The following is a 1,046,356-nucleotide window of genomic DNA, read 5'->3' on the forward strand; positions in this document are numbered from 1 at the left end:
AAAGGGCAACTGTTCATGTTGGCCCATTTGCCTGCATCTTTGCCTGGCCTGTCTGTTCACCTTTTCTTCTCTGTCACTTCTTACCCTTTTACCTTCATTTCCTGTTTATTTCAGCCCTTGTTCAGGGTCCAAAAGTGCAAGACACCATCAAAATGGCCTTTTCACTTACTCTGCCTGGAAAAAGGAATTGCATTACAATAGCTACAATTTTTCAAAGGGCTAATGGATTATATAGGTTGCCATGTTGCGGCATGGCAAGTCTTTGAAAACAAACCGGCTTTTCGGTAGCAATATTTTAACAGTAACACAGTAAAATCTGGAATTAAAGATCAATGATTTTACTCTAGTGTTTCTGTTTGCATTTGACCAGCAGAAAGACTTCAAACCAATGGAGTGAATTCCTCTGCAGTGTATAGGGAAAATTATGCTATATATCAGTTTGTCTATCGTGCATTTTCATAATTCTCAAGTCAGGGTATGACCCTGCAGGACAGACTGTTTTGAAACATTTTTATGTGTTCTGTACAGTGAGCACGTGGCACTACCAGGCATGCAAAGCGCTGCCTGAATCTGGGTTGGACCTGACCCCAAAGCCCCCCAGTGCTCAGGTAAGCCCTCTCAGGTAAGCCCGGCAGCCCATGCCCCCCCCCCCCCCCCCCCCCCCCACCCCCCCCCCCCCCCCCAGCTCTTATTGAAGGACTTTGCACACGTGATTTTCCATCCTGGTTCAGGGGACACAGAAACCTCAGCTGTAGCTTTCCCACAATTCAAGAGCAAGATTACGGGTGCTCTTTTCATGCATATCTTGCAGACTCATTTCTTCTCCCTTCCATCTGTTGTTTGACATCTTTTTTTTATTATATGTTAGCAATCAACAGCTAACCCATGGTGGGTTCCTTCTTTTGCGGGGCTCTGAGCACAGCATTCCTTGCTGAGGGAGCATTTCACACGGGTGGCTCCCCCACTCACATTGTCTATTGCTGCAAGCAGGACTGTCATACTGGTCTAACCCTAATGTGATGACTATGACATGAGCAGCTTGACATATTCGTTGATCTGCAGAAGTGTTTTCTATTACCTTAAGGTCCAGAAACTTTCTGACAATGCATTAGAAGCAACAGAGAAAGGAGAGATCTTAAGGAGTGGTACGTATTTCTTGTTCTACTATCTTATCTTGCAAAAGGGTAGATCTCCAAGTTTATCTTGTCTAGTCTATAACAAAGACTTTTTTTTATGAAATGTCACGTTGCTAAAAGATCTAATTTTTCTTTGATATGATAGCCCACACGCAATAACCGAATCTCAAAAAGCACAACATAGAGTAAACACTTCGTAATGTATCTAAATGCAGCAGCTACCCAGTTTTGCTAGCACTTTATTTCAATTTAGACCAAGGGACAATTTTAAATGATTTGTTCCCAAGTATACATTTCAGAAAAATATGAGTTACTACTCAGAGCAGTATTTGAATCAGCGCTGTTAGTTGTCTTAGCTGAAATTCAACCTTGACGATATCCAAAGGTCCAATAAAATTTTTCATAGAAGAATCCCTATTTGTAGAACATAATAAAATTGTTCAGCTGCAGCTCCAGGGCCACTGAGAACAAGAGAACCAGGTCTTTCCAGGGAGTTTCTTATGTCACAGGATGTTTTTCAAACACTTTGTTACCTAAGAAATATCAAACATAGCAGTTAAACATACAATAATAATAATAATTAAATAAACATACAATAATAATAATAAACATACATAGTTAAACAGTTAAACATAATAGTATCTTTGATCTGTATTAGTAAGACAAAATGTAAGGCTGTTTACTGCTAATGAGTTATGTGCTCATTAGTATGTTCCATCAGGAAACACTGACAGTGATAGGCAAAAGGAAACGTTCAGTGTTAAATCCACACACAGCACATTTCATCTTCTATTATAGCCTGTGGTATAGGAAAAGGAAAAAAATGTTGCACACGACTACTTTAGAAACACATACCAGAGCAAGAAAGGAAAGCATTTGTGATTTATTATATACTACTATTTTTTTTTTCCAATGAAGTTCACTTCCAAATAATACTAATGTCTTCTTTCACATTGTGCTTTTCATTCCTAACTCACAAAGCACCCACCAAAGGAGGTCAGGCTCATTTTACAAAAAACAAACATGAAGTGAAGCCACCTCTCTGTTATCACCGAGTAAGACAGCACAGTCCCCAGCTCTGTTGACCGCTAGTCATAGGAACAAAGGATTAGAAAGGGCATCTTGTGTCATCAAATACAGCTTCTTACTCTTCAAATCAATTTTGCTATAATAATGTCATGCAAGAGTCTTTGGGGTGCCTGATCTCTCATATGAACTCCAACAAATGCTCTTTCAAAGTCATCATCTCTTGTATGTCTTCACCCATCCTGACCCTATTGTGGGACTCTACCCAAGGCCAAGGCATTACACGTCAGGGATTTGGGACCATTGCTCTGAAAACATAACCTATCTCAGACACCGGAGAATGAGTTGGGAATCTCTTCCCATGTCTGTCTGCTCCAATTTCATACATTTCTTGGTGTTCCTTCCTAGTAAAGGAGCTTTAGTAGGTGCCGTGACAGACCTGGAGAGCATTCTTGAGGCAGAGTAATAGATATATTGAGAGCCTGACAACTGCAGCTGACTACAGCTGTAAAAGCCACATCCTAATTCGCTGCACAAACTCACGGCACAGTTGTTACTGCGGCATTAACTGGAGGCTTCCAGCAGCCCCAGAAGCTAACACAAATCAGGCATTTGGGTTTACCCATCCGCACGCCTGTCCTTTCATGTACAGGCTGATATCCTGGCTAATAACAGAGCCTCAAATACACTCAGTCCAATGTATTTCAAATGTCCATCACACCTCTCCTTTTTCAAATAACTACTTAACAGAGGAGTTATTAATGCCTTTCCACCTACACAGCCTAGATGCTGAAACTCACACAAAGGGAGCTCTTAAGCTTCGAGGTCACGTTCGAGTTGCTGGTATGAGTGTCTCTCTGGGCAGTTCTATTATGCAGCAGCTACAGTAATAGGATAACACGATACAAACCTCCGCTAATAATTCAACGTGTAGTGGGCTTTTTGCTTGGTACCTTCAGTTTTGTACCTTCACTTCAGACCACGCTTAGAGCTGGCTTCACTACTCAGCAAATTATTTCAACTTATTAAACACAAAGCTGTTACCCAACTGTTAGACGGGGGCACAGACCTCGAACTTGTTTACCGGGGCTGCGTGCAAGGCTTGGATCCTTGCTGCTGTTGTGGCTGCAACTCCCCAGCCGCCCACTTCATTGTTTGATTGTCTTTTCTCACTGAAACATATGTTTCCCCATTTGATGGCATTTTGAGCAACAGTTTCCATTGTATGCCCCTCTTGACAGGCAGCTTGATGGCAGCCTGTAAATTACTTGGCACATGTTTTATGAATCTGTTCGAAGGAGGGTCTGGCTGCTTAGTGAATGCATCTTTTCACAGCTTTGGGGGCAAGGGAGTAGCACCATTTGAGCACAGGTTTAGACATAAGTCCTTGACCACAGTTCATATCCTTATTTGAAGCTCGGCACTGTCCTGTACCTTGAGTCTTTTATTTGAGGTCCTGCAATACAGTGCCCATCAGTAGCGCTTGGCGTTCCCCATTTTCCTCACAGACAATGCGATGCATATGAAGTTTATGATGAATCAAGACAGGATCATACTGAAAATACTTGGTATTTGACAGACAGCTCAGGTAAGCATTCAGGCTTCTGGATGTGCAAGTTAAGAGAACATCCATCCCTGTTTCAGCTTCCTTTGCTAACAGTAACACATTTGCTGCTTTGCTTTTATGCAGCACAATCTTGTCTGTCTCTGGCCGTGACATTTCTACTGTAGCTATAATTACAGGATCCAAGCAGTGCAGTATGGAATTCATGTACCCTTTACAGCTGAATTAAATGGCCACCTATGGGGAAATGGAAGTCCGGAGAATGAGATACATAACTTTTAGCACAGTAGCACTTAAAACCTCAAAATAGAGCCCTGGAACAGCTGTGAGAGTGACATTACGTTTATGCCGGCCTCCTGCAAGAGGAAGACATTTCACTGATAGCCACAGCTAATTGTATTGCATCTTTGTTTTCGTAAGAATAATGCTGTGCTTCAACCAGAAGAATAATCAGCCTCAACGCTGAGGATGCTGTGCATTAACACACCACATTTACCTGGGGATAGCCTTTTGCTCTAAGCCGTCTAGGGGGGCATTACTGCCAAGACACAGTCACTGTGCTTCTCCTGGCTGGTTACATCTTCCCTTGAAGAGATAATTTAACTGCTGTGCATAAACCTCCCTGCTGCAGAGGTGGTGGCTCTGGATGTTTTACACTTCAAAAATACCAGCAAGGGCCAGATTATGTTTGTCTGTGGAATTTCTGTTGATATTAACTTTCCTTCCATCCATTGAAATGACAAAAAGATTACTTTATATGTACTCACCACAGGAAAAAAAAAAAAAAGAATTTTGGGTGAAAAAGCATAGACCCTATGATCCAATTCATCTTCTCTTTGCTATTTCCAACTACTTAAAGCATAATGTCACACTGAAACACACATTTGGAGTTCAGCATTCTCTTCTGACAGATTGTTATGATGTTTGCCAAGGTGACCTTCATAAAACATGTTTCTTTTGAAGCTATATTTCACTCTCAGGTCATAATAGTTTCACACAGACAAGCAAACCATCAGCTCCTGCTCTCTAATTAATGGTTCTTGGAGGCTGCTGAGTAGGGGATATAATTAATAGCACTTAAGTCTGGAGTGCAGAGAAATCTATGGCTGATTACTAGGGTATGTATTTACTTCAGGATTATATGCAAACAGCTCCTAAATGCAGGCATGAGCAGCTCTCAATGATGCTTCTTTGGGAAGTCCCCAGGAGCAGGCACCCCCTCAAGCCTTACTCCAGTGTAAGCATTCAGAAACCTGCCCTGTGTGTGAAACAAGGCTCACACGGCTGATGGGTCCCTGCCAGTGGTACCCATCTCCACTGCTTCCATTCCCTATAGCAGAGCTCACAGTACATTGTATTTCCTACAGTTGCACGGTGAATTTTCTTGCCAAGGGCTGCCTACAGTGGAGAAATATCTGTTGTAGAAAATAGCTCTGGCCATGCCTGTGTTCTTGCTGTGGCAACCACTCAGGATGACCTGTACCTTGTCCCACACAGCCCAGGTACAGCATCTTCTGAGGGTAGACTGGCTGCGTACACACAGCACATGTCCCACATCCACTCTGGATCCATTCCAAGGCATAATCATTTTGTGTTTTATTCAGCTCAAAGTGCCGGAAATAATGGAAGGGCTTTCCTTAAAGTAGAGCAACCAAGGAAAGGTGTTGAGAATCATCTTGTCACACTTGCCTAAATTTAAGAAAAGTGATGTGATTGCTCTTGTGCTCGCCCTCACACGTGCAGCATGAAAGATCAGAGGTGCTGGAGCAAAACTAGATGCATACCAAATTGCTAGTTTAAATTCCCTCGGGTCAGCTGCTGTTAACAGTGGTAATTCCCCTGCTGAAGATAACAGAAAAGCATCTTTTCACACACGCTGATACCTCAATACAGAAAAGGCAGACGTGAGGTAGGAAGAGCGCTCTCAAAGAATGAGATCATCTCCTTCACAGTGGGGTGAAAAAATGAATAAAATTCATATTCTCTGACAAAGTTTAAAAGACTGAGTTTTCCAGAAACGTTGCCAGACTAGGGATGAAGTAGAGAACTGACATTAGAAATCCTGCACCACTGTGCAGCCCAAATTATTTTCAGAGATTTTAAAATGAATTTTGCATGTTGAATGACAAAATATTCAGATGATTAAGCAATTAAAAGCTTTGGGATATTTGCAGCTCAAAAAGCACTAGGCAACAGAGTATCACTGCCAATCTCCTTTATGCAAAGGGACATTTTGACATCATACTTCAGACTGACTACTTCTCTAATGGCATAAAAGTATTACTTTAGTTGTGCATAAAATAGGAAAACTTCTACTGAAACTTGTGCAGCCTCGTTCTTTTTGCAGAAAACAAACTGAAATTGCCTTTGAAGAGAAACATTCTTCAAATCTTATCTGAAAGTTAGTAACTCTTTTAATCTTTAGCCTTTTTGATGGCATGTGTACCATGATTTAAAATGCACAAAACAGACTATCAAAACACCCAGCTATAGTTAGTTAGAAAAATTTAAAAGGCACATCTGAAAACAGACTTAAAAATTAAGATACTGCATCCAATCTTGCTGAGTAAGGACTCTTTCCCCGTGGTTCTGCCTCAAAGAGCAACCAGTTAGCAAACACAACTAGCCATATGACAGCAAATGCATGACTGGGAACGGCTCCTGAAGAGGTCAAATCTTGGTATTATTAAGCAAGAGCAATGACATTTTAAATATCCTTTCCACAGAATGTTTTTCTTTCCTTTTCTTGTCCTTCTTCAGATTAACATGAAGTTCTACTGAACTTCGCTGAACTTAAGCTCTGTAAAGGCACTGCTGTGAGCAGCCCTGCGGAGCCCACCCATGCTGGGGGTGTTCAGGAAGCAACAAGTCTTTCTAAGGAGATGGGATGCAGTGGGGTTGGGAGATAAAGAGAAAGACCAGGAACACATGGAAAACCCAAATTAATTCCCTGATCTCAGTTTTGTCTACTCTAGGCAATTGTACACCCAAGTGAATTATTTTGAGACAAGTATTTTCTTAAAGCTTTAATCTTAGCAAGGCTAAATGGGGTTTGTTTCTTTAATCAGGTGGTTGGATATCTCCAGCCATTGGGGGACTGGTGTAGAAGCACTCAGCAATAGCTACCCAACCCACCAAGAGTGATCAGCACCAACATATGTAGTAGAAAGAGAACTGATATCTTCTTGCCTTATTTGTTTCCTTCTTCAAGTGTTTCTTAGCAAAAAGAAAGTCATCTAAAATTGATCAGAATCTATAAATACAGAAAAAGGTGCTCCTGTACCTAACAAGTCACACAGGAGTTGTGACAGTTGAAGGACTTGTGATTAATGCAAGGGTAGCTAGGAAAGCTGAGACACTGCTCAGTCTCCAGGCTAATCTAGCTGAGCGGGGCTTCTTTGAACAAAACAGTTAAGTAGAAAAGTAATGCATGAGGCCTTAAAAGTGCCATATATTGGCTGCAGAACACCCACATTCAGCTCTTTCTGACTTTCACTGTCCTGCATGAAAAAACTCAAGTCAAATAGTGTCCAGGTAAACTTATAAATGACAAAATAAATCCTTTGTAGGTGAAAAAAAGGAAGAAATAGCTTTCAAGGAGAATGCATATAACCTTGTTAATTTGCCAAGAGTTTTCAATCTTCATCGTTTTAGAAGCAAGGTTAAGAGAGTAGGTAAAGGCTAAGAAATTCAGAAGATGCTCAGATATACCTTCATCAGAGGTTCAGAGCCTTAAGTCTCAGAAACAAAACAATATCAGGGAGAAGAGATTGGCAGCGATGCCTTGCGTTGGAAACCAAGGGTTGGAAGGACTGCTTGTACCAGACAAAAACACTCTCATGATAATGATGATGCTGAGATTTAATTTACCAGCCTGTTCTAGGAGAGGTAATGACCTTAATATCATGGAGAACTTATCAAGAGGTCATCCATATAGAGACACACTGATTTATTTTCGTAATAAATGGAAATAAAAGTCCAGGCACATGTATAAATTCATTTCTGCAAGCCAATTTCATCTATCCAGCTTTGTGTTTAGTATCAGAAGAGCCTAAGAACACCTTATTGATATGTGGGAACCCAATTCCAACTCCTTTACAAATCTCTCTGCAAATGTACTTCAGATTCATTTCTAATCAGAAAAAAAATAATCCCAGACCTACCAAATATATAATGGGGAACATCACTACATTGGAATAGGGATAGCGCATTTTATTCTAAGTACTATTCATTCGCTGCTGTGGCATAGATGGAGCACTACATAATGCCTCTGTTAGTAGAGAAGAGAGCTCACATGCGTCTTACCTAAAGATATGGTATTTCTGGCTGAGTTTACCCAGTTTATTTCCATATCTCAGAACCTCAGAAACGGTGCATCTACCCCAGCTAAATCCAGCAGCCACTGTGGAAACTTGACTGTGTAGCCCAAACTTTCATGCTTCTCCTTTATGTACGTAGGTCCCCAATGGGATCAGTCCCAGAAGCCAAAGACAATCTTCCTCCACCCACATGAATGACATGCATTTCACAGCTTTCTGTGGTGCCAGTCTGCAGAGGCATTGGCATAGCCTAATTTGTCTGGAGAAGCTGGTGTTTTTGCTGCAAAGTATGTTCATCACGCAAGGAAAAAAAATGGAAAGAAGAGTCCAATAAACCAGCCCAATGTTGAGGACAGAATGGCACAGGAGACAGAGCGTCATGCATTCATGCCACATGTATCATGTAGTTTAGCTCAAGATTGTCAAGCTGGGCTGTGAGCAATGAGTCACAGGCCAGATAGGAGGGATATTTATGGGATTGGGTTCTTCAGAGGAAAAAAATATGAAAAAATTACAGAAATGAGACTGCTAGATGATGCAAACAACATACGGGGAACAGGGAGAGGGAGCTTTTGGCACTCATTGCTGCAGCATACATCCCAGTGTACCTCACACAATCTCTGGGGGCCAGTTCATTTCTATTGGAAGAATCTGGCCTTCTGGGACTTAGGTACAAAATGAAAACCTCTCCGTTTCTAGTGCACCAATGTTAACACTTGCAAGTGTTTCCTCTTTTCTGTTCTTCCTACATATTTTTTGCTTTTTAGGGCCAGGGGAAAATCTAGCAGAACAGGCTGTTTTCCAGTAGGCTTATTTTGAAGTTGAATGACAGAGTATTTAAGATCGCAGGAAAAAGTTAGCGTTTGCTTATCCCACTCTATAGTCTGCACTCTGCTGGAATTTTGTACATGTAGGTACATGTGTATGTTTGGCTGTACACAGCAGTTTTTAACTCGTTGTGCCATGGCTATTTTCTGTTCTAAAAACACAAGGAGGATATGTTAGGGCAGGCATTCCTCTGAAGTAGCTTCAGATGATTCTGATTTCCAGGTGTGTTATTTTTCACTCTCTGGGAACTAAAAGCTTTAAGATGGTGCTTATTTGTTCAAGAAGGAGGATGTTATTTCAGCCACTGTTGGAGTGCTGTGTCCTTTTAGTAAACAACACAAACCTAAAAAGCTCTATTTTTTTTTTGTTCCATTCTACATATTCTCATGTGTCCTTAAGAAGCCTATGGAACACCAAAGAATTCTGGGTGTTGTAGGAATAACTTAATGTGCAAACCATTACCTCTAATTTTCTTGAAAATACTTCTTCAGAATTGCTGCTTCAGCTGCCATTTCTTCCTCTGTTCTCCACTTGTCAGGGGAATCCTCTTTGTCATGTCGTTGCAACTTTTTTGAGGAAGGAAGAAGAAAAGCTTATTTTTTTTTTCTTTCCCCAATTTTATTGTCAAAATCAAACCTGCCTCCCCAACTAATCAAGATATTCCATGTATTTATGGGATGGAGGGAGCCGGTGGTAGAAAGATGAAGGGTAAAGGTTACTGGTTTAGGGTGGAGACAACAGTAGGATATTAGTTAACTGGCTCTGATGGATTCACAAAGAAAATGCAAGGTGCAAGGGTGAATGCTAGGCAGTGACAAAGTTCACCTTTGTGAGCTGATGGTCAGATGCCTTGAGAGTCTTTGATGCAAAGCTGGTAGGTAACAGGATGACAAATGCTCTGGTAGTTTGAAGTGCCCATTACATCAGTAGAGTGGTCTAGGCACAAGCCGCCTGGACACCAGTAATTCATGTAAAATGTTCTCTTTTTTCCTCTTCCCATGGTGCCAGCTTCTCATCAAAGACCTATTGTGATAACAAGGCCCTATTGCAGCTGTTTCACATCAGCAGTTTATACCAGCAGTTTTCAAAAGAGATGCATTCCCTCCCTGCATGCAAGTTATTAGTTCTTCCTTGCCCTTGTTGAAAGTGAAAACGTCCCTACTCTCAAAAGAAAACTTCTTTTAAGCACACTATTTCACCAGTGATTTAGTGGGAAAAAAGATCAGAAGTATGTGAAACACTTAATTTTGAATGTAGCTTGCATAATATGCCAACAAAAATAAGATCTATCTCATATGAAGTATTAAGTGATATTATCCAAGACCTGAAATACTTCAAACACATCCTTGCTTCTCTAGAAGGGAGATTCCTGTTTTATGGCAAATATAAAGTTGTAGCACTTGAGTGTCTATTTGTACACAATGTATATTGAAAGAATCCCTGCAACTCATCAAGGGAAGACTACATTAACAACAGGCAGCAGAAACATTTGCATTAATTGCTGAAGTATCGAGAATTCCAGTGTGTCTCTAGGTACAGAGACAAGTACAGATTGAATTAACAGCGTCACTGCTTCTGAAGAACATAACATCAACTCTTCGTTAATGTCACAAAAAAAGTTGGAAGCTAAATGAATTTACACCTTTTATTCCCGGACAAGTTTTAGTACAGAAGATGAAGCAGTTAAAAACAGATGAAACAACATCGTACCTGCCAAGCAAACTTCATTACTGTATATGGCCATGTTTAGCAATAAACTAGGATTGTTAGCATATATCCAACTCACAAATGCTTTTATTTGTGCTGTTTCTCCTACTCTAAATTTTGCTGCCAGCTATAGCTCTGTGCAGTTTTACTCTCTGCAACAGATTCTTTTCTGCTCAGCAGATGAAGCTGCATTAGAAAGCTATTTCCTTTCATGCCAATATGATACAATAGCTGTAGGCAAATTAAAGCGCACTACTGTTGACTAGTATAGAACTAATCTTCATCGTTACATTAGCTCTAGGTATGTCATAAATCCATCTGTAATAACGCTATAGAATTATGGAGAAAGATTACAAACCAGGAGCAGGTACACTGGATACATGGCCAACATCCACCCTTTGTGCCACTGTACACACCTGCATGGCATATAGGTACTGCAGCTAAGCTGGCAATGAGAGAGTTATGGGAAGCAGCACACATCACCTTATACTTTTCATGGACTATAAGTGCTCACACTTCACAAGACGATTCACTAGGATGAGCCAAGTGGTTGGTAAATCATCATCTGTCAGAGGGGTGAGCTGATTTTCTAAAAAAAGCAATATCTTGCTCATTCAACCTGGCATCAGCAGGAGATACGGAAAGTGCTAGAAGGCAAGGGAGGGCAGCCCCTGTTCCTCAAGACCTCCCTGCTTAACCTGCAAGAAATACTTTTTAGGGATGTGCTTTTGCTGCTGTTCTCCCTCACCATCCCATTTCTGTGCAATCCAGATGAGAGCCAACTAATTTAAATAACTTACGTAAACTAAAAAAACAACAAACCAATTTCCCTCTTTCGTCTCCAGTCAGACAGAAAAGCTGGAGAACTTGAGCTGACGTTCCTACTCAGAGATATTCAAAACAGACTAGCTTGAAGTCTGTAATAGTTTCTGTAGGACCATTCTACTTTTGCAAACTCTGAAAAAAGATAAAAGAACAGCCAACCAAAAAAGCAATAAAACCTTACCCAGAGTCCCACATCTTCTGCGTGACATGATTTTCGTGAGTCATTTTGCCCAGATTTCCCTGGAAAGCTGGAGTAGAGGTGGAGATGGACTGAACCACATCCTCTCAAACCACTCCCAATACCTTCAGTAGGGCTCCCAGTGCTCTTTGGTGGGTAACAGAAGACTTAACGGCCCTGAAGCCCAGCCCCCTTAAGATGTGGAGCAGAAGAGTGGGGTAGCATAGCATGTCCTCAGCAGTATTATGGTAACGTTGGCCAAAGTTGGCCAATTAAAGACTAAAACATATAAACTGTATACTAAGTGCAAGACAGAAAAATTTGGATGAAGGAGGTGAAAGAAAAAAAGCTTTAGGTGAGCCTGGCAGGACAGAGAATGCATACTAAATTGCAAGGAATTAATCTCCGTGGTATTTTACATCAAATGAGCATCATCATCTAGTTATAATCAAATCCTTCTCATCCATGCTGTACCCCAGGAAGGAATCAGCATTTCTTGGTACCTGGGCAGCAATTCCTGCAAGACATGGCAGAGGCACTGGGAGTGGAGTTTGCCTACAGGCAGCCTTACATCCATGCAGGTCAGGGAGCACACCAAGGTATGTTCCACAGGGCAGTTGCAATCCACTAGTCATTTTCTGTAGAGATCCAGCTAGTTACCATTTGAAAAACTACTGGTACATAACGGAACAGAAAAACATAAGAGAAAGATAATGCAAAAGAACCACAACAGACAGACAAGATGCTCTGCTGCAAAACTCTGGAAACCCAAATACTCTGAAACCAAATGCAAACCTATTGTGGCATTACAGGAGCACCTCAAAAATGCAACTAACAACAACATAAGCAACGAGATTAGCGCAGCTCAAATAACTCTGAAAGTACAGGATAAGGTGGAAGAGTATGAATGTTCTTTTAGACAATTTTTATTATGCTATTAACTTTTTTCTTGTAATATTCTGGGCAAACACTGAGATGCCCATTAGTCAATTCCCTAATTGCCGTTACCCAAATCACACGCTGTATCTGGTTCAACATTCTTCAAGCACTAAGACTCTTGGGTATAACTTAGTTGGTTATAATCTTCTTGCCTCGCAGTACAAATAAATGCACTATTTCTAAGAGAAGCCCTTCTTCAAGCAGATCATTACTGATGTCTGACTTCTTGGGCTTACTGATAAATTATCCTCTTCTTTCACCTCAAGCAGAAAATGCTCTTCCACCAATAATCTATGACTGTCAGTCTTGATTACTTGTAAACAGTGAAGCTCTTTGAATATTTCTGCTTGTGAAAAGCGTTCATTTTCTCACTCATGTCTCCCAGTGTGAGATGCTGGCAGACCTGACAGCTGTGCTTTATGTTATTTTATTAAAGTTGTTAGTGCTGCAGAATGGTCTACGTTTTATCACTGCAATTCTTAAGGGAAACACAATATTGTTTTATAACACATTCGCATTGGGGAACCTTTGATTCTTGCCCTTTGTGGAGGAGCCCAGAATTCACAATGCAGCAAGCTATTGTGAACCCAGGTCCAGGACTGTCTGTTGCTTGACGTGACATCTATATTATGGTTTGTTCTACTTACGCGATAACAGGTAGCTTTTCTGCTGGTGTTAACATAGAGCACTAGCTAGAAGTATTGTAAAAAAAAAAAAGCTCTTATGCTAATTAACACTGTCAGTCTCAATGAATATTTACTGTTGATACTTAAGAGTTTACTATCCTCTGATACACATAACTAAAAGAAAAATCATAGTGGTGGAGAGTAATTACACCAAACTACTGCAATACAACAAAACTCAACTACTTCAATTACACAATATAACATTGTCAAAACCAGCAGGAAAAACAAAACAAAACACACCAATCTTTGCTAGTCGTTTGGATCAGATGTTAGGCATTACCTAGCTGGTATTGTTTGTTATTACAAATATACCTCGGGTTACTTAGTTATTTTTCCCCACTAACCTCCCCCACGTCGGTGAAATCTGCAGAGTAATATTTCAGCACTGGATTAACATGTGAACCGTGATGAGGATAGAAGTTTCATCTCTTTAGTGGCAACCCATTTCCAGAGACTGGTGAAAAAACTGGTGACAAAAACTGCTGTACACACCTTGTCCTCCAGTTCCCTTGTGGACTCAGAGCTGTGTGATGAAACACCACCACAGCACATCCCTGTCCCTTTTCTCATGCTGCAGCAAGCAGCTGCAGTGGGGCTTGATCCCGGTCATCTTACCAGAGGAAAAGACCTGTAGGACTGAGCTGGCTATACCTCCTCAGCTATTTAGTGGTACTAAGGTACTGACTTCCTCACGTGCTACCTCTACATTAATTTCTCATTTGCCTTCTTCACCCTTTTCTCCTTGGACTTGTCCTTCTTCTCCCCTTTTTTTTTTTTTATTTAGCTTACATCCTCCTAGTAAGGCTTCATTTTCACCCCTCCCCATAATGTAATTAACTGTGACATTTACTGCTATCATCTGTACCTCCTGCTACACTCTACCCTTTTCCTCAGCCTCTGCTGTCTGCCTAAAGGAAGTGTAAGCTTTTTCATGGGCAGCCTCCTCTGTGCCTCTTGTCGTGCTTTGAGTCTTGTCTGAACTAACAACGTAAAACAAAAGAATGACAGGCAGTGGTTTCACAAAACAGCTTCTCAGGTACGCTGTGATTGCTTTGTGTCATTTCTTGAACACAGTTGGCCCTAAATCCTATTTTACCTACCTGTGGGTAAGTCACAGGCACTCCCAGCCCTGGGCATGCTCCACCTGGGTATCTCCCAATGCACCTGCTCCAGGCAGGGTCTCAGAAAGGGCAAAAACAGGCGGAGAACAAACATAGCACATTCACCCTCGAACATGAGATGACCCACAAAATATTGTGTTAATGCTACATGAGAGCCCTGGCTGCCCCTCAGCACCCACTACCAAATCAGGCCCTGTTTCTAAGCTGCCCTTGCCACAGTTCCCATTCCCCGACTGAGCAGCTCAGGCACTTCAGAGCTTTCTGCATCTCTGGGCCTGCCTCCATACTTAATTACCGCTACAAGACTGCTGTAATTTAATTGCTTTAATTTACAGTAAACACAGCAGAAGAAAACACATCCTATTACTTCCTCATTTGCTGACTTTGCTTGGGATTCTATTTTATATCAATATCTCCATGAAAGAAATACCTGATTGTGGTATTTTTTACTTGCTGCATTAAATCCTCATTATTTAATGAGATTGAGAGGAAATCCAAATTACCTGTAACCTAGATTACAATTTTTAAAACTAGCTACTGGAAAAAAAAATAATCCTTTGCCAATTTTTTCACCACTTCTGTTCAATATATTGCTACCACCACTACTGGTATTATCCCTACAAAGCACACATTTCATTGGAAAACTCAGTCTATCAAAGCTGTATTTTAAAGAGGGTGTTTAATTTTTTCTTCCCATTGAGTCTTTCATAATATTTTTTCAAATTGCAAATATTTTTTCAGTTTTATTGTCATGCTTTGGGGAAAGACTTGAACCTCATACTTCAACATGGACACAAGTAACTGCACCCTTTTTAGCAAAGCACTTAACTGTAAAATTTTGTGGAAACACACAAAGGTTAAGTAAAAACTCCTAAGCATATGTGTTTAAGTGCTTTGCTAAAATAAAAACTGCAAAAACTAGTTTCTAACAACTCTGCATATAAAAATAAAAAAATAAATACAAAAGGTATCCTAAGCAATTTGCTTTTGAAAGAATACAAGACAAGACCATAAACAGAATGATGGTTATATAGAAAACACATCCACTGATCAGTGAAATATGTAAATTGCACTCGGAAGAGCTCAAACCTTGACAGACTTCCAGTTTGGCTCCAACGGAGATAAAATTCTTGGAAAGTGAGCACGTTACAAAGGAGATGCTTGAAGGAGTATCTACTAGCATATGAAGTTCTGCCAAAAACTTGGAAAACTGCTATTTACGGTCTGATAGAAATCCAAGCAAGAGTCTATAAACATGTTTGGATACATTTTCCTCCATGCTTTAAAGTAGACAAAGTTGCCCGAAGTTACCCATTATCCTCAGTTAACAGATAATGTTACAAGCACCTCTGCAGGTTTCCTCACCTGGGAAGACTAAATGGAGGGATGCGGGGAACTTGCTAAAGGCATTTCCTAGTGAGAACTGCCTACATGAGGGAGGTGTGTTGCATAGAGTCCTGAGTAAGAAATGGCAATGTCATCAACGTGATAATGATGGAGGAAGCGTTGTACTGTGTGCACAGCCTGCCACGCAACATCACTCATTTGGAAAAAGGCTATTTTTAATCAAGAAAAAGCACTTTAATCAAGGATGGAGCCAGTGATTCAAAAATTTCATGCAGGTGCATGTATTACTTGACTGAAAGCATTTTCCCCAAAGGTCAGAGCCACAGAGCGATGTGTCGGTCCCACCCTGGTAGCAGAGATAACCTCGGGGTGCCCGTATCAGGCTGATGGATTCTGGCTCTCAGCACAGGGAGTCTCAAAGTCAGAACTTCCCCCGCTAATCTTCTTAACTTCAGACAAATATTTACCCTACCCTAGGCACGCTCAATAAGATTCATGACACGCCAAGGAAGACACATTTGTATTAGGGTGGTTGATTCAGTTTGTTTGCTATGTATTTTTTTTCACCAGCACCAAGAAAATCAGTTGCAGGTCCCACGGTATCAGCACAGAGCTGGTTCAGCATGCTGGGGGGACACGAGCATGCGCAAACTTCTGGGGAGATCTTCCCTCCTCACCACACCTCTGGGAAGAGCCTGCAATGACCAGAGCAAAGAGCAGCTTTCTTCTCTTTTGGGGAATAGGCATACGCCAACTAAACAGCTCCTATTAAACAAAGTCCCCCTGCCTCCCTACCCCCTGAACACTTCTGAAGTTAAGAAAACATTCACTTAATGCGTCTTGGAGTAACTTATATTCTGAGTCACTCTCTCTGCCAACTATAGGAATATTTTAAGATTTCAAATGTCAGAAATGACACATGCTGCATGCTGGAAGAAAACCCCATGCGGTTTCAAAGCCTGCTCTTCTCTGTGCTTCCAGGACCACTATCTCAGGGGACCTCTCACCCGCCAACAGACTTCTCCAGGACTGTCCTATCTGCTTTCCCTGATGGGATCACATCACTGTGATGGGATCACAGCTACATCCTCAGGATGATCCATTCTTCCAGCCAACCCCCAGATACTTCTTTAGCTTCTGGCCTTCCACATGCAAAGCTACCTTGCCTCTGAGATGGCCTCCCCAGGATTTACGTGGCCAATACCATCCAGTAAAATAGGTTGAGGAATAAATTGCTCTCATTTAACATTCACTCAGAAAAATATGGCTGCATTTATTATGCCGCATATTGTTTTATATACTGTTTTGTTATAATAAGTCATGTTTAAAATGTCATGACATTTAAATCAACAGCAATAAGAGGGGAAATAGCAAAAAAAAGAACAAGATCAAAAAGGATCTGAAAAAATCCTTGTGAAGTATGATGGGGGCAAACACCATAGGTATAGTAAAAATAAAATCACAAAGGAGCATAACACTTAAATATGAGAAAGCCACCCCGACCCTCCTGTGAGCCCTACAAGCTCTGTCAGGTCTCTGTGACCCTGTGGTTGTCCCCAGGTCCCGTGGCAGATGGAGGATGCCACCAGCAGCTGGTGGTTGGGGCTGGCTGTGATCAAGGCACTTGGGCACTTGAGACAAAACCATCATGGTGCTCTGCATCACCTTGTAAGTGTAGCCTTTCTCAGTGCTGTCCTTTGCCACCAAGCTACCACAATATCCTGGAAAACTCAGCTGAATGTGTCCCTGGAATTTGATAATGCCATTTGTCTCAGTGAGGAGCTTATTTCAATGCCTGGGCTAAGTTGTATGAGTGAACTTTGCATATAATATAAAAGCTTACTTTAATGCAGCTTCATAGCCTTTGAGGAAACACAGAGGCTGTCTACCACTGATGATCTACATGCATAATAGCAGATTTTCACCACAAAAACTTTTGATGTTAAAAAGAAAATAACTGATCAGAGGATCTACACTGTTACTGCAGATTCAGTGCTCATCTTTTATACCAGGTCTGGACCTGCATGCCAGCATCCCTCACCACAGCCTCCATGCTTCCTCACCCCCCGCCAAGGGAAAAAGCAACAACAACTGCAAGAACAAAACAGATGGCGAGGCAACGAAACATTAAACCCAATCCCAATACCTGAGCTGTACCATGAATATTTCACTGAGGCATGGGGGTAGAAAAGACAACAAAATGACCTTTTCTGGCATCTTAAGGGATATCTAACCTTGTAATTGCTACAGACAGAGGACACAAGATGGAGACCAAGACTATTTAACAGCTGTGTATATTTTTTTCAAAATTAGTATCTCAATGTTCCCATTATAACCTGCCAATAGGAATGACATTTACTCTTGCTCTGAGAAATGAAAGAAACTCTAAAAGACAGACTGCATTAAGAATCTATTGATATTCCACTGACCTAGTGGCATACGAACCAGACAAGCTTTGTCAAGGGCAAATGCCCTAGAGTCTGAAAATTCATCTCTTAAAGTAGCAGCAAAGAAAAATATGCTTCTTCAACATCTAGAATACTTGTGGAGGTTTATGCTTTCTTGATGTTATAATGGTAGTATACAGCACTAGACCCAGACACAGGAGCAGAATTGGAGATTTCAGATGGTCATTAGCCTCTTTCAGTTTTGCTAATCAGTTATTGCCATTGAATTTAAATAGGATGTTCTCTTCAGAGACATCATGTAGGCTTTTGCCCAGTTTATTTTTTCTTATTGTAAAATCATCAGAAAGGTAAGCTATCCATAACAGAATATGATCTAAGACTCCCTTTTGTGAGAGATGGATGCAGAGGCTGTGAGCTGTGCAAGAGGTCTCCATGCTGCCTTGTACTGGTGGGAAGACCCTGACAAAGGAAGGGGAAGGAGAACAAGGAACAACTTAATATTGTTCAAGCATGCTCCTTCATTCCTCAAGATGAACCTCAACTTCCACACAAAATCAAATGAGAACAAAGTCACAGACAAGGGCCCAAAACAGGGGCAACACAGAGCCCTTAGTTTTTTTTGGTGAAGCTCAGACTGGGAGAGCAGTGGCTTCTTCAGGGGGTGGAGTGGCACAGGCTGCCTTTACTTTTGAGAAGGAGGAATATATTTGCTCCTCTTCTAAGCTGCAATGTTGGCCTTCTGTTCAAATTCTTTTTCTGGGGAGTAAAACCACAGTTGTACCCACACTGAAAAGCAGGGATAGTATTATAGCCTAGGAATATAATCTTCTGCAATAGATTTCAGTGAAGGGACTGTGAATTTGGGTATAATTAATTTTAGCTGGATGCATGGTGCAGTTAAGGCTGATAGCTTCCACTAGTAGGAAGGTCTTTTTGATGAAAATACTCTGAAAATCAACTAGAAAAAGTCAGTTGCCGTAGCCCATGCTACATCTTCCCAGACACCCCCATGTTTCTATATAGAATTCCTGTCTTGATATAATTTACATATTAAATATTATTTGTGCAGATTTCAGTATCATTGCTTTTGGACAGAGTTCATATTCAAACCTTTGAGCACACACATTTTAGAAATATTCATCTGGAAAACTCACTGGAACTTTGTTTGCAGCATTTTGTGCCAGTTCTGCTCCTGTAACATTACGCTGGCAGCCAGTCCCAGGCCTTCTCACCATAACTTGGAGGACATGCTTCAGAGGTATAGAAAATCCCACACTTCATGGATGGGGAGATCACAAACATAGCAGGGGATTAGGGTAGAAAGGGTATGAAGATAGGAAAAGCAACCGAAACCTTCCCAGTTTCCAGAGAAAGCAATTTTATTTGCTTTCATTTCAGTTTGTTCATGCCTTAGGAAACGAGATCAACAGAAATGAAAGCAATTTCCAGCTGATATGAATAAAGCACATGGCTCCATTCAGTAGAGGTTGTACATTACTCCAGAAGCTCAGCTCAAGTACTTGGGAATTAAATGCTGTGAGAACAGATCTAGTCTGAGTTCGCATCATCTCAATTTGCGAAACTGGGAATTTGCAGGTTTCCTACCTACTCTTGAGGAGGAGGTTGACTGGGAACTATATTGTATTGTCATACTGTTGTGGACTGGCAAAATCATTTTATTCATTTAAATAAGGTCAACTTAAAGTCAGAGTAGGGTACCTTGATAGCAAAATTTCTCTACAAGGTCTCCTGATACATTTTTTCCTCTCCTGTCTTTTATTTCTTTTAACTAGCCTTAAACAAGATTCACAAAAAGATCGTGTTCTCAGTTTGTTTCCAGGGCTTAGTCTGTGCATGTACTGAGGTGCAGAAGGGTGCACAAGCTCTCCTCATTGAGACCTGTAAGCATTATTACATTACATTTAATTGCAGAAGACACTGTCTCCACAGCTTTATTTCTTATATGACATCTTGTGAATTGCTTTTAAGAAAAGCCATTTACACAACCTCTATATATATGTAAACTAGTACTCTAATGTCACATTCCTGTTTGCACATAACCTTGTAGTCATGTCAGCTAATCCTAATGCAAAAAACAAGTGGCCCCTTCGCATATTTCAGTTAGGAATCAGGAGCATAGGTTTTCCTAAAACAAAGTATTTGACTGATACTGTGTAAAATCTGTTCCACTGGAAAACCAGCATCTTGCCCATCATCTTCTACAAAGTTCAGTATCTTTGTCAGTGCTCATCTACTTGACTTCTTAATTGTCTATGTTCACTGGCTGTATCAAATGGAGTTTTCCTTTGCCTTTGCTCACTGTGTATTACATCTTTTAATCGGTATATATAATTACTTACCACAATCTGCCATGCCAGATTTTCTAAGCATTAGTCTAATTAACTTAAGCTTGATAATTATGTTTCAGATATCATAACTGTACACACAGAACTTGCAGATTATGCTGTTGGCTTAGCTGTTTCTGATAACATTTTTCTCCTATTCTTACTTTTCACTTCTCTTTATCTTTTTGTACAGGGCGGGAGCACAAGAGGAGTTGCTATTCTGTTTAAATGACTGGAGGTTTCCGTAAAAGCAAGAACAGGTTGTTTATAATAACAAGTTCTCAAATAAGGCAACACAAATGAGAACAGATCCAAAATGGAAGGATTTCCATCTACTTATAAAAGATAAATGTCAGTGGAATAAGAAACTTGAGCTTCCAACAGCAGAAATTGCAGAGGATTCAAGCACAACCTACAGCATTTACTGGCCAATTACAAAAGTACTCAGACTTTCCACAGGTCTCCAGCCTCAGCTATTCTAATTATACGCCTGTTGGCGACAGCATGCCACCAGGGAGGCAATAAATAAGTGATAACGTGGATGGGACCTAGCACACACACCTTTCCAGCACAGAAAGATCATCCCTCACAAAGTGATGCAGACCATCTGGGCATATGAAATATGCAAGCCTGAGACCCTGAGTAAGAGTAAATAGATGCAGAGAACACTTATGTCACAGTAATAAATAAAGGAAAGCAAAAGAAATCTGTAACAGGCTATGGATTTTTATTTGGCTTTCTGACATAAAACATTTCTTCTCACTTCTGTCCAATTCACTTTGGTATTCTGCCTTTACAATGGGGAACTTACCCTGAGTTGTTTCCTCTGTTGGTTTTCCTTTGTCCTGGATAAGGGCAGGAACATCACATCCAACCAAAGCCAACAGCCAGAGCTCTCTCCCTGTTCCCAAGGGTCCCACACAGGAGCGTGGATCCATCTTATGGACTGGAGCCCAACAAGCCACATTTACATCCCAAAGGTGCTTAGACCACAATTCGGGTATTTAGGCTGCAAACCCACAGATATTCCATCTGTGGTAAAAGCCCATTTGCTTGAACATCAAGTGCAGTGGTACATAAATGTTGTCAAGCCCACTCAAAGAACCATGCTGATGTTGCATTTACTCCCAAGTCATTGGCAAGTGTTTAATCAGCTATGAAACACTGAAAGACTACTCAACCACTCCTATTTTTAACACAGACTTGATAGATACAGAGACAAGGACAGGAACAGGCAGTTCCTCTTGCTGAAATTCCTCTCATTCAAGGCCTAATTTTCAGGTGACTGAAGGGCTGTTACCCTTGACAGAAAAGATTACCAGCAGTCAAGGAAGTAATCAGAGCAGCCAGTACGTAAATAAGCATAGCATAAATCTGAATATTAGTAATTAGCATTTGATTCAATCAGACTGAAAGTGTCAGACCACTGTAGCAGCAATTCCTTATAGGAAACTATTTAACATTCCAATTATCTTTAATGAATTAGCCTCAAAGTATGGCTGAGGTGCAACATCCTAAGAATCCCTTTGCTCATCTACAGTCCACTTGCAACTAATTTCACTTCACAAGCCTACCTCAATTAACATTTTTCTGTATTTCACACATGAATAACTGCAGTACTGAAATATGCAATCCTTTTCCAAATTCAATAGCTGAGATACCTTAATTTTTTTTTTTGATTCTACAAATGAAGGAAAATCATTTCCTGCTACTATCTCAAACCAATTAAAATTATTTTTGTACTGGCTTTGCATCTTCGATATATGTATGAACTAAGAAAGTCCAACATTTTTCACATAATAATTGCTTGGAAATGATCTGTTATGCAGTACCCCAAAAACAAAAGGAACTCACAACCAACAAATTTTAAAATTGTTTTACATTTTCCATCACTAGAACTTTTAAAGAATGTTTTAATGTTTTGTATTAAGAAAACTACATATTTCTAAACTATCTGAACTTAAAAGTCTTGGAAAATGTGATAGTTAATTGATAATCCTGGAAGAAAATGAGAATACACTCATACTAGCCAACATACAATTACAGCAATGCAATTAATCACTGTAAAATAAAGAACAGCTTCATATAATTCTGGGTGCATTATGCAGCAAGGGTAGAATAAGATATCTAACTGCATGAACTCAGAGTTATCAAAATTCTCTAAGACAGAGAAACCAGTGACCAGCCTCAAAACGTCTGCAGAGCAGGGCAACAGCTGGACCTCATGACTCTCTCCTTCTGCTTTCCCTAGTTTTGTCTGTGGTTCGTATAAAGAGACACAATGTCATTTAATATTCTTGCTTTAACAGGGACACATGGTGAGGAAGCTCTTCCTTTGTGCCATGGTTGTGGTAAAAGGAGCAGCATTTTCAAACAGATTATAGATCTGACGTTATTTTCCTTTTCACTGTATGTTTGCAGCATTATTTTAGCATTAAGAAAAATGAACACACATGTAGATAACAGCATCCACGCAGCAATATGGCATAGCTGTTTTTCTTACAAGCATCCAATTTAATTTTATCATCAAATACCACACAGTACAAATTCTTACGTTCTATTCCTTACTGATTTTAACCTCAGTTTAGAAGTATGCATTGTGTGCCGTGCAGATCATCTAACGCTCACTGTGGAGGAGAGCATTAACAGTAAAAAGACACAGCGATACGGTACATGGGTCCTTCTCACTTCGGGACTGTTGCATTTTCTTCCCCATCTGAAACACCCACATGATGCCATAGAGTTTCACTGTCACTTCTGAGCTACTAAGTAATGTTATGATGAAGTTATATAGATAGGGATGCAGACATAATATTACTTGTCCATATAGCTACATAAACAGTTTATTTTGTATATTAATTTTTATAACAAATAGGAATATGCATGGCCTATTTGGTTACATGAACAAATCCGTGCCCTGAAAGATGATGTTCTCATTAAATGAAGCCGCATGCCCAAATCTTCTAAGTGCTGTTTACTTTGCTGGCAGCACAGCCAGCATGCTACAGAGCATAAATCTTTCACTATTGCCACTCAAACTGAGGGCACCCCATAGGGAATTCTGAAAGCTTACAAAAATTAAATAAGCCACTAAGAAGAGAATATTTATTAATAATCAATAACTGCTTAATTTAGCTAACATTGTAAACTAACATTGCTAGACAGAATGAGTTTTTCCTCTTCACACCATTTCTTTCTAATACTTCACCTGCTCACAGAGAATACTACATATTGTAACGTTTTACCCTTAGGGGTTTTGTTTCAGTTTATTTTGTTTTAAACTAGCATTTGGTTTTTATAGCACTTTTTTTCTTATTTCAAAAGCCTGTTTCAGGTCCAATTTTACCTACACTGTAATATATTCATTTCCTGTCATGGCTTCAGTCCCTTTGGTCCACTCACCAGGCTGGAGAAAAATTCTTTACATCTAGTGGGCACTTTTTTCCCTTGGGAACTGGCCAGGGCCAGACCTTTGCCTGGTGCTCCGCCCAAGCTGATGCACCCTACAAACCTCTCTGCACCTTATCGCAACACCAGGGCCCAGGCAGGACAGACCTGCTTCCAGGAAAGCACTTGTAAGGCTACCAGATGTCTTATGGATCAACTGAACCCACAGGGCACCAAATTGCTACCTCCTATCACAGTTTACTGGCACTCCTATCTTTATTTTTTTTTTAAAAAAGAAGTTGGGCTCTAGATGACAGTGCCAAGCACCTGGGGACATTTCAGGAGATAGCCCTGAGAAGACTAGGAAAGCTATAAATATTGTGTTATGGATCATCTGACATGGAACGAGTCAAGGGCTTCCATCATTCCACCTCAGCTGAGATTTTGGGACATCAGTGAAAATTTGGATAATTTTATCGCAAAAAAATATTTATCCAAGTTCATGGCTGAAAATTGTGAAATATCCTGAATTGATTTTTTAATAAAGAGACAGAAATGCTGAAAATTAGCTAAGTAAAACAAAATAGTTTTTTACCAGCGTGCTACACTAAGCTTTTGCTTATCACATGAACACAGATTTTGCACTGATTTTAGTACCAGTAGGAAAATGCCATTATCCTCAATTCCTCTAATGAGATCCTAGGAAAAAAAAAAATACATTTTGTAGATAGCAACAATTTTGTCAGTAAATCTGAAACTGCCATGTCCAAATTCAGAAAGATATTTAAGCGCTCTCTCAACACTGACTGTACATGCAAGATCTATTTGAACTCACTTAAGTTGATCACTCATTTAAATGCTAAAATGGGATTGCACTTAATACCAGTGGACACACAGCTTAAAAAGACTGAGCATGATGAGAATAGCTAGCTGTGTTACTCATTGTCCATGTCTGAGGGTAAGAACTCTTGCTTTAATTAAAGAGAGTGAAGATGTCTGGATGCTCACATATTATGGCAGAGAGCACAGTACAGGAAGAGAGATTAAGTCATAGCATGAGTCAGAAAACTATGCAGAGCCAGATTAAAACCAGGGAAATAATTATGACAAATCAGTTGAAATTCTAGATGAAAATGTTATCTTCTGGCTCAAAACTGAACATTTGACAAATTTTAGGAGGATGTTTTTCCTTCATTCTTGGCATCTCCTTGTGTATCTACTTGGCATCTCCTGATGCATCTTCAGAAATTTACTGTTATAATTTTCCACTGCCATTTTTCAATTATGTGTACCGAACTTTTGGTATTATTTTCAGTACTCTTGTGCCTCAACCCAGAAAATGTGCATGGCACTTAAAGGGTGAAAAGCAACCTAGCTAGGGAGCACCACACCTTGCAGCGTTTGCTCCTAAGTATCATTCTTATCCATTAGCATTGTCCCCTGCCTCACTGTGATAATTGGGGTCTGCAGGTCTTCTGTAATTGTAAACTCAGCATGAAAAATGTGAGGTTTCACACAACAGCCTGAAAACCTGTAATGATCTTTGTTGATAAAAACAGTGCAGAAAGGGAGGAGCCTGCATTCATCCAAACAAGGTCGCTTTGTAAACTCAGAATCACAATTAACACAATAAAGTAAGAATAGATGATAACTAGCACATCTGCCATTACATTGAATTGGTGAAAATAATAATAAAAGGAGTAATAGATATTCTAATACTTCCGTCTCACTTTGGAGCTTCAAAAGTGAGACACAGCAGGAACAAAAAGGGTGGAATAGGCTCCAGTGAAAGTGTGGAAAGGGCTCCATTTTGTTCCAGACACTCAGTTTCAGTCACAGCCATACTGAGCCCAAGATACTTGGCAGAACTGCTTGCTGCTACTGAAGAAGTTACCACCATCCTGTCCATCCTTCCCCTCCTTTGCGCTTTTCCATCCTCCATTACGTTCTCTCTTTTTCACTTAATCTGTTGCCCAACCAAGTGCCTCACAGCACCTAACACAACCGAAGGCGATACCTAATCCAGGAATGGTCTGAGCCCTAACCTAGCCCATGCTCAAAACCTGGAGAAGGCCCCAGAGTGCTTTTACTCATGACCTGCCAAGGTAGAGCAAAGGCTGTGGGTGTGCTTTCTCTCCACATAACATTAGCCAAATGAATGTAATCCTTAGCTTCTGCCATGCCAGCTCTACAACTGTTTTGTCAAAAACTCAGCAATATATTGTTACCATCAACACCACCACAGCAACACTAAGTTGGCAACAACCTTGTCTTTCCAAAAAAGAGGAATGATTTGCTGCAATACAAGATTTTACCTTCCTATCCTCTCTAGGACTTGTTTTCCCAGGTATTTTGATTAAGCTTGTTTTGTGCAACTCTTCCATTTGTTTGCTTTATGTTGATTTTCAGCCTCTTTTCTCAAATATCCTAATTAATATATTTCCACAGCTTGCTGGCACCATAGCTGACTAATCTGTAAGGAAAAACCATGGCCAGAGAGCATGGAAGGACAGCACGGACACTGTTACAGTGACTGTAACAGAAAGTGTTTTGTAGTAAACTTTACCATATCCTGCCATGAAATCAGAAAAGAAAAACATATCTACAGAATGGCAGGCAAGGAAGAATGATGGGAGGACAACTGTAAGAAGGGTCTGGAAAGTCCAATGAAGGAAATGAATTGAGTAGAATCAACTCAATCAATTCATGGTGTCTGCAGCACCGTTCCTTCTAATGGACTGTTTCAAAAGCATATTCAAATTGAAACTCTACACGCCACTTAACATTGATGTCAGAAGTGACACGTGGAGCTAATTAGATGCATTTATTTGCAAGAGATATGTTGTTTCCTTTTCTGCCTACCACACAAAATAAGATGAAGATTTCTGTTGTTTCTGCCTGTCAACAAAGGCAGTATCCTCTTGCAATATCCATAGGCCTTTTCTTTAAGGACTTATTTGTAATACAGCGTGAACTAAAAAAAAAGATGTATTTGCGTACTTCCCCCAGCAACCACTTCTGCATTAGAGCAGCCCCTGGCTGTCTCAGCAAAGAATGAAATCATGATGGGGCTCAGCGCAGAGCTGTGGATAAAGCAAACAGCCCCATCCTGCCAGGCAGTCGCCGCTGCATGCATTTGAGCCACTGGTAACAGGAGACGGGGGCACATCTTGCTGTTGGCTGCTCTGCATTATCTGGGATAACCCGTGGAGCCAGTGCGGTAACTCCGGATTTGCAGAGCTGGAACGAGGCTTTGATCTAATGTCACAACAGGGAAAGGCAGTGAGTCAGGCCCTGTCAGCAGCAGAATTCGACCCAGCTGGGGTCTGCTGCGTTCAGTGGAAAAACACTCATTGGCTTCAGTGGAAGCAAGTTCAGCATCTCAGAGCCAGCAAGGGGAAAAAAAAAAAAAAAAAGCTCGAAAGGTCACACAGAGAAAACATAAAGGGGAAATTGTTCCAAGGCACAAGGAGCTGCTTCATTTTTTGTTGTTGTTCAGGATAGCCTATTGGTTTGTATTTCAGCACAGCAATGCATCTTGCCACACAGCCTCCCCTAACTAACTAGGCAGGAGCATGAATGGTTTTAAAGAAAATCATCGGTTTGTCTGCAGACAACTCAATATTTCATTGCATCAGGCCCTATTCTCTCATACTATTTTTTATTGATCAGAATACCTCAGGCTATTAAATTTATTAATTAAACAATAATTTTTTTTCCTGGTGAGTATACAAGGAGATAAATGTCTTACAAATAAACTCAGAGCTTCCAGGCTGAGTCATGTGGTGATTTAGAAGTCATTTATCTTTTTCTCTACCCCTCAGCAAAAAGTAATCATTGCCACAATGCTCTGTGAGTCTAATGTGACTGTGAAATGTGCAACATAAAGAGATATTTTTCATTTCCTGCACAATTATACCAAGCTTTTATGTTATACTAATTTGTAATTGCAGTGCTAACAAGAGGATATGGATAGCTGCTAATCCATTTAAGCACAAGCTGTCACCCTTCTGAAGTAGGGAGTGGTCTGACCCCATCAGCTGAAGACAACCTTTACTGAAGCTAAACTCAGACTCAAATGGCTGTATTCTTCAAAGATGCACAAGTTTGCATATGCCTGAATTTTTCAATGCTTCATTGCTGTTCTGAGCCATGCACAGGGTTGATAGGTAATGCTCTAAAGCTGAGAGACAGGCGCTCTTTGAAGAGCTTTCCCTCAGTGCTGTGTTCCCCATGCTGAGCTGCTGGAGAGCACTTCAGTGGGGGGACAAGTGCCTTCGACTCCATCGCCTACCCCAGAGGAAGCAAAGGAGATGGTCAGGTGTCCTGCTGTGCACATAGGGAAAATATCACAGTTCTTTGATCAGAGACACAAGCAAACTGTGGGTGCCAGCTGACACCAGGTAGAAGGGCTCAGTAAATAGATGAAACTTGAAAAGCAAGCATCCAGATGGTCAGAAATATAAAGGGAACAGGTCCTCCCTAGAAAAGTGTGTTCCTGGCAGCCCTCCTCAATGACATGCTCAGATACAGCTGTATGTCAGCACCCGCATGTGTGCTGCAGACAACAGGCCAGTTGCAGTCTAACAAAGCCTCTAGACTGCAAAGGCTGTGTGCAGTTTCCACTTGCAAGTACTTTTAATACTTGGGAGCATAGCTATTGCTTTCAGTGTTTGTAACACCGAATGCACAGTGAAGCAGAATGCATTTCAGAATCCTGTATTTTCTTCTTGCTTCGTCAAAAGTACTTTGACTGAAAAAAAGCTATCATCAGCACAGGCACATGGTACAGGGTAACAGCCAAAAGATCAGGAGAACACTGGAAGAGAGAGAGATGTATGAATGGAGAACAGCCTAAATAATTCAAAATTCATCTGAAACAGGACTTCTGCAACCTACCATGAGACAAACCAGCAGCAGTTGACATCTGTATGCAACTTGGCATTAACTCCACCAGCACACAAAGCATCCAGAGCACAGGACAGCAGGAGAGCTGGGCCCACAAAGGTGCTCTTCACTATTCCCAGTGACAGACGGTAAGAATGCAAATAATAGACCTTTATTTTTGTCCTAAAAATTGCAGTATTGTTTCTTCAATAAGAATATGCTACCATATTCTTAGAGAGTGAGGTGTATTGTACAGCACAAAAAGACAGCAGCATATGGGACCAGAATAGTAGCCCCTCATGTAAAATTCTGACCCCACACTGCATTCTTACCCAGGTCTTCTCCTCAAATACAGTTTTGCTCAGACAGACTAAAAAGCTTTCAAAATCTGGCCTGTACACATCATATCCTTAGGTCATCAGCACTTCAAATACAAAATACCACAAACTAGTTACTTTAGCATTTACTAGTTTCTTAAAACACTCCAGAAAACTGGCAGCATTACTTCCCATGGATGTTACCCACAGTTTTGGGCAGACTGAACTAGTTTAGTTTAAGACAGGCCAGTGTGCAATGTCTCAGTTAAAACTAACAAAGAACAGCAGTGCAAAAGCCACATTCTCCTACGCTTGCACAGTGATGCTCTACTGGTCTGGCACCAGAAGAGGGGCTTAGCAGAAGGAATCAGAGGCACAAACAGCAAAGGCAGTGTTTGCAGAAACACTTTAGGAAAAATAACTGCATGTAACTATAGGCTAAGGCCTCTAATTTTTCATCCCCCTTTCTGCAAGCAAACAGCTGCCACAGCAAACAGCTGCCACAGCATCAGCCTACAGGTGGTTAAGGGACATCTGCACTTCCTTGGAGTGACCTTGGATGTTGCTCCAGTAACATAGCTGACAGTAAGCTCAAGAGACCTCAGTGACATCGTCACTAGAAAGTAGGGCATGCCATTAGCAGCATGCACATGTATGCTACACAAGTCCTTTAGCCTTGAGCACAGAGACCCCGTTCTCCACAAACCCACAACCACTGTGCCTCTGCTGGCAGCATGCAGGAGGTCAGAAAGCTCCATGCACTTTAAACCAGGCTCTTTCCATCAAAGCAGCTCAGGGCTATTTCTACAATACCTCATCCTGCTCTCCAGAGCTGCTTACTTACTGCTCAAAATCAACATCTGATACAGAATCAAAGAACTATGAAGTGTTTAAAGAAATCAAGACCAAGAATGTCCTGTGACAGCTACACTAAGAAGCAGTGATGCTGCACTGAGTGATTGTTCATCAACCTTCACTACTTAAGCAATTCACAGACAATTTAATTAAAAATATAACATATCTGAGAGCTGCTAAAATGCTTGCAATGACTATCAGTCATTCGGTAATGATATGAAAGCCATTAGAGGTAAAATGTAAGCAAACTTTTTAAAGATTGAATAACAGGGGCATTACAGTTCCAACCATTAATGGCATTGTTTTTTAAAAAAAAGGCTGTCCATCTCAACCTAAAAACTAAGCAGTTTTATCTCACTCATTTACAGTCAAAATATGCTTAGAAAATGTACGGTAAATTTCATTGTTATGAACTGCACACTTGGCATTCTGAACACTAAAACAGTCTCTGCTGGCTCACTCTGTCATTTAGTTGATTTAATAAAAAACTTTTTTCCTCCTCTTTTTTTCTGCATGTTGCTAAGATGAATACTCTGTATTCATTAGTAATCAAATACAATAGCGATTGTAATACTGCTGCACAGCTGAACTCTTCATTATCAACACCCTCATGTCTAAATTATTTCCTTTAAATAGTTGTCTCTTGTTATTCTAGTTCAGCTCATGAAGGAAGTTCTGACAGTGACAGCTTGGGTGAAGGATGCCAAATTAAATAAGTGATCAAACCCAGAATCAACAGATATTGGTTTCAACATTGAATAGAATTGCATTTAGCCACATCCACAGGACTTTGGGATTGCCATCAGGGAACACTGAAGGGAAAGAATCCTGCTGCAGTCCTCAGCACAAACCATGCTCAAGTGCTTGTGACAGCTGAACACTTAAATATCAATTATCTTAACTTTGGGTAATGGATTGATCCCAGAAAGTCCATACAGCCCTCCAGGTCTTCCTGCTAGCAGAAGGTACCCACTAGATCAGTGTTAAGCATTCACAATATATCATGGTAACCGTGCAATTCTGCAGGTGTTGGAAGACCTCTGAGCTTTCAGTGAGGTTTGGAAAAGTGAAAACTTTCAGTCCCCAAAACATACAACTTGGAGGCCAGAAGAGTACTGGCAGGGCTATTCGATCAGAATTCTGCAGAATACATTTTGAATTTAATTTGTACTTGAACAACCCAAGCCACACACATTGAGATCAATTTCTCAAATCTACCTTCTAACTTGAGGACTTCAGATGGCCTGCGAGGAAGGAGAGAGCCAAGTAACTTGGGTTCAGAGTGGCTCAGGTGGTGTGCCCACACCAAGCTGCCAGCACAGAAGCGCAGATGTGAAGAGGAAACCTGCAAACCGCTGGGCTGGGAAAAACGGGCTGCAGCAAAGCTCCCCTGTTGAGATCTCAAACTTAAAAATTTCTCTAAAACATCAAAAAAAAGAAAAAAGTAGAGGCTTCCTTTGATCATGTAGCTCCAACAACAGATTTGTAACAATACTGTATTATATGCTAGTGTACATACACATTTACCCCCAGACACACAAAAACATATATGAAAACAAGAGTTAATAAGCCTTGTGTTGGTGATTAACCCCTACGCATAAAGTTCCTAAGCTGTTTTGGAATTCATTTAATACATTTTATCACATAGAATATTTTTCCTATTTAATAAAAAAAGTAATTTGGGCTAGTTCTAAAGTGTTGCAAAATTAGAATATTTTTATATATAGCAGCAGATGCTGCTCTGCATCTCTGTACAATATAATACAACTTTATATCATATACTGCCTTTCATACCAACTGCATTCCCAGAATTAAGTACAAGGAAACAGTGGATGCAGGCAGTACACAATATAAATTATAGAAACCAGTGGTGTAAAGACACTGTATGATGAATAAATTAAGGCACTGAGCCATAAGACCAATAAAAAAGTGAGAAAAAATTAAGAAGCATATGCAGATGAGAAAATCTACTTTAAAAAAAAGACAAAAGTTGAAGAGATGGAGAGTTGATGAGGCAGAAAGATACACGGAGGCTGCTCCAGATGGTGGAAACAACAGCAAAGGTTCTTATACCAAGAGTGGCAAGTCTATGTGCAAAGCAGCACAGGGCATTTGCAGAGTCTGCAAAAAAAAGAGAGCAAGCAAAAAAGGAGATGTCTGCACTGCTGAGATTAGTCACTGGTTATGGAAACAGGGAGGGACCCTGAAAAGGCCAAGGAACTTGTTTGAGCATAGCCATAATGCTTAAAATACACACAAAGGCACCCAAGCCTATGGCTGTGAAAGGATCCTTCAGATCCTTTCACACTTGAGGAGACTTTTGCCCTGCTGGGGTGATTTGGAGATGTGAAGGTCAGAAGGGAACGTATTACCACCTAGTCTGATAAATGCTGATTCACAGCTGGGATACAGACATCTGTATGAACCCATGCAATGAATGCCCATGCATATAAGAAATTACTTACCTACTTCACAAATACGGAGACAAAAACATTTGCCCAAATATATGGTTGACCTGACATCCCCATCACAGACCATACACAAGATCCTCCTTTCAGGCTCCACATATTTTATGTACAGGGTATAGAAACTGATCCCTAAAACACCCTGGTACCTGAATAGTTGTGAGCACAGACTGAAATGAAGCACTAACAGCACCATATTGTTTAATATTTTTGAAAAGTCAAACATGACTGTGCTATGCTAAACTGTTTTTAAAATATTAATAAACAAACACTAAACAAACTCATATTTAGCTCTTGGGCCTGAAGCTATGATACACAAGTGGCAAATCGGCGTATATGTGTTGGCCAGACTTTATTCAGCTCTGAACTAAGAGGCAAAAGTTATGCTAGTGCTACTTGAAGTCACCAAGCATATACATTTGTGGATCCCTTTCACTCTGAAGTTGTCAGTGTGAGAACAGTGCTGAAAATAAACATCCCTCTGTCGACCTCCACCAACAAGCCAGCACAACCTTTAGGCTTTCAGACTAGCAAGGTCTAGTGCTCACACAGAGCTTCTGCATTGGCATTTTCAAAAGCAGAGAATGACAGCAGTGACACATTTAAAGCTTGTTCATCTTTCCATATCCAGCTTTACTTCCTTGCCCGTCATCTGCAGTCTCTACCAGTCTAGTCCCAAGACAAGCCCAGTATATCAAACCAGAATATAGTCCTGATGCTTGTACATGTGGTCTTACACACCTCAGAAGACCAAAATATATAAATGTGGTGCTTAGCATCCGTCAGACAGATCCAATATAGCTGTAAATGAAAAGGAATTAAAGAGACAGTGTCTAGGAATAAAGCAGCAACTGTTTATAAGATCAAGACCTAAACCACTAACTCCTACTACTTAGAATCAGTCACTCTGGCACATCTAGGCACTCAGTGTGCAGAAATGAGCTCAATTCTTATGCAGAAGCCTGGTAAATAACCTACTGGTAATTTAAAAGCCCTCAAGAGGGCACCTAGGAAAAGCCTGAGCTACTTATTGAATTAGTAGTGGGACTCTGTATGGTGGGTAAACATCCATCTCTCTGGTATCAGCTATACAAGGCAGCAAACATAAGCAATGCTCCCAAGCAAAACAGCACAGAAAGAATTGGTAGCAGATTAGATTCACTTTTCCAACTACCTCTTTTTAGCTTTCAGACTCAGGCATTTCATTTTAACAAATGATGCTTTAGAAAGCTTGGTATTATCGCCTATTTGTAGCCAACTCAGATAAGTAAATAAATTTTATGTCAACTATTTTATGCTCAGCTTTAAGGATGTGCCATTACAAAGTCCTTGCACTACAAAAGTGCTACATGATGTGCTACTTGGTCCTATTCATACCAACCTGACAGTCTAGAACACAAAATGCAATATGAGCAGATGCATTAAGAAAAACAACACATCAGACATAAACAATCTTCAGGTTGAATACAGAACAGTGCTGGTTTATATGAAATAGCTGTTGGAAAAAAAAAGTTAGATTAATCATCTATAACCTAACTTGACATTTAAATAAATTTCAGTTAAATATTAACACACTCAGATATCCTTAATTTGTTTTACTTTTACTTTTCAAATAAAATTCTTGCACATGGACCATTGGATTGACTATTTAATGGACTAATGGCTATTCTAGTGCTTTAAAGAGCATGCAAATGTCATGCATGTCCAACAATTCTGCAACACAAATACAAAATAATACCATGACCAGAAGAATTGTACGTTTTCACAATTAATTTAGGATGCTGTCAGTCACAATCCTTTGCTTGGAATATCATGCTGAGATGCTGTCTGAGAACCCCAAACTGAACAGGATCTTTGGCTGTCATAGCAGTCCAGATTTGAACTCTCTGAAATGGATTTGGTCTTCCTCTGAGTCAGGTGCAGAAGCACAGTGCAGTTCCTTATGAAACTCTGTAGTCTCTGTCCAAAACTACAGGAAAACTATAGTATTTGTCGAATTTAGAAACAAGATACAAATGGTCAGGTCTGGGTGCATTTATGATTTGGAAAAAGATCATCAGCCACAAATAATGCACTTCGGGTAACCTAGTTGCATTTATTCAATCTGATTGAGCAGAAAAAGCGTTATTAAAAGAATTAACACATCTCATCCTGAGATTTATTTGTATGGAACCAGCTGGTGGGTGAGATCATGTAAGAATTGATTTTTATGCCTTACTGAAAAAAACACAAGGTTAGGTAGGGACTAAAAATCATTATCTGAGGTGCCCAGAAAGTTTTAAGCAAAACTAAATTATGCCTACTATTCTCTCAGTGCACACATACAACTGATCAATGTATGGTAAAAGTTAGGTTGCTGTAGTGAAGAAACTACCAAATATACTTAAAAAAAATAATAGTACCACATTCTGAAGATGTTGGGGCTAGCATTAATTCATTTACTAACTAGGTCAATAAAAATGGCTGTAGCCAAGAGCTCTATTAAAAGCCCATAATGTTACCTTAATGGAGGAAAAGTAATAGAGTTCTTCTGGAAGTTGTCCATAAAATTAATATTGTAGAATTTTAGTGGATGGCTTAGTTTAAATAGACATTTTTATTAACAGACCTAATAATAGAATTAAAACAAATTAAAATCATTACTTTCTGTAAGAGGAAGTATTTACATTGAGAATCTTAATGGAGCTTATTCTTCAGAGAATTTAGGAACAATGCTCATTATTCAACATTGTGAAGCGGGAATTGGCTAGCTGGCATCCATGCACGGAAGACCTGCCAATTTGCAGCTACTGTAGCACTCACTCGGAGCCTCTCTGTCTAACCCACTTTGCATGGCAGCCATCCAGGACCTCAACCTGCAATACAATCCACCTCCTTGACAAGAGCCGTCCTTGTTGGAAGGCATTAAGCTCACCCAGCAACCAAATAGCAATAAATAAATAAAAATCCAAGTAATCCAGAAGGCAGACGACTAGGAACAGTCTTATATCAAATACCTGCTGATAGCACATTTCAGAGAGCATTTCACCACTTGCAGTCGCATACCTGGCTTGTTCCAAGGTTATGCTGTGTTCCTTATTTCTGTGACTAACTGCTTACTGACAGTCTATGTGCATTTGCAGTCGAATGAAACCTTTATATTTCAACTAAACTGATTACTTGCTTTTAGGGTTACAATATCCACCAGGCAACACAGATGAGCTCAGTGGGAGCCTTAGAGGATTGTCATGGTTTAGAGCAGACAGCATTCGAGGTGTTGCAGCAGGTGCATCCTGTAAAATGAGGCATAGCACTGGAGGCGAGCTTTTGGCAAAATCTTTTGGCTCACAGGGCGGTAAGGGATGGTGCTGTGCACTTTGCACAGCTGGAGGAAGCCCAGACTCAGAGGCACACTTATTCTAGTTACAATATTCAGGTCTTTTCACTGAAAGCAGATTACGATACAGCTACCATGGCTAAGGCAGCCACAGAACATGACTGGAATCGAAACCCACAAATTCACAGACAAAAGTTCTGATCTGAGCTCACACACGGGCATTTCTCAGGGGAGTTATGGAATAAAGGGAAGTTGCAACCAGACAGAAGGGTACTGAAATAAGTTTACTTTCCTGTTGAATTTGGTAGGCTTCAGATTCAGCCTGTAAATGTATGAGCTGATGAATTTCTGATGAAACCGCTGTATATTTAATATCCAATTACTGTACCTGGACAATTGAAATTAATGCTTTTGGAGTTTTATTGCCCTGTGACATTATCACTGGTCTTTGTGTAGAAGAGAGATTTTTCCTGCCATGTCAGACTTGATAAGAGGCATTATACCAGCACCAATTTTGTACACCGGGGTAATGCGTGCACAAGCCTTCCAAAGCAATTAGAAATTCACATTACACCCACACCTTTGCTACTGCATCAAGGCGAGGGGAAGGTTTCTCCAAGAGCACTTTCAGTACAAACACAACTGGACACGATGCCCAGCAGAGCTCCCAAACTGGGCACCACCACTTGAGGGTTTTACTGAGGACACAGCTTCTTTGGGCAAGTCATGATCATTGAGCACTGACTTACTGCAAATAAAACACATTACCCAAAAGTTATTTATTATTCAGTAATCAATATCAATAACCAGATTTTACCTCGTTATCAACATTAGGTTGGAATAGACATTGGCAGGTGTATGATATCTCATAATAATTGCTGCCAATACTGGAAGGTTTTCTTCCCCCCTGAAATGGCTTGCCAGGGAGTTAAAGCCCTTCCAAAGAAACTGGCAGCAATACAGCATTCAGAGAGCAGACTAGAGCATCAGAAACTATTTCAACCATCACATTACTGGACACATTAAAGGACCAGATCCAAAGGCCATAAAAGCTCCAGGAAACTTTTCATAGTCTATAATGAGGTTTGTATCAGGCTCCAGGTCCCAAATGGACATCTAGTTTTGGTATTCATGTTTGCTAAAATTACAAAATGTCCTTTCATTCCAGAGAATCTTATCAGAAAATTGATCTCTTAATATATAAAGTTTTCAGCCAAGGTAAAGTCCTTTCAGGAGTTTTATGGTTTCCTATCATTCTTTTCAAAACCCTCTGGAAACTGGAAAATATGCTGATACTGTTTCTTTGTTAGAAAAAACACTTAAATAAAAGAAAAATATAGTTCTCCAGTGTTTGTGAATACCCAGCCTTTTCTAGTTTCTTTAGCAAAGGTGGCAAAGGTTAATAACAAACAGGTAAAAAAAATCATACAGGATTACAGGATTATTTACAGAAGAACCTATCTGAAAATTATCTCACTCAGCTTCTTATAAAACCAACAAATTATCTCACTCAATTTCTTATAAATAAGACCTACAACTCTTTTCTGTCTGTGTATTTAAATTGAATTATCTAACGGAGATGTTATATATAAATAGCTCAGCAAGACACTGTATTGAAGCAACCCACCACATTCCACGTAAAAGCAGATTGCTAGTTCTGGGCCTGTAAATGTGTCAGACAATAATTTTACTGCTTTGCAGGTAGCAGAACACCCAAGGTTCTTGTTCCCAAATGGTGATTGAGTGATAGCATTTAATATTGCCTAATGATCACAAACATGTGGAGTCTTGTATTAACATCTGGTTTATGGGTAAAGTTGCACACAAACTACTCACAAAACAAATAACCCCCTGCCCCCCAAAAGCTAGAATTAATAGAACAAGCACATGCTCTTTTATTACTGAAGAAAAAGTAGCAGGGGATGCTGTAAATATTTCTAGGTACATTTTATGTAGTGTGACTAACTGAACAGATCACTTTGTTCAAAAAGTTGTTAGGAGTCATGAGCTGTAAAGAGGGAAAAACGGTTTGTCAGAAACATTGGAGGAAACCACTAAAGCAGACGAGCTTTGCTTGAGGACAGCCTTGGCTTGCCATGCAATGTCTAGGTAAGCTCAAGAACTTCTAGAGGTAAAAATGCTGTGTTGGTCATTCCATCCTTACAGTTCATTTTTGAACAACGAGCACCACCAGGTAACAAATTAACCTCCATGGATTAGCAAGAACTCTCCTTACTTGCCAGAGCTACACTTTATTTAAAAAGCTCCTTCTACGAAACTGTATTAAACAAGTTCCACTGTGAGCTTTTCAGCCTTTTCACATTTATTCCAGTATCCTAGAAACTGCACTAACATAAATTTTTCTTTAAAACTTTCTTCTACCCCTACTATTTCTGCAGGGCTGGAATATTTTCTAGATGTCCAGATCTCTGCAGAGGTGTGCTCAGTCCAGAGGCCGGTTACCGGTATGACTTCCACAGAAGTTATTGCCCTTTCAACTGTCAGCTGGGGTCATGAAAGGGAACTTTGCTGCCCTTACACACATGACCTAAAATGCATCATCTAGGCAGACAATTTCCCATTCCCTCTGATACTTAAGCATCTGCAGTTGGCTTTTGTCAGTCTCCTGGAGCTGGTCTGTGCATGGGAAGGCACAGGAACACTTTGCAGGGTACAGCAGCAGCTTTGCTCAGATCTGAGTGCATGAAAACAAGACCCTGCATCCCCAGTATATCCTGTCATATACCTCAGGCCAACTTGCCCCTCTTGCCAGGCCATTCTAGGAGTAACAGGAAATACCTAAGCTCCTCAGAAAGTGCTGTGCTGCACAGCAGAGGATGGAGAGGAATTTATTGCAATTGTTTAATAGAGCGTCAAGAGTGTTACAGATATTTTGCAGGCATTTAGAGGGGAATCATCTCGCATCCAAGCAGCTTGTGAAATCCAGATGATCGATGAGACTGCAAATCTACTAACTTACTACCTATAACACAGATACAGGAAAGGAAGTTCTTTAGGCAGATGATGTACAGAAGGCCTGTTCATTGCCCAGACCCCATACTCACTAAAGATATCAAGTCATCAACATTCTTGCACCTGTGGCAAAAAGACATATTATACTATAATATGATATATTGTAATATATTATAAAGACCCACTAGAGCAAGCAAATTTAAGCACATCAGTATGACTTGGTTAAGAGCTCTGTGAGCCATCCCCAGTCCTCAAAAACATACCTTTCAGGCAGATGAAGAGAAACAAAGTGCAAGTAATGACACGAATAATATGGAGACCAAACTTTAGCATCATTAAAACTATCACAAGTCTACCTCTACCTGAAATAGCTGGGCACACATAGTCTATGCTTCAGCAGCAAGAAGCTCTTACTATTTATTGCTTTTCTGCAGAGAGCACATTTCTCAAAATCCCCAAACGCAATAGCTGAGATTTGGATGAGATTCAGCATCTCTGTCCCTTAGACCCTAACATATGCATATATTCCCTTTCACTCTCTCATCCCTGCAATTAATTGAAGAGACATATTTTAACAAACAGGCTAATTGAACAGAGCTAAGTTGCAAAATTTAAGAAATTTGCCACATTTATATACATAGTAATGAGATCAATTACTTTCAGCTCATGAAGACGTATTGAGAACTAATGAGGTACTTAAAACATGCACGGAGAAGGTCTACTTTCTATTTCCATGCTGAAACTTAGAGCTTGTTAGGGATTTAGCTCTTTATCAGTTTGAGCTATAGCACTTACATTGATAGAAGGCCTGTTAGCTGTGGCTCCCGACTGCATTAAAAAGTCTTTTAATGCAGTTTTGTAGTGGCATACATCTCATTATAGTGCAAAAATGGGCAAACACTGAAGACCACGTTGTCAGAAAATACTTTGTCTGAGAACACAGCAAGCAGAAAGCTTGTCCTTTGAAGGATAACATCCACCTCACTCATAATTTAGATAAGTAATCCAGAGACCCTTATAATAAGAAAACCTTTATCATTTTTAAAGCTATTAAAAAAGACCTGCAAAGGAAAAGTGCTGAATTCCAGAACTGTTATCTTTATGGGTCACTTTAGACAACAAAACATTCTTTCTCCCAATACAAAACACAGTGGTAATTTATTTCTTCAAAGAAATTGCACTGAGAGAACATCTACAACACGCTACACTTCATACACCGAGCCAATTTTACCTGGGAAGCCAATTTTCAGGCAGTCATTTCAACATCTGAGCACAGCCCTGGATACAGCTCCAGGCACATCCAAAGTTTCTCATTAAGTTAGACATGCAATGAAAATGTTGAAAGTTGTTCAAGGGTGAGGAGGAAGGGATACAGATACTGTAAAGCTACAAGAAAGAACACAAAGGTGTGAAGAGAGCTTTGGCTCTGGCTTGGAGATCTGCAAGTGAGGTGAGTCCAAGTCAGTCTCATTTTATAGCACATCTCTATGCACACTTTCAACAAAAGCATGCTGGCCAATTCACAAAGCTTTAAATCTTGCTATTTAGCAGATAAAAACAACTTTTTTTTTTTTTTTAAACTATAGTTCTGACCATTCTTTCTGCCTATTGTGCCCACTGGATACTTCCTTTCCCTAGTCCAGATGTTAAATGACACCCCATGAATGCAATAGCACTCAGTCACCAGGATGTTTTCTAGGTCAACACAACAACCTTCACTGATCTGGGCTCCTTATCCAAGAGGGAATGCTGCTGCTTATATACCCCAGCTTGGCTCCCAGGGGCCATGCAAATTATCAAGGACATCTCCTCAGCATGACCTGGAGATTTTAGCATCCAAGATGCAAAAACCATCTTTTTACAGCCCTATAAATCTAAAGCCTACCTTTTCCTGCTTCGTTTAAGACTGCTCAACAACTTAATTTTAGTTATGTATTTGCTGTTCTCTTTGGAAATGTCCATTTACAATGGGACACCATCTATCAGTACAGCACCCTTTGAAATACCAAAACAAGCCTGAATATGAGGCTGGAGCCGTAGGGACCACCTCCACTTACAGAAGAGACTTTCAGATCTAATCTTCAGCTACTACGAGGTAGGAAGAAGAACAACTTACCAACCATAGGCTGAGTGAAACAGACTCCATCCACTGTGAAATCAATAGAAAAAGTCAAGCTGCCTAAAGGAGGATTTAAATAGGTGGCTCCAGCTGTGATCCTGCTGGGTTCACCTGTCTCCTGCACAGCCTTAATTACCCAGCCTGGGTGAAGACATGACCCTATGGAAGTACAGCAAAGCAGCTTTTTCCCCCGATTCACTCCAGCAATGGGTACTATCCCAGGGCTGATACTCACCACCTGTGCCAGAGTTGCATTTATGTTTCATCAGTCACTTAAAAGAGGAACAGACTCTGCCCCTAACTATCAGGCCAAATCTTTTCTGTGGGACTAGAACAGATGTCAAAAAAAAAAATATATATATATATACACACATATATATACAAACATAAAATGAGAACTGGGAGCAGATACGTGTGTCTCCTAGTCCTTCTTCCCTGCACTAGAAGACAGCCTGCAGAATGGGGAAGAAGGAGACATCTATGGCTCTGATTTCTTTATGCTCAGCATGCATATGCTCATATGCAGTATATTCAGCCTGAATATATTGCTTTCTGTAGCTCTGATCATACATTTGCTTGTCATTACAGTGCCTATAAGTAAATACTGAGAAATAAATAAGAATACTTAGCACTTTAAGCCCATTAAAGAATTGGCAAAGTTTCACATGAGATGGTCTTTAAAGCTTGATGTATAGCAATAAAATTAGTTCAGAAAGAGACAGCTGCATAAAAACAATGTATGTCTTCGCATAAAACTGTGAAAAATATTTTGAGTGGCACAGATTTTAAGGTAGGCTTACTTATTGGAGCTATGCTTCCGTAACTTACAAAATAAAGAATCTGATAAACTGGAGCATCAGGCACTCACAAAGGGGAAGATCAAGGTGCACTGATTTCAACTGACAAGTTTGAAATCACATTAGGTTCATATCAACATTTACACCCAATTTTGAGAATGATCGCACTTTACAGAAACTGACAACTAGTGAAGTAAAATTAAAAATAAGTGGAGTAGTGGCCAGAAAAGATTAAAAATATAATATAAAAGGAATATCTAATACCTAAAGATTAATTCTTCCTAAAAGTCTAGAAGCATCATATTTGAGTTAAAACTAATATATATATATATATATATATATATATATATATATATATAAATCGTGCTTTTGGACCACCTGTATCAGAAAAAAATAAGCAAACAAAAAAAACCCTCATCCAGTCTTAGTCTTTGATTCAGTTAGCAGTAATAGAAAAAACTTTCCTGGACAGTAATGCAAAAGAAAAACAGATTCACAAGAGCCTCCACTCTTTATTTATACCTTTATGCAATTTTTATCTCATATCCTTCTTCCTGTCCTTTAATTTGAAAGCAAAATTTATACTTAAGAGCAACAGTGCAATGGGAGATGATGCCTGTAGATTGGATCCAACTCTCTAAAGTGAAACGCATCACATGAATGATGCAGTGTTCCAGTTTTGGTGTGCTCCTTGCTATGTGGTTAATAATATTGTGAGACAAAGGCTCAGGACCAGCAGCAAGAGGCTTAGCTAGCTCTTACCCTGTTTCTAAAGTGATGACTGTAGCAGACTTAATTCATGGAGGCCATAGAATAGTTATCTCTCTCTGGAAATTGTAAAATGAGACAGAAATTTTGTATTTTTAAACAAATATTTAAGGGTTAGGGTATGTGCTTTAAAAGCATTGATGAGACTGTGGGCTTATGAAAGTACATTGGTTTACTTTTATCAGATAAAAAGATTCAAATAGTTAATGACAATTCATACACATTCTCCATTTACAGCTGGACTACCACTGAACCTGTCTTGTGTGAGGAAAGTCCTATTCATGCATTCTCTTAGTTGTATAATGAATTCTGATTACAAATTGAAGTCTGAGCTGTTACATTAAAGTCCATTTATGTTCTGGTATGTACATACACGTTAATCAGATTATATTCCTCTAATTGTTCAAATTAATTGCTCTCGGATGAATTTTACACCTCTTTTATAAGGGTTTCTCCTGAAAGTACACTGAAAAGGTCAACAACACTACAAATGCTACACTCTTCAACATACTTTGAAGAAGAAAATTATGGGTAATTAGAAGTTTTTTGCAATTAGTGCATATTGTAAGTTTCCCATTCTAGGAATTAATAAGATCCTTTTGTATTTATTTACCGTGCCAAACATTTCTGCATATACCACCCAATTGCTATTGTTAGTAGAATATTTCAACTCAGCGAGGACAAATGGATGTCACCGTTATTTGGTATTTTCCTCAGGCAAAGCTCTTCTGCCTGAACGATTCCACCCAGAGTGTGTGGCCTGACCACGACTCTTGGGTTGGAAAAAGAATACCAATGAGCTGATACTTAACGTCACATATATTGGTAGTGCTCAATGCTGTTGTGCAATTTTGCCATGCAAAAATGCTGATGTGAGGAGAAACTACCGAGGTACTGGGCAATCTGGTGGCTGCTGTACATAGCCACTAAGCAAAGGAGAAATTTGAAACCAATGTGTTTCTGAGTCTGCCACAAGGCACAATTTTCCCATTCAGAAGTGTACAGATAACAGATTAGTATTCCAGGTATTGGCTGATTTTCATCTCTTCTCTGAAAGCTACACAGGCACTTGTACCCCAGAGAGCAATATAAGAGCAAGACTGTCAAGCTTCATCTTTGCTTTAGACTAATTACAAAACCTAGGAGTCTAGTTTGCAAAACTAGGCTTCCTTTGCCACCTATCCACTTATTTTATGCATTGAAACAACATGGGGGATATTTTATTATGATAACAGATAAACTCAGTTTCTGTGTCACTTTGAAACAGCAAAATGGGACTGTGACTGTATTTGCACGCCATCAGTAGGAAAAGCTGGCAATGTACTAAGTTTACCTCAAATTAATTGCCTGCTGAAATTGCATCAACAATTAGTTTGTTGATTTGATTTTACCTTGGATACAAACATGTAAAAATAAGAATAGAAGAAAGAAAAAAGCAGTAATGGTGAAACTGAGGTCTGGTTGTCATCTCCTGGGATAGGATCTAACTCTAGCATTCCAACACAAACGTACATGGCTTTGATTGAACGCCTGTTGCTCTCAGGAAGACCTGATTACTTTCCAAACACAAGAAGGAAGCATCATTCCTCAAAAAACTGTCTTCCAGAGTATACCTGGAGCTTTCACATCACCATTCATTTAGGGTAGCAACTTACAACATTGCTGGTCCCACAGCAACATCATATCAAACTTCATTTAGAAAATGGCTCATCTGTAAGTCTGTCTGCTGCCTGAGCACACTGAAAACTGCCAGGAGAACTAATGATGTGGTGTTTTAACACCCGATGGGCAGCTAAGCACCACCATGCCTATTGGGTATTAAACCACCACAAATGACTAGTTTAATGATCAGATTTTAATGTTATTGGGCTGCCACCACATCGACCCTTTCACTGGATTGGCTTTGTGCATAGCCTGCAGAGCCATTTGTGTATCTACTTGTATATCCTCAGGCTTGTTTTGTGCTGATTTGCTCACTGTCTTAGATGCTTTATCTCTTTGGAACACAAAGAGCTAATTATAAATATAAATAACAATAAAAAGCCTTTTATCCTTCAAGGCAAATTCTCTCTGAACCTACATATACTTAGCATATACGTGGCTTCCATATATCATTCTGAAGAAGTACAAATACATTATTCAGCATTAGCCAAATTCTTCAGATTTGTTAATATTCCCTATATTCACATGCAACTGAACCAAATCTCCTGTTGTAGGATCTGTCTTTGTCCATCAGTGATGTAAATATGAGAATGCATTGCCATCAAGTGAAACATGAGTCAGGTATCTCATTAGAATAGTTCCATTAAATACTTAAATGCTCCATAAAACTCAAGAAAAAGTGAAGTTTCATTCATTGCTCAGGTACAACCAACTGTGACACAACTTCTGATTGACCTTGACATTTGAGAACTTCACAAGACAGCAAATTAGTAAGAGGACCTATAAGTCAGTCAGGTTAGGAGAAGTCAAATAGTGAATATCAAGAAGGACAACACAGCCAACACTATGTAAATTAGGAATTGTATTTAAGCCAACATATTGCATTATGCATGAAAAGGTGAGTAATAGCAAATAGTTTAAGAAATCTGTCTACAATTAATGAATCCTAAATAGCTTTATTAATGTAGGTCAAATTCCATCTTCTTGTGGGAATATGACATTTACTAATATGCCCATGTATGAATTATTCAAGGAAGATATATTTAATATATATACAAAATTGTTTTGAGTGTGCTCTTCACAAAGGCTGCATTAAAATCGTATTACAAAATCTACAGGGCCTACTTAATTTCTAATCCAATAATCATTAATTAAATAATATTTAAATCATACTGTAATATATCTAAATCCAAATGTTATGCAGCAGTCTGCAAAATATTGTTTTATTTGTAGCCTGTAGCACAATACCATCACCCATCACAGAGCAGGTATTCAAATTGTGCCTTTTGTTCTTGTAAAATATAAACCTGATATCAATTCCCATTGTGAAGAAAAACTATGATTAGTAATTAAATTATAGTGCATTAAACTTACTTAACTTAAGTTCACCAGCTGGGAAAATTCTATGCCTCTGGGCTTAACAATAACTCTTAATCTTACTGTAGCCTGTACCTATTTTTTTATGTTGTATTATAATTTACTGGAATTTCATTAAAAATGGTAATATCATTACTCCTGTTAATACTTAAAACCAACACCATAATCCTGAATTTTAATTAGTAGTTATAATTAATCATTATTTCATTAATGAAATGTTTAGTTGGTAATTGTCTTTGAGCACCCCAGTCCCTAGGCTTATAAGCATTTCACAACATTTAATTTCTCACAGTTTCTGATTAAGTGGAACCATCAACCTTATTCACTTTAACACTTTCATGTGGTGCAGTACTTCGGGCCTTTTATTTACTATTTACACCTGTTCAAATGGATAGCTTCAAGTCGTGATTTTTTTTTGTTTGTTCTTCATTAATGGAGAAGCAAATCTCTTAGGTAGGCACCAGACAACACAAAGGTATCTGGGAGGTAATAAAACTTCCAAGGCTCTTTCCACTCACTTTGCTGTAACTGTACCTGCATATCTTGATTTTCCACTCTCTTAACATCATCCAGATCTGGGATCTTCCACTTGACATTCGGCAACACAACAATTGGACAAAATTGTTCCCTGTGCTCCCTACAGAGGAAGAGTGGGCACTGAAGCGTCCCTCTCATCCTCATCTCCACAGGCATGGGCAACTCCCCTCTCCTCCACAGGCATGGGCAACTGCACCCCAACTACAACAGTCAGGGTGCTTAAAATTAGGTGGGATGATCCTGGGCCAAGCTGGTTAGGTGCAAAGACAAGTAGAGGCGGTAAAGATGTAATGTCCTTTTAGAAAACATGGCTCAGCCCTTGAAGGACTGTAAGGAGAAATATGCCAGTGCAACAGCTGGGATCTGTATTCCATAAATTTTGGAAGACGGAATACAATGCACAAAATTTTGCAGTATGTAACTTACTGAACTATTATAAAAAATTTCTTGAACAAGGCTCCTTATGTAAGTTAGTCACAATAGTCTAAAAGTGATTAATAGTTATTATACATATACTACAGACATGAGTATTATGCATTAGGCATGGTTCTAAACACAACAAAAGAAAGCTTTAGAGATGATTGCAAGTCACAGTGATAATTGTTTTTTGAAGCTGTGGGGCTGTATAACAATTGGTTCACTGATTGAGCAAATATATCACTGGTAACACTAACATATTAACCTTTAATTTGTAAATGGAACTCAGTGTGGAGTGTAGCCAATTTGATCTGCAAAAGGGGCTGTGAATCTTGCAAGAAATGACTGATAATTCTGCATCACCATTTCCTGAGTTAAGGTTCACAGGTTACTGACAGCCTGCGTAACACTTGCTGGAATCCTTATCTGGTCCACAGAGACATAACGTCCTTTGAGTATTTTTAATTTAATGCTTCTAGATAAGGCTGCATGCTGTCCCTAACAAATTAGGACTCACAAGAGGATGCAGGATGAAAGGCTGGAAAGCCAGAGTTCTGGTTTTATGCTGGCATCACTGGTAAGCTGAGCCAGCATTCAGAGCTGAAATCTTGGAATTTCAAAATAAGAATTAACCTGGAGTTTTGCTGAAAATCCCATATTTTTACTTCTGCATGTATCTTCTTATTTCAGGAGAAGTAGAACAACAGCAAATCCTACCATTTTTAAAACCACATATCTTTTGGTACAACAATAAAATAGCATTCATACAGTTACACAATTTAAGTGTCTGTTTACCCTGTGAAAGTTACACACATGCACACACACCATTCTTTGGGGGGGGAGGGGGCATGGGGGGGGAGTGTGCTTCTGCAAATGATTTGTCCTTATTTTAGACTGACTATTCTTTGATATGCCTAATTATATCCACTCTGTTACAAAGAGGTATAAAAGACTTATTTTCTTCTCCTTTTCAGAAAACAAATCTAATGGATACCCAAGAATGGATCAGTGAAAATTGTCTAGAAATATGGTAGAATTTGCACATAAAGAAGGTGTCAAGGTCCTGGGTCCCATTGCATCAAGAAGATATGAAGGGGTTTTGAAGGAACGCGTGCTGTGCTCAGGGAGGCAGCGCCTTCAGTCCGTGCTCAAGTCCATTGGCACAAGCTGAAGTATTTGTCTTGAACTGAAAGCTCAGAATATAGATCTCAGCCCCATTGAACTCAGGGACAAGAACTGCATAAACTACACTAACAGAAAACGGATTTCCTCATGGTTGACCATCTGGATATTATCTAATTATTAATTAGGAGACAGAAGATACAAAGGATACCCCTCTGCAAGGTATGGTCTACCCCCAGGAATATCTGACAATGCACACATCCAAACCCATGATATCTGCAGACAAGGCCATTTAATTGAGATTTATATCATGTTTTCTTGGCTACACAGGAAATAAACATGCATAAAGCCAAAAGCATTTTTCTGTTATGGTGGCTGAAGGATGATAGCAGTACATTTCTACTTACTGCCTCTCTAAGAGCAACTGGGATGCTGTGCTCCATATAATGTTATGTTACTAATGTAGTACTTGATTCAGTGAGAGAAATTCTTAAAAGATCATTTTGAAGCAGATGGGGGATCAATAGTTTCCTGTACAGTCTGTACTCTCTATAGACCAAATAGTATTCATACATCTGAAGTTTAGCAGATGGTGTTTTTGCATTAATTTTCTAAACTACCAACTGTAGGATACTCTGTTTTCAGAAAACCAGTTGCCTTAAGGCTTGAATTTTTAAAAGCATTTCAGATGTTTTCATGTGTTGTAAGCACACCTCATTCTCAGGTTTTCTCTCCCAAAGGTGCCGTTCTGATTTTGGATCTCAAAAAAACAAATTGGCAACAGACTCAGACGTGCAGGTTCATACTATGTTTATAACAGAAGGGTGGAATGTGGCAGCAGTGTTTTTCTGGAGGGCATTTGTTCCTCTCTGTCTGGCCACAAAGCCACCCCCTCTGCCATCACAATACTTTGCTGCTTAGAAGGAAACTAAATTGGTGGATAGAAAGTACAGTAAAATCATTCAACATATTTGCAAGATGCTGAAGACCATTTGCTTCTGTTTCAGATCAGTCTCCAAAGCCCACTCCACACTTGGAGCACCTGGTTTCATCTATCTGTACTTCTTGTCTTATTTAAATTATCAATTTAAACAAAAGAAAAGAGTATATATAAGAAGACAATGTGCCTTCAAATATTTGAAAGATATGGATTCTTCTTCTTTGGCCAGTATCATAAGCAATATTTGAAAATTTGACTATAGGTATATTTATTCCAGGGCAGAAATATTTGTATGAAGGTCACTGTCTTACAAATTTTATGAGTTCCTAAAGAAGCCCCCAAAACTGAGAAGTCTTTGATCCACACCAAAGGGGGAGAAAAAGAAAACTTCAAAGAGTAATAAAAATCCTCCTACTTTGCACCTGACTTAGCTGCAGTCAGCGTGTATTATTTATCATCCTCACCTCACTTCTGCATTGCTCTAAGCATGCCAAAGTCATTCAATTTAGCTTTTCAGTTTGGTCAACTTGCCAGGAAGGAGTAATTTCGCCTTCACCTTCTCTAGCCCTCTTCTGAACGTAAATATAGTGTGACTGCTAATTTGTTGATTTATACAAGGTTTAATCCACTAGAGTCATAAAATATTAAAGGAATCTTTCTTCAGTAAATTTACAGCTAAATAAAATCTTACCTCTCAAGATTTGCTAGAAACCAGAGTGACATTTTATTTGCTTGAAATGCATTTTCTGATTCAGTGAGGTGGACTGACATGGGCAGTTTGCTTATTTAAACCAGAGTGTATGCAGTGTGCTTGGATGGTATCTTCCTGAGAGAGAAAATTTTTTTCTGTATTTCACAGAATAGTACAGCTAATACCTTCATCTCATCCTTTATTGTTACTACTAAATAATTGTAATGAGAAAGCAGATAGTTCCCACTATAATTAATGCATTTACAAAGTGGAGATACAGAGAAACTGCTGTCATTTATAATGTCACTTGCCACATTGGGATCCTCGGAAAGAGAAAACCCTGAATTACTGCAAGATGGAAGCCTTGCTGAGTTTGGTTGAAAATACATCCTCAGGTGTCCTGATAAAGCTTGAAATAAGATCTCTACTTCCGTCTCCTGCTTAATGGGTAATGGAGCTGGTATCCATGTGTACTGCAAAGTGAAGACTATGGTGTAAATTCCCAAAAGACTAGGTAAATGAGATTTAGTTTCCCACAACATCTCTCTAAATGCTGTTCACTGTGTACACTTTTGCAACCACTAGCAGGCTAAGCAGCATATAAAAAATAAAAAAATAAAATAAATTTGAATTCCAGATTGAAGGGAGGTCAGGGCATAGGGAAAATAATTTGATTTTAAATTCATTAATTTCATTCCAAGTGTGATCCTGTTCATTTTTATATCCATGCTTAATTTTATTTCTTCTCAGGAGTCAGGCTATTCCAGTTTGCTTTCTTGAGTAAGTATTGCAAGTGTTAAACTGTTAAAGTGGTGGGTTTTAGCTGTGTAAATCTAGCAATGAATTTCCATCACACAGGTTTATACACAGACACAGTTTAAAAAAAAAAGGGAAATAAGCAGGAGGCTACATTTTTTTTTTTTTTTTTTTTTTTTTTTGAGCAGGAGAGGCTGGGGGAACTGGCCTATAGATCTTAACTTCTCACTAACAAGAATGGACCCTAGAATGTTGTTTGTGAGCTCCAAAAATTCCTCTATATAAATGCTCTGCATGGTTTTGAAAATTCCGTGACTGTACCTCCAGACAGATTCGTTTAGATGCTTGGTGTGGTTTCTATAAGGCAATGAAAGTGCTTTATAATCAGTACTTTTGAAGATTCGGCCCCTTATATAAGTGCCTTAAAAACAAGATTAAAGAATGAGTTCAGTACCTGTATTAGTTTTGTTGTGACAGATTATTCAAGTGCATCAGAAAAATATTGGGGAGCATAAGGTCAATGAATGTCGCAATATTTAGACTATCAGCGGGAAACCTAACAGCTTCCATCTTCAAAATCTTCACTGTGTACTTTTAAAAATAGCTATTTTCAATAAAATATGTTATTCCTATTGGAATAGAGCCTTTTAATAGCAAATATATGTTAGCCTGAAATCAGTGTTATTTCTTAGCATGGTTTGGATGCCCTTATTGACAAAGCTAAAAACAATTAAAGATTTTAAATATCCATGTGTAGTTTTGTAGATGGAATAATAACATGGCTTTGCTGACTTTTAGCTAAAAAGACAGAACATGCAGTCCATGAAGAAGCCCAATTAACAATCAGGCCTACAAATCTTATGTTTCCTACTTAGTTTTCAGAATCTGGTTGTTTCTGAATCCCCAAACTTTACAGTATTTCCAAGAATCCATTCAAAGTACATCTGTGTTGCAAGGGATAATCTCTTTGATGTAATAAAACCAAACCACAAAACAAAAATAAATGTCTGTTCTCTCTGATGTTTTTTAAAAAGGGGATTAAAAATTACCATCTTTAGCTGCTCTCCTACTAGCAAGCCTGCATCAGAAGGAATGCATGTGTATGCACACACAGAACATGTTCTCTATAAATCGGTCCCATACTTAAGGCCATCTCAGGTGCTGACCTCCTAGTGAAATTTATATGAAATTGATGACAGTGATGGACAATCTGATGGGAGTATTGTGTAACAACACTGTGTGAGGATCCAAACTTGGGTATGTCAGACACTTTAGCTAACTACAGGGGTCTGGCACATGGTGATGAAATTGCCAATGTATATTTTACAGTCCAGTTCTCAGCTAATGAGGATCCTGAAATTCATCAAAATTTTCAGGAATTCAGTTGCAAAGCACTGAAAATGATAGCTTCTGCTATCATTGGTTTCATTGTACTTTCCACTCAACCAGTGAAATAATTTATTTTTCTTTTTCTATTTTTTTTTCTTTTTCTCTCTAAGCCTACTTTTCCTACTACTAGAGTCGTAGCTTGATCTGACACCATTTCCATCACACTTCCCACCACCTATTTACATACAATATTGCAGCAAAGCTGGTTAGAACATCCAGCATTTGGGGATTCTTTGAATGAGATTTATCCACTGAGACAAACATGATTTATATGTTGCAGGCTTTACACCTTCTGCTCTGTTTTGGCATACACCTTCCACATTGAATATTAATTCCTTTCACTCTTATATTTGCAGTTGTTGAGTTTATAAATCCTAATCTGTCTCTCTGGGATGGTGATATTGTATGCGCCTTGTGTGATTCTCTGGATCTCCTGAGATTCATATTGTTTATTAACCATTTGCAAAAACATGAGATTGGAAAAAAAGTTTAATGCAGGACCACCGATTAATCGTAGTTATCAAAGCTCCTTTTTAAAATGTGTATGCAACAAAGCATACAGACACACTGAAGGTAAAATTTAAATTGCAGCAGACATTACTTTTTCCATACGTATATAAATTATGCATTTCAACAGAAATGTTAATAATTTAAGTTATTAAGCTGCTCAGGTAACATCAGACCTTAATTAGTCTTTAGTAATATCTGTAAAGTGTAAATAAGTTGATTAGAACTTGTAAATTTATTGTATGTCTTTTCAGCTCTTGGCACAACATGAAAGTTTGTTTTTTGTTTGGGGAGTTTCTATGTCCCAACCACCATGCATACTTGAGATTTTGTTGTTATTGTTCTTGTAGGCAACGAACAGGAAAGAACACAGAGAGAGATTTCAACAAATTCAGGTGCTAGTAGCAAGGGAATATTCTGGGGCAAAACAGTGTATCACAGTGGAATCAGAAGCAAGACCTTAGGTTGAATGACATCGAGGAAATAATGACAATGAGAAAAAGTGACTGAGCTAAACACTGAAAAGTGTTAAGTATGTTACTTCCTTTGCCTTCGCAAATATCATTAACCCAATAGTCATATGTTCCATCTTTGCTTCTTGACCAACAAGAAATGCCATCCATTTGGCTGCTTGCAATGGAGCTCCTTTATTTGCATCTTACATATTTCTAATTGGTCCTTATTCAGGTTTGAGTTTTCTTTGGGGACAGAGAGAGCTTTAATTTACATAATAGTGCACAAATATTACATTTTGAAAAAACAAACAAACAAACAAACAAAAAAAGAGAGGTTACTAAGAAAAGTTGAGAATGGGCCTGATCTTATGGCTAGAAATTCGAGCAAGGGTGTAGTGTACAGGTGTGTAGGCACACGTGTACCTCAGCATCGCACTGCCCCATCCTCAGCACCTCCAGTCACACACACTGCAGACCAGCTACAGCAATTCAAAGGGACCAGCAGGGCCCTGGAGACGCCTGGAAAGGATGAAGCACTGCAATGGTGTTTTGAATGAGCACAGCTGATGCTGCCATGCTCTGTCACACTGCCAGCTACTGGGAATGAAACCCCTAAGCTGTGATAACGGTGATGTTAAGCAGTCTCTAATGTTAATGGCTCAGCTGGCTGATGTACCTGAGTCTCGTCTTGTGTCCCAGCAGCCAGGCCAGAGTCCTGGATCCCATTCTGCAATTTTGTGTTTTGTCATCTGGCCCAGGTCCTTCTCCAGGCAGGACTGTAGTTCTGAGAGACTCAGGCCAGTTTTCTGGGTTTTGTCTTTGCAGTCAGTCAGGAGGGTTTGCCACCTTTGGAAGTAGTTTCTCTCACAAAAATGTTTTTTGTTTTTGTGTGTGTTTGTTTTTGGTTTTTGTTTTGGTTTTGTTTTCCCCCCTCCCCCTTTCTACATCTAAGACATTTCCTTGGACTTATGAGTTATACTTTCAGTACAAAATCCTTCTCTGTGAACTGTAAGAGCTTTTCTCTCTCAGACCCGCTTCACCTGGTGCTGGTACTGCTGCAATTTCAGAGATTCATTTTTCATCTTCTGCCTTCAGTACATTTTTTTTTCCAGCAATTTTGAAAAGACATGACTATGGAAGGTTTCTAGATACTGCTCTACCAGTTTAAAAGTACATTTCATCTCTTTAGAGCTTGATTTTCTTTCGAAGATGTGAGAATTATACAAACAAACAAACAAACAAACAAAAAACCACCCTAATAACAAACACTCTGTGTTCCTCTCCTGAGGAATATGTATGTTTACACCCACAAGTATATCCATAAATGAAGAGATGAACTGCACTGATAGTGTGTGAGGATGGAGATTTCTAAATTCTCTTTGACAGAAGAAGTCCAGCTTCAGGGGAAAAAAAAAATAACAGTAACCGCTAACTCAAAGCCATCAGCATTTCCATGCAAATTATGAGGAGAAAGAGCGATTTACACTATCCAACCTAGAGAAAACCGCCAGCCTTCATTATATATAAAAACATGTTTTAATTTGCAAGTTTTGCTAGGAAATTTGCAAACATATACGTCCCTTTATCAATATCTACCTTCATTCATGGTGTGCAGCTTCATATGTAAACTTTCTGAAGCCCTGAGCTACCAAATACCCAGTGAGCAGGCCTGTCCCCTTGCTGAGCTACAGTGTTAGAGTAAATTCAGATGCAGTCCAACGCTAGAGAACCTCAGCCCTCATGTAAAAACGATGTACGTCTCTTCCTAAATTACAAGGAAGATGTGATCTGTCTCTCATTAAACAATACGGAGATCCTACAAGCTGAGCTATTACAGTTAATGAGGCAGTCCCAGACCCGGTACCCTAACCTAAGAGGTCAGAAACGGAAAATGTGCCCATAATTTGCAAACTTTTCAATTTAATATTTCAATTAAAAACCTACCCTCACAGGTCTCTTGCACTTTGAACCAATCAGGGAGGGTATGTGTTGTGCCTCTGTCATTCATTAGAGCCTCCTGTGCAGCTGTACTGATCAAAAGGCCCAGCTATGCCAACGCCGCCCAGACCAGCAGTGTTAGGGCATACAGCAGTGCGGAAACTGGGTTCTGGTTAAAACTCAGCTATGGACATTTCTTGAAGAAATAGTGAGTCCATCCTTGCCGATGTTGACAAATGTCTGACTCAAAAGGTTCCTCTCTGGGAGATTGCTTTGCTTCCTCTCCCAGACTTAATGGAGGTTATTAAGAAAAAGTGCTTCTGTTGCTTTTTTTTCCCCCCCAAATTTAACCCCATGCTTGCTAGACAGCACTCGTTATCCAAGGTCAGGGATTTTCACTCAAGCTCAGTCACCAAGTCTCTGCTACAAAAGAATCCTAAAGCAGCACACATTAACTTGAGCCTCAGTCTGTAATTCAGTGGGACACATCTTCCCATCCCCCAGACCCGACAGATGGTGCAACCCCAGAACGAATGCCCCTGGGCTCTGCCAAAGTCACTCAGTGCTGTTTCTCCATGGGACAAGAAACGTGAGACCTCACCTACGCCAGTCACAGCCTTCCAACACCTCTGTTTCCAAAAGCCAGGAGACCCAGCATAGCTACAAGGCTGCTTCCAACCTCCACAGTTTAATTATGCATCATCTATTTCTGTTGTTTGTCTCAAAATTATTGCTTCAAAACTGCACTACGTGTCCCCTCCAGTTCTTTCTGGAGCAGCAAATAACTATCTACTAGTAAACCTCTCCACATTATCGTATGATCTCAGAGATCTCTGTATTTCATCCCCTTTTTGAGATCCCAGTCTTTTCCAATGGGAGACTCTCAATCTGTTTAGTCTGCCTTCCCAGGGAAGTCATGTGGATTTTGCTGAAGTGGTTTGCTTGAATAGGTTTCACTGAAATTTCCCTACATCCAAAAAAAATTAAAAAAAAAATCAATTCTGTACTGAACTCAAACATAATAAACGCAATATGCCCGAGATGAGGTTTTGTTTATAGAAAGCAGTGAATTGCTGGGAAGAAAAGGGAAGGCAGATTTTAATGGATGCTGCATTTCAACGTTAATTACATCAAAAATGTTTCTGGTTTCTTCTGCAATTTCATATCTTTGTTGTGTGTCCTAACCACAACAGAGTAATTTTCATTTATTCTGTAGTTAAAATTTACATCTCTCTCCACAGTCTTTTTTTTTAATTAGCAACAATATTTTTTGAAAAGCTGTTATATCTCATGAAGTTACAGTGAACTTGACACTTGTGCAACTGCTGTCTCAGCAAATAAATAATCAGATCAGAAACTGTTCTTTAGCTAAAGAATCTCACTTGTAATCCTGGTTTGGGACAGAACAGTTATATTTTAAACTATTTAAGATTAATTCTTGGTAACCTTAGATGGTGCGAAAATCATACATTTTTTAAAATGAATTTGAAGGGATGGAAACAGCTTGAAGATTCAAATTAAGGGTTACACAGCAGACACACCTGTATGACTGATTCTAATTTACACCTCCAAATTGTTTTAATAAATATGTAATGCTGACAGAGGGATACCATCAACACAAGCAATGAATATTAACTTTTGCTGGGCATTTATTCTTTTATATTGAATAAGTTATTTAAATTATTTATTTAAACTTCTGGCAATTGAGCCATACCTTGCTCACGTACTTCATGCTTTCAAGACCCAACCTTTTACAAGGGAAATTGTGTCTAAGTATCCTGGTCACTTCCACGTAAAAATCAGAGCCAGGCCAGTATGGAGGTGTGAGGAGTGAGACATCAGATTTCAGGCATCTAATTCTAGTGACATGGCCAAGCGTTCCTCTCCCTGCAATCAGTACAAGCCAGGTCCTTGCTGTTAAGCAAGGCACTTACCCACCTTGAACAGATTTGCGGTATAAGACATCACCCAGCCCAATGAAACACTTCAAGAGGAATAAATGAGAAGCAAGTATTGGGAGAAAACTGAGTCCCTTGCTTATTTGCCCCTCATTTTGTTAATTAATCTTTATCTTTGCAGTCACGCTGGCTGCTCCTTCCCACAAGAAGCATGAGAGCTCGGCATGGCAGTGAGCGCATCCCAAGCCATACTCCAGCAACCGCAGAGAGAGCAGACCTCGCAGCAAGGTCCTGCAGGCAGGTCGCCTTCACCGCTGCCATGGGACTTACTGCAACTTCAAAATGATTTCAGAAGTGCATTAACGGAGCTCATTTTACCTCAGAGCACTATTAGGAGGTTACTGTGCCATTGACTTCGTTTGCTGGGGTAGTGGATTAATTGCCTTTGTTAAGTTATCGTTACTGAAGAAAAAAATTACTTTCACTGGGAGTATCTCCTCCCGACACTACCAAGTTATCTTGCAATCTCCTAACTTGTTCATTTACTGGTAGAAACTTCATCATTTTCCCTTAATTTATATACACTTATATATATTATATACATTCCAGACCAGTGACAGATATCTTGTCCAATATCTTGCAGCCCATCAGGTTTAGTAACAGGAGCTTTAAGCCATGGAAAACTACAAATCTCATTTTCCCAGTGGAATATGACTTTATTTCTAGCCTTGAAAGGCCATGAAATGATAGGCTATAAATTGCAAGTTTTAATATCTATTTATAGGCACTTCTATGGTGCACATCTACGTATAAAAAAACTTTCTGATCTCTAAAGTTCTAAAATATATTACTGTCCTCTACTTCCAAGGTCTTTTTGGTGGAAGTCACAGATCTGAAGGAGCTAGGGGTTGCAAGTGGTAGGGATCCGTGAGATAAATTCACGCCAAAGTACCAAACTGCTGCCTCCCTGGGTACTACGCTCCAGTAGTGACATTGTCTATGCTAACATCGTTTTCAGACTACTTATCCCATTAACATCTGATGAGGACTGAAAAGGAAACACAAAGCAGGTAACCAGGAAAGTTGATGCAATGAGGGTAGAAGTCGATTCCTTCTCGCCTCCATCTCCTGTGACCCACATGACTCCTTTGTCTCTTCTGCTGCTCGTGGCTGATGCAGTAACAAACAGTCAGGTGTTTCCTGCCACCTTTCTTCCACAGAGGGGCACAAATGCATAACGTGTAAAGGAGTTATGCTGAAAACTATTTGCAGGAAACAATCATGGGCTTCTGCACAGCTGTGCTCTGCCCCTCCATGGCTCTGTTTCTCTTCCTGCCAATACTTAGGCTAAACCTCAGGAGTTTCTTTTGGACTGGGTGCCACGCAAGACAAAGCAAAATTAAAATAAAGGCAGAATGTGAGTAGGTACAGTCAGAGCTGTTAGGAGCAGGCCACTCTTTCTGGCAGGACCAGCCTCCAAGCACTTCCTCATCTGGCCTGCAGTCCTGCCGCCCATGAAGATGGCTTTTCCTGGGGTTTTGGGCTGACATGTTATGCGTGAGCAATGGGGATGCTGCTCAACCGTGCAGGAGCCTGGAGCATCACCTCACTGGTATGCTGCTCCACGCTGCAGGCTTCCACCTCCATTTCTCTTGTGCAGCAACCTCAGGGAAAGGGAAAAGCTACTTCATAGCAGAAACCAATGTGTTACCCAGATGCAGGGGTTTCAGTGGGCCACTTCAGCCTCTGTAGGAAATCCAAAAGGCATCAGAAACAAAACCTGACTCTAATATCACCTAATAAATGCTCCGGACTGCACTTACCCCTCTCTGCCTCAAGGAAACCAAGGGACTTGTTCCAGGTTTGTATCCATGCCCTGAAGCGAGGGGCCAGCCAGCAGCTTGCTTTGCTGGACTGCCACAGCAGTGCACAGAAGACAACGACAGCTGCAGACTTGATTTGCGAACTTCAAATGACTTTTTTTCCCCCTTTTTTTTATGTCAACTACAGGCCTGACCAGAATGCTTAATGCCGGCACAAAGCTACCACAGCATAAGATTTATGATTATTTTCATAACATAGGCCTTGTCAGGGATTTTTGATTTGATTTTGGTTGGATTATCTATTGCAATGCCAATAACATGTTTCTTTTTTTTTTTTTTCTTTTTTCTTTCTTTATTTTTTATAAGATGTAATGCAGTCAAGGCTGGTGGAAAGCAGGGACAGACCCACTTAAACGTGATTTGTTGGTGTCCTCAATTCTAGGAGCTGCTCCCTAGGGGCTGCAAAGTTTGCGATGCTCTACAAAGGAATTTCTTAATATCTTTTTTTTTTTTTCTTTTTCCTAGACAACTATTTTCATTAATTATTTGAATAAGATTTAACTGAGATGAAAGGTTCTGGTCTGCCTTTGATGTGAACGCATAACTATCATTAACATTTTATTATTAACAGGAGTTGTGCACATACGGAGAGAAGAATAGATCCCTTCTTATTTAAGCTAAAGCTTTGTCTCTTTTTTTTCCAATTATTTATTTATTTATTTATTTATTTTTAGGCATGAATTTGGTGGTTATTTTTTGAGTTCCAGAACAATAAAAAGGGCATTAAACCCCACACTTTCCCCCTGGAGACCTATTTGTTAAAGTTAAGTCCAAGCTGTCATCTGAACCTTAGAAAGCATTTATCCCATGCAAAGACCTTGCCTACGTAAGAAGACTGGACTATAACCAGGATACTGACTTTCTCTGCGTGAGAAGACTGCTTCAGAAAAAATACTGAGACTAGAAATTGCTACAGCATAATGGTATAACTATAGCAATGTTAATATTTTAGAGAATGCTACTGACCTATCTACAAGTGTGGACAGGCTTTGGATCTGAGACATTCATAAGGTTTTAGGAAAAATCTTAAGGGTATAAGCTCTGAAAAAAATTGTACTATGGCAGAAGTATAGTTAACACCTCTTAGGAGTTTAGTCAAGCCTTAAGCAAGACCCAGCTTCCTGCTAACAAAAAGGCGTATTCTGCCTGCATATCTATTCTCTGGGTTTAGATGAGAAGATTGTTGCTTCTTTCACAGAAATACAATGTGAGCAAATTAATGAAGCTAAGAGAAACTTAACTTTTTCATTTCCAGACTATATCATTTTAACTGTTCTAGTTTTATGGTGCATTAATGTTGCTGTTGGCATTTATATGGCATATTAATTACATTGCACTCAGTTATTTCCTCTGCTAAACTTAAAAGGTCATATCCTTTGTGTATACTTTTCTGTATGGAAATTTGATTTCTCTAGCATACCAAATAGAAACTAAATCAACAAAATAATGCATTTCCTATGAAATGAGTAAACACTATTCAGTGAAAAGACAGTTAATCTTCAGGCTTGTTGCAAATTTCTAAGAAATAGAATTAATGTTTTCTTCCATTTCCTGCAGAAGAGGAACAGTGCTGCTCCCGTAGAGCACTACATACATCCTGCCAGTGCCAAAAATGCTTACACCTGAGAGAAAAAATGAGGGAGTGTATCTAGTTTTCTATGTGCATAGGTTTATACATTGTATAGAAATCCTTTTCCCAAGAACATGGCAGCACAGAAGACATCTGATATACTACAAGCTATTAAGTTGTCACTAAGCCTACACTATATATCTTCCCTCGAGTGCAATTCCGGGATGTTTACCTTTTTAAAAAAAAATGGTTATATTTTACCCCCAAAAAATTCCCTGCAAAAATGAAGATCAATCGGGTGAGTGGAGAAGTGTAAATATTGTCTAGTGGAAAAAGCAGTCAATGCATAAAAGTTATTGACAACAGCTGGGGCAATACAAAGATTTTTCCACAGAGATGAGACCATTTCATCATGAAAAGTTCGTATAACAGGAAAATATTCATTCTGCTAGGGATCTGCCACACAATATTTTTCTCAGATTTCCTTTGTACCACAAGCTGACACACAGGAGACTAGTATGGATTGCAATGATAATGTCCTTTTTGATTTTCAAATTTCAGAAGTACACACGATTGACAGCTCTCTGCTCCTGTGCTTGGGCTTACGTAGGAAGCTCTCAAGAACACAGAGGCTCTGTGGTCTGGGCACTTGGTCCTTGGAGGAACAACCCCCTGAAATCCCCACAAATTTAACCTGGTGAAAGCAGCAGGACGCAACTTGCTGGCAGCTCCTATGAGATGCCAGACCTGTGGGCTCAGAAGCTCCGTCTGGAGTCACAGGTTGTCCCCACACCCTTAGCTACAGAAATGACACAGAAGGACATCGTGTCTGATCCTTCAAATGGGAAAGAGCATGAGAGAAATGCACAGGGCAGCAGCTGTGCTGACAAGGGACAGGACACAGCCAGTGTCTCCCTGAGCCAGGCTGCCTCCGCTGCCGGCCTTTTGGTACAGCCACCAACATCCTCGTCCGCTCCAGGGCCTGGGGGAGCTGCCCTATTGCAAACAAGCAACAGTGTAATATCTAATAATTACATTACACTGTAATAACACTATTGATGCTCTGCTGGAAACCAGGCTAAACAGCTAAATAAAGGTACCGAGAGACCTGATCAACCAACCGCAACAAGTCTTTGGACCATTTAGGTGTCTGACTTCAGACAACATTGTCTGAAAACCACTTTGGCCTCTCAGTGGCTGAATTTCTGTCACTTATAAAATATCACGCTATTGTCTGGCGCTTTGTAAAAGGCATTATGCAGCTGCAGAACATGACTGCCATTGTGGTACAGCCTGACGCGGCTGCAGGGTCTCATCAGGACGTGCATCAGTATGAGAGTGCCGAAGGGAGGAGCTCAAGTGTCCTTTGTGCACCCCTGAGCCAGGGCTGTCCATCTGACAGCCACAGCCCACCATATATTACGGTATATTCCAAGCAGCTCTTGCTAACAGCCCCCAGCATCACCACGTCACACGGGGCAAGCACGCATGTTGGCACCATAGCTCTTAACTACATGAGTTTCTTTAAGCAAAGGAACGATGTCTAAGCATTCTTGGGCTCACCGAACAAAGCCCTGGTGAATTAAGGTATTCACTTTTGGGCATTTTAATTTCTTTTTTGAGGGATGAAAGATTCCTTTCTGTCAAAATATCCCCATCCTGCAAGGCAGCAAACTGCACCTTTTCACCCCAGAAAATGCAGGAAAGAATAGATGGATATAATGACCATATACTTTCCTCGGGCCATATCTGTTTTCCTTGTTATAACCAGAGTGATTTTTTTATATTTCTGCTAAAATACAGAAATAGTAAAAGCTGTACTTAATAAAATAAATATGAGTTAGAAAAGCAGACAGGAATTAACGACATATACACAAAAACTCAGACAAGCACGCTGAGCTACAGCATTTCTTCAGCTGCTTGGGCTTTTTAAATACATTTCCTTTAGAGAGGGAGGTTCCCTCCTATCACAACAAATATCTTGAAGGGCAGGAAACTGCCAGCAGAAGCAACAGCAATATATGAAATTGCTTCTTGATTCTCCATATCTCCAGTATGCCAGCAACTGTAAGTCTAGCAATGTAAAAGCAGCCTGAACCCGCTGGGCTCCAGTTGTGCTTATTGCAGGGCAGAATGGAAAGAAACTAAAAATAAATATATAACCTACTGACCACGCTCGTGCCGGGCTCCCCTGCTCTGAGTAACTGCTGCCCTCAAAAACAAAACAAACAAACAAACAAACAAACAAAAAAAAAAAAAAAAAAAAAAAAACTTAGGAAAATATCATGGACCATACCAAAGCTGCTCTTTTTCATTCATTTTGCACCAGGCCTTTGCTTTGTTGCAAGCCTGCCTGTTCCTCCATGACTACACGGAGTGGGAGGAGAGGTGTAAAGCCTCCTGATGCTGAGGACGAGGGTGTGTGATGGGGTTTTGGAGGAGCCAGCACTCCCCCTACATATTATTGCTGTGCTGGTTTAAAACAGGGCAGGGACGTTTAGGGGGGGTGCAAGATGGGAAGGAGGCTGCAGTGGCACAGCCTGTGCCTCCGGGGGCTGTGAACTTCCTTGGGGCTTAATACCATCTAGCAAGCAATGCCAGGCTGTAAACACACTGGGACCAAGTGAGCAAGGCTCATGCTCGTGCTCACACGTATTTAGGAACATACTGAAGCAGTGAGACACAAGCACAGGGCTAAAAGCTTTGCCGCATCAGGAAAGAAAGGCAGGCTTAGGGCAGGGGTCTCTCCCATGCACCCACTCTGCTCCCAGGCAGCTCTGTCCAGAGCCATCAAGCACCATTCCCAGAATTTCAACTTTTTTAAAAAAAGTGAAGAAGAGACCCTGAAATTAGAATGGACATCTCCCTTTATACATCTAGTGGGTTATCAACATCAGAAACACAAAATAAATTAACGATACCAGATTAGTACCACGATGGAAAATTAATTAAATCTTTATTTTAAATAAAACTCCCTTTATTCTGTTGATGTCACTGTGATGTTAACAGTGCTGAAGCATAAATCCTTCCCTCTGTGAAGCCAGCATAATTGCGCGCTGCGTGCTAGCTATTCTGTTCACATCGGAAATGTATCCTTAAAACATTTCAGCTTAAGCCTTGTCAGTACTAATCCTAATGCCTGATGCTGAGATGTGTATTTTATTACTGTGTATAAATGAAAACGGAAAACCTTTGTGGAGGATTACAGGGTGTAGTAATGACCTCCACAGCGTTACGGCATGAAGATGTTCCCAGGCGCTAAATGGGATTCTGGGATAAAAGTGACATGTGTCCATATAACCTTGGCACCCTCTCCTGGTACACATGTACCTACCAGCTGTGGGATTGTAAACATATGTCCCTTCTAGTGAACTGAGTTTTCATTTATGAGGAGGTTAAAAACAGGGAGCAAGCAGGGGAGACGGGTTTTGTCTGAGGCAGCTAACGGGCTCCTACTTGCTGGGAAAACGACTGCAGTTGTTTCGTGCTGTCATGAGAGCATGGGCTGAGGGATGGCAGGGAAAACAAGAAGAAATGGCAGGAGAAAGAACAAAGCTGGAGTGGAGGGGAGAGAGAAGGTAAGAAGCCGGAGGAGGAGAGGAGGAAGCAAAGGGCTGGGGCTAGGGGACGTGTCCCCCTGCTTTCATGTCCCACCCATCCCAGAGCACTGCCTTTCCTGTGCAGTTTTTGGGATGCTTCAGAGCGGAGCTGAGGGGTTGACCCACTCTGTGTTGGCTTGCTCCAGCCATGCTTGAGATTCCTCCAAAAGAAGAGGGGAGAAACTCTTAGGAAGGGGAGACGGGGGAAGGAGGCAAGGTTTCTATCATCCATGCTCCCTAAAACTAGCCCTCACTGTCTTTTTCAATAGCAGAGAAATAAAAGTGAGACACTTTGAAGCCTCATTTTATTTGGCCCAGTTTTACTCTAATCTACCCTGGGCCCAGAAACACAGCTTTTCAATCTGTCAGAAAGTTGTTCTGCTGACCCTGAAATGTCAAACTGCTAGAGAGGGCTGAATCCAAAATTGATTACTTCAGAGGTCAGACAATAGCCAGTTTTATACTGATTTTTTTAAAGTCTTTCCTATGAACTAAAAAAAAAAAGAAGAAAAAAAAACCCACCACCTTTGAAATAAGGACAAGTAGCCACAAGCACAGAGCTTTCCGATATGCTGGCAGCTCTCTGGGGGATGAGATGCAGAACAATGCTGGACATGCTGTCGCTGGCTCCAAGCCCCCTGTGCTGTGCTGGGGTGAGAGTGATACTCGGGGAACCAGTATGCAAGGCTGGTTTTTAGCCCCGTACCGGTAAAAACAGATTTGGGGCTGGCTGGCTCCCAGTTCACCTCGACCACGAGTGCACCCCTTGCAGGTTTGCACAGACCCGTTGGCCTTTCCCCTTTGAACCCCAGCAGTGTCAGGGTTTGTCCTGCAGGACCTGAAGCTGCAGCTGCTGTCATGGAGTCGCTCCACTCACTGCGAGGGGAGAGACTACCTACATCCGAAATTCCCTCTGCCAAAGCCCCTTGTTCCAGTTCCCCTCGAGCAATGAGAAATGCCCATAGGAAGTGTTGGGATTACTGTCTCTGGCTATTAGCCCATCACCAATACTATAAGCTATATGTTTATTCTCTGTAGTAAATATGTGGTCTTGCTAAATTTCTGCAATTATAAGTGCTTCATCCTTTTCTTTAGCCAGCCAGCGATATAAATACATTTAATTAGTTAACACCCCCTGCCAATTGCAACATCTGAGGAAAGTATTGCTGAGATTGTTGGTCCTAATTATTTTAATATTCAGGAGAACCACTTTAACATAACAAGATAATTACTCACGGGTAAGGGTTTATGAGAGCTGCAATCCTTTTCTTTATTTTCGACAGTGCAAGCCTGGGCCTAGTTAAATTTCTGGACACATTTTCAATTTAAGATTAAAAATTGTAATTTGTGAGAAATCATCAAAGCACCACATGTTGGAAGAAAAATAACTATATTCAATCTCTGTTAACACTATAGCAAAATAAATTCACTGTGTACTACATGCAATTAAGTGAAGAGTGGAATCTAAGGGAATCAGTTTATCTCTTTTTAAAAAGATCATTTTACATGTACTGAATTGATCAGCTATGAAAAACACCCTGACTGTTCCTCATTTTAGCCAGAATGTGAATCGCCCTTTAGTAATCAAGCCTGTATCCTTCTGTAACAACGTAAATCCTCTTTCCCTACTAACAGTCAATGGAAAATACAAGCTACCTTTTCTACTGCATATCTGAGAAACTCTTAACTCAAATTTCTGTTGTTTGCAGCAGGACCACCAATGGAAAAGCTATTCAGATTAGAAAAGGTTGGTCTCAGTATCTGTTGTATGTTAATGTGATATCATGCCCGCACAGTTATCCCACAAGGGTTTTTCACATGCTGAATCCCAGAAATATATCCATGTATTCATTTAAAAAGAGTTTGGCCAGAGCTGTTGAACAAATAAATTGTGTGCTGTTCCCTTCGTGTGCATTCAGAAGGATGCTTCTGTTACCACGTCCCTAAAGACAACCTTAATATATATCCAGTGAAATATTTCAATGTATCTGTTTCTCTTGCTGCATTTGTACTTATGGAAGTACAGCCTGTTTACAGCGGAAGCCCTTTCTTGCAGTAAATTTTCCTTTAAGCAAGTCATTTGCCCATAACTCCTGTATTACGAACGTGCTTGGTCTCTGTACAAAGCACCGGTGGGAAAACACAAAGATGAAAGATCAGCGCCACTGTTAAATGTCTACATCTGCTCTGTGGGTACAGAAGGCATCTGATGATGCAGCCCTTGCTCAGGAGGACAGACTGCATGGGCTTTTGGGTCATCCCTACCCGACCATTTGACTTTAGACTCAGGAGATGAATAGGCCAGACACCTACTAGAAATATGAGCTAATCCCCGCTTCTACTACTTTTACTACTGCCACGGACAAATATTAAAGCTAACCTTTGGTGAAAGAGGTTGGCTGCTAATTAGGTGCTTAAATGCAGAGGAATAATTTAGAATTTAACAAGAAAAAAAAAAAGCCAGCATTATCCATTACTTTTACTTTATAATTAAAATAATTTGAATTTATTTACCAGAATATTTGCCATTTTTTAAAGCAGACTAACGGAGTGCACTGGAAAAATCCTATCTAAATATCTAGTAACAGAGAAGGAAAAGAAAGCTGCTTGATTTAGTGAACCAAACTTTGCCTTTAGCCCAACAAGTGTGCTTTAATTCAGTTGCAAGTGTTATAAAGACAATGCATATCTAAACAGTGGTGATAAATTAGTGAAATTAATCCAAATAATAGGCAAATGTTAAGAGCAACATATGCAGAATGATTGCAAAGTTACATTAATCTAAAATAAAACCCTGGAGTTATGTAACCAATTATGAAAATTGCATTTAGCAGTAAAAGAGCAATTAAAAACAAAAAAAGCCCTAACCCCAGCCATTATGTGCTGGGGACAGGGACAGGGCTCAGAGAGAACTTGGAGATGAGCTGGAAAAGCAATTGAACAGCAAGTTTGTCTGGTTTTACTATGTTATGGAATCAAAGTGCTCAGATATGGCCTCATAATACACAGATGAAAGGATCGTTTCTCCCCAGATGGGGCTCAGTAATCAGATATAGAAACAGCTATTTTTAATGAAGACCTGCAAAATCATCAAGGCTTAGATGTTGCTGGCTGGGATAAAGCAACGGGAGGCAGACGAAACAATTTGCTAATCTGCCTGGTGGCACAAAGTCAAGCCTGATCAACACATTTTTCATAGCAAATCACATTCCTCTGGTAGGGCTGGCCCAGGAAGGCAGCCACCCCAAGCAAGGGGGAAGCCTGGTGCCAAGTGGCACTCATGCCCCTCAGCTGGGAGAGCCCAGGCTGCATCGCACAGCCGTATATGTTGAAAGACCTGCTGTATTTTTCAGTCCATCATCCTGACAAAATGCTCCCATCAATTTATGTTTTCTTTCCATGTCTTCAGTCCAGTCTATTTGCAATCTTTCCAACTGGGGGTATTCATTTGGTGTGCAGGCACACATCCCAGTAATGACAGCAAGAATGAACAACTCTCCCTTAACCCCTTATCTTCCATTACACACGCTACGTACCTTTTAAAGTCAACATGCTCTGCTATGCAAAGCCAGCACCAGTTTTTAAAATGAAGCGCTATATTTTGAAAAGTGAATATTTTGAAGATTGGTGGCAAAGAAGATGTACTTATCTTTGGAATATGCCAGAATGCTAACCCTAAAGAGGAAAGACACCAAAGATATGAACACCAAATCCCTAATAAAATTCTTAGTGGAACAAACACCGTCTCAAGCAAGTCAAATCATTCAGTTTCTGATGGGACTAATTCATGTGTTTCCACACCAAGCAAACACATGGCTGAATTGCTATCCAAACCAAGCCAAAGTTTTATATGAAAAGGTGTGCGGCATGCAGGTTCTCTGCAGTACATCCAGACGCAATCTGTGCTCTGGGCACCTGAGATTCACTATCATTTCCCACCTCTTGTAAAAAAAAAAATAAAAACCCATAGATAACGACTCCTCAAGAAAGAAATGCTGTCAGATTTCTGGCAGAAGAGACATACATTATTCTTGGCAAAACAGAGTTACGTTGGTCCTGCCAGAACAGAATAGGAAGCATGAGATCCTGGCAAAGCAAAGATAGTAGTAGAACTCCTTTTCTGAAAATAAAGATTAATAAAACAAAACAAAAAGAACTTTACATAATTCTTGGCAATGAAAGTGTATTGTGTGGGTTTGATTTCCTGACAAGACAATCTGGCATTTGCAGACAAATAATACCACACAGATATGGGCAACCATTCAGCTCGCTCTACACAGAACTGCCATCCCGCCACAAAAGCAAAAAAGCACTCATAAAACCCACAGTATTTCCGCAAAGGCATTTTTGTTTCTTTGTGAATCCTGGACAAGCTATATATCTCATGCCCACAATAAAGTAAGTCCACCTTTCCGATGAGAAGGTTTTCTTAGGAATGGAAAATGTTTGGACAAAAAATGCATTACATCCTAATTTCAGCAGTGTTGTGGCTGTAATTTTTCTATAAAAAAGAAATGAAGAAACACAGCAAAGTTTCATAGAAATGTTAAGCACACTACTAGCAAGAAGTGAATGTATGGACTTCTCAGCCACAGTAACCTCAAATCCATTAAAAATAAAGTCATGGCTATTATAGATACAGGACATTACCAAATATCCATTAGCAAAGGCCAGTGAACTGCTGTAAGTGGGTTGTCAGGCTTGCAATGAAGAAAACAATATTTATCTATAACCTTGTTTGAGTTCAGTGTTCTTCTCACTCACCTGTGCAACAGCCTGGTTTTCAAACACCCTGCTCAGGCTTTTTCTGCTTCAGATTAAAATCTCCCTGCTGATGTTGGATGCCAGAGAAAAAACAAAAGCACACACAAACAATTTTTGATGATGGTTTACCTTACTGTTGGCAAGATGCACTGCTTTCACACATGATATTACTTCCTTGTCAGGTATCTAAGAATAAGGTTGAGGATGTGTGATGGACAAAAAATTACAGAGATCTAGCAGCTTACAGTTTTGTACCGAAATAATGCTTATTTTTCAATTCTTTGTACAACAAATAAATTAAAAGGGAGGTAATAGCATTTCTAGCATACTCACAATTAGGTAAAACCAGCCTTTACTATGAAATAGATATCAAATAACCTGAGCAGAGAAGAAGCCCTGCCAGCCAGGGACCTCAGCAAACTATGCCTGAGAGCTAAAGTTGAGGAACTGCATCTTGGCTCTTTTGACCTGTGCTGCCTCGATAAAGCCAGCGTAGGTACTTGCCAAGTGCCCCCAGCTCACTCCTGTGTCTTGTACACAACTCCAAGGTGGGAGGGTGAGGAGAAATACCAGCACTACAGATACGGGTCTGACCCAAGGAACTGAGAGGCATTCAGCCAGGTTTTTAGAACCGTCTTTAACCTAAGGAAAACTCTCTGTACATGCACAGATGTTAGCAAGGAGCCTCCTTACTGGTTCTTGAGGTCTCTGAGATTTCAATCTCTGCTGCACTGAGATGGATTGCAAAGATGGAAGACCTGCTCCAAACAGTCTCAAGACCAGCCCTGTGAGGACAAAACGCTTTTGATGTCAATCTGGGTTTAAATCTGCTTAGCTTTCTAAATATCAAAACTGCTAGTCAATATAACTGCTACTTCTGATCATCACAGGATCAAGCCCTCTCTGCAGTTTGTTGCTAGGTTATCCAGCCCAATAGAAACAAGTTACCCAAAGACATCAGAAGCCACAGACATTCACTAAATGACACTTTCTTTCAAGATGTGTGCCGTTTTGTTTTTTTTTCTGTTTGTTTTGTTTTGTTTCATTTTATGGCAGCTAAATGAATTGCAACAGCAATGAAATTTTGTCATCTAAGTCTTTAATTACCTGAAAGCCTTCCTTCATGGAAATTTGTGGACAAATATGTTTATTCATTCCTTAAACACTCAAACAAAATGATCTGTGTTAAAAGTTAGATTCTTTTGAAGAAATATATAAGATGTAAATGACTGAACAAAACTCCTAGAAGAGAGAGAGGTTGCAATTTGCCAGCATATAGCACACAGTCTGATAACACACTCCTGCCAAGAATTAGCAAAACCCTGTCTGATAAAACAGGGCGCACAAGAGTGTCAAGAGTCAGTCCCAGAAAATTCCTCCATATCAATGACTGCAAAAGAGTTATCAACAGCCCAAGAGGAACAGTGGCATCATTCAGATGAAGAGGGAAGAGAGGTTTCACCTATGTCACGGGTACTTGCTGCAGAATTTTTAATTCAAGAGCCCAGTTTAATGCTAATCAAGCTTAATATATCTTCACACTGGTTTAAACAGGAATGGGACTGGACTCTACAGAGCCTACATGAGGACAGATGTCTTCAGCTCCCACTGCACCGAACAGAAGCTGGTGGTCTGCATTCCCACAATCAGGCACTAACCACCCCCATCTGCTATCTCAGTCAAAAGTGTTAACCACCTTCAGAGTTTAACATTAACTCCTGATACAGCCATAAATGAGATCCCAGCAATAATCTGCTTTTAATCTGCTTTGCCTTTTTTTCTTTTTTCTTTTTTTTTTCTTTTTCATCTTGCTCTAATTATTAAGGAGCAAAGCGCTGATGAACAACACTGATTGCATATTCTAAAAAAATGTACCACCCTCCAGCTGCTCTGCTGGTGAATCCCCTGCTTGCTGCTTGTTGGGATTTACTCTCAGCCCATCGCATCTGAAACTAATTACTACAACACTATCCTCAACATTAATTCCCTTCTCCTCTCTGGAATCAGAAGCAATACGGTACATTCAGAAGATAATTTTTCATCTCTCTTCCTAAAGGAAAGATCTCAGCTGTTTGATGAAGATAATGGTAATGAGTCACCAATTTCAGAAGGTGAAGCTTTCCGATGTCCCTTTATCAGAAACCACTGTCCAAAATTTCAGCTGGTGATTTAGGGAACTTTTTTTATATGAATGTCACCAAGACCTAGAGAAATCTGTCAGCTCTCTGTGTGATCTCAAAGATAAATTGCAGCAATATCTTGTCAACCAGCTCTCTTAAACTTACTTCACTGTCTATTCTCATTGCACCTGTTTCACTATTACTTTTTTCTCCTGCAAAATATTTTCCCCAACTTCCTTCCTTTGCTCTTTCCTGCAAATGAACTATTTTTCTCTGTTTTAACTGTCCCTTCGTTTTCGGTCAGAAGCAGCATTTTTTAAGTGACCAGAATTATCATGCAGTTTTATTTATGGTGTGACTATTAAAAAGAAAGATTGTGCGGTCAGGCCCCAATACATCAGTGAGATGTCGTACTGCAATTGGTTTCAGGAATGACGGCCACCTCTTGTCACCTGCTGGAGTTCACTCCTGTCACCTCATCAGCCTGATTCCAAGTCTGTCTGGTCTCTGTATTCTGGTGCAGATGCACCTCTGATGCACCTAAAACGTCCCCCCATGTTAGAGGTCCTCAGCTCACACTTCAATGAGCAGCAAATGTGCTGCTGCCCACCAGCACAAGGGATGCTCCCTTGGACCAGGCATCTCAAGTGGCTTTTTGAAAGGCAGAGCCTTTAGCCCCAGAGATATTATAGCAAACACGTACTCATATATTTTTGGCTATTGAACAGGATGCTAAAAGTAAAAGGAAATGAAAATCAGTAATTCATTCAATTCAGCTAGCAGATGTAACTTGTGCCCTTCCATATAGACTTCCCTATGCTAAATATTAATCATAACAATTAGACCTTGTAGTAGATGACATTGTGCTTTCTCAAATTGCTGCAGAGCATTAAGACACTGCTCAAGTTCTCTGGTGCCTGAACTATTGCATTGCTATGCATAACATTAGGAGAATTAACAATTCAAAGCTGTACTGTTATGACCAAAGTGACACAACTGAAGCAGTATTCAGTTTCTGTGTGCGTTCTATGAATACAATCTGAGCCTTTCCAACAATACGTTCAAAACATTTATATTCTGACAGTGCATTACAAAGAACGTTAGAAAAACAGCAACAAGATAAAACCCAGCTGAGGATCAGATTTTCCTGGTCATTTAGGTGACAACAAGAATGAAAAGCTCTATCATTTCAATAAAACTCTAGTCCAAGTACTCTCAAGATCTACTCCTCTGCCATATATAGCCAGTATTTTTTTAACCTATCAGATTAAAATGAAGAACTGGGTGCTGCATGGTTTGGCCGTTTTCTCCTTTCTTTTGATTGAAAGATTACATTTGGTATTTGTCATCTGTGCATACTAATATGTGAAATGGTGCAGTCAAGACATTTTCTTGAGAAAAGAAGAAAAGAGAAAAACTGAATGAAAGTAACTTCCAGCTACTGAATTCGTGTAGGTCCTAGAAGAAGGGCTTTTTCTCTTATTTTTACCCTGGTTTGGTGCTGACCCTAAGCTTGGACACGCATCCTCTGCCCAGGCTGATGTGTCACAGAGACAGCTCTATTACTTTAGGAGCTACAACTGCCCCCTGTGTAGTCCACTCTTGCTTTGAGCACAGTTTTCACGGCCAAGCTTTGGAACGGGTGAGCTGCAAAGACGACAGCTAAGCTGCGAGTGAGCTTCAGCTGAGGATTACAAGAAATTTGCAACATCATGTTTGCAGTATTTTGTACTCTGTTTTTTCCCAGAGATAATGCCTTCACTTTTACTTGCTAGATCTTTTGTGTTCCCCACTACAATCAAGGAGAGAAAATCTGCCTGTAAACCTTTTTGTTCTATATTATCATTTCATGTTGGTTTGGTGTGTTAATCAAAGTGTCAGTAATGGCTGCAAAGAGAACTCATTCAATCCTTCAAATGAAGAGAAATCTAAGCTTTCTAACACTGGCACATTTTCCAGCGGATAAGCTTTTTCACAAAGTAATTATTTCATTTTCTAGAAAGATTACTGATTACATCACACTGGGAAAAACTAAGAGAGGGACCCTTTATCTTCCCCATGTTTCTGCAATTCTTGTACAAACTTATACTTGTTACCATGAAAAATGACAAATTTGCCATCTGATCAAAATGTTAACAAGGTAAGTGTCAGTGAGATGGATCACTGACTGTCACTGCAAGCCAGAACATGAGGATACATTGATATTTCTCAATATATTCACTGCTTCCCCAATGTTCGCTAACAACATTTCTACTGTGAGTGTAATAAATCACGCAGAAATAACAAGCTGCATAGGATCTCCAGGATATGATAGATTTGTCGTAATAGCGGTATCTGCAAGGTAGAAAACAATTGGTAATGATCTATAGAAAGACCTAATAAACTGTCATTTGCTATAATGTGGCAGATGAAGCAAAGATATGAAATCTATAACACTTCTTTAGCCACTACCCTCCCCCTACACATACACATGCATCAAGTGGGAAATAGTAAAAAGAATGAATGAGGTTTGGGGTCGCAGAAGTAGAAAAGAAAGTTAATAGCATGCCCTGGATGCAATCATTAAATTATACACTGCTGAACAAGGCAAGGGATAATCACAGAAGCTGCACAGTCCTGTAACAATGATAAAGGCTTCTGCCAAGCCCATTCCTCCCCCTTTGCTTTATTTCTTTTTCATCGATTTCAGTGTTTTAAAAACTACTTACACTGAAGCGCAACCAAATGCTAATGAGGCTGGATAACCAATGGAAATGCTCATCCTCATTTTGCAGGAGATCTCAGAGGACTGAAGACAAGATGTTCCAAGGCTCTTTAGGTATTTTGTGCAGCTTCACAAATCAAAACCAATTGTTTTGAATTGGGCTGTGCCAGATCCCCAACTTGCTGCTGGGACTTTCATGTTCCTTTGCCTTTGCCTTCTCCTACATGGGAGTCAAATACTCCAACTTCCATCAGACTTCCAGAAAGACAAGAAGTTTTAGTTTGCTGAAGTACAAAAGTTTAACTTTCCATGGAGATAATGCACTGCCTAGGGTTAAAGCCTCAAGTTCTGCATTTTTAAATACTCATATACCTCTACTAATCATATTCTCCATTGCCACCTGCCTGCAACAACAGCCCGGTCAAGAACTAACACTCATCTATTAAATCATAAGTTTCCCAGGCTACAGAGACTGCTCAGTACAGATTATTCTTCCCTTCCCACTTTAGGGATGCCTTTCTGGACAAGGAGGGAGTACAGTGCATGCAATGAGAACCTTGGTCTTAAAATTTCAAAAAAACAAAAACAAAAAAAAAGCCCCTATTTTTTTATAAAGTGTAAAGAAATCTTTATTATTATTATTATTATTATTATAATTTTTTTCCCAGAAGGATGGTGGAAGAGTAATGGCTGCTCTGCATTACTTTGCTTGCAAATCACATCTCACTTAAGTGAATGCATTTTTGGGAACACAGGAGTTGCCATGCTGCCTCAGCACAGCAGTGCTCTGCTCCAGCATCCTGTCTGGCAGCTGCTGCAGGGGAATGTGCAGAAAACCTCCTAGTGGGCAGTTACAGGAAAAAACTGTTCAGATCCAACATTTTCTCCCAGCCTCTCCATCAGTCAGTAAAAATTGGCTTGTCTTGAAACATGGAGGTTTGCCTCTTCTCGAACGTTTTTTCAAGCCCTTCCGGAGTTTGTAGCTTAGTGTTTTCCACATCAGAGAGTTTACGAAGAGCCGTATTTTCAAAAGCCCTCATCTTCTGGCATGGCACTAAAAAAAGCTGGACAGATTTTGGAAAGGGCTCAGCTCCTTCGTGAAAGGGAACTGCTGAGTTCTTTTGCATATCTATCCTTAAAGGGTCACAATAGGAACTGCTCTGTGCTCAGCAGTTTTGAAAATCTGTCCTCAGTGGGAGGTGCTAAATCTTTGGAAAGCTGGTGCTCAACACTTTTGATAATCTGGCCCAAAGTTAAGTATCAGGGGCCAAATTACGTGATTTAGAGACAGAAATTCCCTACTGACAGCAGTGCAGATTTCTGCTCTATATGAATAGCTCAATAGGATTCTGGAATAATAGAGCCATGAAAAGTGGGTAATGCAACAAATAAACATCAAAGGGTAGGACTTTCCTTTTCAATCATGTTCCCTTGTGCTCTACATGAAAGGACTGAAATATTCTGAGATGAAAGAGGGAGAAGTAATGGTTAACTATATAGTCCTGCATTTCCTTCTACGATGAAAATACAAAGCATTTTTCAGGAACAGAGTATTCATGCAACATACAATTGGTAGTTTGCCTGGTATACAAGACATTGGTGGTACTAGGACTAGCCTCCTCTTCATATGCACGTGTGTGCACCAAAGAGTGAAGAGCCTTATATTTCTGCAATTCTTTTCCACGCTGGGAGCAAAGTTATCTCAGTCAAGCTCATCTTTATTTTTTCTTATGAACAAATGACGTCCATTTCTCTTCCTTGGATATTTTCAAGATTCAGCCACTTCTATCCACAATTCTGATCTAAATTTAGGTTTACATGCAATTATTTTATGATTGCTTGTGGCATATTAGAGAATTTCAGGGAAGCTTACCGGTACTCAGATGATGGGCTCCATGGATTTTGACCCTCATGTAATTTCCCCAGATTCCCATGACAGCTTTGGCCTGCATGCTGCCATTATTAACACTTCTGTCCTTCACTTCTGCTGGAATATCCTTACCTGTGTATTTATAGAGGGCTAGACTTCAGCACAGAACTAACGAGAGTACGGATGTGGTCAGCTGAATGGGAGTATACCAAGTTTCCTTGAGGTCTTTAGGTGTCTTCCAAAGCCCTTGACAAAAGATTGTTATTTACAGGTCCCTGTAACCCAGGCCTGCTGCAGGGACGCACAGGTTTCCTGGGCCCATAGGAACAGGCTGCTCGTGCACGCTGAAGATACTGTATTAAGAGGACAGTGGGAAGAGATCAGCATTGTACCCTGGGGAGAAGAGTTGGCACTAGCATCATTCATGGGACAAGATTATTTACCATGTGTTCATGCCAGCTTTCTGCTCCAGAAGTCATTTTTCTTGGTGAAACCGTGGACTAAGATGGGAGAGCCTGAGACATGGAAAATACCACACATTCCTTCCCCCAGAGGAGAGGAACAATGCAGAGGATGAACATTTTCATTTCACCAGAGGAAAACAGGTTATCAAGATGCAATTTGCTAATAAATGCTGTTCTATGTAATTAAAAGAAACCAACAACAAACAAAATGACTGTGGACCAGCAGGAAACAAGAAACTCTCCATGGAGAGTGTTAATTTAGAGAACACCCACCATGCAGCCCACCTTCCCTGTTCTCCCTCTAGAAAGAGATCCATTTTATACATGGTGATTAGGGCACTGACGAAAAAAGTATTAACATGATTCACACGTAGAAAACAAGGTTATTAGGAGTAGGGATCATTTCAGCACATTGTTCTCCTTAATAAGCAGAGCAACGAGTAATTGAGTTTCAGGCAATCTCCAAGGTGGCGCTTTGTAGAGAAAGCAGAACTTGGCATGATGTCTACTTTTCCTTTAATTACATTGCCCTAATGAGCAACTTTCTTTACTCTCAGCAAATTTATTTCTTGAGAAGAAACAACAGTAATAAGTGAGTAAAAGGGATCACCAGGTAGTACCAGAGAAGAAATATCAGGAGCTTAAAATGACAAGAGGTTGCTAAAAGTGTTGGAAAAACACCAGATTGTTCTCAGCTTCATTGTTTACTGCACTTAACTGCAGAGTAAAGGATGCTAATCAATGGAGCATACTACCTAACCTGGGAACTGCCCTTGTTCTACTGCTATTTCCCTTCTACACATGTTCATGAAAGCGACCCAGAAACACAAAATGCTGATGCATCAATTCAAAGCTCCCCTGCTCGCATGCAGCAGAGGGCAATTCTGCTTCATGCCCTTGTGCAAACGATACGAAGAGACTACCACATGCCAATAACAGCGTACCAACTGTCAATACTGCTCAATGCAGTCTAATACACAAGGATAAAGGGCTGGCTTTTCAGAAGTCTTTAAAGCATTTAGACTCTGACTCTTGTTGAAAGTCAATGACAGAGAGGGCCCTAGCTATCTTGCTTGTCTTTTTTTTTTTTTTTTTTTTTTTTTTTTTTTTGAAACTCTACCTGAGAATGCACTTACAGCAAAGAATTTCCTGGATGCACCTTTCTGGAGTAAAAAAAAAAAAAAAAAAAAAAAAAAAACTCCTTCTTGTAGTTTTTCCCTAAGTGTTTGCTAGGAGACAACACACCAGTGGAGAGAGACCCCCTAGACCTAGTAAAACCACTGTTATCTGCAGGTGAGTGAACATATCACCTGTTATTAAAATACTTGAGGTGTTCACCTTTGGAGAATTGCAATTGCTATTACTTACAAACTTTGGTAGAATTAAGCCAGGGTATTTCCAAGTGACAATGTGACTTTTTTAATACCAACAATATTATTCTCCAGAAAAACACTGAAGCAAAGTACTTGAGAAACATCTAAGGTTTCAATGTTGCTCAAAGCTGGGGAGCATATCCCAGTATATTTATTGACTTCTTTGGGTCACAGCTCCTACAAGGAAGCATGATCCTCATACCCTGGAGTATTCCATGTAACTGTAGAGATGTGATCAATCCACCTCTCTCCTTTTCGTTGTTCAGAGAGTTATGAATGTATCTGCACTCAATAGCAGATCTCACTCACTCACTCTCTAACTTCACAATCTCCCCTTACCTCTCTGCATCACACCTTTAAGTGCTACTACTTAACGCACTCACAGAGCTGGTAGGAAATTTAATTAACGTGTAAAAATACTCTGAGGTCTCCAAAAACAGGTACTTCAGATGTAAAAGTGTGAAATGAAATTATCTACAAATGGAAAATTTGAAAGTGCCTGTGGAAGCAGACATCTAAGACCTTAAGTGTTTATGCAGCTTTATGTATTGTTATTTCTTCGGTAAGACTGCCACAGAAATGGCAGGGGTATGGGAAGAAAGTATGTTAGCACTTAGACTCTATTCATAAGTGCATTAAGTGAAACTATTTTTCTGAGGAAAAAAAACACAGAAGGAGAGCAAAGTCCCTTCTCCTGGGAAGCTAATCTCAATTACTGCTCACAATCACACTTCAGCTGAAGAAAACCCTGCATAACTCCCATGCTGTATGTGATCTGGCAGTTGTGTGCATTTGCCACTTCAAAGACACTTATGTAATGACCAAGAATAGATTTTCTTCTTACAAAAAGAAAGCAAAAAGTGATCCTTCAAGAAAAAGGTATCTAAAAATAGACCTTCCATTAAGAACTATTTATTGCTATACGTTCCCTCTTCCACGGAGATTGCAATCCCTAGAAGCAGGTTACCAACAGACAGAAGTAATTTACATTGGTAAAAATGGGGATACAAATGTTTGGTAGGATTTGCTTTTATGCTTACTACAAACATGTGACCAACTGCTGCAATTAAATGTAGGAAGCAGTTCTTAGCCAGCCCAGTTGCACTATGCTGCAACCCTCCAGGGAATGTGAGACAAAGGCTGCCTTATTTCCCTGCTTTCTCTTGTTGTTGGAATACCTGTGCTTGGATGGCTGTAATTAGGTTGCAACTCAGCCAAGTGGGAGCTTTTTCTTGCAGCAATAAATGCAGTTTCTTGATGTGGGCACCAATAAACACTTCCTCCATTTTGCAGAGTGCGAAAGCTGAAATTTGGGAACAATGCTGCACTGCGCTCCTGGAAACATATTCAATGGCTCCCTGCAACATGGAGAGGCATTTTCATACAAATAGAGTCATTAGCACAGGAGGCAGTAGTCAGAAAGGTGAAAGTTTTCAATACAAGGCAAATAGCAACAAATCTGTTTTTGAAAACAAATCATATACTTCCTGTAATTAATTAAATTTTGGAGATATTTCCTTTTTGACCCCAAGGAAACACTGCTAGTTCTTCTCTTCTTTTGAACATCCTGTATGTTTTAAAATGCATGCTTCATTTCAGACAGAATTAGCAGTTCTGAAGATTTTGCAGTAATATGGCCACTTGAAATCTCCCCGCAATGAACCATCACCCCAGTGGGGGAGTTGAAGCTCTTCACTCCCACCCTACAGGGTATCTTGGGGTTCAGAGCAGGGAAGTGTGGTCGCTGGTGTGAGAAGGACCCACCAACTTTGCTCTTGGCACCGATGAAGGCCACCGGCCCCTGCAGTTCCATGTAACCTGGGTGCAGGGTTATAAACACCGTTTAATAAATTTGAGGGCAGGAGAACAGTAGGAGAGAGGGGAGCAGATTCTCACATCATCAGGAGGGAAATAGACTTTTAAAAAGCCAGTTGTGTCTGTGCACAACAATGAAGCTTTATGTCTATACAAACTGACAAGTCAAATTTTACTCCTGGGCCCAATTCTCAACAGCAGTGCCATTTGATGGTGATAGCTCACCTCCTGCCTCTGCAGCCTTAATGGCTCTGTCTGCCAGGAAGGGCAGGCAGGATGATTAAAATAAGCATTAACAGAATGGTTTGGTGATTAGCTTCTCTCTCTCTCTCTCTCTCTCACTTTTTTATTTTTATTTTTTGATCTGCCAAAGATTGGTAAAGCCTTTTGTTCATTAGCAGTGTACTTAACTAGTGCACATTTAAAGTATTCATTTTCTTAAGGACAAGGATTAAAGCAACTAAGGAAAACCACTGCAAAACCTAGCACTCAAGTCAATCCATAACATGGAAAAGAAACAATAGTGCTTAATATATTTAAACAAAACCAAATTATATATAATTATCCTGACACTCTGTCAAACTACATTTTCACTCTAGTGCAATGATTTGTTAAAATCTCCTTTCTGAAACTGAAATGAACATTTTCTTTCTCAGTATGGAAAAAGCTCTGCAATCTCTCTAGACTTCCCTCATGGCAAAAGCATCACAACAAAACCTAACATCCACTCTCACTGTGTACTCCTTTTGCCATCCGCCTTCTTCCTCCTATTTCAATGGCATAATCCATCGCCGGGTCTCCCCATAGGAGACCTGAGCCCTTGCCATCCCAGCAACTGCCCCACATACTTGCATTATCAGGGCCTAAAAGAGCAGAATTTTGAGCAAATGTTTCTAGAAAACCAAGCCATATTCCTGCAATATTTTGCCCAAGATAATTTTGTACCTCTGCCTTTTAGGCATTTTAAGCCTTTCCTCACATATGGCAATAATGGTATAGAGCACGGCCTGAGCTATCTTTGGCAATGAATTTTTTAACTAGTGTTTTAAATGCATGAAACTGAGATTTGCCTACGATAAACTCTGTAGCATTTTTGCCAGACCACAAGCTGTAATGTAAAGTGTTGTCTTCTACAAAAAGAGGTGAGGTGTTAACTGTGAAACCACAGTGAGCTGGTAACCGAAAGGTGTTAACTTTGGTGCCTGAAGGATGGCAGTTTATATTTCAATGCTGTTAACTGTTTCACTGATGATTATTGTAGCAGAAATATCGAGCAAAGGCACGACACAATCAGATCTTGCTTAGGCAATTTAGCTATTGAAATCCCATACATTTTGGTGCAAAAGAGAAGGCCCAGAAGTGTTAGAAGGGACCAAAACAAATACTGCATGTGTTTCTGAGCCCTTCACTCTTTCCACATCTACAAACACAAGTCCGTGTGTGTGTGTATATATATATATATACACATATATATAAACACACATACATATAAGCACATGTATTAATACCTGTTTATTAAAAAAAGTATTTTTCTTCAGACTTTATAGTTTTCACTTTCATTTTAATAAACCTTTTTTTTTTTTTTTTTTTTTTTTTTTTTTTTTTTTTTCAAATCTAAAAGTGCCTAAATAAGAGGTTTGGGGAATTTTGTTTCAACTCACACTGTCAGCATGTCATTTTGGTTTTGGAAACAAAAAACATTCAATTCTCTGTTTGTTATTTTAGGACTGTTGGCAGTATTTGCTAGCTCCCTTTCAGTTCAGCTTCCTTCTACACCTTTACTCCCCCCGATAAAAAAAAAATAATGGAAAACAGTGGGCAAATACATAAAGGAAAAAGAAAGCTTTTTTTTTTTTTTTTTTCCCCACAGAACAAATGAAAACAGAACACAGGCACATACCTGGAAAGCTTATTTCTCATATATATGCATTTTTCACTCTTTTGACTCATAAGATAAATTAACTTGACCTTGCAGATATTGGTAAACCCATCCCATCAGACTTTTATTTACTTCCCAACCAAGGAAGAACACTTGGCTCCATTAATATACCTGCACCTTCATTTAGAAAAGTCACATTTAGAAAGTGAGGGATAGCATCACATACATATCACTGAATCTGCTGATTCAATGCTGGGCAAGCCAATGACACTGCCGGCAACAACCAGCTCAGATGACATCTCCTATGGGTTGGTCACTTCCCAGGTACTTGGTGCTTGAACCTCCACTAGACAAAGCCGATCCCTCAAAACAGTGATCTGCATTTGCAAGGGAGCAGATAAAGAAACTGCCCCCAGCTACAGGGTCCAAACAGATCGTTTCTGTGGAGGGTCACATCCTAAAACCATAGCAGCTTTATGTACCTGCACGGGGGTCAGAAGGTTGGATCACTGTGAGCTACTGGCCATAACAGAGCCAGTCCTACCACTGGAAGGTGTTCTGATGATCTTTAAGGTCCTGTCCAACCCAAACCATTCTATGATTCTGTGATTCTATGACTGGGAAGTGACTCTCCAAATTTTACTCTTGGCAGAACAAACTGCAAAGGTAATCTGATGTACAGTGCCCTGCATTTCTTTGTGATTAGGTTTGGGGATTACCAACTGGCTGCTTTCATACCTCAATCCTTAAACAGAATGTAAGGGAGTATATTATTTTAAGTTTATGGCAACTTTTCAGTCCAGAGAAGAAAAATCTCTTTTTGGAAACCACCAACTCCCTGATAGTTCTGTTTACTTTCCATCTCATCAATTCCAAAAAGACGAGTATCTAGGATACTAATGGGGCATGTTCTCCCCACCAGCAAGAATTCAGCTTACATTGTGCATCAGAGGATAAGCAGAGGTCTAGAGACAGTTTTACCTCAGGGACTGGGAGTACACAAGAAGCACCTGAGCAGCTAAGCAAGTCCAAGTGCTGACATAGCAAATGGGCCTGAGACACCACGTTCACTTTAATTCCCCTATCAACAACTTGTCTTTGGTTGGAGCCTCTTTGTCACTAAGTCACTTGCCAACGAAGGACACAAAAGAGCAAATGCTTCATGAGCTAAACACAGTAAATATCCTACAGTAGGAGCCAAAAGCCCTTTTGTAATTGTCGCAATAATTTGTCTGTGCTATATTTTAGACTAAACATTAGTGATTTCTGGAAGCTGGTATTTTTTTACCTATGAGGAAAATGATTGTGGGAACCTTGAGGCAGGAAAGGGTAAGAACCAGCAAGAGCAGTGATGGAATGCAGAGAGGCAGCTAGGCTAGAGGGCAATGAGACTACACAACGATATGTGTAATGCCAAACGTACATTACCTTCCAGACAAAGTCTAGGTGTAAAGGACATGGATATGATCATGAGGAATGGCTGCCCTTAACGGGAACTCTTCAAACCACTTCTGATTTGTTCCTATAGCTGGGCTGATCCCATTTCTCTAGATCCAAAGGAAGATATTAGAGAATAAAATGGTTCTTAATCAGATCTGATTATGATATCTTCCTATTTTAAGATGAGTGCAGCAATGTACACAGTCTACAGGAAGATCTCAGAGATTTCAGATATCAAATTAAGAAATGCTTTGCAGGGTTAGAAGAGGTAGAAAATACCACAAACAATGGGGTTTCCATCTATGGAGATATACATGATGATAGGATGTCTCCCAGTATTCTTGTTACATCCTGCTTGTAGATTTGTCATTTTTGCCTTATGTACCTTGGGTGCATGCAGGGAGTACCAGCAGTTTCCAGGGGATTTCAAATTTTAATCATATAAAATATCATGGTCCACAAAACAAATCATCTTGTTTGACTCAAAAAGAAATTCATTTGTTGGAAAAAAAAAAAATGTTTCAGGTCAACTCAAGATGACTTTTTGCCAGTTTATTTGCCAGAAGTCCAAAACATAATTATTTGCACAGTTCTAGCTTCTACTGCAATACTCGCAGCAGGAAATATTCATGTACAGTTAGTCTGACTTGCCCGGCTGGAGTCGCTATAATATCACAAGACACACGAAACAACTGGGAAATGCTTATGCTCCTTGGCTACTAGAAACCTCCTCTGATGCTCCATCAGTCAGAAAAAACAACATTGGCAAGACCAGGATAAAATCCACAGCCTACTAAGATGAATTTATTTGCTGCTGCATCAGAAGAAGATAGGGAAATAGACTTTTACCTGGGGAAAACATTTTTTCTTGTTTTATTTTTCTTCTATAAATCCAGTTTAGATTCCGTGTTGCTTCCTTCCCTTTCCATGGGTTTACCCATGTAGGGTTCAAAGGAAGCAGAGTCTGGCCCCAAGGGAGTTCAGATGCAGCAGACTGATCTACCAGCAGGCTACAATATGTTCCCAGAAGGTGCAATATAATTCTGAGGCCAAGGAACAGCCTATTAGCTCTGCATGCTATTAATTTTCATGAACAGTTCAATCCAATGCTCACAGAAGCTGCTGGGCATCTTTCCATTTTGTCTAGCAGGACCTGGATTAAGGCTTATTTATCTTTTCACTATATACCTTATCTTTAAGGAGGAAGCAGCCCAAACAGTTTAGTGCAGCTGTGCACATTTCAAGCCCTCTACCAGGCTCTGTGCCCGGCAGTATGCAAGATGCTGTCTGCAGGTCAGGGTGAATGCACGTCACAGTCAAAGCCACTCACGGAGGATTAAACTTCAGGCTTGTTTGACTAAGCTTCTAAATTCACCACTGTTCCCCAGTTTTGTCAGTGTGAAAAAGCAGCCCAGCAGGCTCTTGAGTCACGTGCCAAAATGCCTCCTCCATCCTCCCTGGAATTGGAAATGATTACTAATAGGTATTCTTGCTGAAATGATTTAACATAATGTGCTGAATGAGATCACTAAGTCAAAATATCTTTCCCTAAGTGATTCTCTTACTGTGTGCCTGAATGCTAGAGGGGAAGGAGGACACCATGAACTGAGGTCTTTTGCTGGCTTCTGCATTTTACGAAATCTCTAAGTTACTGAAGAATTCACATTAGGAAGTTTCACCCAGGCTCATTACAAGAGGTCCACGAGGCAGGTCTGGCAGGTAGTGGGGATGGAGACATGAGAATTTGGGTCAGCCTCTCTTATTCACACTTTCCCTCTCTAGAGTGTTTTTAATGCTCTCCAGCCTAGGTTGGGAACTGAAAATGGGTGGGGAGCTCAGGTGGGCATGAAAGCAAAGCTGGTGTGAAGATGGCACTCTTTGCCCTGGACAAAATGTACGTCACTGCTGTAACTGCATGCATTACAACAGGCTGCAACCACCAACTGAAACACAGGATTTGGGGAGAAATGAGGCTTGGCACCACAAAACGCAGTACTGCAAGCCAGGGGTGCTCCTGTTTTCATTGACAAGTTGGGCTGCCCTCACCCCTCCAAGTATGTCAGCCTCCAAATTCACTTACTGGGGTCAGTACTCATAACAGCGGCATTACAGACTTTTGATTCAGCCTTCCTTTCTAAGAAATCCCCACACTCTCTGGCCCAGTACAGCTATTACCTACCAACCTAAAGGATGATAAATGTTATTTATATTGCGGTAATGGCTAACCACTCAGTGGAGACCCGGGACAGGCTGTGCTATGGACTTTTTCAAACACACACTGAATGAGGACTGCCCACAGATGGCTGAGTGTATGAAACTGCTGAGACATTTCAGGATAATGTTCTTGAATGCCTTGGACACGATGACCTCCAACAACTCTGCAGCACTTGTGCTGACTGCAACAACACAGGTGCTGTCCTACAGTAAAGACATTCATTAACACCACACTTACCAGTTACTGTGACATACCCTTACAATAGCAAAAAAATCATTTACTTCAACGCATGTAACTGCTTGATGGGAAGGCCTTTAAATTCCTTGATTAATAACTTCAAAAAAAATATCTATTCCAAACCAAACAGAAAGAGAGAAATAAGAGGTACATTTCCTAATATTTAGCTGCTATAGTTTTGTTGTCCAAGAAATAAAGTGAACCAATAAATAAGATATAGAAAAGTGATCCAGCAAGACTAAAATATGAAGAACCCGATGCTATAAAAAACCTGCAAGACCAATTTAACTCTGACTTGTGCATACTTGCAGGATTAGGCTTCAAATAATTGCAGAAAAATGTAAGAACTAAAAAACTATGCCTTTAGCTTTTCACTGTGCTGAGCCCTGAGGGTGGATAGCTAACACTCCATGGGAAACAACCTCTCAAGAAATACCCCTGCAAAGATGCAAATGAAATATATCTTCATATCACTATTAATCACTCTTTCCATACCTTAGAAAAATCATCCAGTGACTTTTTTCATATGCACCGAGGTAAAGAAAGCTAAAAGATTAAGTGACACATTCCAAGAATTGTCTCAGAGAAGGTGCTGTGGAATAGGTGTCGGCCCCTCTTTCATTTCTTTTACAATTAATGTTCCAGTATTGAAGTTCTAAAAATATACCCAGAAACTAGCTGGCATTAGTGTCCATCAGCAACCTTATTAAAAACCAAGTGCTAAAGGTATACCTTACCTTTAAGAATACCCTTTTCACTTAAAAGTGGCTCTAGATGAGGCTATCTCAGAGCTTCGTAGCCAAAAGCCTGAAGATACCAGAGCCTAGTGAACAGACTTTACTAAGCATGGATCAACCTGCTAGTTTTTTTCTGTCTTTTCAATCAGAAGGGTGGTCAGTCCCAAACCAAATGGGAGAAATAAAGCACACAGGAAGAGGCTGTGAATACTTTCCAGCTGTCTCATCTCTAGAAGTCTCCTAAGAGGACTGATGTCTCAACATCTGGGCATTCTCCTTCCTGTCAAACACTCACTGAGCAATGGGATTTGTCAACAATCTGCTGAGCATATACAGATGACAACTGTGGACTTTGGAGAGCTCAATGGCATTTACAGATAGGTAGGATTTTGAGATATATATGTTGAATCAGGGATGAGACCCAGAATCTGCAAAACTTATACACAGTAGCTGTACAGTTTTTACCTGCAGTTATTAGATCAGGCACCACAATATGCAAAAAGTAGCCCGGGTGTGCTTTACAATTACAAAAATTGTTTCAGGGAGGCTGATCAGCCTGTTTCACACACTACAAGGAAAAGGCTATTAGGATGATACTGGAAGGAGGCCTGCTGACTGAAGTACAGCTCTGCCTATCATTCAACTATATGGAAATAAAGCTTCACTTATAAACAGGTTATGGATTGCCTTAAGCGCAAATTTCATGGACAATGGATTTGTAGCTCTCTCCAGCACCTACACCTCACCTAATAGTACTCTATCCCCTGTAGATTTTCAGACTGTTGCTTCACCATGATCAACAGATCTTCCTAAGTCTTTTAAAAAATCTTTTTGACAAAGGGATAAGTCTAGTTGGTACAACACAAAGATGCATGATATCAAAAGATTTTTGCTTTACTGAAATAAGCTCCAAATAATTTCTCAAATCAGCTGTATTTTCAACAGTTTGCCACCCCCCCCTTTTTTTTTTTTTAAGTATATATTTATCCACTTTCCTCCTGATAGCATACTGCTTAAGCCCCTCTGCCCCACAGTCCAGAAAGTGCTAGAACGTGGCACCAAACTTTTTATAACATCAGATGTTGTAGGTTTTTTCCCTGGCAATTTAATTGTACAATGAAATCTTTGGTAAGCTACAGTCTGTATAAAGACTTCTGTTTGCTCTTTGGTATTCAAGAGTGACTGTTTAGACTCTGAGGCTGTATGTTCTTCCACTAAAACACATATTATCACATCAGTGTCTAAATATTTTTGTTTCCTATGTCTGCTATAAGCAACACCTACAATTGCTATAACTGAAAATGACAAGATAAAAATAATTTTCACCAATTTGTTATGCCTTTTGCATTTAACACTAAAAGTAAAGTCTATTTCATTAACAGAGTTCTGTTTTTTTGTATTTACATACAACAAGAGAGAAATAAGCGTGCTAAAAAAAAAGTAAATGGCATTGTAAATATGACAAAAATGGAAACAGAGTTTGTGGGTTGGTACAGCACTGAAAACCACTTAACACATTTGAAGAGAAAAAATGTTAACTTCCAAGTTGCCTCACTTTACTGCTTTTAAGTACAGCAGTATATAGGATGGCCGTCATGTATTTACATTTGATGTCCTTGCTCAATGGTCTCATTATAAGGTTATATCCTTGTTAGACGAGTTCTCAGTCTCTACTTCTCATGTTCACAACTTCTGAATTAAGTCATTAGAAAACTTTAAAATATGCTATCATTTTTTGAGAGTGGGGAGTTGTCATCATGTATATATCACAAAGGAAAAAATACAAAAGCATAAAACGTCATGAATTTTTCTTCAAGCAGATAGTATTGCAGTAGCGCTGAACAAGTTTGTATTAATTACTTTCAGAAAGAAAAGGAGATGTCATATTTGAGATAGAGGATCCTACCAAACCCACTAAGAACAATCCGTAAATCTAACAATAGTGAGAATTTTTTCGTTAACTCATTGTGACAGCTGTCAAGCTGGGGAAAACTTTTTGTTAATGCCAATACAATTGTTCATTTAAACCAGAGCCAGTAATTCAGTCACACTGGAACAGCTTATGTCCCCAGCTCTGCAGTATAATCTGCACACATGCATATATTACATCTATATAGTTGCTCTTTAATTTTTATCTTTGGGGCTACAAAGTCATTTGCCCAGAGCCTGAGCAGAGTTCTGCAGAAAGCAAGCCAGAAGGCAATTTGTGATGAAGTTGTACTGAGCCTCCTGTGTTTTCCCCTGCTGGGAGGGAGAGGTTTGTCACCCCAGCCTGGCAGCTCTCTGCCTGGCAGGCTAACTGTGTGGTTTGGTGAGTGGTTATCCAACACTCACCCTTTCCCACAGCACCCGCAAAATAAGAGAGCACAGCTCTTGGTAGAGATGACACCTCACGCTGTGCGTGGTAACAAACAGAAGTACCAAAAATGTTGACTGCATCCTCCACTGAGACCCTGTGCGACCACAACTTGACCCAGAGCTTACAAGGAAATCTCAGTACAGGTTTTGGTGCTTATCACAGGCTTTTTGCAACCAATAAAAATGCAAAGAATTCATTAAATAATTCCACTCAAGGCAGGTCCTATATCATCAAGGTGATTTTCTAACTGTGAAAACAACTCTGAACAAGAAATGGAGTGCAGCCCCTACCTCCTCGTAGACATCGTCATTCCTGCTGAAGTCTCCTACCCTCCTTGGGAGGACATGGACGTGGACATGCTGGAAATATGAAAGCAAATAACAGTGATTACCAAGATCATGCCATTCTTTCCTCGACTGTCAGCATTATTCTCCACACATACAAGTAACCATGCATGGGCTTGGAAAGTGAGGGGCAATGTATTTTGTCACAAATGCTGATGATATATGGGGAAAAGGAACAAAAATAAGAAGAAAGTCATTATGACATGTCATTTTGACGTTCTATTATTACTATTTTTTTCTGTTAAGAGATTATGACAGTCTCTTCATGCCATATAGGAAGGACAATTCAAGATTCTTATGCCTCAAAATCTACTAAGAATTTTTAAAAGAATGCCTGAGAAATCAATCAAACACTCATCTATCTGCTTTTTTGCAGTGAGCTCAGCTACAAAACTGCAAACATTCTTTGATCACACGTATATACACAAAATACACAGGATTTAGATAGCTTGCATGTGATTCAATTTGATGAGATGGAAATCAGTTGAAATTCAGGCACCTTGCTAAAGCACGCTTAAAACATGGCTCAAGTCTATAATGAAAATTAAAAATAAAAAAAAGATTTTCTTACGCTAATTATAAGAAAATTCAAATACACCTACATCATGTTAGCTTTGATCCATAAAAGCATTTGCTCAGTGAATAAAAGGAAATCACAAGGATGTTTCAGTTAGTGAAATATTCTGAATTCCACAGTTGTGTTTTTTTTTTTTTTTTTCTTAATTTACCCTAGAGAAACCAATTTTGCTTACTCTTATCATTATCTGCAGCTTTCAGTGTTTTCAACCTAGATATGAGGATGTTTCTTGAGGGTTAAAAACCATGGTTTTGAGTAATACATCAGTGATAGTGTTCTGATAGTGTATTATACTAATATATCATGGGAGCGATAGTGTTCTTGTGATGTATTAGTGCAATGTATCATCTGAACATCACTGCTCTCATGATGTATTGCTCAAAATCACAAAGCAAGTTTAAAGATGGTCTTCAGTAGTCCTAGGCCTGAAACATTGCTTTTGGACAAAGACAGACTTCCAAGAAAAATATGAGTAAACATGAAAGTTTGTACCAATACTGCAAAATTTCAATAGTGTGTCCCACCTGTGACTCTCCTTAGATTTAAAGTTTATTCATGAAACTATAGAATAATCTGTCAGTTTCTTTCTGATCTGGTACAAGGAGTGATACCTTCGCTACAAATATCAATTTTTAGGAATTTCTCTTGATGATATATATATGTAAAATATAGCCTAATATATAATATATATGAAGCCTAATGACAGCTGTCAACAACAATATCTCCCCCAAATTCCACTCGTTTTAAGAGCAATTTTTACCTTTGTGGAAAAATGTTCTAGGATGCACACAGGAAAAGATCTGTATGCCCAGGACAATTTGGAATATCAGTGAGCACACAAGATGTAGTCCAAAGTTCAGTGCAGAGATGCTGCACTGCAGATGCACAGACCAGCATAGCAGGTAACGAATGAGCCTAATGTGAGCTTCTGCCCAAAATGGGTTCACATGTTCAGCATTGAAAAAGAAGTATTTATGACAGCATATGGGCCACTTGGCATCAGTAGACACATTCTCAGGGGTTAGTCACCTTTACTATGTGCATTACGTTCTTATACCAGGCCATGTAGCAAAATCTGTCACCTGTATCTGAAAACAGTACTTCCATGTCTGAGGTAACTAGAATCAATTAAAGAGAGAACTTTATTATTTTTTTTCCCAAGACATTCCAATTATTATTATTTTTAATTCTGTGCATGGAACATACATAGATATCTGAACTCTTCCTACTGCTTGTGAAATAGAAAGAAACAGGATCAGAAATTATGGCTCAAGTAGATTCCTTCTCTTCAGTTTTACCAAGAAAGTAGAGGGAAAAAACAAACACAGAGCGGTGGTTACCATGTGGGAGAGAAACCAAAGAAGGGGATTTCACATTTTATGGTCTTCCCAACTTGGGGTGCTGGTATTTTGTTCACTGAGAGTTCTTTAATTGATCATTTTTGCTCTTTAGTGTTATTTGTTATTGCTAAAGCCTCAATCCACCAAGGCACTTCAGCACCAGCTTAATTTCCAACCTGTGATTGGTTCAGTTTGAGTATTTGCATCACAGGTATAATGTATATATCTCCGTGTTTTGCATCCATTGCTGGATGCAGGAAGATCTCCCCACCTGGGGGTGGAGGAAATTACTTCAAGTTACCAATAAATTAAAGTTGTTTCCTTTCATTTTTTTTCCAGACAAAACAAAAACATGAATGTCCAAAAAGCCATTTGCAGTTGACTGAAATGTGTCAGTAAATACAAACAAAACATTTGGCTGCATTTTTTTTTTTTTAAACCAAACAAACAGATTTAGGCAAATCTTCTCTCAAAACATTGTTTGGAAACGAGAAATCCAAACATTGTGTATACAACATGTCAAAATAAAGCGTTTCAACTCTTCCCAGTTATTGTGGGTACCCTCATGTCTGGGTGGGTAGCAGACAGCACTGTTGAATTCCAGGCAGGCTGTATTCAATCACTGCTGATTGCGTTTCATTTTTATCCTAAAAATTACTTTTCCCTCGTTTTGCATTATTTTGATTAATAAGCAAGAAAAGCAACATACAACAACCGAGACATTTACATTAATGGACCGATCAATATTATCCGCATGAGGGTATAAAAAATGCAGACACACGCTTGCATTGCCTAGTGTGTTAGCTACCATTCCTTCTTCTTGTCAGACACTGATGGAGAAAGCTGCATGTGATCACAGGCATGCTGGGTCCAACACCATAGGGACATGGCAATATGTACCCAGCCTGGGGGACATCCTGTGGTCAAAAATGCTTGAGCCTCACCAGTTGCTTCTGATATCTGCAAGGAGGATGTAGGAGCTGTCACGAAAAACGTTTACCTAGCCACAAAGAACCAGGACTGAATATTATAAGGCCTTCAAAATTGAAATTTTTAGACTGACAGTTTTCTAGGCTCAGGACTTATAGCTTCCTCTGTTTTCAGAGCAGCTACCATGTTACAAATGAAATCTCAGTTTGAGAAGATTCTAAAGGTGAGATTTACCAACTGACACAAAAGCACCCTTAAGAGAAGTATTTTCAAGATCTTTAAACCCAGAGTGGACAGAGAATTAGAAAAGTACTGCGAGGAGCAAAATCTGCATTGCCAAGAGGGGTTCGTGAGCCAGAGCCAGCAGGAGCCACCTCTGACCTCCCCCTGCAGTGAGGGGACCCCCCGCTCGAGCCCCATGACATTCCCAGCATGACTGTGGGAGCCTGGGGCCCACTCATCCCATCGCTGCTGAAATCTGGCAGCAGCACAAGCATTCATGGGATTGTGCATCTAAAAACATTTTCCTATGAGCCAGGATTGCAAAATGCTCACAAAAATCTCAGCCAAAAAACCTGCAGCCTGTTTTGTTGGGGGAAAAAAAACACACATTCAGGTCAGGTGAGTTTTGCTTCAGCACTCAAGGCCATGCAGAAAGCAATGTTCCTAGTTATGGCTGTTTTTATATACTGAATTATGGTCGAATAGCTGATGTGTCACCACCACACTGGATGTAAAGTGAAAATACCAGGCAAAAACAGACACTGAAAGAGATTTCCTGGGTAGACCAGAACAGTGAAGATCAGATGACCCTGCCACACAGCACTGGGGAGGACACAGACATTGCCTGTAATAATTCATGAACATTATGTTGTGTTCACTCAGCTGCTGGGCCAGTTAGCAGAGCAACAAAGCTCTGCTTCCAACAGAAATGGAGATAATAGCCTGTACAAGAGCTCCTCGGCACTCACCTGGGGTTTATTAGCAATACACGTTGCTATAGGATGAATACATAAAAACTGGCAATGGGTCACGTGCCCCTGAGGACTGCCAAAAAGGTGGTAGAGGAAGGGCTGATCCCCCCAGCACCTGCAAGGGCAGTACGTGCCTGAGCTGTGCCTTCACACAGCAAAACCAGATGCCTTTCATCAGCCTAATCCTTTCCCTTGTTATGTTCCTTGTTAATACAGAGACAAAGCTTTCACACGTGGGTTCCCACAGTCTCATGGTGCAGCAAGATCAGGCAAGGGAGCAATGTGGGGAACAGAGGGAGATCAGTGTGAGGAAGAACAAGCCCCGATGCCCCTGCCACTGCTGCTCTCAGGCAGGAGGAAGGACGGGAAGGACAGTGGGGGCTGCAGATTGCAAGATGTGCTGGCCAGGAGACCCCCATCAGCTAGTTCACTGGGAAAAAGGATGGAGGTTTGCAGATAACACCTCGCCAGCTGCAGAAAGTCTCATGTCCATTACAGAGACATGGGCTTCATACAGTAGCCTGTGATAATGCTTCTTCTAAAGTACCAGATTAACTGTAGAAATTCCAGACTAATAACCATTCTCCAAGTAAGACTGTCAGCGGGTGATAAAGAAAATCAACCATAATACTGAGATAGCCACATGAAAAATAGGGCAATTTTGTCCTCTCTGTAAACTGGGCTTCCATGGAGCCCTTGTTTGCTATTCTTGATTAACTGCTCAATTATCCCTGTTACAAAATTATTCCGCAGAAAGCCCTGCCTGTATATCCATAGCTCATTAACAGAAAGCACTCCCTCTGCTGTCCCAGAAAATATATCGCATTACCCAGATGCTTGCAAAGTTGGTACAATTGTTCTTTCTAGGCATTGCAAGCCAATTTCTAGGGCCCTTGACTTGCAGGCTCTCGCAAAGATATTCTCGTGGGAAAGAAATTTCTGTTCAGTGAACATTTACGAATTCTTGACATTTTTCCTAGTCTTGAATTAGGTTGGGATGGAGAAACACATTAAAAAAAAAAGTCCTATCCGACATTAAAAAAAAGTAGTTAGGGTCAATCAAAATATTAATTTTTCCCAGCCTTCAAAATTATTGCCAGTATTATTTTTCTCTACTTATCCAGCCATTATAAATTACACAAAGTAAGACCACTTTGAAAGACCTAAGTTTTATAAAAATTAAAACAAGACAGGAAACTACTTGAAACGCTTCCTTTCCTAGAAGAACGCCCATTTTCTAGGAATGAGCATTTTCCTTTCCAGCATCACTAAAACCTCACGGCCTCAGCTGCACACAAGATGCAGACACTTGGTGTCTTTTCCCCAGATGGCAGCTAAAGCATTTTGGTGGTAAGGATTACTCCAAAACCAAGAAGACTACACTGACTCGTGCGGTCTCATGACACTTTTTCTAGTTTATTAAAGCAGAGAAACAAATCCTGCTTGACTACCAGCATGAGAAATATATGAATATGATACAGTTGGAAAGGGGTGATACAGACAGGTGGACGTGAGAGCAGCACATGCAGGGGGACAGAGGGACGCTTTGTAAGGGAAGGACAGGGAAAATGGCCGAGATGCAGGAGGGAATAGACTAGAGGAGACATCAAAGACCAGGAAGGGTGTGAGTTACCAGTGGAATGGAGATGGTGGCTTTTGTTTTGTGAATCAAAAACATCATGCGGAGAGTGCAGAGAGAAAGCAGAAGAAAGAGGGGAACAGTCCTGGGAGAGGAGGCCATGCAGGCCGACCTGATGCTACCAAGTGAGTAGCCTTTCAGGAGCCACATGTGTACCCCTGCATGGCACTGCACTGTACACATACCCTGGCAGGGAATAAAGGAAGTTTACAATGGTCCTTGACAATGACTATGCCATGGATTTGCCTCTGGAAGAATGTCAAGATACTTGCTCAGCACACAGAACACATACTTGGGAAAGCGACAAAATGGAGAGAATTTGTGAATACATCAGAAACCAAAACAAGTGGGTGACTTGCAACAGAGTACATCTTCAAACACGTAGACTGAGAAATGTGCAGATTCAGCATCCTCAATAAATAATGCATCAGTCAACTACTATAAAGTTTTGAAGAAATGAGCTGTGAATGAGCTGGAAGAGAGACCTAGACCTGATGGAAACGTGCAGAATGATTTTTAAAGCCACTTGAGATCTGAGGTTATAACTTCCCCAGCTGAAGGCAACTTTAGCATTTACATGAGAACTGTCAGCCTCTTCCTCCAGCCCCTAGCCCCAAAAAAATGGCAAAATAATGAGGATAATTAGCCTTTTCATCAGAAGTGGTGATCCAAATGATTTAGATGACATCTATAAGATCTCCTGAAAGGCAGTAAATAATGAAATGGAAATAAGTATGGTATGATGCTTCTGGACTGATATTTCCTGGCAGCCCCTGCAGAAAAAATCACTTCCATTTTCTGGATGGGAAGGCTGAGGCACATACCAGCGAAGGTGCCACAGGCTTAGGGACAGCTGATGAGCACCTGCCTCACAGTCCTGCTCCTTCATCTGCCTTCAGGGTCACTTTGCCCAGGTGTTTTTCTGCAAATTTGGTGTTGTTGAGATGCAAATGAAACAGGAATTGCATTTCCCCTCACCTCTGATATTTAGTTAAGTCTTGATAAATGCATATTGTTTTAACACTTGTGATACATATAATTATGTTTTTTTATGTTTCAATAAAATGGTCTATAATAAACATTTACTGCTCTGTGAATAAACATTTAAATGAAGCTCCTAATGGGGGTTACATGTTTTGAAGCAGTTCATGGCTTTGCCGAAGTCTCTTCCTATACTTAATGAGAGTCATTTCCATAATCTGTGCATTATTGCTTAAGCCTCCCTTTAGGAATATTTTACAAAGTAAAATTCTGTGAAATATTATCATCCAAAAGAGAAAATGTTAAGAGGATTATCAAATTGTCCCGTTAAAGGGACAGCACAAGCTTTCATTTTCCCCCTGAGATGCTAACATTGTAATCACATAGAACGTACTTACTAATTATCACACCGGTCCACTGCATTATTACCGTGTTTTTCCCTTGGAGGCCCAGTCTAAATGAAAAGGTTGGGAGACCCCTGAAAGGTCCGATATGAAGGGTAATATAACGCTAATTTTTCTCAAATTAATAATAGCGAGGCTCAGAACACCCCAGCCAGATCTTGTAGATGTCAAGAAAGGTCCAGCCCCTCGGAGCGGGCAGAGTACTGCACACAGCTGTGCATGCAGCTCTGTACAGTTTGCCCAAAAATGTCAGTCCTACAGCCACATGACTAACACCCAGGGTTTCTTCCCAGTTTTGCGGAAACTTCCACCCATTTTCTCACTGACTCCAGTAACTGCAGGACTTGGTGCCCCGGGTGAGATATAAACTACGCCAAGGTCTAGGGAAATATTATTGTTGGAATAGAGAGGGTTTTCAATTCTCCAGAGTATCTGCAATGATACAAACACCTGTAAGATATTTCTTCCACGCGCCTGAGTACATTTGAGGAGACCATAAAACTGAAATATATCTTCTCTCCACTAGCAGGGAATAAGAGCATTACAGCAGTAATGGCCTGCTCCCCCCTGAACGCAGGGGGTAGGGGAGATGGAGGAAAATGAGAGCAGATAAATCAGGAATGGATGTGGCAGGGGGAAGCAGGCGAAGGCAAGCCTTACATATCAGTTACTCTTATTCTGAGTGGGAATTCATTATCTCTAATTTGTGTGGTTATTGCCTTTTTAGATAACTGTTGCAACCAACTCCTGGGACAAGGTTCCCGCAGAATTAACATACTGTCCCTGTCTCCTCTTCCATTAGTTAAAGATGGAAGAGAGGTGCTACTGCAAGGAGAAAGAGGAGGTTTCCAACGACAGTAATGAGACCGAGCCTCATAACATTCTCCGGAGGACGAAATGCATTCAGGCCATGGTGCTTTCCATCGCAGTATCTATCAGTGCTCGGGGAGATTTCCAAAGCTCTGTGTCAGTACTGAGGCATTTTATATCCTTAAGGATACATTTCCCAAGAGTTAGTATATATCTCCGTGCCTGCATATAGCACTCACTAGACTGTATTTAGTTATTTATAATATTAAAATTATACATAGCAGCTATGTGTTCCAAAACATGGGCTGTTTTCCTATTTTATTGCCGAATGTGCACATTCATCTCTAAGGTTTAGCTGCTTCAGTTAAACCTTTTAAATGTAAATTATTTTATGTTATAAAAAGCTGATTGTGGGAGTTTTAGTATTTCAAAGATGGTAATTTATGTGACTGGAACAAAATAAAACATTCAACAGAAATAGAATTTTTCTTGATCAGAAACACTTTTATGTTTCAGTATAGCTTTCTTTTTCATATTTTCCTCCTGCAGCAGTGGCCTCTGTCTTTCAATTAGCTTAAAACAGAAGATCTTAGATAAGCCCATAATTTAATGCTATTTGCATATGTGTCATCCCACAACTTCGTCACCCCACATTTAACGTATTTTTAAGTTGTTGTGAACCAAAGCCTGAAAACCCTAATGCAGATTCTCAGCTGTTCACCCCCCAATAGTCCACCCACCAAAGTCTCTGGGATGACAGGGGAAGCAGGACCAGTCTCCAAATGACCCACAAAGCAAGTCTCACCTCTTGTAACCTCAAAAACTGTTGACAGCATATCCAATGAGGGAGCAGAATATTCAAGAAAGCAGATTTTTTGGGATGGACTAAATGACCCCTGGACAATTCCTTTTTTTTTATTTTTTATTTTTTATTTTTTTTATTTTTTTTCCTGTTCATCTACTTCCTCTCAGCACTGTTGAATTTGGGATACAAGATAGTTTTGCGGAAGTAAATGGCCTCCTTAAATAATCAGACTTCATAGGTCACCAACTCCATCACCCAAAGGAGACCGAAATCCCTGTAACGACTCCTTGGTCTCAGAAGCTATTGGATCAACCCTTGTAGAGTAACACAGTATCAGCATCTATGCAAGTCACCTTTAAATATTTTGACAACAACCTATGCAAACTAATATACAGTGGAAAAGTACCTTCATTCTTGATTTCCCAGGCAACTAGGTCATTTCTTGCCACCTTTTAAAATATGCAGCCCTGCTCCATTTCTCCTTCTTTCTGCTCAAGCCAGTGATGACACTGCTACTTAGCTTAAGGCTAAGTCCTTCATCATTTGAAGAAATCTGGCAAACAGACACGCTAGAAATGACAAAGGACATACAATGCTATGTTACCAAGCCTCAAAATGAAATAAAGTACACTCCACTGTTTTTATTCAGTGCGTATTATTTTGAAATTAGATTAGAAAAGGTGTCAAGGTGTTAGTGCCCATCTCAAACATTTTTTTTTCCTTTTAAAATGCTTCTTCTGTAAGCCCTTGCATGGCATGCAGCATCTGCACATCTCTCTCCTTACTCTAGTGAATGGCAACAAGGGCAACACTGATAAACACACAGAAATGCATCTTCCATTGACTGTTTGCTAAAACAAGAACTGAAGCATTTTAACTTACCAATTTAATTACAGAAATGTATATTGATTCAATCTTTCTTCATGTTCAGGAGCTGGCTAGAGAGAATGGTGAGCTGTTCTGCTTAATACACTTTCACCTTGATAAGCATGAATAACCCTCTTTGGAAAAGGAGTTCTTTGAAAACTGTTTAAATCCACAAATTCCTTTCAAGCAGGGAACTTTGGTGGATTTATAATACATACTGGCAGTTGCCAGGAACCCAGCTGAAACCACCAGACTTGCTGTCCTGGAGACCTTTCAACAGACAGTTCGTCCAAATGGACTTTGACTGTGTCTATCAGGGCCATATGGGCAGAAGGGTAGCAGAGGTGAACAGTTTGTGATTACGTCCCTAAGTCATTTAACCTTCAGAATTACAATTCTGCACACTGTACCACCCAACAGGAGGTTGTACAAGCAGGTGAAAAGATAGATGTCTATTCTTAATGACTGTTTAGGAGACTGCTGAGCTCTGGTCTGTGCCCATGTTGGTTCAGTTCATTAATGTAATTAACCAACAATCAATCTTTTTAAATTAGTTACACAAAAACAGTTACTGCCAGATCAACTGACATGAAAGTTAGGTCATGCTCCATTTCTGCACGATTTAACATCCACACTGGAACAGAATACAGGGAATGGAAGCATCAGAAACTGGAGCCAAATTCATTTGAAGCCCTACAACTTAATTAAAGTGTGCAAAATCTGTGCAGCTGGCTTGGTCTTATTTGCATGGCCTTTCATGTTTGCAGCTGAACACCTTGGCAATCGAAAAAGTGCTCAGAAAACAAAAGAAAGAAAAAAAAGGTGTGCTTGCAGGACACAGTAGTGAAGGAATGTAAATAATTTTAAACAGTGTAACTTTATGTGGGGCTTGAAATTGGACCTTAACAGCAGCTTTCACAGTTCACCGGTGGCTCTAGTCACACACAAAAAAATTAGATGGCATATGAAAGCAGGAGGAGCCAAAGCTGCTGTTGGTGCCTGTTCCCTTTCTCTGGGCTAAGAAAAGACCAGCACGGCAATCTCATTTTTCACCAGCCACAGAGGTTATCTGCAAAGGGTTACAGCAGCTTCATCATCAGCCTCCACAGGCTGACCTGCTGTCCTGGGATCAGAGCTGAAAGCGGCTCTTAACAGGCTCACAGCTGCCTCCCTCCTTCCCCTTCCTCTGGGGACTGGGAAAGGGGTTTGGTCAGCCTAAACCTGCTGCAATGTGTCCTCCAGAAGTGCTGGCTGAGGGCTTGCTAAGGTGACCAAATCCTGTCCCTGCTGCTTTCCAGCCCAGTGCCAGAGGGATGGGGCACAAACAGTATCCCCACCGCCTGGTTTGGGCCACCCAGACCTCACATTGCCATGTCCCGTGTGAGCTGGTCTGAGAGCTGGCCCCAGGGGAAGAGGCTTGGTGACCTCAGGGTTGTTGCTTGAGCCTCTCTTTGAGCCTGAGCATGGCTGCGAGCAGAAGCCTGTGCCCCTGCGCTGCCAGTGGGTCAATGCGTGACTCTGCCTGGAGGGCGCGGAGCATCTGCGAGCTCGGTGTGGGTGCAATGTCAGCCTGGTTTGAGACTAATAGACAATTTCCTTCTCAACCCTCTGAGCCGAACCTGAATTAAACTGCTTTCAATTTTCCCAAAAGGACAGGTTTGCAACTTTGCCTTGTGCTTGTCCATTAAGGCAGCATCTGGCTTCTTTTAATCCCTTGCACTGACTGAGCTCTCCAATTGCTTCCACTGGGCCTAATGCAGACAGTGTTGCTGAATGACTGCCGTGAAAGCAGATTTGTTCTCCTCAAACCACCACAAAAGGGATGGGCAAAGGCCTTCCTGTGATGTGGTGGTGCAGGGGAGTAGGGCAATGGCCAGGCTGTGAGTCTGCAGGTGGCTGAGTCAAGTGCTGTCCCATCAAGTGCTGAGCCCCTTCCCTCCCGGTCACCAGAACGGGCATTTCATGGTGCAGGATCAGACCCTCAAGTCAGAGCTACAAATTCCCCTTAGGGAAGGGTAATTGAAACGCTTACCTAGGTTTTCACTTTTGTGAAGCCAGGCAATCAGGCTGTATTTCGGCAGGGTGCAACAGAAAGGAGGAGTGGGAAATGAGGCAGATGGGGAAGGAGACGGAAGATGCCTGCTTAAGCTTCTTTTTGTAAACTGCGTGACTGGAGGGAAAAAAAAAAAAAATTTTCCAGGAGACTGAGGAGGAATGTGCACCCTGTCTCTTAACGCTCTCCACCCTCTGCAGCACTGCTGCCAGAAAACCACCAGAGCAGGTGCCTCTGGAAACGAGACTGAAGCAGACGTAAGTGAATTTAAAACTAATAATAGCAAGAAACTTTAATGAAACTCTCCCTGACTAGTTAAAGCAGCCTTTCTCATATAGGATTTTTTGAGCTTTCATAACTCTGCACTCAAAAAGCATCCTAAAAAGTTACAGGCAGCAGATTATCACTCTGTGCCTCTCTCTGAACACACGTGCCTCTCCCGCAGCATACGTGTAACAGTAAAATGCAAGGAGCCCACCTTGGGAAATTGCTTATTCATTACCACAGTGACCTGCCTATTTTCTTGCTATCTGCAATTCTGTGTCACTGCTGTATGATGTACATGCTGCTAATTGCCAATGGGCTGCTTCGTTAGCTGGAGGACCAAGTTATGGGAGCTGGAAGAGCAGAGCCCAGGGGAAGCTCTCAGGCTGGTTTGGATCTACCTCACTCCACGAGCTAAGCAGGGAGCCTGAGCTGCTCATGGGTTTAGTATCCAACACTGCTGCCAGAGTCAAGAGCAGGCTGCAATGCACAAGGAATACAAAACAGAGACCTAGAGGGCAGGCAAAACTTTCATAAATTCAGCTCATCTACCAACATCGAAAGAATTACTAATCAGAGAAAGAAAGCTACGGAAGTGTTAACATTAATTCTACTTTGCTACAAGCCACGTGGCTAACACCCTGACACCTTGCCATTTACTGAGGGAGAGCTATTTATTTATGTAACCTATAGCTCACATTTAAATAATTAGTCTGCCTGATAAATTTCAGAACTTGCAATCTGTGTGCCATGTTTGCGTAAGCACAGCATATTTACTGCAGGTAGAATTGCTTAACATCTCCAGCATCGTATTAAAGAGTTTCAAGTAATTAGCAGAGTTAGCCACTCAAACTTTAGGCCAGTTGCACATTGAAAAAAAAAAAAAAAGTGTTAGTTGTACATAATGAAATGTGTGCTCCAGAAACGTTGCCTGCACTCCTAACAAGGGATGTTCAGAGAGAGACACATGCTGTATGGGAATGAGCAAATCAAGTCAGATAAAAGAGGACTTGGTCCAAACTTTCCCTTTTCCATGATCTCCAAGAATCTGAGCCCTCCTCAGATCAGTCTGTCATCTTTGTTTTGCTTTCAGCCCACCAGGCATAAAGGATTGAATTTAAGAAGGGGTTAACTACTCGTGACTCTCTTTAGAGTTAGAAACTCAGTGCTTCCTTGTAGCCAGATGCCAGAATAACACCTGCAAGACTGTGGATCAGAGCTGAGCAGCTTTTACACCACAATGTTTGTGCTTTAGGCCATGTTTCTAGAAAGTAGAGTAACACTCCTGGGATGCTATTCTGGATGCAGAAGTTTTGACTCGTCTGTAAGCAGGCGCTGCATAGGGATACAACAAATGAGCTCCACAGAAGAGTGGTCTTCACTTCCAGGAGAAGCATCAGGGATGTGCTTGATCTTTTCTGCTATTATTTTGACATAGTCAAGTGAGCTGAAACCCACTTCTGTGAATCAGATCGTGGCAGTCTCCTGGCATCTCAGCTGAATCAGAATGCAATAAGTACAACACCTTGTAGTTCAGGCTGTAAACATAAAAGAAACCCGTATTTTAGCTTAAAATTTGAATCAGTGGAGGAACCTGAGGCAAAAGCTATGATCATAGAAAGTGGAGGCTGCTGACATTCCTACCACATAAGAATTTGCAAAGTGACGTGAACCAAACTAGCTTGTATCTTAGATCCTTTGGGTGTGCACAGTGACAATTAGAAAGCAAGAAGATATTCTGAAAATCCAAGTACAAATTAAGATATTAGAAATGCTTACATAAGAGCTTTACTTTAGCCACTTCATCTGTAAAAAAAAAATAATTCGAAATAAGTTTTAGCACCTTATCTGAAAAGAAGTTCAAAATTAGATTGTTTATTTACTTCTTTGGTAACTGTTGCTCTCAGGCCAGATCTATAAATACCTAGATTTAAAGCCAAATTTCTGAAGTCATTCTGCAACCAGCAGCAACTGTGACATTGACACTTCTTGTCAGATTTTCAAAGCACTTCAACATTCAGTACATTTCAGAAAATTTAGCCACCTACATTATTGCCAATCAGTTTTGAAAACTATGTTTCATCTGTGCTAAGCTCTCATGAAAACTTCTACCAACATGTCTTTTCCAAATAATGCTTAGGCACTTCAGAAGCTATTCTAAGTTTAATTATTTTGCAGACATGTCAAGGTCCTTTGCACAGGGAATGATTTTCTTCAATCCATACAAAACTGAGATCAATCCTACCATGCCTGTTTATCACAAAATCTTGTATCATCACATGGCATTCATCCTAGAAAAGCAAAACAAAGCCAAACTTAAGCTTAAAAATAGCACTATGCAGACTTCTACTTTGGTAACTTAGCTGCTAGGCGTGTTTACCTCCATTTTTTACCAAACTCAGTCAAGCAAATAAACACCCTCTTGTTACTGCAAGAGAGAAGAGACCAACGTATATCAAAGGAATCTTGATATCTCTTGTCAAATAAGTTCTTACCAGGTGAGGTTTTAAGGATAGGAATGTATTCTCCAAGGACAACTGCCATAGCAACTATGTCTATTGGCAGGAGGTGTCGGGGGGGAGCACCGCATGATACTGTAAGGGACATAAAAGACTTATATTGGCACAAGAAGAACGTATGTAGAAGAAGAAAGGGATGAAATACTCCATATTCTCATGCATGAGAAAGGAAGCAGCTCATATTCAGAAGTCCATGGAAAGAAGCTGCCTGTTTGTGTGAAACAGCACACAAACCTAGAATAAAGAGCCACTCTTGCTCCACAAAGAAAACACACTGCGGCAAACTGAGTCACACCCAAATCCTCAGCTGAACAGACATTTTACGAGGAGAGTTTTACACAAATTTTCTCAACAACTTGAAAATATTTTAAAGAAATTTTCTCACTTCTGCTGTTTCTGTGAAGAGGCAAACTCTCTCCATTTCCTACTTCTCCAAGCACAAAACCTGACCCCTGCCCTCTCCACAAAAGAGAAGAGGTGGAGAGGTACAGCAGGCAGACAAATCTCCACTTTGCTTCTTTGGAGAGGTGGTTCACCCAAACAGAGAAAGAAGCACTCTCCTGCCGAGGAAGGAAGACATTGGGATTGGGTTGATGTTGGTACTGCAGCAGGGTGAGCTTAGGTTGAAACCATCCAACCACTGGCAGTGCAACTATGTGATGTCTATCCATATGGTGCATTTCAATATCATGAATGATTCCTCATGTTGAATCAAAGCCAGAATGAATATAACGGAGTAGACTGGGAAATCATCCTTTGTAATCTGCAGCTCACAAAAACCAGGCACCCAAAGGGATATTCCAAAGCAGCTTCTGAAGCTGTGCTTGACAAAACCTGTGCATTTCTGAAATGCTAATCAGGTCCAAATTAGCTGATCAGGGAAATGGCAAGTTAGATTAGGACAGGAGGCCGGCAGCAGATTACAGTCTGAACAGGTTTAAAAAGACTTATTAAGATCTGCTTAGGGTGCAGCTATAACGAAGCGATCTCCTTGCATTGTTTGGGGGTTTGAGATTTTTGTTTGCGTTTTCGTATTTGATAATTTTCTGCCTTCCCAGTTCTGACAACGAATTTTCTATAAGGACCTTGGGGAAATAGAGCAGACTTTCAGCATTCACAATCAGGAGAAGTAGAAGATCATGGCAATGGAAAGGCTGTTTAGTCCCTGAGTTGTTACATTATTTCAGAATCTTTTCATTTATGAATACAAATCTCTATAAATTCCCTTTGCTCTTGGATTTACTTATTTGGGCAGTCATTTCAGTAAACAACTAAGTCTGCACAAGCCACTGTTGCTTATTTGTCTATGCTCATTCTGCTACCTCACTTTGTCAGAAAACCAGTCAAAGAAACCAATTCATTCCACGTGTTCGGGCAGTTAAAAGCAGCTGCCCAAATTATATAATCCACGCATGATTCCACATCTCCTTCAAAAGTATGGATTCTCAAAATTGACGAGTAGGGTAATAGCTTTCATACAGTGTCCAATATATCAAGTTTTCTTAGATTCCTATCCTACTCCTGTTGCTTTAAAAACAAGCAAACCAACAACACTTTAATTTGTAAGAGTGACTCTTCAAAGCCATTCAAAAGTGATATTTCTTACCAGGTGTTTTATATTATTTTGACTTTTTTTTTTTTTTTCAGTGCCAGTTGCTTCATAAAACTTCTGCAGGAAAAGATGTAATGCCTGGATGAAGCAAATCTGACCTTAGGAGGCTACACAAGCCAGGGGGACTGCTTTCATACCCTTGTCCCTTTGGGTCCCTTTCAGAGTGGAACTGCAAAGATTTCAAAGACGATTTATTTATTTTTTATTACCATCCTGACCAGAGAACATGCTTTGGCCAAGGTCAGAAAACATACCTTGGAGTGACAGTGACTAGAACCAGCAAAATAGGCCACAGGCTCACCCAGACAATGGAAGACTAGCATTTGGCTATTTTAAGTTAATGTAAACTTTTCAAAGCAATTTTTTCAGTACCTACTTTCACTTTAGAGTGCTAAACCTAACAGGTGTTTTCAGCACAAGGGTTGGGAAGGATTCATTTGTCACGGAACAGCTCGTTGGGGTCAAGAGGACATTGTAACATGGAGATCTAAACACAAACTTCAGCCCTATCCCGGTAGGAAAACAAAACAGAAGAACCAAATCATCCAGAGTAAAACTACAGGACTCGGTGATTAAACTGGGCTTGCACAAACAAGGTACCTGCATCTAAATTTAGCTACCTAAATGATTGATTTGATCTTCAGTGGTGATGAATTCCTGCAGCTCCTGTTGACTTCAGGTGCCCAAATTTGAAACATTTGGTCTTTAGTCTCCAAACTCAGGCTAATTGAAGGATTTCACATCTCAAAGCTAAGTGGTTATCCAATCCAAAGTGCCATAAAAACACAGTTCCTAGGGATGAGAGATATGACACACGAGTAACTCAAAAGGCAAAGCAGGAGAAGAAAGATGATTATTCCCCAAAGTGCATACACTTGAAAGACAGGCTAATGAGTTCTTAAATGACATAATTCAATCCCAAGATTTCTCTAATACAATGCTCAAGTTTTCCCTTCCTCAGTCATTAAATAGTGCACTAGGAAATTTTAACTGTATTCCTACTGGCCTTTGAAATACAGAAAAAAAATGCATGCCTCGATAGATTAAATTAACCAACAAAGTCTTTTATCACAGCTAAGCAGGGAAATAAACCAGAGGAATCTTGCCCTCCCAAAGAGCACAACATTTTTACAGGTACCCAAGGTCCATCAACCTCTTGAAAAGAGCCTGCAAAAGAGCCAGTGGGTGCAACAGGCTCAGAGACACCTTGCAGAGAGCCCTCTGGAGAAGGGATACTGGTGCTGATGGTCCTACAGAGTATTAAGTCCTCAAGGTGCTTATGCAAGTGATGAACAACTTTTCAAGAAAGCCCTGTAGGTCATTTAGCACCCAGTTCAACAGCTTTACCACAGGCTGTGGGGGTTTTGTAACAGGGCTATTCCTAGGAGCCTCTGCCTACCAGAAGCCCCACACGCTTTTGCACCAGCTTTACCTTGGAGGATGAAAGTTTCATTGGTCTATTTGATGATAAGAAATACAGTATAGACACTTAATTACAGATTAAAATATATAGGCAAAAGCAAAAATAGTGAAAAAAAATCTTTTAAGAAAAGTGGTAATACACAAAGCTCAAGAGAGAATTCTAGGAGCAGACTGAGGTTAAGTGAGGCTTCCTGATATATGGTCCCTGCTCTATCTCATTGAGACTTTGAGAATGCAGAGTAAATTATGTATAAGACTGTTAGATAAAAAATGATTAAGGATAAACCCATGGATAAGGTATTCAAACACCACCTTACAGAACTGAGCCTACCCTTTTTTCTGCCACAGTTCCGTACTGCTAGGAAAGTCACCTCAGCCAGAACATCCCACAGCTGGTCATTTTCTGGGCATCCATATGAAACATGCTGGCCTGGTCTGCAGAAATCTTGAGCAATGATAAGTGTAACTGTACTCCCTAAGAGCCATGAGCTGAAGCTGTCATTTAAGTTGTTAAGTACACACACACAAAATAATAAATCAAGTTCTAAAGCTAGAGTCGTCACCCAAGAGAATGAGCATTGCTTAAAATATGCGTATTAATGCTTCGGAGACTTTCAGATACTCTGCAGAGAGGAAAGCTTAGAGGACATTAATAACCTTGTACTCAGGGCAGGGTTTGGATGGCATCTAAGCGCTGAAATTGCACACTGAATGATGCAGATAAAAATAAACACTTGATCTGTCCACCCTGTGCACAGAATAAAGTAGCAGCTTGTGTTCAAGTCTTTAAGATTGTATCACATCTACTTCAAAGCTATATAGGCAGTCTTAATTCTGCTTTTTCCTAATCCTTCAGAGTTTAATTTTATATCCTAAACTTTCCTTAAACATAGAACTTTTTGCGCATCAGTAATAGTTTATCCATCTCTGGCAAGAATGATAGCACAGTAAATTATAACAAAATGTTCCCATGAATTATAACACAGCATTCAATTTAATTGCTATATTCATTAAATAAGAACATTGGAAAATTTTGTAAAATTAGAAATTTTAAGGTGCTATCGAGTAAGATTAAATTAATGAGATAAGATTTAACTGAATACGTAACTTGTACAAATAAGATTTTATGCTGTGCTAGATTCTAGCTCAATTTTAATTTGATTTAGGACATCAACATCAAACTCTGAGCTTTCAGATTTGTTTCAGTTAATTTCATGCTAGCTTTAAGAAGCTAAGTCTACTAATGATTGCATTGATAGCAATAGCATTGATTTCTTATTACAGGTGAAGTTCTGAGCAACGCGACTGCCATTACAATATCACAGAGAAAAAAAAAGAGGTGGGCAGGATTTGTTTAGGGGCGCAGGAGATGTTTGTTCATACAGATGGGACTGGAGAGGAATATGTAGAGAGTGTAAGATTAACTTTGTTCAACACTGGAGATGTTTTTGAGGCATGTAATTGCAATTCTTACCTAAGCACAAAGCTGCTATAGAATTGGGGGTCCTACAGCAACATCAAGAGTCTGGAATGCAGACAAGGTTGTTCATGGTGCATATTTGCACAAAACAATATCTGTGTTTCTCACCTGTGTTAAATAGTGCTAAGAAATGTTCACGAGGAGAACTCCTTCAACGAGCATTCAGGAAGCGCAAGAGACCTTCACAGTATTCAGAAAGCTGAAGAGGAAACCATCATCAAATTCTCAGAGACAGGGCTGCATGCCACCACTGAGTTACCCCAGAAGCCCAGCCAGGCAGGCTGCAGGATTAAATGTCTTGAAAACCTTCACCTGGGCATTGGGGGATGGAAAGGCTTTTTTCTTGGGAGTAGAGTTTGTTTTGGTGACTGGCTGAGAAAATTGTAAAGTAGAAAAATCTGGGCATCTGGTGAAGAGACAGCTCTCCTTCCTGCTCAGCCCTGCTTCCCACAACGCAAAAAAGCAACCTGGAAGCTTAATATCAGTGCCAACTACCAAGTTTTCATGTGTTCCTCTGAAAAATGCAAATGTACCTTTGGCCACCACATACTTAACAACTATTATAAATTATTACTTTATACAGTGATTCACAGAAACACTGCAGCTTCCACCCACATCTGTACTACAGACGTCCACTGGGGAAAAAAAATAATAAAGGGGATGCAGGGACCAGTAACAAATTGTCACACAAATAGAACAAATATATGAAAATGCCCAGAAATGAGAATGCAGAAGTAGGGTGTTTCCATTATCTACTGGGTATTAAAAATCAGCTGCAGACTGTTGAAATTAGACAGAGTAATGGGATAACATCTGATGGTGTGAGCAGCAGGAAAATCAACAGTGTAAGTTGAGCGACCCATTTGTGCAGGCTTCAGAAAAACAGGGGGTCTTTTGAGAAGGGAGTTGCAATAGCCCAAGTGTGAAGCAATCTTCGACTGAATTAACTACAGAGTTGCAGGCAGAGACACTTGACAGAGGACTTCAGAAGCATTAAGCAAATGTTACCTCTGAGTGTGAAGAATGAAGAAGGCACCAAACACTAGCAAAAGGTCACCACTGAAAATGCTTTTAAGATCTTCACCAACATGACAGGGACTGAACAGCCTCATAAAGAGAAAGAACCAGACATTTTGGTAGCTGAAAAAATAACTGCATAGTTTCATGCCGACTTAGATTTTGCAATTCATGTCAGAAAAAGGATGTGGCTTGTAGTAATGCTGAGCAATCAAAAGCAAGATCAAGGACACATTCCTACTAAACCTCACTTTTTTTACACACTCCTTGCAGGCATAGCCTGAAAAACAGCATACATGGTTGGGTCTACTGACTTCATAATTCATTGAATTTTTGAAAAGGTGAGCTTCTTGATTTCAGCAATTCCTGGGCTATTCCACACTGCTTGAGTTGCATAGTCAGGCCCAGACTTTTTTAAGTTCAGTAGATACACCTGCACTTCTACTTCTCTGTGTTCTCTCCACAATGCCCAACTATGCCATTATGCATTCTTAAATAATAAAAAGAAACAAGAAAAAACATTACACTACACTAAAACAAAACAGAACAAACAAAAAAACAAAACACCAACAACAACAAAAAAAGGAAGCCCCCACAAAGAAAACCCACCACTAATCATTTTCAATTTTCACGTCTTTCTTTACATATCATCAAGATATAAAGGTAAATCTGAACAAATCCAAGGGTGCTAGTTCTTTTTCTTCAATGTTAGGATCCTTGCATTCCTGCCATATTACTGACTGACAGGTGGAGGGTATCAAAGGCATATCTGAGTGCTTTTTATGGTTGTCTCTCTTACTCCTAAAACATATAGCAACACAGCTCCTCACTAACACTCACTCTTATTACCATGCTCCATAGCCTACAGACCCACCTACAGAAAAAGAACTCTTCAAAAATGGCCCCGTTTCAAAGGGGAGGAAATACATCCCCTCCAACCATGAAAGTGACAAAGCAGAGCACACCATTAAATATTGTTGTATTAGAGCTTTGGATCAGACACGGTAACATTAATGTCTTTTGGTTTTGCAAGTAAAAATCACACCCATATTAATATTCTGGAAAGAGTAAACACAAAGGGCCTGTAAAAACATGATCCACCTAAAATCTGCCAAGCTATAGTATTTGTGAATATGTTTTCCGAGGTCTTTTTTTCATTAACCCTGCATATTTTGTTGGAAGAAATAATTCCTAATAAAATGGGAACTTTTCGCATTTGTGCATAATTCATCCTTCTACGTGAAGCTCCTCTGGAGAATAATAGTATGTGCAGAATACAGACAATAAAATTGTTTGGCAATCTGACATACAGGGGTATCTTATCATAGAAGAGATGTATGTGCTTTTGATAAGAGTATACAGTAGGTCATATTGATATTGAAGGGTTGATAACTCCCACAGTACAGAGCTGTCACTTAGGCACTCCACACAGCAGTGACTTGTTTATGTCGGCTACACAGTGATTTACTTCTGTGAGACAATTCAACAGAGCTAACGGCCAGAGGTTTCTTTTACCATTGGTTACACCAATTTTACTGCTTGAGAAGAAGCTATTAGCTAATGACAAGCATTTCCTTTGTAGTCTTCCCTTCATCTTTGGAAAGAAAATAATAACCGGGTTTTAAGCATTTCAGCATTGCTCAGTTCATTATTTCTGGTTGATTCTACATTTTGCCTAGGTTTCTAAGAAAGCCCAGAATGCACGCTTTAGTTGGCTAAGAAATAAACCATTAAACAACAACAACAACAAAATGTTTATCTTAACTCTTGTATGGAGTTAACATTTATCCTCGTCTGAATTCTGAATTCTGGATAAGAACGTTATCTTGTTTGCTCGCTACTGCCACGGTTATGTCTGTGCAGGTCATGAAGGGCTGTACTTGCATAATCTCCTTTGAAGTAGCAGGAATTCTTCATCTGTTTTGTGTAATATGAGAATATTGCCAACTCCATTTACAGCACTTCTGTTCATTTTTTTATATTTCTAACCTCATTGGGGGCATTTTGTTCTGTCATGGATATGTTTATGGTGGTGGTGTTCTGTCTCATTGACATTCAGTTTAGCCTGCTCTTTCAGTTTATGCATAGGATTAAATTGAACAGAATTGTTTATTTAAAGGAGACCAGCCTGCTGTTCATCCAGGCCACTCTAAAACCAAATAGTACCTCACTCTACAATAGGACAATTCGTAGAATAAAGAAGCACTCAGTGTTACTTAGGTAGAGTAGAATCCAGACCTTTACACTGCAGGTTTGTAACGTGGCTATTTATGATCAATCCAAGCAAAATGAAAAGGTAAGTGCTTCATTTTTTACAAAGTAAAAACAGCTTCAACACAATCATGGCTCAAGTAATTTGCTACTTGGTACGTTCCATTCAGGTGTAGGTAGAAAGAACAAAATCACTCAGTCAAAGGTGGCAGAATTCAGAACATAAAAAATTCTGTAAAAGTAAAGGAGGAAGATAATTACAATCTTTCCAGTGCAGAACCATTTTAGTGTGTTCAGAACAGCTTTACCTAGTCTCAATCCACATATATTTTCATTTAAATACAGTCCTTTGCTAATTCTACCACTCTCTAGTTTACTGCAGGGAGCATGAAAAAGATGGTCTTTATGAACAGATGGTCTTTTCAAGGAAATGTAGTTACATTTAAATACAGACAAATGTACTGCAAACTAATGGTCCTGTTAGAATGCAAGGTCTGAAAAGTGAAAATATGGGACCACATAATATGCTAGCCCTTAATTATGGAGGGTTTTTTTCCCTTCTGAAGACAAACTAATCACTAATGATACTTAATTAGCAGTAAACAGGTACCCGTGCACCGTCATTCATGTACAAACAGATGTCTATTGATTGTATTTGACTGAATACGAATGTGAGTAACTGTTGTTCAGGTATTATTAGTATAGGATGGGAAACTGCAACACAACTGCTACTGACTCTATGACAAGTGAACAAATTCACTCTGTCACTTACAGCTGCACTCTTCCTTTTAAAGGTTTGGCTTACAGCTGAGCGCTTGGTAGCAACTTAGCTGCTTCTTTCCAGCATGGTATCCAGTGAACCTAGGTATATTTGAGTGAAGGTGGAGAGATTTTACCAATCTACAGTCCAAATGAGCAAGATTATATTTTTTGTTTTCCACATTTGTGCAGAGATACTGCATTCTTGTGCACACTGCCTGGTCCAGATATAATGCGGAGTGCAACAAAGGACCAACTGCGACGTAAGAGTCTGTGTTTTTTCCTTTTTCGTTCTCTCTCTCTCCCTTTTTTTTTTTTTTTTTTCTTTTTCAAAAGGAGCCTCTCTCTCTTGTGTTCATCAGGGTTCATTTATCAAGTCTATCAGACCTAATTCTGTGAAAGGCCACTTCAACATGAGAAGGACAGATGACTTTCACAGGAGTAGAATATTTGGGGAGTAAACACTATCAGCTGGGGAGCACAATCACACTAGGGCAAAGATACAAAGAAACCTAGAAATTGAGAAGAAATCCTAACCTTTAAACTATATTGCTTTTTTTTTGTGCGTGTGTTTGTTTTCTTTGAAAGGCTCCAAGAGCTCACTATGTGAAGTTTAGGGCAATGCCTTTCAATCCTCAGCAGCCAGAATCCACTTTCAAGTCTACAAATACAATAAAATTAAATTATGGAAGATAAAGGCCCTCTGAATTCATATTTCTACTGGCAGTTTCATGTTGGGTATAACGTTTTTTTGAAAAACATTTGAACCGAAGTAGACGAAGTTACAGTCTTTCTTTTTTACTCTCTAATGAGAATGGTGAACCTTTCACGTTCCTGAGACAAGCCCCTCGGCCTTCCCTATGGGTCTGTGGAAAAGAACAAATGCTGTCAGTGCTAACTACAGCCAAGACTATCTCCCTACTGTGTTTGCAATAGGAGCACAGCACAAACAATATATTGCACTCGGCAGTGCTGCCCACTGCAGGGCTCCAATTTCTAGTGATAAAAATCAGCACAGCTTGGAGCTGCCGTACCTCCCCAAGAGTCTCCGCTTGCAGTCTACAGCAGCACAGATGTACCAGGGTCTAACTAAGGGCAACAACAGCCCTGATGTGATGAGATGGAATAGGTATCAAGAGCTATTCCTACTCCTATTGTTACACAGTTGGGAGGCTCTCAAAGTCAACAAAAGACACAAACAGAAGGCAGTACTACAGAAGTCCACACAACGGATCTTACCAACTTATTATGGTCTTTTCTAACTGGTTTTCAAAGTGAAAGGGGCAGTGCATCTGGAAAGGATGACAAGACTTGCAGCGTATAGCACTGGACAAGAACTTCGGGATATCATGTTGTTTCAAGTTTTGCCTGAGGCTCCATCTTTAAACTCCAGCATGCCACTTCTCTCCCAGTGTCCCTCCATAAGGCAAGTTAACAATGCCTCCTTTGTCTGCTTGTGCTCAATTCTAACACTTAGTATAGCTATATTTCATCAAAGTTCTTCCCAATATAGGAGTGGAGCACTCAAATAATTGAGGTTGTGTCTGTACAGCACATGCAGCGATTTCAACTGCCACTGCAATATTAATATAAAAATATTAATACTTTATTTAATAATAAAGTGGGTTGTATTTGAAGATGCTAACAAAAATATTAATAATGATCAGCTTTCCACTTATTACTTTTTCTAGTAATATAAGAGTGAAACATTCATTTTAAAGTCACTTAATGGTGAAGATTGAAAGAAAAAAATCCGTGACGAATATATACTGTTAATTTCTTTAGTCAATAAGACAGTGACACATAATGTCACAGCTGAGAGAAATCATCTCCCAAAGACAACTATTCTGTCATGATATCTTGTTTCTCTCCTTCTTTGGAATAAAGAAACTCAGATAACAAACAGCAATGCTACATTCTTTATGGCCTTTAATTCTGTGGAGACAGGACTGAACTCTATGGCATCTTTTAAGGAAATGATCAGTAATGAACTAATTTAGCTGGTGCAGCTATTGCTGAAAATTTGATTGTAGAAGACAGCTAAATGGACAAAAGATGATGATAAACACTTGAAAAAATCCTTATTTTATTAAAAAAATGCAACAATATCAATGCTTTGACAGCTGTCCTGTGATGAACTTTAATTTTCTCTCTTAATTTGAAAGTAATCAAGTAGAAAGTTGACAATGTCTTCTGAGATTTCTTATTTCTAGCTTAAGAAACAGTACAGAACAAATAGGTTAGGGAATATTTAAGAGCCTCTAGTAACGTTCCCCACATTTCCCCTCAGACTTGACTTTGATTCACAAAAACCATCATTTGCACTGTTTCTGAAATGTGACATGTTGGAGTCCTGCACAATTTTAGGTTTAGAGATTCAAGACACATTTGTAACTGAATCTGTAGCATAGCCGCAGATCAAAGTGATGATTAAAATCTAAGTTCTGGTGGGAGTTCAATCACTTCAAAGCTGTACATAGCAACATTAACATCCAGCCATGCATTAAAGACTCTGTGGCTGGTATCAGAAGTCCCAGAGGGAAACACGGCAGTCTTTCTGTGCAAGCAGATAGCACTCACAATAGTCAAAAGTTTAAATCTCAACTACTGCCAAACCCTCTTGGACAGTGAGAAGTTTTCTTGTGTTTATCTCAAGAAGAGTAGCTTTTTTTTTTTTCCTTGCTAAAATAGTAACAACAGAATTTCCATATATGAGATTAGACGCACTGCTGTTACCACACAAATGCAGTGTGAAGAGCAGTCTCTACATCAATTGCGCACAGACATCTGCTCCATAAATCAAAAAAAAAGTTATATTAAAATCATAATTTTCTACTGCAACACTCAGGAACACCTGTGCTGTATTCCTTTGTTGTCTTATTCAATAATACCTCTGCACATAAATGGTACAAACACAATCAGTTTACCTCTGCTATTATTTATTATTCATGTTGTGGGAGCACATAGAAACCCCAGCCATGGGGCCTTGATCTTATTTGTACTTGCTGAACAAATACATCCTAAAAGACAAGTCACTGTCCTGAAGAAACATTTTATTTACTACCTAAACAGAGAAGACAGACAAAGGGTGGGAGAGGAAATAACAAGGTGAAATGTCTTGCCCACAGTCACACAGCTAACCACTGACATATTGAGGACACGCAGCAAGCCACTGTTAAGTCCAATAATAGAAATCTGGTCAATGGGATCACTTCAAAGAGCTGAACTCCCCAGCCTGGCCCCTAGAGTACAGTGTTTTGACTACAACCACCCTTTCATAGAAACTGCCCCAAATGATCTTATAAAGTGGTTGTACATCTCAGATGTAATGAGACCTCACAGAGAAGCTAACGGATTTGAGGGGTTGTATGGGATGTACGCCACTGTTGGGGATCAGCAGCACAGGTTCCCTCTGTGAGATGCCCAGTACCTCAAGATTTCTTACATGCCACACCATGCAGAACAGGTTTCTTGTGGTCTCTCACAGAGCTATATTGCAAGTTTGCCTGGGCAGGGCTAAAAATACATTTATTTACTCATGCCTGTCTCAGTAGCATAAGGAGCAATTACTGCTTATGGGGATTGAACGTGGAAGTCTGCAGTGATTAAAGAACTGAGCATGGAAAACAGCTCGATCACCTTCACCACTCCTGAAAGACTCAGGCTCATTAGGTTCATCTATGCATGCAGAACAATATTAATTCACCCAAAAAAAGGATGGCGGGAGAGGTGAAAGTTTGCTACACATCCCCAGAGCTTACATATGGCACTGATAAGCTTCAAGGGATTAAAAAAAAAAAAAAAAAAAAAAAGGAAGAGGCAAGAAAATGAGTGGGAGAGGTCCTTCGATTGCAGCGTGGCTGGAGGAGGTGAAATGTGTCATGTCTGGCTTTCTACAGAACCAGAAAGACTCATTTATTATCCAGCTCTCCACCCAGAGATTTATATGCACAGACACATCTAAAAGGTGAACAATGTAAAACTTCATAGTTGCATCTAAAAAGGTAGAGAAACTTAGGAAACACTAAGGCTGACTTGCTGACTCCTGGTCATCTCAGATGAGATCCTAGGACACGTTTCTGTGTAAGCAGACTGGTCAGCACCAATGTTCAGCGCAAAGCACAATGGAGGTAACAATATCCCACCTAAATTAATTCCCCTCCTGCCGTTAATCAGGCATCAGATTTTTCTTACCACATTTTCACGTGCTGTCTTAAATAATGACACTGTCTTTTTCTGAAGATGTGGCTGCATTTTCTGACAGATGGAATAATTTTATGTATTGTTTTACCTACCTCACTAGGGAGCTTTGCAGCATAATTAAAAAACAGGACAGATGAAGAGGCTTACAGCACAACTACATCACTGCAATATAAGAATCACTTGAGCGTCACTTATTGCTTCCTGGTTCCCAAGGATGAAGCAGACATTGTAATGCTTGCTGTATGCCAGGCTGTTTGACTCCTCCTGGTAAGTGACTGGAGGGCAAAACAAATGCAGAAATTCTGTCCCATAGTTGCTTGCCACCAGCACAGCATCTAGACCTCTCTTGACACCCGTATCCTAAAATATTACCTATATCAGAAAAATCTACCCTATCAGAGGACAGATGAAACGAGTAACGGCACCTCACAAGGTTAAGCATGAAACAGGGAAGAAAGAAATTCAAATACTCCACCAGCAGTGTATGAACATGAGCTACACTAGCTGATCACTCTCTGGCTGCAATCCAAGCGTGCAGCGAAAAAATCAACACAAGAAAGACAGACATTGTCTTTTTTTTTTTTTTTTTTTTTCCCTGAACAAAGGAAAGAGTGGAAATGTTTAGTTTTTTGTTTGTTTGTTTAAAAAATTTTTGACTGCCTTGGAATGGAAACTAGTTATAAGGCCTCTCATGAAGTCAGAAAATCACCAGGAACTGGGTACTTGCATAAAGCTTGTGTGAGATGTGTGGTTAAATGGATGCAAATAGATGACATTAACTTCCATAACATAAAAATCCATAAAGCAAAAAAACAGTAGATCACAGCTGAACCACAAAGGCCTTGTACACAAATGTTGTTACTAAGGTCAAAAACACTTTATCCTGGCATGCAATAATATCCCACAAGGTTTGTAGGTATCTGTTCAGTAGTGTGAAGTATTTGCAAGATCAGCAAAACAAAAAAAAAGTTATTGATTGCTCTACCATTAAAAATCAGTTGACACAAAGTCCTCTGTGAATTGGCAGCACTTAGTACCAGAGATATACTCATTGCAGATCTTTCTAGTGACAAGATGAAACAACAAATTGACTATGCAGACAGACCTCTTTTCTCACATTTGCCTTGGAAATATTGGTGTGAAGGAAAAAAAAAAACAACAAGGAATATTATTTGTTAGACAACCTACAGCATATTATTTATTTCACTTGAATTTTGCATTTCCACATTAGTAATCTAAAAAGAAAATATTGGTAGAGAAAAGTTCAAAAGTTCTACATATTACTATAAAGGAAAACCAACATCAGGCAAAGAGCTCTTTGCAGTGCAACAGCTAGAGGAAGCAGAGTGAAAGAGTTTGGACTATTTATATTTGCTAACAAATTAAGCTAGCTGTGTTGTCAAATATATATATATATATATATATATTTGCTACAATGTTATTTTTAAATAATTTGTGGTTTTTGTTTGTTTGTTTTTGCTCCTTCTTTTACTAACAGGCTTATGTTTCCTGATCAGGTTCAGCAAAAACAAGAAACATATTTTCTTATGTAAAGCTAAAAACATTCCGATGCAGTTGGTTTTCTGACATGCATCATGACACTTCCTCTACAGAAAGCATTTAAGATACCAAGGGAGAAATGCAACACTCAGGGATATGTTCCTGTTTAGCTATCTGCAAAAATCAGATCTTGGCAAACCTACAAGGCAACAGGATATCTAACAAGCCCTTCTGGCCATAAACACAGTTTATTGTTATATAAATACGATCATGTGAAAAGTTCTTGGACAAGAAATTGTAAGCCTTGTATTTCTAGCCATCTTTTACTAATAAAATCTCTGTCCCAGTCTGTATCTCCTTGAAATCCTGTCCTTACATTGGTACTCCAAGTCAGCCTTGTCTTTGTTTGCTTTCCACTCTCTGATCTCTCAGCAATTCTTCAGAAAACTTTCATTTTCCCTGTCATTTCTCTTCTTGGAGGCTCTGTCAGTACAATGGCTCCTTTCCTTTCCCCGGCAAGGAGAACACATGCACACTGGCTCAGCTCTGCGCTCTCGCAGACAGCACACCAGGATGCACCCTGCTGCAACAGACCGTGACTGCTGCCTGTCTTGTTGGCTCAGGGCTATCGTCTGACATTGTGACAAATCTCATCTCTTCCGCTTACACCTATCCCCGAAGTCCTGAAAAAAATCTTAGCCTGTTATTTTGGTGATCCTCCCTCCCTCTTTGCATCCCTGCACTAACTCGCTCCATCTTTTTTATTCCACGTGAAACTGGTTTTCCTTTCAAGCCCCACTACGACCTCACCTCTCAAGATCAATATCAAGATATAGACCTCCATCACCAGCTGGACTTCCCTGTCTGATTCTGTTCTGCTGTAAAATATTTTAAGATAAGACGACATTTGTTTAATTGCAAGCACGATCGTAAGACTTCTGCTACAACAGGCAATGCCTGGTAATAGTTTTGTTTTGCTTTTTAAATAAAGCAAACTGAGGTACTTATGCTTTTTAGTCAAAAATCAATTCCTGCCAACATTTTCAAAAAGGCAAAATTACATGAGCTAGGCATATAGAAATCTCAAATAGGCAGAAGATGAAATATTGTCAATCTTCATCCACTGAATTTGTATTATGGAATACATTTTGTGCACAGAGGATAACTGTGCATTGCTTCTTTTTACATACAACAGATGTTTATTCCTCATTCTTGTTATACAGTATAACTTAGTGGGAATTACCACACATTTCCTTAAAGAGCAGAATTTAACCCCGGATTTTGCCTTGTAAAATTACAGTGTGGCTTTTATCCTAATTTATTCTAAAAATACAGTAATCCACTGTTCTCTATCAGTTTAGGAGTGTGGTTACAAGCAATCTGTTGCAGTTGGTTCTCTGTTTGCTGCGTGGCAACACAGACATCACCTGGGAGCAGCCACAACGTAAGCGAAACTACTCATCGCTTTCCACTCATCTGTCATGTAGACAAAACCAGCTAGTGCAGAACTGGTACAGCCTGATGCCAAACTTATCAGATATTATTTTAACATTTATCACTAAATTGGGTAAGTCCAGGTACTGTCTTGCCACCAATCTCTCTGTCCTACCTTGTGCAGGGAACAATGTTAAACCAAAACCAGTGCTGTGTAATCCTGCCCATGTGCCCGACCCAACCAAATCTCAGCAGATGTAACGGTACGTGATTGCATGGAAAAAATTGGATGCCTTAAATGAAAAGCTGCTAAGTGATTTTCAAGAGATATAAAACAAACAGAACAAGTGCTGTGTCATGGCAAGAATTCTCCTTTTGATCATACACCTTCCTCTTTTTATCTGAGATGCAGCTCTGACTTCTATCACTTTGAACACTTGGGCCCATAGGAAAAAGATGAGGAGCACCGGTTAAGCATTGCAGCCCGCACCATGCCTCACCTAAATCATTTATACAGAGATGAACACATGCAAATCCTACAGAGATTTTGTCTTGTAGTAAGTGTTGGGCTATGGACTGCAGACAGGAATCTAATTGAATTTCTCTGTGAGCATGTGGAAGCACTTTCAGTGTATCTCTTGCTTGGGGTGCTAAGCGTAAGCATCATTAAATTGACATAACTGCAATAGACTTCAACTAGGCAAGCTCAAGCATTAGACTAAGACTCTTGTCCTAGCTCTATCTTGTCCAGGCCCCTGCCCTCCAGGACTGCTCCTCATGTTACGCTCTGAAGTGCTGTTTCACCTAGTCCTGTTTTTTTTTTTTTTTTTTTATTATTATTCTTGTATGCCATCAGTGTGATTACCACCTTGTTAACATTCAAGCAAAACAATATCCAAGGCCAATATTTAGTGCATTAACAGCACCCTGTCCCAAGATGCAAACCTGTTTGGAGACATTTGTAAACCTAAGCCTTTGTATTCAGTTTTTAATTAATGAAGAAAGCTTAATATGCAATTTTGTTTTTCCATCCATCTGGCACTAGAATTGCTGAGTTGCTTCCACTGTGTTTTCAGGAAGAGTTTGGGGCTATTAGAAGAAAATTACAGTACTCTTTTCTTTCTATGGTCTACTTACCTATTTCAAAGTCAAAAGGCGTTTGGAATCGAGAAGAAATTATTAGAGAAGATATTCATATTTTTATGCATTCTTTTTACCGGTAGTCACAGGACGTTTTAAATACAAACAGAAATACAGGACCTTTTCTGTTTATTTGCCTTTTTGTATGTTTTTGCTTTTCTGTGTCAGGTCTCTGCATTTTTTTTCCAACTCAATCTTAACACATACACACAAAACTGCAATTAACACACTGTCCATAGTTTGAAAAAGGCTCAACCTCACTGTTTGAACTCAAAGACACTGCTGTAGTATGATTATTAAAAGTGGAATATTTTTACATTGCAATCTAGCACTTGTTCTATTGAGCAATTACTTATCCTCTTGGGATAATCTTCAGGGCAGTATAATGAGTTTTTAAATGAAAATCTCTGAGTCTTTTCCTTCTGATACGTTCACACTTTTTACTGAAGGAAATGTTTGTGAGCTCTGCAGAGTGTTCTGTAGTATTCCTCTATAGACATTCCTCATTGCCTGTTACAACTTTACCAATTACCATATTATAAAGAAACACAGAGAAACTAGAAACAACTTCCCCCCCCCCCCCCCCCCCCCCCCAACTAAAATCAGAGAAGGGAGAACATACAAGGAGCTGCTCTTTTTCTGACACAGTTTCATTAGATATCCTGGTGGAAATGAAACATGGAACATATGTTCATAAAGTGAACATCTGATTAATTCTGTTTCTATGTTTTTAATTGATCCATTTCTCAATACATAATGCATGAATTATCGTATCTAGGTTGCACTGGAAAGCCCACTTGAAACCCTAGAATATGCAGTAGAATAGGCTTTTGGGGATTTTTAGCAGAAGATAAGCTTTAACTGAGGTCATTTTTTCTTGACGTTTCTGAAAGGCATCCAGCACACCCTGCTTCACAATGGCTCCCTGAGAGGCATTGCCTGTGACACCCTCAGCACCAAAAGTACCACTGCCCGCCCAAGCCGGCCAAGTAATCCATCAGGGCCAATCTCTTGCTGTGGGATTGGCAACAACCAGATGCCACACCAGAAGTTGAATGTCTCTTAACAGTATATCTAATTATCTATATTATCCAGGGGAGGAAAAGAGATTTCTTTATATCTCCATGTGGCAATCAATAGGCGCAGAACTTGGAGTTATAATCTGATTTAACTATAATTCGTAACTTGTCTAAGGCAACCACATATGTTATTTTTCAAACAGCAGCTACCAAACACTAGATACAAACTTCTGAGCTCATTACTGCAAACTTCAACAAAACCATCAATATTTTCCTTCTGTGGAAAACAAGGGCATGTTTACATGCCTATCATAGCCATCTATCAAAAACTTCATGTTAATTATCTTCCCTACACAAACATTTACCACAAGACCATATATAGCTTCTTCTATAAGAAGAATCAGAGAAAGATGAAAAATACAGAGTTTTAACTCAAGGAATTTTTCTAGATACATTTTGTTTCATCAGATTCCAGTGCAAAGGAAAAACACTTCAAAGCTATGGGCCCCAAGGGTGTCAAGAAAACTCCAGGATTTTTAGGATGTCCTTGGATAAGAGGGAAATTTTCATGGAGACTGATTTCTCTAACAAGAATCTGCATGCCTATGTTGACTCCCAATATACTGTGCTTATTTATATAACCCTTAACTTTCACCATTTACAAAAGAAATCAGTAAGTTTTGAAATGATAGGAAAGCAAGGATCTTTGTCTTCTAGCCTAAGATGCTAAAAGCCAAGAAGCTACATATCTAGGCCTACTCCAGTTTGCTATATCCAGTATGAAAAAGGACACAAACTGGCACAGTTTATTCCCCTGGAAACAGGAATTTGAATTTACATTCATTTCATCTAAACACATCAAAAGGAACATGTTAAAGCAGAATGATACTCCATGGTTCACATGGCGATTACTACGTGGTCACGTTGTCCATTTCTGTGGCTCTTCTCCTGCACTGTATGTTTTCATTGCTTAGTAATTACAGGAATGCAGAATCAATTAAGAGAAAATAATGAAAGAGAATATATAATTTCCATAAATAAAAAGAGCCACTTTCTTTAGAAATATTATATAAGCAAATGAAGGAAATCAGCTTTAATTTAACAGATGGCAATCCATTTGAAGACACTGCTCACCACTAAGCCATACTTCCTAATTAGAGAATTTTGTCTCTGTGAACCTTTACTTATTACTGAATCATGATCTTTCCTGCCTAATCTGCTATGAAAGGCTAATTAATAATAACCCTCACTAGCCAATGTGGATAGACTAAAGTGAAAAGAAATTAGATATACATTATCTGGAAATAATGCTCACTCTCTGAAAAACAACTAAAGGACTTTATTGACTTAACTTGTTTAACAAATGACACTTAAGTAATTCATTGACAAGCCAGAACAATGGCGGGACTGAAAGCCTATTAAGTCATTTTTTAGCGGACACCACACAGCATTGGGTGTAAATTTCTGGTTAATTAATTAAGACTTATATATTTCAGTGATTAATTTTTATGAAAAAATCATAAAATATAATGGTGATCAGGGTAAGAGATTGAGGTTACTCGTATTTATTGACTGGGCTATACAAAAAAATCCATTTAGAAAAAAAATCTTTCCCAGTTCAACCTCAGAACGCTCAAAGCATTCATTGCAAACACTGTGAAAACAAAGTGCTGATACTGCTCTTACTTTTGGTGCATTTTCATCTGTCATGTGATGACTGCTTTTAGCAGACTTTGTTTAGGGAAGAATATTCAACTCAACTTAGAGATAGGCAGCATTTCCAAGTCCTATCACCCCAGACCTGTTTACCTAAGGATTTTGCTTAAAACGTTAGTGTACCTTGCCCAAAGACCACAGCTTTATCTCCTCTCTTCCCTGCTGAGATTGTGCCATATCCAACCCAACTTGCAGACATGCAAGCCAGCCTTTCCCACCTACCCCAGCTCTGCACCCCTCTTCAGGCTGTCTAACACACTCCACCAGAATCTTACTTCATACACTGCTTGCCTGCTGCAAGAGGAAGAGGTCCTCATTTATTATTATTATTTTATTTTTTCGCTTTACCACTTTAGAGCAAACCACTCAGCTCGGCCTGCCCTGCTAGGACCAAAAACGATTTGCATCTATCCTTCTTCCACATCCAAGTCCCAGTCTCACACAGGACCCATACACCTACACAAAGAAGCAGCGAAGCCATGGATGTGCACAGTGCCTACGTAGAAAAAATCTCTCTCCAATCCACAGGAGATGCTCAGTTTTTAAAACCTGTGGGGGACACTAGATCACCCACGCTGACCTCCATTTTATGGCACATTAGACTTCTCCAAATTACCATTCCAGTGAGATCTGGTTTAGGGCAACCAGCTGACTTTGCAAGATCAGGGCTAACCTTTTCTATCCCATAGGAAGTAATAACAAGGAAAAGAAACTCAGAAGAAAATCAGAAGAAAATAATTTCCTGGCATTCTAGCCTTAGCTGTTATCAACGCATATTGCATTTCACTTCGTCTTCTATACAACTCCTAGCATATTCAGCACCTCTGATGGAAATCAGTGTGGTAAGATGACAACAAACATACCCAAGGCTCTTCAGCCCTCTTGGCTGTATCACTTCTATTTATCTGTTGTCTGCATAAGTCCCTTTATTATAAACTCTTTCTGGAGGCTAAACATTAATGAGAGATATTGAAAGCGCAAAGCTCAGATTTCTGCAAGCTCAATAGAATTTATAATCATTGCAAATGCTTTTCATATAAAAAGCTAATATTTTTAATCTTTTTTTTCTTTTTTGAATTAAAAGCCTCTTTCATATTTGATGTATTAACTGCATTAGCATTTGTTCTCTACGGATATCAAATCTTGATTATAATTATTTGCATGTTAATGCTTATTAGTACATCCAACTGGATGTGAACAATAAATAGAAAAAAGTGTAAAGTGCACAACACTTCATGTTATATATTTCTGGAAAAGGATGGGAAACTGCCAGTGATTGCAGCCAAGCCTATAATAATTGGAGTGAAATCTAAGGTGAAACTAATATGAAAACTGTAATTTGGTTTAACATAAGTTAGAGGGCTAGATTAGTTTATTAAATTTGGCTAGAAAATAAAATTGTGTTTCTTCACATTTCCTCAGGTATGGCATTCTGAGTAATGCAAGCAGCTAAATAATGTTGTCCCCATAGTCCTCCTTAATTCATTCAATAAAATTCACCTGATCTGCAAAGCACAGAGAAATGCCAACACCCCAGGAGCTGGAGAGCCATGTGGTGAACACGGCTCCAACGAGAGCCGAGAGCTGTGCTGGTGGGCATGATGTGTGACTGCATAAGCTGGGTCCCACTGGTCATACTTCAGCTCCTCATCTCTTTGGTATATCAGCACCTGTTTACCCTCAACTGCTTTTAAGCCAGTATCATTGTGGTGACGTTGAGGTTTTGATCTGGTTTTATTTAAAGAAAAAAATGTTTGGGGTCAAATTAAAGGTTTGGCAAGTACAGGAGAATCCTGCTCAGCTTGTTCTTTGGGGTCATTGCCCACCCCTGTCCCTTTCTCTCAGTTTTTCTCCTCGAGACAGGACAGTTATCTCCCCACTCTCACAGGATTCCCTTTTCCTCCTTCAAGCCCAGGACCTTACCACCCTTCTGCACACTGTGGGAAGCCACTGTGGGACCACTGTCACGAGGAGGATGGAGAGATGCCCAGTACGACTCCCTGTGGCAGTTTTTGAGAAGAATTGAGGTGGGCTCTGTCACCACTCTCCCAATTTGCTGTGAAATTATCTGTTCTTTGGGACAAAACCTCAGACGAGAGGTCGGCTCTGGATCCCATGGCATTCTGGAGAGCTGCCAGTGTCAGGGAACAGACCACCCCATGTCTGCTGCATAGTGAAGCACCACCAGCTGCTTGTGTTTGCTCTGTGTGGGAAGGGGTAATCTCTGCTTAGGTTATCCCTTGCCAATTTTTTGAACAAAAACTGCTACAAGACATTGAACAATCACGTGGATCGCTACCAATGTGATCTGGACTCTGATTCTGATTCTTGAGGGCACTTGAAAGTCTCTAAGCACATTCCTAGTCAAATACTGCACTTCAGTCTGATGTATGACTTAACCCTAATACAATCTTGGCCTGAAGGCAGGAGTACCAGCTAAGCAAGGCACACTAACACCTACGTTGTGACAAGATAACCTCTTCTTTTTTTGTGAAAACTGAGTTTAATTGCAGTTTCATTCATGATAATGACCTACATAATTTTCAATAATTGGATACAATTTATCTTTTCTTAACGAAAAAAGGAAATTAGCAGAGAGAGGATACTGAAAATGCTTCATCTGAAACCTCTTCATTAATTATCAGTATGTCTAAACACCATTTTGAGAACTGTACTTACAGTCTAGCTAATAATTTTTTTTTTGATTCTTCTGTAGACCTTACCGTAACATTATACTTGAAAAATAGCACCTACTTGTAGGAGGTACCCAATTTACTTGGATACCTTTAGCTCCACTTCTGAAGTGAGTGGTAACTCCAAATACACTTACATACATGCACACTTGGTTATTCCCACAGTTTTCAGTGGACTTTGTATCAATTGCAGCATTTTAAAATTGTTATTTTAAAACTAATTAATTATTATAGTTGACCACATGTTCCTCATCACTAGCTCTGATGTCAGCATTCGAAGGATGAAACAAAACAAGCTGGACTTTGAATAGGCTGGTATATCTGCTATATTCTTGCAGATGACAATGACTAATAAAACTCTGTATAACACACTATATTTACCAAGTCTCATTTTACATTTGTTGACTTACTAAATTACTTTGACATATCTCCAGTTTATGTTCTATTACTGAAGAATAACTACACAACAGATGGCAATGTGTTTGCATAACAATTTTTTTCAGCAGGTCAAACTACAAGGTGGTTATAGGGATTGATATACATTAGTAAGCATGGGGACTTTTTTGGTAATATCAATCAGCACCAGCAAAGTAACTTCTACACTGGGAAGGAGATATATATCATGCCAGACAATGCTTTAAACAGCAAAGCTGTAGTACCAAGGACTAAGATTGGAGTACAGCCCATATACAGAAACAGAGACTGCTAGATAGAATCTTTTTTTTTTTTTTTTCAAAGAGGAACTTGAGACCTTTAAATCTTCCAAAAATATTAACAGAGAATTGCTATTAAATCACATTGGAATTAATTTGGTATATAATTAAGTATCTATATCTGTACCTACTGCACTTTTCTGCAACAAGCAATAGATAATTATGGACTACGTCATGTCATCTTAAAATAATATCTTTCAAATTTTTCAAATAATGAAAATTATTGCAAAGGAAAGCTATGCTCCTCTGAGAATCATGCTAGCTCTTTATTAAAAAAAAAAAGGCAAAAACAAAAAAGCAAATTAAAACAAAACCCAGAATCTTTGCTTCATAGAATGGAGCCAAAGATATCTGAATGAAAAGTTACACTTCCTCCTGCACTGCAGACTGAATCAAACTTATTAAACTAATGGGAATACCTTACCTCAGCCACCACTCTGCAATGCTACACAACTTGGCAGTACAAAACAGTCTGATCCTGCGTTCAGACCAAATAACTAGAGAGAGGAGGTAGAAAAATCCTGGCTTCAGCTCCTACTGCCACCCCTGTGTGTTGCCTTACCCTGGACAAGTCATTTCAACTATTTGCATTTTAGTAATTAGGACAACAATTCTGAGACCTATAAACATTAGACATTATATCAAAATGAAGTACAGTTATTACTTATAGTTGATATGTGTTATAATAAGAGGTCCTTTCTATTTTGTCGGGTTGGTAAGAACAGATATGTGACATTCCAATTCGTTTGCAAAGAGACAGCTAATATTAAACACTCTGTCAATGTCTGGAAAAGAAATAATAAAGAAAGAGTTAACAAGCCACTAATCTTGTGTGTTCTTCCTAGAAACAATATAAAGACAAAGTTCTGATTAAATGGTGCATTTTTTTAAAAAAGAACATCTCTTTTGGCATCCTTTTCCAATCTATGACTGCCATTGGGGAGGGCAGGGAACAGCTGTTTTCAATGAGAAATTCTAGCTTGTCTCTGTGGGTGAGTATTTCTATTTGTGATGTATCCTGCTTAGTGCCAGACCACTAATTTTTAGTAATGCAGACTCTGTCTTTGAGGCACAAAAAGGGTGAAGTGGTGTAATAATTTGGAGGTTGAAAATTCACTGCTTGATGCCTCCCACAGTAAATTTGACCCAGGAATATTAAGGGGAGTTAAATAAATTGGACAAAGAGGTGTATGGGGAGTAAAAGTGCCAGACACGCTGCCATGAATGAGCAATTAGATGTTCACGAACCAGCTTATCACAAATTACATGCCTACAATATCTATTACTGTAATGACCTTGAGAGTTGACTCATATTCTCCCTTAACCTAATGAGCATGCTGAGTATAATCAATTACGTCTGCAATTAAAATTATAATTTGTCTAACAAACTCTTCTTCGCTTTCAGACATTTTTTAACAAAGCCTGTTACATACTGGTAAAATATAAATATTAATTTTCTGTTGTGTTCTCATTTCTTTTCACTTACTCTATGGCTAATATATTAAATCACATTACCTCTCTCCATTATTTTTTTCTAAGTTTTCAGCAAAATTTAGCCTAGTTTCAGTCCTGAATGTCACGGGATAATTATAACATTTAACAGCAATTTATCATTTCCCAATAGGATTTGCAACCTGTCTTTGCTTGCCTATTGAAATTTGTTTGCATGTTCCGCTCAACAGTTACTGCAAATATTCTGTCTTTCATTTCTATACACACACACTTGTCCTGTTTTACTGGAGTGACCAGAAGGTGTTCTGCTAAACAGAGCTGACATCTGTTTGCCAGCCTGGACCTGCTGAGGTCAACTCAACCCAACATAAGCTAAACACAGCCCTAAACGTTAAGAAACAGGATGTCATTCATTGCAATCTGCTGCTAATTATAGAGTCAACCAGGCACACAATGACAGAACAACTTTTCTGCTTATATATCCACGTGATTAAAAAATGCTTGGAAACATTAATAAGGAAATTCAATGTAATCATCAGAAAATGGAAAGAACTGGGAGAGGTGTTTTAAAAGTTGCTCCACACATTTTGTGGAAGGAACAAATGAAGGACACCTTTCCAGCTCTCAAGAAAAGACAACAACAAATTTAATATACGACTGTTTCAAAACCCCCAAAGTGCCAAAACCCTGCAGTAAGTTCAAAGAACTTGAAGTGAAGCCATGTTTCTCTTAAGTGGGCTTTGCTTAGGTGCTCCTCTCTGTCAGTGACATTAATGCACATGCTGCCAGTGATCAGCACCCATCGGCATGCAGTCACCGCAGCCAGGGGAGCCCTACAACGCAAAAACAGCAGCTTGGCTTCAGTCAAGCACAGGCCAGAATTCACAACAGCAAGCAAAACTCTTCAGGGTATGACACACAGATGCTCCATGAAGTAGAGCCACCCTAGAGCAGTGCTCTGCCCAAGGCAAAACTACTAAATCCCTTCTCTAGCCTAGCTGCAGCAAGCTAGCTCAGCAATAACGTGCTGCCCGCAACTAGATGCATGCCTGGGTCCGTACAGATGTGCAGTCTCCCATGCAGGTAGGCTCAGTGCTTTTTTACAACAGAAAGCCAGCAATCTGCCTCCCAGCTTCAATCTGCTGCTGGGCAAGCCCAGCAGATACAAGCAAAACACAGCCCTAACTGCTAACGAATGAGATGACATAGCTCGTCTTGCAATCTGCTGTTAATTATACAGCCAACCAGGTCGGCAACACCTGGGGCACAGATGCCATCAGGGAGCTGCTGTGGCACAGCACTGTGCTGAGGAATTGCACCCAAGGAGTTTCCTCACCTGGGACAGCAGTGTTTTGGCACACGGCATTTTTCATGCAGAAGGGAATTAGCTGAAAGACTCATTTCATGCTCCTACGGTCTGCTCTTAAAACTCCCAATTATGTGGAAGTGTGTCAAACAGAAGAGCTTTATTTGCATACTTTCCTTCTGCAACGTGCCTACTTCCCAAGACCATCACATGTTTATTACTCTTAATGCTTTCTACGAAATATTGATGTCTACCTCAGAAATGAGGAATGATGAAGCTGTGTTATTTATAAGAAAAAAAATAAATTTCTCACAGAAATGAGTTTTGTTTCCTCCAGATTTTGGATCTTTGTCGTGCACTGGACTGGGGCCTGGAGAATGACTGACAGCTGTGGAGCACAGCAGAAAGTGCAGGAAATGGGGAAAAAAAAAGGGCTACTTCAGGTACAGAAATAGACTTTCTGAGAGAGTCACTCTTCTCAACATGGTACAGATAATTAATAAACTATCCCATATTTTGTATTTATTTTTGTCAACAAAAGCTAATCAAAGGTTGCTTATAGTTGTTTTTTTTTTTTTTTAGAAACACAATTGTTACACTAAACTAGATTACACAGAAAATTAAATCATAAATCCATGTGACTAGGCCCTGCCTCTGTTGCTCCTAAACACAACTTTGCTCTCTTGAGCACCTCATTTAAGTCAAAGTCAGAGCTTCAAAACTAGTTATGGATTCAATCATTTAATAACATGAAACAAGTAATTGTGTGGGAAAAAAGTTATTATTTAATTAGGCCCTACTGTTAATCAATAGTAATCTATTAATTCATTAATTTGCATATCCCTTTTTTATGTGTGCCCACAAATTCTATTAGATTTTTTTTTATTTGTTAACTTTCTACTTTCGCTATGCAAAAGGAAGTGCTCAAACTATATATATTAAGTAGAGCAAATAACTGAGCAGCAGGAATGCATGTATGCCCTATAGAACTGACTGCAGGATAAGATTTAATACTGAAAACAAGGAAAAGAAATAAAAGAGAAATAACAGAGCCTGTTCTCCCCAGGATGCATGCATAATTCTCATTAATGTTAATGAAAGATACTAAGTGTATGTGCACTGAGGGGGAGTTTATTAGAACCTAATAAATTCTGGGAGTTTTCCTTACTTTTTTTTTTTTTTTTAAACTTGATGGTTACTATAACAGTGACCTTCTTTAGGTGAAGTAGAAGATATCTAAAGAAGAAATAAAAACGCTACATTAAAACTTGCTTCATAGGTTACTCTCTTAAAATGCTACTTATCATACAAAATTATTAGATTTACACATGACTAACAATTGTAGGTTCAAATTATAAACTGTATGAATTCAAAGAATTACTTGCACAAGTAGGGTCAAAAGCGTTTGTATGGAAATAGCAGAAGCTCCACTGATTTAGCTCATATGTTTTCACAAGTGAACTAAATAATTTATATCAGAGAATAATCTGTCCTTCGACATCAAGGTTATTCTATTTATATGGGACTCAGAGAATTGAACACAGGTTACAGATACATTTCTACTATGACACGATCCTGAATCTATCCCATTATGACTTCACCAAAAGGTCCCAGTTGAAATAATGGCTTCGGTTCTGTTCAAAGATGACTTATTTGTAGAAAAAAAGCATCCATTAAATATGGTCTCAATTGATCCATTCTTTAGTCTGGGCAGAAATGCCACCCCCTAATGAAAACTCCTCTCCAAAAGAGTTGAGGCATGCTAGAAGGCTGCATAAGAAAATATCACGGTCTAAATGGCCTCATTGCCTCTTCTACACCTTCTCAATGGAAAACTAATAAAGCTCATTCACGGATCAGTTTCTTTTGTTTTGTTTAAAAAAAGAAAAAGAAAAAAAAAACAGAAAGAAAAAGACAGAAAGAGTGCTACCTCTGGGCATTATCTCTATTTCAAATACTAAAAACTAGACTCAGCATTCAAGAAATCAAGTAAAGAAATTCACTGTTTCAGATTTTTGACATCTTTAGCAGCAAGATCAAGACAGTCATTCACATGAGCACTTTCCATCTGGTCTGATTTATTTTCTTGCAGCCTCTCACAGAGAGAATTTGGATCAGTGATGTCAGGCAAGAAACTTCATTTTATGTTCTCTAAGGTAGCAGTGGAGGAGGTAAGTCACAGAAAGTATAAAGAAAGAGAAAAGAAAATGGTTTGATTTTTCAGAGGTAATAACCTAGGAGATTGCCAAAAGAGAAACCATTTTTCTCCTTCAAAAGACCTGAGCAATTTGGCAAACACAGGATGGCTTTCCAGTCTTCTGCCTTTGCTACAGGGTATAGATATCCTTGCCCCTGGCTGCACAGTCTTGCTCTGAAGCGCTACTGGGCAGGATTTGTTTAGAGGAGATGTGTACGTGCACACACCTCACTTAGCACTGGTACAGCACACAGGTACAGGCAGAAACAAATTTGTTTGGACTTTATGTGTTAGTCCCAGTCCAGAAACAGGGGCAGCCTATTAGCTCGGACCTGAGCCCATGCTAACAAGTACAGCAGAGAGAAACCATTTGGTTGTTTGCATCTGACCATTTAGACATAACCTGAATATGTTTCATCCATGATGAAAACCAAACTAGTTTCTCAGGGTCCTCCACTTGGGCATGCTGTCCTTTTTCCCTGGAACTGCCATAGCAAAGGATTCCCTCTTTACAGAGTGAGCACTGACCCTACCTCTGAGATGTTGCCAGAGTGCATTGAAGCAGCTTTCAGGAGGGAAAGGGGAAATGAGCCTTGAGAGAGGGGTTTTGCTTTGTTTTGTTGGACATTCTTGGCTTGTCCAGTCTGGCTTGCAATGAGCATGATAAAAAACCCATTGAAGTGTCCAGAACTCCTGACATTATTTTTATTTCAGCTGCAAAAATATTACATACTCTTCACCCTGTCATCCTGTCTGGAGCTTACTGAGCAAGTTTTATTCTATTATTTTAACCCTGGTTTTCCATTTCTAAATTATTTCAAGGAGAGGCTTTTCTTTCTCACAAATAAATCCTACATGGACTAATAGGGTGCTGCCAGAACAGACGAAAATGCGTGGACTAGATCAAATGTATTTATATCTCACATGTGCTTAGATTTTCAGTAGGTTACAGGACAGTGCAACCACCTACTCTTTCATGTGATAAAACCTTTCTATGGGCCTTGAGCTGGCAAAGACCTCCATTCCTTTGCTACTAGGTGCAAAAACATTACATACACTCTCCATATTTACTAAGTTTTGGTAACAAACTTTCAATCTGTGCAGGCTCTCTGGGGAACTGCAGGGACAGTTTTAGGTAGAGAGCTCTTTCTTTTTTTGAAGGGGAGGTGACTTTAAGGGACAAATGGTCCAGCTTAATATTTTCTTTATTATTGGATTAATAAGACAGCCAGGGCTCTAATAAATGGATTCCCTTTGTCTGGCAGAAAATGGGTCATTAGCACGAGCAAAGCACTGACTCTGTCCTTCCTAGGAGACTCAGATGTTACAGCATCCAGCCTCACAGCTAAGGCACCAAAGTTTAACACAGATCAGTCAGCTGAAAATGCCTTTGGGCAAGAACATCCAATAACCTCAACCACAAAGCAGTTTAAAAGTGGGTAAGTGCCTGCTTATAGAAGTCCTGCATCAGTGTGAAGAAAAGCATTCCATTTCACTCCTGACCCCTTGGCGTGGTGGATCTTTGGGGAAGTAAAAGCAGTTCCTGGTAGGTAAGAATGCAAAGACAAAGAGAAGTTGCTGCCCAGAGTTGTTGTAGATGCCCCATCCCTGGAAGTGTTCAAGGCCAGGCTGGATGAGGCTTTGGACAACCTCTACTAGTGGGAGGTGTCCCTGCCCATGGTCGGGGTTGGAACTGGGTCATCTTTCAGTTTCTTTCCAACCCAAACCATTCTATGAATCTTCAAAAAGTGCAAAACCACATGAGGCCAGAACACTGGGACACAGTATTCTGCTATAAAGCATTGTATTAATTTTTATAAAGAGTTATTCAGAAACCTATTAAACTGAAATATTGCTTTGCAACAATTGCTTAATAAACTATTTTCACCTAATACAAAACACAACAGCATCAAGTTACATGTCTGAATTAAATGGGAATACTTTCATAGATTTTGCACATTTCTTGGAGAGTTACATTCTAGTTGAAAGCAATCTTTTGTAACCAAAAATATGAAAAAGAAAAAAAAAAAGAAAGCAAGCATACCCCCTGTAAAATGAAGAGGTTTATAAGATATGAGCTTGACAAAGAGAAGTATTATAGATGAGATGGAGCATGGAAAGAAATTCATACACTAACCACACAAAAATTAATCAGACATTCTTGACTATGCTATTAATGATTTTAGACCTCATGCATTGTCTGGGATTTCAAGAGGTTTTGCATTTGCAGTACAATAGGGTATTTGTAGGACCTGTACTCAAGAGTGGCATTTGATTGATTGTACATACTCTGGGACAGAGAATGATTTAAATGCAAAACATATTGCTGTAACATGGGAACAAAGAAGTGAAAGACACTTTCTAATTAAAACATAGGATTTTTGATCCTAATCTCAGTCATTGTGGGGCAAATGAAGAGCAGCATCTACAGCAATTCATGAATTTCTCAACATCCCTCCCCATCTTCTGTTTGTATTTTTTTTTTTGTCAGAAAATGCCAATTCAGTGAAACAGAGCGTTTGCAAAAGAGGTTTTGTTTCCATGAAGAAAAAGTTTTAATGTTTTCAAAATACCCTGTTATAACATTTGCAGAGGAAAACTTTTCCACCTTTCAGCTAGAAATACTTTCTCTTTTTGAAATGAAACTGTTTATAGACAAAAAAAAAGAAAAAAGAAAAAAGAAAAAAGAAGAGTCTTCAACCTCCCAAATAAACCTTTCTTAATGACTGTTTTGTTCAAGATTCTTCTGTCATGAAAATTGTAAATATCTGAACACACTCCAGAAAAAAAAAAAAAAAAAAAAAAAGAAAGAAGGAAAAAAAGAAAGGAAGTATATTTAACGCACTTTTTTCAAGCCAGGCATGGGCTGTCCTGGAGCTGCAAGGAGAAGGGTAGAGCATGGGGAGCCCTGGCAGAGTTTAACCCTTCCCTGCAGTAATCAGCCAGGTCGCTGTGGGCAGCATGAAGCAGTGTCCCAGCACAAGCAGGGCTCTGCGGAGCAAGTGCTTGCTTTCCATGTGGACAAGCTGCGGGCACAGCCACCTGCAGCCCCAGCCTCTCCCCAGGCACATGGGGCTCTGCTGATGCCTGATGTGGCTCTGCTGAGGACTGGGAGAGGCACTTCTGTGCTCCCACAGCCATTCCTGAATGGCACACATACTTCATGTTATGCACATGCAAGTACTCTTGCAGGTCTGCATGCATTCCCTGCGATTTAGCTGTCACCCATTGTCTCTTGAGGAAAAAAAAAAAAAAAAAAAAGCCAGCAAACTGCACTCTGCAGGTCTCCTGCAGAAGGTGGTCGTGCCGAGCAAGTGATGAGCTAGATGCTGGATGTAGCCAAGAGAGCTGCATGACTTTTAATATCTGAGTGTACACTAAGGCAAATTAAACAAGCATTTGAGCCCACTTACTTGCTTATTATAGTTTAATTTAGACAGTGTCAATAACTCTGAATAGCTCAGGGGGTATTTTTGGAATTAAACTACATAAAGAGAATATTCATCTAAGAAATCCATATGGTAAGAAAGGAGAGGAGAATTGCTAGCACAGAATAGTAAAATCTTCCTTCTCATTACCATTCTTCAATATAAATCTTCTGAAATTTCTCTTTTACTTTCCTCATTTATAGTTGCACTTTTTAAATCTTATGGGTTTGGGTTTTTTTGTTTGTTTTCTTTACAGACTAGTCCACACAGATATTCTGTGATTGTTGGTCAGGGGTACAGCATGACATTGGCTGCTGGAAATTAAAAATCATCCAGATTCAGAAGTATCTGGATGTTTGGTTGAATGGTGAATTTAGCAGTAATTCACTGCCAAAGAGAATTTTTTGAAAACTTCTGTCTCCATCCCTTCGGGGAACCTCACAGCCTGATATTTCTAGCTCAGACTTCATTATCCAGGTCTTCATTTCCATTTATCAGTGCCTTGGAGCCTTTGGTATTCTCAGTTAAGATGGTGTCATGTCCATCAATCACTGGGCTATTTCCAAATTCCCAATTTTCTTTGATCTCTTTCAGCCTTCAAAAAACCTCTGCAGCTTTACATGGGTGTATACTAGACACAGACACCTCTTTTGTCAGCCACTACAATTTTGTAAGAACAGGAATGGACCAGTACAAATTAAGTGGACCTTAAGAAATGTTTTCATTCTAGGTCCTGCATATTATTATATGTATTAAGGAAGGGTCTAAAGACCCATCTGGGACCAGTGCTTTTTGGGGGCCTATGAGCATGGAAAACAAAAAGCAATACAATGTATGCAGTGAACAGGAGTAAGGTCCTGACAAAAAATAAATAAATAAATAAATAAATGAGATTTTATGGCTATATCCATTAATTTTGCTATAGAAAACATAGGTCTGGCTATTAGAACAACACAAGGCCAATTTTGGAAAGGGCCTTGAAGGAAAGGGCAAGAATTATTTAGAGTGAGCAGAAAACTAAAAGCCAACAAAAGACCTTACATGGTGGTTGGCATAAGGCAAACAATCTGGATGCCCCAGCTGCTTCCCTGTGGCTGTAAGGGCCAGTATAGTCCTAGCTTTGAAAATATACACCATTAACATTCCACAAAAATCACCCCAGTCTATGTATAGTACCATAATAGAAAGAAAATTATGAGCTGAAAACAGACATACCAGCCCTAAAACTGCTGAATTTGCTGCATTGATTACCCATCTGCAATATTACATATACTCCAACAAAATATTTTTAGTGTGGTTCTCAACACACTTTGAAGAGACTCCTGTACTTAATCAAATCATTTCTGGACATCCCACAAGCTTTCAAGAGAATCATGGTTCCGAAGAGTAAAGCAAACAAGACCATTTGTTCATGTTTCAGTACAATCTGGTTTTCAAAATCTTGCTTTTTCCATGTTTTTTTTTTTTCTACTTGAAACTTTTAAATCATTTAGAGGTAAGAAATTTTTACATTTCTCAAATGCCAGCTTATTATTATTATTACTATGATTATTAATAATTATTGTTTTAAGAGAGCAAAAGATGACCTCTAATACTCCATTGAGCAAAGACTCACATCTGCCAGTCTGCAAGGAAAGCAGGCTGAGGCATCAGAAGTGTTGCAGTTAGTGAATTTAATCCTTCTGATGCAATCAGGCTGCAATGTGATCTGATTAAATTTAAAGACTCAGACCTGAAGTCCAGTACTCTAGGTCCAGGGACAGGTAGACAAATAGTACGAAAGAGCAGTCTCCTGTGGGCTTACATAAACCCTAGAATCTACAGTTCAGGTTAAGATTTCTAAGGAATGCAAGCCAGGTGGATTCATTTAACATAGCATTAAAAACACATCTGGAAAAGAAAAACATGTACATCAAAAATAATGGTAAGGCAATCTTCTCAGTGTAAAATAATTAGTGCAATATGTGACATACAAAATAAATTTCTGCACATATACCTACACTGCCACCATCAGCCTCAATTTCTCATTTATTTAGGTGAACCTGTAACTGGCAAGCAGGCACTTTGTCATGGATAACAGTGGAGGTGCTGAGCTGCCGGAGACTTCAACACTGCTGCAAAATAGAGTGTGTGTTCATATGTGTTTGCACAATGGACACTTGCTGTGCAATATTATCTTGTCTCTACAGATAAATTAGTTGCATCATGCTCCTGCCAGCTTGATTTGTTTAGCCTTTACAGAGTACAGAGTGCATGGAGTTTCCTGTGATTGAATCTCACATAAAAGGTAAACCTGAGAGTTTATTCTACACTATGCCATACATCCACCAAGGCAGCTAGAGCATTTGCTGACTTGATGTTGGAAAGAAAGCTATAAAATATACAGGGGAAAATCTTGAAACGTCACTCACTTGACATGGCAATAAGAGCTCTGCATTAAGATGCAGAGCTGATTTCCCTGATCCATGAAATTGCCTGGATATTTAAGGCATTCTCAAATAGAACCAGTGTGAAACTCACTCTCCATTCCTGACACAAGGACTCTGTAGGTTTTGTTTCAGTAAGAAAAACAGAGCTCAAAATTGCGGATATAAATATTCTTTAAGAGAGAACCTAAATACAATTTCCTCCCCCCCAGGTAGGATGAAATAAGAATTCAAAATGTGTTTAATGCTGGAAGATGGTTATGCTTGCTCACACATTGCTTAGAGAAGCTCAGGTTCTCTGTTGTGAGTTGGTGCAAGAAGCTCGTACAGTAAAACACAAAGTGTGCAAGTCTGTGACCACCTTTGGAGAGGGATATTTCTCCCTGTCATGAATAGGTGACAGGGCTGGAATGTATGCAATCTGTGGGCAGCTGTGGAAAAGATTATGAAGGAATACTTTGTCCTACTTTAAGGTCTGAGACCTGGGATGTGATTCAGAATTCCTCAGCAAATGTATTCTTTCCTGCTGCTAAAGGCTGAGAAAAGAGCCATCTATACTTCCAAAGTACTGGTGAGCTGAGGATCAGATATGTTTCTTCCAAAGACAAACATACAGACCTCATTAATGGGAGAATTTGAAAGGACCAGGAGCTTCCCTAAAATGCCATCCTGCAGGCTCCAATAGTTTAGATTCACAGGAGGACAGTATAAACAAGGAAAGGAGTACAGTAACAATGGAGCTGTGTGTTAGATTCTATAAACAGCTTCCAATTAGATAACTAGTATGGTTTCAGTACAGGCACCACTGAAGTACCCTGACATTGCAGTACTGTAACATGCACGCACCAGCAGGTTTCATGACAACACAACGAACATGTAACATTAGCAAACAATATCTTACCATGGATTTCTATCCAAAATCGCCCTAAGAGAGCGATCTCCTTTAAACCTGGTGCATGCACTGTACATATCTCAGGCATCTCCATAGCAAAGAAAGACCTGAGACATAATCAAACTCAAGTCCAAGATTTTTCTTGGACATGGATTACTATTTCTCCTTGTTGAAAAATAAAGAGAATTTCCTAATCTTTTTCAGATAAAATTTCTCAGATTTTATTTTCCACCAAGCTGATTGCTTTTCCCATTTTGTAGTGAGGTTTTGCACTGATCAGTTTAACAGCCAGTACGCGTCCCCTGTTTCCTGTAATTCTTTTCCCGTGTAGTGCATGTAGTAGCTTATATCTAGACAGGTATCCAGAATTATACAAAATACAAATAGAAAAGACTCTTGAAGCCATCTGGTGTGTGCCCCCATTCAGAGCTAGATCAGCTACACCTAATTAGCTCCTGACATACGCTTGCCTACCCTATTGAAACAGAGACTCCACAAACTCCCTTGGATATTTATTGTGATGCTTTGCTATTCTTACTATTAGAATGTTTTCCTAATGTTAAATCTGTTCCAGAAATTTTAATTACAAGTTCCCTTAGGGGAAAACTGTATTATTGTGCATTTTTATACATTAAAAAAAACACATACAGAAACACATGACATTGAATGCAAAGTTCATAAATTATTTGTAGATCACGTGGTTTTACAAACTTTCTAATTCAAAGGAATTTAAGTGGAACCAGCTATTTATGTACCCTCCCTATTGTTCACTTTAAAGAAGATCTTGATCATAGTAATTTCTTCCCCAATTCCAGTTTTGAAAGCTCTAAGTTCTCTGAAGAAAATAGTTGTTGGCATTTTCAGATGATAAACATCCTAAAGTGATGATGATAAATTACAGTGCAGCCCAATGAAGCAGAAAAGTAGAGAAATGCAAACTGCTAACCTCCAATTTATGAATACACACTCTTTATTATGGAGTCTAGGGATTCACAGCTGTAAGAGTGGGTCATTTTCATCTCATTGCTCATTAAAAGTATAAGATGGAAGCACTAAGCGTGGCTACCATTTGCAATGTACCAGATAGATTAATGCTTAATGTTCTTTGTCTCTGGTATGAATACAAAACGATACAGATTTTTTTCCCTTTTTAAGGCCTACGTAAGCATCTGTTATTGTTCACAATCACACAAGATGGGGATTTTTACATCTGGTTTTGCTCATTCATACTAGAAAATTTTCTCACATTTTAATTTAATCGTCCCTATAAAGCCCTTTTTTATGCAGGAAAAAAACACTTGTTCAAGATAGTAAAAGAAATCCTGTGATCCACTTGCTAAGACATGTCCATGTTTAATGATGAAATTTATTCAGGAATGTTTAAACTGTGAGACTTTTACCCAACTATAGACATTCCCAGTGAAACCCACCCAATGAACTCTGAATCATGACCTGAGGAATCAGTTTTATTGCAGTATGGCAGTAAATTGTATTACATTCCTTCATCACTGCTCAGCTTCCCAAAGCTTGGGGATTTTCTAATTTCTTCTTCTCTCTCCCTTTCACCTTCCTGCTAAATATTCAAAGCAGGCAACAAAAAGGCACAGGAAAAATAAGGTCAATACAAGCAAATTGGAAAGAAGCAAAATGTTTCTATATGCTATCATTTGGTTGTTAGAGTTATCTTAATCAACCCAAACAGCTTCTTTGAGCCATCTAATCTGATTTTACAAAGTGCTAACCCGTAGCCATATTTGACTTTCCTTTGATTCCAAATGTAAAAAATAGCCTTTATCTAATGTTCAGGCATATAATCTAACTACACATGCATTTGCATTTGCATTACGAGGCAGTGAAACATGGCTGGAGAGCCATCTTGGATGTTATCTATGTTATTACTCAAGTGGAGAGTATAATCATAAATCCTTTTCCCTTCCACCCCCCGCCTTTTTTTTCAGAAGTACACTTAAAATCTGTTTTTAAGCTTCACTGGCTCCATTACATTTGAACTTCAGTAACAAGAATGTGATATGAATATGTAGAGAGCAAGCAGAGACAAAAGGTATATTTTCATAATGTGGTTCAGTTTAACCGTTCCTATAATTATCTACAACTCATTAGGCAATAAAAGACAAACAAAGAGATTAAGAATGGAAGGACAATATTTTCTCCATAAAACAAACACAAAAACCTTAAACAGATGCCTCTTTTCTATGGCTTCCCTTGCATAAATACACCCAGCAGCTTGGAAAAGATATTTTCATGATTGAAAACTTTTGCCTAGAAAAAAAATGTAAACATTATCCAGTACAATTTCAATAAAAAGTATTTACAGCTATTGTACACTTGGGATTTTTTGATCTCAAGGATAACATAACGATACAGCAATGGTCTGCAGATGACTAGCTTTGATCTTTTATTAGTTCTTATAATTGTCTCTTAATTTGTATTCTGCATAATAAGCACTCACCTTCACAGTTTGTCCAGCTTCAGGGCCATCCTGTAAGCAAAGGGAGAAGTCTCAGGTTAGAGGAACTAACAAGGATCACACACAGGGATTCAGAAATATCATTCATTAATCATTCACATCCAATTTCATTGTATGGTAATTTAGCATATTCTCCTGGGGTCCCTTCAACACAGTTTTTAGACTAGGTGCCTTTCCACATCAGGCCATGGCAGAGTGAGAAGCGGTATCTTAGACCACAAAACCCACAGTTGTTAATTTTCATGCTTTCAGATTGTATTTTTGAATAGCTAGCAATAGGTTTCTGATCCTTGTGAATATAAAATCAGACAAGTAAGTGAGAATTTTATCAAAGCATGATTTCTTAAAGTCTTATTCTAAGGAAATAGGCTTAGTCTCCTGATTTGCTTTAAAAAAAGCTCTTTTTCTGGCACAGAACCCCAGCACAAATAACTGAAAACAACTGATAACATATTTACATGGCCACATCTCTCTGCCTGCATATATATGTGCATGAGTAGGAGAGCAGGAATTACTCCTTTCCATTCCAAGCTGTGGGTTACCTGTTGAAGACAGAGATGTGGCTGCCTCCTCTAGAAGTTCAATCCTGCAAACACCTCCTTGGGAAAGGAGTACTTGCTGAAACACTCATGAGTAAGTATTGCATTTGAGAGTGTTCCCAGGCTTAGCCCAAAGTATGGCAGTTAGTAATTATCCAAACTTTTCTCTTTTTTCTCTTAGCAATGAGAATTTCTCTTTCAATGGCAAATCTGGCATATTGCCATCCACTGTGCAAAACATTAATACGCTTTTAAATTTTTTCCTTAATTGTTACTTTGCATTTATTGCCCCTTAAAGGGTGAATGCCCTTTTGTCATTGGCCTAGGAAAGGTGGCAGGAAGCTTGCTAAAATAAATCATGAAACCTTTTTATTTATTTATTTATTTATTTATTTATTATTTGACTGATTTACAAACCTGAATTGAAATGGTGAGTGAAGTGGCACCAAAGTGTTTCTCCACCACGTTGCCAACCCTTTGCGCCATACGAAACAGATCAGCCACCTCCTCGGGACACAGGTCGCGGAAACGCTCCACCGGACGCAGCGGGCAAACAAGGACATCTGAAGGTTGGATTGTCAAGGCACAAATGCAAATCTGATTGCCCAGAAAGACCAGTGTCTCACCCCCTGCCTGTAACCTGTTTCTGATCACCCTGATTTGCCTAAACTCCTCCTGCTCTGAGGGTTACTAAAACATGAGGCTAAACATAGTCAATCATTTGATGCTTTGTTCAGAAGATTCCTGAAGCCCTTCAGGTATCAACCAAATGATTAAAATACGGTTCATATGCTACTGTGAAGACATCTAAAGGGAAACAAAGTTTTCACTAACTCAAAGTTACCATTTTGAACTACACAGCTGCTGGTATTTAGCATCTTCGGAAGTTAGAGACATTTACTTTTGTGATTAAAAAAAATGGGTGAAAAACAACAGATTTGAAGGTGGATTTGGGTGTGTGATCCAAGACAACAGTTTTACAGTGCTTTTCCACATACATAGTACGTATTTTTTAAAATCTTGATCTTACACCTCTAATTTTAGGTACCTAAATGTGAAAACCTGACACTATGCTGTTAAAAGCAGCTCACTTAGTTATACATCACACTAATTACCATTCACAAGGAATGCTCACCTGTTATAAACATTATATATTTTTAGAAATACGGTAAGATACTTCAGAGTTTTTGCTTTTAAGCGCTGTGTTCACAACACTGCAAATACACTGATTTTATTCTACCTTGGTAACAGCACTTCATGAGTCGATGAAATGAAGCTATAAAGTAAACAATGGAAGTACACAAACACTATGCACAGTCACCTGATCTGCTGTGTTCACAGAAATTAATAATTTCTATGACTCTTCACTTGAAAGTCAATTTTGTCACATTATTAATAATGTCCAGAATTCTTAGCAGAGTTTCAGTTGTGTAAATCCAACAAGAAAGCACTTGGGACTTGCTTCTCATTTCAGTTCCCTGCAGACAGGATTTTTTTTCTGACTTACAGTATAGTGTTTGCAGAATAAAGACCTTAAAATCACCTTTAACACTGCTTGAATTTCTCTGACCAAAGGCTGTGAAAATTAACAACTTCAGTATTTTTTCCTTATTAAAATGAGTGCTACCTTCAAAGGACTATTTGAAGAAAATTAAGCTCCATGCCATTGTGTTCCAGTAATATTTATTTTTACTGCATCCTGAAGGCTGCAGGTGTTCAGGAATATTCTCTGTATTCTAGGAAATGTAACTGGGAGATGTTCTGTAGTTAACAGGTTCACACCAAGGTTACGCTGACATGATTTAAGAATCTTCAAGAACCTCATGAAACATTTGAAATAAAAAATGATTAACACATGTGAAAGATGTTTTATTTCCATAAACAGAGAGACATGTTTACATTCACCAAGCTTCTCATAGGAATCACATTTATAATTCTGATAAGAGGAAAAAACAGATAATTTCTGGTAATAAAGAAGTAGGGGCAGATTCTGACAATTTTTCTGAGTCCAGATGAGGACAGACAATATTCTAACAGATATTTGCTTAACTGGGAGCAGATTTTTCCAGCAAGCTCCACAGCTTTGCTCCCAACAGAACAGGAGAAGCCTGACCCCAGCTGCGGGTGTTAATCTGCTTTGAAAATCTGGCCCTTCTTTGTTTGGTACAACAGCTATGCCACCACTATTTTCTCTTTTTCCCTTGTTGTAGCTCACAGTATTAAAAATATTTTAAGGAAGGAGAAATATCTATTTAGCAAATGGGTACTTGGAAATAAACCATTCCTGAATGGGGAAAAAAAAATCTTGTTTTGTGGGTTTTTAGCTCTAAAAGGCTGTGCCTCTTGGCAAGCTACTGGGCATAATAAAGCTCCTGTAATTTATTTGTGCCTTCCCAGCACACTGTACAAAGCACCTCCATAAAGGATGCTATTGGCTGAACTCAGGGCCCAAGGGATGAGCTGGAAACTTGCTTGGCAGACCTGATTTCCATACCAGGAATAAAGGAATAGAAAAACTAATTAATTTTACTCATAAAGAGGAAATCCACGTCAAGAGTAAAACAGGAAAAAGGACATTTGTTTAATCTGAGTTCATTTTTCAAAAGGAGAGAAGGGAAGCTTTTACCCTTAGGGCATCTGATACTTAAGTAGATAATTATCCTTCTTCTGCAGCACTGCTTTATTATTATGGGTCAACGAACCATTTATAAATGAAGAATTTCCCCTCACTTACCTCTAGCAAAACTGCTGCTTACATTAAGACAATTTCCTTTCCTCCTCTAGAATTTTTTTCCTACAGTTTCATTCCCTCTCAGACTTGCATACGCCTCACCAGCAATTGTTTGTTCTCTACCTAGCTCAGGGCCACAGCCACAAGTATGAAGTTTTGCATTAATCATAGTTTCTACAACCTTATATTAGCACGGTACTACTTGTCACTGTGATGCATTGCAAAAAACAAGGGCTAAATACTGCTTGTGAGAGCTCTCCTTTCCACAGCACACAGGAGAGGGAGAGAGGGCGGTGTGAGTGCTGCTGCTGACCAAGGCAGGACATCTGTTTCCCCTTCTTAATTCTGTCACTAATCTCTTCTGTCATTTGTGCAAGTTGTCTCTGTACCTCTCTCTCTCTCCTCTTCAACTCCTTATCTGCCTTATCTGCTCAGATAGCCCTTGCCAGTTGGTGCGATGGAGGTTTTCTTATTAAGCCATGAAGCTCTCTGCTCATGTGGGGCCACGAGGTGCTCCTCTGCTATCAGACAATGTGCCCATAAACCACGTCCTTCTGCAAAAAGAATGTTCACTTCCTCCTCATGTTACCAAGACTCATTTACAACTCCAACTAGATTTTAGCCATATTTCTGTCTTTGAATGTGATAAATAATTCAAAGGCACAATCACACACTGGAGCATCTTTACTGAACTTTGCATCATTTCAAAATAATTCTACAAAGAATAATGATAGAAATTCTGAATCAGAGCTAAATTAACATGAGAATGTAATTAGGACAACATTCAAGTTATATTTAACTATGAATATATAAAAAGGCAAATGTTAGAATGAATTCATGGATTTGAGGTCATTAAGAAAACAACCAGCCACTGCAACTTTAAATCATAGTTTTTAACTACACTTTTTAACACTTGGATAGCTTTTAACATTATGTCCTGGTTAGATTTTAATCTGGATAAATGTTCTATTCATCTCAAAAGTCCTCCTAAGTCTCAAATCAGATAAACTGTTCATTGCTTTCTGCAATTACCCACTGCAAACACTGCTGTGAACTACTGATGTGCTTCAGGTGACTGCGTATTAATGATGCGAGTGAAAGTGAGTCTGTACTTCTGTGTATGTGTGATCGCTCCTTAGGTAGCAGCGCTACTGCCATCTGAGATGCCTCGGGGCACCCAGCTGCCACTTCAGAAGGGCAGGAGTCTGCCATATGCCCTGTGTCATATCTGCTAGCCAGGTGGGATGTCTGAGTCAGCTTAGGGTATCTGAAACAGCTGCAGGTGCCTATACTTGGGCAACAGCTCCCACCTTTACACAGGGGCTCGGCAGGACAAGGGGCTGATTCTTGGCAGGCATGCTGCAAGGCTGAAGGCAGCATTCTGCCTTTGGAGAGTTTGAACTTTATGCTTCCTTTCTCTAACCACCATAATTAATAATTTCATGATTTCTTCATTCATTCTAAACCGCTACTGACTGATGAAGTTTCTATTTTTAAGCTTTGATGTGCACAGCTGTTATTTCCTTCAAACTCTGAGTCAGACCACTTCGTTACAGTACGTGCCATTTAATATGTCAACTTCTCCATTCTAACGAGTGGAAAACCTTTACACCTAATTATAATTTGTGATTGGATATTCCTCTCTCCAGATCTTGCAGGAGTCGCGACAGCCTTACTTTCTTTTCCTAATACCTAAATATGCATACACAAATCAATATGCACACCCTCACACACACTAAAAGCTCCATTAATGATTTATTAAACAATTAGGAATGTCAGTATTTTTCCAAAGACTACCAGTAGACAGTAGGCTAAAATTCCAGCTATATTAGTGGCAGTGCAGAACCATAAAGTAGCAGTAAAACAACACTGGATCAGACCCACTACCCTCAAACCACTAATCTCAAATGGAGTTGAAACCTACGGATGACCTATGATTTCAGCAAAATTTCTTGTCCTTACATATTGGGCACAGCAGCCCACTCCCTGCATAACCTTGGGGAGGTTGTTTAATGCACCAAAGTCTGTAAACCTCCTCCATAACTCAAATTAACGGCCTCTGCCTTTCTCCCAGTGTTGGTGTAATTAAGACTGTAACTTGTAAGGAAAAGCTCAGACTTGTGACCAAGAAAGCACCGTTCAAGAAGTTTCTACACACCAGCAGAGCCAGGATGCTGAAAGACGTTAGCTCTCAGCACGAAAAGTCAAGGCTGCACACATTTCTGTGAAACTCTTTCACGCCTTCATTGACATTTTAGACCATAGTAACTGGAGCCCTTTGAGACTGGCATTCAGAGGGACACTGCAACGGGTACCCAGGCACTGCCAAAGCTACGCTCAGCTTTGCCAAGCACAAGTACAAACTCGCCGTGTGCATCTATGCATCTAAGGATATGCTCACATAAAAGATGATGGGTCACTAATGAAAAGTGATCATTTGTTAAGTGCATAATGACTTTAAGTTGATCACACAGGAGGCTTCAGCTTCTACAAGAGATGCAAAACATATGGCCAACATCCGCATGCTGACCACTTCAAATGCAATTTTCCTTTTGCTAATACCCAGGCTGGAGGCCAAAATTCAAAGGCACAGTAGTCATTTCCAGTGGCTTGGTCTGAATTCGAGCTTTGAAGCCCAAATTATTGCAATTCTGTATCTAAGGTCTAGTTCTGACTCTGTGTTCCCTTTAGTGGGGTTCTGATCAGCCCCATAAGGCACCTATGATAAATTTTCATACACAACTATTTGGGTACACACATTCTGTAATTCTGATATCTTGGAAAAATGGTTTTTGGCCTTGGGGGTCAAAAAAAGAAAGAAAAGAAAGAAAGAAAAACAAACAAAACAACAACAGCAACAACAGCTAAAATTCCTTTTATATGACAAGCTTTAAAACTAAACACAGCTTTTTCCTTGTTAAGTCCACTAGCTTGCTATATAAAAACATACTTTCCATTTTAACTTTAATTTCTGAATTTGAACTTCATACAGAACAATTCAAACAATTCAAAGCTTTATAAAGGAAAAAAAAATTAAAGGCTCTGCAGGTACTGACATTCTAACAATTGGAACAATAGGAATAAAGTTATTTTTTTTTTTCCTTTTTTTTTTCCTTTTTTTTTTTTATCAGAACCAGTTAAAACATTAAAATTGACAGGTTTTCTTAATACGTTAAGGCTTTAAAAGAACAAAATACATGGGGAAAAAGGCAGAATATCTAAAAGTGAAAGGGTAATTGCGTCTTTATGAAGCACTGGGTTTGACCAATATTGTTTGTTTTCTAAACCATTTGTTACAAAAGGTTTTAACTTAGTAAAATGACGTATTTTCAGCATAGTCAGGAATCCATCACTGGCATTGGGATGGAAATACTATTCCTGTTCCAGAAACTTTAAAAAAGATTAAAAACAAAACAAAAGAAAACAAACACAAAAAATCTTCCCTTTACACAAGACTCAAAGATCTCAAATATGTATATATATTTTAAAGGTGAAAGTAGGAAAATATTCAAGTTAACTTGAATATTTTGAAAATTAAGAACATTTCAAAAAGTTTCAAACTCTTGAAATATCTATTCTAGCATTCAAAAAAATGTTGACATAAAAGACAGTTCACAGTTAATAAGAAAACAATTTGTCATTAATAATTTAAGTTTGGGAAACTCATCAAAACTTATCCTGTCGTTATTTTGGTTTTGACTAAACTGTTTGCACTAAAAAATAAAAATAGGAGAGAGAAAGAAGAAAAGAAAGACAGAAAGAAAAAAAAGTCCCAAACTATGGTACCTATGGAGACTTAATACTGCTTCATGTACTTCGTAAGCTTGTGTGAACACCGCGAAAGCACAGCAGCCTCTCCCCCACAGCCGAATTCACCCCCCTCATTTATGGAGCAACTCTCAGCAAAAGCTCCTGCCTTGGAGACAAGGGCTTTGGCCATTTCAGGATTAATGCAGACAGTACCACCATGGATATTGTTACCATCTCTTCCTAACAGCAGGAAGCATTTGGGAGTGGTGTAGAAATGGTGTCCTTTGAGCATGAGGCTGCTCAGTAGCCAGTCCAGCCCTCAGCAGGATGGGAAGATGAGGCCTTGGCGTGGCTGCTGGGAGCTCCGAAGCCAGAAGAACCAGCTGGAGATGATTGCAACAAATGATTATTTATAACCATCTCATGCATCTGTATGAAATACCCCTTCTGCGCATCCATCAGTTAGCTGATGGGAATGTAGTAATAATGCGCTGTGGGGAGCTGGGTGAGGGATTATTCTTTTCTTATGCTCTGTTTTACATGAATTTGCATCAAGTGCCCCAAGCACAGAGAATCAGTCAGACAAAGCTTCAGGTATTAAAACTCACCACAATGTTGTCCCCAGACAGGCAGGGGTATTGAATTCATCGTTGCATCTAAGCACAAGTTTTCTTTGTTCAAAAACTCTAATTGCTAACAGAAAGAAGTCCCATAGCTCAGAAAAAAATAATAAAAAATATAGCAGGAGAATGCATGACTAATAAAATTAATATAGTTGAAAAACAACCGCTAGTCATTTATCTTTCTTCTGCCCTGCCCTTGAACAATTCTCCACATTTAGAAGGCTACAGGAGCAATTTCTCTCTGTGAAGGAAACAGTTCTGGTTCCACAGACCACGATAGGAGGAGGAGTGATGAAGAAAGTGAAGGCAACTGGAACAGCACATGCATGTACACCTACACTTACACACATGCACAAGCTGTATCATATAGGCATCCAGAAAGCCCTTAAAATGAACCAAATACACATAATCCTGCATTAGAACAACAATAGGTCAAGGCATCACTTCAGTCCCCACTTCACCCACCGAATTAGGATGTATGCAAGACCACAGCAATGCAAGAACCGATGCCCTTCCCCAGGGGTAAATCTTGCTCAGCAGAACAGCGTGACTCACTTTTGGAAGGAAATCTGTAGAGGCTATTTGGATTAAAATTGAACATTTCATAGTAGGAAAAGGTGAAGGAACACTTTAGCAGGTTTTATATGTAGAACTGGATTTAAATATATTTAAGAAAGCTGTTCTGGTTATGGTACATCATAGAACTTGCTAGTTTGGGAGAAAACAGCTGTGAACAATAAAGATGATTAAGAACAAATAAAAATGCAATAAAATTACAATAAAAACTCAAAAATTGTTTTAATCTATTAGAACCACACACAATGCATTTTTCTGATCTTGCTATGCCACTTCATAGCATTAATAAGAAAAAGTCATTAAGATAAGACAAATTATCTAAACATAGCCGATCTTGATAAGGCAGCTCAGTGCACATTTACGTTGATACAGAAGACCAGCTTTAAGCAGTAAAACAGAGAATTAGTGGTTCCAGTGGAACCAAAAGCAATCAGTGTAAATCTTTGACATGGATCTCTGTGCACTATGATAAGAGCACTGTTTTAAGACCACACTGCAGCTTTTACAGATATATATATTTTTTCAGCTTGGCCTCATCTTCTCACCCCAATGAAGCTATTTGAAATAATTCATGTCAATAAAAGGTGCACTACTTCCAAGAAATTAACAATAAATATTATTTTAGTTTTTCTGTAGAAAGAAGTCAGTATATCTCATTTCAATACAGATGGCTTATAGACCAAATCATGCCAGATAGCACACCAAAGTACAAATGACTGCTACTCAAAGTACAGTGACTCCACGAGACAGAGGGCCGCAGCAGGGAAACGTGAGATTCAGAACTGTTAACTTTTCATTTTAAACAAACCTTTCGTTTATTTGATATTCCCTTTAAATGCCTTTAGGGTATGTCAAGTAGGTCACTAAGAGCTCAGTTCTTCATAGGGAGTGGTATCTTACTGTAGGATTCCTCCTTTTCTGCTAGTGACTGACCTCAAGGGCAGCCTCGGGCAATAGCAGGTGCCTAAGTGGAACCACAGTGAGAATAGCTGTAGGAGAGTTTGTGGCTCAGAAACATGCTTATGATCCAAGTTTCACTTGGTGGAAATTTACTGCAGACCCAAACTTAGATTTGTACTGGGAATAACAACCACATTCTAGAATAACATGAAACTTTTGATCTTTGAAGTCCCCAAAGCAATAACCAATGGCCAAATTAGAAAAGTAGAAGCCAATATGAAGCCACTTCATGTTCAACTGCTATAATGCTCTGAGAAGATCCTGTAATGATATGCTGTTGTACAACCCATTTCAGCTAATGACTACATCTATGTTGCTCTTGGCTGATATACCCTATTTCTAAATAAATAACAAAAGTACTCATAGTTACACAAAGCTATCCATGCATGTTTATCAGGTATAAATGTACAAGACCACTGGAAAAATACCCATATCTGAAGCTGACAGAAGAAACCAAACAACACGTGGAGTACAACGCTCGAAGAGTGTTTTTTTACCATGAACATTGGAGCAGTGGCATTTGCCAGTGAAACTGATATGTTCCCGCAAAGCAGCTCAGCATCGACAAGCCTTGTCCAAATGACCTGCATCACCAGAAAACTGCACTGAATTCAGTTTATCAAACTTCACCCTGCTGGAATGGCAACATGTAATTGCAAAGCCTCATTTCAAATGGGGGAAGTAAGCTCATCATTCAACCTCTCCACCTGAGAATAAGAAACAACTTGTGAAAAATGTTTCAGAATTGAGTCTTAATTAAAGTAGTGGCATCATCATCTTAAAAAAAAAATAATGTGATCATTGTGAAGTTACATTCTAGAACTCATGATTCAGGAATTGTAATAATAATAATAATTAACTACTAAATATTAGTTACGACAAAGTTATTTACTTGGAAGTTGGATGCCGTATTCCAAACATAAAGTTTTAATGGGTACGAGCTTTGACTTGGTAGAAATACACCACAGATGTGTTGGGAATTAAGGTTCTGTAAAAACTGTAAGCATTATTGACACTGCTGTCTGTGGGACATGAAAATATGTTCTCTCTTTCCGATCTGGGCTTCTGTGGTTCAAGACAGCAATAAAATAAATGGTGAATATTTGGTGAATCTGTCTGGGATTTATCTTGCCTAATTTTGAAGATAAATTGGTATAACCTATAAAGCAAAACACTGTATTTGGACCTGTGAAAAGACAGTGCTTTGTGGTAGATTTATACTCCAGAATTAAGTTACCTTAAGCGAGGCTGTTTTGGATCTGCTGCTGGAGAAGCTGGTTACGGAGCCACGTTGTTTGATTACCTATCGATGGCAGATGATCAAGAGCTTTACACATACTCTTTACAGCTCTGCACTAAGTCTGTGCTGAACAGCACATAGAAAGACGTGCTTCTGATAGCACATGCCAGACAATGGTACCTTCATTTCACAACCAGTGAAGCATCAGCTGGAGGAATGCGGTACAAGACCAATTACCAGAGTACCACAGGGGACAAAGAATGGGCTTGGATAGTCAAGGTTTCAAATAATGAAGGTAATTTTGAATGTAATTGGTAGATAATGAGGAACATGAATAACAGGGAGTTTTGGAAAACTGAATTTGGATAATTCTGACTGTCTTACAGTAAACATATTCCTCAAAGAATATTGTAATATATGCTGGGATTTTCAAAGTTTCAAATGGAGTAAGACAACTGATTCCCATTAATTTCTCAGAAGTGGTTTTCTACCTAGTTCTGTTATGGCATTCAGAAAGCTGCTCCAATTAAGTCAATGGAGAGTTATGCTTGTCTTCTTAGACTGGAAGCTCTCAAAGCATATTTTATGTGCTCACTTACTGATATTGTTACTAGAACAACAGGATGGGCTATTCTGTTCCAGGTAATTACATGAGATTAGAATGATCCTAAATTATAAAGGAGAGAAACAAACTCTCCTAGAACAAACAAACAAACAAAGAAGCTCTCTACACCCCTTGCAGGAATGTCTTAGCCCTCCTTAAGAACATCAGCACCTGCAGAGCAGTCTGAAAAATGAGAACTTTCTATCTGCCTTATGAAAGAGCTGTTTAGCACACTTGCAAGTCAGAAAGGCAAACCATGGTACCTTTGCTCTGCAAGATCATTGTTCATCATTGCCGCTGCACCTAAAAATAACTCTGCCACTGCACTTCCATCAGTTCCTTTGAATGTTAAAAATTACATAGGTCTTGATAAAGAACATAGACGAGTACTTTTATTGCATAGGTTAACACGCAGCTGAAGTGGGAATGTAGCAGAGAAATGACTTTGCAAGTGAAAGAGTCTATTATTGTTTTGCAAATGTTACTTCTTTGCAGCTTAGTAGGATCTACTGAAAACAGTATTTTTGTCATCCCAAGGATTTTCACATTATACCCCACTGAAGCACAGGAGCATGTACGCACTCCTCTCTGCTGTCAGGAGACAGAAGCTCACCCTTGGAAACATTAATAGGTGGGGAACATTGAAATGGTAAGCAAGGGAAGTGTAACTAGGGGCTGATGGAGATATTTCAAAACAAAGAAGAATATAACAATAGCCCCTTCTGAAATTTATATAGCTGGGTTACAGATATACCTGATTACAACTAGCAAAGCAAAGCAGGGACTCAGCCTTCACTCTGCTGCAGGAGAGGAAAATGTGAGGCGAAAATACCAAAGACCCCATGTAGTGTTTAAGCAGAGACTCAGAGGCAGTCCAACATGAAAAGAAATTATTTTAAGCCACAAATCCTTAGCTACTTAATTTTGACAATTTATTTCATATCTACTTGATATGAACACAAAAAGCTTGATATCTACAAAAGTGTTCATAGAAAGTGCATTTGTCAGGGCAAAACACTCCCAAAGATACATTTTCCCTCACCTGCCAGGGGAGTCAGTTTTGGATAAGTCATACATTAAAGCCGAGAAAATGTAAAACAGATGTAGAGTGTGTCTTCAACACAGAGCTACCCACACAAAGCATTCCTTTTAAATACAAAATAAAACTTGAGCAGAGATGGTAAAACACCTGCTGACGAAAGCTATAAAGGGAGAGGGAATCAGAACGTACGTTTCCCCCTTGGTTTTCACTTGCATAATAAGCCCTCTTGGATAAGGACAACATGGCCCTGCTTCATGATTGCCTCAGTAGATGTTTTTCTAATACTATTATTGTCATTAATGCTCATTGTTCTCAGCTCTGCGCATCATAGCTAGGCATTTCAGCATGCACAATACATAAATTTATGCTCTCATCCAGGACTCCTGCAATATTCAAGCACATGAGAACGAAGAAGACAAACTAGCAGTTTAACTCTGAATAACCTTATTTTGTGTGAGTGTCATCTGAAACCATTACTTTAATGTGATTATCTGTTTTTATTATTTCCTTTCTGTGGACTTGGAATAAAGACACAACTGAGACTCTCTCAGACATGGTCATTGGCATCATTATGGTCTTTCCACTGTCATCAACAGAGATCTGATCTGTAAATCAAGTTAGACTGTAAGGGCTACCGAAGAGCAAGCTCTCTTTATCTTGTCATTACATACCAAAGCTACCAATTCCTCTGGCTCACTCAGAAAAACAGACTGTTTTAGTTCCTTTACATAACCAGAGGAGCACTTAATGCACAGATTATTGACTTAGTGGGGTTTTATCATTTCCCAGAGTACCAGGGGATTCCTTAATCCAGGACTTCTTTACGTGATCTATTTTCATGGCTCTTTTTATTGTCACAGTCTGTCATTGTAATGATTTGCAAATCCAGAACCAGAATATGCTCAGCTCAAGGAAGACAGGGGGAGAAGGCATGCCCTTCTTGTCTGCCCTCTCACACTCCACAAGCATTGAACACCATCAGACACAGCGTGACAAAATCCCTGCAGGACTCAGTGCAGCAGGGAATTGCACGGCACAAGGTTGGTTTTCTGTCCACGGGAGCATTTCCACATCAGCCCGTGAGCTCCACAAAAGCATCAGGACAGAGTTCTTCCTCTGCTGCTCTCCGCAGAGCTCAGCTGGGTGAAGAGGTACAGAATGTGCTCACCTTCTCAAGGGGCACTGCCATGACACCAGTGCACTGCAAAAACAGGAGGCTCCATGAGCAAATACAGGTTTCAAAATGATCAGATGCTTTGTTGACAGAACTGAAAGTACTTGAAGATGTTCATCCCTAAGAGAGGGTCAATGCAAGCACCTGTCTTTGCTGCCCTTACACCTTTACATCTCACCTCATCCTCATTAACAGATATTTCCCCTGCCAGTGTTGGAACCACTGCAGGAATCTGCAAGACCGCTGTGAAATTCAGATTAATCACAGGCCTAAAAGTATCACTGGAGCAAGGCCTGTTAACACTTCACAGCATGCCTTCATACCCCTCCAAGACTTGGGCTACGATCTCTGGTTTGGACCTCTCAATGTCACCATAATACGAGTTGATCATAACAGTATGTCACTAGCATATGTTGCTAGCAGACTGTTCCTTGGAGTGAAGAAAAAATATCTTAAATCTGACATGGTATCAATGTTTAAAAATAAAAATAAAAAAAGGAAGGAAATGATGTAAAACAAACAAACACAAAACAGCAAAGAAAGGTGACTACTCCAGACCCATCCTGGGTGTGAGGGGGAAAACTGGTGCTGACCTGCAAACTTTGTTTCAGCAAATAAATTTCCAAATCTCTGTGTTTCTTCCCTAAATTAGAAGCACACAGCACTTCTTGGGGGGTTATGATCACCATCAAAGTGGTCTTGCTGAGAAAAGTGGATGTCTTTCTTTCTCTCTCCAAAGGTCACAAAGTAGATATTCCATATCTAGGGGCTTAAAGAGCAGGAACATTTGGTACTCCTCCACATGAAAGCATCTCCACTGTCATTTGTTCAGCTTCCTCTTGTTAAGCTGCTGGATGTGAATCACCCAGTGACCTCCCCTCGTCAGTGATGGCTGTGTATACTGGTACAAAACTCTTACAAAAGCGATGCACATGCTGGTTGTTCTGGAAATTAAACACATGATCACTACAGAGCTCACTTGAATTTGCCTGTCTATGATTCACATGCAACCCTGTGCCGATACTTACCACTGGTGTAAAAAACACTTGCAAATCATTTTTTTTCCTGGGCTTTGCATGACTCTCTTAGGCTTCTCATCAGGCCAGGCAGACATTGGTAACAGTCATTCCTGGATGTCGCTGACACAGAGCAGAAGCCACAAGAGATGCCTAAGCAGAAGCAAGCAAACTAACAGCACTGTTGCAAAGAAAGGCAGGAAACACTGCTTTTTGGTTGTTTATAGAAACTTCAAAGTTCTCCTCAGTTATAAATGATTCTGAGCTACCAGTCGGCCTAAGGATGGCTGTGCTTTTGAAGGTGAAAGCTTGAAGATCAGACCATGGGTGATAAAAAGAATGTTGGTTCCACTACAGACAAAGTCGATTGCAGAGGAGATAAAATGGTGTCCAAGAATACGATAGATCAGGCTGAGATGTTTTTTTTGCCATGCAACTAGTCACCAAGAGATAAAAGTGCTTGCATAGGATAGATTTACAGTAAGAGAGAATTAAGCTCTTTTAAGCCAGATTTTCCATACGAAGGAGAAAGATAGAATAAAATTTCCATTTTACTATAACTTTCTTAAGACATTTGGTTAGAATAGAAAGTTACTGAACAAAAAAAAAAAAACAACCTTTTAAACAAAATTAAAGAAAAAATCTTAAACCAATAGCGAACAATTAAAAAAAAAGTCTTGCAGTCAAGATGCCAGACGCAATTATATCTATACTACTTACTCATAAGTGCAGGATAAGCAAAATTATCAAAGGAGAAAAGAAGCCAAAAAAATATAACAGGGAAGTGGAATTGTTCTGTAGCAAAACACACTCAGGATGTTCTCAAACGAGGAACCAAAAGGCAATTTAATGTTATTTCAATCTCTTCTCTTCCAGAAGAAGCTCATCAGACTGAGTATGAAAACAAAGAACTGGCTCATAAAACTTTCAGACAAACTATATTTAGAAAGCATTAAAAAAAAAAATAAAATAAGAATCAGACTTTTCCTGGAAGAAAGTGATTTGTATGCAAATATATCCCAACATTTGTCACCAAATCTAAAGGATTTTGAAGTGAGAGAAGTTTTTTGAATATAAAGTTTATCACTGCTTTGATGAAATGAGATGCCAGCTGTGAGGCTGCTGCTGTCTCCTTTAATACCAATTAAAAGGATGGAAGATGGAGCTGCAGCCTATGCTCATAGGAAGAGAGCTGACACCACACATGTAGCACAACTTTCACACCTAAACTTCCAGTGGCAGCAGCTAAGACATCCAGAGGCCTAAATTTAAAACACTAGACTTACCGGCAACCTTTATGACCTAACGTATTACAAAATGCATGAAACACTCATGTATTACTTAGAATAATTTAATGGTTTCCAATGAGAGGAATGGATTGTTTTACATGTTTTGGCCTTCTTTCAGTTTTTTCAAGAGTATGTTTGTCCTTGGGCATCTTGGGCGGTTTCACCTGAACCTTCTAGCCAGCAAGGACCAGGCAGAAAAGTATCACCAGAAATTTCACCCAGCAGCCATGCCCCCCTCCCCAAGCCTCAGGCAAGGGATGAGTCTTCCAGCACACTTTAAAGGTCAACAGGAGAAGACAGAGCCCAAAGGCATGGGGCCCACTTAGAGGATGCCTTGTCAGCAGCTCTGCTTTTCACAGATCTTAGATTTGGAAACATTCAATAAACTCTCTGCTCCTTTTAATTACATACTCCGCATTTTTATCTGCACGTACAGAAATCCTGAAATAATGAAATCCTGTAAGCAGGATCCTCCTCCCCTCCCAATGATTTTGACCTCAACAAGTACTGGAAAATGCAAAAGATTTCCTCAGACTTTGAAAACTATCTACACTTCTAGATGCTATCACCATTGCTATGCAATAGTCAATTGCTAATTGATTTTTTTTAAACTTGTGTACGCTATAGATATATAGATGTGTACGTGCATTGAAAGTCAACGTGTACTTCTTTGTTCAGAACTCAGATATCAAAACATCTACAATCTCCCAAATGTGCTCTAGGACAACATACAGGACAAAAGTAAATCAGCTTTAACAAAGCAGGAGAGATTACTGGAGAAGAGAACATCTCTTCAAAATACCATTTTTAAAATTATTTTCCTGCCTTAATTCCCGTGGCCACACAATCGTGCTCTTGGGAAGACATTTCCAAGACTGCCACTGATCTATCAAAAAACTTACCAATAACAGGAGAACCCTGACTTGGAGGTTTAACTTGCAAGTCTGTACATACACACCTGCTTCCCCAGTTTGCATGCTTTAAATATTTTCCAGAAACATGAGTCCCAATAGGTAAAGGCTAAATTCATTAAATGCTGTTTTGAATACATCAGAGAACAAAATGTTTCCACAATGGCAAGCATAATGCAGAAGAATAAATCTGCACATAATGGCAACTAAAACCTTGTGGGAGCAGATGTCAGGAAAAGAGTTTTACCTCGATTCATTTTCTTCAAGGAGAAGACTCTCCAAGTGTTTTTCCAAAACACAGCTTAACATGAATGGGCAAGATGCTGGGCTGGGCAGCTGGGGCATTTGCAGCCCCCTTCTCCCATAGCACATCTGGATCGCTCGCCCTGCCTTGGGCACACGCAGGGAAAACACCAAGCACGGATGGCGTGCTGCTGGTGCACGGAGGCCATACCCAGTGAGCAGAGGTGCAGGTGGCCAGTGATGCCCACCAGCTCTGTGACAGGCAGGACGAAGCAGCGAGGAGGGGATGCTGCCCTCTCCTTGTGGGTTATGCCACACCAGTGCCCAAATGCATCCTCCCAGTACTCAGGAAGCATCCTACAGTACAAGCCTTGATGTGGGGAAAGCTCAACTAAAAATCTAATATAATACATTACATATCTTTAATGAAAGAAGTAGATACTTGCATGGATCAAGCCCTTCCACAGCTGTCAAACAGGATTTGAAACTCAGTTTCTTTGCCATAGGGCACACAAATCTTCAGCAACACCTGAGAGACCCCGACTGATGGCAGGAGAAGCACACTGCTATTGTTTGCTTTGCAAATGAACCCATGCAAAGCAGAAATGGTGTTGGTACCTCACCTTTATAAAATAGTTGTATAATTCAGAAACACTAACCTTTGAGATAAAAAAAAAAAAAAGAAAAAAAAAGAAAAAAAAAGTTCCCAAAAAAGTAAGATGCCAAAAGTAAGATGCAAACTTTTTCTTTAGCTAAAAGGATGCCTAAAAGAAAACAACAAAAAGTAGAGAACAAAGGACCTTGGATTCCATCCACCCCTGCTCCATATAATCCCCAGACTGTATGCAACACAGAATAGATTATTATTTCATATTTTTGCCTTACATAATTCAGTACAGCACTGGATGTTGCAAAACCTTTTAACCCCTGCACTTTCTCACTCTTAATTTCCTCCCCCCCAAAAAATATGGTGACTTTTCTCTAAGGAAGTAGGGTATACAAGGTCTACAAGATAATAAACTGAGTAGCATTTCATCCTCACATAATAAAAACTCATAAGTTATTATTTTTTTTTTTTTTTTTTTTAAAGAAACCAGGAGAAATCCTGAGCAGAAGAAAATCATTAGTGCTACACTTTCGACAGAGGGCAACAGAGATAGCCTCCTTGGAGCACAGTCCCTCACTCAAAAGGAAAATGAAGGGTATCTATTGCATCTTTTACAAGTGCAGTTTGGAAGGCACAGAAAAGCAGTTGTAACACCATGTCAGGCAATGTAAATATGCAGGTAGGTGTCCAATTACTTCAGCTTTAAAGACTGGTGCAGCCTGTGCACATAGGTTTTGATACGTATGCTTGATGTATTTACCTTTGAAATCTGGCACTGTTGGTGACTGTTGTTGTTCAACCAAAGTGTACATATGCAAAAGCTAGATCATTTTCATCATGCTGTGCAGGGTATAGCTGCGCCTTTCAGACTAAATATCTATACTGCTGAAGAAAATGCCCTTTTTCTTTTGAAGTAGAAGAGTACAAACCTCAAAGGTTCATTTCTTTGCAATGACTAAGGCTCTAATGAGCATAAGCTAACCAACACACTATTACAGCAACACCAGCTCCAGAGTTAAATGCAAATATATCTAAGGCAGAGCTTTGTCAATACATCTCACAGCACAAATCCACACTGCAGAGAATAAAGTTGGTATAAACTATGTTTTCATATATTACTTTGTATTGAAAGAAATATTGGTGACCTTATCCAGCATGACTGTTATAATAGTAATAAAACTGAATCTTGGAAGATTACACTTCTGGTCAAAGTAGTAAAATGTGACCTTATTCTATTCATCACTGGCATTTATTATATTAATTCAGACACAAAAACTGCATTAAAATGATGTTAAGTGTCTGGCTTTCAAGCACAACAGATAAGAAATTTGATCTGCAAGTAAGACTTCTTCACCATTGTGCATTTCATCATTGCAACATATGACACAATATTCTTAGAGTTGCCCAGAGCATCTCAAATCCGGTAGTTTGGGATCCTTAAATAAAAAATCTGTTTGTACTGCAGCCACAGGGATCATGGCAGGGGAGGCACAATGTATCACATCTTCATTTTTCATACTTGGTGGTCCTCAATATAAAAACAAAAGAGCAAGAAAAACTCAATGAGAATCAGGAGTTCATCACTTGTCAAGAGGCAATACAGAGGGCCAAATGCAAAACGCCGACCACCAGACTGCAACACAAGAATACCTTTTTCTTTTTTTCTCCATAGAAATTTTAATATTGCAGCAGCATGTCCATTTCAAACAGAAAAATATCCAAGTCTCAGAGCAGCAAGGAAGATCAAGGATTCTGCACAGTCCCACATACTCTGAACTCCCACTGATTTCACTAAAAATACAGGACATACAGAGAGAGCAGCATATCAGAGCAGAGATGTGCACTGCAGATCTCAGAACAGAATGAGGTCTGGAGCTATTTTGGGATATAGCAAAAGTTGAAAAGTAGAGCTATCTGGCATTCTTTTTTATTTTCCTTCTGTAGTTAGTGTTCATTCACAGGCAAATATTGCTTTACTCCCCCCAGAAAATAATAATAAAAAAAATCTGGGCTATAATACAATTCCTGGTTTAAAATAAATACATAAATACATTTTAAAAAGACTTTAGAGTTTAAGTGCTGATCTTAGACCAGGCAGCAATATGGGGATTAGAGCATTCATTTGGAGTGTGCTAATTCTGCACAGAGACCTCTCTCCTGTTATAAGTATCCTGACGGTTCTGTTCTTGAAAACATGCTCACAGTGATTTTTAATGAGAAATTCAACACCCGTTTCAGTAACAACAAATGGCAGGACATCAACTTTTTTTTTTTTTTTTTTTTCCCAGAACAGAACTCTTATTTTATGGCCAGCCTAAATTTGTAAATATGTCTAATTATAGCAATTCCAAGAATTAAATGAGACCACCAATGCTTCCCATTATGTTGGAAAGTTGCAAACTCCTGTTCTAAATTTCAACTAGAAAGAAATAAATGTTGGATTTTTATAATCAAGTTGCATAATCTGTCAAGAACAATGATTTGCATCTGGCAAATGCTGATACACATTTTTAGCAGAGCTAAGCAACATCAGCTCAGGGAAGAGAGCAGAAAAATTCCTGCATGTGGGCCAGACATGACAAAATGAAGCTTTAAAAGAAAAAAAAAAAAAAAAAACACAGGGGTTTGTCATCAGGGTGGCAGACAACCTCATCTATTTCATTTCAGTAACCTAGAATACCGACTTTGTTTTTTCGGGCTATGACTGACGGAGCTGTAGCTCTCCTGTGGCAAGGGTGACATCTCATTTCAACAGCAGCTTCACTCCAAGACAGTTTTTGGGTACGCGCACCAAGCACATTCTCTTCCCAGCCCCTCCAGCTTTGCTGGAGCAGCTCTACAGTGCATTTGTGCAGGAGCAGATCTGCTCTTCTCCTGCCTCAGCAGGAGCTATTTCCCAAGGGATGGGCTGCCAGCGCAGTGCTCAGTGGCCACGCAGATCCCTCGATTCGGTTCCCTTCCCCTCTCAGGGGTACAACTGTGTCAGGCTTTTTTGAAATCTCCTTTTTGCCATTTTTCAGCCTTTTGTCTCCTAATCCACCTACGTCGATGCCTCATCTCCATATAACGTGCTCTTCTAACAATGGGTAATGCACAGCAGGCCCCAACACCTGGATGTAAAAGCCTTCTTTCTTTGCTCTTTACCTCTTCTGCTACATTATTTGCATCCCACTATGATCCATCTCTTCTGATCTAAGCAGACAGAAATGTGACTAGTAAGGCATGTTATGAACTACAGTATTTCAGAAAAAAAATCTGTCAAGCCCTCCATGGCCAAACTAATTATAACTGTACACTCTCTGGCTTGATGAAGCTAAATTGGAGACATACAAACTGTCTTTGAAAAACAGAAAAACATGCAAGTGAAAAACGTTCCTATGGAGAAATATGCATAGAGCATCGAGGCTTCACGAGAAGCAGTTTATAGACCCAGTTACTACTACATGCATTTTAAATTTGAATGCCTCCTCAGTATTCATGAAGTGTACCACAGTTCAATAGTTGTTTTCATGAGTTGTGCCTTCATTAGGTGAACAACATTAAACACCTGGGATACTGTTCAAACTAGTCCTAAGGGGCAAATTTTCATGACAAATGAGCTGAGATAAATTTTACAACTGAAAAAAAAAATCTCAATTTTGCAATGGTAAATTTACTACTTGTTTCAAAGAAATAAAGAAACAAAGACACAAAGTTAATATTAATATTACTTCTACAACAACACCACAGCAAGCTTTTGGTTGGCTGTGCAAATAAGAGCACATTCAAATATAAGAAGGAGAGTAAATATTTATTGACATGTGCTCCCCCTGCCCCAGGTTAATGGGGTTAATTCCCCAGCATTTTTGGAAATTTCTGAATGTTCATTATCAGGGTGACTTCGCACGCCTTGATGTCTCTTATAGACTCTATTCAAATCTGATTTTTTTTTCTAAGGCTTGCTGCATGCCCATTTTTATTCTTGTTTGGATAGGTAACATCTCCAAAGGAGCATTTAATGCACATTTTTATCTGCCCTCTCCCTTACTGGGAGCCTTCCTGGTTCAGCGCTGAGCATGCAGTGCCTCAGCACATGCCCAGCCCTCTGGCTCAGAGTCAGCCACAGGTGATTTCCCACCCAAAAGCTGTGGGAAGGAACAGAGACGGCTAATTGTGGGGAAGTCCTTTTGCCTTGCACACTTGCCACAACTTCCCACAGCTCTGGCATCCCTGCTGGATATGTGGAAAAGGGTGGAGAGGAAGATGGGACAGGAGGGACATGCCTGCTATTCCTAATGCTGCCAGAAGCACATGCAAGAAAATTCAGTTTGCAGTCATTGCACCTGGCATCTTTTCCTCAGCAGCACTGTTGCAAATTTGGAAAAGCAGCTGTATTTTGAGCTAATTCTAGTAATGGTTACTATTTCAATAAGCTTTTCTTCTAGACTTCTAAAGTGACTGTTGCTACCTCCTCCAACGACACCATCCCAGTAAGATAATACCGTCTAGCTGAGTAATATATTTATATGCCTAAATGCTCAGTGTGATAGAAACTCTCAAGACATTTTCTTCTTTCTGTCTCTCTCTCTTTTTTTTTTTTCCTGGCTTCTTATACCCCAAACAACCCTTCCCTCAGGAGGCCCTCAAGCTCTCTTCCAAGCAGCCACTGAGCCTTTCATACTTAATAAAACAAAAATTAAAGCAACGAATATTAGAAATATCCATATTACTCGATTGGCTACTCTATAGTGGACTGTAGCCCTTTGAATGTGGTTGGCTAATCCTATTAGCTTGTCAAGCAATTTTCTCTACTGCTTTTAAGAGGACAGAGCTCACTAGAAAATACATTTAGGACCATGCTCACCCTTTAGATTACATTAAGCTGCCTATACAACTCCAAAGTATTTCCCCTAAGGTTTAAGACCTATACAGTAATCCCTGTATTTTCACAATTCAGTGCGTATGCCCCGCTCCTAAAATTTATTATAGGCTTGGTTTCACTCAGAGGTTTGATCCTCCTCCAAAGTATTGATTATCATGGAATTACGGGACGAGGTAACAAGGACTTTCTTTAAAGATTACTAAAATGATCTTTTTCCTTATAGTAAATAAGAATTTCATAGAATCATAGAATGGCTGGGGTTGGAAGGTACCTTAAAGATCATCTAGTTCCAACACCCCTGCCATGGGCAGGGATGCCACCCACTAGATAGGTTGCGCTCAGGGCCTCATCTAACCTGGTCTGGAACACCTCCAGAGATGGGGCATCCACAACCTCTCTGGGCAACTTGTTCCAGCACTTCACCACCCAAAAATTCCCAAAATTTTGTTTGTTAGCAAATTGGAGGAAGGCCTGGACATGAGCATGCTGGCTCCTCTGGAATGTATTTCAATGGCCTTTGCTGTGCTGCACACTCTGACTCAAGTTTCCCTTGTGCTGGTCCTCATTCCTGAGGACTCCACAGTTTACTGGTGTAAGCCCAAGCTCCAAGCCCTCCTTAAGAGAACAGAGGAAATGACAGAGGACAGTCAGAGTCTGACTCCTGCACCCAAAAGTTTCCATCCAATTACCAGGGAACCTCTGACAACCCGTTCCCATGCCTTCTCACTGCTTGAGACCACATCTCTATCAGTGTTGGCTAACAGTGTCAAAGCAAGGGCAGGCTCCAGGGGATGCTTGGATCTGAATTCAGTTTTGCTCTCAACTCAAAGGTGGACAAAATGGTTCATCAGCAACATCAATTATTTTTCATCTGCACTAGAAAATACCAATCTCTTCAGGCTGCACAAGCAAACCTAGAGGCAAGGTGCTCCAACCTGCACAGACAAAATAAGAAACAGTCCCTGCTCCTGTGGCAGACAGGGGACAGGAATAGGGAAAGAGGCAAAATAAAACACATGTTCAAAAGAGAGTTATACAGAAAAGCATATAAATACCATTTCCTAAGGAAACTCTGCTAAAAATCTGTCATAATCTAACTCAGCAAAACAGGTTGCAGACAACTGAAAAAGACTAGTGGTGCTTGCAATGTAAATCCTATCCATGTAGACTCATTTTAAAAGTGCAAGAAAGAAAATCAGTACCAAAATTTGGCTATTTACATTGGATAATAGTGCCAGAAACATGTTATGTCTTTCTGTATTCTATGCTTAAACAAAGGCTGCTAGAAAAGCAGAGGGAAGATATTTGAAATCAGTAACTAGAAAGGCAAATTATATTAATTTTAAAACACTTGCATCTTGAAATGTGTTCTCATGAAAGGTTCATAAATTGTCTTGTATTAAAGATGAGTTTAGCTCAGAATATTCTTCATAGGTGAACTATGCAAACAACATGGGGCTACTGAGAAAATATTCTCTGAGTCGAACCCTAATTATAACAGCGTAAAACATACCACTTTACTAATAGAACATGGCTTTCAGTGATAGATGTTTCAGAAAATACTACTTTTTATAATATGTGTGAATTCTTTACATTTTCCAAGAAGCAGCAGAGTAACAGTAAATATTTGGTTGGCACAGCTTCAGCACACAGATCACATACTATGAGATTTAAGGGCTCAGAATCAAGAAAATGCTTCAGTGAATGCTTAAGTTTGAATATTTACACATTCTTTCCCCACAGTTGCTCCCCACAAGGCCCCTGTGTGACAGCACAACCCAGCAGATTAGACAGCCTCTGCTCCATCTAAATCAAAAGCAGGCAGTGCTGTGAATCCGGGAATATCTGCAGAACAATGTCTGCCCTAAACCGGGGATGTAAGGACCTTATTTTCATAAATGAAACATTTTTGTGATACATGAGTGAGGACTTGAGCAGAAAAAGGGCAGACAGCAGAAAATACGCCACATCACAGGTATACAGAAAAATCAACTGTAACATTTGCCCAAGAAAGGAGATAAACAGGTCTTTGATAGGTAGGTTTTTAAATAATCCCCATGGAGAACTTTAATAGCAAATACATTTAGAAACACATTTGTCTGCTTTGAATAACAAGGCACACATCTTCACAAAGCGAGGCACGCTGAGTAGAGCGCACACAACAAGGAGGAAAGCACACAGACATGGATCACAGGCGCTCGCTCAGGCCCGGCGCGAGCCTGACGGGGAGCAAGCAAAGCCCAGCATGGCTCCTCGAGAGCTCTGAGCCCTGTGTGGCTGCAGGAGGCTCAGGCATAGGAGCAGAGAGGGGGCCTTGCCCCAGAGGCCTACCCAGACCGAGCCACGCCATGTCACGCCGATGGGGCTGCATGCTCCCGAGGCCAGGTCACAGCAGGGAGGGCAGCAGCACCGCGCGGCCAGTGGGAGCTGGCACCTGCTGCTGCTGCAGTGAATTCCTGCGTGGCTGAGGTCTGCTCCCATCACCTCTGCCTGGGGCTCCAGGAGCTTCACACAGCTCCCGAGAAATGCCAAATCCCAGCTTGCATGTATAGATCATATACACCAAAACTTAGATTCTGTACAGTTCAAACACGGAAACATAAAGAATAGGGTCTCATGGCACTTCATACATACTTACCATGCTATGCGCAATTGTCTTAATATTGTGTCTCATAACCCAATCTTTCACTGTATGGGTTTTTCAAGACCAAGTTACTCTTAAGGGACCGGAGTCTGACTTGCCAAATCTGCCTGGGCCACTTGGTGTCAGAGCTGTAGCTCTAACCACCACCACTCCCCGGGCAGTGGCACGGGAAGCTTGGAGCATTATGGAGGCAGCAGGGGTCTGTCTCTAAAGGCTGCTCTTGGGTACGTGCCTTGCGGTGCTGTTGCTTAGCCATCACTAAGTACAGACAGGTTCACTGAAGATGTGTAATCTGGAGGAGTCTGGGGAGCCAAAGCACCACCACAGCCTGGAGACAAGCAGAACGGGAATAAGTTATGTTCAAACTTGTACCTGGGTCACCTCTGGCCTTCAAAGAGCCAAGCAGAGCTCTGGCACCACCGAGGTGTGAATCACGAGGGATCATTTGGTATCGGAAACGCTGGACACTGAAAGAACTGAGTCCATAAACGAGGTGCTATGAGTAGATCCATCTCTTTGCAGACACCCCTTTTATCTACTTAGCAGCATTTGACATGTTAAGGGAGCCAACATGCGTGGAAGAGAGAATGCATTTCAGTCGGTGACATTTTCACTACAATACTCAGAGTTAAAAATGCATTAGCAGTAACTTTCCATCTATCAAAAGCATGAGGCAGGAAGAAACACTTGCCTGGCAAAGTCTAAGAATGCTATTAAATGCGCCAGAGGCCAGACTCTGTCCTTTTTTATGATCCATTTGCATAAGTAGGACATTTTCACATAAGTCTACATGGCTCTAGGGCAGCATAACTTGCTACCTCTCTACTTGACTGCTACTTGGATTGCCCAACTACCAAGAATCAAGGACTGACAAAATACAGATTTTTAAAAGCATTTATACCTCGCCCCACATAATATTTGCTCATCATTCAAGTGCCTATAACACACAAATAGCAAGTAATTAAAATCTCATATGGCTGGAATGACTGCTGGGGGTAAGAATTTTACACACACCAGCTGATTTGCAGTACCTGTACATGCACTATCTGCACTCAGTGAATACAAGGGACTTAGCTTGGGCTCAGTAAAAAAAATATATATATATATAAATAAATCACTGTTTAGCAACAAGGCCTGGAAACCCCACATGTGCTGCTGCAGACACCTGTCCCTCATAATCGGGATGTCTGAGTCTCCAGCCCTGCCTTGGACTTGCCTTTCATTTGCAGGCCTGTGAAGTGCTCGGTCCTCCTTGCTCTTTTCTTGTTACAAAGAAGCAGAGGTCCCTTGCTGTCCCACAACAGCAGTTCATACTTGCAGCTCCCCACTAACCCAAGAAACACAGCTCATGTTAGACCTGCAGAAAGCTGAGGACTAGCAGACAGAGGAATGAAACCATCACTCCCCTGTACCTCCTTGTAGTGAAGTACCCCATTCAGACAGGCTGCAGGGCTTGTTATAAAAAGGTAGCAGCCAAAAGTTGCCCAAAGGCTGCCATGTTAGAGGCTGTGAATCCATCCAGCATGGCCCAACAGTGCCTGCAAGAGCGGGCCAGTGCTTTCCTGACTTAGCTGTCAGTGCTCCACCTGCATTAGCTGCTACTTCCCAGGGGCTTCTGTGTTTATAAAATAAACACTTACCAGAGTCCAGTGTCACACAGTGCACTCAGTTAACTTTTATCTGCATATTTAGCTCTCTACAGAAGACTCATGTAAGAGACTTTCAAAGGATCTTCTTTGAAGTGGTGTAAGGTAGGAACCAGGCACTGGCACGCTTGCTCCTGCTCTCCATGGGAGGAAAGGAGGAGGGCAGGCAAATACCCTTGGTGTCACCACTACTCCTGCTGTTCTAATGAGCGCTCCTCACAGCCGCCTTTCTGACAGAAAGCCTTCAGTTTCTTTACATAATGACTTCAGAATAAATTGCATGGGGATCAGAACAGAGAGAAAATTATAACTCACAAGTACAGTTTCCCACCAAAAGCTTCTTAGCTACTACTTTATTTGTATCACACTCACTACGTCTGATGATAAAAACAAATTAGATGTGCAGTGCCTTTACCAAGGCAAGCCATCACTCTGGAGTAAAGCCATGTGTGCAGGCAGGCATTTGAAGTAGCCAGGCACCTCACCATGATTAGAATAAAAAGAGGTTTCCCTGACTTATCTTCAGGGTCCCAACAGTTAATCCTAAAGCCTGTTACCTGCCAGCGAATTTTAGACACTACTTGAAAGCAACCCACAACTTGAGGAGCAGGCAAACTATTTTTTATGTCTTCTTTAGATGTCCCTGTTGAGTAATATTCTTTAAGAATTACTATGGGCATCTAAGGATTTGGGCAATGTAGATTCCTCTCAGATAATGTTGTTCTCACAGTCAGTGAGACAGTCAAGAGCTATTGCTACTAGGCTACGTCTTGCCTGCTAGCACATGGAATGGAAAACCTACTTCTATTAGCGAGAGAAGAAACGGAGAGCAGTTGTTTCAAAAAGCAGGCGGCTTCCTGCAGACAAAAGTTCTCAAGATGCTGAAAAGAAAATTTTCTTCTGTTTGTGAAATCACAGAGACGCTGTAGGGTGAGTCAAGGGAAAACTCCCTAGGTTTTAAATGTGAGAGCAGGAGAGTCATAAACTCCCACACACATTTCTTGCTATTCCATAGGTTCACTTCACCTAACTTTAGCCAACTAAATATTAGGGTAGCTTAAATGTGTTTAAATCTAGTTTAAATCTGTCCCCAGGGGAAAGAGAGAGACTTCTTCAGAATGCAATTTTCCTGTCCTATGGCAGCTGTCTCAGGTAACCAGTATAAATTGCCTCCTGGAATTATGCATTTCTTCTCAGCCTAGATGACTGCCAGAGACCAGGGGTGACCCACGTGAAATGAAGGGCTGGGTAACTACAGGGGTGAGGGCATGATATAGTTAGGTTTCCAGCAAAGCACAGAACAAAGATTTTGGCTTACCTCAGGAAACACATGGTTATGAGGGTACCCTGCATGGTTCTGGGCGTTATTGCTAGGGCTGCTTTCTGATCAAGGAAGGAAAGGCAGCCTCTGGCTTTTAAAGACCCACATATCCAGAGCTGACAGACTCCAGGTAAATATAAAGTCATCAATCCCTGTCTTCTGCAAACTGCAGTGGGGCAACAGAGGAAAGCAGAAAGCAAAAAAGTGCCAAGGAACTCGTGCTGAATTACAATCTAGAGTAACAGGACAGCAGCCAGGCAGGCAGCGCAAGCTACGGAAGCAGTGCCAATTCCAGGAGTCAGTCCTAATTTCTAACGCTTGGATTAGGCATTGTGTCCAGGATGCTCAGTTTTAGCAAGCTGTCCTCTCTGTCTCCTTCCAGTATCGTCTGCAAAGCTGATTAGTAACAGTCCAGAGCTTTCATCCTGACCACTGATAACAATACTAAAAGTGACGTGATACCGAGGTGAAGGATACACAGAAATCTTACACCAGTATTATCAGCTTTACCAGCTTTTCAAATTAAAGTCCAGCCAGCCAGTCTCATAAGAACCATTTTTGCAAGCTTACAGTGATAGGCATTACTTTTAATTCCATAAGTAATATAAATTAGGTCTTATATCAGTTGCTCTTGTTATTTTATCAGATAAGACAAAGTGACAGTTTTTAACTAATGACATGACATTAGTTTTGCCCTAGTCTTCTGGAAATTGCTCAGTCTTTTGACCATTAATGTTGATTATTAATATAACTTAGTTCTTAAAAACCCAAGAATATAATAGTCAAAAACAAACAAAAAAGTCTGCTTTTCCTCATGTACAAAATTATTTTGCAACATTTTAATTTTCTAAACTATAATTCCTTTCCAATCATTTTCATGCCGATTTTCACTAATAACACTACAAAGCTTCCTTTTTTGTCCCTGTCCTTCCCACTGCACATTTCTGCAAGTCACAGCTTCTGATTTACACCAAGATACTGAGCATTTGGGGCATCATTTAAAGTTTCATGAAATTTTAAAACAGGTTGTGAATTTGGTTGCAACTTTCATCCCCAATTATTTTGTCATAGACCATAATTTTGTCTAATTAAATTTTAGAACTTAATTACATTCAAAAAATCCAAAATGTTAAGGTTACAAAGATCACCATAGATTCCAATCTTCATTTTGGATTACTAGGATACATAGTTTAGCAGGTAGAGAGAGCATGAGAGCAAGGAGAATGACAGACATATTTGTAGGAACCACAAATAGGTCTAGATTGATAAATATATCTGTCTGCATAGGCATTTATCTAACAAAAAGAAACAGAGAGAAAATGTGCAAAGAGAAACAGTAATTGTAAATAACAGTCTCTGTTTCTCCCCTTTCTTCTACAATTAGACAATTTGATTTCTGAGGTCTTGATCTACGTTTTCTATAGCAGACTATTCATTGCAAACATAAGAAGTCAAAGCATCTACAGAACTTCAGACTATTATTAACCTTGGGACTGGCAGCTTATTAAAAGTCATAGGCTGAGTATTCCAATTATCGTCTAAGGAGATGGATAGAAACAGATTAAACAGTGGAAGACAACGAGGGTCTTGCGGCCCACTGCATTCAGTAAAATCTTGTTTTGTCTATGACCTATTATTTGGGAATGGAGTTCTCAGAGGGATGGAGATAGGGGATATTGTGCTCTTATTCAGACATTCTTGTACGTTTGTCTCAGTTATGTAAATCCCTACACTCATGAGGGATGAGCGCTATTAATAGAGATCACAAGGACTCAGAAAAAAAAGCAGATTTCTTACTTCTCTTCCTGTACTACTTTGGACTTTGATCCTGTAAACACTCAGGTACATTAAAAAAAAAAAAAATAATAATAAAGTAATCACCTGAAGTACTTAAATGTGAAGTGTCCGTGCCAAAATGTATGCTGTATTTACCTCCTGATTTGTTACCTGCTCATGAAGTTACTTCTTCATTTTAAACATTGTACTTTTGTACTATATCATGGAAATTCCTACACTCAAAATCTTCCAATTACACAGGCAGTGTCATTTGTAAGCTTAAAACCCATGTGTAAGAATGTACTCCCTTCTGGTAGCCTGATAAACTCTCGAGTATTGGCTATTTAGTGCCAAATAGAGATCACAGCTTATGTGACAAAATCTCTGGGTTTGGGACCGACCCTATGCGTGTATGAGAGAGGGCACTTGTAGGAGCTCTATGCTTTCCAGCCCTTGATTTCCTGTTTTATCTTCCTTATTTCTGTCATCTACAGAACTTTTGTACCCACAATCACACATTTTAAATTTGCCCTGCTTTCATCCAAATAGCTCACTGGTAGGATAATAAATACAGTTTTCTCTGCAGAAAAGAAGAGGAGGCATGGAGAAGCTGAAGGTACTATTTCTGCCTTTGCCAGCCTTTGCTCAACGACATGCGTTGCAGCCTTTGACCCTTTATGGCAAATTCATTAAGCTCTTGCAATATGGAGAGTGTTTCATTTTCTCTTCCAGTGAAGGAAATTGTGTCTAAGACTAATTACTATTCATTCACCAGTGCTGCTAACGGACTTGCAGTGTAGTCATGTTTTCTACCTGGTATCACATAGCAGGTTTGTAGAAGATAGCACTGCTACAAATGCTGATAAAGGCATTAGGGAGAAACATTAGAGGTATATTTTTCCCCTTAAGGACTGTTCAAAGAACCTAAATCAGTCATCTCCATAGGCTGTTATGTATTTTTTTGTATTGACTTGCAGTGCACTATAGCTAAAATGTATTTCTCCAAATCTCTACTCAGGTATACAGTGGGTAATCATGGTATCAGATTGAAAAGAAACAAATATCCCTAAGACAAAATGGAAAACAGGGAGCTTTCTACAGAAAAACTGTCCTTAATTGTTGGAAGCCACAATTGCCATCATACAGTTGTACAGAGGTAGTTTCTGTGCCCCATTTGGAACCCAAGTCCTCCAAAGAGATACCAGTTAGGAAGACGCAGGAAGAATTATTTGTATACTGCATACTTTTCCAAACAAGCTGTGGAAAATATTTATATTTTCCTGAAGTATCATAATTAAAATGCAGACTGATATGACAACATAGGAAGAATCCTATAAATGCGTGGTACATATTTTTGCATTGATTCGGTTATTAATTTCCTATTTTCAAGCATATTGTTTAGTGGTGCAGCAAGACTTAATGTATTTTTCTGGAACAGCAAAAACCCCCAAGAAATCACAAGCTTTCTTCTCTCACCACACCCTAAAACTATGAATAAATACTAAAAAAAGGATTGCTCTGTTAAGCAAAAGGAGAAGCCCCCTAATGCAGAACAGCTGCATAGCACAACAGTAACAATAAGAGTAATAAGAACTGAATGTCATATTTTAATATGATTCTCTACAGAAACAAAATACTTTATGAATAATAGAACACTCCCATTCAGAATTACAGTCTCATTCTTTTGTGTTTTTAACCTCTCTTTTTATGTGATAAGGAAGGTACCCTTGACTGCTTTGTATTTCTATCCTCTTGAAACTGAAATGCACTGGCATATCATCTACGAGGCACAGAAGAGACTTCATTACCAATTCCAGGTTCAGGACGCTATGAACTGACATCTCTAGTGTGCATCTCCTTGTCACTTTACCCTTCCTTAGCACAAAAAGAAGAAAAAAAAAAGAAAAAAAGAAAAAAAAGCCTGTCAAACACTCTTCTAGACACATGAGTCTCTAGATGGAAAAGAACATTTTAAAACCAAATCCTCTAACCAGAGAAGGCGGTGAGATACCTGGTTGGTAATGCACAGTGATAATATTCCATATTGATTATGAATCTTCAAACCCAGAGGTATTACACTGAAGGCTTCATTTCTTCCTTAGAGATAATAAAAGTGGCTGCTTAAGTATGAAGAAATCTACCCACAGAGCAACTGGGACATTTGTGAACAAGTAAAACTTGGTGAAAGTACTCAAGGATAGACCTACACATCACTGACGTCCATAACGCCTAGGAAATACATCATGATGACCATGGAATAAGCTTTTTGTTCCTTAAATTCTAGAGCAAAGCTCATGGAAAAAAAGCTGCTAGTTTATTGAATATCTCTCTCTCTGGTAAAGAGAAGGCTTATGTCACCCAATCAGTTCTTGCAGCTTTAAAATATCTTACAGCCAGCACATAAACAAGAAGCTGCTTCCAACGCCAGCTGGCTTCCTTCCACCCTGAGCAATGTTGGTAGCAGCCCACCTTGGTTCTCAAAAAGCAATCCTTCATGGGCACTGTGCCTACAGGTACAGGTAACAGCTGTCAGTCACAGGAAGAAAGGACACCTCCGCTGTCACAATTATTTAAACATTTTTTAAAAATTGGAGAGGGTTTCAAAATATTTTCCTTGTAGGGGAAATTCTAGAGGTTTAACACTTGTTTTCACATGAATAGAAAAAAAAGTAAAATCTCCAAAAATAAAATGCCAAAGTTATGACAATGCTTCTTACATTTTAAAATAAAAGTACAAACTTGATGGAAAACTGAAAAATGTACTCAAGCAAGATATTACATGATTGGAACCACATTTTTAAACATAAAGGATTTGCAGCGTGACATGGTAAGAAGACCTGTGCTTTTTAAATTAAAAAGAAAAGAAAACCAGGAGAAAAATCCATACACAGACCATTTTATTTTTGTGAATTAAAATGTTAAGACTAGGGCTAATACCAAACATGTAACAGCATTTTTACACTTCAGGTTTATATATTGCTGCTAACAGTTTCATCTAGAAGATAGATGGCACTTTGCATTCACAAAATACCATGTGAAACATTAATCACATAATCCTCACTGTCTACTCTGTAATATATATTAGTAAACCCGTTTCACAAAGAAAGAAACTGAGAAGCTGACAGGTCAACCACAGGCAAAGCTGCCATTTATGCTTAAGCCTCTCTAATGCCACTCTCGACCCAGCTTTGTGCACCCCGCTGTGCCGCCTGGACTCTGTGCAGCCCTCTCCACTAAACACAGCTGCAACTTCCCCATGCTTACAAGCTGTCTCATTTATAGGTACTTCTTGTTATTCCAGAAGGAAATGAAACCCTCGAGAACAGAAACTCAGCCGATCAGAGATATTTTAACGACGTGACAGAAAAGTGCTCTGCCCAGCCCAGATGGAGCACTGGACATGCCCGGCCAGCCAGCTAACCACACAGATATTTTTTCCAGCCAAAGGTGTAACCCAGGGCTGAGGTTAAACACCTGTGGCCCAAGGAGTACATTGGTGCAACACCTCTGGGTGACCTTGGTGTAGCATTACTGAGAAAACTGTTGTTGAGTGGTGATAGAGACCGCGAGCTGAAGCCCTGCAAGATAAGAAGAGTAAAAAAAAAAAACAAACAACAAAGTGTAATTGTCGAGTCGATAATCGTTAGCTGCTCAAGGACTCGAGAAAATTACTGACATGAAGAAGTATAAAAACCTAAGAGAAAGCAGCGAAAAAGCAAAAAACGACAGCAAGATTGAGGGTCAGCCTGCTCCAAGAGGCTCCAGAGCCCGATGCTGTCCTTCCCTCCTGCCCAGCCAGCAGAGAGACTCTGTGTGTCCCTGGCAGTGAGGAGCATGCTAATGCTAAAGACTAAGGCCAAGCAGCACATTTGTCCTAGCTGTCCCGTATCTGCATTATGCACTAAATAGCTGATGTGTCCTCATGCTGCATCTATCCCGCCTGCTGTCCCTTTGGGCATGGTAAAAGATGCTCAGAAAAAAAGAGACCTCCAAAAAGGGAGGGTGACGAACATAAATTGGAACTTCACTAGTAAATCCTACCTTAGGATTCAAGGAGCTCAGTCACACCGAATGGCAAGCTGGAGACGGATAGAATAACAACATGGCTATAAATATCGGTTAGCAAATTGACTGAGAAAGTCAGTCAAAGACAGCTTCAGGCATGAGATGTGCATGTCACACAGAAAGTCTGGGGGATTTACAGAATTGTCTGCTTGGACTTCCACTGCCTACATTTTTAACGTCCTGTACTACCCCCAGCAAGGAAGCGCAGCATGTTGTTGGGCAGCCAAGCACCACACAGCCGCCCGCTCACACCCCACCAGCAGGATGGGGGAGAGAATCGGAAAGGTAAAAGTGCCAGAACTCATGGGTTGAGATAAGGGCAGTTTTCTAGGTAAAGCCAAAGCTGTGAGCACAAGCAAAGCAGACTACTAAATAATGTGCTGCTGCCCCAGAGCAGGAACAACTGCCAGTGACCCATTATGAAATGCTCAGAGGACATTTGTGCTGGTGTGCTGGGGAACCATGTGGATGCAGCATTGGTGATAAGCAACCTTGTCTTTTGCCCATCTCTAAAAGGTCAGCGATGAAGATAACTTCCCCATTGCTTCACCACCTGTGAATCTGGCCTCTGACTAGGAGCAGCATTCCTCCTTCCTTAGTCAGAGGTTCAGAGCTGCCACGTCTCATGTCACCATCCCAGTACCATCGTTTCTAAGGTAGAAGTGAAGTAGAAGCTCTAAAATCCAAATTAAAGTCCACAAGCAAACCCAGAAAATATTACATTTTACACGGTGAAAAAAAAAATAGCAGGACAAAAAAGAAAAAAAAAAAGCGGAACATTAGCACCTGCCAGGAACATTTGGGATTCATACACGGTTACAGTCTGCAATGAATAGAGCAGAACAGAGAGATATCCTCCCATAACATACACACTGACAGGCAGGTGTCCCTGAACATGCCCTGTTCCCCATTCCTCTTCAAGCCAGCACAAAATTGCCTCTGGTGACTGAGAAAATACACTCTAGGCTCAATCATCTGTAACTCCATGAAGTGCTGAATTATGTTTGGCTTCAGGTGTGAAAGCAAAGTGAGATATTTTAGTAATGGATTTGAGTAGGTTCAAAGAATTTGCAAAAAAAATCTACTTGGTGAGATAGTGAGACTGCCAGAGTATTAGAGGTCTGCACAACATCTGAAAAACAGAGTGTGATCTCCATCTCTTCAAATCCAGACGTGATTTGAAAGGCAATTCATTTCATTACTGTTCTCCTTGGCATGGCAGTGATTTGTTTTTATGCCAAGACATCAGACCAGAGCTAAGGTAAACAGGATGCTCTTGCAGTCAGGAACAGGTGACATCACATTTTCTCCAGCAAACTCAGACATGGGTTTCTCAAGATCAGACATCAATTACCTAAACATTTTTTCTTTATTTCCTTTTCAAAAACCAATTTGGTGAAAACTCAGCTGGACCAACAGAATATGGACTGATAACACATGACGTTGATTTGAACTTACAGCCTAAGGTGCTGCATTTCTAGAAACCATTCACAATGAAATGTAATTTCACTTCACTTTCTGTGGTGCTCTTCCAGCAACAATATTCAATAGCTTACTATTGAAGAATACTTGAATATTGAAGATACTTGAATACTTGAATATTGAAGAATACTATATTGAAGAATTACTATTGAGAATAGCTTCTCTAGTCAGAGTATTGGGAGGCTGACTTCAAAGAGCCAGGGGATTACTACACAAAAATGGGAAGTGGCCCCCAAAGTATATATTTTTTTTCCTAACATTTCATTATATTTACACAGATATGAAAATGTGTAGCTAAATATCATTCCAAGGTTTTCACTAACCAGTTTAAACAAGCAACGTTCATCAGATGCCTAGTGGGCAATAGTCAGTGCAATATCATGTCTTGGACTGTTCTGCCTTTCCTGACTGCCCCAGGCCATTTGATTTCTCTTACTACTCTTTCATTCCCAACAGTGGGATCCTGGCACACATAAATAAGTAGAGGTCTTTGAAAAGGCTTCTTAACTGGCACTGGATTCTGATAGCCCAGACTGAGCTTGACTATGTGTTGTTTTGTTTTGCATGTTTGTTTGTTTTCAACTGTTTGGTTGTTTTGTTTTGTTTTTCCCAATTTGTGTCTTTTCTACTGTGTTTAGTATTTTCTGAGAGTTCTGTAAAGTCAATGGAAAGGTTTTCAAGGAATTGCCTGAGTTTTTGGCCAGATCCTCTGGAGCTTTTTCAAAAAAAGCATAGCCCAGTTCCAGGCTCCAAGCAGCAGAGAAAGAACAGGCAGTGATAGATTCACTCCAGGCAATTGTTCCTACTGACTTTCAGGGGCAGGGGAGAGAGTATCTTAAATGATTCTTGGAATCCTGTAACTTTACATGATCAAGCAGAAAATACAGCAAAAGATGAGAGTATAAATAATATACACATAACAAACAACAGCTCAGCTGCTTATAATCTCTGCCTCAAGAAAAACAGTCCAATACGAATAACTTAATCTTGGATATCATGTAAAATATAAATTAGACAAACTATTTTTAAAGAGTACATTTCACATTTCAAAGGTATATTCAAGTAACCTATTTCCTCACTTGTACCTAACAATTCATTAACTGCCACAGCAGCAACAACTATACTGATAAATTCTGTAAATGCAGTTTCCAGAAAATAAATAAATTATTAATAATAATAATAGTTAAATATATATATATATATTGTGTGCAGACAGATGCTCATTTCAAATTAAAAATAAATTTTTAAATAAATCTTTTGCCTGTATAGTACAGTGAGCAAAGTTTAAATAGCTTTAAGTGGGAAAATGCCTGAAAGTAGGAACTTCATATTCCTTTACTGGTCCATTAGTCTTGACACACTGCTCAAAATCACTACCACAGATACTGCCCACGAAGGAAAGTCTGAGGATTTAAAACATGCTTGGCCAAGAATCTCTAGTTGGTTTTATTAAATTCCACTCAAGTGGGGAGATAAACCATATCCACTTAATGCCAAGGTTAGACTGGATCCAACGTGTACACATAATAGGGCATCAGCTGTAAGGATGTAAGGATGAAAAATTCTTCTCATCTGTACCATGAGGTACTTACTATGACTAAGGAAATGCCTAATGAAATCTAATTATATAATATCTTAAAGACAAGTAGAGCAAAATATTTGTTTATTTTTCTTTGCCTGTTCTAATGACCTAAAGAGAGCAGCTGATTTATACACTGTACTCACCACTAACTAACATATAGTAACGCACTGCTATGAACAAGAGATATTGGCTTCAGTGTACCTGACCATAGCAGCACAGAATGTCACAGTGATGATCATGAGAGCTATTCTGAGAAGCACTTGTATATTTTATAGGGCCTATTTCAAGACATGTCAGAGACTTTCATTTTGTAAAGAATCTCCTGGAAGTTAGCACCCAACTTTCCTTCTTCCTGTTTCCCTGAAACCTGATCAGTTTTGATTTTCATCTGAGCCAGTATTTTTTTCCATTGTAAAACACTTTGATTATTACACATTCTGAGATCCCATACTCCCTTTTTTTAAAAAACATTTCATTCTTACTTAATTGCTTTTAGGCAGACTTTAGAGGGAATTCAAGAACTTTCACTGTTTTTGTGGGAACAGTTGACTGGATCTGCCTCAAACCTCATTTCAGTCAAAGCCACTAAGCATACGAAAACCTCTGCTCTGTTAAAAAACAACAACAACAACAAAAAGTAACGCAACCGTCTCATTTTGTACCCCACTGACCAATACACAGAAGCTGCATTTAAGAAATTCACCTTCTTACAAACACCCTTTTTGAACTTAGCTTCCCTTTGGCATCTCCTGAGTGATAATTCATAGCTTAAGACATACTTCACAATACTGCCCTAAATAGTGTTAAATTGGTATTCTCTGCTCCACTGGGCAACCTATCTAGACGTGTAAAGAAAAATCAAGACAGTCACAATTATTTACGGTTTACAGACATTGGCAACAAGAAATGGCGACATAACTCTTGAAGCATCTATACCTTGCTTGAACCATAAAAAGATGAACCTTCTAAGCAAATTAATTATTATGATTAGAAGGAAAAAATAACCACTGCAAGCCAAACAACCACAGGTATCTAAAGTCACTTAAATTGCTTGATTTATTTGACGTACCTTTAATGCAGAAGTTATTAAAATAACAAATGAAGAGTACAGCCCAGATTTCAGAAGACTGCACTCCAGTACAGCCTGAGAAACATCAGCTTAAACTGAATTTAGATCACAGAATCGATATTTAGAGATTAACTAAGGATCACTGAATCCTTCATTATTGATCCACCAAAATACTGTTCTTTTACTATGCAGTACACAATTACTGGTTATTTTTACAAATTCACACAATAAGAATCAACAAACTGTGTACTGATTAAAATTCAGTGCTGAATAAATTACATGAGGAATCAAAGTTGTCTTAGAAATAAGAGCATGTTGTTACAAAATTCACAGGCTTCATGCTCTTAACTGGAAAAGAAATGCATGCTTGATTCTTTGTCATCTCATTTCAGTCTGTCTGTGGGATTGAAGCTAACTAGTCCTCTACACCTTTTCCTTACACAGACGTATATTTTAAAATGAAAATCAGCCAAAGAAACTCTATGGAAATTTTTCACTATATCTTTCTACTTCGTAAAGACAATTCTCTTGACTGCGTTTTCTGCTAAAAACCCTGTAAACAGACTACACGGTATTTGTGCATTCCAGTATCTTATTTTATCAGTGACTAACCACTACACACACACAAAGCAGAACAAAACAAAACCAACACTGCAACTCAATTCATGTTACTAAAGTGTATCACGCTAGAAAATATTTCTTCTCTCAATGTTGCACCGTAACTTTTAAAATATTAAAAGGGGTGAGTCTGGTAACAAAGAAGAAGCTTTTTTGATAAGAACATTAAAATTAAACAAGCTGTGCTCTCCATAAGCTAGCTACATCTTTACAGAGTGCACAGGTTTTCATTACCAAAGCGAGGTCCAGTCTTACCTGAGGTCTGAAAGGCCCTGGGTGAAAAAGCCAGGATACAAGTAAGTTAAATCCACCTGAGAGCTTTCAGATAACAGAGGCTTCTTTAATTAGTTACACACCGAGAAAAAGATGATAAAAGCTATTCAGCTAAAAATCTACACATTTGTAGAAATAGCAAGTGCGTTATAAAGATACATCGAACTGCTTTTGAACAGGACTTCAAAATCCCTCAATCACTCATTATGTGTTATTTTCCCTGAGATAATAATTATTGTTATTTTATTCTGTACCAGAACCACAGGGGGATATTGTTAATGAGTTAGCATGTTTTAATCTTCCATTTGGCATCAGTCAGAACAGTGAAAGTCAAGACCACGCCACAGTTACGATTATTACAATAATCTCAACCAGGAATAGAGAGGACATTTTATGTGTATACCATATTTGTCTGTGTTTGTGTGCACAAACAGAAATCTGTTGATATATAACAAATTCCAGAGAAAATTGCATTGAGACCCATTAGTACGAAGTCTGTGCAAACAAAAACATTTGCACCACAAGAACCTAATGTTAAAAGAAGCAGAACAACAAACAAATGTTTACCACATGAATAGTTTTGCACAGCCATACAAATTTCACATGTCTAAGTGCATGCAGTCCCACAGGATAGAGGCACACAAGAGAATGTGCACCAAAAAAAAAAAAAAAAAAAAAGAAAAAAAAAACATTCACAAAGAGTCGAAGAAGTCAGAACAATTTTTAGATAGTAGAGTTTTGAAAAATATTGTTTATTTCCTAATATAAAGAATTAGGAAGTTTCTAAGTGTGCAAAATAATGACTTCCCACAACATATAAATCATATAAAACATAAAATAAAAGTGTTTTATAGCTAATTTTTAAAAATGGTAAATTAAATTAAGCAATTCGGGGAGGCAAATACTCCCACTATCCTGCTAAACTATCCTGCCTTATATCCAGAAATCAGCCTCCAAAGCTTCTCAAATCTCACCTTGCGAGGCACGGCTCCCAAAGGATGCCTATAAATACAGCCCTGCTTGACAAGCTTTCCGCTCAAATAAAAAAGCTGTTGCATTGCAAGTAAATTTAATTTCTAAAATTTAATTCCCTAGCACAATCCCTCTATCTTTTCAACTTCGAAAGTAAGACCAAGAAAAAATAAATAATTATGTGGAGGCAGTAAAACAATATGGTTTATAATTTTTCCTTTTTCTGACCTTTGAATGTGTGCAGTTCTCTCTGATCTTACATCAGTGAGCTGTTCAGTGGTTGGCATTTTTCAATTTGAAGCGGTAATGAAGGAGTGTAACTATGACTAATGTGCCATAGTTGCTTTGCTCCATTCTGTCATTTCTTTCCATCCAAAACAGTAATATCTACCATGCATTTTAAAAGTACCCAGCGAAGCTTTTCAGCACTCTCTCCATACTACCAGGCTGTGATTTCAGGCCTGTTGGAAACAACCTGCAATGATATTCACCATGGAAAAGGGCTTCTACTGTGGGCCAAGGAAAGCAACAGCCACTGACAGGAGCAAATGCAGACAGATCTCAAGGACAGACAACAAAAGCCGTTAACATTATTTCTGTTTGGTCTTATTTACTTTTATTTACTTTTCATTTTTTCCATAATGCATCTTTAATGCATCACAAAAGGTATGATGTATTCCGTGTTGGTTTATTTGGGACACAAAGGGCTGGATCCTTTGCAAAGAGTAACTGCAAACTGAAAATAAAGTAATATTTGGGTTTTTCTTAGCACAGAAAAAAATCTCTCTCAAAACTAACAACATATCTATCCTCACAGTGGTAAAGCAATCCTAATTCAGGACTTTGTATGTTAGCTCCAACTTTCACTGAAATCAATTGAAAACGTATCATAGAAAATAAGAATTTCTTAGATTCAAGAGGACAGTAAATGGGCTGCATTTCAAGACAGACCAAATGCATTTTTAGAATGATGTGGCCATTGAAATGTTTATTTTCTAAACAATAACCTTAAGTACTGTTAAACTGTGGTGCAATAGAATCCAAAATTCTTTTCTGTATGAAAAGAACTGAATTATTAGGGAACTGAATTCCTTTTAGACTGTTCGCAACATCAAGAAACATGAAAAAGGAGTTAATATTCTTAACATACTGCAAATATGTTTTACAGAAGAATTGACTTCCAAAGGAAAAATCCTCATACCCTCCTCTACCCTGGGCAGTGTTAGATTTACCACTTTCAGCAAATTAAAACTGGGAAAACTTTAACAGGTCTCTAGAAATGAAGCCCTGCCTACTAAAAGAGTTACTCTGAAGGAGTTTGTTTTCCTGAAAAAGCTCTGTAGAAGATTTGAACGCTGACTTTTAGTATTTCACACCTCACAAGAGAAACACGAATAAAAGCTTGCATCTCATTAGAATTGGGTCCTTTTCCCTTCCCAAATTATTGGGGCCCTTTCCTTTGCTTAAGAGAAAAGCAAAACATAAATGTCTTTCCCTTAAACTGTAAGTTTTATCTGAATTTTTTTTAACGTGATCTAACAGCTACGTGCATGCTCCAGACAACCATTAGTCTCCTGGCCTCTTAAGGAGAGGAAGCGTGGACATTAAAGCTGCTCTCTGTCCCTTGCTCTGGGCAACAGCCTCTCTTCCCTTTGCCTTTCCCATCCCCAAGTGGTTTGACCTTGAGCAATGGGTGTTGATGATCCTTAGTTGGGAACAGTCCTGACAGAAAAAATTATAGATATTTCAGGGGAATTGGCAGGTGGGAGGAAAGGAAAGAGCTGGAGATAACACCACACCATGACAAAGGCTGGGGATATTCAGCAGTTGTAGACATTGGACTTCATGACTTTCAGGCACATTTGGGATGTCAGAAGACATATGATGGGATGTGTGCACCATGTATTATTCCATTCATAAATGGATGGCTGCTCTGAGAAGCACACAGTTTAGGGGTCAGCCCAAACCAGAGGTTAGAGGAGTTGCAAATGAGTACAAAGGACCTCCTCAACCCCCCCTCTCACAAGTTCTGACTATGGAAGAAGCCAACACACATCTCTAGAGGGCTGCCAGTAACCTGGAAAGCCTGAAGATGTACAGAGAAATGCCCAACACCACTGGAAAAAGGGAACATCCAAATTCTCCGGGCATACAGACGGTGTGTGAGTAGGCAATGTGCTGCAGTCCTCCTTAGAAAGAGGCATACATCTTCCCCCAAGCACTGGAAGCAACAGTCACTCTGTAATTAGGAGTGTCAGAAAAATAAAGAACCGCTCTCATTCGCTCTATGATTTCCCTAGAAATGACATGACTAAAAGAAACATCTAAAACTGGAACCATTAATCATAGTTGCCAGGTAGCCTGCAGTGTGAAATAAACATCTGGCTGTTTGTTCACTGATACTTGTTTGCCTGTCTCGAAGGCTGGCATATAAAGGTGATGATATGGTTCTTGAAAATCTATGTTTTCACCACTGGATTTCGTACAGTACTGCATCTCCTAGTTTCCTTCATACTGTCAAAAAAGAGTGCTGCACTTGAACAAGTACCTCAGAGCAGACCAGACATGCTCTGTCCTACCAGCGGTGCTGGTCAGAGGAGCTTGTGCAGTCACATCAGCTTTTCAAGACAAGTCAGTCAAAAACAAGGAAGTTGTTTTACTTCAGCAGGGAGTATATTAGAGTCTCTAATACTATTACCCAAAAGAGGTTTACTAGTGGGAATCAACACATTGCTGTATTTGCAGAGGCTTTTCTCAACCCCTATCTCATTTCCCTTGAGGCTCTTATAAAATTAATATATTAACTCAGAGTGGTATCAGTGGTACTGAAAATAACCCAGGAACGTAACCTATTAATGTTACAGTGCATTTTGGGGAACCTTGCTGAGACTGATGACCATAATAGCTGCTCTTCATTTGGGATAGTTGTGGGAGATCACTGAGCTCACTTACAGACTCGGGAGGAAAAACTATAGCAGGTTCCAGCCCTTGAATACAGCTATGCCTCAGCCCAAATTAAAGAAGTTTTCTGAATATCATTTAAGTTAAGTTTGTGGTCATGCACCTAAAAAAGGTCAGAAATGGATTAAAAGGAAAGCACAAGCCAACCCAGCTTCAGTGATCCTGAAGCAAAAAGAAAAATTTGGTGTCATGTTGGCAGTAGCAGCAAAATTATTTCTAGCGGATTCATTCAGTGCAGAATGGCATATTTTTTTCTACAAGTAATCTGTAATTGATCAAAGGATCTACAGGATCAAGCACCAGTGTTCCATTCTAAATAAAATAACCCCTGGAGATCCTAAATAGTGAGAAAAAAAAGTTGACTCGGGAGACAAAAGAATTGCTTTACTTGCACACTCTTTCATTTATATGGCAATTCTGGGGCAATGCATTTACTGGCAGAATTATCATATCTGCATCTAGAGAAGTAACTGGCAAGAAAAGCTTTCGATTTTCCTCCAGGTGCTCTAGATTCTGTATGCAGAAGTTCAAGTCTGCAAGAGTACTTTTTGATTATCTTTTCTCAATAGAAAGTCCAGATGTTTTTTGGATTGGTTATTATCTTCCTAATATAAAAGAAATATCTTCCAAACATGTAGTAATCCAACCTTAGTAATGGAGTAGCATGGTAAGGGCAGAGGGAAGAGAGAAAGTCTCTTGGTTGAAGCACTAAGCAGAAACATAGGAGATGATCACTAAATACCCCACCACACTTCGTATTTGTCCTACAAACAGTGCCCTCAGGCTCTATGGGTAGTTAGTTTCCAGCTCCAGAGATATGTTGTGATGAGACCTTTAGTAGCATCTACGAAGCGTGAAGATGCTGCACTAATTTAGGCAATTGGTTTGCTGGCCAGTTCAGCCAGCAACATTGGTCATCCCTTAGGGTCCACACAACATCCTGCTTATCCATGATGTTATGATACACCTCCTTTGTGTTTCTCCCTAACAGGCAGAAGAATATTGTTGACTACTCTTTTTGAGCAGTGAAGTATGATGTTTCATACTGAAATCCTTTATTATTTTTTCCAACATTCAAAGTAGCCTGCCAGGAGATATTTAGAAGAATAATAAATCTTATTGGTGCCAGCAATGTGGTAGAAGGGCTCAGGACTAATGCAAAAACCTATTTTATGAGTGTCATCTGTTCCTTTTCTGCCAAAGAAAGAATGGCATATTGAAATTACTCTGCTGTAGGCAAAAACAGCAAGGACAGCACATTATCCCCTCTTGGCACTCAGGGATAAAAAAGAAAGGGGGAGGGGGTGTGGAAAGGAAAAACACTTTGATGCTAGTATTAAGAAATACAGCAGATGATGTGGTACAAATTAAAATATTAACTTACTCTGTTACTGAAACAGCAAGAGTACGAGGGAGTCCTATACAACAGGCTGGTATTCCTGCTTTTTGAGGTAGGAAAGATTTTCAGTGACATTATAGATACAATCATGATATCCTGTAAGCAGAAGAGAGAAGACACACACTGTTGAAAGCAAAATGAGCCTCTTAATTCACACATCTGCTAATGGAGGCAAAGGAGCCTGGCACAGTTGAAGCAACCAACACGTATCAACTGTCCACAAAAGGACATAATGAGCTCGGAAAGATTTTATTGCAAAATTAAAGACATCTTGCATGTCTTTAATCTCACTTGGCAAGGAAACTGCAATGAGGGCAGCTACTTCTTTCATGCCGTATGAAATAAGGTCTAGATGTGAATATTTAAATCATTAATGAGGGGAGAAGGTTGTAATAAATAAAGTCAAGAATAAAGGGATTTTTCTTCTCCTTTTTATCAGGTTTTGGTCAGCATGTACAACATGTAGATTGATGATGTTCATTTATGATGAGCAGTTACACATCAGTGACCACTGAACTCTTTAAAATGTCTTCTGCCTAAGGAAGGTGCTGGAGGTTTAGATAAAAATCTTAAAGGACATCACCATTAATGGGCTACAGAAACCTACAGAAGAAAATATCAGAACATAACAATTTTGAAATATATACATATCTTTTGCAAAAATGAGACTCTTTGTTCTCCCTGTGTCTGATGGCCAGAAAACAGAACCAGTTTAAATTGTAGTAAAAAGGGGGCAGTGCAAAAAGGAGTATCTTTCTATTGTGGGATGCTCAGTAAGGCTCTGGGGTAGATGTGTCCAAAAAGCCTGTGGGACATCAGACTGAAGACAAAGGCATGGGTGATTCTGCCCTGGGACAGGGAATGGATTAAGCAACATCTGAAAGTCTCTTTCTGAATCACATGCAGAATTTTATGTAATTCTAACACAAGAACATGTTGCAGCCATCATGATGTGGAAGCTGCAATATTTGTTAAAGTGGTAGTGAGCTGTTCCCATTCAAAATCAGGGAGTAGATGAGATCTAGATAGCAGCTGCTGAGGAGAAGCACAATTCAAAGGAATGGTGTTCCATTTTCCCCGAAACAATGATCATAATTTGGAGAAACTGGCTATAAAAATTGGTATCTGTGTCACTGAGGCCCAGGTAGGGTCTCGTCACTGGGCACACAGAGCTGCTACAACAGGCAATATTGTTGTGCCAAGTGAAGAGGATATACTACAGACTGGCACTCCTGAGACTTCCACATGATTTTACCTGAGATGTTCGTCTTCTATTTCTACCAACCCCCCCCCCCCCTCCCCGAGGCCCAGAAAGGCTTAAAATAGCAGGCTGTTTTCTTCCAACTGCAAAATTTAGTATACATATTAACACACTTTTCAAACTTCCAAAGGAATAATTTTAGCCTGTAGCACAGGCTTGGTTGGTTCTTAGGGTATCCACACCAAGTGACCCATCAGCAGCAGAAACTCATTTTCAGAGACATAGCATTCAAGCATGACTTTCATCTCCTGGGGAGAAGAAGAAAGAGCTGCCTTTAAAGATCCAAACCCCAGTGCCAATTACTTATACAGAATCAGTCAGAATCTCTTCAAACATAAGCATGGACACACAACAGGTGGCATTTCAAGTCAAAATGCCTCCTGTTTTCCTCAAGAAGCCCTGGTAATTGAAGAGGAGAGCTCCGTATGGGAACATATCCCAGGCAGTGAAACACCCCCGACTCACAGCCCTCCTCCCCATTGTTGGTGCTCCGCGCACAGCACCAGCTTTGCTGGGCTCCACAGAGTGCTGCAAGCGCTCCTTGTACAAACTCCTCTCATGGAGCACTGTGTTGAGAAAAACCCTGCAGTATCAAGGCTTACGTGCAACAAAGTAAGAAAAGAAAACAGCAAGGCAGAGACAGGTGTCACAAAGCCACATTCTTTTAAAACAACAACGACAAAAAAAGTGTGTTTTTTTTAGCATGTCAAGTAAATGATGTTTCCACTGACTGAAATGGGATCAAATCCTCAGACAACACAGCGCAGGAAAGCAGGCACCCTCACTGAACCGTTCTCATTAAAGCACTCTCCCCTGACAATGCTAACATTACTCTTTTTTAAAAAGGAAAAAAAAAAAAAGAAAACAGCCTTCATTTTCAAGTGACCTTTCAAAAAAATCCTTCCTATAAAATATTAAAAGCATTGTGGAAAAAAAAATCTCCTGTTTCTTCACTGATAAAAATGCAGGTTGATTATAAACCTTTGTGTTTTTTCATGTATTAAAGTAACATTGTGCAATCACTGCTGACCTGGGATGAAAAGAAACAAAACCAAACCAAAACAAGCATAAACACACAACTATCATTAGCTCTGTAGTCTCACTACACAGACGCGGGGATATTAGCTTGAATTGTGCAAGTATGAGAGAGGAAGAGACTGTGATAGATGAGGAGATAATATCACACAATGTCACCTAGCAAATGCTGATCACTGTGCTCATAGGCAGCCGAACAGCCACGCTGATATCCCGCAGCAACATAATTATATTTTGAATTAGTTTTCTGCAATGCAAAAGGGAAAATAAGAACGACCGTCTGATGCGATCAAGCTACAGAAAAAGACCTGGGTGATATATTTGGGTTTCTGGTCCATTATTACATACAGAAAATGAGGCTGTACAATTCCAGCTCATTTCTAAAGGGTCAGGGTCATCTTATTAGGAACAACATATTTACTGTGAACGTGAAGAGCCAATATTGATTTGAATAGAAGTGTTTATGCCTGGTTCTAGGATCCCTCTTTTCCTGTGCTGTCCTAATGAGCCATGAAAATAACCTCAGCTAAATCAGAAATGCCCAACCATGGCTGAAAAAGGCCTTGTAACTGGGCTATCATCTTGACACCAGTAACGTGGAAGGAACAAATTTCCAGCTCAGCGGTTTCCAGGAGATACAGGAATACAGCAAGAGGGATATGGGAATAACAGGATTGATTTGCTGAGGTGAAGAGCTTAACAGAGGCACAGTCCAGGCCCGTAACTACAGCACCAGCCAATTTTTGTGCACTGTCTCATCTCCTGCATTGTCTGAAAATGTACTGTCTGAACAGGAGAAGTGTTGTCAAAACCAGAGTTAGTACCAGCTCATACATGCATCAAGCAAAATCACAGTGTAGCAGAGCAGTAGTTGAACTAACATGGCTTTGTTTCCTAAGCTCCATCCTAGGAAGGCATGGGCAGGCTTCTGAAGGACAGAAATAACCATCAACTAACCACAGCACCATCCTGGCGGGCTTTTTCTTGTTGGTGGTTGTTTGCTTGCTTGCTTTTTATTGGATTCATTGAAAAAGCAGAGCCATTTGGAGTAGTGTTTTTAAGTAATACACTTTGAAATTAACATTTATATATATATATCTTTTTAATTTAATGGATTTCCTACTTATTTGGCATTTTGCTGCAAAGCAAATGCCTGCCTCTACACAACAACCCTAGGAATTGGGTCAACAAGCTGCTATTGTGGGAGAAATCTGTTTGATACAGAGACGTTTGTCAGCTCCATTTCATTCAGAATAAATGTAGGAAAAAGAATAATTGAGACAATACCTATTCATCCACCCAAACACAAACCTCAGGAAAGGTTATTTAGGAATAGGACTATTTGGACAGGAACTTTTGCCTAGATATTACAGTCATGAAGGGTGGATGTATGTAGAAAATAGAAAGAGAACAGAAACACCTGAAACCTTCTGAGTATTACAGACAGAAAAAAAACATCCCCAAAGTTACACAATAAGAACAGAACTGGAAAAGTTGCCCTGCGAGAGTGGAAAGGAAGCCTTGGAGCAAAGCAAGCACTAACCAAGAAAGAGGCATGGCCTCACAGACAAAGAAAAGGAGTCTTGTTATCTGCTGCCTAACGTGTCTGGGGAAACAGGTCACGGGGTGCTTTCTTAGTGAATAAACTGAACGGTAACAAAGAAGTACCAGACTGCATCATCGGTTTCTCTTCCCCAAGGAAACCATCTGCTAGACTCCAAGCACTGGCTACCTCGTCCAGCCAAGAGACGCAGTGGTACTGATTTATGCCTATAGCTACACCTTTAAGCCCAGGCATTGTGTTCAGGTAACTCACTGCATAATGACAGCTGCACAAAATAAACGAAATAAAATGTATTTTTGCAAGTAATTTCCTTCTGTTTCTGTAGCAAGTTGTTATTTACACTAGGAGTGAAAAATGTCACTTTTGTGCATAAATGCAAGCTGTGAGGTGATGGTGCCTTTTAAAATGTAGTTTCTTTATCCACCATCCAGGCAAGCACTGATCCTACTAAGCTCACTGGCAAATCTGCTGCTTCCTGTAGGACGAGGGTCTGACCCGTGCTTGTGAATCCTGTCACACAAATAAGCTCTGTAAAATCACAACACAAGGCTGGCAGCTCAGGGGCACCATGAGGCTGATGGGGGCAGAAGGCCTTATTTCATTTCATTTTTGAAGCTTCTGAAGACATCATCCTGTCTCCTTTCCTTCTGCTTCCATTCGTTTTCTTTCTTCCATATCCGACTGCCCAGCACCTTTCTGTCCATTCATTCTCCTTTACTCCATCCCTCATCTATTTCTCTGCTGTCATCTGTCAATTTTGTCTTGTCCCAGACTCCCACACTCTCACCTCACTATTGCTTTTTTTTTGAATAATTGCTAATTCAAGGGTGAAAACACAGGCGAGGAAAAGGGAAAGACGTGGAAAAAAAAAGCCGAATATTGCTGCTGCTGCAGTTTATAACTCATTTCCATGGTTCCCCCTGAATCCTGCAGCATTTTCAAGCTATCAAGGAGTCAGTAAAATATAACCCCTGATTATGAGGGTGGGAAAAGCAAGTGCCACAGAAAACTTGATAATTCTCATCTACGGGCTGCAACTATCTACTGGCAGCAGGACAGCAGTGACAGTCTGTGATTTAGGGTCCTTACTAGAATGTATGCTGGTGTTATACCAACTAATAAAGAGTTGCAGTAGAGATGTGCTAATTATATTTTTCTACTTCAGTGTGTTGAACATTGTAAACTATCATTTAGTGTCATTATTTTAATGATATATTATGTTGATAATACAATCTGGGTTAATTCCCAAATGTGAAATCTAGGGAGAAAATGCTACTCTGATATTTTTTAAACGCATTTTCTCATTAACCCTAAAATAGAAAATACTGTAGTCACAGCTTCAGAAAAAGCATTCATTTACCAGCAAAGGTAGCAACTATAATTATTCTGGAAACAGTTGTCCCAACCCAATCGTAATCTTTGTTATTTCAGTAGGGAGAAAAAACCAAAGAAGAGATAAAAACAGTATTTTGTATAGTAAAGGATATGATTAAGTGCTTTCTTTTAAGGCAACTCTAATCTTTTGCTGAGAGAGGGCAAACAGTCAGCAGTGTATTCAGCACAGGCACAGAAGGAAAAAATAAACATATCTCTGTATGCCTGTCTCAAAGGTGTGAGGACATCAAAGCGGAACAAAGTGGAGGCAAAATACATAATTCTAATCACACATGTTCTCCATAATTTTAAGCAGTATTAGATATTTGATACTTTAAACAGCTTTTCTTCTCCCCCCCAGGATATTGGCCTGCCATCCACAAGTAATTGTTATCTCTGAAATTCCACCTGAATCAAAAGGTTTTCTTATATACTTAGGCAATGACTCCAACACAGCCCAGAACGTGACAACAACTCACGTTAAGTATTTGTTTACTCCTTTATACTCCCTCATTGGGTATCTCTGGATCACTGCAGAAGCAAGGAGCCCTCTGTGGGCTCACTGCCACAAATTATTTAACTAATTGCTCAAGGGCAAGATGGAAGCGTTTATTAGCTTGACTATCATAATTACTTTGTCTTCAGATAGGTAGTTTTACCTGCTTCAGTCTTATGTTTTCATGGTTAATATCCACATATATATCTAAAAGGTTTAAATGCATGCCACAGTTAAAACATGGTATCGTGTGTAACCAGGAAAGGAATTCACATACGGAGACATACAAACAGGCAATATTACAAAATTTATACCTCTTTACACACTGGAGAGCTGCTGAACTTTCCTTGGAAAGACTTGATGAATTACTTCCATAACATGCATATTCAGTATAGGCTCTTGATAAACACAATATATCCCTGAATTCTCTTCTCTTCCTCCCCCATCCATTGTTGACTTCACAGGACTGTATGTAATATCTAAGATTTAAGCAAGCTTGAATGTCACTAAAAAAATAATAAACCAAAATATCTAAATGCTTGAGTGGTCCTCTAGATGTATCCACCCTGCCAAGAGTCTGACTCCCTTGTCCCTAACACTCAACAAGCCAGAAATAACCACCTTGAATAAAACAGAGGTCTGCTAATATGGAATATGCCATAGGGATAGATGGATCAAGTTTGCTGTTTAACAAACCACAGAAAAAAAATGACTTGTTTTCCCCAGATACGGAGAGGCAGAAGAATTCCAAAGGACTCACAAAGCATTTACGTTAGCTACTGCTAACAGCAGCTCACTTTGTTTGGGACAGAGGGGAGGAAGGGCAGCTCTCAGCAGTTACAAGCCTGAAAGCAGCACTGGGTTTTAGATATTCAGAGAATACATCAGAAAGTCATTAAGGCTTTTCACCAGTCAAAGGCAAGGGTTTAAGCCTCACTTCTGACTGCCATCAGTTCACTACAGCACAAAGAGAGGCGTGGTAGAGATGTAAGTGATCCAAACCCCCTTCATTTTATCTGGTGCTGTCCTATTTTTACCCAAAAACTACCCCAGCATAGGGGAGATGTGAAAACTTGCAGGTTACACAACCCTGCATTTTCACAGCGTTGTTTAGCACTGCAATGGCTATAATTGTGATACACTGAGAACATTTGCAACCTTCTGCAGATCTCACGCTCGCACTTCTGCCCAACTGGTGTGATGTGCTTGTGTTATAACAGTTCAATGTGTTGCAACTAAAAGCTGTCAAGAATGTTGGCTCAAATGATTTTCTCCATACATTGTCCTTTGTTTAGGCCTTTACATCTAACAGTCAGAGCAGGGGAGGGGGACTCAGTGCTACTCACAACCTTTACCATTCCTTATTATGACACTGGGAGAACCATTTAATCTCTGTGTCTCAGCATCCGTAGTTGTCAGCCTGATACACTAACACCCCTCTCCCAAAGACAAGTGATCAGGGACTTTGGAAATGAAGGACCAGGTGGGTGGCACCTCCCTACAGATAAATGAATTATGTACATCAGATAGGGGTTTACGACAGATTAGGTATTCCAGTCTATCTAATGATCTTGGTGATCCCGGTCATATTGTGGAGCAGTCAGCTGCATTTTCCATCAGTTTACTAATGCCTTGAGGCAAGAATAAGAAATGTTTCCCAGCAGCTGCACTCAGACAGAACAGCAAACGTTTTTAGTAAAAGATCCTGACTGTAGTGTTCAAACCTTGCCGAGCCTGGAAAGGGACTAACAACAAAAATTTCTCAAAGCTAGCCACCCCTTTCCTGTCTTTCATCCCAGAGCCCCGCTGACATTTTTTGCGCAGGTGGTGGGAAGCTCTCTGGCTTGTCTGTTTTTTTTTGTTGTTGTTGTTTTTGTTTTTAGAGTTCTTGACCCCTTGGAAAGCTTCTGCTCTGTCAGGTGCATAATCAAGCCCAAGGGGAGATCAGATGAGCTTGGTCACACAGTCATTATTGGTCTCTACAAAGCCCAAGGGGCTCCTTTTCTCATGCTTTGAGATTGTAAAATAAATCAGAAGAGAGCTGTAAAATTAAGGCAATGAAGAGAGGAGAAAAGTTGGAACATAAGACTGAGGAGGTCTACTGGAGGCACCCCATTTTTTTGCATCAAATCCAGTAACCTCTGCTGAGGTTTGTTTCAAGAACAGAGGCAGCAGATCTGAACATTCACTAGTCTTTTGCAAAGATTTTTCAATCTGCACCACATGTGTCACCTGAATTTTCTAGCTGGGGACAACTCAGGTGTCTTCTTTTCAACAAACAGATTGTCTGAAGAGTGTCAGGAGAACAGCCATATCCTATTAGGAAGAGCTGACAATAAATCCCCTATCTTTATAAAGATCCAAATCTTGCTCCACTCCACACTTATTGAATCTATTGATTTCAAAACAAAACTTTGTATAGATTGGCTGTACGGTGGATCTTCAGTGTCATCTAAGTGTGCAGGTACCATGACTTAAGTAATAGAAAATTGTAATATCACAGGCTAGGAAAGCAACTTGAGAAATTTGCATTCAAACAAAATGTACACTATGTATATTATTTGCTGTATAGTGTCCTTGTATTATTTCTGTAAATGAATTTTAACCCCTCACCAGTCACACAACTAGACAACAGTGAAACATTTGTACAAAAGCATCTAGGAAAAAAAAAGCCTGATGAGTTGATCCGCAATTTGTTTTGGGGAAAAAAAAAATATTATCCACTTCATATCATCACTGGAGAAATTGCTTTTCAATTTCTTACATCTCGGGCATACTAAGTACACTCTAATGAGTTCAAAAACGTGTAATGACACTGTTAATTCCATGGCTAGCTTGGAATCAAGACTGTTTCTTTTCTTCAAAGGAAAATAGGATTATCAAGTGCACCAGGAGAATTTTCTTAACATGATTGATAGGAAGAAAGAGTAATCACCTTTGAAGTGCCACTACATATAATACCTCTCCAGTGTTCTCTTTTTCCTCCTGACATCCATGAGTAATTGAAAGTAAAGAAGCTGCTTAGTGTGATCAATGAAGCCCAGATGACAGCCCCTTCTACAACATCTACCAACACTGTTGGGTGACAACATCATCATGTTTGATACTTTAGAGTTGATGCAGGGCAATATCTTTTTGAAGTGCCCGACTTCGGTTTGGCAGGTGTCACATTTTCAGGAACACTAATGACTTGTACTAGGTGCTCTCCCATCAGCACAGAGGGCCTTCAGCTTTATGGGCAGTAATGCTGGAAGTTGGGCTGGAAATCTGAAGCAGACACTTGGCTTTGGATTCAGTCTCAAATCACCAAGCTTCTGCTATGGAAAAGCCTCTGGACCCCAGTTTTGTGGCTGCTGAATGTATGACCACTTTCCTGATTAGGTCTGAAAAGGAGGGTGCTGAGCCCTTCCTAAATACTATCTCTCATGCGTTGCACAGGCAGTTCTGCACAGTACCTTAGCCAGATCTCCAGAGACAAGGAGGTCAGGCACTACCATGCTCTCGAGTGTGCGATAAACAGACCAAGATTTATATGCTTTGTTAGCATCAAATACTATAGTTAGACACAATAAAATAAAAGTTGCAGGGCCCAAGTAGACTACAGTGAGTCACTGCATATTTCTGAGGGATTGTGTTGTCTTAAAACAAACAAACAAGAACAAAACAGTCAAAAAAATACGTTTGGATTGCTTCATATTTATCCATGTATCTTCCCTAAAATTGTCTTGATATTAACAGCGTAGATATTTATAATGAATTAAATTACCATTACATAAGGAAGCAACAAAACAACTGTAACTCTTAGACTGAAATCTTTGCAAGATGTCAGGCTGGTCTGAACTGGTTTTTATGAGAATATTTCTCAGAAAAGATAACCTACTAATCAAGTAACTGTGAACAAATTGTGCCTCCATCCTGAGCACCAGCAAAAAACACTCCTATGCATAGAGAGCGTTTAAAAAAAAAAAAAAAAAAAAGCAGCAACTTTATTGAAGCTTCAGCTGCTCAGATCTATTGTTTCACAGTCCTAGGCACTAAAATTGGAGGTGGCACACCAAGGTTAAATCACAGTATTGACAGCTTCTTGTGTCAGACACCTGTCAAAATGTAATAAGGAACCTGTGAAAAGAAATAAGATGCCAAAAGCACATCACACAGAGTTTTTCATTTTCATACATCACGATTCATAAGTCAGAGAAACTATATACCTATGAAAACAAGGTGGCAGCTACATGCCAACATGTCTTTTTGGCAGAAAATTAGACTGTAAAGTCCTGCTCGCACACGCCCTAGAAAGCTGTGAACTCCCATGGGTAGGAATAACCTAAATAGGGCAGATTTCTGCTTCACCTGATAGCTTTGGCAGAGGCAGAAGTCTGGCCAAATCAGCACCCTGGCTCAGCACCCCATACCTGCTGGTGCCTTTGCAGCTACTCCACAGGCTCCCCTTCACGCCTATTTTCCATGCCTCCTAGTAGGCACCACAAATCCAAGCTCCCTTTTGTTTACAGTGAACCTAGTGAGTATCAGATACATTGATCCGAAACAACAAAATTGTTTAAAAAAAGAAAAAGGCATCAACGGAGCCAAGTCAATATGCTTAAAAATATATTTGGTTAATGTATTTATAGGAGTCTGATCGATATAGTAACTGATCTAGGGCACTGGGGCTGGGGAAAAGGAGAAGATAGAGAGTTTCTAAACTGCAGAGAGGTCCACAAGCACAGGAAGAAAATAAGTTCAGCACTGTAGTGCTGATGCCCTTTTACTAAACGGGATTATTGTACTATCTGTTCTTTGTAATTAAAGTGAAGTGACTTTCATGCAGATGGGCTTGCTGAATGTTATTCAAGTTACCAAATGATGCAGTCATGGAATAACTTAAATACCACGCACACCTCTTGGCTTGCAAGCCTGTTTTAATGAATTCTAACTTTACGGCAATAAGTAACCTCTGGTAAATCCCCTTCTCCCTCCTATAAAAGCTATATTTATATAAGAAGAATAACAAAAACAATAGCCACAAGATGTAAATGCATTCTGTAGAAGAAACTCTCGTTTCCATGTGGACAAAGACGACTTTCCTTTCAGAGCCCGGTTAGATTTTTCTGGTTTGTTTTTAAATAGCCTTATCCTGCAATATAGGACAGTGCTGTATTTGCTTGAAAGTCTGCTTCTTGAAGTTGATTTCTTTACAGCTCTGAGTGATACTGTCAGAAATACCTATGCAGTGCTTTGGCAATGACACTCCTACTGGCAGGAAGGGGCGTTTATAGCTGCAGCTTTGCTAGAAACAAATAACATTTTCCTGCGATTATTGATTGCCATCTATTTTTACGACGCATCTGTGACTTTCAGTGACTTACACAATAAGTGTTCTGCATTAATAATATATCTGCCCCAGTTATTTATTTATTTACTTGATAAATTAAAATTCACACAAATAAAACAAGTCTGAGATTTTCCACAGAAAGGAAAATATGAAATGAATACTTTTAAACAAAAGGCCACAGAGCAACCTCCAACAGGAGACCAATTTGTTGTCTGCGTGTACACGTGCATACATAACACCTATCTGCATGTGTCAGTGTATATACAGCATGTTTCTTCCTTTCCTCCCTCCCCTGTTAAGAGGTTCCTGCTCCTTCTCTCTTGCCAGAGAGGTCAGCAGTGGGGCTCAGCACTGCCAGCTCCTGCAGGGGAGCCCAGAAGATAACATTCAGTACCTTAGGCTTGACCCGTAGCACAAGCAATTTGAATGGGACAAAGTTATCAACAGTGGTCAATTCCCAAAGGCTCATCATACCTCTACTACTGACAGGGCTTAGGAGACCAGGAGAAAAATAAGAATTGCCATTTATTGTTTTTTTTTTTTTTTTTTTTTTTTTAAAAAAAAAAAAGAAAGGGGGTGGAGTGGGGTTCGGTCTCTTCTCTCAAGCAACAAGCAATAGGACAAGAAGAAATGGCCTCAAGTTGCACCAGGGGAGGTTTAGGTTGGATATTAGGGAAAAATTCTTCACTGAAAGGGTTTTGAAGCATTGGAACAGGCTGCCCAGGGAAGTGGTTGAGTCACCATCCCTGGAGGTGACGTGGACGTGGTGCTTAGGGACACAGTTCAATGGTAGACTTGACAGTGCTAGGTTAGCGGTTGGATTTGATGATCTTAGAGGGCTTTTCCAACCAAAGTGATTTAATGATTCTACACTCACGCTGTCCTCCGTGTATCTTCAACCCCTCCTGCTCCCCAGGAGTTGATGCTCCCAGCAGTGCTGCCTCTGGCCTTCTCGCACTTGCAGTGCTCTGATGCTACTAAGCAGTAGCTCACTTAAGAACCGATCTTTTATCAAAAGGTTCAGAAAAAGACACTTGGGTGTTGGCTCTTGTATTTAGAATTGCAAGAGGTCAAACCTTACATGACCTTTTATATCTACACAAGTGATCATTTCAGATGAAATGCAAAAGGATACGACACTCCAAAACTGTGTCCTGCTGCTCATCTAATGGTAGCTACAGCACACAGAAATATCCTTTAATCAGAGTTATCCTAAACCATCTTCCACTGCTCTGCCTCTTATAATTAAAACACGCTAGCCAGAAGGAAATGTGAGATTAACTAGCATTCACAACATGCCTTTGAGCAGAGATTTACAGAGAACAAGTTATTTGAAATTGAAAAGATATTCCAGACCTTTCTTAAAGTTCTGAAGAACATGAGCAGAAGTGCAAAGAGAGTAACCAGAACTACTCATGCAGACTGCTAATGTCAAAGATGATGAAAATACAAAGTTGTGCATTCCTGGTACAGGAGGAGGAAAGGCTTTGCCTGGCACTGAGCTCTGCCTCCAGCCTGTCAGCTAACCCTGGAAATCCATTTCTCCACCTGTTTCTTCTAATGCAGAGAGGTTCCTCATCCCCCCTCTTTGCTGACATAATTGTCCTTTAAAAACGTGCTTTCAATCCTCCCAGGTGTTTTGAGCCTGCATTTGAAGGGCTGCTCTGTGCCAGAGAAGTCCCCTGATGCAGGTCACCACCGTGCTGTGCTGCTGCAACACGACGGGTGCCATGGACAGCAGGAGACAGGGTAACATCAGGGCCAGGAACCATTAAGCAACCACTAAATGTGAAACCACAGCCCAAGGGAAATGAACTGGGCATGGTTTCAGAAAATCACAAAGCAAAGGAGTTCAAGAGCCAGGCTGCCATGGGGAAGGAGCATGAATAAAACACGCTGTAGCATTACATGTCTGGCTGGTTTTTTGTTTGTCTGTTTTAATGCACCCATAAAACTGCCCAATCCTTTCTCCCACTAACATCGGGTACCTAAGAGAGAAGCCTCTTCATATGGAAGCTCCTCAACAGTCAACAGAGAGATCATTTCACCCTGTGGAAGTGCCTCTGTTTCTCCACTGGTTAGGTGGAAAGCATTCTGGAGCGAGGTGCTTTCATGCTGCGTTTGCTGCTAAGCCTGACAAACCCTGAGCCTAGAGTTAAACGCAGTTAAACGTCCTTTTCTGTATTTAAATAGGCATTCCTGGTGATGATATGGAAACTATTGCTTTTCCCTACAGAGACTGAAAACTGCATTAAACACTCTCTCTAACAAGCTAAGCTTTCTTCTCTCCAATGTTGGTACCATTATGAAAATGGATGCTGACAGGGTTTGCTCTTGACCTTAGTTCAGGCTCCCTTTGTTTCTCTATTTAGCCCAAACAGAGAGGTAAATACTAAAGGTGGCTTATGAACACCAACGTCTGGGGAAAGGGTGAGGAAAAATGCTTATACAATCACACCAGTGCTGTGTAAACAGTTAAAGCAAGGGACTAAGCTAGATGCTGCATTTAGCATGTGATAAATCTGGAGGTTCCAGTCTTAAATCTCAAGGCAAATGTTGTTCAGCTAACCTTTCTCTTTCCAGTTTTAACAGCTGCAGCTCATCCTCAGTCCTTGATAACATGCAGCGATGCAAAAGCAGAAGGTGCTACAACTCAATCATAGAACCCTTTCTCAAGAGACAGGATTTCTTTTATGCAGCACACTGCAAAAATGTATAACATTATACAGCCGAGAAAAGGAGTGGAGGTCATTACCCCTTAGGTCCCTTGGTTTAAGCTTCTGGTTTTGAAATACATCTGCCTCTCTGATTGGACAATGATTCTCTTGTTGTTTTCTTAAATAGTATCACATGTATCTATTTGCTCTATAAAACGTATTAAGATGAGAAAATGGGTTACACCTACAACTGCAGAATAGATATTATCTACCAAAGTGTTATTTGCATGCATACTGTGCTGTCACAAATATTAAAATAAAATGAGTATTCCACCAGCATGTAAACGAAATCACAAGAGAAGAAAAAGGAGCTAATTAAAATACAAAGGTGAAAGACAAAATAAACAGAACAAGCAATGAGCCAGATGACAGCATTCTTTAGGCCTTTACAAGGAGACAATTTCTCCATACTTATTTGGCAGAAGCATCCATCACTGATAGGGAGATTTCTCTTGTCCCCTGTAAAGGTTTTTTTTTTATTGGCACTGATCTTGCTTTTCAAATGTACATTATGTGAGTCAAATCCATCTGGGACCACTCATATAGCATGTCTCAAGGAATATTATGGTCAGAAAGCAAACCAGAATGGTTGCAAGCTTGACCTTCCCGGAGTGCTACTTACTGCTGCAATAGCTGGACTTCCCCTTGACTGCTGGGAGCAAGGGCTTTCAGGAACTTTCCTGCTTTTACTGAAAACAAAGAGCAGTTTTTAATCTTCCTGATGGATGAAAAAAGCCTGAAAATGTATCTGAATGCACCCCAAATTTTCAGAAACCAAAGGGCAAACAAAAATAAATCCAAGGGTAGTCTTTCTCTTGCCTGTTAATCTCTTATTTTATTAAGCCAGTTTTGTAATTTTAGGAGGCCAACCTGTGCTTCCTGAAAACGTGAAGGCTGTAATACCCACTACTAAGCCAGTTTAACAGCAGCTTAAGGGAACTCCTCTTTTGCAGAGTGATTTGCTATTTTTGCAAAATATCTCACTTTTGCAGAGTGATGCAGAGTGAGCTAAGGACTATGCTGACAAAGAAAGGGCAGTTCTCCACTTAACTAGAGGCCCAAACAATTTCATTATATTGAATGCACCCTCTCTGTTATTTCTAGGGCTCTGCTGAAGAATTACGAACTGACTGCACATGTAGGTGCCTTGAGAGACCATTACATGGCTGTCTTCAGTGTCCCTTACACACAGGGTCACTCCAGCCATGGGAAATCTCCCCCATCCCCTCCCCAGCCCATTGGTGTGTGCACAGCGCTGAGCAGAGCCCAGTCCCCAGCTGGGGTCTGTACAGTAGCACTGCAGCTCAGTCAGACATCCAGCCAAATTCTCTTCTACGCTGAATTAAGGAAGCCCCGGATTTTTGACCATGTAGATGAGCCATGGGAAACCTTGCGTTACAAACCTCAGAGACAAAACCACTGGAGTTTGTCTTCCCTCGTATTACCCATATGCCTGCAGCCAAGCAGAGAGGAAACTAAAGATACAGTTTGTCTCTTAACTCTTTAATATTTAATCAATACCTCCTACATAATATTCTAGCTCCTAGATATACTCCTGTAAATCACTGAATGCCTATAAGTAGTTCCCCTGTTCCAGATTTTGTATATTCCAGTCTGTGGCATACACACATATGATGTGAAGGCTGATTGAGTTATGCCTTTACATATTATGACAAGGTCTTCCCACAGTGCTCAGGAATATTCCAGGCAAGAAAAGGAAATGGTATTGAAATACAGAAACTTGCCAGCTCTCACCCTCACAAATAATTTGCCTTGAGTCCATCCTGAATGCTAAATACTGCAAAAAACAGATGTAGTATGTAAGAAATAGTTCGAGTGACATAGTTGAGAAAAAAAAAAAAAAAAAAAAAGAGTACTTCATGCCAAGTGGTAGCTTGTGTTTCTTGCAAATACACAACTGAAATTAAACATCATCTTTCCCAAAAGAAAGACACATTACAATGATAAATTAAGTAAATTAGTAAAAAGACCTTACCCTAAGGAACCTGAACTATCCTTGCTGACTTCTACCAGGAGGACATAGCTGTGTCATTTTTTAAATGACACTTTGTTGTCACTGTATTTCACATAGAAGAATAATAAGGGATTTATGAATTGTGGGCACTGTGGGAAAATCAACAGGATTTTAAGTAACAGGTGCAATTTGCATCTAGCCACCCACGGAATGAAGGATCGATGTCCGTTTTGACTTCAACATACAGGTAGAATGTACTTTTTTGATAATGCAAACCCAGGAGTGTGTCCTGAGCAGTGCTCTTGCCTTAAAAAACGTGAAGGGGCAGGATTATACCTTATCAGCAGGACAAAGTATGACTCAGTGACTGCTCAAGAATTTAAGTAATTTCCAGAATAGTCCTTACTGGAAGATAGGTACCTACATCATTTTCTTTTTTATTATGAAACAAATAATCATTTTCCTCCATCACTTATAGGAATTAAATCCCATTATTCCTAGGTAGAACACCATCCATGGAGCACGTTTTTGCTGTTGTTGTTCATTTGCTTTCCCCAAGCAGGAAAGGCACTAACTGCCAAATGAATATGTAACTAAGCTAAGGGTTGAAGAAAGGCTTTTACTAACTTTAGTAGTCAGTTTTTTCACCTTTATAATACCCTTTAATAGGGTTTCAGGATAAGTTTGTTTATTAATTAAGTCTGTCACCCCAGGGACAGGAGCAGTGTTCAAATGATTTTGCAGAAGGACAAAATAAACCAATGTCACCTGGTGGCTGTTGAAAGAACAGAGCCTGGAAATCCCTCCTTAAACATTCTGTCTCCATTAGACCACTTTGCGTCACAGAAATTTGCTTCCACACGTTAAAATGTCACCAGCAACAACCATTGTCCAATGTACTAGAGAGCCAGTGAATTACAGGATTGGTTCAAAGACAGGAAACAGATTAGATAATTTCAAGTATATGTTATATTTTACTTATTTCTGCTCTCCTAGAGGGGATCTACTACCTCCCAAGTCCTTAAATTAAAAAGTCAGGAAAAGGATGTGCTAAATCCCAGATGTTAATTGCCCAGACTCATTGAATTAGAACTGCAGATAATTAATTGCTAATTTTTAATACATGCTAAAATAAATGGATGATAGAACTTCCAGTGGTTGGTTCTGAGGTCCAGAAGGGGAAGATTATTTCTTAAAATATGAGAGCCCTGGAGGCCAAAGTCATCTACACCTTCTGATTTCAGGAAGTTGGAGAAGCTGGGGAGACCAATGGAAGGGCCAAGTGGGAAGCTGTAATGCTTGGGTACACAGGGGAGCAACTTAAGGGGCCTCATACGCTGCTAAGCTCGTTTTGGTAAGAAAGCAGCAGCTTTTCAGCTTTTAGAAATAGGCTGTTATTGTTCACCATGTCTCCTGTAAGGTCAGGTATAGACAAAATGCTCCATTAGATTTTGCTTTAAAAAAATAAAAAACACAGCATTTACTGCTATGATACCATAATCTCATTCTCCCAGTTCTTAGGAAATCAGTTTGTCAGTTAAAACTCAGAGTAAAATAATGTAATGACAGTAGAACTAAGATAAACACCTTTTTAAGGGAGAAATGCCTACCTTTGTGAAGACTTTTTTTTTTTTTTTTTTTTTTTTTAATTTCTGGAAAGTACATAAAGCTAAAACAACACGACTAACACAGAGAGGAATTATTTTTATCACTTATACAATAGCAGATCCGGAAGGTCTCAGCCATGACAAAAGTCACACTGTACCTGGTGTTACCTGCTCATTAAAATCTGAATTGAAAAGGAAGAGCAAAAGTGAAGAGTGGCAGAGGGTTTAAGACACGTACCCTGGCCTCAAGTCCCCTCACCAGTTTCTTACCCTCGCCACTCCTTTCTAACGTCATGCACTACCAGACTACCCTTTTGCACACTGCCTACCTGCTGTTTTCACTAGTACAGGTGAAATAAAATATATTTTTTTTTCCTCCAGAAATGTGCTGGGGAGACTCTCAGACCTAAATTCACAGGTGTCTGCTGTGTGCTCCTAAGGTTTTATTAGGAAGTATGACTGAAAGGCATAATTTGAAACTATTGTTATACTGATAATGCCACAGCTTATTTTCCTATTACAGGTGACCCAAGGGAAGTAATTTCCTGTTTGATGAGACACCTAAATGACGTTTAGCTGTGAGTATCAGAAAAACATGCCCTGCAATTAGATTTAAAGAATGTTGAGCTTATATTGGCTGGTGCCTGATACCTTTTGAATTGCACTTCATCCTTTGCAGCTCCTGTTAAAGGAAGTTTTAGAGTGTCTGGTTTGAAGGTTCATGACCTTGAGGTCATCTTTGATATCAGCCTATCTTTTGATTATCAGTTTAGCTACATGACAAAAACTTCTACATCTGCAGAGGCTAGTAAGTAAGGCTACAACCAAGGCTGTCTCAGGAGGGTGCTAGGCTGTCATTCATGCTTTCATTACATCTCAGCTGGATTATCGAAATGCGTTGTTCATAGGCCTTCCAGACCAGACACTTCAGAAACTGCAACATCGCAAAAATATTGAAGCTGGAGGGATAAGTAGCTGTCTGCGAGCACAGCCCACGGCACCCATGCTGAGAGTTTAACAAGAACCTCAGGTAAGGCAGCAAACTGCACTTCTGGTCTCCCAACCCCACTTTTAATAATACCTCACCACACCTGCACCAGGGAAGTGCCCAAGAAATAGATGTATCCCCTCTGTGTTATTTGGTTATTAGTGACTGGGCAGTCAAAGGCTGAGGACTTTGAGCTCTTTGTGGTGCTCTATATATCAGGCACCCGGACGGAGAACAAATTTGTTTTCCCACTGTCCCAGAGCCCAGGGATTTTCCTGCCAAATGTAACCAGTGGACCCACTCTTAACTATTATTTACTTTACGAAAAGAAAAATTCCCCAGCCCATCTGGGCTTTTCCAATTCTTCTGGATGTCACACAGTTCACCTGGGTTCCCAAACTCCCTAGTCCAGGATTAGAACTTTTTATTAAAAAAAAAAGTTACAAATTTGACATTAAACCCAACTTATTTAATGTAATGTGAGGCAATATACTAACCAAGCAAGAGCTTAAAACACTACTCAGCTGTGAAGTTAAAACACAGTGCAGAATAGTTGCTTCATTAGCAGATGGCTGCAGCTATTCCTCCTGACTGAACAAAGCCGTGGAGGGGGGCTCACAGCAGAGCCTTGCTTCAGATGGGCTTGAGGCAAAGCAGCTCCAGCTGCACTCCCACCTCCTGGCATTGTGCTTACGAAGTGACTACACACCTACTTTCAGTCTGTATAGAAATACAATGCAGTGTTACACCGAATTCTCACGGAGAGCAAAAATTAGGGTGGGCCAAATAAGACACCAATACAATGAGGACTTCTCAACAGAGCCATGATAACTACAGTATGCAAAGCTTATGTTTAACGTAGAGGTTTTGCATTACAGAGAGCTGAGCCACAACACCAAACTACAATCTTTGGCTACTTTGGAGCATAGATTAAAAACATTTGTTTAGCTGCACATAGTCTCAGTAGCATCTCAATATCCCTTTCCTTTAAATACTTTCTCAGCTCTCATTCTGTAGTTTGTTACTTCTATGATTCTCCTACACATGAAGGGCATTCAGAAATGTACTGTATGTTGTAATGTATTGGTATAATTACAAAATCTCATTAAGGAGGACTTTATTATTGATTTACTGGTTTTCTATTCATTAAATTTCACTATAAAAAGCATTATTACTTTTAAACTCAGCATGCTTAAACACAAATGGAATTATCATAAGAGAAACAACATAAAATGGAGCTATTAATATTAAAACAGTTATAGTTTGAAGATTATTCATTTAATAAATCTTTGTGATATTAGCAAGATTGATGAGCAGTAGTACAAATGAGGGGAACACAGGAGAGATGATCATTTATTATCATTACAGAGATATAAAGTATGATTCAGTGTTTCATAATGGATGTTAAATTTGATTTAACATATGGCTGACTCATTCTCTGAAAACTGTTCTTAAAGACAAACTCATTGAAAAGTCAAATCCATTGTCTTAATAATACACTTGAATTATCTTTTGATAAGAAAATAACTACCATGTCCTCAGACAAATCAGGCAGAGTGTGGCAGAGCTGCCATGCTATACGCTAGCAGTACAGAAAATGCACGCTATACGTAGAAACAATGCCTCAAGCATGCCTGGGTGCGAACAGAAAATGAACGCCTTTTGTACCAAACTCATCTGCGCACAGGGGTACCTGCCTTTTGCCCTATGAATGTATGCTGGATACTGCTTCTACTCACGCAAAACACAGAGGTCTGTATCTGATTGTGAACAGGGGTGAGACTTCCTCATTCACACACTGCACAAACCGAGACAGAAACACATAGTCCTAAGTTAGAAAATCTGCACAATTTGAATATTACAGCCTCTGTATGAATGATGAGCAGCAGAAACTGAATTTTGTTACCCTGATGACACTACTTAATATCTTACTAATAGAAAGTCAAATGTATTTTTAAGAGTGGGTCATTAATCGCTTGATCATCTAGGAAACAGTATTGCTTTAAATAGCCTAGCAGATTAAAATTAACATTTAACAAACAAGTCATCTCAAAAGAGTGACTGGTATTACTTGGTGAGTAAGGACCTGGCAGACATTTTCTAAGCGTGTATCTGTAAGAACTGCCATCCAAATTAACAGCATGTTCACAACAATCTTGGTGTCGTGGTGGTGTTTCTGCTGAGCAGTCTTGGCTACAAAGACTTGTGAAAAATACTTCTGTAGCCCCATCATTATTTTGCTGTGAAATAAGAGCAAACAAAATTGATTTTCCCCTACCCTGTCCCCAAAACCATCACCCCCACATGAACAGGACACTGATAAGAGACTGAATGAATGCCCTGTAGCATCCTTGGTACATTCAACGTACATTCATGTACATTGTCATGTGTGAAGTGTCACTGCTGTCCACAGAGGACACTTCTCCATCCTCTGTGTCTGCTGCATCTTTCCTTGGCTGTAGTTATTTGCAATAATTTTTGTTTAATTGGGAAACTAATTGAATCGATACCTCACCACTTCACTGCTCCTCTCCCCTGGGATGCAGCACTAACGGGATATTTATTTATTTATTCACCCTATTGTGAGCCTAGTCCTTGTTAAAATATTGGCAGTACAAGTCCCAGCAGTATGGTTTACTGGAAGGTTTAGTGTTCTGGCCTACCAGGTTCCCACTTAGAAATCATCCTCATAAATAGACTCCAGTAAAGGTCTGATGTTTTAATTTCCCACCTCTACAGAGTTTTACTTGTTTCTACCCTCTGTCATATGCTATAACTAATCCAGACTTGTACTTAATGGAAAAGGATTGCTGAGCTGCTTTGTTACCCCTTCTTATGAGACAATTTACATTTCTAAAGGAAAGGCTTTGTCATGTTCTAACAAATTACAGGCCTAATCCGGAGCCTGCTGCAGGATCTGGCCTTTAATAACTGACATATTTCTATACATGCATCTTCCCAAATACCTTCTCATTTAAGTGAAATGTGACAGAATTGAATGTGCAAAAGAGTAATAGAGTATTAGTCTTTATTCTTCACATATTATAATCATGTAATCACCTGCTCAAATGTCCTATTCACTTCCTCTATTCAGCCATTTGTTTAGTTAGGCAGGAATTGAATCTGCACATCAACATTATGTACACCTCAGATGCACTGTCCTTAGCTGTTTCACCTTTTCTCCATCTCTTCTGTGAGAATTTACTCTCTCTTACATAGCACTGTTCAGGCAAACTTCCCAGTTGTTAAATGCTCTAAAGGATGAGATGAAACTTGCGACAGGATGTAGTAGTTTTAGAACATTTGGCAATGGATGGATATGCAGATAGTCTGCTGAAGCAGAGATGATTTGCAATAGGAAAATTCTAGCATCTACGTAGGTTTTAACTCCCTCTTCTTTCTGATTTTACAGACTGACAATGGATTCAAAAAATCCCAGGAGAAAGTGAGCATGGCTGAAATGTAGGAGGTCTAGTACAAAGATGAACGGGGCTTGTTAAGTGAAACCTTTGAATATATATGCCCTTTTTGATTTGCTGCAGTGAGTTTCCCTACTGCTAGTAATTCACTTCAGCTTGTTTACAATTAGAGAATAGTATTTATATTAGAATGAAAAAGTGGCTTCTGCAAATGATTAAATGTTACGGAAAGATAAAGATGCAAGCTAACCGTGAGCTGCTAATTGCACACATACCCCAACATCAGCAGCACTGTCCCTCTTACACTCTCCATCCTTGCAAACCGCACAAGAAAGAGGACGTGCAAGACATGGAGGCACGGATATGTTTTCCTAATGCTTCGCTGGACTGTCTACCGATGCTCGTTCTGTGAAGTTTCTCACAGGTGAATAAACCGTCCAAAGGTAAAGCCTTGAATATTCAGCACAGTGCTGAGGAGACAGAATTATAATTAATAAATAAATCTAATTGCTTTTACTTAGTATTTAATTAATCAAAATCATGTCTCTTCTCATGATGACATAGTGGCTATTTGCAAAAATGTTGCATTTTAATGAAATACATATACATCTTGGGCCAAATTAATCAGTGGTGAAATAACAGATCAACCAGATTCAACCAGCAATGAGATTTTCCTAAGTGTACAGAAGCAGTAAACATATCCACAAGATTTGCACTAAGTGGCAATTTGTTGTTTATATAAAGATCATAAAGACACTAATCATGCAAACTGTGGCTTCTAGCACACCTTATCCCAGCATCAGTCATTCCAGTATTGGACCCATCTCAGGTCATTATCAGTGCACCAGTGGCTCTTTGTTAAAGTAAGCATGTCCTGCAAGATTTGCGGTGTTTCAGAGCCCTCTTGCATTGTAGAGACAAACTCTGTGAGGTGCAGGTCCACCTTCTGCTGCTTTTACTTCAGTTTCTTTTTACTGCTGCCTTTACAATGGTTGGGTTAGTCTCTGTTGCAGCCAACAGACACAAATCCCCTTCTTTTCACGTGACAGGTATATTTTCTTCTACAACTTCAATCTTTTATTTAATCTCCTTGAGCATTTCTAGATGGAATAGGTGTAAAGTGAATATTCGAAGCAAAGAAAGACTGTTTCATCATAGCGTTCAGATATTTAAATTATGTCGATCCATCTTTGATGCCTGTCTTTGGCCTAGTTGTCATAAACTTCCTCAACAGCATCCAGTTCCCTTACACCCACTGCAGTTCTTTCCTACCTCCTGGTACGGCGCATATGTATAACTATGAATTTCTGAACTGCAAGATTCATCATTCACTTTAAATTATCTGATTATAGCTCCATTGTTTTTATGAGCTTTTGAGGATGAAGACATCTGAAGACAGTTAGTGGCTGAAATGCATTAAATGCCAAGGATATAAATTTATAATCTTGACAGCTGCTGTGTCTCTTCAGCGGGACTGCCTTCATCTCTACACACCCAGTCGTCACTAAGCATCTGTAGCAGTAGGACCTAACATTTCCAAGGATACTCAGGGTTACCATCTTGGACAAAAAGCTGCAGAGCTGAGCATGTTTGCACCACTGGTAAATTACTACCAGCCTATAAAAATGCTCATAACCCCCAAAATCTAAAGTAGTGAGGTGTGAAAATGCTAAGCATAGATATTGTTAATTATGTCTCATCCTTCTCATGGTCGTAGTTCCTAAAAAGTCCCTTCAAATAGGAGGTGAAGATGTAAATGAGAAAACCTTTTTCCATGTAGCTCCCTGCTTTACCTGGATCTTCTCATCGCCTCCTAGCCAAGCTTGAATGCCACACAGATGATTTTCAGAATATCTGATTTTCCTGTTCTTTTTTCTTCTTGGGCTTCCAACACTGACGCTATTGTTGAGCACTCAAAGGCTCTTTGTAGCCCTAAATAGCTGTACCAGAGACTTTGTCGTATTCAATCATTTTACCCAGAACCTGACTCTTATTCTGTGGAGTAGCAATGAGTCTTTAAACCCTGCATGCTTTTGCAGGCGTTTAAGGTTCTAAAGTCCCTGATGCCTAGTTAATCAATACTTTAGGAAGATCTTGTGTAATGCTCATTAAAGCCTAATGCATTGTATTTCTTCAGCTCCTCTAGCTCTGTACTCGGAACACCCTGCAGCTTCTGCCCAGTGAAATGGCCTTCAAGTTCCTCACACAGCTTGCTGAGGTGTTTTCCTGCCCGTTTTTCACAGCTTAACATCTCAAATAATTGCTTTGTCTTAAATCCTCCCTCCCACATGGACAACCTGACAAGAAAATGGGGTGGAGTGGGGGACAGGTGAGGAAAACCAACTTCTCGAGTATTAATTCCTGGAGCTGCTGCTGCAATTTTTGCTCTGAAGTGAAAATCCCTACAGGCTGTCAGAGACAGCTGAGCACACAGCAAGGACACCCTCACACCGTCCCAGTCAACATGGATGAATGGCCAGATGGCTTTGAATGACAGTTATTTTCTCCATCTCGTACTTTGAACTCAACTGTGGGCAAAGCTGACAAGGACTGTATTGCCTCCTCTTCTGTCTGCTGCCTCCGACACCAGGCAAAGAGACTCCAGGTGGTGCTAGTCTAAACAACACTGTCAGCCAGCCATTAAGCAGACCTCAATGCGGTCTGAAAAAAAAAAAAAATCTCATACACTCCCTATTTACCATTTCTGGCCTATTCAAAATGTTTAAGTTGTTCACACACATAGCGATCTATCTGCCCAGGCATACAGCTGCTGGGTACTTGCTCAGGATTATATTTCACCCCAAATTAATTCCCCCAGGTCTGAACACGTAGCCTGAGCTGCCCACATCTGGCCGTCCTTAGTGGGTGCCCATTTCTCTGTGTAAGAACCCTTTTTATTTATTTATTTGTTTATTTATTGCAGGATACTAGCCACCCATTAAGTTCAGCCAGATTCAGATCTCCTCTCCTACTCAACTAAGAGGACAGTTGTGGGGGTTTTGTCCATCTTTGAATCAGCTTTTGAATACTGGAAAAAAAAAAAAAAAAAAAAAAAAAACTAAGATACACATCTGGGTAGGGTATTTGCTCTTCTTTTCTCGCTCCAGAACACGTAACCATGATTAAAATTCAGGGAAAACTGAAACGTTTTGCTTCCAATAGAACAGGTTACTTTGCAAAATTTTACCTCCGTAATAATGATCCTGGCAGATTAATCAGCAATAGCCATGCTGGGGAGAAGGAGCAGGCTGCTGTGAAGAAGCATTATACTACATAGCTGCCACTTGGGAAGCATTTGGCATAATACTGGCTTCTGTCCAGAGGCACACACCAACCCTTTACTTTACCCAAGAGAAATATGAAATAGTACAGCACACAAAATCCCTATTTCACTACTTCTAGCTGTAAATCCAACTCATCTTCCATTCCAATATGCTGCGATGACGTTCAAATGAACATGCTGCTTAGATTTTCTCTTAAGCTACATTACTATAAATCAACTGAAATCATCTTACTTGAAGTAAACAACACCTGACAGGAAATGTAGAAACAAAAGCCCAAATCACTTCTGAAAATAACGTGATAGTCTCCTAATTGAGTAGAAAGGGTTATATTATGACCAAACCAACCTCTGTCTAATAGCTATTTAGAAAAGTTAATATGGGATCTTCTAAACACAGAGATAGGCTGCTCTCTCCAAGGCAGGCCAGCGTTTAACCTCAGCGTCTGGTTGTTTGTCATGCATAAGCTGGAACATCCCCAGTGACCTGAACTGCAAGCTACTGTCACTCTCATTTGTAGTTGTGATACTTAAAATAGCAGCTCAGGTGACAAATACACCTTTTGCCATGTTATCTAGCTAGCACTGTAAAATGACCACCGGTCGATCTCCAATCAGAGCTCCTAACAACTGAGAATCATATGTCTGTATTACCAGCATAATATTACATTTAATTGATTTTTTAAAGCAGATTTTATAGAAATCAAGCAGCAATATAATCATGAAGGTAACAGCTTCACAACATAAGCCAGGATGCTTCTCGGTGTGTAAAGACACTCAATTAAAAGACCGGATGAAAAACACAATTCAGAAGCAGATGAATCTATTTTCAGATATTGAGTTCACATGCCTGCCCCACAAGCTTGGCAAAAATCTTAGTTTGATAAGGCAGTCATGGATTTAAGAGCATGAAATACACAAGTGCAATCTATACTCCCGCACACACATCCAAAGCATTTCCCCAAAGACAGCAGAATGATCTCCATTCCACATTATATGGATTTACATTCTTTTGTTATGAATGATGTTAATAGCCTGATGTGACAAATTATCAGACAGCAGAAACACAAACTAAAGCAAGCTTTACTGAAGATGCCTTAGTACCCAAACCTACAGTGAAACACTTGTACTCACTCCACCTTAGCCCCACGCTGATTAAGCAAGGTCAATACTAACACTGAAAGGAAGCACCTCCACAAAAAGGTCAATTAAAAACACAGAGTAATATTGCTGGCTATGGCACAGGGCACTGCTTCCTAATGACAACTGCTATTGCAAGTTACCTACAAGATGCTGGCTTTAGACACTGTCTGACCTGAGCTAGTTAATGCTGTCAGAACTAGCTCTCTCACCAAATTAAATCACCGTTCTCCTCTGGAGGGTGACTGGCATTTCCAGAGCAAGTTTGCTCAGTTTTCTGCAAACTCAACCTCAGACATATGAAAGTCAAGCTGTGCTCTTTCTGGTTCATGCCACAGAGGCGGCAGCAGGAACAAGATTCTCCTGACCAAATCTTGCCCTCAATTACGCTTGTGCAATCCTGGCTCCATGAGGCTAACTGGAATACAAAGCAAGTACAAATGTGACAAAGGCAGCACACGTGGCTCAGAATATACACAAGAGTGGTTTGTTGGCAAAGGTGGTGACATTGTTAGGTGATTTTTCTGATCTACCCTAACTTTAAAGCAAGGTCTGTAAGCAAGCTATTTGTAGCAATAGGAGGAAAAAATTGCTGCAATTTGAAGAGAGTCTAATTAGGGATTTTTAGATGAAGTCCATTCCAAGCTCCACAAAACTCCTCTGGGAACATATTTGAACATGTTTACTCATGCCTGTGAACAGTGAGAAGGGACTATTTGTTTTTTCATGATGCAGCACAGGGGAACCAACTATACCCTAAAGAGTGCACTGTGTTGATTTACTTGTTCAGTAAGTGACACAGGAACAACTTCAGTGCTTTAATTCCCCTTTAATTTTCATTTCAGAATATCTTAATCATGGACTGCTAGTGTTCATGGAAGCAATAGATGCCAGCTGTTCAATTCCTTTTCTCCTAAATGATGCCTACGCTTTCTACTGCAACCCAGGTCAAGTAGAGTGTGTATACAAATCCGCGACCTACGTAGCAAGTTCCCAACCATTCCAGAATTCAGCTTTGGAGCATCATAATGGTTTCCTAAGGCAATGCTTAGAAAGAAAATGCTTAGATTTGATTTTGTTTTCTACTAGAGAATGAAACAATAAGCCTAATAATTTTTAAGTGCTTTGGAAGTAATTGCTCTTTTACTTAGATGATGCTTCTTGCTGTCAGTCACATGGAGGTAAATCCTAAGCAACCACTTGAAATCAGTGTAACAACCCCTCCAATTTGACCTTTTGTTTTCATAATCTTATATAGAATTACTTGGCTAACAAAAGCTACAAATTATAAATAATAATAATAAACTACAATTATCATTTGAGAGGAAAGAATTACCCTAGTATTACTTTAAAGCTTAAATCTGTTCCCAGTGTTGCCAAAAATTAATGGAACTGCACAGCAATAATTACCATAGGAGCAGCAAAATAAGAGTAGCCTCAGTCCTGACCACAGACACAAGCCTTTTCTGAAGTCCAATTGCTGGCTTCCTACACGACTCTGCAGGATGTGTGCTGCTCTCTGAACAAAGAGCTTCCTAATACCTTATAAAGCAAAGAACAGTATTTCACCATGACAGAAGCAGTATCCTGTCACCAGCCAGGTGGAATAATCCCAGGCTCTCTGTTCAATAGGATCATACCTATAACCATTGGTTTATTATAATGCTGAGCTTTTCCCTTGCCTGTTTCCATGACCTTCACATTTCCATAAGACAAGACTAAGTACTGTCTGCCTACTCACTTTCATTTATTGCTTTGATATTTTGTTGCTCAAAGCTATCAAATTCAGTGTGATTCCAGTCTTGCACAAAGAAGAAATGGGAATGTGATTACTGGGAGAAGTTTTGAACCATCTGCAAAAACCAGTAATAATAATGAAACACTCTTCCCAGAGATGCTGTATATCACCTTTGTTTAATATTTTGTCAGTTCCACTTAGAAAAATTAATGCCTTGGGAAAAAATAATTGAAAGCGTCTTTCTAGAGCACTGTTAGCATCCCCTTGGGGTCTTTATTATTCTAACAATTTCCCATTTTAAAATACACAGGTACTAACAACCAACAAATTATTACATTTCCTTTAAATGAACTGAAACAACAAAGATAATTAACTAAGAACATAAGCCTGCTTTCCATATGGTAATACACATCCCAAGGGCAAAGTACTTCTCTTTTAAGGAATTCCCCATGGATTTCTTATCCACCTTGTAAGGGTAATTAACAACTGCAAAACACAACTGAACTTGCCTAATGACACAATATTCTGCAATACATTACTTTTTCATGGAAAATCAATGTGATCTGTTTAAAAACAAACAAACAAACAACACAATGTAGGACCTTGGAAGAACATGGCCATATTTTCTGTGATGGAGCATGCTGCTGTAACTAGTAGTACAATTTAATCTCTGAAAAGCTGTTTAGAACAACATTTACATTGAGGGTTATATCAAAAAGAAAGCTAAAATAGGACACAAGGTTAAGCTAAGTCGTAGTTTGTGAAAAAGGAACACATTAGTTTATAGGTATAAAATATGTTAAAATTCAGGTTAGGTAAGGAAAACTATGGTTTTAATAATAATTTCAATAATTTTAATACAATTACTTGAAGCAGACAGTACACAGAATATTAAAGCTTTTTCGGGTACACACTGTATATTAAAATTCAAAAGCATCTTATCTACATTACCTTTTCAGTTTGTTGCCCAGTACAGCTTCAAAGTTTACTGTTACTACGACTAATATAAAGACAAATGTGGTAACAGTAATGAAATTAAAACACAAGAGCTAACGACAGGTAAAGTTCTTGGGAACATGAAGAGTACAGATGTGTTTGGTTTGGCTTTTTTTTTGTTTTTGTTTTGTTTTACGGAGATGCAGGTAAAGAGACAAAATCTAATTCAAAGGAATCCCACAGGTGAAAGATATGCCCAAAAGTAGATCAAACAACAACAGAAGAAGTTATCACATATTCTGTGTTCCTACAGTAATGACCTGTTCAGTTTTGCAAGAGAATGTTTCGATGGTTGTATAATCCCTCCACACCAATGGTGTCTTTCATTACAGGAGACCAGACTAGAAATTCACTATTACCGTTCTGGTGTGAGAGTCTGCAGACAAAATCCTGGGCAGATTAAGTCAAAGCAAACTCTGCAGTCAACTTCAGTAGCACAACTATTATTTATTTATAAGATATATAATAAGATATAAAACACAGACACACACATCCTTCAGTATTTTCCTAAGAAATATTCAAAGTAGTACCTCATCGAGAGGTATTCTCAACGCCTGCTGATAATTCCAGGAAGGCAAGCAGGCCATGCAGTGATGAGCATCCCGACGTTGGTTAATGTTCAAGTTTTCATATTTTATGCTATTTCTTTTGTGAGGGATTTGACAGCTCACCATTGGTGCAGGGTGGACCAGTTTTTTAAATACAAGAACATTTTACATGGGATAAATCACTGAGCTGGAAGAAAGTGAATGATTGGCACAGGGCAGAAGTACTTTTTGCTTCAAGGCACTGGCCTGTCATTTGCTGGAAAATCTGTTTTATTAAATGCCATTCACACTTCCCAGATAAGTCACTGAGGGATATGCCAGATTCTTTCCCAAATACTGCTTGATACTCAGTGCAGATCACTGATGCGAACACAACATCTCTTTTGATGTTCCTAAGCACTGAAGTGTATACATTTCCCAACACATCGAATGTTTATAAGGCTAAAAGAGGAAAAGATATCAACTCTTTGGACAGAAAAGAAAGCCGCTGTTTTTCTGCCCTTTATAAGTATCTAATAAATTTATTTGAATAGTTCAGGAAAAATGAAAGTAGGTACCAAGAGCCTGGTTAGAGCAAGTTTCACTTAAGAGTAGTTTCAGTTAAAGTAAACATTTATTACTGGGAGACAGAGAGGAAGAGAGCAAGTAGTAAGGTCTGCTGTGCAACAGTGATGCACCAAGAGTCCTCACTGTGGCTTCTGATTTGCCCCTTTAAAATTTCTCTTTAATCTAACCACGATCTAACCACAATCTAACCACACAGAAAGGATGCAGGATCACGGCTTAAATTTGCAGATGACAGGGGGGCAGTGAAGGCTGAAGGAGAAGGTGGAAGTTGAGCTATACACGCATTTGACTGCAGATGCGCACAGATGCATTTAGTCGAACTAAGGCCCTTCATTTGACTTGGCTGGTTTTTGTCAGGTGTGACAGCTGAACACACTGATACCATCCACATCAATGGTTGCTTTTCACTTCTGCTGTACATGTCAAAAGAAAATAAATGTATTCCACTGACACCCAGCTATCAGGCAGATTATTAGCATGAGTATAAAAGCATTATTCAGGGACTATAAAGAACGCTTTCCTGCTTAGTCCCCCTTCAATCATACAAAACACCTGAAGTCATTTTTCAAAAAACTTGTGGGCTCAGATCACCTTTAAGAGTTGTGAAGTGCTCTTACATTGGAAGCCCACTAACACCGATCACTTAGCAAACAAAACAGTAACAAATGAAGTAGGTCTGCCATCAAAGCTGTGAGTCTATCACCAGCACTTATTTCAAATGGCCTTTTTGTGCAGTTTAGGCGTGTATAAAAGTTTCTTAAATCAGGCAGTGCACAGATTTCAGAGTGATACATAATAGACTAGCTTTACCTAGCACACTTTACAGCACTGTTTAAAAATAATAATTTGAAAATTCAACCAACTAAGCCTTGTTGAGTATTTTTGCCTATAGCATCAGCATTACTGTTTCAACCTCCCATTTTCCTTCATATCAAAACCAATGACAAACTACACGCCCACAGATGCATTATCGAGAAGACTTGTAAGTAACCCTAATACATTATTCTAATTATTTTCTACAAAGGAACACATTATACATGATAATAACCAGCAGCAGATCATTATAAATTAAATTTACAAACAACAGAGGCAGGATATAAACATTTATAATGCACGCAAACAGCACTTTACCTCAGATGTATCTCAGATTATAAAATGAAAGATCACCAGCATTTCTACATATTCTCAGCAAATAGAGTACATCCCATGTAGCAAATATGGTCACACAGAATACTAATTATCACTTAATATCCAAGTGAAAATAACATAACACCTTTATTCAGCAGAAGGTTCTGAATCCTGGCAACTGCTATATGGGATTTTCCTTGTCTGCAAATGCAATCCACAGCATGCCCTTTCCAGGCAAGCTCCTGCTCCCATTTGAAAAGGCCCCTACAGCCAAGATGTCAGGGGAAGTGCTGACAGATGCACCTCACAACCTGGAATTTCCTGTGCTGCACAATTGAGTCACAAGCGCCTGGTATCAACATACGTTAAAAACAAAGAAGAAACAAAAAGACACCCCACACACATCACAGAAGTCTACATAGCAGGATTTTTCCTACACCAATTTGGGCACACACTGCCAGAGCTGGGCTCCTCCCAGCACAGGAAATCAGCCCTGCCCAGGACCACAGAGGCTGTAATCCACCTGCTGGCCACAGCTTCCCAGATTCCTCTAAGAGCCCTGCACTTGCTTTATTAAGCATTTTGATCACTATTTAGGTCAGGTTTTGTTGCTCATAACTCAGCCTGCTGAACAAAGCTATCTTTGGGAGACGGTACCGCTCGATACAAGGATGTGCCAGCATGGACCTTAGGTAGACGCAAAAACCAACAGCAAAACTGACAGAAAAGTTATTGGCCTCATGTTTGAGGCCCCTTCCAAAATACTCATTGTTGGGATTGAAAATTTCTATTCTTTGTCCTATTCTCCTCAGTGTTTGTCCCTCCCATGCCCACCAGAGCTCGGAGCAGGCCTCACTGAGGCCTTTTTCCCCTGCGGCTGCCTCAGGCCTACCAGGACTGCTCTGGGAAGCCAAGACAACTTGGTCTCGGGGCAAGATTCGTTATAAGAACTGACAAATGCCAGTAGCTCTGAAATTTTATCTGAAGCCTCAATTGCTTTTTGTTGCTCCTCCACCTTTCAGAAACAGGCGTTGTCAAACACGTTAGCTGAAGTAGCAGCGTGCTGCCTCAGTACATCATAAAATATGTAGGAGTGTACAGGCCAGCAAAGGGATCAGCTCCAGAAGGAGTGAGGCCCTTGGTATTTCTTGACTTTGGGGTAGTTTTCATTCTTAGTGCTGCATTAGTGTTATTTTGAAGTGTTTGATGCAGTATTAACTAATGTTTTGAGGAATAGAGCAGTACAACACTGCCTGAAGGAAAGAGAAAATACCTTGAAATGAATTGTGTGATCATTTACAATGCCGAAAGCTTTTTAGCTATGGGCATTATTTCACAGCCAAGGTAAGCACTCTCTCCTATGGGTACAACTACACAGCTGCTCTTTAAAAAGCAGAAAGAGTTTCTGTTTCCAGCCTGTCCTTCCTTATTAAGTTCACACTGATAAGAATTGATCTCCCAGCACTAGAGGTGACAGATCTGCCCTTAAACCAGGCCAGGAACAGTCACAATTGGGGTCCCCCTCTGGGGCAGCCCCTCCAGCCTTCTGCAGCATGTTCCCCGTACACTGAAGCAAGCACAGTGGTAGGAAAACCCATGGACGTACCTGCCCTGCAGAGAGGGATACAAAACCTGGAGCTGCCACGATATTGCTTGAAGGCCATAAGGTGCCATTGGCAAGTCACTGGTGCTGAGACTGTTTAACCAGCTGGGAGCAGCTGCTCCACATGGGGATGAGCAGGAGGCCACCTCAGAGCCCTCACCCACCTCACCTGGGCACAACAGTAGACAGCTGCTGCCTCCAGGGTCCATCAACCGTCATGATGACATCATCATGACAAGAGATGACAAACAATGAGCCAAAATCCATCCAGAGAACTCAGACAGGGGTAGGCCCAGATTACACCTTCACAACTGGGCCAAAGACCAATTAGGAAGCAGGGCCGGAGACACGTACACCCACAACACAGCTCAGGCTTGGGTTTAAACAGAGCCCTTAGAGCTACAAGGTGAGAGCGTGTGGGGTGGAGAACCCAGGTGAGGCTGGTCAGGGCAGTTAAGCACAATCAGACAGTGGCTGCCCATGGATGCATGAGGCCTGGCAGGGACATCTGTGTGTCCAGCTCAGCAACTGGTAGGAGGTAGTGGCTTTCATCCCCCCCACTCCCAGCACAGCAATAAAACAAAGGCTCTCCTGCCTTTGGGCTCTCCAAATCCACCCTAGTATGTAGAAAGCACAGCATGAGTGAACACATGCAACCCCCTCTGCATAAACAGGAGCACAGAATCACACTGAAAAAATGAGTTAACGTTTGAATTAAAGTCACTAAGTGCATATTGAATTCCTAGATAGACACTTTATTTAATTTCTCATCTTCCTTATCCCTGAAGAAGAAATTAAGTTTCATCTTGTGAAGATGTGAAAGCTGGACAATCTCTGAAAAAAGCTGCCTTTCAAGAATGTTAGAAATTGGAAAAATATATTCTATGCAGCATAAATAAAACTCAGCCTATAAAAAGGCTGCCTTCAGCTATACATATATGAATGTGCAAACATATTATTGATGCATAAATTTATTAATGCAAACTCAGAACCTTTACACCTTGTAGTCAAGTTGACATATGATCTTTTATTTTCCAATAGGAAAAAAAAAGTAGCGCAAAACTGATAAAACTGTTTGAGATTAAATTGGATTTTCCACTACAGAAATCTGTTTGGAGACAGGTATTCCAACATTGAGACACAGTACAAAAAAAAGTCTCTCAGAGCCTTAATGAGAGTGACAAGGGGAAAAAAGTGTTTCTGCTTTTCTAGAATGTTACTCCAAATTCTGCTTTTGTCATAAAATACTTTTGCATCTTTGCAGAAACTATTTTCTTCCTGTCATTATTTTGCAGTATTTAGCTGAAAGGTTGGAACAAGAAAGCTGCGTTATGTAAAAATGTTTTACGTGCTATTCGAGCAAAATATGACACCAACTTTGGATGAAGTGAGTAATAAATGTATTCAAAGATCTAAATTCAATATAACAAATATGGTACATTGGAGTTCACCTGACAGTACCTACGGATTGGCATTATTGGTAAAATTATCATATGAAATAAGGATTGCAATGGTTCTTGGCTCCAAAGGATGAGTTCACTGCAGAAGCCAAGAGCTTCCTCCATGCTTCCATCCCTTCATCCCTACTGACCTCCTAGCTAGTCACTTCTTCCTTCCCCACAACTTTAGGGCTGCCCGAAGGCCACAATACCTCCTCCACAGCTGAGACACAGCCTGTCTCTCATTTTCCGCTCCTTCCTAGGACACAGGCAGCTAATCATGTCCCTAACACCCTCTTACCCCTTCTCTATTTTCAGTTGTCATCCTCCTTCCAACAACTTCCAAGTTTCACCTTCGTGTTTCTGCCACCAGAAAGGGTTTCACATTCTCTCCCCCAATCGAAGACAACATTCATTCCTCAACACACATCAGCTTCCAGCCTGTCCCAGGATCTCTCAGTCCCTGACTCCACCTTATCTCTAGGTACATGTGTATTTCCTTCTCCTTCAGGAAAACTCCACTATGCTTGGAGTTTCTGGAAGGCTTCAGCTGTAATATAATGAAGTTTATCTTAGGTGACTAGTAAAATCTCATCTTAGAACTGCTATTTTCTGCACAATAATGCAAATCTTCATACTTGTTCAAAAAAATTAATTTGTTTGACTTTTTTTACTTTCCAAACAGCAGTCATTACACATTTTGCTTTACAGTCTACATGTCATACGCAGACATTTGTCCTCCTCTGGACTCCTCAGTGCAGCATTAAGTGTGATGTTCTTTTTGTGTCAGCAACAGCTACAACACTGCTGTGAAAAATGCAAACCAGCATCCAGTATAGTTCATGTCACTAGAATCTAGACTTCAGTTTGCCCTGCTCATAAATGTTTCTGTTTCACCTCTATGAAGTGAAAAATATTAGGCACAGGTAATTACTCATGACAGTGGTTACTGGTAATTACCAACAGTCTGCACATATCATTTACAGAAACTATTGCATTTTTCTAGACATTTAACAGTTATTTACCCAAAGTGTCTTCAAGTAACTATTTTTAAAAAAAGGAATTATCAAAATTCAGTGAAACAACTTCAATGTTCCAAGAGAAAGATACACTTTCTGAAAACAAAATAAAGAGTTGGCAGTCATTTATAGCAAATTTCACCTTGACTTCTTGTCAGCTTGCATTCAATAACTGCCCTGAACAGTACTAACACATTTTTCAAGGTTGTCTTGGCCCTACTAATCTTCAGTATTTCATGAGCTCTGAGTTGGTATTATTACTGAGAGATGGATGATACTAATAACTGACTACCTTGGAGAATGTATTTTAGGGATTTCATTTCTACTTTCTAATATCATTTATTCATATGTTCTAAGGAAAATATTGATATTGAAATTAAACCCCATCAGTAAGCTCAATCAGATCATTCTATAGCATATAGATAGTGATCAGGAATTGACCTGACTCAAGCTGAAGTCATTGGAAGGATGGTCAAAAACCTCTAGGTCATGCTCTCTAGAGAGTGAAAGTGCTTCTTAACAAAACTACAGTAAAAAAAAAAAATACAGTGCATTAATATCCATATATATCTGTCTCTGCATAGGTCCATGGTGCAGACTGTGCATATTTTGAGTGTGTGGAACCTTAAATTACTCCAGGAAACTTCAGAGATTACCTTGAAGCAATTCTCTGCTGTCTGCACAGACTGACTGTCTTCTACTAGGGCAAAAAGGAAGGTCAGTCTAACCTCCTTTATAGCAGGAGCTGGAAACCGTAAGAGCTACCGCATACACCACAGTATCATCTGACAAGTTTTTGGAAATCCTAATTCATAGCAAGAACAAGAAACATTTCTTGGAGATTGGATGAAAACTCAGAAATTGTCGTAATACTTAAAATGAATGAAAGTAGCAGAGGAAAACAGTTGTGGGTATGGCTCCAAGAACAAGAAGAGAGTGAGTTATGTGGGCATAAAACCTGCTAGAAAAAACTAATTGGAAAAGCCAGCTCAGGGATCACTGAACAACTAAACCTGCTCTTTTTAGATGAATGCCATTCTGTGTTAAAACAAACAAACAAACAAAACCAAAAAAAAAAACGAAAGGAACTCTCAACTTACTATTTCCACTGAGCAGAAAAAGCAGTCGGCATTCAGGGCTGCAGATGGTTTGGAAGCAGTTCATAGTGAGTGTTCAGAACCTGAAATTTGGGCTCAGTTTGTTGTAATTGGTCATTTAACTGAAGACCATCTGACGATTTTGTTTCTTTAACTGAGATGTGCGTGTATTGTAATCCAGCACGAAGTTTGAATGGTCACAATTAAGAATATAGATTTCCCTCTCTCTGAATATTGTGCCTTAGCTAGTAAATATTTGCTTTTCCTACGGCTAGCCTGACTAGAACATGCGTTTGTTAAAATAATCACAAAGAAAGTTAACAAGCAAACAGGAAGGTAGGTGCAGCAAACTTGGCTAAAAATGGAAGAAAACAATGGCAGAATTTGTGGAGCACAACGGAGCCAGCTCTAGTACAAGGGCAGTACTGTTGAACCTATGAGTATCACAAAAACGATAAATTAGAGAAAGGCTTTCAGCATTCTGGTGAAACTCTGATTATTTGTCTATTCTATGTCAATATCAATTTATAATAAAGTTTAACACATTTATATTACCTGTGATTGCTGCAGATTAAGTCATTTAAATAGGTAGATTTCAGAATATAAACTACATGTGTCAAGCTCATGAGGCACATCTTTTTTGCTATCACCACATACACAAAAAGAACCCAGTAAATTATTTCTTAAAGTAAGCAAGGGTAAGCTGAACATATTTGATGTAATACACAGTACTTAAAAGCTGTAGAGGTAGCATTTTTGATTGTTGCCTAGTAACAGTCACAATATTGAAACTGACCTTCAGCAAAAAATAAGAAAATATTAAAAAAAGAGGAAGAGACTATTGCTATATTAAAAATATAAAATTATTTTAAATTTACCGTGCTACCATTTGTAAAGGTGCATTTTTAACTTCTTCTAATGTCTGGAAGGGTTAAATAATCCCCCCATTAAGCCATTCCCCATTTCACAATCCAAACTGAGATTTTATGAAGTGTTGCTAAAACATGACACAAAATATGAGTTTGTCACCTTGACAGCAAAAGCCAAATTGAAATCTAATATGAGTGAACTTCAGATGTCTGAGTAACTTCAAAGAAACATAAAAAATGGACTGTGTGCTGGCTTTGCTAAATGCATATTACCTTTTGTTTTCACCGTAAATCAAGTAGGTGTGAAATTTGCACTCACCAAAAGAAACATGCAGATTTTGGGGAAGTTCTTATTTGTTAGCAAGCTCTTGTATGCAACTCTGATCAGAAATCCTCTTTTATGCAACTAGAGAAAATGCACACATTGTTATAAGCACAAATATTTTTACATACGTTAAAATCTGATGTATATAACATCCCAGGCTATAGCTCCTCTTAGCTACTGAACTACTGAGTAAAAATATTATATTTATATTAATAAACAGGTCACAATAATGCTAAAACATCATAGCTCTGTATACATAGTAATGGTAAGGTCTTTCTACAGCTGTTGAGTATTTATGCATTCAAAAGGATCCTTCAAAAAATCAGAGGTAACAATTCTGGGGTCCCTTGCTATCAGCCATATGTATGGAGAACATATTGCCCCCAAAGGAAATTTCATGGGTGTGAAGGTAATCTTTCTGTTAACCAGATATATATCTGAAGGGTATTCCTAAAACTGTTTTCAGGTCAGTTCCCTTGTTTAGAAGGCTCAGCTTTAATTGAAGCAGTAAGTTAGCTGATTTTACACATTTGGATGGAAGAGGAAAATGGCTTTTGTGATGAGCATCTGCTGTTTTGTTAAAAATGTGGTTAAAGACATTAACAAAAGTGACATTACCAGCTGTTCTAATGTCAAACAGCTTAGTAAAACTGTTTTTTGTCAAATGACAACATATGACACCAAAATCAATTCCAAACCAATAACACTCTCTTAGTTGCAAAACAGGATGCAATCTAGAAAAAAATGTTAATTAAAGTACAAATTATACTTTTTTCCCCTGAAAGACTAGAATGCCAGATTTACTGACAAAACTCAGCCTCTTTACTAAAATTGTAAAAGGCAAAATGTAGTCTATGATAAGTTCTCTGATGTATAAATAACACCTTATTCCCATAATATACTCATAATAGCAATGGAACATGACAGGCTGTGCCTCTCAGGGCAATTAAATCATGCCTCAAGTGGTTAAAGTACCTTGGCCTTTGGACTTGCAGCTCACAAACCCCCACCCTTTTGTGCTGTAATCATCAGGCAGGCTATGCTTGTTGTGTGCTGCTGTTCAACTATCCCACACTTCTGTTGCCATCATTTATAATTATATGATTATTAGAAGGTGACACGCTAGCAGCCTTGTCAGCCAGTGTTCTTCTAAGGGGAAGATTATAGTCACAGCTAAGCTGAGCCTTTGGGCCAATACCCTTAACATTATCTAATATATATATATATATAAAAAATAAAATAAAAAAATCCTTAAATGAAGCAGGAAAATAAATTACTAAAATATGAATGGCATCATTTAGACCTTAAGTTCAGGCTCCAAGTCAAAAGTGGACAAATTTGCCTTCAACAGCTTAATTGACCTGGAAAGTTCGGAAGCTATGAAATGCCAAATGCTTGAATATCTTATTGAAGGAGTATACCCTGCTTTTCAAAATTAGGAGAAAGATGCATGTCAGAAATGTTTGGGAAAATTCCTTCCCGAAACATACGGTGAATTACTCTCAAGGTAAGTGTAGTCCTCTGAGACAGTCATACTGCAAAAGAGATTGGTGGGAGAAGCAAGCAAACAGCTGTGCCTTCTTGTTAACTAAATAAAGGACAAATGCTTTAAATCATGATCGATGTATGCAAACTCACAAACCTTGAAAAACATGGAAACTGTAATAATGGCTTCCAGATGGAATTGGCAGCAGTACTTAGGTGACCAAGGTACAGAAGTCTGGTGGCATCCCGTGGATTTTATGCTTTTCAGTATAAATCCAGCTCATACAGTACACATCACAACATTTTTCAGTTCCATATTAAACTCATTCCACTAAAATGATTATTTTTGTTAAAATATTTTTAAGCGGATGTTATTTTCTATAAAGAACCCAAACACATTTTGGTGTACATTTTTATCCAGCTTCAGCAAAGAAACAGGATATGTAACGTCAGTGTTTGTTGCTGTCCCCTCACACCACAGCATATGGTAGGTGAGTTACAGACACTTGTGTTGCTGCTGCAGCTCTTCAAAGCTAAATTGTTGCATTAAAATCTTAGGCATATGCTATTTTCAAGCTGTGAAATACCTGCTTACTTAAACACACAGATGCCAATAATTCCCATATGTCTTGAGAAGATTTTGAGCCACTTTTATTAATTTATTAGCTCTGCACAACAGAAATTTGAAAATGTAATAAGAGGGGGGAAAAAATCTTGCATTTGTCAAAAATAACTGAAGTACAGAATCTAGCCCCAGTTGCAGGCTGAATACACGTCCAGCACACTTGACTGGATCCTTCCAGGCTTTGCCATATACTGAGAGTAGCATCTTCCCTGCTATAGGTACCATCCCTCTTCCTAGCAGCTGGTTAAATCCTAACCTGGAAATGATGCATGTTGCAGAGTATGGGGAGGGAGGAGTTGTGGAATGCAACCATTGCACCAGTACAGGAAACCCGAAAAACACTTGCCTAAGATTCCCCTCTGAATGGTCCCTCCTGATCTCCTGGAAACTGCAGGAAAAGGGAGAGTTGCCTGGTAGAAACCACAATTATCTGAATGCACTGTCTCTGCAGACCTCTTCACAAAGCCTCACTCACACATAAGCAAATCATTATGTACAGTAAATGTAAGGGACTGAACTCACACAGTGCAACCATTAATCTAATGCTCCCCTTACATCCACATAACTAATAAGATGCTTCTCTTTCCAGCCGTCTGCAGAGCTATGGATTCCCTTCCCTCAACTTCTTGTTTTAGTTTGCGCTAAAACATCAGACAAACAGAGATATCAAGGAAACCAAGTAGATATATATAACCTGCAGTAATTCATTAGGAAGTTCTAGCTGCTATTGTTATTAATTACTATTTGTTTGCTACAAGTGCAATTTATACTCCATGGGTTAAAATCAGGCACCATCAAATCAAATAAAAAACCAAAAGGCTGGCTATACATATCACAGTCAAAACTAAGCACACAAAAAGACAGCAGAAGACTACGGTTAAAGCACAGAATCAGCCTGTAAATTTAACCATTTTGCATGCTCAGATCAGGACACAGTCTTATAGTACAGTAAAATAGACAACAACAGCGGGCTGTGCTCACAGGTCTGCCATTTCTCCCCAGCTGTGCAGTGGCATGTTACACTGGTGAAAATTAGAAAGCAACATAACCTCAGCTGACAGGTTTATTAAGACACAGAAGACATTACGCAAGGCCCTTTGACATTATAATCACTAACTCAGTCAGGAGTAGAAAACTACTTGCTATCATTATTGGAAGTAATTGGTAAAAAAAAAAAAAAAAAGGAAGAAAAAAGGAAAGAGTAAGCAAACAGTCTTGTAAATGTCACGTTAATTATTTAGGATAGAGGTGCTTTCAGCCACATATATTGTATCCCATCTGTACTTCTGTAGTTTTCAGCGATCAAAAGTAAAGACCCAGAAAAAGTCTACTTTGACCTTGCTCCATTGGTTCAACTGCTTTGCCTTCCATTAATGAAACTGTTCATGCTTCTGTTCCACAGTTAAGGCTTTTCATTGCTGCTAACATAAGTCCCAATTTACAATGATATATAATTAAACTATACAAATTTGTTCCAGGCTGGACCTGATACAGTCCCAATGCAAGTCCTTTCTATTGTTCTCTCTCTCTCTTTTTTTTTTTTTCTTAACCAAGTTTGATTTTAATGGATTCGTCTGATTTTATTGTGTAAGTGTTAGGGAAGGAGAAGAGTTTAGTGGTCTGTATGACTTCATGTGCTCTCCTACATGAACTTCAACCTTTAAATATGTCAAAAAATAATGAATGCCAGAGTGCCAATGTTTCTGGGAAACACGTAAGTGCTTGACAGCTCTTCACCTGGCGGGACGTAATCTAGTGCAGGTCAGAAGCAAATAAAACCCATTACCATCCCATGTGTAAAGCCCTGCCATCCCCGTACTGTTCCTGCTGAGGCATCAGGCACTGAACAACAGAAAAACACAATTCCTGCTTTTAGAGTCTGTGATCTACATACCAAGCCAAGGTCACTGGGAAGTACAAACTAAAACGGAGATGACATCATTCCTCTAGCAAGGAGAAACCTAATCATCATTTTTATTGACAGATTGCAGAAGTTGTGCAGCCCCTCTTAGAGCTTGGACTGGGATTCCTCATGCCCCTTGCTGTCTGAAGAGTGGGGTGGAAGATTGTCTAGCTAATACCTTCTCTTTCTCTACTCCATGATTTAGGTGACTCAAACTCTCTTCACCCAGCTATTTCCACAGCTCTAGAAAACTCTTGAAAACAAGACTAAGAGTCATATTTTTAAGAGTGCTCAGACACTCTGCTTCTCACTGTGATGTCTGTGTGTGAGCTTGTGGCAAAGCTACCCTTAACACACAATGCCATCTACTCGAAATAAAAGTACAAAAAAAAATTAAGGTTGTGGCTGAATGAAGTGGAAACCAAACTGCTAAAAAACTAGTGCTTCAGAGAGATAACATGGAAAACCAAATATATCAGAGCAGATAGCTTCTTCACAAAACCTGCCTGTATTCTTGCCTGTTTATTTGATAAAACATGCAACAGAGCAATAACCAAATAATGGAAAAACATAAGGCTTTTTTTTTTTTTTTTTTCCCCATTCTCTCTCTCTCTCTCCCTCTCTCTCTATATATATATATTAAACAGAGTAACGTTTCAAACCTGACTTGTTCTTTAGGGAACTAAACAATTTCAGTCTCAACACGTGTTTCAGCTTCTTCTTTGGTAAGCTTTGTTCTGTTTCTCCAGTAAAGACCTCTTTTGCTCCCTGTGTCCTGACACAGCCTTGAGCTGCAGGCATGTCCTGCACAGACCTACAGAAACTGCCTCTGGCCTGGTTGTTCCCCTTTGCCTTCAGGCACAACACAAGCATCTGTCACAAGCTGCAAAGGACAGTAGTCTTCTTATAAAGGGGCAAGAAGTACAGATCTCTGTAGATCTCTATAGGACCCCAAACCACGTTCTATAGGACCACTAACCACCTTCTCCCAGTTCCACAAACCACAGAAATCAGACATTAGCAACTGCAGGTAATTGCTTGTGAGTTAATGAACCCAGAGCAGCTCTATTAGCTTCAAAGCCGGGCCCATCTTCAGAAAAACACTGTGCAAGCGTGCTGCAGGTGTGTGCACAGAGGAAAGGAGATAGAAAAGTTCAGAGCAGTGTTCTCTATTTATTTTATCTTCAGACTTTTCTGAGATAACAAATGCAAAGCCAACAAACATTTACAATGTTGGATTTCCTGATTTCTACTAGACTGTGCTGCTAGGGTCCATTTAATACACAGGAATTGCTAAAAGACTTGAATATGCAGCCTTTTGATGCTAAGCAGCCATTACGAGTATTAAGTGTTCAATGTACCAACAAATATGCTTAAAATATGTTTACAAACGCACCTGATGACATGATTCAGCTAGCTTTAGTTTAAGAAGAGACCATACAAAGGTCTTAGATACTCCTGTTTGATAGACATGATAATGTATACCAACACTTGTGCCCTGGAGGGACGTAGTTGATGATTTAGTGGGTATGGAAATGCTTATGTTAGGGGATTCCTTTAGTTTATTTATTTTGCCTTTAGAGGCTTATACTGAAGAGTACTCTGTGAAGATGTCTCTGGGAAGGTCATATTGCTTGGATTTTTACACCTCGTACAGAAAGTCCTCCAGAGAGCAAACTGCAAGCCAGCAGTGAATAAACATTCTTTAGTGATGTTTGCTTCTTACTTACCTCTCCAGCTTGTGAGGCGAGAGCAGAACTCTGCTTTCCCTTGCAGGATGCATGTCTTTCATTTTAATGCCTGTGAGCTGAGACAAGATCTGCTTTTTGTTTCCTCTCATTTCCAGCTGCCTTTTTCCTTTGTCAGAACTGACAACTTAGAGGACAATCAAAACACAGAGAAAGAAACCTTGTTTGACCTTACTGCTGAGAGTCTTAAAAAATTAATGTTAGCAGCTATTTATATGCATCAGGAAATCACTCTTTTGCCTTTGAGTTTAGCTGTTTCAAAATGTCTTTTTCAAGCTCTCTGGACATGACCAAACTTTATGAACATTTCACAATTCATGATCTTCACTAGAAAAAACACACAAGGACTGATAAGAAAGTGATACTCAGAAAGAGACCTACTCAACCGCTGTCCAATGGGTAGATTCCCTCTAACACAATTCCAAGCATAAAGCGTTTTCCAAGCACACAGTGTCCAAAAACACTTGTATTACACAAAGTAATTTCTACTAAATATATAATTACCAATGGCATTCATTAATGCAACAAAACTTTCTCCATATCCAAATGAAGGGGCATCATCTTGTTTATCTTTTTAAGAGTTCCAGCTGATTACTGTACTAATCAAATCACTTGGAGCATTTTACAGCCCCAGCTTATTTGAGTACAGTGCATTTTCCTAATAAAAGATATTCTGTTAGTAGTAATTGTAACTATTGACTGTTCAGTTTTAAAAAAGCAAGAATAACATGGGAAAATAAAATAATTGCAAATGTTATTGTGTTCCCCACTGAAAGAAGTACTGTTCAACTTGTGTGCATGTGTACTCTTTAGCTTTTCAGTGGAATTAGACACAATGTCATTTGAAGCCTAAAGGTCAGAGGGTACTTCTTCAACAATTGATACTATTCTGTAAGAACACACTTGAGTTTGAACAGTTTTGTTCTCTCACTCCTTAAAAAAATAAAAATAAATAATCAATGCTGTCTTAAAACTCCCAAGGAACAGGACTGAAAGCCCTGCAGAAATCAAACTAGAAAGACCAACTTGACACATCGGGGAAAACTTCAAGCCAACTTCAAGGTAGTGCTTGGAGCTGTGTGCCAGGATGCTTTGTAGCACCAGGTGAAAGCATGTATATAACCTAAACAGCAAAGAGTCCTAGAGGCCATATGTGAAAAACAGCTTTAGCCATTGCACATGCCGATGTTAGATGTTGCATTTATGCAGAAAGGGGAAAGAGATAAGTCTGTACATTCCCTTTCTTAATAAGGAACAGACGTCATTTTCTCTCTAGTACGAGGCTAGCATCAGGGAGATGTTTGAAAATTTGTTAAATCAACTGTTGTGGTGGCTGAACATCCTTGAGTTTAGCCAATGTGATCTAAGCCTTCACTATGTGATTTGAAGATCCCACAAAGCAACCTGGATTGAAAATTGCAGTCAGGGTGAAAACATAGCTTCTAGGTCTTTAAGTGCCAGGTAGAGATTGTTCTTTACAATTGCTTCCTCACGGAGGAGGAGTTGGAAACATGGGGATTGTGAAAGGAAGCTCTGTCAATCAAATTTTACAATTTATTTTTTCAATGGTTTATTTTCACCCCAAAGCAATGCAATTCACCTGAGTGGGAAAAATGGTTGAAAACCTTTAGAAATGTCAAAGACCACTTCTGTACAAGAAAGCTTGGGAACATGCCTACCGTATGCCATTAGGCTGGTAGTCAAGACTGCAGCAGTATGAGGTGGACAATGGCAAGGTTGTTTCTTTTTTTTCTTATTTTTTTTTCCCAGCAGAAAAGAGCCATTAATGAGAAATACAGGTGGAGTAAAAATACCAAGTATCAATTAATTAAAAAATAAAAACTGTAGTAATTTTAGAGGCATGCTTAGATTTGAGTAGAGTATTACATTTCCATAATGCCTTTAATTTCAAGTGTTCTGCAGACTGTGCACAGAGGAATCACAATACGGTAAGCTAAAATGCAGCCAGCTCTAGGGTCAGAAGGAGTAACTATTAGAGCTTATAGAATCTCACTGAGGGTGGCTGCACATGTTCAGTACCAGGACCAAAGAGACACTGCATATATTCTCAGGAAGGAAGCAAAGAAAAATATGGTAATTACAGTGCGGGAGGAGGAATATAGATAAAATAGAATGTAATCCTGAAGCTTGTAATTTAGCCAGGATATCAGATTTAATTTGTAATGTTCAGCAGGCTTAGAAAAGAGCAATGCAATTTCCATGAATTAGAGGAATCCAGGAGGTCTTCATTTAGTCTCTATTAGACTGAAAACCCTGGACAAGCTTTGAGTCCTCAGCATTCTGCAACAGTTGCCACACATATGAAAAACTGCAAAGGTGCTTTCTGAGAAAAAAAATGGCACAGAAACTTAGTGATGTTTAGACCTGAAAGTGAAACCCCAGGCACATTTATCTATTCCTCTTACATCCTGCTGTCTAACAATACCCATGCATCCCTCCCATAGACTGGACTCCACGAGGCTGTTGCTGCAAAGGAGGGAGATTTACTACTTTGCTCTGAGAAGCAATATCACAGGATAATTGTTGTTTCATTGGATTTGGGCTAAATATTTACCAGCACTTTCAAAGCACATCCTGAACAGGAGTCTTGGCAGAGGCACCCACTCTGCAATTCTTTTAACTGGCAAAAAGAGTGCCAGTATGTGACACAAGGCTTCAGATTTCTCTTGCTGCCCTCCCCTTAACAGACGGGAAGAAATCTTCCCGGTTGTCTCCTCAGCTTTTCTGCTGCACTCTTCCAAAGCAGCATTTACACTTGTCAGAAAGCTGTGCTATTACTACACTCTCAAATTTTATCTTGCATAGCCAAAATGCTATGTTATGCCTATCTACAAATTTCAGCACAGTGCATTGCAGCATGTTCATAAAACAAAAGTTCATACACACAAAGACAACATTAATATGCAGCAGTTGAAAATGGATAATCTCAGTACACTGAATGCCAATGTTGTAAAACTGTGAGATACACTAAACTTAGATATACTGTCATATTAAATACAAAACTAATGTTACTTTAGTGGTGAAAGGGAGCATTGGAATTACCAAAAGTGTGTTCCTACTGTCACAATGGGAATAATTGCAGGGTATTGAATACGTTATAGAGGGAATTGGAAGATGTGAAGCAATGATGTAACAAGGGAAGTGTTTCCATACAGTTTCTGCTCTAAATTCCTTCGGGTATCCGTGATAGAAAAAATAAAGAGGGTGAGAGACACAGAAAGAACACTAAACTATTTCTAATCACCTTAAGTGTACATTAGAGAATCTGACTGCAACATTAGTGAAATTACACAGCATAGCTCAGATCAGGGGGGCTGGATTTAATATACAGAAGCCCTTTCATAGGCTGTACTGAGGAAAATATGGTAAGGAACATTGGTCTGGAAATTTGCAGGGTGAAAAAACCCACACTGTACAGTCTCATTAAAAGTTTGAGAGCAGTTGACATTCTCAGTAACAAATCTTTCAAGAAGCTGCAGCAGCAAGACACATACTAGCATAGCCTTAAGCTGCTAGCAATTGCACAACAGTTTAAATACAATACATGCCTGGCCAGCACAGTGAATACTGTATTCAGAGGCAGTCTGCACAGCCTATCCAGAAGACGCAAGGACTAGTTTATGACAGAAATTATTAGAGAACCCAGAGATGATCCTTGACAAAACCAACCTAGAATGAACAAAAGTGCTAAAAATTGCCCAAAGCATAGTAGCTGAACAGAAAATAATGCTGACTTACACTGAAGTCCCAAGGCTCAGACAGCCACTTGACAATCAGCAGTGTGCACATGCTTTCAATGCTTTCAGAAAAGAAGAAACATCTGGGAAGGCAGAGGGAGCTGCCTAGGGCCATATTGGACAATGTGTTTGTGGGCAAGAGACGGGGAATGCAGAGTGTGGAGGACATGTATATGTGTAATTCAGACACATGCTGTAATGTATGCTGTAAGGTGAGGCCTTTGCTAGTCAGAAATTTAGCTATCTGGAAGAGGTGTACCATGACATAACCTGAACTGTGGAAAGAAAGTGTGTATTAAAGGAGTCGTATTTATTTAGGTTGGCACCAAGGCTACCAGCCCAGGAGGTTACTATTAGACCAGCCAAAGATCAGCACATCAAGTCCAGCAAGGCGGATCCCCAAATTTGTTGTCTCATCTCTCCATAGCTTTTGCCACTTTTCACAATTATCATAGGAAAAGAAGCACTAAATTTTTCATTGCACAGATTAGAAATGCATAAAAGGGTACATCACAATGATAAATATGTGGAGAGGTGCAGACTGATGGGCAATAGAAGGGAGCAAAATGTCTGTGGAAGGAGAGATTTGCAGGGAAATGGAGGACTCACAAAGATGTGTGTTCAAGAGCTAGATGCTGTCACAAATAGAAAGAGAAAAACACAAAGACCTGAGGAAGAGACATTCACCAGGAATCTCAGAACAGGCACTGAGACATGTAGCAGAAACATGGAGAGAGAAGAGGGGCTGGAAGAGGAAGTGTTTGCACATTTTTTCTGGAGGGTGAAGAAAGTTTGGCAGTATACATGGAGGTCTGCAGTAAAGGACAGAAGGTTGAAACCCACTCCTTCACCCAAACCCTATGACCACATCAACTGACTTAAGGAATGCTATATGGCTGATCTGTACTGCTGTAGTTTTAGGTGAAGGCTGTGAAATAAGGAGGAGAGTTGATGGTTCAGATGGAATGGTACTTTATACTGTGTGGGAGGGTGTTGATCCGGTATGATGCACTGTGTAGTGTTTACATTTACAGGAACACCAATAGCGTAGACAGATGCTTTATAAAAACAAACTATGCGCATTTTAAAAGTCAAAGGTACATGGGTACGCCAACACAAGGCAAAAGCTACCCTTGTCTTTTCTAAGAGCAATAAACAGCCCATTCACATAGATCAAATGTGGTTAAGACAAATAAAGCTAAACTAGGACAAGATTAAGATTGACACAGTGTCTATTTAAGCACTTGCAGAAGAAATGCTGTGCTTTATTCTCAAAAGCTAGTGCTCACAACCTGGTCACTCCTCAGGACTGGGAACCTGTATTTTATCCCTGATTGAAAGAAGGCATTTATACAATCCATCTCTGTAGCTCTCAGCTGTCTGTCTATATCTCACCCTTGTTTGGGACCACAGCCCATCCAGCATATAAGCAGTGATGCTAGTATCTTTTTTTTCTCTGGCAGTAAAAACAGTGGTAAGCTTCACTATGCTCAGGTTCTTACATAGCTATTGTACATCCTCAGTCCTCCAAAGCAGGCTGTGGGTGACTGGGATGACCAAAGATAAAGCTGGCTAAAGGACAGTTTCTGAACACTGGTGGAAATACAGGTTTAGTAACACAAATACTTGAAAAAGTGGTAGCAAGCAACTCACATCAGAAAGGGTTAAAGATCCAGGAAAGAATCTAGAGGGAGGTGCACATCTGTCCTCTGGCCTATGCAGTCAGAGGGATCTACACTGTGAGGATGAGGACAGCAGCCAGAGCTTTGAAGCTTTTCCTCTATGTCATAAGCTAGGGAACAGCTCATGCAAAACAAAAGAGGGTTTCAACTAGGTGGCACTGCTACTTGAGAAAGGAAATTATTTCTGTGTATGATCAGCCAGAATCCCTTCCTGCATAGCTTGGGGAAGGGTCATGGGCCTGAGCAGTCACCCACTATCTCCTGCAGAACAAAAAATGACCTGAGCAACTGAGGTTGGGAAGAGCAGAGACAGGTAGGGAAGATCACAGAGCATCGTCTCAAAAAGTAACAGCTAGGAAAGATAACACAGCAATTTAACCAGGTGTTGTCATATCAAATCAGAAATGCTGCTGCTACCCAGCTTCGAGTTAATGTAGGTCAAGGCACTCCACTCCTCTCTTCTATATAATCTCCTACACTTGTTATGTAGATAAATGCAAAACAAACAGCATGCTAAAAATAGGATGAAAAGCCCAAAAGATTACTCAGATTATGTCGTGAGCATGTAAAACAGCAGGGGAGCAACTGCTCTCAGATTTGGTAGATGAGGTATATTAATGTTTAAAATTATTTGTCCTGTTTTCAGGGTACAATTTAATTGCTCTTAGCTGATGGGTTAGAAAGCAGTACCACAGTGTACACTGTACCCACAATAGATACAGGTATATGACCAATGCAAAGCCTTGTAGTAGAATTTACAGAGGTGATAAAATGGGTCATACCAGAAACACGGTGACTGAATCAAATTACCAGGCCTCTCTTGATAGAGCATACACTCAGATACATATAAATTAAGCCACTCAGAAACAAACCCTTTTTAAAACAAGCACGAGCAAAAAGCAGCAGGAGAAGCTTAACTGCAGCTGTGTTACATTGTTATCAGTTAAAAGGCTTAATTCAAAAAGATTAATTCTAATTTTTAATTAAAGATAGAGAACATTGCTATTCCAGTTAAGGAACAGTGCAAGGAACTGTTGCATATGGTAAAGTTTGGAGGGGAGGGGGGTGATCCTTTAAAATAAAATAAAATAAAGTCAAATAAATAACCTTCTGCCTTGTACCTGCTTTGGAATTACCACAAAATGATACCAGAGCTTTTGGTATGCCTGAGTTAAGAAGCCATTTGCTCCAATCCCCATTCCCTCTGTATCATGTGACTTGAGGAAATGTGGAAGAAAGATTTGCAAGTGCTGCAAAATAGGTTACTGATCGGGCTTGTAAGAATTTCTGCTACTGTGTAAATTGTCATTGCAAGCATTGGGTTACATTGCTTCCAAGTATATTTACATAGGAACTTTTAAAATAATGATATTTCGTAAGTCACATCTTCAGCATTATCCAGATTGTTGGCAGAATCATTTTAGCGGTGGAGTAGACATGGGAAGTAATCTAAGACTATATAAGTAAAGAAACTGTAAAATATTTTAAAGAGGAAAATAAGTAGCCTTACAGCTGTCTTCTGCAAGACATAAAATATTAGGATTAGCTTACAAAGCACTAAGTAGAATTTAAATGCTTTTGATGCACGTAGGATAAAAGGAAAAAATGAGTTCAGAAATCAGTCAGGTGGGTGGTTTTGAAGTGCTCTATAAATGCCAGGAATAACCCATAGTGATATAACTGAGGTATTACAGCAAAAAGCCATCTCCATCTTAGCGTATTATTTTTCAGTTAAACCAATTACAAAAAAATCCACTTTTGATGGGTATCAGGAGCTGGCAAAAATATTCCATAAAGGGATATAAAGGCTACATTCTAAAGTAAAAACAAACAAACAAAATACACCACCCACACTACACAATTTTGTCATTTATTTTCAAGTAAACATCCCATGAATTTGAAATGCATAGCCTGGACTGGAAGTTGACAGGTACCACCAAATTATGAGGTACTAAAATTTTTAATTCCCGATTCTTAATCACATTTTCTACCCCAAACATCAAACAGATTTTATGTCTAAAATACCATGTAAAAATGACACTCTTCCCTAGAAGATTTATTACTTCAGAGCACAAACACAGAATCTGATCCTGCAAATGCTCCCACATGAGCAACCTCTCTGATACAGATTAGGGCTTGAATAACTTAATGACATGAGTCTATCTATTTACCATGAGTCAAAGGTGGTGAATACTGGCACTATTGCAATTTACACCACTTGATCATTTATCTCAATTTCTGCAGAATTAGACCCATGAACATGGGTCCATAACATAGCTACTATTTATTGCTGATGCTGATGGCAGCAGACATCTCTCACTCAGAAGGAGAGCCCTACTGAAAAGGCTTGCCCACACAGAGTCTTTGATCCCATATACAAGCATAATGGTTTTCCAGTATAATCTGTAGAAAATGCAAGTAATTCCTCCAGTATGATATGACTGATATGTCTAGGGAAAATTTATTAAGCTACCTTGCTGCAGGAAATATGCGGGAAGACCCAAACTTGGCTATGTTAAACACTCTACAGACTCAAATTCTTTCAGTAATCATGATTTCAAAATGGTCCCTGACTATCTCATGAAAACAAGCCATCAAAGAACTGATTATAAAGAACTGATTAGTTAGTGGAAGAAAGCCTTTAAAGTGCAAAACAGCGTGGTCTGAAAGTCATGTTCCCAGCTCTCTGTTACCTTGCTCGGGACATGGGGACATGTTACCTTCTCAGGACATCACTCCCTGTTCAGCTAACCTTCGCGCGTCAGCCCATTTCCCCCCTCTTCTCATACATGTAGAAAACAATTTTACAATGACTGTATTCACAAAGACTAAAACTTGGCCATTTAGCTAGGAAAGATTTAGCTGTAAAGACTGATATCTTGGCACATCAGAGAGATTACCAACAGATCTACATGATGAGCGCCTTCATAACAAATCTCAACAGGAAGAGACATTGGAGCTACCATTGCCCTTGCCTCACTGACATTATTGTAAAGGAGAAGATTTTAAAGCAGCATGCCTTTTTCAACATAATTCTCAGCAACAGCATTCATAAGCACAATGACGAGAAGACAGTAGCACTTCCGATGACAATCCAATTCCAATTTCAAGCCTCACAGGGTGCTATTATAAACAGCAGGGAAAATTACAGAAGATATTTTGGCACCTTTAACTTTTAATAGCCATTTTAATGCAGATGATCCTGACATAATTTTACTGTCTATTTGGTAATCTTATTTGGAAAACGGAATGAACACAAGATCATCTTGCAATACACAGTCACATTTATTTTTTTCAGTATCTGCTTTCCTGAGCATCCTTCTCAGGGATCTTATCATAAATCAGTATACCCTGACTTTCTGGAATTTATTTGACTGTGTTGGTACAGCTGGTGCTGATAAATACAAATGTGAGTCACAGAACTGTAAATTAGAATATAGCGCATCAATGGATTTCTTTAGGTGGAGACTTTGTAAGAGCATCAGAGGAGTGACTGCATTTATGGCTCAGGTGGTAACCTGAATTCTTTTTCAGCTTGACTTGTGAAGTCAATTGACTGGCAATGGGACTTCAGCAAATATCCTCCCTAAAATGTCTGTCTATAAAAGCCCACAAAAGAAAAGCAAAAAAAATAAAATAGAAAAAAAAGTTTCAGAATACTCACTGGAACCCCTTTAGGATACAAGCAGCTGAGAAAGGAATCTCTTATTTCTTACTAATCTTCTTTTGGGGGAAATGGTATATATGAAAATGCAATAATCAAACCAAACCTCTTCACCGAGCACAGATCAGTGATATGTCCACACAGGCTAAAATCTTTATGAAGACTAACATAAATTCATGTGTCTGTCCCCCTTAGCACTTCAAGCATAAAGATGATGAAAGTATAAATAAAACTCGTGTATACAACTTTACCAATAAAAATACTCAGAACAAGTAATGAAGCTTTAGCTAAAGATGCAACGCAAAATCCCAAGGACGATTTGACATCCCACACATTTCTCTCTCTGCCTTCTGGAGATACTGATGGGCCAAATGGTATGTTTTATATTTACCAATGTTTTTCCCATGACAGCAGGACCTCAGAACCAGGCTCCCACAGGGTCTATGTTTACATATGCCCTAGAAGGAAAAATTTTTCTCTTAAAGCTATCGAGAGACACCTAATTAGAATGAATATCCTTTGCATGTATACTAAATTAAACTCTTACACGTTAGAAATCAGAGGGAAAAACAAGCAGATAGTTGCATCGCACAAAATGAAAAGACAAAAATTAGTTCCAGCTGAAAATGAATACAATAATTAAAATTTATTTACAGATCACAAACAGGAAAAGAAATGGGTTTCTCTTTGACAATTTTATGTTTCAGCCTGGAACTTAAAAAAAAAAAAAACTAATTTAAGTAACTTTTTAAAGGAAATTGTTTGAAAAAAAATCTTATTCTGAAAAAATATTTTAGAAAAATGAAAATGTTTGAATGTTTCAAAATTCAGTGTTTTATTTTAAATGACAAAATTGAAAAATTCACTAATTGGCATTTGTGCCAAATTAAGTTGTTCTCCATTTCATTTGGTATGTGTTTCAGGTAGCCCAACTGTTTCTACGTTTACAAGGATCACAATGCGTGCTAACAGTTTGCATTACCAGCAGAACTCATTTCTGTGAACACACAGAGAATTGGCTGGGATGTGAGGAAAATACATCCAAAAAAAGTGAATCAGTTTTACTTTCACAATGAAAGTAAAGAAAGTAAAGATTTTCTTTGTGAAAGAAAATCATATCATTACATTTGCTGTCCTTATTTTTAATTTGTATTTTGAAACTTGAAATATAGTTTGAATGTAGGAGAACAAAGTAAGTACTCACAAACTTGAGAGAAGTATGAGTCAAAATCTGTTATATTAGATCCCCTAAATAGAACCTAATGTATTGTGTACTTTCTTGAGGACCTAATTTTCCTGTTCTGCTTAGCCAGTGCTGTCCTGTTCTTTTGTGATGGATTACCATGTGGAAAACTACCAATGCAGTGCTGAAGATAACTGAAGGAGTCCAATCTGCTAACCAGGGCAGACAGGGTTAAAGTCAGGCAGTGTAAATATTTGTTAGATGCCTCCACTGCTGGACTAGTTCCTATTAGACCTCCGAATTAAAAAAATAAAATAAATTAAAAAAATAAAATAGAACACAATAAAATAAAATTCTGAATGCAGAAACCATTATTTTTTTTCCCCACAAGGTCACAGGTGTCTAAAAAAGCAGAAAATAAGAGTACCATTGTTCTTGCTGTTTTTCAAATCATTACTCTACCTGGAGGAAGGTTAGTGTATCCAGTGGTGCTAAAGATAGGGAAGAAATTTTGTATAGATTATTATTTGGCAATATAGAGATAGCAATGACAAAAAAAAATGGTACATCATATTCAGAACACAGTGATTTAAGGAAAATTGCATTTCATCACACATTGGTAAGATGTCTTTAAACTAACAAAAATACCAGCGTAAGTAAAGGCTGTCTGAAACTACTCCAGAGGTGGTAGGTATTTAATTCATAGTTTCAGCTAATTTATGAAATTCTACGATCAAAACTTCTCTTATTCAAGCTATGTGATCATTTTGCATTTCATTGGTCTATATCTGCCCAAGAGCTCTGGCATTTTTTTCTTTTTTTTTTCTTTTTTTTTTTTCTTTTTTTTTTTTAATAAGAAAATGAAAGTGATCATAATTAGAGTCTGCTGGAAGCAAGTAAATCCAAGGCAAGGTCAAAGAAATGTTTTTCTGTCCTGAGGGCACCACTGGGAACGAAGTGGTGAGAATGCTGAACTGCTTCCCTCTCTACTCTATGCCTGTTTACAAATGATAAAAAAGATTTCCCAGTCGCTCACACACATGCAGAAATCACTCTAGAGTAAATCCATCAATGATAAGGCCCTTAATACAGTCACACTGGACTCAACAAATTATACATTTAGCCCGTTTCCCATGCTTTGTAAAAGAAAGAAAGAAAGATGGATAAAATTACAGAGATAATGCAAAAAGAAAACCTAAAGATGCTGAAGTTCTGCTAAAAGGCTGTCCTTTGAGAACTGAAGTGTATAACTTTGTAATTAGACTTTGGATGAGAGGACTACCATGTCTTAGTCTATTGTTGTTCTTATCAGAGGTCTCTAGAGACTGTGGACAACATCCAGTAATGATTGCTGAATTTGATCATGTTACTAAATTAATTGCACTTTGGCCTGTTGGGAGTATGCAGTCATATCCAGGGAAGAGGAAGGGAATAATACTGTATTATGCCAAATAAACCCAAATAGTCATTGTACTCAGCTGAGGCTATGATCTAAATCAACTCAATTTACATAATCAAGTTGAATGTATTAATTCAACATAACCAAGTCTAAGTACAGTAAAGGTATGCATCTGCAGCACACACATATTTCTTATTCAGACTTTGCAGTCTACTACTTGTATTCAAAACGACTTGGAGTTTTAAAACTTCTTCTGCAGTGTTAATGTAGCAAAATAGAGATTTATTGTGCTGAATAAAGTTGGTGTGGGTGGAAGATTAGAGAGAACCAAACATTCTAATTTTTTACTATTTCTTTTATATTCCTTTGTGTCCAACCGGACATTTCCTAATGAAAATGCATCTTGGTATATATGACCACTCTGAAGTGGATTCTCACCAGGAAGTAAGCTGCTGTAAAACCCCAAATACAAACCAAATCAATATTGCAGTACTTTGAGGAAAAAATAGGGAAGGACTTTAGAGTTGTTGCATTATTGAGCAACCTCAATGTTTATACCCATCTGAGTCTTGTAGATTTCTAGCTAAAGGACAAACTTTGTTTTTCAGAAAGTGAAAAAGCCATAGATGTTTTTAGCAGAATATGTCCTTTAGAACACACCCTTGAGGACACTGTAAACTCATGTTCTCAAAAGCCACCCAAAAATCACATCAGCATTCTAACAGGCCACTGTAGGTGGCTGTCCTTGGTTGAAGATGACAGCCATGGGGCATCGAGGACCTGCTCAGGCACAGGGTGTGCCTGGCCAAGGGCTGCTCTGCGCAAGAGGATAGAAGAGCGCAGGGAAGCCCAAGTGAGCTGAGAGCTGAGGTTCCTGCAAGCCACTGAGTCTCTAGCCCAAATGCTGTCTACCTCCTGTGCTTGGACTTCGCTGGCTCCCATAACGCCCAACACCAGTCTCTGCATTGCACTTTCCTTCCTTACAGTTCTTGGGTTGGGGCACTTCTATGTGTGCCTGTTGGCTCAGCCTTGTTCAAAAAGGGCCAGCATCATCTCCCACAAAGTCTCGGAGTTCCCTTCACCCTGCTAACTTGTTTATCCCTCCTCTTTTTAAGCTTCAAAACCACCAGGATTAGCTTTACCTAGGCTCCCTACTACAATTTCTCACCAAAACCTCCCATTGCCAAACTGATAACCTTATTTACTCCAAGTACTATTTCAGAGAAGCCCTGAAATTCTTCCTTTGGCAGCCATGCCTCCTCTTGCCAAGCACAAGCCCATGGTAGGGCAGTGCGTCCCAGAAAATTCTGTATTTCTGGGCTCCTTCTCATGGTAGCCTCAGGGTACCCCAGGAGATGGTAAAATCTGATTACACTCCTCATCATTTCTGGAAGAAATACTACCATTTAAAATGTGAGTGCTTCCATTCTGCAAGTGTTTCATTAAGGGAAAAGTAAATCAGAAGTAAAACCAAACAGAAATCTGCAGCCCTGTGAATAAAACCTGATACAGTTACAGAGTTTCTAACATTCCCATCCTGGCAGTGCCTTTGAAAGCCAGTTTGAAACAACCCCTGCCTACCAAATTGCAGAGGAATTATTCTCAATTACAGCCCTCCATCTGTTAAAAAGTATAGTCACTGATCAGTGCTGACCTTTCCTGTGACAGGTCAAACAAATGAAAAATTCTGACAGCCACTCAATTTTGAAGCTCCAGGGAGAGGGAGACAGAGAGAGAAGGAAAGAAATAAGGTTCCTTTGCTCAATTTGATTTCACTGTCTTTTGTGTTACTAGTAAAACCACATTTGCTTTCTCTCTGCTGAACAAATTGCACATGACAACATAATTTTCTTTAAAGTCATTAGCTTAATGTTTTAATTTTGGTATAATTTGTGAAAATCTTCACACTATCAATCACTTTTGCTTTTGTTTCCTAGTTCTGGACAGTTTTGCTGAGCAGCGCAACTTTGCTTCCCTCTCTGATCCAGTGCCTATATAACCAGGCTGCACATAAATCTGATCAGATTCAGCAATGTCACACTACTGGGAGAGACCTATTGCTAGGGACACCTTGCCAAATTACTGAGTAATCACTGAAAGCACTCTTTCTAAGCAGATTCGGGTTAATTAAATTTAACTACATTGAGAGAGTTTTTCTTAAAAAAAATAAAATAAATAAAAATTTAAATCAGCTGACATTTACCTGTGACTGTTTCCTTAAAGAAAAGAATTTCTGTGAAAGAGTTTACCTCTGACACTGACCTAATGAAAGGTAAACACAAAACAGTCTCACTTAAGACTGACTTAGTAAACTCTATTCACTCCTGCATCCACAAGGCAGAATTGTTAATTAGGAGTGAGAACTATTTATATAGTGAGGCTGCCATTTCTAAGGACTTAAAGAAGATCAAAAGGACCAAAGGAAGAAGTGTCCCCTCAGGAGCACTTCTAACCCATATTTAGGTTAGCTTATAACTGATCCTTCAGCTACACCAGATGTGCTTTATTAGAGAATATTGTGTTCTGCCGCAAAAGAAATGCGGTTACTTAATCTCACTGGAAAGAGCACAACCCAGCTGGCACAGCCAGGGCAGGCCAAAGGAAACAGGAAGACAACATTTCAGCATTTTGCTTATAAATGACAAAGACAGTCATAGAGAAAATTTTGATATTCATATTCATCTCCTGCTCTGATGTTTTTTCCTCAGTGAAAATAAAGAGGAAAGGGTGGTCTAGAGCTGTCAAATAGTTGCTTTTTTAGAGCACTGGCTAAGCAGTGGGAGGAAAAAAAAAAAAGAAAACCTATCACTTCACAACGAAAAAACAACGAACAATGAAAAATGTTTTCATTTTGTTTTTTAAAGTTTTGTTTATTTAAATTTAAATCAATCAAACAAACAAAAACCCACACCAGCCAAACTGTCTGATATGACACCACATCTTTATTCCAGGTTAACCAGAACCATCCCTTGAATCTATATGTCCTGGTTTCAGTTAGGACAGAGTTAATTTGCCTCCTAGTAGCTGGCAGGGTGCTATGTTTTGGATTAGGATGAGAACAGCGCTGATAACATGCTGATGTTTTAATTGTTGTAGAGCAGTGCTTACACCAAGCCAAGGACTTTTCAGCCTCTCTCTGTCCTGCTAGCGAGCAGGCTAGGGATGCAGCAGAAGCTGGGAGGGGACAGACCCAGGACAGCTGACCCAAACTGGCCAAAGGGGTATTCCATACCATCTGACGTCATGCTGAACAATATATAGGGGTGGCTAGCCGGGGTGGAGGGGTGGCCGGCTGCTCGGGGATAGGCTGGGCATCGGTCAACGGGTGGTGAGCAATTGCATTGTGCATCACTTATTTCGTACACATTATTACTATTAATACTATTATTATTATTATTATTGTTGTTATTCTTTTCCCTGTCTTAATAAACTGTCTTTATCTCAACTCACAGGCTTCACTTTCCCGTTTCTCTCCCCCATCCCGGAGAGGGAGGGGGGAGGGTGAGCGAACGGCTGTGTGGTGTTTGACTGCCAGCCGGGCTAAACCACAACAGCCCATTTGGCGCCCAACGTGGGGCTCGAAGGGTTGAGATATCGACAGATTTGACCAGAGTGTGTTAAACTAAAATTGGTATAAGTATTCGACCTGCTTAATAGTTGCTAGTCACAATGTTGATTGCCTTAATCTCAAGTCTGCTGTGCCTGTTTCCCAAATTGAGTTTTATAGCAAGTTACTTTCTGTATGTGCTCCCTGTCGTGCTGTTTACCCTTTCCGGGCCCTGGTTTAAGATTGTTATGGTACTGTGTGGTGTAACGATGGCTTATGAAATGATGAAGTATCTGGTCATGACTCTAACCTGGTATTTGTACTCAGCACTGTCGTCGACTCTATACTTCGGAAACCATATCTCAGAAACTATTAGCAATTACACCTATTGCCTTTTTTCATCAGGGAGTCAGTCTCTGGAGGGGACAGGGGAAGATATTTTTTCCTACCTGTTCACTCTCCCTTCCTCCTTCACCACCCTCTTATCCCCCGAGCTAGTTACGGTAGCTCTCCAAGATGTTGAATATCCTTGGGATACTCAGACCAGCATGTTCTTGTTGTTATGTCTCCTGAATGCGCTTCAGGTTTTGTTTAAGGTTAAACAACTACTTAGGAATCTCATCCGGAGATCTGTCTTGAGGCGGGATATTTGCGAGTGGCAGGGAGTGTGGGAGGATATGGGCAGGTTTCTAGGGCAGTGGGCACCTCCAGTGTTTTGGACATTCACCCCTGAACAACTGCAAAATCCTAAAAAACTGGTAGAATGCTTGAAAAAAAGGTGTCATGACTCTGGCAGTTCCAAAGTGACACAAATCACTGTGGCGTGCTGGGGTCTGGCTTGTGCCTATCGAGCTGCAATTGATGCTACTATCAACCTAGTGACAGACCCTGCGGCCGTTCCAGTCCCGGCTCCTGCAGCCACTCCAGATCCAGCTCCCGCAGCCGTCCCAGCTCCAGCTCCCGCAGCTGTCCCGGCTCCAGCTCCCGCAGTCGTTCCAGCTCCCGCAGCCGTTCCAGCTCCCGCAGCCGTCCCGGCTCCAGCTCCCGCAGCCGTTCCGGCTCCAGCTCCCGCAGCCGTTCCAGCTCCAGCTCCCGCAGCTGTCCCGGCTCCAGATCCCGCAGCCATTCCAGCTCCCGCAGCGGTTCCGGCTCCAGCTCCCGCAGCTGTCCCGGCTCCAGCTCCCGCAGCCATTCCAGCTCCCGCAGCCGTTCCGGCTCCAGCTCCCGCAGCTGTCCCGGCTCCAGCTCCCGCAGCCGTTCCAGCTCCCGCAGCCGTCCCGGCTCCAGCTCCCGCAGCCATTCCCACTCCTGTGGCTGGGTCAGAGAAACGAACTGTAGCAGTGCAAGTTGCCCCTGCAGAGGGTACTCCAACCCCTGTGGCAGACCCTGTGGCTGGGTCAGAGAAACGAACTGTAGCAGTGCAAGTTGCCCCTGCAGAGGGTACTCCAACCCCTGTGGCAGACCCTGTGGCTGGGTCGGAGAAACGAACTGTAGCAGTGCAAGTTGACCCTGCAGAGGGTACTCCAACCCCTGTGGCAGACCCTGTGGCTGGGTCGGAGAGGCGAGCTGTAGCAGTGCAAGTTGCCCCTGTAGAAAAGGTGAAAAAGTGGTATAGAGACTCAGGTCGTTTAGAACGCAGAAAGTCTTCTGCTAAGTCTGGGTCTGGAGAAGACGAGGCTGGGCCATCAAGTGTGCAGGAGGATGAAGATGAGGATGAGGATGTCAGTAAGTCAACAGTAACTACCCGAACCCTATACCAGCGTGAGCTACGAGATGTGCGAAAAGATTTTGGTCGCTGTATAGGTGAACAGCTTGTCACCTGGCTGCTCCGGTGCTGGGACACTGGAGCCAATGGTGTGAAATTAGAGGGCAGGGAAGCCAAGCGGTTGGGATCCCTTGCTAGAGATGCAAGCATTGACAAAGCAATTGGAGATGGAGCACGATCTCACAGCCTCTGGAGGCGTCTCCTGTTAGCTGTGAAGGGAAGGTATCCCTACAAGGAAGAACTTGTATGTGTACCAGTCAAGTGGACCACCATGGAGAAGGGAATTCAGTACCTGAGGGAATTAGCCGTACGGGAAGTAATTTATAAGGACTTAAACGATGCACAAACATCCACAGATCCAGATGAAGTCCAGTGTACTCGACCCATATGGCGGAAGTTTGTACGGAATGCACCATCAACATGGGCCAGCACATTGGCAATAATAACCTGGAAAAACGGTGAAGATCCCACAGTGGGTGACATGGCTAAACAACTCCGGGAGTACGAAGGAAATCTCTCCTCTTCCCTACAGGCCTGCGTCTCGGCTGTGGAGAAACTCTCTGAAGAGTTCCACCAACTTAAAGAGAATTTATCTTCCCCCCCACCTGAACAAACCAGTGGCCACCAACTAAAAGAGAATACTTTGGAGAAACTTTTTGAAGAGGTCCAGCAACTTAAAGAGAGTGTATTTTCTTCCCCACCTGTACAAACCAGCGTCTCGGCTATTAGGGGTAAACGTGCATCCATGCAAAGAAGACAATATGGTGGGTACACACCCCGCACCACCCTGTGGTTTTACCTACGTGACCATGGAGAGGACATGAGAAAATGGGATGGAAAATCTACTGAGACTCTAGAGGCACGGGTACGTGAGTTGCAAAAGAAAAGAATCGGGAGAAAGGGGTTCTCTGAAAAGTTTGCTGCTCCAACTTCTAGCAGGCAGTCTTTTAAACACAGAAGTGAAGATTCTGACCAGGACTAGAGGGGCCCTGCCTCCAGCCAGGGGGAGGAAAGGGACAACCGAGTTTATTGGACTGTGTGGATTCGATGGCCTGGCACGTCTGACGCACAGAAGTATAAGGCTCTAGTAGACACCGGTGCACAATGTACTCTAATGCCATCCAGCTGTAAAGGGCCAGAGCCCATCTGTATTTATGGCGTGACAGGGGGATCCCAGCAGTTAACTGTATTGGAAGCTGAAGTGAGTCTAACCGGAAATGAGTGGCAAAAGCACCGTATTGTGACTGGCCCGGATGCTCCGTGCATCCTTGGCATAGACTATCTTAGAAGAGGATATTTCAAGGACCCAAAAGGGTTCCGCTGGGCTTTTGGCATAGCTGCCTTAGAGACAGAGGAGGAGGTAGTCCGTGCTGAAGAAGCCCCACTGTACAACAAGCTACCAGAAAATGAGAAGAAATATGCCCTGTTCACTGATGGGTCCTGTCGTATTGTGGGAAAGCATCGGAGATGGAAAGCTGCTGTATGGAGTCCTACACGACGAGTTGCAGAAGCTGCTGAGGGAGAAGGTGAATCGAGTCAGTTTGCAGAAGTGAAAGCCGTTCAGCTGGCCTTAGATATTGCTGAACGAGAAAAGTGGCCAGTTCTCTATCTCTATACTGATTCATGGATGGTAGCAAATGCCCTGTGGGGGTGGCTACAACAATGGAAGCAGAACAACTGGGAACGCCGGGGCAAACCCATCTGGGCTGCTGCATTGTGGCAAGATATTGCTGCCCGGGTAGAGAACCTGGTTGTAAAGGTACGCCATGTAGATGCTCATGTGCCCAAGAATCGGGCTACTGAAGAACATCAAAACAACCAGCAGGTGGATCAGGCTGCTAAGATTGAAGTGGCTCAGGTGGACCTGGACTGGCAACATAAAGGTGAATTATTTATAGCCCGATGGGCCCATGACACCTCAGGCCATCAAGGTAGAGATGCAACATACAGATGGGCTCGTGACCGAGGGGTGGACCTGACCATGGACACTATAGCACAGGTTATTCATGATTGTGAAACATGTGCTGCAATTAAACAAGCCAAACGGTCAAAGCCTCTCTGGTATGGAGGACGATGGCTGAAATACAAATATGGAGAGGCCTGGCAGATTGATTACATCACACTCCCCCAAACCCGCAACGGCAAGCGCCACGTACTTACAATGGTGGAAGCAACCACCGGATGGCTGGAAACATATCCTGTGCCCCATGCCACCGCCCGGAACACTATCCTGGGCCTTGAAAAGCAAGTCCTATGGCGACATGGCACCCCAGAAAGAATTGAGTCAGACAATGGGACTCATTTCCGAAACAACCTTATAGACACTTGGGCCAAAGAACATGGTATTGAGTGGGTGTATCACATCCCTTATCATGCACCAGCCTCCGGGAAAGTTGAACGATACAATGGACTGTTAAAGACTACACTGAAAGCAATGGGTGCTGGGACATTCAAAAATTGGGAAACACATCTGGCAAAGGCCACCTGGTTAGTCAATACTAGAGGATCTGCCAACCGAGCTGGACCTGCCCAATCAAACCTGTTACGCACTGTAGAAGGGGATAAAGTTCCTGTAGTGCACGTAAGAAACATGCTGGGTAAGACAGTCTGGGCTACTCCCGCCTCAGGAAAAGGCAAGCCCATTCGTGGGATTGCTTTTGCTCGGGGACCTGGATGCACTTGGTGGGTAATGCAAGAGAATGGGGAGGTCCGGTGTGTACCTCAAGGGGACCTAATACTGGGTGAGAATAGCCCATGAGTTGAATTATAATATGTTAATCATCATATAACACTGTATGTCACCGCTACCATGGTTGCTATATATCATAGATGAAAATGGTGATTAATTAGAAAGTATTGGAAAGAGTGTAACCTGAGCATGACATAAATGGTATGGAATAAGGGGTGGATATCTGTCCTGGTTTCAGTTAGGACAGAGTTAATTTGCCTCCTAGTAGCTGGCAGGGTGCTATGTTTTGGATTAGGATGAGAACAGCGCTGATAACATGCTGATGTTTTAATTGTTGTAGAGCAGTGCTTACACCAAGCCAAGGACTTTTCAGCCTCTCTCTGTCCTGCTAGCGAGCAGGCTAGGGATGCAGCAGAAGCTGGGAGGGGACAGACCCAGGACAGCTGACCCAAACTGGCCAAAGGGGTATTCCATACCATCTGACGTCATGCTGAACAATATATAGGGGTGGCTAGCCGGGGTGGAGGGGTGGCCGGCTGCTCGGGGATAGGCTGGGCATCGGTCAACGGGTGGTGAGCAATTGCATTGTGCATCACTTATTTCGTACACATTATTACTATTAATACTATTATTATTATTATTATTGTTGTTATTCTTTTCCCTGTCTTAATAAACTGTCTTTATCTCAACTCACAGGCTTCACTTTCCCGTTTCTCTCCCCCATCCCGGAGAGGGAGGGGGGAGGGTGAGCGAACGGCTGTGTGGTGTTTGACTGCCAGCCGGGCTAAACCACAACACTATAATAAATATTTTCCAGGTTGGGATGCTGCATAGAACTTGTTTAATTAGACCAGCCTGATTTCAGAAGAAAATGTTATTCTGAAACAAAAATCAAAATGATTTATTTTTAACTTGTCAAATAGAATATTCTCCTACAGCTGTGCACGCCAAGCACAGTAGCTTTTTTCATTGACTATTTTAAGCAGATAAGTTATTTGCGTGTAAAAAAAAAAAAAAAAGTGAAGCTGGTCCTCTGGTTTCCATTCCAGTAAATGTTTTGCCTTATTCTGTTAGTCTAAGAAGCCCATTAGCACCCACTATTTTCTCCTCATGATAGTGTTTACACCCAGTAGCCATGGTCTTTCTTAGCCTTCTTTTTGATTAAATCACCAGGCTGAACTACAGCTTCTCCACTCTTAGGCATTTTTTCAATTTCTTGACTCATTGTCACTGTTCTTTTCTGCAGTCTCAATATTTTTCGTCATCCTGTGAGAACCAGAGCTGAGCATGGCACTGTAGCACTGGCCTCACTGATGTGGTGCCTGAGAAAGTGATAGGCTTTGGAAAAGATCATATCAGCAGCTCCACTGTTAGCAGAATGCTCCAAATTCATCAAAACAAAACATGCTATAATCTTGCAAACCGCTGGTATGTCCCCCAGAATTACCAGACTGTTAATATTTTCAAACTCTTTCAATTCTAGATATCTATTTCTCAGCAATCTGAGGGGGAAAAAAAAAATCTTATTCCACTTTGCAATGAAATGGATATGTAGGAATGGGAGAAATCCCAAGACATGTTTCCAGCTCAGTGGTACCAGGGTTGGCAAAACCCTAGTAATGTGATTCAACCCCAGTGATTCAGTAGGTGACTGTTTTTCCCTCCAAGATAATACAGAGGTAGGATCTCACTGCAAAGAAAGGTTATGTTGAAGAGTCATTCTCAGGAACAAGATTTGGAATAAAGACATGGGGCCCTGACTGGACCTTCTTGTTCTTAATTCCTATAGTAATTTATATAATATCTGGGAAGGTGATCCTGGCACACTACGCAACTTCGAATTGCATTTTGACTAGAATTACAGAATTAATTTTGTGTGTAAAAGCTTTTTTTTTTTTTTTTTTTCCTTCCCAATTCTTACATAGCATTGGGCACTGCTCAAAGTTTTCCACCTCTTTTTCTAGGAAGGATGAGCAAAACAACTATTAAACTTCCGGCCTGTCCCACACCCAACCTTCATCTGCTGAGAGGCTGTCCTGACCGGCAGAAAATGACCTGTGCTTCATCCAGTCCTTGAAAACAAAACAAAAGAAAAAAATCCTAAAAATAACTATCTTGATTATTATTGTAATTTTAATAATCTGAGAAGCAACATAGCTCAAAAGATACTCTGGAGAGTTTTATCAATTAAGCTCACCTCCTCTGCTACTATTGCTGCTCCAACAAGGTCTACAGCACTTTTTAGGTTTGTTGACCTGGGTAGAGATAAGTATACTTTTATGACTTTCCAGATGTTAATGTACAAAGTCCCTTTCATTATTCATGGTCCATAAACCCATACAAAGAGCTGGGCACAGATCAAGTACATAGGAAACTTAATTCCAAATATCTCACCATATTTTAGAAGTAATTTAGCAACAGCAAGCTCAGTGCCCTTATTTATGAAGGTTACCTGCTTCAGAAATATATAACGCCTCTACTTGTCCTTTGACTGAAGTTTTTCAGTACTGAAGCTTGTAATACATTGTGATAGCATTGTCACGCATACAGTCAGCAAGGAATAATGCCTGTTATGCAACAAAGGGTATGATTTAAACTGACAATCTCTGTTCTGAAGGTAACACTTCTCAAGGAGGTTAGGGGTAGAAGTTGACCTGAAGGCTTATCTACCATATCTTCATGATATCAGACATAAAAGAGTTGAAGACAAGGAATCCAAGAAGAGTCAATGCAACCACGGTTCTTTCTGAACCATTGCAGTTCCCTTTTTTTCTACAGGATTTCTGAAATGTAATTTTGCATTTTAGCAGACTGAGATCTTAATTTAAACCAGTTCTCAGCTACCTGGTTGACCACATTACATCATGGGCCTTCAAAATGGAAAACTAGGTTTTTGTTAGTCAATTAAAAATATTACCAAAAGCTCTATTTTATATTGTTGCTTGTCAAGGATTAAAATACATCACAAGATAAAACCTACATTTACATTTTACATGTTTAGCTGCAGAGCCTAATTTATGAAGGTCTGTCCCAAACTCCAGGATCAGAACTCCCCAAACCAGTAGTGAGCAGCAAGCAGAAGGGTGCAGAGATCTTCAGATTCAGACTAGTCTCCCTCCTACTAAAAGATCAAAGGGAAAACAGTACCTGTAGTTACTCTGACACCTCCCTCATAAGCAGCACATGTGAAGGCAAAAACATGTAAGCCACGGTCAAACATGATACTGGGCATCCAAACTGCACAGTGGAATGAGTGATGCTCTAAGAGAGTCAGTGACTTCTGAAGATTAGGACTAGGACTACACCAACAAGAATGACGTTTATCTGGTAGTTTTCTCACTCCACAAGATGCTACCAAGCAAATCAAGGGACACAAGGCCTTTGGCAGGTTAGAAATCTGAGAACTCTTCCAGAAAAATATTATTTGTTTGCTCCATGAAGGCTGGGGGCAACAGTATCGTGTGTTTTAGAAATTCCTCCAGTTTAATTCATAATCTGCCTTTCTCTCTATGCAGAAATAAAGAGTGCAGGGAGAATTATGCCATAAGTAGAAGAAAATGAACCAAAACCCTGTACCACATGTATTTGTGTGTAGGTGGATGCTACCTTTTTTAATGTGCAGTGTTTCATTGCCAAGAGATCAGTGAGAACATATGTATCAAATCATCACTTTCACAGAACCAACTGTGAAGAAAAGAAAAAATTGTTCTCATTCCTTTAGGGGACACAACCAGAAAAAAAAATAAAATGAAATAAAATTTTTCAATCCTCTTCCCAGACTAAGCACCCTTCCAAGTCACCTCTCACCACAGTTTGAATAGTCCAACTCAAAGGAGCACGCCCCCTCAACTTTCTGGACCCAAAACCTCAAAATGAGCAAATCCACAGCCATAGCCAGCGTGAGCTCTGTCTCTCAGTCCTCAGCTCAGTGAGAATATAGATGTGAATTCATGATTTCTGTCCTCTCTTTATTGCTGACATAGTCCCTATGCCATGCAAAGGAAATGAGATCTGGGCTCTTTGGGACACACCATAACGTTCTGCACACACTGCAGAAGTGTAACAAGGTCACTCATCCCATAATCGGAGCGGTCTGGAGTAGACGGCTAGATTTGCATCAACAAATGAATAATCTTAATGTTACATGAAAGCACTCTGGCTTTTAAACAAAACCAAGGTAAATGGGTTTTCATTTACCCCAGACATCCCTCTAGCTTGCTCAGATAAACACTAAACAACCAGCTATCTTCTGACCACATCGCATTAATTACAGTGCTGTAGAAATGAAAACGATAAGCATCGACTCAAGACAGACCAAAAAGTTTAGATTATTTCAAGGGTTTTAGTTATTCTGAAGACCTTCTGACTCCATTTATGATGTACACAAATTTCATAATTGTTTCACTGATATTAGGATCAGTCCAAAAGTTTAAGGAACTGTTGAGGAACCATCAGATAATTGTATGTTCATATTTCTCACGTATAAACTCAGTTCTGTTTTTACGAAGTCTTGCTTACCTTTTCTGATGATGGACATAACAACAATTTACCTCAGAGGCAAAGCAAAAATCAAAGTAAAAAAAAGGCATTCATGCAAAGTGAGATCTGGAATATGGCCATTTTGTTTTGTTGTACAATTTAAAACAAAAAGTTTAAACAAGATAAAAATACTGTATGAAACATGGTCCTGAAACTCCTAGGGTACACTGCAATGCTTGGACAAAAATCAAATACATTTTATCCAAAGTTTGGCACCAGCTTCTCTCAAAAAATTATACGTTCAGTCACAAATGGTTATTGTAAAATCTTTATTAACCTAAGTGCATATAAAAATTGTGAATTCTTAATACAAAGCAGTATTTGACTTTTAAATTTCATTTTAATCTCGCCCTGTTCACTTGGAATGTGATTACAGAGTAAATTAAAAAGTAATCACATGTGAATTACATTTCCTCATGAATGTAATGACTTCAGGAGGCTGATTAATGTTAAGCAGTGCCTGTCCTACCTTATGCATACCTTCCCAGGTGAGATGTGCAAGATAGCTGTCGTGAGTTGATTTAATTTCCTTTCTCTGGTAGTCCAGTGAGAAATGCTGAACAGAAACCAATTCAGCACGTTCATTAGATCTGTATATGTTCACTTCTTTTGTCCATCCAAGCACCATCTGCAAAATGCTATCAGTGTCAGCTTATGATTGTGAGCAAGACCCAAGAGACTTAGCTCATCCTGTACACTGTATTCTAGCCAGGAAAACTCTTTACATTTAGATAGAACAACTCAGCTGGTGCATAGAGCAAGAGATACATATGTGTCAGCATATTAGAGGCTGATGAAAAAGAATACCTTGTCAATAAACTAGGAAATATGCCTGTCTAGAAATAAGCACACACAAAAATATACAAATGTACAGTATTCTTTTTTTTTTTTAATTTTTTATTTTAAAAAAAAAGCTCTACAAAACTCAAAACATCTAAAAATTTGGGGGTAATATACTATTATTTGAATGTATGCATTAAACTTAAACTCACAATGTTACTGGAATAGTTTACTATTTATGAGTAAAATAGATGCCACGCAATTCTGTCTAACACAACAGTCACACAGTGGACCAGTTCAAACTTGGTTTCTTGAGCATTATTTTTAGTTTAAATATGAACCTGAAAGAACATCAGCCTAACCCTATTGTTTGTTCCAACCAGTTCTCCTTATACCTCCTCCTCCTTCCCAGAGGAGGACTCATATCTCTCTTTCATTCTTGACTGTAAAAATAAATAAGAATCCACTTAATTTCATGGCTCAGTTGAGTCATGAGAAATAAATCTGCATTTCCACATGGGTTTGTGTATATTATTGCTATTCAGACAAACATATTTCTGGACACTTTGTAAGCAAAACTTTCCACAAGATAGAGAATTAGAAGGGCATGTAATGTTTATGAGAATAAGAGGTGAACGCAGAATCCTCTCTGATGACTGGAAAGAAGGTGTCCCAACAGGAACCAACCCTGCATGACCCATCAGTTGTCTCACTTGATGATGCTAATATTTTTCCAGTTTTAGACATCTTGATGGGCAATAGCATGAAAGAGTTTGTGAGCTGCATATGTGGAGACTAGCATTTACAAAGCAAACCTTTCACTTCATATTTACCCAAACAAAACTAAAATAAAAGTAGAAAACCAGCAATGATTTTAGACCAACCATCCAGGAAGTAAAAGGCTAAAATGTTGTTGGTTTTTTTTGCAGCATCATTCAGCCTTGTAAATACTAAACACAAAAGCATGGTGTGATTGTTCTAGAAAACAGTTAATTTCTGCTGGCAAAAAGCCCATTTTGAATTTTAAGTGTGCTTTTTAGTGGCAGCATGACAATAAATTCCAGCATCTTTAATGAGGCTTTTTACAACGGTGTGTGTATATATATATATATATATATACATGAGTATATATAGTCCTTTTCATTACCTTGTATTGTCACTTTCTATTATTTCTCCATCTCTTTAAAGCTCAGCAGTAAGGCTTTGTTCCTTATCGATTTTCCTCCCATTCCAAGCCCCTTCCATTCCCTCCTGTGTTAGCATTCCTAACACAGCCCAGCCCAACACGACTCTCCTCCTTTTGCTGTCCTGGCTGTGTCCCAGGTAGAGCAATCCTGTCACGGCCCCATTTGTTGGCTGGCTCTGCAGCAGCACATCCTCTTCCAAAAGCCAGTTGTGCCAGAACAGGTCACATTTTGGACTTATTAGGTAGCAACTGCCCCATTTAAAACTCCATAGCTATTTTGAATCAGCAACAATTAACTCTGCAAACAGAACTATCTTCTGATAAGAAAACAAACAAACAAAAATAAACATTTAATTAATCAACTAATAATCTATTTTTGTATGTGAAAGCTTAAAATATCTAAAATATCTGGCTAAGCAGAGATCACCTGTAAGAGGACAGCATCATTAGCAAATATTAATACAACCATTATCTAAAAGGAAAGCCTTTTCATGTTGTGTAACATCACGCTTATTTTCCAGCTCATGGGATTATTGCTTTAAACTCTTCTCCTGATATCCCATACTACAGTTTTCCTTCCTGAGAAAGGCACACAATTACAAGCCACCATTTTTCAGATAGCATGTGACAGTGTGCTCTTCCTATCTGCTTTTTTATTTCCTTGGACATTAAGAATCTCAAGAGACTATTCATAAAGACAGAGATACTGCTGCCCAACTATCATTCTGTCTCCTAAATATCAAAAATGGAAATTAATTGTCATTAATTCACTTGGTCAGAATTGTAAAGGATAGGTTGCTTACAAACAGCAGCCATGGTTGACTTATTACAAATACGTACTTAATTCAGAAAAAGGATATTGTAAAATAAGAATCCAATACAATCTCAGCAGGTGTCACTATAGTCAGAATAACATATCTGAGAAAGAATGCTGAGTATTTACACTGCACTGGCATCACCTATCCTGCACAAAGGAAATGTCTTTTCTATTTACCTGGCCTCTTCCATTTGTGAACATGTTTGTAATGACAAATATTCAATTCAGAGCTTGACTTAAGTTAGTGGCTTACTGGAATAAAGATCCACATTGCAAGAACAGTATTTCTCTGCCCAGAATGAGAATCCTACAACACACAGTGCTTGTAATGAGTATTACCATCACTGAGACATTTTTCTGCAAAACGTGTTTCCTGAATTATAAATGAAAATGAAATGAAACATCTAGCTTGGCACAGGTTACTTCAGTATGCACCTACAGCCATTTTTCAGGACAGGATATTTTCAGAAGCAATGCAGTGAAGGGACAGGATGTTAGTGTGACTGTCAGGATGCCCAAGTCTATTTGAGCTCTGCCATTCATGTGCCCTAGCTCTTTTCCAAATGACATCTTATTTCTGCACCCTGTTCTCCTGCCATATTTGCTACCCTATACTTGCTTAGTTTTCGATCTCTTCTAAATCACTTATGTTAAGTGTAGCTAGCAGGTCAAGGGAGGTGTTTCTGCCCTTCTATTTCACTCTTGCAAGACTCTACCTGGAACACTGCGTTCAGCTCAGGGGCCCCGAGCATAAGAAAGATGTGGACCTGTTGGAGCAAGTCCAGAGGAGGACCATGAAGGTGATTAGAGGACCGATCAAACCAAAATCCAAAACCAAAAAAACAACCAAAAAAAAAACAAAACCCACCACTTGAAACTTAGCATTTCTCTACTATCAGCACTTTATATACAAAATACAAAGCTACTAGGAGTTTAATATTAACTGATGTGGCATAGCTGTGACATAGCAGCTAAGGGCCATTCCCATATGAATTTCTCCAGCCATATAATAGATTTTCTCTGTTATAAGTTATGCACTGCAAAACTGGTAGAATAATCAACCACTGAACTATTCCACTTAAGAAATTATAATGCAGCCTGAGGAAAGCTTTAGGACTAGAAAGCGTAAAATTCAATCAAGTGTTCTACTGACCACTTTCCATCTTTTTGAAAGGGACCAAACAAGATGAAGGATTTTAAAATGTATATTTACAACAGAGATATTGCTGGAACCATCTTCTCTCACATAAGGCAGTACCACAAAGAAAGGGAAAAACACACACAAACACAACCCAACAACCTAACTCATCACATTTCTGAGTTACCACCACCACCTGCGAACATTTAGCTCAGAGAGATTTTCTGAGGAAGCCGAAGGAGCTAACGGGAATTGGTATCTCCTCAGCAAAGCCAGTGTATTGTTACAGAGCTCCATAAGCTCCATTATAATGAACAAGTCTATAACATGGCAGGGCTGCAGTTATAGCCTCCTAAACTAAGTTTGAAAAGCCCTCAAAGAGTGGGCAACCCCCAAATCCTCCATCTAAAGGCATTTCAGTTTGAAAGCTTATTTTACTTTTACTGAAGGACAACAAGAAACCATTACTTCTTTAATTACTTATACTCAGCATGCAGAAAAATACTTTTATTAACCAGATGACAACCTCAGGGGAGGAAGGGAGACCAATATACTTTTTAAAGCTAAAAACGCTCATCCGGGATGCACAAAACCCAGATTCAAATCACTGCTCTACTTCTTTCAGCAGCTTGCATCTGGTTCATGCTAAATGAACGCCCTAAGCCCTTAGTAACTTTGAAGTGCAGCAGGTTACTTGCTCATATATTTTTGTAAAACCTTTCAAAAGGCCTTCTTTTCATTACAATGAAAATGAAACTGATTTCACAGTATCAGGTTTCTGTGCATCTTGGAACTGATGTCTTCCAGCCAGCCATTATTATTATTATTCAAAATTTCATTCAAAAATAAGAGAAATTGCCTTCAATCTTCTCAAAAACCTCAAAGACAATTTGGGATTAATCGTCTCAAAAAGTACATATTCTAAAATATTCAAATATGGATTGATTCATTAAGGTGCTAAGTAAATATTTTTTAACAAGTGATTTTATCTTGCCATTCTACCTTTACCACCTATTGTAACAAGTAGAGCTAATACAGAAAACCAAGGATTTTCAACAAGGAAATGAAAGCCTGTGGTTATTTGCTTTGGCCTTGGAGTCCCAATGTCTTGTAAATACAGCAGTTAAATCCCTGGTTGTTACAACTGAAGAAATAGTCCATTTAATGTGCTGATATTTTTCTGACTTTCGTAGTTAGGCCTCTTGCTACACCGATGCTAAAGGACAGCAGTGAGAGACAACTGTAATTGCTTCAAGTGGCACCACAACCTTTAGGCATCATTAAGAATTCCAGCTAGCTTTTTGAAGGTAACAATTATACCCTTACTCTATGTGATTTTAAGACAATTGGCTGAAATACCAATTCACATCTTGTGTTCTTTGTCTTCCTAATAAAATAAATAAAATATACTCCACTAGTAAGAGTATTAAGAGGTACATTTTCCTTTTGACAGAGATATAAAACTGTCATTAATGTGTTATAAGAGAAGATTATAGTCTTAAATGTAGCTATCTTTTCCACTTCTGATATGTCAAATTAATCTTTGCTTACACCATTACATGAACTAGACACAGGATGAAAATTCATGCCTCTGTAAAAAGACATTGCAAGACCTCTGCAATACTCAATTTCTATTGTAAGTGCTAAGTGAGAACATGGACTTCACTGCAGCTATGAATCTCATGTGAGAGACTCAGATATTTCTACAACAATTGACAATATATCCTCCTAAAACTGCTAGGAAAATAGACAAAGCAGTGCAAGCACTACATGCATTTGTTAAATTTTATCTACCAAGAACAATTTACATATTTACTATATATTATATATATGTCTGGAGTTGTTCATCCATGATCCAGATAAAGAAACCCCGTGATTAATAACCACACAGAACCTGAACTGTCTTACAAGCCACACAAAATTTTATAAACCAATTTGACTAACCTTGACGTAGACTTAATTTTCACTTCTCCATGAGAATTGTTTCAGTTAAAGTTAGACCCTCTCTTTTTAACATTTAAAGTGCAATAAAGGCCAAGATTAAGAATATTCATGGAATAACACAATGTTTAAGCAAAGATTGCCAGTTTGCATCTTTTATGGAAAAGGTCCAAATGAGTTCTGTCAGCTTCCTTTTGCACAATTATTTGTTAAACCAATTAGAGGGGTGACAGTTGTGTTTTCAAAGTAGACTAAAGATACAAAAGGCTCCAAAGGAAAGTAAATAGAGAGACTGCTCATCACAATGCCCAGAGTTTCCAGCCATGGCAATGTAGCCTTTTTCAAGAAGCAAGTAAAGGAAGATGAATTGAGAATGCTTTATCACCAAAAGTTTGAAATGACTGCATTACTCAATTAAGCCTTGCTTAACACAAGAAATTCAGACTGTTCTGACTGTGCACTGGTAACTAAGAAAAAGTGAGTGAGACTGCACCATGTCTCTATGGCAGGTGTTTAAAAATAATTGCATGTCTCCATATAAGGAGGAAAATAATAGTATCAAACAAACAAACAAACAATTTAAATTAGCATAAATGCATCCAAAGGAGGAGTGCACCAGAACGGAAAATGGTACGTACTTTTTCTCTGTGTGTGCACGCGTGTGGGAGTCTGCCTTTACTATCGCTTTGCTTGGGATACCAAATGACATGGTAAGCATACATGACAGCTTTAACATCATTGAAATCTGAGTGAGTTTTTATAGAATGGAATTTCCTGCTACAGTGCTGGCTAGACAGTTTGGCAGAAGCTCCTGAAACGCGTAGCCCACAAAACCTTTCAGCTACTCTTTTGTGTTCACTTTGTGTTCTGCACTCTTGAATTTACAAAACCAGTGCCGCTGAGAAATCTTCTTATGCTGATTTTGGTATGGTTGATCTGACGTTCATCCAGAGCCACAGTGGGCCATTCATGTTGAAACTGGAACCTTTGGGAAAATGGTCTTTTTCAGTATTCTCTTCTCAACATGCCTGGTTGTGAAGCAAGGACTCAAAGTAATCTCTTTATATTGAGGTATAAAAAGAAGAAAGCACCTTCTCTCCAAACCTGCTACACCCAGAAAAGGCTGTCAGAAATCTCTGCTGCCAGTGCTGAAAAGCCCAAGCTAAAGATTTGGTGCGTTGGAAAACATTGTGTATTAATTTGGTCCCTGACTTAATATTCAATATTATCTTTAGACAGCGAAATCCCTCATTTGGATGCAGAAAGATGACATCTCTTTGGCATGCAAATGTTTTAAAGAGCGACCTGAAAGAGTCTGTTACGAGGCAGAAATTTGGGGTGTATCCAGTGCATCCAGATACACAATCACATGGGCATTCAGACTACATGTAGAAAAGCACAGGTGCATGCTATCTACAGATACCTAAATGTGTACTGACATACACATGTGCATGCTGCAGAACTATAGCTATAAAATTATATGTTTGAAGAGTGTAGATTACCTCTGATCAATCATTCAAGATGTATTTACATTGAATCTGTACAATGAATATGATGAGGACACCCAACATTTACTTACTGTGGAGATGTGGTAAGTCAAAGAAACTCAGAATGCTTTGAGCAAAAGCCTAACCTTATTAAACATTTTAATTACATTTTTATGGGAGCAGGCATATAAAGGTATGTCATTGCTGGAAACCTTTCAATTTTTTTTGATGGCTTGCCAAATGTGAGGTAAGCCAAGGGTACCCTGGAACTGCCTAACTGTATCTGTAAACTCACTTTTAAAAAATAGATATTGGCTTAGAGTGAAAGCAAAAATCTGAAAGAGAAAGCTTTAAAATCTACTAAGCCTATTCAAATAATAAGTTATCTAAAGTAGTAAGAACACAGCAACTATAATCTGCTTATACGGCATCTTTCAACCTGAGCCACTATAGACCACTATTTATGCATTACAAAAGGCCTGGAAAACAGAAATAGAGTCTTAAAATTTGCAGGAGGGAGGGGGATTTCTTTAGGAGAGGCACAGCAAAAACCAACCATAAAACCACTTCCGGGACACACGTCCACTATTTTAAAGTAGAAATTGGGAAAGGCCAACATGAAAAACAACATGTAAAATAGCACGGGAAGCTACTTTCACCTTGTTTAACACCCCCTCATCTCCCACCCCTCTGGTTCAGTTATTCTGAGACTCTTTTGTCCCTAAATTTGCAGGGTCAGGATGTTAAAAAGAAGCCAGCATACCTTCCTTCTGCCTGAACAGGCAAAGATTGTATACATGGAATCGCACTAATTTCCATTCACAGCAATTTCCTGCAATAGGCAGGTTGGTAAGATATTGGAAGACCAAGAAAAAAAAAAAAGAGGTAATTAGGCCATCAGAAAATCCATTTGCACCTTGCTACCTGCAAGAAGTGAGAGGCCTCAGAACAAGAAGTGAGATAAAAATAGGATGTGTGTGTGTAAGAGAGAGAGAGAATGTGTATATATACACACCAAGTAATGGAAATTATCAATTTCAATCCATGACATGGATTATAAATACAGAAATAATAAGGCAACAAAATGCAATCGATTTTCACTCAGCAGAGCTCAGCTCTGTTGCCCACAAAAAAAAAGTGATTAAGTAGCCTTTCTGCAAAGTCTTGGGGAGTTTTTTGAATGGAGGCTGACATGCAGTTCCTGATGGGCAGAAAATCAAAAGAATTGGGTTTGCATGTTTATGTCCAAACAAATTCTGTGTCAATTGTATGTTTTGGTATTAGGCTGTGTCTCATTGAGGATGCAAAAGAACTGCCTGAGTGCTTTTAGTCTTGTCCTTTCAAAATAAGGACTGTTTTGTGTCTAATGGGCTATAAGTCAATACCTAAAAATGTTAATTCAACATGTGCTGTTTCACTTCCCAAAAGAAAAGAGATAATCCTGTGATTAAGATATTTGGCAGGAAATTAAGTACTCTTATTTCAACTTCTTTCTCTGTCATAAACTTAGCTGTGTGACACTAAGTAAATAACTCCATTTCTCTTTGCCTTCATTAACTTTTCCTGTTACAAGAATTTCATGCTGTTTGGTGTTATACATAGCTTCGTGACCACTGTTAACACGATTACCCTTTTATTCATAAGAATATATATACTGTTTCTGAAATTGGGAAGGAGAAAAAAAGCCTTTAAAAACTCTGGAAGTTTAGAGATGCAGAATGCATTGTACAGAGGATAATGTTTTCCATATTCTAATAGGACTCTTTGTTCTACTGCTAACAAGAGGAGCGCTTTCTCTAGCATTTTGTAATTGTAATATGAACATTTGCCAGGTGAATACTGGCACCAACCTGTTTGTTTTGATCAAGAGGCTGGAAACCTAGATGTAATTGTTCTATTAAAATAGAAAATTAAAGTTGGATAGTCTTATTCTCTTTTTTCCCATTTTTTAATCCTGCAATAACTTCTTTCAAAGATCTTAGTACTTACATGACAAAGTCATCCTAGATATTTAATTACTACACAAAGCGTTATTGTACATAAATACATGAAAATACATTAAAAATGAATACTGAGTTTATTGCACATTAAAACTTTTTGTGCAGAGTTTTCAGTAAATCTTCTGTAACATGGCAGAAAAACAGCCTATTGATGGATAGCAATCCATCTAGGAAAAATATGATTTCATCCACATGACTGTGTAGATTACCAGAAGACCATAGGTAATTTCATAGCATTACTTCCAAGAAAATAAGAGCAATCTTAGCATATTGCTGTAGGGAGGGGTCCTGATTTTACGGGGAGGATAATGACCTTGAAATATAAATGGGAAAAAAGAGATGAAAGGAAAATTGTCTGTAATTTTTGTTCTCAAGGACTGGTAATTCTAAAGAATCCCTAGGTGAGGTCCATACCTTATGCTTCTGACAGAAGCAAAGTATGCTGAGTTACTTAAATACCTTACTAGTGATAGATACCTGCTTATCCCATTGCCATGATTTTTATAGGAAATTTCAACCAGTAAGTTGCTCTGTTCTGCTCACCATCATGCAGAAAGCTTGTTAGAGCAGCAGGTAAATTTCAGTTGTTTCACTGAGAAACTTCTCTTATTTATTTTCTTTGGGCAATACAGTTACTGTTTAAACAAACAACATTTATCAAGAGTTATCAGACTCAGTTAACTGCAATTGTTTCTTCCTTGAAATAAAAAGGAATATTTACGTTGGTATTGAGAGTTAATGTTTATTTTTAAATAGTAACAGAATATTTTATCTTTCTAGCTGTGTCAGTTCATGTATTAAAACTACTTACACTGAAATGCCAAATTCTGTTTTTCATCGATCAGTGTTGAGCATCTTCCTTGTGATACTGTTACTATGCAACTTGCTGCCCTTTTTGATCAAAATAGCGCCACCTTCTCTAATGAAGTAGAAAGAACAGCTTAGCTTAAATCTCTGTATCAGGCAGAAGATGCAGCATTCATAGCAGAACAGAAAGCATTGTATATTCCCTGACTAAGTCTAGGGAAGAGTAACTCCCCTAGTTTAAAGAGCATTGTCAAAATTAAATTCCAGCAATAACTCATTGCACACACTACTATAGAAGAAACCAAGAAGTAGAGGAAGATGTAGAATCTGTTTAGGAGACAACTACAGGAGATGAGAAGGTAGACAACGCAGTCAACAACCTTGCTGCGGTTACTCTCTTATTATTAGAACTAAAATGAAGAAGTTCATTAACGAGCAAAAGCCACACTGAGAAATGGAGCCAAACAGCCTATTGTTTTGCATTTTGGCATAGGCTTTGACAGTATGGATAGGATGAGATCAATCACTTTCGTTTAGATTTTGTAGCATACACTCTTCAGGTTGCACAGTTGGTTCAGTCTAAATTCTGAGCCAATAAAATCCTCAAGAGTAATTAAGAAACAGCAGCATATCAGACACATGCACACACACAGCAGAGTTTTCCTGAAATATACAATGATACATGGAGAAGAGGGGAGAGTGTGAGTAACATTCATGCAATGTATATAGAGTAGGCCAAAATGTACAGAGGAGTATGTTGCATCTAATTAGCCAAATTACATATACAGTATTCTAGCCAAATTAATGATGAACTGAACTCAAAGGCACCTCATCTAAATTTGAAATTGAAATATGCATCTTCCATGTTTATTTCATTATTATTTCATGAACAGTCTATGCTTGTTTATGAATTCTTAAAGTATATTTAAGCAATCAAGCATAATAGTAGTGTAATTATCTCAAACCTATTGCAGTTCCAGGACTTTATGAGAAACATAAGTGCATTTCATGTAGCTAGCTCCTAAGGTGTCTCACCCATGAGCTTACTCCCTGTTGTGTCTCATTGAAAGAAGAGGCACTGATAATCTCTGGACAAGGAGAAAAACAAAATAAAAACAAACAAAAAAGAATGAAAAAACAAACAAAAAAGAAACAAACAACAACAACAACAAAAATAACCCTACACATACACACAACAAAAAACAAACCAAACAAACAAACCCCCACACCTCCTTTTTCCTCTGAATTGGGAAGACAATCCAGAAGAAATGTGAACTGACACCAGTCCCATAAACTGGGTGCACATCCTTCATTGCACCAGCCTAAAGCCTGTAGCAGAGATCTTACAAGATCGCATTTTTATTGGGTTCAAAGCTAAATCTGTAATGTATTTCTGAACCTGGCATCTGTGCCCTGCAGCCAGCTTGCAGTACAGTTTCCACCTTTAGGGGAAAAGAATACTGTTGGGTAGTTGGTATATAATGAAAATGATTGAAAAGAGGCTTTGCACTTAATAACACTGCTGCCATGGTGATCCCTTTCCCATTCTTCTGCTCTCTGGGTAGAAACCACTTGCCTGCTCCCCTTCACATGTGATATCAGCTCTTTTTTAGAGACAGAGGTGGTAATGCTTGGCAGCTTGCATATCAGCAGGGCAGCATAAAGCATAAAAGCTCCACTGGTCCATCAGAGAAAGGACGAACAAAACAGCTAGAATTTACTTTTTTTTTTTTTTTTAATTGGGGGGGGGGAGGAGGAGGAGTACGTGAAGAAGAAGCCCTGCTTTGTGGATTTTCCCCAACACAGAAGCAAAAGGGTAATTTTTTGTTTGAACGAAGGATTGCTCAGTGTTCATGGAAGACATTTTTTGTCAATAATCTCAATATATAGTCCTATCCAAAAGTTAACAAAAAATTGTAGGAGAAAAGACAAGATACACAATGGAAAGTGATAACAGCAGCCAGGCATCATTAGAGACTGGCAAATACCTTTTCCCCTCTTTTCAAACTGAAGCCAGTATCAGAGCTTGGAAACTAGTTTGTTCAAGGTAGGCAAAATTCTTGTCCAGGCTTGCTATCAAGGCATACACAAACACATTCTCAGCAGATATGGACCTTTTTTTTTTTTTTTTTTTTTTCCTCCCCCCTCTCTCTGTGAAATCAAATATAGGGATAGGTAGTTTATATTTTCAGAGTAAGATTCTGAAAATGACAACCTGGATTGGGCTCAGGCTCCAGCACAAATTATCTTTAGTCTGCCTAAAACTGATCCAGCTAACAGAATTCTTTCCAATGAGTAAAAGCACAAAGGCATCAACATCAGGAAAGATCACCTGGCACAAATAATTCTCAAACTAAGCTTTTTACAGACATTTTAAATCACTAATAATTAGATGAGTGTGAAAACAGAGCTCCAGGAAAACGTGTTTGTAAATCCTGCCTGCAGGATTCAGCTCTAAGAATTGCCACTGCTCTAAATTCTGATGCACACCTTTGAACTTTCAGTCTTGCTGTGGTACAATCAAGACAAACGGGAGGTGACAGCTAAGTAGCAATGGTTCTTTAGTATAAAATCAGATACATTAGATGAACTTTCAAAGGGTCTATAACACTGTTTCATACCGAAAGAATAGCTTTTCTAAGGCCTGATTCAAGACACCCAAGACTATCTTGCTCCAAGACAAGTCTGGCTGCAAGGGAGTTCATCAAAAATTCTGAACCAATACAATAACTGGGTACACAGTCATTGACAAGGATTAGGAGGTTTCCTTTATGGTGCTACTATAAAAGGACTATTTTTGTTTTATTTTCAGTGGAAAAAAAAAAACCACTAAAGGGAGATTAAAAGTAGGACTACAAAAATATCACAATATTTCTTTGTAAGATACGAACTTACTGCAATTTTTAAAACACTCATCTTTATTGCTGTATTCGAATAGATAAACATTTCCCATGCAATGCTGTTTTTTAAACTCACCTTTGCTTTATTAGCTTTGTTCTTTTTAGCCCTATTTCTGCTTTTCAGGTGATATTTGATTAATTTGTGATCACTGCTTCTGGGCATCATGTTCTTTAAAATACACTATTGTGCAGAGGATTATACGAGGGAAATAACACCTTTTGTATTTACCCTGTTTATTAACCTTTCTCATTGTTCACTGTCCATTTTTCCGTTTGTGCCATAGATACTGTATCTGACTTCATCCTAGCCACCAAGTTTTGGTCTCTAGTAATTGAAAAATTCTTTATCCAGTGTTACTGCATTTATTGAGGTCAAAAGCTTTGGACATCTCGCATTCTTGAAATGCATTGAATTACATGAGCAAGTAGGTATTCAGCCATTTAAAGGAATCATACTGAACTGCTTTTTTAATCAGTAAAGTCTCTTCAAAGTAATTAACAGCATTGTACTATCAGAAACTGCTGTTTAGATGCTTGTATTAAAAGCACAAAGATTATTCAATCCGCTTTAACCTAAAATAAACTTATATTACCAGACAACAAAGCAATATGTATACACATAATATAGTCCATACACTAGCAGTACTCATAATTTCTTTTCTACTAATATTGCAGAAATAAAAATTACAATGGGTCCCACTGAGACAGGAAAATCATAGATACACTCTTGGATCAGATGTTGCTTTATGTTAAAGGACTTATTAGAATTTAAATGACTTTTGTGTATTGTTTTAATATGCCTTCACAGCATGCAACATAACAGTTATTATACTGTACACTGGCTACATCAATTAACAGAAATGCATATTATATATTATGGACCTATATAATACCTAATACATTTTTCCACAGTCTACTTATTCTTCCTAATGTACGTTCAGAAAACATAGTATCAGTTTTTCTAAGAACAGCATGCATCTGTGCACTTATTCCAAGAATACTCTGTATATATACAAATATCCGTACTAATGGTTTCTTTAAAAAAATCTTATTTTGTTTCCTTTTGCCATTGTACTAAGAATCCAACTGTCTTAGTTTAGAAAATGTATTTCTTAAAAGAAAGGCAGAAAACTAGTGCTTACAACCTAATTAGAGACAAACCTTCATTAATTGTCACCAAGCACTACAGCAAAAAAAAACTTCATAAATTTATTTGAACTTGCATAATATAAAAGGTGTCAAATCTAAGTCAACATGGTTAGATGTAATTTGGTATGTAATATCACAATAAACAGACTAAAACATCTAAATATCATTCACTGAATTAAGACAAAATGTTGAATCTGGCTTTCTTATAGAACACTTTTTAGAATCAAGGTTTTAATATTAAAGTTTGTTTTTTTTTTTTTGACTTTCCCTCAGAAACAAGAAATTAAAATATTTAAAGCAGTGCTGAAAATTTATATGTTAAACTTTGACAGTCCCCCCCAAAATTAAATATTTCTAAGAATTTTAGTTATGCAAATGAGAAGACAGTTTATCCATAACATACAAAATGTACTGTTTCTTTGCTGGCCTATTGGTATTGTATTGCCAAACCGAAGTCACTGTTAAGTTGCTCACTGTGACTAAACCATGTGATGGTTTAAGCTAAAAACAAAAAAAGTGTATATGTGTATACATATAGACACACACACACAAAGCCACTGCATGTAAAAGCATTAAACATTTCCAGGTTTGAAGTGTACATTTATGAGGGGAACAAAAAAGAAACAGGTGAAAAAAACACCCTCTTTTCTAAGATTTTTGCAGACAGTTAAACAGATCTGGCTGTCCGCAATAAAATCAAACTGTTTCTGTTTCAAGACTGCTGATTTAAATTCAGCCTGTGTTGGAAATGACCAAAAGCTGCTTAAATCTGACTTGGTCTGCATGGAACAAATTGGTGACTTTGCAGTAGTGGGTAAGGACTCTCACATCACAAAACTTTCTCGCCAGGCTGGAAGTCAGGGCCAGCTGTCAGGGAGAGAGGCACGCGTCCTTTCTCTGGGCTATAACATGCTGCTGGGACAGTCTGGGGTGCTTGATCCTGACAATTTTATTTTTTTTTCAGACAGTAAAGAGAAGACATATTTTTCTCCCTCTGAGTTTTGGATGTTCAAATTTGTATCATATGTGCTTCTGTGAGAACTGGATACCAATTTCAAGCCCCAATCCCATTAATTAAGAAACAGTGAGATTCAATCAGCTTTTTTCTTCATCTTTTTGTCTCAGTGCCACATGGCCTCTGCTAGGAGGCCAGAGCTGGACATATTCTGTGACTTGCAGAGAAACAGAAATGAGCCTTATCATGCTTTAATGTTCCATTCTATTCCCTCATCACCTTTTTTTCTAATTACTGTTCAACTCTTACTTTACAAACAGAAACAGGGACCATCTTGGTTCAGTTTGTATAGCATCTGTAATGAGACCCAGAATGACCTTGCTGGCTCTACAGGAATATTATGATAGTGGTATAAACATAGTCAGCTCCAGAAAGGATGTCAAAGTGGAAAAAAAAAAAAAAAAAAACAGGCTTTTTCTCCCTCTCAAATGCCCTGCCCCACAACATGTTGAGTGGTTGGTGCATCACTTGCTCTATATTGACCAGAAGACATTCCCCAAAGCCATGCTCGTCAGCTCCAGGACTAAATAGATGTTTTAGCAAAATGTCTGGGCTCCAGACCCACAGCCTCTGGTCAGTCTAAAGTCTAATGGCAGCTCATAAATCCCACAACACACGGGTGAAACCATTCAAAGGTTCAGTACCAAGCACAGCTCTTCAGAGGTCTCCAGCAGAGACTTCAACGCAGATGACAACACAAAGTCCTCTTCTGCCCTGTCCAAAGGACATCCGAGGAGCCTGATATATGGATTTAATGTGGATTGAGGAGAATGCAAAGAAAAAAAGGAGTGGGTTCATAGCACTTTCACAAATCCTTCTTTTTTATTTGTCTTGTCCCCTTCCTTTAATCTCTCCTTTCATGTTTCTTTTCTTTTCTTCTTCGTGCCAGAGCAGTGGTGCTGAATGCTAACAAGGAAATTCAAGATCTGACCCAGTCAGTTAGTCACTCTGGATAATTTCTTAGGGTATGAGCCATGTGATTCATTCTTTGTGTACTCCACCCAGATACCACAAGGTTAGACCTTTCATTGAAAGTAGTGTTTCTGGTATCCAATTTTAAAAACCTGCCTACCTGATAGCAATCTTCTGATTCCATGTCTATTGTAGCTTTGGTTCTCTTTCAGAGAGGCTTTTTCATTTTCTCTTCATGAAAGTGCTTCAATCTATCTTACATTTTAATTGAATCAAATTTAATTTAAACCAAATCAAAGGTCCTTTCAATACATCTACATAAGAAAGCACTTAATCTTAATAAACTACCATTTAAGATGGAGAGGGAATCTAGTAGCAGTGAAATATATAGCAAATCAAAATTCTCTCTGTTCATATAAAGAAATGAAGCCAAAATAAGTTCACTCTACTGTTTAAACTGTGCTGCATGTAATGTGTAAGGAAGAGAAATGTGCTGCTAAAGTAATGCACTGTGACTGCGAACTATTCGCTGAAATCTGAAAAGAATCCCATTTCCCAAAGCAGCTTAGAAAATGACATTTTCTGGGACCCTGTATTAATGAGATGAAGATCCTTACCCCCTTCAGATTTTATTACATTTCAGAAGACATTTCAAAAAGTCAAATAATTTACTTTGCTTAGGTGAGGAGGAGTTAACCCTCTGGGATTCTCTGTCTCTTCAGCTCTACAGTTGTCTAGCATACGAATTTTACTAGAGCTGTAACTTTTATTTCCTGCAATGCATAGATATGAAATACTAACTGCACTTCCCTCCTCCTTTAAGCGTTTGCATTGGGAAGTATGTACAATTCTTCAAAACCAAACACTGTATAGTCCTACATTAGCTGGCATATACATTCATATATTATTTACTACAATTTACGTAAGAACTAGCTCATGCTGAATAAAGATTTGTGGTCTTTCAACAGGGGTGAATAAGAAACATTAGTTTAGGGTAGACAACTCAATTATCTTTCAAAGTCCTGCAATAAGATTATTAGACTTTTCTTTAAAAACAAAACATTTCTACGGATGCTTAGTGAAGAAAGGAGCATTAGGTACAACTCCTAGGAGTCAACGCATCTTCAGAATCTGAAACCCCAAACCCAAACCTGAAACCCAAAGAACCATCTGAAGTGGGAAGTTGTAAGGAACAAGGAGCACAAAAATACGTGCAAAATACATATTGGTTTCATTTCCCAGATTCCTTTTCTCGGTGCTTTCCATCCACTGTGACTGCAGGAAGAGTATCTAGCCCCTGTGCAGTTCTACAAACACACAGTAACCTCTGCTGTTTCTAAAATAAACTCAATCTCTGTGCAAGTAGTTAAAAAAAAAAAAAAAATGAAATGCACCTTCACCCCTTTTTCCAAAATCCATCTGGCTGGATGGATATTTTCAACTGGCTTTGTTCACTGTACCTAAGAGTACACTAGATTGCATTATACTTGCGTGGTTGGAGGCAAATGACTATACTCAATAAAATAACTAAATATCTCAAATAAAGCTAAGGAGTAAATACTCATCCTACATAAGTATTATTAAATGTATGCCTGAATACCATACCAGTGTGATACATTTTGGTAGCATAAGGTCAACCTGTTCAAGAAAATAACTCGGCAACAGCCAGCCGTCTACTGTTGAGACTCTTGCCAACATTTTCAGACGCATAGGAAGCACCAAGTTGGCTGAACGGAGGGGACACAAATACATACCTCAGGAATATATCGTTAATGGAGAGGATGAGAAGACAGAAATCAGAACAATATGCTGAACCATGCAACAGAACTGGCAACAGACAGCGCGAGAACAAATATCAGTATAACTTGAGCAAGAATAAAAGTGAGACACATACTTAACACCAGAAGTGTGACACTTTGCCTTCACTTATCAGAGGGAAGGAAAAGCAAACTGGCAGGAGAATGAGGAGAAACACAGATGAGCACTGGAGTTTTCAATACATCCTGGAAGTGGGAAACCAGTACTCAAACTTCTCCCATGTTAAACATATGCTCAAACCACTATGATACCTCCAAAGAAACAGAATGGGCACATTGAACTCCAAGAACTCATGATATTTTCTAGCTAAGCTGCTCATACCACATACATTTCTGAGAGCAAATACGTATGCCCAGAGCCTTTCCTAATGTAACTTCATTCTGGCACAGAGCTACCCAGGCAATATGCAGTACATCAACTTGGCTCTTTTTCCTCTTGTTCTTTTCATTATCATTCAGTCACTAAAACAGACAATGTTATAGGTGCTTCATCTGGCAGTTCCACTCCTTTTACGAGACTCAGAATGCCCAGTATCACAACAACAGACCACTGACAGTGCTCAACTCAAAGGAGTGATTATTCTTGACAACTCCTCAGTGGCAACTAGACAAACACAGTCATATGTGCAGAATTATGCAGATCATGATGATTTAAGATAAAATATAATGAAAATTGAAAGTTTGGTTCCTGAATACAGATTCTGGTGCCTGCCTGATTTTCAGGAGCACAAAGCAGTTATTAGCACACATTTATATCCAAACAACATTTAGTTCCCTATTCCTGAAAATCTTGGTTTTGGTATATATTCCTTTTGTGATCTAACTGGTTTTTAAATCCAGCAGGTACAATACATTGCACATTACTCATATATCAACCATTCTCTCTTTCTTCCTTGCCCTTTTATTGTTGTCTTAAAGATTAGTCTTTTTCTGGGAAGCTAACACTATATTTTCTGGAGATATTTTATGTGGCAGCTAGAGATGAATTATTGCCTTGCATTCTTTGATAGGGTTACAGGTGAACAGAAAGGCATAACTTTTCCCCCTTTGTTACACGTGCTAATGGACAAATGCCTTATTTTGCTTTTGTTTAACTCTTTCTTAATCTCATTTATTTGAGGACACGTATGCCATGAGAAACAAAGACTAAATGCATCATTTTAATATTAACTGTTTCTTGACAAACATGGTGTTTCTGTTTCAAGGTTATGAAATTTCTGGCAACCTCCATTGCTCCCATGGGTTTGACTCCACTAGACACAGTCTTTAATAAATTGGCATGTGAAAAAAGGGACTTACCTCATTCCCCCAAAGCTATCATTCAGCTGAGGCATTTTTTAGCTGAAGAGAGCAGGAGAACATGCATCAACAAAGTCACTATTGTTTCTGAACTTCCCATTCCTAAAGGTGCTGCTGACACTGCATTTCATTAACCACTCAACAGCTTTGACACTTGGGCAAGCAAACAGTAAAACATTCTCCCAGGAGCAAACTCCCCACTCTTGCGTGGCTCAAACATAAAGCTAGAATATGAATAAAAAGAAGCCTCCTGCCTAGACATCCCTGTTTCTGAACACATACTCTAGAAGGAAACACTCTACATTGCACAACATGAACTCATCTGTCTCTGCCGGCACCCGCTTTCCCCATCAACAGGAAGGAGACTCGGCACAGCTTTGCTGAGCAGCACAGCTCTGCCACTGGCATAGCCAAGCTGCACTGGCTTTGCTGCCCCACTGTGAAAAGCCAGGCTATACTTTCAGCAGGCATTTTCCAAAAAAAGTAATTTAATCATAGTCCCAGAGGGCATAGACTAACTATATGGCAAACAGGGACAGCCAAAAGAGTTAATGGTAACAGAAAATTTCAGACTCATTTAAAATATCATGGATTGTGAAAGAAGCCTATTAGGGATTACATTAAGGCAACTCTTACTGCGCCATTCTCTGAAACAATTCCGGGATGCCCAGAATCAGATGTGAGATACTGCAATGACTGGACCTGAGACAATTTATTCTGATAGTTCTGGAAAAAGGAGTTATCTAAAATGTTATGAGATTTGGCTCAAGTAAAACAAGAGGGAGCAAGTTCTGAAAAACTAGAAAACCATAAGGACAATACCCGATTCTGTTTCTCCTCTTTGCATTTCCAGCTGGAATTCAAGTGCAATGATAAGGCAACTCACTAATTGCTCTCACTTTCAGTTTAAAAATGTTTATGTTTGGGGCCAAATGAGAGTTTTTATACAAGGTAGTTTCCACTGCTTAAGAAAAGCATATACAACATTGCAAAGCAATATTAAGCTTATGCTTAATATTATTATTTTTTTTTTAATGACTGGTCCTATTCTAACTGTAAATTACCCATATTCAAACAGTTTGGATTGATGAATAGAGGCTTAGTGTCTAGACAGATGCAAAGAGAAAGACTATTCTTCCTTCCAGTGATTCTCTACAGTCTGTATTAAAGTATCTTGCTATATCCAATATTTGTTATTGTACTTTCAACTACCTGCATTATTCACAAGAACACAAGTTCCAATATCTCGCCTAATGATAACCAGTTCTATGCTCCTTTTGTGATTTTGGATCAAAGTACAGCATCTACATCAAAAATCTTCAGTATATGGCAGATACCTAGTAAAGAGAAATCCCTTAAAGATAAATAATATGCTATAAACTAGGTCAGTTTTTCCTATTTAAGCTGAAAGATTCGCCAGAACCTTAGAGCCATCACAGGGAAGACAAAAATAAATAAATAATAAAAGAATAAATATCTCTATTCTGCCTGACCAAAATATGGATAAAGATTAAAATAAGCTAGGGAAGATCTGAGCCAGAGAAAGAGCAGGTATATTTGAAAGCATTCATTTGCAGACAGTTATAATGACTGTGTCTGGTTTCACTCTAATCAGAAAGATGAAGAAGAATTCATAGGCTCCCTTCAGCAGTACTGAGGACATTATGTGGCAGCTGTTTGTTCATATGGTAAATGTATAACATCATGTCTTGGTTATTAAATATGTATTTGCAGGTTTACAGGAATATTCCTTTGTCAGACTTCAGCATACTTTACATTCAGGTGCAACAGCCTTATCAAGCGCTAAGCAACCTCAGCATATTAAGTACGCTTTGATTTTCTTTCAGTTATTCCATGTTGCTCAAAAAATTGATTTTTAAGATTCTTATCAATGACCTTTAAGGTTCTTTTGGGTCTGAGTCTCTGCTATCATGAGGATTCATGATGGACTTACATGCCTCGTTGTTGTCCACCACTCCTTTGTAGCATTCACTTCTTTATATGCAGCATCTTTTGAGAAATACTTCATTCTTTGTACTAGATTAGTTGCAGGTACTTTTAAGCTTGTCTTGAGATTGCTCTTGTATGCATCTTCCTGAACTACGATTTTTCCATCTTAAATGTTAAAACTAATGACCAGAAGGTAGCAGTACCTGATTACACTGCATGATAACGAAGTTCCTCCTTTAATGTAATTTTATGTTACTGTTGCAATTACATGGGTATAGTGTACAGATTTCTAGTTGCATGCATAATTTCTTTCACAAAAGTTTAAATACAAATTGCCCAAAGCCTTCTTTAGAGATGCTTTATACCACACTCCAGACTAGAAAACAAACACAGATCAAGCAAATTCTCTTTGAAGGGGCTCCCACTGGCAGCACACTGATCCATCCATTCCCTCTGTTACACAAAAAGCCAGACTACCTTAAAGGTCTTTTCTAGTCTGAAAAACTAAGAATTGGCTATAGTAACCATCTACTCTCATCATTATAAAAGGATGCTCAGCTCAGAGGCAATAGTCCAGAATTTCTTGTCTTAGCTGGTCAAAAACATTCCAGCAAATTATTCTGACTGTGGGTTCAACAGAAAACTCTCTGGAGTAGAATCTTTTTCATAGTCCTGTACTCTGAGAAAAGAAAGATTATTAACTCTCATTTTCCTTACAGTTAGCCTATATCTATTCCTCTAAAAATCAGATGTGTGTGCATACAAATTAAATGTGTAAGCACAACTTCAATCTACCTTTCCCACGAGAACCCTAGGTGTAACAGCATTCTCAGTATATTTGTCATCTCAGCCATGAGTGAGCTGAATCTGGCACCTGAACTCCTTTTTCACTCAAGCAAACACCTATATAGATCAAAGGAAAATTGCTTTTGTAAAGACTGAAAATTGAGCAAGGAACGTAGGGCCTGGTATACAAGTAACAGGATGCAGTACGCTATGGGGAGATTACACATTTTAGCTATCTGTTTCCACAATGCTTGGATTTCTCTTAGCAAAAGATGCTGCAGCAGAAGCATAAAATACAACCTACACATATTGTACATTTGAAATGTAGGAGACAGTGTCAAAAGCAACTAAGTGAAAACAGTGTCTAATACAGAGACATGTGGAAACACCATGTCTCCCATCAAGACAGTGGAGATAAATTAAAAGTACAATCAGTGAGTTTGGTTAGGCATCTTCCACTGTGAACATGTGTGATTTTCACTTTTTTGCAGAGGTATGGTGTATGGCCCTTATTTGTTCTCTCCTTCAACAACATAAATAACTCAGCAACTATACTAACGAAAGACCCATGCTGGAAGCTGGAAAAGTATTGTTGGGAAACCTATTTACTTGCCCTGTTCTGTTGGCCCCTTTCAGAAACAAGGCAAGATGGACCTGTGATTGCTGTACTAGGTCATTTATACTCTCTTAGGCATAAAAGAGCCTAAAATGAGCTTCTGTGGGTCCTGGAAACAAGAAAAAAGAAAAAAGAACAACCAAAACTTAATAATAGGACATTACCTTTGAAACATCTGTACAGCTTGTACTTTACACAATTTCTAAGAAATTTGATTAAATATATTTACAGGGCCTTAATGATACCTTAAAAGTAATTGCAAATGGGCTTTCACTTCTAAGGTCTGGTAATAAAGGAGTAAGGAAAAAACATAAAGATCTTTTTAGATTTATTTTTCCCAGACATTAAAAGCACCGAAATGGAAACATTTTAGAGTGACTCATTTGTAACCTCACAATTGAAAAAAATTATTTAAAAATCCCCCAAACTTGACAGCCTACAATCAAATGAATCAACCAGGAACAGAACCCAGCCAGAAGCCCCTACCACTTATTGACGTCTGGAAAATGTGACTCTGGGAAGCCATCATTCTCAAAGTACAATGGCCTGAAATTATTTGGTAAACAACATGACTGCAATGTAAAGGTACAATAAACAGAGCAGTATTAAAAATTCAAGAATGACTGCAGGGACTGAGGAAATTATTACTCTGTGTTTTTTTTGTTATTCAAGTGCCAACAATATTTAGTCATCATTCTTCTTTTTCTTTCTTGCATTCCGTTCAAAATATGCTTGTTGTGGTAATGCACTGTGTTAACCCTAGCGGCATTATTGAATAGCCAGCTTGAGCATAAGCTGCTGTAGTCTTTACAGTGCTGAGGAAGGCCTCAACACTTTTTTTTTTTTTTTAATACATGTCAAAAAGGCAAAAAAAAAAACAATGAAACAATTTCCAGACATTGTCCATTTATTGTATTCTACAGGGACTCTTACCCCAAAGCACTGACACAAACACCCCTGCTACATTTTTTGGTATTCAGCAGAAAACATTACATTTGGAAAAACTCTACCGTTCTACCTTCCCAAAGCCTAAACAAGCTGCTCAGCTGAAACACACACCAAAACTGTATGCAGAGCCCAAACTGAAGAATGCTGCTGCCCCAAACATTTTTTTATGCCACAACAGCAGATTTCCAACTTAGATTCCAACAGTGTAACTGAGGCATACGTTCTCTGGCAAAAATTGAATAAACATAAAAAGTTCATTTAATGAAGTGCTCTCTCTGATGGAGAGAGATGTCCCCTGAAGTACAAGAGACGCAACTGGTTCACATCCATGCAGCAGTGCACACACACACACACACAGCTTCACTGACACCAGTGAAACCAGGCTGAAGTGAAAAATCAGCTGAATTTAGTCAAAAACAAAACAAAACAACAACAACAACAAAATCAGCTAATAAATATAAGCATGGCATGTTGATACCAAGCTGGAAAAGTTCAAGAAGTCATAGGTTATAAATTCCTCCATAGGCACTCTGATTCAGGCTTGATGAAGAACACACCTCAGATGTTGATGGTAATGTACATAATAAAGGTGTGTTACATTTGGGTGTAATGGTGTTAACCACATTTTTTCAATAGTATTTTCCTGTGGTTCACATGGATCAAAGAGATTCCCGCTTATGATCACTGTTATTACTACTACCTGAAAGGTAGACATTTTTGCTTTTAATGGAAGAATCTTCCTAGACACCTACAACAAGGTGTGTTTGTATTGGCACGTGTGTCTTTCTATTCCATGCTGTTCACCATTTGTGTGAATGGCAAATAACAAATGCTAAGATATATGCACCAACACAGGAATTTCTACACCAACATTTTATCTGCTGGATTACTATTCATACGATATATTTTCTTCGAGACATTCACCCATGAACATCTTTTACACCAATTAGTGTCTTAATAAATTAAAGACAGATGTACAATCTGTAGAATAAGCTTACACAATGAAAGGGAAAACAAGAGAGTTTTTGTATAATTGCTTTTAGAATCTTTTTAGTATATAGTGTTCACAGATACTCTGAGTTATTTAGCCATGCTTATTCCAAAAAAAAGGAAAAAGTGAGCAGTGGCTTAGATATAAACCTTAACCATGCATAAGAATTATGTCAGTCATACAGGTTAATTCTTGTTGATAACAGATACAGAGACTGATTAGATTTAATTATAAGTGATAAAGAAATAGTCTGTGCATTCACTGGAGTGATTCTTACTCAGCAAAACTTCTAAATGTATATTCTTTTTGACTCTTAAATTAAATTCCCTGTATCATAATGTTTTGACTGGAGCTTTGATGATCATTAATATAGCACAATTACCACCTTTTTAACATTACTGCACTGTTTACACTTGGAAATAATGTGACACTTGTAGTAAATTGGACTCTGCACTGGGGCAATAGAATACTTTTACAAACAAAACAAACCCAACATTTTGTCAAAAACCACAAAGTATATTTAGATGATGTAGACATTTTCCTAGATAGGCTTGGCTTTTAATTTACTTTTCTTTTTTTTCATGCTCTGTTAAAATGCACTAGCCTTCTAAAAAGGATACATTATTAGTGGCTGTTGATTGATCTGACTAAAGCCTTCATCATAAAAAATGTATAGCTTCATATAATTAAAAATCCAAGTACTGCGAGTTGACTAAAATACTGTGGACTCTTAAATAATTCAAATTTGTGTTTAGTTACAGCAGCTGTTTAATTAAAAGGTAGAAACTGCAACTAATCCACTATGGTTGAATGAAATATAATCTATAACAGAATTTAATCCCCCTAAGACAGAGAACAGTGATATGGATTCTAGAAGTCAGGGTCTCTATTTAATGAATCTCACAAAGGGATCATAATACATCTGAGCCAGCACATCTTTGTTTCTCTGATTATCCAAATAATGAATCGTTTCCCAGCTTGATGCTGAAATTATAATTTTATATTTTTATATTAAAAAGGAAGGTCTTTCACATGCATTATGTAAACTCTTCTATCAGAATTTGGCCTCAAAGCTTTATGAGAATGGGAAATCAGATGCACTAAAATAGAAAAAAAAAAGCATTTTTTGACTCTTAGCTAACTACTTAATTGTTCATAATTAAAACATTTTGTAACAAAATTCTTGCACAAATGGCCTGAAAGTATCTTTCCCAACTTAAAAGTCAGCTAAGGAAAGTGCTGCACGCAGGAGTTCTGCAGTTGCTTGCTGTAGCTCAGCTGCAATGATTTAGGCATGATTTCAACTTCAGATCAGTTCCCAGAAGTATACTTCACAGCAGAAGCAGAACAAAACATTTTTCCCCCCTTACTTCTGTATTTTTAATTACAAAACAGAATGAACAAAGCGAAAAATGACCACATTTCCCTTCTCAGATCCAGAAAGTGTTCACGAGTTAGGGATGTTTGTAATCATACTGAATTTTGTTTATACCAGGGCAGAGTGGCTATGAAAGCAGAAAATGGTAGTCCTTAATCAGAGAGGCCAGGTGGCATGCAGAGTCACAGCACAAATGCCTCTCCACATCCCTGCCAATGATTGAAGACTTGACCTCAGCAACCATTCTTCAGGGGTGGAAAAATAATACAGTCACCAGGTGGCCATCTCCTCAACATAGACAGCCATCTGCACCAAAATGTGCTAAATTATGTTTAGATCTTTTTAATGTGAACTGTTATCCATTAGAATCACAGCACGAAACCATGAGGTCCAGTTAATTGAAACTTCAACTGTGACTTAAACCTCTGTCCCAGACAGTAGACTGACACTTTACCTGCTGAGTCCTTCAGTCTAATATGGTTAACGTTTTTTGCTAGGTGTCTGAACAGATAAAACAGTAAAGGCCTGATCTGAAAAATAGCCACAGTTTTGGGGAAGGAGTCATTCTCTGGAGGATTTTTTATGGTTTTTTCAGTGGCTGCATGTCAGCCCAAAAATCAGTTTGACTTTGCACACTGTTGTTCATTTTACTAATGGGCTGAAACACAGTTGTACTTATGACTTGTTAACAAGTGGCTACTAAACAGTTCTAAGGAATGCTCTGAGATTATAGGGCAATGCACACAGCTTGCTAGGGCCAAGATATGCACAGAAGGAGGGAAAAAGTTTTGTCAAGAGAACTCAAAACTTCTGTCCTCTCTCAGTAAGCAGGAGATAGTCACACAGTTCGCTTGCTCACCCATTCTTCGAGTATGGGGAGTCTGAAAAAATACACCAAAATGCAGAAAATTAATGTATCACGGAAAAAAGCAAGAGAGGAGTTTACACTCTTCCTGAAGATACTCTCCTCTCCCTCCAACACCCAGCTATCCCCAAACACCACAGCACAGCTACTGCAACCAGAAGGTAACAGGAACCTCCACCTCTACCAAGACACACGTGTCCTTTACATGCCTCAATGCTTGGCAAAAAGTCCCCTTCCTTATTTCCTCTAAACTTGAAAGAGATTCAGTGCTGAACCCCTACTGAGAAAGACTACTTCAAGGACCCTGATCAAAGGTGCGCCAGTGAGGCAAGGAAACAACTGATGGAGCTGGAAGCTTGGGACACATCCATGCACCGCATACTGCATCTGCAGGGGTGGGAATTGCATGAAATAAGTCACCTGTCATATCAGCTAAGGCAATTAATTTCCAAAGAGGCTAAATTGAAAGTTCACGTGCACCTCACTGGTTTGTAAAATACAGATGGGATCATCAGGTCATCTGCGGTTCATGCATTAGAAGCACCATGCTAAGAGTTGCTACACTGTACTGTCATCACCTCAGAGTGCCCAGGCAACCCTCGGTAACACAGGCTGGCAGAGAAGGACACAATCATGGATCTTCACTCAAAGAGACATTTCTATTCAAATGAATAAAATAGCAAAGATATAGAGTGTTATGACTCCAAGCTCGCACATTAGCAGAATCATGGTTCATCAATTTTTAAATCCACATTTAGAGCTTCCTCCTAAAAGCCAAAAAGTAGCTACACAATAGATAGTCTCTCAAAACACAGCATCTGTTCTCTTTCATTCCATGGTTACAGATAACCTTCATAAGCTGATTTGCTCATGACAATAAATTTATTTTCAGAAATTATACTCCTGATCTAATATGAAACAATAAATAATTCAGAAGTTTCACATTATTACAGGGAATTATATTTAGGAGATCAACTAGGGATCTCTGTAATGAGAAACATTCACCTTGCTAGAGGAATGCTACTCTGCATTTAATCTTATAATATTCCCTTCAGGGTGTACAAGACAGCTTGCTGGAAAATATAATGACTCCTTGACTGTTTTCTGATGAAAAAAAAAGAGTAAAGAAAACAGTGATATGGAAATGAGGTCTACATTTCATTTGAAATTCCATACGCACTATTTTAAAGCCACCTTGTTTCAATATGGAGAATATCAAAAGATTTTGATGGGACTGATAATGTTATTTAAAAAAAGAAAGATTAAAACCACAAAGAGAGATGTGGCACATGTGATCATATTAATAAAAAGTGACTTTTATTTCACAAACAGAAAAGATCTGCTTTAGCTGTTTTTACTTTATTATTTGTTACTGGAAAGAGAAAAGCTGGTTTCACAAGGTTCCCACTGGCCAAAAGGTAAAAGCATCTGTTGAAGTCATGAGTGACTTGTTAACCAAGCACTTCAGCAATGATGCTTACAGCAGTACAGCTCCATTCTCACCAGTAGGCTTTAAGGCAGTTAGCACCAGATACAGCTGAGAATTTGTGAAACACAGGAACACATTTCAGAGTATTGCCATGTTTGGGCACTCATCTCGGAGTAACTGCATTGTAACTAAGTATTTTTCTCTCCTCACTGTCCCCTCCAACCACTCTATTGTAATTTATGTTGGTCAAAAGAAAGAAACTTTTTTTTTTTTTCCCAACAAAAGCTAATGTTGGGTGTCTGCTGCATGCGAGATAATGAATATTGATGTATGCAGCCATCTTCCAAATGAGGTAACTAAACAATATGTACATAGTTTCCACCAGTCTGGAGTCTTCAAGAAAAATCATTAAATTGTCAGTATGTATGATCAAACTCTGAAAAATAAATATTATTGATGATGACAGCATGCTATTGTATCTCTGCATTGTTATACCAGAGGTGTATGTTTTAAAAGCATCCCTTGAGAAGTAGACAGACAATACTATTAATTGCCTGTGGGCATCACTTAGATACAACAGTCTGAAAATGTCTAAATCTTCTAAATGTTTTATTGTTTTTTAAGTATGGTACATTCTCCCTCAGAGTATTTCAAATTAAATTCTTCAGTATAATTAAAAATCTAGTTACAATTAACTCTGTGTCAAAAAGAAAAAAAAAATGCAATAACTAAAGCTAGGTTATCTAAAAGATCAACTTTGATACTTTGGAAAGTACAGTGACACACAACTTTGATACTTTGGGAAGTACAACGACACATGCTATACAACATGAAATAGTTCCAGGAACATGGATTTCAAAAATTTCCATTCTGGTTTCTAACCATGCTATTATTACACATCAGATATCTATAGGAAATCGCCATCACAAAAATTCTTAGGCTAAAAATTTCTATTCAGGCACTAATTTCAGGATTTTACTTTGGAATAGGGGTTTAAATGGTCTTAGTGTGATTTTTACTCTACTAAGTCTCAAAAACCAAGGCACTACGATATATTTCAACAATATATCAAGGCAAAAACCTACAGAGAGATGACAACAGTTCAAACAAGCTTCCAGTCCTTGTATCATAAGCTTCCACAACAGTAATGCTGAGATGTTGGCCCCTACGAACTATATTTATATTTTCTTCATTTTTAACACTTTTCCGACAGAACCAGCTTTGTCAAATATAATCAAATTAGTGACCTGCTGTTTTTATTCTAGCTAATTGAAGAACAGGTTTACTGCATAAAAATACTATTCTGTATGTAGATGGTCTAGCAATATATGTTGTACAATCCATGTGAAAAGAGATACTGGGAATATGTAGCATGCACATGTAATTCAATGAATAGGAAGTCACAAAAGAAAAAAAAACTCATTCACTGCAAATCCTATGCAAAATAAGAAAGAAAGCTCTTTACTATTATCATGACAACGTCATTTCTGTTACCCTGGGAAATGCAGCTAAACTGTTTGTTTCGGGTATTGGTTAACAGAATTCACTACAAATATGTTAAAATGGCATATATTTCAATTAATTAGATTTCCAGAGGGGTAATGTGGTATTTGGACTTTGACATTAAATCAATTCAAGCTTTACAGATACTCTTGACAACACCCCTGTAAAAATCAATAGTAAAACCTTGTATCGCTTGGAAAGGACAATGATATCTATGTGAAAATAGGAATTTAAATAAAATTGGAATTGTCTGTAACAGATAGCTTTGGGATTATTCTAGCAATTGCACAGTATTTAACATGACCTCTGAGTTACTCTTAATCTTATATTCTCAAGCACAATATGGAAGTTCTTTAAAGTTGTAATAGACTATTGTGAATATTTTCCATATGATATCATGTACTTGACACTTTTTTTTCTTCCATTATCAAAGGAAAGTTAAACAGTTTTAGTATTAATTTGAGATACAATGAGTATCTTCTGCTAGCTCTTTCTCTACCAATGTGACTTCAAACTGCACGCTGATGACAAGATTCCAACTGACCCTTGTGGTACAAGGAAGATGTGTAAATCATTACAGGAAGGTTGGTAGGAGGTGGATATATCCTTTGCACAGAACTAACCTTTTTCTTTTTTTTGTGCTACACAACAAATTACTTTTTAAGATGTCATTTGTTGTTGTCACTGCTCATCTTTCAGCTTCTCATTATGTTGAGCAACAACATCAAAGAAGCGCTTTTTTCCAGGAAGGTACTATAAGCACAGTCCAGGAACCAAGACCTGATCGTGACAGAAGGAACCAGTAAGAGGCATTTTCACAGTCACTTAAAATATTAAGGTTTGAAATGGGAAACAAAAGGAAAGAGTCCTGAACGATGCGGCTACCACAAAACAACTCTGAATCTCCCAGATAAGAATGGAAGAATATAAATATTCATTGTGTTCAACAGAGAATAGCACATTGCATGCTCACTGCAAAGAGAGACACTTTAGCGTATACTGAGGCCTCATAACAATGGGATTTGCCAATTAAATCTGAGGGGTGTGATCGGTTCTGTTGTGATATGGTGAATAACATGCTGAGAGACACTCAGATGAAAGGGTTTTGAATTACTGCAATATTCTGTTTTAGTGGTTTTTTTTTCTTTTCCATCCTATGTAAATATGAAAATGAAATGTGGTAGACAAGTCTGGGGAGACTTAAAGGAAGGTTATTTTGAGGTTGTTTTTCTTTACTTAAGTCAGCTAAATGCTGAACTAATACCAGCTATATTTACTTCTCTTTTAAAGCTTGTAAATTGCACCTAATTAATATAGACCCTGATGAAGTAAAATATCCGTGGTTTAGATCTAGTGAATTTTTTTTCTTCAAGTCTCTTGATTAAATCTTGAGATTATACTGTGCATATCTAAAGAAAAAAAATCCATTTTTTTCTTGCACAAAGTAAACGCAAAAGATGGGTGATGGCCACCTTGCCACTACCGCAACTTTTAATCATTTCCTTGCAAGCAGCAAAAAACCTTCACTGTGACTCACTGAGGCTAAGGGGGAAAAAGGGAGCTCCTAATGCAAACTAACAGCATTCCCAGAGAGCAGCACTGAAGAGTTCCTGCATTCAGTAACATTGCTGCAGGATTCACTGCTAATAATCCTCACCAGGAGGTTAGCTGGTTCCCTACCCCACACTTTTCAAAAGCTAGGAGATAGGTAAGGCACTGAAGTGACAGACCCAATACCACCACCACCATCATTCACATAGGAAATGGGAGCCCAGGTCATGGACCACAACCCCCTGGACTACGCTCAGGACCGGACATTTTGATTGAAAATCTTGTGATACAGTAGAGGACAAGGAACCCTAAGAGCTGGAAACAAAACAAAAAAGTGCCACCCAATGTCTACAACAGTAGCCTCTAGTCATTAACAACCCCTCCTGATAACATTAAACTATTAAAAGCATTAAGCTTTCCATGTATGTATCACGGAAAGAGAGGTCTTTAAGGAGAGTTCTGAGGAAGAACCAACACCACTTTGGGGAAGTATATTGGGAATTCTTCTGCCTGAGGGAATAAGAGGAGATGCTGGACGCACTGCTGACAGTGTGGTCCATTGCACTCTGCACTCACTGCTTTCCCTGAATTCATTTCAGGGTCACATTTCCAGCATGGTCATTGTTTCTGTTAAACTGGCAGGCATGAAGATTAAAAAAATCTAAAGGGAAAGGTCCTTTATGTATCTCTATATATTTAAATAATGTATCGGATGCCTTGTATAAGCCCCATCCCTGCTAGTGACTAGTGGAGTATGTCAGCCATCAACAGATTCTGCCAGACACTCTGACATTTTAATATAGCATACTTTTATTTATGTAGAAAACGAAGCCACCAAACCCCCAGACACTACCAAAAGGCCATACTAACGATCGTATGTGGCTCTGTCTGCATGATCATTTAGCAGAGCTGAACCAAATATGCCTAGCTATTATATTCAATACAGAACTTTTTGCCTGTTGACATGGCACCTTGTATTAAAGTGACAATTAGCAAAGAGTTTTCACTGAGCATGAAGTATCTTATGTCAGGCTATATTCTACAGCACGTTTTAATGCCAATCACCATTATGTCTGTAAAGATTGTATACTAATCATGCAGCAACATAAATTAGAGCTGTGTTCATTTTTCTTGACAATCTCATCTAGCCTCCTCCAGTAGCCATCAGCTTCCAGCGTGTATGTGGCTATATGCTAAACCACTTTTTCATCTCCAAAAACCAGTTTCACAATATCCTTTGACTTCAGCAAAACCTGGATTTGGCCTGGGGAATTTATCCCATTTATTTGCAAAACTTTTGCTAAATTTGTAAATCCCTGTAGTAATGTTCATATTGCAGGAAGAGAAAATGCTTAAATGTGACAGAGTTGATAAATTTCTCAGGCACAGAAAAGTTTGGAAGATGCTATTGCTATAATCTGAGTGGTCATCCGGCACACTGGGTGTCAGTGAGCTGGTTAATCCAAATGGTTTCATGAAAATTTTTTAAAACAGTTTTTCCTCCATGCTTTTGAAAGGCCAGCACAACTCCTGTCAGATTCTGTATTAATATCCATTACAGGGACCAAGATGTGAGTAAGTTAAGCAGCAGTCTCCTTTTAGGCACTTACTGCTGATCCGTAAGCCTTATGATGTGTAGAATCATTTTTGAGGTCATACACTCAAGAAATTTAATTTTGCTTAGTTATGATTGCTGCAAAATAATTAAAATTCACCAATCAAGACTTAGCTCTGGACTCTTCTTGTCAAGAGTAATCCAGAAAGAAAATCAGGAGAATAAAACAACCAAAAGTAATGACAATTTTCATAAGCAAACTAGGAACAGCTGCTCCAAGGTCAGTAACTGGAAAAACTATGTTAATGATTCTGCATTAGCTGTGTAAAGTGTCACTGCTATAACAAATCAGCCCAGATTCGAGCCATTGTGTGGCTCTGCATCAGTACCAATTAAGGTGGCAGATGATATATAAAGAGCCCGGACAAAGGATATTATTATGTTATGAGCTATATTGATTTTAACAAGGATTTTTGATTGACTGACTGATACTATCAAATAATTAGCTTTAATCTTGGGTTACAATGACCAGAAGAAATCCTGAATCAGGCTATATCTGATCTTTGATGATACTTTACTGATAGGAAAGAGCTTAAATAAGGTGGAACCCTACTTTCCTCTGTAAAGCCAGCATTGAAAAAATTGTCTGTGCAGAACTTGGCAAGGAGGTGCCAGGGCTATGTACAAATTCTGGTCACATAGATGGTGGTCAGCAAAAGAGAACAAGCCCATAAGTCATTCCACCACAGAAGTTCTTTGTAATTGGTTTAACATTTTTGCATATTCAGTATTGCAAAATAGTATGCAAATCTAGAAAAGTTTTCTTTTTAAAGGCGCACATTTCTTTTTCCTAAAAGAAAGCCACAGGGGATATAGAGGGGGATGACAGCAAGCTCACGTGCCCACCATGGCCAGTTCTGCCACTGGTAAATCCAGGATACTGACAAGAGCATTTCGAATTTGGAAGCTCATTACCCATAAGAATACAGGGCTGCTGTGTCAGGAAACTGGCATTAAAAGGGAGCCCCTCAGGTGCATCTCTGACCCTAAATCCCAAGCTGACACTTTGTTACCCAAAAGGAACTTCCATGGTGGCAGAAAACCAGGTTACAGACACCTGCAATACCTCTCCTAGGACAAAACCAAGACATTTTGCTGTTATTTGTCTTCATCAGCCCCAGCCTCTCGTAAACTCCGCTTCAGACCAATTGCATAAGAAACATTACATATTTCAGTGTCTGAGCTCCCAAATATACCTGCTGGTTTCCACATACATAACTACCTTCCCCTCCATTCAAAGCTCAGTCACCAAACATTTCATTTGCTCTGGGTGCTGAGCCACTCTGCTTCCTCAATATCACCTCCCTCTTTTCACGTCCTCTCACAAGCGTGTCCTCCTGATCCCATATAGTTCATCTCCATACTCACGAAGGTCTCTACTTTCTCCCATTCACACGTCATCTTTTTTTCTCTATATACAGAAACTCCACATTTGTCCAGAAGCTTTCCCCCTCATTCTGAGCAAAGCTCCTCCTACGTAAAGGTATCTAGCTAGACCCCTTCCCCACTTCAAGTAATAAACCCACCAAATTGCTGGGTCTAAGAAACCACTACTGAATTCACATGCTCTGGTTTCTTCATCTCCCTTCAGCGTATCAGCTTTCTGTGTGATAAGCTACACATGGCTGCAGCCACATCAACATACTTGTTTGTAAAGCACCTGTCAAATCTTCAATTTCATGCAAATTATAAATAATACCATTGGAGATCATGACAGCAGATGCACCATGATTTTATAAGGGGCAGCCCAACCGAATTAAAACCTAGTATAGCGCTGAATGTACCTGTCTGCAGGAGAAACACAACGTTATTTTACTACTGTGCTAGTTACTGACTTGCAACATTTCCAGGCTCAAAGATCATTTTCTTTCAATAGGATGATTTTATATGCATAAAATTTTAACAGTTTGAAAAATAGAGGCAGCTTGGCCAAGTTACAGCTCAACTTACCTCTATAGTGCTTTAAATGTAAAACCCAGTTAACCCAGTTCTTGGTTATCATGGGAGTTTGGGGCGAGGCAGGGAGGGGGGTTGAAATACTGTCAGTTTAATGTTGACACCTCCCCCCCCCCCCTTTTTTTTTTCCTCATTGATTTGCTGATCTTTGCTCCCAGAATGAATTCTCAGTTCCTTTTCTGGTGACACACTTTGTGCATTGATATTTATTGTGGTTTTTGGCTATATATATATATATATATATATATATATATATATGTATGCCCCAGGGCTTAAGCTCTCATCAAGAGAGAGATTGAGTTTCTCAAAGCTGCAGGTCTGTTTGTTTTTTTTTCTGGTTCAACACATCCTCACTCCGGAAGTTTATGGGGTTTGCTTGCCTCCCGAGAATTTACAAACTAAGTCAAAGTTCCAGAGTAAAGATAAATTTCTGTATACGCTACAGAAAATAAATAAATAAATAAATAAATCACAGCTACTCTGATCAAATAACACAACTCATTTCAAAAACAGACTAATTTAGATTGAAACAGCACAAGCTGATGCAGGCTGGCAGTCATTTACAACCTCCCCGATCCCCAAACCAAAGCTTCCACCCCCATGAACCAGGTGACCTTCAGAGTCAGGGACAAAATTTGGTTCAGCCTTACTGCAGTCCAGCCCATGCTCACCTGAGAGCAAATGGGAGATTTGCTATTCACATATTTGTGTTAAAAGTTTGACAGGCACCACTGATTGCATGCATAAGTGGGCAAACGGCACATTTTCATACACAAATAGCCTCTGTGAGTGTGAATTACACACACACAAAAAATAGTAATCAGGTTTGGGAAACTTGACTCCATATAAAAGAAGCTTATTTTATTTCTTCCTTTGAAAAGGAAATTATATAACCTGTTACTGTTTTTCTACAAACAGTCTTATAGGGTGGGACATATTAAAAACAAACTTTAGGAGAACGATAAAACCACCTGTTTTTTATTGTAAGCTGTAAATGCCAGAGCAGTGCTGCCTGGAAAAACACCTACAGTGATGGAGATCAGGGAATGAGGAGGACAAGACAGAAGGCATCGGATACGAAAATAAGCACATACAACTGAGATTTCTAGGTCTCTTGTGAAATCATCTGTCTGCTTTGAAACATGTCAAGCTGGTGACACAAGTAATTACTGAATTCCTTCATAAGGTAAACATGGCCTCCAGGAGAGAGTTAAAAGGACCTGAAACAGAGAAAGGCTTCCGCCCCTGGGGACAGCATACAGAAATGGCTGCTGTGTGTTCTCAGGGATTTCCCTCCCATTATCACTCAATACTGCTTTCTTGGCTAAAGTGAGATAAAGCATCTGTGTAGCTTCTTACAATAACTGCCCTTCTTTTCCTTCCGATGGGATAACAGTTAAGCTAATGGGATAACCTTAGGAAGCAGAAATTCTGCACAAACCAGACAGCAGGTACTTACCAAGCAGATTACTCTCAAAGAGAAATAACGTCACATATTTCCCAGAACATCATAAGTCTCCATCCAAAGCACTAAAAAACTATCGAAGTGTCTAGTCCCTAAAACAGGCTTTAGCCTGAAAATAGAGGTTACAAATTCTGCATGAACTCTAAGGACATGCTGCTTTGTCTTTTCTATGAAATATTTTCAAATAATACTAATATACAGCAATATTAAACCTTCAAACAAATTAGTTTAAAATAAGCCCAGAAAAGACAAGGTTAAATACATACAAAATTAACACATTACATACTCAGCAGGAAAATGTCACATGTTCATGCCATTCTGAGAACAATTGCCAAATTATTCTTGGAGTAAAAACCTAGTCCCACTGAAATCACTAAGAGCATTATCAGAATTTCCCTGTCATCTCAGTCTTTACAACTGCCACTTCTTTGGCCAATGAAACAAAATTTCAAAGAAAGAATACTATCTTCAAAGAATCTTTATTCACTATAATATACTGGCATGTGTACTGTTTTGGGTGTTGTTTTTTTTTTTTTTTTTTGGTCATATAAAAACAGCAGATGCCTTACTAGGCAAAATGGGAAATACAAAAGAATACAGGAAGGATAATGATAGCCTAACAACATTGTTTAGGATTGGAAAATGTATTCTAGTGGGCTTGGGGAGTTTTCTTTTATCTACTTTGCTGGAAAGAATTGTATCTTTGTGAAACAGCCAATATTCAATAGCTGTGGTTGTTCTTTTTTTCCATTCTAAAATAACTAAAAGAAAATATAGATAAATTGAAGAGTTTAGACTTGCTCTTAAATTCCAACTGTTGGACTGGCACTGAATTTAGAAACAATTGTGACTCAACACCACTACAAGAGCTCCCCCCATCCACAGTATAGCAGTATCCAGAGAAACTGTATTGCTCTTAGGCCAGAAAACCATGAATTTTTCCTATTTCAGTCACTATTGTCTCATTCCTTCAGTCAAGATTCAGTAACAAAGCTGTTCTTTGCAATATTTGTTTTAACAATAGACACCAAAAAAGATCAGCAACATTTCATATTCTTAACATCTTGAAAAAGCACAAAGCCCTCTGAACACAACAGCAAACCAAAAGCCATTCAAACCCTTAGCCTAAGAAGCTACCAAAAAGGCTTCCCCACATACGATGTGTGTTGAAGAACATAGCTGTTTCCAGCTTTATCTGGATCTGATACAGATATTTTTATCATAGAAAATCTACTAGTAATTTTCTTTTTATCATTATTTTCTTTTTAAATAAACCTTAGCATTAAAAAGCGTTTTAGTGAATTAGAGCTGAAATGCCTTTGTTTAAGCAACAAAAAACCTGCTCTCTGATGATTCAAATAGTACTACGAATCCAGTCAACATTAATAATGATGACAGTCAGCATCCATTCAAGGCAGCAATTAAAATAATGTTATCTCCTGAGTTTTAAGAGCCACTTACTTAACAGGAAGGGACTTTTATATACACTGATACACAGATGGCACTTTAGTTCTTATGAAAGAAACAGACTCATATACCTTTCAGAATATTCAGAGCCCAACTGGCAGTTTTATATCTCTATTCCCAAGAGAATTGTCTGTGTCTGAAGATCAATTATCAAAACACACAACTATCAGAACATGATTACATCTATACTACACAGTAATAAAATCAACCTACTTCTTTAACAAATTCACCACAGGTCCGAGGAAGGTTTTGAATCACAAGACTGTGGCCTGTGGCCCTGTACCTCTCCACTGCAAAGAGTACAAAAAGGGACACGCTGAGGTGCTGCCACTAGCATGAAAAGGAGGGTGATGACGCTCCTACTCTCCCTCACTTTTGCTAGCCAGAAGCACAAGGTGCCTCAGCAACAGGAAAAGAGGAGGTGAAAGAGGTGGGCTGGGCTCCCCAGTCCAAGGCAGTGCGAGAGGGCACGAGGAGACTGCCTCTGGACCAGCCATGGAGGGCAGGCTGGGAAACGAAGAAGTCTGTAAGAGTTACCAGCATAAGAGCAGTTTAAGAGCTGATGCAACAGGTTGGGTCACATTTAATTATATATACTAAAGTTTTAGATTGGTGGTAATTTATTGTCCTCACCAAAATCAGCAGAGAGAGAAGATGAGATGTAAGATTACTTCAGGAACTTGAATATAAGTCCATTATATTTTAATACTAAAGCTGCAATTCCAGTTATAAAAGGCAACCTGTTCTCAACATGCAATCTAAAGGAAATATTTACATTTACTGTATGCATCTGTGCATGAGCAGAAATCAAGTGTTTGTTATGTAAATGCTTCCATCCTTGTCCTTGGTTCAAATCCAGGAGTGACTGAGGGTTGTGACCACCTGAATGATCCCTGTTAAGTTTACTTCCAGTTTCACCCCGTGCTCTCATAGACAACTGCCTACAGTACAGATGCAATTGCTGGCCATTTTGACAGTTTCACAGCTAAGCAAGATTCATGGAAACTGACTCTGGAAAGAAAATGAAGGGTGCTTGGAGAGAGTCAGCAGTTGTGCTGCCTGGTTTTGTAGTTGCACAGAGAATTCCTCCTCTGAAACTGCTCATCCTCATCTTTTAAAAGTGCTAAATCTACGCTTGTACAGGTGGAACATAGATACAGTGCGAGTGGGAAGTAGCATTCTTTATAGCACAAAGAAGAAGTTACATACTTTAAGAAGTTAAAATATCACTTAAAAAAAAAAAAAAGCTCATTTATTGCTGGCAAATGTAGTGAGCTTCCAGACAGAACAAAATAACTTTATGAATAAATACTTATAAATACTTATTTACTCAGGGTTTCTCTGCCAGCACAGCTGCAGAACTATGATTAACTTAGAAATGTGTAACTTTGCCTCTTCTACCACCCAGTTTCACCACAGTGTCACATCTTCCAGTTACATAGTGGACATGAAGAAAAACATCAGTGAGAAAGCCAAGCAATTAGAAACACCAAGACTTCAATGAATCAGCCCAGAAATTAGTTTAGTAATTCTCAGTTCTGGAAAAAAGTTGAGAATAAAAAGAGCTTGGGTACCCAGTGTTCACAGGACATTTTAAAAATTTCTTCACATCCCTCTGCCATTTACTGCTCTTCCTTAGCTGCAAGGTATTAGGCGTGAAACGTGCAGATTTTCAACTAAATAATGGAAATGTGGTTAAGACATGGCATACTACAGGAGAGTAAAAGAGAATCTGGGATTATGCATATGCAATAAGTAATATTAAAAGTTTCTTGGGCACTGCAGTATGACAATGCACTCTGATGATTATCTTTATTAGATAGCACTGGATAAAGAGCCAATTCATTAAAAATTAATGGGACAGTACTGCCATCCATACATTATACATACCCATAAAGTGGATGTGGACAGCTAAATGTTAAATCTGTTGGAAATAACTGCAAAGTGAAGTAGAAGAGTGTGTCATAAGATAATGGAAACTATGTAATAAGAAGGCCATACAACAAAGTGGGGAGGAAAAAAAAAAAAGCCAATCTCATTGTATGAGTCTGTAGAATCATATGAGGAGATTAAAAAACTATAATAAACCAAAACTTTTCCCTGAAATGGAAAAATTACTCCCAGAAAGTGTACAACAGCAAATAAAAGAACCTTATTAAAGAGTGACACTGGAAAGTGGTGAATACAATGACAAATGGCAGAGAGAGGTTAGATTGCAAAACAGAAGATCTATTCATGAAAAGAAAACAATTTTATTGTGTCTTTTGATGAGAGCTCAACAATGTGGGGCATTAATATCACTGAGGCAGAATCAGTAATAGGTTTCAAAATACACAGATAAACCCTTTATTCAGTCACAAGATGAAAATGCCATTTATACCATGATTTCTAATTAAACAAGGTTCATTTTAGAGCAATTTAAAAATATATGCTTCATTATTCTAAAATTTCTTAAAGTTGTTTTTATTAGCAAATGAATATATGGCAAATTCCATGGTTTTGGATCTCAGACACTAACCAGAATGCTCACATATTCTAGACTGATTATTTCTGAGGTTTTCATAAAGCTTTAGTGTGGACTTCAACTATCAGAAATAAACAACATACATACTATTTGATATTTGCAGCCCTAAAGAGATACATAAGAACATTTACCATTCCACATATTTATAAAGCAAGATATTTAGTAGCAAAACCATTTCAGAAAGTAAGTCCTCCACAGTGCTATGGGAATTAATATTGCTTCATGGTGCCAATGAAGAGGAAGAAATTAAACTTCAAAGAAAAAACTGTTTCAACTCCAACACTGATGTATTTTCATAAACACTGTCTTAAATCCTAATATTCCCAAGACTTATTCACAAGGCACAAAGTTAAGCACATTCAAACATCTCTATATTTGCAAATTAAATTTCAACAGGCAAACTGTTTATAGAGAACCTATCTGCTTACCTGTGAAAGGTGATTCCTAACAGCCTGTTTTAGGACTGCAACAAATACACATCAGTGCAATTTAAGAGCATGCACAAAAATCAGAAGAAATACAATAGCTAGCATGAAGTTAATTTCAAATTTTGATCTGGCTAGGGTACAGGAACAGCATTACTCATGTTGAGAATGACATTACAAAATACACCTAAAACAGGTAAGGCTCCACTCATTTCTACTGGACTGAAGTGAAATTCTGAACCTGCAGCTCTAAACTACCGGCCTGGCAGTGACAGCAGGAACAACCACCCACATCATCTACCAAGGACAGACACTGGCATTTATGAGTCTCTGCAAGAGACTTTGTGCTTTTTGTGTTTCCAGAACATATTTGGCTTTAAATTATCACATTGCTCTGCAATAGCTGCTACCCTAAAACCATATGGGTGCATCTTAGTGGAGTGAGACTCCCTGGACTGCACCTGAACCACAGATCCCTCCATTTTGCTGTTTGTAGACTTCTCGATTATTAGCTGCGTATTACACATTTGGTCTTCAGATGTACTTACCCTCACTGTTAGTATGATACTTTGATATTTCATATATAGTTCCCTCAGACAACTGACTTTTTCACTTCAGCATCTTCTAATGACAGTTCTTTAGAAGAAGCTAGGCACAAAGACAGACAGAGAAATACAAAGAGAACTTGAAAAGCAAGTTTTGAGTTTGGGGTAGGAAAGACCCCTAACGTTCATTTCTAGGTCTGGAAAGCATCCATTCCATGCCTCAGAGATCCTTGTGGATTATAAAAGTGGAAACTACTAACAGAAAAAGAATTATTCACCACATTATTAAACATGACAAAAAGCTTCTGAATTGAAGCTTAAAACAGGCTGTTTAAGATTCCAGCAATCCCTGGGACTTTGGCAACAAAAATGTTCAAAAGCCTTTTATAGTTGCTGTCAGATTTATGTAAAGCATTTGAGATTCCTGTGAACTTATTTATATAACAACCTAAAACTTGAAGCCAACTTGAAAGTCTTTCTATTCTAATTATTCAGAATTGGAGGTGCTGTACAAAAGATACAGTGTTCTTTCTTGAACATCTTTTAAAATGGTGGCTAGCAAAATGCAGACTTTAGGTGAACATTTTATGAAATGGTTGTTATGGTTGATGAGCTGCTTCATTCGATACGAAAACTATTTGGTGAGATGTTTTCCTCTTTTCTGTTCAGAGATGACAGGGAAGATATCACCTTATGCTACATTCAACTCTAATTGACTGCTCACATTCTGCCCCACTCATCTCACACAATTATTTTTAAGAAAATGTTGCAGTATATTAAAATAAAATGTTTCCCTATCTTTTCGGAATATAGCACTGGAATACTCCCTGGAGTTAGGCTTAGGATGGACACCAGGATTTTATTGGGAACTGAGGCTTAGTTGACCTAGATGCAAGGCACTGTCATTTGAAACTACTTTGTTTATATCCCATATGAACACTGGCACAGTGAGCAGCACAGCCCTCTGCCATCAGTCAGGGTCATTCCTTCAGCTCCAAAATGGAAAGCAGCATCTGCTGCAAACACATCTAGCATCTCCAGCAGCATCCATGCTGCAGTTAAGGGCCCCCATGGGAGTTGCAGCAGGACATGACCTAACTGGGTCTGTATGATGTGGTAAGTGGTGCTACACAGTAAAACAGTCCCCACCTCAAGAAGCCATTTCAGCTTTATCTTTTAAGACAATTTGAACATGTTTTTGCTTGCACCTTCCTCTAACCAAAAGCTCTGAATACCATTTCTTTTCTTCCCAGCTCCCAGTTTTCGTATCTCCACCATTTTGCTCTTTCATTGAAGCTGCCCAGTTCTCTCCTGGTCAGCTGTTTCCCTCTTCCATTATCCTTCATGGCAGCAATTCTCAAGTGTCCAGGGTGTGCAACCTTTCAAACACAGATTTTTGTAGACTTTTTAGCTCAAATCTCTTAATATAGATATATCACCAAGGTGTGTGTAGTTTCAGAAAACCACATGTCTAAGAAGAAATAAATACAAATCCTAGAAAAGTGATGTTCCCTATAGACATTGTTGTGAATTACAGACACAATGAAAGGGCATTTGCATGTATTAACTGTGACATGACTTACCTTTTCAAGCTATTGGGAAACCTGGTAAAAAATGTTTTATTCTTGCATCTCTATAGCCACTTAATGCCTGGATGATGGAACTTACATAGAAATGCAGAACCTCTTTACAAAAAAGATACCGTTTCTCATTGTTATTATTTCCTTCATTACTATACTACTCATTTAACGCTACCTAAAATGTATTATTCAAAGCACGAGAAAAATTTGTAACTCAAATCTGATCGGTGTAGGAGTTCACAATTCTTTTCATTTATCTGAATTTTGCCATGTCAATCAAGAGCTAGATACACAGTTACATACACCTAAGAAATCCACCTATACAGTACTGCAAGCAATAAATCTGCTAATCTCTTTTTTTTTTTTTTGGGGGGGGGGGGGGGGGGGGTGGGTGGGGTGGGGAAGCGAGTGTATTTTTATAATGCTGACGATCATAGCTTAACACTCATGGATTGTTATAAGCCAAATGTGGCTTCTCTGTCTTCCTATGTTTCTTTCATATAGGATTATTCCATATAGATTCCAGCTACGGGATTTTTATGGATTAAGACAGAAGCCAGCAGTATTCTTTAGTCACTGCTTTTGGCATTAAAACACCACTGTGATTGCTTTCCTTTTTTTCTACTTAATCATATTTTAGACAGACAGCATCCAGATTTAACTCATCCAGGCTCTGCTTTGCCGTTTCCCCTTCAGCCATTAGAGCTAGAGACAGAGGTTACAAAGACCAAGGAAAAGGTAATTTAGTATTTAGTTCAATGACACCTGTGGAAGAATCCTGGGAACCTATGCTGAGATCTCAATGAATCAGCAGTGACTTATGATGCAAAAACAGTGACGTAAAGAAGTAAAACGTTCATGAAGTCTTTAAGAGTCCATTACCTACTAGAAATAAAACATTAATGCCTCTAATACAAGTATCCATGCAGGATAGGGATTAGGACATGCAAAGTGTATCGCAAGCCTTGGGTCAATCTCATCCACCATATGCCAATGCAGATCCTGCTGAACATGAGAAGGGTGCAGAACCTGTCCAGGCTGGAAGCATAATAGAAATGAACACCAGTAATTTCCCTTGTGTTGTTTGGATCAGTTAAGGTAAGCAAAGTGAAGCCTCAACATCCTGTGATGCATATATTCTATTGGCAGAAGAATATTAAAGTTTTGAGAAAACATCTGAAGACAAAACAAAATGGCAGGAGTACGTACATCTTACTGTTCCTTGCAAAAGACATGTTTTTAGTTCTGGCAGAGGAAAATATCCAGCAGTACTCGCTACCCAAGACAGGCAGGCATGACCTTCCAAGGCATGCTGATCCACAGAATAAGTCTGCACTCACTTCTATGGGTTGTTTTCGTGCTTTTTTATCAGGAATGATACTTACTTTGGGGGATTGTATGATACTAAGATTGCTAATAGGATACAGAGCCTTTCACCTGTAGGTCAGTGCCTTCAATTTCACCCCAGCTTATGAAGCTTGATCTTGCAACATGCTGAGTGCTCTGCAGCAACTGCCCTTGGCTCCCGCAGACACCAGGACCTGCTCAGGCCACTCAGCAGGGGACAAGAGCTCTCAGCTCTTGGGAGAAGCCAGCTCCTGCTGACAAAAAAGCCAAGATGAGTTGTACAGAGACCTATGTGAAACAGTGTTGTTCGCAGGTTTATTCCTGTCATGTTAAAACCAGAAAACCTCAGTGCTATCCCATTTGTTGCATGAGATTATTGTGACAGGTGCAATTTCATCAGGTATGCACAGGGCCTTAATCACTTTCGCAGCCCAGCAGAATTCGTTCACATGCAGCATGCTCCAGAGGAAGGCAGAAGATGCCTATTGACCAGCCACAAAGTAACTAAACACTGTGGTTCTCCAGTAGTAAATCCAGGGCTTTTTACAAACAATTATGTTTTCATATAAAAATAAGAATAATGTCCTCTGAATAAAATAATGGCATTCAGTAGTTAAGAAAGTTACTTGCAATGCAGGCATTAGTCAGACTAATCTTTTCCCCTGGAAATAATGAGCTGAGTAAGACCCTAACAATTCCAGACTAAGGCACAGTGGTCAAAAGAGCCACCTCCTCATTTGGATTTAACTGTTTAACACATTTCTGAGAATCTTCATTCCCAGTTTGGAAATATACTGCAAGACCCCCGGATATAAATTAACATTTATGTAACTTCGTTACTTATATAAAGCCATAAAGACTGCACTGCTCAGTTGCAGATAGTGCTTCTAGCTTTAGAAATCATTAGAATCAGCTAGAAAAAAATATGACTTTTCCATAGAAGAAGCTTTATGTGGGAAAACAAATAAGAGATTTGTCCATTGGAACTATTTAATTCATCTATAAAGTTAATGTGTTTACTTTTGACTAACTGAAGTCAAAATTGCATAGCCAGAATTGCAATTGTGACTATAAAATGTGATCTCATTTCAAATTGGAATTAAAGTACACTGAGAGATTAGTTTAAAATACTCTCCTGTATTTATTATAAAAAGAAGTATTTTGACCAAATAAGTATTTTTCATTAAATGGATTTTTTTTCAACGAAATTTTATTTTTGTGTGAAAAACATCTTCCACTAGTAATTCAACCTACTCCAAAACTAGGTGTTTTCACTTTTTTTTTTTTTTCAGCATGAAAGAAGAGGATTCTCTTCAATCTTTCTATTTTGCTGCCTTCTCCTCTAACATATAAACTCACTGTTAGAGATGCCATCACTGAACCATCGAAGGGCAGTTGGCATTCACCAACCCAGCAGTTCCATTCAACAAAGATGTGTAGTCCTGAATTTGGGCAGGATTTGACTGAAAAAGAGACTCTGTCTGGAAATAAAAATGTAGATGAAAACCTGATGTCATAATTGCATTTTTAGATGGAGAAGTGTACAATAAACTTATTATGAACCTACAAACATCAGAAAACACAAAAATAAATAAAAAATGCATACTACTTTATGAATTCTAGGCCCAGGACTGCGATATTTAAGAGCTTTCTGCTTTCTGATATATATTCTGCTAGCTGTCACACTGCATTTCTAAATTGTTAGGGGGGAAAAAAAAACAACAAAAAAAAACACCTTACCTAGTGGCCCCTAAGGCATTCTTTTTCCCTGGACTTTATAAAAACTAGAGCATGTTTCCGTGATATTTCTTTTACAATAGGAGGCCTGTTAAAAACAGCATCATGAATATTCTAGCTATGACAGATATGAAAGGACATAATATCCAGGAAACAGTTCTTTCTTAACATATTCATGAAGAGGTCCTTGTCAATCACAGCTAGTGAATTGAATAAAAAAATAATACTCAGAGTCTTAGGAGGATACAACTGAGTTTTACATGCTGGAGATATAAAGACTGAAGTGAGACCGGGTTCCACTAACAAGATTCCTGGCCTGAAGTGCCTTTGTGAAATTATTCAGGAACCTGCCAATAACGACATTTCAGGCTGCTGCTATCTCCTCCACGGCTGTGCTCTGTGTGGGCCCACGCATTACTGCCGCACAGTTAATGGAGTCTCTCAGTTGGTGCTTTAAAGGAACAACATCTCCCACTGTCCATTCATCTTGAAGCTCCAAGACAATGTGTTTTACACACTAGCTTATCTGGAATATTAAAAAATTTACATCTTGAAATATTCTGGAAATAAGAAATAAACTGCCAAATGCCACGAGCAGGAGAAACACAAGACTATTTATATTTATTTCAAAGTGCACAAGCAACGTTATTTACTATTTATGCTGTGTTGTCAACCTGGTCAGGGCACACTGAATTAAACAAATTTTTATATCAAAATAGTTTTCCCTAACTTAGCTGCTTTTAAAGCAGATACAAAGTATAATATTAAAGAGAAACTACTCAAAAATATACAAGATATATTCAAACTTTTAAATTGATTTTTAAATTTTTTTAAAATATATATTGAAAGCTAATTCCAAGTGTCCTTAATACACACATCAGTCCGTAAAAAGCTAGTTTACTAAGATTATCAAACAAGTGCACTTCTAAAACCATGCATCATTTTCTGAAGTAAAGCCTATAGGAGTGTACTTACAGCAATAATGTTAAAAGCCAGTTTAAAAGGCTGAGTCCATTTTTTCCAGGTGCCATTTTTACCTATAATCATGTGTCATTGGAAGTTATTTTGCATCAAAATAGCAAACACCCCCAAAATCAAGTGAAACAGATATATCTACTATTTAAATGAGTGAAATTAAAATAAAACTGTAATTAGAATGGGTTGATAGAACGTCACACCCTGAGTTTCATGGCTGGCTGCTGTCTCCACAGCTAGTGAACACTGTTACTGTAACTCCTGCAGTGTGTTTTCATGCCAGATTAAGTTTCCAGGATGCTGAAATTATCAAGACAATTTGCCCAGGAAACGCGCATGGTTTCTTCTTGCACAGCTGTCTGACTGAAGACATGGCACTTTGTTTCTCTTAAATTTAAAGCAAACCAGATGAGATGCATCCTGAATTTTAAAAAAGAATATCCCCCAGTCAAATAACACCAAAGTCAAAGGGGAAACACAGGTAGTAAAGTAAAGATGCATGAAGTTGCAGCAGCAGGACTACAAAGATTTTGGTATGGAGATCCATTTTATAAGCTTGCTGTGGATACAATTAACCTATAAGCCCACCAGCCTGAATCCAAAAATGAAGCAAAAACAAAACCAAGAAATGCTGTGGCATTTTGAACGTGCAAGTCACCTAAATTTGAAACACTGAGGTAAATTTATAACAGCTTTCAAATTTAAACTGACTCTAAATTGAACTTTGATTAATCCACACACGTGGCATTTCACAGCCTTGCTGCCCTCATAGCGATGGAAAATGTTGTGCACTGGTGGACACCCCAGCCCAGAGGGCAATATACAGTGTTGATAGCCTTCATAGATTCAGCATCCCTTTCACAGTGAAGAGCTGAGATTTGCCAACTCTTACTGCAAAGATACCTTTGAATGTCACAAAACTGTGCTTTTTTTTTTGCCTTTTTTTTTTTTAAAGGAAAAAAAAATAACACGAAATAACACAACAGAGCACATATCAATCCAAAATGCAGGTTATTGAAGTTGAGACAATGCCAAATTTTCAAGAGACTTTGCTAAATGGAAGCATCTTGGACTTTTCTTTGCACCTGCTTGTGGCAGGGTACACTGGATTGCAAACAGAAATATCCAGGTACACTTCGGACTGTTTGCAAGATACCAATGAAATGCCAAATTAAAAAAACAACAACAACCACCCTCTCTGGCACACCTATGGCACCATTACCTGCTACAGTTAATGCCTGACAAAGCACCATGTTGCCTATGGGACTCATTCTATTGGAAACAAAAATGACAATTCATTTGACTAATATTAAAAACATTGCTGAATGAAGCCCAGCCCTGATTTCAGATCCTTCTCATGTTTCCAGTTAAATAAACACACAGATTTTCTGTGCCACAGAGGTATGATTTAATCATGTTTTAATAGTTTAAACACTTGCAAATACAGCATCAGCATGTACTAAAGTGAAAACCGCAAGTGAGGAACCATGGCTTGAAAACAAAACAAAATGGATCTGAAATGTAAAAGGACAAATTTTCTGTGCACAGAAGCTACACATTTAATACTTTTCCACTGGGAGTCTAAGTTGCTTAACCTTTGGCAAACTTCATTCATTAGTGTATTAATTGACAGTTGTTTTCTGTTCTAAGTGATTGTTTTGTGATTCTATTATGTACTGTCAGACAACAGCACATGATTAATTACAAATAAGCAAAGAATTAACTTTGCTAACAATGGGATGTTTCAAAGCCTTCTACCTTCACGATAGGAAGTCTGCTACTAACGCAACTGCAACGTTTTTTGGAGCTTCCTTCACACCATTTTAAGCATGTTCAGCTGCACTGCTCTCTCAAGAGATTTTAGCTGACATGAGAGTTTGAAATAAATAGGCTTTTTTTTTTTTTTTAAAAAAAATGTGTGTGTGCGCCTTACAAACTGACCCCTTAAATGCACAAAGTCACACACCATCATTGGTCCCTACACAAACCAGCTATCAAATGAGAAATTAGATCGCAGACAGAGGCCAACAAAAGGCTAACAGTTAGCCCCTCTACAGACCTTCAGATGAAGCCCAGGTCCAACAGAAAGCTATCTCAGCCGTGTAGCCTTCCAAAGAATTCTCTGATCAATAGCGTGAAATTAAGATACTTGATTTTGCTGTCAATATAATTAGTATGAACTCCACTTAAGAGAACAGATTATTTATGGTCTCATTGCTCACCAGAAAGAAATGGAAACTTAACATGTTGCAATACCAAAGATAAAAAAGGGAGAAGGCTGGACAGAGACCTCTGAGAGGCTATTTATCACCTACTTCAGCACTAATGGCAGGAGTTCAGAGTAATTAAGAAGATACATTCTGTCTGAGGTTCAAATGGAGGTTGTTTAACTTTCCCTTTCAAATCTATTTGCAATGGATTTTCCAGGGCTCTTACATGAATAGTTATGCAAACTGCAGGCGAAATAAAAGTCCCTTAATCAAAATCTGAACGTGTATTCCTTTTAAAGTGTTCATACTAGCCGGTTGCCCAGTTTCCGGGATGAACTGTAAACATTTTTTTTTCTTTTAATAAGTTAGAGAGCTTCCCTCTGTCTATATTTCTTCTGGGTTTATCTGAAAATTAATTTCAGTAACTGATATTCCTGAAATTACAGCAATAACTCCATTGTTCACTGTTGCTCTCTTTTAGAGCCTATCAAGGCATTGGAATTACCTGTATTGGAATAGCTTGCTACGTTTACTGCACAATTTTAAAATATGTTTCCAAAAGAACAGAGTTATTATTACTTAGGAAAAGCGCACCTTCATGATTAAAATATTTCTCATCAATTCCAATAACATTGAAAGAGAATAATTATTACCTCCATATAATGGAATCTTGGAAAACCATTACTGTCTTCATATTGTGTAGCAACAGATCCAAGATAGCTACACATTGCAGAAAGTGAGACCAACAAATATTTATTCTAAAATAATGGGACACAGGAATAACATTTATTCCTCTAAAAATTCAGGTGAATAGCTCTGGTATATCCATAGTTGCAGAGTTGATATTTTTGGATAGACTTAATATGGCCACTGTTAGAAACCAAGATTATTATTTTTTTTCTTTTAAAAATGGTAGATTGCAGATATGAGAAGATGATTCATCTTGGCAAGTTGTATCATAAAAACAGATGCAGTTAAGTGGACCCTTCCTCTAAAGCCATTAAAATACACATATCAGTCATCATTTGGGGGCAGTCAATATAAGAGCAAAGAAAAACAGTACTTTGATATTTTGCACAGATTTTTTTTTTCTAAAAAAAAAAAAGGAAAGTAAATAAAGCCATCCACCTGCATAATGAAAAGTCTACTGGAAAGTCAAAATGAGTCATCTGCCAAGAACTACAAATTTTCAAATAGTAAATGGCAATGATTCAGATGGCTTCTTTTACTCCCAGAAAGATCATTTCTTTATTTAAAGCAGTTTTATTCAAAAGCCAGCCCAGTTTATCACTGCCAAAACTGCAAAAACAGAAGAACCTAAATCTTTTTAACACTCATACAAGGTTTATTTATTTCATCTATTGTTCACATGTAAAGATGAGGCATTTTGCTGGCTGTATTATTCATTAATACATACCATCAAATACTTTTTACTAAACTAGTGAGAAAATAAGCTGCATTAAAAAAAAAAATTCCGAGTCCTGTGATCATCTCTGTAACCCTTACTCAGATTTTGGATAAAACAACATCAGACAATGCCATTGCTGAGACCAGTTTCATAACTATACAAATGGAAAAAAAATAAATTAAGAAATCACATGTAAAAGCTTTCCTCCTGGTACCACAATATCCTTTTTCTGACAGGATTTTCTCAACTAAGTAATGATTTATTGCCACAAAAAAAAAAAAAAAAAAAAAAAAAAAAACGAAAAATGCTCATTAAAAAAAAATCTATTCACTATTGAGAAGAACATTGTCAGTTTTATCAAAAATATTAATCTAAAAATGTTATTGTTAGTATTCTGAAAAACACTCTACTTACACCCTTGCCTAATCCATTCCTGCATATGCTTTTTCTAATTCAGAGATTATCCTGCTTTTCAGATAATTCCCTGCAATCCCATCGCACTTCCATATATCATCTCACCACTGACCTACTTAGGGTCAAATGCTAAACCCAATAAAGTTAAACAGGCACCTTTCATCTATATAAGGTATATGTGAGCTTTAATAAACCTTAAAACTTGCTAACTTCGCCCCCCCCCCCCCCCCCCAGTCCTGTCCTCTCCATACTGCCACACAGTCTTTCACACTTACAGAAGCAGCCCTATATGAATCCACCAGCAGGAGACCATTAATCATGTAAGAAAGAAAGTTCTCCTATCTTGCTATGCAAGGAAGAACTCTCACTCATAAGGATGCTATTTATGTATGACATCATGTATGTCATGTATGTCGACATTATGTATGACATGATGCTACTTAATGTGTGACATCTACATTTTAAATGGAGGAGAGGATTTATTGAAAAAAAAAAAAACAAGCAAACAACACTCAAAAATATGCAGCTTAGTCCAAGGTTTCAGCTGCTTCTGCACCTACTTGCTGTGCATTCTTCGACAAGTCATTTGCAGCATCCCTTTGGGCTAAATGAAATGACGATCTCAATACTGAAGAGCTTTGATGTCTATGGAGATTAAACTATACAGGAAAAATTGATAATATAAAAACTACCACCAATAAAAGCAATTCTATATTTTTCTACTAGAAGGCAGGTATCATCCTTGACGGTATTTCAGTGCCAGAAGACTGCAAGCAAGCAGGGACTATGCACTCAACCAAATGCTTCACCAAAATAAGTCAGAGTACCCACTGGCTTCAAACCCATACCAAATTAATGTTTTCTACAGCAACACATCCTCACTGCTACACTTACAAATATTTAGGTAAAATGTACTTTAGGGAAATATCTAGTTTTCTGCTCATTCTAGAACGGAAGGTTTTTTTGTTTATTTTTTTTAAATACTAAATACTGGAGTAAACCAGCTTGAAGTTGTTTGACAAATTTATGCTTTAGTTGCTGCACTGCACATTTTCTCTGGGTAAATGGAGGCTACAAACATGAGTAGCAAAACCTGATAATACGGTTCTCTTTATTTTAACTACTTATTTATTTTTAAATAACTAAATACATACGGATAGCTTCTGGAGATTTGACAAGACTGGTTAGACACAAGAAAAAGACTCCTCCCAACATGACCCCAAATAAATAGAAATAGATTTACCTAGAGATGCTTTGGAGCCTTCATAACCAGAGGTCTGTGAAAATAGGTTAAACAAACATCTGAGAGGCAGAGCATCAGCATAACTCAACACATGCTGATACTGCCCTGGGACAGCAGGGCACATTACACTACCTCTTGAGACACCCTCAAGCCTATTTTTCTGTGATTCTAAATTGTATTTGTGTGTGTTCTACTCCACAAAAGGCAAACCTACATAGCCCAAGAGAAAGTCAGTGTTTTGATTTCAAGATATAAAAGAAAGCATGTCTCTGGGTGGGTGGAAGTGGGAAAGGTTAAGAACTTCAAATATAACCAAGAGGATAGTCAGATTTTCCAGCACTGGTCTGAACATGTTTCACATGACTGCTGCACTTATAGATGTTGAAATAATTCACAAAAAAGCAGTTTGCTTATGGTTCATCCCATACACAAGATCTTATATGTTACAGGATGATTTTTTTTTTTTTGTGAAGTTACTTCTGTCAGAAGAATGAAGCAGAACAAACAAGCATTGGTTCTTTCAAGCAGTCACATTTCAACTAGTCAGTGCATCAGTACATCCAGTTATGAGCAAACCACATGTAAGCAAAAGATTTCATCTCATTTGGCTTCATGAGAGCCTCCATATCATGGCTGCTGATGCACAAAACACAGCTGCATGTATTGCAAGTAGCCTCTCCTCACCACCTATTAATATTTATGCACAAAAGTTTGGTAGAATATTTTTGAAAGTTTCCCCAAGCAAAGAAGGAAAGAGGTATAACAGAAATTCTCCAAAAGGTAAGGAGGTATGCATAAGATCTTTGCATCTGTGCCTTTAAGGTGTCCATCAAACACACCTGGAGACCAGAGGGGAATTTTCTCTGCACTGCAGTAAGTGAGGCACATGGGGCAGCGACCCCAGGCTCAACAGACAAGCCTTCACTGTGGCAGAGCAATTCCAGTATTGAAGTCTCTCAGGCTACTAACAATTTAAGATATTATTCCTGTATGATTTCTAGAGCCAGAGAATTTTATAAATTAGACATGTCATGAAAAATCTGAATTATGTGTTGCATAGTATAGCAGAGGGTAATATACAAACCTTTATTATGTAATAAAACAATTGTGTGCTGGGAAGATATTTATGGCATAATTCTGCATGTCCTCATAGTACTCTTTAGAAACATATAATTTAATACACACTGTATATTTTGTCTGCATGTGTTTACATTTAAAGTAATGCAAACTTTATTCTCTAAAATCCCAGTAATATATCTGGATAGGTTATTGCATGGCATACTGGTAAACACTACCAGAAGACATACACTCTTGAAAAAGGCCACTTACCGCTAGTGACTCATTCTGCATATTTCTTTAATCTTTTGCTTTTAAGTTAGAGCAAGCTTCCCAAATGCTTAATGAGCAGCCTCTATGGCTTTAATTTTCAGCCAATCCTAACTTTATTACAAAAGTTTATCAAGCTATAAACACACTACTTCACTACGCTGTCATGTTTTTATAAAGTAGTTTATAAAAGGTGACATCTGGCAAAGAGGCAGATCTATAAAAATCATGCTGGTGGATGTAGTGTCATTTTTTCTGCCATCCTCCCAGAAAGAGTAATATTATTTTGACACACACATTCATCCCCACTGTCAAGCTTCTATTTTTATAGTTAGCTTACTGCACATATCCTTAAGCTATACAAAACCTTTGGGCTAATGTAAAGAATGACATTTCTGCATATTTATTATAACACTTATTTTAGGGGTTGACTTTGCCTGATAGGTTTTTTCCAAGTACAATGTCATTTTCATGGCAATACACTTGATTCAGAAACAATAAATAAAGATGCACAATAAGTCATGAAAGGCCAAATATGCATGGACAAGTTTACAGTACCTCAGCTTGGCAAGCCCTACATTTGTCCTTCTTTAATATTTTATCAGATGTGTGAACCTTACATTGGAGTTTGGTACAAACTTCAGTGTACAAAACATAATGAAATCTCTCTAGGACATTATAGACTCCAGCAGAGTATAATTCTAACGCTGCGTAGTTTTTCTGCTCTGACATGTTGGGAGATATTTTCACTTGAAGAGTTCATCTTTTTCTGCATTGGTGTTGGCTAAAGCACAGCCAAAATACAAGCAAGTGGAAGACCACTGAAATCAGGAGGCCAACTAAGCACTTTCTGTGATTTAATTACAGCAAATAACTGCTGCTATATGTTAGGTTAAGGCTGAAATAGATATTATGAAACCGAACATAGCACAGAAATGCTGTTTTATCTGATTTTGCATAATAATAACTTGTTCTTTCCAGTCTTATTTCAATACAATGGATATTTTATTTTTTTAAAATTTGGTGTCTACCATTATTCAGCTCTGTTGAAAGCTATAACTTTAAAATGCCGATGTTCAAAGCACATTCACTACTCATGAAAGGATGTTGAAACGTTCTTTCCCAGTATCTAAATAAGGTACAGAAGTATATATTCACACCAACAACCCCTGAAATTGGGATTATTTAACAGCTTTTGAACATGACACTGATGTAGACAAAACCAAAAATAGGAGCACGAGTCTATTAATAGCAGCATTATTCTGCCATCAAAAGGGTTCGATATGAGAACATTCCTGAGCAGATAGTTAAATGATAATCTGGGTTAGAAGCGGCATTCTGATCCTTAAAACAGAACACTAACCTTTAAAAATTTGATGCAAAACTTTTTATACTGTATTTTTCATGCTGTAGTCAAACCAGAGAATCTCAAAGATATGCTAACAAACCAACATCACCCTCTGAATTGCACACTGTAATTATGCAAAAGATCAAGACTTGTTTAACTTGATTGTTTTAGGTCAGAAATACAGATTCAATACAGTTTTTATTATTGTTGCCATTGCCCTTTTGCAGATACTATTTCCAGATGCAATTAACCATAATATCCCGCTTTCTAAGACCCCAGTTCTACAGCTGCACATGAATAGTAGAATTTTTACATCGGTATGATGCCCCTATAATCTTCAATTACAGAACCAGGGACTATTTTGCTCTCTAAATAAAATAGCTTCACTTAGAACCACAGAAGAGAAAAACTTCAAGTGCACTAAGGCTAGAGATTCATAGGACTTTTATGTCACAAGAAAGGGCAAGAGACATTAAAGCAAGAAGAATACAGCTAAAGGGGTAGAAGTAACAAAATTCTCCCATGAATCCATCCTCACATCTGCTGTTTTAATGTTTTTTTTTTTCCTCTTTACATATAGTCAGCAGCTAAAAAACAGGTCTTCAGAAATATCAGAATAAATGCCTAATTGTACTGATACATACATTTACATATTGGTGTCTTTTCAGTCTTGCCAGATGACCTTCACAAAGTACAGTCAGTGTCTACAAGTTCACACTTTGACCACCACATTATATTTAGTACAGAAATCATAACTCTGAAATGTTATTTACTGTCTTCATTGCATGCGTGTTTACTGGGTACTTGGAACAATCCACCACTAGAGATTATTCTGGCACGACCAAGGGAATCATCTCCTTTAAGCAAAAGACTTGGACAGTGTCTCTATCTTTCAGTATCACCAAATGCAAATCAGGATGTTATGTTTGGATGGTATGGAAAAAGAACTGCACGAACCTAAATGTGAAAAACATTACATAGTGCATTCTGAAAAGACTAGATTAAAAAAATACTTTGCTGAAGAGTCATGTAAATATAATGCACTGGCAACGCTCTTTATAGGTCTGATCTATTTTTGATTACTTTTCTGGTATTTTGCAAGGCAATACATTGCAGTGTCATGGTAATCAAGAACTGGAAGTATTATTACCTAGAGTCAGCAATAATGAGAACAGAACCTTTAATTTCAAACTATAAGATAACACATTGATTAATAACCATGGGATGATTAGTCAATTCAAGACCTTAATGCACAATAGAGGAATTCATCTATTATCTGTTCAATGTAATTCTTCTTTCATCTTGGTGACTTTAAAAACAACCAAGGAAAATTACTGTCCCTCAGTAAAGGCTTTTGAATTTCATATGCATTTAATTAGATAACTGCCAGCCCAAGGACAGGAACCATGACAAATAGTTGTTCTTTTCAAATTAGAAGAATAGACTGTTCAATAAGCAATATTGATGTTCTCTTGTACTGAGTTATACAAGAGTTCTGATACTACTTTCTTTATCTAACCTTCTTTAACATTTAATGAGTTTTTTAACATGGTTTAGTCACACATGATAGTTGGTCATTTAAAAAAAAAACACATTGCTAATACCTGCATAGACATAAACGTATACCCCACCCCAATTTTCTTGTAATTGGGTGTGAAAGCACAATTTACATAGGAGAAAGAGCATTTGAAATTAAGAGGCCATCTTTATGTTAGTAGAAAAACAACAGTTAATCCTGTTTAATCTGTTTAATTGCTTCAATACCATAATAATAAAGATTAGCTATCTGTGAAATACTAACTATAAAACAAAGGAGAATATCCCTGCTTTATGGGGTTGGATTTCTTTTTTTTCTCATTTCTGGTCCTGAGATGTTGTTTTCTGCTTTTGGGGAACTGGGTTGGAAAGGGAGGAAAGGGTTTTTAGAGGTTTTATTTGGTTTTACTTTTTTTTTTTTTCCTAAAACACTTACAAGTGTTTTACTTCTTCTTTCCTGAAACATACATATGTAATCTAAAGACTGCCTAGAAGATGATCATCTTTATGATCTTTATTAAGATGATCATCTAGTGGCCTCATGTCTTACCAGCCACATAGTATAGCACACGTTAGGTGGTGAAAGCAAGGAAGCTGAATCTCCCACCCAACCAGTCACCAACATCCATCTCTATTGCCCCCTTTATCAGAGGGGTTCTGAGTTACTGTATCTCTACAGAATCCTACAGCTCAAGACATTAAGACGTAACCATCTTGAGTTTGGTATGACAAAAGCACATTAGAGGTAAATGGCCAATAACAAAAAAGAGCACAGAAGATAACAACTGAAAAAATTTCCCCTGCTTTTCAAAGACAAGTCACAAAGAATATATGCTGCTAGGCTTATCCTACACGGACACAGCAGGGAGGCAGTTTAGAGACAGACAACGAAGAAAGTAATTCAGACTTAGAAAAACAAAACAAAACAAAAACTTAAAAACTCCACTATATAAAAACATAAAAAGAAGTTTAAAACATTACCTAGAAAAGTCACAGAGACTTGCAACAACCATCCAGCCTGGCATTCTAGTTCCTGTCCAGCTGCTAGTGGTTAGTTAAACGCTAACTCTTAATGTTGTTAATGCAAGAATCATTTTCACTTGTCATTTGCCTTTGCTGGTTAGTAACAACACAGTAGTTCCCAGCATAAATACTTAAGGGGTATAGCACCTGCAGTGAGGTCACTGTGGAGCTAGTATATGCCATTCTGGTTTTATTGATGACTCAAAAGAAGACTACAACAGCTATCTCAGCCTACAACGCTCTTCTGAACAGGCTCTTCCAATATCTCTCACTACAGAGCCAGGATTCCAGCTCTACTCTTGCAGTGGAGTTACAAAACCATATGATTAGAAAAATTACAAAGGCCATGGCAGTACAGGCCATGGGTGCTGCCATCCCCATCAGCCTGGCTTTAGCTTACAGCTGCTCAACAGGCAACCAGCACCTTGCAATCAGCTTGGGCCCATATCTTGCTGTGGGTTGCCACGGAGGGTTGCTGACAACTCCCAGAAGTGAATTTGGCCTGAGATTTCCCAAGTGCTCTGGGCACAGGTTGTCTGCTCACATAGAAATTAATTGCGTTCAGTAATCACCTATCAGATGAGTTTGCTTCAAAAGGAACTTTTCATACATTGAATGCCAGATCTGAATTAACTTAATTCCTGAACGGGTTAAACTCACTGTACATCTTATTTGACATGTAAAACAGCGTGCTCTGTAAACATGACATACCGACACCCAGTGATAAAATATTTCCCAATCTTTATACCATTTTGATAATTCACTGTATTTCATGCAATCAAGCTGTACAGGTTTCAGAGGGATTCTGAGCACATCGCTTAGACTGACAGAGCAAGTATTCCAGACAATTGGCTCCCCGAGGGTCAAGACAGTGATGCTCAATCAGGATTCAAACGGGTCATAAACCCTTCATGGATCTCGCTCAAGTGGGTGGTGATGTCTCCCTGGGGCAGCTCATCATTTTCTGCTACAGTCAAGCACTTGTCATTACAGACAAACTCCCCGTCAGTCTTAGGCACTCATTTAATCGAGTCTTAGTGAAAACAGCAAATATTATCAGTGCCACAAAAACCCTAAAGAGACAAATATATTAATCATAACTGCTGCAATGGTAATTTAATACTTTCTCAAAACTCTGCAGGTGGTCCTTATACTGTGACTGCTTTGCAGTGTAGACTTAGACTTTTAAACCTGGGTGCTGAAGTCACCACTGGGGTCTAAGCTCCTCAAGACAAGTGAACTTGAAGATAAGTGAGAAGAAGGGGGCGCCAGAGTACCCAGTTGCTGAGCATAGCTAACTGAGAGGGTAGCAGAGTACTCCTGAATGTTGGACATCTTTCATTAAAAACCCAGGTCAGGATTCAGAGGCCTCATTTTAAGCACACAAAAAGGAAACTAGTCATCAAACATCCAGAAGTGTTCAGAATAACTCAAAACATTTGCTTTTGCAACTGTTCAGATAACCTGGCATATAACCAAAGCAGCTATAATACACTGCAAGCTTGAAATAAAAACCTAACACAATCCTGGCAGCTTGGGACACAATGTTTTTATTGTACTGTTTTCATATCTAATTATGCTCTTATGCAAAGGAAAAAAACAAAACAAAACAAACAACAAAAAAAAGCACAAAAAAAAAAAACAAACATTGTTGTGCATTAGAAAAGGATCTTGATAATCTAATGTTAGGCGTGACTGGTTTTATTAAACCTTCCACCCAAAGGTTAGTGGAGGCAAAGGAAGGAAGTGCTCCCTTTCCCTACACCATCCTACAACCACACAGTTCCACACCTGTAGAGTCCCAGGATCCATTTCTCCCATTTTCCTGCTCTTGCTTAGGACCATGAGCTATCTGCTAGTTTTCTCTTGGCTTCCTGGCAGATTTCAGTGCCAACATATCCAGAGACCCAGTGGTGCAAACCAATGAATAAGCCAGGCTCTGCCTTTGCACCTAGTCTCTGTGAAGCCCAGTTAATCTACACAGCCCCAAACCTTCTGCAATTACCAGGGGTCTAGCGGCTTGATTGATCCATCTGTTGTCTACGGGTATGTTCCCCACAGAAACGTTTAAACATCATTTCTGGCTGGCCTCCCTCAGGGACAGCTGGCACTCCCATGAGCTTAAAACTGCTTACACATCAGAGAGCTGTGTTTAGCACCCATCAGTTCCTTTCACACACTGACAGTCACACACATGCATTTTAGAGGCCTCAATCTTCTCTCTGTCTGTGCAAAGGCAAGTTATTCTTATCGCTTCAATTCTAAACCAAACTTCCCTCACATTGCACATTTATCAGAAAATTCAGGAATACATAGAATACATTTATTTATTTATACATAGTAGGTGGATAAAATATATTTTATTAATGTAAAACTTTTAAGTTGAAAATCTTATGACTATATTCCATAACATTAAAGCATAAATCAAAGTAGCATTTAGCAGGATAAACCAAATCAATAGCTGTATTTCAATAAAGGGGTTTTATAAGCTACTTGAGCTCAGTTTTCACCACTAATATCAGCAGTACAATAAAGAGAAATGAGGCTCACATGGCCATTGCTGTTATTATAGAAGTCCCCTGTTCCTAAAATTCTTGACAAGTTTCTTCAAAGACCTTGAATCTGATCATTTCCCATAACTAAGTAGGACTGAAAATCAATCTATTTTTTTCTAATCCCACGTATTTTATGAAAAAAAAAAAAAAAGTATGTGAAACAAAACAGATAACCCCAAAGCAATCTGAAGCCTTTTTAAAATACTCAAGACAGATTACTATGAACAGATTCTGTGACCTTGTTTCATAATAGATAATAATGTGTTACATAAACAGTGACCATGCCAGAAAGCTCTGAAAATAACATACAGCTAATCATATACAACTAAAAATTTAAAAATTGGAAAGAATTGCAATATTGGTTATTAAAGCCCTGTCCAGCAAATACATAAGTTTGGGGTTGACTTAACCGTTCAAAGTATTTTTGTAACCTGATTTACTGAAAAAGAACTACTAAGAATAAATTGGAGCATGCAGTTCCCTTTCAGTTTAAAATGGAACTTCATTTCCTAAACCAGTACAGGTAGGAGGAGAAAGATTATCCTTATAATAAAAGTCTCCACCAAAATGCAGAAGAAATAAAAAATTAAAAAATACCCTCAGATTTGTAAAGACTTATAATTGTCCTTTGATAAGAAGCCTAGAAACTCTGCAGAAGTTTAAGCTGGACACACATCTATCTATAACTTAAGCTCAGCTGAGCATCCCTTTGGCAGAGGGATAAACTGGATAAATTCTCAAGGTCTCTTCCAGCCTATTAATTTTGTGAAGTGATTTGGGTTCTATAAAGACAAAAACCATCATATAAACATAAAAGGGCAAAATTCTGCTCTTTCTCTAGTGTGTGCAAAGCCCCAAACATGGTTGGAAAAACAAGCTTTCACTTCAAAAGCAGGAAAAGCTTTAGTGCAAAGCCCACGACTATGATCAAAAAGAGGCCTGAGGTCTTGGATCAGGTGGGTGAGACGGGAGCTACTGCTGCAAAGTGAAACCAAGGAGGGATGAGGGGACTATAGTTACTCTTGCAATATACCTTGGTATCAGTTCACGGGACGTATATTCTCTTGAACTCTTGCACATAACAAGCAAAAGCAACTTGCTACCCAGATCTATGCCAGCTGAACACATCTGTGAACAACTGGGAAGGTATAAAGCATAGGCTCATAAAACTCTGGCAAAATGCTAGAAGAGTTTTGCATGTGTAACCAAGACAGAACATACAGTGTTGACTATTACAGTCATTTTAAAATGAGGAAATATCTTTTCTACCCAGGCTTTTTTTTGCTGACACCAATTATTTATGATATGAAACCACATTAGTGGGTCTTTATTTTCTGTGTATTTGAATTCCTGGTGTCTTTAGGGTCATGGAGAAAAAACAAAAACAAACAAACAAAAAAAAAACACTGACTTTACATTTTAGTGAAACACTAAGAATGAACATGCACTTCATTTTGTCACCAGGGAATATTTAAGTAAACTTACAGTTGAATAGAAAAATATCAGATTAAGTTTACAAGTTCCTTTTTGTAAAAATGTTACATTTATCTTGGCCAACAAAAATATTTTAGACTGATCTATGCGTAGCAGGATGTTGCTCTGTTGCAAAACACCCACACACACACACAAAGGTTTAAAAACGTAAACTCCAAAATAAGTACAGGAGCAAAGCAGCTATTCCAAACCATCCATTTATTTAAATGTTAAGTCTGTTAGTTTTGTCTTTTTGACGCAATGCAATGATGTTTTTTTAAAGAAACTTGCTTTTTGCTTGGTATCAACTCCTGCAGGCTTCTTTCTGGAGTTCACAGAAATAATCCCATGACTATAGGATGGTTTAGCACAGTACCGATCATGTAAGTGGTGTTGTGAATTCGGCCCCCTTTCCAATGAGTGGAGATCAGAACTGGTGACAAGCACAATGGCAGCAATATCTTGGGCCAGTCTTGTTGGACTAGAGCAGTTCTTTTTGTCCGAGGGGTTGCACAGGTTCACCACAACTTTACATCTAGCAATTAAGATTATGCTCCTATAAAAATGTGTACGAAGGGCACTGAAAAGTGTCACGAAAAGGCACATCAATGAATAAAACCAGAACAATAGAGGTGAGTACTCCTGACACAAGTACTGCTTAAATGGATCAGAATTCATACTGATAATTTTTCCTCCTCTTTCAAACCATTTCCAAGCAGATCCGTAGTGTCTCTGAGGATAAACTATACATGGTAAAAAATACCTAATGCAAAATTATCAATTAGCTCAATATTCAGTTTCACTTCAAAAATTTCCAGTTAGTGGAGCAAGGGCGAGGCGACAGTTATATTTGCAAACTATCCAGCTTCAAAATTAAAGCCAACATAGCAACAGAATGCCAAATGTTTTTAGTAGAGCAGAAAGCTATTTATCTTTACAAAGAAACACTTACTAAAATAAAAGAAAAATCTTTGTGAACTGCACTTCTTGAATGGGTGCATCTGTCTTCAATATTAAGGACATATTCAAGAGTTCTTCCATTTTGTATCATAAAAATACCTTTCCTTTCCTGGCTGCACTGGGGAATTAAGGATAGTTGACAGTCTTGTGACATGCCAGTTCTTCAATTTTCTGCCACTGTCCTTATTTTTTTGCTGCCTGTATGAAAACTACCAGTGGATAGCTACTGCTACTTTATTGAATGAACCCAAACTACGTGTGCATGGAAAGTTTTACTAGTGTCTGGAAAGGTGATTTTTCTATAGGATTTTTACTAAAGCAGCTAACTAAACTAGAACAATAACATATGCTGGAGCACGTCCATGTAAATCCTTATTTTTTCTATTTGAATTGAGCTTACTGTACTCTTCTTTGATATGAAATATTCATGGCAAAAATGCAACCTCTTTAGTATGGGGTTAAGCTTTTAAATACTGGGAAGAAGAAGAGCTTTAAAAATGTCATGGCAATGCAAAAGCAAGCTATATAAATATTATGAGTTTTCATAAGTCAAATCTTTGGATTTTCTGGTAGTAACAGATTACATTCAATATCATTTACACATTAAGGTTTTTGCTTCAGGTAAATTCTATAGGTCTTTCTGAGTTCAGAATTAGTGTACTACTCATTAAGACGTTCTTTTCACAAAATCTTCAGAAGTTTCCAGTAGGAACAGGATGTGGAAAATGTCCAAGGAGAAGGCATCAGATCCAGTAAATGGAACTTTATTTGCCTGCTTCCTTTCATGACACAAAGATGCCCATAACAGTGGGAAGTTTCAGGTCATCATGGAGCTGCTCAAATTCCAGTTCATGAGATTAAGAGAGCTCGAATTCAGAAACTAACAAACAAACAAAATCCTTCTGGACACAACAAAATCTCTTTATTTGGAATATTAAACCTCCGCCATTTGACAAAGCAACATGAGGAGGAACTACCTATAACATTATCAGTCACTGCTCTGATCATTTTGCATTCACACTCTACTCTCTCTTCACCCATCCTCTGGTTGCTGGAATTCTACAGGGGACAGAACTGTCCATTGGTGGGTTGTCCACTAACATATCATCAAGAGAGAAGACGGAAAATAAACTACTTTTTCCCTATCAGACCTCTGCCTCTAGCACTGAGACGATGCAAAGATCAACTGTCTATTTACTGCAGACAGAAATAATGAACATCCAACAAGTATCTAGATCCTCAAATAGTGAGATTACATGTTCATTTAAAGACTTCATTGATCTCTCTGCTCGCTTGCTTAAGAGGTCTGAAGAGGTACAGAGGAGCAAAGAGAAATCCACCTTTTGTAATCAAGCTGTTTTGCACTTCAATATTTTCATATTCACTGTAATTTAAAGATGTTCAAATCAGCGCTTATTACCAAGCTGACTTGGTTATACATAATTTTAATTCTTGCAATTTGTCACTTGCTTACTTGCTTTCCAGAGAATAATGTCATGTTGTTTCCAAACACGCATCATAGTGACTTTCTCACGTTATGCGTCCTGCAAATTGCTTTGTTTTACACAGCCATACTCTGTTATATTTTAAATTAAAGTCACATTTTATAACTTTGACAATCTTAAAAGTATTATATGTTAATATATTAATTTAAGGAATGTCAGATGAAGTGTGTAGACTTTGCACAGAACATATTCTGACAGACCTGACGGAAAACATGAAAAATGTGTGCTTTCTATCATAATGATTATTTTTCAGATAACACCAGCTGTGCAACTATTAAACCAAGTGACTGCTTTTCCACATAACACCAAGTACCAACATTCAATCATGAAAGAAATATAAATCTCCACGGGCTTTTTCCACATGCTTTAAATCAGCAGCAATCTGTCCATTTGTATCTGCACTAAAAACATGTTAAAACCTGGGAATATCTTCCAGCTGGAAACTCTTTGGCATCTTTATTGATAGAGAATCTGAATAGAGTATGTAGCACGATGTGTATAAGGATGTAGTTCGGTTTTAATCTAAGTTCCAGGTTAAATATCACACACACACACACACACAAAGATTTCACTGGTAACTAAATGACTTAAGAAACTCCAGGAATTATTAAATCTTTCATATCGCCCTTCCCATTTTTTTATTAATTTTTTTTTTTTCATTCCAGGAGGCTTGGATTTCTCCTCAAATCTACGTTAAAATTGTTCAAATTGAATGTACAACAAAAGGTGTCATTCTCCTTATGAAACTCAGAGCTTTTAAAAGGGACTCTAGTAATTCTTGGGTATTACAAGATTCTGTCTACAAGCTGCATGCTCAAGAATAGCCTTTTCTGACAGCTATCTAATTGGATAATGCCATCCTATAAATCCCTAACACCAGATGTTGCAAGGCAAAAACAATCTTTTGGCTTTTTTTCCTTCCTACTCAGTACAGTTCAGATGTGCTTATTAAACACATCTAATTGTCTTTTATGTTCATTTCGGGCTCAGAATTGCACACCATCACTGTATCTCGGATCCAGAAGAGATGAAAAGGAAAGTGCATTTTTCTGGAATCACAGTTTGCATATGTGGTGATCTATGAATTCTCCAGGGCAACATACTTTTGAAATGATGAAGTTTTGAACTGGTCTGTGACCTCATAATATGATAAATGGAACAGTTTAAAAATGTAATAATTATGCTAAAATATCTGCTTCAGACTATGACAGTTCTGGGCTCAAAACATGCATAAAATGTTTTCTGCTTATTGAAAACAATAGCATCTATCAGGTTTAGCTTGGTACTGCACATGCATGTAGGGTATATAACTCTGGTTTGTGAATAATATTGCTCATAAAAGGTCTGATCACATTGAGTGATAAACAGTTGCTTAGGGCCAGCATGAATTAACCAAAAAAAGGAAACTTATGTCAAGGGAAAGCAAGAGCAACCTTGTACAGTGGAATGAAAGATGAGCAAAACCCTTCCCTGGAGCTTCTGCTGGCTCTCTCCCAGACCTGCCAGATTCTGTCGCATTTCTCTCCTTTGTGACTACAGAAGAGAAAAATGTAAGATATTTTACAAAAGTTTTTAAACTTAGCTGGGTGGAGCTGGCAGCAAGCCACATATTGCTTCCTTCTGGTAATTCACATAAATATTGTGTTAGAACAAAACAGAAAAGAGGAAACAATACAGGAAAAAAACACAGTTCTCTTAAATCGTTACTTCCCAACTAACAGCTCAGGCAGCTGCAGGGAAACTATGTCCCAGAAGAGTAAATAGTCCACATACAGGTATGACACCTCACTGGAAAATCAGAGAATTAAGTCAGTATAAAATTTGGGAGATACTAAAAAAATACTAAAGCAAATATTCTACTGGGTCATTATATTTGGACAGAAAATTTAGGTGTGTTTAAGCTTACTGCATATTTTCAATGCCCCTGCCCTTTAGCAGTAGAGAAAATAATACTCATGACCTGCCTATCAGGCGTTCAATACACTAAATTACAAGCCCCGATAGGTCTGTTGCTCCACCTGTATTCTGTAACTTCCAAACTCCTTTAGCACATGCATTACAGTTATGCACCTCCTCTCCAAGTGCAGCTTGTCTTGCAAGCATTTGATCTCTAACAGCTCTGCGTCTCCTTCAACATTCAACTCTACTCAGGCATCACAGCACAACAAACTATCTTAATAGCCCACATCACAACTCCATAGTTCCTTAGATTGTTCTTTTCTATCTTTAGGTCTCACAGTAAGAAGAAACATCCTATCACCGTGAGAAAACAAACAACCAAAAAAACCAAGCCATCAAAAAACACTATCTGTAAACAACACAGCAAAAGATGATTCAGTTTCTTAACATCTGTAAATCAAAACATGAATAAGTGAAACTAACCGCACTGCTGAACAGATGTGCCTAGAAAGGCTCCTGGATCTTTACTACCATCCACTGATAACTTCCCCAAGAAGATCAGGATGTCTCATCTTCTCATCTTTTTATTACTCATCATTGCTCGTAACTTTAATGAATTGTTCTTCCTTTTGGGATGCCTAAGAACCTTGATTTCACTATGATTAACATATATTTTTCTCATTAAGAAAAGGCAGAGCAGTGCACTGCCAATCAGCAAGTGTAGTCTAACCAGATGGGTTATGCTTCTTGGGGTGATTTTTCAAACAAATATTTCAATTCCATTTGAAGCATGATTTCACTTGTTTCAAAATCTTTTTAGCTTTGGCTTACTGGACCTAGGCATATTTATCTTAAACAATTACAGATCCACAGATACAACGTAGGTCTTTACTTGTTTGTCACTGAATCTATTAAGGAGTGTATTGGTATGTAAGGCTATAAAAGGGAGTGAATACACTTGAAAATCTCAGCAGAAGAAATGCTGGCAATTCTCAGTCATTTCTGTTTAGCCAAGAAAATAAATACAGAGAAGTACCTCATAGACTAAGCTGACTTGTTAACTGCTATCTTTCCAAGCTGTCTATCCTACCTACCAGTCAGGTCTTGTCAAAACTAGAGACAGAGAAAATTAGTTTTGGTGAGTTCACTAAACGATGTAGTTTGAATCACTGCCACACCTTTTGCACATACAGATAAAGCATCTCTAATAATATCACCTGCAGAAAGAATTTTCAAAGGTAAAAAATCACAAAACTTCTAAAGGACCAATTTGTGATTTCTTTCACTGAACAGCCCAGTAGTCTGGATATACAGCTTGGACAAGGTCATCCAGGTTCAATTCCCTCCTCAGTGGGTGAGAGCTCAAAACAATTTCCAGTCTCTTACAGAAGGTTTCCAAGTCATCACGATCTGAAGTTTTCTGACAGAGTGAAGCTCTCAGGACTGCCCATGAAGGCTGCTCACTGTGTAAGAAACTGAAATATCAGTGGATACAACCATCAGGAACCAAGCATATCCCAAGCCAAATGAGTCAAGTTCAAGCAAATGTTGCTTCTAATGCCTTTGATTTGCAAGGAAACCAAATAGATTCACTATATTCAAGCCTTTCAAGAAGAACTTTAATGTAACTTAAGTCACAAAGGTCATGAATCTGCTCTTTAACCTTGACCAAGTCTGTTCACCCTTCAGATCTCCCTTTTCCTCTCACAGTCTTCATGGATTTTGCCTTTCTAGATGGTAAGATTTTCAGAGCAGGAGCTAATCTCCTTTCAGGTACTTAAATGTGATGAAATTCAAACATCTGGTTTGGATCATTACACTTTGTCATTGATACAAATAATAATAGGCATTTCTGTGGGTGGCTTCTTCATTTTGTAGCTGGGCTAAAGAGGGAGGCAGAGAGAATATGCCCTGCTGGTATAATAAAAAATTGAAAAAATAAATGCAGAATGTTACACAGTTTTTTAGTCCCTAGTGTGGAATGACAAGCATCCACAATGCATGGAACATGAGTGTGCACACACGGGGTTTTCTGGTTTCGTGCATTTGTATTCCCCTTTAACAGTAACGTTAGCTGTAGACCTGTTAAGACCTATTACAGAAACAGATATAGCTACAGCTTTTAGCGGCAAGTGGCACGCTGAAGTAGAGCAGTGTCTGTTCTTGCCAAGTAAACACAGGAGCCATTATGTACTCAGCAACCTGACCTACAACTGTGAAAGTCAGCATTGCTGGTTTATCAGAGTATTAAGTGATAGAGAGGCTGTTAGCCAGAACTTCTTTATCTGCTCTTGTTCTGAACCCTGTCACGTTATCTTTCAAATTTATCTAAACTACCATGACAAACAAGCAGACAGGCTCTCAGTTTTCAGCTGCACTTCAAGCAGCTTAATCCAGAGTATTGCACTGTTCATTGCCAGACACGAGATGAAGGGTACGTGTAGCTGGGTCATCTGCAAGCACACAAGGCAGGTTAGGAATAGCAAAACACAATTATTTTTTATTTTTTTTTATGACATGCCGTGTCACTTTTTTTATGACATGCTGTGTTACACACCCCAGATTTTAAGTACACTTCGAGCACAAGCAATCATGCTGACCAATACTCTCCCATTGGTCTTGGTACTTTGTAAATTTATGTTTAGCTGTTCCCTCTTGCATTGTGTATTCCCGAGCAGCTGGTGGTGGTAGGAAATACCTGTGATTTTGCAGCACATAGCACAATGTATGGTCTGTAACATGCAATCCCACCTAGTACAGCAAGAACTATAATTATATCCGACTAATTTTTCATATCTAGCAGAAAATCAACATCAGGATAGTGTGTATCAAGTACTACATGCTGTTTGGTCCTCTTTTGGGTATGGATTTCCCACTTCAATTCATATCCAGGTTAGCTGAGAAGCAACAATATTTTTTCACAATCAACTGTATAATATATGAGTCTTCTGTGTAAAACATCCAAAACAGTTCTAGATATTGAACATCAATCCATTTTTCTGATGGATGCTTTAAGGAGAATGGAACAGGATACACTTTCATATTCATCAATATATATATTTACATATTTTCCCATAAATTTCTTTGTCCGGGTTCAACACACTGAATTACTTTTTCCTGTATCAGAACTGGCAGTCTCAGAAGTGCAACATTACATGTTTCTCCTACCAGCATGCCTGGCAGATTGGCTTAACAGACTGTTAATACAATACATCATTTTTTGTAATGGGTGGAATTCTCTTTTACTGTCTTCTGTCTACAAGCAAGACAAAACCCTAACTTTACTTCACCTTTTTAAAAGAAATTCAATCATTTTTGCAAATCAGTAAACCAGTAAAACCACCTGCAATATTTCTGTGTTTTCAAACAGTATTATGCTTAACTTTGCTGCACAAAAAATAAAATAATAAAAAAAAATTATGAAGTGATTCAGGGCTCTGTGCAGACCTCAGCCCTCTTTAGAAAACTTGTGCTGTTGACTGCAATAGATTTTTCAACAGAACAGTCAAACAACACAAGTGATTTGCAACATTGCAGAACCCAGTAATTCCCACTATTCATCTTTTCAGAAGAGCTATGAATCCAATAAAGATTTATAAGCAGAAAGTCACTTTCATTCTCAAATAATGTACAACTGGCAATATAATGCATGCACTTTTAGCAGGCTCTGTTTATAACATGCTGCATCACTTTGTGTTATGACGTGCCGTAAAGTGTGACCTAATTTGACACGACAGCTAAAATTTAAAGGACAACATTTCCCACTTCGCTTCCAAATGGGATAACTGCAATGTTCCAACAAAAGCTGGCCAGCAGAAGAAGGGCAGACGGCAAAGTGTCCATGGTCTGCCAATTTCTAATCACTGCTGAGTCGTTCAGCATACCTCTAGAAAAAATCCCTTAAAAGAGTAATTAATCATCATTTAGGAAAGGTCTTCAGTGAAGCATTTATTGTCTTCAGTTCATGCGTACCACTTTATTAGCAAACACTGAACTTCTGCATTCATATACCTGTATTTATGTCAATTCAGAAGAATATTGTCATTATAAAAACCAAAGCAAAATGTGTTTAGTGGCATCTTATTATTCTCCAATTCATACTTTGTTACAGAGATGTTTGAATCTAGAGCGAGTCCAGTGTCTAGTGATTCGGACACTTCTCCACTATTAGTGCAGTACCTGGGATAGTATGACTTTCAAAGTGAACATTAAAGTCTCTTTGAAACTGTATGTGCTGTATTTATTGTATTGTATTGAACCGATATACTGTATTTAGACATAAATAAAAACTCTGATCTTAATGGATTGCAAGAAAACAGCTTACTGATTCAGAACTTCAGAAGAATAAAATAAGGAAAAATATATATTATACACACACACACACTAACCAGTCAAAATCTTCCACAGTATGAGCATAATCTGTACCTGTGTACCACAAGCAAGGTACTGAGTGATTTCTCCTTCCTACCAGGACATGCCCAGGACCCAACATCTCCTTGCTGTATGCAAGAAAACTATCAAATCTGCTTTAACTTGTTAAATCCACTTTAATTTCTTTCTCTACTGAAATATTCACACTTTGGAATAACTTATCAATCCAATTTGGATCAACTCATAGAAAATAAATGAAAATGACACCTCAAACCTCTATTTAGCTTTATTAAGACAATATACAAACCCTTGCATTGTAGAAGTTAAAGAATATTAAAAAAATAAATAAATAAAAAACTCTGTAAACCCAAAACTTCAACCCAGCAACTGCAGCCTACACTGTACTTCAGTCCCCAGTCAAGCAGACATCAGAGTTCAGAACACAGTCAAAGCCTAAGAAAAATGCCATTCAATCAAAGCAACTCCTAATCTTTTGTGCATTTCATGATGGTGGGACATTTAGAAAATGGGATACTTTTCCCAAATCATCTTAATGTGTGGAAGCCGTATGAAAATCTCCATTTGCCATCACCTCTGTACTTCCTTACCTGAATAAATGCCTGAGGCAATCATTTTAAAATGCTAGGAAAAAAAGAAAAAAAAAAAAGAAAGAAAAAAAGGGGGGCAGTAGAAGCCTGTTTGCTTGCAATGGTTGCCTTTGTCTGCTTCAGAATTAGTAGTGATTGTGGAAAACCTTATAAAACACTGGTAAATTCATTTTTGCTCCTTAGTGGCAGGTTTCTTCAAATTCTTGGGGGAAGTGAACTCTTGCTTGTGCTCTCTAGCGTACGTCTTAATGAACAACTTAGAGCAGTGTAAAGGCACTACTTTCTCTGAGAGAGATAAAATAATAATTTTTATAGTAACTCATTTCTTCAGTGAATTAATAACATTTTAGAGAAGACTTCTGACCTATCCCTTCAACCTAAATTATCTACTTATAATTACCTGGTAAAATATTATGGCATTTCCATATGCGTGGCTAAACCTGGCCTTCTCATGACTAGGTTTGATTATATTCCAGAACTGTAAGTTACACATTTCTGATATCCTTGGAGAATTAATATATATTAAAAAATAAATCAAGACATGAATCAAATTAGAGAATCATCTGTAGTAGTTCAAGCAAATGTCTCATTTATAAGTTATAACCAGCTTGATTTTTTATGCCATTGGCACAACCCTAGAAGTTTTGCACAGTGACATTTCCTATTGATCTCTTGTGAATTTAGAAAAAAGCTTCTCTCTTCATTAAAAAAAATCTCCATTTAGGATGGCAGAGGCTACGGCTCTATTCTAATTATCCATCTCTACCTTCCATCTTGATTTATTCTTATAAGCTCTCATCTTAGAAACACTAAAATAAAGCAAAGGAAAGTGAGAATCATTTGAATGATTTTGCAGCTAACTTGCTATTATTTGTTTGTTTGTTTTAAATAGAGGTACCTAAAGCTGTAATGCTAACTCTTGTGTGTCAACAGAAATGGCGTTATTTATACCCATTTATAAGGTGTGGGATGAAAATGTGCCAGGTTGGCTCTGTTCCACCATCTATCTGTCCAGGACGTAATTTGTATTGATGACCCCCACCAGATGTTTCACAGGGAAGAGTAAGAACTAGTGCCACCTGTTGAAATAAGAGAGCTGACATCCTCCAGTGAAGACATCAGACATTGTCAGCAGTTCAAGATGGAGTTTAAGCACTGAAATGGGAGCCTTTTTCTTTCTTGCAGTCTCCTCCTTGAGTTACAAATAACTCTGACTACACTTGTTATTCTTTTAAATTTACAGTCTTCCTAAGTAATTTGCTTTAACAACATTTTTTGTAAAGTCCATATTCATCATGTGACAGAATTAATGAAATAATCTCCAAAAACTTGTGAGACAAGAAAAAAGCACCACCACTATTTTCAGTTGGAAAACATGGGTGGAGACTTGCCCAGCTGTGGCCTGTGGCAAATAAGACAGTTTCTCATTGCACATATTGCAGCTCCCTCTCACAAGACCCTTCTTGTTCTCTCAGGGAAATGCTTCCCACATTTCAGAGCACTCAGATTCAGCAGCTGGAATACCTCATTCAGAGATGACTTCAAACAACATAAGATTTTATATATATATATAATTCAGTTCCACTATTTCCATCAAAGACCAGGCAAAGTGAGGCCTAAACCAACCATGATGCTTCAGAATATACTACTGAAGTTAAATATATATATTATACTGCAACCAGATTAAAAATTTTAAATTCTACTGTATATAATTTATAGTTCATGATGTTCTTTGAAGCTCTTTGACTGAATCTAAATCTAAATGATTCCCAGTCTGCCTACAAAGTGAACTATTTTGGTCATGAAACATTACCTTCCCAGCATGTGGTATGCCTATCAGCAGAAAAGTGGTAAAAAAAAGAACTGACTAACTTTATTTATTACATTTGTATTGCTTACAAAACCATTTACTTAATGGATGAGTATCATTAGCAGTCCAACCACAAAAAAAGAATACAATGATGTGTTTCATAGGTTCATTAAAATAATATTTCAAAGCAATCATTAGAACAAGAAGCTAAAGATCCAAGAGACAGTAAGTTATCTGCAAATAAATGAGGCAGAACAAACATGTTTTGAAGTTAAGAAACATGTTTACAAATATATTACACCCATAACAAAAGCAGGACATGAAGCTTAGAGAATGCCACTCATGTAACTTATCAAAAAGAAAAAAAAAGCAGCTGTAACTTTGATTCAAGGGTTCTCAGACTTGTGGTCAGCATACTGTTCTAAAGGATATACGCCTGAGCACATAGCATACAGAACTTTGTAACAAAGTAAAGATAACATCATGCTTAAGAGTGCCTTAGATTAAGTGTAGAATCCTATGGACATTTCCATCCCCTATTGTGAAAAGAGAAAAAAAAAAAGAAAAGAGAAAAAGAAGAAAACAAACAAAAACCAACAAATCATTGCAGGAGCAAACAGCATCCTTCTGCTCACAGACTTCCATGGTGGAATAGAAGTGTTTCCAATAGGCCAGGCAAAGGCTGCAGGAACGTTTTGCTGTGACACCTGCAGAGTGGTAAGTCTCCCTTTATGGTAAAATCCATCATAGAAACACGGGTGAAGGTTCTTGAGCTTTATACTTACTTTCTGCAATGGCTATTAACAGAAAAGTGGAGAACAGGAATAAAGGAAAAATTGATTTATCCAAGCATAAAGGTGAAAGGATGGTACTGAAATTATGTTGGACAAGGCAACCAAGATAGAGTTAAACTGGAGAAAGTTTAGAGATGGACAAAGCACAAAGGTATAAAATCTTTTTCTTATGAAGAATGATTAAATAAGATTAGAACTCTTCAGCTTAGAAAAAGACAACTGGGGGAGGATATATCAGGCATCTATGAACTCAAGTGGTGTGGAAAAAGTGAGTAATAATCAACTGTTCACCATATCTTCCAGCACAAGAGCTGGGGAGATGCCAGCCTAAACTATCAGGTAGCATTTTTACAAAGGAGACACATCATCATGCAGTGCACGGTTGAGCTGTGGGTCTCCTTGTCATGCAAAATGGACGATTGTAAAAGTTATTGTGTGTTAAAGGAGTGGCTGAACGCAGGAGAGAAATTCATCATCAACTTTAACATATACAGACCTATTCAGGCTTGGAAAGCAGAAAGTCCCTAGACTGAAAATTGTGGAGTGTTAGGAGAGCACTGCAAGTGAAGTACCACCAGGTTTTCCATCTGTTATAGCTTCACCCTTCCACATACATCTGTTCTGGCAGTTGTCAAAGACAGTTTCCTGGCCTGGATGGACACAAGATCTCAGCTGTTTTAGCCATCCTTATATTCAGAGATGGAAATAATGTAACAAATCAGATAACAAATGTTATCTAAACAACGTGACCAGGAAATGAACCTCTTCACTCCTCAGATGGGCCATTCTGAGATCTCTAAACTGTCTTTTGTGGACCAGTGGAGAACCGGAAGACTGAAGAAAAAAAAAAAAAAAAAGGGTATGCTCTATATTCCTGGCTGTTTGTTCTACTTTGGATGGCATCACTAGGTCTACTAGGTCTTCACCATCCTAGTGTTTACAGGTGTCCTGGCCACTTCTACCTGTTTCAGATAAATCCTAGGTCTATCCATAGTGCAAACCATAGGTTTCTGTTGTGACTTCCCTTCCCTGTTGCATCCCTTGCTACCTTCCTTTTCCAAGATCTGTTTTCTTGTTCCGTGTTTAAACAGCCAAGAGAACATCTTTTGCAAGCTCTATTAACAAAAAAAAAAAAAAAAAAAAAAAAGAAAAAAAAAAGAGAGAGAGAGAGAGAGAAAGGCAGCTAAAAGTAGTGCCTTAATTAGTCCAAATTCTATACACATTCATCAGGTCTCAGAGTGGCTGATCAGACAGTGCCTCTCCATCAGTGAGACAACAAGAAATAATCAGTACATGAGCCTGTCCTTCTGGTGTCTGCTGGTCCTTTCTGCTCTCTTGTATTTGCTTGTCTTCAAAGAAGCAGAATCAGATGTGCAAAACATACTGCTAATAGTTCTGCTCCATCTTGACATATTCCTTCTCTCTCTAAGAAGGGACTGCAAATATTGCTTTGGGTGATGATTTTTAAACATAATTTAGTCTAACTAGAGAGAAAGGAATAAAGAATGCTATTAGCATAAAATCTTTTCCCATTTCATTATCTATTAAATGCTCTACCTGGGTTTTCATTGTTTTTCTGAATCTTTAATCTTTAAAAAATGTAAACAATTGTTGCTGTCATGAAACTACAAGAACTAATAACTCTAGCCTATAATCAGCTGCTTAGAATTGTCAGCACCTTTAATTTTCTGGACCACCTCCTATACAACGAAATTAAGAAAGCTGCCTTCCAGACATCAAAACATAGAGCAGCTGACTGTCTGAGAGGAACTCTTGTGCTCTCCAAACCACCTGTGCCACAACTGTTTTGTTATGGGCCAGCAGTTGTTCACCTGTGCCTGCGTCAAATAAAGAGCACGATAGAATGATCTAATAAAGAGTATACTAAGGGAAGGAGCAAAGAACATTAGGGAGAGGAAGTAACAGCTCTGGAGTTAAAGCCACAATCAGTTCCTATTACAAAGTTCTCTTTTAGTAGTCGTATAATCAGAGCTAGAGTGGAAAAGGTGTTCAGCTCCAAAATTGTCAGGTTCACTCTGAAAGCAAAAGGGAAAATTTAAATAGCTTTCAGTTCCATCCTGTTAAAATATCGCCGTGACTCAAAAATGTTTGTCACATTTCTTAGTCCCATTCTCTCTTTAAAAATATCTGACCTTTCTCCTACACCTTCACAACTTCACACAATACCTAGCAGATGAGTACTCATTATATAGTGTAATGAGTGTATAATGTCCAATTAAAGCCATAACAATTAATAGGAAGTCTATATACTATTGCTGTGCATAGTTTCAGTCAAATCTGATACAGCTGGGAGCCTTGCCATTTATTTTGGTAAGATTTTCTGCATGCCTGAGTGTACACCAACTAGTTAAAAAGAAAGAGGGAGAAAAAATGGGAAAGAGAGAGAGAAATGAAAACAAATAAACAAAACACCCAAACCAGAAAAACACTTCAACAAGTGATGGAGACCTTCCTGCAGAGTAAGCCTAGAAATCCATTTGGAGAGGTAGATTGAGTGTTCCCACGACATAGCTGTGTACTGTTGTAGGGGATTAAGTGACAGGTTTTTCTGCAAGAAGCAGAACAATCTGGATTCACTTAAAAAAAATAATAATAATAAATATTATATGAGTTCACAGAATTGATGTTTTCAAGTTTAAACAAGAAATTTCCAGAGTGGAAAAGTCTTGTAGCTAAATTCAAGCAACTAGAATGCTTTCCAAGCAGTGTATGGAAAGATGAAGCTTGAGTTTAAGACATGAAAATTCACCACTTTCTGAAATTTTCATGACATGTATAAAAGTTCCTTATGAACCTACATTAGCCCAGTAAATCAAACACTGATTTCAACACCACTCAAGGAACAGACAGTTTTTTTGTGGCCAGATACAACATATTGCCTTGATTTCAAATTAAGGCACATTTGCACACCTTCAGGGCAGATGCAAGCACGTCATCAAATTGTATGACAAGCACTGCAGTGGACAATGCTGATGCACATACATAAAAGCCAGATCTTATTCTCCACTCAGTGAATCGCAGAATGGTTGAGGCTGGAAAGGATCTCTGGAGGTCATCTTATCCATCCCTTCTCAGTTCAGGCAGGTTCATATACCACAGGTAACCCAGGATCACTTTCAGGCAGTTTTTGAATATCTCCATGGATGGAGATTCCACAGCCAATCTGGGTAGCCTGCCCCAGTGCTCATTCCCCCTGAAAAGTCTTTCTTCTAAGAAATGAATATTCTAATGAATTCTCTTTCTTCTAAGAAACTAATTTTCTTCTAAGAAACAAAAGAATTCTAAGAACTCAACAAGGAAATAAAACAAAGCAGGTTGACCCTAAGTTACCTTCTATCACCAGCTTCTAAACTAGGGTAGAACCTTACCCAAAAAATTCCACAAATTGGAAACTTGTGTTTCCATTTTATTGCATACCAAAACATGTGCTTAATGAACTAAGCAATGTTATGTCTCTCTTTTAAGGGAAGAAAGCGATGAGGGAATATGCTACAGCATTAAAATTTAGAATTTAAGTGAGTTTAAGTGACTTAACATTTATGCAGGACAATATTAAATGTGGACTAGAGAAAAGCAATCCTGATTTTTTAAAATATATTGCCATATACTTATAAATATATTGCCTATTGCATTATATATAATTATATATAATATAATTATATATTAATATACATTATATATTAATATACAATAATATATAATAAATACAATTATATATAATTATATTTATTGCCTTATAAATATATTGCATATTAGTTATAAATATATTCAATATGTATGTACACTTTCCAAACTCGTATAGAAAAAAATGAGATATCACTTTAGAGAGATTTGTTTATACCTTTTTCTTTTTTTTTCTTGATGATAAATATGAAGAATTATGAAGGGTACAAAATATGACTATTGCCAGTTTTGCAAGATTGCCTGGAGGTGTCAGGTATATATCCCACTCTGCTATGGATTATGTAACCCTATTCTCTTCACCCCCCATCTTGTCATAAGCCCAAAGAGTATGAAGTGGGTTTGTTTGTTTGTTTGTTTAGTATTAAGGTATAAGAAATAAATCCAGCCATGAATACGCCATCTTCAGAAAACAGTCATACCCAGGAAAATAGAAGAAAATGCTACCTCATGTTGCAACTGCTTGGCTAGGTGAGGGCAGGATCTGCCTGGGGCGAAGAAAGTCCTGCTCAGAGCATCCAGGTTTGTGTGCAGCTGCCTGAGGCAATCCCTGTCAGGTTTTGGTCCTGATGTTCCTTGTCTTAGGACAACTTGTGGGTACAGCTGGGTCCTCAGCCTGTGCAAGAACTCCCAAGGGTCTTTGGACCCTAGAATAAACTAGGAAAGTATCAAAGAAGCAAGCAAGTGACCCATTTTGATCACACCATTTTCAGTGAGTTTGCCCTCAGGCCAACTCAGATTAATCTTTTCCTCTGAATAACATCATTAAAGAAAAAGTTCTCAAGGATGTGTGGTGTGTCAGCACCTGCATACGTGCACAAATGTCACCTTCTAGAGTGAGCAGATCCAGGGTAGGATGCAGCACACGGCAGAGTGACGTCTGGGCACATCTCTGCCACAAAAAGGATTGCACACACATTGAAAAAGTGAATTGACAGACTGCAGAGCACCATGAAAATTTGTAGGAAAACAGATGAGTAGTGTTAAATTGTTTCATTAGAGCTACAGGCTCATGGCTGGAGAACAAATACATATTCTTGCGTTAATTTACACATCACCAAAACAATTAATTAGAATATAATAAGCTTCATATTTCAAAAATAATACCAGCTGTGAAATAGTAAGAGAGACTTTAACTTTTATTTGGATTCATAAATGCCAGAGGATTACCCATCAGACACGAATCAGACAGCTTTGGCTCTTGCACTTCCAAGATCTACCATACCAAAAGTATCTACGCTTCTGTCAGCTTGTAAGTATTTAGGAGAAGCTAATGAAAATCACATCACACAAAATATTAGAAACTTCTGTGTATGACCTGAGATAACAGTCTGAGTACTGTCTGCTGGTGTCAGCAAATACTACCTCCATTTTTAGTACTGTGAATATGGCTGGATATAACTAAGCAACATTAAAAAAATAATAACAATGTGTTGGAACCCACCAGCATTATATAAATTAATTTATGGGTTGTACAGATTTTGAATTCAGACCAGATTATCAAATCGTGTCAATCAATCAAGCTGATTAATTCTATCACTGATAGGATGCAGGTTTCTCAAGAAATAAAACGCATGTTTTTTTTTTTGTTGTTGTTTGTTTTTGTTTTGTTTTAAAAGAAAACTTCATTATACAGTCAAATATACTTTAGGTAATTGGTGAATCTAGCTTACAAAACATCAAAAAAGAAATATAAAAGTCATTTCTCTCACAGCCATTGCTAAAGTTTAGGCATGAATGGAAAGAAAAAAAAAAAACACTTTTACTAAGTACCCAAATTGAAGACATGTATATAAATTAAATTTATAATACCGTAATTCTTTTAAAAGTATATTTCAAATGATGCAAAGTCCATAGTTCTTCATCACTACACAAAATTAGTCAATTAATTTTATCTTGGAAAAATATTGAACAAATTTGTTGAAAGTTGACAGAGATTCCTGGAAACAATACCTAAACAGTTTAGACTTCTGTCTTCAATGTAATGGCAGTTATTTTGTTTTTAGCATAAAATAACATTGTTTATCAGTTTGTTTTTTGTCATTGGAATTTTGGAGAGATGTTTGCACAACAGAGAAAACGAAAATACCAATATGGTGGAAGTTACAAAGAGATTTACATTGACTTATCCAAGTGGCATAGAATTACAAACATGATTATACAAAATTGCTTAAATTTAAGATTGAGAAAATTAGGTATTTCTTCAAAGGACAGAATATCACAGGAACTTGTGAAACTTCTTCAACTCAGATGAAAAAAAAAGTGATATGACATTCTCATATATCTCAAGCCACATATTTGTAAGCGCTATAAATGGTCTTACCCTAGGCAGAGACTGTACACAATACCATAACATAGGTAAGGGCAACCAATTTCATCACCCCTACCATGGGAAGTAACTGGAATTCAGCTGTGCTTATCTGTACAACAGAGTGTGTCTTATAAACTATTAAAAGTCTGATATATAAAAGTGAAACTACTAAAAATCACAGCATCACTGACTCTAAAAGTGTCAATAAGACAAGAGGACTGTGACACAGCAGAAAACCAATTTGAAGAAGTGAAACATTCGATTTCCAGTTTAAGGGGTTTTACTTGGTTGTGCATGGAACAGAAAACATAAAAAGCACAAAGAAAAAGTCTATTCTCCTTGAAGACTCTGCCCTCTGCCCCACCAAATGAATCAAGGTTTGCTTTCTTTATATTGTAGGGCTAGAACTATTTGATCGGAGGTATTTTTCTTTTATTAAGCTTATGTCCCATAAAGAGGGGTGTTGCTTAATCAACTGAAATGGACTTCTGACCTGCATAAATTAGAGCTTTGTGGTTTGGTAGAACTGCAGTCTTTGAGAAATATCAAGGAACTTTATTTCAGAAGTAAAGAGTACGCTCAGTAGCGGGAAAGGACAGGGTGAAGTACTTTTTCACATAAAAACATACGTGCACACCCATACATGCACACACAGGCATACACATGCTTTAGGTATTCACTATTTCTTCCAAGATTCACCTCTGCTTTACAGTTGAGAACGAAGTAGAAAAAGAACTTTTTAGGCAAGAATTATTAAACATGAACACTCTGCTTGTTCTTTAATATAAACAGTAAGCCTCTTTCACAATAGAAAGTGAACCTTCAAAGGCCCTATGCTTCGTTTCCTTTCTATACACTTTGGCATCTTTAGGCTATTTTGTTTGAAAAACAGGGGTGTGCTACAGACCTGGACAAGCAAGTAGGATCTGAGTAGCTGTACCACTTAGTTGTGATGCTAACTCATTCTTTCAGAAGTCAGGCAAAAGTTTTGGCTACAGCCTTCCTTGTGTACACTACATGTGATTAATGAAGTCCACTGCTCCTTGGCACAGCCCTCCAGTTCCATAGCCTCAAAGCTCTTCAACAAGGAGAAAAAGCCCAGGAGGAAAAAATAATAATAATTTTTAAAAAGAGTGAGAGGAAAAAAAAAAGAAAAAAACTTTCAAGGAGCTGTTTTAGCATTGCTGACTCTCCGAGACCCGTCTCAGGGCATACAAAGAATTAATTACTCCATGAGGTACACAACTACAACATCACTTGAAACTATGTGACATTTTTGGATAGTTCCCAGGCATTTGTAGCCAACAGGTGCCTAGTAGTTGCACAATTTTCTAATTAGTTCATGTGCTATACTTCAAAACTAATTACTAAAATGGCTGGATTATAATGTTGCAGAGAGTCATTCATGTGCCACCTACCATTAAGGGGAGGGAAGTTTTGTGAAGGTTAATTAGCATTTTTTAAGTACTTTGGAGATGAAAATCTTAACTATATGCCTAATAAAAGAAGTAAAGGTAATAGTTTCCATTCAGTGAATTCTTTTTTTTTTTTTTTTTTTTTGCACTGAAAGAGAATTGTAAGTGTTGCTTTAAGTCTAAGAACATAAATTTTCATCTACAAGGAACGAAATCAACTCCCAACAGGATCAATCAAACCCCAGTGAAATGCAAATCAACCACGGTGACCTCCCCATCCTGGTGCAAGAGGGGCCAGTGCAGGCCCCCAGGCAAAGGTTCTGTGCAACTGAAAGTAGATGTTCCCCATGCCCTTGAAGAGATCAAATAATCAAACCTTTAGTATGATACCCTTTTAATTAAAGTAGCACACAGATATTTGTCTCTTGGGTTATCTGCTGGCCATTCTCTGTTCAGACAATACCCACTGGCCTCTCTGAGAAGGGATCTTTGTGCATCTGAATCTCTACCTGAAATTGTGCCCTCAGCATTTTGGAGTCTGCTTGCCTACTGTTAAGATTTTCAGAGTAACAAGGAGCATTAAGCACATTCTCTGTAAACGTTAAATTATTTTCCCCAGACTTAGAGTTACGTATGATTTTATAATGAACTTTTTGTGGGCTTGGGAGATAATATGCAAGTGAATTTTAAATACCCACACGTATATATTTCCGTAAATTCTGTTTCTTCACAAAGGTAATAGAGGAAAAAAGAGTACTCACTAATTACAAAAAATACATTTTAATTATTTGGCTCATATGATTACTATTTATGCTGTAAATCCAGAATTGTCACTGACAGAAATTTATTACTGTCATCAATAGAAAGATTATTTTAGTGCTGCAGATGGTTGTCCTTTTATAGGCCATAATCTTATCTAATCTGTCATGCGTTATTTTGTTGTCGTTATGAACTTTCTAAGTTTCATATCAATCAATTTCTGATGTTTACTAAACAGATGGTGTTATATAAGAAAAAAAGGGAAAGCATAATAATGACATTTAGTTCTCAAAAATACTCCAACAGCTACACATTTTGTCAAATATGAAAACTATATAATTTGTTTTTAAAAAAACTGCATCGAAAACAAAATTATTCATAAGTTATAAACTCAAAGAGCTTATGAAGCAGAGTATGAAATCACCGTGTTTCTGAAAGGAGGCTATTGAACTTCAGGAATGTTTGTCAATTGAGATACATTAGGAACCTATTTGCTGTAGTTCTCAGCATTCCTTTTCTTTGTACAAAGCACTACCAGCAAATAGTTGCAGTAATTGCTAAGTGATGTAGATAATTATTTAATACATAGGTGTGATTCATGTCTGTTGCTTGAAATCTACTTGTGAGTTGTGGTAATTATTTGTGCACCTCAATTTACTGAAAATTTTGCCTCACCTTTGTAATCTTTATTATTCTTTTGTTTAATCATTGAACTATCATCAAATAGGCACAAAGACTTGGAGAGACAAGCTTTACAATAAATGAAATTACTCACACATAAATGAATTAGAGATTTGAAAAAATTGTAAATAACATTCTACATCAGAAGAATTACACATGTTTTTCAGCTTATACTGGTAAAATAAGATTGAACTTTCCCACCATAACTTCTAAGAATATACAGAAAACTACCTCAAAGCATGAGGAAGACAAAGTGAAACACTCTTAGATGAGGAAATAACAGAGTTTAAGATCTCTTTACAGCGCATCTTCCCTACATACATTGTAAGACAGGCTTCAATTACAGGATTACCTTCCCCACACAAAGAATACTTACATTCCTCCTAATTTCATACATTAACTAAAACTGTTCATGGAGTTCAACTGATTAATCTGTTTCTAGCAAATATTACAGTGGCTAAAAGGGAAACATAAATACTAGATCAAGGCTCAGAGATTTCCCAAATATTGAATATCTACAAGGATGGAGATATCTAAGGACTATCTCTAAGCTCCAGTTCCAGTTCTTAACCACTGCTACTGAGAAGGATGTTCCCCCCCCCCCCTTCAAATCAAAATTTAGTTTACTTCAACTTGTGCCTTTAGCCCCTTGTGTCCTTTCACTCTGCTCCTCCAAAAAGAATGTGACTCGACCTTCTCTTGAGCCCCATACAGATAGGGGAGGAGAGCAACTGGATACCCATCTTAAACTGCTTCACTCCTCCAGGCTGAACAAACCCCATCTCCATCTCTCCTTCATTCAATATATTATTTCTAGAGAGTTCAGACAGTGATGTATCAGATATCTGTGTATTCAGTCTCCCTCTTCCCCACCAGGGATCAATCATCTTCAGGTGACAATAATTATTTGATGGAGCTAGAGCAGTAATACCACAACAGCCAGTTCCAGCTGGTGAATCTTATCTTGCTTCTAGATGGCCAAGGAAATATTTTCTTCCTGTTTCGCAGAGCAGGAAATGGAGGAAGAGATTTATTTTTTTTTTTGTTTAAAGATATTCTTTGTTCCAACTATTCTCTCTTAATAAGCTAGTTACTGACCTTTTGATAATTTTGGTTTTTTATGCTTTGTGATAACATATCATGAGTTAGATGCAACTAATTAGCCTTTGTTAGTTGTTACCTGTTTACAGCACGCTGCAGTAGAATAGGTAGCACTGTATATCTGCTTTCTTATTTACCCAACAGATGTGTCCCCAGCAGGACATTCTTTCTAAAATATACACTTAGCATGGTGATGGTTCCTGCAAAATGCAGATTTCTCCTGGTATAAGCAAAACACTTAAAAGGAGGTAAAAGAGGCATGTTCCTGATGTACTACTTTTTTTCCAGGGAAATTAGTAAAACTTGACAATTTGTCTAATTGTTTCTAAGAGAAAAAGAACAAAGCTACAAAAATCCCATTGCTCTAACAAGAATAAACATCTGTCAGTGCAGACAGTGGCTCAATGGACATGACATGGGTGTCATTGTCTGTATTCCTGATATTATAAACTGGGCAGAATTTATCTGGTATGGCTCTATATAAGTCACTGAAATTCCAGCAATAAAGAGATGTTAGCAAGGCCAATATCCTTGCCTTTCATCAGTCTTCTACAGGGAGAAGTTAAAGCTGACTTGAACTCAGGGTGGATTCAGAAAAATATATATATATATATATATATATAACTTAAAAATAAACAACAACAAAAGGAACAGCAAAATAGCAGTTTCTCATTAAACTAAACTCGTTCAAGTCAGGGATTGCAGTGAACAAAAATAATTTGAAAGACTTCCACCTTCATTGAATGTGTATTTTTAAAGCAGTGAAGACAATCTCAGTCATTACAGAATCACAGCTCCAAGACATCTGCAAGCACACTCCTATAGAAATGAATGGAAGACACAGTACCTGTGGCTATAGCCTTGTGTTTAGTGAATAGAATGTAGTTTCTTAAATGGACAAAATCAATTTATTTTAACTGATCGGCTACTCCCTATTTCATCTCCAAAGTTTTGCTGCATTTGCATGTCTGGTGTGCCAACTGCTGTTCTTTAAATTAAGGCAATTATCTGTTCACCAGGAAAAAAAAAAAAAAAAAAAAAAAAAAAAAACCACTGAACTACATTTAACAAGATGAAAGGGCTGGATAAAAGATACCTCAGAGGCAAGCTTTATCTCATGTCAATGACAAGTTTCACCTCAAATAATACTGGCTGTAAACATATTTGTTTTAAAATGTACTCACTGTTCTTATATTTTATCTGGGCTGCAATGAGTGGCATGGCACAGTGCACTGTACTTTGAGCCATAGTGGGAGACTAGAACAAGACTTATATTCCCTCATCTACAGGCTGGCAGAGGCTGAATATGTCACAGTCAAAGAAATACAAATGCTGTTTATCAGAATAGACACATCTTTAGGCTGCCACATGCAATAGTTATCTCTTGAAAACTAGCCAAGCAGCAGTCAAAAATCACATCCCCAGTGTTAGACTAGATGCTTATGAGAAGCAAAGGCTTACTGTATACTAAAAACCCATTACTTTTTAACAAGTCAAGCCAGAGGCTTGAGAAATGCCTCAACCATAAAAGTAGTCACATTCCCAGTCTTTGATTCTGCTTTTTAGTTTGGGTTTTCACCTTTACACTGTGCATTTCACTAGAGGTGATGCTCTCCCTAAGGCTCTGAGTCTGGCCTTCTCCACCACCCTGGATTCTCAGGACCGACTGTCCCTAAACCCCTGAAGATGATCATTAGAGACAAGCAAACATTATCAGGAAGAGCAGAAGTGATGCAAACGCATGCAGAAACAGATCCCAAGCACAGATGCTTGCAAATAGTTGTTTCAAGGTGGGCCTTCTAAATCTTGTGCTCTGCCTTTTGTCAAAAATAAAAAATAAAAGAAAAAGGACACAGACCCAGGAGCTCGTCAGGTCTTCCCAGAGAGCCTGCAGGTTTCCTGGCTTCAGCTTAAAAACAACTGAAGTCCAGAAAAGATGGCACCTACCTATTTCTCCCTAAAAACAGGCAGAATGGCTTTCTGCTCAGGGCTGCTCCTAATTTCAAGGTCTGCATCTCCTCTTCTCCTTCCAAGGAGATGGTACAGCTTGACTCTGACCAGGCTCCCCAGCATGACGAAGCTAGTCATGAATAATGATTCTCCCATGAACTGGGAACTGACTTACAAAAGTTTTGCTGCACCAAAAAGGAACCAGCCACTAACTAACTGCCTTCTTTTCTCTGTTCCTCTGCAAAAAGAATGCATGCTCAGTTGCAGTACTAAGGAGATACTTTCTGTATCAGTAGGTCTCACGTAATCAAAATAGGAAGAGAAAGTTTAATGCAGATTTTTATACATGTTGGTAGTTCATTTAAATAATAGTATTTCCAGCCTGCATGAAACTTCACCAATATCTTGGTGAACTAGGTAATAAAAAACAGAGTCTGAAGAGTTGTTGCTGCTGTCTGAAGCAATTCAGTATGATTTCATGGAAAAGTTAAACAAATTCTGCCGGATGCTTGATTTAATTCTGTACCAAAGATAATGAGACTGCCTTGCTGTCTGTAATTTTCCATTATTATTTAACAAATTCTCTGGCAGGTCTGACTATAAATATTCCTGTTTTCCATAATTCTGTGACTTTCACAGCCAAATCCATTAACCAGCTTTTTTTTTTTTTAAAAAAAAAAAAAATCTCTCTTTAATGACTGTACATAGAAGCATCACTTTGGTTCTGAAATTTAGTTCATAAGGAGATATTAAAAACAAACAGAAAGTTCAGAGAAATACAAAAGAGAAGAAACAAAACCAAAAACCTAGGACAGCCTGAAAACTCAAACAACTTTCTGATGTGCTTTTTGCTACTCTAGCACTCCCATCAGTAAAAAAATCTCCTTTGGCCTACAAGACCAAAGGCACGGAGTCAAGCACAGACTGTGTTTTCAATTCCTCTTGCACATCATGGTTTCAGCGCTCTGTCTTTTTCTCCCTCTTTTTGTATCTTTAATTTCAAACAGAATGAGGGGTGCGAATGTTTGAAGTTAAGACTGGTCTGAAACACTGGTCCTTTAGGAGATGTTGATATGGCTCAGTAACAGAATTCCACCAAGCCTAGAAAAAATTTCCAAAGGAAAGGTCACTTGAACATTTTCAAAAGAAAAAAATAAATCACTAAATTTTGCAATCTAATCAACCAAAAGGCCAAAAATACAATGAAACAATTCAGCCTTCATCTTACGTGTCTTCATCGTACCTGAAAGAATCTAGCTCTGAAGATGCTATCCTGACAATCTACGAGCAAAAGAAAACAAGATGTCTGAATGGGATGTTTTGGATATCTCAACATTGCTGCCATGTATAAAAATGGCACTTTGTAATTTTAGAACAATTCTGAATTATATTTGCAGAGCTGGGAACCCATCATGTGAAGCTGCCCACAAGTATCTGTTTAATAAACATTGAGCTCCTACTCCATGTGAATTTTGCTACCTCAAAGCAATTTTAAAATACATCAAGCAAATCTCTGTGAATCAGCAAAATCAAATGCTGCTAACTGTTACAGGCAATATCACTTGAAGTTTCATTTTCTGCAATGCCTATTTAATGGAAAATGCATATAGAGTCCTTGGAGAGGAGACTGCATCCTGGGCCTACAACTATAACCCAAATCTCCTGACTACAGTGTCAGGCTCCCCTTTTCCCTCTCTAGTTTACCTAATCTTGCAGATATTCATAAATGTATAAACACATCCTTGCTTCTTTTTTTTTCCTTTGCAGAAGAGACACATTCACCTGAAAGGGTGAAGCATGCCTTCGAGGCAGAACAGGGGCTGTCCTAGTAGACAAAGAACTTTCCTGAGAGCTGGGATCAGATCAGCTTGACAAAACCTGACATCCCCAGAGAGCCCTTTCCTCATCATCTATGGTGTGGAGTAGGCACCGTCACCATCTCCTTCAAGTTACCTTCTAAGAAAGGAACATTTCCATTTCTGCTTTTGATGATACGGGAACCTAACTTCAAGAGGTTTGGTCTGTGACTATCAGAAATACTGCATGCCTGAGAAAATGTATAAGCTCCCAGAGCAAGATTTAAACAGCACTTTTCTTCTGTGTTCAGTATGAATAAGCTCTGGTCATGAAGGCGGTGGCTGCTATATCCCACTCTCCCACACATTACACTGTAGAGGCCCAAACATTAGCTTAGCATCAAGTACAAAGGCCAATTAGGCACTGTGACCACTCAGCATCACAAGGTCCAGGTCATTCTGTAGATTTGGTCAACAGGGTACTATAACAACAGCTATTCTGCTTTCCTGCATGTTTTGAAGACCTATTATGTGAAAGAAATGAATAACGTATGTACTATGAATATGTAAATTAAATGTTAAGTGGCAGAATTATATTGCGCCTTTAAGGCACAAAATAACTATGGGCCATAAACCGCTGTTGGCTCACACACAGATCTCCCACTGCTGTCAGTGGGAATCTCAAATCCAGACTGAGATCTGTATATGCCCCCAAGTGTCTTTATTCAAATAAAAAATCTAAATGACTGGTAGGGCTAGAGAAAAAAAAAAGAAAAAAAAGAAAAAAAAAAGTCCAAATCAAATCCTACTGCCTTTAAAACTGGTGAATGAAAATCATATTTTGTGTCAATTTTACCCCATATTTCTTTTTTGATTTCATGAAAACACAGGATAATTGTTTCCAGCTTCCCTTTCTCTCCCTCAGAAGCCATGCTCTGCCTGTGAAAGTGAAGAAGAGTCTCCCTGAAAACAACAAAATTCTACTTTGGGCCAAGTGTCTGATTTTGCCTACGGTGGAACTTTGCTTCTTATTTAACACTACGAACAATGTTCATTGGCAGATTTGGCTACATTTTAAATCAGATCAAGCCCAATAAATTTTATCAATTCTTAGTATTGTCAGGAAGAATTGTTTTACTCCGCAATGAAGGAAAAAAATAAAGGAAAAAAAAAAAAGAAGAAAAAAATCAAAACAAAACAAAAATTACCAAAAACTATAGCAGATATATCTCCTATTAAAGTCAGTTTTGCATGTCTCACAGTTAAGAATTTTACTCTCATCAAGGGCAGCTTTCTCTTTCATGCAATGGAAATTAAGCAATTTGCCAGCTAGTACTGCCACCTAGAAAAGTGAACGATTTCTACCAGGATAAAACCCTCTACAATGTAGACTTGGGAACTATGAGCCAATCAATTAGACCTTAGTGGGGAATTACTGAGATAGTAATAAGTATTTGCTTTCTGTAAGGAAGTCTTTAAAAGTAGATGTGATCCAGAAAATGTAAGCCAACAGCAAACTAATTACTCTGTGTGTGTATGTGTGTCTAAGTAAAATGTGGATAAACCTAAAGCTAATGGGTATTTAAGAAACTCCAACTCTGTGTTGCCAAGACAAATCCACCCTATTCTTCAATAGCAGGTCAAGGATTAATTCTGGGAATTCAAAGTCTCTCTCAGCTAAATGACTTGAGTCAATAGGAGTGAATGTAGAAACAAGTTAAGTACTGACCACAGCATGCTCAGTAAGTAGTTAGACTTCGGTCTACTAAATTCTAGCTTTAATTTATACAAGATATTAGGAAATTTGCTGTGAGCCTGATCAATGTGATCCATAATAGCAAAAACTATACATGAAAACACATCATTACATTACCTTCAAAATATTGTTCCTTTGTTTATATTAGTGTAGTGGGCTTTGTCTATGCTACATCTGTCACTTTGAGGAGGAAGGATATAATTCTATCAAAGAAATAATATTTTAGCACGAAAAATTTTTCAAAAGCACACAGAAAATACAAAAGCCTAACTAATTCTATTAACTGCTGAAATTATTTCCAGAATATTTATATATATATATATATATTTTTTTTTTTCTTCACGTCTAAAATGCATACACAGAAAGAATGATCTAGTGTTAGAAACATCTGGTCAGCCAGCAGTCATGTCAAATACTCTGACAGTGATGGAAAAGCTTATATTGAAAGCTAGGCCCATATTATAGATTTATGAAACACGGAAATTTATAATCCATATTTTGAACCTGAAAATAAGTTCTGTTTCCAGCAGTTTCAGTTTGGACTTATTCTTACCCCCTTATTTTGTGCACCTCACTGAAGAGATAAAAAGGTAACAACATTCTTCCACCCCTATTTCTACAGTTAACTTCAGAGACCTGAAAACCTAGGGTGTTATCTTTTATCCCAGGATCAATTTTTGCCTTTCAATTTAGGAGTTAGAGACTGCTTCAGAAGGCAGAGAATTTGAAGGAAAAGCCTGTTCTTCCTTGCAACAATTGAAGAAGTACTGCATAAAACAGGCAAACAAAAGCCTGAATGGAACAAGTCATAATTTAAAATTTATATTTATGAAAGTCATACTACGGAGGCAATCACATCCATTTATCAACTTACAGTTAGTCCCACGTTAGAAAAAGAAAACTTCTAAGAAACGTACTACTAGCATGCTGTCTTTAAAAGACAGCTACTAGCATGAAGCAACATGGATTGAAATAATTGTTAGAAAATATATTTGTTCCTCAAAGTGCCATATAAATGATTATTAAGGACAATAAGTACTGAGATATGAGAAGTAAAGCGTGATCTTTGGTCAAAATTGTCGAAAATAGGACAGACATCAATTAAGATAACACTAATTAAGATGAAAGCGAGAGGTAACAAAATGTAGCTCAGATAATGTTAGTGCATTCTTTTTATTAAAAAATAATTTTAAATTTGTTAGAAGATAACTTCCCCAGACCCCGACTCCCTCTCCCCATGGCATCAGAAGCCCATAGAAAACACTGTCTCAAAATGTTGACACAGCACCTTGATAAAATAAAAACTGGACAAGATATTTCTAAAGCACACACGAAAAGACAGTAAGAAGGTGAACTGTATGCACACACATTTTAATGGTATTAGCCAGCAACAATGTTAGAATTTTTCTTGCCAAGCTCTACCAAGGAGCATGTTATTCTGTAATACTAAAGTAAGCAGATTGTTTCGTTTTCCTTTCAGTATTTGATTTTAAGCACTGGCATAGAAACAGGATAATGGACAAGATAGATCACTAGCGTGATACTGTAAAGCAATTCCTACCTTCCCAAGATATATTGAAAGGATCTGTTAGTTCTTCACTGAAACAATAAAAGTGTAATTTGTTTATCAGACTTCACACTACTGTTTCCGATTAACAATTAACGCACACAAGAGAAATGAGACAACACTACACACAGGAAAGCTGTTTCTGATACCAGTTTCACATCTTGGTATCTTTCATTTCTAAGAGGTAGTGAGAAATATGATAATCATTCGGAATTGAGGATATATTATTTTAGGACCAGAAACTTTTTAAAAGAAATAAAAATGCTTAAATTTAATTTATATAGGAAGAGGTTTAACTGAGAGTTTTCCCCAATAGGAATTAATGTTGTTGTCGGGATTTATCACTGAGGTGACAGGCACATTGGCACATCCATCAAACCAGGCCAGTATATTGCAACATGGCATCAACTGCATTAAATCTTTGCAGAGTTCCCAAAATTTTAAACACATGAACATCATGCAAGTGTTGTACCACATTGCGTTGTACTTTGTGACATACATTGTCATTACATTGTACTGTATTGTATTACACACAGCATATTTCAGCCTTGATGAAAAACACTAAAAATCATTTAGGGATCCTTAACCAAGTTCAATCTTTGCACATTGCCAACCTTTTACAGTGAAGTTGAGTTGAACACCAACAGAAAATTATTACCCTGGATGGCAGGTGGGAGAAAGAGAAAAGACTGGAAAACGAAGTGGCCATCTAACTTTTCTATGCCTATACGCATCTACTAGTAATGGAAAAATAAAATAAAATTACATCAAAAAAGTGAACATAAAAATGGTTCAAACTTTTCAGCTTTTCCTGTGAGGGTCTTCGTGAATATAAATCTATTACCTCCCGCAGACGAGGCTCTTAAAATGCTGAAGTCAACAAAGCAAAATATGTTTAAATTCTTTATATATATATATTAATCTTCATACCTGAGACTCCTAGAACACTGTGAAATGTTACATGTCCAGCGATTTCATGACCCCTGGACACGCCTCCAAGTATTTACATTTCATAGAAAGTCCTCTCTGAGTACAAGGATAATTTGAAGTGTCTATCAAGGGAAGGTAAAACATATTGACTGCTTTTCATGGATACTTGTTGCTTCACATAAACCCTTGCTTTCTTGAGACTCTTAGTAGTAGTCCAACTACATTTCTTACTTCCACACTTTTTCCAGAAAATAAAATAATATAAAAAAGAATAAAACAAAACAAGAAAAGAAAGACAGAAGATGCCTCTGACAAAAGATGCCTCTGAAAGACAAAAGATGCAAATAGGTTGCAATAACTACTTTGGCCATAGGAAATCTAATTTATGCAAAAGGACATGTTGTTTGAAAGTCCATATATTTTTCATGACTTAACCATGTCTTCAATTAGAATAGTATTTAAAAACAGAAACAAAACAATCATGCTAAAAGCATGAAAGAGTTCCAAGTACAAACCACTGGAACCATCAAAAGTAAACAAGTAAGACAGAACCACAAGTGACCTACCAGCTCACCTACAAGAGCAAATTAATTACTGCTTGGCATAAGTATCATTTTTATGTACGTAGTCTGGATCGTAATGAGGTCTTTACTATGCAACCATATTTCATGTAATTGTCATCTTAAGTAAACATATTTTAATTACTGTCACTTTTTTCATTATTCATTCTCAAGCCTACAATACCTGTCAGGATTTAATGGATTGTCATCTCCTGCTACTTTCCTGTGGCAACATATGTCCCCATTTATTTCACCAGCAAACTAATTAAAATATCTAGAATATACAATGAATTCGGGGTGATTTTGATGGTGATGGTGTCATAGTTGTCCATTCTAACAAGTCTTCAGAGCTTTTTATCTGCTTCTCTGAACACTTTCACAGTGCTTTTTAACTGGAAATATGGTGCTGTGTGACTGTTGTTGATAAAGTGACATTTGCCACAAGCACTGTCACTTTGAAGAATGTTCAAGGAACAAAAAGATAATCAATAAAATTGCAAGTTATCAAATTTAAATTTTCACTCAATTACATGATACAGAACATCAAATTGAAAATAATTTCAATTTACCTGGAGCAGGGAAGTAAATATATATTCTAGAAAAAAAAATACTGCCTTCCTTCATTTCATATCTAATTCTTAATATCCTTAAAAGTAATGTAAACAAATAACTTCTTCAGCTTATTATAATGCAAGCCATTTACTTACATGTTGAGACATTTTAATTTTATTGGTTTTCATCTTCAACGTTGGTCTACTGAGAACCTGAAGGCCAGTTCATTCTGCCACTTGAGGATGCTCCTATAGTGTTTACTGCTTGTATTACAAATGAGGTGTCTCAAATGTTAGACTAGCATATTCTTACCAAATGCTTGTTGGATCTACTTGGTCCAACCATTCTTCATCAAAAGTCAATTCCTTACAGATACTTTTCTGGAGCTCTGAAGCAACTGGGGACTGGTATTCAGTCTTGTGCCAGACCTCAAGGCTTTGTATAAACAGAGAAATAATTCCTAAGAAAGCAGCTTCAGAACATATGTAAAACGCATGTTAAAACAAACTGTAAAAGGAAGAGTAGTAGGAGTGAGAGAAGGAAAACAGGAAAAAGATGCAGCAGCCTGGATTATGTGTACTTTAACTCCACTGCCTATAGTGTCTTTACATAGAAGGTGATACCAGATAGCACTAATGGCTCTGGGAGCAGGACGTATTTCAGAGATAGTCATGTGTACAGTGAACCACATTTGACTCATTTCCAGTGCTTCTGTTCTGAAGGGAGACAGTAAAATTGCTATGCCTGCAAAAAATAAATGCACGTGCTTTATAGGTAGAAACTCTGACCAGCACTATGAAGTGAAAGATTAATTTAATCCTTTTAATCACATAAAAACTCAGTGACTTGTTTCTGTAAGCCACATACAGCTTTCATTTCCTTAATCTGACATATAGAGAAGTGTCTACTTGAAAGCCAAGTTTTGAAATTAGCATCTGTCTGTTTTTACCTATCAAACACAATCACACTGGGTATGGCTGAAACTTTTATTGCTCTCCTGACAGACACCTGGAGCCAGTGCTGTCATTGCCCCTTTTTGTAAGCTGTGAGAAAGTGAATGAGACGGGCAGTTCTTCAAAGAAATGTTTAACAAAAAGCAGACTGAAGCCTTTTACAAGGATGTCACCTTTTGCAATTCAAAAAGGTTCTTTTTGTTTGACTTTCTAGCACTGTCATATTTAGCCATTTGCCTTCTCTCTTCTCAGGCAATTTTTCCCTCTGATGAACCTACATTGTGAAGGAGACTAAGATAATCACCAAAAAGCAGGCAGAGGAATTCAGGTCAGACTGTGAAGGATAGGTATGGAGAAGACTGTGATTCAAGCAGAGCCCTGCACAAGCATTAACAGGTCCTGGAGCAGGAGCAGAAACCCTGCTGTACTTCTGAGGAGTGCACATGAGCTTCTCCTTCAGTTCCAGGGTCACTGAGGCAGGCTGTGGCATTGGTCAAGGCTCCCACTTCACCTTTTGCTCTTTGTGGGACAAGAACTAGCCAAGAATGACTCTGAGCAAGTCCTGTGTGAGTACAGAAAGCTCTTAAAATATTCCTCTTTGTCCTTCTGACCCTATAGAAACTGGACTTTTCATTCTTGATAAAAGCACGCTGATACCACTTCTTGGCTAGTGGGCAGCTATATGAGCTGGGGAGTTAATACTAATTCTGCTCCTGTTTGGATGCCCTTTCTCTGTGTCAAATATATTACGCTGACTGCTGTGGTGATGCTGCAAACATGCCTGTAGCACCTCAGAACCCTTTAAAAGGGTTCATTTGAGCCTCTATTAGTTGATGCATTTGAGAGCTACTGCCAGAAATGTCCCAGCACAAGGAGGTTCATGATGCCTTAGTAAAATACCAGCGCACTACCGAATAAATAGAAAAATAGACATTAACATTTTGAAGCTGCCCAGAGGAAGAATACTTGATTCCTAACTATAGCCTCTTTCTAATTATTGCTGCCTCTCCAAGTGATATTTGCTTTTCTTCATCAGAAGGCAAAAGTAGTTGCTGGAGCCATGGTGAATTATTTCTTTCATATCCTTGGAAACATATTATACAGCCTTAATTAAAAGAGATTTCTGAAAGAAAAGCAAAATACTCTTAATGGAAGAAGTACATTCTGGCTATCAATAGCAAAGAAAAGAGAACACATTTGCTCACTTCCTTCGATATTTTATAAGCCAGGAAAGTCCTTCACTCCATATCTCACCTCCCAAAGCTTTATTTTGGTCTATTCTGCACTATTTCATTTCCAGCAAAGATCAGGGGCTACAATGGGCCAGATTACTCTTCCAACAATTTTATTTCTCCTCTGTACCCACATTTAATACGAGGCATTATTTAGAGAGCAGAAGAAAAAAACATCAAGAAAATGGCCCTAGGATCCAGAACAGTAGACATCGAATCTCCTTCAGGAGACCAAGAACGTGCTGGTGATTGCATGTCATACACTAATTTCAAAAACTCTAACAAGTCCTTTGGGAAGCCTCCAAGCAGAGGAGGCAGAAGCAAGGTATAGAATGGTACAAGTTACACATCACTGGATAAGTCAACAAAGTGGCATTCAAAAAATATTCATATCTGGGTGAGAAGGGAGGTAAGAAATCATTATGAATACAGTGCCAATAAAGCAAGAAAGCTGACAATTAGAAGTAATTAGGAGGAAAAGCTGACAATTAGAAGCAATTACTCAAACAAGGCTCATGGACCAGCCATGTATCAAAACAAAAGAAGCAACTAGACAGCCTGTAGTCTGTGATCTTTGTCAGGCAAAGGTTTTAAGAAAGAGAACCAATTCCTTCAGGTGTAAAATTAATTGATCCTAGCTCAGCCAAGAGAACTGTCCAGCATTTCATTGTTCTGAGAGTACACTGTCTTCTCCTTTAAAATTGCAATTTCCAAAGATCTTTTATTTTGATTAGTAAAAAAGACTTTGAACAAACATTTAGGAAAACTGTACAAGACTTAATGTTCTTCTACTATTCAAACGATACAGCTCAGAATTAGAACATAGTTACATTTCTAATTGTTACATTGCCTAATGGAAGAACATTCCAGCATCAAAGATCATCTCTTCACTTAGTACATGGACAAAATACATCTGTGAAAAAAAGCGATTTGCAGAGAAATAGGGTAAGGGCATTACATTGTCATCAATGCTTTGCTTAATCAGAGAAACACAGTGATCACCCTCTCCTCCATCTTTCCATTTCAATCTGAAATGTACTTGCCTCAAAAAATTAGTAAGCAAACTGTTCAAGATAACTACCTCCAGTGAAGCAAGTCTATCAAATCTTGCTTTTTATTTTTTTCTAACATATTTAGAGACTTAGCTTCCACTCGGTATTCTCCTTCAAAGAAAATCCACACATACCTCCCAATATCTTACCATGTATCCATAAGATCTCATTAGAAACTTATTTCCATTTTTTTCCTACATTTGACTGAATTTCTGCTGAAAACTGAAAAAAGGACAAATACAATTAGCCACCTTGTGAGGAACTCACAGTAATGGAAAAATGCAGCTGATCCTCTTAATGCCAAGATACAAATCCCAGGATGATGATGATGATTATTATTATTATTATTCAAACAAACAAGAAAATGTAGCCACTGGACAGCAGGAATAGGGTTTCCTGAAACCCGTTCCAATTGCTACAATTAAATGTGGCATATAAGCCACGAACACAGAATTAGTTACATTACCATTGTACTTGACAGACATTCAGAAACAACCTTAAAAACATTTAGAAGATTGCATAATCAAGATTGGCGAGGTTAGACAATTTCTGCTGTGAATGTGCTTTCTTTAAAAATGTACCACAGGTGGAATCCTTTGCAGTTTTTTTTTTTCTCTACCAAGTGCTTTGAAGGCTGTTGCCAGAAAGGAAAACACACACACTTGCATAATGCTGTACAAATTTCTCAATGTGGAAATTGTATGTCTTGAATTTTCTCAACAGGGTGTATCCTCCCCAGTAATCAACAGTGAGACAGTAGTCATGCAGTGTTCACATCTCTACCTGAAACCAATATTTTAGCTCATGTGGAGCTGTCCCTCCATTACCACTCACCTGAATGTAATTATTTAACAATTTATCTGAAACTACTATGTTCACCTTATTGCTCCTCTGAGTCATTCATTCTGCCTCCTAATGCATGTAAAGCATAGAAATGCAGCCTCATGAAAACACAATTGTTTTATTCTAAAGCTGAAGTATTGACAAACAGAGAAGAAAAGGTTAATCCTCTCTTCTCCAGACCTGTACACAAGTAGGAACAGTGGTCCAAACACTTTTCCTGATCTTTACATGTACAGAAAGTGACAATATTACAGAAAAAGAGCTTTTATGTCAAGTGGAAAATTTTTCAAACAACATGTAATTAGGTTGTAGAACACACCTCCACTGAACAGCATACAGGATAAGTGCATATATGGATTGAAAGAGAAATTAAACAAGATTCATGAAGAGCAAGTAATTTGTGATTACTAACAATGATGTAGTTATTCACGCACTCATGAAGTCTATAAACCACTGGTTGTTCAAGATGGAATATACACCAAGGAGAAAACATCACCCCCTTGACCTCTTGTAGCCACCCCAAGTATTGATCTCTTGTAGCCCACCCAAGAGCAACCACTACTGGGTACTACATTCTTACATTCTGTTTCAAGTATGCATGCATATTTTGAACCGCACCACTGCAGCTGACAAATAAATATATATCCCGAAAGACTTTTTAGTGTTTCCAGCAAAACACTGTACAAACTCAAATGAAAATATGATATGGGAGCACTTTAACTTTTGGCCTTGAGTGTTTCCTGCTGTAATTAAATATTTGAGGACAATTCCAAGAAAGGTGAGTGCAATTGTCCAAGTCTACAAGAGCTGTATCCATAAACATGGCCAAGCCCACCAAATAAGTATTTCATGCTGAAAATATTTACTGTATGTCAGCAAAGCAACAGAGCTCTTAAGAAATGTGTTTGGGACAAATAGCTCTTCAGGCCACAGACTTCAGAACAGATTCTTGCTCTCTGCTATATTGCCTCAGCATTTGCAGTAAAGAAGATAAAACTAAAGAGATGTTAACTAGCATGTGCTGCAGAAAAACAACACTGCTTGTGCTTACTACAAATATGCTGAAACTACTGCAAACAGAGAGACTTGTTAATTCTAATTCAGAAACATCCTCCTTCCTTGTGGGGTTGCTCTCAGGAGCTAAGCGTTATTGTAACAAAGACAAAGCTTATTCCATTCTTTCCCCAGACATGCAATCAAACAGGGACTTTCTGAAACATATTATAGCTTGTCTCTCAGACTTCTGGAGCCAGAGCTGCCACAGACTCTCAGATATTCAGAACAAAAGTGAAAAAGACAGACAGCACTTCAAATAAATCAGTGGCATTTATTAGCCCCTATTGCTGATGTTTTGGGGAGGGAAGGAAGGAAAGAAGAAAGGAAGGGAAAGAAGAAAACAGGCAGAGGTTTTCAGCATTAAAGGTCTTATTTTCTTTGCTATTTAAAACTCCTTTTAGTTCTAGTCAGATCAATGGCATTTTCCAATAATTTGTCTGAGATAAAACTAGAGCTATAAAAGCTTCAGGATTTACCGAGGTCATCTGTTTCTGTTCTAAAAGCTAAATAAAAACGGAAAGAGAAATAGATCAATTTGACCCCAACATAGCAGGATAAATACTTCCATTTCCACATACAGAAACCTTGTATGACTCCCAGATTTGCCTTGAAGAAGTTCAAAAGTCAAAACTTCTGCTTGCACAGATTTTAAGTTTATTTGTAAGAGTTCACACATTGCTCCATACTGTCACCTTAGAAGCACAACTGATATTCACACATCTTAGGAAACCTACTACAGCAGCTGCAACATGCTAGAAAGTGGATTTTCTCCATTTAAAACCAAAACCTGAGTGTTTTATGAAGTCCATAAGGAGTTGGCCATCAAAGAGTACAAATACAAAATGGGGATTAAACTCAAATATTACTACTTTCTGGAGCCTATATTCTTTCCAGTATCATTGCATACAGTGCCATCTAAATTTAAAGAAACTGTATATTTTCTGTATGAAATAATATGGAAAATATACACTGACTCTCGTTCCAAAAGCAATTTCAATATGCAGACACAGAAAGACAAAGTCACATAATCCTCTGCCACTATCTGTTATTAAAGCACTCAGAGAACAACAGAAATCTGAAGTGCAACAAAAATGAAAAGCAAAAGAAAATGACATTGGTGACTAATCATTTAAGAATAGCTAAAGAATCACAGATCTTTTAATTGCTAAAACCTACTTTACTTAACAAAAGCACTCGTACAAATACATTGCTGTGGGGAAAAATAAAATAAAATATAAATTCAAAACCTTTTTAGTCATTTACCAGGAAGTGATTTATCTGTTGGAGCAAAGGTTAAAGGCTCAGAAGAGTAGTCAACTTAATTTTGAATGCAGGAAAGAAGTCTGCAGAGCCAGTACTATATATATACATAAAAATAACATCAAGAAAAATAGATCCCATGTTTTGACATCTATTCAAAAATTTTTTTATTCAGACGAGAGACAAAATGCAAAAATTTTTGTTTTTCCTGACAGTTAAAGGTGGCCTGGGTCTTACTAGCGAAATGAAAGGAATGAATGGTTATCCAGAAGGTTTAAGATGGCAAAGAGTTATTCAGAACCATAATCCTCCCTGACCTTAAACAGGGCAACGCAGAACAGAGGAACTAGGTGTCTAGATAAAATAGAAAAAGGAGGGGGAAAAAAATAAAAATAACTTCTAGCAGCTCTAGAAAATGTTACTTGCAATAATGACACAGGTTAATAACACACCTGTCATGAGATTACATGCAATTTTCCACAGGGTCCTGTAGTAGATCATGGCATTGAAAACTAGGATTTTTTAAATGAAATTTGGCAAGCGGTAAGTCCGTAATAACATCTAATCACTTTTCATACTTTTGAAGGCAGGTGAAAAAAAAATCTCCAACATCCATCTTTGAGTTACGGCTACTTTGACTTATGGCTAGTTTGCATGTATGTTAGAAGCTTTCCCAAGGAATTTTACCATACCTTTTAATATAAATAATAGAAACGGTTCCCATCAGGAAAAATTATATATTCTTAATAAAAGTATGTAGCAAGGTAACAGCCAAGTACCACTCGATATTGCAGCCTTTCAGAAGATAATAGTACACATCTGGTATCATGCAAACCTGCAACACAAACTGGAAGGAAAGCAGCAAACTTTAAATTCGCTTGCTTTTTGGCTCTGCTGCTGCATCTCCATCACCCCCACTGGGAATGCCTTCTCACCACCACAGGTTACGGGCTGGTCTACATTCCTTCTCCAGGCTCTGCTTGCCTAGTTTGCAATCTGTGTGATCCTCCTTCTGTTCCTCACAATTTCTGATTGTACCCAATTTTCTTCCTACTCTCACTGTACCTGTGAGATATCTTCATCTTCTTCATTCTGAATTCTCACATACTTATTCTGGGCTTTTTTTTTTTTTTTCTATCCTCATTCTTTTTTTATATTATATAAATTAGTTTCTGAGTTCTGAGTTTTTCCTGGCTTTCTGGGAGATATCCTACATCTCCTAAGGTCAGTGGGAACTGGCTGCTGACTCCATTGGGTCAAAACTTTACTTTCTGTGTAAGGAAACATTGCAGAGGATTGTCTAATCCCTGTGATCCCATCAGAGATCTGTGAACAATAGCTCAGAGTTTAAGCCCTATATAATTGAGGACACTAATCTTTCACACTAACCAAAAGATACTTGCCAACCACCAACAGTCTTCTTCCAGGAATACTGGCTACACAGCTTGAATCATCCAGCTGCAATACGCATACTTATTCTTTGCATAATGCTAGTTATTATTGGATAAACAAGTCCATCTTCTGCTAACAAACGAATAGCTGTAAATGCTTCCAGCATTTGATCACATAACCACAACAATAAAGCACCTTATAGAAGACCCCTGGAGCAAAATAGCCACAGGCACAACCTCACTTAATGGACAAAAAATAATATTTAAAAAAATACATAAAAGCCTTAGACTGTTAGAATTGTAGAACTGCAATATCCACAACATGATCCAGATTTAACTCCTGCTTGGAGCATCTCTGATTAACCTAAGTATAAGAAATGAAATGAAAGTTTTTGTTAAGTTTTCCTTTTGGGCAGAGGTTGGAAATGATGCAAAGGCTACACCAACTACATCTGAAAGAAGTGCTATCAAAACGTGAAACCATGGGAATTCATTCCCTATTCAGACAGCACACGCACCTCATTCACGTGTATGGCAGCCCTTATCAGTGCTTGTTCAGGAAGGACACTGGGGCTTCTTGTCTCTCTCACGTCAGTCATGAGACAATTGTAAGGGCAGAGGCAGATATGACAGAGTATCAGGTCACCCACACATGCAGACAGGCACCTTGGTCAGACACAGCATGCCAGGACCTATCCATATTGCACGTTTCTCTCAGAGCACACTCAGCAGCGCTGGATCCCTCTCCTCTGTAAACTGATTGACCCAAGCGAGTCCCCAGAGGGTATTCTGACAAGCAATCCTGTTAGTCAGCACAAACCTGGCATCAAGCTCAGAGTTAGATCTATCTTTAAGAACTCACACCACCCATTTTGCTAACAGATTGTTGGGAAAACCATGCAGCATAACACTCAAGGTAACCAACTGAGTTTTATACAATGGTGAAAGTGCTGAAGATGTTACTTGGTGACAATGAATTGTAAGGCCTGGATCTCTTAGATAGGTAAAAACATTTAACATAGAACATATGAAATTACAAAGTTCTGATTGCTACAGGGTCTTGGAAATTACATACTAAATGTAGCTTTACATACCATTTTCGCAAACGTATTCTGTACAAGATTCTGGTTATGTGGTACTCAAAAAAAAGTAATGAAATACATTTTAAAGGCAAATGAATATTAACATGGAGAAAAGTCCATTCAACCAAAGGAAATCTACTAAATCTGAGACCTTCATAGAGTCTTCTAAGAATAAGCTTCATAGAACATGTATTCATTAATAGCTTCCACTTTGGGAATTTTGGACTGATTCTGTATGTATTCTTGTTGCAAATGTCACCCTTCTTCAATGATCACAAGACTGATGAAAGCATCAGGAAAATGCACTCTTGGATCTCACTGTAAAGTATTCTGGGCTCCAACTGGCATTGGGTTCCCTAACCAGATTAGAGTGAGAGGCCAGTCACAGCAGATGCCCTGTCTCAGTTCATTACTCAACACCTGCTAAACTTGATTAACAGCCCCAGCTAATTATCTGTTAAGAGTAACTCATGCTGTAACAGATCCCAGAGGTCTGAGAAGTTGACTTAATTTACATGTTTGTCTCCTTTCACAAGGTCTCAGTTTAGCATTACCAAAAATGCCTTCCAGGAAATAATAAACCCCCTTCAACTAAAATAACATTGGCACCCATTTGACCTACTTCATAGTTTCAGATGTACACCTGCATGGAATGCTTTACAACAGGACTTGAAATGCGCAGAATACACACCTGTCCTGCAATTTCAAATTGTCTCCAAACAACATGCAATAAAGTATTGCCATGTGTACTTCAGTAGCTGAAACAGATGTCATGGCAGCCAAACAAAGAAACAAAAAATGTTCTAATTTCAAAATCAAAATTCTGTGCTTGGGCAAGGACCATTTCCCCAGTAGAATCCAAAACAAGTGATATTTCTAGGTGCTGAATGCCGTAGAGATATCTATTATAAATTCTTCTGCTTAGCAAGGTAGAGTCTATCATCTATTTAGACTAACGTTTTCTGCACCTGTTTTAGTACTTCCTTAAAACTAAAAATAATCCTATATTCGGCACTGCTACCAATAACTCCTACAATCCATGAATTAAGCAATTCAGTTTTTAGTAGTTTCAATATTTTGTAGGACACCAGTATATAACAAAAAAAAAAAAAAAAAAGATGATTTCCATTCCACTGTCTAAGTAGGTTGGAGATTTGATCACATGATATTCACTACAGATTGCTTTGTAACTTTTGTTAGTCTGTTTGGTAGAAGCAAATCATGCTGTGGCAGTCATTTTAGTCCACTTTGCAGATGTGTAACAACACATGATACAGGAAGTTATATCTTCCTCTTCTTCATTAAATATGTATTGTTTCCACGAAACAGTAACAGTATAGAATATATTAGCAGTTTCCTTTCTCTCCTAAGCAGGACTCTCCTTTCTGTCCAAAGACTAATTCCCTTTGTCCTGGGAACAGTGCCAGCATGCTCCTCTTGGCTGCTGTCACTTGCTCCTTACATGTTTCCCATCTTTTAAGCACCCAAGGTGACCGGGTGACTTTAGAGTAAGAGCATCAAGTCTTTTGCCTGGTATTGGTGTCCCCAGCACACAGACTGGTGTGCACCCTTGTTGTTTTGCAAACATCTCAATCCCAGGGCACCCCCTCAGCTGTGCACGTGCAGTTGTACAGTGAGATCCACTGATGTTATTTACATCATTCTACTATATTTTGTAAATGTTGAATGAGAGCACCTCAAAGGCATATGTCTCCTCACAGCATGCATAAATGATTGTATCTATCAAACCACAGAGTGATTTTGCTTAAAGTTTAGAACCAAAATCAAAAAAGGTATCTGGATACTCAATGTATACATGTAGGTGCCTGATTTCATATGCAAGTCTACCGTGGCTGCATTTTAGGAAACAGGGGGTCACTATGCTCTAAAATCACTGGAGACAGACTAAGTATAAAGCTGACTAACAGCAATGTGCATCTTTCTCTTTTTGGCAACTTAATGACACTCTTCAAATAAAACCCCTGCAAATAGATTAGATTATCTTGACCTGCTGCATCTCTTGCAACTTCTCCCTTATAACTGTACTAAACCTTACGGTGACTTGGCAGGAGTGCTATGTTTAGTGCATTCTCTTTATTCAGTCCATCAGCACGGAAAACATTATTTTTTAGTCATTTTATCATCTATACAGTTCACTAACTGAAAGCGGATATGGCAATTTTAGATCATACTCACAAAAGTGAAAAAAGCAGTAATTTTCAGAAGTTCCAATATTCCCCCATGCTGTTTAACAGTCGTTGTCTTTTAGAGAAACCAACACGCTGCAGTACTGATGTCACAGTAGCATGCTCTACAACCTTACCTCATATGGAAACGAGAGGTTTAAAACTACATTATTAGTATCATTTAGGTTTAAATGGCCACAAAATCTCCAAAGAGAAGACACCTTAGCTCATCCTAATGAGGAATTAAATTTCTGCATGTATCTTCTCAATCTGTTGATGTGAATTTTAAGACAAGACATGCAAAGTTTATTGAGAAAAAAAAAATCTACGAAATCCAGTACCAAGAAGCTACTTCAGTTTGTAATTAGATATTTATTCCAACCAGCCAAAACATTTCCAAAGACTGAATTCAAAGAAAAGTCTCCAGCAAAACTAAAAGATGAAAGATACTGTGCAAAATATTATGGAGAAGAGCACACTTAGTAGATCAGGACATATATATAGTAAGTAGACCACAACTAAAGACTGGAAGGAATGCTTTTGTCTCAAAATATATCTGTTGTTTTTTTTCCCCCAGCAATACCAGCTGATCTAATGAAAGACCTTACTTCTTTCTACCATTATATTGCTTATGATTATCCTAGTATTTCTTTAGTATCCTAAATGTCACATCCAATCACTTTTATCTGTTCTTACTCCTTTTATGTATTCCATCCCCCTGATGCTATTGGAATCGACCCAGCTACAATCAGGACTCTTCTGTTCTTCCTTTCTTTGTGCCTTGTGTGCAGTTTTCAAGGCATGAAATAACTGGTTAAGATGGTTTGTAGAAAGGGGAAAAAAAAACGTAGCTATATGTAGAATTTTTTTTTTGTATTAAAGAAAAATATTATGAATTTCTGAAATTATATATATATATTGTTGTTGTTGTCTTTGGTTTTTGCTTTTTAAATACTGGCTAAGTTGATTGAGAATTGTTAAAGAACCAGGATTTTTTTCTATAACTGAAAACCATTGTTTCTTTAGCATTAGATTTTTTTTTCTTTTCTGAAAGAACTGCATATGAAAGGACATAACACAGGAAACAAAATAAATCATACTACTATCAGAAAGCCACATATTTTTGTATTTATTGTAGATTTATTAATAGCAGCCACTATTAAAGTCACTGAAATATTTTTCTCTTTTTCTTCAGACTATCATTTTCAGTTTATTTTTTTTCCATAGCACCTTATATACAAATAAATTTACTGAAGCTCTGTGAAATCAATTCTGTCCCTCATTGTCTGTAATTATCCTCTTACTTTATAAGCAGCATCTTTACTTCAGTACATTTCTAATTTTCCCTTTCTTGTACCACATCAAGATGTAGAATGGTGATTTAATGTTTCAAGCCAGATTTTGTCAAATATTATCTATCTCAATTATAGAATATTTGCTGCCCCTTCAGAAAATAAGCAATTTTTCTACTGCTTCCAGCCTGCAGTTAGAAAAGGATCGTTTTATAGCCCCTCTGTAAATACAGATAACACACATGCATTTCACACCTACAGCAAGATTTTCCTGACAGAGTATGATACTCCAAGACATGTGTTTATTTCAGAAATATCGGATCATAGATACATAAAAGAATGCAACTTCAACCTCTAGAGGCAAGAGTGTAATTATCATGTCACCATTCTAAATGTCACCTTTTATTTTACCTCCTACGACCAGGTTCACTTTCAAAATGCATGTGTTAGCTACTTTGATGAAGACATTATCACATTCATTATCTTCTTTCCTTCATTTATTTCTTTAAAAGTAAACAAATAAATATTAAAAAAAAAAAAAAAAGTTGCCAGACATTCAGTTATTATCCTTGCTTCTGAATCGTGGCAAACACTTCTATTACCCTCATGTTTATGGAAACATTTATTGTTGCACAGCACACATATCTCTATAAATACAGAGGTGTGAAATAGTCTATATTAGTGAAAATCAAGAGAGCTCTTTCTGCTCATTAGAACATCTCCATGAAAATAAATAAATAAATAAATAAATAAATAAGGCAGAGAGCAATTTTATGGTCAATCTCCTACCTGAATCCATAGCAAAAACGAGTGAGATTTGGTCACAGCATAAAAGTTGTCTTGTAACCCTCGAGTTTACCTTACCAATTTACATGAGATGGAGATATTTTGATTTTTTTTTTTTAAAAGAGAGAGAGAGAGAGAGAAATTTATTTCCCACCAAATGAAAAATGTTTTAAATTTGCTTTTGATTAGGGAACACAAGAAGTTTCTGCACTTGTAGATGTGACACAACGAAGGGAATATAGGAAACTGGATTAAAGATGTTGCTTTCAAAAAAAATAATAAAGACCATGATGATTTAGTTGGAGGACAGAACTAGCAGAATGAAAAAAAAACAGTTCATTAGTAAATGCATATATTCATAAAGCAGGACGACAATAGAAAAAAAAGTTATATATATATATACATTTTAACTGACAAGGATGGTCTGAAAAATAATTTAATCATAGAATGATTAAATTTATTTATTTATTTATTTATTTTCCCCTCCAGAAAAAGAGCTCTCGTTTCCTTTCACAACTTTGAAAATAATCATTTATGGAGTATCAGATCTATCACTTTGGCAGGAAAAGGAACACCAACAGTTGTTCAGAGCACAGTTCATCTAACATCTCAGCTTTGCAATGGGATGGGAACCCTGAAGTTCTAGGGTAACATATTGGAGAGACTGATTCAACCTTACAGGAAATAGAACAAAGAAAAACTGGAAGAAAAATAAGAATAAAATGGGCTGCAAGCAACACTGCAGGGAAAGAAATGGAAACCGAATGGATTATACAGTTAGAAAAATCACAGAACAAAGGTGGCAGAACTGCATATGAAGATAAAAGAAAAGAGAAAACAAGTAACTAAGGCATGAAATAAGGTAAGGAACACAAAATCTGGTTACCCCATTGCAGTTATCTCCAAAATAGGACCAAAATAATCAACTAATGCATATAATCCAGCCTGCTCACTTAAAACTTTTAGCACTTTTTGAAGATGTACCTGCTCATCTTAACAGCATTTTCATTTTTCAGTTGCAATTTATACTACACAAGCAACAAGAGAGAAATCAAGCTGAAATATACAAAATGTTCTTTTTGCCCACAAGCATCCATAGGACATGAAAACAAGTAATTTATAGCTATCCTAACCTCTGAGCGTACTCTTAATCAATGGCATTTCCGCAAAAGTGTAACGATTAGAAATATCACCACTTATCACTTGTTTTCTGTATGGAGAAACTGCTTGTGCAGACAGAGGCATTTTTGTTTAATTTTGATTCTATCTCTTCCATTGAAGTTCAGGATGCATCAGCTTGTATGTGGCTTCTTGCCAGGCCCACAAGAGATTGACACATAAACCACAAACACCTTCTGCTACTTAACACCAAGCTTAACATACAGAATATAAAAATGTGTCCAAAAGAATTGAAAACCCTTTCCTTACATTTTGATGGATGTTAGGGTAAGACTGGTAGGTTAAACAATTTCAGGAAAACTGCACTCATACTTAACATTCTGCATAGCTCCAGAGATCATCTCCAGTACATCCAGTCTTGCTTTGAAAAACTTTCTGCTTGAGACCAGCTCTTTTCTTTCACAACTAAAGTGTCAGATGACATAAATACTTCAAGGTTAATGAAAGCACAATTATTTATACCTGCTGGGACTCTGGATACTGATTTTACTAAAAATACTTTCTGAAATTGTGCAAATTATTTAAAAGCTACATATGCATCCTTTTCTACTGCTGCACTGTTGTGCACAGAGGCACAGAGCACTGCTATTCAGTATTTAATGTGCCATGTCCAATATGTGATTTTTTTCCCCTTTACCCCAGTCTTTTTATACAAAACTTTCATTTATGCTTGATGCATTTTATTTTTAGTTTAAAAAACTGCACCCATATTTTGTCACTTAAACTTCTATGAAGAATAATGCACATGTACAACTCAAAATATCAAAGTAAACAAACATTTTAATTTACATGGGTAAGGATGCATGAAGGCAAATACCTTTTGTAACTTGATAAAGGTAAATTCACTCTTTTGGAAATGCTTTATAATGATGATAAATGAAGATGTAGAGAACAGTTTTGAAGTACATTGGGTAACTACATCCTCATACATTGAAGTAATTATGTTTTCTTTTCATTTTTCCGATAGCAACAGATTTTATTATGGTCAACGTACAAGTCCCACCTCCCACCCACCACCTTTTTTTTTTTGTTAGTATGTTTGATGTCTTCAATATCATCTGGCATGCAGTCTCAAAAAAAGTAGTTGTGAACTGGTTCTGATACCATCTTTGATTTTAGTATTGCAACTTACAGGTTTGAATAAGCATGCACAGGGTACTAACTATTTTGCTTGCTTTAAAAAGAGGGGAAGGGGAAGATTCCCTGTTCCCCTCACAAAATATACAAACACTACACTAAATTAAAGACAAGAGTTATGTGTGGTCTGTTTTTTCTCCCATACTGTTACTTATGGCACAATCAATCCACAGGAGGTTGCTGTGCAGCATACCGCTGTGAATGGATTCCTCATAAGCAAGGTGGGTCATGAACCACTTCCTGATTTGATAATAAGAGGAATAGCGTGAATAGATTATCTGGTTGAACACTGAATCTAGGAAGGAAAAAACAAAACAAACAAACAAAATAAAGAATCCCAAACTGGTTTTGATTAAGCTATTCCATTATTTATCTTGTTTTTCCCCATCAGACTGCAATGAAACAGCACAAGATTTTCTCAGTTCAGCACAAGGTGGTTAATTCAACCTGGCATAAAATATTTATTGTGGGTATCTGTAAGAAAAGCAAAGGGAAAAAAAGAGCATGCTTCATAAAACTTGAAGGTAGAGCCAGTTCCCTTTTAATGGTACAGTTCATAACTTGAAATGCCCTTCCATGAGCCTAGAGATCTATGCTTATTTTCCTCCTATTTTTGTGTGTTACAATCCACATATCACACTTCACCTCCCTGGAGATGTATTATGGACTACTCTGCTGGTAGAGTATTTTCAGCCTCACAGTTAATGCTGTTCTACTGTGTTCACTGAAGCAGAACCTGGTACTCTAGGAATCCTCCGCAGATTAAGGATTTATTCTTTCTTCTTAAATTACGACTTCAGTATTTCATGCCAAAGAAAACACTTCCAAAAGGAACCAAAGATGCTCAAATAGTTAGTGTTTACCTAAGCAGAAGAAAATTTTAGCTTAATCATTATTGTACTCAGACCAAGGAAGGGACTTGGGTTCTTCCAGGAGTCTTTAGAAGTGTTCTCTGAAATGATCTGAAACACTTGCAGCTACACAACACTCCAAATTTATCCTATAGGGATTTTCAAAAAGACTGTATACTATCTTATTAAAGCAAATGAAGAAAGTAAAACATTGTTTTCTATTGATTTATTTAGTAGTAATGTTTTTCTGCAAAAATTGAAGAACTTGAGAATCAACAAGATCTTATAAATATGTATCTTCATACACACAAAACAAGTAATGAGAAAAATATACATATTTATATGGACTGAGAAGACCAAACTCAGAAAACACAGGGAAGAAAAATGTTACAGCATATAGACACCATTTAACGGCTTTGTTTTTTCTGGTTTGGTTTGTTTTTTTGTTGTTGTTGTTTTGTTTTGCTTGTTTGTTTTTTTTGTTTTGCTAAATCAAGTTCTAGAACTAGGAGACTAATGTCTGACTTGCATCTATTCATTTGTTAAAATGAAGGTAAATTTAATAACTGACCATTTTTAAAATTAATATTTTAATGCATAGCAGTTCAGAGTTTTGGGCACTCAGAAACAGCAGAACTTTAAAATACTCCTGCAACAATTTTGCAAATACAGTTAAGACTGTCTCTTAATGTTCCTCAAGACAGAGTAATTTTATTTTGCTTGTCCTGTTTGAACCTCACAAAAAACATAACAATACAGCTTGACAAGTAGCATCATATGTTATTGTATTTTTAGAGGGGAAAAAAAAAGTTGTTTATATGCAAAAACTATAGCAGTAGATAAAATTTGTGAATAGTAATTTGTAGGAAATAAATGCAGAAGCTCTTCTCAAAGACAATCTCATCTGCAGGAACAGTACAAACAATCCTACTTCATTTAAAGATAAAAAAGGCACACAGAATCACTTAGAACAATGGTCTAGAGGACACAATATGAGCATTCAACTAATTTATCATCTAAATTTGCTCCCCCCAACGCTGCTACTCCTTCAATATTCCCACAATGGAGAACAGTCAATTGCAAAAATATTTGATTAATGTTCCATTAGTTGTACCAGATATAACACACATACTTGTACAAATACAACACAGACTACAACAATGTCCCAGCTACTGCCTAATGAAATAGTCTCTAGATGAGTCCTTTGGTCAGTTGTTTTAAAAATAGGTAGGAACATGAGAAACAGGACAGATTGAAATGCAGAACACTGGTTTTTGGGTAAAAATGTCTTTGCATTGTCAATGAAGCTATAAACTTTACATCTTGCTTACACAGTATCGCCTTGTAACTTAACTTATTTTTACTAGGTATTTTGCACTCAAGATTCTTGATTGCACTTACACCACTGTTTTTTTAAGCAAGGAAAGATGAGGCAAATATACAAAACTTATTCCTATATTACAAACAGGAAAAAGCTAAGCACGAAAAATTAAGTGAAATAATCCAAGGTCACACAAGTGTACAACCAAACCAAATATTGTTCTGGTATTTTTCCAGATTTTTTTTTCCCTCCCTCAAAATAATACTGCTCATTTGCTGTATGGTGTTTTGAAAATTTGCTGCACATGTGCTCTCTTCCTCTACCCGCCCCTTTTTTTTTCTCCCACATACATACACACAGATGTCTATGAACACATAAGCTTGCACGAAAGCTCACAGAGGGCTACAGGGGAAGTTAGCAGATGCCCAAATCTGATTACTCTGGCTGTCTGCTTTCCCCACATTGAGTGTTAAATATCACAGTGACGGCAGGAACTTACTGGAGAAAAAAGTCCTAAGCAGATCTTTGCTGAACATTGATTTACTGTCCAATATGTACAGACAAACTAGAACATGCTTTCTGCAACAAATAGATTAAAGTTGTTTCATTGTTGCATATACTCTATTTTACAAAATGGACTATTTTTATACATTCACTAACTGAATTCATGTTATTCCACTAGTAAATATGATTCACATAGCAATTCTAAAGGAGCATGTACAATTACTGTATTACACAATGCACTCAGCAGAACTGCTTACAAAAAAAAGCTATCACCTTTTAATAATTAATGTTTGTAATAGCAAACCTACACATAAAAAAAATAAAATAAAAATGTTCAAGATTTAGTCACATTCCTTGAACTACCAGTTTCTAGATTTTTACACTACAATAAAATATGTAACTGTAGAATTCTAATACCTCACCAGAAGCACAGGCATTTGTGATTTGTTAAGTCCCAGAATTAGTGGCTCCAGATGTTTCCAGTCTCATCCCCAAAGGAGTTGGCCATCCCCTCCAGCCCCACAGTGAAAAAAGGAGTTTAAAAGCATCTAAGCATTTGCTCTTCAGTGAAGGGCTGTTAGAAACATGCTGCACTTTTGCATGGGGACCATTGTCCAGCTAAATTTTTATTTAGTTCCTACCCCCATTGTTTCCAAGCAGCTAGCATTTAACCAACCTTTTCAGCTATTTTGGTGAATAAGCTTTGTGGTGGATAAGTTTATTTTACCTACCATAAGTTTCGTGACCTTTTCCTTGATCAGCGTCCTGCACTTTCTGTGTAAGTAGTGGGAAGGAGCAGCCTATTAGGTATCTTTGTCCCTCTACATTAGGATGTACAATAAAGCCAGCTGAAGTGAATTTTCAACATTCTCAATCAAATAACTAATATCACCATACAGCCCCCCATACATTGAGATTTGAGGCTTCCACAGCTCCTAGTGCTAACAGGAAAGGGCCCGGTGCTCTGTTCTTATAAACCACCCATAAGTGTTTTTTTTACCCCACACATCTCTCATGAGACACCAACATTCATACACTACACTGACCATACATCCTCCCAGGATGGGAACTCTGAAGTACTACTGCTGCTGCTAACAACCAGCCTAAAACAGGGGAGAGGAATTAGAAGTGTACCTAATGGTAAGGACCGCAGTGCAAAAAATAAAACATTCAGCTTCTTTGTCTTGTTAAGAGCTCAAAGATGAATACAGTGGTGGAGAAAAAGGAAAAGAGGGACTATAAAGTGGTTAAGCATGAAGATTTTCATAGCCATTGAGTGAGGAAAACAAATTTGGTCAGGGAGCCATCTGGCCACAAAAGAAAAGGATGGAGATTATCTAAAGTGAGTGGAACAGGAGGATTGTGGATTATCTAGAAAGGGGCAATGGAAATTGGACCCACAGGGTGTGATGCAAAGTAAGTTTCTTCATTTTTTTGCTCGTTCAATATCCCTCAGTTTGGTGGATGTCCAATCTGAGGTCTTGATTTGCAAAACTATTCCTTTCTCATAACTGCAAATAAAAGAAGAGGTAAACTTTACATGTTACAAGGCTATGTTAAGCAGAGCTCAGAAAAATCACATCCCAGTCAGCTCACATTGGACTCCCCAAATTAGCAGATGCTTACTCTCACAGTTCCTCTGTTCCACCTGCATAAATGAGGATAAATGCCGTTACATCAGCTCCCAGTAGAGATAGTACAAACAGAAGTTCACTACCTTTGTGAAGTTCATACATACAGGTGTTATAAGTGTCACAGGGAAGATCATAAAGGAAGAAAATCTCGAGCTAGTCCAGCATAAGGAACAACATATAAAAACTGGGCCATACACTAAAACACACAAAGAAGAAAAGCTCTCAACAGCTGCTCCTGAAGCTAGCACCACTCTTCGTGCATTCTGAATGATGCAGAGATCTTAAAGAAAAAAAGTGTGATCATGTAATTAGAAATGGCATGTTTTCTAATCATGCAGGAAAAAAAAAATGTACATTCATGTTAATTATGGTATTTCCTAGCTCCTGGCTGGCTTTGTAACATCTCGTACATCTGTTTTCTGTATTTATAAAGATGATATTGAAGGAGAAAATTCCTCTCCCTTGCAGACTTCCAGTTGTGTTTGGATTTCACACAGTATGACAAGCTGTATCCAGCAAATGAGAGCTGTGTTATTTTTCTGGCAATAATAATAGCCTTGCTTATTCTAAACAACAAAAAAAAGCCACTGTTACTGAAGTTACTTACAGGACGATAGACATGCTTGCATTGACTGTATCGGAATAAGATTTTTGCTGCTGAAATTATAATTAAAGCTTTCAAAGTTGACTTGGGAGTAAGAGGAATTTTAAGCAGGTGTGGTTTTGGAAAATAATGATAGGATTGTCATATTTAAATAAAACACTTTTAAATACTAGAGTGATTGCTGGGAACAGTGCATATGCGTGTTACATTTTAAAGTATTTCCTTTAAGTATTTCATGTGAAGTAGAAATAACAATGGTGAGAAAGGAAAAAAAGTTGAAAAACTCAGACACACACAAGTGGATTGCAACTGACCCTGAGAGAAGGCATTTGAGTGATATGGCACATGTTTTTCGAGCATTTGCTGTCTGTGGCTAGAAAACTAACACAGCAAGGGAATGTTGGTACCTGACAGCAAGCTTGCTGCTCTTGGTAAGTTTTGCAGAGAGCAACTGCTGGGAGGATGGGGAAACTAGCACTGGAACTATATGATATTGGACCTTTTGTAAAAGATTTTGCCATTGGCATTACCTGGAAGAACAGAAGTAAAAGGGTAATGAGGAGGGAGGAAAAAATAGAGGGGGGGGGGGGGGGAAGATACTGTAGGTTTATTTATGATCTGAAATGCTGTGTAGGGATAACTTCCAGGAACACCATATAATAGCATTCAGGTTCAGTTCTAGAGGAAAGGCTGTGCATGTAGGTATTCTGCAAGAAGTGAACTGAACAGAATCTGTACTTTTTTTTTCTGTGTGTGTGTGTGTGTGCATAAGAAGCACTGCAACTGCTGTGCTTCTTATGAACTTTGTAAATCATCACGTTCCCCTCAGCTGCCTCCTCTCCAGGACCCAATGTCCCATCCTTTTTGGACTCTCAGTGCTAGGCAGCTCTGTTACCGTCTTGATCATTTCAGTCACCCTTCTCAATTTTAAATGAATGTTTACATTTTGAGAGTTGAAAAAATAAATTGGAAAAAGACTACAAAACACTAAAACTACCAGATCGGTATGTTAGCTTGTGTGAACTGTACCACACAACTGAAACTACATGCTTACAATTCTTCACATCTTCCCCAAAGCCATGTAAGAAAATTCTTGACATTATGAATAGCAATGTAAATCTTGGCTTTGAGGTCAAAGCCCTAATATATATTTGGACGCATCACACCAGAATCTGTTTCTGGAAGTGGCACAGGGGGATTGGAATTGCGTTTGTATTGTTAACTTGTTCTTCAAGCAAATAATGAGCTTCTGTATGAGAGAACTGACAGTATGTATTTCATTAAGTACAGTTTGAAAAGCATAAAGTTGTCATCGTCCTCCCCCCCTTCCTATACTCCGTGGCTACCAGGTAATATTGCTGTAAACAGTCTCTCCTCTTACAGAGGATTTCCACATTTTACAAAGTGCATTCTTGAAGTAACTGCATACGATTACGGTGTTTGTCTAACCACAAAATGCTCTCTCTCCATACATACAGTATCAGCATCCTGAAGAATTTGTCTGTTGAAATACGTAATTCCTAATGAGTGGCACCTTTGCGTATGAATTTATCTTTGATTCTTCTGCCAGTGAGATACGGTTTCTGTTTGTTCGGAACAGAACACCACACACTGCCTGGATACAAGCTGCTGCTTAAGATAAGCTGACTGTAATTTCAGTATACAGTGGTATATTGCTTGCCCTAGAATAACCTGACTTTATAGCAGCTGGATGTATGCCCATTTCTAATTGTTTGTCTTTCAACTGCTGGCTTTCCTCTAATTATTCTCATCCTGGGATACTTGGCTCATCTACTCCACATTTTCTGTTAAATATTCCTTATAAAGTCTTTATAAGCTTCCATACCTTCTTGCACAACTAGTATTTTCACTGTGAAATAGTCTTTGATTATTCCAAGCCTGGTAGTCAAAACCTTTCCAAGTTTTAAAAGCCCATGCTACCTCATTTTCCTTCCTTTTAGCCAATAGTCATTTCAGTGACTTCTTGGCATTTGAAACCTGCAGTCCTCTCTCATCTAAAAACTTACCAGGACATTTTACACTATGTTTACCAGGAATCTGGAAAGCCTTGCTTTTCCTGTAGTATTTCTTGTCTATTTTGATGCCATCTGCTAGTAAATGTAGTTATCTTCCTGGCACTTAGATTATAAATTGTCCTTCCATAAGCACTGGTCTGTCTCTGCTTTTCAAGTCTGGTAGTATAAAGTCATGTTCTTTCCACCCCTTTCTTGATATGGGCTAAGCTCCATATAAAGAAAGGTCAAGGGACAATAGGAATTTACTGTCCATCTGCACCACTATTAAAGGAACTACATATAATTTGCAAATAATTTGCACTCTCATTTTCTTGGGCCAGTAACTTCTTTTATTATGTGCTTAAATTGTAACTACTGTAATAACACTCCTGATTTCGAGGCTGGATCCCTAGGAGCTAACATACAACGAACACATTCTATTATTAAGAATGTGAAAAGGATCAAGCTTTTTTTAAAATGCTATTAGTCTGTTGACTGTCTCCACTTGTTGATACTTTGTCAGCATGTTCCCATTGTCCACTACAGAAACAACAAAAAAGAAATCCCAAGAGGTCAATTATAGACAGTTATGGCTAGCTACCAGTATTCTTAAACGAAACAACTAATAAGCCAAAGTACCAGTTAGCTTTAACTTTTCTTTTTGGTGAAATAACTGCAACCAATATTTTATGCACTTCAAAACATAAAACCTTTGTATACAAATTTTAAACCATCTCTCTGGCTTCCAGAGTAAGCATGAATCTGCTAAAGAAATTAACAAGTTTTGTCCATCTTTTAAAACCAGATTATTTATTTATACTAAAAATAGCTCCTTGAGGATGCCTTTGTGTTTCATGCATAATAAGGGGGAATCTGTCGAAAAAGGTTACAATTTAATGAGTACATTCTTAAAAAATATGGGAGGGAAGCAAAACAATTATTCTGCCCTGGTATACGGAGAAACCAAGACACAGAGGTTTAGATTCAGCCTAATTAGCAATCCTGCTGCTTTAGGCTTACTCTATCATCCATGGAAAAATTGGCACTTTTTCTACTGCATCATTTCAGAACCTAAGTGAAATTGGAGTTCTTGGAACTTCTACCAACTATGATTCTAGTTTCACTATTGATAAAACAGAGAAAATGAGGCAGGAAGAGGCAAAAACCTTTTCAAGGTCAAAGACTGTTGGTAGATGACCTCATACTCTACTTTGTGTCTGGTATGAAGCTTTTAAGCCTGTTTTACATCCCAGTTCAAGGCCTACTGAATGCAATGGCCAGAGTCTTGTGAGTAACAAAGATGAAATCTGCTATTAGAAAAAAAAAAAAAAAAAAAAGCAAACATGTATGGTTACTCATGTCATATGACATACAACTATAAGAAACAGTATCTTTAAATATCTTAAGATTCAATGATAGCACAGCAGTAGTTAATCACAAACCTTCAGAATTATCATCCCAGGAATATAATTACTTTTAAAAACATTCCTAAAAAATGAAAAAAACATATGAGGAAGAACCCATATGTATATTCACAGATCCTAAGGTATATCATCATTTTTCTTAAAATACCCGCAGGTGTGCTTTTTTTTGTTTATTTTTGTTTGTTTTTGTTGTTGTTATTGTTTTAAATCTGAACAAACAAAAGCACAGCATGGACAATAAAAGCCACATTAGACTGTTTTACAGACTTAAATAGTCAAATGGCACTTCCCAGAATGTATTTCAAAGAAAAAGCTCACACCAACACATAAAATTTCTGCATACTGACTACAAATTATAAGAGTCAAAGCATGTATTCATGGGAAAAAACTTCATCCCATATTTAGTTTCCTAAGTGTACTAAGAAAATCTAAAAGAACTAGGTTAACTGTAACTCCTGCATGTTTTTTTAGAATCAAAGAGAGAGATAAGAAGGAAAGGCAAATTAATGATTGCATTATCAAACTCATTTAGAATGGTTGTAACTTACATAGTTCTCCCGAACTTCAAGAGATTTTCTAAGTTTTGTGGTCTGAAAATGAACTCAAAGCAATTCCTCTAGGAAATGTTAAAATGGAATTAAACATCATTACAGAGATTTTGACACTTTGCCCTCCAATGATCCAAATTACAGAAACAGGACTGTGTACATAATGATGTAATTACATGCAGTCATGAGCAGTTTAATTACTGTGTGCCTAAGCAAGCTATTTTTATTTATTTTTTTAATCTGAGGGCACTGTTGGAATTTTCTTACTTTTATACCTGGCTGATTTTAAGTACACTATAGTCCTAGATTACAATGTCAGCATAAAGAAATTAATTCCCTTTCTAAGTACAATTCCCAAAAAAACAAGTACACATCAGTAAATTTAAATGTCAATAATAGGCATTAAATGATACTTAACACTTCTTTTTCTTCTTAGAAGATATTGCCTGTGGTCAAACCAAATTATGAATGATATTCATTAAAAATTAATGGAGACCAAAGTAATTTTGAAGTTCTTGTTGGATAGCTGCATATTTAGTTCCTAAACAATTCTTAAAGCCTACTCTTAGCACCTGTATTGCTTTACAGAAAAAATAAAAATAATAAAAAAAATGTTTCTGACACACAAAACATGCTTCCTTGTGGACTGCACAATAGTGCAAAGAACGCTTCCCAGCTCCATTTTGAGACACACTGATGCAGTACTGCTTGTTGAATGACTAAACTGTAAAATCATTTACACTAAAGAAAAATGTGCATCATTCACTAGAGGGCTCCACACAGCATCATGTGGTGGTTCTGTTGACAAGCTAGGGGTTGTTTTAAGTGTACAATTCTAAAGGTTTATAATCTGGACCTCATTTTTAGAGTAGGGCATTAACAGTTTTTTCCTAGAATTTGCCTGCATTTCAGTAGTCACACTTGATCTATAAATGACCTTGAGAGAAAGATTAAAAGAAAGACAAAAAACAAATGAAATAATAATAATAATAAAAAAATCTCATTAGTGCTTCCACTGGATTAACTAAGCCCAGTGAGGGACACATTTCATAAAATTGCCTAAGTACATGAGACAGCAAGGAACCAACTGTATGACATTGTGTAGCTGGGAGGGAGCACTAAACTGGCTGTCCTTTATGATGAAAAGCCAGTGGGGTCTGTTGATGAGAACTGGAAACCAAAAACTCTCTTCAGTTTTCTATTAAAAAGAAAGCAGACAGAATGCCTTAATATGTTTGTACCCTCAAATTCCGCATTAAAAAGGTATCATGACAAGTGTTGTTCCTCCCAAATATTTTCCAGCACTGCACGCTACAATTAAGTTAAATCTCCAGTATTCGTAACTTGTTAATTCATTAGAATTCACAACAATGTTTCATACACTAAAAATAAATCCTTGCTCATCTGTCTGAAAATCTCCCATAAATATGTTAACAATTTACAAATATAGTGGGGATCCCATGTTTCTCCACCTACAGAGTTTTAAAATCTACTCCTTTGGCAGTGAACTGTCTCACCCACTAGGTTGGCATTTGCAGCCACACACAACCTCCCCTCTGTTCACATGAACTCTACTGGCTTGACAGTAGCTATCCCAAATCCTACAGGTGACAGCAGGAGGACAAACAAAATGAGAAGACATGCATTGGAACAGAGATAGAGAGCAGGTAGAGGACAATTTAAACTCTTACTCAATAAGACATTTTTTTATTATTATTATTCTAAATTTGGCTTTGCCTCAAACCAATTCTCATTAAATGAAATCCTTTCATCATTCCATAAGTGGGAATGTATTGCCAAAAGGGAAAGTGCCCAACTTTGCTGACCAATAAATTGCTCAAGAACTTTTACAGTTTTACAGAACTTTTTTTTTTTTGTAAAAACAGCATTAATTTTCTGGTCTTGATTAAAACCTTATACCTCCATTGCTAAAGTCATGTGTACTAATATTAGTACCAAAAGTAAACTATCTTAAAAATGAAAGGAAGGCAATTCTGTATACTTTGAGAAGCACCCGAACATTAAAATTCAGAAACATTTCTCAAGCTGGAATCAATTCAGACTTGCACAGTTAAGAGTACTTTCTGTTTAACGTAAGTCCTTTTTCCTCCATATCATCAGTTATCAGTTCTTTACATATCACTAATTATTTAAGCATTGCCCTGTCCAGTAATTAGATTTAAATGTAATTAAAAGTGCAGCAGCACAGTGAAGATACATTATTGGGCGGAAAAATATCTCAAAACTCAAATTATAATTTTAAATGAGAAGGATGGCAGCAGCAAGGCAGGCGACGGAATGACCATTTTCAACCCCATGCACTTGTGACACAAGTTTTCCCCCAGCATTCCCTTTGGTAGTTTCGACCCATTCACTGGAGTTACTGCAGGATATGTTGGAATAACTACTGGTACATTACATGGAAATGCAGATGATAACTCATGTCAGCTCCACTGGGGTCTGCTTTTAAAACATATTTTAAGACAACACTAATTGCGGAGAAAACCCTGTTTGCCTTAGATTTTTTTTTTCCAAGGGTTCAGCTGTTTATCTCCCTGCAGATCCAAACATTTACTGTACTCTGAGAGTTCACTGTACTCTAGCAATTAAATTAATGGCTGCAGCAACAGCAAGAAATCCTTTAAACCCCTGTGGGCTTGTTCCTTTGATTAGACTAGATCAGTGAAGCTACAGCTATTTGCAGGCAGATTAGATAGGCTAGGTTTTTATTGCCATTTGCACTAGAGATTGAAAGGTCATGTTTGTTGACATCTTACCAAAACCCATCTGTGAAAGTTTACTTTAAAAGTTATTCTTCAGGAATATTTTTAATATTTAAAGAGTACCATATGGATCTAAGAATAAGAGATGACCTAACCATACCAACAGAAAGCTGAGCACTCCAATTTTCCAGTGAACAACAGAACATATCTAACACCTACACACATAATTCCTCTTCTCTCAAAGCAAACTTTGAACGAATTGCGAAACATAGGCACTACCAAAGTTAGACTTTGGGGATGATTCATAAGGTAGTTCATGCTCTTCTTCCGTCTCTGATTTTGTTTTGGCTAAAAAAAATTTGGATTCAAGGAATGTTCGTTTTTCCTATTTAACTGTGCCATGTTATTTTTAAATGTATAGTCTTTTTTTTTTTTTTTTTTCCCAGTAATGAAGAATACTTATAACAGTGTCATAGGTAGGAAAGAGCATCTCAGAACATCTAATAAAGCATTAACATTTCTATGTTATTTGAGATATCAAATAACAAACATTCTGGCATCAGAAAATATCTGCACAACCTTGTAAGAACTGCACTGCAATTCCTGGTTTCCTGAGACAAAGATAAAACAACATGAAAGTTAGTGGTAGAGCCAGGAAGTGAATCCAGCCTTCTGAAGACCTTATCGTTTGCCTTAGCAATGAGACCATCACTTTCTCCAATGATTTGTTTCTCTGCAGTAATGCAACAGTTGTGCTTTGAATGGTAATAATGCTTTAAGAACTTCCCCAACAAATAGCAAGATGACAACAGAAACTAAACAGCAATCTATAAAAAAAGTGAGATCCTCATATTTCCCCTGTAAGGAAACTAATTACTAGTAAACTAATGGTGTTTTTACAAAAATGTGCTACCTTCCATACAATTAACCAAACCAACACTTTTCCCAATACCTATTCATTCTATAAGCATTACAATTCACAGGCCAACTAAGCATTAATGTTCAAACCGCTAATCTGTTTGTTTGCTTTAATTCCAGTACTAAAGACAATAATATTTATCAAAAAGGACATGGATGAAAAATGAAGTGCTGGATATTTTGATAACAGATTATTTGTATCACTAAAATATTTATTTTCTTTCCATCAGTTCTAAGCTCATATCCAAAGCAATGCATCAAAATAAGCATTGTAAGATACGGGATTACCATCCCCCAAATGAGATACTCATAATTTGTGGTTTGCTTCATTTGTTATTGTTGTTTTAAATAAAAATAAAAAATAAAAAATAAAAATTTATTTTTTAAATAAGAAATTTGGTACACTTAAAGATCTTATGAGTTCCCAATATTTATTCATTATTAAGGTCATATTTGTTCAAATGCAAAAAGAAAAACTCACCCAATTACACTTTTTTTGAAGTAAATTCTTTTGTACTTTGTAACATACAAGTTTCATACCAACTTACTCTATTCCTACTGTTGTTCTGCCAGTAGTACGTGTCTCTCAAAGAAATAAAACTTTTAAAGAAACACTTATGAGAAGATTAAAACAAATTACAATTTAGCGTTCTTTATTTTTAGCAATATTACAATAGTTCTCATAGTCCACTCTATTATAATGCTGTAATCTGACTCACTGTTTGTGCTTCTAGAGAGGGAAGCAGATGTCTTCAACTTTTCTCACAGAGGGACTACTTTTTGTACAGAATTACATCTCCCTTAGGAGATAAAAAGTTTCTACATTTAATTTTGAAGTACATTAATTCACCTTAAATTTTTTGATTTAAGACTACTTGTAAATGCAAGGTATTTGTTCCTCCTTGCAAATTATAGTCATTTTCTCCTCTGTTAACTGATAGCACATGGAATTAAGCTAGTGCCACAGACTAAAAAATTGAAAGAAAAAAGACTCAAAAAAGATAAAAAATCATGTATGTGGATGACTAAATAAATACATAACCATTTTCCAATAGTTTTAAAATTATTTAGAAGATTGGTCTTAGAAGACCATTGTATCAAAATGTAACTGGAAACAACATCTCTTCTTTGGCTGGTTAGCTTCTGAAAAATTCAATTTTTGCTGATAAAAATATATTTTGCTGCTTAAAAAAACTTGGGGGGAGGGGAATGTTAAAGAACTCCATAAAGAATGAAGATCACACACGCAAATCAAAAAATGAAGATGCCAAGTCATGCAAATCAAAAAAAAAATAAATTCTAAAATATCTTTCAAAACCTCCAATGGCTAGATTTCCAGACTGTTCCCTACATACAGCTATAACAGCCCACTTTGTGGATATATGTGAAAACTGTAATCCGTGAAAGTTATGTGAAAGATTAAGGCAAATTAAAATATGAATATATTTACAAGAATTCAATAATTCTTTTTTTTTGTGTGTTTTTCATTAAAAAAAAAAAAAAGTAGAACACTTGAAATATCTGGGAAAGAAACCGGACAGGGGATGCATCAGCTTCCTGAGAGCAGGAATCAACATGAGACCATGAATAAGTCTGAGACCACAACCTGTTTCATATTATCTTGCCTCCCCCTTAAAGAACACTGAATTCCAATGCAGAGCTTCAGGGACTAATTCTCACACTGAATTTGGCATGAGTCTTCCATGCAGTCACAGCTCACACACCCTTACTTCCACATGCATGGTTGGGAACCCAAGATTTTGGAGGAACATAATTCAGTTCATAATCTAGAACAGTTACTTTCAACTTCTAGAAACTACATTGTATTAAAATCCAGTACAAGTACTTCTTCGTTTGTACATGATATTCTTCACATATTTATATGGGACTACAGAAACGTGTTCTAACTGAAAAGCAGAACACAATAAAACTGGTTTTTCTTACTTCATATAAATGTTTTTCTATTTCAAAAACTACACAAATTATGATACAGTTTTTCAGTTCAATATCTGTGCACGAATGCACTGACAATAAGCATGCAAGAAAACTACCAGGCAGTGAGAAATCTAGGTTGCAACTTACATCCAGATATCATCACTCCTTCATTTCTTCACACCCTGCAGCACAGCCTCTACTTGATCACACATTTGTTAAAGAGCCTTAGGAAAGGTGTTATTTCATATTTTTGTTGTTACTGCCTATATATCTCCTGGACTTAATTTTTGTACTTTATAGCTGTGCATTCTTAAGGGGGACAGAAAGCAAGAAACCTACTGGGTAAAGTTTCTGGGTTGTTTTTTTAAAGAACTGCTGTCCTATAACAGAGAATAAAAATCTTTGCATTCAAGTGGAAAACTTCAACCATTTCCAAAATTCTCCACTATAACAGTAAAGAAAAAATCCTCATTTTTCTACCTCAACAATAGAGTTCACAACAGACAGAAATGAGGACATAAACTCTTTGATATCTTTAGTTTTTTAATTGTCATATTACCTTTATGTCATGCTCTGGTAATAAAAAAGAGAAGTAAATCCCTCAGTGAACTGATACAATTCAGCAAACTATGGAGCTTGGCCACTTAGCTTGGGTAACAGCAGTTTACTAGTTGCATGTTCTGCATGGTTCTTTGGAGGGAATCCAGTTATCAAAACCAGATTTTCTCTGCCTTTCTTCTAGTCTCTGTTCTCACTCATGGCTGATTTTATAGTAAAAAAAAAACACAAACTACAGAACAAGTTGATTCATTTGTAGAGACAGTGACGTATGAATAAAAGTCAGCCATACGTACCCCTCTTAACTCAGAGTGACTAAGGAAACATGGACGAGTAACTTTAGTTTACAAAACATAAATATGATGGATGCATGAAATAAATATGACATACAGAAGAGGAATAAAAATATGTTCTTGAAATCGTTGCATGTGCTCCAGAAAAAAAAAAAAAAAGAAAAAAGTATTATATACCAGCAACAATACCTAGATGCATTTTGTGGAAAGTTAAACTATTCCTTCCTCTGAGTTTCTACACTGACCAAGTTTTAAACCCTGCCAGTTGTTCTTTTTTCCTCTGTTTGGAGTGCAAGGTTTTATCCCAGGCTGGAAAGGAAGTTCTTACACCTAGAAATGCCCATTTGTCATTGCTTTGCAGTGACACAGCTCCCTAGAAAATTCATCAAAAACATGACACCTACCAGATGTTGCTTCGCTGTAGGAAGCCTCTCCAATTGCCTAGCAAATATGTTTCCCTGCCTCCTTTCCTTCTTTTTTTTTTTTTTTTTTTTTTGGTTGTTTGTTTTTCCAGGACCTTCTCCCTTGATTTTATGGTATCAAAAGATGCTTCAATTAGCTGCAGAAAGTAAAACCATGCATAGTAAAATACTTTGGTGCCAGTTCATAAAATTATTGAGCTCCCGTACCATAATTAGTCTGGGAGGCAAATTTTTGTGATGTTTTCTGTCCCAGTCTAGCCCTGGTTAAATTTTCTAATGCTATTCAGCCTAGAAGACCTTTTCATGTTTTATCATCACTAATTAAGGACTCTTTTCACAGGAAAGATGAATGGCATCTGAATTCTGTATTCTTCCTGCTTAAGGACACCAGAAAATTACAGTAAAGTTTCACACAATTGATATTTTAATATACTGGCAAATAGGCATATGGGAACGAGGTAATACTCCGGAAAATTTGTAGTTAACTGCAATCAACAAATGGGTTATAAATTTAGGTTGCTAATTTATCATGTTTGAACTTGCTCAGTTTGTGAACTACTGCAGTATCAGCTAAAGAAGCATTCCTGCAGGAGGACTTGGATGCACAAGCTTTCACTCTTGTCTGATTATAGCTTATTGTTTTAATCTATAATCTAGTTGTGCTGAGTAGAGCTCATTTTCTAGATATTTAATCATGATCAAGCACTAACAGGCATAGCATCTAGGAAAACAGTCTATGGACCTAATCCATAATGAAATCACTTCCTAGGGGAAGCATTATCAACTGTCCATTGCTTAACCTCAGTGATTTTTGTTGGATATTAAAAAAAATGTAAGGAAAAAAAAGTAGATACATAAGATCATACACATTAAAACCTTATCACATGACTGTGTTGAACATAGGGCAAAGTATATGGTCCACAACAGCCTGAAGCATGGAGCCCAGCCCTGACCATATCACCTCAGCAAGTCTGAGTCTGTTCACTGGTCATACTGCAGAAATTTCCATTTCACCCAGTAGCTGTACAAATCCTTTGGAAGGTGCCAGGAAGTCACACAATGCTGATCAAGATATGTACCCTAAAGGGTCTGTTTGCTTTGTCCTAATAGTACGACTGAGGAAAAGATCTCATGGCAAGCTACTACCAAAGAGGAGAAGGGATCAATCACAGAATAAAATTTCTTTCAGGAAGGGTATGAAGGAGGATACACTGAGCAGCTAGCAATAAGTAAGCTGTCCTGAGCCACAAGTCACAGCTTGATAAAACTTCAGAACCAGCTAGAGTAGGAAGCATTTTTCACTGTTATTGTCACCAAACCAGACAGTCTAAGTGTGACCAGCATGCCCTCATCCAGTCTCCCTACGTGGCCTTACAAGGAACAGCAACTTACCCAGGGAAAGGCAGCAAACACTTCTCCAGTGCTGCAGAAAAAACATCATGCCTTCTCTGCCTTGCAGGATATAGCAACAGGATGTCTGTATGACACTTGCAATGAAGAGGCATTTTAAAAAGCACATTCTTGAAAACATGAAGATTAAAGTACAGCCCTACTGCTGACTGCATTTATTTCTAGTTCATGGATACCACTTTAGGAATATTGTTTTCATACCCTTTTTCTTTTTTTTTCAGTTTCAATGAAGCAGCATTACCAGCATGTTAAAGAGTTCATTCATTAGAATTAGAAACTTTCTTTTCATATTATTATCATAGTTTTTTTTTATAATAGCTTTTTTTAATCTCTAAATTTAAATATATATACATATTTGTAAATGTATACATATCCTCTTCGTTTTAGAGGCATTATAGTGAAATTCAGCACATAGGTATTTTTATTCCAGTATTGGCAATTGATGGATTTCCAGTGTGTTGATTCTCCCCTACTGACTAAACTCTCCATGATATTCATTTCACACAGAGAACAGTCATATTTCATGCACTCCTTCAAACATTTAACAAAATATGGGGACTTTTTTAAGCCTTTGTACATTTTGGATTAATAGAATGTCCCAAAATCCCAAAAGACATTAGTGTTCAAATGAATAGGAATGGCTTTTTGATCTTCAAATTGCAGCAATTATTGTAATCCATAAATTGCAGGAAAATCAAGTGGTCTGAATAAAAATTATTTGCTTCAAAAAGAAAAAAAAAATAGGTAACATTAAGCACCTGTCTCACTGAATGCTACAGTATACGTGAGAAAAGGCTGTTTTCTTTTTTCTTTAATGTTACCTTATGTAGATCAAGTATCATTAATAATATGTGCATATTACAAAAAAACCTCAGTCAACAGTCTTTCATTTTGTAGAAAAGTAGATAAATCAGGATTATTAATTCTAATTCTTTTTTTTTTCTTTTTCTCTTTTTTTTAATCATAGGCCAAATAAAAAAATGCTGTATAGAAGCTGAATATTTCTTAGAATTGAAGATTTCAGGAATGAAATCCTTCAGCCTTTAATTTCCCAGATGTCAAAGACTCTCAGGAATTTTAAAAGTGCTTATTAAATCATCTAATATAACTTCTCCACAAGTGCAGAACTCTTTTCCTATTACGTCTCAGTGGTGTTTTTAACCCCTAACTTTGAAACCTAAAAAGCACAACAGACTATAATGACATCTTACTCACAGAAAATTTTCTGATATTCTAGGTTTCTGCTTATTCTTTTTCTTCCTTCTCATTGTGTCTTATTTTTAACCGCCATATTGCTTTTTATGTTTTGATGAAACTCTCTTTTTTTTCAAACCTTCTCAGTCAGGAGGGTTGTAATATACACCGTCCTTCAAAGAAAAACTTCATTGCCTTCTTGGCCAGTGGCTTTCACTTTGACATTCTTAATGACAGGATTTATGACAATGAAGCGTCTAAACCTGAACAGCATTCTCCTATGAAATGAATGCTGCAGTAGAAGTTACACACCGGAGATTAAGTTGAGTCAATATGCCAGGTATTCTCAAAAAAAGCACCAAATATAGATTGTTGTTGGCTTGGTATCACTGCACTATGCTGTCCAAAACCATAATTAGTTGATCAAATCACATGACAAGTTTGTTTATTAACCACCTGTAATTACCTCTAGGTGGTCACCTTCTTCCAGAAGAACATCTATGCCTGTATCCTTGCTTTCCCAGATGTTATGGTGATTTTTCCTACCTATATCCTATCCATCAAAGCCATGTAACAATCTGCTGGAAGCATACACAGCAATGTTGGACAAATTTACCGCAAAGCCTTTTCTCTCTGCCGGGAGGCAACAACAGATTTAGCACAATTCAGCTTAATGATACTCAAACATGCTCCTCCAGCTGGAAGGCTGAAAGATGCACTCTGAGAATTATGAATTGGTTGAGAAGGCTGAAAACAACATTAAGATTCTCATTCCTGGAATTCTGCTGTTCTAGAGACAAACTGCCCTTCCAATGTCTAAAAAACACCTCTCTCTTCCATTTATGAGCTTGAAAATAGATAATGGAGAATATGGCTCCTGTGTGGGAAAAGAAAGCTCTTATTCTCCTCCATTCCAAAAGGACAAACGTATAGGATTTTATTTTTCTTTTCCCCTCCTGTATTTATGGGTGTACATGGACAAATGTTCTTACAGGTCCTCCAGAACAGATGCAACAGCAATAAGAACGAAGACAGATGTTTATAGACATGAATGCTAAAAACGAGAGAACACAGATTTGAACAGAAATTCATCCCAGATGAATGGCTGGAGAAGTATGTCAACAAAGGAGAGAGGTGAAAACTTTCCCTTGAAAAAGGAAAACTTCTCAAGGAAAATCAGTTGGAAGCATTCCTTAAAAAAAAAAAAAAATATACTAAAACATTGTTTACACGTAAAACAAAGTATTTCTGAATTTTCAGAAATAGTTGTTTTGATGACTGTTTTATAAATTTTAAATTATATTTTTGTTAATCCTTTAAACATTCTTTTATGTTCAAGAATATAACAAACCTTTTTGATGGGACAGAAACAAAGATGTTTGGAAAATACTGCCTTATGAAAAATTTAAACTTACATTTATTAGTTTTCATTCTGTTCTCAACAGGAAACAAATTCAATTAAATATGAAAAGGAAAATGTGGTTTCTAGTCAACTATTTTAAGCTGTTCTGGACAGCTGCAATTGTTAAAACCACTGTCCAATACTACTTTCTACGGTTTGACCAGGATTTTTTGCTAGTATTTGCCAAGGTATTTTACTACGTCCCTTTCATGTTCAACATCTCCTGGCTTTTTGGTCTTAGCTTACCAAATGGCTACACAGAGTGTCAAAGGGCTGGCTGAACTAGCAAAAATAATCAAGCAGGTGAATACACCACCTAAGCGACAGGCTACCAAATATTTTCATGCATTCATATTTAGAATTGCAATTAAACATTTTGAAGAAAAAAAAAGTTATCAATTGAAAAAAAATTGAACATTTAGTTTGTGACAACAATATGGTTTGTTTATAATAAAAAATTGAAGGCAAGCATCAATCTGATTTACAAAAGTGTCATTTCTTATTAACTAGTTAGCTCTGTTCTTGTTTTTAAGAGGGTATAAAAAGTTATTTTGAATTAAAATTCAGTGTTTCTTCTTGCAAAGTTCAACACAAATGAAAAGATTAGGCCAAAGACTAGTATCAGTTCAATACATCAAGGGTAACTTGTATGGCAGGAAGCATTCTGATACATCAAAGAGGAATGAAAAGTTAAAGGCCTCTTGTAATATTTATCAACTTAATCTGATGTACTCAATACATACATATCTCTTGCAGTATTTGGAAACCTTCATGATCCACCCATTTCTTGCTTAACATTCAGCAATGCAAAAAGGAGAGTGAATGTGATTCACACCCCAGGCACACCTGGATAACTTACCCTGCACTATTCATGCACCACTCCAAAGCACACCTTTTGACATTGCTGCACTTAGCTCTCTTAGCCATTAAAATAAAGGGAGATAGAAAAGCAAAACAGGTCTGAAAACTGCATTTTTGTCTGATTACAATCGAAGTAGCATAATCTAAACCCCTCCTTTTTACTGAAGCTGCTACAACAAACATGCACACCAACCCTGGGAAAATATCTATATTATGCACAGCGTTTTTCTCAAGGACTGACTAACCTCATTGTGTTCAATGGGACTTACATGTACAACGTTTGTGAAATACGTGTTTGTTTCTTTACAGGAAACAGAAGCATCAGGAAAGGTATGAAAGAAAGACTACAGCTGAGGGAAAGAAAACTGCAACACCCAACCAAGGTTTATTAGGACAAGGCAGTTTTTTCTTATATTCATATTGTTTAAAGTTACTAAAATTTTCCTCTTTTTATTTGTACCACTTACTATAGTAGACCTCTAGATGTTTTAGTTTGATACAAACGTCCAAGTCTCAGTTGCTTAGCCCACTTCTTAGTTTTAGAACACTAGAAGTAGCAAGTCTTCATCAAAAAGCAAGAAATATTCCTAGGGCAAATTTTAAAAATCCCTGCCTATTGTAGAACCCTATTGCTGAATAAACACAGCCCTTTGAGATTTCTCCCTCCCTGCAAACCTGGATATACTGCCAGTTCCAACATTTGTATTTTCAAAGTTCATTTACTCTCCTGCCAGGACTACCGGAGAAACAAAGACCAGACCCTCTGGAAAGCACAGAATTCTTGTATGCTACTCACACTAGAGTACGAAACAGCTCCAGCACCATACTTTTTCCATCAATATGCAAGAAGGACATGCTTTAGCAATGGTCGTATAATCAACAATGAAATAACTTAACCTTAGCAAGCTGAGGCAGTGTCCGTCAGATGGAAAATGTATAGAAGCATATGAGTGGGGGGAACAGGTTCCCAAGCATTTTTGATGTATTTGCTTTTGTCAGTATGGATAAGTGTTTGGGTCTTTTGTTTTCATTTTTAACTTCAAGCACTTTTCTTTGACTTCCAGCTACATTTTGTTTGCTGAAATATGAATTCAAATAGTCTCTGTTAGTTTCTTATCTACAACTCAATAAATCATTGCAATTTAATGTATTTTTAATTAAAAATCAGAAGGTACGCAAATAACTCAGTCCAACAGATTCTTACATCATCACTATGACACAAATTACCTGTGAAACATATGCTTTGAGAGAAATTGCCTTTTACTTATCAATTTATTTATTGCTAATACTACTGTGAAAGAGCTGGATAGAAAAGCAGCATCAAGTTAGTTGAGAGGTGACTTCAGGGTTGCCATGGCAATTTGCCTGTGAGCATTCCTCTGCATGTACTTGGGTGTCAGGAAATTCTGTATTGAGCAAAGCAAGCAGATAAGGAGGTTTAGGCTATTCTAGGCTAAAGAAGCTTGGAGAAAAAGCCTGCAGCCCACAGTCAAATTATGCAAGGCAGTTTGGTACTGGTGGTTTTTTTTTTTTTTTTTTTAATTTCTGTAAGCATCTTATGACTATGAATAATTGATGTATAAAGTCAAGAGCACCATATCACCCCCATTCAGTCACAGCACCCAATGATGCCTTCAGCCTCTAGCTGAGTTGCATCTGCTAAGTACCCACCAATACATTCAAAGTGGTGCTACAGTGATCAGATCAGTCATTGGCAACACAGAGATCAGTCTTTAATATTAATGCAAGAAGTCTAAAATTGAAAAATAACTAAAAACTACTACTTTTAAATACCTTACATGTATAAAGTTTCCCTTTCTATATTACTGCAGTTTTTGTTTACATCCTTAAAAATGGCCCTGTTTTGTATCATAATTCTGAGTAGAAATACGCATTTACATATAACCTGTGAGTCTGGATAAGGAAACACCGCCTTGCAACTTGCAAGTTTTTCCTGTAACAAGCCTCTACTTCTAAATAATTCAGAATTTTAGACGAACATCTGATAAAAAATTTCCAAACACACACATTGAACAAATGGCCTTTTGACAAAGACTAGAGCTTCCTCGCCAACTTTCAGGCAACCTGCTATTTCTAAGCAAACCTGGGCAATTTTATTTTTCTGAAAAAAACATATTTTCCATTTAAAAAAAAAAAAAAAAAGAGCTGTATTAAAATGGAAACATATTCCATCTAAAAAAAAAAAGAGCTGTATTAAAATGTAAACATTTTACAGGAACAGGTTGGTTTGAGTAACATTTCCTATAACTTAAAGTTCAAATGAATTCTTACCTTATTATAAGCTTTACACTCTTCAGCTTTATCATTTTGATTCCTTTTATTTTGGTTCTTCTAAAAACTAAACCATATTACAGCTGAACAACATTGATACTTTATATGAAGGATGAACTTCATCACCAGAAGATATTTTCATAACAGGAAAACTAGAGTTTCTGTTGCGGCCATTTCAGATTTGTGTTTTTCATTCTGATTTATTTCCTACTAACTTGTTGTTATTAAATAAGGAGCAGAGCTTTCTATAGCATAGTGTTTCTACCTCCCTTGAAGATTTCTCTGTAAGCTGTGTTAATAGCATTCTACATTGATATTATCATACTGTAAAGACACTTCCTATTTTATAAATCAATATATTTGCTTTTAAATCCTATGTAAGCAAATAGTGTCACTGAAGACCTGACTACAGTGCGTAAAACAAGTTATCTGAATAATAAGGGTGTGTTCTTTTGTATCTGTATGTGCATGAGCTCACATGTGCATGTGTATATAATTTTTTTTCAAGTAAAGAATTATTTTAGATATTGGGCTTTTTGTTTGAGAACATATCCAACAATTTGAAACAAACAAACAAACTGAAGAAAAGGTTCACATATACTTTTCCTAAATAAATAAATAAAATTTGTCAGAGTAAACCCACTGCTATCAACTACATTACTGAAAAACCCACCTTGTCTACAACATAGCTTTGAAAGGACTCAGAGCCAGGTAGAAAAGAAGGTGCACCAAAAATAAAATTTCTGCATGTCTGCCAAGGTAAAACATGCAATCATGACCACAAAAAGGGTACAATTTTCTTTCACGTGTTTCATTCTTCTGTTCAAATAGGAAAAGTTCCATCTCCTTTCTTGATGCTTCTGCTTGAGATAACTTTTTAACAAATGCCTTTCTGTTATACCACTAAGTGGTATAACATGTCCTTTTCAGATCTATGCTTTCTGGAACATAATGTTTCCTGTCTAATTACAAAATTCATAGGAAATACTGATACTACCTAGGGCAATAAAGTCCTGGCTAATAGAAATGGCTTCTCTATTTATTTTCAGAGCGTGAGAGTCAATAATTAAAGCCTGGAGCTTACCCACTTCTCTGAGCAGCTGTAATAACCAAAGGAAAGCTCATTTTGTTGGAAGCAGCATGGTGAGATAGGCGTTTTAACAATAGGCAGAAAAAAGAAGTGGGTATGGTAGTCCTATTTTCAGCTTTTAATTCATATTTCTCTTGTGAAAAGGTCAAGCATGGGCAGCAGCACGCAACTCTTTAATGAACAAAGCCCTTAGTGTTTTCTCAGCTTTCTTTTTATTCCAAAATGTGAAACATCCTTACTTTTATCTACCTCAAGTCTAAAACATATGCTGTGTTCCAAAAGTCTCTCAATTTCTTTCCCAAACTTGCTGATCTCATTATCTCAAAACCATTGATATGAATTATGGTTAAAATTTTCATAATTAATTATGCCATAGCAAAGCTGCTTCGTACATATTATTAAAGAAAGCTAAATCGCACCCTCAGAATAAACGTTGACAAATCACTTTTCATTATATTACATTCAATATTGTACTTCTGGTTAAAAGTCTAAATAATTCACTTTGAAAAACTTACAAGTTTTCTTGTTAATGGATAATGAATGTTTTATAATTTTCAGTTTGTATCAAAACACAAGAAGTCCCACCAAAAGCAAAATATACCTAACAATAATGTTAATAATAAGCTGGCATAGAATATATATTTTCAGATGCATTCTTATCCAACCTTTGTCATACTCCAGTTTCTCAAATAAATAGACTTTTGCAAGAAATCTATGGAATCATTAGTTTGCTGAAAATGCATTTACCATTATCATAGAAGGACCTGTTTGGACATACATTAAGTCATGGTTAAGCTTACAGGCCTATCTTTTTACAAAGATAATTCAACTGCAGTTATAAACAGACAAGCACCAGAAATTACCTTTTTGCTAGTAAAAATCAAGCATTTATGGTTGCAGATATCGTTACTATAATTCCAATTTTGAGGCATATTTTTAGGAGATTTAAGCCTTAACACTTTAGGAAGGAAACCTCTTGCACTTTTACTTACAAGGACATCCTTTACATTTCTATTATCTAAATGGCAACCAGAATGGAAAGGTTCATATGATAATTACTTCATTTAAATAACACTGATTATATTTATTTTTGAATGTAAATGATGATCAAATAAAGACGTCAGGCTTAAGCTCATAAAAGACTTTAGTATCTAAGATGTTCTGTAGATTAAAAATGAATACAGGGGATTCTGGTTAGACATTAAAAAGGTTTTTGCCTTGGGAAATACTGAGTTATCTTTAGACTGACAAGATTTTGAAGTCACATGGCACTAAAATTTGTAAGTCCATTCCAAACAACAGGTAAAAAAAAATGCAGATGTTTAAGAGACCATTTCAGTATTTACTCATACACGATATAGCACAATATTAAGTAGTTCTCAAGAATAATTCATTAGGGACTTAAAAACTGAGCTACACACTATCTAAGTATACACACAATTTTATCTAAGACTGGGGACTTGCTTGTGTACTTCCATTTTTTTTGGACCAGAGATTCCTAAATTGTGAACTGCCAACTAATAACTCTCTACCTCTCATCCCTCTAGCTAACTTGACTTTCTAGAGTTTTCTATTAAAAATTAGATGATTTGGTACAGTAAGCACTGAGCATTTGTATAAAAAAGTCACGGAACCTACACTATGCCCATTTGCTTTATTCCCCTTGACTCCCCCTTAGTCAAATTACAAGAACACAAGATTTCTCAAGTTTTATATCCACAGTCACACTCCGCTTTTGTCAGCCTGCCCAAGTTATTTCCTTAAATAATTAATCCCTATAAAATCTGACTTGTTTTCTCATGTTTTTCCCTAGAACATATCAGCTATTAAGTAGTAATACACAGGAGAGCGACGTTCTAAAATGTTAGGATTTTAGTTTTATACTTTACCAATAAAGGGGCTGATAGGTTAATGATTTAATTAATAAATAATATGTACAGAATGAAATCCTATATTTCAATGAGAAAAGGAAAGAGTGGAGAGAAGGAAGATTAATTACCAGGAATTACCAGGTTAAAAACATTATAACAGTAATTGTTAGGTCTGAGCACATTTTTATGTCCAAGTTATAATCCTTGGAAAAAAGGAGTTTGTGACAAAAATGCTGACATAAGACTATGTCCATTCCAAACACAACACTGTAATTGTATTTTTTGATTGCCGACTAGTTGAAAGAATTGCCATCCAGAACAAAAATGTAATTTCTAGCTAGAAACAGTCAATCAGAATTCCCAGATTATAGTAAACTCATACAAGACACTATTATCTATACAGCCACAGCCAGAAGATGTCAGGGAATCAATCCATACAACATGCCAGCTTAATAAAATCTGCATACAAAATTTATGAATACAGTAATATTCCTTTATATCGCAAGTTATTAATGGTCAATTTAATGAATATCTACAGCTGAAGTGCTTTGGTCCTGTATGATATTTCAATCATCTGTAGCAATGTATTTAAATGCATTTCATTTTATAGCCATCAGCTCCTTACTGATAAGACAGCCTTTACATTCGCATGGAGACATTTGAGGTAGCTACTAATTCTGTCTTTATGCCGTTATTGATTTCCTTAAAATTTACTACATCAGGAACAGAACTGCATGTGCCATTATAACAGTATTTCCTTTCAAGCTGAAACTAGACAAAAAAAAGGTGTTTATAAGAAGTACTACATGCATATTTTTTTCTAACACTTCTTTATGATTACAATGCACAGCCCTACATTGCTGGAAATTCAACATTGCCTTAATACAATTAAAAAAAAAAAGTTACATTCAAACATCAGTATCCTTAAGACGAAGCAGTGTTCTTGTTATCCCACAATTACATCGAAACAATGAACTACTGAACTCACTTAAATTTCATTCAAATAGAGTAAAAATAAAGTTATTATTCAAAAGTTCATTTGACGTGATATGACAAATTCAGGTTCTAGGAAAGTCTGGATCTAGATGAACATAGGAGGCACAGCCTTACAAAAAGATCCAACTGCTGAAACATAACAGCCTTAAGGACAAAGGCTCATTGAATTTGCCACCCAAAAGTGACATCAAGACATACTGGTCCCCACCGATCCTCTTTTAAACATACACATCTGGATTGTCTTTGTGCAACAAGAGCTCTTTTGATACAGGGTACTATTGTGAAACCAAACAACAATTGTGTTTCAGTGATAGATAACAAATCTCATTCTAATAAAGTTGCTTTACTGACCTTAGAAAGAGCATTTCATCCATAAACACATTTTTCTGATAAACATATGTTGTGGCATTGTAGTGGGAAATACATGTCCTACTCGTAAGCATATATAACCTGAAAACTTTCTAATTTCTACAGTTACTAAGAATTGAAGTACAAAATACATGCTGAACACATGGCCTGACTCCAATAACATCTGGAAAAAATGATGAGATGCCATTTCCATTCTCTTATTTTTGAGGAAAACACGTCATCATAAGGTTTCGGCAATTCCTTTTTTTTTCTTTTTTTTTTTTTTTTTTTTTTTTTTTCCTGTGTCAATTTAATGCACGTATAGCCAAAGGAAAAAAAAACAACCAGGCAAAAAAGAAATAAAGGACACCAAGTAGAACACTTGGGCATGATTCATTTTCTTCCAGGTAAAGTCTGCAGGAAATGCATGCTCATATGAAAAACCTGAGTCACTTGCACTTGAAAGCATAAAAGACTAAACCAAATCTCATCCTTATTTGTCATATCACCACGTAGTTCCTCTTATCATTCAGCTTGAGCTACATATAGATCTTTGCACCCTTATAAAATTCAGATCTGCTAATATTAACTCTAATGGCTCACAAAGCTATTTCTATTTCAATATATGTTATGAATACAGGTAATTATAATTCATTAAAATTCATTTTAATCCATTTCAATTTTCTCCATCTCATCAAGCAAAATAACATATGCACAAGCTATTGGACTACAGAAACAAACTAACCTGAGAATAGAATCAGCTAAATTAAATTATATGAAAGCATTTGTTCTATTTCTGATAATCTGCAGCAGTAATATATGTTCCTGATAAGCAATACCAGGACTATATGAATGTATGAATCACACTGTCATACATGTATATTTTAAGCTATAATGCAATGATAATATTATATACATATTATTAAAGCATTTCAAAGACTTAACAGAAATATTATTCTTAAATGGGAACACACTTCATTTCCATAGCACTAAGGATCCTATAAACATAGTTGTATTAGCAGTAAAAATAAAACAACAACAACAACAACAACAAACCTACTGATTTGTTCTTCAAGGAGTCTGTTTATTAAGGTTTCTCTGTTGCCTAATAAAAGGTAAGACCCTGTAAAATCTTCACATTGATTGGGTCACCATTAGTATCTCTCCTCCAGTCTACTACCTACTTATATTTGACATACACTCTGCCCTGTGCCAGATTTGATTAAAACTGAGGAGGGAACTGTCCCAGACTGAAGATAAATGACAACATTTAAGTACTATCACAATGCGTGATAAATACTTACTGTTGTTCACACATATACACATACAAACACAAAATCCTTTCTTCTACTTTACTTGCAAATTCAGTCCAAACTGATAACCTCACTTAGGAAAGACAGTTGAATCTCTGAGCCAGTAACATACTGACCCCACACATATATCATTCTTGTTATTTAGAATAAATTACATACATGTAAGCAAACACAGTAGTATATAATCGGGCTTCGGTTGTTCTATCAAGATTTCATAAAACTTTTAAATGGTATTCTTGTTGTACAAATTTAGCATCTGCTACTACAAAGTCTTGTTCAAAGCTAGTTTTATTAAAGTATCTTTTTTTCTTTTCTGCTATTAAAAAAGTCACACAGAAAACAAACTTGATATATCCTTATGCTGCGAATCCCTGCAATCTAAAGATGTTTCCAATATTTAGCAGAAGTAAAAGTAGAATTAAAGTTGAAATATTATCACTAGTAGTTACTCTTAGGCATTTAATACATGACCTGACCTACTGAAAATACTTTTCTGATATTATTGACATTTGTTTAACCTATGACATTAATTTTTGTAGCTCAATAAATCTGAGTATCTTCCCCCTGTATCATCAAGAGACTGGCACTGACAAAGAAAGTCAATCTGCAGCCCACACGCAAATAATAGCTTTCCATTACATTTGCCATTTCACCTGAATAATTCCTGATAATCATGAATAATGATGTTATTTGACATTCTAATGATATCATGCTATGCAACTTCAATCCATCAGTCACTGTCAAGAAGGTCAAATATTTGTATTCTATTACATTATGCAGAGTTCATTAAACAGTTAAATGACATTATACACCTTAATTATACTTCCAAATGAAACTAGCACATATCATTTAGATATTAGAGTCTATGTGATGCATCTCCATTTAAAAGAAGGATCATGATTTTGAATATTCATTGGTGACAATGAAATATACTGAAACTTCTAACAATCATTTTTAAGCGCTATCAAACGCTGATGTAATGATGAGTTTACTTGATACACCTAAACACAACGTTCTTCACAGTCTAAGAAAATTTATCATACTTCTGACCATGTTACTTGTTGCGATCCTAACAAGGGCTCAAATACAGAGCCATAACTGATATAGGAAAATGACTACTGACTAGAGCTAACTGTAAACAGATGATAATATATTTATGTAAAATATACAGGCAGGAAAAAATGAAGGGAAATTTTTTGACAGCTATCTTTTCTTCCACATTAACTTTGGAGTATATCTCAACGCAACTCAAAACCTACTGTGGTAACCAAAACCATCACAAGAAAAAAGAAAGAAACATATGCACCTGTTGCTGTAAAGAGTGCTGTTTTAATAATACTTAATATTCAAAACCACTAAGCTCATAAAAAGTGATGTGTAATTATTTACTAATAAACTACTATCGCAAGTAATCTAAAAGACTTATTTTGCATGAATCCATTTTCCTCTTCCCCATCAAAACCATTTTCCTTGACAAGAAAAACAAAAAGCAGCTCCAAGACAGTCATTAACTAGCCATCAGAAGCTGTGTATTGATTTAAGTATACTTTTAAAGAAATCATAGCGTTTGTGATTGTACTGAGCATCTCTAGTCTCCAACAATCTTCTAAACGAGATACACACAACAGCTACAGAAATGGGAAGATTAATACAAGGAAAAATACGTTTAAAATCCACCAAAAATATAAGTAGGGACTAGACCTTCATTACTGTAGTTTAAAAGCTTACAAAAAGCTTATTGAAGTGCTGCTTTCCTCTTAGCTACAAAACAGTTGCAGCCTAAGCCATCATAAGTATTTGAGTCTAATAATAATAGAACAAATCAAGCTCTTAAACAGATTTTCTTTAATTCATTATCTTATTTTACGTATGCAAAAAAAAAAAAAAAGCAAGTTTGTTAGATTACAGCAGACACTAGTTGAGATCTTCAGTTCTTTATCTGCCTTGAACCACTGATAGGCAATGTGATTTTAAGCAATCAGAATTAACTCAGTCATGTATGAAACTCAAGGAAAAGTGACCACACGCTACAGGAAGAAAAGATTTTCACCACTACCATGCCTTCCTCCACACAGTACATTCATGACCTAAGTCTGATGGCTACAGAGATGAAAATCAGGTTAGAAAGTCTGTTCAAAAAAGCAATTAATTCTTGCTTATTCTTAAAAAATGGTTTTGCTTGAATCATTAGTTCAGCAGGATTTCAAGAATTCTCTTGAACAGAGCCTAAGGAAATAATAAGGTTTGCTTTTTAATAATGTCTTAGCCTTGCTTATAGGACAATATATTTATGTTGGCACCTCTAATTTACAGAAATATAGTTGAAACAACCTAACTAATACAGTTTTGGAGAACAAATTCAGGCATGCTAATTGGTAAGTAACTGCTGTCATATGGACCTAGATGATTTTAGGAGTAATGGGAATTAAAATTATCTTTCTTTCATTAAGCTATCTTTCTTTCTTTGCTTTCTGAAGAACTGGGGAAAATATTGCTTTCACTTAGGTTATCTTTCACTATTCTACATCTCTTGTAGCTGCCAAAAGGTATTGGAAGGAACTGAGAAATAAGCAATAACACCCCTCCAGTTTTGGAGTTATTCCTTACCGCTTCAATAAAAGACATTTTCAAGTTATTGGAAACTACTTCCAGATGTCCATCATTTGTGGTATTTTTATATTCTGAAGTGAGCTGAGATACGCTGTCATCTGCAGAGTCAAACCCAATTAATTACTTTTCTACTTCCTTTTGTCAGTGTCAAATGCACTATCACATCCTTATTACCAAATACTGCACAGTGGTGAAAAACAGGCCTTGGGCATCGTTTTTTAACGGAGCAGATTCAAGACACTGTAGTCTGCAGACGTCTCTAAAGGAGAAAACTGCACGCAATGTTACAACTCCAGTTTTCACTGTAGCTGGCACAACTATTTTCAATAAGCATGAGGGAAAGATAATATGACTGCCTTTTTCTTTTTTATTGGTTGGATATCTTAAACTTATTTTTCAACTGAATCTGCATAGAAAGTTTTGGAATTCAATTAAGCCTCAATAATATAAAAAGGAAAAACATTTTTTACATCAAGAAGCACAAAACAACTAATAGCATAAGATAAAACATACCTCTGAAATCAATCTTAAACTTTGCTAATTGGGCAAATTAAATTGCTTTCAGTATATGTGATACACTTATGCTTCCCTGTACTTAGGAGGCAAAATACAGAGAATCCAGTAGTAACTAAAGGTAATGATATTTAATTACTCAGTGTGAATGGCAATTTTTCAAGGTTTATCACTCTGTTGCATATATTTTGTTTCTATTAAAACTAAATTTGAAAGTTTTCCATTTCATTGTTATTCCAAAGAAAGCAGGACTGTCATGAAATATAATTAGCAAGTCACAAAGGATCTTCTTAAACAGATACTCAGAATTCGGTGGCTCTGACAGCAAATACTTTGCAGAGTGCAGCAGCTCAACTGACAATGAACAAAAATTAGATTCAAGATGTGGAATAACATCAGATTTATATGAGTCTGCTGGCTTTCATTGCACTCCAATGCTGTGGGACCAGGAAACCACAGGGAACATTCTCAGCCCTACAATATCAACAACAGTGCTCCTACTGCTTTGGCTTCTTCCATCTTAACTCTTCAGGCACATTTTAATGATGGCTCATTAATGGAAAACTATTACTGTCATGGTCTAGGAAGGTTGCCCAAGAGCCTTCCAAAAAGAAAATGAAAGACAGGTCAGAACTTCTACCATTTTTCTCCAGGTTCTGGAAATATTTCTTGTCAAGCTGAAAGTTTCAAATCTATGGCAAAAGGTGTGGTCCATCATTGCCAAAACAGTGTGCTTAATTAAAATGAAAATGCAATCACACTGTATATAACTACATAGTTCCATTATGAACAGTGCATTGCAGTTGATGGAGAGTACATTAGCATTATAGTTAGTTCTGCTGTCCTCTTCAGAATGAACCAAATGTTTTATATTTTAAAGTATATTTTTTCTTTCATCAGTTTATTATTTTATAAAGAAAAGAATAACGTTCAACGTTTAGTTTTTATAAGGATATGAACAATTCAATTTGCAACTATGAGCTATTCAATAAAAAATATGTTTTTAAGTATTCTGCTTCCATTTTGTGCATAAGATGATACCAAACAGTTGTCTTCAAGTTATTTCTATTCAAAGAATAGTATTTTGTAACCTTCCACACACAGAATCATGTATATGGAAAACAAAAGAAACCAGCAGATGTTAATTTGGCTTCTCAATTTGGAATTACTTTTCATTCTTTCTTCAGGGATGGTATTCACAAATTAAAGTAATTTCAAACTATCAGCACAGAGCACTGTGATCCAAAGTCATTAAAAACAGGTAGACTTTCTTCCAGTGTGCATCTCACACTCATTCAGCTCTGAAGATAGTTTTGATACATGGATAATAATATAATGTAGCATTATTTTGTAAAAATTATGTTATTTTTTCAGTCCTTCTTTTCCTCAACAATTAGGCTGTGAGATTTTTAAGTGATTTAACAATTTGATGAGAGTCAAGCAGCTCTCTCTCACGAGGAAAAAAAATATTATTATACCATTATACTGTTGTTTCTCTTCCTTTTCTGTCCAGTATTTGTATTGATATTTTTAGTTTTTAAATTAAGCATTTTTAAATACATGTCCTCAAAAGTCATCTGTTCTGAAATATCTGTATAAAAACCTTAGCCATCATTTTAAACAACCACATGAACTAAAAACATAATTAGATTGTCACCTTCTCCTCAAACCTCCAGAGGTAAGGAACATAGTAGGTCTCTATGACAATTGTGAATGATATAATCTCCTCATAAACTCCACCAATTCAGTGAGAGATTTTAAAAGCAAGCATGTATCCCGAAGTTGTGCAGTAAATATGCACCACAGCTGACTATTGTTCATGGAAAAATTAAAAAGTTTCAAACGGGACAGGGAAGTAATAAGATGGAAGATAGTTATTGCTGTTGAATCCTCTGACAGATCAGATTCAACTTTTATTATTTAAAAAGACAAATAGAGCATCTGTGTTTTTTCAATTGTAATAAAACACAATCATCAAATCACATTATATTCTTTATTCTGAAATCTTGTAATTTCAAATGATCCCTTTTTACCAGCACTTAGACGTGGTACAAAGTTAATTTCATCCAGGTACTATCAATGTGATTAAGATCAAGGAAGGTGTGAGAAAATACACAAAGCTGGACTGCACGTTGTCTTAACCCTGAGCACACATGTGATGTTGGGAAAAGTGAAAGAACAAAAGCAGTAGTTTTTTGGAATATATAGGCACAACAGCAATCCAACCACTGCATGGAAGGATCCTTACATTTCTACTGGTTGGTTAAATTATGAATTTATTCACTTTTGTTTATGAGTGCCAGACTCTTTGCATTCATTTCATGTCAAAATACTCAGTGTTATGCAACCTGTTATTTAATTTAGGAGGATTAAAATCATTACATTTCCAAATACATCCTACAGATAATTCTCCTAATTCTGAACTAAGGTGGCTACCTAAGTATCATCAATTTGATTTGCACACGAGAACCTCTAGTTCTAGCAGTCAGTCTAACTTCTCCATGCACTGTAATATATACAAATGAGCAGATAAATCTGTGGGCTTCTAGTAGACCAGTGAATGTTGAAGAAAAATGCAGTCATCCACTAGAAAAAAGAATCCACACTAAGAATCAGGGTTAGGCCAAAACAAACAATGGTGCTGTGAATGCCATGTAAGTGGATCTGATGTTTCTTGTTTAAAGGTCGAATAAAGCCTGACCTGGACCCTCACTAGAGCGTTGTATTAAGTACGTAACTCACATATACAGAAAAAAAATAATAATAAAAAAAAATAATAAATCTCATCTTGACATCTTGTATCCCCATAGTTTAAAAATGTGTCAAACAAGTTTAATGTTTGTATAGAAAGACTTTTGTTATAATAAATGCTATGAAAACAATCATCACTAGAGAATTCTGTATGAAGTTGAAGGAGCACAGCACAAGTACATGTCTGTACACAGCATTACAGCTCCTCAGTCTCTACATAATACTCATTATTTCCTTATAAAGCATCTTCAGAGACAAACCTGAGTCTGATAGGCTTTCTAACAGTCTAATTTTTTCTTTGTCTAGTGCCCAGGTTTGAATAAAATCTGCACCAACTTCATTGTTATTAACAACTAGCCATTATAACCAAAATAAAACATTTCTTCCAATTTTCTACTGTGTTAAAATCAAGAAAATTATACAATGGGTGACTACCCAATCACAATGGGTGATCTACATGATAAAAACTAAGATAGATGTTGCAAGCATTAAGGGAAGCAGTTCAGTTTAGTTGAAAACGTCTCCCTTTTTTTTTTTAACTGAACATATAAATGCTAGTGTAAGCTGTTTCTGAGGTTTTGCTTTCTGCAAACATCTGTTTTTATCAGATCCTTTCAGTTCACCTTCATGTAAGAAGTGTGTTTCTCTACATGAAAAAAGATGATTCAATACCATTGAAATTATATGTGTATATATATATATGTATTTATAAGCAAGTTACAATCAATATTAAATGAATTTAGTTTTATTTTTTTAAGGAACTGGAGAGGAAAAAGGGATATTTTCATTGTTTTCTAAATGAAAGAAACCTCGGCACAATATTATGCTCAGTCAGCAGCGTTCCGTTAATGCTGCTGCTTTCTGATCAAGATAAAAATAGAATTATCCAACTCCACAATATTTTTATGATGAACTCTCTCTTGGTCAAGTTCTCTCTCTCTCTCTCTTTTTTTTTTTTTTTTTTTTTTTTTTTTAAGACAAGAAAGTGCAAGTTACTTCCTTAATATTGATAGGGTCATAGTAGGGAAACATTAATAGAGCAGAGATGCCACTAGCATCCTTCCACATGACTAGATACTAATTAGGTATGTTTTTTTTTGTTTGTTTTGGTTTTTAAGCCTTCCTGCTAACTAAGAGTGGGAAATCTATGTTTTATATGCATTCAAAATGAACAAAGTGAAAAAAAAAATAATTAAATCAGTCAATCCTTCTTTAAGTACTCTAGTTCTTTGGCAACTCAGCAGAAGCAGCCATGTCTGAAGTCTCCCACTAAAATTTTTAAGGAGAGTCATTTGACAAATACATTAATCTTATTTCAAAGTGCTTTTGTTTTGTTTTCATTTTTTCTTGTATTTGCGCTAGGTGGACTTTCAGCTAATAATTTCAATAGAACACTGAAACACACAGCTTTTGGCTCTAGTTAGAAAGTGTTAGACTGCTTTCAATATCAATGGCAGTCCCTGAACCTGAACATTCTCAGTTAGGGAGCGGTTGGCATAGGTATCCTGCTAAATCCTAACGAACAGGCAAAATGAAAATCTTAAAACATCAGCATTTTTCAGATGCAGTTCAAAATAATTCAGTTTTACTATACATTGAATGCAATTCACAGACATTAAATGTTTAGACTTAAATCAATCAATCAATCAATAATACCTAAGTTAAATAGTATTTTAACAAATTCTAAATTAGCTATTAATAGATGCTTAGCAATGGGGTGACTTTATGGTCCCTTTCAAGCTCCTTGCAGGAATATCAAATCATAGGTCAATAATGCTCCTTTGTATAAAATTCTCCACTACTATTTTCAAAGTTTAATGACATTCCCTTTCAAAATAAGACCCCCCTCCCTCTGTTTTGAAAGGTTATGCAATTATCCTGACCTTACTTCCTAATGTACATTTATTCCTTCCTTTTTGTATCAATCTTCCTTCTAAAGATTATAAGATTTCATTCTGCAGACTTAAGAGCAGCAAAAAATGTCACAGCTAATTGTTGTCCCACTGACAGTCCTTATCATTCAGACAGTAAAAGAAAAGATCAACTATTCTGATTTGCTCCATGCAAACCAACAGATACCATCATTACCACTCCTCCATCAAAACAGTAACTTCCTACTCAAAGAGAAGTCAGTCTTGATTTCAATGTACCAAATAATGCCAAATGCTCCTAGAAATTTGTTTCAGTCACTAAGTTGCTCTCAATATGAAAAAATAAACAGATAAACAAAAAACACACCACCACCACCAACAAAAAATATTTTTACAATTCATGGATCTCCAGCTTCAAATTTACAGCTACTACTCTTATTAAAATCTTTGTTAGTCTAATATTTTTATTCCTGGAAACTGTGTTTCCATATAGGCAGGTATGACTGAACCTTTTTTCAACTTTCTCTGGCAAAATCTTACACTCTGTCAACTTCTTTTATATTCGTGCAATGTTATCACAAGTCTCACTAAATTTTGAGCTCTTAGAGTTTCTTCAAGGCACTACATGAAGTACTTAAACTCCACCCTCACCCTCCTGCCATAAAAAAAAAAAAAAAAAAAAAAAAAAAAAAAGGAAAAATAATAAGTGTGCTGCAAAAGAATTATATCCTGACAATGCTTTTTATCAACTCTGTCTTTGGAGTATGAATGTAGTAAAGTGACCTACATGTCAAATAAGGAAGGTTCTATTTGGATCAAATCATCATTAACAAAACTGAGTCTAAGAAAGCATTGCTGAAAGGTATGCTTTCAGTGACCAGACCGCAGTGGATGAATTCTGGCAACATTAATTTCTATGGCATAATATAAATATGTAACATGTCATAAAACATGTCAGGGCAACCTGATCTAGTGGGTGGCCCCCATGGCAGGGGGCCGAAACTAGGTAATTTTCCAGATCCCCTCCAACCCAAGCTGTTCTATGATTCTGTGATATCTTTCCTTGCAACCAGGCACATTTTACCTGGGAACAACAGAAAAAGAAATACAGAACCACACAATGACACATTTGTAAAACTACGTTTATAGTTACATCTTTACTTGCACATCAAAGCAAAACCTTGTATTCATCTATGTTGAGTCCATCAGACCAGACTGCATAAAAAAGTAGTATTTTTAAATTCACCTATTTAAACTCAAACTTGTTACACACAATTTTCATTTTTATGATGCAAACAGCAATGTCACCTCAATGCACTTTCAATTATTAACAGGAAAAGATAACAAATCCTGAACTAAAACCTTGAAATTTAATGATGTCCTGATAACCACAACCATGTCAAAATGTATCGTTATATTAAAAAAAAAAAAAAAAAAAAAGTGTGAGAGAGAGAGAGAAAATGAGTATTGATGGAAAATTAACTGCTCTTAGGTAGTTTCTGTAGAGGTCACTCCTCTGAATGCAGTATGTTGTTAAAATGAAGACTATCAATAGGGGAATTTTCAACTTGTATTGCATTATATGAACATCTGCTACAGCTATCTAACTGGGAGAGTGCTAAGGTTTATATGTTTTGATCAGAAACCTATTAGAAGTCAGCAGGTTATAAGGAACCAAAAATACATATAAAACAATAATAAATAATATAATACATTAGCAAACAAATAGCAGTCTACATACTTGTGCAACTTTAGAAACCTAGACATGGTATGAGTGACGGAGTGAAATACATCCATATCAATGAATCAGGCACTCAATTTTCTGCTGTAACCTCATGTTACAGCAAAGCCTCCGTTGTGTGTTGTGTTCATACCAAACTTTGTACAACCTATTAAAGCATAATTTACCCAATTATCTTGCTCGGAGAAGGTGCTTCACCTGCAGCTGAAGCTCTGTGAAGCAATTATAGGGCCATTTGGAATCACTGTTTTGATAGTCTCACCTGCCAGTTCAAACCAACAGAAGAAAGCATTTCCTAAACTAACAAAGCAGCGCGACTGAGCAGCTTTGGGCACACAGTAAAGCAGGAGAGAACATCTGTGCTGCCTTCCTGAGCAGGCAGAAAGGGAAAGCACACCGCTGGGCAGGAGTTAACTGTGCTACAGGGGTGGCAAGGCAGAAGAGAGAGAGGAAAGGACTTTGTCCTACCCAAGAAACAACAGGTGCCAGACGGGGCTGAAGCCCAACAGAGCTGGGGCCTTGCATCTCAAAAGTCATTTATTTTGCACAGGTATCCAGAAGTCTAGTACTGCTTTAGAGTAAAGCAATTGTGCTCAAAATACTCATTTTGTAAACTGTATTCCTTGAATTGCCTCTAAAGAAATCAGTATACAGTAAGTGGGATTTACCCTCAAAGGACTGACATCTACACCAGGTAGTCCAAAGAGATTAGGCTATGGCATTATTTATTGCTTTTTTTGCCCTGGAGAAAGTACTGGGATCTCACACCACAAAGCACTACTCCTTCATTTCTGCCTGTTTAGAGAATATTCCTGACCATTTTTCATGTACATGGCATGCCTTTTTTCCCCTTCCTCACTGTTGGAGGTCCTTAAATATATGTACAAGATTATTACTGGTGATTTTATGAACTATCTAGGTTGTAATTGTGGTCCATCAAATAATATTTCACAGCAAAAATTCTAGCTTTGGAGCAGAAAAGGGATGACAGTTTAGCATGTATCGCTAGATCTCCTCTTAGGAGTTGCAACAGGAAATTCATGTCAGATGCCTCTCAAAAAGATCATCAAAAAGATGTACTCAAGGAAAACACTGAGTGTTGTATCACACTGAACAGCACAAAATATTCCAATATTCTAGAAACAATAAGGAATAAATGAAATTTTCAATTGACTTTCCAGCAAATCTATTTTCATTACAAATGGAGATTTTGCACGTATTGCATTATTTATGGTAATTGTGTGACATCTATTATAAATAACCATGTATTCCAATCATCTCTTTTAATTCTATTCCACTACAAGAGCAAGCTATGCAATACTTTGCCCAGACTCAGTTAACTGTGTATGTGCTGCATATCACATTCTGATGTCTATGTTGAGGACTAAAGGTGCTAGATGTGCACTGACTGTAACAGGAACAGTTTTCTGTCATCACCTTCATCATTCAGAAACTACTTTAAAAAAATAAAATAAAATAAAGTTGAATTTAAGTCCAGCTATGTGACAAGAAAAAAAAAAATCTTTTATTCCTTTCTTTTATAAAGTTTCTGGTAATTGGTACCCAAATGTAAAGCACATGGATATCTGCTATTGATGCAGGGACGTAAGTTTCTGTAGTGACAAAATTGCAATGACAGCACACTAACATTTTGTGTTTGTTATCTATTGTCCATTTATGGCTGTTGAATTTGTTTGGGTTTACTGATGTGATAAAAAGTATAAAATTACAGGTTTGTTCAATAACCACTCCAATTACAAATTTGCTCTCTACTAGACTAGAAAATAACTGCTGGGCTAAAAGTATTCATTATCTATGAACAGAACTTCTCAGCTTCTTCAATACAAGGAATGCCAATTATGGGTTAAAACTCAAAGGAAATACTCAAAATTTACCTTTTCTGAGTCCAACGTCAGTTTCCCTGCCATTTTTCATATAAAACTTTTCTACCTCTTAATTATACTTCCTTTTGTAAAGCTTTGCTTCTCTTTTAAACTTGATGTCTTACAGCTCCTTAGAAGGAGGCTTTTCTCACTGAACATTTAGCCTGGTTTCTTGCTATACTAAAATAGGAGTGGTTAAACTTTTTTTTTTTTCCCCAGATGATCTCTGCTACCCCAGTGACAGGAGTCTCACAGTACATCTACAGATATAGGTTGATGTGAAAATGTAAACGTGCTCTGCAAACTGTGAATGATGTTCAAGATGAGAAAATGTGAGGCTGGAACTAAACTAAAAGTGAAATAATTTTACATATGAATGTGAATTCAATTAAATACTTTCAACCCCCCAAAATACATGCCTTCATATAAAAATAGCACTTAAAAATTATGTAAAAATTAAAAAATAAAAAAATAAAAATCACAACATGGGGAAGGCACTAGGTAGCAGCTATGAAATGTGACCTTCCATAGCAATCAGCAGCCAACTGATCTTAAGTGTAGAAGTTTTACATTTTTTCATGATGACAAGAACAGGCTTTTCATACTGTTCTTTACTTTATTGACATGGTGTAAGCATGCATATTAGGTACCACAGTGGTGAGGACTCATGGACTATGCTTCAGAAATTCTTCTGCATGCCCCTGGAGCTTATAAGGACAAACAATTCCACTTGTAGAGGACATACATTAATAACACACTTTCAAAACTATATAGTGAGCGCCACTGAAACACATAAAGCAGGTTCATGCATAACGTGGTGGTGGGTTTGTTTTTTGTTGCTGTTTTGTTTTTAATTCATTTATAAGTTTCAAACAACAACGATAATGAACAGGTGAATAAGAAATTAGACGGGAATGGTACTTTTTTAGTTGGATATCAGCATATGTTACCAATGTAGCCAAGAAATTTAATTGCACAGATCCAACCTATTATGACACACAGCTAATTTATTATTTTTTTTCTGAGATACATCACACTTCATATAGTGAGATTTGAAGGTCAGTTGAACACATCACTAATAAGAGACTGCCAATCCCTCTATGGCATTTGGTAAGACGGATTTTACATGAAGCACCAGGTTCTACCCTGGGAGCTACTGCCTCTCCCAGATGTGGTCTTAAAACCGCTTCGTTAATAATTCTTCCAAAGTAGGTTGTGCTACATCCTGAGAAATTCTTATCATTATTCTGCTGAATGCACATAAATGAGTAATTTAGTTAGTAACTTACTCCATTTGCAAATTAGCAAAAAAAAAAAAGTTTGATTTCATGACTTTCAGTTTTTCTTTCTTCCTGAAATGCTGGCACAAAGCATTTAGAATGGGATATTCATCAACACCATCATATTAATGCTACCTTAACCATGCAAACAGAATAGATAAATCCTTATCATGAAGTATGTCTCCTTCAACAATGAGCACCTTTCAAGTGAGGCAAGATTTGAAGGGAGAGAAAGTGTTTTTATTAGACCAAATGATACAGTTGAAAAATAAACAATCAAAAATAAAAAGAGAAAGAGACAGACAGACTGACAGACAAGCTTTTGTGCATACAACCCTGAATCTATTATCTTCTGAAGCAACATTTCCTAATGTGAGTCAAACAGTATTGCTTTGTTTGTAGACTGCAAACAAAACAACTCCAGCCCTGAAATAATTAACTGGCCTCTCTATCACCACTAAATTCAAGTGGTTTGCATACACAGAGCTGAGCAGTCATTCTTTGGGCTGTCTGAGAACATTTTTTTCCCAGAAGGTAGTTTGAGAATACAATGAAGCTGACCTACTGGTTTGCTGCTGCCAGGGGTGCACTCTCACTTCTTACCGTCTGTGCAAGGTAGTTCAACTTAGCTAAAAAAAATACTAAGGATAGGAATCGTTTTTCCTACTCTCATTTGTGCATGCAAACATTACAGCATTAGTAAGTCCCACGTAAGGGATCAAGGCTGCTCATGGAACAGCTTTATCTGGGATTTGACAGGGGAAAAAACAGTCATTTTGTACTGATGCTGAACAGCTTCAGCCTGGGATCTCAAAAACAAATTATCAGACACTGAAAATATAGAAAGTAAGTCTCAATCTCTTCTGCATCCCTGCTGAAGAAATATACTATTTCCCCCACATTTTCACACCAGATCCATCACATATTTATTCTCACTCTGAAAGTTTTTTCTACACCAGCAAAGCTACTGAATCCCTGTTTCTTGTGCTCTCTTCTTCCAGCATGCCTAGAAAATTTGAGAAATTCAAGTAAAAAGTTCAGTCCTCATTGTACCAAGCAACATTTTCTATCTTTATGTGATTCCATTGCTATCCCCAAAGCCCTATTTAGGTTACAAAGTCTTCACAGAAAACAGCTATTTTTAGCTCTTTACTTGAAAGGCAACTGACACATCATGGCACCGCTTCACAACTGCTCCTTAGCATTGCGCTAATGCAAACTAATAACAAAAGTAATGTATATGAAGCTCCAGCAACCAGCACTAAAGAATACTTTCCCACAGGGCTGGATATGTATAATGTGTAGTTGTAACAGTGCAGCATATATTATTGCAATATGTAAATACAATTATTTACATTCTGCAATAACTGAATTTTATTTTCTAAAGCCTCATTTTATGGCAAACATTAACACTTGTTTGGGCTTAAATACATAAAGTTCATAATTATGTAACATAAATACTGATGTGATATATGTTCAATGTACGAGCTAACTAAATCAAAATAAACAGCAGCTCAGTAACTTTAGGAAGGATTAAAACTTTATATTCATGCTAAGTACCGTTTTTTTCAACCAAACTTGTGAGAGAACCTGTCTTTCCAGAACCAATGTCCTATCTTCAGTGGAAAAATCTATCAGGACTGTAACTAAATTAATTACTTTTAATATATATATTAACACAACATGCTGATTAAAATGATTTGTTTAACTGCAAATATTTTGTCACAATAAAGACTATGTCAGCCTCAAGTAATGCAACAATTCTGATAATATTTGAGAGCTCACAGACAGATATATTGTACAGCAAACCAGATGCTATTCTTATATTGGATGACCTAGATTGCATCCCCCCCATGCAACAGATCCAGAACAATTACACTGCAGCTTAGGGTGTTATCAAATCTTTGAAGGAGCATCTGGTCCAACTAATGTTTTCTCTACTCATTAAGAAAGGAACAAGTCACGGTCACTCACAAAACAGCACAATGCAATGCCTCAGCAGCAAAGAATGACCACTAACTTTATATAGTGGTGAAACTGACAGAAAAAAAAAATCCTACATTTCTGAGTTTTATATATACTCTATCCCCTATAATCAGAATACTTTGTGGTGGAAGACAGCAGACCTCTATGGAATAGAGTAATACCAAATAGTCCAGCAGCACTTAATATATAACAGCTGAACAGTGAGGGTTTTTTTTGTTGTTGTTTTTGTTTTTTTTTTTTTAAGTGGAACACCCTTTTTATAATCAATCCTAGATTTTTTTTTTTATAAAGCATTTATTCTAATTTATTATATGCGCATATGTGTGTGCTTATTGAAGGTGCTGCACTGTCTACCATGAATTACTATAAAATTGCTTAGTCCTGATAGCCCTCAGCTCATCATTCCCGGATGGAAAGCATGTTTTTTTTTTTTTCTTTTAATAACCAATTCAATAAACTGTTGAAAAATGCTTTGTATAATATAGTATTGCCATAGATCTGATGTTTGTCTCTGTCATTATTGCATTCAATCAATTTACAAATGTTGCTGTGTTCCTGTTGTGCTAGTTCTCCTTATGGCATCCTAAACAGAAATCCAAAGATCAATACCCTGTCTGCTGAAAAAAAAAAAAAAAAAAAAGTAGGACATAACAAATGAATAATTTTATTTACAAAAAAAAAGTTCTAGTTCCCAAATGGATTCTACTAATGTTCAAATTCATTTTTCATGTTTAACACCAGATGAAAGCAAGTATCCTGCACAATACAGTGAGAAAGTGATAAAAAACACAGTTCATATTTATTGAAGATGTGAGCAAAACCATGTAAAGCCATGGCGTATGGCTAGGAAAACATCAATAAAATGGTAGGTCATTCACAAAGTATTTGTAACCATATTAAAGAGCACAAAAGTCCACGTCAAAGAGCAGATGGATTTTCTTAAAAACACACTACAGTTCCGCTGTGAACTATGGAAGCAGCAAGACTGTGAATGAAATGAACTGAGAAGACAAGCAGAAACATAGCTCTTAGAGCTGACTCAGTTCTTGCCTTGTGCATTCTGAGCGAAGGAAGGGCTGCATCCGGTGACTATCAACACCCCTGGCACTATTGCAGCTAGTGAATAGCTACCTTCTTTAACACAACTAGTTCAAGACAGCAACAGACTACTTTCACAATCTCTCTTCACAAAGCAGCAAGTTAACAGCACTTACAGGAAACAGGGACTCTACTTTTCATGGAAAATGGTATTTGTACCTGTTTGGTACAAATTTTGTGCATTACCTTGCTGGGAAATGCGCAGTGTGTGGCTCACCTCCTCCCTGTTCCCAAACTGACTGCTAACATTTTCACTGCATACAGTATTCCCATCTAGACTCTGTAAGAATCCACAAGGATTGCTGAAACAATATTGCAGCATTTCTGTACAAAACGGGGGGGGGGGGGGGGGCACACACTAATTCTACACACTGACCATGCATAGTTCTCCGTCTCAGTTTGGTTCTGCCAAAAGAAGTGAATGAGTTTGCTACTAGCGTCAACCAAATGAGCACATTTTTGCTTGGACAGCAGAGATTCCAGTTTAACGTCACATACCACCTGCTCCATACTAAGGTACCAGCTACTTCTTATTCCACAATCTGCAATAACCACTACATCTTCCCTCAAGGGGTTCCAGTTGCAAAAAAGTTCATCACCCATTAGACAGAAGTCTAATGCTGAGTCAGATAAGGTGTTCTCTCTGGGATCAGGACCACTCTTCCCTTTCCAGGAATACTATGTTCTTGCTATTCCTACTCTTGGTTACTACAAGCACAGTTTGACTTTCAAGTGTCAAGCTGAATTCACAGGACCGACAGACAGAAATAAACAAAACAAAACTTTTAATGTGTTAACTGAGAAAACATGCTTTAGGATTGCTCAAATCACAAAACAGTGATTTCCACGAGACCATTTTTACTGAAATTTCTCAGACCACAGCTGTATGTTAAAACTATTGTAACAAATTCACAACTCCAATCCTACGTTCTGCTTCAAGACGGAATTTCAGCCTTACAAGTTAATTAAAGACACCACCTGGAGTGAGCTGGCTTTCAAACTGATTTCCTTCGTCTCTCTAATTCACATGCATTAATATTTTATTTTCTACGGGAGGAAAAAAAAAAAAAAAAAAAAAAAGAATGTCATAAGTGTGCCAAAGACAAGGCAGATAAAATTATTGCAATAAAACAAAGAAAATACACTTGTTACTGCCAGGTCTCGAGACAAATGCTGCATTATACAGACATTTTAAAAGCTTACAACTGCAAATTGCTCTATTTTACATACTGTGTTCCAGCCTTTGCATTAAGATCTTTTCTAATTTTTTTCTTAGTGTAACGAGAGAGGGAAAGTGTTGGAGTTTTATTACCTGAACATTTATTCAACAGAGAAAAAAGACTATATTATATATTACAACACATGAGCTATTAAAACAATGTGACACTATAAAATATGCTGCAATACTCATTACAGGGATAACAAAGCTAAACCTGAGCAAATAAATGTATCTGCCAAACAGTCAGCAATAACTATGCAACTAGAGTTTATAATCTTTAATTATTTAAGAAGGAAAGAAGCTTGTAATAATTAAGTTTTATAGGCTCCTTAAACTGTCACTTCTAGATGCTAACAAAACTTTAAAACAACTCTCTTTCATCTGAAATACCTCTTCATTGTTTAATAACAGATGCGGTTGTTCACTTAACTAACCAACAGAATTGTTAACTATTGTTTTAAAAACTTCCACATACAGAAAACATTTTGTTTACTCTCTGACGTGGACAATGCATAAACCTACATACTGGTCAAGAATTTACAGGCTCTTCAACTCACAATGACTAACGTGATAGTGTCTTTAGATATCTTTGAACATATTTTGACATATTTTGCCTAAAAATATGATGACTGTAAACCACGTTGATTTACATCAGATAACTTAGAAACTTTTACTGGAGAAGAATAATTAGTTTAATTCATTGAAACGTATTGGTGAGATAGTAATGTGTTTAGTTTCTATAAAGTCTGTGCATATTTGTCAGACATTTATAACCAAATGATCTGACTTCTGGAATGAATAGAAACATTCAAAACAGGTACACCAAGAAGTTCTACATTGAACAATTATAATATACAGAAGTAATGAGAGGAGAGGGACATTCAAAATTTCAGAGGAATAAAATACATTTAAAAATGATTTTAAAAGCTACTAAATTTAAAATCATATATTAAGTTATGAGAAACAACAGAAAAGTACAGAAAAAGAAGAAAGCTTTCAATGAACTCCAGACTTTTTTTTTTTTTTTCTCCCAACATGCATTCAGCCATTTCTTAATAGTTCCTACTAAAATTTTACCATAAGCCTCTGTGGAAATGATCAGTCTTGAGTATTTCTGAAAAGTTCAACCTCCAGCCACTGAAATCAGCACAAAGTTACACAGCACCAGAGTTCTGACTATGAAATATTACACAACATTATAAAATAAACTAACTAAATAAATGCATTTAGCATCTTGCACAATCAAGTTCCTTTAAAGTTTCTAGAAACTAAGTTTTGCTTACAACATGGGGATTCATTTTTCCTCAGGAAGCATGTTTGCTATACAGATGGTTTATTTAATCCATTCCTACCTAAATTAATCAAAGCAATCTGTTCCCCCCCAAAAAATAATAGTCTTCATAGAGAATTCTGCTGCCATTTGACAAATTGTGTACATTTAGCTACAAGAAGTTGAAAATCCTCCATAAAGAAGTTACCACATCTAAAAATAAGTGACGTTATTAAAAGGGAAGCAGGATGTGTTATTTAGCATAATATGAAATTTAAACAGTACCCTCTCAGATACGCTTTAAAATGCTTTTAGTAGCACCTGGTTGTTTATACATCATCTGTGGTGAAAAGGTCAATAGAAATTCACCTGTAAGGTCACAGTTGCTAAGCAACCCTTTTCGGCAGTTCTGCAACACCAATCAAGCGTATTACGTTCCACCGCCTGGTTTCAGAATAAATCCGTGCAGATCCTACCTGGCCTTTGGAGCACACCAACCTTCCTCAGCTTCTCCACAGAGCACAGGCACCCATGGCCAAGGCACTGCTCAAAAGGATACGGCCTGGGACCACCGGCTTGCGGTTCACAAGAGCAAAGGAGAGCTCAGTCTTCAGGAAGACCACGGAGGGCTTGATGATGTGCTGCCCGAATCTCAGCATGATGAATGTTAATCTCTGGGCTCTGAAAGAGACAACAGTTAAGATAATTATGAGACTGACTTTGTTTTTCTTAGCAACAGAAATAAGACAGCCAGGTTGTCTGGGTTGCTTCTGAAAGAAAGTGCCTCCTGGGCTCACCAAGGTATCACCAACCTTTCCAAAAATATCACTCATGTGGAGGGGTGACTTCTTTCCAAAGCATGATTTTTACATTGATTTCTAAAACCAATCATCTTGGTTGGGCTACAAAATTTGGGACAGAGAGTTAATTTCTTCCTCCCATTTTCATGCCTTGTGTATTATATACATTTTGAGTCATATGTGCTTAGAAATGCACAAATAATATTTCACATGCCCTTTGTGAATCAATGCACACAGAGGCTTCCAAAATAAAGAAACTACGTTTTCTAAATCAACCTGTCCACTAAATACCTCAACTGAAGAAATACCAGTGAACTAAGAAAAACAAATTAGTTGGTCATTTTCTGTCCATGCTTTCCAATTTGAGCAACTGACATGAAGATCAATAGCTGTATGCAACGTTTTCTCTTAAACAGAGAACCAAAGATTCCCACTTTCATTCACTAAAATTTTCTCGTCTTTTGGAGAGAATGAAAATCCTGCTTAAATAACTAAAGCACAATCCTAACAGTATCTATTTTAGGTCTTTAAGCCCTGAATTATTTAACGTATTTAATTCAATCAGAAATATCCAAGATGCTGCAGAGTAAAATATGAAGTTATGAAAAATTTCATGTGACACAATACTTCAGACACATCAAAAGCATTACAATAGTATTACCTTGCTTGAACCAAGTGACTCATCAAAAAATTCAGTTTTATAAGTTACTTTGATGGAGGAAAAGACACTATTAGAGTCAAATGAGGTCTTTTGCTGCAGTTTTTTTCTTGCAAGCCTACGGTGTTTAGTAAGACTCAATCGCCTGGATACATACATTTCAAGTCCTTGGCAGGGATTCCATTTTCACGTGGTTCTTGATCTAAATGTTTTCTTGTAATTTAGTGTCCCACTCCTTCTATCTGCTCAAGCAAAAGGTACAGGTACATACACCAAACCCATCAAAGTGCACGCACTTTGAAAGTGTATTTGGGAAGTGAAACATACTTGTTCTTGGAAGGAAGACCCAGCTTTTTCAGCTGATTCCACAGAAGTACTCAACTAAATTATATACTTGTTATTTATACTAAATACTTAAATATCCTACTACATTAATATCCTGTGGTGGTTTTACTCGGGTGGGCAGCAATCTAACTAACTAACTAACTATCTAGAGAAGAGAGAAACAAAGGAAAGAAACCAAAAACATCTTTCCCCCACCCACCCTCCTTCCACCTCCTCCTCCTGACCGGCGCAGGGGAATGGGGGAATTGGGGTTGTGGTCAGTCTACAGCGCTTCATCTCTGCCGCTCCTTCTTGGTCACTCTCATCCCCTGTGCTGTGGGGTCCCTCCCATGGGATGCCATCCTCCCTGAACTGATCCTGCTTGGGCTTCCAACAGGCAGCAGCTCTTCAAGAACTGCTCCAGATATGGGTCTGTACCACGGGGTCCATCCATCAGGAGCAAACTGCTCCAACCTGGGTCCCCCACGGGCAGTAGCTCCTGCCAGGTCACCTGCTCCTGTGTGGGCTCCTCTCCACAGGCTACACGTCTGGCCTGGGGCCTGCTCCAGCAGTGGCCCTCCACAGGCCACAGCCTCCGTCAGTACAGGTCCACCTGCTGCACCGTGGTCTCCTCCATGGGCTGCAGCATGGAACCCTGCTCCACTGTGGTACTCCATGGGCTGCAGGTGGACAACCTGCTTCACCATGGTCCTTACCACAGGCTGCCAGAGACTTCTGCTCCAGCACCTGGAGCATCACTCCCCCTCCTTCTTCACTGACCTTGGCGCCTGCAAGGTTGTTTCTCACTCCTCTCACTCTCCCAGCTGCTGTGAAGCAGTGTTTTGTTGTTGTTTGGTTTGTTTGTTTTTGTTTTGTTTTCTTTCCCTTTCTTAAATGTGCTCTCACAGAGGTGCAAACAACATCACTTATTGGCTCGGCTCTGGTCAGCAGTGGGGCCCTTATCTAACATGGGGCAGCTTCTAGATTCTTCTCACAGAAGCCACTTCCATGGCCCCCTGCTACCAAAACCTTGCCACATAAACCCACTACATATCTGTACAATAAAAATGTATTTCCCTCTCCCTCTGTAACTCTGAGGATTAGGAATTGTATTTGTATTTAATAGTGGACAACTAATTAGACCTTAAGGCCTCTATTTAACACCTCCACTCAAAAGATGTTAAATTCATGGGAAATCTTAAGTGTTCAATATCTCAAAATGGAAACAACTAGTACCACAAGGGATTAGGTAGAATGTACCACTATGATGGAATGGAGCCCAAATTCCAAAACTGACATTTGGGTTTACCTGAAGTCAAATGATGCATTGCCAGCAGCTGGTACTGCTCCAGCAGCCAACCTGTGCCAGGCAGGGAAGAGGCAGAGTTTCCTTCTTCCTACTCTGGGCCTACAAAGACCGGTCACCACTGGAAACCAAGGCCGTGATTATGCAGCTCTCCACATTGTCACAGGCAGTTTGTGCAGCCTGAAGTGATCATGTGGAGGTTATGTCTGCAATACAGAGCAAAACTGTAAAGGAAAAAAGTCTCTTCAGGGCCTATCAGATACTGACCATAATTTCAAAGCTGTATTAGAAGAAATACATATCCAAAGGTAATATTTTAAATATATATATATATATTAAAAAAAGTATACTTCTTTATTTTTGGAGAGATATTCAAAAAAGATTTTGTCAACTGAGCTGACAACTTGCATAAATACACTCAACACATTTGCCAAAATAAACATACGCAGCACTATTTGGCATAGAGTTTGGGTCACCACTGCTCTTTTTCTAATCTTAATGAATACTTCCAATTCTTTAAAAGCAATAAAAATGCATTTTCTGAAAATTCTAGATGGATCCACACACAGTAACCACAGCCTGCAGAATTTAGATCAACCATAACACATGTTCTTGATATACCTACTGCATGCATCCAGGAAGGGTGAGTGCAATAAAAACACTGGCCTCACACCTCCCTAAGCAAGAGTCTGAAAAGTCGGGTTACAGCACAACTGGGCTGACCCAGAACCTAGAGCTGAAATAATTATTAGAACATTTTAAAATGTCATGCATAAAATTAATGTATTAAATGCATTTATATTTGCTTACACTATAATAATATACCTGGTTAGTGTATTTCTTTCTCTTGATTCAGACTAAACAAATACCGTATGTGTTTCAAATGTGGAATGGTTTTATTGGTTGCACTATGTAATACTGCAGACCCCAGTGCTCTCCTCTCCAATTATTAAAGGGGATTATGATTTTTTCTTAAACAATTATTCATTATCTATTAGGTATTACTTAAGCTGTTTTGTGCCCTAGTGATCCTTTGTATTTTTTCCGTAAAGCCTGGTCATCTATGCTTAGTACCAATACAAATGCTAAAAAAAAACATTAGGGAAGTGTGTAACGGTTGTAACTGAAAAACCCATGGCTGTGTAGCAGCACGCTGCAGCAAGGCTGGAATATTCCAGAGTGCAGTGAGGCAGGAAACTGCTACCAGCAGAGCAGGTTCTCAGTCATCCGAATTCTACCTGCTTATTGCTTGAATGACCTGTAAACAAGCAGAAATTGATACAGTACAGGTGTATGCATGCAGGTCATGAGATGCAAATAGTGTGTGCACAAGGCTTCCCAGCTGATTGGAATCACCTCACTAAGTCTGTTCCCCTGGGGATTTCCATTTTTCACATAATGAGAAGGTCATTGCCAGCTAAAACCATAATCTAAATATAATTTGTGAAAGATGTTTCTTCTTTAATGATAGTCTTTCTAATCCCAGTAATAAGGAGGACAATTAGGTAGTAATGTTAGAAAATGAAAGAAATCCATTTCTAACAAAAGAAAATTTTGGCTCAGTTTAACATAGCTTCTATTGTGACTATTCAGATGGAAAGTGTATTTACTCTTCTTCATATTGCGTGTATATATTACATTGCCTTTTTCATCTCCCTCATTTTCCTAATTAAATTTCCTTCAAGCTGTGTTCCTGTAGTTGTAGGTGGGAATATAGTGTTAAAGGCTAATATAGCAAGTGGACTAATTTTACATCCACAACAGATCTCAAATCTGTGTATCTTCTACTAGAGGGGAAGAAACAAACAAACAAACAAACAAAACCAAACCAAAACAAACCCTTACATTGGCACTCTACACTACACCCTGAAAAATAAGAGTGCTAAAATTAAGAAAAATGTTGAGATGCACTGACATATTTTCAAATATTACTAGTTTGGTAAAATTTCAAGAACGGTCATATTATATTTGCCCAGCCTCTACAAACGCTACTCATACATTTAATGTAATTTTGAGAAGATATCTAAACGTAGGTGTCAATTCTCCCAATGTATTTGGTTTGGGGGGCTGGGGGTTTAGTTTTGTGTTTTATTTTTTTAGATCATAGAATGGTTTGAGTTAGAAGGGACCTTTAAAGATCACCTAGTTCAAACACCCTGCTATGATACCTTCTACTAGATCAGTTTTCTTGAGGTCCAATCCAACCTAGCCTCGAAATAGTAGAGGGTGTAGAAATGTTGGTGTCAAATACACAAAATAGATGTATACTTGTCACATGGCATCGCCATAAGTTAAAAACCAACAGCCTGGAATAGCTTTGGAAATGACTTTCTTTGTAGTGCCCATAAGGAATGATGGCACTAATTCTTTAGGCTATCTTCCTTCCTCTACAGACCTCCCACCTGGATGCTTACTCAAGGCACTGCTGGTACTCCATAACGCCCTTTTATTTTATCATACAGTTAATTGTCCTTAGCTAGGAGGTGTTGAGGTCACCACCTGCTGGGAACCAAGCTCAAGGCTTGTGCTGAACACTTGCATTAGCAGTGTTCTAGAGAAGCTACAAATTTGCTTGTAAGGACAGAACATAAGATAATGCAAAATGGCTGCTCACTTAAAATGTGTATATTGAAAAAAGCCAATTATAATACCATTATCTCTCTGTTCTAATGTATATGAATATTTCAGAAACAAGGTGAGGAGTATTTTTTAATTTAAAGTTTTCCATTTTACTATATTAATGTCACGTGTTCATTAATTTTGACAATCCTTATTCTGCTACTCAATTTCAATGTTAAAACACAGCAAAATGGCAAAACTAGTTGTTGTTTAAAAAAAAGTCTTACATAAGTCATTTTGGTTTTGTGTGAGTGTTTTTTTTTTTCTTAATCTACAAGATAAGACAACTTATGTAACACAATGTGGTTAAATGATGCATATCATCTACAGTTAATGATGCTTGTGGCTAACTTCAGATTTTCCTATGGCATTTCCTAAGTTGCCCTTTATCCCCCACAATTATATCCTTAATGTATATTTGGAATTTTTCCCTCTAAAAGGTGTGATTGTGTGGAGAGAGATATTTCTACTTAGACATCTGAATTCTTCATCACATTCAACGAATGTCATACAATGAAGAATTGCCCTGCATGCTATCTCCTCTCTTGTCGTGCTTTACCGTTTTTTAAATTGTTCCCTCCCATTGTTGCTACTTTGTGAAGATGAAATCCACACAGTTCAGACTATTACTTGTTTAACCCAAGCACATAGCAATGAATTTTCTTGTTCCTAGTAGTGAGAATTTGCCACTTTGATCAAAGAGTACTTAAAAACACTAATTTAAAAAAAAATGTTATTCTAAAATTACTCATTTTTTCTACTATCCCTTTGTCCCTACAGTGGCTACATCTCAGCATCCTCCACTCCTACCCTTGTACAAGATTTAACTATATATTTTGAATTCTTCCAATTCCAGAAAAAGGCCTCTAATTAAAATAAAACAACGAAAAAAGACTATGTCTCTGCCAGACAAAATATAGTATCCCATTGCTATTTCTGTTCTGAAAAAAAGCCAAGAATTATTATAAAACTAGGAAAGGTGCTCAAGCATCTGACAGCCAAAGCTTAGTTTCTCTCAATGGGGTTAGTATTTAATGCTCTACATGGCATTGAAGGGAGAAGCTTGTGTAGATTGTTTTCCATTTTCACCACCCACAGAAGCTACTGAACAGAAAGCCCATTAAATGTGATGCATGCAACAAGTCCTGGCAGTGTTGACAGGGAGTGATTTCTTACATCATACACAGATTATGATGGACTTGAATCCGCTACAAGTGGCTTCACCTGCTTAATCTAGCAGCAAAGAAAACATCAAAATTATTACTATTTAAACATCGTATTGTTTTCTTAGCATAGTCGAACAAGCTAAATTATCTGATCCCTTTCACCCACGCTGCAGCAGTACTGTTTCTCAGCCCCCCCGGGGCTGTGTTTTTCCATTCTGCTCTCACACTGTTGTCCTCACAGTCTTGTACCTGTAAGCTCCAGTACTGCTGCTACAGCAGATTTGCCTGGGGAGTGACCATGACAAGAATGGCCCCTTTCTCCTCTTCTTCTCCAACTGCTTATCTGTAGCTCTTGGTTTACACCAGGAGACCCAAGAACATGTCTACACAAGGTTTACTGACCAAGCAGCACCCTGCCCTGAGCACAGCACAATCCAGGTAACACTAACAGCGTCATGAACAGGAACCTGATGGAGGCATGATGAATGGATCCTGATGAAAACTACCTATTTTCTAATTATACTGATCTGACTGGGATGGGGTTAACTTTCTTCATAGTAGCTTGCATGGCACTGTGTTTTAAATTTGTGACTGAAACAATACTGATGACAGATGTTTTAGCTATAGCTGAACAAGGCTTTCTCTTTTTCTCCCATTCTGCCTACTCCTACTGAGTAGCCTGGGGGTGGGCAAGAAACTGGGAGTGGACACATTCAGGACAGATAACCTTAACTGGCCAAAGAGACATTCCATACCATGTAACATCATGCTCAGCAGAAAAAGAAGATGGAACAATTTTTCAAATTTGTTCCTCTTCAGGCATTAAACTGCTTGTCTATGGCCCACACCTCCCTCCCAGTTATCTGGTCTGTCATTCCTGTGACATTTACAGTCTTCATTAAGTAAATAAATAAATAAATAAGAAATTCAAACTTCCAGACACACACATCTTTGTTGACTGAGAAGGATACAGACACCTAAAAGGAAGTAAACAGCTCTGTAGCAACATTGTACAGCAATCACAACATTGACAAGGTAATCAACAAACACAGAATCAAGCTAGACAGCAAGAGCAATATACCACCTATAATATGTATAGAGGGCGTAAATATTTTTAAATTATGTAGAATTATTTGTCAAATTTATTACTACAACAAGCATTTTGGAATACAAATTAGGCCAACTTGTTTGTTCCTTATAATTCAGGTAACGAGTGCAAAGTTATACACAATAAATGAAAAGATTTGTGGAGCCAAAAGAACTGTATAATCCATTAAACAAAGAAAAATGAGGTCTGAGAAGAGTCATGAAAAAGCTAAGCACGCTTTACATACTTCAACTGTCTATTTGTATATTGTGTTCATTAGAAGATGACTCATACAGCATCTAACCATCCTGAGAAAATAATTCTGGCAGTGGAAGCTCAATGTCTGTCTGTGTGATCACATAACAGCTTGATTTTTCCTTACATTAGGACATGTTTCTAAATATCACATTAAAACACCCTTGCTTTTTTGACGCCCTAGAAATACATGAAACTTTGCTTTTTCCAAACAAACATTTATTATGACTAACATGAAATAAAATTCCTGTCTTGCATTATACCGGAGCGGGTTTATGTCCATTTTATGCCAAAACACACAGCCATGAACTCAACACACAGCAATGTTCCAAGCGATAATCTTTTAAACAGAATCCCATTGCAAGACTGTTGATCTAGATCTTCACAAACTTCTTCACCAGACATTTCTACTTTTATCAGGGAAAAATATTAATACCAATCATGCCGTTTTCTAAAGCAGAAAGTTGAAAGGCAGAAAAGGAAGAATTCAAGGAAAATCTGCACACTATACAACAACTGGCAGAAATTATACTGTGAAAATCCCTTCTTCCAGGGTGGCTACCTAGGGCTACCTTACATGCTAGAGGAACAATAGAAGATTGTGACGTTTCTTGAGATACGTAAGTGTAAGGAACTCTCTACCCTAGGGAAGGTAGAGATGGGGGAAGAAGGTTGCTATTGAGACTAGCACACTGAAAAATACAAGTACAAGTTTAAGCTCATCTCTTTGGAGGCTGCAAACTAAGAGCTAACATGATGGAACAGCTAGGAGTATTCTTTTGCTATACCCTTCAGTGGAAAAAGGTGGCTTTAAAAATGCAGAGAGAAGAAAAGCTGTCATGTTTTAGCATTCTTATTTATTACTTATATAGCACTACATAAAGTCACTTTATAGGCTTTAGAAACACATACCAAGACTAAGTCTTCCCCTGAAGTGTCTTACTGTTTCCTTTGAGTGAATGTGATTTAGACATCTATAGTATTGGATAGAAGAGATGCAGTAAACAGAGTTGCAGAAGACAAGCTGCTTGGAGCTAAGTGAAAAGAGTCCATGGGGAGGAGAGAGAAATGACTCTTACCAAAATTATATGATGGTATTAAATGAAGAACAATCAGAAAGAGAGAATCAGATAAAATCTGTGCCATGGCAAAAGGCACACAACTCAGGGCCAGTACAAGAAATAGCACGAATACAAAAATCATGACAAAAGTAAGTGTGCAATGAGCAATAGATGTTGCATTGAAAGTTTCCAGTCACACTCAAGACTTTTTTTTTTTTTTTTAAACCTAAAACATCCTGCTACATGATCTCATGTGGCTCCAGGGATGGGCAAATTTAAGATAGGTCAACATGTTCACTGAGAGCATTAAAAAAATGTTACAGAGGTTTTCCCAGCAGCGTGATTTTTTTTAAAGCTTTCCAGTATGTGGTAGTAGAGCTTTAACTATACTGTATTTTTGAACGTTCATCAGAAGCAGCAAGAGACAGGAATGATGCACTGTCACAATGCACATTATGGCACTAAGAAACCAGTAGTGTCACTTCCAAAAAAACAAAATGTTGGACTCAGTACATACCTTAAAGATTGATCTACTGTATTATATTCTTTTGTCCTGGTTGTATTTTGTACTTTAAACTTTTTGATACTTACCACCAGAGAAACTGAAAGATTCCAAAAGTTTTGCTCTCTTCATGTGAAACTACTTTAACTAAAGGACTGCAGAGTCAAAGTAAATCCAGCCTTACTAAAAAGAAAATTATCAACAGAAAGAATGAAACAGCTGGGACTTCTGGAAATCCAAAAAAAGAGAAAAAGTCCACACACATAATGGCTCCAGACCACACTTTTTCCCTATGTAAAGAAAAAATATTACATGAATAATAAAATAATTAAAAAATGATTCAAATTAAATCACATTTAATTTCATTCTGAATGCAACATGTTAATATTAGAGCATGTTTTTGCCTCTGTAATACTATGGATTTGCTATATTTGGAGCAATTCTTTCAATATCCAAGTTTCTCCACAAGCATTTGATCTTACTGAGTTAATAAATGTAACACAAATATTTAAAGGAAAAGGCAGGCACTGTACTTTACCTAACAATTCCTACGGCATATAGGTTAAAAGAGTCATTTAATGAAAATGTATTTACATTTTCAGTTTTACATTTATATATAGCTAGTACTAGGTAGTGGGCTCTTTGCATTTATATAACGTTCATTTATGTTTAATGCTATATGTTGGAACCATTAAGACATCCCATTAGCCTTCATTTTACCACCTTATACATGTATGTGCACTCCAAAATAAAGCCATTCAAACCAGTTTTTTTCATGGGTCCTGGAATTAAGGAAGTCTTGTTTCAAATGATGTATATTCCCATGTTTCCCATACCTCTTTTTGTTCACCCCACAAGAATAAGTTCTCCCCCATGATCCTTATAGCATCCCAGTCAGGTGAGTGACAGATTCAGGCTTCTGCAGGTGACGAGTAGCCAGCCCAGAAGCACACACTGGCTGCTGCCAAACTGTATATATAACAGCTGGGAAGAAAAATACACTCCCATCTTGTTGCACAAAAAAAAAAAAAAAAAAAAAAAAAAAAGACCATTATAACTATACAGTCTAATTATATAACTACCACCATGGTGGGCATACATACCTAATTATATACTACACAATTAAAGATGAACTGCTGTCCAATTCTGACATTTATTTCTTTAAAAGGTTTATACAATAGTCACAGGCAAAATGTAAATGGACATGACTTCCTTACAACTTCTGCTTCAATTAAACCAGTCGGACTGCAAACTGGATGAAAACAACAATAGAAAGAAAATAAATAGCTGTAAACAGAAAATGGCTTGCATATCTTTCAGAAAATACAGACTGCACTTTCTGGTGAATAAGTAAAGAAAGGCGGTCATGAGTAAAGAAACCAGTCTGAGAAAAAGGCTGTACACTGCTCTAGGTTTTACTTTCCCTCTCTGCACGTTCCCTCTGATTTTCAGCAACTCATGTTCTCTATATACATAGTAACTATAGGTAATATACACATAAGTAGCCAACTATAGGTTATAGTATGGTGTCCTGATACAGCAACTGTGAAACTAAGGCTCTTAAATTGGAATAACAGAGAATGGAGAAATAGGATAGGATAGAGGCACAACACCTTCATGCAACAGTAAGCTTTATCTAGAGTAAAATGATGAACACTACACTACCTGCTGAAATAGCAATCACTGCTGCGTGCATCTCCCAAGACACTTTCTATTTCAATATTTTCACCTGAAATTACTTTATTATGAGCCTTTTTCCACAGTAGATATGAGATCTTAGTAAGTTACCCACTAAAAGGTATCATTCAGTTTTCTAGCTTCAGCAGGTGACTCTAGAAGTCAGGAAGTATAACCAGGATGTAGCAACTCCAGCATTTACTGTTTGGTTAATTTTCACAAGAAAGAGAAGTCAAAGACAGTCTTGTCCATAATTTTTAAGTCGAATTTCAAAAGTATGCATGTAGGAAGGTATTTCCTCCTAACACTGTGCGGCATAAATACTGCAGGTAAGTCAAGATCAGAGAGGAATGTATTGCAGTAAATAGCCTAGACCTGCATTTTCAAAATGCTGGCCTGCACTTTTGGTAAGGATGAAGAATTCTTAAAATGTTCTTTTAAACATAGGAAAAGTTTTAAGTATGCATGATTTCTACAAGTGTATGATGATAATGGTCTTATGACATAAGTATGTCATAGCATTTACTAATTATAATTGTAACTGTACATGCACACCATTCTCCAGCTTGCTTTTTACTTTATTTTTGCCAAATATCCTGAAAAGCATGCAATTTAATCTGTCTGTGACTACCCCAAGGTTCCTTTTAGGCAGTTTCAATGATTATCCCTGGACCTAGTCTCACCGTATAGAATTGCATGAGTCACATAATCAAGCTATAAACCAAGCAAATAATTCTGTATGTTTCTGCTGCATTTCTGGCTTCCTTTCCAACTCCACATCACTTCAGGCATCAACAAAAATGTTTTAGTGTTACTCTTTTTAACTTTTCAAGATTAAAAAAAAAAACATTTATGGTCACATGGTGAATTGGAGTAACTGAGACAGTATTATGTTCTCATTTGTCAGTAAACTTGATAACATTTTAAACAAGAATTGGGTGCCAGATGACTGCTCTGCAACTAATTCTGGAACAAATTTCTGTATAATTTACTGAAAGTGCTTTGGAGTTCCTTGCCAGCAAGGCTTTCTAATAAGATATTCATGAGTAATTAGAAATCTATAGACATGATTAAATCTTAATCTACAATCTGCAGGATGAATGTTTAGGCTGAAGCTCAGCAAACTGGCAGAGAACTAAGCTGGAGGTCCCTCTGTAGGTTCAAGAATTTGGCTGGCATTTGTCAAAGCTGAAACTCTGATTTTTTTGTGAATTCCTCAGACTGCGCTGGTTTCCACTGGACAGATAACTTGTAAATCAGATTGCTAGCTCATTTCCACAACCATCCACTACAACCTTGACTACTTGAGTACCAGGATCAAATATTTTACAGAAAGTGGGAATAAATCAGTTATTTCAAATTAAAAATTTGGACTACCATTGCAGCTGTTAAATAATGGATTTAATTTGCCTTCTCTTTATTATTTAGAAGAATATTTCCATGATCCATATGTACTACACAAGCTATCCAGTTGGTAATTCTACTTAGTCAAGCAAAGTCCTCACTAACTTTCATTTTTCCCCAAAAGCAAGAAGTTGTTCTGTAATAATGTCACAGCAATACCATAAAGCTCTGGGAATAACTGGTTCAGAGCAGCCCGGAAATGGTTACAGCTGTTAGCACAAGGGACCCTGACTGAAGCTACTGAAAATTTCATTTTCTCTTGTTATAAGAAATTTATTTGCTTATGCAAGTGCATTTCATAGCCAGGACAAAGCCTCCCAACTTTCTACACATAGAGTAGCCTTCCAGTTCCACAAAATCTATGCACTTGGCACAACAGCGGGAATGTAGTCTAATAACAAGCTACATGTAGGTTAACACTAAAAAAGCATTTAAAGAAACTGCTTCTGTAAATAGCTAGGCAATTGCAACACACATGGCCACTGCTCTGATAAGCAGAGCCACACTGAAAAAGAAACATTTCACTTCTCTAATAATTGTCAGCTAAAGATTTCAGAGAGCTTTGGGAAAATATATAAATATACCCATCTTTGATGGAGAGACTCCCAGTCACTGTATTTATCACAGAATCACTTCAGTTGGAAAAGCCCCTTAAGACCATCAAATCCAACCATTAATCTAGCACTGCCAAGTCTACCATTAAACTGTGTCCCTAAGTACCACATCCCCACATATTTTAAATAACTCCAGGGATGGTGACACAACTACTTCCCTGGATAGCCTGTTCCAATGCTTCACAACTTGAGGTCATTTCCTCGTCCTATCGCTTGTTGCATGGGAGAAGAGACTGACCCCCATGCTGCTACAGCCTCTTTTGGGGTAGTTGTAGAGAGCAATAAGGTAGCCCCTGCCCACCTTATATACTATATAAAATGTGGACACAACACATATAAACAGCAAACTAAGGTTTTCCTAAACAAAGGAAAATTATTTTGCTAGATTCACTCATGAATCTTTTGGGATGTAGAATGTCTTCACAGAGGAAATAAATCTGAATATACTAAGAAAGTAAATGAAAGTAAATTTGGGAAGATGCTGCTAACATATATAATAGAAAAAATAGCCAGCAAATTTTAAGCAACATGGTTTCTCAATTAATATTCATTCCCCAAATTAACTAGATCACAAATTTCAATATTCCCAATTAATCTTTCTCCGTTGCAAAAGTCAAGCAATCAAAAATTGACAAATATGAGAATTCAGATGGATTGTGTACCCCCAATTTATGTACAAACATTAAGAAACAGTCTAATAATAAAATCATACAGTAGGGCTTTCAACAGGAACCACTGTCTCTTCGGCTCTGCAAGTGACTCACTGAAACTCTACCTCTTTTAGAGAAAGCTCAGAGGTCCTCTGTGATGCTACACAAGGTAGGCAACATGAACTTCTTGTTAGCGGTGAGTAATGCCATGTAAATTTCCAGTTTATACACTGGGGATGTGGGGGTACATTTCTAGACATGAGGAAAGCACACCTGAAGCTGAAGTAATAAGTGCAGTTTTCTGAACACAATAAGCACTACACAATCTGAAGTGCACTATAAACCCAAACTTAAGTCTTAAAATGTGCATCCAAATTTGGTGATTTTTTTCTGACCTTAATCTCTGTCAGTTCCCCATCTGTAAAACAGAGATAATACCACTTCCCTCACTGGGGCTTTGTGGAGATAAATTTAATTTAAAACCTGTGAAGCACTTGGATACTGTAGTGATGAGCAGCATAGAAAAGCCTATGAGGAAATTAATAATTCTGACTTCTGAGCCGGGTCTGAGTGACGTGCTGTAAATAATGCTTGAGGCCACACATCAAACAGTAAGGATAAAACAACATCTTAAATAGCCGCTCATTAACTGAGTACTGTCCATATCGTGTACTGAGTAAGGAAGAAGTCTCCTGGAAAAGTACTGTAAGTTTTGCAGTTAAAGACTTTATCATAATGCATATGCATAACAGAAGCTGAATTTAGGTTGCAATGCCAACTTTAATGCTAACACCCTCTTCTCTCAACTACTTGCTTTTGCATTCTTAATCATATTCTTTCTGTGCAGTTTGTATGTGTAACATTTATATACAAAGAAAGAATTATGATCTCATTGTGAATCTCTCTGATTTACATGCAGAAGTGGTAATGAACAAAGCTTGGTTAAAAACATTTCCATTAGAAAAATAAAATACTGAGCTTGCCTAGGCTTGGTAAATTCAGCAAGGCTTCTACTGAGCTTTCTGTTGAATTGCTTGAAATGGTCCAAGTACTACTTCTGTTAACACATATTATGTATTAGCATAAGAGACTGGGGAGAGGAAAACATGTTGGGGGACTGTCCTTTCAATTTTTGTCAAAGGCATTCCATTTTTAATCTCAACAATAACAGTAACTGACATTTTCCCTTTGCTAGTTCCCATGAACATAGGCAGAAATTAAGCCAGAAGCATACATGGGAGTCGAGGAGAAACGGTATTGCTCCAGTATGCTCTCCAGTGCCTTCTTTCTCCCTCCAGAAAGCCCCTTGCACCTTGCAGTAGAAGGGTGATAAAGCCTTTTAAGATGTATATGCAAGTTTGATGGTTGGACCAGATGATCTTGAAGGTATTTTCCAACCTTAATGATTCTATGATTCTAAGTCCCTTTCCAGTGGCAACCCTCTTTCAGTGCCTCCCTCTCCAGACTGCACATGCATGCTCTCATGGCATCAAAAAGAATTGCAACAGCACGCTGACATGACTTGAGTGGAACTTAAAGAAAGAGTTCCACACAAACAGTCCTGTCATTTGACTCATGACAGTAGACTCTAGAAAGCTGGAGAGTTTCCAGTCCTAATTTCTTTTAGACGACATGCAAGTTGCACATCAAAAGCAAGAAGAGTTACACCCAGCAATAGAAGACCAGAACCAGATTCTACATCAGCTCAAGGAGTACTCGAGCTCTAAGACAGCATAATGTGCTTCAAATTGTGATGAAATTTGTGGATATTTAATAATTTGAAAGTCATCACATATTTAATGATCATTTGACAAGAAAAATAAAATTTGCAAAAAACAGATTTCTCAGAGACTATTTGTCCAAATATTTAAGAAAATAATTAAGAAAATAGCATTCTCATTTACTAATCTCATGTGTAAAACTATCAGTGGTCTTGAATATCTGCTGGACCAAGGAAGTGAAATCTACTATATTCCAGCTAGAATATGTCTTCAAAGAATACTTGGAAGACATTCTTTGTTCAAATCAACAATGTTTCACTACACTTTGTCAACAGATCTTACATATATAAAACAATGTTTATAGTAATATCAAACCATAAGATGTTGTACCTAGAATATTCCATCTTCTCAAAGGGCAACAGAAAGCTAAGGGTTTTTTAAATATTTAATTATGAGTAAAATCAAATTTACGTAGTGATATGCCACATTTTCAGCTAGTGATGAAGACAAACATCTCTGTATATTATCAGTACTTGAAAGAGTAGTCATTTCTATTTCACTTCGCTTACAGAATGTCTCAAGAGATTTTCACACTATTGTGCGTCATTTCAGATGCTTCTGATAGTTTTTTTTTTTTATTTAACTGGTTCATTGTTGATATATAAGTTGGGACATTACAGTTTCAGCAGTAAAATATTTGGTACTTGACCAAAGTTTGAGATATGCTCTAAAATAATTGTATTTGCCTTTAGCAAACATTTTATTTGAGTTTTGCACAAAACTGCTGATGGTAGCTGATGAAAATTACTCCAGCTTGAAATGCACTGACAGATGTGCTATCTAGCAAGGGATTTCCCTGGAAATTTTCTAATTTTCTTTCACTAATTTAGAAAAGGTTCATTTAAAATCTGTTAGAATATACTGAAGTACGGGGTCATACAATATCGAGTCATGGGAAGAGAGATAAAACGTAGCTAAGAAAACTAAGCTCCAGCAGCTTGAAATTCATCCAGAAACCAGGAGTCGTTTTAATGATTTTACATTTTCTAGCAAACAAACTGTAAAACCTACAATTTAATCACAGAATTAATAAAATGCACATGCATTCCTCACTTTATGAGCTTCTGGAAAGCAAAAGAAAGGAAAAAAATCCACAGAAAGCTTTCTCATTTTCCCTCTCTGTTGAAGATGTAGTTAATTGCTAAGAAACAAATTAAAGCAAACGGCAACAAAAACACAAGCACACAAACACTGCATAAAAAAAGCACTATAAAGATATTAACATCTCCAATCTGTTATATTAAATCAAACAACGTATTTCAAGGTTATGACTTGCAGGAACTTTAAAAGTTTCCACGCCGATGTAGTTGCTTGTCAGGAATTCTGGTTTCTGTAAAGTCAAAATGGTATCAGATAAAGATATATATATTTATTATTGTTTTTGAATTATGAAAACTAATTTGATGTCATGGGAAAGAAAAAAAAAAAAAAGAAAAAGAAAGAAAAGCCACCAAAAATCCCTTTCACCTTCAATGTTCAGTCAGCTACTAATTTCTTTTTTCCCAACTGCAGTATAACCAACTAGCCTGTGCATTTCTTTCTGCCTCCCCAGCATTAGATCAACAAGTCAAAAGTGCAGAGGGAAGTAGTAATTATTTTTATTAGACCAACTGCTATAAAAACTTTAAATGCAGGCTGGAGAGGCTCCTTGCAAGTGCCCTGTCCAGCCTCAGGACAAAAGTGACACTCGAACATGCCAGCCATGACTTTGGACAGCTGAATCTCCAGGGATGACAATTCCACAACCAGTCCTGGCAATCTGTTCTTCAGCAGGAAAAAAGGTGGATTATGAGTGAGAAAAAAAAAAATCATTAGGTTTCTACCAATAACATCACGAGCCTTATGGAGCCACAGGCTCTTACATGAGATAAGTGTTACTCCCTCAACTTGTTAGATGGCATCTTGCCACAGAATGGCTTCCTAAGAATCATGAGAAACATGGAAGGCTGCGTTTTTACCATCCTCCTCCCATCTCTTTGCATTGCTTCAATGCATGATCAGCACAAGCAAAAGCGTATTTCAACTCAGAATATTCCAACAAGTGTGCTGAAGAAAGTTCCTTTCATAAAGCTGTACTAAAATTCTCCCAGCTTGCCTGTTATAATAATATTAGAAACCTTTCTTTGAAGTAGAAACAGGTAAACTAGCTCATATTTTACTATTTGAGTAAACTAGATGCTTGTACACATGGATACATATCAACATATGCTGATTTCCAGACACATCATTCTGTTTCCTATTTCAGTTATATCTTCAAAATTTTAAGCTTTGCAAATTAATGAAGTTTAATAAGTGATCACTTCCAAGGAAAGATTTTCTTTGATAAGCTAAGTTTTAACAAACAATTCTTATTCTTGTGCTATCTGAAGCAATTCTACTAACTATCAAGCATGAGTTAATCCAGGTTATTTAGTGTTAATCTTGATAATTGATTTTTATTTTTAATATATGCTCATTAACTTTGCATTGCAAAAGTTGAGTGAAGCTTCTACCTTCTAGCAACCCAACATGCTCTCTATACAATCCCTTTTGATCTGTTCAACAGCCCTCAAATGAATGATACAACATATGAATTCAGTTTCCAGTATCTTACTGGAATAGCATCAAAGCACAGAAACCCACATCCACAAAACTGAATATTTCCAGAATACAATAGAAACAGTGATTGAAACACTTGGAGATTTTGCTTTGTTGTTCTTGTTTGCACATAAAATCTTCTTTTAATACATCTCAGTACATGGAAAGAGAAACAAATACTACATAGCAACATGCAGCAAAAGATCCTCAGTCTACATGCAGAAGGTATGTTCCAAACTGTGACTGACCTATATGGTAACTTTAAAGAATGAACCTTTGGTCTTTATCCTTTAAGATGTAGGACTGATATTTTGTAATTCCTTGTTTTAACTGAAGAGAATATACAGGTTGCTATAGCAATGGCTAATCTGTATTCCTGCATTTGAATATTTTACTCAGAATGCTCACTTCTGCAAAGTACTTTTATATACATCTCTGCAGAACGTAGAGCACAGGATACTACATCTCTAGATTTGCTCAGATGCGGCTCCCCAGTTTGCTCCTGTGCCCTCACATTTGCAGGGAAGTATGCTTTTGGAATCTTTGTGTTACAGATAAAGAAACTACTCTGCAGAATTAGCAATTTGGGATGAGAAAGATAAGATGAAAGAGTCGCATCATCTCACAAGAAGTCCCTGAAGCTATTGCATCTCTTGAAATGTGATTTGAAACTCAAAATCAGTGCAGGGAGCAGCTACTTCTGCTGTGCAGCCACGTCCCCCTACTCGCAGTTCTGTGGATAGGGGCAAACAGGACCAAAGAGCACAATACCTCCTCATAGGGGGAGTTCATTCTGAAAGGCACAGTGAAGGAACCATGACAGAGACTGCTCTCTTCAGTTAGATGGGGAGGTTAATACTGGGCATGTTTTTTTTTTTTTTCCCCACTTGCTACATGTCCATAAAGAAAGTCTGGCTAAAATTTGCAAAACAGCTTTTTATTTAAAGAAGTAGTATGTATGATGAATTATCTGGAGAACAGTACTTTATGGGAGAATTCTGAAGACAGAAACCAGAGCACATTATTAGTATGGCATTCATTTTGCTAACATTAGATGCACACATATATATACATATGCCTATAACCCGCTCAACAACAGAAAGAAAAGAAGTAGTTTTATTGCCCAGATTTTGCCATTCTTTCTATGTTGGAGGAAAAATCAGCAGAGCTTGTCTCCCCTGCTAGTTACACTCCCCCTTATCTTTTCCATACATTTATATTCCCTATCCCTACTGAACATAAACACACAAATACTCAAACATTTATTGGGTACATAGGAAGCAAGCCAAGGCACCAGAAGCCAGAGCTATTATTTTCTCAAGTTCAGAATGTAGAATTTACCCACCCTGATGCAGGGTGTTCAGGAAAAAGACAGGAGAGAGCAGGATGATAGATGAATCTGGACTGAGCAATCCTTTATTCTGCAAATAGATCTTGCTAATACAGTAGCGTATGAACGATCAGCTCTTCCCCAGGGGCAACCCTGTCCCTCAATGGGTATGGAATCTGACATGACAAATATTGATTTCTCCAGAGGAATTTATTTTCCAAACACAAGTGAACTATTATCTCAAATCAACAATCAAACCTCAGCAGCAGTTTGCATTTAAAGACATTTAAAATATAACTGTAGTGTACATAATATAACCAGGTACGCCTAAATGCGATATGCATTTGCATACAATTCTTGTAAATATAAGAGATAAGTATTGCAATACTTAATTATTTGTGAATCAACACTGTTTTTAAATTAACTGCTAGGTGTATTTTGGTGTCGCTTATTAAAGGCACAATCCAATGCCATTTCAACATGAAGGAAAATTCCAATCACACTGGAATCAACAGGCATGTTCTAAGAAATCCCATTTATCCACCAATATAGTAGATCTAGTCTCTTCTGCTGCGGTTTAGTGCCATTTCAGTTATACAAATTTAAACTAGGTAAATTATCCATAATTTATTTTACTATTTGAGATAATTTATAGCCTCCTTGCAGTCATTGGTATGGCTTCACTGGACGTGAGACTATTATTTGACTCCTATTTAACTGATCTTTGTAACATAAATTTCCCCAAACTTCAAGAGGAAAATAGTAGATTATAAATGGATATACTTATTCCATTCAAGAATACCTATTTGAGATTTATCTTATTCTTTTATCTTGAGTATATCAACACAATAACATGAAAGGACATGGAAACTGGAAAATTTAATCCTTATGTGGTGTATATAGCTTTCTCACATTCCTCATATGAATAAAGGGCATCAATTGATAATCCCCTTTTCATTGAGTCCATTAACTCATTGTCTATTTACACAGTTTTTTCTGAACTGCCTATTCAGGAGTACCCCTAAGATGATACCAATTAATTTTCTATATCATCTGATGCACCTTCAGCAATATATATACTACATGTTCACTGCTGGAGCTATCACATTTTATATTAGTTTTATAGCAGAAATTATATAAGAAAACCAAGACCAAACGAAAGCATATTTTTTCTGTTCATAAGTATCAGCTGGAAAAAAAAAAAAAAACAATCTGAAAAAAAAGCTTAGCATCATCAGATGTCTTTTTGTACCATGAGGACCCAAGAACAGTTTCTTCACAGGCAATTCAAGTAAGATTAGTATGATGATGATGTCATGCTTATCAAGTTTACATCAAACTCACAATCTGGGGATAGTACTATTTCAATATTTAACCTGTCTGTCAAATTCTACCTCAAAATCGCTATTCCAGACTGAATTTTTTATCTAACAAACACAAGGTACTTCAATGTTATTTAGTGTTTATCACATGAATCAGGTATTACATTCTTCTGTCTTCTGAAAAATTATAAATAAATTTCTAGATTTATCTATAGTGTCAAAAATACTTAGGACAAATTATTAATACTTTCCTTAAACTATACATCCCCAAATAAAACTCCATTCATCTATCATAATCAAATATACTCTAAAGCAGAAACAATATAGGCTAATTTCCCTGGCCAATAAGATCTGCTTTTCCTGTGGAATATACACAAATATTTTCTCTAAGCATTGGAAAATCTTTCCACCAGGACAAATATAGGAATTTTTGTACGGTTGTTTCTGAACTATGAACAGGAAACTGAGCCCTTCATGCCATCCATGCCAGCTCTACTGAACATAATTTCTGTTTCAAAGACTGAAACCATCTGTGGGATTCTATGATCTTCTAGCACTTGACAATACCAACATGTAGCAATCCCAGTGGAGAAAAGAACAAAGACAGCAAGAAGACAGGAAGACAAGAAAAAGGAATAAAAAGAAAATGAGAGGAGAAAAGAGAGAAGGAAAAGAAATAACAAGAACAACAACAACAAAAAAAGGAATGGGATGGCACAGTTCTTGAAAGATCATTTAGAAAACATTGCCTATTTTTCCTTTCCCAGCACTCTAAGTAAAAATTCAGATGCTAGAAACAGAACTACCCATGATACAAAAGAACAAAAACTGAGAATAAGTCACTAAATTAAACTATTATGTAAATTTGAATAATTAAAGTGTGAATTGTTCATCACAAAAGTCAGTTGAGAACAGGTGATTCAGGGAATGTAAAGTTGGAGATTATTTAAGAATATCTTGCAAGCTAACGAAGTCATAACTCAGCATACGGAAATTAAGCCAAACTGATTAAAATAAATAAATAAATAATCTAACTTGGTTTAGATGAGTAGTGAAAGATACATAATGAATGGAAGAAAGTAAAGCATTTCCAGCAATATCAGGACTAAGAAACTGCATAGCTGATCAGAGAAAAAATGAAAATTTAGAGAAAAAGAATGTCTAGCAGATTTAAGGACTAAGAAAGATCACATTAAATACACAGAATTTATAAGTATGCTGTGTATATCTACACAATTTATGGAAAATGTATTAACAGCAATAATAATATAGAAAAAGCAGAAATATTGGAAAAGTATTAGTCTTCAGGAAAAAGCTAGACGATAGAGTGTGAAGTGCTTTCTACAACAACAATAATTAGAGAGGGACGATTAAACAACAGCTGCTGAAATTAAACAGATCTGGTTAACTTGCACCCTAGAATTTTGAGACAAAAATTGGTCTCAAATTGGTGGTGCTTGGTGCTAGCCAAGCAGCATCAAAACTGTCCAAAATAAAATTACACTGCTAAGCTTTGAAAAACAAACAAACCAATAAAATCCACAAAGTGAAAGTCAGGTAATGACAGGTAATGATGCTCTTGTTGGCCCGACATCAACTAATGGCAAAATACTTAAATCACTAACATAAGATTTAGCTAACTTTATTTCCCATAAATTAATATTGACCAGCATTAATTGTACTTTATTTTAATTTCTTATTAGCAATCTGGAACCTAGCTTTCATTTCGTTTGTTTGTTTTGTTGTTTTAAATGCATTTGAAAGCTCGACTGATTAAAAGGCTGCATCTTAAAAATAATACATTTCCACAGAACAACATAGCAGCCCTCAAAATTTTCAATGAGAAACTAGAATTAAATGAAGTTACCATGAAATTTTCAGAATTAACTTAAAAAAAAAAAAAAAAAGAAAAAAGTAATAGACATCATTAAATAATGGTAAATAAGAAACATCTGGTTTTAGCTGAACAGTGAAGATCTTGGCTCTTAATCCCATAATTAACATTCCTACTGGTAATTTGAAATAAAATCCAAATAATTATAGAATTACAGATAAGGTTTTTACACAACAGACTGAAGAATGCTCAAAAACACAGGAAGACACTGATACTAAGTGGGGTCCACTGGGAAAGCTGAACAAAGAGGAGTAAAGGCTGTTCTCGACATCAAGTTTAACAGAAGTATGTTGTTGTGTTCATGTATTAGGAAACTGCTGAGAATCAGTAGCTTAGAAGAAACCCAGAGTAACAAGAATTAATCACACAGATGTTGCAGCAAAGGTCAACATCATCACTGGATGTACACACAGGGAAATCCCAAGCAAACAATCAGATGCTTTCTGTACTTGGCTCCGGTACAGCAACAGCTGGAGCAGTGCCCCATTCTAAGATTCATAATTTTTTTAATCAGGTGGATATGTTAGAAAACATTCAGGGCAGAGACAAATACAACCAATCAATTAGAAAACATTGCATTGCAAAAGGCCACAGAACTCCATCTATCTCGCTTATTGAAGAGAAACTTGAGGAGTGACTTGAGTGTAAAAGCTGCTACAAGCTGCATACATTTCCTAATAGAGAACTCCAAAATCTAGGAAGACTTATGTATAAAAACTTCTAATGATGGAATTCTATTAATAAAATCAGATTAGAAATTAGGTACATTTTGTTTGTTGTTCCTTAAGAATAATTTATTACTTGAATAAATTACTAAGACCAGTAGCTTTTCTATCAAGAGTCACTTTTAACAAATCAAGTTAAGATGTTCTTCTGAAAGATGTAATTCAACTGAATTAATTTGAGGAAGTCATTTGGCCTTGTCCCATGACTCTGGAAGCCAGGCTAGGCTGACCAAACTGGTGCCAGCCTCTCTGAACTGGAAAACAGTGCCTTTAAGCACTCTTTCAGCTCTATATATGCCAGCTACACCAATATTTTGGTGCTTTTTATAGCATGTTAATGATCATTGGGCAAACAGGTATGGTAAGGGACTATTATTAAATGAAGTAATTTGTAATTAAAATTAAATGCAAATTTAATTTCTGTTACACCTTTGATTCTGTTATGAATGCTAGTCCAGTGTTTCCATAATAACTCACATTAATCAACATTATCTCTGCACCTTTTTAAAATCTTGGTATGCAGCCTCTTTTCTCAGTACAAAAAGCCCGCCACCACAAGGAGAAAAACAACAATGTATATTTACTTATAAAATATAACTTAAAGAGCTTAGAATGACTGTTGGAAGGTTGGTTGGTTGTAATTATACGTCTTAATTTGTAATAGGGTATGAAAGTAAATTTAAAAAGCTGATTACAGTGTAAACAGTACTTAAAAGTAGCTATTTTGTTTTGTAAATAAGAAAACAAAAGTTTGGCTTTTTCTCTCTTCAGTCTCTTCTTCCAACATTATTTTTTGGAACTGGGCAGAGCATATACAAGAGAAAATAAACAAGGCAGATGGTTAAACGTCTGTATTGTCTGGAATTCCATCAATTTACCAGCTACCGAATTATTGCTAGGTACATTACTCACAAACAGTACCAAAAATTAATTAATCCTTGGAGAGTTGTATAAGCTAGCACATGAAGTAGTGGTCTTTCATCCCTAATGAAATCCATACAACATAGTTCTTCTAAATTTTGCAAAGATTCAGCTGCCGCTACCACTACCATATGTCATAGTATCTCTCTGGGCAGAGCAAAGGGGTGTTTCTTGAATACAGAGACTGATTCAGAAAAGCACTTACACACCTTTTGTTTGTTTGTTTAAAGACCATTCCTATTTAAAGACCGTTCCTATTTCAGACAACACTTAGATGTGTTGAAACTTCAGATGAATTTCTGAAGTAGGTGAAATAGAAACAGACTAGTGACTCCTAACACACACACAAGCCATCAAAAAAATACCACACTAAAAGACTCCTTCAGAATTTAAAACTGAACTAATTCTAATCATCACAGAGTTTTGAATAAGAAAAGAACTCATAAAATGTCTCACTTTGCCTGAAGTGAACCATTATAATGATCACTCTGTTGTATAAATACTTTTGCTCAGGGTACGTCTTCATTTGTTTAAAAACAGAAATCTTGTTAAAATGCAGCTTACTTTTTAGTATTTTTTGGAGTATAAAAAGGGCTGTCTTGCAGGAGGCTCTGTATTCTTTAGGGATTCAGAAGCAAGTTAAAAAACAATCTCATAGTCATCATCTGGCCTCCTGGAAACAGTCATAGAGATGAAGAGCAAATAGATGAGCAGCCCTTTAGGCAAGGCTTGAAACTTGACCTTATCTATCACAAAGCAGAAATCAAAAACACTAAGAAAAGCTTACGAGTGAGCTCTGTTTAATTTCTATTTCCACATTACTAAAAATTAGAAAGGTACAATATTTCCTAAGGGAGTGTATACATTTCTAATCTATGAACTAAAATATTTTTAAATTTAAGCACATCACACCTGAGCTTTGCATCCAGAACTGCATGAGGCCAACCATCAAATGTATTAATTCCCTGTTCATATCATTTATGCATACATTTATCTTTCAGCCCATGTTATCCTGAGTCTTGTTTGAATTCTTTTTCTACAATACAGGAAATAGTTACCAACAGATATAGCATACATCACTTTTTTTTTTTTTCCTGTATTTCAAGTGTTATGAGGTGGGGTTTTTTTGGTTGGTTGGTTGCTTGATTTTTGTCGTTATGTTTTATGTTTTAAGATTTGTGCTCCCGTAAGGAAGGGGAAGTAGACAGCACTAACACTGGGAAGTCCTATCTTCCTCTGTGACCTATTAAAAAAAATAATAAAATTGAAGATTAAATCTCCTATGTACTCCTACAAGCAGAACGTAATTTTCAGCAGTGGTGTTCAGTATCCAGTAATTCTCATTAATGATCATACAGGTATTCCCCCCTCCGACCCCCCCCCCAAAAAAAAAAAAAAAAGCATGGGAATATGATCTGTATTTGGAAGTAGAGCAAGCTAGCAACATAACAGATTTTTAGCATGTTCTTTATGGAAGAGATACGCTTGCTTTATCAAAATAAGAAAAACAGAAGCATAAATAGAGGCATGGCTCTTAAAAGAAATCACAGGTCTGCCCGATAATAAAGAACGGCTGAAGAGCAGTTCATCCTTGGCAAACAATTTACCTCTGTCATCCAACCAAGGTCAGTGGCACATCCAGTTAATAGCTACATCAAAGACAGAAGCATAAATTAAGGGAATACTATAACTTCAAGTCAGTTTGGGCAGAAAATGGCTGAAGTTTGGAATTTGTAAGAGTCTCCCCTCAGCCTTTTCAGTTTTTGCATAAAGTTATGTGGTCTTTCAATGTGATAATTTTCACTTTTAGTAATAATTCTCTCAGATTGCTACCAGGAGAGCCCAGGAAATTTTTCTTTCAATTGGATTTTGTTAATCCCAAAATACTGTAGCCAGTAGACCAAGATCTGTTTTCCTGAACACAGTTAGTATGTTTAACTTTAAGGCTGGAAGTATTCCCACTGAAGTTAATTTGACTACTAATAGTTGTCACTAAATAATATAGGAATTCCTGTTGTTTGTCCTCGCAAGCAGATCATTTCCAGTGCTGGAAACACGTGCATGCCCACACACACCCTGGCAGTTTGACTCTTACAACTAGTGCTACCAAACCCAATGTTTATACATACATGAAAGTGGTAATTTTATTTGTGTCTTAAATACAAACATTTTTTAAAGTCTCTAGTTTTCTTGGTGGTAGCTGAGCAATGGAAAAGTCATTTAGGAGAGAAGTTCTTCTGAAATTAAATACAAACTTAAAGGATTTAAATGATCCCTTCTGCTTTTGTGCCCCCTGCCCAGTGGTCAACCTGAAACCCTTAGCACTGAGTTTCTGGCACCTTGATTTATACATTAGAAGTATTTCTTCTTGGTGGCTTTTGCTGACTTTAAGGATCCTAACATATGAACCTTAAAACTATACACTATGGTTCTATACTGTTGCAGTGGCGAACAATTGGCCGAGACAAGGTAATATGATTTTAAAGCTGTTTGCTCTTGCCTACTTTAATAAAATGAAACGTAGTGACAGAATAACGTGAGTGGAATAATACTGACTGATCCTATGGCAAGATGATACTCTTGCCACATGACAAACCTTGTTGCACGTCACTTTAGACTATTGGGTATGCTCTTTCTGTCTGTAGCCTTTTAAAGAAAATAATAATAAACGATTACGGTGACTTAATGTTTGGCGTTCCCTTCCACATGCCTATGTGCATTTCTCTTGCCTATCTATTCAGACTGGAGACTGACTGGGGCAAAGATCACACTGCTTTTTCTGTCTGTTTGGGTGAAATGTTGCGACTGTAGGCACCTGTTCAAGTACTTACTACAAGAAAGGTACTTTAAGTAATGTTTGATAGACAACACAGACAAGGGCTTCTTCCTAGATGTAGACCCATCCAATTTCTGTAGCTTGACTTGCAGAGAATAAAGTTTTTGGTGTAGTTTCTAGTTACCAAAATACATGTCACTTTCCACAAATGGGTGTTTTTTAGAAGTTCTGTGAACTGTATGAAACTGAGTTTTTATTTATTTATTTATTTAAATTACAATGGATATGATATACGAACAGGAAGAAAATGTTGCTACGTTAATCAAAGTTGTCAGCTCTCATTACTGGAGCACTCTTTGTATCAATTTTTAAAGGGCTTAATAAAACATGGGGACTGTTTCTCCTTTTTCTAGTCTGTAGTCATCTGGCTTCACTGAAGTTAAGGAAGCTACTTTGTATGTACACTACTATAATGAGAAGAGAACTACAGATTCTCTTCGGCTGAAGGCTTCAGTATCTGGTAAGCCATTTTTTTCCTGGGTTGAAAAAGAAAACAGCAGTAGGTAACAGCCTCTGCTTAAACTTCTTGATGCACCCTTTGCACCTTTTACTGACTACAGGGCAGTGGTCATCTTCAATATGAATTTTGGGCCAAATTCCATGTTCATTTATTTTTGTGGATCAGATACAGCTCTAATCTGATTTGCTTGCTTAAGGACCAAGAGGCTAATTTAGTCTCTTGGGTTTATTACATACTTTCATTTTGCAATTCTGTACATGCATATTAAAAAGAAGCAAGACTGCTTGATTTTTCATGAGGCTAAGAAATGCAGTGCCATTTCAAACCTCTTTCAAACCTCTGAAGTTTATGTTATGTACTAAACACATAAGTAATTCTGCTGGGTTTCCAAGATGCAGTCCTTCCTGGGGTAGACTTTGGTTAACTGCATAATTAAGACAGCCACAGAGTGCAGCAGTTGAGCTTGGGAAAAAAGCAAGAGTATTGCACTGAATTGAAATGGAAATGATGAAGGTCCACCTTAGCCAACTCAGGCTGTCTGACTACTATAACTTCAATAAGGAAGGGAACTCAGCAGTTGCCATGGATGAAAACTAAAACTTGTTTTGCTGTGCTTCTATAAGGGAAGATGTTGAATACAGTCAACCCTGTAAAAATTAGTGCTGACAACTTTGCAGGAAGAAATAGAAAAGTGTTTACAAGAAACATTTTAAAACTAATTAGAATGGAAAGCAGTTTCTAGGTCTGACACAGAAAAGTGGTCTGCTGGACTTTTTTTTTTTTTTTTTTTCCCTTTTCCCATTTATCAAAGAGATTTTTCATCATATTGCACATCTGCAGCCTTCAGAACAAATTCTGGCAAGAGTACTCAGCATCACCATGAGAAAGAGCCTTAGATATTTCCCCAGGATAGAAAAAAGCCAACCCCTATCAATTCCCATTCCTCAGACAGAATGATGCCTTTAACACTCTGTAATGAAAGTTTTTATTTGTGAGAGGGATTACCAACATCAGCCTGTATTGTTCTTTGATGTGCCCCAGAAATATTACAGCAGAAGTTACTAAAGAATAAATTGGAGGAACTGAGTAGCCCCACCAGCACAGTTTGTCTCTTCACCATTAGCCAGTTTGTATCAGGGTGAATTCCTTCCTTCAGTGGGCTTGTTGAGTTTCTTTATGCTTTTCTGTGTTGTCTTTAAATTTGATATGTTAGTCTCATGTACATTGGTGACTTTTTGTTTTACATTCATGTTTATTATTTCACAATATAATGTTAAGTAAACCAGTAACAAACCTTTATCAGATGCCTCTGTACTGTGGAAGAAAACCTTCTCAGTCCTTTAGATGCAAAGGGATGGAGGCTGCATTTCTGAATGCCTCAGAACTGGTAATTGTACGAAAACCACTAGGTCTAAACCTTTTGGTAGCACCTATTGCCAGTTTCCAGGAACATTCGCTATGAATTATGGTTAGATCAGGTACAAGAAAGCCAAGAATTGCACACATCTCAGTGCACATCACTCCCCTATCCACAGAATTATATATCCATATATACCTATATTTAAAAAAAAAATAAAAAGTGCTGTGTATTCTGAGTGCTGTAGTCAGCCTGTGTTCCCCATATATTGGGATGAACATACAGGTCTGTAATTTCCCCGATTTACTTTTAGCAACTTACATCTCAGGACTGATACATCTAGACTCTTACTCTGATAAAATAATTATTAACTTGTTCTTTCTTGTTCATCAACCAGCATGCTACTTTCCAATATCACTGTAAAGATCCCGAGTGGTTCTATGTGAAATTTCTGAAATCCAGACCTGTTCCTTGCATTGCTTACTTTTTACCACCTACTCTGTTCTTGTATTGGAAAATACTGCCATGTTGGTTGACATACATTTTACAAATCTGCTTACCTGCAATGTAGCAAATCCTATTACTGCATATGAACATAAATTAAATCTGCTACTCCATGCACTGTGACTTCACATACATCAAATATCCTTTCTTTCAAGGGACAATATTGCCCTAGGTCTTTTGCACACCTGAGGTTAAAAATAACAGCCTCCTCCTCTGCCCCCCCCCAAAAAAAAAAACACCAAACAACCAAACAGTAAACCAACAAACAAACAAACAACAACAAACACTTTTTAGCTATTAGCTACTATTTAGCTAGTAACTACTTTAGGTATTATCTCTAAGGAGTCATTCACCAATGCCCTTAAGAAGAATATTAGTCTTACAGGACAGTTTTCTAATCTGGGTGAAGCACATCTTTTATATAAGGACCCCAAGACATTCTCTCTCAATTCAAGATAACAGGATTTCAGGGAGGAATCTGGACTTCTATTTATTCACTCTTCATCAGATTTTCACTCTGCATCCTTACTTGCCTCCTTCGATGTACAATTTAAAAAAAATAAAAACCTTTTAAAGCAGCACAGTTGTTCTAATTTATCTGTTGCCATCTCTCCTTTTTAGGATCCAATCTGCTTTTTTCCCATCCCTATTATTTTATTCCCCCCCCCCCCCCCCCCCCCCCCCCCCAACCCCATTATTTAGTATTATCAAGGCAGGGGAGAAATACCTTATATTACCCTTCTGAATTCTAGTACAAAAGTTGCAAATATATGCAAATACTTCATAATGTATCTATATATTTCCTTTCAAGCTCCCTAGTCTCAGAGGGAGCAAGGCAAGAGGTTCTTTAAAAACAGTGACTGATACACTGCCATTCCTTGGTATTCCAAGTAAAACAATGTAAAGGAGAAAGATTTTTACCATTGTTTATTTTACTGCAAGATATTTACCCATTAGCTCTCAACAGGCTCATCACCTATGACAAAGCAGAGCTCCATGCATTCACACCCCTTCTCTCCATAGGGCACCCTCCCCCTTCCCCACCTCTCCATCCCGTCTCCAGACATCTCTGCACTCCAGCCAGGAGACTATCCCACTACCTCTCTTCTCTTACAGTGAGACCAAAATCCTGCCAGTCTGTGCGAATCACCCGTTCTTCTGGTTTGCTTCCTTTGCTGTCCGCTTTCACGTATCAGTAATTAGAACGAAGCAAGTCGAGCCAGAATTGTTATTGACAGCTGCTTTAAAACATGTAGTGGCTCAGGCATCCACATCAAACTTCCTGAGCCAAAAGTTAGTTAGTTTAAAACTGGAAGGTTCTTATTCCGTAAACTTGTAGTGTCATGGTCAATTGATGACTATTGTAGAGCATTACAGTAAAGCATTTATTTTATAAGACAACACCTGCTACACAGATAGCTTGATAGTGCCTAATACAAGAAGCAATAATCAAGAACACGAATAGGCAATTTATTTTAAATTGTCATTACTTAAACAGTAGACACAGTTCTCCCTTGTATATAAAAACTTGCAAGCACAACTGTTTGTATTAGAGTAATGTTAGGAGGATATTGGATCCAATTTGTCCATCATTTAATGAAATTTAACTGCTTGAAATAAAACCATACAAGCTGACTCAAGGTTTCTACAAAGCCCAAGCCTGCACACCCCAGTTCACATCAGCTGCTCTGTGATACACGGTTATCACTGAGGCACCAAAATGTACAGGGAGGAAAGGGAGGGAACTGACCCCTTAGCAGTGAATCATTTTCAGACCTGAGAGTCTCTAAGAGTCAGAATTTACCTCCATGACAAACAATTTCTGTTACTGTAAACTCCCAAGCCAGGAAGATACCAATCTTGATTATAAAGCTTGCTTGTTTGGGGAAAAAGAAAAGTTACTATCACCCCCTCTTTAGAAATGGATGAGAAGAAAACAAAGAATCAAGAAAACAAAAACTAGCAGGAAGTCCTTGCCACATTTTAGAAGTATTCAGTTTTTTTTCTTTTTCTAAAGAAATCCAATTCTTCAGACTGAGGATTCCGTATTAAATCATTACCAGTATTTTGTAAGTGGGGCTACAATTTTTTGCTGTAAATAAAGCAGATTGCTTCAACTTCCCCTGTTTTCTGAGACTATAATTTAAGAATAAAGTCATTACTTAGAGTGCATTATGAGTTAAATTTTTTAAACTTACAACTCAGAGAGAAACAGATGTTCAGCACTTTATTAATATGGATTAAATGTTTTCCCTTCTAAGTTAGCTTAGGGTTACTCTTCTGCTCAGCCCCATAACAGAATTGGGTCACCTACTGCATCACCCAATTTCTTGTTTCCAGAAATATGACAGTCTAACCAATGTGAGTAGGTTTGGGCACTGCAAAGAGTCTTTTATATTTCACTGTGTGTGTGATGGCCAAGTCATATTAATGTGAAGATAAAATATCACGTGACTATGTGGGGCACAAAACAAACAAACAAACAAAAACCAGCAAATGGGAATGTTAGATTAAGAATATTAACCTGCCTTTTACAAATTATATATTTTCAAGACTGAAGAAAAACTGCAATAGAATTTTCTAGAAATACATTTTTAGAGGACATTATAGATGCTAGATTTTAACATATAGGGTGAAACTCTTTGAAAAATTAAGAGCGAGTTAAAAAAATAAAATAATTCTAGAACATTTACTCTAATGGCAACTTTCATCCACATTACAATGTCAAAACCATTCTCTGGAATTGAAGTTAAATCTCAGAGACTTACTGTGAGCAGCCCAAGTAAAAATACCAGACTATCTGGATATCGGAGTACTTCAGTTAATAAATGTTTAATATTAATAATTTCTGGTGTGTCCATTTTAAACTTATATTTCAAAATTTCATTTCTTAAAGATGGCCTAATGCAGGACAGCTCTGATGAAACTCAAAAAGCTCGTACATTACAAGTTGGTCATGTCTATTTCCAAACCAAATCCTCAAAAAAAAAAAAAGTTAGGTAGTTAGGTAAAATTGCCTTTGATGTCTGCTGAAGGAAAAGTAAGTTTTGTCTGAGTAATTATCATGGTACCAATATACCATGACCCTTTCAGGGACCCTGAAAGGAATTAGTCCCCAGGAAAAGCAGTTTCTAAGCTCTCCAGAGAACAGAACTACTGAACCAGGAGTCTTTCAACATGAAGGTTCATATTCCCTAGGAAACCAAGTGCAAAACCATACAATGTTAATGAAATGCTAAAATGGAATACCAAGTAGTCAGATGTAACTAATATTAATCTTTCTCCTATATCAAATATGGTCATGTTGTTCCAAAACAGTACTTCCCAAGTCCTTCTTCTTAAATACAAATATTAGTGTTTGATTTGCAAAGTGAAAAAAATAATATTATACAAGCAATCTAAGTAGTTAACACTCATGTTGTTGCAACCTCAAGCTAAAAATATAAAAACCTCCCATCTCACCCCAGGCCCTATTCACAAAATGGGACTGTGTAGATGCTGTATCATTCATTCATGGAAGCCAGCAGGAAGTATGGATGAAGCAATTTTGCTTTCCACTACAATCTGCTTGAAAATTAGGAAAATGATTTCCTAAAATTGAAATGTGCACTTCTGGAAACAGGGAAAAAAATAAAACTGCGAAGCCTAACTTGCTATAGGAAAACAACGATTTATCAACTTAAATATGAATAGTTGCATTTGCAGAAAATAGCTTACACCATGAATGCTAAGAGGCAGCAGCTAATTGAGTGTATACGTTTGTGGAGGTGAATGTCCAAATGGAACTTGTAAACTGCCGAGCAGAAATGTGCTACTTCCTGGTGGCAACTAGTATAAACCGGTGTAAATGGCGGTAAGACCCAGACTAAACCCTGGCATCCAGATCCAGCACAGGGCATGCTGTCTGGACCATGACAGGAACTTCTCCTTCAAGAGAAACCTTTCACCACAAAATGTTAATCATACCACTGTTTTTTGAACAAAATACAGGCACACCAGGAAAACAAACAAAACAACGCACCAACAGAGTAACTAAGGCAAAGGAATAAAATGACACAATCAAATCTTTGCTGAAGGTAACAAAATCAAATTATGACTTCTGAAAAACCTATTAGGATTCCACACCAGGTTTCTTCTTTGAATGGTGAGAACAATATATTATTATTTTTATGATGTATTTGCAAGCATATGTATATATACACTTATACGTACACTCCTATATATATTTGGGCCAAGCAGAAGGTACGTGATGGACTGAAAATGAGATATTAGTTCTGCTAAGAGAAAGACATGAAAACATTTATAGCAACATTTTAGAAAATCCAGATTAAACTAGTAAACTGAAAACAGACCATTTTCTTGGCTAATGCATATATCCTGTGAGTCTACAGCTACAGTTGATAAAAACTAATTGCAGCACCTATTTCCAAAGAAGCAGACATGAAACCTAATAAGCCTAACCATGAAACTGAATTGGATAAACTTTCTGTTGATCAGCCAGTACCTTCTTTCTGATTTCCCTCAATGTCTGGCTTCTCAAATCTTAGCAAAAATATTTGTGGGTTCAAGTGGCTTAACAGAAAGTGCATGTATTTCAACATCACTTTTCATTTTTGCTTATTGGAATGCAAGAATCAGGGTGGAACAATTTCAGCCAAGTTAACTACATTCTGAGTCAAGTGGACTACAGTTTCAGCACAATTACATATGAGATTTGATAAGAATCAGGGACAAAGTGGAGAGACAGTTTTCAGCATCTTGTTCACCTCCCCCTCAAATATATGTTTTCATGTGTAGAAATTAAAATCCCCAAGCCACTGCTACTCTTTTTTTAAGATGACAAACAAGGAGAAAAATGATCAGTAAATGAGCAAGGAGCAAGAAGGCAGACAAACAATCAAAATGTCTGATGTCATTGCTTACTAAATCCATTCAGAGGGAGCCAAGTCCAGGAACAAACTGATGACTGATGCTAGGGAAAGGACTTTTAACATTAAGGGCTCTTTCCTGTACTGCTGCATATTTTTCCTTACAGAGGTAAGCCTTTATGGACAGTATATGTATTATGACTCCAAGCAAAACATGGGTGCAAACTGTCATCTATCAGCTTACAAAAATTTAAGGCATAACATTTAGGATCATTGACTGATAATATTTAAGATCTCCAACCAAAAATACAATTTAGTACAAAACAAAGGAAAGGAGAATCCTTAGATCGGAAAAGTTGTTCAATTTTAGAATAGCTCAAGTGCAGGTAGCAATAGCTAAGGTAATCTGCACTTGTCCCTTGAGAGGAAGTTGATGCATGCTGGCTTTTTATCTACAATTTTTTCCTCTTATTTCCACTGCCTGGTTATGTGGTTTTTTGTTGTTCTTGGTGGTGGTGGAGGTGGTTTTTTTTTTGTTGTTTGTTTGTTTTTCTACTCTCTTTTCTAGCTATTAAAAGAGAAAACGGTTGTGAGCAACTCCCCATCAGGCCAGTTAAGTAATCTAAATTCTGAATTCTAATTCTAAAATTGCTGTACCCCTAGGAGCTGCCACAACACAAGAATCAAACAATACCTCTTGAGGCCAGAACAGGTAGAAATGGAAGACTTACCTACTGCAACTGTTCAATACAGAGAAAAAAGGAGTGAAAGAAATGCAAGTAGCCCAGACATATACCATGAAACTTCAGAAGTCTGGTACTTAGTGAGCAATGAAGAGACAGACGTGTAAGCAGCTAGATAGTTTAGGCACTCAGATTCTGCTAAGCAAGCTGTTATTTGGGTTATCAGCTTATCGTCAACACAATCTAGTTTTAAAATGGTAAGATACAGAGCCACTTAAAGGTAAAAGATGAGAAGAAAATTCCCTTGTTGCACTTACAGTCTTACCGGAGCTTACTGAAGATGACCATCAGCATGCTTAATAAAAAAAATTACAACAATGGCAATTTTGAGGTTACAGTGAAAGTGATGTCTACTCAAATATAACAAAAGCATGTTTCAGAGAGATGATTTACCATTTGTTTTCAAGAGACACATCTGAATTTCAGCCTTAAAAGTATCTTGGTTTTTTTTCACCTACGGTTAGCAACAAATTTTTCCTTTGCTACAAAGACCACCTAATAAGTGATGCTCTTCCTTAACACAATAACATCTGGCAATAACAATTATATTGATTATGTGATTTCAGCTACATTTGCAGAACAAAGTCACGGGCATGAGTGAATAATTCTCACCTCTCTATCATGGTTTATTACATACTAAGACAATGACCAAACTGAGGGAGGAAGCTTTTTGCTGCTAGTCTTTCAGGTATATTTAAATACCACCTAGCTGCTTTTTCTAATAAATGCAGAGTGACTGGATAATTAAGCCTCTCGTTAAATCTGCCTACTGTTTGGGATTTCAGGGCCCATTTCCATTTTGCCCCTCCCACAAAAGCAGACATAAAAACAAGCCTACTTGAGTAAACTGCTGAATTGCTGCACTGCCAGAAACACCGTGCCTTTTATGACAGCAAAATTCTTCTTAAGGAGACACAAGAGAAATGAGCTTTGATAAATCACCATATTTCAGACCTAATCTGTTTTATAGCTAGAAAGTAGATGAAAAAATGTTTCCAGTGCATGAGAAAAAGCAACCTCCCATTTTTGCTCTTCCACCTTCTTCTCTCTTCTTACCAATTAGGAAAAAAAAAAAAGGAAAGAAAGAAATAGAAAAGAAACACACACAGAGAAATATCTGTAACACCTCCACCTCTCTATAGTTTAGTGCAGGCTACCAAAGAAAAGAGATCTTTCGGCCAAAATCTAGGTAGTTTGACAGTAGCCTACTGGCACTCTAAGAAATTCTACACAAGAAAATTATAATCTATATCAACAAATAAATTCAGCAGCCACATAGGAAAATATGCAAATTATGTTTGTAATTAACCACTTTTTCTGAAAATACTAACATCATTCTATTTTGTAGATTCATTAATGGCAAATTAAACAGATTATTTTTATTACTGTACCAGAGTCTGGACTGTGTGCATTATGCAGCTAAATAATATTGACAAAACTACTACACTGTTAAACAGAAATGCAGAATGTAATTAGTATTCCACTTAGCATATGTAATTACTGGCATACTATAACAAAGAATGAACTGATAAACAAGATTCGGGATCACCATTTGCCCTCATTTCAATCATTATATTTCCTAAAGAAATGGCATCGCTCAAACCAGTTTCTAAATATCTTAACAGAGAATAATAAACTTGAGATGTTCTGGAAAGAAGGCCAGGGAACGCCACGTTGATAACAGCATTGTGTTCCCATGACACGAATGAATTATTAAAGTCTAGGACATGAGAATATTCAACGTGTGATGAGGATGGTATTGTGCTTTTAGTAAATTAAGTTGGTTTGTTCTCCTTATTGTGCATGTGCCTGTTGCTTTCAATACATTGTAGCTGAGTATTTAGGTTTTACTTAATTGTTCCACAATGTCATAAAGTGAGGAAAAACAACAAACCTGAACTGTACTGAAAAACAACTCATGATTGAGTTTCTGTTTTATAATATTCTTACTGACTCTAATAATGTTTTGCCTTGTCTGGCTTTGAAGACAAGTACAAATACCGTACAACACTGAAGTTTGCAAAACTTTGGTATTTGGACACAACTCCATTTTTAGTACAACAACAACAACAACAAAAGTACAAACTAGGAGGGACAGCTCTGGAGATGTCCATGGCCTCTTATGTCCCAGTCTTGGAGAATGCCCAGTTGAAAATTAAGTTATAATACTGAAGTTAGTAGCATGAAGTATAAAACAAAACAGGTTACTCAGAGGATACGCTGTCCAAAATAGTGCCACATGAATTCTGCTGTCTTAAATAATGAATAAAAAAAATAATTAAATCACTACATCAGTACACTTACTTGGACTCCATTTTTACCACTTTGGGAATATAAAAAAGTGCTACACCACATTCACTGCCCTCTCACAGCCACGTATTAATATATAGTAAGTGAAAATATCATTTTGTAGTGGCTATGTCTTTTCTTTAAAACAAAAACAAACAAACCAACAACATTTTTGTTGTTGTTCTGATAATGTTAGAGACGACATTTTACAGAATTATGCTAAAGCTACCATGACGCACACCAAATATTTTTATGTTTCCTGGTTCTATTTCATTCTCTGCTAAAAGTATTTTCTCTAAGCAACACATGACAGAAAAGACAAGTAACTGAACACTTGAACAAACGAGTACTTGAATGGCTGAAAGACTGCAAATGCACACAGAGTTCTGCTATCTTATGTCATATAACTGTCTTCAACACAACTCCAAAGGTCAGAATAGCAGAATCCAGAAAACCAATGAGCAAGCATTTCAGTATTTTTTTAATGGAATCAAACCATATATATTCAGATGTTGCTGTTAAATTGGAACTAACAGTTATTGTGGATAAGTACCATCTACCCAATCTCTTCTCTTCATGGGTAAAGCATTTCTCTAAACACGTGTGTAAGCACATCCCTGAAACGGAGTGACACCCCATTTCCAGAATGCACCACTTAGCATTAAAAATAAAAGCTTTTATCACTGAATAGGAAGCAGAATAAGGTATCACTGAATGAGGAAGCAAAATGGTATAGACAAATACAAGCTAGGCAGTAACCACTAACATCTACCTTCAGCTACATTCAAATTGCTCTATTTTCTCCTTAAACAAACTGAAGCCCTACATAATGAATTAATGCCTTGTTTTCCAATTTGAATAACTCAATGTAAAATTAGTTAGAATTTTAGAATCTTTAACACATCACTAAAAAACTTTGTATGCAGAATACAGATTTGGGAATGTTCTCTTCCAAAAGGTCAAAGTTGTTTTCAGAACTGAAGTTTACCAGTAACACATTTAGAAAAGTGGTGGCACCACATTATTAAGCATCTTTCATCTTAAAAACACTTTACAATACTAAAGAGGTGTCATGATCCCTTTTTACTGAACAAGGCACAAAAGGATAAATAACATGTCAAAAGTCTTAACAGTGACAAAGCTGGAGACAAAATTTAGATATGACACCCTGTTCCTTACCTACTTCTAAGGCAACGCAGTTTCACTTTTATCCTATTTATTTACATGAAAATACAAAGCCTTATGTTATCTTTGTGCCAAGGAAAATTAAAATATATTAGGAGCATTATAACAGCAGTCTGAAAAATCTTCATCAAGCTGGCCCGTGAAACTAACACTTTGTTCTTCTTACACAAATGTATGTGGAACCAGAGCTCAGATTATTATATTTGAGGGGGAAAAGGGGAATTGCAGTGTCCTATTTTATATTTCATCCAACACCAACTTTGTGCTGGATATAAACCTCAAATATTGTCTAGGTCCCGGTGTGGAAGTTTGTAACACCTAAATACTAAATGCCTTTGAAACATTCCAGAAGGAAAACAGATATATTTTCCAAGAGAAGTGGAACTGCAATTGTTTTTCCTAGAACTTTCATTTTACATCAGGATAGATTAATCTCTGGAGTAATTTCACTCATTAAAGTGGTTTTACATAAATTATGGATTTGTCTGATTACGTTTCACCCAAGCTCTATGACTACCACAATAGTGCTTGTTGACATTTTAATTAAAAATGCAGGTCCATCAAGCTAGTCAGAAAATGGAAAACCTCCTCAGAAATAGTAGTCTCTACAGCTGCTATTTCTTGCATGCCTAAAGCCCGTTTACTACACAGGAGAGCAAACTATAAAAGATTTTTTTTTCTTTATTCAAGAGCAATGAACAACGAGTAATAAAAGGTATCAATTATTCACATTGCTTCTCAGCAGTTTAGAATTTCAAGAAGGAAAAAAAAAAAAGACTGCTTTTGAGTGAAGAGTAAAAATTATTTGGTGAAATGCAGACATCTCTGAACAGAAAAATTGCATAAATATATGATTATTGATTTGGAACCAATTAAAACATACCCAGCTTGTTTTTTTCTAAACTTAAAAATACAGAATTTTTGACAAAGTGTAATTTCCACAATTTAAAACTAAGACCAGAGAAGCTACTAAGTAGTTCATTCTTGGTGTTACCAAACCAAAAACAATTGCCTTGCAAGACCCGATGCTTCTGGGAATGTTAAGAAACCAAAATTGGCCCTTTGCCTCTTTGGCTTGAGTTAGATGTACTTATGCACCAACAGCTAAATATTTGAAGAAGGGTTGCTTCCACACACTCATGGAATAACTTGGCTTATCTCTAGTTTACTGAAGTTGTAAAACAATCCTGTTCATTGGATATATTGGACAGTCAACCTTTTCCCCTACCACCTTAAAAAAAAAAAAGGAACGGTAATGAAAGAAAGATGAAAACTGAAAGTGTCAAATATGTTTCAAAATGTTTATTGACTCGTGAGGTAGTAAATATCATCTACCAATGAAGAAAAGTTTTCCACAAGAATGCAGATTAAGCATAATACATTTTTTACCTTGGTGTATCCAAAGATAAAATAAAAATTAAATAGAACATTTGTTCCTGCCGTTTTGTCTTATTTGAGTATTCGCTCATTCCTTCCCACTTATCTGCATTCAAAAAGGATTTATTTAGATTTAAGTTTGGTGGCCATACTTGAGTTCCATTGCATTATTTACTAGAAAGAGTAAGCACCCTAGAAGTAAGCAGAGAGCATAGTCTGATAACACAGAGAACAGAAGAGTTGCGTGCTGTCGTTGAGAAGATATAGCACCATACTATGAACTGGAAAAAGTGATGGGGTCTTGAAATGTTGAATATCACAACAAAGAAAGATCTAACAAAAACAAGGGCATGGAGAGGGAAACCACTGCTCTGGAAAGTGAACAGAATGCTAGTGAATCCAATGATACAGGATCACACAAATATCTCCTAAGACAACAGCTGATGGCAGGATACGAGGACAGACCTAACTGCGTCCAACCCAAAACACTGAAATTACATTTCACATAACATATTTTAGAATCAGCACTGAAACTAAACAATTTGGGAAAGAAATCAGAGAATAAAAATAGTGGGTGTCGTCTATTACATTCAAGCAGCTGCCAGGCCCATGGTAACAGTAGTACACAGATCCCAAATAGGAAAGATGCATTAGCTTTCTAAGCTTCAAAAAGGTAGCCACTCTACCCATCAGGCATTTGATGGATTTCTGTCCATTTTATCTCTTCTTAATTGAATGGACTGAAAAAACTAACCTCCGTTTTCTTCTCTCCCCAGAGTCCTTAAGTTATTAAATTACAGTGGTTTAGAATATTAACATAACAATGCATTTTCCTAAATAATAAAATATGAAGAAAAGAGAATGTAAGCTTTTCTTTATGGTATTTTCTTAATGAATTCAAGAGGGGAGAAGAGGATATCAAGAGTTTATGAACTGTTTAAATGTAAAGCCAAAGAATTATAGATAAAGTTCCAAACCATTAATCCATTATATACTGTGAATTGGACAACCCCAGTGAGATATCATTTCCAAAAATGAATCAAGCAAAGCCATCAGCAAATAGTTAACACTCTGAACCTCTGAAACTCTCTTTGATTCAATTCAGGCTGCAAACCTCTATGTTTAGAAGCTAATTTACACTGGAATCTGGAATTTAATCATCTCTTCTCATGCATTTAAAAATGGATGACTTTACATCACATAGTCTAAATTAACTTTGAAATTTTGCTACACATAGTAATATAATACCTAGTCAGATATGCTGATCTTACCTTGAAATAAATTAATTGCTTGATTCTTCCTCTTAATATTATCCTGATGCTGATAAAATTTCCCTAGGCAGTGCTAAGAAATGCTCTGGACTTTGCCCAAATAGGGTAGGACATATATAAAATCAAAGAATGATCATAAAGAATGGAGGAAAGAAACAATTTTTGGACAGGAAAAAAGATGACATGGAAAGGAAATAATGTTTTGTTTGAATTCAAGTCTACTGATTTCAAAATAAATCAACTAATGGCCACTGAAATTAAAAAAAAAAAAAAAGTTGCATTTGGGAAGAGAATGTAATGTTGAATATATTTTTTTATTATTATTATTTTAAGTCAATAAAATTTCTACCTGTGCCATTATTCACATCATACTTACTGCAAGAACACTACCAAAGTGATTAGTTATAGATTTCCAAAAGCAGTCTGAAGAATCATCTGGAAGGGGAAATTCTGAGAAGTTTAGATGTCTGGGTGGTAAACAAAGGGGAAAGTTTATGATTTTCTCTTCCTCAAGGAAAAAAAATCCACAATCAGTAACAAAAAAAACCTAATCAATATGAAGAGAATATTCCCATATTTCAGACTGTACGAAGGCAGATGTGTTTTCTGATAAGAGTCCTCTAGCTCAGGAAAAAAAGTGTCAAGTATTAGGCATGATCTAGCGGGTTTATTCTTGTTCAGATTTTGAAGAGAACAGCAAGTTCTTTGATCCTTCTAAGCCACAGTCCTGTCTTTCACAAAATCGCAATCCCGTCAGTAGCTCTCTTAATAAAGTTAATGTTTGATATTAAAATGTTATTACTAATTAACATATTAATCATTTAAACTGGCTTATTATCCCCATGTACAGCTTTCCTCCTCACAGGAGTGAATACCAACGGTCTTTCCACAGATTAGTATCTCACAGCAGCCATTTTTAAGGAGAAGTTCCCCAAAAGGAAATTCTACAGATTTTTTAAAAATCTAACATTTTTTTAATAGATTAAAAAAATGCTGTATAGGGATGGAATTGTTAATTTAATTCTTTGTGACTCTAAAGTGAGAATTTTTCCATGTAGTAGAATTACTTGAAATGAGAAAGCAGCTTTCCATAATTTTTTGGCATGCTGGAATAACTAAGATGCAGTATCTCTGTAAAACACACTGGTCCACAGACTGAAGTAAAGCTTTTCTAACTATTTCTACAGGATAATGGCTTTTTCATCTAAATAGTAAGGAAATACCCTGAGGCAAATGCAATGAGCATTTATTTACAGCATATTCATATTAATATTATCCCTTTCTCACATATTTCCCAGAAATTTGGAATTGAAATGCTAAAGTCTGATAGTGGATTCTTAAATATACATCCCACAAATCACAGCTATGCATTCATACTGTCTCCATATAATTTTGATCAATTTTAAGCAAAATAACATCTTCACTTTTTCCCTTTCACAAAAAGAACACACTGTTATTTATAGTTCTATAATATTTCTTACTCTTCACAATGCAAAGTACATTAGGCATAACGTGCCTTTATTTACAATGGAATACAAAATGGTAACTAAGCATATCAGATCCTTTGTGATGCAGTTATGTACTTAATAAATGAAACAGTAATACCATCTGTACTTGAAGAAAACTGCCTAATATTATCATCTTTACAACACAAATTAGTGATTATCTAGTACATTAAGATGCTAATCCACTCAAAAACAAAGCACTGAAGAGTATTCCATACACCTTCATCTTTTCTTTAAATTGCCACAATAAATTGCCATTGCTTACCTATACAACCACTTCTCTTCTGCCTCTTGCATTTGGCAAACTTGTAGTCAGTACTCAGTTGTTAATAGGTCTTGAAAAAAGTGTATTAGGATTTTTTCACAACCAATTAAGGTCAATTAATGTGCAATACATTACTCTATATCTGGTAGCTCAAACTATAGCAAATATTTATCTCATAACCACTTACTACATTTCCTGCTTACTAAGCTAGACTGAAGACTTCCAGCTGACTATTTGTGTGCTGGGATTTTTATTTTTAAAGTTATAGGAAAAAAAAATGTAATCCCTTATTCTCATGGATGTATTTATTTAACACGTGCAAGCATTTATTTAAAAACAAGCTTCCCCTTTTTTGGCCCCAATCTGCTGTCAAACTGCAAGGTATCAACTTTTCTACTCAAAGAAGAGTCAATGGTTCTGAGAAGACAGCCTCACACACATCCCTCCTGAGTTCCAGCACTGAGATAAATAGAAAGGTTCAATCCTCCACAGGAGCAATGCTCCAAGTTGACAACCAAACAGCTGTGCTGATTAAACTTCTGCTCTTCACTCAAAACATTCCTATTGCATCATCATTATTCTGCTAACAAGGAAATTACAATCAATTCACTTTGAGGCACGGCCACCAGCAGTTAAGCAGGACAATAAATAACTGAACAAAAAGTCAGGTTAACCTGTATCATAGAACCATAGAATCATTTCAGTTGGAAAAGACCTTCAAGATTATTAAATCCAGCTATGAAACTGACATACCGAGTCCCATCACTAAATCACATCCCCTAGTGCCACATCCTATAACAGCAGCATGTAGGAGGAATCCGCAGCACTTTGTTCCAGCCAACACCAGATGCATTAAAGATCACCCTGAACCTTTCTTAAGAAAAGCAGAGTTAATTAGCTTTAATGTTACTCAAAACATCAAAATCTATAAGCATTCATGCCATTGACAAATTGACCTCTGATTTTGTTATTATTAATAATACAGTAATTATGGTTTTCATGCATACAGCTCTTTTTAGCCATTAACTAAGTAATGTCTAACTTCATTTTGGTACAAATACATTCCTGCCTTCACAAAAAAAAAAAATAGCAATCTAATGAATCCAAATAACCCGGTATATGCATATCTAGTTTACAATGAAACAATAAATGCTTTTAAGGTAATTCTCCAGGAAAAGATTTGCAAACAGAAAACTAAAGAAAGAAAAGTTTAAAGGAACGAAGATTGAAAAAAAAAGATTATAATTTGTAGAAAAAGTTAATGACAACATAAGTTCTCAAAAAAAAAAAAACTATGAATATCAGATGCAAAAAAATCAAATATGTGAACTACCTTGGCTTGGCATTTTTTTCAATTTGTAGTTGGCAACTCACATAAAATGAAAGGGTAATCTGAAAGATTTATTTCCAAAATGGATTCCTACCCCACAGCCTCTTCAGTATGCAGAAACTGAGCTTTGTAAGTATAACAACAAAAATGATTAATGACCCTTGACATTAGAATTTAAAATGTCCTTCATGCAAATACACTGGTTCCTCGATTCTTTCGTAACACAATAGCAAGGAGATATTAGAATTGCAAAATTGTACCAAAAAAAAAAAAAAAAAGATGCACCGAAGTTGCACAATGAAGTAGTTTCATTGTGGTACTGAGAGGATTATGAAATGAATACAAGATAACACTGATAGACAAGTCTAGCAAGCCTTTTCCCTTCAAAGTATCCATTCACTTAAATTGCCCTCACTGGAAAAAAAATAAAATAAAAATTAAAAAAAAAAATGAAATTGTTTTATCTGATCAGTAACAGCTTAAATAGCAGGAAATAAACATTAATTTTATTGAGCAAATTAGAGGTTTCTTCTTAAAGGGACAGTGTCAAAGGAAATTGACTTAACTTTCATAAATCCAATTAGCTTTTTGAAAAACTGAGCAACAGAATTTCCATATTAAAAAAAGAAAAAGATGCAAACATTCAATCTGAAAAGTTCTTTGCCCTTCAGTATTTTTAGATAAAATGTGGCTGTACTCCATTACTATAGCGCAAATGAAAGAAAGTTGAAAATAATTAACTAGAGATATAAACATAAAACAAGTATTCCCTTTTGCTTCATTTCCACAAAGAAAAATGAAGCTGAGCTTAAGAATTAGACAACGATATGTCTCATACTTAAAGCTATATACATACTGAGAACTAGCCCAAAATTAGCTAGTATATCTAAACCATGAAATAGGCTGCATAGGGGAAGAACAGATGACCCTTAAACTTCAGTTTAACTATGTTTTACACAAAACAAATGGCAAAAGCAAAAAAATTTGCTTTGTAGAATTTGCACAAGGAAATTCTATTTGCATAATGATAAAATGTGGTCTCATATTTTGTGGTATTTGTGTTAACTATTATATCAAGAGGCCAAAAAGAAAGAAAAAAAAAAACCACAAACATCTTGAAGATCAGGACCTCTTGTCATGAAGAAGAGTTTTCTGAAGAACAATGAGAGAGGTTCCAAATTGAACTTCATCAAAAAAGAATGCAATTCTTAATTGCTCTAGTGCCAAAATGTAAATGGCCAAAGAAATGTGAGACATAAGTTCTGAGATTACTCCTTGTAAATCAGAGAGAGAACCTTTAATGGGTTCTTTGCTGAATAGTTGTCTACAGCAAGTACCAGAACACCAGTCATCTTCTAATATAGGGTTTGGAAAATATTGTTAAAATTCCTAGCTATGATCTGTGATTCCCTTTGAACAGAAAAAGAAATCTGCTGAAGAAATTAAGAACTGGATAAAACAAAGTCAATATTGAAAAGCCTGGAAGCTGCTAAAGAAGAAGAAAATGCCAGGCAGGGATATTCTCAATATAAATACTCTAAAGTGAAACAAATACCAAGAAGAGGTAAAAAAGTTCACAGATAAAGCTTTCACAGTTCTCACAACAAAATTTTCATAGTCAAAGCCTGCTGTCATATTTCTGGACTATGTTCAGAAAGCTTTAAGGTCTGAAAACGCTCAGACCTCAGAAATATATTCCTTTGCATAGGACAGAAAAGGTACTTTGAGAGAAGACAACCTGAAGAAGCTATGGGCCAGCTACATTCCACATTCCCATCTCTTACTGACTTTTCACTAATATGCAATCAAAACTGATGCAAAAAATAGGAATAGCACAAGAGACTTCCCCTCTGCCAGAAGAGATGTCTTCAGTTGATGCTTACCTCAGTTCATTTATATATTGCTACTGAAATAGATGTAGAAAATCATGGAATTCAGTGCCCAGAGCCCATCAAGTTCTAGATGAGATAGTTTTGTTGTTGTTCAAAAATTCCAGGCAAAAATCCAAGGTAAAGGTCCCAAGCATGTTGTCTTGCTGTACAGCTGCTTTCTGTATCAGCCAGAGTATTCTAAAAATCTATTGAAAAGGGACAGAAATGCCAGTACAACAGAAGTTTACAGACAAATCTCACTTTGTATGGATTTGTTAATTTATAACAACCTGAACATCACTCTTTGATTAAGACTGCTTCAAATGTTTGTCTGCCTTCCCCTTGTCCCCATATTCCTTTGCTCCTTGTCATGGTTCAGGCTTGGTTATCCAACAGCACTGTTCATCTTACATGCCAGAATTTAACCAGACATAATCTTCGATACACTTATTTACTATACTCCTCTTTGTTGATCCTCTGAGACAGCACAAGTCAGGCAGAACACTTTACAGAGTCTTGAGCCCTTTGTTTCAAAAGCTCACAGGGAGCACAGATACTTCATTTACTAGATGACTGGAAAGAGCAGTGAACCCATCATTGAACAGCTAACATGAATGTCAAGAGACCATACCACTAAAAGCCTAGTTGAGGAAAAAGGATGCAATCTCTCCTTTTCTCCAAAAGGAAAAATGTATTTCCTACTTTATTTGTGTATTATTATTGTAATAAGATGCAACTCCAGCCATTGAAATTATAGTAGGGAGAGTGATCATCTAACTGCCTTTATAGAAAGGGCCCCAATTCTCCTTATAACACTGCATAACTAATAAAACATGAGTGCACTAACACAGGACATAAAACTTGTCTAACTGGAACATCTTTTATGAAGGCAAGTCCAGTTATCTGTTTGGTGGGCAGTAAGTCATGCCGTCCTGAATAAACACAACACAGTCACGGAAAAATCTGTCTCCACAGCACTGAAAAGTTAATGCAGCCCTTTCCTGGCCTGCAACACTGAGGGTATCTTTACAGCAGTCTTTTTAAGAAAAAATGGAAAGGAGCAGAGTACATAATCTCATTCACTCCTTTACATGCCATTTTTTTCCCCTCTAATGTTTACATCCTGTTTAAGAATACTTCAGCCTTAATACAGCTATCAAACCCTCTCCTTGACACATGAATTCACAGGCTTTCCAAGGTGTGTCCACTGAATCATGTCAGAGTTAAGTCGTTGAGTGCCAGTTGCATCACTTTTTGTTAATCCCTTTGTTCCTTTAGCCCAAGGCTAGTATTTCTTTTGATCAATATAAATCTTTTCTGTCATCTTATTTTTGCTGTCATTCCATGAAGTATTATCTTGCTTAACCAAGATCTTCATTTATTCCTGGTACTGCAGTCCTGTCCCTCATGACAGTTACCCTGTGAATATATCATTATCAATCTCCTTGATCCTCCCAGGTTTGTACATAAATTCATCTCTCAGGTATTGACTTCCATAAAGTCGTAAGTCCCACCCCATTAAATGACACCTGCCGCAGCAGAGGCTTAACTTAAAGTAGCTCTGTTGAGAGAGATGTTTGTTGTCTACTGTGGTGAAGAGAGTCATCAAGCAACAGTCAAATGGGGATGCAATGAATTCAAATCATGGATCCTGGAAGCTCCAGCTAATATTTCATATGTATTCAAAGTTCTAATACCTAGTTCAGCATCACTCTACCCTGGAACACCTCTTACACTTAAATAGAAATATCAATTAAATTTTTGAAGAAAAACAGATTAAGTTCTTAATTTTATATACCTAGCACACAGTAAACACAGCAGATGAATTTGTATGTACAACTGTTAAACATTACATGCTTTTGTATGCACACAAACATGAAGCTGAATCATTTCAATCTGAAACATCTGAAAATTCAAGTCTTTTCTCTGCACTAGTACCCAATATCAACGTTCTTCAAAATTTTTTGTATCAGCTGAACAGAACCCCAGTCCAGGGCTTTGGGAGAGTAATGGACATGGCTTTCTGCAAGGGTGTAGTCACTGAGACAGACTCTTTGCAGTAATAAACTATAGCAAGGCAATAAGCAAGTTTTATCACTCTTAATAGTGCACGTATTTTTCACTAATTCAAAACACACTCAACATTTGATGACTTTGTGCTTTTCCTTCATTTTTCTCACGTACACTCCAGGAGGTGACAAAAGGACCTGGGGGAACAGCATGGAGCTGCAACAGGGTAGGGTCAGGCTGGATGTCAGGAAAAGGTTCTTCAGCAAGAGGGTGGTCGGGCACTGGAACAGGCTCCCCAGGGCAGTGGTCATGGCATTGAGCCTGCCAGAGTTCAAGAAACATTTGGACAATGTTCTCAGACATAGGGTTTGATTTTTGGTGGTCCTGTGTGGAGCCAGCATTTGGACACATGGGTCCCTTCCAACTCAGGATGTTCTATCATTCTTATTTACCACTCAGTTATCAAGACAGGGGAAATAGATAATGAGGGTATTTAAATACTAACACTAACCAAAGCTTTCTTTTCTCATCTTACTTTTATTCACTTGTTAATACCACTACTCTTGCATTCCGTTGTCTGCATAACAGAAGCATGTATATAAACAAATACATAACCATATTTATGTCTGTATTTACACCAGTGCAAGACAAACTGAAGTATTTATTTCCTTTCATCTCTACCCCAAAGCTGACACTCTGTAACAGTAAAAAACATCCTACTCCTTATCATATCACACTGTGATAACAGCAAAGCAAAGTAACCTCTACAAGGACACCACCTTCTGGGTTTGGTAATGAAATCCAATACTACCATTTCAAGCTTTTCATGAGTACCTTCAAACCCAGAATATTCAGAATTATCAATCTCACATTAGACGGCTCAGTTCTTGGCCTTGGCTCAGCAACAAACACCACATTGTTGGCATGTGCAGCTAATTTTTGGTAGCTTTTCCTACATTTATTCCTTTAATTACCCAATTATCTCTAATTTTTAAGCAGATAACTGTATTGCCATACCAAATAATAAGGGTAATCACATGCATAAGCAAACTATACAAGGATACTAACGTATGCCCTTATGCATGTGATTTGAACAGCTACAGCCATTCAGTCCAGCTCTTCCTCAGGCCTTCAAGACAACATCAGATAATTGGGACCTCCTCCCACCATCTATATTTTTTTTCCCCTACATTTTGAATATACATATCTGTTCAACCCTAATCAATTTTTTTTTATTATATTATATTATCATTATATTATTATCTTTTTTCATTATTATTATATAATACAAAACCCTTTTTGATCCTTATATGCAGAGGTAACTCTATTAACTCCAGATAATTAAGTGCTTAGTCACGGTTTCAGAAGGAAAAGGAACTGTCTGCACCCAGTAGTGATGTAGAGTTTATTAATGGTAAGAAAGCTCCACAGTTTGATTTAGGATATCTATAACAACTTATAGCTAAAATAGCAGGTAAGTGGATAGCTGAACTATTAAACCTCACTTTTAGAAGTATCTCCTTCACAGTATCAATATTTCTTGTGTGGTTTCATCATATCTCCCATAATTACATTAACTTGTACTGAATTACTCTGCATTTAAAACTACACTAGGTCTTCAAATGTTACAACAATTTATAATTTCCTGCAAATAATGATTGCTAGGTGGTTTTCTTAATTTCCCCCCCAACAAATGACAAAACACCATTCTGATTCTATCTTGTTCTCATTCTTCTGAAATCTCCTTAGTCAAAAGAGATTAGACAGGCCTGTCCTCCCACAAAGACCATTAAGACTAATTTATCCTGACATGACTGAAAAAATGTGATATAGACAAAGACCATACTCTCCCCTCTTTTTTGCTTCTATTACTACAAATTTGTGCATATTTTTCTCATCTTGGCAAAGTGTTACTCCTTTATTATAATTCACAGTGTAAAGTATTTTATGTCTTATATGAAGCATACAACACAAAAATAATCTTTGCTTATTGTATAATAATAATGTAAAAATGCACTGTCTGGTACGCTTCATTGCCTAAATGGATTTTAAAAGGCAGATTTCGTTTTTCCCTAGTACAAAAAAAAAAGTCATCATAACTAAAAATATGTAATGAGAATATCACATCGTTTGTCATCTCATTGATGAACATGGAAGTACCTAACAACCTTTAACACTAAATATTTGTACTGTTTCTTCTGAAGCTTTAACTGAAAAAAAAAAATGAAGTTGACTTGTAAAGAGAGACAAAAATGGGATTTATTTTATTCAATATTATATATTAGCAACAAGAAACTGCTGCAATTCAACAGAATTAGTATGCAACTTCCCAGTAATAACCTGCCACACTGAGAAAATAGTGAATTATGCTGTCCTCCAAGCCACGTGATTCTTCAGTCTTTGCAGCAAAATTTACACTACAACAGATGTTCAAGAGATACTTTCAGGACAGTGAACGGACATCCTAACATATCATAATTCCATTTTGTCCACTATCTCGTGAAAAGGGAATATTTCACCTTTATTAAAGGAAATGCTAAAGTCAAAGAGTATATTTGTTCCATCAACTGTTGTGGTGACATGATATTCTGGACAATAATAAATATTGAATATTTTTTGAAATTTACAGTTTATGGAAACTGTCACTTAAAAGCTAAATTATCCTACTATTTTTTATGCAAAGGGCATAATCAGGAGATACCTTAATTATGTTTGACATCTAAACTAAGCAAGAAAACCAATATAAAGTAATCACTGGTTTAAATGGGAGTTATTTTAACTATAACAGTAACCAAGACAGTTATAGTCTTAATAATTCAATGTTGTTTGAAAACCACTCACTTATGGCTGATTTATACAGACTGAAGTAGGAATATGCTATGCTACAGGTGGATGTGAGGTCATAAGAAACCACTTCACAGTCTCCCCAGAAGTACAGTGTCAAAAAGGTCACCTGTGGTAAAGGATCTTTTGGATTAGTCTTTCAAATCAACGCATGAATTAAAGGCAATTTACATATAAATGGGCTAATACTCTGGCTTTGAAATTAGATGAATTTTTAAGAGATTTAAGAAACAGCAGAAAAGGTCAGTTAGGCATTAACTATACATAATGTGATTTTTTAAAATTGCTTGTCTTGGAACTATATGTTTCTGGTTTATTAATATTTTGTATGCACAGGCTGTTCAGCTCAGAAAGGCTACCAGCTAGCTATCTGCGAGCAAACACAGAAAAGTGATCCAATGCTAGGGACATCAGAATTGACGAAATTATGGTCTAAGACCTAGAAAGCGAGATTTTCTGCATATTAACGCATTTTAATGTGTTAATTTTGTTTTTATAAGGCAAAACTAGGAAGTTTTATTCAGTGAAAACTATTACAGACTCATAACAAACAACAGAATCTTAAGGGACTTTTCACTAGCTCTCTCAAACAAATCAAGGTTCCAGTATGGCTCAATTCCTCCCTCTTTAGACCCTTACGACAAGAATGTTTTACTCATCCGTATATGGGGGATTGGATCCTGCACTGGATTTTAGTGTGCCAAACAGCCCAACCACATGCCGCAGACAAAAGCAGGGCCTACGAATTAGCCTTTGTTTTAGTGTGAGCATGCCTTTGTGTGTAAACATGCTTTCAGAGTCAGGAATTATTTTTCCTCATCTTCAGAGAAAATCCTTAAATCTACCGTATTATTTAACAAGGACTCTTTATCCTGAGATATTTCTTTATCCTACTGTCTCTTTCTGCAAAGAAGTCATTACTAAACCCTACTTACTGCTGTTTTCTCACCACAGTACACCTTGGTGATGATCCTTTACTTTGCAGAGTCAGGAAATGACAGTGATATGGGATCCAATGTTACATACAATAAATAATAATAATAATAATAATAACAACAACAACAACCACCTCACTTTTGGATGCATCTGTACAGTTGAACAGTGTGTTCAACTTTGAATTTTTGGGATGGCACAGAACTCAAATATATAGCTAAAAAATAGATGCTAAAATAAAGTACCTCCAAGACTCGGGCTAGATAGACAAATCATTGCCCTAAAATCCAGAACCATACAGATAGAAACAAACAATGTGGTTCAGTCCTGAAGCCCTTTTACTAAAGGGGAACTTCTTCATTCTCATTATCCATGCCACAGACCTGATATTTTGCACAACTGGGCTTGAGATAGAAAAGGGAAGGATTATTACCAGGATTAAAAAAAAAAAGGGTCCAGGAAAAGAAGTAGTTAAAAGTGAGATATCAAGTGACACTGCTGTCCAGGACGGGCTTTTGATGGGACTTGAAAAATAGCCAAAGTACTTCCCTATAACAAAAAGTAAAATAACAACAACAAAAACAAGGATTTCTTGGTATTAAAAAGAAAAACAAAAAAAGAAACTGAAGAATTATAACTTATGTTGCACCACAATAATATTCCTTTAGATAATATCTTATAGTCCCTAACAGAGATAAAACCAGCGTGTTTAACAAACACCCCAGTGTCATATCGCTCTAAGGAAAGCTTCAAATCCATTTATAGTAAAATTCATAATCCTTCTATACAGTTAAAGAACCACAGAATTCTAAAGAGAATATGATTATCTAACTAACCTTTAGGACAGTTTCCTTACAATGCCTGTTTTCTATCATTCTGTGCAGCAAAAAAAAAAATGAACTTTATGTGATATTTATTAAATTGGCCCCTTCCTTTACAGGAAGGAAGGAAAAGGAAGTCAACAGAAGCCTCAACAAAAGAGCCTTGCAGCATGGCGCAATCAAAACCAAGAAAATTTTGTATTTTGAGTTAATTTCAGAAGATAAACAATAAAGTTGTATAGATACAAACAGAATTCTCAGGCGCATAAAAGGAATAATAAAGTAAGGTTTGGAAAATGGCACAAAAAAGTATCCACAGATCACTAATTGTAGTGTAAGCAGTAATAGAGCTACTAAGGTAATTACTTAGTTAAGTGTCCAAGGAGCCAGTAAAGCGGGTGTCAGATGACTCACTTCCTACACATCTACTTCATCAGAATCAGATCTGTTTTAGCTTATACCACAGAACACTGCCTTCTCAAGACTCCAAGGCAGCAAGGCAGCTTAGCTTTGGGGGGAAGAAAAAAAAAAAAAAAAGTAAAGATTTTATTAAAAGATACTCAAGGGACTCAGAATGGAAAAGCATTTACCAATAATTTGGTAAACAATTCTGATATTACAGAAAGCACTGACCATAAAGGAACATGGGACACTATTTATCTTTACTTCTAGTTCTTATGAATGTAGTATTGTAAGAGACACTCCTTATCAGCTAACTCTCAAATATAAAAGACAATTTAGATAAAATGGTATTTAGCAACAGTTCTAACAAAGAATTTAAAGATTTTTTCCCTATTATAAATGTATTCCTACAGAACCAAAAATAGCTTAAATCACTACTGCAAAGTTGAGAGAAAATTCTCACGGATTAAGCTTGATAAATTACCATTCTGTGCAGATGCTTTACAAGCAGGTAGATGAACTTGTACAGAAATTGATTTGATAAAAAGAGATTGGTTCTGGTACCTGAACTGACTTTTTAAAGTGCAGATTATGCCAATAAATGAGATCATTTCTTTAGTTGCCAATTATAAAGAAACATATTTTAAATAAAAGCTACAGGGAAAAAAAAATCTACTAAAAGTTTAATCCTATGGTACTGCTGATTCAAATGCAACAACTACTACTTATTTACATATTTTTGAATAGCTGGATGTATGAGGATATTGTAAGTCAGAAGAACGTTATCTATTGCATACATGAGGCTCAAAGCATATTTGGAACACTGTTTGTATTTCCTAACACTGCTTTGGGAAAAGTATGCAAAAATAAAGATACAAAGAAATCACTCAATCATACAGGTACTGAAAAATCTGGGATATTAACTTAAAAAAATAGAGAAATGAGGTCTAGCCTTTGGGAAAAGAAATTAACAATACCAAGTTATATGAGAATTTTAAATTATAGTTTATGCCAAGTTACATAAGAATTTTAAATATATAAAAAAACAGTTATGGTTTATAAGGCTGTAAGGAGCCTGTGTCAAATATAACAAGAAATTTAATGAACTTAGACATGAATTTAAGGTAAGGAAAGGCCAGCGTTATCTGATCATCATCTTGAACCCCATTACATTACGTATCAGAACTTTCATTTATTTATTTATTTTAACAGAAGTTCTGACCAACTGCAGAATAGGGAAGAGAAACCATCATAATGCAGAAAAGACTAAGAAAGTTCAAATTACATTAGAATCCTAACCTTGGGAAGGTTCAAAAAGAAGCTTGATATCATCGTTGTTCCCCATTCATGTATATATATGATTTCAAAAGTGAAAAATAACTCTCACCATAAGAAGTCTTATTGAAACAAGTGAAATGAAGTCAAGACAGCTTCAGATAATTGGTACTTCAGCGAAGGGATCACAATAAAACAGTTTAAATTACAGGATTCCAAGAAAAATCCCATTTTATCCCATCATATGCAACACAGAAAAACTCTTCTAACCACAGCCACCTGCATGCTTAAGAGAGAAGGTACTTGTGGAAAAAAACATCTGTTATCAGTGCTAACATATTCTTCTAAAATGTTGGTCTTGGGTTATCACCTTTTAATCATGTTGCTAAAAAGAACAAATTTTACCATAATTGGTGTTCTTTAGAAAGCACACAGAAGTTGAATGGCTCTCAAATTGTTTAATCTTTCAGCATAAAGTTGACAGCACATTTGTTTATTTCACTGTAAAAGTCATATAGTAAAGACAAAAATGTTCATTTGTAACTTGTATGAAACGTTGTACACTATCCTGCAAAGATCTAAAATGATACAATCACTATTTTAAAAGACTTCAGAAAATTAATAGCTTATTAGAAGAAACATTTTAAATGTATTTCAATGAACAATTAAGTGGGAAAAAAATGATGTTACACATCTATTCCAATTGTTCTTCAGAGGTGATCTGATTGTAAGATGTGGAACAGCACATTTCTTATCCATCAAGAGTACTCTTAAGATAAGACAGTTGAAGAAAGTAATTTGAACAGCTTAACAACTAAGTCACTGCATTTGAACAACCATATCTATACAGATGAAATAGAGACTAAAAACAATATACTTGGCTGTCTGGAATTTGTTGGGTATTTTATTCAAGACAATATTGATGCTCCCTGGCAATCAGCTGCTGCTCATTTTCGTGATAAGCACCTGTCCCTTGTACATCTCCAACATCAGTGCAGAACTAGTGGTTATCAGTTGCACATGTTTTCACCAGCTAAACAAAGCAAAAGTGTCACCTTCCATCCCCTTTCCAAGCTAAAGGGAGAGGTAAAAGAGGAGGACATAAAAACAAGTCTCAGCATTCAAATCTCTCTTTTTATCTCCTTTGGGGAGCTAGCTAAGTCCAACAGACTCAGTTTCTAGCATGTGTCTCTTTCTCACCATAATTGCAAATCTGGGACTGGGGAAGACACACTTGTTTGCTCCTCTGTCAGCAAAATGAAAAGGCCTCCTGTTACTTTGTCACCTTTGGGTATCCCTCCACTATACAAGACCTCACTTCTCTAGAGCAAAGTCTAGCTTATGGGAGGAAAACAAGAAGAAATTACAATTAACAATAAGGGGTACAACTTAAGATTTAGTTTCACCTTTGCAAGTGACCTTAAAAAAAAAAAAAGGCAACAATTCTCAATCACATTTAATCAAGGAGAAAATCCTCGAAAAAAGCTCAAAATGAAAAAGAAACTTCTCCCAACACCAAAAAGGAGTAGTTACTTCCAAGAAGTGTTGACAACAGATTATCTTCTGCATTATACAAAGAAAAGGGATAAATATCAACATATGTGATAACTGCTGGTAATCAAAGTGAATAATTTAGAACTCATTTGCTAGGTATGTATCTGCCAATACATCAACTGCTTGAGTTGTTCATTCCACAGCTAAACTGCTGCACAAGAAGCAATTTTAAAAAGAATTTTTATGTAATGCTTAACAATTAATCAAAGTGTATCCACTGCTTTACAAATAAACCATTTTTCCTTTCACATTACACGTTTAATAATGGGTTTATTCTTAAAGTGGTTGATGATAATTCTTTGTCTTCACAAAAACACAAATGAGAGAGAGGGGTTTTATAACCCACTCTACTGCAGCATGTTCTTGTTATGCCATTCAGTGAACAAAAGGGCAAGCAGATATCTCAGGATATTATCTAGTTCATATTTCCACCCTAAGGCAGGATAAATCCATTTCTGTATTAGCTAATTCACTCATCCAAGATGATCAAAGAACCTGAGAGGTAACCCAACAAATGTTTTATCTTTACCTGTTCGTATTCATAATGGGAAGGTTATTGAATTTCTGAACCATTTGCATGCTTAACAAGCCTTAATGTGTTTCTTATATAGCTTGAAACTTTGTGTAAGTTTCAGTCTATCCTCTTCTGGCTGATGTGCCTACAAAACAGAGCATTTTACCACTTTGAAATTGTTCTGTCTCCCTCACGCCCTCTTTCATTCCCCTTTCAGCTGAGCTACCACAATTCTTATGACTTCAGAGCCTGAGAAGTACTCCAGAAATGACAAATCAACTGACTAGATAAGTTCTGTATTAACCAAGAAATTTGTTTAAAGAATGGAAGCATAGTCCACTTCCCCATCCCCGATAGTTGAGACCATTAATAATTGATCATATACCCAAGGCTTTGACACTCCAAAAATTCACTGCCAACCACATACTCTGACTCTTGGATCATTTGCATTGTACTCTACTGCAATTTACCAAGGCAGGCCCGCAACCCTATCAAGGATGAACAACATCGATGAAACCCAAATGTAAGAACTTTCTTTGCTTCCCAAATCAGGGAAGATGAACTGTTCATTACTGAAAGGTCTTGATTTCACAATGCAACTTCTTTAAGGAGTTACCAGTTACATAATGGGATTGCTTCAGGTCCCGTTATGGCCACACACATTTGAATGAAAAAAGCTGAAGGCTTTAAAGTCTTGAAATTCTCTGTTTTGTCTAAATATCAATTTTAGAAAATACATAGGTACATCAACCACACAGTTCAGCTGACCATTAAATAACATTAGCTTGGTGGAGAATTAGAAGATGCAGAAGACTACAGACAGAGTAGCAGGGAAAGAACAGAGGAAAATTTGGGAAGATTTAGGAAAACTTGGTGGGAGGTATTTTTGTCCCTTTAGTGTATAAAATATTGAAGCACATATTAGCACACTTTCACACTGCAAGATTATGTACCCTAAGGTCTATTTCATATCAGGGGTAAGCAGAAGAGAGTGGCAGGAGGTTTGAGTTTGAGCGCACCTCACAACAGATTTTTACCAGAAAGGCAATCTCTCTTCAGAGGTTAGAGTGTGCAGCTGGGTACACTGTTTTTACCAATGCCAAGCCTCTTGGCTTCATATAATCTGCTGTTGTGATCGGATTAAAATGTTTTTGGAAGAGACAGAGGAATAAGCTCTATCACAGATCACAAAATAACCCTCACCCCAGATCTGTCCACTGGGGGTTGGACTCTCAAGCTTAATCGCTTCTTCAAACACAGAGTCTTATATACAGCCTGTGTCCTGAGTACCTAAAGCTGGTTTGCATTACTGGCTCTATTGTAATCCCTTTGTTTCTTTTTAAGACATTCTGATGCACACGATTGTGCTCCCAGTTCAAAGGGGAAACTTACAGATTTAGAAATACATAGAGGTTCCTGTTATGTGACTTAACTTTTATTTTTCAAGGCGTTTCCAAACACTGTTTAACTAGGTACTGAAAATGGATACATTAGCCATGTGGATTTTGTTACTAATTTCTTTGTTCATTGCTGTCAGGACCATGTGAAGAAATCACTGATGGGTCTTATGTCTCAGTGAACAGAGAAGTACGTTCACATGAGAAATAGAAACTTTCATTAGGGGTTCGCAGGCTCGCTTCTGTGTGTTACTCAGTCTTTTATCTGGAAGAAGAAAATGCACCTTAGATGTATTTAATAGTGAGGGTCACAAATTATTTGACAGAAAAATTCATCCATAAACGCTCTTTGGGTGGGAAAATGTGTGTTCTCCATGAGAATCTTACTGAACTCATCAGAATAGAGCGGTTTAGTTTGGGGAACCTTTTTTTTTCCTCCTACATGCAGTTACAAAAGTATATATTGCTTTATAGTGGAAATATATACTATATCAAGTCATCAAAAACAAATTTTTAATGATTTAGAGCATCAATTATTAGCTACCTGCCAAAGTACCAGTTGCTAAAATCTCTGTTTAGTAAACAGTACGATTGGAAAGCATTACCATCAATACTGTGTATTTAGGATAATCAGTAAACACACATGTTGCTATAAAGCAATACTTTCACAGATCTAATATTTCTTTGGTGAGAAACTTCAACATTACAATTCTTCATTCAGATTTTATTTTAAACTTCAGAATATCCTAAAGATCATGAGTTTTAATTAGATCTGTTCTTTCAAACAAGTCACAATTCTTTATGCTTACAGATAGCAGAGCTTGAGATAATCAAACTTCTGAAATGGTTACATGAAATTAAAACATTAACTTCCAACTACTACACAGTAAATCACCGCATTGTCCAAAGAATACATGAAAGGAAAAGTATATCTCACTTCTACATACTGATAGAAGCTCCCTCTTAAGACCTATTTTAACTACACAAATATTGTAGTTACAAGGACATGGAAAAAAAATATAAACCATATAGTTCACTGTGAGGATGATTAGGGTGATTTCGTAGTGTGCAGGGAAGGGACAATATGACCGTATGCATTTCACTCATATTACACTAGCATATTACTGGAGAATGGCGATTAAACATTCCTGTCATGCATAAGATGGATGCAGCAGCCTCTTGTTGTTTGGTGAAGGTCATGAGTAATACCAAACCTATGACTGCATTCTTACCTAAGTAATTCCAAATGTGATTTGATAATGAGTTATTGGGAAATATGAACCTGATGTAAAAAATCTACCAATACTTAGGAAACAAGTATATGCGATAATCCATGTTACTATGAAAATTAGTGACATCATTTCTCTAAGCATACATACAAAAATCACCATGAAGAGACTTTATATAATGTGGCATGTTGTCAGTCCACAGAGTATTTAACAACACTGAAAAGGACTCTAAGAGGTAGTTGGTTGATTCTATTAAATCCCTCAACCAAGGTGCACATTTTGTGAGACAGTTTTTTCTGTCAGTACTTTGTCTATTGTTCTGTTGACATCAATATGATTTACCGTCCTCCAATAAAACCCTTCTGGTTTCACACAAGTAACATACACAGGTACAAAGAGGATTTTTTTTTTTTTTTTAAACAGAAAACTAATTCCAGTGCTCCAGATAGACAACTAATAAATCAGAACAAAGGAGAAATACATACTTTAGTTGATTTTGTATTCTGTCAAAACACCTTTCTCAAATGCATAAAATTTTAACAAAAATGTATACTAAATTAAGTGTAATCAAAAATTTAATTAATGGGGAAGAAAGTTTTGAAAAAATAAAAAGCTCTGGTTGGTAGTGACACAGTATTTTAAAATATAGGACTGCAGAAAGGTACACTTTACTGCTAATGATGATCCTAGGATTTTCATTCTCGTACTTGTATCTGCATAAGAATTGGTAGATGGCAGAGTTGACACCCAGGAGTACGTGTTTGGAGACCTAAATGAAAATGCCTCCAGAAGAACCTCAGTACACTAAAAGTAAGACCACTTGGGACTGCTCTAGTTTCAGCTGCTGAGAGCATTGCCTGAGCATCATTCTCGGGATCTGCACTAAATCTCCCTGAGACTGAGAAGGTAATGAAAGTACCTCCAAGAAAAAATGGGAATAAACTAATTCATGGATAATTGAATTGTAGTCACTAAAAATTCTGTAAAACCAAGTCTGGAGCAAAGCAGCAATAACCAATCATTCCAGTTGCAACCCTTGCAGGAAGGCTATACCACAGGGACAGACTCCTTGAGACTTAAAGCTGAGCTCCTGAGCAACTGCTCTCACATTACCTTAGATAACATTAACAGTTCGAGTAATTGTTTGCTTGCCTTTGACTCCTACTGCTGCTTTTTAGTAATTAATGCTGTTTATTATATTAGTGACTATGGATCAAGTGAGAATGAACCCTCCTGTCTCAAATATTCCATAACCACAAAACAGTCCATATTCCCTGTCCTAAAAGTCCACGGCCCAACACTAGGGACCAATGCTGAGTCACATGTAGCTTTTAGTATACACATAACCAAGAACACAGAAAAGAAAATAAGCGAAGACTACCTTTACTAAAAAATTTAGAGCCCCTAGCTCATAGAACTGGGAAGGATAAAATGCATGGCCACAAACATCCAGAACAACTTCCCTTGAGCAATGAAGCATCCATCGGTGATTTCACTAGTGTTCCAGGAATTAATAGTTTGCTTTTTTTTTTCCTTCCCATTCACAGCTAGCTCATTTAATACTGCCCTTTTGAAAGCCATTATAATCATAGAACCCAAACTGTTAAAAGAAATTTTAATAAAAAAATAAATCCTCTTCAGCACATAAAAAGAAACATCAAAATATTTCATCTTCCTCATTAATCCCATTAAAAACTTCTATTTGTTATCCTGCAAAAAAGCACTCCCATATTTTTCCAGCTAAGCAATTTGACAGCATATAGGTAACTTTAGAGACCTGCTATTTTATATATATATACATATATAAATACATACACATATATATAAAAACATATATATATATATATATATACACGCATACACTAGCTTTCAAGCCAACACTTTGAAGAGATTGACAGAAACGTATATTAACAAAAAGCCTACCCACCTATTAATTACAAAGCTTTATACTAGAACATATTTCAGGTGTGTTTTAGAGCAATACCGATATTTCTTTCTATTTGGCATTCTTTGACATCATATATATTTGCCCCTCAGTATCATTATTTAGAATGATAAGAATCATAATTTAAAACAGATAGATGTATGAAAGGTACTTAAAAATACTGTCAGAGGTAACAGGCAGACTTTCAGTTCAAGATATTAAAACTCCATTCGTTCTCAGTTTCATGTATTTTTATTCTGTGGTGTAGCTTCAAGGCACAGCATTTTGATTTTTTGGAGTAAAGAACGCAGAATACAAAACCCAGTCAAAGATATAGACTCAGGTTGGTTTGGTCCCTCTGCAGAACAAAACCCAGGACATCCTTATTTATAAGGAGCACTAAGAAACTTGTTTCATTTTGGTGTGTTCTTACTTATAACCTAAAGCAATAAATTACTAATTTTTATTAATTACTGTGTGTCTTTGAGAGAAGAAACAGGCTCAAAGAAAAAAAATACAGAAAACCAAAGCAGAAAGTAAAATTTTATGCATCTATCAGGAGATTTTCACATGGATGTGGCATTTGAAATGTTAAAGAGAGAAGGATAAATTCATTTCTTAGGGCTTATAATTTTTTCCTAAATTTGTCATCTCAGCAAGTTACTAAAACCACTGGAATAAAGACTGTATCTTCTCTAAGGAGGGTTTCATATATATTTATAATCTATTACATAAGCACATCCACATAATGGGACTAATCATTTTCCATCTATTTTTTTAAAAAAAGGAATAACAAGAAGGACTTTTCTTTGTACAAAGCACTGTACATTTGAAAAATTAACATCTGTATTTTCATCCTTAGTCATATCTTTAACATATTACTGCCAGTGATTTATAGTAAGATACGTGAAATAGCTAGGGTAAATTTCAGTGTGGACTAATTTTCATTATTATTGATGTGGGGTATCCTTTTTCATCAAGTCCCAGAAGGAATGAATGAAGCAGCTCCACAACACTAAGAAACATGTGCAAAAGTATCTGAGACAAGAGTCTAAAGGCTAAAGCCATTCTGAAAGCCTGTCATGCTTCTTTCCATAGATGACTTTTTTTTTCTGATTTATGAAGCGTTTCATAACACATTCCTGTCTTTTGAACTTGTCACTAATTTAGCACTACACATTGCATCAAAAATCTCAACCAACATATTGCCAGTACCTAGAACATAACCTTCTCCCCACCCCAGTCATACATTCCCAGCTGGGGCAGTGGGGGCAAATATAACTTATCAAATTCTTCTGGGATGTGTATTCAGTTCATCAACTATATGCACAGCATAGATGTCATCCAGAAGGTTTCAATTTAGCCACGGAGATATTCCAGTTTTTCATTCCTGAGAAAGGGCTGACAATTGTAGCTTACTCTACAAAAATCAAAATCCAAATATGACTTGCAGAGGCAGTTTTACTGCATGCTTTATTCATTCTATTAATCACAGGGTTTCCTTTTTTAAAGATATGCAAAACTAGATTCTTCTAACGAAACACTAGCAGGCAGACAACTCTTGAAAGACACCTTAAATTGCTTTTATTCTGTAAAGTCAAATGGGACTATTTAACGTTTTTCTGTAATCACTAAACTGAAGGCTAATCATAGAAAGCTGTGACAGCTAATGGGTCTGTATTAGTTAAGCTAGTCAGAATGGATTTAACTTTCATTTCTGCTCAGGTGATGTCCACAAGTCATTAAAGGAGAGAATTAGCTGTCCAGTGTCCAAGCAATACAGTGCAGTTCAGGGATGAGAGCTGCTTAATAGCAGCTGAACAAAAAAGAAAAAGCATGCCAGCCAACACCCATTTCTGTGCTCTTATACTCCCACTTATTTGTCTATACTGACTATTTGCAGCCTTCCACTTAGAGCTCTCAACCATTCTGGATCAGGGAACTTTGTCCCCTCTGGATTTTCAAGGCAGTTTTCAAAGTGAGTCCTGTTTTGCAGCTTGGTTTCTCAGCACTGCATTTCTTCAATTTATAAGAATGAGGCTATCGTACTGTTACATCTACCACATTTTTAAAAATGAAAATATGTTCAGAAGCTCAAATATTTTTAAAGTTTCTACCATCGAGTGGGAGTGAGATGACCTTATTCTGAATTAAAAGCACAGAGCAATTGTTTAAAAACTGAAATTCTTAGTTATTTGAAATATTTATTCACTGATCTTAAATTGGCAGTGGCTAATAGAAGACAATTAAATGCAGCTTCTAATACAGCATTTAGGACAGATAGTTTATTGAACAGCTATTGACATGGTTTGGTGACATTAAAAAACTATAATACAATCAAGTGAGATCATAAATAAAATGGCAATTAATTTTGATAATATTAAAAGTTTCTAGTGCACTGATTGAGATATTTTTTTTAAAACAGTATCACATGCAGCTAATTCCAGCCCACTAGTAAATGGTAGTCACTGGGGTAACAAAGTCTGATGATTCTACAGGAGGAGAAAAAGTGCCAAAAGAATACTTAAACACACAGAGTACAATTTACATTCTGCTGAATTTAATGCCTGCAAAGCCTAGGATACTGCTTGATATGTTTATCAGACAGTGGGGTAAAATTCAGGAAAGGTGAGAGAGAAGTTTCAAAACCATTTGGAAGAATGTAATAATAGTTTATTGTTGTGCTTCAAGATAGGTCTGTTTATAACATGCTCACTGTATCATCACTATGAAACTCCCCTGAAATTCTGATTTATGCACGTAATACTAAAAACTTCTGGAACACACTGTTTAGGGAGGGTGAAAAAGATGGGAATATCAAAATATTATCAAGTTTTGGAAGCCAATGTGTCCAGAACCTTTACACTAAAGGTTCATAGATGTCTACAGGTCAAAAGCTAAAAATGTGTCTTCTGTGTTTTTTTTGTTTGTTTTTCCCAATATTGCCAATTTTTTGAGCAATTCTTAAGTCTTCCACAGGAAGGATGATAAAGATTTCTTGAAAAACATTAAGAAAAATGTGGGAGTTGTTGCAATATCCAACAGTGCACTGTTTGAGGTACTCAGCTGGTGCTGTACAGTGCAGAAATACTGAACAAGAACACAGCAAATTTGGAAAACTATCACCATAAATTAGAAGGACATTGAACTGGTCTAATTCTTCTCTTGATCATGGCACATCTAAAATTCTTCTATTTCAAAAGTTTCAGTAAAGAAAACCAGCAACACTAAGTAAAGGAAAAAAAAGCCCATTGAATTTTTAACGTTTGTTTATAAGAAAAATGCAAAGCTAGACCTTTAAAAAGACTCAGAACTTCCCTCTTGTTTATAGGAAGGTAGGACTAAGAGCTGACACTTCCCAAACCATTATTTTCCTAGTAGGCAGGATATCAAGCCACAGGATTCGCAAGAAGACTGTGCTTGGGAAGAATATTTTCTCCAGAAAACAGATAGATAAAAAACATGACATACGTACTTGGTATTCCCAGATTTGCTGCAAGGCAAATAACCAGGGAACATATTAAACAAACAAACACCCCCCCCCCCAAAAAAAAAAAAAAAAAAATTGAAAAGTTCATCACCTTGAGAATATTCATGCCCCGTTTGCTAATCTTCCCCAGTTTTGGGGACATGCCTCACTTCTGATGTGAAAGGCCTAGAATTACATTCATCCTCTTTAAAACAGTTCCTCTGCCAGTTCTCTCGGCAACATACAACATGCCTCCCCCCCCGCCCCTTTTTATTTTTAATATATATTGACAAAAACCAGCAACAAAAAAAAGAAAAACACGTAATACATTCCTGAGCATATGATGTCAGCTCAGGAATCAGCTTCCAGCCCACAACTCTGTAGGCTGAAATTTGAATCTGTAGCTCCCAAGAGCCCTGCCAAGTCTCTCAGAAGGATGAATGAGTACCTCCTATACTTCAACTAGCAGAGAAAAATGGGTGTTTTGAACAAGATTAATGCTCTGAATCCTGGTCAAATAAGGCAAAACCTTTAACAAGTCACTTTCTCCTGTATCTAGGATGGTTGCCAGTAACTCCAGATGCGCAGATAAAAACACCTGAAAATGTTGTTGACTTGCAGTCTTGGAAGAGAAACGGGGATTACAAACAGCTAAAAGGAACCAGACTAAGTCCAACAAAAGCTCTGCATTTGAATAAATATTTGCCCAAAGACTACAACTGAAGTGTCCAATTAAGTAATTGGGTTGATCATTTCAGACATATAGCTTACATCAGCATGTGCTCCCACATCCATTACTCTAACTCCACTCGTGGAACTGGATTTTGACTTCCTTGCATTTTTTTGTTTGTTTCTCCTGAATACACTTTTCTCTCACTAAGAGCATGTTTTGGCCACACTGTAGATTTCAACTTGTGTTTTGCTGCATGCTATAAAGTAGTAAACACTCTTTTGGTCTGTATGTGAAATTTAAGGCTGCACAGAAACCCTAAGGTCTCAAATACATCGCTCAGACAAGTTGCCTTCCAGAGCAGGTTGCTGCCACCCTGATGGTTCTCAATGTCACTTGGGAATAAAATGTTCAGGAAAGAAACATCTAGACACATCTATTATATTTTTCATGCTTATCTGGGGAGGTTTCTTCTCTGGTTAAGAGAATATTTTCAAGCAAAGGTTAATTATGCACTAGCTTTCTAAGAGCCTATAAAGGATTTACAACAGGTTGTTGGCAGCATGTGGTAGTACTGATCACCTCCCTGCACGGCTGCAGAAATCAGATTGATAGCTGCCTTATGCAGAATTGGTTTAACTACTTTTTCTTTAGTCCCCTTATAATTGGAAAAAAAAAAAAAAGGGAAGAAAGAAAGAAAAGACTGTTCTGCAATCTAAATTCATGAACTAAACCATACATAGCAATGAATTGCAGATCTCCTAGAATCACTGACAAAGCTGCCGTTAACTTCAAAGCAGCCCAAATTTGTCCAAAAGGAATGGAATAAAAGAATGACATCTGAGGTTCTCAAGGTTAGGCAGAAAATATGAACAAAGGGGAAAGTTCTTTTACCAGCAGCTCTCTGCAGCTTTCCTTCAGAACTGTTGTTAAAGCTCTTGTTCATCCACCGAAGGAGCCTGAGGCAGTGACCTGCTGGCAGCCATACACAGAATTAACTTCGATCCTAGAAGCAACTTCACCAAACTTGACTAGTCATTACCCCTATAAGTTACTGATGTATCCAGGTACATACCTTTTTTTCTTCATAATAAATTTATGAATTTTGGGGATTTTAGAACAAATATTACCTAAAGGTTGTCAAAAGGCTGCTTCATTATTGAAAACAGGCTAAATCTTTTTAAGGAATAAATTATTCTTGTTTACGAATAGTAAAAGCAACAGAAGAAGCAGACAAAAATAAGTCACTGACAAACTGAATACACCAAGGGTATCTTCCAGGTACCATATGCGCAATGTATATATTTCAAAATGTCATACATATATAGTTATGTTAAAAACAGCAATGGCACTAAAGAAGCAGTTACATAAATACCACAGATAAAATCCTTGTTTAAAACTGCATCAATACATGTGTTGCTCCAGCAGAGCTCACAGTAACTTCTACATAAAAGAGAAGGTCAGAACAGAGTAAGAAGGTAAATATCGGCATGTGTACTAAAAATCTGTAACATTACTTAAGCATTTGTGAGCTAAACAAACAGGTCCATGTTTTGGGTTCGGATTGACATTTAACAATAAAGCGAACCAAATGCAAAGTAAACATTACCAAAAAAGCAGCCAATGTAAAATTCCTGTTTTGACATCTTGCCAGATGATAAAAATGATGCCCCACATGGAAATTAGATTTTTCAAAGCTACCATACTGAATCATTTAATTTGTTTAAGTACTCTTAATGCAGTTGCACACTGCAACAAGCATTTGAATTTTAGATTAAGCAAATGAAGGCCAAGGTATTTCTTCATGCACACAGTTACAAAGAATACTTAATAGCAGGATGCCACGTAGCTTATAGAGACAGACAGTAACCCAGTGCCGTTTCAGCTAGCCATCAGAAGGATGGATGCATTTTTTACCAATATTATTTTTGCTTAATATTGAAATTACATCCCTTTCCATCCCTCCTATATGTAACTGTGTCTCATAGGTAATCCATGGAACTAAACTAGTGTAGGATAACTACAGTTCCTATTCGCTGACATTACCACCCTACAATTTAGCACCCTACAACTTTCAAAAGTGTTTAAATAAAATTGTTTTGTTGATCAGTCAGGGTGGGCATTCAAACTGTAAAGTCCGAAGTTTGAACACAGAGCGTTTAGAGAAGTTAAGCCATCGTAAAGTCTCTTTGTGCTCTCTCTACTGATCACGCCTGCCAACCCTTTTCTGCCTCCCTCAACAACCTCTCGCAAACCCAGTAAAGGTAATCCAGATCTTCTCACGTTGCCAGCACAAAACTCTAAACTATTTCTTTCATATTTTCTCAGCCTAGACAGCTCAGACCTAGCTGAAATATTTATCTATACCTTGTGATCCATTAACAATAAATAAATAAATAAATAGAAGAGATGAAGTGAAGTCTAGGGAAAAGGTTTCTAAATTATAACAAAGCATTTATTAATAGTTTGAGTTCTCATTACCCTTTTTTTCCAACAATTAAAATATAGCCCATTAATGCTACAAATCATAGATCAAGCAGGCACTCATCTCAGACCTAGAGACAATAATACTACAAAAAAGTAGTGCCACCTTCAGTACTCCATGTAATTAAGAGTGAATGAAGGCATCAGTTACTGTGAGAAATGAGTACTCCATTTCTTCCTGGAGAAAAAGAAATCACCTATCAGATTTAAATGGCCAGAAATACTGTGTCAGCAGAAGGAAACAGATTGAAAACATCATCAGACTGTTGAAAGGGCGATATGAGGGGGAAGAATATATTATCAATTGCTCTGTTTCATGTGGTTTTAACATATATTGGTCATGCTCATGTTGCCATAAGCATGATCTTACTAATTTTAAGCAAAGAACTCAGTCCTGGGTTAATTATTTGCAGCCTCACAGTCTGTAGGCACCTTGTGATCCTTGCATAACAACATACAATTATGTGTTCAGTAATGTCAGACCAATTATCAGGCAGATGGGTGGCATCGGAAGCATGCATCTTGTTATTACAGAGATCCAACTCTACAGTCCTGCAGTGAAGAGCAGAACGGCTCTAATCCGTGGAAAGGATGGGAAACAGCTAAACAGAGATTAAACATCTGCACACTGTCCAAGTGCATTTTCTCCCTGGTGCAATTACATGCCTTGTAAAGACCCAGCAGATAGACTTAGCTAGCATTAACTATTTCAGTACTAATTCTTTCAGAAGTGGTTGATCGTTTGACTGTGTTTCTTGCCCTACTGCCTTATTTTAAAACTGTGTAGGCCAAATCATCAAATTGATTGGTTTCCTGACAACTAACACAGAACAGTTAACTGCCACTATAAATATTGTATGGGAGAGAATTTTTAAGAATCTTCAATATACCTGAGGAGTCCAAACCCATCTAATAATAAAAGGCTTCAAATTTTTAATAGCAGTAAGCCTCAAGCAGAGAAAACTGAAGTTATATTTGGCTAGCAGTGTAAGATAAGCTGTCACTTTGTCAAATGATTTCTTACTAAACCTGACTGCAAGCATAAAGCATTAGCATAATTTATTAGAACAATTAGAATGCATCCTTGTTGTCTTCTAATTAGATTATTTTTTGTACTGGTAATTACATTAGACAAGAAAAGAATAATAGTTTCAGATTTCTAAAATCATCTGTAGAGTATGTGAGGAGAGGATGATCAATAATGCTAATCTACTGGAACACAAATTCCCAGAAGGAAATATTTTATCATGAGTGATTCTTTAAATAATCAGCGTTCTTTCTCAAAGTCCATGTTAATCTCACTCACACTAAGAAAAAAAAAAAAAAACAGAGGATTTCTAGGGGAATGTTGCATTGTCATTTTTCTCACTGACCACAAACCCAGAAATAAGAGCTGGCATTATCGTTATGAAGATAACTGGAATAAGAAACTTCTGCAGAGCATCCCCCCCACATACCTGCCATACCTTCTGACACCAGAGATATTCCAAAACATCTGATTACCTGTAATACCTAAAAAGAGTTAATAACACATACTTCAAAATATCTTTTTCATTGGGGAATGCCATCAATTGCTATTTTGTGGCAGACTAGCTAAAGAAATCTCAGATTAAAAATTGGTCCCTAAAACCAAAATTATCAAAATATCATCGTATATTATAAAAATAAATGCCTTCAGCAGCTCTCATTAACATTTCAGCAAAGGAGATCTAGGGAGAAATATACAACATCTTTTTTTCAGTGCTTGCTCTGGAACAACTGCAGCTGTTAAATTCAAGTAGAAAATTCAGCCTAGTGCACTCTTTACTGTCAAGGACATCTCAGATGAGAAAAGACCTGACTTATCTATTGATAGCTCAGCCAGCTTCCTTAAATGGACTGCAAATAATTTTCTGAAAGCTTTGTAAAAGTACAGATAATTTTCAACGAAGCAAAAAGACAACAATCTTGAATTTCTTTTCCATCATACATTTCCACATCAGTGCAACTGTGCAGCAATAGGCAAATAGGAGATGATATGCTACAGGTGATTGCACATATCTTCAAAAGAAGATACTGAAAGTAAGTTCTTACATTGTATGATTCTTCAATTCCAAAGTAATGTTATCTTCTAGAGAGTTTAGAGTCTGTTTTGGGTGGTTTTCAGAATGGGGACTGGAAATGAGAAAGGGGAGTTACAAGTATTTCAGAAAGCAACCAAAAAATAATCATACAGCTAATTTAATCCTATGCATTTAACAGAGATATGAAATTAAATATATGAATAAGCTGCAAAGAGTTACTAACCATTTAGAAAATAGACCTAAATCTAATCCTAATAAACTCTTCCCAACCTACTAACAGGAAAGCACCCCACAGTGATCCAGCATGATTAATTGCTGAGGAAGAGTTCACATTTTATAAATCCAATGGATCTGTAACTGAAGCAAATAAATACACTGGAATTTATGTCTAAAAAAAAAAAGGACTTAGCGGTTTAGCGGTTTGCTCAATGGTGGGAAAGATCTAAACATTATTCTAGTAAGGTGCAGTACAGAAACAGAACTGAAGGTACAGAAGTCCACAAATGGGTGAGACCATAAAGATACAAATTCCTCTTCTTACACAACAAAGATACAAATTCTTCTTCTTTCATACACAAAACAGAACAAAAAACTAACTTAATAGTCCACGTACAGAGATGACATCATTGCTGCAGGAGCAGAGTAACACCATGACCCTCTTGAGGCACAGTGTTAAAAGAAAACATTATCTCTGTTAGTATGAATTGGGCTTAATGGACAAAATTAAAACAAATAACAAAATACCCACCAGAAACAAATAAGCCGCTTTACATTTAAGAGAAAGCAAAATGCAACTTTCTGGCTACTGCTCATTTTTTTTTCCCATCCTAATACTTTATTCCCCTTCTTCAATATAGGAGCTATTAAAACTGAACCCTGAGTCTAAAGACTGTGTTAAATATATATCTTAATTTCTAGACTTACATAGTAGTGACAATGCTTAGAATTTTAGCTTGCTTGTCACTTACGTACTAATCCTCCAAAATTTTTCAAGTTTCCCCTGTCATAGTCCTCAAAAGCTGTTAAACTAAGTTTCCTGATTATGAGCCACATGTAGCTCTCAGATGGTCTCCACCACCTAATCAAAAAGTACAGGAATTTCCAGTTTGAGTATAAATTTTCAGTGAATGAAATTCACTTGACAAGAACTGACTTAAAAAGAAGAAAAAAAACAAAAAAAATATCCTGGGAATCTGGAGGTTCTTGTCACATAATGCATTTCCCATTCCTTTTGTGCAAAGCTTCCCACTGAAAATGCACCCACAGGAGTATACAAATATAGTTCGGAGAGAGAAGTATGAAAGAACTTTGTTGCACAAATTTTAATTAACGATTGGTTTCAAGTATTCAAAGTTTACAAAGTCAGTATGTTCCTATAGGCCTGATTGCTAACTAAGCAGAAATACAGGTATGCTGCCATTTGGTTTGTTCATAAATTATTTATAAATAGCTTTAAAACTCTTGTATTAAAGGCTACAACCAATAAACTCGATGAAGTAGCTGTCATCAGCAGTCAGTAGGTAGTCTGAGAAAACAGGCAGTGGCAAGTAATCTTTTAAAAACTCTTTTACCGCCTTCCACAATTATCTTAAATGTAAATGACAGCCTCCCCAGTGACTGTTACTAGGCTTTTATAATTCCTGTATGTAATGCCAAAAAGTAAAGATCCAGATTTTCCAAAAACAGGACAGAGAGGAGGAAAAAAACAAAAAAAAACACCACACAAACATCATGTTTCTGTAAGAGTAGCCCTGGAGAGGTTGCTTCTTTACTTGTCCTCTTTTATACAAGATAGTTCAAACAATAGTGAATCTACGTTAGCTTTAAATAATTGCGAAATTGCTCATAAATAAATAAATTGATAAAAAATAGAAAATTTTATTTACACTTCACGTACAAATACCTTCCAGACCTTATTCAGAGAGCATAATTTTTTCACTAGATTTAGTCACTAGATTGAGATTCATGTTACCTGAGTTCAGTATTTTGCTCTATCTCGGGCTCCAAGACTAGTTTTTAACACATCGCTTGATTTTCTGTGGCTCTATGAGGGCCAGTTAATTGACGTCTGTGGAACATTTAGATGTCAGGTTTAGAGAAGAAGGAAAAAATCATAAACCTTGGAATGTTCCTACTTCACTTGTATTTGGGGACATTTCAGTAGTTTGCAAACTCAGACCGTGATTGCAAATGATCAATCACAAACACAAAGCAAAATATTAATTTGCAGTATGAATACAGGCTTAGAGAGTTCCAAAAAATAAGGCTTGAATAAATGCTTGAGAACTTATAGAGGAAAAAAAAAAAAAAGCATTATTTGTAATATTAAAGACAAGCAAAAGCCCATACAAACATTCAAATAATTTTGTGACTACTGAAGTGGGAACTCACTCATTCCAATGCATCAAAAGCTGAATTTTAATATTTCACTGGAGTAATCTGAAACAAATTTTATAGAAGAAAAAGTAATACCACAGTTTAAATGGCACAGATTATATGAAAAAGAGATTTGTTAGCGTTTGTTGTGTATGTCATGACAAAACAGAAGCACAAATTTAAATGAAATCCAACTTCTGCATGCATTTTTAAGCTGGTCATTGTTGTGAATCAATGTTGCAGAAATTGTAAGCTTCTTGTATTTTATAAGATACATTAAGTGAACAAGTAACAATGTTAAAAAATAATCTCATTATGGCCATTATATCATGCATTAAAAAATAAGCATCCATTGTCAGAACAAGGTGTTGAGAACTCATGTGAAGGTCACTAATTTATGTATTTAGTTTTTTAATCATTATAGCAACAATAGTTGGGGTTTACATGCAGCAAAAAAGATCAGTGAGCAAAAAGCAGTATTATCACCTACTGAGCATGACAATATTTGCACACAGAAAAGGCATTCTACTCAACTACTTCAACTACATTAGCACCACCTCTGAATTATTTGTCACTTATTTTAGAAATAGATTCAGAAGTGTCCAGTGGTAAAATACCTCTGAATCAGTACTTTGAGTATCTGGAGCAGAACATCATATCAGTTATATTTTTTCCCACATGAAAACACGTAGTCACAGAGAAGAGCAGGTCCATTTACCTCACTGTCCAAGACAAGCTTGAGTTACAACCTTCCTTAATAAATACCTCACACAGAGGCAAACTTGCCACAATAAAACCAGACAAATACTAAAAAAAAATAAATATATATATATATATATGTCTATAAAAAGAAGATTTTCCAAATCTGTCATAAGGGTCAGGACAACGGTCTGATGCCAGCAGTCTTCACAGATACAAATGATGTACCTGAGCAGCCACTGAAAACAGAATTTAGCTTTCAGGACTCTTCATACATTTTTCCCCCTCAACCCAGATGTGTTGTAGTTTACTACTAGTTACTGCATCCATTCTCTGCATAGAACAGAGGCCGCTGACTTCTTTCCCCACCCATGGAAGGGTTTCTAACTCCTCACACCCCTTTCTCCGCCACATCAACTAAAGCCACCACTCTTCCTCACAACAGGCTTCCACAGTAGCCAGCACTGCAGCCACCCTTAAACACCACACTAACTTTATCCAGAGACCTGATGGTTATTTCTGCATCACGTATCTGCCAGTTATCCCATTCCAGTAAGGGGGAGTGGATGCGTCTCATTAGCTCTGCACAAAGGCAGCGCAGAATTGGCCATCCTTTTTCATGAGGTCCTCACTCTGGGTCTCGCTTATAAAACACTCGTGTCTTTGTACCATGGCATATCTCACCAGCCGAAGAACAAAACCTTTCCTACCTTACAAATTGAAGATCAACACATGATTAAAAATACCAAAATATTTCCGAAGCCTGTTACTCATGAGCAACAGAATGAAAATGAGCACATTAAAAGCTTGTTCCTAAGGCAGACATCCTGTGAAGGACTGAGCTCCTTTACCAACAGCACAGTGTATAAAAGGGGTCATTTCGTGGCAAAGCCATGGTGAGACACATTAAATATGGAGCATATTAATTAAAATACAGAAGAAAAATTTGTAATTTACTCAAGACTCCTAGCTAGTTTTAGATGAAAATGACATCCTGTGGGTAGCAAGTCAGCAGGATCTGGTATTATGCATTTTCAAACTATTTAATGAGCCTTTTTGTTGCTGTTATTTGTAGTTTGAAAAATAATTCAAAAAGAAAGAAGTGTTTGAAAGCATGATATTTAGCCAAAATAAGCATAAAGCCTGGCAATAACTCTGAACTCCTTGCACATCCATCACACCAGTCATCCCAAAGATGAGTAACAGCAGAGATAAGCAAAGATGAGCTGGAAGAAGACTGGGGAGGCAGGAATGACAAGGGATTAAAGTTGCACATTTTTCCTATAAATTGCTAGCAAAGTGCTGTAGGTTAAAGAAACAGCTGCTCTTTAGTAACTGGATTCTATGCGGTGCACTACAAACTGATATATATATATATATATATATATATATATGAAACTTTACTGAGCTCTGCCTTACTCTTACACCAGAGATGCTAACATTAAGAACGCTGAACAAAGGGGAAATAGAGATCCTACAGTTCACGTAATCAAGCTAATGAGCCAGAAGAACATGCCACGAAGAAGTGATAGCTATTTTAAGTCTTCTACATGAACTGACTTTTGGAAGCCAACAGGAGGTCAAGAAATCAATTCAACTTTCCTGATGCGGGTTTGAATCAGGACCTTCCTTAGGAGCACCACTCCACACCAAAACTGAAGGAAACCAAAACCACTCTTCAAACAGCTGAATCTCTTCATTTGCAGAGGTACATAACCTAAAATTCAAACCTCATGATTTTCCTCTGTAAAACATCTAATTAGCTTTTCTCTGAAACTGTGCAAGACTTACAGTGTCAAGGTTGAAGGAATGTTGATTTTGCCTTTATTTTGTTGACCTCTACTAACTAATTTGTATTTTCCACAAAATATGCCAAAGTGAAGATCAGACACTTAAATGACATTTTTTGAAGAGAAGTATGAATATTCTATAATGTTTCAAATGTGAATTCATAGCAAAAACTTGAGAAACCTGTGCGAATCAGTTTTGTGAGATCAACATAACTGACACCTAGAACACCACATGGTATACAACACCATTAAACACACAAATGTCTAAATTATATATCAGAATTACACTCTAAAGAGCAGTGTACTCATTTGAAAAAAGTGCATGCTTGATAATTCTCCAAAGCTAACCCATTCGGGTTGGCACTCAAAAAAAAAAAAAAAGGCACAAAAAATTCAATTCTTTGAAAGTCTGCTTTCAAAATTTCTCTCTCAAGTTGGTAAGAAGGAAATATGCTACTCTTAATTAAGATGAGACAAAAATATTTTATCCATTTGGCATGGAAGTATCCACACTGACAGATGTTCAGTGAAATGTTACACCATCTATGTCATTTACTATAGTTTGCTGTCAAGATCTTCAACAAACCTCATTACCTCTTCTGGCAGTTCTGCTACTGTACTGAAAGCTTATCCAAACAGCACATAACATCATCTTCTGCAGTATGGCTGGGTGATGTAAGGCCAGCACTGAAGCCTTCGTGTTCTTTTTCTGTGCTTTAATTAGCATGCCTCTCAGTCCAAATGATTCAGAGATGATTATTACATAATTATTACATCATGGTTTTTAAGCAGATACTTAAGCACTTAAACAGTTTTACAGGTCTATGGCTGGTATGCTTACAACAGTCTGATAGTTGCAGTTGAAGCGCCCTGGGAAATTATCCTGGGTTGATCTCAGTTTTTCCTGGAAAACAACAGACGCCTGTCTTAGTACTCCTCCATCTCTTAAAGATCCTGTCAAAAATAGCATCCTGACCTTCAGAACCTTGGAGCAAATGCTCCTATAATCTTTTCATATGACTTCCCATAAATTCCAATAATTTTTCACAAAATCCACAATCCATAGTAGGCATTAATATATTATTATAGGAATAATACATGCAGGCTTGGCAGATCCCAAGCCAAGCCGAGTAAGAATGAAATAACAGGCATTTCACACAAGCTATAATGACTTCACAAATCTTAAAAAAAAAAAAAAAAACTTTTTATGCCTTTTCATACTGCACAGTGCATGGATAAAGAAAACTTTTAAGCACCTTCCCAAAATTAATCTAACTCATCCAATGCTGAGTATGAGTTTTCCTAAATACTTATTAACTTTCAGGGCCAAATTCAGTTTCCCTCTTTTACCTCAAATATTTTCCTTTATCATTAAAGATGTGATACTAGCATTACTAGGTTTAGAAGCCTAGCTTAAGAAGATTAACTGATTTCAACTGCAGTTTTGGCCAGAATTCAATGTTCAGATAATTCATACAATCTCTACGTACATAGAACAAGGTCTACGGTGGCCCAACCACATCAGCCTTGTGAGAAACAGGGTGCAAACAATAATCATACTTCTGAGCACAGAGAGCATTTTTTACAGGTAAAATTATCTTTACACAAACAGCAGACTTTACAAGTAGTGGCTAGAATAAACTGCAGAAACAACAGAATGGTTCTCAGGTGCATTCATTCTAACAGTACTACTACAGCAAACTTCCCCTTACTCAGAACTGCCAACAGAATTGCAAACACTTTAAATTTATTTTTTTTACACTGAATTATGTTATCTAGTGCTGTTGTATTAATTTGAAACTACCAATAAAAATAGAGGTTTTTTTTACTGATATAAATCAGTCTTACACAAAAGTAATTCCTGAGGAGGAATAATTACGCCAATGCAAGAACTTTCAGTGGTGTAGCTGCATTTAGAAGAAGCAAGCAAAACATTTTTCTAATATAAATATGCTGTCATAAGAAAAGCAGAAGTAGTAAAAATGTGCATTTCAATACAGTGGAAGTAATTCCCCATATAATTCCATGCTTTAGGTTTCTCAAAGGGAGTTGTTTACCTGTACACAAAATGCTACGGCTTTGTGTTTCCATGATGTCATACGTCAGATGTCTTTCGGAAATCTGTTTTGCTAATATCTATTTTATTGCTCAGTGAATTTTCATTATACATTCCGTTACGTCGCTATTCTTCCCTAGTACACTTATCACTTCTTACATTTTTTGCATCTTCTAAAGATGGTATGTATTTAAATTCACAAACAAAATAATCCCATAGCTGGCCATCTTGTCTGGTGAGCCTTTTCACCAATAATTAGCATTTACCTTGTTCAAGGATAAATGAATTATTCACGAATCAAATTACATCTACATTGGTAGGGTTTGTTTGCTGCTGTTTTTTTGTTTGTTTTTTGTTTTGTTTTGTTTTTTGTTTTTTTAAAAAGAACTCATAGATAGTTTTTATTTTTTTGAAAGTATAAAAATTTTTAGCCCAGGCCATGGCAATGGAAATCAGCCAAACTCTTAACCTGGAATCACTTACACGCCTTCACCCAAAGCATTGCAATCAATGTACCAAATAGGATTTAACATATTTGTAGCCATAGGCAGAGTCTAGAAGTTATTTCCATCCATTTTAAAAAACAAACCTCCAAGCCAGTAATCTTATGAGATACATAAACCCACTACATTAAAATTCAAAGGTGCGTCTTTTAGGCCTTTAGAATACGTCCTATTTCTTAGCTTTGGATAACTTTTGCTCCTGCACACATTTCAAATTGTTATATATGGAAGAAACAGTTTGAATTTCTTTAAATATTGCTCTGCTTTTCAAACCCCTATAGTGATCTTGTTCAAGCTAATGCTGGAAATTTAGAATTGAACACCAGTCCTGAAACCATCACAACAGTGCGTCACATCACATCTTCAGTCTAGGGAAAACTTTCTTGAGAGGAAAAGCAGCAATGGACTAAATCCATCTCTCAAATGGGAATGATTTCTTTACCATTTGGAATTCTGAAAATGAGCATTTCACAGAAATATTAGCCTAAAAGCATTTTATGTGTTCTTTCAGGAAGGCAAAGAGACGGTCTCAAAAATAAGCTTCAAATAGCTTCTGCTCATTCTCTTGTGGAACAAGGCAAAACAACAAAAAAATATTGTATAGACTAATGCATTTTTCAATACTATTCAAGAACATCCTGTATCTCAAAGGCCTGAGAACCACAATAAAATAATTTGTTGGTACAAAATGTAAAGTTTATTACCAATGTTTTTAATGTCTTTAGACCTTTTGAATCACGATTTTCCCATTCTTTTTCACATACACACAACTATTGATAAAACTCATCAAATCCTTCCTGATGGCCTTTCAAGGGGAGACTAATTTTAAAAGTGATACGTATAAGGAAGCCAACCTTCCTTTAAATAATATATATAAGACTAGTCTAAGCAGCATTACCTTCTCATTTATCTGAAAAATGCAGTAGGTCTGTCGTTACTGCTGCTGACATTCCCGTCACCTTGTTAAAATTATGTCAAAGAAAAGAAAATCTTTCACAAAGACTCCGATGAAGGTTTTTCGAGGTGACATCACAAAGGTCAAGAACAACTCATTTCTATAAAATTTGGAAGACTACTTCAGATTAATACGCTTAGTATTCGATCACTTAGTAAGTGATCAGATTTCAGGAGATTAATTTTATATGTAAAAGTTTGTCAAGACTTTTGTCTCACTTGATAAATATCTACTGTTTATAAAAGAGATCCTTGTAAGAGTCCACACATTATTACAAGAGGCTGTATCTAGTTCTGTTCTGTGTTCCTCCTTTCAAGCCTGCTTAAGTATGGAAGCCTTGAGAGAATACTTTTTTTTGTTTCTGTTGGAAAAAGTAGCAATACTGACACTCTTTGTAATTCCATACAAAATAAACCAAGTAGAAGTGTCACAAAAGAGAAAGAGAAACATTCCTTCAAGGAATCACTTTAACCAAGAAAAATACAAATACGTGGATTCTTTGCATGGAACATATGGAGTTGCATGAAGAAAATACACAAAGAACTTAAAAGTTTAGTGGTATTCTGTGTCCTATCAGAAAATGTCTGCTATGTATATATGTATATATATCCAGGCTGATAGATGGAGCTTGTACGTTGGTTAGAATTAATTAGCAGAACTCATCTGCCCACATATTGTAAACTTCTACTTAGAGGCTAACACGCTCTTATCATCAATTAAAAACATCTGTTTTAACTGACATACCAGACTGTTCGTGTGCTCACTTCAGATTAAGAAAGAAAATAAGAATCACAGAAATCACACAGGAAATCAAGTTTGCTTATAGCTTAGTAAACAAGATACTCAAAGTATTCCAAAATGATGCAAAAATCACAACAGAAAGGCAAGGGGAGAAAAGGCACATACTGCTGAGGATATATACCAAACAATGCGGGATCAGACACAATCAGAGCAAAAGTTCGTACCCATAAAGGTCTGAGTAAAAGCCCATTAAAATCAAAGAAAAGATAAATCTAGGCCTGAATGCTACGTCAGATACTGAGAAATTGCTCAAGAGTTACATGGTATGATTTCAAGTACAAATGCAAGCTGAAGAAGTGAGACTAAGAGCAGCTCTAGACAGCAAGTGCGAACAACCGGTAACCACCAGCAGCAGAGCAGAGGCCAGCAGCCTCTCCCACCAGTCAGCCCTAAAAGAGGGCTTCAGTCCACAGCCCCCAAAATCACCTGTTTTCCATAACATTTCAGTGCAAACCACTGCAACAGAAGAAGTTCTCTTTCCAGCTTAGAGTTGAAGGTCTCCCTTCCTCCCATTTGATGAAGCCTACCGCATTATTTCTGAACAGCACAAAGAGATCACTCTCTCTAGTCATGCATGACGTGCAGCATTAAGCACGTTTTTTTTCTGAATGGTCTTTTTTCTTCAATATCTTTTTCAAGAAACAAGCTCTGCCAAATTTTTTAGTTGCTGGATCAGCAGATAATACAGAAAATTTCTGGTTAGAGTAAGAAACTAAAGGAGAGAAGGTTAGGATAGGGATTTAATTAGAAGTCATCATTATATCACATTGCTGGTACGTTTAATAATACCTGTTACTTGTGGTGAATGAAGTGATTTTTCTGCAGGGAAAAAAAGGGTTAAGTTCTTTATCACAGAGTATTTAATACTGAATGTACATAGCAAGGAGAAGAGACTACAGAGTTCAGTTAGGAGAAACAGAGTAATTTTGACAATTTGTGGCAGGTATGAACTGCACTTCTGAGCTGTTTATAGCAGTTGCATATTTACTTCGGTAGAAATTGGATGCACATTTGTTTTATTTGCAAGCATCTGCTGTGCAACAGTGCTACTTCTGCTAAATATCATCAGAAGTTACACTTTTAGTAAGTTTTTCATGTTTGAATTCTCACTTAATTTGCTTTTATAGCAATAGTTTCTGGTTTTGCAACTTTGCTAGCCAACACTGCAAATGCCTTAAGAAAATTCCATGCAAATTGTTAGTATATGCAATCAATTAGTATTAGATGTACTAATATTCTTACTCCAGTGAAAGTACTCAAAATTATTTGACACAAGGAGGAAAGGAAAAATCAGTAACATAAAAGAGAGTAATGATACACTGAAAACAGTAGGTGAGGCAACTACACTGGCATCAAAGCAACATCAAGAGAAGCTGAAGATTTTATTGCACAGTACAAGATGAGGAAAGTCTTAAATGCTTTGGCATTGTTACTAGCAAGACATAGAAAAGTTACTCTGACCATTTCTTCCTGTGCACCTGATAGAACTGTATCTGAAAGAAAAACAAGTCAATGAAAAAGAATATGCTTGAAACTATTTTACTATAATGATCAAAGTATGATATAAACAAGAGAACAGCAGTTTTGAAAGAAAAAATAATCTATATTTGATCTAGCTCAGGCTTCCTTTGTGTCAGCACTTTAACATAACAGAACTATTGTCAGCACCTTTGCTAACTGTGAAAGCTACTAAAACTAAATGAGGTTTTAAAGACTGCTTACCTTTAACTGATGGACTGAATTTCAAACCTCCAAACAAGACAAAACCCAACATATCCCAATTTTCAGTGTATTTTGCGTATGTAGAAACAAAGCAAACTAAACAGAAACTATGTCGATTCTTGATGGAAGAAAAAGAAAAAAAAAACAGCAATTTCCAATCCTGCCTAGTTTCTCATTCTAAATTATATTCAGAATATCCCCGATTTACCATCAATGCAATCAAATTGCAGCTATTAAGATTTCAAACACTTTTTCTTCTTCATAAATACTAAAGTTTCTTTAGTATGGCATGGTGTAATCTGTATTATCGTAACAGTTATAGCAAATAACTGATGAAAATATCCTTCCAGAAGTTATTGTTAATGTACTTACAAAACAAAGTGAACAAAAAAATTATTTATTTTCATAACCAGACAGAAAACAGTAATAGTAAATAAAACATCTGGCAAAGTAAAAATACTGAGCTGTGTAAACAACAGTCATGTGCAAATTAACTCTTGCAGCCTTGTGGACTCATTTCTTTTCCACTTAACTTCACTTGCAACCACTGCAGTGGAAAATATGGCTCCCACTACTCCTGCTGAATTACAGACTTAGTCCAGAAGGCCTGAGAAAACTCTCAGAAGTCTAGATCTCATTTCAAAGTACAAGAAATAATTGACAGAAAAAATAAATATACGGCATCCTTAGCATAACATTTCAATACACGTATCAACAGCTGGAGTACCTAAACCATCAAATAAACCCCAGCAATGCCACCTATTTTCATGCCTTCTACCACGACTTTTCCTACAAGGTGCATTTATAATACGTTCTCTACATCATCACAGTCAGAAATGTTGGACTGCACTCACTGTATAAGACATCTACTAACATACACACTCCTGTAAGGCAAAAATAGTGTCATGGCCTTTATTTCCTACAGCCACATCCAAATTTCACAATTCATTATGAAGAAACTGGCACTTCAGATGGTATTAAGCAGTAGTTTATAAACTTTGCTTTAACTTAGAAAATGAAAAGCACAGAGAAGCAACATCTAGCAGTAACTTGTAAATCTAATCCTCTTGTCTAAGAAAATTATCTCTGATTACCCTACATAGTTCATACAATCTGTCAAATACCTGTTTTATAATACCTGAAGATATGCTGGAGATGCTTTCCTTATACAGAAAAAAAAAAACACAAGATGTTTCTTAATGTTACCTTTAGGTGCTATCTCTTATAAAGGGCTGAGAAATTTTTCTGAATGCTAGCACTTCTAATTCTATATTGGAAGGCAAAACATTTCTAAGTTTACCCATAGGCTTCACGGTATGGTACATGATCTTGTCCGCTTCTGTAAGATTATTTTCCCTTCTAGAATGCTTCAATGTGTTTTTCTTTCTTCTGAACATTTAATCTGACATTTTATGATTTCTGTTGACAAAATAAAGAGCTTGAGTACTAGAAACCCTGGTATTTTCATTCACCATAATTAATCAAAATTCAGACCAAGCAAGTGTAACATGTAACAAAATGCAGTAAAGTTACTGCTCTTGAAATACCCTGAAGGCCAATGATTGGATAAAACTAGCCCAAAACCCAAATGGTGATACTTTCTTTGAACCAGAAGAAACATTTTAATTTTAAAAATGCTAAACAAGACATTGTAGTATCTCAGTAAAATGCAGACGGCTAAAAAAAGTCATAAAATAAGAAGCATAAAACTCCCATCTTTCAATACCAGAGAAAGCAAGTCAGAAATAACAGCTACAACACAGTGAAAGATGAACTTTTAACCAGGAAATAAAGCACATCTTTAGCTTCTTTTCCTCCTAGAAGGAATTCTTAAGCATTAAATGCTTATTATCTGGAAATAGCACACATAAGCAAACTCCACCCAGCAGTCACATGAATATGACTAAAATCACCAAAATACTTTCTCTTAACCACAAGCAGATTATAACTGACAGTGCAGGAAATTAAAGACAACCTCATTAGTTCTCAGTGCCACTCTGTCCTTACAATGCCATAATTATGACTGGTCAAGTAGATCTTTAATTTGAACAGCTCTTCTGAATACTGATTATCTGTGTTCTGCAGACACCAGCAAATACATACATCAAAGCTGCATACATTCTCAGAATATTAACCAGGATCCATTGTTCTTATATACTTTTTAGAGTTGCAATTGAATGCAGTAAGACAATAAACAAGTCCACTTAGTCATTTTCTTACAAGCTATTAATATAGAAACTATAACATTCTATTCCTCACAGGAAACTTAATACATCATATGAATAAAAGAATTCGAAAAGATTAAGCATGAAATACATGAAACGCCCATAAAATTCAAAGTATACCTGGGTCGTCACTGGAGAAATTCCATTATTTCTTTGAGAGTAGATAGGAATGTATGGAAAACAAATTAAACAAACAAAACAAAATCAAAAAACAATGCAAGTTTTAAAGAACAGACACGTGGAAGCACTGTGCAAGCATACAGCCTTCTCCACTGGGCACTTAAAAGATATATTTTTTAAAATCATTCCATAAAAATATTTTTGTATGTCAGAGAATTTTTTATTCACAAATAAATCCAGTTTACTACTCATAAGTAGTATTACTTCAAATAAACACACGCTAAGATAGATAATGGGAAGAACAATATCTCTATTTGCTGAATACGAAGCAACATTTCTACATATCAAAAAAAAGTTGTTTAAGCATTTGAAATACATGAACCAACCTCAGATACAAACAGTATGACACAAAGAATTAAACACAAACTACAGTAGAGTTTGCCTCATATAGAACTAATAAATCATCAATCTCAACATAAGCCTCCCAGTGCAAAGCACTCATGCAATGAAAGCATTTGGAGAAGACTTCCCCATGGTGAGATAGAGTTCAGTATTTTGTTTCTGCACCAGCTTTGCACCCTGAAACTAGGGAGTCCTTTTCTAACAACTAGGATATTCAATAACTAGAACATATTTCCCAAGAGGTGGAAAAATTTCCCAAGCAACATGGGAATTTCATCACTGGAGGTTTGTTGTTTTTTTTTTTTTCCTCCAATAAGTTCAGAGATAATAGAGGCAATGGCTACATATTTTATCTTTGGAGACTCAGCTGGGCATTAATAGTGGCAGCATATCACCCTTTTCAGAAATTTAAACAAATATGTGTTTGACTGGATCAAACAGTAGTTGGCAGTAGCTGGCAACTAGTCTAGTTGTGGACTAGATTACCTCAAAAATCCCCTCCAAGCAACAAGCTGCCCACCCAGGCTGCAGAATATCTCAGTCCTAGAGATTTAAAGTCAAACTCATAGAACTGTAACAAAGGTTTGGTTTGGAAGGGACCTTAAAAATCAGTTAATTCCACCCTCCCTGCCATGGGCAGGGACACCTTCCACTAGACCAGGTTGCTCAAAGCCCCGTTCAACCTGGCTCCATCCAACCTGGCCATCCACTTCTCTAGATGACTACCTATACTCTATCTTTAACAGAAGTTGGACTAAGATCACACAGAAACCTTTCCAACCTTAATTGTTCTATAATTTTGCTTTAAGTATAAAGTGAATCTCATCAGTTATAATCTTCACTATACCTGCTTTGTCTCTGGCTATGCTTGTGGTTAACCCAGTTCAATAACTATTATTCATACAAATGGCCAAGTTTGATGTCAGAGATGAGGTCTGGCATAGAGACAATGTGAACTTTATGCCTGAAGTTACACAGCACTTCAGTGTTGAAGCTCAGAAACAAGACATCTTCCAATGCCCTAAATCTACTTTATTATATAGCATACTAATATAAATATAGTAAATATAATATTGAAGTATTAATTTGTTACTTTGTTAGTTGAGAAAATGTAGTAAAAGATCATAGCAACTTTTAAAATTTCTGTGACCACTTTGTAAAATGAAAAATTGGAAAAATAAAATTTCACATTATTTGTATCACAGAAGACTCAGAACTTCAGACAGTTCAGAACTTTTTTTTTTTTTTTTAAACCTCAGAACTCACTCTTTAAGCAAGCAGGAATTAGTAGAAATGCAATGACTTATACTTGTAATTAACCCTAATATCTTGCCAATTAACTAAACAGAGTTACATTGGTGCCAGTATCTAAAGAGAAAGCATTCTCATTGATCAACACCTCTGACAGAGCTTCTCATCATGCCAGGATACTGAGCAATAACTGTAATTTAATAATGCTGTCTGCAGTGCCCAGCCAGCAGCTGCAAGCATAGGAGAATAAATAAGAGTTTCAATACAATCAAAATGACAACATTTCTGGTACAGTAGGAAGGGTTGATGTCAAAGCACCCACAGATAAGACGACCTGGCTATAAATCCTTGAAAGAGAGCTATACAATTAAAAACACTAAGCACAAAAATTTTTTACTTTCTGTTCACCTGGCTTTTTTTAAATAAATCAGTTCAACACTCACAACAAAACACATGCAGGTCACTTCACGCAGCAAGTTAACAAGAAATTGAACATGACTCCTTTTAGTACAGAGAAAAAAAAAGTACTCGTAAGCTGTCAATACACAAATAAACATTGCTCAAACAACTGAGTATAGAATTCACTTCATCCAAAATGTGAAAAAAAATGAGAAAATGGTTACAGAGAAAATACATGCCTCGTTTTCATTTTTTATATACACCCTATGCTCCACATGCACTGTATAATCTTTTCTTTTTTTAAAAAAAAGAAAAATGTGTTCTTTTAATATATGAAATAATGTTAAAGGTTCCATTAAAATGGATCTTATTGTCTTCATTGGAGAACATCAACATCATGCTAAATCAAACCTCTAAAATTTCTGAACTTTCTGTATCTGCGTAAGTAATAATATAGACATTAAACCTGTTCAATTAACTGTACCATAACAGGAGATAGTTTTCTAAAATTGGTACTGAATTTTTGTATATGCAATTGTTTTAGATGAGCAAATGTATTTTAAGGAAATTACCTCTTTTCCAATCAAGTTACCCATTATCTCTTCTGACACCCATTTAATTGGCAAGGATTCAGCCACTCTTTCTAAATAATTCCATTTCCTAAGTACTAATCATTTAAATAGTTTTTGCTGTCTCCTATCTGAGCATCTCCAGGATAGCTTCAGTTGTTTTTCCTATTTATACCTGATTTACAAAAAAAAAAAAAAATATTAGATGAATGAAGGACCTCATAGCTTCCAGCCTCAAAGCACAAAGCAGAAGTAATTAGTTTATACACAAATGCTTTATCAAAAATATATTAATATTTGAATCAGAGGTAATCTCTAGTTTTACAACACCTAGTACAGGTTATAGTTCTCAGTTTAAGGTGAACTATATACATATAAAAAGCAACCAACTAACTAATATACATTGCTTAAGTATATTTTCTGCTTGTTTGTGTCTTTCCCCTTCCTTCCCATTTTCTTTCTTTTTCCTTAGTGGGGATTGGCAAACAGAGCTTCCACTTCCATCAGTTTTCTTGGTAATTTATAACCCAGAAGTAACATGTTATCATAGAAGTTTCCACACATTATTTCCTCTATTAAAATCAATCTGCATTATGTTTCATTACCTTGGTTTTGTTAATGCAAAATACTTAGGTAGTTAAGAGTACTGCTGATGGTGGGGATAATCATTTTGCAAAAAATTAATCTCAAGGGTCCTCAGAGTGCTGCAGATTTACCAGAGAAAACACCTATCCTATTACACTTAGCAGTGTTAATTTAAACACTTGGAGACATAGAAAAATTTTGCTTGTGACAGGTATTTTAAGTTTGACATCTTTTCAGAAATTAGAAGAAATCACACTCAAGCACTGTTTTCAAGTAAAGATAACAGCACAAAGCTTAATTAACTATTTATTTGATAGCTTTGTAAGTATTTAGAGTTCATATGGTATGAGTTGGACAGCGCAAAAGTAAAACATCCTTTAGAAGTGTTTCTTTTCATAAAGAAAGTAGTTCTCACAGAATTACAGAATGGTTGAGGTTAGAAGGGACCTCTGTTGGTTCTCTTTTTCCAATGTCCCTTGCTTAAACAGGGTTTTGAGTCATCCTTTTTCATTTCCTCTATTTATTATTTTTTCTTTTTCCAGCACTCAGACTCAGCCTTGGCTTCTTCAATGGGATCTAGCAATCTAATGTGTCTGTGTTATGACCTCTAGGTTCTAGCCTTTACAGTAGGCAGAACCAACTGTATTGGTATATGAAAGACAACCTGTTTGACAGAAGACATTTGTTTAAAGTAAAGCATACTTGACAAAAAGAATTTCTTGCACTCTGTCCTACCTACAGTTACTGATTTGCCTAAACCCTTGAGCAATTTTGTTCTCATCTTCTGTGTTCCACCAGTACCAAGTCTCAACTATATTGCTTCAGAATATAGATACTGCCAGAAAGATATAATATTAATAATACTAGTTCTTGGTTACTTGCTAGACCCCATAACCTGACCTTCACCTTTTTCAAGGAGATAATACTAATGATTTCAACCTCTCTTTGAAAAAGCTCAAAATTATTTTTGAAACACCTCAACTCATGCTGCAAAAGAAATAGATTGTTCTTTCCTTAATATGCAATGAAGTTAGAGTCTTTTCTACTTTGTCAGAGTTATTCCTGTTTTCCTTCGTTATTCTCCAAATTATTAGAAAAAAAAAATTATCACTTCAGGATCTAGCCGGTGGCGCTGTGATATTTTAACTATCACCCTTGCTGTTATAGCTGAGTGTGTTCCATGTTAAAATCAATAGCAGTAGTCAAGCCACTAATGTGAAAATGCAACTTCTGTTTTCAGTTAAAATCATGAATCCCCATTTTCCATAGCAGTTCCAGAATCTGCAGTTGCCATTCTTATCACTTTTACAAAGCTTTTAAACATTAACTGCATTAAATAATTAATTTGACATTAGCTAAGTAATCCACTGACCAAAGAGAGAGAAACTGGAACTGGAAAATGATTCATTTGGAGGTTAAATTAATTAAAAATAGTACAGTAGTGACAGAATTTAATCTCATACTTCTCATGAGAGTGTGGAATCACTCACAGCTGCAGCAATTTGTGATAAATCCATGGAGAAATTTCATGATAGAAGAGGAATTAATTTGAGTCACCCCTAAGAGTATGTGTGTTCACTCAACAGTACCTACATTAAACAATATTAAAAATACACAAATTGAATAAACCAAAAGAATCTATCATTTGAGCTAGCATGTGGTACATACCATCCAATATAAAGATGGAATTATTTGCATCAATAAAATTTAGAGGATCACAGCAGTGACTGGGAGGACCAAAATATTCTTTACTGTCTTTATCTGTGTATCTGCTTCCTTGAAGAGATGAAGCTCAACCTTTATATTCTACTTTTATCAGGATACCTCTTACTTCAAAAACTTGAAAAAAAAAAAAAAGGGGGGCGGGAATGACTTTAAAACATGTCCCAGACAAAAATCTGTATGTGTTTTAGGGTCAGGTGGAAAAAGAGAGAAAGATACGGAGCTGGGGACAAGCAGAAAGAAACAGGCTACTGTGCTAAGTAATCTCAAAAATACAACTACTAAGCAGCAGAGCCTTACCCAACTCAACAAGGAAGATGTACATCGGAAGATCATGCTTACTATGTATGCATTTATGTTCGCATACAATGAAGCACATAAGCCATACATGTTATACTCTTTCCAAACTATTTCTGACACTGATGAATGAAAGAGCCAGTCAAATATTTTCTGATTAATGAAGGAGCACTTATATTAACAGACTGATTATCCTTTGATAGGAGCTTGATCATATTAAAAAACTCCCATTATATTACCTGAATAGTCATAGCTTGAGCTCTAGCCCCCTGATGAATGAGTATAAGAAAGGCCAATATTCAATATCCAATCTTCAAAAACAATTTAAAAAAATCTTAAAGACTGCTTTATGTGACTCAACTGCAACCACCACTCAGACAAGAGCAGAAGCAAAGCAGGCTGAACTGGAATAATCTTGCCAGGTTCTAGGCTGCTCATGGGATGGCTCAATGAGGAAAAACTGCCTTTTGTAGGAAGGAAGGAAGAAACAAACCAGTTCCACAAAGAAGAGTCCAAAATATGTTTAAAATGGAACTCCATTTGCTATCTTTAGACTTGTGTCCAAGCAAGCCTATGTGAAATTGCAAGAATGAATGAGATGGAATGGTAGAACACTGCTCATATACTGAATACTGATATATATATATATATATATGTGTGTCTCATATGTATATATGCATATTCATATACTGAAATTACTACCAATTCACAAGTCTAAAAGAATAGAGAGCGATCTCTGGGCCTGAATAAAAAGAAGAGTAACTGGATTCACAAACAAATTCAGTGGTAAAGAAACTTCAGAAATAAGCACAAGATGGAAATACGAGATATTCCAACTACCAGGAGTGAGGCTTCTGCTGTAGTTATTGATCTCTCCACTCAATTCTTCTCTGCAGTTTAATACAAGTGCTCCTGAATACACGAACCTTCTAAAGTAGGGCTCTAACTATCCAAGTACATGGTGTATTTTGAGTGGAGAGTTGGGGGGAAAAAAATAAAGAAATAAATGTAACTTGGAAGATTCTTTCCTCCTCACCTTTATAACACAAGACTGATGACAGAACCTGTTATACCTTAGAGGCACATTGTAATAGAATACATCTACAACTGAAAGCCAAAGACGTTTTTGCAGCTTGCACATATATAATCTAAATGGCTCCAAATTTACTAATGCAAGTCCTAGTGACAATGTAGTTGTGGCAGAATAGGTTGCAGCATGAATTGTACAATTCTGCCCAGAAGCCAAGGTAAATACTCATGTTAAGCATGCCATCTGTAGAAAAGAGAGAATATTTTGTCCTGCTGTTGGTATTACTGGCAGAGTATGTTACATGTGTGAGCAGAAACTGAGACTATGGCTTATGGCGACAGCCACATTCGCTAGGTGGTACTGTCAGACAAACAATAGTAATGCTAATAACTAGAAGGAACTATTAAGATGAATCAATATATAATGAAATTATAATGCATATGTAAAACATTTTTGTCTATTCATTGAAAAATTATGAACCACAGAATACAACTGATCTGGCAACACAGCTAAATTGTTATTGATTTGCACTGACATTTTTTTCTCCCCTCTCCTTGACAACATTTCTAGAATTTTTAGCTAACCAGATATTATGGCTCATAGTGAAGATGAAATCTATTATAAATTCTGCACATCTGCTGAGATATGCCATTCTGAAATTAACTGTCTTGAAACCTACATTTGAAGCACATGAAAGGCATTCAATTTCCTGATATGAACTCCTCTTACATCAATACCTAAATTTAAGATAGTCTGCACTCTTCTTCATGCTGCAGAACAAAACAAAAGAGTCTCTTTCCTCTGGGATCACAAGAAATCAAGACTAGTATTTTTGAACAGTTGCTCAAAGAGGAAGTCTTCATCTGAGAAGACTGACATTTAAGCGTCCGAATAAATTAGTGACTTAAGTTCTAAATAAACATATGACACAATCAAGGCTTTTGAAGTCTAAGTCATGAAAATCCAACAATTAAATCTAAGTTTTACTAGTGTTAACGTCATTTCCCTTGTTTTTTAATAAGCAATTTAAATCTGCTTTAACAAGGATTTTGGCATACATTATAGACTTCTAACAACTAGTATAGGCTAGTGGGCTTAGGCATAGATACTCGGGAACCACAAGTACTGCAGTTACCGTTTAGAGATGCAGGCTAGCATCTCTGAAAATGATATTTCTAACACGGATTTCAAGCACGTAAACAGGCAAATACACACTGACAAAGTTATAGTAACAGGGAGAATCTGGTGAATTATCCATGCACTCAGTTATGATGCAGATATTATCAATTATAATTTGTTTCAAACAACATACATTCTAGGATGTTAAAACCTCTCTTCCCCCCCCCCCCCCCCCCCCATGCTGTTGGAGGTTCTTGTTGGGAAAAAACATTGCATTTGTCTCACAGGCACTGAATTTAGCTCTATGTTAACTATTCTCAAACTCAGAGATCTAGTGATATCAGATACAAGCATCACAACTACTAGTTTTGATGAGGGATGTAAAATTTAAACTTCTCAAAGTGGCATACTACTGTCTGATTAGTCTCCCTCAATCCTTATCACTACACTTATTTTTGTCCTCCGCTGTTAAACCCATACTCCCGAATTTATCAGTCAACAATAAACCAATACCTATGTTATCTGATATCCTTAATGACACATTTCCTCATTAACTAGAAAAATCTATTTACCAAAGTTCCAGTCTCAGGCTTTGGCAAGATTTACACACAGCTAATAGACAGAACAGTACTGGGTCCCACTTCAAAAACAAAACCTCAATAACAGGGTTCAGAAAAATGTTTCCTTTGACCATCATCTGGCTCATCTGGAGGATTTTAGCCTTGGACTACCGCCAGTTTTGCCTGGCCACCTGCTCATTAATACTCCCCCTTCTGTAAAACTTATGTGTTCAGGTGTTGAAGCTGGAAACAGCTGACTAGAAAACACCCAACACAATGAAAAGTTGAGTTAATATGCACTACACAAGCACAGAGGCAGAGATCTATAGTGCAGACAGGCCAAGACAGAAGTATGAGATTAACGTTACAGAACACAGTACAAAATAGGTCAAAGCCAGCAGTGAGTCATTCAGGGGACAGAATTAATTTTAAGGGGGAAAAAAAAAAAGCGGTTGGGCTTTGCTGAGAATGTTGTTTTGTTTTTCCCTAAATCAGTATTTTTGGTTAAAATTAGGAAGTCTTTTCCTCCAAATTGTTTTTAACATGAAAGTCAAGTAATAACATATTAGAAAATTATTTTTTCTGGTACCCACCTCTGCAACTACCTAAAGTGAAAAGATAGAAATAATTGATTTTAATATGCTGCAAAGGACTTACATTTTTATCTGATACTTCACTTCATACTCAGAAAGAAAAGTATGTGTTACATTGAAGATGCTCCTAAATTAAGTTTCCTTGTACGAATTAGAAAATTTGACATTTAAAATGAATTTTAATAGGGTAATAAACTCAGAAAATTTCATAACTCCATCCAAGATATGAGGCATCTCTGACCTACCAACAGCTTACACTGAATGAAAATCATCATTAAATTCTCATGAGGCAGCAAACCAATAGATATTTTAGAGTTACTTATTTGAGTGATAAAAACAAATATGAAGAAAAACCATACAATCTATTTTTCACACTGTCTTTGCAAGGATTTCAGAAGAACTTCACAATATTGTGAGTATTTGCATTAAAAAAATCTACTTTTTTTCTTCTTTATTCCAGGGTAAAACCTTAAAGCTGAAACCTACCACATTAAGTGCTCAGAACAGGAAGTAAATAAGAATGTCAATACTTACGTATTTCCATCTAACGGTTCCTTGGAGTTTAATTTCTTAAAATGTGTTATTTGTATAGGTAACCTGTAAAATACGAAACACCATACTCAGTACTTCTTGGCAACCAATACAACATAAATATAAAGCTTTAACATTATTTCTAAAAAAAAAAAAATACAGCTATAATCTGATATTCCATTAATGATGCTCTGAATATACACATTTATATGAAATTCCCTTTTTAGTTCATCTTTTCCTCAATTACTTGACTTATCCATCTAATTTTAGAAATCACTCTACTCCTTTTATTGTAGTAACAGTTACACCTACAGTGATGACTAGGTTTATATTTTTGCAGTTTTAAGAAATGTTAAAAATTGGTCCAAAACAACAAATAATTCTGATTTACTGGCTATGAAGAACACGTTCATTTAAAGAGTTCCTCCCAGAAATAAGACAAACCTATAGAAGAGAACCAGACTTGTTACAACAGGTAAGTACAAAAAAGGGTAAGAAAAAAAAAATATATATATATATTTTTGTTACAAGAAATTTAAAAGTTCCTCTTCTAAAAACTAGTAGACAAATTGGAGTTTATTACACTGAAAAATGGAAAATATGAATTGTGGAACAGAATGTTGGCGGTTTGCATCTGCAAACAGCTTTATAGAGGATGCCTCAACACCTTTCCAAAAACACCGATTTAAAAAAAAAAATTAAAAAAGGTAAGGGTGGAGTAAGTGAATGAACATTATTAGAAGAATAAAACATTCTTTATGTGATCAGAACAGACCTTCATTAGTAACAGGTTTCCTTTGCAAAAAAGCTCAAAGCAACAACAGACTATGTAAATCTGACTCCATACCTTGAGAAGAATAGATATTAATTTAACATTACCAATGCCATACAAGGAAGTGAGACACGTACCCAGTGCATAATGCACACTATATTTAACAGTAAGACATAAAAGGATAGATTTTCATTTATAAAAATTATTCAATACTGGTTAAAACTGATTCACCCTGTATGCCTTAATCCATATTATGAAAGAAAACGGATGGAGCATTTACACAAAAGGAAAAAAAATCATTTGTCATATAACAACTTTTTTCACTCTTGTTTGGCCACCAAGCCAAAACATTCGCTGCTTATTCCGCTGTCATGGAAGCGAATCCTGCAAAAACTTGTATGTAAGGATTTTCAGGGAAGAGGCAGTATTACTACCTTTTATCTTTGCGAAATTTAAAGGCTAGTCACAGAATCACAGAATCGTCTAGGTTGGAAGAGACCTCCAAGATCATCTAGTCCAACCTCTGTCCTAACACTAACAAGACCTCCACTAAACCATATCACTAAGGACTACATCTAAACATCTTTTAAAGACCTCCAGGGATGGCGACTCAACCACTTCCCTGGGCAGCCCATTCCAATGCCTAACAACCCTTTCGGTAAAGAAGTTCTTCCTAATATCCAACCTAAACCTCCCCTGGCGCAACTTTAGCCCATTCCCCCTCGTCCTGCCACCAGGCACGTGGGAGAATAGACCAACCCCCACCTCTCTACAGCCTCCTTTAAGGTACCTATAGAGAGCCATGAGGTCTCCCCTGAGCCCCCTCTTCTCCAGGCTAAACAACCCCAGTTCCCTCGGCTGCTCCTCGTAAGACTTGTTCTCCAGACCCCTCACCAGCTTCGTTGCCCTTCTCTGGACTCTCTCGAGCACCTCCATGTCCTTCTTGTAGCGAGGGGCCCAAAACTGAACACAGTACTCGAGGTGCGGCCTCACCAGAGCCGAGTACAGGGGGACTATCACCTCCCTAGACCTGCTGGCCACGCTGCTTCTTATACAAGCCAGGATGCTGTTGGCCTTCTTGGCCACCTGAGCACACTGCTGGCTCATATTCAGCTGCCTATCAACCAGTATTCCCAGGTCCTTCTCGGCCAGGCAGCTTTCCAACCACTCATCTCCCAGCCTGTAGCACTGCTTGGGGTTGTTGCGCCCCAGGTGCAGGACCCGGCACTTGGCCTTGTTGAACTTCATACAGTTGACCTCAGCCCATCGGTCCAGCCTATCCAGATCCTCCTGCAGAGCCTTCCTTCCCTCGAGCAGATCGACACACGCACCTAACTTGGTGTCATCTGCAAACTTACTGAGGGTGCACTCGATCCCCTCGTCCAGGTCATCGATAAAGATATTAAAGAGGACCAGCCCCAACCTGGGGGGCTCCACTAGTAACCGGCCTCCAACTGGATTTGACTCCATTCACCACAACTCTTTGGGCCCGGCCATCCAGCCAGTTTTTAACCCAACGAAGCGTACGCCAGTCCAAGCCACAAGCAGCCAGTTTCTTAAGGAGAATGTTGTGGGAAACGGTGTCAAAAGCCTTACTGAAGTCAAGGTAGATCACATCCACAGCCTTCCCCTCATCCACCAGGCGCATCACTTGGTCATAGAAGGAGATCAGGTTCATCAAGCAGGACCTACCTTTCATAAACCCATGCTGACTGGGCCTGATCGCCTGGTTGCCCTTCAAGTGCCGCGTGATGACACTCAAGATAATCTGCTCCATGAGCTTCCCTGGCACTGAGGTCAAACTAACAGGCCTATAGTTCCCCGGGTCTACCCTCCGGCCCTTCTTGTAGATGGGCGTCACATTTGCTAGCCGCCAGTCGACTGGGACCTCCCCTGATAGCCAGGACAATCTACTAATCTACAGTCAATCTACTGCTGCAGGATTCTGTAAGTTCATTAACAGCATTACTCACATGATCAGTAATATGAAGAGCCCTTAAAAGATGCAAGAGAAATTCAGGTACATTTTAAGTTATTCCACAATTCCACACACACCCTTGGACACAGACTGATTTTTGCTGTATTTCCTTGCAATAGACTGGTATAAAAATAAATTAATTAATTTTAAAAATGTGTTATAAAACTCTGCTGAAGAAAGGGCTTCCTAAAAGGCAGTCAAATGAGTTGCACATAACCACCTTGAATAGAGCCTAAAAAGTCAGAGTTGGGTGAGGAGTAAACACATGCTATTTTCAATCAAGTAATTTTCACTATTCATTAAGGCCTCAGTGCTAGGGTTCCCACTCTCCTCCCCATTAAGAACCATCAGGTACATCATTAATTAGCATGGGGTTTTTTTGTTCCCTCTCCCTCCCCACAGGTGCTATTTTTAGCATTTTCCCCAAGTCTCCTTGGACTTCTTTCCCAACTTATTCAAAATCACTCAGATGAGCTCAGAATGAAAACATTTTCTTTTTTGCCTTATTTTTAAGTATATATGTCATCTGACCATCTATGTTTTGTAGCAGGCTAATGACCAAATTTTCTCTTATTTATTCTGCATAAAATGTCAGGCATCATCCTCCTTCTTGTTGTATATATTGAATAAAATTAGAAATGCAGTTTTGAAAATTGTTCCACATCCTCACACTTCATTATTTCACTGCTCTCACTCATCTTATTAAAAGATTGCTTTATAGATGTCTTATAATCAGTGTTTGTAGCTTGCTTTTTTTTTTTTTTTTTTTTTAGTATTATCAAAGGGTAAGGTTTATTAAAAAAAATAATTTACTTTACTACATGCCAGATAGGCTTCGCTTGCAATTAAACACCTTGTGTTAATCCAGCAAATATCCAGTAGGAAGCACAGAAATATTAGGAGACACACTACTCATTTTGAACGTGAAATCAGACAGAAATTTGGAGCATGATACAGATACTGGTGCAACAATAATAAATATTATTCACAGAATCAGAACCTTTCCCAAATTTTACATTGCATAAGTGAAATATGCTTTTAATGAAAAGTTATTTCTCAATTTTTCATCTTTAACTGATCATTAACACTCCTAAGATATTGATAATGATGACACTGCAGTGTAGCTTTTTTCTCTTCATTTGACAACAAAGCAGAACAATATGGAAAGAGATACACATGAATACAAAATAAATATCTAAAAACAGCATTAAGAAGTTCTAGGATTAATGCCCTCAATTCTTGCACATCATGGAAGTTGATTTTAAGCAAATTACATCAATTTGAAGAGACAAAGAGCAGTAATAAAGCTGCAAGTTTCCTGCTGCACTAAACAATGATAATGACCCAGGGAGCAGAACACCACAACCACACTTGGGTAAGGTCTTTCGAAAGAAACAGGATGATTCAAAAATTAAGATTACAATATGCTCCTTCCACAAAGGAAACAAGCTTCGGTATTTATTCTTAAAATGAGGAAACAGCAACCTTTTTTTTAAACAAAAATTCTGTATACTTACTCAAGAAAATGAAATTAGAATATTTATATTCATAGCTGTTAAACTGGGAAAAAAACAAGTAAAGACATGACCCCTGATATTTGTTTCTGCTCAATTTATCCACCCATTTTGACAAGCATCTAATTGAAAGCTGAAATATGAGGGAGACAAAAGTAGCACTGGCTACTTTAGGTGTAGAGAAAAGCAGCACATATATACAGTATTATTTTACAAGATCTTTCTCTTGTTCTGATTTATATAGGGAAAGTATGATTTTTATCCTTGGTACTTCCATCGGTTATTGTCAAATACTGTCTGAATTTCAAGAAGTAAACTAAAATAAATGCTTTTTTATTAACCATGCCTATGAGGGGAAAACAAAAACTAAAATTCTAGATTTTCATAATTCTCAGCTTTTTTTTCTCCTATTGTTTTTCACATTCCTTGAAAACAGTCTTCTAATAAGAAAAACTGTCAATTAAGGAAACTGTCATTTTGGCTAAAGCTTACCTTTGGGGTGCCATATTATCATTTTTAGTATTCTAAGCCTAATCAGGGACTAAACCTGCTATGCCAGATTCTTTGTAAACACGTAGCAAAACAGGGTAGCTTAGTCAAAAGACAGCAAAAGGCAGATGAGAAGTTTAATAGAAACTGAAAAGACATCCTTGCTACAGACACACAGTAGTTTTTGCAAAGCTGAAGCCTACACAGTGTTAAGACCTCCAAGATACCACTGTTAAAGAGATACAGACAAATTTCAATACAGACAGTTCCGTAACTGTAGATGCATTTAATGGGAACCACTCCGAAGTATAAATGGCAGCATGGCAGAAATCACAAAAGGTGCTTACTAGTATATTTAATTCTATACTACCATATACATTTCAGTAATACTAGTGGATGTAAGAGCTGAGCTGACATCTAAGACCAATGAATTATGTACCTTTTGTATAGACTGAGTTACGGGTCACCACCCATTACCCACACTTGCACCTCAGGATCATAAAGAAGCTATACCACCAACATTCATACCATTTCTTGGGGATGTCAGTAGGTGCAAGTATAGATATTATTTATTGAGTCATGTTCAAGTTTATGTTTCAATGAAAGAAAAACACACACTGACAAAACCCAAGAACAGAACCTGAATAAGTGCCGAAAGGAGCATTCTGAGAGCAGTTAATTGATGGGTTTTCAGACTAAGAGGTGACTAGAGAGAGTTGTTTGCAGCTGAGTGAAAATCAAAGTCCTTTGTTCAATTCCTAGTGCATTAAGAGAAACAAATTTCTTTAGTCTTGCAAATAAATATACTCCTAATAACTGTAACATCCACTTCTTCTGGTAACTTCTGAACCGGATAATTGGTTAGGTTAAAAGAATAGTATTAAGCAAGTGCAGGATAGAAGTTGGCATCATCAGGGACAACATTAGCATAGAAAATGACATATGGGAAGTAATATATAGACAAATAAGAGATCCTAAAATTTAATGCAGTTTCCAAGGACAAGGCTAGCTCTCTAGTGGAACAGAAGTTCAAGGGGCTTTTGTGAAAAGACAAGTTTTTCTTAAAAGGAAACCTTTTATCGTATTATTAAATCTGTTACTGCCTTTGATCTCAACAGTTCCAGGAATTTTATCATTAATAAACTGGTTAGTGGGAACTGTACAGAGAAGTTCACGTGTGGGAAACAGTTTGCTCCTATGCTTGCTGTATCTTATTTTTTGCCCTCTGATCCACAGTGCATTCTCCTGTCATACTCTTGTTGAAAAAGTAGGTATAGTATCTGCACTTAATCTATGACAAGAGAATTGCACAACATCAGCAACTCTATATGATGGGAGATGGGCTCATTAGTAGCATTTGGTAGCATGATTCCTGTTAGGACAGCATCATCTTATTCTACTACTAAAATGCATGCATCGCCTTATCTTGTTCTGGATCAAAACACTTGTAAATACACAGAACAGGATTCAGACACATGAAAGAAAGCACAAGATTTCTGCCTTTTCACAAAAGTGTAAAAATAAACATTTTCCTTCCTCTTTCCTCAGAATAAAGGATAAAAAGAATTTGATAATAACCTAGTGATAAAGAACTCAGTATAAAATCTGAATTTTTTTCCTCCTTTCCCTTCAGTGCTAAATTAAACCTTTTAATTACATCCAAATTCCACTGTAAAGATATTCAAAACTATCATGTTATTCAGTTTGCTCTTTTTTTCCATGCCTTTCAGATTGGAAGTACTAATATCTTTATTGTAGGAATGGTCCTAATATCTTCATTGTAGAAATGGTCCTTTAGGTGTAGCTCCGGTGTGACTCTTATTTTTACCTTTTTCCTTAATTCCTCTTTCTCACAGATATTCTCCATTACTTAAACTGGAACCTTTCTCCCTGACTTCTTTTCCTTTTAGGGTAAAAATGAATTAAGAGGCTGTCAGAAGGATTTGATGGTCAGGGACCAACAAAGACATAAAGACAAAAATAACAGAGGAAGGGATGATGTGGGAATCATGGCAGACAACCAAGCTAACTTTAGGGCAAGGAGATGTGAGGAAGAGGTTGCAGCAGAGGGATAAGGTCAAGAAACAACTGAAATGCAAGGACAAAGATCATAGAAAAAAACATAGTAGGAACATGACTATAAACAAACTTTCATAGCTATGACCCTTGCTGTATGATGATGAGCCATTGTGAAGCCAGGTCCCATTTATTTTGTGATTATGGGGACTTGCTGGACTGTTACGGGTTTGTTTTTAATTTAAAAAAAAATATATATATATATAACAGAAAACTTATTCTTAAGAAGTGAAATGTGTTCAGAGATTTTAAATGGGTGATAGAGAACAAATAATTCATTTCTGAACATGGTTCTACTTGCAGTAAAACAATCAATACTTACTAGAATTTAATAAGGAACATTTTAAAATATTTTTTCATTGCAGTATTACAGAATGAAATGGATAGAAGTCGCACGAACATTAAGCAATCTCCATTTAACTGATCAGTCCTTGTTACAAGGCAGCCTGGTTTTCTCACAAGAATGGAGAAAAGAGCATTAGTTACTCTGGACAAATAACAGCATAGTATTAGAGCATTTTGAGGATTCTAAAGCTTTTAGCAATGTTATAATTATTTGGAAATTTTCCAGTAAGCACTAAATATCCAAAATAACACCTGCAGTCAGCTAAGTTGAATTACCTGTTTACCACTTCTGAAAGTTAAAATATTATGTAAAGTTCACTGAAAAATTTAATACGAGAGACCAAACATCCACAGACCTTTTATATTTTTAATAAGTATTAATTTGATACACACAGCGTTGAGAAAAAGGGTTAAAAAAAGATGCAGATAGTTCTATCAGCTGGGAAAGGAAGTTTGTGTTAAATTTTTACTGAAGGAATTAGACTTTAATGGCCAACCTATGTAATATTCCATAAATTAGCAGCAGAGTCTGGCCAAAAGAGCATAATAGTGCAGGATTTAACACCATCGTCTTGCTAATTGAAAGGACCTGACCTCACCAGGGTCAAGCACTGCAAGTGAGAATGATAACACAGCAAATTATCACTGCTTTGCAAATGCCAGCATGTCCTACCTGTAAAGGGAATATGACCATGCACATTGAATTCTATTGATTAAAATTTAGTTGTCAGTCGTGTGTCGTTCCCCCTCCCACCCCCTCCACCCCCCCCCAGCATACATGGTTTGTAGAAGGCTTAGAAACAGGGGAGGAATAAATAATTAAAAAAAAAAAAAAGGTAAGAATGTTGGCATGCACCATCTTTTTCCCCCAAAATTAGAATAACAGAATGGTTGGGTTGGAAGGGACCTTAAAGATCACAAAGTTCCACCTCCCAGCCACGGGCAGGGATACCAACCACCAGATCAGGTTGCCTCATAGTAAAGAATTTCTTCTTAATATCTAAATTAAACCTACCCTCTTCTAGTTCAGAACTATTACCCCTTATCTACATCACTACACTCCCTGACAAAGAGTCCCCTTCCCCAGCTTCCCTTCAGGTACTGGCAGGCTGCTGCTGTAAGGTCTCCCCAGAGCCTTCTCCAGGCTGAACAACCCCAACTCTCTCAGCCTGTCTTCACAGGAGAGGTGCTCCAGCCCCTTGATCATCCTCATAGCCCTCCCCAGGATCTGCTCTAACAGGTCCATGTTCTGGGGGCCCAAGAGCTGAATAAACACAGTGCTCCAGATGGGGTCTCACAAGAGCAGAGGAAAGGGGGAGAATCACCTCCCTCAAACTGCCAGCTACACTTCTTCAGATGTCTCAGCCATTTAGAAAAATGAATAAGCTGTTCCACATAGCATTCATATTGATATTCAAGTTAGTCCTATAGTGTTCTGGGAGATGACAAATGTGAGGTTTGTAAGCAGTGATGTATATACACAGTATCGACCCAACCTTACAGACTGTACTCGTGGAGTTTTCCTTTACTTATACAAATAGTACCACTGAAGTGAATAAGATAACTTAAGCTAAAAACCTGAGTCATACAAGAAAGAGAAAAGAATCACATGGACTTCACAATGTAGTTTTAAGGAGACTCAGTTGCCAAGATTTCTTCCAATATTTTTGAAGAACAACATTCCAAATACACACAAGCAGGAGGATGCAACTGCTGGAAACAAGTTTCAGTTCCCTATAGGTATTTTTTCCTTCGATAAAGGTATATTCAAACATATGCATACACGGAGAATTCCACGTTGCTGTTCTTGGCATTTAATTAGGGGGTAAAGGAAAACGTGCAGGACTAGAATTTTAAGTGTTGGTTTAATAACCTTTATCCAGCTCATTTCTGAATGATTTTCTTCCTCTCTAGAGAGGCTTCTAATGTCAAACACTGGTATTAAGGTGAGTCACGGTTACTGAAGAGGCACACAGAAGGCACATGACAAAATTATTAATTATGGGAAGGGAAGGAATCAGAGCATTCATTTCATTCCATAAATGTTCTTCTAAAACAGAATATTTAATATTGAACTCAAATACTCTTTCAGTAGCCAATAACCTTACTGGTGTCAATAAAAGTTGGGGATTCAGAATGTCACTTAAAAACTGTTACAAATGAGATTTTTAGAAGGTACTAGAGATTGAGAAGGCACAAAGATTATTTTCTCTTAAGTACAACAAAATAAATTGGGCATTTTTGTATCTAAAATAATAAGTTAAACCACCTCAATACAGTAATTTTAAATATACTCATTCATACGTGTTTGCTAATGTTCATTTTTCAGATTCCTCGCTTTCACATCAAATATTAAGAATTGGTCAATATTTTCTGCTGATATCTGATATCCAGCACCACATATTCTTACACGAAAAGTTATATTAGAATACATGATGTACTTAAAAGCAACACTAAAGGTGTGGTTTCCTTTTTTGTTGTTGTTGGGTTTTTTGTTTTATTTTGGTTTTGTATTTTTTTTAATACAATAAAGAAGAAAAACAGTATGGAAGAGATAGGAAGAAAATCTTTGAATTATACCCATCTATAACTTTACATAAAATTAAGTCACAGTTAATTATTTTCAAGATCTCACATAAAAGTAGTCTAAGCCAATACAGCAGTAATTTGAAATCCAATGAATCCTGTAGACTTGGCCTGAAAATCTGAGACAAAAACACAGTGTATATATCAATAAGCACAGTACCAAATCAAAAGACAGTTTTCCTAAGCATTCTAGTTGAGAGAAATTTAGGAGAACCTGAACAGACAAGAACCCTTCCAGCCAAAACATCCCATGAAAATGAATTCGGTAATCTAAATAAATAAAACGTATAAAGCCTGTGGAATTCAGTGCCATTGGCTGATATTTCTTTCAAATACATCTTCTTTTCATATAGTTGTACTTTATTTGGAGCCCAAACACCTCATTGAATTCAACATGAAACTGTGGAAACAAGTAAAACCTTTCCCAGGTATAAGTCTTATTTCTGGAAGCTACTACTAACAACACAGCATAATCACGAGTACATGCTATTAATCAAAAGTTTATATGTAAATACCAATTATAGTGTAGGGTAAGCAGATGCTTGATTTGTTTTGCCCCGAAGGCATCTATTGTAACATACTACTTGTCAGTAAGTTTGTGAGCACAAAACCTGCTTCTGACTGCTTTCTGCTTTCACTAAAGATAGGCATCAGCTCAGAAAAATAAACCTCAGCAGTTGGCAATTAAAGAAATTTATATTAATATATTCTGGAGCCACTATCTTGTGAAATAAAACTCCCAGTTTCTGTCAAATCAGAATTTTCATGAGATTTGTGTTCTTACTTTAAACCATTTTATTTCTAATAAACTACCAATTATTGAAACTTAGAAATACTTGTTTTATGTTCTGTATCTTGTCCACAACTCAATTCCCATGAGAAAATAAGCACAAAGCAACTCCTCTATAAAGAGATTCTTGCATGTGACATTAAATTATTATGCAGTAGCTTATAATGACTACACTATACAGGTAATCAAAGTTAATACAAATAACAGCTGTTAAAGAACATCAAATCCATAAGCACCATCTAGGTTAAAGACATTGCAGCCATTTCCTTCTCATGAAAGCTTTTTAATATTGAGCAGTCCATGTTTGTGTTTATAAAGCCAGTAGAACATGAGCAGAAGGAAAAGTGTTTAAAATAATGACCTTTGCAAAAATTCTAATACTTTTTACATCCCAGAACAACAGCTATAATCACACCAATCATCTGCTTTAACTCAAATAAAAATAAAAAAATAAATTAAAAAAAAAGAATTTCAAAGTTGAAAGATTCCTAAAGGAACATTGAAAACCCTTTCCACCCTTTTCTTCTCCATTCTCCTTCCCAAAGATTAAGAAAGTCTCACACTTATTTCAGTGCTATCTCATGTACATACCACTATTTAGCAGGAGAAGCAGGATTTCAAAAGTAAATGAAAGTAAATGGAAAAAATAATTTAAAAAAAAAGATGAAAATACATCAGCAGATTTGGTGCTTGATTTGTTTTTCTTAAAGCTGCAATACCCGTGTTTTTAGTAATCAGAAAAAAAAACAAAGCCTTTGGTCCTATAAAGCTTTCCAAAAAAGGGAGAAAGTTTTCTACAAAACCTTCAGAAAACTGTACATCTCCTCTCCATTGCCAAACCATAACGAGTCAATCTTATACAAATTCACATTCAGGATGAAATCTGGTTAACCAAATGAAAAGCCATACAAACACTGAAACAACTAAGATATTCTTCACACCACTCCCAGTCACATCTTTTAACAGAAGTTTCAGATGCAGTTAAAGTAGTGCTACTATCAGTAATGTAGTTTCATTAAATGTAATTTCATGAAGCTATCACACTGACATAATTAACAGAATGCGAACTAAAACAAAGCAACAAACAAGCACAGACTTTAGCCAAGGACTTGTTCTTACATTTCCTTTATATTTACATATACAAAAAGAAAAAAAAAATCACAGAATCACAGACTTGTATGTCAACACTTACTACCACCAAAACTTTAATTAACCCTTTAGATAAAATTAATAAATTGCAATCCTGCAGTGAAACCTAGAACAGAATTTCAATACAAAATTTAATTCATTAACATTAGACAACAATCTAAATAAATCTAATTATATGACCTCGCACAAAATTTAATCATATCATATGCTTTGTGTACTTCATAACAAGCAGTGCATACTAAATCAAAAACAATATCTTATTTCATAAGTTACATGTTGCAGGAAGGCATACACGGTCATTATTCTTAGATTATATTTTTATCTTAGTGTGAAAGTTCTTTGACAAAAAAATTGTTAAGACTTCTTGACTACTGAATTTTATCACTGCAAAACTTCTGTTTTAAAACTGAGTTTGCCTTTAGTTCATAAAATGTACAAGAGTAAGCTGTGCTACCAGTCACACAATTGCTAATCATTATAATCAAAACACGCATCTCCTATCCTATAGCAGCCTGTACCTCCAGTCCACACCTCTAATTTCATCCTGCCTGCCCTCCTGCTTGGTATTTCTTCATCTTTCCTCTTCCCTATCCTGTGTGCCTTCTGTTCTCCAACTGTTTTTGATCATCCATGTGTTTTTGATTTGTTTTGCAGTTCCTTTCCTTGGAACAGACCTGGCTGTGCCTTCTCTTCTCTAATTCTCAAAGGTATCAAACAAACTCTTGAGCATCACCATATCTGTCACTTGTCACAGTTACACATCAAGCGTTTGATTCTTCTCACCTGGCGAAAACACATGTGCAGAACATTGATTTTATTATTTAAATCCTGAGAGAAATCAACATTCTCCACACTACTGGAATTTCACCCCAAAAAAAGTTAAGTGTCCCCTATTTTATGCAACCTAATCAGCAGGGAAAACAATCTCCCCCTAGACTACAGAATGATTACTTGCAAGGCAATGTTTTATATCTCATGTAGAATATTTAACAGGATTCAAAAAAGCACACTGAGTCAAGAAAGAAGCATAACTGTTTTTAATTAAAAATAAATTCTCTAAAATATCCCCATGGATATCTCCTGCTTCCCTCACCCATGGTCACAGAAGAAACACACAATAAGGAACTCTATTTTCCACTGCCCTTTCTGCATTATTTCAATAACGTAAAATACATTCTTTTCAATGTGCACATCTCAAGTTCACTATGACAGATATCTAATGTTTCATTGGAAAGCTTATATTGCCAATATTTACTTTAAACTTGACTGCAGACCTACACAAAATACAGATTCTTAAACATGACACACATGGTGGCCCTTGATTTCAATATCTTCGATGAGAGCAATGAAAGCTATATACCAACTCTAATCTAAAGATGCTGGTGGCAATGAATAATAGCCACTGTGTCTCTTACAGTTGCTCGTATATTATTAGTGAACAAAGCACATGCATATAATATATTCCTGTGGAATAATTTATGACCATATCCTATGGTAATTTAATAAATTTTTAGAAAGCTATAGCAATGTATTTATAATTAATCTGTTATAGTCTGTAAGTACCTAAATCTGTGTAATAATTTCTTACAAATACCAGTTACTGCAGTTTAAAACCAAATCAAGTCTTTTGCTGAATTAAAGCCAAGGTGCATTTTAGACTTCCAAATATGCTGAGCAGGCTTCATTATGAATTGCACCTTTGAACTAACGCCTTAATCACAATTTCAGCAGGAAACTCATGTAGAAGAAAGCACAAAATAATGCTAGCCTATCAAATATAATTTAGACTTCCGAAATGAAATATTTCCATTGTCAGATTTTTTTCTGACTTTCAATGTTTTTGTCTAGAAAACACTTTATTTGTATTACAGAAAGTCTGTAATATTCTGTGTTCAAGTCGTCCTTCAAGTTAGTTTGCCCAGTACCGTCCCACTTCTCACAAAGATCAGAACATTTAATTTTGCCAATGAATTGCATTCATGGAAAGCACAAGTTGTGAATGCCAAAGGCTGTGTTTGTCAAAAATAAGACAAACAATACATTCTTTAAAACATGACAAATAGTTTTTATGAAAGCCATTCGTGCTCTTTCCATTACAGGAAAAGAAATCACAGTGGGAATACTAAGCTCAGCACATATTTGGCAGTTCGCTGACCAGACATGCTATTAACTATAGAAAAGGCTATTTCTGAATTTTTTCTGTTAAGGAAAGTTTTGATTTTTTTTTGAAGATTACAGATCCAATGATGAATGCAAGTGCAAGCTACTTAATAGAAATAACATGAGTATATTGTCATCCCTGCACTCTATTATTTTATCGTATCATTTTATCATCAAATGTCTTACTTCCATAGCTTCCAATATGTTTCTTTAGCATAGAACTTACTCTGTATTATCCCTCTTTCTCATTTTCTACAGATTCCCTTCACCTAGCTAACTACTCTTCCTCTAGGTTTATCTTTAAGAACCTTTTCTTTGATCCCAAAAAACTTGGCAGATCTCCTTCATTGCCCCCCTTTATAAGCAAAATTAGAACTTGCAGAATCATTACCTAATGATTCTGGCTCTTTTTCTGGCTCCCTTCAACAGTACTCAAGCTCTTCCTTTGTGTGATAACAATCATTTCTGACCATATCACCATGAGCCAGACAGTTGATTTTTTTAATACAAATAAAAAATATGAGAGTGAGAAAGGTTTTGTAAAAATAACAGGAAAAAAATTGCCTTGGTATTTATGGTGAACTACTACTGGTCGATGGCCAGCAGAAAAAGGTGTCAATAAAGATCATAATTTTGGACATAATGTCTTTTGAATATTAAAATCCAGACTCACACATGAGACTACAAAACAGGACACGCAGTAAAATATTCTTAGAGGAAGCAGAGAAGAGAAATGCTGATTGAGGTTTCATGTACCTAATAATCTCTGCTGTTGAGACAGCTGGTTGCCGTGTTCAGCACTTTGCAGGACTTCCCTTCACACCTAAGTACAAAAATTTACAAAAGCAAAGACCAGATGTTACAAGGTTAGGGATCACAACCAGATCTGAGTGTACAGTATTTGCATATTATCTCATGGTCGCATACAAATGACAGTGAGTATTTCTCTTGAGTTTGAATTTCCAAGCAAGTGTAGAATTGAAGAATAATGCTTGCCTGCAGGTCATTTTACCAATCCAGTAACAGATTTTAAGATGCATGAGGTTGTTCTGAGAGTATTTTAAAAAGGGACGACAGAAAAATATGCTGTAAAATATTCTGTATTTTAGCTGAATTTGTCCACATAATAGGTTTAAAGACAGCTACTTGCTTTTTATTTAAGCATGCTTTTACTGCTGGAAGAACACATCACAAGTCAAGTACCAGCATTTAAGCTTTCCTTAAGTAAAATGTCCATGAGTTCAGAAAACGGGAAGGATGATATAGTCTCCAGATAAAGTCTCACATTTCTCACCCTGTTTCAGTATAATTCTTTACACATTTATTATGTAGTCCCTGGTCAAAATAAATTTGAAACAAAGGAGGTGCCCTCCAGCAAAGCAGAGAATGATTAGTGTTTAGCTAAGCCAGAAAGAATTAGAGGTCACCGCTACTTTAAATGAGACAGCCAAGGCAATATGGTGGCCTCGGCCCTCCTCTTCTCCTATTACCCTTTGTACCATACACTCTCTTCAGCTAGAATAAAGAAAGAAAAAGTATACAACCTATTTCTGTTAGCAGACTGTTTTGCCTCATACGGAGCTCAAAAATTTTAAAGCATTAATTACTGATCAATTTTTACATGTTTTTATCATAACTTTGCAGGTTACTTAATTACATAACTCTCTCCCAGATTCTGTAGGAAGAATAGGCTTTGGAGGACACAAGGAAAAAACTAGGATTAGAGATGTAGGCAAAATAAAAACGTTGACCTCATTGTAATACAAAACTGATCTGAGCAAAAGTGAGCTATTCACACCAAGCAAGGTGGAGGGGAAACGAGGGATAAGAGAGAGAACAAACAATGACTTCACCAGCAGTGTTCAGATGGCCTGGACTTCAGGTATTCCATCCATTATGTTTATCACAATAAAAGTAACCTAAAAGAACAGTTCTATATATGAGATGTTTCTAATGAACAGTGAAACTTGATAAAAATAATCATCTCAACTTTTTAATACTCTCATAGTAATTCCCAACACTAAGTCATGTGTGATAGCACTTGGAAGGGCTTACTGAACTGAACACAAATTCCAAATGACAGAAAAGAGTACTGTGCATGACTTAGTTATAAAAGTTTAACATTTCAAAAAGTCACCCTAGTTTGTCAGAACACACATATCCAATGTAAAAGCTCACCTAAGATCTGGATTTTGTCTTAGATCTGGAGTTTGTCTTTTATTATTTAACTGTAATTAATTTGCTATTTGTTTTGCAGGAATGGGGAAGGGGACTAGGGGGGTCTTCACTATTTCACTAAATAAAATCTCATTTGTAATTTCTTTCTCTTGCACTATTTCTTCTTGCTTTTTGTGTTGTGTTCAGGCGGTCAGGGGACTGAACTAGCACTTTCACTGAAGAGAGAAAGAACTGATAAAACAGCAGATCCTTTATGTTCTCCTCACCCATCTCTGTCTCTCCACGGATGCAGCAGTGAAAGCTTAGCCCGCTCCACTCTGCTCAACACTGTCACCAATAACAATGAACAGCTATGCTATTTTAACCTCTTAGAACCCCGCCATGACACCATCACTGAATGCAAATGTTAAAAAATGTTATTTAAAACCTGGTATCCATCTCCTTTCTAAAAATATAGTTATAACCACACAGTATTATCATTTTATAGATTTCATAAATAAGCAGTACTTTAACATATCTTGAATGGAAATACAGAGGCAATCCTGAAGAAGCTACCACTGTTCATAAATACATTTCTTTATATTGGTGACCAATAAAAGCAGCCTCTTGGGTTTGTTTGGTTTGCGTAGGTAAAAAGGACACAACCAGACACTCCACTTAATGAAGTGTTTCCACTAATTATGATTACTGTCCAAAGCAATTTGCTTCAGAAGTGGAACTTTCATCAGTAATTAAAAGATAATTGGAGTCTGATAAACTCCACCCCCAAAAAAAAGAACAGCTTGACTAATTCAAAGCTTCTTCCACTTCATACTGCCATAATATTGGGTTTTAGTCTCAAAATATATGTCAGCATCCATAGTACTTAAGAAATTAAAAGCAAGAGTAAACCTTTCTATCACAACATCCTTTTTTAAAAAAATCATCTGTCACACTGAATGTAAGTCTCTGTGTGGAGTGATACTACACAAGTGATAATATATTTGAATTATAACAAAACTAATGGAAGATATTGTTGTTCTATATTTTATTGCTTTTGATATTTCTTTAGCAATCATCATTGCAGTCTGTCTAAACAATTCTCTGTGCACTGACATTCACAATAATGTGTTTTCATCAGAAAGTTAGACACTGTCATTAGATTTAGCAAAAGGCTATACTTTACAGTTCCTAGCCATTTTTTTTTACACCTCACTACTCCATTGGGATGTGAACACAACAGTTTTTACATCTGTCATCTCTAGTTATATTTACATGAATACACGTATTAATAACAGATTACTGGAAATCAGTAGAGAGATGATGAATTAGTTACGTGCTTCTTGTCCCCACACTGGAATGTGACCAAGAGAGAAGTGTTTATCACATTCTCTACTAAGAAAAAAAAAAAAAGAAAAAACAAACACCTATCCACAGCCCATCTTTTAAACTCTTTTATACTTGGAAGCTGCTGTCTATTCCAGAAACTTCTTAATAGAGGAAAGCCACCAAACCAGGAGACATTCAGTGCAGCTTAACTTTCCCATGAGAATGCAGAAAAGTAACTTGATCAATATAAAACATTAGAAATGAGTACTTGGAGTGCACAGAAAACAAAGATCAACCTTCGGTGAAGGAACACCATAAAGACCAGGTTTGATTGTCTTTCAAAATCATTTCCTTTCACAAGGTTTGATTGTCTTTCAAAATCATTTCCTTTCTCAATAAGTTAACATCCATACAGTGAGGAGGAAAATTGTGTGCTGACTATTCAGAAAAATCAACCCAGAATATATCAAAATGACATATAAAGTGAAGCAAAATACATTTCAGCCCAAAAAACTGCACCAGGCCCTCCCCACCAATCGCTGTCCCCATCCCACCCCCCCCCCCCAAAAAAAAAAAAGATGATTTATGAGGGTCTTTTCCTCATAAAGCTCTATATAGAGGAAGTGGCATCACCAGAAAATACCTGACCTGCAAACAAAAATCTCCCAAGGCTCCAGTAAAGAGTGGGAAAAAAAAAAAGGCATGTTCTAACAGACTGGTATAGTCCCAACTATGAAAATAAAAATAAATAAATAAATAAACAAACAACCATATACATACATAGAAGGGAAAATTAAATATATATATATATATTAAAAACGTATGCAGAAGATTGGCAGTTATGACTATGAGAGATAATAGCCTCTGAATTCTACAGTTCAGCTGGACTCAAGCCCTCAGTTGCCCCCTTCTAAAACCTCAAAAGATGCATATTTTTGAACAAACTTAATTCTCTCCATTTTGTTAGATTTCATTAACACAAGCAATTTTTTTGCTTGTTTTCTTGTATACACATACATGTACCCATGTATTTTAGAACGTTAGTTTGTTAATGACAGAACTCCCACATAAGAAAAAATGGGGAAGAAAAACCTCGAATAAATGTTGTCTTAAGGTTCTTTAAATCTCAACCAATTAAGCATCGATTGTCAGGGAGTGCAAACTGCTTTGTAAGCTTCTCACAGATATGAAAAGCCTCCTCCTTTATTCATGTCCTCGGTGAGTTCTTCTCCAGGGATGGCTGCAGTTAGGTACCCCCACCTTCAGCAGCAAGTGTCATTTCTATGTAGCCTAATTCCTGAAACGTTCAAAAGAACAAAGGAAGATTTTGACCCAATGAGAAAAAAGGCATGACAAGTTGAACATCAAACCAAGAAACATTTCTTTAATGTCTACCTGATAGCTGTGGCTTTTTCCTCTGCAGTTGCACTGCTGTTTGGAATAGCAAAAGAAATGGTTATCGTTTAGGCTACACAGACAGTAATAAGGCAAATCAAAACCAAGCATGAATATACCTGACTGACAAAGGTTTTAAAGCCATAAAACTAAACCATTTGAAAGATCAAAACTGTGATAATTGCATTCTACACACAGCCTGAACAGTATCATGAGAAAAGACAGCTTCCTTCTTCAAATTTATCTTTCAGTTCAGCCTTACAATACGAACACCTCCCACACTGCTGCTGAACTTTGCAAGACCATGTTCTTTCCCAAGAAATCCCTGCTGGGACTGCAGCACAAGGTTCTCTCTAAGACAGGCTCACTGCCCACCCAGGAGCAGAGAACAACAATCTATAAAGAAAGAAGGACAAAGACAGCATAAAGACCTGCCATCGTACTCCTGATATCAGAAAGGAACTTTGCACACATCAGAGAGCCGTCAGAACCGACATTCTGCCTCACTTGCCCAAGTGAGCTATGAGAAGAAAAGCATCTCCATAAGAGATACCTGCATGGAATCTGCTTCTTATTTGCATCCTCCGTCCATTTGAGAATTGGTTAGTATTCAAGAGGAATGTGATCTTACTCCAGGCTACTTAAAAATCAATCCAAAGGAGCAATTAGCACAGGTTGTCTGTAACTGAGATCCTAATCCAACCATTCAAAGCTTTTAATCTGAAAGATTCTCTTTATACAAAGATGATACCTCTTTGAAAACAGACTCAAGGGAACAGACATTATATCTGCTATGGCACTGATAACATCAGGTGCTTTCTGCAAGGCCGTACAAGGCCGTAGTTCTGTGAAGAAAGGTCCCAGTTTAGGCCCAGGCTCAAACAGTTGCTAACCCTCCATCTAGCAGAGACCTCTAGATGCAAGGTAAATCCTGCATTGGAAGTATGTTAACCTGTACAAAGGGAATCCTTGAACAATTTATGTTTCAGAGATGAGGAATATGGGAGAAAACTCACGACATAGATCAGATATATAGTGTCTTCCTTCATAAGTATAAACGTGCTATCAAGACAAATTTATTGGCTAATTAAATTCAGTGCCCTATACAACTAAATTCTTAGTCACGTTTACTAGACATATCACTATCAGTGCAACAGAAACCACATCAGCTCCAGCTCCAGAATAGCAGTGATATATGGTATCTGACAACCTGAAGTAATACTGCAACAACAGCTAAGAGTTATTTTTATTAATAGTTCAATAGAGGGGCTTAAGAAATACATTTCCTAGCATTCACATTTCCTCATCAGCATTACACACACATCATTTAACATGGAACTTCATAAACCTGTAACTCACAGACTAAATACTGCTGTATATTTTTAAACATGCAGATCAGACATTGCACATTTTACTCTATGATCTTACAAGTGTTTTTGTATATACTTACACAATTAACAGTAGGCATTTCTAGTCAAGTGCATAAGGTGAAAACTGGAACTTGAAGTGTCTTTCAAAGATTGAATTGAAGACAGTTAAATAAAGACCATGCTTGAGGTCTTCATTATTTTACTTGATATTGCTCATGTTATTCTGAATGCAAAAAGATTAGATATTGTTTTTTGCTTCCCAACGTAAAGAAAAAAAGTGTTTTTTGAATCAGTAAAATTTGTTCATTTCTTAATGCCATTCTAAATGCAAAGGTCTAGATCAGTCATATTCAGAAAGTTAAATAGAGACAACTGTTGCTACATTAAATGAAGTTTCTGTAATTATGCCACACTGTCTTCAGAGATCTGGTATTTCTTACATCTGCAAAATTAGAATACCTCGTAGTAAATGAACAGACAATTTTTAACTGAACATTTCAGCATCGGTACATCTCATCTTTTCTCCATGCTTCAGAAACTTTTCCTACAACTATGCTCTACCCAGACAAGAGTCATCCTATATGCTTTATCCTATATGTTTTAAACAACCCATCTCTTCTGTTAACATGGAAACAGTCAGTTAAAATGTGTGAGTGAAACAGAATAGAGAGAGAAGAAAAAACAGAAACAACTTTATTTTTAAATCTAGAGATAAGATGTGTTAGTCTTGCTATTTTCAAGCATCTCTTTTTCCTGGGAAGTATATACCTATTTATTCCTCTATCTTGGAGAGGAAAGAAGAAAAAAAAAAAAGAGAAAGGAAAAAAAAAGAAAAAAAAAAAGAATCTTTAGGGACATGCTGCCAAGAAGCTGAGAATCTCAAAGGCTACATTAATCAAGGAAAATCTATGCTTTCAACACTTCAGAACTTTCACACAGAAAGAAAAAATGTCAAGAGAATGGCAAAAAAGCACTCTTCCCAAGAATCTCAAAGCCTGTTAAAGCATATTTTTAAGAACAAAAAATCTGCAAGGAATAATATTCACAGATAAACCATTTTTCTCATGTCACATTCACTCTAAGAACAAAATAGTTCTGAGAAGAGTGACTTGGTGGTCAGCTGTCAAAATGAAATTTAATTTAGCAGTAACAATAGACAAGGTATGTCAGTCTAAGCATTCAATAAAAACCATGAAGAACTCCTTGAATGAAATGCTTTTAACATAAGTTGTATCCATATTAAGGTTTTAGATCTTCATCTCTGCAAAAATGAAACTACTATAATTTATTCTTAGTATGAATTTTAAAATAAATTATGAAAATTACCATTTTGATTTCCTGCTGAAAATCATGTTTTCTTCCTCTCTCTCTCTCCATATAACTTTGTAAAAGGTAGAGATGCTTTTTCCAAAAATAGACCAATTGCCTAGACAGTCCTGAGCACGTTAACTTCTCTGAAGCCAGCAACTCCTTTGTTTCTATTTGCAAAAGTGCAGCATAAAAAGGTGCTAGCTAGGCTCTCAAAATAGCTCATGTAATTCGCTGACTTAAACTTGATTATTTTTATATTAATTTACTAAACCACCTTTTTTTGGCTAAAAGGTATAAGCACTTAAGCGCCTTAATACACTCATGTAGCTGAAACAGCAGAAGCTGCTTAGCAAGTCACTGAATCATTTATAAAAGCCTATGGTAGAAGTTACTCATGGAAAATACTTAAGATTTAAATGACAGAATTTATTTATTTATTTATTAAAACCTGGGGCATTTTACTAGTTTAGCAACCCTCTCTACCCCCTTTATGCAGGTGACAGAGGCAGAAAGCTCAAAAAGGCCAGAAAGGAATTATGAGTTTCATCCTGAGAGAGCAGAAAACAGGACCTAAAGAGCAGGCCTGGAGATGGTGAGCAAGGACTTCCTTATTGAAGCTCTTGCAACTCATGGCTAAAGAAGGAAAAATACATATTTTGTTAGAAAGAGACCAGAACCAAAGAGCAAGCTGACTTGTGTCATCACCTTCTCCAGGTGATGTATTCTCCAGAATACTTCCAGGCCAGAACATCAGCTACCTGAGGGGTCAGCAGAAAGTACGCTAGCTTCAGAACACCACAACTCCTAACCCAGGAGTATCTAAGGATTTCTAGAAACTGAACAGTAACCTTCCCGAGAGGAAAAGCAAGATCTCTCTCATTCTGGTCCTTATTGCTCATACAGTACAAAAATATGTTGTTGTTGTTTTTAAACAAAATACACATCTCCTGTGGTAAACGGTACTTATAAGATCTAAAAAAAAACTCTGTCAGGAGTTAAAGAGGTTTTACTTGACATGTTATTTAAGATGCTATTATAGTCTAAAGAATTTCAGATTTAAGGGAATAGTGAGACAAGGATAACAGCTTGTCAAACATGCTTCCTCTTCAATTAAACTGGAGAAGACAACATACCTCACCTGAATAAGATACGGCTCTCATGCCTACTTTTTGCCATGTTTTCACAGGCTTGTTTTCAGTTAACTCTAAGTAATTCAACCTTATTGGAGTATTTCTGAACTTCTAAAAGCACTCATTTGAAAATATATTACATTAACTAAGGTGACTACTCTCCACACTGTAATGTATGAACATAAGGACTGAAATTTGATGGACCAAAATCGTTTAGTTGTTTTCTCTCTAAGTTTGGAAGAGACTCCAATGTCACAGCAATAAGTGCAATAAAAACTTAAAAAAAAAAAAAAATAGAACAACAAAATATTTTCCGGAAATTACAAAATGTCTATGAACAACATCAGCAACTTGCTGGGGGGAAAAAGGAAAAAAAAAAAAATCAAAATCTTGTAGCAATGCAAATTATACCAAAAACATTTTTCCACCAATAAATTTTCCATGCTATCTTCTGTCATTTTTAAAATCAACAGGGAAAAGCCTCCCAATTTTGAATTACAAGCCTCTTATCCTTCACTTTCATGAAAGGAGACATCTTGCATTAAGTTAGAAACATTCTGCCTTCCACTCTATTCACAACTTTCACTACAGCAGCTGCTTTTGTTCTGACTCCAAAAACCTAATTTGTTAATTGATTCAAGACCAGCACTGTTTTATGACAGATATTTGAAGAACCAGACTATTGATTTATGGCAAGTAACCATTGACTAATTCCGCAACACCATCTACAGAAAAGAACTTAGAAATGATTGAATTGATGAAATCACCAAATGCAAGACGTAGGACACTTCATTTACTACAGTTGAGCATAAGTATTAAGGTAGTATTTAAAAGTCTCTCATAGCATCATCCATTTGAACAGTCACATAATCTAAATCTATATGATTTTGTTTCATATAAACAAATGCAGAGCTTCAATGTCACATTTTTTAAAAACTACACTTGAAAATATTGGCATATTATTTATTCAGTAATCTTAGACATACAGGGAAGATAGGAGACTGCAAGATGAATAAATGATTGTTGCCCCATTTATTTTAAATTATACAACTCACTATTTTTAAAGTGAATATTATTTCAGTGTTACCCACTCAGTTGTTTCTAGAACATACATCCTCTGAGACAGCCCCACATATTTCCAGACTTAGCAACGGATGCAAGATCCCATTCCAATCCACAGTTGTCTTCATATTACACTTGCAATCACACAGGTAAAATAGATGAGATTTAGCCAAGATACTGCTGAGTGTACAGGTAGTAGAAAAAAACACTTCAAGAGTCAACTTGCTGGCTGTTCTAAACAATCATTTGGAATTTTCTTTGTGTGGCAAAGAAGAAAATCCAGGAGATGGGAAATCTTTTGGCTTGAGGAATTTCCATAATATTGAAGAAGGTGCTGCTGCTGAGAAAAGCTGTACCCATTGTTTGAAAGAAATACTATGAGGAGTGTCATTTTGCAAAGGTTCATAGTTCCAGCCAGTCTATCTTTTACTTCTCTTTCCTAGGGTCACTTCCATTCCTTACAGTCATTTCTATTTTAGGTGGATTTGAAGGAGATTAAACCCTATTTACAGCTGTTCATGTGAACTTGCACTGTAATCCTTATTCTTCACAGGAAAAGAAAAAAAATCTGTAGTACTCTATAGGCTGAGGAGCAGGCAGACATCATGAATAATCTTCTCAGGAACTGAAAATTGGATAATGTTTCCTATTCACTCGCATTTTAAATATTAGCAGAAACTTTAAAAACACAATACAAATTAACAAAACACAATACAAAAAAAAATTTACACAGATGACAGAGCTCACCTAGAGATGACCTATACTAATGAAGAGCTAATACCATAAATCTGCTGCACATAGAAGTGCAAACAAAACTTTAAGCTCAAGAGAATAATTGTTGTTTTTTTTTTTTGTTTGTTTGTTTTTCTACAGGTGAATTTTGTGGGTACAACATGCACAGCAACTTTCCATAACTTTACCTATGGTATTTTCCATTGTTTCTTGGGCATTTTTGGCAAGACACACATATAAGCACTATAAAAACAGAGTTCTACAGAAGTTAGAAGAAAGATGCTTTTACACTTCATTTTTTCACTTGAAGATGTCTATTTGCAATAAAACAAAAATCTACTTAAACATATCACTGAGTAAACAAAAGCAGCTCCCCAAATTTTCCATAATGCCTAAATCTATTAATGCAGGGGTCTTAATGTTATGACATACACAAAGATTTGTTTTTATTTAAGGATAAAACAAAGAGCTGAAGTCATTATGAATAGAAAAAGACAATCTTTTCTCCAATGGGTTTATTTTGTCTGAATTTTGATACCGCCAGATGTTTTCTAATGCTGTACAAACATCGTTAAAATTTATTGCTATGAAAACCAGATACCTTTCCAGAATGCTTACTAATATGCAAAGACACAATATACAACTTGTGTCTAAACATCAAATTATAGTCAAACTTCTACAGGAAAACTGAAATATGTCAATTAGATTGAATTTGAACACAAAATTAGAGCTGAACATAGAAAAAAATTACTGTTATTCTCTGGCATCTTGCTTGGAAACAAAAAACAGAGGCAGAATAATAATATTATTTCATGCTAGATGTCTAGATTTGTTTTTGGAAGTTAGTAATACGAGAAAAAGCAACTCAGAGTTTTACTGTTTAAGACTTCCCAAGTAAGACAGACTTCTTAAGACCTGCAAGTTCCAGGAAGGACAGAAAAAACCTAGAGCTAGACTAATGATCTGCCCAGATGAAAGTCATATCAGTCATTTTTCTTTAACATTCTTTCATATGACAGATGGGCAGAGGACAAAAAGAGAGAAGCCTTTTCCTCTTTGACTAAGAAATGACTAAGTTTTCCATCACTTGGGAAGGCATCTGGACGGGTCAGTTCCCAGGACTTCCAAGAGACACCTGACTGGCAAAAGATGACTACAAACGCAACTATCACCCCAAAATTAAATAAAGGAAAAGGCACAGACACCTCTAACAATCTCTACTCCTGTGTTCAAAGGGCTCACTTGCAGCACTATGGGAACTATCCAGAGGGTCAGTTCTTTCTTAAATTTACCCATAATGCATTCAAAGAGAATGCCTCTTGCAAGACATCGTTCCTCTATAATATTTCTCCTGAGAGAATAGGTTTCATATTATCTATTCATCAAAGCTATGAATATATATCAAAAACTAATTTCTCTGTAGCTCAGAGACTCAAAGAAACACCAGTATTACAACACTGACTCGCTGCCCTGCATCCTCACCAACTTGCAGTCCAAAAGGTTTTTGTACTGTGCTAAAGCAGCTGTTAACTAAGGTGAGCACTTTATGCATAATGGGAAAAAATACGGTTGAAAAATAAGAACTTAGTCAAGTCCCTAAAATGAGCGACTCTGAATAGCAAGTGACAATAGTTCCAAGTCAGGTACATAAATGTTCAAAAAAACAGTCATATAATGTCATGTGAGTACAATTTTCATGTCTATTTTACCATGGGAATTTCCAACAGAACTGTGGCTAATCAGACCCAACAAGGTTTTCCTCTCTGTAGTGAAACACGAAAAGGTCACCTTAGGGGAATTAAATTAAGAGAGCAATAAATCAGGCAGCAAAGCTACACATCTCCTGCAACTTGTTTAACTGTCCATTGTATATACAATTAAGGGTTGGGCGAGCGAGGGAATCTATGTGCAGTATTTCAGCAGAATTCTAGGCTAGTCATACACACACACAACACACACACACACCAGCCTCCAGTTTCTTTATGAGTCATACGGGAGCATTTTGATTTGAACCTATCAGTCTTCTGAAGACACCAAATACATTTCCATATGACTGCAGGAGTCATGATGTCTCAAGGAAGCACGCTATTTCCTGTAATTCTTGACATACCAAGGAAACAGGGTTATTAGTCTTATTGTACCTTGCTGAGGGCTTTTATTATCAGTTCTGCCATTAATTTAGACTGAAAGCCAGTTCTGCCTAGCTCCTTGACAGAACATTTACGACAACCAAGCACTTACAAAAACTCCTCTTTGAACTTTGTGCATCCACAGTTGAGTTCTTGTTGCTGGTTTGTACTTTGTTGTTTTAATTTTCCACTAAACAGCTAAAACAAAACCTTCCTCCTTGAAATTTTCACATAGAGACTGCAGTTACCAGGAAAAACTAAATAGATAGCAAGGAAAATCTGCATAAAAATATATATACTCATCAAAATCTTTATTACATTTTTGTTGGTGGTGTGGTTTTTTGATTGTTTTTTTCCAACTAGACTATTATTCAGGATACCCTTAAGAACCCTGCTGACTATTTTTACTACACATCTGTACCAATATACTTAATAACAATAATAATCCAATGCCTTTCATTTGCAGTTTTCAAGATCTCAAAACAGTTTTTAGTGTAACAGTGAACTTCCTGTTTCCCGTGATTCAATCCCTTATAGCCTTCTCTGAGTTCTGTAAGTTTCAAACTATCAAAGCACAATAGCCACTGCTCACGCGCAACAGTAGTGTTCTTCTCTCCAGTTAGCATAATGTAAATTAAAAAAGGAGGTCATGGAATTAGCATCATCTGTCTCATGAAAGGGAACTGAGAATGAAAGGTAAATTTTTCAGTCTACTTCCACATCCAAATTCCTTTGACTTTGAAAGTAGCACGAACAGTATGAACATAAAATCCTCAAAATACTGGACAAAACTGAAATGATTTTTTCAGTGCCAAGCAGGAAGTCAATAAGGAACAGGAGCCAGGAACTGAGCTCATATCTGCTGAACTTAAATCTATTACTTTCACCCCAACCTTTCCTTTATTCTTCAGTACCACAGAAGTATTTGCAGCTCCAGGGCTACTTTAAAGTCTAGAAATAATCCTAATTCTAAAACAGCTGTCTGTCACATTTGATTAGAGAAATGCACTATAGAATACAGGTTAGACTTAATCAAAGAAGAAATTTCTCTACAGCTGAGTTAAAACCTCTATGAAAAGACTTATAGTGGAAAAAAATAACTTCAATATCCAATAATACTAATGGGCAAGCCATACTATGAAAGACACTTGTTAATTTATAGCAGTACTGTTTAAATCTCTCTGAGCGGCTTTCACTCTTTCCCTCTCACACTGGACACAAAGTTTACCAATTTAAACTTGGGATGTTAGATATCTGTGAACCTTACTGTGCCAGAAACAGAGAGGAAAGTACAACAGTTACAAGCTGTAACTCTGTGCCTGAATATTCCATTTTAAAATTATGCATCTGTTTTCAAGGTAATGGTTGAAAATTCTGTCTGAGCAAGGAGGTTCCTTACCCACAAAACAAGGCTATCAAAATCAAAAAAATCCATTCAACCAAGACACCTAGAACAAAGAGAGCACGAAATAAGGGGAAAAAAATAGCAAACTGTGTGCTTGACATAAACCACATTTGTACAAACTATCTAACATTTTTATTCCAAACTGTATACATAGTATACATGTATATATCTCAAATACATACGGAACATATATATACAAAATATGACAAATTTCTGCTTCTTAATACACATAAATTTAATTATCTGTAAATAATGCACTAGTATATTACTAATAAGTAACTATAGCACTAGTAAGTGCTTACATCTAGTATGACTTGTGGTGATATAACTCTAGGAAGAACAGAAATATGCATGATTTTTTTTTCTAGCAGGTAATTTCTTAGACAATACATTTTTTCAAAGACAAAAGTTTCTATACAAGTACAATAAGGTGATTCTGGTTGAACCAAAGTGCAGCATTGAAAATGAAAAAGCCTACGCATATATACATCCTCACACCTTTTAAAACTGTTTTCATGCATTTATCGTCCATATATAAGTCTGTTTTCTAGAACACTGTACTGCATATTCTTTGATGCTATTAATATATATATATTTGCAATTCCTAAAATGCATTAAAAATACATTCTCTGTTTTGGTCAAAGTTTCTTTCATGGTCTATACAGCATGATATACCTTGCATATTATGATATTCTTGTTGAAAAACAAAGTCAAAATTTCTATGTATAATTCAGAATAACAAATAAATTAGAAATAAACCAATGAAAAACAAAATGAAAACAGAAATACTTTAACTGCATAAACAAAAAGAGAAGAAATTAGAGAGATTGGTGGAAAGCAGTTTGTTTAACTTTGGGGACAGGGTGATGAGAAAAGAAGTATCCAGAACAAAACATAACTGAAAGTTCCTCCGGGGAAAAAAAATGCATAAATCTGTCCAGAGGAGTGAGGGTCTGTTAGACTGAAAATGAGAACAGCATGCAAGGGGATTCAGATGTGAAGTGACATACAGAATAATTCCATCTGGCATAGATACCAAAGACGTTTAAAACACGTCACACCCACATTATAGCTATGTAGACTAAGATGTAAAAAAATTGTAAAAAGAATAAAACTGCCAGTGACAGAAAAGTAGTTTTGAAATGTTTGAAGTATGAAAGACAGAAGTCAGTTGGTAGGACAAAAACTAGGACTGATCAAATACACAGCCTCTCCCACCACTCAGGGAGATTGGCAAAATACAGCAAAGAACAGCACAGTCTGAAGGGTAAGAATTGACAGAATGGAGCCAGCACTCTGAACAAATGCTGTTTGAAAGAAACAAACTGGCATACCTCCCAAATCAATAAATGCAGGTAACTCTAGGGCAGAGTATAATGGTCACGTAAAAGAATCTAAAATGCAGGTAATTTAGAACTGAAAACATACCACTGAATGCACAGATGTTTTAGATGCTCTACAGCTTTAGAAATTCTACCCACCAAACGTCTTGGCATACATTTTAATCTATTATCACTCTTCCAATAAGGTACATACCCAACTACATTATCCTTTCAAGAAAAAAAAAAAAAAAGAAAAGAAAAGAAAAAACATTTCATGTTGTTATATATATATAAAAAAAAAAAAAAGTAGAATAAATAATAAAGCCAGTAGAATTTGATGTAAAGACACTGTTGCCTTTGAGACGATTTCGGCTCAGACCTATAACAGTAGTTCTCTGTATACGAAGTTAAACCAAGTCTGAACAATTCATTTCTTGAAATACTCACCAGACTCCTTTCTTCTGAGCTGCTGACCTTGAATAACTTTAGAAATAAAATAAAAATAAAAAAAAACTTATCCATAATCAGTGACGTAGGATGTGTATTGAACATACAATTCTCATTAAGGGAGTGTTAGGACCATATTTTGAACATATCACCAGGAGGTTGACATCACCAGGAGGCTGATTAATAACAATTAATGCAAAACTTAAAAGCATCAATAGATATTTGATCCTCGTCTATAATGCCACTGTCTTCTAGATCACCTTTTTGTAGGCATCTTTTCTCCCCCTACGTACTATTGCAGACTAAGTAGTTTCAGGGCGGGGGGGGCACTTTATTATAAACTGTTTCCCATTACATTAAAAGTATACTGTTTCCAGATACCAAGTACAACATCCATCTCTTGTTAAGCAAAATGTCTGTTAATCAGGAAAAGGTTTTGTTGTTGTTGTTGTTGTTGTTGTTGTTTTTTTAAATTGATAGATAAATTCTAAACCAAAGAGTATTTTGAAGTTTACCCTAGTTCCCCCCTTCCGCCCTTATTGTCACTTAATAAACATATGCCTGGAAGACCCAAGGCACTATTGCTTTTATACCTAAGCATGCAAAGATCCAGTGGCAGTGAACAAGAGCACAGAGGAGGGAACAATGTGTCACCTTGTTCTAGGGTGAGCAGAGTACTACAGTGAGGTGCCAAATCAGGTGAGCACTCTACAGAGAAATGTTTTGAGGTAACTTTGAAAAACTCATTAATTCATTCTATTTTTTTTCCCCATTGATGCTTTTAAGTCACCCAATTGTTGCTTTGTAATTTAATGATTTCTTTTTTAATATAAAAGACTTTAGTAACAATGGTTGCTAAGGCAGTATTGATTTATCAATATGCTACCTCGATATATTAACACTCAACTCTTTTTGCACAATTTTATACTATTACATGCAAGTCCCCTTGAAGGAAAGCAATCAAGACCTAGAATGATAAGCACAAAATAGAACTAAAAGGTTGGTCTCTCAAATCCCTATGCAAGTGAGAAGAGCTGCAGAACTTCTGCTGTGAGGCTGCCAACAAAGAGGGCAGATAAGGATGGTTCAAAATCTTCACTTGTAGCTTCATTACTGAGCTGTAGACCTCAGCTGGTTGCACAGACAACTGCACCATTGTTGGGATAAAAAATTTATTATGATTTTAAGTAGAAGATGCTTGGTCAGTGCATACCCTGAGAAATTCACAGGACCTCACTTATCTGAGATTTATATTCTTTCATATTTTACTTTTATCTGTGAGTTTGAACACAGGACTTACAGAAAAAAGAGTATGATTACATAAGGTATTTGATTTAGGAAAGGATGCCAAAACAGGTTAACACAATAAAAGGGGAGGGAGGGACCAATTTACACAGTTCAATACCATAAAGGACCTCCTGGAGAGCTGAACTGAGTCCAGTCTCTTTAACACCTATTTATATAATCTCTTTTGTTCATGTAAAAAGTGCTATCTAAATGAAGACCTGTCCCATGGCTCTTAGTGAAAGATTCCTCTAGAATTTCACAAATTGTAATTTAACCAAAAAAAGGTAACTAATAAGAAAAAGGGCAATACAGTACGCTGGAGGCAGTTACTTGATTTAACTAACTAATGTTCTAGGTATTTTCCAAGACAGATATACAGCTATGCCATTTATGTCAAATTTAACGGTATACTGAAAAATTAATGCAGAGACAAGCTTGTGGATGACCACACAGAGTCATGCCCTCAAAAGAATGCTGAGCTGGGAAATCAGAGAGGAAGTAACACTTTCATTTTACAGTTGTATTTTGCTTACACCTGAACTAAACCAAATCAAAGAAGAGGATGATTTTTATGCGAAATCCAAGCAAGACAGAATATTGAATCTTGTATTAATCAAATAACAAATGCTATCTTAAAGTCATTTTTACATATGAGAAGTCCAGGTTCAGAAAAGCAGCAAGTTGTTTCTTGAAGATAAAACATAAAGAATTGCTATAACAGCTATGGGGCTTCAAAAAATTAATTAGGGCAGTAAAATGCTATAACCCAGGACTGAGTCCATCTCGTCACTGTCTCCTTGTAGCCTAACTGCACAGAGAAACTGCTGCAATTCAGACACCTACCTCCTTATTGAAGTTTTGCGACTATATGTAGTAATTTTAACATGCACACACTTTAAAACAATATTAAAGGGCATATTGAAAAGCATTTTAAATATATTTTAGTTTTAGTTATAAGACTGATACCACTTTATTCTATTTTGCAGTTAGCACTTTCTTCTAGGTAAACTACACAGAATACCCCAGATGTAGTATCATCACCATTATTTCTACTGCAAATGCAAAAAAATAAAATAAAATAAAAAGATCTAAGCAAAAGAGGAAGATTCAAAAATTTACGTGAATGTTTCATCTCAAAAAGCACATCTATTTCTATTTCCAGAACTTCATTTCAGCTATCTTTTTTTTAATCACTGTACTCTTCATTTCATTTATACTTTAGTAAATTAATAACCTAAAATGTCTATTACCACATATTAAACGGCATAGAAATAGATGGATTTGGCCTCTATGTCAAGGTTACATGAAACATGAACACTGAATTCAGTTCCTGGTTGTGGTTTAATTCTGTGTTGCTGAAGAAAGCTTGATTCTTGTTTTGCAAAGAGAACGGACATTTCAAGCCATTTCAGATATTATTTGCTAAAAAGGTTTCTCTTTTTTCCTTTATAAATCTAAGCCTGTGTACCCTAAAAAGAGATGAAGTATCCAGACTGGCCCTCTTCATTTGTATCATGCTACTGCACTTCCAGATAGCAGTGTAAATCTAACGAGCAAATTAAATAAAAGAGGTTGAAGTAAAAGAAGTTCAAAGGATACAAGGTAGAAATTGCTACAGTTTACCTTAAATGAGACAGATTGCACTACATACTTCAACTGTTACTTTACTTCAATTTAAAAAAAAAATAAAAAATGAAAACAAAAAAGCTGCAATTCCAAGACTTCCAACTTATTCCAGTACCTGCATTCAAACTGCAAGATAGATTTTAGAAATTAGGATGCATTTAGTAAACTGAAGTTTCAGAAAAATATGGAAAAAGTTTCCTGTAGCCAATACACCTATTACAATTGTAAATTGTAACTCTAGATACATTTGCCTATGCAACGATATGGTAAATAACAAATAAAGGTCTCAATGTTTACAGATTTAGCATATTTACAGTGATTTCAAATCCTGAATTTGTTTTCCACTTGTAGATTTTTATTTTCTGATATCAGATTAGAATGAGATCATAACACTAGTCACAATTGTGGCCCCCTCTCCATTGTTTCCTTAAAGTAATCCCTGTAAGTGCCAACAACAAAATAGCAAAAATAGCCCAGGGTAGATCAACAAAAATAAATAAACAAATAAATAAACTAGGTACAAGCCAGCTCCAAGCTCAGTTCAAACCCCTGCACACTAATTTTCTATACAGAAGACAGCAAAGCTTCCCGCTAGCTGTGATTACATACATTTAATCCTATCAAACCACAGCTGATGACTATTTCAGTATCACACACACATTTCTAAAGAGGACGAATACAGCTGAACAATTAAAATTAAAAAAAAAAATTAAAAAGCTGGAAGAGACAGTCCCATTTATATTGATATCTTAAAACATTAAAGAAACACTTTTGTAGCAGACATTCATTCTTTTACTGGATATCTACTCCAGAACATTAATATTGTACAAACAAATTCAATATCCTACAGTTGCAAGAATCAAAAGTTCCTAGAAAACAGCTAGGTTATGGATACCATTTGTACACAGTTTTACATCATGAACTACTCAGACATGTTCTTCCCCCAAGCTTTACTTAAAAAAAAAAAAAAAAAGTAATTAAAAATAAAAATTAAAAAAAAAATACTACAGCAGAATAATAGTAAAAGCAAGTACTGCTATTTCTGTACAACCATTTCTCTAAAACCATATCCATGAAATAATTACAAATGAACAAAATGAACTTCATATATTATATGCCAAGTACAGATTTCCAAGTATACAGAGATTTTATTGTAGAAGCAGCAACAAAAAAATAACATCTAAAATGAAGGTAAGGAGCTCAGATATACCACGAGCAAATTTATTACAACAGTGCAGCATCACAAAATATCATATTTGCCACTTAGCTGCCAATTCTGCAAATACTAATGCACAGGTTACCTTTAGATACCCAAGTAGTTCCCTTGGGTTCAGTCAAAAAATTCTATGGTACCAGCACCTGGGGCATATACTTTCCATCCTCTGCATGTCAATATACAATGCTCCTCTCTCTGCGCTAGCCTTACTTAGAAAAAAAATAAAATCTTCCTTATATTGCTTTCTATACAAGTAAGATTTAAATAAGAAACAGAAATAATATCACATTTAAAGAAAAATTACATTAAAAAAAAAAGTATCAGCAATGGCATTTTGTGCTTTGAAAAATTCAAATTATCCCAGGGCCAAAATAGGAGTTCAATGTGACTGTGCACTAATGAGTTCATTTACATATGTGTTCAAAAATTTATTGTACCACAACTTCAAGTAAAAATTAGTCCCAACAGATTTTAATGAAAACAATTTTCTTTTATCAAAATAAATACTTAGTGGATTCTGTCATCTGTAATCCATTCGTTGCACAAGGAAGTCATAAAATTTAGACTTGCATTTAAAATAAAAAAAGTTATGATAGATCAAAGTATTTCCCACCAATCAAAAGAATCACTATCTAATATCATTTATTCGATTTAAGGTTTGGAGAAGTTTTATCTTTGCTTTGGACCAACAACTCCAGTGACAGAAGAGATGCTTTGCCATTTGCCACTATTATTAGGGGGTAACTGGTCTGTCTGAGCAGACTACTGTCTTTCAACACGATCAGGTAAAACGCTGAACTGTACAACACTTAAAAAAAAAAAAAATCTCAATTTTTTGACATTCTCAGGTATACAGAACTTGATACAATTCAATGCTTACATTATGAATATGTAAATCTGGGACATGCTTGCAATCTGGGCCCAGTTAAACTCAAACACCAAAGCTCACAAGCAGTTTCTCTAAACAGAGAAAACATTTTACAACACAAGTATCAACTCACTTCAAAAACCTCTAGGAGTTTGAGTCTGGTCCTAAAAATCTCACTTGACTTGCTTTCTAAGAAAAAATTAAATTTGAGACATTAAAGAATGTCTCAAATAAAACTACCATTTAAGCACTCTCTTATGTGTCATTTGAAGGCAGCAGAGACAGGCCAGAAACAGATTTACTAAAACAAAGTAGTTGCGTAGCTCATCTGAGCACTTGGGCTTGGAAAAGCCAATACCAAGGGAGCAAGCATCAGAAGAGACTATTGATTAATGCTGGCTCTGAATTATTTTTAATCTTTTCTTCAGTTAATCTTATTTTGTAACACATGCCAGTGGAGCGTCAATAGCTTAAGAATTCTTTTCTTAAAAATCTTCACATATAATATAGGGATCTGTTTTATTAATGCTCAGATTTGCTGTGGTTCTTCTATATAAGACCCAAATGATTTTATGGCAGAAATTGTAAAACAAAAGTCTACTCAAAAACAGATCTACACAACTGAAAATTTTGGAGGAAAATCAAGTTTCTTTATAAATTAAAAAGGACTAGGGAAAACAGCCGAGCTAGTCCTGTAACTTAAGGGAGAAGCTTCTCTAAAGACATGATTGCTCAAATGGCTCTTGAAAATCGGAATTTTATGAACAGACATATTTAGAAGATATTTTTCTAGCTTCCTTTGAACATAATTTCTTGTTGAAAACCATCATATAGAAGGGAGAACCTTTTATTACCTGAATTTAGCATGGAAAAGAAAAAAAAACGTAGCAAAAGGGTTTTTTTGTTCCCCTTTTTCTTTGTCCTTCCTCACTTCTCTGATACGCATTCCCACTAGCACTTGAGTGATGTGCTAAGAGCTAAAGGGAAAAACCATAGAGCAAGAACTAAAATAATGAATATAAGTACTGAGAAACACCTGATTCCTATTTATGTTTATTGTTGGGTAATAAGAATCAAGCATATCAGTGACAAATCTCAAAAGTAAAAATGAACAAAAAAGGTTCATTCCTTTGGTTTGGCAGCGCATCAAATAACTTAGGAGCTATTTTGTTTTAATAAGAATGTATTTCACGCCTAAAACTGATGTTAAACACAAATGAAAATCCTTTCTAAATACTATAACAACCATGTGCTTCAAATTAATGTTGCCTTATACCAGCTGTTACCACCTCTGCATAACAGCCTTCACCATGGAATACTTCACCTGTATCAAGTTAAGTATTTGCATAAATCTTTGCAAGACTGGAGCTGTAGCCTTCATTAAATGCAAAATGGTAAACTTTTATACACCTACATTTAATTTTTTTGTAAACTAATCTATAAATTCATTATAGAGAGGGGAAATTGTCTGAGCTTTATGATAAAATGACTAACAATGACATTTTCTAAATCTTTTTGAAGAGCGGAGATAAAATAAATTGGGCTTTTGCTAGTACTGAACTGTACCTGTTGTGGTGTGGGTTTTTTTTGTTTGTTTTAAACAGAGCTGGGTATATTCTTGCACACCCTATAATATGAGAACGTTTGTTTTATAAGGATCTTGTGCTTTTTGTTGCTTTCTGCTCCCTTTATTTCTAGTTCAAATGAGAAAAGCTTTTCTTCCCTATGCTGTTGCCTTTTTACTATTTGGTCTTGGTGAAAAACAGTAATTACACATTTTCTATCATTGTTCTTATCTTGTTTGCAATATGGCTGTTTTGGTAGTCTCATCTGTCATGTCTCCTCTTCTAACTAATGTTTTCTCCTCTTTCTAAGCACATAACATTAGCAGGTGAGTTGAGTAATTGGCCTTGGCTCCTTTCACAGTGAGAGGAAGGGAAAAGCTGCTGCAGTGTGTGACTTAGTTCTAGTATACACAGCAGCAGAGACAGGCGAGCTCTGGAGCTGCTCTATCTGTAACAGTATTGCTCCCTATATTCAGCTATGTTGTTTTTCTGTCTTCATGAAGTTTAGCGCTATTTTGAAAACACCAAAATCTTACAGGTTAAGAAAAAAAAAGTCACTTTTACCTAATTCACAAACTGTAACAAATGAAGGTATTGTCTTGATTAATATCAATGTCATTTGAACTTTCTACTATTTACTGACTCTTATTAATAATTTTTATGGCATAATAATGGAAAGTTGTTAAAGCTCTCTAGACACTTAGATATAGCCAAGTAAATAGCATGTTGAGCATACCACAGTATGCAGTTCATACCAAGAAAGATGAAGTTAGAGATAAAACCTGAATGGATGAGATAACTGGCAGTAACCACAAGAGGTTACCAAAGTCACTCAGAAAGAATGGGGATCTTGAAAAATCCAGGAACTGTTACCAGGACCAGCATTCTTTCTTCCAACGATCATGGTTGGCTAATTCTCAGCAGCATGCTTGAACTTTCAGCAGTAAGGTATCTCAGTTGGAGATTAGTTTTATATCATAAAAAATTATGCAAAACACTAAAAGAAAGTTCCAAGGTTTTTCTTCAACTCCACCCCACCACCCCCCAGAGAAACTGTACATCATTCCATTTAGGCTGCTTGCTCTCTTTAATAGAAACATGCTCTTGTACTTCTGAAGTCATTAATGCCTGCACTTTCAATTTGGTTTGTTTCTTTTTATAATCCAAGTAAGTACAATGATCTCCTTTATCATTTATTATCTCCTTTATTGCATAACAACAAGCTGCTGCTGCATAACAGTTTACATCTCAACAACTTCAGTGTTCTGCTGAGCCTTCACAATCTCTAGCATAGTTAAGGCCTGGAAAAATGTCTATAATGCACAAAGTATGCCTTTTTTTTTTCCCCCTGAACAGAGTTGCTAATACAAATATTGCATGTGGATCGTTCAGTGCATCCTTAATACTTAGTCTGACATCCTTACCAGAGCTAATTTAATGGAAGATGGTTTCACCTAAAGAAGAGAACACCTAGAATGATTCACTATTTAATTTGGAAAAAATTTTTTTTTTCTTTCCAAAAGGAGACTCTATGGGAACTTCATGATTTAGCCTCTGCTAACAATTTAAGTCTTATAATAATTCCATCCACTAAAAGTTTCAGTGACAACAATAATATTGCTCATAGCAATACTTTGCCACATGTATGTGGACAAATTTGTTAACCAAATTACGAGTAACAACGCTCCAATAAAATGTTACAACTGCTGTGCTATGGTTTAAATAAAGCTCTTGAAGGTCTTCAATCTTGCAGAAAATAGCTACAAAAAATACAGATGCAACACTTCTGGTAAAGATAGGAATATTTAACAAACATTGCTAATATCACATTTTCAGTTTAGGGCTCTAGCTAATACATTTCATACAGTTATCCTTTACGCTACAGTATACACTGTTTTTCTCCTAGTGCTTTTCAGCAAGTTTTCTTTAAGGTATTTTAAATCAGCTGTTGAATGCATGTATTCTCATTTGGGAACACTTTCAACCATTTTTGTGATGTCTTCCAGCAAGTGTTTTACTGCTTATGTTTCAGCTGCTATAACAGAAAGCCTGAGACTAAATAACTGAGGCCACAGAAGCATTAGGAAATTCTTCTAACTCTAGGATGTCCAACTGTAGGATTTGTATCCAAAAATGGCAGATATATGAATTGTTTGTGCCAACACCCTTAGGCCCAATCACTAAGACCACAATAGAAGATTAATAAGTAAATTACCAAAGAAGCAGATATAGCTTTACTACAAGGAGGAGTGGTACTATAAGGAGTATATGTTCTTAAATACTAAGTAGCAGCTTGGCTTTATAGATAGGCCTGATAGATATTTGGTCCACTATTTAGTATCGCAAAGCTCATCTTAGCAAATATATTTTCTATATAACATATATTTTAATATATTTTTATTATACTTTAATGGGACTGATATAGGAAATGGCACTAGCATCTTAAAAGTTACGGTTTATAAATAATTCATGCTATATAAATCAAAAGGTAAAACTGCAAAAAACCAAATGGCTGCAACAATGGTGTTACTTCAGTTTAAATTTCTCTTTGGTGGTATGTACTTGGCATACATACATACGGAACATTTCCAAATACATGGAAAAGCATCCTCTTTCCTATTTTGGTAAAATTTACGTGAAATATCATTATAACATAATGTACAGATTATGATAAACTACACTGCTCTGCAGTTCCTTCAAAATGTCACAAGCATCCATTACTGAACATATCTTCATAATGTTTAAGAGGTTAAAACATTTAGATAAAAGTATTCATCTTAGAAGAGAAGTGCAAGAATTTCACTTCTGATTTTTTTTGTGCATGTCTTTTCTTGAAGAACATTATCCTTCAGAACTATTTTTTTATAGTAAGTGCTTATATTATATATATAAACTATGCTGATGATAACCTCCTTTCCTTACCCACCCACCCCCAAGTGTGGAAGACAACAAATCACTTTGTATAACTCATATGCTCAATAAAAATCATCTAGTACCAATTTTCAGCCATTAACTCCCCCCGCCTCTCCCCCAATGCACACATGGAGTGTACCTGGATACCTGGACGTATTGTTTTCTGCAACTACTTTCAAGCAAGTTTAAACAGTAATTGAAGAAGATGTTAACTAACTACCCATTTCAGTAATTTAACAAACTTCTGGTATAAAGTTAGAGCAGCTATGTTAGCATAAATCCAATTGATTAGTAGCATACTACTTCTTAAGTGATCTAAAATTAATCTGACTTCCTTAAAATCAAGTAATATAATATTAAAATCCTCGGATTAATAAACGTAACAACATTTGTCATTTTCACTGTACTCTACAATTTTCTTGTACTCTTGACCAACATTTAAACAACTCTCAGTATAAAAAGTAGGATTTCAAACTCCAAAACCCGTTAGTACTAGTAAATGAAGCATATGTTTAGCTATGAAAAAAATTACTCTGCTAGAATTACCTTTCTGAAATAAGTCAAATAAAAACATAACAAAAAGTGGATTTTGACATTTTATATTTTGTTGAATACCATTACTGCACAGGCAATCACTGTCTCTTACATGTAAATTAACAGCCTACCATCTGTCAAGTGTTCAGATAATCACAGGGTTTAATGCACAATATGGTTATTAGAATGTGACCTGACAAAAGAAGGAGAATGCAACCTAATTTGGACAACGAAATCTATGATCTCACTTGCAAATGACAGTTTGACAAGCTATTATTCTGCATTTTGGCTTCTACAGTAAAAGCAATTTTACGCATACGTAATTCTATTAGTCATACAGCCAACTGCCTGTGGAAGATTACTTCAAACTATAAAATTTGCTTGGTCATTCAGGATTTTGAACTTAATTCTTACACAAATATTTGCAACATGAATACGAGTTTAATGATCTGTACATACACACCTAGGAATAAAATACAAATCACTAGGCAAAAATAATCCTCTGTGATGCTACCATTAACTGTAACTACAGACTTCCCCTGTGAATTTTCAAGTAAGCATGCAAAAAGTCATTAAATCCATTAATTACCTATATATCAACTGATGTCTGCTTTTTCAAGAGTATAAGCGTACAGGACAGCTCTGTATGGAATCTGTTTCTCATCTTTGGTATCTGCTAATGAGCACCATTAATGATTATTTTTATTCAGAATAATACTTACATGCCACTTTTATGGCATATTCTATGTGCAATACCTTGTTTTTGCCAAGGTAAAGATTAATGACAGTTGCCTCTACTCAAGACTACTAAAAAATCCTATTATTCTCTACTAAAAGAAAACTGTAACCTGGCAAGCCTCATGCGCCCACGGCTCCCACATTTTTCAAAGCCTCAACTGCATTGTTAATGCTCCAATAAAATATATTTCCAAAGGATATACTCTAAAGATTACTTCAAAGTGTAAAATAAATGCTTGAGAAAGATGAAGTTATGTCTTCAGAAAAAAAGAAGAAGCATTCTAAGACGGTGACAAAACAAAAGAGTTCGATATAAGCAGTTATATTACCTGGAGGACTTCAGTAGGATAATAACTATGTAATTAGTAAAACCAACAAGTGAGGAAATCTTATTTCTTTATTTTTGATTCCACTGAGCCTCTGTTCTTCTAACTTTCATGTTTTCTTTAGTTATGACAAATTCTGTGTTTTCGTACCATGTTGGCTTGGTACATTTGTGAGTCAGTGGACTGAACCTCTGCAGCAGAGAATCATGGGATCAGCTTTACACCATCACACACACGGACACGAAATTTAAGAATAATGTGAGGGAACGATCACAAAAATCTCCAGAAGGAGGGGGAAAAAAAAATTTAAATCAGATCATGGTTTATGCAAGGCCTATCAGCACTTCAGAGTGCTTACAGCTGTACAAAACAGCGCTTACCAGACAAGAGTCTGCTATTCAGATTACCAGATTTACTAAAAGAGAAATAAGAAAAATACGAGCAAACCACAAGGAAGGAACATTTAGGAACTGAATCATTTAGGTTCAGTTTTACATATGGTAAAAAAAAACCCTATTAAATGACAGAAGATTTCAGTTGTACAACATAAGCATCACAAACTAGCATTTTCCAAAGCACCTGAGTGACCTATGAGCCTTATCCTTGGTTTGAAGATCCCACAATCTAATGCAGGACACCAGGCTCTCAAATGCCTTATAATGCACATAGTAGGATTTATAAAACATACTTAGCTGAGTCATCAGAATCTGTAATTGCTTTGTGAAACTGGCTTCTGTGTACTGATGAGCCTTCACGTAGCTCACGGGGAAGTTACTCTGTGATAAAGGTAAGAATAATCATTACACAGACTACTAATTCTCTGGATGTCTCAGTGTGTAGTAAGCGCAAGGTGGTACATCAAACAAAAGCATCTTAGATTAGTGTGAACTACAAATGTTTACCTAGGGAATGACTGTAGAGAAACCACTAAGCAGTAAATTCAGTGGAATTCAAATTCATTGAATTCACCAGGTAAAAAAAGCATTAACCTTACTGAAAGTCAAACCTCTTGCAAAACTGGGGTTTAGGTTCTCCAGTCAGTTGGGTACATCTGAAAAAAATTACCCTTAAATTTAACCACTCAGAATATTATCCCTTACAGTAACTGACAACTTCTAGCTGACTTTAGGCTTTGCCTAGAAAACATTGCACGTCAAATCCAGATTACGAAAGTTAGAGAATTACACAGAATTGTATTTGCCTAGTTAATAGCTATTAAGGGCTATACTCAGGGCAGGCTTGCAGCGAGATTAACAGAGAAGTTAACCGTCTGTGATGGCTGCTAATTGCCAGCTACTCCAGTGACTGGGGAAGCAGATCTCTGTGACCACAGCTGCTAAGTGACACCCGGTCAGCTTTACTGCAGTACATGGCACTTCAAACAGAACGGAGTTGGTCAGCCTTAAATAATGGTGCCAGTGATGATTTCAAGTTACAATATTTGTAGCAAACTGTGAAAATAACTTGGCCCCAACAGGATGTTCTAGAGGCTCCACATCTCACTTTGGGCAAAATGCTTCTGGAATACAGCCTCTGCTGCACTTTTAGAATTTACAGCTTGTGCTGGCAGAAGTGGGGCTGGAAAACAAAGACTTCTGGGTCAAAGCCTGCTTGAGTGGTGAAAGGAAAGCTTCCCACAGATGGTGTGGATCTCAGGTGGAAGAACAGAACAGCAGGGCTTGCCAAAGGTGGTTTACAGCAGGCAGGTAATTTGCCTGGCTCTGGCACAGTCAGTTCTACTGAACTGCAAGGGACCTCCTCCAGCACCACCACCAGATCAGCTGGTTAAGAAAGCACCGGCATGGGACAGGCTGCACACTTCAACAGGGGCCGGCGCAAAATCTGAAAGCATGCTGGTGATACAGTGAGAGTAACACCTTCCAGCATCCTCTGCTTGGAGTTGGCAAGAATCTCCCTATGTATACTAAACATATCACCTTTTCTTTTCTGCGTAAAGACAGAACTATTAACAGAGTTCTGTGCACGAAATTCTATGGATAAAGCCTAGGCATTTATTTTCTTGTATCTGTACATCCCCATGAAGAAATTATAAAAAGGAAAGGGGAAAAAAATGTATGAAAACACCTTAAAATCCACTGTATTCAGGATGTAATTTTTACTCCTTAAACCCTGAAAATAAGGCTAAGAAAAAAAAAAAAAAAGTATAGGCTTCTAGAACACTTTTCACAAACTTTTTTTTCCTCTCCCCACGACAGAATACGTTTACAGATGTTGTGTGTTAGGTTTCCCACTTCTTTTCTAAACAACTAGCACATCAAAATACATTTTGTTTACCTATGGAAAAGTTTCATTCTGAAGATTCAGTGCATCATATTTTGAATTTCTTTTGCTCAGGGAGGAAAAAGTGACTTCATGGGAAGCTAATCAAAGTTTTGCATTTTAGGGCTAATTTGCAAGTTCTCTGGCCTATGCTGTTCGAAAAGGTGTTTATATAACCATGACTCACCCCCCTCACCTGTCTTCCTTTTTCTCTCATGGGAACATGAAATTAAATACATTAATATGAGCTTTTAAATAGTCAGAAAGACAATGCGACTTTTCGCACCAAAACATTTAAAATAATTTCTCACCAAGTCAAGGGAAGGGAAGGATGAAGATTGATGTCTGATTATTCCAAATCAGCCAAAATGCAAGAGTAGGAGCTGACCTAAAGCAGCCTATTACAGTTACCAAAACAAATGGCAGTGAGAATAGCTTCATACATTGTGTAAGGAATTCACTGTAGGTGAGGGGGGGGGGGGGGGGGGGGGGGGGGAATAAAAAAAAACTCTTTAAAAAGAGTAACTTTGGTAATCAAAGAAGCTCATACTTTGCACTTCCTTTTAGAATATTCTGGCATTAGCACTGCCTGTACATTTGCTTCTCTATAATAATTTCATTGCTAACAAGATCAGAGGAAATGATTTATTCCACCCCCAGTCTTCCTACATTTGTACGTCATCCTATGGGACATTGGCTTTCTGAATTGCTTTTGGCCATCTGATATTATATTACTGCAGCCTTCCTCAGAAGGAGCCAGAAAAAAAAATCAAAATAATTACATTAATTCTGGGAATCAAAGCTTATTGACTTTCCCTTGAGCTATAATACCAAAAAGCCAGTTACAGAAGTTGCCAACTTATTTAATGATACCACCAACTCCTCCCTGAACTCATCAAAATATCTCTGAAAACATTCTCAAAAACATTTTTGATGTATAGCAACACATTATTAACTCTAGTTCATCTCAACACTGAAGATAGTAACTTCATCTGCCTCTGTTCCTTCCACCTGTTTGTGCCTAGCATAACACTGAAAAACATTGTCATTGCAAGGAAAAAACCTTCAAGAGTGCTCTGAGTTGCCACATTCACAAGCAAACCAACATCTCATTTTCACATTCCAAGTATGTCTTATTTATTCTACAAAACTCATGAAATGCTTTTATTAGAATACAGTTCTAATAAAAATAAACATGCTATACCCACCCAGTAGTTTATTCTGAGATCATAAATTCATAACATATTGCGCAGTATGAATGCTGCACTGGACAGAGTACTTATGTACCATTGTCATTTTTTAGGGATCAGTCTGAGTGAGCACTACCACACAAAAAAAGGCTACTTACACATGTATTTGTCCCAAAAATTCTCTTTGAAATTGTTGATACTTCTTTCCCAGATGTCTTCCTTTAGAGAGGAGACTTCCTTCCCCAACCCTTTTTCTCCTACAGCCATAGTGTCTATAGCATCAATTTAGAATCAGGTATTCAGCACTAAGTTTTTGTTGTTGTTACTAGTCTTCAAAAAGATAAGAAAAGGCCAAATCCTTTTCAGGTTCTTTCAGTGGTGCCCAGACTTGGAAGTCAGCGAAGACTTTCCTGCAAGAAATCTAGCTTGTAAAACTAGCATAAATAAATAAATATATAAATAAATCCAAAGTACCAATGTAATAAAAAATAGTAAAAATGGAAGTGAGATTTTGTTTGCACCCCGACTCCTAAATAGCACAAAAAATTTAACGGAACTTCAGAGTGTATTCAATACCATCTAATATAGACCTGAATTCTTACCAATCTTTCAAACAAAAGGTATTTACCTTCAGTTAGTATTGACTTGCAGTTTCATTTCAAGAAGTACAAATAAACCTGAAGTGAAAATAAAAACTATAAACAAGTTAAGATAGAAATGCTGCTTTATGTTGAAGGAATTTAAGTGTGTTCTAAAAAACACTGAAATAGTCTGGCATGACTTACTGATTTAAGAGTAAAAAGAAAAAAAAAAAAAAAAAAAAAACTCCTCCAAAACCCAAATAAAAGAAAGTTGGACTTGATTTGTTTGTACAAATTCATGTCCACAATTTGGCATATTTAACTAAAATAAATGTTTCTAAAACCTGACTTAAGCTAAATAAAATATATTAATAGGCTGAGTAAAATAGTGGCAATATAAATATGTCATTTTAGGGTAATAAAAATAAGCAGTTTTACCTATATTTTAAATCACATGTGAATTAGGGTAGGAATTTATACTCCCTCATGCAGAGTACCGAACACTGAGATTAGGAAAAAGAAGACTCAATTAGCTACCGCAGCTTCCTAGCTCTAACCATTAGAAACAGAACATTTGAGAGGTAAAAGACTATGACTTTTCAAAACAAGGACATGGCCAAAAGCCATCCTCTCCTTTTAGCACTGAATCCAAGTTGGAGTTTCTCAGCAATGAGGCCACTCCTAAATGCTCAGCCTCACTGAAACCTCACAGCACAGTTTGCCTCCGGTAGCTCCTCTGGGCAGGGAGGGACAGCAACCAGACAGGGTCTTCTGGGAGAGCAGCTGGAACAAACTATTTAGCTTCTATTTTCTTTGCTGGTCTGTCTATTGAGAAAATTAGCACAGATTCCATCAAAGTCTCCTTTCACTTGAAAACGTAGGGGCAGGACAGTAGTTTGAGACACAAAAATGTGGTGTAGGCTTAACGATGCTAATAAGAGATTTTCAGAAAACTGTTTAATGAAAAATAATTTATTAGAGAGCTGCATTGCAGTAGAGTTATAGAGCAGTCACCGAATTATTAGGGATAACAAAATACTGCAACTTTGATCTAAATGGTTATAATTTTCTATTTTTAAACTGAAATACTATAACTTACTATACTGCAGCAGTATTATTATTTAGATATTAAAATTTGTCATCGTACAAAAATGGCATTACTCATAGCTAGAATGGATAAGCAGGAATAATGATGAAGCAGCACAGAAGTAATGAAAATTACAATTTATATATAAATTGGAATTCTCATTGAATTAAGTCAGCTTTTTATGTTGACAGTATATAGCATAAGAGACAAAATTAGAATCTTTATTTAATTTCTACTAAGAGTTCAAAACTGCAATTTCAGAAGTGCTTGATAAAGAATGTCCTTTTTGAAAATTGATTTGCATTAACCTTTTGACAGTCTACCTAACTGAATTAGTTTAAAGGGTGTCTAACATCTGCAGTGACATGTGCTATCTCTGTTCCATTCCTAACAGAATTCCCTTGCCGGGCTGATGATGTATTTCAGTGGCTATTCCTTCAGGAATATTATAAATGTAAAAAAATAAAAGCAAACAATAATAATTTTGAAAGTTAAAAAAAAATAGTAAAAAAAAAAAAAACATGCCAGGGAGGGGAAGGATAGTTGGAGGAAATAAGTCCCTCCTTAAATGTAAAGTTTATTTTCTCATACTAAATGGCAAATACCGGCCCTGCAATGCCCAGGATTTTGACTCCAGATTTGGATTTGCATCTGCTTCAATGACAGTTGAATGGTTTCACAAATCACCTTCGTCTTTATCCTGTGGGTACCACGTATGGAAGGGCTTGAATGTGTCAGGTTTCCCTATTAAATACTCAAAGCCTTTTGCTAAAGCTTAGCATCAGAACAGGTTACTGGTGACTTCAATACTCTCCAACTGGCTTTGTGAGCCCTTAAATAAGCAATTTCCTAATAACATATTTCAGTCTTGCTGCTATCACACAGTATTACCTAAGTTACATTAATACACTTACCTTTTTAATAGTAAAATGTGTACAGCAGTTTCTACTGGATGAAGCCTTGATAATACAGGTTTCATAAGTGGACGCACAAAATTACAACTACTGTGCAATTTCTTCAACTACCTTATTAAACACAAACAATTCCTTTACAAAATATTCAATATGCTGGTGCTAAGAGCATAGTCTTTTGCAGTGTCAGCGGTACAACTTAATCAGACCAAGGTGTTTTGCTCCTGATCTTTAAGTGTTTAAGCGTAAAAAAAAAAAAAAAAAAAAAAAAAAAGCTAAAAGATTTAACTAAGTGATTAAAGTTTTATCTCTTACCAACCATGATTAAGAGGAATCCCTTTAATTGTAATCTGAACATCTTTTTGCCATTTCTGCCCAGAAGCTAGAGCTTCAAGAGATACAGTATAAAGAATTCTGTGGCACATGATACTTTCACCAGAAAATCAGGCATGACTGACAGACTGTCAACTGAAATGGTTTTGGTTTGAGTTTTCTTTTCTTGATTTTGGGCATGGTTTTTGTTTTGTTTTGTTTTTCTTTCTTGAGAATTGATAACATTTTAAAGGATAGTGATTTTAACTTAAGAATTACCTGACTTATTTCAGTCACCTTTCAAAACAGAATGTTTCAACGTCTGTTAGATGCAGAATTTCAACTTTACAACTAAATAGTTGTAAATTAAATTTTTAATTAGGAAATAAAGTGAGACTTTTTAATAAAACACAAGATACTAGTTACGCATCTTTAAAACTTGAGGAACACATTATTATTTAATTTCTGTTTGTAGATTAACCTGATTACAGGTAACAGTTCATAGCATCAGTAAGCCACCTTCAGGAAAATAAACCTAAGATGTTTCCAACAAATAACAGTTTACGAAGGTTAACTGCTTTATTTCACTTAGAAAAAACACCCCTGATTACAACAAATTTCCATTTTACCCAAGAAATATTGGTATAACAATGACTAATAACTAATCCTGAGACAATTGCAAATTTCTAATATCCTTTGAACCTCCTATATCATAAAGAAGCGTTATGGAATCAAAGTCTTGGTAAAAGTTCACATTTCAGGTTGTATAAAGCCACTGCATCTTAGTCATACATACCATGATATACAGAATTTTAACACCATATGATGCAGTCACCTGGAAAACACATTACCGCTGCTGTTACCTCACTCTCCATCCATACTTAAATTCTAACATAAATTTGGCAGCTACTATGTAGAAAACTTTTCAAGTTAAAAATCAATGTGTCATACATGCTGAAAGGTGTAATCCTAATTTTCAAGGTGTGGAAAACAATCTTCAGAAGCTTGAAGGACAATGCCTGCTAAGCTCATGCAGTAAATACACTGGCAAAGATGAGGAATCAGAAAATCCTTCCAAGCACTGTTTCTGTACCAACATTCAGAAATAAGAAAAAAAAAATCCTTCATATAAGAGGATAAAACCCAGCAGTTTGCATGGATTTTTTTTTTTAATCACACTATGTATTTAAAATCCCCATGACATATATGAAATATAAAGAAATAGTTGTACAAATTATATACACCTATATTCCATACTTGGTAAAATTCCTTTTCCTGTTCAGTAAAGGAACAACATTCATAATATTACTATTGTCCGTGACAAAAAGACATTTTTCCATGCTATCTGCAACTGAGGAAGTGACTCAGAACTCACCAGTCCTGATTTGTGAACAAGGAATTAAAATTTATGTGACTGCAATATCACCTTGGCTGCATCTGAAATCTTTAAGACAACATGACATAGGAGAACAATTATAAAAACTAGTAACGAGAAAAATTACTCCATTCAGCTGTTCAATTTACACAAACAAAAAGATGTGGTATCAGCACACGTACTAAACTTTACCCACTTCATTTTTACTTCCTTTCTCAACAATCCATTCTACTGATGTTCAAAAAAACACCCACTGAAAAGTGTCTGCTGCTAAGATAGTTTGTTTTGAGCTACAAAGCCATGACAAAAACTTTATGATAGAAACATCATGGCACAATGTTTTTTTTTTCCTCTGAAGGGTCCTGTTTACAGTGTGAAAACCTCCTTCTCTGTCAAGTGCTCTATTTTAGAATAATCTGTTTACTTCCTGTCCAAGTTATTTAAAACTACATACTTGTCATCAATGCATAGCAAAACTCCCATTGATGCCATTTCTAAAGCTTTTGTAAACTAGTTAGCATATTGAGGCTTTATATGAAGCATTTCTTTGTTTCATCTACTAAATGCTGTACTACCAATTGAATACTTTATCCTGAAAACCAAAAGCTTCAGAACAGTTGTTTAACAGCTACTACATAAACAAGTACAAAAAAAAAAAAATGGTGAAGAAATTTGAAGGCAGCATGCTACTCTAATTCAATACAGTAAAAGAAAGATTCTTTTACTGACTCATTTCAGAGACAATACATCAAAGGCAGCAAATGTTTTTATAGCCACTGAAAATATGAAAGACAATTCTTGATTCTAAGCATAACATCCAATCCTCATATTTACTGAGACTTGAGAAATAAAAAAGAATAAAAATTTTCCCCCCTTCCCAGAAAATAGATTAGGTAGGCACGACATTTTTCTACTTCACTGTTGCATGCATTTATAAGCTTTCCTTTTGTAGCATTTATGAATTCAAATGGTGCTAGGGTTAAGTTGGAGGAAAGCAATTTGGCATGCATGCACTGAATTTTATCAAAGAAAGCAAAAGCAGTCCATGAGGTCTGGACTGACCTTAAAGCAGAAGTATTTATTTGGAGATTCTAAGGGCTTATCAATTGTGTCTGGTAAGAAGGAACCTAAATTCAATCACACTTGCACACAATGTCACCTTAATTCAAGGAATCACTTTTCAGTTCTATAGGTGTGTCAATAATATAGTTGTTATTCTATTACTATAAATATTATCCAAATAAATAAATTCTATGTATAAGTAAAAAGGATATATTAGTCCTACATTTTTACAGGATTTTACAGGATATAGAAGCAGGTTTCCAAAGTCAGCTACTTCCAAATCCAGATAATTTATTCAAAAAATTCAACCTATGCTGTTCAATGCAGTTATATTTTCAAAGTGTGTGTATATATAACAGTGATGCCTTCTGTAAACAGCTATCCCACAGAAAATATTAAAATAATCTTACAAGCAAACAATTACCATAGAAAATTGCCTTAGAAATTTCAAGGATACACAAAGGAGGTAATTTGGAAAAAAATGTCTTTAAAGTACTGCTGTTTTCACTAAGTAAGCTATTCGTAAATTATTCTGCTGAAATACAAATGCATTCCTGTTCTCCAGGAACAGGACACTATATTATTTCAAGGTAGGATTCCTTCCATTTGTCTGTGGAAGTTGAGTAGTCAGTGTTTCCAACTCTCAAGTCCTCAATAAATTAAAGAAATGCATTAGAAACAATTAGTGGGGAAACGTTTACAAGAAATGTGCCTCTTAATGACAAAGGCACTTGACCAAATGCAGAACTACTGCAGCACGAGCACTGAAACAACGTGCAAGTGGACTGCATTTCCTGAACACTTCCATCTTTCTGCCAATTAAGCATTGCAATTATTTCCAGGTACCGATGTGCCAGTGATTAAGATTCTATTATTATTTTTTCTACTTTAATCACTCTCCCTCCATCCTTTTTTGTCCTTCCCTGGTTATTTCCTTTAATTGTTGGAAAATCTGAGACTGTTTTACAACCAGCAGCACACAGAAGTGGTCATGTCACTGACACTGAATTCAAGTCCCATGTTTCATATATTCCAAGTATGCCTACATCCTTTATTCTAATACAATGTGGTGTCCTGCATCCCTGACTAATATTGCCTTTTTTTCTTTCCCTACTAGAGTAATAAATAATATTCAGTATTATTTATTGCCAGATATAGCCAGCATCTGAAACACCTTACCCCACTTTGTCAGTGGGGTTGTTCCTCACCTTTGATTCCCTCTGTCCTTTCTAACTAGGCTAGAACTAATTATTTTAACGTTCTGTGACAAAAGGCAGACTTCTTCCCCCCTCCTATTGGATGCGGGTCAATATGCCACAAAACAAACTCCTTCACATCACTCATTTTCACTAATAGTCTAGTCACAGAGTGGGTTTTTTTTGTTTGTTTGTTTGTATAAATGGTCTGAGGAGACCAGCTGGACATTAATCTCTCAACATCTCTAAGAAATTAAAAGTCATCTGCAGTACAATGGCACCAGTTATGTACCATTACATTCTTTCTTTGCTGGTATATCAGTAGTATATTCAAACTTAAATATGTTATTTTTAGGTTTCAAAGGTTGGGATGAGCAGCTATCTGAGCTTACATCTTTGTCAATTTACATGTGACAGACATAATACAAGAGAATATGTTCTTGAAATGTCTACACCTAGTGGTCTCAGGATGCCAACTTGCTTCCTGAATTCAGGATGACAACTGGTTGATGGATACGTAGTGTCAAGTCTACTCTTTCCCTTCTGTCTACATGATGAATTCCTTTCTTGGGTCAGATATGCAGATGTTTCTTAGTTCTGGCTGTACAAAAAAAAAATCTCTGATTTTGCTGCATCTCTAATCTGTTTCTTGAAACTATTGATCCCCCTGCATATTAACACACACCTTATATAAAGAAAATGACCACTGAACTCCAACAGGAAAGAGAACTGTTGCAGCTCTTAACCCAAATAAAAACAGGAGAAAGGGAACTGGGGTCAGAGAAATGTAAGCCAAAAGTCTCTGTTGAAGATAAATACAGTAAGGATTAGAGCATGCATATTTGACTCACTGGTCACCTATCACATACAACAGGAACCAAAATAACTACAGTCAAATAGAAGATAAAGCAGGTACAAACAACTATAAAAGTACAAATCACGGTTGCCATGTTTAAGTAAACTTTCTTGCTTCTCAAGTTTTCCTTTGAAGATACTTTTACGCACCAGAAGTATTTGTTCCACTTTCCTTTTGTGTGTGTGTGTGTTCACCTAACTATAAACAGCTTAACTGTGCATATAAACATTAAAAATCAATTTACTATGTCATAAAACACAAACATCCACCAAAAAAAAAAATCAAGTCCATACCACACATTCATCTCTTCTGCATTACACAAATCTGTTGTTTAACAAATGTTTCAACAATTGATCACAATGAGCTAGAACTGATGACACACAAATCTACGCTGGTTTAAATTTCACTGCATAATGTGACAATCTTGAATTTCTAAATCTTCCTTTTACGTTGCATGCTGCTTTAATTATCACAATTATTTTCTGTGATGTCAGAATTGATATCCCTGAACTATGATATCAAAGTTCAACTTTTCCAAAACAGATAGCAGAAAATCTCAAAATGAAGAGAAAGAATTTGTTGAAAACAAAAGTAAGATTATGGGATGGAAATGAGTCTTTTTCATGTTGCCTGATGCATTATCCAACCTCTTTTTAGGGAAAAAAATAAAAATGAAAATAAAAAACAACCCCCATATTTCAACTTTAAATATGAATCAAAGAACAAGCATGTTCTTTGCAGAATGCTGAATTACTTTCAAAGGATAAAGTTACTGTGACACTTTATACACACTCACTGAAATTTCATTCATTTCACTGAAATTATCCAATACACAGTGGGAGGAAAAAAAATTACCAGATCTCTGCAATATTACATATCTTATTTCATTGTTTCTGTACAACTGGTTGATGCATACTACTACATAAGAAAGCCTCATGTAAATTCAGAAGAAACGTAAAAAAATACCACTTTTAACATTTTTTCCCCATCTCGCATTATTGAGCTAGTGACCAGAAGCAATACCTGTGCATTTATTTTTAAATACACCTAGCATTAATCTTTGCAAACACAACTGCACCAGAATAACTTAACCACTGTGAACAAACCAGAAGTCAGCAATCATTCTATAAAATTTGGCCACCCTCAGCATATCAACTTTCTTTACATTTTCCCTCTAACTAACGCTCAGCATTTCTGTGTGATAGAAAAGCCAGGTGGTTAAAGAAGTTGTCCTGTCAGCTTTATCTTTAATCCATGAATTTAGATCTGTGAGTATAACAGCAAAGGATGGGTGGCAATGTTTGTCAACGCAGTGTAATAAATACCCTTAACTTTACAGTATCTTCTTCTTCCTGTACTTCAAGGCTACAAAGGGATAATAAATAAATATAGCAAGTAATGACCTACGTACCAGTAAAAAGAGAAGGTTTGGCCTATATATTAATAATCATGTTTACTTTGTTCAGCTACTACTGTATGAAAGAAGACTGTAGTAGAAAGATATTGCCTCTCTCTACTGCTTTAATGGCACCATACTTTAGCCTATAGCACTGAAGTCACACACCAGATGTGATACAAAGAGAAGGCAGAAATGATTTTGGCTGGTATTTATTTCCTCTGAAGTTACAAGGGAACTACCCTGCATGTTTAATAAATCAGGCCCTTGGTCTTACCTTACATGCTATGAGCCTGAAGTACAGACAGGCTGATGCAAGCTTCACTGAAATGACAGCTTTCTGAGCATTACTGCACCACTGAGAAAAGACATTTACATCCTCTTCCTCTTTCTTAAAACTTTTAATTTTACAATTGCATCTAAATGATGATTTTTCCAATTATTTAGACTAGTATGATGTGGCTAACTATGGAGCAAGAAACCCACTCCAACAAAAACATATCCGTCAGGGGACAAAGTTGCACATGTATCAATTAGCTTGGGATTTAGGAAATAGAACTTAATTTTAGCATGTGTATCTTTACTATTACTGAAAAGACTGGAAAGACTACGTGTGCACATATAAATTGCGTGGCTGAGGGGGAACCTCATCGCAGTCTACAACTTCCTCACGAGAGGGAGTGGAGAGGCAGATGACCTATTCTCCTTTCTCACCAATGACAGGACCCGTGGGAATGGTGTCAAGCTGAGGCACGGGAAGTTTAGGCTGGACATCAGGAAGAGGTTCTTCACCGAGAGGGCAGTTGCACACTGGAACAGGCTCCCCAGTGAAGTAGTCACTGCACCAAGCCTGTCTGAATTTAAGAAGAGATTGGACTGTGCACTTAGTCACATGGTCTAAACTTTTGGGCAGACCTGTGCGGTGCCAAGAGTTGGACTTGATGATCCTTATGGGTCCCTTCCAACTCGGGATATTCTATGATTCTATGAAATTGTATATCCATGTTATTATTAACGTGCATTTGGTTTATCCACTCATAAAACTCTGGTTCTTACTCACAGAAAAAATGATTCAGGTTTCACTAGCTTTTACTGAAAAAACTCACAAAATACATTTTTGCCATTGTATGTTGTAGATTACACTATTAAGGAAGCTACCTTTTGCTGGCTTTTAAAAATCTACCTGTTAGCTTACATTTTAAACTGGTTTTGAATATTCTATATATATCTGTGACAATGCCATTGATTCATAATAGCTTTTGCTACTTTTGAGAAAACCAGTAGGCCTTCAAAATATATATGTATAATTTTATTTATTTTTAAGTAGGCTAACAACTGACAGTTTTACCAATAAACTGCACCATGGGTAGTTTATTCTCAGTCTTCAAGATCACCAAAAGTCATTCTGGTTCTCTGTTAGACTCTCACTTGTGTGAGTGAGTGCAGATGCTGTCTGTAATGACCAGGTGAACAAAAATCAGTTGAATGCCTTCATCTCATTTTTCAAACCTAGAACATTATGTCCCATTTCATTTTTATGAGCCCTATTTCCAACATTTTCCACACAGGTCCTGGGTACAAAAAAAGGTATTTTTCTTGGTGTTTTATCATAGCTCTCTCTAAGCCATCCACAGAATTCATCAGCTGAATTGTCATCAGAGCCGTTGAGCTCTATGATAGTCATATTGATTGGTATCTCCCAAAGGCATATTGTAATCGTTTTATCACTGATAGGGTTATAGGCAGACACACACTTTGACATTCCCCTTAGATATGATAAATGCAATCCTCATTTTCTCAGATCTTGTGCAATTCACCACATATCCATCTATCACCATAGAATGACCCTTTCTATTCCTCCGAAGTTATAAAGCCCAGATATTTATATCTTGCTAATTCATACATATGCCATACATTCCATAGTCCTATTTTTTTTATTTGTTTGTGATGCTTCAGCTCATTATTTCCTCAAAAAGATACCAGCTGATGTATTCCTTTTGAATGATTTTGTACAGCATCACTCTGAACAAAACTACTGTACTAACGAACAGTTACGAGGAGCGGCTGAGGGAGCTGGGCTTGTTCAGCCTGGAGAAGAGGAGGCTCAGGGGCGACCTTATCGCTCTCTACAGTTACCTTAAAGGAGGCTGTAGTGAGGTGGGGATTGGTCTGTTCTCCCACGTGCCTGGTGACAGGACGAGGGGGAATGGGCGAAAGTTGCGACAGGGGAGTTTTAGGTTGGATGTTAGGAAGTACTTCTTTACCGAAAGGGTTATTAAGCATTGGAACGGGCTGCCCAGGGAGGTGGTGGAGTCACCATCCCTGGAGGTCTTTAAAAGACGTTTAGATGTAGAGATTAGCGATATGGTTTAGTGGAGTGCTTAGTGTTAGGTCGGAGGTTGGACTCGATGATCTTGAGGTCTCTTCCAACCTAGAAATCTGTGTCTGTGTCTGTGTCTGTGTTAACAGCAGCAATAGATAAGCATGTAATCAGCATAATCTTTAAATAGTGTTCATAAAACAATTCCAATAGTTCTTTGACTAAATACATGTTGTGCATCTGTAAATATTACATCCAGTAACAGCACTTCATATAGCTAGTTTTGTGAGAAAACTGACCCAAAGAAACTTAACTCTCTTTAAGAGGAAAAAAAATAATCCATGCCAGTATAGAAAGATTACATTTCCGTATTAAAATTGCAGTCAGGTTTGCAGTTAAACTAATATAAATTATTTTTAAATACCAGGCAAGTGCACATGCAATTAGATGCAAGTTTATATAAATTTGAATGGGTAATTCAGTGGTATTAAAAAAAGAAATGTAAAATAACCTAAGGACACATTTCTCTTTAAGAATTCACAATCTTGCAAGCCTACTGTCAAATGTGCGCATTCTTGTTGCAGTTACCAATATTAGCAGTACTGAGGAGCTACAGATTTTTGTATGCATTAGCAGGAATGATGCCTTAATACAGGAGAAAACTAGGCCAAACCAGAAAGTTTTATTATTAAAAAGAAAAAAAAAAAAGTGACTGTGAATCATCTCATTACTGAAAGATCTGTAATGATTAAAAAAAAAAAAAAAAGTTAAGTATTACAATATTTGTAAGTATTACAAGTCTATTACACCTTGGACCAATGTATTTTAAAATTTGACCCATAATAATTATCCACAAAGACTTAAACTTCATCAATTAACTTAATCAATTACTACTACTTTTTATATATATTTGAGAGCTATAAAATAGTTCATAAAGATATAAATATTTATATATTTAAAGTAATTTATAGTTTACCTTCAGTGTTCTTATAGGAAAAAGTACTGTCAAAACAGCAGACAGTACTTTAAATATTTAAAAAAAAAAATCTGTCAAGTCAGGACCAAAAAACATGTTTAGATAAATATTAAGTGGTCACTGCAGATAAAATCAAGGATGAATGAAACACTCACTTTTCAGATTTTACACAGATAAGAGTTAAATGGTGTGGTATTGTAAAAAGAAATATTTGGGCAAATGGAATTTCCATCAAAGCTTAATAACCAAATTCAAGTGAACACAAATTGAAGTGTTCCGTACTTTCTGTGGACCTTATAATGTTTAATTCAATTACCCTAAATGGAGCGTTACTGCTGATTACTGTCTCTCGGGCTGGATAAGACAATTTGACAGTTACTATACTTTGAAATTTTACTCTACTAAAAGCATTTAAAAGACTAGATGTATCATAACTTAAAGGGCTACAAAAACTTTTCCCTTTGTTTGATGTTGGGAAAAACTCTCATCAACATTTACTAAGCACTATGCTTAGTGTTTCTTTTGGTAATAATACCCTTAAAATGAAGAAATACTAATCAGTCGCTACAAGAGTACAGCAGTCAGGCTGTAAAAAGCCTCAGCATATAAACTTCAAAGAGCAGCCTGCACAAATTCAGTGCCATAATATTGCTCTCATATGAGAACTTCAAAAAGGTTTGTGTTGAGATTATGGCAAGATTTTTTGGCCTACACTGTACAAAACTCCCAGCTGCACTATTCTGGAAAAATATAATAAAATCACCACAGAAGTTCACACATTTCAAACACTAAGAAAGTGCTCAACATGAAGATTTTAAAGATACAACTCAAAGCATTTCAGTTTTGTTTTCAGATAAGGTAACCACAAGCCTCCTTTGGATATTAACTTCCCATGTAATCCAAGTCATTCTGTCTAGTACCAGAGTTTATTTCTGTTTTTTAAATCACAAACCTTTTAATTATTAAATGTAGCTTACATTTGCATCTCTGGAAATAGTTGAACCCCTATTCCTCCAGCATTTTACTTTGCTCTGTTAGTGGGGTGTGAGTGGCTGCCCAGGATGTGGATAAGCGGGGAGTGGGGGGAGAACTCTCTCCACATTTCATTCAGATAATAGAAATCTGCGAGCTGCTCAGTGTGACAGATGAGCTGGGTGAGCTAAAGCAACTTGTTCCGCTTGTCAGCCTCCAAGAGCCTACAGCAGTGAGATACAATTGTGATGACACCATGATCGCAGAACTGGGTCAAACATACGGTCACTTTAAAACAGAATGTCAAACGTTCTTTCTACTTGAGAAATTTGATTCAGTGACACTAAAAGCTGTTAGAAACCATTAGCTTTATATCTAGGTCCAAAATGAAACTGTTACTTTGACAGTATTTGAAGAAGCCTCTTGTGAGCCCTATGTTGCCATTAAAGTCTGTAGGAATCACAAACTGTCAAACAACGTCACTATTGCCCATAGGGACTGAGTACTTTACGGCCTGAACACTTTCCTGTGTTGCATCAGGAGATTTGTGCCTTTGGAGTAATATTTTCATTATGACTTAGTGGATTAAATGGATTAAAATCCTCACTGAATTTTAAAGAAGATTATGCAGAGATATATAAAAAAAAAAATCCAGAAGTAAAATATAAAAAGTATCTTAACCCATGCCTAGACCTACTATTTTGTTCAAGTCATCTCACACAGAACAGAATAGATATTTGTTTTGTTTTATTTAGTTCAGTGGAATAGAAGATTATCTAATTAAACAATAGTAGACATTTAAAGAGAACTGACAAGTAGTACTTAATCTATTAAAATTGCTTCCCTAAATATTTTAACTTAAATTTGCGTTATGTTGTGATGATGAAATATTTACTCCATGCAATACTACTAGCATGTACAGTTCAAAATATGGAGATCATGCCACATGGTACACACTTGGAAAAGTAAATGTTAAGATGAAGATAGTTCTGGATATTATCTTCCATGTGATCATCAGAATCTCTAAGAATTCACATACAAACTGTTTTCTTTAACTGAAACACCTACATATTGTGACCTTTGTCCAAAACCACTAAACTGTAGAAGGGAACAGCAGGAGTCTGAGACAACAGAAGTAATTTCCTTCTTGATATTTCACAAATTTGTGTTGGCAGCCTAAGTCAAGCTCAAGTGATGGATTCTGGTCAAGCTCAAATTCCCAGCCTAATAAGTCTACAGCTGAATTCATAGTTGTTTAAATATACTATATTCGAAACATTTATATATATTTTGGATTATCATGTAGATACTTTTGGTTTGTTTACATTACATAATTGCCCTGCAGCATAAAAAATTTTCAGGAAAAATATTTTCAAGAAAAACTTCTCATAAAGCTATTCAGTTAAGATGATTCATATTTCTGTGTAGTTAAAAACTTACATAATTCTTAAAAATAATTGTTGTTTACTTGCTTTGATTTTTAAATATGTCTTTGATCTCGTTCATTAATATTCATTAGTCTTCTGATGTTGGACTAATGAGAATCTTATGCATTTATGAGAAGCTATTTAAACAAAGCTATCAGATATATTTTCTTCTGATTTACATTTTTCATCAATGCTGACAATACTTAATTCTTTGTATTCTCCAGCCTTTTCTTCAAGCTTCCTGAAATCATGGTCTACATACTTCAAAACAAAGTGGAGCTCAAGAAATGTGTAAGTATTTCAGTCAATTATAAGCATGGAATCCTAAATGGATAACAGCATAAACACATAATACATATGGACAGAATGAATAATGCTCATACTCAGCATCTAATTTACTTCCATGTTTTACATGTATTATTTATGTTTATGATAGAACATCTCTGAAGCAAAAAAAAAAAAAAAAAAAGAAAAACATTGCCATGACTTTTCAGCTCTAAGAATTTGCATGAAAGTGGGCACAAAACCAGCAGAAAAGTACTGTTGCCAGAACACAATACCAGCCACTGATATTCAGCATCATGGGTGCGCACACAATAACATGCACAAACAGTAACTTGTATTCTTTGCAGTAAAAAAAAAAAAAAAAAGTGTTTTCCCATTTAGTTTCCCCTGTTAGCACTGCATATCCACCCGAAGTTGCAAGCAGAAGTGCCCCAGCATATGCTGTACAACCGACCTGTAGTACATACACTGCCTGTTAGAAGTACCCAGGGAAACTAATACAAGTTTACAGGCTGCGGCAATCAGCCACAACATGCCAACAAATAGTTCCAGGTTAAACATCCACTGCTCATTAAACGTACTTCTACGTTGTTAGAGTTTTGCCAATTATTTCCCAATCAAATGCTGATTTACACTAGAAGTAACTTCAGCAAAGCAGTCCTATCCTACTACATCTAATATGTATGCAAAGATAAATAACATATGCAATAACTTCCACAGAAATATTACTACTTCAGAAGTAAGCATCTATGAAGTCAGCTCCACTGACTCTTATTTCTCTGAGGAACTGAAAAGCTCTTTTGCTGAAATCTCATTGTGGTTAAAGCATACAAATGACCTGGCATAAACCACAGTGCTAATCAAGCAATGCTACACATTCACATTTGCTTCACTGGCATCTGGATTTATCTTCTAGTAAGACCAGTTGATTACTGTGTCTGCCACTATTCTTACATGCTGGGTTCACTGCTATTTCCAACTTAAATCTTAAAGATCAATTACAACATATCAAACTTTTTTTTTTTAATTTTTAGATAAAGCAACACCAATTTGAAACCATATACTAGAAATTTTCATATGCAGAGAAAGCAGTTGCTCTAGTGTCAGTATCAAATATCAAAAAAAAAAAAATCAAAGGTCTAAGTATCCATAATTACAGAACTTCTAGTATGTCTCACAGGATGCTCAGAGCCTGATAGCATTGGAATCCACCACCAAACCCAAATATTTCAATGGAGTTGTTTTATGTATATCAAAGTTTGAAAATTTTTCACTAATAATGTTTGATTATCTATAAAGCTATAGATGTTAATATGAATTGAGTTCTACATTACAGTAGAACTCTGAAAAAGATAATGAAGTAAGTATTCAATTTCAGAGGCTCTAAGAGTTATTCACGGTATTTCTATAAACAAGATGCTGTGGATTAGCATCCATTTCTAATCCTATGTGCGACATCAGGCCTTATATATCATCCTCATTGAAGGTATTATTAATCTCCTTCCAAAGAAAAATATTTTCTCACTCTACCTTTTCTCAATTTCTGTTCCTTTTCTTTCACTTGAATTAGCACAAGACTCAGTTGAGACTCATACCCAGTCCTTAATTCTGATACTTAAACTTACTGCTCAGAGGTGCACCATTACAGCATGCATCATATAGAGATTTTATCCTAGCTAATCAAGCCTTTAAAAATAAGTCACATATCAGAATTAATGCAACATAAAATGTGCTAATGTCACAATACGAGAACAGAAGTGGTTTTCTGATACCTAGGAGAATGAGTAACAGGACAGAATTTCATTCAAATAGAAGTTGTCCTCAGTAGTCATATATACAAAATAGCTTTTTGTGGTTTATGTGTAAACGTGTATTCTAAGTTGTACTTCAAATATCTGAGAAGTTTCCAGGTTGTTTTTGTTTGTTTGACTTATAAGTTTTCTTAAATCACACTGTCAGTTACAGCTTCAGATGCAGCACTGGGAAGGTATAAACATTAGAGCTTTTTAATGGACTAGGATTCAAACAACAAAATCAGGGAAAAGCTGACACAGAAATCTCTCTCACTGAAGACACTTAGGTTAAAAAAAAAAAAAAAAAGATAGTGAGACAGTGCCTGCTACTAGCAGTAATGAATCAGTGAGGGAAAGTTTACAGATTAGACTAGTAAAAAGCAGGCAAGAAATTTGAGAACCTCCAAACAGGAGCAGCATCTTGGCAAAGCTCCCACAAGCAAAAGCACTGCCAGGCTAGGCCTCCCCTTCTGTGTCTCTAAAAGCACATGTACGTAGCAGTCTGCCATCTGAAATTAGTCAGCCCAGTACAGAAGCCAAAGCAGCACCTGGCCAATTACCCAAACCACCAAAGCATCTTTATTTATTCATAACTTAAATATATCTATATCTATATATCTGTGCAACAATTAATCTGTTGCTACTAATACCCAAGCTTGGTTACATCCACATGAGCTGTAAGCTGAGCAACTGCAGATTAAACACATGCTGAACTGATCTTTGGGAAGGTAAACTAGCCCTCTACTGTTTACTACTTGAAGACCTGCAACTTCCAAGATGACATTTCTGTTCCTTTACCCATAAAAAGAGACTCAGAACAGTTTTCTAAACATTCATATAATTGGAAAATATGTCCATCCTTACCACAAAATGCGCACAAGAACACAGCATTCGCTTAAGTTTTGCTATTATGTTCATTCTATAAGCAAGTTCTGCCTTATTTTATCTCCCAAAGTCAGAAAAGAAAATGTCAGAATAATTTTCACAGAGAAAATTTTGATTTGGTTAAACAGCTCAAGACTTTCAAAGTGAATGTGAAGTTTGACACAGATGCTCATGTTTGGGTGCAAAATCATTATCACCATTTCATAAAATTTTGTCTTTCTATGAGTTATTGTTAAGAAAGTCACCAAAAATATTTCTACATTCCACATTTCTACCATTCTACAGTCAAAAAAACATTGTAGGAGAATTTACATTACAGAGGACAAAATTTAGGCACCTTACAAATACATTTTCTTTCTCCTCTAAATATCATATATATATGATATAAATATATATCATATAAATAGAAATACATATTTAATAGAGGCCCACTTCCTTACTGATTTTTATTGGTTCTGTGACTGAAAACTGCAATTAGTTATGCATTGCTGACTCATATATGAATCCTTTTGTCATTATATTATTCAACATGACCGTTAATAAGCAGGACATACAAAGTCTAAGGAACTGCACCATCACCCTGTTTTATTAAACCATTTGTAGCAAGAGACAGTTAAATATTGTATATCCTATAAATATATTAGTCCAGCAAGGAAAATACTAGTTTGTCACATGAAATAAGCCAAGAAAGCAAAACCAAATAGAAATACAGTTTAATTAATGCAAACAGCATTTAACTTTTAAGTTTAAAATATGATAAAATAAATGCATGACAAATAGTTTTATTTTTAAATGGACCTCACTTACAAGTGAGCTTTGCTGGAGATATAAAACTGACAGAAAAAACGAAACAAAGGAAAACAATTTTCATTAGTTCAAATGAAACTAACACGGGTTACCAGCATTAAAAAACTTCTTTAAATTCCAAAATGAATCTCTTGTCCTGACCTTTATAGAGCTCAAGATGCATACGTACACAGAATAAACAAAATAATTTGAAAGCAAATTCACTGAGTGCACCTGACCTTTGAAACAGCACAGATAATTTTAGTCCGATTTGCACAATGGTAGTCTGTTTTTATGTAGCAACACAGATATGACAAAACTACTTAAGGAAAAAAGACAACATTTTACCAAAATAAAAATATCTTTCAATATTTTTGGAGATAGACAAAAGTCCTAGGAATCTCAGGTTTAGGAAAGATTCCTCTGCACTTCCCTTAGTGTCCAGCTAAAGACAATTCAGCTCTAGAGAGAAAAGCCCATTCTGTCAGTTATGTTGACAAACTGACAAGTAATTCACATGTAAAAGAAAAAAATTAAGTTATACAATCACATAAAAAATGGTTTTGAAAGGAGTGACCATTAGTTTTCTCCTTGCTCATCTAGTATACAGTAGGCTATTTAAAGCATCTCTGGCTGATTAGCTTCGATTTTCAGAGCTGAGGAGCAAAATGAAGACCCGCAGCATAAATAATCTGGCAAGCAGTGCTGACAAGTAAAAAAAAGCTCTGGTTACAAAGACCAGATGTTCTCAAAACTAAGCACAAATTAGCTTTAGCTAGAACTAGTTGACAATACCTTCCTTTTGTGAAGGACAGATGTCACAAGAGTTAAAATGACTAACTTAGCATCACTTGGGAAAAAAAAAAAAGCACTACAATTTATTTAAACCCCAAACCAGTTTAAACCCCAAACCAGTTTACTGCAAGTTAGTTGTATTACTTCTGCCTGATGAAATCCAAATTATCATGGAGGGCTTAATAGCCCTCCTTAGATTCAGAATGTCGCTAGCTCCATCAGCTTCATCATTCCACACTGATGGTGACAACAGGGTTCTGCCTCCGCTGGAAAACAGTTTTGTTTGTTTTTTTTACAATACCTATGGGAAAACTGACTGAAGAAATCCCAGCCTTGATCTGATTAGTGTTATAGTAGTTAAAATTCTTCCCTCCACCCTCCAATTACAGCTTTCAAGATTTTTCCTAACATACTTAAAAATAAATATGGACAATCACATATATGTCATTGTTTTCAATAGGAAGCAACATTGACAGTAATATCTGTTAAGCTATAACACCTGTCTTAAGGAAGAAAAAAAAAGATAGGCATATAGGGAAAAATAATTCAGAAAGTATATCCAAGAAAAACTGTTGATTCACTAACAGTTTAGGCCATGGATCTCTCCATGTTCTATTTAACTAGTTAAGTTCACAATGCAAAAATTGTAAGGCATATTGGTAATAAACATTAATAAAATATTTTTATTCTGAACTTCAATATTTGCAAATATCAGTGCTTAGTCATTCTTATAGCAAGCATAAAGCAGCAACAACCTTAGTTGTTGGCTAGTGCATAACCACTGTGAGTAGATTGCTTTTTCAGGTCAATATGCACTCTTCTAGTACATGGACAAACAACTGAAGGCTGAGATCTTACCACACCACAAATTTTCTGGTAAACACTTTTACCAAACAAATAGGAATGTTGATGGTGCCTTTTCTCCTCCATTTTAAAGATGTGTTATTCTGAACCTTTCAGGATTGAAAACATTGATGGGATCAGAACTGCAAAGGGCAGGGAAATGTTACACTGTCCCATATCAGCGGGAAGTGTAAGCCAATGCATAGTAAAGCAAGATAACTGTTAATCCTTTACAACATAACCAGATCTTAGTTTGATGCTAGTATTGAATAAATCCAGTTTTGATGCAGTACCCATATGGTGGTAAGTCTCTACAAGTATCTACAAAGAAATCACAGCATTTCAGTTTATCTCCAAAATGGTCTGCAAGCATTGTATCTGTCATTAAGAGGTAAGAAGCTGCCACCTCTCAACAAAGCAGACCATTATTAGATTGAATTAGTATCTAGTCCACTTTGAATCACAGTTATTATATGAACCTGCTGAACTTACGGATATGTACAGATATGGTTAGAGCTAAAAGGCTGTTTAGAAGTTGTTCCTTACCACCTCAGCTGGAACAATGCCTGAGCAAAGCAGAACTTTGTACTACTGCAGTGGAAATCTGATTCAGAGGTTAAGAAGCGCTCATGGTTATCTCATGTTTCCAAGAACAATTTTCTGAGTTGCAAGGCTATCAATTCTTCCACCTAAAGCAAATCCCACTTCTCTCTCCAGTTCTTGTAAAAGCTCATGTGAGCAACTGTCTATAGGCTGTACAATAAATTCAAACAATGAACTTTTCAGGATTATCAAGGATGAAAACAACCCTTTTCTGTATAGTCAACTTGCTCGGGTGACTCTACTGCTGTGATTCACATAATCCCAGAAAAAGCTGTAACAGGATAACACATCGGAAAGGGAACCAGCAGCTGAAATGGAGTTACTTGATCTGGAATTCCCTGAGATGGTTATCCTATTAAAAAAAAAAAAAAAAAGAAAAAAAGAGGAATGAAACTTATATTATTAATTCCTAATATTTGTAGTGGCTGAATCGTATCAGATAGGCACTGTCCTAAAAACAAACAAATAACAACAAAAGAAAAACAGTGCTTAAACTGTCAGTTAGTAGGCAGTTCAGACACTGGCTTTTTATTCACTTCTCATTTAAATGATTACAAGTATCTCTAGATCCTTGTATCCAGACTCAAAACACTAGCTCAGTATTTCTGTGGCTACGTACTAAGAAATCAACCTTACGAATACAGATGTAGTTCACTCCCACTATCAAGCTATTTTTCTCACCCTTGACTTCAAACGTTTCCACAGTGGTTTCTGCATGGTCTCAACCCACAGCTTTGAAACCACCAGTCACTTCAGTTGCCTGCATGGCTCTTCCCTTCCAGATGTTATTAAAATAACTGCAACACATTTGGTCTGGCAATTGTTAAGCATGCATGTGTTTTTGACCTCTGCTGTTTACAGGAAAAGGAGACAATGTCATCTGGTCACCATTAGAACCAAAGTATCCAAGTTTCCATCATATGCTTTAAAACAGTATAGTACAAAAATATTTCTGAATTAGAAGCTCTCCAATACATGTTCTCTTAAAACATTGGAAAATTATTGGCAGTTGCATCACACAGTCTCAATATACACAACTGAAAACTAGTTAAAATATGGGTCTCATAATAAACAGAAAACATTCAAGGATTAATACAGGGTGCTTTTATCTTTTCTAATGCTGTCTTCACATTCATATTTTCAATGTACTGACAAAGAATGCCTACATACATGCTAAGTGCATCTCAAAAAGAAACATTACACTAGAAAAATACAGGAAAAACAGCTGCCAAATTCACAGAATAAAACCTCTTTCTACTTTAATATTTTATTTTCCAATTTTAAAACACCTGTCTACATCTTTCGGCATACAAGTACTTTAAAAATATTTGTTTTCCTAAGAAAGCTCTTTCCCTTTATTTGACTACTCACATAAAAATATCTATACTAAAATGCACTACTTAGTCTAATGTTAGAGTACAGTGACTTCTATCTTGACTTCGGAAGAGAAAACACAGGAAGATTATTTGCACTGTGCTGCATGAACATTCAACCACAGTTATATGTTTCCTGTTTTAAATCCAGCATCTGGTATCCTCTTACGTAACAACTGAAAAGACTAATCTTGACTTTTGTTACATAGGTACAAACCAGTAACTACCTCCCATCACACAACTAACAATTTAATTGCAACAATCCAATTGCCAAAAAAACTCCTCCTTTCCAAAATCAGTACTTAGCAGGACAACTTACAACACATTTATATTTGTTATATAAATACTAGTTAATATTTAATATATAATACAGTTAATATTTATTATAATACTTGATAGGCTTGTTATATTTATTAGTTTTATTATAAATATAGTTTTTAATAACCAAATGGCTACTCTTACACAAATCTTTAATGATAACTGAACCAAAAATATTAGTCAATGATCAGCATGCAACAACACTCAAAAAAAAAGCAATTAGTTCACAAAATAACATCACTGTAGTTTCAGGATAAATTAAGTAGCTCTTCTATGAAAGCTCGCATAGCAACAGAGGCTGAAGTCCAGGGTCATAACATTTTCTAGTGAAATAATGTGTAGGCTATTAGCTCTTCATTGATTTGAGATGTGCTCATCTGTATTTTGATTTCTCCATAAACACATGCACCTAATCACGTTTCAAACACACGTACACATTTTCCTCAGCAAAGCACCTGCCTAAACAAAAATGATGGAACAGATTTATAAAACTTACATATAGGCAAGCTCCCTTCTGTCCTCTCCCCCTCCCCCTATTTCCTTCCAAAATTGAATGTTGTAAAGTCAAACTTGACCTGAAAACTTCTCTGTAATGAATAAAATTCTGCTATTCTGAAACAGTACTCATCAGAACCATATAATTCTTAAATATTTAATAACAAAACATACACTAAAAAGATACTGAAAGCCTGAAATCATTAGGATATGTCCTAGCACAAGAAATAAAAAGGAGACATACATTTCTCTGCAAGTGTAATTTCAAAGTCCTTTCACATCGGGATCTAAAGACTGTCAGCTTGGTTGCTCTGCTACTGTATCTTAAATAAGCATGTAATGAAGCTACTGGTTTTGATTCATTGAGATGCCAAAGATCATGGGTAAAGTATATAAAATTAATGAATGTTTTTGAAAGTGGAATATCAAGAAGGTGGTAAGAATCAGGTACGGCATCAAAAAGAACAAAATACTGACAGAAAGAAACCACAGAAAATCCAGCACCACTTCATTTTAGTGACCATTCAGAACAATAATAAAGTATGAATGCCATTTCAAACTCATTTGCACATCCAAACAGACTATGCAACATTTTACATACCATCAGTTCAGGGAATCACTATACTGTTATTAACAGAACACTGATTTCCAGTCTTAATACAACCTGAATGCAAATTTGAGTCTTGTATATTACCTACTGCTTTCTAACATGCCTTCATTATCTCTTAGTTTTCAGCTAAGACTTGCACACAAATCCACCAGAACAGTTTAGAAGGTGCTTAATTTTCAGTATTTGCATAATTCCACTGAAGTGAACAGGACAAATAATATGCATACTTAGTGGCAAATGTCAGCACTATGCCAACTTTAAGCCTTACTCTTCAACATTTCAGAAACAATTTTGAAAACTAATTAAATGACATATGTAAACTATTCTAACAAGTCAGTGTGCAATGACTGCCTAACAACAGGATACATTCCGAGGCCAATATCTATCAGATTTTTAGAAACTTAAAACCTTGCCAAATTTGAGCAAATGCTAATGCTAAAAAAAAAAAATATTTATCTTCAGAAGAATTCATTTAAATGCTTTTGACTATTGACGCATTAAGCCACAGTATTATTTTGATGAAGTAACAGCATTAGAGTGCCAATACAGAAAATCTGTACTTTGGTGCATCTATAAACAAGAAGCTCATAAATATAGTTCCTGAGTTAGCTGCATTAAACTGCAAGTCTGATGAGCTATACTGGGAATATTAGGTAGTGTTCTGAAAATTGATGGGAGAGAAACGCATGTTCTGATTAAAATCAAAAGGTTTATTTATACCTTGCAATTAGAACATTTTCTTTAATTTTGCCCACAAGGTTATAAACAGCTCTTTCACCTAATTGTTGGTTGGGGTTTTTTTAATAACTTTTCAAGCTTCCTACTTGAATAACCATACCACTTCTAAAAAACAGAACACCTTTAAAAGCATTACACCATTTTGAAATTTTCTATGATGCTTTTGCAAGTTTGAGAATGAAGGTTCATTTTTGAAGGTGCTGGAATGAAACATGAAATCACCCAAACCTCTCTACCATCCAAGGATACTCTTGTTTCTCACCAGCATAAAGGAATAACACTGCTCATCTAATAAGAAATACAATATACAGCATACCTGTTTTTTAACATAGGAAAACCAGATAGTAGCTGTAAGATCTGGGAAGAAGTAGGATAGGAAAGGTCCAGTATCAACAGCTGACTTTATGAAGGTGTTAACTGTTTTGTCTGTTCATCATGAAAGCTTGCTTTTTTGAACTCTATTTGGTCATGACACCACTCTGTACATAAGAAAGAAGATAGGAAGGAAAAAAAAATTTACTGCAGTAAATAAGAGTCTGGTTAACAAAGCATTTCTTTAGAAATGTCAGTAGCATCCTGCCCATCATTATAAAAATGTGATTATCACAAGATGAGCCTCTAGAATGGCAGTTTTCCTGTATTTGAATAATTCCTATGCTGATCAAGCTCCTCTTCAGCACCACCTCAAGTTCATCTTTAACTACACTAAGAATCAAGGATTACTCCTTAACGTTTCATTTGCCGATCAAAGCAAATTCTCTGAGGATAGATAAATTGTGTTAAAAAGTAACTAACAATTAAATTAGTGTCCCACTCCTCGAAATGCAGCACACATCTCCACTTTTGGTGGAGTAGCATAATAGTAATACACAATCAGTGTAGGTAAAATTGAATGTCTGTTTTACCAGAACCATCTGCAGGAACCTACCTATACACTACGTTCTTTCTGAAGGTAACCTCAGCCCTCCTGGTTTGATACACCTCCCTGAAGGTTTACATTTTACTGAGCATGGATTTGGGGTCCTTTTATAACATTGGATTAATTTTCATAATTCAAGCACTTGTAGAAGAGCCCTCTTTTTAGCAGAAACTCTCCAAACTGTTCTTTGTAGGCGTACAGTCAACATCATCTGTTGTCAAGAAATTTAAGATGAATGCACCCCACCCCACCCCCCTCAATTAATGATTTCTGGAAAAACTCTTTCAGCAGCTGAGTCATTAATTTATTGGCTTCTGAGACAGCAAGCAAACTGCTATTACTCACCAGTAGGACCACACCTGGAAAGTCATAAACAGGACTAGATCCAACTTACAGAGACAACCAGTCAAAAGCATGGGAATCAAGTTCAACTAACGCAACTTTCATTTTTACTACTAAAACTTCTAAACGTTGAACTTTATGAAGCTGCTTCTTAAATATCCCAATTTTATCTTTATTTTGTGTGTTCTACTCTGTAAAGAGGTAACTGCCTCACTGTAGAAAATTACGAACATTCAGAATTGAAAGACATTAAATTCTGATAATACGTATTTATGAAGGATGTTCGGAATTACACTGGAGTTTTAGAGACAAGCATATTTCCCTCATGTAACCTGTACCACCCAAAGAAACTCAGTAAGCTTATTAACACCAAATAAATCAAACCCAGATTTGGTTGGGCCCTTTGGTGGGTTGTGGTTTTGTTGTTGTTGTTTTTTTAAGAAATCTCATTAAATATTAATTTTAATGTTGCACTCAGAAAAAAACAGGCATTATAAAATACAAGGATGCACAAACAACACATTGCACCAAACAAATTTAACACTTATTTGATAGACTAGTGATGTAATGGAAAAAGACAAGAATGAACATAATTTGTTAAGACTTTCTTTAAAGCATCCATCTTCTTCTAGAGCTTATGGAAATAACAAAACAACAAAAATATTCAGCCCTGTAAGAATAATTGAAACATAAGTGCAGAGAATCCATAGTAAGGCAAACAAGACATTTAAGCTACTATTAAAAAAAGAGAAAATATGGATAATACAGGGCAATGCAAGTTCCACACAATAGTAATTAATCATAATGCATAAAATAAAAACATTGCTTAAATAGCACCAAATTCTTTGCGAATAATAAGCTTGCGTTTCAGAATAATTGTAATACTAGAGTTTGAGCGGTAGAAGTCAACAACAGTTTTGTTTCAGACTTAAGAGATCAATATCTGGGCCAGTGAATAGTAAACATTACTGATTTGTTTAAAGCTGTTTATATACACCCATTCTATACACAAATCAGATGACAAAGTTGAAGAGTGGCATTATTTTTTACTTTATAAGAAAGTCAAAATTACAAACATGTAGAATTATATGAATAAATGTAATTAACATAAATGAAGCTGCAGTCACACCAGAGAAGAATGACATTTGTAAAATTAAATAATTCTATTTACTGCACATTCACAAAAGGATTCGCGTGACAGATGACAAAATGAATATGAGAGGATTATACATTGTAACTATGAAATTGCAAATCCTATAAAGTACGTACACAGTTGTAATATGCAAGACAAGAGGATAATCCTAGTCTCACCCTGAAGTTACAAGAGTTGACCCAAACCATTGTTTCCTATATCACTCCTACATCCTCCAGTCTTCCCCAAACATAAAAATATTAACTTGGTCACTAATAGTCACATGAAACTGCAAGCATACAATTCAAAGGATATCAAACTAAAAATATTTGACTATCATTACGGCCTTAGTTTTACACACTCTTCTCACATATTTCTCAATACTATAATACCAGTTAAAATAGCATTGTTACAAACAGCATGTTTTGAAGAGATTTAATTAGAACTTGCATCAGAAGTGCTATACTTGGAAACATAACAGCTCAGGTTAAATGAAACTAAAAATATTTTTGCCCAATTGTTACTAAGTGATCTTACAAAGCGGGGGGGGGGGGGGGGGGGGGGGGGGGGGGTGGAATACGTAAACTGAAAGAAACGCAACTGAAGGTTTCATAGTAACTAGCAGAACTGACTAGTGAACTAAATTCAGCTTTTAGGAGTACTCCACACCTAGCACTCAAAGGGAAAAAGCAATGGGTGTGCAGAATTTCTTTTCAGCACATAGAATGTAACTTTTAAAGACAGGAATAGTTCTCTGCTGTCATTCAAAGATTTAAGACTACTCAGAATATCTAAAAATGCATTTGAGGGGAAATATGAAAGCAGGTTATGAAATCTAAGCACCTACTATTTTTTGGAGATAACAGACATCCTGCCCTGAGGAAAAAGGTTAAGTATTTCATGCACTTTTTCCATTAGACATTTCTATGACTCAATTTAAAATTAAGTAGCCAAGATCTTAGCACATGTTCTGGAATGTCTTATTTGAATCACCAACATCCAGTATTTGAAAATAAATTATTCTGAAACCTGCCTACAGATGACATATTGTGTGCAATTATTCTTTGAATTCAATTTTGTATTCTCCTCTTGTTAAGAATGTTATCGTTTAAGATTTTTAATACATTAAACCCCAGAAAAATAATTTAAGCCGTTTTTTAAAAGCAACTGCAAATTTCGCCTGAACGTCTCGGAGCTAACACAACAGTGCTTTTTCCTTCCTTTCTCCACCTTGATTTTACTCGTTTCTTAAGTGATTTATTAAGAACTTGCAAAATGAATCTGCACCTCCGACACGTGTCTTCCTTACCAGAACCCAACTGCCTTTGCTTTAGCCACTTTATTGTCATTTAGGCTACCCGGGTTCAGCTACAGTTCTTTATTAACTGATGTAAAAGGAGCAGACTGATCACTTGGACAAAGTGTAGGAAGCACCTAAAATTATTTGAAGCGTTATCACCCCAAACACAAAGTTAAATTCAAGGGGCTGGCCAGACTCTGTGATTCTAACATAACCAAGCTGCTGCAGTGACGGGTTTTGTTTTGCTGGGGAGCGAAGACGCATTAGATCTGCTTCAGCCCACTGAATTTCTGTCAGAAAACCGACTTCCTCTCGCGGCGGTCAAAAGCAAGCAGGGGAGGAGAGGAGAGGACGCGAGCTGCCACTGCCGGCACCCAGTGCGCGGCTCTCCCCACAGACAGTGAGGGGTGATGCCCAGGCTGTGTCCAGCACGTAGAAGCCGTGCCAAGAGCTTCCGAAGGGGCTCCCTGAGCATCCCGCCTGAGGGAAGAGGGAGGGGGTCGGGCAGCGAGGCAGCCGAGCGCTGAGGGGATGGGGACAGGGAGAGGGGAGGGCGGCAGCAGCCACCTCAGGAAGCACGAGGCCGAAGGAAAGGCTCTGCCCGCTCCACCAGCAGCAGCAGCCGCCGCCTCCTCCCCGCTGGAAGCAGCGCAAGGAAGGTGAGGGAAGGAAATCGACACAAAATGGAGACTTACGCTCCCCCTCCTACAACACATGCGCAGGACCGGCAGTGAGAGAGGGAGGCGGGCTGGGCGCTCAGCGAATGGCGGCCCGCAGGCGTAAAGGGAGGGGGGGGAGCAGTGTGCATGCGTGCTCGGTGCGCGCCGGGCTGTAACGGCCGCTGCCTGAGGAGCCCGCGGGCGCTGCAGACTTTCCCTCACCTGAGGAGAAGGGCGGTGGCCGCCACCCTCAGCCTGCCCCGGGGGCAGCCTCTAGCTGAGGAGGGGACTGGAAAAGCTGTGCCCGAAGCAGCTGGTGTAGAGAAGTCTTAAAAATTGTGTGGACACAGCTCTGAGCGCTCACGTTGCAAGCAGGGAAAAGTAGTGTCATGGTGCGTGTCTTGTGTTTGTAAGGCACCTGCTTTTGGCCAACAATGGAGACAGATTATATCACATCGAAACACTGTCGTCAACTTTCCTCTCACAGCTTCAATTACTAGTTTCTCAATAGTGAGGCAGTGGTGATGTGCCTATTGAATTCTGTTGGTACAGTTGTGGCTGCCATTGCTCCAGGGCTGTGTATCAGAGCCACAAAAGGCACTCTGCACCAAGAGGCACCCTCCAGAGTGGACCGTACGGCGCCGCAGTTGGCTTCTGCCATGAAGGAGTTCTCCCTCCACCTTTTTCCTAAAGGGAAAAAGCCTGCTTAGTAGCTTGCTTCAGTTCACTTGGATGGCTTTTTTTAGTGAAGACAAGGCCTTATAACATAAAGGAAGGTTTGCAGTGACCTTTGGTTTGTAGGAAAATTTGTTTTCAGCCTAGTATCTAAGAAAGCTCTCTTTCTTACAAAGATACCGTAACATATATGCATTGTAGACGAATGAAGATGCTGAACGTTACTGTCAAGTCACAATGCTTTAGGCAGTCAGATGTGCTGCTCTCAGGCCCAAAGCCTTGACCTTCCTACTCATTTCCTTTAGAACATAAAATAACCAATGGAAGACAAGTGGGATGTATTTGCTGGAGACAGTACTGTATTAATCAACGCTGCCACAAAGACCGATATTCCAAGTATCAGCTTCTTCTTATACTTGCGTTGAAGACATTGTCACCTACCCATAAAGGTGATACCAAGTATCCTTATTACTTAATGTAAACAGATAGTCAAGGTTCCCCTTTGATGGCACTGCCATGGAGGATGATTCAGTATCTATACGTCCAAACGGCAGAGTCCTCTGCCGGATCCCTAAAATCGCTTCATACAGAAATGACAGTATTAATTCCCCTGCTGTTACATATTTTGCTAGTCCTTCATGAACTGCACAGCAACAGCTCCCTTGCATCAACTGCCTGCAAATCTACCCCAAATACACCCCTATTATAGTGCATACACCTGTCCTCTAGGATTATGCAGCTAATAATCCACTACTGGCAGCATTTCCTGATATACCCACCCAATTCTGAGAAACTTAGTAAGTACTCATGTTGTTTACAAAAGCAAATATTGTGTATACAATTCCAGTAATTAGTACAGTTAAAATATTTTGTCATTACAGTGCTGCTTTTCAATAATTCTCAGTGATTATCTTCTGCATTGGCAGCCTGGATGGCACACAGTCGTTTCCTCCAAATTACCAGGTTATCATGAATTCTAATTTCTATGTAGTAACTTTTGACTCGGGAAATATTACTCTGTACTTTCCAGAAGTCCTAGCATGGGTTCCTAGTGTTTCTAATGACGTTACAGTTGTGCATGGATTTTATTACCTTGCACCAATTTGGAAGTTTTCCTCATGTCGTACTGATCTCACTGAACTAAGTTAATATATAATAGTACAGAAAGCAAATAGTAGTGATTCTGTTTCCCCCAAATTGACTCAATTTGTAATCAAGGAACATAAAGACAGTGAAGTCAGTCTCTTCACTTCAACAGCTTAATCTGAATCACCTCACTGCCCTTAAGTTATTTGAATTTTCTGGTCATCCCACCCTGCTTAAGTTTCTCTTGATGATATCCTTTACTGCCATTAATTGTTAAGGAGACTGTATCATTGGTAAAAGCAAACACCATCACACTTAACCTCTATGTAGATGGTTTCACTGCCATCACCAGGTGGAACTCCATTCAACTAAAAGGATAGTGTGTGGTGAGCTCATGGGCTCATCACACCCCAATGAAAATATGCTCATTTATACTTCTGTATGTGTAGCTTCTCATTTTCTACTCAGAGTCTTTTGAGGACTGCAATCGGGTAAATGTAAAAATTTAAGACTGTTTTGTTGTCCCAGGCATACACTTCTGATACTGTGGAAAAAAAAAAAAAAAAAAAAAAAACACTGTACTGAAGTATATGCTGAAAAGAATTTAAACTTCAGTAAAGCAGCACATCAGAAAATCAGATTAAACATGTCAGAAAGTTTTAAAACTAACAAAAGAAAAAAAAAAAACCTGAATATGTTCAACAATGTTGAAAACAAACTATAAATCCTAATCTCTTCAAAGAGCTCTAGTCATAATTCTCCATTTCTACCACTGCAATCTCTGTCTGTAACCAGAGATTATGTGTTACATAAATACATGCAACTGCTAAAATATGTAGAAAGCAGATGAAGAGGTGGGTTGCTGCTAAAGAAGAAGCTGTTGCTTACTAAAAAAGTAGCTTTAATATTCTGCTATTAACAGAAAAAAAACAAATGCAAAACATAAGCAAAAGTGAAGTGTGTTTCTAGATAATCTGCTTCTAACATTCAGTGGAGCATGAAATCGCCTCTTGAATAAGAACAAGTTTTATACATGCTTTATACTTATGCAGAAATGAAACTTTTTCTCCCTTTAATCCTTAGCAGGAGCCCGGAATATCTTCTCCTTGCCAATCTCACAGTTTCAGTAAATCAAGTTCTTATAAAAGCTATTTCACCTGCAAAGTGATACATGAGGGTCTACCTGGTTCTGTGCTGCACAGAAATTGTAGTTTATTTTTCAGTGAATTAGGTGGTTTCCACTATGAAACCACTTTTATCTTAAACTACAAGTCCTAGAGCTATGTTGTTATGTATCATGTATTTTCAAACAAACTTTCTTATGTCTTTTGCCTTGATATTTGTTGTGTATCCAAGAAGCAGGAACATGGTAGTTCTGAAGAAGTAACAATGTCATTAGTAATTAAAATTAGTAAAGCAAAATCTTGCAGTTTTGTCATCCTTTGTCTGATAAAGTGATTCTTTTCAGGGCCTGTTTTGGTTGAGTTTGGAAATTTACAGTGTTTGTCTAGTTATTCTTTTTAAGTGAAATTATGTTATTCACCATCCTCAAGTATCTGTGAGAAGAGTCAGAGCATAGACATCCAAAAAGCAGTAAAGCATCACAGGACTTTTTAAGAAGTTTATGTTGTTTTCTTTCTTAGTACTCAAACATAAAAGTATATTTTGTTGGTTTTATTTAGATGGCATCCACAAAATATTCTGTGCTGGATTACAGATATTTTAAAGAGGTGGGTTTTAAGCATTAATACAGTATCACTCTGCTGGCTACTTTATTGCTGTGATGCAGGTTTGCTGTCCCTATTTTCTTGAAGCCAGAATGCGTTATCCAGTGGTCAACTCAACAGCTACTTCTTTAAGACCATTTGGCCATTTCTTCTAACTCATTATTAGTCATTTCTCTTTTACTCAAAAATGGGAGCAGTATTCATGTTTTTGGCAGAGTAACAATGATACTGCATCTAACCAAAACAGCCCCTTCTGTGAAACCAGTCATTAATTCCTCTGTGGTAGCTTGTCATCACCAGATGTCTGCTGAGTTTACACCCTGTGCATTTCCCGTGACTGCACCCACAAGGCATCTACAAATTATTCTGTATTTTCAATAGGAGTACCACATCCTTTCATGAACTTTCCTCTTTACTACCTCAGCAGCTGCAGCTGCTGACCACAGAACTGCAACCTCTCTTTAAGTTACATCTTTCACCCCTCTCTTGACAGAAAGAGTCTACAAACAGCATAAGAATATAATGCCACTTTTATTTAAATGTTAAAATTTCATCACTTAAGATTTCAGCAAGTGGGTTTTGTACAAAATGTAATGAGAAGTATTATACATCCAACACAGAAAAAACATTTCCAGGCTCATATCAACAAGTAGAGTACAAAATGTTTTTGTTTCTCATAAGAAATGCTGGCAACGAAGTCTAACCCTGCCAATAATAAAGCATATCCGAAGGAGGACTCACAGTTATATCTAAGCATGAGGAGAAGCGTAGGCACATTTCCCTCCAGAAATCTGCACTCACTGAACATGATCACCAGCAGTAGATGCAATTAGCTATGTCCAATTTACATTTTGAGCACAAGGGACAAGCTTTCACAGCATGCGTAATACTGTGAACACAACAAACTGTTTTTTTGTGAACACAATGCACAGTTTCTCAGTTCAATGGGAAACTTTACAAAATATACATGCAAGGTATAATTACAGCGTGCCACATATAAAATTTCAATAGGATAATTGAAACAACACTCATATCTTGAAAAAGAAACTGGTTTATTGATGCAGGGTCGTAGACACGTCATAGTATATAATACAGTAAATAAAATGTAAACACCAATTTTCAAATCAACGCAGCTGGATAACTTGAATTCAAATTTTAGGAACAACAAAAAATGAATACCACAAAATAAGCTCTAAATTGCAATCACTCAGGTAACTGGTAAAGAAAAAGGGAAAAAATAGGGAACTGTTAATATTTTTCTAACTCATAAGAGGTCTTTCTTTCATCCTTCTTCTTGTTCTCTGTGGCCATTGAGGCTAGTAGGAAACCAGGCAGTTTAGTCAGAAAACTTTGCCGCATAGCAGGGAGTCTAGTTTGTCATCACATGCAGTAGCAGCTGCCTACATCAAGAATGAAGTTAATCAGTACAGACTAAATAAAGTATGTAATTCTTTAGATGGCTAACAGCGGATTTTGAATAAGCAAAGACCAATCCTTGCTTCCCGATACTTGGAAACTTCTCTTTCACATATGCCAATTTTGTGGTTTGAAACTAAAGAACAATGAAGTTCCTTAATGTATGATTTTTTTACACAAAAGATCTGGATTTGGGTGAATTTGGTACTGTGAAAATATGTGATATTCATAAAGAGCTGACATGTATCAGCGTTCAATTTTGAGAAGAAAGCACACCTCAGAAAGCTAACTGGTTTGTAATTCCAAAGATCATACAAAAAATGGGGGAAAAAATTATTCACTAGCTTAAGAGAAAACCTATCAATTGTTCATATTATCATATGACCTTACTAACTATATGACTCTGCCTATGTTGCAAATATGTGCTACTGGAAATGGACACACTGAGTGACCTAAATCATGGGTATATGGAGTATTTATGCTGCGGGCATGATGGTTCCTCAGAATGCTACTTGCCTGAGTTTACAGAGGGGCTAATCCAAAGATAACATATATGTGGTATCACAGATGTGCGATTAATACTCTCATTGACTGCTAACAGATGATATATAGAATATCAGTGTAAAAAGCAGAAAAAGAAAGAGGTTTGTACATAAAGAATTCAGTCTTTACCTTACTCTTGTGGTAATAGTTCATGATCACTTCTTGAAAGCAACAGTGAAGATTTTCTGTTTATTTCAGGTTTTATTTTAATTCTGCCTGCAAGGCTTGATAAAGAAATAAAAATGTAAATAGTGCCCGTGAAAGTCATGGGGCAACTGCAAATTTAAGCAAGATCATTTTAATACAAAACAAACTGGAACCTTATCACAAAAAGGAAAGCAAGGAAGCTCTCATATGCTACAGAAAACTCATTTAACCTTCAAAATCTGCTAGACGGTTTTGTAAGGAACCACAGCAACTAAAACACATATTAGGATAATTAAATATAGAAGTAAAGGCTGTGCAGCACATATGTTAACTTCAAAAAGTTGGTAAACAATAGATGGGAATATTAATGCAAAGATTATTCATATTTTGATGCTACCCGGGGCATACACCAAAGTAGAGTACTTGTTGCAAAATTGAGGGAAGATTACTTTTGTTTTGGCACATGGCATGATATGGCATGTCAAAAGAATTTAGATAATGTTTTCAAAATTTATAAAGTATATTATTAATGAAGTTCTGTACTTTACTAGGAAGGAAGAAACACCAGGCAGAAAAGTTGTAGGATACTGAGCACTTAAAGCAGCATAGGTAAGGATTGTTACAATCTTTGCTCTTTTGCACACTAGCTCTAGTCTTCACACACAAGCTTTGTGTGAGAACTATGGCTCATATGGACTTCGATAAAATCTAACGTTCCTTGTATGGTTTCTTCTTGACATGCTTTAAATTATCTTTTCTTCTTGAAGGTTCCAGAAGGTAAATTGGCTTATATCTGTTTTACATAGAAAAAATGCACAAAATTTCTCTTGTAAACATCTCACTGGAAGAGACAAAATTGATCACAGGTTTGTTTAAATTGGCTGGTGAACTAATGTCACAGGACTACTTATTGGTACAGATTCACTTTCAGTGAGCTGTTTTTATTAAATTTCCATATGTCAGCTACACAATCTCATTTAAGGACCTTTTTTCTAAGTAAAGTAAAACTGATTTAAATCTTTTTTTTTTTTTAATCACATTCTTTTTTTTTAATCACATTCATTGTCCTTTGAATCTGTAAGTCACTTGAAAGAGATTTATCTTGAGAACAGTATGACAAAATATCAGCAAACATATAATTCAGTCTTTGACAATTCTCAGTGCTTGTGAAAAAATGTCTGTGGTGAAAACAGCTGTACCAGCAGCTGCTTAAATGCAGTTTCACTGATTTGACCATAGCACAGAAAACTCAGAAAGCTGGAGAATTTCCACACCCCCAATAGCTTAAATGTTTTGTCTTTCCCTATTTTATGTTGCAGTTTTAGTAGATAAGGGATATTCCAATATTTTTAGATTTCTTTTTCCTTTGCTTCCTCTGGTGATTTATTTTTGCATGGGAGGAGGGGATTTGGAAACAACCATAGGTTTTGTAAACTATATATGCACATACTTCTGTGAGCACCTACGCAGTCAACAAAGGAAAGATCCTAGGGAAAAAAAATAAAAAAATAAAAAAAAAAAAAACAGTAACAGGTTTTAAACAGTACTAAAACACTATCTCATAGTCATTTTTATTACAGCATGTTCCGACCTTTAAAGTCTTAAGGAACTGATATTATTACTTTAATTTTTGGTAAACGGGAATCATCAAACTACTCTTTCTCAAGATTGTTCCGAGCAGTTGAAAGATAGTTGTATCTATGGGGCGAATGGTGGGGACAAGGGAGTCTGCACAGTAGTACAGCCTCTTCCCATCATACTATTTGTACTAGATAAGGCAATGTCAAACTGGGAGCAGTAATGCTCCCCTTTCCATCAACAAAATTGTTTCTGTAATCTGCATCACAGGATCGCTGCTGGGAGGGAAGAGTAAGCCTCCACAGTAAAACTACCACAGTACAGATACACGGTATGAGTACAAACTTAGTACAAGCTCTATCCTACAAGAGGAAGCTTTACATCTGGTGTCAGGATTATGATTCAGACATTAAGAAACTTGAGTTTGGTGCCATTCCTTAACCAGTACAAATCACGGATATGACTCACCTGGTAAATTATTTATTTGGCATCTATAATGAAACAGTCATCTTTCTCTAACTCCTGTTCAGGATGTATAAGACTTAAGCATTTTAAGCACTTTAAGCATTAATTAACTGAGTAATTGAACTCCAGCCCAACAGTCATTTGTTGAGTGGTTGCTTTGATATCAGTTTGCTTTTGATTTGATTATTAAGATTTCAGTTAGTTTTAATGATATTAAAAATAGTTTATTGTTAATAGTTTTGGTAATATGTCATCTTGTATATGCTTCTGTATTTTAATAAGCCACATAAGACTGTCTTACCTTTTTTTCAATAAGAAACCTGTGAAGTTCAGAATAGATGTTCTGTGATTAACAGAAGACCATGATGAGTTTTCTCTAGTGTATTGTTCTTACATCTGGCATTAATCTGGGAGTATAGTCTGCAAAAAGGAAGGTAGTGTTAGAAGAAGCATGGCCCTGTGCAAAAAGTGAATTCCATAACAAGAATTTGCAGCACTAAATGTCTTGTCACACTGTTCCCACCCACACAACTCCTTTGGAACTCAAACTGGGATATCAGCAGAAGTTGTCCCTGCTGCTAAAGGTACATTGTTTTATGGATGATTTACAGTAATTAACCATAGCTGCCACTGTGCTCTTGTCTTCATCAGTACTCTTTGCCTGTGTATTCTATGTGCACCTTAGCAATTGTGCAGAAGTAAGCCAAACCAAATGAAAATTAACATTACTAAAAATACAATCTGCATAAATAAATCAAAACCTATATTGCTGAATTCAAGAGGAAGGACACAAAGTGTAAGGCTTAGATCTAGTCTTTTAGAAACCTCCCAACAGGATCCACTGGGAAGTCACTCACCTTCTAGAACACAGTGATTAAGTAGAGAAATTCACAAGGCTTTAATGTAAATTGTGTGTTTGCTTTCTTATATTTTGAGCCAAAAAAAAGGTTAGACTACAAAGCAAAACTGCCTATCTTTCACAAGAAGCTTCTAAGCAAAGCAAATTTAACATGGGATGCAAGTAGAGAATTACAGAGAAAAATGGTACTACTCAAGAAACAGGACTTTTAAGATCACTTACTTGGCAAGACAGCAAGACTTGCTAGACTGGTTGCCAACAGAATGGCAGCAAAAACATTCAGATAAATTTGAGTCTCACAAACATTAGGCCACATAGGAACTTTTAAATGCAATGTAGTATGCTGGCCTAAATAGGATTTGCAAAACACTGTTTCTGTTTGTTTGTGGTTTTTTTAGTTGTTGTTGTTGTTGTTGTTTTTGGTTGGTTGGTTAGTTGTTTTTTTGTTTTGTTTTGTTTTGTTTTGTCTGTTTGTTTTTTAGTAGAATACTGTCCAGTCTGCCACTAGAAAAATGACTAAAAGCTAAAGGCAGACTTTTAGCCTGAAATGGAATTCCATTCAGGTAGTGAGCAAGCAGGCAGAAATCTTTCCTAGCTGATATATTTTATGATTCTTGTAAGATGGTGAAGGATTCTCTATTCCTCACTAAATCTCTAAAATGCACAGGTAGTTAGTCTTTACTTCAAAGAGAAGGAGGTTGCAGCTTGATCTGATAACACCGTAACATAACACATTGGATAGCCGGGCAATAGGACTGAGAGAATCTCAACACAGTAAAAGACTATTTATTCTGTTTTGAAGCTACAGAGCTCAAATGAGTGTATCCCTATCCTTGGGCACCGAGGAGGAATCATAACCAACTTCTTGTGCTGAAAAAGAAAGTCCCTGTGTTTTTGCCTGATGCCTACTTTCTCACATCTACCTTTCATTATGATCTTTCTCTACAAGGAGTAGAATCTAGCCCTAACTGCTCTAAATTTTTGTGGGATGTTTAATAAACTGCTCCTGGTTTCAGTCTCTTTCCCCCAAGCTGTAAAAATTCAGATGAATTTTAATCTATTTAGCATAAAATGTAAGGCCTATCTATGTGCAGGTATTTTCCCCATAACAAAAACCCCAGACATTCTACTTGGATGCTATGAATGATTATACCTGAAGAATAGCAAGGTATATAAACATCTATTTTTAAATTATGGCATTTTAAAATGAAGTTGGAATGACCAATGCTGATTTTTATGAAAGGATTCCTTATTTAATTTTTTTTTATATTGACTGTGTACCACTTCCCCATGCAAAAGTACACAAGAGCAAAATTAGAATGATTGGTTAGAAAAGACTAGCTGTGCTGGACATTCTTTCTACAATGTGAATCCCTATGCGGTAGCTGAGTTGGTTGTTTTATATTCTGTATTTAATGGTTGGAACCAATCAAATTTGTTTTTATTTTTAGTTTCTTTTAGTATGGCTTTGGACTGAGTGTCATGCCTTGGGAATAATGTCATTCATTTATGATTATAAATCAATTGAAAAAATTTCTCTGCAGAAAACAAAAAATCTACTTATTGACAAGTTATCCATCACAAGAAGTTTTGACTTAAAACAAATACTAGTTGTGTTTTACCACTCTCCTTTCCAAATAATATGCTTATCATAGACACCTTTACCAAAATAGCAGCATAAGTCTGCAGAGTGCTGTTTATTATGTGTTACTAAACTCAGAGCAGTTCTTGTTTTCTAGTTAAATTGACTGAGGTGTATATTCAAAGATAGTAGAAAATAAAAAAGATGCGGCAAATATATAGAAAAATATATAGAAAAATCATAATTGAGCCCTATACACTGACATCAGCTTTATTCCCCAGAATGACAACAGTTCTCTCACAAACTTGGTACCAACCACTGCATGGCAGACTTGATGAAGTCAAATAGAATCTGATGAAAAAATTTAAGATTCAGCTTAAGTTCAATTACTTGTACCCCATCTCCAGAAAAGCAGTTCAGTGAAAAAGATATCACTAGAGGCTGAGTGATAAATTTAACCTAAGATCTTCAGGTTAGATTTCGGTTTATTTTTTTTAGATTTGTTTTGTACTTAGAATATCTTGGAGCCTTTTAAAGTATAAATTACAACTCGCTTTGGATAATCTTCTTTCTCTGAAATATCCAATGAGATCACCCATGACTTAGAAAAACCTGAAGAATTTCATGCAGAAAAGGAGATTTTCATAATCTTGCACAGCAGGAAGTGTGTTGCATAAAGTATCGCTGTAACAAGCTGGGCATAACAACCCAAATGCAGAGGGGTTTTTAACTCTGAAGTCAATACGCTGTTTCTGTAATCAAACACAAATGGTATTAAATAATAGAGAACTGTTATCATGGTGAAATATTCCATTTTCAAACAAACATAAAACAAATTTTATGTCCGTTATGGTGGGTGGTGCATTTTTGCTGCACAACATAAATTGTATCTGCTTTGTATTTAATATTCAGTAAGTTACAATATGGGTCTGCAAGAGATGATTTGTAAGAATTAACCTACATCAGGTTCTTCCCTCTTTGCATAACAATGAGCCATCCCACTTTCCAGAGATGTGGAGGGAAATACAGTGAAGAAACAATGGCCCAGAACAAGAACACAGCATTTGACTGGAAGTTTTAAACGTTGTGCTCTAACAAAGGAGCTGGGGTAGAGGCAGAATGGCACCCAGTAATTACAAGCATCATTCACTTTCCATTCCCTCCTTTTATAGGAGCAGAGAACCTCTGGCAGCTGGTGGGCTTGAACTTCCATCTCACTCTACCTTGCACAGATTATTTTTCTCTCAGTGGAGTTGCACTAGCATAAAAACAGTAAAAGGAAGCTGTGAAGCAAGCTTTTTATGGTATGATAGCAGGTGTAATATATGACCTTTAGCTGATACATTCATATGGTCAATGGTATTTGGTGACTGTGTCATGTAAAAATCTGGTAGAAGGATCTATATAATAAGCTCTAAGCCATTATTGTATTTACTTCAGTATTATACCACGTAGGTTGCAATAAGGCTTTGCTGTAGTAGAGACATTGCTGAAGTTACAGCTGCACAACAGTGGAGGAATAGTGGTGACTCCGTTTTTCATGTGGTTATTTGTTAATGGTGGCAGCCATATTTGTTGATTTACTTAAATATCACTGGAATTTTGCAACAATCCTTTCGTAAATATTTAGGAATCTTCATTTTATATTTAGTTAGTCCCCAATAATCTGTCTATTACTTTAATTGTTCTTGGTAGATAAGGGCTTTTATGTACTTAAGAAAGACGACAAGCAAATTGGAAAGTGTCCTGCTGGCACACCAACATTTGGGAAAGGATACAGACAGTACATCCACAGACATTTATATTTATTTCCATGCTGCAGACTGGCTAAGATATTTTATTCTATGCAAACACTGGCAAGAGATCAATATAAACAAAATGATCCCAGATGAACAGCTCCAGCTCATTGTTATGGCCATTTCTCATGTAACTGCCTGTTTTAGCTATTGAACAATTGCTGATATTCCTGGCTTGAAAGTATCAGTTACTTCTCCGTGAAGAATCTCACAAGTGAGGAGTAAGTGACAGTGGAAAATTGTATACTATGATGATATAAACTATATAAAAAATCATGGTTTTGATGATAAATCTTTTATTCATAAGCATAATTTTCATGCTATTGCATCTCTACTTATCAGCCTTCATAGAATGTCAGTTTTCACATTCTTTTGGCACTACAGCTTCTGGCAGCTTAGCCAGTAAGACAGATATTGAAGATCTCTCTTGAAACATGCATTTTCTAGAACATAAGGTAAATACAGATGGAAACTGCATTACAAAAGTACAGTAATAACAATCCATATCAATAACCTGTAAGAGTAGACTGAGTCTTTGAAATGTAGTCTACATACAGTCCTTTTATGTAGTGTCTGAAGGTCTTGTTTCATTTATCATTATTGATTCTGAATGAAATAGTTAAGAAGATAGTTTTTATAATAAAAAAGCTACAGCTGAACCCATGATATTTACAAAAAAATTTTGGCTTCTGTGCCATATCATGTCTGTTTTTTCCATGTTAACTTTAATTTTTAGGAAATTCAAAATTCTGTCATTTATTGAGTTGGCAATAAGAAACGGTTCAAAGGACTTGAAAGAATAACTCCCTTTTTGTCATCTGTACAGAGAGACTTCTAGTCGCACAACATAAGAAAACAACTTACTTAAAAACTCAGGATGAAGTTCAAAGAACTACTCCGAACCATAAAATTTGTCATACCAGAAAAAGATGCTGTATTGTTGGACTAGCCTTAACTGACAAGTCTGCAGACAGATAATGTGGCATCGTTCCACCTTAGCTTTAAGCCATGCTTGTAGAGAAATATGAGCATCAATTGCATGACTTTCTGAAGAATGCCTTATAATCAGCAAATCTCTCTGGATCCTACATTTAGATGACACTCTGCTAAGTTCATGGGTCTAGTTCTGGACTGAAGGTTAAATCAATCTATGTAGAATCAGAAAAAAATCCTAACCCAAGTGAAGCCAATTGCAAAATTCTCATAGGCTTCAGTGATACCAGCATTTAATCACACAGTGTTTATATTCAAACACCTGCATCTAACAACCCTCCTTAAATTACTCTTTCAAATTCCATTATTTTAGATTAGCCAAATCAAACAGACTTTATTCTTACATAGCTGTATGTATGAAAAATATATCAAGTACGTACATTAATATTTTTATGAAACCAACACATTTTAATATATACAAGTTCTACATATAAATGCCCCTTAGTTATAAATATGGCACCACAGTCTGTTTTCCAAAAAAAAAAAAAAAGATGAAAAGAACACACAGTAGATGAGAACTACAAGTGCAAGCAGCTACTTCTGTAATACAGAACAATAAAAATAATAAGGAATAAAGAGGGCAAAATAAAATTTAAGTTAAGGGCATAAACTGGGAGAAAAGATGAAGAAAATAAATACACTGTGGATAAAAGAAAGCAAAGATTATCCTAAATCAAAAGAAAGGTCAACTGATATTGGCCAGAGAGAAAAAAAGAATTGCTCAACATCTACATTTTTTTAGTCTTTAATATAAAAGAAGAAGGAAGCATGGAGTTCAGTGAGATAAATATTAATGGGGCTTTGGGAATATCTACCAGAAGAATTAATAAAAAGCAGGTAAAAGAATATTTAGATAATTTAAATATTTATGATTCAGAAGGTCCAAATCATATTCAACCAAAGGATCTGAAGGAATTGGCTGCAAAGGTTCTGACAGATATCTTTCAGACCTCATGGAAAAGGTTAGGTACCAAAGGATTGAAGAGGGATGAATCTTAGGAAGGAGAGAAAGGTAAAAAAAATGGAGAATTTCAAGCAAGGTAATACTATTCCCTACCATGCAAAATACAACAGTAAATATATAATTAATAGTGTATCATTTAATGCATAGTAGCAATAAAATATAATTTTAAGACTGTAAATTCTCTGTCTCTGTCCATCTCTCTTTTTCAGTAATGTCATTCAATCTTAATCATTTCTGAATAAATTTGCTAGCTAAACATGTCAAATTCTTTACATTTTCTCTAATCATGTTAGTAATCATGTTCTTTCAGGCTATGTCACTATGAATTAATCTTTCTTGGTGCCCAGAATTGTCTACCATAGTAAATATCCAGTTTTACAGCACTGTCTAAATGCAGTCCTATTTCCCTCGCTCTGCCCATATCTTTCTGATACACCCAAACATGATGTGTTCCTCTCTCACTACTATTTTACATTTCTCCTTAGAGTTATCTTGAAGTTGATTGAGACTCCTAGATCTCCTTTTGTGGGCTTCTACAAGCTAAAAGTAAAAATTCTTCTGTTTGTCTTTGAACCCATGACTTTGCAGTGTGCAATATTAAATGCCATTCTATTTGTATTTCTGAGATCATCAAATTGTCTAAATTGTCCCACATGATGTTCCGGTCCTATTCTGTATTGATGATATCTCCCAGTTTTCTGTTTTCAGGAAATTTCATTACCACATTTTTCCTTTCTATGTCATGCTCATTAATGAAAATATTAAATCAGTCTTTGAAGAACTCCATTAGCATGCTCCTTCCATTGCAATATTTTCCCTTTAAATTGTAATGTCTTCTTTAGATATTTCCTTGCCTACTTTAGATTTCTTGTACTATTCCACAACTTCTCTTGCTTAACCAGTAATTTCCCAAATGGTATTATATCAAAAACCTTTATGAAGTCCAGATAAATGAGACCTACTTCATTTCCTTTTTCAAAAATCAGTTATGTTATCTGAGAAAAAATATCGGGTGGTACTAAAGTTATGTCTTACTGGTGGATATATTTTAGTTTAATTTTTCTTCTGCATTTTGATGAAACTTATAGTACTGTGTTCTCAATTTTAAAGACAACTACTTGGTGCACTTACCCACTATCTACATGTTGTTAAAATTTTCATGAGGATTTTTAGTATGCAGAGACAGTACTCAAGCTCATCGGCTACATTAACACAATGGCTCTTTTGGAGCCATTACAGTTGATCGTGCCAATGATCCATGGATTATATACTTTTACAAGGTCTGATGCACTTGCAAACAAAAGATTCTTTTTCCTTTGCATCTCTGTTTCTCAAGAGACATTCCTTCTCCTCTCCCAAAACCATCCTTTAATATTAATGCAAAGCAACCAAACAAAGGAAACCAAGCCACAAAAATTCTAGCTATGATGATGTGATGAATACACTTAATCCTGGAACAGAAAAGTAATTTCTGTCTCTTATGTAGGCTCTTTGTGGCTGCTTTCTCTTCAGTGCTTCTGTAGTACAGAAAGGCCCTGAGCCACCCTCAGGATCATAAGCACACACGCAAATTTAGTCCCATTTTTAACCATGACTCGAGGACAAAAAACATTCCCTGAGAAGAGCACAGCTGCAAGTACTTTTGTGTCTTTCCTATCATGTGTTGCCACATATCCTTGCTTCTCACCATTCCCAAATAAAATTGTGCTCTGAATCAGGTCCATCCAACTCTGCTGCTGAACCATCCTGGTAGTTGTGGTTTCTGGAATCCCAGGAGACTTAGATGATATCCAACAATGCAAATTGTCTAAGTCAGCATATTCCCTGAATGTTTGTTTGGGATTTTTTTTTTTGTCCTGCCTAATGTTAGTATTCAGGCCATGCTCTGAAGCTGGGGCAGATCAAGACGGGAATACAGGAGGAATGGTTCCATCAGACAGGTTTCTATGCTTGTCCTCTACTTAACCTTTCTACTGACAAGACATCTGTGAGGATCTAAGGGCCGTGATAGAATCAACCATAAGTAATCCCTGTGCTGAGTGGAAAGACTCAGTGAGTGTAGCTCATTGCTACACATCTGTGTTGATTAACCTATTTCTCTCTAGGCCAAAGCCTCCCAGTTGTCCCTACTGTATACATGCTAGTTTCTTGCCTGACCCCGTTCTAGACTAAACCAACATATTCCCTGGACAGAGAGACCCCACGATATATAAAAGGGTAGTGTTACACTCTACAGACACAATACAACCTGAGACAAGTTTTTATCCTTCTACATGAAACAGAGTTCCAGTGGTAACTCAGCAAGCTTCACACTCTATCCCAGATTTAGTGAAGATACAACCAGTCTGCACCAGAAGCCAAGCTGGTTACTTGTCCCAGACACCTGCTGCTCATGTAAAAAAGATGGTATTAGTGTAACCAAGGATATTGGCCAGCAAGTGGGGGACAGTGAAATTTGATGTAAACAAAACAAAGAACCTGGTGGAATCTGGGTAGGGTTTCATCATACACAAAAACAAAAGAACCAACCAAATTCCAGCTCCATGAAAATCCAGGTGCTGAATCTGCAGTGATATGTCTGAAGATGATTAGTTAGAACATCACAGAAGATTCCCCTAGGAAGCCCTGCTGTAAGTTGCTTGAAAGAGGGAAAAAAAAAAAAAAAAACATTATCTCTTGCATCTCGCAGTTCACAGAGTCCTCACCAAAGAGTGAAGGCTGTGTTTGGAACACGCATGTGCCAAAGACTTTGTGTGTGACCACAGGAGTGTGTCTTCCTTTCCCTTTACTTGTGTTACTCGTCTATAAAACGGGTAATATATTCTTCCTTTCTCCATACTTTATCTCATCTGTTTAGATGTTAGTTTCTTTAAAGAAAAAGTCGCCTCTCACAACAAGGGAGAAAGAGTGGAGGCTCAGTAATAATAACACTGAGACCTAGACGTTGTCTTACAAAGAAAGATGATTTCCTCTTTGTCTCCTTGCTCGTCAGCCAGGGGTACCAGGATGTGATTCTTATGAGTCAGTGGGTATATAATGGAAGGCTACATATCTGGGTAACCACAGGGGCATTCTGTGGCTTTTACTAAGGGATATAAACTGTATTTGAATTAGGAGCAACTGATATTCAGGGTCTCCAAAAATACAAGTAATTTGGGTTTGTGTAAGGGAGTAGGAAATACTTATTAAATAGAAAAGTTGCGTAGAGTACTAAGAGAAAAAGAATATATAAGGGCTATTGTCAATAAGTCCTTGAAGTCATCATCCTAGTGAACTGGGAAAAAAAATACAGGCTTTCTGAAATGTATCAACAGAAAGAGGAAAATGTGGAGACAGAGAATACTAATGAAAAGATGTAGTGTTGTTAAAGTATAAAATCTAGTTCCATCTGTCGTATTGAAGTCAGCTTTGATTACCATATCATATATGGAATGCCATCAGTCCTGGAAGGGTGCAGTGCAGGGAGACAGGGTGGTTCCAGCTTCTGAGAGTCTTTGACACAAAGCAATTATGAGGAGTTAGGCCTCTTTTCTCTGGGAGATTTCAAGGACACTCTAATAGAATAGAATTCAAGGTGACACAAAAGTATTGAAGTTACCTATGTAGTCAGCTAGAGAGAACCAGATGCCTCAGGGAAGCACATAGCTAAAGATTACCGTCCACAAGAAGGACTGAAGGGGAAATAAACTTATTCAGGAGAGCAACTTACTCATTTGCACAGGAAATCTTCCTCAGTTTTGGGGATCCAGGTTTTTGTTTGGTCTTCCTTTTGCCACGTAGCTCTCTTTGCCACTCTCCTGATGAAAGGAGCTCTTAAAGAGCATTAAAGTCACTCAGAAGTAATTCCCACTGTAGGAAGAGCACACCGTTAAGATATAAACTTCTATATTACCTTTTTTCATTGGGAATCCCATATAGAAGCAAGTCTGGGTGATAGAAATGTCACAGAGGGATATATATATAAAAATATATATATATATAAAATAATATATATATATAATATATTTTCTTAAAAAAAAAAAAAAGAGGGTTATCTGAGCAATAAGCAAGAGTTCTTTTCCTCTGCTAAACAAATAGATTCTTCCTTTGTCTAAGTAAACAGGTTGTGGTAGGGCAATCTTCTAGTTTGAATGTTAAACCATCTCTGTTGGCCTATTTTTATATCCTTACAACATCCCTCAGCCCAGTAGCTTTTGTGCAGTCATTTCCCAAGCTAACAAATTTTTAATTTACTGTTCCAGTCCTCCTTGGCTACATATGCATCTTGTCTTGCACAGTTCTGCAATCTGGTCTCAATTTCCTAATTATGGGTCATTTAGTGATGTAATGACACGAGTGTCCTCAATCCAAAGACCAGCCATACTCTTATCTATCTTAAAATACAGTAGATTGCTACATCCGGTGCACTATGGAAATACAATAACAAGATTCAGAAATGTGCATTTTAAACATCTGATTTCAGTTACCTGGAGATATAAAAGCTGTTCCTCTGGGCATAATGGCAGACAGGGACTTACAAGTAGAGAGTAGACCATTTTATGTTCTGACACTGTCCTGCATTTAAAAAAAAAAAAAAAAAAAAAAAAAAAAGTGGCACTTGAAAAAGCTATTAACACAGAAATTCCTATTAGAGGAGGTATTCTACTAAGGTCCATTGTTCCTAATTTTTCAGAAGGTCATTTTTTTGCACTACAATGATAGCACTCTCAGTTTAACTACTCTTTGCTCAGTCACCTCAGGATATAATATTTTAAACAAGTAGTTATAAAGTGAGCAGATAGATAGGTGTTTTCAGCTAGAAATAAGCACAGTGACTAACACAAAGGGTCTTCTTTGAGAACTAAAAGATGAGTCTCTCCATTCTAGATATTGAGAAAGGAGCAGGCTTGTTGTACGTGGATGCATGAGTCCTCCCAAATATGCAACCACGCCATTTCATGTATTCAATGGTCATCATGAGATTGGTAATAGTAGAAAAAATATGTATTGCATCTTTATAGACTTTTAGAGGGTGTGGAAATGAATATGTTTTGTTCAGACTGATTTGTCTGGCAATCTGAAAACTGTTTTGGCATGCTCAAAGCCAGCACTTACACAGTTGCTTAGCCACTATTTTACCAGTGTACTAATTTCAAACCTCTTGGAAGGAGGTATACACTTCAATGTTACTTATGGCTGCAAAGAACTACACTGGAAACTTATATTTTATGGAGTGAAAAAAAGGTAAAATGCTTCAGGACTAGATTTGCCAATCAATACCTTAGCATTCCAGTTGCATAAATGTTTTTACTTGGACAGATAGAAAGAATTTTGTGTAGTTGGTTGTAACAGACTCCAGAATTTCACTGTTCATTAAAAAGATTATATTTTTTCAGTCATTGTTATAATCATAATATAAAATATTTAAAAAGTAAATAAATTATCATTCACATGCTGTAGAGCTGAAATGAAGGTGTCCCTCTTTTGTTAACTGGTACAACCAAAATTACTGAAGTTACTTGTAGACAAGAGTATGAAAAGCACAGAATTACACCTTTTTACAGCCTTCATTATTCACCTTATTCAATAAAAGCAAGATCTTCTGAAGCACTTACCTGGACTTCAGTATCTAATAGCAACTTTAGACACTCATACCATATTTAATCCTCAGATTCACTGTTCAGTTACCATCTGAAGTCTATAAATATAAAACTTGTCCACCAGTAATCAATCATGATAAGAAATACCTTTTGCCAGTGATGAATAGTTCAGTGTCAGTCTCAAGTTTACTGAAACTTAAAACTGAAATGTTTGAATACACAAATTGATATGGCTGATGCACACTGATTTTCTTAAGATCTTGACCCTGCAAATTCCATCACGTTGTCCTTAAAACCCAATTATTGATTATTCTAGGAGAGATTACTCATCTCTTGAAATTGTAGCACTTTGCATGACAAAACTGAATATTAATGAAAAATGCAAAATATATATAAAGAGAGAGTGTGAAATACTGAGTCCAACTAAAATATCTTTCTTCACTTGGGAAGAGAGGAGTCCTGGGTTCTTCCTCCAGTTACTGTTTATATTTTTGAATTAAGTATTATTTCAGATGGGTCATTTCAAATGAAGATGATAGCAGTTAAAACTGAGAGCACTTCTCAAAATCAACCAACTTGATGGCAAAAAGATTTTTTCTGGAAGGATAAAGGTATTTCTGAAAATACACTGCATCTAAAAAGAGATTTGAGTCTGGAATTTTCATATCCTGTGAACTCTAACCCGTGAGCACCTAACTAAAAGGTGGTGGCAACACCACCACTTCTTCTGGCTGTATTTTATCAAAAGGGATCTGAAGTAGAAATTCAACCCTTTACATCTGTAAATTTCTGAGGGACAAATATGCCAGAAAAGAGTGGAGATTAGGAAATAACTTTTTGTCTCTTTGGAATTAACTATCAGTTATGTTAGCCAGCATCTTATTCAAAAACCTAGCTTTGAAAGATACCTAATTCTTCCCTGGCATTGGCACAGGGAGACTAGTTACCTGTTCTAGTAGGGAACAGGGAACTCCAGTGCTAAGCCAAAAAATAGGTATTGCATGCTGAGCCTAGGTCACCTTTGTGGAAGAGTTATTAATTATTTAGTGATTCTGAGGGATTCTGCCAGCTTCAGTTGTTCTGATGAATTTTTAATAAATCACTATTAACATAAATGGGAAGTATAAATTGCTTGCATTACGCTATATGCAGTAGTAGCAAAGAGAGACTTTTGCTGCAAGGTCCTAGATCTGCTGCTTGCCTAACAGAAACTGACAGCTGAATGATCCATTTCTCCTGGGAATGTCCTGAAAAAATAAAATCTTTTCACCATAAAGGAGTTTTATTTTGCAGTTGCCAAAAAGCACCTGAAGCAGTTGGTCTGTTTCTGAGGAACTGACAGAAATAAACACTATTCTAGTGATCTGCTTCAAAGACTTACCTGGAGATGAAACTATGCACTAAAAGAAATTCAATTAAGCCAAAGGGACTTGTCTTCCTAAAAACATCTAGCAAAAATAAACCCCTATTAGGAGAGTTTAAGTCTTCCTGAAGCACAATACTTACTGAAGATACTTTTCTAAATAAAATCTGTGGTTCCTGAACAACAGTGTAAGGACCAAAATAATAGTTTATGGATTCATTACCACTAGAGGAATTCCATTACTTTCTGTTTTTACAGAAAGTTAGAAAATATTTAATACGTTTTTGCATTGAATTAGATTGTTAACATTTTTATATTTTGACTTCTGACAGGACAGTGAATCAACTACAGCACTGAGTTTGATGTGCCTCACCCTTAGCAAACAGAAAGGTTTTCAATTCAGGGGGGGGAAACAAACAAACAAACAAAACCCACACACTTTGAATAAAAACTTGAAGTGAAACTTTTAAAATAAATGCAACTTAAAACGGCTGGGGAGAATAGAACTGCATTTTAATGTTTTGTATACAGCTATCCCATGTTCCCTCTGTCCTTGCAGGATTGCTTCCAGCCAATTCAATGATGTCCTAAATCACTGAGAAAAATTCTTTTCTCCTTTTGTCCCTGGGACGGTCTCTTCATTTTTCCTGAGATTTGCCTGACTGTACACTTCCAATCCCTGTCGTGTCTTTGCGTGAACTTCAAGCCATCATCTTCATTCTGTGTCTCTCCTGCCTACCTCATGAAGCCTGGAATCATTTCTGCCTGAACATACCCAACAGCTTCCCGAGGAAGGAGTCTCCTCACCCTCTCTGCAAGGCTCCACCCAGACAGGCTTCTTAAAAGAACACAAACACAGTTGTGAAGACATAAATAAAACAAATACCATCTGCCATGCTAGCATTGGCCCATATGTGTAACCACCTTTTCTAAGTCCTTTCAACTGATATTCCACCATACCCAAATACACATTTGGCTTATTAAAAAATTTTAGCACCTTATGGATGCCATTCCCAAACATTTTAAGTGCAATCCATGCAAGTACCCAAATAAGTCTGGATTTTTCTCATCCAACTACAGCCATTTCTACTTCTTAATCAGCTGTAGACCAGCAGTACCAGCTCAGTTCCTTTTATCTGAATTATCTGTGTCTGTTTCCTTCCAGTCTGTCTTATTCTGAACACCCCTACCTCTCACATAAAGAAAAATTGGTTGAATGGTTTGAATGGTTCAAATTTATTTGGAACAATGTGCCTGAAATCAGTGGCGTTATAGCATACACAGCTTTATGGAAATCTTTGTGCTTAATCAAGCTGAAAGGATTGTTGATTTCTGTTGAATGGCAGTGGAATCACAGAAATGACACATTTGCACTGATAGGTTGAAAAGCCAGGGAGAATGCAAGAATAAGATGCTCAGGGGGTAAACTGATGTACCACCATTTCGCTGCAGCTCAGGTGAACACAATTATGATGGACCCTGAATCAGAAAACCAAGTTGCTCAGTATTTCCCAAGTTTGAGAAGTATTCTAAAAGCCATCTAACTTCCTCACTGTTGAATTTTTCTGTTGCAAGCTGGCTTTATTGTTGATCCAAAAGAGACGTAATCACTGAGCAACGTAAACTCGTTCTACTTACTGAGATTAAATGAAGCATCAAGTTAGCACTGGCATTTCACATAGTGCAGAATATTTCATTTCGTATAACTTATTAGCATATGTGATACAAGCTGCTGGAGAGTCATACTGTTGCTTTGAGACTGACAGCTGGAAACCAAGTGTGCAATAGCTGTCCAGTTGTCCCATGATGGAGGGAAAAAAAATTCTGACCATAGATGCCAATTTGAACTTAAAATTAACCATGCATACATAATGATATGCATCTCAGCTAATGAATTCACTTTTAAAAAGATTCATTCTTCAGTTAAAGCTGTATTGTTAAAAAACAGGGGAAATGTAGCATAGAGTGTGTATATAAAAAAGCTGTGGAAATTTGACTATTTGTTGTTTAAAGGTCAAACTTTATTGAGACTAAAGAGATTCTGACAACTGGTCTCATTTTAGAGAACACTTAAAATTATTTTCCTGCATAGAGCAGGAATTAAAGAAGAATTTGTTCTATGGTGAATCCATCCAAAAGAATGACAATGGCTATATATAATGCTAAGGACTTCTTTAAATTTCTGCTTGCTTGTAGTCTTGGCTTTATTTGGAACCATAAGATCACAGTAGGAAAGACAGGTCAGAAGGCAACTTGAAAATGTGCTGACTGCATAGCACAGAAGTTTACAAAAGGCTGTATGAAATATGGAAAATTGGCACTGCCACAGACTGTTTGTGTGGCATTGGGCAGATCATTTACTCTCACAGGGACCCAGAGGGTCTATCTGTGAGGAACTATAATTCTGCTTTTTCCTATCTTTTGTCTGTCCTGCCTATTTAGATTGCAAGCTGTTCTGCTGAGGAGTACAGTAGAGTCTCTCAGCAGTGATGTAATGCAAATCCATGAATAAATAAATAAGAGGAAAGCTGCACTGACTAACAGCATGGGTCCCATGGCGTTAGAATTTGTCATGCCTAGATAACATTTTTCTTACCATAATCTTATTAACATGATAAACTTCTGATTCTCATGATAGAAAACTGCAAGTGAAAATGGTAAAATGCAATCTCTCTGCATTTTGGCCCTATGGGACCATAACCGGGACAATATCACTCTTGAAACTGACTAACAGCTGTAACTGCAAGATCAACAGCAACCTCACATTGAGTGTTCTGCCCTAGAAGGACAAGGAGCCTCCTAAAAACTCTCTGGCCACAGGCAGAGGAAAGCTAGGGACCGTGAGGAAAAGAAGTTGATCTGGATGATATGTAGTCAGAAGAGGCTTAATTTTTCCCTCACTTGTACCAGTGTCAGTTAGCCATAATTCCACAGCGTAGCTGTATCAGTGTTAAACCATCCAAGTGATGGAAAAATTAAGTTCAGAGTCAGTTGCCACAGGCAGGCATATGATCAAGAGAAGTGCTCACCTCAGCCCCAATTACCATTTAGCAGATATGAAATAGTTCCCTTTCTGCCATCACTCTTCTGTTGTTTTTTTTTCCTATCATATACTGATATCTTGTATTATAGGCACTTATTTTTCTCATCTGTTATTGCAATATCAGAACACATTACAGTGTCAGATCGTAACGTGAGCGAATGTTTATGTCTCTCTGCAAGCACAGCTGTATTAGTTGCTTGGTACTTTGTGGGTGGGAGGGGGAATGACAGTAAATAATAAGTAAGGAAAATAAAAACAGATTTAAAAGAACATAACATTTTGGTGAGGACTTTTTTTTTTTTTTATAGTCATGGCTTTGGGGAAAATTACTTTTATGGCCAGATTTTCAACAGGCCTGAACAAATGTGCCTATAGTGTTTGCAGGTGCAACCATTTGTATGCAAGGCATGACTGTCTGAAGAAAAAGCTTTCAGCAAGCTGAGGGAGTTTCTTTTTCTTCCCACTTGCTTTTAAAACACAGGTCTTCTAGGTAAGAAATAACAACCTCCAGCTGAGCTCCTTAAGCTATGTGGTTGGAAAGAGTAGGAAAGGCTCAGCATCTCGGGTGTTAAACTTCCCTGAGAAATCCAGTGCTGAAATCTTGTGAATGTCACAGTGGATGCAACTGGGTGCAGATGCTTGAAAAATATAGCCCTAACATCTTGATGATTCCGTCTAACTTGGCTTTGGTTTTTCTATCCCTTGCTCTTTTCCTACTTCTTTCCACCACCCCCACCACCCCATTTTCAGACACGTACACACATCCATACACATAAATGTGTGTACGTGTGTATGGGTGCACGTATGTACATAGACTCACCTTCAGAACAAGAAAGACTGTAATTCAGAAAATGTGAATCTTTCCTACTCAGTCACAATCTGCCTGCAAGCACTAGGTTTATTCATGTTAGAAAAGATACAAGTTGATACTTTTATTCCAATAAAGGAATTGAACAGAATTTGGAGGTTAGAAATCCTGAAAGCTGATTGCTAGGACTGAGAGCATATATTTATAAGCAATTAATGGCATGCTTGTTTTTGTGTGTTTTTTTTTCTTTTTCTTTTTTCTCCTACACATTCTTTGCCAGTGTTAAAGTACTCCCTGTATGGTATCCACCAGCTGTATTATCAAATAGAAAGAAATAGATGAAAGGAAAAGCCACAAAATCCTGGAATATACTTATTCTCTGCCTACACACAGCTATTCTCTCCTCCTTTTCTCAGTGGGCTGTAATTTCTTCTTGCCCTTTGAAAGAAAGTAGAATTATGAAGAAAACTGTAAACATGTTTAAGAATTGGTCACAAAATGCTAATATATTACAGTCCTGTTGTGTCACAACCTGTATGTGGCGAAAACATACACATATGTAGTAGCACTAATTATCGAGAACATTGACTGAAAGTGGAGGTAAGCAAGAGCAAATACTATTTTCATTGAGTATTAGACACATCCTTAAGAAAGGACAGATAAGGAGGATAAATATATTTTTAATCAAGGTTTTAATGTGTTACATTCAAATTGAATCCATAGTTCTTTTTAGTGCCACAAAGAAAACCAGCTGTTGATTAGAAAAGATTTCAAAACAAAACAGTGTTTCTTGGAAAACTGTGCTTTGTCAAAAGTGAAAGTTTTCACAGGAATGTACCATATTTATTGACAAATGAAACAAACTGTCTTGGGCTCACAAATTTTTAGGAAAAAGATGGAGGGAAGGAAAGAGACCGTGAGTGACTGCACAGTATCTTGGAGGTAGGATGCTTGAACAGGTGTAGGAGACCAATCCAAGGTTTTGCTTAAAGGACCAATTAATTACTTCTAGATTATTCCACCATGATAGACCCTTCTCATTACGTTGTGGTGTTGAGCCCTGTTTTGTGATATGGGATTATTGACTAATTCTTTGATCATCCTTTGGGAGTGAAGGATTAACATAGCTAAATATTGTATTAATCCAAACTCAAGGACTACAAAAACTTAAGAAAGAAAACAGGATTGGAAAGGACCTCAGCAGAGGTCTACATTCCACCCCATGGACTGAGCACACAGTGAGGAGACTGGATTATAGCAGTTCAGAAAATAGACCTGTTCATGTGGTTGCTCTCTCCTTTCTCTTGTTGAAAACTGCCACCACTTATTTTGGAAGAAGGACGTAACTTGGAATGAGGAGAAAGAAAAGAAAGACATTTAACTGGGTAAACTCTGCAAAAATTACATTCATGACATTGAACCCATGGATTTTTCCTTTCACCTTCTTTATTTCTCCTCAGGCAACTGACAGAAGTTAAGTATTTTATCAAAAGCGCTAAGTGTGTCAAGAAGCGTGCATGAAATAATGGCAGAATAATTGTTTTCCATTCAAAAGCATCCATCAGTAACAGAGTTCTTTATTCTTTCAGTATGTAGACAAGAAGTCTACTGTATCATTAGAGTCACCAGAACTGCACTGAAAAAAGACTTATTAAACTAGCGCATCATAAGTCATCTTATCACATCATTTCTTCTCATATTAATTACCTCCCTTAGTCATATGGATTTGGTAGACATGTTTGTGTTTTGGCATTGAGAGCTGCTAGCCATCACAATCTCATACTTGCCACTTTATTTATACAAACATAAGGAACTGCCAGATGCAGAGCTTTCAGTTGTGCATGAGGCTTTTCGTCCTGCTCAGCAGCACAGAATTCTTACAGCTCAAGCCAGTTCCTTCTCAAGCCAATTCCTTCTCAAGTTTACATTGGATGATGAAGTCTAAAGACTCTGTAGGACATAGAAATTTCATGTCTTCTCTTCTTGCCATGGGGCTAATCCTAAAATTCCTGAAACCTGTTTCACCAGGAATTCTTAACCCATAGCAAAATACTGGTTTCTTTATAGATGTGTGTTGCTGTGCTGTCATCTAGTGGCAAGGATGAATTACATGTCATTCAGTGTCATTCAGCGAAAGTGGCTGACAAGGTGCCCCTTAGCTGGAAATAGACACGTGCTGTTCAAAAGCACACATCTTTGCTTCACACAGCATCACCATGAAGGTCTCTCTGCAGAAAGCCACTCTTGCTTGGACCCAATGGAATGGGAAACTCTGGCTGCAAACAACAAGCTCTACAGGACTGCGGCACTTCTGCCACGTGGTCTTCCTCTCCGTCTTCTGTCATCCATCTTGTCTGTTAAGTATTTACAGAAAAATACTCGCAGCTGGATTTTAAACAGGGATTGATATATTCTCAACTACTGCCATTCAGAACAATGTCAACTAATGAAATGGGTAATTAAATCTATAAACATTTAAGATCAAGAAGATACTTTTCTCTCCATGTAAAGCTTTGAGCAAAAAGTCCTTCCTCCTGCATTCATTTTTAATTGACCCTTGGGGAAAAATTAAAAGTGCCACAAGACAATTTCCAGCAGAAAATGGACAAAAGTACTTTCCAGACTAAATGCATTTGTTCAATATGCAGCAAAATTGACAGACGTCAGTGAACAGACTTACTGCCATTGATTTCTAAGGACTTTGGCCCATAGCTGTAATGCCATACGCAAGTAACATTACACTTGTTTGTCCTTAGTTTACATTGGAGACTATTTTATTAATACATATAAACTTTTACAGTCCCGAGTCTATGTTCAATTTGCAAGGGCAGTACTTGAATTAGTCTTGTGTTACTTTTCATAAACTCTAAATTATGTAGAAAGTAATAGTGCCCTAACAATTAAACTGGTCACACCTCTTTGGTTTCACCTACTGAACAGTGCTGGGCTTGGCTGGATTAGATAACAATTTGTACCATATTCTTTGTTCTTTGAAATGCTGAACTCGTTACTGTTTGGTAAGAAGCCTGGCAGCTACTTTCCAAAATTCACTTTTAAAAATTTCAGCTTTATAAATGGAGCTTCCCATACGAATGGAGTGTCTGGAGGACAGTCATCAGACAAAGGTGGACATTTCATAGTTGTCAGACTCTGAAAAGGAAACATCAGTGAGCAATCCTCACTGCAAAGCATCACCATTGAAGAAGCATTTTGCAAATTTGTATAAATGTTTTTATTTTCATCCCTGCTAAATGAAGTCAACAAATAACTAATAAGTTTCCTTTTTTGAGGAAACTAGAATTTGTGTTTATATTTCTCTTTTCTTACAGTACAAATTGCGCTCTCTCTCTGAATTTAGAAAGACTCCTTGGTTCAACCAGGCATAGTAAAAAGATACATAAATATCCAAGCAAAGAGAAGAATGTGCTGAGTTGCTTCCTGACAGGGAGACATTTAAGCACATTCTTAAATACCTTATCTCTCTGAGGACTTCAGTAGATTTTCAAACGAGAAAAGGAATGATGCTCTACATTTATGATCTTTCTTGTTTTGTCCAAGTGGCAGACCTATATCCCTACAGTAATAGAAAATATTAATGAGGGTAAGAAAAATTCTGTTTCCCAAATTAATTATAATTAATCAGAGGCAGTGAATCAATGACCTTTCACACTAGAATATGATAAGAGATTTGTTTTTAAATAATTTCCATGAGAGATTTAGTTTATTTTTGGCTCAGAATTTCATCTTCCTTAGGTGCTTTATAGAAACAAAATTCCATCTTTTTAATTAATAAATTGAAAGACAAGCTGTAACAAGGTCAATCAGGTTGAAATAGCTGCATCCTCATTATAATTTAAATGTTTCTTCTATTAACTTATAATATCTTGATAGAGTAAATGCCTATGCATAAATAAAGTGTTAAATAAAAATAGAAAGGTTTTGGTCAAACACTATGAGTAAAGGTATATATGCCTTTATTTAAAAAAAAAAAAAAAGAGAGAGAGACATCTAAGCTTCTATGCAGCAATAGAAAAATACAAGTTCTTTGTTAGCAAGAGTTAAGAATGATTTAACATGCATACTTAGAAAAGAGGCGGATAAGATAGCCAAAGTGTTCCAGTGTCACCTACAAATATTTGGTCAGGGCTTTATTGGGAACTGGTATTTGAAATAAAGATGGGTTAAAGCAGTATTTTGAAGAAAGGTGAAAGTTGCAATGTTCACTGTCACGGTAACTACAATGCTATTTTCATCACTGAATGTTGCCTTCATGAATGACCATTGGTACATATATTTTATCCTTTTTGCAGCCATTCTTTATATATTCTCCTTTCTTGAAGTAGAGGTTCTTTATGTCTGCTCACAAATACTCTGCACAGGATCCTTGCTCCAAATGTTCACAAAACCTGCATAAATAAACAGTATAGCCTTTCTGTGTAGCAGTTCTGACACTGAATTCAAAAATAACTCATGAATTATTATTTTAAACATTTTTAAATTTGTAATTTCCTCATCAGAGCAACAGACAAAAGGAAAAAGAAGCAAGGATTTCTTGAGTTTGACTTGATTCTGTTTCTCCGTTTGATTACATGTGGAAATAAAAGCATAATTATTCCATTTAGTGTCATCATCTTCTCTTAGCCTCCCACTTAGAAGTTTATTTGCCTTTGTCTAGGCATGGAAGGAGGCCCGTGAAACTCTGTCCTCACTGATGATTCTTTTGTATTATTAATCCTTGTTTTGACTTGGTTCTTTCTGAAGATGCTCTTACAATGTAGATCACAGCTAGTGTTACTGAGCATACAGGAGGTTTTTCCAATTCTCATTTCATCTCCAGGGGAGACATTAAAATGCTCCTCTGCTTCACTATCATGTTCAGTTTTGGCTTTACATACATTTGGTTTTTTGTCATACGAGGACAACACCACCCAGTTTTTCATACAAGTTATGCATTTTTGCTACTATTTAACTCATATAATGGAGCTCTTAAGATGGGCTTCTGAAAAGGTTTGATAATTTTTGTACTTGGAAGGAAAAAATCATAAATATATATATATATGAAAATACTGTCTACTTCATAGAGACCAATTTGGCTAAATTCCAAGTAAACAGAATTTGAATGTGTATAGTTTCCTTTATTAGATGAGTGTGTAACTCCTGTGCCCACAGAGTCTGTATAAATTCATCTTACTTCCCTTGAGTGTGCGACCAAAAATGGTCAAAGTTAGCATATTTTATATAAAACACATTTGCATTTGCTGTGTACAGCTTCCTAAGCAATTCATCTTTAATTTACAGATGGTTGGCTGATGAAGATGTTGAATCTAAGGAATGTGCTCAGGTCAGGGTCTAAAGCTTTATACTCCATCCAAACACTGTTTAGGCTTGGCCCTTTTTACTGAGATGCAATCCACTGTGATACGGAAGATTTAAGTGGGCACCACCAGTAAATCAAACAGAAATGAATGTTCTACTACAATTTTTTATTTTCAGCCTGCTGCAAATGCTACGTGACCAACTTTTTTCTAAGTATGAGACCAAATCATTAGATTAAGGTCTGAGCTAAGATTTGTGGCTGGAGAAAGGAATCCAAAAATAACTTGGATTTTATTCCTTGGGAAGGCTGATGAAGTTATAGACCAAGATTTTTCCTCAGAGAAGTTAAGTGTAGCAGTACTGACTTTAGGAAAGCTATTCTGAGCTACCACAGATAGAAGTATCCCCAGCTTTCCATCACATTGTTTTTAGATTCAGATTAGTGAATTTTTAGAGTCTATGGAGAAAGGTGAAAGTATCTAGCATTTCTTATGAAAGCCCTTAAAGTTAGACAGTGAAAATGTCTCACAGAGCATCAAAAAGCCCAGGCAGACATAATGAATTTAAACAAACACCTAATTTACTCCAGAGTGGCCTTAGGATGCTAATTCCTCCTGGAGTTTTTATTGGGATACAGGATTTTTCCCATCTCCCCTCTCAAGTCAGGAAGCTGAAAGTAGGGATTTCCACTGCTGCAGCAATAAACAAACAAAGAAAAAAAAAAAAAGTACAAAGGGATTCCAGCCCTTTATATCAAGTTACCTGGTGCAGGCGGTATGTTCACTGTCAAATGACCATGGGTCTATACCATCAACTGGGAGTCATGAATCACTGCTATAGGGAACCTCATGGCATGACAAGAAGTGGAGTTGAAGACTGTAAACAGGACAATAAGTTGTTCCACTTTTAAATTTTCAACACAGAGATGCTAACTCGGGAAAATACTTAAGTTTGGAACTTGGAGGTGTGTGCTTGAAGATAAAGAGGACGCAATATTAGAAATATAAGTCCTTTAAACATTTCCCCTTTGGACATGAAATTACTACAAGAAAATTTATTCTTTCTCCCAGTGTGGTTTTTTTGTTTGTTTGTTTGTTTGTTTTGTTTTGTTTTGTTTTGTTTTGTTTTCCTAATAGGAATTACAACTCAAAATGGGATGTAAAACCACATATTGAAATGCAGGTCAGTGTATTAGGTAACCAGGTTGTAAAAGCAGAAATAAGATATGGAAAAGATAAACCCACAAACCACTCAGAATTAGATCAGCTAGAACTGTATCATTTGTCTGTTAAGACATAGTAGTGAATTTCAACATTAGTCAAAATTTGCATTTTTCTGCACTGCAACAGACAACCACTTAGTAGATATTTGCTACCAAGTGTGATTCGCAAATGTGAAATTCCTATATTAATTTAATGGGAATGTAATTGTGTAGTAAAATACATAATCTCAGATAACCTACTATGGCATTTACATTTGATTACCATATCAATGGCTATTCCTTTGCATTACAGATACCTTTGCTGGTGTTCTTTTAAAAGTGCAGAGATATAATGCACTACACAGTATTTCAAACAAACCAAAAAAAAAATCCATTAGAAGGAGTTATGGTGGTAAATGTCTCTCCAGTACTTCAGCACCTTAATTGGGTTGCTTCACTATTTTTCTTTTCCTTTCTTAAATGAAGAATACAGATAATGCTTCACAAATAATTGTACTTGTTTTCTGCTGCTAATGTCACAGAAATCAGAGAGAAGTGCCGGAGCAGGCAGCCAGGCTGTTCCATGCTAACAGGGTTCCACCAGTTTGTAAGTGCATTATGACCCTGTAGCATGTATTTTTAATATTCTTATGGCTTGTGCCATGAGAAACACAGTAAGAAAAAAGAACCCAGCAGGAAATGTGCAGCTGCAAGGGAATGCTTTTCATTAACCTAGAACACTAGTAATAAAGCTAAATTAGACTTAAATATTTCCTGAAGCACCCTGTAATCATTATTTTGAGGAACAATTTCATTAAGAGACAGATGTTTCATATCAAATACATCAAGTGAATCATCAGAGAAGATATCACTTGCCATGTTTCCTATAAACTACACATTTTATCCTTCACCTTAATATTGTCCAGAAAGAGCTTCCAGAAATCTTCAAATCAATCAGTTCACTTTAATTAAATAGTTTATTTTTCCTCAGTAGAACAGTGCACTGAATGTAGTGATATTTCCTGTTCTTCTTTTCCAAATGATGTTTTGTTGTTTTTTCAGTCAGAAATGCAGTGTGCAACACTGGGATGTATTGTCTGCAAATTTGCTGTAAATATATTTGCAATACCTAGCCATTTCAAGAATATTTTAACTCTGTGTCTTTTATTTCATTGTTAGGGTTCAGAATACCTTGAGTCTCTGAACAGCTACATGTATAAAACTTTAATAATATATCTCTGTCAGTGGCAATAGCATTGAATACCACCTTGAAGTGACAGATGTGCTAAAGAACAACCCACTAGTGTTGTGAGCAACCTCAGGTTACCCTCTAGCAAGTTGCAGTTCCCCTGGCTGCAGGGCTTAGTCTTTCCCTGGCTGAGGATTTCAGAGGGATTTTGTGTTACTTGCTGAAATAGGAGCAATTGCCCATTTTTATTACAAGCTTCTTGGGATCACAAAAATACGACAAAAAATGTTGTTGAAGTTCTGTTGTTGAAGGTATTCTAAGTGATGCAGGAGACCTAATAACTGCTGTAAAATGTTTTTTGTTTCTGTTTGTTTGTTTTTGTGGAGGATTTCTCCCAGTCCAGGCAGACCCACAGAAACCCATTAAACTAAAGTCTAATACTTTGAAGGACATGAACAGTGAAGATTGGCTCACATCTGACTTTCCTAATACGTTAGCTTCTTCAGAGAGATCTCTTTCTCTTATAAAAAACAAACAAGACTGTTGAGTGGATGAATCCCGTTGGCAGAGGAGTGCCCACCTTGATCTTTCTATGCTTTCCAAACACTTCCTGTAGGCACACAGCCAACACAGGCTTGTTACTTGCCTCACCAAGGCTTTGAAGATCCCAGGCATTTAACCTAATTGACCTGAACTACAGGTCCACCGCAGTGTAACCACAAAGCATCTCGTAGATATCTTGTGTCTGCAGGATTTGTCCCAAACAGCCAGGAAGCTTCATTAACTCTTGCTCTACTTCTGTTTCTCTCTTTCTTTTTGTTAGCTCAGAGTGAATGTAACTCAAAATCACCATCGCTCTGCATCTATGCAATAGTATTGCTGCATCTCTCAAGACTCAAGGGACTGAGTCTATGAAAACATTCACCTAATAAGGAACAACAACAACAAAAAAAGGTAGCGAACTGTCCTTGGAAGACATGATGAATGTCTTGGTTTACGCTATGAATTTCTTCACAGGGATTTGTAGTTATGTAGTACTCTGGAAGATAATTTTGGACATCTGATATTTAAATGAATTGGTATGACATTTTTAGTGTCTCTTTTCCAGGGTTTTCACCTGAAGTTTTTACCAAGTGAACAGACTAAAAACTCAGAAATACAAAGTCCTTTTAATGAGTTTTCTAAATAAATGATCTTTGCATTTAAAATTAATCTCATGTAATGAAGATTTTTCTTTTTCAAAGTGAACTGAAATTAGTTTCCAGCCCAAATGGTACTTTTTTTAGGCAAGCAGTTATGCAGTTAAATGCATTTAACCTCTGGTGTTACTGACTTGCATCTTTCCCTATACCCAAATTGCCATTAAGACTTAAAGTCGGTGACATAAATTTTGTTGCAAATGCGTATTAGTAGAGAAGGAGGAAATCAGCTTTGCAAAGACTGAGACTGCAGGGCTGTCAGAAGATCCAGTGTACTGCATGGTTAATTATTACTTCAGAGCTGAAACACTTTGACCAGCTATAATTACCCAACTCTAAAACTGGAGCAATTAAATCTCTTTAGACTTCTAGCTGTGGAAGCATGATATCTGTCTGATTGCAGTTCTGTGGTTTGGAGGGACAGTTATGTGTGATACCTTTGTACAGTTACGTGTGGTCAGCCTCGCTCACCAGCATGGTCCTGTCTCACTCCGCTCCATGCATGCTCTGCCCAGCATAAGGTCCCTGGACTGGAACTCCCCTGCGGCTCATGCTGCCCCCAGCCAGGCTGCATCTTGTATGCAGGCCCCCATTCCCTGTCCACAGTGCTTTATTAATAAGTGGCAAGTACCATTTATTAACAATGGCAAGTGCCTTGCCATTAATGCAGAGTTTTACTATATGTATAGTTACTTTCATCCAAGCATATAAAAGTACTTACAAATATTAATGCATTAAACTTACTAGCACCCCTAGGAGGTAGATAAGAATTTCAGCATATACATTACTGATATGTAAATATATAAAGAATCAACTTCAGACAGCAGTAAAAGGCTAAGATGTTGAACAGAGTACCATTAGGAGTGAGTCTGGATCAGAGAGGCTAAACAGCTTGCCTGTATCTTACACCAGGCTGATAACTAGAGCTAAAAGCAAAATCCAAGAGAATTAGGTTCTACCAGTCATTATTTCTATTTCTTTTTTTACGATTATAACAGTACAGACATTACAATTAAAATTCAAGCCCCGTAGTTTTAGTTACTGCACTGGTCCATGGTAGAGCCCATATCCTAAAGAGCTTAAAGCCTAAGTAGATGAGATAGTGAAAGCTTAGAAGAGAAAACAGAGCAGAATTTCACACAGTGGAGACAGGAAGACAATCCCCGAGTCCCAGTCCAGGGACCTTGCCTCTAAACATAATTCTTTTCCTTTGTGTTAGTCAGCTGATAACTTCCCCGCCTTCAAATTAAACACTTCCATTACTCAGGCAGACAACTCTCCTGATATCTTGTAACATTAGGAAAAGGTTACTTTTAATGTTTTCTGAATTCCAACATGACAAGGAGCAACGGAGAAGAATAAAAGGCAAAGTTGAAAGCAAGAGTTGAAAGGTAAGAATTAAATGAAATCACTTAAACTTAATTCCAAAAATTCAGAAGTGTTTCTTGCTTATGAAGCAGATACTTTCTGAAATTATTATCTTTGAGATTAATAGCTAAGATTTTGCTATATCCAGAGTACAGCTATGTGAAATGAGAAGAAACTGATGACAACTTCTGTCATCAGCTGGTGGATGAACACAGTGGGGACCATTACGAATAAAAGTGTGCATGGCATGCAGCTGGCCTGGAGGACAGCAGGTGATCACAGCCTTCAAGCTCACCTTGCCTGGACAGGGTGAAAAGTCTTTAATGTCTTTAATGAAAAGTCTTTAATGTCTCTTCAGCACTTGCTACCCATTGCACAGAGAATCAGGGGCAAATCTACTACACTCCCATGATGGGAAGAGCCACAGCATGGCATGGGTGAAGGTAGCTGGTACAGGCATGTGCTAGGAATAATTAGGCACACTGTAGGGCAGCCCAAACAAAACCTGTAGAGGTCACAATCATTAGGATGCCTGAGCAATAGCATTTCCCAGTCTGCACCCAGCAACTCATATGTCTGTGATGCACAAGGAGTCAAACACCCTCTCCCTTTTGCACCAGTGTATTCCACTGCACAGCTGGAAGAATGGCTGCAGCCCGGCTACTACTTAGCACAACTCATCCATATAACGTTCACACATGAATCAAGACCTGTGAAGCAGATGCCTGGTAAATAAGAGAGGGAGACCCCACCATTGATGTGGTTGGGGTTTGGATGCAACCCAGAGGAAAGCTTCTGTTACCCTTTTACCTTTTGATTGATGGCTTTTGGGTTAGAAATATCACCACAGAGGAGAAGTTGAGGCCGACTGCACCTGCCATCTGAGTGCTGCTGAGTCATTCCCCAGCTTCAGTCTATGCGCAGATGTACAGTGGTAACAAGACAGCACTCTGGAGCCTAATGGGCTTGTTTCTTCCAGGATAAGAACAATTAATAATAATTGAGAAGTCCTGTATTAAGGGAATTTATAACCAATTAATACAAAATTGGCTATTGCAGTTAAACACAATAAAAATTACTCTTTACACACCAAAGGAAAGACACATACACTTATATAATCGTGTCCCTGTCATCACTGTTTAATGTATAAACAGCTTTGTGTATATGTAGCTACATTTACTGATAAAGAAGTAATTACTAATCAGGCTTTGTACGGCGTTACAGTAAGTATAAAATGCACTGATCTTTTATTGAAGAATGGGCTTTTATGATGCTCAAAATCAAACCTTAGGAAAGCTGCTGAGTTGTACCTGTGTCATGGATATCTGCCTGGGGTGGCTGCCAGCCCTCACCTGTCCAGCTCACTCAGGCTTGTAAGCCTGAATGAATCCATTAGCTCTGTGATGAGAAGTGAACCTAAACTAAACTACAAATAATGAGATGTAGTACCTTTGTCAAAATGAAAGACTTCAGACAGCTGATACCAAAGCAAAAGGATATGATGTGGCATCAGTTTATATTATTTCATTATTTTGGTGGTGAAATAACTAAACTCCAAGAATCTAAAATATATGGACTAGCAGAAATCTCTTGGGAGACCCTCTAGTGGCACATTATTGGAAACAAGAGAAATATCTTTACTTTCCACTTTATCCAGAGGATTCTATCCATCTTCTTCATCTGCATCTGTATTTCTTAACAAATAGAGGCCATTTTTCTCATCTAAGACCTGATCAGTTTCTTAGTACACCAGCATCTTTACAGATTTTCACTTGGAGTTATCTGATTTCTTTCCAATAGTCAGAAAAGCAGGTTTGCTTGCATGCTCACAGTAACATCACAGAAATAAAGCACCTGGTGCTACAAACCTGCAGTTATTAAACACTGGGCATAACTCTGAAAACCAAAAGTTCATTTCTGATTTGGATGCTATTAGATTACAAATACAGCACTTGCAGAAGATGATTCCCTGGCAGAGAAGCAATAGATTGAACAGTGGGAAGTCTGTGGTTAGCTTTTAGCTTAAATTTGAATAGGAAAGAAAATAGAAAATCAGTACAGCATAAGAAGAGCTTGTTGGCACTGTCTTTTAAGGGTAATAGTAAAATAATCTATGGAAATGATGCTTAAAGTACAGACTATGCATTTCAGTTTAGTTTGGGTAAATATAGAATTTTTAGAATAGCAATTTATGAGGAACCACCTCATCTTGCATTTCTTTTCTTTGAGTGTCAGGAAAGGAAGTCTCAAAAGTAGAATCCTAATATTTTAATCTGATTGCTGTCAGAGAGCAGACAATTCAAATCATGACAAAGCCTGAGCAATCAGAATGAAAGGGGGTTAGAGGAATGTTAAGAAAGGTTTTGAAAAGACAATGCTTCAGTCTGATGGCACCAGGAAAAAAGCTCTGGTTTCTCAGAAGTGTAAGCAAAACTGAGTTTTACTCTTCTGAGGAAAACAGCTGGGACCAAGGAGCAGGGAGAGATTTATGGAGAGGAAGGTTGCAACTTCTGCTTTTGTGGGAGGAGCAGGGTGCATGTTGCAGCCTTTAAATAGAGAAAGTTAAATTCTCAGTTCCATATTCATAGCAAATAGTTCTTTGAGCAGCTGGAAATAACATCTCCTGGTTTTCTGTGGATTACACTCATATCACCTCTTTGTAGTTCCCAATATCTAATTGGGGTGAGATGTGGTGGAATATCAAGAAAAGGATAATATTTCAGAGAAATCTGCCATCACACTTCAGAATCTACAGGAATTTCATTTTGCTTTTTGGTATGCCCATCTTTTTATATTTTATTTTTCTAAATGTTTTCACTGATTTCGTTTTCATTTTATGCACAAACTGAACACAGCTAATGAGTAGGTACAGAATGAGTCCTGCAATGTTGCCAGTAGCCTAACATAAGGGGATTCAATTGCTGAATTGTCCTAAGATTAGGCCTAAGCCACAGTATAAGCTTCATTGATCCAAGCACAGCAAGGTATCCATTCAATAATATGTGTTTTAGCAAGGTTTTCCACTTGTAAAGACTTCCTGCAAATTAGGGCTCATCCAATATGTGCTATAAACACAGTGGATCAAATTTTGCATCAGTTTAAAAAAGCCATCTCACTCCTTAGGAAAGAAGCAGTGTAACTGGGAGTATTGTGTAAGCAGAGACACACGTGTAATGAAGTTAGCTATCAAGAGAGCCATAGCTGTAGAGCTGCACGTTTATAGACACTTTGCTTCCTGACAAGCTGTCTCTAAAAAGGCAAAGAAAGAAAGAACAGGTGATGTGCTGGTGTTCATAAATGCATGTTCAGTAAAGCTGTTTTGTTACCAGATAAGCAGTTTGTGAATGTAACCGCTTGCAAAGGAGAGGTTACAAACATGTGCCTGTCTCTGTTCTTCGTGCAGTCCCGTCCCTGTAGCATCGCACAGTCTCAGAGTGCAGTATGTCCCCTCACACCACCCTGCAGTGGGGCAATGCAGCTGCCCCATTGAGCAGAGAGGAGCTGTGACAGGCAGAAGCCAGAGGACTGTTCCAGCCCTCACAGCCTCCTCTGCAACCCTGCCTGTCTCTCCTCTCAACCTTGGTCCTCACCTGTTGAGAAGAACATGAGATTTCAGTGGCAGACAAGGTATAACACCACAAGAGGGAAATAACTGGGGGTTCCAAGTTGTGCTGGGGGAAGAACGGGGCTCTGGGGCACTGAGCAGTGTCAATAGCTGATATCACTGGCACCTATCTGTGAATGCTAATGACTCACGTGGCCTTCAGGATGCGGACTGGCTGATTAGTTTTGGTCTGGAGCAGAGACATTTGCCAATGGATGATTAGTCTGGAAGAAACCCATCCTGGCATTTAAAGTTCAGAATTGAGTTCCTCCATACAGAGATCTCTCTGTCAGCAAGAGAGGCAAAAGCCCAAATGGCAGAGGTGATCTTGACACATCCCAAGGGTTGTATGGCCACTTACAATGTTCCTGACCTAGCACACTGCATGCAATGACATGGCTATGATTAGACCTCAGATTCAAACCATGACACCTGCCAGGAAGGTAATGATTTTATAGCACTTGAGGCCACTTTTCCTTTAGAAGGTTTTCTTTCTTGGGTTTTGCCCAAATCACGACTCTTGTTTGGTCGTCATTACATATGTAAGTGTAGATTTTTTTTCCTTTATTCATCCTAAAATCAACCTAAAAAAATATGTGCAAACTTTAACATTAAAAAGGACATAATGGTTTTACAAATATGTGAGGCTTAAAATTACCACCAGTATGGTCTTATTCACTGGATGCTGCTCTTGAAAATAAACTTGAGCACTGGTAAATATATTCCTGAATACAGTCGCAGCTGGTACTAATACCTTATCATCTTTCCACGCAGACTAAGAAAGTCCTTTATTATATAAATGTCCCCATTTTTTCCAATTGGGAACTGATAGCTTATGTATACTTAATTGTTAGTGTTGCTTGAGGAATGAGTCATCCTTATTTCCACTGAGAATTCCCCTCAACTACTTTAGTTCCATGTAGGGAGCTGTATTATTTTGCTTAATTATATAAAGATTTCAGATCACTAAGATTTTATGTTATTAACACAAATGTCAAATGATTTAAGCAAGTTCCTAGAATACCTAAATGGAAAAATCAAAACAAGTGCCCTAGAGGTATTGCTTCTTAAGTTTTGAAAGGGTGGGCAAATGAAAAAAATGAGTTAGTCAAGTATTTTGCTCACAGGGAAAATTAATAAACAGAAAGGCAAGGATATCTCCCTTTGAAGGTGAAACCTCCTGTGGCTAATGTTCCACCTTCTTTTATTTAGCCTAAAACTCCACCCTGCAAAAGCATAAACAGATCTTAAAATTTATGAGCTTGAGAAGTCTACCCACATGAGCTTTTGCAGGATCAAGACCTGAGAGAATGATTTCTGTTCATAAAGCACTTTTAAAGTTTTATGTGCCAAATTTTGAGAACAATCTATTTTCACCCACCCACTCTGACCTTATTTGCTCAGCAGGCACTATTTCTAGAACTGCCAGAAACTTCAACGTGGCCATACATTTTGCTGTCGACTCTTGAGGAGATAAGGCTAGTGTTTTCAAATGCTTTATGCACTTAGTCAGCTGGTTGAATGGTTCCTTGTAGACGTGCTGGGTATGGGATTTCTCTGTGAATGCAGATTCTGGGAGGCCCTGCAAAGGTCTATTTATGCTGTGATTACAGTCCTGGGACAAGTTTTCTTTGAACATAAAGTATGACTTGCACAGAGTCAAAATGGGAAAAAATGGCCTTAGATAATCTTTAGTAGAGCAGAAACAGATGAAGAGCTCAGCTCTTCACTCAGCTAAGAAGGAGTCTGGTTCATCCTCCCTGTCCTCTCTCCTGCAGAACCAGGTGGCTTTTGTCACAGCAAAAATCAATCATACTGCTCCCTGCTCCCATCTAGTCACTGTGTGTGAAATAACTCTATTTCTAGGGTGTAAGTGGGATGCTGGGGGAAAATGTAGTTCTCTTCAGCCTATGGATAAGAATACACAAGGTAATAATCTAGTGTGACATTTGGATTTAAGGGATAGATCCTAAATATATGTTTGCCCAAAGCTTCCTCCTTTTTCTAGGAGTTCCAAGTGTGTGAGACAAGACACTGCCCTTACACCTGTTTAAGTTCTATGACTCCAAAGGGATCAGTTATGCTTTACTCTTCAGTATCTTTGAATTTTATTAAATACTACCTTGCACTATATGATTAAAAATAATAGGAGATGAATAACTCTGTAAATGGTAATAGAGCTTCCAAGAATGTAGCTTTCTCCCCCACTGTTTTCTTCTCTGCTTCCTCTTCTGAAAGATCCACTCACTGTACAAGCTGCTAGGCACATGGATAGGTTCACTGAAAAAGACCGAAGTGTCTGTCAGTTTGAAATTCAGACTAGTAGCTAGTTATTAAATATAATAGCTTGTCTGAGCTTTTTGAGAAAAGAAAAACTTCCTAAAAAGTAACTGATAAACACAACAGTTTCCATTACCTTCTGCACCCAGGGCCTCTGAGTTGTCTTCTGTAGCAATTACACTTTAAACGGGTTTACTTTCTTTTTCTAAAATTCTCAGAGATTTCAACTGTTGCCTTGGTTATTCCCTGATGAACAGCCTACAAAATCATTTCAATCCATCCAGAATCTTCCATGGAGGCTACCCAAGACTGTAGTAAAATGAAATATCACAGTCATAAGTGATAAAATTCAGTTCTTAAATTTCCCTTTATATATATCTGATGCCAAATAAAATTTAAGTTTGAGCATGCGGTGTGTGGGATTATTCCTACAAGAAGTCACTACAGGACTTAACACATTTGCAGGTCATAATGGCAATTGCCACGACATATCTATGATATGTAACATTTTGGAAACATCTTTTGTAGACACTGACCTGGTCAATGGATGCAGGATAGAAGGGGATGTCTTCTAAAAATTCACTGGATCCTTCTGTTGTTGAAGCAGAGTTTAGGGAATACAGGGAGTGCTGCATGGGGCACAGCACATAATGTGACTACAGGACGTATCACAACAGATTCCCATTTTACAGATGAATCCCAATTGTACGTGTCAAAATTTACGAGGCTCAGGAAGATCCCCTGTGTTGCCCACCCATCCAAATTCCCACTGTGTTTAGCAGCCTGGATTCTCAGAAGCAACTCAGCCCAGTTTTAGTTAGCTGAAATCATTGCAAGAAGACACAAAGCATTGCTGACTAACCTGAAAAAAAAATTATATCAAACCATTCATACGTTACAAGTAAAATTATCTCCCATTGGATTATTCTGCAGAAAGTGTGAGAGTTTGGGCTACAGCACAAACCTGAAAAAGGCAGCACAGAGAAGGATTAGACAAGCTCAGTTTCAAATTCCTGGCTATCTAATTCACCAGCCCCAATTAATTTAAATATTTTAAAACCTGATTTTAAAGTAAAATAAAATATTTATAGGCTGTAATTACAAATGACAGTGAAAAGAAGAGTTGGCTAGTTCAGACAAGAGTATCAACAGACTGAACTGGGGAGCAAACACCTCCTCCGGGGTTGTATAGCTTGCTAAAATATTTATATTGAAAACCCAGGAGCCTTCCCTTGTAAGTCCTAGCAAAAGGCTTTTTCCCAGGTGTATCCTACTAGAGGGATAGGGCACTACCTTAATGCATAAGTAGCTCATCAGTAGACGCTGTGCTGGAAATAGAAATATGGTTACACTCTCTCTGTAAGGCATGACAAAATAAAAGGTTCTAGGAGGTGTTGGAGCTATCACCTCCTGCCAGTCTAATCGCTAAGACAACTTGTGTTTTTCTCACGTGCATGCTTAGCCATCAGCACTGAGCTATTGTCACAGGGCTGGCAGCAGAGAGGCAATGGGTAGCAATTGCTGGCCTGATGTCATGGTGTGCTGCTCTGAGTCTCAGCATGGATGGCATATGGAAGGATCTTATTAGTTAAGGCCAAGATACAGTGAGAAAGAAAAGGAGAGCAATATCTTTCTCTTCATCATTCCTCAGCTGAGGAATATATATATATATATATATATATATATTTTGTAATCAGAGATTTAATACATAGGAATCACTGCTGTCTAAAAAGAATCTGCAACCCTCCCATGTAGTTGAGCATGCACAATATGATGCAGGCTCTATCTTTGATGTTTCTCTGGATAGGACCTACAAAACTATGATGGCCTAAAAGTAAACACCTACACAATGAGTTTTTAAAATGAAAATGCATCATTCAGAAAAGCTGAGGTTAAACTCCAATCTTCACCAGATACTACTGAAAACTCACTCAGTAAATGGATGTCTTCTGCTGTTGCATGAAGCTGCAAGAATGCCACTGGGAGTATGCTGGAATACCAACAATTTAAAACTGCATGCTGAAAGCTTGTATCATAAAGGTGGGAATGGTGAACAAATTCTTAGCAGCAGCAACCACTAGTTGTCCAAGTATCGAATGGTGGGCACCATATAAGAACATGGAAAAGAGGAATGTCTTTAATGGAGATATGAATAATGCAGACAGGCACAAACACATAGGCTCTGTGAGCTGAGACAGACTGCCTTTCAGGGCAAAACAGAAGTTATTTGCAAAAGGGCAGAGGGCTATGCATTATAAACTAAGTGTTGAAAAGCTGGTAACGCATAAATACAGTAAAAGTAGTTTACCTGCAAGAGGATTCAAAGACCAAAGAGAATTTCATGTGCTTAGATGAATGTATTCCTGAAATTCAAACCGCATGTGCAAATGGAAAGCAGAGACTTGATTTATTGATAAACAAATTCACAGCATAATTGAACACACAGAAGAAAACAGTGCCTGAAGATAGTTGAAGCGATATTGAACTACCCCTCAATGTTTGCTGAATCTGCCACTTTTGTCCCTGCAAATTTCACTTTGTTAGGACACCACTGCATGGGGAATGGATTCTCTCAGTGCAGGGAAGAAATTGGCCTAAGACACTCTCTAGTTTTCCTCTGTTGCTACTCTACAGACTCTTTGAGCCCCTTTTTGTGGATCCTCTGTCTTGAACCATAGACTGTGGTGCTGGAGAAGAACATGGGCTTGATGGCCATGATGTTCAGACAGATCCCTTTGTGTGCCCCTTCCAGTTCCAACAAAGCTCTTGCTCAGGCACATAATGATGCCTGATCCCTTCCTTGACTCTCCCTGGTCCCCACGTATATTGAAAGGCAAAAGCAGAGACAAGAAGAAGCAGAACTGAGAGCTTCCCAGCTTGTCCAGGAGACAAAGATACAGGGCAGGCTCTTGGAAGGTGGGTAGCAGAACAGGTATTGCTTATTCCCCAGTTCTGCCTTCCCCACCTTCAGCACCTTTACTCCTTCTTTGTGTAAGTCCTATACGCTGTTAACACAGTGTACTCTGGAATCATCAGTCAGCAAAAAGACCCAGACTGCTTTTTGCTCTGATCTTCGAAATGCTAGGATCCACTTTTTCAGGTTTCTGTTTGTTTGTTTGTTTTTTCCTTCAGCTTGTGTGTTTGTTTTTGATGAAAATTAGGGTGTATGTGCTACTACAAACCTATGCAAGTATAACATGTCAGGGGCTGAAGGTAGGGCTGGCAGGGAGCTAAAAAGATGTCCAGTGTAATTCCACCTCTGCTGAGGTATGCTGATCAACTGCACCCAACAAGCTTGACAGCTGTTTTATCTAATCTTTTCTTTAAAAGACCAAGTAATGGAGATTCTACAGCCACTCTAGCAGCCTGTTCCCATGCTTACCTAGGCTTATAGTTAGAAAGATAACCTAAATCTTGTTGGAAATTAAAGCAATTTTTCCTGCCCTGTCCTCAACGGGTAATGGATTACTATCTTCTTTTAATAGCTTCTTACATGCTGGAAGTCTGTTATCATGCTCCCTTCAATCGTGTAAATGAAACAACCTCAGTTTCTCCAAACTTTTCTCATAGTTTATGCCTTTATAGGTTTCTATTTATTCCTGCTCCTGTATGCTGCAATCAGTGGACCTGAAGCTTTTATTTAAAAATATAGTACTTAAACCAGATTCAGTGTAAACCAAAAGACATATAATAGTTCTGAGCACAGCAGAGTAACAATATTTGTCATGTTACAAGCAGTTGTACTGGTAGTATATTTTCCAAGATTTGTTTTCTTACAAGAACAGATCATTTCTTATTTGCTGTGGACGTCACCACCTGCAGATCTTCCAGGCTTCTGCTGCCTTTGTGGTACATGGAGATTTGACTTCTCTTACCTATGTGTAGTTCATTTTATTTCACTTAAGTGAACATGACCTTGCTAAATTGGGACCTTGTCTCTGGTTTAGCATTAGCTCTAATCATGGTCCTATAGTGTTTCCAGTCCCTTCCAAAACGGTATCATTCTCAAATGTTATAATCACTAATTTATTCTTACCAGTTAAGTTACAGATTGCTTAACGTTAGGCTGAGAAAGCCATGGTTTCTTAAGAGTTCCTTTTTTTTTTTTTTTTTTTTTAAGCAGGTACTATATTTGCCCTTTTCCAGTTTTCTGGAACCTGACTTATCCTCCACTGGTTTTCAGAGATGGTCACTAATAATTATGAAATTGCATGGTTAATTCCTTAACTGCTGTAGGGGCAGGTCTTGCTGTTTAGAATATATGCAACTTAGTTAAATCATGTGTAACTCCTTCTCCATTCTGGTTCACACTCCTTAAAAGCTTCCTAAAGCAAGTTGTTATAAGGATCCAGTTACAATTAACCTTTGTTGAGGTAAGACCCTGAGACAGCTTTTCAAGAGTGAGCAACATTACTATTGCACCCTCCTGGCTCCCTTGCCGTCTCCAAAGAAAATCCTATGAACTTGTGAGAAGAACTAGACAAAAGCAGAGTAAGGGAATAGCAAAAGCTGTTATGGCAACTTGAACACTTCCTTATTTATCTCTTTGTGTTGTCTGCTAGACTTCCCTCTTTGTTCTAATTAATTGGCAAACTACTGCCGGAGATCGTTCATTTCTCAAAACTTACTTATTTTTGCCTCACAACATTTATTTGCACAGCACTACTGTTGTGTACAAAGATTACTCGTTAATGGAGTTCAGAACACCCTTTCACAGCATGCAATTCTGTTCAGTCCAAAGAATACAATACACCATATATGCGAGTTTCTCACTTAAACTAACCTTATTTGGTTTTACCCTGCTTGATTACTCCTTATGTGCTTTCTTAAAGTCATGCAATTTATACTCATTATTTTGGCTATTTTAATTACTTGTTTTCACAATATATTTAAAAGAATATTCTGCAGCTCTTCTAAAAAATTATATTATCTAATGGAAATTGGTTTATTTTAACAAGAACATATTTAAAAGAATAAAATCTGTTTATAGCTCAGGTGTATATTTAACTAAAAATATGTCAAAACAAGTAATTTCATCCTGAACTCTTTAAAATTTGGGACACTGGAGAAAATGCTGGCACTGCTTCAGCATGTCTGGATGTGAGCATACCCCATGTGAAGGTCTGTTTTTAAGGCTGGTTTGGCTGCAGCCATGCAAATCACAGTAGGAAGACACATCTGCAAGAGGGTGGATACTTCTGGAGATCAAAGAAAGCTGTCTATTGGCACTGTTGATCTGAACCTCCACCCAGTTTTGATCTTCAGTACTGGCATATAGACACAACAGGAAAAAACGCACGTGTGAGAGAAAGGGCTTTAACACAAAGGAGCATCACTTGCAGTAGGGCTGAAATTTCTAATCTTTGCAGAGGAAGAGGACATCAATACCAAGCTACTCAGACCTGGTGCAGTCAGCCTTGGGAAGTCATGGAGGCAACACCCAGTCCAATCTGTCTTGTTCGGTGTGAAATAACTATGAAGATGGCCCCATGCTGGGACTGTAGAGCCTCCAACTGATCCTGACATTCATTTTAAGTTAGCTGCTATGCTATCAATACTCAGACTAGCTAGATAAAGCAAGAGAAAACATCTGCTTGCGAGGCAGGCCCATTTCCAGATAGGGAGTCTCAGGGTAGCTCTGTACGGCAGCCCACAACCACAAACTGTAAGCATTGACTCGGCAAACTGCAACTGCCTGAGAAGCTGGCCCAGCCCTTCGGAAGTTCGTTGGTTTGAGCGCTGATTGCACTCATAATGGCACCAACACCAGGGAGTTCGAGGGCAGTGTGGGAGCTGTGAATGCTCTATGGGCTGTTGCCAGCCAGGAGAAACACACTGCCTATGCTCTGACTATGCTGGTCATTCCCCTGAGGACCAAGGGGAACAGGCCTGGACAGAGGAAGTTCCTGCTAAGAGCAGTCAGAAGGGGGAAGAAAGATGAAGCTGTTTTTTGTACCTTATCATGGTTATTTAAGTGACCAGTTAAGCCAAAGTCTGTAAGTGATAGATAGGCATAACACCTACCTGATCTGAAAACAGGAGCCTCGCTGACTTTCACATGTACTGCAGATAAGTAATATCTTGTCTGGTCATAGATGCATGTATAACACTGCTATTACTGCCAGTGCCTAAGAGGGCAGCCGCCACCAACTGCACATCCCACAGGCGCTCCTGGTACCTACCCTTGCTAGATAAACTGAGCCAGTAATATCAGCAAACGCCAAGCTAGCTTTATCTCACTAGCATGGATACGAGTGACATGTGAGGGGCATGCGCGCCTCAGGAGCTGCCCTCACAGATACTGGCAGTAGGCCTGTCACGGGCCCAGTTAGGGGTGGAGGTGGCTGCTGCCAAAGATTTTAAATGCAGAAAGAAAGCCAAGTTATCTCATTTTATTTACAGTAATAGGGGACTGTTGAACAGCATGTAAGTGCACTACAATAAAATCAATACAGAATATTAAAAGAAGAAATAAAGATCAGCCAACCTGAGGAAACTACTAACTTGAATGAAAGGATCTAACAGGAGGGCAAATCAAACATCTCAGGGAAACCAACCCACCGAAACTAAGGGGGATGATTCCCAGGTTTGATTAGATAAATCCTGAGCCTTTCACTGAAGCAAACTGTCCTTGACATGATGGTTTCACTGAAGCCTTTAAAGACAAATTCGCTCAGCTAGTACTGAGATGGGACTTCAGGATTTAGCTCCCAAAACACAGAAGAAGTTATATATTGAAGAAGATATATTGAAGTATGCCAATGCACAACTACCAAAAGGATGAAGAGAAATTCTTGTGAAATTAATTAACTGTAAGCTATGCCCTAAAAGACTGAGCCTTACATTCGCAAAAGTTTCACAATTAAGGACCTGAAAGAATGTAATTTCCACTTGGTCACATCTCAGATGAATATAATTTCAGGAGCTGATTCACCTACACTGGCACTGCAGGACTAGAAGCCAAGGAGAGCATCTAACAAGTCAGCAAGAAATTCTCTCTCCTCTGAAGCCAACATGAGTTTTGCCATTGGCTTTAAAATGGCAGCAGAAATTCCACCCCCACCCCCTATGTCCAGGGATGTTGGATCTCTGAGTATAGACTAAAACTCTCCTTTCAGATGTAACCAATGGATGGCTGGTACTGTAAGTCAGCATGACTGAAAGTTTGCTCTGTGGCAAAGATATTCAGATTTGGAGACAAAGTTTAGTGGGCGAAGCTCAAGTCTGACTAGATAAGCTGTTATCTGGATCACTGGCCTACGTTAGTCCAGTTTGTGAATGATTTATGACAATGTACCAAGAAATCTGTTTATAAAATGACTAAACTGTGTATCCTGTGAGGCTGATTTTGGACTAGTTTAACTGAACTGTAAATGAGCTATCAAAGATACCCATTAGTGGGGGTTATGGCAAAAACCACTTCTGTACTTTGCTTAATGCCCTTAAATGGATGATCTGAGGATTATATTTTTTACTTTTCAATGTTGCTGTTTCTCTATTATATTTTTTTTGTTGTTCTGCAGCTTTTGAAAACTTTAATGTCTCTGGAAAAGTTACAGAATAGAAAGAAACTAAAACAAAGAACTCTGTCAGTCTCATGTCCAGTAGCTGGAAGGTCCCAAAAACTTTTCAGCTGCACATCCCAGTTCCACTGATCCCAAATCATTGTCCAGATAATTGCACTGGAAGTGGCTCACATTCCTATTCAGAACTGCCTTATGCAAGGAAAACAGCGAGTAACAAAAAAGAACTGCAGGCACTGCTCATACTGAGAGTGGTCTGTACAGTGAAGAAAGAAGAGGAGTTGGAAGGGGGAAAGGTTCAATGGGGAAAAATTAATTGTCAACTTCAAAGAGTTTACATTAAGGCTGTATACTACTGTTTGAATGAAGGCGTGAAAGTTTTCAACTGTGAACACACACAAACACACGCACTTATGCATTTAAAGGAGATGCCTATTCCAGATTTTATTTTGGCTAAAAACTCAGTGCCACAGAAAGCAGTAATTATTCCAGCTTTGCATATTGTAAACCTGGTCACTGTCATTCTTCCTTTGCCTCCACATGCCTCAGTGCCACATTTTCTACAATCATGGGGAGATTGCCTTGGCTCTCACTCAGCTGGCTCAGCTAATGCAATTCACAGGCCTTCAAATGTAAGCTTGTAAACTATTTAGTTCTTTTTCTCTATAACAGCTTGTCTATTAACAGCTCATTCAATGGAAGAGGGAGAAGAAGCTAGTGAGACCTCTTTTGGTATTGTTCAGCAGTGACCCTGGCTTTCTCAGAATGGTAGCCAACACACTAAACAGTGTTTGTCAGTACACGTTGTTTTGGTGGATAATAGTATATCGTACTAGCAGCAGTCTATATTACTAGCAGGTAACTATGAGCTGGCAAAGTAAGTCTTCTGTGTGGCATTGTAAGAATGAGGTATGGAAATCCAGGAGAAAGCTCGTTAAGACCGTATAATGCAGTGAAAGGTCACACTACACCTCACAGTGAAAAATGGCCTAATCCTGCTCCCACATTGCTGTTCCATTTTCACTGTGCTGAGATAAGGTGTTGCCATGCCTTGCAATGAACCCGCCACACCCTCTGCTTTCCTAAAAGGTTAAATAAAATCTGGAGAATTTTATTCACTGATGGCTGAGGTATCTTAATCTTTTCTTCATCTTCTATACAGAAATACCTGGCAAGTTGGCAAGAATTGTGCTTGACACACTTTTCCCCACCAACAAAATCCTATTCACCCTTACTGACGAGGAATTCATTTACACAAACACGGTGGTTTAGGCTTTGTTTTACCCTGCCAAGCATTGCAGATCTTGCGTTTTCTCTCAGACAAACTGACAAAGCTGCAGCACAGAGAAATCAGGTTTCAAAGCGAGTGATTTATGAAACAGATGAACTTTTCTGTGCATGCAGAGTGACTCCCCCGTGTGGTACGACTGCTTTGGCCAATGCCACTGACAGCGGCTCAACCAGCGGGGGCTGCCGGAGCTGGGCACGCTGACATGTTGGCAGTTAATATAATTAAATGTGGCCCAGCGAAGACTCCCATGTTCAGAAGTGGCCATCAGTTTGCAATTAATGTTGACCGCTAGAGAATAATGTTGTTCTGTGGTGTTTCTGCTGGAGAAAAAAAAGTGTAATATTTTACTAACTATGATGCTTTGGGAAGAATTATGAAGTCCCATATTTCTTTACCATTAATTAATCTTACAACTTTATTCTCAGTTTCCTTTTTCCCCAGCAACTTATCTTAAGATGATACCTTTAATATATGCTAAAATCTATTTGTACATCATTAGCTATTTTAAAACCTGGAATTATAAGTTCATTTTGATTAACAGAACAGTTCAAGTTTCTAAACACCTTTTAATTGTACTCCTTTAAGGCATTTATGATAAACATTCCCCTTTTTGGCTCAGAGCTGGGAGCCTAGTTTTCAGCCCTGAATGGAATAGTTTAAAAGCAATATCCGCTTTAAAAACAAAAAAGTTAATTAAAATTTCTTCTACTATCTATTGTATATTTTAAATATATTTTCTTGGGCTTGAGCCAGAGGAAGCAATTGTGTTCTTCCATATTAAAGGGCTTGACTCTACCCTATATCATACTGGCTTAAATCTACCTGTCAGCTGGATGAAGAGACGTTAGATTTACACCAGTTTAAATGAGGGGAGAATTTGGTCCAAAGTGTTTACTGTTCTCTGGAACTTGGCACCCTCTTCTGCCATTCTCCTCCTGAAATCAGTATAAAACAGATGCTGAAATTCTAAAATGTTTTAAACCCTCCTATACAGTAGCTGTGAGCACAGTGCATTGTAACCACCAGACCTTGATGGCACAAAGATATGCGCCATGAACATGAAATCTGGGTAGAAAAGATAAGAGTACATTCTTGCAACACTTCCAAAGTAGCAAAACACTGTAGAAAGTAACATCGACAACTGCATTTTTGGGGTATTTGATCATATTCCCCCCTTGCACTCGCAAAACTTCAACTCAGATCCAAATAGGTGTAGTTCCAACAAAGTGAATGCCCGGTCATTTACATCGGTGGAGGTGAGCCCAACTACAGTGGATATGTATTTGACGACAATTGAAAAGATGAATGAAAATCACTTCAGTTGCATTAGGGATGTAAGCTGGCAGGGGTCTGGATTATTGCTTATTCAGCTTTTCGGACAGCATCTTTTCACTTCCAAGAAACCCTTTTTAGATGCACCAAGAGGAGACAGGACGAACTCTAGCAAAAAGCTGTTTGCAGACATGCTCATGACACTCATTTTTGGCAGGAGACTGAGGGAATGGAAAGCCATCTAGAGAAAACAAAAGATACTTTATTGGTGTGCTGTACTGCCAAATCTCAGTGGCCTAGATACGTTTTTGTTGTTTAGCTATTTCCATCAGTGCTTATTGGTATGTATTGATCTGACCAGCACTGATGTCTATGGGGTCACTGTGGGTATTTGATTTTATCCCTTTCTTTGGAAGGTTTATTAATATTGACTCTTCTTCATTTAATTGGGGCACTAGCTATGGAATCCCTTTTTAATGGAATCATATTAGCTAATGTACTGCCTGTCCACACTCAAATCCAGAGTGCTTCACACAAGCCCATATTTGAGTAACTGATAATGTTGTACAAAAAAAAAAAAAAAAAAAAAAAAAAAAAAAACAACCGTGAAGCCAGAGAGGAATGGCAAAGACAGAACTGAGCTGCAATCTGCAACCTGAATTTCTCAACACACAAGGCCCAAAATATAGCAAGAATTACTTGTCCCTGTAACACAGAAATTTTATTTCTTTCCTTGTCCTGTCAAGGCCTCCCCCACTACACCCTCCAGGTGCTGTATTCATTTCTGCAGTGTAATTATTCACATCTGCACAACCTGTTGTAAGTTACCAGCTAAAAAAGGTAGCCGGGACATACAAGCTTGCACATTTTCTTACAGCTGCACACAGAACAGTGTATCTCCCAAAGAATAAAGGCTTGGCAAATGTTGCTCTTTAACTTTCACTTCTTCTCTTAAATAGATTTGAAGACTAATTGTACCATTTATAGAACAGATTTATTTATTTATTTTTTTTATTATTATTATTATTTTTGCCTTTAAGTACTCTCCTGGGATTGCCTAGGAAAGTATTTTTGCTTGATTGGTCTTCATTGTAGAGCAATGTCAGAGGCCTGGCTTTGGACACCATTTGCAATGGGTTCATATTAGAAGGTCATGTCTTGTTACAGGGCCATTATTGCATCTCCTCCTTGGGACTGTTGCAGGCCTATGATTTTCCCCTTCACAAGTAGATTCTGACACATCTTTTTTGACATCCATGTAGCATTAACTCTTTTGACAGAAAGCAGCATTGAAATGGAAGAGGGGAAAGAACAGCAGAAATTCCCCCCTCACCAAATATATTCATTCTCACTGGTTTGCCTATGGGGAAAAGTTGAAGTCTGATATTTTGGCTGTAATGCAGGAGACCTTTAAAAGAGTAGATATCCTGTTGTGATTTTGGCATTCTGGAGTCCTCAGAAACATAAGCGATCTGGAAGTTGAGGTTATTAGGGACAAGAAGATTGCTCATATTAACTGTGTCTACAGTACGTCTAGAACCAGCAACCTGCAGCCACACCATTCCTTACTGCAGCTGCTGTTCAGTCGGAGCTCCTGCTGCCTGCAGACACTGCCTGTCCTCGAGTCAACTTTCAAGGAAGTTCCTTGGGTCCCCCATTAAATTTAAATGATGAAAATAGCCAAGCAGGGAAAACTAGAGGCCACACAGAGTGCATTCATTGTACTTAATAAGATAATTTTATATTTACTATGTAAACATATTTAGGCCATTTTAAGAAATATAGATCCAACCAAACACTTTTTAAAGAGTGCTTTGATGATGGGAGATGAACATATTGTCCAGACTCGAAGTAAGTGATGTCTTCACATCATGTCCTTAGGTTTTAAGTTGCTACACAGCTCTTTAAACAAACAGTGAAAATTGGCCATTTCTGGAAACTATATGTGTATATATAATTATTTTTTGTGGACAGTTCTATCTCTGGCTGCTGTGCACAGTACACAAGACAAGACCACATCCAAATTCCTGCACACACCAAACTCAGCTGCTTATTGCCCTGGCAGAATTCTGACACATCCCATGTCAAAGCTACCGTGTAGGAAAAAAACTGACGGTTGCAGTTATCTCACTGGCAAGCTGCACGACTGTGTTAAAAACATCCAGGCTGGCTAAAAGCCTTCCCAGTCAAAAGGATTTTCGCTTCCCTACAACTGATGTTCAGAACACTTCCATTGAACCCAAATATTATTGAAACCTTTAAACATTCATATGTATTTTTTATCAATAAGAAAAGTTATTAAGTCTGTTGTCTCATTAGTTTCCACCTTAAATTCTGATGTAAGACAATGTATTCCTGGTGTGCTACTTACACTGTAAGGGATGAGCAGGACAGCAGCTGGGTCTGCCATGCTCATCCCTCAGCTCCACTCATTAACATGCTTGCTCTGCTCACCGCTACACTGGTAGTAGATTTTTTTTCTTCTTCTTTTCTTTTAACAAGAGAGGATTTGTGAATTAAACACACTTACAGCCCTAGCAAGGTCATACCGTAGGACTCTGAACTACAGTTGCTTTTCAAAGAAAGAAACTCATTGCCGATCAGCCTGGCCCTCTGCTGCGCCAGTCGCACACTTGTACCCAACGCGGTCATTCCGAGGCCATTTCAGGAGACAAAAGAGCTGTATGACATCAGGACTAGTATGCAGCTTTCAAGTAGGTATTTCAGCATGTGACTAACTGCCTGGTCTGAATGATTTAGCCTAAGCGTACCCGGAGGTGGGGGTTCCTTTCATAAATTACAAGAAAATTAATGTATCGGTCTTCCAAAGAAACCTGTGCAAACCCTGTGGAACGCTGCCCAGCCCGGACATCCCAGAGCATCACTCAAGTCAGCGCTCAGATACTCTCATTCATATAACGCTGGTTGTGCCACTGATGTGCAGCCTGAAAACACTTGCAGTAATCTCTGACCTACAGTGTACGTTTTTACCTAGAGTCTGCATCACCCATCAACATTTTTCATAGGTTCTGCTTTATCTGCCTCCCTGGGTTAATCTGTTTTTATGTCTGTATAAATCAAACAACACAGATGCTGTTATGCTTATATTGAAATAAAGCCCCCTTTTCCCTCGCAGATACTTTGCTCGCCCTCCACCTCTGTTTCTCAGCAGGTTCTCAGGTACCATATAAGACTTTCAAAGCCTCACTGCACACTCTAAGAAGAATGCATCTGTCTTGAGGCTATGATAAAGTAACTCTGCAATAATATAATTTATGAAACTACAAGCTCAGCATCTTCTTTTTCCTTCCTATGCAAAGCCAGATAGGAACCAGGACTGCTGAATTAACCTGGAAGTTTATGCCTCACATGACTTGTGATCTGTACAGTAGTTGCTTTTCAGATAATTCACGCTGATTTATCCTTTCAGGGCCAGATCCTTACCTGGTCTTTTCCTCACAGGTTAACTATTCCAGTCAGGCTGGATGGATCAGTGATAACTTACCCCTTTTTTTTAAACATGGTGTAACTTTCTATATCTGATTTTTTTCTTTCATTTTTACTTCCCCAATCTTTTACATAGGCATCATACACATTAAGAAGCCCGGTTTGGAAAAGATTAATGCTATTAATACTTTTCTAATTCAATAAACCCTCTCATCTTTGAACTTCTTGCAGTATTTTTCTGCTTTCTCCAGCTTTCTGCTAATTCAAACACATGACAAATGCGAGTCTTCATTTCAGTTTTCTATTATTTCTCTTGTCTGATCAAATAAATTAACAGACTTTCATTCCTTTCTCAGGAGTGATGCCCATACGTTGATGAAAGCAGCATAAAAATATTACCTGTTCAAACAGGAGGAAAAAAAAAAGATAAAAGTTATCTTACGCTATTCACTGTTCCATGCAAACCAGGCAGACATGCTGATCCCATTCCTTTCACCTTGACAGCACCCACCATGTTTTGTTTAACGGTAAATATTGCAAGATTTGCAGAAGACCCATCAGTCTGGTTTAACTGCACTGTATTATAATGTCCCTTTACAATCTCTTCACACAGTAGCAGTTATTTTAATCACATCACAGTACTTTAGGCACTGGGAAAGAATCAGCTGTCCTATCTAATGTACACTCTCCCCAGTCACGTGGCACCAGGCCGGCAGAGCAGCATGCTGCTGCTAATGCAGTTTTCTCTGTTTGGATAGTTAAAGCTACATCTCCAAACCAATTTGTACCTGTGTATTGTTGATAGACACTGTGCCACGGGCAAAGAGATACTGCAGGAAATGGATTCTCATTTGACCGTGTTTAATTTTGTTCTCTGGATCTCCATCATACATCTTTCCATTTCTCTGCCCACCCCAATTGCCAATGTGAAACAAAGGGACTTCCGTCACTGCAGCTCCTAAACTGATGTGTGACAACGCAGTGATTGATTTGCCAATCCAGGAAAAGTGGGTCATTGTACAAGTTGTACCACAGCGTGCTGAACCAAGCTGTTCGTGCCGACATCTGGGTTTTACAGATTTATTTTTAAAAGTTCGGACCTGAAGGGACTACTGTGAATATCCATCCTGAACACTTCTGGTTTTTGATGGGAACACTGCTGTTCTAAAATCTTTCTTAGCAGCTTAGAGGGGTCTGAAGTCATCTGTGCTCCTCAGGAGACAGCCTCCTGCTTATGTATTCTATATCTTACTTGTATGCTTGCTCTGAGAATGGAAAACATATAATTCCTCCAATTCTAAGATATGGGGGCAGTTTCAGATTTGTAACTTTTTAGGACAGGAAACTGTAAACGAATGTAAAATTATATTTGAAATATAAAATGGTATAATTAATAGCTTTCACAAAGGATGTTAAATCAAGGAGAAAAATACTGATGCAAATTGTTCTTTGAAAAAAAAATCCATTACTTTTTTCTTCTTTTGTGAGATTGCAATAATGTTTAATAACTTTTCACATTTAATGACACCTGTTGAAACTCACTGTAAGATTGCCTCTTACATGCCAGGCAGACATCAGTTGAAGAGCTAAGTCTCAGTACTGGAGGGGAGCTGCCTACTTAACTTGTATTCTATCAGTAAAGTCAGGAATAGATTGCTGAATGGGGAATATTTTGCAGGTTTTTCTAGAGCAGCCCAATGAGTAAATTGATGTTACTGGTGAGACTTTGCTTGTTTGTTTGGTTTTGGTTTTTCTTGTTTGTTTCATTTTGCTTCTCAGAGGAACAAAAATTCAGGGAAATTTAGCTCTTTAAATTTTATCTTTGTGTTTATTAGAATTGAAGCCAACCTTCAAACTCTACCTGTTTTGGGAAATGATTTAATGAACAATGAGTTGGATAGGAACTTTCTTCAGGGCCTATAAATCTTTTGCTTTGTTTTCAATAGACCCTTAAGCAAACATCTTCCCTCTTTGCATACCCCAAAGTGTAGTGCCTTCATGGGCAGAAAACATCTACTCAGGTCCTTAAATCCTTACACTGTTAAAATCCTTATTGGGATAAACACAGTTTTTCTTAGCAAGGACTGCATTCTTAACTTCCAACTGTGATTTTTGGCAGGCACAACCTCGGATGTGGAGAGAAGGCAAAAGAAAGCCTATCAAAATGCAGTGCCTGCTAACTGGGGGCTCTTGGGCTGCAGTGTAATCCACTGATTTGGCATCCTGTTCTGCGTGGGGCAAACCTGGACGGATACAAAGCCTCCGCTCCCTCCAGAAAATGCAGGGCAAAGCAGTGGTAAGTGCTCGAGCCTTAGAGGGCTCTGCTCCAGTGATCCCTTATGTTGGGGCAGGGGGAGGGAAAATCATTGCCGTTCCATTGAATAAATCTGCATTCCCTTCTGAATTCCCTTACTCGGTTCCTCCTCCTGCCCCCATCTCCTCTCCTTTGGTAACACCACGGATGTGGAAGGCTTTCAGGTAAGCAGAGAGGAGACGATCACAGCAAATGACAGAGCCAGAGCTGAGCGCAGCACGCACTGATAAACCCCTGCCAAACCCTTTCCATTCTGAAACAGAATCTCCGTAATGGAAATAATTACCAATGAAACAGACAAAAACTACTTCTGAATGAAATTTAAGCTTCAGCAGACCACAGCACCGCCAGGAAATGCCAAGTACAAGTAGCCATCCCTTCATCCTGAATTCACACCATTTTCTGTTTCTGTTTCCTGTGCAAAGTTATCAATCACTCAGAAACCGCTGCTGGGGGTGGGCTGCAGATCAAGCTTTGGATGCAGAGTGCCTTGGGACAGGCTTCACCTGACTGCAAAAAAATCAGACAACTGCCTCCTTTTGAGGGGGCCTCTGGAAATACCTAGCACGCTGCGTGGTACTGGGAGGAAAAACGGTGATTTTGGGGGGGAACCTCTGACAGTTGTCAGAATGATGCATGTTGCTGGGAGAAAAAGAAAAGCAATTGTGGGGGGAGAAGGGGGCTCTGGCAATACCCAGCACAGTACTGGGGGGAAAAAAAAAGCTGTATGATTTTGTGGCTGGCCTCTGGCAATACCCAGAATGAGGCATAGTGCTGAAGGAGAAAAAACAAGCTGTGTGATTTTGGTGAAGATTCCTGGCAATACACAGCACAGCATTAGATGAAAAAAGCTGTATGATTTTTGGGGGGCCTCTGGCAATACGCAGTATGATATGCAGTACTGAGGGGGATGCGGGGAAACCACCTGATTTTGGGGGAGCCGGATACCCTTGGCAATACTCGGATTAATGGTGCTAAGGGGGTGTCACGGGAAAGGTGGGGGGTGCTGGCCAGGACACCCAACACCAACCCCCAGCCTCCTGCAGCGAGGGCAGTGTAACGACACAAGTAACTTCCAAGCAGCCTCCGTCTGCACACGAGTGCAAAATCTGAAATTACAAAGGGCAGAGTCCCTCAGCTCCGTTCCAAGTGCCCCCTGCCCTCCACACGCACAGACACATACATACACACATATACACACACATACATATAAACATACATACACATATACATTCATATATATACATACACACACACATTTACATGCACACATGTACATAGGGTGGTGGTTGGACCAGATGATCTTGAAGGTCTTTTTTAACCTTAATGATTCTATACACACACACACACACATATATACACATACAGACATACACATACACCTATTTACACATATATTCACACACACATAGACACACATATACATACATATATACACACATGCACACATACATATACCGACACACATGAACATACACACACATGCATACACACACACACATATACACACACGTACATACAAATACCTACATTCACACACACACACACACACACACACACACACACACACACACTCAGAGACCCACGGCAGCCGGCGCCGCCCGGCAGTCCCAGCCCGGGCCGTGTGCGCGCACACACGCGGGCCCCCGCGGCACAAGCGCGCCCCCGCCCCACCACCGCGGCCGCTTTAAGGGCGGCGGGGGCGCGCCGCCGGGGCGCCCGGCGCGCCGCCGCCTCTCCTCTCTCTCGTCTCTCCTCCTCTCCCCGCTCCTCTCCTCCTCTCTCCTCGCCGCCGCGCCGCGCTCCCTCTCCCTCGCCCCGCTTTAAAGTGCGGGCCAGGATCCGGGCTCGGCCGGCACTTCCTGTGGGGCGGGATGGAGCGCGCCGGGGCCCCGGCTGACCGCCGCCCGCCCGCCCGTGCGCGGAGGCGGCTCTGAGCGCCCGCTCCGCGGCATGCCCCGCGCCCCGCCGCCCGCCTGAGCCGCCCCGCGCCGCCCCGCTCCGCTCCGCGCCCCAGCCGAGCGGTGTCCCCCCCCCCCCCCCCGGCCCCGTTTTCTCCGGGGGCGCGGGGAGAAACTTGTTTTCAACAAGTTTTTTTTTTTTTTTAAATTTTTAATTTTTCTTTTTTTTTTTTTTTCCTCTCCCCCCTCCCCTTCCCTCTCCGTTCTCTCCGCGCGTGAATTGTTTTAGCCCCCTCTCCCCCTTTCGATGTGCGGCTTTGGACATGCGGAGGCTACTGCAACCGTGTTGGTGGATCTTTTTCTTGAAAATCACCAGCTCCGTGCTGCATGATGTGGTGTGCTTCCCCGGTGAGTGTGCCGCGGGGGGAGCCGGGGGGGGGGGGGGTACGGGAGGGATCCGGGGGCCGCCGCCACGCGTGTCCGCGCCCCCCGTGGGGTTCAAGGGGGCCCCGAGTGCCCCCTTCCCACGCGTGGCCCCCACGCCGCTTCCCTGCCGGCTGCCGCGAGTGCGGCTCCGCCGTGTGTGCCCCCCCCGGTGCCTCGCAGCCCCCCCCCCCCCCCCCCGACGTAGGGCGGTCAAAGGGGGGTCCCCGGCCCCCTGTCCGCTGCCGTGGGGGGCTCTCGTTGTGCCGCGGGATCGGCGCCCCCATAGGAGCGCGGCTCCGCGCCTTGGCCCCTTCCTTGCAGCCCCCCCCCCCCCTTAAATCAAACTTACTTGTGCGCTGTGCTCAGCCCCCCCCCAGCCCACTCGTGACCTTGCCGGGGCCGCTCCGCACCCGGGGGCCGGCTGGGTGCAGCCCCCCAGCACCCAAATGAAGGGGGGCGCACCCAGAGCCCACCGTGCTGCCCCCCTTTCCTACCCCACAACTCGTCTCACCCCTCCCATCCCCGCGCCCATACCCCAAAACGCCGCGGCTGCTCGCCCCGCACCGGGACCCGCGGCCCCAGCAGCGCCCCCGGCCCGGGGGAGCCCGCGGGGCTCCGGCCACCCACCAGGGGCGCTGTGGTGCTGTGCGGACCCCCCCCGGGTCCCCCCCCGGCTCCGCGCCCCTCCGGTGCAAGCGGGCACGAAGCACGCCCGGCTGCTGGGGACCCCCCCCAAGTCGGGGGCTCCCTGAAAATGGCTTAACAGCCCCTCCTGCTTGAACATCCCCCTGCCCCAAAAGCGGTGGGTTTGTTGGTTTATCCGGTCCCCGCTTCGGGTGCCCGCCCTGCAGGGGGGAGTTTTGGGGGTCCTGGCCAGGTCGAGCCCCCTGCACTGTGGCATCTCTGCCCTGGATCTCCTGCTGGGGGTCCCAGTGCTGCCCCACTCGTGGGCTGTGTCCAGGTGTGCAGGCATGCAAAAGAAGTAAATTCTGGAAGCTTTATAGGAACTTCCACTTTTTTTTTTAAATGCACTTAATTTTTTTTTTTCCCTAACCCTGAGCACGGAGATGAGTAGGTAGACCTGTCACATCCCAGTCTTTCCAGCAGCTTCTGGGATGGTGAAATGATTTGAAGTAAAAAGAAAATAAGCTGGAGAGAGGGGTTAATACATCTGCAGCTCTTGAAGAAACGTTTATCTTCTTTGTATTGATTTCTTCTCAATTTCAGCCCTCAGAGTGAAGCCTTTCTCTCTGGTTCTGATATATATTGTACAGTAATTACATCTAGAAGGCAGGCTGTAGGAACGCTTCAGGAAAACAAGCTATGATGTAGGTTTAATATGACAGTATTGTAAGGCGTGCTGATTTAGATCAGTGGTGTTTGAACCAGATAATATTTGCATTATGGTTTGAATATAAAGACGAATGCGAGCAGAGAGCAGTAGGTCTGTGGACGTTTATGCGTGTAGGTAAACTCTTTAATGCTGGAAGTAGGAGCTGTAAAACAGCTGGGTAATACTTTGCCACGAACAGCCCTGAAACATGCCTAAAGGTTTGCTCGTGAAGCAAACTGTTTTCCAGGAGGGCTTTTATGCATCTACTCTCTGTACTGAGCTACCATGTTAGACCTCAGTGACTTCCTTACTCTTTTATGCCTTCTTCTGAAAAGCGGTAATGTCTGGTGTGGTGTGCGTGCAGGGGGGCGGTAAGTGAGATGTCGTGATAAACAGGGACGCTCAGACTCTGATCTGGTACATCAGAGATGCCCGAGGCAGGAAAGCTGCAGGGAGGATCTCAGTGGACTGTAACAGGACATTGGTGCTGACAACATCCAATGGCAGATCATTGGAATTTGTGTTGGCGGGGAATCCCGGCCGGTTATTATTAACCGTTTAGTATCTACTGCAAGTATTTCAGTTCCTTTAATACTATTTTCTGGGGGGAGGATTAGAGAACTAAGGTATCTGTTTGTGTGTTAAATAACAAGCATCGTTCCTCCCTCCACTTCATATCCACTTTTCTCTCAATGAAAGAGGTCGCTATTTGTTTTCTCTCCAGCAAGTCACCTTACTTTGTAAAGAAACATAAAGGCTATTTTTCCTTTGTTCAGCAACAATAAATGAACCATGCTGAAAATAAGTCTTTGCAGTTTCCTTTTGTTAGGAGGATTGTAACAGATTCTCACTGTTTAAGTGGGTATTTGTGTTGCCATTCTTTTGGTTGCAATAAGAGGAAGGAGTCGTTCTTGCATTAAAAAAAAATACGTGGGTAAGGTTTTGTTCTTTCTGAAGTGTTAAGTTTAGTGTATTTCTCCGTGGGCTTGTCGTTGGTAATTGCATTGCTTAGTAAATCAAACTAAGACGAGGTAAAAGAGGATGTTTCCACTGGATTTGTTTGTTCATTTATCTAAATACACAGAACTAAAAATCAGCAAGACACAAACATTAATGTTACTGTGCTATCTTTGCTACATAGTTTCTCAGTGCTCTGTCCAGAGAGAAATACTTTTTTTTTTTTTTAAAGGAAAAAGCACACCTTTGTGCACTTTGCAGCTGTTGCTGTCCCTGTCCTGTCATGTAGGGAGTGGTAATTGTTCACATTTTTGTAGGCTAGATGCATAAATGAAAGTAATTTTCTTAAATCTAGATTAGCTCTCTTTTAATGAATCAAATTGTTGCCGATCTGGCATCTGCCTATAAATAGGTCTTGGATTTTGAGTCTTCACAGTTCTGAGCTGAGAGTTAATTGTACAAGTAACTGTTTTCTGCTTGGAGGAAAAAATATCCAAGGAGCTTTTCCCTATAAACTAATCAAATGCTGCTCTGGATATTTTTAAAGGTACCAAAAAGGCTAGCTTTGTTTATTCGAGGTTTTACAGAGGAAGGTGTGTTGTGCACGTAGAGAAATACGGAATGTACAGGAGAGGGCCCTCCAAGACTTTATTTAGTCCTGTGGCTTTTATGAAGATGACACTTCTTACATTTTAATTATCTCTTATTTTCAGTGCCTTTTTAAAATACAATTTACATTCCGGGAAGTCACTAATGGTATCCTTGTAGATAAAGAATGTTGAATGAGCTTTCCTAGGCTGTATGAGCTGAGCTTGCTAGTATGCTTCTTGGGGGGGAAACTCGGGGAGAGCTTTGCTATCTGTTAGCAGTTTTACAGGAGCTGATTCGTGGTTAGCAGAGCCAGGACACAGCTTTCAAAAGCCTTCAAGCAGCCCCAGGAGCTGTCTGCGCCAGAGGAAGAGGTTCCCTGAGGGAGGGAGGGAGGAGGTGTCATGGAGGGTAGGGACATAGAAAAAGACAACAACAAAAAAAGAAAACCATCTGAGGGTAGCTGGAAATTCCCTCAGTCACGTTAGGGCATTGAAGAGACTGAGGTTTGTGATGTCTGCAAAGCCTGTGCTCAGCCTGGGGGTGCCTCTCCGCTTGGGAGAGCGAGGGGAACTGATACCTGTGTTCTCTTGCTTCTCTCTCATCCTACAATTCCTCTCCTTTTTCATTAGGAAATGGGGATGAAAGGGTTTTGAGCCTATTTAAAAAAATGGATGTTTTCCTCAGAGTGGTGAGGAACCTAATGCGAGTCTAACACAGGTGTTGTATTGCTCACCTGCCCTCCTGCATCTGCACTGGGAACCTCTGCTGAACAAATGGGTCCTGTTGAGCCCAGCCCTTGGGTTCCCCGTCCCACCTCTGCTCCCCTGCCTGATCCCTGTCACAGGTGAGCACTGGGAAACATCCATTGTAGTGCAGCTTAAAGGAGAGAACAGTGTCAAGCTCATTATTAGCCCTGTAAACTTCCAGCTGGAAGCATGGAGAGATCTTGGTACCATAAAAATCACTGAAAAACGCCTATTGATTTCAGTAGCATGATGGCTTCCCTCGCAGTTTCTTTTTTCTTGCCAGGGGAAGTGGTTTGTCTGTAGTTACGTATGTGCACTTAAAGCTGTTCTGTTATCAAGATGCTCAAGTTTAATAGTTGGGGTTTATATCCAATTATAAGAAATACAGATAACAGTGGAGACCCTATCCAGCTTTTGATCAATGCTCAAGGACTAACTTAGAGTTTTCTGAAACAGTGTTGTTAAAAAGTTGGCTCTAGTTTCAGCATTTGAGTGTCATGGTTGAATTAAAGAAATGGCTTCAAACTATTAATCTCAACTATCCTCAGAAAAAATGCTAATCATTTGATTGCTGCTTTTTAGCAGCCAAATGAACATGTGGAATGATGTGCTTTAAAGCCTAAGGGTGTAGTAATAACACTGTGCTTTAGCTAAAATGTAACTTTAATCTGAGAAATTATGAAAAAATTAGGCTCGTTTCTGTTTGCCTGAGTTCCTGTCCTTCCGTTTCTAAAGATCGTGGTTGCTCCTGTGTGTTGACCAAGCTGTAACTATTTGCGCTTGCATGCTATGCTGCTTAGTTTGGTTCTAGCCAACAGTTTTAAAGTATTTTAGGAAGCGGAATCTCACCAGTAGAGAAAAGAGTGCTTGAAAGACATTCAGCCATCTCTGGATGCAGATGTGCTCCTAAGAGGTTAATTCATGCTTTTATATATCCCTTCTGGGGACTGCTTGCTTCTTTAGATATCTAAATATCTTGACAATTTTTTTTCCCTTCTTCATGAGGTGTTTAAACTCCTGTCAATGTTTCTTCCAAGTGAAAATTGTAGACCTGCAACTTCTTGTACCAGGCTGGTGGGAATGTCTCTTCATCGATTGCCAGAGTAACTCCTGGGAAGAATCAGCCTGTATCAGCTTTGCAGAGACATGCAGGGTTTGGAAGCAAAGCAGAGAAGGAAGATGTAAATGAACATATGCTGCCATACTGAGCAGGGGAGCCTGGGGTGGGGCCAACTGGAGATGCCTAACTGGAGAATAACTTCTGATGAAAACAGCTAATTTTTACATTTACATTTAGAGGGGAAAAACCAAACCCAAACCAGAAAAGCCATCCTTGGATATAACTATCTTTTCTATTACTCGGTATCTTGCGGTAATGCTGCTGATCCTGTTGTCCATGTTGCCGGCAAGACATCCGCATTATGTGACCTGTGGTAAGTCAGACTGGCTGCTTCTAATGCTGCTACCACACGATAGAGCACTGCAAAGCAATGTAACGCTGCTGCAGGGAGGACAGGGGTACTCGTAGATGCAACAGGGCTACAGTGGTCATGCCTTGAAATGCTTGTCTTTCAATGAACAGTCCTCTAGGTACAGCTGCCAGGATGCAGTGGGTTCCTGGTTTGTGCCTTGAGCTGTCACGTACTTGTAGCCTAAGCAGAGGCCCTTCCAACCCAGAAAATGAACAGATGAACGAGGGTGCAGAATGCAAGCAAAACAGGAAGAAATATACTCTGTGGGCATTACTATTTTGTTTTTCCTTTTATTTGGTTCTTCACAGTATTACTGGGAAGCTGAGGGAAGTAGTGGTAGTGAATAAAATCTATACCTGATTGGGGGAGGACACAGGGCAGTAAAAAACGAAATAAAGATGTTCATGCAATCACTGTAAGATATGTTTCTATTACACTGAATGGGCTCACCTTTTGGCAATTTAAACTATCTTTGAGAGAACTATGGTTAAGGTAAAATCAGTTAGTACATGGCCTTGTTTTTTTAATGTGGTTTTATTATGCATCTCGAAGTTTGCTTGGGAGTTGAAGTACTAGCGTTCTTAATTATCAAGTCATTTGAATAATGATGAACCATTTTCTAGAACTTAAAACTTGACCGCATCGTGCACCTGCCAGCAGAACTGACACGTAAAATCTCAATTGACGTGGGTGTTGCAGTTTTTCTATGCATAAATGCTGCAGTGATGCCTGAATGTGTTTATCCTGTGCCAGTGTCTGCTTTGAGGGACTTTGCATTCATAGCATGGAGGCCTTTCTAAAGAAAATCTAGGTGTTTTGTGATTTGGATGCTTAGTGTAGGAAAGCTGACTTGAAAAATCCTTGCCTTTGCTTGCAGATACGTAATGAATGAGACCTTGAGCCCTGAAGAGCTGCATTGGTATTTAGGAGCAAAATGCGAGGTGTTATTTGGTCTTGTGGCAGCTGTTCTCTCTTTTTGGAAATAAAATGTGCCTGTCTCCCTGACAGAGTGCTGTTAAAGTTCTTCTGCTGGGAGTCGCTTTATTCTGCTGACAGTAAAAGAAAGCTATCTGATAACTCTTTGCAGGCAAAGTGGGCAGTTGTTCAGTTTTCCCACACTTCACTTTTTCCGTCCTTTGTCCTTGCGGGAGGCTGGTAGGAGACGTTGGAAATGCTATAATGCCTGCTTTAGTCTAAGCAGTGCCTTGCCCTGTCTTTACTACTACAAAAGCACCTACAATTTGGATTATTGTTTTTAGCAGTCTCAAGTCTTAGACCTGGAGCTCAGTGCGTGGTTTATGTGAGATGTGTTGAAAAGCAGTGTCGGTTGCTGCAAAGTGGCAGAGGCCTTCACTGTACGAAGTGGTGAGCAGTAAGCAAGCAAGATATGAAGGCAAAAGCAATTGTGCCCTACGTACACGATGAGCCGTTTTTCTACTGAAGGAAGTGGAAATGCTGCTTCTGTCCTGACACTTGCTGATCCTAAATGGTAAGCAAACTACTTTCCCTGGGCCTCATTCAATTTCTTAAACAAGGATGCCTGTGAAGAAACCCCCGCACTGAGGACCACTACCCTACTTTGTGGCACAGTTTGGTATCCTTGGAAATGCTTCTATTAAATCTCTTTTGTTTTCATCCTGTATTTTCAAGTAACTGATTTGGTAACCTAAGGTGTAGTGAAGTTAGCGATACACATCTCGTTTTAGACCAAGTTTAGCTATTTATTTATTTATTTATTTTAATGGCTGGATGTCTATATAAGCCTCAGTTTTATGGACCTCAGCATGCAACTGTTTCCTCCAATCAACCTCATGCATCTCCATGCTCTGTGGATTGGATACCTTTAATATCGCCCCTAGCTCCCATGGGAAACGTCAAGTTGAGACAACAAAGACGCACAGTAGCTTTCAAATAATTAAGTACAGATCCACATTGCTGTCTCAAGTGAGTTTAGGGATTAATTTTTTTGTTGACTTTCATTGGGATTTAGATTCCTAAGGTGCTTTGGCTCCTGGAGATTATGGATCCAGTCAAAGTAGGAACGAGGACTTGTGTGGCGTAACTGTCCCTTAAAAGTTGCATCCATTTAGCAGGTGGAGTTAGCAGAAATGGTGGAATGTTTCTTCTTGTTGGCCTCTGTGCTACTAGTAACTAGTTTGCTTATTATTCTTATACTGCCGGAGCTTGTGTATTTTGTATTTAAATCCGTGTTTAAAATACAACTAAAATTTGCCTGTTGACAGCAGTTGCATCATCTTTTAATTGGTGAGAATAGCTAATGGAGTATTCAGGTTCTAAAATTAGTTGTTTATTTTTCTTTTCTTCTTTGCCCAAGGGTTTTGCATCAGATTATATGGCTTCTGCATAACTGTTTGTGTTCCAAAGCAACACCTTTGTGCAGTTTTAGCTGTTTAAGTAAGTGTTAAAAATACGGGCTTGGTGACAGCAGTTTCAGAAACTGTGACTTTTTAAATTGTTTCTTACAAATTTGTTTATTCATTGTAAAGTGCTCCTCTTTTGTTTACTGTGAATTAATTCATTGTTATCTTTGTAAACCTGGGGTGCAAAATGTGCAAGCTTACAATGTTTTATCTTAGCATAATGACAGGTCCTCAGCTTTTGCAAATAGTCATAGCACCATTGATGCTACTGTTACCGTGGCAGTCTCCACCAGGTAAAGATTTGTACCATAACTCCCATCATGTGATCCTTCTGAAAAATGACAGTGCATCTTTCCAGTATTTCCATTTTGTCATAGGTGCACTGTTTTGGTACCCTCTCTGTGTTTCTTGGACAGTTTTTCTTTTACAGTGTGAGTCTGCTTGCTGTGGAGCAGGGATGTCTACTGTTAAAATGCTGGCTCTCTGGAGGGATGCTTGTCATGTGTATCCGTCTCTGGAATCGTTCTGGTGGGCTGTGCTTAGTTTTTTGACCAAAGCTGTGGCTGTTGCAAAGGAAGTTGTTAGGTTTTCTGTCAACAGTTGAGTTGTTTTTTAAACAAGCAATTATTTGGTTGCATATTTTGAAGCAAGGCCCGACTCTTCTCTGAAGAAAGCAGCTACCAAAATAAACTACCAGAAAAGTTACTGCAAATATTCTGTGATTACTTTTCTGCAATAATTCTGTAGTTACTAGCTACAAAGCTCATACTGCAAATGTACAGCTGTAGTAACAGCTGTCCTGTATCTTTCACTTTTCTCTACTAGTTTAAAGAGCCCTCTGATATTTTCTTCCCATGACAGTACTTGCAATTTGCAATTAATCCATATCATGGTGTCCTTCTGATTAACTCAGTGACCTGAGCTGCACAAGCCTCTTGCTATCAGGTTTTATCCAGCCCTTGAATAATTTTTGTAGCAATCTTTTTTTGCCTTTTCTCCAATTTGTATGCAACTTATTTTTAGAAAGGTGCACACCAGAACTAAATGCTGGCTTTATTCATATTGTATATGGACAATGCTATTGCCCTTTCTGTTTGTCTGAGGATTTTCAGTGACCTATTTTTCTGCCACAGCAAAAAAGCTCATGTTGATTATTTGCCTAGCAAGACTTCGAGATTGTTATTGGAGTTGGTGCTGAACACGATACTCTGCTCTTCAGTGGATGTGGCCTGTATCATTAATTCTTACTGTTTTTAACTTTATTGTAATAAATTGTTTGAGTAGATTTTTTTTTTAAGTCACTTGATTAAAGCTGGGATGGCAACTTTACCAATATAAAGGCAGGCCTCTGCAATTGTAGTGTCTGTCCATGTGTCTCTTGCTCTGTTTTTTTCTGCCACCCCTGCCCAGTGATTGCAGCACTGTGCAGTTTGTAAGGGAGTAGCAGTTAGTGTGTCCAGTGCATCCATGGTGGTCCAGGTGCACAGTGCATGCAATTGGGGAATTACTTGAAATGGTTAACTCAGGTTTGACTTCTGTATTACAGTGTTGTGAGCTGTGGAATCTTCACAGCTCCAGAACAAGACCACGGCCTTCTGGTTGGTACCGAGCCCTGGTGCTTGTCCGTGACTTGGCTAACTGTTGAGCCTCACCTGAAACTCCGAGACTGGATTGCAATTTGGATGTAAACCAAAGGAGGCAATAGATTCTTTTTTAGGAGTGTTAAATGTTTTTTTTTCTTTGTTACCCCATCCATTCTCTAGCCCCCTTACTGTTACTCATGCTGCTATTTTTGGTAGAAACAGCATTTCTTGTAGTGTCCTCATTTTCTCCTGCTGGATTCAGGTAGGAGGGAGTTAGATACTGAGCAAACTGTAGGAATTTAGAAGATCTGCTCTGCTGCTGTGACTGGTTCCATTAGGATAGCCTCCCTTGGAGGCTTTTTAGCTCTCACCTGTGATTGTTTTGGGTGAGCTTGTACCATGCAACAAATGAGGACAAATGATCCATTTTCCCCCTGCTTATGTGACCCTGTCTGGGATGAGGCTCTGCCTGTGAAGGTGGAGAGATGCTTCCTTATGACTAAAGTAGAGAGGAAGTCTGATACTCCAAATGTGAGAGCCTTCAGCAAAAAGCACGCAGAAGATCTGATCCATTGCTGTAAGCTAATATTGGATCAAGTTCTGGCATGCTGAAAGGATCATAAACTTAATTGTGCTTGATCGTAGCTGATATGTCTCGTCTGCTTCAGGAGGACAGAGTGCAGGATGAGCCAGGCGGGTCCTGGCAGTGGGTGCTGCCTGAAGAGCTGGGAGGAGCTGCTAGGCAGCCTGCCAGGAAGGTTTTAACTAACGCTAAAAGTGATGGACTGGGTGGTCATCACCAGAAGGCCCTTCCAGCATCCTTCCTGTGCACCCGAAGTACCTGGTTGCTGCTGCTTGGTGTCCCTGCTTGCCCTGGAGGACTGCAGGAGCATCGTGTACCTGCAGCTGCTGCAGCCTGGGAGAGGCTCGTGGCCAGAGGCTCTGCTGTGCACGGAGGGGGAGCGTGGTGCTGCCCGGTGTTGTTACTCGCTAAAGCGTGAAGCCTGCAAGTAATGGTAATACAAATGTATTTGAATTTGTAACCTGGCCTTCTGTATCAAGATTGGACTACTTCTATTCTGTTGCACATGTGCATCACTTGGGGAAACATGCTGATAGTACTTAACATTTAATTGCTTTTCTTGATTTTATTTGTAAATTAGAATCTAGATGTTCAGTAAGAGGAAAAAAAAATACAGCTTAATTGAACAACATTTTAAATTTAAAAAAAAAGACACAGCTGTCCAGCATTTGGTGCTGAGACATATGCAAACTTATTTATTGATCCATACATATATCATATTTTAAGTACTGTCTAAACTGGAGGTCATCTCTAAACTAGATTACTTAAGAATCTGTCTATCTTATCGCATCTTGTACTCATTTATAGTTGTTTCCATTTCTGGCTTTGTCGGAGAGACAGCTAGTGTTTCAACCTAAATTAAAATCAATAAGAAGCAATTTCATTAGTTTTTTAACTACTAGAGCAGGCTTTTTTCCTCTAGCAAAAGTCTGTATGTTCAACTAAGTCACTTGGTTCGTTCCATCAAGATAATTGCCAGACCTCATTAATTCCTACTTTTTGCATATGTAGGAATGGGTTTGTTTTCTAGTGTACCTAATAAAATGTCAAATATGATTTAAAAATAAACATTTATTTTAAATCATCATTGGGAAGTAAATGCAGTAAAGAATACTTGGCAGTTAGAAGTAGTTGAAAAACAGTTTTAGAGGAAGCATATGCTTGGGGAGCTGTGAATGGGTGGCTGTTGATGCAGGAGCCCCGCACTGGCAGGGCAGCGCAGGCTTCCCCTGGCGCATTTGGGCAGGGAGGACTTGCAGTGGAAAGGCTGGAGTCTAGGTCTCTGTGCATTCAGCCCTTGGCGTAGATATGTCTGCGTTTCACTAATTCATGTAAGAAGCTGCTGTCGTGTTGTCAGCTGGCACTTTTGCACACAGCTAGCAGATTGCCAGCAATAACAATTAACCTGGGTCAAATTCAACATGGAATTCAGACTGAAGCAATGTTGGTGCTTCCCAGATAAGGCAATGGTGAACCAGAACATAGAGTAAGTATCTGCAGGTAATGCTGTGATGGAGTGTCCAAAATAGGATGTGTTGCTGCTCTGGTGAGTTGATCACAGCCTGCACAAAATCATCCTCTTTAATTTGCAGTAGAGGTTGCCTGAAATGGACAGAAACAGACATGTTACTGAGTAATGGTTGTCCTCTGTGTCACTTTATGAAGGTTCACTTTTCACTGGCAAGGCTTGCTGTCACTGATGGTGATAACCTAGCTGGAATTAGTTCATCTTCAGAAACAGCATTTCCAAAAAGGGTAGACCAGCTGCTGTGGAGAAGAACCTGGCTTTTTACGTGGGAGCTTTTGGTAAGGTGTTTGCTCTACCTCTTCTGTGTGAAGTTTGGCATCCAGCATTATTGGGCCTGTGTCTATGGAGCATTTTTATTTCTCTGCATCTTGTATTTTAAATTGTGCAAGGTGAAACTTTAATCCCTCCAGAAATTCATGTTCTTTTTTTTTTTTCCTTAAGATGGATGTTTGGCTGCTGTAATACTGCTCACTGCTTCTCATAACTTCAGAAAAGTTGAAGAATTCTTGAAATTCTTAATTCTGAATACCAGAACCTTTCGGATGGTCTAAATCTCATTTCTTGTTTAACTACCCTTCTTTGAAGCTCCCAAGTATTATGAGCTACCAGTTATTTTAATCTGTTGTGTTCAGTTTTCTCTCACCTTTTCCTTTGCTTCCCCATCCTTTGATTGAGATACGTTAATGAATCAAGGAAGAGGGCAAACAAAAGGCAGAGGCAGATCTGGTTACCCTGGTAATCAAAGCAAATGTCTATTCCTTGAAGTTGCTGCTAAAGCAATGCTTTATAGGAACAAAACATAATTAATAACTAGATGATACTGATGAAGAGCAAGCTTCCTTCATCCTTGAAGACAACTTCAGGTTAGTGCATGAACTGTTTAAATATGATATCACAACAGCAAATGAGTTCTTTTTAACTAATCACTTAAAACCACACAGGAATTTGTGCTTATGTGCCAAGAAGCCAGCTGTGTTTAAAGTGTGAACAGACCTGGTACTCACTGATTGAGGAAAGCAAGGTAAAAGTGACTTGCCCCACGCTAGTGATGCCTATAATAAGTGAATCCCAAGCAAAAGCTTATTACAAGGAATAATGCACAACAGCACAAACAGATTCTCTGTCAAAAAGGTAATTAATACCTCTTGTCAAGCACTATCTGCATGTACTGCTTTCTCTATTTCATGCTATTAAGTAGTGTGACCTTTTCTCTTTCAACAATTAGCTTTCAAGGTGAAAACCAACTTAGGAAGTAAATTAACTTTTTTTTCACTGGGTCTGAGGAGCCTTCTGGTTTCCCAGCAGTCCTGATTACACCTTCATGCTTTACAGTTTTGATAGCTATCTTGATCAATTACTCTTCATTTCTGTAGTTTGAGATTGCATTTCCCTATTTGCTTCTGTACTTGGGAGCCATCATCTGGCTTTCTAGGTGTAGGCTGTGTCTGCAGAGCCAGACACAGGTGAGGCTTATAAGATGCATGCTGTCAATGGATGACAACTCTAGCTTGTCTCATTTGCACTCTATTAGTAACAAGTTCACTTGCTAAATAATTCTGTTCTGATCTTTGGTTTTTAATTTATCTGACAGTTGTGCTTTCTGCTGAACTGATGAGGTTATGAGCACCCTCTGTAATAAAGGAGTGCTCGCTTTCTTTGTAAAGCTGGATGCTTTTATATATGCTGAGTGTGAAAGACAGGGATTGCATTTTGATTTGCCTTTTTGCTTTTATTTGTGAAATAGTGGCTATCCTGGAGTTTGCTACATTTGATTACATTCCTTGGAAATAATGTCAAAGCTCATGGGCCTTACTCAGTGTAGTCTGTCCTGATGAGTTGAAAATAAAATGCATTGTTTTTGTGAACACAGCTTCTGTTTTCATTGACTGCCTGGCCATGCAATACTGAGCAAAATGAAGGATCAAAGCCAGTAGCACTGTCCTGTCTGCAAGGAAAAGCTGATGAATTGTTCGGTGCTTCCCTTGGTTCCTTTCAGTGACTTCTGCTGTGATTGATGTAAGCAGCATCAACAAAAATTGGACCCTTCTGCTAGCTCTCGTGCTTGCAAGTAAAGTGGGGAGAGCTCAATTTCTTTTCCTGCTTAAGCCCTTGCTGTCCTTTCACATGTGCTATACGAGAGGCCTGCTTACCTGTTTGCGCTTTATTACATGACTCTGTTGTCCTGCTTTCCAGGATGACAAGCTGGTTGGGAAGGCGTTAATGCTGTAGTTCTATGTATGTTAAAAGAAAAGCTTGAAAGGTCTTTCAGCTGGACTGCATGGACAGTATGCTTTTTGAGTGTTTCTAATATTTGCAGTCTCTCTTCAGAAGGAGCTTAGGCTGAAGAAGTGGCTGTTATTTAGAACTGGCAATACCTTTAGAAAACTGCTTTGCCGCCCCTTTGCTCATTCATCTTGACTATCTTTCATGGATAAATTGTTCTGATGGTTACGGCCTTTGTGGTTATTCTGGTAGTCTTTGCCGTGGGGCTTGCACAGCCATCTTCCTTGCTGCAAAAGCAAAATCCACCAGGAGCTGAGGTGCTGTCTTGTCCTTGCTGTAGGTGTTTGCCTCTCATCTGCATGCATGCTCCCATCTGCGGGCTCCTTTCTCTGCCCTATCCCTCTCGAGAGTAACTGGACCCCTTATGGTTATGCAGTGTTTTCTATCCAGGGCTTGCTTGTGCTTCAAGCTGGGATCACCAGTGCCTGAATGCCCGAGCATTCTTCTGAACACTGGGATTTCAGGTATTTTGCATCTCTTCTTGCTCTAAGAGCAGTCTCCTGCTTGCTCTGGTCTGTGGAGCACTTCTGAGCACTTATGCTTTTTTTTTTGTATTCAAGTTACTGTGTACTGCTCTGTAGAATCATAGAACGGCTTGGGTTGGGAGGGACCTTAAAGACTGCCAAGTCCCACTCCCCAGCCATGGGCAGGGACACCTCCCGCTAGATGTGTTTGCCCAAAGCCCCGTCCAGTCTGGCCTTGACCACCTCCAGGGATGGGGCATCCACAGGCCTTCTGGGAAGCCTGTGCCAGTGCCTCACCACCCTCAGTGAAGAATTTCCTCCTAATGTCTAATTCTAATATTTATGTATGAATACTACTGCTTTTAAAAACCTGGCATAATAATAATTAAGCTTAGGAATTCTATACCTGAATAGGTTTCTTCCATTTGCAAAGCAGTTAGTGGGTGTATCAGAAGGAATGTTCAGCAGACGCTCTAGTAATAGAGTAGAACTGACTTTGAGCAGGGGATTCATAATGAATGTCTGAATCCATACTTATAGACAAAATTGCAAGATGAGAGGTTTTTTTTTGGGGGGAAGAACAGTTCTGTCTGAAGAACACATAAGGCTACTTTATAGGGTAGTAAAATTCTTTGGTAGTGATACTGACGTCAAGTGGCCTTGTGATTCCTTTGGCTGAAGTGTATTTAGCTAATGCTTTTATTGTAAACTTTGAAGCCAGCGTTGTGTGTAGGTGTATTAAAGCTGCGGGTGCCTGTTAATTTTGCACCAGAGTTTAACTAGTATGGAGAGAAGCGGTTACATGCTACTATATAATGTAGCCTATGGAGGACTGTTGGTTTTGGTCTGGAAAGAACCTTCCCTGTTAAATTCTTTGGGGACTTCTACCTTGAGTGTGATGGTGCAACGTCAGATGAAATCTGATTAGTGAGTGATTTATTGCGATGTTGACAAGGAAAAGCTATCGAGTACAGGATATGTTGATAAAGGGCAATGGTACTTCATTGCAGTTTCTTCCCTGAAAAGCTACAGTGGCATTCACGTTTGATTGTTTACACATTGTTTCATCAGTTTGGGCAGTGTGTGTCATTGAGGGAAAGTGTGTGGAGATTACTTGTTTTCAAACACTAATGCCTATAGACACATTTTTTTTTCAATGAGTAAAACCAGTGAAGAAGCAAGCTATTTGTGCGGTTGGGTTTGCAGTCAGATTGCTCTCTTCCTGTCTATGCTCTGTTTTACCAACTATATATTTTCTTTAGTGTTTTAAGAATAAGACTGAAAAAGCAATAGAAACTGTGGCAACAGAGTCTATAAAATACATACTGGTGTTCTAAAAATCAATTTAATTTTAGCATGCGTTTTAACATAAACTTCAGCTATAATTTCCTTTGCCACTTCTTCCCCATTTCAACTGTTTTCCATTCTGTGCCAGGAGTGTTTGTGAAGCCCAGAATTTTCACCATGCATCATGTGAGGAATCTGCAAGTGACGATTAGAAGGTAATGGCACGGTATGATGTAACAGATCAGAGGTGATGTGCCAAAGGTATGAAATAAAAATAATTGAGGGAATCTGATGATAATCTTCAAGTAGAAGGAAAAAAATAGACAAAAAAACAACTGATTTTTCTGGGGGACTGTGGTATAAGTTTTTAGATGTGCTTCTTTCTGATGTCCTGGTTTGAACCTTACTCTGAAGAAATGTAGGACTCTAAGAGCTATGGGGTATGTTGCCCCTACAGACCCTGATGTCTCCTGATGTTCCAGTATCCCCGAGAAGGGCAGCGATGGACTGGGCCACAGCTATTTCTGAAATGACGAAGCTGGACAAACACACTAAAAATACCCTCTTAAGTTGGCTTGTGTGTAACCAGCACTTCTCAGCTGACAGTCTGCATTTTCATCACTTCCAGGATGTTGAACCAGGTTGAATTGCTCTAGCTTTTGTTATTGGAGTTAGATCTGACAGCTACAGAAAGGCTGAACCTGATACCCTGTCTGCCTCACAATAAAGGCCGGGGTGAACACATTGCACCTGTGACTGGCGAACTGAACTCCTTTGTTTTCCTTAGACCAAAGTTATTCTTGATTGAGAAGCATTTAAATCTAATTAGACTTGAACAGTTTGGACCACTTTGATCACAATGTACTCATACATGGTCTGTCCTGGCTTCTTATGTTTCTGTATTGTGTGATACTTAACACTGCAGTGAAAGGAGACTCTAAGGAAGGCAGCCTGTTGTTTCCTTACATTCAGAGACACTGCTCTGGTCAGAAGCATGTTGTGAGATTCCTCATTGAGTTCTTCCAGCAGCGTGAGTGTGGCTTGCGGGTTTGGGTTTGGTTAATGTGGGAGCTTTGATAACTGAAGATGCACATCTGGATTAGAAGCCCTGAGGAGGAGGCTGTACTTTCTCCCTCCCAGACTCTAACTGGTGCTAGCAGAAGTACTGATGGTGCCTTGGCGAGTTGCTACACAAGGGTGAGGGGTTGCATGCCCTGGCATAGGTGGTCAAGACTGAAGCAGCTTGCTGAAGCCAGGAGGCTCCTCTCCCTGTTGTGGCAAAGGGGAAGGTAAACTCCTGTGCTGTGGTTAGTTGGGCTCAGCTGAATTTGGGTGTGAAACAGTAAGGCTTCCTCCTGCTTTAAGTAATCTGTGAGGAGACAAAGGGTGAGAGGGCCATCAGGGTACTGTGGAGCTCTTTGTATCTTTGGAGAGAGGAACGTGTTTTTGGTAGGGAACTCTAGATACTGGTGCATTGGCATGCCATCAGTGAGATTTGGCTGTCGGACAGCCTTCTTGGCCTGCAAGCTGTATGTGCAGGTACCAGCAGTACTTATTTTGCTTTCCTTAGGAATGAAGACAAGGCAAAGTGTACATTGCACTGGAGAAGATTGATCTGTCTGAGGGGGGTCCAGGATGCTCCTGAGGCCTCCATGGTATCTGTGTGGGCAGATACTGCTGGTCCCAGTGGCAGTGCTGATTCTGAGAACCTTGACAATGGGGAAGAGTCTGTATATATTCCCCAGATACACTAGTTTTTCCTTCAGTGGCTTGAATTCTTTTTGGATGCACCTGTCTACAAGCCCATTCTGCACTTCAGAAAAAAGTCTTGCCTCAGGGTTATCTTAATTTTCATGTCTTTCTGACCTAGAGGGCATTACAGCTCTCTTTACCCTTTGAGCTTCTGTAGGGCTAGCTTCAGGATAAATCTGCCTTGCTCTTGAACTTCATAATCATGAAGTCAGTGTTGATACTGAGCTGGAAGAATTTTTGTAGCCTTCAAAGAGGACAAAGAGCATTAGTCTTTCCATTTTGCTTTAATTAGATAGCTCTTTTCTATGAGAGGCTAGGAGCTGATAAACTAGTGTGCAGTAGCAGAGTCAGATAAAAAAAAAAAATGATACATCCACTAATTACCAAATAGTTTCTGAAAAAGCAATTCTTTTTGGTGTGTAAAACATCGTCTCTGATGGCGTTGATATGCTGTTGATCACGCAACAACCATCTTTGCAAGCTTGAGTTTTAATTTAAAAAGGCATAATTGTTAAATATTTGGGCATTCATACTCCCCCTGGGTTGATCAACTATTTGAAATGAATTATCTTAGTGCTGTCACAATTAGGGAAAGGCAGGCTCAGGTGAAAGGGTTTGTCAGTTTCGTAGACTGGAGAGAGATGCTTTGTGAAAATGAACATCCTCCCAAGGTTAAATTATCTATTTAAAGCTCCTCCAATTACAATGCTGGATAGAAGGATTTTTTCTTTGCTTTTTTTATGTGCATAAGAGTTAGCAGAAGACAAATGACATAATTGGAGGGGAGAGACTTTATATGTGCTTACTTCTAAAAGAATGAGAAGGATAAGAAGATGACAATGCCGGGGAACAGTCTTCAGACATCCTAGTCCTTTTTGGTTGCCTTAATCTCAAGGAATCTTTGCAGGATGGGAAAGAAAGGAGTTAGCATACCTGAGAGAATTCACAGGAAGCTTTTACACAAATACTATGTGAGGCTTGCTGCCATCTGGCCTATTCTGTAAGAAAAGGTAAAAAAGCAACCGTCATATCAGGATGTATAAGCAGTCTACTTTTTGCTCCTGTATAGCATAAAAGAGCGCATTACTGGTGAGCTGAACTGACATATTTCTTTGTGCACAAGATATAGCAACTTAAATGAAAATTACACGCCTAGCAAGAGAATGCACTCTGTTTAAATTAGGTAAGGAGATTATGACAGAAAAAGATTATTGAATAAGGAGGTTTTAAACTAGCCAGTGAAATAAATGCATGAATTGAAATTTTGTCTTGCCAGGATTTATTAATAAAACACTATGACGTTTTTGGAATACAATGAAGACCTCTTCCTTTGAAGGTTAAAGTGTAATTTATGTAATTGTGTTTGTGTAATTTGACTTCAAGATATGTCCTTGTAATTTGGTAAACTGCAGATCTTGTTCTGATATAGTGTATTTTTCTTGTGCCTCATATTGACACATCTAATTGCCTTATAAGTATATATTTGGTTTAAAGCCATTGCACTGCACTCTGGACCTTGAGAAATTCTCTTTCCGGTCCATAATGATGATTTCTGTATGGATCTTATCTATGAAACAGCTGGCCACCTTTGCTTATTTCCTTAGAAGCATACACATCTAATTGCCATAACATAACCTCATCATGCTATCACAGAGCAGAAGAAATTGTACTGTGTGTTGCCTTAACTTTTCCCAGCTGCAGGATGCCCTCTTTTGGCAGGGAGACCAGAACACAGCAGTCACAGGCATCTCCTTGTCAGGGGCTGGCTGGGGCTTCCACAAGGCGGTTCATGGCATGTGCGTGTACACTGCTTCAGCTGGTCCTTTACTGAAAGCCTGCTTCCTGCTGGACTGGGATAGATAAGTAGATCTGGGCAAGGTAGCAGTCATCTTTGGTAAGATGTCTATGCAATTATGAATATATTACTCTAATAATGCTTGCTTATTAGATGGGGTTTTAAACTCTTGAGTTTTCTCAGTACAAAGCTGGAGCTGAAACTGTACTGCTGGAGGTGGACTAGGGAAAAATTACAATTTAGCGCTATGATGTTGCTAAATTCCTTTGAAATCCCCAGAAAAAGTGGGGCAAGCAATGATGCAGATTTTTAAGGCATTAATGCTATGAGCTGAGTTTGTTCACCTAGAGAATCTGAGAAGAGACTGCTCTTGGCTGATGAAGCAGGAAGAGATCTTTAAATCTGGGATGAAAGCTCCAAACATTGCAGAGAGAGGTAAATACATTGGTAAGAGATTCCCATGTGGGGCTGAGGGTACAGTGTCACACTGGAGAGACAGGTCACCAGAAATCTAGGTGTCATCAGAGCGGACTTGAAGTTGGGTTATTATCTTGCTGCATTAACTTCTCCATTGTCAGGGCCTGAAGAAATGGTTGTTAAAAACACTTTATACTTCCAATGGTTTTAAGTCTTAAAATTGCACAGACTTCTTCAAAATTATTTTTGAAATATACCTCTTCACATAGGTATTGATTCTTAAATGAATGCTATGAGGTTTGAAAAGAAATTGCACCATTTACAACGTATTTCTTTGTCCTTGGATTGAAATATTATGTATAGAGTTCAGAGCAGAAGACGTTGAGTGAAGTTATACAAGCTTAATAAAAATAAACCTACACATGACTTTGCATAAAAGGGGGAGAAAATCAAAGGACTAACAAATTTGCATAGATAACATTTGAATTTTTAATTCATATTGCACTTCATTGCAAGGATGTCATTTTTAATTAAGAATAAAATGTGGTAGATATTTTAAATGGGAAATGATTATAATTGCAGATGGAAATTGAGCTAAACTGCTTTAATTAATTGTTAAAACTTAACATTTTTCTTTGTTTCTTGTTTATAAACTTGTGGTCTGTGGACACAGATTTGTTTTGTGGATGCATGTATTTAAGCATAAAATGTTTAAGACGTGAAATATTGGGAGCAAGCAGTTTGAGTCTGAGTTGTGTCAGTTACTTGAGACTGTATGGATGGACTTTTGAGCATCTTTGGTAGACAGACTTTGCTGTTTGCAGGATTGGTGTGAAATTGCAGTGTAAAAACTGCTCTCAAAACATCTTTTTTTAACCATATTTGTCTTTCACTGTGGGTTTCACAGATGGTGGAAATACTTCACTGGAGGAAAATGAGGCGTTGTTTGTACCCAATGACAGTTGCCTTTGAGTTCTCCATTGATGAATATGACAATAGTGTATTGATCTGAATTTAACTCTGCAGGATTTTGTTGATCTGTTGTGCTCTGGGTCCGCGTTTAGCCGACGTGGCCCCTCAGGATGCCGCGGGCAGCTCAGCAGGCCCCTGCCTGTGGAGGGAAGGGGGAGCCGGGGGGCTCAGCTTCTGTCAACAAAACCCTGAGGCAGCAAAAGCCTGCCAGGGTGGAAGGTGTTGGCGTTGGAGAGAAACAGCTCCAGGCCTGTGCAGAAGCCCTGCTGTTTTGCTCTGCCCCAAGGGTCTTCCGGGCACAGCTGGTTTGGATGCTGGAGGACCAGGCCTTTGGCCCTGCATGAAGCACCACAGTGGACTTTGGAAGTGGGGAGCTGTGGGATGGCACATAACTTCTCGCTACACACTTTGCTGTTTTTTCTTGATAAAACTTTGCTGAGGTCTCTTAAGACTTTACATCACCTTGTATGTAGGGAAATGCAGCAGGAAACAAAACAAGTGTCTCCTGTCTGGATAGGTATGGCACCTGAGGTAAAGTAAAACATTTTGAGAGAGTTCTTAAAAATGGAGAATCCTGCTGCCACTTGAAAACATGGAAGAGTTATTTACCAAGCTTAGAGCTTTGTGTCCAGGAAGGATTTTGAAGTGAACAAAATTAGTGTTGCCACTTATGTTAAGAGCCGTGTATGAAGTCTGTCATCTCTGGCTGCAGAGGGACTTGGAAAGAAGTACAATTAGCGCTAATTGGAGTTGTCTGAATCTGTCTGTTGGTGTGAGAACGGCCCCTCGAAGTGATTGGCAGGAATTACCTGTCTGCTCTCATTCCCTGTAGAGCTGGTCTATTGCATTGCAGCACATCACAAATGAAATGAGTGTTTACCAGAATGAGTGTTACACCAGCTAGCAGCCGAGTTATCCATGCAGCACAGATGCTGAGATTTAACGCCAGTTACGCAGGCTGCTGGCTAGCTCGTACATGGGTTGTAATAAAGATGTACTGGAATTTTCTTCTGAGAAGACAAGAGTTTTGATTCCGGCAAGTTTCATTGCTCTGTGATGCTCTGCTGAATGGGCAGAAAAGGAGGTTTGGCATACCAAAGAGTTGTGTAACCTTTTCAACACGTGTGGGATTCCTTTAATTTATTTTTCCTTGTCGTTTAGAAAGCAGCACTTCAGCTGAAATCTTGCTTGTGATACCCATTTTGTTCTTTGGAAAAATTTTGCCAAAGTAGATAAAAACTATATATGTGGAAAGAAACATCTCTGGTTAGTTTTGTTGCCCCATGGGCAAATAAAATAGAAACCTGAGAAGTAAACTAACATTCGCTAAAATGACAAAAGAACTTACTTGAATGACAATGTAGTGTTTTTTCTCTAAAGTACCCAGCCAGAGATATGAAGTATGGTAATGTCACTAGGGTAATATATAGCTGATAGCAGTGCATTCATTTGCATTTCTTCCCCTTACCTTGTGTTTCTTTTTTCCCTGAAGCACATGTGTTGGGAATTGAAAATGCAGTTTGCCTATTATACACTGGCAGTAATCTTTCAATTTTTTTAATGTAAAAAATGAGGCCACAAACATGAGCAGCCACTGATGTATGGGGCTATTGATGGGAATTGAATTTGCAAAGGGAAAATGGGATTTGGTTGTAGTCTGAAATGATGATGATGTAGCCCAAATGGATTTGTAATGGTCATTCATTCATTTTTTTCTGCAATTTTGTGGCTTGACAAAGCATATTTATGCAGGTGACTATGAAACTAGCATAGGTGCGCTCTGAGTAGGAGTTAATAGCTAATGGCAAATAGTAAGTATGCAAAGTCTGAGCTTGAGCCTGTTCCCGCAGACTTCATTAGGTGAAGGAAAAGATTCTGTGATTTATTTCCCAAAGAGGGGAAAAATGGTCAGGGGTAGTGAGTGCTTATTTTGTAAGATTTAGGGAATAATAAAAAAGAAAATCTACCGTGACAGGGATTCTTAGAAATACGTGGATTTGTTGTTTCAATCTTGCGAATACTTCATGCAGTGCAACAAACGTACGAGACACTTAGCACAGTATCTAGGTAAAGAAAGACCTTGCCCTGAAGTATTAGCAGTCTGAGATCAGACTGATGTCCATTGAGATGTTGTGTTCCATATCTGTGTTCCTGTAAGCTGTAGGTGTACCTCTTCTTCCTCAGGGGCTTCCCAAAACCTATAGCCTGAATTTATAATTTGGGCTGCCAGGGGACTGCAGAATTTGCAATAAATCCTGGATGCAGTTTTATGTGCCTGTGACTTCTGTCTTGGTCTGATTCCAGGGGAGCCCGTCCTTCTCTTCCATCCTGTGAAAGTGAGGGAAGAAAGACTTTGCTGGTGGTTGTGTGGTCATAGCAAACTGGTGACAGCAAAATGATGGATGGATGAATGATTGGCTGTTGTGTTTTTTTTTTGACCAATGAATGTAACACTCAAATTGCCTTACATTTTAACTGGGGTATGATCCTTGTTAAACTCGGTATAATTCAAAAGCATGAACAGGAGTAATTACAGAGTATAGGGGAAAAATGATGCAGGCTTTATAAATATAATTTTTTCCATTTAAAGTCCATAAAGCCAGTGGTTCAGATGCAAAAGCTGAAACACAGGCCCATGTAAAGGAATCCAACCTCCAGCTGCAGAAGAGAAATTGTGGGGGGAGAAACAGCACTGATTTACCTGCAGTTAATACTGTCCCTCTTTATTTCTTGCCACTGATGAAAGCATGAGCTTTCTGGGAGAGGGGAAAAAAAAAAAAAAGAGCTTGGCTTCATGCTCTGAAGCCAAATTGTGATGCAGTCCTTGGGGGGCCTCCCCCGGGAGAATAGGCACCTAGAGGAATGCTAATGCTGGGCAGGAAACCGCCTATTGTAAGCAGAATAGCTTAAGTATTTCCTGCAATGTAACTTCAGCTATTTTGGCTACAGGCCTTACTGCTTTTGTGGTTTTTTTAAGCATTCCATGAATGGTCTTGATGCAGAAAGGCTGTGAGCATCATAAGTCTGTTTATTTTAATTGGCTTTGCTATCCTGATAAGCTAAAGGCAGAAAGTCAGGCGGCTTGGAGGGCTGCGGGTGGGGCTTCATTTGTTTAAATATCGGCATTTGGAAACTGCAGGGCTGTCAGATAACTGAGCGAGACTGACATGGACTGAGTTACTGACATCCCATTTGTGTGAACCGTTCTGGGCAGAGACTTTCCCTGTACGGTGCTGAGAGTGCTGCAGACCTCTGCAGAGCTTTCTAGTGCCACATCCATGTAAGCAGCACGAAGGGATGGGGCTCTTCTGTCTCCTTCCGTTGAGAAGGATGGCACTTTGCTCTCCTGTTCCATTTTTTCTGGTCTGTTTTGTACAGTGATGAACAAAAAGCTGCAAATACCAATACATGTTGCTCACTTCTTAACAGTCACATTTGGAGCTAGGAAACCTGTGAACCTGTGCTGGGTCTGCGCTTGTAAGCGTGCTGAAAGACTCAGCAAACTTTGTTTTGGCTATGAAGTGGAAAAACATTGCCCCTAAATTTCCAAATGTTGAAGTAAAGCTTGATTTGCCACTGATAACTCTTTATTTTTATATATATATATAGTATTATTTTTTATCAGTTCTAATGGAGTATATTTCCTATGAGAGATTTAATCTTATTTTTTGTCCATCTATGAAAGTTACTGATTCTTTAAGCATTCTTTTTGGTGATTATTTCCTAGTCATTCACTTCAGGATTTGCCTTATGAATTTGTATGGTGGTTTCAGGAATTATGGATACTTTTGGGGTGTGAAAGCTTAGGCTGCTGACTTCCTTAGTCTAGATATCATGTCAGTGGTTTCCATGCCTGGAATCACCCAAGTGAAACACAATAGATTAAACCTAATCCAAACTGTTTTGCATATAAGACTTATTTCAGTCCTGTGTCCTATGAAGCCTGAAGATCGTTCATCTTACTTAAGAACTGCTATCAAATGGGTATGCTAGATGAGATGTAACTGGATGTGCGTTTAGCCTTCCTTCTGTGCAGGGCTCTCTTGCGTGTCAGAAGCTTGTATGTGATATAGGGCCAGCTTAGTTTCTCTTACCCTTTACAGAGCAACTGCAACCAAGTACTTAAGTCTGAAGAAACCTTAATGGGACTAAAAGTTTCAGAGCTATTTAGGATTGGCTGTTAAACAAGGCAGCTTCTCATGATATAGTAATTAATGTTTGTGAAGTGGTGTTCTGGAATTATCAGGGCTGTCATGTAATTTGCACTTTAAACGAATGTAAGCTCAGGGGAAGGCGTGCACTAAAGTTATTTCTGAATTTTACCCCAGTGCAGTAAGTGTTGTAAAAGGCTTTTTACAGCTGCTGGCACCTGACCTGTCTGACACGTGGTTCATGGGCCTCTCTTGAGGAGCAGTGCAGTTGCAGGCATTGATGGAAAGAAACCATAAGAGCTGTCAGATAACACAAACCCACAGGTAGGCAATGTGACATTCTGGCTTCGTACTCAAGGCACAGCCAAATAAAGGTGGATGGGACCATTACGTTGTTGACCGTTGGAGCAGGAGCTCTTAGCTAATGTAGTTGAGCCTTGTACCTCGTGACTTCAAGCCTTGGGCTCATATTCTATCACATCTAGGTGTGTTACATTGCAACTGTCAGTGCCCTTGGTTTTGATGCAATGTTCTGCCCTTGTGCATTGGCTCCACAGCCTTTTTTCACCTCTTGGTTTCTACTCAGGAACATGCTTAAACATGAGCTTAACTCTTGAGGTTTTTCAAGTACGTTACTGCATTGATGCCAGAATAATGAAAATTACTTATTTCTCACTAAACAAGTAGATTATTATTCTTTTTTTTAAATCATTCTGAAGCCCTGTAGTTCATTGTGCTACTTGGTGTTTCCCTTCTATTTTGGCAAAATATGCATTTGTTGTTGTAATAATGTGCTGCTTGTATGTCAGATTGTTTTTTGCACACTGCGAAGGCTGGGGGAGGGAATCAGCGTGTCACTTAAACCACATTTGTTTGGGTAAAGCTCTTGTGAAGTTTCTTTTCTGTTTTAATATGGGCTTTCTTCTGTCTTCAGTGCTCTGCAGCGCAATGCGGGTCCACAGTGCTGCAGCTCAAGTGTGAAGTGTTTTGATAAAGTTGTATTAATAAAACTGAATTCTCAAGTGTAGCCCAGCAATGTTCTGGTTGATTGGTGAAACTTTTTTAAAAGTGTATCTGTATATGTGCAGACATTTGTTCTGAGCACTTTTATTCAGCAGCTCAGGGTTCAGTTATTTTACTGGAAGTAGCAAGTATTTTTTGTCTTTTCCTTACTTAGCACCCGCATAAAACATTATGCTCATGAAACATTTATGGTAGCAATCCATTAACAGGAAGACAAAGGTTTTCCTCTAAAGAGGATCGCCAAAATGTCTTGCTGAAATGAAACCTGTTCTCCAGCTGTTCTGTATGCATTATTGCTGCCTCTTACTGAAAGTTTAAAAGGTCCGTGTGATGTAATGCAGTGATACCTTTGTGTGCAAAACTGCTTGGAAGCAATCTGAGTCAACAGGAAAAGCAATATCTTCTTAAAGCTTGTGACTTATATTAGTTTTGTGATCTCAGGTATGAAGGAGATAAAAAGGGCAAGGGTTTACTGTAGATTCTCTTGAAGGCATGTAGAGTTCTTGAAGTAGTAATAAATGGCAGATTAAAATTGATCTTAGTGAGACTTCCAGTGTTAACCAGTGTTATGAAAGTAAATGACTTCAGCTTTTTGGCTGCTTCATCAAAGGGCTGTGTTGTATTGTGCTGTCAAGAAACTGCTTTACCTGAAAATTTCAGCTTTGTAAAGAGCCTTTCTGGAGCATCTGTAGAATAATAAGCTTAAAATTATAATGAATGATTGAACGACTATTTGTGTGTATATACACACACATCATTTTAATGGAAGAGATAATGTTCTTGAAGATGAGATTAAGGATTCAGAGGAGCATTAAAAGCAGAAATATTATTTCTAAGTGATGGGGAGATGAGAATTTATTATTAAAATATGTTAAAATAGTAATTAATACTGCTAGGAAATGGTAGAAGGAAAAGCTGTCTGGTTCAGCTGGTATAGATGAGCGGTTTTAAAACTACTGTATTCCATGAATCACTTCCTCGAAGTGACAGGATCGCTTGGCGTGTTACTTCTCACCAGCAATGACTCTGGCTTGGGTGCATTAAGTAGAAGAAAGGGAGAAATATGTCTGTAGGTTCCCTTACAGTGACAGACAACTGACTTCCAGCTGCTGGGTGAATGTGGTGATAGACCTAAAACTTGCAGCTGTTCAAATACAGAGCCTGCATACAAAGCACTGATCAAATCTACCCCCCAGCCAAAGCAGGCACGCTTATGCTGAAGGTGCTGCAGTTGTACCTCTCTTCACTGCCTGTGGAGGTGGTGGATGGTTTTCTCTTGATGTGAAGGTACGAGCCCACAGTGCTAAGTGTCTGGCTTTATGTGGAGAGTATGGGGGAGCACTCACGGTATTTTCTGCTGCAGAAAAAAGCCCTTCAGTTGCACCATGGATTTGAGTAAACCTATACGTACTACAGTAGTTCAACGGTGAAGGGAAGTTTTTACGAAATAAACTGAGGATTTTTTTCTTTATTGCAGTTGTTTTTATTCCTTATGGACATGTGGGGACCAAAGAAGACTGTCTATGAGTCTGGCACTATTACTAGAATCCTGGAATCCCAGAACGGTTTGGGTTGGAGGGGACCTTAAAGACAGTCTGGTTCCAACCCCCTGCCGTAGGCAGAGATGCCACCCATCAGATCAGGTTGTCCAGCCTGGCCTTGAACACCTCCAGGGATGGGGCATCCACAGCTTCTCTGGGCAGCCTCTGCCAGTGCCTCACCGCCCTCTGAGTGAAGAATTTCCTCCTAGCATCTAATGTAAATCTCCCCTCTTTTAGTTTACCTCAGGATCTCTTTCCAACACTTTTATTCTTGGAGGGATGCTCAGAAGTTTAATCCTGTTGTCCTGGCAATTGCTCAGAGAGCCCTGAATGAAAGCTTTTTTTTTTTTAATGAAAAGTATGATACATTATGTAGGCTATGTATCTTGCTGGGCTCTGTCATTTTCAGAGGAAGGAATCACAATTCTGTGATTTTCCGAGCGCTTAAGATGTCCAGAATCTGATAGAGAAGTGGTAGGTTTTATAGTGAAGGTTTAGTATATTTTCTTGCATGGAAGAATAAAGCTATTCTATTTTTGTTCTGCCACACTAGTGTTAAATTCATGAAATGCAAATCTGAAGTCTACATCCTGTGCATATTTGCCTTAACTCTGGAAAGAAGTAGAAGTTTATTATTACTAAGCACAGAACAATTTTTCAAGGTGTCGGTTTACATTCCTTTTGCTTACTAATGAACTATGAAAATTGATTACTAATGAGGTATAGAAATGGAGATTTTGCCTTTTCCCAAGTACAAGAGTGTTCTCTACACAGTAAGTAAAATGACTTCTTACACCTTGTGGAGAATATGGCTGTTGAAAATACTGCTTTTACTTTCTGTGGGGCCACAGCTTCATCAGCTCCCAACTTTGTTATTCATGCCTGCAGTTTTCTTCTGATAGCTCTGAAAAGAAAGGTTTGTCACCAATTCATAACTCTCCAACACTCTAAGCAGATTCAGTATCTCTTGGTTTATTAATTTTATATGCAAGAATCAGAACTGAGCTTAGAGGTGATTTAGGTTTGTGTGGTAATGCTGTATTTCTGGATGTTGAATGCTGTGTATTGATCCTTATGTGCTGTATGGTGTTTGAGAGCAGCTGAGGTACTCTGTCTAGTTTCTTTTTTCAGTATGTGAGCACAAAGACATGGGAGACAGGATCTGTGAAATCAGTAGAAGGAGGCAGAATGCAGACTTCCAGCCATTTGAGTGTCTTGCGAATAACGGGTAAAGGCTTTGGAATGGTCGTTACAGCTAAAGAGTCACGAAGGGTTGACTGATTGGGAAGAAAATAATTGTAAACAGGTATAGTTGAAAATTATTTCAAAGGCCTCTCTGGAAAGAACATTTGCTTTTGGAAGGTGTCTAACAAAGCAATATGTTTCAAAGTCCTGGGTAGATGGATTAGAAAGTACAAATGATTTAAAAAAAAAAAAAAGGAAAAAAGGTAACTTATGGCAAAAACTATAAACAGAGCTATAACAGTAAAAGCAACTGATAAAGGAAGGTATCAATGAGGAATTATTGGTCAACTGATTTATGCTCCATGAGAAGAAATATTTTGAATGAAGTGGGACAAACCAAATGTGAAGCTGTGTGAACAATAGTGTGAGTAAAGACAGTAGCACAATTCATACTGAGGATTGCTAGTTTATGGGAAGCAGTTAAGCTTTCTGCAATGGAGCTTCAAGTTTGATTGAAACACAATGGTATGATATGCTTTGATTTCTGTAAGACACTTGATTTAGTTGTGCGTGACAGTTTAACTTAGAGGATGGGGTGGAAAGGGATCAGTAGCTAAAACTGGGCAAACTCAGTCCTGAAATAAAGCAAAAATATTTAACCTGTGTGTCCCCAGTGGGTTGTAACAGAGTTTGGGTGCTGGCCCAACAGCACTCTGTAGTATTCCTGTGACAGTACAATCACATTCTCTCTCTAGAAATGGCTATTGAACAGATGCTTTTTTCCTCTTACATGAGTAGAAAGAGCTAGTGCCACGGGAAGCTATGTCCGATGCGAATACCATCGGTTTGTTTGTTTTGCCAGTGTAATACTGTCAAAGCTTTATTGAATGAGCTGACTTCAAGCTGTTGATATAGTTCAGACCTTGGCAGCTCTCTAATCTCCTTGAAGCTTTAGTGTTTGATTGCATTCGTTTGCCCTGCAAATAGTCAACTGTGTAAGTTATCTCGAAGTGAGAATATTTCTAAAGCCTGTATTTATAATGGACAAGGTTCATAGGAGTGCAGAGACCTTGTAAAGCACACATGGACTCCTTTTTGAATATGCAGTGCGATCTTGAGTTCTGCTTCCTGAAACCTGTCAAACTGAATCTTTACAGGAGTCCTGTGGACACTTACCTTTAATTATTTAATGGTATGTGAAATCACCGGCAGCCTGCTGTTTGCAGGTCACTGCTGGGGTTTTATGTTGATTTTACATAACAGGTTGGACACCGCCATTTGTATGGAAAACAACACTTTTCCTCATTATTGGAGGAAGGAGTGTTATGTGAAATGATACTTTTTCTTTTGTTTGGCAGTAGATGGTTGATAGAATTTCGTTGTGATCACATCTTGTCATCTGTGTCCAACAAGCATTCCTTTCCATGTTTTGTTAAGGTAATGAGTTCAGGAAAAGAAATGCTTGTGGTCTGTTCCATGTTGATAAACTGTTTGCTTTTATACCTGGCATGATAGTCCAGGTGTAAGACAACTACTACTGTCGAGGCTCTGTAAATAGTTTCCTTCTAAAATGATTTAAAAACAAACAAACCAAAACCTCCCCATAGATGTAGACTGTCTTCACGTCCTGAATTTGATTACCCAGCTTCCGATCAACACAGCCTCCAGTAGTTATGGCTGCAAATTGATTGTTTTCTGTCTTGAAGGAAAGAAGCAAATGGATGGATGGTCTTTCTGTAGTGGCTGTCAGCCTGTACGTCTGTGATTTTGCTGGAGACATTGCTGCTGTGACTAGCACTGGCTATTTGCTCTTAGTTTCATGTGGAGTCTTCTGTGATGCCTTAGCACAAGTAGTCTGCGTGTCAGGGCACTGATCGCCTTTTGGAAGGAAATGCCAAAATCTCCAGAAATACAGCCTTTTCCAGATGGATCTGTTCCTATCTGTCTGGTGCATTGCACAGCTGTTCAAACTGCTGTGCTAGAGCAGTGGGAACAGTAACTACTGGAGAGGCGGGGGAGGATGTCTGCTTCCAAAAGCCTAAATGTAGCTTGTAGGTGTTAAATTTCCGGGGTTGTTTCTCATTCAGCTGTAGTATGTTGTAGAAGTTGCTGATCAATAGTACAAGCAGGTGATTAGCAATTTGGTTTCTGAGTGCTTCTCTTAATCTGGCTGATTCAATATGCTGGAAATGGAAGGATGTGGTGAAAAGCTAGTGATGGAATGAACAAGGAAAGCAGGATTCAGGGTGTTTTTGTGAACTAAGGCTAATGCCAATGGCTTACAAGTCATCAGATCAGGACTTATGTTTTAGAACCGAAAGAAAATCACGTGGTTACTCAAGGTCGTTGGATCTGCTAAGATCACTTAATGAGGCATAGAAGGAAACATTCGGTGTTTAAAGAGAGGTTCACTGCATCTGATTGTACAAAGGAATCGTTTTCCAGACACAGTGCTCATCAAACAGTGGGCTTTTAAATTCCTCCTTCATGCCTCCTGATATATCCTTTAGAAATTTTGCCTTTTCAAGCAATATGCAAGTATGTCAAAATTCAACTGATAAGGTCATAAAACTAACTTGAAAAGCAGGAACTTGAGATCTGTCAAGGATGAGCTTCCTAAAATGCAGCACAACTTGAAAAAGCGTTGGAGTGCTCTGCTCAGAGTGTAGAATATTTGTTCCTACAGGTATAAAACCTGTAGGTAGTCTAGGGTGTGGTGGTATGTGCTTCCATTCCTCTTGTGCATTGGTTGGTGCATGAATCTTCTGAAAATACAGCATTTGAGCATTCATTTAAAGACTATAGTATCATGCAAATATAGCAGGCTAAAAAGTCCCTTTTGTCCAAATTGCTTTAATGGTGCCACTTGAACGCTTCAATCTACAGCCCTAAAATAGCTTTCAAATACGGCTTTCTGAATGGAACATATAAATAAATGCACTCTTCCTTTCCCAGAGAGGCAGGAAGGGTGTGTATGAGTTTAACTATTTCATAAATCTTTCTCATATGAGCTACTAACACAAGACAATACTTTTTTTTTCCCCCCCCCTCCCAAGTACCAGGTTTGAAAGCAAACACTTATTTCTTGGTGGAACGTGGTGGTATCCTGATATGATTAAGGACTTATTTCAAAACTCCTGTTTTTCCCTCAAGCAAGTAGAAGTTCAAATTAACACAAAGTTTGAATAGCAAGTATAGAAATGCAGAAAGCCCTTAAGAGATGTGTTATATATCTTAATCTAGTTCAGAATTGCAGTCCTGTCTTTAAGAGTTTTCAGTCAACAACTTGTGAGGCTTACATGCAGTCCCTTCTGCTGCATGACTTCTCTTCTCTCACTGCATTTTCAATACTTACATCTGCTGCAGTAAATTGGCTTCAGAACATGCGAATTTCTATTGCTTAGAAATGAGCTAAGCAAACACGAAACCTCGATTTCAGTTTTGCAACCCAAATTTACCTGGTAACTTTCTCCTTTCTTCCTTTCTTTTTTTCGTAGAGTATTCAAGGTTTGTTATTACAGACAATTTAAATTCCTTTTCCTCCTAATCATCTCTTGCTTGCACATACAAGATAAGTCGTATATATGGCTCTGCTGGATTACTAAATTGACAAAGCACCAGAATAAACAGCAGTGTGTTGTGAGTAGAATTAGCTGATGTTTAACCTCCTTTTTAATTTATTCAGGTTCTCTAACTCAGCTTGGCTTCTAGTAAAAGCTGCCCGATTGCTTGCTTCAGATCATTTTGTGGCATGCAAACTGATTACACTAACCTATCAAGATGAATGCTGGGTGTAACCGAGAGAGCCCAGAGCCAGAACATTTGCAGGATTTTTTTGGGCAGACGTCCAGGAGGAACCTGCTCAATAATCTGTAAATGTGTAATCCTTTTAATGCATCAACTTTGTTAGAACACATTAGTGTCAAATGTTAAGCGTAATATTTTAGTCTGTGAAGCAGATTGTTGAACAAAAATTAAACTGGAATTGTAATGTGGTGGTGGTGGGGGAGGAAACCTCTGACATCTCTTGGAGATGAACCTGGAATAGCTTCATTTAGGTGTTCTCTGTTGGTTTCCAGGTGCTGGTGGCATTACACGTTGTGTTTGGTTTGAAGGTGTTTGACCTGGAACCTAATGATTGCATCGTCTGGTCTGAAATAACTGAAGACAAGACAGGAAGTGTTGCCATCTAAATTACTATGATGGATGTTCATGTAAAACCATTAATTCATACTTGCACTGTATCCTGATATGTCTAGTGGAAACTTGACCAGATCGTGGAGGTGCTTTGTTGCCAAAGGCTTCAGTTAGAGGAACGTCCCTTTCCAGTGGGTTGAAAGGAAGCTTGTGGAGTTCAAGCTGTTATGAAACTTTTGAACTGTATACTTTCTTCTTTGCGTGTGTTTTTTTTAGAAGGGGAAAAAAACTGTTCTCAGTCTGCAGACCTTTCCTTCCTCTGTAATTTTAAACCCATTTCCTCCCCTTTCTCCAAGGACAATCCAACATGCTGATTTTTTTTTCTGTCTGGGGAGGCGGTGGAAAGCATGTGTGAAGCATCAATGTAAGACTAGTGCAACCGTAACCACCTGGGTAATTGTTGTTCTGCACTTCTGTTGTCCTCGTGTCTTTCTGCCCCTTCACTGCTTTAGTTGATAGTGCCCAACCTGTATTTGGGCTGGTTTATTAACAGGTTTCTTAAGCTTTATGTAGGTTGAGGATAACTGGCCCCACCATGACATCTTCCCAGTTTGTAGTGTACCCCTGGTGAGTCAGCCAGTTAGTGCACTGACAGGCATTAGGCAGGCACAGAACCTTTAAAATCAGAAGGAATTAATAAAAATCAAAGCTTTCTTGAATTCAAGTAGCACATTGGATTCATCCTACTTATTGTTAATGCCACGTCCTCCAGCTCGTCCAGACACTGTAAATCTGTAACTTGCTCCGGCTGCTTTATGCAGATACTGAAACATCCCAACCTCTTTTTCTTAAATTTATCAGTGTCTTGACATTAAATATTTCAAGTGGGTTTTGTTGAACAGCGTGGCTTTTCCTGGTGTTCTTAAAGGTTACTTCTTGTTGGAATGAAATCGAAGGTTGGGAGTTCTTAGCAGATGTTATGATTAAATCTGACTGGTTGTAGGCTCCTTCCTCCCCCAACTCCCAAATGTAGCATTTAGGATGATGAATAGCAGAATTTATAAGTGATGTCAGTAACTCTAATTGTTCAGATTTTTGTATGTGCGTGTGTGTATGTGCGAAGTCTTTTCTGTGAGCAAAAAATGTGCCGCAGAACTGAGGTTTCTTATCTGGCTTTGTTACCATATTAAATATGTCACTAAGTCCCCTTCATATGGAGCTTCCTGAAGTTGTGAATGAATGGCTTGATGCATGACTTTGGTAGCCTCAGTTAAAGATAAATCACGTAAAGGACTTGATGTGTGTTAAGTCTTTTCCTTTCTGTGTGTCTGGTAGACAAATTTTATGTGCTTGCACTCCTCAGAAGGATTTTGTTCTTTTTAAGCGCAGGATCCAGATGTTACTAAATCTTACCTCCAAAACAGCCCTCCCTATTTCTTTTTCTTACAGTGAAATTGCCCACTATCAGGCTAGCGTTGACCCAGTCGTCTAATATGTTCCTCTCTTGCCTCCAGCTCTTCAGTCTCCGATTTGTAAAAGCATTGTTAAATCGAGCTCACGCTGTTCATTCAGTTTTTCTCATTGTGCAGTTTGTCAGTTCTGTGCTTGTTGCCCTTGTGTAAGGACCTTTCTCAGCTTACCCCAAGGGAGGCTGTATGTTTTCCACAGATGCCTTTTGGGGATTATGTTGGGATTGTCTGGCAGAGAAAGGCCAGGCAGAGGAGTCTCTCGCAATCAGAGCACCAGAATTGAGTGCTGTTGTGGAGCAGCCTGAGTACAAAGCCCTTGTTTTTCTGACTTGTTATTCAGGTGCTGAGTGGCAGCTCTTCTGCCAGCAGCAGAGGGATGCACCTCTAGCAGCTGAGCTGACCAAGAAACTCCTTTACCAGTGTTAGCCTTCTGCACCAGAGGGATAAAATAAACCGTGCGCGTTATTCAGAACGTTTTCTGTTTGCTACTAGTTACTTAATATCCTTTATTTTTGTCTTTGATACGGAATACCAGCGCTACTGCAGCATACTCGAAGAGTTGCTTTATTTCCATAGCAAAGAGAACTGCCTGGTAACTGAGCAAAATCCCCCTCCTGCTTCAGCTTTTCCTTCCCCACTCAAGGAATCTGTATCATGACGACATTGGGATGAAGGCAATGAAAGCAGATCGCTGTGCTAATACTGTTGGTACGGAGGAGTCTGTTTTCTCACCTTCTGAATATCAAACCAGGATTTAGCTACTGGAGATGTGAGTACTGGAGATGTACTGATGTAGAGCAACTAAGAACAGCCCAAAAGTGTTTCGTTGCACCATAATTCATAGATGCTTCATGAAAGCTTGTGTAGCCCACCAACTGATAATGAATTTGATCTTCCATGTATGTAAACATGTCTAAACTCCACAGGATATTGTGGAAAACGTTTATCTTCTCTGTTAACATAGTTAACTTCAGATTTTGGTGGCAGTGCAGTATAATGAAAATGAGATCAATGCCCCCATGACTGAGCCCTAGAAGTAAGTGTGCTAATATACTTGAAAACAGGACTTCATGCAATTAAACATCTATGTGGAGAAGTTTACACATTCAAATTGGGTGAAAACTGGGTTGTTCTTCCAAGGAAAGTCCAGAACTTCCAAATTCAGATTCTCAAAACTGAGTCACTTGGCCCTGTGTTCATAGTATATAAACCGAAGAAGGTTTATTTGCCTCGAATATTTTTGTGCTTTTTGTTCTTCTAAGATTTGTCTTCAGTGATGATTGCATTTCTTCTGTGATACGAGATCTTCCCAGTACCTCCTGTATATGCGAGCGTGGTGTTTAGAGATTTGGAGAGATGTGGAGCAGTCACAGAAGGTAGTGAGCAAAGCGTTTCTTCCTTCATGAGTTTGCTGACCTCCTTCTGCCATACACATTGGGGAGGTGAGCAGGGTGACAAGTATAATTATTATACCGCATCACAATTCTTTATTGATTTTTTTCTTTTATGTAGAACTAGCTAAGCTGTTTGCAGCAGCTGCAATGAGTTTCTAGTGCCAGCAGCGATTTCTTGTGTGATCTCTAACCCTTAGTTACGTTATATGTACAATACTGTACCCTTTCAGTGAAAGGAATGATTTGGGGCAGAAGTCCATTATTTCTGGACCAGCTTCATTTAAAGTTACTAGCTCACCTTTGAACTGCTGTTCGTTCTCTGGTGGCTTTACAAAGGAGCAGCTAAGGCTTATTGAAACTTAAAAATCAATTAAAAAAGAAAAATCTGCATATCTATATCCATTTGTGACCCCAGTGTGGAGAAGGCCCAGAGATGCCAGATGGATTCCATTTTCATCTTGGATAAATATTGATACTGAAGTATGTTTTACCAAGATCTGCTGAAATTCCTGGATATATCTACCTACGAGGGATTGTTAGTGTCCTGACCTAGCTGAAGATAAAGTATATTAAAATATTATTAACATAGAAAAAATTAACTGGCTGAGTACAGTGGGTTCCAATGTCGTTTTGTCTGGAGGAACTTTGAGAAGGCTGCTAATGTGACTTAAATATTGCTGTTGAGCTTGGGCTGTGTACAGCTCTACAGTTCTGGGTCTGACAGAGCTAAGCAGGATGTTTTCAGTTGTCACAGTGATGGTAGACTCAACATTTCATTGTCTCTGTGTACTAAATATAGGCTGCTCTATAATCTGGGATTCTAGCTAACAAGCAATACTCTTTAAAAGAAGAAACAAACAAAACCAAGTCAGAATGCAATAGGACATATTCCCACTGTCCTTTACTGAACTCTGGGACAAGGCAGGTAGAGATGGAGCAGGTTACAGACCTGGTGGTCTGCTGTTTAGAGTTGAAATGAAATGGGGAACAAAAGACCTTGAATAATAAAGCAGAATTCCCTACTAGGGTTGATCATACTGCATACTGTTACCTTTACTTATCACTCAAGTATTTGTCTTGCTTCTGATTATAACGGTTATAGTAAAGTTTTGTATTACTCTTAGTCATGAAGAGTTTATTAGATGGTAGATGTAACATTAAAAGGAGTTTTTGTTACTACATTCAATGTATCCAGGATTTCATTTGTTTCTTGGCACTTTACTTTGTTAAAAAGCTGTAAAGAAAAGAAAATAGTCCTTTACTTATAGATGTGAATCTCTCTCAAATCAGGCTACCATTTTTGTGAGAAAACCATTTGGTTCTTGGTAGAAGTATGACCAGGACCCCTCTACGTTAATGCTTCAGTGGGTGCTGCATAAAAAGGCCGTGTTCTTTAGGATGCAAAGGACATGTGCTTCTGGGAACATCTGTCTCTTTAGAAGACACCGGTTATCTAAAAATTTGAATGAGATGTCCTCTTGGGTAAATCTGTACTCATTATTTCTTTAATATTAATAGAATGAGACAATGCATGAAATTCTGGCCCCGTCAGACTGGATGGCAGAACTCCCACGGATTTCAGTATGGCTTGGCTTGTTCCTTCTGTCTGGCTTGCTATTCCTCTTTTTTTCCTTCCTATCAGTGTTGTAAGGAACTGTTCAAGGAAAGGAGAAAAGCAAACAAACTCCACATAATTTAAACTGTCACCCAGCAATCGTCCTGCACAGAAGCTGAAGGAATGTGACATTCTGGTAGTCATGGGCCTTGACGGTGAACTCAGACCCAGAGAGACCTCTCCAAGAATACGCTTAATCAGTGCTCCTCCCGAGAGTTTTGGCATTCTCATTTGCCTTGTTGCTTATGCCACTCTGAATTAGAAGATGAACTCCTACTGAAGTTGGAGTAACTTCTTCATCACCGTTACGTGGGAATAGAATTAGGCTTGTGACTTTTGATTTAAAAATAAATAAAAATGGGAAAGCTTTTTGCTCTGTGATTCCTGGTGAAACAGATGGAAAAATCTGTGGGTTCAGTCAGGACAGGGACTTCAGCAGGAGACCTTCTAGGGAACTCCGTGAGCATCCTTACTCCACCAGGGACCTTGTTAAGCATTCTGCAAGTGGATGTTGGCCTGCTGTCCACTGTAGAGCTTACTTTCCTTCCTTTTGGAAACCTACAATTTTCCAATATCTTGCAATGAAGAGTACATAGAAGCTGCGTTAATGACAAAATATGGTCAGTGTTTTTTTTTCTGTGATGGCCACATGTGAAATACCTGTCCACACTTGAGAACTACAGCTATGGATACAAAACTATATAGTTTGAGGTCTTTGGTTTCATCTGTTGTGCTATTGAGTTAATGTACTCTTGGCTAGATGTGCAGGGCTTTCTACTGCTGTGCTCTTTTTGGAATTGCTTGAAGCTACGTAGAGTAAATGTAAGCAGGCTTAAAATGAAAAAAAAAAAAAGTAAAAATATCATTCACTTAGCACTGTTGGAAAATAACACAAGGTACAAAAATAGTTTGACCCCTGATTTCTCTTGGAGAATAAATTCAGAAACCTGTACCATCTGCTGCTTTGTTCTTTGTGTAGGAACTTTAGGCACTTAGATGTGCAATCTTTGCTGTAAACTATATTAAAATACCAGTCTAAATGTTTAAAAACCCTATTCACATAAGAGCAGTGATTCAGCAGTCTGAAGTTTCTGTATGTGTGTATAACATGGTTGCAATCACTCAATGGTAACACTCTAATGATGCAGATAAATTGTACTTGCTCATCTCTCTGTATATACATTTATATTTCTTCTCTGCTGTGCACAATTTTAGCGCCCAATTTATCAACCTCAATTACAGGGGTAGAACTTGATCTTTTCCTGCATCACTTCTGTATGCAGCCAGATGGGTGCATTGGCTGCCATGTTTTTTAAAAACTAAAAACACTCAGCAGCCCATCTGGAATCTTGGTTGGCGTTAGCTAAAGCCAGCATCGAGCAGAGATTCCAGATATGTGCCAGCAGCAACACATTTCCCACTTTGAATTTAAAAAAAAAAAAGTAATTTTAAGTTCTTGAGTTAAAAGTTAAGACTGAATCAAAAACTGTTAGTTCCAGAAATACAAATACTTTCTGAAATATCTGAGGACTTGCTTCAAATGTGCTGAAAACCCTGCAGCTACCACTGTTCTGAAGGTGCGCTTGTGCTACACTTGAACTGGGTTGCAAAGTATGCAGGCATTTCACATTGTAGCTCTCACGTAGCTGGCACATGTGCCATGAAGCATGAACCTTGGTAGTTTGGGCTCCCACAAGGAACATATTAACCCGGCAGGAGATCTGGCTACAACTTTGGGTAGCTTTCCCAAAGCAAAAAAGATTATTTTCAAATGAGGTGGAGTGTGCTTGAAAAATCTGACCTGCTCACATTACTGGTAGCACATGCAGGAGTTGTTGAGTTGACGCAGTGTGTGCATGGAGAGTAAAAGTGTAGGGGGTGCAGGTGGGAATCCTCCCCCAATCAACCCCCATCTCCCCAAACCATCATCTTGCATTTAGGGTTGGTGTTATGTGATTATCTTGGACTCTGCCTGTATGAATGGGGAAAAAAATAACTCATACCTGGATTTAAAAAAAAAAAAAGTAAGGAATGCTATTTGGTTATAGTTAATTGCTGTAGAAAGACATGTAGCACTAGTGGGAAACACTCCAGAATCTAGTTCTAAATTTTTTTCTACACGTCTTACTCTTGCTTCTTGTAAGAAATAAAATGGGAAGCTTTATTTTGTGACTCAGTGGAACAAAAGTGATCTACATAAGAAGGAACTCTAGTGACAGAGGAGTAATAGAGCAAGGAGATTCTGTCCTATCCAAAGTGCATTTACTCTTACTTCTCTTAGCCTTCAGCAGGCTCTCATTGTACCTCAGCATGATTGCACGATAGGCAATTCAGATTCTTTAGTGTAGTTCTACCTTTAAAAGCCACTGTTTTCTTTACTTGGAACTTAACCTTTGCTTTTGGATGTTAATACTTACCTTTCAAACAAGCAAAAAAAAAAAAAAAAAAATAATACCCAAACAAGAACGATGGTTGAATGATGGTTTTCATTCCTCCTTAAAACTTGATGCTTAATTCTAAGTTCCAGCTTTATAAGCTTTTTTTCTTTTTTGACAAAGAGCTCAAATCTGTGAGTACATATTCTGGGAGTACGCCGCAAAGACTTGTTATCATGTGCATGGGATTTTAAACTGTTTCCATTTTCGTCCATGATGAAGTATTCAGAGACTATATGCTAACACAAGAGCCAAAATAAAGTTAGCTTTATTTACATGCAAGTTATAGGGTATAAAATCTAACTTAATTCTTACTGTTTTGGTGCATTAACTTCTCTTCTTCCTTTTTAGAATACAAGAGTGGTTTTGTTTTCTTTAGTGGTTTTCAAGTCTAAGCACAGCATGTTGAAACTGCGGCTTTTCAGGTGGCAGGGAGTAGATGGAATTGGAGCAAAGCACTTAGTCTGCTTCGTCTGTGCACAGAGCCATGCTGACACCAGTGTCACATAACCTCGCTGGTAACTTTTTCTGTAAGCGATGGCTTCCAGTATATCAACTCTGAATGCTCCCCAGGATGTTCTTTTACACGCTTCTCAATGAAAAGACATGTGTCTGGATGGATGAAAACACAACAACTACCGTGTAACTTGGTTCTGTGGACCAGACTCCTGTATTTAGTGGGGTGGCTGGCAGAGATGAATGGAGTATGTCCTGCTCTGCCTTGGCCTCGTACTGGGGAGCAGTGGGTATCCTTGGCAGGTCAAGGAATGCCTCCCATGAGTGCTTCCTCAGCTGCACTTTCTTTCCTCTCCTGTCCCTGTGTAAAGGGAACACAACACATCATTTGAGTACATAAGGCCCTCATTAAGGGTGGAGGGGCTCACTGTTATATGGGAAGAGGGGATTTGATGCACGGGAAGTTGAGATGCTCTGGACAGACAAGGGGGTCTTCTGTTACCAGCTGCTTTTGAAAATGTTATGCTCTAGCAAACAGATGTGAGATGTGACACTTAAAAGTTCTGGTGTCCTGTGATCTGTGAAATAGGTTGGGCTGCTGGGCCAATTTGTAGTACAAGTGGTTTCTGCCCGGTTATTGCAAGAAGGTAAAGCTCAGAGGATTATGGGCTGAACTTTTGAAACCTGTCTGGCTTGCTACCAAAGGGTGCCACTGCTATTAGCTTGTTCCTTAGTCACAAAACATCATTTTTATTTTTATCGTTATTATGGTTAAAACAGTACTATGAAATGCAAGAGTTCTATATGACTATGATAAATGAGTGCTCTCTTTCATTTAATGTTCTTCATAGACCGTCCATTTAGAGCAATGTTTGCATCTTGTCCAGCGGTGCCCATCTGAAATTAGGGTGACGTATCTATGAAATATGAGGACTGGCTGGGGCTGCAAAAACACAAATAGCAGAGGAATCTTCCATCTTGTGTTGAATTTTCCAGGTTGTGTTTCTTTAAAACATCATTATGTGACTTTAAGCAGCCAGAAAATGCTAAAACTTTCACATAATGATGTGTGGGTGTGGTGTCAGGAACTGTTATTTCCCTTGAGAATATTTGTCATGCTTTGAATAAGATCAGAAATAGATTTGAACGCTCACTACTATGAGTTTTTCTTCTTGGTATTTATTTTTTTTTCCTTTTGTTAGATGCTGTTCACCTTATTGTTTCCTCCTCCTCCCAATACCTCTTAACCCGTCTGCATGTTTAGTCTCCAGCTTGTCCTGTCCGCCTTGCGGGTTACGACCTGCCTTGGCCGGGAATCAGTGGATTCCTGGAGGGGAAGTGGTGTCGCTTGTTGTTTCTCCTGCACCTGGCACAGCAGGGCTCTGGTTTGCGAGCGTGCTCCAAGGTAATCCTCTAATGCAAAGGTAAATATTCCTGCCTATTCTTGTAGTGTACTTCCGATCTTCCAAAGATAATTCTAGCTAAAAAGAAAGAAAAACAAACACCAAAATCCTCATATGCTGAAAGTAGTAAATATTCCCCCCCAGCCTTGCTGAACATTGATCAAGCCAATTCAGCTGAGAAGCATCCTGAGGAGCAAATTAGTTAACATTGGCTTCAGCATACAGAGATGTGGAGGGTGCAGTCTCAGCTGGGAATCTGTGTCTTGACCTCTGAAACCTCCTCACCACCTGGGCTTGGCTCCCAACTTCTTGCTGAATTTTTGGCTGGAAGGAAAAACGAGAAGGGCTGCTCTCAAATTTCTTTAAACTTGCTCTGGAAGGCTAGTCTTGAACTGTGTGTTCACTGTTTAATCAACGTTCTGGGCATGATTCTGCTGCAGAAGTAAGGATATGCATTTATTACCCTTTGAAATGCTGTAGGGTATTTGAAGGAACAGCACAGGGTCAGCAGATCTGGCACAGGACCCATGGGATACCCAGGTCCTTCTGGAGTAGCCTTTAGAGCCCTGTTGAGTTATCTTAGGGCATTTCAGATGGCCTGTGAATGAGGAGCTACATAGTTTCATGTGTTTTCTGCCCACATTAGACATGCAGGGTCTGGATTATGGGCTGATGGAGACAGGAAATGTCTTCAGCTGTATTTTAGAGTGAACCTGGCACAGCTTGGGTACCACATAAGCAAAATTGGATATCATCATCCATAGCTCATTTTTATTAACTTTCATACTGATATCAGCATTTCATAAATGAGAACAGCATCTTGTACCAAGCCAGCTTGCTTCTCTGATTCTCAGCTGATGGGTTCTGGGTGGCAACGGGCCACTAACTCAAGGCATAATTTTGGTTAAGACCAGCTATTTTCCCCTGTTCAGGAAGTGCTGTCAACATACGTGTTTTTACTGGCCTTTTTTGTTTACATGGGTGCTTGATTCTTGCCTGTGGCAGGCTGCTCTTAGAACTTTCTCAAGTTATCTGTGCTTTCAGTGTCTCTTTGAACTTCTCCTTATTTTTCAGTTGTGGGGGAAGAATATTCTTTGTCCTTTATTTCAAGTAGTGATTGTTAAAAAGGGCTGTGAGCTTAATATCTTGCTGGTAGTCACTTTCTTGCTTTCCACCAGGGAAGAATTCCTTGTTCTTGCACATATCTTGTTTGCTCAGTGTCCCCAAGGAATTTAGAATATGCAGCAGTTCATCATATCCTCTTTTTCTATGCAATTGCAACTTTGCAACTTGTCAATTTCTTTGTGCATGTAGGCTCCCGATACATGTTTGTGTTGGTATATTTAGAGAGGGCGTGTGTGTGTGATCATACTCAGCAGCAGGGATTTACAAGGCCTTATAAGAGGCTGTTTGATACATCTCCTTTTCATGTTGGTGTGGGAATGATTCCTTGCAGTAGGATGATTCCTTGCCTGAAGAAAACCTGGGGCCGTGGTGATAACTGTCATCCATAATGTATGGACAGGATCATGTGCTTTTGCTTAGAAATGTCCTCTGTCTGCTCAATAATTAGGACATGGAAGAACAGCTCTAAAAGAGTTTTATTTAAATGTAAGAACTTGCAACAATCGATAGACACACTTCAGCACGAAAGTCAGATCTGCAATACACAGCAGATGTAGTCGTGTCCCAAGTAGGATAAAGATGCCTGATAAATAAGCTCAAATCCCCGAGAAAATTATGCTGTGTTTCAGGGGATGTGTGTTATCTCCCTTTATCAGGCTCTGAGCTGTTGTTGTTGTGCTCTCTACATGGGATCAGTAATAGTGGGATTAGTAATGACATACTGTAGCTAGGCAAAGGGAAGGGAGAATCACATTATAAAGCTGGGTGGTGCCTCCAGGAGGAAGGGTGCATTCAGTGCTTAGAGGTCAGCTGTTTATGCTGTGTTTGGCGTGGGGATTTTTTCGAGGGCAGAGAGGACAGTTCTAGTCATGTTCTGTTGTGCTTGACGGTACTAAGGATCTAATTCTGCTAGTTAAATGTGTTTTAATAGAAGTGTTCTCTTTTTCGAATGGCTGAGTGTTTGGTCCATGATGCTTTTCATTTTGTAAGCTGTGAGATGATGCCATTTTCAGTTGGTACTTTCACCACTGGTTTTGAGAGGGAAGAGGTTGTTCCTTAAGGCTTGGTTCTTGGGCGCTTTGCTCTTCACCGTGATCTTCAGGTAACTTTGTTGTTTCATTACTGCATCAATGATAGCTGAAGCTGGAATATCTTTGCAGATGATTTGTAGAAGTCTTTGTCCTCTGCTGAGCTGCTTTTCACTCTTGCACATTGCTTTGTTTCTGTAAAATGCCTTAGAAGTGCTTTCTCAGTGAAAGTGGAGACTTACAGGACTCACCACCTCCTTTGGCTCAGGACCACACCAGGCAGGTTACTCTGAATTTTCTCCATTTCTCAGGGGTATTATCTTGTTCAGGCTTTTCTCAGCTAACCTGTTCTGATTAATGTTTATTAAATAAATGTTTTCTCAGTCCTACTCATTGTTCCTGTTGTTCCATTCAAAACACTTCCACTAACCTACTTGTCTAGGAAACTTTCTCAGAACCCCCCTGTAAAGTTCTCATTGAATTGTATCTGATGGATACCTTTTGTCACTCTTGAAAGCTGTACATAACTCTGGCCCTCTCCATCTAGCTTCCCTTGCCAGGCTTTCCAAGGTCTCTTGTCACTTCTGCTCTGCTACTTGCTTGTCAGATGTCCCATGATCCATCTTTGCAAATTCTTCTCTGTGGTTCCCTATACGTTAACCTGTGACCTCCCTGCCTGGCTCTGTGCAGGTCTCTATCCTGTCTGCTTCGTCAGTCCCTCCTGAAGACCCGTGTGTACTGTGCTGCTCACTGAACTGAGCTGACAGGCGCACAAATTTTTCACTGTTCCCTGAATCAAGGTTCAGAAAAGTTTTGGGGAAATGCCTCGCATCTATATTTGCTGGCAGCACCCACCAAGAAATAATACTTGAAGTGGAAATCAGTCTGACTTCCTGGTGCAACTTCTCCACTTGTAACTCCTGGCATGGATGGCTGAATCATCATCGTCTAAATAGACAGTACTCTGAACAGATGGTAAATAATTTACAAAAAGTGAAGCTCTGAGCAGGCCTAAGATTGAACTTCATGTCATATCTTTCTTACTGTCATAGAAGTAGACTTGCAGCTCTGAATCACAGAAGACTATACTCCATTTATAAGATGAATTTTAAATCATTTAAGAGTAAATGAGACAAAGCTGAATTTCTTGAATTAGGCTAATAACAGGCAATGATCCCCCAGAACAAAGGGCTGTGAAAAGACTGAGAAGCATTGCCAGAAATTCATCTTCTGCCTTTACCCAGAAGTCCTGGTCCAAAGTAATGCCGGAGCCACTTGTCATTTTCACTTCAGCTGCTCCTCTGATGTGTTCGAGCCTAGCACTAGATGCTCTGTCAAAAAGTTTTTGATGTTTGAAGAAACAGCGTTAACTGTGAATTCGGACAGGTACTACAGGAGGAACCGATTCAATCCCTTAGAAGCGAGAGGCTGTACTGGTAGCTGTGTGCTTTGGGAATGTTTACTGCCAGTGATACCTCCATAAAGGTGGAGTGATTTCGATAGCAGTTCCTGCTGTGGTCCAAGACCCCAGCAGCTGCCAGCAGTCCAGTGAGAAATGCAGGGGTCTGCAGGCCCTGAGCAGGTTATAGACTTGTTCCTCGTGCTAGTAAAGGACTGACAGTGCTAAACAACTTTCTCAATTTATTACAGCTAATTCTGTTTACGTGTACGTGTTTTTTTATTATTTTTCCTGTTGCCAGTGTACAGAACTGTGGCTCTCTCCAAACTGTCTTAGGGGAAACAGAATATTAGCACTCGTTTGATGTCATACTCCAGTATATAGAGCGCTAATTATCTTTCAGGCTTCGTGTGATTGCTTTGAAAGCAGAACCAAGATAAAAATGAAGGGGTGCTTTGACAGTCAGCGACGCACATGTGCAAATACCCAGTTGAAGGCTGCATTGTCTCAGTGCTTTATTCTCCCCATGCAGAACTGGCACTAGCTCTTGCAGGGGGGGAAATGATCTGGGCCAGTGTAACAGACCTTGGAGAAAAATGAAGGAAAACAAAGAGGTACAGTATGTTTTCCGCTGTCTTTTTGATCAGTCAAGTCTGTCCAGATGTTTTGTATCTCCCACAGCAGTTAAGGCATTGGCTGGGAATTGTTGCCCAGTTGCTCCCTGCAGCAGCTGTCTGTCAAAGGCTGCGTTGGCTGTGGACTGCCTGATCTCTTCGTGTAAAAATGAGTATCTCTTTGCTAAGTCAGCGGGCTGAATATTGACTCTTATGGCTTGAAGAAGTAGTCACTGTTGTTTTGAATAACTCCCTGTTCTAGAAGAGACCATTATTGATTTTTGGATGATTATGCCATTGCCTTTCTTCTGATGAAGACACTTTTTCCAGTTAAGGATCTCATTTTTGGCAATGCCTGTGGATCTATTGACAAGACTCTGGAACCACTGCTTAATTCAGTGGCTTGTAGTGCACAGGCTAGCCATGCTGTCACTGTACCAGTACCTGCACCTGCCCGAAGTAACTGCAGTCTTCCTGACCTTTGGGTATGTGCACAACAGAGGCTGTGGTAACCCCTTCGACAAGTGCTTTCTTATTTACAGAGGCACCAGAACTCCAGACAAAAATAACATGTAATCTTTGCTAGAAGCAAACTTAGCCCAAATGTTATCTGACATGCTATAGTCAGCAGCATCTCTAAGATGTAAAAAAGGGAGTTTAATGAGGATCAATATGTGAGAAGTCTCAAATTTAGTTTTAGATTATACTTAAAAAATAAAATAAAATAAAATTTCCTAAATAAACTATGAACTTGTGTTCCTTAATCAAAAAAAGTCTCTAGTAAGGGTGTTTGCTGTAGTAACAACAGTATCCCTTGATAGTCATGATAGTCATGAAGACAGGCTTAGATTTCAGTCAAATTGATGGGTGGAAATTTTCTTGGGAGCAGTGATAATGTAGAAGTTATATCACTGCAACAGGTGGTTTTTTTTTTCTTCCCTCTTTCATCAGCCTTGTGTCTAATAGTACAATTTAGATTATGGTTCCTGCACAAAGAGAAGAAGGGTGTAATTCTGCCAAATGAGAAGTTACATGATTCATTACAAGGACCCTTAATTTGCCTTATTAATTTTTTAGGAGTAATTTGTGAAATCTATTAAGCATGGTAGTCTTGCTCAAAATGTAGTGTGATCTCAAAATCGCAAAAATTCTCAGAATTATTTTTGAGATGAGTGGTATCCTGTGCTAAAAATATGTTGCGGTACTGCAATCTTTTCTTAGCTGGATTCACTCCATCACACAAGCTCTTTATCTGAAATTGCTATAAGCCATAACATAAAGCTTTTTACTTGCACACATCTAATTGAGGGAATATTTATTTGGTGCATATTAAATTCAAACTGGCCTACTTCTGAAGGAATATATATATTACTTTAAATCTCAGTACTTTGAAGAGAGAAGTTTTAAAGCAACTCTTACTCATATGACAAAGTTAATTAGAAACTTGGTTTTTAGCTCCTATAATATTTGAAAGGGAGTAGTATAATATGTTTGACAGATACAGTAAATCATGATTTGTTAACAACGTTAAACTGTAAATGAAAATTTAACTTTTATTGGGCACGTTTTGAAACTGTTTACAGCATATGCATGGAAGTTCACAGACAAATTGGCATGTTACAGTTTAGAGCTCCTAACGCAGCAATGTCTATTCCAGCTTTTAGAGCCAGATCATGCCTTATGGATGCGGTGCAAAACGGGGGCATGTTCCTGCTGTTGGGCTGGGGAAGCGGTGTGACTAACAATCCCGATGTCTTTTTATAAACTCTTGTTTTTACACATATGAAACAATGTAAAGAAACCAAACTGGCAGAGCTATATCTGAGGTCTGTATTGGAAGCCAAGCTGTAGCTCTTGCTATCGCCATGTAGTTGTGCCTGTGAATGTCAGTGGATGCTGTAGCACAATACCTGGCTCGCTTCACCGAGAATTGCCAGCTTGGTGCTGTCACAGCCACTCCTCTCCTCCCCCAGACAGCCCTCTGGGGCAGAACCATGTGTGTGTTTCGAGAGGAATCCACCCCCCAGTAAACTCTGTTCTCCTGTTGGTAATAAAGATCAAACTTCTGTTCATTACTGCTGATTTCTAGCCCAGCAATTATTGGGGTGAGGCAGCTGTAGTTACACGAAGCTCACGTTTGAAAGTAGGTGAGAGAAATAATTGACTGTGGCATAACATGGCAAAATCTTTGATGCTGCAGGTCTCCTGCATCTGTGCAGTCTTGTTGTAGTGAGCTATATATTTGTGCCTTAGACAGGGCTCTGCCTCTTAAAGCTATTTGCTCTCTAATTACAGCTCCTTTCCACCCACCTAAAAAAGCTTTCAGCCTGAAGCATATTCAGTCCCGAACGTTGTCCTTGGGATGTTACATGCTCATGGCAGGAAGGACTTAAACTATGTAATCATAGCAGAAATAGATCTGCTGGTGAAATGGATAACCAACCGCAAATTCAAGGTGCCATTGGCTTTTGGCTATCTATCATAATGTCATAGTTGAATTCAACTTCAGAATGTTACGGCGAAGGCGCAGTAAGTATGGTTCGGTGATCTCTTCGGGAGGGAGAATAATTCAATGTATGGCCAGAGTAATAATGCAAGACGGTCAGCCTAAGCTGAGGAGTGAGCGAGTCAAGAAAGACCCTAACTGTTGCTATGAAGTCAGTACTGGATGTTAGGTACACACTTTGATACAGTTTTCCAGAACAGGAGAGGTGTATCTTCTCTTTGAGTAAGCGTTGGCCATTAGCTAGATGGGAAGGAAACACAGGAAGAGCAGGCCTGCTATGAAAGGATAGAAGTAACATGGAGTTTCAGCTTAAGCAAAAAGAACCGCTGATATTCCTGAGGAAGTTAGAGACTGAAGATGCTGAATGCACGGAGTTCACTGACCTTGTACTTTAACTACTTTATGTTTTTCATTTTGTTGGAACGCGACCAGCTTTTTGTATGACTGGGTCCTTAAAGTTAACCGTAAACTCAAGTTTGTTTTTTTTTTAAAAAAAAAAAAAAAAAAAAAAAGGTAGTGAAAACACTTCTGATTCCAAATAAAGATCTGTCGCTGCTCGAAACAGTACGGGACTTCCAAGTGTGGCTATGTGCCTGGAGCACTATGAAAAGAAATGTGATTGGGGTTCTGAAGTCAGTCATGTGGGGACTGTTCAATATTCTGCCTACAGCGGTAGTTATTTATTCTTTTAAACATTAGTGCCACTTGCAGAGAATTTTCTTCTCTACCAAGTTACAGAAGATAATTGAGGTGAAGGGGATGTTATACCGATGTTATAACGCGTTATGATTTTCAGCTATCTTTTTTATTTACTCCTTAGCAGTCATACCAAGGGCATGGTTCAGTCATCCCCTTGAGAAAATTGGGACATTTAAAAAAAACGAAACCTCTCTACATCTGCTTGCTTCTCATGAAGCAGCTCTGTTTCTAGAAATTATTTCAGCTGTGGACTGAGAGAGTGTTTGCAGGCAGATGTGAATTCACGCTCTGCTTCAAACAGATGTAGCTACACAATGAGCTCTAAGAGGTAGCTGTGAACATGCAGTTAACACAGCTGATTATTGGCCAAAGTGAATAAGCCCAGTTTGGCCGAAGTGACTGCACAGCCTCTGGCCTGGCCAAGCTTGTATGTGCCTGCGAAAGACTATGTGAGCAACCGGTGGGGAAAAACAAACTTCCCTGCTGCTGCTTCATCGCCCTTCCTAAGGACCTGCTGCCTGTACCACTGCACGATGAAACCCAGCAACAGCACAGCAGGTCTTCCCGGGGCTGCACACTTCTTTCCACAAAGAGAAAGAGCTCGGGAGGCTGTGTACTGGGACCTCTGCAGATTCAGAGGCAGTCTGCACTGGTAACAGCCAGCTTGAGATCTTGACTCTCCTGGAAGTATATTGTACTCCAGAAATCTTGCCGTGTTCAGTGGGATTATTTGTGATGTAAGGTACTATGTAACACAAGCAACGGACATTGCAATCTGTCTCTCTAAATTAGCAATCTGCTCCAAAGATCGAATTAAAATTAAGGTCGGATTTCCATTCTCCCATGCACGTATTTGGCTGACATGAAAGTCAACAAGAATTCTGTGTGTGACTCAAGATGCAATTTGGCCCTAAATTAATTTCATTAGTAAAACTGAAACTCAAACATGGTGTGAATGAGACATCTGTTAGTCTGCTGATTCATGTCTAAAGAGAAATGTCATAAGGATTTTTAGGATGCAATACTGCATATGAGGCAGCTGCACTGACGTTGCAGATCAGTCTGTTTCAAATGAAGCCTTAAACAATAAACCCTTCTGCAGTTCTTTTTGTTGTAAATGTACGTCTTTGAAAATGCGGAGAAATTAATGTGTAAAGGGAGTGATAATGAGATAGGAATGTATTGAAAATGCAGGGAAGCTTCCCGTTAGTGCTGACCCGCCACGCTTAAGTAAATTATTGCTGTCCTCTTTAACTCCTCTTAAATCCTCCTGGTGCTTTCATTCTCTCCCCGCATGAGGCTAGGACTTCTGTGTGGCAGCACACAGTAGTAAAGAAATGATATGCATGGGAGGTAGTAGCTTTAAATGGCGGTCTGGTACCCTCCTGTCTGAGCTGGCATTTCATCTGCCTTTCCAATTTCGTTTCATTGGATGTATTTTGTGTTGGTGCTTTTTTTCTTGTTAGAAATGTATCTGCTCCTGTTGAGTTACTCACGTAATCACAAGCCTTCATGAATGGTGACAAAATGTTATTTATTTATGTTTATTTGTTTTTATTAGCTTTTATAGCATCTGTTTCCTTTGGCACATGAGCTTCCCTGCTACTAAAACCACGGTTTCAGGAACGTGAGCTGCAATGGGATGGCACCTAAAACTCCTGTTTTGTGGGGATAGAGTGGGGGTGAGGCTGGGTATGCAGGGTTGGCAGGGCTGATTCCCCAGGGTGGGTAGCATGCCTCTTCCAGTGTGAAATAAGCAAGAGGAACACCAGAACTTCAGAGCAATAACAATCCTGTTCTCATGCAAATTTCCCAGGAGTAAGAGAGGCATATTGTGGATGACACATTAACAGGCTTGTCTTTAAATAGAATGTTTTTTCAAAGTCTTCCTTGGGGCACCAGTGACTGTTCAATGCAACATTAATGGATGCATTCTCTTGATAGAATAACAAGAATTTGGAGACTGAAAGAAAGACATGCTAAATGTGTCTTCTGCCAGCTTTTGTGTTATCTTTTGCTTTTCTGTATGTACCTGGATTGAGGGCTACCTGTATCATACCAAAGGAAAATCCCCTGTCATCTGCAGTGCCAGTGACCTCTTTTGGAAGAGTCTTCTCCTGTGTAAGCTTGAGAGAGTGTGAGTAACCAGAGCGCTAAGTGCAGCTGCTCCCAACAGTTTAGTACAAGAGATGTGTGCTCCAGCAGCTGGAGTGCTCGGGGAATGTAGAGTGTCTTCTGAACATGGCTCTGGTGATGTACACCTTGGGATTACGGTGTAATAAATAATAAAGCACCCGTATAATAATAAAATAATAGTGCTGATAGTGTCTGTAAACCAATGCGAGTCCTCATACCCACTGGTACGGTCTGTTGCACCTCACGCAGAAGCTGTGTAGCTGCCTGAGTATTCAAGGGGCAATGAGCAGCTGCACCATGAGTAGAGACAAACAAAAAGTGAACCCAAACTACTGTTTGGCCCTAATTTGAAGAGGGAAGTATATTTCCCTACCTGCCTAGTCCCCAAGGAAGTTGCCTCCTCCTTCATATGACTTGACAAGCTGAATAATTTAATTATTTTCAAAATATTTTGTTAGTTGCTTTCTGCTGAAGTTCTGCTTAATTCTGAAGTTTCTGCTTAATTCTCCTCTGCTTAATTTAGGTACTCATTTTAGCAGAACCTGGAACTCGAGTTTCTTCCTCTTCCCCGTTTTCTGCCCCTGGCAAATTCTCTGAGCCACCAAGCAACTGAGCCTTTTTCTGATCCAATGAATATTTAAATATTTTATACAAATATTTATTATGTAGTAATTGAGAACAAGTGAGCAAACAAGAATAACCCTGTATGTTGATGCTTACTGTAGTTTTCTGGTCATGGTGAAACAGGATGATGTTGGAGCTCGAGCACATACTTTTGCAAGCACTCATTAGGCAAAGTGAATAGCTTTGATGTGACAGGCTACCTTTTGAATATTCTGTGGCTCAGGAGTATAAGGGCAATTGCTTGGTGAGTAGGAGATCCAGATCTGCCAGAAACCAGTTTTGAACTGGTAGTCTCCAGGTGAATGTTATAGTTGCTTACTTAAATTTGAGTTAAGTTCATTCACCATCTTTCTTCCTTAAAACTGCATCTTTGTATGCTTGGTTCTTGGAGGGAGGAGGAAGCATGGCTCCAGTGCCAAAAAGTACCACGTTGGACCTTGCCAACTTATGCTGCAAGTCAGCTGTGCATCTGAGGCCTTCCTCACTTTACATGAGCAGGGAAGCAAAAGCAAAAAATTACAGGATTATAATGTTCCAATACACTCCAAGTGCTTCTTTTGAAGAAAATGAAAAACGGAGTGGGCTTTGTATGGTAACTGAAGTTACGTTGCTTAATTCGTGAATTGTAGTTTCTAATATTCTAGAAGACCTGTGCAGAGTCAAATGTCACCTCTTGGCCATAACACCTTTCTTTCTGAGGTATAAGTAGTAAGAGGGGAAATAAAGGAACCTAAATTTAAGAAGAATGCTTAATCTTTTTCTATTGTTTTATATTTTTAGCTGATGCAAAAAATAATTAACGTTATTGCTTTATGTTCTACTGTGTAGGTGTGTTTTAATGTCAGCCTTTTGTTAAGCAACCGCTTCTTGTTAGTAATGAACTGTTAACTTAGAGTGAACAAAAAGACTTGGAGAAAAAGCAAGGAACAGAGTTGGTGTTTTTTTTTTTTTTTTTTTTTTTTCCTGTGGGATTTGGTTTTGCTTGTTTTTTCTATAAAGCCCTAAGATACCTGATGAAAGAGAATGCATGGCAGGAGCACACTGTGATAGGCCACAAGCCTGGAAAAATATCTGGGTTATATAAGAAAATTGCTTGTCTTTGTTGGTAGCCGTAATTATTCTTCATTGGACGACAGGGTAGAGTCTTCTAATATTTTTTCGCTCCACTCCTGGACTTCCAGGATTAAAACTGGTTGTATTACCACCTATTAATTATTCCTGTTAATGGAGGTGAATATAGACAATTATCAACAAATAAGTGCATGCTGCCATGAACAAACAAGTTTTGGCAGTCATCTCGCTAACAATGCTGCAGGAAACAATAAAATGTACCAGTAAGCATATTACTTTCTGCATACCCTTGAACTGAAATCAGCAGCTCAGACACATCAGTCATAGCAAGAAGGTGCTGATACAATGCATATATCTTCTGTTAGATCAAAAAGACTTAAACTTTTTTCCTCCTGAAGACCATCTATTTGTCTTGGCTGGAACTAATAGAAATTCTGGATTGTTTGAGGGTTGGGTGTGGTGGCAGTGACAGCGGCAGGTACAGACAAAAAAAACAAGTCTCCAGTTCAGTAGATTTGGTTAAACTGGAAAAGATGTCAAAGCGGGCAAGTTTTTGAAACACTGTCTTTTGAATTTAAACTAGTTTGCTTTAAAAGTAAATACTTATTCCCAAATCTGAAGTTAAACCTTGTCCTGAGCCAAAACCAGAATTCCAATAACGTGCCTGTACAGGGCTGAAACAGCTGCCGTGGTAGAGGAGTGGGGGTTTTGTCCTTTATTTTCTCAAACTCCAACATCCTCCAGGAAAGTAACCCAGAACATTCATTGTATTCTACCTCCCTTAGATCACCAGTTAATTAGGAAGCCTATCCAGTAGGTAACCAATTTGTGGTGCAGTGTATTGTTAACCACTGTAGTTTCTCAGAGGATAATCACAGGGCTCCCCCATAGAAGTGGAAAGTGTTGCTTTTCTCTTCTCATTTTTTTTTTTTATTTTTATTTTTTCAGATCCCTGATAGTGTTGCTATGACCATAATGAATTTAAGTGAGTTTAATCAAGAACTGTTTAGCATCTGTAAATGTTGAGCAACTTAGATTCAAGTGGTAAGGCTTTTTCATTTGAATAAAAAAATGAAAAACAGGTAATTTTTCAGTAGTTTATTTTAACAGAAGAGTGAAGAATTTTTATGCCAATACTTGTAGGAAAACTTGTTCAGCACAGAGGACTAGTAAGCAATAAGAATCCTTAGACTGCTTTTTCCCTACATTTAGCAGACGTATACATCAAATGAGAGTATTACAGAAACCATTTTGAGGTATTATGTTAATATTCAGCAGTATATCATGTACTCCCATGAATAAATTGATAAAATGGCTCTGCAAATAAGAAAGCTTTAACTTTCTCATCTCTGGTAACAGCCTTGAAGTTGCTAGCTCAACTCAACATTGGAGTGGGAACTGGGCTATGAAACGTCTAGTGATACAGAGCAAGAATAGGAACCTTCAGCCTGTGGTTCAGATTTGTCTCAATTTTTTAATTAACGTTTGATAGTCCATCAGAAGCAGCTTTCTAGTGAGTTCTCATGTTCCCTGCTTTGCTTCATTTTTTTTATTTTTTTAATTTGTTAAAAGCAACGGGAAAGCTGGTTGCCAAGAAGCTCACGTCTTCTGGAAGGTGAGGATTCAGCTTTGCTCAGGACCTTGCCAGCTGCACGAGGCCAGCAGCACCTCAGGCTCCGCGGGTCCTGTGCCCAACCAGCCCTGAGGCAGGGCTGCTCCCAGCTGCTCGCTTCTCCTGCAGCCCCGGTGGATTTGTGCTGCCGGCTGCTAGTGCTCCGTGCTGCTGCTTAGAATTAGCCCAGAAAACCATGACGCTGAAGGGACTTTTTGAAGGGAATTTAAGTATAATTTTGAATTTGAGTAACCCAAGCGTTTGCTGGAGCAGTGATATAGCTAGCATACGCTTAGCTGATGGTCTTTGTACAGCTTATGGCTGATCCTCTTACCAAACTGGAGGAAGAAGGCAGAAGAGCCTTTGTATAGCAGGAGAGCTTAGTTTATTACCCAGTAGGTGCAATTTAAAAAGATCTGAGGGAGAGATGACAGATGTGAGGAGAACTTATGTCCAAGTTGGGTCAGTTATATTTAGATGCCTTGGTATATTTGTGTTTTGAAATGGCTTTTTGAGAAATAGCTATCCTAAAAAGCAGACCAAAGCAAAGCCAAACAACATGCTGTTTGATTTCACATCAAATCTTTAAGACAGGATAATATTCACTCCAGGGAGAAAGAATAGCTGAATAAATATGTAGAAACTTAAAGGTACTGAGATTTTGAGCAGTCAGTGTGCACTGTCCAGCGACATGTACTGAAATTTTATGAAACAGTCCTGTAAACTTAGAGTGGAATTTATCCTACACTGTAATTATGGAGCTGGGGTTTTTGCAGAAGCCGTTGCCTCAAACAGGTTTACACCAAAATATGTTGAGTGGGTTTTTTTTTTTTTGTGACCTATGACTCTGCCCTTTGTAGTCTATCAGCTGTTGAATCTTAATCTCCAGCCAACACTGCCCAAAATTTTCAGCAAGTCTTTACCTTCTCCTCCTCCTTCCCTTCCCTTGACCTACGCTGAACATTTAAATAACTGTATGATGTCTGTTCCTGCTCCCCTCTAGCATCCTCACGTATTACCTTTCTTTTTGAAGTAGCTTAATAGCTTCTTGGGCATCTGAGTGTCCCTGTGGCCATGCAAAACCAAACCTGGTGGATTTCTGGTCTGGGGGCAGCGCCTGAGAGCTTTGATATAAATTTTTTTTTTCCACTAATGAAATTACTAGTAGAAAACTGCTAGAACAAAAACTAGTGGCAAAGTCTTAGAAAAATACTGCTAGGAGAGAAAACAGATAATCATCTGTGGTTTTTCATTGCAAACTTAATATTTTTCCATAGAATTTTTCCCCCCATGATGAGGAATTCTCGGTGGTTGTATAATCAAGCATTATTTTAATGGTGTGTTTTTTTTGCTTGTTTCACTACTTCTCCCAATGTAGGGTTGATCTATATATTTTTTCCTTTTTAAGTACTATGCATCCTAAATTAGACCTCAAGGGACTTGAATTTCAAGAACCCTTCCCTCCACTCTCACCACTCTGGTACATCCTTACCTGCTGCCTTAGGTCTCTGGCTTGGTGGAAGCCATTGCTGTTGGCTTTGTTTCTCTCCTTTTGTCCACCCCATCAATACTCCCCCAACTGCCTCTTTCATTTTGAGAAAAGGCCTGGTGTGCAAGTAGACAGCTGTGTGCAGAAGTAAACGAAGCTTTCCATCTTTTCTAGTGTAAGCCACCAGCAGGGAATCAATGCATTTCTGTTTTCCCCTGCACCACCCTCCTAAGTCCAACTAAGTCTCTGCTGGTTTTGTGTTTAGTTTTATTTAGCACTTGTTGCTGCTGCTGCTTCGCTTTCAGTCAAGGAAACAAGTTTGGGCCACCCTTGGTACCAAAACTGTTGCGTGCTCTCCTGGGAGTCATGTTTATGGTGCCTTGCTGCACTTCTTCTGTGGGTCAGTAGAGAACAGTTCCCTGTAGGTGGACAGAGGGACGTGCAGGAAGCTGTTCCAGGTTTTAATGACCTACTGAGACTTGATTTTTTTTGTACTGCTTGTGCCAATTCTGGTGACATTTAATCAGATTCCTATAGTACTGCTTCTCTGCTTCTGTGAAAGCCTTAGTTCCTGGAGACATGGGATTATATGAGAAGCTTTTCTGGGTCTTTTGTATTTGTGTGGGGTTTTTCTTTTTTACTTTTTTTTCCTGATCACTTGAGCTTTGGAGAAAAGCTTAAAAAATGTCACCCAGTAAGGTTCAAAACCTGAAGGGAAAAAAATAAATAAAAATAGTGTATTATTTCTGTATAAAAATACACACCAACAAAAAATCCTCTTGTGACTGTTCTGCAGTGTTTGTGAAAAGTCCAGGCTGTCCTGTACAATGGGAGGTAAGTGTGGAGCGGACCCTGCAGATTTGCCAATCTTTCTGTACTGCTTTATTCCTTTTCAGAAAAGAAAGAGGAAGGGAGAATAACAAAGAAACCTTTGAGGTGAAGTGTTGCTGAGGGGGGTACTGTGCATATCTTATGAAAAAAAAACAAAACACTCCTGCCCCCCTCCCCCCCCCCATTCCTCTGTAAACAGCTGCTGCTTCTCTTTTTTAAGTAGCTTTAAAATCATGAGCTAGATAGGGAGGAGGGTGGAATCTTTGCCTGCCTCTAGCTCAGAAACGAATATTTAGTCATGTAGAAAGGGTTTATGAAAGCAGATTCCCTTTTCAAAGATGATTGTCACAGTAGCTTAAATTGTCTGCCAAGCATCGTAATGGAGTTTTACTTCTGTAGGGAAACAAAAGCAAAAGATAAGCTTAACTCACTGAAACAAAAAGAGAACAAAGGGGGAAAAACATCAGAACAGCGAAGAGTCTCACTGATGACAAGGGAGCGCAGTGATTTCCATGCAAGTAACGACTTGAAAAGGGCTCCTGAAATAAGGTTAACACACTGAACGGATTCAGAGGTTTTTCCATTCTGCAACAAGGCACTGATCCCGTGGTAGCAAGCACAGGGGGACAGGTTTGTGGACTCCAGAGCAAAGCCAGCCTCCATTCCCCAAGCAGGGGCTTTGAAGGCAGCATCTGGGGCTAAATGCCCATCCAAAAATTTGACTGGGCAGAGAAGGAAAGAGATTCCCAAGTGGAAGAGAAATCATGCTGTGACTCAGACATAATCCAAACCAATTTGGGGGTACTTAATTTCTTGCTATTTTTGTTCTTCTGCTGGAAACGGGATCAATTGGCTCATCGTGCTATTCCACTGTTTTCAGTTGGTACTAAAGGCATGCCTTAGGCCAAAAGACAAGACAAGATGACTTGGTAAAGCAATAGTATTAGAAACTGTTCCTTTCAAGGAGAGAGGAGATGTTTGCATTTGAGATAAGCAGTTAAGAGGCACTAGTGCTGTCAGGAAACCAGAGCTCGCCACCAACCTGCAAATGTCACATTTAGCCTCTGTCTAGCCCATGCAGTCTGTAAGAATTAGTATTTTGTTTCAAATTCTTAAATTGTTTGTACGTATTTATTATTGAATATGAAAGAAAAAGATTATCCCTGTTTTATGTGAAGTAATGAGTGAATATCAACCAGGTGAATAGTCCCTAGGATTGTAGGAAATTCTGTCTGTTGGGACATAGCAAGCTATCTGAATTTCCAGAAATTCATCTCTGAACCTGCATATGCTTAGACGTTTAGGCTTCCTGCATTGAATGTGTGTGTGTTTAGACTTGAATGCAGGACATGAATCTATATGTTTACCATATTATGCTGAAATAGGGAAAAACCTGCCAGGACCTAACTTCAGTATTCCATTAAAAACCCTGTGAGCTCCACTTTACTTATGAAGTGGAAAAGAATATATCACATGAAACTTTAGAAGTAGGTTGCTGACACCATTTTTCTTTAAATACTTCTTGTGGTGTGTTTTTTTAATTTATTATTTTTTTGGTCTTAAGTTTAAGTTCAAGTTCACAAGTTACTTATAGAAAGAAATGATGAGCAGCATCACAAATGTGTGACTGAGGCTTGCATCAAGCTTTTCTGCCCTTGGAGTCAGGGGTGATGTTGCAGGTACAGGGATTAGATGGTTGAACTTCAGGTTTAGATTTACATAATGAATTCATCCCTTTCCCTTGAAAAGGGACCCTGACATTTATTCCAGAGCAGTGACAGTAAACCTTTTGGTACAGTCCTTCTCTGCCACTTGGTTGAAGAGCAGAAGATGAGAGGGTTGATCAGATGGCATCTCTGTATAGCAAGGCAACAGGGTGAGCTGAAGTGCCTGCATACGTCCCAGGCTGCTTGTGGGAGACTTCAGGATACGCTGTGAGCTGGTTTGGGCTGGTGTGCCTTATTTTGGCCATTTGTCTCCCCTAAATTTTCAGCTTATGAAGTTAGCTTCATAACCAACTTACAGTCATCATAGTGCAATAGTACAGCCTTACGTCAAGCCAGTCTAATTTGTTTTTTTTTTTACAGTTGGGTAATATCCTTTATGATTAAAGGAGAGAACTGCTGTTACACATCTCAACTCTAGTGTCATGCTGTGAAACTACTGGTGAGTGTCGGATGCAAACCTGGCTGGATAGTGGTGTTGAGGGATTACTTACAGTCCTTCATTTTCAAAAACGTACAGGATAATGTTCTGGGTGCAGCTTGGAAAAGGTCTGTTCTGATAGCATTTCTGTTCGGTATTTTTGTTTTCACGATGATTTGGATGATGTAGTAGGGAGAGTGCTTATTAAGCCTGCGGATGACGTGAAGCTGGGACAAGTTATAAATATGTTGGAGGGCACATCAGAGAAATAATCTAAAAAAAATGATGTGATTCATTGAAGATAAACGTAGGAACAATCACTTGGATTTGTGTGAAAGGATTGCGAAAAAGGATCTGGATTTGTAGTGTGTGTCACAAGCTGAACGTGAGTCAGCAATGCAGTTCTTGAGAACGCTGTTTTCACAGAAATCAAAACTCCCTGTTGTGAGGAAAAACAGCAGTCACCCTGGTGGCACTGCCTGTGGGTCACCTGGCATCATCCTTCTGCTTTGTGCTGCACCTGAGACCTGAGCTTGGTTTTTGTGGTTGGTGTGGGGCTCTGTGCTTCAAGGCGGGGTGACTAAGACTACCTTGGGGTTGCCTAGTCTGAAGAAGGTGCCAGGAGGTGCAATAATAGGCATCAAGAGAGAAATCTGTCCTCTGTACCTGCTACAAAGAACTTAAATTTAATCAAGTGTCAGGTATGACGAGAAGCCAAACAGTAAGGCTTGGAAGATGAGCTAGATAATCTGAGAGGCCATGACATCTCTTTGACAGCCTTTAACACCAGCCTGGTAAGGTCTGTTAGGTTTTATGGTGAGCTGGGTGCCCCGTGTCCCTTGGAGTGTTTCCTGTGAGTTATAGTCAGTGTTACAGCCCCTCTGAATCACTGCCTGTCTGTGAATGAAAGCCACCCGTTAGCAGCGTGTGGTGAATCATAGGCCTCCGAGACAAACGATCGCTCGGCCTACTCCCTTGGGAGCCCAAGGACCGAAACTGAATTTGAGGTAGACTGAGGTGTTGTGGTGCATGTTTTACTTGTCTATATCCATATTTTTCTCCAATCCAAATACAAACGGTTGTGCTGAAAGCCTTTATAAATCTTGGTGTTTGTGCCCACTGTTGGACGTATCCAAGGACATCACGGCGAGTCCGTGACGTGCTGGAGCGCTGATAAGGTGCATCTGTGGGGTTTTGTGAGGGCAGCTCCTCACCTGGGAACTTGTCATGGGTGGGAATGGTGCTACGAAGGCGTAGGAGGGAGCTCTTGTCCGCTCTGAGGAAGCGTGCCAAGAGGAAAGGCAGGCATCGTGTACCTGCCTGCTCAGGGCATGGTTTGCTGCATCCTTGGTATGGCAGCAGTGCACACTCGCCTCCTCGGCTGCCCCCTCTTGGGTTGTGTTGGCACCGCTTCACGAACCGCCTTGTTTGCAGGCCTGTATGATGACCTGAGTCAAGGAAGTGATCTAAACTAGATGTAACCATTAAAGAAAAATATTTTTTGCTGAATTTTTTCTTGGCTTAAATGTGGCTTCCTACTTGAACCCACAGACAGCTGTACCAACCCAACTGGGTTTTTTGAGCAGGGATAGGAATGAGTGGAATGGGATGGTTTGAAGGATGCCTGAACTTTTACTTGTGCCAGAAAAAACATGCCTAATTACAGCCCAAATGCTCCCATAGCCGGAGCAAATGGCTGGAGCACAACAGCCTGGTAAGTTCCCACCTTCAGGTGTGCAGCCGAGGCTATATGTAGCATGCAGCTATATTGTCTGTCAAGCACCAAACATGTAATTTGTATTCTGTTGCTTATGTAAGCATTAAATTACATGCTGTTATAGTCTTGAAGGAAGATATTTAAAGTCATCTAAACTTTAATGGAAACAAAGATTTCAATTATTCTTCTAATGATAAGGATGAAAGTTTTCTAGTTTATCTAGAAAAAGCCCTGTTCTTTAATGAACCTCAGTAATTAGAAATGCACTAGTCTATAACTGAATTTCTAATGAATAATCTATAGATTTAGCAGCTTCTGTCTTCTTTCCCTTTGTCCTTTATACAGTTCCCAGTTGGCTACATATTTCCTGCTGTGCACTCATTGAGCACGCTACTGTCTTGCCATATGGTTGCCTTCCTCTAGCGATTAATAGGATTGTATGCAAAGGCCCCTGAACCTTTGGGGACTATATATTTGCTTGTGGTCTTGTCAGAACATGCAGCATTTCGACACACAATTTCTCACATTTATGTCCACTGAATAACAAGTTGCCCAAAAGACAGCGTAGTAACATAACTGCGCAGAACATGAAAGCAGCAGTTAGGCTTATACAATTTTTAAATGTATATATTTTAGAATTGTTTATCTTTTCAAGCTTCTTGGGTCATTTTCTTGAATTAGTTTTTATGGCTGGATGCATGTTTCATGGATGCATGTAATCAGTTTCTTGGCAAATATATTTACAAGGTCATTATTTATAGTCATTTTTCCCCTGCATTATTTAAAAACTACTGTGACCACAAATAAGTAAACTTGAAGGGATCAGCAGCTGTGGATAGAGAAATCTTGAGGTAAGAGAAGGAGGGAAAAGACTGCAGAAACAATAGTCAAAGGTGTCTATTTAAATTAAATTTAAAAAAAAAAAAAAAAAAAGGAAAAGGTATTAAGTAGTAGTGTATTGATGTTGCTAAGCAGTGCACCTTTTGCCCCATTTACACGAGCACTGAAGCATTTGAGGAGTATTTTAGGTAATTTTTACACAGGTTTTTCTTCAGAGTTGAAAACTATAGGCACCTTTTTAGAAGAAATTTTCTCTGAATTATCTTTTCTTTGTGCTACTGGAGCCTACTTGCGTGACATTTGAAAGTGGCTGTGCATGATTTCCCCTTCGTTATACCTCTCATTACGTGGCACGGGGGAGGCAGTTCTGCACCGAGCCCCACAGCCTTCAGGAGTCTGAGCTGTTCTGTGTTGGAGCATCACCTCTGCAGTGTCTGTGCCACTGCAATATGTGTTTCATTGGGATACGGAGCTTTTTTTAGGGATGTCTGGGAAATGATTGACATGTGAATCTGACCTTGGTTCAGTAAGAGAAATGTTGTATGCTGTGCTATGGATCTTGAGGTGCTCTTGAAGAGGGAGGAACTTCAAGGGTGAAAATGTGCCTCAAGTGCTTTAATAAATGTTGAAGAATCTGAATCAGTTCCTGGGTTTCGGGTGTCTCTGAACAAACCTCTTCCTTTAGGATTATTTAGACTGTAAACTTGTGGAAGGTGGGACATATCCCATTTTGTACATTGTACAGTGTCTAGTAAAAAAAAAAATACATATTTCTGCATACATCTTGAGAGTAGTAGTAAGGATTATTGATTAGGCATATCTTTTTGGGTGGAGTTTAGTCCTGCCAAAAGAAACGAGGTGGTGGGGAGGGGGCGGGGGGGAATAGATTTCTTCCTCTGCACTGAAATTTTAGCAACATTAGGGACATAGTGGGTTGATAAAGCTGACACTGAGGAAGTTGGTAGGTATTTTAGTGCACCAATATTATGGTGACTTCAGGGCTTGCTTAGCTGCTGGGGAATTCAGGAGATCTTTCAGATCTTATTTTTCTTCAGTATATCAGGAAGGGGAAGCAGAGAGAGGATGATGGCAACTAATCCTCTTGTGATGCTGGAGATGATGATTTTACTAAACCTGTTAAGTTTCTGTGGGTCTGCCTGGAAACTGGCTTAGGGTAAGGGATTACAGAGCTTGTCACAACTATCAGATGCACAGTTGCAATGGAATGCCACTGGGTCCTTGCCTTAGCTTCTTCTATAAGGTCATGTCAGCTCGTGTCTGCTTTATGTGTCTGCCTTTATGATTCTAGCATCTTGGGGAAAACTCCCCACACCTCCAGCTAACTCCCAAAAAGGTCAGTATCATTTCTTTTTCTTAAACACTCTTCCCCCTTCCTTCTTTTCTTTCACCCTGGAAATATGAGAATGTCACTCTCAACTATGCCCCATAAACATCAGATAGTTTTGAACAGATACAAAACAGAATGCCAGGTTCATGTCTGTCTACAAACCTGTTGAATCTACATCAAAAAACCTCACCAATGATTTTTAATATAGACAATGCAGCATCATTCAGTTGTTGTTGTTAAAGATGCTTATTTGACCTGACAGTGTTAATGAGTCTGTAACATCAGCTAAATCTAAAAAGCTGCTGCATCCCTTCAGTTTCAGGGCCCTGGACACACTTTTCTTTTTTTAACTATCCTGACGAGGAAAGAAACTAATTTATTGCAGATTAACTTGAACAAATTTGGAACAGTTGATCAGCTTGTGTCCTTTCCCCATTAGGTTAAGTGTGTTTAGGTAAAATGAACGGTGACTGTACCTGGACTGGAAGTAACTGGAATGCTGCAGTGCTCCAGGAAAGGCTGATATGTTTATAAATGTCTACAAGAATATCAAACAGCAAGTGAGCGAATAGGAGCTGTACTAATCAATTTGGGACTTTGCTGTTTGGCATGTGAGGAAGTGGGGAGGTATTGGCCCCCCTTCTATAGTGGTTAATTACGTTTCCCACATGACATTTCTCTCTCCTTGACACATCCCATCATTCGCATCAGTGGTGATTGTCACCAGCCCCCCTGGCATCTCCTGTGCTTGTTTGAAAGATGGAGCCATTTGTTTTTGGGAAAAAAAAAAAAGTTTTTTTCCGCTGTCCTAATTTTCTCTCCAGCATTTGAGATATTTGGTGAGATTTTTATTCTTATAAACAAGCTTATTCTCCAGATAGGCTTTTCCCAGATGTCCCAGCCCTATTAGATACCTTGGTTTCCATGTGTTTTGTTGCCTATGAGAGATGTGTGTTTGACACAGTATTTTCTTAACTAAGTATAGAATATAAATATGCTTTTCTAATAGAATACAGCTGTTCTGTGTATTGAGTTTGAGCTGGTGAAGCTTTTTTCAAGTAGGTATTCTCTGCATGTCTAAGTGTCCAAACAGAAATATTCTGTGTACATAATGTATTAAAAAATGACACTGGCTTCTTGTCTTCTGGAGGACAAGAAGGCTTTTATCATTTTAAAGGCCTCTCAAGGAAATGAAACAATACAGTTGTACTGGTTTATTTATGTTGCTGTTGTTGTACCAGTATCCCATTTGAATGGTTTTATTCCAGAATAAGAATTCACATGGGAGGTAACAGCAGTCCTCGTAACTATTCCAGGAGCTGTTCCAACATAAATGAGCACAGAGCAGCTTCCTGGGAAGATGCTGACCTTTCAGTCTGGTGCAGGGGAGCCCTTCTGCCCACTCTTCCTCTGTGCAAGATCTTGCAGGAATGGGATTGACACCGTGACTTACAGGAGAGTGCTGCATACTTTCTGTGACTTCAGCGTGAACCCAACATGCCCAGAAACTATGAAAAAGCTGGAAGTCTGACTTTATTAATGAAAACAATTTTCCCCATGATGTTGCGAAACTCTGTCGAAAAGTTGTTTCATCTTTACTTAGGCACTGCTGTGCCAGCAGATGTCCAGTTTATGCCTCTAATCACTTTTTAAGCTCTTCCACAATAACTAACTCCCACCTTGTTACATATTCTGGGAGATTTGAAGCTTCATGGTGTTTTTACCTCGCAGCTCAGGACTGAAACCTGGCCAAGCAACAGAAAATTAGATTTAGATCTGGGAAAAGGCTAATAGTGGGGATCCCTGTGGTCCTTAAGACAGCGCTTTCTATTTTCACATATGCGCTGATAAAGGGGAAAGGAAATGATGCAGAATTACTTAGAGGAGTCGACACTGAGGGGCGGTAAAGGGAATGTCAGGGAGACCTGGTAGGGAGGGCAGCAGGGTGGTGGGTGCAATATGGGGCACTCAGCACAGGGGAAGAATCATTAGACCTGTGGCTGAACCTGGCTGACTTCTGAATTAGCGGTAGTCTCTTGGGGACAGAAGTCTTGGGCATTAAGGTGAGCTTCTCAGTGCAACGTGGTAGTGAATGCTTGATGGCAATTATTGATTGGAGACTCAGAATGTGGTGTATGTATTGGATTTCAGAGGTGATGTGCTGGGCTGTCAGAGAAGAGCAGACGGTTTCTGCTCTCTCTCCCTGACAAGTAGATTCAGTCATAAGACCAACAATTGCAAGGCATTAAGCTTGAATGGATCTAGCTGCCTGGGGCAATTAGGGTGGTGCTCTTCAGGAGGGTCTGTTTGTGTAGGGAAAAAACTCTTCTGAGGATAAAAAAAAAAAAGTAAAACAAAGCAGAACTTAAAACCGTTGAAGTCTTTGTCCTTTGCCAAAGTCATTGCTGAAGAGCACAGTAAAGGAAGATGAGGGAATGTCATATACGTATGATATGCCCATATTAATGCGGGGGATGGCAGAGGGGAACTTGTGGAAGCTCTTGAAAGCTGGTAACAAATAATATATGATCCCATCCCTTGGGCATGTAAACTGATAGCAGGTGGGATCCCAGCACATTACTGAAGAACATAATTCTGAAAAAGCCTGTCAACCTTCTCGTCTACTGGAGCGTAAGATACATGAGACACTGGGTATTGGTCTTTAATCTTTCTTTTTTTTTTTTTTTTTTTAATTCTTAGTTAAACAGAAATGTTTCAAGAATGCTTTTAGTCTGTCTGACCTTGGGCTCAGGATCCCAAAGGGTCTGTGTAGCTACTCAGAGCTGTGTTGGACCTATGTGGTGGTTGAAAATACATCAGGGTAGCATAGTTCAAACATGTTCTGAAAATGAGTTACAGTTAACTGGAGCTCTGCGAGCAGGTATGGGGACAGCAACGTTGTCCCTGGCTGTAGTATATTGGTGGCCTCAGGGACACAAGATTTTAGTTAACGAAAAACTGATGCTGCTCTCCCCTACTTCCTCAACTGCACTGAATGCAAAATCATCCAAGATCATTGAAAAGAACTTGCAAAGCTTGGTAGATGCAAAGGCAGAGGGGCTGGAGGTGTGAGGAACCCCCAGCTGCACTTGGAATCTATGACATTTCCCATAATAAGTCATAACAGTGAAATATCATTCAACTGTAATGTAATAAACTTTAACTGAGGTATAACAATGGTTTGGGGAATTCCACTCTTACTAGTATAAATCTGTAGATTTCAGCAAGGTTATTCTGATCCGAAATTGTGCATTTTAGAAATGCTGTGGTCCTCTATTTCTTCAAAGCTCAGCTTATCGGAGCATTTAGGATGAAATCACATCCTTGTTGAAGTCAATGGCAAAGCTCCCACTTATTTTGATAGTGTCAGATTTCACCCATTGCAAATTGCCGAACATTATAGAATTCAGTCAGATGTAATCAAAACATAAATGCAAATTGGTATCATCTCATAATGGAGCAAATACAGGGGGAGTATCTTGCTAGTGGTGGTGTGAAAGGCACATCTGTGCATATTTTAATGCACCTATGCAGTGATGAACAGATTTAGATACTATGTCATTATGATCACAGGGGAGATAAATTTGCACTGTCATTGACTGATTACCTCTGCTTATTCCTTGTTCTTCCCTAGTAAGAAATCTAGGGATTATGATGGACAAGGCAGAAAAAATGTCTATTTGTAACTTGGCTTCAGATGCCAGTGACCATCCCTCCACTGCATGGGTGTCAGGTACGATACTGAATGCTGGGAGGCAGTGGAGTCTCGTTCTCTGAGAAACAAACGAGGGGAGAAGTACCTACCTGTTATCAGGGAGTCTCTGTGGTAGCAAAATTACTGAGTTCTGATTAAGTACTGGCTGCTTCAGAGCCCTCTGTAGATCTTCTCGAATCAGTATTATATTGGATAGTGTTTTGAGGTTACTTCTTCCAATATAGGAAATACTTCCCAGATGCTTTTGAAAACCTCTGATTTTTTCACAGTATTTTCTAGGGGAAAAAAAAAAAAACAAAACACCATCACCAACAACAAACAGGGAAAAAAAAAAACAGAACACCACCACCTTCTTGGTATAGTGAGAGTGATGATGATAAGAATTAGGTGATTTACTTGGGACAGTCAGTCACCAGGTTAAAGTGTTCTTGAACCTTTAAGATAATCATAAGTTAAAAAAAAACAGAACTTCTATTTTAAAACTCAGCCTTTAAAAATATTGAGGGGGAAGACTACCTCTTCCAAATTATCTGAGTCAGCCTGGGAACCTTTGTTATTATTCAACATGATTCATTTTAGGGAATGCAGCTTGTGAATCAGAATGGGGCTGGAATGTTGAAGAGGAGGAGAGGTATCTTAATGTGTCTTACAAGCAACAATTTTCACTTGAAAGCTAGTTCTTTCCTCTCCTTGCCTGCTATTATAATGGTACATAGCAGTGAATGAAAATATGAATAAGCTAGCTGGCCAAGTTGGAGACAAACTGGACAGTGATGAGAGAGCTTTGGAAGTGGCTGTGCAGAGCTGCGTAACTGTCAAGTATTGTACAAAATGGGACCAGCATGTTTCTTCAGTGTATAATCAGGCCTTTCGAGGAGGAACGCAGGTGGGTTTTGCAGGCAGCTCTGGATAAAACGAGCCATGTGTTTGTGGTCTGTTGTTTAGGAAACTTTGATTAACAGCTCTCCATGAGCATGTTCAGCATTTCTGTCCCCAAGCACTGTCCGAGTGAGGAGAATTAGCCCACTCTTACTGCAGCCATGGACCCATATGTAAATATTTTTGTTCGCATGGTGAATCTCATTCCCCAGGGCTTTGAATGAAAATTTCTCTATGAATGTGTACTGTGGTCAAAGGAGAAGAGTCTTAAGATTTTTGAGAAAGTGCTAATACATCATGTTGATGCCTATTGTAATGTGACATGAGATTCCTTTTATGCTGCATCGCCATGACTAGAGGTGTTTCCTTCCTTTGTGCTGGTGGTTGGAAGCCACCCAGGAGATATGAGCTTATGTCTCATTTCTGTAATGTAAATCATAGGTACTACTGTGGGGATTTTAATAGTTAACTGCTTTGACGTCAACATATTAAGCTCCAGAGTGTCCCCTAGGTATAGTAAATCATCCTAATGATAAAATTTAAAATATTTCATAGGAATATACCTACACCAGCAGGATGGACAATGGGGAGGAGGAGGAAAAGGAAGGCAGTATATTTTTTCTTTTTTCCTGGGCTTCTAATAAAACTTGTGTAATTGAATGTATCCTAATGCGAGCAACCCCTAACAAGAGCAGATGAGCAGAATGAGAATCGAAGCTAGGCACTTCAAGCTTAAAACTGGGAACAAGGGCAGTAAACATACCTGGTATTAGGTAGCCAGATAACAGAAAGTTTAAGACATGATAAAAATGAGTAATGTTCTTTCTTGGAGAACACAAAAGAACTGTCTTGATTCCTGTAGCATCGTATCATGTCCTTTCTTTGTCCTTAATCAGCTGCAGCAGAGGCTCGGAGTTCAATACATATTGACTTAGAGCATATGCTGAAGTCTGAACTACTTGGGTTTCAAAACTTCCGTTGTCAGGAGCAGCATACAGATCTGGGTTAAGCTATCTGCTCTTTTAAAGTTACTTCTGCAGTGTAGTCACACTTACAATTATAGTATATTAAACTTGGAGGTGTTTAAAAAATCCATGCATCCCTGCCTCTGAGCAGCTTGTTGGAAGAGCAGGCATGTAACTTATTACAGACCTCTGATTGCCTTTAGAAAGGCACTGCCTACGTCCATTAATCTCAGTAACATTATATACACATAATATATTGATAAAATGTTAATGACCTAACTTAATGCCAATAAAACCAGGAAATGAGGGTGTAGGAGTTCAAAGTGTAGCACTCTTTAGCCTTCGCTCCTGCTGGTTGGTTTATTTGTTTGCTTGCTGACTTTTATTTTTGCTTTTTCCCCTACGCATTGCACCAGACCGTGTGCAAAAGCACACATTGTGCCCAGATTCTAAACCAGCTATTCACTGACCAGTGTGTGTTAAACATCCTCAGACTGGCCAGAGCACAAGTGTTTTGATATTCTGATCTCCCTGGCCAATTTGTGCTGTTTCTTGGGCACCTTCTGTGCATGCTGCCATTGCACCGCTGCTCCAGCCAGCAGTCAGTGCCTGCCCTGCCCTTATTGGCAATCAGCGGCTGAGTTGTCTCCATAGCATGCCAATCTCTCATTCCTTGATTTAAATGGCAGCTGGTAGCTTAACAAGTTTCCCGCTGGGAGAAAGAGCACACCAAGTTCAATGGTCTTGTTTGGAGCCTCTTAGAATATGTATACTTAGCATCAGTAAAAACAACAGCAAACACTTTCAAATTGCTGCTGAGCCAAATTCTGCTGCTGGTACCTGCACAGCACTGTAAACCTGATGGATATTCGTTGCTGGAAATCAGGGAAAAATGCAGCCTGGTAAGGTATGCTGGCTTCCAAGTATTTCAATTAAAACTTAACTCTGAACTATGCAACTCATCAAGTGGACAGAGGAGAAATAGAGCAACAAAAATCAATATAAAAAATAGTTCATGCTAATGACATTTAACGGTCCTGCCCTGCAGTGTGTTCTCATTCTGGGAGAAGGGAAGTGTATTGGCTATTGAAATCTTACATAAGTGTGAAGTGAAGAATGTGTGCTGGAGGGCATCAATATAAATCTCATAACGTATTTTAAATTTTTCCCCTCCTAATTAAACCAAACGAAGCTTAGGGTGATCCTCATGGGCTTTTCTTGAGAAGAGGAAAAATGAACTGAATCTGGATTCTGTATATTGAAGGTTAATGCTAATAAATCAAAAAGCGAAGATCTTTTAACAGGAAAGTATTTTCTGCACTCACCCAATTAAATGTTAGAAGCTGGATAATAGAATAATTGTAGTTAGTCAATTGCTACAAAGGCATAATAGCTTGAGTACAACTAAGACTTCAAGGCAGTAAAATGCCGGTGGTAAAATAATAAAAACATTATTTCAATAATAATCTCAAGTTAATTAGAATAAGGCAGTGCAGCATATTTTTAATACTAGACAAAAACAATTAGCATAGTACTTAGTAACAACAATATCCTTATCTGAAAGACAGAATAGGATTAATACAGCAATGGAGTATTGAAATGGTGTCAACAAAAACAGAGGAAAAATAACTTTGTCAATAGCCTATGCTCCAGCAAAAATGGTGGAAACTTCCACCTTGAAGGAAAGGAATACTTGGTTGTAGCAGGTATACAGTTGAGTTTGTTTCTTGATACAAATGGGGTCTTTTCCCTATGCCAAATGTTTGTGTGGATTCATTCTTCACAAAATGTCTTGAGTCTATTCTGATTATTTTTCCCTTTTTTTGTCTGACAAGATTGAGACGTGATATACCCCCCCCCCCCCATGTCCACCTGAGTACAAAATAACTGGAAGTTAAGGCTAGAGGGGTTTTTTAAATGATAGTCTGACCTCCTGCAAAGCACAGACCAGAGGATTCTGCCCAGTTGCTCCTGTGTTACGAAGCTGATGTTGGAAGTCAGATATCCGTCATTGATGCTTCAAGTTTCAGGACTGCTTTGCAGGATGCAGCAGTCGGTATTCTGACCCGGTCACTTCTTAACGACAGGGCGAAAACCTGCAGTATGTTTTGTTGCAATTTCCCTGATGGAGAGCTGGAGGACTGAGAATGCATTTAGCATTCGAACCAAGCCTTCTCCTACAGCTACAGCAAGCTGTCCGTGGGGATGTGTGAGCGCATTTTCTTGCTTGCAGAGAACAGTCGAGAACAAAATGCTGATTTTTGTTCTACGAATCTTTATAGTTGGTTCCAAGCTGCTCCACTGAACGTTACGGCCTTCTCGCTTTGGTGCTGTTGTCCCCTGTGGGCTTGTGGGCAGCTGTTATGTTTTCAGGGTTTGAGGTGGAGCGAACAATCTCCTGGTCACCTTCAGTGGCACTGTTACTCCTGAGGAAAATGAGATTCTCCTTCTCCATGAGGGAAAACAAAGATGAGCAGTGATTATTTTTTAATTCATTCAAGTTCTCTAGACTTCATTTTCTCCCTGCCTCTAGCCTGCATTCAGTTTCAGACTAACCTCAGATCAAGAGGCTGGTTGGCTGTCTTCTCACCCTCCCACTGAAATTTTAGGAAGGATGCAGAGTATGCTTAATTACGTCCAAGACCATTCCTTTCTGTTGAAATCTGTATGTTACTTTGCTATTCTGGAAGAGCCCCCGAGAGGGACTTTCTTCTTGTGTTGCTGGACCTTCCACTTGGCAAAGGCAACGCTGAAGGACCTACTGACACCAAGGGGTGGAAGCATGCCTGGCTTCGCTGCTGAGACGTCCAATGAGTGAAATCAACACTGTCCGTTACCAAATGTTGTAATGCAGCCTTCCAGTATTAAAGGCAGTCGGCTGTGCAGATCTGAGCTGAGTGTGAAATGGTGACCTGAATGGGAAAATGCTTGAAGACTTGTGGTGCGGAGACGGGATGGGGAATGGGAGGAGGGAAGCTGAAAACATGAAGATTTTGTAGCTTGGGATTTGCTACTTGTTGTATGGGTCAGGAGTGTTGGATGTCTGTGACCTAGCTACAATTCTTTTGAAAATTAGCTCTTCCTTGAAAATCTTTGTATTTTTGCTATCTGTGTATGTTTTATGGAAAAATACATATAGTACATGCTTGCATTCTGGCAAATTTGCTCATGAGTGTTGGTAAAAGAAAGGCAGTGGTTTTGGAGAAACTCGGCTGTTCAGAGAAATACCAAGCATTCCTGCCTAGCTACCGATATCTGGATTATAATATCTGCCACATTGCAATAATATTTTTGCAATTTAAGCCCCAAGACATAAATTCAGGAACTGCAGCGTAGTCAATAAACTAAAAAATTGCTTGGTCTGGATAATTATGGCACTGATCTTACATTATATTTTAACCTACATGAGACCCTGCTGACTTGACAGTGTTAGTTATTTCCTTTTCTTGTAATGCATGTTACACTGTCTTGGTCTAGCATACTGGCCAAAAAAAATGGGCCATGGATCCGTTCCACTATGTCTATTCCTCTTTTACAGTACAGCTATTTCATAACCACCAACTATTTTGTGTTCTGAAAAATCTAAGAAATGCACGATAGGAGAAAGTGCTCTAAAAGCATAACTTCAGTTTCTTAGAATGAGATCTTAGCATTTTATTTCTTTTTTGATTATCATTTATGATTTTGCTGTGAGTTGTGCATTCCTCTTGGGTTCTATCACCGGGACTAATGGTTGACATTTGGTTGGGGAGCGTGGGGTAGCGGAGAAGGTTAGGAAGCTTCTCCATTCTCTGTCATGACAGTTTCTTCTTTAATCTAGATAAAATAAGAATCCTAATGAGATGTGTCCTATGATTAATTTGTAGCATTTTACCTCCTGTTAGTTATAACGTACTGTCTGGGGAATCGGTAAGAGAGGGCAAAGTCTCGCATACAATCAAGCATTTGAAAGAATCAAAATATATAAGATAATTCCCAGAAACCTGTCTCGAAGAGAGAGGCATCTCCCTAAGGCCCTTTACACGATGGGAAAGCTCTTATTTTCAGCAACATCCTAATGTCTGTGTGTTACTTGAGATTTTCATGATTCTGTCAGCCGCTGCAGACATATGGCTCCAATTGATTTGTCCTGACAATAACAGTTACCAGCACTCATTTCTCCACACTCAGAATGAGGCGCATCTGTTATAAATTTGTTGACCGTCAAGGCCCAATAAAGATCTATCTGAAAAACTTCCTTATTTTGTCTTGCTCTCCCTCACTCCCCAGATTAAGCCTGGTTGTGGCCTGCTGTCCAAGACATGGCTCTTTAAGGGTCCATTTGCATGGTGTGGTGTATGTCATGGGCATCGATTTTTATCAAGAATATATGCTGAGACTAAATAATTCCTGAGCACGGTTGCTCGCTTTCTTCTGGGAATTCCTCTCAATTCCTCAGAAGGGATTTTTGGGAGCTATTTTTTATTTTTTCCCCTCCCCTCAGAGACCACCATACTCTGCTCCTTAGTCCTGTTTTAGGCCATAGATGATACTCTTAGTGTGTACTTCTGCCATTGAATGTTAAACAGAGGTTCACTTTAGTTTGAGTCTGGGCTAGAAGATCCCACTGGAAACTATAGTGGGACCTTAGAGAAGAAAACAAGTCATCTTCTACAGTACAGCAAGTAGACCTAGAAATGCTTCACCTGCTTGTAGGCAAGCGTTACCCAGGCATGTGCAGCAGGAGGTTATCCCTCTGCCACCCAGCCCCTTGGTTTCATGTACTATCTTCTACCTGCTTCTTCTGTAGTTGAATACCTGGATGCTCTTTCTGAACTAGTGCAGCCTGAACTTCTGGCATCGCCCTGTATTTAACGTTTGAAGGACAAATCGGCCCAACTGCCTGGATGAAATATTCCACTGGCGTTCAGGTCTGATCCTGCATTTTAATCCTGATCTGGCTGATAGCCCTCAGCTGATACTGAGTAATGACTTATCTTCTTTGCACCTCTGTTTTTCCAGTGCTAACCACCTTTACAAAGTGCTCTGATACTGAACATTTTACTGGACTATGTAAGAGCAATTTAATTTAGTTATGATAGAAAACCTCCATGGCTTGGTGGGAGCATGGGAGCGAGTCTTTTCACAGTGTGCAGTGTGAGCTGAGTGAATGCAGTGATGCTTAATCATCTTAATCATTTCAGCAGAGGCGTGGGCCCCATTTTGGGGCGCTTCGTGGGCTGCTTCTGGTTTTGCTTGGTTCTGGGAAGCAACTGAGTCAAACGGACTCTGTGGCCTTCTGCTTCTAGTTCCCAGTAGCATTCAAGGTGTTCCTATTGATTTTATCCATCCCAATCAGAAAAAGGAAGTATCTGATGGGTACGAGAGGTTTCCCTCTGTTGGCACTGCAGCCGAGACATCTTCCAGGTGGAAGAGGGAGCAGGAGGGACAAGCACTGCAGGTATTTTGCTTCTCCTTGGACTGCCTTGAGTCATTTGAGGATGACTTTTGTTCCCTGGCTCTGCACTTCACCTGGCATATACAGATTGCTATAATAATACAGAGTCATTTTTACTCTGTTCTTCTACTTCAGCAGGAGGAATGTGCATCCTGGTTTAGGAGTTTTGCCCTTAGACTATGCAAAGATGCAAGTCTTGGTCTTGGCTTTCTGGTGTCTATGGGGCTTACCAAAGTTTAGTTTTGCATTTTCTTTGAGTTTGTGTAAAAGTAGTAAAACTTCCTTTCCTGCTTCTAATTCAATAGCTGAAGATGGGATTCATAACACTATAAGGTAAATATTAATTTAAAAGAAAAATCCTTTTCCTCTACTTTAAATTAAATTTAAAATGAAGGAAGACACCTCTATTCCTCCTGTGGTAATCTTTCTTTTGTTTTTAATACATTGTGTTATAACATCATAAATAGAAATGTAATCTTATTAAAAGACACGCAGCAAGTGCTGCTTTATTAGAAACTTTTTAAAAGAATAATTTACCAAATTGAAATATTAATATAGCTGGCTTGAAACTAGATTTTTACTAGATTATAGTAATTTTTTAAAAAGGAAATTAAAGTAGATATATTTTGAAGAAGTCCAATTTCTGATAGTGCCAAGCTTTTACTAGCATATCCTGGCACCACTATATATTTTAAAAATATTTTAAAAGCTCTTTAATACAAAATTTATTCAGATTTAAAAAAAAAAAAAAAAAAAAGTCCACCTTCCCCACCACCCACCACCCTGTAATTGGGATGTTTTATATAATAGGAAGAAAATTATTTCAAGAAGTCTCAGTTTGACTGTTTCTTGAATTTCATATAGTGCAAATAAACATGCACCTTCCTAGGGCCCTTATTTATGAATGACACAGTGCAACACCTTCTCACTTATCTAATTTGAAGGGGCATGAATGCAGAGAGTACTGATAAATCTCAGCTGCCTTAGACCTCAGTGGCAATTAAGAACTTGCAGCTTTTTTCAAGGATTTCTTTCCTCCTGACTTGATGTATTCCATACAGTGACCTGAGAAGCACCTTTTTCCTTTCCCTACCCATACAGAAAATAATGAGTAGTTATTGATTACTTGTTGCTTAATTTGGGGCTTGGTACATTTGCAGTTAACACAGCTCTGCTGCAGCAAACTGGCTGGAAATTGCAAAAGCAGCTTGCTTTGCCTTTTTTTTTTTTTAATTATTGATGCTATTTAAACTTGGAGAAGTTGATTACTGATAAGAAAGTAATCAGTGCCATCATATTTGTGAAGAGTTCTCAGCAACAAATTTGGCAGTCCCTGATCCTAAGTGGAATAATTCTAAGTGATGGGCAGCTCTGTTGGGCTTGAGGTAGGGCAACCCTCCGCAGTTCCCGTTTCGTCTGGGGAGAGGTGAGCTGCTAGCACTTCTGACGATTACAGACCAGGTAACTTCCGGGTCTCTCACTGACCTTTCCTCTGTATTCTGCTGGTATTTGACTTGTCCCACATTTGGGCTCTTTCCTCCTTGCCCTGCCTTGCCCTGTCTCCCATCTGCTGTGGCAGTGCCTCTCTGCAGTCACTCTTCGTCCTCTCTGTCCTTCTGCTCCAGGTAACTGGGGCTAGAAGGGGCTATTGTGTTCCTGTCCCAAACCATTGGGTTTTTTGGTAGTTATGATTAGTGGTTTTGCCATGCTCAGCTGTCACGCTTGCCACCTGCGTGTATTCTTCAAGCCAGACCTTTGTCAGCATAGCCATACCGTTGTCTGAGCATTTTGTGTTCTTTCTGCATTGCTTCTCCAAGAAATAGTCCTCCTTCTCCATCCACCCAGCTAAACACCTCTCCAGGGTTTGTCACTGTGCAGCTTGGTTATTAAAATACATCCTCTGTTGTTGTTTTTTTTTTTTTGTTTTTGTTTTTGTACAAGTTGTTGAGAAGACTAGTTTTCAAGTCTGTCATTTGGATTCTGGGACCTTTTTCTCTTTTAAACTAACTTTCTTCATTCTGACTGTGGCGCGCTCTTGTCCCACGTGTCCTCATCCTCTGAGACTGACTCTGGCCCATGCTGCAGTTCAGTTTCCACCTCTCAGCCTCTGTGCCTTTTTTCCATGCTTTTTTTTTTTTGAGGTCATCATTTGCCAGGGTTTTTGGAGGTCTTGGATGGTTTTCTTTTGGATTTCCAAAATCCTAGCGTGTCCTCGTATCCATCTTAAAAGGATGGTGTCTCGAGCCAGCTTTGCCAGAAGCTTAGCTTAGTATTTCAGAAGATCTGCTTAAACTAACCTCTTATCTCATGTTTGTATCTTTTTAGTTCCTTTCAGAGCAGTGCAGTAATGAGGGATATACTCCGTGGGGGCAAAGATGGTCTTTGTACGTGCTGTGTTAACATGGATACTATCAGCTGCCAAATGTGCTTTACATCGTGTTTCAGTATCAGTCTTTATTTTCCTGCTGCTTTAAATCTAATCGCACGCAGTAGATGATATTTTGCTAATCATTCCTAACTTATTTTATAGCTATTTAAAGTCCTGTGTTCAAATTGGATTTGGTTGTCAGTTGGCAAGTAGCTTGAGTAAATAGATGCCTCTTTGTAATACATCAGTTCGTTCATCAGAGAAAACTGCAATGTCAAGAGTCCTCATCCCCCGCCTCCCTCTGAAGTTTTGATGCGTGGTTTTTGAAGAAGTCATGAAAGGATTTAAATCCAAAGCTGAAAAGTCTGACTGGAACTGATTGCTTTGAGTTTCTTGTTTACAAAATAAGAATCGGGGGTTAAAAAAGACAGGCAACAACTTGAGGTTTTCTTACGAATCATCTTACTTTTGATTTCTCTGGCAAAGACTATAGTGTATATGGAGAATGTTAAAAAAAAAAAAAAAAAAGCAACAATAAAAGCATATTTAATGGTGAACTTTTTTTTTTTTTTTTTAGAGAAAACTCACTTTTGGTAGTCTGTGCAGAATTGATAGAAGTTCTTTATAGCTGTAAGATACAGCCTTGCAGATCCCTGTAATGAATAGGACAACGCTGTCACGGAGCAAGCACTGATCTGCTGTCGGTGTTTAATGCATTGGTTATTTTAAAAGTCATTTCCGTATTGTAATGTATTTTTAAATTGTTTAGAGTAAGACTGAATACCTGTTGTGATATTAATATCTCCTTTTTGTGGACAAACTGGAACATAGGACATTACCATAAAGAAATTTCTCAAGCATTGTATAAAAGGATGAATTTGTTTTTAACGCTCATGCCGGCTACATGGGAAGAGATATTGTTAGAGTTCACAATGAAGGCATAAAAGAAGCATAAAATACGGAAATAGCAACTGTGAAACACATGCACCCACTTTGGACTTAACTCACCTGGGGGCAGTTACTTTTGGAGTGTTCAACTTCCTGTGGGTAGGGAGCACCATTCTAGGGCTGAGTCTAAGTACAAAGTCATATTGTAATTAAATAGCCAACCCAATCTGCTTGGGAAGTGAGAAACCTGCAGCAGTCAACAAATTTACTGTGCAGGTTGGCTGAAGTCGTTGTGAGGATTCTTACAATCCTTAAAAAAGAACAAACAATTGCGTTTGTCAGGCCATGAACCGTTCACTGGAATGGTGCTCCCTGGGCACAGCGCTTTTGTTGCGAATTTTAATAATTAAAATTTTTGTAATAACTGTAGGGTTAGTAACACTGGAAACCGAGAAATGTTGCAGAGTGGTTGAGGTGTGAATAGGAAGGGAGCAAACCTTTGTGCCCCAGAAAGTTTGGGTGTCGAGCCTGCAGCTCTCCAGCCACCTTCTCCCCCAGCTGGAGCTGACTTCCTCCATGCCGATGCAACGCTGTGGGACCTGAGGGAAGCAGCTGCAAAGGCCGGGTGCCTCTGCTGCTGATCCCTCATGTTGTGGCCACCACCCTCAGCCGACATGCCCTGGTGCTCAAGCTCACAGCATTACCAGCACGTGTGTGCGCTGAGCATTTCCTCTCAGGCCCATCCGTGCATCAGAGGTGGTGCGCGTTGGAGTCCCGCTGCGCCCACCTCGGGGTGAAAGCATCCCTTTGTTCCTCACGAAGCTCTTCATCTCCTCTTTCATTCTTGTGCTGTGAGAGCACTTCTCGCCTGAAGATCAACACTTCGGAGTGCTCTAAAATCTAACTATGAGGCTTGTTATGAAAATTGATGGATGAAACAAGGAGGTGGGAAGTGGAGTGGCGTCTTCGAGGCCTGAGAGGATGTGAGCGTGAACCAAGGCAGGGCTGAGCCGCCTGTGGCGGGGCTGTCCAGGCCTGCTCAGCATGGGGCTCAGGGCTGCTATTGAAGCTGCTCTGATGCATCCCCTTCCCTCCCTGCCCCACGAAGCACTGTCTTAGATTTTGATTTTAAAAGAGGAGGGGGGGAGCCTTTTTTTTTTTTCCTCCTTTTTTTCTTTTTTGAGTAATGGGCCTCAAACAGCATGTGGCACTGCAGTGACAGTCTTGCCAAAGACTGTCTAAATCTGAGTTATTGCTTCCAGTATCTCTGTGCATGTGCCCCAGGATAGCAATTGCCTTTTTCTGCAGTGGTATTGCAGCATGAACTTTCATCTAATTCATTATCCACCCTAATGCTCAAGTCTTTCTGCATTACTGCTTTCTAAACAGCAGTCTCTCACTTCATTCCTGCACTGATTATTATTTCTCCCCAACTGCATTGCCTTACATCTATCTTCTGTAGGATGTCTCACTTACATCAGCGTATTTCGCTGAGCTTGCCAGATAGTTGAATGTTTTTGAGGTATTTTCTGCTTGCTTTTCCTTCGTTTGGTTTAGCATCATTTACATTTACTGAGTGTGGTATTAGCAGTGCCCTCCAGATGGTTAAATTGGTTGTATAGGGAAGAACAGTGACCCCTTGCCTTTTCAGACTGTGCTGCATACTGTCTCTGTATGGTTATAAAATGTGCATCGTTGCTAGCAATTTTTATCTATTTGCTTCATCTGAGCTCTGTTAGTGCTTTTCTGTTCTTGCTGCCAAGGCCTTAGTACTCCTGCTCTCAGCAGAACGGGGGGGTTGTGCCGAGATCTTTATTGCGTTCTCTGGGGACAAATGACCAAGGAACCAAGTATTAGTTTTGGAGCCTATACAGCGCCAGGCCTTCCTGCTGGGAAACTTCCAGAAAACTTTTTGTCTGGGTGAAATACTTACTGATGGTGCACTGCAAAGTAAATAGGAAGTTTGAATCATTTCACAGATCGGCTCCGTAGCGTTTGTAGAGTCTTTTCCCTTTGAGCAATGAGGCTTACTTGAAAATGAGAGCTCTCAAAATGGTCATGTTTTTGGGGCATATATCCCTGACTAGGAACTTGTTCGGTCAGCACAAAAATCTCCATTTATCTCAGTTTCCACTTCAGATTTGTATTTTGGGAAATAAATGTGGATGAAACCCTCTGCTACAAAATCTGTTTGTAATGCAAGCTGTCAGCATAAAAAGATGAAAAAAACCCACCAAACAACACTATTTTGTAGACCACAAGCTAAATTAAATACATTTTTACACAAATAAATATGAATGGTTGTTTGCTTGGCTCTACTCAGTTTTTAAGTTTGATCCTAAAATAATTTTTGTGGATCTGGCTGGATTTGCTGTCACATGCTGGAGGCACTAAATCTGGCTACCTGAGCGCTGCAGATCTGTTTCAGTGAAGAGTGATACAAATCTAAAATTATTTCTGCTCGATCCAGGGGAGCATGCTCATTTATGCCCTTCCATCTTTTCTCCAGGAGATTGTGCAGCCATAGATGGAGAGACCTGACTGCAAACTGAGAGGAAGATATCTCACAGTGGGACTGGAGCATTTCTCTTTCTTTTCTTAAATAGTTCTTTATTGAGCTTTCCACCTTCTGCATTAATTTGAGAGCCTGAACCAAATAACCAGGAAGAGATTGATGTGGCCTCACATTATTTCACACAGTCAATAAATTGTTAAATGGGCCAAAGGACACGGGTTAAAAAAATCATTTTGTATAAAGAATGAGGAATTTTTATTAGCTGACAGAGCCCCCGTCTCTGAAGACTTTATAATGGGGCGGGTTTGATCTCGTGCCATGCAGTGGGAGCAGCTCTGTTGGCTTCCTAAAGTGCCTCGCTGTTCTCAGTGCGAATGAAATCAGTATTGTGCCCTGTATTTTCTGCTGAATGAATGCTGAGCTTGCTGCTCCCTGGGTGTTAGAGGCAGGTGAGTTTGGAGGGCAGCCTCGAAGTGAGGACTCCTTGCAGCGTCAATGCTGAATTCTCCACCAGGAGAGATCTGGTGTGCTCTTATGCAAGAACGCAGTCTGAGCTAGGAGGCTTTTGATATCACTTGTACTTGGTGGTATTGCCCTTATGTAAATGTTAGGAAGGAAAGGAGCAGAGGATGCTGTTTGAAGTGCTCAAGGATTACAGTAGTAGTCTCGTACCGGTGGTCAGGAGAGCCGCGAAGGCTGTGATAGTTATATATGTGCTTGTCTTCACTGTAACACCTTTGTGGCTTTAATGGGATGATGAGTAAATGAAATTGTAGGCTACATGCAGGGAAGCGTGACTGTGTCTGGCAAGACTGCAGCCCAGGTGGACAGAAGTCAGGCACAGAGCAGGTCGGCCTCACAAAGTCTGTGCTATGTTTATTTTGAATATTCTGGCCTTTTTTGTTATCAAGATACTTCTGGTATGTGACTTATGGGAATATATTTTGAAAACATAATGAGGCTGTACTGTGATAAATGCCAGCAGTGGATACAAGCAAATTGTTTCCTGAGCAGAGAGGTGAAACTGGTTATGTTGTACGAGTCTGTGTGTTTTGGGGAGCGTTGCTAGCTTTAGTGAAATGAAAATCTTTGTGATTCTGCGTTAAACAAGGAAGTGAAGCTACAAAATGCTCCATTAAGGTCACATTTATTTGCTGTTCAGAGGTTGCTCTTCTAACACTGTGCATGCTGCAGCACCTAATTATGTGAGAAAGAGTGAGACAGGTGGTTACTGCCATGGTGGTTAAACCCTTAAGGTTTAGGTACTTGCACTAAAAGGAGAAATGAAATAAAGCCCCCCTTTTGCCATCGTTAGTTGACCCTACAAACAGGCTGCTGTTATATATGTGTGGCTTACACATTTCCCAGATGAACTGTGCCATGAATAACGAGACCCAGATGGCCCCTTCTCAGTTTGCCTGTGCTGATGGACTCAAGTCCCTTCGGCACAAGGACACCGAGCTGCCTCTGGGTTCCAGCTGGCTCCAAGCTTGACTTCAAGCTTGTCCCTGGGGAAACAGTGCAGAGATGCTGGAGTTGGCTCGAGTAGTTATTTTGCCCTGATACTTGGGTTTTCATTGTCTTGGTTCAGCCTGACCCTGCTATCCTAGATGCTGGAGAACTGAGTTTATCCATTTCTCTCCCTCGTATCTGCTCCGATTCAGTCAGCACTGGCTGAGGGAGCATCGGCTTTCCTGTGGAGGTCAGCCTTGCATATGAACCTCTGCTCTGAAGTTTTATTTCTGTGTTTGCCTTATGCATTGTTATGGGTAAAATTCAGCGGTGACATGACCCCTCTGAGGTACCATATGGAGGGGTGATGAACAAGGAAGAGGATTCCTCCTTTTAAGAAATGCAGATAATGATGGTTAGCAGAAGTCTGAGGGACTGTGCAGGATGCACAGGCCAAGAGTTTTCAAGGTTACAGGGTTGTCAGGTGCATCCAATTATTTTTTGTCTGACTGCCCAAATCAGAAGAGTCTAAAAGGAGTTCAATTTTCAGGATGTAACGTGCCTTAGTCTTCTTTAAAGTATCTCATATTAGATACCTAGAATATCTGACTGTTTGAAAAACTTAGTCTTAAAGGTAAATGGAGTATATCTCTACGTGGGGGGAAGTGTCAGAGAATGGTTCAATGAGACAAAGGTTTTATTCCGGGTTTGGGTATGGTGATGTGGGATGAGTGGTTCCAAAGTGGGGCCCTCACCTACCACCATCACACGCTGTCTGCAGTCTGAACAGCAGCCCCTCCATCCTGGAGGAGGAGTGCGGTTGCCTGAGCTACGTTTTCTGCTCAGCGTTTCTACGTCTTCTCAGGGGAAAAGATAGCAGACTGTTTCTTTTTCCTGCTGTGTTGCTCACGCACAGGTAGATTTGAGCTCATGTATTGCAGTCGGAGAAGTCTTAGACTATATTCCACAAGCCCTCTGGCAGAAACCGTGCTGCAGTACACTGTCCTTGTGGAAAGGGTGATGTTGCACTTAGTTTAATTTGTGTGTTTTTATCTTGAAAAGGAGGTTGTTGGCACTGCTGGTTGTCTGGCTGACTTTGCTTCTTCCTAGCAGAAGTGCTGCAGGTGATGCCAGTTGAGATCTGCGGTCCGAGTTCACCAGCCATGTCATGTCTTGCACAGCTGATGCCAGCAGAGCGTATAAGCCATGAAAATGCAAAACCAAGCCCTTTCTAATCATCCGGCAGCATCTGTCTCTTCCTGGCCTCCCAAGCTTCTTTTTCTGAGTCTTCTTAATGGGGCGTCATTAATGCAACTCGAAGCTGCCTGGCTGCCTTGCTAATGAGCTTTGCTGTAGAGCTGAGAGAGGAGGGTCTGGGGGAACTGGCCGTGACTGGGGAGCCTTTGGTTTGCTCTTCCCTGGGAGGGCGTCTGCCCTGCCACGAGCATCTGGCAGCACTTGGCATGTGGGGCCTTGCGTGTCCTTGTTCTGGTTTGGCTAAGTAGGAGACTTCCCTGTCACCCTTGAACTCCATCCCTTGTAATTTAAAGAAAAGGCTGCACTAAAAATCTGTTTTCTGTTACTTATCTACATCAGCTCTGATGCTTTGGGACTGCTATTTTGGGACTGCTATTATGTTGATACATTGGAGTAATGCAGAATACAGATCACTGGCTTTGAACTCAGTGGGTTACTGAGGGTTAATGCATCTAGCGAATTTTTGGGATAAGGGATTTTAATCCCACTCGTTAATTTAATCCCCCCAGTTTGACAGTGTGTTCCCTGGACTATCTTCCATCTTCAAACTGCAGTCTGCTGGTTGGTTCCTGTACAGGCCTGCCATTTGTGTTCTTGTTCTTAGGCTCTGCGCTGCTGCCACGTCATCTATCGGACACGTGAACAACAGAAGGAATGGTGTGAAGAGTCCCGTGTCACTTTTAAGAATAGACCTGTAGATTGTGCTCACACAGGAACCGAGAGGCTGTTTGGGTGACTGTCATCTGGGAAGGGGATATGCATCTCTTGGCAGATTCTGCATTCGGATGTCTGTTATTTCACTCAGTCATGAGAAACTCGTGATTGTAACTCCCTTATTTCATTAATGGGAAGCTGTTTGTGAAAATGTGTATGCATTCATGGGAGAATAGACCGTGTCTTTTATCTGATAGTCAGAAGAAAACTCCGCAGCAGAATCAAAGGAAGAAGTCTCATTCAGAATAGAATTTGTTGATGTTGTCTGACCACCATATGTTGTTTTAAATTTCATCCTTTTTTGGCAAGATACAAAATAATCTCCCCAAAATGTGGGAATCCAGGACTGAGAAGTCTGTTTGAAAGTAATGCACTATCAGAATGGATTAGCTGTGCCTGAAATATTTTCATATTTATTTGCTGTCAAAGGACAGTAAAATATTTGAGACAAATAGCCTAGTTTTGTTTAGGAAGTTGTCCATAAAAGAGCCTAGATAAATGGATTTAACCATTATTAATTTTAATTATAGAGAAAAAAATGATAGGAAATAAATTTATAATATTAAACTTTTTTCTTTTTTTTTTTCCTTTTTCCCTACTGGCCCATTTCACAACATTTGTTGTAAGAAATTGCTGGGAAGCCTAAATGATTGTCAGCAGGGCACGTGTTACAATGCATAGCACTGCAGTGTCTTCACCTTACCTGCTTCACTTTAGCACAGTCCAATTAAAAATACAATAAATATGCCTAGATGGAGATATTGCCTTTTTTTTTTTTTTCCCCTCCCTGTGAGATTTGCTTGAAGCTTCAGGCTTGCAGATGGCTAAGTGTCTTGGCTCAGTGATCTCTGAAACTCCCGATGATGCAAAAGCCCTTCAGGTAATGTTCCTGTGCCCCCACCCCTTTTAAAAGAAAGAGGCCTTGTTGCATCATCTTCCAAAAAAAAAAAAAGTAGTTTCCTTGTTTTGAAAAAGCTTGCTTTTTACAGGCATCAATTTGATAAAGAACTAATTGCCGGTGTTCCTTATGATTTAGTGCTTTTTGGTTAAATACTACCAAGATTTGATTTCTCCCTATTTGAGTTTTCATGGTGTAACACCGCTCCAGATTCCAGTAGCCAAGCCTCTGTCTCCAAAGGCTGCCTTGTTTTCCAGCAGTAGCACCAGGCTGAACTGCATCAGTCGAGAAGTGTGTCTGCATCAGGGACTGGGACTAAAACTGACTCAACTGCCACAGTGGCAAGTTACTGAGTGAGTATGAGCTGGGCTACGCGTGTGCCATTGTCTCTGTACCATTTTAATCGGAAACAAATTAGTGTGCGACCTTCCTCTTCGGAGAAGGCTTAAAAGAATCTGAGTTTGGCACACCATCTAGTTAATCTACCATCATAACTAATGATTTCACCATTCAGACGTAAAGTACCGACCTTAAAGGATTTTTTCTGACACAGCGGATGGCTTGATACCATTTAAACACTAATGCCCAGGGTATAATCTCTCTGAACAGTATGATAGTTTTATATTTAAGGTAGATTGGGGATAAAATTTTGCGTTTTCATGTGAACTGTGAATACCAGTAAGGTATTCAGGCTGGAATTACCTTATCATACCTTTGAGGGCACTTATCAAATAATTTTATTGGAAACTTAATATATTGCGGCAGAGTAAATGGAAAGCTGATCAGAATGCTAAGGAATATCCCAGCATCGCGTTGCATTTGCTGTCTGCAGATATGCGGCATGGGTTGATTAATTTAGCACATCATCTAAAATCATGTAGCGTTCAGTACCGATTAAAATTATATGAAATTGTGTGTAAGAGATTTCTCCATGTTAGCTTTGAAGGATCCTCTGTTCCCTGCAGAAGTGGTCGTGATAGGCACCAGCACAACTCCACCGACTGCAGGTGTTACGCTTCGCAGGCACCGGCACTGCACCAGCAGCCAGAGGAGTTGCTCAGGATTTAATTTCATGCTTGTGTATCTGAGTGTCAGATTGGTCGCCGTCTTTTTTTCAGTCGTGTATTTGCAAGTCTCTGAACGTATATTGTGGTATTCATTGCTCCTCTGCCATCAGCACAGACGTGATGTATCAAATCAAGCCTTGCAGGGCAAGGTCTTCTGCTCTCCTTTCTCTTCCTCTCTGTCTCCTGCTGTGCGCGCGTATTTCCCCCCCACCCCTCTATTTTGGCTGGTCCATTTTGAGCCTTCCTGGAGCATGTTCCTGCCCCTCCTATTGTCCCGATTTCCACTTCCCCCACTTTTCCAGGGTTCCCAGAAGAGCGGAGCCTCCCCATGTTTGCTCCGTGCCGGACCAGCCCGTCTAATTGCTGGCTTTTCTCCAGCATCCAGTTCTGTGGGAGTGGAGCAGGAAATCACTTGGCTGCTCTCTGTTCTCGAGCTGTTAACTGTCTCCCAGCTGAGAAAGACTTGTGGAAACCCGTTGTGATTGGTGTTAATAACTTAACTCTCGTAAATATTTTCTCCAAAACTTGTTCTCCTATTAGAAACACGAGAAGATGTCAGTTGAGTTTGTCGCTTATTCGCATGTATAGCTTCTGGAACCGTGGAATTGTAGCATTGCACAAAAAATGGATAAATGTGCTCTAATGGCTGGAGCTGAATGAAATCTTTTAGCTGTGTGCTTTTCCACTGAAAGAGGCAGGCTCAGCAACACCGAGATGCCTGTTAAATTTCCACTAGTGTCATCAAGTTGATTTGGTAGAAAGGTACATCCCTGGTCCTTCCCAAAATCTGAAAAAAAGTAAGCTGTCTGAAATGTAGCAAGGTTTTGATATATTTAAAGCTCTTTCTTTTTTGAAATAATTTGACTTTGATACTTTGGCTCTTCCAGACCTTGATCTGTGGAAGGTAGAAATGAAAGTCGAGTTTTGGGTTGGACAAAATGTATTTTCAGCTTTTCCGAAAGACAGGCAAACCTGAAAATGCACCGCATGCTCTGTCCTGTACCTCGCACCTCTCAGTACAGGAGACTCCACTGACCCCAGCTGACACTGCAGAACAAAAGCACCTTGAGATTGACTCTGTGGCTTCCCGATGACTTTACCAGTGTAAGATACCGCCAGCAATAGCTGCTTGTTCCCACAGTGGTTGCTCCTGGCGTGTGTGCAGCGCTGTGCAGAATGCCTGGCCCCGCCGCCAGCAGGCTGGGGAGCTGAGCCAGCCCGGCAAGAAGGTGTCATGTTTTTTGGTGGAGACAGACCATTACTTTCCCAGTTTGCAGCATAGCCAGAGATCTTAACCTGTCATCCTTTTCCCAGAGTTTTTGCAGTTATCCAGTAAACATACACCTTCTCAAAATTGCTAATGACTGCGGAATTACCGCACGTCTGTAAGGGGACTACTGTCATTAATGTTGGGCTGCCTAACAGTCACTTGGGATTTTATTTAGTACGTACCAATTTGTTTCTCTTTCAGTCCTACAGAAAATGTTCAGCAGCATAACTAGCAAGTTCCCTTCCACAGTTCTCTTGACAAATACTTGAGCTCCCCTCTCGGTTTGTAACATTCTTTTGGTGGAATTAAATTTGTGTATAACATGGCTCTTCACTATTTATAAGTATAGATAAATGTACAAATCTATTAAGTGTCCATACAAAAAACTTAAACTGTATATATTCACCAGAACGCCAGGTTTTTAATTGCACAAATAAGATGCTGACTAAAGCAAATGTTCAATTTCACATTGAAGTTAGGCATTCATAAAGGCCTGGATTTGCATAATTTAATTTTCTGCACAGAGGATACTGAAAATCAATAGTATGATTCATAGCCATACCATGGCTGCCATGTGGCTCTTCGGTTCAAGCTAGGATTACAAAGGGCTTTACAGTTTCAGATGTTCTGTACTGACTCAGATCCTTTTTCCCTTCAATAAATACAGATTATCTGGACATAGTTTCCTTCCGATGGCAGGGCACAAGGAAAGGCTCACTGAGCACATGCCCACCTGCAGGAGTACCTTACTCCTTGGAGGTACCAGGGTGAAATCTTCCTTCTGCCTGCAGGAATCGTAGCTTTTCTGGGGTGAAAAAATAAATAAAATAAATTGCTTCCTCTCTGTAGAACGAGCTCAGAAAAGAGGTGCTGCTCTCTTTCATTTTGTAGTAATGGGGGGCTTCAGGTATATTTCCCAGGACACTAGTGTTTGTTTGTTTGTTTTTGAGTAATTAGGCTGGTTTATCTGAAGGCCTTTCCAGTCACCCAGCTAGGTTAGATCTGTTTTCTCTTCCTTGCATTTTTGTGGTCTCTCATTTTTGCTCAGTGTTTTCGCCAAGGCATTTTGGGTTTCCTCATCCCCTACCCATTCTTTCCTGTTGATACAAATGTCTGTTGCCTCTGAACCAGGTAGACACATGAGGGTAAATCAGAAGAGAGACTAAGGTACATGTTGTAATATTGCTTACAAATCCTGATATGTTCTGGTGTTTCTAGTTCAGCCTGCAGTCAATTAGTATTTAGAAAGTTGCCAAGAAATCTGGAAAACTCATTCAAATCAGAGGCTCGTAATAAATCGCACAATTAGTACCTTTGCTCGCACAAGAGAAAAAATTGGCAGGGGCAAACCTGCAGTGCCTTTCCCAAGGTTGCATGACTTTTCCTACCACTTCAGGATTCAAAAAATCTGCAGAAATCCAATACCCATTTGCAGATAGAAGGCTGTCTACAGAGGTGTTCAGCCGTGCAGTGACTACATATGGGTAGAGGTACTTTGGGTGATTTTCTAACGCTTTAATTTGAATTATTCAGCTAGTTATTTATCAAATAAGCGATTTGAGATCAGTTGGACTTGAATTGCCATGGAGTCAGTTAGTGCATGCTTGTTTTCCACGTTCTTTGTATGCAGATCTAAGGGTTTTTATCTGTGTGCGTTTACTATAGCACAAAAGTTTTCAACTATGGTGCTCTGAGGAAGGTGGTTGAATTTATTATAGACTTGTTATTGGAATTTGTGAAGTCACACACCTCCAGTTTGATTCAGTCAGATGCATAGAAACACTAAACAAAATTTACATGTAAAAAGATGAACAAACAAACAAAAAACCCTACTTCCTCATGAAATCTGTGTGATCCTTTACAAGAAAAAAATGTTTGGGGGGTATTAAAAGAAAAAAGCTGGGTTGCAATGTGGGATGCGTTATTTTCTATTTTGGTTGATGAATTTAATTCCTCCTAGCTTGTGGTCCCTCTCTTTCATGTCATAAAGCATGGGTATTGCACACTGGATAGCTGTCTGACATGCAACCTTCCTCTGTCTTATGTCTGCTTTGCTTCAATTAATCACAGGAGGTGATGTTACTTGGGCCTTGCTCTTGTTGAGACTGTTACCCCCTGCACTGTGGGCTCAGGTCTGCAGGCTGTGTGTGGAGGAGATTCATTCTGTCCTGAATGAAGCTGTTCTACATGGGATTTTAAGACGTGGTTTAAAATAGATGTAGTTGTGGTAACAAGGATAACGTGAACTCTTGCATCTGTATGTATTCTTTTAAGGACCTTGATAATTTGTGTGTAGATTTACAGTTATTAGTTCGGTAGCTTGTTTCTCTAATGACCATCTTTAAGGTCTAGACAGAGGAAGATGAGTTGTCATAGCTTACATTTGTTTGGTTGTATATATCAGAAAATCCTTATGGAATTTACTGGAGTGTAGGCTGGCATGGCCAGATCAGAATAACGGTATCAGTGAGTCCTGGCTTCTCAGAATCATCTTTGGATGGTGGGTTTCCACGGATGAAGAACTTGCCTATTTTATTTTTTTTAAGCAATGCCAACTTTGTAGTCTCTGCTCAGCAAAGATTTAAGCTTTACAGTGTAAACTCCAGGGAGTAAATACCAGTTTCCTAACAATTCCTGCTTCTTCTCTTCGCAGCTCTGACTGAAGGTTATGTTGGCTCTCTGCATGAAAACAGACATGGTAGTTCTGTGCAGATACGGAGGCGAAAGGCTTCGGGGGATCCTTACTGGGCATACTCGGGTGAGTTGAATTCTTCAGAACAGTGAAACATGAAATATCTCCAAAATAAGAATGTTTCTTTGCTCTATGTTATTACTATGCTCAGAAATTGGAGTTTAAATTAGTTTTACAATGTATTTTCTGACTTCCTTGATGCTTCCTATACACAAATCCAGTCCTTTCTTGCATTCCTGCCACTTACCTGGAGGGTTCTCCTTATAACTCTGCACCTTCTCTCAATCCTGCGTTAGTCTCTTAACACACCCCTAAAATGGCATATTCCCACAAACTTTTCTTTGCTCTCCCTGTCCAGACAGCACATTTCCAAGTTTACCACTTGCTTACTCTGTTCAGTATTCTGTGAAGATTGTAAGAATCCATACATATGTCCAGAGGACAAAATGCTAGGAATTTTGATAATTACCATTTCGCGTGTGTGTGTTTTTGCAGTAGGGTATAGTGTCGACAATGACACCTGTCAGTTCAGTATCACACCAGGATGAGTGCTGCTGAGAAGGTAGGGTGTGGAGGGTGTTTCTTTATTTGTCACATTGCTCTTAGAAGTCTTAAGAAAAACCTGATGTGTGCACAATTTTGTAATGCCACAAATCAAAATATGCTTCAGAATGGCATAGTAGACATACAGTTTGCGGGTTGGTTCAGGTATAGAAAATTACAAATCTGTATTTGAAGTTGTCAAAAAAAAAAAAGGAAATCATGTTAATAGCTATGTTGGCTCTCTGTGGAAAATTGCTGAATATCTAAAAAGTATTTATGAGGGTTTCAATTATCATAATGAACTTGTGCATGCTTTTTTGGGGGGAATATCTGAGGTGCATTTCAAACATTTGGTGCTTGTCTGAGAGGAATGATGTTCAGGCCTACCTAGTTTTAGCTGAAAGAAAAATACTGTTTCCTTAGAAGTCTGAATACTGATACTGGATAAACAAGCAAACGTTAATTTTTGACTGCCAACTCCTCTCTTTTATGCAGACCATGAATTTCATTGGAAGTGAATAATTTTAGGTAAGGTTAGAGGTTTTTTCCATTAATACACAAAATACCAGATGTCGCAAATTTTCTTTATTAGATCTCAAAATTACAAGCTGACTCATTTGCAAGCAAAGTATTGTATTTTTATGAGTAAAATACATCTATGCATTTTAGAAATGTAGGACAAATGACTGCTTTTTGTTGAACTTTGAGGTTATCATCAGATGGACAAATCCTGTCATGAGATTTATTTCCATGCTTCAGCTTAAAATAACTCATTTAGATTTTAAGCCCCCAAACTCATAAACAGTGGAAATAAATAGGGGAAAGATTTTTATGCTGGAATGAATGGCCTATTCTTATCTGTTGTCTTGTATAAAATATTGCAAGTTAAGTGCCACTTGGCAGGTTTATTTTGTTTCTGTTACTGAAAAATGTATTTAGAATATTCATTGCTGGTAGTTAAAATGTTTGAAAAGGACAAAACTACTGGAATTAGTCAGTTGTCATATATGTCAAAACTCTTCGTTGGAATTAGTATGCTTTTTTTTAACTAGTCCTTTGCCTTAAAAAAAAAAAAAAAAACACACCACAAAACCCAGGAAAAAAAAAAAACAACCCCTCCTCCCCCAAAATCTCATTTTTTTTTCTTAATTCTATTTCTGAGCTCATGTAGTTCTTCCTTTATGAGTAATATTGGTTGTTCACCCCTCCAAAAGAGCTTTTACCACCCACTAATCCTTTTAGGTTTATGTCAAAATAAAATGTATAGTCCTGATGTGTAATTATACCATATCTGTTGGGTTTTGCATCCTTTTGTCTATTGATAAATCTCCTGCTTCTCTGAGAAAAATAGCCAATCTTTTTTTTGGAGAACAGATAGTGACTTCTCAGTCGTCAATCACATGCCATTCTACCTGATTAGCACTACCTAATTAGAACCTTTTTGTCTCTATTGCTGATAAAAGGAGTAAATTAGGAGACGGAAAAGGTGGAAATGATATATTTACCAGTACTTGTCAAGAAACCAGGAGAGGGTATAACATTTTCTCAGGATGCTTTGTCAGGCTACTGTTTGATCAAAGAAACTTGAAATGCCATTCCAGGGGAGAAGTGGTTTGGCACCGACTATTCCAGCTGCAGAACGTGGGTCTTTGCCAAAGCTTTCGTGACATGAGATACAGGTGTGAGCAAACAGTGTAGGTACGGCATGTCCTGACTGTACGGACTCTGTGCATACTGCATCACAGCAAGCCCGCTCTGGTGTTCTCCTGAACCGTATTGTGGCCTCTGACTGCAAGGAGGAGCAGCTCTGGTGCTTCAGCTTGTGCTGAAGACACAGTTATTTCTGAAGGAATTTTCCAGGGTTGATGTGGTGTACTGCAGGAGTCTCAGTGTTGCCAGCATCTCCCTCAGAAAAGGAGGAAGCGAAGGCGAGCAATTAGGTGGGGAAAGGAGATTCTGCTCTGTTTGGAGTGGATGTTTCCACAGGCTGCTGCTTTGTCACGTCTTCCTGTGTGGGAGTTCTCTTCCGTCCCCTCGCTTGGTTCCTTCCAGCTCCATGTGGGACATTCAGCCAATTCAGTCTCTAATCAGAGGCTTTTTGCCCACATTTGTTCATTGAGGTGGGCAGGGGTAATGAAGATGCCTAGCTTTCTGTGTTAGGTTGAAGATAGGGATAAATGGTCGTGGCTGAGCCCAGATGTCAGACAGATGTTTCTTTCTACACAGGCGCAGTGAGGAGGGTGCTCATGTTATCTGATTATTTCTCCTTGCCTCCCCATTCCCTGGAGTATTTCCTAGGAACCTTGAGCAGGGCTTGGCCAAGCAAGTTATATACTAATGAGTGTCCTGTGGGAAGGGTTTTGGACATAGCGAGGAAGTTTACATCAAACTTCACTGAGCCTACAGAGTGAGAAACCTGTTCTTCAATAAGCAATTAGTCTGTGTCAGTGGTTTCCAAGCTCTTTTATAGGTGTTATCTGGTAGGCTGCTTTCCTTCCATGTCCTCAAATGTGCAGGCCAGCTCTCCTCCACTTAGTTGTACAGCAGCTGCTGGCCCAGCCCCAGCAATTACAGGCAGGGAAAAAAGCTGTGCTGGACTGTATGATGCTGAATTTGAAGTCTCCTCTAAGGGAATTTGCCAACTAGAGTAAATAAGCCCGGGACAGCTTCTGCCAGCCATCAATGGACAAGCGTGGGCAGAGCTCAGTGCTGACCAGTAGGCCCGCATCTCCGCTGGGCCTACATTAGGCTGAACTGTGGCTTTATATTGATTTCAATTGAGCTTTACTGATTTATAGCCACTGAGGCCTCTTTACATTTATGGCTGTGCTTCCCTGTTTGCAGAGCTTTTGTATTTTCAGGCTTAAATGTTCTGTAATAAATCTTGAGGTAGGATGGGAGAGGTCTGAAAGCAACCAGCTGGTTGTGGTTTTCCTGCCTGGGGGCGGAAAAAGGGCACAGCCATATAGCAGAGAGCCCTCAGGTCTTTATCTTCCACAGGATATATCTGTCCTATACAGTGCTTATCAAGTGGCTCCTCTGTAGCCTGTAGAAAACACTACTGCTTCTCCATGCCCCTTTTGTGCAGGAGGAGTGGCCTAGGAGCTGCTTTGAAACTCTGGAGATCAGGAATTTTCCTGGTTTCACGAGGTATGTGTGGCATTACCACGTGTTGCTTGTAACATTGCTCCTCTCAGGCGTGAGAGTTGGGAGAGGATAAACCTTCAACCGCTAATGAGGAGTCAAATGAGCCTCGGGTCAAACATTTGTATAAGGCACCCATGAACCCAAATGTCCCCACAGAGAGGACCCTGTGAACCTCTGTGCCCTGTGCACATACTGCACGTGTACTGTACACAGAGCTCTCCCTTCACTGTCCAATTGTAAAGGATGGGATTTTAAACCTTATAAAATAAGCCTGTTGTCTACAGACACAATTCTGACTGTAACATTCGCTCCAGTTGAGAAATAAAACTCGCAAAAATAAAGAGCAGATAATTAAATGAAGGCCTGTTTTAAATGGGTTTTGTCAAAAAGACAGAAGGAAACACAATTGGCTTTTCAGAAGAAACTTCATTAAGTCTGTGCTAGTAGCTCTTTAAACCAAATTCAGGAGTGAGCAAACACTGACAACAGAAGACAGTAACTTGTCCTTAAATAGGAGCTGCAAGAGTGAACAGAGACTGAGATCTCCTAGATGTTCTTTTTAGGAGTTTGCAGGAAACTCTAACTACATTTCTAGGCGGGTTTCTCTGTACGCTTGTATTTGTGTATATATTGGCAAAGCATTTATTCCATGAGCGTGTCTTATGGCTTGCCAGAGACTTCCTAAATTGCAACTGGCCACGTTACTTGCAGCGTAATGGGAATGTGAAATGGGCGCAGTGCAGCCAAAGCAAGAAGTAGGTGTGGATCCTGAACGTGCTTCAGGGCAGGCCTGCTGGATTTCTTTTCACCATAATCTTTTCTGTTAGGCTAACCACTGAATGAAGGACAAGTCTGGAATGATTTTTAGCACATTGTTTAATTGCCACAGAATTCAACACAATTCTAATATCTGTAATAGCAACAGATAGCAGTGCAGGTACCTTGTCATCAGTGTGGAGACATTTTTGTAAATATAAACTATTTATTAAAAAAATTGAAGAGAAATCCTATGGAAACAAGCTGTTGAAACATCTACCAGATTCAGGGCTTTCTGACTGGCCCTCCCTTGTACACTGTGTGCTATTTCACAGTGTAATATTCCAGGCATTTGAAGATGACTCTCAGCTGTCAAGTGTTGTATCTGTCAGGGCTGAAAACGCTTTGCCAGTGGCCTGACTAGATCCTGTTTTGCCATGCAGTAGCCCAAAAATGGCTAGCGAGAGGGTCAGGACATTGGGATGAGATTCTCTTATGAGATACTGTCTCAGATGCTTTTATCTTAAGTGGTAGTGGATCTGAAAGGCCTACCTGTTGCCACTCTAGAAATACCAACTCTCATATACATTTTTCTGAAAAACTTTTATGCAAAATTAATGTAACAGTTGTTGCAATGAGATTATACAAAACCAGGAGTAGCTGTGGGGAAATAGCACTCTTTTCTCTATTATTCAAATCAGGAGACTCCTTGTGGAGTCTTTAGATGTAAGTGAAGATGTAATGTCAAACCATGCCCAGTATTAATGCGTGTGATCAAAGGCTGTGAAATGGGGGGGCCGCGCTGTCCTTCAGCAGGGGATGCTGTAGACAGGCGATGGTGCTTTTGTCACTGGAGTTTCCTGGATGAGTTGTGGTGTAGGTGCTGGCAGGGCTGGTGTACCCTGCTCTCTTGGTGGCTGTTCTGCTGCTCAGCCCTAGTGCTGCAAGCTGACTCATTCAAGGAATACTCCGTTTGAAGTAATCAAAAACATTTGGACTTCTCAGAGAACAAAAAAGCAGACTCTGGCCAATGATGTGTACATGCTCTTTTTACTTGTTTATGTAACTGTGGCTTTGTAAAGAGAACCCTGCGTAGAAAATGCATACTGTTGTTTTTTTCTTTTTAATCTTACGGTATTTTCAAGGCATCTTTTTCCTCTTTGTACCTTTGATAGCTCTCATTTTCTGTGTGAAATTATTAGCACTATTTGTAATGCTTCTGTCTTTCATGCTTATTATTACTGATGTGTTTTTTTTTTCTGTCTAAAATGTTGAATCCCTTCTCCCTGCCACTACCATGAACATAAGTAGAATTTAATAGAGGAAAAATAGGATTCACAAGGGTAGAGATGACCTTGCAAGTGGGGAAAAAAATGTCCATTAAGAATAGGATTTTTGGTCACCCTGTCATGCTAGTGTCCACTGTCAGTGTGTGAATGCTTTGTCCTACAACACTTAAGTAGTTATTGCCATCCTTTAAGATGCTGTTATTTAAAATATAACCAGTGGTGAATATAAGAGCTAAGTGGTGTTCTCAAAAGCAATTGCTGGCATTAAAACAGGAAAGATCAGTAAAGGTTATTTCCTGAAATAATAGCAAATGGTGTTAACTGTGATGAAATGTAACTTGGTGATGTCTTCTGTAAAAGTGTGAATTTTTCTCTCTTTGCTTAGATTGTTCTCATTAAATAAGCTGCCAATGTGAATTGGACAGGAAATAATCAGCGCATAGTAAGGAAAGCATCAAGACTTATTGAACTGAGAGATAACTAATGGACTATTTGCTGTGGTCAGTATTTCACTCTTTCTGTCCCTCAGAATAATAAATCTTGATATTGACCAAAACTCTGGCATGCTGCGTACATGGTTATCGTCCCGCTCTGAGTGTATTCACCTCCTTTAAATGCAGAATAGTTGAAATGAGTAGGTTCTGGCTCTCCCTTTTTTGCTCTTTAAAGCTGACTATCTAAAGGGGGAGAAATCTGAGAGATCCAGAAAAAATATTCCCTTTAATATCTGCTCTGATCAGTAAACTGAGCTTTGAATATTTTATCTGCGTTCATCAGAGATGAATGGTAGTCTTCACTGAACTCTGCTGAAACCAGCTGTGTTGCATTCATTTCCGTGTGCAGTCTTATTAGAGTAACAGTTGTTCCAGAAATCAGTGCTACACTCTTTCATAAAAGAAACATGGAAAACCATAGTTTGAGAATTTACTGTTACTGCCTAAGCATGAGACCAGATTTCTAATGCGCACAGCTAAAGCAAGTGGCACACTGCTGTGTGGTTTATCAAATAAACAGGAAATACCATCTGTACATTTTGATTGTTTGCATTCTGATGGTACTTGGTCATAGGTCTTCACGTCCGTGAGCTAAGCACTGCGCAGTGTGCACTAGACATATGTTGTCTGAGGTATCTGTATCAAAACATGCATTCGCCAGGAGGGTGTCAAAGAGAATGCTTTTGATTCTTCCTTAGCTATTCAGAGTTTTGAAGTAACAAGTATGAAATAGTATCGTGGTTTTTTTTTTGGTCATAGGAATGAAGAAATAAATTTCCAAGTTCCTATTCCTGAGAATAGGATACGTCTTCCTAACCATAACTTAGTGTAAATAAGGAATTCACAATCACATGGCTGTGTTGAGTATTTAACACTAGCAGTGCTCAAAGAAGTGCCTGCCTCGCCAGAAGCAGTCCAAGTAGTCTGTGGTATCATTTCTGCTAATCCATATTGCTGGGGAACACAGCTCTGATTGAGAGTCTTGTCATTTACTGTGTTTGTCTATTGGCAAGTTTCTATGTAATCTGCTAAGAAAACCTCAGATAGTAATTTAGTTTCTACTTAGACACAGACACGACTGCTTTATTGAATACCAGTAATACTGTTTTCTGTCTCTTCTTGCCACCTTTTCTTGTATGCAACGCTTAAATTTCATTCCAAGTACTGTCATAGTCAATCCTGGTATCCAGTCTATAATGAAATGGTTGGCTGAATTTTTAAATGTTGGACACGGTTATGGTAAAATTGCCTTTTTTCTTTTTTGGCAAGGTTCTTTATGTAAGTTGATTGTTTTTCATGACTTAAATGCATTAAAGCAAATCCCTGATTTCTAAGTGCTCTGATTTTTTTCTTTACTGTTTTTGAGGAGATAGGCCATTGGCAGCTGAACAGCTTTGAGAAGCTTAAATACGAGGTGCAAATAACCAGATGTTCCTTCAACTTCAGTTCTTTCATGAAGTTTTTCCCTACCACAGCACAAAAGTATTAAATAATTGCAACAGATGCGAGATGATATCTTCAGAGTTTCAGATGCAGTTGTTCCAACGGAACGTCAAAGTATATCAAAGTATCTTTACGTTGTGCTGCTGCAGTCACAGCTCTTGCTATCTACGATGAAATGAAGATACACAAAGAGCTGTTTTTGCTGGGGAGGGGGAACCCCTCACTTCCTTAAGCACGTACTGTTCTTTTTGTTGCATTTTCTTTGAACATGAACACTGGGACATTTGTAGAAAACCTTTGGAATGACAACAACTGTTGCAATGTTTTACAAAACTGAAAATGTGCTGAAGTGCAGCAAAAAGTTGTGTCTATTTAACTGCTGTCTAGGCTTTGAAATAGGAAAGAGTATGAAATATTTCAAGCTCTTCTTTAGACAAAAACAATTGAAAGGCATATATTTTAAACCTAGAAAAGAAAGATGGAGTATTTGGGTAGCAGCTGTGATACAAGCTCAGCAAATGGGCTGGAGAATACACAGAAGGTTGGAGTCTGCTGTTGCCTTGACGTTCTTGAATGACTACAATAATACATTGAAATTCCAGTCCTGGTTTAATATGTAACTGAACACATATAGAAGAATAACAGTGGGAGAAAAAAGTATGCAAACAGCAAGGATACTGCAGTGAGAAACAAACCAAATGGAGGAGCTCTGAATAGCCTTGTAGTGTGGATTTAAAAAAAAAAAAAAAAAAAAAGGAAGAAAAAAAGCTTGGCACAAACATTTTTGCAATAATCCAAGTATGAAATAATCAAGGCATGAATCAGAATTTTTGTTGCAGGATGTAAGTGGAGCCTTTGTATGAAAGAGCTGAGCAAGGCCAGTAGTGCTGTTGATGCAATAGTTGTAGAATTATTTCTATTATTTTTTAAGATGGCTGCTTTGTGTCATTCCAGTCACTGTCCAGAAGATAATCTTCCTTTCGGTATCACTGCCTCAGGAATTACCCCATCTCTTCTCTACCCTTCCCCAGAGAGTATATCTGTCTTGCAGGATGCAACATCGAAGACTTGCAGTTTTTGTCATGGTCTTTGAAAAAGCAGCTCCTGCCTACAAAAGGAGTACATCTGCTGCTGGATTCCCCCACAAAGAGAAGAGTGAACAAAGGCAGTGCTGCAGCAGGCTGCTGGCAGGGAATTCCCATCCAGCTCCTCATCAGCTGCTGGTGGTGTAGTGTCTGCCAGAGGTGGCAGAGGTGTGCTGCGTGTCTTCTAGGTTAAATGTCACATCTCCGTTAGAGAAAGGTAGGGTTGGAGAGTCCCATCTGTATAGGTTCTTTGGTGTCCTTTAGTGCTGCAGTGTGAGTGCTTAGCAGTTGGTAGTTTTAATTCTTGTAACATCTCTGAGGTTGATGTGTTTACGTGGTGGGAACTGAAGGACAGGGCAGTTGAACTCCTCTGATATACCTGATGCACCCCATGCAGTGTCAGAAATTCACCCAAGTCCCAGTGCTGTGCTGTTTCTTAGGCCAGGCATCCAGCCTTATCAGGTGCTAATTGAAGAGATCTTGGTTGCTGTGGAGACCCCCTCATCCTGTGGGAGACCTGTCAACAGTTCGGCTGTTGTGAAGCTCCAAGCTAACAGGAGGCCTTCCCTGAGGTCATCCTACCACCAGCATCATCCCATCATCCTATCCCCAGCAAACTGGGCTGTGCTGGCCACTGTGCTGACGCTCACGGTCCTCTTGGTGCTCTCAGGTTTTTCCGGTGGCATCAGGACAGTGTTGGGCTCAAGCAAGAAGTTATTATTTTCCTATTCAGTGCACTGAACGTTTGGGTCTAAGTTCCAAAAGTTTTTATTAAAGACTGCGTGCGCCCAGGGAGTTGGATGGGCACACTTTTAACCATCGAATTAAATAAATATGAAATCCTGCAATGGAGTGCAGAGCTGTGCATATAAATTACATCTTTAAGCAGCACTTGAATGAGTTTCTGGAAATGTTTTTAACTCTCTCCATTGAACTCACAAGGGTCATCTGTGTAGCCTTCCAAACCAAGGAAAGTCTATTGGCACTGGAATGATTTATTGAAGGGGTGTGTTACTTTGTGGTGTAAAAAGTAATGTCAAGTCTTGCTGAGCACCTGAGTACCCAGCTTCTGTTTCTGGAGAGCTGGGAAGGCCAAGTGGGTTTAATCCAATCGAACCCTGAATGAATGTGTCCTGAGTAGCCCTTCCCACCCCCTCCCGTCTCTTACCACCGCACAGTTGTGAGGTGAGTTAGACTGTGGGCCGATAATGTTTGCAGGACAGCTGGTAACATGGCTCATTTCATTCATGAGGAATTAGGAGCCCCACGTCCCTGTTGCAGAGATGAAGGTTGCAACTTGAGCTGCCGCAGTAAGGAGTGGTGGGCATTGCTGGCTTGTGTAGGCCTTTGGTTGAATCCTCAGTAGGGTGAGAGACTTTTGAGACATGTAGTTGCTTTAAAATCCTTAAGTGGGCTGAGTTGAACAGCAAGCAGCTCTTCCACCAGCAGTCTTCACTGCCTTGAGTATTAGGCTGTCTTTTCTCTGTCACAAAGCTGCCTGTCATCTCCCGAGCAGTACTGCAGTTTCATTTAAGGCAGTCTGCCCTACCCACGACTGAAGTAAACCTTTCCTCCCCTGCATTTCTCTCTGAATGCTGTCTTAATGTGTGTTTGCTCCACACTGCTATAGGATTGCAGCCTTGCAGGTACACACAGGCACATCTGTGCTAGTAGAGCTCCTGTCAGGTAGGGTCACGTTGTGATCGTAGAGACCAGGGGAACACAGAGGGGCTGGGTGCTGGGCCTTCGATCACCCATGTGTGCCTGAGCAGAGGGCTGAAGCTGGCTGGTGGTCCACAAAGCTGGCTGGTGCTGCTTTTACCCTGCTATAACTAGAGCATTCAGAGCGATGTCTAAGTTGTCCAGCTGCCAGAAAGCTCAGGAGGAGCTGTTTCACCTGAGGTTCATTATTTCTGACTCACTTTGGAGACTTTCTCAACTGTCTTGGTGTATAAATTTCCTCAGAATCTAACAAAGGAAATGTCCCGCAATTGAATGCCTGAAGGTGATCAGTATTGACATGTGGACTGCAGTTTCTGTTGCTTTTCCTATGTGGATTAGTGAAACAAATGTCTCCTGTCTCCTTCCCAACTGACCTGTAATAAAGTTACAGCTAGAGACGAGGTGACAGAGGTCCCTTAAGTGCTGCTGATCACGTGCATTTGCACCGTGCTGTACCAGGACCTCACAGGACTCCTTGGCTGTATTTCACATCACCGGGGCCTCGAGCACTGCTCAGTCCCAGGTGTCGAGCTCCTGCACAGCAACGCAGCAAGTGGACGCGCTCAGAATGAGGAATTCAGTGGTAGGTGCTTTGCTTTGCATCTGTGTGAATGTGTTTCTCAAGTACAGAAATAAGATCTACCCCGAGGTAACGGCAGCAGCGAAGTCGTGGAGAGTTTAGGTCACTTCACATTCAGTCTCACACGCTGCCTTTACCCCAGAGGTGTGGTGGTGTGTCTCAGGCTGCTGCTGGAGCCTTCTGCCCCTTTGGGGTATGAAAAGCCATTTTGCATGCCAGATGCTAATCTGCTGCTAACCAAAGGGGACATGAACTTTTCAGATAGATTCCAACTTGCAAGCTTCTGTGGCACTTCAGATCATGTTTTTAATTTGTATTTCTGTTGTTGGAGACTTGTAATTGAGACACTTATCTGCATGACCAATTTGGTGAAAATTCGCCCTCAGGTTCAAAAATGGTGCAGAAGGGAAGGGGGTAGACCACAGGTGCACAGTGAAGGCTCAAATATATAAGCCTGTTTCCTTAGGAAACTAGGCTAATCCATGTGGGCCCCTATTTAAAATTGCAGGCTCCTGTGAGTAGCTTTTCAGAGGTTGTGCCAGTTGGGTGTTGTGTTTCCATGAGGAAGTCCCTGCAATTTCAACAGATGGGTTCTTAAGACCTGGGGAAGGTCTGGGTAGTTCAAGCGATCAGAACACTGGTGACAATCCTGTCCCGCTGTGCTAAATGAAGTACAGCTGCTCAGAGGAAACAGTTCAAGCCCCTGCAAACTTTCCATTTGAGTCTGTGGTCCTGATCAGGTGTGCCAGGGAAGGTCACCTGCACAGGAACCCTTGGAAGAGTGTGTGCTAGACAACCATCTGCTTGTCATTAACAGACCTTAAATTAGGGAAGGTGCATGGTTCGGGGTTCATTTCATGGCTTCTGTATGAACTGGAGTGCAAAGTACAGTAAACATTTCCAGCTTTTTTCCCAAAGTACTGTTGGAAAGTATGATAAAAAGTAACTGCTGGGAAAGTAGTTTTGCTGAGTTATGCTAATTTTGAAAATGCATAATACTCCATAGGCTTTTAAGAAGTGATACTGGGCATATTTAACATTCTTTCATGTTAATTTCCTGGCATATGGACATCTCAACTTATTAAAATAAATAAGTACTTTCAAATTTAATGAAATGATGGAGGAAATGGCCTTTTTTCACATTCACGTCCGCTTCGCTGGATAATTTAATGTTTTAAAATGTAAGTTCATATTAAAGTTTAAAATTCAAGTATTGGTTTTTGAAATTCTGTAATAAAAAGGTTTTGCTGTAGGAGAGATGTATGAATTAGTGCGCATGATAACACGATTTAAAAAGTGTAGCTGGTGATTTCCTCTGGACAAAATGCTAGCTGTAAATCCTCCCACTACAACTCTCAGAGCTGGGACGGTGCTGCGATACCCTGGAGTAGCTGGTTTTTTTCAGGAGCATCGCCGCACAGCCCGGGTCGGACTCACTCCCGAGTGCAGTGCTACCTGTGGAGGAGTTCTTCCTCCATTGTTCACCCTTTTTTCATCCAGTGTTGCATCTCACTGTCTCTTAGAGCTTAGACTATAAGCTCCTTGGGGCAGAGAAGGTCATTTGTTTATGTTGGCTGGCAAAAGGATCTTTATATCTTCCTTTATACTAGATTTGTATATTTGCTTCCAAGGTCTTTGTATCTAGTTGGAAAGATTTCTTTATAGCCTTAGGTGTTGCTGAGTTGTTAATAAGTATGGGAAATGCACTTTGGTGCTCTCTTCTGTATTGAGGGAGAGGAAGAATTCCCTGGAGGATAAGTAGTGCTTAATTTAATTGGCTGGAAATAAATATTTGAATCCTACATATTTAATGGAAACCATTGTGTTTGAATGTAGGGATGTGCAGCTGATAGAAGCGTGCTCTGTCTTGCATTTCTTGAGAGGCTGCTTACCTGCTGTGTTGGAGCCAAGGATGGCTTTATTTCATTTGAAGGCAGACTGGAAACTGAAGAACTTATTTTCAGGGAGAAAAATGGCAAGGGACCCAAATGAAAAACCTACTCGGCTGAGGCAGAGGTGACAAAGTTCACTGTGATTATATTGATTTTAAATTACTGTGTAGAGCTGGGACTAGCCTATGTCTGGTCCTGCTCATGATGAGAGAAAGAAAGGAAGAAGGCGTGAATATTCCTCTCACCTCCTTTTCCAAATATTTTGTTACCAGAATGATAACCGAGAGCAGTCTCTCTGTCCTGATGATCGCACCATGCAAAGGCAAGGGCATTCTGTCATCCTCAGCGGAGCCGAAAGGGGCGAAGAGGCACCGTGAGACTGAAATCTGTTTTTTCTTTGGCAGCCCAGCCCTGCACACTGCCTGCCTGAGCTGGGGAAGCGTGCGGTGCCCTGTGCAGCGCGTAGCAGATGCCTCCGGTCTGTGTGCGCCCCCAGCTCTACGAGAGATGACATTAATGGGAAACAGAGCGTGTCCGAGTTAGATGCATTTTTCGTAAAAAGTACCGTGATATCCTATACCACAAATTATAACTAAGCTAGAATTAATAGCAATTAACAGCACTGATATTCATTTACCAGAAGTTTTGCAGAAAAGTCATTACTGCTTAACTTCATGCAGTTTGCATTCATTTCGCTCTCAATGAGAAAATTATTCAGTCAATAAGAGTTAATGTTTTATTTTAGACCAGTCTTGACTATTTTAGAATCTAGTGTGCCTTTTGGGAACAAGAACTAAGAGCAAATAAAGCTAATTGTGATAGAAATTTGATACATTATCGTAACAAAACTATTAGTTGCTGTATGACTAAAAGAGTGCAGAAAAATGTCTTGTACCTGCACTAAATCCAGGGAAGTTGTGACGGGAGATGTTCTGACTCCTTGTTTTGGTGTGATGAAGAGAATGCCTGAGGCACCCGGGTAGGGAAGATGATTATTTCTGTGTCTTCTCCATGTTTTTTTTCAGCCATCTGACATAGCGTGCATGCCTGGGTCTATGCCAAGCAGCGATGCAGCCTCCAAGTGAGACTTTATTACTACAGTCCTAGCTGATTAATTTTGTACCAAATTGTATGGGCCTGATTAGCCTGGAACACAGTAATGCTGTTTTAAAGATCTCTAGTGCATCCATTACTTCTGTTTCCCGTGTGCTTCTTCACAGGGAAAACATTTATTTATTACCATCGCATCTTCAGGTATGGTCTGGACCATAGGAATCACACTGAGTTCACTTTGGCTCATGTATATGTTACCTTCAACTTTGACTTCCTGGAGGGAGTCTCTAAGATATACTTACCTTGTAGCACTTCTGTGACCTAAGAGATTTTTTCCCCCCATCACGTTAAGGGTGGGAAAAGGAAAGCAGTTCCCTGTCCCGAGCCATCCAGAAGACCGAGACAGCAGAGACTGGAACTGAAATCAGCCTTGTAGATGTGCTTCATCCCTTTGAAGGCACAGGCTACTTCTGTAAGTGGTCGCACGCCCGTCTCATCCAGCCAGCTTGGCAGGTGCTTGGTGTGTTTTCCCATCAGGGAGGCCCCAGCAAGCTGGAGCAGGAGCTGTTGGGTTTAGTGAGCCTGCAGGGCAGACGGGACTGTCCCTGCCTGTTAGCGCTGGCTCTGCGCAAGTGGGAAGAGCTGGGTGGCTCTGCAGCAGGGCAGGGCTGCTCTTGCCTTCACAGCTCTTCAGCATCTTTAATAAGATGTTGCAATAGCTTTGGGGTGTTCTTGTCGTTTTTTGTTTTTAATTTTAAGTTCCAAAATACATTGTAACTCCCCCGTAGAAGTGCAGGTTAGAATAATCTGTGTTTTGCAGATTGCAGAATTTTAATACCTTTATCTAAAAAGCATTTCTCAGGCTCTGCTTGCATCTTAGAAATCCCTCTGTTCATTAAATCACTCCTGAGGTTTTGCATAGTTCAAGTCTTAAATAAATGAAAATAAAATAAAATAAAGCAATCTTCCTACTGTCCCTGGAAAAGCCTTGTGCCCATATCAGCATCCTCCGACTTTTCCGGGGAAAGCAAATACACCCCCTCATGCCAGTGCCCATATACGGACAGAGTCTCGGTATTTCTGCAGGATCATGACTTTTGTGACCTCTTGCAGTGAAGTGTTTGCATGAATAAATAACGCAGCATGCTGTTGGCTGGCCTTCTCCATACTGAGAACAGCGATGGTGTGAAGCAGACACCACTCAGACAATTGCACGTTTGAAATGAAGCACGTTTGTTGAGTTGGGAGGAAATAGAAATGGGCAGAGGAATCTTCTCTGCATGCAACGTGCAGTCAAGTGTCACCTGCATAGCCCCATCAGAAGGCCCCCGTCCTAATCAGAGGTTTCATATCTGGTGGAGAGACAGGTCAGACTTCTGGAGGCCTCCCGGGGCTTACTGATGTCTTCCGAGATGAGGGCGCTTAGCAGAATCAGCTGAGGTGACCTCTGTTACCCAGCACATGGCAGTTGTGGTTTCTGCTGCTTTTCAGCTTAGGTCAGACTTCAGCTAGAGGTGATAGGCTTGGGTCTCATTATCTCTTCTTTTCAGTCCTCGATTTCCTTGCCTCCACACATCTTTCTTCCTTGAATATCCATAACAAGGCAGAGCTCTCCAGCCAGCTCCCCTGTTCAGTCTCTCTTGCAAACACTTTTTTGAATAATTGTGCCCTTTCTCCCCAAGACTCGCTTTCACAAAAGGATGTATTGCTGACTTTTTAGACACTAGATCCCATTATCTTGATGCAAAGACATTGTCTTCCTAAATGAAGGGCAAATTATTTTTAATCAATGACACTCTAAATGCCATTCGTGCATGGTTTTTAAACCAAAGTACTGGAAATGCCTGACGGTGTCCTGCCAGCCAGTGCCTCTGAGAGGTGTTTTTCAAGCGAACTATGCTCCTGGAGACTGTCAGGGAAAGCTTACTTCTTAAACAAAATCAGTTCCAAAAAATAAGGTTTTGGCTCCCTAGAAACCTATATTTTTTGCAGACACCTGTCCTGACTGCTTCCTGTTGTGATTTAAACCTGTGCCGTCTGCCAACTTATGCTGATAGAGATTGTTTTACAGTAGGCTGGGCTGTGGGGCTGTGTCAAGATGCGCTCTAAAAGAATTTCACTCCTTCCACTGCGTGCATGTGGGCAAAAACCCAAAACCCTGAGCTGAAACCCCGCATGGTTCATGTGAAACTGTTGGAGTGCAGGCTTAAACAGCACACAGATTGAACTGTCAGAAACCCGGTCCGTCTTTGCTTACAAAAAGGACAGATAAAGGAAGAAGCATCTCCCGCAGGCAACTTCTATAAGTGGAGTTTTATTACACACGGACCTCCAGGACAATCAGACAAGGATTTTGATTTATGAGATAACGTTTACCTTTAAAATACTGAAGGGAGGATCCAGGAAAAGGTTACTTCTAGATTAATTAGTGTTGATAGAATTGACACGGGTGTAATGTAACGTTGCCACCGTGGATGGAAGTCACTGAGCAGCCAGCCAGTGAAAGCATGTTTGTTTAGGTTTGAGCTCACCTTATCTCGTTTCTTGTTGTACAGGTGATTCATGAACAAAACTGTGTGAATGTGAAATGAGGTTTTGTATTTAATGCACTGATAAAGAATTTTTATATAGGAAATGCATTATAAACAAATTTTAAATAAAGTTCCTTTTTTGATAATCAGTTTCTCTTCTAATATTCTGTTATCCTTGTTTTTTTAACTGAATATGGGTATTAAAGTAAAGCCAATTGATTGAAAAGAGGAATATGTTTTCCACAGCACAAAAGTAGATTGAGAGTTTTGTCTTTAATGGCTTGAGGAGATGCTTTCAAGACCTTACAGTATAAATAAATTTTGCAGACTTAGAGCTTTTTTGCTTACTTAATCCAAAATAGTAGTATCTCCTACAGAAATTGATAATACAGAGAAAGCGTAGGACTTCATTTGCAGGAAGATGAATTTGGATGAATAAATGCTACTGGAAGGGAGAAATCTTAATAGAAATCTCCAATTAGTTGAATGCCTGGTTATCTGTGACAAGACATAATATTTACTAGACACTGGAAGCTGCATGAGTACTTACAAAGAGAAAGGTAAAATAAGATTAAGGTCTGTGTACTGTGTTGTAAAATGTGGGCAATCTTTGCAAGGCTTTTTGGCTTAGATAAGTTTTTGAGAAAATATTGGGAGAAAGGTATTAGTGGAACATAATACTATGAAAATGACAGTGTTTGTGTACCTTGTTGAAATCATTGTCCAGCAGACCATTTTATTACATTTGACTCTAATTTGATAAGCAAAGCTGGCAGAATTGGGATTGTACGTTTTTGTTAATAAAGGCTGCTCTGTGAAAATAAGAAGGAAAAAAAAAACCTGTCCTTCAGCAATAAAACAAATAGAAACAAACTGAAAGCTACATTGTAAATTGTATGAAGTGACAACTAACTCCTTTCATCAGATACTTTAAATTTAAAACAAACAACAACAACAAAAAAACCTATGGGAAGTAATTTTATGAAAATTACAAATTCTATTCTTAGCCCTAGAGATGGTTTGAGCCTTGTATGATTAGTCATAGGTGTGAGGATCAGGCAATGTGACATTAGCTCATTTGTAATTGCAGAGGGAATTTTATAATGTAAAATATCTATACATGGTGAAAAGCGTAAGAGAAAAAGTAGCTTTTGAAATTGGATGCTACATGGAAAATATGCTAATATAGATGTTCTTTACCTATGGTTGACAGTTTTCCAGGCGATCTGCAAAAGCTGCTTTCATGACAGCAGTGAAATGTCTGTCAGTCCTCGTGCAGTGACATTTCCTCCTGTTCATTTTGTAATACAAGCTTAATTTGGGGTTTCAATACTTTTTTTGGAGCCAATTAACTTCAGAAAGAAGCGCACACCAGTGTGTAGCAGGTACCCCAGCTTTTGCATCTCAGATTTTATTTTTTAATAGTGTCTGGAGATCTGTGATAACTTAAGTTCAACATCAGTTCATTGATAATATTTTAATCTGCAGAAAACAGAGGAGATCCAGACTGCTGAGGTACCGGTAGCATGCCTGGGAACTGAAGCAGCAAAGAGGCTTTTAAGACTGGTAAATGCTGTAGGGCTAGGGGTATGAGATAATGGGCAACTGCAACGAAATCTGGGGTGGAAGTAAACCAGAACTGCATCTTCTTTTTACTGAATTTGGTTTCTTTCATCACCAAATCATTAACGGCCCTGCTCCACGTAGCAGTTGGGAAGGAAGAGTCCTGGGAGATGATCCTTCAAAGGCCTCCAGTGCATGCTGCCCGTACCACTGCATCTGCTTTACAAACCCAGAGAGGGGGGAAAGGGCTGAGATTTCTTGCTCTTCATCTGGAAGCGTCAGAGAAGAAAACAAGAGGCCGTTGACATGGTGGCCAGTGACTAATCATCACCTGGTGCTTCCACAAGTGCTGAACTGGATTAGCATTCCCACTGCTCCCCTTGCTACTTCTGCCCTCAATCTCAATTTTTTTCAAACCCTGTTTGAGATGAAAATGCAATAGTCTGGCATGAATGAACACTGATATAGATCTGTCTAAGCTCCTTTCTCACTTCAAACTCAGTGATAGTTAAGACAGGATTATAAAGAAGCAAGGAAATGCAGCTCAGAAGTCTTGAAATCAAAGCAGTTGGGTAAAACTAAGGTAGTCTCAAACCTTTGTGCCAATTAACACCGGGCTGTGACAGCAGAGTTTCTTTACCTCATAAAAATTCTAACTTGTGCTTATTCGGGTGGGTGGATTTAAGTAGGGGGAACCTATAAGACTTCCTTTTGATTAGCTTTCCCCAGGCGTTACGTCAGATCAAGCAATGCTTGACAGTTGGATTTTTATCACTTCAAAGAAGAAAATATTTAACATGATATAGAGATTAGATGCCCAGGCTGATGCTGTTAACTGTGCAGAGGACACTTTTTTTTTTTTTCCAGCCTGACATGTTGCTCAGGGGAGGTGTGTTTCTTGCTACACAATAAAAGCTTTTGAATTCGGAAAAATTTCTGCCAACTTTGGTTCAAATCCTGTTTACATGGAACAAATTCATAAGCTCAGATTTTGCAGCCATTTAAGCAATCATGAAATTTAATTTGCACCAATTCTTGTATAAAAACTATTCATTTGAATTGTATTACATATGTGTCCTTAATAGTATCAGGGCACTGGCATCCAAATGTGCATGAAATAAATAAGAATACTATTGCAGTCCTCTTCTAGCTTGTTTAAAAATTAGTGATATATCCAAGTACTGTCATGACTGATACAGTAAGTGTTTTTTTTTTTTTATAGGGGACCTTTCCCATTTTAAAGTTCAATTAAACATTGCATGGCATAATTAGTTTTTATTTTATTGTACTCCTTCCAGGGAGAGAAAAAAAAATAAAATTGGCTGCTCTTAAAAAATGCAGTTGCTTTGAAAAAAAATAAAAATAAAAAAAATAATATTTTTCAATGCTGTAATCCTCTGAAACTACTGATGCTACACTACACCGAGTTCAGTCCATGCACAACTGCAATTTGGTCAGCCAGATTCTCAGTGAAATGAAGCAACTGTTCAACAACAGTTAGGAACAGCATAAAATCAGATCAGGCTGTGGAACGAGGAATGTTAAATTTCTTTAAAAGTTTTAGGTGAACAGAATGTCATTATTGAAATTGAAATTGTCAGGATCTTGAGATTAATATCCCTGTACTTACAAAAATTGCTGTAACGTCAATGACCACAAATAGTCACGACCTCAGTTCTATTTGGAGAGCTTTTAAAGGTCTCCTACTGACCTTAAAGAGCCAATTTCCAATATTGTAGATAAGCCCGTTATTGCAAAGATAGAAATGCAGGAAGATCCATACTGGAGCAACGATTAGGTGCCTTAGTTCAAGGTTACATCGCTGGCCGTGGTCAGTAGTTAGTGCTTGTGAATTTTTTATTAAATGAAAGTAACGCTACCTGAATACAGGCTTCAGATCTCCTCCGTAGGCTGCTACTTTGTTCAGCGCTCAGGCTGCCAGCGGAGTCAGAGCTTGCAGGGAGAAGGAGCTGTTGCCATGGGAATTTTGAAAGATGTCGTTGTTTCACCCTTTGCTAGCAATTGTGGAGAAACGTGACTCACTGGAGCGAGTTCCTCCCGGGGTGCCGCTCTGCTCGGTCCTTCCGAGATGCCAAGCAGATGCGGAGACGGGAGCAGGTGGACAAGAAGGGGGAGGCTTGCTTCTCCCCTGCCCAGGTTGCTGGCAGGGTCTCCAAGTAACCGGACTGGTAGGCAAATCCGTGACTGCTGGAGTTGCTAGGCCATCGAAGTCTTTTTGCCTGGTTATGCTTCTCCAGCAGTCTCCGGGAGAGGAGACTTTCAAAGGAGATCTCTATTCCTATGGAAAGCGGTTGTGAAAATGAAAAACTCGTTTGTAAAGGTCAGCCTGAGCAGGGTGCTGGATTGACATTTATGTCTTTCAGAAGTTCCTCTGAGTTGCTGCTTTGTTATGCACGATGGAGAAACTTTATTTGCATGGCACAAAGTCATTTTGTTTATATTGTTTTGTTAACTTTTTTTTTTTTTCTTCCCTGGTTATAGCATCTGTTTGATACCTCTCTGGGCAGAGCTGTTATAGCCAGCTATTCTAGTGGTTCAAAAGCAGATTTGAAGTTTCCTGGCAGAATCCTCCTTCAGTCTGACACTTCACATGCTTTTCCCAAGCCAGAGATGAATGAATACTCTTGGAAAGTCTGCTTAGATTCTTTACCCTGCTATTTTCTGTGCTGTCTAAGAATTTAATCCAATAACCATTTCTAGTGACTGTGTCAGGCTTTTGGATCAGCCCCAAAGTCTGAAAAAAAAAAAAAAAGAAAAAAAGTTTAGATGTATTGAGAAACATTCTTCCTTGGCAGCCAACTATTACAGATAAGTTTGGGTCTATTCCCCTAAATCTGTGCCCCTATGCTCAGAAGAGGTAGAAAGAGAATTATTTCGTTTTCTTCCTTGCCTGTCACCTCCAGGCTCCTAAGAAAGTAATGATTCAACTTCAAACTGTTCTTTCCTCTGTGCTCCTACTTTTCACTTCTTCCCTTTCCCAGTTTGATCACTGCCACCGAATGTATAATAGAGTGACACACATGAGTGACTCTCCAGTTATTTTTACTTAAAATCTGAAAACTTCTTGCAGATCTTCATGGGCCCTTGTCGACAGACTGCAAATGGACATTGTCACGAGGCTGTTTGCTAGGTGTCTGATACCTGGCTGTTGTCCTCTTTCTGTGACTTTGTGAGCTGGATGGAAATTTTGAGCTTGCTGTCAATACGTCCTTCATCACAATACAGAAACTAAAAGAAATCGAAATGTGTGCATTTTCTCATTTTGTTGCCTCTTTCTTGGTGTGTAGAGTATCAAGGGTAATGAAATGGAGCAGGTGAAGAGCCTTATCTTATGTTTATCCGTGAGAAAAGATAGAGCTCTGCTTGTGAAAACGTCTGCTGGGATATCCACCTTGAGACCACACGCACGTTGGTGAAGAAATCAGTGCCTGATCTGCTAATTTTATTCATGTACTTGTTACTTGCCCATTTACTTTCCCCCCAGCGAAGGATGACTTCTTCATTGAGGGCTGTTTTTCCTTAGTTATCAGAGCACAAAATAAAGCAGCTGTTTATACCAATTTCTTTAGAACTGTAAGGATCATTTAGTATGCAGGAGACCAAAAACTTCACATGTACCACAAGAATTCATGTGAGTCTAATGATGCCATTTAACAGGCAATGTTTTACTTGGCATAAATTAAGACCCCTTAGAAAAAGGTTATAAAAATTGGAAGAAGCTCTGTTGTCTGAGGAAGATGCTAAAAAAGAGAGGAGTGAATTGAGGAGAGCAATTTTGTGGTTTTAGGACTGGATAAATCTTCAGCTGAGGAAGAAATTTATGTTGCTGTACACTGAAGTTCAAGAATCACTGTTGTTTTCTGACTTGAAATGAAGTTCCTGTGCTTACGGAAAGGCATTAAATATAAGTTTGTGATTTTTTTAGCTTAGATTCCTGTAATTCTAGGGCACTGACTTTTGGCTCTTGAGAGGAGACATTGCAGAGGGGACAGTCTCTGCATTAAAAGGACTTTTCAGAAAGCAGTTAAGAAAAATTCATACTTCTAATGCAGATATGCAAAAAAAATATGCTAAGCAGGTTGATTAAAATGGCCACCCACCTAAACCTGACAGCTAGAGCTCTCTCTCTCTCTAAAACCTGAATGCATAAAGAGAAATCCCTCTCTCGAGTTCCTGTTCGCTCACTCTCTCTAATTACAAAAAGATACCCTGAAAGATACTGTGACTTTTCCCTTTTTTTTTTTTTTTTTTGGTTCTTTTCTTTTCACTGGGCTGACAAGGATTTCATAAGGTTTTCCACTGCTGTGGTATATGATACCTTCCTTACAGGGCAACGCTGGAAATCTCTCTTCTTTTATTCAGAACAAAGTTAGACTGACTGACTGATTCGGTTTTAACCGTACCATCCCAGAATCCCATTGCCTGTCTTTCTTGCATCAATTAGCTCTGTGTTAACCAGGGAGTGCTATTACTTTCAGTATGTCTTCAGAACTTGTAAAAAGATAATTGTTAACCTAGATGCCAATAGAACTTTAGTGAAGACTTGTTTAGAGCTCAAAGGTTTCAGCAGTAATCGATTTGGTAAAATAATGGCTTCTGTCCCCACGTGGATGTATTTCTGTCTTTTCAAGCACTGTTTGTTAAACGGAGGGAAGTGGTCATCAGATCTATGGCCCTTAGTAGAAGACTGCTGAAAGCAGTTGGGGCTTGTTCCCTGTAACTCACATCTTTTAAGTCCTTTTGAGTCTGGAAGTGAACCGAAAGAAAAAAAAAAAAAAAAGTTTTGGTCTCTCAGTACTTTTCTGATACTTGTCAGAGCATTTTATGCCACACCTTCCATCCAGTCTCTTGCATTATTCATACATTTTTGGACTACATTTTCCTTGTTTAAACTTTTGATAGGTGAAGGTGCTTGCTCTTTTAGGCACATTAAAAAAACTGGCAAAATGCCTCCGTAAAGAACACCTAAATATTCTTACAAAGCTCCCACGTGGCTTTTTAGGGATGTCTGCATACTGCTGTGGCAGCCCCTTATTACTAAACATCTTGCTTTGGTGGCCTGCATAGGTAGGAGAGCTTGAGAAGCCAAAGGGATGGGGAGCTGCATTTAAGTGCTGTATTGGCAGCATCCCCCTGCATTAAGTGGTGATGCTGCTGCTCCTTTCCTTTGTAACTCTTACATTGCTGGTGACCGAGTGGAGCTTCCCTGCTGCTTGCTTGCAAGCAGTTTGTGTTGTTCTGAGGGAGACCTTGCATTGTTTTGGATCTTTTATTTTTAAAACTTGCATTGTAATTTGAGAAGGTAAAATAGCTGCTTACAGCTAAATGCTCGAGGAGCGTATCAGTTTCTGTAAGAAATAACTTCTCTGCCTTTTAATTTGTCTTGGGGGAAAAATGAGTATGTGGAGACATGCTACCAGGTTGGGAACTTGCTGGGAAATTTGAGTCCAGCAGACTGGCAAAGAAGGCTTTTCTCAGCTCCTGATCTGTTTGCCAGTAACGTGATTGGAAAAAGTTTCATTTAACCTTTTCCCCATGCCCTATTCTTAATCTAGTTTGCTTTTTTTTGGGGGGGACTTGCTCCTGAAAACAGGACATACCTCTCTAAACGAGAGAATTTTCAGTGAGAAGCAGGGAATGGCAATGGGATCCACAGTTATTTGTGGGGTCGGAAGAACAGGAATCTGTCACACTATGACCACAGGCTATAGAGTCCTTCCAGATTTTAATAGTGCAAACTTTTTTTTTTTTTTTTAACACAGTCTTCTAATATATCATAACTTTGTTTTGATTTAAACATTGTCAGGAAAACTTACCTTCGTACTGTCAGTTTCTGTGATGTGATAGAGAACAGTTTAATAGTTTGAAAATAAATGAATTTAAAATTGGATAGTTCAAGGTCAGAACCCTATAGTGATAACTCAGCTAATGTAATATTTATACCTTGTTCCCAGGTAGTGCTGTATATCAATATGTTGTCACTGTCTGCCATCATTGTATAGGGTAGAAATGCATTTGTGCACTGACAGATATTTAAGAGAGAAAGAGACAGGGTATTACATACAGACAATGTATAGTAAAATTCACGAGTGAGGCACCTGAAAGAATTGATAGCCCATGAATCATCATTCTGTTCTGACTAAAGCTAGCTGTATTGTTTAAGCATTAACCACTGACAATACTTGCCACAGTAGAATTGCTTGGACCATCTCCTTCACTTGGTTCAGTACACCACGTTAATGCCTCTTTTTTAAGGAAAAAAAAAAAAAAAGCAACAGTGAACTAATAAGGGGGAAGATACTTCATTTTTGGGCTTAGTTCTTGAGTCAATAATGTATCCTGCTCCAGAAGGAGGACTTAGTCCTGTGCTGTGTATCACAAGCGAGGGCCAGAACTGGAGAGGTGAAATCTCCTGAGACAGGAGCTGGTAGTGGTTCGCTGGGTCTTGCTGTGGTGGGATCAGGTTTTGTTATCCCATTTTTGGTATGCTTCTTCATGGCAAAAGGTGAATTTCTGTTAAGTACTACTAAGGCTGTTTTTTAATTTACTTACTTATTTTAAAACTGTTGTGAATTTGGCAGTGAACCTGGGAGGTCTTGAGACTCCTTCAGAATCCCTTGTCTCTATGTGCCATTCCCACAGATGTATTGCAATCCATGTTAATGTGGTCATTGCCATGCTAAAAACATGAGATCTGCCTGCTATTTTGACAAAAATAAAATAAACTAAAAAAATAGTAGTCTGTAAGAGTTAATCCACTGCCTGAATAGGAGATGATTTATTTTTACTGGCTTTCAAAAGAACACCTTTTACAGGAACATATGGCAGAAGATCTTTTGCAAAGAAAGAGGAATGCTAATATGCAAAATGAGAGTAGAAAAAAAGAAAATCTTCAAACTTGTTAGACAAACCAATTTATAAATACGTGTTCTTCCTCTGTTCCTGTTACCAGATTTTTCAACAGTCAAGAAAATTAATCAAAAGTAAGCTTCCTTAAGAGGTTATCTAAATAGATATTGATTTTTTCCCATGCACTTTGTATTTTGCACAGTTTTGTAGTTTATAAGCCCTTTTAACTCATGAAATAGGGGGAAACTCATTGTGATATTTGACAGGTAGCTGGAATAATCATCAGATGCCTGTCACTCGTAATTGTGCAGCTGTAAGAAGGGGGGAAAGTTTTTATGCTTTCTTGCCATTACTGGCACTGGTATGGAATTACCTTATTTGCATGAATATGTTGAAAAAATTATTTGAATGTCCTATATTTCTTGTACAGCTAGAGGAAGATGGTGTTTTCTTTTCAAAAAGGATGCAGTCAGCTACTTTAAATACAACACTTGAAATTATAGTAATCTCTGGGGGTTTATCTTCTGGATTTATATAAACAGACCTTTCTCTTTTCAAAAGCTATTTTCTTATACAGCAAAGACTGAATTCAAATGAAACTAAGAATGTCAGGTTTGTTAAAATGTCCTTTTGAGCTTGTGGGTGACCTGTGGAGAAGGAAGAAAGGAAGGTTTGCTCCAGGCTCCCTGATTTGCCAGCTTAGCCATGGCCCTGGTAACGACATACTCGCTTTTGCTCTAAGCCCCAGGAAAACTCTGTATGTGATTTTAGATGTCTTGATGTTTTTGTTGCCTTGGTGAAACCTCAGATGTAAGGGATTGTCATCTTTCTGTTTGCTTCTTTGGTGTTAGGTGGTTAACAGATGTCCATCCTGACTAACCCGATCCCCTTCTATGATAAATTGACCTGCTCAGTGGACAAGGGAAACACTCTGGATGTTGTTCACTTGAACTTTAGCAAAGCATTTGATACTGTTTCCCAGAGCCTTCTCCTGGAGAAACTGGCTGCTCATGGCTTGGACAGATACACTGTTTGCTGGGTAAAAAACTGGCTGGGTGGCAGGGCCCGAAAGGTCATGGTGAATGGGGCTAAGTCTGGTTGGTGGCCGCTCACACACAAGTGGTGTCCCCCAGGGCTCAGAACTGGGGCCAGATCTCTATAAAATCTTTATCAATGATCTGGATGAGGGGATCGAGTGCACCCTCAGCAAGTTTGTGGACACCACCAAGCTGGGCAGGAGTGTCGATCTACTTGAGGGTAGGAAGGCTTTGCAGAGGGAACTGTGAGCACAGCCCAGGGAGAGGGCTGATCCGCTGTTGGGAGCCAGACATTCGGCGTGGTTGGCCTGACGGTGCTCTCATAGCACTTCTCTGGAGGATGGATGAGGATCCCTGTGGTGGTGGTGATCTCTTGTCTCAGCAGGAGAGGTTCACATCCCATCCGGCATCGCTGTGCAATCTTTACATCCCCGTAGTGGAGGCTGAGTGGACTGCCTCTGAAAATGGGCTGTCTGCAGCTGGTGGGGCAGCTCTGAACTCCTGCAGCATCACGTTGTGTGAGAGACATTAGAAACACGGTATGGTGGATGGGTTGGTTGATGCTTTTTGTCTCTATCACCAACACAGTAAAATAATAAAATCCTGAAAACAAATCTGTGAATTTCTTGTTGGCAGTTTCAACAGGGAGAACGTAGCAAAGTGGTAGATAATACTTTAAGTTCCTAATGGATTTTAAAAAGAGGTTTTTTTTTTTAAAGCAGGCTGAAAAGTCACTGCTGTAAATGTATTTTAGAGCCAAGAGAGATAACAGATAATTTTCTTTCACATAAAGCTTTAATGTTTTCTTTTTCCTTAAGTAAATAACACCTTGCTGAGCTGTATTTAAATGTGCCAATTTCTCCCTGGTAAGAAGGCTGCGAAGGTGTTAATTACAGCGAGCGAAGTAGTTATTAATGGTATTTTTACATTCTTGTCATCTATTGGTGGCTAAAGGAGAAGCGGGGGAAAGGGGTGCTCCATTTGTAACAGAGGTACCTTTCTACCAGCAGAAAATGGATAGGAAGAACAGGGAGGATTAAGAAATTTCTCTAAGGGTTAAAGGAGTTGGCATTCTTGCATGGCTGGCTGGTTGAAGGAAGTTCAGAAGAGTTGCCTTTACTGCCTTTCACTTAAGTGATCCGTGAACTAAAGTGTCCCCAAGTAGGATATGACACAACAACCTGTGACTCGCTCATTAAAGGCTCGTATTAAGGCCTGTCTGGGAACTCTCTAATGCCAGATCACCGAGACCATGGACCGTAACAGCGCCTTTAGAGCTCCTGTGATCCTTAATGGTAATGCCTCAATATCTGGCTCATGGGCAGAATATACAGCATCGCTGTCCTGTGGGACTGCTAAAGGCTGTTCTCAGAGGCCCCTTAAGATGAAGTTTATTGATAGAGTGGGCATAAAGTGGTTACTGTTCTTTGTGCCAGTCATCTTCATCAGGCGGCAGTAGAGTCATGAGTAGATGGACATTATTGGTGCATAGTAATGCTATATATATAATTATAATCTCATGACAGTGGAGTATGGCCATCTTAGGAAGTCTTGGAAAGACTTAACTCTATGTAGACTCAATACTGCTGCTACATAAAGCCATGGTGTGCCTATGTCAGGAGTGGTCTGTGCAGTTCTGGTCTCTGCACCTCAAGAAAGGTACCTTAGTACAAGGAAGGGTAAGATAACAGCTGTAAACAGGAGCTAATGCGAATTGCCAGAGATGTACATTTTACTATTCCCAATGCAACATGCCTTGGTGCACTTCCTGAACAGCTCCTCCAGTTGCTGCTGATGGAGACTTAACAGTGGGCTGGCTGGGCACCGGGCTGAGCCAGCCGGACGTCTCCTCTGTCCACATACCCGGTAAAGTGCATGGTGTCATGCTGGAACCCAGTCACAGTAAAATTTGACCAAAGCCAAATGGGAAGTAACAGCAGGTAGTGGCTTACGTTTGAACGTTGGGCGGCTTTGATCATCTATTTCATCTCTGTATTTTTGAAGATACAGTTGTATGGTCAGCAAAAGTGTCTGGCGATGTCATTTCATGCTGACAGAGCATAGAATACAGGCTGATTTTACTGATAGGCCTTCTTCTGTGGGTAGATATGACAGAACTTGGTACAATGTTATTCAGCTCAGAACAAAGATATATGGCATTGTCTTTATAGAAATGTTTTTGTGTACAGATGCATTTTAAAGAGCTCTATTGTATTAAGGAGAGATTAAATGCAAATAGCGTGTAGATAGTGGGTTTTTTTTTGTTCTTTTTTTTTTTTTTTTAACAGGATAACAGCATGGATTGTAGGATTTATATGTGAGCAGGAGCAAGGACAATCATTTACATGTAGGTGTGAGGCTGCATTCCTGTCACATCTACGCATGACCAGCATTCCTATACTACCGGTGTGTGTTTGTGAATGTAAGCTGTCTGTATGTATAAGAAAAACTCTCCAAGTTACTTCATATTCAGCAACTCATCAGGCCACAGTTAGGCACTAGTAGTGGAGTAACAGCTATGTTAAAACCTTAGCTGTTGTTGCAAAGTGAGTGCTGAGAGTCTTGAACCTGGCTTAGACAAGTCCTGAGCGTTGGCGTGGGTGAAGCCCTGACGAAGTAGGCTGTGCTGGGGACAGTGGCAGACGTGGGCAGTGAGGCTACAGTGATGCTAAAGCCCTAGAAGGACATGGACATGTCTGTAAACTATAAGGGCTGATACTCAAACTGGTAAAAAGTCTGATAGATGGAAAGTAATTTGGGGATTTAAAATATGTATCATAAGGGATTGTAAAGACCATAATCCTTAGTCTTTATTTCCTGGTTTGAATGAGAAACATAATGAGGATGTATGTTATACTTCAGTATTAGATGAAATAGTGTTGGTTCAGGATCAGTATTAGACAGCCATTTGCTTCTCTTCATGTGTTTTTTTTTCCTCTCATCTCTCAGAGTTTTCTGATGTTTTCTCTGCATATTGTGTTTTCTTCCCCGCTTTGATCTTTTCTGGTTTGGGTCTCTGTATGGTTCAGGCATGCGTATTTTCTATTCCTTTGCTGCTGTTACTGCATTGTCATTGTTTTTGATCCCTCTGTATTTCCTTAAAGATAGTTATTGCTTCGATAGTTACTGTTTGGTTTTAGTTAGTTAGAGGTTGCATAGCTCTAGCTATTCTTCAGAGACCGAGGGTCAAACCTTCAGATGTGTAAAATCAATGTAATCAACAGAGCTCTGCTGATACACATCAGCACAGATGAGCCCTTGTGTAACATCAGCTCAGGAGAATCCTACTCGAATCTTTGCTTTATTTCCCAGTTCAGCTTTTGGAAGGCATTTATAGTCACAGAACACTTGTTTTCTTTCTGCAGACCCTGTCGTTTTCAAGGGATAGAGCAAACAGAACTCAATTAAGAATGATAGCTTCTCATTAGGCATGTCAGAAATGTACCCTTTTTTCTGTACAAATAAATTGAAGCTTGGAATATTTTAGAGGAAGAATTGTAATCTTTTCCCCAGTGACTGAATATATTAGTTCACAAGTCCCATATTCCAGGCGTTAGCCATTTGGCATTTCAGGACACTCTTTCAAACAATAGTAGCTGTTTATGTGGAGTATAATTAGGAAAATATCTGATGTCTTTTTGCCTTTGCCTTGGCAATAAATCCCATGTACATATGTGAGAACAAGAAGAGCCAGCAGTACTCGGCCAGCCAATTTCTCAGAACATCAACCAGCAAATGTTCCTTCTGCGATCGGTGCTGCACCGACCACAATTTAACACCACTGGTTTAAATACCTAAACCAGCCACCACTACAGAGGCAGGGGTAAAGCTGCCAGTGGAGCTCAGCAGCGGTGACTTTCAGTCTCCTTCTCTAACCTTTATATATGCTGCCTCTGTGTGTCAAGAGATAGTAATACATCTTCCTAAAATAGGTGACTGCGGGTGCTGGTAAATTGGTTGACTGGCAACATGAGCAAAGTCTTCAAGAGGTAAGTGGTAAAAAGCAGCAGAATCATACGCCCTAGCCCTGAGCATCTGCATGGGCAGCTAAGGCCCTGGCTGTTTTCAATGAGCTTGAGAGATGCATCTTTTTTAAATGCCCATTGTCTGCAAAGGAAGCTGTTAGGGTGGAAAGGGAGGATCTTTCAAAATATGACAGTAATTACAATTTGTTCGTGATGAAAAGCCTCTTCACTAATGGGTGGATACCCAGCATAGCTCCTATGTGTAGCACACCCACTACCTGTCCCTGTTTCAAATAGGAAAGGCTTAAAACAAAGAAGGGAAGAGCACTGATTACCAGGAAATTACAACATAAAATCAAGAAAGAGCAGAAAAGAGTTATGGAAACGGGCCACTCTTTCTGACCTGAGATGAATTGTGGGTCACACCACAGAACCAAGTCCTCCACCTTATAGGTGCTGCTGGCGTAGGCTGAAGGGGAGTTTAGCAGGTTTCTTCTGATGGAGGTCATCTGTCATGGGGTGAACTTGGCATGAAAGAAGCAAAAAAGCTAAGTTTGATGGGTGTGAAAGATAGAGACATTCATGTTAAATGTTTGTTTTGGCTCAGTAAACTCTGGGTTTTTCCCCTTGCAGTATCCTCTGAAGTCCTTCCAAGAAGCAGAGCCGTTATTTTTTTCCCCAAATACTACAGTCTTTTTGAGCACCTCTTGATATGCTTTTCACATGCAGATGGAAATCTGGACAGTGAAGTTGCATCTCTGTTACATGACCTCTCCTTTTGTCTCAAACTGGTCTGTTGTCAGGTTTCCCCAACATTATTTAGAAATCCTGCATTGTCTCTTGGATTCTTATGACCAGTAGCAAAGGCTATGTTGTCACCTGTGAAGGAGCACGGTTACACCATTCACTTGATGATTAAGAAGTAAAGATTTGTTCACAAGTTAGGATTTATTAAAAAAAAAAAAAAAAAAAAAAAAGAAAGGCAGCTCACTCTAATCCGTAATTGTACAAAACTTGATGCAATGCTTCCCTTGTGTGTTCACAAAGATGCTGTATTCATTAGAGGTTGCTTCTGACTCATGTGTTGGAAATTCAGCTGGTAGCCTTTCCTAGCTGTTCCCTGAAATCTAAATCCTTTGTGTATTTCAGCAAATAGTATGTAAATAAGAATTAGGTGTTTCAATACCTTCACAGATGTAAGCCTTGAGGGTGTTTTTTTTTTTTTTTTTTCTTTTTTGGAAGATTTTTCTTTTCCTTGGTTCAGCTGGAAAGTTGGTTATAAGTGGTGCCACACATTAAAGACGAACTTCTCAGCTTCAGAGGAATCATGTCTTTCAATCTGAAAAACAGTATTCTGGCTCATATCTCAGACCCGTCTTTGAAGATACCCTTAATTTAATTCATCAGTACCTTTAAGGAAATAAGAAGGAGACTGCTCTCAGTAAATACCAGAAAAAAAAATCATTACCCAGTCATATAGGCACGACATAGGAAAATTTCAGAACATTCAGGATGTTTAACAGTATGATATGTAATACTTGGCAATTACTGTAGACATATGGGCCTGACTCTAAGGAGCTTCTGTAACAATTTCTAGGCAAAAAAGTAAATAAAAGGAGTCAAAATTTTATTATTTTTGAAAAAGTCATACCTGAAGAGAAATAGATTTGTTTACAGATTTAAAAATTCTTTTCAGTCTTCTTTCTTGTGCCTGAGTGTGTATTACAGACCTGCCAAGGTTCTTCCTGCAGTTATGCATTCTCTTTTTAATGACTTTGTCTTAATCAATACTTTCTCAAATGGAGACACTCAGATATTCCAAGAGTCACCTTAAAAGACCTCTGACAGATAAATAATTAAATGACCTGCTGGCTGCCTTCCTGTGTGCAAAGAACTTCTGGCAGAAACCTAATTGCTTGATTTTAAAAATCAAAACCCGTCAACCTCTTGAAAAAGGCAGCTTTAGCTGTTTGAAGAATCTCATTTCTTATAGCAGGTCATTGTAGTGATGTGCTGTTGAGTGAAAGAAGAGACACTTCTATTCTTTAAATACTATGAAAATGTGTAGCTTAAAGAAGTAGAATGGAGAGGGGAAACGAGAATTATTAGAGAAAATCCCAATTTGCCAGATTGCTAACTGGGAGCATGATCCCGGAATTGCTTAAGTTTGCACAATTTACCAGTCTGAGTTGTGTTGACTGTATTATGCACATGTATACATGTTTGAAAGACTAGACACATAAAATGTGAATCTGCTTCCTTTATTGCCCTGACATTAGCTTCAGTGGTAAGAGGGGAGTCTGAGCGTTAGGGCTAGTTGTCCCTCCCCTGTATGTCCTTTTGACCTGTGGATCCTGTGGTCTGACTGTTACGAAATGCCAGAAATAACTTGGACATGATGATAGGATGTGCATTAAGGTTCACAAATGTGTGCGTTAATTTGGTAATGAAGCAAGTGAGTATTTCTCATTGTTGCTTATTGGATTGATGCGTTATCTATATAAACAGAGGTTTGCATCTTTTGAAGGCAATGCTAGAGGATGGTAGCTGCCAGCACAGAGGAGGGATGGAAACCAGGGTCTCAAATCCTTACCTTAAGGTAAAAATGTTTGCCAGAACAGATCTGTTAGTAGCTTCCACTGAGGGTGTGTGCTGTAGTTTGTAAACTATTGCGGGCTTCAGCAGATGAGCTTGGTCACCCCAGAGAGTAGAGATGGGAATTCAATTACTTTATGTGTATTGGATTGAATATTAAGGCGGACTGGCAGATAATTTGGAAGATGTGGCTGCTGGTTCCTTGAGGAAGCAGGATGTGCAGTTTTTGTGGGTTGTTTTTTTAATTCTTGGATACCTGTTTTAAGCTTCTTCATTCATGTGTGTTTGTATCATATAGAAATTAGTACAAACACTGTCTTTACTTTGAGTGAAGACATTTACATTGAAAATCAAAATAAAAGTGTCTCAGATTTCTCAGGGAATTAAAATAATAATATAGCATAATATCTGGAAATCAATGTGACAGGAAAAATAAAGGTAATAAGTGAGAATGAATAAAGGATTATATAAGTGTGAGGAGGGGGGCAGAATGTGGTTGATGAGCAAACTCTGCTGAAGTTCATCAGGATCCTATGGCGAAGAATAATTCAGCTCTTGTACTTTTTGTATTGTTTAATCATGGGTCATGCTGCTTAAGACAGTGCATGGTCGTCTTCCTTCTGACCCATCCTCTGTCCTATCCACCTCAAAAAAGGGGTGAGGTTGCTTTCTTTGTTCACTTGCCAAGTACCAAGTTTCTCAGATAAACTGTAATTTTATTTAAGTAGTGTAAACCTTGATGTGTTTAGCTCCCTGCAGTTATCTGGTGAGTGGCTTGGTTATAGCAGCTGAATATGTAACATGATACTTCAAAACTCATGGAGGATGGAGAAACCTGAAGTCCAGCCATGCTCCGGATATTCTGCAAAGCTCTCCATTCAAGTAAGTCTGTCATTACCAAGAAAGCAGTTGTATCAGACCTTTCTTTCTTTCTTAGCCAATAAGACTCTACTTTAGATAGAGCTGAAACTTGAAAAGGGAGAAGGTTCTTCGTAGTCTCCTGTGCGATTGTCTGCTGCAGGCTTTTTTCGTGCGGAAAGCTCCAAGATGCTACAGTGATGAGCTGCAGGAGCAAAGCCTGTGACAGGGATAGGTAAATAGATGTTACTTTGTTCTGCCACTTTTAGCAAAGAGATTTGGCACTTAATGTTTAAATTACAGAAGTTCACTTTGTATGAGCTTGATTTTGAACCCTGCTGTCTGTAATATGCAGAAATGTAGTTCAGTTAGAACGGTTTTGCAGGTACAAGTTTGCATTTTATGCACCTCTAAAGCTTCCCAGAGCGGTACTTGGATTCAAAATTTAGCAAATAATGCTCAAAAGAGCCCCTTAGAACATGCCTTAGGGAACTTCTTATTTAAAGCTGATGTCAGGTTTGTTTCACAGCCTTTGAATGTGATATTTGATCCTCATGAGCATATTTGTCACTTGTCATTGCTTGTAGGAGCATCATGCTTTGTCCCATTCTGTTGTATAATGGGCCTGCAGATGACTGTTTTCCCCTAAATCCTGCTATTCTGGCTTCAAAAAAATGCTGTCTTTGAGGCTGCAGGTGTAGTCAAGCATAATTAGTGCACAGGTTTGAGCCCTCAGTGGGCTTCCTTAGTGACCTTCACTGCTGCTTTAGGACTAAGTTTCTTATCTTGCCTCTTCTGAGACAATATAGGTGGCACAAAATCCTTCTGCCCTGTCCATAGCTCGTTTTTTTCCTTAGCTACTCATGGGAATAGAAGGATCTTTAGAGACTTGATAAGCCCATAATAAAGGGGAAATATGCCTGAAAACATTCCCTTCTCCTGCTGGTATCTTGCCCATCTCTCCAGTGAGGCTGAAAGTATTCAGATTCTGCAAGTTCTCTCAGCCCTAATCCGTGAAAAGCTCAATCTATCAGGAGGCTGGTATTAAAAATCATTATATTGAGAGGAAGGAAGAAAAAATAATCCTCTGATTTTTCTTTTGAATTTTTTTTCCCTAGTTCTTTTTGGGTGGTATGTCTTTAGCTCTTCTGTCAAGCCTGAAAGGATTGACTTTTATCTCCCACTCCCTATTTTTTTGTCTGGAAGTTAATAAGATCCTGCCACAATCACAAGATCCCAGGAGCTGGCAGAAGTGTGCCAACTGCACTTCCAAAACATGGTAGGAAATACTTTCTGTTAGTTTCATTTGACTGTCACTGACTTGAAGAGGAGGTACAAAAGTCCTCGTCTCTCATACAGTGGTCATCTCACAGCCGTGACTGCTGTCTGTCACACATTTGGGCAAACGGTGGCAAATCAAACCACCTCTGCTTGGGAAGCTCCATTATGTGATGCTCTCCTGGATGCATCCCCAGGAGGAAGAGGGTCAGTATTTTGTGAGGTGAGAGCCCAAGTGAGCTGGTGGTTTGCTCTGCTCCCTCCATGGCTGCGAGGGGCCTGGGTAGGCCTGTGGGGCCTCCAGAGCTGGGATGGTGACGCAGCCACAAGGGCTGGTCTCTTGCTGCAGGGCCACGCAGAAGAAATGGATGATCAGTTGATCAGATAATCAGTTGATGAAGGTCATCTGCCTACGTGTGTGGTGGCTTTCTCAGAGAAATAGGCGGAGAGGTCTTATTTGTGGTGTGAAGGAAGAGTTAGGTCTAGCAGGCTCTGGTTATGTGGTTCCCTGCTGGTTGTCCCCCTCACAGTACGTTCAGGGTGTTTTGCCACTTCCTAAGCAGATTTTCCTCTTTTTTTGGAAGCCTTCCAGGGAAAAATGCAAATAGAGCAGTGCGATGGAGCGCGTGGTAACACTGATTAGTTTTATTCTGGAAATGCCATACATACAATCTCAGCTAATCATGCTGTATATATATGTATACACACGCGCGCACACATATATATGTATGTATTAAAATATAGATATATAAAGTTTGTGAGGAGAAGGGCTTCTTCCTATAGAAAATTAATTTTTAATTCCTTATGCTTACTGACAAAGGTGGCGTACAGTCACAGATTTAATTAAAGGTGTAGCAGGCTTTGTCAATCAAGTGAGGCAGAATTATACTTTGTCTACCTTCCAGAATTGCAGAACCTTAATATCAAAAGCAAAAAGCTTTCCCCAAAGTGTGTTCACATACCTTGACCATTATTACAGCTCATGTTTGTGGGTTTTGTTTGTTTGTTTTGTTTTGTTTTGTTTTCCTTGTGCCAACAGGAGATTATCGTTATACCGAAAACCAGATCTAACAGTTTCTAGCCATCACTGTCTTGGAGCTTTAGATCTTTTTTTGGCCACTCTGTGTAGCTTTAATTAAGCATTAGGTCAAACCTTGGAGGGGGGAAAGCCTTTCGTAAAGTAATGTGTAGGGAACCATATTATAATATTTCCTTCAGTTCAGTACAGATTGTTTTTGTTGTCAGGGCAAGAGATGCATAAATATACTGGCAGCTCTGCAAGGAAGTACATATCTTGCTATTATGATAACGGAGCTTTGTTTACCTGACCTTCCAATTAGTCAGATGTGGTTCTTGTTTGCATCCTGATTACCTGATCTCAGTGGGTATGGCTGGTTCAGGTACAGATGCAGTTAAAAAAAATAAAATAAAAAGAATGCCACAGCCACCCTCGAAGTTGCTTTCCCTCCCCCCAGCCACCCCTCAAAGCTTGTAAAGGCAAATAAGATTTCAGCGTGATATTAATGAATAGTAACAGAGAGTCAGAATAATTGGTACCTTCCTGGTTGTGATTAGGATTCGGAGGAGTTACTTAACAACCACTGTTTCTTAAATATGAATTCTGATTAATAACAGAGACCTTTTTGTAATATCTAACTGTTTGTTACTAATGCTTTGCAGTTGCAATACTTTGAAATTACGTATTTCTTTTTACGCACCATCATGTCTTGAATAGTAATAATCGCAGTGGGAATTTTTGAGCAGTACATGTCAATGTGCTGTTGATTTTTGTTTTTATTTTTTAATTATTTTACTTTTGTGCTTTTGCCATTATGCTTGTGGATTATGCTGGTACTGTTTAAGTCTGCTGCCTCTTGTTGCAAGAGATACTGAGAGAAAGGTTCTTGGTTACCTCTGGCAATAAACATGCTTTCAAGAGTGACTGTTATGTAAACACATAGATGCTATAAGTGATTTCGTTGTACTCAGTGAGTCATTAAACATAACTGTTAATGTCACAACAATAACTTCGGAAATAAACTTTATTGTGGCGTGGTGGTTTATTTATTTATTTATTTATTTTTTATGGAAGTCGTATAGCTCAGGAAAAGTGTTGGAGCTTAGATTAGCGGTCCTAGACATATGTGATGCATGAATCCCCAGCTAGCTGCCATATTCACCGCTCTCCTTGCTGTTACAGTTTGGTGCGTGTCAGTCTTCATTAACTGACTATTTTAGGAATCTCCAGACATTCCCAGGCTGCAGCTAATTAAGAGCATTCTAGTGGTAGGAGTGCGGGAGGTCAGATGCTATTTTATGAAGTGCAGTTCTGTGTCCAACAACCCTCCAGCTGCTGCTCAAATTTGTTGTGCTGTTCTGCACATCTACGTGAAGCGAGGGGAACGAAGGACTCTGCTGGTGTGCTTCACCTGCTGTATTCGCAGAACATCACGGCATGCAGGACACAGGGAGCAGTGCCGACAGATTTGGCCGTTCGTCAAAGAAGTTGGTGGGCTGGAGGACCAGACCTGCTACTGTGTTTTTCGTTTTCAGGATTGCCTTTGAGGGTGTTGAGAAAGTGTAGCATGGAAAATGTGTGGGTTTGGGTTTTGCATCAGTATAGTAAAAAACTGCTGTAAAAAGAGCAAAGCAATGAATTTTTCGTAGCTTTTGAACTTGCTAACAGGTTTTAATATAAATTTAAAAATTTCCCCACTGATGTCAGCAACAGATATTTCAGAACTTACTAGGTCAGTTACAAGCAAGAAGTACTTACTTAATAATAAAGTATTAATATTTATGAGAATTGCATATTTATTCAGGGCTCTCAAATTGTATTACAGATTAAATGAATTACTGCATACACCACAGGCTGAGGTATAGAGAAGTTAAATCAACTGCAAGTCATCCCGGCTTGGAACCAGTGAGCCTCTTTAGGGAGTGCAATAATTTCATCCGCATCCTGAGCGTTTGCAAGTGCTTTGTGGGATCAGGTTTAGTGAGTCATTGGCAAGGCTGGGAATTGAGCCTGTCTCCCAGGCCTGTGCTTTAACCAGTAGACCATACTTCTGCACCTTACTTCAGCTTCTTTGAGTGCTAATTTGAACTTTGAGTTACCCCAAGCAGAAAGTCAATTTGCCATTGTCAGGCCTCCCTATTCTACATCTCCCGTTGATCAAACAGTGAATTCCACTCCAGATGTAACCACGTTCCGCGAGGGAGTTTTTATTTCTAAAAAGGACTGGAAATGAAAGACTCACTCACCCAAATCATGTAGAGATGACTCAGATAGCAAACTTTTTAAATCCTCAGGCATTTTAAAAAGAAATCTGTGAACAAACTCCAAAAGGAGTATCAAGAGACTTGGACTGAAAGGCAAGTGTGTTAGCCATTCAGACTACCATTAAAAGCTGGTGGTATGCCAGCTCGTGGTCAGGCAGCGTTCTTCACAGTGTAATTTATTTTACTCTTAAAACAAACCACCCCCACTAATGGCAAATGAAAAAAGCTTCTTTGTTCCAGTTTTTGATTGTTGAATGAAAGAGGATTCAGGAGTAAGCATTCCTAACCTATTTAAATTTCATGTCATGCACCTTCTTTGGAGAAAACTGGTTTTGGATGATGTGGGATTTTTTTAATCTAACTTTTTGACTATATGCTCGTGTTGGTGTAACTGTCATTAAGATCAGACTAATAACACGGGACCTAATTCCAGTGTATTATCTACACCTGGCTTGGGCATTTGGCCCTGGCTTTTGAAGTAGCTGAATTGACTCGTCTTCAACCGAGTGAGTAAGTATTCCATGATGATCTGAAATCCTGTTAAACTAAGGGGGCTGCTGGTAAACTTACAGGCAAGGCGCATACATAAGGATTTCTCTGAATCAGAGGCCAGAGGAAGCAGTCCTCAGCTTGCTCATGTAAACTAAAAGCTGGGTTGCTGAATAAATTAATTCAATTAGGATTCATGTTAACAGTTTAGTTTAGTTTAAAGCAGAGCATGGGTGAGAAATTCAAGCTCTTGCAAATACAGGTTTGCGAAACAAGTGTGAAAGCTTGGAAGCTTTGCAAGGCTTTAAGTATATAGAACTCCGGTATGAAATTACGGGTGTATTTTGGAATCTGAAAACATGCTTCCGACCGTGTTGCCCAGAAAAAAGGTGATTGAACTGAAGTTTTCTAGAATAGCCTTGTTTTGTTCCACAGAACCATAAGAAACTTTCTATGGATATTTCAGCTCCCATCTTTTAGCAAAGATTTGAAAACCAAGTGAATATGCTTGTTAAATAAGGGTTTGTGCAGAAATATGTCTACAGCTCTTTTGAAAAAAAGAGGCCTATTATGAGGAATTTTAAGCAAGGTAGAGATTAAAGTCATTTCAAATCCTGAGTAAAAAGTCTGTTGCTTTGTATGCATGATGTTGGCATTGTTTTGATCCTTTGTACGCATGTAATTTACGCCCACATAGAAGCCATTTACGCTGCTCTTTGCCCCTTGGGAGTGGTTTTAAATGATCTTAATGTAAATGAGAGCCATACCCTAAGGTCTGCACTTCACCGGCTACTCCCTGCATCACTCCCTGAGGCTTATTGCAATCAATGTGATTGCAAAGCGTGAATCAGGTCTGCAGCTCTGACCCTTAAAACCATACCTGTAAGAGTCGTCCACAAAGAAACTCTCGGAACTGCATCTCATTACTTGTGTAATTTATCTTTTAAGCAAATGAAAGGAGGATCCTTTGTAGCCTCCAAGAATCTTTCCATGGACCAACCAGACAAGAAATATAAATCAGGCCTTTACGGGAAAGGAGAAATATCCTTAAAGGTATTCTGTGTTGTACGAGTGCCATTAGAGCTAATGGTCCAGAGATTCGTTACTCTTAAATTATGTGGAAGAGCATTTTCCAAACTTTCAAAGTTTGGGTGTTTTTGATTTGATGGCTTTTTTTTAATTGTATTTTATTTTTTTTTGTATCATTAAATCTGCTGGCAGGTAAAGTACTTTCTGGCTGACCTTCCACATGAAAAATAATTTAGCGCCTGTGCTTGTTGCTTTTCCCCTGATTTTTACAGCTTGTTTAAAAAAAAGGGAGGGAGGGGGAGGCCATTTTTAGAACTGCTTTTACTGCAGTAATACATTTATCCTACAAAGCGTTTTGTTTTGATAAATGTTTTTTTTTATCAGTGCACATAGAGCACGGTTTCTCATTTGAGGGTCTGAACTACAGTGATCCACAATTGGTTGTATCTACTGAAATGGTCAGGTTGTGTTACCTGGAAAAACGAAGTTTCCTGAAATACAGTTCTCATTAAAGGAATCTGAGTTTCAAGGGGAGACTTTTGAAAGTACCAATTCTTTCTTTTTTTCAGTGCCTACAGGTTGGGGGGTTGTTTTTAGGTAGAAGCTAAGGAGATTGTGTCAGTGACTTCCTCCTGTTGAATCTGTGGAGCCATTTCTTGGCTTCTGCTCTTTTGCTGGTGCGATTTGTCCTGCAAAAAGGGATGGCTGCACTGGTAACAGCTTGTCTCGTAGCTGGATCCAGCCTATTCTTCCTGACTTTCCGTTTATCTGACTTAGATGCTCTAGGGTAAGTGCCACATGTTTATTTGGTTGTCAGTAAGAAGCGTACTGGGGCTAAGGTGTCAGGGAAGAGGTAACAACCCCTTGTGATAACTAGGTGTTTTTTGCCTTTTGACTATGCTGTAGGCATTGCAGACGGTGAGCTGTGAAAGAGTCGAGAGCGTCTGAGCTGCTGCAAAGCCTGGGCAGATATAGAAGAAGCTCTTGCAAGTGCAGCCATCCCATTTTGCAGAACAAATTGTACTGATGCTCAGGTGTTTTAAAGATGGGTGTTGTGATAGCTTCCTGCTGTGCAGCAGGGCTGGGCTTTAGGGGCAGAATGCAAAGGTGGAAGCCTAGCCAGCTTTTCACATGTTGGGCAAATTTTCCTGTTTCTTTGAACGTCCCATTACATCACCACTTGGAGAAAGGTACAGAAGGAACTCCAGGAGGAATAATTTTTTAAAGTCTTTTTGCTATTTGCACATCAAAAAACATATATATATTTTAAAAGGGGGGCTATGAAAGTAAACTAGTTATGTACACTTGAGTGTGTATGCACACGCATACTTAGAGATGCTATATACATACATCTACCATATATTTACTGCATATGGATAAAATTGTTACATATAGCTATCAAAAGTTTTGTAATTGCATATTGTTATTGAAATTTTTATACCGTTTTCATGGAGAACTGGAAAAATATATACCTAACAGAAAGTAAGCAGCACTAGTTTTCTTTGTGCATTAAGAGTTTTTTATAGAACTCGCTTTGCCTTTGGCTGTAAAGCCTAAAATTTAAATTGCTGCAGGCTTCCTTGATTTCCATGGCTGAAATAAATGCTCTGTATCATTTTGCTATTCATGTCATTACTCCCAGTAATCACCACACTCATCCTAGCACACTGTGTAGTATGCTCAGTTGAATATCTCTGACTTTCAGGAGGCTTCGTTGCTGGCTGCTGTTTCTTTCTGAAGCTGCACAATGACATACTCTATTGGGCTAATTTGATAGTTTGCACTCCAGTTGCTGTGAGTTACGACCTGTGTTTTCTGTTTGCCATGTAAATGAAGAATTGAAATTTACAGGAAATCATTTGCTGCTTTGGTCTCTTCGTCTGAATTTACAGATTGTGATTAATGGTACAAGTTTGGTGAAAGTTCAAAACTTTCACCCTTTTCTCCTCCCTCCGCCCTCCCCACCTCTGTAAAAGTTAATTGCCACTGCTGCATATTCAGCAGAGACCTGGGATGGAAGTGCAGGAGAGTTAATTTCCTGCTGAATATTGTAGCACATAGCCGCTTGGACTGTCTTCCTGTGATCAGATTCGTGCACTCAAGCGTTCATGCCCTTGCATTCACGCAGTGACCAGTTAATTTCCCTCGTAGGCGTGTGGCTGGAGGTGCTCCTCATGAGCAGGTCGAATCGTCCTCAGCTGAACACAAACAGAAGTACAGGGCTGGAAGCCAGCAGAGATTGCGCGAGTATAAATAATGCTTGTTAAGAACAAGCAGGATTGTGAGAATGAACATGTGCAACTAGGTGTGCTGATGACAGAAAATAATTCAATCCTAGAAATCCTTCCAAAATTATAATATGCTTTGGAAAAAGTTGGTTGTCCAGCTACACTATACTCTTGTATTGCCAGGGAAGTCTCAAATTGTGGCATAGATACCTGAGGCCCAGCCAGGTGGGGGGCTGGGGGCCAATAGAGCTAGCAGATTTGTAGACGAAATTGATAAAATTTGGGGAAATTTCCTCCTTTGTGCCCCGACAGGGGAGAAGGGGCAGCAGGCACTGCAGATGCTTCTGGCTTCTTCATATTGAACAAAGGTAGATGAAAAAAAAAAAACATATTTTAATATACTAACTTACCACGGTGGTGATTTACTTCACAAAAAAAAAGATCCCAGATAATTCCTTTATTATACTAGGAATACTAGGGAATACAATGTTTCTCAGTGTGATTAAATGTCTTAGACTATGGCTTTTGTAGTTGCTCATTTTTTATAATTATGACGATTCATCCGTTGTCAGCATCAGATCAACTCTTTGCGCCTGCAGTGCCTATCAGGTTTGAATGAATATTAAAGCCTTTCCTACTTTTAAGAAACGATGTTTTATTTAGAAGACTGATAAGCAAGTGGAAACCGTGCTGCCATAACCTGCCCTGCTGGTCGTGGTGGCTGGGAAAGAAAGCCTTGTGCTGGTTGTTTGCTTGCTTGATGGGGTTATTAAAGCAACCACTGCGAAGTGACGTTTTAGGAGTTTCTTATCACAGGTTGCCTTACTAATTACTGTTTCTGTTAACAATCCTGAGATCCCCATCATGAGTGATGAAGGAAGTGAAAATAAAGACAAATACGTCTCATGTATCTTGCTTATTTTCTGGTAGATGAGACAAATGAGTTTATGCCCCACTTGCCATAACCAAATGAATGGTTTAAAAGATTTACGTGTCTATGTGTATATTTATACCTAGGTTTATGAGTTTAATCCATAAAGGTATGGGGATCTTTATCAAGGAAGCAGATTTTAAATAATTAATATTTAAAGAGCAATACAGTGGAAGTCATGTGCAGCTATGGAGCAGAAAGCCTCAGTGTGTTTTGTAGCTCTGTGATAGCTATTATTTATCACAAATGTGCCGTCTGTTTGTTCACACTGAGTAATGAATGACCTTTCTGTTTCCACAGCCAGACCTGTGCAGACTTCAGCTGATGGGGGTGTAGTGCAGTAGCTATTTATCATGCTTCACTTATACTGATCACTGGTTTAAGCTGCACCACCAGGGAAATATCTTGGACTTGTGTTCTGGTTCAAAAAGGGAGCTTTTATGGGGTTAACAACTAAGAAAAGCAGATATTTTCTGTCCGTGGCTGCTGTAATTCAAAATCAACTTTGCCGGAATTTGAATCAAATTACTGCCAATATTGTCATAAGCAAATTTATCAGCCAAGGGCTTGTTTGCTGTGTCTTAGCAATGCTGGGCCTGTTTTGTTGTCTTTTTTGGTGATTCCTATGTAAAGCCTCAATTTCTTACATTGATAAATGGGACAGAATATATGAATGAGAACAAGGTAGCTCAGAAGAGGCAATGCATATACTTTTCAGCACAGAAAATGTATATAAATAAGTTATATTTTTAGCTGCTCTTACTGTTCAGAAATGAATAGTGTAAGGAACAAAAAAGATTGTAATTGGGAGGGCAGGGGAAGAGGTTAGGAGGGGGTGGGAGAGCGAAGTAACTGAACTGTTGCTAGAAACAATCAAGGTCTCCTATTTTGTTCTTGCAGATTGCACCAATTAGTTATGTTTTACTGATGCAATCCCTGGATGTCAGAAGTCGGTCTTTTCCCCTATGGCATGTTAAAAAGCAAAATGCATTATTAATGCTTGAGGTGGGACCTCTGGAACTGTGGTATAAAGCGTTAAATGACATTAATTTAGACAATAATACTATCATCACACTGTTTTACAAGCCAATAATCCAGCTCTTGTTCCCCCTAGTAGTTTATCTCAAGGAGGGAAGTGGATTATTGCCTTGTAAAAGAGGCACAATGGTGCTGGTGCTGTTATGCTGCTATTATTATAAATGTTTCAGAAATACTAAACAAGAAAGGTAGCTGAACAAAAGTAGAGAGAGATGGAAGACAGCCCAAGGAAAGCTGTAACAGAGCAACATTTACCCTGTGTGTCATGTGAAAAGCTGAAAACTGCAGAAAACATTTCAGCTGTATAAAGACATGGATTGGGAATGTTTTCTCCACTCTAAGAGTGTGACGCAGGAGGCACTCGTGCTTCTTTTAACACAGACCATTGGATTGGAGAGATTACTGAGGGAATTTTGGTCTCGAGGCCCCGCTTGCTGGTACAGCAGCACACGTGTACAGGTCGGATTTGTGCACAGTCAGAGCAAACACTAAGGAAACTTGACCGCCTGTCTGCTGGCAAAGCTGTATCCCCCATCTTGTTCCTGGAAAGCTGTTCCTCTGAATAACACTCGCAGCTCTGGACAAGCAAATTCCAGACTCTGCGGGGTGTTTCTGAAGGACAGGAGGAGGCTGAGACCAGCAAGTTCCGCACTTGCAATTTTGATGATGTGGTAAGGCTTGGCTCTGGAGATGAAAAGGAAAGCTGGGAGGCTCTTACCTTCACACCTTGCTCCAGGACTCAGGGAGCCGGGTGATGCTGCTGCTGCAGGGATGAGCTGCAGGATAAATTCTTCAGGGGGAGGAGTTCACTTTTCAAGATACAAACCACTTTCCTGTTGTCTGGCAGACAAGCGGTATGTGGTTTGGCACAAAATACCTTATAGCAGTGCTTTTTGCATGTGAAATTAATGGTCTCTGTGCTCATTTGATCTTGAACTCCTTTTCAGTAAAAGCTTTTCAATAAAAACCTTTACAGTATTCAGTAAGATAAGTGGTAAGACAGCAGCATTCGATTATCTAACCTTCCCTGTTATTTGGAACGCGGTCATGTCCCCTGACATTAGTTAATTACTCTGAAAATTACCTCGGTTATCCAAAACCTCAACTCTCCACACACATCCTGTGTCTCTGTGACATTCAGATACCCAAGGTTGTTCTGTATTAGCATAAATATCTGACCAGCCCCCTGGAACTAAACAGACAGATTTTGGCTCTTATTATATGCGTGCGTATTTCTGCCAACCTCAACAAGTCTATTCATCTGTTTAAACTGGTGATTTTTGTATTATACTTACAACCTCTCTGTGCTGAATATTACAGAAAACCATAGTATTATGCTGTCATCACCTCAGTTTGTGTATTATCTTCTACAGAGCCCTTTTCCCTATATTTGTCCCTCCCCCAAAATAAATTTGCCACATGTAAAGTTAAATTGTATTGCTGCTAGTAGTCCAAAAATACCCAGCAGAGCTGGCCCAAGAAAGACAAACTTTAAGTATTTGGTACTGTAAGTATACCTATAATGTGTCATTTATTTTCCTTTTGAGTAACTGTTTTTTGTAATTCGTTTTTGCGTCGCTTTTCGGTAAATGCACTAGAGAATGCTACTAGTCTCCATTTTCAACATTCTATGTGTTTGTATACAAAACCACTAAGTAATGTGAACTCCTTCAAGCTGATTGGAATATGTGGAGAGTAAAGGAAAGTATGTGCCACGTACCACTTCATTCCCTCTGCTTTGGGGTCAGAGTCATGAGGAGTTAAAAAGACACAAGACTGTTCTTCTATTACTATCAGGAGGGCTGTGAATGTTGTAGTTTACCAAGACATTACTCAGGGTATGTAAGGTAGTTTGCATGAAGCCAAATACTTGGTATATTTTTGAGGTTTCATCATAAATTATGCAAGAGAAGGTAACATGCAGGATTTGTGGGAGAGAAACAAAGCATTATCTGGGTTGCAAGAGGACAGAGATGGTTTAGAATGATACAGATTAAATGTGAATTTTAAACCCCAGTATGATCTGAGTCGAATACTTTTATTTCATTTCTCGTAAGTGATCATAAATTATTATTTGCTAGGGGGGCGTCCTGCTGCCGGTTGTTTAGATTATTGGGATGTTTTGGTTTTATATAATCTGTTCCCTGCTCACACCCAAACCACCCGGAGTTAAAGGTGCCTCTCATTGTGAAGGTCACACCCTATGTGTGTAATTATGCTTTGAATAAATGTATCTTGATTGTTAAATGCTTCTTGATTGTTATTTTTCTCATGCTGGAATAAATAATGACCTGGTAATCTATAAATCTGTTGATTTAATGGCAGTTAAGTGTTTAATGTGGATGAAGTGGGTTGTCCTATATGTGATCCATAAATACATAACTCTGGAAGTGGTTTTGTTTCAAATGAATGAAAGAAAGCAGGGCCGTTGTGTCCCTTTTAATGTTGACTCCTTGTAATGTCTACATAAAAGAGCTGAATTCTCTGGGAAGACATACATATGTGTTGAAAGAGGGGCAAGCATCTAATTACGTTCAGTACTGCACTTCCATATTCTTGATCATAGTCATTTGAAAACTGTTTAAAATCAGGGGAGCTTGTAAATAAGGGAGTGTAGCAGAAAGAAAGGAGTCAGGGTTGTCAGTTTAGGTAGGCCAAGTGGGACATGCTGGGGTTTAAATTGTAATTTGGGAAGCAGGGTGGTGTTACCAGGGTGGTGTTTGTCAGAATATAGAGAATATATGCACCTCTGGATCACGTCTCCAGAAAGCTGTTAGCTGCCAGCATGCTGCTCGCTGCCCTGAACTTCCATCTGCCTTCTCACAGCCAGGCCTACAGGTGGTGAAACCACGGCCCTCACTGCTCTGCTCTGTGGGGTATCACACAGATATCCTCCCCAGAAGTGGAGCTGGCAGCTGGAAGCATGGTTGTCCATGTCTCTCCTCTCATGGAGGCGGCCAGTGCTGTCCCAGAGCTGGTAGAAGGGAGCAGGTCTGGTCCTCAGCTGCCTCATGGCTCACGGCCTTGGGCTGGCAGCAGCGGTGTGCGTCTGCCGTTAGCCAGCCCCACACGAACGTGAGCACTGAGGCTCGGGCCCCTCTCCTGTCCTGCCATTTCATCTTACCTCCAGCTGAGGGGCAGTGCAGCAGCATCTTAAACCTTGCAGAAGGACAACAGAGCACTGCTCTCAATTTTTCATTGCAGTTTGGTGCCAAAGGTGCTCTAGTCCCCTGCCTGCTTCAGAGCAAAGAACCTCCGGCTTGCTCATGCCTGAGCTGAGCTCCCAAGTTGAGTTATTCACTGCTGAACAGTGGGACAAGAAGCATGAAACATGTCATGCTTTCCACTGTTCCCACCTGGCCTGTAGAGTGAAAGGTGAGAAGGTGGTAGGGACTGGAAGTTTCTTCACAGAGCTATCAGAATAGTTGAGAAACAAAGTGAATTCCTGCTGAGGTCCTCTTTGGGAAATAACAGTTATAAACAGCTTAGTCTTGGTCATAAGCACCATAACGTGGGATCTGTTACCACGGTGAAACCAGAAAGGATTCCCATACCAAAACCAATGGGAAAAACAGTGCTTGTCTTGTATCTGAGAGCAATGTAATGAAGCTGCCATATAAGAATTCAAATAACAAAATGTGGTAACTTCTACTATCTAGTAAAAACACTACAGAAAAAGATATTCTCCTAACATAAGTGATGTGTTTTGTTGTTGTTTATTTATGTTTCTCTCAGAGTGACTAAAGTTTGAGAGTGTCTTTCTGGGTAGGTGATGTCTGTTAATATCTTCATCAGAGTAAGTTTTAACCCCAGCCAACAATGTTATTGATAGCTAAAGCACGCATGACCGAATAGGTGGGATCCAGGAGGACAAGCGATACTCCCTCACCCTCTGTGCTTTCTTTACACGGACTTGGGGACACCCATACAAGAGCTTGCAGATGAGAAGCCATTAGATGGGCTAATGGGGCATTGAACTAACCTGAGGCAATGTATGTAGGAAACTGCTTCTTTCTTAACATCTTATTAGAACTCCCTCAAGTATAACAGGAGGCTAGAGGTAATTAAGCTAAAAATGCAAATAAACATGGTGTGATCATTTTTATGCCAAGTGACCAGCTAAAAATAAGTATCTGCTTGGTGTATGTTGTTTCCATGGAGCAGGGTAAATACGCGCTTGCTGCTTGTGGCAGGGTCATGGTCTCCTGCTGTGGCCCAGATTGAAAGGTGAAGATTCACAGTATTTATCCTTTTAGCAAGCGTCTGGGGTCCTGTTACACAGGAAAGAGAAAAGGATGGACGATTTGGTAGGTTGCTCAAGTAGTCTTCCCACGTTCGGCCACTAGTTCACCTGCAGCAGAAGGGGGACAGCCGTTATCAGTGCTGGCTCTGTGGGGACAGTAAAAATGAATTAATGGCTCTACTCCAGCTCCTAATAGAGCAACTTGCTCTAATTGCACCTTTCTGAAGACTCTATAGAGAAGCAATATTTGGCAGAACATAGAGAATTAACTGTTCTCTTGCCACTGGAAGTGACTGATGCCGAAGAGAGCATGAGCATGTTGGAGGACAGACCGCCACTCAACAGCTTGTTTTCTAAGCTCGGCATCACCTGCGAGTGAAATCAATCCATTGCTTTTTACAGGCAATATAGCACTTTCTTTAAAGGCTTTTCTGATAGCCCCCTGAGTTGTACTGGTCCTCTGTACACCAGTGGAAGTTTTGCCACCAGCATCCACGCATCTGGAATTCAATATCTGTCATTTTAGTCATCAAACAGATGTTGATAGAGCTGAATGATGCTCAGCTTGGGAGCTTCTTTTGGCAGTGACTTCATATAATGCATGTGTTCACCAGACTCATATCTTCTCACTGGGGTCTTTAATGATTACAGTGCAAAGCTAATGGTGCGCTAGTTTCTTACTGTATCAGTTTTGTAGAGCAGCAGTCTTACTGGTAGCTTGGATCTTTCCTCAAGAAGTAAAAATCTGTGCAGTTTTTCTTGAACACAAGCTTTTTATCAAGCTTGCTACCTTGTGATTTGGTCAAGTTGTGTTTACATTAATTTTTATTCTCAAGAGGGTTTTCATTCAGCAACCGACTAGCACAAACTCACAGTAGAAATTTGCTTGATGCCGAGTGCCCTTTACTCTTGCTGGCTTTAAAATGACTTACGGGTACTAAGCTTCTTGCAGGATCACGCACCATCATTTATGTTACACAACAGGCTGTTTTACATAATAAGATTTACAACATCAAAGACAGCAAGAATGTTCTTTTTAAGAAAGAGTGTGTGAACCCTTTACACGCTTAGGAGAAACATTCATATCCTGTATGTATTTTTTACATACTGGAATGCCTGCTATTTAATGCTGTCTAGGGATTTAAATGAAGGCTGACAACAGAAATATCCCAGACATACCTCTTTTGTAAATACCTTCAACTTCTTTTAGCTGCCTGTCTTCTAGCTTTTCTTTGTCACAGTAAACCCCAAAATGTTAGAACAGTGTTGTTTACAGGATTGCCAGAATACGCCAAATCATTTCTCTGTGTGGTGGAAAACCCATGAAGACGTATCAGAGTGCTGTCACAAACGCACTGATGAGAAGGTACCCAGCATTGTCTTTTCCCTCTCAGTGACGCAGTTGCATTTCCTATTCACTCAGATTCGGGCAGGACCGGGCACTTCCCTTTGCAGCTTTTGCTTAAGGAAGGAGCTGTGGACTGCAGACCACATTTCATTAATCTCACAGGTCCTGCTGAAAGGGCAGGACCCCAGAGAACCCTAGAGAAGTAGCACAAAGGTTAATGAGTCTCATGTCTTTGGTGAGTATGGTGGAGGCATCTTCTGTGCATCACACTAGTGAACAGAAACCTCGTCCGATCCATTTGTTAGAGAATGTTTTTTCACATAGCAGTGCTGGGGAGGCTGAAGCAATGCAAGGAAGATCAGTAAGATGCTCATAGGTGAGGTAATTAAACACACTCACTGTTAGATCCTTGGCTTGTTCCCCAAAATAACACAGTGACATACAAGGGGTGGAAGAATAGAAAACCGGGGGTCTAGAGGTGGACTTGTCACCTCTGCGGACCAGGAGGCCAGGAAGGGTCATTGCACAATGCAGGGATTTTTATAGGTTGTCTAGACTTGTTTGGTGAGTAGAATACCTCCTAGGAGTAATGGGTTAGATGCAGCCATCCGACCATTTGATTAAAATGATTAATTTTCAATAAATTGCTTTCTGAGAATTTTAGATGTAGCATTCACTGGAGTCCTTTAAAGTCCTTTGCTGTCTTGATGTCCTCTGTCATGCTCCTCGTAACCTTGTGAAATGGGCTGGCTCTGTAACCTGAACAGACTTTCTGGCAGCTGCGGTGTCTCAGAATTGTGCATTTTGGGATTTCCTAGCAAAAAGAGATCAATGGCAAGCAATATCTTTACCTTTTTTTTTTTTTTTCCCTGAATGGTTAAACTATTTCTGTGCAAAGAGATCATTTATTCTTGCTATGTCACACACAGTCGCAGGGTTAACTAATTTTGTTAGGATCTAGAATGTGCTTTTGAATACACTCCGGAGAAAAATTTTTCCATAGCAGGAAATGAAGATGATGAACTAATCGGTTGTCTTTGTCACCAGTTTTACAATTCATTCTTATGGTGCCGTTGTCTTTATGAAATCATATGAAATGTACGGAATTGTCCTTGTTTGTAAGACTCTTTTTATATGTTCTGGAATTCTTATTTGCAAGCCATGTTTCAGCTATAAATACATCAGCAGATTAGAATTTCATTGCAGCCGTTTTTCATAACTGCTTCAAACACAGTCTTCATGAAAATGGAGTAATCCCTTTGCTTTGCAGTCTCTAGGTCAATACTGGAAGAATATTTGCACGGACCTGAGTACCTTTTTTAGCTGGCTTCTATAGAAGAACAGACAGACAGTCACTGAAACGGCTCCTGACATATGTTTGGCAGTAAAAGTAACCCTGATTCCAAGTTCCAGATTATACTTCTCAGCTATGGCTGGCCCTCTTCCTGGGCACTCATTAGCTTTTCTTTTAGTCATTTTACACCCTACAGAGGTAGTCTCCTTCTCCTGAGATTTGTCTCTGTTTTTTTTTTTTCTTTCTTTTCTTTTTGTTTGTTTAATTGCAGAAGACCTGGTCTCTCTATTTAGTGCTATGAATGTGTTGGGGTTTCCTTTGTCCCTTGGGTGAGATGGTGACTAGCAGAAAATGTGTACTTTTTTCTTTCTTCATGTAGAGGGAAGCATGAACAGGGAGAGGACAGTTCGTGAGAAACCTGAAGTGCGTTGTCAATCTCATCTTGCACCACATAGCCCTTAGGTATACGTGCTTCTGTGAAAGGCAAAACCTTTTCAGCCTGTGCGCAGAAACTGTGAACTTGGATGCTTTGCAAATCTAGAGCTTGTACTTAGAGGTGAAATCCTACAGTTCTGTCCCCGTCCCCATTGGGAAGGTTCTCTAAGGCATTTCATCCCTTTTCAGACACCTACATACATGGACCAATCCTTCTGTGCTTGAGCAGCAGATTCCTCAAGGACCATAGGGGTGGTGGCTGCTTCTCAGGCTTGGGGCTGTCTTCCATTCTGGGTGGCAGCGTTGTTCTTTCTGAAGAGCAGCGTCAGAGTGATGAAAACTACCTACAGCGTTTAAAATGAGAACAAATAGCAACACAAGAAACCTCGGAATGCAGAGAGGTGACTGGCTGGGGTAATTTAAAATAAAAAATGGCTCTTGTCTAGCAGCTCCTTTATAACATGTAGTTACCATCCAGAATATCTCAGGAAACCATTTCGTATTCTGCTACTGTGAACCTAAATAGCAGTTTTATCTTTAAAGATTAGGAGTTATTTGGGAAAGTTTCATTTCATTGTTGTATTTAAAACAGAACATTCCTGCTGTTCTGCCATCTAAATGTGCTGTATATTAAACTAATTACTTTAGTGAAGCTCTGAGTTAAACAAATATTAGTCAGACTGCATATTTAAGTCTACTTATGGCATCAGGATAAAAACCCAGTCATCTCACGAGCACTTCCCTTCTCTTCACTGACTCCCCCCAGAAAGGTTGAAGTTGTTTAGTTGTTTGTATTCTTTGAAGAATATAAAGATTTTGCACTTTAGACAAGCCTGTTTCCTTTTTTAATGGGAAAAGCTCCAAGTGTTTCTCTTCAAACAGAACTAGAAAGATTACTTTTGCAGACCTGTATTGAGCAGTTTTGGACACCACCCTATAACAGGAAACCATGGCTTCTAAATTTCTTCAGGATGAAAATAGATAACATTCCTGTTACTAGCCACAATTAATGATTTGAGATTATGATAGTAATTTGTAAGTTGTTTTACACTTTTACCATTTTTTTAGATGAATGAGTTTAGTTCATTGTCTAACGTGAAGTTTGTTATTGAGCATATGGTATTTGAACTTCACGTTTTTTTGGGACAACGAATGGCTAAGACAACCAACTCCTTACGTAAAAACAACATTCCTAAGAAAAAGGTTTGGGTGTAGATCTAGTGTTTAGTCAGCTTTGAGAGTAATGGGTTTAACCATTGGTTAGAAAGAAGGCAAGATCTTCAGATAGGGACGATATTAGGGGCTCTAAGAGAAAGAAGTGATGGAATTAAAGAAACAATTATTCACAATTGTGCTGTGCAAAAAATTTTGAACTTTCTACTGAATCTTTTAATTTTGTATCTGCATCTGAGGAACCAAAGTAACCTAAGAACATGTAATGCACACTGATGTGGGCTGATATTCAAACGATACTGTATGTGCTCGGAGGACCTTGTGTTTTTTCTTGCTGTTCTGGGAGTTGAGGACTGTAGGTGACTAGACAGGAGCCAAGACTGAAACTTCCCTCTTTGTTCAATAGATAATAAATAATTTTGCTGTGCCTTTTTTCTCAGCCCATACAGTAGAACAGCATGATTGAGTACTGGAGCCAAATCTCTACTATCTGCCAAGTTTAGACTAGCAATTTTAGTCAAAGTGGATGCCCTTGATGATGAAGTGTGAGGTCAGGATTGGAGGACATGTACTGAATGATTTGAAGAGAAAAGTGCTGTTATTGAAGGTCTTCAGGATTGCAGAGTTGGGAGAAATTGTAGTTTTATTAAAGAGGCTGTTAGCTGAATCTAACTGGGGGCCAAGACTTACTGAGAACCAGTTCCAGGGGAAGCAGAGTGTAATCTTTTGAGCTTTGCCTCCAGTGTGTTCTTGGTTCATTATATTCCATGGGCGGCTCATCAAGGAGAGTCCCTGCTTTCTGTTAATTGCAAACCAAACAAACTCAAACAAACAAAACCAACCAGACAACAACAACAACAAGAAAAACCCCACCAACCACTAAAATGTGTTATGATTTTTAGATAAGCATGTTTTAAGAAATAGCCCATCGTTTTCTTGCTGGTTTCTGAAGTTCCAGAACCTTATGCTAACCTCTTTATTTCTTCTTTTCTTTTCCTCCTCTCTTGTTTATTTGAACGATGAGTGCAAAGCAGAAAATAGCTCTCTGGCAGTAAATGCTCTCTGGCATTGGAAAGTATTTGATGGTTAAGTTAAGAATGAAAAATAATGGGCTTGGAATACATGGTGGTTGAGCCGCTGTGCTGGCTGAGCTCTTTCCTGGACCATGAGACGTGTCTTGCTCCCCTAGATTTATACTATGGCATTTCTGCAAGAGGGATAAGAGACTTTCTAAATAGGGAAGGGAAAGGCTTTGGAACAGAGAATCTGTTTTTGCTTTGTTTTTTAGATACTTCATGAAGTCAGCATTCATTTCTTGCCTTCTAAAAGACAAACACCACTAAATAAAGGCGTAATACCTTACAGAGTGCATCACGCTTGCACTTCCTTCTGCACAGTTTGCTTTTGTACCAGAGTTTACCTTTTGTGTACTTTTCGAGCACCGAACCCATGGAAGCCCAGTGCTGATGGAGGTGTGTAGGTCACACTATACTGATAATACTAATGCCATGCAATTTTGCTACCACATCCACGTTATGTTTTCTGTACTATGGAATTACCCTCTTAGCCAGATAAGTGACTTAAATGCCTGCTTTCTGCTTTCCATTCCCTGCAAAAGTGAGGCTTGTTTCACTGCTCGCTAGCTCAGGAAAAGGGCTTGAACATGAATTTCTTTTGCAATCGTCACAGTGGGACAGTGCTCGCATACTGGTGTAATTTGCATTGCTGTCTGAGGACATTTCCGTGGTTTAAGCACTTCAGGAGCCACCAAAGCAATTTATGCACTGGGCAGACAAACGCATCCTTTCTTGCACCCTGCTGTGTAGCAGCTCTCCCTGCGAAACAGAAATCCTGGGTATTGCCCCGGCTTCCTCCCATGATCTTCTCCGCAGCTACACTCATGATTTACGAAACCAGCTTTTGAGCCAGAGCCGACCTTTGTTCGTGAAGGAATTTGCTTTGCCCCTTTCGCACTGCTCCTCCCCGTTGTGGTTGGTAGTGCTCTGTGCTGCTGCACCTGCAGGATTTGGATAGCGTGGGGCCGCGGGGTGCAGAGCGAGCAGGGGGAGCCACTTGGTTACGTCTCTGTTGTGATTAATCTAGTGAGCTCTGGGAGCTGTAAAATGATGATGGTGATGATCTTGTGCTTCCATACAGGCAGCCTGACCCAGAATATGTCCCATGGAAGAAACTCTTACTTAATTACCACTGCTAACTTAGGAAAACACTTCTGTTTATTTGTTATTAAATACAATGTTTAATTGCCATTGTAAACTGGTTATGTGTTCTGGTAGTAAAATGCAGCTTATTTTTAAACTGAAACTGACTTTGGTGAATAAAAGCCTTCCTTCAGCCTGTTTGCAGTGCTGTGGCTGAGCAGCTGGAAGAAAAAGGGAAGAATGTGCTACTTCCCATAAATAACCACTGTGCCAACAGGAGCCTTGCTAACAAGCAAGCTACAATGGGACAAACAATAGTATGGATGCTTATGCATTGATTTTTTTGTTTGAAAGGAAGAAAGTAACAGTGACATTAAAAGATTTAGGAAAAGGAAGAGGAAAATAAAAATAAAGGTAGCAATTGGTTTGCATGGACATAGTGTCTTCTTAGGGCAGGGACACTTGGTACTTTATGGCAGTAGATGACAAACTAGTACTTAAAGCTTGTGTAGCATGATTTAAATTCAAGGTCCCAGTGACTGGTACTGTTTTAGGAAGAAACGGCATATGGTTTTAATATGTTAAAATCTGTCTTCCACTGCAGAATGGTTCTAAAATACTTTTGCTTTTCCCTTTCTGTACACTCATTCTGTGCACTCTCATTTCTCATTTCCCAAATTCCACAAGATTCAGCCATCTGGCTTTCTCATTATCTGGCCCATTGTATATTGTTAGTCCACCTTTCTCCAAAGACAAGGAAACAAAGAAATTCCATATTAAATTTTGCATAGTTTCATATTCATTCCTTATTTGGAGTCCGATTTTAGTTTAATTCTTTTCATCATGTCTTTCTTGGTCCTTGCCTGCTTGCACTCTGTGTTAGCATCTGCTGATGGTTGCTCATATGTGTGCTGCATGGTGTAGGTTTTTTGTTTGTTTGCTGGCCAAACTTTTATTTTGTTTTGTTCTTTAACCCTTTGCTGTTTCTGTGGGTCGAGCACTAGTTCAAGAGCTGCAGCCTGTAGCCTGGCCAGCCTTGGCATAGAGCTCTGTGCAGAGCAGTCAGTTGGCTTCCGGGGGCAGTGGCCTCAAAAACTGGCCTAGAAGCTTCCCTGTGGCTCCCCTCTGCAAGGAAAAGGCAATGACGACAATGACCAGTGATGAAGGCTGTAGTAACCCCCTTCAGTCTCCTGTAGTGCAGGGAGAGGAAGAGCAACGGTTGGGATATAACCCCTTGGAGCAGAGCACGTTGTGTGGAAGCGGTCCTGGACTGAGCCCCGCTGGGTGCGCCAGGAGCAGTGACAGGGAGCAGCGGGGGGATCCAGGTTGAGGGTTTATAGAGAAATCTAGAGGTCTCCTCTGCTTCATTCCGCCTGAATATCTTGAAAATCCAGGCACTGCTTAAAGTCTGTGTGGAAGGCCTGGCTGGGCTGGGCTGGGAGAGCAGTACAGCGTGTAGCAAAGGCAGAGTCGTTTCCATCCCTGCGTATCCGGGCTCTGTTCCCCATGAGCTGAAAAGGCCTACACGGCCTCGGGGAAGCATAAGAGTCAAGGATTGGGAGAAGGAAGCAAAATCCATTGACATTAATCCGAATTAACCTTTGAACACCTCACGTTTTCTGAATGCAGTTCTTTAAATGGCAGCAGACAGCGGTAAATGATCTTGTTTAATATCTCTGGGCTTCAGTGAATGTGAAACATTAGTATGAAATCTCCTTATTGTTATAATAAATATCTGGTTTAGCCTGATAAGAGGTGAGATGGTTCATAAAATGCTGGATGAGTAAGCCTAAAGAATCTGTTTAATTGAATCTTCTTAGTTATAACGTCACAGTAGTCGAAAATAGAGGCCTGGGGAATTGTGGTTAAATGCTGCTTTGGCATTTTCTCATTGGCGGGCAGGGCTGGTTATGATCCTGCTTCGGGTCCCGATGAAACCAATTGTAGGCAAGTCGTTCCTAACAGCAGACGAGGCATTTTTGTATAAACCATGACTGTATGGAAATGTGCGTGTGTGGGTTGGAATGCACATAGCTTAATTTCGTAGGTCAAATAAGGAAGCAAGGCTGATTTTAACCACAGCGTTTGAAGTAGCAGGAAATGTGTTTCTTAATGTCACCATTTTTCCTTTTCTTTTAGAAATGCTATGCGCTATATTGCATAGGGAACACTTAACAGTTGTGTCTCTGGGTCCCTGTTGTTTACCGATGTGACCTTTTATATAGCTCTGAAATGTTGTGTTGTTTTTTTTCTCCCATGTAAAATGAAGCTTAAATTTAAATTTCCTGTACCACCCAAATTGGCATGGCTTGGTTTTATACAAGCTGAACAAGTTTCTCTTCCTTGGGTGAGTAATCTGCTGGAGCTGGTTATATAAGAAAAGGCTGTAAGAAAGGTTATTATGTGCTACTTTAAAAGATCCTTACTGCAAATACAAGACCTTTGTTTTAGGTGACAGAAAAGAAGATAGAAGCACCAGAAAAGTGATTAGCTATCACGCCATTTATAAAACCTAAGCATGTCCAAGTAAGTTAACAAGTAGTTAAGGGGATCATAAATCTTATGCTTAGGTAATAAATACCTGCATTATACTTGCCGAATACGAAGAAATGCCAATTTCATCACACATAGGTCTGAGCTCTGACCTACAGATTTCTGAGACTTCTTAGAAGTTTCTTCTCATTTTATATCATGGCTGTACTATTTCCTGCCATACTGCAGCCTTCTCATCATCTGGGAAGAATCAATGTCAAGTTGTCAAACAGACTAATTGGTTTAATATTTTATAATTCTTTTACTTAAACTGATTCTTAGCCAGTGATAAAATCACTTTTGTTTTAAATGTTAGTGTCTCTGGCAGATAGAAGTATTAGATACTTGGATAGGATTTTCAGAATTGCCCATGGCTTTTGGACATTTAATTCCCATTAATTTCTGAGAGGTTCTTTGCTTCCCTCAGGACACTTTTAAAATCTCAGCCTTTGTAAACCTTTTGGTAATGGCTGGTTTTAAAATCTTTTCAGTGTCAACTTAACAGGAAATCTGTTTCTCACCCTGTTTCTACAACCATAAAAGGTACGTAGGACTTTTCCTTCGACTTCTTGGCAAGAGAAGCAGCCAAGACAAGCACAAATAGGATCACAGCGACAACCTTGCTGCTGAGATCTGGCCACCTCTTCGGGAGGGAGCTCTGTTTGTTTTTGCAGTGCTGCAGGCAGAGTGCACGTCCTCTCCGCTGCATGAGCTGCTTCCCACCAGGACCAAGGGGAGGGAGAGGGCTTGTAGGTGCAGAAATAACCTGGTGCTCGTGAGCCAGCAAGGACTGCTGTTGCTCCCACTGGTCGACTGTACCTTCACGTCTCCTCATGCAGGGAGCCATGCAGCAACTCCTGTTAGTGCTGCTAAAATGTGGTTGTGAAAGAACTGGGGTAGTTCGCATCTCCTTTGAATTGTTGTATTTTATATCCTATAGCACAAGCCTATATAATAGAAGGACACTCAGCTGGAAGGCTGCACTGCTCTGAAGAGATTAGAGAAAGGCTGGTATTAGCTGCAAAACCTTTCTTGCGGGTTTGTTCAGAAACATACAGCTTAAGGAGCTTAGTAAATTCTGGGTTAAAACTAGTAAGTGAATTCAGAGCAAGACAATATGGCCTGTGAAATCTGGGCTGATGAGAGAAGGCTGAATGTGTAAAACAATGGGGCTGGGAGCTGGGAACGCTGGGAGCCAAGCTGCTCAGCCTTAGGCTAGCCTGGGAGTTGCGATACACGTGATAAAAGCAGCCTGGTCCAATAGGGAAATTCTGCCTGAAAACTTCACTTCTGCCCTGAAATCATCAGCCTTCATCTCCATCTTGCTGACATTTCTTGGCTCAACCGTTTCACTCATCAGTAGCAAAAGACAATGTGAGAAAAAACATTTTGCAATTCATGTTGTTCCTTTGCGTGTGTTCAAAATGGCTGCTGGGCAAGGGGAAGTCTTTTCCCAAAGTTTAAGAAAGGAAAACACAGCAGAGTGGCTCTGGGTCATGCTGTGTAGTCTGGCTGTGTCAAGCATTAGCAGTCATCCTCCAGGAGTTACTGTTGAATGCCTGAAGCTCCTGAACGCTTTTCTAAATGGGACTTTACTCCCTCCCAAAGAAGGGAGGGAAGACAGTAGTGACCTTTGAAGCGATCTTGTCAAAACAGGGATTGCGAAAAATGCCATTGCTTTTGATCAGAGACACCACTGTAAAAATAAAGGGCATTCAGTATCCTATCTTAATTTTTCTGACTTGCATTTGTCTGTAAAGTCTTGTCCTTTGTCTTCAAAAGCACCGTAGAGATGTGAAACATAAAAGGAACGATCATGGGGCCACCAAAGAGCCCCGTCTTTGTTGTTGTTTATACTGAAGTATTATGTTATGCTATTGGCAAAGTAATTTTCAGCTCCAAGTGAGACAAGATCAGTCACAGTGGTTTTCACAAGATTGATGTGAAGAGCTAGAGTGGTGCTAATTAATCAGAGATGGGGAGAGCATGTGCCTGCATACTCAATTAGTGTAACATTTCCTAAATCGGAAAGGAGCTCTGCCATACAATAATACTACACTAGAGCCTGAAGGGTGCAGGGATACAATTCATAATGAACTACCTAAACTCATTACTCGAGCACTTGCACCCCTATTGGATGGTGAGCCCAAAGTGGATTTCTAGTCTGGGTACTGCAGCGTTCGGAATAACCACCAATGCTTGAAAGTCAACATTTCCTTTTATTTAGAAGATGTTACATTACTAAGGCTCCTTTATTATTATTTATTATTATTATTATTATTATTATTATTTACTTAAGCAGAAAGAAGAATAGGTGTTTGTTACAGTTAAAGCATCTTTGCCATAAGCAATGTTAGTTACAGCTACTTTTCACTTTTCTTTGAAATCTAGTGTTTTTTAAGAGAAACTACAGGTTGTCATAGCTGCTACAACACTATAAATAAAAATAAAGTGGTAGTTCCAGTTGTGTTGCAATGCTGCACATGGAAGCTTAAAAATGAATACTGATCTCCACCTAAAAATGGAATAGTAGGACAGAGTACTTCCTGTACTTGGTACTAAATTAAATTCACTCTTAAACTCTAGTGTTCGGGCTTGTTTGTTCTTCCCTTACAAAAAAAAAGATACTTTTTCTTGCCTATAGGTAGAATAACCTGTAACTATGATTTGAAACAGCAGAAGATTTTAAGTCTTTGAAAATAAAGTGATTTAGTGGTATAGCAGCTTTAATTTTATCCAGATTTGTAGTTTACATCAGGCACAGCTGTTGAGGAAACCTGCAGAATGAATTAGAAATGGATTAATGAAGCTGTAAGACAAATACATTAGAATATTTTAAACAGCTCTCAAGGAAACCGTTTTATTTAATTTTAGTCATGTAATGGCTTTATACTCTGAGCAAAACAGAGTAAAACAATAGACTCAAATTCTAAATTGACAGCAAACGTATCATTTTTTCCACAGGCTTTTGAAGTATGCAAACCCATATAATTATTTTCTGACTAGTGAAATTGGCTCATATGGTTTATGAGGGGAAATAAGCCCTCCCTAACAAATACAGTCTGTGGCAGCTGGCCCTGTACCTGCTACACCACTCTCTGGCTATAAAACCAGAGATAACAGTCCAATTTCATTTGTAGTTATGCTGCTATAAATCTGGAGTAAGTTCATTGGTCTGATTCCAGCATTAGAAACCTAAGTTATGTTTCCTTTCCCAATCTCTGTCATTTCGGACTATGTTCTATGTGATATGGCATGGATGAAATGTGTCTAGTATCTCTGGTATCTTAAGTCAGAAATAGGTCACTGGTGTTTGGCTCTCCATGAGGAAAATGCTCCGTTCAGCAGCCAGATAATGGGGGAGAAGGGGATGATAGCTTCTGGTCAACTTACTCAAGAAATCCTTATGCTGATTATGTGCCTCGCTCAAGTTTCTGCTTAAACAGTCCCTGAAAATACAAACTTCTGATGCCTCTGGGTTTGCTGAAGGAACCTGGTTACTGTGTTATTCTGCGGGTGGTTGTGGTCATCCTTGGAGCATGTGTTACTCCTGGGGCATTGTAGTGGGACAGAAGCTGCCTAGCAAAATTACGAATGTAGGTTTACTGGTCTTAATCATGCTGCTGTAGTTAAACTGCCATAAATATCTTATAATGCAGAACATCCTCCTTTTTCTTCTGTTTAGCTGAAGTGTTACTATCTGAGAATTTACACTGACAGAAGGAAGATTATACCTATGTGGAAGGACTCCCCCCAGTGATAGACAGGTCTCGCTGAGTTGCTCTGTAGCTGTTTGAAGCTGGCTAGAGACAGGTTTATTCTCTGTTCTGCTTAACTGTGGGTTTTGATTGCTTGTCTAACAAAAGTGCGGATTCTTAGGAATCTGGATAGAAACAGTGCTCATAAGAAATAATTATCCTTGCCTTACGCTCAAGACATACAAGTTACTCTCTTGACCTAACCAAACATAGGTCAAACTGAGCTTAGCCCGTTCTAGAGAGATTTGAAAGACCTGTGTATGTAGTTAAATTCCTGTACAGTAGAATAAGTCCTTTAGTTGATAGCATAGGGTAGATAGTTATTCTAAAAATGGTACTGAAATTAGAGAGCATGTGCAGGAGTTTGTCCTGGCCCGCTCTTTCTTGCATTGTTTGATACCTTCCTTTGGCCATTGAGCATGGCTGATACACTTAAATGTTACCTGTTCTTTACCCTGGAGAATCACCTGGAGCAGCATATACATATATTTTTTTCTCACTGCAGTGACTTGGCTGTGCTTAAAGTCTGTGTGGGTAAAAATAAATAACATTCAAGTCAATAAAATATAATAAATAGCACCCCTGTTACAGGTACAAAATGATACTGCTGTACCTCAGAGAGAGTCGTGCAATTGTAGCAGCAGAAAATGCTTCTTAGACAAAAATGTGATCTTTCACAACCCAGAATATATTTTTTCCACTTCTGTCTGACTTCATAGCCTAGTCAGAAAAAGCTCTTTTTTTTTTTTCTTTCCTCTTTGACCATACTTTGTTCATCTTTGTTCGTATTTTGTTGAGTACTGTAATCAATCCCAATTATCTCTAGGTCTCTACATCTGATTTCGATGAATGGTATCATGCCATACCCCAAACCATTGGGGTTACCAATTACATAACATGTTGCAGAGTGGGTTAACATATTAACAACCTTTGCGCAGAGTATTTTTGCAAAGATAATCTGAGGCATTAACTAGTAGAACAGGGACACAAGTTTTGTTCCTAAATGCAGCTGACTGAAAATTGAGTTAAGTTTTCTAATTATATGGACAAACAGCCCTGGAAGATGTTTCTGTTGAAGCCATTGTTCTCTGATCAAAAGAGGTTTGTGACAGAATCGTCTTTTTATGAGATGAGAAATATGAGTTGTATGAAATGTGCTACCTTGACGTGATCTGTTACGTATTGATAAGGTGTTTTCAAACTTCTTGCAATTAAATGTATGATTCTAGTAGGCTGTGATAATATTTTTTCCTTTGTATGGACAGCATGTATTTCTTGTCTTTTTGTCAGTGGTTTAATTTTAGCCTTGATGTTAGACGTTTTCATTTATGTGTTCTAGCCCCCTTTCCAAAGGAGCAGATGTTAACTTTCCGTGAATGCGGCTCAGGTAGGAAAAGCAGCAGGTATTTTAACCTGTAGGAGGCACAATGAAAACTAGTGCTCAGAAGCTGAAGTTTCACGAATAAAAAAGGTGCAGAGTCATGGACTGTTGGTCGGACCCAGAGGGACATTTCTCGTGTTCCCAAGTCCTTAGGTTGTCTCTCCATGAGCAATGGTGCCTGGGTTCTGGATGTGCTTTTTGCTAATGGATGCACCAAAGGATGGCTGTGTGCCTGGCACAGAAGAATTAGGGAACACTTTGAGACATTACGTCAGCTAATTCAATGCAGAATGGAGCTAGGTATCTCTTCCCAACTCCTTTCCGTCTTGGGGAGTGCGTTCCCATTTAGGACCACTTGTTTGTGAAGTCCTTGGGCTCGTGAGCCTCCTTATTAACCCGTAGCTCTGGGTTATCTAATCCAGACACACATGCTGGCTGCCTGGTGGGACTGCTCAGGTCCTGAACCAGTGGTAGTGTGGGGGATTTTCTTTGTCTGTTTGCCAGCTTGTGAGAAGCTTGACTGAAAGGCACAAATTAAAACCTAAAGAGAGCCTTACTGGAAGGGCCAAGCAGATGGAGATCAGCATGGAGACTGGTAAATGCCGTAGTAAGACACAAGACAACTTGTACTGTTGCCCTCAGGCTGCATCTGTTACTGGAAATAAAACTTGGGGTTATCATTATTTTAACTTACCAAATATATACGGGCTGGCAAAAAACGATTCTGATGTCTCTGAACATTTTCATGAAAGCACATCTTATGTTTCTGCAACAGTACACAACACTATTGCTCTGACTTCACCTTCATGTAGACACTGAACACAAGAAGTAATTGCCTGTATTTCCACCCATATTCCACATCAAGCATTTGCTGTTGAATCACTGATAAATTATATGCCAGGCTGCCTGTACAGCTTAATCTCTGCCCGCTGTCTGTTTGCAAATAGCATGACTTTGCATATTGAATCATATTGCAGATACTTTATTGACAGTAACTTTTTATAACCTTATACCCATGGCTATGTTTAAGCAGTTTATCATTGCCTGTATATCTACCAAATAAATTAAACACAGTTATTTATAACAAAATGACTCTAAAGCTGTGAAGTGATTATGGTATTTTTAATAAGCAAAGGATTTGGAAACCACTACAATTTCCATTTTTGCAAGTAAATTAGTATAATTATGTGTTTTAGTTACTAAAATAAAAAACAAATTGCAAAGCATGTTTTTATTCTATTAATAAACTTGGCTAAAATGCCGATTCTTCAAATACATTCTACGAGGTAGGAAAGGATGAGGTTAATGATAAGATAGCTGCCTTTTATCACCTCTATAGTTAGAAAGCCTTGTTGTTTTTATCTTTTTGGTGTGTTGTTGGTTTTGTTTTTTAGGTTTTTAGTTCCTGGAACAGTGAATATATATATATGTTTTTTCAAAAGTGAAGATTATGTTGAGAAAGTACCATGAAGATGTAGCCATACCAGAATAGTCCTGTTGCGAACTGAGTGAAGGTTTCTAACTTGAATGCTTTAGGTTACAGGTTATCCCTGTTCATTCATTGGTAATACATATTGCAGATCACCTATATACTGTTCTAAACTGGCAACTTTAAGAGCAATGACTTGAAAATATTTTTCCAATCTCCTTACATAATTTTTTTTTTCTCATGCTTTTCTATTTTAAAAGTATAATAGAAGAGTGTTTAACTTGAGTCAATGGATCGAGGACCAGGCTTTGGTGCCCTGTGCTCGGCCCCGTTTCAGTGGAGGTGCAGTTGCCCGTAGGGGTAAGGTTCCTTCCCACGCTGGGACCTGGACCTCGAGTCTCTTCCCTGCTCCCTGTCTTGGTTCTCCTATCAGTAAAATGGATTCTCACTTATCTCTGAGAAGTCCTCTGAGCTTGTCAGGGGGAAAGCGGTGCATATTTTATAAGTGAAGTATGTAAGGATAAGACACATGGGAAGTGATACAGTGTCTGCTGAAATCGATGGGTATCTCCTTTTAGTTAAATAGAGGCTGAACCAGAAGCTAAGACAGCCGGCAGCACTTGGGTAGGAGCTCTGCACTGCGCACTGTGTGTGCATATACTGACGAGCTGATTGGGAACGTGTAAAAGAAAAAAAGTTTTTCTTATGAGCTGTGGTTTACAAAATGTTTATAATGATTTGATTTTCATTACATAAACTCTCATCTGTTTTTGATTAGTGTCTGGGTGTAAAGACTTTATTTTGTATGTCCTTTTATAATTTTATACAGGAACAATCAAAACCTGAAGGGATTCTGCACTGTTTGTATATTAAATCAGTCCTGATGGTCTTAATCTCATCAGTAATTAAAAACAAAGTTAACTCGGTACTTGATTGAGATGTAAGGATGTTGGTAATTTACTGTTTCCCTCTCTAGAACAGTAATGTTTTGGAGGTTTGGTTTACATCAGAATTCTGCAGTGCTTCCAAGAAGTTCAATCTTATATCCATGGTGGGTGTTTTTGTTTGTTGGTTTGTTTGTTTGTTTGTTTGTTTGCTTTGTTGTTGCCATTGTTTTGTTTGTTTTTTCTTTAGATAAAATAATTTTGACTTAAGCATACTTTTGACTTGGGTATAGGTGGCAGGATCCACATAGGTACGAATGCCAAGCCGTAAGCTGTGTCGCTTTTTTTTAAAAAAAAAGCTTTTTTTTGGTGGCAGGTTAGTTAATCCTGAGTAGATGGTTCCATGTGGTTGTTGCACAAGGGGCTGGATGCCTGTACCTGCACAATCCTACTATTTACTGGCACAGGCTGCCTGGAGAAGCTGTGGATGCCCCATCCCTGGAAGCATTTAAGGCCAGGCAGGATGGGGCTCTGGGATCCTGCTCTGGTGGGTGGCATCCCTGCCCACGGCAGGGGTTGGGAACAGGGTGCTCTTTATGGTCCCTTCTAACCCGAGCCGTGATTCTGTGATCTTCCTGTTGGCATAAATTCTAGGGATACTGGAAGCATTGCACAGTCTGATTCACTTTGTAGGACAGGCATTACCCAGTGATTTCTGAGCCAAGAATTCATTTCTGACGTTTGTCCTTTGCATAAACACAGTTTTTTATCTGCAGACTGACTTCACAATAGCTCCATGATAACCTTGTATGTGATGTTGCAGTGGTTCATTCCCCTTCTGCTAGGTTAGTGCTGATTTCTGCCCCTAAATGGTACAACTTCACATTCCAGCCACTGGATTTAATGTCTTTGCTAGGCTGCAGCTGTCTCCGCCCTGTGTTCTTAGCATTGATCCTAGATGAATCGAGTTAAACCAAAAAATGACTCATCAGGTCTAGGATAGAAATTAGAAGATAGTTAGGATCCTGGAAGGCAACAGGGGCAAAGTCCTACCTGCTTTGTAAGAAATCTGTATTTTCTTGACCCCAATTCATTAATGCAATGCCGCTTTTTCTGAAATGTCTTCTTTTTCAATTTCCTTTTTGAAAAAGGTTTGCATAGTGGGATAGTAACAATAGCCTGGCAATAATCTCATACATATGTTGAACAGTCAAAACACTGTTTTCATCCTAAATGATAGCTGGCTGCTTATATCTCCAAAGAATTTTTCAGTGTCTGGCTACAGCATCGTGCTGGGAATTCATGTGACCCAAAGTCTCTGTCAAAACCACTGCTTTTCAAAGAAGTCTCTCGTTCTTTAAGTTTGACCTGCATGTATATATTATGTTCCAAAATGCATCAAAATGATTCAGGTTAGAACAGTTCTCTAGGAAAAACTTAACCACTTCATAGAGCATTTGTTCCTGAGAGAACATTTTTAGTCTTTTTAGATAGCAGTTTTGCCTGCAAAATACCCATTTCCAGCAGTGGTGGTTTTTCTGTGTTTATTAAATTTGCTTCTTTAGATAGTTTTCTAGGTGTTAATTGCCTGCAAATTTAGTAATTTGACAATGTACAAAACTAACAGTTTGCATGAGATGTTTTCTAGCATAGTCCTTTTTTTCCCCAAGAAATCAGCAGTTTGCTTTTGCTCGGGGAATGAAGAGTCCTCGAAATAGAGGCCAAAGCTGTGACCTTTGTGTCTCTGAAGACCTTTGCAAGTCTGAGGGAACCAGAAAGCTATGGAAAGACATTTGAGCAGATGCCTGATTACTTCCACGTGAACACTGGTTGTGCTTGCATTTGACTGAATCAGAGCTCATGGTACCTGTCCGTGCCCCTAACCTCGATGTGCTCAATGCCTGCCTTGTCAGGCGTCCCCAGGCTGAGGAAGGCGGCGATTCTTTCCACCCTGAAAAGAATACTGCAGCTGAGGTATAGTTTAGGACACGTATGTGCTGATTCCAACAATTATTTTTTAAAACAGTATACAACTTTCTTTTTCTTTTTTCTTTCTTTTTTTTTAAAAAAAAAAAGTGGCATGTGAAATTGTTGTCCTTGAACGTTGTTCTGCATTGGTGAAGCTCCAGTATAAATGCAGCTTTGTGCTGATGTTAATGGCTCTCTGTTCATCTGATAAGCCCCCAGATGCTGTGATATTTGCGGGTTGAAGACGGTGAGTGTGGCTCGAGCAGAAGCTGGGCACCCGTTGTGTTTGGGAACTGTACACCAGTGGAGAGGCCCTAGAACCAGGGCTCGGGTGGGCTGAAGGAAGACGTCTTCCAGAAGCTCCTACAGCCCCCTGGCCAGCTATCACTCAAGGAGCCTGTACAGCTGGCAAATTAATTTCTGCCCTATTGAAATTAAAAACAAATAAATAATTGCTACAGTGTGATGGTGCATTTTAATATAAGTAATAAATTCATGGTAAATTATATTTATACTGAAACAGGGAGGCACCATGTATCTTTGGTGATTTATACACACAATCTGCCAAGTTACTGAGCTAATATTAATTTGTGGGAGACATCAACCTCGCTCTGCAAGATAATTTAGATTATTCCTCATACAATTCCAGTGCATTCATGTGAAGCTATGGGAACAATAAAAATATTAATAAGGGACTTAAAACTGGAAAAGCTTATGGGAAAGAAAAAGCCCCATACGTCTCTGAATAAATCTTGTTCCTTGTGTGCAGATTTATTTCTTAATTCTTCTTCTGTTCTAGTATATTTTCTGTAGTTTTCTAGCCTATGTTCATCACCATGGTATTTGAATACTTTGAGGTAGTCCATTAAGTAGCATGTTCATCAGATCATTATACCCTGTCACTGAGGAGAGGATTAAATAGTGATATTGCATCTATTAATCTGGGAAACTGTGCTTCAATTACAGCAGACTGGAGAATGGATGGAGAGATGAGTTTTATTGGCTTACGGTTTTGATAGCACATAGATGTTTTACTTTAATTTTTTTCAAAGACAGACGCATTAGAAAAAAAAACACCAAATTAAATTATTTGAAAATCCACATAATGAAATAGGAGAATTACTTATATTTTACTAGGTAATTATCAAATAACATAGATTAGTCATTTGAAGAAAAGAATGTTACAATCTGTCTGTCTATCCTAGTAGCAAAAATAAAATATTATTATTTTAAAACTACCATGCAAGAAGGCTATCAGTCTCCTAAGGAAAGGATGGGGAATAGAAAAATTATCGGCATATATTTAGAAAAGAATATATCAGCTGCAGAGGAAAATAAGCCAGAAAATTACATCTCCTGGTAATTGAAAAGTTAAAATTTCCATGTGCCAACACCTGGGATTGGAGGGGACAAGCAAACACCAACCAAAGCCATGATGAAATATTAAATAAAAATTTAAAACTCTCCCCGTGCAGCTTTCACAGTTCACCACAAGTATGTGCACTGGGACATAGAAGACTATGTGGATAGATTATATTAGTTCCCTGGAGCTAAATGGAAAAATTCGGAAGTTATGTAAAGGTTTTCAAACATAGATATTGCATCCCAGCAGGAGAAACAACTGTACAGAATGGTGACATGTAAGAATTCTATAAATTTTTAATTAACCAAATTAATTCTTTTTTTTTTGAAAGCTTTTGACTGCATAATTGGGAGGAAAGTTCTTCAGACTTGTTTTTCTGCAGTCGTTGCCTTTTTTAAGTGTAACAAAGGTTGCGTGAGACTAACCAGAAGATACTTGTCTTCATCAAGTTTATTCATTTTTCATTTATTTTTATTTTGAAAGCAATCATTTAAAAGCTTGGAGAGGGGAAACTAGCAAAACTTGTGTGTTCAGCTGAGACAGCTTTGTGGCCAGAGCTTTTCAGGTGGTATTAATAAGATCCTGGTTACAACAGCAGCCAAACTGTCTGAAAGCATAGTCTGAGAAGGCTGTTGACAGAGCAGAAGGGGCATTAGTGGTGGCTCTACACCCACTTGGATGTGACTCTTCTGAGAATTAAAAAGGTATGAGCTTAATATATGAAGTTGTCCTTCAGCATAGTAGGCTCAATGGTGCTTGCATGATCCCCGATCCCCCTGTAGCCCCAGAATGGGAAATGTATCATGCTTAGGGCTGTGCTGCCTGGGTTTGTCCCTGCCCTGTTCCCAGTGCCTCATGTCAGCAGAAATGTGGGAACTGGGGCTGAGGGTTAGCGGGAGGTGATGTGAGAAAAGCACCAGTAAATGGCCTTTGGTTACAATACCACCACAGGGAAAACGTAGAGACTGCTTCCTGAAAGGTTGTGTGTGTGGGAATGTTTCTCATAAATGGAATGAGATTTGGTGACTGCATTACATGCGCTTGCTTTGCAACAGAAACAGAGCTGTATAAGGAGCAAAGTGCAAGCTTAGAAGTTACATTCAGTCAATATATTGCTGTGCTCTCTACTTCTTGACTCTTGTAATTTGTTTATCTTCTCTTTTTTTACTAAAACAATTAGCTCACCCCCACTATCCTCTCTTAAAGTGTTGGAGATAAGCAATTAATTATGAAATCACTTTATCACAGTTTCTTAAATGCAGTTTGTTGATTGACCAATGACAACATACTAATAATTACCTGTAACTGTCTTTCTGATTTATCTGGTTTTACAGTAAGCTACATTTAATAATAGCAACCTTGCTTTGCCTCCAACTCTCTAGAGACTTGCCTAAGTAATAATTACTTGCAGATGCAGCTCATTTATGCCCTGATTCACACCCATTTGGTGCCAGTGAGGTCAGACCTTTCACATTTATGCTTTCCATCTTTAAGCAAAACAATACATTGATAGAGAAAAAATACAAAAATACAAAAAAAAAAAACCTGCAGGATTTATGGATGAATGCCCCCCCATCTCCTAGGAGCAAGGGCTTTGCCTCAAAACGTTTGGAGATGTTTCTTCAAGGTACCCCTGCTGGCTTGGTTTTTTTTTCTGCAAACTTGAAAAATTGCTTTTAACTAATTTCACAACCTGGAGCACAGATCAGATGGCTTAATTTTTCAGGCTGGTTTTTCTGTCCAGGTGTCTGTCCTCCCAGAAATCTTTGTGTCTGCTGGCAAGTCTCCTGAATGCGATGGGACAGGAAAAGTGGGGTTAGGAGGTGGGTGGACATCAGTGTGATGAGTCTCGTGAAAACAGGGGCCGTGATAGAGAGAAGTGACTCTGTTAATGCCTCTCCCAGAAAGGCCGCAGGGATTGTGTTCTCATTAGACATCAGAGAATCCCCTGGAGAAGCAGCTGTTGTGAGTGCCTTGGCTCTGGGGGGAGGAACCTTAAATCAGATTACCCACATCACTAGATACCAGTGAGGCTAACTGCAAGGTGCAAAGTCCACTGGCAATCCAACTTCTGTTAGTTTTGCTGCCCAGTTTCCAATTCTATGTGGAAGGGTCTGTTCCTGTGGGACACTGAACAGCTCTGGCTATAAAGCAGTCTGATCACTGCTATTCGCTTGTCTTCAGCCTCTCCTGGCTCTTACGGGTATTTAAAGGGTTTTATGGTGCATAATCAAACCTCTTCTGAGTAGGCGATAGTGAAGGGGGCATGGGAAATCATCCCGTGACAGGTTTTAGTCGTGAAATTTCAGAAGTGCTTTTGCCTCTGTATGCCAAGTAAGGAGAGCCCCATATATTGGCACGCATCGTCACTGCAGTCTGTGGGTAGCAATGAAAAAGATAACTGACCACGAGGCTTTCTGGGAAAGAAAGGGGCATTATCGGTGAAGATACTGGAAAAGTTGATTAGAATACTAAATGAGCAAATATTTTACTGTCATTACTTAAGGCTTCCTAGGAAAGGAGATAACTTAACATTAATTGCCTATCAGAGAAATGGTGGAAGATTATGACCAATGAATATGTGGGATACAGGATGAGCGTTCAGATGTAGGAGAAAGAGGGTAAAACAAATAATAATTTTGTGAATGTATATGTGATGAAAGCAGTTGAAAAATGTTTTTAAAATTAAATTAATCTTGTATGTGTGTGCATGTACATGCAATTTTTTTATTGGATTAGCAGGGACATCTTTCAGAATTATGAAATACAAGCTGTATTCTCCAATACCGAGAGCTCTTATAATTGCTAGAAGTACAGTAAATGTCCCTATCATTCTCTGGGTTTAATCTCAGCATAATTAGCTCCTTGCACAATGGAGTGTTTAATTTGAATGGCTGCCAAGGCTCATTAAGTTAGAGAAGTAGTTCCTGAGATCTCTGTTCTTAAAATTGGGACTCTTGTATGAGAGAATTTTCACTGAAGGTGTCAGAGTTCTTTTTGATATTCCAGTATTAATTTTAGGCAGGAAACTAAATATTTAAAGAGATACTGATGCGTCTTTCTACCAGATACTAGGAGCTGGACTTCACACCTTGCTCAGAAATGTATCTGCAATCTAGCAGATCTTTCAGAACAAACTGGGATAGAAGCAGTGTGCAATTAGTACTGCCTTGAGAATATAAGAGAATATTTTTCCATGGGTGTGTATTTGCTTTTGCTGGTAATAGTTGCAAAATAATTATTCCTTTTAATTAGGAGAATAGGAACCTCAATTGCGAATATTATTGCGATTTATTTGTAATATTTAAATCCTTTCATCAAAGATTTTCCCCAATATTAAATGGATGTTTATTATGAATTCTTAACTCTGATTATCTCTGTTCTGCTTCTCTGAGTCCTTCCACCACTGCAGAAACCGTTTCTGATGTACGTGGCTGGCAGCGGGACTGTGCTGTTGACTGAGGGTAATTGTATTCCTCGTGTTACCTGGCAATTACCTGTGACTCATTCATATTGTCACCTAAATTAAAGCAATGCTAGACTGCATCATCCTGACGGATCTCATATTTCTCCTTTTCAGATTGGAATACTAACAGTGCTGCTTCATATCACTTGCAGACTGAAACTAGATGTCAAAGGCTGTAACAGAAATGTTTGAAACATATCAAAAGCCAGCCATCTTGTTTGCAGAGTTTGAGGCTGGTTCTGGGCAGAATCACATGCTTCTTTACACCATTGGGACCTTACGTGTGTTGCCTGCTGTTTAAGGTGTAGGACAGCTATGTAAATAGCAAGCTGATGTGAAGGAAAAAAGCCCATTGAAAAATGACAACTGACGTTGCTGCGGACGCTATCATTTTTCTTTGTGCTTGGATATTTTGTTCCTTTCTGAAACCTGATCTTTTTAGATTTATAGAGCAGACAGTGTCTCTTCCATTGTCATGTGCTGCGTAATGGTCTCCGGACAGTAGAGATTGTATAAGAACAGTGAAGAATCAGACCCCTTGAGTGCAGAAACATACTGTGTTCACTGCCAACAGTGCTGAAGTCTGAAATTTCAGAAAGCTGTACCAGATGTCTTTACATATACATCTTGTACTTCTTCGTACTGACTTGTGTTTCCTATCTCTTGAGATTTCACAGTGCTAGCCCAAGACTAGTGGACATGGTTTCCATTTAAATTGCCTGAAATATATGTGAGGGTTTCTGTTGGGGTCTGCCATGGTTTATACATATGTGAAATAAATAAAAACGTTTCTGTGGATCAAATTTCTTCAGACGTGGCACATTATCTACATGAAATTCTCAAATGCATCTCCACGGTAGTTAGTATGCCTATATGGAAAAATGCTTAGCTCCTGTTCTGTTGCTTTTCGAGACAGCCTGGGAGAAATGTATGGACATCAACTTCAAAACAAAAAATATAAAACCAAACCAACTAAACAAAAACCACCTGAACTCTGTTCCCGATTCTCTGATTTAGAGGAGGGAGAGCTGCCTCGTCTCTGTTTCCAGTCTCTCTGTGATCCTCCTAATACAGTTTTTCATACTGCTTGCAGACTCTGTGAGGCAAGAACTGTCTCTTCCTGTATTTGCACAGGACACAATGGAACCCTGGGCTCAGCTGGGCCTCTGACTTGTACCAGAATGTCAACATAATTAGTACTAGCTTCAGACTGCAGAAGGATGTGGAGGATGAATTATTTGTTTATTTAAGAAAAGCCTAAAGAGCTTAGATGGCAAGATTTGCATGAATTATACATTACCTGAAAGTGGCTTTTTACATTTTCTGCTTTTTCCAAAGCAGGTGATGAAGCTATGCATGTAAGTATATTTGGTATGTGATCCCATTGCACAACAATGAAATAAGTCTTAGCTTCATCTTCAGGAAAATATTAAAATGTCCGTACAGGTCAAGCTGAAGGTCTGATTAGCGCAGTATTTTGCATCTTTTGGTGACCCAATAGGACAGACTACTGATGAGGAAAAGCATAAGAAGGCGGCGATGCTCCTGCAGCCTGCCCTGCCAGACAGTTGTGGTCTGTGTAAGGGGCTTCTTGAACCAGAAGTTGTATCTGCATAATTGTTTTTAATAGCTTGTGACTGATTTTTCTTCCATACATTTGTCTAATTGATTTTTTTTTCCCTGAAGTTTTAATATTTTTTGGCTTCTTCAATGTCCTGTGGCATTAAACAAAAGGAAGAAGCTCTTGTTGTCTCTTTTAAACCCACTGACTCAAAATTCCACCTGGTACTCTATAGGTCTTGCATTGGCAGAAAGCATGAATGGTAGCTCTGTTCATCTTCCCTGTGCAATTCCAGGTTTTTAAGGACTGGTAGTATATTCTTCTCTCTCCACCCTGAATCATCTCTTTTACAGGTCTGGACTTTTTTTTTTCTTTGAAACAGAAGCCATTGTTTATCTGTGGTCATCCTTGCTGCCTTTTCTGTTAACTGTTCTATGTCCTTTCAGAGACAAGTGAACAGAAGGGCTCCCAGCATTCTGGGACATGAGTTTTCAAGACAATTACAAAGTGTTTTGCTCTTCCCTAATACTTTTGTGGCAATTCCTTGGGCTTTGTTTGCCTTAGAACTGCTGTGGAGCACAGAGGTGACACGCAGAGAGCTGCCAGCGTGAGTGATTACTCTGAAGTCTTCCCTGAATGTTACTAGCTAATTTCAAGTCCATCATTGTATATATAATTAGGGTTGATTCGGCATTGATTGTCATTGAATTTCATCTGCTATTTATTGCACAGTGTTGTGAGAACCTTGTATAACTCTTATTTTTGGTGCAATAGAGGTGGCATGATCTGCTGATCATGAGTTGTTTATTTTTAAATGGTCCACAGATAATTTTAATAATATATATCTATATATTTACTCCTTTTCCCGGTTAAATTAAGATTTGAGCGTCTGTCTTGATTGAGAATCCATTCAGTGTCAGCTTCCTTCCACGGGAAAAACTGACCATTTATTGCTACTTTTTTTTCCCATTTTAACCACTGTTGCATCAACTCAAAATGCCACATGAACACTTATTTATTTTGATAAATTAATGCTGCCCTATCTAGGGTGCGATTATTTTAATTAAAAGTAGGTTATAATGTTGCAACTTACATTAAGTGGGTACAGCTTTAAGTTCATTCACCGTAAGACTTTCCCCACCAGGGTTTGTACCAATTTAATGCAAATAGATTAGAATTTAAGTTGATATCATAGTTCATAAGAAACCTTTACAGAGATGAGCATATGTGGAGCTGACAGTAACATTTAATTCTAAAATGTGCAAAAAAAAAATCAATGAAATCTATTTTTAAATAAATTGGAGCCTTAAGGCAGCTGTTTAATATATAAAGTTACTGCTCTGAATTTATATTCTCTAGATTTGTCTGAGTCACTGAATTCAACTAAATATTTCAGCGTTTAATAAAACCCTACCGTATATTATTTGTTAAGGATCTCGGTAACAGCCATTTAGAGATCTCTTCCTCCTCATCAGATAATTAAGAGCAATGAAGTACAGCAGCCAGTTTGAAGTCAGGATAATGCTGGTCACTCTATGTTCTTATTTTAAAGGCAAAACAAAAAGCAGAGGCACAGATAATTAAAATCTTCATTTCTACCTGCTTATGGCCTCTGATTTAGTCAGTGAAGCACACTGAATCTAAAAAGGCTGGTGGGAGAAGTGCAAGGTCCTCAGAGAAATTAGAGAAGAAAATTGCAAAGTTAAGTTGGAAGCTACGGTGAGCTGAGGAGCTGTGAAGAAGATAAGGCTTTCCTCCTAAGTGGGTATTTAAAACCAGGGATCGTCACACACTTTGTGGAAGTGGCACACTCAGCTTCCCCACCTCGGTCCGGCTCGGTGCGCGTTGTCTGCTGAGCAGGCCCCGGAGAAGCCCAGGGCCAAGAGCAGGGCCGAGCACCCAGAGTGCTTGTCCCATGAGGCTATCCACCTCCAGTCGAGATCCCAGTGAGGAATTTCTATTCCTGTGGGAAGGAAGTATTTTTCAGTAGCTTGCATCTAGGCATGCCCACCTGAAAGGGCCTGCTGTGGGTCGGCAGTGGAACAGATCCGAGCGCAGGCCTGGCTTCCACAAGAGAGTGGAAAATTGTGGGATCGTGTGATTAAATTGTACTTGTCCCCCAGATGTTGTGATGTTGTGTAGCAGTAAAGCTTATTTTGGGTTATAGTGGTTTTTTTTGTCTGGGATTTTTCATGTTTAGATATGAAAAGCTGCCTGCGGCATGGCAGAAGTATGAGAATCCCAAGGTGTAAGTAGAGCTGTTCTTACCAGTATATATATATATATATATTTTAATGTATCGTATGATCTCTTTGGATTGTTGTAAAGAGAAGATGGGGTCGAATATGGCAGAGGGATTCTAGCAGAAAAACAGAGGTGGGCTGAGGTTTATGATGGGATGGTCTACAAGGAGGCTCTGGTATTTTGCCTTCTGCTAGAGCTGTTTGTAAAGCCAGTGCTGCGGCCGCTCTTCCATTAGCCCAGTGAGACATCTGCAAAATATAATATTGATTAGACATAAAAGGGAGAGCATGGCCCATAGTCCTGTGGTTCTGGGTAGACGAATCCTGCTGTTCCTAGTGCTAATGGCTAAATTATGACCTCAGCCCTGTCAGCCCGAATCTGGCCCTGCTGGAATCAATAATGCAGTTGGAGCTGAGCTATATTTTGCCTTTCATCTCCATTAGGTCTGGGGGTTGACAGTAGAGAGTAGGAGCTGGCGGTTTGCCTCGGACTACAGAGATGGCCAAAAGTATGAAAGTACGATCTTGTTAGCTCAAACAAATGTCTGCCACAGGCTGCTGAATCTTATCGCACTTGTTTTGCTTGCGAAATATTGTTTGAACTGCTGTGATTACTCAGCCACTCTTATTTCCATTCATATTTTATCTATATCCTTCCCAAAGGAGGAGAGGAGTTATTTTATGCTTAATTAAGTGTAAATAAGTGATTGTCTGTTTTTGTTTGTTTTGTTTTCTTCATTTGAGTTTCCTGGGCTTTTATTTGTTCGTTTACGTGCAGAGTTTTGGTCTGTCCTAGAAAACTGATCTATGGAGGGGCTGGCCTTTTTTAAGTAAGTGAAAGCCCGATCAAAGCACCAGTCAATAAACGCGTGCAGTTCCTGGGTGCTAAGTAAACTAATGAAGTACTTTGTGTACCCTGCCAATAAAAGGTGAAATATGGTTCCTATTTTCCTAATATTACTCTTGGAGCTTTGCAGCTGGAACTAAATTGCCACTTTTCTTGTAAATTGAGTTGTAAAGTGCTTGTGCCAAAATGACAAGGAGTTGCTTGAGAAGTTGGATGAATGCAAGCCTTCCTTTGGCCAAATTACTGAGAGACCAAGTTTAAGTGTATTGTGAGGGTGAAGAATGTGTCTGTTGTCGTACTCGCTGGGTAATGTGGCCTGTGTTGGCCATGAGCCACTGAACTCCAAAAGGAATTACATTTGTTTGAGATTTATACAGGAGCAGGAGTCTGCGGAGAGGTTGACTGAGAAGGTACAGCAGAAATTAGAGACCTCTTCACTATTCTTTTCTGACACTTTTTAATCATTTTGTTTCTAGCAAAGAGATTTTGAATACTGAAGGTTGCAGTCTTAGAGAATCATGGAAGGCAGCCACAGACTGTTTGAAAATAGCTGTGTGCTGGAAGAAGTAATATGGTATTAAATACAAAGCCCTTTTATCTCCTTACTGATTATCCCTGATAGTACTGAAATCAAAACAAAACAAAGAAACCCTACTTGTGCTCTCCTCAATTATTCCCAAATTGTTCACAATAAATATTTTTATTTTTGTTTCATATCAAGAAGCCCAGCAGATGATCCCCTCTTGCCCCTTTCTAGCATGTTTGTCTCTTTCACTAAAAGCACTTCACTTGCATGAAGTTTTTGATCCTTGTTTTATGTAGCCTCTCACTTCTGTATAGTCAAGGGACTGCACAAGAACGTTAGCTTTCATTTCTGCTACAGGAGTAGGAGTTGCCTGGCCCTCTGCTCGGAAACATGACTGCAGTGCACATTTAAATTATGTCCTTTGATAATTTCACAGTAATATTCCTTCTCATTTTAGCTTTGATGAAAAGTCTATATCGTTCTAGGGACATTAGAGTGTTGCTGTATTTGTGATTGAAATTTAGCAGTAATGCTCTAACATTTAGAAATGTACATTTCTGTTGTTGCAACTGCTGTGAGTTTTTTGGTAGTGAAAACTAATGGTTATGGCTTTCATAGTGTTTTTTTTTTTGTGTTAATAAAAGACGGTTCATATACATTCAGAATATTTCATATTTACAGTGTTGAGGCTTGTCTTGCTGCACAGTTTGTGGTAGGTCCTTTCGGTGGATGTGGGCTCTGTGTTCCCTGCGGTATAGCAATCCTTTCAGCAGCTTTTGTGGAAGATGTTTCCTTTGTGCATTCCCTGGCTGGTGTGTGATAACAGTGGAATGCAGTTTTTTTTTTCTTCATGAAATCACTGGGGGATTAGGTGCTTGGGATAAGTTTTAGAATGTACTTGCTTTTTGTCAAATGGCAAGAAGCTATCAATAGACTGAATTGCTGTGCAGAGAAAAGAGGGTAGGAAGAGTGTTGTCACCACCTTTTTTTGTACATGGAAAATGAATATAATTATTGATCATTTCAACTTTTATTTCGATTTTTCATATGCGTTGAGGAGCTTAAGACTGACAAAGGTTAAATCTGTCCCATGTAAGGTCTTGGACATAATCAGAGTTTGAAATAGCCAACTGCAGTACCTAGAGCTGACTGCAATTTGGTTGTATTACCATGTTGTACTATTAGGAGGAAATGATGGGAACGCTATTTATTTTTTTCTTCATTTTTGTATCTAAGGTGACCAGAGTTGATATTCTCTAGGTTTCCTGGGCTGTTTGGGAAGAAGACTAGCTGGTCGATGTCGATGCCTCTCTGAGGTAGCTTGGGTCAGGTAAAGCTGGGCTGGAGCCCAGTTTGCTGTCTGTGAAATGAGGCGGAGGCAGCATCATTGCACCTGGTTGTGGGGTACCCTTACTGTTTGGGCTTCAAGAGAGTAGGGGCTTGATTTCCCTCAGTGGCCAGTTCCCCATTCAACAGAGTAACTCATGCCCAATTATTATTACAGTACTAACGTGATGGCAAATGGCTGGCACTTCATCATGGAAAATGCTTCATTTGTGGGAAGTATTTGTCGTTACGAGTCTTTTTCTTAGAACATTTGTAAGCCTTAAATTTAAACATTAGTGTGCCTCTGCAAGTCTTGTCTATGTAATTGTTTCAAAAAGACTTGCATATGGTGATGTGGTGAAAAATAAGCTGTACTATGCCATCTTCTCAGGCTAGTGTATGTGCTCTCGGTAACAGCAAGCCTGAGTCATAACTCTTTGGTAAAAGTCACACAGTTTAGGACACATGAGCACAGGGTTGAACAGAGTGCTCGAAGAGAATGGTTCCCTCCTGGGAGGCGTGTGAAGCAAATGGCATAGCAAATCTTTTTTTCTCATAGTGCTATAGAACATCATATTGTTGAAATACATGTTTGGGCTTTTAAAGTTATTTTTAAGGCATTGCTTTTTCCTGACCTGTTTGTGGAACATTACTTTGTTTGAGCAGGTATTGGAAGGAGAAAGAAAGCTCTTTGTGTATTCTTCAGTTATTGTGATTAGAGAACTCAGATTGAACAAAGAAAATGGGAATAATGTAGGCCATGATTTTAATACTCTGCTTCTTAATTTGTGTATTTAGTTATCTGCTTGCTGAATGTGTTTCTAAAAGGTGTCTTATATTAAAGAAGATAGCTTGTGCTATTTAAGTTAAGCAGAAGTCATAACTTGATTCAAAAACCATAAAACAAAAATTTTATATGAAAAAAATCATTTTGTTCATGTGGAAATATTACAGGGCTTAGTTTTATATTTCTTAATATTTTAAATGGCCTTCCATTGTGTTAATGCTGATTAATAAGTGAACAGGAAGTGTAAAAGGGTAATTAAAAAGTCAAATTCTTTGTGTTCAAAAACTGTGTTACCGGCTTCCTAACAAAGGAATGTAACAGATGTTATTGCATGCAGACTTTTATCTTGATAGGTGATGCATCATTATCAACAACTGTTGATAAAGAGCATCTTAATCCCCTACTGACATGATGTTGTAGAGGGGAAGAAGCCCTTACTGGAACATGCTTATGTCCATGTGTGTGTTTAAAAAATTTAAAAGCTGTTATCTGAGTTATTAGGATTGTATTTTTTAGAAAAAGTGTATGCATCCAGGTGCATGAAGTAAAATCAGCACTGGAAAATATTACGTAAAGTCAAGTCATCTTGGCAAGTCTGGTAAAGTTAAATGTCTCATTTAATTTCCCACACCGTCCCCCAAGTCTTTCGTGTTTGCAAGTTATCAGGACCTTGGAAAGTTATCAGACGTTTGTGTATTTTGTTACTTTTTTGTAGATGTTGAAGTATTTTCTATGGCTTCCTCTTCCTTTCAGATTCATAGATGCGAGTCATCAAATAGTCTGAATCTCAATACAGTGTAAATAAACAACGATCAGCAGCTAATTTTGTAAATCGAACCACAGTATATAACCTTGCATTTTCTCAAGGCAAGTCCTAAGCCTAGAAAATGTAAAGTGCGTTTCAAAAGCTGACCTCATTTTGGTGGAAGAATTAATGTGTTGGTGTTGCCTTGTTGGCAGAAAATCACACAGTACATTTCTTAACTTTAAGTTCTGGAATCTGTGACACTTTTCAGTTCTTTCTAGCGGCAGGTCCGTAATGAGCATGGGGTTACACAGCAAGGTAGAGGGATAGCCAAACACTGCTTTGGGAGAAATACAGGAGTTTGGGGAATTGGTATGGTTGGTTTTGATCATGTTCAGCTGGGGGGGGGGGGGGTGGAGGAGAAGTATATTTTATTTTAAAAACTTCTTTTTAAAAAGATGCTTTATAAAATTATTGCTTTTTATGAAGCATTGATTCACTATTATGCTGAACTCCTCATGTCTCAGTTACGCATTTTTGCTTATATAAGGCATTTAAGAAAGCAATATATGACTTGGTTGCTGCCTATAAATTCAAATAAATCCTCAGCTGAACTATTTAGGGGCAATAGACACAGACTTCTGGGGGAAGTGGGACTTCATTACATTCCTGAATGCATTTAGATACATTCAAACCACGTTAAAAGTTTGGCTTAAATTGAAAAATGCTGGAGTCTCTCTGGGTCAGAGCTGCAATTAGGGCAAATAGACTGTGCAGATATAGATGGAAATCCCTGCAGATGCAGATGAAAACCCAATTTTATAATCCCACATAGGTGCATGCTACCTTCTGGCCTTGTGTAGATGGCAAATGATGCCTGAAGGTGAGTTCGGCCACCCCAGAGCCACCTTCCTCCCCACGGGGCAGGCTTGAAGGCCGCCTGCACTAGGCCGGACAGGCGCGTGGAGGGGCCGTGGGCCTGATTTGGGGTGTGACTGTTGGGATTGGTAATGGGGTGATGGCTAGCTTGGCAGTGGCGAGAGGGGAGGAAAGGGAATTGTCCAAATTGTCGGTGGCTTTGCCCTGCTCTTTGCTTGGCACCAGAGTGCGCCTATGGCTACAGCAGTGAAGGAGGAGCAGGAGGTGGATGTTCCTCCTCTGTAAAGGAGCAGGATGCCATAAAGCCACCTGTTACATCCCTATCTTTCCTCCTCTAATGTTTAGAGATATCAACATGATGCTATCTTCCCAGCTGAGGAGGCTGAATCCTGCCCAGGCTTTATACAACACTATTTTTTTTATTAATTCCCTGCCAATGGCTTGGGAAATGTCGTGATGGTTTGTTAAGGGGCTGTACAGGCATGGTCAGGGTCAGAGTGGACGGACTGTCTCTACACCCTGCCTTTGAAGAGTTTTTGCCCAGCTGTGTCTGCCTATTTGTCTGTTCGTTGCCAAATCTTCCTCCACTGAGGCTGACTATGTGATTGGCGTGTCAGATTCACCCAGGAAAAAAAAAATCAAGATTTTTTCATCTTGACCTAAGGGGCTGACAGAGTCCGTAATCAAAGGAAATTGCTTCTGCCTTAGTGGAGAGGCAACTAAAAGCTTTTGGATCTGGCATCATCTCACAGCAAGGACTCTTTGGAAATTCTGTTTCAGCATCCCTTAATTGTGCCTTCAGACTTTCCTCCTGAAGTGCTTACCTGGAAGAGTTAAATTAATCACCAAGTCCCAGTGCTGTAGCTGTTTTCCTGTTGTTTTTCTTGTGCTGTGAGATGATTAGCTGACTGGACAAGCTTGGCATCTTGAAATCTTAAACTGTCTCTTGGCATTTTTTTATTGCTTTTAAATGTTGGTTAACATTTAGTACATAGTATTAAATATTACTATACCCTGGTTGTTCTAAAAATTGATAAACCCATTAAGAGAAATGCAGGGCAGGTGAGCTTTTAGATGATGGTTTCTCAGAAACATTAAGTATATTTTATACGTATTGGAGACTATATTTTTTTCACATGGTAAAACTGACGGAGAGTGATTTGGTTGATGTACCAGTTTAAATGAAAGTCTTTGTTAATAATACATCTTCAGGTAAGTTTAAGTTAAAAATGATTTCAGATTTGACTTAAGATCAATCAGCACAAAAGGCAAACCTCCACTCCCAATGTTGGTACAAGAAATGCACATCTTCCCTTCTTTCCATAATCAAGAGATTACAGAGAGCAGCAGTTGGAAATACAATTCCAAAATTTCCATGTCATGTATACCTATTTGTTCATTTTGTTCCAGTCTGTCACGCTAAACCTCTCTGCAACAAGTAGTAAATTAGTTGGCTCTGTTAAATATTATTTCTTCCTAAAAATACTGAATAGACTTCTTACATAGTTAAATGTGAACATTAAGAACTTAGCTATTAAATATTTGCCCACTACTAAGAGCATTGTACTAACATCTTTGTTAAAAAATAAATGTATTGTTTTTCATCTCAAGCTTTTGCTTTTTTTTAAGAGATGAGCTGAATATCCAATTAACTTCAGTGATGTGAAGTTAATATCTTGTTTGTTAGTAGTGAAATATTTTTGGAAGGTTCTACTTCCAGCAGATTGCATTAATATACAGTACAATTATCTTATTTACTAATAGTTACAGAAGGGCTGAATTCTATACATAGCCTTGAGTAATTAAGGAATCAAAGGCATGTACCACTGTTGTATTCTTTCAGAGAAAGCACACAAAATTTATACCTGTTTCTATAGGTCTTTTCATCACAGGTCACAGTCAGTCTGTGATCCCAGTAATGCAAATAATCTCCTTCAGCTTTGCCTAAATCAGAGTAGTTTTTGAGATCTACCTATTCCTGCATTGCTCATTTTGTGACAGTTGAGTTGACCCGGAATCTGAACATCTGCCTGAAAAACCCCGGTGTGGACGGAGGGACTTCACAAATGCAGTCAGCATGAATCCAGTCCTGAGGTTCGTTCATGCACGTCATCTTCCTGATGCTTTTCAGTGCAGGTCCATGCGCTGAAGGTCCATGTAAGGTGGCAGTCATTATTCTTCTATTCATAATTGAATGTGGAGCTTTTCAGAGACTGAGAACACAGCTGAGTCTACACAGCCCCCTGTAGCAAGGGGCATGGTAAGGTGAGAGAGCTACCTTCCTCTCCCTTCCCAGCAATCTCCCAAAACGCTGGGGGAAACCTGCTCCAAGAAAGGAGTTCTTTCAGCAGAATATTGTACTAATACACCTTTTATTTATCTAGTGTGGGAAGTCCAGTTCTAGGGCTTGTGCCTTGAAGATGCAAGTTAGTCAATTGTAAAGACTTCTAGGCTTCTTGGATGGCATTTTTGAGTTAAACGCCAGTATTATTTTCTGTGTTCTCCATAAGTGCATAGACACACATTTATGCAGACAATTGAAGCTACGTAGTATGTGAACTATTCTATTTATCCTACCCAGAGATGGTCCTTTCCTGCCTAGTCTTTTTTTTCCTAACACAGTTCAGCAATGAGCCCTAAGCATTGATCAGATACAGCAAATAGGAATCAATTATGTTTTATGAGGTTAAATGGACCATAATGAAAAGTCTGTTGATATAGCACTTATTTATTATAATTAATCTACCTAAAAATGAATGATACTGATATAAAATAACGTTAGCAATATCGGTGTGACCTGAATACTCAACTCCTTTTGAGGTCATACCATTGTATCTGCTTACCTCGGGTCAGGGAGGTAGTTGTATAGTGTGTGCACATGGTCTAACTAGGATTTTTGCATATCTCTGGCTGTTCACTAGAAATCTCTCCAGGAACTGCCCTTCTTTCTTTTTGGCAAGGGTTTTATGAATTGTGCAACATCTTCTGTTCACAAAATAATATGCAAAAAAGCTCATCAGGAAATTTGTTAAATAATTTAAATGCTCTGGTAAGTAAGAGATACTCATTCTGTAACAGTTCCAACGCTTTGAATCTATTTCCCTTTTTTTGTCCAACAGCCCCAAGTTACTTTAAGGTTCCAAGTTTCTTGCATAGCAGTAGCTTAGCTTTGAAATACATTGAGGCCTTCTCTTTTTCGCTCTTTTCAATGAGATTTAGAGGTGATAGGAACATTTGGAAATAAGACACACATTTGCCAGCCTCCAGGTTTTTCCTGACCTTAAGTCACACTAGAGGCCACCTGGAACTGTGCACTTAGCAGAAGAGCAAACTAATTTGATTTCAAACGCTGCAGAAATGCAAACCAAGCATAGCTATAATGATAATAATGCGAAGTGTAACAGTAATATTGTATTACACTAAGCCTTTGACCCAATGGCATATAAATCTTATATCTGTATATGAATGTTCTTTGAGAGGTTTCCTTCAATATTGGAAAGCAACATATGCAGGGGAGGAATGTGAAGATGTTTTCATCTTAAGTGAGGAGAAACATTTACTGCAGAACGTCATGCTGCTTCTACCTACCTCCCAGACAGTGATTGTATTCAAGTGTTGATGCCATTGAACTGCCAAGAACATAAATATTCACTTTTATTTTCTAAAAAACAGTATTTTTCTGTAGGGCAAATTGATACTTTTTAGATTTTTCTTCTATTTTTTAATTAAACTTTAATTACAGATTCTCATTCTAGAGTTTGCGATCTTTCAGAATTAGTTTTTCCTTATTAAAGTGTAAGCATAAATTTTACATAAGTTAAAAACAATTGCCCTTTAATTTCAGATTGCAGATTTTTGTCCTTGTGATTGACCTCCGTGTACTAAAAGCCAGTGAGATTTGAAGACACTTGGATGTTTGTCTTTTTAGAAAGGCGCATAAAACAAAGACGACTATTTTCACTCCTTTGTTCATATTCTTAATGTTAAATCAAGACTAGAAGCTCTAAAGACAAACATTCGCATTCACTCTTTTTCTATTTAAGAAATCAACATAGACCTGTGAAGTTCTGAATCTTTACAGAAGTTGGCAGAGAACATATATTCAGAATTACTTCTGCAAATATAGAGCACAATGGAGATTCTTAAACAAAATGCATAAAGACAGGGGAGTCCCACATTGATCTGATTTTTCTCAAAATTATGTTTAGCTAAGCTCTCAGTCACTTTATCATTTATTCAATAAATACCATTATTTTTAGCATTGGTTTTTCAGTTATTCTGCCTTTCTGTGCTGTTACAGTTTCTCTTTAATCTAGGTGAGATCTTTCTCAGTGTCAACAAGATCACCTTGACAAAAGGTCAAGCCCATTTGGTCCCCACCGGTCTGTAATAAAAGGGCTCCTTGGAAACTCAGGGCATAAATGCATGGGGGAAACTCAGGTACCAAGTGGCTACAAGCCAGCTGCTCTCTGGTTTTATTATGTACAGCCCTTGGAGTACCCACAAGGCGTGTTTAGGGAGCAGTGAAGGAGCACCTGTTTGCTTTACACTTTGTCTCTGAAAAGATTGCAAACGCTGGCACCTGATGTTTTCCAAGTTTGTACCATCGCTTACCTTTGGTTGGCTTTTTGTGTGCCCCTGCCTGAGATACACTTTGGGTGGACTCCTGCTCTGACCTTTTGCTAACTCTTCTCCTTCCTTTCGTGCCTTGTTGCCTAAGCAAGTCTTGGATTCTGCCATAGCTAATTTGGGCACATATTGCAGAGTAATTGCCCACTTGAAGCACTGTTCCTGCTTTGCCAAATGCTATTTCTGATGCCTGGTGGACACACTTCTTTTGGAGCCACATATATATATATATATATGTAAAACCCTTGTAGCATACAGAGAAGAGGTCTGCATGGAAGGACACAGTGCAGCTTCTAACCAGCAGCTTTGCGTTATCTGCTGGGTGTATTGTTGGAATTGAAGCATTGTGTGGAGCAGTGACCTAACTGCATGGCGGATGTTTTTATTTAAAGATGCGACTCTTCTCCTAGTCTGATGATAAGCAGGCTCTTACAAGGTAGCTTATTCATATAGTGTAATAAGTAAATCTTGTTAGCCTGAGTTTTATCCAGATGCATAATTATTGAATTTGGTGATTTCCTCTTGTTCCTTTTTCCCCTGTTCTCTTCATGGGCTGCAATAATGTCCCCTGCGTCCAGGGCAGAGCTGCAAGATGGTGAACAGATGTAGCCCCTTTCTGCATAATTCAGAGCTGCAGAAGTCTGTAGGGAGAATTCAGGACTCTAGTCCTGAAATGGGCCATGCCCTGTGAGCTTTTAATGACACGGAAGATAGTGCTTTTAGTTAGTTATTTATTTTTTGCAGTGTGGAGGTGTCTAGTCCTTACAGCTAGGTTCATGATGCCTCATTGCCACCATGATATGAACCTGGGCACAGAGCACAGCCATGGCTCTTGTCCGGCAGCAGGGGCTCCACCTCGATACAGGAGAAGCAGGCCTTGTGCTTCCCTTCCACTCAGGCTGCAGCGCCTTTCAAACCTCAATCTTTGGCTTCTTTTTCTTTTTTCTTTTTTAAGCTTTAAGTAAAAAACAGCCTGGGTAGCAATGAAATTTTATTGAAAGCATTAGCTTTCCCTGCATTACAGCAGTGCAAAATAACCACTAAGAAGATCAGACCAGGCAGCCAGGCCGTGATTCTCAATTGCAATGTATGGCTTTTCATCTTCAATTTAAAAAGCTAGAATGATCCATTAAAATGTATATTTTAATTTTATCAAGAGTGCTAGTCACAATTAAAGAGCCACTGAAGGTCAGTAGTAAAAGCCTGAGGAGGATGGGAGCCGACACCTGAGAACGTCAATATTATAGCTTCCTGCAGTAAAACCATGGACATGTAAAATGAATGTAAATAAAAACTTATTCTTGGCGGACCTCTTTCAAGCTAGCATGCTCAATTCCTCCCTGGGGAGCTCATTATCTCTTGAGTGTGCTCTTCTTTACATGGGTTTCTTTTTGACATTGGGGATGCATCTCGGGCTGTTCGCAGCTGCCTTGCAGTTCTCAGCCAGCGTGTGAAGGGCTGTGCGTACGGTGTGCTGTACAAAATTTTGGTAGTCTTTTCCTACTCCTGCTAATCTGATAGGAACCTGTGGCAGCGACAGTCTCTAGGAGGTGGTGAAGAGCGAGCTCCCAGCTGGGAGCTTTAATAACCATTGCCAGGAGCATCCCAGCGGAGGGAAGATAGATGGATTTTGTTTGTTTATATCTTTATTTCTTTGGGAAGGGCAAGCAGTGAAAGCCATTTTAATCTCATCATTTCATCCTTTAATTTTCCCCCAGCATTTAAAGCAAGCAAACAGAAATGGGTAAAAGATGGCTGGCTGCCCTCGGGTGTTGTGGTAACGTCCCTCTTTGGGCTACTGCAGCTACGGAGGAGCTTTGTTTGGGAAGATAATTGGTATTTTCAATTGTGGTTACATCTACAGCAGAGAGGACCTATGATATCTGTTCAGTCCCTGTGCTGTCCCACACAGTTTGCTCCTTGGAGAAGAGGCTTTTGTGTGATAAACAGCAATAATATTGATCTGCAGATAATCTACCCCCATAAAAGCACCAGTAGCAGTGTGTCATCTGCATTTCTTTTAAAAGACAAAACAATGATGTTGAACGAGCGCACACAGAAAAGGAGAGGCTGCCTTTGCTCGCTTTTTGTTGTCCTCAGCATTTCCAAAGAGCAAGAGCATTTCCTGGTGATCGGTTTGAGAACCTGGAGAACAGAGCTGAAACCCTGATTAATGCACAAGATTTTCAAGCCTCTCCAGTGCTTTCAGTGTGAAAGGAATTGGCATTTGCAAGAGAAAGAATCATTGTTTAAATAGCAATGTGAAATCTCTTATTTATCTTATCATTTTTCACTGCCTTCATGATTAAGTTGAATGCATGAAGCTTGCAGTCTTCGTTTTGTGGTGTACCGTGAGCTTTATATTGAAAACAAACAGCTGAGGCATTCCTTCCTTTTAAAATTTAGCTGATGGAAGAAGCGGTCTTAATTCTGTAATTCTATGATTGTTCTTAGGTAAAAGGAAACTAATTTTCCAGCAAGAAAGCTAAACCTACTGGGAACCCATTAGAAAGTGCATAGGACAACACCGCTGCTATTTTGATTTAGCGTTATATACCCTAACATCTGCATCTAAGGGAACAATAGAGCAAATCTTACGCAATGACATTGTACTGCAGCCAATTCTGTTTGCATTTACTGCCCCTAGCTGAATAGCAAAAAAATAATTGCAGCCAATTCCTGAATTAATGTTCCTGTGCCTCTGTGGATTAGAAAATATGTGAGAAAATAAAATACAGTAAACTGCTCATCTACTGGTGTTAATTCTAATAAATCCAGAAGTCAAGAAGCAAAGTCAAGTTAGGGCAGAATTTTTTAATAAATATTTCTGTTCGGTGGATCAGATGATGTATTCATATTAGATGGTGATTAACTATGTACCATCACACTGACAACTAGGCATGATACTGGAGAGAAGGTATTAAATTCAATCATTTTTATATCAGTGGGGACAGATAACTTGTATCCAAGGGTTCTTGTAGAGCTGAGGAGTTGATTTCCACTGAGGATGAGTGCTGCTAAATTCTCTTGAAGGAGATGCATACACAGATGAGAGGCAAGGTGCATGACCCCTCTCTCCTGTCCTGAGGCTCCTGCTCCACGGGACAGGCAGCCGGGAGTTGTGGGTTCAGAGCCGAGGTTACCAGAAGTTAGGAGCAAAGCTCCCAACCTCCTAAGCGCCTACATTGTTGTTTGAGTCTGGACCTTAACTGCAACTGAATTGCCTCAAGCCTGGGGTGTTCTGGACTGCCTCTTGGGGTGGTCATGCAGGAGACTGATAGTGTTGTTTTAAAAGCTGGGAATATTGTTCACAGATTACTTTTTTCTTTTTCCCCTGTTTTGGGAATCATTAATATAATCTGAATTTTCAAATCAGAAGGGAATCCTGTTGTTCCCTCTTTCTTCCTTGCTAACAGAACGACAGAGTTTTAATAAACATTACAGCAAAACTGTATGTTGAGTATCACTTTACACACAATGATGAAAAATACTTCTTTTCTGAACTGTGCCTTACGTGCAGGACTGAGAGGTAACACACAGGTGTCCTTCGTTTGCATTTGTAATTCATGGTGCTGTAATTGCACCCAGATAAAACCTAAAGCTTTAAATACCGATCTCTTCCTGTCCCTTAAGTCCTTGCAAGTAAGTGTGACATTCTCACTCTGATGACCAAGATACAGACTCAGTTGGTTAAATATTTTAAAGGTTGTGGTTAGATCAATGTTTCACAGCTCTGCATAGCATACATAGGACATCTCGGGTACTTAGTCCCTTTGAAAGCCAGCAATGAGGGTGATACGGACTGTAAGGGGGTGTTCAGAAGAATCATCTTCTAATCAGGTGCGCTGGCTGACAGTGGTTACGTTCTAGGTCAAAGCATTAGTTAATGCTTAGTGGGCACACTGCAGCTGTTGAAACAATACAAATTTGGTCAGTGGAGACAAGCCAAGTAAGACTTGCATCTCCTTATTATGCTTCAGGAACTGTAGCTTTCAACAAGCCTCCTGCCCTGCAGTGGCTCAGATCATTGCACTGCTATGTCATGCTGAATAATTCGCAGCATTTAGCACTTAAATTGGCTCATTGCAGACAATCCAATTAGAATAAAGTCTATTATCGTTTTGGAACCTTGGGATGAAATAGAATGTTTAAGCGATGAGCATGCCGTACAGCCGCCCATGCTTCCTGTAGCTTCCCCCTGGCCTTTTAGGTCTCTGGTGCCGTGCTGCAGCAGTTCCTGGTGTGGACGGAGGCAGCTCCTGCTCAGCCCTCGGTTATGAGCTGCTGCTTCGTCCCGAGATGTACGGCAAACCTGTAGTCTCAAGAGAGAGCCGAGGTGCTTCATCTTTTTGTCTGCTCACACGTAAAACTCGCTAAGCGTTTCTCTTTTTGTCAAGACAGACAAATTAAAAGAGCTGGAGCTCGGCGTGAGCTCCGAGACCAAGTCTCTGCGAGCTTTGGTTGGGCTCTGCTGGCTTTGGCCAGGCTGGGCTGCGTCACGTCCTGGGCTCTGGAAGCCACACGCCGTGCTGTCAATTGTGCTGTTGACCTTTTGCTCAGACTCTGAAGTTGACAAGGGCCAGGTTTAAAAGAGGTTCACTAAGGTATGTAGGGAAATTCATTAACTGCCACAATGATTGAAGCAATTAAATCCCATGGACTTGTTGGAAACAGCACCTGAGCTACAGAGGTGCATGTGAAATCCCAGCTGAAGATTTGTCTCTAGGATTACTAGACTAAGATTACTGGGCCTTTGGTTACTCTGTGCTTTAGGACGTGGGTTTTTTTTGGTCGAATTTATTGGTGGCAAATGGGGTATCAGTAGTTCTCACCCCTACTCCCCCAGCTTGTTCCCAGCCACGTGCAGTTTTTGTGCTCTCATGCTAGTTTTTGAGCTATGCACTGATTTGGGAACTGTCCCAGGTTAAAAATAACTCTTTTCTTCCCCAAACCGTCCGCCGATGACGTAGCTAATGCAGATATTTTTGCTTTTATTCAGTAGGAAAAGTGTAATAGAGATAAATGAAAAAAGAAGCATGGTATGAGTCAGTGTCCATGTTGAAGTGTTGTATATAAGCTAAAATACTGATGAGAGAATAATACATGAATATTGCATTATAATATTAATGTTGATTCCTAATGCTCAGATAAGTCTCTTGGCGCTCAGGATGCTTTAGCAACAGAAGATAAGGACCAAATCCATTAGCTGTGGTGAGATTTTGATCTGCTTACCTTTTGGATTTCATGAAGTCAGGCACTCGCATTCAGAGCAGCCATTGCACTGGGTTGAATACCGCTGCGCAGAGCAGGCAGGGAGCAGTGACATGAGCAGCTCGTAATAAACAGAGAAGGGAGCTGAGCAGCGAGAGCATTTTTCAAGCAGGGAGATCAGATGTGTATTCCGTGTATCATTCATCTTGTTGAAAGGTTTTTCTTTACGTACGTTAGATCTGTGTATCTAAACATACATGCATGTAATAACATTTTCTCAGCCCTGAAAAATGTAGACTGAGATAGATTTTTGTGGTGCTTAGTGTTTAAGTATTTGCAGTATTCCTCAGTGACATCAAAGCAATTGTCCACAGAATAGCAGTAAGCACGTTAATCTCCCTATCCAAGATGTAGGTATTTCATGCATGGTGTTTGGCATGCAGTAGCTGCATATTACTAAAATCCCTTTTATTATCAAATAACTTTGATAATAAAATCCTTTTTCTATTAAAAATAAAAAATAAAAAGCCTAGTGCTAAGTATTTACTGCATGGCATTTGTACACCATCATGTATTTAAAAGTAGTGTTTTAATACACTAATAAAAAAGATGTCAACTTTACACGTTGGAGTAACCCCGAACCTTGTAGATTAAGCAGCTCAAGATTTGTGACTTTTTGGACAAATTCATTTTGCTGCAGAAGTTGGACTGCTTTTCATGCCCAGTCTCATGGTATATGTGGTACCTGAGATTAAATGCTTTAGCTTTTAAACCCTAAATGCCTAAGTGTCAAACATGTCTCCTTATTCTCTGTTGGCTCATCTGTTGCAAAGGAGGATTCCATTGCACGCAAGAGCTGTTTTGTTCGGCGGGAAGAGTTCAAAACAGAATTGCCTTAGAGTCACGGCTTCCCAGTGCACCTGAGCCAGCTGCAGTGCCTGCCACCCCTGCAAGGCGGCGTGCTGCAAGGTCAGTTTCTCTGACTGCCTGGTAGCATCTTCAGGGAAGAATTAAGAGGAAAACAAGCAATTAAAAAAAAAAAATCAGGCCCCTGTGGGATCAGCCCTGCCAGCAGCCAGGGTGGTGGAGAGGGAGGCAGGTACGTGGGATGGGAGCGTCCAGCCCTGTCAGCAGCAGCCCCAGGCTCAGCCCTACGCGTGGGTCTCACCCTTAGGTACCACGATGTCTTGGGGTTTTGTTGTGGCCAGCATTTTGTCACTGCAGAGTTGAAAGAAAGGGGAGTTTTTATGGTGTAAATTCCACATATCTGCTCTGTGTTTGGGTCAGAACAGTGCTTTTAGAGGAGTTGGTAGCAGCAAGGAGTGGCATTTCCATAGTATGGTCGTTTCTTCACTATTTACCTGCAGCACGCTTCTGGGAAACGAAGGAAAATGGCTGTCAGATTGCATGGGCGCTGGGTTGAACAGGAGCTCACCACCTGCTGCTTTCTTCCCTGCTTATCAGTGTGCTGGCCAAGAAGAGCCTGTTGGATGAGATTATTTCATATATATGTGTGTGTGTGCATGTATGTATATATGTGTGTATATGTATGTATGTGCAGAAGTCTTCAGCTGAGGTGGTATGGTTGGTTACTTTCAGTACACCTGTTGGTGAGAGCTGTCAAACACTGCGTGTTTGCTGGGTATTTGCGGCTATAAAAAGCAGGGAAGAAGTGAAGTTTATGTTGATTAAAAAGCCTCTTTGTTTATTCAGTGGTGATTAGCTTCAGAGCAGTGGCTGGGTTTTGTTTTTAATTTGTACGTTCAGAGTTTCTCATAGAATAGCCAATTAAAGAAAACATACATAACGAACGCTTCCTTTTAAATGTCCTAAAAATAGAGTTTTAGATTGGAAGTGTTATCTCAACTTTAACTACACAGTAGCATAAGCTATAATAATGTGGTAATAGCTGGAGTTGACACAGCAGGTAATGAATCTTCAGCTGGATATGAACTTTATTATCAAATGTATGGTTTCAGCTTGAGTCTGTCTCTTGTTGTCACAAGAGTAACATTTGCATAATTAAATAAATGATCCTAAAACTGTCTGCTCCTGTGTGGCTGTGAAATACAGCGCTTCTTTCTGTCAGTGCTCAGGCTCATACTCATGGATTATTGGAAAATGCATCACAGAAAATTAACATCAAACCTTTGGTCTTTATGAAATAAACAGTAAGCAGATGACTTACGGAACCAACAGCCTGGGTTTTGTTTCTTGTCTCCCTTAATTGAGCTTATCACTAAGTTTTCATTGAAGAGAAGAATTGAAAAGGGTGTTTGAGGGTCTCTTTGCAATGGCTAAAAGAAAAAAAATCGTGGTAAGGGAGGCCGAAGGCGTTAGGTGTTCTTGAAAGCTGGGGGGAGATAAGCTTGTGTTTCTGGGCTTTGTTTACTTTCCGTATTTCATGAAGCAGATTACGCTAAGACTCGTTGCAGCGCATTAACATCAAAAGGCATTTCAAGGGTGTAGCTTCCACTTTCTTCCTCTGTGTGCTGTTTGTTTGTTTTCCCATCCTCTGCCTGTTGTTGCTGATGGCTGCCTTTCTGTATTTTTAATTGAAAATTGCAGTGCAACCCCCGCACTGGTGTGTTCTTGGTACCTTGGCCTGTGCTCCTCAGGCCTTAGGCCTTCAGCGCAGGTGGCGAACCTGCAGTCCTTTTGGTTCTGGAAGGCACAAATTCAATCCTTGATTTCAGCCAAAACAGCACTGGAAGCAAAATAGCAACATAACATCGCTTATTTGTTCTGCTTCCCTTCATTGGAAGGGTGGCTGTGGGCAGCTGCAGCGAGGTATTAGCCCCGGGCCTTCACCTTCGGTGTGCGTTTCTCGCTCTGCAGGCCTTTGGGGGTCTCACAGCCGGTGGAGAGAGTTGAGCTCGCTAGCTTTAATTGCTAATGAAAGATGGCAAAGCACAGGGCATGGTGACTAAAAGCAGGCCTATTACTGAACTGGAAGAGAATGTACGACCCAGAACACACTTGGAATATAATAAAAGACTTTTTCACTCAGAGACCTTCCTAAGGAAGGAGACTGGGATCACATTTTGTACCTCGATGCGAGATATGGATGAATGGATTCATGCTGAATTTCATGAGTTTTCTTAATGGCTAGAAACAGCCATTCAGGGCCTTAAAAAGAGGAAAAGAACTGGCCAGCAAAGGGATGTCAGTGGCATTGATATTCTCCTCCTGTCCTCATCCAGCACCCACCAAAGCCCAGGGAGAAGTTGAGCAGGCTGTGTCGGGGCTGGTGTCACCTGTGAGTTGTTACTCTGGCATTGACGCTTCCCTGGGAGGAATAAAAAGAGAAGGCAGCATTGCTAAAATGCCATATATGTTTTCAAGCAGTGCGTTTCCTTAAACGTATCAACTCTACCATGATATTTTCCAGACATAATAGAATGTCATAGTTCTACCAAAAATCTGTGATTGATTGCCACTATAATGAAAGCCAGTGTACATTGATGTACACATTTTAAACTATTTTTGCCTTTATGCTTTTCTTGTTTAACCTGACATTTCTGATTACTGTATCTAGGTACCTAAATATGTCAAATGTTTATAGTGCGTAAAGGACTTTTTTTTTAAATAGCACAAATCCCATTTAAACCTGGAATTTCTCAAAGATTTTTCTCCATTGTTGGGCATGTTCTGTTCAAAAAAAGAAAAAAATAGTGTTGTGTGGCTTTTGAAAGGAGGACTGATTTATAACAGTAGTCTGATCCTCTTTTTAATCCATTGGCTGAATTCAGTTTGTTCATCCTAAATTTATTTCCCAAGACATAGAGCAAACATTTAGTTGAAAAGTGAGTAGCTTATTCCATTTCCATATGTTCTTAATTGTCCAGTTCCTCTGAGAAAAGACCATTAACTGAACCAAATTGCAGTTTGGATGTGAATTTTTCAGCATGGATCCCTGCCCAAAAGGTGATAAATTAGATGCTAAACTGTCTTTGATAGTGACCTGAGAGATTAACACAAAACTATTTTGAAAACAGAAGGAAAGATTTGTTAGCCAGTCAGCGACTGTCAGTTTTGGGCGTCATAAATTCCTTCAGTACTTGCCTTATGTGAAGCGAATGATGAGAAATGGGAGAATTTCAAGCAAAGTTAACCCTTTGGCATCCCCATAAAACTTAACATTAAACTTAAGCAGCAGTTACGTTGGAATCGTAAGGAAGCCATAAAGCTTCTCTAGCCTGCTGTTTGCTGTTTAGCTTTTTGGTAGCTGTGGTTGGAGCGGGAGCACATGCGGGGCTGGTGGGAATCCGTAAGAGTACAAGAGCTCCCGTCCTGCAGGGGGCTTCAGGTTTCAGATAAAGCAATAACAGAATACAACGGAACAATTAAATCTCAGGTCCTCTGTGGGGCTTGGTTCTTGTGTTCTGATTTTATGCATCAACACAAGTACAGAGAGTTTGCTTTTCTTCCACCATTTTTAACAGCCCTCGAGTTAAATGAGAAGCATTTAGAGTGTTTTGTGCAGCTGCGCTGGATACATTAAATGCACAGACATGCTGGCTGTATTGACCTGAAAAAGGAGAAGATACGCATTCCTGTAATTTCAGCTGCTTTGTGGTCATTAGGCAAATGTCATCATTTTTATGCTTGCATCTGCCATTTGACGGTGACCTTTGGTGAATGCTGCCAGTACCTCTCAGCCGGTTAACGCGTGCTGCCATAGAGCGCAGCACTTCGCTGCCGCATGGCCCCATCACAGCTCCTTTCCCTGTCGCTCATGGGCAGGCTAGCTGTGTCTAGCGTGGGGCCTCCTAATTTCCACTTCTGCTAAATATGCTTTGGAAGATGCTTGCTTAAAAGGAGCTGGATCTTCCAGGATGAACCTGGGAAGAAGCCTGTTTTGAAGGACACTTGTTCTCCATTGTTAAACATTTTTCCCTTTAGCGAAATGTCTCCGCCTTCAAGGGATTTGAAGAGAGCCTGGGCATGACATCGGAGTGGATAATCTTTGCAGCTGCCTTTTTCAGCAAACCTCCGGGGAGAGGGGGGGAGAAGCAAGCGTCTGGGAAGCCAGAAGACAGGATATTTCTTCAGACAAGTTGAGAAATAATCAGGGGCTATGGGAGGCTTCTCGGGATGAGAATGAGAAGGAACAGATGGATTCTGGAGATTACCCAGCGGGATTTAGTGACCATGTCAACGTGGAGGGTGGGGGGGAGGTTATTCAGTTTTACGAAGTGCTCCGTTGCTTTTATTTAAGGCAACCCTAAAACCAGTGACAAGGCTGGTGCTGGGTGATACTTGGGTGCTGCCGATGGTTTATGAGGTTTTGACTAGGTCAGTCTCAAATAACTGTGAAAGCAGTAAAGAAAGGGAAGCTGCTGGCAAGGAAATAGTACCTCTTTAAAACCAACCAACCAACCCACCACACAACAACAACAACTCTCCACTTGAAACGATCACGAGGCAGTTGGGAACTTGCATTTGTTGAATTAAAAAAAAAAAAAAAGAAATATCATCTGTTGTTATTGGGAGATTGTTGGGATTCAAGGCCATTTGTCTTGCAGCTTTTTTTCGGAGTCCCCTTCGTCTGGGCTTACCTCGTTAAAATCACTCTCTTTGTATGTCAGTGTCACGGGCAGGTGTGAGAGCAGCAGGTCTGGAGCAGTGACCCTCACCACGGGTTACCTTAGGTCCCGTGCCACCTTGTCTGCTAAAGCAAAGGAAGGAGAACACAGCTTTCAGATTCCTGAATAGGGCAAAATTTTAATACTTTTATGCATGAGGCACTATTTTTGCATTGACACGGTTTTGTTCTTTTTTTACTTGAAAGAAACAGCTAAATTGAGTTGGGCGTATAAACTTGCTTCTGCAACAGAAGGACCATAAAAAAAAAAAGAACCAACTAGTCAGATTATTTCTGGCCTCCCAAAAAGAATTGAAAATGCTGAATTTTAAGATAGATTTTTTTGGGAAATATGTTTTAGCTGTAATATAGAGCCATATCTATCAAACATTGAACAGAACTATTTTTAGGCTGTCAGCAAAGACATGAAGGACATGGGAAGACACATTTATCCTCTGCTCGCTTCCTGATGACCCTATTCAATATAGTGGGATTCCTACATTTTTTCCTACCTATTTTTAGATGTGTTTTTTTCGTTTGTTTCTTGTTGCTTGGCAAAGGCACTTGAATGAAGAAAATCTCTGCAGAAAAATGATTATAATTATATAGAAGCAAGTGCCTACGGGGTGATGCTAGGAAATGACTTGAAATGCTTGCAAAATAGTTTGAATTGATTGGCTGGATTGGTAAGTTACTCTAAAAGCAAAATGAAGAGAAAATGTAAATAAAATAGGAAAGAGTATTCTCAAAAGGCAGGTAGCATTGATGTCCATTCTGCTCAAAATGGGCTGTAAAAGGCTTGTGGCTCTTTGTATAAATCACGCTCCCTTCAGCTTTGAGAAAGCTTTCAGTGGAGCTTTTGAATCTTAAGCAGGCAAAGCAGTCATATCAGATGTAGACTTCCCTTTTTTTCTTCCTTCTCCATAGGGCAAATAACACGAACCAGATGTAGTAGCACAGGCTGAGCAGACAGCTGTAATCCCCACTGGCTGTGTCACCACTGTTGAGCTTTTTTATTGCATGGCTCATTCTTGTATTTTTCGCAGTTCTTAACGACCCATCTTCTCTGTTGCTGAATGTCATTTTTAATCTACAGGAGCCTCCTTTTGGGTTGTCCGCATATATTTCTGCTTTCAGCTTAGGTGAGAATGTCACATAATAGATGCAACTCATAAGTATTGTGAATTACAGCTTCTCTTGAGACTACAGCTGGATTTATGCTGGATGTGTTTATCAGGTTGACTTTTGCAGTAGGATCAGACAAAATTTTGTGCAGTTTTGATATGGGAACAATGAAATGTTTAGATTTGTTGCTTAAATCCCATCTTGTCTCTAGACACTCTTGCTTTGCAAGCCTCCAGTTGCAGTTGGATTTTATTTATTTTTAATTTCAGCACATGGCATTTTTTGTGTAGAATTGATTTGGAGCAGGTCTCTTTGGTCATATGGCTGACAACTATGTGTGGGATCACTTTTCGTGGCTGCAGTGGCTTTGAATGAGTGTTCCTCTTCCCAACTTCCTTATGTGTTTATTAGCAGTTCCTAAACCCATTGCAATTGCCTATTAAACACTATTCTTCATCTTTACAAACTGCTGGTGCTGCTAAGAAGCTTTCAGGCAATGTAATGAAAGAAAAAGGTTTCCTCTGTTTTAACTTTGAGGATGAACAGATTCTTTGCAGCAAGTACTTAATGATAACCTGGAGGACAACACCAATTTGTTCCTACTTACTATCCCATATTGGTTTCCTGTTCAAATCAAGATTAATTTTGATGGCGTGTCTATTACTGTGTTCTGTTTCCTTCCTCGGCAGTTGAGTTCATATTATCTGTGTCCTTACATTAACCGTTAGGTTCTTATATTGTAGAGTTGACTGGATTTTATGGTGGATTTGGAAACAGTTATGAGTTTCACTGGAAATGTTGCCAGAATTCCTACTTCTCAGATATTGAGCAGAGATGTGAGCACCGTGAGTGATGGACGGATTGTGGAAACTTTGATTTGGGCTGCAATGGCTGGGACAAACTAAAACTCTGGCTTCAGTATTGGTTTATGATTTTATTATGCTTTTGTAATTGAAATGTGATTTCCACCTGAGATATTGAAATGCCTTGATCTTGAAAAATGTTGAAATCAACAGATTCTACCTGGGGGGGAAAAAGGGGGAGCTTTATTCTACTCCAACCTCCCCCTTCCTGCTTCCCAGTCGAGATACCTGCCAGATCCCTCTCGGACTGTCGGCACTCAGCCCCCGGAGTGCCGGCGGGGCAGCAGTGCAGGAGGCAGCTGGCTGCAGCTGTACGGGGCCTGGCCTGGGGCTGCGGTGTGGAGACCAGCCCAGCGTCCCCTTTGTCTCTTGGGATGAGGCATGGTACTGCTGCTGATCTGTCATGGTCTTTGTAGTTCTGGGGCTGGCTGGCGAGACCGCAGCTGTGGCCAAGAGCTGTCGGGGTGGAGGAGATCCACGGGAGGCCCCTCTGTGGCACAAGGGGAGGGGGTCTGCTCGCTCAGGCAGCCTTAGCTCGGAATCGGCTTCCCCTGGTGCCTTGTCAGCTGGTATCTGCTGCCATTCGGGGGCTGTGGCAGACTCATCCATCACTTGTGCTTTTTCTCACTGAGGTGATTGCAGAGATTGTGATAAACTTAATCCAGGGTGGGAAGTCTATTTTGCCTGACATTAGTCAATAAGCCATACGTGTTCGTGTACAGAGGCCTACAGGCTACAGGGGATGATGCGTTAACAAATCCCCAAGTAGGTGGCTAGCCTTAACACTAGCGCATACTTTTTAAACGCCTGGGGAATGTAGCCCCAGACCTCTTCACTGTGGTCAGCTTCTGCCTTCTTCTGTATGGCCCTCACCAGCTGATGCGTTTCTTAGGCCTGCTTTGGGATGGTGCTGTCAGAAGCATGCAGCCCCAAAATACCTCGACTCAAACCCTGCCTCCGTCTTCCTTTACTGTTTCCTGCTGTGATTCCCGTAGTTGTAGGGACTGATGTGCTGACCCCTTGTGCGGGGATGTCTGTTTTGTCAGGGGATCCCTCACGGTGACAGGAGCTGGGGTATCGCAGGGGGCTTGCCCGAGGTCACATCTGCTGGCACTGCCCCTCTGGGATCTGTGCGTCCAGCAGGGCTGGAGGGAGGCCGCGGAGGTTTCCTGCATCTTATCTCGTAGAAATCTCAGCAGAGCTGAGTTCCTGCCTCTCTGGAAGCGATGGTGGGCAGCAGAGGAGGAGGTGGTGAAGGTACTTTGTAGGGACAAACAGGTGTTCCTGCGCCAGGTGACTGCAGCCCGAGGGGACAGAGCATGCCAGGGAAAAGGGAGGGATTACCAGTAACATATTTGTGTATCAAGGAGTTGCCTGAATGTATGAGCTGTCTGCCATGTTGCAAGAGTTTGCTTAAGAAGCCTCTCCTTTCACTAGCTGCTTTGTAAATGCATAAAACAGCAATGTTTGCAAACCAAATGCTTGCAGTTTGCGCAGATCCATATCACACATTAAGCATTCGCCAGGACCACTGACACATGGCTCTCCCAGCAGCCAGCTGGCCACTGCCATATATAAAAGTTTTGGCAAAATTGTAGAAACAGATTTCACTCCGGAAAGAAAGATGCTCTGGCTTGAATGCGTCTGATGAACAAGGTGGAGTCACAGAAACAACACCCAGCGATCATGTCCCCATCTTTCTCCTCTCCTGCATCTCTAGCATTTTTTTAATTATTTTTGAAGATATGGTTGTTAGAGTTATTCTGCAAACTTGCTTCTACATGTAAGTATGAGCTTGATGTGTATTTGTTCTGAGGGTTTTTGAAGGTATGAGCCTTAATGCTACATGATGCTGTGTCTGCGCCCTTTTGGTCCCATATAGCACTGAAAATAAGTCAAATGCGACCTTCAATGAGAAAAAAAGGTAGCTCTCAAAGGGATTGCTAGCGTGAATTTGTGTGGATGTTTTATGTGAGCCTTTGGACCTCTGAAATATGAGTGTTGTTCTGAGATATTGGACTGTGTGCTTTTCTTCTGTTTTGAGCCTGTCTCTGGTGGAGGTAACAGTTGTTCCTACCAGTATATACTGGTATTGTTGGCGTGAGCAGTTATTACTTGGAAAATTGTAAGCCAAAAATAGATAACGCTTGTGTCTGCAAGGGGATTTCTTTCTCTTTCCTACTAATATGTGCAAACACAAGCTGCGTTGTTGTCAGGTAACCTTTTTTCTTTGCGCTGTAGAGAGAATTCATCTCAGGCGCTTCTCAGTGAGCTTTCCGTGTGGCATTTGTGCTGTGAAAAACAGGCCACATCTCACATCCTCTAAGCCAAACCTGACAGCCTTCTGCCACCGATGTGAGGCTGAAAATGTAACCCCTAATCTGAGTGAGGTGATCGCTGCTCGAGAGCAGGCAAGAAGAGGAGAAGGTTGGGGAAAGCTCAGGTGATAATGCAGCTCCCAAGGGAACAAGCCCAAATGTCCCCTCTGTGGCTCCGTGTTTGGGGACGGATGTGTTTGGGGGTGAGGCAGGGAGGTGGAAGCAGAGCTGTGTGTGTGAATGTTTCTGGTTGTGTTTCCCCCCCTTTAGCCTGCAAGGTAGAGAAAAATCTCCTCAGGGTCACAGATTCGTTCCTTCTGAGCTTCAGCATCCTCCCCTGTTCTTGGTGGTGCCTCTTCCCCCGCCAACACAGACCTCACCCCATGCGTCCACGGCTCTGGTAGCACCACGCTTCCAGGTGCCCCTTCCCAGCTGTGAAAAGGACTTTGTGCCGCAGTGTTCCTGCTCTCTCCCTCATCACCTACCAGCTGCGCAGTCTGCTGCTGGCCCTGCACCCTGCGCCTTTTTGCTCTTTCTCCCTTAGAGAGGAGGACAGCAGCACATCGCGGCTGCCCGAAGAGCAGCGCTGCTCTCGCGGCCTCGGGCTGCCTGGGGAATTTTAAGCAGGGCTCCTCGGGCAGGCAGCAGACCTGGGCTGACCGTGGGCTGCGTGCTTGGTTGTGCTTTGCTGGGCCGGCTGCCTTGGCAAAGTGCCCCGGGAAGTACCTGGGATTAAAAGATCAAGGAAACTTATTCCATTTCAATTAATCTGCAAAAATACTCCAGGAGCTTAAGTGAGAGGCAGAATCTGATGTCGTAAAAGGATTTCAGGTGATGAGATTCGTGATGCGACAATGTCAGGAGCGTTCCCTGGTACCGGGGAATGTAGGAGCCTCTGTGAAACTGGGAGGGCAGGAGACACGTGGGGGTTCTGCTGTTGTGGGAGCAAGCATCCAGGGACGGGGGGGAGGGAGGAATGGGACCGTCTCTTCTGCCAGTACCCGCGTGTCAGATGAGCTCTGCTGAATCGTTTAACTGCCCTCTGAGCACTCCTGGGGGAATTCAGCATCCCGCTTGGGTGTAATAGCGTTTAGAATTGTTTAAAGAGAGGTTTTTCTGGGTGTGGGATCAGATTCATCTCGTTTTCCCAAGTGTCTTAATATTTTCCTCTAGTTAATATTTAAATAGCCTGCTGATTATTTCTAAGGAAATGAAATTAAACTATTGGTAACGTTGCTGAGGAACAGAGAGAAAGACAGTGTGAGCCAGAATAACTTTTTTTTTTTTTTTTTAAGGCTGGAAACTGTGATTTAAGTTTCAGTGGAAAGCCAACACAGAGGGAACTTTGCAGCTAGCGTCAATTTTGTGATCGTTACTTAACATCGATCTGATATATCTGTTTGTTGCCTGACACCCTCATCTGCTAGGGAGCTGTCTCAGTAGAAACCTGTACGTGTTTTGTGCAGGAACTCATTTATCGGGATGAGGGGAAAAGGCACCGGCTCTCATGTAACCGGTAGGGAAGGCTGCGGTCGGAGGGCAACCAAGTGTGCTCTCCTGCTCGGCTTCTCTCTTCTGGAATCCCCAACTTAAACGAACGGTTGCCCTGTGATTTATTTATTTATTTATTTATTTTCAAACATTAAAGAGGTTTAAAATGAATCTGTTGTAATCCGTGTAGCAAAGCCATTGGGTTGTGTTTTGAATGAAGATCGCTAATCTTTTATCTGTCTGTGCCTTTAGACCACTTTTTTACAGCTGGGATTATCTCTTCGCTGGGTGGCCGGGTCAGTAGTTCATTTCTTGAATCAGTGGCCAAACAGAAAAATAAAGGCAAGGAGGTGGGAGATGGGAATTATATTGGATCGATCCTACAAGAAGAATACAGTTTATTCATGGTGAAATGTAAAGCAAACCAAACGCATTGCAGCTGAAAGGAATATTTTTTTAGAGGGCAGTGGTAATCTTTTTCCAAAGCAAAAAGAATTTTTTCTTCAGAACAAATACTAAAGCATTTAACTTAAGGCTGGTCAAAATGAACATGTGAGCTTTTCAATGTTATTTTTTTTATCTGAAGAAAGCAGATTAGACTAATTTGAATCAGTTTTGTTGGACTCCATTTCAAACTGGCCTTTTTAGGCAAGTACACTCTGTATGTGAACAAAGCCCACGGAGTAACTTGTGCACACCCAGGGCCCAGCCCAGCCTAATGGCAAATCCTGCTACTTTCATCTTCTGCTGAGAATAGACCAACACTTAAAATGGAAGAAAGAAGTTCCAAGTGAAGGCTACAGTGTGGGATAGAGGGATTCAGCAATCCCATGTTTCTAATTGCAGATCAGATGGAGGTGGTTTTGGTAGCAGGGTGGAAATATTACAGTTAAAGGGAACCATCTGTTCCCCCATTAGAAGCAGGGTTGCAAGAAACGCCTGAAATAAGGCATCCGTCACTGTCTGCCAGTGGCTTAACGCAGGCAATGGACAGTGATGAGAGCCAGCCGTGGAGAAGCCCCGCAGAATTTGCTGGCATTTCTTCTGCCTATGAATATGCCTGTTCACAGCGAGGTCAGAGAATAACAGCGCTGTGTTTAGGAAAAGATCACGTATGGGAGGAAATTCTTCTATTAATTGCCATTGAGGTTTTAAAAAACTTGTATCACCTTGATCCAGGAAACCGAGTGGTATTCAATAATCGTAGACTGTGCCCTGGAGAGATGTCTCCAAGAACAGAAGCCAGAAATAATTAAATTTATGGATGACTTTTCTTCTTTTTTTTTTCTTTTTGGTTATGCTACAAGCACAGTAAAAGTTTTATAGGCTTCATAAAGCTGACTGGCACATACCTTTCTTCAAATCTGAAGGATCAGTATATATTATGGTGCTGTGCAGTGATCAATAGTACAATAACACCAGTTATGAAAGGCTGAAGACCCTAAAGATGCACTAATGAGAAAGCAGATTTTGCATCTTAAATGTGAGTTACGCTCCTGCAGCCGGAGTGCTGGTGAAGGGGAACTTTTTTCTCTGCAGTTGGTCTCGCATCATGTCAGACACTAACGCTGAAGACTGAAGCTAAGACCTTAAGTGAAAGGCTGCCGGCAGGCTGCTTTTCAGGATGTTCTCAGCATCGTCGGATTCAGTCAAGGGGGTTGGGGTGAGGCAGTATTTGGTCCCCAGTTCAAGTATTTGGCAAAGCTTTCAGAAGTCGCGTCTCCAAGACATCCCCTGTCCTTGCTGTAGATGCTTGGTCAGAGATGAAGGTTTGCGTCTCCATTGAATAGAGCCGTCCAGGTGGCTAGATCCAAGCTTTCAGTGTGTATGAATAGTGACAGCCCCTTTCCGCAGGACTTGGACCTGTTCTGACTGCAGGTGTGTGGAATGACGTTGGTCGAATTTCAGGAAACTTCTGGAGTGTCAAGATATGTGCTTCGAAGAGGGTTAAACAAAACAGAAGGCAGTAATCCAAAGCCTGGAAGAGGCGCACAAGTGAATTTAACAGTCAGGTTGTCCGTGCTGGCTTGTGTTAAAAATATCGTTTAGAAATTATAATCCTATTAAAACATTTTAGCAGTTGTCAAGATAAGAATTTGCTTTGTTGCAGGCAAACTGTTTTATAAAACGTTTAAAGATTCGGAAAAATGTTAGCTAGCAGGATATTTCTATCTTATCTTATTCCATACCAGGAGGGGACAGTTTCACAGACATCTCGTGTGTGTTGTTTTGATTTGTTTGTTTTAATTGAAATGTTGCATTCTGCCTCTCTATTTTCTATTTTTCTTGCTGAAAAATATTAAACTGAATGATAAGAATAACATACTGCTCATTTCACTAAATTCTCTAACTGAAGCAGTTGCTCAAATGTGAGCTTATTTCTATTCATGAGCAATATCAGTTTTCCTTTGGTGTTTGAATGTACAGTTTGGAGAAAGCTGAGGCTTCCTTGCAGCATATTGCTGCCTTATGAGCCAGCAAACTGTTAGCAGAACAGGTAGTTATTTACTCTCGTGGTCTTTGGGTACTGTGCAGTCCTTTGATGGTAAAATAGGGAGGTAACAAAGTTACTTGGTGACTCTACCAGCCGCTAAGATTTTTGCTTTTTTACTTCTTTCTTTAGTTGAAGTTTTAAAATCCAAATATAAAATAGTTTTTAAAAAAAGTTCTTAATGGGGAAGTGCTGGTTCCAGATGTACTCAGAGGAGATGACAATTCTCCCCGCTGCTAAAGCTGGAGCGAGCATGGGACAGACTTTCAAGTGTCCTCTTCCTACTCTTGTCCCTTACAGACTTCCCTGAAGGGAGAGCATCAACTTCTCTGTGATGGTGAACTATTTCTCATAAAGCTACTGACTTAAATTTAATAGTCCAGTCTGTCCTGATGTTCACAGAATTTTGTGGATTTTATGGCAATTAAGTTGTGTTATCTGCAAAAGGGGTAGATGTAGAGTAACTGGCTTTCTGTGTAGCTCTACTTCTCATGTATTTTTAAGAAGCGTTGTTTATACGGCTAGCATATGAGGCCTATGCATGTGAATACCAACAGGCCGGAGGGAGATCTAAGATTTAAATAATTTTCTAAACACGTGCTAGGAAAGAAAGTGAAAACACCAAATTTGCTTGGATTCTTCGTGGAGCTGTTAAGAAAACACTTTGTCTCCGAAACTGAGAATTAAATGGGTTTGCTGTCTTCCTAGCCCCATTTGGCTTATGTGATATACAGATGGGTATAGATGTAAAATAGGCCTATATACTGCATGCATACATGCACAATAGATACACATGCACATAAACATTTACAATATGCGTTAAACTTCAGATTGATTTAGGCTTAGAGAGAAACCAGGGATATGGATTTTTCGATGCTTTTCGCAGTAGTATTTCTCTATTTGTGTGGAAGCAAATAGCCACTGTAAAAGCAGACTCCACTGGAATAATTAAAAGCAATTAGGTCAGTATGTTTATAAGTAGTCTAACAAAGTGTCTACTGAAAAATAATCAGTGAAATCATGGTAGTCCTGCAGGGGAAACTGTAAAGTGAATGAATACCCAGGGGAGCACCAGTCAGCGAGATGTGCAGTCCTCTAGCACTTAACAAATCAGCTGACAAAGGGGGCTTTGAAAAGAAAATCAATTTAAGTGAAAAGAATACATTTATCAGAGTTTGATTAAATAATGCAAATATATCACAGGGAAAATGGAGGTTTTCACACAGCTGTTTTAAAAGCACCATACATGCCAGTGTCTGTGTAATGGTTGTTCTGAAACACTGGACACACACAGGTATACGCCTGCTGTAGTACATCCCAGGTTTTGGCTTGTGCATCCCTGAGGATCCAGGGTTGCTTTCTTCTTGTTGTTGTTTTTGCTGAGGAGTCCATGCATGGTGTCTGAGAAAAGAAAACCAATTATCAGTGGGCTTAAATCCACAGTTACTGGTGTCTGCACTCCCCAAGGAGACTGTTCTGCCATGTACAAATCAAAAAGGCTGAAAACCCCAGGCATTACAGATTTGCAGAGGTAGGAAAATTAGTAGCTGCAGGGTTAGGCACATAACCCATATAAGAGCTCCTGTATATATTTACAGCCTTCTTCAGTACCTCATTAGTCTTCAAAAGTTTATTTTTTTTTATACCTGGTTCTCATGAGTTTTGTGACCCAGAGAGTTTATTGTAGCAAGGAAATGATGCTCTTTTTTGTTTTATGAGAAATAAATGTTAAATAAATTGAATTTTAATGTTTACTGTGGTCCCGAAGGAAAATAAAACCATTAGCTAATGACCATAATGATGAACAGATTTTATTTAAATTTGGAATAATATCTGATATGCTACGCTATTAATGATGATTCTGTTAAAAAAAAAAAAAAAAAAGCCTGTATAAAGGAATAAGTGTGATTTATGCAAGCAATATGAATTTGAAAGTGGTGTAAAGAATCTGTTCAGACTGGTATTCATTTATATGCAAGTATAGATGCTGAATACAGCTAGCAATGCTTCCTGCTTTGTAAAAACAGAATAGCAAACTACCCTACAGTTATCCATTCCTTTGGCATATCTTTCCCTTAAGTTTACCTGAGCAACAGAAAGGAATTAGTAATCATCAAAATGAGCTTCCAGGAATTAAAATTCGTGGTTTGGCACATCAGAGGTGTTTTTCTATTATTATTGTTATTACTATTGGAGGGATTGCAAAATCTACACTGTAAAATATTTTAAAGTTGTTTAAGGTACATACTATATATAGACTTTCATCACAGAGTAAATCTCCAGTGTTTAATTTTTCTTAAATATTGTTTTCAATTGATGAAAATATGTGCAAGGTTTTTAAAAATAAAAAATACAAGCTGATAGCAAAAAGAAGGCACCTGTATGGTGTCAGTTACCAAAAACCACTCAAAGCTGTTTTCACATGAGTTCTCTTCCCAGACTACCCCCCCCCCCAAAAAAAAAAAAAAAAAAAAAAAAAAAACACACAAAAAGAAACAAACAAAAAAACAACGTATTTACACATTTCCATGGCCGTCAGGGCCTTGAGCCATTACTGTAAGCTGATTCTGGCTATGCTCACTGAAGAAAGAGCTGCAGATCTGGGCTTGGTGCTCCAGCCTTTCGATGGCCTTGCCCCGGTCCCTCAGGCTCAAAACACAAAAATGAGAGCAGATAAGATTAGCAGCATCAAGCGAGCGTTTGCAAAAGTTCCCCTGTGCTGCTCCAGTCCTATTTAAATCTTCGCAGTTGCTCTTGGGGCTTTACGCAGCCTTCATCACTGTTGTAGGCCTCACCTGCGCCGTCAGGGGAGCGAGAACAAGGAACCTGGGTCGTGGGGGCCTCCCAGGGTCCTGGTTAACATCTGGAGCTGCACGTGGAAGGAAATTGCAAGCCATAGAGGCTCTGGAGAGCAGATGGAGCGTGTTTCCCATAGTCTAAGGGGTATCATTATCTTGAAATACAATCAAATTAAATAAAAATTGGCCTACGAGTCTTTTATTGTTTCTAACTTTGGCTGTCCCACCAGTATTTATTCTATAACCACGATTTATGAGAGAATGAGGTGATAGATATATCACCAAATGGGTTGTACTTCATCTTGGTGCTGCTGATCCCAGCCAGATACTGACGATAAATCCCCCCCAAAATTCCCCTTTATGTTTTTTAGCATCAGTGAGGTTGGATGCTCTTTGGAACAAAGCTGGATTGGGGCATGCTTTTTAAGCCTTGTGCCCTCGTGACACCTGGGAGGTAAACCTGCAGCTTCTGCTGGAGCCTCCTGTGCACCGCAGGGAGCGAGCCAGGCTTCCCGAAATGCTGCACGTCTGGAAGGAAGGCCTACCTGTGCCTGCCTTGTTAAGTGCAGGCCATGGCCTGCTGCTGAGCACTGCCATATTCAACACTTAGAAATCTCCTTGGCACGGCCCGCTGCTTAACTAGAGCTGTTCTTATGCCTGCTGACACAGCCCTCTCTGGCGAGGGCAGTGGTGCAGGAAAATGCGTTCCCTGACACGGGCGATGTAGCTGGCTGTGGGACACCGTGTCTCTGGAGTAACAGCCCCATCCTCAAGGGATGGTGGGCTTCTCTTCCTCGCCCTGAGCTTTGGTGGTGCTCCCCATGGGAGCGCTGCAGGGTGAAGCCTCTCCTGGCTCAGCACTTGCATGGAGAATTAATTTTGTGCATCAGTTAAGAAGCTATCTTTTAAGTGACACCCCTGTAAAGAATTACCCTACCCCTGTAGGGGTTGAAAATGTTGCTGTGGTCACGGGTATCCTCTCTAATGTCACCAACAGGTCCTAGACTGTCAGCTGTCCTAGAGGAACTGGCGAACCGCAGTAGGGCTCCCTGCCTCATCCCCTGCGCCATGTCAGGGAGGCAGCCGCCTGAGCACGGACCCTGCCTTTCTGCAAGCGTTTGCATGCATAACCTGGCAAAGAAAGCTCAGCTGTAAGGACTTGTGTTTTAAAACCGAATTAAAATATTGTCATACAGATTAGAATGGAAAAACACACAGCTAGATCTCTAATGTCTCCCCATTGCTGTGTACATTGAATAATTATTATTTTATGAAGATAGTGCATGGTAAATATTTATAAACAAAGGAGGCAAACAGTGAGACCGCAGTGAATAAATAACTATAAATGTATCAAAGTCCTGTTTCAGAACAAACAGAAATCACATTCCTTGCTATAATCAGTATCTCTTTTTTTCCTTGCATGAAGAGTTATACGGTTGTCCGTGTTCGGTTCCCAAGGGATGACATTGGATATATTCTGGCAAAATTTTGGTTTAATATCAAAGTGGTATTCTTGTTCCATGCATAAAAACAAATAATCTCTAAATACAGATCTTTTTTTGGTATAGTAATTACTGCTTCTTCACCAACTATAAGAGCAATTAAGCCTCAACTAATGAGCAGTTTTCTACATTATAGTTATTCTGCTCTATCTTAATAACACTTATCTCATTAAATAGCTTTCTTCCTCCTTCAGAAAAGAAATGTCTAAATTTATTGCGTGTTTTACAGCTACTGGTCAGCAGAGCTTAATCGTTTTATCTTTTGAGGCAATTTAAGTTGCCTTTCTTTTTCTCAGGTGCATCTGGTTCTGTTTACATTTTTTGCCCATTTTAATTTGGCTTCTCCAGCTCGCTTGAGAGCATAAAGCCCTTTACCTGCAGGCCCCAGTGGTGCTTTCATCTGAAACAATGGGACTTACAGCTGCAAGGAAGGCGTTCTGCTCTCAGAGCAGATGCGTGTTAAGTGTGAATTTCATTCTCTGCCTTTTTATCTAACGAATTTAGAGAGCTGATGTTTCAGAAGGTTCGCTTGGCAGCCTCTTTTTTTTTCTTTTTTTTTTTTTTTTGGAATGCTTCCTTCTAATAATTTAAAACACGGTATTTTGAAATATCTGAAGCAGTAGCTACCAAACTAGTGAGGAGCCGTGCATTGTGTGGGTCAGTGGGGAGCCACTCGGAATGGAAATGGCCCAAAGGGGTAAGGCAGCTCTGCCAGGTCTGCTGGTTTTATTGTTAATCTCACACGATTTGGTATTTTTCTTAAAGCCACAGCTGCTGGAGCCTTGGAATGAGAGGAAAATTCATCAGCTTCCACGTAAAAATGTAGCAATGGTTATGGGAGAGGAACTTGAAAATCTGTCCCAAGTATTTCCTTCAGCCTGAAAAAAAAAACAAACTCCTATGACAAGACCCCCCAAAACTCTCTAGCCGTTTTTGGGATCAAATATCGTGATTTTGAGACTAAAATTCATGGTGGGACTTGGGATACAGTAAATGGGGGAGAGAAGTTCTCTGGAGAGGCCCCTTCCTCTTTGGAAGTAGCGCTGGCTCTGTGTGACCCGTGGCCACGGGGAAAACCCTGTGAAGCAGTGGTTTTCATGCAGGAGATGTTTGGCTTGGTTTGCTGAAGGAGCAAACACGCCTCCAAAAAAGAGTGGAGGGGGAATCCTAGTGCTTTGTATTGACCCACGTTGCCACATTGGTAGTCAGTGCTAAATCAACGTGAAAGACAATGTGGTAAATCCTATTGTTATTTAGTTTTCCTTGTTAAAATGCTTGACAGTTTAGAACCGGATTTGTAGAAGCGTTATTAAATAAACTGGCTGTGGCATATTTGCTTTTTGGACCCTGTTTAGCAAAGCACTTAAGTAAATGTGTAATGTGAAGCCCATGAATAATATTATATCTGTGCAATGAATAGAGCGCATAAGTGAGCACTCAGTGTCCGAGGCATGAGGAGCCCTTGAACTGGAACTATTCACACAATTCAAGTTAAACATTTGCTAAAAAGACACTGGATTATTCAGCTATTTAAAGTAAAGCATGTGCTTAAGTACTTTGCTGACTCAGAACCTATAAAAAGAAATGTTCACAAAAACATGCGAATGCTGAAAATGGAAACTCCTCGCCAGCTAACTGATATTGTGTCAGAAACGCAAGCGAGCTGAAGCTGGCTACGAGGCTGTCATCGAATGAGTTAGCGCCGTGCATCTCGCGGCGAAGCTCGGGACTGGGCTTAGCTCTCGAGTACTTGTTGCTGGCTGCCCTGGGTGAGTAGAGCTGGAGCCTCTTGCAGGGTGATAAATCCACCACTTGGTTTGCAAGCCATCATACCACGAGCATTACGCTACATGATGTGCATACTATAAAACGCAAAGCTTCTCTCAGCCACTTAATCGAGGCATAAACTGGAGCTGTGAGGTGAACTCTAGAGGCAGAGTGTGAGTAAGGAAGATCAATAAGATCTGTCTCAGTAACTACTAAATTAATAAACTTCTGTTACTGATTTACTAGCTTCTTTGTATAAGTGGTTACATCCAAAATTTACTTCAAAGTGAGCCCAGCTTGCTTTTTTTGCTGCTGTGAAAACTTGGCAAGACCAGCAGGACCAGAAGATGTGTTATGTGGGCATGTCAGCTAGTATCGGTCACTGGTAGTTTAAAACAAAAAGCAAACAAACAAAACCTCTTTTCTTGCTCAATAGTACAAAGTATGTAGGTGTCATCTAGAATAAAAGCATCCTGAGGCAAAAAGCAATCTACATGGTCACCATTTAGCTTACAAAGCTAATGGAAATGGGTCTGAGCTGAGCACGGGAGGGTGCTTGGCATTTGGGCACCTCTGTGGGCCCCTTTTATTAGCCCAGCTTTTGGTATTGATGGCTTTGGATTCTTTGTTATTTCCCCTGGCCGTTAGATTGTTTGGTATTTGTCAATAAACTCAGGTACGCTGGAGTACTGCCAGGGTCAGTTGCTCAAAAGTAATGAGACCGACCAAAAGAAATCTGGGGGGATTGAAAAAAGGTAGTAATTTTGAGGTTCTTTGCCTTCTGGCTCCTGGACCTTTTTTCTTCTCTGTTTTCAAACTTTGCTCTGAAGACAAGGAGCCTGGAAACTTTCTAGTTTAAAAAGCTGGACATAATTCACTCTCATGAGACCAAGAGTGCAATCTCTCAAGTCTACTGGCTACAGCTTTAATAAAGGCATTAAATTGCCTAAGACATGTTCTATAATTAGGAGGGTTGTATCTAATTACTTATTTTGGTCCATGGTCCCAAACAGGGCTTCTGTAATTACCTTATCATACTCAGGATACTGTAACTCATTCCTATGGATTTGCACTGGCAAGAAATTCCAGTCATGGATCGAAATCTATTTTAAATTTTCTTCAGAACGAAACAAGAACAGAAGGATAGGCTGCTCCTCAAAAAGCTCTTGACTTGTGTGAGATAATAAATAGTGCAGGGATACAGATAAGTGCAACGGTGCGGTGGGGCAGCACTGTGTAGCGTAGTAGGAATTGATCTCAACACAACAGCAAGCTTAATTGGCAGCCAGATTTTTGTAGGTGACGCTATTAAGGATTGACTTAAAGGAAAAAAGAATTTCTGTGAGTATGTGTTAGTGGTTCTCAGCCAGAGAGAATGATAACATGGAAGAAAACACTGAGCTGTGTGCTTTGAGTAACCCTTGGATGGGGAAACTGAAGGCTGACACCATAAGCCAGATGGAAGCTAAAGAAGACATGAAAACAATAATGGGCCATGTAGGGGCTAGAAAAATGATTATATGTGTTTAATGCGGCTTGAATGGAGAAAGCATTCAGGACAGGTCGGAAAAGATGGGACCAGCAAGAGCTGCAGAAGAGGCAGGACTTAGCCACAGCAGTGTTTCAAACATCAGAATGCTGGAGAAAAGGGCCACGCAAACCTCCACTCTCCAGACAGTCTCTCATTCTAGAGGAAACATTCTTCTGTAAGACGAAGTTACACAAAGTATGGTCCAATGATATTCTTCAGACCTGTTTATCTGTCTTTTTGCCTGATCGCCTTTTTTGTTGCTTCAAGTCCGTTGGTAGGTTCCATTGGAGCCAAAGGAAGAAATCTAGGCTTTGGGAAAATATCCCATTTAGGAGGGGACAGTACTCATTTACTCATCTTCGATACAAGGAATGCTCCCTAAAGCAGCAGAGGGATCAGCTTAGGTCCGTTCAGTGTTTCGCGTGGAGTGAAGAGCAATTTCCAGCCCAGTTGACTTCCTCACTGGAAGATGGCTCTGGGCAGTGCGCAACTCTTTACGCCCCGGAGGAAAGCTGTCCAGCCCCAACGGCATTTACCTAGACTTACATATGGGTAAGTCGCCTGAGAAGCATGCATGTCCCTAAAGAGAAGATGCTGTCTACTGAAGGCCTCTTGTAAGCTACTGTTAGAAGGCGAAATAAACCCTGGGCTGGAAACACGATGAGCTGGCGTTAGAAGTAAGCTGCAGGTTGAAACTTAGCGATAAAACACTGAAACAATCTTTAAAACAGAAAACAAATAGTGACTTCTTAAGTCTTGATTTCTTCAATGCTGAACAGTTTTCTGAAAGAGGTGAAGACTGTTTTTAAGGCTCTGTGGAGAGGTAGCGTTCTGAAGTAATGACTTGTGCTCGTCATGTCAGTATGTGCTATCCAACTGTTTCTTCTGGCATGAAAACCTGTTACTTTTTACTGACACTGTGAGTGGGGAAAAGCAAACAAAACCTGAGATCCCATCCCAGCAACACAGCAAGTTTCAGCAGCCTTTTGGAGAAGTCGTAAAGGTTTTCCTTGATATAGTGAACTCTTTACAGACCTGAGTAACTCTCAAAGATACAGGGAGCTATTGAGCTAGATAGTTCGTTTTTGCTGAAAATTAGAAATAACAAAAACTGGTTTCTATTCCGTGCATTAATATTCCTGTCAAGCAAATGGAAATAGTGTTTGAGGAATAGATTGTAACTGAATAACAAGTTAAGGCTCAGAGTAGAGTTAAAGAATGTGTATAAACTATACAGCCAAGAAAAAGATTGGCTCTGTTGGAGGTGGAGTGTGTGGTTCTGCATAACAGGTGAACTGAAAATGATGGGTATGACAGGAGCTATATTTAAATGAGCTGTTGAAAGCAGTGTAAGAATAGAGGAAAATGATATACACAAATCTCAGTGAATTCTGTCCTCCGCAGATCTAATTCTTTTGCCACAAGCAAAAATTGTTGCAACGGAACATGAGGAGCTAACTTCTGTGACTGAGCGAGTAGGAACAACAGTCAGAGTTGGCAAAGGTACATGCCTTCAGGCTCGTGAAAGGAGAAGGAACAAATGTATTCTGGACAAAACTGAGCAGAAGACAACTGTTATTTTCTAGGACTTCAGAAAGATTTTTCCTTGTGTAGAAGGAAACTTAGAGATCACAATTTCCCACGTTCTAGGTCAGTGCAGTTGTAGAACTTCTGAGCAAGAATTTGTCACAGAAGGTCAAAGTTGTGATTAATAATACTGTGAAAGGGTCTTTATTGGAGCCATGTTCCTGCTTTTTCTCAAGTATTTGTTACATACGTTTTGGAGATCCAGGTACTTTTGGTTTAAAGGAAGGCCTCAGACAGTGTAGAGCAGGTGACTAATTGTTTGGTATGACACTGTCCAGACTGCGCTAGCGTGGCGTGAAGCTCACATGGTTCCCAGTCTCTGGTGCTGAGCGAATGTTAAGGTAATTAAGTCTTAGTTTAGAGTGTGTTCAGATCAGAGGAGACTTCCACAAAGTCTCTGGTATCTTTATATTCTCCAGGGAGAATCCTGGTGTTAGCAAAGTCAGTGACAGGCACTGCGCTGTCACTTTGACACTTCATCTCGCACTGCACTGCGGTGGTACTAAGTCAGTTCATGCCGTAACCTCTCATCCTGCAAATAGGTAAGTTCATGAGTAACTTCACTCCAGTTTTACAGCTTGATATTACTGAGAATAGTCAAATATTTTAAGTCACGTTCCTGAGTGGAGTCTTTTTGGTGGAGTGTATAAGTTTCATGTTTTTATTTAGGGAGGTTTCACTGTCGTTGAACTCTAGGCTTAAAATAGCAAATTACCTCTCTTTATTTCATGTAAGTGGAAATGCACTGTTCTTCTGTACATCCAGACACCGGTAATCTCAGTAATGCGGTACTGAAGTGAATCTCCTCTTTACTTTATGTCCCCCCCCCCCCCCGGCCCCCTCTTTTTTTTGTTCTATACTTTATGTATCTTGTTCCAGTCCTTGTTATGTCATACTTTCACAAGGGCCGATCAGGTTCATCTCCATGCTCATCCTTTCAGAGATCACCCTTTACTGTCTGCCAGCTTAAATCCCTAAAGAAGCTTCCTACATGTCGAACAAAACTGGTAAAAGTGATATATTTTTATCTTACTACTCAAGAAGTTCCTGTTGGTACGGGCGGCATGGTGCATGTTAGTGCTGTATCAGAAAGAGCCACATTTCTCCTAAGTAGTGCTTTGTTATGAAGTTCATTTGACTGAAAATATTTTGCATGCTTAACTACCTGCTGGTGAATTTTTCTATGCCAAGTAATGTGTCAGGAGCTAGCAGAGCATAGTAAGTTAATTACTTGTGTGCACACTGTGAAGGAAAAGCAAACAGCAAGGCACCAGTGATACGAAGAATGAGACTTCATTTCAGTCGCCAGAGATTGTGTTGTTAATGAATCCGCTCAATCAGCAGGGAATTGGTAATGTAGATAAGACCAGGTATGGCTGTGTACTGAGATGAAGATTAGTCTCTCAACCAAAACATTGTTTTTACTGAGGGTTTGCTAATATTAAATAGTTTTTCAAAAGCACCAGTGAGATAGAATAACAGCCTGAATAATTATGGCTGTCTTGAAAAGACATGATGATGATGATCTTCTAATGTGTTCTGCAAACACCATATAAATCCAATATCTTACAGATTTCACAGTTAAGCGATGCACTCCGGATTCCATTTTATGGTATATGTTGCCATGGGCTGCCCAAACGCTGCCATGAATAAACGGCACGGGGGAGCGTGTTCAGAGCTGGCTGCATCGGGCTGAGCGGGGCAGGGAGGGCTGTGTGAAAGCACTTGCTTCACTCGCCAGCATCCTCGGTGGCAGTACGTGAAGATGCTGGCATGAAGGGGCAGGTGATGCTTGTATGTGGCTCTGGGGAAGATCCCTTCTGGTGACAAGCTCATAGCCTGCGAGCTGCCCTCTGGGGTGATCTTCCCTAAAGAGATGCTGCAAACAACGCGGTCATGCTATGCTGGAGGAAAGTGCATTTATCCCAGCCTTATATTTTATGCAGCGTTTGCCTGTGCCCCATCAGTACTGCATCCAGCAGTGCTCACCCCGACTCCGTCCGTCACCACAGTCGCTTTGCTGCCAGCTCCCCGTGGCAGCTGGTTTCTCCCCGCAGCAGCTGCTCGGCCGCTCGCATGCGGATCATGCGCCGCAGGCAGCGCCGGCGGGAGGGAAGGGGCTCTGCTGCTGCGGGGCCGGGGGGCGGCTGCTGCTGCTCTCCTCCAGCACTAGTATGCTTCCACCCAGAGCTCATCCAGTAGTGGTGTGATGGTCTGAGATCCATCTTAGGGAAATCAAGTCCTTTCCCTCTTTCCCTCTTTCCCTCTTTCCCTCTTTCCCTCTTTCCCTCTTGGTCACCTAATTGAAAAACTAAAGCTGGCTCTGAAGAGTTTAAGCTATTTAATGTAACATATGGGAAATGGCAGGTATGGAACAAAAATGAGAAAAATGGTTGTAAAATGTTCTGTGCCGTAGCAGATAGCCCTGCTTCTGCAGCTAGAGTACCTCAAGCTGGATGTTACGGCTGCTTATTGTCTTCCTATTTATTCTTACTCCTGATGCTCTTAAATTAATGGTAGAAACATAGACTGAATGTTAATGGTAGTTGAGGCTAGGGTTCATGATGTGTCGTTAAGTAAAAGCTGGCTATCTCCCAGAAACTCTCCCGGGAGCTATTTTACTGGTGCATATTAGTGAAAAGGACAGCTGGATTGAGAAGTCTGTTCTAACAGGGATGCCATTAACAACTTAGTTGGTCAAAAGTTGATTTTCACCTTTAAAAAAAAAGAAAAAAGAGATGTATCATAGCAAAGCCAGTGTTCGTCAAAGTCTAATGAATGATTTCAGGGGCTGCAGCGCTGCCCGTGATGCACTTAAACAATACAGTCCGTATCGTATTGTGGCCGTCTTTGGGTCAGGTTAGGACCAACAACGGATATTGGAAAGCTGAAGGTGACACGTGTTTTAGCAGCGGATGATTTTATCTTCCTGGCTTTTTTTTCTTAGGACACTTTTGTGGTTTTTTTTTTTTTTTTTTTTGTGAATTTTAAACGTGAGCCAAAGCAACGAGTGAAAATCACTTTAGTAGCAGGTTTCTTTTGAAACCAAGAGTACGTTCACTCCACCAGTGCCTCTGGATAGGCTTTATTGATATCAGCCCTCCCTCCCTTTATTCCCTTTCTATATTGCTCTGTGCTCTCTGTGGGTGTTTTATTAACCAGCATCCTGCAAAAATTCAATAAAAATATACAATTTTTTCCTTACTTTCTTCTTCCTTTTCTTTTTTTTTTTCTTTTTCATGCTGGTTCTCAGAGACAGAGCTCTGGGGAAGGCTCCTTTGGTTAGTTATGAGGAACAGATGGGAATCAAGAAAAGGTACTTTCTGTTCCCATACCCACCTAAATTGGAGGTAATTAAGTTACAGTGAGGCATCATTTACGTTAGCAGTTTCTTTGGTGAGATCAAGGCTATTAAGGGTACATGTGAGAAGTAGTAGGATTTCAAGTGTGCGGTGCTTTGAGAAATAATTGGAACTGTGTCTTTCCTAAATGCATTTACAGGCAGCCTGGCACTGAGGTCTGCAGCGGGACAGCTGAGGCTTGCACAGTTACTGTGCTTTTTTTCTTTTTTTTTTTTTTCTTTTTAAATCTCTGCAGCTCTTCTCAAGTTTTGAGCAATCCTTGCAGATGCTCTGATGAGACAGGTGAACTTCTCCCTTTATAAAGCAGGGGAATGAAATGGAGCGTGTTGCTCCTGGTGGTAGGAAGGAGCCAGAGAAGCAAGATGGGAATTTGAGACTTCCTGACTTAAATGTCACGGCTTATTACTGTCACTGTCGTTCAGCATTCATCTCTGGAGCCGCTGGGCTGGTTCAGCAGCGCGGGAGCCTTGATGCTTCAGCCTGGTCTAAGTCAAACTCTCAAACTAGCCAAGATCTCTGGTTCGAAGAAAAAAAATGCTGCCATACAGTGGTTCCTTAGCCCACCGTGGCTGTTCTAGGTTTTCCTCTCGCCTCGCTCCTCCTGCAGCCTGAGGTCTCCCTGCCATGCCACAGCTTTGGCACACAGCCGCTGCCCGCTTCAGCTGGGTCTGGGTCCTGTGGGGGCCGTCACCGCAGCACGGCCGCTGCCTGCTCGGCCCCTCGCCTCTCCTAGCCTTGGCAAGGGATGCCGTAATTAGCAGCGTGCCGAATTCACATCCTCTTCCCTCCTCTTCTTTCCACAAAGTCTTCTTGAAGCCCCCCGGGCCTCTGTCTGCATCAAACAGCTCCTGGGTGGGAAAGTTTCCTGCCCAGTTTCTTCCTCTTGTTTCCTCTGTTTTATTTTCTGAGAGCTTTTTTCATGCTGTGCTTTCTTCTTGGAGCAGTCCAGATGGGACCGTGATTTACATCGGCATTATATGTGCTCAGGCTCATTCTTCATCTGTTTAATTCCATGAAACACCAGGCTCATTTCTCCTTTTATCTTTGCTATCTGGAAGAATTGGCGGCGTTTCACTCCTGTCCTATGGGACGGATGATTGAGTTTCTGATATAGAGGACGTGCCGGGGGGTTTCCAGCTGAGGGAGATGCCTTCAGAGAAGCGAGGTTGTTACAGGAGGGGGCAGGTCAGCCCAGGAGGGGCTGTTCTCGAGTGTGAGGTGCCGCACGTTGGGTCGCTGCGGCCTTGCCTTACGTGGCTCGGTTATGAGTTTTTGAGCTGTTTGCTGCCCTGTCTGTGGAAGAATGAAGGCCTTCGTCCTTCCTCGCTGCAGTGTTGGGCAGTACAGCGATACGAGTGCGTCTGCTGCCCAGGTCCATCATTGTCCAGCTGTTGCCTGTGAAGGGAAAGGAGGACAGTGACAGGGAGGCCGCCCTGCCAGGGAGGTGGCCTCAGACGGGCCCTGTCCCAGGCACCGCCTGCTGACACCCTGCCTTCCACCCAGCGACATCAGGTGCTGTCATCAGCTACTGCATTGATTCACAGTACATCTTCATCCAGTAATTTCCATTAGGATTTATACTTTTTTAAATTATATTTAAGAAAAAAATCTATTTTTATGTCTCTCCCTCGCCTTCATGGAGTTTTACTCAACTGGTATAGGAAGAGAAGAAAGTTAATTTACAACGTCTTCATATAAATTAATCTTCTGTTTTCTCCTTATAACGTAAGTTATCACCTCGTTTATTATATGCAGCTCAGGGTGAGCGGTTCTAAAAAGGCCACAGACAGTTACGAAATGAATGGTGTGAGATGTCAGATACATTTATTAAAAATGAAAATTATGAAAAACAGAGGATGTAGACGTATATTGTCTCAGTCACTTGCCACCAGCACGCACCTTGTATACCACAATTCATCCTCCCACTCAGTAAGTTCTGCATATTAATCTCATCGATGTTGTTATGCTGTGTTCAATATAATGTAAACATTTTTGAAATATTGGAGGTAAAAAACTCAGCAGCTCATTAGTTGTGTCTATCAAGAGTATGTTGTGTCACACTCCTGAAGAAATCCCAAAATATTTTGCCAGCACAGCTGAAGCTAGTCCCATTTTCACTTTTGCGTGGTGGTACATTATTCAGGTCACAGATGCAAACCTTGAAATGTTTATGGAAAAAACTTGTTTTAAGTAATTGCACTTGCTCCAATTTGTTGTGAACTTCCTGCAACATTTGTCTTAAGGTGCTGAGGTTTCCTGATGTTGCGTATTTATCATACGTTTGTGCTGCTGGCAGGTTGATAGGTACAGCGGGAGCTTCATACAAGATTCATGGCAGCTTCATACTTTTTTGAGGAACAAAATTAGGATCCAGAAAGTATTTGTACGGAAGTGTGGGGATACACAGAAAAAGAAAAAGTGTTTGTGGCTGTGTAATACAGATGTTCACATACCTTCTGAAGAATACAAAGCTTTTGAAAACATACGTTAGAACTCTTTGCAAAAGATAATTAATAGAAGGCTTAATTAAAGAATCCAGCAAGAAACGTGGTATCTGTAGAAACTTAGAAGATGGTGCACCTCACTGTTTTTGGGTTTAAAAGCTGCAGGTGTTGTAGGACAATTTATTTTTAGGAGCGTAGTTTAAAGCCTTTCTTTTTCTTTGCATCAGCCGTGTTTTGGCAGTGAGATGGTATCACTGGTGAAATCAGTTCTGAAGATCAGCTCTGCTTTTAAGGCCCCATGGCTGGATGTTTCTGTAGGTGTGGTGGCACCGGTGCAGAAAGGAGAAGCAGGGCTGGTGCTTCGATGTTGCTGCTAGCAATTGCTCAAAGGTTATCTAAATCCAAACCCTTTTTGTTCTGTCTTCCTGTATTTGTGTATGTTCCAACAACTGCCGGTTAAGATATCCCTTATCAGAAACTGTTCTTGGGAAAAATTTCTTTCAGCATCTTTCAGCTCTCCAAAAACCTGTCCGGGGCTGTTTACGACTCTGACATGTCTTAGGCACTTTTTTCTGCACCGAGTTTGCAGACTGGATGATGCTTATATCTGTCTGGGTCTCAGCGAGCTCTTCAGGACCTTGCTCTTGGTATTCAGTCTCATTTTTCAAGCAGTAATTGGAATTTTCTGCAAGCATGAGTGTCTCATGTTAAACAGAGTGATGACAGAGAATAATAAAATGAAAAGTCCTTTTCCCTCAGGGTAGGAAATCCTGGAATCTTTGTTCAAAACGGCACCGTGAACTCTTAACTACGGGCTCTCTTTCTCCCTCTCTTTGAATTTGGTATGCCATCGTTTTAGAGCAAGACAGTATAATTTCAGCAACTTTTCCCCTAATATAATGATTCAAAAACTTGATTGCTTTCTCTGCAACGGGAAGGCCCCTGAAAGATGCCACTGATTTTTATCAGGGCTTTCGGGGATTTTTATACCTTTACCCCTGCTGCCACATGGTAAATTACTCAGCAAGAGATCAGTCAGTCATTCGAATCATTCTTTCCTGCCTTATATCTAAATGCAGCCTTTAGCCTTCATCCTGCAGGGTTCACTTCATTTCGTCTTCCTAGGAGGAAGCCAGAGGTTAGAGACTGAAGGGAGGCTGACAGTTCAGCTGGGCTGGAGCTGCAGCACACGCCTTGCCTGCTGTCCTCACTCACATGGCGTAAGCACCTTCCTCGCGTGCCTTCCAGGACTTGCTTTTAAACGGCAAAAATGATGAAGTCTTGGTTAATGGCATCAAGTACCAGGTTTGATCTTTTCGTCCCAGATAACAGAGCGAAACCCCAGACCTGAAACTTTTGAAGAATCTTGAAATACTTTTAGTTCCGCAGTGAATTTCCTTGATGTTTGATTATTTTAAACCATTTTTTCCTGTTTGAAAATTCAGCCTGCAAGAGAAGCTCACTGCTTTGTAGTTGAGCAAGGGCACCACTTCCTTGCTCTTTCTCAGTGTTAAAAAGGAGATGTTTTTGTTTACTGATGTTTCTTTTCAGTGTTTCTTGAGATTTGGCTCATGAGGGAGCAGCTCAAGTACGACAGAGACAGGCGGAAATTCTGAGATTCACATCTTCAGCATTACTCAAGTAAATGCTCAGTCGGCTGGGCAGGTCATACCTACCCATCTGTACAACGAAAAGCATTCCTGTTTATCCAGAATCTTGCTGAGAATCCTTCCCATAAAACTTGCAGAAAAGATGCTGGAGGCAACCTGCTTGGGTGGCATCACTAACACAACTGAATACCACTGCCATCCGAGGAGTAACCAAGCCACTGCTTAGCGTGCCTTTAGCCTTATTTTGGGTGAGCTTCCAAACATAATTCCCAACATCCCACATCCTTCTGACCCAGCAAGAAGGGAGCCCTGCCACTTTGTGTGAAACGTGGGCATCCTGCCTCTGATAGAGATTCCCTCCTCTTAGGAGGGTAGCTTCCTTCTGTCAGCGTTAGAAAACAGCCTGCAAGAGAGCAGCAAGAGCCATTTGCATGTGGAGGGAGGACAAAGCAGGGCTAGAAGGGGTGATGGATGTAAGCCTTTCTGCAGCGCCTGTTTCCTTACAGTTCTGTGAATATCTGCCTTGCAGATAATCGTGGATTAATGATCTTGTGCATTAAGATGATGGGATAGGATGTCCTTGTGAAGTGGCCAAGCTAATTTGTTTTAATTGCAGAAGTGTGAGTGGTTTGGGTTGCCGTTGCAATCATGACTGCCATTTTCATTCAGAAATAAAAAGATTAGAGGCATCAAATACATCTAGATTTGTCTGAGATAATGTTGTTTAAAAACTGTTAAAGAATAAAGCACAGAGAAGTTATGTATATATAAAAATTTTAAAAAAATCTGAACTAGCTCTTTGCCCGATAGACTGGGATTTTAAAGTCAAATTTTTGTGCAAATGTTAAAACCATGTAAAATTAAGAAAAACAAATGTTGATTTTTCTGCTTCTTTCCCATCTTGTAAATGAATGATCATAATCAGATTGTTCGTAAATTTCTGATGTGTGTCACACTACATCTGGATGTTGTGTAAAAGCGTGCGGTATACATCAGTCTGTATCAGAGGAGCTGATCCATTAGTTGGGAAATGATTTAAAATCAAGAAAATTGCAGTGGTTTTGATAGAAGAAAGTTTAAACAAAAGCTTTGTGGAAGAAAAATATATTTGATTTTTTTTTTTAAAGTTTTTATGCAAGCTTTAATTAGATTTAGTGGAAATGTTTTTTCATTAATGAAGGCTTCTCATTGTTTAGGTTGTACATAACTAGAAGGAGAAAGGTAATTTTGGATTCTATTTAAAGAGCAGCTTGTGCATTAAAAAAAATACATATATATTAAAGATTCTGCAGTCATTGACTGAAAGATTTTGCGTGAGAAAAGATTGCAGAGTCTTTGGAAGCATCAAGTAAGTTCGGATGAGGATGGATGACAACACCTCTGGCGTTTTGTGCTGCTGAAAGTCCTGGTGTGAGAAGCAGGTGGTCTTGCTGAGGACGGACCCCAGATGCGCTTTTACCCCTCAGAAGCAGGGACCTCTCTCGCCCCTGGTTTCAGCAGAGGTAGGGTCAGCTCCCAGAGACCTGGCTGCAGACCAAAATGAGCTTGTGGGGCTGCCAGCCTCAGGAGATGAGCGAGCTCCGCAGCAGCAGGGCAGGATCTCATCTTGGTGGGGCTGGACTTACTGGGGCTTTAGAGGGTGACCTCCTCCCCACAGCGTTCCCAGCACGTCCCGTTTCGGTGCCGCGCTTGCATCGAGTACTCCAGCTCCAGGACGGGGTGTCGGATGCTCGCCTTCACTTGCGGGTCATCCCACCATTGTGGTGGAAATGTGTTAGTTGTTAGCACAGGTGAGGTCTCTTAGCTTGGTTGGGTTTTGAAAACTGAATTATTTGTCAACCCTTAAAAGGTCAATTCAAATTCATTCCAAATTTTATTTGATGAAAGCCGTAATGCTCGCCATTGGAAAAATGAAATACAAACAGCCATAAGTTATCTGTCTCAGATGGGTAAATGTTACACACGGAACGCAGGGATTTTTTTGCTAGGCTTAAGTGAAACAGAGTCTTTATTTAGTGTCATGTTTTTATTTAAAAGCATTTATTTAAAGTTCTAAAAAACAAAGAATTCAATAAAGCAAGACAGGTGCAACTGCAAATGATTAATGATATAATTCTCGGTACTTTATAAAGTGTCTAACACTGAAGAGATTTATACAGTGCAGAATGGCAATCGTGCTTTGATGGAAGGAATAGGTAATCAATACCTGCAAGCTTAGAAAAAGCGTTCTATTTCCTCCTCTAATGATATAGGGTTTTTTGCAAGGCAAGGATGTCTGGAGCATGAGACACTTGGAAGAAGAATTAATTTGAAATCTGTAGTGGAAGATCAGTTTCAATTAAAACTGCACTTGAATGTCCATGGAAAAAAGCAGGCAGTTAGACTTAAACCGTCTGATGGCTACCAGGGAATAAATGAATCCCACTGCACTGGTCTTGATTACAATTTGTTGAGCTTGTTTTTCCTGCGTTGGAGAGAGAGTTGATTTACTTTGGTCTCAAACTCAAAAATTAAAATTTCCTTCTTTCCTGCCTCCCCCCAGCTGTGCCTTATTCCGCTAATTGTTAAAGCTGGGATGGCCCCAGCCCCGCGCGGCTGGGATGGTGGCGTTGAGGTTGTGGCCTCTATTTCTGTCTAGAATTGCTGCCATAATGGTGTAGGTCATATTGCATGTAACACTTTGCATATCAAAAAGTTCGGAAAGAAATTAATGAAAAGCTCAGCCGTTTATAAAATCCTGTGCTGATTTTAACTAGCAGGTCTCGAACCTTTAAATCAGAGCTTAGCCTTCTGGCTGTAATTTGGGATGTCAGGGCTTGGAGTCACAGCACTGGCACTGAATTGGGGTTTTGAATTGCTGAGAGAGTTTCACTGCATTAGATTTTCCTTTAGCTAATTCAGCATATGGAAACATTTTCTGTATGAAAACTAATACTATCACATGAAGATAGCAGCTAGTATTAGGCTGTTGGTTTTTTTTTGGTAAATTATAGATTTAGAACCAGGTGAAGCCACTGTATTTTTAAAAAGAGATGTATTGCTATATTAAACTAATTCAAACAAGTTAAATTAAAAAAAAGACTTTTTTTTTTTTTTTTTAATAAGCTTGTTTAAGTGACACAAAGGCCTAAAAGCCTTTTTGAAGTCTGGGCAGTGAAAAACTGTATTTCAGCAAGAGTTAATCCAGGTACCTAAGTCACTTGAGGTTTTAACTCAATAAGATGTTTTGCTTGCTTGTTTACCCTTATGGCTTATTTTATTCTTTCGACAAGACAGTTTTCACTGCAAATTGGTTGAGAGCTGGCTACACTTAAAAATAAAAATGATAATGATAATGATAAGAAGAATCATAAAAAAAAGCCTTTGTGACAAGATGCATGGAGGTAACCCTGCAATGCCTGTTAAAATAAATCAGCTTATTCAAAAATAAGATCTCCCCATTGGTTAAGAGGTCACCAAAATACTAAAAAAAATAATAAAAAAAATTGAGTGCACAGCTTTTGAAACCACAGCTGAAACCATTGCGATAGCCTCTGTGAGCAGAGTGCTTTTGAAAAGCTCACCATATGTTTATAACAAAGCCCAAAAAAATGAGAGCTGGCAGGTTTGATGATTGTGTGCAGGACTAAACATTCTAAAACAAATTCCTAAATTTCATGGAGTAAATGCAAGGTTATACGGTAAGTAAATCTGAATTGCCAGTTAATTCACTGCAAAACAATTAATAAGAGCATCCTGATTCAGGGAAAAAAAAAAATCTACAAGTGGAACATATTTAGGTTTCCCAATGTAGGGCTTTTTAATAATTTTGTTCTCCTTAGTTGTGGTACATTGGGAAATTAACTAAAAGTGGCTTTTGCTGACAATACAAGTTGAACAATGAGATAAACAAAACAGATTCTTTAACCTGGGCAGGTGATGTAAATGACTTTTAAAGGATGGTGCAATTTTGCTTAATTGTAGATTAAAATGAAACACTTTGATGTTGTTTTCGTTACCATAGAGTGTTTGCATATGATGGGTAATGCACAAAATCTTGCTGGTGATTAAGTGTCCTGCATCAGCCCAAGGGAAGATAGGAAAAATGCATTTTGCAACTAGACACGTTAAAACCCAGGGGCCAAAGAAACGGGCCTTCCCAACTGCTGTGTTTGGATGGCACTAATTGAATTTACATATGTTGCTCAGATGTAAGGGTAATAAATGCATATGGGCGCATCATTTGCTGCTGTATGCTACAGAGCAGACATGCTGACTGTGTAGTTCAGAGGTACAGAACAGGTGTGACATCGGAGGTCTCAGGAGACTGGAGTTTGGCTCCGGGTTGTAACTTGGTTTGGTAGAAGAGCTTGGGTAAATTGCTTCCCTCAGCTCATCGCTTTCCCTGTCTTTACATGAGAATAAGGGTGCTGATCCCTGCTGTAAAGCACTTAAAGAACTGTGAGGGAACAGTGCTTTGCAAGAACTCTGTGCTGTTACTTCAGGAGCGTGGACAACTATTTGCACTCACAGGAACACAATCTCTTAGTCTCTGTTAATGCAATTTAAGAGCTGGGGAGGGAGGTTGTAAGAAAATTTTGAAACTCACTGGAGATCCTCCTCTGTGTGCTGTTGAGGCCCCTGGTGTTGTATTGCTTCTAGAGGTGGTCTGTGGTGGGGACGGCAAGGGCTTTGTCTGAAACCTTTTATTTCCACGGGGTATTTTTATTGACTGTTCTTGCTGGAGAGCCTTGTAGAATGGGCATGGTGGGTTCGGGTTGTGGCAGCTTGAGCTGTGGTCTGTGATACCACCTCTCGCAGCTCCACCACCACACCGTGACAGACCATGACCTTCTCCTTTACTGCTAATACTTGACTTGTTTCGAGAGAGTAGCTTACATCAGGTGAGAACAGACTGTGCTAATAAGCAAAACAGAAAACTCATGTAAGAACAATAAAAGGAAGAGTATTTTCCTGATCAATTATTGCTGTCTTTATTTCCTCCATCAAGAGTTTGCGTTTTATACTTACTTGCGTTCTTCAAATTTACTAATATGCCCTTTGGTTTAAATCTTTATTTTCATCTTTTCTGATTTCAAAACCACCCAAATAAATGAGATCATTAATAAAGATCATATTATCTAAGCAGAGTATTGCACAAATGCAAGTTAATGCATAGCTGGTACATTATGTATCTCATGTAAAAAGGTAAATATATACTAATATATCATGGCTGAAGCTTTAGGAAAGTTCCTGTAAAACCATGCTAATTCATAACATATGCATGAAGAACTTGGGAATTGCAGATAGTTTTATAGAATAGTAATTAAAAAAAAAAAAAAAAGACCATTGTTCTTTACTGCTAGAGGCAAAGTTTGAGTACGGCATGAAGCTAATGGATTTCGATCTCTTCATACGTTTACAAGTCTTAACCTTTTTCAAATGTGGGAAGTGTAACAGCAGTGGTGTTACCTGGGGAGCTTAAGTTCTTCATCCTCTTTCTTAAGCATTATCCAGAACTGCTGAGCCACTGGAATATTAATTTACATTGGTATTTTTTAACAGGTACCTATGGTCCCGAGCACTGGGTTACTTCTAGTGAGAAGTGCGGAGGGTCTCACCAGTCTCCCATAGACATCGTAGACCATCAGGCTCACGTCGGAGACGAGTACCAAGAACTGCAGCTTGATGGTTTTGACAATGAATCTTCTAACAAGACTTGGATGAAAAACACAGGAAAAACGGGTATGTTCTTTTCTGTTTGTCTCCATAGCGTGCCTGCAGTCAATTAAAAATTCAAGCCATGTTTCACCCTCCTCGTTTTTCATTGTTCTGTTGTTTGGGGTTTGCTTTTTTTTTTTTTTTTTAATATAATTTTCCAGCAGCAGCCTCCTATCTCTGCCTTTGCATTCTGTGCAAAGCTAGTTCTGCAGATTTTAAGGTTTGGTTTTTTAAAAAAATTTTTTAGGCTCTCAATATAAAATAATTCTCTTGGTAGTCAGTTGTTCCTCAGAATAAAAGGCTGTATAAGAGTTTCAAGGTGTAACCTTGAATTATCAGCTTTGGGGAGGCTGTAACATCTAATCCAAAAGAATGCTGAGATGCAAGGCTCAGACTTTTGTAGGAAAGGAGAAGTCTTAGAAATTGGGATGTTTTAGAGAAGAAAGAGCAATAACTGCTCAAAGTAGTGGGAGCTTATTAATGTGTTTCTGATATGATTATAGCACTGTGTTCTTCACTGAACTGAATCCTCTTCTGCCCTGTCTGCTCTGGCTTTCAGAGAAAAGAACAGTCAGAGTACTGCTTATTTTTACCAAAACAGTTCACCAAAAGGTCAAGGTTGATTTATATGCAAAACTGCATGCATTTGATTACTCTTTAATTCTAAAAACGTAAAAAGCAGAAATTACAAGGCCACCCTCTTCATTTGACAAGGTCAAATATTTTTAGGGAATTGGATTAAACTGCTAATTAATTCAATTTTATTTATTGGAAGTATATTTTTATCTTTATTAACATTCGACATGTGTGTCTATAGTGCTTTAGGTAACAGGTTCCTAGTCAGAAGGTCTGTTAGCAAAACCCAGGGCATGTACCTGCTCCGGGAGTGTGCAACGCAGTTGCACACGGAACCTGACCTCAGATACGCCCATGGCTTCCAGGGGACTTTGGGTGCGAGCCACAACCTGGAGTCCACAAGATGCCTTAGATCCTGTTCCAGCAATTCAGGGATGTAGTGGGAGTTGGGAGTTATTGCTCCCCAGATGAGATGGAGTGACAGGCTGTGATCCTGTTTGCTTTTACCACAAAGCAAATCTAGTTAATGTAAACCACCATCAAGCATAGCTTGGGTTTTTGATGCATTACTGAGTTTTTTTTCAGCTTCACTAAGAAATGCTCCTGTTTGCTTTGAAATTCTGAGTTTGTTGCCCTTTGTAACAAAATGAGGTTCGGGGAAGGCTGAATGCTGTGGAAATTTGGTGCTTAATTAATCTATTCATGTTATGCACCCTGCTCTTTTGGTCACAAAGGAGTGTTTGTAGTAACCAGCAATAAATATAATTAGAAATACCAAGAAAAAAGGATGGTGCTCTTCTTCTAAGAAAGATGCTAATGCTATACTGCATGTATAATAGGAACATATTGCTGCACATATAATAGGAAACCATGTTGAACCGAAACGTGCCAGCGAATTTTCCAGTCTCCACGCAATTGGCAGTGAAAGCTGTATCTTTGGTCTCCTCTGCTGGGTGATTTTAGCACTGCTGCTCTACTTGATTTTTTCACCCATTGGGGTATGGATTTTTGCTGACAAGTTATTGCTTCTCAGGGCAACAGTAACTGTCATTTTTCTTGGGTAACTTACAATCTTTTACTGGTAACAGGAAGACTTTCTTTGCCTTGCTGTCATCTGTGATTTCTGCTGCTAAGCGCTTAACTCCTCCCTTACTTTATCAAGTTCCATTCCCTTTCTTGGTTTTCTGACCTTTTGAAGAAACTTGTCTGGGATTAATTTTTTAAAATGGTAAGTGGTAGAGCAGCAAACCAAGTAGGATGTTTTGGCTTATGGGTAGAAAGTAGAGGCAGGTTGTGCCATAAATTGCGATGCATTTTGGCAGCAAAGTCTTGGAGCAGATGGCCACGTGAGACCTTCATATTGCAGACTGACAGAGATAGTAAACTAAATAACTGTTTAAGCAATAGTGATGGATGTAGAGGGCATTTCTCAGCAATTAATGACTGGTTAAAAGACACCAGGGTCCACGGGAAAGCCAAAGGCCCTTAACCTTGATGCTCATTAACTGGCAGGAAATGTGTTGCTTGGGTTATTGTTATTGCTATTGGACTAGTATTTTTTAATATTTTTTTTAGGACAGAACAATTACTTATTTTTATGCTGTGAAATGTTAAAAGGCAAAGAGGTTACTGCTCTTTAGATCTGTTGTGTTCTTTTCCCCCCATATCAGGTAAAGGACAGACAATGTACAGAAAACAGAGCTTCATTCAGAAAATGAAAATGGATTCGTTATGCCTCTGCCTTAACTAGAAATGCTTTTGTGCATGATTATGCTGGCAAAGGCACTAATGTGGGTTTGATTTCATCACTGAAGTAGCTGGTTCCCAAGTGGTAAGGATCACTTGGAGAGTATAAGCACATTTCCTAGTTACTTTTGCTTTATATCAGGCCTGAGGCTGACAGGGATTCCACAGGCCCAACCTGCCCTGAGGCCGCAGAGCAGCTGTGGGAGCAGGCCTCTTGCCAGCATTACACAGACACTGCCACTTTACCCCTCCTTAGATCACTTCAAACTTCTAAAAACACTGGCCACTTAGAGAAAACTACCAAAACTTCTGCCAGAGGTGTGTTTCTGTTAAGTACTCTGCAGGTGTGGCGTATATATCTGTCCAGCTGCCCTGCTTAGGAAGGGGGAAGAGCTGCTTTGTATCCAGGATGGGTTTTTCCCTCAGGAAGGTGACAGACACACAGCGCCAGGCCTGATCTTGCAAATGGCATCACACAATTGTGATCCTGGTAGTTGTGCACCACCTCCTTTGGTTTTGAAATCTAAATTATACAGTATTTTAAGCTGAGTAGGTGCGGGGGATTGATTCTTTGGTGTGCACTCTGAGTAAATTACTGGATAAACGCAGAGGCTCCTGAAGCCCACCGACATGGTGTTTGGTTGTTCCAGCCCTGAAAACCAGAAGTCGTGTGGAGGGGAGGGAAGGGAAGCCCCCAGATCACTGGAAATAAGGAAATGCTGCTAAAATAGGAAGGTGATGGGAACATGTGTTGTACAGCTCAGCAGTGTAAGAAATACTGTAAAATGAACAATTAGATGAACATTTCAGATTGTACATCCTCCTAATTATCCTTTTAATTATTCATCTAAAACAAGTAAAATGACCCCTGACAGAGCCATAAATGATTTAGGAACTATCAAATATTTATTAGATGCAACTGAATCCCCACAGAGATTTTTATCAGATGCACACAAATCTGCTTTCGTGTATTCCTCATCTCCTAGAATTTTGTCTGTGGAATTTCTAACCAGTTGGGTGAGATTTTTGGTATCTAAAACACTGCCGAGCTCACTGAGATTTTCTTAAGAGAAGAAGAGAGCAGTAGTGCTTCTAGCCGCTTGTGTTTCAGTAAGGATACATTGGTATCCTGGCTGACACAAACAGCAACCTACAGCCAGTCCCACACCACCGGTCTTCCTACACAAATACTTTGATGCAGAGAAACCAGAAATCATGGAAAAGAAGAGCTCCGTGATGTCACTGGCACAGTTTAGAAACATCTGAACATCTCATGCAATTCAACATTTAGGTGGTTTTAACATAACCAATGTAATGTTTAGATGTCTCTTAATTGCACACTTGCACCTGAGATGAGGCTGCTTTAGCCAACTGCCTGTACTCACATGGAGAGCAGCCCTGGTGTGGCAGAAAGCCTAGCCTGCAGCAACAGCCTGCCAGTGATTCACCAACAGAGGAATAACTTCTATTTCACAACTACCCTTTTAGTTTTTTCAGCAGTGAATAAAATCCTCCCTGTTACATAATAAAAATGGATTTATATTAATGTTCCTGTTGTGATGACACAGTTGGATTGAGAACAGAGAGAAATCCTTGTGTGTTAAGCTTTTCCCATTGGGGGAAAAAAAAAAAAAAACACAAAACTTTAATCACAGGATTCTGGGCACAGCAAGTGGTGGTCTGCAATCGCTTTTACAAGAACAAAATGCTAATTTTAGTTTTGTTTTTAAGCACTAGTTTTGCAAGGGATGAGAAGAAATGATTTTATAAGGAGTCATTATTAGGAATTGTGAATGTTAAAAATGGGAAATGCTAGAAAGAAAGGTGATCTTGTAGTGAGAGCAACAGACATGGATGTTGGAAAGCTGGATTTAGTTGATAGTGGGACCACCCCTGTAACATGTACTGTCTTCCACCGTATGACTTTGCCCTCTGTTTGGACATCAAACTTTTATTGTTATAAAGGCTTTTGGAAATAAAAAGAAAATACAAAGGAGATCCGTTTGACCCTTATTGAATCACATAATAATAATGTCAGAGTTACTGTAATAAAACCCAGCTCTTATGGAGGGCTTTGCATGAGTGGTTCTCAAAAAAAGTTATTGTCACTCTCCCAGTTTTACAGAAGGGAGAAGCAGGGAGCTTAAGGAACGTACCTGACATATCCAGCAGTAGAGGTGGGACAGGGCACAGGGGCACAGGCTTTTTTTTTTTTTTTTTTTTTTCCCTGATAACATAGAGGGAATCCAACAAACAGAGGATTGAACTGGTGATCCGCAGACTTTAGTGAATTGCAAGGCCAAGAAACATGGTTGGTCGTTAGTCCCTGCGACCACATTAAATAGTTCTTAATGAAGTTTGCCATTTAAATTTTAAACAATGTCCAACAAGGAGGCCAAAAAGTCCTTGAGAAGTTTGGCCTTTGTGATTTTCTGTAGACTATGTAGTTTCATAATCACTTCCTTAATTAGCCAGTATTACTTGGAGCCTTTCTTTTTTTTAAAACCAATCCCTGTAAAGAGAAAAATGATGACCTCACTTTTTATTTGCATCAGAAGAAGTATTGTAGTATAATGAGTAAAAACTGTAAATGCTTCAAAAAATTGTGCTAAGAACATCCTTCTCCTTGTTCTGTGTGTGCAGTTGCTATCCTGCTGAAGGACGATTATTTTGTCAGTGGTGCCGGGCTGCCGGGCAGATTCAAGGCAGAGAAGGTGGAGTTCCACTGGGGTCAAAGCAATGGATCAGCAGGCTCTGAGCACAGCATCAATGGCAAGAGGTTCCCTGTTGAGGTGAGTGGAAAGACATGTGCTTATGTTCTCGAAAAAATAAAATCAGAATGTATTGCAGTAGTTTGAGATGACTGTGAAATAGGGCAATGTTTCCTTCAGTGAACATATCACTTTCAAGGCCCTTCCGGCCCTCGCAGCACTCTATCTATCATCTCTTATGTGCTTTTGCAATGTCAGCTCTGAGCTCTGCTTTGCTAGCGTTGCCAGCTTTTGCGTCCCATGGGCTAAGTTTCAAACAGTCACTTTTCTGGCTTCTCCCATAAGCTTTTCATGTGTGGGAGGATCTTCTTGCAAATATCCGCAAAGTGACCTCATTGTCCTTCAAATCTTCTCTTTCCCATGATGCTTACAAACAAATAGCTAGCAGCGGTTTGGGAGCCATTGTGCTGAGACTGCCGTCTTTCATCGGCATTGCTTCCTTCCGTGCGTACGGCCTCTGCCTACCTGTGTTCAGCTGCAGCCCCTTGCCTTGTGCTAGCAGGGCGTCTCAAGGAGCTGCACAAACAGCTGTGCGTTTGCTTTGCTTGTGCAGGAGCCAGCCAGACCCGAGCCAGCCATGCAGCTAGCACGGCAGAATGCTGTGCCACAGCAGGAGCAAGGTATCGCCTGGGGCACAGCACCCTGTGAAAGCAGCCGTGTTCAGGGCACGGGGCTGGGCAGCCATCGGCAGCTGAGTGCAAAGATGCGTCTTCAGACGGCAGGGAGAGTCCTTGGGCTGCTGGGGAGCACAGTGCAGTTGGGTCTGATAGCCCCAGGTCTGTCTGTGGGCAGTACAATGTCGTCTTTGTCAACGGAGTTTGTCAATGCTTTTCACTTTGTATTCAAGGGTTTTGCATAGTGAAATAAAACAGGTGTTATCTGGAATTACCTTTTCTTGTTGGTAATCAGATGCATGCTTTCATATCAGGTTGCGTCCTGGTGTGGCATGTGGATGTGAGCAGCTTGTGGGGTCCTGTGCTTGCCCAGAAAGCTCACATGCGGACAGAAGTGGTTTTCTTGTCAACTGGGTCTTGCAGGAACTTAATTCAGGCCCCAACTTGCCATAATGAATCACATGTCACTTTAGCCAAGTCACTTTTTCAGAGGGTGGGAATGGGCTCCCAAAGTGCAAAGGAAGGTTGTAATAGACCTGACCAAAAAAAAAAAATCATTGTTTGCATCTGTCTGCTCCAACTGCCCCGCCACATGAATTAGAAAAATTGTTTTACCTACCAGTAATACCTGAAGCTATAGGTTGGATGGTCAGAGGCAGAGATTTGTTTGTTTATTAATTTATCGCAAACTTTTTCCAACAGCTTCTGGTTTGACGAAGCTGTGATTTCTCACGACGGGCCACCCTGAACACACAGAGCAAAGGCCTCTCATGCTTCCCTCTCTGTCTCAATTGTCAGTGCTGGTATTCATTAGGACTGTTTTGGGGAGCCAGAAGGAACACTCAGGAAGTCTGCAAAGCCGGTCAACGCCTCTTTTGAAATTTCAGGGAGGGGAGATGGTAAAGGATCCTTGGCCTTCTTGGTAGTGTCAGAAATAGTATTTCGACTTCACAAACCCTTGCTTATGATGCCAAGGTTATTTGATACTGGCTTGATAAATGGATGTTATTTTACTTTGAAAAAAAAGAAAATTCTTAAGAAATATTTTTCATTTTCTTTAAATATTCTTTATTTTCTTTTCAACTGGTTGGAATACTAATTTTGTCATCTTTAAATATTTTTTTTTGAAAAAGAAGAATCTGCCTTTCTGAATTTCATTACTGTTTATGAATGCTGTGCAAAATAATTTGCTATATCGAATAGGTTTAGTGTTAATCCTAATAACGAAAATGTAGTTTTCCAAGTGATTTGTATTCATTGCAATGACATGAGCCTCTGATCTCTGACCTTTCTGAATATGAATGCATTAGCAGAATTCCCACAGTCTTTCCTTTACTATTTTTTAAAAGAAGAGCAGTTTCTAAAACAAGTCTGTCCCCGTTGTTTTGCTATGTACCACCTACGCAAGATTTCCAAATGTTGATCCACTTTATTAAATCATGTGCTGAAAAGGATTTTCATGGATGGATTTTAAAGGATGCTCAAAATAACCAGAATTTCTAAGGTGATGAAACTGTGTTCCTCTTGCCGATACATGCAAAAGCAGTCCATACAATTGAGATTTTACATCTCAAAGAGTAACTGTACATGTATGTGTGGTGGAGCTTTTAATTTGTAATGCTAATTGTAGTTCAGCATGCAACTGTCTGATGCAACCCTTACAGCCTGATGCTGGGAGGTCTGTGCCAGAAATACTGTACTTCCTTTGAGAAATGACATTCTGAGACATTTTGAAGGAAGGCTGGAGAAAGGATAAATAAATAAATCCCATCCAACAGAAACCAAAGCCCAAATCTTTTTGATTGTTCTGGATCCCTGGACACAGGTAAAGGTTTTAAGGAGCGTGTGCAGGTATTGGCACTCCAGGCCTGCAACAGTTACAGTGGTGATGCAGTTGAAAGCAAACATTTTCAGAGTCTAATTGGGAAACCAGATGTGGACTATGCAAAGCGCATTAGTTTCAAAGCACATCCCACGGGAACGCAGATAGATCAGCGTCATCCATAGACTTTGCTCTGTACACATGAAGTTTAGATGTTTTTTTCCTCTGGGAAACGAAGTGCTTGCTGGTAGTCTTTTTTCTTGAAGAGGATGCAGAAACTAATTAGAAATGTCAGATATAATACAGAGCATTATTGTTTGACCATGTTGTTTGGTTTTTATTATTACAACTAATGTGTCAGATGGTAAGGCTGTCTACGTTAATTGGTTTCCTTCATTGAAGCCCATCTGGATCATATTTTTTTGTGATTTATATGTTAGATTAGTTGGTAAGATATATGAGAATGTCCTTTTGTTTCCTACTTTAAAGGCATGTTGGATCAAAGGCGTATTATCTTGCAGTACTTTTATGCATATGCAGCATATTGTGATTCCTTTTCAAACCATGGCATATGTAATGGTATTCTAAATGGTTTCCTTCATTATGTGGTCTCAATTACTTATTTATTGATCAGATTTTCCTTGATGATCCTTATGAAGCCATTATAAGTTTGGCTTTCTCTGAAGTATCAATCAGGAACAGAGATGTCCATGTGTCTCAAACTTTTGTCCACGGCCAGGTGCCAGTTCATGATACCATCGCTGGTCAGCATTGGCTTGAAGCTTCCTTTTTCCTCCTTCTTGCCATTTCAGCGTCATCATTGGTGAACTCAGTAAAGCTAGTGCTGCGATGCTGAAGATTAAAGCGATACCATTAGCGCGTTGCTGGGCGAGTGGAGTGCAAAACCTAATGAGGATGTGGGCTCTGTGCCAGTTTAGAAAAAGTCTCTCTCCTTTTTTCTTGAAGTCAAGAAAAGTTTTTGACATTGCAGTTTCTAAATTTTAATGAATTGCTGACTCCTTTGTATTTTGTTATTGTTCTTCTCCATTATAATTGCTCAGGTTTTCTTTTTCTTTCTGAAGTAGAAGCGGTATAAATGAACATGCAAACGCTAGAAACCATTTAAATGGCGAAGTGACAGAATTACAATAAAGAAGAAGAGCTTCCCTCAGGCCAGGAGAGAACCCAGGTTCCCCTCATTAGAGCCAAGAGGAGTAATTGCAGACTTTAATCTCCAGCGTCACCGTGCCGGTTACCAGCCCTGCCTGCACCGAGCTTGCGGCGGGCAGGGCTCGCCGTGCGGGCTCCCTGCCGGGAGGGAAACCCAGCGCTCAGAGCTGCACAGGCAGGCAAACAGCTGACGTGGCAGTGCTGTGCTGGCGGAGTTCACTACCACCATCCCAGCATAACTGTGATTTTGAGCTGCTTCGCACTCATTTTTATGCAAAATGCTGATTATTTCTGTGAAGAGCAGAAATCAGAAGAGTGATTTTAATCATGACTGTGTTAATTTGATGTGAGCTTTGGCTGTTTATGAGCTTTCTCTTTAATGGCGCTAATTGTCAGTTATAATGTGAACACCATTATACAGTAATATACAGTAATTTATTTAGTAAATGAGAATCTTATTCCAAGGACCATACTGCAATATGCCATAGAGACCTCATCCCTTTAATCTTACATGAACAAACTTGCACTGTCTAGGCCAAATTGGTAATAGGAGCATCAACTTGGCTTCTGAAATAGCGATGTGATTTTGTACCCACAAGCACCAGCATGTGTGTTTTTGGAGAACTCTAGTTCTCCACTTAAAACAAAAAGCAACAAAAAACAAACAAACAAAAACAAACAAAACAAAATCAAAAAAGTAATCATTTTTACTACCAAAAATAAAAAACAACCCACAAAGCATTCCAGTAGAAAATGAAGAGGTAGCACCCTTTCATGTTGATTAATGAGCTTTTATGTTATGTTGATTGATTCATTTCATGAAATTATTATTATAAACAATCTTCTGCATTAACAATTCTCGCTGCTCTTTAAGCATGTTCCTTAGAAGAATTTCCATGTTCTAGTGGTATCTTTGTTCTCGCTCCTTCTTTGATTTTCTTCCTTTTCCCTTTGAGTTATACATACTAACTTCAGCATTGTCTGGATCTACAGCTAGTTGCTCTAATTTGAATGCTCAGATCTCCTTGCCAAAGGTTATCACCGTTCATTATCCTACCTCTCATTGTAACACTTAAATTCTCATGTTTGATTGTCTGCTGTGATAATGTAAATGTCGTTAATGTAGAAGAAAAGTCATGAGTGGTTGAGGCTGGAAGGGAACCTGTGGAGATCATCTGGTCCAACCCTCCTGTTCAAGCAGGGTCACCCAGAGCACGTTGCACAGGATCGCATCCAGGCAGGTTTTGAATATCCCCAGAGAAGGAGACTGCACACTCTCTTTGGGCAACCTGTTCCAGCTCTCTGTCACCTTCACAGTAAAGACTGGACCCAGTACTGACCTCTGGGGGACACAGAGCTACAGGCCTCCAACTAGATTCTGCACCACCGACCACAACCCACCGAGCCCTGCCCTTCAGCCAGTTCTCAGCCCACCTCACTGTCCACTCATCTGTATCACGCTCCCTGAGCTTGCCAATGAGGATGTTGTGGGGGACAGTGTTGAATGTCTTGCTGAAGTCAAGGTAGACAACATCTACTGCTCTCTCCTCATCTACCCATGTAGATGATACCCGGTGCCCAAAAGCCTTTATTACAGGGTATAAACCGAGACTAGCTCATATTTTTGGGGTGTATCCTGGCTGCTAGGTCTTCCTATCATCCCTGGAGTGTCATCTACAGTATTTGTCTGGGCTTTTGTCCATCTGAGGATGGCAGGGGATATTTACTATTTAATGTTAGGATTTGGGCTTTTTTCATTAAGTTTTAACAAAGTTTTAAGTTTTACCTTGCTGCATTTTAAGTCCTTAGGTTTGTGTTTGCACTCTTTTTTTCACATACTAAAAGAAGAACAGACCACAGTATGTTTTCTTGATTTCCAGGAGAGAATTAGAACCCTATGTTGCTGTGTTGCAGTCAGGTTTATTATTTCTGGCATCCAGCATATCTGGTAATTGTAATTTTGCGAAGATCTCTGGTGTTGGCTTCAAGCACAAGTAAAGACTAATTGTGAAACAGGGAGCCAGTGCTGGGTTTATTTCCTTATATTCCGTTTACTAGTTGCTCTTCAAATTTCCTTGCTTCCATCTGGCAGGATGTAGCAAAGTAGAAGTCAATAAATGATGGAAGGACCCAAAGAGGGCCATTGGGAATATATCACAGGGAGAGAGTTAGACTGTCTGAAGTAATTTTACTGTAATATTCTCTCTGAGGACCAAATCCGCAGTTATATGGGGATACTTAGAGCTCCCAGTGACTTTGATGGGAGATGTGCTGGTGAAACTGTGAGTGAGGATTTGGCTCCAAACCCGTGCTGTCTGTGCTGTAGAGTGCTCGGGGAATTTAGCACACACTGCTTATTCTGTCTTCATCTCTTACAGTACCCCAACTTAATCATTCAGACATGGAGGTGGCTTGGGGATTTTCAAATTTAATTATTTTTTCTTTCTTTTTTGTTTTTTGTTTCAAAGTGACATTATGCAGGATTTCTAAGTCTTTTCTTACAATCTTCTGTCCCCCCTTTCTCCACAATCCCCTACGGTCTAGATAGCCACAAAATACTCGAAATATACAAGATACTAAAAAATCCAAAATGTTGCTCAGCCTTACCTTCCACCAGACTTTACCCCTCTGTTCTTTTCATCACTTTTAAAACTAGTTCAGGTTTCTCATCATGAGGAAATTGGTGTGCTGTAAGTTTAAGACAAGAAGTACATGGATGTTGGCTGAGCACCTGGCCGAGTTTCCATTATGTTGTACTGTAAAGACTGTGAGCTGGGCAAGTCACGCATTATCTTCTAACAGTTTTACTGTTTTATCTTCCTTAGAGTAACTCTTGCACTGGCTCCCCACACTTGTCTTCAGTTCCTCCCATATACTGACAGGAGAATCAGCTGAGACTTAAATTAATGACTTTATTGCAATCAGGGTTCCATTTTAGTGCAGAACGCTTCATCTTGTAGTAGTGAAATATTTAGTCTCCATCTGGCTGATCTTTTCTGTGAATGCCCTATGATATTTAAGAAGAAACATGGGAGGATGGTCTGAAATTAAAATATGTTTAGTGGAGGGGTTAGCCTGTGGGACTGTTCGTGTAGAGACCCAGACAAAATTTAGGGACATAACAGCAGTTTGGTTTTATGGCTGCATCTTCCTGCTGCTTGCCAGGCCCCAGTAATTTCTAGAGTCGTCGTAAATGCTACGATGCATCCAGAGTTTTATTTTGAAATAACTATCCAGTAACACGATCTAGATATTCTTTTCATGTTTGATGGGAATGTCCTGCTTTCCACAAAGGATTTCCACTGCCTTGTTGAAAAGGTCTGAGTCAGTAGCACTACACTGCAATTACAGTATGTTAATGATGAGCTAAGAGTTGTACATTCTTCTTAACATAAATCCCTGATTTTTGACATGATTAATTGGAATCTGGAAAGACTGACAAGGAGAAGGAGGATCAGATGGGGTGAAAATAAGAGATAAGAGGCTGGCAGCCAGCTCTTGTTGTAAAGGAGAGTTATTTTGAATAGGAGAAAAATCAATACAAAGGTTGGAGAATTTGACAGAGTTATAAGAGCTACTTTAATGAAAGGTAGCAGATTCAATAGGATTGTTACTTGAATTGTGGGATTGTCTAAGTTAGAAAAATGGGACTGTCTCTCCCCAGCTGTAAAGGTGAGCTTTACGTGCTGAACTTACCGGGTACTTAGGCCACCGAGTTTAACATCATTCACTGTGGGCACCTGATGTGGTGAGAATAGGGAAAAAGTATGTGTGGGAGCTTGCTAAATTCTGGTCTTCTGGAAGAGTTACTTGATTATGGGAGGGGAAGGAGGAAGGCAGCAGGTGATAGCTATTTCTGCTGCTCCACCATGTCAGGTGGCTACCAGAGGATGTCTGGCAGGCCTCTGTGAGGCAAAGCATGACATTGTGAGGAGATCTGCTTTTCTGTGACTTCGTGTGGCTCTGGGTGTAAGGAGCAGGCAGACTTCGATAGACTCAGGGGGGCATTCAGCAGGAACTCTCCTTGGTATGTCCATGTCAAGACTCCTTACCTCAACGGTGATGGTGTTATGTAAAAACATGAGAGGTTCAGTAAGTGCTTGATGTTGCCTCTTTCCTTGAGGCAAGTCTGACAGTCCTGGGACTTTGGAACATCTTCCCATAGAGGTGTGTGATCCTTCACAGTTACTCCAGTAGGACCTCTGGAAATAGCAAAGATAGGTAACATGTGTGAAAAGAACAAAAAAAAAAAAAAAAAGAAATGTGTTAAGAAGTGATAATGTTTCCCTGGTGCATGCACATGCAAAACAAACAAACAAAAAAACCCTTAATGTGGTTAGCAGACTTGTTGGTAGCTTGTCTGCCAATGTTTCCCATGGAAGCCTTTTCACTGGGTCTTAAACAGTGGGAATAGATTTCACCAATGTTAATCATGATTTCAGGAAGCAAGCAGGAAATGATTTAAATTGTCTATTATACTGGTGCTTTACTGATTGCATTTTTGTGTGTGGTGTTTTTTTTTTCTGTGGAATTCTAAGCAGTTGCTGTAATTTTGTACCAAGAGAATAAATTGCATCAGATTTTTTTTTCCAGTTAGAAGACTCAGAACATTTATTCTTTTTTTTTGTTTTACCATGTTCAAGACGTATTTTCTAAGGGATGATCAAAAGCTTGCATTAACCATAAAGAAAGACACATCTTGCTGCCTGTTACTCATAGGTCCAAAAAAGTGTTAATTAAAAAGAGATTTTATAAGGGTCGCTGAAAGGGTTTTTAATTCTGGGGTGAGGCAGGCTGTGAAATGCATTCACTGCAGACTGTGCTAATCAGTATTATTGTATTTACTTTCTATCTTGCCTTCCTACCTGAATCCCTCTGCTGTCTCTTATATTGTTTAAAAGCTCTTGGAGTGTCTCTCTGCTGGGTTTGTGCAGCGCCTGCCCCAGTGGAGTTCCTGCTCTGGGATGCAGCAGTGCTGCTGCTGCTATAACCGCAGGCTTTGCAGGGATGAATTGCTTTGTTTTTTCTATGATAAAGCTTCACATGATGTAAGAGATCAGGCAGCAATACGAATGTAGTCCTTGTTATTTCCCCAGTTCACAGGCATTGTATTTTCCAGACAGGATGGGAAGGTTAACAAAAGTTGAAAAAGGATCTAAAACACTGCAAGTGTTTACTGTCTGGTAGAAATGAAATAACAATCAAGTGGTTGAAAAAGGTATGTGTTTGCTCATGCTTCGAGACATACAGCACTCATCTTTCTGTAAAGAAAAAGCAATTTGGGGAAAACAGTCATATCCCAGAATGTGTGTCTTCTCTCTCCCTACTTTTCTACCCACCTTAATAAGCAAAAATCTTTGTTCTCTAATTAGCTGGGCTTTTCAGTACATGCCTCAAAAGGCCTATACTGTCCTTTTCTGTCACCATCCCATCCAGGCTGCTTGTCCTCAGAGGGGGCTTTCCTTTACGCTCTCTCTTTGGAGAGCAGGCAGAGCAGGCTCGTATTTCCAGGAAATCAGCAGCCCTTTCTGTTTCCTGCTCGCACTGCCTTCAGCTTGCTCGCTCCCTCCGCAGGAAAACTTTTGTTATAGTAGCCCTTAAAGAGGGCTTGGGTATCGTTGTCCATTGACTATTCAGGAGCTCTTATTAAAACATAGTTCCTGATATACACATTTGTAAGAAATATGAATTTTGGCTTCCCACCAGAATTAGAAATAGCATTACCAGGTGGGAAAGAGCTTTTCCCCCTGCAGTGGGCTAACAGTTGGTTAATAGTTTATTCAAGCACAGAAAATGGGACCTGGTCTGCCAAAAGACCGTTAGTAACTCCACAGGGAGTTAATTGTCCGGGAAAAGAAGATGGAAACTGTCTCCTGAATAAGTTAAGGATGAATCAGTCTTCTCTGAGACAGGGGGCAAATTTGATTTTTGAACAAACTCTTAGACATGGGATAAAATATGGAGAGACAAGAGGTACCTTCCTTACTTAACCCTGGGTGGTGATGCAACTTGAGAATTAAAAATATGCATCAGCACAAGATGTATCACACATCTCGCTATGGATGGGAGAGAGTGCTTCGGGATTTGATCGTGGCAGGGATAGGTCAAATTACTCGAGTTTTGTCATTTTTGTCTTTATAGATGTTTTAACTGAATTCTGTGTTCTGAAGTTCATGCTTGCAGTACCACCTGCATTTGCTTTTTACCTTAACTGGACTGCCGAAAGGGTGATTTCAGTTGATTTCAGATGATTTTTATTTCTACATCAAGCCCTGCCATTCCTTCAGGGTGGCAATCTCTACAACTAAGATGATAAATTCAGGGCTCAAAGCCTGCACGCATGCTCAAGGGTTCCCAGAGAGTGACAGATTTAACTTTTTAAAATGCAAAACTACCCATGGATGAGTAGCCAGAATGACAGAAATCATCCAAAAAGAAGAGGAAGCCTCTTTTCTTTAGTTTCTTATCACCTTGGTTGAGGAGGAAATTCTCTTCTCCTTTCTCTGAGGTCCAGAGCTTCGTAGGGCAGGCTAGTGCTCTTGAGGAAAGGGTGGCTTCCTGAGTGTTGAGTGACGCATTTAATCTTCTGGTGGCACATACCAGGCAGAACCATAATATCCCTTAAGAAAAAGAAATGTCATTACATCCAGTTCAGAACACGAGATCGGAGATAGCGGGAAGGTTTTAAAAAAAGATTCATTTGAAATTCTTTGCTTGAGAGGTCTCATTCTGTTTGGGAGGCAGGAATGTGAGCACTCGCTTAATGAGCTGCATTCAAAAGATGAAATTTCAAGAGAGTAAAAATAAAACCCATTATTTCCTGAACATAAATGGAGTCACCCATCCTCAAATCCTCAGTCGTGTCTTTCTCCTCAACCTCGTCTATTATTTCTCTTGCTCCTAGTTTAACTAGGAAAATTTTTAGGGGCCTTTGCCTCGAGGAAATACCCGAAGTAGATACCCTCAATCATACCAGTCACTGATGTTAAACCACATGCTGTTTACTAAGTAATGCTGAAAGCTACATGCTGTTGTTGCTGGCATACCATTTATGAAAGGCCTGTTAGCCCTCCCACTGAACCATATGGTGATTTATCAGTCAGTTTAGTAGTAGCAAGACCGAGACCCAAATTGGTCAAAACTGAAAACGGATATTCCTCGTGTTGTCTTCTAATAAAATGTTCTCATTCCTATTCTTTTTGTAGTATAGGGATAGCCAAACACCCAAATGTGATCCCTGCATTATTAGCAGTAAGTTTAGGTGTTTTCCCATTGTGATTAAGTAAGATGGAAGTGGAAAGCATTTCTGGTTGTGCTAACGCTGCAAGGAATAATTTGGCAGAAGTTGGAAGTGGAAAGGGCAGAAGAAGGGAAATAATTAGCAAGAATAATTTTTGGGCCTTGACAACCTGGTATGTTTTTCTAGCAGTGAATGAATTCACCTGACACCAAGAGATAGCCATCTGATAATAGCACTCATAAGATCAATACATCGATACCTTATCCTTGAAACAGTATTTTAAGTCTATTCTTAGGTTCATTTCTTTACTTCTGTAAAGTTATAGCAATCTGGGATTTGAGATAATGCATTCATTACCATCTTATCAGCTCTTCATTTACTGTATTTTAATGTATCTACCATGATTTCTGAAGAAGGATGCTCAGTAAGCTTAATCTGCTTACGCTTTAAAAAGATAGGATGTTCAAAAGATTAAACTCAAGCCTCATACAGAACAGGTTTGAGAGCTTGCAGTGCTTACATGGCAAGGCGTTTTGTACATCAGGTATTTCAAACACACTTCCATGGTGCTGGCTCTGCAGACCTCGTGGTGGGGAAAGGCGGAGAGCTGGGTACAGCAGAGATTTTGCTTTTGTAGATTGCTATTCTGCCCAGGCTCTTGTGCAGCTAATAATGCCAAAATGTCACTGGGTTAAACCTAATGCTGCTTCTTTCTGTTAGTGTATCTTCCTGTTCCACATCTTTTTAGATCCTGGGGAATTATTTGTGGGATTGTGATGCATGCCCCAGGACACAGAAATAGTGTGTGCATGCTTGAAATAATACTCATGAAGATAAGCAGTGTCTGTGAATATATGTAAATACAGAGGGATATTTAGATCTATGTTTCCTCTGTATAGACTCACCAGATTGCCCCAGATGTGTGTGTTTTGAAAGAATTTAAACTGTACTGGAAATTTTATTGTTAACGAGTGCTGCTGTGAAGGACAGGAGATGTACAGCAGGACAGCGTTGTTTCCCTGATTGTACAGTGTAAGTGTTCTGTCTCTAGCAAGGGTGGAGATCAAGTTGAAAACAGACCTATTTACCTAACAGCAGTGACAACAAGAATTCCAGTTTCTGATAAATGCTAGAAAGATGTGCAGCGGCTGCCCTGTGAACACCCCGGAGGGATGTCCCCTGCCCCATCTCCTGGTGTTGCTGAGTGCTTGACTGAGGCAGCCCAAGGGGCCCGGTGCCGTCCCTGTCACACCACCACCGGGTTCACTGCTGGGGGGGAAGCTCGGCACTCTAAAAAAATTGTAGGTTCTGTTCATTTTAAGCAGTTTGCGGCATGAAAGATGGAAGAGGAGATTAGAACTGGCAGGAAGCTGTGATTTGAATAGGACCTTCAATTTGACACATGTAGTGTCCTTAAGAGTGGAGCTGGAGCCTGGTTTCTGCTGGCAGGTGTGGCGACAGCCCTGACCAATGATGGGCACTTCAGTGAATCACTAAATTGATTTGATAATCACTAAGTGAATTTGCTAAGAGCGGGTACTACGCGCCTTCTTTGGGGCTTGGTTAACCTAGTGACAGCTTGTTTTAAATGTACTTGGAGGTTTTAGTTTATTTTTCCTTTGCTTTTCCCAGCAGAAGCTCTGTGCAGACTTACTGCCAAATAAAAGCAGCAGTTTCTCCTCTTCAGCTGTAAAACTAACCTGAAGACAGCCAGACCTCACTTGTACAATATAACCAGATAAAGGTGATCATCATTGTCAGGCTTATAACGTTTATTTCCCCTTGACAGGGCTATAGTATTTCATCACCATTGCCCTCTCTAGGTGGAAAGCATCAGCACTGCTGGCAGCCTTTGACTCGCCAGGAGCCTTTTCTGACTGACTTGCTCTGGTTTCCAGCTGCTCTTTCCCAGCTGCTTGCGTGCCCTGTTGACTTTCCCTACGCTTAAGGCACAAAGAGGAGATTTTTCTTTCTCCGGTGGCCCAGATGACCGGTGCTGCAGGACGAGGCCCGCGCCCACAGAGCAGCTGTGGCAGCCCTGTCTGTCAGGAAAGGCGGGAAGCGCCCGGCGGCCATTTTCATCCTCGGCGTTTCTCCCTAACCTTTAGGCGATTTCCGCGGCTCCTGGTTGGATTTGCAGTTATCTCCCCCAGTAGCCCTACTATTTACTGTACTAGTGGAAGCTTGACATAGGACAAGTCTGTCAAATTAAAAAGCACAGCCTCCAGCATCAGGAATACTTATTAAAGCTTATGCTAGTTTATGTTGGAGCTATTCAGAAGGGGGATGTTGCTTCAGGCAGTAATGAAAGGAGATACAATTTGTAGAGGTTTAATACGTATTTATTTTCTGGTTCCTTGGCAATTGTCTGTATTGTTTGTGTGGGTTCAGATTACAAACGTTTATGTTTTTTTAGGTATCACTTGCTTGCCCAACTATTAAAAATAAGATATATTTTTTTGCTCATATGCATTCATAATTGCCCTCTGTTCTTAATACATAAATTGAAATTGTGTCCTTCATACCATGATGCTCAAACGATTTCCTTTTCAACAAAGAGTATGTAATAAAGGTTAAAAATGATTTTTGCAATCCATGCATTTAAGTATACATTACTATCTGTTTTAAGGATGGATAATCAATGTAAAAAATGATACTTCCGTGTATTCCTAATAGGTCACTGTGTAAATATCCATAATGGAATCGATCCCTTAGGTTATGGCAACCATTAGTACAGAAAAGGGTTTCACAAGTAATGTATTAGACATTTGCCTTTCATACTTACACGTAAAATGATTATTTATTGATTATTTTCAATCCAGGTTAATGATGTTGAAGAGGTTTCGGTATCTCAATTTAAAGTACTTAAAGTGCGGTTCAAACAGAAATATCCCTTTCAAGAAGTTCTGACTAATATTTGATAAGTGATTTTTCTCTACATTGTCTCATTAATATATGCATACATATACATTATGTATAAATTAAGGTTGTTTTGTTCATCTAGAAAATCTTGGTGACACAGTGTCAGCCTGGGGTGATCAGTTTTACTGTTTCTATAGTTTTGTGTTTCTGTACAATAGGCTATTGCTCTACTCAAACACTCAGGGGTTCTTCACCCTGCTCAAAGCATGTGTGAGTCTCATTAGTGTTAATGGGAGTTGTGCATTTGCCACAACAGAGAGGAGGATTTTCTTGCTGAGTGTAATTTTACTTTTTTTAAAACTGGAAGTGTTTCCACAAGTTGACTAATGGATACAGCTACTCCCTTCAGAAATACCCACATAAGCATGGGCATTATCATCTCAGGTAACTAGCTGAGGGAGTGGGAGCAGAGATGTGGCTTCTGAAAACAAGCTTATTCCCCCAGTATCTGCCAAGCGCCTTTTCTCACAGACCTCTGCTGAATGCGTGGGGCCAGCAGGCAGGAGAGGAGAGCACCTGCCAAGCCTGGCACCCCGACGTGCTCCAGGTTCTGAAGCACACCTCCTTGGGGATATGCAGGACCTCCACTGACTGAAGGACGATATGATAACCGAGCATCATTGCTTACTGTTGTGAGGTGCAGGTGCAGCACATACCTGTGCTGATGCTGTTTCGGTAGTGAAATACCACCACCCTAGGAGGCTGCTTTGGGTGTGCGAGGTGAAAGGCTGGTTGGGCTTGGCTGCAGCACCCCTGGGTGCGAGGATATAAAGGTAGCCCTGAGTAGGCCATGCCTGAGAGAGTACTTAGCCGTGGGAGCATAATTGTGAGGAAGGGAAAATATTGTATTTCATCCGAGTTCAGCAGAATAGGGGTTGCCTAGCTGTCAGTTGAATTCGTTTTCTTTAGTGACCGGCTATTGGGTCAGGAAAAATGATTATATTTTTACTGTTACCTACTGTTTTATCTTGAAAAAACTAATTGCTGCCTAGAGCTGTTTAAAACTATGAGTATGAAAAGCACGTATAAAACCAAATTGTATGCTATGACTTGCTTGATTATCATAGAACATTTTGCATTTATAGTGCTTTCCAACTGAATATTACAGAGCACTTTGGCAATATTAATGAGTAGCGGGAAGAACGTACAAAGGTGCGTAAGTGACTTAGGATCTTGCATCCCATTTGCAAAGTGACTTGTCATGTGGATCTAATACTTGGTACGTGGTGGTTGATACATGGTGGCTTCCTCGGTTTCTGAAAGACAAGTAGTCCACAAGCACCAACACATGTATTGGTCCAGAAAGAGCCTTCTCCATTTCTGGCATTGCGTACCCTTTTGGTATGTACGTGTGTTCATAGCCTAGCTCTCCTACACGAGGAAGTAACTACAAAGAGGAAGGTCTCTCCCAGGCAGCCTGTCCCACCACAGTCCAAAGGTACAAAGGATGGGTGAGATGAGACAAGGACAGAATCTGGTTTTATTAAAAGTATAGAACATTTTCTTCTTCCAGTACTTAACTCCAAAGAAACCGAGATCCAGAAAGTAACTCAGTTTCAACTCAATAGGATGTTTAGTTGATAAATTTGCCCCTGCGTGACTGCAAGGCACTGTAAGCAGGAGACAGAGCGCTCTGCGATGGCTTGGGGAAGTGGAGACCTTGGTGTTTGAGGAGTGCATATGGTGCAAATACACCAGTCCTTTTAGAAGCAGGCATCTGAAGGCCGCTGGCATGTAAGCTCTGAGCCTATGAGGTTGCCATCTGCTTTTGAATAAACTCTCTTCACTGGAAGCTGGTATCAACCCTCTGTGCTGCTTTAAATTCATGTTCTTCTTGGTGAGAGGAAAAAAAAAGAAAAAAAGGTAATATTATGCCATTGTAGTATTTAAGCTTTTTTTTTTTTTTTTGTGGTGAGTCTCCTAAACACTTTCCTGTTGAAATGCAGGTCCTTTTCCAGTGAGTTCAAGCCTGCTGACAGGAGACTGACTCTTCTTAATTATCTTCTCCAGACCCCTTTAAATTAGTCCCCCAGGGGTCTGTGAACCTCATATTGAAAATGACAGCTTTAATATTTCCTTACTAAATACTTACAGGGAGTTGTCCAGGGATGCTGACTCACATAAGATTACGAATTCCTACTGAAAAACAAAAGTGCCTGATTTTAGGTGGTAATACGCGCGAGGGGATGGGGCACAGTATGAAGGAAGAGGAGAATGGCCATCAAATGTGGCCATGTCTTTATGCACATAGCAAACAGGAGAGTGTGGGAAGGGAAAAACATTTGAAACCATTGAACTCATGCATAAATGTATAGCTTTCAAATAGCTAATTTTTTTATGTCATAAAAGAAAACTGGCTAAGGCTGGTTCCTTTTTTATAGCCCTGTCATAAACTCTGAAAAATGGGGTTTATAATTTATGGTCTGAAACCACCTTAACTATTGCAATACAAACAGCATCACTGTACTGCAGTTTTTCTAAAACGCCTCCGGTGAAAATGTTGCAGTGCCATAATTAACTAATACCAAGATCCTGTTTGTGGCGCTTTGTGCTGCTTTCTCCAGAAATATGCAGTTAGCTTAAATCCTGGAGGCTCGGAAGATGGTGGTGTTTCAGAATAATCTCACATCACCATGTCAGTGAAGACAGTCACTAATATTGCCTCTGTGACTCACAGAATCTGTCCCATCGCTGGTCGGGTTTATAAGAGTTGCTTTAATGTAGAAATTTATGTGAAACAGATACATGTGTGTAAAGAAATAATGCAGAGGAAAATAGCGTGCATGCTGCCTCCTAATTACTCTGTTTTCAGATATCTCAGCAACATTGATCTTTCAAAATGATCTCTTGCTGGTGGCATCAGTTTTATGTTGGAAAATATTCGTACAATTCTGGCAATGATAAACTAATTACAGACTATACATTTTTAATGATTTAATCTCTTGTCATATTCCTAGAGAGAAGTGATCCTGATTCCAAACAAATCTCCCATGCATGACCAAACACTCATCATGAAATGTATGGTTTTCATTAAACCCTGTTGTTAATACAGGCTTAGGATTGTTTTGTTAAAATGGGGAGAGGTTGGGGAGTAAAAGCACACTGAAAGATTACTGTAATAATGCTGCAGTAAGCGTTTTGAATCACACAGAGCTCCCAGCAACATTCCACTGACATGTGCCTCCCATTACGGAGGGCTCTTGACAAGCCATATGTAAAGCCGGAGCCACATGTGTCAAAGGGGCTTGCAATGGGTGGCAATTAGGAAGACACGTTCGTGTTCCTGATCCCGTGCTAGAAATCCAGGTTTGTGTCACTCACCCCATCTGCATTAGTGTTTAGGTTTAGGAATAATGGTTAGTGGGTCAAAAAAGAGCTTCAAGTGATGTCTTGATGTCTTTTTTTTTTTTTTTTTTGGTATGCGCTGAGATTTCTGCTCCGTGAACTGCTGTTGCGTGAATGCAATTAATACTCTTGTTGCCAACCCCGTCTCATTGCTGTGTGCCTCAGTGGGGGGTCCGCTTTATAATCTTGCATATATATACTACAGCAACGCTAGAGTCTGAGGGTGGTGCTGCAATGGGGAGACGAACGATATCTCCTTTGCTTTTGCTGGAGGGACTGGGTCTGTAATCCTCATCAGTCGCAGCTCGTATAATTGTGTATCAGATCCAGAAGTAGAAGAGGGACTTGGTTCTCTTGAGAGAGCAGATGTCAGAGGTGTTGGAAAGATGACAGGGAAAAACAATTGTTAGAAATTTCTTGTACTTAGGGGAGAAATTTCAGGTAATTTCAGCAAGCTGTAAACATTCCTGCCATTTCGCTTGCATTCAGGTGCCTTCGCCCCTTCCCTGAGAGCTGTTTTGTTGTTTTAATGCCTCCAATCTTCAGGAAGTCTGAAGATAAGAATGGCATTTAGAGGAGACATTTAAAAAAAACAAAACACCTTAGTATATCTGGATCAACTGAGCGCATGCTGAACACTTGTAAGAATTTGAGTCAGATGCACGCACATTCACATCGCTAATAAAAACCGGGGCCCATAATTGCTTAACCCAGAGAGGTGCATATGTGGAGGGTGAACTTGTTGTGGTTTTGCTGGCACGCTAAGGATGAAACTATTATTATGAACTCCAATTTTATTAATGTCCTGAAGTATGGAAGGAAGCAACAAATCTGATTTAAGTGAAGACATTTGTCTTGGCAGTGTGATTTACTCCAGGGTTGTAAATTTGACATGATGGAGACTAAAATGTACTGAAACTTAAATTTCTCCCATATCTCACTCAAAGTCAAATGATTTAAATAGCAGGATCTGAGAAATGACATGTATCCTTGGATGCAAATATATTTTGGTGCTGAATATTTTAATTTCACATCTGAGGAAATTTATCAATTTGAGGACTGAACTTTTAGGAAAACGGGGCAGAGTCTCAGGGCATTGTGTGGGGACGCAGCTGTAATGAGCACATTGCCATACGCTGCGGTGAGGATTTCCAGGGTCCACTAATGATAAAAACAGGCGTTATCAAAGATGAAGTCTGCTTTGCTGAGACAGATCCAGGTAATGCTTCTTCCCTGCAGTGCTCACCACGCTTCTCCCAGGCACTGTGCTTCCTCCATCTCATGTGCCATATGAATCTGTTCAGGACAAAATATTAGTACATGTTAAAGACCCAAAACAGAGCTGGGGAGGGGAAGACTCGGTTTTGTTGCAGGCAGGAAGCCCCCAGCACATTCTAACACCAAGACTCCTGCTTGCTCTCAGTTTGGGGGAGATTTTGTGGCATGTTTGTTTGTTTGTTTTGTCAAGTTAGGACCAGCTCAGGTAAGTGAACCAAGCCGAAGTCCCTAACTTTAGGACTCTTGACCCTGGGTTTCCTCTCCATCCCATGGTGACTTGCACCTTCCTGAAGTCACCAAGCCCTTGATTGTTTGCCCTGTGAAGGATTCTTCTCCTTCCACGAAGGGAATTTACAGGAACATCACCTTTTTCTTGCACACGTCAAAGGTGTCTGAAGTTAATTTTCAGGCTTTGACTTTTTAGTTATCAGTAGGGAGACTCCTTTCTTCTGATAAAGAATTGAGCCTGGTGAGTATATGGCGTAACTGTAATTCTCCAATTTATTTCCAGAGTAGTGTCTTTTAAAAAACCTCCATATTCCGGAAATAAAAACAAGAGCTTGAGTTTAAATTCTTTTTATTATATTTTAAGATAAACCAGTGACTTTTACGGCCTCGCTCTGTGATTCCATGAAATGGGATTAATTCCGTAGTAGCACTGGACCTGCTCTGTCAATTCAATAAAAGTAATGTGGACAATTTCAGTCTATTACTTTTAAATTAACTCAGCCCATATGACTCTTCCTAATACACTGCCACCTTGTGAAAAACAGGGTTGCGTTTTATTGATTCATGTGATAGATGAGAATATTAAGTGTTCCCTGGCAAACAGCACCCCAAACAACACAAGGCTCTTAGGCATGCCAGGACTGGGGAACTAATTATGCTGAGACAGGAGAGGTTATTTTACTCATAAGTTGTAAAATGGAAAAATATTAAAGCAAGTCTAGAGCTTAACCAAAAAAAAAAAAAAAGAAAACCCATACCTCTCCTCCTTCCCCTGCAGCCTGGCTGATATATTTTGTCCTGCCGTATTTTAAGTTGGCTTCTGAAAATGCAGAGTTTAAGAAGGTCATTGAGGAATGAAGAAGAAAGAAAGCAAAGCAGAGAGAACCTCAAGCCAGTGAAAATGTAAGGAAATGCAGAGAGGCCCTTGTAGCATAACACGCCAGGTATTTCAGTGCATCTAGTGGCCCTGTTTCCCACAAAAGAGAGGGGTGAACAGGTATTGCCCCTTCAGAGAGAAAAACTTCTCAGAAAAGTTGCTTGTTAAAATTTCACTCAGTGAAAAATGAAGTCTGAAAAAGCTGGTGTGATGAGCCTTTGAGGACATGTTAGAATAATTGTAACAATAATGCATTAAAATGTCACCAGGGGAAATGATTAATTGGAATTGCCTTCATTTTTCTCCTCCGTTTGCTTGCATTCCTGTCCTTAGTTTCCCATACTAAAATAAAATAAAAATAGTAACATGCAGTCCTAGGACTATGTATGAAGTCTTTTATTACTGCAGAGTGACATACGTGAAACCTTGCTACTGATGTTCATGGACTTACATGCCTACTACTTCACTTGCTTTATTAATGTTTTGGCTTTCAGCATAAAAGTTAAAATGCTGAAAACCACCGGAAAATTCAGATTATGGCAGTGACATTTATCATTCTCTAACAAAACGCATGGTAGCTTGTGTGCTGGCTGTTGGTTTGCTCTTTCCAACACGGAGAACCTAATTTTCAATTACTTTTCTCTTAACTCTTGTCCTAATCTAACGAGGCCTAATCCAAGCAGGCACACTGTACAAAACAAAGATCAGCTGTAGAGGTGTCTTGTCTTCATGTAGCTCTAAAACAAAAGCAAAGTGGGAGTAAATGACAGACAGGTGTAAAAGGAGTAAGAGAAATTGGGAGCAGGAAGTTTATTTTCATGAGCTCTTGCCTTTGCTTGCTGGCTGACTCCTCCAGATGCCGAGCTTTAAAAGAGGTTGCTGGGCCAGCATCAGAAACCTAATGCTGTGTGGATGCGTCTTCCCTCTGTGCGTTACCATAAAACCTATATGGCATTCAGGATTGAAAACTCATCCCAGTATTTAAAAAAAAAAAAAAAAAAAAGAAGCTTCTGTATTTTATCAGAAGAATGAGAGGAGAGGAAAAAAGAAAGCAACATTACAAATAAGTAAAATAAGTAATCTGCTGTTGCTTTAGGCATGTTTCTGCTCATTTTAGTTCGTTGTCATTCAGTTTGATTCACTGAACTGATTCAATTTTAATGGTTCACTTATGCATGCAACTACCTGGAAAAAAGATTTAAAAAAAAAAAAAAGTCCCTAAAGCAAATCTTATTGAGATTTTGGTCAAAAAAGATCATAAATAAGCAGAAGTAAGAGCAAAAGCTAAAGCAATATGGCACGCATCAAGTAAAAAGGAAGTACAATATGTGAACTGAGGAGCGGGAAACAAACACGAGCAACAAAATAAAGTTGAAAAATAGTACCTAAGGTAAAAAATCAAATTCAATATGTTTTACAATTACACAGGAGAATGAGTTTTTTCAACCTTTAGATTCTTTCTTTATTCAGCTAATTTAAAGACGACAAGTCTGGAAGGGTATCTCTTCCAAGGCACCAGCAGTTTCTCAGAGCCCTTGCTGAATGCAGGAAAATTTAGCAATGGGGAAAATTGCATATGCTAAGAATATAACATGATGAATATGTTGTGTCACATACATACCATCTGCGAGTTATTCTGATAGACAGAACAGCTTGTCTGCCAAATCCTGAAACATGGCTTTGATTAGTGCATACATTGTAGAATAATCGTCTTGGGGACTTTGGGGGGGAATTAAAGTGTGACCTTGAACTCGTGCTTTGAAGGTCATGCCATCTGGGGCTGCGAGGGTAGCTCCCTACCTCTGTAATTAGGTCTTTCTGTAATGAGGGCCGCGGAACAGAAGTTTTCACAAATGAGGCTGACAGCAGTTACCTGGGAGAGGGGAAGGGCAGCAGGACGCGACTCCTGGAGACAGGCCCGTGTTTTTTTCCGTGTGGACTTCACAGTGGCTGTAAAACATGAGGTTTTGTACCCGGTGCTTGATACCGAGGGACAGCATCGGGGAGAGGAGTTTTGAACTCAGCAGGGCTGCAGCTGCTGGCAGAGAGGTGTCCTGTGGGCCATGATTTGTAGCTGGCCCCACAGCTTTGCAGATCGCCTGCGTTTGTGGTGGTCTCGATGTTCCCTGCTTCTTGACCCTATCGTGAGCGCTTACACGTGGGAGGATGACCGGTCCCTCACAGATTTGGTCCTTTTTCTTCTGTCTGTTAGTACTGTTGGAAGTGAATTTCGTGTGTTAGCATTTGCTTAAAGTTGTTAAACGTTAGCCTGGGTTTAGAGAAACCCTCGCTTTTGTGCAAAAACATGATTCAGCTGCGATGGCTGTTACAGTAAATGTGTCTTATAAAAGAGGTCCCTTCCTGAGCCCCACTGCCCATAAATATTAGCTTTATTTTTATAAGTAGTTGCTTTTTCAGCAGCATAGTAGCTGTAACCATAAAAATGCTTAATAAGAAATTCCTTCTTAGTTGCTGTTTATATGGTTAAATGTTAAAAAAAAAAAAAAAAAAAAGGGAAAAAAAGGGAAAAAAAAATGCATTTCCTGAATAGCCCTTAACATTAAAAGTAAGTTCTAAGCAATTGTTTTTCTCTGGTCTGGGGAGAGAGTCATTCTGCAGAATGAGACTGAGTGTGGAGTGCTTCCTTCTTTCCTTTTTCCTCCTTTTTTCCCTTCTTCTATTCCTCTTTCCCTCTTTTTTTCCCCACTCTTCCCCTGCCCCGAGTAAACTCTGCCTTTTGAGTCCAGTCCCAAGGTACTTTGAGTTCTGCTGCAGAAAAAGCAAACAATTTGACTCTACCAAAAGTATATCCCACCCTGTGCTGCAAGTGGGGTTGTTTGTCAACTTTTGCAAAGAGAGAAGAAAATGTATTTTTAAATTTTTCCCTCTGTGTGTTGGAATTGTTTATTTTGGAGTCTGCATTAAAAGAGAAAAAAATGGTCATCAGCAAGGAACTTATCACTTGATAACCAGAAGGCATAGTGAAACTGCAAAACTCATTTCCATTGTCTGTTTGATTTGATCCTATAAAAATTGTGATGATGAACATAAGCAAGCATAATATATTCTTTCATTATGCATCCATATTTATTTTGTGTAATAGGCAGAAAAAAAGCATGTATGGCTCTAGCAGCTTTCGTTTTCAAGAATATTTTTGTTGATTTTAATATATGCATATATAAAGTTATGTATACATACTGTGTTGTCACTTAAGAGGGTTTTGTTTCATATTGTTAGGGTTTAACTCCAGTAGGCAGCTGCCTACGTGGTGTCCGTCAGGGGCTATTGATCTTTCCTGACTAAGACCTCTAAAGAAGAACTTCTAGTGGCTTGCACAACTGTCCAAGTTTCCTTCAAGTACATGGGGAAAGCCAGTAGCTGGCCTCGGATAAGAGATGTGATCAGAGCAAAATGACTTGCGATGTGCTATTAGGTTTCATTTGCAGAACACTCCTGAAGATCACCCCATGGAAGCTATGGTTGGTTATGTTCTCTGTGGTGAAGTTTATAGCATCAAGTCAAAAAGTGCAAATGAGTTTCACTGCTTCCATATGTGTGTCCTATTTTTTTTTTTTTTTCTTTTGGTGCAGGGTGCAGTAGATACCACAAATTGTGCAGAGAATTTGCTGGTAGATACACATTGGGACCCACCAAGAATACCTTTGCCAAAAATAGATCATGGCCTCAAGTCATAAGTGGTAAATGCAAATGTAAGAGCATTAGGGTCATATACCATAATCCAGTATGAAAGACTACCATTTCTACCTTCAAATGTCTTTTAGGTGCTTCCTTGGTCACAGCATGGTGTATATGGAAAGAGAGGAAAATGTTTTTACATATTCTGGTTAGGACAGCATGGGAAAAGTGAGTTTCCCCAGATAGATCAAGGTACTAAAGTTGGATCCAGCGTCGGCAGAGACCCATTCTGTGGAAGACCTTGTGTTAGGAGAAAGTGTTCCAGTCCTGAATCAGAAAAGCTTGGTAAAACCAGGTCTTAAAATATGCACTCAGCTCCAGAATAGCAGATGCTCTCCACTCTAGATGCAGTGTATTGGAAGAAGTCTGCATTTTTTTTTTAGCTGCTGCTAAAATAACATGTATTGCATTTCAGTTTGGAGAGACTTTTCAATTCAGGAAGAAGTTTCCCAGACGGAAGGATGTGAATTATTTATGCAATGTTTATCTCAGGGTTTACTTCCCATCACAACCAATTAAGGCTATTTCATTTCATTAGAACTAACACTTTCACGTTGGGGAAATAATTTATCTAAGGAAAATGTTATAGTATCCACTACTTAAAAGCTTGGAAGCTTCCATCAATCATAGAGTCCTAACATTTTTCTAAAAACTTACAAGATAGAAAAGGAAAGAAATTTTCCTATGTTAGGGCTTGCCAAATTGAATTGTAATTAATTGGATTTTAACAAATTAATGTTTTCATTCTTTTCTTCCTACTTAGTAGGAAATGATGGGAAACAGAAATGGTGCCCTGTGACCTCAGTCTTACAGTCCCTTAAGTCTCAACTCATTTTTATCTTTATACGTAGAGCAGAAAATGAACCTTTGCTCCCACTGAATTGTTTTAAGATGTTTTTGCATGAGCAAAGGCTGAGATCAAGCATCGCAAAAGCAGATTGAATTGTGAAATAAAATTGGCCGCTTGGTATGTAACTCTGCATTTAAAGCAGTGTTTGCATGGCGGTGACGACTCTGCTTTAATTCTTGTCTTTGTTCCACTTCTGCTGCCAGTGTCTCAGTGTGATTTGTGCAAAGTGCATCATTATGGACCTGTGATAGCCAAGGCATTAAACTGAAAGGTCTTATTATTATTAATTTTAGAACTATTTTCCAGCTGAGATATTGCCAGGTCTTGCTGAGGTTTGAGCAGATTAGATTAGTTGTTCTCGTGTAGACCTGCTCTAAGTGAATAGCGTCAGTCCTGGGGAAGAGGGGAAGTGAAAAAGAGCTGTCACTTGACAACTTCACTTCAGATCTTGCTTTAATTAATTATGATTGCTAGAAAAGCCAGATTTTGGAATCTGAGAACATAAGGTCTGGTCAAACAAATCGCTGCCCGTCACTGGTTTTTTTTGTTGTTTTTTTTTTTTTTTTTCCTGCAGTCACAAGGATGCCAATCTTGAATACTAGGAAAATAAAGGCAAAAATAACCAAAGCACCAGGTGTACACCTTTATCTTGGTCTGTTATTGGCTTAAAATTGTGTAGCTAACTTTTCTGGTGGCTCTCTGTGAAGTCTGCATGAACATTATGGCAGCCTGAGTGTTAGAATATCGATTTGCTCTTGTGACAGGCAGAGTTCTTGCATTATCCCCATCTTCTCTGGGGATGGGCATTAACAAAGGCCTTCAGAAGGCATTCAAGACTAGTTTGCAAACAGCTAAAATTTCGCAGAGTTTTACAAGTAGACTGTCGTGGTCTAACAATCAGTGATTGTAATTTCATGCATTTAAGGGGAAATAAACATTGTTTTTCACAGCATCCTGCTGAAAAAGCATCTATTGTTTCGCTAAGCTTGTGGGCGTTTGTGTGTGTTTGTTTATGTGGAAGCTCTGAAACTTTTAAAACTATTTGCACATAACTACTATTTCTTGGTGAGATGCGACAAAATTCTGCCTGTGATAGGGAGGATCTAACAGTGGGTGAGATTCCTTTATATCACGGATTTAGTAAAATGCCTGACATTATTACTGTGGAGGAAAGTTCATCCTTATTTATGCCTTGCTGCTGTTAACATGGAAAAGAGCAAGATGATAGTGATTACAAACTCCGATCTGTGACTGTAATTGGGATGTGATGTGGAAGGAAGGAGGAGGAAATGTCACCTGAGTTAAGTCAGCTCCAATAGTTTGTTACATTATGCATTAGGTCTTTAAACCGTCTTCTCCCCCAGATAAGTTTGCATATCTGGTTAGGCCAAAGAAAATCCAACGTAAGAAGTAATTCTTGCCTCTTTTTCAAAGTTCTTTCATCTGAGCTGAAAATACTGTGCAGAAGTCGTGTGGTTTGGTGGCTTCTGTGGTTGTAGCATCTTTTGAACCAGGCTCTGTGTCCGTAGCGCTGGATACTGTACAAACACCAAGCACGGAGGCTGTCCCAGGTCTGAGTGCTTTACACTTGGGTGGGTTCAAACTGAGCCTCCTGCAATGAGCCTCACTCGCACCGACCGCGTATTTTCAGCATCCAGCTTTCTAAGGTTTGATCCACGTCAAACATAGCATTTTTTTAATCTTGTTTTATCTATGTGGCTGCAAAAAACAAATACCTAGGTGATATAATTAAGACGGCACACCTCAGCCTATTGGTTGTGCTGTGTAATTGTTTAGAATTTATTGCATTCGTCTGGGATTTGTCAGGTTGTACACATTCAAATGGTTTATGTTCTGCAAAGGTAATTTAATAGCGGAAAGACTCCGTGTATGTGTCCATGAACATTTGTGCACTTGTCTAGCAGATTAAGTTTGATATCACATAGTAAAAGCGGTGTGATCTTTGTGTGTGTGGAGGCTGCTAGTGTTACCAGCTTTTGAACATCTACAGATGGAAGTGTGGCTTTCCGAGGAACACGTAAGTACAGAAATCTCAAGTCTTAAACTTCACGTGGTGGGTCCAGACATCCGAAAAATGAAGTCACTGTAATTGTAAGACAGGGTTGAAAGGAGACGTTATCTGTACAATTTGCATCTCAATACACCAGAGCTTTGTTCCAGCTGGTCTCACCACCATGTTAAGATACAACAGCACCAGAGGAGACCTCTTGCACATGAGGCTCGGAAACTTATTTTACTAATTTATCGAATCTGAATTAATTTCAGGATAGGAGGGAGCTTCTGCTTCTGTTTCTTTTGATGACTTACCGATCCACAGAAGCTGAAGCTAGGTATAATATAGCTGTTTGGAGAGAAATCCTTTACAAGTCAAGGTCAAGGCCAGACTGAAGGCCAAGACATGTGATTACATCGTGCTGTGGGAGTGTGCTCCTGGGTGGTCGTATTCAGCTCAGTTCCGATAGTGACCACCGAAGAAGTATTCATGGCTGAACCTCACACGCAGACTGTTTTTCCTGTGTTTTTCAGACCTTCTTTGGCACAATGGGGCTTAGCAGATTTATTTAGTATTCAGCCAGGCTTCAATTGTCAGTGAAGTACTAATGGAAATTTATCGCACGCTGAACCCAAAGTGACATATATATATGTTAAAATGCTGTGTTTTATTGCACACCTAAAAATACTTCACTGTCCTTACTTTTTGAGCTTTTTTTTTTATGTAAAGCCCTCAATCATTGCTTAAAATCTGCCACTTCCGTATTAATCTTTCTCTTTTTTAATGTAACTTTTTCTAACGAGGAAGAAAGTACAATGGAAATTTTTGATCACCAAGTTATCAAATCATTCATCTTATTTTCATTCGTCATTCAAAGCAGAATTAAGTAGAGGAGCTTTTCGTGATGCACTGTCAAATGATGATGAAATTACTTCACATTAGGGGGGTCAGATAGTCAGCTGCTACAAATTGGCTTTCCTGCAGTAATTTTAACTTCTCTGTATAAAGAGATGGCCTCTTCTGTCTTATTGATGGCTGCTGTTGAAACGAAGCTGGGACATTGAGTGAACTTAGCATGAAGGTAAACACCATCTGATACGGTTTGCTTTGGAGAGCTTGTAATCTCTAAAGACTTCTGAATGCCCCTGAGAGGTAAAATGATGTCAGGGTGAGGAGACAAGTATTTTCATGCCCTTTGCTTCCACCCTATTGCTTTTGACTGTGAAATGGCAACCCTCTCCTCTGTGGAGCAACATGCTGAATTGCTGTGTTCACAGACCTCTGGAGACCAGAAAATGCAAATTTCTTTCCCCAGGTTTTTTTATTAGCAATAAGTAATACGCAGGCAGGCAAGGTTTTAGGGAAAATATCTTTAGGGACCATGAATAAAGGCCAACATTTTATACAAACAGGAGATCTGTGTTTTCCTGATATTCTAGACCTTCGTGTATTACAAAAGGCAGGTTCACCTGAAACCTCTTTCCCCAGCCGTGCCTCCATTCACTGGTGCGAGTTGGGATTTAATACTCTTTCTGTTCCCTGTATTTTTCTCCTCGGCAATTCTTCCCTAAAATGGCAGAGGTACGTTCTGGAGGGACAGAGCAATTATTCCTCGCCAGTTAATCTGCGAGGATTATGGCATTTCCAGGAGTTCCTGCCCAGTGTTATTTGTCCCACCCAGTTATTCTTCCTTTTTTACGTTTTCCTAATATAGCTTTCCCTGTGCATCTGAGTATTAATTTTTCTCTTAAGTAACCTCTGCTAATGTTTGGAGGAATAAATTTCCATACCTGCCTTATTAGAGCAAGTAGGAGGGGCTAACCCCAGATTTTCCAAGGAGTTGTCTTTTAAGCCCAGCTAACAGGTGAGAAAAAATCTGCCTATTCCTCATCCGCACAAGGGCTAAAATGTAGTATAACATATTTATCACCATCTTTGTTAAGTTTCTGAGAGATTTAATAGTCCCCAGAATTGTTCATTTCTTAAGAGCTATGTGCTATTAAACTGAGGCATTATTTAGCAATTGGTGCTGTCTCAAGAGGATAATTACTCAGAAGTATCTATCTGAAAATTCATCTACAGCTAGTTGTATAAATGTCTACAGTGCCTGAAGTATTTAAATAGTAAGAGGGTTTATGATTAAAGTTTCCATATTACAATATTTAACAGAATGGTGGATTTCCATTAATATTGTGTGTGCTTAGATCCCAATGCTGGTATTTTCTCAGTGACTCATGGGAATTCGTACCTTCTGATACCAATCCCATGGAGTAAACGAACGTAGGTATGTTGTGTGTCCCGGTGCATCCTTGGGTGCAGGAATTAACTCCGTACAACTCTCAAGTCAAAAAAACTCAGCTCACCTGTGTGCAGCACTGCTGGCTTTGGGGGACCTCAGCAGCTGCTGAAATGGTGGCTGCTCCTGCTAGAGTTGGTGATTGGGAGCTTTGAGAGGGAGGATGGGGAGAGTCCGCAGTATTTGAACAACACCAATGAAATTAATAGGGTCTGTCTTTTACTCGGCTGCTAAATTGCAAAAGAAGCTGTATGGGTGGATGTGAAATCTTGGAGAACTCGAGTGAGGGTCAGGTTTTTATGGAATTGGTCAGAGTGCTCTGTACTTATTATAGGGACTGACATGTCATACCACACGAAGAAGGATCACGTAAGTCTAATTTTCTGGTTTAGTTGGGTTAAAATAAGCCTGAGTATGCATATATAGTAACAGACATTAAATTAGTTAACAGAAATTAGTCAGTGTTCCTGGAGTCCTTTCAGACGGCTCCCTGTGCACAAACTCAGCAGTAGCAGAGTGGCAAATAGGAAGATTAGAAATTATTGTGAAAAGAATAAGAGCAACAGGAAAAAATCTTTACTCTTCGCTTGATCTCCTGGGATCTCAGGACCCTGTAATACCAGCACACCGACCACTGGCTGTCCTGGGAACACAGTCATGTTTGAGTGTGTTGTGAGCTGCTCAGAGCAGTGGCACGGGAAGCTACCAGAGCGCCCTTGGACAACACCAAAATCCTCAACAGCCCTTTGGGGTGAGAGATTCAGAAGCTGTCTCTTCTTTGTCTGTCTTTTCCTCCCCCCACCTCACTTCCTTTCCTATCTCTTTCTTCCTTCAGTTTAATACAAGTCTGGCACAGTGAGCCCAGACACGCTCCCTTCCCAGCACTGCTGTGATCCCCTGACCAGCGAGGCAGGGAAAAGCTGTGCCCTGTGCCACCTGGCAGAAGCCTGCCAGGTGCTGTCGTGGTTGATAACAGCCGCATCTTTGCCTGTTTTCCACAGTAATGAAGTTGCACGTATCAGTCGCAGAAGCTACGTTATCTGTCTGTGCACTTCTTTTCTTTTCGCCGTTACTTTTTATCTGCAGAAATGAGGACTCGTCTCCACAGCTTTCGATAATCTCACCTGTATTTCTGAAGAAGAATGGTTGTCACCACGTTCAATACCAGCCAAAGATTGTCCGTGTAAGAAAAATCCGTTCCCTAACAGAGATGGGGATAAGGCATATGGTGAAACTCAGAGAGTTAATTGGTTATAGCTGAAATTCTGTATTTTTCTGTACTGCTCTTATGTTTTATCTTATAGGTTTAATGAAAGGCTAGAGAGATGTTTGAATTATTAGTGTTGCCATGGAGTTGAGCAGGCTGGGTTTGTGCTCTCAACTCAAACCAAGTTTGTCTGTTCAGTATTACAGAAAGACAGGGTCACGTTAACACCTTAGCCTATGACTCTACTTAGTCTCTTTTATTAACATGAGGGAGCCAAAATGTTGGATACCTTTTCCCCTTGACTCACAGGCTGTGTTGCTGGAGAGCAAAATGAGGCTGTGGGTCACTGGTGAATACTGCTGTATGAACAGGGAGGTTCAACTCCCTCGAGATCAAGCAGATGACATTACAGCTGTTGGATTCGGGTCATACTCACCACCTTTTCTCTACAACTATGTGAGCAAGATGCATGCTTTTATTAAGTGAATGTGGGGATTATTGAGTAAACACAGGAGTTTCTTATCTAGGCTCTAATTACAAACCTGCAATATTTCTGTCATAAATTGACCTGGAAGACTTCTCTTAGTGAAGCATTAGCATTAGATTCTGACAGTGTTTGGAGTGTGTGTGACAGAGGATGCTGTGGAAGGAAACCAGGCACACTGGATTATGGAATGAAGCTAGCCAGGGTAGATGAGGAAAGCTTAAAAAAAAAATCGAAACAAAACACAAAAACAAAACAACAACAAAAAAAACACAACCTGCGATAGGACTTGAGCAGTCTGTCAGACAGAAGACCCTCACCTTCTGCTTTTTGAGGTGTTCTGTACAGGAATCCAGAGGTGATGCCAGGACCCAGTTTAAGAGAAAATGCAGTAGGAGTACGGCCTTCAGAACATGCCCCACGCTGTGCTTATTTTGTGCATCTGGTGAGGAGGATCCTGTCATTGTGGTTTTGTTGTTGTGTTTGTTTTGAAATGCCCCCAGTATCAAACAATAGCATATCAGTGACTTTCACTAGTTAAGTGAGGAAATTGTTGTTTCCTTAAAACAGGACGTTTTGGAATATCCTCTGGCTATGCGCTGGTAGCTGGCTGGTCATGGTCAAGGGTGTATGGTTAGGGCACCGTTTGTCCCATGATTTGTTATTGCACAGTAAGGTAACTTCAAAGTTCTCTTTGAGATACCCTTCCGGATGTAATCTCCTTTCAGTATTTGAGTGCTCACCTTCTTAACCGTTATTACAATAGCATGAAAGTTTAAAATTTAAATTGAGGCTTTAACTTTAGTTCTGTTTTTTGAGCCATGGTGTATTTTAAGTAGGCGGTGTTATATTTGAACAGTCTGTTTGGCAGTACCTTGCTGACCAAGACGGAGGTTTATGCAAGTAGACTTATCTCAGATTTGTCATTCACAATGCGCGTTGTTACAAAAAGGTTAAATACAAGAAATATAACTTTTATAGAACATAGGCTGTAAACAGACTCTTAAATGAATCAGTGATTTGTAGGTTAATATTTGAATTTTTAACTTCAGTGCTACACTTTTAATATATTTCAGGCTTCTTGATCCAAAGCTTACTTTATATTCTGAAGGCGTGCAATTGTTTGCTGTAATCTCAAGAGAAGATAAGCATGACATCTGGTTCACACCTGTGGTTTTAGGGATAAGAGCATAGCTGCCTTATGTATTATTCAGGGCACTCTGTTGAAACTGCAAGGAATTTGACTCTTTGAGGCCCTTTGTCCCCAGCTTTTTATACTTGCTAAAAGTAAACATGAAATATAGGAGTCCTTCTCTCAGTGGGTGTTGAATAGACTATTTATTCCAACCTATGCCTGCTGCCAGAAGGGAGATTAGTTATGCAGGTTAATTATCAGATTTATGATAAAGACTTCACTTGTGCAACTCCCGTATTTCAAAAGTTCCACTGAGGCATTTCGTGCTGCCACAGAACAACGCCAGAAGAAGTGAGGGTAATGGTGACACTCGTAGCGGTGTGCCTTTGGATCACAGGTCGTACCTGTGCTGGTCCCGGGCAGTGGGGCACACTCTGCGTGTTGTGGGATAAGGGAAAGGCTGCCACCATTTTGCATTTTCAGTTTCCGTTCATGGTTGCAGGCACAAACCAGCTGTCTGGGCTGCTGAAGACAGCAGTGGCGTGAGCAAGAATTAATTTGGTTGGGTGCTTCTAAAGACAAAGACACCCAAAGTATGGAAAAATGCCAGTAATACTGAAACCAGTAATGCTGTAATACTGAAAGCAGAACTTACATGTTGCCCTTACCAAGGTGAATTGTTCAAATGTGAGATGCTGAGGCTGAAGAAGTGCTTTCTTGAAATACATGTGTGAAGCAGGATGGAAGTGTGACTCCTTGGCTTTAGACTCGTGTTTATCATTAAAATGATGAGTAGAGGGAAGGGACGAAGCTGGCACAGAGCCTTGCGAGCAGGGACACGACTGTGCATACCTCCCACAAGGAGTATATACTGGCAACTGTACTGAACATACACCTGTAAAATGTGAACTCAAATACTCACCAGTAGCGCTGTTGTGTTCATCAGGAGTCTGAAGAACTTTGAGGTGCTTTTCTTTCAAGATCAATGGGCCTTAAAAAATTGCAAGTGTTAAAGCAGAGGTCGTTTTATTCGCATGACGTAAGGTGATGCCACAAGTGAGCAGCAGGTTCAGATGCACCAGGGGAGTCTCAACGTGGCATCTGCAGGCAGGTACCAGTGTGCGAGCGTGGGAGATGGTGAGAGCTGGATTTGTGTTTCTGCTTCATAGGCATGGAAGAATAACTCTGACATTTAGCAAAGAATGTGTTTGCAAATGGGTTTGCAGATGTGACAGTGGACAAGGTTTTAAGTTAAAAAGGTTACGCAATTTCTAGAGCTTTAACCTTTCTGTCAGTTTTGCTGCTTGCTTGAATATTTTGCTTCTTGCCTTGCTGAGGTCCAGTTCTTTTTGATTTGCTGCAGTTAATACAGAATCATGTCCTCAACGAGCTGGTGCTAGTCGGATGGCGTACTCCGCTCCTGTGTGCGTGTCTGTACACAGTTACCAAGTCAAGGAGCTTGCAAATTTCTTGACACTGCTGTTCAGGTGGTGCAGACTTCACTTTTTACGCAGGTGAAACAGTCAAAGGGGTAAGAAAACAAGCACAAAAACCTATGCAGCACACAACAAAATTTTAGACTGTGAATACAGAGTTATTACATGCAGGGGTTTTGAAGAGACTGGTGTATTTAGGTAGGCAGCCTTGGGGACTTGGAAGGGATGGTTAAAATTTTAATTCTTCAAGAGATCCTGCCTTTTTGAAAGGCTGTAGTGTACCCACTCCTTGTATGTCAAGCCCATTTGAGGAACCTGACGTAAAACACCCCTATTAAAAGCAGTTGCATAGAAGAAATCCCTCTCATGTTAAAACTGGAGGTCCATGGCAGAGCTAGGGGCGTCCCCGCAGCGCGGGGCTGTTCCACCTTCCTCCGGAAATCTGCAAGTCTGCACTGAGACCTCTGATGCTGAGCACCCAGCTTACTTTGTCAGACGAAAGCTGTCCTTGGGATTACGATGCTGCCTTAAATAGATGCACATTCCCCAAAATACGGGAAAACCCGTATTATTTTTACCCTCTGTTATGAAGCCCTCCAAGTGAGCCCTTGTCATGAGCTGGTTCTGATGTGATTGCCCATACAGTTCACAGCTCACAAACAAAAATAGCTCTGCAAGTGTGCAGCCCGGAGGATTTCACATCCCCTTGGAGATAGGAATGGCCTTTCGCCCAGCAAAATGCTTCTGAAAACGTGCCCCATCTGCTGCATGGCTTTGAATCCAGAGATGCAACGAAACTATAAATATCTCGAAATTTGTTCTGAGGCATTTTGAAGATCATTAAACCTCATGGAAGAGCTTGCCTTCTCCCATTTAAAAAAAAAAAAAAAGGAAAGGAAAGAAACAAAAACAAACCCAAGACCAACTAAACCACACAGGATGTTCTGAATTCCACAGTACAAAAAGAATAATTCGCGCTAAGATGTGAGCTCTCAGAGGATTGAATACTCGCGCTGGTGCATCTTTAAAGTGAATGCTATATGAAATTGTATTGATGACAATTGCTAGGAAGATAATGCTTTTGTAGGGTTTATTTTTAAAGTGCAGCTCCTTTCTTTTCCCCGAAGAGCACCAGAGTGTTTCTGCTGGGAAGTCCCAGCAGTTCTCTCCATTCAGGCAACGCTTCTTTATGTTTAAGAAAGTAAATGGATTCCTTAAAGACAAGCTGAAGTATGGACAGTCTGGGTATTTTGGAGCTTCAAACTGTTTCTTCAGTAGTTTTAGTTCTCTTTACAGGAAGAACATGGGAAACAGATGAAGAGATCTTTAACAGTCTCTGCGGGGTTGAGTTCAGAGCTATTCCGTTCATGCAGTCAGTCCGTCCAGCTTGTTTTTAGTTGCTGTGGCATTTGGTGTTTAGCCACTTCCTAAATTGCCTGTTTCATTTTTTCACCCCCGCCAGCGGCTAAGTACTGGTTCTAATTTTTCCACTCGGACAGTTTTAGAAAGCAGAGTTCGTCTCTCGCTGGAACCGTGGTCTCAGCGTTGCGAGCTCCCGCACACACGCTCACCGTCTCATTTGGAACCTGCCGCCTTCGTGTTGCGGCTTGACAAAGCTCCTGTGGGTGAGACCCAGAAATCCTCAATAAATAAATCAGGAAGTCTCTGGCGGAGTCGGAGCGTGGCACCAGAGCTAAAGACCAGGGAAAGACCCCAGCTGATCTCCCAGAGCCTGGGGAGAGGCACTGAGGCTCCCTGCAATAAATGTCTGGACTGAATTCCAGCAATGTCAGCTCTGCGTCAGATACGAGTGAAGAAGTTGGTATTGGTTTCCAGAGGCAACATGAGGTCTGCATTTGACCCTCCCTTACTGCAATACCAAGCAAATGAACAACAGCCCCAGAGTTTTCCATCTCCAACACCGCTCCGAACTGGCAGTTGATGCCGTGTGTTTTCCACTTTTTTTGTAATTCTTCCTGTTTATTTCCAATCTTTTGTATTTTTGTCGATAAAACATCCAGTTAAAGGAGGGGTGGGCAATGACCACGGGTTACACATGATGAAGAGGCCCAGAAATGGGCGGTGATTTATTTATCCAAGGCAGCAGAAACTCTGTAGTAGTGCGGGAGGGTGACCCTTTGCAGTCCAAGGACTAACCAGTAGGTTACTGCTGCTTCTCAAGGCGCTAAAAGACCCGGATAGTAGGAAATATTCATACTTCTGCCCAAAGATCAGAGTCCTGAGCTGTTTGTCTCTCGTGTTTTTTATGGGTTGCTTAAACTTTTCAGGAGGGAAGCAGCTTTGCATTTCCAAGGTTTTTCTCACAAGCACGATAGCAACAGCCATAATGATTGTAAATCACTGTGAAGGTCCTCCCGGAGTCGCTCGATTCCAGACCTCTGAACTTTAAGCAAAATACCATATGCCAGGAACCCCCCAGGAGATGTAAGAAGGAGCAGTACTGGGTGGTGTAATCTTTTTATCCTCTTTTTTTTTTTTTTTATGTTTACCTAATTTCCTTGGTTCCCTTCCATCCCTAGGACATGTTGTTTGCACCTGTTTTACAAGCTGAGCGCCCTGTCATGCCCTCATCATGTGCGTTTCCAGAAAAAGAACCCCCTAAATCTTGTGAGCCTAGCGAGACGCTGTGACGTAGCTCGATACACAGGAATACTTGCACAGGATGGGGATTCTTAAACACATTCGGAACATGAGAAAAGGAAGAAAGGTTTGAAAAAGCTTACTGCTCATTATGCTTTGGTTCTTGTTTACATCTTAGTATTAAAGTGTTAGTATTATAATTTCCTGTGTTTGGAACGAGGTAAGATAGGAAACGAGGAAGAGGAGCAGAAGTGAGAGGCACTGCTTGGTGAGGTAATAACCGCAGCTCTATAATTCAGGGGTCTTGTGTGTTGTGAAAGAGAAGACTTACTGCTGATTTCTTGTTGGTTTTGAATGATTTATAACATTTTACTTGTGGCAGAGTGTTGCAATCTATGTTGTCATGGAAATTCTATTGAATTTATAGTTCCATTTATCCAAAACGATTTTCCAGACTTCATTTCATGGTGAATCACATGGCTGTTACTCGGAGTACAAAGCAATTGCAAAAAAGTTTCATGTTATGGAAAGCATAAACACCGAAATCGTTATTTTCATATTATGGAAATACAAATGAATGCAACATACAGCTTTTTAGCATCAGATATGCCTTCATTGTGTAATGACTCAGTGTACATACGTGAGAGTGGATTTTCTTGTTTCGGACAGAAGCGGGCCTAAGGGGTATTTATTTCTGGAAGGAGAAATCAGGGAAGTTTCTGGCTTGCCAGCGTACTCCTCTCTTAACATGCAGAGCCCAACACGCAGGATACTGAGTCATATGGCCATGATCCAGCGCTGCATTTAAGCACATGGCAATCCCACCAGCACCGTGCTGATGGGCCCGTCCTGCTGGGCTGCTGCTGGACCCCTCCCAGGTTTAAATGCTGCTCAGAGCGAGGGGTGTGTGCAACAAGTGCCCACTTCCAGGATGAAAAAGACTGTGAAACTGCTTAATCTCAACTTTCTACATAACACAGATGCACCTCCTGTGTTGTTTGTGCATAATGAAGCAATAATTAATGCTTAATGTTTAAAAAGATTGAATGGAAATGTATCATACTTCTAAGGCATGCGAATGTCTAAATGGAATTAAATTCTGTTATTTCACTTGTATGATCTTTGCTCTTCCTGTTGTTTCAACTCCTTTCATTTTTTCAGCCCAGCATTGTATTCATTATCAAGCTGCAATTATTTTAGGGCAAAGACCTTGTCTGACTCTTTGTTTTGCAATTTACCCAGCACGCTTTTAGACACTGTAAAATACTAAGTTATGACATTCAAAATACATCTCTGTACCTGCCTAACTGTAGTTAAAAATTCACTGATGAATAATAGACTAGGCAGGAAAAACATGCCATTATCTGCTCCTGTTCAACTTTATCTTTTAAAAAGAATGCGGTATACTCTATTTTATTACATCAAGCTCTAGTAGGAGAACTGGAAAACATCACGATTCGCTTTCCCTCCATCCCTCTGCCTTTTCTAAGCAGATTTAGAATATGTTATAAATGATAAGTTTTGTATTTTTTTTAAAGAGAATATAATGAGAAGCCAAACATCAGACTTTATTGCTCCAGCGTACATCTCATACTCTAGTAAACACGCTGACTGCAGGACAGTTATTCTGAATTTTCAGTGCTGCACTGAAGATTACATTATATCTGTAGAAATTTTTTATTCCAGTCAAATGGATCACGTCATCTGCTTCGCTAGAAATCTATGCACATATTTAAAGCAGAAGTAAGTTACATACGGGCTTTCAATTAAGAAAAATCATGTATGATTCATAATCCTAGCACAGGATTTGTTTTTGTGTAAGAGGTTTTAAATCCTGCTGTAGAAGTGGCTGAGAATAATTTATTCTTACAATATAAGCAGCAGAGGTACTAATTAAGAATTAGTATATTCAGTGATTAACTCCATCGTTTAAAGCAAACATTTCAAAATTTTTGTTTCACCACTCTGCAAAGATTTGCAGTCTACCTGCTATGCCTGTGTGTTTTCTTTTCTGAAAATACTCTGCCTCTAAAGCAGTACATAATAAACCACATAGCTGTTGCCTCTGTGTCTTGATGCCTTATTCATCAAAAAATTGGCTGGCCTATAAAACATTTTTTTTTTTTTTTTTTTAGCTTTAAATTGCATGGTAGTCCTTGGATAGCTGGAAGGAAATGAGCAGAAAGCTAATTCTGATGATCTTTTCCCTTCCACCAGAATTCCTGATACTATTGAATATTCTGTACTCCACATCTGTGACAGCACAATGAGCCTTTGTTCATTTTTTAATCTAAAGAGAAATCTGCTGTGGGAGGTTGCACAGGGTGATAGCAGCCCAATTTAAAAGTCTCAATTATTTATTTTTAAAATACTTGGCATCTGTCTATGGAAAATGTACTTGCTTGGTTTCCAGTCTCTTAGAATTGCTTTGAACTCGCTCAGATCTTCTGGGATCTATCAAATGCTCATTGTGGCTTTTCTCTCATAAGTGCTGAATGAGTTTACCCATGATAGCCTGTATTGGATGTAAACTTTCTGTCTTTTTAATGGGGTAATAAGAGCAACAAGATGTCATGCACGGGAATGGTGATTTCTGTCTGGAGGCCTGTCCTGCCAAGCAGAGAAGGAGCATCTGAGCAGAGAGCCAGAGCCTTTCTTTCTTTTCTTGTTTTGTGGATAGGTCGTGGGGAGAAGTCATTCATTCGGAGCGTGCTCGGTTTTTGCAAGCCAGTGGTGGCTGATAGAGGGCGTTTAGCTATTCAGAAGCAACTGCACTTCAGAAATCAGAGCTGCTCTCTGGTGGGCAACATTCCTCAGTAACACACGTGCATTTTGGACAGCCTGTCCTTACGAGATCGGGGTGGTGGCAGTCCAGTTTCTCATCCAAATCTCTTAGCCACAGAGCAGGGCCTGACTTTTAGCCAGGTAGTTACCTGGGGAACAGCAGATTTCTGTAGAGTTTGGAAGAAGGGGGCTGAAGAGAGGTGTTTCTGCAGAGAGTGGGTTGACCCAAGCAGGAGAGGATTGCCTGCCCCATGGCACGGTGCAGGGGTGGAGGTAGTTGACAGGGGCATGGTGGCAAAGATGCTTCAGGCTGGGAAACTATTCAGGAGTTGGATGTATGGGGTGTATACATCTGTGAAAGAGTTATCACCCTGCACAAAAGCCTGCAGTGCTTGGAAACAGTAACAGCTGAGCGTCTTTCTGGACAGAGGAGAGTAGAAAACAAGACATGGTTTTATAGGGTGACTGCAATTATTTGCTGGGTTATGGCAGAGTGAGGGTTTTCTCTCTAATCCTCTGTTTTAAGGCACTTGTGACGTTCTGAAGATTTTCCCCTTCAGTGAGATTTTTTCAGGCTTAATCTTTGCTGTACAGCAAATCTCTCTCAAGTTTGAGTGAAAACAATTCTACTCTTCTAAAGTGTGAAGAGTGTCAAAGCATAACATTTTTCCATTAAAAGCACACTCTTGCCCTCTCCTTCCTTGCCTTGGTGAAGCTCTGGAGCTGCAGTCGTTGGTAAAATTTCAGGATTGCAAGAGTCATCCTGCAACAAAAGCGCCTTTGTGTCTCTGGTGAAGGTTTGTTTCAGGTTAGCCTTATCACAATGCTGAAAATTTCAGGTTGCTTGGACACTACATTTTTTCTTCTAATAGATCTTTACAAGGTACGTGCAAGCACACTGCTGTGTTGCACATCTGAGATTAAGAAAGTCCATGTAAGCCTTTCCTGGCCTCGTTAGGTGTAGCAGGGTGGATGTGAAAGACTTATAAATCTAATATATTTTGCCATAGAGAACAGGGCTCTTTGCCCTCTGGGACCCATGCCACTGGGAAGGCTATTTGGAGCACCAGCAGCAGAGATGTGGGGAACAGAACGTTCTCATTGCAGACAGTTAGTGTCACGCTATAGAAACTACAAAGGGTTTTTCAGGCTTTCCCGTGGCTAAGAGATTCAGAGCCTTTAAAATATATGTATATATATATCTAATTTTGGAAAACAGAAGCTATTGTAAAATCACACGCAGAAATGTACAAAACAATGGTTTATGGTGCTGAAGTCAGGCAGTGACAGAATTTGGGTTGGATATGCAAGCTTGGATGGTCCTCCATTGTTCATTTCACAAATAACATGTCATAATAAGCTCCAAATTTTCTTTAGCTTGAATGCCCCTTTGTTGCATTCTATACTGCTGCTTTTTATGTACCAAGCAGAGACAGTAGAAGTAATTTATATGCAAAGTGCACCATGCATTGTATATACTAATTATATAATAAGGAGTAATAATGAAAATTCTGCGGCGTGTTTAGGCCACTTAAGTATGCAGTGAAATTAATTTTATGGCTAACTGTCTTATTCCTGATTTGTACTTAAAGAACATTACGCCATCCATAGAAAATGCTAACCAAAATGTCGACCTATAAATGCATGCAAGATGATACGTATTATGTAGAAAAGAACAAAAATACGCTTACGTTTTATTGTAAATTGTGGGAAAACAGATGAGACAGTATTATGGCAGAAAACAATATGTGATCACATAATTAGAAAATTGTCATAATAGTAATGCTCAATGGTGTCCAGGTGTGGTTTCACGAGCAGCCTGAATCAGGCAGCTTTGAGGATGTAACTTTACCGTCTTCTTAACATTGTTTTTGCAGTGTATGCGTGTGTAAATTATATAATAGCAATTCCTGGGAGATTCCACTCCTAAACTGTTCCTTCCAGCTGTATGAACACATAAGGAAGCTACTGTATGACAGATGATGATAATTTTTCATACAAGACAGTTCCCCTTGACTTGATGGATGCAGAGAGAGGAACCACGCTCTCTGGAAAAACACCAGGGAGCGGTGGGAAAATGTTTCAATGTGTATGGTAATCAAGGCAGAGTATGGTTCTTGATTAGTCTCTGAAATTGCACTGCTGAGACGAGGGATCTGAATTAAGCGCTTTTTTACCAAAGCCCTTTGCACTGCTATCCAAAAGTGTATTGTAAAAATTAATTTCCTTAAAATGCCGTGAGCAAAATTGATCCAAAATGATTTTGGCATATGCTGAACTCACTCAGTGATACCTTTCTTCATAAACTCCTGTGAGGACTATATATTGAAGTATTTTATATAAGGTATACCTAATTTTAGACTTTATTTTAAAGGGGAGTAAAATGCAATTTGCAAGTGTTTTGTGAGCTTTTGTCTGTGCTGGCTAAATTGACGTTTAAGCAATTCCACCTGAAACAAACTGTTTCTAATTTCTACATCAGTGAATGACTGTACCTCAGCCTACATTTGTTCAAAGCACGCGTTAGAACCTGGAGGCACCACCAACTTTGTGAGATATTGCCAGCATCTCTGTGTGTGCTGCAAATACGCTGGGAATAGGAAGGCCAAAAGAGGGGGGAGAAAATTGCTTTCCAATTTTGTGAAGCTAGAGTGAATGCCAGACTTTTTTTTGTGTGTGTGTGAGAGCTATTTGGAATGTAGTCTTATTTTATCCTACTGCTGAAAAAGTACCTCCACTTCTGAAGAGCCTGATCTTCATTTTGGCCATTTCTCCATACGATGATGTTTTATTAGATATATAGGTACTTTGCCAGTGTTGTACATTACAGCCAATATATAGGGCCAGGAGCCTGGGATTCAGTAAAAATTAGTAGGAGCATATTTGAGAGAGATGCAAGGGTATTATCTCATCTTCCCATACACAACATTTCAGAATATGGGAAAAATACTTGTTTCTTTGGGAATGGAGAGTTTGAACTAATCTGAGAAGAAGTGGTGTGTTGGGATGGGTAACAGAAGTGGGAGCTCAACTCCTGTGGTAAATGGATCAAGAACCATAAAGGAAAATATGAGCAGCAGTGCACATGGCCTCTTTAAGTTGCACTATTCATGGCATGTCTGTAGTAAAGTGGAATTGCTCAGCAGCAGAGGGTACGAAGGAAGCTATTTCTTGGTCCTTCTATATTTATGTACCTAGCACATCTGCTGTTTTGGGGTGATCATTGTTCTCATCTATGTGTAACACGGGTGTTTCACTTTGTGTTTGCTTAATAATTAATATTTATTATTTGTCCTAAAATGACATCAAAACATCCATATTTTTTCTCACTTATACTTTTCACCGAGCGCTAAAGCTTTGGAAATAAAAGTCATGAAATTCAACTGAAGTCAGGAAGAAGTCTGACCCTAACTGATAGTCCTGAATATCAGAGGCTCATGAAAATGCATTGCTACAGAAACACACTTTTATCTTACAAATTGCTTTAGGAGTAAAGGAATAACTCTAAACATTGAAATTGCTTTCAAAAATTCTCTATGTTTTTTGAGATAAATATGTCTAGTACATGTTGCAGAGCAGGAGATGAGCCTGCAATGAACAAAGAAATGAAGAGATCCTGGCAAAAAGCACAAAGTTTACCATCTAAACAGACTGGTCATACTGTTTATCCTTCGGTTTGCTATTAAAATGCATTGCGTTGACTCTGTTCCCTGGTTACTGTCCCAGTAGGACAGTCATGCTATTAATCAAGATCCTAGTTAAACAATATTGTTCAGCAGAATTCCTTTATCTTAGGTTCATAACACTGGATTTGAATACAGTGTGTACGCACTACCTCATTTGAAAGCTGTGTGAATCAGCGCTTATGTGATTGTGTTGTTGTTTTTAATTTTTACAGATGCAGATTTACTTCTACAATCCTGATGACTTTGACAGTTTTGGAACAGCAGTTCTAGAAAACAGGGTAGTAGGAGCCATGGCCGTGTTTTTTCAAGTAAGTTTAAACAAGGTCTACATACATAAACCAAAGCTTTCACCAAGTACTAATTATTTCATTGAATTGTTTCAAGCTTAATGGATGCATCTGTTTTCTTGTTCCCACCTGTCTAAGTGAATAATATTTCATATTGTCTATGTGTGATTTAAAATGTAAATAAGTATATTTAGAAATGTAATGAAAAATTTTGCCTCAATTGTTTTGATTTGATAGCTGCTCTACAGATGTGGATTGGAGAAAACATTTATCATGGAACTTCACCGCTGAAGTACGTTGCTTGGGTCCCTGGAATACTAACAGGGAAGTGAACTGCTTCTGCTTAGAGAAAACTTAAAATTCAAACATAGCTTGGGAGAAAATTAATCAATAAGTTTCATCAATCTTATCTGTAGCAGCTTCTTCTAAATTGTCATAGTAACAAGTTCTTGAGCATACCAGGTTTCCAAATGAGTGAATTTATGCATTCACTTTTTAAAAATGCTTCCTCAAGAGTGCGAACGCTCAGCTAGCTCATTTGTTGGTTCAGCACGCTCGAGGACTGCAGCACGGGTTAGAGACTGCTGTTCGTGACGGCTGGCAGGTCAAGTCACGTGGCAGTGGTGTTCAGCAGCGTGGGCTTTTTGTCATGTTTTATCAGAAATGGAGTTTTTCCTTACTGACTCGAGGGTGAACAGAATGGAGTGAGAGCAGCTCCATCCCACCAAGCTGTCAGAAACTGTGAGAGGTAGCTAATGAAGATTTTGAAGTAACTCAAGGTGTTGCTTTTTCAAAAGAGGGGAGGGAAGAACAAGGAAAAACGCTGGTCCTCTGTGAGGTTTAGCAAGAGATTTTACTGTGGAAGAAAATGATCTCACTGTTATCTTTGTGAAGGCAGATAAAAAAGAATATACAAATACCCATATGTAAATACCTCCCTCTTTTCCTTATGATGTTAGAGTGACAAGCCTGACTCTCCTGCTTAAATTAAATAAGGTTGTCTTTTTCTATGTCACTGATTTTGATCAAATGCTTTGATAAGGAGAAAAGGACAGATCCTTGTATTGCATAAATTGCTGTAACTCTGCTGACATCAGGCTAGTGGAAGTAGGCATGTTAAATTCATCATTGCTGAATTCTGCGCACTTCTGTGGCGTTTCGTGTTAGAGTAAAGTTGGTGGAGCTGCGATAATTCGCAGTGGCATAGCAGGATGTTTCCCCAGACTTTCTAATCTTGCTGTGCTGTGGGAAGGATTGGGCAATTGAATTTGGCCTTAAGTGACAGAAGTTTAGAAGTAGAACAACCAGAGTCACCGTTAGGTGATTTATGCCATGATGGAAAGCTGCACGTTGTATGTGCGCAGTGTCAGAAGGAGCATGTGTTATGTCATGGTGCGCAATGCACGTTGTGGGATAGCGTGACTGGAATTTAACTGCCCAAATTTAATTGCAATTTGTTGCCCGAATAAGCTTCACATAAGCTATGTGAAGCACTGCCCCATGTCACACCATTTCCTAGTCTGTATGTAACATGCCAAAAAAAACAGGTTTTAGAGGATCTTAAAATTGTAGTGGGAATGTTATATATTCCCCATGTGCAAATCCAGGTGCTGTGCTTACTATGAGTCCCACTCTGCACAACTCCGAGGGAGCCATTAAACTCACTAAAAATAACCTAAAATAGTCAGTAATGCTGTAAAAAAACATCTTTGATTGTAAGAGACCTCAAACTCTTTAAGACGACAACCGAGTGTTGTGGTCTCCTGAAGGACTCAGAAATCTATACTTTTCATCATTTCTAGCCCTGCAGGCCACAGGACATTAGGCTGTAAAGTCCAGAGGATGGCGCAGCTGGGCTCCTCTGCTCCAGGAGCCATGAAATCTGAAGGCATTACTTGATAAAGAGTCACTGATCTCTTCCAGAGTGATGGGGGTAAGGTAATCCTTGGCAAAGTGACCCAGTGACAACCTGTTTTGAGGCTGAAAGGAAATGGTTTTTTCTTTTTTTTTTTTTTTTTTTTCCCCTTGTCTTTGGGTTGAAATGATAAATCACCGATGTGCCATTAAACTTCTGAGTGTATCGGGTCTTCCTTTTGGGTAGCTCTGCTCTGAGACAGAAAGCTGCCAGGGAAGATTTGTAGAGCTCGAAGTCCCCATCCTGGAGGGGCATGCGCTGAATTCTGGCCCATGTGAGCAAATGCTAAGGAAGTCGGTGTGATCACTGCTATTTTGGCCATCAGGAGGGCTTTCCTGTTTGTCCCATGGAGGTACAGCTTCTGTACTGAGGATTAGTAACTGATGGTGATAATCCTTTGCAGATCCATACCGTGTTTGTCAGAGGTGCTGCTGTAGTTCCCTCTCCTGTGTATCGTGTGATGGAGTTGGTGACCCGCGACTTGGAAAACATTTACATAAAATTTCGTTCAGAAATACCTGGTGTGCCTTTAGCCTAGCTCCCCGGGGCACCACGTGGATAGGCTACTATTTCATGCAACTAATTTTAAAATTAACTCTTAGTAACTGTTAAATTAGATGACCCTACGATGTCCGTGTCCACGTTTTGATTGGCAGCTTTAACTATTCAAATACTAATTTCATAGTCTGCTTAGGCTGCTGTTTTCTGAGCTCTAGTCCCATCTCAAACAGTTATTTACAACCAACGATAAAAAATTGCCGTGATGCAGGGCCTACTGTTTGTTTACAAACACATGAGAAGACTGAATTATGCATGCTTTTCTATGTAAATATTTTAAGGTAAAAATTATTGGCTAGGTTTGCCATTAAGTCAAGACTTGCATTTTTGCTAATGTGTTAATGCTGTGTTGGAATGAATGTGTGCTGTGCTGACTGAATTTATGGTCTGGCAGGTGTGTTTTGTTTGACTGAAGTTCACAAATGTTCCCTTGAAAATCAGGTTCTCCAGTGAGCGAACATTATACTGAACTGTATAATTATTGGTGAAACATTAAGTAATTAAGAACCCTCTTTCCTCATTTTTAAATAATTTAACTTACACTATATAAGAATTTTACTTACTGAATCCATTCTTTCAAGGGCAATTTCCAGGTAAAGTACGTTGGTTCTGAACTTGGATAATTGAAGCTCTTGGAACTTTATTGTAATTGCTGCTAATTACATCTCTGCTTTTCTCATTGCTTTCATTGTAAGCTCTGTTGATAAATTCTCTTCTTGTTTGCATGCTGCAGGTCAGTTGACCTGACAAATGAAGAAAATTACTAGTTGAAATCAGGAAACAATTCTTGCATATACAAGCTGCTCTAAGTGCTCATCTCCGTAGTTCATTGTGGGTAGATGCTCAGAGGGTGTCACATGAAATACCTGCAGGGACTGTACAGCAGCTATTCTCAGTTTGCAAATACGATGATCTGGTCTGAGATCTCTACCTGGGCTGTGAAAGCTGTGTTTTACCTTGGCATGCAAGTAGTAAAGCGATCAGGTATGCTGAGGAAAAGGGTCCCTGTTCCGTGTGACAAAGGAGCAAGGTGACTTAGTGACCTTTCATCTCTCTTGGTCAAATTATTTTAAAAGCTATTCAGGTGGAACGAGCTGAAATGGGTGAAAGGCAGCTCCACATGCTGGTGCCAGAAGGTAGAATGGTCATTAAAGCCCAGAAACAGGCTTCGCTGCAGGCAGGGGAATCGGTGGGAGAAAGGGCTGTTTTCTTCAAGTGGGAATTTCTGTGGAAAATGCTTCATGTATTTCAAGAGGAAGTGGGAATCCCAGCACATAATAGCAGTGTGAGCCAAAAAGCTCTTGTGTGTGTTTTGTTGCTGTTATTGAAAAAAACTTGCTTTTTTTTTTTTTTTTTTTTTTGTTGGTTGGGTTTTGACCATACCTGTCAGTATTGGGGTTACTTGGTGTATCTCAAAGTGAAACTAGTGCTAGCGGGAGGTTTGCAACTTCTCATGTCCATTTCTTCCAGCCAGCAGCATCCTCGTAGTCTGTAGTAAAAGCTTCTGGGTTTGCAGACACGATGACAGCACAGGGACAGGATCCGTGTTGTCTACGGCGCGTGCTGAGCCCCCCTCATCTGCTGAGATGTGTTTTAGGTCCCAGTCCAGCAGGACACTTAAGTCTTGATTTAAAAGGTCCTAAACTTGAATAGTTTGTGTACGTGCTTAATTTCAGCCCTTGTAAGGTTCAGCTTGTATTTAATGATATTCTGGCTCTAGGCCTCAGTTAATTGTCAGGCTGAGCCAGTTTTGAAGCAAGCCAGGAGTAGAAGGGAAGGCCCAGATCTCTCACTGGCTCCTGAATCATCCATTCGTATACATCCGTGTAATGCATATTTACAAGTCATATTTAAAATGAATAGTTATTTGGATTAAATGCATTCAGACATATTGCACAGCTCTGTTTTAACCATCTAACAATATAATTCATTGCACACTTCACTACTTGCTTTATTAAAGCCAAACTTAAATATGTTCAAGACAAACATATTGCTTTTGCATTTGAAATATTCATCTTTTGGGCCTGCGGTAGATTCATTACAGGAGAGAATACTTCATTCTTTGATTACTGCTATGAAAAGACACAATACTGATTCCCTAAGCGCTCATCAAATACTCGATAGCTCAGAAATTCAGGAGGAGGTGATGGAATTCTTGTTCCTACAGGGAGGGCCTATAAATCTATTTTAGTATTTGAAAAAAAAAACCATCAGTGATTAGTTACTGGAGCTCAGGTACTCAAACAAATCATCTCTAAAGAAGTTAAAATAAAAATGAATTTTAAAATAACTTTTAGCAATGCTTTCATCATTAAAATTGTCTTCATAATTGTAAGTGATGTTGGTACCTCGATTACTCGTGAGCTTTAGCATTATGGGGCTAGATTTTTAAAGATAATTAGCTACTTGGGAGCAAATATGCAACTAATGGGATGTTCAAAGTACATGTTAAAAATCAAGAGTTTGCTGGTCTTTTTCTGGGCTGCCATTTCACATCAGTGAAAGTAATCATGTCTTTGCTTTTGTAAGATTTTTGGTGGTAGTACTTGGTGTGCTTTGTAAAGTTGATCAATAACTCACTTTTCACAGGGGCCTAAATGAGCTAAACACAATAAATCAGTGGAACACCACTGAAGTTATTGAATATTTGGCACAAATATGCCCTTTTTAATGCATGCTTCTCAAATAATACAATTCAGCTTTTAACTTCCCTAGAAACCCATTCTTCCATGTCATTGACTGTTCCATGTGTTTCCTATCATAACCGAATAAATTCAGTGAATAACTGCTTTAAATACAGTTCCTATTTAGATAACCATATCTGGTTATCCAGGTAGGAGACCAGGATCCCAGCTCCCTGCCTCAGTTTTTGGCAAATTCCCTAATTCAACCTCTCCCGTGCCAGGATGCTTTTAGGAAGACTGAGCAAAACTGGCTTGATAATAAAAACGAAGATGAAGGTGTACCCTTTTCCTGAAACATGATTATGTCCACCTACATGAAGGATTATCAGTGCTACAGTGTTTAGGCAATATCTTAAAGGTGATTTGCAGTAGCTCAGATAACACGGAGGATCATTAACATGCAGGGCATCATCCAGAGTTATTGAGAGTCTTTTCATTTATTTTAATAGACTTCAGATACATGTAAGGGCCTTAAAATTAAATTACAGTATTAATTCTTTTAATGGTTACATTAGAGCCCATGGTGTTTTATTAATAGTAGCTTATGAATAATAAAACAATTATTATTGATTAGCAGTATTATTTAGTAATTAGTGCAGGTTTTTTTATTATCTTCATAGCATGAAAATGTATGCAGCTAGAGCTACTTATTCAGTGCCTTTCAAAAGTATAATTTATATTTGTCAAAGTGAATGCATGTGTATTAGTAACCCTCCGTGCAATAGAAGACAAGCAAAACAATTTGAAATGTTTTCGTGCTCACTGAAGTACATTTTCCTAGTATTTTTAACTCATTGCAGCTATTTTAAAACTTCTAGTCATTACTAATAAAAGCAGTAGTAGGGCCTTGAAATAGCAATACAAGGTAGCTTCCTCAAGCTGTAAGGGATGAGCAAATCAGAGCAGGTAGATTGCATTTGTACAGCTGTGAGAACACATTTTTCTGAGAAACACCTTGTCCAACACAAGTAATGATGTACAGTGATATGAAGCATCTCTGGAGTAGAGAAGATTCACGTAACTTTCCAGTAAATAGATGGAAATAAACTTCTTAAAGGACAAAAGTGATTTTGTGTCATGGAGAATTTAAATACAAAATTATGAGAACTTCTTAAAACCTGCTGGATTTGGGTTGAATTCAGTATGTGAACGGCACTGAACAGCCTCCAAAGCTGGTCTTCGTTAGCCAAACCATGCAAGTTTGGGTGCCTAACAATCAGTGGTCGTCCTAATCAAAAACCTTGCACTGAAACCCTTTGGATTGGAAGCTGGATTTGGGTAGAAGACACCAAAAAAAAAAAATCATGGAAAGTGTTTCTGGAAAGTTTTACCTTTTAATTTAAGAAAACAAAAAGAATTTCTTAAACTGTTCAGATTTTTATTTCAGATTTTTATTTCATTTTGACTTCTCTTGAAAGTTTCTCAGAAATTTGAATATTTTTGAATATTTTATGTAAAGGAAGAAAGTAACGGGAGAACAGATGGGGAATAGCTCTGTGAGTAAAAAAAAAAAAAAAAAAATAAGTATATACCCGGTTTCAGTTTTGGTGCTTACTGACTTTAAAGTGCTTAACAATGAGGCTTTATCCTTACTCTGAATCAAACCTTTGTACAGTTCTGTTATGCTTCACGTGTTTTTTAAGAGTAAGATTGCTGTTAAGGTAAGGGAGCAGCAGGCTGCGGGGATGAGCTCGGGGACTCTGCCAAGCAAAAACTCAGAGCGCCGGTGGGAGCACGGTGAGCCAGGCAGGGGTCAGGGCTGTGAGCCCGGTGCTGTTCATCGCTCACTTGCTGCTGGGCTCAAGGAACGAGGACTTCGTTAGGGAGCTGAATTGCACAGGAGAAATGCTGGTGCTTTCACCTGTTGTTTTTTTGTGTGTGTTGTTCCAGCATTCAGTGATCTGCAGTACTCCCAATTTTCCATCAGTGGACAACAGCACTGAAAAGTGCCTCTGCTTCCTGGGGTCACCGTGCGGAGCCTGGGTTCCTGGTAATCCCCCAGCTCAAACCCCATACAAACACGAGCAAAGTTTCTCTTGGTTTGCAGAGTACTGTGTAGCCGGGCTTGCTCATTCACATGGCTCTGCATTTGCCGCGGCTTACTCATGAGAAGGAGCCCATGTGGCTAAGTCGAAGGCTGCTAAGAGCAGAGGTGTTCACACAGCAGCCCGAACATCCGAGCAAGCGTGCTTGGAGGAATGAAGTACAAGTGCGTGAGCGAAAGGGGGGCTGGATTTGGAGGCAGACAGACTGACAGGGCGGCTGAAACAGATCGTTCTTGGAAGCAAACACATCGTTCTGCTTCTGCTTGCCTGTGTTCTGCCAAGAGGCATTTGCAGTCTCTAGATCATGATGGCTGCAACCTGCTGTGTTGAAACTTTTCTATCCACAGGCTGACTGTGCAGCATAGAAGGATAATCTACCTTATGTGCACTTATCTTCTTCAGCGCCCAAGCAATCGTCTTCCTTTCCCTTCTTCTCTTCGGCTTTATGAACTCATTCATGGTATTTTCCAATAAGGCAGAAGAGCAGGAAGCCGGATTTTATGTCAGATGACCTCCAAAATGCAATACTTTCAATTAAAGCCTTTTTGTTAGGTTGAGTTTTAAAGGATATGGTCTGTACAGAGCACGGTGTCATGCAGCCCTTTTTGCAGTGCAGAGTGAAATACCAGAGGGCGCAGAGTCTTTGACTTCTATATTGTTTTTAATTTCAGATATTTCTAGAGAAATGCAACTTCTCAAGCGTCTGCAGAAGCCTCTAACTAAAGATAAAAATTAGATATATTTTTCTCCCATAAGTGCACTGTAAAAGCCTCCTTAACTGCCGAGGCTTTTAACTTGTGTTGATGCTTCCCTGGTTTTGAAGCAGCAGTGGGGAGGGTGGCTGGCAGTGGCGATGCCTTATTCAGTGACTTTTGCTTTTTGTGATGAAACACACTCCGTTGGTATCTCTTCTCCCCCCCACCTTTTTTTTAATGGAAACATGACAGTTGCTGATGTTAGGAAGTAACTGTAAACTTTTTGCTGTTGAGAGGACTTGAACTCCAAAGTTGTGCAAATTTACAGATATGAAAAAAGCCTTTCTGTATGCTTTATGGGGTCTCTTTAAATGTCTTGAACGATCTGTTGTAACCGTTAATGTGAGCTGGTCGTGTGCATTGTATGGGGAATAGATCTCTTCGCTCTTCCAGTTTAACGTTCATTTGAATGTCAGGATCATTATCTTTCGGTTTACAGCATTGTAAACGCTTTTGATGTGCAGCTTTTTTGCTTCTCAATGGTTATTAATTGATTAATGTGTTACGATTAATCCCAAGTGGGATGCTGTTATTAACTTGCTTCATTAAATTACATATCAATTTGTTAGCCTTAATTCTCATAATTGTCCCCTTATAGTTTACTGTTTTTGTTTGAATAACTTGCCCTAAGAACTTGAGCAGCATGCATCTACATATTCTTTTGCTTCCTTTTCCTTCCCCTCGCCCTTCATGTTCAAAAGTAGAGTCAGTTTAGGAATATTTAGTGTGTAATGTCAGCATCTTAAACACAATAATTTACTTCTCTGTGATTTAAAAATATACTGCCTTAAGAAAATAAATCATTTTGTAGTCATGCAGTAAAAAATCTTTAAATTGATAGAAAAATATCTTGTGGAGTTTTCATTACCAGACTCCTGAAAATGACACTTCGATGTCTAATATGTAAAAATTACAGTCGTCAGTCTATAATCTCACCCCCTCTGCGGTTCAGGAAGATTGATACTCAGGAAGTCTGCTGATTATAACCATTAGACTAAAAAACAAATTAGTTCCCTAACTACAGCAATGCTTTTTGCATTTTACTCTCTGGTGTGCTTTGTTGATGTGTCACTTTGTCATTTCACCAAACAGACCTGGAGCTGGATGCCGTGAGAGCTGGGCCAAAGTAGAAGGCCCCCAGGCTTCGTGCGGGCTCCCATCACTCGCCTCTTGTCTGCTTTAGGGACACCAGCCCTGTGTAGAGCCTGTCTTTGTGTCTTTGAGCATGGAGAAGTCATTGAACTTGGCTTGTTTTCTTTGCTGCAAGTGCCTGTTCTCATCGCTGCAATAGCCACGATTGCTTCATCCCCCACCCTTCTTACTTGTTTCGAGTCTGGTGCATTTTGACTTGACCTTTTTTGTTTAAGAGAAGGAGAGAGAGGCTGGAATAAAGTGCTATTTTTTGCTATCCAAGTCTTCGGAGAGTTTTGCTAGAATTGGTCTTGGTTACAGAATCAAAGGAGATGTAAAGCTGTATGCTCATCTCCTTCCCTTTCTCCTCTCTCCCAGACACCGCAGCTGCCTCTGAATGACTCCGTTTTCTCCCTGTTGTTAAACGTTCAGCCTGGATACCAGGAAGATCATTTTTTTATGTCTCCCTGCCTACCTTTTTTTAAATTTAATTTGATTTATTTTTCTGCAAAGACTGTCCTCAGTAGCCATCCAGGACTGATATCCCATTTGTCTCTCGGAGGACTAATCAAGTGTATGCGGTTTTACATTCACGGGACATAGGCGGAGATCTGACATTTCCATCAGGAAACTCCAGCTCTCAGGTCCACGTGAGGCACAATCCTACTTAGAAGCTGCACGGGATTTGTCTAGCCCTTAGAAAAATGGCACTGGTTTTCATCCTCTGTATCTGCAGGTGTCTCTGGTTACCAGTTAGCGTTATGGCACATTTTAAGTATAGGTGAGTGCAGGATCCATTCATAAATGATTGCCTAGTTTCACTTTGTACCATAAAAGAGAGATTGGTTGTAAAGTCTGAATATATAAAATAGATGGGTAAAATTGGGACTTCCTTTGCCTTTAGATCTTCTGGCTCAGAAGGAAAAGTTATTCTTATTAAATTTAAGCTGTTCTGCCTGAAGAATTATTGCTGTAGTTCTCAGATATAACAGTGCCAAGTTTCTCCTAGTATTGGCAATAATAAACAATGCAAGCTTCAGACAGAATTTCCTGGGTAGCATACCAAATGTTCTAGAAAACCTGCTCGGACAGCAGCTAATACATTTTTAATACAAATAAAACATAATTCTTTAGTCTTGTTTCAGTTTGATCCCTAAGGTGGAAAAAGTATACTGACTATGCATAATTTATATATTTGTTTGAAGTGTTTACCCAGATACTCCATTCACAAAGTCTCTTTTTCTTAATAGGTTGCTGCAAGATGTAAGAGTCACTTAGGGCTCGCGTTGTGCAAATAAATGGGACATGTCGTTTTTGTACAATCAGCAAGGGGGTTACCTCCTCATCTCAATTCTGCTTTCGCCTGTGCTGCCAGCAAGAGCAGTGGGCCCACCCCGTCAGCCCTTAGCCAAGTCACAGAGCAGGTCCAACTGCAAAGTCAGTGTGTTTTTCCCAGGCTGTGTGCGCTGTGAAAGCACAGAAGCGTGCAAGGGAGGGAAAAGGGGAGGCTGGGAGCAGAAGGTGCTGCCCACCCCTCTCAGGGGCAGCGTCAGGTTGGTGTGTCCATGTAAGTACCACCCCGGTTATTACCGATGACACATGTGGCTTCCTCTATAATTCCTATACATTGCACATAATGCAGATCAAACATGCAGGAAAATATCCCTCACTAATGTAATATAATCTCTTCTAAATGCCTGCAAATCCAGTGTTCCAGGTTACTGCCGGAGGGTCGAACTGTTGCTGGTTTTTATCATCTGTAGTGTCTGTGCTGCAGGACAACTGTGGGAGAGACGAGTATCAAGGGTTTTCTGAGCCGGTGGTTTTCTTTCCAGGGGTCAAAGAAAGGCAATGAAAGTAAATCAGAGGCTGGACTGGTCCCTTTTTTTTTATGTCTTTTTACAGAGGTAGACATTTATATGTATGGCTGATGGCTTAACTGATAATGCTGATGGCATATCACCCCCCAAAATAATTCTGCAGCCGAGATGGCAGCTTGCCCAGAGCAATCCGTGTATCTGATGTTTTACCTCCTGTGAATCTAAATCAGAAATCCTCTAGTTCATAGGGTGGAGATGAGGGGGTGTAAACCTGGGAATCCTTTTACAGTATAATTTTAGTAGCTTTCAGATGTCTTCTACATCTGAGGTTCACTGAAAAGCACGCTAATCCAGCTGAGGTAGTGAGTTTGAGAAGAGCTAAATGGTCCCAGTTTGAGTAATATTAAACCCTCCTTTGTTTTAAGTTCAGGTGTGCTTGCATCAGAGTTCTCTGAACAAAACCGGCAAAGTAGCTGGGATGAGTAGCTTTTACGAGCATTAAACTCTACTGGAGATAGATGAGAGTCAAGAATGCCAATCACAATCTTATTCTTTGCTCAAAATTGAAATGTGTGTTAAATAAAGACTGCTTAAATCTGTTTGCAGCACCTCTGAGCAGTAAGTTTTCAGAGGCTTACAAGATGGAGCAGGATTTTTCCTGTGAGCTTACAGTGTTTGCAACTGCTTTGCAGCTCTGAGAGGACTGAGAAGCCAAACGCTGCCTGGCTGATACCATCAAAAAAGTATTTAGCTGCTGATTGTAACTGTACAATTTCTGTGAATCAAAAACGCATTGTAATGGAGTCATTATCGAGGGTAAAGAGACTCTCTGAAAGAAGGTATTGGCTTTTGCAACATGTATACTGTATCAAATGAAGCCTAACTGGAGATTTGGCAAACTGTTCTTTATGAGTAACGTAAAATGATGTACCACATTAGAAAGTAGCTTGGTTATTACAAAGCTCAGTCTTGCTTCTGAGAGAATGGATTTTTTCAGCAGAAAATTCATCTTTACTTGCTGCAAGAATATTGCTAAAACAGATTAACTTTGAATCTCAGTGTATTTTATAGTGCGTCTCATGTTATTTTAAGGCTGTAAATATATTAGCTGATCTGTAAGCTTTGCTTAAGTTACTGCTTTCTGGGTTTTAGGAGAAATAGGATCCCATTATGCAGGAATCAGGATGATTGAATTAAATCACCCCTTTTGATATATGATTTTCCCTCAGGATCATACCACCAGATCAATATTTAAAAACAGCTATGTGGGTAAGTGTTGATTAGAAAGCAAAGCACCATAACCCTAACCAGCTAAGCTAGTATTTCTGTGTGTATTTTATCAGTGATCTGTATGGTATTATCTACGTGCCTGTATAGTAGAAGCAGTCAAGAGAAAATTTTCTTACTTCTTCCCCCCTGCCTACCTTGCCACCTGGCAAACCTTCTTTATCATTTCTGGATCCTATAAAACACGTAATGTAATTTGAAATACTCTTGTGTGAAACATGATTAGACTGCATCAATCACTTTTCAAATATTTTTTTCTGCTTTTCATATTCTAAACTGCTAAAAGCACATGCTTTTATATCCTTCTGCGTTTCAGGGGAGGCATGAGCAGACAGCTAGTTCCCCATCTTGGGTAAAGCAGGATTGTTAGGAACTCTCCCCAAACACATACTGGTCAGATTAAACTTTAGGTTAGCGTGTCGGAATGCTCTCCTTTTGCCAGCTTGTTACCAGTGATACAGCTAAGCAAACTGTTGCCTTCTGCTACCCCAGATATCTACGGAGATTTATCATATTTCAGCTAATAAGCTTACCTTCTCTAACAGCACACGGGCCACCCCACCTTATGGCTAGACTTGTCTCTTCTTATAACTCGAGCAGAGAATTAAAGACCAGAGCAAAGCTGGCTTTTAAACCTAAGGCAGAGCTGCCTGGTGGTCTCCGTGTTGGGGATGAAGACATCCATCATTTCGGAGTCTGTACTCGCTTGTTACCTAGACCTGCTCCACGCTGCTCCTTGAGTAGATGTCGATACCTCTCTGTGGACAGATGGTGGGAGAAGGGGGTGACGGCTGGGAAGGTGGCACCGCCTCGGTGTGCGGCAGGGCCATATGGGCACTCAGGCTTAGGGAAACTTGGTCTGTGCCTGCGGCACAGCTGGCTGCTACCACACCTGTCTAATAGAGTTGCTGAAAGGCTGTATAAATTCATGCTGAGCTATGGAGATTATCTCTGTCAGCTGTTCTCGTGTCAGAAGCAATTTTTTTAATGTTGCATTTATGTCATAAGTGCCCAGCCTGTGTCTGCCTGTTAGGACGTACCCTCTTTCTTCCTCCATTACTGCTTGTGTTGCAGCTGAGGCATATAGCCAGGGTTTACTGCTAAAAATAGAAGATTTTTTTATGCCTTTCTTAGCATACCTTATATTAAAATGCTTGCTGCCCCCCCTATAAATCCAGGTGTAGAGAGAGTGCAAATGCAGGTGTGCCCTCCCATTGTGCTGGGATTAGAGGCCAGTCCGCAGGGAACATGGGACGTTCCGGGACCAGGCTCTGGAAGCCCTCTCGTCCTCACAGGAGCCACTGGTGCAGTGCTCCTTGTGTGCGTGTTACAGCTGAGACGGAATTTAAACCGTGTTGGGTCCTCATGTGGTTTGGAGAGAGTTCTCTGTGCACTGACTTTTGTAAGCTTGCTCCGTACCAGCTCAAGTGTTTGGCAGGGGAAAGTCTGACACGGGCTGTAGTGTTTGCAATAGGTGGTCATATGATGGTGGTGCCATCAAAGGACTGTGCATCCTGCCAGGCTTTGAGAAGAGAGATGAGAAGTTTTTCTAGAGGTGGATGCTGAAACTGGGGTCAGAACCAAAGCAAAGCATGTGCCAGGAGCCCAGACGGCCCAGCAGACTGGTCACACCATTGGCGGTAGGATCATAAGCAGCGGGTGTGATCTGTGAACACCCAGGAATTAAAGCACAGGGGAGTGAACAGACGAGGTTATAAAGAAGGAAGCAAACTTCTGTAAATCATAGGTAGGTTCTCTGGCAGGCAGATTCAGAGGGTTTGTGAGAGGAGAGGAGATGGAAGACTCTTCCTGAGAGCATTCCCGTGTGCACCCACCTGCAGGAAGCTTCTCCGGTGCTCTGGGTCAGACTGGACTTGTAAAAAGAGCACCTTTCGTTCTAACCGTGTTTTAGTTTTGTTTTAATTCATATTCAGTTGCATTTCATTTCTTCGCTCAATCGTTTTCCTGAGAATTTGAGATTCTGGCAATTTTGAAGTTACATCCTCTGTCGGAAGAGGGCTTCCTGACCAGAGCCAGAGCTTGAAACTCCCCTCCGTAGATGGGTCACGCTCGGCAGGAGCACCGGAAAGCTGTAAGAAGCCCGCGGAGCAGAGGCTTGAAGGGTAAAGCATCCTGAGGAGTTCTGTGGCTTTAAGACTATCACCTACTCACGATGATTGAATAGCATTCACTTTGCCACTGCTGAAATGTAGAACATCTTGAAACAAGCGTACATGTCATGTTAGTTTTTGGGATTCTTTGTATTTCAAGAGGAAGAAACTGCTGCCACAAACTCAATGTTTCCCAGGCTTTTAATGCACTTGTATTCTAAGTGCTTTTTTCTGCACAATAATTTCCCCGTTTCCTCTAAACACAAGCCATGATACTTGTTGAAATGTTTTTGTAAGGAACTGAGTGAGTTGTTGGGTCATTCTAACCAAGTGAAAAACAAACAGCTTGACATATGATCCTCACTGTTGTGTGTAGTGTTCCACCGGGTGAAATAGGGTGGGTTTTTTTGAGCTGTGCTTTTGTTGCTGCAGGAGCTTGAGCAGCACAGAAGCGGCTGAGAAGAAAATTGTGGGCCACATCCTGCCATTCTTAATTCAGCGGCTTAAAGAAGGTTTAGATGAGGACTGCCTCATCTCACCTGCCTCTCGGAGTTCTGCTGCTGGGACAGCTCTGCTGCTGGTACCTGCCCTGGCCCAAGGATGTCCCTCTTGGTGCATCTCCTGCCCACCAGCAGTGGGAGTCCTCGGCAGTCCCGCAGCTGAGCTCTGCGCCCTTTCTGCTGGATTCAGTTTTCCCGGGCTAGCCCATTTGCTGCCCTCCATGGCCCAAGCTAATTTTTGTCCCTGTCTCCATGGGAAGACATCCAGGTAGGGGTGGAAGGAGACAGGGACCTCTCGGTGGTGCGGAACGCAGGGGGAGGAGAGGAGGAGGTGACACAACCGCGCAAGGGTTCTCGAGGGGGTGACGTGGAACGATTTGGGAAGAGAAGATGCTGTAGCGTTGGAGGAGACAGAAACAGCTCGCTGGGTGGGAAGAAAGAGAGAGGAGGATGTGGCAGGTGGGCGATGGAACAGGGAGGTGGCTCAGAAATGAGAGCGGAGGCACAAGTGAAGAAACTGAGGATTAGCTGGTGCTTTCTTAGCATAGGTACCATGAGTACTGCACTGTGCAAAGATGTGGCACTTTGAAAAGGTGCACACATCTGCAGGAAATTAAATTACATTGAGAATTTTTATAAGATGAGAAAAAATCAAGAACTTGCTTGAGAGAGAACCATAAATACCAAAAAAAACTGTATTATTGTTGACCGACTTGCTTGTCCTCTTGTGCCACGAAGCTATTAATGAACACCACTGCTCTAAAATTGGGTTCTAGTACCACAAAGACACCCGGAAACCCAAGCGCCCTCCCAGCCCACGGCTTCGTTAGGCACAGGAAATGTGCTGTGGCTGCTGCAGCGGTTTCAGGAGATCAGTTCACACCAACCTACTTAAAAACGAGGCAAAAGGAACGAGCAAACTACGTTGGAGTTTGATGTTTCAAAGCAGGAGATAAAAATTCTGCCCTACAACAATTCGTTTTCATTGGATTTCTAATTTAATTGTGAACTGAGGTGTGGTTGTCATTGGGGAAGTGGCTGTGTAACTTAATTGACATTTCTGCATCCTTTGTGTTTGTGACTCATAGATGCCGGCTTGAGTCATCTTGTACTGGCGGGCTGGAGAGAGCCGCTGCTGCAGTCGTGGGGAAATGAGCTGAGGGCAATGCTGAGAGAGAGAGAGAAAAATGAGGACTTTTCATGTAGAATGAGTGAAAGATGCTGGGAAGCTGAGACGAATCCTTTTCTTCATTTTAAAGGGGCGATTGTTGTGACCTCCGTCACCAAAATCCTTTGTGTTGTCTGCAAGAGAGGAAAAAGGCCAGAAATCTCTGCTGCATCCTAGGCAAGCTTAGCTGGAGCAATTAAATTACAAACCTCCTGCAAAACGCTGGGGTTCCAGATGCCCATCTGAGCTGTTCCCTTCCACCCTTCACATTTTGCTCAGCGCATTTTATTTTGTTGTTTAGCCACCAGGAAAAAAAAATAGCTGAAGGTATTTTTTGTTTTTTTTTTCTCAGTTGCATATGTTTCTACCAGATTCAAGCCAGGAGCAGAAGAAAATGAAAACTAATTTCCATTCTTGGTTTCACAGCTTTGAGTTCAGCCTCTCCAAACACGTGAAGCTGTGTACCAAAGAGTGGGTGCTGTGTGATGATCTGGCTGTAGTGCTCCTGATGGTTTTTTTCATTATGCTGTTTCATTTCCCTCCTTACTTAGGTCAAAATGGTTAATTTTGCCTACAAACTCACATAAATTGGGCAGATTATGGAAACTCTAAACCAGGCCCAACTCTATTTTTTTTCTTTTAAACTCAGATGGTGAGAGCAGTTCATAACTGATGGCAGTTTTTATAAAATAGGCTCCATCCTGATAAAATGTTACCCCCTGGTGTGTCATTTTTCCGGCTGAACTGCTGGTAGGATTGAGAGATCTTGCACACTGCTGCTTAAATAAGTAGACTACATGCTCTATGAAGAAATCATATTATTTTCTCAAAGGAGAACAAGTAGGCTCAGTGCACCAAAATTGCTTTAAATAAACTTGCAGCTACTCTTTCCCTTTTTTGCGCAGCTGCAGATGGTACAGTCTATCAATCAAGCTTTCTTGGCTTTGAGAATCTGCTGCTGAAGTTGTCTTGCCTCTGTGTTGCGATTACATTTTTGTCTTTTACAGAGCTCTGCATCTTAAACACTCTATTGCTGCTAATCAGATTGTGCTTTTGAGCTTGCACATATCTTTTGTTTTTCTTTAGATAAATGCTTATTAAGGCCTTTCAGTAATTTGTTAATTGAATGTGCTAGTCACTTACAGTAAACCAGCAGTGTCGTGCTTTCGAAGCGCAAGAATACTTTGGTGAAATTAATGCCTACGAGGCTACCTTATCAATGGTGTGAGTCAAAGTTTGCAAATGAGGGGCTTACAAAAAGAAAGAAAAATGCATTGCTGGCTGTTTATTTATTTATTTATTTTTACCATTCTGGAGTTGCAAATCTGGTGGTAGTGAATGGAGGCGATGCTCGGGGAGGAAGCTGTGAAGTATTGCTCAGCCTGGTGAGCTGATCAGTCAGCTGCCAGCACGTGCACAATACCTGGTCAATGTTTCCATCTGCTAACAAAGAAACTCAATGTGCACAAACAGAACAGAGCAATACTTAGCTCTACCTTTCTGTTTCATGCTCTTGTTTTTTGTTTTTGTTTTTTTTTTTATTATTATTATTATTATTTTTATTTTTTATTGAGACAGTCTTACAGCCTTGGCGAAGTCCTTGGTAAAAATTCTGCTGAGTGTTTTTCTGAGGAAGTCCTTTTGCACTTAGGACACTGATATTTCAGCCAACCTTTGGTGTAGAAGTGACTTTTTGCGCATCTTGCATTTTCAGGCTTCCCTACTGGGCACAGTGAAAATGTATATTGCTGATCCGTATCTGAGTTTGTCCCATCCTTGTCCGAGGACGTCTGCAACTAACTCAGGCTGAGATGCAGCTGGTACATAGCGAGGGAGGATGTGAGCTAATGTTGAGAGGAGCTGTGGTTGCCTCCATTGCAAGTGGCTGCTTTGCACTCAAACAAAGATAAGGGGCAGCCAGAACACCTGACCCCAAAGTCAGTTCAGTAGCTTTTAAAACCATTTGGGACTTTTTTTTTAAAAAAAAAAAAAAAAGCATTTTCCTCCTTGGTACCGCTAGTTAATATCCCACTGTAGACACCCTCCAAAGCTGTGATGAAATATGAAGTTAATACATCACTAGCAAGCTTTCAGTCAGAATGATATATTATTCAAATTGGAATTAGCTAGAGGGATCAATGCACACCCATTTTTCTATTTAAAATAATCATTGGAAGACTCATTAACTTTTTCCCCCTCTTTTCAAACAACATAGTGAATGAAACATCTAAGAACATCTCCTCTGCCAGCGTATGCACCTCTGTGTCTTCAGTATATGTTCATTCATAGCAGGATTATTAACACCTGAAAGCCAAAACCCAGACTGAACCCAACAGAATTTGCTTTCAAATCACTGAACCTGAAACCAGTTGCTGTAGGCAAAGGTGAGCTTAGCTCTAATGCACATTTAAAAAAAAAAATCAAAGGTCACGGCAGTATCTGCGTGAAATAGTGCATGCGCCAGCATAAGGTTTGGTGTCACATCTTGCCTGGGTACAGTACCTGTTATTCTCTCTGATTTTACACATGAGCAGCAGCTTGAAGTATTAAGGGAGCTGTTTCCATTTCTTGTTTTCCCTTACAAATATGTTCTGCAGGACACTTTGGGCAGTTCGTTCATTACACGGCAAATGCTTTCCATCTCCCTGCTCACCTCCGCGAGGCTGCAGGCTTTTGGCCAGCTTTGTCCTTTTGCGTGAACTCCCGTGGGAGATGTGCAATTATGAGCGTGTGGGGAGAAGGCGGGCAAATGGAAGAAATTATCATCTGTGGAGGAACAGGAATGTATCATTCCTGGATCATTTGGTGCTTGCGAAGGTGAAAAATATGCAGAGCACCAAATCTGGCTTATCATTATGCTGGGAGCTCTGTAGGCATTTTTTGCCTTCATAGGTAACTCGGTATGCTGCAGCTTTGTCCACTATCCCTTTTCACCCATCAAGTCTCCTGAAAAAAAAAAAAAAAGTCAAAATAAATATGTCCTACTCTATTTCAAACCAAAACACGTGTAAACTTTCTATATCTGTTCATCACATTCCAGGTCTGGCTGAAATCTTTCACTTCCTTTTGTTCAGAAGTGTTTAAGAAATGAGATATTTATCCACAACCAGATTTTACAATGTGGGCTTCAAAAGGGAGAGAGGAGAGAGGAGAAACAATGGATTTTGTGCAGAGCAAAAGGGTATGCAAAGCCAGGATGTGTTTCCTTTCTTACTGCTGCTGACCCGTGCAAGGTTGGAGTGGGATTGTTCAGAAGGGTTAGGAGTAGCACCTACCCAAGCTGTTAGCGAGCTTTAAAATAAATTGGCCCCAAAGACAAGAATTTGAGGTTTCACTAGCAATTTGCCAAGTGCCTTCCCTTTGAGAAAAGTATGTTTCTTTTGACTGTATCTTGAATTCTTTGAAATCCTGTTGCTGTGAGGTTAAAATATATGTATTGTGTGGCAGAATGTTTGCATTAATGGGATTCTTCTCATTTCTGTTCTAAAATAGTGAAAATCTTTGCCATGGAGCTTGAGGGACTGGCATCTGCCCAACGGTACTGCTCTGATAAGAGAATAAATTAACCACGTTGATTGTCCTGAAACCCTACAGGACGATTTAATCTCTGCAACCTAGTTAATTTATAACAGTTTTCTTTTTTCTTGGTTGTTTGTACAGCGTGTTCAGAGACTTGAGTATTTGGCCGGCGAGCTGTAGATCTTAGCCGCGAGCTGAATGGGAGCTGAAGGCATGCAGTTAGGGGGAATATTACCCTTGACTTTCACCATTGAAATTGAAAGTAGAATTTGACACATTGGCTTCTCTCTGTGTCAGCCATTGTCACTGGCTTCAGCTGCCACGGTTAAGTATGTAGTCATTCATCCTTGGCAGACACCATCCTTTACAGCACAAGAGGATGGTCTCTGGATGTTAATGCCACGGCGCTCTGGGAGCAGCTGGCTATATCGAATTCAAGGCATGCAGATTGTCTTGGCCATTTTACTTAGCAGATGGGTAAGGCTTGATAGATTGAAGATTTAGTTTCCAAGTCAAGGGCCAAATGTTGCAGTGGGAGAGAAAAGTAAATTATATCACTATTCTGAGGGGAAAGGCTCAGGTAGTGTATCACAAAATTGTTGCCATTCATTTTCCCCTGACTTGCACAAAATGCATGTCATTTCACCTTTCAATATAGCTGGCTATGGCATTCTCCTTGGTTGTGAGATGCTTTGCAGTACTGTCTGTGAGCCATTTAATGAGCTTGAAAGCAGTTGCTGCAAATTTATGACAGTTTAATAAGTCTAAATGCCAGATTTTTTGTAGTTGGAAATGAGAGAGAAATTTGTATTTCATATCGCTCAGACTGGAAGGGTTTTCTTCTGGTCTTTTTTCCCCACACCCTTTTCTTCAATACAGTAGATCTATTTAAACATATTTTTAAAAGAAAAGCATATTCCTTACTTTTGAGCTGTTCAAGCTATTAATATTCACCTACTTTTTGCAGGGTGACTGGTACCAGTGATGATTAGAGGGCTTTGTGGTGCATCCCCCAGCCTTTCTCATGTTGCTTGGAGGGAGGAGGATAACCTGGTTTTGGAGAGGCACCCAACGCAATGGAAAAGGGGGAGAGAGGGTGGAGGGAGTCTTGCGCTCTGGGCAGGGGTCTTTGAATTACATCTGGTGTAGCCGTGTGGCCTTCCAACTGCCTCAGTGCTTACCTGGGGTTCCTGTGGTTTTAATTTATTTATTCATTATTTTTTGTAAAAAATCAAACTCAAAAATTTTGCCTGAGACTCATTTTTTTGTGCTTTATAGAACTGTTTCCAGCAGAAAGACAGGTCATGGTTTACTTATACAAATTAACATATGGTTTAAATTGTATAGCATGTGGTATAAATTTGAACACTTTACAATTCTGCTGATTTTTGTGAAATCAGACACTTAAGAGGTTCTGGGTTTGTTCCATAAAATAACCAGACAAGCGGAGAGCTTCGGCTACTTAACAGATAGCGAATGACAGAAAGCGAGGGCTGTCTTTTGTTGCTGCTTGCTTGTTTGCTTCTTTTTAACTCATTAGGACACACTGAGCTTAGTACTGTGGTAACATAGAGGCTTTCTATAGGGTAACGTCCATAAAGTTTGTCTTCACCACTGTGGCTTGGTGCTGTACGTAACAGCCCAGCTCTGGGGCTCTCTGACCCCATCACACTCTTGCACCTCCTCTGGAACTTTCCTCTCTGGAGCATCACTGTCGTTATCCCGAGGAAGAGCTTGGCTCCCTGGTGTCCCTCCTGCCCTGTTAACTCTGAGGGCAGGGCTGCAGGAACAGCGCTTGCAAGCAAAGGTACAACAGGTTGTGCTGCTGAAAGGTGTTAACGCTCTTGTCAATAGAGTTCATGACTGATCAACCTTGCTGTTAACTGCAGAATGAATCATTTTTCAGTCCCCGCATTAGATGCAGGAGCTGTAAGTAAATGCAACCTGTCTAGGGTAATGATTTCCACCATGACTTCACTTGAAGAACGTCCCTGTTTTATGACTGCAGAATGGGGTCGCTTGTGCATGACCTTTTCCTACATTGCAAATGCCTTTTTTATTCACGGCATTAACGGCAAGCTCTTCATGCTACCCAGAACGGCATGTGCACCAGGTATCGAAGTCACCCAAAGGGTATGACAAGTAAGTTTTTGCTTCCACGTGTCATCTTCATTCCATATTTACCCTATGGTGAGACCTCTCAGCACAGGAAACTGCTTAATGATATTCCTGTGTTTATTTTTCCCTTGCACTTAGCACAATAGCTACCTGTTTGTGCTGAAGAGGATTACAGACATCGTTCAATTATAAATGATGCAAGCAATCGTTATTTATCTTGTTTCCTGCAGACCTATAGAGTGTTAGTCAGTCTTGAGTGAGTGCATCATCTTCAGGAAACAGCATTTGTCGTGGTGGTGCTTGCGAGTATTTTAGGGCAATTTCAGGATGGTTTTCCACCTGTCCCATTAATCCGTGCTGTGCAGAGCACTCATGACCGGCGGCACAACAGGTTTGTGTTTGTCTGTGAAATTCCTGTGCTTGAGAAATTTTCATTGGTGACATTTCTTCTGTGTTAGCCTCCAGAAGGAGGAGGGGGAATCTCACTGCTCTTGTCTCACAGGTAAAGAAAAGCTTTAGCCAGCAGAAGGCCTGTGTTGGGTGAAGCCAAAGTGTCACAACCAAGTCGCAGGTGTATGGTCATTCTCTAGCTCTGCAGCCGAGGCATCATGAGAAATGTGGCATGTAAAGTCAACCTGAAGAATTCGTTTCTGTTGTCCTTTAGAATATATCCATAACATAATAAAAAACACTCTTCTGTAAGTCAGATTATGTAGCAGGAAAAAAAACAGTTTGTGGCAGATTTTGTCTTCCCCTGGCCCGGCCTTTCTTTTGAGCATCAGCTGTTTCCAGAGACAGGATTCTTGTATGGGTGAATCTCTGCTCTCAACCAGCCCGGTAGCTCCAGGCCAGTTAAACCAGAGACATACAGCACTGGGGATAGAACTTGACGTTCTGGGTTTCAGAAACCTGCTTTTTTCTATGAACAGCGGCAGAAAAAAGATAGAGCTGGGGAGGGGGAAAAAAAAAAAAGGATTTTTTTTATTTTTTTTTAAAGAACTTGAAGGAAAAAAAGATGTAAGAAAAGTTTTGCTCTGAATTCTGAAGCATTCCACAAAATGAGAAAACTTTTTGGCACTTTTCTATTGGTCTTGCCAAGATCCTGAAAAGGGTATAGCGAGGTGTGGGAGAACAGCGTGCGAGTATAAGGAGAAAAGGGGGGAAGCATCTGGAAGGAAAGTAAGACTATATCCCAAGCAGGTCTGAACTGACATCTCCACGAGTGGTGCTTGTTTGCCTGAGATTTTTGAGAGAAACATGAGATCCCACTCCCGATACCCTCGGAAAAAACATGATTACAGATGCATGGAGCATATGCTTTCCCACCCCCAAAGAAGTAACATGACTCTTGATTTCATGCTATTGGAGAACACAACATTTTTGCAGAATATGTTATCAAAAAGATTGCTTAGATGGATCTATATAGGCATACCACCTCAGCAGATTAACGGGCGCTGCCAAGGCTGAGGTTAAGAATTGATCTTCTTTGACAGAAAATCCCAAAAGGAAGAGTTTTAACCTTTAGGTTTCTTTCCATCTATTTGCTTTCTTTGGACTGATCGTAGCTGTCACCAGAGATAAAAACAAAGCAAACAAAATAGAATTCTATACAACTTACAGTTAAATAGCAATAAATAAAACATTGTTTGAGCCCAGTGTAAGTTTTTCTTACGGTCTTGTACTAAATAACTAGTAGCTTTTTTAATGATTTTTCTTTAGTGGTGGCCATGGCTCGGAGAAACCTGAATAAATGGAAGAGATGCAGGAACGTGTCTTCCAACAGCTCTGCATTTTTAAAGTGTTTACTGTTGATTTGCCAGAAGCCAGGCAGAACTTACAAAGTGGGTCATTGGGTTCAGTATACTGTGATTATTATTTATACAGAGTCCAAAATGTACAGAGCACCCCTTTGGGCACATAAAAGTTTATGCTTCAACGAGCTTACAGCCTTCAGGCCTAATAATATTATTGCCAGTATCATCTAAGCTATATATATTTCAAAGCTGCGTCTGCTGCTTTCATAATTTTATTGCAAATCTTGCCCTACCTGATCGTTGCGAGTCCTGGAGTACTGTGTTGAGAAAAGGATCTTCAATTTCCATTTAAAACAGCAAACCAAACCTTTTTTTTTTTTCTTTTTTTTTCTGGAGACAAGAGCATGTGAATGTTTCCTGAACTCAGCAGCTTAGTTCAAAGGCCAAATAAACAGGAAAAAAAGAAAGTTGCCTTTTTTGTTTTTTCCCCCTCAATGCAGTTATCTAAAAAAATAATAATGAGGTTTCTAAGATTTATTATTAGTAAAGGGGAAGAAGGATGGGAAGAGGTGTGAAACTTGGGCCAGTGGATGCCAGTTTTCTCCACCAGGCAGGTAGAATTCGTGAATTTATTTTATTTTTTACAGTAATGCAGTTTTGGATGTGCTGCAGTCAGTGATGCAGTTGCTCTTCCTAAGAGCGTGCTCCAAGCCAGCTCCGCACTTCACGCGACAGTGTGCTCCCTGCTGGGCATTAGTTCTTCTCTCCTGTTTTCTTCTTTTATCTCCACCGCTTCTTTGCTCAATGTTAAATTGTGAACAGAAAGTGTTTAAACTCTGTTTTTCCTCACGACATGAGATCGTGGGCAGGCAGGAGTATAGGAGCTCTTCTGCAGTCAACGTGTTTCCGTACTGGGAGCAGTCAATCCAAAAATGACCAGCAGGATTCAGGTTTCTGATACTGACTTGTGGGAAAAAAAAAAAAAAAAAAAAAAAAAGTACTACATGAATGAGGCACATACCAATATTAATTTCCCCAAAGTAAATTGCATGTATTTTAGGTAATGGGACATGTTCACAAAAATTGTATGTTTTCCTTCAATATCTCTGAAGATGCAAAATGTTAAAAATAATTCTAAAAAAAAACATTATTGCTTGTAAATTCCTTGGCTGTGTTGCAAGTAGGTGACTGAGGTAATGGGTTTAATTTGAAATTATGGAGCTCAACAAGGTTTGTACTCCCACTGCCTTTCCCTCCTTTCTGTGGTGCTGGGGCTCCTTGTTGCAGAGGGCATGGATGTTAGCCAACCATGGAAGAAATACTGTGGAAGTACCAGTTTTGGGGTCTGGCAGTACAGACAATTGCATTTTCAAAAATCAGAGACTTCTTGATCCTCTCTTTTTCTTCTCTCTTGTCCAAGCGGCACTAAATTAAATAAATGTAAAAAGATGAATAGCAATGAGATGTCAGGGCCCGACTGCATTATGGCTGAAAGGGGTCCAGCTCTACTGGGTGCAGTGGCAGCACCAGATTTATTCCCGTATCAGTAAGGGATGGACTGTTCTGAGATAACTTCTGTTTATCGTAGCAGTTTTCCTCTATGAAAGGAGAAGTAGCTGGAGAAAAAATGGCTCTCTGTTTTTAGGTTTTGTTGGGTGATAGTATTGCTAGTGTTTTAATGAATTCAGAGAATGCTTTCTTTTAATTTAACCTTCCTTACTTTATTTCATTACACCATGTATCTTTGGCATTTGGTGAAGAGCCATTGTAAATGTGAGAACTAAGCAGCTTGTTAGATAACATCTTTTTTTTTTCTCTTTAGAAGATTAAACTGAAACTGTTCTGTCTGATGCCAGAATAGATGTAACCAATCCTGTATCCTTTGCATGTAGGTCAGTCAGAGGGACAATCCAGCACTGGATTCCATTATCCATGGGTTGAAGGGCGTCGTACATCACGGTAAGTAGCTGCTTAAACTTTCTTCTTGCTGGGAAGGGGAGAAGGGCAGGAATGTTGTCCTTAGAGGATCAAGTCACCCCTGGAAGGATGCAGAGCCTGTACATTCCTCATTCACGATGTCTAAGGGCATTACAGCCATTATTTGATTGGTAAAGACCGTCGTCATTTGTTACCTGAAAATGGGTTGGGGTTAACAGTAAACAATTTATTTCTTTTCAGTCGGTGCTCTAGAATGCGCAAGTTATCAATCAAAACCTACTACAATACATCATTCATATTAGTACTTCGAAGGCAGCGTTGATGCTTCACTCCTGCTATTTATCTTCTGTTTGCTCTAAAAATATTCCTCTCTGAAGTTTCTATTTGTTTATAAATTATTTGTCTTTCAAATTTAGGGAGCTGATAATGAAACAGAAAATTAACTATCTGTGAAAATTAATTAAACTTTGCAGCAGATGAACATCTTTCTAATGCTGACATAAATAGGATCATTCGACTGTTCTGATGCATATAAAGCTATTATCCTTGAACTTAAAGCAGGTACTGAAATAAATATTAATACATTTTATACTTTTAGAACCAGTTTTTACTTAGGAGTTTTACTGAAGCCTTATCACGGGTAATGCATCATTAGCAATGACATCAAGATGCTCTGGTTCCAGAAGTACTCTTGTCAGGTTTTAATATAATGATTTGTAAAGTTTTAATAATCTCATTATAATTCAAAAGGCGTCTGCTGGAATGGTGTTAGGTACTCTAATAAATCTCCGTCCCATCTATAGTGCTGCGATAAAACATCTTTGCACCTTTTCAGAGGATTGTCTTTAGACATTAGCTAGTGCTGTAGAGCTTAACAAACACTTTTTTCTCTTGACTGCAAACCTAAAACTAGTTGACAGTGTTAGATTAAAACAAATAGGATTTTGGATTAATTGCTCTACTTTCAGAGTCATTTAACATTGCAACTGGGAACACTAATAAATCCAATGGAAGTGAAAAATAGGGGTTAAATGATAACATACCATAAAGTCCTTCATTTAGAGAATTTTCCGTAGGTTTTGCTGTTTATAAATTGCAGTGTTCTGCTGTGAGATAAAAACAACACACACAGCTGAAAAACTGTTGCTTTCCACAAAAATAGATGTTATTATCTAGCTCCCACTGGGTAGCAAAACAGGCTAGCAAAAATAAAGTGAGGACCAGTTGGGCTGCAAAGATTTTTCAGCGGCTGCCTAATTTGACACTGAAGTCAAGCTGCCATTTAACTGGACCAAGATCTCTTTTTAGCTTTGTTTTCTACCTGCCTTCTATTTCAAGACACTACCCCCTGCAAGCTCTATGCTATTTTAGCCATCTCATCATACTTTTTTCTGCTCCGTCTCTTGCTCCTCTCCGCTGCAGCTGTAATAGCCAGTAGCGGATAATCACACCAATGCCTCCTAAGAGCATTATTCCATTCCCAAAAATAATTGTTTGGGTAGGATGTGACACGGTCCCGAGGTTGTGATTTCTCTGACCACATAATGATTAGTCCGACTTGGCACTGCCTACCCACAGCAAAATCCGGGTGGATAAAAGGCATTTATTTTTGTTTTGCTCACAATGCACAGAAGGGTACTAGTGTTTCAAGTAAAGGAATTCGCTTGATATATTTCAATAGCTAGTTTCCTTTTAAAAACATTAAGGAAGAAAAAGGAAAATCTTGTTTTCCTTCCTGTTTCAAAGGCCCTGATTAAAGGCCTTTTCTAAGGCTCTTTTGGTGGGTAACATAAGGGAATTTCCTCCTACAAAGTAGTTGTTCAAAGAAATTGTTCTCTTTAACTTAAATATCGGTGGAACGCTTCAGTGAAGAATTCTTATATCCTATCTCTCTTCTAATGTTATTATGTAGAATAATAGTAAAGATGTGAGCTTTAATTCCAGCCACCCTCATTTCTTTTCTTGATGTAATTTACTTATATCTTATGCGAGCACATTTTTATGAATTTATCTTAAAAGACTCTTCCAACCTTCCATTTGGCTGCATTCAGCTGGGACCCTAAGGCAACAACGAACTTTTTGGCTGAAATAGACTGGAGAACTCATGTGGGTTTTGGACAGTGTGGCTGGATCAAGCAAAGATCCAACAAAAGAAGCTGGAGAAAAGCAAAATGGAAACCTTAAGTTTCTTTGCATATTATAATACTTCCACACCCACGTTATTCTTAGGTGGTCATGACAATACAGAGGCACTGTAGAAATCAAGAGTTATAATTACCTTGCTTTTAAATGTTCGTGTACCCTCTTGCTGGAGAGAACATCAGCCCCTTGGCACTGCTCCTGCCATGCACCTCATTTCAACATTCCTATTTATGTAAGATTTCCTTCTTTTTCCATCTCTGTCTCCTTCTGACGAGCAACGCATCCTTGCTGATTTGGGCTGCATGGTCACTCCTTCTTCCCAATCATTCAGTTTTCAAGAAGGTAATTGTACACACACACACTATCATCATTTCTTCATTTGCCATACTAGAAGGCTTGTCCCCATATGGAGCCTCGGTTCTGCACCATGCAGGGCAGAGCACCCACGCTGCCCTGTCCCTGTGATGGCAGCAGCTCGAACGCCCCTCAGTTACAAGTAAGGGTGCTACTGATGAGTGGGGATCTCACTTTTCATTTTTCTTGCGTAGCATTTCAGTTTTCTGTGGAATTCTTACATGTTTACAGTGCACTTCTTAAGGGTAGGCAAACAATTCAAGCGTCAGGAGGACTTTCTGCAGAAGTGAAAGCAATTTTTGCTTGAGATTTTGTCAGGGATTTGAATTATGTACTAATTTGATGGAACATAAATAATTGTGCCCTTCACAGTGTCACCAGCTTAGTAACAATGACAGAGAAACGTACGCATAAAAATCAATACAGGCTTAGTTACTACTCAGAGTTCACTTTATTTCCTCATCTCCAGGCATAATTTTCTAGAATCTTAATGTCACATTAAGCTTAATTTTACATGAGCAACCGTTTAAAGTTTCTTGGCTGGAAGGAAAACCAGTGAGGTCCCAAACACCCTGACGAAGTTTGGATCGACGATAACGCCTTTGGGTTTGCCCCGCAGCTTCCTGCTGAACAGTACGTTCCCGTCACGCCGCTGCTCCCAAACTCCCGCGGCCACCCGCGCAGAGCATTGTAAAGGCACACGAACGACGAGGAGGCTCTTCTCAGAGCTGTCAGCTGCCTGTTGCTGATTTTAAAATTGCTTTCGGTTCTGTACTCTGCCAAGGATTTGTCACACCTCCCGCCAGCGAGGTGCCTGCTATTCTCACTCCTGCTTTCCCTGCCGCGAAGCGCGCGGCGAGCACGCGTCTGCCGCGGAGCCGCTGGAGACTGACAGCTGGGAGCACGCAGTCCTCCCTCCGCAGAAGGGATGGAGCACAGGCAGGCGTGATGTGCTTTTTCTGACGCCGACTTGCCGGTGTCTTTCAGCTCTAACCACTGGCGGTCTTTTTTAGCTCCTCTTCGAACGCTGTTTTCCTCGTGGAAGCTGGCAGCAGAGCCTCCAGCTGCGCTGGTGCTGCTGGGATGATGCATGTCCTTCGTTGAAGGTGCATGGTTGAGTAACGAACAACACGGGGCCTAGTCATGGTGCTGGAAATCAGACTTTTCTGCCTCTGTTTTGCTGCTGATGTGTTCACCTGAGTGCCCTGAGCCTCTTTCTGCTCCTCGCCCTCCCTCGCGATGCTGAGGAGCGTGGGGCAGGACAGAGCTGTGTTTGTGCAAGGACTGAGCAGGCTCCCAGGGCTTCAGGGAGGGCAATCGTACCCCCGGGGGAACTGGGGAGACGTGAAATGCCAGGTTATGTCTTACGCAGTTGATTTGCATTAAAATGGCCACAAAAGCTTTTGTCTGTCTCATGCTTCAGCAAGATCTCAGAGGAGCGCCTAACAGGGTGGAGCTATTACACAGAAACATCGCTTTTCTTCACCTCCGCTGTCTTTTGCTCACCCCTTTTAGTACCATTTTGTGCGTAAGCCTCTTAGAGGTGGTTTTTCCTTGTTCTTACCAGCTGCCTGAAAGGCACTAAAAGGTGTTTCCTTCCCTGATTTCAATCCCGAAGGCAGTGCCTGGAGCTGGAGGCTGTGCAGTGTTTGCTTCTCCCAGGCTGGGCATGGATGCTCTGCTTGGTCCCCTTTCACCCCAAAGGCAAGGAGTTATCAGAGGAGCAGGGTCCCGCGCTACCCCAGGCTCGTGGAAAACCTTTCACTGTGATGGAAACCGTGTTTTGTCACTTGTCCTGTTCACTGTGACTGTCATGAGAACCTACACAGATCAGCAGAAAGTTATTAGCGAAGCACAAATAAATTACCGTGGCAGAAGAGCCTCTATTAATGTCACAGAGATGGGGCTCTTATTCCCTTCCTTGTCAAAAGCGAGCAGTGAAAATCAAGGTGCAGCCAGATCAAAAGCGTAGGTACAAAGTGAATCGATGGCATCTGTTGCTTGTTTGCGAGCATGGGGTGGGGTGCTGGGTAGAGGGATGCCTTTGTTTATTTAAAAGGGAGTTTGGGAACATTGTTGGTTTTTTTTCCTCTGCCTTTGAATCATCAGAGTGCCTTAACTTAAGCTCAGCATGGGGCAGAGTGAGCTCTTGGGTCTCCCGCAAGGTTGTTGAGGCGTGTTGGGGGCGACCACCAAAGCTTCAGGGGCTGCTGGGGAGACCATACCGAAATACAGTGGAAACAGAATTGCTTTAGAAACAAAAAAAGGAGCGAATAAATATGTTACACATCTCTCCAGTTGTCCTAGGCAAAAGGCAGTGAATAACCTGTTAAAATAAATCAGCACTAAAAAGGAAGCAATCCAGACAGTGTTAGTTACCCTGTGGATCTATCACACCAGAAGGCATAATAACAAGAAAACACCATTAGCAGCATGACAGGTTTTTTCTTTTGTTTTTAACTTTAACCATAATGCTACCTGACAAGCTGTTTGCTTTCTGCACTAAATATCAGGGGCTGCAGAGAAGAAAGGCAGGGGAGAGGGGTGAGGGTGAGGCGTGCTGCCATGGGACCTTGCCTTTTAAAGCGAAACTTTGAAGAAAGCAGAAACCCAATTTGGAACAAGGAAGCCCATCAAAGGAAGAGCAGCGCGATGTGTTGAACTGAGAACGAAAAGTGGAAGAGTGGTTTTTTTTTTTTTTTTTTTTCTTCTCCTCTGGGATGATCTGGGTATATTCTTTTGTTTTCTGATCTGTTCTTGTGTTCACAGTTAGAGTAGCCATGTGAAAGGGGCCAGGACACGGTTGCTGTGGAGCAAAGGCGAGGAGGAGGGAAGTGGGAAATGAAGATGAGAGCAGAGGTGATAAGTTCACACCTTTATATAGGGCAGCTCTGTGCATAGCTGCAGGGGTCTGGATCATTTAAAAGAATAAATGATGGAAGTCTTAGAAATCTCTGGTCCTTCACCTGTCTGCTCTGTGGAAAGCAGTGCTGGTCATGGCTAACCACGGACCAGCAAGCTGACATATAATTAATACATTGCACAGAAAAGCTAAATCAAGCTAACAAAAAGAAGATTGCAGCAATAAGAACTCAAAATTTAAGATGTGGCTGAATTTAGGTTGATGATGAATGTGAGCAAAGCACTGGGGACGGGGAGGAGTTGTGTGCTTTGCTGGTGGGTTTTGAGGCAATTTGCTGAGAAGAGAGGGGCGTCGAAGTCCGAGAAGGTGCAGTTGTGCTGTGGCTCCACTGGAGGATGTGAAAAGGACGTGCTCATCTGGCCAGCTCTGCCTCACTTCACCCTGCATGTGCTAGGGTTCAGCTTGCTCCAGGGATCCTCTTCCACTCCGAAGGTCTCCTTTCAGTTTCTTTTTCCTCCAGTCAGTGGTGCCTACTCTATTTCTCAGTTTCCATGTCCCCTCTCACTTTGAGTTCATATGTACCTCTGCCTTGGGTTAGATGTTGTGAAACCTGGAGAAGCCTCATCGCAGTCCAGAATGGCAACAAGCCGTTAGGCCAAAGCCTTGCATCAGCAGTATTTAAGCACTAAAGGTTCCGATTTTATTTTTTACTTCCTTGCAGACTTAAGACTCCTCCTCCCCAGCTAAACCTTTTCTTCTTAAACTCTTTAAAGAGAGGGAGGGAGAAAAATAAAGCCTGAGACTGGCACCTGCCATGGAAATGTTCAAGTTGTTGTTTTTTTTTCCATGGGAGACTCTCCTTTTTTTCTTTCCTCTCTTCATTGTGCCACTCACCAATTGTCTCAGGTTAAATGAGACTGCAGGCTCCCTGAGTAAGGACTGTTATTCTCATTCCCCTCCTCTCTGCCATGCTGTGCTGTGGTTCTTTGCATTGTTCAGCAGAGGATGTAGCCTTTAAAAAAATAAAATAAAAATGAGAGTAATAGTTGTACAGTAAGTGACAAGAATTAGACTGGGTCCAGAGGTCTGTCAGAAACTGCTCTTCATACTGGATATACACAGCGAGTACTCATTTGAAGATCTCTTCAATTAAAGTAACATATTTGTAATCTCATCTTTAACATCACCACAGTGAGTCTGGTCCCTGTCTCTGGTGTGCAGCCTGCTTTATCTTGGAAGTTCTGGCTCAGTGGGTGTGTGGCATGGTGTCCTTTTGATTATTTTCGTGTGTTTGTTTTTTAATGTTTGAATGCAGAAGCTTTAGAATGACTTGGCTCATTGTGAAAATGAAATTGGCAGTAACATTGTTTAACAAATTTGGGAGACTTTCAAAGCTCTTCATATTGGTATTGCAGATTTCAGTTACTCAAAGTGTAGCTGGGTAACGTTTCCACCTATCAGGCATTGCACATACATTAATTTTGGAAATAAGCTCATTTTAAGATATTGTTTTCAATGCAGCCAAGTTCCTGTTTTCTTACAGAAAAGCACGATGAAAGTCCAGAGCATTCCATGAGATATAAATGGACTTGGCATATAGTTATTTTCTTGTGATCTCCGATCCAAGTTCCTGTTAGATTTGAAAAGGGGTTTGATCACAGATAGTTGTGATGCTGTTTACCTGAATATCTCAAGAACCCTCCTATTCCAGAGTGATTTGGTTAAAATTCAGGGCTATCTTCTTCCAGCATTTCACAGAAATTATTTTTAGCAAGTCAGTCCTTGAAGTCGAAATATCCAACTGATAGCTCCTGCAATATAATATTTGTTGGCATCAACTTCTGAAAACTGCAGTACTTGGTGGAGATCTGCCACCGGTATCTGTTTCAAGATCTGATTTTTCCTCTGCTGGGAAAACTATTGTGCACAGCTCGGTATTAGCTCACATGTGGTGATGCTTTAACAAATACAGAGTGTAAATAGGTCAGCTCTTTAAAGCGTGCCTGCGATTGCTGTGATTTTGGGTTGGGTTATGCAAAGAATGGCCCTTGGTTCCGTGCAAAGCAGTGGGGAGATTTACCAGTCCAAACAAAGAATATACTGAGCATTACCGGCTGATGAGGAAAAAAAAAAAGTATTTCTTTGCCTAGTAAACCAAAATAATGTTGGGAGACTATACCTGATGTTGTCGAAACAGGTACTTGGTCATTCAGATGTTATCATAGGTTGCTTAGTCCTACATTTTTATGTTCTGTTTCTGCACCTAAATTGGCAAAAGAGAGTTTGCATGTGTCACGTAAATACGTTTCCTACCGCATTAGTAGGAATGTAAGTTTTTCTGTTGGTTTGCAGGCAAATCTGGAACCAGAATGTTTCATCTGCCCATGTGTACTTGTTTCAGTTTCATTGCTATTCAGGGACAAAGGCTAAGAGATAGACATGACTGTTGTGTCAGAAAGTCAGCTTTCTGCATTACCAGCTGACGGTTAATTCCTTTTCGTGAATGCGAGTTAAAATACCATATTGTGCTTTTATGCTGGGGAATACTCAGTAGTTTAAATGTCACATTCATTGTCTTAATTGTCAACAATGAATCTGTGGCACTTGATAATTTTTCCTGTGGAAATATTAGAGTGAATGCATTTCTACAAGCCTTGGTGCTGTAAACAGAGGATCCCTGTTTGCTGACTGTCAATAAAATCGGCTGTACGGCATTAGAGGGGCATCTCGGCAGACGTCCCAGGTGCCGCTCTTGTCCGCATTGCCTGGACGTGGCAGCCACAGCAATGCCTACCTTGTTGCTTTCTCAGAGGAATGCTCTGTGGTTCGAGGTCTGTCATTAGGGTCCTGATCTCTGTGGCTCCGATTTCCTGCTTGTTTATTTTTCTGCTTGGGTGCACGGCTGTGCTCTTGCACCGATGGAGTAGGACAAGGAGCAGCAGAAGAGCCCGCGTAGGTGTGAGGCTGGTTCACACGTAAGAGCAAGTAGGTGGCTCATGGGTGGCTTTTGCAGCAGTCATTGCAGTGGTTCACAGGTATTTGCAGGTCAACACAGATGTTATCACTGATGTTTTATTGCTTTTGTCTGCCAGTTCTCTTCTTAGTACCTGTCAGCAAATGCTCTCTTGTTATTTTTTATTTTGGTTTTCGTTCTCGCACAGAAGATCATGTAGTTCCCAGCCTTGCCTGGTTTCTCCCTCCTGTAAACTCCTCATCCTGCTCAGTCTGTCCCCAGTCTTCTGGGCAAAACTCATTCCAGCCCCAAGCAGGGAAAATGGGAAATAGGAGCTGGCTTTGGAAGACAGGGAAGAAAGGTTTGATGTTTTTTCCAGCTTTGCTCTTTACAATTTAGTAGGAATGTTAGTGTGAATACACACACAGTCATGTGTATATATATACATATACAAAATATTTCTTCCATATTCAGTCAATGCTGTTGCTTAGCTTGCAAATGATTCTTTTTACAGATTCACCACCAATAATAAGCAATTTAAGGATGAAATTTTAAGTGACTTGATTTTCAAATCCTATTTTCAAAACCGTCTCAAGCTCTTAGGAACGTAATTTTACGTCACTTACTGTTTCTATATGATATTGAAGAGAGATATCGGAGATAGACTCCTGAATTTCTAAGTCACTTTTTCTTTAAGCTTTTCATGAAGCTGTTAGTGACTCCAGTTGCTAAAACTGCACCATGCATCTAGATGGAAGTGATATAAATGAATAATCCTTTTTCAAAAGTACTAGGTTATTAAACCATAATCAATTGATTATCATCTATTTTAATAGTCATTTTAATCCAATTATAGGTAGTTTTTATTTTAATCTTTGGAATTCATTAACAAAAACTTACAGCATTGCTTGTAGCCATGAAAAATTAGATAGAGTACACCCTGTCCTACTTAAACTGTGTATTAGCAAAGCTACTTTTTCCTCAATGAATAGTCTTTTTCATATATCTGACTATGACTTTCCAAACGCTTAGGAAAGAAACCTTCCTAATTGATAACCAAAATTTAATCATAGTTGGATACTTCCAGTTTGCATTCAAATAAGGTATTTCTCTGTCTAAATAAGCTTCCCTTGGTTGATTATTCATATTGTAGTTCAGAATGTTTAAAAATGAAAGACAGAGTTGGATGAAATGTAGACTACTTAATACAGTGTGTGTTTAATATAAAAGTCATGCATTATTCATTTTCGCAATTTGAATAACTTTGAATTTAGCATCCCTGTTCTTCATCTTTTCCTTTGATGAACAATTAATTATTAAAATATAATATTGTCAGCATATGGCACAAAAATCCTTGAAAGTGTAAAATGAGCTCCTTTCTCCTGTCATTCCTTGATAAAGGGATACTCTGTATTCTAGGATTTCCAGGGAATGTTTAGCCAGCATCTTAAGTGTTTCCATCATTCTAAATAAAAGGTTATAAAAGTTAAAAATAGCTAAATTAATTGTAACTGAAGCCTTATTTCATAAATGTTTCAATAAAAGTGGATACAAGGGGAAAGCTCTTTTCAAAATGTCCTGTACCTCCCATCTATTTCATTTATAGTCATTGGCTGTTAATGTGAAGAGGATGTTTGCATGTTCAAATACTCTTTCAGATTCATAGCAGTCCGCTCTGTGCTCAACTTCCACGGAGAGAGAGTTTCTTAAATAGAAACACGTCATTTTGCTCTGGAGCTGTATGCCTGCTAAATTTCAAAATCAACTCCTGTGACTGAGTTTGCAATTTTTCTAACCAATTTTTCCTGTATAAAAATAAGCCAATGAGTTTTTAATTGGAAATCAAATTAAATACGACCTTTTGCTGTGATTATGATTTCTTGATTAGTTCTCTTTGAACTTTGGCCAATCATATATATTTTACTATTTATTATCTAAGCACACTTTTCTGAAGATAGGCTATGAAGGGAAAATGTGTTTTACTCTTTGTTTTCTTCTTGTGGGTTGAGAAGCCCTTCATACCTGCTTGGAATAGAAGGAGAGAAATTGTTAATGAAGAAATTACAGTATTCTGTTGCAATGTGGTGTACTTTGACTTTAATAGATTTACTCATATTTTGGAACACCGAAGGCTACAAAAACTTTCCACACCTGCCGATAACGTGCAGAAGAACAGAAGACGTCTGGAGAGCATCATATATTTGCACCTTGCAGCAGCAGTGGAGGAAAACAATCCCCTTGTTTACCGGGCTGCTGTTCAGAGCTATAGGCAAACCTCTTGATTTGATCGAGACTTCTAGAAAACTGTGGGATCTGTGGAAGCTGATTTTGCAGACCTCATCCATGTTCATTTCCTTCTGACTTCGTGACAATGTGTGTGCTGGTCATCAGCCTGTCCGCTTCACCAGCCTGTGGTGGGGGAACAGGCTTGCTTAGCAGCTCTGGTGAGACAGAGAGAAAAGAGTTTCTGCTACGTGAAGGTAGACTTTTGTTTGGAGCAAGAAGAATATAGAAAGTGAGGAATTGTGATGTATGGAAGAGCCTCGCGTGTCAGCATGCCCTGAGGCAGTGAGCACCTTTGCACAGATTGAGAGGGAGCTTCAGCCTGTGAGTCAACATAAATTGCAGAGGATAAATACTCAGGGATGGCAGGGAAATTGTCTTGCCTGCAGCTGTTTCCTCCTTTCATTTATTTATTTTTCTTCACAGTGTTAAATATTACTAGCTTGTCACTGTTACTTGAAGCTAAATGCTTTCGGTGCGTAGGTTTGCATTTCAGGCTGTTCAAGGAGCCTTCTTGGAGGAAAGACTTCATCCCCCAGCCTGCAGGACCGCAGGAAGGAGTTTCTTGGATGGAAGAGGAAGAGTGTTTTTACCTCTGAGACATGTTTGTGGTGCTGTGCCGACTGCATCCAGCAGCAGCCCCGTCATTGCCCGTATGGCTGGGTGCAGGCAATCCCATACGGGCACCGTCTGGATGCTGCTCCGAGCACCACGTTGAGCTGGAGCTTGGCTTTAGAGATGCCCTGCTGCTGTGCTGCCCTTCCCCTCAGTTCAACTCTGGTAGCTCCTGGAGATGTTTGGCTGGCCACTGCCTTGGCCATCTTGGCAGCCCACAGAGGGACTGACTGCGTTTCTGTGTCCCTTTTCCCTGCTGGTGGGGACGGGACGGGCACACAACCCGGTGCTCTTTGGTCAGGCAGCAACAAGCGGGACTGCTGGGACCGAGCTTTGTTCCTTCGAGGCTCTGACAAACACTCACTGCCATCAAGCTGAAGAGCAATTTACTGAGTGCTGAAGCCACTGAATACGGTGTTATTTCTGTGCTAGCATAAAGCAGTGGGATAACAAGGGCATTTCACACCTGCACGCCTTCTAAATAGGAGCAGTATAGGACTGACTAGCATTTTGGCTGCTCTTATAATAATCAACACATCAACTCTTACAGATAGGGTGTTTCCATCCTTCATTATATATATATATGATAAAATATGTTGTTGCCATTACACCTTGCTAGGCTGCCTATCAATGTGATGTCTGTTTTAAAGACACGTAAAAAAAAAAGTGTAATTTTACTTGTCAATCTTCCCCCGCAGAGAAGGAGACCTTTCTGGATCCCTTTGTGCTGAGGGACCTTCTGCCGGCATCGCTGGGGAGTTACTACCGCTACGCAGGTTCCCTGACGACTCCTCCATGCAGCGAGATTGTGGAGTGGATTGTTTTTCGGAAGCCTGTTCCCATTTCTTACCATCAGGTGTGTTTAGTTTGTCTGTGAAATCTCTTGATTTGCTCTCTTTCAGACAGTGTTTTCAAAACGCAATGTTTTAATTTTGAGAACAAAAAAGTTTCTGTTGACAAAAAAGGAAGTGTTGGTGATTTTTTTTTTTCTTCAGTAATATTGTTTCTGAGCAAGAGCCATCAGTCTTAAGAAGACAGTACAACATGAAACCTAGTTTCCTTTCAATGATTTATTTGGTATTGTTTTTGTTAAGATTAAATTAAGCTGTGGTGTAAATATTTACATGGAGTTCCCTTTTATTCTTTTTAATTGAAACTTTCTTTTCAAAGTAAAGTGAGTGATTTCAGTTCTGCTCAGATTTAGTAATTTGAACTAATTACATTAGAAAAGACGTGTTTCTATTAATTCTCCATGGTTAACTGTTTTTGTAACACAGTAAAGCTGCCATTATGTGCTTAGAGAGCTGGTACACAAATCTTTAAAATTAGCACATAGCAGCTTTTAATGCAAATAGATGCAATGTCTGGGATTTGTCTGGAGAAGAATGTTCCCAATAAAGTAATGGATAAACGCAGTCAAATGTTTACCAGTTAAGAGTATTTTTGACATTTTAAGATTGTCATCTTTAGAAAATGATCCTGCTGAAATTAGTCTTTCCTTTATTCATCTGTCTTGAGCTACCAAAGCAAAGTTCTTAAATACATTAACTCTGCAAACCCTAAGTGAGTAGTTCACAGGATGGTCGTGACTGACAGATGTTGGTTCTCAAGGATTTCAAAAGGGCGGAAGGCAATTGCTGTGTCCCCACTCCAGACTTGTTTTCACGTTTTCTAGATCCCATTGCTTCTCCTGTGGACCCTTTCATGTTTTTTTGAAGTGCCTTGTTCAAACGCTCAGGTCTCAGCACTTTCAGCTGGGCTCCCCTGAGGCTCAGGGACGTGGCAGGATGCATGTGTCGAGCCACCTGTGCTGGTATTACTTCACCTTTTTCACAAAAGCACGATGTTATTACCCGTGTTCAGCTGGTGGCCAGCAGGAACCCTTTTGCTAGATGCTCTCTCCAGAGCACTCTCTAGCAGTGCTGCTGAACATCATGTGTTCGCGCAGGCGACGATTCTGGCTGAAGCGTGGGACTTTTTGCACATGGTCGCGGTTGAATCGGACCCTTTGTTTTTTTCAGTCTGTTTCTCTGATTGTCAAGATCATTTTGAATTCTGTCCTTGCCTGCAGGATACTTGCAAGCCCTTGTAGCTTTTCACTACATCAATAACTTTACTGTTTACTCCTGGGTGGCTGTGAGGCCTGACCCACACTCAGTTTTATACCCTGCATACCACCCTGTATACACATCGAGTGGGTCATGGACTTTTTTCTTCTTTTTCTGTTTTAACAAATGCAAATGAACTGCTAAATACCAATTATGGCTATCACTATTGTGGTATAAAGGTACTTTATCCTGGCAGAGCTTCTTTCCTGTGCTGTAGAGCAATAACTGTGCCAAGCCAAGCCTTTAAAATTTGGCATTGTGCTGCTTTATGAATGTGTGTGTGGTTGAAGAGCTGGGTATTCTGTATGTAGACAGACTTTCATTGATACTACAACACATGTGGAATAAATAATAGTATTCTTCCCCTTGGCAGTTCTAGATGGGTGTATTTTAAGAGCCTGCCACCCTGCCATTGCTATGATTATTATTTGTTCCTCTAACAGAAACAGTGCAGTATAATCCATTGCCACAGTTTAACCTTCTTTATCACAAACCCCATGAAGCAGTCTGTAATCCCAGAGGAGGAAAGTGATATTGTTTAAGCTTTGTTGCTGTTCCAATTAAATCCTTGCTTTTGTGCAAAATACCTTGCTGTAAAAAGGACAGTACTGAAGTGGTCCATTTGTGGAGGCTTCTCTGTTTTATTCTCAGTGCTCCATCATCATCATCTCTCCCGATAATTAGACAACAAAACAGGACAAGCCGTGTCACCCTGTAGATGCATTGTCAAGCTAAGTGCATTCAATGACGCAAAGCATGGCATTATCTCTCATAATGCATACCTCAGAGTATCTCATTGTGCTTATAACAGTTTTAGTATTTTTAATTGCCATTTATATATCCAGCCCTTAGAAAACTGGGCGCATCAGGCTTTAATGGTTTGTAATTACATGACTTGGAATTTTAGATCAGGTTTCTCTCTATCTACAACAGTCTTAAAACAGCTTTTCATTTGTTCTTCTGAACAGGAGCTCTTGTACTCCTTGAAGAGCATGAACGTAGCTCCTTGACTGTGACTCTTCTCTTTTTTTCCTGCCAGCTATAGATCAATTAATTTCTCATTTGTGGTAGATAATATTTTTATAGTAAAAATGAAGTCGAAATGACTTATATATACTTCAACACATAAAAAGGGGAAGGTTAAAAATCATATTTGAATTGGCAATTGTTAAAATGCAATTATCCCTCCCCAAGGTAGCATGGCAGAAGAAAATATTTTAAAAGTTCTCACTGAAAGTTTAAAAATTCAATTAATGTCATGGAAGTGTAAGCTTAGAGACTTGACTTGATAAGGAGCAGTTGGTACCCAGTTCATGAACTTCTATGGAGTAACTTTAAGGCCTGTTAGTTGGCTTCATCAAAACTGGTTCTAGAGCATGAAGGGAAAAAGGTAGGTAAATATTTACAGAGTTGTGGTCAGTGCCTACATGGAATGTCATGGGAGAGCACAGGGCTTAGCAGGATCATCTGGTTTCTTTGTTAAGAAAAAAGTATAAGATGATAGTCCCTTTACCCACCTTTTTTTTTAGCCTATCTATCATTGCTTCTGACTGCCTTGTGCTAATTAGGAAATAGTTTTCAAGATTTTTCAAGATATTTCTCTGAAGAATCAGAGAGAAGATTACAGCTGAGAACCAGAGAATAGGGCATTCATCTAAGATGCAGAAAAAGTCTAATCCAAATCCTACCATCAGTGCACACAAGGCTGGAAGCGGCACCTGGGTACCCTGCCTGTGACGGGAATCAGTCACCAGCTGTCAGCCCTCCCTGCTGGTCGCCTCCCCTCGCTCTGCATCAGCTTCCTGCTTGTACAGTAAGGGTAGGGAGAAGGGGAGGCTGCTACTGAAAACGTACAAGCCTGAGTTGTGCTGTTACCTTGGAAGTGATTGCCTGTTATGAGACCCAGTTCCCTCGTCTTTGTGTTTGAGCACAGATCTGCCAAACTCAGGATCTGCACTGCGAGGTCTATCCCTTCTCCCTCCTGTTGTCCATGTGCTGCTCGCAGTGATAATGTTCCCATACATTTCCCATTGGCCAGCCCAGCACAGCTCCCCGCTCCAGGGAGACTGACTTTTGAAATGAGAAGTGTAGAAATTGACTCTCTCGTGCCTTGGGGGTTGGAGAAGTTTTACCAATTTCAACCCAGTAACGAGAATCGTCAAGCCCAGCAGAACAGGCAAGCTGGATGGCAGCAGCAGCAGAAGGGAGTTTCTGTTTACTGGTTTGAAGGGAAATTAAATATCGATAGCGAGTGTCTCTTGGTTCAGCAGAGGATGCTTAGCTGCTCCGTTGCAGCTTCCTTTGATTATTGTTATCAGCACTATCAACTGAGGCTACAATGATAATTTTTCCCAGTTGCAAGTTTCAGGACTTGCATTCATTTCCATAGCTTTTAGAGCAGATGCACTTAATGAAAAGTATGTAGCTTTCAGAGTGACCTATTAAACTATGAGTGTTGTGTAAGTCCCTTTTTAAAGTCACGGGCCATTCTGTATTCCCCAAATCCATACTATCAATATTATGTAATTGCTGTAAACAATATCAGCAGTGAGTCCTTCTTTGCTCTGTCTTCTTCAACCTTTCCAGCGGCGACATAACTGATTCTAGTTCTTGACCTGAACGATAACAAGCTATTTGTAAATGCTATGCTGACCTTGATAGCTGTGAGAACAACATTAGCTGAAAATATTTTCACCTTAGTTTGCTAGAAATTTCCTTCTAGGAAATGCTGAGATACAAACTAATGGAAAAGTTTTCCAATTACAGTTCTTTCTCACAGGTTAATACGTTTTATTAAAAATAGCTCAGATCTGAACACAACTGAGGAAACTTATTCCCAGAGGAATATGTGCTCGCTGTGACCATTTTGTGTTATTTTTTCTCACCCTGTAGTTAGGTACCAGAGGGAGCAGTGGCTGGTAGGGAGGTCAGGGTGCTTGGAGCAGGGAGCCCTCAGATTGTGCTGCTCTGCTACTGACCTGCTCGTGGGCAAGTCAGCTCGGGGGTTTGGGTGCCGGTCCCATAAAGCTGGGACAACTGCAGCGACCTTTGTGCAACAGTGCTGCAAGAGCTGGCCATGGAGCTCACTCAGCCTGGCAGCTAGGCATCGTGATTCAGAGCTAAGGTAACGTCACCCTCTCCTGGAGAGGGTCTTGGGGTGGAAACATTTTTTGGCATGATACTATGAAATAAAACGGTGCCAGCAATGAGGAGGGTTTGGCGTGGCTGTCACACATGAAATCCATCCAGACAGAGGGGTCTAAAGGGCAAACATTTCCTTGCCCATGACAGACAACAGTGAGTTGCTCGAAGGTCTTCTCTTCTGCTGGGCAGGATAAGCCCTGTGCTGAGATAAGACGGTTGGCAGTGATTTCAGTGGGCAGCCCGACTTCCCGCATGGTTTATCAGTCTTGGCATCAACACTTCCTGCTATTTTACTTTCTTATCAGCCACCCGGATTTCACCACATTGTTTTCTAATTAATGTCCTTTCTCTTCCCTGCCATGATGGCTGTGGTCAGCTGGAGGCTTTCTACTCCATATTCACCACTGAGCAACAAGACCATGTCAAGTCCGTGGAGTACCTGAGGAATAACTTCCGACCACAGCAAAGCCTGAACAACAGGAAGGTGTCTAAGTCTGCTGTGAAGGATGCTTGGAGCCAAGATATGACAGACATCTTGGAAAATCCACTCGGCACAGAAGCTTCCAAAGGTAGATTATGCTTATGAATTTTGCACTTGACTAATGAGAGATTTTTTTTGTCTGCTTTCTCATTAAATCGTGTTGAGGATAGCTGCGAGCTGCCAAGAAATAATGCGGTGTATGCAGGTATGCTTTGTTGGTATCTGTTAATGAATTAACTAATCCTGTGTGTGCCTACAGTTACCTGTCAAACTCACTGTCATGAGGTACCATGGTGATAAAGCCCCAGAATCTGCAAGTCCCAAACTGCTGATGTCCCTGTTTCTGCCAACTGGCTGTAGGGCCTTAGAGATGCCTGACAAATGGGAAGTGCTAACGAAAAGGGTCAGCAGTAAAATTTTGGCCCCGTTAGCAGTGACTCATTGGGTGTTTGAATGGAAGTAGGGTATCCGGATGTGGTCATGGTTTTCATTTTTACAAGTAACAGGAGTACTGAAGAACTGCCGAGCTTTTAATTAAAAGTTTGTCTCAATCTTTTGGTAATGGTGACTGGGAAAAAAAACCCTCCTCCTTATAGACAGGTGATTTTATAATGTCTTGCTGAAGTGTTTCATGTGCCTTTTTGTAGAGCAGCTGGTGCTCGCTTCTGTCAGACACTGGATAATGAGCTGGATGGAGGGGGGTGGGAGGGAGGCTGCAGTTGTTGCGTTGGCACAGACAGCCTTGACTAGAGGAGCACATCAAAAATTCTGAGAGAATTGTGTACTGGTTAAAATAAGACTAGAAATAAATATCATTTACTACCTTTATTTGCCTTTATTTTATTGACTGGTGTAATTTATAGGTAGGAGGAATGACACGTAGTTCCCAGTCTTCAGTCTTGAAAAGTGCTTGGTGCTTAACCAGTCCTGAGTAAAGGTAAAAGAAGAGGGGGCAGTTTGCCAGAAGGAAACAACTAAGCAGATTTACAATCTGCCCTTGCGTACCTGGCATTTTCACCTGGCCAGGCACATAGAGCGTAGTTTGAGATGTGAATCATGAAAACAGCTGCGTTCAGCAGCCTCACCCTCCCACGAGAGTGCTGAAAGAGTGTATTTCTCAGGGCTCATTACTCTGTGAGCGTGCTTATTTTTATATATATAATATACACGTACACAAACCTCGTGTACATTAAAGGCAGCCTTGGGACGGAAAATTTACATCAGAAGTGAGAAGGAGATCTTGGGAATGAAGAGACCCTGCTATGCTCTGATGCTCTGGTCTACAGTTTTCAATCAGTGTTTTAACAGCAACACGTGTCAATATTTATTTCTTCAGTTATATCCTGTGTACTTGTTACCTACCCAGAACAGTGATGAAAGTTAATAGGTTACGTTATGTTGAAAGTGACAAAACTCTCTAGTTATTATTTTGAGTGCAGCCAAGGTACCCTCTGGTACATGTGGTATAATATTCAAGGTTTTACTGTTTTGGCCACATGCCGCTGAATATTCCTCACCTCACTGGGAGGTTTTTAAGATTAAAAAAATGTTCTGGGTGATTTTCACCCCCACAGTAAAGATCTCAAACTCACAATTAAGGGCATTACAAACACTAAGGTCTGTAGTTAATGGGCTGATCTTGAACTTGGAAAGGTTGATATTGAAGGGGCACTGGAAGTAACTGGAAAGATTCTCATGAACTTTGCTCCTTATGGACTCTAAGACCCAGATTCAGACAAGTACACGTGGTTTAGCTAACATGATGTGAGCCAACCCACTGGATCAAGAGAGCTTCATAAACACTAGTCCACATTTGGATAGCTTCGTACCTGGGTGCTTAACATCTTACACGCTTGTGGAGTGGTTTCCACAGAAAGTTCTCTCTGGGTCCTCCCCCAACATGTCCAGGTACTGTAATGCTCTGTGCTCATGCCCGCCTGTGAGTTTGAGCTTGCAACGTGCTCATCAGAGACTCTTAGGTAGGAGCCGTGTGTATCCCCTCTTCCAGTGATGTGACAGCGTTCAGCATGCCATCTAATGGCAGGGACAATGCTGAAGTCAGTGATTTTTTTTTTTTTTCCCTCGAGCTTTTGCTGTAGGAGGCTAATGGCTGGGCAGCCAGTCTTTTTGTACCAGCTCTGTCAACTTGTCACTTTTTGGGTTGTGTGCACACCAGGGGACACTGAAAATAGGTGCATTTTTTTTCACAAACTTAAAAATAAATAGGTTGCTGCAGTGTTACTAACACAAAATGGATTGTAGCGTATCCTCCAAAGGTTACAGGGATCAGTTATAGCTGTTCTAGAGGTATAACAACGTGGATGTTTCTGGCCCCTTCTTTGACAAAGGTGAACAGTGATGATGTGCCTGGTCTACTGCACATTCTGAACTACTGACATATAAATAAAATGAGTTGAAGTCATAATACTTGAGTGAAAGCAAAACCTATTGTTTATTCAGCTAGTAAATACAGTACCTCTTTATATAGTGTCATTCATGCAAAAGTACTGAGAAGCTGGATGCACAGAGTGCCTCTCAGCCAGACAGTCTAGCATACAAATATAAGAGCGTAGGGTTAGCATAACAAATTTATTTTATGCAGATTCTTCTGCACACCTCATGGTCGCGTCTCAGTGCTTTCTTTCCATGGCATTAAGCAATGTGACCAATGCCTGTCACATGTTGGCTCCTGGACGCTCTCCCTGTGCTTCAATCTGTGTGTTGTGGAAGAAGGCAAGGTCATGAAAATGCGTCTTTTACTTGCTGCAAGGTGGTATGGTTTGTGATGGTCTTCAGCTCTGGAGGGGAAGTTTGGATTTGTTTGTCGGTGTGAATTTTTGCAATTTGTTTCTTCTGTCACACACTATTAAGTCTGTGGGCAGTATTGCTAATCTAGAAAACGGCGCAGCGTTTGTTATGTAAGCCTTCCTTAGTTTGGAGGAAAACGTGCCCAGAACAATTTGCATAATGTTCAGCATAATTTTCAGAATTCCCCGGTGAATGGCGAGTTTCAGCTCAGCACAAAGCGATGCAGCTCTGCGGCTGTCCATTGAGAAGCGTGGTATCTGAATGTTTTGGCAGCAAACAGGAATGGCTTTTCTCCGAGCTATCAAAGCTATCTCAGGTCACAGAACCGTGACCAGTGGCATAACCTGTAGATACCCTGGAGGAAAACTATTTCTCACTTTATGCAAGTCCTCGGAGTATTTCTTTAGAAAAGCCCTGTAAGTGGTAGCATTTGGTAAATAAAATGTCTTCTGGGAAAAGTTGTTTTAAGTCAACCAAAAACTGTCAGTGAATTTGGATCCTGTTTGTTAGCTAATGTGAATGTTATGTCTTTTCTTTTGTGGTTACTCTCCTCTGTTTCCTTTTTTTTTTTTTTTTTTTTTTTTTTAATTTTAAAGAGGCAATAAGGGGAAGTGGCAGTGTTTACAATAACCAGAATACAAGATGGGGAAAATGTTTTAGTTGATTTTAAATGCTGTAGAGGACTTATTTTTCACTTGAGAGTGGAAACTCCAGTTTTCCTTTTGTGTTAGTACTTAGCAAGAGGAGTTTTCTTTGGTTCCTTTATCTCATTCCTTCCTCCTGTTGGCAAAAGCCGATTTAAAACAGTTCTCATGAGGACTGCTGGTATGCCTGGACTAAAAGCATATGTGTAAGACCTTTGCTGAATCAGAGCCTAGGAACAGAACTTAATTCCGAAGTTGACCCTGGAGCTGTTTCAAGAAACCATACGGATCACCTTTAAATATATTATTTCTGAGATGTACCTTTCAGGATGTGCACAGTTCAGCTATATAATAGTAGCAGTTGGTGGATCGATAATAAACCACCATGCAACAATGTCTTTTAAGAAGGTTAAACTTTTAGAGCTTCAAGACATACAGTGAACTATGCTGTTAAATAATACAGATCGTCAGGCCTGTAAAATTTAACAAGAGGACTCACCGGTGTTACAGTGCCATCTTATATAAAGTTTTGCAAATTTGTGGGTTCTCTGTACTTCTCTGTACAGACTTATTAAACCAGGAGTGTGTTTGTAAAATACTCGCCAATACTGCAAGTAACAGGCAGTGGCAGCGTTGGGGTTTTTGCACATGACCTTCTCTGTTAAAATTGTCTCCTTTCTTACCTGGCCTGTCTTCTGTGGCTTAGGACTGTGTTGCTCTGTCCCGTCACGTATTGTGTTCCTGGCTTTTCACAGGCAGCGTTCAAGCAGCTCTGCTAGAGTTATTGCTAATTAGTTATCAGTTTAATAGTGTACATCGCTCTTAGGAGACACATAAACAGAATTCTTACATAAAAGTCTATCCAGTTCAAGGACCTGACTCTGCATGTTCTTTACTACTTTCATATGTTGTCCCATCAAGGAGAGAGATATTTACAAAACATTACCTGCTTCGGTGAGAGTGTAGGCATGGAAGCTTAGGAAGAAAAGGTGTTTCATTTCCTTGCTTCAGGATGTACTCCAAGTGCAACAATATTTGCCCGTTTTATTTTGCTCCTGATTAGGATTATCAAATGTTTCTTTATGTTTTTTAACTCTGAAAGAAAAAACCTTTAACCTTTCTGCCTCATTAAACGTGCTGCAAGCCTCACAACACTTAAACAAGCATCCCATGTGAGGGGCTCTTGACATCAGAGTTTTCTTTCACAGATGCCTGATTACTTCCCCAAAGGTGTCTGATTACTCTTTGCTGGAGTCTCAAATGATGCCGTTTCCCATCAGTGGGAATTCGCCTTAGAGTACCATCTTTAATTATGATCCTAGACTAAGTTAAATAATAAGCAGTCATAAATTCACTCCAGTAAAACTTTGAACTCTAACCGAACAGCTGGGACATTTCTCTAGTAGTGTACAGGTGATCCTTTTCCTTTTTTCTCTTTGTCAAGCCGTAGCGATACACAGTTTGGAGGTCATTGTAACTTAGTGCCACTAAAACTACCCAAAAGGTACTTGGATTTTCCTTCCCGCATGGCTCCAGCTGGCAACCTGCACTCAAAGGTAGAGCACCGCTCAAGCAAAGCACTTTAGTTCATATTCACTACTTCACAGCACCTGACAACAGGAAAGAAAGCTAGGCTTTCTGCAAAGAAGGTGTTGTCTTTTCTGCGTGGCATAGCATGGCGTGGCATGGCATCGCTGTGCTGGAGTGCATCTCCGCTGCAGCATTGTCTGAAGTTTTGCTGGAGATTCAGCGCGGTGCAGTGACAACGTCACTCTGAGGCAGATAGTTCAGAGCATTGACAGCAGTATTTCTCAATGAGAACAAGTTGTTTGCCTCAATTAGAGCCTTTGTTATTACTCCCAGTAATTTGTTTTGCTTTCTAAATGCCCATGTTTTATGAGAACTCTCTCAAAACAACTTCACGGTCTCTTCATGCCCTCAGGTTCTCTCTGGGAGGCCAAAAAGGGGGTTAGGCAGACAAATTCTGCTCTTACAGAATACCATGCATATATTTTATGCAGACCTAAATGACCACAAAATATTGTATAGCAATAAGTGTAATCTCCTACCTGAAGCAGCATCTAAATTTACAACATTGTAAACGTAAATTTAAAATTGCACATTATTGACATCTTAACTTGGAATTGCTAAAGCAAAATGATACTCTTTATTTTCCTTAAAAATCTTAGGGAAAAAATGAATGAGAACCTTTTTAGTTAATTTATGATATATTTACCACTTGATTGCTCTCATGCTTTGGAAGAATCTGTTTTACAGGTTGATTTCCTCATAGAGTAACAACTCCTTCCCCGTTTCCTTGGATGACCGGACTTTTCCTCCTTTCCTTTTTGATTTCATATTGTTATGAAGATTGTCCTTTTCCAATTCCATTCCCCTTTCATGGGCTGTGTACTTTAATCAGGTCAGTGCCCTACTACTGTGTGCTGGTGCAGATGAATCTATGTATCATTATTAGGATTTCAGCTGGCGCAGCAGGCTGACTCGGTGCAAAAGGTTGCACTTGAGGGTGGTAACGCCGTGCTGCTAATTGCTTGCCCTGCATCTTCTCTGCACTGTGGACTTGCCCAGCTGCCACTACGCCTCAGTGCTCCTAGTAAATGTACTCCCTTACTGCTGCGATAGTCTCTTCTGACGTGAACCTTGGGTACCTGCTGTAATCTCTTCAGGCAGAAATCAGTCTGCTCCTTGGGTATTTCTCATCCTTTCCACCTCAGATGTGCTTTCCTCATCCGTGTCCTGTTCTGCAAGGCTTGATCCTTGGACACACAGTTGTCTTGGAGCACAGTGTGCAACAGCAGGAGAGGACAGGCTTCTTCCAAAGGTTCTTGCATTAGTCAGGTAGAAGACAAAGCATTACAGCAAAAGGCGTGACCCATTTTAAAAGGGAGTCAGGTACAAAAAAGTGAGGTGCACGTACTTGACCTCATGCCTCCCCTCGCAGCGGCTCTGTTCTGCAGGCTTCTCTTTTCACCTGTCGTAACCTTGGTGAGGTTGTCATGTGAGCACGGCGTGTGTCCATAGCTGAATGTAGTGGGCAGCGTGTCAGTAGGTTTATTAATAAGCAGTAATTCTTGCACTTGTTTAGATATTATGAAAGGCCCGAACCAAAAGAGCAAGAGGAATTTGGTGTGAAAGCTGAAACGTGGTTTGGGTTTGTAGCTGCCACTAAAGCTAGCAGAGCTGAGTACTTGTAAGGGAGCTTGATGATTAATTCCACTTAAACCCTCCAGGGAATTCATTTCTGCGCTGCCTACCTACTGGTCTAGCTGTATGGCCCACAGAAGTACTGATTTTAATTTCAGTGTTGACTGTACTTTGTGCCATGAATGCCTGCAGCAAATCCCTCGCATAGGAAAAAGCCTCCAAAAGCTGCAAAAGGGAAGCCGCTTTCCCACCCTGATTTTGGACATCCCTGAGGCACATACTAGGATGCTCTGCCTGCCCTGTTGGTTTGTCCCTCCTATGCCTCGTGGTGCAAGCCACCCTCACCCAGACACGGCAGTTCGGCAAACGCAGCAGAGACGCATCCTTCCAGCAGGAATTCCCTCTTGCTCCCCACACCGATGAGCACGTGCCTCTGAACGTGATCACACGTGTTGTATCAGGTGCACTGTATAGATAAGGAGGCAGGTGTACACTTTAAACACAGGGCACCCTCTGTGTGTGCATGCGTGTGTAATATAAACACAAAGCTTGAAGGGCAGATCCTCGGCAGGCATCAGCTTAGCCCAGCATGGAGCAAGGCTGATCTGCGCCTGCTGAGGATTCAGGCCGCAGCTGTAGAAGTGGTGGCTGTGAAATCTACGAAATATTCGGGCTCAACCACAACATAGTAAAACGCATAGCCCATGCCTTTCAGTAAAACAGGGTCCGTCGCCGTGATGCCATGGAAACTCAAATGCTACAAAGAAAACCATACAGGAAGGAATCAAATGCACTCCGAACGCTGGCTGTACGTTCACCTCAGGAAACGGGCAGGCAGCAGAGGGGCAAAGCCCGCCTGCCCAGAGCCCCTGTGTCAGAAGTGCCCCCCACGCTGGTTAGCTCGGGAGGTTGCTTCATGGTGCTCATAAAACAAGTGGGGGGTCTGTCAATGTCCCTTACACCTTAAGAAACAACCTTGTTTGAAGCACAGTGAAAGGTAAGAGCAGGGAAGATAAATAGTCTGTCTCCTAGCTACATTCTGTCTGTGGATTGAAGTAGATCGACACAAATATTTGCGTGTACAGCATGCTCCAGAGCCTGCAAATGCCTGCTGGCAAAGTACAGGCAAAGGTAAAGGAAAAATACATGCTTCTCTTTAAAGCAATTATCCTTATATATTAATAATGTCATTTATAAGCAGTGCGAGAAGTTAACAGCATACAGGAAAGCAAAGCAAATGCAAACATTTAGTAAAAGGAGAAGGGCGAAAATGTTGTAAGTGTGCCTCTCAGCACTTCTCTATGTATTAGAGCATGTGTTGTCTCTGCATATGATCCTCGTAGTCTATTTGTTATCCTTTGGGAACACAGCCCTCGCTGAACTCCGAGATTGAATCAGACAGCCAAAAGAATGCTGTTGTTTGTCACGGGTCACATTCTCTTCTCAGGCATTTCCACCGTGCCACACCAAAGCAAGGTAGCTGAAGCCAGCACTGCATCACCTCCATTACCACGATGCTGTTGGCATGGCACTTAAAGCAAGTGTGAGTTTTCTCATTGGAGTATAACCCATATTTCTGCATTTCGGGGCTTATTTGAAGTTTTAAGGGTCTAATAATGAGCAAGGATATATAAGTGTGTATATATAGGTACATACGGTTGAAAGTATTTTTCTTCCCTTCCCTGTTAGTGGCGTTGCTTTTGTCTTGACTGCAGTCAGGATTGTGCAGGCTGAGTGAACGTGGTGCAGTATTTTGCCAATAGCACAGGCATCGATTATGCTGTTTTCAGGCTTCTCTGAAATCAGCTAGTGGAACTTGGGGCTGAGTTGGGCATCGTGGCAGCAAGTGGTCCATCAGTCCTGCAGACCAGCTCTTCCAGCTCCTTCCCAGTGCTGAGGCAGAGGGGAAATAAGCACCCTCTCTGCCCCGAGAGCTTGGCCACCAACTTGATTGCCCTTATGGGGAAGAAAGGAAGGGTTGCAACCCCTGTATTGGCCTCTCAGTTTCTCCTCTCCTGACCTTGTGGGAAGAAATCCCCTATCTACCATGTGCTTCACTCCTTCATTGCAAGGAAGGAACAGGATTTCTTGCCGCCAGTCCCTGTGCATTTCCAGAACAGGTGAGAAAAAGGAGAAGTGAAGCCCCTCTCACTTATGGCCAGCAGCTGCAGACCTGAGCAATACAAGCCCCTCATCCCTGTATTTTAGCTACCTCTGAGCACTCCTGAGCCAGCAACATGCTGGGGGCACATCCCGGTGCAGATGTTTCCTCCCTCCGTGTATGAATGGCTTCAGAAGACCCCTGCCCAGCTCACCACAAGGGATTGAGGACTCCACTGGCACAGTGCTTTTCTGTGCAAGAAAAATGTCACAGCTCTACCACACAATGCATATCCCACGGCATCAGGGAGAGGAACAGCAGTTTTGTATTGCTGAGACATGAGGGAGAGAGTGGGATTTTCCAAAAGAGGGAAAAAGAACATAGCTAGAAATAACTGCCTTTAAAGTGGTGACATTTCTATGCACAGAAGAGCTAACTTGGAACATTTTTAGAGGATTTTATAAATCCCTCTGAGCCCAGTACCACTGGATTCATCACATGAGGCACCTGCGGTACAGGGAGAAGATATACAAGAAATAATCCAAAATACAGTTCCTGTGCTCTGTCAAACTTTCCCTAAATAGTTCTTTTTATAACCGTAGGTAGCATATGCAAAAAGCATAATGAAACCCAGGAAGTTTGGCTGGTTTTGCTTTTCCCTCTGAAAAACTGCTTTTTTGTTAAATAAAAAAAAAAAGCTGTTATAATCTCTTACATGCCCTTTCCGCAGTCATGGGTGTATCTGAATATCAGTGGTTAATTTTTGCAAAACAATAAGCCCCCTTTTTGTCTTTCATCTCTCTGAAATGGAGCTGCCAGGAGCTTTTGGATTAAGCTTTATCGGGCTTCAGTTAGGAAAGCCTTGTGGAGGTTACGTAGCCAAATACAACATACAAATCAAATTATGGAAGAGATGAATGTGGAGTTGTTAAATTAATTTTGTTTGTTCCAGCCCATTGGAATGTTTTTAACATGAAGAAAATAATTCTCTGCTGTATGGCTGGCCTGGCCAATGTTTAGGACCGTATTAGCATGCTGCATTTGTCCACAAGTGGCAAACAGGTTTGCTCTAGGCTTGAGTGAGCCCTGGAGGACAAGGCTGGCCAAGATGCTGGCTTGCCCCCGGCCTTCCCGGGCAGGCTGATCTGCAGTGAAGTGACACAGCCAGGCTGCCAGGCAGCCCCCCATGTGGCCGACAGCTGGGAACGCCGCTACGTCAGGTCAGAGGGCTTCCCTCCGGATGCACCCTTGCAGCCCTCCTTTTTCTGCAGGACTTCTCCGAAAAGCAAGAGCCAGCGTGCCTGCCAGCTTCCCAGTTTGGGTTATCTCCAAGAGGACTGACTGTAAGCTGGTGAGCTTTGGGGTTTTTATTCGGAGAGGTCCAGGACATGCTCCACACAAAGCCTGCTGCATGGCATGGCCCTGGTGTTGCAAATGTCCATGCTGGTGAGTGCCCCTCAGGTGCAGCCCTGTGGCCCACGCGAGGCTGTTCCGCCTCCAGGAGGCCAGCAGTGACCTGTGGCTCGGGCATCACACCGCACCTATGCAGAGCCGGTTCAGGTGTCTCTGCTCTGGATTGCATTATAGCACGGAAAGTCGTCCTGAAATCCCCCTCGATATTTTTATTATCCTGAAGGATCTGAATTTAAAATAGAGCGTTAGTAATATTTTACCTAAAAATAGCTGAGATTTGCTATTTCAGTGTGAAATGTTGCCGGTTGTTGGGTTTGGTTCTTTTTTTTTTTTTTTTTTTTCCTCAAGCAGTCATGAATTCACTGGATTCTTTGCTTATGTAGCCCAGTTTAAAAACACAAAACCAAAATAACAACAAAAAAAAACCCACTCGTGTTTCTCTTCAATGCAATCTTATTCAATCCAGAGGAACATGCAGGCTTCCCAACCTCTTTCTGCATCTGTTTGTTCTTCAGCTGCACATTTTGTAAAATCAGTAGACGCTCTTTAGCATTAAAAAAAAAAAAAAAAGAGGAGCCTGCAATTCTTTTAATCTTCTACAGAAAATCCAAGGCACACAGAATATTGAAAGGAAAATTAGGTCTGTGGAAAATGCCAGTTGTTTTATAAATGGTCAATTCATTGCACTTTTTTCTTGCTTTTCAGACATTTGCTACATTATTATGTATCTCTTTAATTAAATCATCAAATTGAATTATTGGATCAAGTTTTTTTTTTTATTATTATTCCACTGTGTCCTGAGCAGGTTTGGTTAAATTAATAAAACCATATGTTTCATTTTATAAAAAAGATTTCTTTTTTTTGCCCATTCATAAACTGTAAAAAGAAAAAAAAAAAGTGGCTGAGCAGAAAATGCTGGTTATTACTTAATTACATCAGGTTCTTCTACGTGCCTTGGAGTTACTGAAACGAAGTCGTACTGAGTCATAAAAAGTTTGTAACGTTATTTACTGTGAAATAGCAGGTATCGTAAATTCAATCTCCTTGTAGCTGGCTGTGAAGGCAGCTTGCCCCAGTCATGCAGTGGCCCCAGTCAAAACCCATTAGTGTACGTCTCGGGGAAGTTACTGGAGTCACTCAGCTGCCTAGAGTGCTCGTATCCCTCTTGGATCAGGATGCACAGTCATGGAGGGTGTCTTAACTTCGAGCCTGTGAGTCTCCATTTATTTACCCTTCGGATATACCTGCTTCTTTCTCCTGACTGGTATGAGGTGTTCGGCATTGCATTGATGCTGGCTGCGAAGGGTGGTGTGGAATAGAGAACGTGGCAGTCTCCTCTCCCTAGGGTGGCTTGGGGTCATTGTCTGAAAAACAGCTCACTAGGGATGGTTCAGGGGGGTACTGCAATTCAGGTAGATCTCTCTGTCTGTCCTGAAGGGTATCTGGTTGAATTATTTCTAAAACAATTTGATGCATGATTACTTTAACTATATAATCTCTGAATATCCCCACGGAGGAGGACTGGATAGGACTTTTAGGTCTGGGTAGTCCTTCACTATGGGCTTCTGTCTCCCATTGGATTTGACTAGGTGGAGCAGTAAAGGCTGGTGTAGCATTTTGAGGCGTAATTCTGTGATGAAAAGGGCTTCAAAGGGAGCAGCTATGATTTATTGGTGCAGTTATCAATAAACGGTGATGTAAGTGAGAACTCAGAGGAAAGAGGTGAGCATGGAGAGGCACACCGAGGCTCACAAAGCTCTGTAAATCCTTGTGACTGCTTTCAGCTGTGCCCTCTCAGCCGTGCTCCGCAGCACCCGAGCTAGGTTGCCAGCAGAATGAAGTTTTGGTCCCTTCTACTCAACATAAGTAGAAACTTTTACTCATTTGGTCAACAAGCAAGTGATATGAGATACTGCAGGGTTTGTTTGCTTTGCTGGATCTTTCTGTGCTAAGCAGAAGGATCTGCTGCAAAACTGCAAGATCGTCACCACTCATGACAGGAGCAAACACCGAAGCCTGCCCAAGCATATTTCTGCAATATATGTTCTTTTGTTCAGACTGCCTACGAAACGTGAATTGTAACTGCACAAATACATTTGTCAGGTGTTTTTCTGTTGCAATGGTAATACTGTTGTTTACAACATCTATTCATTTTTATTTAGGAACCCTAACTATTTGAGTATTTCAGAGCTACAAGACCAACCTGGAACTCCAGGCCTAGAAACAGACATTTCTCCCCTTCAGTACAGCCAGGACTCCCTAGAAGTGAAATGATGTCCAAATATATAGCTACAGAGTTCGTGTAACCTGACTGTGCTGACTTTAAATGGAAAAGTCATATTGGGAAAAATAATTTTGAAAACAGTATCAGCACGATGGGCTAGGTGACACTTTGACTTTCCCTGGCAGAAGTGGCCATCTCCTTTGCCACAGCACATGTGTTTAGGTATCATTTCAAGTCATTTTTCTTGGTTCAGGGTTTATATTTGGAAAACGAATTTAAGAGTCTGTCCTGAATTGTGTATTTTAAACACGATTTTTAAAGCTTGGAAAAAATCTAAACTCTATAGTTGGAAAGTGCGTGATGGACTTTATAGATAGCATATGAGTGCCATCTAGTGTTCTTCATTAGTACCTTGACCTTCACATTTCAATTGCTTGAAAAGTATTTTCTGCAGCGGCTGGGAGCGGGCTGTGCTCTGCATCACATGAGGTGTTCGTGCTGGTTTTGTGCCAGGGCTTGGTCTTCCCTGGAGAAGTTTGGGTCTGGGCATCTCCAGTAAGCAGAAGCTGTAGTTTCACCATCTAGTTAAGCTGTTCTGTGCTGACCTCCCCACCGACTTCAGCTGAGGCAAGAAGTAACTTGTGCCTCTCTGCTATGGATGTGGTTAGGAAGCTGTGGATTTCGGAGGCTGGCTGGAGGGTTTCCCTGCCTGTTAAGAGAAGGAGATGGCTGAGGGCCATCAAGGCTCTCTTCCCTGTGCTGGTGATATTTTAATGACAAACAATTCAGAGACTGTGAAGGAAAACATGTAGAAAAAGGAATGAAAAGTAATTGCTTCTCATGTACAAAAATGTACTCTGTTAAGAGGAGAGTGCTTACTGAACTAATAGCGTCACATTTTCAGAGCTTACAACTATTTCCAGAGCCTGCAGAACACACCAGACTACCCCCTTCATACGGCAGGAGACTGTGTGCCAGGAAAGGTGGGGTTCAGATTTAAGTGAACTTGTGAATGTTGAAATGCACAGCTCTTAAGTAAACAAGTTAAAATATATGTGCAAATGCCAGGACTAAATTTAAGTCAAAGAACTAAGCAACTTGCCTGCAGAGAATGGTTTCTCTCTCTACCTTTACTCTGGAGAGCAGAAAGCAGCTGCAGGTGGTATTAAATCCCATTGGTCTCAGTGGATTGCAGCCTAAGCTGTTACTGGAGGCAAGGACATTAAAGAAAAAAACACTGGCTCTTAGAGTGAGGCACAGTTCTCCCTGTTTGTTTTCTCTCAGTTATTTAGGAAAGCTTCATATATTTTTCTTCTTTTTTAGCTTGCAGCACTCCCCCGGTCAACATGAAAGTGCAGCCTGTGAACAGGACAGCGTTGCTTGTAACCTGGAACCAACCAGAGACCATCTACCACCCTCCAATCATGAACTACATGATCTCCTACAGCTGGACTAAAAATGAAGACGAAAAGGAGAAGACTTTCACGAAGGACAGTGACAAGGACCTGGTAAAACCACAGCATCAACCCCAGACATATGTGTCGAGCTATCCTTATATCGTGTTCTCAGTAGAAGTAGAGGAGGAAAGCTGTTGTTACATTACAGACAGGCTAGCATTTGACTTGCTGTGAATTGCTATTAAAATGTTAGTCATTAGTTGAACATTGCCTAACAGACTACCCAAAACACTGGAGTGTGAATTTATAGTTTATGTGAGTGCATAAAGGACTAAATCTGCAGACACATTTTCATGTACTGTTGCTGAGAAGCAGCTGGCTCAGGAAATAGTTAGACTATGAATACCTTTTGGCTTCTGTTCAGCTCACAGATTTTCACATTAAAATCCTCGATCCCCAAAACCTTCTCCTGGGTTCAGGCTTTTCCCTGTGTGTAGCCCCTTGCAGTCTTTGGAGTAGTTTCTGATCAGTAAGTGCTGCCTGTAGTACTTGTGTCATCAGGGCTAGAGGATTGTTGCAGAGTGGCCCTGTACAAGCACTGCCTCAGCCTGGCTGTAAGAGAAAGAGGGAAGAGCAAGACAGTTCCAGCACAGATGCAAACACTGATCTATCTCCTCCATTTAGGATTTGATCTGCTTGTCATTCCTGTCTAAGTGGAAGCAAGTATTGTACCGGTCTTTAATGTTCTCTGCATATGAAATCAAAGTGACATATTCAGGTTTGAAAGGCCTCCGTTTATTGTTAATCAAAGAAAGCCTCTAGAATAATGAAATCAGTAATTGTATACGCACATAAAAAATGCAGTAGCACAGAGTGTTATTCCTAATGACTGTTATCGTTGGTGTTTTTTTTTTTCAAATACACAGTCCTCCGGGCCCATTCAATCAGTTATACAATAATACTTCTCTTATTCCCTTAGATGAAGATTCTTTTACTTCATTTCCATTTATATTTTCAATTTCCCCACTAGACATTGTTATCTGGGTCACATTAGGGAATGATGTGCCTCACAAAATCAGAAAGGAATCTATTGAAAGGCACCCAAGGTTATGATGTATTGTAACCTCTCTCTTGTCATAACTTCGCACTCTTAAGGGAGATTTTATTTTAATCGGGTATAAGGAGGAGAGCCTTAATCAGCAAAAATGAGGTGGGCACAGAGACGGCATCCTGTTTGAAGTAAAAGAAATAATTAAAAATGCAGGGGATGTGTTGGAGTGATAGCTTGGAAATAAATTGCAGTGAGACCCTGTGCTGTGGAGCAGAGCTTGGAGGTTAGGAAGGCAATGACAGCTTAGTCTATTTTAGGGGCAAGAGAAGAAAGAAACTCTTTTTAAAAGGAAAGTGGAATTTGCCTTTATTGCTCTGGCAGAGACAGCTGGGCTGTCCCATCTTGAAACAGAGCTAGACAGTGTTTTGCTAAAGAGATTACGGGTATTTCAAGTGATCTATGCACCTACTGGTGCTGTCTGCTTGAAGCCATGAACTGACATGATTGTGGTCTAAGGCAACACAGAGAAATTGCTGGAAGGCAGCAAGGCAGTGTCTTGAGTGTAAGAGTATATAGGGACATCCCAGCCCAGGGTGCTGAGCAATCGTGCTATATAGGCCACCAGCATCAAATTGCCATAGCCAGTTAGTTGCAAAATAGTCCGTTTGAACATACAGTGACTCTCTGGGCTTATACCAGGTTCAGAACTTGCGTCTCCAGCTACAGAAACCTCGTTTCAGTTCCTGTAAGGTCAAATAATTTGTGGCGTAGGTATTTCTGGGGAGAGCAGACTCTCAAACATAAAGACTGTCATGAGAGCAGATGTGGGACATGTTCATGTCTTTTTCATGGACAGAGTCAGCAGGGTCTGGGTGCATCGCCTTTATCCCAGGGACGTCGTTTGACTTTTGTCTTGCCCTCTCCCAGGGGACTAGTGAAAATTTCCATTTAGATAAGGGTTTGTCTTACGTGGCACAAATGTCCTGTGTTAGCACAATGCTTTATATATTTCAAACTGATCGTGGACAGTACTGTGGGGGTAAAAAACTGAATAATATCTATTTTTTTTAAACAGAAGGCCATCATTAGCCATGTCTCACCTGACATCCTTTATCTGTTCAGAGTTCAAGCAGTTTGCCGAAATGAAATGCGTAGTGACTTTAGCCAGACTATGCTCTTTCAAGGTAAAAAACCAAACATTGCATACATATTTTTACATTAAGTGACTCTGTGTGTGTTTAACATTTCCTTTGCAGAGTGCAATATGGTGTGGAATGATTTCAGATGATGTTTGAATGCGTGCAGATGATGCTCGTTTCATATTGTGACCAGTGACTTTATTAGAGTCCTATTTCCAATGATGAGGCTTTGCCTACACCTTTCTGCTGGCAGGGGTTCATCAGTTTTTAGGAGAATGCAGAGATTTTCTTGGTATTAGTTTTCTAAAACAAATTCATTGAAGACTGTTTATGCATCAGGGGCACAGCTATAGCAGAATATGAGTCTGTGGTGTCTGCTTTATGTAAAGGGAAAAGGAGATCAGCCCCATGTTGAGAACCAAATGTGGAGAGGTTTTACCATGCTCACAACATCACTGATTTCCAAAACAATTTAAGTTCATAGGAGACAAAACCAAGATATGGTAGGAGATTTTTTTTCTCCCCAAGGGCTAAAGTTTTGCTTCTACCTTGGAATTTATTGCTAATGTTTTTATTAAGTAGGGCAAAATTCGTCTCTGCTGAGAGCACCGCATCCCACTCCAGTTTACAGATGTGTAAACCTTGGAATGGGTAACAGAAAGCAAAACAAGCAGAGAGTTAAAAATTCAAATTCTTAAGGTGAAGCAAAGAGTTACATTAGTTAGGTCTGATGCTGTATATATAATAGAGGCTTTTTTAATTTTGTTTTTGGAAAACAGGGGTTTAATCCTAGGCTTCTAGACCTTAGCATCTGAAATATATCAAACTGTGGACACGATTTAGTTGTGTTCCAGTACCCATGGCATGTGCCACGGTGTTAGCAGAATTGCAGGGAGAGCAGGGATCTGACAAGAAATGTCCTGTCTAAGCAATATCTCCTATGTAGCTCACAGTTTCTTAGTTACTTATCTATTATCTCAGCATAGTGTTACGGAGTTTAAGTGCCAGGCAGAAGTCAGAAGCCAGTGTATTACTGATTATGGCCTCTTTAAGCAGATGATAGAATGGAAAGATTCTTTGAAATTTGAGCGTGATGCGTATTTACAGTTAAAGGAGTAAATCCTTATTGACAGTTTTGACAGATACTGTCTGGGAACTCTAGCCCAGTGTTCAAAACAGTGGAAATGATACACACATCTGCAGTGGAAGTAAATGTTACGTTTCCTCCCATGTCTACCCATAAAGAATTTATTTTCCAAATCTTTGGCTGTACACAAGATCTAACCTAAAAATAGCATCCACTTGAGCTTTCAAAACATTTTTCAGAGTCTGATTATAGTTGTACTTCAGGTAAATAGTGATAAAGATAATATTATCGTAAGGACATAAAGAAAATGTTATTATTAGCTGCTCTGGCTTCCTGTGTAAGTCAGGACATTTCTTTCAACTTGGGTTTGAAGGAGAGCATGTGTTTTCTGGCAGTGTACTTAACATCAGCATTACCAGGCTTGAATAAAGGCAAACAAATCTCTCTTTAGTCAAAAGTGCAAAGTTAGGTGAGTAATACCAAGGTTGCCTTAACTCCAGACTGAGACCAGCATACATGTTTTGGACTTTATTGCATGCAGTGGGTCTTCTCTGACATTTTCCTGCCAAGTCTTTGGTTAGTTACCAGTTCATTCACAGGCCTCAATTTCTTTACCCTCCTGACAGGTTTAATAGTAGCAATTCAGCAATTGTTTAGCAAGAATTGTATAGTGATACGGCTGTCAATTCCTGAATCCCTTCCTTATCCGCTGAAACGCTGTTATTCTTTGTTTCTCAGCTAACACTACTCGAATTTTCGAGGGGACCAGAATTGTGAAAACAGGAGTGGTAAGTTGTGGTCATAAATCACTGCAGTGAGCTGATGGGCATTGGTAATTTGGGGCAGCGTTCCCACCAGGTGGCAGCACGATGTTGTGAATCTGCAGCAGGCCTTTGCTTTCCTGGGAAGGTGGTTGTTCAAACCGGCCACAGAAGGTTTCATAACCTACCTAAAATATTGAAGGGATTTTGGCTTTCTAGCTTCGCATTCCGAGAGCCTTAACCACTGGGGAATCAAGTGTTAAAAAATCTTCCAAACTATATATTGAGTTCATTTAATGGGGTTACATAATCTTAATGATGACTGTGGAAATAAATTTAACTGCTGTTATTAACTATATAACCAAAAGTCTATGTGACAGGAATCAGGCTTCATGCACAGCATCTTCATTCATCCAATGCTTTAAAGTTATCTGCTACTGTGTGAATAAAACCTTAACAAACTTTTTGTTTTAATTTTAATTCAGGTGAGACTCTTACAAGTCACTGAAAAAGGCTTTTGTATTCCAGAATCAGAAATGTTGATACATTTACAGTAAAAATGGAATACGTTCTTTTAGTTTTGAAAGCGCCTGATGAGGTTACTTAAACTATCTGTAACCTAAAATTCTCGTATTCAGTGCACCGAACTGTTCGATCAAATTTATGGACTGAATTCATGCTATTGAATTTGCTATAAGTACGTTGCTTCTGTTTTTATTCTGTTCCAGTTTGATATACTCCTTAGTAAGCAAGTAATGCATACAAAGCTTGAATTTGAATGATTAATGTTTGTTTAATGATGTGTAGAGGTATTCTAGACATATAAAATCTGCTGTCAAATTTTAATACTCAGTCCAGCTTTGAGACCATACATGCCAGCAACAAGCAAATCTCACAACGCCTTAGGGATTTATGCTGATACATATCCGAAAGTTTAGATGCTTATTTAAAGTTTTGGCTTGAAATCTTTAAAGCACAGGTTTTCTTTTGAGATCTCTGTTTCTCTGAGATTGCAGCTGGTCAAAAATAACGTGATAAAGCCTTTCTTGTTTTGCTGCAGTATTTCAACTACATGGCCTGATTGAAACTGGGAATTGCAGAGAGATGCAGATATACTGTTAAGTTACAGATTTCAGTTCCAGAAATGCATAGACATTTTATGGTCTTGTTCAAGGTTTAGCAGGACCTATTTAACTCTTGTGTGCCCATGTATGATGTGTGCATTTCCACCTAATGCTCTTCTTGCTGATGAATTCAGTAACGTGAGACATTCTTGAATAAGTTGGAGAGGGAACACAGTAAAGTGGTCTGAGCAGGAATGTTGATCCCGGCTCTTGCACAGAATTACTCCTTGGCCTTAAACAACTGACTGAATTTCAGCATTTTTTTCCACATGTAATTTAAGGAAGTAGATTACTTGTCTAGTTCTTCAAATATATACCAAGGTTCTGATCGGTAAATTTAGGAAATAAAAATAGTACCATCCAAGGCCCTCACAATGCATGTGGGAAGAGCCAGAGTTCCCTGTCAGAGCAGACCCACCGGCCATGGATGCACATGTTGGCAGCACAGCTCTTATTCTGGGACAGCCCTTATGTAATACTGTATTTTTAAACTTACGTATTCTGAGGATTAAAGAGATGTGAGCAATGCAGCTAAACTCATTAAACTTCTTTAAATCTTTTCCCACCCCGAGAGGAAACTTTACACACAAGTCACCAGTGAGATGGGTGGAGAAGGTCCCACTGTAAAATAAAGATAATAATAAAGAGGCTTTTGATGATAATGATTGTTCAGAAATGGCAAACACAAGTTTCCTCTCAGCGTTGTTTGCCATAGTGTGGCTCTGTTGCTTGTGCTGTCCCTGGCTTGGCCTTGCATCTAGGTGGTTTAGGTCTTTCATTTTTAAAAGCAAAATTGCATTTGTGTAGAAAGGAAAGGAAAGCAAAAGAAAATTGATCCCAGGTAGTATACTGGGGCCTCTGCTGATGCTCTCTGCTGTGTTTTCTTCCTCTCTTCTGCCGTTGACCTCCTCAAGCCCACGGCCTCTCCTGCCTCCTCAGCCGACATGGCTCCCATCAGTTCTGGCTCCTCCACATGGACCTCCTCGGGGCTCCCCTTCTCCTTTGTGTCCATGGCCACGGGGATGGGGCCTTCCTCCAGCGGAAGCCAGGCCACCGTGGCCTCGGTGGTGACCAGCACCTTGCTGGCAGGGCTGGGCTTCAGCGGTGGCGGCATCTCCTCCTTCCCCAGCAGCGTGTGGCCCACCCGCCTCCCGGCGGCGGCTGCCCCCAGCAAGCAGGCCGGCCGGCCGGTGGTAGCTACCACAGAGGCCCCGGCCGCCGCCTCCCCAGGGCCAGAGCGGGACTCGGCGCTGACGAAGGACAGCGAGGGAGCCGAGGAGGGGGAAAAGGATGAAAAGAGTGAAAGTGAGGACGGAGAGAGGGAGCATGAGGAAGAAGATGAAAAGGATGCCGAGAAGAAGGAGAAAAGCAGGGCGACAGCAGCCGCGGAAGCGCGCAATAGCACAGAGCCCAGTGTGGCTACGGCTTCCCCCAACCGAACTGCTGAGGAGGAAGGAAATAAAACCATATCGGGTGAAGAGCCAAACCAAAACGTTGCCCCCAAGGCTGGACACCCTGAGGAGAGTTTTACTGAAGCAGATGCTCAGCCCCAGCCTCTCCCTTCCACCCAAGTGCCGCCAACATTCACCAACGAACTTTACCTAGGGAAGATCCCAAGAAGACCAGAGACAACAAGAAAACCTCCTCCAAAGGATGACAGGTTTCCAGAGGAATACCCCTCAGATAACAAATTCATCACCATTAACCCAGGTGAGTGGCCTTGTTTTTACCAGCATAAGGCTGTTGGAAAATTGCACAAACCAAATTCCTTACTGATTTGAAGTTGATAGATTTTTGTGGTGCCTGGATTCCATGATGGACAGGTCATTACAGGACCAAACCAACAAATTATTACTGGGGGAAATAGAGAGGAAAGAATCATATTTTTGTTTTATTGGGACAGATTCGTGCTACTTGTTCTTCTTACTAGAAGAGGAAATTTGGAAAAAAATGTTTTGGAAAAGGCTACATGAAGAGTTTGTTGTTGTTGTTTTTAAAGGGGTGGGGAATGCAGTGAACTATGGTTTTGAAATTAATTTGGAAGATTAGTTGCTCTGCAGAGCTGGTGTTTCATGGGAAGCTTGCTCTGTGTGCTATAAGCTCATTTTGTTTGTCTGCAGGATTCTCCCTGATTGATTTTGAGACATTCTCCCAAATATGGGATTGTTGGTGGTTTATTTCTCACCACAAAATCTACATGCTCTGATCTTTTAAGACCAGGCACCTGTTTCACTATGCTTACCTCCTTTTTTTTTTTTTCCCTGTGAAAAAAAATTAGCCAGGCAGAGCTCACAGATTTGCTATATTTGTCTTGATGAGAATTAATGATGCTCCTGTACACATCAGCTCTGGATATATGTACCTACTCCACAGTATGTGCACAGCAAGTACAACCTTTGGAGGCATGCCCTGGTGATCTTGTGCACCAAGTCTTGTGTGGTCAGAATTTGCTGCACAAGCCTGTGCAAACAGATGCCCGTGGTGCTCCCAACTCACTGTGCAGCAGGTCCATGCACATATTTCTGCTTGGGAAACTCTACGCACTGGTGAGGAGAAATTTGCAAGGAGCAAGTGGAGTACTTTCATACAGATCTATTTGCAGACTAAGGACTGGGATTTAGATATGGCAGTGAGTTTGTCTGAGTGATTGTGTATATTACAACAGCATTTATAAGATAGCGCATGTTTTTATTTTTGCTTGTTTTTTTATTGTTTATTTTGATAATCTATAGACTGTTTTCTAATTTTGTTTTTCATCGAAGCAGCTCTAGAGTTAGAATACTGTGAAAAAAAAATTAAATATTTATTTTTCCCTACGTTTACAAACACAAAAATGCAGACATTGTGCACTCAGTTATAGCTCAGAACCAATTTAGAAAACAAAGCTAAATCCAATCTTTAATAATATTTGTTACAGAAATGCTGACCTGACTGTAATGCTGTGAATCATAACTTTTCTGTAAGAGAACAGATTAGTGAAGAAGCCAAGAAACCTGCACCAGATTTTGCAGATTATATATATATATTTTTTTTTAATACAATGCTGTTTTTCTTATTCCTCACCCGACTATCTTCTTGAAAGTCCAGTGCTCCCACTAAGTGTACTGTGAGATGTCTGGCAGCTTTCAACTGTCAGGCAGCTTTCAACACGCCACTTGCCCTAAAAACCTTTTAGCAGGAAGAAGGGAACTTGTCCTCACCACACTTTGCAGTGCTGAGAGTAAGCATTCAGCACCATTTAGGTTTGAACCCCAACTGTTTGATCTGCATGGGTGAACCTGCCTCTGGAGTGGCTGTCTTTAGTTGGTCTTTTTGCTTGCTGGTTTCTCATGCACCAGATTCTTGAATGGCCCAAATATGACATCCCTAATATAAGCCCTATCAAAAGCCCTCATGGCTTATTCTCAGCCTAATGTAAATTGAAGGAAAGGTGGGTAGCTGGTCATGCTTCCTAGCTCCTGACAGAGGGATTGTTGTTAGATTGGTTTTTATTCCATGAAGAAGATAAAAATCAATGAAGAGTTGGGGAAATATTGTTCATATTGCTAATAAGTACTTGCTGGTTGTATCCTCCTAGTCTGTAGTGATTTCTGTCTCTTTTTAGCATGCAGAGAGCTATTGCTGAAAGTGGTTCAATACAGCTTTGCCTCCTACCAGACAGGCTCTTTTAAGAGCTCTGCTCACTTGCAGGCTTGGAGGCTTGAAGTGACCCTACCTGAAGACTGCACACAAAGATGGATCGGTCTTGAAAGGACTCTGCAAATTAGGTTTTTCCATGCTTATATGGGGGGAGAATAACTTCTGAAGATCCTTGTATCTTACACATCTGGCTTCCATGTGTAGAAAATAAAATCTGAAATAACCACCATTAGCTGGGGGAAAAGATATGAGAAAAAGTCATCTGTTTCACCCACGCTGACCTTGGTTGAATCTTTGTTAAACTTCTGGTTACATACCTGCCCACAAGGGAAGGAGCTGTACCATATTTTCAACTTCCCAGACAAGCCTCTCCCAGATCCTTCAGGGAACCGAGGAGGCTACTTGGTGGCAAAAGGGCAGGAATGGCTCTTCAGAGAAGAAGGTTGCATTTGTGCTACTTTCCCTGAGGTAGAGGTTCATTCCCTGTCCTTGACTTCAAGGGGGAGAAGCTAGGCTGCCCACAAGTGTGGCAACTCCTTGCCTAGAAGTTGGGTAAAGCTAACACTTCTCAGCTCTGAGAAGATTTTGAGATGGGGACAGAGGTTTTCAGTCTGAATCTCTCTGCACCAGTTGTGAGGATCTTGTCCTTCAAAGTCTCTTTAGGTGAGTTTTTCCTCCTTTTCTTTGCATCTTTTGTCCCCAGGCTGCTGCAATGAATAGCTGAGGTCTACTTTACCAGGAATTTGCCCAAATATTTCACTAGATGTGTCTGAGTAAGGCCTGGCTGACCTTTTGGGGTTGTTAGCCCTGTGAGGAGACTTAGGAACGCAGACAGAGGAACTTTCCCCCAGGCTAGATCTGGGTTACCAAAGATTCCTGCCAGCAAAACCTACACCTGGGAAATTGGCCCATAAGTCAAACACAACCACGAAGCCTGAAACTGGTTTCTTCAGGTTAATTTTTTTCCGTAGCAATATGGAAATCTGTAATTCATACAAACAGACCAGACCTAGCTCACGCAAGAAGTTGAGTTCGGTGAAACTCCAGGCATAAGCAAGACCTCTTCCTGTGAGGAAAGGACTTAAAGATTTTCCACAACCAGGTGAACCTGAGATCAAGGCAACAACTAGCAAAGTCAAGAGGATATTGCCAGAATTGTCTGAAATAATTCCTGAGGATCAGGACAGTTAAACAAAGGTGCAGCTCACTTCTGAAATGAGCTGAGACAATGCCGCTGCAGCTTACTGTGTCCCGTAGAGAGCAGAAACTTTTTTGGATGCATCTTTTCACCAGGAAATCAGTTCTTAAAAAGCTGTCAGGGTTTCCAAAATGTTTTTGTGAGTAGAAAGTTTAATCATTTTAAGGAGTAGAAAATTGTTTCATAACAATGTACACTTGTAAAATTAATTATATAGCATCAAATTAGCAGTTGTAAGGAGATAACTGGATGGGGAAGTACTCACGAGTGTGGATGATTAGAGGAGAGCAGGGAACACATGAGAAATTACGGGGAAAGTGCGAGGCCAATTAGCACAGCAAGGCTCATTTTCTTTTAGTGCTTATTTCACACACACATACACACACCTCTCCTGAGGCCATGTCATTATTTTCCAAATGGCATTGGCCTCTTCTTGTCTGGTGGTATTGGCCAACGCTAATGATTTTCTTCTGTCACTGAGCGCTTGCTTGCATTCTCCTCTTTCATTTTCCTGATCGTCCCTGTCTCTGTTTTGTTGCCCACATTAGACTAATTGTACCTTTGATCTGCAACTGTTACACACGCAGCTGCTCAGCATTGTCCATGACTCTGAAACCTGAAAATTAGAAAAACAGCAATTAGAATGATGCTCTCCCCTCCTCCCTCTCCTCAAAAAAAGGAAATAAAAAAGGAAATAGGATGATTCAGTTTAATCAAGCTAGACAGACACAACCCAACAGAATTCTGGTTTGTTGTGCCAGACAGTTAAACAGATCCTTTGTACATGATAGGGGGTAAAGAAAGGGCTGTTGTGAGCAAAGAATATATGTCTGGCTGGGGCTTTTGCCTGAGTCATGAGCAGAGCCTAAGAACAGAGACCTATGTTTGGACCTTGATCGAAACTTCATCCATGTCCTCCCATCCTCAGTGCCCACCCATTTATTTTGAGTTCCTCCCATGAGAGGGCTGTGTAAAGCGATCATGATGTGCAGGCTAAATTTTCATGCCAGGCATATACTTTTAACAGAGCGATTTTAGTTTTTAGAACAGTCTTTGCCAAGTCTGAGGTTACAAAAGCCTTTCGGGGGTAACCTCATTAAGATAATTAAACATCTGTGTAATTCTTTCTTTCTCCATACACAGCAAGGATTATTAAGCTGTATTTTCATGTGGCACATGAGCCATTTTGTATGGCAGTTTATTGAAGCAAGCAGTAAAATGGCTTGTGTATAAAAGAATTGGATTACTGAAAAAAATTTGATGCGTGCAAACAGTATGAGTCTCAGTTATCCAACATCAGGTTTAAACATGATTGGCATCCGTTTACAAAGCAGTGAAAATCCATGCTTAGTTGTGTGCAGCTTCTAAGTCTGAATACAGCATAAATGCCTTTAAAAAAATAGGTAGAAAATTGCTGTCCAATGATACGAGCTTGTGTGAAAGTGATCTTTTTTAAAAGAACATACATTTTTGCCTTTTCAGAGTTGAATAACATGGCCAATATTATTTTCTAGAATTAACTAATAGTTTTATATAAGTCTGTAATTTTGTTTACTCAAAGGAGGGGTGAGCAGGTGACTTTCTTTTAAGTGACCATAGGGACAGAGGCAACTCTGCAGTGGAGGTTTTCTTTGGGCATGCAGAACGTGTATTGTTGTAGTTATCGGTATCTGCAACAGTACAACAAACAGAACTTTGTACTGGTGGCTTGTGCAATGTCAAGGGATGATAAAGGGAAGTTTCAAAAGAAAAAGGCAGATCCGTTATATATTAAGGCTGTGGTTGCTTATTATAGCAAGCAGTGTAACTTAAGGGAAATAAACACGTTTCTATTCTCAGTAACGAATTACCAAGAATATCCAGAAAAACAGTACATTTCACAGACTGTAGAATGCCTTGACCTTTGTGCAGGAGTTTCACTGCCAAAGCACCCCTCGCTGCCCAGTGCTCTCTGATACTCGCCATGCCAGGGCCTCATCCATCCAGGACCTGGATGGCACTGCTGAATGGGTGGTTCACAGGAAAGCAACCATTACGGATTTTATAGACGTAGAAGTTTATTTAGCAATGCTGGGCTGGTGTCATGTGGGACCTCCTGAAACAGATATGCTGTAATAATTTTTATTCCTTCCTACCGGGATGTATTCCAAGCCAGTAAAAGGCAAACTGAATTAATTCAACGAAGGCATATGCCACTGGAAACTGTTTACATTTCTTAGAAAAAATGGAGTTTCCTGGTCCATTTTTAAGCTTTTTTTTTTTTTCCCCGAAGTAGTTATATGGGCACAGTTACAAGGATATGCTGTTGGTGCTACCATGCCTCAACATTCTCACTTTAGAAAAGAAAGAGTAAAATGCTGAGCATTTTTTATTGTATACTATTTTGTTATGAGAAAAATGGGAAGATATAAGGGCCCAGATCTGTCCTTTGTGTGTGTATTTTCTTCAGTTTTTTTCCAAGTTACCCAGTGTGCTTTTTTTAGGCTCTTTTGCAATGACACTCAAGAGACACCTGCCAGCACTCCAGCTGTACTGCTGTGCCTCTGGCCCCAGCTGTCATTCTAGAGCAACTTTTATTGGTGTTGGTTTGTTTAACCTCTCTCAACACTTTACTTCAGCAGTGGAAAACACCTAAGACTTTGTCTTCAAAGACAGTACAGGAATGGTTTATGTTTTTTCTTCAGCACATCACTGCTTGGGCATTCCCAACTGGAAGCCGGGGCCAGCCGTCAGCATGCAGGAATGGCATTTGCAATTCTGGCACTCAGCATACTGAGCACTTACTGATCCTCACATCTGTGGCATACAGAGTTGGCAGGGTCAGATAAGTGTGTTCTCCACAGTAGACTGAGTAAGAGGAGCATCATGAGCATTGCAGAATTTAATAGCGTGCATTGGGACTCTAGCCCATGCTGTGCTTACAATGGAATTTAATTTTCTTTCCATGCAAACAAAAACATACGTTTTTGTGTTGAAATATGTGGAGGCAAAACTGAATAGAATATTGTCCTTGGTATGAAATGAAGTAATACCCGTACAGATGTAAAGTGGTAGGACCATTTGGCTCCTTACTAAGATTTATTATGTTGCATGGTTTTTACTTTGTCTTTTTTGCCATTCTGATTAGCAACACCTCACAGACTTAATTTTTTCATGACGTTAAATGATTTGAAATGCACTGATAAAGACCAATGCCTCAAGGCTTATTTCTGCAGGTTTTGTAAATACAGAGAATAAGCCTTCGCTTTAATTGTAGGGTTGTTCTTTTCCTTACTCCTTGCCGATCAAGGAAATCAAAAACCTATCTCGAAAATGGTATGGAACATATTATTAGTATGCTGTGAAGACTAACACTCACCACGTGCTCTAAGTACAACATCGTGTGCATATTCTGCAGAGTGGTTCTGTTGGTAACCTCAGTAGCCATTCTTACTGAAGTTGGAGACCAGTGGCTACTCATCTCTCTTTTGATCAGTTCTACACTCAGTTCACATTCACTTCCACCAAACATCCCTCTGATTAGCACCTCATTTAGGTTGCTTGCTAAAGGGCATTACCTCCATCAGCCTAGTTCTTAAAACTAGAAAGATTTCTTGCTGGGCTTGCAGCAGCCTGCAGCCTTGCTCTGTTTTCAGCAGTCAGGCGAAAGCATTTACAATTAACCTTTACTTCCATGTTAGTTGAATTTTACTCCTGCCTATGGAGGAATATAATCTAAATGCTATTAAAATAGAGTATGACTTCATATTATGTGACATCTGGTGACTTCCAATTATCTGTGTTTTGCCTGCCTATGGTGAAAAGGCAATTATGTTCTTCTGGTAGGATTTGCAGCAGTTTCAGAAGATATGATAATACAATAGCGAACGAGGGCAAGGAAACACATTGGTAAGGAAGGACCTGATGGTCTAATAAGTAGAATTCAAGTGTGTATGTTTCAATCCTCATTCAAATCAGAAGCTGTTTACACTAATCCTTTCCCATTATGTCCTGTTGACAGGTATTAATCAATTACTGTCTGTTTTTTTTAGGAAACATGGATGAAATACAGAATCCGCTTCTGTACTTTTTGTTTATAATCAAATTATTATAATCAAATATTTCACTACCATGTTACCAGAATCATGGAATATCCTAAGTTGGAAGGGACTCACAGGGATCTTTGAGTCCACACAGGATTACCTGAAAATCTTATCTAAAAACCTTGTTCATCAAGTCTACTTGAATTTGCACAGTTTTGGTGTTTTTTGACATACAGTGTAGGTGCAGGGTCTATTCTTATGAGCTCCAGTACCCGAAGAACTCCTAGATATTTATCTTATATATGATACAGTAATTTTGGCACGGTGTTAGAGACATGCAAAAAGTGAAAATGAAGTTACTTGGCCAGCTCTCATATATTGACCAACTTTAATTTTGTTCAAAAGCTGCCGCATAACAATTTCTTCTGTCAGTTACAACACATACCATCCATTCATTCATCCATCCATTTTGACAATCCATATGCTAAAAAGTGCTTTCGTATGCAGTAACTCACCAGATTGTGACAGTTCAGCAAATGATGTGACATGACACCCAGCATGTTGAGGATTTTTTATTTGAAGATAGTCACCAAGAAATTTATTTCTGAAGCAAAGTATTATGCTGAGGTTTGCAAACAGAGCTGTCCTGCAGTGTTGAGAAACAGGGTGCATTTACCTGCGAACACTGATGACGGAGCAAAACATTTACTTTGTTGCTGTGGTGGAATGACTCGGCAGGGTCCTCCACATTTGATAATAGGTGCTTGAGTGATAGAGTCCTAAAATTGTGTATGAGACTGTAATTACAGGCAGCAGTAAAATCCAAGCCGTATGAGGCAATAAACACCATACTTCTGTGCTCTAATGTTTCAGACTAAAGACAAATGGAATCCCACCCTGCAATTAGAAGATCTTTGCTCTGAGTGTTTGCTCATATCATGTAAAATGCACAAGCTATTTGTTTTGCTTATACATATTTCCATACAGTAACTATGTCTACACTTAATGATTGTCTTTATTATGTGTTTAATACACAGCTGACAAGAACAGCTCCAGCATGGCCACGAGACCTTCTCCTGGTAAAATGGAATGGATCATCCCACTTATTGTGGTCTCAGCACTGACCTTCGTGTGTCTCATTCTTCTCATTGCTGTGCTTGTCTACTGGAGGTGAGCCTGTTTTCTTTAGATGGGGAAACTGATCGTGATTTAAAACACATTTTGGATGGTATTTTTTAATGCGGTCCCGTGTTTTTTATTTTATTGGATGTTATGGTGATAGATGCATTAGATATCTCTCCAGATGCTAAAACAGCTCTGTTGGTTAACTATTCAGCTGTCTCAAATATTAAATTTTTGTGTCATGAAAATGAAGTTACTAGTAGCAGTGGTAGAACCAGCTGTAATGTCAATAAATATTTTCACAATTAGTTCATTTTAGATATCTATTAAAAGCCTAGTGAGACTGTACTAGCTACCACATGTGACTTTGCCACTAACTTTCTGTGTGATCTTCAGGTGTTCGTTCTTTTCCTTTGACTTCTACAAAAGGGAGATAAAGTTGTTGCACATTACATAGCAATGCTCTATGTAGGAGCTCCTTAGCACTGGTGAAGCATTCACAAGTACGAACTGCAAGATCTTGCAAGTGAAGATTGCCTCTTAAAAAGAGAGAGCATCCTTTACACCAACCAGGCTCAGTAGTGGAAATTAGGTTTAGCATCAACAAATCCAACTCCAGGTGATTTAGAGTAAAACAAACCGGTAGTGCCTTCTTATGCCAGAACCAGAACTCTAAGGTACTTCATTTTTCTTGTAGTGAAAATTAGACAGACATTAGCCTTATAGAAGGCATTCTGGAATTATTTCAAAATCTGCTTAGATAGGACACAGAGAAGTAGCTTTGGTGAGAAATAGCGGTCTATTAGTCATTATATCTGCAGAATCAATTACAAAAATACCAATCTGTTTTCCAATGCACCCATTTTACTGGCAATTAATTGGCCAAATTGTTGAGACTGGAAACATTCTAAAGTATATTAACAAGTAGATGACAATATTCTTGTGAAATTCATTTCTATTAACAGTTGCAAGTAATTAATGTGATTACAGTAAAACAGTGAAAAAAATAGCAGTGATATGTGTGCAAATGCTAAAGTTGCAAAGGTTCTGAACATTTCCATTTAGTGTCCCATCCTTCAGTATACCGCTTCTCCAAAATCTCTCTTTTTTTTTTTCATTTGAAGAACTAAGCTTGGTCATATTCATACCAGACAAGCCCTTTAAGTATATGGTGTATCCTGAAGCACTGTAATAAGGGACTAGTAGTATTTATCTTGCATTGATACAAAATGCTCTTCTAAGGAGGAAGGGTTTAGAAATAAAATGCTCACAGCAGTTATCAAGAAGGGTGTTGGTACCTCTCATTGTTGATCCTGCCTGGCAGGAGGGTTGGATTAGATGATGTTCAGAGTTCTCTTCCACCCTCAACCATTCTGTGATTCTGTAGTGGATGGAGAGAAATACTTGCAAATTTAGTAACAGTACTCTCCCTGAGAGAATATTAAAGTTGGAAAGTACTGGCTTAGTGACCAATTGTTAGAGACTAATTTTTGGTAAATACTGTTTTTTTATAGATCATAATATTAGTCAAGTCTCAAATTAAGATACGTTACTTAAATGCGTTTTATCTTTCAAATTCCAAACCATCTCCCTCATAACGTTTTTATTTGCTTAGCAATAACAAACAGGCACATAAATCAAGGAAGTGAACAAAAGCTTTAACTGAAACCAAATTATTTTTCCAGTAATGTTGTTTGTTGTTTTGCATAACAAAACATTTTTGTTGCAGCAATTGGTTTTTATCTGCTCTCTATAATTTGCATGAGTAGTTAACATTCATCAATAGCTTTGGTAGAATTATGAACACGTAGTACGTTAATACCCTTGACAGTAGTGGATCAATTTTTTGTGTATAATTGATGCTAAAAAGAATGTAGAGATTTAAAATTAATGTAGACTTGGAAGGTATGTCACATAACAGTCAAAAGTTTTGGATAAATATGAAGCAACAAATTGAAGAACAATAAGCAAACTTGAAGGCACATGTTCTCAATTCAAAATAAGCTTCTGTTCCTAAATTCATAGTTCTTAGGATTTTTTTTAACAAATAGAGAACAAGTACAAAAGAAGTAAATGCGTGTTTTAGAATAAATCAACAAGGAACTAGAACACAAATTGTCCCCAGTAACATTTCACGTTGTGCAGACCGTGTCATTGAAGTGGTAACACAACATTTTGTGTGCCCTTTTCAGTGTGATTACCATTCTTTAGGAAAAATAAAATGTTTATCTTTGTAAGTGCTTCAAAGAAAGGGAAAAACAGAACCTCAGACACCTCAGAGTCTAATTTACGAGTTTGAAAGGAACAGTGATCTGGATTTTCAGGAAGAAATACTTAGCTTAAAATGTAATAGGCAACATATGGAATAATTTGCTAATTAACACCATCAAAGCAAATGGCATGAAAATGAGTTTGAGACAGATTTTTCAGTAAGGGAAACATGGTATTGAAGTGCACAGCAGAGAAACACTTGCTATGAAAGGATAACCCTCGAGGGGACAGGCATGCTGGACCAAGGGGTCTTCTCTTGCGCAGAAATTCTTTGTTCTGGTGTGAGAAAAAACATTACAAAATACAACCCAGAGAACTAGAAAATGCAGATGAGACGTGGTTACCCTTTGGCAATACATTTTAAGGGTAAAACAAATGATATTTTCCCTTTTTCATTTTTGAGCATTAGTGGGAATAAGAAGATTGGAGAACAGAGGTGACATAAGTAGAACAATGAAGCAGAGCAAAGCCTTCTGCTTCTTTGCATTGCATCAGTGCCCTGTTATCCAGGGACCAAAATAAGGAGTTAAGGGATTGCTTAGGAAGGTTTGGCAAAACGTTTATCTCTGTTCTGCTCCTTTGTATCGCATTCTGTGATACAGAACTGAAGTAAGTTTTGTGATGATGTCTTGTTGGAAAGAAGCTTTGTTTTTAGTTCCTTTTATGTGAAAAGGTGAGAGAAAGGAAGCAGTCACTGTTTGATGAAGCTTTCCCTATGTCTGTGGAACTTCCACGCTGTGTTCATTAGAGACTTCTTGTAATTTAATATATTTGGGAATGATTTGTCCCATTTCTGAACAAGACTCCCTTATTTGCAGAGGTAATTTGCTGTTCTCAGTTCCTTTTCCATGTGGATCCTGGACAAATGGCGAAAGAATATGATTGATGTTGAAGAGAAAGGGTCACTTCCTTCTTTTTAGCACAATGGCCATCTCAGTAATGAAAAGGGATGGGAACTTAGAGGCAAGCAGCCGCTCTGAATTACCTTTCTACTAAAGTTTCCTGAATTCAGTACTTTTAATGGCACCGCTGTGCAAAGAGGGCTATGTGATTTTAAGTTGGTAGAATGGAAAATAAACTAGGTCAGCATAATGAAGCTGCAAAGATTGCCCTGCCTCGTACCCCAGGACAATGAAGGGAGCGGCACCACGGGATGACCAGGAGCCAGGAAGGTGCACTGGGGCTAGTTGGGAGTTTGGCTTCGCAGCAGGAGGGTTATAGTTCAACAGTTTGCTTCTGTGCATCTTTGATTCCTCTTACAGAAAAGCTGGCCTGGCTGGTCCTTGAGCTGTCATGGGCATGACGAAGGAAGCTGCTGCTCCTAGTTCTAGCACCTGATACTGATTTTTTGTAGTGTAGAGAATTAGAGTCTTAGCAGATAGAAAATATGAGGAGGCCAGATCCGTGTAGTACTCAACATTCAGCATTCGCTTCCGCAGTGGCACAATGGTATTTCTTTTTTCTGCTTTCATTCCCTCCGTACTAGTTCCTGAAATTGGGTTCTGTTTGGACAACCACTGCGTATTTCGGAGAACTATTCACTCCGATTTTATGATCTTTCGTTGGAGCACTACCAGCTCATCTAGAGCCCTTTTGAGCGTGTGCATCGTAAGCTGCAGTTTCCCAAGCACATTATTTTTGTGTTTCTGGGCATTTGTTTTGCATCTGTGATTTTATACCCAGACTCAGTATCACGAGATCCTTCTGCAGTACTTCAAGGTCAGTTTAAAATTTGACTTGGATTTTCTGCCATCTTTGCCACTGTTACTCTCAAAGCCTTTTCTACAAGCTTTGAGAATTGCAACGTGTGTTGGCAGTGACCTCCAAACTATTTAGGGATTGTGTGTGACTTCAGTTTTTTTGCAACAAGGCAAGTTCCTACAGCATGCTGAGCCATACTATGCCTGGAAACTTTTACTGTATTCCTGTCACAACTTGAAGAAGTCCTGAATATTGACACTGTAAGGGATACCCAGGGTCAGTGGCACTTTCTTTCTCACAGAGGTGCAGGAGTGTAAATAGGGTTGGGAAATCAACTAAAATACTAAGATGCATGTTATGTTCTGTTACTTTAGAAAAAAGAAAGGAGTTTTAGGAGTGACTGGTGACCTTCCCCTGATTGTTTTCCATTCTGATTTTTAATATAAATACTACAATACCAGAGACTATGGTTTCAAAGGGGAAAATAAGCAGAGAATATTAAGAAGCAATTAAGATTTAGAGTTTAGCCAACAGCAACTTTTAAATGGGAACTAAATTATAGCCATTTCTCATTTTCAGCTAAGAGGAAGAAATTAATTCACAACTATAGCTGGAGAGTTTTCTGTTTCTTTCTTTTCTGCAGATACCATAATTCACCTCTGAATTATTGCCACTATCAACATTGTGATCCCAAAGACAAAGCAGGAATGTTGTATTGCATTTCTTATTAAATCAAGCTGTTTATACAGTGCTAATATGTTTACATTCAGGAGGGATTTTTGGAACAACACAGCTGCTGCCTTTCAAAGAGCAAGCAAGCTTACATTGCTTGTTTATAGTCATGTGTGTATATGAGACAGCTTGGGAAAAAGAGGCCTTTAAATTTCCTTAGGCAAAACTGTACAGAATTTAAAAGAAGAGTTTTCTTAGGCTCTGGTAAGCATCCTAGTGAATTGAACAGAGGCCCTGGAACAGGTCCTGTGACAGAGCCTCACACTTCTTCAGCAGTGCCTTTCTGTGCAGAGGAAATGACATTGAGCACCAGGAGATGTGGGTTCTTTTTCTGACTGTCATTGATTTTCTGTGTGACCCGGGGCCAAGTCACTTACGGTTTGACTGCATTGTTGTTGAACTCGGTGGCAAAGACCTCACTGGGAGCAAGCTCAGGTGTTCAATATTTCAGCACCTGAACTCAGTCACTGGTGAAATAGCACCAAAGAAGGTCAGTTAGCTGTATTTGTAAATCAGTTTGTAATTTAGAACTATAAGCTGCAACATGCGACCAAGGACAGTTGTAGTTATCATGTCTAATAACCGTGCCTTGGAAAACCGCCATTTGGTGTTCAATTCTGGGTAACTTGTGCTGCTGCATAGCTAAGAGTGTTAAAACTTCATTGGGAAAAAAATGTGAACTTCTGCCTGTAGGAGGTTGTAAAAAGTGCTGAAATTGTTATTTGAACCTATCTTTAGATTGTATTTTATGAGTACACAGTGTGTTGTTCATCTACTGTACTGATTGAAAAAGGAACATTGCAAATTTACAGACCTTTGTAAAATTGCTTGCTTACAATGATAAAAGCTGCTTTCAGCTTACTCTAAAATACTTGTGATTCTGCTTGCTTTCTCACTCTTGGAGGATGCTAGGTAACACTTTCTGAGTCTGTGTGTTGATTTTAAGAATGACTTGGGTGCAGTTGCTAGTGTATTTATTTCAGCAGCAGTGAATCAAGCACCCTCCTCTGTTCCTGCCCTTGCACTGCCCTCTGTGATACCAAAGCAAATGTTTGTACAACCACGTGGTGAGCTGGATTGAGAAATGATCCATGTGTTGTTTTTTTGGTTTTGATTTTGCTGTTTTTGTTTTAAAAAAGAGGGGGTCTTTCATGCCCTGATTTAAACCAGATTAACTCCCAGTCTGGTCCATGCAGTAACCAGAGAGATTTGCATCGGCATAACCGAGGGAGCAGCAAGAGGCAGGAAGGAGCAGGATGCTCGCGCTGACGCTGCCCCAGTGGTGCCAGAGGACCATGTCCTCTTGGCTTGAGGACAGCAGTGCCCCAGGGTGCAAGCCGTGTTGTCACAGGCGGTGGGGAGAGTTAACCAAGGGGAGAGATTTCCTGAGCTGGGAGACGGGCAGCACTACAGGCAGATGAGGAGAAACACGGAGGTGAGCTGTGTGCCTGAAACCTCTCCCTGTGACCATCCCAGTTCGGAGGTTCGGTAACCAGTTGTGCCCTGCTCACACCGAGCAGGACATGCCTGCGTTTTGCTCTGGAATTGGCTGCACGTAGTTTTGTGTGATGGAAAGCAGCGTCAGAGGATAACTGCCCAGCAAGCAGCGTGCAGCCCAGCCTGGGTTCGGAGCCCTCTGATCTCCCTGCCTCAACCTAGGCAATGCAGGGAAAGCACTCCAGCCTTTATGGCAGAAGACCCAGGCTGTATTTGATTTTGCCAGTGCTGGAGGTGAAGGTACTGAAGCAGTGGGCCCTTTTGTGTGCTGTATCTCAAAGCGCTGCTCATTTTCATTGAAGGGGAGCAGGCCTGTGATCATCTCCCTCTTATCCCGCGTGGGGAGCCGAGCTCAGCCTTTGTGCCGACGGCAGGCAGCTTGCTTTCCAGCCTGAAGCTCAGGGCAGCCGCTCGTTGCTTGTTCTAGCTGTTGGCACCGTTCTTTGAGCGCTTGTCGGGGAAAACCGATAGGAAAAATTCTCCGACTGCATCCCCGCTCTCATCTGGCAACGTGCAGTTTGGGGCGAGGGGGGAGAGCCCATGAGGAGAAACGCTAAGGCCAGAACGTAGCGCGGTGCTGCTCTTCCTCCCCTCGTGGGCCTGTGGGGTTTTATCCTCTCTTCTCACTGGGACTTGGGAAGGATCCGGCCTGGCTGCCCTGTGAGGGTGGTGGGGTGCTGGGGCCTACTCTGCAGAGGCACGGCTGACGTGGGCGAGCACAGGGGAGGCCTTGACACCGCGTCCCGCACCACCCGTCCTTCCCAACCTCTTCCTCAGTACCCGTTTCCCTAACGGCTACTTGAGGCCTTTCAGAAATCACAGGAGTTGTCAGTTGTTATAGTAACGGACCCCCTGCTGCTGAATTGGCCCTGAGATGCCCATTTGGGCTTTTGAACAGACTAACTCATGCTCATTAGACAAAAAAGAGAGAGAGACAGATTTGCAGATGGAAAGTTGCTTTTTAAGCATGCTGGATGATCTGTTAAGAGCTAGATTGTGGAAGGGGGCATGTTATCTAATTATATGCCTGTTACTTTTACTCTTCTTTAATTAACGCTAGTTTTACTTTTTCTTGCAAAACAAAACACTGCAAGATTTTGGATTCCTCCCTGATGAGGTCGGTAGCGAGCTGCTGCTTTACAAACAAACAATTGTTGTCTTAAGAAAGGAGAAAGAAAAGAAGTCAGAGGGAAATTAAAAGAAGTGAAATGCATGTCACTGGTGATTTCCAGAACCATAATGATATCTACAAAACTCAGAAAAGAGCATTTCTAATCCTCATTATACAACATCAGGAGCAACACCAAAAATTAACGAGCAGATTTTGACCCAGGAATGTCCCATTTCAAGGAAACAGCACAGTCTAGATCTTGCTTCAGGTTTAAATCTGAGCAGCACCATTGATATTAATAGAGTGACTGAATAACTGCTATCGGTTAAATCAGACCTTGCTCTCATAAATTTGAGTCCACATAACTGTAGAACCTGTGTCACCTTAAACGGGTTCTCAGGAGCACGAAAGTGCAATAACAAGTTACTTCTTGCCAGGTATTTGAAGCCAGCTTCTTCCTATGTCATGCGTGGCCAGCCTTCATCTGAATTTCATGAAGCAGCGTTCTTCTCTCAGCTGTCCTGTAAATGAAAAGAAAACCAAATCTACAGCAGGCTGGTGTATCTCCAGGTGTAAAGAGGACTGTGGCTGTGAGAGGTGAGGTATATCTCACCAGATACACCTTTTCTTTGAGGAAGCTGGGAAGACCATACAGGCAGGCAGGATTGTTAGCTGAGAGGGGATGCAAGTGTTCCAGTACATGAAAGGGGTCTGCAAGGAATAAAAGATCTTCTGCATCCATTGTGCTTAGGATGAGGAGTCTTAGGTTTAAATTGCAGCGGGGGAGGAATTTAGGTCTGACATTAGAAAAAAGCTTTATGATAGGAAAGACAATAAAGCAGCAGACTACAGAATTTCCATCATTTCTACGTTCCAAAAAAAGGTTAAGCAGCCATTTGTCAGGCGCAGCACAGGAGTCATCGATCCTGCATGGGAGCTCAGAGGCTCGTTCTCCACAGGACTGCCATGCAGGCTTTAAGGCACACATGCAAGTACAGGAAAAGAGGAGGAATGGAGTAGCGTGATAAATCGTCCTGTGAATCACAGACCAGAAGGCTGAAAAAGTGTTTAGAAGACACCGTTGAAATGCATCACGTTTAAAGTGAGTGACGTGAAGCCAGTAAAAGAGCACATCTAAGAAGTGGGGTAAGGACAGAGGCGGGGCTGTAGCTTTGGGTAGGGAGAGGAAAATACAAACGGGCAGGAAAGAAACATCACGGGCAACTTGCAGAGGACAGCTGTGTCAGGAGACCGCAGGTTGCTGGAAAGAAATCTGTTCGGAGTTTCATTCCATCTGTTCTCCTGCAGCGGTGGGCCTAAACTTAGGGAAGAAACAAGAGTACAACAGTGATAGGAAGATTGGAAAAAGAAGAGCAGGGGTGAGCCTAGTTGAGGTTTGTTACCCCCGTTGGGTGTTATCCGAGGCATCCATCTGTATTGCACGTGTCAATACTGCCGTTAGCAGCAGCGAGTGCCAGCATGAGGCCATCCCTTGTGTCAAGGGAAAGGACCCTGCGAGCCAGCACCCAGGGTGGCTGAATCAAGCCATCCACAGAGAGCTCGTTATGGGGAAGTATTTTCTTGCAGAGCAGACAGGGAACAGCGATGGCTTAAAGAGCTAAATTCTCAGAGCTATGAAGCCTCGCACAAATCATCCGTCCCAGCCCAGGCAGTCCTGGTGCCTGCTGGATTGTGGTTATTTTTAACAGTACATTTAAATGAGAGCTCTTAGTTGAAACTGTGCTTGTTCCACAGCTCCTGGGATGTTTGTACCATGCGGGTCAGTTGTGTGAATGTCTTTTCTGCAGGCACTTTTATGAACTCAGTGGGAGCCCCGATCTGCATCACCTCTTTTTTAAAAAGATAATGTCAAGCATGCAATCGTAAGTCAAACAACAGCAAAATGTGTGCTTCGGTTGTGGAAGACTAGAATTCAAAATATCATGGTGGTGACCTTGAAAACAATGAAATAACAAAAAAAAAAGTTTTTATTTTAGTCTTTAATTTGCTGTGAAGCGTGTCCCATAAGAGCTGAGACATTTAGGGTATGCTAATTCACTAAAGAGGATAAGGTCTTGGCAGCAGGATGGAAAACTGCTATTGACACACTCCTCACCGCTTTGTGTAGATGTGGAGCAGCATTTCCCCAATATTTGCAGAAATACCTTCCTCTGGGGAGAGAGCACAGGGGAGCAGGCAGGGACAGTTGAGGTCAGGCAATGAGGAATCTGTGGCGCAGCTGCAATTGATCTTTGTTTTGTTTCCCTGGAACTAATTAAATGGATTAATTCCAGACACTTTCTCTGGAAATGCCTTCCCCAGTGCTGCTGTAGTGATGAGGTCTTGAAAAAAAGAGCAAGGTTTTATTTGTGCAGTAACTGGATTAAAGGCAGTATTTTTACAATGCATAGTTTTGAACCAATATTTTCAAATATTCAAATGTTCTAGTTAGGTTCCATTAAGAAGTGGTTTGTAATTGCTGAGAAATAATGTGCCATGAGGAGTACAGGTTTTTGATGAGCACAGCAGTAGAGGATGTTACTGCTGCTTTCTCCTACTCAGCCGTTAGTTCATTGTAAGCTATATTACAAGAAACTTTAATACAACTTTAAAACTTTTGAACTCTGGATTTCAGAATTATGATCAGCTATTAAAAAAAGAGAAATCAGTCTTAGCAATCATGCTTCCTGTGAAATTAACTTGGGAAAAAAAGGTCAAAAATAGAAATATTTCTTAAGAAGCTGGGTGCATTTTTTGTTCCCTTTCTTAGCTGCAAGAAGCAATTTATTAACCCATCGTTGTTTGATTTGTTGCTAGTTTATGTTCTTTATCGATCTGTTGCTAATGCCTATGTTTTATATAATATTTTTAGTATGTATATGTTAAATCGTATACGGCATCTCTAGTATTCTCACATAAATTGGTAAGCTCAGAGTTAGAGGAATGTCTCGGATGAACTGTGAATGAAATATCCTATAATACAAGTAGATGTACCCAGAGGGAACAGTATACCTCTGCTGTGAAACTGTGAATTAACCACAGCAACCAGATAAATTATATTTTTTCTCTCTCCTTGTAACCATAAAAAACAGCTATTGAAGTGCCCTGTGCTGTCCTAAGTCCCACAGCAGCATTTGGACTAACATTAGCACTAGCTATTTCACAGCGGGATGTGGTCTGAGTGTAAAATTATAGGGTAAGAATATTAAATCAATTCAGCAATCTTAACTGGTCGGATAAATACCAGGAATCAGCAGCCTAGTAAAACAATAACAAGCAGGGGTGGGTTTTTATTTTTACTTTTCTTAAAATAAAGTGCCAACCTATGCAACTTAGGTAACAAATGCCTTGGGATGCTCGATGTGTATTGTGCTGCTATTACAAATGTTGCAAGTATGCGAATTCATTCAGGTTCTTGTACAACGCTCAGTCCGTTAAGTAGAAAACGTCTCTTCTATCACTGTGGATGACACGTACTTCACTCTGCCAATCTACAGGTCAGAATCTATTTATGTTCTAAATTTCAAGCCAAAATGGGAGCAGGTAGCATGCTTGGTTGTCATTTCATGGGTTGTTTCATGTGTTGGAAATCCTGTTTTTTCCAAAACAGAACAAAAACATTTGAAGTATCATACAAAGAGACATTTATAAAGCAATATATTAAAAAAAAAAACAACACAGGTTGGTGTTGACTAAAATTTTTTCTCCAGTTTTGAATGTTAAAAATATTGTTAATGTAAAAACAGCAGTGGTTACAGTTGAGGATTGCAACAATTGTGCAGTGTTGTGGGCAAGGAGGACTTCAAACCACATCATAACTCAAAATGATGATCATTTACTCTTCGGTCTTCTAAGTTTCCTGAATTTCAGTGTTCATTGCTCATAGCAACTGGCATTGCAGACATGAGGTGAAAGCTCTGGAGGTGCAGTCCTCATCCCTGTCATTTTTTTGGTTATTTGTTCATTTTGAATAAAAGCCTAGGATGTAAACCTACCAGAATGGTTAGTCTCTTCCCATTCATACAGCTCCTTATTTTTGAAGCATTCAGGGTGCTCTTTCAATCAGAGAGAAAATGGGTTTGCTTTGCAGTTCACTTTCCACAGCCTGCAGATGTTGGTTTTGTGAGTTAGTGCGGAATCCAGGCTTCTTCATCCACATAACCAACATTTATTCAACATACGCAAAATAAGATTCCTGGCCATGATATTTTTACAGGCTTCACATTCATTTTGATGAACTGTTTTTCACCACTTTCCTCACTGCTAAAGGTACAAACAGGCCTTTTAACTTAACAGGGCTTTTCCTACAATCTGTTTATTCTTCAGCAAGCTTTTCTGTAAGCTTTGGAAGTCAGAAGTCATAGTCGTGTTTTCTGCTAATGCTTAGTCTCCCTACAGCTACCCACTTGTCCTGTGCCCTTGTACTGTCTAATTTGGGGGAGCAGAGAAGGAAGGGAGAGAGAGATTAACAGCCCATCAAACACCAAGGGCATTTGGTTTATATCTGCCAGAGTTGTTCCGAACATACTTTGTGGTATTGAGGGGGAGAGTGTATACCTTATATTTATCGACAGCAATTCCTTTTCCAGAAACCTCTGATAATAATTAAGTAATGCCATCTGCATGCACAAATCACCATAGTTTGACTTGGGTGACATTTAATATTGAATCTGTCTAGGCAAAGTAATTGTAGGAATTGTATTTCCTTGGAGATCAGTCCTAAAGAATGAAAAAAGTTGAAAAGATTTTTAAAATCATTTCAGCAAAGAAATTATTCTCTTTTTTTCCGGTGACTGTGAAAATAAAGTTTCTGCTTTCCAAAGGAAAATACAGTAATTAGGAAATTTGCAAATGTAAATTAGCCTGCGTTGGTCTTCGTCTTTATTTATGTCATTAAATGGAGTATTTAATTAGCATATATATTATTCAAGTTTCAATATAATCCATTTTGTAAGTCCAAGTTCAAATATAAAAATCAAAATGGGCTTGATGCCTATTGTTCACATGCAGAGCAGCTAACATAGATGTGAAGATATGATGTGAATTGAAACGTTCATATTTCACAAGGATGCAGTCTACATTTTCTGAAATTACGGGTTGAACTCTTATTTCTAACTTTTTCTAATTTACATACATATTAGTCCCTGTTTAAATGATGTGTTAATTCTATTCATTAGACTTCAGTGAATGCTTCTAACTCTCCTGATAATCAAGCATAGGTCCCTGGAAAGCAAATTATGGACTTCCATGTTGCAAAACGCATCGTAAACGTGACATTTATCACTGCTAAGCCAACTTATGTGGAGCACTTGGCTACAGTCAGTAGGGCAGAACCCTTTTCTTATGCTCACGGTAATAATTGTCATCTCTGAACAAGGACCTGGCTCCAGGTCCCCAAAGTCTCTTCAGAGGTGGTTGGGCACTTCACAACCACTCTTCCCTCTTGAAGTTAAAAACGCCAGTTCAGCTCTTTGGGAGAGAAGGAGTAACTTGACTCAGATCCTCATGCAAATGGCTTCAAGAAAATGGATGATCAAGAGTTTTCTGTTCCACATAATTGGATGGTGGAGAGGAGAATTTGGGAGCCTGTGGGGGCTCTGCAGTTCTCTTAAGAGTATTTGCCTGCTAGAGCAGGAGCCTGCAGGCTTTGTTTTGCTGCAGTTCAAGACAGGTTTGTGCTTCAAAATGTGCAAAACGGTAGCCCTGCAAGCAAAAGCATGAAGGTGGCAGAGTGCAACAGGAGTCCTTCCTTCCTTCTGAGCCAGATCCTGTAGTGAATCGCAGAAACAGTCCCTGGGAGGACAAGGGACAGCAGAACGGTATTGGAATTTGGTGTCTGCTGTTGTGTGTTGATCTATAAATCTGTGACAATTCATCTTTTTAACTCTGGGTATAAAAGCATTGTTATCCCAGTGGTAAACCTGAGGTGATAATTTCCCAAGGTTTTATGTTGATGGGGTGAGCCCCGAGTGGTGCCACACAGGGAGTTGCCATGTGTGCTCTGATTAATAAAAAAATTGATGGGAAGAAGAAAGATTCTTATGCCATCATTGCAAGGAAATGCTTGACATCTTTAAAGGCCTATAAGTTTAGTTTCCATCTGTTTTTTGCAGTGTCTGGGCCTTTTCAAAAGCAGCACTGATGTGCTGCAGGGAATTAATTTAGCTCTTTGTGGTAGCGGAAGGTTAGAGTTCAACATCACTGTTTTTGTTATCCACAGAGCTACACTGAGCAAGTTCCCTGTTGTATAGTTTAAAGGAATAGGTGGAGACTACTACAAAGAGACTTGTTGTCCCTGCAGCATAGTTTTATTCAAGATGCACAGAATAAGCGAGCAGAAGAGAAGAAATCACAGTATTTGATATACATTCACAGCAGCTGCTTCATCTCACCATGTCTGAATGTGTAATCTCACTCTCAGGAGCATTCTGCAAGAGAAGCAGCTGGGCGCTTCTGAACACAGAAGAAATGCTCCCATTTCACCAGCATTTGTAATAATACGAGCTGCACTTAGGCCTGTGGGGAAATGAAAAGTCCACGTTTTACTGGGAATCTGAGATTTTGGTGTGTTTCAGTGCTGTCTGCAGGGTTTGAACTTTCACTCAGATGTCCAGTCTGTCCCTGGCAGTGCTTCCTCGCACTGAAAGAGCTTTATACCAGCTTTCTTGAGACATTCAAACCATCTGCAGCCCACTCCTCAGCTGAAAAGTACGGGGTCCTGTTGACTTCGACAATATCAAGCTGGAACAGCCTGTGTTGTAATTCCCTGTGTGTTCAGCACAGAAAAGGATGCTGAAGAAAGGATGCTTTAAACCATGTTTGTGCTCCCTGTATTCCCCTAGCCCAGAGTTTAAGGTTCACTGGGGTGGAAGACAGTGGGGGGACATTGCCCTTCCACACCTCCTTCCAGCATCTTTTTTTCTTGGTGCCCCAGACAGCAGCTCCCCACCCCAGGGAGATGTGCTGGCAACCTCACACATCATTTCTCTGGTGACTGATTGAGCTTTCCCATTGTCATTGCCCTCCACCAACCTCACTGTATTTACTAGGCTTTCTGTGCAGAAGGAGTTAAATTCATATGGGTTGGATGTTTGCTATTACAGCTCGTGTTCTGTTTCGACTTTTTTTGGTTTCATGTATTTTCCTCTTTTAAAGTTACCAGTTGTATCTGAGACCTTAACATCAGTGGACCGCTTTGTGAAAATAAATATTAATGGGATGGCTGCTGATAGCATCATATGGGTCGAAACAAATGCTTTTATAATAAATGGAATGGATTATTAATTGAGTGGTTTGGAGATAAAGCGGGATCTAAAGTGACAAGCTCATGGCACAGCAAACTGCCCTTTGCAGGAATCCAATTAGAAGTGTGAGCAGCAAATTGCAAGCAAACTTGCTATAATCATATGGGGGCAATACAAGAGTGGAGCATAATTTGGAGCCTGGGACCTGTCCCCTTGAACGTCCCCTAATTCCCTTGAATCAACATTTAGTTACCGTCATGCCAAGTTTGCTTTCTTCAGCTCTTTCCTGGAAATGCTGCATCCCATTGGTCTAGTCCAACCAGAGGGAGACAGCATGTTTTGAAACAAAAGGGCATATCAGTTAAAGGCACTGGATTCTGCTGCACGCCTGTCTGAGAAAAGTGACTCATTTGTTAGCCTGCTGAAATTACTTTGCATTGAATAACTTGTGCTGATGTTACAGGGTTTTGCCTCATCACTTGAAGCTGTTACATTTGCCATTTCCTCAGTGCGAACGTTCAGGAATTGTTTCCTTTCCAAATTGCAATGTTTGTTCATGACTTGGAAAAATAGATGGTTTGCTGCGATGTGTCATAGATAATGGTTAAATACTGTCTGCAGTAACCAAGTGCAATTGTCACAGATATATTTGAGCATCCGTGCCAGCAGATATGTCTGGTGTCCTAGCGAGTGATGTAAATTGTTCATTGGGTATGAATGGTTCAAAAAGAGTTTTTCTAAATATTATGTATCATTTTCGTCTGGCAGATGGAGTTGGGGAAGCTGCTATAGCGAGAGTTTGTGAAATTTCAGACATCCTGGGCATTGTGTGAAATAGGCTTAGCAAGCCTCAGAAATGAGGGTGCAGGATGTAAAATGAGGGTGCAGGAGTGATGAAGACCTAAGCACAGCATCTGGGAAGTTGGGGCGGTATTTTCAGGCTGATGGAGAAGCATGTGAAAAAACAACACAGAGCAAATCAATTTGTCTGTTCTGTCAAAATGGCTATGATCAGCCAGGAGGCAAATGAATAAACGGATCAACAAGTATTTCACACTTGTGTGTTCTCGACAGGAAATCACAGATCTGAAACCAAATGTCTGGGACAAAACTACCAGAAATAGTGGCAAAATACTCTGCTGTTTAGTCTGCATTTTAAGCATTTTTAGCTCACAAAACTCCTTGAATTAAAATACAGGAATAAAATAGGAAGGCTTGTTACTACCATTCCCAATTACCAACAAAGATGGAAATTGTTGGAGTGGGTCTAAAGGCAGGACCCCTGTCGGGGCTGGAAGCTCCCTTTGCCCACGTACCCGAATGCATGGTGCTGGCCATGGTGGGTGCTGCTCTGTTTTCCCCTCCTGAGCTTCCTGTCTAATCACTGCACTAATCGCAGCAAAAGCAGCACCGCGGATCACTTAAGAGCATGGAAATGAAATGCATAAATACAGTAGGCGGAAAATGAATCTGAATTGTTGGAGGTGTCAGCACCGAACAATTCACCTAGGTGCAGACATCTCCTACGTTCCTCACGGATAGTATGCCTGCCTTTGCAGCTGTGTCACTTCGTGTGCTGTGAAAGAAAAGAAAATACTGAGACAAGAGCTTGCCTTTAATTTACATGTCTACTTCCAAGCAAGTGCCTGATGTACCCAGACACATTTCTTCATACATTAAGGAGCATTCACGTGTTTTTCCTAGATGCAAACTCCTGTTCTTGTGGTTTTTTTTCTTATTTTCCTCAGTTCCACATTTGTCAATACTGAAAGGTTATACGGAGCTTAATAAAAGGTAGATTAAAGCTTTGGAAATCTTGCAAAAAGGAGAACAGTCTATAAATAGAAAATACATTAAACAGTATCTGGCGTTAAGGAATCTACTAATTAACATAGGTCGACTAAATTTCCTGTTTTTCTTATTTCCAATGAACTTTTATCTTGAATCAAGATGTTCTCCTCACTGTGATTAGTTTTGTTATTAGATGTTTCTACAGACTGATTAAGACAATGGGAAAGCAATAGTTTATTTGCCCAAGTGTATTCTTACTGAAAAAGAGTTTGTCATGAGGATGAAAGCATTCTGAATTTTCAGAATAATTTAGAATGATTCCTTAAAGGCAAAGTCTCTTCTACATCTGTTGCTTTGTGATTTTTCAGTTCTTGACTCTTCTGTATAATTGGGGGCCTGTCAATATACTTCATGATGACTTTGCTGATACGCCTCATGCTTTGAGTCCCCGTGTGCTATAAAAGTGCATTTCCTTGACACTGAAATTCAAGGGGCTTTGAATGAGCCATAGGCTTGAAGCTTCAAAGATGTCCTTGTTCTTAATAGATACTTTGAAAGGGGAACTCTTTCTCACTTTATTTCAAGTTCTTTCAGGATGATCCTTGTAGTTCCCTCTGCCTCGTGTTGTAGTGGATATAGTGGTCTTCGTTACTTGCTTATAATATTTCTAGATTTTTTTATTATGGCTTATTTGGTCTGCAGAGATGGTAATTTGAAATAAGCATGGTTTTTACTTTATGTGTTCATTTATTATGCCTAAGTATGCTTAATACTGCTTACCACTTTTTGGTATTAATCAGATTTTTCTTACAATATCAATTATCTTGGGATTTGTTTGATGTTACTGCTATTGCTGATACTGTTTACTTTTTAGAAACATTCTAGCAGAAAACACTGCAGTGTTTAATGCAGATACTACTGGACTGATCCTACTGATGCAGGGACGGTTTGTGCTTATCAATGAATTGATGTGGGTCTGTTGTCTTTAGCGAAGGGAGCCCAGGGGCTATGTTTATACCCCACTGATTGTCCTGTTTGACCAGAACTCCACTTCAGCTCATACAACTTGCTTCTCTGCAAGATAGCTCTATGACGGCAGAGCTATGCCCGAGATACTTAGCCCAGCAAATAAGGAGTATTGGAGCAGGCAGAACTCACACTAGCATGGCTGCGTCTCTCCTGGCATCCCAGATAGGTCACTGGGGTCTGACTCGAGTATTTTTACAGAGTTTGTTAGAGATGTGTTCAGCATACTGGAGCAGAATACACAGTGCAGCGTTTCTCAGTGCTTTGATTCAATGGACATCATCTTATTGTCTCTGATATTTGTGCTTCCTTGTCACATTTGTTAACCTATGAATGCAAGAAACTCATTAAAGCAATGCTTCAGACACGCATACGCCAGGCTTCCACGGAGCTCTTGAGTCACTACCGCATTAGTACCAACAGCAGCAAGAATCGAGTCGCCAAGTGGGTTGATTGATAGCAAGATTAATGATCCTCAAGACTTCTGTCCAGGTTTATTATTTGGCGGCTTACAAATCTTTGCTTTCAGGGAGATGGGTGGGGAAGGAGGACCAGCTGGCTGCCACCCGGTCTGTCTGTATTAGCGTGATGAGGTGACGTACGCAGCCCTGTCGGAGCGCTACCATTAAGCAGTGTATTCTCAGTGTTCTCATTATCCTCCAGGTACTAAATAATTTGCTTCTCTGCTCTTGGTGCCAGCTGCTCTTTTCTTTTCCTTTGTGCTGTGCTTCTAAAGGTGTCGTTTTGTTCCATGACTAATTGTGTTCTAAACAGAGTTAAGAGAAGATAAAAAAATAAAAATTAAAAAAATAAGTAGCAGTTTCTTTCTGAAGTGGCCAGTGGAAAAGGCCCACCTTCTAAATACACAGTAATGAAAAGAGGAAGGAAATAATTGCATTTTTAATATTTTATCCTGGCCCCAATACAGTGAACATGAAATATGGCCAGCAACGTTAGGAAATCTTCCTAGTTTCTCCCATGCAGTTTTAATCCAGGTGCAAGTGGACATGTCTGTTGAGGAAGAGTCCACTTCCCATCAAGCAGTTCATTATATTTAATAAACTGTGGCATTTCGGCCTGAAGATGGTCAGGGCCTTCAAAACAGAAAAATTGTGCCTGGTGTGTTAGCATATTCTTGTGTTCTGTTTAGGTCCTTGTCTGTAGCTTGGGATACCTAAAATAATTGTCAGTTGAATGTCCTGATTCAGAGGAGGAAGGAACATTTTAGCAACGAGAAGAGTAGAGCTCTTCTATTTTGAGAGCTGAGGTAGGATTAATTAGGGACATTTAGGTGAATGTTCCAAGCAGAAGCCAAATCTCTCCTGGCCTCTCTTAGCTGGGATCATTTCTGTATCATGCTTCTTACAACACAACTTTGATCCATGAATTACACTTTGCATTTAAAAATACCTGCATCTTAACTTCCTGGTGTGCCACCCTTGCTCTTTTTTTCCTTCTTTCCTCTTCTGAGATTCATTCCCAAAGGGAATTCATGTCCTGAAATGATAATATCAAGTGTGCCCAATTTTGAGTTCTTAGAGGTGCTACTAAAAGCTCCTTTCTAGTAAGAGGCAATCTTCATTGATTGCTGCAGTTCTCATGATTACAGAACACCTCTTCACTTGGCTACATTTAGCTTCCTTCTGTGAGAAAGTTTTCACTTCCCTTTTAATATTATGTTACGTTTGGGGCATTGGAAGTGCACGTTTTGTAGGAATTGCCTGGGGTATTATTTGATTGGAAAAGGCATGCGTTTGTTTTCCTCTGATTTTCTAGTCTTTGTGGTATGAATGTTGCACTAAATAAATAGTTGGCTCAGGGAAAGGAAAATGAATACATCAGGCTTCCCTTTGCTTTTAAAACTATGCCTAATTTTTAAACCATTTTAAGATACCACCCATAGCTTTTTCTACCTCATTTTTGCCCAAAGACATTAAAAATTTGAGTGGTAATGCATACGCTAAGAAGCTTGTTCTCTTGCAGCAGCAAATACTGATGAGTAAAGTAAGCCCATTCAGTCATCTGTAAAATTGCTGAGTGTATCCAACACAGCTGTTGTGAGTATTGATTAAAGCAGGAGGGGAAGGCCTGATGCTGCTGGCCCTGTCAGAGGTCACCAGGAGAGTAATTAGCTACCAAGTGGTACAGGGCCAAGTGTCATCACAAATAAGGTTTCACGATCGTCTTTGCCATTCTCCAGGGACCACAGCAAGATGGGATAAGGAAGCGTGGAAAATGTTTGTGCTGAGTTAAACTACGATTTATCCACTTACAATTTGCAGTTAGAGAGCTTTCTAAGTGCATTTCTTCGTTGGCCACCTGGGCGCTTTCTGGTCACACAGCTGATGAAGGGGGGGATGACTTGAAAGCAGCTCCTCTTGGTGTGTGCTGTTAGCCATTTCAATACCCTTCTAAAAATGATTATTTCTTGTCTAATGTCTGAGTTCAGTACCATACGTGATTTAAATGGGTGTGTAGTCTGGTGCAGGAAGATGCCGTCTAAATCCAGGATCTCAGAGGATAGGAATAAGAGGATTTTTAATTTTGTGGAGAGCTGTGTAGTCAGCTGGCAAATTTAGGCCATCAATATTAAATTAGCTGTCTTTCTGTGTCAAAAATCCCTTGCCTTGTTTGCAGATTAGTTTTTCAGATGGAGAATTTTTCTAGTTGTTTGTTCTTCATCACAAATACTGCCTCAGATTTTTACACACCTTTTTTTTTTTTTTTTTTCCATTTGCCTTTTCTCAGCATTTTTCCTGTCTTTCTCTGCGATTTAGTAGTATGTGTAGTTCTAAGTATGTGTGGTTGGACTGGTGATTAGCACTTGGATCCTTTTAGCATCTATGGGACTGTGTTGGTGCGCAAGTGACTAGTGGGGAAAAGCATTTCTCCTTGCCCGGAGGAAGTCCTCTGAAAGGGACAGCCTACTTTTCACCATTCTGCCTGCCAAACACTTGGCAGCTGTGAACTCCTGCAATCTATCCATGTACTGTCTAGACCTCTCCAGTTATCATATCTGTACGATGCTTAACACTGCTCAAGAAGATTACAGGCAGAAATTGCTTTGTGGGGGGAAGATGAATCGTCTTCAGGAGGGATATGCAGGAGAATCAGCGTTATAACAGGGAAATTTTCCTCCTTTTTCAGCTCTCCTTCACCGTCTTGGTTTTTGTGCATTCCTACTTTGTATATCCTCCCATAGCTCAACTTCAGTAAGCCTTCACGGCGTTACTGTTCCAGCACAGCATAGGTTCTTTTGTAGCTCAGCTTTAGGATTCTGATCTTTAAGCATTAAGACCTGAGAAGGAAAATAATTGAAGAAAATTGGGGCAATATAAGCCATTTTATGGCTAAAAAAGAGAAAATGCAGATGCCCTTCCGATACAATGAATGGAATATCACTGCTCCATGCTGGTCACTTATTCATATTCATAAGATCAGCTTATTCCATGTGTTTTTTTTCTTCTCTTTTTCTTCTTAACGCTTGAGTCAGTTTTATTGCTCATAGAAATCAGTGACTGATGACCCCAGCTAGAGCAGTGCAGACTGCAGACAGCTGCTGTCCAGGCTCCCATCCACTGCTCTGCTGGTGACATGGTCATGATTTGCAGCACTTCTGTTGTTCCGTAGTCTGCGGCTCTTTTCTGAGGAGTCATTGCCAATTCTGACAGTGACAAATGCTTGCCAAGGAATAGTGAAGCTAGTTTAAAGTGCAGAGCCATGTGTTACTAGTACACTTGACTGCATACATACTCTGCTTTTGGTGCCAGCAGAAACCAATCTTAATTGTGTCTCCTGGAAAACATGCAAAACAGTTCAGTGAGAATCTGAAGCATCTTTTCTTCTATTGAAAGTGAAAACGATTGTGCAGAGGTAGTGAAAGGGATAATTTCCTGTCTTTGTGGCCTTATTCGGTAGTTATTTGCAGACCCCCCCTTGATGGAGGAGCATGATGAATGAACGCCCGTATCCAGGTTGCGTTCGATAAAGAATAAGCCATGTCCTGAGCAGCCTGGTATAAAGGTATGTTACAGATCCTGGTTTGACTTCTGTTCAGTCTTGCCTGTGCTGCCTACCAGCCAAGGACTGTGTGTGAAAGTAGGGTGGCTGCAGCACCTCTTCATCAATAAATGTACGTTCTGCAGAGTTCCTGTCTGTGAGAGGCTGTTTCTGGAGGAAGGGTACCCAGAGGACAAGGTTTGCCCTGCACTGATGATAGTGAATAGGCCTCCAGGACCCTTTCAAGCCATCTGCCCCAAATTGGTCATGCTGTAGGAGGTAATGACCCAAGAAGAGAGTAGCTGCAAAGAAACTAGGAGTCTAGAGCTCCTCAGTGCTATTACAGAAATAAAGAAGAAGAAATCTGCCTAGCCTCAGAGAGGGAATACATGCTGGCTCCAGCCAACAGAAGCTGCTGTGGAAAGAAAGAGTAGATCCCTGATGGACAAGGGATCGCTGACCATGCCAGGCACTTCAGCGTGTAAGGCAGGACACGGCCCTTGGGTGTCCCCAGGAAGCGAAGCATTCCCCTTTGATATTTCCCGTGTTCGGCCGCTGTTCTGTCGGTGTCAGCCGGCCACTGCAGAGGCAATCATTTGCCCTACCGCAATAATCCCCTGCTCCTTCTCTTCCTGCCTCAGCTGCTCCTGAGCAGTGCAGATCCCTCGCCTGTCAGCGCAGATCAGGGGATGCTGCCCGTGCGAGACGGAGCACAAAGGAATAAAGGCCAAACGCTGCCCTCAGAGCTGGTCCCAGCACTGCCATCGGCTGCAGCACACGCTGTGTGTTTGTATTGGCAGCAGAATTAACTAAGCACTGAGGCATTATCTTCTATGCAAAAATAAAATGCATCCATGCTTCCAGGCCGTCGTGTGATCTGGTTCTCCCTCTTGCTTTTAGATGAGCATGAAGGAGAAGCTGCTTGAGGTTTATTAACTAATAACCAAGGAAACCTGTTTTGAGTGTCAAAATCTCATGAGGCATCTCTTCTTTTACAGAAGCTAATCTGGTGTTTTGCTCAGCAGAGATGGAACAAGCATTTAACCTAGCTAATCAGGACCATCTCTTGGCATATTTTTTTTGCTTGCAGCGTGATAATGAGGTGCTGCTGCTCTGGACTTTGCATTCTGTTAGCTTCCTTTAATAAAGTGCTGTTGGTATCTCTGCAAAAAGATTCTGGGCAGGGGGATGCTCTCCCTAACGTCATCTTTGCATTCCAGACCCTGCCTCTGCTCCTTCTCTCGGGAGATGCTAATCTCGTAGTCTTTTACTTTCTGCATTTCGGTCCATATGTGACAATTGTGTATCTGATCACCACAATCTCGCACAGTTATTGTACCTCAGGGAAAGGGAGCCAAAAAACATATGGGGCTAGAGAAAATTGTGTGCTTCACTGCACACAAGCCTATTTCAGAGACAGCAGACTCTTTGGTATACTGCAGAAAAGACATGGGCTCTCTGAAATCTTTTGGAATTGAAATCAGGGCTGTGATTTGCTTTTGCTCAGCCTCTGCTGAATACAAGAATTACTCTAAAATTAGTGTTTCAATTGCTAAAATTTTAATAATCATTTATGCCATTGACAAATTCAGATTGCTCATTCACTAAGGACTGCTTCTGTAGGAATGAAAAGCTCATATTTTTTTCCTGCTGACAGTGTCGGTTTTCTGAGCAAATGGACACGCGGGCACAAATACCTGAACGTGTATACACCCTGGGGTCAAAAGCTACAGGCTGAAGTGCTCATCATGAAAACAGTTGTAGACTTGCAGCTTGTAAAGCGCTGCATCCATTCCCACCTCTCTCCATGGCTGCTTGTCCAATGACTTGAAATAAGCAATTTTCTGCTCTCACCCCTTCCCTTTATCCAGCCCTCCGAATATACACAGATCCACTGCAGCCTTTTGTAGCCGTAGCAACTGCTGCCACTTAAGGTTTTTATACCGATGGGAAGGTAACGGGCAGAAGAACATGCCAGGGAAGAGATAGGAGCACCCTAAAGTAGGGAAGAAGACAGTTACTGAAATGGCTTCCCATAGCCTCAGTTCCAACTATCAGTACGTATTACTACAAGCTAGATGAGTTTGCAGAAGGCTCTTCTTGGGTCCAGACAGCTCCTTACCTGGTCAGTCCCAGGCTAAAAAATGGCTAGTATCCAAACTGGGCGGCTTGTGGGCATCCCTCTGGTGCCCCGAGGTGTACGCTCCCTCCTGGAGCTGCACAGAGGAGAGGCACGAGAGTAAGCAGAGGCCCAGTAAGCAGATCTTGCTGGAAAATTCATGGAGTGAGTTTGTGAAACCCATTGTAAAAGGCCTTTTGAAGATCAGTCTGCTTTATCCTGCTCTAAAGTTTGAGCCTGCATATTCCCATCGGTGCTGTCTTACCCTGTCACCAGGAGCCCCTGAGAGATGAGGGAGTCACCGGGACATGGGTGTAGCGAGCTCAGATGTAGAGGATAAACTTGGATAACTTGGAAAACAGCAATTGTGAGCAGGTTAAAAAACCTTTGAGAGGTATGTCTTCACGTAACGTGCCAGTATCTAGCATTGTAAAGTGATGAGCATGCTGTATTATGTACAGGTGAACATAAGACAAGGGTGTATTTTATGTGATGTTTGTAACTGAGAAAACCTTTATTCAGATTGTGTGGTTGCCTTTTCACAAACAGCTGCAGAAGGTCTACCAGGAATAAAATACAGAATTGTTAATGACATTAATGATTGCAGCGAACTTTGCCATGTGAAATATTCATTTAAAACGTTGTTATTCCACCGTTGTGCTCAGCAGAGATATGCTGCACTGGGTGTTCAGCTATCGCCATCGCGGGCCTTACAGTATCACACGGTGTGATTATGCAATACAATTACGTGTTTTGAGGCTATTAAGGAAAAGCTATCTTACAGCTGCACTAAAAAAAAAAAAAAAAAGCATAATGCCAGCCTAACAGAGTCTCTCGGAGTCTAAAATAACAAATTACAAAAAATAATTGCTTTTCTTAAGTATCGTCAGCTTAAAAAAATCCTGTAAATCCCTATGTAAAGGTCTGTCCTTTTATCAAACACCTTCTTAAGGCCTTCATTACCAGGAGAAGCAGTTCAAGGATTTCTGTAGTATTGACTCAAGGGAAAGAGCCCCAAATATATCAAAATCAGGAACATTTTGCCTGTTTCATATTCATAGTTTCTTCTTTATGTGTGACTGATTTATTCTGCTCTGTGCCCCCAGGGTGTGCATTGTCCAAAATAAAGGCTGCCAAAAAAAAATGAGACTGGGGAGCGAGTAGGGTGGGGGGAGTTTAACTGATGCTTTTAAATGCTGAGGCTATTGCGCATCTTGCATCCTCGTGTGTGAACTCACCTTATGGTGTTTCTTAACAAAAACATACCGACTAAATAAATAACTTCAGCACAATGCAAGACATGGTGTCTGAAAATAGAAAGCTGCTATGAGACAGTTGCTCCGTGCTGCGCAATATGCCCTTTCCTGCTTCTGTATTGTCTTGAGATGTACTTGTGCTGCTACAGCATGTGCTTGCATTACAAAGCGCTCTGATTGTGGGCTAGAAAGTACAAATGCATAGAAAGCAAGTGCCTGTGATTATTTTTGGTTCTGGTTTTGCCTAGGAGAGTGGTTTGCTTTTCAGCGACTTTTTTGCTCTCTGGCACATATGGATGTTGAAAACAAAGCGAGCACAAATTACTTTGACCGTGTCAGCAAAGCCGGCTCAGCAGAGTGGGCTCTCTATGCAGAGCACAATGCCCAAATTACAGAGGAGCAGACTGCAAGGCAGAAACTTAGAAGCCACTCCATGCAAATATGTTTCAGCAAGGAAAACGGCAACTTGACAAAAGGCGCAGCTCGGAAGGCCGCCTGCAAACTTTGCCCAGGTGTTGAGCAGTTCATTAAGGGCTGCGGCGAAGGGCATCTTTCTGCAATGGGAAGCTATTGTTAAGTGCCCCTGACAGATGAGAGCAGACCCTTCTCGTGTCACAATAGCTGCTCAGACCAAGCAAGACTCATTAAATATTCAGTTCCAGCCTCAAGCAGCTCATTAAGTCAGCAATGAGCAGTGACGCTGGTGTTGGAAAACCCTGCCTCGGTTAACATCACCATGCAGAGTCTCCTCAGATCTCTTCATGTTGTTCTGCTCAGTACCTTTTCTGTGATGACCAGCTTGTGCTCTCTCCTTTGCCTTAAATACAGGTAAAAAAAAAAAAAAAAAGTCAGGTGGATTTAAGTTCTCCTATTCTTTATAGGCCTTTTCAGAGCTGAGTCCTGGGGCCCAAGCTAAGTGTCTATTGCATTTTTCTGTAGCAGCATATGTAATACAAGTTTGCAGGAGGAGGATGGGATGAGGGTTAGATGGCTCTGATGTTTAAAAAAGTATAGAAATGTTTGAAGGATAACTTCTGTAGCAGAAAATTGTGACATGCAGCAGTTACAGATGCTGTATTACTGTCTGTCCGCTGATACATAGCATAAACCTTTACAGTAAGTGTGTGTTCCCTAGAAATGTTAGTGTCTTGGGTGGATTTGGCTTGAACTGTATGCTGAATATGTTTCTTGTGTGCAGTTTCTTTCTGGATGATGTGTTTGAAACCTGTTTTGCAACCACCGACTTTTGTGAGTATAATTCGATATTCAGTGGTACTTAGGAATAATGTACAGAGGCATTTATGATGGGTGGATGTCAGATGTCAGTGAATTAGAGCACACCAGAATCTGGAATTAGGATTGAAATTGTTGAAAACTCAAGTATGTTTTCACTTACTGATTTTTTTTAAACTATAATATCTGAAAATGTGGAGCAGAAATGGAGAAGCCAAAGATGTGGAGAAGTTTGGGGCTTTTTCACACCCTGAATCTTTTTTTTATTTTCCCTTTAACAGAAAGTGTTTTCAGACTGCCCATTTCTACGTGGAGGACAGCAGCTCACCCCGTGTGGTCCCCAATGAAAGTATTCCCATTATACCTATTCCAGGTAAGACGGGCTTAATCTCCTGTGTTTGTGCTATTTGGAGTCTGGTTTAATTACATAAAGAGAACGTTTTATTAAATCACGTGCATTTTTATAGAAATTTGTGTTATCAGTGCTGCTTCGTTTATTTTAAGATGCTTTGCAGTGCGGCTCTGAGTACCAATGCTGTACTTTTCCAGAGGCATCTCTCCCACATTGTCTTAATAGGAGTTTCAGAGTAACCTTTGTCAAATGTCAAGACCACAAGCAACACTTCTTAAAAACACTAACGCATTGCATCCAAGGCGAAACAAACTGCTCTGTCGGGGTGGGTTGTGGACAAGGGACACACAGCTCTACTGCTCTCTCGAGACCAGGGGGTTTGTCCCCGCTTTCGGCATGTGCAGAGGTGATGTTTGCTGGGTCTCAGGGAGGAAAGCAAGACAGAAAGGATAAGCAAAACATCTGTTAATTTGGTATTAATCAAATTACCAAAGGTCAAATTCTTCTCTCAGCTATGTTGAGAGCAAAGCTGGAAGCGGGGTTTAGCACTAGTCTCTTCATGAGGCATTTCCCCTAGGAAATATCAAGTGCAGGATCCAGATCCCTTTAAGTAGTAATGGCAGAGAACAGCTTGGTGTTACAGTGGCCTTTGCAGCCTCTGACTTCTTTGATGTTGCTCGGTTTCTCAAGCAGAACCAAGATACCCAAAATGCTGTACTGACCTCAGCCTGTCAAATACTTGTACTTGTCACTTCAAGGTGGTGTTTTAAGTTTTCTTGTCATATTCTGTAATTTGTATTGCTGGTATGGGATTCAATTTGCAGCTATTAGGTTCATTTTAACAAAAAAAAAAAATTCAAAGCCATTTCTGAGACACTGAAGAAACATCCATCCTAGAAAAGTGAGAGAGTCCATTTACATTTCTGTTGATTTTCTTCAGCAGACATGTATGACTGTTCTTTCTAGGAAGAGTTTCTAAAAGTCCCTATGGGAACTAATATGAAAGGTTAGATATTACATTCCTGTAGAAAATGATAGGCATTTTGCCTTGCAGTCTGATTCTGTGCCACCAAAGAGGAAAGAAAACATGCTATCAACCCGTCTCCTTTCTGTAGCAGACTTTGTCTTGGCCACCTCACCTCCTTAGCAAGGAGCCACTTTCCTCTCTTTCTCCTTCAGAGTAACAGGAGGCAGGAAACCAGTCTTAGAACACCTGTGATGATCTTTCACAGAAGAGCCTGAATAGGTGGAGAACTCCATTTTTCCTACTCTAAAACCAGGTGGAGCACTTTGCTGATGGGGCTGCCTTTGGCAATGAGTGTAATGGTTCCACGTTGTCTGCTGCCATGTGATGCCTCCTTAGAGCCTGAGAGGAAGAGGAGGGTGGGCTAGCCTGGACTGTGCAGAGCAATGTCAAAACCTGGGGGATTATGAGCACAAGGTAGTGGGAAGAGAGAAATTCTCCCCTCAAAGAGCATTCTCTTTGGTCAATTGTGTTTTTATTTTTTGTAATTGAGGCAAATTTTTCTTAGATAAAGAAACCAGCAGAAAGCTCCATCTTTTCATGCTCTGCTATCTGTTGAGTTGAGACAATGGTTCTTCCCCGTTTCACAGGGATGTTTTGATGGTCAGTCCATTAAAGACTGGAATGTACTTGTATAAATTGTAATATAGACTGAAGAAGTTCCACTAAAACAATGCAGGTGGCAGGTATCATAAGGCCAGTACATACACTAGTGCTTCTCAGCAGCCATTCTTGCATGTAAACACCAAGTCACTGAGAAATGAAGAAAATTAGATTTTGGGTGCATCTACCCATGACTATAGCAAGCCAAGTTGATGGACCATGGCACCTTAAGGACTGGTGCGATGCTGCTGTCACAGCAGTGCACACCATGGTCTATTCAGACTCAGTACTGCTAAGAAGAAATTGCTGCTCACTTCTGATAATGGGCACTGCAGATTAAAACACCTGCAGATCAAGTGCTATAGGACACCTCAAGAAGCTTTGTAGTAAAAAATTTGCAAGGACTGCTGATCAGCTCTAAGGCATTTGAAGAGCTGGGCCTCAGGCAGAGGTTTAGTCTAGTTGGATGCGAAGGTGAATCTAACCCTCAAATTTCCATTCTAATAAGATTTTTGTGGATACGATAGATATTTAGACACCTGCATATAGACAACTAAATGGAGGTGCCTTAATCTTAGGCTGAATCATACCCAGAAGGTCTTAACAGGGAATGCACTGATGAACTTGAAGATCTTGGCAGTGACAGTAAAGCTGTTCAGGCCATCAAAAATCAAATCACTCTCTGGAAGTGCCTCCCTCTGTGCGTATTAACTGTTACCTGAACAGGGAGTCTGTAATCAGGCTCTAAGTTAGTAGAGAGAAATTCCAGCTATGTTGCCTTTTTCCAAAGATGGAAGATATTGCTTGAAAAGATCCTGAAGCTCTCCTAAACATTTTCCTTGTTTGGAAATACAGAAAAGGCCTGTTTTACCCCGTAGACCTGTTCCTGAATGATCTTCTCTGACATCAGCTGCTGGTCCCAAGTAGGCAGCCCACTGAAGTTCCTTCAAGACATTAAATAACAAAATTCTCCTTTGAACTAACAGCAACTGGTGAAGTGATAAGCCTCTGAACTTCTCCAGTGGAAGCTGTCAGAGTGTCTGAGAAAGTCTTATTTTGGTACGTTGATCACAGAATTAAAATGTAAGCGGCATTTTTGCAAAAGCAAGTTTTTTTGAATTTATCTTGTTAGCTCGTGAAACCCCAGACGGTACATCCTTAAAAAAGATATTTGGATAGATCCCTGTGGAACCATGCATCTACCTCCTACAACCTGGTGGACCAACTTCTACTCTCAATTGTATGCAAGCAGCCACACTGGCGGCAATTCGGAGCAGTGTGTCTGAAAGATACTTAATAGACTGGCCAGGGCCCATCTACAGCATGCAGAAAGCTGCAGGTGGGAGAAGGCTGGGCGAGTTTAGGCTGGCTGGTCCTGGCCCAGGTGCGGAGTGGCTGTGCCAGGTGCCTGGGAGCCAGGCACAGCGATGGCCTGACGCAGCTCGAGAGCTCTCACAGTGCTGGTGTCTCTGCGTGCCACTGCTCTGCTCTGCGGATGTTGCCGGCATGCTCAGAGGTAGCTTTCATATTTATTTCTGTGCTACTCTCTGCTCTTGGTTACACACACCGTGTGTTTCCTTGGTTCTATGAACTCTAAAGTCAGTCTCCCAGCTACCTCCAGTTGGTACGCGGTACAGCTTTTCGGGGCCAAAAATCTGAAAAATCTTTTTGTAAAGGAATGATTTTACCCATTTTCTACTTCACTTCCCATAGCATACATGCTTAATTATTGTGCATGAAGCCACATCACTCGTAGGCATGTGGTTATCTGTGCAAATTTGCTCTGAGACCCAAATCATTATCATTATTCATAATTATCTGCACTGCTTGATCTAGAGAAACACAGGACAAAGGAGATATTAACTGAGTCAGCCACTGGATATTACAACTGAGGTATAAATCTAAACTCACAGCCTTGTGCCTGACTAGCACATCTGTTATCAGTGGCAGAACTCTGAAAGCACCTCCATTCAGCCAAACAAAATTATTTCTCCATATCCTTTCTCTTTGCCGCTGTACTCAGTTAATTTTGGCCATGCCTACATCATCTTTGCATGGATATCTTCACTATAATGGCAACATCTCTCCCAGCAAACCAGCTCCTGTACCCGTTTGTTTGTTTTTGTTGTTGGGTTAGCATCTGTTTGAAAAGTTTCTGGACTTGATCCATTTCATTGGAATCAGATAAGTAGGAATAAGAGCAGCAGCATTTCTGCAAAGCTGTATATTTTGCACACCACAAAACAAAAGGCATCTCCATCAGTCTTCCTTTGCTCTGGTCGCAAGACTCGCTCCATGAAAGCAGCGCAGAAGTGTCTGTCTAACTGAGATGGTATCAAACAGCGGAATTAGCACAAATTCCACTTCTTCCATCTTCCTCCTATCATTTGTTTGAGAGCTTTCCTGCTTTGGGTTGATGCATTGTTCTGGAGCTTCCTGTGGTTTTCCTGGTTATTCGCCCAGCCCAAGGGCACAACAGGCATTGTGGCACCGATGCCAGCAGGACTTGTGAGATCAGCACAGAGATAGCCGAGGCTTGACCCTATGGCGAAATTCAAAATTCTGCATAGTCTTGACCACAGTCCAGAGAAACACAGCTCGTAAAGAACAGAACAGCTGGCCAACGCAGCTGGTTCATTTAGCATATTATTCCAGCTGTCTTTCACCATTTTCAGTAGAAATAAAATGTCTCGGATGTGATGCCAGTCCTTTCAGCTGTGTCTAGACTGCAAGACTCAGGATCACTTCCTAGCGCACCTAGGTCATGGTGCATGCAATTTTAGGTTTAAATGGCAGTAAATTAATGTTTTGTAACTATCACTGGAGTTTCTGAATAGTGTATTTAAAGTAACCAGTGGTAGAATCTGTGGGAGAAACACTGCCATACTTCTTCAAGAATGACACAGGGTGACTGCATGAGCCCAGGAAATTGTGGAATAGCCAAGTGCACTGCAGTGAAAAGGTGGCTTGGCCACCTCATGCTATCATGCAAAGGTGTGAAGGCCAGTGCAGCCATCATCCTCCGTCATATCCCTCTGTCTTATGGTTACAAGAAGTCATCCTGTCAAGAGTCCATCTTCTTAACTCTTAGCTTCTGTTGGATCTTCTGCAGACTTTTGAAAGCTGCTTTCTTATTTTTTCAATAACCATAATTCCCTTCAACCTTTCCTGACAAACATATCAATGGTTAGACTTGGGGTGTTTTCTACAAGCCTACCTCCTGCATTTCTGTTATTTTGTGGTGGCAACCACCCTATGATGAACTGTTTCTATTAAAAGACTGTAGCGAGGTACCTCACTTGACAAGGAAACTGCAGGTTCCCAGCTGAGGTGGGTTCCTTACTGTTTTCTGTTGAGATGCAGCTGTCTCTGGTTGTATCCCAGGCCAGAAGAGTGGAGCATCAGGACACGTCCGTGGCAAGGTGAGTGGCCACTGAGTGACAGTGTGCTGAACACAGTACTCCGCTGTGCTAGGGACTGGTGATGGACAGGGAGAAATGCTAACTGCAGCTGAGGACTTATTTCTCAAGGGCACGGAGTTTTTCACTGAGCACCGAAGTAGCGTTCTTCAGCTGTTTAAGACTTCACGTCTGCTTTCTGCTCCCCATGGATTTATGTTCCAGCACCACATTGTGAATCGTACCTATCTTCAGCTTCAATTAAATTCATGAATGCAATATTGCAAACGCAGTCATCCTCTGAAGCCAAGAAAATATCAAGGTATTTTAGGGAACATCCACCTTCTGTTTTCAGTTTGACCAGCCCTGCTCCTGCAGCACACTGAAGAATTTATGGTGGATATCTAATTATGGTATTGTAATGGAGGCTTCAGGAGTGGACTCAGTCACCCAAAAACGTTTTCATGGTGGCCATGTAGAATGGGGGCAGATTCTTTCTTTTCAGAAAGCCTTCGCAATGAACTGCAGATTGCTTCAGAGTTGCACCTCCGTGTGCTTAAGCCTTAAGTGTAAGGTGTGTGTGTAACAAATGGCACAACTGGACCAGAGGATGGAAATGTGTGACGTTGAAGTCATCCTCCTTAGCAGACAATACCAAATAAGATCATGTTTAATGTCTGTGCTATGGGAAAATTCATATTATTTCATTCTCTTGGACTGAAAATTATATTTTTTGCTTAAAGGGAAGAAGTATATTGCTATTACATTTATAATTAATGATAACCTAATCTAAGATTTGTACAAGCAGATTTAAACTGAGCTCTTATTTTGACACACATAAAATTTTATCATTAAGATCTTTATATTCCTGACTGACACATGGCTAATAGCATTGTAGTAGATTAAATCTTGAAGCAAGAGAGATGAATGTAGCTACCGTATTACACAGGTGATTTTTCATATTCTGCTTTTTCATGTGTCTCTCCTTTATCAGAAACTCGTCCTTGTATTCATTTGACTTGATTATAACAAATAGATAGTAATTATCTTGAAGAAAAGGTTTCTGTTTTTTTTTTCTTTCAACATTTCCACCTATGCAGGACTCTCAAATGTATTCACAGTTTTACAAGCCTTTTCACATTGAAAGACATTTTTATTAAAAAAAGTATTTGATAAACACATAATTACAAAGATGTGATAATTAATGAGGAATGGTATCCCCAGTAATCAACTCTCAGTCATTTATTATTTATCTTCATTTCTTCTAATTTATAATTTCACGGAGGTCAGTGAATTCAGGAGGATGCCAGCTATAATGGACTTTCAGCATGTAGTTGGAGCTCCTAGAATGAAACCTTCTACGTTGCCTTTTTAGTATTTATGCAGAAATGATCTCCTCAGAAAAGAAAGACCTTCTCAATATTAAGGAGTTTTTAACGGCTTTTGTTTTATCATAAATTAATTAATACTCATGTTATACAAATAAAACTATCCTTATATTTCTGACTATTTTTTATACAGCAAGCAATATGATCAGTCAGAAAAATTAATTATTCCAAATTAAATACAATGGCTTCAGTTGCATCCTTATTTTAAATAGTTAAGCAAGGAAAGCCAGTATACTGCAGAATTAAAGGCTTTGCCTATATAAATGTGTATAATTCAAATGCATTAAATCTAAAATCCTTTGAAGAAAGCAGGGCACTGCCCATTTTTACACGTGGAATTATTTGTGGAATCAAGTACTGGCATGAGTTAGGGCAGGATCTGGCTGTGGAATTGTCTGCTCAAACATTTCCGTTTCAATCAGTGCCAAAATTTGAGCTGCATGTGAAGTTTTTGGCCCCTGTGTGTGTACTTCAGAGTATGCTCATAGTCTGTAGGCTTAGAGGTTTTTGTCTAAGCTTCTCTCTAGACTGTAATGAATTTGATAGGAGTTTTTCAATAACCTCCGCTGGGGCAGAATTTCACCCAAGGGTGCGCTATTAATCCTTGCAATATTCTTTGTGATTAGCTGCTGTTCTAGAGACAGAGCGGATACAGACATCTGGGGCTTTACGTCCCCACTAAGTGCTGTGTGTCGTGTGCGTTCATTCTGTGTTGTACAGCTGCATAGATCCTGTTTAAGTCTGGGCTGCGAGGGCCCCGCTGCTGGCACACGCACTTCTGCTGCAGTGCTGCATGTACGGGCAGGCTCTTGCTGGAGCTCTGCAGCCTTCGCTCACCTGGCACATATCGTAATTTATGGAATGGCTGTTAGACTGAGTTTTAAGTAATATGCATCCTAAATATTGGTGCCAGGTTTTTCAGCTGCATGCAGGATTTTTCCAAAGCTATTTTGCTGGAGATGAGAAACATGAGGATACATTATTGAGAGGTGGATGCTCCAGGATTAGCGTCAATAGTGACATCACTGGTTTCGTGATTGTCATGAGCCTGTTCAGGTTTGTGCTGTCTTCAGAAAGAGCAGTTTCCCTTTCTGGGAATAGTCACTTATTCCCCATGGCACTGAGTAGGATCAACCCGTTTACCCCACTGACAACTAATCCTTTTTCCCCTCCCCACAAATCCATTAATCCTTTCTTATATTCATCAGACAGATTAGCAGGCTGTTTCAGTTCACTGCTCAGCCCCATAGGCAGGGAGAAGGGAGTGGGCCAACCCTTTTGTCCTTTGGCTGGAGTGATCTATGGCTAGCACACTGAGAATTGATGGGGGTGCTTCTGAGATGCAAAGGGTGGCACAGGTTTGCTGAGCAGTGCAGTCCATGGCTGCTGTTCGAGCAGATGGGCCAAGCCACATGGCAGCTATGGCACATGAATCCAGGTGGCCTTACAGATGAGAGGCTAAAGTGCAGTGACTAGGGATTGGAATAAGTCTTCACATTTAAAGTAAGGCATAAGATACAGGGGATATATTGGATTTAGTAGAGTAAGATGATAGATGAAAAACTAAAAGCATTTACACACACAAGGAAAGACATGGGAGAATCTTCTTACCAAGACTTCTTCATGTGTGTCAAATGTCTGGTCTTCAAAAATGCCAAAACTCCAAACTAGACAAAGGTAAAATGAAGAAGCATTTTGCTTTTGACCTTCTGGATTAATTCATGACCCAAACCCATCTATTCCAATCCAACACCACTAAACCATCCAGTGAGCTCTCGGGCTGTAAATGAATCAAAATGAGTCCCAGATCTTATTATGTGGAAATGCCATCTCTGATGTGATATCCCATTTTTCTTTTGCAGTTGGCCTCTATTGCTTTAACTTTGCAGAGGCAGTTTATCAAGTGGGAGGTGGAGGAAAATCCATCCTGGCAGGATTACTAATTGCCCAAATTTTAAATGTAACCCTTTACTAACTTTATTACTTCTGTATACTTCGGGCTTCTTTTGAAGGTGGTTGTCTTCTAAGAGAATGTATTATGTATATGCAAGTAAAGGTTTTCCTCTTCTACCCTTTTTTAAATGTCTTTCTTCTTGGCATTCTCCTTTTGTGGCGGAAAGTGAGCTGTGTTAGGCTCCCCTTCAGTTTTGTTTGCGATACTCCTCTCAGATACTTGTCTTGGACCAGCGAGTGAAGATGGGAACTCCACAAAAGTTAATTGTCTAGCATTGTAATGAAACATACCCTCACCTATCAGCTTAAGTGGTGTCTGCTTATAAATATTATTATTATAAATTATGTTGTTTATAATAATAAATACAAATATGTATAATTATTTAAGCCCTGGAGACTTCTGCCTCTTTCCATCTAAGATTATTTCTTTCTCTGTATAACACAAAGGGTTAATATGTTAGTAAGGTGCCAGATTCAGCTTATATTTTGTAATGGTGTAAATCCAGAATCACTTTATTTGCACTGATAAAACAGATGGCTAAACCCAAGCTAGACAGAACTGTAATTATATCTTTGGTGTTGGAGGTGAAGGTATGTTATTAAAACATTTCCCTATTCTCTTTGAAGAATGTGTAGGTCTTGCAAAATGTAAGCATCACACTGACAATATCAAACGTCACTCTGGTTTCTGGATGGGAAAAAGTATATGGCGCAAAAGGGAATATGCGCAGAACAGCTATTAGGGCTCTTAATTAGCCATTATAGGATTCCATTAATCTCTTCAATCGACTAAAAGAATTATAGTCATTGAAGTCTATTTGTCTTCAAGATGGAAAGAAGGCTTAATCAAAGCTTTTGGACTGAAGACAGTGCAAGGAAAAGCATATTATGTGCATCTAGCTACATCTGTTGGTTTTCTTAGAGAAGGTCTCAGCTGTCTTCAGGTAACATCGGAGCAGATACCATTCAGGAGCACTGAGTATGTTGCTACATACTTTGCCAGAGGTCTGACAAGCTGCCCAAGGCTAAATATGCATGTATACCCCGTCTGGGGTAACGTCTGCTCCTAGCTGAGGGTTTGGTGTTAGAGGGCATGAATCAAAAAACACAGGCTGCAAGCATTCCTGCAGGGGTGGCCTCCTCCTAGGTGCTGCGCAGTGTCTGCCAGATCTTTCATGGTCAGTAGGACCACATTATCCCAGCAGTTTAGAAGCTGGAAATTGTTAAGTGTCCATTGAGTTACTGAAGTTTGTGTTTCTGATGTTAATCTTCAAACAATTACCTTTGTTCCAACATGATTTTCCTGGGTTAATGGGCACCTTCAGTAGCCTAAGATCCCTTTCTCCCAGTGAGCTTGTATGTCAACAGTATTTACTATTTATTTGCTGTTTAATTGTTGCCCATGTTATCAAATGGGGTAAGAAACAGCATTGGGTTATGGCTTCTGGAGGGAATCAGCAGGGGCTGTACAAGAGAAAATGCAGAAGAGAAAAAAGGGAGGAGAAAAATAAAGGATAGTGAACAACAGAGCAGTGAATTAACAGTGGCTCTAAAGGTGGAGAGAGACTGCCACCGTGCAGTGATGATGATAAAAGAAACCTAACCATATTTTGCCATGGATCTCTGGTGCAGACCCATCCTTGAAATTGGTGGGAATTCAATGGACTGGAGAGCACGTTATCTCTAATGTATTTTTTGGCTCACAGATCACAATTAAAATTAAATTCTGCCTTCTGCAAAATTAAACTGGACGCTGGTGTGCTACAGTGAGTCCTTGATCTTGGTTGGTCGCAACTGAGCTAAACTACTCAAGAAAAAACAAAACAAAAAAAAAAAAAAAATAATACATATGGAACTCTTCTTGTGACAGTTTGTGAAATTGCTATGATAGCACAAGTTATTTTCAAAGAAATTAAGGATGTATGGGTTACTTTTCCGGAGATGAAAGATTGTTTTACAGGCTCTTGCTATTGACTGCTGTTCCTATAGATCATTCCACTCAAGTGTCTTGGCAGCAAAAATATTAATACAAATGTTGTTATGAGATGGTGATGTTCTCAATATTACGCAGAATAAATGTTAGCACTTAAATATTGTAAAGTGCCAGCATTTCTACGTGCTGCAGCTTTTTGCTAAGATGAGCATACACTTGTCAAATGTTTTGAATTCTTTATTATTCAGTAAATGAGCATGTGGTTAATTAAAGTAGCATTACTATACGGGGAGGTGATCAGATTGCAAACATATCTTTAACAATTGGCTCTTGTAAATAAAATAGAAGAGAGCTGATTGAAATCTGAAAATGTCAATAGATGCAAAAACCACCCTAGAGCGCTACCTGATAAAATAAGAGTAGAGAAGTAATGACATGGTCAATATGAACTGCCATCAGCTGGAGAGCAATCAGATTGTCAGGGCTGGATCTATAAAATGCTTGCCAAAGAAGAACCTCATTTACACATACAGATCTTCATACCCTTCGCTAAGAAAAGCATATGTGACAGCTTAGGGGTTTTAGCTGCCAAAGATCTTTCACTCTGAATACAGTAAATGTCACATCTATTTATTTATCGTTAAATTTTGCTAAGTATCTGTAGAAATATTTGGATTTTTTCTATCATAATGTAGATGTTTAAAAGGAAAGGAATCCAGATTATAATGCAGCTGTAGCACCAAACCATATGGCTGCTAAATGGGAGCAAAAATACGCCACTGAATTACTGGGAGTAAACATAAACTGGATGCGATCTTCAGAAGAATATTAAATGGGATACTTAAATACCGGAGTATTGCCATAAAATCATGCAATCAGACAATAGTAGCCATCAGGCAATAGATTATTTCACATGCTGAAAGTAATCACAGTTGTATAGCAATTTACATTTTCCAAATGCCAGACTGAAAATATTAACTAATGAATCTTGGCAAGCGCAGTGTTTCTACCAACTGCAGCGGTGGTTATAACAACATCTAGGCTTTTTTTGAGAGAGAGGGAGAGAGAGAAAAATAAGGCAACCATCCTACACCCCAGTTTTATTAGCATCTGTCCAGAGGTGGAGTGCTAGAAATAGTCTTGCTTGTCTTTAGTTCTGTTCCAGCATTTGATTTCTTACTTCTAAGAAAATGTTTGTGGGTGATTTATTGGTATATCGGGTAGCAATTGCACTATGCTGAGCATAAATGGAAGGTCCAGCAGAATACATATTCAGTGTTATGAATAGTGTCTGGCGTGAGAGAAAGCTCAAATTACTGTGGCTGTTGGGTTGCCTGTTCTTTTGCTCAGAGACGGCATCATGCTACATTCTTTTCGATACTACATTTTTGTGTAAAAGGAAAAAGTTAATAACTTCTCCACTGTAGGAGACAAACTTGTGTTTCTGCTCAATCTGATAAAAACTTACTGGGTGCAATTGTGTACTGTGCCTTCCTATTTGGAGTCTATTCTGTTCTTTGGCATCTTCATCCCCTTTACAGCTATCTTCAAAGTGCATAAAAGAACAAAAAGATGCTTGAACTTCAATTGGACTTTGCAAATAAGCATCACAGGGAATAGACTCTCAATATTCGTATTTGCAGCGGTTAGAATTACAAGTATAATATGAAGAATTTGCCTCAAAATTGGCCAGATTCATCAAGATTTCTTATTACTGCATATTGAACTAACTGTGGTCCTGGGAACTCAGATCTACGTGATATGGAGTGAATGCTTTCTTTCCCAAGTTTGCAGTTGAGAAAGTAAATGTTGAAGTTTTACATGTAAGACAAATAGCAACCCTGACTATCTCTTTCTTTCTACAGATGATATGGAAGCAATTCCAGTCAAGCAGTTCGTTAAACACATCAGTGAGCTCTATTCTAATAACCAGCATGGGTTCTCAGAAGACTTTGAGGTATGATTTAATGATCCACTAATAAAATGTCGTTTTCCTAAAGTTAATTGCATATTAATAGTAAGGGGCTGTGTGACATCAGTGCGATGTTGTCATGTCAGGTAAATGCAATGCTCAAATGTATAAGAAGAAATAGGGAAATACCAATTTGCCACCGGTTATGAGTAAACTGGGACTGGACATTTACAGATGGTTTCAAGCCACAGAGCAAGGGTCTGAGGCAGCCTTCTACCGGAATTAGTGCCTTTAACGGCAACCTTACTGCATTTTTATTAAATAGAAAAGCTGCCTGCAACATGAAGGCACAAGCAGGTGTTTTTAAGTCCATGTTTCTCTTACAATCCGCAGCTTACTTTACTCTTGTTGGTTCAGTATTTGCTTTTCTGCATCACACTGAGAAGTCACCCTTTGCTCAAGAAGAGCAATTATTGCTCTCACTGTGAGTGAGACTAATAGAGTTTGGTCTTTTATAAAAACCCCAAACTGTGGCTGTTCCTCTCATTTGCACCGTGTCAGTTCCTGGAGTCCTTGTTGATTGTCTGTTCAGCCAGGAAAGATTGCTGTTGAAGTGATTGGTTATTTTGCTCCAGTACTTGTTCGGTAGTATTTACTTAATGTTACATATTGTTAGCTGCTTAGGACAGGTTCTGACTTAGAAATATGCTGTAAATTTGAGGTAGTTCCAATGAAATGAAAGCAGTTTGCCATGACTGGGTTACCCATGCTGCCCAAACACAGTAAACATCCCACAGTATGAGGATGGACTGCAATCGGGCCCAGTAAGTAGTAGTCAGTATTCTCTGGGTAGTTTTCAGGTATTGCTTTCAGTCTAATCACAGTCACAGCTGAACTTTTGGAAGCGTTTAGAAGCAGGAGGAGCCCCGGAAAATTGCAGTGGAGCTGTGGTGCTGGCTTCCCTATCAGCAGAAAGAGGTGTGTTTGTGCGATGCATGTGAGTCACACGGGTAGCTCTGCTTACAAACAGAGCAACGAAACAAAATAGGTGCTCTAATATCTACAGCCTCCTTACTTACTGCAGTAAAGACAAGACTGTATGCAGGAATTGTTTTTAATGGGATCATTTAAAACATTTATTGTTGCTGTTTGGTTACTGTCTATAAAGAGAGGCTGCTTTGTCTGATGCCCCAAAAGCGTTGTGCAAGTTAGAAACATTTTGTATTCATGAGGAAGGCAAATGTGTAAGGTGTTAAAGTGATTTAGTTCAATTGACTGCTGGCTGGATGGCTGAGCAGGAATATTGAGGCATTTAACAATGTTGATGGTATTCAGGACAAACATTTATTCTCCAGAGAGCAGAATTTGATCAGGCTGATCAAATGCGACTCACTCTTCTCAATTATTTATGAATTGCGACCCCAGTGCTATTCATCACAGCTGGGTTTTACACCATTTAATTATTCAAAATAATCAGCAACACATCTGTAAACTTGGTCTGGCTTTAAGCTGGCTTTGCTTCAGCTGTCACAAAATCACTGCTATTAACAAATGTTGGACACCTTCCGCCCATGTTTTAGCAAAGGAAAACACTGCTCTAATAGCCCTATTTTTCCTTTCCTCCTGGAGCTCCCTGCTGCGAGTGCCACGCCGTGGCAGCCAGTCAGGAGAGATGGCTTTAGCCAATTAGTGCTGTGCTGGGGACTGTGGAGTCCCCTCTGAAGGAAGTTAGACTCCTCCGACTACACTGCGCACACCAAATTCTGTTCTCCCCACTTGCTCAAAATTTGGAGCCTCTCCTTTGAAGTCTGTATAGCTACTTCAGATGTATTTCTCTGTAGCTGAGGTCTCCACTTGCTAAAGACTAAACGAAATGTTCTCCTAGAGTAAGGAGAGGCAATAGGAACGAGACAACTGCTGTCTGGCATAAACCATCCATCTCGCTTTTGGGGCTTACGTTCTGCCCTGCTGACACCTCGTGGGCCTGATTCTCTCCCTTATGCTTCACAGTGATGGGATGGAAGAGTGAACCCAGAATTTTTCACAGATCCTGTAGGTGAAGTGATACCTGATCTAGATCACAGACGTACTGCTGAAGGATTGGGCAGTATGCAGACACAGTACACGTGTGCAGTATTAATTATGTACCTCCAACCTCCATGCCTAGGGAACTTCTGAAAGGGGCTATCAGGTTCTGCAGTCATATGGGCCTTTTACAAAAATCTGCTTTTTACGTCTAAAGGGAAGAGAGAAGAGTGGCGAGGAGATGCTGGGAAAAAACAAACTGATCAATACTACAGAATAAATAAATCTTCCCAAAGATAGCCATGGTAGTACATGGGATTATTTAGATGAGAAAAGGATCAAAAATATCCTCAGAAGTTTCCGTGGCAAGAGGTTTTATGGTGAAACGTGAGAAAGGAAAGGCTAACCTAGGCACAGACATAACCTGCCCTATGGAGAAGGTAAACATTCTCCAGCTGTTTGTTGCTAGTTTTTGGTGTACGTCTCTTCCTGTGTTTTTGGCAGCATGTTGTGGGTTGTATTGAGTTGTTTTTTACATGAAGAAGATTCCCGTGGAAGTAAATTGTATGAATACTCCCCCCTTCCTCCTCTTAAAATGAGTGTAATTACAGCTAAATATTTTGTGAATGTGCTTAGGAAGCGGTTTATGTGGAGAGTTAAAAAGGACTTTGAACTCACAAATCTTTTGATGGAAAGTACATCCACAACAATTCCTTGTTCCCTGGGGGTAATCACAGTGCCAGTAGCCAGCTTTATTGTCTGGTGATAGCTGAGCTTCCTTGTGTATACAGAATTGTTAAGATTTCCTTTGAGTCCCATGAATTTTCAATTTTTGATATAAACTAGAAATATAAGGCCTGATTTAATACTCAGCAACGAACAGCTTTTTGAACTGAAGTCCACACTCCTGTGTTGTCAGTGCTGGTTTCTTAGGTAACTCTTTGTATAGTTCACCTTGGAATTTGTTCAACCTAAAACTGAGAAGAGCTCAAGGAGGTTTTGGGGCTTGCTCTCAGGCAGCTCCAGCACCCTTCTGCCATGGCATACAAGGTGAGGTACTACACTTTTACAGGGCAGCACTGGGGCAGAGTTTGGTGCCTGTTTCCTTGTGTGCTCTGGGAGAAGACTGAGCAGAGATTGAGAGGCTTCCTGAGCCAGAAGTTACATCTACTCATTGTCTAGCCAGAGATTTTCTTGGCATCATTATATTTAATGGTCTTTGATAGACCTTTTTTCCCACAAATTTCTAATTACCTCTTGAACCCTTTTAGACTTCTGGTGCCCAAAGCATCCCATGGCAATGAATTCTACAATTTGTTCCACAAGAACAGACTTCCTTTGGTTTTAACTAATAACTTCTCTTGGCACCTCCTAGTTTTTGCATTACAAAAACTTGTTCACTTAAATGCCTCACGTAATTCTGTGTACTTCCCTCAAATCATCTTTTTTTCAGATCTGAAGAATTCAGTCTGTTTTTTTGAGGAAGCCATTCTAGATTTATGATGACGTGTTCTCTACCTTTTTCTTTCCTTACCATATCCTTTTCAAGGATAGGTAGGGAAGGCCAAAGCTGTGCACAGTATGTAATGAGTGGGTTTACTGCAGAGTTCTGCAGGAGCACAGTGATGTTTTCTGTTTGGTTTTCCATTACTTTCATCCTTCCTAATATACTATTTGTTTTTTAAGAACCATTGAGCACTGAGCTGACACCTCCAGAAAACTATCAGCTCTGACCCCAGGGTCTCGTCACTGAATAGCGAGAGCAAATTGGGAACCTGTCAGGGTGTGTGTATAGTTAGGGTTGTTTTTCCCAAGTACATCACTTTGCATTTATCAACATTGAATTTCATTTGCCATTTTATCATTCAGCCACTCAGTATGGTGAGATCATTCTGCTTCCCTTAACAAACAGTTTTTTTTTTTCTAATTATCCTGAATAATTTTTCATCATAAACACGCTTTGTCTGCTTTGCAGTCCATTTATGAATAGATTAGGTCCCTGTAAGGTCCCACTGGTGAAACATGAACACTGACAATTCCTGCGTGGCGAATGCCTCTTAGTATACAGGGGCAATTTCCTTCTGCTTCACGAAAGATCAGTTTTTTAAGTAATGTTTTCTGAGAGACCTTTCCAAAACCATTTTGGAAAACTAAATATGCAGTTCTCTTCTAGACTGTCCTTACCTATGGGCTTCCTCAGGGACCTCTCCACAGCGTGTTCAAGGCACTCACTGACTCTGCTATTTATTATAGCGTCTAGCAGTTTGCCCTGTAGACAAGTCAGACGCAGTGGGCTGTAGTGCCTGAAATCCCTTCTGATTCTCTTGTTAAAAACTGATGTCACATCTTCTATTCCCCTGATACTCAGCCTGATTATATAGGGCATGTGCCCTCCAAAGTCTTGTATCAAAGAAGGGTGTGAAGTGCCACCTCCCACGGTGAAGCTTTTCACTCCCTCTCCCTGGCCTGTTACTGGCATAACACAGTAAGTTTTCTCAGAGTCGTCATGTCCTTGTGCTCTAAGAAAGGAACATTAAGCCAAGAAATGACCCTCCGTCCCCAAAGCTAACTATGCATTTTTGTAATACGACGCCCTAGTTGGATTTCTGAGATCAGACAATTTTATTCACCTCCTCCCTAATTCTGGAGTGAGTTGGTCGGTGCTGCTGCGGGAGCGATTAGAGTGGGTGAATGCAATCTCCGCAGACCTCTCTCCTGCCAGTGCCTGTGTGAAGGTAATGAATCATTGCCAATTTGGAGTCTGAACAGGCTCGCTGAACTCGGAGGCAGGCTGTCTAGCTCCCTCATCACATAAATTGAAAATATCTTTATACTCCAGTGGCACCTTCTTCTAAATGTCCTGAAATGTAAGAAAATAACATAAATCCATATCTTCAGCAATGGGGCAGGGATTTGCTAACGCTGTTCTCACAGTTGCTACTGTCTGGGGCAGGGGTCACTAGCTGTCTTTAACCAGTGACCTCAGGACGGTATTCTCTAGTGAAAGGTGGCATTGAAGACTGAGATAATGCTGCGCTTTGCACATTTCTCAAGGCACTAAAAACACTGTGTAGTTACACTGGCATCTTTTACAGATTAGACATAGCTTACACCAGACTCGTAACTGCATCTACACCAAGGAATTTGGCAGTAGAAGGATGCCATTTCAAAAGCATGTTGCTAGCAGACATTGCTGCACTGGGAAATGTTTTATAACCCTGGCCCAAAACTGCCATAATTAGAGGTATTCTCAGGCTGTGCATTGCTGTAGTAAAAGCAAAGGGAAGCAGCACTGTGAAGCTGGAGGACGAAGGATTGCTGCAGGAGAGGTCTTCCTGGAGTCTCTGTCTCACTGCCTGACCCACCCTAAGAAACCGGTATGAATTAAGAGAAAAAGTAGAAGAGAAACTCTAAAAGAAATCCAGATATCGTAGAATTATTGAAGTTGGAAAAGACTTTCAGATCATCGAGTCCAGCTGTCAACCCGGCCTACCGAGTCACATCACCAAGCCATGTCCCTTAGTGCCACATCCGCACGTCTCTTAAACACCTCCAGGCTGTCTGTTAATTATGGCCCAGCAGCATCCACAAAGTTTCTGCCTGGAAGTCCTCAGAGGAGGACTCAGAGCAGCCGCAGCTTCACACGGGGAATGCAAGGTTTCGGTCAGACTCAAGCCAGACCGTAACGAAGGGCAGGATACCGCGAGCAAACAGTCCTCCACCATCCTCTGCTCTCCCACATCTGCAGGCATCGCTCGGGTATACAGCTTAGCAGCATGCCCAGCTCAGTGGTCCTGACTTGCTCACACTTGCATGAATTTTTAATGATCTATTCATGATTCCTCCACTGTTATTCCTGGGTTCAGTCCTTTTGGTTTATTTTCCTCTTCTGCCTAGGCTGTCCCCAGCTCACCCCTCTCTTGAGTGCCATCAGAGAGTTTCTACTAGTGCTAAATTATTGCAAAAATCTACACTGTTCCTGTGGGAGATCTTCAAATGCTATTTGCTGTCTCTATTGGTGTGCCGTCTTCGTGTTTGCTGTGATAAAAGAAACAGCAAGAGCGCTACCAGAGAATTCTCTAATTTGGGATTAAAATAATAGATCAAAAATGATCTTGGGGGTGGATGAACTAGCTGCCTTTACGCTGAAAAATATCACAATAATATCAAAAAATAGCCACGGATCTTCTCTAATTTAGTCCTTCAGGTTAGGATCCTTTCCTTTGTTCCTGATTCCTCCTCATTGCTATTCATAGGCTTTTACAGTTCAGCCCCTGCTAGGACATCTCTTTACTAAAGTAATAGGAAACAACAGCAGCACTGCATAAGGCCAAATCAAAGGAGCGAGTTCCTGCTCAGTCACTGTAGCAAAAATTCTTGCTCAGAACCTTATATTGCCAGCGTGATGCTGAAGCGGTTTGATTTTACACTTAAATGGAAATTCTTTGAAGTTTAGAAGAAACTAATCTTTAACTTGTTTCAGAAAGGCAATGAAAATGGGTCGTTAAACCTGGGTATATCAAATTCCAATTAGCATTAGCATGGACAATATAATTAAAAGGTAAATTAGCCATAATAGCATAGACTAGAACACTTTTTACAGTAACTAACTGTCAATTGAAACCATGTACTTTGGTTTCTTGGGTTGTCAATGATAAGTTGAAAGGACAGAATAAGAGCCTGTATCCATTCATCTTTGGACAGCAATGTGTTCTGCAGAGTTAAACATGAAGAGCAGCGGTGCGCTAGCACAGCCGCCGTTAAAATCAGGGGAAGAGGCTAAGCAGGATTAAGGAAGGCGAAGAAAAGACTCTGGACCTGAACGTTTGTTTGATATGAGAGGGCGAATAATGGATGCGGTGGTAGGGGCAGTGGCTGTACTACTCCGAGGTGCCAGAAGCAGTTATGTGCTAATTGCAGAGGAGTTTGTTTAGGCTGCAGTGAGCAGCCTGGGATCAGACCAGACCTGGTGGGCTGCCTGCAAACTTGAGTTGAAATAATAATATAATCACGGGGATGTTAGTAATGCAAATGAATGACTTTGTAGCCAGTACGACTTAGAAATCCCAGGGCGTTAATTGCGTAACCAATAGAAAATGCTGAGAAAATAAATATGTAATACACATAAAATGTGGTAAAGTAGCGTAATTAGAACAGTGACTTTTTGGAACTTCCTCCAGAGTGATATTTATTAACACCAGGCCATCCCCTTCTGCCAAAGGGCAAATAATATTCTGAGCTGAGGCATAGATAACAGGCTGCAACTAGTCTTGCCTTCTTGAAGCATTTTGTGCTTTGATGAAAGGAACCACGTTGACTTTAATAACAAAGGAATGTTAACTTATGCCTTGCTGTCTGTTTCAGTGAGCCTGTGGTTTAGTCATTTGCTGTTAGAATTTGGAGAGGTGAACCCAGGAGGGCAGACCATGGATAACCAACCTGTGCTCTCAGTCTTACCTGTTCGTGCAGCACAGCCAAGCGTTGTCAGTGGCCAACACGAAACTGGAGGATGTTCTCAGGCCCCTTCTTGTAGGACAGCCTCAGCATCCCAATGCTTTGTGTGCCCTGGACTGGGGAAAGGGAGCTGGAGTTGAAATAGCCGTTTCATTGTTCTACACTGATGTTAAAAAAGGCCAAAAAAAAAAAAGGTATATTGGCAAGGGAGAAGCTTTTCTTGAACAATCTCCTTTTCACAGTCTCCTGTGGAACAGAAATCCAGCATTACAGCAGTTTTCCAGAGTATTAAAATTCACTTAGAATGTTATGTGGTAGGAAAAGCCATTTTCAGATGATCAGCTCTCACAGCATAAGACCGTCTTTTCCACTGCTGTGTTTTTCACCATCTTAGCTTAATCTTCCTCTCCTATTAACTTTATATTGGCCAGCTGGGAACATGTACAGTTGAGAAAACAGTCAGCATCAACATAAAAAGGTTAATTAAAGTGATTAACCTCACCAACAATTCCCTTATGGAAAAGTCCTATAGAATTTAATAGAAAGTGATACATTTATTATGTAGTATTTAAACTGTCAGAGAAAATTCCTTAGCAGGGATGTAATTCCCTATTACATTCTATAACTTTTTAGAGTATTCTCCACAGAACCTTTTTGGATTCATCTGTGTTAAATTCTGCAGCATTTGGCATAAAGCTTTCAATACTAATAACTTGTAAAAGGAATTTTGTAGTGATGCAGGGATGTAGGGGTTGACGTAAGGCTTTTCAGAAGTGGGAGGGTATTTTTTAGGAGTGAACTCAAAGAGTACAGCAGTGCTATTATATGATTTCTAATGCAAAAAGAGGTAAAACAAAATTACATTAAATCGAGCTAACATATAAGTAATGCTGCTTTTCCATTTATGACTTAGGCTGAGCTGATCCTACCCAGTGCATAATCAGAAGTCCCTTGTTTACTGGAGCTGACAAGCAGAATTAGGGGAAGTACACATTTTAATGTGGGTTTTCATCCATGATAGAAACGGAACTATTCTGTTAGGATCAGCTGAGAGTTTTGCCCGATTCCTCTTTGTCTTTGCTCAGCTCACCTTCTTGAATGCAGTGTATTTCTCCCTGTGGAGAGGGGGAAGAGAAAAAGAGAAGCAATTGTTATTTGGGAGTGTCATGGGGATATAAAAGCTATAAAATGTTCAAGGTTTTAGTACACTTTGCACTTTTAAAATGTAAATGCTGGGGAAGATATCAAAATTGTAATGCAACTCCTTTGTGAAATGTCTGCATAATGCTGAACTCTGTTACATCTGCTGTTTGTATAGCATTTCTCTTGATAATTTTTCTCTGTCACTTAGCTTGTGATCTTTGTAGCAGCTGTGAGCTCCTAATGACTTTCCCTCTTAGGCAGGTTCTGTACTGTTATTTTTAAAGCCTGGAGTACAAAGCGATTTGGCACTGCCCCATATATCCTTGGGCTAAATTGGTTCTGTTTGGTGTGATTTCTGGGACTCACAAAAGATTTAAATAACTAATTTCTTCCACAACTTTGTGAGCTCCAAACATCGATATATTTTTCAAAAATGTGTTTTAAAACTGCAAATATTTATGCTATTGATAAAAAGAGTTTTAGCATTTTCAAGATGATTGTAATTAAATAAACGAAAAAAATCTGTCTTGGAGGTGGCATCATACATGAGTTGAGGAATTGTAGTGGTTTAGTTTGCAAGACAATCTCTGACACATGTAAATCTCTAGGGCAGCCTGGCCAAGTGGAATAGCTGCTTCTCAAGGGGCTAAAAAATGATCCTCCACCGCCCCCTTTCAATAGCCCTGTATTCTGATGTCCAATGGTGTAAGGGGTAGGTTCAGAGCTGAAAAGTCAATGGCAGTTTGGTATCTAACCTGACTAGACAGACACCTGCATCTCGAGCTTCAAGACAGACTCATTCTGCTTTCTGAATGTCTGAATAGACGTCGCCCCAGTATATATATGTGGATGCAACCTTTTATCCCTTTCACTATATCATTGGCTGTTCATCAGTGTCCAAGAAGTGGTATTTAAAGCACTAGCTGTTATCTTCAGAGGTCTATTTTATTTATATTTTATAAAAGGCATCTCTCTGCAGAGAACTAACAAAAGGTCAGTGCCAAACTGAAATGTCAGAAACCCTGTTTTGAGAGGTTATAAGCAAATTAGTTGTCCTGCGGTCAAAAGACTGCCTTTGAAATGTTCTTTGTGCTTCATTTCTTACCCTGCATTGTGGCCACTCTTGCCTTTGAAGGGACTCTTCTTCCTTTCCCAAGGAGGGAGACAGTGGGGTGCCACAGGAGGTGCAGTCCCGAAGATGGATGGACTGCTGGTCAGAGGGGACAGCTGACCCTTGGGGTGCCGAGACTGCATCTGTCACCAGGTCTGCGGAGAGGAGCATAAGCCAGGGAGCAGCGAACGCCTCCTCAGTTTAAGCAGACCATGTCCTACAGGAAAATGCTGAATGACTGTGTGTTTAATCCAGCAATTAAGATATCGATATTTTGAACATGGTTTCTATGAGCTGTTGCAAAAGGAAATAAAGCTTAATTTTGGGGGCTGACGCATTTTGCATCTGAATAATTTTTATGCCTAGGAAGTGCAACGCTGTACAGCCGACATGAACATCACTGCAGAGCACTCCAACCACCCCGACAACAAGCACAAGAACAGATACATCAACATCCTAGCATGTAAGTAAGCACCAGCAGTGAGCACATTTAATCAAGCAGAAAAAACACTCTCCTCTCACACTGTGTCTGTGTGACTGGAAAAGGCAGGTGGGTTAAAGTTATGTTATTAAACAATAATTAATAAATACATGACAGTGTGACTGGGAGATCGTTTTCCTTCTAAAGGCAGTGGACATTTTAACTTCTCTGAGGCTAGGATCTCACTCCAGCTTTTGTTTTAGAATAGTTTCCAGTTTGATGGTCCAAGCGTAGATTTAGAAATACCAGTTTGCTATGAAACTTTGTGGAGGAATAACTGGAATAAATTGATGATCAGAGCTCTTCTGCCTGCTAACATCTGAAAACTGGCCTAAGGGAAGTGCAAGTTAGGGGAAAGAGTTTTACTGATGATCCCTGAGATTTCCTTATAATCCCAAAGGTGCTAAATCTTACAGAATATAACTGCTGTATTTCAAACTGCTTCAACCTTGTGTACAACTTGGACAAGCAGTGATCTTTGTAGCACAATGCAGGCTTTGCCTGTATTCCTCTGAGAACTGAAAATCTGGACTAGAGTGCAAATTATTACAGGCCTGGGATGTAAATGCAGTAACTTTTTTCCATGTTGTTCTCTGATGTGAGGTGCAGCAGTTACTGTGGTTTAGGATCAAAGATGGAAAGTCGCTGATACGGAGTCCCCAGAGTTCTTTAAATTTACAATAAATCTTGAATGTTTTTGATGGCGTAGGAAGGAAATGCATGTCTCTGATTATCAGAATCTATCGAGGTGCAGGCTGAGAACCAGGAACACACTCACTATGTGTCCTTGGGCAAGGGGATTCACTGCAGATGTCCCAGCTCTGATTTTAGACATAGGTGTCTGGTCCCTCTAAGCACAGAGAGAGATGTACCACTAGAGGAGAATCGAAGCAGGAACTTCGGTGCTCCAAATTGCACCTGAAGGAACCTCTTTCTCCCTTGGTGCCTTGGAAGGCTAAAAAAAACAGATTCTTCCTGCTTAAAGTTAGCCCACATGTCTCTTTCCTGCATGTGTTGGAAGCCCCTCCCAGGCCCATACTGCTGCTTAGAAGCAGAAGAGCTGCAGTTTCTTCCGATTTAAGCAGGAAGTCCGGCATTTGAGTGCAAGAAAAATGGGAGCTAAAGAGTAGAAAAGCATGATCTAAAGTCTATCTTCTTGGTAGGATGAGGGTGGTGAAGGAGTGGGGACATTCACTCTCCCAGACCCAGTAGAGCTGTTGGAGCACAGCAGAGTGGAGGATAATGAGCTCAGACACTGAGCCAAGCAAAGGAAGCTCTACTGCCTGCGAGAGCTGAGCTGGTGCCTCTGCGCGTTACACAGCCCTGTGTGGTGCCGTGGCTCTTTGAATCACATTACACTGTGCGATGCAGATGATCCTAGAGATCTTTCTACAGTGTCTTTTAAAGAGAAGCTGTCCCAGCATGAGCTGTGTGATTTAAGGGATGTGAAGCCTTGAGGACCTGCTACCATGATCAGATGGCGAAGAACAGACAATTCATTCAGGTGACCAAGAACAGACACCTTCCACTTCCAGTCCAAAGCCAGTTTCTGCAGGGTATTAATAAGGGCTGCTCCAATACCTAGGAAAAGGGACATTTACCTGCAATTCTGCATCATGTTTCCTTAATGCTTCTGCTCTGTTTTCTGTCCTGCAGATGATCACAGTAGGGTGAAGCTAAGGCCTTTACCGGGAAAGGATTCTAAGCACAGTGACTACATTAATGCTAATTACGTTGATGTAAGTTCTTTGAGTTGTTTTTTCCTCTCTAACTCTAAATCCCTCCACAAGGAGGAAGTATTGCTACTTGTGAAGTGTTTGTGTTTTCCAATTTCACATGATCATTTTGCTACAAATTCCTCACTATTCTGAATGAGAAAGGCACCTTTCGTTGTTCTCTTTAAATTATTAATATCTCTGCCATGATATTGCTTTCATCTCACTTGGCATTATGGTTTTCTTTGAAGGGTTACAACAAAGCAAAAGCCTACATTGCTACCCAGGGACCTTTAAAGTCTACCTTTGAAGATTTCTGGAGGATGATTTGGGAACAAAATACTGGAATCATTGTCATGATCACAAACCTTGTCGAAAAAGGAAGAGTAAGAGATTTTCTAGTTTATTAGCAAATGCTCCTTACTATCTCTCCAAATCACGTGGGCAGAATTTGTTTTAAATGGTCTGGGATGACACATGTTGATGTCTAAACTCTAGCTAACATAGAGGGTTGCGTAGCTAGCCATGGTTTTACTTTTTATAAAAAAATTTAAACACAAATGTAAAGAAAGTTCAAACCTTCAGCCAACCCATCCAACTATGTCTTTGTTCAGAGAAAATGCGACCAGTACTGGCCGTCAGAGAATAGCGAGGAGTATGGCAACATAATAGTGACGCTGAAGAGCACAAACATTCACGCCTGCTACACTGTGCGCCGCTTCACAGTCAGGAACACGAAGATGAAAAAGGTGGGTGAAGCCTTCACTGTTTTCATCCGGATGCCTTCTAGCTTGTGTAAAGGATGCAAGCCATGCAGGAGAAAATTCAGCTGTTGCATAGGCAACTTGCAGCAGCAGGTGGATGGGAAATAAGTAAACAAAACCAGGATTACAAGGAACCTGGTGAAGGGATTAACCTATATTTATTTCTCTCAAATTTGCTGCTGGTTAGGTATCACAGCGGCTGCCGTTATTCCCATGTGTATTTTTTCTTGAACTCTGTCTCCACCTAGCAGGAGGCAGAGCTGCAGAAGATTTCTTCTGTAAGAGTCCAGCACTTTTTCATCCGAGCAAGCCAGTAGGATTGAATATATTTGCATGCTTCTCTTTCCTAATCTTTCTTTTTCACTGCTCCTACTTTGCATGCAGGGTCAGAAAGGAAACCCAAAAGGGCGCCAGAATGAGAGAACAGTTATTCAGTATCACTACACTCAGTGGCCTGACATGGGTGTGCCGGAGTATGCTCTGCCTGTGCTAACCTTCGTTAGGAGATCCTCTGCAGCCAGAACCCCAGACATGGGACCAGTGGTTGTGCACTGCAGGTATGATGGGTGTGATTAATTACTTCATGGTACAAATGCCTATTTTGCAGTGTGTGCTCTTTTAAACACCAGTGAAGGCAAACACCATGAGTTATTAGCACAGGAGTGTGCCTGCCCTGTGGAGTGCAGGGAGACATGAATTAGCTTTGCCTACATTTTAAGCCATCTCCAAGGCAAAAGCATCCCAGTTCCGTTAGCAAAGCCCTGCATTATGATGGTGAGCTGCTGAGCATTGCACTGATGTGGCTGTGCAGTTTCTGGTTCAAAGCCTGTTTTCCACCTGCCTACACTTCCCTTAAATGAGCTGAAGGATGCGTTCTCCATTGCTGTGTGCAAGGGGGCTGTACAACACCATAGCAAAGAGGAGAAAATGATGGGGTTAGAGCTCATTGAGCAACTCTGAATGATTCCCCTCTCCTTCCTCTGTGTTGGGCCTAGGACTGCCCTCTTCCCCTTCCAGAAGTCCTGCCTCCACGGGGTTAGCCCCGCCCCCCCAGGCCTTGCCATAGTGCTGGTACCACCTGCATTTGCAGAGCACCATTACAGCTCCACCATGAAGCTTCAGCCTTACTTCATGGTGAAGCCAACCAGGACAGCCCACAGCCTGGAGCAACCTCGCCAGTTTGGCACAGGGTAGATTGCCACATGGCTTCCTCTGGCCAACACCAGTAACAACAGCAATGGAGGCAGCACATCCAAGTCTCAGCTCGTGCAAACAGCTAGGCTGTGAAATCCAGGACTATGGAAGCCCCATCCTTGCTGCCCTGGCCTACAAGCCAAGCCAGCTCCAGTGGCACAGGCACAATGGCTTGTGTAACACTCATCTTTCTCTTACATACAAGTTACCACATATGGGAGGAAATACGTGCCCAATAAAATTCCCAGAAAACCAAAATATTCTATTTAGTAACTTTTGTGGTTAAGGCTAGCAGGGACACGAAAGTCTGGGAACAGGTGCATTTGTTCTCCTGTTGTGAACATTTACTTTGGTCCACCTGTATTACATGGAGTTTCTCTCATGTTTTCCATAGTGCTGGTGTTGGCAGAACTGGTACCTACATTGTGATAGACAGTATGCTGCAACAGATAAAAGACAAAAGCACAGTTAATGTCCTGGGTTTCCTGAAACATATCAGGACACAGCGCAACTACCTCGTCCAGACAGAGGTAACAATTGCAGTGGGGTTCAATTTAAAGTCATGTTCATTATTATGTTGCAATCAAAAAGCAAATAGATTTTTTATTTACACCTCTGTAAGTATTGAATATATCACATCTATTGCACAGGAATGTCTCTCTTTGTCTAGACTAGAAACTTCAGATTTTGCATATGACTTCTTCGGAGTTGTATTTGTTACACTTGTAAATGTTTATTCTGGATTTGGCAGTATTTGCATGGGTGGCTTGTTTTGTATGCCCTCCTTTAGTGCTCTACCCCTCAGTTAAAGCCAGCTGTTCAGTTTATTCCAAGTGCCTACGTGACATGCTGTTGTTTATCTAGGAGCAGTACATTTTTATTCATGATGCCTTGTTGGAAGCCATCCTTGGGAAAGAGACTGAAGTATCTGCAAACCAGCTGCACAGTTATGTTAACAGCATCCTCATACCCGGCATAGGAGGGAAGACACGACTAGAGAAACAGTTCAAGGTAAGGCTTGTCACTCCCATCCAGAGGGACTTAATTTCTCCACTCTGTGTTGCATGGCATGTCTTCACCGTCTATTGTCATAGATAATGAACCAAACCAGAACACTTGATTAGCACAGCACATCATCTTGGGAAGCTCAGTGTCCAACAAGTCCTAGCTGCACTGCTGGAAATCAGTACTAATACCTTTGGAGTCAAAGGTGAGAAGAGGAACATGGATACTGCTTTGAACTGTGCTGCTCGTCTCCGCATTCCGAAGGAAGCTGGGGCGTTCCTAAGTGTGTGGGTAACTTGGCTGGAGGTCTTCCTCTAAACTGTGATTCTCATGCATATATATAGAGCACAAAATGAAATGAGGTTCTTGGTACCACTTATTACTTCAGTGTTGTAGAATTAAAAATGTTTTAAGACCAGGAAAAGCAATATGCCTTTCTCAATGCTAACTATGCTTGCTGCTTTTCCTTGCTATATTACAGCTGCTTTCATCATGGCCAAAGTAAAATTGTTTGCCTGGATCTATTTGAAACCTAAGATTTTCTGATTGCATTTTATTTGAATGCATTTAAAACTATTTTGTGAGACTGTGTATCATAGGAAGATTACACATGATGTCTGTTTTCACAGATAAACTCACTCAGTTTAATAACTACCTGAGGAATTGAAACTGTTAAATTTTAACAGATGCAAAGCTATTCAACAAATGAACAAGATATTTTCAGAATTCATGTATAGAAATTCCAGATGCTTAATTATTAAATTGAAGAAACAAGTACAAACATACACACACACAAAATGTGACAGAAGAAAAACATCTGTTATTAAAAAAATAAGTGTTCCACTTTTATTAAAAATATTAAATTATAAGTGTAAAGATGTTTTCTCATGACTCATGGCAAAATTTCAAAAAATTTAAGTGCCATTTTCAGAAATGGCTTCCTCTGCTAGAGTTGCACAGATATTTAGAAACTCTGTAACTTCCAACAGGCCTACTGCGAGTACAGAGGTGAGTTAAGCACTATCTTGTTTAGAGTGGATATGAAACCAGGACTAAGAAAGCAGCAATTATTAAATTTTTCCCCGATTTCTGCTGCTACCACAGAGCTGGCAGAAAATAACTTGTGCTCATGCCTTGGGACAGTAGTTCACATTCAACTGTCTTAGAGTAAAATTACATTGAGTGATGAGTTGCTAGTGCAGGAGATGGAAAACCCACCTTCACCTTCCTTGCTCTGTTAGAGATTCCCCATACACTGGCAGAATATTCAAATACAAATCTGCCTCCCTGACTTTTCATTGTGCCCAGAACAAATTTAGCAGACCAGATAATGTAACCCATGGCCTCAGATCTCTGCCGCTGGCATGGTGGGTTCACAAAAGGCCTGGCAGGAAAAAGTCATTCTGCAGGAATTATCTCACTTTTATTTTGAAAGAAATGTAAAAGTTTTTGTTTTTTTTTTTTTGTCACTGTTTTATTTTGCTAGCTTTTCTTCCTTGAGACCTGCTTCTGACTGAAAATGTCTGCGAGTCTTTGAAATATATTCTCAAAGATAACTAAATGTAGTGTTCTGTGAAAATACATTTTGATGGAACTTCATTTTCAGGATGTTTCGAAGCTGAGAGCTGCAAAGATCTTTTTATCCATTAAACATATTGTATGAAAAGGATGATTTCCATTGGCATCTTGAGTATTTTAAACAAGTTTAACAAAGCAGTTTATTCTTCTACTGATGCGTCTTCCCAGGAGTTGGCAAAGAAACCACCTCTCTTCATTTAGATCGCTATGAGGAGTGACTTACTACTTTATTCTCTTTCAGCTGGTTACACAGTGTAATGCAAAATACGTGGAATGCTTCAGTGCTCAGAAAGACTGCAACAAAGAGAAAAACAGGAACTCATCAGTCGTGCCGTGTAAGATCACATCTTCAGTTTGATTACTGCCTAGCATAACTTTTTGTAGCGAATTCTCCCCGTGTTATGCATGAAAAGGCAGAGCCACTAGGAAGGAGAACTGTAATATTCTGTTCAGACCAAGCTGTCTTTCACCATTATTCTGATGAAACTGAACAAAAGAAAATAGTTACGGTGTCAGCCAGATATACTGTCCAAGTGAAGTGTTAATTTGAAGTGCTTAAGAATTTGAATAAATAGGTAGGGGATAATCTATGGAATACTGTGATAATTACTTTGATACAGCTCCCAGCTCAGGTGAGATCTCCCAGGGTGATTGGCACAAGTTTTTTATAATTCAGCTAGTACACTCAATTGTTCTGTGCAAAACTTCTGTAGATTTGAGGGTATTTAGTGCCCAAGGCCACAGTTTCACAGTTATTAATACGGAATCTGTGCCCGATTGCTAAACAGTATGAACTTGCACCAAACCAAGCAGAAGCACAGTGTAGTTCCCATCACTTTCCCCCCAAGCACAGAACGTACAGGACAGGCAGTAGCCAAGCCTAGTGCAAAGTCATAATGGCACAGATTTGGTCCATCATGAAGGTTGGTCATAAAAAGGGAAATCATAAGGATATACGCTAAAAACAAAGGTGGATGGACTGAAATAGCCTATGCACCTTTAGAGTTGGTGTCATGTAGCTGCAGTGATTGCAGTGGTTTCAGCTGGGCAGTAGGAGCCTGTCAGTTGGCTTCAGGATGTTGTTGAACCCAACCCTCAAACACGGAGCAGTGCAGACCTCCTGAAGAACACGTAGCCACTTCTGCGGGGCTACCTGTTAGGGAAGGGCTTTGTCTGAGGAGGTTATCTCACCCTCCAGCTGGGAGGAGTGAGTGATGGTCGTGCTACGGAGTGGTAGGGAAAACAAAATAAATCAGCTGGGTTTGTGTGCTGCTGGAGACAAATGGAACGCTGCAGTCAAGAATTACCTTAAATCCCCTGTTATCACTGCATATACTGTTATTTGGTAATTCAGCCTGCTGTGAAAATCTTTGCTATAGTAAAATTTGATTCCTGAAATTACTTTGTCCTTGTGGGAATATTGTGCAACATTCTCTTTTATATCCTGTGTTAGCAGGCAATGCTTTAACACGGTTAAAGTGCTGGCCTACTCCTGGGGGAGATGGGAGCTGCACAGTATTTGGTTTGTTAACGTCTGAGAAATTCTTGCTTTCTGCAATGTGCCATGACCAGACTTTGATATTTTTTTTCTTCTTTTCTTTATCTTATAGCTGAGCGTGCTAGAGTGGGCTTGGCACCGCTGCCTGGAATGAAGGGAACTGATTACATTAATGCCTCTTATATCATGGTGAGGAAGCCAACACCTAATTACAAAGTAAAATCAATTCTAAGGTGCTAAATACCAGATGCCTGTAATTGTCTTAATTCTGTATGTAATGGCTGTGTATTAACAGATGAGATTTTAACACCTTCCCCATAATGTAAAGCTATTAACTGTGTTTTATTAAAGATTGTTGCCTAAAAAAATTAAATACAAGATGCATTTAGGTGGAATGTGTATTTCCATGAGATACAGTCAAATAAATACTGGGATTTAGAGTAAATGAAAACAACGGAGACTCTGCAGGATGGAAATGGAGTTACAAAATTATAGTCTGTGTGAAAATATTGTGGAATAAAATGAAGTAGGGTCATTATGTGTCCCCAAAGATAAAATTAATGCTCTAAAAGTGTTGAAGGCAGTAAGTAACTGCGGTTTGTTTTCCTGCAAAAGGGCTACTACAGGAGTAACGAGTTCATCATAACCCAACATCCGCTGCCACATACAACTAAAGATTTCTGGCGAATGATCTGGGATCACAATGCACAGATCATCGTCATGCTGCCGGACAACCAGAGCCTGGTGAGTGAGACGCTTCCCTCCCTGCACTGTGCGGCTGTCACTCAGCCCAGCAGGCCGCTCATGTAGATATGTGCTATGGCTATTTTCTGGTGGAAAGAAAAGCCAGTTTTGGGGCCACCTTCTCAAACTTTGCCCTAAGCTTGTCACAAATAGATAAGTTCCTAGGTGTGGGGCCTCTTTTCTACTCTTTCTTTCTGCCCTCACCCTTGGGAAAGACAGCATAAACTGCAGCGAGCTAGAGCAGACCACAGTGCTCCCAGGCAGCATGCTGGCGATGACAGCCTCTGCGAAGCTCCTGTGGGTTACCTGGCTGGCAGGATGTAAGGCAGTGACGTTACTGTCTGGCCAGGGCCATGGGTGAGGACTTTGACAGGAGCAGAAATACGAAGCAGGGACATTAGGATAAGTCAGTTGTTTCCAGGGGGTTTAAGACTAAAGCCATGCAAGACTTCAGGCTGGGAAAGGTTACAAAAGTTATTTTTGATGTAAGCAAAAAGCAAACGTATGTTAATTTAAGTGGAGATAACGAGACAGAGAGAAGCAAGTGACACAGGTGAAGTGCTAATCACTGCTTCCAGATTTACTAGCATGTCTCAAGAGGGCACGATGAAAAGGATTAGGAACTAAATGGTTCATTTTTTCTTGCATGCATAACTGAGATGCAGAGACAATTGTAGCTGAGAATGGTAGAGAAACCACCTCCACTACAGCAGGAAAATAGCAGTCGTGAGGCACTACTAAAGAGCCAGCAGTCGATATGCTCCCTGTGTGCAGTGTGATGAAAGGGATTGCAGGCACCGCAAGGCAAAGAGTGTTCAGAGAAATAAGATTGAATCACAAAGTACTAACAAAATGAAAACATGTCAGGTAGAAATGAAGAGGCTGCTCTTGTCTTTACAACTCTGTGGACTAGCTCAGCAGAACATTAGTGATATAAAGGGCAAAGGAGAAGCACCGGCCACGACCATATCCCTTGTAAGGATGTCTGGTGCCCGCTTTCATCTTCATGGTGCCCAGCGTGGAGGTTGGCTAGCAGAGCATTAGCACCCTTATGTTGGCTCAGTGTTTGGTTTGAGTTGTCTTGGTTGCTGAGGAGGGGTGGAACAGAACTGGGACAGCATCAAGGTGACAAATGTTTAATGCCAAAGGATGGGACCATAATGCCTGCTGTGAGAACCTGTCGCATCAAAGAACAGGTCACTTCCACAGTGTTCAGCAATGTTACACGGGTTGCTGCACGCTGAGGGTGGAATTTGCAGAGCATTCAGAGCACTTAGGATCCGAGGTCCTGTTTTCAGGACTGTTTTCATTTAAGACCGAAGTCCCAAGGGTGTCTTGCAGATCATGTGCATGAAGGCTCCAGGCCCACAGAAATAAGCCTGTTTTTAGAGACACGTTCATGGCTGCAGAGGGATGAAGTGGGTTCATAGCTCCTGTTTTCTCATGAGTTTGGGTGTCTTCTTTCTTCCTCATTCTTCCCCCCAACCTGTAAAAATTCCACTCCGAAGTATACATCACTCTTCTACCTAGACCTGATCCACAGACCTTCCACTAATACCCTTGAGTTTTGGATTAGGCCACAAAAAATATAAATTAAAATAATAAGCAATTAATTATTAAAGGTTAATGATTTTTTTCTAAACAGGTGTCTGCCTTTCATGCAAAACTGTCTAGGCAGGAGGTAATAAAGCCTGGGATATAATACAAAGGTTAAGTACGAGTGAGGTAAGATAACCATTTCCCTATGAAACCAATTAAAAGCAGACGTTACCTGTTCGGACACACAAAGGAGGGATCTGGCAGGCTTACTGACTACTAGTAGACTAATAGTAGGTTTGTTTTAGACAAAAAGGACTTGTAAAGATCAGCTCCTGATCATCTCTGTTTATCAAACCAATTTTTTGATCCGCTGGATTTCTCAATCACACACAAGTTATGTGAAAGACTGCAGTAGTGTGTTGTTTCATTCCTCCAGGCAGAAGATGAGTTTGTGTACTGGCCAAGTCGCGAGGAATCCATGAACTGTGAGGCCTTTACTGTGACCCTTATCAGCAAAGACAGACTGTGCCTCTCTAATGAAGAGCAAATTATCATCCATGACTTTATCCTTGAAGCTACCCAGGTAAAATAAACCTCCAAACGTGGGTCTTGGCTCTTCTCCAAAATGTTGTTGATATCATTTAAATATGACAAATGACGAGTTCACAAACAATTTTGAAAACTATTTACTTGTAAATGCCCGTGAATGCATGTTGCTCACTGGGGAAAGGTGTTCTTGTCTCACATTTTTTACTTCAGGTAGATCCTTCTAGCTAGTGAGGCTGTCAAATTTAACGTGTGAATATTTGAAAGTGAAGACATTGTTTTTCATTCAGAAATTGCAAAAGTAGATGGAATTATTCTTTGTAAACTACACCAAGGTTTATTGTCCTATTTGTGCTTATAAATGTCAATATTATAGTGTAATTATTCGGGGAGTTAAGGGAGTTTGCTTATTAAGCACATTTCTTTTGAGCTACAAGCCTATCTCTAGTTTGGTATTGGAATTGCAGCTGGATTTTGCTGCAAAACATTGGTTTGCAAGCCCTGGTAAATTTAGATTCCTTGGTTACTCTTCTCTTGTTTGACTTTTGAGCTATTGGCTCTGAGAGAAGGTGTATATGGATATAGGCTCTGAAATTAAATATAAAATCTTCATCAACTAAACATTTTGTTAAAGTTGTATTATTTTAGGGTGTTCACGGAGCTGCTATAGAGCTATGCATCTTTCTTTTTTTTATATACACTGTGTGGAAGAAGAAGGCATCTCTTCCAGTTGGTAGAGAAGCTCTTTCTACGTGGAGTGGATAAATGTGAAAGTAAAGTAGCTAATGCCTAGGCTGTTTTTTTCATTTCAGGATGACTACGTTCTGGAAGTCCGCCACTTTCAGTGTCCTAAATGGCCAAACCCAGATGCTCCCATAAGCAGTACCTTTGAACTTATCAATGTAATCAAGGAAGAGGCCTTAACAAGGGATGGCCCCACCATAGTTCATGATGAGTATGTCATCTTTTTTTCTTGCTTTGTATGCATTTTGGGTTCTTTTGTACATGGAGATATCCCGTACAGATTCTACAACAGGTTTCAGAAGCCAGCAGAGCCCTGGTTTAGGTAAGGCTTTGAGCAGCCTGGTAAGGGCTTATGGAAACCACTTGCAAAACAGCCCTGAGCTCCTGTCTGATAACTGAGGTTTAACATGCCAGGTGAGGCATAGAACAAGCTCAGCTCAGCCGTGTCTCAGTATGAGCAGCAGTGTCTTGTGAGAAGGAGCCTAGGTTATCTGTGAGCAGATTTATTTTCCTTCCTTCTGCTTCCCCCAAAACACTCCAAGGGGCCCATACGGTGCCAAATGGAAGGAGCCTGCTAACACAGGGCCAGCATCCCCCAACGCTCGTCTCTTGTCGTGTAATGGTGAGCATTTTCTTGCCAGCTATGCTTGAATGCCCAGTTATGTAAGATACTAAATATTGCATTGAATGTTATTGCTTTGCACACATCATGGAGCTGCAAAATACTGTTACTATGAAGCTGAAGCCTGGGTCTAACAGGCCTGGTTTTGGAAGGAGCTGTTTCCTGGTGGGCACGGTGCTTCGTGGAGTCATTCTGCCATTAAAATCCCGAGGAAGCCTGATTTCTGACACTGCTTGAGTCGCCCTTAGAGCAAACACCAAGCCAGCGTAAACAACTGCTACCCCTTCAAGCCTCCTGCACTCAAGTCCGTTAAACCTTCTGCCATTGCTACAAAGGAGAGTTAGTGGAAAAGTCATAGAAATCTTCACCTTCTGTGCAAAAATGTTATTAGCATACTCTGGTATTTCAGAGGTCAGATCAGCCTTTGCGCTGATGTGTGATTGCGTGCTGATATCTGCTGTTGCTGAAAGAGCTTTCACTTCACATCAGTGTGTGCTGCTGCAACAGGTTTTTCCCAGCAGACTCCACAAATGGTGCCTTGGGCTGCAGGAAGTGGTTTTTCTCCCCACTGTTTCCTGCCTTGTTAATGCACAGTGAGAGCTCTGTTGGCTTTTGCCAGCACTTATTAATTCCAGGCTAGTTTTTAATATTCATGCTTTGGGTAGTCTGAAGTGAGGTTTTGCTGCTCTTGCAGTACTTAAGATTATGTTTTACAAAATTGGAACCATTATTGATTTGGGCATTTCATGCTAGACCAAAAAAAAAAAAAAATTATTCAAAATCACATTTCTAACAAGTTGCTGAGTCATTCTTTCTGTAAATTGCTTTTTTGGTTTATTTGTCATATTCAATGATTTTACTTTTATGCCTAATACATAATGTGGATTCTGCTTTTTACTGAAGCCTGAGCAAATGTAGCTGAAAACAAAAATTTCCCTTTACTACATGCAACTACTGTATCACATAATCCACTAGTAATTACAACTGCAGATTAATTCCAAATCTATGAATTTGCAGATACTAAATGCATGTGGTATTTAGGAAGTACATGGTGGGATGAACTCGATAACAGCATTTCAAAGTAGTTCAGAAATTCCAACTGGAGACAGTTGTCAAGAACTTTAAATATAACTGCCCATATGTAGGCAACTAGATGAAAATTTGTTGCATAATTTTCAGAGAGAAAAGCCTTCAGATTGTTGGGAGCTGGCGATAATCAACTCAAGTAGAAACAGAGTCATTAGGCCCCAAGAGGCCTTTAGTTGTGTCCCACCAGGCCCATGCACTGGGCACTTTGTCCTCTGTCCCTGTAGATGATCAGTCGCAGCCATCTCTGTAGTTCTGCAGAAGCCCTGCTTCTTCTGGAGACTTTTCGTCAAAAATAGCAGGTCTATTGTGATCTGATTTCTGCTTCCAATTTCTAGGCAAATTGAGTTTGCAAAAATCATATGAAATTAAGTCAGCATATGTCTTGATTTCCACAGGAATGTTGTAAAAAATTTTAGTGGTAATCTTATTGTACCAGATGGCAGCGCAGTACTTGCCGATTATTGAAGTTTTCATGTACAGTTCTCCAAACAGTTTGCAGAGTAAGTCAGCACCAATGTCCGCCTTTTACAGGTTGGGACATTTAGACGCAGACTTTCTCAAAGTCACAGATCAGACTTCACAAAACCAGGACAGAATTTCAGTCTCCTGAATATCGGGAGAGCAGAGCTCAGCTGAGGCTCCTCAGAAGCAGTTATGAGCCCCTGTTGCATAAGATCCTTCATCCCCTACCCCACAACTGCACGCATGACTAAAGCATACCCACAGACTTAGCAGCAGTAAGGTTTCTACCTGCCCAGTTGTCTTGAGGACACATTCTGAGTCATTCTCCTGACGAATAACCATTGCTCAGGTTCTTATTAAATGACAGCCCAGCTCAATTTGTCAGAATCCGTAATGTCTCTTGGGTGCCCAACGTGGGAATGTTGCATTTTGCTTATGAATTGGACCTAAAGAGGACTTCAAGGTGCCCCATTTCCTTGTGAGCACCACATATCCCTGTTAGTTTTATATAATTGTCTGATGCAAAGGAAGAGGCAAGGTGCATTTCTTTCTAATCATTTATGTTTTGCTTGAGCTCCCACTAATGAATTTAAAATACACTCGGCTACAATGCAGATGCTTTCAGTACATGTGGCATGTGAGAACTGATTTCATTTTTATACTCTGCAAGCTGGGTATTTTTAAATGGCTCACATTCTTCTGTTGATACAATTCTTCATATTGAATACTGCAGATATCCTGAAATGACTAGTGTACCATCAAATGTCTATTTTTTTTTTAATTAAAATGACTGAAAAATAGCCAGCGTAAAGCAAGCATTTACTAGATATAAAGACGAACTATGGCAATCAAATAAGGCTATACTGACATTTTCCTAGCTCTTTGTCAACGTGCCCCGGTATTTTTCTGAGTATCTTATCCTTTTGGTGTGGTTTTTCAGGTATGGAGCTGTGTCAGCGGGAACGCTATGTGCCCTTACCACTCTGTCCCAGCAGCTGGAGAATGAAAATGCTGTCGATGTTTTCCAGGTGGCAAAGATGATAAATCTTATGCGGCCTGGAGTATTTACAGACATTGTAAGTTTTTAAATGGGATATAAATGGAGAGTTTACAAGGTTTTCATTTGAGACCAAAAGCATGAACTGAAACATGTATTGTGTATATTATCAAGTCTATTGCTTCTGCTACCAAGCAGAAGTTGCATTTGGGCTTTTTTTGTATTATTGTCATTTTTTATAAACCTCAAACCTGCAGTCTTGATTTGCAATTAAGCTTATTTCTCACACAGCTAGGGGGTTGCTGTTCAGGCAGGCCTTTCAGCTTGTCAGCACCCCCCTGCCAGCCCTGTAAATTGTGATCCAAAGGGTGCAGCAGGGCAGGGAATGCTGAAGGGAGGAAAACCTTCAGCAGAGGAGCTCTTCAGTCTGCGTGCACCAAGAGCCCTTGGCAGGGCGTGCGTGGCTCTGCCTGTACGAGGGAACAGCCTGAGCTGTGGGCTCAGATACTGTCCTGCACTCCTGTATTGTTTGAGCATTAGTCCCACCTCTAGCACAGTTTTGCCCCAAATAGTATTCGCCCAGGTAAGGTCTGGATGGTTGGAGGTGTGGGGCCTTACCTCCAAACGTTCTGTTTGCTATATTCCCAGCCTGTTGGGCCTTCCCAGAGATAACCCCAAAGGTGAGTTTGGCCATAACTCAGTGCCTGGGGTACACTGATCTGCTGATGCCTTGGAACTGAGTAGCTGTGAATGCCTCCTTGCTCTGTCCTCATTCCTCCTCTTGGAATTTAAGCCAACAGCTGATCTAACACATTTATGTATTTAGAAGTCGTGTGTGGAACAATTATCAAGGAATTGACACATTGAATTCATTGTATGAAATCATATAATGTCCATAAATTGTATGTTGTTTTTTAAAATCAGCATGGTAATGGAATAAAGAGGAAAATAAGGGAACTGGATGCATGCCCTGGTTGCTGGAAAAATAGTAATGATACTGTAGGGGTCTTGCAACGTGCTGTTTGGTTTGTTATATTATTCTGGACCTTCTGCAGTGTCCTTATAGTATCTGTGGAAAGACTTCTTTTCTCTTCAGTGGGCAGTAGATCAGGAATAATACAATCTACTCAAAACTGAGATCTTGAGGTGACAAGGTTAAGATAGATTAACACAGATAATTACTCTTAAGTATTTTTCTTCTCTTTTACATATGCTTCTAGTAACAAATAGCTGTGTCCTTCCCCAGAAATGCCGAATTTAACTGCCTCTCACTTACGTACGCTGGAAGGATTGAAATAACTTGTCCTTTCTTTTCCAGGAGCAGTACCAGTTTCTTTACAAGGCGATGCTAAGCTTGGTCAGCACTAAGGAAAATGGAAACGGTCCCATGACACTGGACAAAAACGGTGCTGTGATGGCCAGTGATGAGTCAGATCCCGCAGAAAGCATGGAGTCTCTTGTCTAATTGGAAACCTGAAAAGGCACTTAATTTGTAGAACTTCTGAAGACTGAGCGAACTTTTTTGAGGCCTTTTTTGCCAGACTCTAGGTTATACAATAACCCAATTACTTTTTTACACTGATAAAAGTTTTGATATTTATTTTTTGCCATTTTATGTCTTAATGGTATCCTACTGAGCATTTGCACCTCTGTTTATTTCACACAGTGAAACGCAATTTTATCTAGTTTGCACTATATGATCAGTGTTACTGCCTATAATATTCTAATACAAAACAAGCCCTGATGTGACATTCCATGACAACAAACATGCTTTTTCTGTTTCGTTTAAATGCAGTGAAGTTTTGCTAACTACAGTGACCCTTGAATCTTAAATCTTGAATGCTAGGCCAGGTGGATTCTTTCTACGACAGATACTGTACCCCTTCATACCATATTTATTATTTTAATTATCATGTCACAGTTTTGTGATGGTATTCTGCATTCCAGTGGAGTGGATGAGCAGCGTTCATCCTTTCTTGACAAAATGTGGCAGGTGATTATTAGCTACAGTGAAGGTGTAATAGCCTTGTGGAGCAGAAACAATTATTTCTGTATTGTTTCACATTGCTGTTTGTACACTCACAGACATAAGACTTGCTTCACATGGAATATACGAATTACATACAATATAATTATAAATTAGATGCGATTCATATGTGGGACACAGTGATAGGTTTTGAACTTACAGTTTCAAAGTTTCCCCATTTACTCAGAAAAATGTCAATTTTAGTTTTTTAACTGGCCCCGTGTTGGGAAAGTATTTTGTTTTTATTTTCGTCAGAGCCAATACAGTAAGAAATCTACTATAACCCAAAATCAGACCTGTTTTCAGATATATCGAAGGTAGCAATATTTTACATTACTAAGCTATTCAATATTTTAAACACATTAATTTCCTTACTATTTCTTGAATATGACCTCACACCTAATGGTATGTTACATGATGACAGGCGTTTCTTAATTTCATAACTGTTAGATGCCATTTTTACAGGTGTGTAATTTTCATACTTTAGTGCTAAAACATAAAGTACTGATCCATATTTACTGGTGAAGCAAACTAATAAAAAAACTACCTATAAAGTTCCATTCTCCCTCTTTTTTTTTGCCAGACTAATTCTTTAGCACAAACCTAGTTTATTGTGTTTTCCCTCCCACACCACTGAAGTGTTTTTCCTCCAGATTATATAAATAATTTGAATTATTGTTTGGAGCATTTAATTATACATTTTTATTGGCTCCCTTTTGTATTTGGTTGCAATTCAACAAGGCTCATCCTCATTTAACAAAAGAAGTAAGCACATACTTAATTCTCCTGAGGGTTAAAGCTAATCATGTCCTTCATAGCTCTGCTGAGTAGGGAGGGGTTATTGAATCTGCCTTGAGAACGAACTGTGTCGTTTCAACCACCCTGACATTTGGTATACAGTTACAGGCACTATCCCATATTTATGGCATTAATTTCTTCCAAATTTCAACTGCACAAAACCTGCATTGTATTTTTCAGGACTTGTCAAAATATTACAGCATATATTTCATTTAATGTAAAACCATCAATTTCTGCCACTCCGGCCTTGCTAGGATACAGAAATGTGGCAAGGAAAAACCCACTTATTCTGTTGGAGGGGGGAGGGCGAGGAGGAAGCTTAGCTAAGAGGAAGGTTCTGTGGATTTTTTACACAGAAGGAAGCTGAAAGTGGAATTTATATCGAGAGCAGGCATTTTGGTTGAGAACCTCATGAGGTACAAACTGAGAGCAGAGGAGCTACACGAACTGGTATGTGCTAACATCTGGCCTTTTATTTTTAATAAGGGAAAGATTTCCTATTATGGATGCACTTGATTAATTCCAGCACCAATATATTTAAGAGTTCATCAGCAACCTTTTACATAGTTACCTTTTACTTAATCAATTTGTTGAATTCCCTCGATACAAGTGGTCCAAATAACTGCTAATGCTGAACAGTGGAATATATCCATGGTTTCTCTAAGGAAATGCCATGTCCAGCACCAGCTAGTCCAAATAAAACGTGCAAAATTTTCCAAATGTAGTTTGCATCCCCTTGCCCTGGGACAGCCCCACACCGAGTGAGTCAGTTTACATGTGGTAGGAGTTGAGTCGGGCTCCCTGGTCGCTACAGCCCAGTGGGGAGAAGGAATTGTTGCAGTAAGTTTTCAGGCATCGCTGCCTGCCAGCAAGGTTTTGCCGAGGGTGTGCTGAGCAGTGCGTGCTGGCACGAGGCTGCCGAGCCCCCCTTGCACCCCCAGCCATGATCCCAGCCCCAGGCAATTCCAGCCGGTACGGGGGATTTTGCTCAGTTCAACCTGAAGTGTTTAAGTTCCTGGGGAGGTGTAGAGAGAAGGAATGAGTTCAGACCCTGACAAGAGCAAAGTGACACAAAGATTACTGCAGGCATCGAGAGGGTTGGATTTGCTCAGTACTTTTAGCTGATTACTTTTCATTTCAGTGGCATGATGGAAGATAACTGTGGTTCGTGACACGCTGTCTGAATACCCCTGGTTTAATCCCTTACCTTCTCACGAGTTTTAAAAATCAATGAAGGAAGGCTGTGGGGTTGAACTTTGGTAGACGCTTTGGAAATTCATGTATTTGCATTGGCATTTTCCCACATCTGAAACACTTGCTTGGGGCTTAATCCATGAGGAAGTAATTTACACTGATGTCGTATGACTTCTCCATGGATTTTTTCTTAGGGGGGGATTAAGCTGTGTGTTAAAAGCTGTGTTAACAGTCAGATAACCAATAGATGATGCATTAGGCTTGAAGTGGATGAAGCTAGGAATTGCTTGTAAAGGTCAGGATTAGGAGCGTGTTAGAGCCAAATCTGTCCTGCTGTAAGCAGCTGCAGTCCTGCTCTCCTCCATGGACTTGCCCCTCTTTCCCTGGGACTGCAGAAGGACTGAATGTGTTGCGTTCAGAGGTCTGCGCTTGCAGCTCCCCGCCGAGATGCTCTCGGGTCTGTCTGGCCAAGCCCCACGCTGCGCATCGCAGCCTTGCTTTCGCCACGCCAGCCCTCGCGCTGTAACCACGTCTTGGCATTTGCTCGGGACATTTTTCAAGCATCAGAAGCTCCCAAGCAATATGCAGGCCTGCAAATTAGGAGTGCGTAAGTGTATCCCCGTAAAATGTCCTCAGCAACAGCCCTGAGGAACAAGGAAGCACTGGATGGAAGCGTGTGCGCATGTGTGTCTACATTTCTAAGATATGATTTCTCCATCTCTTGCATGTGTTTGCACCTGCAGACCATGTGAAAGACATAAAAGACTTCTATGTGTCGAGCCCATAAAAATAGCCAAGCTTTCCAAGAGGGAATGCTTGGAAAGCTGCTGTGTCATTGTAACATCTGAAACTGGTGACACCCCTGGACGTGAGTGACGTGGCATTGACTTGGCATGGGCAGGAGGCGCTGGAAGGGCTGGTAGGACTGCCCGGACACGCAGGTTAGCAGGCTGATTCTTCAAGACCAAGCTCTAAAATCTTTCACTTCAAAGCAGCATTTGTCCTTAGTATTTCAAAGTGTCCGTTCCCAAATCTGCATTTAGGAACAGGAAAAAAAAAAATCCCAAACCCTTGACCTACTTCCCGTGTGCGACTGTTTCCGTGCTGTAGGTCTGTTCAAGGTTAGTGGAATCCTTCACAGGATCTGCAACTTTTCAGTTGTTTTTCCAGTTTCTGACTGCTTGAATTGCTTGAACCCCGAGTGATGTATTGGAACATTAGGAGAAGACTCTTTGTGAAACAGCACAACTGCCTTCTTAGTAATCTTTTTTTTTAAGCTGATATATTTTATTTAAAAGCTAAAAATATAGATATCAATTCTACCAAAGATACATACTACTAATTCTCAGCAAAACAAAACCGAATTAATTTAAAAAAAAAATAAAATGTAGTTCTCTTAAAGATTTAGCAATCTTTCTCAAATTCATGTCTTTGGACATCAAACCCTGAGTTCTGAAGTTTATGTTCAAATGGTGCCAGTGAATTTTTATATGAAGGGAAAATGCCGATTTGTTAATCCACTGCATTGCTGTTCTTTCTTTTCTCTTTTTTTTCTCTTTTTTTTTAATTTTTGACAGACGTAATTCAACTCTTATTGTTACCCCTTTGCTTTTCTTCTCTTTGTTGCCATTTTAACAATGTGAACTGCATTGGCTTTACTTATCAAAGGAGAAGGAATGCAAAGATAGAGAAAGAGAAGGAACTGTAATGACGAGATTTGGCCTCTACTTTGTCTTAGCTGTTAAACTGTTTTTAGTGTTTTTGTTAACTATTTGCAAAGGGAAGCATTTTCTACAGAGGATAATTAATTTCAAGAAAAATATCTTGAGTTTTAAGAATAAACGTCTCCAAAAGAGGAGATAGTCAATTTTATACAATGTCACAACTCTCCAACATTTGGGGTAGTGACTTTTTTTGTTGTGTTAGAACATTTGAAACTAGCAAGCAGCCATTGTTTCTAAAGACCTAAGCATTCGTGTCTACTCATATTTTCTTTTCCTTCATTTTTAAATAGCGAAACCATTAAAACTGTAAATATTTTGTTGCTTGGATAAGCATCTTCTGGGAACTTTGTATCTATGGTATATAATCATAGAATTTTATATTTTCATATAAAGCTAATTTTTTTCTAGTTTCACCTCCTTCCTAGTTCTGTGGTGGCTATGTGAATACATACCTTCTGTGTATCAAGGTAGTGAGACACCATCATCACACTCCAAAAAGATTTCCACACATGTCATTTCTTTGGGGCAGTGATTGTGAAAGTTGGATTTTTTTTCGATTCCATTGTCAGTGTGTGCAATAGGAATTAGACTTAGCCAGTCACTGGATACGTTTGTCTCATTGATCCATTCAGAAAAAAAAATGTGGTGTTTGCTTTTGGGACAGGGTGGGAGGGAGTATTTTGAGGGAGATTTTTTGTTTTGTTTTGTTTGTTTTGGGTTTTTTTGTAACTTGAAGGATCTTCTTTTTGTTATGTTTAAAACTATATCAAATCATTCTATTATAGTGTTATTTAATATGTAAATTGTATTGCTATACATAAAATAAAGTATGGTTTTTGATGTATTTACAGACTTCTTTCTTATTTGCATCAAATACACATAGAGAACAGATGCGCAAGTCAGTATTTCATTGTCCCAGGCGTGCAGGAAGAATGATGAGATCCGAGGCCTGCTTTAATTAGGTCTCAAATTTCCAAGGAGGACTCATCTGGGAGCTGTCTCTCAGTCACTTGTCAGTGCAGATCGCCGCCCCTGTCCTAATTGTCTCAGGCTATCAGAGAGTATCAGATCGCTTCCCTTTCCTCTCCGTGACCGGTGCCTCCACCCGTCACTGCTGTGACCCCATCAAAATCCCTTTTGGAAGGGGGATTGTCCCCATTCAGAGCTGGAGCCTTACCCCCAGCTCCTTGGGCTGTGCCGCTCCCCGGTTCCAATTCTGCTTTACCAGCAGATGGCTGCCCGGAGGAAGAGGGGCTTCCACCCAGCCCCTTCACCGGGTTCGTTGCGGTCACCTGCACCTCCTGGTGCTGTGGTAGGGAAGGCAAAAGTGTTCGTCCCCGTCACAGCCAGACAAGGAGGGAGGGACAGATGTTCCGAATCCTAGAGATGAAGCAGCGAATGTTCCCTGTGGAGTGTGTTAGAAGTCATGCCCAGCCGCTGCATCCAGCCGGGAGCTCTCTCTGGAACGGGTGCGTTGTGCCGGCAGCGCTCAGCGTTTTGCAACAAGAACTCGACAGCTCCGCGTGCCACCTCCTGTGTTGATCCTGACTGCGTGCGTTACTTATTTTGTTATTCTTGTGGGAAAGCCACTTGGGTTTGTGGATCTCGTCCTGGCACCAGCAGCCAGCGGTGCAGAAGCCTGCCTGTGGTGGGCACCAGAGCTCCGGGGCAGCCACCTCTGCGGTGCCACGGCAGTACTTGGGTACAGCACCCGTAATTGGCGTTGCTTGGTGGCATGAAATGGATGGCTAAACTCAGTCCCCTGTACCCCTGCCTTCTTTTGTGTTGCTGCATTCCCACCTCTCAGACACGCTGTGGATGGTGGGGCGAAAGCAGGGGCCTGGGACGCCGGACAGGGCCTGTGACTCGCGTGACATGGCAGCACCCGCAGACACAGCCCGCTGGCTCCTGCAGCCCCCTGACTTCCCACAGCCTGCCCCAGCCCTTGCTACAGGGCCCGGCTCCACACCGCAGCCAAATAACGGCCCCGAACCCACAGCCCCATACTGCAAGCCCTGCAGCAGTCCCGGACGGGGAGGCCCCAAGCTCCTGAGCTGTCCTGCTGGGCCGCACAGGTGGGACGGGAGGGCAGGGGGGAGGCAAAGCCTTACAAAAAGTCTCTGCTTGGGCTGGGGAAGGTGCTGGCTGGGACCTATATCCCGTGGAAGCATACAGTAAGTAGTTCATTAATACTTTGGCACCAAAGATAGGATTTACTAGCACTTTCCACCCCTATCAATACGTCTGAATTAATTGGTGGTATCAGGAGATTCCCAACTCCTTCTGTAATAAATAGCTAATGAGTTTAGCCTTTAAGGCCTCTAGAGGCTGCTAGCAGTCATGCTAAGCAGGCACAAATAATAGCAGCATTTTATAAAATGGATTCAAATGCCAGAAGGTGTACTTTCAAGACCTTTCGCGAAAATAAAAATAATTTTGATCAATGGTTCAGTCCCAATCCTGTTAACGTGGCCACTTGAAGCGCCACGCAGGGCTCCGGCACTGGCGTGTCACCACCACCTGCTGGCAGTTGCCTTATTGATCGCTTGTGGTTTCTGTTTCCCCTTTGCTGCCAATCAATGGTTTTGATGTCTTTCTGACTCTGTAATGCTTTAAGAAGCAACACTTCACAAAGAAATCTTTCCTGACACTGTGTTCAATTAATGTGACAGTCACTGGGCTCGCTTTTCTTTTCTAAAGTTGTTATCTTCCTTATGTCTTGAAATCCTTGTTTAGGAGTTGACATCTGCTTTGCTGGTGTTTTATGTTGTTTTTGAATTTTGAAAAGATTTTGCATTTCAGTTCCATGTCTCTTGTGGGAGCAGCTTCCAGTACTTCATATTTCACTATCCGTGAGCATTCTGTATGGCTCGTAATTTCTGTCACACCTAAATTAAAATCCTGTTGGTCTTACATCCCGTACCACAGGCTATTCTTATACAATAGCTAATCATAAATACTTTGTTCCTATATCTAAGGAACTGCTGAAAGAGAAAGTTTCTGAGTCAACATCAAAAGAAAGCCAGAAGGTACGTATGTGTTGTCTTGGAAGGATAGCGTTACTGGCTAGCAGCCTAAGGCTTGATGGAAGGGAATGTGGCACAACCCTCCACCAGCAATTTTTTACTGCTTTTATGCTCCAGAAGCACGCCCCAGCTGATAGGTGAGGGCAGCGGGCTCTGCCTGCACAGGCCCCTGTGTAAAGGAGGTGCTTTTCTGCACCATTTAGGCACTAAGGGACCCAGCTTTCCCTGGGTCCCTCGGGGGCTGACCCCAGCAGCCAGGAGGGAGCAGAACTAAAGCTTTTCCTACTGAGGAATCTGGCCTGGGGTGGGTTTGATGGGTGGCTGGTGGCTACTCTTAGTACTGCTCCACAAACCGCGTTGCTGCTCTGACCGTAGATCCCAGGCACGTAGCGAAGGCAACGCGCAGTCCTGTTAGCTGCGGCCGCACCGGCTCTCGTCAGCCAGACCTGCAGGAATGAGACACTGAGGCAAGAGGGAACATCCAAATAAAATGCAGACACTGCAAGAAGTCCCGTATAGACTCTTGAAAAGTATTTCTGTGTCCTAATAGAGGAACCGTGGCTTCTCAGGCATGCGCCATGCAGGCCCGCAGGCCCTCCCTGCACCACCTCCATGCGCTGTTATGCTTCAGTGGCATAGCGACAACGCCGACCTGCCCGGCCTCTGCTGGCTCACGCTGACCCCTCACTGGGCAACCAGCAGGCTGTGGGACATGGATGAAGGCTTCAGTCTGCTCGAGTACAAAATCCACACGCCGCAGTCACTTAGGAGGGCCAGTGTGTTGTCATCTCTTGGTTGAGGCGCTTCCTTCCTTCAGACAGACATTTAGCAGGACAGGAAAACCTGGTGGTAATGACAATAGTCATGAATTTTGTAGCATGAGACTTGGGGGGAGAGAACTATTTCAAATAACATCCATTTGGCATATGGCATAGCAAATTCTGAAGTTCAGCACCAGAGCTCTGCGATGCTGCGTGTCCTTTCCACAGGAGATGAAGAGTGCAAGGCTCCTCGTTTCCTTGCTGGGAAGAAAAGCAAGGGGAGACCTGACGAGCTTGATTGCAGGATAAAATGAGATCTGTAGCGTTCTCTCAGCCAATGCATGGGAGGAAAATGATGACCTCTTGGATAAAGCCTAGTTGTTTTCTCTCTGCAAAACGGTTTCTCCCTGGTACACCAGAGGGACGAAATAGGGCTGTCCTGGATGTACCAGATAAATGAGCAATTTCATGTAACAAGGTAACAAGGTGCTTACCAGGTTTCATCAGCAGACAATCAAGAAGAATAGAAAACCATAGAAAAACAATAAATTGAGGCCTTCATTACGTGCAGCCTGATGGGCCCATCAGCACTGCACAGCTTTGCCCTCCAGGAATTCATCCTCACAGGCTCAAACCACGATCTCTAAGGGTATTGCCTCAGTGTAAGAACTGTGGGACAAACTCTGGTCCCAGTCTTCAGAACAACACTCTGTTTCTAAGCTGCAATATTAATTTAAAATAACATTTAATGTCATTTCAATTAAATATCATTTCATTCATGATACTGTCAGCTGACACTTGTAGGGCACACCAGGTTGCAGAACACCCTGTGTTAAAATGCCACAGGTGGGACTGCGACCTGAATGAGTTCTTGCTATTGTAGCTGTAATACAGCAAGCTGTGTAAAAACAGGTGACAAAGTAAAAAAGGTTAAGCTATTTAACACTTTGCTTAGCTGGGTGTAAAAAAGGTTAGCACACTTTGCAACTAGCAAAGAACATCCCTAGTTTTGCTTAATACCAGCCTTCAAGCTGAAAAACACCATTAGTGGGGAAAAAAATCATAAAAGCTCTTAAAAGTTCGGTAGCTTATGTTAGGAAAGGTTCCGCCTTCTGAATTTTAGTGCCTTAAATAAGTTTCCTCATTACTTAAACCTCTTACTTTGAGCCTGTTAGACATACATAGACATACGTCGTGCCTTTGCCAGAAAGTCTCCCAGTGACCTGTAAATTGATTGCAGCATGTAAAATTGGCTATAAGTAAATCCTAGCTCTTCTTTTTCTTTTTTTTCTTTTTTTTTTTTAATTTTTTTCTTTTTTCTTTTTTTTTTTTTCTGAAGTAAAAAGGATGCAGGTGTCTTTTCTACTGTTAGGCTCTATGTTCTGTATGCAGTTCAGAAACGCTATTGATCGCACAGCATCTATGATGTAGTACCTGAAATGTATAGCAGTGGGCTCTCGTATTATGAAGCTGATTGTTTTCATTGACAATGCCACTATATAACATAAAAATTTAATTCTCAAATGTTGTTTTTATGAAGTCTGATGGTTTGTGTAGTCATCCCAAATACAATAGATGGGGTCTTATTCATCTGGTATGCACCTGATAGGGTTATATATCTCACAGCAGTCTATCATGTAAGGTACTGGAAAGAATGAGGCGCACCAGTAACGTACCTCATTGGTTTCACGTAGGATATTGGTATCAAGTTTTACAGCATTTGTTTATCTCAGTTCTGTGTTCATAATTTAGAAGTGTAATCAAAAATGCCTTGGTATCTTTCTTGTGCCATAGCCAGCCCGTGTGTCGGTACATCTTCACACCATTCACCAGTCAACTGGGTGAATGTTTTATGCGTGTGTTAGCAAGAGTAACTGAGTCAAGCCCACGTGGCCAGATGAGCAGAGCGCTGTCGCACCAGAGTTTTCTCTATTTGCCAAAATTCTCCTCCTCGTTTCCCAGCTTGAGACACGGGTGCCTGATCAGCAAGGGCTCAGCACCTCGCAGCCCCAGCACAGAGCCGTGACTGGTCTCTGATCCACCAGCTTGAACAGGTCCTGAAACACGGCGTTGTGCTGGTAGCCACAGGAATCAGGAAGATTAAGTAGAGAACTGCCAAAAAAATGTATTAAGCAGGCGTTCGTCACATAAAAGGTATGACAAAAAGAAAAAGAATAAGCTCCAAAATGACAAGTGGAAAGAACACGGTCATTTAATAGAAATGGCATAAAGTTGGTCAAATTACCCTGAAGTTCGCAAATAAGGGATAATAGCAGTTCTCCTCTGCCCCTACACCCACTTTTTATGCCCTTATTTCTTTCATATGAGTCACTTTTTATGCTCCTGCTGCTGCACATAACTGGGCCGAAGCCTGTGTTCCACAAGATGATAAAGCGAATTTTGATCACGAAGTTACAGATTCATGGCACAAAGCTTTCACCCAGTCCAATGGCTCCCTCCTGGTTTTCACATTGTTCAAAATATTTTTGGGGGAAGCCGTATTCCCACAGACCTCATACTAGTTTAGGAAAGTCCATTCTCTCAGAACAGGCATGAAAACCCACTGCTACAGGTGCCTTGACCAGGAATTTGTTATTAATGGGCAGTTGATCGTGGCCTTGGCAATGAACAGCCCTGAGCAAGGCTGATGTCCTCCTGAGCATGCAGCCACCCCTGCCCAAATCTTCAGCCTGAATCATCTCTCATCCTCTTTTCTTCCTGAGACTATACAGTGGATTCTTTCCAAAATAGCGAGCAAAGCCCCATTATGTTATTTCCTTACTAAGCCCAAAAAGCATGTTCCGAAAAGGTAATATTAACTTTGGCAATTGGATTCCTTGCCTTTGGAGCTCTTATTCCACATTCTGCCTGCAGTTACAGGGACTTCAATCTTTATTGATTTTCCTGTGCCACCTCTCAGCATCCTTCCCAGGCAGCACGATGCATTAACTTTCCATATAATGAATATTCCTCTTTGGTCTTGTACTCTGAAATACACTCCTGTCTGAATGAGATTTCAACACTCTGCATTGCTGATTTTCAGCTGCATGCCACAGCCCTTGTTTTTCATAGCTTGGCAATACCAAAGGAGCCCTCTAGACCCAGACAGATTGCTTTTAACACAATCGCTGTTTTCTAGGAGGTGTGGGGAGGAGAGCCTTCATATTTTTTAGACTGGTTCCAACAATAACGTTATTAAAGCTATTTTCCACCTTGCAAGAAAGTTATCTGATGATGATATTGTTCCTGCCTTTTAAACTAATTTTATTTCAGTATGGTACAGTTGCAGTCATCATAATCCTATTGTTGCATGCCATTCCCAGTATAACGAATGGAAAATACTATTGCTTGGGGAAGGGGTTTGTGCTGTTTGTGTGGTTTTTTTTTGTTGTTTTTTTTTTATTTTATCTACTGCTATAATACCTGAAGATAAGCTAATTTATTCTCTAAAATCCCTCCTATCCACGGCTTTGTTGCGTTCAGTTGCCAGTAAAAGATGCAAGTTACTTTTGCAAAGCAATATGAAGGCAGATCTACAGCTATTCTGCTAAAGGTAGGCTGCATCCCCGCTGCCAAGCTGTAAAGCTACGGTCAGTTCCTGCACACTGGGTTTGGGAAACAGTGGCACTATGCCCACAGCACTAAAAAAAGTGATCTCCTATTATATGCCCGGTCCTGTCACATTTCCTTTTGTAACAGTTAATAAGAATTAATAGATACTTTCACAAATAGGTCTCAATTGTTGGAGGCGATTACAGGGTTCAGCAGGTTGCTTATTACCGCAGCATAGCATTATCTGCTGATGAGCTTGCGACCCTTGTTTTCCTTATCTGTTAGGAGCTTATGTTATCTATTAATGATTTATGAGCTAACCTCATTACAAGGTTGTAGGATGGCGTGCGACAGATTACAGCACAAACAGGCAGTACTCTGGCACTAAGTTTCTCCATGCAGCTAATCCCAGGTTCATTACGCCGTCCTCGTTCAGATTTTATCACGTGCTGGTGTGTCCTGGGGGCCCCGCTTCCTCCTAGGAGCAAGAAGCCGTGCACTGCATTGCCCACGTGGTAAAGACACAGCTTCCCCTCTACAGGACACCAGCATTTCACATCCATGTCAGCCAGGCTCTCAGCGGCTTTATTTCACTGCAAGGGCCACAACGTAAAGTATTAAACCTCCAGGTAGAGGCACTCGCTGCAAACTGGCCAGAGACCTTGCCAAAGAAGGAACGGTCGTGGTTCTTATCCTGATGGAAAGCTTAGGGAAAAAAATGGCTTATGCTCAAATCTTTCATTTTTCACAACAGTCCCTTCCCAGCGCTCTCTAAACAGCAAGCCAACCTTTTTTTTTTTTTTTTTTTACAAAATCCTCTGTACTGTAATGTTTTCTTGCCAGTTCTCCCTCAAAGGGTGCGACGCAAGCGCTGACAACTGTGAGTGCTCTGCTGCAATACCTGACTTTGTGACAATTAATAGCAAAGCTGGGAAAATTAGATTGTTCACAAAGAGTGGCACAGGCATTCGTGGGGCGCACATGCTTGTTAAATCCAGCTTTCTGAATTCAGGACAGCACACGTTCCCTCGGAGCCCTGCAGGCAGGAGGCTCTCTCAGGACACCCAGCCAGAGCAGCTGCTCTGGGCAGGTTCTCAAGGCAAAAACCTGGACTTCTCCGAAGCTACTGGCAAAGTTCATTTTGACTTTAGCAGAGCCAAGATTTTACTGTTACCGTATCACTAATCTCTTGGCTTTTGGCATTACTGCGGTTTTTCTTTTTTTTTTTTTTTTTTTCCCCTGAGCAATTTTAGGCATAGCTCTTCCAGTCTTCTGACAAAGATGTTTATGCTGAACAGCAATTACTCGGCTGTAGTGGTATCCTGGGACCCTAGCTGTGGACCCGTGCGCATTGCCAGAGACAGTGTGTGGAAGCATAATAAAGAGACAGGTTTGCTATTTGTTTATGTATGATGCTCTTTACCTTATCCTCAGCCATTAACACCCATGAGTTTAAGCTGAGGAATAAACACGAAGTTAGGTGTGCACACTCTTCTCCTCTCCCACCCCCACTGGCTTCGGCCACACAGAAAAGAGCCTTTGGGTGATGAGCCAACAGCAATGGAGGTGAGCTGAAGTCCTGTAGAAGTTGTCTTTGCAGAGTCACTGTGGGTCTCCCTCAGTGTGCATCTTCAGGAAGACTCAGAGATGGAAGAGCTCCTGGCCTGTATGACTTCAAAGTTACTATTCCAAGTGAAATTAGCTGGGTCTTTATTTATTAAAAATACTCAGTTCCCTTACTGAATGAATTCCTACAATTTCATTCATTCATTTGGCCTCTTATTTTAAATGAATGTTACAGCTAACTCTATGCTGTATCTGCAGTGCGAGATGTGCCCCCAAAATGACTCCACTACTGTCCAGGAGGGCTTGATAAAAAATATTTGGGTTACATTGGAAATGGTCCTCTACTGCAAGGATTACATTGTTAACCAGATCACGTTATTAATATATATAACAGATATATATATATATATATATATATATATATATCCTGGACAGTAGTGGAGTCATTTTGGGGGCACATATTATATATTAATATATATATATTATTCAATGAACAAGCACATTACATTCAGGATTATGTTTTTGGGAGGTACCTTCAGCACCTTGTCGTGATGCACCTTGCAACTCTGTGCATGCTCTGTGGGATTCGGAGCATGGATCCCAACACTTCCACGATACTTTCTACAGTTAAAACCCACAGCCTCTCACACATGAACAGAGACTGAGCCGTTTTCATCACTCGACTGTGCTTCCTCTAGTGCAGGGACAACAGTCCCTTCTAAGAGTCTAGAACAGCCAAAGCCAATTCAAAGTATATAAAAGTTATGAACTGCACATTTTAAATAGAACTGGGGAAGCATAATTTTAATCAGCCCTGTTTGATTATTCCAGTTGGCACAACATGTAAGAAGGTACCACAAATTATTTTGAGAGATTAGCCAATTATGGAGAGCCATTTCCAGAGAGGAAATTTAGGGCATCTCCCTAACTGCTTGATTTATACGAGAGCCCATATTTTAGCAACAGATCGCTTGATTGCCTATATAAACTCGTTTCATTTTGGTTGCTCTAAATACAATAAAATTTTAATTAAATAAGCAGCTCTATGAATAATAGAACCTGCTTTCCTATGGATTTGAGTTGGAGGAAAAAATAACCTACATGGAGCTTCTGACATCTATTAAGTGGTAAGCTCTCTTTATAGCCTTTCTTCCTCTCTGCATAGCCATCCATTTTCACAAAACTTTTAGGACTGTGCTGCCTTTGAGGCTAGCAGTCTTGGTGTCAAACTTAGCTGCAATTGGTCAATGTCAACAACTTCTGAAGAAAGAGATACTAAAGAAAGGTGTGCATGAATGTGTGCAGGTACCTACACACACAGAACATGACTGCGTAAGCCTCATTTAATTATATCAACATTTTCTTTAAAAAAAGATGATATAAATTGATGCAACTTTACAGCTTTTGCTAGAGTCATGTCCATTTTCAGTAACTGACAACCTAGCCGTCAACTGATAATCTTCTGTGATGTGGTTTAATGAAGAAAATAAATGATACTCCCTAAGGAAAGTCATTTTCTCATTCCTTAGACTGTATTTCTTTTCTCATATTTCTTACTGAGCTTACCGCTTCATCTTTCCGAAGAAAATCTCCACTACTACATTACTGCTAGGCTGAACCATAAATGGCAGAAATCCAAGCGTTGACCCTTTTCATGTCAATGGCAGCACTGACATTTTTAGCCAGTTATTGCAACACCTGGACTCTACCGTGCTGTCCATAACTCTGATCACAAATAGAGCTCTGTTCACCAAAGACAAAGATACCCAATTGGGCAAGAAAATTTGAGAATGTTGTTAGAACTTGACATTATTTCAATATTTTAAACTGACAGCATTTGAAAACCAACTTGAAAGCTCAAATTTAAATTCACCTGCCTTTCTGTGCCTTAGGCTACGAAATGGGTTCAGATAAACAGCCAACTACAAACAACGTCATGTAGGACTTTGTAGTACAAAACTCGTATTGAGATCACAGCACAGAGAAGTTTACATTAGGAAGCCTATGCTGACAGAAAGAGCTTCACAACACAGAGATTTTTTAAAAAAAAAAAAAACATTCTCCTTCCAACTTCTGAATAGCGTGGCAATACTCTACACACCTACGTAGCCTTGGTGTCAGCAGCAAGCAGGCTGGTTTGGCAGGCAAATGAAAGCAGACTGCAGAAGTTGTGCATTACAGTGTTTATTGCCCATCTTCCCCCGGCAATACTACTCACAGCTAGAGGCACAAAGCAGCAGGTGACTTGGAACTGTAGCTTCCACATTCTCCTCTCTCAGACACAACTATCAATCAGCTTATTACATATTGACATTGTGGTGTTAGTCTGAAGTCTCACCAGCGCTGCTCAGCAGGACAGGGCTGCTGCAGAAGGACGGGCTCTGCAAGTTTGACTTCCCTTTGATGGCGCCGAGTCACACAGAAAGCCACGTCGCAGACTCCTGGTCACAAACCGATCAAGGTCCGTGTTAAAATGGATCCGTTTTCTTGCCCGCCCTCCCCTTCCACTCTTACTAGTAGGCCATTGTCAAAGTTCACTTGTCGGATGCTTAGGTTCCTTCCTCAGAATTCCCTGTTAAGATTTATTAATTACATCCATTTGTTCTTCTGCTAGCTCTATCTTTTTGCTTAAAAAACTCATTTTTCTCTGATGTGAACAACTACTCGTGTATGAATAGAAAACAATCAGATACTTCTCCTGATCTTGTTTTGATAAATCTCGGCTCACAAAGCAAGTTTGCTCCACTACCTTGATCATCCTAAATCTTTTTGTATCCCTCTTTAGTCTGAATTCATTTTTCTTGAACTCAGGTGACTGGAAACACAGCGTAACACCTACAGCTGTTCAAACGAGTAGAGTGAACCCTAGCAGGCTTGGAGGAGCTCAGCTAAGTAATTCTCTCAAAAGGAAAGACGGGTGAAGAAGCTCATCTTTTCCTCAATTTTATGATTGTGGGTAGGCCTGACAAGGGAGTTTAAATTGAAGGCTAGAGTTTATGCTGTAATTCAGGACTGATGAAGATTATTTGTGTCCCCAGGAAGTTTTCATTAATTAAGCTTTAATACTACTTCAATAAGCCTTGCCTCTCTCTTCTTCCCATTCATTCATACAAAGCAAATATGATGCATTGCTGTTTATTCTTTATACAGAGTTATGAAGCTGAGTTGATTCATTTTATGACACAGAGCTCGAGATATTTAGATTCTGTCTGCTTTTCTTAAATTTATACGATCACCGTGCTTGCATTTCTGCTTTCAGTGTGGTTATTAATGTTCTAAAGGCTTTGTTATAGTTTGTTTTCATTAATGCAAACTTTAAAACACGTCCTGAAGAGAACTGTTTATCAAAAGAGTATTTTGTTTGCTAAAGAAGCAATTCCTTCTCTCCTAAAAAAAATAATAACAATAATAATAGTCATAGAAGCAAATTAGAGGAAAGAGATTAGTCAAATAAAGTACACTTGCATATCTGTTGTAAAAGCTCCTTTTGAGGGTCTTCCTTTCTGGTTACCTAACACGATGTCTTTAGGCATGTTTTCTTATCAGTGCTAAGGGCACCACTCCAAATGATTTAAATTGTAGTTCTGAGCACTCAGCTACTCTGGAAATCAGGCCCTATATGGGTCAAGTTGGTCATTTCCTCTAAATGAACACTTAAGGAAACATTGACTTTAAGTGAGTTGGTTCAGGCTGAATCCGCGGTGGCAGAGGTGGGAGCAGAACTCGGGTTTTCTAACTGACTGATCAAATGAGTAGACTGCGCTATCACCACAAGAAGAGTTTAAAGAATGACTTCAAAAGGTTATTTTCACTGAATTGCTGAGTACATAAAACGAGTTGAAAGAAAGGGTAAAACTTCTTGAAAGGGTTTAGAAATGGTTATATTTATAATCTGTTGTGGTAGGATTTAGGAGTCCAGTGTTCACTGGAGCTAGACTGACAAATTTATTATAGTTATAAGGCTGGGAAACCTATTAGAAGAAACATAATAGAAAGTACATTTTTGTGAAGGTTTAATAGGAACTGAAACAATTCAACAAAAGACTAAATTTAGTAAGAGGGGGAAAAGTCATTTATTAAATCTTTCCAAAAAGATTGAGTGACCTTTCTTTAAAAAGAGGGATTTTTATTTTTTTTTTGTAAAAAATGAGAAATTCAACTTTCATAACAACAACCTAGTAAAAGGGTTTTATAGAAACTGTTCTTTTTTGTGCAAGTTCAGTTATTTTTATTTTCAGGAAATTTTTATTTTTTTATTGTCAGTAAATGTTGGTGTTATGCAATAAGAGTAGCATTGTTGCCTCTCTAATTTCTCTCAGGGATTGAGGAAACTCATAATAAAAGCATTCAAAATCTAAACTGAAATAAAAAATAAAACATTCCTGCTCAGGTTTGTATGGCAAAAAAGCAGAGACAGAAACTACTGGCTGAGAATTCAGCTCATAGGGAAATTGTGCCAGCACTGTGAAGGCGGTGTCATTTCTTCTACCTCTGCTTACAGTAAAGTCAAGCTATTAATATCAAGCACCTTGACAGTCATATAAATGCATATATTAAAATTCAGAGTATTTTTTGCTTCTGTAGATGTACCATCATTACAGAACAAGACACCTTTTATGTTAGACCAGATGGCAACAACGTTACTTGCACTGGATGAAAGCTATATGCTGACTTGTACACCCAGTGCAAACGGATGAACGCTGGTGTCTGGGGAAGTCCCAGAGCACGGGCGGACACCTTGTTAAAGAGTCCGCTCAGCCCAAAGTGGTTGGACAACGACTGGAAGAGCCAGCAGTGCCTGCCCAAGACTGGATCCACATGAAAGTTAGCAGGCGCTGGCTTGTTCCAGGGTAATCTCGCTGTGGTCTCCCGTTGCTCTTAAGAGGAGAACGTCTTCCGTGCCGAGGGAAGCAAGCTTGGATCCTCTGCATGGATGAGGGAAGTGCCACGTGTAAGATCAAAGCGAAGCATCCCCGTTTGACATACTGGGACAGGAACCGAGAATGGTGATTCTCCACGTGTTTGTTTTTATTGGGTTTCCTGTGTTCAGTTTAAGAAAAACAGACAACAGGAGTTGTTTGAAATAAAGCTGTAATTTACTATCTTAGCATGCTGAGAAGCAATTAAATTCAAGCTAATTACTATAAATAGTTGTTATAATTACATGTAAAACATTCTACTACCTGTACATCTGTTAAAGTCAGTCGAGGTCTGTAGATTTCTCTTTTTTTTTTTTTTTAAACAGAAGGCTTAATGTTACTACTCAAGGGCCAAACCATTTTCTTGAAATCTTCAAAAAGAAGTAGCTATGCCATAGAAACTACAGATGGAAATCACCTGTCGGGGCATGGACCCTTGACAATACTGAATGGGTACGTCAGTAAACTCTCATGTATTGTCTAAGCTAGTTTGTATTTCGCATCAACTTACATTTCGCATCAACTACTACTGGAAAGACACTTCCAGAACCTAAAGGATTTTTCTCGAAAGCAAACAAATAAATAAATAAACTAATTTTCAGTTGAATGCTGATTATTAGGTCCATTGTATTTACCAGGTTTTTATCGCTACTTGAAGTATAAAGAAAATATTCTGTTCCTTATGCTCTTCTCCTACAACCATATTTTTTTTTTCTTTGGCATTGGACAGGGCCAGGCCTGGCTTGATCGGCACTTTTACACTGCGCTTTCAAGAGCACACGAACAGTTGTTGGAGTTGGGTTGGAGTCCCACCATCTGTGTGCTCTTACAGCTATCGGTTCTTCCTCTTCCCCAGCCCTTCCAACTCTTGTTCAGAACTTGACTCAACTGTCTATAGTTTGGCCAACTACTTTCGCACCAGCTGCTGGGCACGTGGCAGCATCTGTGCTCGTTTCCAGCCCCGCAGTGAGGAGATCACGTTCCCAGATGTGAAGCTGACGGTGTTCTTTTGGTGGTTTCACGTTGAGAAAGTTCGTTCACAATTGTAGATCGCTGGCAGCCGCGGTGCATCCATCTGGCGCACAGACCACATCTTGATCTGTTGTTCGGGTTCTGGACCACCTGAAACGGGTGTCGTGATGTCTGGGGGCGATTCCAACAAGCGTGCTCACATTGCTTTGTCTAAGCACACAGCACCGCATCGGCAATTTTCTTTCAACCAAGCGTGCGACTTTGATGCAGGTACCAGTCTTTCCTACACCAGATACATGTATTCGGCTGCCAAATAACAAAATGCAAATACAAGAACATGCTGTTGGGTTGCTCAACCGTTTATGAGCGTCATCTCAACTCAGATCTTTCTACTGCGGTGAAGCCAACTCATTGCAACCCTGAACAGAGTGGGATGGGCCCTGCCTACAGTCAGGCTGAGAGTAACTCCCTGAATATCGGAACGTGAGGGGAAGAGGAACAAGGTAATTTTTGCACTTTTTTGGTTTGATGCCTTATTAGCTTGCTCCTTCACCGGGCGGACATTTCCTTGCGCATCTTCACCTTTTTAGCTTGAAGTAACGTCAAGCAGCTTCGCACAGGGATTGTGTAGTTGTCTGAAATGCCGCCAACCATCCCCCACTTCTCCAGTTGACAGGAGAAACTGCCAGAACCCAAGGTGACAGCCATGAGCTACTCTGATGGGATTTCATGGCTCTTGGACTGTCCTGTAGGCCTGCCGTATTTTAGCAAAGGTATCACATAAGAAATGTTTATGAACGGATGGACTTTAGACCTCCAAATGGCTATAAAGCTATTAAAGCAATACAGGTGTACTGCCAAAAAAGCAAGTAAAGAAAGAAAAGAAAAGCAATCACAAAATAAAAAATAAAAAAGAAACAAAAAAATTAACACGTATGCATTTTTTTTTAAAGTTTTTGAAGTGTTCTTGTATAAAAAACTCTTCTTATTATTTTCCGTTAGAAATACCCGTCTTAAAATCCAAATACATAAAAACATTCTTTTTTTTTTTTTTTTTAAACTGACATATGGCACAAATTGGTACCAGTAAATAAAAGCACATAAAGCTAAACTGTGCCCTTCTAAATGTTAGCAAAAATGACAAAATAAAATACTAGCTATATAAACTATGCACAGGTGTGTAGCATATTACAAGCAAAAAACCCCATATCTTGCAATTATAAGCCTACAGTATTTATTTCACTTGTCTGTAATTACATTTTATACATGTTTGTTTAGTAATATCAATCCAAGACATCATTTTGAGGATATAATTAACTGCATGTTAGAACAGAAT

At 39.2% G+C, this 1,046,356-nt stretch overlaps 2 protein-coding genes and 2 long non-coding RNA genes across 15 annotated transcripts; 1 reads left to right on the plus strand and 3 right to left on the minus strand.

The window, feature by feature from the left end:
- Window positions 1-1,358: 1,358 nt before the first annotated feature.
- Window positions 1,359-497,280, minus strand: FHIT (fragile histidine triad diadenosine triphosphatase). Of its 9 annotated transcripts, none has more exons than XM_040568623.1 (7): window positions 497,218-497,280; window positions 471,257-471,334; window positions 405,346-405,467; window positions 139,603-139,748; window positions 138,629-138,658; window positions 87,322-87,390; window positions 1,359-1,669 (listed from the first exon to the last, which is right to left on the minus strand). In XM_040568623.1, exons 3-7 carry the CDS (start codon window positions 405,443-405,445, stop codon window positions 1,640-1,642), a joined length of 375 nt encoding a protein of 124 aa, XP_040424557.1. In that variant the 5' UTR covers window positions 405,446-405,467; window positions 471,257-471,334; window positions 497,218-497,280; the 3' UTR covers window positions 1,359-1,639. The 9 variants fall into 9 exon arrangements, with proteins under 9 accessions (XP_040424557.1, XP_040424555.1, XP_040424556.1 ...); XM_040568621.1 differs by lacking the exons at window positions 471,257-471,334; window positions 497,218-497,280 and adding exons at window positions 9,336-9,439; window positions 474,920-475,000; XM_040568618.1 differs by lacking the exons at window positions 1,359-1,669; window positions 471,257-471,334; window positions 497,218-497,280 and adding exons at window positions 81,468-81,590; window positions 414,654-414,854; window positions 415,668-415,805.
- Window positions 497,281-536,920: 39,640 nt separating this feature from the next.
- LOC121075406 lies at window positions 536,921-569,825 on the minus strand. Of its 2 annotated transcripts, none has more exons than XR_005822954.1 (4): window positions 569,789-569,825; window positions 541,564-541,815; window positions 538,624-538,711; window positions 536,921-537,544 (listed from the first exon to the last, which is right to left on the minus strand). It is a non-coding gene; the product is annotated as an uncharacterized LOC121075406 (long non-coding RNA). The 2 variants fall into 2 exon arrangements; XR_005822953.1 differs by lacking the exon at window positions 569,789-569,825 and adding an exon at window positions 542,034-542,090.
- A 3,927-nt stretch (window positions 569,826-573,752) lies between these two features.
- Window positions 573,753-587,464, minus strand: LOC121075646. The gene is made up of 4 exons (XR_005823076.1): window positions 587,293-587,464; window positions 577,691-577,809; window positions 575,329-575,423; window positions 573,753-574,640 (listed from the first exon to the last, which is right to left on the minus strand). It is a non-coding gene; the product is annotated as an uncharacterized LOC121075646 (long non-coding RNA).
- A 40,660-nt stretch (window positions 587,465-628,124) lies between these two features.
- On the plus strand, window positions 628,125-1,031,068 carry PTPRG (protein tyrosine phosphatase receptor type G). 3 transcript variants are annotated; one of them, XM_040569169.1, is made up of 29 exons: window positions 628,125-628,689; window positions 716,923-717,027; window positions 842,867-843,046; window positions 847,988-848,136; window positions 890,013-890,108; window positions 915,345-915,411; window positions 927,299-927,456; window positions 932,229-932,421; window positions 946,012-946,196; window positions 948,212-948,320; window positions 950,101-950,150; window positions 952,162-952,957; window positions 961,144-961,276; window positions 987,490-987,581; window positions 999,725-999,816; window positions 1,009,871-1,009,967; window positions 1,011,642-1,011,724; window positions 1,011,952-1,012,086; window positions 1,012,315-1,012,449; window positions 1,012,849-1,013,021; window positions 1,014,053-1,014,188; window positions 1,014,523-1,014,669; window positions 1,016,483-1,016,576; window positions 1,017,852-1,017,928; window positions 1,018,355-1,018,483; window positions 1,020,459-1,020,605; window positions 1,021,381-1,021,523; window positions 1,024,426-1,024,561; window positions 1,025,801-1,031,068. In XM_040569169.1, the coding sequence occupies exons 1-29, from the start codon at window positions 628,605-628,607 to the stop codon at window positions 1,025,945-1,025,947; spliced, it is 4,269 nt and encodes a 1,422-aa protein (XP_040425103.1). In that variant the 5' UTR covers window positions 628,125-628,604; the 3' UTR covers window positions 1,025,948-1,031,068. The 3 variants fall into 3 exon arrangements, with proteins under 3 accessions (XP_040425103.1, XP_040425104.1, XP_040425105.1); XM_040569170.1 differs by lacking the exons at window positions 628,125-628,689; window positions 716,923-717,027 and adding an exon at window positions 785,238-785,330; XM_040569171.1 differs by lacking the exons at window positions 628,125-628,689; window positions 716,923-717,027; window positions 842,867-843,046; window positions 847,988-848,136 and adding an exon at window positions 855,314-855,748.
- The last annotated feature ends 15,288 nt before the right edge of the window (window positions 1,031,069-1,046,356 follow it).

Source organism: Cygnus olor, chromosome 10, assembly GCF_009769625.2.
Source record: "Cygnus olor isolate bCygOlo1 chromosome 10, bCygOlo1.pri.v2, whole genome shotgun sequence".
Classification (NCBI taxonomy): domain Eukaryota; kingdom Metazoa; phylum Chordata; class Aves; order Anseriformes; family Anatidae; genus Cygnus; species Cygnus olor.

What these genes read in the sequence shown, in the direction of transcription:
- FHIT (XM_040568616.1), bottom strand. Translation starts at nt 405,445, where the DNA reads ATGCTGAGATTCGGGCAGCACATCATCAAGCCCTCCGTGGTCTTCCTG. An exon ending in CAAGCCGGTGGTCCCAGGCC is followed by an intron (nt 139,749 to 405,345) that starts GTATCCTTTTGA and finishes TCCAACCTTCAG; the next exon opens with ATGTCCTTGTTTGCCCGCTG. An exon ending in CACTCACCATTTCAATTCAG is followed by an intron (nt 138,659 to 139,602) that starts GTTTGTAAATCA and finishes CTTTGCTTACAG; the next exon opens with GATGGCCCTGAAGCTGGACA.
- PTPRG (XM_040569169.1), top strand. Translation starts at nt 628,605, where the DNA reads ATGCGGAGGCTACTGCAACCGTGTTGGTGGATCTTTTTCTTGAAAATC. An exon ending in AGGACAGTGACAAGGACCTG is followed by an intron (nt 946,197 to 948,211) that starts GTAAAACCACAG and finishes TTTTTTAAACAG; the next exon opens with AAGGCCATCATTAGCCATGT. An exon ending in CCAGTGGTTGTGCACTGCAG is followed by an intron (nt 1,013,022 to 1,014,052) that starts GTATGATGGGTG and finishes TGTTTTCCATAG; the next exon opens with TGCTGGTGTTGGCAGAACTG.